The sequence below is a fragment of the Ambystoma mexicanum genome, chromosome 7q, assembly GCF_040938575.1.
Source record: "Ambystoma mexicanum isolate Mex_15411 chromosome 7q, UKY_AmexF1_1, whole genome shotgun sequence".
NCBI lineage: Eukaryota > Metazoa > Chordata > Amphibia > Caudata > Ambystomatidae > Ambystoma > Ambystoma mexicanum.
In genome coordinates, this window is record NC_090941.1 from 850530540 (window position 1) to 851683972 (window position 1153433).

Consider the following 1153433-nt stretch of genomic DNA (forward strand, 5'->3'; position numbering starts at 1 on the left):
AGTGGAGTAACTTTGCTGAAAATGTTGGGGGGTGGGGGGACAGGGGTGGTGTGGAGGGAGGGTGGATGGTGGCTCTTAGGGATCGTTTCGGCCAAATTGTTTGAAAGAATTTGGTCAAATGGTGGATTTGACTGAATTCGGTCACCACCATTAGTTCGAAGCCGAAGATACCGAACATGAAGAGCTGGGGTTACAGGGGTGGCCCCCGCTCCACATGTTCGGTATTTTTGGCTTTGGCGGTTGCAGGGGTGTCCCTTGCTTCCTCAGCATTGGTGGCAGGGGACCCAACAAAAAGAAAAAGGGACCTTGCAGCATCAGATCCGACCCACGTTGGATGGATCCGACGCTGCAGGGTACACTAGAGGCGGCGGATGGAGAAAAGGTAAGTAGGGGGGTTATGGGTGTACTGGCGGTTTGGGGGGACATGGGTTTGGTTTTTTGTACCAAGGTAAAACGTATTTGCAGCTAAAATGACTACAGTCTATTCCGCCGTGATTTTGTACCCCGGTCAAACAACCTAAATCCTTGAGGGATAACACTAAACTACCACACCACAAGAGTCCATTCCTAACGCTCTTTTATAACTTTCATAAGACTGGTGGCATATTTTTTTAAATTCAATTGGGCCCCCACACATCTTCAGCCGGCCTGCCATGCACCCAGTGACAACATAACATTCACAAGCTTAATCCCAATAGAAAGAAGAAAACCCCTCACACTTTGCGCTTGGTAAATGCAGCTCTACAACATGTTTTACAAAAGATTATTCGGTTTTAGTAATGCTTGAGTTAAAAAAGTCATAGGGCCTCATTACGACCCTGGTGCTCCCGTAATGAAGGGGGCCGGTACGGGACTGGCCTCCTTCATTACCGGAGAGCCTATTACGAGTTTCCCTTTGAGGGACCCGGTTCAGACATCTGGTAAAACCAGACGTCTTTTCCGGGTCCTGCAAGGGGAAGAGGGAGGTAACAACGGACACTTGTAATGTGCCCGTTGTTACCTCCCTCCCCATTCCCATTGAGCCCTATGGGGGCTCAAATGGGAATGGGGAATGGTTCCTGCAAGGAGGAATTACCGGATCCTCGTATGTCGGAATGACCCGGTAAGTCCCCATTGCGGGAACCCGGTAATGGAGCCCGGTTTGGAGGCAGCCATGGTGCTAATATCACCATGGCTACCTCCAAACTCGTAATGAGGACCATAGTCTTAAGTGAGCTTGTTAAGTCCAGTTTATTTTCTTGTGCAAAAGACCAGCCAACACGTGTTTCGACATGTCCTTTTCAAGGCTATTAAATTCTTGATGCATTACCAGATTTGATTCTTGAAGCGTTCCGTAAGGAATTACCTCCAAAACTACCATCTCCGTATGTCAGGTCCCTCACCCGGTCTGGCCAGACTCAGTCAGCCAGGGTACTGAACTGGGTGTTGCAGGGCTTGGCGCCTGTGCTGCCACACTAGCAGCAACACCTCCAGGGGTTGCAGTGCAGAGAATCGCTTTCCGGCTTTGTGTTTGTGCGACACACAGAAAGGAACTAGGAAGCTCATTCAGCTTGTTGGTTTCTGTCTGGAGGTGCAGGGGGGCCACAATCATCACATTAAGGGCTGTGGGATGCCCTGCGTCTGGAGGTGTGCGAGTGCGAGGTTAGGTCAGTGTAACATGAGACGTGACCCGCGCAGCATTTGAAAGCAGAGCAGGGGTACTTTTGTTTTTTTAAAATTTTTAATTGTGTTTGTGTATGCTTGTTTGGGGGCTGGCCTGCTCGCTGACCCTAGTGAGGGTGCGTGTCACACTTGGACAATGTGAGCAGAGCTCAAAGTACACACTAAGGACCCAGGTATGAAGACACACAGACAACAACAAATGGTGCATTCTCTGTGGCAAGCCACAGCTCTACAACGCCTCTGAAATTAGTCTTGCCACTTTTCAGATGCTACTAAAGCACCACCATCCTAATTTCAAAATGAAGTTGGCGAAAGGTGCGCCCTCCCCAAGTAGAGTGGAAAGAGTCAAGCTGAGAAAACCTGTGACCCACAACTGTCATACTATGCAAATTCTGTGAAATGAAGCAGAGTGCTATACGCCTTACAAACATGGTGAACTTTTGTTAAGCAGTTTTTGCTCTTGGTGCACAGAAGGAACTGTATGGGATTTTGTGTTAAAACCACACTTTAAGAGCCCTTGCCATGCCACCAAAAATAATCATCACCAAACTGGCAAAAAGTATTTAGAGTTTTGCAGACACTTTTTAAGGACGGTTTGGTGCAAATGAGTAAATGAGTGTCATGGTTCAGGTTACAGGCCACCAAAAACTGCTTCACTTAAACTAAGCAGGGGAGTATCCAGCATTGTAAGAGTGTGGGGGCCTGGGGGTGAGCACCGAAATGCAGTGTGTGGAATTCCACATGGTCTCATTGGCACTCCCAAACCTCCCACCCCTGCCCCAATCTACTTTTCTGGTAACAATAGTGGAAGATGGCATTTTAAACCACAACAAAAAAAAAAACTACAGGATCATTCAAGATGCACGAAACTCATCTATTAGAGGTCTGTCCAACCCTCTGAGGCAAAATACATGCAAACTTCCTAATTATTGTATGGATTGCACCAACAGAAATGACTTCACAGAAAAGGACATCAAAAGGCGCATCATCAGTCTTTGATACTTGGAGGCACCATGGAAGTGACTTTAGACTAAGTTGCCATAAATAAGCCAAGTGACAAATAACTGTGGTGCAAAATACCTAAATTGCTCTATAGTTATATGTGGAACAACTCTATAGTCATTCGGCTTTTCCATTATAATACCATGATACATTAACATAAGCTTTGAAGTGAATCAGTCACTTGCAGAGCTGCAGAAAAGGCACACTGTGATTAAATGATTTGCTCAGGATCACACACTTGGTTAAGTGGTGAAACTGGGATGTGGACAATTTAAGCGACCGTGCACATCTTTCCAAGTTTAGTTAATATAGATATTTATTAAGGTTTTACTTTACATTTCATGTGCTTAAATTATTATTATTATTTATAGCAATGCCTTGGAAGCAAACCACATTACATAATAAACTAGCCTTTCATAGTAAACTAACCATACACTATATACATCGTCATAAAAATATGTTGAGTAATGGGAGTATGGCTTAAGTCACAATAGCATCATGTGGATTAATGTGAGCCTAACAAATCCCCCCTTGGGTTTTAAAGCCATTGTAATTATTTCATAAAGCATGCAACATTAGGCACCCTTCTCACTTCTGAGCGCTCCCTCCAATTCACATTTCAAAAGGGACAAAAGTCCCTGCTAATAGTAACCCCCTCCGTCACATCAGTGCCTTATGGCCCACATTGTAATGCTCTGTTGATCGAGAGCAACATGAGGACCCCCCTGCCCTCCCTCCAAAAGACGGGGGGACAAAAAGGCATGCCACAGAAGTTGGGGGACAAAACCCGCTGCCCCCCCCTATAATTACGCACATGCCAACTACCGGCCTCCTGTTCAAATCAACTCATTTCTCTGAGTGGACAGACCTCTCCTCCTCCTTCCTAGCCTCTACCACTCACTCATTCCTCCTCGGTGACCTCAATATACATTTAGACTCTCCTTGTTCTTCCTCGGTACTCTTCCGTGACCTCTGCGACTCCCTCTCCCTGTCAATCCTCCCCTCTGGCCCGACTCACTCTGCAGGGCACACACTGTCTTGATCTCCTCTGACCTCCCCCTCTCCATCCTTCTGACCACTCCTCTCTCCTGGAGCGATCACGCCCTCCTCTCCTCTCCCCCCCCCCCCGCAAGCCAAGCCTACCCTAACACTGCCACCTACCTTCTCGGACATCCAGCCCTTGAAGTGTGCCAGTTGAGGCTTTTGCCGCCACTTTCCCTCCCCCTCTGGCTGTCTTGCATCCTGACAGCACTGTCTCGTCTCTACTCTTCAATTTCTGATACTCTTGATGCTCTTGACCCTATCATGAGGATCCGTTTGAAATCCAAAGCCAAGTGCAATTCCTGGTATGACTGACCTAGCTACACTTAGACATAAGTGTAGGGCAGCTGAGCAGAAATGGAGGGCTTCTTGCTTGTCCTCTGACAAACTGGCCTGTCACCTGCTACAAAGGCAATACAGACTGTCCTCACCAAGAAGAGAGTCCACATTCAAGCTTGTGTCTCTGCGGCATCTAACAACTCTGCCAAACTCTTTAAAATCTGCAAGGAGCTTGCCAACTCTGTTGCAGTCTCTACCCCTCCTGTTGCCCCCCAGGCTCTCTGCAATGTGCTTGCCTCTCACTTCATTTAAAAAACCCAGGACATCCTGTCCACCCTCACCCCTCCTCTCCCCTCTCTATCTGCTTGCTGACCCTCCTTTAGCCACCCCCCATCCCCCACCATCCTTTTCATCCTTTCCTCTTTTCTTCCCTGACGAAGTCACTAGACAAGTCCGATCTATGAAAGCCTCGTCAAAAACAGGTTCATCCCTGTTCCTCTAAAACCATCAAGTACCACATTGACACCTTTGCTCTGGCCCTTTCTGATTTTTGCAACCCCTTTTCCTCAGGATCCTTCCCCTCCCCTCTGAAGCACTCCCTTGTGCATCCTCTTCTCAAGAAACCCACAGCTGATCCTTCTTGTCCAGCTAAATACCGCCCAATTTCCATTACTCCCTTTCTGGGCAAACTCCTGGAAAAGTTGGCCATCTCTCAGCTTAACCTTCATTCCAATTCTGTTGGCGGTCTCAATGACCACCAGTCTGGCTTCAGAGTTGCCAGAAGCACGGAACCTGCTCTCCTGAACATCCGTGAAGATCTGCTCTCCAACCTTGACCAACATTCCCTCTGTCCTCATCCTCCTCGATCTCTCTTCTGCCTTTGACACGGTCAACCATACAATCCGGCTCAACCGTCTCTGTGAAAACCTGGGTATCACTGATAGCTCTGGCCCGGCTGACCTCTTTCCTCTCTGATCAACCCTCCCAGGTCCAACTTGGGTCCTTCCTATCATCTATCTTCTTCTCTACCTGTGGTGTTCCCCATGGGTCTAAACCTCTCGCCCTGGCTTTTCAACCAATACCTGGCAACTCTCGCCCACTGCATTGCCATTTTCTGCTCAAATTTCCAGTGCTACGCTGACGACAACTCATTTTCCGGCTGCCCTCGGCCACCTCCTCTCCCCCTCTCATCTCTGATTGCCTAACTGCCATACAAGATTAGTGTGCCGCCAATGAGCTTTGTCTGAATTCCAGCAAGACGGAGATGATTCTCATCGGCACACCTTCACCATCCTTTCCCCTCCCTCTCTGGCCGGCTTCCCTTGGCCCTCCTCCAACCCCCATCTGCGAGGCTAAGAACCTCGGGGTCATCTTTGAATCCACCCTTTCCTTCTCAGCCCACATCTCTGAGGTCTCTAAAAAGTTAAACTTCCTACTGCACCTCCTCAGAGGTACTCTGCCGCCTTTCCTCTCCTTCCCCCAGGAGCACATAGATCCCAAGCTCTGGTTCTCTCTAGGTTGGACTATCGTAACAGCCTCTTTCTAAAACTACCTGCCTCTACTCTCCGCCCTCTGCAACTAATCCAGAACAGAACTGCGAGACTCGTCCTTGGCCTCAAGCCCTGTGATCGTATCTCTCCAGCTCTGAAATCTCTCCATTGGCTCCCAGTGGATGCAAGGATTAAATTCAAAACCCTCTGCATTGTCCACAAGGCTTTCTGCGGCCTGGGTCCAAAATACCTTCAGCTATCCCTCCGCAAATACCTCCCCTCTCGAGCTCTTTGCTCCTCTACCTCCATCTCCCTCAGGGTTAGTCGTTTTTCAAAGAAACGAGCTGGGGGTAGATCTCCGTCTTCGGCTGGGGCCTCCCTCTGGAACAGCCTCCCTGCCACTCTAAAACTTGAGGAGAACCATCTCCGGTTCCAGAAGTACCTCGAGACCTTCCTCTTTTATTCCGCCTTCGCTCCCCCTCTCCCCTGCTGATCTGTTCTCTTGGCACCGTGCACCTGGCCAACCTCTGTCCTCCGGGCCCAGGTACCTGCTCACCCTGCCACCCTCCCGCACTGCCTCCGGGCCACCCCTTGCTCTGGGGTCTGTATCTGTACCCATACAGGCCCCCCCTTTTCTTCCTGCACTTATCAGACCTACCCTGTCTGCTGCCTTAAACCTTGCACTTGTAAATTGCCGGCTGCACTAGCACTGTTTGTTGCCTATATTTATTATCTATTTCTCCTTTGCACTTTCCACTTCTCCCCTCTCCCATGCACTTTTCTCCCCCCCTCTCCCATGCACTTGCGCATTCTCAATGTCACTGGGCCTAGTAAGATCGCTGTTTTGTTCTCCCCTGTTCCCCTCCCTTGCCTTGTCGTGCTCTGAAACACTTGTGTACGAGCGCGATAGAAATAAAATATCAATATCAATAACAAACACTAATATGGCTGTGTTAGCATGACGTTGGCCTCAGTCTTAATCCGAGGTATGCCTAGCCTCGTGACTCACCATCTAATGAGGGCGCGTTTGGTTACCTGAAAACCGGAATAAGGATCCTGAAAGCACTAGATGCCAAAATGGGTGTTTTTGCGAATAATGGGAAGACCCACTAGAGCCGTTGATCTGTATCATATGGGTAGAAAAACGAATTGTACAGGTCATGAATGGTGCTATAAAGGCCTGCCCTCCAAGTTTGGAGGATGCTCCGTTAGGGCGTTTGTTGTTAATGTAACCGAGTAAATGCATTCATGAGTTGTGTGGGTCACACTTTACACTGCACGTTTCCCTGTCATTTTTTAACGACTGTATGGAAATCAATATGGTTTGTACCTTTGCTGCCTGAGGCTGCCTATTGGATTATTTGGTGAGGGATTTGGGTCTCCAGATGCAGCAAACTTGAAATCAGTGATATAGAGCTTGGTTTAGCACTTCCCAAATGTGAGGACACCGACTAAGGTCCATTCGTACATATCTATGGATGACATAAATTAACCATTATACTTCCATATTAAAAAAGTCAGTGATCGTGCGTAACAGTGAAGAACACTGAATGGGCAAAAGTGTGCATAGAAGATTGAGACAGAACACAAAGCACCCCTTCCCCCTGCAATAGGAGGAATAATCTTTCCCACTTACTGACTGCACCCTTCACCCTAGCCTCATTCATGTATATGTGCTTGGACCCTCACGAGCAAAGCACACAATAGCTTGCTTACTCGGTTGGGGGTATATAATCCCTATATATTCATTCACACAAAATAAGAGGAAAAGGCCATAGCACATGACCTCTAGGTAGATTAGATTGCATCTTTGTATATCTATTAATAAATACCAAATCATGCAAACATTAGATCTTTATTTTAAAAAAAAAGCTCTGGTAAACAAACAAGTGCTTTAAATAAATTACTTAAAAAAAATAATGCACAATATTTAAGAATGTGGTCATGCTTGATCAAGTTCAATTTTAATTTAAATAATAAAATCTCAAATTGAACAGGTCATTGTTGCACAGAACAGGATACCAAGTGGCGGCTCTATTGAATATCAATAAAATAAGTGAATTAGACTTTAGAATACACTGTGCATTGAATATTTAAATAGAAAGTGCAATGATTTCTGTACTTCCATAGGTTTCTAAAACAAAATGATTTACATTATGCTTGGGGATATGTAGTACACAATACTGAACATTTCCCAAAACCACAGCACAGCTGGACAGCATTGTTTCCCAATGATTGCTCAGACTTGAAGAATGATCCTTCAGGGTATTTTGGAACGTAATTTTTCTAGTGTTTTCTGCACATTGGAAGTAAAGAAAGGAAAAAGGATTAGTAATTACACTATTTTGTTTCTGATTAAACAAAGAAAACAATCTATAGCTCACGAGTAGCAGAGGAAAGCAAACCAATATTAACAATTCATTGTAGTAACCTTTTTTACTCCAAGATTATTGGAAATGATGGGTGTTATTGCGTTTCATGGGAGTAGACTGCAATATGTGCTAGTGATGGTGGATTACACCTGCAAGGTGACTACACTCACAGTAAAAACCTCATGCAAGGGGTTTTAAAAGTGTGATTATTCCAAGGATATTTTACCAGGCAATTATGTGCAGTTAAGGTCAAAGGAAATGAAGCGTTACTTGAGGGTTGTGAAATAAAGTCAAGCACACGCCCTCATTGTAGAAACTCGGAGGAAATGCCTATGTTGAAAGAAGGAACAAGTTACTTACCTGTAACTTGTTCTCCAGCATGGGTTCCCATGCTCATGAATATTCCCAGTCTGGCTGGCAATCCTCGGCAAAAAAGAAAAGCAGTTTCGCTTTAGCCTGAAAACTGCATTTCTGCTCTATAACCAATCACTGTCCTTTGGGTCATACTGCCCCCATCCAATGACATTGGTCTCCCTAAGCCACCCCCACTGGTGGCTATCTTCAGATTTGGTAGAGGACAAAGTGGCAGTATGAACCAAGAAGAGCCACAGAGGTGAAGGAGGGAGGGTTCGCATGTGAATCCATGCCAGACCCATGGTGGATAACCAGAGGGACAGGTAAGTAACGCGTTCCTTCTCCAGCACGGGGTCTTCCATGGATTCACATGCTCATAAATACGATTACACAGCAGTGCAGGAACAGGCTCACCTCAAACAGATTGCGAAGCACTGCTTACTGACCCTGGAATCCCTATTGACACAGAAGAATCTTGTGAAGGTGTGGGTGGACCTCCACGTAGCAACCCTGTAGATATCGAGCAGGGGAACACCAGAGAGAAACGCTGTTGCTTCAATGGCTCTGGTGTAATGGGCTCTCGGCTGACCCTGAAGAGGTCTGTTAGCCAGACAATGAGGGAGCATAATGGAGCCAGAGAGCCATCTGGATATGGAAGCCTTCGACAGGGCCTTCTCATGATCCACAGGTCCAAAATTCACGAAGAAATGAGACTTCTTCCTTAAGTCCTTTGTGCGTGCCACATACAACTTCAAGGCACGAGCAACGTCCAGCGAATTCAACATCCTTTCCGCCGGCGTAGAAGGATTTGGGAAGAAGACTGGCAGAACCAAAGGCTTGGTGAGATGGAATTCTGAAGGAACCTTTGGCATAAAGGGGTGGGTTTGAAGAAAGTAGCATGGAAAGACAAGTACAGCTGCTTGAGTGCCTGGATCTCCCGACCCGCCTGGCTGAAGCGATCGCTACTAAAAAAGCCATCTTCCATGAGAGAAACTTCAAAGGGGCCTGATGCAGTGGCTTAGTCAAAACCGAGCTGCCAAGCTGGAGCAGGAGCCTTCAATGGTGGAAAAGTCCAGAAGAGGCCTTTGAGTAACTCCTTGATGAGCCTCTGCGACCACAGGGATGGCTTACCCGTGGGCCCTGTTGTAACGTGATATGGCAGCCAGATGCACCTTGATCGAGGCGGGAGCCAGGCCAGTCTTGGCCAGGGAAAGGAGATAAGGAAGGAGCTGCAGAGCCGTGACACACAGCAGCGTAATCTTCTGAGTTCCGCACCAAACTGAGAAGCATTTCCCCTTGTGGCTGTAGCATGACAACATAGAGGAAGCTCTGGCCTTCTAAAGGATCTTCTTGCACTCCAGCAGCAGGGAATAATGCCTAAACTATACAGCTTCAGGAACCAGGTTTTGAGGCTCAGCAATGCTGTGTCGTGGTGCAGTATTGTTTGGTTTTCTCTGGAGGGAAGCTCGGGAAGTGGAGGTAGCCGGATGGACAGAGCCACTGACAGATGGAACAGGCCAGAGCACCAAATCTGCTGTGGCCACACCAGAGCGATGAGTATTATCCGCAATCGATTCAGGGTTGACCCCACTTGCTGAAGAGATAAGTCACTTGATCCTGACAAAGGTCCCACTGGTGGCAGGCCTGCAGCTCCCTGCTGAGCAAGGCTCTATGTTGTTCTTGTGGCCTGCCAGGTGAAATGGGATGTGGAACATGTCCTGAAGGATGGCCCAGTGCCACAGGGACTGAGCTTTCAGGGAGAGCGACGGGGAGCGCGTCCTGCCCTGCTTGCGGATGCTGTACATGGTGGTGGTGTTGTCCATGAAGATCCTGACCACCTTGCCCCACAGTTGAGACAGGAATGATTTGAAGGCCCAGAAGAATGCCTGGAGTTTCAGGATGTTGATGTGAATGTCTTTTTCCTCCGGGAGCCATAGGCCTCTGACTGGGACTGTCTGGTTGGGCCCACCACCCTTCCAGAGAGGCATCCGCAGTGACTGTCCTGGTACGGTGGGGTCTGAAACGTAACTCCTTTTGCCATATGTGGGTGCACTTCCTCACCATCGTAGAGCTTGTCGAAACTCCTGATTGAGGGCGATCTTGCCCAGCCAAGAGCCCGTAACCTGCAGCCACTGTGCACCCATGAACTCTTGAAGAGCCTGCAGAACCGAACAAGGTGGATGCAGGAGGACAGCAATTTGATGGCTTGCACTGTCGCGGATTGTGCCGACAGGCCCTGTACCATCCCCAGGATGGCCGTCACCATCTCCTCCGAGGGGCTAGCCCTTCATGAGACCGTGTTGAGATGGGCATCCAGGAACAGAGCGTTCATATAAGGGTAGACGTGGATGCCCTTGAGACGTAGATGTGCCGCCACCAGGGCCAAGCACTTCGGCCCGAAATCAGCACCAAGGGTGTTCACGAAGGGCAGGGCCTTGAACTGATAGTGTCGCCATTGGACCACAAAGTGCAGAAACCTTCAATGTTTTGGATGAATGGGAACATGAAAGTAGGCGTCCTCCAGGTCCAAGGTCTCTAGGAAATCCTCCTCCTCCAGCTGGTCAAGCATGTGCTGCAAAGTGATCATCGTGAACTTTTGGGATTTCAAATACTTGAGGCACCTTAAGTCTAGAATTGGCCACCATTCTCCTGACTTTTTCCTTACCAGAAAGTATCTGTAGTACACCCCAGAAACCACAGAGGCGCTAAGTGACCGGTTCTATCGCCCCCTTCCTTAACATGGCCTGAACCAACTGCAGCAGTTGGGCCATGTGCAGTTCTTGACGTGACACAGGAGGAATGCTGGGACACCAGTGTTGGAATACCAGGGTATGCCCCCGATTAAGAACATCAAGCACTTGTCTGTCTGCGGTGATGGTCTTCCACTTGACAACAAAGTTTGATAACCGGCAGCCCACCAGGGTGCGAAAGTGGGGGCCTGGATCCACAGACCGTTCAGGCCTGCTTGGGCATATGCATCCTGGCCTGCGGTCGACGACGATGCTGTCCTCCACTGCCGAAGGATTGCGAGCAGGCTTCCTGGGTGGTAGAACGGGAGGGCTGGCGATAGGGAGGCGAGTATCTCTTTGAGAACTTGCCTGACTTCCTCAGTCTCCGTGTCCCAAGAGAACTTGCAGTCTGTCCGTCTTAATCAACTGGAGCATCTCGTCCACAGCCTTTCCAAACAAATTGGCCCCATCAAAAGGAATGTCCACCAGCTTGGACTATACATCCACCCTGAAGTCCGTAGCCTTCTGGCAACCTTGGCTCCATAGGGCCGCCCCATTGCTCATCTGGTGGAAGCCAGAGTCCACAATATTCAACGTCATGGTCCGAGGCCACCTTGCCCTCCAGGAACAGGGCCAGGGCACCATCTTATGTGTCGTCCAGAAGGGAGACCAAGAGTCATCCAAGTTTATACCAGAGCTCTTGGTATCATGACAGGATGTTCAGGGCATTGGCAGGCTTGATGGTAGAAGCCGCGTTGTAAATGATGCGCTTCCCCATTGCATCAAGGTTCTTCCCCCCCTGACACCATGGACGAGGATGATGGGTTAGCTGAGCGCTTCCTGGCGGCTGCAGACACCACGCAGTCTGGAGAAGGCTGCAATCTCAAACACATGGGGGACGAGTCTGGGACCCTGTACTTCTCCAGCCTGTCTCTTTTGGGAGGGGCAGTAGTCAGCGTCTTCATCAGGTTCAAACCTTCCTCCCAAACATCATCCAGCACACGGATTGACATGACAGTCTTCCGTGAAGACTCCTGGGGCTGAAAAAGGTGCCACTCCTTCACCTCTGGGACTAGATTGAAGAGAGTGGATGCTCTCGAGATCATAGCATGAAAGGAATCAACCTTGTCTGGGGGTGTCGACACCCTGGGTGGCTCAACACCAAGTGGCTCCCCATCCTCTGGGACAGTCATCATACGCATCCTTCCACCAGCAGAGTTAACGGTCGTTGGGGCGGTGCCGGCTGTATTGATGCCAGCCAGCGCTTCAGCCCTGCTGGGGCTAGGTTACCACCTTGGACGACTCAGCCTTGGATAACTTCTAGCCGGTGTTCCAGGGACACTGGACCAGGCCAGGCACACGGGCTGTCGACAACCTCTGCTGCATCCCTCACATCAATGTGTGGTGGGTAGTCAGAATTGCCTTGATGGGTCAACCCGTAGATCAGGCGGTCACTGGGGAGACCCCTCCCGGGACATGGGACAAAGACCCTCCCCTTCAGAGCTTGTATATATGTGTGGGGGAAGGGGTAGGGGGAAATCTCCTTAGGGACTACAGTGGCATGGTCAGGGACATACTCACCAGCCTGAGGAGGAACTCAACTGGATGCAGCGGCTCCTTGAGCCTGCCAGAAACCTTTGGGAATTAGGCGACAATGGGCACCTGTACCCCGGAAGGCTCGTCAGCCGTGGTCGTCGGCAGAGCCGCCACTGCAGCCGTAGTCCACGGAGCAAGAGCCACCCTTGAGAAGGCACCATCTGGACCATAGACACCATGATAATCGTAGGCTCTCCCCTTCAGCAAAGTAGTGAGATCGTAGACTAAGCGATCGCACGAGTAGCCGTCAACTAGGATTGTGCCCTGGAAGACGAAGTAGTCGTCGACAAGGCCGTGGTCTTGATTAATGAGGAAGTCGTCCACAGGGCTTTCGATAGCCCACCTGACGACCTCTCCTTCGTGGCCTTGTCCTTGGACGAAGATCTGTTCTTCGAAGGGGTCAAAGAATTCCTTGCAGAGGCACCTCGACCCCAAACTGGTAGGCTCACCGTGGACAGAGATGGAGACTGGGAACGGGTCCTACCTGAACGAGGTCCCGCAGCCACGGCGAACGGAGCAGGATCATCAGGGCAGTATTTAGCCTTCTTTTGGATCCTCTGGGAAAGGGCATCTTCAAAGACCACAACCTCTTTGTCAGAGGCAGCGCGCTCCTGGATGAGGCATGACTGTGCCCGGGGCCCGCAAGCCCCCCCACCCCGAGTCTGAGGCTTTCCCCTCTTTGAGCCATGCCGCCAATCTTCGCTGGGAATACGCAGCAAATCCTGCATCCATCCTGGTCGTGGTGGCCTGGATGCAGGCAATATAAGCACTTGATGTTGAGGTTTTTTCAAGCCACATTTTGCACAGAGTTTGAAGACATCGTCGATGTGTGAAGTAGGCCGATTCCTAGGACTTCTGAAACTCGCAGAGAAGATCTGGTGATGAAGGTGGATATTTGCAGACAATGGGTCCCTGTTGCCAGTAGTCGATAGACAGACGATGGCAAGATTGAGAGAAAAATAACAAATTTGTTTGAAAAAAAAAATAGCAAATACTCAAAGAGCAAGACGGAGGACTCAACACTGAAACGTGCAGTAAATATTTGAAGATGGCTACTAGGGGTCGGTCGTAGGGAGAAAACCGTCACTGAATGGGGCAGTATGACCCAAAGGACAGTAATTGGTTATAGAGGACAAATGCAGTTTTCAGGCTAAAGCGAAACTTCTTTTCTTTAGGACAAGGAATATTCATGAGCATATGAATCCATGCCAGACCCCATACTGGAGAATAAATAGAATTTTGAAGGAGAACATTTGATTGCTTATAGTTATCAAGGTGGATTGGAAAAAAGTGAGGGCTAGTCTAATTGGTGCCTATTGTGATACCCGGTATTTGGCAACAGGGCAGGGTCATGTAAAGGACATACAATAAACAGCCAGACAGACATAACTAGGTTGTTTAATAAAACCACAGAGACCAAGAGAAGGGTCATCATCCCAGGATAAAGGCCTACCATCAAGTTATGGCCCAAGACGAAACTGTGGGCTATAATCATTATCCCAAGCAATAATAACCCTTCGTGAGGTGTAGATGGATGTTAGAACATGGAGCTGTGCAAATAAAAAGAGCACGTTTTTATCATATGTAAATGTGCACATACAAGTATCTAATAATGCTAATTTTATAAATATGGAACTATTAACAATAAACCTGAACATTGTGTGTTGTATTGCTGTTGGTTAGTTTGAAATGCACATGCTGCTCGCTGCCTTTACACAGTTGAAGAAAATAGTCAATGGTGCAAGCGCCAACTACCTCCATGCAGGAGAAACAAGTTGCCCCTTTCTTATGGCTGCATACTCGGTAAAACAGGCTGGTGTCAGTGGAAACTATTTTTTATTCACACTTTCTGGTGGAACTCCTGTGCACCTTTTATCTTTTACTGCACAGCAGCCTTTTGTGCATTACAGTGGTCACAATGTCTGCCATTCTCGTTTAAACCATGCCTTTGTGCTTCACTATCCCTTTGGCAGTCTTGCTACCAGGAAGAGGTAAAACACAGCCATTCTTTGCAGGCTCTTGCCAGAGCCCGGGAAGTAGCATTTCTCAGCATTGAAATTGTTTGGGCTGAGTAAAGTGCCTCAGACGTCCCCAATACACATCTCAAACATTGTGTGAGGTGTGGATGATCAGAAGAACACAGACGCGTTAAAGGCATGTTCTTACTGTGAAGTTTATTTGAAGTAAAATAAAGCGTCCCTCTCCTTATAACTATGGGGTGTTTCCTGCCTATCTTTCTAATTAAGGTGCTTGTCAATCAGGATGAATGTCCAAAAACAAATCCTTCCTGTCCCAATCTAAGCCCTCTGACCCTACCACTATCATAACTAAGGTTAGGAGAAGGACTCCCTTCTCCTGGTGCATATATTTTATCACAAGTTTCTCACTTCTTCTCCTTTCGGTAGACAATGTGCAAATAATCTATTGTCTTCCATGTATCAAGTTATGCAGTTCTTTTAAGGGGTTATCAATTCCCCTCTCCTTATTTTTCCTGGTCTCACTTACCTTGCTCTATTCAATAGACCATATTCAAATAGTCCTGTCTCTGTTATACTCTTCTTTTATCTTTTATAGTAGTTCAAGTTCCAATTACAATTCCCCCCATTCCCAGGGTCCAGTTTCATATAAGATTTTGGGCTTCCTGGCTTTACAGGCTTATTCTCCCCGAAACTCTTTCATGCGCTCTTCTCTTCAAGATATGTGTGGGCCTTGCCCGTTTCCCAAAGTGATCAGCCCCCACTTGCATTTCTTTCCCACTGAATGGTTTTCATATTTCTTCCCATTGCATTTAAACAGTTCTGTTTCACTGGATTATTTCCAATAGTTTTCCCATTTGTACTGGTATGGGTGTCGCTTAACTTATGAGTCCACCTGGTTTGCCGGTATCCCCATTCCCCATTTTACATTCTGAGTTCCAAGGCAACGTCGGCAGTACCTGCAGGCCCTTGGATTTGCTTTCCTTCTCATCACCATTCCATGGCTTGCTCTCCACAGAGTCTCCTATCTGCATGTTTCACAGGTATGATGACTGACTGGGAGCTGCTTACTCTCCTGGATGGTCTCAACTCTGTTGTACGGGCAAGACTGCCCACCGCTCTGATACCTTGGTCTCGCCACCAGAGCCCTTTCTCCTCTGCCTTGCTTGGCTAACTTCTGCTTTTGCTTGGAGTTCCATGCTGCAGCTGCTCTGTCGCATGTTAGCTCTGCGTTCTCCCAGAACCCCACCTTCAGGTTTGTTATGCACGGGAAGCTTTCCCTGCGTCTCTTGGGTCTTTGCTCTCTCGCCCCCCTCACTCCTCTCCTAGGTCTTGCATCCCTTTTCAGCCTCCTCATGGCAGTACATTGGAGACTTGTATTTAAAGGAGAACTTCCATTTCTTGTCGTACATAATATAACTTCACGTTATCTTCAGGAGTTTGGTATATTGTATATGTCCATTTAAGCCATCAATTGGAGGCCATCAGGGAGTTCCTCAGGGGAACAGGCGTCCTTGTCCCCATAGGGGGAATCTCCTAGCGAGGCCCCACTTGACTCGACCCCTAGGGAGGGTGTTACAAAGCGGGATCACCTACCTAGGCTTACATGGGAGAAAGGGGGGGGATCCCACTTGGGGAGAGGGACAATGCCCTCAATTCGTCAGAGGTCATGATTTTATCAAACATTTGGTTTTAAATCCTACACTTTAGCTTCCATTGCCTTCCCCTAGGGTGGTGGAACCTGGGTATAGGAGTCCTGTTTGGACCCTCCCAGAATAAAGTATTGGCAGCGCTCCCTTCCTGTGAAGGAAACCTACTTTAGAAATATTACTAAAATGGCACCGAGTGAAGCGCTAACTACCCCATTGAGCCCATTGTTTCATATGTGAGAACCTTGAATAACCTTTCAAACTCTCCCAACTTAACCAAAACCTACCTGCGTACCTTAAACACTTCTTCGGTTACGGGTAGCCTCATTATGTGACATCACTGAGTACTGGTGTTGCCTTATAATTTTAAATGGCCTTTGATGACTTGTGTAACAAACCCGTCCCCCAATTAAGGCCACTAACAGTATTTAACTACAAATGTATTTATTCTAAAATGTAATGCCTGTGTCCTCATTGGACAACTTAGTGTGTGTACACCCGTGTGCGTGCATGTGCGTGCGTACAGACATCACAAACACCAGCAAAGCTATGGTGGGTTTAAAAAGCTTGGGGGCAAAAAGACGTTACACCTGAAATGCCAGCAATGGTTACTATATGATCGTTTATTTGTATAGCGCCTATACACGTGTTTCAAAAAGCTTCAAGGCAGGGGAGAGAGCAAGGGAAAATGCAATAACATTCTTACAAGACCTTGAGACATTAAGAATGGGTAACTATCATACTAGGCCTGATGACAGTTCTGATAGTGCAAGAGCACTGACAATGATTGAGGGGAAGGGGGGGAGAGGAACAAACAACTATTGTACTAGGCCAGACAACATTTCTGATAGTGCAAGAGCAATGACAATAAGTGAGGGAAAGGAGGAAGGTGGGCTTGGGGGAGTTCTAAATGGCATTCTAGAATGTGTGATTTAGTGCAAATGGATCTCTATCTATCTGCCTCCATCTATATATACCCATATCTCGTTTGTCGACTGTACTTTGCACCAGTCTTCTGATCTTAATACAAGCTTTACTGTTCAGCCTCTTTACCAAGTGAGTGTATGGTTAGCCTTTGGGGGCAAACCTTGCAGGTCCCACCAAGGTTGGCTCCTCAGAATCCAATGTTAATACTGGTTCTGAAAAACCTACCACCTGACATTCCTTTTGCGACTAAAAAGTTCCTACACGGTAGTAAGATGTGGGCCAGGACAACATTTCACCAATGAATGGCACTACCAAACCCGGCTCTGTGGGTACTATTCCCCACTCAATCCTCTACCCCAGAGGAGTGTGAAAGGTTCTGGTTGAAAATGGTCGACATATCTGCAAAAGCTTTTGCGCCAACAGCTTTGGCCTCTGTGGCAGCCACAGGACCCACCGCGCCTGAAGCCTGCAGAGGCTCCTCTCTGGACAAGAACGACATGCCTGCGATCTTGGTCCTGACTCCAGCAGACATGGGTCCATTTCGTTGCTATGCAGCTCTGCCTTCAGGTGCTGAGCCTTTATCCTGGGGAGAGAGAGCATTTTCCTCACTCATGTATTTTTCTTTGATCTGAACTCTGTTTCTTTTGGTTTTGGAGTCCGAAACTCCATAGGCATCTTTTTACATTGCGTCACACAGCACCTTCAGTGCAGTGCCACAGGGAAGTCCTTCAGATTTGAAATACCTTCTCTTGGATAAACTACTGTTTCCAAGAGCAGTGAAGTGAAATTGGCTTACTTAGTACCCCTTTCTCTAGTTTCTGATGTACCATTTTTATGTTACCCTTTATACCCTTTTGGGCCAAATGAGGGATATGGGAATGGGGCAACAGGAAGCGAGTGGAGGCGGGGAGAGGAGCTATGGAGGGAAAACGAGAAAGAGGTAGCACTGGGAGTCATGGGGAAAGCATTTCCTTGGAAGGTAGCCATTCACGTGGTCCACACACAATGCGAGGCTTCGGCTCCCCTCTCAAAAAGGGAACATCTGGGACTGTTTACTAGGAAATTCACCCCCGATGTGCTGGCAATTCAGGAGACCCACCTGCAGAGGAAACATCAGGCACGATTAAAAGGGGCTACTCTAGTATTTCTTTTTTTTATTTATTGCAATTTATAGTTTTTACAAACTTTTGTTACATTTCCAGAAATAATATTCCTACTGATCCAGGTGTGAAAACAGCAGCGTATATACCATACAATCAAAAGCATAGAAAGCAAACAGGACGTCATTCTCATTTAAAGCGAGTTAGTCACGTTCTTGACAATTTCTTCCTTCTCATGGACCAGTTAGACTGGGCTTTCTAAGATTCTATCCATATAAGCAACTACTACACATAGTAGTTTGATGCGGTTGCCAGATATGGCATACGTCCACCACTCTTCCATGTTGTTATTCAAGGGAGCGAATTCGCCCAGAATCTGCGATCGCACATCTGCAGTTTCGACGAATTCTATTGACAGGTGTTTTATTGATTCAATTTTTTGGTGGTAGTGTCGATATACATTATCTTTAATTACTTTGTCAAGTATTAACCACATCATTTCCTTAGTTTTTAAGGCGTTTATTCATAACCGTAGAAACTGATCTCGGTGGTGTCTTGAAGGGCATTTCACAAGGTATTTGTGAGGAACATTCAGGTGGTTTTCTCCAGCACCAAGATTTAGTGAAGATTTAAGCTGTTTTCTTTTTTCTAGATTGTTAATCCAGAACCATTTTTCCAACTTTCGTTTAGCTGTTTGTGGTCTCATAAGCAGCATCTCTTTGTTTATATCTGCTGCCTCCAACACCATGTCCAGTTTTAAATTCCAGACTTTTAATAGGCTTGACTGAGTGGTCTCCTCAGTACTTGTGAACACTCTGTATGCAGGAGCAGGACTGTTCAGGAGCATTTTACTCATTGTCGCCAAGGCCTTCCACGTGACCCAGCAATACATAGAATTTAGTTATAGCAGGAAGAACTTTGTTGGTAAAAAGTTAAAACGGGACGCATTGAAAATTTCCCATATTCGTTGTGCAGTTTTGCAGTTTGAACTGCAAAGGTGGTTATTCTGTCAGATTTTGTTGCCAAGGTTTTTCGCATATTGATGAATTAAATTCTACCCACAGGTATCTTATCGAAGTAATCACGTTGATCTGTTCTCCTGCAACGTACCACTTGAAAGGATTGTTGTCTGTCTGTTCTGTTGACCTAGGTTCATTATTTTGGTTTTTGCAGGGTTCATTTCGAGGTCATTTTCAACTAGGTAGTCATTTAAATTATTTAATAATTGCTGAAGCCCTATCTCGGTACGATCCAATAGGACTAGATCATCAGCGTATGTGATGCAGCTTATTGGTTGATTATTTTTGGAGGGAAACCTCTCACCACACAAGCTGCAGGAATATTGGATATGAACAACTTTAATAATAAGGCGGCTAACGGACAGCCCTGCTTTACGCCTTTGGATGTTCTCTTGAGATAGCGTGCCATTTTTTTTCTATGCAGATTTGAATTGATGTATCTGTATGTAAAGCTTTCACTGGCGCTAGAAGATCTTGGGGGCATTTCTATCTTGCAAGCTTAATCCACAACAGGTCGCGGTTGATGCTATCAAAAGCTTGTCTCATATTGACGAAAGCTAGATAGAGTTTTGTTTTTCTATTGATGGCCTCCAACTTGAGCAGGTTTAGGATGAGAAGGTTTACCTCTATCCCCACTCCCTTGGTAAACCCCGTTTGACGGCTGTCACTTATTCCTATGTTGTCTGCCCACTGTGAAAGTTTTTGCTGCAAGAACAATGAAAAAATCTTCCCCATGGTGTCCAAAAGGGCAATCGGGTGATAGTTTGAGGGATCTGCCCAATTACCCTTTTTAAAGATTGGAACAACTACTGCTTTACACCATGATTCAGGGATGGTCTTTAGTGAGCCAATCTTTTTAAATAGGGCCGCCATGAACAAAGCCCAGCTTTCCTTGTTCTTTTTTTAACATCAGATTGGTTACACCATCAGGGCCTGGTGCCCGTGAGTTTTTTAAATGTTCTATCATTACGCATATTTCGAGGGCCGACTCTTGGACGTTCCATGATTCAGCGTTATCCATTGTTTACTGTAGGTGTGCAGTTTTCGGCATTTCACACCTTGGTGAAATGCTTTTCCCAGTCCGCCACTGAAATCTGGTTTGTAATTGTTGGCTCGCATTTAGTATGTCCTTTGTTCAGGATCGTCCATATCTGTTTTGAGTCCAGTTTCATTATTAGGTTCAAGATAAATTCTCCCCTTTCATGGTTAGGAATTATATCGTTTGACTTTTGCCAATTTCGGAATTGTTGTCTGCGCTTTTTTAGGGCTTTTGTGGCTTCCTCGGCAGGTAGTTTAAAAAAAAAAAATTCACGCAGATCTTTGCGAAGAATACGCTTTGCGGTTTGAATCGCTTGGCTGAAGGCATATTTATGTATATGGCCGACTACTTTTGAGTTTGAAGTATGTGTTGTAAATTGCATCAACAAGGGTGCATAATCGACCTCGAATTTTGGTCGATTCGAGGTCAATTTTAATCTTAGGTCCTGAATTTGTTTATTACCAATTCGTATTTGGTTTCCTGCAGAATTTGCCTCCAAGGTTGTTTCGCAAATACTAATTCTGGCAGTTTTTTTGTCATTATCCATGAATACTTTAATACGTTGTGATCGCGGTTTCCCTCTGGTTTGACGATAAAGTCAACTATTTTGTGTTTCAAGTTGTTGGACACCCAAATGTAGTCCAATATTTTGTGACTGTTGCCACCCCAAGTTTGTGAAACTTGGGGGCGGGGAGGCAATCACTTCTGAAGTTCCCATTGAGCACTGTACAGTTACCACTGTGTAAGGCTGCGCTCCAGCGTTGTCCTCACCATGTTAATTTCTCCCAAGCCTGGGGTGTGTTTTTATGAGTATTGGCATCTTCTGAGAACCAGGTGCAATTTAGGTCGCCGCAGACAATTATCTGTAGATCGTTATAGGAGACTTGGTATTCATCTATCATCTTGATCACTGAGGCTATGAATTATTTAGCTCCAATCATTGCTGGGTTCCAGTAGCAGTTTATAAGCAATAATTGTGAGGGTTTTTCTTGAGCGACTTTGAGGCATTGGGTTGAATGACTCCAAGACTGCCCACCAGTTATTTAACTTTATCATGGTCAGTAATCCAGAAAATGGATCCATTTCATTTTTACCTGCCGGGTTCAGGTACATTGCATAACCGTCTCCATTAGGAGTCGCCCTCAACCAGGTTTCTTGTAGGCAGGTGGCAAAATTGTTGTCCAGACTTTCTGACCATTCATTAAATAGGTGTTGGAAACCTCTCGTGTTCCAAGAGATTAATCCACATAGGTCTTCTTTGTCCTCACTTCATTGCTAATTTTTAAAATGGGTTACTTGACTCTCAATCGTGGTTCCTCTGTCAGTTCTAGGCTTTTGCTTGCTCGAGTCCGTGTGCTGACAGGACATCATCTTCCTTAGCTCTTCTCGTTTTTTTGTTCATTCGATGTTAAGTCTTCTCTTGATTCAGAACAGTTGGGTTCCTTTTTGTTGTTGTTTGGGGGGGGGTCGAGTGATAACTCAAATCTGTAAAAGAGTAGTTTGTCCTTTGCCTCCGGTAGCGTTTTCCTTACTTATGAAGCTTTTATATGTAATAGCACTTGGTCAGTTCGTCTCTAAATTGCGTATTCCACAATGTGTATGTCAGATTCCATTGTTCATAAAGCTGGAATGCATTTAAGTAATTTCAAGATGTTACTGCGCTTTAAATTTACTTCTGTCTTGTCGAATTGGATTTTCTGGAGACGCAGTTTGCAATTGCTTTCCTTACTGCTTTCCTTTGCATTCCTTTGTTCTTTATTATTGACGTTCAATGATTTGTTTTTCTGACTGAGTTTGTTTTGAATTTAGTTTGGATCTCATGGCTTGTGGAGACACCACAATCGATACATTAGTGTCTCTGATGCTGTTTTGGCCAGGCTTCCCTTGGTTGGATGTTAGCACAGGCCTTTTTTCTTTGGATTGTCTTGTATGTTACTTGTTTCCACAGGTTGAATAACAAAATCGTTCGAGGCAGTCTAGCTCAGTTCACTCGAATAAAGTAGATGGGTCACATAAGTCGATTGAGGCTGAGGAGGAGTTTGTCTCTTCGTCAACTGACACGCTGCGCTGTCGTTTTCCGACTATAGGTGCTTTACTTGTTCGTGACTCTTCCTTGGAGTCGATTCTTTCGTTTACTGTTTTTTTGGTTTTTTTTTTTCGCTACAGGGCGAGTAAATAGTCCAGGTTTTGTAGGAGTTGTAAGATTACATATGAATTTTCTTGAGTTTGAATATAATCTTTTTGCTGGGTTCTTCTGTTTTTTCACAAGACTACTGTTCTTTTGGAGAGCTCCTGCTTCATCCTTTTTCTCCTTTATTTGTATTGACTTGACTTTTTTACTCAGAAAAATGCAGAAAGTGAACAGTGTCTTTCCCACAGACTGTGTCGGAGCATTTGATTGTGTTTTTTCCCTATTATTCGCGGACTCGTCGTTTCTTGGTTGTTTGATTTCTGTGCATTTAAGGCCAAAGCTTTGCACGATTGACAGGCCGATTCATGGAATTAATGTGCGCTGAAAATATCGGCGCAAGCGTACGAAAACGTGTGATTCGCAGTGAAAGAGCGAAAATCGCAGTGCAAGTGCGAGTATCGCAGGGAAACCAGCGCACATCTATTCATGGAAGTCTGTGCACAAGTAAAATCTGGGATGTGCGCTGAAAAAGTGCACGGGCACAGGTCATCTAACAGCGTGCGCCAAGGCCACAGCGAAAGCGCACATAGCGTGGTGCACATAACAAAAGTAGGCGGAACACGGGGTGTGACATGCGGAATGGGGAACAACTCGTGAAAATGTGGGCGTCACAGGGGAAGTACAGGAGGCAAGTGCGCGGAACGCCCACACGCTCGTCTACAACACGTATTCATGGAATCGAATAGGGCAAAACAGTGCACAGGCAAAGACGTGCACAGGCCTAAATACGTCCGCCACATGAAGGCAGGCGGTCGCGTCCCTGCACATGAAAAAAAATGTACGCCGAAATGTGCGCCCACAAAAAGCATGTATATACAGCTATGTAGAATGTCCCATACTGTGGGCCTCTAGGACAAATGACGTGCAAAGGGGTACGCGACAAACACGCACAACCGCTGTGTGAAAAATAGCGTGTATTTCGGGCGTGCGCGGGAAGTTCTACATGCCATTTGCCCTGGGGGAGCGGGGTACGTGTATTTCAGGGGTTCGCGTGAAGTTTCACACGCGATTGGCCTGGGTACGTGTATTTCAGGGGTGCGCGTGAAGTTTCACACGCGATTGGCCTTAGTCAAGCGAGGTACCACTCAACGTCTGCCTTGCGTGTAGAAGAACGCGTAACCAACACCCACCCGCTGTGAAGCAATAGCGTGTGAACCCCAACGCCTGGAAAACACATGCACTGCACCCCAAGTAAAGCACGCACAGGCTCGTGCGCGATACGTCACAGACGCCCTTACGTGCTGAGGGCCTTTGGTCCAATGAAATCGCATTTGCGTGCTGACGCGCTAAGGGACTTTCCTCGAATTACACGCTGACGTGCAAGAATTTCACGTGCCAAATCACTCTATCAAGCTGGCCACGCGAAAACACACGAAGACCATGCTCCTGCCCAAAAGGCGCAATTACTGCCCCCCAAAGCCCCGACCAGCCTCCCACGAGCCATCTGCTGCTGCCTGCCTGCTGCCATTTTGTGCCTGCACATCTGCCATCTGCAGGGGTCCAGTTGCTGTGTCCACCCCTGCTGGAACAGAAGACTCCCGACTGGTATACCATCGCTCCACAGCCCAGCCCCAGGACCCAGTTGCCCATCCACGCCTGCCTCGGGGTCGCCATGTCGGGGCAAACACCATCTGAGACCACTGGCGACCCCCAGACAGAGGGGCAGAGGGCCACCAGCTTCAGTCAGAAGGAAGTTTGTGTCCTGGAGCATTATGATGCCCTCTTCGGATCATCACGCGCCAACAAGGAAGGACGGGACAGGATCTGGGACGACTTTGTGGTTGCCATCAACGCGGAGGGGGTGGCAACCTGCAACATCAAGCAAGTCAAGAAGCGCTGGGAGGATTTGAGGTCCAGGACCCTCTTAAAGGCCGGGCGCCTCGTGGAGGGGGGCCGGGGCCATATGAGTACCATCCAGCTGAGGGTCCTGGAATGCGTACGCCCAGCGCTCCACGGCCAGATCCTTGAGAAGACCCGTCTGAAGTTGAGCGGTAAGTGGCCAAGCATTGCTGTGTGAGACCGGGCATGTTGCAGTGTGCTGGTTGTCTGATACTTGCCTGTATGTGTGACACAGGCCATGTACGTATGGGTGTGTGCAGGGACATCATGGTCATGCATGTGAGACCAGTAATGTGTGAACCACATGGTTGGTGCATGTGTTTAAATGCAACATGGGGAGCTCTATGCGGAATGGACACATGAGAGCATGCCAGTCTCTGTTCCTGGACATGGGTGGGGGTGAGGGAAGGGTGCTGATGCCATGTACATGTATGGTGTCCATGTCTGTGTGTCTGACCTGCGTGTCTGACTTGTGAATGCCATGGAGGCATGACATGTCTGTGATAATGTTCAGATTCACTGATGCAGCCTAGTCATCCTTGTATCCACTGTGTCTGGGGTGTACGAGGCCAGATGGATGAAACTACGGTGAAGTGTGTGCATGTGATAGGCATGACCCATGATGCATGCGAGTTTCTAACCAACATTGTATGTTTCAAGAGTCCCTTGGACATGTACGCTAATGTCCATAGCATGCGCCATGCCTGTTACTGCATGTGTTTTGCCTGCACCGACCCATGTGTTGTGGAGGGACATGATGGAAGTGATGTTTGACAGTGCCACTCATCTGCTATTGCTTCCTGTCTAGGGGACCATTTTACAGTACCCTGATGCTTGTGTTCTATGTCTCCCTCTACACAGCGGCAAGTGAAGAGGGCGGAGACTGCACTGTGGAGCAAAGCGGCGGGGATGCCCCCACGGCTGCAGCGGAAGGGGTGGGTGAGCCCCCACAGGGGCTTGCAACAGCGGAAGACGGTGTGGTGCCATCCAAGTTGGTGGTTTCTACAGAGGAGGAGGAGGCCGCTACTGAGCTGCACATGGGGCCTGGTGGGGGTGGTACCACTGGTGCAAGTGGTGCAGTCCAGGGGCAGGAGGCAGCACAGGTTGCCGTGGAGGGGCCTGTGCATGTTCTTGTCCCTGACACTGACTGCACCACCATGCACCAGCCGGGATGCCCCATCCCAGGCCCCCTCCGCAGTTAAGGGGGGGATGTCCATGTCATCTGACACTCCTACCTGCGGACGAGGGGAACCCTGGCCGTATAGAGAAGGTCCCGATTGGTGTCGCGTTGCGCACGGGTGTCATTCGTGATGACGTGCGTGCTTTCCGGGGGGAGAACGCACGTCATCACGAAGAGCAGCGTGCCAACGTGGCCCAGTTGGGAGTGACCATGGTCGGGGGTTTCGTACATGTGTCGGCCACTCTGGCGACCCTCTCCTCCTCTGTGGAGGCTATGCGCCAGTCGTTCTTCATGCCGTCTTCTGGCTGAGATGCCACCAGGGCCCCCTGTGGACCTGCCCTGACCAACGCAGCCAGCTCGGTGGGGCTCCCATCCCTGCCACAGTCGGGATTCGGAGGTCCAGCAGGGGTGGACACACCAGCAACTGGACCCTAGCAGATGGAGGATGTGCCGGCATCATCGGGCAGGGCACGTGCACGACGGCGTCGGTGGATTCCATCAGCCTGGATGCTGTCGTGCTGGCAGAGGCAGTTGCGTCGGAGGCAGCGGCAGGCTCGACGTGGGAGGCATCATGGCTCGGGGCCATCTACATCAGAGAGGCAGGCATCGGCCAGAGGGCAGGGGAACCCTGGAATGGGAGTGTCTTCCGTGTGGCAGCGGTTTGGCCAGCAGATAGGTTCGGAGCGGCGGCGGGCAGAGGAGGAACGGCTCACAATGGTCAGGGCGGAGAACTCCATGTGCAGGGCGCTGAGGCGGACTGAGTGGTGCTGGACACCGCATTATCCCTGCGAGACCTCGGGGCCAGCGAACATGCCCGCCTCCAAGCCATTGAACAGGAGTTCGATGATGCCCTGGCCCATGACATCAACCAGTGAGCCGTTGGACTTGCCCGCCGCCATTGTATATAGTTCACTAGTGTTAAGTTTCCTTTATTTTTTTCTTCCCTTTGGGGCGCATGGACTATGCCCCACATTTTTGTATATAGTTGTTTATTCTGTAGGCTTTTTTGTAGGTTTCCTTTGGACAGTTGGGCTCATGGACCCATGACTTCATCCTTAGTTGGAGTGTGCATTTGTCGGCTTTTTCTTTTTTGATTTTTCTATGGAGCAATGGATTTTACTTTTTCATTTCAGTTTGGATTTGCTTTGTTGGAAGGAGACTTGAGACATTTTTGATTTCATACATTTTGGAATCTGATTTCCTTTTTTTATCATTATGTGACATTCGGCATTGTTTTCCTTATGTCCATTGTTTGGTATTTGATTTTCTTTCAACACATTTTTTGTTCAATACATTTGTTCCTGTACTTCAATGTGTGGTATTCTCTCATTGGTTTCATGCATGTCATAATGTGGGTGTTCACATTCACTGGCACCCATAGTGTGTGTGAGACGGACATGTGCTGATGTACATACATGCCATTTGGGTTGTTTCATGCAATGGGCATTTCAATGTGGGGTGTATGTTATGCTTGGTTGGTTATTTGGGCAGGGGTGGCGTGCCGTGGGATTTTGGTGGACATGAGGGCCATGATTGTGGGTCATGTTGACATGTTGGGGGGGCACATGAGTGGGGGCCTGCTGCCAGGTGCCCCTGACTGCTGGGGGGTGGGGGTGCTGGGGGACATGAGTGGGAGCCTGCTGCCAGGTGCCCCTGACTGCTGGGGGGTGGGGGTGCTGGGGGACATGAGTGGGACATGAGTGGGGGCCTGCTGGCAGGTGCCCCTGACTGCTGGGGGATGGGGGTGCTGGGAGACATGAGTTGGTGATCCTATTGCAACGTGACATGTGGCTTGGCTGAGGGGCATGCCCATGGTGGATGGGCTGCCTGCGGGACATGACCAGGGGTGCAGGGTAGTCCCCTGTGGTGTGGGCTGCTTGCAGGGGCCGTGGAGGGAGTAGAGGGAACACCTGGGAGGACCCACACTGCCAATTCCCGTGTGAAACTACCCGCAAGCCCCTGAAATACACGTACCCAGGCCACTCGCGTGTGAAACTTCCTGCGCACCCCTGAAATACACTTACCTAGGCCAATCACGTGTGAGACTTCCTGCGCACCCCTAAAATCCACGTACCCAGGCCAATCACGTGTAAAACCACCCGCGAGCCCCTGAAATACACGTACCCAGGCCCAATCGCGTGTGAAACTACCCGCGAGCCCCTGAAATACACGTACCCCGCTCCCCCAGGCCCAATAGCGTGTGAAACTACCCGCGAGCCCCTGAAATACACGTACACTGCTCCCTCAGGCCCATTCGCGTGTGAAACTACCGCAAACCCCTGAAATACACGTACCCAGGCCAATCGCGTGAGAAACTTCCCGCAAGCCCCTGAAATACACGTACCCCGCTCCCCCAGTCCCAATCGCGTGTGAAACTTCCCGCGCACCCCTGGAATACATGTACCCAGGCCAATCGCGTGTAAAAATTCACGCGAACAACAGTTATACACGTACCCCACTCGCACAGGCCCCTTCGCGTGTGGAAGTTACCGCGAAACCCGTAATCCACGTTCCCCGCTTGGCGTTTGCTGTTTGGCAGTCCGGTAAACTGGTCCAGGGTTGGCGCAGCCCTTTGCGCTGGATTGGGGATTTTGATGGCTTTTCCTTGCGCGAGGGCGTTCTTGGGGGCGTAACTGGCGCTGCTGCAGGGCCGCTGCGCCACGGCTGCTTTTGGAGGCTAAAATCCATGAATGCGCTCTGCGCGGAAATCGATTTTAGCGCACGCGGCTGGCGCAGACATTCGCACAGGAACACTGTGCACCAGCTGCGTGCAGCACTTTTGTGCGAATTTCTATGAACTACCCCCCGAGTTTCGTTCTCTTTGGCCGCTTTCAGTGAATAGTCCTCAACTGAGATTTTCAAGGAGCTCCTCTGCTGTCTCATTTACCACAGAATCTTGTCCTGATGGAATTTGTGGTATGGAGACATGGCTTACGTCCGTCATTAGAAGTGGGCGAGGGCAGTGTTTTTTCAATACGAGTGGACCGTACAATTTTTTGGTTGTTCCTTGCCGAATATGCGTGTTTTCGGTGGTCATGTCTCAACCATTTGAGAGCCTCTAAAAGTCCTTCAGTTACTTTGTCTTTGGTCGATTGGTCCCTTGCTGCGAAATCACTTAGGCGGTATTGCCAGTGTGTGGTTAACAGTTTGGATTGTAGGAATCCATTGAAGGATTCTATTTGTTGTAGTTTGTCATGTTTTGTAACATGGTTGCTTGATCTTTTATAGAGTAATTTAAGGACTCATAAAACTTTACAAAAGGGATTAGTGCCAGGGAAGTGGCTGCCAATACGTTGTTATGGATTTGTATGGACGCAGCAGTAGAAAGGTTTGACTTTGTGCCAGAATCGATTGATTGCTCAAGAGTATTCAGATGTGCATTTTCCCCAGTTATACTTTTTCGCGAAGAGGGGAGATCATTTTTGGGCTTTTGTAAGCTTCGTACAGGTTTATAGGGGGTTTTGGTTTCACCAAAATGGGGAATGGCTGGTGTTGAGCACCGGATCTCAGATGGTCTTGGCGATGTTCGAGGTATTATGTTATTAGCAATACAATGCCTCAGGGTTTTCCACTCTGAAGACATTTTTACTCTGATATCAGGCTGCTTTCGAGGGTTGGAAAAACTTTCATTTAGTTTTTCTTTTGCCAACAGGTAGTTCTCTTTTAATCTCTCAGACAGTCGCGGTTCTCTAGCTGCTTGATCATATTTTGCAGCTCCAATAATATTCTCATGGTTGTTAAACGTGAACAAGTTTGGGATATTTCGTCTTGAGCCTGATAATTCAACAGATGATGCTGGGATCGAGTGTACATCATGGCTTTTCCCTTGAACCATCTCTGTTAAAGAGCAATTAGTAATTATTTCATCGTTGGGAGGCGTGCAACAAGCTATTTTTCCATTGGTTGTACCAAGCAAAGTTTGTCGCTGCAAGATGTTTTCGTTGGTTTCAGTGATTTCAGAGTCTGGTTCAGAGCATTTCGATTACCAATGCACTATGTGATAATTTCTCGCTGTTCCCTGGGCTGCATTGCACCGCATCCTCAGATTGATGACAAATAGTTTTGTGTTCTTCCATTTGTTTTACAGGAGTTGCCATTTCCATCAAAGAATATTGCAGAAGTCCCTTGGTTATCAGTGTTTGATTTGAGTCAGTGACAGAGGCGGGTTCAGCGGCCAATCCCTCAAGAGTTAACAGATGTAGGCGATTACAGGGGATTGGCTATTAGTCTCGCCTGGTGTTATCGGTTGAGAGGAGCTTAAGAAGGAGATTTCATGCACTGGCTCCTCCAACGAGTGAGAATGTCTAATTTCATGTATGTTTGCAGTAGCCCGACTCTTATTACAATCATTCACAGGCACGATTGGAACAGGCGAGTCTCTTACCTTTGCTGTTCCGTTGTGCGATTTCAGCGCAGACCAGGGGTTTAGCAGGCGCCGATGTTGGAGTCATTCGCCGCGTTAGGGGTCCGGAGTTGGAGTTACTGACACCATTTACAGTTGCAAGTGTCATCCTCTTGCGACTAACGCGACCCGTGGTAGACTGGGTAACTAAGCATAACTCTGCGTGGCGCTCCGCACGTCCACACACCTTATGAAGGTGAAGTTGTTTCTTAAAGGCACAAACACGGCACCTTGAGACACTTTGCAAGCAGTGTCAGTGAATGTTCATCCTGAAGGGGCGATCACAAATTGCTCAGCAAAGCAGTCTTGTACGTCGCTGCAGCTCCTCTGGACTCCTCTGTACTCACTGGGGCAGACTGGGTAATTCGGAAGCGTAACTGCGCCATAGAGGTCTGATTCTGCCTAGAATCAGAATATGACGTTTTCTGCTACTGTAGTATTTGTCACGCCACAAACCGGACTAAGAAGTGCAGAGTGGCTCTAGCTATTAGCGATGTGTTGGACTTTACGATTAAAGCCTCCTGGGCTGATAAAGGCAGCAGATCTATAATCGTGGTAGGGGAATACGTGGGGGCAACATACACACTGGTGTCCATTTGCGCCCCTAATGTGGGGCAAGAGGGCTTTCTGAGGGAATTGTTGGAGGTTTTAGAAGGGTTTGCCCAAAGCAACTTGATACTGATGGACAATTTTAATCTAGCATGTTTCCGGTTAGAGGGAGGGTGGGCTTTGGATGGGGGAGGGTAAAGTGGCATCAGCCTCGCTGAGGGACAGGTTTGAAGCCCTTGGACTACGGGATGTATGGAGGGCTGCAGGGGAATATGGAAGGCTTTACCTTTTTCTCCAAGTACACAGGACACAATCCTGTATCGATTACATTTGGGTGTCAGCCCCCTTATTGGGTGCAGTGATGGGTATTGAGGTGGGCCCATTCGAGATCGCAGACCATGCAGTGGTCACCATGGACTTGCAGTTGCCCGGGGCAGAGAGCAGGGATGTGGGATTGGACGGTACCGGGAGAGCTTCTGCGGGACCCGGTCATTAGGGGAGAATTTGGAGAAGAAGATTAGGGAGTTTTTTTTGCCCTAAATAAAGCTTCAGACACAGGGAGTGTGTTCGTTGGGAGGCGTTCAAAGCCACGAGTAGGGGGATGGGGTGGTTATCGCTCTAAAAGCACAAAGGAATAGACAACTGAGGGCCCTCGAGACCCAGCTAGAGGCCGAAGTTAGTAGGAAGCGGGCCACGGGTACTCCATCTAGGGAAAACATTGAGGGAATATCATCAAGCAGTGGGCCAGCTCAATGTATTAAAAAACAACAAGACAGAAAGGTTGCTATTGATTGTTCGCCAGCGATTTTATGCTAAGGTGAACAAGGCCAACAGGTTACTAGTGAGACTCCTTAGGGGGGCATCTGGTAAAAATAATATCACTGCTAAAATAGACTATCAAGGGTCCCGTCATACCCGCACACAGAAGATTCAGGAGTGCTTTATCAATTATAAGGACCTATACACGTCTCAGAACTCACCGGATAGAGCTCAGGCGGACCTCCTGGAGGAGATCCACCTTCCCAAAGTGGGAAATGAGGAAAGTTAGCAGCCAGGGCAGGAGATCACAGAATACTAGGTCCGGAGGGTTATAAGGGACCTTTTCCCCCCAACCCCCAATAAGGCGCCAGGAGCGGATGGCTTTATAGCTAATTATTATAAGATATTTGTGGGATTATTGGTCCCACAATAGACCAGCCTATTTAACCGCTTCCGGGAGTCAGGCAACATTTCTGTGTCAAATGGAGGAGGCGAAAATCATTCTCCTCAAGCCCAACAAAGATCATAAGAAGTGCACATCATATAGGCCAATGGCGCTAATAAACGTGGATGCACAAATGTATACAAACATTTTGCCCAATAGTTTAGGGGGAGTTCTAACCACCCGGATCAGTCTGGCTTTGTACAGGGGCGGCAGACGTTCGACAATATAAGACAGGTAGCGCACCTGGTAGAAAAGGAGAATTAAATCCTTGGTCCCTGAAGTCCTACTATCCCTCGATGCCGAGAAGGCCTTTGATCGAGCTGAGTGGCCCTTTCTATTCCGTGTGATGTAAAGGATGGGTTTGGGAAGGAACTTCCGGCAAATGGTTCAGGCAAATTATGTCTCCCCCAATGGCGCGGCTCCATATTAACTGATCAATGTCTGGCGGTATTCAACTGAGCAGGGGGACTGAGCAGGGGGGACCAAGCAGGGATGCCCCCTCTCACCCTTGTTATACGCCATATACTTAGAACCATTGCTGGAATTAATAAGGGAGTCAGATGTGCATGGGATACCATTTGGTTGAATAAAGCATAAGGTAGCAGCTTTGCTGATATGCTCTTGATTCTGGCAAGCCCGGGGGAATCGTTTAGGGCAAGTAGGGAAATCCTATTGGACTTCGGTGTGGAATTGGGCCTCAAGATCAAAATAACTAAATCGGAACTATTGAACCTCACGCTTAAGGGCAGGTAAGTGGCGGGGTTGAAGGCAGAGTCATCATTTATATGGAGTCCAGGGGAGGGGGATCAAATACTTGGGAATTAGGATTACTCCAGACCTGGCTGGTTGGTATGCGGCCAATTACCCGCCCATGCTGGCAACCATTAAGGCTGATCTCCTAAAGTGGAAGGCGCTTAAGATCTCCTGGATGGGTAGAATGGCGGTGGTGAAGATGGTCACACTCCGTAGACTGCTCTACCTATTTCAAGCACTCCCAGTGCCAGTCCCAAATGTCTGTTGTAGCAAGCTTACGAAATCAATTGGTGATTTTGAATGGGAGGGTAAGAGAGCAAGGTTCATCCAAGCATTACCGACATCCCGGAGGAGGGGGGGGCGGGATGGCTATCCCGAACTTTAGACTGTACTATGAGGCATCCCAATTGCCGATCATACAGGTATGGTTGTCGGGGAAAGGGGGGGAATCAGTGGGTAGTAATGGATCGGGCAATGGTGAGGCATGACCTGGAGGCAGTTTTGTGGCTGCCACGACAGCATAGGCCGAAGCACATGTATACGAGCACTATCACAAGACGAGACTAGTGGCGGAAACATGGGACAAACTAGCAGGGAAATATGGGATTATGACATTCCCGTCCCAATTTACTCCTATATTGTGAATAATCCAGACTTCTCACCTGGGACAGAAGCATGGGCATTTAAAGAATGGCAGGAGGGGGGTGCAGAAAACTGCGAGATATGTTCCAAGCCATTTATGGAGCGCAGTGATTCGGCGTGGGTGAAATCGAAAGGCTCCGGTATTTTCAGTTGTAACATTGGCTTGTAGATCTAATCGTCAAGGCAGCAGCCTGACGCAACTTAACCCAGTTAGAAAAATTCCTTTTGACACAGGACGTATCCAACAGGCTAATTTCTAATCTGTATAAAATCTTGGACAAGCCTATTCCCCGGGCAGCTGGCCATACATGGAACGGTGGGGAGAGACCTGTTGAGGGAAGAATGCGAGAGATTATGGAAAAGGATACCGAAGGTAGTTAAAGCAACCCAGTTACAGGAATGCTGGTACAAGCTGCTTTATTAGGTGGCATTACACACCGGCCATACTCCACAAAATATAACTTGGGACCTTGCGGGAATGTTGGAGGGAGTGCAGTGGGGAGGGTACGTGGTCGCATATTTGGTGGAGATGCCCTAAATTTGAACGCTTTTGGATGGAGGTACAGCAGGCTCAGTCCAGGCCTTTGGGGACAAGGCGGCCATACCACCGGAGGAGCTCCTACTGGGGTTGGATGACGGCACAGAGGTGGGGAGAGTTGGGGGTGGGGGGGGTTCGCAGAAAGACAATGTTATCCCTGGCTGCTATGCTGCTAATTGGACAGAGGTGGAAGGGTGAAGTCATCCCCATGCTCCAAGAGTGGTTTCGGAAAGTTTCTGGCAAGTATTAAATTGTGAAATAGAGCAGTAAAAGACAGTGAGGGTGCACCTGAGCGACAGTAAAAACAAAAACAATTTCTAGCAGGTCAGAAAGTAGTTCAAATACTTTATGAACCAATCTTAAAACCCTATTCGGGTTTTCTAGACATCAACAGGGCAAAGCCAACATGCATTTCCCAGTTATAGGTTAAACCAGGCCTCAAAATTTGCATTTGCCACTAGCGAGTGATAATGGACTCTCGGGGATTAAAATAAAGGGGTGGCATGTTTCAACAAGTTCTATTTTAGGATATTTGTCCAGATGAAAAATATGAGTCCTCTGTCCAATAACCTGCTCTAACCCTACCACTAGTCTACAAAAATGTTCAGCATCCAAATGAAAATAGTACCACGAGAATGACTCCCTTCTCCTGGTGGCTCAGTCTTCATCTCTTTTCCAACAATCATTTGCTCTAGCTTCTGATTCAGCCAAGAGTATGGTCAGGAGAAGGACTCCCTTCTCCTGGCCAGCCTCGCGCAGCTTTGAGTGCTGTCTTGGCCTTTTCTTTGGCACTAGTCCTCAAAAGCCTCCTCACTTCTTCCCACTGGCTTCTGAAAGCTTGCTTTACAGTTCCAGCAATTCTTTTCAGTTACGACATTATGAAGATTATCTCCAGATAGCTCTTGTCCAATATCTTCTTTAATCTTATTTGAATTATCACTGTGAAGTTCTCAACTCAGGAGTTGCCCCAAACCCCTACCGGGTGTCCTCCTACCCCCGTTACCTGTGGTGTCGGGACTGCATCGACAGCAATTCCTGGAGTGTTGGTCTAACTCACGTTGCTTCAGCACTTCCTGCTTCCTTCAGTCCGCTCCCCGTTTCGTCCTTCCGGATCCGCTTAGACTTGGGCCACACAGCTCCGGGGTAGTTGCAGGACCACCAGGTCCACCTCCCTGAGGTCACGCCAATGCTGGATTCTCCTCTCTTCCACTGGTCAGGTGCTTGGCTTACACCGCTGTGCTCCGTCGACCGATACTGGATGTCCCCACCACTGGCAATCAAAGTTCTTGCAGCTTCTTGTTCCCAGGTACGAACTTCCCGCGCTGAGCTGGCTTCACACTGGCTGTTGTAATATAATCTTTATGCCTCCTTGGGGCCAACTCTTCTCAGTACTATGGTAAGGCAACCTGTTATTAATTTGCAGGTTTCTTTGGCTTTTGTTTGTCTGGGTTATATTACTTTGAGGATCAAAGACAGAAGAGACGTTACCATAACAGAGTAGTGTTATCAGGGATTTCTGACTGGGATTTAGTCTGAAGGGAAAAGGGGTTTGGGAGTTCCTTCATGGAACAGGAGTCCTTATCCCCATGAGGGGAGTCTTTCCCTGCAAGGTACTGCTTTTCACCACCCCTAAAGGGACTACTGGGGTTCGGCCTCACCTACCTAGCCTCACAGCAAAGGGCTCTGCTCTGGGGAGACGTGACAAGACCCCATGAAACATCCCATTGTGGAGAACAGAGTGGGAGGGCGACTAGGCCCGGCTAGTGGTTTGCAACTTGAACATTTCACCACTGGGTTAAACTGACAATTTACCAGCTTTGCCGCACAGCTACAAAGACACTCTTTGGACTGAGGAGGGCTAGCTACTGCTCTAGAGGCGATCCAGTCTAAGTTTCTACTAAGAAGAGGCCGAGGTAAGAAGACTGGAAGGTGGATAACCTATCTATTGGCAGACAATGTTGTGGTTGTAGTGCCCAGGAGAAAGATATGCAGACGGGCCCCTTGGCGCTCAAGACAGGAACCAGCAAAGGATTAGGGGGCAGAAGAACTCCAAGATGACGAAAATGCTGCTGAAGTACAATGAAATCCAGCAGGGAGTAGGATTCAGTGGCGAGTTTCAACGTTGCATTTTATACTGGTCGCGGTTACCGTCAGCAGGGTCTGCCGGCAAAGCCTGTAGAAATGGAATGACAGGACCAATGTTTCAGACGAGATTCCGGGAACCCAAGTAGGCACAATTCTGACCCTTCGATCAAGCCAGAAGATGGCTCCTGTCTGGCCCTCAAGCTGCACGTTGGGACAAAGGAGATTCCCTATGAGAAAGGAAAGCTGGAAAATTCAGCTTTAAGAGTCCAGGCACAAACAACGTTATACAATATGCAGCAACAAAATGATGCCCCCACTTCTGGGATGGTCCTGCACGTTGAGTTGTTAGTAATCCTTCAAACAAGTAGGTTCAAGATGGGAGCTGTACCATTACTGAGCTGTTGATCATGTAGTTTATTTTTGATAGACCACTTGAGAAAGGAACTGCTTTGCACCCACAACATGTACCGGAATGATGAAATAAGAAATGTTGTGCCAAGTTAATTGATTAAACTTATTTGATGATTAAACATCTAAAAAGGTGGAATTATTTTTTTCTGTGGTTATGAATTAAGTGCAAAGCATCCCAAATAAACTGCACACTAATTCACACATCCATGAGCTTCAGGGCAACAAACAGCTGCAGACACTGAGCATAAGACTGTGCCAACCGGATTAAGGGGCAGGATCACGAAAGATGGTTAGATTTGGTTGAGAATGATCAGAGTTTAACTTACAGTAGTATCATGAACCCAGCATCCACCAGGATCTTGAGCAAAGTTGTCTTCTTCCAAGTACACAGGTGCAGTTTAAGACAGTTGAGTCACAAAGTGGCCCCGGTTTTCCATAGCAATACACAAACAGAGGTATGGTGGTAACACCAGCCCACTAATCGCAACCCATACACATTTTAAACATGTTGTGGCTTCCCAAGCAGTGAAGGCCAGTCTCACTCCTGTTTCATGAGTGTTGGGAAATACTTTATTTTTGCAGCTTTCCCTCTACTGACCTCAGTGTATTGCACTCTCCGGCCCCCAACACCCAACATTTTGCTATTGTTTGATTCCTGTCCTGATTTTTGGAATTAAGTAAAGCCTTTTTACTTTACTTTCCTGGCATCTGCTTTGGGGTACTGGTCTGCCTCAAGGCTACCAATCTAAGGGGAGCCTGTCTCCCTTTTCGAGACTCCTTGTTGGAGTTCAGCTGCACACATCACCTTAAATAAAATTGTGTCAGGGGTACTTTGTATCCCATTTTCCTTAAGTAAAATTGTTGCAAGTTTCACGATGTGTCCAAGACGGCATGTGGCAGTGGATATTTCTACCGTTTTTCATGTGTACTTTTGCATTCTACCGCAGAATGCCTTTTTGACTACCATATACTCAAAAAGGTCTTGCTATGCTTTTTCTCGCCCTTTCCTTTGGTCATTTTGTCCTTTAGGATTTTTCTGGTCTTTTCGGGTCAGGAAATATATATGTAAAGTCCTGTCCTGTGTAAAGCATCAGATTTCCTTCACGGGTTGCCAGGGATATTAAAGTCGCCAAGGAAGGTATTGGTGTGCATGAGACACATGGTGGTCAACAAATCCATGAAGTCTCAGATGGAGGGGTTGGGCCTGGGTGGCTTGTACATGAGGTAAAAAGTGATGTTCATTGGGGAGAGTGGGAAGTGGCAGAAGCTAATGGTGGCGAAGTTCAGTTGGGTGCACAGCCATGATGCCTTGTGAATGATGGTGAGGCCTCCTCCCTTCTTTGGACAGTCTTGTCGTAACATTCTGTAGACTTTGGGGATAACATCTAGGATGTGGGTGTCATCCAGGTCACAGAAATGAGAACAGCACCCAACCATTTAGAGAGCCCGGATGAGCTTGAGGGTATCACCAAGTTAGGGAGGGCACAATGTCTTTTCTTCACATGTATTTAATGTGTGGGTCTTTCCTGCATAGTAAATACATCAAAGCCTTTTCCCCCTCGCTGCCCATTCCGTCTTTGACCCTATTCCTCGAAAGGGGGAGAGGGGTACACCCACTCTTTACTCACCACGCCCTCTCTCAACCACACACAAAGTATGGGGATCCACCCCATTTCACCATCCACATTCAACTTGATTTCCTGTTGTGGCTCTGCTTCCTCCTCTTTACTGGATATAGAATTCCCAGATCCCACCCCCTATATAAGCCCCCACCCTCCACTGCACAATCTTTGCCACAATGCAAGTGTGGTACAGTAAAGCGACAACGTATACCTAAAGACCCTGACCACAGGGCTTAAGTAAAATCTCTGCAATAGATGGACAGCACTCATTCAGTGCCATTAGGTAGTCGGACCTTATATAGAGATATTGCCCTCAGATAAAAGTGTGTTGAGGAAGGGACAAGGGAACAGATAACATCCTTTTACCTGTGTGTACTTTATGCACGGGGTACACGTTTCGGTATGAAACATACATGAGATTGAACCCCACTTTCAATAACCTAGGAGAGGCAAATTTAGATACGCTGCTGGATACAATTTGGGGATTTTATTCACACAAATTTAAGCCAAGTCTACAGGGTACCTCAAAGAAATTCAGCAAAATATCCTTTGCATCCTATGTAAAGTGGAATAACCTATTTATACTAAAGACCTTGCATGCAGAGCGAGAGGTTGAAATGCGGTTCAAATGTGTGTATTAAAAAACAATCTCCTATGTGACACATACGTTTCAGTCCTGGGATCAGAAAACCTATACGCTGGGACTTCTAGAAGTCCTAGTTTTGCGAACAGGATAGACACTGAGACAAGTGCTCTGTCGTGGATTGAAGTTGAAATGCATGTAATGTACTGCATAGTATGGTTTATCTAACGGGTCACCAACATGGATGGATTAAACGATTAATTTCTACTGACCTTCAGAGTGGTTTCTAAACCAATTAAACCTTTACGGCACTTTAAGCACTACGATTTTTGTAAATCAACTGTGCCATGGATACTGATACTTCACTTACGACACCGAGGGACAGTGGCCTTGTTCATCTTGTTACGGGACACAAGGCGTATACATCACTGACCCACAAAATTCCTAGGACTATAGTTACCAGGCAACCTTCAACAATGGTATTACATCAGTACAGTAAAATCTAGCAAAATAACTTCATCAGAAAACAGATTTGCAATTCAAGTTAATTACCTTATGAAATTCTTTAGCCTTTCCTCTGTTTTTAGCATAGGATTCTTGCCTCATCCTCTCGGTCATTTGATTTTTAACTTCATCCAGTTGATTATATAGTCTAAAAGATAATGAATAAAGGTCAGTGCATAAGGCATTCAAAGGGATGACAATGCTTTTCCAAACGTCTCATACGTAAAGATATTAGTCTCAAATTGGGCACACGAAACACTAGCTTCATTTTTATTTATTTATAGATTTGTTATCAATGTTCTCTGTGGACTCAATTGACACAGTATGTTTTTCTTTTAATGCATAATGAGCCTGAAGGCCATGCAAATGACAGGGGAGTGCTAACATTTTGGATAAATCCATCTTTTCTCATATTAGGCCTTCATTGCAACTTATACTGCATTGAATTCAGTTTCTAATTCACAAAAGAAAGATAAAACAGGAGAAAAAGAAAAAAGGCAATCCCACAAACTATACTTTGCCCAACCAGAACCATTCAGAACCCAGAGTACCTATATGCTCCCAAACCCCTTTCAGTCGGCCGGCCACTTTTTTTTTTTTTACACAGTGATGACCTTTACTTTGCAAGTCCTAGAGAACATTGATCCCAGATTGGTCAACGCAGTCCCAATAAAGGCTTAAGTTAGCTTTAAAGCAGATTTCCCCCCCCCCCACCCCTCGTTTGTGAAAACATTTTGCTGCTGCGACCTGTCCAATTAATCTGCCCTTGTTTCTTTTTAGCCCAGCAGAGGATTCGTGGCCTTGAGCTGACAGTGGTAAAGAGGAGGGAACAGTCCTAGGCAAACTATTTTTGTCTAGTTCAAGGAAGCGCTATAAGTATCAACATTTGATCTGCCATTCCCAATTTGCATGTGAACCAGAGATGTTCAAAGATATGAAGAGCACTTAAACCTGAAAGATGCCGAGAACCATTAAACACTTAACATGTAGTGATTTGAATCCTGAGAGCACCAGAACCCCAGAGAGTATTTGAGCCTGGGAGTTGCAGAGACCCACAGAATACCTTAGAGGTACTGAGAATCAGCACACACTGGAATCCTGAGAAGTCGTAAGAAGTAGAAATATACATATTAGCAAGATTTTACAAAAGTTATATAGTGAGAGCTTAGAAGAAGAAACGGACTGATCCGCAGGGTTTCCCTTGCGTTGTTCGCAGAGTGTCAGTGGTAGCTGGAACAATAGTGAAAGCTTCACTCTCAGGATAGGTGGTAGTAAAGAACAAGTTACTTTCTTACCTGGTAACGTTCTTTCGATGGGATGGTCCGACGACGTATTCCATATCTATGACATGTAATCACCACAGCTGTGCTGCTTCGGAAACTTTTTTCGGCGTCTGCGTCGATGCGCCGCCGTCGAGGACCTCCTCCGACGTCATCCGATGTGATTAGGTCGCACGACGCCCGTAGCCTCAGTTGTATTTTTTCCCCCCAGAACGTGTGACATTAGTCAACTGCCAGTCAGACACACAGCCTTGCGGAACGTAAGCTGCAATCGCAAAAGAAATTCTGCAGCGGGGAAGGCAGGGCGGGAGCGATATGGAATACGTCATCGGACCATCCCATCGAAAGAACGTTACCAGGTAAGAAAGTAACTTGTTCTTCAAGGGGATTGGGTCCTCCGACGTATTCAATATCTATGACAGACTCCCAAAGCAGTACCAGAGCAAGGAGGAGGGAAAGAATTTAGAATCAAAATTTAGAATAGCCAATCAAATAGAGCAAAGGACCGCCTTGACAAAGGCCAGATCCTGTCCTCGGATGGAATCGAGGGAATAGTGACGTACAAATGTATGTACTGAAGCCCAGGTGGCTGCATCACAGATGTTGCAAATAGGAACACCCCTCAGCAGGGCAGTAGATGCAGCCACATCCCTGGTAGAATGGGCCCGCAAGCCAGCCGGTGGGTCCTTACCCACCAAGCGGTAACACTCCGAGATGGCTAAAATAATCCAGCGAGAAAGTCTGTTTCGTCACAGCTTGCCCCAAACGCTTTCCAGCGTAACCAATAAAGAGTTGATCGTCCACTCTGACCCGGGACATGCGTGAAACATAAAAGCTTAAAGCTCTCCTAGGATCAAGCCTATGGAGCCTCTCCACTTCCTTACCAGGATGCGGAGGAGGATAGAATGCCGGAAGAACAACCTTCTGGGCCAAATGAAATTCCGTCACTACCTTCGGAAGAAAAGAAGGACGAACTCTAAGGACAACCTTGTCCTTGTGAAATACATTGAAGGGTGGCTTAACTGAAAGTGCCTGTAACTCACTCACTCAGCGAGCGGAAGTAACCGCAACTAAAAACACAGTTTTCAGAGTTAACAGCCTCAAAGGGCAAGAATGTAAAGGCTCAAACGGAGCACCCATAAGAAACTTAAGAACAAGGTTTAAATCCCAACCGGGCACCAGGAAAGGTGACGGAGGGAACACATTAGTGAGCCATTTCAGAAACTGTGAAATTAAAGGGATTTTAAAGTAAGAACACTCTTCAGACGAGCGCTTAAAGATGGACAGCGCCGCCAGGTAACCTTTAATGGTACCCACTTGCAAGCCCCTGTGGGCCAAAGAAAGTAAAAAGGACAGAACCATGGGGATGTCACATGCAAAAGGATCCACATTCTGAACTCTGTACCGTTGCCGTAAGTTCTGCGACTGGTGCAGAGACTTTGTTGCTGGCCTTCGGGCCGAAAGCAACACCTCCATCACGTCTTCAGGGAGGTCCCAATCCTTATACCTCAACCTTTCAGAAGCCAAGCGTGAAGGTTGAGGGATCTGACCTCTGGATGGAGAACCTGACCCCCCCCCTCCCGTGAGAGCAGATCGTCTCGGTAGGGAAGACGATGTGGAGGGCAGATGGACAAGTCGAGAATGTCCGGGTACCACGTCCTCCGAGCCCACGCCGGAGCAATGAGGATAATCCGGGAACCGAACTTCGGTAACCTCCGCAGCACTTGCGGGATGACAGGGACTGGAGGAAAATGCGTACAGCAGCGGGAATGACCACTCCACCACAAACGCGTCTCCTAAGGCTCCTTTTGGAGGAAATTCCTGCGAGCAAAACCTTTCGCACTTCCGGTTGACACTGGAGGCGAAGAGATCCACTTGAGGGGTCCCCCAAAGGGCAAAGATCTCCAGGAGAATCTCCTGAGCCAACTCCCACTCGTGAGAGATCGCGCTCTGCCTGCTCAGAGCGTCCGACGTCACGTTTTCGTCTCCGGCCAGATGAACTGCCGAGATCGAAACTTCCTGCTGGTGGCCCAGAACTCGAGCTGCATCGCCTCCCTGCACAGAGGAAGTGAGCCTGCCCCCCCCTTTTTGTTGAGGTAGTGCATGGCCACTGTGTTGTCCGTCAGGATCAGGACACTCTTTCCTCACACAGTCGGCAGAAAAGCCTGCAGGGCTAGCCTGACGGCCCTTAGCTCCAACAGATTGATATGGAGTCTGGACTCCGACTGAGACCAACGACCGCTGACTGTCAGCCCGTTGGCATGAGCTCCCCACCCCGTGAGGGATGCATCCGTCACGATCGTCACCTCCGGCCAGGGAAGCCAAAATGGAGCCCCCTTCATCAAGTTGCCTTCGACGGCCCACCACAGAAGGTCCCGGGCGACCGAGGGCGACATCTGAACCGGGTCCGACATCCTGCCGGAGGACTGCGACCATTGCGTCTTGAGTGCCCACTGCAAAGATCTCATCCGCAGGCGAGCCTCTGGCACCAGAAGAATGCAGGATGCCATGAGGCCGAGCAACCTCAAGAACTCGAACGCTGGGAGCGTCTGGGCATGCTGAAACTTGTGCACCATCTGCTGAATGTGAAGAGCCCTCACCTGGGGAGGAAAACACTGCCCCAGGGAAGTGTCGAGCACTGCTCCGATGTACTGGAGCCGCTGTGTTGCCGTCAAATGGGACTTCTTTAAATTGAGGGAGAAGCCCAGCCTGTGAAGGGAGTGGCAGGTGACGGACAGATGATCCAGGACTTGCTCGGGAGAGCTCCCCCTGATCAACCAATCATCCAGGTAGGGGAGACGTGAATCCCCCCTTGCCTGAGATGCGCTGCCACCACCACCATGAACTTGGTGAAAACCCTCGGGGCGGAGGTCAATCCGAACGGCAGGACCCGAAACTGAAAGTGCGAGTCACCAACCGCGAACCTCAGGTACTTCTTGTGCTTGGGATGGATCGGCACATGGAAGTAAGCATCCTTGAGGTCGAGTGACACCAACCAGTCCAGAAGCTGAAGGCCTGGAGGACTTGAGAGAGAGTAACCATCTTGAACTTGTCCTTCCTGAGGAGTTTGTTCAAACCGCGCAAGTCCATGATGGGTCTCAATCCCCCCGTCTTTCTTCGAAATCAAAAAAGAAGGGGAATACCATCCCTTGTTCCTCTCCGCTACAGGCTCCAGTTCTATGGCGCCTTTCTCCAGCAGGGCTTGAATTTCCTGCGCAAGGAGCGGATCCGGACTCTTCAAAGAGAGGTTCCCCAGTGGATTGTCGCGAGGCCTGTGGCGAAAGGGAAGACAGTAGCCGTGGGTTATGATCTCCAGAACCCACACATCTGAAGTAATGGCTTGCCACTCTACAAGATGCTGCGCCAGCCTTCCCCCCAACCGGCGAACCATTGGACATGGCCTCATGACTGAGTGGGAGCAGCTGCGGCGTTACCTGAGGGCAAAGAGGCAACTGCCCGAGCAGCCTTTGGACCACGGGTACCCTGTCGTTCACCTCTGGTACCCCTGCGTTGGCCTCTTTGACTGCCAGCTCCTCTCGCTTTACTGTAGGACGAGTAATAGCGAAAGGAACCACCCCTCCACTGCTGTCCCCTACGACGAAAAGGCGGAGGTTGGCGAACTGCAGCGCCCAACGACTTCGCTGCAGCTTTTGAGGTCTGCAACCTCTCAAGGCTCTCGTCAGCCTTGCTGCCAAAAAGGTGTTCACCGTCAAAGGGCATGTTGAGGAGCCGGGACTGCACATCAGGAGCAAACCCCGACTTCCGCAACCATGCAAACCTGCGTATCACGGTGCTCGCCGCCATGGACCTACTGACGCATTCAGCTAAGTCCAAACCCGACTGAACGGACTCACACATGGCATCCTTACCATCCTGGACCATAGCAAGGAAACCATCCTGTTCGTCCCCTTCGGGAATATATTCAGCCGCTAACACCACACAGTTCCACAGAGTGTGTGAAACGAGACAAGGCACAAATGGAGTTGGCCGCCTGAAGCGCCATACCACCAGAAGAAAACACTTTCTTCGCCCAGCCATCAAAACGTTTGTCGTCCCTATCAGGAGGGATGGTAGGGTACGACGCCTGCTTTGCCGGGGCCGTGGCCGCCTGCACCACCAAACTCTCCGGAGTGGGGTGCCTGGTCAAGTAGCAGGGGTCGCTACTGGCTGGACGGTATTTTCGTGACAAGGATCTGGCCCACCCCCGGGAGACTCTCCGGAGCAGTCCAAGCCGCCGCCACCCTTCTCTGTAAAGCCATATGGAACGGCAGTACCGGGTCAGTTGGGGGACCAACATCAAGGATGTCCGTCAGATCATCCTGCACAAACTCCCCTGGGGGAGCAGACCATCCCAAGTACTCAGAAACCCTAGCCATAAGGCGCCGGTACGAGGAATCGGCATGAGAGCCAGGCTCAGGCCTACAAAACTCCACCTCCGGAGAGGTGTCCAGTCCACTGGCATCATGCAGTGACTGCCTCAAATCGTCAAACTGACTATGGCCCGAGACAATTTCATCTAATATGATATGGCATTTGTAACGCGCCTATACACAGGTGTTTCAAGGCGCGACGAGGCAGGGAGGGGAGGAACAAGGGGAGACAGACAACGATCCTACTAGGCCAGGTGTCATTCAGATCGCGCAAGTGCAGGGGTGGGGGAGGGGGAAAAGTGCAAGGGGAGGGGGGGGGGGAAGTGCAGTACAAGGTAAGTGGCGTAAAGTGATAAATAAATAGGGCCAGCTGGTGGCAAGTGCAAGGTAAGTGCAGAACAAGTGCTGGGAAAGGGGGGGAGGCTGTAGGGATACAGAGACAGTCCCGCAGTGCAGAGGGGTTCCAGTGCATCAGTGTAAGTGGAGAGTGGCTGGGCCCAGGACCGAGGCCGTTAAGAGTGGTCCAGTTGCAGAATCAGTGCAGTTTCAGTGAAGGATATTAGCTGTTCAGCAGGGGAGAGGGAGAGAGAAAGCAGAAGCAAAGAGGAAGGTTTTGAGGTGCTTCCGGAACCGGAGATGGTTCTCCTCAAGTTTCAGGGAGGCAGGAAGGCTGTTCCAGAGGGAGGCCCCTGCCGCGGAGAGAGATCTACCCCCTGGAACCTGACTAGGAACCAGGACATCAGAATCCTCATCCGCCTCTGAAATATATTCCAGGTGGCGAAAAGAAGGCACCCGAGAGTGCTTGCTCTTAACCAGAGCCTTCCTAGGGGGTTCCCCCGTGCCACGGGGTACCTCCGACACGAAAGGCGTCGATGGCGTCGAGCGAATTGGCCCCGACGTCGAGAGAACAGGCATCGGCGCTGAGAGGATCGGCTTCGAGGAAATCGGCGTCGACGTCAGATGCAGCGCCGCCAGCATCGGCGGCGTCGACACAGCCCTCGAAGCCGGAGCCCCGAGCATGTCCCTCGACGACCTGAGCGTCGACGGCTTCGACGACTTCCTCTGAGCCGGAGCCTCGAGAAAGCCTGTCGACGCCCTCGACGCCTCAGGCGTCGATGTCTTCCTCGAAGACCTCACAGGTGCACACGGTCTCGAACGCGTCGAGGACCGGGACCTGGAACGGGTACGTCGAGAACGAGTCTCCTTGTCCAAACGGGACCTCTCCCGTGACTCGTGCCGACCACTCTTGCGAGCGGTGTCTCTCGACCTCTCACGACCGACCCCACTCGGGGGCACGGAAGGCTTAGTACCCTGCGACTCAAGAATCGCCAGCATTTTCTTCCCGAAGGAAGCCCATTCCTCTGGCGTCGCACGGCTGGTGGGGTAAGCGACGTGCCGGGCAGAGGCCTCCGAAGAGGACCTGGAAGACGACCGGTGTCGGCGCTTCCGAGAATGCCTCGAAGAGGCTGAGGAGTGGCGAGACCGACTCCTAGGAGACCCACGAGACTTCTGACGATGACACGGAGAGTCACCCCTCGAATCATCCGTCGAAAGCCCCGCAGACTTCGACTTCCGGGGCTTGGACCCCCGACCTACCGACAACTTCTTCTTACGTTCGCGTAAGGCTTTGGACGTGAGCGACTGGCAGTCGATACAGTCATCCGTGTCGTGGGCCTCCCCGAGGCACCAGAGGCAGCGTCGTGCGAGTCCGTCACCGACATCTTGGACCCACACTCCCCGCACTTCTTGAAACCCGGACGCGGGGTCGAAGACGAAGTAGAAGACATCTTCACACGAAGGATTTTCACAAAACGAACAGGTTCAAAGAACCGAGAAGAACAGAACTCCAAAGAGTCGAGGCGTTAACCGAGATTCACGAAGCAACACGTTCGCGGAAAAAACGGAACTGAGGCTACGGGCATTGTGCGTCCTACTTATCACATCGGTTGACGTCGGAGGAGGTCCTCGACGACGGCGCATCGATGTCATCGACGCAGGAGCCGAAAAAAGTTTCCGAAGCAGCACAGCTGTGGTGATTACATGTCATCGATATGGAATACATCGGAGGACCCAATCCCCTCGAAGTATAGTTTACACTCAAGTAAAATATATTTGAATATAACTATGAGGATAAAATAAATATTTACTTTGAAGGTAAATCCTAAAAATTAGAAATGGAGTATTCACAATAATAAGGTGACTGTTAAGAGGATTATCTTGAAATCCTCTGGTGAAGGCATAGGAAGATTACCCCAATAGTACTGTGCAGGCTGCCCGTTACAAATTATTTTTATTTTTGCCGCTTTCCCTTTTTGCTTCACTTATCTTGATAGGCTCATCTGTTTTGGGGGCACTGGTCATTCCCTATGACTATCAGGGCAGGAGAACTCTGTTCTCATTAGTAACATTCATGGTTTGTTTTTTCCTGCACACAACACCTTCTGTAAAGTGCAGTAGAGACGCTTTGTGTCTCCAACTATTTTTGGTAACTTTGTGATTACTTGCCTGATGTGTCTAGGATGGGCTGGTGGCAGAGGATAGTTATTTAATGTTTTCTTTCTTATAGTCTTGAGCACTTTTGCATTTTACTGCATAATGCCATTTAAAGTACCATATACTCTTAAAATGGCTGTGCCAGCCACAAGATTTTTTTACCTGTCCTTTGGCCATCTTGTAATTGGACCTTTTTCCTGCCCTGGAGTGGCTGGACTTTCTATGACTGGTCCTTTCTCTGAGAAAGCGCCAGCTTTTGCAGGCAAATTGCTTGCCTATGTGTATGGCCAGGTGCGGTGTCTGGGTGGACCCAGTCGACATTTGTGCCAGAGTGTGTCCATTGCTGAGCAGATGCAGCGGCAACTCCGAACACCCGGACCTTGTTGTTGGAAGTTAATCAGCAGCACTTTTCTTCACTTGCCCGACGAAGCCCAGTCTCTCTGTGGATTAACTGAAGACCTTCATTGGTGTTTCAAACCCTGGACCAGTGAGAACAACCATGCTGATTCCTGCTCAAAGATCCCACCAATGGAATCGCTCTGAAATATCCAGGAGTCAACCCGTGAGCTATTCAGATGTCTTCCTGGGCTACTTCGTTGCAACGGTTGCTGCCCCAACTTGTGCATTGGGACTCCGTGGTGGAGACTTGTAACTTCAGGGAAATGCTTCTTGTTCCATATTAAACAAGGGTGTTGGGATCTCTCACTGACACCCTGCCTAAAGTCCCAGGCAGTCAGGGCAAGGCATACACTTCCTGATCCCAACCCTGGGAGTGGTGTACTGCGGGAGGATCACCTGGGAGGAGACAGTTCCCAGGGTGGTGAGGAGAGTTTGTGGGATGAGACTGTATATGTCTTCAGACAGTAAGATGCTTTCCTATGTACCTAAAGAGGTTATGGCCTATTGGGTCCTGTTCTCCCAAAACCTTAATTGCGGAGGCTGTACAGTAGAAGACGTGCTGGAAGCCAAGACCATGCTGAAGCCCAAGACCAGAAGCAGAAGGCAAGCAGAGGGCCTGGGGAGAAAAGGAAAATCCCAATTGTAGTGGCCCAGAAACACATGTGTTGCAAAAGGGTGCGGGTCCCAAATGAGCCAGAAGTAGTAGCAATGTTCGAGAAGTCTGGGAAGCAGAGAACCTGCAAAAGCAGTGTCCCTGAAGCTGGTGAGTAAAGCGCAGCATTCAGATACGCTTCACACGCCTTGCTGGTAACTGTAGCCTGCTCCTAATAGACTTGCGTAATGTTTAAAGCAAGTAAAAGCTGTTGGATATACTTGAAGTTCGGTTAACAATGTAATTCTAACACCCGCGCTCGTAGTGAAAGCCTTAACACTTGCGTGAGAAACCAAAAGTGTTTAAACTCACTGTTGAACCTTGTGAAATCTGTTGCAGACTAACGGAGTGGTTCTGTGTTCTTAATCAAAAGGGAGCTTAATCAAGAGGGAGGAACGCTTGTCAGACCATTACTGAATGTCGAAGTTTTACAAATTACATGTAACTAAGAGTGAAATCTACATAAAAGGAAAGTCGGCTGTGCCCAATTGTGTTTCCCAGAGGCGGTCAGAGTTGCATCCTTCAACATTACACAAGAATACAATTCTATTTACAACTTTAAACTTGAAAATCTACCTTAAAGAAGGGTTGCATGTGCCTCAATTTTGTTTCACTTAAAAAACGGAATCCTATACTGTACCCAGAATTGACATTCTTTCTAAATACAAGAAGTAAAGAGTTTAAAATACTGAAGAGAAGAACAAGCATTGCCTAAGTCAGAGGAAACCCCTTTTCATAGTGAAACCATTCTTGTTGAGAGTTAAAAAACTATCCACCTACACTGTGAAGTTGTTAACTGTCAAGTGGCCCAAGATACAAGTGTGGCATTGTTACCTGAAGCTGAAAGAGTGGCACTACTGCTTCTGAGTAATTTATTTAATGAACAGAAAATGTGTGAGTAAAGCTGGGGGAAGGGGAGATAAATACTTATGAAGTATACCTCAGAAGTAGATTACAACATCTGGTGCAAAAGACTGCTGAAGCTGAAAAGAAGTGAGTCTTGTAGGCAGAAGCAAGTTCTTTCGGCAGTCAGTCAGACGGAAGAGGCAAAGAGGCTACCCCTTTTTAGAAAGTTTGAAGTAGCAGCGTGCTATGGGAGAAAGGTGAATGTTCTCATAGTAACAGTAGATGGGTGGTTGTTGAAAGGGAAGCAGCAGCCCAGAGAAAAAAATCCTGACAAAAATATTAAATGTACTGAAGGTCCTAAAGAATTGTGTATTATTGTCATTAAGGAAATATTGCATTTTCTTTTAGAACTGTGACAAACTACCTTGAAGAAGACACAAATGATCAACATAACGAGGATTACCATTGGTGCCATTTTCTTTTCTGGAAGTTGGAAGGGAATCTTTTCACCCAGGAACAAAGTGTTACCAGTAGATTTTCAGTTTGATGAACGTTTGCTTTGATTTGGAACTGACAAGAACTGGTTCAAGACTTGTTTTTTTCCTTTGAACACTTTGGGCATCATTACGGGTCCAACACTGTGGTCCTCATTATGGGTCCAGGAGTAACCCTGCTGGTGCTACTGGCGGGTTGCCGCCAGACCTGTGAGTATTTACCCGCGCCTGACTTCCCTGTGCCACCGGGAGATTACAACTCTGGTGGCTCAGAAAGTCAGACGCCAGTAAAATGTAAGTCCCCATTCCCATAGAGTCCAATAGGACTATGGATGTGGGGACACAGAAGCACTGGCACTGTTGCGAACGGTGCCGGTGCTTCAGTGACTTGTCTGCCTACCGTGGCCGCTGTGCCTGGCAGGGTCAGACCTGTCCGGCACAGCGGCTCGGGCAGGCAGACTTGGAGTTTGTCGGTCCAGAAACAGTGCCAGTGAGCTTACCAGCACCCTTGTTTCCGGATCGGCAAACTAGTAATGAGGCCATTTGAAGTTGACTATTAAGACCCAAGGTAAGGGATCTTACCCAGGACAGGTGAAGACCATTCAGATATTGTTTATTATCGAATGCTGTTGTATAACCATACAAGAGATTGTTCCCTTAGCCTTTACACTCGGTAGAGAATTCCACGATAGAGTAGGGCAAGCAAGGATTTATTTGAAAATATTTGCTTTAATAAAATGTCATTTTGAGAAAACTCCAAGCAGTTGTCTGCCTTGCATTACTGACCCCTCACAGAGCCCCTCTTATTAAGAACCAACATGGGTCAAATACCCTGTTCTATGGATTGTCTCCCACTCAGGAAGTCTACAACTTGTATTAGCTCACTGCACCCTCCACAAAGGAGAAATGATCATTTGCATATCAATCTGGTCCCACCCACAAGGGCAGTCCAGCACCGAAATGCTAGCCAGTTCTCTTCTGAACAAGAGTACCATCAGCAACTCCAGACATGTGTTTCATCCTTGTTGGGCCTCCTCAGTGAGTTAAAGCTGAGCCTCCCTAAGGTGCAGTGATCAAGGGGTACATGTCTAAATCACCCTGGGTTACTTAGCTATGTAGCTATAAAACTACAAGAAATCCACTAAGGAAGATTTAGTCACCCAGTGCCAATAGTCTTCGGGTCTGATCAATGTCTGCATAGAGGAGAGCAAAATGACTAGGGAAGTAAAGCAGAGGGCTTTACTTCCATTCAAAAATTCAGATCAGTAGCCAGCATTAACACAAGGAAAGGGTGCCCCCCTCTTAGCAGTCTATAGGAATAAAGCAGCATGAAAAATCTTCCCAACACCTTCCTATTGTAAAGAACGTGAATATGGGAGTGCTCTTCCTGTTGTGATGTCCCATGCACAATATTTCTTGTCAAAGCACTAGGTCACATCAAGCAAATACATTCAAAATATACAGATGAACTGTTGTAGTATTAGTATGCAGAGTGCATGAGTAGTGTTATGAGCAGAGATGACGTCTGATGAATGGATAGGTGGGGGTCTGAACTACTGGCAACAACTTTAGTAAGGATTTTTAATGTCCTAATTTATCAAGGACAGTGGTCTGGAAGACATACACTTGAGGGTTTTTTTGTGAGTTCTGTGGTTAGCGCCTCAGTGTGAGCATAAACAAGGGTTTTCCATAAACCTTAGAATACATTTTCACCAGACATGGTGACAGCCAGCTGAACAGGTCAGTCTAGCTATCCAGGTCCATTGCTTTTCCCCTTCTGATGCCATGAATGGCCCTTTTCACCTATGTGCCTGTAATGGGTGCACCTTCATTTGAAGCTACTGTACCTTCAACGAGCAACTAGAGGTCACATTGGAGAAAAAAAAAAATCAAAAGTACGTTTTCCTGTTCATGCGCTTGATGCAGTCTCAAGTAACAGCTGAAGACTGCATTAATTAGTCTCCGATCGGTGACAAACTCAGCATCTTGGTCCTCATTCTCTATAGTGCTCTTAGGACTATAGATAATTACTTTAGATGACTGGTTAGCCTCAGCGCCAATCTGCTTTTTCTTAGCTCTACAGATTGCTTGGGCTTGTATTTTTGATAGTCCTACTTAACAAATTTGCCTGTACCAGCAATATGAGGATCAGGTGCTCTTAGGACTATAGATAATTACTTTAGATGACTGGTTAGCCTCAGCGCCAATCTGCTTTTTCTTATCTCTACAGATTGCTTGGGCTTGTATTTTTGATAGTCCTACTTAACAAATTTGCCTGTACCAGCAATATGAGGATCAGGATTACAGAGAAAATATCAAAAGGAGCTAGACAAAAAAGAAAAAAAAGACGCTAACCTGTGTTATGGATGAAAAACAAAGTTGTGCTTGTTTGTGGGTTTGTATGTGGTGTTCTTGTCCCCCGATTCCTCAAGAACAGTGAGATCTGGTGTCATGAATTTTAAATGGAATGTTCAGTATTTCATGGCTGAATTAATGCAACCATTTCTGGCTCGATAGTTCATCCCGTTCCCTCGATAATTCTTTTTTGTTTTTCAGCTTTTTTTTCAGCATTACCTTTTGTGGTGTTACACCGCCATCTACAGGTCATTTGTAGAAAGTGCTCATCATCGCACATCAAAGCTGAAACATGATCAACATTCTGAAGGAAGATCAAGACCATGAAGCCCATAGAATTCAACCTATTTTAAGACAGAACAATGAAAGTGCTGAAGAACCTGAAGCAAGACTATCCGAGAATGTGCGCTGCTAAAAAGCAAAGCAACAGAACTGCTGAACAAACATACATGACTTGCCGTGAAGCGAATTAGTGCTGCTGAACAATGAATGGATGAAACTGCTGAGGAAACTGAAGACTTACTGATCAAAGATTTAAAAATCAGAGAATTGAAATCCTGGGGCAAAGCCAGGTAGTTAAACTAGTAAAGGCATAAAAGTAAGGAAACTGGGTATTTGCAGAAAACCTCATAGATTAACTATAACTATGAATAAACTATAGGACCATACATTAAAATAGAATTGAGATGCCAATCTTCTAAAAATGACAGTTAATTATTGTATTGCATTTTCCCTATGTTTACATGGACACATTTGAATAATTTACCTGTGTGCACATTCAGATTCATGCAAGTAGCGAGTCTCTCCTTTGACTAAATGTGCCTGTTGCCCAGTTTCTGCCAACTCCTGCGACGAGACCAGCTTTCTCCTTTTGCCACCTAGTGCATTGCAGATGCAAGCGAGGCAGATAAAAAAATGTCACTTGGCAACACTTTGTGCTGCTTTTTCCACACCTTCAAGTAGCAATGCAAAGATCCTGAGGCGCTGTGTCACTAGTTTATTTAACTTCTACAGTTCGACTTCAATAGCCTGTTAAGCATCAAGTGGATGAGGCGTCCAGCACTCCTGAGTGTCCTATACAGATGGCATATTTCTTTTTATTTGATTTGTTTTAAACTTTATTTTGTGCTAGATATAACAGAAAGGTAAACCATCATACATGTATTGATGTATACACCAAGGAAATGTTAAGATTACTTAACTTCACATACATCATGAGAGGAGAGTGGGCCGTCCTCCCACTTCACAAGGTAATCAGAAAGGACCCCCTTATTCCCCACTCCTGAATCCAGAGCTGGTCATTATTCTTTACATACATTCTAAAATCTCGCCAGACATCGATGTGCCTGTTCCTTATAGGGGTAAGATGTATCCAGGACTCTTCAATATTCTTGAACCACATTACATCACATAACCAATGCTCTTTATTGGGAGCCCCCTGGGAGACCAGCACATTAAAATAAATCTCGGCTAAAATGAAACCTAGGTTTAACAACTTGTGCTTTCTCCCAGAGACATGTTCATATTGCCCAAACATACAAGTAAGCGCATTGGCCTCAAGTGGACCCCAGTTACATTTAGGTCTAGTACAAACATCTGTGGTCAGATCTGGATAGGACTATAACATATGCATATATATAGCTTAATTCATGCCACATCTAGGATACCCCGCACAGTCCTGATGAAACAATCGCATCCTAGAAAGTGTTTTAGTATAGTGCCATCCATTCAATATTTTGAATTGATTAAGCCGAAAGCGAGCACTCGTGGACATCTCCCTTGTCAGTACACACAGACTGCCACATATCATCCGCACATATCAACCGGTAGGTCCCCGACCCATTTAGCTCAAATGTTAACATGCTTGCTGTCCCCTGCAAACACTATATATGCAAGGCAAGGATCATTGATGGGTTCTGCTGGGAAGTTTGGCCATTTGGATTGGGCAGCTGCGCGTAGCCTACCATACTGCAGAAAGGGGTTCCGGCAAACATCGGATACAGCTTTTACAATGGTCAGGAAACTACCATCCACACACATACAGATCACCTACTGTGTTGAATTGCAGTCTAGCCCAAGTTTTTACCAGCCCCTTCTCTTCTGTGGGCAGAAGAACCAAATAGTTCCTCAATGGTATGTCCCTACACGGTTCTGTGTATAAAAGTCGCACATAGGATACTAACCAGGGGCCAAAACTGCAATGTTGCAACAATACTGAATCAAACACTTTTTGAGCATCCCGAGTTGTCAGGATACTGTGCAAGACTGCATGCATCATCTACAAAGCAGTCCCTTCACACCTAGGTGGAGCCACCCATTTTGAGGCTAGGGAGGTGAGCCCACTCCGGCAAACCGTCCCTTTAGAGGTCTGGGAAAGTGGGACCTCACTGGAATTGACTCCCCTCTTCTGGACACAGACTCCCATTCCACGAAGCAACTCCCGGTCCAACGTAATGCTGGAGCTTGTCTGAACGCCACAGTCAAAGGAGGACACACTTTTTGTTTTGTTTATGATGACGTATATTGAAGCACAAGGAACTTTGAATCTGAGACAACAACTACGCAGAGAGGAAAGTGACTCCTATGAAGATGAGAGCCTCTGATGAGTACACCTCCTGGATGGGAGGAGCCATGGGCCAGCGGTGCGTGAAGAGCGAGCAAATTGCTGGCCGGATGCCAGAAGGCTGGTGGTTATGACCGACCGGAAAGCCAAGGTCTCATCTGGTGGAGTCACCACAAGGAAGCAGTGTTGGGCTTGGGGCCTGGTTACAGACTCTGAGATCAGACGGGAGTCCAGATACCCGAGTTCCGCACGAGAAGTGCATTTGCTGCTGAGACGAGCAACAGAAGGGAAGCAAACTCTGCCGAGGAGAGAATGCAATGGAAAGGCTCGAACATTGATAGTTAAGGTTGGGGAAGCCAACGAGGCTACAGGAGCCTGATGAACCTAAGCAGGGCAAAAGCAAGCCCATCAGAAGGCCATAAGGCTTTAGAGGGCCCTAGAAACTAATACTGTCGAGGCTGGAGAAGCTACAAATGTTAAAGAAGCCTGATAAACCAGAGCAGAGAGAAAACAAGCCCATCAGAGGGACATAGGGCTTTGGAGAGCCCAGAGAAATTAAGAGACTAACATTCAGGCAGGGATAGCCTCCAGGTTTGCAGGAACTGAGAAAACCCGAACATGCTGAAGCCCCACCAAGAGAAAGTAAGCCAGCCACAAGGCCAGAGGAATTTGGAGTGTGAGAACCACAAAGCTTTCTAAAGATTGTAGAGAAAGAACCTGGAGGGCTTCAAGCATCTAGTCAGTTATAAAATAATTGTATGAAAAGAACCTTATTTTTCCTGAGGAAGATGAAACTGTACAGAAGATATTAATAGTTGACCAACAGAACATGAAAAGAGGTTATGAACTGTTTTATCGAACATCGATTAACTTTTAAAACAACTTCTTTTGGAAAGGATCTGGGACTTGATTAACTTAATTTCTTTGTTTGGCGAGTGATCCAAACCATTGGGACAGACAATCGCCAGAGGCTACTGCTCCGGCCTCCTTTTGGTCACTATTTTTAAGCAGAATGACAAGATAGATAATCAGGTTTTGGACCGCAGACTATTTCATTTGGAACATTGGACGAGCATCATTAGGTTTAGTTTTGATTAGCAGGGAACTTCCCTCATAGCGGTAGGGCTAGATGGGCGTTTTTCTTTTGATTTAAATAAAATACCTTGATGTGGCACACAATAGTCCAAGTCCTGCTCCTGCCTCGCCATAACACAAAGGCGTATCCCAGGCATCACCCTCACCTGGTTGTGGGTGGTGGAGGTCTGGCTGGCAATTCCTCCTCCGAGACCTGTTCCTTTTTTTCAGGATTGGCAGTGACGCCCTTCTTTTTTGGAAACCCATTTACTTTACTTATTGTGCTGTTCGTTTTAAAAGAACTTACCTGTTGGCTTTGGCCAAGTCTTGCTGAACGGGGTGGGGGGGTGTTGTGACTTCTTAAGCCCCTCCACAGCCCCTCCACAGCTACTACGCTCTGGACTGAACACTTTAGAAAACTAACTTTACTTACCTGTTTAGGGAAGGACTATTTAAGTTACGGTAATCAAAAGGCATATTGCCTTTATATTTGTTTTTCTACTTTTTCCGTCCCCACTTTACATATTGTGCTACTGCTTTGCTTGGTTGCTTATAACTGTGCATCGGTGTATGCATGCTCACTTTTGGACTTCCTATTGTGTAGAGCTATGTGTAGATATAAGCATATTATATAGTATCCTTGATATTTGCCTGCATGTGTTTGGCCCTAATGGAGTATGTTTAAACATCTCTGTGGATCCCTTACTTAATTATCTCTAAGTGTTGTTAATTGTACCAACATACCAAACCCCTAATCCCAAAAAGTCTAAGCTTTACTTGCTCAGCCGGAGAACTTGGTTAGACTGTGAAAAACCCTGGTTATCCGCTAGGTTTGCCACGCGGAACCCCCATGCCATTGGTAGTTCTGAAAAAATAACTCCTAAGTCAGCAAGAAACTAGAAGCAAGTTGCTAGCATGACTTGGAATACAGTGCATTAGGAAAACATCACTGCAAACCAAGCCTTTTCTGTTGCCATTGGATCTGGAATGCTCTCCCCATTGTATTTGCGTTTTGCCCTATTCTCTTACTTCAAAAAGTACTAAAAAAACGTAATTCCATCTTAATTCTATTTTTTCCTGTCTCCAAGTTTTGTTTATGTTCAGCGATTCCTCATTTTACTGTATGTTTTAGCAATGTTTGGCTTTTTAAACTGTGCCAAGCTCTGTCTACGAATTGTTTATTTTTCGTATTATTTCGAAGCACAGACCTAGTTCGAGAGCAGCGTAGCGCTGTACAGATTAAGGGTAGCCAGCATTTGGGCTAGCATCTTTTAACAATAGCGCATCCATTGGAATTAGTCCTTGGACACATGTTTTTGAAAGAGCCACTGTAAAGGCATCATGAAGCCAGACACAGAACAGATTTTCGGATCAGCACTGGACCAGATTATCAAATCAGAAGTCAGACTGGTGGGCATGCTCCAACAAGATCCCCACAGCGAGCCAACGCTCCCCAGAAAAACTGTCTTGCCATGTCAACTGGACCTTTAGGTGTTGCACGCATTCTGCACTCCAAGCGGAGACAGGGTAGAAACTTGCTTCCGGTTTCCGCAGTGTGGTATAGCAGCCATTGGGGGCCAGGGGGATTATTGACTGAATTTGCAAAAGACTTGACAATCGCCCATGGCAGGGGCTGGCAGTCAGCCAAGAGGTACCTTGTGAACCGTTCCAATGTGGTGGTGAATACGTAACTACCAAGATCTTGTGGATCATAGCAACGTGAGACTAGACTCAGCAGTGTTGAGTATTGCAAGAAGTTTGGGGTTCCTTCCATTCTGACCTCTTTGCCTCAAGGTTCATTGCAGAACTGCCATGCTTCTTCAGCTGGAGGCTGGGCCCCTTCACAGATGCCTCAGATGCATTCCCGCACCCTGGGGTCTACGAATAGAGTAGGTTCTTCCCTTCATAGTGATAGCATGTGTTCTGGCAAATGTGAGAGGAGTGGTCAATGTTTAAAAAATGGTAATGTGCCTGGGGCACAAAGGCAAATGGGTGCACATAAATACAAGAACAAAAAGCATAACAAAAGGATAAAACATAAGACACAGGATAAAACATAAGACACAAATAAAAACAAGCAAAAACTGAAGAACAGTATGATCAAAGCAGAAGAATACACAAAGATAAAATCACCAGGAACGAGACCAACCAAAATCATTCAATCATTTCAAGTTAAAAAAATGTCTTAAGAGATCTCTTAAAGAATACGAGTGAGGGATTCAATTTTAATATGCAAGCCAATTTGTTCCAGAGCGACAATGCAGTATAATCAAAAGGAGCATTCACCTGCCCTCTCCATTTTCACACGTGGCACTGTAAGCAGATTACTCTCATTCTACCTGCAACCTCCTTTTGAGGTAGGACAGACTTTTGTAATTAATGCATTTATGAGCAATTGAAAGAATCCTGAAATTAAGCCACTCTTGTAGAGCTATCCAAAGTAAATTCTGCCTGGCGTAATTTGAGCTCTTCTGTTCAATTATAGAGTGAGACAGGGTGCAGTAAATTATTCGATTGCATCAATTAATGATCATTTTCCTGTTGGGACAGCTTTTGTTGATTTTTAACCTTGGAAATAACTGGGATACAGCAACCATCAATGGTAACATTTGCATACAAATCAGAAGATGTAACAAGACTTTTCTGTGAGCCCTTTGAAGGCATCATGAAGTAATACACAGACTGCAGATTCACAGTTCAATATAAAACTTTATTAACTTAAATGGTGGGATGGAAAAGGGCCTAACTTGGCCCACGCAAAGGTGGGATTTCCCTACTTAAATGAAACTAAGGAACCTCTGAGTCAAAACAACTTAGAGGTCTGTGTCCAAAACCTATGCTTGCCCTCATAACTAAATCTATACAATTTGTAGGAATGCCTGCAACCAAAAGAAACGGTGTTGAACACAAAGCTCTGGGCTTCTTCCAGCTCGCAGCTTCCCATCAGCTCCCTTCCCCAAGTGTAAAACAGTTCCACAAAAATTCTCAAAATTACCTTTCTGTAAGTTCAAGGTGATAGTTATAAACAATTCTCGGGGTTCCCTGCCCAGAGTTCCAAGTAACAGTTCAAACACAAAAGAAGCTTGAGGCTCTGTCCTCAAGTTCATCAAGTCTCAGGGTTCCCTTCCCAAAGTCTTTAATTTCATCATCACAAGTGTCCATGTCTTCTTATGACTGTTACACTTGCACCCCTTTTCAATACATTTTCATGTGGGTAGTTTGGCTGTATAGAGTTTAACTTCAGGGTTTCAATTATTTCTGCTTTATTACAATCACATAATATAAAACACAATAAAAAACCAACTTGATATTTAAGTGATACAACCCAAAGTTTAACCTTATTAAGAAAGGCAATCAGCAGTTCCAGGAGAGTCAAACCTATAACACATTCAGAAGGCAATTGGCTATTCTTGGGGAGTAAAATCAGATTACATATACCTTTTGAATACAGTCAGTAATTCAAGGGTAGTAGACCCGGTCAGTCATGCAGTGACACCCAGTTAAGAAATCAATCCAACCCTGTTACAAGTACACTCCTTGCAACATTACTTTTTAGAACTCAGTTTAGAGTTAGTAAAACCACTCAGACATTCTGGAGGCCTTAAGCTACTCAATGACCAGTATTAACAACTATTTCTGAATGCACTCAGCAATTCAAGGAAAGAAAAACCCAATTACACTTTAAGACCGACCCAAGGTCTTTCAAGGTAAGTAATGGACCCTTTGTCTATTTTGGAACGGCTCGAAGTAGATCCTGGGGAGGCACAACCCTGTGTTACAAGTTTACACAAGCAGCAGCTATTCATGGTAAGTAAAAATGTACTTTTAAGAAGGGCTTCAAGCAACTCAGAGGCAAGTATAACTTCAAGGACTGTTTTAGGTCTGTATAAAGCAGATCTGGGAAAGCAACACCATCGTACACTTTGAGAAGAACACAATGTTATTCAAGGTAGGTAAATCCTATTGGTAAGCTTGTACACTCATTTAGTTAGGGAATTATAGAACAGTACCAACACATTACTTTTCAAAAGAGTGGGGGCGGGGGGAACAATTCAAAGTAATTAAAGCAACACACTTTTTTTTTTTAGAGGGGCAGAATGTAACTCAAAGGTGAACATAAACTTAAGGATACTTTGTAACTTCTTTAAATAGATACAGTCATCACACTAATTCTTCATGCAAGTACTTTTAAACTAGTTATACTTTTCAAGACAGAAGCCCTTTCTTATCCGGTCCTTCCCTAGTCTATTGCATGAGTTTTCTCAGAGGCAGGAGAGGGACCCTAGTGGCCTAGGTGCCAGCTGTAGAGTTTGAATTGTAGGAAAGGCAAAGCTCCAGAGGAGATTTTCTTTAACAAGTCTTACTTTCAGAGTTAGTTAAATGTGTTCAGCGACTTCAGAGAAGGCTGCCTATTTGTGTTCCAGCAATAGGCTGGGCAAGTGGTATGGGCAAACGCCCAACCACACATCACCCATTCAGCCTCAATGGATGTACCCCAGACTGAAGGTAAGCATTACCCAAGCCCACAAAGTACCCCAGGAGAAAAGAAGAGCTTCGCAGGGGATGCCTTCAGGGTGCAGCAGCATAGGACACGGTCCCTGGATTCTTGGTCTGGAGACTAAAGAACTGGACCCTGGATGGGAACTTACAGCAGTAGTCGTCAGAGGAGGCTTCTAGCATGGATACATCACAGACTCTTGTAGATCTGTGGATTTGGTGCTTTTTACAGCAGCCAGATGTAGAACGAATATAGCCAGTCGGATTCTCTTCCTTCTCTTGGTCCTGCACTCTGGTGAGAGGACTTCAGGGATTCAAATCTTGTCTCTGAAGAGTCAGGAGGAGGCCACCAAAGTTCCAGACGGATTCAGACTTTGGAAGACCATGCACTGCACAATGGCTCGAGGTCCCAGGGTATTGCAGCCCAACAAGGTTGCAGCATGTCATGGGATGGCTCAAAATGCAGTTCTTCTTGAGACTGGTGGATCTCACCAATCTGGGTAGGAGTCCTCACATTCGGGACCCCCAGTCAGGTGGAAGGAAGGGTTATATCAGGCTCTGGTTACAGAGCAGGCTCCCCAGTCGCTGGAAATTGCTACAGACGACCGGTCTTAATCTTCCTCTTTGGTTTCAGCTCCAGTGGTCGACTTGTAAGCAGCTTTCAGGTTCAGAGTATTTATCAGGAAGTACAGCACAACCTCTGCAATCTCCCCCTGAATTTTACATAAAGGGGCTGTCTAGTTGCCCAATCAGGACAGCCAGCCCCCTCCCCCCCACTGGGAGTTGGTTCCTTTCAGGCAACGTAAAAGACAACGTGCCGGAGAGTTTTGGACTCCTCCCTTGCTTCTTGCCTTCTCAGACACTCTGGAGACTGGGCAGGGGTTGTTCCCACCTAGAATGGCAGGGTGCTTGTCTCTGGGGAATTCTGACTCCCTGCATGCTAAACGCTACCGCAGCTTTTAGTTTCCAGCTGAAAGGAACTTTGAAATCGACCTGAGAGTAACGCTCATTAGCCACGCCCACACCGGAAGTGCCAGTATAAATCATCGCATAGACCACCCTTGTGCCGTTAAGCCCGGCTGGAGTAAAGGGCGGGCGTCTGCTGTTAGGCGTGTTATGGCGAGTTGAAATCCATCACAGCTCGTCACCGTGCCTATTAATCCCTGGAGGAATGCCCAGTGCAGGCCGAAGGATTGGAAGCAAGCCACCCACTAAATTCACACATAAAAGATCTCCTGGTGGAGAGGGTCTGGGGGGGAGAAGAGTCGGACTAAGGCCGCTCCTCAAGCTGTCGTGCATACCCAACTTAGGTGGTCACTTGGAACTGGACATAAGTGGAGCTGTTTCCTATCAGCAGGTTGATTATTTTAGCCTATTTATGATATTTATATTTTTAATTATAGGATCAATTTAAAATGTGTCTACTTTTTATTTTGGCTCTTTAAAATTAATGCCCCCTTGCATATAATTTTTTCTTATTCTCCTCTTCATATGGTGATATTGTTTAATAATCCTGTACGCATATATTTTAACTTAGTTTGGGGCTGCAAAGATTTCTTCTCCTCTATAATTCTTAGGTAAGGATTGTTAACTCCAGCCTCTAGCTCCTCTTTTAATCTCCAACACTATTTATTGTTGTTTATAAGCACCTAGCACTTTGCTCACTACCAGCCAAAAGAGGGCTGTAGGTTAATTTTGGTCTTACTAGTTGTGTAATTGTTTGGATTCCTAATCTTTGGAGGCTACAAGGTGGTTCCTCTCCTCTGGGGTTTATAGGAACTCCTTACACACGGTACATAATTCCGAGTAGTTGGACTACTCCTATTAGAAACATGGGCCCTAGTTTGTGCTCACACAATCTTAGGTCAAAGAAAGTTAAGAAAAATACACCCACACCAAATCCAAAACAAGGGACTTTGGTGTTGGGTAAAACAAAAAACACAAAGAAAAGAGGTAACAAAGATGCTAGTCATAAGTTCTGTTAAATGTGCATTCAAGCAACCCAAGATACTTAGTTTCTTAACTATAAGAGGAAAAAGTGAATGTTCCCCAGACAGTAGAGCCCAACCCCCCCATCAATAGCTCGATGATTGATAACAATTAATTGCTGAAATTAGCACAGAATCTTAGATGGCAACCTATGGGAACACGCATGGATTTGGATATCTCTGCGGTAGATGAAACCAATATGAATAACGTTATTGGAATAAACTTGTCAATTCCACCTGATTTGGAAAAATATGCAAAGATAGATGTTGAATCTAATGAGGGTGATGTGTCTTCGAATGATATTGGGAATTCCATTGAAAATACACCAAACCGGGTAAGGTGCAGTGAAAGTGAAAATTCACTTAAAGTTGGGGAGAAATTTGATGCTCGGACTACCATGATGGATGTTCTTCTGACCATTTGCACTAAGTTGTTAAAGTAACAGTGTGACATCAAATCAATGGTACAACAGACTATCAATAACACCAGAACTCTTGGGACTGTGATAGAGGGAAATTGGGGAAATGACTCTAAGAGCCAAAATAATAACTTGAATAACGCAAATGTAGCTTTAGGAGATCTGAGTGAATTGATTATGGCTGCTGAGAGAGAGAATGAGAAAGGTGACTCAGTTAAAGACACACCTCAGTGAGACAATTCCTCCAAGGGAAATTAGGAGGAAGTAATAAATGCAAGTGATAGTGTTACTGAAATAACTGTGTCCCAGGGGTTAAATAGACGTACTAGACGCAAAAGAAAAAATAAGTGATCTACCCGAAACAGGGTGGCCATGGCGAAGGTTAAATCACAGAGTGTTCAAAGGAATACCTTGGCTCTAGCCTCCACAGCCCCATTAGACTCCGAATATGTAGAAGTGGGTACCGCTTTGAAATTATTGAATGTCAGCGGAAGTTGGATGAGGGGAAAAACAGCAGCAATTAAAGTGAGGGGTTTAGATAACTGGTTGAAGGGCAAAGAACAGACAATAGATGAAATGGTATCAGGTAATGAAGTATCATTGGGAAACCATATTAAATATTGTAATATCCCTATTAATGAAAAAGGTTAGGTCTCTTACTAGTAAGGAGAGGGATATATATATATTAAGGAGATGGAACGATTGGCAATGAATGGAAATCCTAAAGCTAGAATGAACAACTTTACTCGCAAGAAAAATGAAACCCAATTCACAGTGGGGGAAAGTATCTAGACCATTGAAAATGCTAAAACTGATGAAAGCCCTTTTTAAATAGGACTTGGATATTGAATAAATTGTCACTTATCCCACAGTTACAAAATATGAATTCAGGGGACATTGATTCTATTATTCTGCCTAAAATTGGGAGCTGGGAAAATTGGGTAATCGTACAATTCAGATCTGCAGTTTTTGTAGATCTGATACAGGAATACTCGAATGGTGTGTGGGGCAACAACTATGAAATTGTGATATGCCATACCTCAACTTACCAAGATTTGAATGATAAAAATACGGAATCAGGTGTGAATACAAAAATAAGTATTGATTCGGGATGTGACCAAAGGGAAGTGCGATTCTTGGAGGGTAATATACCTATTCTAAACCTAAGATGAGGCATGTAAAAAAGAAATCACCCTATTATCTTGGAATAGTAGGGGTTTTAATTCCCTACTCCACATGGATGGTATACAACTGCTGTTGGATAGCGATAGATATACCCTCCAAAAAACCTAGGTATGTGGGGAAACGCTACTGGAAGGATAGATTATATGGAACAAAGCAGCCACTAAAGGGGAAAAAGGTCGACGATTGGAGGCCTATGTATTGAGGTGAAAAATCATCTCATACAGACCGTATGAGAAGTATGGGAATTCCCCTTTTGTTATGTGTGCAGTTATCGATAAGGGAAGCCTATTAGGCAAATTACTGCTCATTAACATTTACTCACATCCAGGGGGAAAAAACATGTTGGAGATAGGCGACATTACAAAACATACCATTGAGGGATGGTTATTGGAATCACCGGATTCTGAAATTTGTATAGTAGGAGACTTAAATGCCTACTGTGATACTGCTAAAAAAATTAAAAAAAAATAATTAAAAAAAAAAGATGGATAGGTGCCAAGAATTGTTTGGTTGGGGCAAGAAATCTCCAAACTTTACAGGGTGCTTGATGGTTGAAGCCGTTGTCTAACTGGGGGTTGAATTACCTGGAACCTAATAATGGGACAGGTACTAGGGAAACCTGGTCAAATGGGAAGGTTGGGTACCGACTTGATTACATATTTGTTAATGAAAGACTAAGCAATTCTAGTATCACGTTCTAACATGCATCTACCCCTACGAGTGATCATACAGCTCTAAGGGGAAAATGTATTAATGGTCAAAAAATACAGAGTTGGGAGGTAGGAAAGGTGGCGAATATACAATTTACGGCAGGAGGAAACAGGATCACGTGGTCTGATAAAAACGTAGATGCATTTGACAGACTGTTTGACCGGCTTATTGACGGACAGAATATTGCCCTCAACGGTTTCAATACGATCACCAATTTGTTGGATTTGATACAGAAAATAAATGGCAAAATGATCTTGAAAAACAAATATTGTAAAAACCATACTCACAAATTAGGAAAAGGGATATGAAGCGGGATATTAAGAAACTTAAGGAGTTATGTGACTTAGATGATGAAGAGAGGAGTAAGATGGAACAAGTTACTTACCTGTAACTGTTGTTCTCCAGCATGGGTCTGGTATGGAGTTACATGCTCATGAATATTCCCCGTCGTCAGGCCGGGAATCCTCGGTATAGAAAAAAATCAGTATCAGTTTCGTTTCTGATCTGTCTTTCCCAGTAGTAACCAATCACTGGTCTCTGGGTCATACTGCCCCCAGCCAATGACTGCCCTCTCCCTAAGCCCCGCGCCTGGCAGCCATCCTCAGATTTGGTAGCACGTGAAGTGGCAGTATGACCAAGTGAAGAGCTGCAGAGGGGAAGGAGGGAGGGTTCGCATGTGAATCCATGGCAGACCCGTGCTGGAGAACAGTTACAGGTAAGTAACTTGTTAATTCTCCAGCACGGGGTCTGGCATGGATTCACATGCTCATGAATATAAGAATACATAGCAGTATACACATGCACAACCACGGGAGGTGGCAAAAGGCTCAATATCAAGCAATACAACAACTCCACATGAAGCAACTCTTACCTCCTCACCAGGCTCACCTTAGGCGAACAGGTTGCGCAGAACTGCCTGGCCGACTCTGGACTTCTCCCTGGAATCCCGGTCGACGCAGTAGAATCTCGTGAAGGTGTGTGTCGACCTCCACGTAGCAGCCCTGCAGATGTCGAGCAGGGGCACACAAGACAGGAACGCCGTAGTAGCAATGATCGCGCTGGTCGAATGGGCCCTCGGAAGGCCTGGCAACGGTCGGTTTGCCAACCGGTGACAGTGCATGATGCAGCCGGAGAGCCATCTGGAAATGGAAGTCTTCGAGAGAGCCTTCCCTTGATTCACAGGTCCAAAGTTCACAAACCGCTGTGATGTCTTCCGAAAACTCTTCATGCGGTCCACGTAGAACTTCAGCGCTCTAGCTACATCCAGCGAGTGCAGAGTCCTCTCAGCCAGCGACGAAGGCGACGGGAAGAAAACTGGCAACACCAAGGTCTCGTTGAGGTGGAAGTCCGACGGCACCACCCTCGTGTCGTGAAAAGTCAAGTATGGAGGCTTGCAAGACAGGGCCTGGATCTCTCCCACTCGTCGTGCAGAGGTGATGGCCACGAGGAATGCTGTCTTCCACGACAGAAACTTCAACGGCACTGAATGCATAGGCTCGAATGGGGCCCCCCCATGAGCCTAGTTAGCACCACGTTGAGCTCCCATGCCGGGGCAGGGGCCTTCACCGGCGGGAATGATCTGAACAGTCTTTTCATGAATTCCTTCACCAGTCGATGAGACCACAAGGACGCCCGTCCTGTAGTTCTGGTGTAACGCGAGACGGCAGCCAGATGTACCTTGATGGAAGCGTGAGATAAGCCAGCCTTGGCCAAAGACAGTAGGTACGGCAATACTTGAGGGGCCGTAATCCGCAGAGGGTTAATCCTCTGTGCACGGCACCAGACAGAGAACCTCTTCCATTTATGTCCGTAGCACTTGAGAGTTGAGGATACCCTGGCCCTTTGCAAGAACCTCGCTGCAGTCGGCCGGGATGTCGTATCCTCCAAACTCTAGTGCTGCAGGAGCCAGGCCTGCAAGTTCAGCGACTCTGGTTTGTGATGAAGAATGGCGCCTCCTTCTCTGGAGAGAAGATCCGCGTCCGTCGGCAGCTTGACTGGTGTGGACGCTGACAAGTCCAGAAGGTCCAGCAACCAGATCTGCCTCCGCCACGCTGGTGCGACGAGGATCATCATGCACCGGGACCTCTTGAGCTGGTTGACGAGCCGGAGTAGTAACGGCGGGAACGCATAAAGGAACAGGCCGTCCCAGGGGAACGAGAAAGCATCGCCCATGCTCCTCGGTTGGGGAAACCTGCTGGCGAACCTCCGGCACTTCGAGTTCGCCACCGTCGCGAAGAGACCGATCTGGGGTTCGCCCCATCGTCGGAAGAGTCGGTCCACTTGATCCTGGCGCAGTTCCCACTCGTGGCACGAGCACAGCTCTCTGCTGAGTGAGTCAGCGATGGTGTTTATCCCTGCCAGATGAAAGGGTACCAGAACCATCCCTTGGGCGACGGCCCAATGCCACAGATCCTGGGCTTCCTTGGATAGGGCAGGGGATCTGGTTCCGCCCTGCTTCCGAATGTAAAATGTAAGAAGATTCAATCCAGCACTACAACCAAGTCAATGCCTAGCCTGGGATACTGAATGAAAAACCCTTATTGATATATCTTTATGTCCAGGTTCATATTCTGGATGACAACCCCTGTATAACACCCCTCTCTTAGAATCCCTCTGACCCCACTGAGCCAAGAAGTAGATCTGTTTTGCAAGTTTAAAAGGTTTATTTGAAAAAAAATTAAACAGTATATATATATATCACACCTTTATAATGAATTAATAATTTAATATCACACTTAATCTGAGCAGTAATCAATAATGGATAGTCTGGCACTAGCACACTTCTTTATAACCAATGATGAGTGGGTATAGGATGGATAAGATAGCAACAATACTTTTATGGTTTCAAAAAGATGCAATGTGCAATGAAAATGCAGTACAGAAAATAACTTGATAGGATTTCAGCAAAAGACAATGTAATCACTTTCTTGGACAATTCACCACCCCCCCTTTTTGCAATGTAAGGAGATGAAGATGAGAGCACACAGTTCTTAGGAATGCAATCAAATAGAATTCAGTTCAATTCCCCCCCAGCAGCTCATACAACAGATAGGAGTTTTGAAACACAGGCAAAATGCTTTGAATATGGTGACAATGAAGTGAGAAATATGCTGAAAATGCTTTTAATTCCCTTCAGGAGGTTCAGGGTGAGTAGTAGCTACTTGGGATGAGTTCAGGCTCACTTTAGCAATGATTCAGAGATGGTGATTAAGAGGCAAACAAATTTTTAGCAAGGAAAGAAATGACTGCTGATGGTTACACGTGGCTGGATTTTTAACCAAATCGCAAATTGCGGTAAAATTTGCAAGTGCGTGAATCGTGATTGCAGAAAAAGTATAAGGAATATATATATATAGGAAGTCGATTCTAGGTTTGTTGGAATGGTAAGATTCTAAGCTTTCAGAGGAAAGTTAAACCAAGTTTCTAGCCCAAACGGTTCCAAAGATATGAACGATTTTGTAAAGGTTGTTTTTTCGAATTTAAAGTAACTCAAATTGACAGGTGACAGCTTTTAAAAATGACAAGTGACAGCTATGCGGCTGCAGAATTGACAAGTGACAGTTAGGAGGCAGTTCTACTTAGATTAAATAGATTGAATAATATCACTGGAAACTAATAGATTTGGTTTCACACCGTCCTAGCTGTACTCAATGTATTTGGAAGGTCTAGGTCTCACGGATCGGGTCAAGATGGCTTCGGTTCTGGTTTCGCCCCGGACGGTCTCTGCGCACAGCGTCTGGTCTCTGCTCTGCTGGTCTGACACTGCTCCTGGCCAGGCTCCTGGATCTCTGGGTACAGCGTCTATGCACAGCTCCTGGATCTTTCTGCACAGCTTTCTCTGGACGCAGCGCTGATCTGCACAGCTCCTGGATGCTGCTACCGCTGTTAGGTTTGCTGGATGCTGAGGCCTACTGAGAAGAGTTCTCAGTTTGTGGGTTTAGGCCCTTGCTTTGAGTTCTGAATCAAGTTCTTTGGAGTTTTAACGTCTAAGTGTTGGATCTGGTATCTTAGGGATGTTGTGTGGTCCGGCAGAGCGCGTTGCAGCAACTGGATTTGAATGTCCTCTCTAGCTTCCAGTGGCTCTTTTTATGCCTTTTGAAAGTGGGTGTGTGTGCAGCATCACTAGCCAGCCCCTCTCTCAACTGCCCATTGGTCAAGTTTTCCGCACTGCTTTGATTGGAGGAAGGAAATGTGTGTTATGGTGATGCTGTTGTATGGTCTGCAGAAAGGATACTCCCCTGTCAAATTGCACACAAATCTATATTTGACCCAAATACATATTTGCACAGGTACACATTTGTTTAAAATTACATGCACCCATCACATATCACACGAGGTATACTCTGATCAAACTCTGCTCTTCCTGGAGGCTTGCATTCAAAAATGGCAACATATTTTCGATTTTAGTGGGCTATGCAACATTGGTTTGTCATTAAAATGTATACTAATGTGCGCAAGGCATGTATGCATTTATATAAGGAAGTGTCAGATTTTTAACATGCATACATTTGGAGTGAAACCCTATTTTCCGCTAGCAACCCCCCAGATCATACCACCAGGTCCTAAAACCTCTTAAAATGTGGGCAGAAAAATCACAAGAATTATGGTATCATTTAGATAATTTTGACAAGTCTGCACCATGAGTTATAAATCTTTCTTAAAATCATATTCTGGTCAACAGGGGTGTGTTTTCCGAGGTCACATGGTGTAGAAACCAGTTTATCCAGTTTCTGCCAAGCTCAGAGACCCTGCCCCTCCCAGCTTCTGCCAAGAGGAAGCTATTTTACGGCCCCCCAATAAACCATCTGCCTGGGCCCTGGAAAGCCCATTGTTCAAGAGGAAGCCATTTATGACCTCCCCCCAATAAACCCTCTGCCTGGGTCCTTTGTTTAGTCTCTAGCAGTCCCTTGGTAATTCAATCAGAGAGGGGTAACCTCCCCTCAGAATGCAGCCAGGCCTGAGAACTGCTGTGGATCCAGTTTCACTCCAATTGGGGGGAGGTTGTCAGGCAGAATCCAGTTCCATAAGCCAGGCCCCAGCTAATGTCACTTTTAGTTACCCAGTTTTCTGCATTCAAATAAAACTAACAATTTTTACACATGCAGCTAGAATGCTGATTCTAAGTTCAAAACTATGACATTTTAACAGTGACAAACTATGTGGCAGTCACAAGTCTGTCCCTCAGTTTATTTACACATTTCGATTTTTGGTAATTTTAAATCCAGTTTCAGTTTAAGCCGCTGCAGACCTGCAGAGCTCAGCCAGTCTTGTTATAAACCTTCAAGTCACTTCAGAATATAACTTTACATTGTATCCACCTCTCAGTAAGTCTTTCTTTGGCCTGCTTTGGGTTCATTTATTCAGTTTTACACAAATGTCTGGTGTTTTTTTAAAACGCCGGCTTTCTGATGGTGGTGAGCACCAGTATTGCAGCCATTTTTGGGATCTGCCTTGGATTCAAGCATTTCAAACAAGAGAGATTACATGGAAGTATATTCTCCAGGTTCAACACATGGCACTGGTGTTTTTCCTTTGGCACACATTCCACTCATGCTCGCACTGGTGGGTGGCAGGTTAGGCAACCATTTTGGTGTGCGCAAACTGCGTGGTTCTCCTGGATTCGGGAGCACATGTGGGCTTTTTGGCCATCTTGGATTTTCTAAGCCCACAGCACCAAATGTTGCAGCATGATAGCTCAAACGTGGGTCAGGACACCCAACAAAAACATTGTGGTGGTGTTGTCGGTGAAGATCCTCACCACCTTGCCCTTGAGGGACGGAAGGAAGGACCTGAGGGCCCAGAACACTGCACGGAGCTCCAAGATGTTGATGTGGAGTGTCTTCTCCTCCGGGAGCCAAAGGCCTCTCGCGTGGAGACCCCCGGTGTGCGCTCCCCAACGTTCCAGGGAGGCATGGTGGGCCGGGGCTAGGAAACCTGTTCCCGCCGTCAGATGAGAGCGGATACCCTACCATCGTCTCGCCGACAGAACGCTTCGTCGAGCGGGATCCTGTCCTCGAAGCTGCCCGTCGGCTGGATCCAGTGGGCGTCGAGGAATTCTTGCAAGGGCCGCATCTGAAGTCTGCAGTGGCGCACCAGATAAATGCAGGAGGACATCATTCCGAGGAGGGACTTGATAGACCTCACTCTGGCCACGTCTGTGGCCAGCAGACGTTGCACCTTTCCCAGGATGGTCCTTATCCTTTTCTCCGATGGTGAGGCCAGCCGCGCCACTGTGTCGAGCTGTGCTCCCAGAAACAGGGCGATTTGCGACGGGATTTTGGAAAGTTGATGGAGAACCCCAGGTCCGTGAGCAGCTGGACAGTCTTCACAGTGTGTTCCACGGCGAGCTCCCTTGTCCCTGCCCGTATGAGCCAGTCCAGGTAGGGGTAGACGTGGATCCCCTGCAGGCACAGCCGCGCCGCCACCGGTGCTAGGCGCTTAGTGAACACCCTGGGTGCCGATTTTAATCCGAACGGGAGGGCCTTGAACTGGTAGTGCCGCCCTTTGACCACGAACCTGAGGAACTTTCGGTGTCTCTTTAGAATAGGGATGTGGAAGTACGCATCCTCCAAGTCCAACGACAACAGGGAATCGCCCTCCTCCAGCTGTCCCAGCACGTGCTGGAGGGTGACCATCCGGAACTTCTGTGCCTTGATGTATTTGTTCAGTCGTCACAGGTCCAGGATGGGACGCCATCCTCCTGTCGTCTTCTTTACGAGGAAGTATCTTGAGTAAACTCTGGAGCCCCGAAGCCTCTTTGGAACAAGCTCGATGGCACCTTTCCTGAGCATCGCCCTTACTTCCAACAGCAGTTGAGGGACGTGATTTTCCTTCCTGGCCAAGGGAGGAATGCGGGGGTACTTCTTCTGGAACTCGAGGGCGTGCCCCAGGGCCAGGGCGTCCAGCACCCAACGGTCAGTGGAGATGGACTCCCACACGCCGACGAACTTCGTCAGCCGGCCTCCCACCGGGGTGCTTCGGCGGGGGCCCGACCCGACGGTCGGTTCAATCTTGCTTGGAGGCCGCTTTGCCTCCTTGACCACCTTGGCAACGACGGCGGGATCCACCTGACTTGCCGCGTCCCCTGTAGGCCTCCTGCGATGAAGATCTTGCCGCTTGACGGTACGTAGAGTAGCTGCTGCCGGCTCCCTTGGAGGCACCCTGTCTGCCTCCGGAGCTCCGAAAGGACGGCCGTTGCTGTTGGAGCACACCCAGTGCACGGGCTGTCTCCGTGTCCGTCTTGATCGCCTGAAGGGACTCATCAACCGCCTTGCCAAAAAGGTTGTTCCCATCGAACGGCATGTCCAAAACCTTGGTCTGTACGTCCTGGCGGAAATCCGTCGCCTTGAGCCATCCTCGTCGTCTCAGGCAAACGCCGTTGCCCAACTGACGGAAACCGGTGTCGGCGATGTCCATAGCCACCGTAATGGCGTGGTCCGAGGCAATCTCACCTTCCTGTAAGATTTCCAAGGCCTCAGCCCTCTTGGCGTCCGGAAGGAAGTCCAACAGAGGGGCGATCTTGAACCACAACTCCCTGTCGTAGCGGGCTACGATGGCCAGGGCGTTGGCCGCCTTGATGGTCGTCGCTGCAGATGAGATGACCCGTCGTCCCATCGCATCCAGCTTCCTACCCTCGCCGTCCGGCGGGGAGGTTGAAGTTGAGGCCGATGGGGCCCCCCCCCCCGTGCCCCCCCCCGGCTTTCTTCTTGGCCGCCGCCGAAACGACCGAATCCGGGGTAGGTTGCGCCCTAAGGGGCAGAGCTGGAAGAGCTCGGATGCACTGGAAATCATGGCATGGAAGGACCCAATCTCGTCTGGCGGGGACGCCCGGACAGGGGTCCCGTCGTCATCCGTACCCGTCGTAGTCGTGTCTATGCCTGTATCATCCCCGTGGGTAGTGGACCGGGGGGGGGGGAAGGCAGAGAAGGCCGCAGAGGCGGGAGAGGAGGCCTAGGATGCGTCCTCCTCTTAAGTGGTGGGCTCTCCGAAGGTCCTGGCTCCGGTTCCTCCGTCGGGGGAAGGGGCAACCTAGTCCTTATCTCCGAGCATAAGGACTGAATGGCTGACAAAATGGCCACCGAGGTGTCCTGCGGCGCCGGAAACGACGGGAGCGAGGGCTCTTGAGGAGCCTTGTCTGCGACACCATCGCTCTCGTCGTCACCCTTGTCGGGATCCCTCCCGATGGGCTGGGCCTCTTCTACGACTTGAATGAGCTCCTCTTCAGAGGTCGTGTCTGTATCCACGATGGCCACCAGCCCCTCCCCCACCCTTTCCAATGAGGACTTTGTGGGGGTCTTCTCGATGGGCCTGAAAGACGACTCCCTCCGCGGTGGCAGGGAGACTCTGGTTCCTGAGGGCGCCTCCACTGGTGTAGCCTCCACAGGCTGAGCCAGGGCCGCGGCGACATCCTCAATCGAGGTCTTAGCAGGGTGAATTAAGGCCAACGTCACCTTCTGTGCGCCTGGGGCCTTCACCTTGGGGGGGGAGGGTCGAGCCTCGCTCCCCCTCTGCCGGAATCTTCGAGATCGACCGGGGCCTCTCCAGAAGCTTTGCCGGGTTCTCGGACTTCCTCTTACCCGAGCCAGAGCGTTGGCTCGTGGTTGATGGCGCCGGGGAGGATGCGCCCTGCCTGGCAGCCCAGGAGCCCGACCGTTCGGCGCTCCCGGTGCCCGGGGACTTGCGGTGCTTAGCCTTTTGTTGGGCCCCCGTCGCTGAGGCACCCTCACAGGACTTAGAAGACCGCTCAGACTTCTTTTCTTCTTCTCGCCTGGCGGGTTCTTACCTTCCAGCCAGTTGGCGAGACGGAGGTGGCGATCCTTCATGGTCCGCTCCGACATGTTCCCACAAAACGCGCAGTCCTTTTCCTTGTGCGTCTTATCCTCATGGAGACAGAGGCATAACTAATGCTCGTCCTGCTTGAAAACGTTCTGAAGCTGGCATCCAGGGCAGGTCCTGAACAGCTTCCTGGGCCATGACCGTGGTAGGCCTCGGAACTTCTGGAATCCTCCAAAAGCGTAACTCAACGAAATCTTCACCCTTGAGGGGCGTAGAAATTCCGAAACGGATCCCCGTTGATCGGATGTAGACACGGTGGAGCTTGAGGCTCTATTTAACCGAAAAAATGAGAAAATCTCCTGAAAAAAGCGCGAAAACGCAGCAAAAGCTCGAGAGCTATAGCACGAGGACTCCTAACACTTGAACGTGCGGTAAAAATCTGAGGATGGCTGCCAGGGGCGGGGCTTAGGGAGAGGGCAGTCATTGGCTGGGGGCAGTATGACCCAGAGACCAGTGATTGGTTACTACTGAGAAAGACAGATCAGAAACGAAACTGATACTGATTTTTTTCTATGCCGAGGATTCCCGGCCTGACGGGGAATATTCATGAGCATGTGAATCCATGCCAGACCCCATGCTGGAGAACTAGCAATATCGCAACGCACTATAAAAATTTGCTCAAAGATTATAAATACAATACTAATAGCGCTAATTGGAGGTGCATATATAAAATATGTAAAACCCACGACTCAAAATTCTGGTACTTATATCATCAATTTTTGATGGAGGACGATAATAGAGGAAATAATGATGTGGGACAGGATGTATGGATGCACTATATTGCAAATCTCTTCAAGATAAGTTGCATTTCCGTAATTCCCATTAGTAGTACTCCTTATGGAACACAAAACTTTCCCTACGATTTCACTGATATCCTCCAAATTATCTCAAAAATGAAATCCTCGAGAGCTCTGGGTCCGGATGGGCTGGCTAATATTGTTATCAAACAAAACCCCAAAAAATGGGCAGTGCTTTTTCTCCAACTATTTACTGGCATATGGGAAAAGGAGATTATTCCAGATAGTTGGAGTAAACCCATAGTCGTACCTATTTTTGAAAAAGGGGACGGGAAATTAACCGATAATTATCAATTGCTAGCTATGGCTGATAGCAGCTGCAAGATTTTTTGTTCTCTGTTAGTGGGCACTTTGAACAACTGGATAAAGGAGAAGGGTTTACTTTCTGCTCAACAAACTGGTTTTAGAAAAGATCACAGTACCCTGGACAATTTGACCATGCTGAATCACATCATTGCTGATACAAAGGATAAAGGGGAAAAACTATATGTGTGCTTTGTAGACTATTCAAAAGCATTTGATTGTGTCAACAGAGACTTATTGTGGGAAAAACTGAGCGGGAAAAAAATATGCCCAAGAGTCCTCCACTTTTTTAAAGAAATGTATAGGGATACCACAGTGTCTATTTGTCTGGGTAAAGGAGGGATGCTATCACCTGCGATTAGTACAAATACTGGCCTTAAGCAGGGATGTGTGATATCACCGATACTGTACAATTTGTACGCATCAGATATGTGGGACAGTTTTACTACTATAAATAGCTTCCCTCTCAAATTGGGTGGGGGTAAAGCAATATGTGGTTTTATGTACGCAGATGATACCATTTTAACGGATAAAATACCTGTAGGATTACAAAGGTTGTTGGATGCACTGTACCTTTATTCAGAGGCAAATCATCTAAATATCAACAAGAATAAGATTATGATATTTGGAGCATCTAAGAAAGAGAAACGAAAACTGATCTCTAGATGGCAGATATTCCGTCACCTTGGAGGTTGTTGATGCTTACCCATATTTGGGGATACCTATTTTGAGCAATCCAAGTATCCATTTTTTCCAGGAAATGGTAGAAACTAAAATACTAAAAAAGTGGAATGTTATACGGAAATATTTGTCCAGTAAAGGAAGCCACTCCACAGAAGGTTTCCTAGAGATATACAAGAGTTGCATTATACCTGGTATACTGTATGCCTTGGAAACAGTGGAGGGTAAATATCGGAGTAAATTAGGTCATACCTTGAAGGGAAACTTTGGAGACCTGTTTTAGGACTACCTAACGCTGTGCCAATAGCGGCAATAAGATGTGAGCTGGGGCTTGTTTCCTTCCCTACTCTGTGGAAAATAGGATGCTGTAAATTGTATTTTTGAATAATGATGGGGAAGCGGGAGGAAGGAAATCTACTCAACCTTATTGGAAAACATAGAAATGAAGGCAGGATTAAGACTACTTATATATTAAGGTTACAAAATACAATATTGTCCTTCCTTAAAGATTTAGGTTTGAAGGCACCTATGGCGAAAGAAAACATCAGTATTTTTAAAAGTTTAAAGAAAAAAGTAACTATCTGGGACTTATGTGAAAATCAAACCTATCTCTACACTAAGATACGATACGCCACTTATGCTTTTCAGGGTCTTAAACCGGCCACCCCGAGAGAATACATATTAAAAACTGACTATAGGGCATTGAGAAGATTTACGTATGAATACCCTCCTGTGTAATGAATTCACTGGTGTTTGGACCAATATCCCCCCGAGCAGAAAGATTATGTAGGCATTGTAAAACAGAGGTGGAGACTTCAAGGCATATCCTTACCATGTGTACTAAATTAAAGGAATGGTATTATAACGGGTATGAAACCTGGTGGGGGATTTTCAAATGATTGAATCAGATCAATTTTGGTCAGTTATCTATGAAGGGGAGATTAAGGTTTTTAATCGGGGCAGCTTTTTATATTTGGAAAAGAGCCATCGGTTAGTGAATTATCCGGAACTTCCTTTAAAAGATTTTCTTATGAGACAACTTTGATTATCGATTTGTGTTTTAATAACGTGTTTTCTTTTTACAACTTGATTTTAATTTGAAGAAATGGATTGTATTTTGTTGTTTATTTTTGTCTTCTTCATGATTGATATGTTATTTTTTTTGTGATTTGCTTATAGTGTATAAGGTTTTAATTAACCAATTTGCACTTTAAACTAATGAAAATTTAAAAAAAAAAAAAAAAAAAAAAATGAATGGCAGGGGAAGACCCCAGAAACTACAAGCACAGAAGAAATGGTAAAAAAACAAGAAGGATCTGCCATTTTAGCAAAATATTTGCCTAACACCTCTCACATATCGGTACTAAGGCCCCTGACTACCATTTATGTATGTATGGAATAAACAGATGGTATGTATGTGCTATGTAACAATATGCTGCTCAATATGGAACCCTGTGCTGCATTATCACCCATGTAACACATACTGCACATCTAACTACATGTATGTGCAAATACAACCAAGCTGATTCCTTGCATCAGTGCCACGGTGCCACTGTACGGTTTGTGAGCTTTATAAATGCAAATGAATAAAAAATATATAAAATAAATCTCTGCATTACTGAGGCTGCATTACCAGCCTGCGAGTACAAATGACTAAAGGTCATGAGGGTAAAACCACTGCCACCAGCCATTCAAGTAAACTAGAAATTGTAACAAAACTCTTACCAGGTAAGTAACAAAGGGGCTACAGATTGTATACCCCAAGCACTCCACATCAGGTGGGATGTGCTGGCTCACTTATATGAAATGTAAAGGTGATGATAATCCCTCTTTACTACTACAGTAGTTCACCCAAGTACATGAAAGAGAAATTAACAGGGGAGCACAAAGGGGCAACCCAGCCAAAGCCCAAAAGTAGTAGGAAACTATACCTTCAGACATAAAAAGGTCACCCGTAAAAAGAGTAAGAGTAAAAGACTAGCTATCGGGAAAAAGATCCCCACTCACCTCGGGAAAAGGTTCAATAATTACCAAGTCCAAGCTAAATGTTGTGGGGTTAACGCAGGCCAGGAAGATTCATCATACACATGTACATCTTACATAACACACTGACCACTCAGATACAAAGTATTCTTCGACAATGAAAATGTTTATGCATTCGCGCACCGGGTTTCTCATCAGACAGAAACTCACTGGTTGCTTTGACAGCTTTCCCTGCAGCGCAGAGCACACAGACTTCTGCTGTCAGGGTTCCAACTCCTGCCCCTCAGACACTCCTGTGTCGGCTCCTTGACACAAGGGGACGGCACTTCTGATTCAAGGGAAAGGGACAGCCTCTCCACACAGCTCCCTTCCCTGATTTCAGTCTGCTTCCTGGGACCATCTCTCTTTGTAGTCCCGTTAGGTAAGATTTTCATAGTAATGTTAAATCTTCCTGACCCGTGTCAACCCCAGAATCCTTTGATTTACTGGTGGATTATTTGTTCTTATACCTCTGAGTGGGAACCTGTTTCCACACTCACAGAATCTTTTACTCTTTTTATGGGTGTCATTTTTAAGACTCTCCATAGTGTCTTTTAAAAGTTATCCTCTTGAACAACTTTTTGGCAATAAGTGCATATTGTTGCTGGCTTGTCCTAGGGGCTCCCCTTTTAAATGTCTCTGGCTAACCTTCAGAGAACTACAGTTTCCAAGGGTAGAAAGGATCTTTGGATCCCTTTTACATTTGATTTGGTGAAACCAGCCCACCTCACCTTATGTGGAGTGCTGGGGAGATGCAATGCATCACCTTTCACACTAAAGCTGTAACAATTCGGTTACTGCGACAAGCTTACCTTTAATGGCTGGTGGCAGTGATACCTTTTATTAATTTGGTGCACCTTTACCGAGGTCTGTGTGCACAGCCACGGTAAAGGCACCGAAGGGTGCTCATTTTACCAAAATGGCCCAGTCAATTTTTCACCATTTAAGTGTTTCTTGTCCTTCCCTCTTCCTTCCCCCGACACCCAGGGCGAGAGGGAAATTCCTTAGTGCGATTTTCATCTTCGGCGGGAGTCCGATGGACTCCCCGCCCAAGCTCCAGTCTGTCTGTGAAGGCAGGAAGCGAGAGAGGAGTCTAAAACTTCACAGTCCTTTGTCTTCCTCCTTGCCTGAATGGGGACAAATGCCAGTGGGGGGCGGGCTGGCTGTCCTGATTGGACAACCAGACCGCCCCCATGTTGTAAAATGCAAGGGGAGAACGCAGAAGTTGTGCTGTAGTTCCTGTTAAATACTCCGAACCTGGAAGCTGAAGACAAGTCGACCACTGGAACCAAAACCGAAGAGGATGAAGGAAAAGCAGCTGAGACGATTTCCAGCGACCGGAGAGCCTGCTGTGTATCCGTAGCCTGCTGAAGCCCTTCCTTCCAATCGACGTGGGGATCCAAAAATGGACGACCCAGAGCCTGGTGAGACCCACTAGACTCAAGACCCGCATTTTGAGCCATCTCACGCAGTAGTGCAACCATGCGGGGCTGCAATACCTCAATACCCAGGGACCACGAGCCATTGTGCATTGCAGTCTTCCAAATTCCAATTCTCACTGAAACTTTGCGGGCATCCTACTTGAACTCCAGAGACACGATTCAAGTCCGAAAAGTCCCCTCACCAGAGTGCTGGACCGTTGTTACGACGAGAATCCGACCAGCGATAGTCTTAAGTGCTCCTGAAAAAGGCGCCAAATTCAGCCGTGACGAAAACCTTGCCTAGAGCCTTCCCCGTTGATCCCTGCTGCAAAATCCCTTCCAAGGTCCTGTTTTCAATCACCACGACAAGGAATCCAGCTGAACTCCTCCTGCTGCAAAATCATCTTCTGTGTTGAGGTACTGTTTTCTGTGATTGGGAGTGTTAGGCAAGATTGTCTGTAGTAACCCTGTGGGAGACTACACCATCCTTGTCCTCGTGACAATAGGGACCCCAACATTTGGTATAGGCTTGTACTACACAAGTTGGTAGAGTGACTGAGCAGCCAGGCTTACCTCAAGAGGGGTCAATGAGAGCTGTAGTGATGCAACATAGGGATTCACAGCGACAAGTATTCAAATAACATTTATACTCAAGGTTTCTTCTTACACTTCTTTATTAATTTAACTGTCAGTTTTTAAGTAAGCTTTCTTTAGAAAGGGCAAGATGCAACAATAAAATACACTTCAAAAATACACTCCTTCAGTTAAGTAGGTAGATACCCTTTTGGGATGACCGACATGCACTTCCTACACCCTCAAGTGACTTCAATAGTTAGGATATGGTGATATCACTTTGATACTTAATGTAATACTGAGTTATAGTCAAAAAGAAAAAAAGAGGTGAGGGAAGGAAACAAAGGTTAACAAGTCACAATCCCCAATTAAATATAGGTTAACCCTTTTCCCAGCAATACAAGTAATTTATGTATAACCTTTTCAGGGACAGATGAACACACAGTCAAAGCGTCAGAAGAGTCTGCAGGGAGCCAAGACAGCCAATGTCAATTGAGCAAAGTCTAGGGGAGCTGAGGCACTTCTCGAAGATAGCACAAAAACCTTGCACAATGTTAAGAGAGTTTGTATATAAGAAGTCACTGTTGGGCCACAAGCTGTAAGACTTGTGAAAATCAAAGCTGCAAAAAACTCTACAAAAGGCAGCCAGTGCAAGTCTCCTGAGAGCAAGCAAGCTACACACAAGTGGTTAGTACCCCTAGCTACACAGTGCCTTGAGTCTGAAGAAAAGGATCCAGCTGGCTTCTGTTCCTATTGTAGTCCAGCAGATCCTGTTCCTGGGCCTCAGTCATGGGGACAAGAGGGAGGACGTCTGTGGACTCCTGCACTACAGTTGGAAGGTAGTCAGCAGCAATGGGCACACTTCAGATCAGCGGCACACTGCGGTTTCAGCTACTCGCAAATAGCATCACAGCGGTTCTTGGACAAGTTATGGGCTCCCCTTGCTTCTGGGGTCCAGCACTCTGTTGAGGTGGCTAGGGAAGTCCTGCTTCGAGGGAGTCCAGAGGATCTTCCTGGAGCTCGGGTCCAGCTTAAAGGCGATACATTAGTCCTGGTGTTCCTGTCCCCTGGCACTCGGTTCCTGCAGCAGCAAAGAAGTACAGCCAGCAGACAGAGGGTTTCCAGGCAAGTTAGTCTTGGGGTTGATTGGTCTCACCAACCCAAGGGGAGAAGTTTTCCTTTCCGGGCTTCTCTAGTCGATTGGAAATTCGGAGCTTCAGCACTGCAGCAGGGCTTCACCAGGCAAACCAACGGTCCAGAGGGGTGCAGCAAGCTTCTCTTCCAGTTTCTTCTTTGGTTCCTTCGTCCAGTGGTCGCCTCTGCCTTCCTTGCAAAAGACCGCCTTTTATACAAGTTTCTCCCATTTATTCGCAGCCTAGCTGTCACTCACATAGCAGGGTGGCTGTCCAGCCAGCCAATCACCTACCTCGCTACCTGCCTTGCCATATACGCTGGAGTCAGAGATGGGCTTCAGCAGTGAACCCCGCAAAAGACAAAATGAACAAAGGGACCAAACCTGGTTTGGCGCGCAGAGTAAATCTCAAGAAGGAACTTTCCAACAAGAAATTGCAAAAAAAAGGCTAGGGCCATTTTGACAAAATGGGCACCCATGGGTGCAATACTGCAGCTGAGGATTCAGCCTGCGGTAAAAACGCATAATGAAAGGAAAAAATAAACCACTGCCACCAGCCATTAATTGTAGAAAGGGCAACATAAAAATGTTACATGAGAAAGTGGACAAGCGGATACTAAGTAACCCCTCCAGCACTCCACATAAGATGGTGTGTGCTGGGTCTACAAATTAACAAAGGTAAGTAAAGTCAATTTCACTTTACTGCTCTTGGAAACAGTAGTTTATCCAAGAGAAGGTATTTAAACCTTTGGAGAAATCCAAAGGACTTCTCTGTGACACTGCACTGAAGGTGCTGTGCGTCACAATACAAAAAGGTGATGCCTATGGAGTTTGCCAGACTCCAGAGTTCAACTCAAACAAAAATACATGAGTGATAAAAAGGGCTCACTCTCTCCAGGATTACAAATTAAAAGTCCTTGAGTCCAGCAAAAGAGCTGGGGGTTCTAAGGTTGAAGGGAATTAACACAGAAATGAGAATTCTCCCTAACAGGAAGGCCTCTCGTCTAGTTCACCCAGGCTCAGTGCTGGAATCCTCCTAGGTTGTCTTCTGTGAAGCCCCTGGACCCTCAACTAACCCTAAAGTAAAATACTCACCTGTTTGACCAGTCTTCCTTAGGAAATCTGACTATTGCTACTTAATAACCTATCCTGACACTGCCTGTTGGACACTATACCCTAGTGACCCTCGCCCCCGCTTCTGCCACTGAACACTCATGCTCCAAGAATAAGGGAAAGACTTTAAAAGGATTGGGCCTTTTGCCTAAAAAAGAGAATAAGTGCTTAAAAGTTACTTACGTATAAAAGAGTTGGTTGGTAACTAACAGAGTGAATAGTTAGAAAACTTATTACTTATCATAGAACTCTTCTGCCATTCTGAAAAGTAGATATAAGTTTGTTTGACTTACCTTAGAAATATTGTGTCATTCTGAAAAGTATATATAACATCTTTCTTTCCTTAGAAACAGTTTTGCCATTCTAACAGAAAGTCAAGGTAAGGGTATATTACTCGCCTGTAATATGTTTGTGCCTCTTCCCCAAACATAATGATGTTGGTTTCACTTTATTTTTCCTGTTAGGATAATTGTATGAGTGTCCCCCAACTGGGTCTTGCTTCCCCCCACTTGCTGTTAGCTTGTCCAGAATAAGTCTGCATTTGGTTGTACCTACCTAGAATAACCACAAGTCATTTATAAAGGGAAACACTGGGTTTGGCTTTCACTGTTCTGTTTTAGACAGACACAAAAACATTCTTAGGTTTATACCTACCCCAAGTTTCCAATGGCTCCTTGAAAAATTATATGGGTTTTACTTGCCTTGAAGTAGCTATGTGGTATCCTAAAATAAGTTACAAGAGTTACTGATTTTTGTAAGACCACAAATTCCACAGTTCCTGTGTGTACCAGGTCTGCAGCGGCCTATCCACTTTGGTGGAATAGTGTTGGTGACCCCTTGTGAGTTGTGTCAGACAGCGGGGATGGAGGCCCAGCAGTGAAATAGGGGGAGCAGGGGAGGATGGTACATGAAGCCTCGCAGCGTGTGCCATTACAGACTTCGTTCCTGGCTCTGCCACAATGGCCCAGGGGATCATTCCGAGGGGGAAAGCCAAAGACCTCATTCCCTATGTGGGCACCGTGGCAACCAGGAGCATGGAATGCTGTGACGCCGCAGTCTATGCTTGGAAACAGCGATGGGCCACGCGCAGCTTGGGGATACACCAAACCCGGGAAGGGATGATGCGGTACAGAGACACCACAGACAACAAACACGTACTATGGCCATGCAGAGACTAATAAAACACCAACATTCATGACACCATGCTACTCGTCCTTGGGAATGGCACATGAAGTATAGGGGTCCAGAAGCGGAAGGCCTGACTCATATCTCACAGGAATCGAGAAAGGCAACATGACGGCTGGTAGTCCCAGTGGAAAGGGGTGGTGGCGGGACTTGCCTGGGTAAAGAGATGACGCGCCCAAAGAGGGATGCAGGTTGATTGGCTGAACCACAGACAAAAGCAGAAGTAACTGTTACATTGTGTCTTCTGGACTTTCCAACCTCCAGGAAGAAGACGATTATCCTGCTTACTTGAGTTCTTATTGGTGAAAATAAAACTGAGCTGTTACTGCACTAACCCCCTATGTCCGTCACTCCATCGCCCACATCCCTCTTTAGACGAGCAGGTAACATTTCTAATTCTTCAGGACCTTTCCTCGGCTTCTCCAATCCTACTTCCCCAGAATTAGCCTCTCCTGGTCCATGGGATGCTGGAAGTGGCCGCTTAAAAGGTTTTAGGTTACATTTTGACTATCCGGACCTTACAGAAACAGCTATGTCCCTGTAACAAAGTCCCCTGCTCGGTTGCTAAAGCAGGGGTCAGTCACATGGCATCAAATAAAACACGTGTTAAAACACAATCTTTAGTGTGGCTGACCTGTTGATCCCCCGACCCCCTGTAAGACAGTCCATCAAAGGAATCTTGCACTCATTCTACTGGAAAGAGCAACAATGCAACATGGGTGATCTGGCATGGCTGTTGGAACAGTGTTGTTCAGATGGATTTTCAGAATCAGCCCTGGGGACAGATTCTGAGATGCCACTGTCAACAGGTAAAGATACTGATGTCTAGCAAACCATCTGGTTAGTGTGACCGAGCATCAAGGCTTACAATTAGGAGTGAGAGTAGTGAAGGATTCCGTTAAAACACACACACACTCAATAATACAAGTTAGGCCAAATGTATATGAACACTTAGTTATTTAGGCCTCAGAGAAACTCTTAGCAATGAAAAACCACATACAAGTAACACATCAATACATTCACTACTATATACACAATCACTTTTTGCTTAGCACATTATGTTAAAAGCACTCAATTTAGAATACAGTTAGATGAGTTTCAGAATACGGTTGGATAGCAAAGCAAGTGAATAAAAGAACCAGGCAAGTAACCATCAGTTAGATAATGAGTATGTGAAAAATAAAGTTACAAACACCATACAAAACCTTAGAATAGAAGTTACTACACCTTAAAAAGTCCTCCTTCCCTAGCTAGAAAATAGGGGGCCTAGTGCCCTGCAGTCACAGGTTCCAATGCAGTTATCAGAAAGCTAGGAGTCTTTCAGAGTCAAAACAAGTGTGGCAAAGCCAACAGGCAGTTTGTAAGGGTCTCGAAGTTAGGCATCAATTGAAGAAAAGTTCTTAGCAACCCTCTGTCAATCCAACCACCTTAGGGGAAGCATAGGGGGGATGATCTTTGACCAGAATTCCACTGATCATAGTAAGGCAAGGGAGAGGTGGGGTAAGGACTTCATGCCCATCTAACCCTCTGGAGGCAGGGGTAGAGGGTGGTGTGTTTGGAACAGGTAGGTTTACTCACCCACTGCACTCTGATTAACTCGGGGACAACTGTAGAAATTCCTGAATTTGCTGGGCCCCCTTTTCTCTCACCTTGGTTCAGCTGAAGGAAGACCAGGTGTCTCGGGTGCAGAGGTCCCTTTTGGTGTGAATTGTGGGTCAGGCCAGTTGGCGTTTCCATGCTCCGATGGATCAGTTTGGGATACTGGAAAGTTGGACACCTGCCAGACTGAAGAAAGGATAGCCACTGTGGTAAAGACCTCAGATGACTCCCAGGAAACAATGCCGGCTGCGATCAGCGATGGTCACTCCAATGAAATTGCTGAAGTCGGCCAAACTGCAAGATGGCCAAAGGACAGGTGAAAATCTCATGGCCCAGCCATGTTAGAGTCTATACTCTAAATGGCATTAAGCAGGAAAACGCAAAAGTGCACGACACAAAAACGGTAGAAAATATCCGTGGCCACCACTGGATGCATCATGTAAGTAGCCACAAAGTTACAGGGACACCAAGTGTCCCCACCACATTTCACAATAAGGTGATGTGTGCAGGGAGAAATAAACTGAGAATTTGACAACGGAGAGCCAAGTTCACCTGCACCAACAGTCATAGGGACTGATCAGTGTCCCCAAAACATATGGGCTTAGCAAAGCAAGTTAAGTAAAAAGGCTTCATGTGCCTCCACATTGTAGGGACCCCCATAGCAAAAAAAGGAAAATTATCAAATTATTACTAGGGTTTTTATTGCACGCCGACCTAGCTTCAGGAAGTAACCAAGCATTTTATACGTCATATGAGAAGTACACAGTGAGGGAAGCTGAGAAACAAGGGATGGCGAGTTAACTGGGGGAAGGGAAGGCAATTTGGCATACATCGAGTCAACGAATTGTAGATTTTCAAAAAGTCCAATTAACAACGTGCAACTAACGTGTACAGTAGATTACAAGCAGTGCACTTTGTTGTGCAAGTGTAGGGGGCAATTGTACTGTGGTACCAGCCAAATCCCTCCTGAAGAGTGAAGCCGAACTACTCTGCTTCACTACCCACAGAGATTTGGTCTAACTTGCTGGACACCCTGACCTCAGACCAAGGATGGGTCTCTTCACACCCCTCGCTAGAGGGCTGTGGAAGAATATCCCTACTCAAATAGTACCTCTGTGCACATCGGACCAGGGGTAGCTGCTGCTTGCACGAGACAAAGCGGCAGAAACCCTGCTACCATATAAGACACCAACCCCAACAGAAAGCTTAGGGATGTTTCTAACTGTAAGATGGCCTCCCCTTCAACATTGGTTAGGTAAAATAAAGGACAATATACAACGGGGTTTTTATGTTTTAAGTCAAGTTTAATTGTACCTTAAAGTCCTTCGGTGCATCTGTACTTCGGCCTTCTTCCTATCTTCTGGAGTGCATACTTTCACTTCTGTAATTTTCTTTAAAGAATTTTCTATTGAAAGATATTTTGTGGGAAAATGGTATGTTAACTTTTATTGAAATTAAATAGAAGAACAAATAGCTGAATAACTCAAATCATTGCACAATCGGATACAAATGAATAGGGTACGTCAATGCATTTGGTTACTATAGAACATATACATTTTTCTTGCTAGCAACATATTCAAGGATTTTATCCAAGCATAGGTTCACAACTGTAAGGCAACTTCTATCCTCAAACAGCATTTGAAATAAATGCAGACATCCACATGTTCTGAGCCCCAGTAATGACAATATGACAGGATTCGCAATAGTAACCTGCCTTTGGATCATTCCCAAAGATACGCTACAGCTCACTTTGGGGTGGAGCAAGTGAGAAGAAAATATAAATTGTGATAAAGTACAAATGAAAATAAATGAGTCAATGTGACATTTTTATTTTATCATGAAAGATTGCACTCAAATTCACAATTTTTACTAAAGTAGCAATTCCTCAAGTAGGTGACTGTCAATTTTAGACTGAAGCCATTCACCCAGGAGGCCTGCCTAGACCGGCAGCGGGGGTGGGACAGGGTAAAGGGGACCACATATTGAGGGGCACTTTGAGGCCCTCCCATTAACAGACACCCACCGCAATTGTGAACGTAAAGTTCACAAGCTATGAAAGGAATCAATTTAGGGAAATCGGTTAATCCAGCCCAAGCCTTAATAGAAGAGCAAGGATGTTGAATTAAGTATTAATGACCTGTGGTTTGCAGGCATTTTACAGTTGGAGTGAATTCTTATGCAGACTGGATGCAAACAGGTCCACATGAGACCATGCCGAGTGAACCAAATACAGGGTAACAGGGTCTCAATTTATGGTAAGGGGCATACCCATCCCCCTTTTGAGATAAAAGCTGCCTCTACCCAGGGGTGTTGTTGCTAGGTCCAGAAAGGATCCAGGGCTTTGCCAATGTCGGGACTGTCAGGACTCGGGCCAGCTAGTATTTTGGTTGCATCCCCAGAGCTTCTATCTGGGGCTACAACCAAAAGACCTGGGGCTATAGCCCCCCCCACCTTCCCCTAAGGATGTCTCTGCCATTGTAATGTGCAATATGTTGCTTACCGTTCAGTGACAGCTGGTATGTTCGGGCCTTAAGGACCACAAGCCGCTGCCCCCTTTCTTTTTTCATCTAGTTTAACGTGCAGTGAGCACCTGCAGCAGAATGATAATCATGTGCATTCTGCATGTGTGATGGTCCAAGCCAGCCCGGGAGTCTGTGGCATAGCATGAGTTTCTTTGAGGAGCTTCAGAAGCCCTGAACAGGGCTCACTGGGCGCTATTTTATTTTGTGGTACGCCATTAGGTTATGGGTGCAAAACCTGCAACAGGAGGCTTCTATACATACATCAGTCCAGAATATCTGACTTCATAAAGTTATGCTGCTGCGTCTTAGCAATGGACCATCTGGAAGAGACCATCTGGCCTCTTGGAAACCGGACTACTCTTGGGACAGAATTCAATTTTGGGGGTTTTGCTGTACCATTTGATGGTATCCCTAAACCCCCCCCCTCGCACCTCCTTTTTTGGAAGTTGTCACTTTTATTTCTGTGGTTAGAGGGACTTCTACTGAAGTCCCTTCGCCACTGCAATCTTTTTTACCATACTGTCCTGTCATATTACATATGGCTCCTTGGATGGGGCTGGCTGCTATTGTTTTGTTTTGGCTTCCCAAAGTGTACTGCATTAATAGCCCAATGCGTCTATCATTCTTATTAATGCTGATTCATATAGCACTTTCATGACTTGCCCAATTCTAAACGCTCGACTGGAGAACAAACCCATGTTTCATGACATTGTCCTGTTAAATTACCTGTTAAGACCATTTTTTGGGGGAAGTCCTATTGGTCCTTTTTAGAGACCCCTTAACTTTTTGCTCTCCCTCCCCTTCTCATTTTATTTGGATCTTATTTTTGTGGTCCGTAGGACTTCTAAGTCGCCCTGGCACTGCAACCCTTTTTTTAGCATATGGTCTATAGTAGCCCATGGGGCTCCTGCAGTAGCGCTCTTTTTTTAAATCAACGTTTTAATAATTTTTGAGGTTAACAAAGCACATTGGTCAAAAGTATCATTCACAAGATAACCTGCGTCCCCCCAACGAACGAGTGAACTAGTGCTGTTTTTTAAGCCTATGATCTAGGATAGGGCAGTATTGAGGGCCAACCGGATTGGCTGGCAACCTAAGCATTTGTTTTTAACTTCTTTTTGTGATTGGTGGGCTGGCTTAGTACAGCCCCATTGAAAGTGGGTATATCCAAGGAAGATCTTTTGCCTACATTGAAGTCTGCTGGATTTTTCATGGTGGGTAGCTAATTCATTTATTTGCTGGATGATTCCCGCTGTCTTTGAGCCATCGCTGCATTTCATTTTTAGGACCAAATCTGGCCACCTTGTCTGTGCCCTGTGTCCTGGGCTTAACTCCGGGACTTCCGCCACGCAGGGACGTCATTTGGCGGTCGCAACTGTGACCCCTGAGGTCTCCCTTGCTACCCCCCCAAAAAAAATTAAAAAAAAAAAAAAAGGAAATCGCTTTTTTACTTTTTTTAAATGGAAGTTTCTGGGCTGTGGCCAGAGCCATGTGGCTCTGTTCTGGAGTGGCTGGCTTTCTTGTTCAGGCCTCTAAATAAAACAGAGGGTTCCACAAGTGTAACCCTTTGAGCAGTTACCCTAAGAACGAATAGGAATAACAAATATTCTTTCTGGAATTCTATATAATAATGGCCAGACTTATTAAAGGTTTATTTTAGGCACACTTCAGGGGTTGATTCACTGATTTAGTTTGTTCTTAAACAACTCAAATTCACAATGCAGACACAAACTATATGTATTTTGCTATTCACAAGTTGCAGCCATAGCATGTTTTTCCTGCCGTCTGTTATGATCATCTCAAGACATTCCATCTCGGTGTCCTCGGTCACTTGATAAAATCCTTGTGCCCAACCGCTTATGTACAGTGTAGAAATGTTTGACCATAGCACATCAAGAGGCCCTTGATTTTATTGTGCCAGAATTAATACTTTGTTGTAATGTGTATCTTTCCTATCTCACTGTTATGCTGTTCAGGATGTTTGCATGTATGAGGTAACGAGTGCCCAGAGTACAGGATGCTGTGTGAGTGCACTGCTTTCCCTGCTCTACTTTAAATTCAATCATCCACAGTTATGGACCCTCCCAATGGTATGTATTTTGCCAACCTCTGAAGCCTAAAAAGTAGATTCATGCAGGCCTGACATGTGGCCAACTTTGCACCAGACCTGCAGATGAACTGGCCTACTGTTAAATCTCAGTTGCCAGTTTATTTGTATCCACGACAAGAGTAATTTGCTCCCTGACTTTGAGAACATTCAGACATGTAATTGCTCATTTTACTATAGCTGGTAAGATCTCTCAGTGGGTGGAGTGCTCGCTGTTGCGATGTGTGCGAGATCTGTAGGTTGCAGGTTCGAATCATAGCAAGGCCAACTCAGCCGTTCACCCTTCTGAGGTCTATAAATGAGTACCAACACAGTTTGGGTGATATTGTATGTATATTTGTTCTATATAAAAGCGCTTTAGTGTAAGTGCTATATAATAACACACCATTATCATTTGGCCTTGGACGTCTGCTTACATTCACAGTAATTTGATAACATGGGCCTATACACACCGATATTAAAGATACATATGGTGATTCATTCTTGTATGAAACGTATATCACATTACAGTGATATTGTAACCATATTTGGCGTAATGTACTTAGAAACAATGCTATGTGATGCCACTTGCTCTTTTGTTAAGGGGTGAAAGGTTGTGTTCCATCACTTCCTACAACGTCACTTTTGGGTGGGGTCAAATGACATCACTTCCTGTGATGTCATCAGGGGTCATGTGATGTCACTTGCGCTACCCCTGGCATTTTGGTGAAATGACGTCCCTGCTTCCCCGGTCCCGATTGTTGGCTGGATCATGCTTCTTCTGCAGAGTCAGTCTTCTAGGCCATTTTACTGCCACAACCCATTATAACCACCTGTTTTTTTTTTATCATGATCCTGGTAACTCTGGTCACCTGGAAGGGTGTTAGAACCCCAACACCCCACTTCTCCGCCTCCTGGGACTTCCTGGGTAGCTTGCACGGTTCTCTTCGTGGGATTGTTTTCTGCTGGCGGACTGCCTATTTTTTGTCGAGCGGATCATATGAAAATAGAGAATGTAATAATGTCGAAGCCCTAAATACCGGAATTCGAGACCCCCGTCACACACACACACACACACACACACACCCCCCCCGCCCACCCCCCAACCAGGACATAGTAGGCTACTTTAAGACCTTATCTGGCAAGATCAGCCCATACATAGGAGGGGCAGCTATATGGGATGGGGGGGGGGGGGGACTTCAATTGCACGTTAGAACCCAAGGTGGATAGATCAGACAGAAACAGTGAAGCCCACCCCAGCAGCCAAGGCCCCGAGAACCCTATTAGGAGATTTTTCATCTAGTGGATTTATGGAAGTTGCACCACCCACAGGGCAGGCAATATTTCCACTACGCGGCACCACAGGACCTATATACACACGGATGGACTATGTGTTTGCCACATAGGAGCTTCAGGAGAACTAGTGCGCTCAGAATATAAAGCAAGAGTCCTAACAGTCCTATCAGACCACTCGCTGCTGATCGTGGAGTGGCAGTATTCTCCACCCAGAGCGCAAATTCCGACATGGAGATTTAGAGAGGACCTGCAAAAGAGATAGTAGAATACTTCGAACACAACACTGCACTGGGACCCCCACGCCTCCATGAGCCTCGTCAGAACCACGTTGAGTTCCCACGACTTCACTCGCGGGAAAGATAGGAAAAGTCCTTTGAGAAACTCCTTGACTAGTCGGTGGGACCAAAGTGAAGATCTTCCTGGTGACCTGGTGTAGCGGGAGATAGCTGCCAGATGTACCTGGATGGAGGCGTGCGCCAGTCAGTCCTTGGCCAAGGATAGCAAGTACGGCAGGATCTGTGAGGCAGTGACCCTCAAAGGGGTAATCTTCTGTGACAGGCACCACATATTGAAAACGCTTCCACTTGTGACCCTAGCACTTCAAGGTCGACAACACCCTGCCTTTGGCAAGGACCTCCCTGCAGTCCGCTGGCAACTCATATCCTTCAAACTCTAGGGCTGCAGGAGCCAAGCCCCCAGGTTCAGCGATCCTGGGCCATGATGCAGGATTGCGCCTCCTTCTATGGTGAGAAGATCCAGAACCACTGGCAGCTTGACCAGAGGCGACGCTGACAGGCTGAGAAGGTCTGGGTACCAAATCTTCCTCAGCCATGCCGGGACGCTGAATATCATCCTGTCCGAGTGTGTTGATGACTCACAGCAGGAGAGGAAACTGAGGAAACGCCTACAGAAATAGCCCTTTCCACAGGAAGAACGACACCCCCACCCCACCTCCCAGGCTCCTCGGTTGGTGGAATCTGCTGGCAAAGCTTTGGCATTTGGAGTTTGCCGCCGTCGCCTCTGGCATTTGAAGTTCGCCGCCGTCACAAATAGATCGAACTGGGTCCTGCCCCACTTGACGAAGATGCGGTCCACCTGGTCCTGCCGAAGTTCCCACTCGTGGCAGGAGTGCAATTCCGTGCTCAGGGAGTCTGCAATGGTTTTCTTGACTCTGAGGGATGTGGAGCTTCTGACGGGGAACCAGAGGGATACATGGGCACCTGCGTTACAACTCCAAGGTGTACCCCTGGGCGAAAGCATCCAGCACCCATCTGTCGGTGGTGATCTTCTTCCACCCACTGACTAACCTCGTCAGCTGGCCTCCCACTGGGGTGCACTATTTGATTTTGATAAATGTGTACCGTGCGCCAAACAGACTTAACTGTATATGGGCGCAGATGGGGAAAAAAGCCTCAAGATGAGGGACTAAGCAGCACGTGTACATATGCTAATCCTAAAATGAGCAAATCTATTTGAACAATTAGGTTTTAAGATCCTTCCTAAACCAGAACAGTGACTGGCGGGATCTAATCTCTGCAGGAGGCTGTTCCATAGTTTAGGTCCGAACACTCTAAATCTCCCATCACCTCTGGAGACATTTGGAATATTCAGCAGAAACTTCTCTTCTGAGCGTAATGCGCTAACACGGTGATATCGATGAACTTTGGCAGTAAGACACTCTGGAGCGAGTCCACTAACACATTTGTAAAATAGACAGGCCGCTTTAAATTTAATTAAACAAAATCCCTTTTACCCAACCGCCCCCACCAGTCTCACCGCGCCTTTTTGGGCCTTGTGCAATGTATATATCTGCTTGGCGGGTATGCCTCCCAACCAACTGTTGCAGTAGTCGAGGTGAAGTGGGAGCCAGACGTCTTGGCTGGTTCAGGCCCGTTTCGGCACCGGAGCACTTCCTTGTGGGCAACAGCGACACTGACCTCCGCTACCGTAGGCCCGGGAGTGACCTCTGTAGGCTTCCTGTGTGGAGGAATTTGGGAGGTTGTTTGTATGATAAAAACCTTTGTATGATCTGCTCGATTTCCACCTGGAGGAGCGAAAAGATGACAACCTATGCTGTGAAGAGTGCGAAGGTAACAGGAAAACTCCGCATCAGTCTTTAGGGCTTGGAGGGATTCGTCAACCACCTTTCCAAACAGATTTTCCCAGTCGAAAGGCATGTCCAGCATCTTCACCTGAACGTCCTGCCGAAAATGTGTGCCTTCATCCAGCCCTGCCGACGAAGGAAGATGGTTTCCCATCTGCTGGAAAACCTTGTCGGCGATGTCCACTGCCACCATAATGGCATGGTCCGATGCCACCTCCCCTTACTGAAAGAGGGCGAGAGCTTCCATATTGTTGTCAGGGAGGAATTCCAGGATCAGTCCCAACTTTTACCAAAACTACCAGTCGTATCGGGCCAAAATGGCCAGCCCGTTGGCCGCCTTGATCGTGGATGCCGCTCTGTAAATTACTCTTTCCCATGGAGCCCATCTTCTTCCCCTCGCTGTCTGGGGGAACTGATGATGAAGGCGGGTTATCCAAAGTTTCCTTGCTGCAGCTGACACTAACGAGTCCGGCGATGGTTGTGACCTCAAGCACTTGGGTGCGGAGTCTGGCACCCTATATTTCTTCTCCAGCCTATCTAGCTTAGTAGGAGCCATGCATGGGTTCTTCATGAGGGCTAGGCCTTCCTCCCAAATGTCGTCCAGGAAGGGCACCGCCATGATTGTCTACCTCTTGGACTCTCGCCGCTGATGCAACAAGCCTCTTTCCTCGCTTCCTCCGGCACCAGCTGGAACAGCTCGGAGGCCCTGGAAATCAGAGTGGGATGATCCCACCTCGTCTGGTGGAGAAACTCTATAGTAGGGGCGTCCAGGTGCAGTGATTCATCGTCCGCCATGATGAAATCCTCATCTTCGTCGCTTCCCATGGCCGTTGTGTCCGTACCAGTGTCCGCTGGTGGAGTCCGGGCCCGACATAGTGGAAGAAGCTGATGGAGGCATCGGATGATGCTTTCTCTTTATACGTGGAGGCCGGTCAGGGGTCTGCAGCACCACAGGTGCTGGGGGCAACCTCTGCTGGATATCCATTACCAGGGTGTGGAGAGTGATAGGATGTCCGTGGATATGTCCTGTGGTAGTGAAGGGAACAATGGATCACTAGGCCCTGCACCGCCGCCGTTGTCCTCGTGGACTGTATGGACAGACACTTGGTCGTCCGTGGATGAGATGTCCATCGGTCGAACATCAACCAGGGAGGGCTGTTTTGGGGCTTCCTCACCCACCGCCCATTTTTCCTCCATGAGGGTTCTGGACTAGGGTTTGGGCAGTGCTTCTCCCTCTCCCCCACCACTCCGCCCCTCTAGGGGTGCCTGCAGCTTTCACTGCTGCTGTGTCATGCCCTGGAGGTAGTGATCCCGTTTGGGCCGTAGGAGCCACCCTCGTAGGGTCGGCACCTTCCGCCGCCGCAGTCACAGTTAGTGTCGCTGGAGCGGCCGACGAGGCCTTTGGCTGCGTTGGTTGAGCCTGCTTGGGCTGTGAGGCCTTCTCTTCCTCCGGCCTAGGCTTATCTGATTTCTCCCGTAACTTGGCTGGGGTGGACGACTTCCTCTTTGAGGAAAACCTCCATGGCAGGCTGGCTACAGAGGGTGAAGTCTATATTGATTGTGGCCTATCCAACCCGGAGGAATCGCACTTGCAGTTCTTGGCCTTATCTTGTACCCCCATGAATGGAGCGACCGCAAAAGGAGTTAGACCTCTACCCAGAGGGCGACCGCTCTTCGGACCGGCCGTTCCTGGCGAGGAGTATCTGTTCTGAGAGTACGGGGCAGAGGTCTTGTTCGAGCTGAGCCACGCCGCCAGCCTACGATGCCTGTCTTTCGCACTCTACCTCCTTGTGGTCCGGGTGTAGGCAGCAGTAAAGACATTGTAGAGGTTTGTCCTCTACAAAGACGTTCATTAGCCCACTTTTGGTGCAGGGCCTGAAGAGGGTCCTTCCCTCCTTTTTCTCCTCCATCATGGTCGAAGGGTGCAAAGTAGGCCCAAGGCAGCCTTCCACAAACTTCAACGAATCTTCGCCCTTGAGGAGTGCAAAACTTCAACGACAACGGGTCCCTGTTGCAGGCCGATGCAGAAAGAGCACACTGGCTCCTGTGAAAACAAATCAAACTTTTCATCGAAACAACTTGGAAAAAACTGACAAATAACTCAGACAGCAACTCGAGAACTCCCAACACTGAACCGTGCGGTACAAGATCTGAAGATGGCTGCCAGAGGCAGGGGCTTGGGGAGAGGACTGTCATTGGATGGGGGCAGTATGACCCAGATTACAGCAATTGGTTTAGAGGAGAACTACAGTTTTAGAGTGAAAGTGAAACTTTATTTTACTGAGGATTCCCAGGCTGACGGGGAATATTCATGAGCATGTGAATCCATGTCAGAACCCATGCTAGAGAAGAAGGAATACGTGGGAGGACAATCCAATTGAATTGTAGTTCAGTTACTGATATTGCACAATCTACTTTTCTTCGTTCTCTGTAAATAAATAACTCCATTTTAGGCATCAAATCTTAGATGCCCTTCCACTCATCCAATCAACCACCCTTCCAAACCAACATTCTAAATATTCCTGCTCTCCACCTCTTTCACATATAGTTCCATCTTCCTTTCACCAATGCGGACTTAAATATAGGTACAATCACTAACTACTCTCTCCCCTTCCTCTCTTGCTACCAATTCGGATTAGAAAATGGTGTCCATTCCTCACTTTGTTTGCAACTAAACTCGTCTTTTATCCCCCATGGACAACTGCTGCTCTTGTCAACCTGTTTACAGTACAGTTAGAAACCCATCAGGCTCCTCTTTCAGTGTGTTCCACTGCTACCCTATTTTCCTCATTTCAAGATCATGTGCCTTTTTGCTTTCCATCTTCTCCTCAGTTTGATCCTCGTTTGTCTACTAATCCACTATGATATCCATTTTCAGAACTGGCTCCCAAGCGCATGTCTGCCCTTGGGTTTGCTAGGCAATTCACAAATAATTCATCAACTCTTCAAAGCTCTCAGCAAGTGATGGCAGGTAAATAAGTGGAAAATTCAAGCTACGGTTAAATGCATCAGAACGCATAGCAACACAATATGCTTACCAGAGCAAGATGAAGACTCCTTTTGCACAGGCAGCTGCCCAATTTCTTTTTTGGACATGGCAGCAGATGTACATTTCGTAGATGGTCTGTCCTTCATTTTTATTTCTTCAAGTCTTCTAGTAGACTGCTGAATGAAATGTTTTTTCTTTTTTAAAAATGCCTCTTGTAAATTGGCCTGAGAGGCTGTGAGATCAAGATGCATTTCTGGAAGAAAACAGTTTCGGAAAATGTAATGGCTTTATGTTAAGTCAATATCTGTGCAAGCAACATGAATATGTTTTTTACAAAAAGACTAATGACATTTCACTGGAAGAAAAAAATCTTTAATGCCACAATTTACTTATCTGCTATCAATGAAAATGGAGGGATCATTGATCCAGTCTGCGTTGCACTGATTTCAGTTTTTGCCTTTTCCTGCGTGCAACCCTTCCATGGAACACAGCAACCTCACATTTAGTCCATAAAACCCCATGGCAGCTGCCTCAGCCAACCCAGATGCTTAGGAAATAACGTTTATTTGCTGGTATAACCACTGTGTTCCAATCTTGAATAGATGCTGCACTTCCCTCCCTTGTCACTCAACTCTTTCCACCCACCCAAGTCACTGTAAAAAATAAATTTAAAAAAAAAAAAGGAAATGCTAAAAATGTACCTGCAGCTTGGAGCTCACAACAGGTCGATTACAACCCCACCAGTAAAAGAGAAAAGGGGTTAATTTCCAAGTGCCATTTTCTTGCTTCCGTCGCACCCTCGATTGCTCGCGGAAGCTTCAGTTCCATGAATGAACAGTTGAGCATCATTTTATCCAAGGACAACTTTTTTTGTTTAAAATATTAGCACCCCCCAAACGTTGTACACTTTGGTTGATGGCTGGACTGGCTGCTACTGCCCTGAGGAATGGCTCTGGCTGTTCTTAGGTAGGTACCTCAGACTGGTGGGCTGTTAATATTTGGAACAGCCCTGTCCCTCGGGTATGACTACCTATGTAAGACAGCACAGCCAATTCAGCACGCTCTGCAGAGATCTGCGCATGATGTGCCGGGTTCAAGTTTAAATCCTAGCAAGATTGTCTCAGGCTGATGCAATGAGGAATAACTATAAATAACTACAAATAAAAATAGCTTTGCAGAGTGCTTTGCAAGAACATTACACATAACAGATGAGTCCTACTTGTGACCTAGAGGATACAGAAACGTTTTATCAATATGCTTACAATTAAACTTGGTTTGGCAAACTAGATCACAACCATAGACTTACTACGATTAAGAGTACAAAACACCCAAAGAAATGGCAAAAAGTGCAACAGTACAAACAAAGAACCTTTTCAATTAATTCTTAGTGAAAGGTAATTATTTGAGAGTCAGGAAGGGCTTTTCTGGGAATACCTAAAATGGGTGCCCATATGAACAGATCGGTTTGGGAGTCCAGGGCGACTTGACAATCATGGGAGACGGGGCACTGACCCACCACTCATTATGGAGGAGGAAAGCAAGCCAGCCCAGTGAAAACACAGTGAACCAGAGAGCAGCTGAGGGAGGGCTCCTGGGCTAGCTGTATCAGTGTAGGGAAACATTGCTTCTCTTGGCATACAACATCCCGGCCATGCATGCTCAAAGGGCCACGCAGGGCCAGGGGTGTTTTGATTCCCCAGCCTTGTATTGCTGAAGTATGGCAGGGTCGATATGTTCGCAGTGGGCACTCCAGTGCTTCCCTGTGTATTAACGGTGGCCTTGAGTATGCCGATCGGTGTGCTCAAGCTTCCCCAGGTATGTCAGTAACAAGGTAAGGGGGGGGCATGCTGTATGTAGGTATGCGTGTGTGCGTACATTCATACATGCATGTGAGGGTAGCATGACATGTTTGTGCAATTCACATCTGCACTCACACAAACACGTCATTGTAGTGTATGGGTGCTCATGTGAGTGAAAGAGCACTGAAGAGTGTATGAATGCGTTTGTGCGCAGGCCAAGAGCGCAAGCGAGACTCAGATTGGTGGGGTTAGAGGAGGCCTACAATGGTGGTGCAGCCAGGCAGTATGTATGTGTCTAATTAAAAGGGGCATATCATTTTAACTGGCATTATGGGGAAAACTAACAGGAATGTTCTTACACAGGGAATCTGGCCTATATTGGCATCACCAGGATGGAAATGCTTTTAACTTCTTCATTATTGGCATTCTGGGGAATGCAAACCTGAGTATGGTTTTACGTGGGGGATACTGGCATTTATGGGCACAGTCAGCATGGAACTATTCTTTAGAATGGGCAAATACCATCATATATTGTAGGAAAGGGTATCGTTAAAAAGCATTCTCCTGTACACTGGTGTCACCTTGCATCTATTGGATTTTATACAATTTTACAAAACCAACTGTAAACTATATGGCTTTTTGCCCAATTATTCACAAAGTCAGCTATAAAGTGCTAGATTTGAACACCTAATTTTACAATATTTCTCTGGTGAGAATCCCAAAAAACTCCAGTTGGTTGGTTTGGGATCCCTTTGCGACAGTCACTCACGCACATTCATGCGAAATGTGTCGGCCCCTCCAATTAAAAAATAATCACCAACAGCCACTGTTAGGAGTGATCCAATAGAAAATAAAGTAAGCAAGCACTGTTTATATAGGTTTACAATACAAATGTGAATCACCATGGACCTCCTAACAGAACACGTCACGATCAGAAGTAAAAAGTTACCTGCAAATTGCTGAGATAAAGAATATGTGGGAGGACTGATAACATCCTGTTTCGAGGAGTCGGGCACAGTCATAACTTGATTGCCTGCTTCGGGTAGTAAAAACTCATTTTCATTTGGCTGTTAGGAAAAAGAAACTGTGTTAAGGGGTGAGAATTTAAATGTATGCATTAAAGTAACTATTTAAACCGGGCATCCATTGTTCAACTTTCCTTTTCAATCATGTGCAACGTTTCAACGAAATAATCCAAGAAAGGTCACTTTTGGTACAGGGAGATGATTCAACCAATATTTTCTAACTTGTGTCCAAACACATGGTTGGGAAATATTTTCTTTTTGTTGCTTTCCCTCCATCATCAATGGGATGCCCCAACTTTTTGTGATAGTATGAAACCTGTTGACTTTTGGAGTCAAGTACAGCCTTTTTACAGCACTTTGCCAACTCATCTGCTTTGGGGGCATTGATCAGACCCTACAACTATCTGCAGGAGAACCATGTTCTTCATAGTAAAATTCCCTACACACACACCCTTTATGTGGAGTGCGGTAGGGACACTTTGTCCGTTTAACTTTGTTATAGGTAACTTTGTGGTTACTTGAATGGGTTGTATACGAATTGATCGAACTACAATTGTTCGAATTACAATTGACCTATTGACCTTTGCACAATTGACCGAATTGTGAAGGTCAATTGTTACATATATGTGGGGGGGAAATATACATATATATGGTCAATTGACCGAAAGTCGAGGGTCCGAATTGACCTTTGCACAATTAGGTAATTCGAACAATTGTGTTCGAACAATTTGGGTAATACCCTTGAATGATGTGTCCAAGACGAGCAGGTGGCGGCGGTGGATTGTACAATTTTTTTGTTTTTCATTTTCTTGTGCACATTTTTCCTTTCCTGCTTAATGCTATTTAGAATACCACATACTGTAAAATGGCTGTGCCACTAAATGTTCACCTGTATTTTAGCCATCTTGCAGTTTGGCATTCTTCCTGGCCTCATACAGTAGGATTTTCCATATATGGCAACCCTTTCCTAGGGAACACTTTCCTGGGCAAAACAGCGGTAATGTGTTTGTGGGGCTGGGACTGTCTGGTCAGCCATCATTGCTTTCTTTAACGGTCTCAGCAAAGCCCTGCTACTCTGATCTCCAGGAGGCCTTCATCGGTGGTTCGACCCCATGGCTGGTGGGAACTCAACCCCTGCTTGAGGCTCTTGCCCTTAAAAACCTTTGAAAGTGTCCTGGAACATTCTTGTGGGCTGACCGGCTTCTTCATGGGAGTTAGGAAATATTTTCTTTTTGCTGCTTTCCTCCCCATAGAACTCTTTGGGACACTTTTTTGCTTTGTTTTGTCTCCGGACCTGACTATTTGGAGGTAAGTGAAGCCCTTCTGCTTTACTTCCCTTGTCTTCTTGCTCATTCTTGTGGGCAAACTGATCAGTCGATAACAGTATCAGTACTGAGAGACTGTCTCTCTTAGTGAATTTCTCGTGCTGTTAGAATTGCATACATCGTGCAGTGGGGTTGAAATATTTTTTATCCTTAGAACTTTTTTTTTAGTGGCTAGGATGAGCTGGTGGCAGTGAATATTTTACTACTGTATTTTATACGTTTTACTCACGCACATTTGCATTTACCAAAAGGACTACTAAAAAGGTGGCTAGCACCCTAAGAATTTGCTTGTCCATTGGCCATTTTGTTCTTTGGTCTTCATCCTGCCCTCTCGGGGCTGGAATTGACACAAATGGAAAGCCCATTCCCAGGAAAAGCTGCTGCTTTACCGGGCAAAGAGGTGGATTGTGTGTGAGCCTGATTGTGGGCGCTGGAACCATTTGGTCCCAGTACGCATCTTGGTGCATGAATATCTGTTGCTGGGTATATGTTGTGGAGAGTGGTTATCCATGGTTGGATAGCCACTGTCATTTTGAATTTTGCAGATCCTTACAATTGGTGGAACTGGGTGAGCATCCAGTCCAGATCTTTGTTAAAAGGACTCCTCCTGCAGCCACTCTTCGGATTGCTATAGCCAAGTCCTCTATGAGGTAGAGCAGCCGCTGACCAGAGGACAGCCCCCTTAGTCGACAAATAAGAACACCAGTGCAGTCCTGGGAAAGCACTCATCCTTGTTGGTGCTTTGGCCCCTGGATTGGTGGGAACAACTAGTCTCTATCCCTGCTTGAGTCTCTACCTCTGAGGGTCTGTGCCTTCTGAGCCTTTGGAAGTTTCCCTGGACCAACCGGTGGACTGACCAGCTATCTCCTGGGGTACCTTGCTGAAAGCAGATGCCCTTCCGAGTGCATCCTTGGAACTTGAAGTATCTTCAACTTGTAAAACAAGACACGTGCTTCTACATTTTCATCCTTCTTGCATCAATGGAAGCCGTGCAGGACCAGCTCCTCTGTTCATACCTGGAAGATCACCTGTCACCGCCTGATCATGGTGACTCATGTTGCAATCAGTCTTCACATCCTAGAGGTGTCCTGAGATCGCCTGCTCCGCAGAAGTCTTAATCTTTACTTGTTTGGTTGTTCAGGGGGAAGGTGTCTAGAACAGACCTTCGAGCACCGCGACCGACACTAAATCCTGCGTCCAAAAGCGATACTGTGCACCCACATTCCACTCGGGCATCACCGACCGGACCAAGCACAGAATGGATTCTGAAACCTCAACAGTGGTCTATGGAGAAATACGAATCCGGGTCGGGTGGGAGGGCGGGGTGGCGGGGGGCAGGGTTAAGTTTGACTTGCCGGTTTCTTTCCCCCTGTTCTCCATATGGCTATACAGGCGTAAAGAAGTCTCCCAAAATCACTCTTTCCCGACTTTGGTCGGTGGAGAACTGGACCAGGATCCCTTCTTAGGCTTATCCTAGTGTCTGGGAATTAATGAGTTTACTTACCTTGAAGACTTTGGGCAACCCCAATGGTTATGATTCAAATCTCCAAGTACACCTATCTGAAAAGTATAGCTTTGGAACCAATGGCTTTAAACACAAGGCCACAAACCATCTTTGAGTTGGGGTTAGGGACACTATTCTGTAGTTACTCTAAAATATCTTTACTGAAATTCATGCTGGCTATTGAATCATATGCTTTGTTTCTTCTTCTAAGGGTGAATGTATATATCTGTTTTATAGTAAGTGTGTGACAATATTCGCCTAGAGATTTTACTTGCTTTGTGTGCATTTTAAAGGCCCACTACATCATTATATAGGTTTCTACTTACCTGTCTAACTGGAATCATTTGTGTTCCCTGTGGACTCACTAGACCACTCATTGCCCTCTTGAGGCTAAGCCTTGATGCTCTTTAACTTACCTCAACTGTGCTTGGCTATTCTCAGTGTCTTCCTGTTCGCCATTATAGGTTGGCCTCACAAAACCCACCCCAGGATTGATTTTGGAAATCCTTCTCAACATTGGGCTACCTTGCTGCATCAGTCATTGAGCCTTGAGACTCTGTAAATCCTCTGCTTGTGAAACAAGAAGCCTCCTCCTGCAGTTGTAGCTCTCCATCACAAAGAAGGGTTTTTCAGGACAAGTTCCTTCGTTTCAGCCACGAGAGTCTATTTCTGACATTTCTCCAATGTGGCCATTGCTGATCGACGACTGCATGCATGCATGCATGCATGCATGCTGGAGTGGTGGTCCTTTCGTCAGCCAAGCAGTGTGTCCAGTATCCATAATGAATCCATCGCGAAATATGGAACCTTCGAATAGCCAGACCCAAAACCCAATGCTGAAGGTGACCTTTGCACCGAGACCCCTGGACCTCCCTAAATGGAGCAAAGCCACAAGATGAGGGGGCCCTGTGATTTCAGAAATGTCTACAGTGATTCCTGAGTGAATCCGAGTACAGGGGGTGAGTAAGTATACCCACTTCGGCCCCCTACCTCGGAGGGGTTAAATGGCGTGAAGTCCTCACCCTACCTCTACCTTGCCTGACCGTGAACGGTGGAGTTGTGGTCAAGGATCCTCCCCAACGCTGCTCTTAAGATGGTTGGAGTGGAAGAGGGTCTGCTAAGAACTTGTCTTCAAATGTTTCTGAACCTTGAGACTTAACGTCTTGCTGGCTTTGCTAAGACTCGTTTAGCTTCTTAAAAAGGTTCCTAGCCTTATAAAGAGACACGTGTTGGCACCTGTGACTTAAGGTGCTCTGTTTTCTAGCTAGAGAAAGGACTTGCGGTGTAGTACCATAGTTTTTTTTTTACACTTTTTATTTGCATTTTTCTTAAACAAGCAGGCATAAACAAGTCAACATTCCAACATTAATATACCCCCCACACCCCCCGGGTCGTTCTTCGGGGCCAGTTCCCCTGGGACCTCATGTTATCTCAGCTTTCCCATCCCGTCCCACCTTCTCTCTCGCTTGCAGTAGCCAGCCTCTCGTATCAGTCCCCTCGAGGGTCAACTCTAGCCCTGTCACATCCTTAGTTTCCTTCCCCTACCCTCCACATCCTCATGGTGGTTTCAGGTCATTGGATGTTTCTAAATCATTCAGTAGTTGGCTCAAGTCTGCTGTTACCCAGTCTCCCTCCACCTCAGCGCCCGCTCTCTGTAGTATACCCATTTCAGCTATTCCGCATCTACGGGTGTGTCTGCCACAGCGTTCTCGTCAGTCCCTGTGAGCATTTCCACGAAATGGCCATACGGCGTTTGGCTAAAATCAATAGGAATTGTGCCACCTTATTTCGTGCTTTATGCCCCCCCACCCCCCAGAAGGATCCCTCAGACACATTCTCGGGTAGCATTCCAGTTTAATCCACAGCAACTCATTCACCCCCTTGATAACCTTGTCCCAGTATGTTGCTATAGTTCCACATTCCGATATGTGCCAAAATCCCACCGGGCCCCTATCGCATCTAGGGCACTCATCCGTCAATGTTGTGTTCATGGCCAGTAGTCTTATTGGGGTCATATATGTCCTGTATAAGATGTAAACTGGACCAGTTGAAATCGGGCATTCCGTGACACCTTTTGGACCAGTTCCCATATTTGTACCCACTCTTTCTCCGATAGCTGGTGCCCCATTTCCCCCTTCCATTCCCCTCTAGGGTCCTCCTCTTGTAGGGCCTTGTAAATGAGCGAGACCCTCGCGTACCGTAGGTTTTAAGGTTTTATATGGCATTTCTAGCTTCTTTATTTTTCACATATTAGGTCTCTAACTGATGTTCATTTACCGGATTCTTTTATTCACTTGGTTTGCAATCCTACAGTATTCTGAAACCGATCGAACTATATTGTAAAGTGTTGCTGCTCTTATCAGAGCATATCAAAGTAAATGTGTATATAGTAATAGTGACTGTTGAAGTGCGCTACTAACCTGGTGTTTTTCATTGCTAAGCGTTTGTCTAAGGGCTAAATAAATAACTATTATTATACATTCTGTCCAACTTATATTAATGATTCTGTGTGTGGTCAACTGCACCCTTCACCACTCTCACACTACCTAGGTCTAAGCTTTGCTGGTTAGTCACACTACCCAAATAGAGTTTGGTTTGGCTAGACAAAGTTGCATGTCAGAATCTGTCCACAAAGGGGATTCGGAAAATCATCTCAACACATCTGGTCCAATATCATCATTTTTAAAATATACAGAGACCCCCCCCCCACTTGCAAATGTGCTGCATTTTGGTTTGGTTTGCATTTCAAAATGGTTTAAAGTAGTCTGTCATCTCTATTGTCATTTCTTCCACAAATGCTGTTAGCCAAATGTATTTCAAATAAATACTTTAATCGGCAAATTCAAGACTGAGGTGGGAAAAATGTAAGGTAAACTAATATCCTCAATATAATACTACAGCCAAAGTAAAATAATCACTCCCTGTAGTTTAAGTTTAAAAAACATGCTTTACCTTAAACTACTTCATATACTAGTCAGTATGCTCATCCATCGATAAAAACCTAATTCTAATTGATTTTATGTTATTATACTTTTATATTGCACCAAATCGCCACCCTAGTAGTATCAGGGCAAGCATGTTTGTCCAGGGGGTGACATACTGTGACCCAATCATTATTATGCTGGAAAAAAAGATTACAAGCCTGGGGAAGGGAGGGAGGGAGAGAGGGGTGCAGCAGGGAGGAATGTTTTGTGATAGCATGGATGTATGTCCGTGCTGTGAGGTGGACCATGGTTCTGCAAAAGGGAGGATGCAGGTATGTCCTAAAGTGTTGCAATAATTGGGTTATCTTTCCAAGGCAGATTGAGAGGATTGTAAGTTAGTAAACAATGTAATTGTTAATGCTCAAGCGTCTTGAAAGCATGCTCTGGCAATCCTGGAAGTTTGGTGGCTTATTTGCCATGGCACCTCTCCGCGTTGTACCCCAGGTCAAACTCCAGAATGTTAATTCGGTGACTGCAAACTTTGATCCAGGAGTGGAAATGTCTAGAATAGACTGTCTAATGGTGAATTATGTTATAAGGGAATGAGTGGTGAATTTCTGGCACAGTACAATTGGAAAAGCCTGGCATTTTTATGCCCCAAAAGTTATTAACTGCATGCCACCACACCAAAAAAGGAGCGTTGAGCAAGTTAAGTAAAGCAAAAAGACTTTACCTCCAAAAGCCAGGACACAGTTAAAGCCATAGCAATAAGGTGTAGTGTATATTGAGGTCAGTGGAAGGAAAGATCCAAAAAGAAAAACCTTGGCCAACACGACCAAAGATCAGCAGTGAGGGATCACACCCAACCACAGTGGAGAAAATGTGCTCAAAAGAAGACTTGCGGGTAATAGAAACGGTGAACCGGCAGCGTGGTCACCTGAAAAACCATAACATTCTGCATGGGTTGCATACAAAAAATGCTTATTTGACGGGTTTGCAACTCCCTGAAAAACAAGCGAAATCCCATCCCTACGTTTTGTTACAAAATGTATATACTGCACCGAATCACCACCACAACGGCTGTATCTGTGCACCCAGGCTTGTACTTTACTGCAAAATGTTGAAGAACATTAGTATTGTTTTTGGCTCAGCAGTGGTCATGGTTTTAAGTGTTCCACAATGCCAGGGTGTCATCAGCCTGGGTATGTTAAACCCATGACGAATACATGAGGGGAAAAGCCCTTTTGTTACCCTAGCTCTGAATTTCCAACTGTTATATACAGGGACTCCGGACAGAACTATGGGTACTTTTAAATAACAGTGGGTTTTGAAACATGGCTCCTCCAAGTAAAGCACTTGATCAGTCTTCAAGGAAGTTCTTTCCTGGGTGACGAATCATGAGCATTTGTCCTTTCTCTCCCAGGGGGAGCAACCCCTTATGAGGTAAGGGAGGTGAGCCCGCTCCGCAAGACCCTCCCTAGGGGTCTGGCCAAGTGGGACCTCACTGGGAGTGACTTCCCCTTAGGGAACAAGGACTACCATTCCCAAAGTTAACTCCCTATGAAGGACACAGTCTTCATCCCGGGAGTATGGCTCAGCCGCAACATGCTCGCCTTGGAAGCAAAATGACACGAAGCAACACAGGTTCGATATTCGGGACCGCGCTTGGAAACCGCTGGGTAGTAAGCGCGTTATACATACGCAACTAAGACCTACTCCTGTAACAGCGCCTCGATGCCCCCGGGCTGTGTGAGCGCTTTAAAAATGCAAATAAAAATAAAATACATGGGACTGCCTTCCATTAAAAACACTGTCTTTCTGTCTGGCTATAGGAAATGTTGCATCCTGCACGCGGTATAAAGGAAAAAGGAATACTCCTTTAAGAAGAATCTCGTATGAAAGGAGGAGTAGACAACAGAGGGAGAGAGAATGGTGCGCAGAGGAAACTCCCTGATGTCAGAACGCCATGAAGAGGCGCAGAAGAGTTGAACCGCGGAGCTGCAAGAAGCCAAGAATACCAAGCACAAAAGCAGGTGGCCCAGAGAAGCAGACAACAGCGAAGCAGTTATCAGGAATGAGTATGAGGAACCGTCCAACGTGGTTACCACAGAAGTACTGTGGTGGGTCAGACGCCGTCTAACGCCAAAACCTGGACGACAGGCAGTGTTGACAGCTCCCATCCGCCGTTCACTGAACGCGGCCAGCTGCAGAGAGACGCCAAGACTGGGACCCGCGTGAAGCTGGAAAGGAAGAAGCGACAAAGCAACCCAACGTACCTAAGTGAGTGCCAAGCCCTGCAAGGTCACCAAAAGCAAACAAAGGTATATGGGTGATCAGCAGAAGAGGGAGCCCGCTGGGGCAATATGAGAGAAAGAAGAGATTATGATTGCGATAAGGGTGTTAACTGAGTATTAAGCCAATATAAACTGAGGTCTGAGGAAATATTCGAGAAACTGAAGAATAAGAATGATTGTGCATTGTTAGAGAGGTTGAGATAAATATCCCTGGTAAAAAAGGGAGACAACCACAGAGAATATTTCTGTGAGACGATTGTTAACAAGTGGGGAAACCACTTGGTGACAAGCTGTGGAAAGTGTTAGTAAAAAGAACTGAGGAAATCAATAGAGGGAGCAAACCACAAGAGATAATTCCAAAAGAGAGATAATTGTTGAGGAGTGGGAAGACCACTTAATGAGAAAGTTTCAAATGTGTTAAGAGTGCAGAGTGAGCCAACAAAGGAGAGAACGAGTGGATATAAAAGACACCAAGAGTGGGGAACTCTCAACCCTGATAAAACAAGGAAATCTAAAATAAAAGGAAATGGTCTAAGAGAGTATCTCAAAGAGAACAAGGACAAGTGCCATTGTCAGGAAGACAAGATCTTTGAACAATTGGGAGGAGGTTCAAGAGCTCATGAATAAAACCTTAGAAAGGTATCAGAAGAAATTCCCATAAGGAACTGAGTTTCTAAAAGAGTCATTTGCATGTTGAAGATTCGTGTAGAGCACTAAAACCCTGAGAGAAAGCCTAAAGCCAAATGGCTAAGGGGAGACAACCACAACAGAAACCTTCTTTAGGCCACTTTTAGTTGTTACTTTTAGTGGTATGGCCAGGTAGATTTGGGTTTGGGCTGAGGACATTGAGTTTGGACTTTATGACGACAGATGAGTACGTTTAGTTAGGTAGTGAATTCCCCTATAGTGATAGGCCTTTTTCCTTATTATTTAAATAAAAGAAAATCAGAATGTCCACTGTGTGTCCGACACACCAAACCTGCTAGAAGCTTTATGGGATGGTTCTAGTCGTGTGTGAGGCAGGACTCCTCTTAGGCTCTTCTGACAATGAATCTGCATATTCTAGACCTGCGCATCCTTCTCGACCTGGACTGCAGATCTTGGGCCCAAACAAGGGGGTGGAGTCTGCTCACCAGGTTCCATTTGTTTGTCTATGCCCAGCATTATGGCCCATTCATTGAGTGCCACTCCTGTGTATTTTTTATTTCGGTACTTTGGGGAGTGCTACCTGCCACCTTATGGCTGTTTCAAAGAACTTCAAACATTATACAATATACCTAACTGTACTCTAAAGCAATTGTTTTGGCTTATAGGTAGCGTCAATAGCCCAAACTAAGAAGTTGGTTTGGCCGGGTAGGGAAAATAAAAAAATAAAAGCGCACCCAAGCGGTAGCAGGGTAGCCTGTCTCACACGTAGTAATGGCAATCGTACATTGAGCGGCAGGTCAGGTGCAGAAAGCCTTCCATTTTAGCATTCACAAGAACCCTATTTTCTCTGTAACTTTAACAGAATGACCTTTGAAAGAGGATTTTTGATATGACGTAAGGAATTCAGAAGGAGCACTTTTTGTCTGCACTCTTCAATTCCCAGAGTAAACCTCAGTCCTCAGACCCTCTAAACATAGCTTAGTGACTCTGCTCGCCATACCAGAGGTCCCACTAGTGGGAGTCTCTGCCTTTCACACATCAGGCTCACTCCCTTTGTTAGCGGGCAATGTGGCTTCGCAGGTGGGCTGGAGTTATCTAACCCGCACGGCACAATATAGGGGAAAAAGCGAGTGGAGGGCATCCGCCCACTTTTTTCAAAGGGAAGACAGAGCTACCTTGGGTGTTTTTGAGATCGAGAGTCCAAAAAAAGGTAGTGTGCTCCCTGGAATTGAGTGGAGTCTGTCAGTAGTATTCGGCTCTACAATGCTGAAGATGGGATTTAAACCCTGGTCTTCATGTTCCCAGGCCCAATACTTTCAAATGTCTCACAGCGAGCGCCTGCAATACCACGAATATTTTGAAGCAGCAATTAGTATAAAACTGTTTGCATCTGCATACGATTTGCAGTACCTCTAAGCAGCCCATGGACATTTCATGTCACCATTTGCAGTACCTCTAAGAAGGCCATTGGATATTTCATGTAACTAGTCACAATCATAGGTTTGAGAGAACACTTCCAGTTTCCTGATACAGCCAAATTCCTATTTTTTGGCATTCTAGAGTTACCGTCATTTATTTTTTCTATGCCATACCTTTGGTGGCCAGGCGGACTCGAAGTGCCCCTGCCATTGCAACGCTTTTCCCTTCACTTAAGATATATGGTCCAGGATAGCCCATAATGCGCCCGATTCAAGGGGTGCCTCTCAGGCAACCCTTTTTTTGCCCTACGATAATTATATTACCCTACATTGGTTTTAGGGAGTATGTTGGTGGCAGCTGTAATTTCATTCCGACTTCACCAGCCGCCACTAGCAGCCTGGTATTGTCGTATAATCTCTCAACTATCGACCGTCATGCAACCTTGGTCGACCTGCGCTTATTGTTGTAAATTCCTCTATATGCCTGTAACATTTGCTCAAGGTTTGGCACCCAGTTACCTCAGGGTTCAGCGCGGTACAAATAAACTAAACCAAACCAGGGGTGCAAGCCATTTTGTGGCACTGGCAGCCCAAAATACATTTCTCATATCCATTTAAGTTCTGCTCTCTGCCATTGTATAGCTTTCTTTGTTCAGGGCCATTCTGAGGTAGGCCTAAAATAGCTGTTCTGATCACTCAGGCCCTTTATGAGCTCAGATCCATCTCCATTTTGGTTCCAACTAGTTTAGAACCGTTAAACTCCCTGGGCTCTCCCTTTCCCATCCTGTGGAATGGTCATGGCTCCGTGTTAGTCCTGATGGTCAACCAGAATGGTTGGCTACCTAAGTCCGGCCTCTCTAGCCCCCACTAGTAATTAGTGGGTTAGCTGGCCCTTTCTCAAATGGTACTTAAGGCTTTTTTCAAGCCCCTGATCATAATCCATTTTGTAAAAGTGGAAAATTGTATGCACTTGACCCACCAGTACATACATGCTAATGTTGGCGCTCCACTGCACGCATTTACCACTTTAAATAAAATGAGACTGACAGAAATATTTATATACTGAGTGAGAGCGTGCTTTATTTAAAAGCAGAAATTTACTTAAACTGAGCCATAGAAATGTATTTAGCCCACCTGAGATTTCACGGAGTACTAACATTCATATTTGTAGGGTGTCATGATTTTTTGGGGCATGCAGTCCCCACCTAATTTTAAGCAATGCATATCACTCTAAGCCACACGCCCTTGTTAAAGTAGCCTCCCAATTTCACATCCATTGAATTTTTCTGTTTTACCTTAGAGAACCAATTATAAATTGTATAGCGTTTTATTACCAATTTATCTTAAAAATGTTGCTGAAAAAGGCACCATTTTATTTTTAAAATCTTCCCGGGGGTCCGGGATCCACTTAAAATCTCCCTACATTAGTTAGGGCTCCCATGCTATGCTCTGTGGGTTCAGCTAACGTGTGGGAGATGTTAATACCAGTCTCCTAAAAATACTCACCTGCCGCAAGCGACCTTGAAACCTTTACAATGACTGTGCCCTCCTGGACCCACCCGACACCAAAAGCTGCCACTGACATTAATTATAATGTTACTAGCTTCACACCGTGGCAGCTGGTACATTTAGGTGCCAGGGGCATGGCAGGCCACTCCCTGTTCTTTCTATGCTAGGTGAAAGATGTAATTTTATTATTTTGCTTTTAAGTACTCACATCTTTCAGCTAGTGCAGCAAACTTTCATCAGGCAGCATTGAATACGCTTAACACAGGCCAACCTCTGAGAATGTAGCAGGACTCACGGGGGACGGGGGGAGGGGGGGCCAGGGGGGGAGTGGGGAGCAGAGGGCGCTCATTTTGTGTTATGCCATTTGCACAGATTAAGTTGAATTGTAGCCTTGTGCTGGTCTGGCAATAACACGGTCATGACGAGATCATCTAAATCTGCTCCTGCTCTTTTCCTTTTAACATGCGTTTTGCCTATATTTCACTTCTGGCTGCCGTTTAATCTCTTGGCCCTCAACTGCTACATCCGACTCTTATTTTATCATTTTACAAACTTCACACACAGCACTCTGTGCATCTGCCCGACATCCTGCGCTCGCATTCAGGACATTTCCCGAAAGACACAGGCTCTGCGGCACTGCTCGGCTCCACCTCATGCAGGTATTACGGCATCAGGGGGCTTCCCCTGCTTACGCAGTCTGCTCCCTCTCTGGACTTCGCTACCTCTCGGCCAATGCTGTTCCACCTTAGTCTCCATCATATGGAGGTCTCTCCTTAAATAGATCTTTTCTGGTTTGCAGATGTTGATTTCAGTTTTAGCTCTTGCCCAATCTCTGGCTTCCATAGTGTTCTGCGTATATGTTAGTCCCATATATGCCACCATGGGAAATGGCTTAGGGAGTTCCTCGAAGGAACATTAGTCCTTGTCCCAAAATGGGGAGTGTCTCCCGGTGTTGTCAAACTTGCATCAACACTTAGGGAGGGTGTTGCAGAGCAGGCTCACCTTCCTAGTCTCAGAAGGGGCTCCCCCTTGGGTGGAAGGGGCGTATTCCCTCGATTCGTCACAGCCAACAGAACAGGGTGAATGCCAGACGGCAAAAGGGGCGCAGGGAGGTGTCCCACTGATGTGGCACAGATTGATACAAAGGGATATATGAGGAATTAGATTGTGCAACTAGCCTCTGGATGAGCTCTCTCTAAAGGGAGTACAAGGTCGGAATAGGCAGGAATACACAAAACCTAATCTAAAAGAAGTATTTACAGTAATAGATTAGGTACCACATTGGCTTATCACCAAAGGTCACTCCGCGTTCACACCTTTAGAGGCAGGTCAAAGAATGGATGCTCAGTAAAATTCCACAACCTCAATGAGGAAACTCCTGAAAGAGACCAAGAAGCATACGAGTGGTCAATCTCGGTCTAACACTTCAAATGGTAGGCTGTTGAGTACGGCACCGGTGTGTAATTCAGATTTCACCCTTTGATGGCAATATGTTTCCAGTCAGTGGTTATTAGCCCGATAGCTAATATAATAGAAAGATAATATATAATGGAGTTGCGACTGTCGTGTACATTGAGAGACTTCCTATTAAAATATTACAAAAAGATAGAGTAATAGTCACTTTGAAAATGCGTTTGAGATATTGCCATACCTGCATCCAAAACGCATTCATACACAATAAAAAATGTGCTTAAATGAACCAATCTGTGCACGACATGACCAACCGTTTCCATGATCTGTTGCATTTGACTGGGATAGCATCAAAGGACTGATATAAGCTCTGTGCGTGAAGAAAAATACAGTTTGAGAAATAGTGGCAGAGGCTGAAAAGGATTGAACCTTTTTCCATATAGAGGACCAGATATCAGCATCTGTATATCACAATTTATTTCCCAATGTTCCTCCAAGGACCATTTGACTCCTAGATTTCGGTTATTGAATACTAATCTACAGAAGTTAAATGCTCTGCTGTTTGGGATAGATACAAGATAATACAATCTATATTCATCTGGACTAAGAATGTTTTCTGTAGAAGAACATAAGTTATCAATACAAGCATTTATCACAGGATTATACTGAATGTGGCCAGAGGTTGACATTGAAAGTATAAGCTTGAACTCATTGTATATAGTTAGGTGAATACATTTTGAATATTTAAAAGGGATTACGATTAAAAATATAATACAGATACGTCAGCTAAAATGGGTACACAAACTCTTTTTTCGACAGATAGCCAAACAGAATGGTCGATATGATGTAGTTACCAATTTTGGACTTGCTTCCAAATGAGTGCCTTTTGTTGAAGCGATAATCAAGAAATGTAACACCACCCTTATTTTAACTATTCTTCAATTTGGTTAGAGTAATTCTTTTCATCTTTTTTTACCACATAAAAAATGTAATCGAATCATATTAATTGACCTAAAATAAATATTGGTAATGGAACATTTGAAAATGAAACAATATAACAGGCAATGGCATAATTGTAATCAATTCTAACTGTCCCAACCACGTTAGAAACATTGAAGACCATGTAGCAAGCAATTTGTTAAGTCTAGTAAATAGCGTATTAGTATTAATTGCGACCGTTGTTTTAAGGGACAATGAAACCTAGATCCCCAAGTAAATCATTGAATTTTGGCACCATTTCAATGCAAAAATAATCCATTCATGTTTAACGTTGAGATCATTAGGTGACAACATTTCGGATTAATCTTTATTTCATTTATAACCAGAAATGGAGGAAAATGCTTTCAGTATTTAAAATAATTTTGGGAGAGCATTACTTGGATTGTTCATGAATATTAAAATGTCATCTACATAAACAGCAAATGTAATCTCCAACTTTCCAAATTGAATACCTGGAATCCCTACTTCACATCTAATGAGTTCTAGTAGCGGCTCAAGTGATAAAAAAAGAATGGGAGATAGGACAACCTTGTCTCGTGCCTTGTGTTAGTGAGAACATAGATGAGCAAGACCCAGGGTCTCAGTATAATGTAAATGACACAAATGTGACCACATCCATGCCAATGCAAGGCTTCACACACATACCTCCATTCGACTCTTTGAAAGCTTTTTCAGCATCAAGAGCTAATGCTGCATAACAAACTTTAGGTTATTTTATACCATTAATGACATGGAATAGGTCACAGAAATGTCTCGTATTATAGTACCTGACCCTACCATTTACAAACCCAATTTGATCCGATTGAATGAATTCAGGAGGATATGGCCATAGTAATAAGGGATATTGCTCTATAATTCTTCGGTAAGTCACTTTACTTGTCAGTTTTGGGAAATAAAATTAATAATGCTTCAGCAAATGTACCAGATGATTCATCTGCTGAAGAGAAATAGGAAAACAATGATTCCAACCTGGGTACAAGATTATCAGCAAAATGAGCAAAAAAGTCTAAGGAAAGGCCACCACGGCCCGGTGCTTTACCTTTGTGAAGGTCTTTAACTGCTATATAAATGCCATTGATATGTATGGGGGTTTCAAAGCAACTAAATCTATTGGGGAGTAGGATTTCCTACCAACTGTCTGAAAGCAAGACTTGCGAGTCATATCTGAATGAGTAGTGTGATTCATAGAATTTCTCAAATACCTCCAAAATGTTTTTGTCTGAAGTTACCAGAGTACAGTGTTCATTTTGAATAGATGCAATATTTGATCTCTTTTTTTTTAGACGAGCACCAAGTGATTTACCTAATTAGAAGTTTGATATATTTTAGATTTGTATTTTAACATGACCCCCCACATGCTTGTTCAGATACTGTTTTATTAATTAGACTTCTGTTTGACAATATACTTCAAAATATATGCTCTCACAGGTTCTTAGTTTTATTTATTGTTCGCTTGTTAGGTGAATATATAGGAAGTAAATACTGTTTCAAAGTGCCAACAGGGCCACAGGGAGGGGACAATTTTACATGCATAAAAACATTAAATACAGTGGGGGGACAAATTTACTATGCCTTGTGTGTTAAGAACATGCAAGCACAGAAGGGAGAGGGAATGGGATAGGTGCTCGGGTGTTCGTGGGTAAGCAAAAGGTTAAGTGTAATGGAAGTTAAGTGTGAGCCTCAAAGGGTGGAGGGTGAGCCAAGGGAAGTGCTGAGGATAGACAGAAGCTCAGGCGATTTGGTATGGGAGGTTATGGCCCTGAGGATGCATAAGGGCCCCGAACAACAAACAAGCAACAGTGAGATTAGGAGAGGAGAGAGGGAGGGAGGGGAGGGGAGGGGAGGGAAGGAGGAGGTATAGAGGAAGGTCTTGAGGATCTTCTGGAATTTAAGAAAGTTCTGCTCAAGACGATGAGGGAGGGGGAGGCTGTTACAAAGAAGGGAGCTAGCTGAGGAAAGCGATCAACCTCCTGCCCTCCATTTAGAGAAACGTTTTACACACAAGGTGTTGGTGCCAGAGAATCGCAGAGGTCTAGACGGGGAATATTTATTAAGAGAGTTGCAGATAGCGTGGTCCCCGGCAACAGTGGATGATAGAGGGATTTGAATTCAATCCGTGAAGCAACCGGGAGCCAGTGAAGACTTTTTAGGGCATGAGAAATGCCGTCCCTGGGCTTGAGGCCTAGGATAAATCTTGCTGCCCTATTCTGGATTAGCTGGAGGGGTCGCAGAGTGGAAGAAGGTAGATTCAGAAGGAGGCTATAGCAATAGTCAAGCCTAGAGCAAACCAGTGCTCGGGTAAATTTGAGATTCTGGGGGGAAGGGGTTATACTTTTTATCTAGTCTGCTGAGATTACCATATAGAGTATCCAGCTCCTTTTTACATCACATAAGAGATATGTCCCCTTAATTCTGTTTGTAGGCATCCAAGTTATTTACAGGGGAAGTGTCTTCATCTTCATTAAGGTCAAATAATTGTTGATGAAGAGGGAGAAGATCTGTCAAAATCTCTATCTTGTAATAAAGTTATTGAACCCCCATCCATTTGTTAACAACTTAAAATCTTTAAGATCTAATGTTGTTCCAACTGGGGCGTGATCATACATAATGGTGCTTTCCATCTTAGAATCGATTAACGTACCAGATAGGGACTTGGAGATGCAGATCTAATCAATACATGATCGGGTACTAGGATGCATAGAGTGAAAGGTGTATTCAAAGTCTGCAGGGTGTTCGCCATGAATCCAATAAACCTGTATCAGATATGCATTGCATAATTTCTTCATGACTCTTGAAGCTCTTAAAAATACATTTAGACCTATCCAGAATTCGGGGCAGGATTTGTTGGGAACTATATATTTTGTATCAAGATGATTTACGGGCCAATTTGGAGCTTGGCTAGTGTCCACCATCCCTTTTCATCAGATTCAGTATGTAGGGTATTATAATTCTACTTTTTGTTAATTAAAATGGCAACCCGTCACATGCACCATCTCCTTGGCTAGCCATAACATCGCCCACTCAAACATTTTTTGATGCAAGCAATGAAAAATGGGTTTCTTGAATGCAAGAAATGGATGATTTAAGTTTAAGGTACAATATAGCATTTTCTATCTTTTGATAGAGTTATTGAGCCTTTGATATTCCATGCTATACATCTAAATGCCATTTTAAACCACTATCAAAGCCCGGGAAGTCATGCAAGTGATGTTAACAATATCTGTACATTTACACCACAGCAATTTAACTTGTAGGACACATTGGGGAAAGGAGACGCACAGTAGGGAAACAACATAACTGCAATTCATGACATAATAATTTATGCACTGTTGAATAATATGATTAAAGTCTAGCACTAAGAGACAATGTTAAAACAGAATGCCCTCGGAAAGGGTCACTGCAAAAAAGTAAAAGTAAAAACAAAAATAGATTGTCAAGATTGGAGAAGAATTCAGCTGGGATGGTAGAGCCAGAGTCTCTCCACATTCCCTATAGCAGCACAGAACAGCAATCATTCCACCGGGAATCAATGCCATTATTCATAAGAACTAGATACCTCACAAGATCGTAGAGGTTGTTGACTTTGAGGGCAGCAACATGTCCATATGATTCATTTTGAAAGATCTGATTAATTATTTTAGGTCAGTTGGTTCATTGAGCTGTAGGAGCGATAAACTCTTTTCTACACTGAGCGGTCATTTTGATATAACTTACCAAATATAGATTCTATGACCATTGCACGCGAGTCGATTAATCTTGTACTTTTCTGATAATCAGCTACAAACCTTGTGTATTTAAGAAGTAGAATCCTAGTGCGAGGTAGTCTTTTTTTCTGACCTGTATAATCCTTCATGCCTATACGGTGAACTCTTTGTATGGTCAGAGGGTTGAAGATTTCAAAGCTTTGGAAGCTTCGGTAGCATTTGCTTCAAAAACAGAATTGAGTCATCTCCTTCGCATCCCTCAGGAAGTCCTGAAATACGTAGGTTATTCCTACGACCTATATCAACACGCATAGTTACCTCCTCATCCCCATTAAATTTTCTCTCCACTTCCCCAATTCTGGTTTCAAACCTAGACCATCTATCATTCAATTGTTGGAGTTTGTTGTTAGTTGAAAGGGTTTCAAAGCCCTTATTTCCATTAGAAAGGCTTCCATGCCTGGGCCACTGGATAGTCGTGGGGGTGGAGATTCGCTTTTAGGCCTTTTTACTGTTGATGTGGATTGGGCAGAGGATGTCGAGGTGTCTATCAACAGAGCCTTTTTTTGTTAAATGTCAGTTATCTGATTTAACTTGTGTTCATCACCTCAGCTAACTGATAAATCCTTGCTTCAGCAGAAGCTTTCACAATATGCTAAAGAATATGGGTTAGTTGAAAAATATCAATGCAACAAAATGTTCCAAATGAATAAATTCATCAGTATAATGCTATTTATCATAGTTCACTATATTAGATGCAAAAATCGAATTTAGTAGCTTATTATATTTCCATAAGGTGGCATACTTGAGAAAACAATGCTGATCCACATAGAGGCCTACAGCTTTGATGTTACGTGAAACCATGCCTTTACATCTCACATTGGGAAGACAGAAAGGGTCTGCCCCCTCCGGCTCGATCATGAAACATTGCCTCTGTCCACAGCAACTCACCATTCGGAAACAAGCTCCATCCCGTCGTTTTCCTTGTGTCTTCGGTTCCGGTAGGTGATATTAAAGTAACATGGGATGGGAGGGATACGGTTTAGTTGGCCATTACCTCTGCCGCCAAGCCACGCCCCCTACCTGTCCCATATTTCAGGTAAACAATTTGCATATCTGCTCTGATCAAAAGCTCCGCTTCCCTAAGGTCACCACTTCTGCCCATCCTGTCCTGGAGGGGTAGCCTTCTTATACCTGCGACAGTACTCTGGACCATTCAGACAGACATGACAGGCTCTGTACCCATGTGCTAATTCCAGGGGGCTATACTATTTTACAAGTTATCTGCCACCAGGTTAACAATTATTTTATGCAGTGCTTCCTGCCGCTTGCAAGCCCTGTAATAATTAAGATTTATAGACCTTGCTGGAGAGCCGTAATGGGAGTTATGGGTCCTGAAGACCAGGTCGAAGACTGAAAGCTGCAAGGGCGTTTAACAAGGGTCTTCAGAGCTCATAGCTCCCGGTACGGCCTGAGGGCATGGTCTATAAAACCATTATGCCCCAAAATAAATTAAAATAAAAGAACCTGGACAATCTGCTCACAGCGGTTCTGGGAACTGGCTAGTTCCCAGATCCATGTAAGTGGAGGGATGGGCAAGGCTAGGTAAACACAGGGCCGCATCTGCCAGGTGTGGCCCGGCAAAGACTGCATCCAATAGGGGGCAGCGAATGTCCACCCCCCCATCCTAACAAGGTAAAAAGTGGGGGATGGGGAGATTTCACATCTTAGCCTCGGTCATGTGCGACCCAGGCAATAAGGGGAGCCGCTATGACAGCATGACTGTCAGCACGGCGCTCCGGTGAACAGAGGGAGCACCGCACTGAGAGCCATGGCTGGTCTCAGCGTGGTGATCCATGAGAGGGAACCTGTGCAGACAGAAATGCGGCGATGCTCTTATGTTGAGGGGGTGCCACACTGACCGCCATGCCACCAGTGAGCCAGAAGAAATGGCTGAGGCCTTTATTTATTGGATACTCTCTGGACCATACCCATTTTCAGCGCCATACCGGCTTGTATAGCCTGAAAACTGGCCAGTGACAGAGTCTCATGTCAGTCCCCTGGGACATAATAGGTGTTACTGTAATGATACTCAATGTATAGACCTCAGACTGGCAGAGAGCTCAGTTAGCCTTAAAGTGCTTCTAATTGGTGTCCTCTAGACTAAATACACATTTCTGAGGTGAGTGCTTAACTCGCCAAGCTACTTTATAGGTTTAATCACCAGAAACCATCCTTTCTGCATGTAACACATTCTATTTCCCTTGAGGGAATCCTCAGAAGCCCATCTTTAAAAGTCTTTGCAGAAAAAGGCCAGATCCATTATTTCTGCAGATGGCAGATTCTTCATCACTACTAGTACTGGTCACCTGGCAATTGACACCTATGAGGTCAAGATAAAGGACGTATATTAAGTACATTTGATAGGAACTCTGGCATTCAGTTGAGTGGTTCCACTTTGCAGTGTAGTAATGGTTTGTGTAGACTTTGGCCCAGAAACCGTCTCCTAATGTAAATGAAGGCCTTACAGACCATACTATGCTATACACACTTGATGTTTTGTATGAATTGTAGGGTTTATGTTAACCACATTGCACCTGTATGTACCTTTTGAGCAAACTTGCCCTTTGGTTTTTCATTTTTGTTTGTCTGAATTTATAAACAGAAAAAAAGATTAAAAAAGAATGCAAATCAGAAAGTAAATCTGACGTAGTAGCATTATGGCAAATTAATAAATGCTAGAATAATTTCTGTAGAACTGGTAATGTTTTTTGTAACACTAAATTGGCAAATGCATTTCCAGCTCCGTTGTGGAAGAGATAGGGCAGATTGATACTTGCCCCAAAATTAGAAAAAGTTACGAAATTATAAAATAAAAGCATACACGAATAAGAGTATGGCAGAGAAAAACATGTGGCAGGACACCTTATGTTTCACTGCCCTTGGTCAAAGACACAGAACATGTGGTTCCTCCGAGTGACATGTCTAATTTCTTGGTGAATGAATCCTAAAATCCATCCTTAGTACAGGTAACCAAATGTATTCCCTATGTGAATCTCATTAATCCATGCTAGATCCACATTTTTGTTTTATTTCTCAATTGCATTGTAGTTGTAGGCAATAATTCAATGGGCGCCCTTGGCAGAGAATTCTTAAGCTTGAACCAAGTATTAGTAGGGATCATTTTTGGTGGCACTTAGCCTTCTCTGACTAGGGTTGCTTGAAAAGGGTGTTGTGGGAGGTATGTTTGAGTCATCAAGGTTACGGGCACCAACCATTTGTTCCTCACATGTTCTCGATCACTGTCTAAATCTGCAGAACCCGTCCTTCCAACGGCTACCAATTTCTGCGTCTTTGGGAATTCCTAAAACCCATCACCACACAAGCAAGGTATCTAGCCGATTATCCTGTGGCCACTCCTCAAAACCAATCCTTAAAAGCGGCTGGCTTATCCCTTTGCGAATCATCAAAACCCATTCTTCTGACACAATAATGTGTGTTTGTATGGCACTTATTGGTGCAGTTTCAAATTTTAATAACAGGTTCTCTGTCGACGTGCCGATGCCCAGAGCCCATTCTTTTCACAGGTATCAGGTTTTGTCCATGGGCAAATGCCCCATCCTTCATGGAGTTGACATGCTATTTGTCTCTGGGTGAATCCACTGAACCCCTACAAGGGAAAGGTTAGTTTTGTCCCTGAGCAAATTCCAAGAATCCACCTGTCCGTAGAGGGCAGATTCTCTAGCCCTTAATGAATCCATAAAGCTCATGCTTTGTTCCTAGACCCTGGCAATCCCCTTAAACACGATATTTGAACACATACATTTGTGTCATCCATCCTTCCTATGATTGGGGCAATGTCCAGATTCAAAGAAGTGAATTTGTCCCTGATATAATGGCATAATCTATACTACTTGGAGGTGAAATGTAGGATGTTGTCCCAGTGACCATGCCCAGAATCCATCTACTCCTATGGGTTAGGGTGAGGTTGTCCATGAGCAAATTGCCACACTCCATCACCTATAAGTGACAATTTGCTATGCATCGGTAAACACCTAGTCTATCAATCTCAGTCGACAGCCCCTGTGGCTTGGTAAATTTTCTTATGTCATGCTTTCCACAGCTAAAACCTTCTAAATAAAAAAATCAAACTCGTCCATCGTTCCTCGCTAAATCAATCCATCCAACAGGTGATCAGTCCTTTGTTGCTTAATGAAGGCTGCAACCATATTGTCACTGTATACAGCTAAATTAATGTGCACCAGTGACTATGCAGTAATGTTGTGAAGTACTGCTGCTAAACAGCGCCGCAATCTGGTTTACTTCCTGTGTCATCAATTTCCATGGTGGATGTTAATGAGTTAGCCCACATTTTTTGTTTTGGCTATACGGTGGTACTTTAGCTCCACCTATAACCTGAAACTAATACATTGGAGTACAGCTAGGGAGAGATTGCATATGAGGAGGGACACAATGCTTTTAAGCGTTTGGTTATTTACCCCACCCATGGCCATCATAGTGGTCATTCCAACCCATTTCCTGCCTTCCCCGTCCAAACCAACCTGCTGGGGTCTCGGAGTTAACTATATCAAGACTTAAAAATCACATTTTGCACTGGAAGTGCCACGAGGGTTAATTTAAAGCAGTCTTGAGAGCTAATGGTTTAATTGGTTCTGTAAATGTGCCTTTAGCTACTTGATTTATAAGCAGTATGCATGTCCTTCACTCAAGTCCTTTAAAAACTGGCATTAGATATGTATTTGCCAGGCACTGCTACCATAATACCCAGGCAGTGCACCATTTTCAAGATGCTACATTAATGACCAGATAGTACCATTAAGGCAATGCCTGGCATATACCTTTCCCATATGGACACAAAAGCCAAATCTGTTGGCAATGCCAATGCCTGTTTAAGGGCTTGTACACTGGTATGATTGTGTGCATTTGCCTTTGTACTCCCGACTCCCTGTGCTGCTCTTGAAGTATGGAGAAGGGGTTACCACCCGAATACATAAGCAGATCAAGACTTTAACAAAACATTTCAAGGAAGAACAAGGTCAGCCCTGATTAACATTAGCTGACATGATGGAAATGTAGAAAAGTGTTCAATATTTACCCATGGACAGCATTTTAAATCCGAATCATCAGTGAAACATGGCAAATTATCCACTTTACCATCCACAGTCTCTTCTCTGCGGACATGCTCCAAGTCTGGCACTGTGACACAGCTGTCATTCAAACTAATGAGTGTCAGATCAGGCTCTTCCATAATGCCACGGCCAGCCTGCAGCTCCTAGACAATAAATCAGAAAATACAATGTAAAAAAATAATAATTTGTGTGTTCGTAATAGCTTAGAATGTCATTAAAGAAACCAGTCTTTCTATTTAGCGATTCAAGAGAACAAAGTTTTGAATCTTTAATGTTTAATACAACACTGGTTTCATTCCTACTCTTAAGAGCACAACAGAGTAGAGTTCAGGCAGAACATTAACTTCCCACCTTATTAAGAAAGATTCATCCAGGCTTTTCAGCTCCTTCAATTCATGCAGTGTGATAATGTTACCACCATCGCCCTGTACTGTAAAATGCACCACGCAGCAAAGACAAATGTGACACTCCGCATTTGAGATGCATTAGCTACTTAAGCAATAGAATCCGAGCGTCGGGGGCATAAGGACCCGAGCGAAGCGAGGGCCTTACCGAAGGCCCCAGGGCATTACCAGAGTCGCTAATGCCCCCGACGTGAGGGTTCTATTGCTATTAGTACCCCGGCCCGCAAAAATTACGTGACAGAGGCACTAAAAGCTTTTTTTTCTGTCCTGAAACGCTGCAGCGTTTCGGGAGAAATTTTTTGGGAAAAAAACAGAGTCAGTTTTCCCTTTTCATGGCGGCCATCGGGAACTGACGCGCTGGGAACAAAAAAGACTTACCCAAGTCCCCAGCGAGGGGGGCGAAGGCAGCCTCTCAGCCGCAGGGTGGCTCGGAGCGGGGATGGCCCCCGCTTCGAGCCTCCTCATTGGCCGAGGGGCTGCCACGCCCCCCGTCGGGGACAAAGGCCGTGGAATCCCGATGGAGGGATTCCCGGCCGGGTAGGGACCTGGCGAGAGCCAATCAGAATGCTTGTTGAATTCTGCTTCGCTCTCGCCGGGTTACTAATTTATGATCACAAATTCCAAGGGAACGTATATTCGCGAAGGGACGATGGCTCACTTGTTAAGTGCTCATCTAGGATAGGGGTTGTATTGCACGTCTGCAGCAGGACAGATTCATACTTTCATCCTTAGGTAGATACATTGACTACTAACACATTGAGTAATAACAGTATTGTTAAAGCTCTTAGAAATGGGAGCACACCTTCATGAAGTGATAACATACAAAGAGACCTTTCCCTCTGTGAGAAACCTGTGGGTATTCTCCCAAGTAGATCCCAGGAATTCCTTATTCAGGTGACCAGTGACAAACTGGCCCTCGCTTATCCCAACCCTCTGGGTAGACGAGTGGGGAAGGATCATCTAGGTAGGGAACCCTGGGGTTGTGCTCGGGGAAATGCCTCAGGTGAGATGCGTTACTATCCCGAGGAAGGAGAGGAGGGAGGGATCCCCGAGATCTTTGTAGGCTGTACTACATCTGCCTCCCTTCCTCCACTGAATGCCTCTCGTCAAGACCCAGCGACCCCTAGGATCCCAAACCAATTTGCACCCAAAAATCATCTCTCCCAGAATCCCTGTTTTCCTGCATCCTACCCAAACACTTTGACATTCTTTTCCACATCCCTCTGGTTTGCATCTTCCGAACTCCCAGTTAGCATTAACAAAACACTACTGTTCCCATAATCCCTCCTATTCTTTTCACATGCCCTGCCAAAATTACCCTTCCGAAATCACTTACCCCCCCCCCCCAGGACGAAAATTACAATTTCCCCTTCTGATAATACCTTCTACCCACCCTATCACACAGAAACTCTACCTCTCCCTTTTTCCGAGACGAACACACCACAGCGGACTAACACTAAAGCCGTTTCCCTGACATGTCCCAACGCCAGGGTCAGGAAGTCAGGCAATTAACCTGAATCACCCACACTGACAGCCTTTTCCCTTCACCACAAGGGTAAAAGGTGGAGCACGAGAGTACAATACGAGCAAGGCAGACCACACAAAGAGAGCGCTAACTCTGCACGGCAGTTCAAGAGAAGGAGAGATAGCGTGAATTGAGAGGATACCAAGGAGAGAAGTGACCTTGCCCTTATATACAGAGGCCCGTGAAAACTCCAGAGAAGGAGTCGTAAAACCGTGAATAGCCAGCGTGTTGCAGCAGATGTGAACGGGAGAAGGGCGCCTCCTCTGCAGACAGCCAAGCCAGGGAGAGACGTGTGGCCCAATGGTACCGGCCTGGACTCCACAGACAAGAAAGCCAAGCAGTTCTTCACAGCTGGTGAATCGAGGGGAGAGCAGATAAGAAATCGAACTGTGTTGAACGAAAGTAGCAAGCGGCTGATTAAAGAAAGTATAAAGAACTATTGATACGCAGGGGGAAAGCCAGCATTGCAGATTCAAGCACCACGTGGGTGCTCATTTGAGAGACTTTGTGCGATTACCCTGTGGTTGAACTACCTTAACTAGAACCCCTGGAGAGAAAGGCGGGGGGGGGAAGGGGTCAAAGTGGTCATACAGGGGTCTAATAAAAGCCTCTGTACAGTTGTTATGGAGAATTCTCAATTCTGTGTCACTTACCTTCCACCTTGGGGACCCCCAGCTCTTTTGCAGAACTTTAGGACTTTTTATTTTTATTCTAGAGAGAGGGAGACCTTTTTCCCCACTCTCTCATGAAGTTTTCATTTATTTGAACCCTGTGTTTCTTTTGGTTTTGGAGTCTATGGAGCTTATGATCCGACTCCATAGGCATCATCTTTTGTATTGTGTCACACAGCACCCTCACTGCAGTGTAACAGAGAAGTGCTTTAGAATTCTCAAAGGTTTAAATACCTTCTCTTGAATAAACTACTGTTTCCAAGAGCAGTAAAGTGAAATTGACTACTTGCCTTTTTTACTTTGTAGACCCAGCACACACCATTTTATTCTACTTTCTCATGTAACATTTTTATGTTACCCTTTCTACAATTATTGGCTGGTGGCAGTCGTTTATTTTTCCTACCATAGTGCGTTTTTAGCGCAGGCTGAACCCTCAGCTGCAGTATTGCACCCACTGGTGCCCATTTTGTCAAAATGGCCCCAGTCTTCTTTTTTGTCATTTCCTTTTGGAGGTCCTTCTTGAGATTTTCTCTGTGCGCCAAACCAGGTTTAGTCCCTTTGTTCATTTGGTCTTTGGCGGGGTTCACTGCTGAAGCCCGCCTCTGGCTCCAGCGTGTCTGACAGGGCAGAAAGCGAGGGAGGTTCCCAAAACTCCCTGTGCTTAGTCTCCTTGGTTACAGGAATTCCATCCAAAGGTGATTGACCGGTTGGCTGCCGTTGGAGGACAGCCAACCTGCTGTGTGAGTGACAGCTAGGTTGCAAATGAATGGGATATACTTGGATAAAAGGCAAGGTTTTTTGCAAGGAAGGCGGAGTCGACCATTGGACAAAGGAACCGAAGAAGAAACTGGAAGAGAAGCTTGCTGCACCCTCCTGGACTGTTTGCCCGGTGAAGCCCTACTGAATTGCTGAAGCTCCGAATTTCTAATTGACTAAAGAAGCCCATAAAGGATTCCCATCACCCTGGCCCCCTTGGGTTGGTGGGACCAATCAGCCCCAAGGCGAACTTGCCTGGAAACCCTCTCCCTGCTGGCTGTACTTCTTCGCAGATGCTGGAAACGAGTGCCAGGGGACAGAACCTCCAGAAACTAGTATAGTTTAAGCCGGACCAGAGTGCCAGGAAGATCCTCTGGACTCCCTCGAAGCAGGACTTCCCAAGCCTGAGCCACCTCAACAGAGTGCTGGACCCCAGAAGCAAAGGGAGCCCACAAGGTGTCCAAGAACCGCGGTGGTGCAATTTGCAAGTAGCTGAAACCGCGAAGTGCCGCTGATCCGAAGTGTGCCCACTGCTCCGCCCTCTTGTCCCCCACAACTGAGGCCCAGGAACAACAGGATCTGCAGGAACTACAACAGGAACAGAAGCCAGCAGGAACCTTTCTTCAGACTCAAGCTACTGTGTAATTAGGGGTACTTACCTCTAGTTGTGTGTAGCTTGCTTGTTCTCAGTTGAGACTCACATTTGCTGCCTTTTGCAGAGTTGCTTGCAGCTTTGCCCTTCACAAGCTTTCCAGCTTGTGGCCCAACAGGCATTTCTTCCTACAACAAAACTCTCCTTAACTTTGTGCAAGACTTTTGTGATATCTTCAAGAAGTGCCTCAGCTCCCCTAGACTTTGCTCAATTGACATTGGTTGCCCTGGCGCCCTGAAGACTCTTCTTACCCTCTGACTTTGTGTTGATCTGTCCCTCCAAAAAGTCATACATACCTTACTTGTATATCTGGGAAAGGGTTAATCATATTGAAAGTGCCTACCTGTTTGGGAAACTTGTTAACCTTTGTTTCCTTCCCTAACCTTTTCCTTTTGCCACAAACCTCAGTATTTCCTTAAATGTACAAGTGATAGATTAATGTCCACAGTGTCCTAACAATTGAAGACACCTCAGGGTGTAGGAAGTACCCTTCTGGGATGGCACACAGGCATCTACTTATTTACTGAAACAGAGAGAGTATTTTTGAAGTATATTTAAGTGTTGCATATTGCTCTCTTTTAAAGAAGGCTTTTTTTAAAACTGACTTAAATTAATATATAATTATTTTATCAAAAAACCTTGAGTATAAGTCTTATTTGAATACCTGTCACTGTGAATCTCACACATTGACCCCTCTTGAGATAGGCCTGGCTGCTCAGTCACTCTGCCAACTTGTGTAGTACATGCCTATACCAATGGTTGGGTTACATATTGCCAAGAGGACAAGGCTGGTGTAGTTTTCTACAGGGTTACTACTACATACAATCTTGCCAAACATTTGAAAACCTTTGACCAGCGGATGATTGTGAAAACCAAGGGAAGCGAATCCCGCATCGAAAAGTTGGCAAGAGTGAACTCGTCCAAGGGATGCAGACCTGGGACGAAGTCTGAGGTCACGATTAACAGTGTGTCGACAAGCGTGAACCCGGCGGAGGGATGTCCACGGTGAACTGTTTAAAAAGATATTAAGATTTGTGAATGTTAAAGATGATGATTGTGTTGAAAGCCATAGTGAACCTGGCTGAGGGAGGCTAACAATTGAGAGGGATTCGAGCCCGAACGAGGGGGGATCCCAGGGGTGAAGCACTATCACCCAAATGCAACAATCAAAGAAGAACTTTGGGACCTGTATTGACTTTTTTTTGGAGAAAAGAGACGTCACCACCTGACAAGCTGAGAACAGAACGGTTAGCTCGTGCTGGGAGAGCTCAAGCGTGTGCTGTGCTCCAGAGTCCTACCTTGAATTGTGCTCAAAACGTGGGGAAGGGAGATCCGACTTCTGCATCCTGACTTATTATTTGTGAACACTTCCTTCTTTCCTGTGAACCCTATCCCACACTCGTTGGTATTTAGCTTAAGAATTGGCAATAGGATTTTCTTAATATAGACCCTTTTATTTGACAAGACACCAGTAGGACTGCCTTATTTGATGGTCAGAGCTTGCTGCCATCTTAGATTTCGGATTAGATTAGGCATTTTTCCAACCTGCATACACAGTTTAATAAACACCCTTGAACTGTGATCACTTATGTCCATCTTTACTGTTGCCAGCATGAGTTCCTTACACCTCACACAAATCCTGAAGGACCTACAAAGCAGAAACAAATTGAATACATGTGATGAATGCAAAGGACCAGAAACTACTAAAAGAGTAAATAAAGTCCAGAAAGTACTTGAAAAATTCTTAGCAAGGAAGCCCAAGTCGGGGGCCCGAACTGTGCAGTGTTGGCAACCCATCAAAGCTTGATTCCTGGTAGAATGGTTTCAGAAAACAGAAAGGCAACACCTTCTTGGGCTAGCCCACAAAATACTTTCATATACAGTACTATGCAACGTAAACAAGTCTAAGTAAACTGCATTACGTTTCCTAAGTCCAACTAGACAACAAATTGATGGCCATCCAACCTGAACAGTCTAGCCCTGGAAACGGAAACTGGGGCCTTTTTTGAAAATTGTGATTTGGGTTTCTAAATTTAAACTTTACACAAAACATTATCATAAAGTATATCATATAATTCTTAAAATCCATAGCATAAATACATAAAAAAGTAAATGTAAATACATTGTAAATAAAATCAACAGAGAAGGCAGAAAAAAAGGCTGGGAAAAAAGCGCTCTTTTGTTGGTATATAACCAATAATGCGACAGCAATTTCAATGCCTCATTGAGGATCCTAAAAACTTCTGTAAGGAATCTGTGCAAAACTGAAACCTATGAGGTGCAGCCGCCCTGCATTAGTCAGGTCCAGAACATTTCCCCCAGACAATTAATTCCTTCCGGCACCACAGTTATAAAGTAATGAATTCTTTTACTAGTAGTTTTGGACAGGAGAGAACAATGTTAAACATTTCTGGAGTACATCTACATAGTCTACAGTTACCTGCACGTTCAAGTGGGCAGTTGGTTTAAAGGAAAACACAAGTATAAACTGCATATCTTGTTGCAAGGGAAGAGATCGATATATTTAGGTATATTTTCTCTTTTCCTTGGACATTTGGCGTATTCCTTATAAGTGCTAAAGGAGTCTAGATGTTCTATTGTGTTAGACTAGTCCATGGTGAATAATGTCAGTTTAGTTTATTATTTATATAGCGCCGCCAGGCCCAAGGGCATCCAGGCGCTTGAACAAGGTTACATGGGTTACAAGTTGCAAGTAGTGAACAAGGTTACATAGTTACAAATGATGAAGTGTTACAGTCAAAGTGGAAGTAGGTAAGCGTTGCAGGCGTGAAGACATTGTGATACAGTTGCTGGTAAATTGAGCATTTTCAAAAGCAGTTTCGGAACATCTGCAGGTAATGACGTGATACAGCAACTGTGTGATGCAGTTGGTAAGGTACACATTTTAGAGCAGTTACGGATAATATACAGGTAATTACGTATTTACAAGATTCGGGGTGTGCAGCTTATACATTGTATACAGTTGGGTTTGTAGTAGGTCGATGTTTAAGCTTCATTAGGTTTGTAATAGGCAGGTCTGCAAGCGAGTTCCTCAGAAGATTGAATGTTGTTTAGGAGCTTTATCATGTTGCCTTTGAAAATGATCATGGGGTCCAAAATTTGGCTGATGATATAGCCCCTAGATCCATGTACAGGGAGTTGGCCAGAGGATATCATTTTGGCATAACACGATAGCGGTCTCCAGAAAACTCTGTATTGTATGGAAGTCAATACCAACTCCTGCCTTAAAACAGCATTTGGAATCGACTTGGACAAACCAAGGGTTTCCTTCCAGATTACTCCCTGAAGAGTGTCTAGGTACGGGCCCAAGTCAGCAATTGTCATATCCAGATCGTAGAATAAGGCAGGTTCCACTTTGGAGATAGTACCGAAGTAGTGAAAGGAGTGAGAACTTACACAGCTGGTTGTGTGTTTTGTTAACTGAGATATTAACCCCTTAAGTGCCATGGATGAGGTATCTCGTCCTTGGGATTACCTCCAGGTTGCCAAGGACGAGATAGCTCGTCCTTTTAGGCACTGTTTTGTGGCTGATCCCTGCAATGGCGCAGATGGGCACAATGGTGTGGCAATCTGCCCCCAGGGTGCCCAAACCTTACTGCCCCGCCCACTGGGGGGGCATGTCCCTCATTTTTTGGTGACCCTCTTCCCCACTCCCACCCCAAATGGTGGGGTGGGGGGATCTACCTTATGCAGCCGTTTGTAGGAGGCCCAGGAAGGCCTGCATGAGGAGCCCCCCCCCACCCATTTGGGGTGAAGGCCACCACAAAATGTTGGACAGGCCCCCCAATTGGTGGGGCAGTAGGTTTTGGGAACCTGGGGGCAGAATGGCACACTATTGCGCCCATCTGCGCCAAGGGGAGTTGCGTAAACAAAGGAAAAAAGTGAAAATGGTAGACAGCCTTTTAGGGGGTGCTGTGGGGCACCCCAAACCGCCGGGGAATTTTCTAATGGGAAGGGGTGGTGGCCCCCTCACCCCCACCCACAATGGAGTGGGGGCCATGTCATGCAGCCCTCCCTGGGGGCAGATATGTGCTCCTAGGAAGGAACACCTGACCCGAGGGAGGAGTGCATGACAGGCCACCCCTTTATCTGCCCCCAGGGAGGGCTACATGAGATTTCCCCTCCATTTGGGGTGGGGGGGAGGTGCACCCCCTTACATTATAAAATTCTCTGGTGGTTTAGGGTGTCCCTCAGTCCCCTTTCCCCCGTAAAGTGCAGCCTACCATTTTCATTTTTTTGTTTTGTTTACCAAACTTCCCTTGGTGCAGATGGGCACATTGGTGTGCCAATCTGCCCCGAGGGTGCCCACACGCTACTGCCCCAACCATTGGGGGGCTTGTCCAACCTTTGGGGGGGGCTTCTCCCACCACCCCAAATGGATTGTGTGGGGGCAACTCATGCAGCCCTCCCTAGGGGAAGATTTCTGCCCGTAGGAAGGGGCAAATGTGTTTTCACTGGGGGGGGGGGGGGGTGAGGATCAGTAGACCACCAGGGATGGCTTGCAAGGGGGCATGATTGGAGAGTACGAGTGTAGATTTGTTCTTGCTGGGGTGACCGTAGGTAACATGTTTTTTGTTTCGTTTACAGATTTTTCTACGGGAGCAGCTGCAACGTTATGCAAGTGCTGTTTTTTATTATTCTATTGTTAGGGCCCACTGTCCGTGGGGTGGGTGAGACTGGGGCTGGATGGTTGGTGGGAATGGGCCGTCTGGGCAGATATTTTGGTGGGCTGGGACCCAATTGCAGGGGCAAGCCACAAATTGCCCCCCCATGCCAGCAGAACATTGGTGTTTTCCTGGGAGCAGATGTCTCCCATGTGGGTTGTCCGTCTGCAAGCCCAGGCTGCACTACGTTACAGATGTCACCTCTGGGGAGGAATGGGGATCCTGCCGAAGCTCCCTGGAGCTGCCGCTGTGCTTAGGGAACGGTACACCCACATGGTACATGGATGTACAAGGTCGGGAACATCACCTCCAACCGTCCTGGAGTTGCGGCTGAGCTGCATTACAGCTTTTCCCTTCGGGGAGGTATTGGCACACTGCCGGGACTCCCTGGTGGGGAGAAGCTGTAATGCAGGCCAGCCAGAGCTCCAGCAAAGTCGGCGGTAATGTCCCTGGCCTTGGGCACCCTTCGCCCATGTGGTTCTTTGGCGGGGCTTGTGGGTAATACATTCTGGGGAGATTTGCGAAAGCCAGACATCTTTGGATTCCCACAGGTGTCTTTTTAGAAATGCATGGGGTTCCCGGCTTTCCTTGGTGGCTTGGACACCATAGGCCCATATCTGTATGTGTGCGCTTCAGAAAAAAACCTGAAATTCAGCTGTTGGAAAAGACTTGGGGTTAGCCGTGTTTTAGGCGTTCCCCTTTGTGCCCAGGTAGGTGCACCCACACATGAGGTACCGTTTTCATCGGGACACGTGTGGGGACATGGGCAGGTAGGCCATGTGTTGGCAGCGTGTTTCGGTGGGTGGCCAGAGCGAAATGTCTGAGAATTGTGTTCATTTCCAGACAATTTCAGAGCTATTTCCCTCTGTCCACTCACCGATACATGTCGCCAACAACAGATGTCATACCTTCCAGCGTACCCACAGGTGTCCTGACCAAAGCGGTACCTCACATGTGTGGGTGCACCTACCTGGGTGCAAAAGGAAAAGGCTAACCCACTGGTAACCCCAAGCCTTTCGGCACAGCACATTATGTTCATGTGGGCAACCTACAGATTTGGGTCTAGGGTGTCGAATCCAGCAAGGAAAACATGGAACCCGATGCATTTCCCAAAAGAGGACACCCGTTGGAATACACAGAGGTCTGCCTTGCGTGAATCGCACCAGAATGCATTACCCACAATCACCGGCAAATCCAAACTTTGTTGAAAACACAATTTTCAGACATTTCACTCTGCTCGCCCACCGAAACACGCCGGCAATGCCACATGGCCTACCTTCCCGCGTTCCCACAGGTGTCTCGACGAAAACGGTACATCACGTGTGTGGGTGTATCTACTGGGACGCAAAGGGCGAAGCCGAAAACACAGGTAACCCCAACTCTTTTTGCACAGCAGGATTGCAAGATTTTGACTCATGGGCACACCGTACAGATTTAGGCCTAGGGTGTCCGAGCCACCAAGGAAAACTGGGAACCCGATGCATTTCTGAAAAGAGGACACGCGTGGGAATGCAGAGGTCGGACTTGAACGAAGCGGCCCAGAATGTATTACCCACAATCCCCGACAAAGTGTAATATTTGGTGGGGAAAAAAACACTATGTTCACTTTGTCGGGGGTTCTGGGTAATAAATTCGGGGCCGCTTTGCGCAAGTCAGACCTCTGTGCATTCCCACAGGTGTCCACCTGGGAAGCCAGAGGAAGCAGCAAGAGCTGCCGGAGCATGGCACAGCATACTGGTGAGTGTTGAGGAAAGACTCTGTAACCGGGGCGCTCCGGGCTGGCTGTGTACAACTAATAAAGCGCTGCATGAATGAAAGCTTCAAACTGCGACTACCTCTCGCATTGAAAGAAAAGAAAAGAAAAGAAATGGCGGCTGTTTAATTTATAAACTCCCAGATTCTTCTCAATTTACCCGGGATATAGCCATTTCTTTTGTAGAAGGGGGCACAAATATTTGTAAAAAGTACTAGATGGAATAACCCTAAACCACAAAACGATTGCAAGCCAATGCTTCGAGCCCAGGTTGTTTGAGACCTGGTCCAAATCCATCCAGCAGTTTGGGCTGTGCAGTCCGGCAAAAATATTACTCAAAGAATCTTTCCTAAACCTTTCCAGTCTGGGCGGGGGGGGGGACACTTGTTTTTGTGCACAATTACAGCCAGGTTGCTTTGCTGTTGTGGCTCAGAACTGGAGGTGAACTTCCAGTGATGGCTACTAGGTGGCGTTGTGGAATGTGTGACTTGGCTCAAATGGACTTTCATACTTTCACATTTCAGGTGAAAGGGTTTTTTCAAACCTTTTTAACCCCACCATAACATACTTTGGGGTGTGTGCCCCCTTTCTCCCAAAATGAGATCTCTCATAATGCATTGCAGCAGACAGGCTTTTCAGGAGTGAAAAGCCACCATGTGTTTCTTTTGATGCAAGCGATAAACCTGGGTATACCTGTGGCTACCAGAAAAGGCAGAAACATGCTGATTGCAGGTGAAAAAAAATCCAAAAAAAAAAAATCAAGGAAATCCCATCAGGCTAACCATTTTTGGTGGTGGGGGGGGGGGGGGGGGTTGTGGTCCGGGTGGGGGAGGCAAGAGGACACCCTGTACAATTTGGGAGCTGAAGTAAGTCTAGGTGTTAGGAAGATTTATAATTTGTATGCTTCATCCCTCTCCTAATGAGACCCTCTGCACTTTTTGCTGGACTTCTGGGCCTTTATCTTTCAATCCTAAATGAGTGGGGCCTTTTTCCACTCAATCGTTCTTGTGGGCTCTGTATTTTGGAACTCTATTCTTTGTATTCTACCTGTACTATGGAGTCTGTCTGCTCCATAGCTCTTAAAGCCATCTGTGTATTTACTACTGCAGCACATAGCTCCTTATGGGCAGTGTTCCTGGGGACCCCTGGGGTCCAACCTTTAAAATTCCTTCTTTCAATATCCTCAAGTAACTACAGTAGATACTTAGTATCTCTCCCAAATCTCTATAGTTTGAGAGATTGGCACACCACCTTCAGTGGAATGCCAAAGGGATACCTAGTTTCCTCCTTCTCTATGCTCCTGTGACTTTTCAGTCCCATAGACAATCTCGTAGTTATGGCTTTTGGCAGTGGACGTGTTCTACCAACTATTGTGTAGTTTTTATACCGCAGGCTATGTCCATAGCCTTGGTAGTGCACAATAGGGGCACCCAAGTACCAACATGGGCATCCCTTTTTTCGCCTTTACTAACGTGGATGTTCTTTGATAGCCTTTCTTCTACCATTCTGGGAGGGGGAGATCAGTGTGTGAGTTTTGCCTTTGGAGTGTCTGGGCAGGCAGGAAATGGAGGAGGAGTCTTCCATCCCTCAGTCCTTTGTCTGCCAGAGTGCCTGAATAGGACCAGCTCCCACAGGGATCTAGCTGTCCCGATTGGACAGTCAAAAGCCCTTTTCTGTAAAATGCTGAGAGATTGCAGAGGAGTGTGTGCTGGGACTGTATAAAAGGTGAGGCTTCTGGAGTGAAAAGCAAGTCTACCACTGGAAGCTGAAGTACCCGAAGACGACGACCAGAGACGCGTACAGACCCTCTGCAACACTGAAGAGACCACTGCTATCCTGACCCTGTTTTCTGTGTGACAGAGGAGCTCAGACGAGTACGACTCCTTCCCTTTGGCTGGTGGGAACAACCAGTCCCAAGACTAACTTTAAATTGAGCCATCTCCCGATGTACTAGGAATTTTTAGAGCTGCGGAACCCCACTACCAGGACACCTGCTGCCCATTTCTAGTGCATCATAGTGGAAATGCCAAATCCGTCCAAATCTTTGCTGAATCCAGAAGGACACTACGGCGATCCGATCCAACTCAACCAGTCCCCATCATCAGAGCGTGGGACTGCAGGAAGCAAAGCAGATTGACTGGGCGATCCGTGTCCTTTGTTGGTGCTGCAGAAAAGGCACCAAAACCGCAGAGTGAACCAAGAAGTAGTTGAAAGTCATGCAACAGGTCCTCCAAGACTGCTGCTGAGAGATCCAGTCCATTGTCCTGCCTTCTGTCATCAGACCAAGGAATCTGGCGGTCAGGTCCAGAGCTGCAACATCGCGGAGCATCCAGCAAGAACCTTTTCTTCTAACCTAATGTACTGTGGGGAAAAAGGTATTGCTTACCAGATTCCAAGAAGTCGCTACAGAGCGTTGGAGTGCACCTAGAGGGGTCCAGGGTCACCCCCTCTTACCTCTGACTCAAGTCGCTACTTGTGTCCCTTCCCTTCATCAAGTCCTTTAAAAGGTCCCCCTTGTTAGTTCACTTGCTGCTTCAATAACAATAGGGACTGGAAGAAATCCACAGGAACTCTTCATATTCTACTGCTTGTCAAGACTTTGAGCCCTCTCCGAACTGCCTTTAGCTAGAGTTGCGTTTTGGGACTTAAAAGACTTACTGGGTGAAGAAACGCTCACTAGGACATTTAACCAGGCTAATTTTACACAAACTAACCATTTTCCTCCCTTTAAGTGACTTCACTATGTGTTTGCAGAGTCAATACATTACCGTATGAACTGTTAAATTCCGCAGGTGTAACCGGTAATACGAAAAAATTGTCATTTCCCTTTCCAACGTTGCTACAAATGTAACCGCGAACAAACGCAAAAGAGAAAGTTCCCTATTAAGTGTATTATCTAGAATTGCAAAGTGTTCTAGTGTAAACGTCTAAAGTATTTAAAGTGATTCTGGTGTATAAATAATAAATATATATTATATAAATTTTAAGTAAGAGTTTTTGTTGTGCCTGTCTAGCTAAGATTCAGTGTACTTACCTACAAGCTCACATCTTCCTCTTAAGATGAGCCTGACTGCAATGCCCCTCTACCAAGGTCCTGAGTTAGCACAGACTGATACTGATAAGTCTTACTACCAGGAGGACTTTAGGAAAACTCCCCTAACACTAGGGACGAATCCATGGCTACCAGACATCAGGAATGCAAACGCGTCACAGAAATGACAAGTGTTTGGGGGGAGTGGTGAGACCATCTTGAGGGAAGTGGGGGGAGCAGGCCTAGATGAGGATGGCACCTGATGAGTGCCTCAGAGGGCAGGGAAGCATTTTTCTTCCTGACGTTTCTCCCCCCAATAACCACAGGTGTCTAATAACTACAGATCACTGTGGCTATCTGTAGTACATTATTATACCCGTGGTTATGGGGGAAATCTTTTTACAGCTACAGTGAGTTAAGAGGTGCAAACTGGCATAGTAGTGTAAAACAGAGTTGACCTGGCTCGAAGACCATGCCCCCCGGGCTAGTGGGCACGAAAGAAGGGGGAAAATGTGCAGTGGACACAGCCGAAGATTGGGTGTTGGTGTATGCTTCCGTGCTTTTTATGGAACACATAGCAAAACTATTATATCCTTTGTTTTTTGTAATATATATTGTTCATATATTTTTGACTTATCACAGGGTCGATGACTTGTTGGGGTCCTGAGAAAGGTGGAGCTATTCAAATATCCTCTGAAACGAATGGAAAGAGCCTAATGCACAGATGCATTATGTGAACACAGTTATTATTTTTGGTGTAAACACATTCGTAGACCGCAAGTGATTTGGCTCCCTTAGGACAGGTTTAGGTGGTCTATGCCATTTATTACAGGGCCAGGGAATTGGAGCCACAGTCTCTGCATATAGGCATTGATATGTTTTATGTGCGATTATTTTTTGTGATTCATTTCTTCTCTATAAAAAGGTTGTGTAATATGGTTGCAAATTTTTGTGTTCGGATTCTTTCACAACTGTCAAAAAATAATTTGATACACTTCAGTATTGAGAGACTGACTATAAATGATACACAGTTCTGTATGCTCTTTGTAAGTAATCCATACTTATTTTCTAGGAATATAATATTTCCTTACAGGGCTGTTCACGTAAACTCTTTAGGTATGCATGTTCATGCGTTAGACTTGGCCCTGTAAATAGGAGGACAGAAATTATCTATCCTTTGTGGATGCATCCTTTTGACTGGTGTACATTGCTGGTTTTTAGGGTTCCATGTGTTAAAATTGCGCAAAAATGGCAGTTAACACAAAAATCGCGGCAAAAAGGCAGTGGTTTTGTCTTTGCAATCCATGTAAAGGATGCGGGGGACACCCCTGCTCCCCTTACATGGTGTACATCTTTATCGGGTCAAACCACTGCATTTGTGCAGCGATTTTATTACTGCATACCGTTTCTAGGGCCAGGCCCGTTGGCTGGATGCTAAAATCTGTGTGCCTGCCTTTTGTGTGATTGGAGGGTTTGCCTAGGCCAGCCCATGGGTGAATAGGTATATTCAGGGGAGATGCTAACCCTTCCCTCAAGTCTGCTAGAATTTTGCCGATATACTTACCAGTGTTGCTTGAGGATTTGGCCATAAAGCCATGTTGCTGCATTTTTGGACCATGTTCGACCATTCGGGCTGGGCTTTTTGCCCTATCCCTTAGCTCCACTTTCCCCTTTTGGCTACTGGATGTCCCCTTATGGGCTTTTCTTCATCCTCTCATGCGCCTCTACACTAGATGGACGTGATGTCCTGAGCTGGGTCATGTTTTGCTGTTTTCTCATCTACTCTTCCTGGTTGTAGCACTTTGAGGTAGGAAGTCTCATTCGCCCTACATCTGCTCTTTGTTTGGACAGTCGTGGGTCATCTCCACTTTTGCCCCCATTGTGGCAGCATTTTCTGCTAACTGGCTGCTCAGTTTTGCTCTGAGCAATCTGTATGTTTTTTTGGATTCCCCTGTTTTCCTGGTACCATCCATTGTTGCTTTCACCCTCCTGGGAAGGAGATTTTTCTTTCGGGGCTTCACTGGTCCAAGGTTTAAGTTTAAGTTCCTGGGTTACCAGATCCGGTAACTCACCATGCAAAAGAAAACTTGTACCTACCAGGTTGTTTCGCTGTTCTAGAGCCAAGTTCTCAGAAAATGATGCTGTGATATGTGGGTCTGTCTATGTACCAGGAGTGGTTTTGTGCGTACACTATTTCCCACTATGTGTTATGCTTATTTTGTATAACTTATTTGAACTCGTTCAGATTTGATGCATGATTTTATAAGTATATTGTTCAGTATATCAATGTGGCATGTTCTCTAGTGTTAACTATTGCGAATACCTATACTTGACTTACAGCCTACCTCCTCCGCTTTAAAGAGTTTGGTCAATTCTAGATGTGTCAAAACACAACCCAGTCACTTGAGCCCTTACGAACTCCCTGATGATCAATTGTCCACATTTGACATGCAATATCTTTACAGATTTAATGTACATAAACATGCAAAAACATGTTTCAACCCATTCACGGTCTTCCTCAGGGCATGTCCATTTCCTGTCTTCTTTAAATCATTCAAACTAAGAAACAGAAAAGGGGAATTAACAGGCACTTGTAACCACAGGTCGCAACAGAGTACTAAAATGGCACCGCCCCCACTTAAATTATTTTACTTCCAACTTTGCAAAATCAAGTAACATATTTTGAAGTTGTCAAAGAGACAACATAGCACCCTTCCAAATACTTAAGTGTCCAAAGCGTGTTTATCTAGTTCATACAAGAGGTTTAGTAATTTATGGAAGCTTCAGAAGTAAAGAAAGTAGCAAGAGCACTTACTATTTTTTTTCAGCACTGCACTGCCAGTAATGATCTAATGTAGCTCTGGTGATAAGCAGAGTACAAACAATATTGGTTTATCAAATATTTTTTTTTGTAATTTGATTTAATTGTACAAGACCGTTTTTACAAAAGAGCAATCCACCGTCCCTGAAAGGGACTATAAAAGAAATTTGCAAATCACAAGCTTGTCCGTTAGTACGAAAGTAAAGTTAATTCGAGAAGGCTTGATTAATTACTAGTGTGTTCTCATCCAGACTTGCCTCTTTTTTCACTAGCGAGACAAGGGTAATGCTGTTTGAGTCTATTATCCTGATTGTTGATTAATAACAACGTCACTGGACTAGGAGAAGACCTAAATTGCACCAACCAAGCCTATTTGCATGAAAAAAACAAAAAACTACAGCAATTGTCCATTGGTTTATTTTTGCCACTAATTAGGCGGGTCCACCATTCGTGCTCACAAAAGGATTGAAGGTCCTTGAAGAGAGGACTTAGCCAGATCTTACTATATTCAGTGACTCTCGAACAGTATAGGAAGAGATGCTTTATCGTCTCTGCCTGAACGACAGCCGTTTGAAGGTGCTAGGCCTCTTTTGACTTGAATTACGTTGGTATGGAGGAGGTTAAGTCGGATCCTTAAAAAGCTGTTCCAAAATCCTGCTTTAGGGAATTTGGCTAGGTAAGAAGGAAGTTCATTGTGTCTCGGTGGAAGGTCTTTAATGAGAATGTACATGTTAGCTTCCTCTTGTGTTTCGACCCAATCAAAGATAAGTAGCTTTTTGTTGACCTTTAAGGGGTTTTGTAACAGTTCATCCTTGGAACATCCTATTTTGTCCAGGATTTGTCTGTTTTTGGCCCTCCAGTTGGTTAAAGTTGCGTTACAATCACCCTCCATTTCGTCTCTAATAATTTGAAGAAGAGCTTTTGGTGAAGGTGAGATTATTTTTCTATAGAGCATTAGCCCATTACGCTCCACTATGGCTTTAAAAGACGTTGTGCAGAGTTTGACGAATTAGGGCCATTGGAGTTCACTGGGGAAGAGTCAAAACTCTTCTCCAAAATCGACCTTCCAATTTCTTCCACACGGTTGTTGTTAGTGCTGGAAAGGCCTCGGCCCCATAAGTGAGAGTGGAAATGACTTTAGCTCTGAAAAAGTTTAGGGAGAAACGGCCAAACCTTCTATGGATTGTCTTTGAGCTATCAAGGATACCATCTTATTCGTCGAGAAAGTCTTGCATCTGAAGGAACAAGTTACTTACATGTTCTCCAGCATGGGTCTGGCATGGATTCACATGCTCATGAATATTCCCCGTCGTCAGGCTGGGAATCCTCGGTAAAGACAAAATCAGCATCAGTTTAGTTTCTGATCTGTCTTTCTTAGTAGTAACCAATCACTGGTCTCTGGGTCATACTGCCCCCAGCCAATGACTGCCCTCTCCCTAAGCCCCTCCCCTGGCAGCCATCCTCAGATTTGGTAGCACGTAAAGTGGCAGTATGACCAAGTGAAGAGCTGCAGAGGGGAAGGAGGGAGGGTTCGCATGTGAATCTATGGCAGACCCGTGCTGGAGAACAGTTACAGTTAAGTAACTTGTTAATTCTCCAGCACGGGGTCTGGCATGGATTCTCATGCTCATGAATATAAGAATACATAGCAGTACACACAAGCACAACCACGGGAGGTGGCAAGGTTCAACATTAAGCATTACATAAACTCACACTCTTACCTCCTCACCAGGCCCACCTTTAGGCAAACAGGTTGCACAGCACTGATTGGCCGACCCTGGACTCCTCCCTGGAATCCCGGTCAACGCAGTAGAATCTCGTGAAGGTGTGTGTCGACCTCCACGTAGCAGCCCTGCAGATATTCAGCAGGGGCACACCAGACAAGAATGCCGTGGTAGCAGCGATCGCTCTGGTCAAATGGGCTCTCGGACGGCCGGCCAACCGGTGACAGTGCATGTTGCAGCCGGAGAACCATCTGGAAATGGAAGCCTTCAAGAGGGCCTGTCCTTTGTTTACAGGTCCAAAGTTCACAAAAAGCTGTGACGTCTTCCGAAAACTCTTTGTGCAGTCCACATAGAACTTCAGCGCTCTAGCTACATCCAGCGAGTGCAAAGTCCTCTCGGCGGCAACGAAGGCGACGGGAAGAAAACTGGCAACACCAAGGGCTCGTTGAGGTGGAAGTCCGACGGCACCTTGGGCATGAAGGAGGGGTGCGTCCTCAGCACCACCCTCATCTTGTGGAAAGTCAAGTATGGAGGCTTGCAGGATAGGGCCTGGATCTCTCCCACCCTTTGTGCGGAGGTGATGGCCACAAGGAACACTGTTTTCCACGACAGGAACTTCAACAGTGCCGAATGCAGAGGCTCGAATGGTGGCCCCATGAGCCTAGTCAGCACCACGTTGAGCTCCCACGCCGGGGCTGGAGATCAGACAGTTCTTTCATAAATTCCTTCACCAGGCGATGATACCACAGGGATGACCGTCCTGTAGTTCTGGTGTATCGGGAAATCGCTGCAAGATATATCTTGATGGAAGCGTGAGCCAGTCCAGCCTTGGCCAGCGACAGTAGGTACGATAGCACTTGAGGGGCTGTAATCTGTAGAGGGTTAATCTTCTGTGCACGGCACCAGACAGAGAACCTCTTCCACTTGTGTCCATGGTGTTAGGGAGAATTCTCTGTTTAGGCTGAATTTCCCTACCTAGTGAGTCCCCCAGCAGCTTTGCTGGATTTCTGGGGTTTAATTTTTTTCTCCTGCCAAGAGTGAGACTCTTTTACCCTCACTCTTGGACATGTTGAAGTGTGTTTTCTTGGTTAAACCTTGTGTTGAATGGGCTATGGGGTCTTTTACTCCATAGGGCCTCATGTATTTTTGTGATGTGGGTCACACAGCACCCTCTGTGCCGTGACCCAGGGGTGTCCTAGGGACTCCCCAACATAGACTCCATACCCTGGGACTGACTACTGTCTCCCAGGGCATGTAAAGTCACCAAAGACTTTGCTAGTCTTGAATCCTGAACAGAACCAGTACAAACCATCATATTGTGGACGTACTGGCTGGGGCAATTCGATTGCCCCAGGGTCTGTTAGTCGAGGGGGCACGTCTCCGTCCCCCCTGATCGAGTTTTGGCTGGTGGCAGTGGAAACTACTTTTTATATTCGACCGCGAATATTTCCCTATGGGATTTCCCATTGTTTTAGGCTAACACATTTAATTATTTATTTACGGTAGCCTTAAACATACCGCCGGTTTATATATTTATTTTTATAACTCCGGTTGGGACTTTTTGCCAAAACTTGATTCTAAAATGGCGTTGGTGTTCGCCTCTGTAACTCTGACCCAAAGTGGAGCCCTTTGTTCCACTTTTGGCGGGCTTCTCCACAGAAGCCCTCCAAAGTGGTGCCACTCTGTCTGGGGTACTTAGGAGGGGTGGAGGGGGATTTAGGCACCCTGGACTGAGTTACCTTGGTAACTCAAGTCGCACTCCGTCCTGATTGGCCCAAGTGGTGAGCCGCCCGGCTCACCACTTAGCATGTTTGAGTGACAGCTAGGCTGGGTGAATGGGGGTTTGCTGCATAAAAGCAGGGCTTTGGGGACTGGGACTTCAGAAGTCGCCACAGGACCAAGAATCCGACGAGGGAAGAGCTGAGCCGACCTGCTTCGACGACACCACCCGGTGGAGCCCTGCTGAACCGTCTCACCACTTTTTTCCCGACGACCGAGGAGAACTCTTAACGGAGTGGCTCCTTCCCTTGACTGGTGGGGACAACCAGTTTTCGCCTTCTTTCCGTCCCTTAGAGGTATCTCGTGGCCGCCTTGCCTGTGCCAAGCACCCCGGCATCCGGAATACCACACTTTACCCCCATACCGCGAAAGTCGGTACCAACCCTTTAACCGGAGGACTCCGCGGCTGGTTTCTTCCCGGGCAGTGCTACGACCTTTCTCTTCTGCTCTTCAGCGAGATATTCTTCTCCCCTGACCGACGTCGAGCCTTGCTGTCACTGCCTGGAACAACTGCCCCCGCTGGAGGATCCTTTCCGCTTAAGGTACTGTGTTCCGCCTGGCTTCCCTTGCTACCGACTGTACGGGGTAGATTTAGTCCCCGGCTTTCGAACCTGGGAGTGCCTGGGACACTTTGGCTAAACTTTCTGAGCCACTCTAAACTCTTTTTGACTCTTTGCAAGACTTTGAATCTCTAACTAACAGTGTGATCTTGGGCACATTTTCGCTCCGGCTACTCTAAGAGTGGGCCCTGCCTAGTGACTTTTGCTCACCTGTGACTTTATTCTTCTTTAAGCCTATTGCAAGTGTTCTGGACCTTAGAGTGGTGTGTCTAACCTATTTCTGCTGTTTCTCTCCCTTTCTTGGAAACTACTAGAGTGTCATCTAACGTTAAGCACTCACCTCTGTTTTAATTAAGTGGTGTTAACCTAGAGTTGTCTAGATAGGAGAAAGGATTGAATCTACTTTCATTATAACTGTGTTTGAAGTACTTTTACTATATTTTTGCTAGAGTGTTTTTAATTTATGTGTTTTTAAATAAATAACTATATACTTTTGAAACCAAGCTCTGGTCAGTGTTTGCTTGTGCTATTGTGTTTTGGTACATATTGTGTATACTTTACATACTGCCTAACTCTTCTTGAGAGAAGTCTGACTGCTCAGCCACAGCTACCAGGTAAATCTGGGTGGTACAGACTGCTACCAAAGGGGTTTACTGCTCTACCTGTAGTCTTAAATCTTTTGCAGTGTTCCCCAAGGGAACTGCACAGGTTTCTGCCTAACACTGGTGTACAGCGGTGGGATTTGTATTGAGTATACATTTTATTGTGCTTTAGATACCTTAGTGCAACTAACCACAAAGCTTAGCACTGAAAAAGTAAAACCTCTAACATGTCAGTTATAGAAAGCTATAGTCAAGAGTCCCTTGCAGCCAAAACTGCTGATTGTTTAAGAGTGCTCTGTAAACATAAGGATCTCCTGACTAAGGGCAAGAAAATGGAGCTGATTGAAAGATTGTTAGCTAACCAAAGTCTGGGTGATGGTTCAGAGGAACCTACCACTCCAGCAACTGTAGATGACAGTGTTGAAGTTAACATGGAGCAAAATGTTGATGTTTCTGAGGAAGAGTCAGAAGAGGAGGGTGAGGCTGTTGTAACTGTCCCCCCTAGGCCTCTGCCTGCTCTACCTGCTGTGCCTACTGGACCTTTACCAGGTCCCACATTTAGTCCTCAGTACTTTGAACTGGAGAAAATGAAGCTAGAATTGGAGTATAAGAAACTTAATGCTCAAACTGACAAAGAACTAAGGCTAAGGGAAATGGAGCTCAAGTATGACTTAGAAATGAAGAAATTATCTGTTGAGAATGTTTCTCTCTCTGGCTCCTCTAGAAGTTCCAGTCCTAAAAGACCCCGGATGCCTAAAGAATTGGTTGGTATGTATGAGCCTAAGTTGGATGTGTTGGATTGGTTGTCTCTGTTTGAATATAATCATGGGCTCCAGAACATCACAGGAAATGACTTACTCACCTGGTTGTTCTCTAGGCTTCCCCCTGTTGCAACTGATGTGGTAATGGAGATGGGGGAGGAGGATAGGAAGGACTATGAATGTGTGAAACTAGCTTTGATAGCTAGGTTTGGGAAGACCCCTTCCCAGTATCTTAAGAGGTTTAGGAGCCTCAAAAAGCATGATGGTACCCCTTGGGCTACCTGGGTGAATGAATGTTTGAAAAACTTAGAGGGATGGATTAAGGGTTACAAGGTGAACACTTATGAAGGTATGAAGAATTTGTTTATGTTGGAGACTATTTATGATGCCTGCTCTCCTGAGCTCAGACAACACTTGGCTGATTCCAGGGAATTAGATTCCCGGAAGCTAGCTAAGGCTGCTGACTTGTGGGTTGCCAACAGGGCCACTCACAAGGATTCTGGGGTAACTCAGAAGAAGGATGGGGAAAAACAGTCTAAGAAGGACTCCAAAGAGAATTCTAATACTACAAATTCCAAAGAGGGCCCCAAACAAAACTATAAGGGTAAGCCACAAGGGAAACCAAATCAGGCTAGTGTACCTTCTGGTCCCAGACCGGAAGGAGGTCAGAACAAGCCTCCATTCCAGCGAGCCTTTGGCTCATGCTTTGTTTGTAAGGCTACTGACCATGTGAAAGGAGATCCCAGATGTAAGGGTAAACCTTCAGGGGTCCAGCTTGCCTCCTTAGCCTTCGCTCCAGAAGAGGAAGTACCTATGGCAAGTGGAAACTTTCTATTACTAGCTGATGAACCCACTGGAGTCTCAGCTAGTGTTTCTTTAGTCTCTCTGGGGTTGTGGGAGCAACAGAATTTAGATGTCTATAACTCTATCCCAGATAATACTAAAGAGTATTATAAGGACAGTGTCCAGGTGAATGGTCAGGAGACTCCTGCCATTAGGGACACTGGAGCCAGCATAACTGTGGTGGATGAATCATTTTTCAAGGCAGAGGATGTTGCTAAGGCACCCAAATGCCTCACCAAGTTAGCTGGTGGGCCTGTGCAGATGTGTCCCCAGTTACCAGTTCTCATCCAATGTAATGATATGGCTGTAAAAATACCTGTCAGTGTACAATGTGAAGTGCCAGGTAGGGTTCTGTTGGGTAATGACCTCAAAGCTCTTGGAGTTGTATCTCATACCCCCAGACCTCCTAGCAAAAGGTTTCAGGAACTCACAAAACCTGCAAGGGAGAAAACCCTGAGAGGGTTATCTCAGGAGATGATGACAGAAATCACTCCTCTACCACTGGAGCAACTTACTGCAGTAACTACCAGATCAGGAGCAAAGGGGCAACCCAAGACTCCTAGGAAAAAGCCAGCAGCAAGCACTCCAGTGCTTCCAACAAGGACTTCCCCTAGGTTGTCCAAAGTTACACCTGTAACTCCCCCTCCAGCTGAGGCTGAGAGAGAGGTACAACCCTGTGTGGTTGAGCTAGACTCTGAGGAAGAGCTAGAAGGAGGCCCCAACCTTATTGGAGATTTGGACCCTGAGGACCATCCTGAGCTGCAGTCTTTACTGGCAGAAGGTGGGCCTAGCAGGGCAGCTTTTCGTAAGGGGCAAAGAGAATGTCCAACTCTGGAGGGTCTCCGCCACCAGGCAGCTTCTCAAGCTGATGGGCAAGAGCCTGGGAAGTATAGGTTGCACTGGGAAGATGGCCTCTTCTACAGTGAACCCACTGAGTCTGAACCTGGAGACTACAAACGCCTTGTAGTCCCACAAGAAAACAGACAACAGTTCTTACAACTAGCCCATGAGATACCTTTGGCTGGCCACTTGAGTTTCAAGAAGACCAAGGAAAGGCTCTCACTCTACTTTTATTGGCCAAAGATGGGGGCTGAAGTAGATAGATATTGTAAGAGCTGCCATACCTGCCAGACTTCTGGTAAGGTGGGTTCCAAGAATGTGGCACCTTTAGTGCCTCTCCCAGTTGTGGGAGTCCCATTTGAGAGGGTAGGGATTGACATTGTTGGTCCCCTTGATCCTCCAACCTCCTCAGGCAACAGGTTTATCCTTGTTGTAGTAGACCATGCTACTAGATACCCTGAGGCCATTCCTATGAGGACTGTTACAGCTCCGGCTGTGGCTAAGGCCCTCCTTGGTATTTTTACCAGGGTTGGGTTTCCTAAGGAGGTAATCTCTGACAGGGGGTCAAACTTTATGTCCCACTACATGAAGGCCATGTGGAAAACCTGTGGAGTTACCTACAAGTTCTCAACCGCCTACCACCCTCAGACAAACGGGTTGGTTGAAAGGTTTAACAGAACCATGAAGAGCATGATAGGTGCTTTGGAAGAACCCCTTAAGAAAAAGTGGGACCTTCTACTGCCATGCCTTCTCTTTGCTTATAGAGAAGTCCCTCAGGAGGGAGTAGGTTATTCTCCCTTTGAGCTTCTCTATGGCCATCCAGTCAGAGGTCCATTGGCCCTGATTAAGGAGGGGTTGGAAGGTGCTCCTCCCCTCAAGCCAGTCAGAGTGACTGACTATGTGATAGGTCTCCGGAGGAGAATGTCACACATGATGGCAGAAGCAAGTGACAACTTGAAAGCTGGTCAAGCCCTGGTCAAACATTGGCACGACCAGAAGGCTAACATGCTTGAGTTTACTCAAGACCAGCTAGTTCTAGTTATGCTCCCAACAAGGCAGAGGGCCTTGCAAGACAAATGGATGGGACCCTTCAAGGTTGTGGGAAAACTTGGAGAGGTCAACTATCTGGTGGATCTGGGCAGACCCAGGGAAGCTCCTAGAGTCTTCCACACCAACCGACTAAAAGCATACATCTCCAGACCTGATGTAGGAGCCTTGCTTCTAGCTTCAGCTGCAGAGGAGGAAGAGAGTGAATCTCTCCCTGATCTCCTCAGAGGTGTACCTTTAGATGAAAAAGTTGAAGGAGTCAATCTCTCTTCAGACCTGACACCTGAGCAACAAGAGGAGTGCAAATCTATGTTAAATCAGTTTGCCTCCCTGTTCTCACTGTCACCAGGCTTGACCCCTTGGGGCCAGCATGAGATACTCACTGGTGACTGTCTGCCAGTCAAAAGCAGAGGATACAGAATGTCAGAACATATCAGAGCCCTCATCAAAGGAGAGGTCAAGAAGATGCTTGATCTCGGGGTAATAGAACCCTCTACTAGTCCATGGTCTAGCCCAGTTGTGTTAGTACCAAAGGCAGGATCCAAAGACTTGAGATTCTGTGTGGACTATAGAGCTCTAAATGCAGTCACCAAGACTGATGCCCACCCTTTGCCCAGGACAGATGAGTTGGTGGATAAACTTGGTGCAGCCAAGTACCTCAGCACATTTGACCTGACGTCAGGCTATTGGCAAATAGCCCTGACAGACCATGCCAAGGAGAAAACTGCATTTTCAACCCCAGTTGGCTTGTACCAGTTTAAGGTCATGCCTTTTGGACTGAAAAATGCACCTGCCACATTCCAAAGGATGGTGAACCAAGTTCTGGCTGGGATGGAAGATTTCTGCATGGCATACTTGGATGACATTGCAGTCTTCAGCCACTCCTGGGAAGAACATGTGAACCACCTAGGACATGTGTTGCAGGCTCTGAAACAGGCCCATTTGACAATCAAAGCCAGTAAGTGCCAGATTGGTCAAAGTAAAGTGGTCTACCTTGGACATGAGGTAGGAGGTGGAGAAATAAGGCCTTTGCCCAGCAAGATTGAAGCTGTGCAAAATTGGACAACACCAACTACTCAAACCCAAGTGAGAGCTTTTCTAGGCCTCACTGGGTATTACAGGAATTTCATTGAGAACTATGGGACCATAGCTTCTCCACTGAATGTAATCTCCTCTCCCAAATTCCCTAAGAAGGTAAAATGGAATGAGGAGTGCAATCAGGCCTTTGAAAAACTGAAGAGAGCTCTTTGCCAGGCTCCAGTATTGAGAGCTCCTGACTACCACCAACCTTTCATTGTACAAACTGATGCTTCCAATGTAGGTATAGGTGCAGTTCTAAGCCAACTGGATGAGAAGGGTAGGGAGCACCCCATTTGCTTCATCAGTAGGAAACTGAAGGATCCTGAGACAAGGTGGGCAACTATCGAAAGAGAATGCTTTGCTATTGTGTGGGCACTGAAGAAGTTTAGGCCATACTTGTATGGTTCTACTTTTGTTATTCAGACTGACCACCAACCCTTGAGATGGTTAATGCAAATGAAAGGGGAAAATCCAAAACTATTGAGATGGTCAATCTGCCTGCAAGGGTTTGATTTCACCATTGAGCACAGGTCAGGGTGTCACCATCAAAATGCTGATGGACTCTCTAGGATGTATATCATCGACTAGAGGTATGAGGTTCATCCAGGAGTGGATTAAATCCTCCTGTCCCTTAGTCTGGGGGGGGCGAGTGTTAGGGAGAATTCTCTGTTTAGGCTGAATTTCCCTACCTAGTGAGTCCCCCAGCAGCTTTGCTGGATTTCTGGGGTTTAATTTTTTTCTCCTGCCAAGAGTGAGACTCTTTTACCCTCACTCTTGGACATGTTGAAGTGTGTTTTCTTGGTTAAACCTTGTGTTGAATGGGCTATGGGGTCTTTTACTCCATAGGGCCTCATGTATTTTTGTGATGTGGGTCACACAGCACCCTCTGTGCCGTGACCCAGGGGTGTCCTAGGGACTCCCCAACATAGACTCCATACCCTGGGACTGACTACTGTCTCCCAGGGCATGTAAAGTCACCAAAGACTTTGCTAGTCTTGAATCCTGAACAGAACCAGTACAAACCATCATATTGTGGACGTACTGGCTGGGGCAATTCGATTGCCCCAGGGTCTGTTAGTCGAGGGGGCACGTCTCCGTCCCCCCTGATCGAGTTTTGGCTGGTGGCAGTGGAAACTACTTTTTATATTCGACCGCGAATATTTCCCTATGGGATTTCCCATTGTTTTAGGCTAACACATTTAATTATTTATTTACGGTAGCCTTAAACATACCGCCGGTTTATATATTTATTTTTATAACTCCGGTTGGGACTTTTTGCCAAAACTTGATTCTAAAATGGCGTTGGTGTTCGCCTCTGTAACTCTGACCCAAAGTGGAGCCCTTTGTTCCACTTTTGGCGGGCTTCTCCACAGAAGCCCTCCAAAGTGGTGCCACTCTGTCTGGGGTACTTAGGAGGGGTGGAGGGGGATTTAGGCACCCTGGACTGAGTTACCTTGGTAACTCAAGTCGCACTCCGTCCTGATTGGCCCAAGTGGTGAGCCGCCCGGCTCACCACTTAGCATGTTTGAGTGACAGCTAGGCTGGGTGAATGGGGGTTTGCTGCATAAAAGCAGGGCTTTGGGGACTGGGACTTCAGAAGTCGCCACAGGACCAAGAATCCGACGAGGGAAGAGCTGAGCCGACCTGCTTCGACGACACCACCCGGTGGAGCCCTGCTGAACCGTCTCACCACTTTTTTCCCGACGACCGAGGAGAACTCTTAACGGAGTGGCTCCTTCCCTTGACTGGTGGGGACAACCAGTTTTCGCCTTCTTTCCGTCCCTTAGAGGTATCTCGTGGCCGCCTTGCCTGTGCCAAGCACCCCGGCATCCGGAATACCACACTTTACCCCCATACCGCGAAAGTCGGTACCAACCCTTTAACCGGAGGACTCCGCGGCTGGTTTCTTCCCGGGCAGTGCTACGACCTTTCTCTTCTGCTCTTCAGCGAGATATTCTTCTCCCCTGACCGACGTCGAGCCTTGCTGTCACTGCCTGGAACAACTGCCCCCGCTGGAGGATCCTTTCCGCTTAAGGTACTGTGTTCCGCCTGGCTTCCCTTGCTACCGACTGTACGGGGTAGATTTAGTCCCCGGCTTTCGAACCTGGGAGTGCCTGGGACACTTTGGCTAAACTTTCTGAGCCACTCTAAACTCTTTTTGACTCTTTGCAAGACTTTGAATCTCTAACTAACAGTGTGATCTTGGGCACATTTTCGCTCCGGCTACTCTAAGAGTGGGCCCTGCCTAGTGACTTTTGCTCACCTGTGACTTTATTCTTCTTTAAGCCTATTGCAAGTGTTCTGGACCTTAGAGTGGTGTGTCTAACCTATTTCTGCTGTTTCTCTCCCTTTCTTGGAAACTACTAGAGTGTCATCTAACGTTAAGCACTCACCTCTGTTTTAATTAAGTGGTGTTAACCTAGAGTTGTCTAGATAGGAGAAAGGATTGAATCTACTTTCATTATAACTGTGTTTGAAGTACTTTTACTATATTTTTGCTAGAGTGTTTTTAATTTATGTGTTTTTAAATAAATAACTATATACTTTTGAAACCAAGCTCTGGTCAGTGTTTGCTTGTGCTATTGTGTTTTGGTACATATTGTGTATACTTTACATACTGCCTAACTCTTCTTGAGAGAAGTCTGACTGCTCAGCCACAGCTACCAGGTAAATCTGGGTGGTACAGACTGCTACCAAAGGGGTTTACTGCTCTACCTGTAGTCTTAAATCTTTTGCAGTGTTCCCCAAGGGAACTGCACAGGTTTCTGCCTAACACATGGCACTTTAGAGTTGAGGACACCCTCGCCTTTGCAAGAACCTCTTTGCATTCCGCCGGGATATCGTACCCTACGAACTCTAGTGCTGCAGGAGCCAGGCCTGCAAGTTCAGCGACTCCGGTTCGTGATGAAGGATGGCACCTCCTTCTCTGGAGAGAAGATCTGTTTCAGTCGACAGTTTGACTGGTGGGGACGCTGACAAGTCCAGAAGGTCTGGGAACCAGATCTGTCTCGGCCACACCGGAGCGACGAGGATCATCCTGCACCGGGACCTCTTGTGTTGGTTGATGAGACGGAGCGGCAGCTGAGGGAACGCATACAGAAACAGGCTGTCCCAGGGGAACGAGAAAGCATCGCCCATGCTCCTCGGCTGGGGAAACATGCTGGAGAACCTCTGGCACTTGGGAGTTCCTCGCCGTCGCGAACAGGTCGATCTGGGGTTTGCCCCATCGTTTGAAGAGTCCATCCACTTGATCCTGACGTAGATCCCACTCGTGGCACGAGCGCAGCTCCCTGCTGAGTAAGTCGGCGATGGTGTTCTTTATCCCTGCTGGATGAAAGGGTACCAGAAACATCCCCTGGGCAACGGCCCAATGCCACAGATCCTGGGCTTTCTTGGATAGGGCTGGGGATCTGGTTCCTCCCTGCTTCCGGATGAAGAATATCGTGGTGGTGTTGTCGGTGAAGATCCTCACCACCCTTGAGGGACAGGAGGAATGACTTGAGGGCCCAGAACACTGCTCGGAGCTCCAGTATGTTGATGTGGAGCGGCCTCTTCTCCAGTGTGCGTTCCCCAACCCTCCAGGGAGGCATCTGTCGTCACCTGGTGTGCTGGGGTCTGAAAGTCCATGCCCGCCGCGAGATGCACGCGGGTGCCCCACCACCAAATTGCTTGGCGGAAAACTTTGTTGAGCGGGAGCTTGTCCTCGAAACTGACCGCCGCTTGCATCCAACGGGCGTCGAGGAACTCCTGTAGGGGGCGCATCCGAAGTCTGCATAGGCGCACCAGGTAGATGCATGAGGACATCATCCCAAGAAGGGACTTGATGGACCTCACCCTGGCCACGTCCGTGGCCAGCAAACGCTGCACCTTGACCAGGATGGCCTTCGTCCTTTCCTCAGACGGCGAGGCCAATCGTGCTACTGTAACCCAGAAACAGTGCGACCTGTGACGGAACCAGGTGGGATTTGGGAAAGTTGATGGAGAATCCCAGGTCCATGAGCAGCTGGACGGTCTTCGGTGTGTGCTCGATGGAGAGTTCCCTTGCTCTTGCTCGGATGAGCCAATCGTCAAGGTAGGGGTAGACGTGAATCGCCTGTAGGCGCAGCCGCGCCGCCACTGGTACCAGGCACTTGAATACCCTGGGCGCCGACTTCAATCCGAATGGGAGGGCCCTGAAATGGTAGTGCCGTCCTTGGACTACGAACCTGAGAAACTTTCGGTGCCCTTTTAGAATGGGGATATGAAAGCATGTATCCTCCAAATCCAACGACGATGGGAAGTCGCCTTCCTCCAGCTGGCCCAGCACTTGCTGGAGGGTGACCATCCGGAAACTTCTGTGCCTTGATGTATTTGTTTAATCGAAGCAGGTCCAGGATGGGACGCCATCCTCCCGTCTTCTTTCTGACGAGGAAGTATATTGAGTACACTCCGGAGCCTCTTTAGGACGAGCTCGATGGCTCTTTTCTTGAGCATCGCCCTTACTTCTAACAGCAGTTGAGGGATGTGGTTTTCCTTCCTGGCCACGGGAGCAATGCGGGGGCACTTTTTTTTAGAAATTCGAGAGTGTGCCTGCGGGCCAGGGCATCCAGCACCCAACGGTCGGTGGAGATGGACTCCCACATGCTGACGAACTGCGCCAGCCGGCCTCCCACCTGGGTGCTCAGGTGGGGGCCCGATGTTACAGCCGGTTCAGTCTTGCTTGGCAGAGGCCTTGCTGCCTTGGCCTCCCTGGCGACGACGGCAAGATCAACCTGACTTGCCTCGTCTTCTGTAGGCCTCTTGCGACGAGAAGCAGGCCGCCTGCCAGTAAGTCGAGGAGCCACCGCCGAATCCTTTGGAGGCACCTTGCTTGCCTCCGGAGTTCCGAAAGGGCGGCCGTCGTTGCTGCAAAACTCCCAAGGCCCGAGCCGTGTCTGTCGGTCTTGATGGCCTGACGTGACTCATCCACTGTTTTTCCAAACAGGTTGTTCCCGTCGAAGGGCATGTCCAAAACACTGGTTTGCACGTCCTGGCAGAAATCTGTTGCCTTGAGCCATCCCTGCCGTCGAAGGCAAACGCTGTTACCCAACTGGCAGAAACCGGTGTCGGCAATGTCTGTGGCTACCGTTATGGCGTGGTCCGACGCCACCTCACCTTCCTGTAGGATCGCCAGGGCCTCTGCCCTCTTGTCGTCTGGTAGGAAGTCCAACAGGGGGGGGGGCGAACTTGTACCACAACTCCCCGTCGTAGTGGGCCACAATCACTAGGGCGTTGGACGCCTTAATCGTCGTCACCGCAGACGAGATGACTCTTCGTCCCATGGCATTCAGTTTCTTTCCCTCGCCGTCCGGTGGGGAAGTTGAAGCCGATGCCCCCGCCGCTTTCTTCTTGGCCGCCACCGAGATGACCGAATCCGGGGTCAGCTGTGCCCTAAGGCAAAAAGGGGCGGCATCGGGGACCGGGTACTTTTTCTCGTACCGGTCACTCTTGGTAGGCGTCGTGGACGGGTTCTTCAGAAGATCAAGTCCCTCGTCCCAGATGTCATCCAGCAACGGCACCGCGTGGACCGTCTTCCTCTTGTCCTCGCGCCATTGGTAGAGGAAGCCTTCCTTCTGTTTTTCGGGGCAGAGCTGGAAAAGCTTGGATGCCCTGGCAATCATGGCGTGAAAGGAGCCAATTTCGTCAGGGGGGGGGGGGGTGTTGATGGGAGGTCCATCCCGCTGTCAACACCGTTGTCATCCGTCCCCGTCGTGGCCGTATCTGTTCCCGTGTCATCCCCAGGGACAAGGGAGGGAGATAAAGGCTGGGAGGGCCGTGAGGGCTGGAAGGGTAGGGGTGGATGAACTCTCCTCCTCTTGTTTGGAGGGATTCCCGACGTGCCCGGTTCTGCTGGGTCATCCGTTGGGGGTAGGGGCAATCTCGTCCTCATCTCTGTGCATAAGGTTTGGATTGCCATCAAAATGGCCACCGAGTTGTCCTGTGGCTCGGGTTGCGACGGGCGCGATGGTTGCTCCTCCTCCACGGGAACCTCGTTGGTGCCACCGTCGATCTCTTCGGCCTCCTCGTTGGGATTCCTCCTGTGTGACCGGGCCTCCTCAAACTTCTTGTTGAGGCCCTCCATGACTTCAACCAGCTCCTCCTCAGAGGCTGTATCAGTGTCTGTAACGGCCACTGGCCTCACCCCCCTCTTTTTCCACCGGGCTCTTCTCGATGGGCTGAAAAGGGGATCCCCTCTGCGGTGGCAGGGAAACTCTGGGCCCCGAGGTCGCCTCCACAGGCTTCGCCAGGGCCGTCGCGACTACCTTGATAGAGGCCTTAGCCGGGTGAATCAAGGCCTTCACCACCTTGTGCACGCTTGAGGCCTTCACCTTGGGGGGAGGGTCACCGCCTCGCTCCCCTTCAGCTGCTTCCTTCCAGATCGACTGGGGCCTCTACAGAAGCTTAGCCGGGTTCTCGGATTTTCTCTTCCCCGAGCCAGAGCGTTGGCTCGTGGTCGATGGCGCCGGTGAAGGTGCGCCCTACCCGGCAGCCCAACAGTTGGGCGCTCCCGGTGCCCACTGACTCGCAGTGCCTTGCCTTTATGGTGGGCCCCCGTCGCCGGAGCGCCCTCACAGGACTTAGAAGACCGCTCGGACTTCTTCACACCTGCTGGGCTCTTTCCTTCCAGCCAGTTGGCGAGACGGGTCCGACGATCCCTCATAATCTGATCCTTCATGTTCATGCAAAATGCAGTCCTTCTCCAGTAGCGTTTTGTCTTCGTGAAGGCAGTAGAGGCATCTAGAATGCTCGTCCTCCTTGAACACATTCTATAATCCGCATCCAGGGCAGTTCCTAAACAGTTTTGATCTGGGTGTCGAGCTTCCCTTTTCCCGGGCCATGTCCACGAGGTAGGCCTCAGAAACTTCTGGAATCCTCCAAGAAGCGTAACTCGACGAAAACTTCCCCCTTGAGGGGCTTAGAAAATTCCAAAATGGGTCCCCATTGATCGGAAGTAGAAACGGTGGAGCTTGAGGCTCGAATGACCAAAAAAATGAGATTAAACTCTTTGAAAAAACGCAAAACGCAGTAAAAGCTCGAGAGCTATAGCACAATGACTCCCAACACTTGAACGTGCAGTAAAAATCTGAGGGTGGCTGCCAGGGGAGGGCTTAGGGAGAGGGTAGTCATTGGCTGGGGGCAGTATGACCCAGAGACCAATGATTGGTTACTACTAATAAAGACAGATCGGAAACGAAAATGATACTGATTTATTCTTTACCGAGGATTCCCAGCCTGACGACAGGGAATATTCATGAGCATGTGAATCCATGCCAGACCCCATGCTGGACAATCTCCGTTTTGCTGTTGTTCAAGACGACTATTCCAAGGTATTTAAAACTTTTAACCCTCTCAAGCGGGATCCCGTCTGCGAAAAACTTTGTAGGTTTCTTCTCGTTCCCGCTTTTGGCAAAAGACATAACCTTGGCTTTATTTTCGTTTAGCTCTAGGTTGTTTTTATTCAAGTAGGCTATTAAACTCTGCAGCTGTCTCTGAAGACCCACCGGCGTCTGGCCAATTAAGATTATTTCATCCGCGTAGAGTAGTCTTGGAATTTTTGTGTTTCCTAGCATTGGCGGAAAGGCTCAGATATTTCTCTGCGAGTCCATAAAGTCGGCTATATATACACATTAAATAGGGCCGGAGCCAAAAGGCAACCCTGCTTAACTCCAGGCGCTGTAGAGATTTCCTTACATAAGAGGCCCGCCCTATTAAGTCAAACTCTCATAGATGTAGAGGAATACAGGGAGTCCGAGCAGTTCCGCAGGGCTAATTTCTTCCAAAGTAGGTCCCGGTTGACCCGGTCAAAGGCTTGGACTAGGTCCACGAAGACCAAATAAACCAGAGGATTCCCCTCCAGTATCTTGGCCTTCAAGGAGTTGAGCAGTAGGATATTTGCTTTTGTACCCAAGCCTTTGACGAATCCCGCTTGAAGGGGATCTTGGTAACCAGCATTAAGTTTCCATTGCTGCAATTTGTCCAAAGCAAAAAACCTGAAGAGTTTGCTGATGGAGTCTAAAAGGGCAATAGGCCGATAGTTATCAAATATTTGTGGACAATCCTGCTTCAATACTTTCTCACTTTTATCCCCTAAACATTGGAACTCTTTACCTTGTCTAATAGATGCTCGTCCACACGTCTCAATTTCTTGTGGTCCTCCTCACGCTAATCTCACTATGCAATGTACACTTGTTTGCTCATGTGTTTTGTACTGTCACTTAAATGTTAAGCGCTTTCATGAAAAGGCTTTATAGATCAATAAATACAAATATATACCCAATTAGCTGGGCAAGATTCAGTTTAGATTTGAGGTCTATGGGAAAAGGAGCAAGTTGGTTGAAGTCGAAAGCTGTTTATGGATGCGCTTATAGGGTCACTTCCCAGGATTAGACCGACAGCACAAGCCTCCCAACTACAAAGGTTTGCACAAGTGAAATGTGTGGTTGTTTGAAATAAATACTGCTATGATGGCAAAAATCAAGATAACTGGGCACATGCAGACTACTGTCTGTAACTACTAGACAAAAGCACCATGGCAGCTTTCAAGATTGGTGGAGAAATTTAACGTTTGGGAGAGCATGCAGGGGCAGCAAGTATATGATCTCCTGCAAGGAGTACAGGGTTCGAAATGGAGGGGAGCTGGGAGCTATTTAACTGCCGATTATAGCCTAGAAGGACTTTGTTAGCTTCACACTAACCGTGATAAGGATCTTCTTTTGGCTCCCCAGGCCAACTGATACAAGTTAGGGGAGTTTTCCTAGAGTCCACTCGAGGTAAGACTTCATAAAACTATCCCTTGGCATACAGGTGCCCAACGCTTAGTATAAGCTTGTATTACTCAAGGAACGTTGGTAGAGGGGCAGAGCAATCAGGCTTATCATAAGAGGAAGATGCGAGCTGTAGGTAAGTACACTGAAACCAATTAGTACAGTAGTCCAAAGAAACACACCAATAGACGTATATCAAAATATACATTATATTTAAACAAGGAAGGCATTAAAAAAACTTTGATCACAACCATCACACATATATAAATACTTTTCAAAGGTCTCTGCTTAGTTGTCAGTTGCTTGCAGTACAATTCTTACAGAGTGACACTATTGACAGTTCTACCGTATTATCGGTACAACCGCGCACTCGCGCAAAGACAGCTATACAGTAATTGTATTTAGTTAACAAAACCACAAAGTCTTTTTGGAAGAAAAAAGGTTGGTTAGTCATACAGTAACAGAGGTTAATGTTCTAGAGGCACTTTCTTGGCAAACTAAAGCTTTTAAAGCCTGATCCCCCCAACAATATGCAAAAGTCAGTTTGGAGAGGGCTCAAAGTCTTACGAAGCAGCAGAACAGAAAATGTTTGCGAGGATTCTTTCAGTCTGTAAGACAAGATACTAGAAGAGTTTATGTTGGGCCCATGTTAAAGGACTCACATAAGGTACACAAGTCGGCATCTTGGGTCAGAGGTAAGAGTGGACACCCTGGACACCTCTTTGTGCACTCCATCACCCTTGAGCGACTGCTTGGTTCAAGGTAAGCAATACCTTTCACCCCACAGTACCTTAGGTTAGAAGAAATGTTTGTGGCTAGATTCTCTGTGCAGCAGTGACAGACCCAGTCTCCAGATTCCTCGGTGTGGCGACGAAAGGAAGGACTCTAAATGAGATGTCAACAGCAGTCTTGAGAGAGAACCCTTAGCACGGATGTCTGTCTTCTCTGGTCAGTTTGCAGTTTTGGTGCCTTTTTCTCAGCGCCAACAAGGGAAGGTATTTGCACGGTCGAGCTTCTTCGATTCCTTGAGTCCTGCACTCTGGTGAGTGGACTTAGATGAGTAACATCTTATCTCTGGAGGTGCACCTGGAGCTCAGCAAAGGCTTGGACGGAGTCGGCCTTTCTAAGACGATGCACTGCAATTGGGTCGGAGGTCTCCTAGTATTTACGGTCTGCAGCTCTGGAAAAGCACAGCACCTCAGGAGATGGTTCAGAATGTAGTCGTCTAAGAGCTGGTTGGAAGCCAACCAAACAGAAGGAGTCGTCCCCTTTGGAGCTCCTCTGTCGAGTAGAAATCGGGGTCAGGACAGCAGTGGTCGCTTCACGGTGATGCAAAGGGTCTGCAGGCATCTCTGGTCGTCGTCTTCGGTTACTTCAGTTTCCAGTGGTCGATTTGCCTTTCACCTCAGGAATCTCACCTTTTATTCAGTTTCAACACACTCCTCTGCAATCTCTCTCAGAAGTTTACAGAAAGAGGTGGGTGGCTGTCCAATTAGGACAGCCAGCCCTCCCAGTGGCCACTGGTTCCATTCAGGCACACAGGCAGACAAAGGGCAGGGGAGTGGAAAACTCCTAACCTACTACCTGCTTGTCCAGACACACTAAAGCTTAGGCGGGGGCACCCAGGGCGGCATGGGCATGGGCGCACACACACACACACGAAAGGTAGAAGGGCTAACAAAGAATAGCCACGATAGAAATGGCGAAAAAAGAAAGGAGCCACCATGCAAGCACATAGGTGACCCGATTATGCACACCCGGGTCTGTGAATACAGTCCATTAAAAACAAGCACAATAGTTGGTAGAACACGTCCACTGCCACCAGCCATAACTATAGGGTTGTCTATGTGACTAAAAAGCCACATGCACAGAGAAAGGGGATAGTAGGTATCCCCTTAGCACTCCACATAAGGTGGGGTGTGCTAATATCATAGTATAACAAATTATCCCTCTATCTTTAAGAACTGCAGTTAGTAAGGAAAAGGAAAGTCTCAAAGGAGAACCCAAAGGGTTCCCATCACACTGCCCATTAGGAGCTGTGTGCTGCAAAAGTAACACAGATGCCTTAAAAGAGATATGGAGGAAAGTAGACTCCATCGTAAAGCTAAACAGAAGAAAAGAGTTCCAAATGTCAGAGCAAATAAGAATGAATGAGTGGAAAAAGCTTCACTCATTCAGGATAGAAAGAAAAAGGTCCACAAGTCCAGCAAAAGGTGCTTGGGGCCTCACTAGGAGAGGGCATGAAGCATACAAATGATAAATCTCCCCAACAATGCAGAGCAAAACAACTATGCGAATTTAACTCTGTTTGGGACAATCTATAAATAAACATTAGGACACATCTATTCAACATTTAAAGCATAGGAAGTCAAAAATAATAGGTAAAACGACATGTTTGCATCTTATGTGAAAGTTAGATTTGCTGATAATTATGTACTAGCTACATGTTCCCCAATGGTAGCTCCTGGACACTGCTTATTGATAGATACCAAGGAGCTGTCTTTAGCCCCTGCTTACCCAATCTTAATTTCGATCCCTCAGTAGATTTCGTTTTGACAGATCTTTTAGTACCAACCAGGAGGTGGTGCTCTTTCGATCGGCTGTACAAAAGGTGGAAGCTTGACATCAAGAGCAATATCACAAATTTCCTTGCATGACATCACACTGACTTGTAATATGATTGTGAACGCACAATTGACTGACAACATTTACACTTAATCCATAGTTGTTATGCTTTGCACTTGCCTTCAATATTCACTCACCAATAAAGGAAATGTTTGCAACAAGCTGGTGCCAGTCGTACAGGTAAAGCTACTGTTAAGTGGAACAGAATTCTTAAGTGAGGATGTGATCAGAAAGACTTCAGGATCTTTAGCCTCTGGAGAGTTCACAAGCTTTGCTTGTACAGTTACATCTTGCTCAAACTGGGAGCTAGAGCCCGCCTCAGTGACTGCCGCTGTCGAATGACAGATTGCTTCTTGGGAAACTGTGGTCTCTGAGCTTTCAATTGCCACAGACCACACAGCACGTTGATCTAGATTAGTATTGAAAACAGCTACTTGTTTAAAGCAACTCCGTCCCTCTTCCATTGTTACAAAGTCTTTCTCAGAGAAGACTGAGTCATTAACAGTTTCCTCAGTTAAATCCAATTCAAAAAAAGACATGTTCTCCTGAAATGAGCTAGTACTTTGGTTCCTTAAGGACTCCATCAAAGGTTGACTGTTGGGCAACTCTTCTGCATTTGGCAGTTGATCGGCTCCTTCTCCGATCAGGAGACTAGGAAACTCTTCGCAATTTGGCAGTTGATTGGCCTGTTCTTGGACAGAAGCACTGAAATATTCTCCCACTGTTGAATCAGTTAGATTTTGTATCAGCTGACTCGAGGAATTTCCGGAATAAATGCTTGGGAGCCCAGATGCAGTTGTACTCGGACTCTGCTCACCCAGCGTCCATTCTGACTGAAGTTGGTAGAACGATTTTGATGACTCAGCTGCTTGGGATGAAAGAAAATATTTTACAAACCAACCACAAGGAAGCCAAAATACATTATTTAAAATACTAGTAGCAAATAAAAAGAAGACAGTCATATGACTGCAGAGGCAGATAACGTTAAGTTACATAAGGCACTAGCTATATCAGTGTTAACAGAGGGAGTTTACGAGGAGCTCTGTATGTGAAAGTATCTGCAAGGGTTTCATTCAAACAATATATAACATGCACTGTTTGATTGTTACAAAAGGATTTCTGCAGCCTAATAGTTCTATGTATAGATGAGAGGGAGTGGCTATGCAGGAGCAGGACAAGGGAGGACGTTGGCAGATTGGGTCGGGGGGGGGGGTCCGGGGATACAGGTAGTCGGAAGACATATTACAATTGAACAGCCATAGACTTTCACTAGCATCATTTTCATTTCACCAACGTTGCCGGGAGTAGGCAAAGCAAAATTATATGGTCTTCAGCAAATAAATGCGTGGCACAGCCATTTGGAGCATATGGTACTTAAAATGGCAATATCCGGTAAAATATAAAAGTGCACAGGATAAAAGTGAAAAAAAAACAGTAGGAAAATGTCGAGCCATGTTCCACAAACAAGAATAATGTGTTGCAAAAGAGGGATACAAACACTTCACTAAGGTAAAGGGTGCTATATTAAAACTAAGTAATCTCGAAAATAGGACAGCCATAAGGGCTGGCTGACCAGGGCCCCCCAAAAAAGATAAGTTAACCAAGAAATGCAAAGCAAATCGGCTTCACTTGCCTCCAAATGTCAGGACGGGGGTGAAGCGTCTGCAAGCTCCCACTTCAGCTGCCGTGAGCACCCGCCTCCTCATTCCCTTCCTGCCCAGGCCAACGGTCCCCTCCTACTGGCCCTTTGGGTTACTCATGTGATACTGTCCTCCATTCTTATCCGTCTCTTGGGCATCCTAAGCACTTGGGAGTCCCTTCCAAAGCGAGTCTTCTCTGATGGACATTATCTCTTCTGCTGATCTTACTGCTTGAAATTATTAGCAGGTCATGGCACTACATCCTTCCTGACCTATATTTGATCACGTCCCCTCCACTCCATCCTTGCTCACAGCCTGCCTATATACTCCAAGGCTTTGCACCCCCCCCCCCCCAATACTCCGGCCCACTACCACACTTATGTAGTTTTTCCTTCTCCCTCTCCCCGGTCTCTCCATTTCTTGTTTAGAAGTTGAAATACTGAGTCCCAAAACAACGATTTTCTTTTAATGTAATATTTGCACTGCAGCCCCTCCCTCATTCCCTCACTTTAATTTATACCCTAACCCCACCCACTCTATTATTCCCCACCATTCAACGAAAATTCGGTTTAGAAGAAATCATTGTTTTGTGACTTGTTTTGTCACTCGTTATTTTGTACTGATACCCTATTTCTTTACATGCCTCTCCCTACCTTAATGACCGACGCGCACTGGTCCTCATCGCACCAAAAACCTGCCCGCACCTTTTCTCAACCCCACCAATCTGATTTCTCCCACTCCCCTACTTTCTGCTCCTCCCATCTCTATTGGACTTCTTAACACCCACTCCATTTGTAATCATTGTGAGCTAATGCTACACACTTTCTTCTGACTCCCATCTAATTCCTTAATCCAGGCTTACATTTTCTCTCAAATTGTCCCACTCCCCCGCCTTGCAGGCGGAGGCAGTGGAACTAGTATCCCTCCATCACTCTGCTCATCTTCCTTTTTCTCTCCTGGCCTTTTCATTCGAGTTCCACTACGCTCATTTCTCTAAACCTCATCCCTTATCCTTCCTAATTATCTATCGTCCTCCTGGGCCACTCTTCCTTTCTCGATGATCGCGATTCACCTCTAACTTACTTAGCCTCTCTCCTTCCCCATTCTTTCTCCCTGGTGACTTCAACCTTCACCTCAACGCCACACATGCCTCCTTGATCGTTCCACTTTACTCGTCACTATTGCCATCTCATCCAATCCCTCCTCCCCTTTCCCAGCAGTCTGGTTCTTTCCTTGATCTTATTTTCTCAATTTCTCCATCAGTCACTGTCACATCTCCAATTACCTCTTCGGAAGCCCTCCTCCTGTCCTTTCTCCCATCTTTCCTCCACATAGCCCTTCATCGCAATCTCAGATCCTTAAACCGTTCCCTTTTCCTCCATGCCTTATGTACTGCCCTTACGATCTCTGATTTCTCACTTCTTCCTATTGACTCTAAAATTGCTCTCAATTCTGGAATCACAATTACACTCAATGCTCTTCTTCCTTCCCGTCCTTATCACTCTTCTCGCAAACCTCCTCAACCATGGCTTCCCCCAGATCTACTACCCTGCTGCGTGCTACGACTGCGCGCTGAGCAGCAGTGGAAAGAATCTCATTCCTCTGCCGACCTTCTCTCATCTGATCTTTGCTCTGCCGAGGACATTACTTTTCTGATTTCATCCCCTCTCACTCCCTTCATCCTCGTTAGGGAGAATTTATTTTAGTGCTTAATTCCTCCCACCTTTATGACCACCAGCTCTTTTGCTGGACTTTTTAATTTTAACCCTGGAGTGAGATAGACCTTTTTCTCACTCATGTGTTTTGACCTGCTTTTGATTATGTGTTTCCACTATTTTTGGAGTCCGACAAACTCCATAGGCATCTACTTTTTGTATGGTGACACACAGCACCATCAGTGCAATGTCACTGAGAAATCCTTTAGATTTCTCATAATGTTTAAATACCTTTTCTTGTGTGAACTACCGGTCCGAAGAACAATGAAGTGAAATTCACTTTACTTACGTATTCTTTGTAGGTCCAGCACACACCATCTTATGTGGAGTGCTGGGGTGTTACCTAGTAGCCCCATACCTTACATTCTCTTGTAAAAATGTTTATGTTACCCTCACTATTTTAAATTGCTGGTGACAGTGGTTTAGCTTTCCCATTGTGCTTTCCTACCGCAGGCTGAATCCTCAGCTGCAGTATATCAACCATGGCTGACCATTTTTGTCAAAATGGCACAGTCTTTTTTCACCATTTTCTGTTTGTGAGGTCTTTCTTGGGTTTTACTCAGTGCATCGAGGCCAAGTTAAGCCCTTTGTTTTGCCTTTGGCAGGTTTCAGCCCTGAAGCTGCCTCTGGCTCCAGTGTGTCTGGAAAGGCAGGATGTGAGGGAGGTTCCCGAAACTCCCCTATCCTTGGTCTCTAGGAATGCCTGAATGCAACCAGTCCCGATTGGCTGCAAAGCCTAGGCTGTGCATGAATGGGAGAAACTTGCTTAAAAGGTGAGGGTTTTGGGACTAGAGGAGAGTTGACCACTGGGTGAAAGGCCCAACGAAGAAACCGTGAACTAAGCTTGCGACAGCCCCCTGGACCTTCCAATTGCCCCGTGAAGCACTGCTGCTGTGCTGAAATTCTGCTCGACAAGAGAAGCTCTGCAAGGGACGACTTCTTCGCTTGGGTTAGTGGGACCAACTAACCCCGAGACGAACTCCACTGGACCATTTTCCCAGACTGGCTGTACTTAATCGCTGCTGCAAGAACGGAGTGCCAGGGGTCGAGAAATCCATAGTAGAGTGCAATGTCTGAAAGCCAGCCAGAAGCTCCAGGAGTCTACCAAGGACCCTCCAGAAGCAGGACGACCAGAGCTTGAGAACCCTCACCAGAGTGCAGGACCCAGGGAGTGAAGGAAGCCCAACCGGTATTCGAGATCCGTGGTGGTGCCGTTTACCGAGTGATGAAGCTGCTATCTGCCTACGACCTCCAAATTACCGCTCTACGAGCCCTCCAGACATCCTCCCTCTTGTCCCCACGACTGAGGCTCAGGAACACAGGGTCTGCACCGCTGCAACAGGACAGAATCCACCTGGACCACTCCTCTTCAAACCAGAGGTACTATTTAGACTTGGGGGTACTTACCTCTGTCTGGAGCTGTGCTCTTCTCAGTTGAGACTTGCAGTGGCTCATCTTTAGAGTTGATTCCAACTTTAGTTCTCACAGGCTTAACAGCTTGTGACCCTACAAGTGATTTCTACAGAACTCTCTTTGTGCAAGACTTATTATCCACAAAGTGCCTCAGACCGTGCTCCAATTGACTTTGGCTGTCCTGGCTCCCTGCAGACTCTTCTAGTCCAACTGACTTTGATATTTCTGTCCCTCATAGGTGGTAACTTGTTTTAGACTTCTTGCTGGGAAAGGCTTGTCTAGACTTCATTGGAAGATTAAAGTGTACTCACATGCCCTGCAAAACTGTTTAACCTTTTGTTTCCTTACTTTAAACTTTTCTTTCTGCAATCTCCGAATCTGCAAAGTATAACTAGTGTTATATAAATGCCATTACTGTCCTTGTGAATGAAGTCACCTCCGGGTGTAGGAATTGTGTAAGAAGCATATCCAAAGAATATCCACTAACGTGTGCTGATTCTGGAAAAGCATTTTAAAGTATATTTGATAGTTACATATCTTGCCCTTTTTAAAAAATGCTTATTTCAACATTGATGTTAAATAAATAACTATTTAGAACTGAAACCTTGAGTGCAAGTGTTACTTGGATAGTTGTACCTGCGAATTTCATTACTACAGCTCACATTTACCCTTCTTGAGATAGGCCTGGCTGCTCAGTCATACTACCAACTTGTGTAGTACAGACCTATACCAAAGGGTGGGTTACCTAATACCAAGAAGATAAGCGTTGTGTAGTCTAACAGTGTTACTACATCAACTCTTACCCCAACACTCATCTTTTCCAAATCCTGAACCAAATTCTTCCGCCTCCCTGAACCTGCCTTATCCTCTTCACTCTCTCCCTCCAATATTGCAAACTGTTTCACTAACAAAACAAATCAACTTGGGTCCTCCATCTTCTGCTTCTCTGCTGTCTCCCTCTGGTTACATTCTCCATCGACTGCTTCACCCCTCCTTTCAGACTGCTGCTGCCCATTCTCGCTTACGCCCACACTACTGCTTCACCACTTGATCCTCTTCCATACCTTTTCCACCACAACGTATTTCCCCCATATCCTTCCCTGTCATCACATATTAACCTCTCTCTTTCCTCAGCTATCCATCCACCTAGCTTCAAGCAGGTTGGCATCCTTTGTGGCGGGTCAAAAGGATGCAGATATGAAGTTTCACTGCTTTCTTCATTACAACGAGGGTGGCCGCGATATGAATGGTGTCGGTAAGGGACCTGCACCGTTCAAACCGGCCGCCCCATTACGCGTTCTGCAGCGGGTCCCACTCTGGATGCCTGGCCAGACCAGATGTGCAGAGCGGGAACCGCTAGCAGTCGAAGATGCTAACAACGGGCCCGTTGTTAGCATCCTCCCCATTCCCATTTGAGCCCTATGGGGGCTCAAATGAGAATGGGGATGTACCGGGTCCGTGTCCCGAGAATGGGAATTGCCCATTTTTGGGACCCGGAACCCAGTTTGAGGGTAGCCATGCCGCTAAAAACAGCATGTCTACCTCCAAACTCCTAATGAGGCCCAATGCCCATCTTTCTCTACGCTATAAGGCGTCCCTAACCAACTGTTTGGGAGATTTATCATTTTCATGCTTAATCCCCTCTCCTAGTGAGACCCACAGCACTTTCTGCTGAAATTCTGCACCTTTTTCTTATCCTGAATGAGGAGCCTTTTTCTTCTGCGTTTTACCTTTTATATGGAGTCTGCTCTCCTCCATATCTCTATAAAGGCACCTTATGTTCAGTGTTGCTGGGAACCCTCTGGGTTCTCCTATGAGACTGTTGGACTATCCTTAAAAACTACTGTTCTTAGGGATAGAGGGATACTTTGTATCCTTCCTAAAACCTTCACTCAGGAGAGATTTGCACACACCGCCCTATGGGGAGTGCTAATGGGATGCCCAGTATCCCCCTTCTCTCTGCTCCTGTGATTTTGTAGTCACAGTGACATCCCTAAAGTTATGGCTGGTGGCAGTGTTCTACCAACTATTGTGCCATTTCTTTTACTGCAGACTGAATTCCCAGTCCCGGTTATGCACAACATGGTGGCTCCTTTCTTTTTTCGCCATTTCTCATGTGGTTGTCCTTTTTTAGCCCTTCTTCTCCCATTCTGGCAGGGGTGAGTTCTCGTGTTTGAGTTTTGCATTTGGCAGGAACCCTTGTGTGTCCCCCGCCTAGGCTCCCGTGTGTCTGCGAGGACAGGAAGCAGGGGAGGATTTTAACACTCCCCTGCCCTTTGTCTGCTAGAGTGCTTGAACGGAACCAGTTCCCACTGGGGGGCTGGCTGACCTGATTGTACAGCCACCCGCCCATTTCTGTAAACTTCAGTGAGAGTTTGCGAAGTAGTGAGTGGGAAAGGTGAGGTTCCCGAGGCAGAAGGCAAGTTGACCACTGGAACAGAATATCCAAAGCTGAAGATGATCCGAGACGACTGCAGATCCTTCCAGTAACTGAAGCGACCACTGCTCTCCTGACCCCTTCTTCCCTTTGGCTAGTGGGACCAACCAGCCCCAAGACGAACTACAAATCGAGCCATCTCCCGAGGTGCTGTGACCTTCCAGGGCTGCAAACTGTGAATGCCAGGAGACCTCAGACCCATTTGCAGTGCAAGGTCTTTGCGTGGACAAAGTTGCCCAGAAATTTGGTGAGCTCCAGTTGGACCTCCAGAAGCATAGTTCCACCCATTCAAGTACCCTGACCTGAGTGCAGGACTGAAGAACTGAGGAAGAATGACCAGGCAATAACAGTCCTTTGTTGAAGTTGATAAAAAGGCACCAAAACCACGGACAGATGTGGGACACCGGAGGAATCCTTGCAGAGGGTCCTCCCTCAAGACTGCTGCCGTGACATCCCATTCGGAGTCCTTTTCGTCACCAGACCGAGGAACCAGGAGACCGGGTCCGTCACTGCTGCACAGGAGAGAATCCAGCTGCGTTTTCATCTTCGACCCTAAAGTACTGTGGGGCTCAATGTAAAACTGACCTTAAGTTAAGTCGCTCCACTGTGACTGAAGTGCGTAAAAAGGTGTTTGGGTGTCCACCCATACCTCGAGCCCAGGCTTTAACAGCTTGCGTCCGATTAGGGAGTCCTTTGCAGGGACACGATAAACGGTATTATGTTGCTGGACATTTTTATTAGAGTGACTAAGGAACTTTGCCTTTTCTGCTGCTGCCCAAGACTTTTGTTCCACTCCTACAAGGACTTTGAATAACCCTCCTTTTCCTTCCTACAGACTTTGTCTGATGTGACTTTTTACTAAATGAATGAAACTGTTTCTCTGTAACAAATGTGAGTGCGCGTCACTAATAGTAATACGGTAGAATTGCCACTAGGGTAATTCTCTAATAATTGTAACCGCGAGCAATTACTATTGAAGCAGTCACCTATGAAAAGTATGGTTAATAATTACGGTGCGTGTTGGTTATTTTAAAGCAACATTTACCTACCTTGCCTTGTGTATATAAGAATACATGTATATTTTAATGTAACTTTCAGTGTGTAAGAGTTTCTTTGGACTATTGTATTGACTGGGTTCAGTGTACAAACCTACAGCTCACATCCTCCTCATAAGATAAGCCTGTCCGCTCTGCCAGTCTACAAATCCTTTGTAGTACAGACTTATACTAAGAGTTGGGGACCTGTATATCAAGGAATTGTTTTATAGAGTCTTACCTTCAAGTGGACTTTAGGAAAACTCCCCTAACACTAACAAAACTAGCTACGTGCTCGTCAGTTGTCAGCGAGTGTCTTAACAGAATCTGTCCACTGCCCAAACTAACTCTAGATGACCCTATCGGTAAGATAACTTAAGACAGGGGAATGACTCTCTTCCCCTGAGTATTCGTTTCTTTACAACTTCTTTTCAATAGCTGATTTTCAGATAGTGTCTGGTGACTAGCAATCAGTTCATACAGTTTGTTCAGTACTTTATTGGGCTTTTGTTTCTTTTCTCTTGGGTTGATTTTCCCTGTTGGTTTATCCTCTTGGTTTTCTCTACAGAAGGTTGTTCTTCACTCATTCCAGGGTAAAGTCATCCAATATTTAAAACTCTATCCTTAAGTATTCTTTTCTCTTTTAAACTGTTCACAATTTTGATCCCGTTCTGATATAGGTCTATAGCCATATATTCTGATTCAGCTTTCTCCTCAAGCTTTTCTCTTATTACTTCATACTCTTCTTGATTTATACTGTCTTTGCCTTGACTATTACGAGTATGAACTCTCCAATAATGATTCTCATTTACTCCCCTAGGTTTCAATGTTCGAATATGTTTATCTTGACGGGGACGAGTAGGATTGGTCCCATAACGATTCTCTCCCCCCCACCCCGCCCCTCTCGGGTCTCCTCTTTACCAAGTTACTCCCAGGGATAACGGGATTACTCCCAAGGGGCATTTACTCGCTCAGTCAGTTTTCTCTTCCGCCAGCCTGACACCTCTCATTCCTTCAATGCTTCTTCCTTCGTGCTGTCATCCAAGATGGATGGATGGTATTTCTCATACGTTCAGTTCTGCGCAGTTGTTTCAGTGTGGTCTCTGGGACCATCCCCACCCTGGTTCATCACAAGCTTGTCGTCATGCCACCACTTTCAGTCCTTCTCTTTCTCTGTTCCGACTTTGCTTCTTTCTCTCAATTACATGACGCAGCGTGTCCAATTCTGCTGCTCGTTCCTCCTCTGTTACAGGACACTGCACGCCCAGCTTTGCCTCTGCATCAGCCTGCAAACTGTTTTGTAACTCACAGGTTTTCTTTTTCCCCCAATCGCCTCACCTCTCATATGATGTAGTCTTGGGACTTCCTGAGCGTACGTCTGAGTCTCTCTCGCTTAGTCCCCAGTGGCCTCTCCTCCTTTGCATCTCCTCCCCCTCGTCCCAGTAAAATGGGATTTTTCATTTAAAGAAACATTTACAGTTTTCTGTTCACAATAACATACTTGTTGCCTCATACAGGTTTTCACAGGGTCTGATCAAAGAGGTACTGGTGGGATGTTTTCTAGGGAGTTCCTCACAGAAACGGGAGTCCTTGTCCCCAGAGGGGGAGTCCCTCCCGGTGAGGTCCCACTTGCCTCGATTCCTGGTGGGGGAGGGTCTTGCGTAGCGGGCTTACCTACCTAGCCTCACGGTGGGTACTTACCCTTTGAGAAGGGGCAAATTCCTGTGATTCGTCACACCTCCCTATTCTCAAAAACCCTTCTCTAGATCCCTGCTTTTCATACCAATTGTCATCCCATCTCTCTACTTGCCTTTCTCTCCAAAATCCTCAAGCGTGTTGCCTACTCCCTGATCACCAATCTGGCTTTCATCACCTCCACTTTAGTGAAACTGCCTTTCTCTGTCTCAAACTCGCTTTTTTCTGCACACCATTTAACATTTTCGTCTATTCTGGTCCTATTATTTCTCTCTGCTGCCTTGGACACGGGTGACCACTCTACCCTCATTCATACCCGCCACTCTCTTGGCACTTCTTGAACTTCATAATATAGTTTGAATCCCATTTGACAAACAGCATCTTCTCGATCACCTGGGCTGGAATCTACCTTCACACGTTGTCATGGTGACTCCCCACCCATGGGGTCTGTTCTCATCCCCCTCCTCTTCGCTCCCTACACATTTCCTTTATCCTCTATGGTCTCTTCCTTTGGCCTTTTATCATATGTGTATGCTGATGACGCACACCTTTGTATCCATCTCCTCTTTCTCTGACTATTAATTCTACAATTTCTTCCTGCTTCTGGCAATTCAGTCCTGGAGGCACACAAACTTCCCTTCTCCAGTTCACCAATGTAGCATCAAATCGGATTCACTATCCTGCCAGACCTGAACTGTAAATCCTCTCTACACAAGATACAGTTCCCAAATATAAGGAGGGATGTGGGCAGTCTTTTAGCCTGTTCTTTCTTCAGCTCACAAATGTAGCGTCAAGTCTTTTTCACTATCCTGCCAGATTTGACTATAGATCTTAGAATTCCAGAAAATGTATTTTGGTAATGCATCCTCGACCCATTATTTTGGCTTCTTACGCCTCTTTCTCTCTTACATGGGTTCCAGACCCCTCTGGGATGTCTCAGGATCATCCAGACTTGTTCCGTAGGTTGTTTCTCTTTTGAGTGGGTCCCCAACCCCCTTTATATTATCTCAGGGTCTGCCAGACTTCCTCTGGGCCACAACCCCTTGATGGTGCGCCTTTGACTTTGTATGGGTCCCAGACACTGGTGTGCTGTTTTCTGAGGGTCCTCTGCCCCCCGCTTCACTCAATGTCCAATTGAACAGACCTGGTGCCCTCTCATGCCAGGTACTGTTCCAAATACAATATTTCGTAAAGTAACTCCAGTTTTTATAGTTCTTTCGCTATCCCTTTCGGTTTCTCAGGAGAGTGTCTCTAATGTATTTGGCTTCTCCTTGGCCCAAACGCTGGCCAGACCCTCTCCCTACCTTTGGGAAATGCTGTTACAATCTCTGGTCTGTCCTGGGAGTAGAGCAGGGCTTCTTGTTTGCTTCCGCGTTCGGCATCCTGCCCACGTATGTTATGCAATGGTAGGATCTCACGCGTCCTCGGCTGCGCGCCTTCTCCTGGCTTTGGCTGTCAGGTTTCCTCTTTCCCAGTCACCGGACAGGTCCCTGCTCGATGCAGCTACTGGAGCTACTAGTCCCTTCTCAACGGCGTCTTGTTTCTTTAGGTCTCTCACCATAGAACTTGCGTGTGGTTCCACGTTCCTCCAGGGCTGGCTTGACAACGTACAAAGTCCTTCCGTGGTTTTTTTTAATCGCCAGGGCTACCTGCAGTAGACTACCGCATATGTTGGTTCTGCGGTGGGCTTTTACCTCCTTGCTTGATCTTCGGCTCAGTGATTGCATCCATTCCACCTGGGTAAGCCTCACTTGTCCTCATCCCAGTAAGATCTGTATGAATGAAGCGCTCTACTCTGTAAAATGGGCAGAATCCCCAGGCACATTGATTGGTAACAAACTGTGCTAGTGCAGCAGGGGTCAGAAACTAGCCAGCGATAAGTATTTCCATGTGTGGTTATTGTTTTGTAGTGGTAGGGATAGGATCAGACTAGTTGGGGTTTCCAGGTGGAGGACAGTTTTACTTTTGTACGACATGACATGCACCCTTTTCTTGCTTTTAGTATATGGATTATATTGGTAGGATTAGATCAGCGTTTTTCAGCCAAAATAAAGCTTTTAGTACAAAACACAATGAGTTGTCTACAGCTGCTACCAAAGTACAATTAGCCCCATCCACATGCACTATAAAATAAATCGCACCTAATATATGTGAAATATATTCAATTATTTACTATAGCATTATGGTTAAAAACACTGTTGAATAAGTACTTTGGTGTGCACCAACAAAACAAATTTAGTAAAGGGAAAAGACATTGATAGCCCTTTACCCAAAGACAAGCAGCATAAGGGTCTTACTGAACAGGTAAGTACTATGCGAATTAAAGAACTAAAATGGAGGAACATCATTTACAAAAATATAGGCATCCGGCCTAAGCAGTACATAAAATTATAATTACAATACTGGGCGTGAATGGGCCTCAGTTCACCGTTAGAAACCAATAGATACAATGTAAACACTAGTGGTTACTCAAACTACATTTCTACAAGGTTTAAGTTACTTACCTGTAACTCTTGTTCTCCAGCATGAGTCTGGCATGGATTCACATGCTCGTAAATATTCCCAGTCAGGCTGGGAATCCTTGGTAAAAGAAAATTTTGTTTTTTTACTTTAGCTTTAAAGCATTTTCTCCTCTAAACAAATCACTGTCCTCTGGGTCATACTGCCCCATCCAATGACAGTCTTCTCCCTTAGCTCCACTCCTGGTGGCCATCTTTAGATTGGATAAGCATGTATAGTGGCAGTATGAACCAAGAAGAGCCACAGGGGAAGGAGGGCGATTTTGCTTGTGGATCCATGCCACACCCATGCAGGAAAACAAAAGTTCCAAGTAAGTAACTTAAACCTCCCCAGCATGGGGTCTGGCATTGATTCATATGCTCATGAATAACGATTACACAGCAGTATATATACACAACCATGGGAGGTGGCAAGGCTCAACAGAAGTAACACTCACCCCCTGGAACAGACTCACCTCAAGTGAACAGGTTGCGCAGCACTGCTTGCCCAACCGGGGACTCCTTCATGGAATCCCTGTCAACGCAGTAGAACCTTGTGAAGGTGTGCGTGGACCTCCACGTAGCAGCCCTGCAGATGTCGAGCAGGGGCACACCAGAGAAATGCTGTTGTTTCTGTGATGGCTATGGTGGAGTGGGCTCTCAGCCGGCCCGGAAGAGGTCTGTTAGCAAGCCGATGACTGCACAATGCAGACAGAGCCCCCTGGAGATGGAAGCCTTCGACAAGGTCTTTCTGTGATTCACTTGTCCAAAATGGACAAACAATCTTAAAAAAACTGTTTGTGCGTGCCACTTAAAACTTCAAGGCACAAGCAACGTCCAGCGAATGTAGCTCCCCCACCACAAGCGACTGATTCAGGAAGACTAGCACCACCAAAGGCTTGTTGGGGTGGAACTCCGTCGGCACTTTCGGCATAAAAGTGGGGTGTGTACGCAGTACCACCCTCGTAGCTTGGAAGGGTAAGTACGGCTGTTTGCAGGACAGGGCCTGGATCTCCCTGACCCGCCTAACCAAGGTGATCACCACAAGCAAAGCTGTCTTCAGGGGAACCTGATGAACTGGTTCAAAGGGAGCCCCCATGAGCTTAGTCACTACTGCATTGAGTTCCTAAGCTCGAGCCAGAGCCTTCACCAGCAGAAAAGTCCCGAAGAGACCCCTGATTAACTCCTTGATGAGTCTGTCAGACCACAGGGAAGGCCCACCCGGTGACTTGGTGTAACAGGATATGGCAGTCAAGTGCACCTTGATAAGAGGTGTGAGCCAGACCAGCCTTGACCAAGGAGAGCAGGTAAGGCAGGAGCTGTAGGGCCTTAACATGCAGGGGAGTGACCTTCTGTGCCCGTCACCATACGGAGAAACGCTTCCATTTATGGCTGTAGCACTTCAACGTGAAAGAAACTCTGGCCAGGATGTCCTTACATTCCATTGGCAAAGAATAAGATCGGAAGTAGCAGCAGCCTGATGGTGCTATCGACCGACGTAGCAGGTCTGGGTATCATATCTGCTGCGACCACGCTGGGGCGACTGGTATCATCGAGCAGTGACAAGGAGTGCGTTTATCACTCGTAGCAGGAGTGGGAACGGAGGAAAGGCATAAAGGAAGAGTCCCTCCCACGGGTGGATGAGAAAGCATCCACCATGCTTTTCAGCTGCGGGAACCTGCTGGCCAACCTCTGACACTGAGTACATCGCCGTCGCAAAGAGGTCGAGCTGGAGAGAACATTAGTGGAATATACGATTCAACTGTTTCTGGCGAAGCTCCCATTCATGGCAAGAACGTAGCTCCGGGCTGAGCAAGTTTGCAATGGTGCTCTTGGTGCCCACCAGGTGGAAAGGAACGATAAACATGTCCTGATGAAGGGCCCAGCGTCACAGTTCCTGGGCCTTCTTGGAGAGCAAGTCTCGCCCTGCTTCCGGATGCAGAACATGGTGATGGTGTTGTCTGTGAAGATTACCACCTTGCCGTTCAGCAAAGACAGGAAGGATTTGAGCACCCAGAAGACCGCTCGAAGCTCCAGGACCTTGATGTGAAGAGTCTTTTCTACCTGCAGTCTCCAGCGTGCAAATGTCAGTGTGGGCTTCTCAACCTTCCAGGGAAGCATCCGTGGTGAACGTCTCCTGGAACAGCGGGACTTGGAATGGAACCTCCTTCTGAGCAGTGAGGGCGCACCCCCGTCGGAATTCCTCTGAAGGTGATCTGGTCAGTCCATGATCCTGAGACATGCAGCCACCTCGCATCCAGAAACTCCTGGAGAGGTCTCATTTACAGTCTGCAAAAGATGACTAGGTTGATGCAGGAGGATATCATGTCCAGCAACGACTTGACGGCTCACACCTTAGCCGACCGCACAGACAGGCGCTATACCTTCCCTAGGACGGCTATCACCCTTTCTTCCGAGGGCAACACCAGACACGTTACTGTGTTGAGTCGGGCAACCAGAAACAGAGCTTCCTGCGACGATGGCTCCAAGCAGGACTGCTGATCATTTATGGAAAATCCCAGCTCCGCCAGCAGACAGACGGTCATCATGTATTCGATCACTAACGTGTGGGAGCGGGATCGGACAAGCCCATCGTCCAGATCCGGGTAGACGTGGATGCCCTAGAGACTAAGGTGCGCCGTCACCAGAGCCAAGCACTTTGTAAAGACTCTAGGGGTCGACTTTAGGCCGAAGGGGAGCGCACTGAACTGATGGCGTTATCCATGTACCATGAACTGCAGGAATTTGCGGTATTTCTGGTGGATGAGGAAATAGGCGTCCTCAAGATCCAGCAATGCCAGGAAGTCGCCTTGTTCCAGCTGGCCAAGCACATGCTGCAACATGACCATCCTGAATTTCTGGGACTTCAAGTACCCGTTGAGGCAACTCGGGTCAAGGATCGGCCTTCACCCGCCGGTCTTCGTTTGCACCAGAAAGTATATGGAGTACACTACAGAGCCCCGTAGACGCTGGGGGACGAGCTCCATCGCCCCTTTTTTTAACATGGCATGGACCTCCTGCAGCAGCTGCTCTATGTGCTGCACTTGTCGAGCCATAGGCGGAAAACGAGGACACGCATTGGAACTCCAAGAAGTGCTCCAGTCCAAGAGCATCCAGCACCCATCTGCCGGTGGTGATGTTCTTCCACGTGCTGACAAACCTCGCCAGCCGGCCCGAGTCCGTGGGCAGTTCAGGCCCGTTTTGGTGTGGGGGCCATGCAGGCAGCGCAGAAGCTGTTCTCCGCTACCATATGCCTGTTTGCGACCTATATACGCCTCTTGCATCATGGAGCGGGAAGCGTGACAATAAGGGGTGTTATATCCGTTGGAGGACCTGCCAGGCTTTCCTCTCGTGTCTGTTTTGATCACTTGCAGAGACTCGACGACGATCTTGCCAAACAGGTTCTCACCATCAAATGGCATATCCAACACTTTGGACTGAATGTCTGGTATGAAGTTGGAGCCATCCCTGCCGCAGAAGGGACACTATGTTGCCCATTTGCCAGAAACCAGTGTCTGCAAGGTCTACTGCCACTGTAATGGCATGGTCTTGGGTGACTTGCCCTTCCTGTGACAGTGCCAGAGCTTCCACTTGATCATCAGGCAAGAAGTCCAGAATAGGGCCCAGTTTACACCATAGCTACCGGTCATAGCGGGACAAAATGGCCAGAGCGATAGCAGCTTTAATGGTGCTGCCAGCAGTGTAGATAATCCTTTGCCCCCATCGTGTCCAGCTTCTTCCCCTCCTGATCAAGGGGCACCATGGAAGAGGACTGATTCGCAGATAGCTTTCTGGCAGCGGTTAAAACCACTGAGACCTCAGGCAATTGGGCGCCGAGTCTGGGACCTTGTATTTCTTCGAGTTTATCCCGTTTGGGCGGCGCAGCACCCAGGGTCTTCATTAGGGCCAAGCTCTCCTCCCAGCCATTGGCCAGTAAGGGGACAGACAGGATAGTCTTCCACCTGAACTCAAGTCTTTGGTAAAGGAATCCTTCCTTTTTAGTCTCTTCGGGTACCAGATAAAACCGCTCCGAGGCTGTGGACATCATAGCCTCAAAAGAGCTGACCTCATCTGGTCTAGAGGCCCTGTGGGGTTCATCCGCACCCAGCGTCTCCACGTCTGCTAGTACAAAGCCATCTGCCTATTTGGTGTCCGTATCTGTGTCTGTGTCTGTTGCTGCATCCCCAGTCGCGGTCAAATCCCGAGGTGGAGGTGTCCGGTGACGCCGTGGGCCTGGAAGGTTGTTTGCCTTGCGCAGGGGTGGAATCCCGGGCTGCTGACTGTGTAGTGGGAGGCAGTCTTTGCTGGATTTCCGAGAACAATGTGTGCAGCGTTGTCAGTATGTCCAGTACAAGTGGTGGCGGTTCAGGACTGATGTGCCTTCTTTGGCGAGTCGGTGAACATAGACCCCCACCCCACTGAGACGGGTCCATGACCCCCTTCGTGGTCTGAGTAATCTAAGGGCAGATCATCCTCGCCCTTGTCCGAGCTGGTATAAATCTGCACTTGCTTCTACGGGACAGCCCGAAGGCTCGTACCCTTAGGATGGGCAGGAGCCTTACCTCTTCCCCTCTCCTGAGACTTCTGGGGCAGAGCTGCCAGGGGAGCGGTCCTCTTTCCAGGAGCCTTCGCAGGCGCTGCAACAGCTACCTCACGCCTTAGTGGCAGTGACACTCTAGGAGTAGCTGTCTTCGTGACTGGACACCACCTTCATGTCCAGTCCCCCCCTTCGATGAAGTAGTGATGGCCGTCGACTGGGTGGTTGCAGCCTTCAGTGACATGGTCGTGGGTGCCGATGATTAAGTCTTTCTGCCCAGCTGAACCGCTGATGATGGCATCGCTGATGGGTGCAGCGAAGGGCCACCTTTCGATGCCTTATCCAGCGATGGTAAACTGAGTTTCGACCAGGACTTTCTCTTCGAGGGAGCGCTCCCCACCAGTGGGCTTGCCGTAGAAGTAGTTGGTGACAACATCGTCCTTCCCGTGCAGGGACCCGCAGACGTGGTGAACCCAGCGGGATCAACATCATCATGCAGTTTGGCCTTCTTTTGGACCCCCGGAAGTGGGGCGTTCTCAAAGGACCTCGACCTCTTTTCTGAGGGAGTTTGTTCCTGGGACCGGTCGTTCCTGGGGGAAGCATGACAATGCCCTGGAACAGAGTCAGAGGGCTACCCGATTTCAACAAGGCCACCAGCCTGCTGTAGCGATTTGTAATTTTGAAAATCAATGTCAAACCTTGCATCCCTCATCATAGTCGGGATGCAGGCAATACATACATTTGTGGTGTCCATCTTCGACATACACATTCCTCAATCCACACTTCACGCAGCGTTTGACGAGACATCTCTTTTCTTCGGTCATGGTGAAAAGGTTCGAAGTAGGCCCCAAGCCCTGGCCTTCTGAAAACTCGCTGAGGATCCGCAATGTAATATGATCTTCGGCGACAGCGCATCCCCGCTCCCGGATCGATCTCCAGTCGACCAATGACACAAAAATCTGTCAAAATGTTTGAAAAGAAAAACACTCAAAATATGAAAGATAGCTCAGGGAGCAACAAGAGGACTCCCAACACTGAAGCGTGAAGTAAAAATCTGAAGATGGGCACCAGGAGTGGCGCTCAGGGAGAGGACTGTCATTAGATGGGGGCAGTACGACCCAGAGGACAGTGATTGGTTTAGAGGAGAAATATAGTTTTAAAGCTAAAGTTACATTTTTTTCTTTTACTGAGGATTCCCAGCCTGACGGGGAATATTCATGAGCATGTGAATACATGCCAGACCACATGATGAAGAATAGGGTGAACCACAGTGATTTATTATAGTACAAATTGCAATAAATTAATGATACATTGGAAAAATTATAATCTGTGTTCCAACAACTCCATGGCATATGGGGGACTGACAAGGAATGCAGATGACACAGGATGTGCCCCCTGCCACTGGTCCCAATTTATAATTGTTTTCCAAACATTGGAGTCTATGTGTGTATCAAAGAAGTTGTCAGGCACCTATTGGCACTGCCCTGTTGGTGGATTAAGCACAAAGACTGGATTGCCAATCTCTCTGAGCGTATGAGGTTATCTCTGCATGGTTGTTACAAGATGCAGAAGCCACATACCACGCCTATAACACAAATAAATAGGCAAACAAATAAGACAATGGCACTTCTCGACTGTGCATCGCAAGTGGTAGCAACAACCTTGTTCTTCATCCTCGCTGTGCTGAGGGATTTCAGACTCCTTTTTGGATTACATTTTGGCTTTAGGGAGATATATTTGGAAGGAGTTTTGCACTTTGTACTGCTGCAAAGGATCGAGGTAGATTACCCTTTTGGTTTAGTCTATTTTGGAACGGTATCTTAGTGGCTCGGATCTGTGGTGATTGATCCCATGAACCGGTATCTGAACCGCAAATCCCTTGTTTGTAAACCTGTGACTGTATTGGGGAAGCCGCTTACAGAAAGTGTCTTCGTCCCGGGTTTGGGTCCTTGCGCTTTCTCCATTTTGCTTTAGGAGTCCCAGTTTTTGGATTACCTTTTGTGGTTCCCTCAGTGTTGTGGTGGGCCTCCTGCTCCCTTCCTGGCAGCTTTCTTCACATTCTGTACTAGAAGACCTCAGGTAGTGGGGACAGTTTGTGGGAGAGGCATAAAGCAGAACAGGAGTTATTTCTTGGTTATTATAATCAACTATTGTATTTTTGTTGCTGCCTTCAGAGAGAGCTAGGCGGCATTCCAAAAAAGCCTTTCCCTCCATTGGCAGTCAAAGGATGTAATATTTACAAACCTCCCTGGCTGGTCTATTAAGACTAAGCCAGTTTACTAAAATGAATAAAGACATCGGTTCATCTGGGACTTCTGTCATCAGGTCTTCACAGAAATTGAGAACGTGAGACCTAATTTAAGAGGTTCCTTCTGCTTCCCCAATTATCTTCATGTTGTCTCCATGTCGAGATGGATTTATAGAACAGGGAACTCAGGTTTTCCAAATCCCAGTCAAGGGTCATGGATGAGCAGTCAAGGTTTATTTTCAGAATAGTGTAAGTGAGGCAGTGGCCCTCAATGAGTCTACACAGTATGGCACACAATTAAATTTAGACAGCAAGTATAAAGCATAGTTATTTATTATAGGCTTTCTGAGCAACTGGAAAATGAACCCAAAAAGTGATATTAATGTACAACACTCTATGATACAAATATATACATTCACAATAGGTTCAAACATACAACTGCAAAGCAGATAAGTAGATTAGATTCAATTGATAAATGATGGAACTACGCCACAAGTCAGTAACCTAACTTAAGCAGTCTAAACACTGAGGCATGGGGCCTTGTGTGCCACAGGAACCACAATGTTTCCCCCCAGAATGGAGTCTCTGCAGGTAAGTTGTAATTTGCTTGTGTTGGTGATAGTTAAAAAATGTTCAACAATTTCACTAAAGCCAAGTTAATGTTTTTTTATATTTCAAGTTATTCGACCCAGGTTAGAGAACCAGAAGTTGAGTGGAATGGCACAGGAGACAAAGGGACTTATTCTAAATGTTATCCTATGGAGGACATGGGATGGTGGGGGGTGTGGGGGAGGGGGAACGGGAGATCCACAGAGTTCACTAACCCCTCTCTTACTCTGATTTTCCAAGATGTCATTAGGGATTGTCTGGGGGTCACTGGAGGCTTGTTCAGGTGCTGGTTCCGGTGCCCAAGTTGGCAGATTCTTCCTGTTGGGTGCAGCTGCAACCTCAGCCGTGAAGAAATGCAAGAAACAACAAAGCAGGCCTTGTCAGGACACTTCACAGGTTGAATAAAGGCGGATTCCAGCTATTTCTGCACATAGTCAACGACATGTCTCCTTCCAGTCGCGCTCACAGAAGCTGCTCCAGGACAGGATCCCTTGTTGCTGGGATGTTGGAATTCAGGGAGTTGCAGACTTCTGGCCCATGCTGACAATCACTGATGTTATGAGCTTGCACATCGAATGGCAACGCTTCTTCAAAGTAGCCTGTGAGAGATGTGGTCTGTCCAGCAAGCAGTTCAGGGACACTTCCGAAGGCTCAGAATAGCAGGATTCTCAAGAAGACTGAAAATAGCTAATCCCACTAGTCCAAGAGCTGAAGCATCGCTTAGGGTATTTGCCGATCAGGTAGTCAAACAGGGCTTCGCCGGCTTGGCCACTTCAAGAGTAATCTTTGGAAATTCAGCAGGCTGCTGTTTTTTGGAGGGATTTAGTAGCCATACATGGTAAACGGAAATGTGCACACCAAAAATAATGCAAAACCAGTAAGAATGTACCTGCTGCCACCAGCTTGTCATTAGGGCACATACACAAGTAACCAAAAGTCCCATGTGAAAAACGCTAGTGTCATACCGTAAGGTGATGTGTGCAATGTTAAACAGTACAAGAATCCAAAAGAGAAACAAAGTTTCCCAGTACTGATGACCCAAAGACTAATCAGTTCCCCATAACAATGAACAAAAGGCAAGGGAAGTGTGTCTGAAGGATTTACTTCCCTTCAAAAAGTTAGAACAGGAATAAACAGATAGAAAAGAATGAGGTTTGATAGGGAACTATAGAGGGAAAGTTAGAAAAAGGGAAATCTTTACTAACAAGGAGGATAATCTATATCCTTTTCTAGGGATTTCCTGTCCTATAATATGGGGTCACCCACGGTGAGATCCCGCTTGCTCTGCCTCCTATGGGGGTTAAGCTTAGCAGGTTCCCCTCCCTAGTTCCAAAGGAAGTGGCTCTCCTTGGGGAGAGGGGACAAATTCCCTGGATTCGTCACAGTCTATATAGGAGCCCTTTGGGTACCAATGCATTTTTGTGAGTCCTGCTCATGGCCATTTTGTTTTTTGGACTGTCTGTGGGGACCACAAGCTAGATCTAAAATGGCTGTTGTGGGGACATAGCCTTTTCCTGGGGGCAACCCTGCACCCTGTAGTGTGGTTTAAACTGTGTAAGCCTGCCTTTCTGTCTCAGGCATATTCAATATGCATCCTCTGCGGGTGGAACTGTTAGGGTTTTTTTAAAGCCAGCCTAATTGGCTGAACTCCAAATCCTGGGTGTTTGCCTGGGGTGTGAATGGAGTGCTGGCTTAGGCCCCCGAGGGAATGTTTTATCTATGGCAGACCTTGATGTAATATTCTGGGGTTGAAAAGCCAAAGGATGACAGAAGGCAGCTGTACAGAGATCAAATACTAGAGAGGAGGAGAGCTGGTGAGATGACCAGAGAGTGGAAGAGAGACGTTGGCAGAACGTCAGGAGGCAGCAGTATCAGAAGTCACTCTGAAGGGACAGAGCGAAGTGAGAAATGCAGATTTCAGCAATATTGAAATGAGTATTACTGCATGCTGGGAATTGACGTTCAGGTCCCCAAGCCCAGCAGATGGAGATTTAACCAAGAGCAGGGAAATTAAGTGTTCAGTTACAGATTTTCCTCTGTGAATAAACCTGAATGAAGTACCATTGCCAGCTGGGTACTAGAGTTCATGCCCCTAGATATAACTGATAAAGCGACTGACAGGAGTCACTGATTTCTGGGAACTGAAACCAAAGTTCCTGCTTGCGTTACTTGGAGGGAATGAGAGAACTGTGGACATTATGTTATGAACTGCCCGACGGCACCATTTTTAAGAAATTGCCACAGCTGATTTCTATAGGAATATCTATTGGGGCACAACATTCAGAGATCGCTTGTCCACAGAACTGGCAGTGCTGCTTTGAAAGGGGTGGTGCCTATTTAACAAGGTATAATGAATTCATGTTCATAGATGAAGATGATTTTAACTACATGGCTTTGAAAAGTTATTTTGGTTTAACAAAAGTGTTGAAAATCATGAAAAGATGCCTTGTATCTGATGAGGGTTTCTAAAGCAAAGGCATCATGGGTAGCTCCAAAGCTTCAGCAGTGATATTGCCATGTGCTTCTAACCTGTTGCAAATATTTAATAAAAACTGATCTGGGATGGTACTAAGATGTTAAACATTGCTACAAGAACAACTCGAGGCACCTATTGGGAGACCAGAGGCCAGCATCAAGACTATTGCTCAGAAGGGCAAACAAAGTTATACCTGAAAGACTTTGTTGCCAATTTGTATAGACCATTACATGTCTTCCTTTACATTTCCAAAAGCTACATGAGTTTTAAATGGTGCGGGGTCTGAGCTCTAACATCTTAAAGATTTAAAAGAATTGTAGGTGTAATCGTAAAAAAAAAATGATAGTAAAATACCTTGAGTAAATAAAAAGATTAAAAAAACTAGAAAAACATTTCTAAAACGTTCTTGCGTTTTAACAAAGGGGAAATTTAGCTGTAGCCTGCAATATTTCTTCAAGGAATGAGTGACAGCAGTTGGATGAGATTCAGTGCTAATGTGGTGAATGCAGGAAACAAACAGTCGAAGAGTGAATGTGTCTCATAATCAAGCAGTATAAAGACCATATGTGCCTCTGTTTCAATAGGCATGAGACAGACATGGGAGACACAGAATGAATGCTGGGGCAGGACGGCATATGTCCATATTTCTATGACCCCAGCTAAGTATTAATAGCAAAAGGAAGAATACAGATAAAATTGGTAGAGCATTAAACGAATTTAATTTTCTTGGAGACAAGTAGGTTATAATTATAATTGTTCTTTTATAATGCGCTTAATACCGGGGTTTCTAAGCGCGAGCTCGCGATTCGAACCTGTGTTGCTATGCGTTGTCTTACTTCCAAGACATAAGTGTTGCCTCTGAGCCATCCTCCCGGTAAACAAGAATTGCACTACCAAGAAAAACTTTGCATGATTACTTAAGAGCTCTCTGTCTAGTATTAAAAAGAATTTTACAACAAAAACTAAAACGGATATTTTCTTTAAATACCATGCTCACATTTCTGTTATTCCAGAAAGAAATACTTTAACCACCCAGAAAACAATTAAGAAGATATAAAATGTTGACAACTCTTCTGTTACAGGTTGAACCAAAGAGCACATACCAAGGCTGATATTGCCACCAAATAAATCCACTAAAGGTGCAACAGTGCTTTGTTCCTTCTCCGAAATTAGGGGGGACGTCAAGACATTGCTGTCCTGTTCTACAGAAACTGGACTTTTGCAAGGCAGGTTGCGTTTACTCTTTATGGATAACTCAGAACTCTAAAAGAAAAAATGAAGAGTTGAAAGTCAATAGAAGTTCAGTTGCGCTAAAAATAAAAGCATTTAATCCATATTTTCCAATAGCTTTACATCGCACAATACATATAAAAAACAATTCAAATAACATATCATGAACAGTTACATTGTCACAGCGTAAATATGGGAATGGAGGGAGTGGATCTAAATCGGTTCATTCTTTTCTTTCATATAGACATCCAGTAGTTTAAATTGGAGATGCAAATTCCTCCCCAGTTCCTGTAAGCCTGGCAGACTAAATGGAATTAGATCACCATTACTTTTCAAAGCTTAAATGCAACCGCAAGGAAATCTAGCTTCTGGTTATGTCGTCCTCGTCCATTAGTAAGCCAAAGAGACACAATTGTACCCATCTGTGTAGATGGAGGAAGGCATCCCCTTGCCTGTGCCTTTGCCACTTGGCTACTGAATAATGGATAGATGCAGCACATTTACAATTCAACAATTCTAAATCAAAATAATGTCAAATGTTGGTTGTTATTTACTGTTGGAAGTAGTTTATCAAACTTGCATCCCTCAGCAAATATGGAATGGAAAGTAGATGCTGTTAGGGGGCATTCTCATTTCTGTGCTAATTCCTCCCACCTTAGAGCTAGAGACCCCCAGCTCTTTTGCTTGACTTTAGGACTTTATTTTTAACCCTGGAGTGAGCCCTTTGTCTCACTCTCATGTGTTTTGAACTGATTTGGATTATGTGTTTCCGCTGTTTTTGGAGTCTGACAAACTCCATAGGCATCTACTTTTTGTAGGGTGACAGCACCTTCAGTGCAGTGTCACAGTGATATCCTTTAAATACCTTTCCGTGTGTGAACTAGTGTTCCCAAGAATAGTAAAGTGAAATTGACTTTACTTAGCTTTTTTCCCTTTGTATGTCCAGCACACCACATCTTATGTGTAGTGCTGGAGTGAGGGGGTTACCTAGTAGCCCCTTATCCTACATGTATTTTTTTTGTTACCCTCACTACTTTAAATGGCTGGTGGCAGTGGTTTAATTTTCCTACCATTGTGCTTTTCTACTGCAGGCTGAACCCTCGAATCCACAGGAGCCCCCTTTTTTTTTTCTTCTCGCCGGTGTGCTGCGGGGGTGTCCACACAGTATAGTGAGCGGGGTGTTGCGGGGGACACCCCCAGGTTTTATTTTGTAAACTTACCTGCAATGCTAGCACCAAAAGTTCGAACTTAAAACTTTTTGTACATGCGACCGTTTAGATAGTCTTTTTGTACAAAACCGAACCCTCAGCTGCAGTACAGCACCCATGGGTGGGCAAATCGTCAAAATGGCCCTGGTCGGCTTTTTTTGCCAATTTGTGTTTGGGAGGTCTTTCTTGGGTTTTATTCTGTGCGTTGAGCCAGGTTTCAGCACTTTGTCCGTTTTCCCTTTGGCGGGCTTCAGGCCTGAAGCCCGCCTCTGGCTCCAGTGTGTCTGGAAAGGCAGGATGTGAGGGAGGCTCCTGAAACTCCCCTGTCCTTTGTCTCTAGGAATGCCTGAATGCAACCGGATTGGCTGGCTGTCCTTTTAGGACAGCCACCCTGCTGTGTGATTGACAGCCTAGGCTGTGCATGAATGGGAGAAACCAAGGGTTTTGGGACTGGAGGCAGAGGCGACCATTGGGAGAAACACCCAGCGAAGAAACCGTGAACGAAGCTTAGTGCATCGTTCTGGACCTTTGAATTGCTGTGCTGAAACTCCTTTTTCAATTCGACAGAGAAGCTACGGAAGGGAAGACTTCTTCCCTTGGGTTAGTGGGACCAACTAACCCAGAGATGAACTCCACTGGACCATCTTGCCCTACTGGCTGTACTCCTTTGCTGCTGCAAGAACCGAGTGCCACGGTCAAGAAATCCGTAGTGGAGTGCAATGTCTGAAATCCAGCCAGAAGGCTCCAGGAGTCGCCCAAGGACCCTCCAGAAGCAGGACGACCAGAGCTTTAGTCCCTCACCAAAGCGCAGGACCCAAGGAGTGAAGGAAGCCCAACCGCTACCCGAGATCTGCGACGGTGCGGTTTACTAAGTGCTGAAACCGCAAAGTGTCGCTGAACCGAAAAGAGCCTGTAGCTACAGACGACCTCCAAAGTGCCGCTGCAGGAGATCTCCAGACGTCCTCACTCTTGTCCCCACAACTGAGGCTCAGGATCTGCATCACTTCAACCGGACAGAAACCAGTTGGACCACTTCTTCAAACCAGAGGTACTGTTTAGACTTGGGGTACTTACCCCAGTATCTTTGAACTGTGCTTTTCTCAGTTGAGACTTGCAGTGGCTTACCTTTAGAGTTGATTCCAACTCTGCTTTTCACAGGCTTAACAGCTTGTGACCCTACAAGTGATTTTTCTACAAACTCTCTAACTTTGTGCAAGACTTTTTATCCAAGAAGTGCCTCAGCTCCATAGACTGTGTTCCAATTGACTTTGGCTGTCCTGGCTCCTTGCAGAACCTTCTAGCCCATTGACGGATATTGTTTGTCCCTCATAGGTGGTTACTTTTATTTATTTTTTTAGACTGTTACTGCTGGGAAAGGCTTGTCTAGATTTCATTGGAAGATTTAGTTGTCCTCACATATACTGAGAACCTGTTTAACCTTTTCCTTCCTTAAACATTTCCTTTCTGCGACCTCAGAATCTAAAAAAGTATAACCAGTGTGATATGTAAATGCCATTACTGTTGTTGTAAATTAAGTCACCTCAGGGTGTAGGAATTGTGTAAGACGCATATCCAAAGAGTATCCACTAACTTGTTTGATTCTGAAAAGTATTTTAAAGTATATTTACAGTGTTCTATATCTATGCTTATTTAAAAATTGATGAATTGATGTTAAGTAAATAACTATTTATAACTGAAGCCTTGAGTGTGTTACTTGGTCACTTGTATTTACGAATTTCATTGCTACAGCTCTAATTTACCCCTCTTGATTTAAATACTGTAAATTACCGATGTTAAGGTGTAATAAGGTATTCAACATTTGGTTTGCATGTATTGAAGGCCACTACTTCAGTGGTAATTGCTTGCGGTACACTTGTTACAGAGTATGACACTGACAGTTCTACTGTATTATTGGTACGACCGTGCACTCGCGTTAAGACAAAGATATACACAGTAATTGTATTTAGTTAGCAAAACCACATTGTCTTTTAGGAAGGAAAAAGGTTGGTTAATCAAACGGCAACAGAGCTTAACGTTCTAGAGACACTTTTCAGGCAAACTAACTTTAAAAGTCCAATCCCTAACTATAAGAAAAAGTCAGCTCGGTTTGGATTCAAAGTCTTAAGAAGCAGCATATCAAAAGTTCCTAGGGATACTTTTAGTTTCTAGGAAAGGATACTTGGCAATTCAATACACCGATGGAGAACCTGCAAAAGGACTCACTTAGGTCAGAAGTAGAGTGGAGACTCTGGACACCTTCACACACTCCAGTCACTTCTTGGTTCAAGGTAAGGTATATACCTTTTCACCCCACAGTACCTTATGTTAGAAGAAGGGCTAACAAAGGACAACCGCACAAGAAATGGTGAAATAAGAAAGGAGTCACCTTTGCAAATGAATGACACTGCCATTTTACTGTGCTCATTACTGGTGCAAGTCACTACTATTGAAGCAGTCACCTGGAAAAGTGTTGCTAATGTTTTCTATTTGTGTTGGTTAGTCTAAAATCGTATTTACTTATCTTGCCGTGTGTATATAAAATAAATGTATATTTTATTATAACTTCCAGTGTGGGCTAATGTATTGACTGGGTTCATTGTACTTACCTACAGCTCACATCCTCCTCATAAGTTAAGCCTGGCTTGCCTGCCATTCTACCAAACCTGTGGGTAGTACAGACTTATACCAAGAGTTGGGGCCTGTATGGCAGGGATAATTTTATAGTGTCTCGGGTGCTGGTAGACTTTAGGAAAACTCGCCTAACATTGACCAATCAAATGATGCATAGTTTAGTGTTAAAATGGATTTCCAAAAACCGGGCCCTGGGGAAGGATCCAAGGAGGCCACCCTATGTATGGTTAATGGGGTGGACACAGCGGTTATTGAAAACCCAAATCAAGGTAGAGTGGAATAACAGTCACTGTGTAATCTCAGGAAAAGTGTGAGTGGTCTAGGGCTACAATGAGTCCACATAGAACACCACCAATAATTCAAGTTAGTGAGTATATGAAAATACTATTATTTATTAGGCCTTTCTAAACACCACGCATAAAAAAAAAAACAGGTTAAAGTAGTCTAGTTAAAAACCATATATCACAGATATATACATTCACCCTTAGAAATAAGATTGCATAGTCATTAAATACCAGTAGTCAACATGCGAGTAATAAAATGCAGGTAAAACAGTTTCATTAAATAGAATTATCACATGCCCAGTTCTATCTTATGAATTCCAGCCCTATGATATATGGTTCCATGTGCCCAAAATGAAAGGTTCCACCATGGGCAAGGTATTTCAGAACTGATGCAGTGGGCGGTGCATGTGACAATCTTTCTTTAAAGCAAGGTAAGCATTTACTTCAAGTTACACAAGTACTCCACTCTATCCTGTTCATAAGTTATGTCCTAGGAAAGGATCCTTAGACCAGGTTTGACGACCAAAGGCCAGGAAAGAGGATATTTAGCAATAAGGGCTCTACAACCAATGTTACCTATTTCTGTTCCCCCTGGTCTCCCATAAGGTATGTTCACTTGACCCCTTTGCCCCCTGCAGAATCCCCCTCACTCAGATTCTTCCAAGTGGCACTGGAGGTCTGCTGGAATTCACTGGGGCTCCAATCCTCTGTCCTTGGTCGGGGTGAGTGAAGCCCAGGGGTCACGGTTGCAGAAATCACTTCATGTCGGGAGCTGGCAGTAGTTCTCACCAGAAGGTTCCAGGCAACTTCTAAAAGATCAGCCCCCAAAAGTAGAAAAGATGCAAGACTTCAGTGGTGCCGACCCTTCAGGACACCTTTCAGGATTGCAGAAGGAGGATTCCAGCAGAAGTCCTCACAGTAAAATGGCGACAGGCAATCTTTCAGCAGTGAACACAGAGGCAGTCCCAGTTCTGCTTCCTTTGTCGTGAGAAGGCTGACATTGTGAGGATAGGCAACATATGGCATAAAGTGGATATTTTTTTACTCCAAGGCTCTGCTCTAAATGGCAACGGCTGCAGTGGGATAGCCCAAACAGGCTTTCAAGGTGTGGATCCACAAGCGAGGGTCAAAACTGGTTCCCTCTCAGGTCACCAGAGCACTGCTCTTCTTTGAAGAAGTCTGTTGCAACGCTGATCTGTCAAATAGCTGCAGGAGCCCTCCTTTTACCCTGGATTCAGGTTGGGCGCTAGCCCAAGCCCACCAATGGTAAGGATCTGCAACATTCAAATAGCCCAGGGTTGTCCAATCCTGGACCACCACGGTTCAACACATCCATCCAGCAATAGACTTCCAGGTGCCAGAGGATGTGGACTGGGACCAGACAGTCCCAGCCCCCTCCTCTGGCTCACACACACAAGGAACAAGTTACTTACCTGTAACTGTTGTTCTCCAGCATGGGACTGGCATGGATTCACATGCTCATGAATATTCCCCGTCGTCAGGCTGGGAATCCTCGGTAAAGAAAAAATCAGTATCAGTTTCGTTTCTGATCTGTCTTTCGTAGTAGTAACCAATCACTGATCTCTGCGTCATACTGACCACAGCCAATGGCTGCCCTCTACCTAAGCCCAGCCTCTGGCAGCCATCTTCAGATCTGGTAGCACGTGAAGTGGCAGTATGACCAAGTGAAGAGCCGCAGAGGGGTAGGCGGGAGGGTTCGCATGTGAATCCATGCCAGACCCATGCTGGGGAACAGTTACAGGTAAGTAACTTGTTCCTTCTCCAGCATGGGGTCTGGCATGGATTCACATGCTTGTGAATAAAGAATACATAGCAGTACACACATGCACAACCACGGGAGGTGGCAACGGCTCAACATTAAGCATTACATCAAACTCAACATTAAGCAATTCTTACCTCCTCACCAGGTTCACCTTAGGCGAACAGGTTGCGCAGCACTGCTTGGCCGACCCTGGACTCCTCACTGGAATCCCGATCGACGCAGTAGAATTTCGTGAAGGTATGCGTCGACCTCCACGTAGCAGCCCTGCAGATGTCCAGCAAGGGCACACCAGATAGGAACGCCGTGGTAGCTGCGATCGCTCTGGTGGAATGGGCTCTCGGACGGCCAGGCAGCGGTCGGTTTGCCAACCGATGAAAGTACATGATACAGCCGGAGAGCCATCTGGAAATGGAGGCCTTTGAGAGAGCCTTCCCCTGATTGACAGGTCCAAAGTTCACAAAAAGTTGTGACGTCTTCCGAAAACACTTCGTGCGGTCCATGTAGAACTTCACCGCTCTAGTCACATCCAGCGAGTGCAAAGTCCTTTCGGCCGGCGACGAAGGCGACGGGAAGAAAACAGGCAACACCAAGGGTTCGTTGAGGTGGAAGTCCGACGGCACTTGGGCATGAAGGAGGGGTGCGTCCTGAGCACTACCCTTGTGTCGTGAAAAGTCAAGTACGGGGGCTTGCAGGAAAGGGCCTGGATCTCTCCCACTCTTCGTGCGGAGGTGATGGCCACAAGAAACGCCTTTTTCCACGACAAGAACTTCAACGGAGCCGAGTGCAGAGGCTCGAACGGAGGTCCCATGAACTTGGTCAGCACCACGTTGAGCTCCCACACTGGGGCCAGAGCCTTCACCGGCGGGAACCATCTGAACAGTCCCTTCATGAATTCTTTCACCAGACGATGAGACCACAAAGACGTCCGCCCGTGGTTCTGGTGTATCGGGAGATCGCAGCAAGATGAATCTTTATGGACGCGTGCACCAGTCCAGCCTTGGCCAGCGTCAGAAGGTACGGCAGTACCTGGGGAGCCGTAATCCGTAGAGGGTTAATCTTCTGTGCGTGGCACCAGACAGAGAACCTCTTCCATTTGTGTCCATAGCATTTAAGAGTTGAGGACGCCCTGGCCTTTGCAAGAACCTCTCTGCAGTCGGCCGGTATGTCGTATCCTCCAAACTCTAACGCTGCAGGAGCCAGGCCTGCAAGTTCAGCGACTTTGGGTCGTGATGGAGGAATGCGCCTCCTTCCCTGGAGAGAAGATCCGCGTCCACTGGCAGCTTGATTGACGGGGACGCTGACAAGCCCAGAAGGTCCGGGAACCATATCTGCCTCGGCCACGCAGGTGCGACAAGGATCATCCTGCACCGTGACCTCTTGAGCTGGTTGATGAGCCGGATCAGCAATGGAAATGGAGGGAACGCGTATAGAAACAGGCCCTCCCAGGGGAACGAGAAAGCATCGTCCATGCTCCTCGGCTGGGGAAACCTGCTGGCGAACCTCCGGCACTTGGAGTTCGTCGCGAACAGATCGATCTGGAGTGTGCCCCACCGTCGGAAGAGGCGGTCCACTAGATCCTGTCGTAGTTCCCACTCGTGGCACGAGCGCAGCTCTCTGCTGAGCGAGTCGGCGATGGTGTTTTTTATCCCTGCCAGATGAAACGGCACCAGAAACATCCCTTGGGCGACGGCCCAATGCCACAGATCCTGCGCCTCCTTGGACAGGGCTGGGGACCTGGTTCCGCCCTGCTTCCTGATGTAAAACATGGTGGTGGTGTGGTCGGTGAAGATCCTCACCACCTTGCCCTTGAGGGACGGAAGAAAGGACCTGAGGGCCCAAAACACTGCACAGAGCTCCAGGACGTTGCTATGGAGGGACTTCTCCGTCGGAAGCCAAAGGCCTCTCGCGTCCAGATTTTCGGTGTGCGCTCCCCACCCTTCCAGGGAGGCATCCGTGGTCACTGTCTCCTGGTGGCCGGGGGTCTGGAAGTCCATGCCCGCCGCCGAAAGCGCGCGGGTGCCCCACCACCGGATCGCTCGTCGGAAACTCTCGTCGAGTGTGATCCTCTCCTCGAAGCTGCCCGTCGTCTGGATCCAGCGCGCGTCCAGGAACTCCTGCAACGGGCGCATCCGGAGCCTGCACAGGCGGATGAGATAAATGCAAGAAGACATCATTCCGAGGAGGGACTTGATGGAACTCACCCTGGCCGCGTCCGCAACCAGCATCCGCTGCACCTTGCCCAAGATGGCCCTCGTCCTTTCCTCTGACGGAGAGGCCAGAAGCGACACTGTCGAGCTTCGCTCCCAGAAACAGTGAGTCTTGCGCGCGCACCAGGTGGGACTTTGCGTAGTTTATGGAGAATCCCAGGTCCGTGAGTAGTTGGACTGTCCTTGCCGTGTGCTCCACGGCAAGCTCCTTCGTCTTTGCTCGGATGAGCCAGTCGTCCAGGTAGGGGTAGACGTGGATCCCCTCTCGGCGCAGCTGCGCCGCCACCGGTGCGAGGCACTTGGTGAACACCCTGGGTGCCGACCTCAATCCGAAGGGAAGGGCTCTGAACTGGTAGCGACGCCCTTGGACCACGAATCTGAGAAACTTTCGGTGTCCCTTTAGGATGGGAATATGGAAATAGGCATCCTCCAAATCCAACGACGACAGGAAATCGCCCTCCTCCAGTTGACCCAGGACGTGTTGGAGGGTGACCATCCGGAACTTCTGTGCCTTGATGAATTTGTTCAGTCGTCGTAGGTCAGGATGGGGCGCCATCCTCCAGTCTTCTTCGCGAGGAAGTATCTTGAGTAAACTCCGGAGCCCCGAAGCCTCTTTGGGACGAGCTCGATGGCGCCCTTCTTGAGCATCGCCTTTACCTCCAAGAGAAGTTGAGGGACGTTATGTTCTTTCCTGGCCACAGGGGGGACGCGCGGGCACCTCTTTAGAAACTCGAGCGCGTGACCCTGAGCTAGGGCGTCCAGCACCCAACGGTCGGTGGAGATCGACTCCCACACGCTGACGAAGCTCGCCAGCCGGCCTCCCACTGGGGTGCTTCGGTGGGGGCCCGACCCCACGGCCGGTTCAGTCCTGCCTCGACGAGGCTTTGCCGCCTTGTCCTCCTTGGCGACAACGGAGGGGTCCGCCTGACTTGCCTCGTCCCCTGTAAGCTTCCTGTGACGACGAACGAGCCGCTTGACGGTAGGTGGAAAAACCGCCGCTGGAACCTTTGGAGGCACCCTGTTTGCAGTTTGGCCGCCTTAATCGTCGTCGCTGCCGACTAGATGACTCTGCGTCCCATCGTGTCTAATTTCTTTCCCTTGCCGTCCGGTGGGGAGGTCGACGTAGAGGCCGCGCCCCCCCCGCTTTCTTCCTGGCCGCCGCGGAGACGACCGAGTCCTGGGTAGGCTGTGCCCAAAGGCACAAGGGGGCCGCGTCCGGGACCCGGTACTTCTTCTCGTACTGTTCCCTTCGAGCCGGCGTCGTGGATGGGTTCTTGAGGAGGGCGAGGCCCTCATCCCAAATATCTTCCAGTAGAGGTACAGCGAGGACTGTCTTCCTCTTGGCCTCGCGCCGTTGATAAAGGAAACCTTCCACTTCTCTTCCGGGCAGAGCAGGAAAAGCTCGGATGCCCTGGCGATCATGGAGTGAAACGATCCAATCTCTTCGGGCGGGGAAGCCCGGGTGGGAGGTGACGACGGGAGATCGTCGTCTGTACCCGTCGCGGCCGTGTCAGTCCCCGCATCATCCTCACGTCTCGTGGACGGGGAGGAGGGCTGAACAGGGCGCGATGGCTGAAAAGGAGGTGGAGGGTGAATCCTTCTTCTCTTAGGTGGAGGGCTCCCAGAAGGGCCTGGCTCCGGGTCGCCCGTCGGGATCGGTTCCTCCGTTGGTGGTAACGGCAGTCTCGTCCTTATCTCTGAGCATAAGGACTGTATAGCCAACAAAATGGCCGCCGAGTTGTCTTGCGGCACTGGTTGAGGGGAGTCCGACGGGCGGTCAGGAGCCCCGTCGGCACCCTCGACGTTCTCGTCGTCTCCTACGTCGGGGTCCCTCCCGACGGGCTGGTCTTCTTCCACGCCAACGCTGTGGCTTAAGACTTCGACCAGCTCTTCCTCAGAGGTTGAGGCCGAATCCACGACGACCTCCTGCCCCCCCTTTTCCTTCTCCGTAAGAGGTTTCACGGGGGTCCTGTCAATGGGCATGAAAGAGGACTCCCTCCGTGGTGGCAGGGAGACTCTGGGCCCCGAGGTCGCCACCACTGGTGTAGCCTCCACAGACTGAGCCAGGGCCGCCGCGACTGTCTCGATAGAGGCCTTGGCCGGATGGATTAAGGCTTTCACCACCTTAGGTGCACTCACCGCCTTCTCATTGGGGGGAGGGTCACCGCCTCGCTCCCCCTCCGATGGGGCCTTCGAGCTCGACCAGGGTCTCTCCAGGAGCTTCGCCGGGTGCTCAGCCTTCCTCTTACCCGAGCCAGAGCGTTGGCTCGTGGTTGATGGCGCCGGGGAGGATGCGCCCTGCCTGGCGCCCGTAGAACCGACCGTTCGGCGCTCCCGGTGCCAGCGGACTCGCCGGGGCGCCCTCAAAGGTCTTAGAAGACCGCTCAGACTTCTTCTTCTTCTCGCCTGACGGGCTCTTTCCTTCCAGCCAGTTGGCGAGACGTTGATGGCGGTCCTTCATGGTCCGCTCCGACATATTGCCGCAAAACGCACAGTCCTTCTCCACGTGCGTCTTGTCTTCATGTAGGCAGTAAAGGCAAAGGGAGTGTTCGTCCTCAAAGACATTCTGAAGCTGGCATCCAGGGCAGACCCTGAACAGCTTTCCGGGCGTCGAGCTTCCCTTCTCCTGGGCCATGTCCGAGATGGGCCTGAGAAACTTCTGGAGTCCTCCAAAAGCGTGGCTCGACGAAATCTTCACCCTTGAGGGGCGTAAACAAATCCGACACGGGTCCCCGTTGATCGGATGAAGAAACGGTGGAGCTTGAGGCTCTTTTGACCGAAAAAAGAGCAATTTTTTGAGAAAAAACGTGAAAAATAGCACTAACGCTCGAGAGCAATAGCACGAGGATCCCAACACTTGAACGTGCGGTAAAAATCTGAAGATGGCTGCCAGAGGCGGGGCTTAGGTAGAGGGCAGTCATTGGCTGTGGTCAGTATGACGCAGAGATCAGTGATTGGTTACTACTACGAAAGACAGATCAGAAACGAAACTGATACTGATTTTTTTCTTTACCGAAGATTCCCAGCCTGACGACAGGGAATATTCATTAGCATGTGAATCCATGCCAGACCCCATGCTGGAGAAAGTGCACTTCCCCGCCAAAGCAGCAGCTTTCACAGGAAAACCGGTTATTATATATGGCATTTTCTGACATGAGAAGGCAGGGAGAAGGACATTTTAGGGTGCAGGCCACCTTTACTAGCCATTCGGGGTAAATTCAAAAGTGCACGAGAAAAATATGGCACAAACAGTAAACCTCACAGCTGCCACCAGCTTATCTCATCCAAGTAACCAAAATGCCATTGTAAAAATACAATTAGAACAGGCAGTCTGAAGAACTAGCCAGTTTCCCCTTAGGCATGAGTAAAACTGACAAGGGAAGTAAAGTAGAAGCTTCATTAACCTCGACAAATTAGGACAGGGTTAAAAAAAATAATCAAAAAGACTGGGGTTCCATAGGAATCTATAGATGGAAAAGTGCAAAATGAAAATCTTTCTAAACATTAAGGCTGCTCAAATTCTTATTGTGTTTGAACTATATAGATTAACTATATAGATTAACTGAAATGACACAATACTAGGTTATCTGTTCAGTTGGATTTCTAAAATCAACCCTAGAGGTTTGGGGGATTTGTGGAGGGCAACCTATTATGGAGAAAGGGAAGGACAATGAAGTCTACACGGGGTGTCTGGGGAGGGTTATGCTAGTACAAAAGTATTAAAACGATTAGGCCTTTTAGGTAAAACCCCTACACTTTTCCTTATAGAGTTAAGCAACAGTTTGCATAATTTGTGTGGTAAAGCAAGTCAAGAGATAGAAAATGAGTGGATTCAAAACCAGTGATCACAAGTAGATAAATGGAAGGTTATAGTTAAAACACTTTGAAGCAATCCTAGAATTAAATCCATACATTTTAAGAAGTCCAGCCCTGAGATGGAATGGGGCCTAGTGCAAGTGCTGCAAAGGTTTAAAAATGTTCAGGTAAGTATCTCTCTCAGTTCCACCACACTAGAGAAGGCCCAGGAGTGGTGGGGAAATGGGGGGGGATTTTAGATTAGACCGCCACCGATCTGAGTCAGGCAAGGGAGAGCCAGGGCCAGGACTTTACGGCCATTTAGTCCTATGGAGGAGAGGTCGGGGAGAGCAAAACATGTATGCTAACTTACCCCATTACTCACATTTTCCCAGAAATGACTTCTGAGGTTTCGTAATCTGTTGGGCGAACTTACTTCTATGCTTGGCCCGGTCGAGGGAGATTCAGGGGTTTGCGGGTGCAGATGCTGTTCTCAGACTTGGTTGGTACCTGTATTACGGTTCCAGAGACTGGCCAGATGGTCACTTGTGACACAAAAGGAAAAAGACTTCAGCGGAGTAGGCAACTTCAGGAGACCTCCAGGAAGTGAAGAGGTTGGATTCCAATGGGAGTCCCCATGGTCAGGCGGCGACAGACTATCTCCAGTTGGCGATCAAAGGATTATGCACTGTGTTAGGGAGATTTAGCATTATTGTGCTTCATCCCCTCTCCTAGTGAGACCCCCCAGCACATTTTGCTTGACCTCTGGACCTTTTTGAATTAGTGGAACCTTTTTCCCCTCATTCTTGTGGAACTTTATTCTTTGTATTTTACCTGAATCCATCTGCTCCATAGCTCTTAAAGGCATCTGTGTTTTACTACTGCAGCACACAGCTCCTTATGGACAGTGTTGCTGGGGATCCTTAGAGTCCTCCTTTAAGATTCTTTTTCTATATCAGCAAGTAACTACAGTTACTAAGGATTTACTTAGCATCTCTCCCAAAACTCTATAGTCTGAGAGACTGGCACACACCAACTTCAGTGGAGTGCCAAAGGGGTACTGAATATCCTCCTCTCTGCTCCTGTGACTTTTAAGTCACATAGACAAACACCTAGTTATGGTTGGTGGCAGTGGACGTGTTCTACCAACTATTGTGTATTTTTTAATACCACTGACTATGTCCATAGCCTCGATAGTGCACAATAAGGGCACCCAAGTACCAACTTGGGGCCTCCCTTTTTTTTCACCATTATTAGCGTGGTTTGTCTTTGTTAGCCCGTCTTCTACCATCCTGGGAGGGGGAGGTCTATGCAAGTCTTTTGCCTTTGGCTGGAATCAGTAGGTACCCCGCCTAGGCTCCAGAGGGTCTGGGCAGGCAGGAAGTGGGCGAGGAGTCTTCCACCCCATGTCCTTTGTCTGCCAAAGTGCCTTAGTCAGTCCAGTTCCCACAGGGGGTCTGGCTGTCCTGACCGGACAACCAAACACCTCTTTCTGTAAAATGCGGCGAGATTGCAGGAGTGTGTGTGTGTGCTGGAACTATATAAAAGGTGAGACTTCTGGAGTGTAAAGCAAATCAACCACAGGAAACAGAAGACGACTACCAGAGACGCCTGCAGACACTTTGAAAGACTGAAGCTATGTCCTGCCCCACTTTTCTATGCTACAGAAGAGGTCCGCAGAGGACAACTCCTTCACTTTGGTTGGTGGGAACAACCGGTCCCAAGACGAACTTTGAAACAAGTGTGAGGGAGAATTCTCATAAATGTGCTTCACCTTAATGACCCCCAGCAACATTGCTGGATTTTGAGGACTCTATTTCTTTACCTGGAGAGAGTGAACCTTTTTCCCCACTCGCTCATGTATTTTGATGTGTGTTTTACTTTTGTGTTCTTTGATTGTGGAGTTTTAGACAACTCCATAAGCAGCATCTTTTCGTTTGTGTCACACAGCACCCCCAGAGCAGTGACACAGGGAAGCCTTGTAGGCTGTCCCAAGGTTTAAATACCTTCTCTGGGACAAACTACTGTTTCCAAGAGAAAGTAAAGTGAAATTGACGTTAATAGTCTTTTCCAAATTCCTAGACCTAGCACACACTCTTACAATAGAGTGCTGGAGGGGTAGCAGTCAAATGCTACCCTTCTCTAAATGGCTGGTGACAGTGGTTTTACAACAAACTACCATGATTTATCCCGACCGCGAACACCGTTGGCGTTAAATCGCGGGAGCCGTATTTTTCAAGATGGCGTCTGAGCCTCGTTTGTTTAAACAGGTCCCGGTCTTTTTTCGCCATTTCTTTTTGGAAAGGTCCTTCTAGAGTTTGTCTCTGAGCGCCAAACCAGGTTTGGTCCCTTTGTTCCTACGCCTTTGGCGGGCTGCTCTGGAGCCCGAGTGTCAGGGGTGGGCAGGAAGTGAGGGAGGTGCCTGAACCTCCCTGTGATTAGTCTCCTAGGAGACTCAAATGCACTCTGGCGTGATTGGCTGGCTGACTTTCCAGCCAGGACAGCTACCCTGCTGGGCGAGTGGCAGCTAGGCTGGAATGAATGGGAAAAAACTGTTTAAAAAGGCGAGTCTCCTGGCTTGAAAGGCATAGTGGACCACTGGAACGAAAGAACCGAAGATGAACTGGAAGAGGACGGCTGCTGCAACTCCCGGACCGTCAGTGCAGCCCTGCTGCTGGTCCTTCAGATTATCAGTACAGGGGAAACTAATTTTCCCTTTTGTCTTTTCACTAAAATAGTGCACACAGCACCTTACAATGCGCACAGCAACTTTCTTATCACCCTAGTCTTTCACTCTTGGTATTTTTGGTTACTTTTTTATGTGCCTAGACAAGCTGGTGGCAGCGGATTCATTTTTAAAATGTTTGCATTCTTATTAGTGTGCACATTCACGTTCACTGCGTATGGCGACTAAACGTAGCTAGAACCCTAAAATGGCAGTGCCACAAGATTTTTCCACTTGTCCTTTGGCCGTATTGTGGTTTGCCCTTCTTCCTGCCTTCTCAGGTCAGAAAATCCTATACAAGGTCAATGTCAACCTTGGAATCCTAATGACAATGATCTAACCCTAGAACTGCAAGTAAACGCGATAATCAAGAAAGGTTTCTTCCACCTACACACGATCAAAAAAGATTCTACAATTCCTCTCCTTCACGCACAAATCCCTCATCATGTCCAGGATATTCTACACCAACAGCCTATACCTCGAAATGCCGGATTATTAACTGAAGAAACTGCAACGTATACAGAATGCAGCTGCCAGACTTCGCAAACTCCCACGAAGGGACCACATCACTCCAGTGCTAAAGATGCTAAATTGGCTGCCAGACAAAAAACAAATTACCTCGAAAACAATGTGCCTAACACACAGAGCAATCCACAGCCAGGGAGTAGAATTCATACAAAAGAAAATCGCCATTTACCAGCCGACTACAACACTCAGATCCAGCGACATCCGCCTAGACCATAAACCGTACATGAGGAAAAAACTTGGTGGATCAGCATTCTCTTGCATAGCCGTTAAACTTTGGAACTCCCTCCCCAGAGACATACGAACATGAATAACCATCTAAAATTCAGAAAACTTCTAAAAACTTGGCTCATCAACTCGGAATGGGATGAAAACGTATGAGCAACACCCACGCCGCGTGGAATGAACAGACGACTGTAAAGACGGGGACTAGGCCAGACAACAGCGAAGTGCAGGGAAGAAGAGCAGCCTCTGAATAGGAGGCAGACCCAGATGTACCCGTACCCATAGAGGGTCCCACCGGAAACAAAGGAGAGATGGTACCGACCTAACTGAACCACACAGGACATTAGAATTAAATGGTAGAGTGGCGACCTACATTCAGAACAGATGGACCACGGGGCACAGGGAGCACAAGGGCAAAGCGAAGAGGTACGTCATCTGAAGCCGCCTGTGGAGGCAATGTTTGCTGCACACTGGTATGTGGCAGGGGATAAAGTGATGTGGACATCCATTAGTGTGAACACAGGGGTGGAGAGGACACCACCACTAAATAGCCCTGTTAACGACCGACGCCTATGCACAGAAAATGTGGGAATTGTAACACACCACAATGTATGACATTGGAAGTGACATGTGCCACAGTCAGACAGAACTGAGGGGTTACGATAAGGCATTGCCACTAACCAATCCCACAAAAAAAACTCATCCCTCTGCATACACCTTTCAAACTCTGAAATAAACACAACCATACCTCTACAGCACAACAAACAGCACGCACATCACTACACCGCAACAACGAAACGACGAAACAAACCGCTCATAGCCCCGCACAACAGCATATGACGGCTACCAAACAAACTCACACCTATGCTCAGTGAACAGTGTAAACTGAAATAAAGCTGCCAAAAGAACATCACAGCTCTCTTCCTCCCTTTTTTTCACCCTCAGTCCTGCTCCCTTTTTTTCACCCTCAGTCCTACTACCTTGCCCCCCTCCCCCCTCCACTTTACAGATCCGCCAGAGTGCCAAGGGACCACGCAGGTGGTGACAGTGTGCAGTATAAAAAACATTTACCATAACATGCCCAAAAAAGCGCTGCTTTCACAGGTAAGTTCTACCTTTGTGTGGCTGTGGACTAGGAAGTGGGTGACACTGTCTGGTCCCACTCCACATCTGTGGTGCCAGAGAGTCTGGGTGTGTGGTATGAGTGACACTCACAGTGGTCCCCGATTAGATTACTGCTGGCTGTTTGAATGGTGCAGATCCTTACCATTGGTGGGTTTGGACTTGCGTCCAGGCAGGATTTAGGATAAGACGACGACTCTTGCAGCCATTTCTTCTGATCAGCGTTGGAGCCTGTGAAGAGCAGCCGACTGAAGATCCGTGGACTCCCCCCAAACAGGCCTTGCATCCCTTCCTGAGTTTGGCCCGGCGAAGCCCTGCTGGACTTCCTGATCTGTGATGGCACCAAGGTGGGACCAACCGGTCTCAATGCAGCCTCGAGGATCCAGCCGGCCTGAGCCTTTAGAAGTGTTCCTGGACCACCCAGTGAACTGACCAGCTCTCCAGTGGGCTACCTCAGTAGAATCATCACTGTTCCATGGTGGTCACCAGCTCATGCCACACGTCGCCTTCCTGCCAAGTTTCAGCTTCCCATCATCAGGGGATCCTGCTCTAGAAGGTTTTCAACTGCGACTGGAAAGTCGCTTGCTGTAGTCTGTGGGCGATAGCAGTCACTAGAACTTGCCTTTGCCAGTCTGATGAACTGTCCTGCAGGGGTCTGCAGAGGTGCATAAGTGCCTTCTGCATTTCTTCTTTGCAAAGTGTTGCACTCTGCTCCTGGAACTGCCAGAAGAATCCTTGCACCCGAAGCTCCTGATCATCTTCTACTGGATCCAACGGCGAGAAAACCTACTTCCAGCTACTCCCCAGTCGACATACATAGTCAACTGAGAAAATCAGAGTTAGGGCAGTCAGTAATTGCAACACATTCGTTAGGTAAGATTTTAAGTTTAGTGCTAAATCTCTCTCACTTGTGAGACCCCCAGAACTTTTTGCTGGACTGTTGGATTATTTTTCCTTATACCTCAGTGAGTGGAAACCTTTTTCCACACTCACAGCTCCTTTTACTCTTTTTATGGGTGTCATTTTTAAGACTCTCCATGGAGTCTTTGATTGTATCCATTTTGACAACTTTTTGGCATATACCTTTTATTGTTGAGGGGTTGCCCTTTGGGCTCCCCTTTTAATTTTATCTGGCTAACCTTATGAGAACAACTGTTCCCAAGGATAGAAAGGATAATTTATCCTCCCTAAACCTTATTTTGGCGAGAGCAGCAAACCCCACCTTATGTGAAGTGCTGGGGAGATACAGTGCATCCCCTTTCTCATTCTCACTAACATTTCTGTTACAGGGACAAATGGATGATGGCAGTGAACCCTTTTACTAGTTTGGTGCATCTTTACTGCAAGCCGTTTCCACAGCTTCAGTAAAGGCACTCCTAGGTGTCCATTTTGCCAAAATGTTCCCAAGTCGTCTTTTTTTGCCAATTTCACATTTCTTGTCCTTTCCTGGTCCTTCCCCCTAACTCTTCAGGGTGGGAAATTCCTTTGTACGAGTTCTTTCTTCGGTGGGAGCCCTCTGGCAAGCCCGCCCAGACTCTAGAGTGTCTGGGAAAGCAGGAAGCGAGGCAGGAGTCCAAAACTGCTGTCCTTTGACTTCCAGCCTGCCTTCTGGAATCCTGTTCCAACTGGGAGGTTGCCGGTCCTGAAAGGACTGCCACCCCTTCAGGTTTGAATGTTGCATGCCTGTGTGATTGGCTGGGTTCCCGGTATAAAGGTCCGATCCTGGAAACTGAAGAGGTAGTTGACCACTGGAACCAAAACCAAAGAGGAAGATGAAAATGAAGGAAATCCGTCAGACGATTTCCAGCGACCGGAGAGCCTGATGTGTAACCAGAGCCTGCCGTCGCCCTCCCTTCCAAGCGACATGAGGTTTCCAAAAAGGACGGCCCTGACACAGAACCTGGTGAGATCCACTAGAATTAAGACGACCTGCATTTTGAGCCATCCCACGTCGTGCTGCGACCTTGCGGGGCTGCAATAATCCAATACACTGGGACATTGGGCCATTGGGCAGTGCTTGGTCTTCCGACTCTTGCAGAAACTTTGGGCATCCTACGGGACCTAGAGTTCTTGAAGCCCCCTCACCAGAGTGCTGGACCAGATTAGCGACGAGAATCCGACCAGCGATGTTCAGTCTTCTCCTAGCTCCTGAAAAGGGCATCAAAATCACAGAACCGCATCCAGTCGCAAACTAACTCTTGCTTGGAGCCTTCCCCATTGATCCTGGCTGCAAAATCCCTTCGTGTCCCGTCAGTCTTCATGACAAGAAACTAATCAACCGTGTTTTTGGCTGCAGATTCCGAAGACTTCCTGCTGCACACTCTTTCTGTGCTGAGGTACTGTGTTGGCTTGTGGTATTACTTAGCTTAAGCCTTGTGTGATTCATGTGTAGCTTTGGGGTGTTTAACGTGAATGGGAGGCATGTCTTCCAGATCACCTAGGTCCACTGCTGAAATCCTCCTAGAGCGTCTTCTGTGAAGTCCCTGGACACTAACTAATTACTTAGTTGGTTTCAAGAGACTTACATAGGAACTCTGACTTTCCTTACATCTGTGCCTATCCTGAACGGTCTGCTGGACACTACAGTCCTAGTGACCCCTCTCCTGCCACTGAGAACACTCATGCTTCAAGAATAGGGAAAGACTTTATAAGGATAGTGCCTCTTGGCTTAGAAATGTAATACGTGTTGAAAAGTACTTACTTGATAAGGAGTTTGTTTGGTAACGGGCCCTCTGGAAAAGGAACAGTTACAAAAGTTCTTACTATCCTTTGAAGTTGTTTTGCTATTCTGAAAAATATATATAAGGTTATCTTACTCACCTGTGAATTGAGTTCCCCTCTTCGCAAGTCTGTTGGCTTCACTTTACTATTTCTTGTAGGATATAAAAGTGTAAGTTCATCAACTGGGTCTTGCTTCCCCTGACCTGCTGTTTAGCCCGTCTAGAATAAGTCTACCTTGTGCTTTACTTACCTTGAATAGCTGCAGGTTATTCTTAATACATTTATTGTGAGTGTTACTAACTTTGGTCTGCCTTGTGCCATCCTAAAATAAGTTAGTTATTGCTTATCTTAGTCTGTTTTCCACTGAACTGAACTGCAAAGCAACTCATTGTTAATTACAACATTAGGTTTTACTCACCTGGGTTAATCGAGTTATCCTGAATGTAGTTAAAGGTTTATACTGTTCCATGAATTTGGGTTCCACTATTCATAAAAGTATCCTGATAATAGGGTCGGTTTACTAAGTGATTCCTTAAGTCAGAGTCACTGCATGACTGACAGGGTCTACTACACTTGACTTACTGCAAAGTAGTTTAAAAATAACTAGTGGCTTTATTCCCCCTGAATAGGTGTGTTCTATTCTAAATGTGTATAATTAGGTCTGACTTGCCTAGAAATACTGTTCGTATTCTAAATAAGGTTTATGCTTTGGTCTGTGTGCCTTCAAGCATTGTGTTGTGTTTTTATGGGTTTATGATTCTATGAGAAAGTACTAACCTACCAATATTTATTTTGGCCTATTCGTATTTATAATAAACCTTATGTTTTATAATACTCCTGTTTTTATTGAACCATTTGTATGCTTCAGGTTCTTTGTACCTTCCTACAGCCCTCTCTCCCTCCTAAAATAAGCCCGACTGTAATGTCTATGCTACCAAATATTCAAGTAGTACAGCCTTATACTAAGAGTGGAGTTTTGTACTGTCTCGGTTGTATGGTTTGTGAAGCCCTTAGTTGGACTTCAGAAAAACTGTTCTAACAGCATTCACCTCCCCCTGTTCGCCTTAGAAAAAACTTCAAAATTAACTTTGGCTATTCCATAACTTTTTGAATGTCAGATCTACAAACTTGTATCTGAAAGATAGGAATAATTTTTTACATACCTGTAACTTGTTGAATATCTTCTGGAAAATGTTCACTACCACAAGAACTCTTGCTACATCTGTCCCCCTCTCCTAAGAAGCTCTTACTCTTGGGCACAAGGCCCCATACATCAAAGGGATTGAACTTAGTTAGGGCACCATTCTTGTGAACTGGTTTCATTCTACTGCATCACTACATACCTTCTTTTAATTGTCCAAGTTATTGTATGCATGCCTAAAAACCTAAAGGTGACTGTATATATGTTGGATAATTGAGTATTGTGTGATATTACTAACTGCCAGTTTAATTATTGTGCATGTATGTGCCTATAATAGAGAATGTTTGTACTTGCCCGTCTAAATTCAATTATTGTGTGCTTCAATGTGTGGGCTCATTGTCGACCCCTAACCCGCCTCACTTTCTCCTGAGACTAAGTCTTGACCACTCTCCATGCTTACCTTGATTGGGTTTGGCTAACCTCTTAGCGTTCCCCTGTTCACTATAAATAGGGTGGCCTCCTGCAATCTGTCCACAAGCCCAGATTCTAGAAATCCTTCTTAACAAAGGAAAATAAGTACTTTTTGTTAAACATAACACATAGTAACAGTGCATGTATAAAAACAGTCAAAAGGGGCATTGGAGACCATCCCCACTCCTAAGCAGAAAGTATGCATACTACCTGGTTTTAGGCACAATACATCAAAGGCTAAGGGGTGGCGAGGAAAAGGAAACTGTAGGGAACAGTAAAACACATTTAAGATGTCATGATCAAGACCAAGGATGCAAAGACATTGATAGCCACAGTAATTCTCACCAACTCTAGTACAAAGGGGAGAATATTAACAGTACAATACCAAGAAGGCCAGCAAGTTAGGATAACATTAGGCTCATAACACCAGACCCATATGGTTGTATTACACAACTAGAAATAGGGTACCTAGGTAACCAGCAGTTATAATAAGAGTGACTCAATACATTTCTATAAGCGAGTGTAATGCATGGATTTAAAAATACATAGCAATTCAGTTTTACAAGCTAAAATTCCAGTCTCTTCGAGAAAACTCCAGGGACCCAGGCAAAATGTCAATGCTCATTCATGCAAGTACCCTCAAAAGTCACATTACTGGAGTTTTCCAAGTTCGTAAACAGTTCTACGTAAGGAATAACAGACACATTCAATAGGCACAGTCACAGTTATGGGGAAAAGGTAGGAATGTCTAATCAACCAGATGGGTAGGATATGGCAGCACACCATGCCAGAGGAGACCATTTTGAAGAGATCCAGTTCCAGTCTTGAGAGATACAAAGCCCCAAGAAGGCAGGAAGAAAAGCAGGATTCGGGCAAAGGAAAGATCATGGTGAACCTTGGTAGAGGGGGACCTGCAGAATCCCACTTCTGCCAGATATAGCGGACACCCGATGTGAAATCCGTTGAATAACCCACAAGCCCAGGACCCGCGGGTAAGTGTGCAGGGAACAGTTTTTCAGAATTTAGCTCAGAATCTAAATGTTTTTTCTGGGCGAGTTGCAGGATCCAGTACTTATTAACTTGTACCCCCACCCCGGTCCATAATACACCAGACGACCTAAAAGAACAACCAGTAGAAAAGGCAATGACAGAAAGCACCCTGAAGGTGTAGGGACATGACCAAGTGGATCCAGGTGGCAAAACTGAGCAACCAGGCAGTAAAAACCAGTCCCACAATGGTGGAAATACTGGCAACCTAAGAATACCCAGACGAAGAGCAAAGGTGGGTAGTGGCATCTCACCACCCTTCTGTACAGCTGGGGCTTCCTACCTCGAGGGACTACGAAAAGGAGGATAAAACAGGAAGCCAGCGTTAAAATTATCCATAAACATTCCAAGCCTGACACACCCAGTGAAGAGTACCAGAAGGTGGAAGAGGGACAGCCTAGAAAGGACATCCAATAGGCAAAATGTGAAACCAGGGCAAGTGATAAAGGACACAGTATTTAGCCAGCATGGCCAAACTTGGTTTTACAATTAAGTAGCCCAGCCTTGTGGCAAAATCCCCCAAGAAAGCAGGTAAGAAAACCAGCAGACTGCAAACAGACTTGGTCTCCTCTACACAGACACTCTGAGCTGTCATAAGCCAGTCCTCCAATCACACAAAAGTCAGACACAGGAAGATTGTGGGGGCCAGCCAATCAGGTCAGCACTAAAAACCAGCAAAAAATCTGGTCCACCCAAAGTTTGCGAATTGGGTTTACATGGGGCAAGTGAACATCCCACACCAGTCAAAAACACCACCACAGAAGGGGTGCACGTCTGGGCTCAAAGTGAGTCGAAAGCGTGCACAACAGCCTCTTTAGGCCTGCATCATGGTTTACACAAACAATGGTATAGCCTAAAACAAAATGATAGCGAGTAGGACTTAGGAAAATGAATCAGTACCCACTAGAGTGGGCTACTTATGCTGTCAAATTGGCTGCACCTTTGGTGAAGCCAAAACTAAATAACAGCTGCTACCAGCCTACTCCACCACACTACGATAGAGCAATATAATTAAATAAAAAGCACCCTTCCTAGGAGGCCAAAATAGGACAGTATAGGGAAAAGGGTTGCATTGACAGGTAGAATTCAGTAGAAATCCCTCCGACGACAAAAACAAGTCAAAAGATGCAAGAAAAACCAAAGGATAAAAGTAAAATGTTAAGAGGTTTGATACAATGGACAGCAAAACCCCAAAAAATCAAATTCTGCCCATCAACAGAAAAAAGTCACTTAAGAGCAGTTGTATGGTGCTGAGCAAAGACCTGACAGATCGACACGAATATCTGCAGCAAACACTTATCAGAGGCGCATTGGTTACAAGATTTGCCACAGTAAACCAAATAAATGCGCAAGAGAATAAAATGAATCAAAGGAAGCAATACCTTACTAAGGTCATTCACGTCTCGAAGTCGTTGATTTCCATCAGAATGCTGACAATATGATGCTTGCTGACCGAAATCAGGTTTTGGCTCCAACGGATGAAATGATGGAAAACTGAACTCACTGTTTTCGAAGTGGGAAAAATCCAACTCCAGAGCAGGTGCTAGCAAAAACAAATACATTTTGAAATCATTGGAAACAAAAAGCAAACCAAGACAAAAAAAAGCAATCAGGCACTGAAAACAAGTTGACACGAGTCATTTTTCAAGCCAAGATAAATGTCCAGAATTCTTACAACTAAGAACAGAGGACTGCTTAACTCATGCAGTGAATTCTATTTCGCAACCTGAAAAACTTTAAAAAAGAGTTAAGGTTGCCACTAATAAAGTGACTTTTCCAAACGTTGGGATAGGTAACATTAAGGTACTAAAAATTCAGTCCAAATTTAGTATTTCTATAATTCAAATTACATCACAATTCACATTAAACTTTAACTGCCAATACACAGTGACTTTACAATACTTGCTTTAACTAGAACATTGATGGAAGATACAAAATCTTTCAAGTAAGCATTGTGAAGTAGTGAGACCACAATTTAATACAGTAAAACTATTTTATGCAATGTACAAACTGTGAACTGCAGTGATTTATATTAAAATGTACATAAAAGGAGTAATGTACCTTACTGCAATGTTCTTTCAATGGATTCTTCTCACTCAGATTCCTCATTATAGATCTCCATATCAGCTGTGCGGAAACATTTCAACATGGGGCATAGTGGACCTCGAGACTGCCATTGATCCGTCTTGTCTGGCTCTCGATCGTCGGTTCCAGGCGTGACAGACGTCATATATATCACGTCACTATGCCCCATGACTTAATTCCCCTTGCGATTGAACGCTGCAGAAGAAAAACCACAGGAGGTACACCCCAACAGGGTGAATGTGTGAAGAAAACCCTTTAAAAATGAAAAAAGAAAAAAAAGAAAAAATAAAGAAACAGTCCTCCCAGAGCCATCACCAGACGCCTTCTCGTTTGGACACAATCGAAAATCCACAGAACTTTGCGCGGGGATGGATGGGATGGTCGGTGAGGAATCTGCGGCAGAGGAATCCATATAAAGAACATTACGGCAAGGTAATTTCTCCTTCAATGGATTCCTTTTATCCTGCAGAATCGTCATCATTATAGACTCCCCAAGCAGTTAGGTTAACTGGAGGGCAGAAAGATTTAAACCAGTAGATTCTGCAGAACCGCTCTACCAAATCTAGCATCAGTTCCCTGTGCAACGTCCAAGGCATAGTGCTTGGTGGAGGTATGCAAGGATGAGCAGGTGGCCACCCGGCAAACATCCTTAACAGGGACCCCACTATGGAGGGCTGTAGAGGCTGAGACTCCTCTGGTCAAGTGAACCCTGATGCCCGCTGGAAGCTCGTTGCCTGTTGATTGAGAACACTAAGATATGCACAGATTGATCCACCGTGACAGGGTTTGCCTAGTGAGGCCACAGGCTTTTTTAGACTAGGAATGGGCTACAAACAACTGGTCTGAATTCCTAAACTCAGACGTACGAGCAACATAGAAACTACATGCTCTCTTGGGATCAAGGCGATGGAACCGCTTCCTCCTTCGAGGGATGTGGAGGAAGCTAAAAGACAGGCAAGTCAATAGACTGGGACAGATGAAATTCTGATACCACCTCACGAAGGAATCCAGGTCTGACTTTGAGAGAGACTTTCTCACGAAAGAACTTCAGGAATGGGGGTTTGTGGCACAAGGCTTGCAGCTCGCTAACCCTTCTGGCAGACATGAACACAACCAAAAAGGCAGTTTTAAAGAACAGCCGCGAACAGGAATGCAAAAGGCAGTTTTAAAGAACAGCCGCGAACAGGAATGCATAGGCTCAAACGGAGCTGCCATCAAGAAGGTCAAAACCAGATTAAGGTCCCAATCTGGGACAACAAAGTGGGTCCGCGGAAACTTGTTGAGACAGCCCTTCAGGAACTGGGCCCCGACCAGAATGGTGAAAAATGAAGCTTGGTCTGGGGATCTCTTGAACAAAGACAGTGCTGCCAAATACCCTTTCACTGTGGCATACTGAAGGACTGAAGAGGCCAGTGCTAGAAGGAACTCCATCACTGTGTTGGTGGGACAAGAGATAGGATCAGCCTTGTGTTCCCTGCACCACGCCTCTAATCTCCACCTGCAAGCATACAGAGATCTAGTCGAAGGTCTGCGTGCAGCCAGCAATACCTCAAGTATAGATAGGTCCCACTCATCATACCTCATCCTCATCATACCTCATCCTCATCATACCTCACCCTCTCAAGAGCCACGCATGTAGGTTGAGGGAATCAGGGGTTGTGTGGAACACCTAACCCTCTGACTGCGTGAGGAGATATGGAAGCCGAGGCAACTGGTGAGGCTGACAGATGGTCAGATCTAGGAGATTGGAGTACCATGTTTTCCTCGCCCAATCCGGGGCGATCAGAATCGTGGAAGCTTCAAATCTCTTCAACCTCCTGAGAACCCAAGGAATGACTGGAATCGGAGGGAAGGCGTAATGGAGAGGGAAAGTCAAATCCACCAGAAACACGTCCCCCCTAGTGCACAGTTCGATGGGAATTCCCCCATGCAAAACTGTTTGCACTTCCGGTTGGACTCTGGTGAACATATCCACTGCAGGGGTACCCCAGAAAGTGAAGACCTCCCCTAGGACTTCCAGGCACAGTTCCCACTCGTGCGAGACAATGCTTTGCCTGCTTAAAGCATCTGCCAAGGTGTTATCTGTCCCCGCATGTTGACCTGCCAAGACAGATTTGGTTCTCGGTCAACCTGAACCACAGCTGAATTGCCTCTGTGCAGAGTGGGCAAGCGTGCACGCCACCCTGCTTGTTGAGGTAATGCATGGCCACCTTGTTGTCTGTCCGGACAAGGACATACTTCCTCAGAGACGGGGCAAAGGCCCTCAGGGCGACCCTGATGGCCTGCAACTCCAGCCTGTTATATGAAACTTGGCTTCTGATGGCGACCAGAGGTCACTCCCCTGCAATTCCTCGCAGTGGGCGCCCAACCCTTCAGGGACGCATCCGTGACCACTCTGCCTGGGGCCAAGGAGGCCAGAAGGGTTCCCCTGCCAATAGATTCCTGCGTGTGTTCCACAAGCCGAGTTTGCAGACTACCTGGCTGGACACCAAAAGGCGATCTGCGATTGCTCCTAGCTACTGACACCACTGGTCCCTCAGGAGCCATTGGAGGGATTGCATACACAGCCTGGCCTCTGGCACTAGAAAAATACAGGAGGCTATGAGACCCAATAGGCGGGGGAAGGAAGCCGCTGGAAGAGTGGCATGGTTCTGAAACAACTGCACCATCCGGGCTATGTTGCCGACTCTCCTCAGGGGGAAAAGCCTTCCCTACTCAGGTGTCTAGGACTGCTCCGATGAACTGGAGCTGCTGGACTGATGTCAGATGGGACTTCAAGTTGATGGAGAAGCCCAGCCTCAGCAGTAGTAGGCAGGTGTCTTCCAGATAAGACCAGACTTGCCCTGCCGACTTCCCTCGGATCAGGCAGTCGTCCAGGTACAGAAATACATAGGACTGAATCCCCTCAGGTGAGCCGCAAATACTGCCATGAGCTTGGTGAAGACCCCTGGCACAGAGGTCAATCAACCTTAGGAACTTCCTGTGCTTTTGGTGCATCGGTACAAGGAAACATGTCCTGTAGGTCTATCGACACCAGCCAGTCCTGAAGTTCGAGAGCGTGGAGAATCTCTCTCAATGTCACCATCCTGAATGTTTCCTTCCTCAGGAACTTGTTCAAGGCCCAGGATGGTAACAGGAATACCAACCTGGCCATCTCTGTTCGGGAGGCACCTCTTACACGGCACCCTTCGAAAACAGGGCACTCAGTTCTGCGTGGAGCTCCCGTCCCGGTTGAATTGGGGGAGGTAGAGGTCTATCTGGAGGCCTCTTCAGGAAAGGCAGGCAACCCCACCAAATCAACTGCAGGGCCCAGGAAGTAATTTATGCCACTGGGACCAATGCCCTGCCAACCGTCCATCAACTGGTGCATTGTGGGAGGGGAAAATCAAGTTGCTTGGAGGACGCATGTGACCACGCCGCTGCTGCTTGTTGTCCACTAGAGGCCCCTCTGGCCCTTCCGGGATGCGAGAAGCACCTCTTCCTTTGCCTGGCTTGCGGGAGCTGCGCCTTCCTGCCATAGGGCACGTAACGTCTATAGGCTCTGCCCGTGGAGGCGGTGTGGCCGGCTGTACTGCTAGGCCCAAAGATTTAGCAGCACATTTTGACTCCTTGAATTTCTCCAAGAATTCATCTGCTTTCTGCCCGAAAAGCAGGTCACCTTCCAAAGGCATACCCAGCAACTGGTTTTGTACATTTGAAGAGAAGACAGAAGTTTTAAGATAAGCTTAGCATCTCATCACAACTGCTGAACCCATTGCTCTGCCAACACAGCCTGCTACGTCCAGGCCCGTCTGTAATGACTGTTTGGCTACCTTCCCATCCTCCACCAGCTATAAAAAAATAAAAAATAAAATGTCCAGCATGGCACTGTATAGGACGTACTCAGCAGCCTGGTTCTCCTGCTTTCCATAAGCCAAACAAGTACTTGACAAAACCACATGAGCGCCATGCTACCAGAAGTGAACACCTTGCTGGCCAAAGCGTCATATTTTTCCCCTCTCTTTCTCTAGGCAGATTAGAGGTGAGTGCCGCGGGTCTGGTGGAAACAGTGGCAGCCTGAATAACCAACCCTTTGGGGGAAGGATGTGTGGCGAGAAAATAAGAATCTCTTCTTGCCGACCTATACTTCCCTGTGAAATTGGCATTCACAGGGGGAAATGGTACAAGGATGCTGCCATAAGGAGGCTAAAGGGTCTGAAATGGCTGGTGTGAGAAACCTGAAGGTGTCTCACCCGCTAGTCCCCGGAGATCCGTCATCCAGGTGGCCAGGACACGACCATCACTATTGGATCCAGTTCCTGGGGGTGGACCAGTGCGGGAGGATCACCTGGATGGGGGTCTTCGGGGAGTGCAATTGGGACACCGAAGGGTGAGATGTGCTATCCCCTTCCTTATAACACCTTTTCCCCATCCTGCCAGGTAGGATACCTAGAAACTCAACTCACCCTCCCCATTTCCTGACAAACACTTTCTCACGGACAGTTCATCACGAGCAACAACGGAACACCAGAGCTGTATACCTGACATGTCCCAACGCAAGGGTCAGGCAGTCAGGCAATTACGGGTTATTACACACCTGACTTCCATCACACTTCCCCTCACATATAAAAGGCGGAGCACAAAAGCACACTTTGAGCAAGCCAAAACGCACGAGGAAGCAGCAATTCAGAGATGCCAGTTTAAATAGAGGAGAAAGGCGGCAAGACCAGAGAGGACAAGGAGGGAATTACCCTTGCCCTTTTCAACAAAGGACAGCGACTTTCAAGAAGCCTCCAGGAAAAGAAACAGAAGACCGTGAATTGCAGCTGCCGAACAGTGTAGTGTGTGTAAAGGTACACAATGTCCTCCTGCATTGATAGCCAAGGCGGAGAGAAGCGATTGCCACCGTGGTACTGTCCTTGACTCCGACAGCAAAGCGACGCCATTGAGTTCAGCAGAGCCGGTGAGTTGGAGAAACTGATAGACTGGACTGTGTTATGCTCAATGTTGCAAGAGGCAACATTGTTTGAAGAAAGAGAACTTGCATACTATTGAACTTTATGAAACTGAAATAGGTACCAGATACAGAGTGGTCCGGCGCCACGTGGGTGCTCACTTGAACGTCTGTTTGGTACCCCACTGTGCATGTAAAAAATTATTCAACTGTGAAATCGAAGTGGTCCTGCAGCGCGTTAAGTTGAATCCCATGCACATTCGCAAGTCTGAGATTGTCTGTAAACTGAAATTGATCTGAGCCCGGAAGAGGGTGACTAACTGTGGAAAAGGGGTCTGAGCCCGGAAGAAGGGGATCATGGGTGAAGAGTAACACCACAGAAAATATTGCTGTGGCAAATGTGAACCCGACTGAGGAATGTCTGCAAATGAAGTTGGTTTGAACCCGACAGAGAAGCTAATTGTGAAAATAGGATCCGAGCCTGGCCAAGGGGGATCCAAAGTGAAGAGTGAATCGCCCGACTTGAATATTTGAAAAGGATTCGTTGTTTCTGGTACATCAGGCCCTCCGAGGCAAGAGACTTTGAATAAAAGACTTGGACACAGAAGGACCTAATGTTGGTAAAAGGAACTGTGACCTTGTGCCGAAGAAGGCCAAGAGTGTCCTGTGCTAGAGTGACCTGCCTTGTCCTGTGCTAAAAACGTAGGGAAGAGAGGTCAACAGCATAAACATCCTGACATCATTTTGTGTACACTTATTTGTGAACATTATCCCACACTATTTGTAGCATAGCGGTAAGGATTGGCAATAGTTTTTTTTTTAGTATAGGTCCTTTTTATTTGACTAGACTCAACTAGGACTGTATTATTTGATGGTTGTAGCTTGCTCCCATCTTCGATTTGGGTTTAGATGGACATTTTTCACACCCTTGGTAAAGTTCAATAAACACTCTTGAACTGTGATCACTTGTGCCTGTCTTACTTTGATACCATGCCTTCCTTACTTTGGGTTGAATGGCATATTTTTCCCCAACTGCAGGACTCTCGTCCAAAATATCAGTAAAATCATACCCCTGAAGAGGGGTAGAGGGCGCCTTCAACCACAGGTTGTCAACTACCCTGTGAATCAGCTCCCTGAACTTCACGCTAGTGTGGGTATAGGGCTGTTTTTCTGTAACTCCAGGTCTGGAGAAGTATCCAGACCACTGGCATGTAAACCCTGAGCAAAAGCCAATAAAACCGTCCTGTCATCGAAATAGTCGATGCTGCTGGCTCCAATGTAAACAGGGGTCAGCCGTGTTCCTAACGGTCATCGTGTTCCTAGACTTCGCAAATGGAATACATGGAAATCGAAGAAACCCTATCTCAACAGTGGCACAAAGGAACCATCGACGAAAAACTTGAGGATAGACTTTAAAGCCGAAGCTTACGATGGCGAGGGTGCTTTCGGCACCGGGGGACGCTTGGGCAACCGAAAGATGGGGAGCCTTGGCCCTACGGCCTTCCGGCTACTTATTCCTGACGGAAGTAACACACAAAGATGCTTTTGATGCACACGATGGAGGTGCTGGCTTGGGGCAGGGAGCACAGAGTGCTGCTTTTGCCGCCAAAGCTTGCTGATGGGGGGCCAGAGCCTCACCTACAGCCGCTTGCATCTTAAGGAACATTGAGTGTAAAATACGTAAACTATGGCGGGGTAGGATGGGAGGGTCGATGAGGAATATGTGGGAGGAACATTCAACCGAATGTACGTTACAATTGGCAAGTAACTTGTTCTTCGAATGGATTGTGTCCTCCCACGTATTCCTCATCTTAGATAGGCTCCCAAAGCAGTATGTATTTGGAGGAGGGGGTACCAGAAAGTATTAATCATGGACTGTATGAAGGACAGCTTTGGCAAAGAGACCCCCTTGTGAAGTTGAATCTAGAGAATAATGCTTCACAAAAGCGTGCATAGAGAACCAGGTGGCCGCTGCACAAATGTCTTGCATCGGGACACCCCCCTGAGGAGCTGCCATGCCGCTGGTTGAATGAGCCCTCATCCCATCTGGAGGATCTTTTCCAGGCAACCTATAGCATTCAGTGATTGCCAGAATTATCCATCTGGACAATGTTTGTTTGGTTACTGCTAGATCCAATTTGTGTCCAGTATACCCCACAAAATGTTGATCACATTGCCTAATTTTAGCCAATCTGGAGATACAGAAACTGGGAGCCCTTTTAGGGTCCAATCTGTGTAACCTTTCTTCCTCCTTACTTGCATGAGGGGGGAGGATAAAAGGAAGGTAAAGTGATTTTTTGTGACAGGTGAAAGTCAGACTATTTTTGGCAAAAAAGAGGGTTTGACTCTAAGAGTAACCTTGTCCTTATCAAAACCGGCGTGAAAAGACTTACAGGGGGGCCTGAAACTCACTCACCCTGCAGGCTGATGTAATTGCCACTACAAGTATTGTCTTTAGAGTAAGGAGCCTTAACGGGCAAGAATGTAATGGCTCAAATGGAATACATGTGAGGAATTTTAAAACTACATTTAAATCCCATATGGGTACCTCAAAAGGGGTTGGAGGGTACCCATTTGTGAGTCCTTTTAGGTACGGAATAATCAAGGGCATTTTGAAGTAGGACACTTATTCTGAGGAGCGTGTAAAAATAGATAGCGTTGCTAAGTATCCTTTTATTGTACCAACTTGGAGCCCCAAATTGGTCAAGTGTAAAAGAAAGAAAGTACTGTAGGAGTATTACATAAGAATGGATCCACATTCTTATCCCTGCACTAGTTATTGAACTTGTTCCAACGACACCAGGACAGGGATTTTGTTGCTGGCCTTCTGGCCGAAAGCAAAATCTCTATTACGTCATCCCGGAGGTCCCAATCCTTATATTTCAGTCTCTCAGAAACCATGCGTGAAGGCTGAGTGTATTGACCTCTGGATGAAGAACCCGACGTTCCTCTTGCGAGAGAAGATCCTCTCTCTTTGTGGAAGACATATTGGAGGGCAGAATGACATGTCCAGAAGATCCAGTTACCACGTCCTGCTGGCCCAATCCAGGGCTATTAGGATCATGGATTTCCTGAACTTTTTCAACATCCCGATTACATGAGGAATCACAGGGACTGGAGGAAACGCGTATAGGAGTGGAAATTCCCAGTGCACTACGAACGCGTCCCCTAGATTTCCTCTTGGAGGAAATTTCCCTTGAGCAGTACCGTTCGCACTTCTTGTTGACACTGGTCACGAACAGATCCACTTGAGGGGTTCCCCAAAGGGCAAAGATCTCTTGAAGGACTTCCTGAGCTAGTTCCCACTCGTGAGAGACTGTGCTCTGCCTGCTCAGAGCGTCCGCCGCCGTGTTCTGCTCCCCGGCTAGGTGAACTGCCGCCAGAGAGATTCCTTCTTGCATTGCCCAGAACCAGAGCTGCATTGTCTCTCTGCACAGAGATAGTGACCCGACGCCTCCTCTCTTGTTGAGGTAGCGCATGGCCAATGTGTTGTCCGTAATTATCAGGACATGCTTTCCTATGACAGATGGCAGAAAGGCCTTCAGCTCTAGGCTGATTGCTCTCAGCTAAAAAATGACTGCTGTGTAGTTTGGACTCCAAACGAGACCAACTACCGCTGATGGACAGATAGTTGGCATGAGCTCCCCACCCTGTGAGTGAGGCATCCGTCACTACTGTTATCTCCGGCCATGGTTGCCAAAAGACTCCCTTCAGAATATTTTCCTTGCAGGCCCACCACAGAAGATCATGTGAGATTCTGGTCAGAATCTGAAGACGGTCCGACATCTTTCCTGAAAATTGGGACCGTTGAGTTTGTCGAGCCAATTGAAGGGATCTCATCCTAAGGCGGGCCTCTGGCACCAGAAAAAATGCAGGATGCCATGAGGCCGAGCAACCTTAAGAAGTCGAAGGCCGGAAGACAATGGGCATTCTGAAATTTTGTTACCATCTGAAGAATGTCTCCAGCCCCCACCTTTGGGGAGGTGGGGGGCTTCCTCAAGGCTGTGTCTAGTACAGCTCCGATGTACTGGAACTTCTGCGAAGGTGTCATATGGGACTTCTTGTAATTGAGGGAGAATCCCAGTCTGAAGAAAGTGGCAGGTAACATTGAGATTTGTTCGTAAGAACGCACCCTGATCAGCCAATTGTCCAGATAGGGGACAATGTGAATCTGCCCGCCCCCCCCCCCTTCCCTCCTGAGACTCGCTGTCACCACCGCCATCAGTTCGGTGAAAACCCTCAGGTAGAGGTCAACCCGAATGGCAGGACTCGAAACACGAAGTGCGAGCCGCCAACTGTGAACCTCAGGTATTTCCTGTGCTTGAGATGAATTGGCAAATCAAAATAAGCACCCTGAAAGTCCAATGACACCAACCAATCCTGGAGTTGGAGGGCCTGAAGGTTCTGAGAAAGTGAGTGACCATTTTGAACTTTTGAACTTGTCCTTCCTGAGGAACTTGTTCAAGTATCTCAAGTTCAATATGGGTCTCCTTCCTCTGTCCTTTTTGGAAATCAAAAAATGTGGGTAATACCAACCCTTGTTGCGCCTTCTCTAGCAGGGTCAAAATCTCCTGCACAAGGAGCCGATCTGGAACCTTCAAAGAGTGTTTCCCTGGTGGATTGTCCTGGGGCTTCTTTAGAAATGGAAGGCAGTAACCATGGGCTATTTGTGTCTAGAGCCCGATCATCGGAGTAATGTCTCGCCATTCTTCCAAATGCTGAGACAGTCTGCCCCCCCACTGGTGACGAGTGATTCAAGCCCTCGGAGTGGTTTTGAAGCGGCCGATGGAACATAGGCTGCTGCGTGAGCTGGCTTGGCACCTCGGCCTAGTCCACCACAAGGAACTCTCCTTTGGCCTCTGACTGGCCATTCCTCTCGCCCTTCCAAATGAGTAGAAGCGAAAATATCTACCCCTCCAAGGTTGTCAGCTAGCACGAAAAGGCTGAGGTTGCCAAACAGCGCCGCCTAATGATTTGGCGGCCCCCTTCAAGGTCTGCAACTTCTCAAGGCTATCGCCAGCCTTGTTGCCAAAAAGAGGAGACCCCTCAAAGGGCATGTTGAGAAGCTGAGCCAGCACATCGGGTACAAAACCTGACTTCCGCAACCACGCAAACCTGCGCATCACGGTGCTTGTAGCCATGGGGCTGCTGACGGTGTGCGCGGTGTCCAGTCATAGTTTTGAAGAAAAAAAAAAAAGATCGAATGTGCTTTTTTTCTAAACCAAAAGGACTGGAAAAAAAAAATGTTGAATGCTTTATTTATATACATTTTAGTTTAGTATGCATAAAATTATTATTTTTAAGAAAATGGGGGGGTTGGGGGGTACCCCCCCAAAAACTAAAAAAATAAAGCATTCAAAACTTTTTTTTCGCCACTTTTGGTGTCGAAAAAAAAAGGAATTCGATCCTTTGTATTTCAAACAAGTCACCTACAACCGGTGTGTCAGTGTCCAACCCAGACTGAAGGGACACACACATGGCTTCCTTGCCGTCCTTAATAGCCAGGAAGCCCTCCCTTTCTTCCTGCAACGCTCACCTGGTATCCATGGGGACATCACTCAGCCTGTTCTGACCTCTTACGACCTCAAACCCTTCCCTGGAGTCTACTCGACTGGAGACTGGGCCTGAAACACAGGATTGGTAGAGTTTAACTGCCTATTGTTTCTGTGTGCTTGAACCCCTTATTCCCCGGCGTCCAAACCTTCCATTTGATCCACAGCTCACCTTGTTATCTTGGAAAGTGTGCTCTACGTCCTGCTTTCAGCGCAGGGGCGCATTGATTGATGCGGGCTGATTGCTGCCTAGTTACTTCACTGGCAAAAGTACGACAGGTAAGTATAATGAGTCTTTTGAACAGTTCTCCAACTTTGTTCCTTTCCTTTCTTAGATGATGGCCGGCGTCCGGGGATGGCGACGTGCTGCTGAGATGAGTAGCGCTGAAGGTGAGTGAGAGCACAATGCGCGATGCAATCCTTTCGTATTTGTATTGAACTGAGTTCTTTTTCTGTGTCTTTTAGGTGCCGTGACTTTTTCAGCGTGGATGCCGGTTATGAAGAAGAAATGCAGTGAGTAAGTGCGGTATGCAGTGCCTTTAGATGTTTCCACGCTAACCTGGAGTGTCTTTTCCCTCTTGCAGATGGATGAGAAGTTCCGGAGACAGAGTTCCCCCAGAGCGGCTGGGATTCAGGTTAGCGTTTGAAGCTCGTGCAGTCTTTAAAAATAAGCGAAGATTTGCTGAATGTTTACTAATGCCTTTTTTCTGTTCTTTTCACTTTTCCTTAGGAAGCGGCGTGCCGGGATGGGAATGACACCACCGAAGATGCCCGCAGAACAGAAGGAGCGATGAATGATGGGCAGAGGCGCCGCAAGGTAAGGCTGTTCCTAACGGTGTTCTTGCAGGAGCTGAGTGCAGAAGAAAGATGCAGGCCTACTGGAGACCAATCCAAACACGGTGAGTGTCACGCTGCAGGTGCAGAAAACACAAAGCATGTTTCTCAGCCTGGGCGTGGCTTAAATTGTCTCTGGGTATCCCAGGTGTCTCTGGGCTGAACCACACCCAAAAGACTAGACTGCACATGCAGTTCTGAGAACCGAAATATGTGGGGGCATCCATCTTGTCCCCATCAATGCACTACAAGTCCAATCCCCAGTGTTATCCTATGGGAGTGAGCGAGTCTGGTGCCACAAGCGCCAAGTCTGACTCCAAGTGGGTCTTTGGAGGGATGGAGAGGCCCTTGAGGGCCATGTAGGTGATCGTGGCCTGGCTACAGCCTGACATCTTGGAGGGCTGGGGACATGAGGGGCAGGAATCACGACACTTACCCTTCAGAAATACGCTCTGCCGCCATAGCAATGCACTCAGTGTATGAAAATTTTGCAAGTGCACGCGTGGAGTTGGCCGATTTCAAAGCCAAACTCCCTGCAGAGAATACTTTTTGCGCCCATCCATGCGTTTATCGTCCCCATCAGGAGGGATGGTAGAGTACGCCGCCTTATTCGAGGTAGACGCAGCTGCCTGGACCACCAGACTCTCAGGAGTGGGGTGGATGGACAGGTAGCCGGGGTCGGTACTAAATGGGCGGTATTTCTTTGCAAGACTCTTGTCAACAGTTGGATTTGATTCCGGAGAATCCCAATTCCTTGCCACCCTTTTCTGAAGTGCCACATGGAAGGGTAACACTGGATCAGTGGCTGGACCCTTGTCCAGAATGTCTGTAAAATCATACTGATCGTAAGGTACCGGAGGTCTTGACCAACCTAAGAATGCTACAACTTTAGACATCAGTTGTCTGTATGCTCCCCACGTTCAGGCCTGCCAAATTCCAATTCAGGAGAAGTGTCAATGTCACTGGCATTGTGCAAAGACTCACACAGGTCCTGAATCCGACTCATCTGAAATGAGGCACTCAGGCACATTCTGAGTAACATATTGTAGCCCAAACATGGCACCCTCTTCGTCCTGGGCTTCATAGGGACCAACGGCGTAGAGTCCTTCTAAGGCATTGACGACCTCAACCTCTTCTCCTCCCCCTGAACCTCCCCCCCGTCGAGTGATTATTCGACTTTGTCCGAACGAGGCCTCGAGAACTCTACTAGGATCACGCTGTTTACCCGGCTCGAGGGCGTGCAGGTTTTTGGCCGAGAACACTCCTTCCCAGCTTCCACAGAAGGCTGGTTAGGAGGATGACTCTGCTTCTCAAAAATGTGAAGCATTTTCACACCAAAATCTTTCCACTGAGCAGGATTCTATTTCTTTGACGGGCATGTCACCCTTGCGGGGGAGTCGCCTGACGAAGACGTCGGGGAAGGAGACCAGCAGTGTCTACGCTGCAACCTCCTCGAAGGCGAATGGCGGGAACCGCTTCTAAACCAACACCGCTTGGCCTTCTTCCTCCGAGGAGAGTCATCTCGCGACTCATCAGTCAAAAGACCAGCCGGCCAGGACTTTGGAAACTCTGCCTACCTTAAGTTTCCCCTTTCGTTCCTTCAAGGCTTTACTAGTCATGGCCTGGCAGTTGGAACATGAAGGTGCATCGTGGCCCTCTTCGAGTCACCACAGGCAGATCCGATGCGGGTCGATGGACATTTTCGAACCGAGTCCTTACATTTTTTTAAATCAGACCGAGGAGTCGATGGAGTAGAAAACATCTTGGAAGGTTTTCAATAAATGCACAGAAATATACCAAATAAGTATGAGGCGAGCAGAGTTTCACATGAAACAAACACGTTTGCGCAAAAATGGAACTGATGCCAACGTGCTGTACATGCCATACATAACGTCTGATGGCATCACCCTCGATGGAGGCCTTCAAGGGACATGGAGCCGACACCATCGACGCAGGACGCCCTCTGCCGAAAAAGTTTTAAGAAGCAGCCGGAGCTGGACAACATATGTCAAAGATGAGGAATACGTTGGAGGACACAATCCATTCGAATGGCACATGCACAAGCGTTTCGCTTGGTCTTTGCCCATATTGGTTGTTTGGCCTTCTTCCTGCCTTCCAAGGTCAGGAAATCCGTTGGAAGTGTAACAGGACTCCTGCAGCCATACCTGCAGATCAGTGCTGGAGCCAAATATGCTGTGTAGAGCAGACAACTGAAGACCCATGGACGACTCCTGAAGATGCCTGTCGACCCTTCCTGAATTTGGCCCAGTGAAGCCCTGCTGGACTACCTGATATGAGGCGGCCCTCTGCGGTGCCTCAACCCTTGGACTGGTGGGACCAACCAACCAATCTCTATGCCTTTTCGGAATCCAGCCGTCCCGAGCCCATGGAATCATCCCTGGAACAAGTTGTGGACCGACCAGCTCTCCAATGTGATACCTCGACAGAAGTGTTGCTGTTCTGCATTTGCTTCCGGAAGTTCGGGGGTCGCCAGCTCGTGCTACTAGTCACCTTCCTGCCAAATGTCAGCTTCCCAGCATCACGGGATCCTGCACGGGGGGAGGCGGAGGGGGGGGTTGTTTACATCTTCGAATGCAATTGGAGAGACGCCTGCTGTCGTCTGTGTGCGTTGAGTCACTGGAACCTGCTTTCCTCCGACTGAGTGTGTCCTAAAGAGGCCTGCATCAGTGCCTGCTGCATTTCTTCATCGAAAAGGATTGCACTCCGCTCCTGGACCCTGACCTGAATTCACCTTGCACCCGCCGCTCCTGGGCATCTTCTACTGGATCCAACGGCAGAAAAACCTACCTCCAGCGATTCCCAGTCGATCTGCCTCGTCACTTGTGAAAATAAGAGTATGAGGGGTGGGGGTGAGTACTCTGAAATACAATCAGCTGCACTGGTCTCGTTCGCTGCTGTGACCTTTTCCGCTACTAAGATGTCCCAGATCTTAACCCACCAGAGTTTTAACAGCAGACCCATCTGAGGGCGAGTGTGATTTTCGCAGGTAGGAGGATAGGAGTGATTAGCTTAGCTGTGGCTCCAGTTTTTGGGTAACTCCCCGGGCATGTGGCCCCTAACAGTATTACCTCCAGTTCCAGAGGCAGGGCTACATGAGTAGTGGCCTCAATTGCCTCGATTATTACCTCCCAGAAAGATTGTGCTAGCAGGCAGTCCCACCACACGTGTAAGTAGGCACCACGCCTCCCGCATTTCGTTCAACACGTGCGGTCCAGCGACTACTCAAAGTGGTGCAGGCGTACTGGAGGAAAGTACCACTGGTATGTTAGTTTGAGGGCGCATTCTCGATTAGTCACGCATCTAGAGGTTGCTTTGTTCCTGGACCAAATAGCCACCCATGTTTGGTCTTCGTTGGGACGACCTCTGTCGGCTTCACAGAGTGCCATGTATTTAGGTCGGGTGGTCAGCATATCATCCTGCAGCAGATTACATAGCCTTCAGATGTTCCCTCCTTGTGAGCCCCTGCAGCGTGAGTTCTACAGAGTTAAGTTCCCGTGTAGCCCCATGCTTGATGAGTGAATGGGTAATCCATTGCTGTATTTGTGTGTAAATAAATCTGTCAAATTCCATTAGGGTGTACCTTTCTTTGCACCTTTCGAGGATAAGTGCCTAGCCATTCTCAAAAGAGATGTGAAACCTTGAGTAACCTTCCCCCAAATCCAGTTCCTAAAATTAGCCTGATTTAGACCTGGGGTAAAGTCTGGGTTCTGAAAGAATGGAGAGAGGGCTTATTCCCTTGGGGGGGTCCCTTTTCTTTTTAATGCCAAATTCCCAGAGAGGTTTTGGTTGAGGAGAGGTGGTTTGTCCAGCTTTTACGCACTGTGATGTGGCAGAGAGCTAGGGGTGGGGGCACGGGACAAAGTCTAAATTGTTGGGGGGTTTGGAGGAGTGCACCAAGAATGCCTATATTGCTGTGCTGCAGCATACTAGCTACAGAGAGTAGGGACTCGCATCCTATTAGGCATCACCCATCAGCACCTTACTTGGGATTCCAAACAAACTGGGAGACCTGACTTTCTAACTGGCAGAGTGATTGAAGGAGCTGAGCAAAGATACAGGTATCTGGGAAGCAGATTCATTTCACACACTGTGATCCTCCCCATGAGCGAGATCTCTTGGGGTGTCTGTCTCTTAAGGTCGGTTTCCAAGTCACCAAAGAGACAGGGAAAGTTAGCCGCATATAGGTCTTTTGGGTTAGCTACGATGTGGACCCCCAGGTATTTAGTTGACTTGGCACTCCATTCCAGTGGGAAAGCGCTTTGGAAGAGAATGTATCACTTCTACAGTTAACCACACCCCTAGGGCTCCCGATTAAGCGTAGTTAACTCGAAGCCTGCCACTTTTTCAAAGCATTCCATCTCCACCAGAGCCTTCGGTAAGGAGTACTGGCAGTTAGAGCATTATATCGTCCGCATGGAGAGATATTTTATAATGATTGCCTTTACTACCAGCCACTCAATGGAGGCGTTTTTGTGGATTCATTGGGCAAAAGTTTCCATGATTAGGGCAAAGATCAACGGGGAGAGCGGGCACCCTTGACTAGTTCCGCATGAGCAGTATGGGAGCCAAACATTTCTTGTTCACTCGTAGGACGGTTCTTGGGGAGCTATAGTTTGCAAAAAGCATTTTTAAAAACAGGGAGCCAAAATGAAACATTGAGAGCCAGATGCATAACAGCCCAATCTACCCTGTCGAAGGCTTTAGTTGCGTTTAATGTTAGTAAGACTAGTTCACGGTGTTCCGATTTTGCTACCGCCACTAAATTGAGGGCCCTCCGGATATTGTCCCTGGTGCTCCTTCTCAATATAAATCCTGTCTGGTTTGCATTAACAATTTTAGGGAGAGCATTTGCTAGTCTACTTGCCAGGACTTTAGAGTAAATGTTTGCATCAATGTTGAGCAATGTTGAGCAAGGAAATTGGCCAATACGATGTACACTCTCTAGGGTCTTTAACAGGTTTATGTAATAGGATGGTTGTGAATTGCTGTAAAGGAGTTAAAGAGCTCAGTCAGGGGACCCATGAGGAGAGCCTTGAAAGGTTTATAGAACTTGGGAGAGAATCCATCAGGCCAGGGGCTCTCGATTTTAACGATTTCATTACTGAGTCAACCTCCACTGTGGTAATTGGTGCTTTCAGAGTTTCCCCGTCTACCTCCGATATGCTTGGAAGGGAGGCTTCATTGATATAACGTTCTTGCTGGGCCAGAGAGCGGGGGTGGCAGACAGTCTCAATTAAGTGTGACGTAGCCAACTGTAACTTTGCTTCTTCTGCATATGGATATGCGCCCCTTGAGTCATTTAAGCTTATAATCTCGTTCCTTCACTGGGATTTTGCCAGTTTTCTCACCAGTGTTATGTTTGCTTTATTGCCCTTAGCATAATATCCTTGATTTGTTCGCAGCAGGGTTTGTGCGGTTTCCTCTGCATAGTGGGCCTCCAGTTTGTTTTGGGTGATCCGCAACGCTCAGGAAGCGTTTGGTGACCAGCCTTTCTTGGGTTTCTGTTCAGCTGCTGCTACTTTGCTCTCTAGCTGCTCTTTGGTTTACAATTGGAGTCTTTTATAGGCCACTGCATGAGCTATCAATTCACCCCTAATTACCGCTTTCATTGCCTATCTAGTGGCTGTCGATGTGAGCAAAGTAGGGTTTTCTTGTAAGTAATTAAGAATGGCTTTAGTTAGGTTATTCCAGAGTGTCATTGTTCAGCATCCGGTCGTAGTGATTACATCTGGGCCTCGGCAGGGGTCAGGGTCGAGGACCCAGGCTGTGAGGAATATTGGTGCGTGATCCGCGTTCACCTTAGTTCCAATAGACACTTCCTCCGTGTAAGGCAGGAGTTGGGGACTAGTTAGTAGCAGGTCAATGCGAGAGAAGGTGCGGTGCATGTGTGAGAAAAATGAAAGTCTTTTGTCTCGGGTATAGGACCCTCCACGAGTCTACCACTCCCATGGATTTAAAAATAAGAAACAGGCTCATGGAAATTTTAAAGTCTCTCAGAGCCGGTTGATGGTGTCCCAGACCCCCATGCTGATAAATCCCATCGAAGTCTCCCCCCATGATCACTTGACCCACTAGGAAGGTAATTAAGTTAGACTCCAAGTCTGCTATGAAGGACTGCTGTCTTTCGTTAGGGGCATATACTGAGACCAGAGTGTAACAGGCTGTAGAGCTTACATTTGACGCCCATGTATCACCCCTCAGGACCATGTAGTACTTCCAGTTCTGTGAATGGGACTCACAAGTAGGATTGCCACCCCCCAAACCCCCTCCTTTTTTTAGATCTGCTAGTCAGGTATTGTTTCGGGAAAACTCTGCAGCGTTAACGTGGGAAGTCTGCCTCAATCAGGTGAGTTTCTTGAAGGAATACCACAGAGCTCTTCAAGTCACTTACACGTTGTAGTGCAGATCTGCGTTTGTTAGGAGAGTTAAGGCCTTGTATATTGAGGGTTTAAAACCTCAGCTTCTGGTGTGGGGTGGCAGGGCATCCCGTAGATCTGTCAAGCCATTCGGGATGGCAGAGTCAGAGTGGTGTTCAGATCCCATCTGGTTCCTTTATCCATGCCTGTTGGTGAAGCAACCGGGTTCTTTAACTTTTGTAAACAAACATAACTGAACTGAGAAAACAAAACTGGGCCACTCATTGGCTGCACTGTTCTAGGCTGGCATATGCTGTGTGGAGCCCGGGAACTTTTGGTACCTCCTCCAACTCTCTACGGGTGAGCCATTTTCACAGAGATTTGGTGCTAGATCCTTATCCTCTGTAGGTGCCTCCCTCTGGAACAGTCTAGCTGCCTCTCTTAGTCTTGAGCCGGACCTCCTTAAGAGGCGGAAACTAAAAACATTCCTCTGCTCTTCCTCTCTCCCTAACCCCTGCTAACCTCCTTCCTCCTGTCTCCCGATTTCCCTCCTTCGTTCTCACCCCCAACCTCTTCAGTCAGCTGACTGGTCAACTGGTGCACCTACAGAGCCTCATAGGTCCCAGGGTTCCCCACAAGTCCTTCACTTCCCTCCGGGCCTGCGCACTCTGCCTTGCACTACTGCACTCGGAACACATTCCATGAGAGTGGCACCCACTCTGCACTTAATCCTGGCTCCTGCTGGACTGGACACACTTGCACCCCGCCCCCCACCTGCTCCTTCGCACTTATGTCTGTGCACTTGCACAACCTTGAATGTACTAGGCATAGCATGTCTGTCATGTCCTCTTTCTCCCCTCCCTAGCTGGCTGTGCCTGCATGCATGCATGCATGGGTGCATTGTTTAACAACCTTTCGTCTTGTACGTTTTCCCCCCTATGCTATTTATTGCTGTTAGATCATTCAGAATCTTCAAGGCATAAGAATGACTATGATATTCCCTTTTTCCCCTTCCCGCCTTGAAGCACTTCAATTGTGTATAAGTGCTGTACAAAAACAATTACAATTATAGGGAGCCGAGTTTGGTGCTTCATGGATGTGTGCGGGCAATATGTCTTTAGGAGCTTCTGCGAGTATGGGTCATGTCTGTTGAGCAGAGCTTCCAGTTTTCTGACCCTGCGATACCCTCGACCATTGTTAGGGAGAAATCTCAGAAATGCGCTAATTCCCTCTGCGTTTATTTTGGTTGTTGAGTCCGACAACCTATATAGGCATCTTTTACATTGTGTGTCACAGCACCTTCAGTGTAGTGACACAGGGAAGTCTTTCAGATTTCCCAAAGGTTTAAATACCCTCTTTTGGATAAACTACTGTTTCCAAGAGCAGTGAAGTGAAGAACAAGTTACTCTCTTAACTGGTAACTTTCTTTCGATGGGATGGTCCGACGACGTATTCCATATCTATGACAGGTAATCACCACAGCTGCGCTGCTTCGGAAAATATTCAGCGTCTGCGTCGAGGACGTCGATACGCTGTCCTCGAGGGCGTCCATCGAGCCGACGTCACCGGATGTTCTAAGTAGGACGCACAACGCCTGTAGCCTCAGTTGTAGTTTTTTCCCCAGAACATGTGGCACCAATCTTCTGCTAGTATGACCAGAGAAAGCCTTGCGGAAACGTAAGCTGCAATCGCATAACAAATTCTGTAGCGGGGCAGGTAGGGAGGGAGCGATATGGAATATGTCGTCGGACCATCCCATCGAAAGAACGTTACCAAGTAAGAGAGTAACACCCCTCTGCAAGGCAGTAGAGGCAGCCGTACCCCTAGTAGAATGGGCCCACAAGCCTACCGGAGGGTCCTTGCCCGCCAAGCGGTAACATTCAGAAATTGCCAAGATAATCCATCTAGACAAAGTCTGCTTAGTAACAGCTTGTCCCAGCTTGTCCCAAACGCCTTCCCGCGTAACCAATAAAGAGCTGATCGTCCACTCTGACCCGGGACATGCGTGAGAAAACTTAAAGCTCTCCTAGGATCCAACCTATGGAGCCTCTCCTCGTCCTTACCAGGATGCGGAGGAGGATAGAATGCCGGAAGAATGACCTTCTAGCTTAAATGAAATTCTGATAAAACTTTCGGAAGAAACGAAGGACGGACTCTAAGGACAACCCTGTCCTTATGAAACACTGAAGGGTGGCTTAACAGAAAGTGCCTGCAACTCACTCTGCGAGCGGAAGTAACCACAACTAAAAATACAGTTTTAAGGGTTGACCGTCTCAAAGGACAGGAATGTAAAGGCTCAAATGGAGCACCCATTAGGAATTTTAGAACAAGGTTCAAATCCCAACTGGTCACCTGGAAAGGTGACGGTGGAAACACATTAGTGAGCCCTTTTAAAAACAGAAATTAAAGGAATTTTGAAATAAGAACACTCCTCAGAGGAGTGCTTAAATATGGACAGTGCCGCCTGGTAACCTTTAATGGTACCCACTTGCAGGCCCTTGTGGGATAAAGAAAGCAAAAAAGACAGAACCACAGGAATGTCACATGAAAAAGGAGCCACATTCTTAACCCTGCACCAGTCGCAGAACTTTCTCCAACGGCAACGATACAGGGACTTTGTTGCCGGCCGTCTGGCCGAAAGCAACACCTCCATCACATCTTCAGGGAGGTCCCAATCTTTATACCTCAACCTTTCAGAAGACAAGCGTGAAGGTTGAGGGATCTTACCTCTCGATGGAGAACCTGACCCTCTGCCCGTGAGAGCAGATCTCGGTAGGGAAGACGACGTGGAGGGCAGATGTACAAGTAGAGAAGGTCCGGGTACCATGTTCTCCGGGCCCGTGCCGGAGCAATGAGGATCATCCGGGAACCGAACCTCCATAACCTCTGCAGCACTTGCGGGATGACGGGGACTGGAGGAAACACGTACAGCAGTGGGAAGGGCCACTCCACCACGAACGCGTCCCCCATGGCTCCCTCTTGGAGGAAATTCCCGCGAGCAGAACCTTTCGCACTTCCGGTTGACACTGGAAGCAAAGAGATCCACTTGTGGGGTCCCCCAAAGGGGGACCCCCAAAGAATCTCCTGAGCCAGCTCCCACTCGTGAGAGATCGTGCTCTGCCTGCTCAGAGCGTCCGCCGTCTCATTTTCGTCTCCGGTCAGATCAACTGCCGAGATCGAAATTTCCTGCTGGATGGCCCAGAACCATAGCTGCATCACCTCCCTGCACAGAGGAAGTGACCCCCCCCCCTTTTTGTTGAGGTAGTACATGGCCACTGTGTTGTCCGTCAGAATCGGGACATTCTTCCCTCGCACAGTCGGCAGAAAAGCCTTCAGGGCAAGCCTGACGGCTCTCAACTCCAACAGATTGATATGGAGTCTGTACTCCGACGGAGAACCAACGACAGCTGTCAACTCGTTGGCACAAGGTCCCCATCCTGTAAGGGATGCGTCCGTCACGATAGTCACCTCTAGCCAAAATGGAGCCCCCTTCATCAGATTGCCTTTGACGGCCCACCACAGAAGGTCCTGGGCGACGGAGTGCAGCACCTGAACGGGTTCCAACATCCTGCCGGAGGATTGTGACCACTGCATCTTGAGTGCCCATTGCAGAGATCTCATCCGCAACCTGGCCTCTGGCACCAGAAGAATGCAGGATGCCATGAGGCTGAGCAACCTCAAGAACTCGAACGCTGGGACACTCTGGGCATGTTGAAACCTATTCACCATCTGCTGAATGTGATGAGCCCTCACCTGGGAGGGAAACACTGCCCCAGGGATGTGTCTAGCACCGCTCCGAGTACTGGAGCCGCTGTGTTGGCGTCAAGTGGGACTTCAAGTTGAGGGAGAAGCCCAGCTTGTGAAGGGAGCGTCAGGTGATGGACAGATTATCCAAGACTTGCTCAGGAGAGCGTGCCCTGATCAACCAATCATCCAGGTAGGGGTAGATGTGAATCCCCCCTTTCCTGAGATACGCTGCCACTACGACCATGAGCTTGGTGAAAACCCTTGGGGCGGAGGTCAATCCGAACGGCAGGACCCGAAACTGAAAGTGCGAGTCGCCAACCGCAAACCTCAGGTACTTCTTGTGCTTGGGATGGATCGGCACATGAAAGTAAGCATCCTTGAGGTCGAGAGACACCAACCAGTCCCGAAGTTGAAGGGCCTGGAGGACTTGAGAAAGAGTAACCATCTTGAACTTGTCCTTCCTGAGGAGCTTGTTCAAAGCGTGCAAGTCCATGATGGGTCTCAATCCTCAGTCTTTCTTTGAAATCAAAAAATAAGGGTAATACCATCCCTTGTTCCTCTCCGCTACAGGCACCAGTTATATGGCACCTCTCTCCAGCAGGGCTTGTATTTCCTGCGCAAGGAGCGGATCCGGACTCTTCAAAGATCTGAAGTAATGGCACGCCATTCTACAAGATGCTGCGCTAGCCTTCCCCCAACTGGTTAACCATCGGACATGGCCTCTTGACTGAGCTGAAGCGGCTGCAGCAATGCCTGAGGGCAAAGAGGCAACTGCCCGAGCGGCCTTGGCACCTCGAGTACCTTGCTTTCCACCTCTGGTACTCCTACGGTGGCCCCTTTGACTTGCAGCTCCTCTCGATCTACTAAAGGATGAGTAATATCGAAAGGAACCTCCCCTCCATTGCTGTCCCCTAGGACGAAAAGGAGGAGGTTGGAGAACTGCAGCGCTCAACGACGTTGCTGCAGCTTTGGAGGTCTGCAACCTCTCAAAGCTCTCGTCAGCCTTGCTGCCAAAAAGATGTTCACCATCAAAGGGCATGTCGAGGAGCCGGCTTTGCACATCAGGAGCAAACCCCAACTTCCTCAACCATGCAAATCTGCGTATTACGGTGCTCGCCGCCATGGACCGGCTGACGCAATTTGCCATGTCCAGACCCGACCGAACGGATTCACACATGGCATCCTTGCCATCCTGAGCAAGAGCAAGAAAGCCATCCTGTTCCGCCCCTTCGGCAATACGTTCAGCCGCCAAAGAGACAGTTCCACAGAGTATGAGTGAAACGTGCAAAGGCACACACAGTTGGCTGCCTGTAAAGCCATACCCCCTGAAGAAAACACTTTCTTCGCCCAGCCATCAAAACGCTTGTCCTCCCCATCAGGAGGGATGGTGGGGTACGACGCCTGTTTTGCCGGGGCCGTACCCGCCTGCACCACCAAACTCTCCGCAGTGGGGTTCATAGTCAAGTAGCTGGGGTCGCTACTGGCTGGACGATATTTCTGCGGCAAGGACTTGCTCACTGCCGGGAGACTCTCTGGAGCAGTCCAAGCCGCTGCCACCCTTCTTTGCAAGGCCATATGGAATGGCAGTAGCGGGTCAGTTGGGGGACCTTGTTCAAGGATATCCGTCAGGTCATCCTGCAGAAAATCCACTGGTGGCGCAGACCACCACAAATATTCTGTTACCCTCGACATAAGGCGCAGGTACGAGGACGCGGCGTGGGTGCCGGGCTCAGGCCTACTGAAGTCCACCTCTGGAGAGGTGTCCAAACCACTGGCGTCGTGCAACAACTGACGCAGGTCTTCAAGCTGGCTATGACCAGACAAAATCTCGTCGGGTATCTCAGCAGGAACAAAACCACCTTCCTCAGACCCTTCCTCCACCTCAGAAATATAATCCATAGGTTGGAATGGGGGCACAGAAAAAGGGGCAAAGACATTTTTAGACTTGTCCAGAGCCTTTCTAGGGCGCTCCACCGTGCCACGGGGAACCTGCGACAAAGCAGCCTCGAAAGGCGTTTATGGAATCGGCGTCGATGTCGAGCGTGGCGTTGACTGCTTCGACAGTCCTCGAGGGCAGAGCCTCGAGCGTGTCCTTCAACAACCTGGGCGCAGATGGTGTTGACGGCTTCCTCGGAGGCGGAGCCTCGAGAGAGTCCCTCGACGAACTCGGCGCCGAAGGCGTCGATGTCTTAGTCTTCGAAGACCTCACAGGCTCCGACGGTCTCGAGGACCAGGACCTGGATCGGGCAGGTCTAGAGCGATCCGCCTTGTCTGATCGAGACCTTAAAAGGTGCTCAACGATTGCGCCGACCACCAAAGCCCAAAGGCGTGCGGGTGGTGGCTCTAGCGCGTTCACGGCCGGCGTCCATCGACGGCGCGGACGGAACAGAGCCCTGCGACTGAAAAATTGGTATCATCTCCTGCCGAAATTAATCCCATTCCGCAGGAGTGGAATGCTTGTTGGGACAAGCGACCTGTCGATGAGCAGAGTCCTCGGACGGGGAGGCGACCGGTGACATCGTCTCCGTGAGTGCCTAGAAGAGGCAGAGGAATGGCGGGACCTACTCCGGGACCGAGACCCCCCCAACCCCCCCCCCCCCCAAGACCGACGACGATGCAGAGAGTCGCCCCTCGAATCGTCAGTCGAAAGCCTAGCGGATCTCGACTTCCGAGGCTTGGCCACCTTACCAACAGAAAGCAGCTTCTTACGCTCCCGCAAGGCCTTCGACCTAAGCGACTGGCAGTCTACACAATCATCCGTGTCATGGCCCTCACCGAGGCACCAGAGGCAGGCGTCGTGCAAGTCAGTCAACGACATCTTGGACCCGCAATCCCGACACTTCTTTAAACCCGGCCGCGGGGTGGAAGAAGCCGAAGACGACATGGAAATCTTCACAACAAACAGGTTTGAAGAACTGAAAGAACAGAACTCAGAAGAACCGAGGCACGCCTAGATCTCCGAAGCGAACGCGTTTGCGGAAAAAATGGAACTGAGGCTACGGGCGTCATGCGTCCTACTTATAACATCCGGTGACGTCGGCTCGACGGAGGCCCTCGAGGACAGCGTATCGACGTCATCGACGCAGGAGCCGAAGATTTTCCGAAGCAGCACAGCTATGGTGATTACCGGTCATAGATATGGAATACGTCGGAGGACCCAATCCCCTCGAAATTGACTCTACTTACGTTTGTAACTTTATAGACCCAGCACACACATCTTACAATAGGGTGCTGGAGGGGTTACTTAGTATCCCCTTTGTCTAGCTTCTCATGTAACAATTTTATGTTACCCTTCCCTCACAGAATGGTTGGTGGCAGTGGTTTACTTTTAACTACCGTGGGATGCATTTACCGCGGGCTGCGTTCGCAGTTGCAGTAAAGCATCCAAGGGTGCCATTTCTGTCAAAATGGCCCGTCTTTTTTTCACTATTTCTTTGTGGAAAGGTCCTTCTTAAGATTTACTCTGCGCGCAAACCCGGTTTGGTCCCTTTGTTCGCTTTGCCTTTGGCGGGATTCACGAGTGAAGCCTGTGTCTGGCTCCAGGGTGTCTGGTGGGGGCAGGAAGTGTGGGAGGTGCTCAAAACTCCCTGTGATTAGTCTCCTAGGAGACCCAGATGCACCCTGTGAGGATTGGCAGGCTGACTGTCCGGCAAGGACATTCTAAATATTACATATCAGTTCTTCTGTACACACAGATAGAGCTCGGGAAACCAGATTGTGAAAAACAGGATTTTATTGTTGAAACAGACCATGGAGCCATGTGGACCATAATTAATGTCAGAATTCATCTTTTCAATATCCTTGGACATGTTAATGTTAAAGGTCATTTGTACCGCGCACTATCACCACCAGAGTGGTCCCCTGGCGCTCTGGCGGCTCTGAAAGAGGGGGGGGGGATGGTGGGTTAGTGGGTGGAGGCTGGAAAAGTGCAAGACTGCAGTGATGTGCTGTTGGCAGCCTCAGCCCGGTGGTTCCGTCGGCTGGGCCTGGGGTGTATGCGGCCGGTAGTCGTCGTGTGCTGGTGTGCGAGTATGTCTTTTTTTGTTTTGTTGTTGCAGTGTAGTGAAGTTTGTGCGGTTTGCTGCGCTAGAGGTTTGTGGTTGTGTTTGGTTTGGAGTTTGAGAGGTGTATGCAGAGAAGGAAATTGTTAATGGTATTCGTTAGTCATCTCTATCCTGGACTGAACCGGTTGGGCTCGTGTAATCTTACCCGACGGGATGCTTGTACACCCTGAGCCTCAGGAGGTACGTGCCCGATTTTCCATTCGAGGCCGTTTGAGGATCTAGCTGTCCCCTCCGCCCGCTCCCTTAATAAACCTTGCATGCTCCTCCCCCCCTCCACATGACTAGCACCGCTGCTAGTGTCCATACACCCGTTGTGTGGTGATTGGTGGTATCTTGTCTGTTCCACAGCCTCGTGGGACCTAGTTGTGGCTGTAAGGGCGGTGGGGGATGGTAAGGGTTGGCTGGAGTAGTTGTATCCGTTTCTCTGGGTCTCGCGGGTGGACCCCTGTGTCCAGCGTCAGCCCTGCTGGTGCCCAGGGTACTTCTGTCGGTTCTAGCGGTTTGTCACTGTCCTTTTTTGATGATTTGTTTGTCTTATTGTTGTTTCGGTTTTAGTCTCCGGTGTTGAAGAGGTAGGTTTTTAGTAATTTTCTGAATTTAAGGTGGTCTTTGGTGTTCCTTATTAATTTTGGGATGATGTTCCAGGTTTTCGCGGCCAAGTGGTAGAAAGCGGTGCCTCCGAGTTTCTTCTTGATGTAAGGTTTTTGTTCCAGTCGGATTTCGTTGGTTGACCCGAGTGGTCTCGTTGGCTTGTAGATTGTTATTTTTTTTTTAGGAATTCAGCTCCTTGTCCGCTGATTGCCCTGTGCGTTATGCACATTGTTTTGAAGATGATACGCTGTTTTACTGGGAGCCAGTGTAGTGTTTTTAGGGCCGGGGTGATGTGGTCTCTTCTGGATAGTTTGAAAAGTAGTCTGGCTGCAGTGTTTTGGATCCGTTGTAGCTTCTTCAGTAGGTATTCCGGTATACAATTGAGTTGGTCATATCTATTATGAGTTGCTAACGTTAGTCTTGAATGAGATGGTTGATTTAATATTGTTTACGATACCGTGTAGAGCCATGAACTCAAGAATCGATGAGATCAAATGGATTGAATATAAGGATGATGAATGTAAATGGTGTCCACTAATGTTGAACATCTATTAGTTCAATTAAGTGAACTCTGGAACATAAAAGCATGATTGTTAATTGTTATCAAAAATGACAAATTGTTCTATTCTTATTTTAATTTCTTTGTAGAAAATGATTGTACGCCCCTGATGAAGAGTTTACTCTTCAAGCGTTGGGCCATATGAAAAATAAATTCTTGATTGAATTAATGATTGAATGGTCACTTGAATGATACCTTTTGATACACAACTTTTTCATTGATAAGAGTTGAAAACTAGAACATCACTAAAAGTCACAAATATATTACAAATAGGCAATTTGTGTCCTTCACAGGATCATTGCGCCACCTCAAAAAAGTTTGGCTTTTCTTAAGCCATAGACAGCGAGCAGGGGACGGGAGTTCCCCAATAGGGAACATTCTGCTCTCTTTGTTCTATATACAACCCATATGCCAGGGTTGTTTTCTCCCCTGCACCTAGAACTGCAATATCTGTTCTTTTTTACTTTTGAATTAAATTCTCTGGTTTAAATACAAACTTAATGAAACACTAGTACCCACTAATTCAGGAGTGCTCGGTGTCAACACTGTTTGCTCCATATATTAGTTGCAATTCAACTATGTCTCCCTCTCCACCGGCAACAACTGCGAATGCCAGATGGGTCCCTGGCTCCTCCCCTCTCACCACGCTGTGTCCTCCCTTGGCGGGCAAATCAGTTATTCCCCTCTGGGGCCTGGCTCAGGTTCACTTGCCCCTGGAATCACTTACTTGGTAGACTGCAATGGAGCAGGGACAGCCTCATGCTTGGGTGTTCTCAGCACAAGTGGCTCTTCAGCTTCCCCTGCACATCGGAGGGAAGGAGATTGTGGGGACAAGCTGCTGGATGTGAACGTGATTCAGCCGTGACCCCCCCCCCTTCTCCCCTGTGGATATGGCAGCGACTACTGGTTAGGCTCTGGGCTCTTCCCCTTCTGGATGCGCCGTGTCAGAGTCTACCCTCAGCCAGTTGTTCAGAGTCTCTTCCGTTTTAGTACCTGGGACGGCTTCTCTTTACCTCCCGAGTTCACTTCCTTGTAAGCATGCTGTGGATACGGAGGCCGCGCCGTTTTCCGTTCTTATATTTGTGCTTTCCCTGTGCCGGTGTTGAGGTGGCGTTTGCCTTCACCCCCTGTCTTCTGGGGCCCATGCCACCTTACGTAGTTCCGCTGCAGGTGGCTGCCACTTTGCGTGTACATAGGTTACCTTTTGCATTCAAATTATCTCTTCGCCGCTTGCTCCAGACGCCCCCTGTCCATTCTGCATTCGGTTCCACTACTTTTTATGGTGGCGTCAGCTCCCTTGTTACTGCCATACGTGGGTTTCCACGCACCTCCATAGAGTATTTTTGTACTCATCTGTCTAAGCAGAATTATTGTGTGCTTCACTCTGTGGCCGTAGCATTTCGGTTCTGGACTGCCCTTACGGTTGGGACAAAGACTGACATGCAAATGGCTATTTCTACTCTGAAGGTTGAAGTGAGCTAAAATGTGGTTGTAGACCCCAGTGAGTGGAAAAAAATCCATAGAACGGGGTGTTTGACCAATGTTCGTTCTCAGTAGAGGGGCTCCCACACTACTGTGCGGACCCCTGACCACACTCACTCCTGAGACTAGGCCTTGTTCATTCTCTATACGTACCTTGTTTGGGTTTGACTAACCTCTCAGAGTTCCCCTGTTCACTATAACTGGGGTGGCCTCCTGAAATTTGCCCACCAGGCCAAATTTTAGAAATCCATCTCAACACAGAACATCTACACCAAGATGACATTGTGTTAACCACAATTCAGATCTCGCATGAATCATTAGGAGAAAAAATGACGATGCTGATTTGTGCAAGCTAAAATATTATCTGACAACTTAACTGGAATGTTATGGCACAAGTGACATCACCTACATAACACCTTTACAACACGTCAGTAATTTGAAATTAAAAAGCACTTACCATGTACAACATTTTCAATAGCAGAAATTTCCATTGGTGATGCGGTTAAACGGGAATCATTAGTGTTGACAGAAACTAGAATGCCACTGTTTTGCTGTATGCTCGAATATGGACTTTGGTTAAGGATGTGTTGGTTGTCACACTGTTCAGAATAGTCTGAAGGCTGAAAAGAAATATTGCATTATTTATAATATTCAATAGCTGCAAAGAAATCCGACAACATGGAGGATATGATTTTTTTTTTGGGATGCTTTTAACTCCATTAACATCTAAGGAACCCCCAAATTATTGGTTTTGTTTTGAACCTGTGCTGACTGTTGAAGGCATATCTAGCCATTCTATTCAACTTATCTTGCTTAGTTCAACTATGTTTGGGTCACCGATCGGTCTCTATGGCGATCAGTGTAGTTGGAAGTCTTTCAAACTTTAAGAAATTACGGGATTGTTTTACACTGCAAAATTCACCTTACCATGTGGTGAAGTAGGGGTAATTTGAATCACCATCTTTTGTTTTAAGTAATATTTCTGTTACTTGCATGATGTGTGCAGGACGTGTTGGTGGTAGCGGATATTTTTAGAGCATGTTTTTTTTACATTTCTCATGCACACCTTTGCATTTTACTGCATGCTAGGAACAATGAACACATTACTTATCTCTCAGAAATGTTCTTTCTCATGGGTGTTTCTGCCACAGATTCCTCATCTTTGATATCTATCTCCCAGCTTGGGGCACAGCGCAGCTCGGCGTCTGCTCTACGCCGACGTGCCGACCAGGATGTCGGAGTCAGTATATATAGAGGTGCCACGCCCCTAGACCTTCATTCCACCCTTTTCCCCTAGCACTTTGATGCTGAGTAATTGCAGAACCAAGTTGTACTAGCCATCTGCCAAGTGGGGGGGGGGGGGGGGGCAGAGATGAAGGGCAATGAGGAATCCGTGGGAGGAACATCCATCAGAAAGAACTTTACTGAGAGGTAAGGAGCAAGTTACTTACCTGTAACTATTGTTCTCCAGCATGGGTCTGGCATGGATTCACACGCTCCTGAATATTCCCCCATCGTCGGGCCTGGCATCCTCAGAAAAAGAAAAAACAGTCACTTTCACACTGTCTTTCTCCTATATACCAATCACTGAGCTCTGGGTCACACTGGCCCCAGCAAATGACTGCCCTCTCCCTAAGCCCCTGCCCTGGCAGCCATCTTCAGACTTGGTAGCACGTAAATTTGCAGTATGCCCAAGAAGAGCCGTAGAGGGGTAGGCGGGAGGGTTAGCATGCAAATCCATGCCAGACCAATGCTGGAGAACAATAGTTACAGGTAAGTAACTTGTTCCTTTGCCAGCATAGGGTCTGCCATGGATTCCCATGCTCATGAATAACGAATACCTAGCAGTACAACATTACACAACCACAGGAGGTGGCAAGGCTCAACAGAAGCAAATATTCTTACCTCCGGAACAGGCACATCTTCAAGCAAACAAGTTGCGTAGCACTGCTTGGCCGACCCTGGACTCCTCTCTGGAATCCTGTTATGGAGAATGCTCATAAATGTGCTAATTCCCTCTACCTTAGAGCCCCTCCAGCTCTTTTGCTAAACTTTGGGACTTTGAGCATTTCATTTCACTGTGTTTATTTCCTTTGGTTATAGAGTCTAACTAACTCCATAGGCATCATCTTTTCATTTCTGTCACACGGCACCCTCAGTGCAGTGACACAGGGAACCTTTTCAGGCTTTCCCAAGGTTTAGAAACCTTCTCTGGGATGAACTACTGTTTCCCAGAGAAAGTAAAGTGAAATGGACTTTACCATTTTTTAAATTCCTAGACCCAGCACACCCTACCTTACAATAGAGTGCTGTAGGGGTGACTTAGTATCCCCTGTGTCTAGATACTCATGTAGCAGTGAAATGCTACCCCTTTCCTCTCTAAATGGCTTGTGGCAGTGGTTTTACAACCAACTACCATGATTTTTCCCGACCGCCAACACCGGTAGCATTAAATCGCGGGAGCCATGTTTTTCAAGATGGCGCCTGAGCCCCCTTTGTTTAACCAGGTCCCGGTCGTCTTTTTGCCATTCCTTTGTGGAAAGGTCCTTCTAGAATTTTTCCTCTGCGCGCCTAACCAGGTTTGGTTCCTTTGTTTATTTGCCTTTGGCGGGCTTCAGGAGCGAAGATCGCCTTGGGCGCCCAAGTGTGTGGTGTGGGCAGGAAGTGAGTGAGGTGCCCGAAACTCACTGTGCTTAGTCTCCTAGGAGACCCAAATTCACTCTGGTATGATTGGCTGGATGACTGTTCGGCAAGGTCAGCCACCCTGCTGGGTGAGTGACAGCTAGGCTGGAATGAATGGGAGGGAACTGAATAAAAGGAGAGTCTCTTGGCTTGGAAGGCAGAGTCGACCACAGGAACGAAAGAACCGAAGACGTGCTTGAAGAGGACGGCTGCTGCAACTCCTGGACCGTTGGTTTGCCCGGTGAAGCCCTGCTGCAGGTCTGAATCGCCAATTCACCTCGACAGAGAAGCCCCTTCAAGGACGACTTCTCCCTTGGAGTTGGTGGGACCAATCAACTCGAACCGTAAGCCACCTGGACACCTTATCTCGGAGCTTGTTGAATTTCCTCAGAGTGCTGCAGGGAACCGTATAACCAGGGAGAGGGACACCAATTTGCGTGCTTTACTACAGCTACTGGAATTGAAGATTTGCCAAGTGACAGCTTTTTGAGCAGTCCCAGTGCAGGAGTCCCCCGACATCCGCCCTCTTATCCCCACGACGAAGGCTCAGGAACAGCGAGATCTGCAGGAACTGCCAGGAACAGACATCTTCAGCTGCATCTTTTTCTTCATTTGTAAGGTACTGTGAAACTAGACAGAGTACTTACCTCTTGCGGTGAAAGTGCTTGAACTTTGGCAACTCGCAGGCCTAATCAGCTTGTGACCAAACATATAATTCTTCTTTTTTACAAACTACTTCTAAGAACTTCTACAGAGACTTTACCGTTTACTTACCACAACAGTTTTCTCCTATCCAAGACTTTAGCCCATTGAATTTGGGCTAGGCTATTGAATTGACTCTTCTTGTGAACTCAAAGTATCTGCACTGTCTAAGAAATTGTAATCCTTTTATGTTCTGAACCCATTCCTTTTTGCTCCTCCTTCAAAGTATTCTGAATGCCATTTTGTTCCTCCTTCAAAGTAGTCTGAATACCTCAGAAACTTAACGAGTATAGTACTGAAGTATATTTGTGTATGATATCCAACTGCCTCCTTCTAGTGAATGTTTTATAACTGACTGTTAATAAATTAATAAGTGTTTAACCAAGAAACCTAGAGTTTAAGAGTGTATTTTAACACCTGTAATTGTAGAGCTCTTTGCAACATCATTACTGCTCACATTCCCCTCTTTAGATAAGCCTGGCTGCTCAGCTTTGCTACCAAAACTGTAGTACAGACTTATACCAAAGGTTGGTTTGCTTACACCTGTAGTCTTAGTTGTGTGTAGTGGTCCCAAAAGGTACTGCATACAAATTCTGCCTAACAAATCCCAGTCGACGCAGTAATCTTGTGAAGGTGTGTGTGTGTGTGTGTGTGTGTGTGTGGACCTCCACGTAGCAGCCCTGCAGATGTCCAGCAGGGGTACGCCAGTCGTTGCAGCAATCGCTCTGGTGGAATGGGCTCTCGGACAGCCGTTCAGAAGTCAGTTTGCCAACCAGTGACAGTGTGTGATGCAGTCAGAGGACCACCTGGAGATGGAAGTCTTGGACAAGGCCTTCCCATGGTTCACAGGACCAAAGTTCACAAATAGTTGAGATTTCTTCTGGAAACTCTTCGTGCATGCCACATAGAACTTCAGCACACAAGCCACATCCAGCGAGTGCAAAGTCCATTCAGCCGGCGACAAAGGTTTTTGAAAAAACACAGGCAACACCAAAGGCTTGTTGAGGTGGAATTCCAACAGAACATTTGGCATGAAAAGTCAGATAAGGCTGTTTGCAGGAAAGGTCCTGGACCTCACCTACCCTCCTAGCAGAGTCGATGACCACGAGAAAAGCAGTCTTCAACTAAAGGAACTTGAGAGGGGCCTGATGCATAGGCTCGCAGGGAGCCCCCATGAGCCTTGTCAGCATCACGTTGAGTCCCCACGCCAGTGCAGAGGCCTTCACCGGCAGGAACGATCGAAACAGTCCTTTGAGGAACTCCTTGACTAGACGGTGGGACCAAAGAGAAGACCGTCCTGGAGACCTGGTGTAGTGGGAGATAGCCGCCAGATGCACCCTGATATAGTGCGCCAGTCCCGCCTTGGCAGATGACAACAATTACGGAAGAATCTGAGGAGCCAAGACCCTCAGAGGGTCGATCTTCTGCATCCAGCAGCCCTTTGCAAAACGTTTCCACTTGTGCCCGTAGCATTGAAGAGTAAACGATGCTCTGGCAAGGACCTCCCTGCAGTCTACCGGCAGCTCGTACTCTCCGAACTCAAAGCTGCAGGAGCCAAGCCTTAAGGTTCAGCGATCCTAGGTCGTGATGTAGGATTGTACCTCCTCCTCTGGCGAGCAGATCCGCGACCACCAGAAGCTTGACAGGGGATGACGCTGACATGCTGAGAAGATCCGGGTACCAAATCTGCCTCGGCAACACCGGAGAGGACAAGGATCATCCTGCATCGGCACTGCTTTAGTTGATTGATAAATCGCAGCAGGAGAGGCAACAATGGGGTGAGGGGGCGCTTGAGGAAACACGTACAGGAATAGGCCTTCCCACAGGAAGGAAAACGCATCCCCCCCATGCTCCTCGGCTGGTGGAACCTGCTGGCGAATCTCTGACACTTGGAATTCGTGGAAGTTGCTAACAGATCCATCTGAGGTGCGCCCCATTTGAGGAAGAGGCTGTCCACTTGATCCTGTCGAAGTTCCCACTCGTAGCAAGAGCGCAGCTCCCTGCTGAGGGAGTTGGTGTTCTTTACTCCCGCCAGGTGAAAGGAATGAGGAACATCACTTGGGCGACGGCCCGGTGCCACAAGTCCTGCGCCTCCCTGGAGAGCACCGGGGTCTGGTACCCCCTTGCTTCCCGATGTAGAACATCGAGGTGGTATTGACCACAAAGACTCTCACCACCTTGCCCTTGAGGGACGGAAGGAACAACTTGAGGGCCCAGAACACTGCCCGCAGCTCCAGGACATTGATGTGGAGATCCCTCTCCTCCGGTAGCCACAGGCCTCTGGCGTGGAGATGTCCGGTGTGCGCGCCCCAGCCCTCCAGGGAAGCATCCGTGGTGACCGCCTGCTCGGATTGGGGGAAATCGGGGAAATATGTGCCCCTCTTCTAAGTGCACGCCCCACCACCTATCGCTCGACGGAACTCCTTGTCGAGAACAATCTTGACTGTGAAACTTCCGGACACCTGGATCCACCGAGCGTCCAGGAATTCCTGAAAGGGTCGCACCCGCAACCTGCAGAGTCGGATCAGGCAAATGCACCACTACATAATGCCGAACAGCGACTTAATGGTCCGCACCGTGGTGGTCTTCAATGCAAACAGCCGTTCCACCTTGCCCAGCATGGCCGCTATCCCCTCTTATCAGGGGGCCACCAAGCAGGAGACCGTATTAAGCCTAACCCCCAGGAATAGCGCGTTCTGTGATGGTATCAAGCAGGATTTTGGATAGTTGACGGAGAACCCCAGATCTGTCAGCAGCCGGACAGTCCCCTCCAGGTGTTCGACGGCTACTTCCCTGAACATGACGCGGATGAGCCAGTCGTCGAGGTATGGGTACACATCTATCCCTTGTAGACGCAGATGGGCCGTCACTTGCGCCAGGCACTTCGTGAACATCCTGGGTGCCTACTTCAGTCCGAAGGGCAGGGCCTTGAACTGGTAGTGCCTTCCCTCTACCACGAAGCGCAGGAACTTCCATCTCCCCATTCACGAGAAGCATTGAAGTATGCATCCTTCAGATCCAGCAATGACAAGAAGTCTCCTTCCTCCAGTTGGCCGAGCATGTGCTGCAACGTGACCATCCTGAATGTTTGGGACTTGAGGTATTTGTTGAGGCGTCGCTGGTCTAGAATGGGCCTCCAGCACCCGGTCTTCTTTACCAAGAAGTATCTGGAGTAGACTCCGGAGCCCAGGAGTCACTTTGGAACCAGCTCCATCGCCCACTTTTTTAGCATAGCCCGTACTTCCTGCAGGAGCTGAGGGATATGCTGCTCCTGCCGGGTCACCGGTGGTATCCGCGGACACTTCTGTTGGAACTCTATAGTGTGTCCGTGGGTGAGAACGTCCAGCACCCATCGGTCGGTAGAGATCTTTTCCCCACTCTCTGACTAAGCCCACCAGCCGGCCTCCCACCAGGGTGCCTGGGTGGGGGCCCGACCATAGGCACTTGGGTGCGGACTCCGGCACCCAGTACTTCTTTTCCAGCCTATGCCTCTTGGCCGGGGCCGAGTTTCTCATCAGCGCCAGGCCTTCATCCCAAACGTCGTCCAGGATAGGTACCACCAGAATGGTCTTCCTTTTGGCCTCATGTCGTTGGTAAAGGAAACCTTCCTTCTTGGTCTCCTCTGGCATCAGCTGGAAGAGTTTCTCTCTGGGGGAGAAGCCCTAGTGTCACGCCACATTGGAGACTGGGGTTCCGCCACGCCCGCTCGTCCCTTCACTTCCTGGCGAGTCTACCCGCACTTCCGCGCCTGGGGGCTTGCCAGAGGGAGAGTATTGGGTGTCGGGGCCGGAGGGCTACGGCGCATGCGCGGAAGACCTCTGTCTCGGTTCCGCGCATGCACCGTGGACTGGGCTCGAGCCCTAAGAAGGGCTTGCCTTCCAGGACTCACTTTGGGTACGCCGGCGCCCGGAGGTAAAGCGGCTTGCGTTCCAAGCCTCACGGGCGCCGGCGACCCATAAAAGGAGCCGCAGTTCGAGGCAAGCCGCGTCTCAACGCGGTTTGCTTCGTTCTGCGAGCTACCTACCTGGGCTGCCTGCCACTCACCTGAGCCCGCTCTGGGCTGCCTGCTACCTTACCTGAATTCTTCCCTGGACCTGCAGCATATTTTACCTGAGTTCCTCCCTGGGCCTGCAGCATACCTTACCTGAATTTCTCCCGGGGCCTGCCAGCTTACCTTACCTGGGTTCTCCCTGGGCCTGCCAGCTTACCTTACCTGGGTTCTCCCTGGGCTGCCAGCTATCTTACCTGGGTTCTCCCTGGGCTGCCAGCTATCTTACCTGGGTTCTCCCTGGGCCTGCCAGCATTACTTACCTGGGTTCCCCCTGGGCCAGCCAGCTTACCTTACCTGGGTTCTCCCTGGGCCAGCCAGCTTACCTTACCTGGGTTCTCCCTGGGCCAGCCAGCTTACCTTACCTGGGTTCTCCCTGGGCCAGCCAGCTTACCTTACCTGGGTTCTCCCTGGGCCAGCCAGCTTACCTTACCTTACCTGGGTTCTCCCTGGGCCAGCCAGCTTACCTTACCTTACCTGGGTTCTCCCTGGGCCAGCCAGCTTACCTTACCTGGGTTCTCCCTGGGCCAGCCAGCTTACCTTACCTGGGTTCTCCCTGGGCCAGCCAGCTTACCTTGCCTGGGTTCTCCCTGGGCCAGCCAGCTTACCTTGCCTGGGTCCTCCCTGGGCCAACCAGCTTACCTTACCTGGGTCCTCCCTGGGCCAGCCAGCTTACCTTACCTGGGTCCTCCCTGGGCCAGCCAGCTTACCTTACCTGGGTTCTCCCTGGGCCAGCCAGCTTACCTTACCTGGGTTCTCCCTGGGCCAGCCAGCTTACCTTACCTGGGTTCTCCCTGGGCCAGCCAGCTTACCTTACCTGGGTTCTCCCTGGGCCAGCCGGCTTACCTTACCCTGGGTTCCCCTGGCTCTGCCAACAACTTAACAGAATAAACTCAGGATCTGCCGGCATACTTTTACCTGGACCTCCCTGGGTCTGCCAGCATACACTGACCAAGGTCCCCAGCGATTGCTGCCCTAGAGTAACCTTTCGGGCTCCTTCAGTTAGATCTCCTGCTCAGCCTTGGTTCCTTCCTTTCCTGTCCGGCCTTACCCTCTTCATCCGTTCCTGTGGACCAAGAATAAATCTGCCACGCCGGAATCTTTGACCTCCGCTTCAGTTCACGTACTTTGGACTTTATTCCATTGGACTCCATCCCGGCCCGTGATCTGCAACAAGACCGTAGCCTCTCCTGCCTGTGCTTGCACAGTCCCTTCGTCACGTTAATCAGGAGAGAGCTTTCCGTGACATTGGGAATCGGCCCATCCTCCACCCAGTATCAGTTTTTGGGTGGCGGAGGGGCTGGTCTCTCGTGCCACAAGCTCGTCTTTCGACTGGATACAGACTGGCGACCTCGGCAAGATCAAAGACCAAGAAACCAGGTACGCAGCCCTCTCGTGCTTCCCAACTTGACACCTTGGCAGCGGAGAAACACTGCCGTCCATGTCCGTAGTCGCTGTGTCCGTCCCCATATGCCTAGGGGGGGGGAAGGCATGTGCGGCAGTTGAGGCGGCAGATGGTGCCGCCTTCTCTTCTTCACCGGTGACTGGCCCAGTGCCACCGTTGCCGGGGATGCCGTCAGCATCCTCTTCTGTATCTCCGACACCAGCATGTGGGGAGTTGAAAGGATGACCAGCAACACGTCCCTGGGAGGTGTCGGGTAGGCTTGCTGGGCCCAGCGCCCACGTCATCGTCGGAATTCTCGTTGTCGTCCCCCTCAGCATTTCCGCTGCTGTCCTCCTCCTCGGTGTTCCTGCTGTCAAATTGGTTCCCAATGTCCCCCCGGGACCGTGTGAGCGGACACCAGGTCCTCACACCCGAGGAAGAAATATCTGTGCCCTGGAGCACAGTTGAGGCCTCCATCCCCCCCCCCTTTGCGTCCTGAAGGGTCAGTCTTGGCTTATTGATGGAATTCTCTTCTCTGGCGTTTTCTCCACCTGCTTGGCCGAAGCCTCCCGCCTCGAGGGGGGGGGGGAGGGGGGGAAGAGTGCCACTCTGGGTGCTGCCAGGGTCCCCTGGACCGGGTCAGCCCCTTTTGCCTTCGAGAGGGCGATCGCCACCAACTCAATCGTCGAGGATGACTTTGTACAACCTGGGCCTTCAGGGGCAGGTCGGACACCTTTACCTGTGCCTTGTCTTCTCCGGCTTCTCCCGCAGCTTCCCTGGGTTAGCCAATTTCCTCTTAGAAGAGGAGATGGAGCAATGACTGGAGATGGAGGCAGATGACAAAGATGAACACGCACTGCCCGTTGCGGGACCCACTTGTGCAGCGACCCTGACGGAAATGGACTCATGGTGCATGGCCTCGTCTTGGGCCCCTACGGAGGGAGAGCCCTCAAAGGACTTAGAAGCCCACTCTTCCGACCAGCTTGTCATGGGTGAGGCATGCCCCTGCATTGCTGCACAGGGTAGAGGCCTTTGCGTTGAGCCACGCCGCCCAGCCTACTGTGACAATCCTTGACGGTGCGCTTGGAGAACCGAAGGCAGATTTCACAATCCGCTTCCCTGTGTGTGCTGAGACAGTAGAGGCACTGGAGTTTGTCCTCCACAAGCACGTTCCTCAATCTGCAGCTGTGGCAGAGCTTTAAGAGGGAGCCCCCCCCCACCTCCTTTTCCTCCGACATGGTCGGGCGTGCAGTGTAAGCCAGATTGCCTTCTGGAATCTTCCATGAAACTCAATAATTCTTGCCCTTGAGGGGCGTTGGAAGACGCCAACAAACTGATCAATACTTGCTGGTCAAACGAACGAAAGAGCAAACAGGCTCCATTTGACAAAAATAGAAACTTTTTTTTACAAAAAAGCATGAAAAGGTAAAAAAGCTCGGAGCAAAACACGAGGACTCCCAACACTTGAACGTGCAGTAAAAATCCAAAGATGGCTGCCAGGGGAGGGGCTTAGGGAGACAGCAGTCATTGGTTTGGGGAATTATGACCCAGAGCTCAGTAATTAGTTTAAAGGAGAAAGACAGTTTGTAAGTGAAAGTGAAACTTTTTTTTTCTTTTCCCGAGAATTCTCGGCCTGACGGGGAATATTCATGAGCATGTGAATCCAAGCCAGTCCCCATACTGGAGAAATTGGAACAAGAGTGGCTGAAATGGGAAAAAGAAAAGGCGGAAGAAAACGAAAGAGGAAAAAGAATGGAGAAAAAGGAAAAAGCAATGAGAAATGCAGAGGAGGAAAAAGGGAAGCAATTGCAAGTGAAGAGAGAAAACCGAAAATTGGAAGTTGAAACATGTGTTAGAGCATTAACGCAGCGAGGAAGAAGAAGTAGGGAGGTAGCAGACACCATGACGGGACTGACACGTCTAAATGACAATGAGGAAGAGGGGAGACTAATGAGAATGGGGATACTGTCTAGAAGCAGGAGGGATAGCACCTCTGCCCTGAAGACAATCAGGAATATAGCAGGGTCTACGTGGACGGGGGCGTGGGGGGCAAGCAGCTTACTGGACAACGTAATGCAGAAACGACAGGGGAGACGCATGTTAATGCGATTTAATTTTGAAGATGGAGAAGAGGACCTCAATGAAAGCATCGTAACCATGGGGTCTGACAAGGAACTAGGAGAAAGTGATGACGAAGGGAGGAGGCCTTGCCACCCCTCGCAGTCCCCCCTGGGAAATAAGCATTAAAAAGAAAGACAGTGGGGAGAGGAGATACTGATAAAAGTAAGTGAGAACCTGAAGGGTGCCTTGAGCGTCCCAAGGATAGGTTGCATAGCGCAGATGAATTTACCCCATATGCACAGAGGCTAAGATCCTTACCTGGATGGAAAAGAGTATGACAAGAGCATTCACAGCTACCAAGGACATAGGGAGACACGACCGGGGAGTACAATTGACAGTTTCCTTTGCTAGAAAAGGGTGGCAGACGACCACAATATATACTATGGCAATAGATGGACAAGGATAATCTGAGGTGCAAGTTTCCCTCACTGACCACAGGAGCACGGAAATGGATGAGTTAGAAAGGTTGGCGCCAGGGACGACACTGCCAGTTTGCAACATGAAGAGCTTACTCTCAGCCATTCTTGGGGAGGTAGCGGATGATGTTTGGAAACGGGCAGGGTATCCCAGCGTGATGGCACAGAACACAGCACACAATGGCGCATTGTTTAATAACAGCAGAGCAGCCATATGGCAGGCTCTGGGTACAGTACCCAGACAAATCTGACATAAGCGCGATTATGGCCCACAAAATGTGTGAGGAGGAAGACCCACTTCAATATATTGAGGAGATAAGAGAATGAAGGCGTCTCAAGATGAGAGCTGTTTGATAAAAGAGTGGGGTTATACTATCACATGAAGCAAAGGGCTACCAAAGCAGGTACAGAAGCAGCTAAGGAAATTCATGGGGATGGAAGCAAAGCCATGGTCAGAAATTCAGCTAATTATAGTACATTATTGCCGAATAATGCAGAAGAACGCGAGAAAAAACACAAGGAAAGGAAGCAGGAGGAAGCAAAATTAGTACATAAGAAGCTGTCCAAGTATACAATGCAAGGGGCGATTTTGACAAGCGCAGAGGGAGTAGTTGCTCAGAGCACACAAAACCAACAACGGGTGGCAGGGGGGGGAAGTTTTGCATGAAGAGGAGATGGCAATTATTGGCCACGAGGAAAGGGAGGAGTGCCCCAGGGAAGAGGCTCTGGACATCGAATGCAGCAGGGTGGAGACGGGCTTAACAGAGGAGCACAGAGACCCATGGGGGGGTCACCACAATGCTGGATGTGCGGTAGTGTAGCTCACATTTTGCGACAGTGCAGGAGCAGGGGTGGAGTACAGCAGAATGGGGGGGATGATGTAGCAGCCAGCATATCAGACGAACAACCAGACTATTATGGCCAAGCTCACACGCAGACATATGCTCAGCAACCAGCGCCAACACAAGGTGCACCAGTACAGTCACAACCCATGGTATACACACCTCAGACACAGGAGTCTGAGCAGTCACCACAACCAGCACAGCAAGCACCAGCAGAACAGACCATTGTAGCCACAAGACACAGATTCTACGTTGCAGCCTCCTATACAGAAAATAGGTGGATAGACCGTGGTAGGGGGTAATCCCTTTGCAGGAATGACTCTAGACACAAAATAGGAGACACTGCAGACAGACCCGATGTGCTCAATACTATAAATTATATCCAACCCGAAAGAGGAACCACGTATAGGTGTGACCATAGGTGACAAGGCATTCTCTTTTTCGTAGATACAGGGGCAACCAGATCCTGTACTAGGTAAGGGAGATACCCGATGTCAAGCATTTCCATGAATGCGCGGGTATTCTCTGGGGCTAGAGACCTTGTTCCTTTCACTGACGAGCTTCCAATTTCCATAGGGGAACATCACCTGACCATGCCACTGTTAGACTCCCAACAGACACCAGTCAACATAATGGGTGGGGGCATGATGAGCCGACTTAACATGACCATTTCATTCACCAAGCAGGGGATAATATGCTCGACCCCAGGAATTCACTACATGATCATACGAGAACTCATTCAGGCGTACTGCGGGCAGACTGTTCAGAGATTGTGCCAGTGAACCCCTAATTTCAATGTGCAGTGCAAGTGCCATTAGCATGGCTTGCAGGGATACAGGGCAAACTGCTTCATTTACCCAACAATCTTTTTTTCAGACCAGAGATTCCCTTAGGCGAGAAGGAGGGGCAGGTGTTCCCACTATAAATGGAGACGCATATAGTGAGGGACGAGAGAGTAGTACTAGATGGGACTGATGTGACACGGGCATGAACAGTAATCGTAGGAGAAGGGCACAGACTGACTGACTTGACAGACTAAGCTGTCCCGAGACGACTGTTCAGACCTTGAGACAGTGTTCTTTATAAGCATTACCTATTGGGTGAGAATTACTTATGGGAAAGTACCACAAAGAAAGGCACCATCGCCATTTCTCGAAGACGACCTAGCACAAGTACAAAGTGTCTTAGGGACCAAAAGCCCATATGGAGATGGCCTGGTAAAGAGTAGGAGCTGTTAAAATCAAGCTTAAACCAGGAGCTATCCTACCACGGGAAAAACAATATCCTTTGTCCATGGAGCAGACAAAGGCATTTGTGAGAATGTGTTAGTGCAGCAGGGGATTTTGGTACCTTCAGAATTGCAGTGTAACACAGATGTGTACCCAGTGAAGAAGGCAACAGGGAGATTGTGACGTTTTATTTAGGACTTGCCCCTTTGAACCATATTGAAGCAGAACTCCCATTAGTTCCCAACCCAGCAACACAATACTATGTAGCGTTCCATTGGAAGCTAGATTTGAAGAACGTTTTCTTCTCTATACCATTTCATGAGGAGTCACAAGATTTGACATTGTTTCTATATAGAAATAAAAAGTGGAAATGCACAAAGCTACCTCAGGAGTACTGCGAATCATCATCCATATTTAATAGGGTCCTCCAAATTGACTTAGGGAACAGAACTCTGGACAGCACAGTCATTAAGTGCTAGACCATATCTTTGTTTGCAGCAGATCCGAAGAGTAGTGTCGAAAAGATTCAGTAAAGTTGCTACCAGTGTTAGCAGAGAAGTGTTTAAGTGTGAATATGGCAAAGTTGCAATATTGCCAAAATGAGGTGTGCATTGGACAGTTAATATCACAGGAAGGCAGGAAGGCAACCTGAGGAAGAGCGGAGGTGATCTTTAGACCACCACCGCCACAGACAGTAAGCGAGATGCAGCAATTCTTAGGTCTCTAATTATTGCAGGGCCTGGGTGTTCGATTATATCACGTATACAAGAACCCTTAAGCGGGCACCGGGTGGCCCAGAGGGGGGACAGTAACCTGACATGGACACAGGACAGGACTGAAACATTTGAGGATCTGAAAGGCAATATATGCTGCTCTATGTGATCACTATGACCCCCAGAATTCCGACGGCCGAAAATGTGGACTTTTTTTTAAACCCCTTTTACACCACATACATATGCGGGGGAGACCCCTGTATCCTCCCCATACTACTATTATATCCCACCCCCCACATATATATGTGGTGTAAGGGATGATGGGGGACGGGTCAGAAAAAATAAAAGTTCTGAATTTAGTCAGTCGGAATCCTGAGGGCGACATTTTGGGCCATTACCCAATATGCATGGCCCCAGTGTGACGGATCCCATACTACAGTGAGGAATTCTACTTGTTTTCACACTCCAGAGTATTGATAATGGCGGTGCTCACAAAAAAAAAAAACTTTAGGGCACAAACCAATGGCTTACTATAGTTCACATTTAGACCCATTAATGAAAGGACACTATCCTTGTGAAAATGCATTGGCTACTGCTGCATTTACAGTGTAAAAATCTGCAAGTATTTGTTTGGCAAAGTTTGTATGCAGTACCCTCTGGGACCACTACACACAACTCTGACTACAGGTATAGGCAACCCAACCTTTGGTATAAGCTTGTTCTACAGTTCTGGTAGCGTGTTGAGCTGCCAGGCTTATCTCAAGAGGGGTAAATGTGAGCTGTAGCAGAGTTACAAAGATTCACAGTTACAGGTAATCAAATAAATTCTTGCACTCAAGGTTTCCTGCATAAACTATTATTAATGTATCAGTCAGTTATAAAACCTTCAAAAGGGAGCAATATAATAGTAACACACAAATGCACTTCAATACTGTACACTCTTAGTTTCTAAATCAGTAAAGACCCCTTTGGGCTGGCCCACAGACAACCTACACCCACAGGTGACTTCAATAACAAGGGTGCTAGAGACATTAATATCTTACTGTTGGCATTTAGAATACTTTTAGGAATTGGTAAAAGGCAAAGGTTTTTAGAACACAAGAAACCACAAATATTCTTAAGCAGGCAAATACTTTTCGATCCTCCAAGAAGAGTCATACAATTCAATAGGCTAAGCCAAAGTCAATGGGCAAAAGTCTTGTATAGGATGAAACACTTCGGGTAAGTAAATGGAAAAATCTTTGCATAAGTTCTTAGGAGTCTTTGATGAAAAGAAGAATCAAATGTAGGGCCACAAGCTGATTAGACTTGTAAGTTGGAGAAGTTTCAAGCAACTCTACAGTAAGAGGTAAGTTCTCTTAGACTTGTTTTACAGTACCTTAGAAAAGATGCAGCTGATGACTTTTCCTGTGCAGCTCTGCAGATCTCACTATTCCTGGGCCTCAGTCGTGGGGACAAGAGGGAGGACGTCGGGGGGACTCCTGCACTGGGACTGTCAAAACTCGCAACCGGCAAACTTCACTTTCAGTGGCTGTTCAGTGTTTCAGCTCCTTGCATCTACCGCAAATAGCAACACTGCAGTTCCTGGCTGTCGAGATAGACTTTCCTTGCTTCTGGGGTCCCACACTCTGTTGAGTGGGCTCAGGCTTGGTCAGTCCTGCTTCTTGGGAGTCCGGAGAATCTTCCAAAAGCTCTAGGCCAGCTTACAAGCAACGCACACAATCTGGTGTTCCTCTCCCTGGCTAAACGGTTTCCAGCAGCAACTCTAGAAATTCAACCAGCTCCGAGATGGATGTTCAGGTGGCTTACTTTGGAGTTGATTGGTACCACCAACTCAAGGGGAAAAGTTGTCCTTGCAGGGGCTTCTCGGTCGATGCAAACTTGGCGTTTCGGCACTGCAACAGGGCTTCACCAGGTAAACCAATGGTCAAAGAGTTGCAGCAGGCGTCCTCTTCAAGTTCTTCTTAGGTTCCTTCGTCCAGTGGTCGACTCTACCTCCCAAGCCAAAGGACTCTCCTTTTATTCAGTTCTCTCCCATTCATTCCAGCTTCGCTGTCAGTCACCCAGCTGGGTGGCTGTCCTTGACGGACAGTCAGCCGGCCAATCACCACAGAGTGCATTTGGGTCTCCTAGGAGACTAAGCACAGGGAGTTTCCGGCACCTCCCTCACTTCCTGCCTACCCCAGACACCCTGGAGCAAGAGGCGGGCTTCACTCCGGAATCCCGCCAAAGGCGAAATGAACAAAGAGACCAAACTTGGTTTGGGACGTAGAAAAAAATCTCAGGACCGACCATCCACAAAGAAATGTCGAAAAAGGATAGGGCGCCATTTTGACAAAGATGGCTCCTGTGTATGCTTTACTGTAGCTGCAAACGCAGCCCGTGGTAAATGCACACCATGGTAGTTCAAAACGATACCTCTGCCACCAGCCATTCAATGAGAAATGGGTAACAAAAAATGTTACATGAGAAACTAGACAAAGGGGATACTAGGTAACCCCTCCAGCACTCTATTTTAAGAGTGTGTGTGCTGGGTCTAGAAAATTACAATGGTAAGTAAAGTCAATTTCACTTTACTGCTCTGGGAAACAGTAGTTTATCCCAGAGAAAGTAGTTAAACCTTTGGGAAATCTGAAGACTTCCCTGTGTCACTGCACTGAAGGTGCTGTGTGACAATGTAAAACATGATGCCTATGGAGTTTGTCAGACTCCACAACCAAAAGAAACAGGAGATAAAATTCACATTAAAATAAATGAGTGGGAAAAAGGGTCTCACTCTCTCCAGGTAAAAAAAAAATCAAGTCCTCAAAATCCAGCAAAGTTGCTGGGGGTCTCTACGGTGGAGGGAATTAGCATATTTGAGAATTCTCCCTAACAGTATCGCAATGGGGTATAGTAACACTTTACCTTGACCATGCCCTTTGTTATCCTTCAAAATCCCAAGAGCACATGGACCACGCAGAGATCATCCAGATACGAGGTGATCACCTCAAATCCGGCTATACAAATAGTGAGATGCACAATTGTAAACCCAGTTATGTCTATAGCTGAACCAGTAAAGGAGGGAGACTATGTAAACGACTGTACTACGCATACTGAACATTAGGACGATATCCCCAGAGCAGGAGAGAATGCCCTCAAGGGGGGGGGAGGTACTCTTTATGGTTGGATCTTCAACTATAGATCAGGCGACAGGAGACATACTAGGACGGCAGTAGTAAAAATAAAACTGAGCGGGACAGTTGAAGTAGTAGCAAGCGCAAGACTGCCTTCAAATTTTTCTGCTCAAGCGGCAGAACTAGTAGCTCTTATAATGGCATTAGGAGCACATGAGGACAAGGAAATCACTGTATATTCCAACTGCGCCCATGTGCCGTCCACAGTACATGCCGGACTGTCGCAGTGGAGTGCACACTGGGAGGATAACTCAAGGTTAATGCACTTGCCTTGGAAGCAAGACAACACAGGTTCGATCCCCGGGTCCACGCTTAGAAACCTCCGGGTATTAAGCGCGTTATAAATAACCAATTACAAATTACACACTGGTGCAGCTCGCGTCCCCATTGGCCAAATTCAGACACACTACAACTGCTATAGCGGTTATGAAGTGCCAGGCACACACGAGGGGGGAGGACATGAGCTTCCGCGGAAACAAAGCGCAGACACAGAAGCGAAGCGAGCAGCATATTTTACAGAAATACACGAGTTTGTCTCCCCATCTAATACACGTATACACGTGCGTAACATGATATTGAGAGAAGGGTATAGTTCATTGCCGGTTACCCAAATAGAGTTTCAGGGGCGAGCACCACTAGAAGAAAAGCAGTTGTGGGTGAAGAGAGGATGTCGAATATCCCCTAAAGATGCATTGTGGCGACAGGAGAGCACAGGGAAGCCAGCGATTCCTGCGACATTGCTGTAGATTGTGCTCACGCAGCTGCACTATACCCCTCACCTAAATAAGGATGTTCTTGCTGCACATATTGGGCAAGATTGGTTCTGTTCCAATCTTGCAGACCATATCGCCACATTTATGTGCATAGTATGTAAAAAGTACAATGCGTGTCACACGTTGCGTGTAGTGCGAGGAGCAATACAGAGCCCTAATGGGCTGTTCCAACTTCTCCACATTGATTATGTGGATATGATCCAAGTTTGCTAAGGGTACCGCTACACAATCGTAGTGGTATGCCCTTTTTCTCGCTGGATCAAAGCTGTTCCATGCTTACACCCCCATGTCCTCAGTGCGGCGAAATTCCTCATCAGAGGGGTGTTCCCACGATGGGAGGTGTGCGAGGTCCTGCGTTCACTCAATGGGCCTCACTTTGTAAACTAATCCTTCGAGCACATCACCGCCCTGCTGGGGATTAACCCTACCTTTTCCTGTGCTTAGCGCCCGCGAGCTAATGGGATTTGTGAACACTTAATGGCTTGGTGAAGGAGAAAATAGCTAAAATACATGCAACATTAAAGGGATGGCTACATTGCGTGCCCGTCGCCTTGTTCGCATTGCACAATCAACCCGGATCCGACCACCATTTAACCCCTCATGAGGTGGTGACAGGACGAAGCATACAACTCCCGGCTGCTTCTCCTACTAGAGCGCTGACAGACGTAATTAAGTGCGCAAATATATTGCTTCAATGATGGCTAGTGCTTTTATTCCTCGACAACTCCAGTCCCGGAGGGGGAGGTTGAAGAAGGACGAGGAAGATAATGCACCAGTAACAGCCTCTGAACTGCTTAAGCATCCAACCCTTTATCCGGGAGATCAGGTTTATCTACGTAATTTTGTTTGGTCCTGGTACAAGTCCAGGTTTGAGGGCGCCTATTCGGTAGGGGCCCTATTCTGTAGAACAAGCAACCAACAAGGCGGCAAAGCTTGTGGGAAAGAAGGGGTGGAATTACCTTGGAGACATCAAGCCCTGCAGAGGTGAGATCTCTATCCAACTCGTAGATTTGAGGCAAGAAGAATAACAAGGAGAAGAAACACCTCAGCTAATGCAAACGTGATCAGCAACTAGAGCTAGACAAGAACTAAATGAAAAGCTAGACTAGGCACACTTTCCTTTCCTCACACTAGATACTCATCGTAAATGTTTGGACTGATTTTGGCTAATGATTCTAACCTGCACAAACCTTGAGAAGCACTTTTAAACTTACAGCCACATATGGACAAATGATACCACCTAAGGTGTTCTTTTATGTTCTTCTTTTTGTGGCACAGACCTATCCCATATTAACTCGTGGTGACACCCCCGTCATTGCGTTGCTCAATAGCGCCAAGGTGCGACTTGTCTGGGAGCGATTGTTTTTTGCTGCACTGTATTTCTGCAGGAGAGCTTGACTAACACGAAATAGTGATGAGGCATTTCAAAGACTTTTTCAAGTGGTCTTATGAACTCTATGGACAATATAAGACATCCAGCATTACAGAAAAGGGAAGCTGTGATATTTTTTGCTTTCTGTTATCTCTACCTCTTTACCTTCTTTGCACTACAAAAGTTTGTATTATCGCATGCACATGCTTTGGTACATGCCAACACAACCCACATTCCTGCTCTCACTGAAGCCATATCTGTGTGGGCATCCAACGCTGCTTGAGAAGTAAAAAGACTCAGGTCAATCGTAGTTATAGACTTGAGCATGTAAATTCATACCTAGCTGATTCGGCCCACCTGTCTACCAACGTGTGGTATCAGCATATGACCAAGGTGGGGAGAGAGAGCTGCTATGTGTGCACTCATCCCCAATGCCACGAGTACCTCCAAAACATTCTTAGCAACAGAAATCCCAACAGCCAGAGCACAATGCCTCACGCACTGGACACTCTGCACAACCATTGGCCGATTCCAAGGAATATAGGCCACACTAAGATGGATGTCGCGGAAGACATTCCAATATGAAGACAGCTATATCAAGTCTCAAGAAGTGACCGAGGACTATTGGAGCACTGACAAGACAATAGAGTGCAGTCCTGATGGCTCAAACAAAGGAGAAGCCAGAATAGTGACACAAATGGAGTTGCAATGCCCAAAGGAAGGACAAAGATAGGAGGAATGCCCGGATGCTGGGAAAGGCCCCAGTTAGTGTATGGACAAATATTCACAGGAGAAGGATGGAAGGAATGGTACGGTGTAAGGCACACGCACTGATGACAGTTCCAGTAGAAGTGGTGCAGAAGGAAAATGACGATTGCCTCAAGGAGTGGGCATCAAGTGCAAAACTAGTAACCTCAGTGGAGAATGAAACAGGTCCCATGCCAATTATACCACTTGAGAATTCTTCTGTTTCCAGAATGATAGTCCAGTGAAGATTGGAGAGAATAAAGTATGCAAGCGAATATCAAAGATACCAGGCATGAAGGTCGGTACAGCATTGCGAATGGATCACTATTAGCATTATTATTTATTTCTTCTAACACGCCTCATGTCCATAGGCCTCAGGGCGCACATCAAAGACAAACAGTGTATACAATAGGCAAGCCAGGATCAGATCAGAGGAAGTCAACCAAAGGGGTTTACACAAGTTTAGCTTGGTTCAAGGTCAAACAAGTAGGCTTTAACTGCCCCCTTCAATATAGACGAGGTGGATGTTTTCATTGTCAGTGGGAAGGCGTTCCATTCTCTGGGAGCATGAACAGAGAAACTAGCACCTCGAAATTAAGCCAACCTAAACCACGGCTGTCTAAATTTGTATTTGTTGTTGGAGCAAAGATGCCTGTAGGGATGATCAACAACAAACGCTCTGAAAGGTATGACGGAGCAATAGAAGTCCAGCACTTGTAAGACAAGGCTAGGATTGTATAAATAATCATTTGTGGACAGGCAATCAATGTAGTGTCCTGCGAGAGTCTGTGATATGGTCTTTCTGAAGCCCAAAAACCGCCTTAGCAGCATTGTTCTGGGTGGTTTGGAGTGACTGAAGATGCCCCTGTGATGTCCCGATTAAGAGACTGTTGCAGTAGTCCAGTCTTAACTTCACCAGGGCCGAGGCCAAGATGGATCTATTGGCGACTGAGATGAAAGGCCTGATCTGATTGAGAAGCCCGACGACATAGCCACAAGAGGAATAAACATGCGACACATGGGACTTCATACTCAATTTAATGCCCAAGTGGACGCCCAAGGTTTTAACACAGTCCATAACCATAATTTGGTTATTTGCGATGCCAGAGCTTTTATATGAGACATCCATTTTCTTGAGTCCTTGTCCTGTGGCCACAATAAGAAGCTCTGCCTTATGGTCATTGAGCGCCAAACAATTGGAGGCCATCCAGGGCTGAATTGCAGCATAAACACTTAATCGTTAGAGTCCTGTGCATAGTTGTCTTATAGCTCAATGACCACCTGGGTATCATCAGCATAGCTGGTGTACCGGACACCCATGCAGTCTAGTAGATCAAGCAATGATCTTCTATATATCCAGGATCTTGAGCAGGAACCGGACGTTGGTTATCGTGCAATAGTTTTTGGCTAGAGATGGATCAAGGGATCTTTTCTTCAGGAGGGGAGTAACCGAGCACTCTAAGGGAGGCAGGAAACACACCCTCACTAAGGACAAATACACCATTTTGGTAATCTATGGAATCAGCAGGTCAAGGGATTCTTGAAGGATATTGGCAGGGCAGAGGTCTCCCTTACATGAGGGCAGGTTTTAGGTTAGTGACTCTTTAGAATCTCTGCTTCAGAGCTTTGTTTAAAGTTGAATTCAGGTGTGGTGTGAAAGGGTCAAGACTAGAGGCAGCAGGAATAAGCTTTTTTCCACCAATGCTTTTGAGCCAAGTAGTTGTGCGCGAATAGCTTCCTAATGGCCATGGATTTTATAAGAAGATTCCTCCTGAACTGTTTGGCACCAGACAGCCTCGTTTGACAGTGGTATTGTCAACACTCTTGCCCTCAACTTCATTCAGGATCTTAAAATTGTTCCCATAACTAGATTTGGCATTGCTGATTCTGATGTTAAAAGTGTTTTGAGCTTGCCTCAATAATAGCATTCTTAAAGTTCTTGTTTAGTCGGTTAAGGTCAATGGCAATTAATTTCTACGCCATTCGCTCTCCAGATCCCTTTTCTTCAATCTTGACTGGAGAAGGTCATCATTGAAGCAGGTGTTTTCTAGTGTCTCTGGCTAGATTATTTTTTCTTTTTCAGTATCTAAAACCTCTATAACAGAGTCGATGGTAGATGACAGATGAGACTAATGTTGAGACATTTTCAAATTAGTCTGTAGGGAGCAATTTGGATAGAAAAAGTGAGGAGCAATTGGGGCGAGTCACATTTTTAAAGTTGCGACACTTTTTCCAAGTTCTTGGCGGGTTGTCGAGACCAGCTGGTGCTTCAGGGAGGCATACCGTAAAGTTGACCATAAGGTGGTCAGACCACGAACGGACTAGTGGAGACAGTGATCAAGAGGTTTAGCTGATGGGAAAGAACCCAATCCAAAGTACGACCATCCCTGTGAGTTGGTTCTGTGATCCATTGAATATAGCCAACTGTTTACAGGGATGTAGGTAGAGAATTAGCTGGTTTATCTCGCTTGTCTTCCGCTCAATCGTTGAAATCCCCTAGAATAATGGTTGATTTACTAGGCTATTAACTAGAGCCAAAGATTGATCTTCAAATAATAGCATAATATTATGTGTTCTGTAAATAAAAATGATACTGATGGAGACATTGGGATTTATTTTCACTTTAATGAGCATACTTTCTCAGCCTGCTGATCCCATATGTGCCACCACATGACAATCCCAGTGTTCTTTAATCAGGATTGCTTCTCCACCCCTCTGGTTAATACGATCAGCCCAAAGGATTTTGTAGTCCTCTGGGACTGCAAGAGAGGCAGCCAAATTAGTTGGGTCACTCAATCAGTTCTCCGTGATGCCCAGTATGTCGAGACTGGAAGTAGTAAGATAGTCTTCTACCTCTGCTCCATGCTGTACTAAGGAGCGTGTATTTAAGAGTGTAATGTTCAGAAATGAGGGTATCAAGTAAGAGTCATCTTTATCATGTTGTTGGACATCAGTAATTATATACGTGATGGCATGCACAGTGTTGGAACAAGGTTGTTTTTCTGTAATAGGACTCCTATCCAGTGGCATAACCACTACCTCTGATGTCCTCATATCGTCTACCACAGAGTGTGGTGGAATAAGGGTAGCTGCTTTCGACCTGACAGGGCTAAATTGGATATTAGAAGCAGACAAAATGGCATGGCTATGAATGGAAGAAGAGCGTTGTAGAACACTTGTGGGTAGAGCGATAGCATTCTTCATTACGGAAAATAGTAGTCTTGGCACTACATAATTTATTGAACAGGTTGCTAAAATGGGTCATATTGGGAACAAAGGTAACAGCAGAGCTTTCCTTACAAAGGCCAAAGGATCAGAAAGAAAAGACACCAAATACACAAGAGTGCTCTCCCCACACTTCCCGGTCACGCAACGGCGCCTCCCCAACGCACCTGGGGGTGCTGTACTGATGCACCGCTGAGGGCCTTAAGAGCCCTGGGGATTGCTGGGAGATGTAGTTCCCAGAAACTGCATTGAAAGACTGTTACAGCGTATAACCTTGTAACTGCCCTTTTACTGCAGGAGCTAACATGCCTAACAAAGAAAGGCTGCACGCTCTCAGAATTGCGGTGTTAATTTGAGTATAATTAATGTGCCAAAGTCAAATCTAGGTAGGACTGCAATATTTTAAAAAATTTGCAAAACTGTCAAAACACACACGCAAAGTACACTCAAAACATATGCATGACCGAAATAGGTCTGGCAGGGTTGATTCTGATATCTGGCAATAATTACATAATGAATTAGCTGATCACTTCAGTCTGAGCAAGTTACTCAATTTAAAATAGTCCACAGTCACCAGTAAATGATTTCACAAACTGACTCTTATTCACACAAACATGTGTTATCAAGCACCATACGAGCACATACTGGCCTGCAAGGTATACATGAAGCTACCACCAAACTGGGGAGCGATATGCGTCTCGTGCAGCTGAACACACCAGCTTTAGTAGTGCCTTGAACAGATGCACAAGTGGATGGATTCGCCAAAATGAACACACCAAAGTAAGAGGAGATCTGTAGTGCTGACACGAGTAAAGAGGAAACTATGTGCCAAAAAAGATGGAAGATGCACTATACGTGATACCACCAGAACACAGATTATTCAGCAGGAGAGTGATGGTCTTTGCGTCAGACGTTCCAGGATTTCAGGCCAATGTGAACGCCAAGTGGCTCCAGATCACCAGATGGGAAATGCTGAAGATGATTAACTCTATTGTTAATGGATTTAACGCGATCAAAGAAGAGTTGAGAGATTGATGCCATTACACAACAGATGCATCCTGGATCTTCTCAGAGCTATGGAAGGAGGCGTTTGCACCAGGATTAGGCCTTCTTGGTGTACGTACGTGCCTTCCCACGATGGAGCAAATGGAACACTAACAGAGGCAATCATACAATTTGCAGACCTGCATGTTAAATGGAGGCAGTGACAAACCAAATAGAAGACGAAGATTGGCTGACATACATCTTTTCCTGGATACTATCATGGATGGCTAGTGGACTAAAGGTGCGGATAGCAGGTTTAGTACTAGTGTTCTTTGCCTTCTGCCTTATCAGCGTAGTACAAGAAGACTACTGAGAAGATGAAAGGGATGAAAATATTACTGGACAGAGAAGAACGCTGATGGGGAATCATATTTGACAGTGTCCTCTGTTCCTGCCAGGTACAATGTTCTCCCTTCCCCCAGATCCAAGCAACTATTGGAGAAGAGGGGTGCGATGTAAACCCAGCGGACATTGCTGCTATATGACCTGAAGCTTAGACGAGCGTGTGAGGACTTAGAGGACTGAAACGTATACCATTTTGCTACGCGGAAACCGAGAAACAGAGTGCTGTGTGCTGCCATAGTAAACCGTAGATGCCTTTAAAAATGGAGGAAAGCGTGACTCCAAAAAGAATTACCAAAAAGAAGTAAAAGGGGTTACCATGATCAGAGTAAAGAATGAGTGAGTGTGGAAAAAGGTTCCGAAATCACTGAGGAGAATCAGTCAAAAAAATAATGTATATATAGGGTTAAAATACATATCTGTTTTATAGTGTTTGACAATTTCCCTAAATGTTTTACTTGCTTAGTGTCTATTTTGAAAGCCTAAAAATATAATTGTATATTTTTGTACTTGCCCGTTTAACTGGAGTTATTGGTGGTGTTCTGTGTGGACTCATCTTAAGCCTGGCCCCACTCTCAGCCTTCTGAGTCTAAGACTTGCTGCTCTGCTACCTTACCATGGGTTCAGCAAAGATTTGGCATTTCCACTATGATGCACTAGAAATGGGCAACAGGTCTCCGGGTAGTGGGGTTCCACAGCTCTGGAAATTCCTAGTACCTCGGGAGATGGCTCAATTTAAAGTTATTCCTGGGACTGGTTGTTCCCACCAGTCAAAGGGAAGGAGTCATCCACGTCAGAGCTCCTCTGTCGCACAGAAAACGGGGTCAGGACAGCAGTGGTCTCTTCATGGTGTTGCACAGGGTCTGTAGGCGTCTCTGGTAGTTTTCTTCGGTTACTTCAGCTTCAAGTGGTCAACTTGCTTTTCACTCCAGAAGCCTCACCTTTTATACAGTTCCAGCACACACACCTCTGCAATCTCTCAGCATTTTACAGAAAGGGGAGTTTGGCTGTCCAATCAGAACAGCCAGACGCCCTGTGGGAGCTGATCCTATTCAGGCACTCTGGCAGACAAAGGACAGAGGGGTGGAAAACCAATCCGCCACTTCCTGCCTGTCCAGACACTCTAGAGCCTAGACGGGGACACCCAGGGAATCCTGTCAAAGGCAAAACACATATGACTCCCCCTCCCAGAATGGTAGAAGAGGGGCTGACCAAGAACCACCAAGCTAGTAATGGCAAAAAAGAGGAGGGGCCCCAAGTTGTGACTTGGGTGCCCCTATTGTGCACTACCGAGGTTTTAGACAGACATGCGGTACATAAATTACACAATAGTTGGTAAAATACGTCTACTGCCACCAGCCATAACTAGGAGATGTTTCTATGTGACTAAAAAGTCAGAGGAGCAGAGAGAAGGGGGATACTAGGTTTCCCTTTGGCACTCCACCGGAGGTGGTGGGTGCCGAATTCTCAGGCTATAAAGTTTTAGGAGAACTAAAGACCTGTAGTTACTTGAGGGTATAGAAACATAATCTTAAAGGAGGACACTAAGGGTCCCCAACAACACTGCCCCATAAGGAGCTGTGTGCTGCAATGGAAAAAACAGATGCCTTAAAGAGCTATGGAGCGGACAGACTCCATACTACAGGTAGAACACAAAGAATAGATTTCCAAAAGACAGAGCCCACAAGAATGAATGAGGGGAAAAAGGCTCCACTCATTCAGGATTTAAAGAAAAAGGTCCAGAAGTTCAGCAAAAGTGCTGGGGGTCTCACTAGGTGAGGGGATGAAGCATAAAAATGATAAATCTCCCTAGCACTCTAGGTCCCAGGGTATTGGGCATTGCAGCCCCGCAAGGTCACAGCACGACATAGGATGGCTCAAAATGCAGGTATTTTTGAATCTAGTGCATCTCGCCAGGCTCTGGGCTGTCCTTTTCGGGATACCCAGGTGGATTGGAAGGAAGGGTAATAGAAGGTTCCGGTTACACAGAAGGCTCTCTGGTCGCTGGAAATCACTACGGCCGTCGTTTCTTCATCATGGTTTTCGGTTTCAGCTCCAATGGTCGACTTGTCAGCTGCTTCTATGTTGAAAGTTTTTATCAGGAACTACAGCACAATTTCTGCATTCTCTCCCTGCATTTTCAGCAAAGGGCAGTCTGCCTGTCCAATCAGGAGTTTGTTCCTTTCAGGCATGATGAAAGACAAAGGGCTGCAGAGTTTTGGACTCCTCCCTCGCTTCCTGCCTTTCCATACACTCCGGATCCTGGGCGGGGTATCCACAGGATTCCTGTCAAAGAAAACAGCCACCGATGTTGTTCCCACCTAGAATGGCAGGGGAAGACCTCCGATAAGGCAAGCACACAAGAACTGGCGAAAAAAGAAGGAGCCCACCATTTTAGCAAAATGGTGGCACTGCTGTGCATTACCGAGGCTGCATAAACAGCCTGCGAGTAATGAAGACTAAAAAGTCAAAAAAAGTAGTTATACTGCCACCAGCCATTCAAGGAAACTCGCGATTGAAACAAAATGTTACCAGGTAAAGTAAGAAAGGTGATAACTTAGATCCCCCGGCACTCCACATAAGGTGGGGTGTGCTGGCTCACTATATAAACTGTAAAGGGGGATGAAAATCCCCTTTACTATTTGGGAACTATAGTTCACCCAAGTACATGAAAGAGAAATTAACAGGGGAGCCCATAGGGCCAACCCAGCCTAAGACCAAAAGTTGTACGAAACTAACTTCAACCATACACTATGGAGATACCATAGAGGTCACCCATTAAAAAAAGAAAAGAGTAAAAGACTTGGCAAGAGTTAAAGTTACTTACCTGTAACTATTGTTCTCCAGCATGGGTCTGGCATGGATTTACATGCTCATGAATATTCCCAGTCGCCAGGATGGGAATCCTCGGAACAAGAAAAAACGATCTCACTTTAAAACTGTATTTCGCCTCGAAACCAATCACTGTTCTCTGGGACATACTGCCCCCATCCAATGACAGTCCTCTCCCCAAGCTCCACCCCTGGTGGCCATCTTCAGATTTGGTGAGCATGTAATGTGGCAGTATGATCCAAGAAGAGCCACAGAGGGGAAGGCGGGAGAGTTCGCATGTGAATCCATGCCAGACCCATGCAGGAGAAGGAACAAGTTACTTAACTGTAACTGTTCTCCAGCATGGGTCTGCCATGGATTCACATGCTCATGAATAACGATTACACAGCAGTAAACATACACAACCACAGGAGGTGGCAGGGCTCAACAGAAGCAATAAACACTCACCTCTGAAACAGAATCACCTCAAACAAACAGGCTGCGTAGTACTGCTTGCCCGACTCAGGACTCCTCCCTGGAATCCATGTTGACGCAGTAGAACCTTGTGAAGGTGTGCATGGACCTCTGTATCGCAGCCCTGCAGATGTCGAGCAGGGGCACACCAGAGAGAAACACTGTTGTTGCTGCAATGGCTCAGGTGGAGTGGGCTCTATGCCGGCCTGGCAGCGGCCTGCTAGATAGTCGATGACAGTGCATGATGCAGCCAGAGAGCCACCTGGAATGGAAGCCTTTGACAAGGCCTTTCCTTGATTTACAGGACCAAAGTTGACGAACAACTGAGAAGTCTTCCGAAAATTCTTTCTATGTGCCACATAGAACTTCAAGGCACGAGCAACGTCCAGCTAATGCAAGGCCCTATAAACTGGCGACAACAAGAAGACAACACCAAAGGTTCACTTAGGTGCAATTCCAACGTCACCTTTGGCATAAAGGTTAGGGGTGGACGCAGTGCCACCTTTGAAGCATGAAGAGACAAGTAGGGCTCCTTGCAAGACAGGGTGTGAATCTACCCGACCCGCCTGGCCGAGACGATCGCCACGAGGAAAGCTGTCTTCCATAAGAGAAACTGGAGTGTGGCCTGATGAATAGGCTCGAAGGGTGCACCCATGAGTTTAGTCTGCACAACATTGAGCTCCCAAGCTGAGGTAGGGGCCTTCACCGGTCGGAAAGTCCTGAAGTGTCCCTTGAGGAACTCCTTCACGAGTCAGAGATGGTCTGCCGGGGACCAGGTGCACCTGGATATGGCGGCGAGATGCACCTTGATAGAGGCGTGAGCCAATCCCGCTTTGGCCAAGGGAAGCAAGTATGGAAGAAGTTGCAGAGCCGTGACACGCAGAGAGGTAACCTACTGACTAACCACACGGAGAAGCACTTCCATTTATGTCCGTAGCCCTTCGTTGACAAGGATCTGGCCCTGGCCAGGATTTCCTTACATTCTGCAGGTAAAGCATAAACTCCAAACTCTTGGGCTGCAGGAACCATGCCCTCAGGTTCAAGGACTCTGGGTCGGGAGGCAGAATGCCCCACTTCTCTGGTGAGAAGTTCCAGAGACAGCGGCAGGTGGATAGACGGGGCCACTGACAGGTTTAAGTCTGGATATCAGATTTGAATCGGCCAGGCCAGGGCGACGAGTATTATCCTGCAGTGGCACTGAGTGTGTTGATCACACGTAAGAGGAGAGGGAATGGCGGGAAGGCGTACAGGAACCGTGCCTACCACGGGAATGAGAATGCGTCCCCCATACTCCTCGGTTGACTGAACCTGCTGGTGAACCTTTGACACTGGATGTTCACTGCCGTTGCTAAGAGGTTGATCTGGGGCTGGCGTCAATTGCCGAACAAAAAATCCACCATGTCCTGGAGAGGTTTCCACTAGTGGCAAGTACGCAGTCCCCTGCTGAGCGAGTCCATAATGGTATTCTTGACTCCCGCTTGCAAAGACTCCTCAACTGCCTTTCCGAAAAGGTTCTACCCAAACGGCATATCCAGTACATTCATCTGAACCCCTGGGCGCAAGTTAGTTGCCTTCAACCAACCTTAATGACGCAGAGACACCCCATACCCCGTTTGGCAGAAACCAGTGTCCACAATGTCCACTGCAACCGTGATGGCGTGATCCAAGGCCACTCCCCCTTCCTGAAAGAGTTCCTGTGCCTCGCCCTTCTAGTCTTCGGGCAGGAAGTCCATAATAGGAACAAACTTGAACCATAGTTTGCGGTCATATCGGAACAAGATGGCTAGGTCGTTTGCTGCCTTCATAGTAGAGGATGCCGCATAAATGATTCCCTTTCCCATTGCATCCAGCTACTTCCCCTCCTGGGCCGGAGGTACCATGACTGCCGACGACTGGTTTGCCGAGCACTTCCTTCGAGTCCACCAAATCGGGCGATGGCTGAGACCATAAGCACCTGGGGGCTGAATCTGGGACCCTGTACTTCCCAAGCCTGTCCGCTTGGTCGGGCCATACTCCGGTTTTTCATTAGCGCCAGGCTTTCCTCCCAGATGTCGTCCAGAAAGCGAACAGACATGAGACCTTTTTTCTCTACTTTCTTGGTCTCCTCAGGGGTTAACCGAAACAGTTCAGAGGCCCTTGATATGACGGAAGGAAAGGATCCAACTTCGTTGGGCGGGAGGGGGGCGATGAAGAAGCCCTATGGGGCTCATCCACGTGCAGCGTCTACCCGTCTGCTGCAATGAAGTAGTTGTCCTCGTTGGTGCCTGTGGCAGCTTTGTCTGTGCCCGTGTGTGAATCCAGGGCTCTGGGTGGGGTCTTTTCACAACGAGGTAGTGGTGGTGGAGTCTGATGATGGAGAGGACCAGCTCCCCCTTTGACCTCTCCCTTTCGCAGGGGCAAGCTTAGCCTCTGAGGCTCCTGCATGGCCCGTGAAAGTGTAGATCCTGGTGGCATTCTCTGCTTTATTTCAGTGACCAGCGTTTGCAGGGTCAATAGAATATCCAGCAACACACCCCTAGGTCTAGGGGTGAATAGAGCCAGGGGAGTAGGGTCTGGGCAGACGCGCCTCGTCTTGCAAGCAGGAGACCCCTCGTGATACATGTAGCAATCATCCTGCAGATCACTATCCTCATTGGTACTTGAGTAGATCTGTTCCGGTTTGTCTGGGACAGCCCACTGGTCCACATACCGGGAAGCTCCACCGCAGGGACTGTGACTCTCCTAAGGAGGCTGCTGGGTCTGTATGGTCGCCAAGCCCTTCCCTGACCCCAGAGTGGCACTGCCTTTGTCGCTGCTTCTGCAGCCGTATCTCACCTCGGGGAGAAGGACACCTGTGGAGTGGCCCGACCTCCTTCGCGGACCCACTCTCCCTTCAGCCCTATCGCAGAAGTAGTTGTTGACTTAGTTGACGATAGCTTGTTGCCGCTTTTGTCAACGGTGTCGTCAACTCCGTTGACCTGGCATGCAGCAAGGTCTTTGCCAGCTTCGCCGAGTCCTCTCTGGACTGGTCGTTCTTCAGCTTATCTGCAGACACTCAAGAGTTTTGCTGGGTTTGGGGACTTTTTTTCTTTGAAGGGGATCCTTTCGATGGTAGGCTCACTGTAGAGGCAATTGGCAATTGTTTTTTCCCCCGGATCGGGACCTGCACCAGCACTGAATCCAGCAGTGCAGAGCTTGGCCTGCTCTTGGACCCGTGCGAGCAGGGAGTCCTCAAAGGATCTCGACTTCCTTCAGGAGGGAGTTCGCTCCTCGGACCAGCCAGTCCTAGATGAGGCTTGACTGCCTCGCGGCCGAGCCAGTGGCCTTGCTGGACTAAAGCCACGCTGACAGTCTACTGTAGTGGTCTTTTTTGGTTTTCTTCGAGAAACCACAGCGCACCTTGCATCCCTCCTCATCGTGGTCCGGATGCAGGCAATATAAGCATTTATGATGCCGATCTCCCACAAAGATGTTCCTTTATCCACAAACTCTGCAGAGTTTGAAGAGGCTTCGACTTTCCTTCTTTTCTTCGCTCATGGTTGAAAGGCGCGAAGTAGGCCCAAGACCGGGCCTCTTCGAATCTTTGATAAGACGGTGGATGAAGCTCTTCGCCTGTAGCGGATGAACATGCGAATCAATGCCAGACCACATGATGGAGAACTTCAGAGAACAAGCATTGGCAAGAGCTATGAAAGCATGTGAAAGTGCAACAAGCAAATGGTGGCAAAACAAGCAATAGTGAAGCATAAAGATGTGGAAGGACCCCATTGTAGAGAGACAGTGGCAACATGCCTATGAAAGAGAACGAAAGGTGTGTCCGTTGCATGACCTGTAATGGGTGGACTGTGTGGTCCAACAACTGCGCCTAGACAGAGTACATCCCTTTAAGGGAAAGCCAATTCAAGCACCACACTGAAGCTGGTGATTGATTATAAAAGGAAAGCTTGCGTGATCTGAAAGTATGGAGTTGATCTCTATGACATTGGTGAAAGATAACCAAGACAGAAAGAGCTGGGAAGGATCCCAAGGAAATGTGATTTGTTGAAACTGTTGAAAGACTTGGGGAAGGGAACCCTTTTGACCAAGAGCTGGACGAAGCTCAGAACTTCCATTTGAACACTTATTGTTTTGAGGCCGACATCCCTACACATTGTATACAAATATATGTGAAGTCAAGTAAAGGCTTTGGACACAGACAGATATTTTCTTTGGACTTCCCAACACAGCATATCCTTTGTTTTATTTAGGTAGGGAACTCCCACCTTAGTTTAGGGCAAGATAGGCCTTTTTACAACCTTCTTTATTTTAAATAAATGTTTGTAGCCCAAACTTTCAGTGCATTGTCTGTCTCATTCATGATGCCTTCACAGTTCACAATTTATATCAGTATTCTGAAAATAAATACGTAGGGATCTGCGGGTTTAACTAACTTCACCGATTATCACCCACAAAGTGATGGCCAAAGTGAAAGGGCAAACAAAACCACACGACAGTATCATTGTTACATCACGGATCAAGACAAGGGTTGGCTACAACTCCTACCTCTGGCGGAATTTGCATATAACAACTCTTTCCACACTTCTATCCAAGACACTCCATTTCATTTAAGTCGCTGTATACACCCCTGTCCCATTCTGGTTTCTACCCCATCCTGCCTGGCACAAGCAGCTATGGATTTCTTGAGCCAATTACAGAATGGAACTAGTACTTTCAAGAAACACTTACAGACAGCTCAGGAACAAGTCTGTCATTCTGCCGACAAAAAGAGAAGACCCAGTCCCCAAAACCAGGTCACTGACAGTCTGGTTGTCCACGGCTCATATCACATCACCTTCATGTGCCATGAAATTCAAGCCTCAGTTTCATAGGTCGTCCTGTCATTTCTCGCTTTATTAACCCTGTGGCTATGCAATTATCTTTGCCTTCTCACTACAAGTTCCATCCTGTGTTCCATGTCTCCCTTCACCAGCAACAGAATCAAGGCTGTGTCCCAGGTCTTTGCAGGAGGGGTTACCACCTGTAGGGCCACAGGATGAATATGAGGTACACTTGGCAGTGGACTCCCGGTTCTTCAGGAAGAAATTGCAATATCTGATTCACTGGAAGGGTTATGGTGTCAAGGAGAGGTCTTGGATTCCTTTTGATCAGGTGTCTGCTCCAAGACTGGTATCCAAACTTCATAGAGTATACCCTGGAAAGCTTTAGGATGCGACCAGGTTCCCTGCTCCTCAGATACCCCACTCACCTGTTTAAGCCATTCCTTCTGGCTTTCCAGCAGCCTTGGAGGCTAACAGACCCTCAATCCTGCGCCCGAATGGTGCACAACAAGCAAGGACAAACCAACGTGTAGGACGTTCCTCACGTCGCGTCCATGATGGCTGTCAAGTCACGTGAAGGTCCTTTCCTCCATGACGAAAGCTTTGGCCTTCCTGACTACAGAGACAACAGTATTTAAGACAAAGAGCAACCTACCTCACATTGTTCTTGCAACTGAGTTTACCCCACGCCAGAGCCCTGCACCAGCATTACACACTTTCAGGTATTTAGTTCAGTCTGTAGATTTGTCATTTTTCTTCATTCTCCAGTACTTGATCCTACATCCTATTTCTTGGAGCCTACATTTTAGGTTTCCTGCATCATAACTTCCCTTGTAGGTAAGACCCTATATCTAACTGTAAACTTTATGAAACCCAGTTAGTTACATTTCCTAATTGTCCCTTCTTGTATTCCCTCACAGCTCCAGCTGTCCACATGGGTGTGTCTACTAGCACCCTCTCCCCAATGTGAATTCTGTTACCAGGGATGTTTAGGGTAGGAGGTTATCAGCCTCTAAAACCTCCCCCTCGCCCCACATAACCACCCCTCCCCCAAGAGTTCTGCACTTCATCCTGCTCTGCCTCTATGGACCCAACAGTTAAGATGAATTTCTTGAATCTTGCCTGTTGGACACATTTCAGCATGTCACCCTAGTTAACTGGGGAACTCAGGTTAGTCAAACCCAATCAAGGTATGCGCATAGAGTGGCCAAGGCTATTCTCAGGTAAGTGTTAGTAGGGTAAGGGGTCCACAATGAGCCCACACAGTGAAACACAATTTAGACAGGTAAGTACAAAAAACTTCTAGACCCAAAACACACACTAGAAAATTAAACAGGCATGTGATAATTTTAGACAACACTCAATTATCAAACATGCATACATAGTCAACTTTAGGTTCTTAGGAATGCATTCAATGACGTATTCACCAATAAGTAGTGATGAAGTAGAATGGAACCAAGTCACAAGAAGCATACCCATAGGACAATCCCTATGATAAGTGGGGCTTTGTTCCCAAAAGTCAAAGATTCTCCTCAGGAAAAGGGTCTGATGTAGGAAGAGTTCTTGTGTTGGGGAAATGTTAGAGAGATATACAACAAAGTTACTGGTAAGTAAAATGTTCCTATCTTTCAAGTACAGCAGCTTTTAGATGCAACAGTCAAAAAGTGATACAATAACCCAAGTTTATTCTAAAGTTTAATCTAAGGACAACAGGGGGTGACAAAGGCTCTGCAATAACTTACCCACCTGACTCTGATGTTCCCAGGTGACTAGATGTGGCGACTGGGGTATGGGGGGGGAGGGGGGAGGAACGTTTCCCAGCATTGGTTCCAGTAGCATACTGCAACCCTTTGCGAAGAAGAAATGCAGAAGGCACAGTTGCAGACCTCGTCCGGATACTTCCTCAGACGGGGGAAGGAGAGTTCCAGTGACAGCTACCGCACACAGACGACAGTAGGCGTCCTTCCAGTCGCAGAGCAAGACCTTCTAGAGCAGGATCCCTTGAAGCTGGGAGGACGAGAATCGTCAGGAAGGCGACTTGCACCTCAAGCTGGCGACTGCCGAACTTAAAGTGGAAACCTGGGAACGGCAACAGTTCTAGCGAAGTAACCCACTGGAGAGCTGGTCTGTCCATCAGGTGGTCCTGGGACATTTCCGAAGGCTCAAGACGACTGGATCCCCCAAGAACGTATCGAGACTGGCTGGTCCCACCAGCCCAAGGGTTGAGGTACCGCACAGAGACTTCACAGCTCAGATAGTCCAGCAGGGCTTCACCGGGCCAAATGCAGGAAGGATATGCTGGCCTCTTCGGAATTCGCCCTCGGAGCTTCAGTCGGATGCTCGTCTAGATAGGATACTTGGCTCCAACGCTGATCTGTAGAAATGGCTGCAGGAGGAGTCCTCTTATCTGAAATCCTGGCTGGAAGCATGTCCACCAATGGTAAAGATATGCACAATTCAAACAGCCAGCAGTGGTCCAATCAGGAACAACTATGGGTTTCATTCATGCCCCACACCTAGACTTTCAGGCCCCATGGATGTGGAGTGGTACCAGACAGTCCCACCTCTTCCTCGGCCAAGCACACACAAAGGTAGCACTAGCCTGCGAAGGCAGCAACTTTCCCAGGCAAATACATGCTTTCTTTGCTACATTTCTCTTGGGAGGATAGCTCAGCAGCAACGTGCTCGTCTTGGAAGCAAGACGAAACAGGAGCAACACAGGTTCAATCCCTGGGTCCGCGCTTAGAAACCTCTGGGTACTAAGCGTGTTATAAATAACCTATCATATCATGACCTTATATTGGATTTCCTGATCGGAGAAGGCAGTAAGAAGGCCAAACAATATGGCCAGAGAACAAGCAAATATTTTGTGGCACGCCCACTTTAGGGCAACAGGCACGTTTAGTATGCATACGCGGTAAACACAAATATGCACACTGAAACCAATGCAAAAACGGTGTTTAGGCACATATAAAAGTAACCAACAATCCCATGTATAAAATACCAGGATGATACAAAACTATCACCACTGGACTGCACTTTAAGATGCTGTGTGCGCTGTTAAAATGTTACCAAAAAGGTAAAAAGACAAAAGGGTTTCCCAGTACTAAGAGTCTGAAAGAATGATCAGTTTTCCCACGACAAAATAAGCAATAGGTCAGGGGAGTAAAGCTGAAAGATTCACTTTCCTGTAAACAGTCATGACAGGTTCAAAATCAAAGGTAAAACGTTTGGGGAGTCCATAGAAATATGGAGGGGAAAGTTGCCTAAAGAGGAATCTTTCCCAGGGATGTCATTTGGGGGTCGTCAGGGGTTGCAGTCGAGGGTGCAACCCCTGGAGTCTTGCTTGCGACCCCAAATGTAAAAAAAAAGAACAATGTTTTCTTCTTGTTCTTTTAAAACGGAAGCTCCTGGCTGAGTGCTCTGTTGAGGGATGTGCAGAAGGCGGTGCACAGTGTTTTGCTGAATAATGCGTTGAATGGTAGAGCTCAGCGTTGTGCTGGCTGGAATGCTGAATGCCATCTGCTCGTTTTGTTTTAAGGTTTCATTCCAGTCTCTAAAGCATTGCAGGCTACGCAAGTGCTGCTTCCAAGTTCTGAGAGCTTTGCTGGGTGCTGTGCTCACTTTTGTGAGGAGTTGTTGAATATGCGAATCATCTTCTCGGATTTTCTTTGTGCAGAATTGTGTTCAATGATGTGGCACGTGATTTGTTGTGATGAGTGCTAAGTGGCCGATATGTTGTGTGGAATCCTGGATCCTCTTATTATTTATGTATTGGTGCTGTGTAAGGCACCGCTAGCTGCTTGACAGCATCTTCAGAAGCGTCATGACTGGTGTCACGAGTGCTGCACACGTTATTGTAAGAATTGTGCGTGCTGCAGCTTGGGGTGCTGTAAGCACTACTTTCACGTTGTGCAATGCGCTGTGAACAGGGTGGTGTACTACGTGCTGCTCTGGGTGCTGTGCCGAGTGTCGGGCAAGGGGCCTCGCAGTGCTGAAGACTGTACTGCTGCTACATGCTGTGCTGCCGATTCCTGTGCTGGGTGATGTGTGCAAAGGCATCACTAGAAGAGGCTCCGAGTGGCCTGTGCCTACCCTATTTATTAATCTTGTCCACTACACCAGCATCTCGCCCTAGCAATGGGACCACCAAGACAGTAAAGAGGAAACTCTCCCCGCCCCCTCCCCCCACTCTCACGATGTTGAGTGGATCAGCAGGGTCTCTGCGAAGCCATTATTTTGCTTACTTGGTTTATTGCCTCTATTGAAATGCGGAAGAAATGCCTTCCTGGTAGAGTGTGTCAGTTTCTAATGAAATCAGTGTATTTGTTAATTCAGTGGGGCCCATTAATATTTACATAGAAATTGAGTGCATTGCCGGCATGTCACCATACCACGGAGAACATGGTTGCATTTTTAATCGGTGTTGTTTACTGGATGGAATCGTTCATTTGCAGCGCTCGCTATTCCCTGGTCCTGAACTCCTGCCCGTATGGACAGAGTTTGCCCAGCAATTTTCTATGAAAGTTTCGACATATTTTTTTCTCACATGATGTTGTATTGTAAATGAAGTCCACTTCATCAAACAGAGGGGACTCGTTTAGCTCGTGGACTACTAGAGTGCACTAAGAATTGTAATTTGGTGTAAAACTTAAGGCAGTGGAAAAAGAGCTGCATTTGACCAAATTGTGAGCCCTGGGTGAAGCATTGCCCACAGAGATCAGTTACCCTGTTACAAGTACTGCATTATATATTGTTTACATTTAGGCCCCACGTCGAATCTGGAAAAGGACATTCCCCAAATGTGTGATTGCGGACAAATCGCGCCTCCCTTTGCACCTCATTCTTATATCTGGCTAAAATGAGAGCGCCCAGAAACGCCGTGTTGGACACATTTGAAGGCTGTGTGCCATCACTTCCTGTGATAACACTTGGCCGAGGGGTCAAATTACATCACTTCCTGTGATGTCAGCAGAGGTCAAGGGTCGTGTGATGTCACTTCCGCTACCCCAGGCATTTTGGTGAAGTGACGTCCCTCATCTTTCCTAACAGCTATAATAGGTTGGCCTCCCAAAATCCACCAGCAGGGTTGGCTTTAGATATCCATCCATTCACTCACTCCCAATCAAGAGGGGTAGTGCAATTTGGTCCAAAAATATGACAACAAATAGTCAAACAAAAGCGATGGAAACAATATACATACATATGTCATCAAAATACCTTGTTAACTTCTTCCTGGTCTTGAAACTGGGGGGTTCTCTCCGACTGATGAATTGAGCGAGTGGAGGAATCCAAGTCCGAGTTTGGTTCCAACAGATGAAAGGAATGACGATTTAAACTCTCATTGCTTAGGTGGGAGAGGTCCATGCCAATAGCAGGAGCTAGAAAAATATTTACAGTTAAAGCAGGACCATCTATTTTTAAAGAAAATATTCTACAGAGCCGAATTCAAAATCTATATCGGTTTATTACAAAATAAAGTATTCGCTGGTTGGTTTTTCAACAAAACGCTATTTAACTGCACAAGTGAAAGATTTAGCCTTATGATGTTCACGTGGAATTTTATTGTAGAAATAGCCAATTGTGTCACTCTTAAACAGTGAAAACAGTAACCCTTAAGAAAAAGGTAGTGTCCAGCGGGCTCTTCCGAAGCTCGTGTTCAAGCCCACCCGATGTAGCAAAGCAATCTTTCAGACGTCTCGTAGCTCACCCCATGGAACAGAGGGTAATCGGGAGGCGAGCAGGGCTACTGAAATTCTGTGTACCTTCATTTGGAATAAAAGAATGTCCATGCTAAATTCTGATTTACACAGGTTATCTATTGTGTAGTGTTCGGGAGTTTTACTAAATTCCACGTATGGTAGGACTTGAGAAGACTCACTCTTCGATGTACAGAGCTCCAATTCTTAGGTTTGCCCTGAACTACCTAAAAGGCCTGGTAGCTATGGCTGAGCAGCTAGGCTTAGTCTAGGAGGGCTGTAGGTAAGTACAAAGACCTTGGGGCAAACCTATAGCCAAGAATACAATTATACAAAGTATATTTATCAAATATTTTTATTTATTCTAAATACTAAGGCTACTAACACAATATTAGAATCACAGGCAAGTAAATGTATTCACATGCATACAGTAAGACATGTAAGCATTACTCAAAGCAATAGTAGACTTTAGATTAATATAAGTAGTCAGAGTAGCCAATCAATTCTTGTAACCAATATTAAGTAACCCAATACAGATACTGGTAATTACTTTTCAAGCAGCCTATACTTTGAGACTCTTATCCCCAGATAGGGTTGGACTTCGAGGAGGCACTGGGGAACTAGGGCCCCTGGACGCCTCACAAAGGAAGGCAGACACTATCAAAAATAGCAGGTTTCTTCCGTGTTGCAGGAAGTAAAATGTTTAGTGAAAAGGTGGTTCGGGGAGGTCAAGTAGACCAGGGATAACAGTTGGGTTGTCCACCCCAATGTGTCTCAGAAAGCTCAGGAGGAATCTGATCGTACGAAGCAAGCACCCAGGTGAGTACCTAGGTGCGGGACAGTACATTTTCTTGAAGAAAGAAGACTGTGGCACCGGCAGGTCCCCAGGTGAGGCGACAGCAACTCCTGTTTGGATTCTTGGCATGCAGGGTGCAGAAGGAACCTTTGGTGTGAGCAGACGGTCAGCTTCTTGTGATGGGACGCCCAGCAGACTATCTTTACAATACTGGCTTGTTGAGACTCGAAAAAAGCTCTGGTTCAGCAATGGCTGTTACATGGCAGACGTCTCAGTTCCCGACTTAGTAGGGGAGACGACGCGTGAAAGGGTTAGTGGAGGTCCGGAAGGAGGCACACGAAGTTCCAGCTGAAACCCGGCTTCAGGAGACCATGCATAGTAGATTGGTCCAGGTCCCGGGGTATTGGGAAATTACAGCCCAGGACAGTCGCAGCTCCTCGAGCGACGGCTCAAAATGCAGGTTGTCGCGAGACTGGTTAGTCCCACCAGTTCAGGGGAAGAAGTTGTCTGGTCTGGATCTTCCCTCTCGATCAGAAGAGGAAGCTGGAGCAGTCACTAAGCAGTCCTTGCCGGTCGCTTGCTGCAGGCGTCGACCTTCCTTCGATTCTTTGGTCCATGGGTCGACCCTCTTGCAGCTCCAGGACCCTCGTCTTTATGCAGTAAAAACGGCTGAACAACAACGACCATTAAAGGACAGCCATCCTCCCAGTTCGACCTGGATCCAGGCAGCCACACTGCAGGACAAAGACCTGGGAAGTAGGTCACCTCACCCAATTCCTGTCCTTTCAGGCACTCAAGAGCTTTGGAGGGCTTTCACAAGGAAGCCCACCAAGAACAAAACAACTATAATTCCCTCTCGGGTCTTGGATTGCACCCACCCAGCACAGAAGAAGACTCAAGAAATTACAAGTTATCAAGAGTTGATGAAAAAAGATGGGCACCATTTTTGCACAATATTGCCCCATGTGTAACTTACCGCAGCTGCAACAGCAGCTTGCGTGTAACTTTCACTAAAAATTGGTAGAAAACATCAACTGCCAATCAAATTAACTTGTCACGGTAACTAGAAAGTTACTGAAGAAGTGGGAAAAGGGCTTCATTGTGCCCCTCATCACTCCACAGGTGGGGTGTGCCGATTCCACAAAATCAAGATCGGTAGGATAAACATCATCCCCCTGTTCTTGGAAACAGTAGTTATCGCAAGGAAAATAAAAAGGGCAGCTAAAACAAGAGCTCCCAACAACACTGCACAGAAAGTGCTATGTGCTGCTATATTAAATTGCAGATACCTTAAAAATGGAGGCAAGCAGGACTCCATAAAGATAAAACCAAAAGGGTTGAAAAGGGTTCCCAGAGATAGAGCGACTGAGTGAGTGGGGAAAAAGATTCCCACTCACTCGGGAGAACCGATTAAAAGAAAAATCCAAGAGTCCAGCAAAAAGTGCTGGGGGACTCGCAAATGGGGAGAATATTGCAAAAAAATTAAATTCAACCGAACATGTAGTGAGAGCACGTAGGCAAAGAATTGCCTTTACTGACACTTGGCAAGTCAATACATTTAAGAAGCATCTAGGCAGGGCACAGAAAGAAATGTAAGCGTTCTTTGGGGAACTCCAGATATCTCTCCAAGTGTGGATAAGCACCACTTTTGGTGCTTGGCAACGGTTGTTTCTGTTCAATGCTAATGATAACCCCTATGAATTCCTAAAGGGCAGGGTTCCAGGCTAACGGTTTGTATTAGGAGCCATTGGATTCAATGCAATTATTTGTAGGAGTCAAACCAAATTTGAGCCACATTTAAAATAATTCAAAATTAAACTGCATGGGTACAAGCTAAATCATTTTCTAGATAATTTAAATAATCAGGAAAAACGCAGAAATTGGTTACTTACTCACTTTTGTATCCTCTGTGCGGTCTGTTGAGTTGAACTTTGAAAACTGACTATATAGTTTGTTTTGAGCCATCTGGCCTGCATATGAAGGTGAGCAATAGTAATATGACCTAATTTAGTAGGTGACTTTAGGAGTGAGCGAGTTTATATAGAAAGTAAGCAAGTATCTTCAGTTATTCCAATAAAGCAAAACGTTATGGTTTTTGCCTCTGCCGTGTCAGCCTTTGGCTTGATGGGGAATGGAGGAGCAGTAGTGATCACAGGCAGTGATGTAGCTCCTTTCCAGCAGGAGAATGTCCCTGGAAGCTTCAATGATGCTGGCCTGGAGGACATTGGCCGGAATTCAATGCCAAATCCACTCTTTGCACACGCATCTCATTACCAATAGACACAGAAAGACTTCCTCCGGCAACCACAGTGGATATGCGCAAACCTTCCTGCCCCGCTGTTTGTGTATCATACACTGCAACATGGCACATTCCATGCAGAAGGTAGTAGTTCAGTTTTGTTTCTCTGCATTTGGGGGCTTGTATTTCTGCTTTTCCCATTACAAATCCAGGCCTACTACAAGTCCTAGAAATCAAATACCAGGTCAAAATAATAAACAAAATGTTGGCATACTTGAGTGTTGAGATGGATTTTCAGACTCAGCCATGTGGGAAGATTCTGAGATGCCACCCTATTGCGGTGAACAGGGACAAACACTAATGTCTAGCCAAACTATCTGAATAGCAAGGCTTAGACTGAGGAAGGAGCAAGTGGTGAAGGGTTCAGTTAAGCACACACCAAGCACTCTTTGTAATCCAAGATAGGCAGAAAGTGTACAAATACTGTTAGATTAGGCCTTTGAGCAAACTCTTGGCAATAAAAAACTACAGCAGAGTAACACTAAAACATTCACTACTAATACATATACAATCACCTTGGTGTGCTCAGCTATGCGCACAAACTTCACTTTTAAATACAATTTGAGCTATACTTCCATCTTCTCTAAGTGTAGCACAGCAAATGAATAAAAGATAAGACTCCAGTAAGTAATCAATACTTTGATAACTTATGTGCAACCTACCAGTTCTCAAACAATAAAATAAACCTCATAAATAAGATGCTAACCTCAAAAAGCCCTTCCCCCATCTAGAAAAGGAGGTTCCTAATGCCATTAAAGTCACAGGGCCGAACCAAAGTCCTTCGGGAGGCTAGGAATCACTTTTAGGAAGTTTCACAAGTGTTGGCTTGAGCCAACAAGTAGTTGTAAGTATTGCAAATGAATGTGAATTTAAGAGACCGCTCTTTAACAGAGCCCCGTCCAATCCAACCAATTTAGGTGAGACCTAGGGGATGATTCCAGGCCAGAACACCGAGGCTAGGCAAGGGACAGATGGGGCTAGTATATTACATTCCTAGAACTGTATGATGGGCGGGGATGGGGGGGGTTAGGGTCGAAGGAGGCGAGAACAGGGATTTTTACTCACTCCCTGTATTCCGATTTACTCAGGAACCACCGTAGAAGTTCCTGAAATTGCTGCGCCACCTGTATTCGTACCTTGGTTCAGTTGAAGGACGTCCAGGGGTCTTGGGTGCAGAGGTCCCTACAGAAATCAGATTTTTGGGTCTGGCTAGTTCGGGGTTCCAGTGTTGAACAAGTTCTGGACAGCTGGAAACTCTGAACACACCCACTTCCGGACCACCATTCTGTCGACTACCTCTGAAGAACCCCAGGACGCAATGCAGGGGCGAATAGGGACAGCCACTTGAAAAGGTGACATGTGGTGAAAACAAAGAAACTGGTCCTGCAAGAAGAACGTTCTTTGTGGAGAGCAGCAACTTTGTGAAAATGATTTTTGTTCCATAACCTTACAATCTGCAGAGTTGTAAGACTGGGCTCGGGACGGTGACTAGTGCAGCGAAGTAGCCCAGGAGGTTGTCTGGCTATCCCACTAACTGGTTCCGGATCCACACCATTCAAACTTGGGACAGAATGTCCAATCAGGGACAGGCTATGGCCACTGTATCTGCTCAGCAACAGACTCACTGGCACGAATGTGAAACGGATCAAGACCGACCCAGCCCCAACATCTGGTCACAGACCACCACTTTGCCATCGAAAGATGGAGCTTTCCCAGCACAAAAGCTTCACTTACCTCCAAAAATAGCAAAATGTAGGATTTCTCACTGACTGAGGTCTATGGAGGGAAAGCAGAACTAAGTAGTACAGACACTATACCCGAAAGTGATGCTTTAATGCGGTTTGTAAGAGATGACAGATAGTCTCGGGAGGATAGTTTAGGGGCAATGCGCACACCTTGGACGCAAGACAACACGGAGCATCACAGGTTCGATCCCCGGGTTCGCACTTCGAAACTTCTAGGTTGCCTCAGTTGACCTGCGCATGCGGAGGTAAATGGCACTGATGTAAGAGGAAGGCCATGCCACAGACAGTGAAGGAGAGAGAGGTCTATTATCTGTGCCGATTCTATTGTTCAAGATAGCCCTCAGGGACCACAGAGTAGGGCTGTGGCTGCCCTTGTCGACCACCTGTGTCCCCTGAGGATTTGCTGGAAGTGAAGGAAGTATGTCGGAGTTCAACAAAGAGGCTATGTACTTGCTCAGGAACTAGGGAGACATCACTTGGGGAACCCACTAAATGGAAGTGCCCGTGGGAACGAGTAGCCGATAATGCCACAGAGCTCAGCAGGGATCAGAGGAGGTTAAGACGTACTCATCACAGAAGCTGGGGATTGCTGGCTGACAACCAGGAAAGTCACATCAGACTGCGGCATAACAAACTGCTTGCTCTGCAGAGCCGGCCTTGGGAGGGGGCAAGCCGGGTGACCACCTGGGCCCCCCCCAGGGTGCCATTAGCCCCCACCAGGTCCGGCCTTAGGGTCAGCAGCGCCTTGGGCGAATTGGAGCCCCCTTCGCGCTCCTGTGCAACAGGGGGCGGGGCCAGGAAGTCAATTTAAAAAAAAAAAAGTTTTAAACCTAATTGCTCCTGCGAGGAAGTAATGATATGAATAGGGTGCATCTGTGCTCTGTTGTTGCTGCATGCGCTCCACGGGTGCATTTGGTAACAGTGAGGTGCCTGCCACGACTTCTGCCGCTACGTCAGCTCGGGGGAGCCCTTGAAAGACTCCCCCGAGTAGGCGTGGTGGGGGGCTAATGGCGCCTTTTGTTGTTGAAGGCACCCACGGGGGAGAGGCGCATTTGGTGACAATAAGGTGCTGAGCACCCTATTGTTATTGAATGCGCCCGGACAGCAGGTGCATTTAATAGCAACAGCCCGCTTGCCGTGCCCTAAGGCCGGGCCTGGCCCCCGGCACGCCAACTCGGAGGGGTTGGAGGGGTAGGGGGGGAGTCTTTCAAGGGCTCCCACTAACTGGCGTAGTGGGAGAAGGCAGGGCAGGCAGGCTTTATTTAACAATACGGTGCTGTTGTCAGAACCTTGTTATTAAATGCGCCTCCCCGCCGCGGGTGCTTTTAATGACAAAAGGGCACCATTAGCCCCCCACCACGCCAGCTCGGGGAGAGTCTTTCAAAGGCTCCCCCGTGCTGGCGTAGTGGCAGAAGGCGTGGCAGGTGCCCCATTGTTATTAAAAGCGCCCGCGGCGGCCGAGCATATATAACAGTAGGGTGCTGATGCATCCTACTCATCATTACCTCCTCGCCCGAGCGAGGTTTAAAAAACGTTAAATTTTTTTTTTTTCTCAAAAGGCACATCCTGGCCTCGCCCCCCGTTTACCAGATGCGCGTAGGGGGAGCCCCAATTCAGCCAGGGCGCTGGTGCTCCTAAAGCCGCCGGCCCTGTTGCTGTGCCCATCACTGCAAGGCTGGAGAGGAGACGCTACAGAATTACGGCTACTCGAAAGAAAGGCAACACAAATAGAGCAGAGGGGTAAGGGGTACACCTTACACGACCGCCGATCAGGTGCCATGCAAAGTGCAGCACGTCGGCACGGAGAATGCAGACTCGGCAGCGTAGGCCGGGGGATCAATAGAGATGAACGGGAGGGACTGGCAGTTCGAGCAATCCATCTGGTGTTTGGAATTCACCGGATGGATTCCTTCATTTGACCGCATGTTGGCATCAGCTCGCCAAACGTCCACCCAACCAGTTGACACGTATTTCAGAGCTCCCAAGACATCCTGGGCAAAGTTACGCCGATTACCTAGAATTCCACATTCATGTATAGATACTCAACTGTTGGCAACTAAAACAAATGTCTTCAACCAAGTAAAGGAATTAGCTAGACCATTTCACATCAAAATAATAAAAAAACTAACAAATTATGTTTGTAATTCTAAATATAACATGTATAAATTCACCCGCTTTATAACTTGCACTATTCTTTCTAAAATGTAATTAATTGTTTTAATATTGATGTAAAGGTTTATTTAAAATTTGCAACCCATTTTCAAACTTTAACCTTTGATCGTAATCCCATAACACTGGTATTGGTATGTATTAGTACTTATTTATATAATGCTTACGACTAAGCACAGAGCAAAATTAAAATGGTATAATAATGTGCAACAATAGCCGAAAAGGAAATGCGTAAGGCTGGGAATAGAGTAGGAAAGATTAAAGTCTACAACAGAAAAGGCAAAGACGGGGAAGAACAAATTGGTAGAGCAGAGTTGTCATCACAGTCCAGCCGGCTTTTTTGGTGCCGCCCATTTGGCGCCATCCGTTTCAGTGCGGTGGAGCCCCCAGTCGGGCGCTTCTTGTTGACTGCAGCCAATGGGGAGCTAGCTGTGCCAGGATAGCACAAACAGTAATATCCTGGTGCAGAGACCTGTCTGTGCCAGGATATTACCGTTTGCTTAAATATACTGTCACCCAAAGCACTTTTTTTTTGATAATTTATTTACAATACAAATAAGAATACACCAACGCATAATACATTAACATTATATACAAAGTCACAGCAATAGTAAATAACAAAAATTCAGGACCCAAACCCACCCAACCCCATGTTCACATCTCGTTACCTACAAGATCAGATCAACACAGTTCCAAAAATGTTCCCCAAATCTTAAGAAACAAACCTATTTTGCCTTGCTTTCTATACAGTCATTCCTCCATAGCTGCCAAATTCCCCATTTCAGTCAGCTGCAGCTCTTTGTCTAATGTAGCAATCGACTTCCAATTTCTGAGGATAATCTTTTTACCCATTGCAGCTCCTCTGAAGAACCATTTTTTCTTGCACTGAGTGAGATCTTCCAAAATGGAATCATTCCCCAGAATTAACGTCTCAAAATTAAAATCAATTGTCACATCCAAGATATTCTCACAGATACCACCGATATCATTCCAAAACCCACGGACCTTCACACAATCCCACAACATATGTTCCATAGCACCTTCCTCCTGAACACATGCCCAACATTCCGGTCCATCCTTCAAGCCTCTCCTCCACAATTTTTCCGGGGTCCAGTACACCCTATTCAAGATCTTAATTTGTCTTGCCCGTTCAGTCAGTCCCAACAAACACAATTTGACATTCTCACACATCCGTATCCAACTTTCCTCAGTAATGTCCGCTCCAATTCTCCGACCCCATTCAATTCTTAGGCTATCATTGCTCATTGACCTCATTCACCAATGATTTCCTCGTAAGAAATTCCAGGTTTAGACCATTCTGAAAATCAAATTATACCAACTGCTAACTTCAATTTCCTGTAATCCGATAATCTGAATCCGGCAATACTGAACTCACTTTGCAATTCCCTCGCAGATTTCCACACACCATCATTGAAGAGATCTCCAATCCATTTGATACCTCCCAAAAACCATTCAGGCCAGAAAAAGGATTTGCCATTCAATTTAATAGACGGATTCATCCAAATAGACGCACTCGGATCCCTGTATGCGTCCACCCCCAATAAGACATTCAAATTCTTCCAGGAGTCTCTCAGATCTCTCTATACTCCCTTCGAAATAGAGGTTAACAATGCCCTAGTAGATAATGGACCAGTTGCACTTGCCTCCGCCACAGCCCATACACTAGGACTCAATTCCATGTAATCCACCAAAAAAGCACAACTGAAGGCCAGATGGTAGGCCCTGAAGTTATGTACACCTAAACCGCCTTTCTCTCAAGGCAGTTCTAGCTTTCACAAACCCAATCTTGCCGGTTTATTGTCCCACAAGAAACCTTGTATAAGCCTATCCAATTCTTTCCAATAAAATACATTAACATTCAAAGGGATCATACTTAAGATATAGTTAATATTAGGGGCTGTCATCCTTTTTAATGCGTTCACCTTTCCCCAAAGCGACAGCTTCAGTAACCACATTCATGTTCACTCTTATCAAATCACAAATCTTCGGAGTGATCCAAATTCCCAGATACAACATCCTATCCGGACACCACCGAAACCCTAGATCAGTGACATATTTTCTGTTACACCCAGGAACCAGCGGCAACACTTCAGATTTGTCCCAATTCACTCTATAACCAGAAATCTCCTGAAATGAGGTTAAGACCCCCATCAATGTCGGCAATGAAAGTACCAAAAGTATGTCATCTGCAAACAGCGTATCTTTTGACACAAACCCCAACATGAAACGCCAACTATATCGAGTTGAGCACGAATGGCATCCGCCAAAGGTTCAATCGCCAGAACAAATAAAGGTGAAAGCGGGCAGCCTTGTCTCGTCCCCCTCTCTAGTCTAAATGGATCAGATCGAATCCCATTAGTGTTAACATCTGCTGTCGGTTCCGTATACAAGAGCCTAATCCACGATATAAAATTCACTCCAAAACCCAACTTCTCAAGCACCAAGAACCAGTAGCTCCACTCCACCCTATCGAAAGCCTTCTCCGCGTCCAATGAAAACGCAGCCATCTCTTCAGTCTCATTCGATGCCTTATTAAGTGTGTGAAATAAACGCCTGATATTGCTGGAGGTACTCCTCCCTTTTACAAAACCTGACTGATTTTCATTGATTAACCTCGGTAGTAGACCTTCCAATCTACCAGCCATGATCTTAGCCAAGATCTTGTTGTCTGTGTTAATCAGACTAATCGGTCGATAACATCCAGGAAGCGTCTCATCCTTGCCCTTCTTCGGAAAGACAGTTATCATAGCGTGTCTAGTCGATGCCGGCAGTACACCCTCAGCCAAAGAAGACACATAGATATCTTTAAGAAGATTCAGGGCTGAATCAGGCAATATCTTGTAGAATTCTACCGGGAAGCCATCAGGCCCCGGCGATTTCCCCACATTTAGTTTGCCGATAGCCATCTTAATCTCATCTATTGTCAGATCCTCCTCCAATAACTGAGTCACAATCCGAAACACTAGCAAGATTCACACTCTCCAGAAAGTCAATAGTCCCGACAGGCGCAACAATTTCACTCTTATATAAATGCATGTAATAATCCCGAAAAATATTGTTAATTTCTTTCGGCATAAAAGTGATTTGGCCATCCTTATCTTGAATAGATGCAATTGATCTTTCAGCCTCCCTCATTCTCAATCTATACGCCAACCATTTATCACACTTCTTACCCTTTTCAAAATAATCACATTTCAGGTTACAATATATTCTCTGTCTTCTCCTCAATTATGCCATTAAGTTTTTTTCAGTACCCTCCATTCAGAAATAGTATCTGTCAGATGGGTCAGCCATAACGGTCGTTGATAAAGCATCAACCCTAATTTCAAGTTCCTTTTGTCTACTTGCAGTTTTCTTTCTCAATCCGCACGTCAAATTAATCAGATAACCCCTCATAGTGCATTTTAAAGCTTCCCAGACAACTTCTGGCTGCACATCACCAGTATGATTTACTGAAACAAAAAAGTCAATTTCTGCCTTCAACTTATCCACCTCTTTTTCCATCTTTAAAAACGCATTATCCATTCTCCACGTGTACGTTCTCCGAACAGTATTTCCCAAGTCAATGTTCATCCTCACGTGAGCATGATCCGACAATAAGATCGGGCCAATCTCGCTTGACATAAAATTCTTGGTCATCAGACCAGCTGTCAACAACATGTCTAATCTGGAATAAACTGAATGTGCACCTGAGTAAAAACTATACTCTCTAGCATGCGGATGTTGCAACCTCCAACAATCTCGTATAGCATCTTCCTCTAACAAGTTTTTAAGAGAAACATAGTGACGATCACTATGTCTAAAATTTCCTGGCACACTCCTATCCAAATCCTTATTCAAAACAGTGTTAAAGTCACTACCAAGAATGATGTTATCTGAACCCAAGTCTTGAAGCGTGTGCGCCACTTGCCTAAAGAATGAACCATCATCTACTGACGGAGCATAAATATTACATAACGTCACCAAACAACCTTGAATAGTAACCAGCAAAGCCACCATCCTGCCCTCATTATCTGACATTTCCCGTACAATCCTCAAAGGACAATTCCTCCTGATTAGAATTGCCACTCCTCTTGATCGAGATGAAAAACTTGAGCCATATATCCTTCCAACCCAACCTTTTCTAAGGCTACCAATTTCCTCTTTAAGTAAATGAGTCTCTTGAACAAAACAAACATTGCACTTCAATTCTCTCATGTGGTTCATAATTTTGAGCCTTTTCTTTGTATTGTTTAATCCATTTACATTCCACGTAAGCACATGTAATTCATTAGCCATTTTCTCTGGTCTATCAATTACGAGCACAACAACTACAGTATCTCCTCTACTATATCACATAATCTACATAGGATACCACAAGATGTGAACAAAACAACCCCCCCTCTGAAATAGAAGCAAGTCAGCAACAACAGACAAAAACTATATACTTGATATAACATTCTAAAAAGTCCAGTGTCCCGGACACCCCTCCTATAAGCCTATGAACAATATCACCAAGCACAAACCCCCAAAATTCTTCAGTTTGTCAAGCACTACCAAAAGTCTTCCCATTCTACTATGACACTCATATTCATAACATTAAATTATGCAGGATATTCACGATCACCTATTATGCAGGTAATCCACTCATCAATTAGACTGTCATTCCACTACATAAATCACACCCCCACCAACCTGCATTGCGTATTACCCATCCCCACACCTAATGCCTAGCAAGGCACTCCAAAACAACCAGGCAAACATCCAACAACGCCCCTTTTCTGAACATATCAACAAATACCTCATTCATGGAAAAAAGCGAATTGTATTGAGCTGTGCCCCTCTCAAGAAACAATCTTCTCCTACCCCTCAAACAGCAAACCTTATTCTTTACAATTGGGTTGCAATACCGTGTAGTCTTGATACTTTCCATATTACGCATCCCCATGTGCATGAACATAAACATCCAAAACATCACAGAAACACCCAAGTATCACTCAAAAAGTCATAGAATATTTTTCTCCCCCTTTGAATGATGTGGCATAAACCGCACCACAACATGATCCCAGCTTTAAACACTTAGAATGATGTAATCATGGCAAAAGGAGGACTCACATGGAAAAAAGATTCAACTCTGATGTAAAGGTGCATCCATAAGAAATATAATAATTGTTAAACATGTCACCAACACCCACAGATCTCCCCAAGATTCCATTTTTCCAAATGAAATCAACAAGAATTTAACACGAAATGGACATCACCTAGAAAGAAAACATGTTAATATTAAACCTCAACATTTCAGTATCAACCACTCACGCCCCCATCTACCAGACCCTGGATAAGCATATTTAAATATAATTCCCAAACTTATGATAGCAATATCCCTAGCCCACTATAATTACTAAAACCTAACACTAATCTATAAGTTAAGACCCAAAAAAGGGGCCCGGCCACCTGAAGATATAACACTTTCCTCCCCAAATCCAACGGCACAGCAAAATATTAGGAAAGGCTGGTCGATTATAGTTACATTGCAGTTAGGACAAACAGACTAGAGCGTACACTGCCAAAACCCAAATGCCCACATGCCTACCATCCACATGTAATCAATATTTATCATATAGCCAAAAACCCTGGTCAACCCCCCTATCGTGCCTCCCCCATAAAATCCATTACCAGCCCGTAAAGGAAGTAAGAGTACATTACTATCACCACCATTTAACACACATATCATACATTGAAAGAACCAATAACCATTTTTCAGTGGCATCATCTAGTTTTCATGGCCCAATTACATAACTCTTAAGAAAAGCTCCATGTAGCCAACCCAACCGCAAAGCAATAAATAACAATTAATAATCTGAGTTCTGCTCAATAGGTGATAATGACCATAATTCCTGGCCATCATATGCATCAGGAAAGCAAGAGGAGACCCAGGTTTAGAAAGACACACATATGCGGCAGTGGCAATGGCAACATTCAAACAGGCATATACAAATCCACTACGCTTGTTAGTCCTGGGAAACTGCAGGCACAATTCCCCACCTTCCCGAAGTGAACGGTAGATCATAAAAGTATTTCCCCAATACGAGTCCTCCGCACTCCTGTTAGTTATTAACGAATTCCCAAACCGACTTGCAATAGGTCCGCGGCATTTGGAGGCATAGCCAAATGTCATTTTGCTGCCCGATGATCAATAGCAGTCAAATGAATAGTCACAATGGGTTTATAAATAAAGGACAAACCTTCCTCAGCAACACCGTGACTCACTGCTCATTCGTGATGCATTCTTCCATTATCGGGGACATCGTTCGTATAAGCCATAATAGACCGAAACCATATTGGCACAGACGAGATGTTCATACCCCACCCCCCCTGCTCTTCGCTTGATTACGTCCGTAGCTCAGGCCCCAGAGCCAAAAGCCCAACACCCACTTGATCCCATAGTTCACAGGGCTCTTCCGTGGCATGGAAGGCCCTCCAGCGTTGGGCGGCGGGGGGGGGGTGGGAGGGGTATGCCTGAAATGCACTAATTATACCTGCCGGGCAAGCCGTAATTACTCACCATGCCAGGTTTACTCCGCGGGCAGTGGTTCTCTTGAGTGCTCGGATGAAAGAGGTGCCCCTCGTAATATGAGTGAGTGGCACTTAAGCGCTCGGGAGCAGCTCCTTTTCCCGATTCATTGTCAGTGGCAATGTGGGCAAGTGGGATAGGCAGGGGGTGTCGGGGGAAGATGCCCGCCCTCAAAACAAACGCACATCCTAGTCTCAGCATGGACGCAATCGGGTACTTCCTGAAGCTCGTAGAGCACGCTCGAGGCACGCAACAAGGTTCTTTACTCTAATCCTCAGGCCATGTTACAGAGCACTAAACGAAGAACGCTGAAATGAAGTGAGCCTTTCAAAATATCCCGATGTTCCAAACCACCAACTGTATATGTTTGGCAGCGCCATTTTATCCAATATACGTCTATGAAGAAAAAATAAATGTAGTAAAATAAATCCGAAAAAGGTAGTGCTTGAAGAAACAAGTATTAAGTGCATTTCTCTCTCAATGGCTCTAGCCATCTCAAAGCCACACATGGGTCAGAAGTAGATTTCTCGCCTTCAGGTAAAGCCAAAGTGAGCAAGTTTGCCCCATTTAGGACAGCCTTGACACCCACCAATCTTGCCAAATCTTTGGCTTCTTTAAAGGACTTCCTTATCAATAAGGTTTCTCTAGGATAGTCAGGATACACAAATATTTGATGTCCCTTGAAATATGTGTTCCCCTTCATCCTTGCAGCAGCCAGAATAGCTTCTTTTGTTCTGGTATTCATCAGGGTAATCAAGATTTGTCTCGCCTTTGGGCCAGTTCTCTTTCCCACTCTGTATAGATTGTCCACATCTCCTGGGATAATCTGGTCAACACCAAAACAAAGCTTCAGTATATCCAGCACCAGCTGCATCAAATCTTCATTGGGACTCTCTTCCACTCCAACAAGCCTTACATTTTTATTCCTGATCCTCAAGTCCAAATCCAGTCCTTTTTCTTTACCCTTTTGAACTTCTTCTCTCAAAGTGTTGTAGGCTCTGAAGCTCCCTGCAATTTCCGAGGACATAGATTTGGATCCATTTTCCAAGACAGTAATCCTACTATCCAAATGAGAAACCATCTTAGACAAATCATCCAGTGAAGTCTTGACATCCCCCACATCCTTGACCACTTTTCCCAAGTCATGGGCCACTTTGAGCAGCAGAGAATAGATATCCTGCGCACTAGGTACTTCATCCATCTCTGATGCTGATTTTGATTTCTTTGGTATGGGGTTTTCAGCAGTTTCTATCTTTTTCTTGATGTTCATAATCTAATATCATCAGTAGCAGGAGGGGGCCAGGAGCTACAGGATTATGCTGCTGCCTGCATTCCGGAATCCCCCAAAGCACTTCTAAATGCAGTGCTTTGCTCGACAGTATAGTTAGAACAAACACTGTGCGCCCAGTACATGGAACCTTGCAGTTACTTGTACTGAGCGTGTGGCATTTGGCTTACATATAGTGTCAACCAAAGCACTGCATTTATTAGTGCTTAGGTTGACAATATAATTAAGCAAACAGTAACATCCCACACGGACAGCTCTATGCGCCAGAATGTCCAGATTCGCAGTCGAGCTTCAAATCGGACCAACAATGAAGCAGCAGCTCCCTCTGCTGGCAGTTAGAAGACTGCTGCCCCAGCTAAAAAAAACCAAAAAAACCCCACCTGTTCTTTGGTAAAGCAGTGGGCCGTACTTCCACAAAGTTATTACTTCCACAAATAAAAGATGGACGTAATTTCTGAACTTTGAGTCACACTGGCGACTGCTCTGGGTACAGTCTGGAAGGCTGCAGGACAATGTTGTCCTATGGGAAATCTGCAGTTAAACATTCTGGCAACTCCAAGTTTCGGCAGTTGGGCGGAGGCCGACCTTCTCTAGACACCAATGTTATCAAATGGCCCAAAGTAATGAAATGGATGGTGGATTTACTGAGATCCACTCCCAGGTAACATTTTTAATTCTTCTACTCACAGGTAAGTCTCGGGTTACTAGAAGGCAACTGTTGGTGGCCCCTGAACCTTGAGGAGGTCTCCAGCAATGGACAAGGACTTCTCGGGATTAAGGCGACTTTGGAAAAAGGAAGAGAACCTAAACATAAATAAGGAGTCTGCGGTTGCAAAGTGTTAGGCAGAATTATATGCAGTACCCTTTGGGAACACCACACAATTAGGACTACAAGTGACAGTACAAATTCACCTTTGGTACAAGCCTGTACTACACAGTAAAGTGGTAGCGATGGCTGAGGAGCCAGACCTCTCAATTGGAAAGTGAGCAGTATCAATAGTTACACAAAGGATAGCAATTACAATGATTCAAACAAACACTGACTCAAGGTTTCTGAGTAAAAGAATATACATTTATTTATTTACATATCAGTTATTAAACATTTCACTATTATCAAGCAATTGAAAAATCACGATTCTAATACACTACACCACACCCAATAGATTCTGGACAAGTTATGCTCAAAATGAAATGTGAGAAAAATGGCACTGCAGTAATTTAAAAGGAAGGGAAAGGCAAAGTTAGACAGAAGTTGAGCAGCACCAACAAGTAAGTAAGCAGGGCAATCTAGAAAAAGGAACTACAGTGAGGAAATCAAATCACGAGGCCAGGGCCAAAGTCAATGGACCAAAGTATTTGCAGAGGATCACTCAGTTCAGGGTAGTCCGCGGTTAAGTCTTTGCCAAGAATTGGGAGGCGTGGCTAACTGGCCATGTAGCAGGACGTGCCTGAAAGAAGCTGCTCCAAGATCCGACATTGATCAGTCTCTACACACGCTGAAAATGATCATCACATCTCAACAACTGAAGCACAGGCGTGTGAACATTGTCGCTGCCATTGCTGGAAGTATGGAGCTGATCGCGTGAACGACAACATAGTAGCAAGGGATGGAACATTCGGCGACCCTGATATTTTGTTTCCAAAATGGCGGACAACAATGGGCGAGCGGCTGCGGATACGACTCATGAGGACGAAGACCATGCAGCGTGAACTGAGACATTGTTGCCTGGACCAGGACTGCGCGCTGAACAGGGGGCTGCAGCCGGGCGTGTGGCCGCGCCACCTGTGAGGAACAGAAGTGTGTATTTGCTGGCGCTGTGCCCGGGGAAGCCGAGCTTATAGAAGGTGGGGGGCAGTGACTGGAGCCTGCGCGGCCCCCCTTTAACAGCGTGTGACTACGGGTGAGCGGCACCCGGCTGCCTGTGAACACGGGCACAGTGCTCGTCTCGCGGGCAAGAACGAAAGGAACAGGCGCGGCTGAACGCCGCGGCAGCAGATGGCTGCCGTGTGATTATTCGAAAAGCAGGAGCCCGTGTCCAATTGAGGGCGGTGGAGCTGGGCATCGGGCTGCGAACAAAAGGAGCCGCGTGTCTGGACACATTTCCTTTGTCCTGGTGGTGCGATGCATGGAGGAGGGGCCGCCGTAGTTGCTTAAGGTAGTGCACAAAGAGAGCCCGCCGAACGGAGAACGGAGGCCCGTTGCCCCAACTACTGCTAACAGTGAAGAGGCACGCAAGGGAAATGAAAAGCGGAATGATGCCACTGATACATTCGTTCCCCCTGGAGAGAAGGCACTCGTAATGTAGCACTGTGAGGGCTGCATGTGCACTGAAGATACAAACATAACCCAGGGGAGAACCAGAACGGGGCATGGCAGGCGATAGAAACGAGGAACCTTGAGGTACCAGGGCAAGAGGGCTGAGCTGGATGTGTAAGCCACGGAGGGAGGCCACAAAGTGATGACACTACTTTGGAACTGTAACCCAGCAGAAGGAAGATTGAGGCAAATGGATATGGCGCAGAGCCTACCACATGCTAACTGTTGAAATATAAAGGCGCTGGGGCAACATGTAGCAGACTCATTGTGGCGCATGGCTGACTATAACGAGACGCTGCCTGCGTGCAACATTGACGTGGCCGTACTGCTCCCAGCCAAAAGAAACTGCAGGGCTGAAGCAGATGCTGGGGTAACATTGTCGCATCCCTGCATGTGAAGCTCTGAAGGGGGATACCGTGCCCACGTGAATCGGAATTGTGCCGTGGTGCGGACGCGCTGACGGACACGTGAGAGGACATAACCTAATCGAGTGGATCACTCAGTGCGCAGACCACAAGGAGGTACCCCGAAATATTAAGCAAAAACCGGGAGTAACCCGCAGATAACGCGGCTGACTCAAGTAGCGGACTCACTGGGCCAAGTACGGAGTGACAGAGGACACTCGCCCTAGGTCACAAGATGTCGGGGAGAGGGATCAAGAGTAAGGGCAGGCAGTCCACGATGGATGTGTTTGCCAAGACGCAGCAGTCTCCAGCTGCATCGGCGCTGGCAGGCGCAAGTGGGCCCATGGTTAGCCCGACTGGACCTGAAAACCATCAGATCTTGGCAGCCATAACAGAACTAAAGGACTCTTGGGGGATGGTAATGGCGGACTTTAGGACCTCCATGGAGGCTAAGATCGACGCGGTGGGGATAGATGTTAACTTGCTGCGACAGGATGTCAGGGCGCTGGCAGACAGAACAAGCAGCCTGGAAAGCGCCGTTAAAACCAACACAACCACCAGCACTGACAATGCAAGGAAAGTCCACATACTAAAACAGCAGGTGGCTAACTTGGAGAACCGCGCAGAGGAGGCGGAAGGGAGAGCTAGAAGGAACAACATTCGAGTGGTCGGCCTGCCGGAGGGAGAAGAAGGCCAAGACCCTACCGACTATGAGAAGAACTTGATCCTGCAGGAAATAGGAGCCGACAAACTCACAGGGATTCACAGTTGAGCGGGCGGACAGAGCCCTCACGAGAAAAACGAAGCCTGGAGCACCTCCCCGCGCAATAATTGCCAAGATCCTGAATTACAGGGACCGTGAAAAGATCTTGGAGTATTTCAGGAAAGGGGGAACGATAGACAGAGCCTCGGCCACAATCACTGCTTACCCGGATTACACAATGCTGGTCCAGAGGCAGAGATATAGCTATGTGGAGGTGAAGAGACGGCTGCGCGCGGCCGGCATCAAATATATGCTCCTGTAGTCCGCGAGACTGTAGCCCGTGTTACATAAGAGTCGATTGTGTTTTTTTTTATACCGCAGAGGAGGCTGCCGCATGGTTGGACCTACAGGGCTGCCCGGACAGGATGCTGCACAAGCCCAAAAAGATTAGGATAAGTGACTGGGGCGATTAATGTGGCCTAGTTAGGCACGATGGGAGGTACCCTAGTAGAAGCCTGGCCGGATCTTTAATATATGAAGGATGGGTGGTGTGGATGCTGGGCTTGGATTCCTTTAACTCTATTGATCGGCATTGGATTAGAATATGGAGCTTTGAGTATGTAGATATATTGGATAATAGCATGTGGTTAATTACAGCGAATAGGAGCGGCAGAAAGCAGGCACCCTATCCCCAAATAGTAGTAGTAGTAGGTTAGCCAGTAGGGCTACCTCACCCTGCTGAGCTTCGAGTACAGGCTATCGCCAGAAAGTGCTAGATGCAGGGGAGCCTGAGATCCAGCGATGGAGCTGGGCAATTGTTGGGGGGGATGTTGGGGAAGGGATGGGTGGGAGGGCGGGGAGTTTAAGGTAAGCAGAATGTTTGGGGTGTATATAGTTATGGGGAGTTTTAGTTTGAACATGAGCCTATATAGCGGAATCGGATGGTTGAATGTGTGGCACACAGGAGGGCGGGAACTGTTGGAGGTAGATAAGGGGGATGGTAATGAGTTATGGGGGACCTTAAAATAATCACGTGGAATGTCAGGAGACTTAACAGCTACTTGAAAAGGAATAAGGTCATGCTATATCTGAAAAGGCAAAAGATAGATATCGCGCTGTTGCAGGAAACGCATTTGATGCGAGAGAAGTTGGAGCTGATTGCTAAGAAATGGAAAGGGGTGGTGGTGGGCTCGACATACTCTGCGTACGCCAGGGGAGTACTAATCTGGGTAGCGCCGCATGTTCCGTTCCTACCTTTGCAGGAGGTGGCGGAGACGGACGGGAGGATGGTAATGCTGAGAGGGTTGGTGGATAATAAGGAGATAAGTATTGTGAATACATATGCCCCCAATCGGGACACCGCAGCATATTTTAGGACTCTGAGTGCCAACCTCGGCATATGTATGGGTAGTGGAGTGATTTGGGGTGGTGATTTTAACTGTGTACTGAATCCCAACATAGACAGATCGGATGGCAAGATTGATAGACCGTCCCCAGCGGCGAAAGCACTATAGACACTGCTAGACGACTTTAGTCTGGCGGATGTGTGGAGAACGAGATACCCCCAAGAAAGGCAATACTCGCATTACTCCGCCGCTCAACAGCTATACACGAGGCTGGACTATGTCTTTGCCACGTCGGATGTGATGGCAGAAATTATTCGAGTAGAATATAAGGCAAGGTTCCTTTCAGATCACTCGCCATTGGTTCTGGGCTGGCAGTACCGCCCGGCGAGGGCACGGATCCCGACGTGGCGCCTTCGTGCTGGGGCACTCAAGGATCCAGTCTTTAGAGAAGATATAAGGGAGGAGATTGCCAATTACTTTGAGGAGAATACAGGTAGTGTTGACTCGGCAAGTACACTGTGGGAAGCCTTTGAAGTAGTGATGCGAGGGGTTGCCATAGCAAAATCAAGGGGCCTGCAGGGCGGGGTTCTAGCTGATTTACGGCATACAGAAGAGGAACTGGAGGGAGTGTTAAAGGGCGGATGCGAAGATATGGAGCGGGTACTTGGGCTGCAGCAGAAATGTGCGGAGCACTGGTAGAGGCTATGCAACCTGAACTATAAAAAGTACATTGAGAGACAGCATGCGGGAGGGGATAAAACAGGACAGTTTTTAGCGTGGCTATACAAGAGCGAGGCTCCCAGACCCCCGATCAGAACGATGAGGGAAGATGGTAGCGCAGTGGACACCCAAGAGGTGTTAATGAGGAGTTTGCAGAATATTATAAAGTGCTGTATTCAGACGAGATGGGGGGGTGCCGAGAGGAAATAATGGAAACGTTAGAAGGTATAGGACTGCTCATGATAAGTGAGGAGGAAAGGGAAGAACTAGATGGGCCAATCACCCTGGAAGAGTTGGAAGAAGTGGTGAGGCAGTTACCTACCTGCAAGACCCCAGGGGCGGATGGGCTCCCGAGTGAATTCTACAAGACATACAGGGAGGAGGTGCTCCCCCCTATGTTAGACATGCTCAACGAAGCGTTTGTGGTGGGACCGTTGCCGGAATCACTTAGAGAGGCGGTCATCATACCACTTCCCAAGCCTAATAAACCTGCGCACAGCTGCGGCTCATAGAACTCTTTCGATGTTGAACCAGGACAGCAAGATATTGACGGCTGTCCTGGCGAACAGATTGCAGAGAGTGATTAGCAAGCTAATACACACTGACCAGACGGGCTATGTCCCGAATAGGAACATAACTCATAATCATAGGTGACTCCGACTTAGATGAGGTCCAAGCTTTCGACTCGGTCAAGTGGCCGTGGTTGCTGGCGACCTAGGAGAATTATGGTATGGGGCCCGGTTATATGAGGTGGGTGAAGATGCTGTATAGTGAGCCACTGGCCAGAGTTAGGACGGGATCAGTGATATCTGAGAGGTGGCAGCTTAGTAGAGGTACTAGGAAGGGGTGCCCTTGGTCCCCAATGCTTTATATATTAGCCCTGGAGCCTCTAGCAATATACCTCAGACAGCAGCATGATACGATAGGTATCGAAGTGGGGGGAGAACGACATCTGATCTTCTTATATGCAGATGACTTGTTGCTATACTTAAGGTGTCCAGAAGAAAATCTCCAGTGCATACTGGAGGTGATGGCGAGGTATGCAGGGCTGTCTGGGATAGCGGTGAATCCCCAAAAATCTAGTATGTTTCCGCTATGCGACTATAAAGGAACCCCGAAGAGTCGATTACCGGTGTTACAAATACCATGGGAAGTTAATTCTTTCCGGTATCTTGGGATAGACGTGTACCATACGGTGGAGGAGGAGCATAAGCATTACACTGAGGTGGCACTCAAGAAAATCGAGCAGTGTATGCAATTTTGGGTTAAGCTGCCCTTAGGGATGATGGGAAGGGGTGCAATGCTAAAAATGGTGTTCCTGCCTAGGCTTCTGCATTATTTTAGCAATATCCCATAAATGATACCTAAAAAGTTCTTTGCCAAACTTAACAGTATGTGTAGGGACTTCTTGTGGCATGGTACCCGGAACAGAGTGGCGCTGTGGAAGCTGCAGAACTTTTATGAAAAAGGGGGGATAAAACTGCCAAATTTTGAGGTGTATTACGTAGCAAGCCAGCTGCAATATGTGGCTCAGTGGCTTTCGGACGAGGCGACCCTGGAAACTAGGTTATTTGGACATGATTGTGCCCCATTTCACTTGAGGGAGATCTGGCTGCCCAAGTCCGAAGTGAGAGCGCCCCAGGATGATGCTTGGGTGGCAGATTTCGCGCCGGGTGTGCCGGATGATGGGGAACCCATTTCCATGCTCCCCGCAGGTACCGCTGGTTGCGTTGGCAGGGGAAGATAGGCAGTTGAGGGCGATAATCAGGACAAATTGGGAATCGGTGCGGCTAGTAACATTAGGAAATGTCTGGCAAGTGGGGGCCATTCTGGACTCTGAGGCCCTTGAGGAGGAAACAGGATTGCATGCGGGCCAATACATCACATACCACAGTATTGTGCAGAGAATTCGGGAAACGTGGCCTGAAACTGTATTAGAAGAGAAACCAGATGCCATCATAGAGGCAATATATGATATATCGGATGGGGGGCAGGAGATTTCCAGGCTGTATGAGATGGTGATGTCTAAGGTTGGGAAGGATTTGACGCAATTGAGGTTGGATTGGGAGGCGGAAGTGGGAACCCCCGATAGACGATGGTATGTGGGAACGGGCACTGGGATACCATAAGAAGGTGTCAAGGAATGCTAGACTAAAACAGATACAACTATATATAACGCACAGAGCATATATGACGCCCATGAGAATATCTAAGTTTGAAAACGCCGGATGACAAGCGTGTCCCAAATGTGACGAGGAGAAAGCTGATATGACACATATGTTTTGGTCATGCCCGGTAATTGAGCGTTTCTGGGGAGAAGTGGCACAAAAGCTAGCCGAGAAAGGGGTCACGTTAATCTTGGATACAGCTTGGGCTTGCTTGCTGGGAGGGTTCCCCAGATCATCAAAACTTAAGCATGTCGGTAAACTGAAAGATTTGGCATATGTGCTTACCAAACGAAGGATTGCCATGGGATGGAAGACTTGTCACAGACCACGGGTTGAGGTGTGGTGGAAGGAGTTACAGAAATGGGCAGAGGCAGAAACAATGGTATGGCAAGAGTCGAACGCTGTAAGGGGGGAGAGGAGATAGGGACCCTGATGGCATGGAAATCATTAATAGTAGAATTGTTTGGAGCAATACAAGATCGGACAGAATCTACAGGAAGCGGGATCCCGCCGCGTGCGGCGGACACAGAGGATGAACAGGCTCATGAAGGGGGGTTGAAGGGGGGGATGCAGTGACCAAGATTAAAAAAGTAATACGATTATTTTGTTGCAAAATGCACTGCGTGTTTGTTTGTATTGTTGTTTTTGTTTGATTAAAATCAATAAAAATGTTTAAAAAAAAAAGTCTTTGCCAAGAGTTCAGAACGAAGTTGGTCGGAAGAAAGAAATGGAGAAGGACAAGCCCTCGGATTGGTGAAAGATTTCACACACTTTCACTGCAGCTGGACGAAACGAACAACCGGGTTAGCACAGTACCTTTAGAGCAGAAGAATGCTGTAGCTGAGGCAGACGTTCCTGGCAGGTCCTGCAGGCTCATGGTTCCTGAAGCAACTGTCGGACTGACAAGAAGGAGGAAGACTGGAGGGTCCTGCACTGCCCAGGGAAGAAACCAGCAGCGGAGCAAAACGACAAAAAAAAGGTGTGCTCCTTAAAACCCAAGCAGGGTCCGACCTTCCTGGCTATCCGGTTCACTGTAGCTGTGCATAGCAAATTCAACCAGAGGAGGGAGGCCTGGCGTGCAGTTTGGCGAACTGATTGTTCCCACCAGATCAAGGGGAGAAGATTCCTTGCAGATCTTCCCTGTCGTCGAAGTTTCAGACCCGCAGCAGGGCTTCACCGGGAGGTGCAGTCGTGGTAGAGGTCCTCGTCTGTCAGTTTCTCTTCAGTTCTCTCGATCCAGTGGCGACTCTGCCTTCTCAGTCCCAGAGACCTGCTTTTTATGCAGTTTTCCCCCATTCACCCAGCCTTGCTGTCAATCACACAGCAGGGTGGCTGTCCCGCCGGGACAGTCACCACAGCCAATCATATCAGAGTGCGACATGGGTCTCCAACGAGACACTGTGCAGGGAGTCTCAAACCCCTCCCTCACATCCTGTCCCACTCAGACATACAGGCGCCTAAGGAGGGCTTCTGTGCAGAAGCCCGCGAAAGGCCGGTGAACAAAAACATGATTTGGCGCGCAGAGTAAAACACGAGAAAGACTTTTACAAAAAGAAATGGCGAATAAACCCAGCCAGAAACGTATAAAAGTAAATCTGATCCAGCGGGTTTAAGTTTGAGGCTACCAAGATAGCCTAAAACAATACCAACGCTATATAAAAAACCACGGGAGGAAAACTAGGCTAGTTACCACTGCCACCAGCCAAATCTTAATGAAACGGGAACAAAACAATGTTCCATGAGAAACATACAAAAAGGGATAACTAGCAACCCTTTCCAGTACTCTATGTAAGATAGTTTGTACTGGGTCTGTCGATTTAAAAAGGCTAATAAAGTCAATGGCAACTTTACATGTTCTGGGAGACAGTAGTTGGTCCCAGAAAATGGAGTGAGGTGGGAAGTCTGAAAAAGACACCCCTGTGGAAAATTCTCCCAAACACAAAGGAGCACTGTGTTGAACCCAGACCAGAAGAGCAAACCTGATGATGGACTGAAGGTCCCATAAAATGTTGGCAGAAATGGCCGAGACACCACTGAAGGTGAAAACTTACTTTTCTTGTCTTTGATTTAAAGTCAGCTCAAGTAAACAAAGACCCAACAGGCCCTTCGTGATAACCATGCTTCTTTTACTCAGTGCATCGAGTGTCACCCAGGGAAACCCACTGGAGGATCAAAGGGCAGTGTATACATTGGTTGATCACTGTTGCCACCGGAGGTCAAGGGAATAGACACAGCCACAGGGTCCATGTTCAGTTCAAGATGCGAGTCACAATTTCAGGTAGAGCTTTGTCTGTATTGGACATGCAGGAAAACCATGAGCGCTTCCGCGTGACCCATGTGCCCTGAAGTCTTCCTTTTCAGTCTTATGCGATGGATCCCAGGAGACCGGACCAATGGAGCATATAGGGAATTGTGAGCGGACAGGGAGTCTCGGCCTCAAATGGCAGGTGCCTATCCATGCAAACTATTGGCAGCTGAATCACTTAAGGGTTATCCTCTTTCAGAATTGCCAGGTCCGTTCCCTGGCTTTGGTTTGCGATGCGTATTTCAGTCAAAGCCCAAGTCAACCAGGCACTCCAGTCATAACTGATCAGATCCTGCATTTTCTCTACACAGGTACTCAGTCTGGAAATGACCAAATAAGGCCATCACAAATGTCCACCATTTGGTGCTAGCAAGGCTGGTCTCTCTGGCTACTGTCAACAAATAAGTGAAGCTTGGGAGAGTGGCCCTTCCATCAGCCATTTGTTCACACAGACAAATGGCAAATAAATTACTGGTTCATGTTCTCTGCACCAGATTTAAAAGGGATGCTCTGTAGAGCCAATTCTAATTCCTCAAACTATAGATCGTCTGTTTCCCCAATAGTTATGTACTTTAACACATTAGTACCCAGAGGGGGCCGCGAGCAGCCTCCCAGCCAATAAGGAGGCTTGAAACAGGGAATTACCACATGGCAATTCCCCCCCGCCCACCCGCTCCAAGCCTCCTCATGGCTGGAGACTGCCATCTTCCCCCAAAGGGTAGTCAGGTAAGTGCTCCGCTCCCCCTCTACAGATTTCCCTTCCCTGCCACCCTTACCTACACTGCTTTTTTGCTCCTCTTCGGGAGCAGACGAGCTGGAAACACTTCTAACTGATCTGCGACAGGCTGCCATGAAAAGGAAGAAGGGACTACATGTAGTCCTTTCTCTCTGTTCCATGGCGGCCATTTATTGGTTTACTTTTTAAAATTATATTCTATGGCCGCCATGGAAAGCGAAAACAAATTAGTTTTCCCTTCCCAGCGGCCATTTTTTTTTGTCTTCCATTCCAAAACACTGCAGAGTTTCGCAAAGGAAGAAACAAGCTTTTAGTACCAAAGTACAACGGGTTGGGGTACTAATAGCAATAATCCCCCTCATCAGGGGGGGGCATTACTTAGGTAATGTCCCAAGGCCTTCGTTAAGTAACTATGGGTCCCGGGGCATTACCCGACTCGCTAATGGCCACCCGGTGAAGGGATTATTGCTTGAGTAGTATGGCGGTAATCACATTGGGCAACATCAGTTTACATGGAGCACCCTTCCCTGAGAGGCCAAAGGGTCTGTCACAGGCAAATCGTTACACATTTGCATACTTGCTAAAGCCTCAGAATAAGATTTAGGTGAGAAGAACAAATTACTTACCCCTGGTAATGTTCTTTCTACTGGATGTTCCTCCCACGGATTCCTCATCTTTGATATATCGAAAACCTGCTTGCAGCTTTGGAAAAAATAAATTGTCAGCAGAGGGTGTGGTCGAGTCAAAAGTCCCTCTGCGGCTTCCATCCACGCATTCGGACATGACAAAGTTGGTATAAATGGCACGCACCATGCCCACTGCCTCCGTCCTAGCCTCCACCCCCCCTTTCTTGCACAGCCGACTTAGGATATGTAACCCATATGGACATTGAACGAGAAAGATTCAATTAATTAAAATTCACCCACAGTCACCGGGGTGGGTTGGGAGGGCAATGAGGAATCTGTAGGAGGAACATCCAGTAGAAAGAACAATTCCAGGGGTAAAATCCTTCTTTGCCATCTTCATCTGGGAAGGCAGGACGCCTGCATCGGGGGCTGAAACTACCACCCACCCCCATCAGCCTTCCTCCCTAACTACCATCTTGGAAGCTGCTGGAGCAGCGTTCCACCTCACGCACACAAGGTGAACCCCGATGGGCTTTGGAAAACTTTTTTAAATTCCATCCTGAATTTCACAGAATATGATCGATCCTGCGAGTACATTCCACAGCATGTTTAATTCAAATTGATGCCGGCGCACTGAAGTGCATCTTTGTGTTGGGTGGGTGATTTACTACGGCAACCTTCCATTGCATTACTGCAAAAAATGAAAAAGTACTTTAAAAATGGGTGCCGTAGCAGCGTATGTTGTACTGTAGCCCTGGTGCCTGCCGCCTTCTCGTATTGAGCAGACTGGCCTTTATCACTAATCAGGAGCCACCGGTAGGCGTTAGCCGGCCTCACTAGAAAAGCCCACATGGTAAGGCCATGTCTGTTCCTGTCCGTATCTGACCAGGCCTCTGGGCCCTATTTTTATTTTTTTTTTATTTTCTTTTTACACCTACAGTGAAAGATGCTCCTACATGTCGGATTCTCCATCCACTTACATGGGTCAGTGACTCCCACCCCTTTTGCCATCACGTGAGGATTGACTTGCTTGGTGATTGCTTCATCTCTACTTGACTCACTCCCTCCCTCCCTCTGCCTCTCCAGACATCCCCATTACAGTTTCCCCTGTACTATGGTGAAATCTCACCTTGCTTTTCTCTCCCTGGGCTCCACTTCCACTGCCCTTACCCCTGTATTGCTGTGCTACAATTCCTGTGTCACCTATCATTGCATTTACCCTTTAGTGTAAAAATCGAATTTAGGTGTGCCTTCATCCATCAGTGTTTGTTTTTGTACTCTAACACCCACCATGACCAACTGTGAACCAGGTTCAAAACTGTGCATTGCAGCACACACAACCCCAATCCCTCCTTTTCGCTCTCCCCATCACTTCCTTCTCTTGCTTCAGGATGGCACTCTCCATCTCCCCTATCTATTCCAACTGCTATACCATCACCTATCCTCCTTCTCTTACAAAATCCGGACGGAAATAACAGACCTCTTTGCTGAAAACCCTGGCCTCCCAATTGCAGACACCTATTTCAGTGCATCTTCAAGAGAGATCGTCACCGACATCCTCTTCTCTGTTCCATCTACTGACCTATGGACCTCTCACCTCACTTCCACTATCCCTCCTTCTTCCACAACCATTAACGGCGACACCAAATGAGAAGTTCTCCTTATAGGCTTCTTCTCATTGCGGTGCTGCATGAATGTTTACCTCACTGGCACAGCACTGGTTCAAGGCCCTCAAGCAAACCTTCTCTTTGACCAGATCCTGCCATCTCTCATTCATTTCCTTCCTTCCTCTGCCTCTCCCCCTTCTAACCCCTCTGCTTCATCACTTCTTACGGAAGCCCCTCGCCCCTTCACTCCACCTCAGAAAACCTTCAAAGGAAGCAATTGTCTGCACCAGGAATCCCTCAACTCACATTCAGCCATCAAATAGCGTTCAGCCATCAAATATGCTGCTGACTTTTGCCTTCTCCTTGAAGACACCGACCTGGACATACTTGCACTCACTGAAACCTGGTTCAACGCCAGCTCAGTTACGTCCTTTGACTCACTCCTACCCGACAGCTTTAAAATCACCTCAAAACCTCGAACCTACCGTGCTGGCGGAGGAGTTGTCTTAATCTTCCCAGAGTGGATTCCTTCCTCCATCCTACCCACTCAGCCCATTTGACCTTTAAGAGCCAAGTATGCAAATTGGTCATCTCGTCTTCCACCAATTTGACCATTGCTACTATCTACTGGCCCCCAGGCACTTCTCTCTTCCTCTCCGAGTGGGTGGACTTCTGTTCCTCCCTACTCTCTACCACTTCCAGCCTGCTACTTCTAGGTGACTTACTTTCACCTAGACTCCCCCTGCACAGCAACCACCCTCTTCACCAACCTCTGTTCCTCCCTATCCCTCTGTCTCTTTCTTCCCTCTGGCCCTACTCGTTCTGCTGGACACACGCGAGAAGCCATCATCCACTCCAACCTCACTCTCTCCTCTTCCCTGGTCGGACCACTCTCTCCTCTACACTCATCTGGGCCCCTTTGACCATGTAACCACTCATCAAGCTCTGCCAACCTCGTTCACCAACATCCTTCTGATGAAACGAGTGTTGGCTAAAGCCTTCTCTTAAACCTTCATCCCTCATGCCACCCCAACACAGACTACCACTGATTCTGCCCTCAGCAACCTCGATCTGTCCATTATCAACACCCTTGACATCCTTTCCCCAGTCTATGAGGATCCGCCTGAAACCTGCTTCCAAGGCTAACACATGATACAACTCCAAACTTGCAGACCAAAAACTTAAAGTTTAGGGCTGCAGAAAGAAAGTGGCAAACCTCAGGTTCACCCTCTGACAAACTGGCCTGCCGCCTGATCCAGAGCCACTACAGACTCTCCACCTTTGCCCAAAAAAGAGCCCACATTCAGGCACAAGTGTCCAATGCGTCCAACAACAAGGCTGAACTTTTCAAAATCTGCAGGGAACTTACCAACCAGTCCACAGTATCTGCTGCCTGTTAGGGAGAATTCTCTGTTGAGGCTAATTTCCCAAACCTAGTGAGTCCCCCAACAGCTTTGCTGGATTTTTGGGGTTCATTTTTTTTCTCCTGCTAAGAGTGAGACTCTTTCTCCCACTCTTAGACATGATTTGAGGTGTTCCTTTGACTTTGTATGTGTTTTATGGGCTATGTGGTCCTTTACCCCATAGGGCTTCATGTGTTTTTGGTATGTGGGTTACACAGCACCCTCCGTGCAGTAACCCAGGGGTGTCGTAGCGACCCCCAAACATAGACTCCATACCCTGGGACTTACTACCGTCTCCCAGGGCATGTAAAGTCACCATTGGCTTTACTAGTCTTAAATTGTGAACAGAACCATCATATTGTGGACGTACTGGTCGGGGCAATTTGATTGCCCCGGGGTCTGTTGTTCGAGGGGGCACTTTCCAGTCCCTCCCCCCCCCCCGACTGAGTTTTGGCTGGTGGCAATGGATACTACTTTTTATATTCGACCGCCAATATATTCCTATGGGATTTTCCCACTGTTCGAGGATACCACTTTTTAATCTAGCCTCGAACATACCGCCGGTTTATTAAATTAATATAAATTCACCGGTTGGTATTTTTTGCCGAAACTCTGTTCCAAAATGGCATTTGTGTTCGCTTCTGTGACTCCAACCCAAGTCGAGCCTTTTGTTCCACATTTTGGCGGGCTTCTCCACAGAAGCCTCCAAAAGTGGTGCCACTCTGTCTGGGTACCACAGGGGGTGAGGGAGGGGGTTTAGGCACCCTGGACTGAGTTGCCTTGGCAACTCAAGTCGCACTCTTGTGCGATTGGCCCAGTGGTGAGCCGCCCGGCTCACCACTTAGCATGTTTGAGTGACAGCTAGGACTGATGAATGGGGGTTTTCTGCATAAAAGCAGGGCTTTGGGGACTGGGACTTCAGACGTCGCCACAGGACCAAAGAATCCAAAGAGGGAGAAGCTGAGCCGACCTGCAACAACGACACCACCGGTGGAGCCCTGCTGAACCGTCTCACCACGTTTCCCAGACGACAGAGGAGATCTTCATTCCGAAGAGTCTTCTTCCTTTGACTGGTGGGGATAACCAGTTTGCCCGCCTTTTCACCTTCCCGGATCATCTTGTGGCCGCCTTGCCTGTGCCAAGCACCCCGGCAACCGGGATACCACGTTTTTCCACTACCGCAAATAAAAGAGTAGTACCTTTTTACTGGAGAACTCCGCGGCTGGTTTCTTTCCTGGCAGTGCAACGACCTTCAGCTTTCCTCCACATCGAGACCATCTCTTCCTCTGGACAACGCTGCGACTTGCACCCGCTGCGAGGAACAACTGCCCCCGCTGGAGGATCCTCTCCACTTTAAAGGTACTGTGTCTGCCTGGCCCCCCTCGCAACGGTCCGTGTGGGGTGACTCTTAAAGCCTCGACTTACCACTTGGGTTGGCCCTAGGCTGGCTAACTGAACTTTTCTAAACTGAACTGATTCCTTCCTGAACTCTCTGCAAGACATTCCAAGCCTTTTAAACTGTGATCTTGGGCGCATTGGTGTTCTACTCTCTCCAAGAGGGAGCCTGGCCTCTGAACTTTTTGCTCACAAGTAGACTTTGACTTTCCTGCCTTGCTGAGTGCTTCTGAAGGATTGTGTTGTGTGCTGTTCCCAATTTCTGGCTTTTCCCTCCCTTTTAATTATATACTTGATACCAAAGCTCTGGTCAGTGTTTGCTTGTGCTACTGTATTTTGGTACCCATCTTGTATACTCTATATACTGTCTAACTCTTCTTGAGAGAAGTCTGGCTGCCCAGCCACAGCTACCAGGTAAATCTGGGTGGTACAGACTGCTACCAATTGGGTTTACTGCCAACACCTGTAGTCTTAAGCCTTTTGCAGTGGTCCCGAAAGGGAACTGCACAGGTTTCTGCCAAACACTGTTACGCTCACCTGGTTCAAACAGGGGCGTCGAAAGGACCCGGACAGCTGCGGTCTCCACCAACGTGATGCGTAGTGAAGAGATGACCGTCTGGACTGGCCCGCCAAATCTTGTCTGCTGGACTCGTAGAAGTATTCTCCTGCAAGTGGAGAAAGGGATTTAGCCATCCGTGGACTTTAGTGATGCCCCCCACCACCCAACTGTTCTCGTTCTCCCCACTAATCACCTCCGATATCCCCTCTTGGTAACCTCACCTTATGTTTTTAAATGATGAGCTATCCATCCTGCATGGCATGCAGGGGCGCGTAGATACCAGTTACTTCACTAGTTTGAAGGTACTGGAGGAGTTCCGGAGGAATATTGACTCCAGTGTCTATAAAGTTCAGAGTTCAATATGTCTGATGTTCACTCTTGTTCCATTCCCCCATTAGGTTGCAGCTGGGTCCAAAAGAATATTGCCTGGAGGCAGCTGATGGCGTTCAGGTAAGAGTCTGTATTACCAAACACTGTCCGGTAAAAGTTGCATGAGTTTAACTTGCTGTTTTCTCTCCCTTTATAGGTGCGGCATAGAAAGATACGGCGAATTAAAGGATAATACCTCCGGTGGTAAGGCAGGTAAGCCTATGGTGGCAAAGAGATTGTCTTTGTCGGTTTTCTCGGCTCACCTTGTTATTCCTTTTGTTTTCCCCCCAGGTGCTGGGTTTTGACGAAGAAAATGATGGAGGCAGCGTCGAGTTGAAAGATGCGGTGGACTGGTGAGTATAACGCGGCGCAGCTGCTGGCGACGCGTGCTGAAATAATGTCCTTTCCAGGCTCGGAAATGTGCTGGGTCCGGAATCAAGTAAGGAATCAAATGTCTGTGATCTAACCTCTTCTCCTTTCTTTTCCTTTTGTCTAGGAGCTCCGGATTTGAGGCGGGCGTGGCAGAAGACTGGATGCTGACTTGCAGACACGGTGAGCGTTACGCTGCTGGATGCAGAACAACACGAAGCATGAGCTGCTGTTCGGGCGTGGTTTAAATAGCCTGCAAAGTAGTCCCAGGTAACAAGTTCCCCAGAACCACACCCGAGTAAAAAATAGTCCCCGTAATAAAATAGTCCCATCCAGGCCTCACGTTGGCTTGGACTCATTTGCAGCATGGTCTGCATAAGGTAAGTAAAGTCTATGAGCCTGGCGTCTAAGGCGCCAGAACTGAATCCAAACAGCCCCCAGCCAGTTTTAATGAGTATCTGGATGCCTGCTCCCGGGGCTGATGGACTCGATCCGGATGCCCGGGGGTAGGCATCATGACACACTGCCCCTGGCCCTTCCCAGGTCCTTTGCAATTCACTCACCTCCCACTTCATTTCCAAAACCCAAGACATACTGAACAGCCTTGTCACACACTCTTCCATCCCAACCCTCCCCCTCTTGCCCCTGCTCTTGGTGATCTCTGCAACCATTCCTTTGCTTCTGGCTCTTTTCCATCCTCCCTCAAGCACTCCTTTGTGTGTCTCCTTAAAAAAAAAAATAACCTCTGCAGACCCTTCCTGCCCAGCCAACTACCGATCCATTTCCATCACCCTCTTCCTGGGGAATTTACCTGAGAAGTTGGCCCTCCCTCAACTCAACTCGCATACCGAACTTGTTGGCAGTCTACACGAAGACCAGTCTGGATTCTGAGCATCCAGAGGCATGGAAACTGCTCTTCTGAACACCTGTGAAGAACTGCTTGCATCCCTTGATTCCAACTCCCCTGCTGTCCTCATCCTCCTTGATCTCTCTTCAGCATTTCGCACAGTGAACCACTCCACCCTCATAACAAGGCTCCATGATAACCTTGGCATCTCAGATTGAGCACTGGACTGGCTCACCTCCTTCCGAACTGACCGTTTCCCAAACACAATTTTGGTCCCTTTCTCCTCCCCCGCTTCCTCCTTCACCTTGGCGTCCCCCAGGGCTCCATTCTTTCGCCCTGGCTCGTTAACACATACCTTTCTCTGCTGGCACATCTCATTTCCTTTTTCACGCCCAACTTCCAGTGCTATGCTGACACAACTCTTCTTCAAACTTACGCCCTTGCACCTTCCTTCATCCCAGACTGCCTCGCTGGCATCCAGGACTGGTGTACTGCTAATGACCTCTGCCCCAATGCCAGCAAAAGAGATTCTCTATTTTTTCCCCTGCACCCTACTTCTTCCCTTCACTCTGGCCTTCCTCCATGGGCTCCCCCTTCCCCTTCCTCTCTAGCCAGGAATCTCAGTCATCTTCGATCCCTCCCTTTCCTTGATCCCTCATATTCAGGACATTGTCAAGAAGTCCCATTTCCAGCTCTTCCTTCTCAAAAGAACTCTACCCTTCCTCACCTTCCCCATGCGACTCGATGTGACCCATGCTCTGGTTCTCTCCCGGCTTGACTATTGCAATAGCCTCCTCCTTAATCTGCCTGCGTCTACCCAGCGACCATTCCAGCTAACCCAGAATAGGGCGGCAAGTTCTATCCTTGGACTCAAGCCCAGGGACCACATCTCTCCTGCCCTACAAAGCCTTCACTGGCTCCCAGTCTCAGCACAGATTAAATTCAAATCCCTCCATCACCCCTAAGGCTATCTGGGGCCGTAGACCACTCTATCTTCAAGACTTCCCGACTAAATCCTCCCCTTCTAGGTGCCTGCGTTCCTCTGGCACCAACTCCCTGCGTGTGAAGGGGTTTGCTAAACAGAGCTGGTGGTCGATCACTTTCCTCAGCGGGCTCCCTACTTTGGAACAGCCTCCCGCTTTCTCTGCATCTTGAGCAGGACCTGCTTAAATTCTGGAAAAGCCCAATACATTTCCCTTTACCTCTTCCTTCTCCTCTCTTCTCTGCTAATCATACAGTACCATGACCGATGTGCAGGGCCCTTATGTATCCTCAGGACCCTGACCCTCCCACATCTCTCATCCCAGCCACTGTCTAATTCTGCACTTACATGGCTCACTCTTACCACAGGAGGTTGCACTTCCGTTCTTGTCTTCTTAGCACTTCACCCCGAGAACTTCTCCATGAGCAACTGCACCTATGCCTGACCCCCTGCACTTGCACGTTCTGAACACTCACAAGGCACAGTACGTTTGTTTCCCCTCCCTGTCAGTCCCACCATTTGTTCATACCATTAATTCAATTATACATTTTTGTTGTAATTCATTCATTGTATGTCTCCCCTTGTCCCCACCCTGTCGCCCTGTGGGTGCTTTGAAACAGTTACTAATTGTATAATTTTGCTAATAAATAAATCAGTCATTTGTTCTTCTAATGGATTTTGCTCTCTCACGGATTCCTCATCTTTGATAGACTGCCATAGCAGTTTTAGTAAATGGAGGTGGGACTAGTGGATTTTGTTACCGGTTTATGTTGTGTAAAACAGCTTTTCCAAAACTAGCGTCCCGACACAACAAGGAATCAAGGCAGTAATGTTTTGAGCATGTGTGTATCGAAGCCCATGTTGCAGCATTAAAGATGTCCTGCACCAGTACAACTCGAGCTGAAGTGGTTGCCACACCTCTGGTAGATGGTGCCCTTACATTTTCAGGGACATCATTCCCAGCCAAGGTAACATTCTGAAATATGACATGCATTACTCGCCGTAATAGCATTTGATTATTTTATCTGCTTAGATTCACATGCTGTGCATATAGTCCGACATCTAGTGGAAATCACAGAGTATTACATTTTTCTCTCGAAGATCAAAAGGGGACGTTGACATGGCAGCACACTTTACCACAAAAACAAAAGACACCCTCTCCTCCCATCTCCCCCCACACCACTACACAAACCAGCACCCATTCCTCCCTTGGCCCCACCTCCACTACCATTCTCCTCTCTCCCCCCCCCCCCCCCGTCACTCATGATGAGGTCGCCAGACAAGCCTGGTCTATGAAGGCCTCATCCAATCTAGTGGACCCTTGCCCTTCCAAAACCATCAAGGACAACAGACTCCCTCGCACCAGCCTTGGCTGACCTTTGCAACCTCTCCTTTTCCACTGGAATTTTCCCAACTGCTCTAAAGCACTCCCTTGTGCACCCTCTGGTCAATAAACCCTCTGCTGACCCCTCGATTCTGTCAAATTACAGCGCAATCTCCATCACTCCTTTCCTGGGCAAACTCCTGGAGAAGCTAGCTATCGCTCAGTTTAAACTCCACACGGAATCAATTAGTCGTCTCCACGACCATCAGTCTGACTTTAGAGCATCCAGAGGCATGGAAACTGCACTTCTGAAGACCTGTGAAAACCTGCTCTCAAATCTTGAAACCAACAGCCCCTCTGTCCTCATTCTCCTTGATCTTTCCACCGCCTTTGACACGGTTAAACACAACATCCTGATCTCACGGCTTCGTGACACAGTGGGAATCACAGGTCAGGCTCTTGCTTGGTTAACCTTCTCTCCAACCGCCCATCCCAGGTCAAACTTGGTGCCTTTCTCTCGACCATCACCCTCTCAACCTGTGGCGTTCCTCAGGGTTCTAACCTATTCCCCTGGTTCTTCAACATCTACATGGCCACCTTGGCACGTGTGATTGCCACTGTCAGATCTAATTTCCAGTGTTACGCAGATGACACGCAACTATCCTTCAGACTACCCTCAGCCGCTGCCGCCTCCTTCTCCTCCTCCTCCTCCTCCTCACTCATAGCCGACTGTCCGCTATTCAGGCATGATGTACTGCAAACAACCTCCGTTTTACTGGCATTAAGACAGATTGTTCTCATTGGGACCCCTGTTCCTGCTTTCCCACCTCTCACTCTGGCCGGCCTCACTTGACCCCACACCCACCCACACCTGTGAGGCCAAAAACCTTGGGATCATCGTTGACTTCACTCTACTTCTCTTCACACATTTCGGACACCTCAAAAAAGTTTATCAACTACACCTCCTCAGAGGCATTCTACCTTCTCACTTTCCCCCAGCGGCTCAGTGTCTCCAGAGCCCTTGTTATCTCTAGGCTTGACTACTGCAACAGCCTCTTCCTCAACCTCCCCGTTTCTTCCCTGTGCCCTCTGCAACTCATCCAGAACAAAACCGCAAGACTTCTCCTTGGCCTCAAGCCCAGGGACCGCATCTCTCCAGCACTGAAATCCCTTCACTGGCTTCACATGGCTGCAAGGATCAAATTCAAGGCCCTCTGCATTGTCCACAAGGCTTTCTGGGGCCTGGGAGCTACTTACCTTCAACGCAACGTTGCCTTTCGAAATACGGTCCTTCCCGAGCCCTCCGCTCATCAACCTCCAACCTTCTGCGAGTGAGCAGGTTCTCCAAGCAGAGATTTGGAGGGAGATCCCTTTCCTCAGCAGGCACCTCCCTCTGGAACAGCCTCCCTGCCACCCTCGGTCTTGAGCCCGATATTCTTAAGTTCCAGAAACTCCTCAAGACCTTCCCCTCTTCACTCTTCCTGCTCTCTCCCCCTGCTACCTAGCTCTCTGCTATTCCCTCTCCTTTCCATACAGCTCACTGACTGGCCGCCTGGTGTACCCCCAGAGTCTCACAGGTCCCAGGTACCCCTGCCAGTCCTTATGCACTTGCCTCAGAGCCCTGCACCCCACCCACTCACTGCACTTGCAATAAATCCTGAGAGCTTCTCTCTCTGCACTTCCCCAGTCTCGACCGACTGGGCACACTTGGTCCCCTGCCCCTCTTGTCCTGCCTGTAGATCGTTCTGTCCTTCCTTGTCTCACCCCTTAATGTGCACTTGAAAAAACAGCTGAATCGCTGTCAGGCCCATTTGTTGCATCTTAACTATTAAATGTACCATATTCACTTAATCTGCCTGTGCAGACAGTTATCGCTTCACCCCACCCCCTTTTTTTGCTTAAAAATCCTTTTTTTCCTAAATGAAAACCTGAAAAGTATATAAATAATAAAAAAAAAATTCAACCATTTGTCTTTCGACCAAATTGTGTCGACCATTTGTCTGTCGACCAAATGACCGGACAGCGAGTAATGCAGGTGTTCTGATGCTTGCTAATCTACTTAGAATCATATGCTGTGCATAGACTAGCTAGCAATACCCAGAGATAGTGGTGGGATGTGTGAAGCAACAATAGTAAAGAGATGTCTTAGTACTGCTTGTCCCACCTGAGAATCAGACCTAGAGTGTGCATCTAGGCAGTAGTGTTGTGTAAAGGTGTGTACAGAACTCCAGGTTGCTGCTTTGCAAATGGAATCAAGAGGAACATTTGCAATGAATGAGACAGCATGTTGTACGGGCACGGCAGCTTCCTGGGAGTGGAGAATGACATTGCTAGGAGAGGGGAGAACCAAGGCTGGTAGGCCCCATAGGGGCCACCAGAATCATCCAGATTGGCTCAAGGTGCATTTTGTGCACTATTCTGTTGAGCTGGGGAATCAGGGGGGAAAAGTGTAGACACATTTCCTGGACCATGTTATCCAAAGACCATTCCCCTTGGCGCGGTTTTGAGGGTACCTGGAGGCGTAATCTGGGCATTGGGCGTTCTCCAGAGTGGCAAATAAGTCGGTCTCTTGGAAGCCCCTTTCTGCGAAGATGCGGAGTACAATGTCCTCCTGTAGCTGCCACTTGTATTCTATGGGGGGAGGGATGGGGGGGTCAGGGGGAGGGTCTCTGCCGAGTATGTCCGCCAGAAGATTCAGTTCCCCTGGAACATGTGAAAGGAGGAACATTTTGTGTTTGAGATCCCACTTCCATATGTACAGGGACAGTTTGGACAGCCCTAGAGAGTGAGTGCCCCCTTGTTTGTTTAATACATGGCCGTAGTACTGTCCGTGAGGACTAGAACCCTCTTCCCCTGGATGTGTATCTGGAAGGCCTTCAGGGCCTTGAACACTGCTAGCAGTTCCAACAGGTTGATGTGATTGGATGCTACAGCTGGGGACCACACACCATGCACAGTCTGTTGAAGGAGGTGAGCTCCCCACTCGGTCCGAATCTATGGTCAGAGTGGCTTCTACTGCGGGGGTGGTGAAGGTTTTCCACTGCAGAAGGTTTTCCCTTGACCACCACTGCAGAGACTGAATGAGGGCTGCCGAGACAACCACTAGATCGTCCCATTGGCCGCTGGCCTGACACCATTGGCTCGAGAGCCACTCTTGCATGGAGAGCAGACGCACACAAGGAACTAGGTAGACGCAGAAATCCATCATCCCAATAGTCGCATGGTTTTGCATATGGTCACCTGGTGACTGGCTACATAGTGAGGGATCTGGAACAGCAGGTTTTGAACCCTCGGAGGGAAAGACGAGGCCATCTTTGGTCCAAATTAGAGCCCCCAGAAACAGTTTGACTTGAACGGGTTTAGACGACCTTTGTTCTCGTTGATCGAGAAACCTAGGTTGAAGAGGAGATCTACCGTCTTCTGGGTATTTGCTTGGCATGTTCCGTACGAATTTCCTGTTATATGCCAGTCGTTGAGGTAAGGATAGACTGGGATGGACTACATGCGCAGGTGAGCAGCTACTACCGCCAGAATCTTTGTGAACACCTGTGATGCTGAGGCAATTCCGAAGGGGAGAATCTTGAACTGAGTGGGTGTCCTCTATCATGAACAAGAGGTACTTTCTGTGCGCTGGAAACATTGAAGGAACAAGTTACTTACCTGTAACTGTTGTTCTCCAGCATGGGGTCTGGCGTGGATTCACATGCTCATGAATGTAAGAATACATAGCACTACACACATGCACAACCACAGGAGGTGGCAAGGCTCAACATTAAGAATTACATAAACTCAACATTAAGCATCTTACCTCCTCACCAGGCTCAATTTAAGCCAACAGGTTGCGCAACACTGCCTGGCCGACTCTGGACTCCTCACTGGAATCCCGGTCGACGCAGTAGAATCTCGTGAAGGCGTGCGTTGACCTCCACGTAGCAGCCCTGCAGATGTCCAGCAGGGGCACACCAGACAAGAACGCTGTGGTGGAAGCAATCACTCTGGTCGAATGGGCTCTCGGACGGGCGGGCAACGGTCGGTTTGCCAACAGATGACGGTGCATGATGCAGCCGGAGAGCCATCTGGAAATGGAAGCCTTTGAGAGAGCCTTCCCTTGGTTCACAGGTCCAAAGTTCACAAACAGCTGTGATGTCTTCCGAAAACTCTTTGTTCAGTCCACGTAGAACTTCAGTGGTCTGGCTACATCCAGCGAGTGCAAAGTCCTCTTGGGCCAGCGACGGAGGCGAGGGGAAAAAGACTGGTAACACCAAGGGCTCGTTGAGATGGAAATCCGACGGCAACTTGGGCATGAAGGAGGGGTGTGTCCTCAGCACTACCCTTGTCTCGTGGAAAGTCAAGTATGGAGGCTTGCAGGATAGGGCCTGAATCTCTCCCACGCGTCGTGCAGAGGTGATGGCCACAAGGAATGCGGTCTTCCACGACAGGAACTTCAACGGAGCCGAATGCAAGGGCTCGAATGGCGGGCCCATGAGCCTGGTCAGCACCACGTTGAGCTCCCACGCCGGGGCTGGAGCCTTCACCGGCGGGAACGATAGAAAGTACAAGTTACTCTTATCTGGTAACGTTTTTTCGATGGGATGGTCCAACGACGTATTCCATATCTATGACAGTAATCACCACAGCTGTGCTGCTTCGGAAAATCTTTCGGCGTCTGCGTCGATACGCCGTCCTCGAGGACCTCCTCCGACGGCCGACGTCACCAGATGTTATAAGTAGGACGCATGCAGCCCGTAGCCTCAGTTGTCGTTTTTTCCCAGAACATGTGGTACCAGTCTTCTGCCAGTCTGACACACAAAGCCTTGCAGAAACGTAAGCTGCAATCGCATAAGAAATTCTGTAGTGGGGAAGGCAGTGAGGGAGCGATATGGAATACGTCGTCGACTATCCCATCGAAAGAACATTACCAGATAAGAGAGTAACTTGTTCTTCGAGGGGATTGGGTCCTCCGACATATTCCATATCTATGACAGACTCCCAAAGCAGTACCAATGCAAGGAGGTGGTAAAAGAATTTAGAAACCAGAAATTTAGAATGCCCAATAAAATTGCGGAGTAAAGGACCGCCTTGCCAAAGGCTAGATCCTGCCCACGGATGGAATCGAGGGAGTAGTGACGTACCAAAGTATGTACCAAGCCCAGGTGGCTGCATCACAGATGTTACGAATAGGAACACCCCTCTGTAGGGCAGTAGAGGCAGCCATACCCCTGGTAGAATGGGCCCGCAAGCCGACCGGAGGGTCCTTAACCGCCAAGCGGTAACACTCAGATAGACAAAATAATCCAGCGAGACAAAGTCGGTTTCGTCACAGCTTGTCCCAAACGCTTTCCGGCGTAACCAATAAAGAGTTGATCGTCCACTCTGACCTGAGACATGCGTGAAAAGCTTAACACTCTCCTAGGATCAAGCCTATGGAGCCTCTCCTCTTCCTTACCAGGATGTAGAGGAGGATAAAAACGCCGGAAGAACAACCTTCTGGCCTAAATGAAATTCCGACACCACCTTTGGAAGAAAGGAAGGACGAACTCTAAGGACAACCCTGTCCTTATGAAACATAGTGAAGGGTGGCTTAACTGAAAGTGCCTGGAACTCACTCACTCCTCGAGTGGAAGTGACCGCAACCAAAAATACAGTTTTAAGAGTCAACAGTCTCAAAGGGCATAAATGCAAAGGCTCAAACGGAGCACCCATCAGAAACTTGAGAACAAGGTTCAAATCCCAACCGGGCACCTGGAAAGGTGATGGCGGGAACACATTAGTGAGCCCTTTCAGAAACTGAGAAATTAAAGGAATTTTAAAATAGGAACACTTCAGACGAGCGCTTAAAAATGGACAGCGCCGCCAGTACCCACTTGCAAGCCCCTTTGGGCCAAAGAAAGCAAAAACGACAGAACCATGGGAATGTCACATGCAAAAGGATCCACATTCTTAACCCTGCACCAACGGCAACGGTACAGGGACTTTGTTGCCGGCCGTCTGGCCGAGAGCAACACCTCCATCATGTCTTTAGGGAGGTCCCAATCCTTATACCTCAACCTTTCAGAAGCCAAGCGTGAAGGTGGAGGGATCTGACCTCTGGATGGAGAACCTGACCCCCCTCCCGTGAGAGCAGATCGTCTCGGTAGGGAAGACGATGTGGAGGGCAGATGGACAAGTCGAGAAGGTCCGGGTACCACGTCCTCCGGGCCCACGCCGGAGCAATGAGGATCATCCGGGAACTGAACCTCCGTAACCTCTGCAGTACTTGCGGGATGACGGGGACTGGAGCAAACATGTACAGCAGTGGTAATGACCACTCCACCATGAATGTGTCTCCCAAGGCTCCTTTTGGAGGAAATTCCCGCGAGCAGAACCTCTCGCACTTCCGGTTGCCACTGGAGGCGAAGAGATCCACTTGAGGGGTCCCCCAAAGGGCGAAGATCCCCAGGAGAATCTCCTGAGCCAACTCCCACTTGTGAGAGATTGCGCTCTGCCTGCTCAGAGCGCCCGCTGTCTCGTTTTCGTCTCCGGCCAAATGAACTGCCGAGATCGAAACTTCCTGCTGGACTGCCCAGAACCAGAGTTGCATCGCCTCCCTGCACAGAGGAAGTGACCCGGCCCCCCCCTTTTGTTGAGGTAGTGCATGGCCACCGTGTTGTCTGTCAGGATCAGGACATTCTTTTCTCGTACAGTCGTCAGAAAAGCCTTCAGGGCTAGCCTCACAGCCCTCAGCTCCAACAGATTGATATGGAGTCTGGACTCTGGCAGAGACCAACGACCACCGACTGTCAACTCGTTGGCATGAGCTCCCCATCCCGTGAGGGCTGCGTCCGTCCCGATCATCAACTCCGGCCAGGGTAGCCAAAATGGAACCCCCCTCATCAGACTGCCTTTGTCGGCCCACCACAGGTGGTCCTGGGCGACCGAGGACGGCACCTGAACAGGGTCCGACATCCTGCCGGAGGACTGAGACCACTGGAGCTTGAGTGCCCATTGCAAAGATCTCATTCGCAACCTGGCCTCTGGCACCAGAAGAATGGAGGATGCCATGAGGCCGAGCAGTCTCAAGAATTTGAACGCTGGGAGACTCTGGGCAAGCTGAAACTTGTGCACCATCTGCTGAATGTGATGAGCCCTCACCTGGGGAGGAAAGCACTGCCCCAGGAACGTGTCGAGCACTGCTCCGATGTACTGGAGCTTCTGAGTCAGTGTCAAATGGGACTTCTTTAAGTTGAGGGAGAAGCCCAAATTGTGGAGGGAGTGGCAGGTGACGGACAGATGATCCAGGACTTGCTCGCGAGAGCGCACCCTGATCAACCAATCATCCAGGTAGGGGTAGACGTGAATCCCCCTTTCCTGAGGTGCGCTGCCACCACTACCATGAGCTTGGTGAAGACCCTCGGGCGGAGGTCAATCCGAACGGCAGAACCCGAAACTGAAAGTGCGAGTCGCCAACCGCGAACCTCAGGTACTTCTTCGGCACATGAAAATCAGAGTCCTTGAGGTCGAGAGACACCAACCAGTCCTGAAGTTGAAGGGCCTGGAGGACTTCAGAGAGAGTAACCATCTTGAACTTGTCCTTCCTGAGGAGTTTGTTCAAACCGTGCAAATCCATGATGGGTCTCAAACCCTTGTCTTTCTTGGAAATAAAAAAATAAGGGGATACCATCCCTTGTTCCTCTCCGCTTATCGGTATCATGCTCATGAATGTAAGAATACATAGCACTACACACATGCACAACCACAGGAGGTGGCAAGGCACCTATAGCGTATCCGGACTCTTCAAAGAGAGATTCCCCGGTGGATTGTTGTGAGGCCTCTGCCGGAAAAGAAGACAGTAGCCATGGGCTATGATCTCCAGAACCCACACATCTTAAGTAATGGCACGCCATTCTACAAGATGCTGCGCCAGCCTTCCCCCAACCGGTGAACCATGGGACATGGTCTCATGACTGAGCTGAAGCGGCTGCGGTGTTGCCTGAGGGCAAAGAGGCAACTGCCCGAGCGGCCTTGGCACCTCGAGTACTTTGTTTTCCACCTCTGGCACTCCTATGGTGGCCCCTTTGACTGGCAGCTCCTCTCTCTTTACCAAAGGATGAGTAATAACGAAAGTAACCTCCCCTCCCATTGATGTCCCTTAGGAGGAAAAGGCAGAGGTTGTCGAACTGCAGCGCCCAACGACTTCGCTGCAGCTTTGGAGGTTTGCAACCTCAAGGCTCTCGTCAGCCTTGCTGCCAAAAAGATGTTCCCCGTCAAAGGGCATGTTGAGGAGCCGGGCCTGCATATCAGGAGCAAACCCCGACTTCCGCAACCACGCAAACCTGCGTATCACGGTGCTCGCCGCCATGGACCGGCTGACTCAATCTGCCATGTCCAAACCCGACTGAACGGCCTCACACATGGCATCCTTGCCATCCTGAGCCATGGCAAGGAAACCATCCCGTTCGACCCCTTCGGGAATATGCTCAGCCGCCAAGGAAACAGTTCCACAGAGTGTGCATGCAACGTGACAAGGCACATACGGAGTTGGCCGCCTGAAGCGCCATACCACATGAAAAAAACACTTTCTTCGCCCAGCCGTCAAAACGCTTGTCGTCCCTATCAGGAGGGATGGTAGGCTACAACGCCTGCTTTGCCGGGGCCGTAGCCGCCTCCACCACCAAACTCTCCGGAGTGGGGTGCTTGGACAAGTAGCAGGGGTCGCTACTGGCTGGGCGGTATTTTCGCGGCAAAGACTTGCCAACTGCCGGGACGGGAGACTCTCCGGAGCAGTCCAAGCCGTCGCCACCCTCCTCTGTAGAGCCATAATAAATGGCAGTACCGGGTCAGTTGGTGGACCAAAGTCGAGGATACCCGTAAGGTCATCCTGAAGAAACTCCCCTGGGGGAGCAGACCATCCCAAGTACTCGGTGACCCTAGACATAAGGCGCCGGTACGAGGAGTTGGCATGAGTGCCAGGCTCAGGCCTACAAAACTCCACCTCTGGAGAGGTGTCCAGCCCACCAGCATTGTGCAGGGACTGCCTCAGGTCCTCAAATTGGCTATGGCCCAAGAGAATCTCGTCTGGCACCGTATTAGGAACAAATCCATCATCAGAGCCCTCATCCACCTCTGGAAAACTCAAGATGGCGGTAAGAAGGCACATAATGTGAACCAAAGCCATGCTTGACCTTGGCCAGAGCCTTTCTACCGAGCCCCGAGCCCCGGGGGTTCCACCGAGCCCCGGGGTACCCCGTCGACACAGCCTCGAAAGTCGTCGAGGGCATCGAGTGAATCAGCATTGACGCCGAATGCGGCGCCGACAGCACCGATGGCATCGACACAGGCCTCGAGGCCGGAGCCCCGAGCGTGTCCTTCGACAGTCTGGGTGCCGACGACTTCCTCGGAGGGGGGGCCTCGAAAGAGTCCATCGACTACCTCGGCGCCACCGTCTTCCTTGAAGACACCACAGGTTCACACGGTCTCGAGCACGAGGACCAGGACCTGGACCGAGCATGACAAGAACGATTTCCCTTGTCTGAGCGGGACCTCTCCCACGAATCGTGCCGACCACCCGAGCCCGAAGGCGTGCGAGCGGGGTCTCTCGACCGATCACGACCGACCCCACTCGGAGGTGCGGTGGACCAGTGCCCTGCGATTCGAGAATCGCTAACATTCTCTTCCCGAAGGAATCCCATTCCTCTGGCGTCGCATGCTTGGTGGGATAAGCGACCCGCCGACGGGCTGAGTCCTCGGATGAGGAATGGGAAGGCGACTGATGATGGCGCTTCCGGGAGTGCCTCAAAGAGGCAGAGGAGTGGCGGGACCCACTTCGGGACCGAGACCCACTGGACTTCCGACGACCATGCGGAGAATCGCCCCTCGAATCGTCCATCGAAAGCCCCGCAGACCTCGACTTCCATGGCTTGGACACCTTACCTACCGACAATCTTTTCTTGCTCTCCCGCAAGGCTTTGGATGTGAGCGACTGGCAGTCGACACAGTCATCCGTGTCATGGGCCTCCCCGAGGCACCAGAGGCAGGCGTTGTGCGAGTCCGTCACCGACATCTTGGACCCACATTCCCCACACATCTTAAAGCCCGGACGCGGGGTGGAAGACGAGGTATACATCCTTCACGAACAAGACACTTCACAAAACGAACAGGTTCGAAGAACCGAGAAACAAAAGAGTCTAGGCGCGCCGAGATTCCCGAAGCGAACACGTTAGCGGAAAAAACTGAACTGAGGCTACGGGCGCCATGCGTCCTACTTATAACATCTGGTGACGTCGGCCGTCGTAGGAGGTCCTCAAGGGTGGCGTATCGATGTCATCGACACAGGATGCAGACGCCGAAAGATTTTCCGAAGCAGCACAGCTGTGGTGATTACTGTCATAGATATGGAATACGTTGGAGGACCCGATCCCCTCGAACAGTCCTTTCATAAACTCCTTCACCAGGCGATGAGACCACAGGGACAACCGTCCTGCAGTTCTGGTGTATCGGGAAATCGCTGCCAGATGTCTCTTGATGGAATCATGAGCTAGTCCAGCTTTGGCCAGCGACAGTAAGTATGGTAGCATTTGAGGGGCTGTAATCCGTAGAGAGTTGATCTTCTGTGCACGGCACCAAGACAGAGAACCTCTTCCACTTGTGTCCGTAGTACTTGAGAGTTGAGGACGCCCTGGCCTTTGCAAGAACCTCTCTGCAGTCAGCCGGGATATCGTATCCTCCAAATTCTAGTGCTGCAGGAGCCAGGCCTGCAAGTTCAGCGACTCCGGGTCGTGATGAAGAATGGCGCCTCCTTCTCTGGAGAGAAGATCTGCGTCCCTCGACAGTTTGACTGGTGGGGATGCTGACAAGTCCAGAAGGTCTGGGAACCATATCTGTCTCGGCCACCTCAGTGCGACGAGGATCATCCTGCACCATGACCTCTTGAGTTGGTTGATGAGCCTGAGCAGCAACGGCAACGTGTACAGGAACAGGCCGTCCCAGGGGAACGAGAAAGCATTGCCCATGCGCCTCGGCTGGGGGAACCTGCTGGCGAACCTCTGGCACATGGAGTTCGTCGCTGCCGCAAACAGGTCGATTTGGGGCTTGCCCCACCGCCGGAAGCATTGATCCACTTGATCCTGGCGTAGTTCCCACTCGTGGCACGAGCGCAGCTCCCTGCCGAGTGTGTCGGCGATGGTGTTTTTTATCCCTGCTAGATGAAAAGGTACCAGAAACATCCCCTGGGCAACGGCCCAGTGCCACAGATCCTGGGCTTCCTTGGACAGGGCTGGAGATCTGGTTCCTCCCTGCTTCCGGACGTAGAACATTGTGGTGGTGTTGTAGGTGAAGATCCTCACCACCTTGCCCTTGAGGGACGGGAGGAATGACTTGAGGGCCCAGAACACTGTTCAGAGCTCCAGTATGTTGATGTGGAGCGGCCTCTCATCCGGGAGCCACAGGCCTCTCGCGTGAAGATATCCGGTGTGCGCTCCCCACCCCTCCAGGGAGGCATCCGTCGTCACCGTCACCTGGTATGCTGGGGTCTGAAAGTCCGTGCCCGCCGCAAGATGCGTGCCGGGTGCCCCACCATCAAATTGCTTGGCAGAAAACTTTGTTGAGCGAGATCTTGTCCTCGAAGCTGCCCGTCGCTTGCATCCATCGGTAGTCTAGGAACTCCTGCAGAGGGCGCATCCGAAGCCTGCAAAGGTGCACCAGATAGATGCAAGAGGACATCATCCCGAGAAGGGACTTGATGGACCTCACTCTGGCCACATCCGTGGACAGCAGACGCTGTACCTTGCCCAGGATGGCCTGTGTTCTTTCCTCCGACGGCGAGGCCAATCGCGCCACTGTATCGAGCTTGGCTCCCAGAAACAGCACAACCTGCGACGGAACCAGGTGTGATTTGGGGAAGTTGGTGGAGCATCCCAGGTCCGTGAGCAGCCGGACGGTCTTTGCTGTGTGCACTTGGTGAACACCCCAGATGCCGACTTCAATCCTAACGGGAGGGCCTTGAACTGGTAGTGCCGCCCTTGGACTACGAACCTGAGAAACTTTAGTGTCCTTTTAGGATGTGAAAGTACGCATCCTCCAAATCCAACGACGATAGGAAGTCGCCTTCCTCCAGCTGGCCCAGCACGTGCTGGAGGTTGACCATCCGGAACTTCTGTGCCTTGATGCATTTGTTTAGCCGACGCAAGTCCAGGATGGGACACAAACCTCCTGTCTTCTTCCTGACGAGGAAGTATCTTGAATATACTCCAGAGTCTCTTTGGGACGAGCTTGATGGCTCCTTTCTTGAGCATCGCCCTTACCTCTAACAGCAGTGGAGGATGTGGTTTTCCTTCCTGGCCCCTGGAGGAATTCGGGGGCACTTCCTTAGAAATTCTAGAGTGTGCCCGTGGGCCAGGGCATCCAGCAGGTCGGTGGAGATGGATTCCCACACACTGACGAACTTCGCCAGCTGGCCTCCCACCGGGGTGCTTCTGTGGGGGCCCGACGCAACGGACGGTTCAGTCTTGCTTGGAAGTAGCCTTGCCTCCTTGGCCGCCCTGACGACGACGGCGAGATCCACCTGACTTGACTCGTCCCCTGTAGGCTTCTTGCGACGAGGAGCGGGCGGCCTGACGGTACGTCGAGGAGCCGCCGCCGAATCCTTTGGAGGCACCTTGCTTGCCTCTGGAGTTCCGAAAGGGCAGCCGCTGTTGCTGCATAACTCCCAAGGCCCGAGCTGTCTCCGAGTCGGTCTTGATCGCCTGCAGCGACTCATCCTCTTTCTTTCCAAACAGATTGTTCCCGTCGAAGGGCATGTCCAAAACCTTGGCTTGCACGTCCTGACAGAAATAATAATTTAGCATTTGTATAGCGCTACGAACCCTTGGCTATCTGAGCGCTGCTTATTATTACCCACAGTGTGTGGTGCCAAATCCGTCACCTTGAGCCACCCCCGCCGTCGAAGGCAAACGCTGTGCCCAACTGGCGGAAACAGGTGTCGGCAATGTCCGTGGCCACAGTTATGGCGTGGTCTGACACCACCTCACCCTCCTGTAGGATCGCCAGGGCCTCTGCCCTCTTTGCGTCCGGGAGGAAGTCCAACAGGGGGGGCGATCTTGTACCACAATTCCCTGTCGTAGCGGGTCAAAATCACTAGGGCGTTGGCCGCCTTAATCGTAGTCGCTGCCGACGAGATGACTCGTCATCCCACGGCATCCAGCTTCTTTCCCTCGCCGTCCGGTGGGGAAGTTGAAGATGAAGCTGATGCCCCCCAACCCCCTGCTTTCTTCTTGGCCACTGCTGAGATGACCAAATCCGGGGTCGTCTGTGCCTTAAGGCACAACGGGGTGGCGTCAGGGACCCGGTACTTCTTCTCGTACCGGTCCCTCTTGGCAGGTGTCGTGGACGGGTTCTTGAGGAGGGCAAGCCCCTCGTCCCAGATTTCATCCAGCAACGGCACCGCAAGAACAGTTTTCTTCTTGGCCTCTCGCCGTTGGTAGAGGAAGCCTTCCTTCTCTTCAGGGCAGAGCTGAAAAAGCTTGGATGCCCTGGCAATCATGGCGTGGAAGGAGCCAATCTCGTCAGGCGGGGACGCCCGAGGAATCGGAGACGGGAGGCCAGTCCCGTCATCAACGCCGTCGTCGTCAGCCGTCCCCGTCGTGGCTGTGTCTGTTCCTGTCTCGTCCCTCGGGATCGGGGAAGGCTGAGAAGGCCGTGAGGGCTTAAGGGGCACTGGATGAATTCTCCTCTTGTTTGGAGGGCTTCCCGACGGACCCGGTACAGTTTGGTCGTCCGTCGGGGGTAGGGGCAGTCTCGTCCTCATCTCCATGCATAAGGCTTGGATTGCCGTCAAAATGGCTGCCGAGTTGTCATGAGGCTCGGGTTGCGACGGGCGTGCCGGGAGCGATGGTTGTTCCTCCACAGGAACCTAGTCATCGTTGCGACTCTCGCTCTTGTCGTCCCCCTCCTCGGGATTCCTCCCGTGGGACCGGACCCCTTCCAAATTCTCGGACAGTTCCTCCTCAGAGGTTGTGTCCCCCCCCCCTTTTTCCACCAGGGTCTTCACGGGGGTCTTCTCGATGGGCCTAGAAGAGGATTCCCTCCGCGGAGGCAGGGAATCTCTGGGCCCCGAGGTCGCCTCCACTGGGATAGCCTCCATTGGCTTTGCCAGGTCCACAGCGAATCCCTCGATAGAGGCCTTAGCGGGGTGAATCAAGGCCTTCACCACCTTGGGCGCGCTTGAGGCCTTCACCTTAGGGGGAGGGTCACCGCCTCGGCCGATTCCTTCCGAGATCGACCCCAGAAGCTTAGCCGGGTTCTCAGATTTTCTCTTCCCCAAGCCAGAGCGTTGGCTCGTGGTTGATGGCGTCGGTGAAGGTGTGCCCTGCTTGGCAGCCGAGGAGCCCGACCGTTCGGCGCTCCCGGTGCCCGCAAACTTGCGGTGCTTTGCCTTCTGTTGGGCCCCCGTCGCCGGGGCGCCCTCACAGGACTTAGAAGACCTCTCAGACTTCTTCTCACCTGCTGGGCTCCAGCCAGTTGGAGAGACGGGTCCGACGATCCCTCATAGTCCCATCCGACATGTTCATGCAAAACGCACAGTCCTTCTCCATGTGCGTTTTGTCCTCGTGGAGGCAGTAAAGGCTTTTTGAATGCTCGTCCTCCATGAACACATTTTGTAGGTTGCATCCAGGGCAGATCCTGAACAGTTTGCCGGGAGTCGAGCTTCCCTTCTCCTGGGCCATGTTCTTCTCGTCCGCGAGGTAGGCCTCAAACTTCTGGAATCCTCAAAGAAGCGTAACTCGACGAAAACTTCACCCTTGAGGGGCGTAGATAAACCCGAAACGGGTCCCCATTCATCGGAAGTAGTAACGATGGAGCTTGAGGCTCGATTAAACCGAAAAATTAGATAAATCTCTTTGAAAAAAAGCGCAAAACGCAGTAAAAGCTCGAGAGCTATAGCACGAGGACTCCCAACACTTGAACGTGCGGTAAAAATCTGAGGATGGCTGCCGGGGGCGGGGCTTAGGGAGAGGGCAGTCATTGGCTGGGGACAGTATGACCCAGACACCAGTGATTGGTTACTAAGAAAGTCCGTTCAGAAACGAAACTGATTTTTTCTTTACCGAGGATTCCCAGCCTGACGGGGAATATTCAAGAGCATGTGAATCCATGCCAGACCCCATGCTGGAGAAATATGATGTATGCATCTTTCATGTCCAATGTGGCCATGTAATCCCCCTGCTGCAGCAGTCGGATTACCTCCTGCAGTGTTGTCATCCTGAATTCTTCGCTGGGCTCCGGTCTGAAACAGGGTGCATGGCAAGATCCGTTTTGGGCACAAGGAAGTACACTGAATAAACACCCTAGTTTACCTTGAGAATAGGGATGATTTCTATGGTGCCCTTTTCCAGGAGGACCGGACCTCTTCCAGCACTATGCACAGGTGTTCTGGTGACAGGAGTCTGCTTCTCGGTGGATGGTATCGAGATGGTTTGAGAACGTATGTAGTAGCCGTGGGCAATGGCCTTTAGCACCCACTGGTCTGATGTGACCCCCCCCCCTTCCCAGGCATGGATGAATGATGACAAGCGACCCCGACTGGGAGGGGACAACCAGCGAGTCACTTTAAAGTGAACGCCAGGGAGCCTCTGGGAGGAGAGTTCCTGCCTCTACCCTTGCCCCTATGAGGGCCTCTTTGTTGGTATTGGTGGCTACCAGATGAGCCTTGACCAGAGGACCATGGGATATTCCCTGAGCCGTATTGTCCTTGCGGGAGCAGGGAAAAGATTGGCCACGAAAAGGACCGGTGTACGTTAGAGCCTCCACGTTGGTGGAAGGGTTTAGCCACGATCTGGCTAAGCAACTTTAGTGTTTCGTGTTTTCTTAGCCGTCTCCAGAGCATCAACAGCCTTCCAAAAAAAGGTTGGAGTCCTCCACTGGCTTGTTGATCAGGGAGGCCTGAGTTTCGGGTTTAAAGCCAGAGTTTTTTAACGAAGCATGTCTTAAGTAAGGTCCCCTGTGCTAGGACGCATCCAGCGGTCTCAGCAGAGTCCAGGGTGTTCAGTATGTTATGGGTGACTTGTCTGCCTTTATCCACGACCGCCAGCAGGCGCGATTGTGTGGGCTCTGGAACATCTTGAAAACCATCCTGAACTAGGACCCTATTGTACATTGCTGTAACTTGCCAGGAGGTTGGTATTATTTGCGATGGAGGTGGTTACCAGTTTACCCAAGGCATAAAGCTTTTTACAGTCTTTCCCCGGAGGGGCTTCCGCCGAAGACAGTGGAACCCCCACCATCTTCCGAGTGGTAGTGACCACCAAGGAATCCGGTTTAGCATGACCCCTTATGTAGAGTGGGTCGGAAGGTGATGGGTGGAATAATTGACCTCCCGTGTGAGAGACGGGGCCAGCAAGGAAGGGGCCAGGCGCCTCTTTATAGAGTTCAGTAGGGGGATGGCTGGACTAGTCAGAGCCTTCTCTTTGAGAATATCCTCCACGAAGTCTGAGTCTGGCGCAGTCTCCTGTGTTGCAATTTGGAAATGATCGGCTGCTCTTTTTTAGAATGCCATTAAACATATGGTCACCAACAGGTGATTAATCCCTCTGTGGAGGAGGTGGTGATCTAGGCAGATCACGTCCGGGTTAAGGGTATGTGTTGGTGATAGCCAAGGGCCCTAATCCTCCACCGGATCCTGTTCCCAGTCCGGGTCTTGATCAGCCGTGCCTTGTGCAAAAGGATTCATGTCTTCATAAGTATCATCCTGTGTTGGGTCTTCTGTGATATCCAAGATCTCTTCCTGGTGTCCCTGTGCAGAGATGGGTAATGTCTGCAGTTTTTAAGGAATGGGGAAGGAGTCCTCTTCTCTGGGTCTTTTTGGTGTAATGTACATGTCTGAAAAGTCAATAAACTGGGCCATTTTGTACATGTGTGTTGAAACCTCTCCCTAGTCCATAGGGAAAAGGGAGAATGGTCTGGAGGTGGAAAAGGTTGAGCAGCAGGGGGAGATTTTCCAAATAAGGCCTTAGAGAGGCTGGGGGGCTTCAGAATACTCCTCCCGCCGAGAGGGGGTGCCCTTGTGCTCTGTGGTCGCTAAAATGATAGCCACAAGGCTTTCTTGAATTTTCAGCGGATGTATCGAAGGTTTCGATGCGCCTGATGGTGCAGACACGGTCGGTGACTCACCAAGGCCTCAGGTGCTTGTGCGCCCTTGGACGGTGTGTCGACGACTGTTTTTTAGGGTCAACGCCTGTTCCAAAGGGATGCCCAGAAGCATGCCGCGAAAGCGGTTGCGTGGAGGGTGCTTAACCGCTAGGTTTGGAAGGTGCCTTTGAAATTAGGGGTTGTGTGTTTTTGTATCCGTGGTGCATGGGTATCCTTGTCGCTGGGGTGTGATCTCCCCATAACAGAGTCGGTGTCTTGTCTGTCTGGGACGGGCATTTGGGAGCCTGCAGGCTAGACCAAAATGTCAGCAGCTTCCAAGTCAGAGCCATGGCTGCTGACGGATTCCTCGGCATCCGAAGCAACATCGCCAACGGGGAAAGGGCTTTCGACCTGCATAGCGTAGGCTGCCAACCGTTTAGTCGACTAGTCCACCTGTCTGAACGTTTTCGGACAAAAGAGCTTACGGGCCTTGCAAGAGCGCTCGTCATGTTCTCAAGGAAGACACTGATTGCATCAGCGATGGGCGTCCTTCCAAGGAATGGCAGTCGTCAACGAGATTTGTCGGGAGACTACACGACCATAGGTCGTGGGGACAAAGTTAGCAATATAAATATCTTGTGAGCGCCGCATTAGGCAAAACAATCAGAGGGACCTCGATGCATGAGGGATTTTGGGTACACTACACGTCACGTTAGGGATATAGTGTTACAGTCACTTCCATGTCGACGTCCCCTTTCTATCGTCGAAAGAAAGATAGAATAATCTGCGGTTTCCACTAGATGTCGGACTATATTAACAGCACGTGTGACTATAGGCAAGAACTACAATCCCCAGAAGGATTATAGTTCTAGGCAGCTACTTCCCACTAAACCCGACGCGAACCCGCTGGCCAGCACGGGCAGGCACAGTCTGCTACAGTCTGTGGAGGAGCAGCTACACATCTGCTGTATTCTGGACAGAAAAGCCTTTTACATCCATAATTAATGTTGCTCCTGGACAGCAATATAAACTGAGATGTCTAGGGCAGCTGGGACCTTAAACAAAGGGGGAGAGATGATCCCCTCGAGGGCATTTCATCCCACTCCCTGCTAAACTATGCAATTAAGGCAGGATTGCTAAACACCAGATCCATGTGCAACACGCACTCGGCATACATGAGCTGATCACGGAGAAAGAAATTGATCTACTTTGTATTACTGAAACTTGGCTTTAGGACCCAACTGTGACATTGCTGTACAAGAGGGACACACAGTGTATAATACTGGGAAGATAGCCAGGGTGGGGGAGTGGCTATTGTAGCAAGAGAGTAGTTTAAACTATTCAAAGCAAATTTCAGTTGTCACGGATGTGAAACCCTACAGCTCAAATTAACGTTTACACCTTACGACTGCATCAACATAATAGTCGTTTATACACCTCCATCGTTAGGCTCAGACTTTGCAAATGAGCTTAGCTCACAACTCAAACTTAAAATCACCTAATTCATCCACATTGTTAGTAGGAGACTTTAACCACTGGAGAGGTAACAAGGTGGATAAAGAAGCCATCTCTTTCGAGAAGACCTTAACAAATTTTGATTACGTTGTTCTTAAAAACGAACCCACAACCCCACAAGGCAACCAACTGGACTGGGCCTTAACGCACAACCTGCAGACTCAGAGGGTCGTCACAGAACCATGTACATGGAGCGATCACTATTTGGTGTCTTTTGAGGTATTACTGGCTAACACCAAACAGCATCATAATCCTCATATAAAAGTACAGAGTAGAAATGTAAAATGTTTGGACCAGAACAACTCAAACCCTGTATCACAAGAATCCTGAAATCCTTCCAAGAGCAAGACAGTTGTGAAATAATGCTGGACAAATACCTTGCACAGATTCAGAATCTGGTGGAATAGGAAGCCCCCATGAAAACTAAAATATCGAGGAAAAATAGTAATCACCAGAAGTGGTTCAGAGAAGAACTAAACAAACATAAATTAGAAAAAAAGAGTGCTAGAAAGAAAATGGCACCAAAATCACGCCAAGGAAAATAAAGACAACTGGAGTCAAGCCAATAAAAAAATACAGGAAAAGCATTAGAGAAGCTAAGGCTAATCATTAAAAGAAATAGCAGCATCAAATGCTACAAGCAAAATATATGAAATATTAAAAAGCATAGAAAAACCTTAAGTCCTTACTCCACCCTCTTCACCATCTAAGGAAGACTGCGATATAGTCCAAAATGCCTTTGCAGCAAAAACGCAAAAGGCAAGAGACAACATAGTTAAAGCCAGACCAGAGAGACTGTTTTAATCAGGGAATCAATGATTGCTTTAATTTCACACCAGTCTCAGAAGCAGAACTGCTGGTGGTACTAAACAAAATGAAACCAACATGTGCCGAAAATATACTTCCTTCAAAAATTATACTAGAAAATAAAGGAATATTCACACCCGTTTTGGTTAAAATAATTAACGCATCTTTTAAAGAAGGTTCAGTAGCGAAGAAAATTTAAAAAGTCACAATTACGCCTTTGGTTAAAAAGGTTGGTCTTGACCCCAAGGATTCCCTATACCAAAAGGATCTCAACAAACAGTGGCCTGGGAGATACAGGGTCAGTATCGAAGACAGGAGGATAGATCGAATAGCTCACTGTCCCTGCTTAGTCCCTATGGGGAAGATTCCCCAGAAAGCGCTGATGGGCTGCTTATCTAAAAGGGACAGGAAAAGAGAAAAAAGATAAATCATTCTTGAAGAAAAATAACAATCCGAAGATTGTTATACCCCTGTCTGTCCCAGGTCACTGGTAATGGGTGGATAAGGGCGGATAAGTGTTAAAGGGTTAGCATCTAAGGCAAAAAAGTCAGCCTTCTACTTCGGGTACATAATGATGTAATATCCTGTAGAAAGGCTGAATAGTCCTAGGGTAACTCAGGTTAAGAACTATTAGCTCAGGCCACGGAAGGAATGCCAGAAAAGGAACATAACTGGCACTACCTATCTGGGTGATCTTCTAAGACGAGGAAACAAATAACGACCCGCAACATCAGTCTGAAGAATGCTTAGTACTAGACAGAGTGTGGGAAAGTTAAGAACAAGGGTTGTTCAGGGTGTAGGTAGGTTTATTTCTTGCCTCCACCATGTCACAACCACTGTCTACCGGTTTCAGTGGTATGGATGACTTGCCTCTTCAAGTAAACTTTAATGCTTATCAAAATAAGAACCCAGTGAGATCAACGTTAATTCCAAATGTGACCATTACATGTTTATTACCAGCTCCCCGATGCCTGCGGGCTGCCGGCGCTTTATAAGCACCCATAACGTGATTCTAAGCAGATTCACAAGCATCAGAAACAGAACTATCCATCGTGACAAGGTCAGCTTAACAGCTTGACCTAATCTATGTCTGGTATAACCAACAAAGAATGGATTGTCTGGTCCATCCTTTGCCAGCCTGGTAATGTAAAAGCTTATTTTAGCATCCAATCTATAAGGCCTCTCTTCTCCTGGGAAGGATGAGGTGGTGGATAGAATGCTGGCAAGGTAATTTTTTGTGCCAGATTAAATTCGGACACCACCTTCGGAAGGATGGAGGGAAGGAACCTCAAAACGACCTCTGGAAAATGTGGTGAAAGAAGGTTTACTTGATAATGCCTGCAGCTCGCTCACTCAGCCAGCAGAGGGGATAGCTACCAGAAAAGGTGTCTCGTTTGTGATCCTGCCAGGGCTTTTCCAACTTTCATTCACTCTTGGTTGTATCTAGAAAACAATCCTTTTCATATGCTGGATCACCAAACCTTTATTAACAATATCCGCTTCAATTACACTTCTCTTGCTTTGGCTCTTAATGTTCGTACCAGTTTCATTGTCCTTCCTTGGACGCGTAACAATGTTCGTATTGGTATTAACTGTTTCACTTCCTTCTCTTGGGCTTTCTCACACTGTCTTACACCACATTCACCCTGAAGTGCAGCAGCAACACATTCACTCTCCCAGGGCTTAATGGTGTTCTGTGGCTGCTTCAGCGTTAGTTACATTTCACCCACAGCTTTGCTTTTGGCTCGCTGGATAATCCTGAGTTTTGCAAGCCGTTCTGCTTCCGACTTAACTCCATCGGCTTACGGCAGCTCCAGCTGCAGTTGACAGGGATGCGGCAAACTTGTGCCCGTTTCACTTCTCTGCAAGATGAGTCTCTCCTCTGCACAGCGTTGTGCAGTCCACTCCTTTCCGGCCTTCTGAACAGCATCAGAACAAGTTAGCACCAGCTGCAGCGCCTGCCAGTCTCACCGTCTCTTTGCCTGCTTCTCTCTCCGCTGCGCTTCACCTGGGCTTATTTTGCATTCTCCAATGACTAGAACGCAGCATTGGTTTACTGTGTCTGGTCATCCACATTAATAAATCCATCTTCCTCATCTCAGTATTTGAAAAGGGGTATCCGGGGGGAGAGGAAAACAGTGTTGGTTAGAAAAGCATGTGAATTCACCATCCACATTACAATAAACCATAATGGAGTGCTGCAAAGGTACATGGCTGTTACTAGGATATATTTGAAGGGTTGGACTTGGTCAACATCCCTCTGCCTCTATGAGTAGGTCTTCCTCTACGTCGTCCTCCCGCAGATAGCCACCCCCAAGGTCAGTGTCAGGTGGCTTCTGCCTTTCCCTGGCCACATAGGAGAAGGTTCCCTCCAGGGAACCAGTGACGAGGCCATAAGATTCGGCACAGAAGGCATGAAGAAGGCCGAAGACCAAACGGCAAACAACAAACAAAAAATCTTGTGGCACAGCAACCTTTGGCCACTCGCCCCGGTTAGTAGCCAAACGCGGTAAACGTCAATGTGCTAACTAAATATACAGCAAAAATTGTAAAAATGTAACTGCTGCCACCAGCTTGTCTTTAGGCACATTTAAAAGTAACCAAAAATCAATCCCTTTGGTAAAAAGGTCTAGGGTGATACAAATGTATCCCCATTGCACTGCATTGAAAGATGTGTGCAATATGAAAAAGTTACCAAACAGGTAACAAGTTTAGGTAAGACGATAGGGAAACAGTTTCCCAGTACCGACAGTCTGAAGGACTAGTCATTCTCCCATAACTAATGAGCAAAAAGGCCAGTGAAGTGAAGGCTTCACTTCTCTGCAGAAAGTCAGGACAAAGTATAAAACAAAAGCAACAGGTTTGGGGGACCATAGAATATGGAGGGAAAGTGATCTAAAAAATAAATCTTTCACAAAAGCTCCTATACCCTAGAAGGCAATCTCTGCCCCTTGCTTTGTCTCATTTTACCTGTAGTCTACAGTGATATATGATTTGGGGTTGTTTTACCGCGACTGAAGAGTTCGCAGCGGAAATGACAGAATGAGAAATGTACGTAATGCTAAATTGTTCGTACATTTCCCATTCAGTCATACAAGGTAAAACAATCCCAAATCCATAGAAACCCTAACTCCTCCCACACCCCCTACTTACCTTTCCTTCTGTCTTGCTGGTCCCTGCAATGCCAGTTCACTTCCGTGATCGGGAAGCAGTGCCGCACAGTCCTTTTGTTTTAGGATCAGCTGCAGGGGGGAGGGGGGGTTCTCCTGCAACCCACGCTTGCTATACTGTATAGTGAGCGGGGTGTTGTGGGGGGACACCCCTGCAGCCTTTTTTTCTCTCAATATACTGTATAGCATATGATTTATGTTACGCGCCCGGATGCCCACAGGCTTTCTGCGCTATATAAATATACAAACATACAAAGCAGTACTGTACATGTAACCACAGGGCTGCCATGAAAAAAAAGTGTTCAGCAGTGGCCCCTCTGTAACATATACGTGGAAGGACAGATGCGTTCCACTAGACATCCAATTGCGAACTAAAAATTGGTCTGGGAAAATTCAAGGGGGCCTCCTTTTAAAGACATGCATACATTAGAGTTAATTCACCTTTCATAGCACATTTTATTTTGTGCATACCATATACTGCAGCAGTGTAAAAATGCTCCAGTCATGTTTTAACTGGAAAAATGCTGCCATTAGAATCGAGAAAGGGGGACATTAATGGGCATAGCCTGAAATAAACAAGGAGCAACAAAGGATTTCGAAAACATCTACGGTATCAACTAATATATCTTTGAGAGATTGTCTTTTGTAGAACTTAATGTGCATACCTTGGAAGAGGATGTTTCCTCCAAATGACTCATTTAAATCCTTTGTGTATTTGTCAATAATCTGCTGAATTTGACTTCTGTGCTTTTCTGCAAGAGGTTGACACTCCTGATTTTCAGGTGTGCTTTCTCGTCTTCGGGGTGGGCACAAAGGCAGTGAAACCGGATGGCTCAAAATGCGGTTAGTTGATGCCTCTGCAAACAAAGAGCTGGGCAAATAAGCAATGTTGGGCGGAGATCCTGTCGACAAAACACAACAAATATTTTCAGTAAGAGTCAACAAAATGTCTCAAGTCAAACTAAGTTACTGCACCCAGATTCACAAAATGTCACCCAAATAGTTTCAAACAATGGCCCAAAAACGGAGGGATATCTAAAAAGATCCAACTGAGAAACTGAGCGCAAAGAGTACCTTATATGTAGCCTAACCTTATAGCTGCACTATAGCATCATCTGAAGGTGGCAAAAAGAAACCGGCCTCCTTACTTACATAATATTAACATGATCTGCTTTCTCCCTTACTCCTGTCTGCACACGTCACTCTGATGCTCTATCCCAATGGCAGTTGCAGCTCCTACCTTGTCTTAGAGGCTGCAAGCAGGCAGAAGCAGTGGAAGCAATCAGTATTTTTTTGAGGCGAGGAGGGAAATGCAACGTCTATGGAAGTAGTATGTTACGGGGAGAGTGATGCAGTAATGTCATCCCGTCACTAAGTCAGGGGATTTATCAGTTAGATTTATTGCACGTGTTCACCCATGTGCTTAAAACTCCTGCATATGCATCTGTTTATTTGCAACCCTACATACAGTGAAACAAGCTTATCTGGTCATGAAGGAAGGTACAAAAAGGAAATATAGCAGATAAACCATACAATGGGGTGAGTGAGTGGCTGAATGTCCGGGTTTGAGAAGTTGTATTTGGACAGATACCTGGTATGATACAGTGGACATATTTCCGACAAGTATCAGCGGGTAGGTAGTCCAGGCAGCTAAGCATGCGCTGTGATCTCAAACTATTAAGTACTATTGTGGTGGGTAAAAGAGGAAAGAGTCTTGTTAGTGGTTAGGGAAGGGGTAATTAGTAAGGCTGGAAATTTGAGTCAAGAGGATAGCTCAGAAGCAAGGAGGCGGGCTTTAAATCTGCTTTTAAATACATTGAAGTGGACCAGGTTTCAAATTGAAGAGGGGAGGGAGTTCCAAGGAAGTGGAGCAATAAAAGTGAAAGAGTGAAAGGAAGCACAGGGTGGTTGAGGTGTGACAAGGATGGTGGAGGAGGCAGAGCGAATGCTGCCAGACGATTGGAAGAGGTTGATGGAGGATAGATATGGTGGTGCCTTACCGTGGATGGATTCATGCACTAGGGGGAGACATTTTGACCCTGTTTTAAATAAATAGTTAGCCAACCAGCATGCTGGTGACAGAAGGAAGTAGGAGTGGAACAAGGGAGTTCAAAGGGAGTCCTGGTAGCAAAGTTAATCTCGTCAAGGGGACAGAATCCATAGCTTCGAAGACCAAAGAGGATACTGGCACAGTAGGCCAGTTTAGAGAAGACAAGCGTGGTTGGGGGATGTGTGGCAGTTTTGAAGGGAAGGAGGGCCCTATTTATCGGACATTTAGGAGGTTGAGTTGAGCCGCCGTTCCAGTTTTAGAGATGAAGGTAGAGAATGTGTGTGAAGGGTCGTTGATGACACCAAGGTTTCTAGCTGAAGAGAAGCAGGGAAGGGTGTCAGGTGGTGTTAGGCAAGATTGTATGCAGTACCCTTTGGGTGCACTGCAACAACCCTGACCTCCTGGCAATAAGAACCCAACCTTTGGTATAAGTCTGTACTACTAAGAGTGCGTTTTGATCTGTGCCCCACCAGACAAGTACAAGTGAGACGGAAATTGATACCTAGCAATTTGAAATTTTGTAGATTCTGTATGAATTTCGTATTGCCCAGCTTTAATTAGTCTAAGATTAACTCCCTTTGAACATGTTGCTCCAATAATAGGTCATCTGGATCAGGATTCAAGTTTGTTCATTTAAGTAGAGGAAACAAAACTTTTTATATGTGTGTTGTGTGCATATGATTCTTCAATTTTGTGATTTATATGTTCTCTTTAGAGTTTTGTAAAATGTATATTGAAAAGTTGATTAATTTCAGCAAAGACAATTAAAAAAAAAATAAGTCTGTACTACACAGGTTGGTAGCGTGTTGAGCAGCCAGGCTTATCTCAAGAGGGGTCAATGTGAGCTGTAGGGGAGTTACACAGAGATTCACAGTGACAAGTATTCAAATAAACCTACACACAAGGTTTCTTGAATAAACAATTATTCATTTATTTATCAGTCAGTTAGAATAAGTCTTCTTCAGAAAGGGGCAATATAACAGTGACACTCAAATACACTTCAAAAATACACACTCTTAATATTTCTAAATCAGTAAGTACCCTTTTTGGATGACCCACATGCACTACCTACACCCTCTGGTGACTTCCATAATTAGGGTGCTGGGGACATTAATATATCACTGTTGCATTTAGAATCAGATTTAAGGGTTTGTCAAAGAGAAAGGTTATTATGACAACAAGAGATCTCACAAATATTTCTCAAAGTTTTGTAAACCCCCCAATGCAAAGTTAGTAAACCCTTTGATGGAAGGAAGACCAAAGCCAGTCAGAGGGCAGAAGAGTCATTCAGGGAGCCAGGCCAAGCAAAAGTCAATCTGAGCAAAAGTCTAGGTGAAACGGAAGCACTCCTCAGGAGGTAGGTACAAAGTCTTGCACAATGTTTTAAAAGTCTTGGTAGATAGAAGAATTCAAAGTAGGGCCACAAGATATTTAGGCTTGTGAAGTAAAGAAGCTGTCAGCAACTCTACAGAGCAACCACAACAAGTCTCACCAAGAGAGAACAAGTGCAGTTAAACAACAAGAGGTAAGTTCTCTTAGACTGTACAGTACATTTAGGTTGAAGAAAAGTGCAGCAGATGACTTCTGTTCCTGGTGTTCCTGGGCCGCAGTCGTGGGGAAAAGAGGGAGGACTTCTGGGGACCCCTGCACTGCAATGGGACGGTTACCGACCGCAACAAGCAATAGTCAAACAAGTGGCACTTTGGTGTTTCAGCTATTCGCATCTACCGCAAATAACATTGCGGTTTCTGGCTGGCGAGATGCACTTTCCTTGCATCTGGTGTCCAGCACTCTGTTGAGGTGGCTCAGGCTCAGTCAGTCCTCCTTCCTGGGAGTCCGGAGGATCTTCCTGGAGCTCTTGGCCAGCTTAAAAGCAACGCACACAAACTGGTGTTTCTGTTTCCAGCAGCAACTCTGTGGAAATTGAACCTGCTCCTAGAGGATGTCCAGGTGGCTTACTTTGTAGTTGATTGGTCCCACCAACTCAAGGGGAGAAGTCGTCCTTGCAGGGGCTTCTATGTCGATACGAATTTGGAGTCTCAGCACAGCAGCAGGGCTTCACCGGCCAAACCAACGGTCCAGAAGTTGCAGCAGGTGTCCTATTCAAGTTCTTCTTCGGTTCCTTCATCCAGTGGTCGACTGCCTTCCAAGCCAAAAAGCCTCCCCTTTTATGCAGGTTTCTCCCATTCATTCCAGCCTAGCTGCCAGTCACCCAGCAGGGTGTCTGTCCTTGCCGGGCAGTCTGCCAGCCAATCACCACAGAGTGCATGTGGGTCTCCTAGGAGACTAAGCACAGGGGGTTTTGGGCACCTCCATCACTTCCTGCCCTGGAGCCAGAGGTGGGCTTCACTCGTGAATCCCACCAAAGGCAAAGCAACAAAGGGACCAAACCTGGTTTGGCGCGCAGAGTAAATCAAAAGAAGGACCCTTCCACAAAAACAAAATGGTGAAAAAAGAACACTTGGGCCATTTTGACAAAAATGGCACCCTTCGGTGCTTTACTGCAGCTGCCAACAGCACGCGGTAAATGCACACCATGGTAGTTAAAAGTAAATCACTGCCACAAGCCATTCAGTGAGAAAACGGTAACATCAAATTGTTACATGAGAAGCTAGACAAAGGGGATACGAAGTAACCCCTTCAGAACCCTATTGTAAGATAGTGTGTGCTGGGTCTAGAAAGTTACAAATTTAAGTAAAGTCAATTCCACTTTACTGCTCTTGGAAACAGTAGTTTATCCAAGAGAAGGTATTTAAACATTGGGGAAAACTGGAATACTTCCATGTGTCACTGCACTGAAGGTGCTGTGTGACACAATGTAAAAAGATGATAACTATAGAGTTTGTCAGACTCAACAAACAAAAGAAACAGTGTTCAGAAATCACATTAAAATACATGAGAGAGTGGGGAAAAAGGGTCTCACTCTCTCCAGGTAAAAAAATCAAGTTCTCAAAATCCAGCAAAGTTGCTCGGGGTCTCTAAGGTATAGAGGAATTAGCACATTTCTGAGAATTCTCCCGAACATGTGGGAACTGGATAGCCCGGGGAGGAGAAGATGGATTTGGCAGGAAAGAAAAGCACCTCTGTTTTGGAGGAGTTCTACATACGTGTGTTAGGCCATCCAGTATTTAATAGTAGGGAGACGGTCTGAAAGTTTGGTAGATCGATAGATCTTTTCCTCTGGAAAGGAGGAAAACATTTGTGTGTTTTCGAAGAGTTGGTACGAGAACCCAAATGGGGAGATGGGTGCCTCAAGAGCAGAAGTGTACAGTGTGAACAGGTGGGGACCCCAGACAGTCTTGCGGAACACCAACAGTAAGAAGAATGAGTTGAGAGGTGTTGTTCCAAGAAACAGAATGGATAAGGTGCCAAGTAGGACTCGATCCAGACAAGTGCTTGATCGCAAATCCCAAGTATAGAGAGAGTATTGAGGATATCAGAGTGAACATTATCAGAGGCAGCAGATAAGTCGAGGAGGATTAGGATAGAGGATAGGTTGGAATACTTTAAGAGGCAAAAAAGTTGGAAACATTCACAAGAGCAGTTTCAGGAGTGGAAAGCAGCTTGGAGGGGGTCGCAAAGGTTGGGTGTGTCTAAAAAGTTAGCAAGGCAGTTGAATAAAACTCAAAGTAGTGAGGAAGAAGTGACATGGGTCAAAAGTTGGTTGGCAGGTTTGGATCAGCACTTTCCTTTTTCAGGAGAGGGATGACCATGGTCATTTTGAAAGTAGGGGGCAATCGGGCAGAGTCTAAGAACAAGTTGAAGAGATCAGCAAGGTGAGATGCCAATAGAAATTTGATAAACTCAGGCGCAGGAGGGTCTGATGGAGCGCAGGAGGGGCTAGCCTTTATCAGCAGTGTAAGGACATCCGCAGTGTTATGACTGAAGTGTGACAGAGGCAGTGAAAGATGGTAGTGCATGTTGAGTGAAGAAAGTAGGAGGGAGTAAGAAGGGTGAGGAGAGATTACTTGATTTAGGAAGCAAAGTATTCAGCAAGGTCACTAGCTGAAAGAGTAGCGTTAACAGTTGTGGGTTTAGGAGTAAGGAGAGAGTTAAGGGTTCCTTGGAGTCGGCGAGGGTGGTTGGAGTTGAGTGTCAATGAGAGGAAGTAGAGATACCTTTTTAGCACTATCAAGAGAAGACTTGAGAGCGCCATGGGCAGAGAGGTAGAATTGCAGGTCCTCATGATAGTGGGAGGGCTTCCATATGTGCAGAAGTGGTCACATGTCAGAATGAATGGGAAGGTTGAGGAGGCTGGGATTTAGGAGTGAAAGTTAACAATGGGAAGTGAAAAAAGGAGTTGTGAAGAAGGGATTGGAAGGTGGACAAAGCAATGTCAGTGGAGGAGGGATCGGGAGAGAAGGAGGAGAGTGGGAGCGGAAGGTCAGAGATACGAAGGGAGGAATGGTTAGAGTCGAAAGGTAATGGTGGTGGATACAATGGAAATTGTGAAAATTATGTCATGACAGTAGTGTTAGTTGCTAAGAGTTGGATGACCAGGAGGTCAAGAGTTACCTGCAGAGTGAGTGGGTAGTGTGCTCATTGAGAAAAGATTGAAGGCCAGATTTTTGTGGTTTGCTAGGAGGAGGAAGGTTAAAGTCACCTAAGAGGATGAGGTGATGTGACTGGGACAGAGAATAAATTAGCTGTCCGAATTAATCGAAGAATGGTCCAGTGGGGTAAGGACGAGCAATAGTTGAGTGTAAATTCAAAGGAGGTAGGAGGGGATGTGGCACTGGGGGTGTGTGAGATGTAGGCAGGAAGAAAATAGGTGCCAGACACCACCGCGTTTGCCCTTCAGACGAAGAGTGAGGGAAGGACAGTCATGACAGGCTGCCAGGGTAGTAGTGTCAGAGGGAGAGATCCAAGTTTCTGTGATGACAAGAGTAGAAGATAGAAGAGCTAGAGTGAAAGTAGTCCGTGATGAATGAAGCCTTTTTGCAAACAGACTGAGTGAGTTCAATGTTCAGTTGATGCAGCAGGGAGGAGTAGAGGAGTTTAGTTTCAGAGTAGGAGCGGCGCGGTGGGTAGGGGAGAGGAGCAGAGAGCCCTGTTGGTTGGTGCGGTTTGTTAGAATGGTGGCTGGTATGCAGATGAGGTAGTGAGAGTGGAGAGTTGTGTTTTATGATCGGGGTGGCAAAGGTGGGGGGGTGGTGTAGCGTAATCGGAAACAGCATAAGGAGAGAATAGCAGGATAAATATGACAAAAAGGATGCATTTTAGTAGTCATGGGTAACTAGGGTATCTGGTCATTCCATCGAATGGCAAACCATCTAACACCAAACCATCTAATTTTATCCATTGAAATACCACTCCATAGAATGGCCTTTTCGTTGAATAAAATTTGATGATCCATCGAAATGTAATTTTAAGATTAGGGGTTAGATTAGAGTTGGGGCTAGGGTTAGCTTAAGGGTTACATTAGTGTTAGGGTTGAGCTAGGGTTAGATAAAGGGTTGCATTAGGGTTAAGGCTAGGGTTAGTTTAAGGGTTACGTTAGGGTTGGATTACGGGTTACATTGGGGATAGGGTTGGGGCTAGGGTTAGGGTTGGGGCTAGGGTTATATTAAGGGTTACATTATGGTTGGGGGTGGCACCACCCACCCCATATACAAAAAAAATATTAAAACGTTGCAAGGAGCTGGCCAGTGCCAAAATGTCAGCACTGGACAGTTCCATGCAACGATTTAAAGTTACAGAAAAAAACATTTAAATGCTATCTTTTACATGTAAAAGTGCATTTCCATTGAAACCAGTCCATTTATATTTTATTTTCGATGGACTGGTTTCGATGGAAAAGCACTTTTACATGTAAATGATAGGCTGTCAATGCTTTGGCATTAGAGGCTTTGTATTCGATGTTTTGGTATGTTGACCCTTTATTTCCGATGCAATCCCTATAAACCGTAACTAGCAATGGAATAGGTAGATTTTAACCATTACTGTTATTACCAGGTGGAGGAGAGGTTTGCATTGGCTTCCTATTAAACAAAGGATAACTCATAAAACCCTGACTTTGGCTTTTAAATGCCACTCTTATTGATGCCCAGCTTATCTTTCAGATCGTGTTAAGGCCAATCTTAGTATTAGGAACCTTTGCTCCTCCATGGGGCCCACTTTTTTCCAGCCAAGATTCAAACTGGCCCGCCTTGCAGGAGCTAGCTTTGACGTTCAGGCGTCCCTATTGTGGAATCTTCTTCCTGCCTCCATGCGTCTAACTGGTAATATCGCGTCTTTCAAGAAAATTATTAAACCTCATCTCTTCAACCTCAGCCCGGACTAATCTAGTTGTCCAATACTGTGGTCTGCTCCTGTTATGAACTTATTTTTTCTGCTTCTTTGGTGTTTGTCTGGTTATGTTTTTGGTGCGCTCTGAGGCCGGGCATGTGGCGCTCTACAAAAATAAAAAAATAAACAAATAAAATAAAGGCTAACAAGTGAAGAGGCAAGAGGCTGGGAGATTGCCCTTAGCTGTCCCCCCTTTGCTTGGGTCAGCAAGTAACTAGGAGTAAAGATAGGTGACGAGGAGGGTCCAATGGTGGGAGGAGGAAGACAGGAACAGAAGACGGCGGAGCAGGGCTGAACTCAATGCTGCTCTCAGCCCAGATAAAGCCCCTTCTTAGGATGGCAAGATGATTCAAAGATGGCAGTGTTGGGGTCAGAGATCACCTGATCAACTGCAGATCGACACTGGAAGGTTCTTGTAGGTAGCCGACCTGTCAATGCAGTTTATACCTTCCGAAGGACTGGAACAAGGCCTTTAATGTATTGAGCATTCCAGCAGTGCACTGGGTTAATAATTTCCATCATATATGACCACATCCTATGGTTTTCCTACCTCAATTAGTCAAGCAATATCCCCATGTTAACATGAGCGAGAACCCCGTCTCCCTGTCCCCCCTCCCTAAGTTTGTTACAGGTAAATTACGAGACAGGAAATCATCAGAACCTATTTGCTGCGAGGACCTCTTACTGAATAAGAAGATAGGTGCAATAAATGCGTCTTAATCTGCATTCCAAGCACCCGACTGACATAAGAGTGGCCCTGAGGTATGTCTGCCAGTATTTGAACATACATGAAAGTTAACACTGTGCACTTTTGGAATGCTCAATTAAATGAAGGCTTATGCCCCTGAGAAGGTTAAAAAAGGATGACATCTCTTAAATAGTGCTAAGAATATGAGATTAATTTCCTCAGAAGGGGCTTCAACGGGGCTGAGAGGAACGTTGGTCTCAGCACAATACCACCAGAGGCATTCCTTTCAACTGCCTTTAGAGGTCAGGGGACCTACAATAACCATCCAGTGTCAATGTGTGGTTAATCAGGCGACCTCTGTTAGGCAGAGTTTGCATGCAGTACCCTTTGGGACCACTACACACAACTAGGACTACAGGTGTAAGCCAAACCGACCTTTGGTATAAGTCTGTACCACGCAGTTTTTGGTAACCAGCTGAGCAGCCAGGCTTATCTCAAGAGGGAATGTAAGCTTGTAAGGGTGTTACACAAAGGTCTAAAATGACAAGTATGCAGATAGACACTTAGACTCAAGGTTTCTTGGTAAAAACACTTAATTTATTACACAATCATTTATAAAGCATTCACTAAAGGAGGCAACCAATATCACACACAAGTTATACTACAATACTAATTACTAAGCCTGGGAGCACCCTTGAAATAGTAGCCAAACAGCATTGAAGTAGGAGCAAAAAGGCATAAGTTAATAAAACGAATATTACAGTTACTTTAAAACAGTGGAAATAATTTGAGTCCACCAGAGGAGTTGATTCAATGCAATAGAGAAGGCCAAAATCAATGGACTAATGTCTTGTATAGGTAAAAACGGTTCTGGTATTTAAAACGGAAGTGTCTTTGCCACAGTTCTTAGAAGTATTTGTATTTATTTATTTATTTGTATTGTGCAGCCTGCCCACGGGCATCAGGGCGCATGTTTAGAAAGGTGGTTACAAGAAAGTGTTACAGCAGGCAGTTAGAGGTTACACATATATACATAAACATATATAAATTATGTACAACATTTACAGGGGTATATACAGATGCATTACACACAAGGTAGCCGGGAAGGTGCAGCATGCAGCCAGTGTTACATAGGACTGGCCGCCATAGCGTCTTGCTCATGTAGCCAGTGTTTTGTTTTACTTTTGAAGGATTGGAGGGAAGGGACATTCCTGAGTTCTTTGGGTATGGAATTCCAGAGCTTCGCCGCAAGGACTGGGAAGCTCGAGCCTCTGGCAATTTGAAGCTTGAAACTGGGGATGATAAGTGTGTGCGCTTGTGCAGATCTTCAAGGTCTGGCGGCTGTGTGTTGGGTAAAGTGCGCTGATAGGTATGCCGGTGCAGCGTTATTCTGTGCTTTGTGACTAAGAACAAGTGTTTTGAGGGTGATGCGCCGTGCAATGGGGAGCCAATGTATGTTGCGTCTGGTGGAAGACATATGGGCGCGCCTGGGTATGTTTAGAGCAGCCCTGATGGCGTTATTCTGGGTTACCTGTAGTGTATCAATGTTTATTTGGCTCGTTCCGAGGTAAAGGGCGTTGCAGTAGTCAATTTTTGATAAAATTAGGGTTCTGGCGAGAATAAGGCAGTTGTCCGTTGTTAAGAAGGGACGGCAAGCTGTGATCAGTTTACACGTATACGCGGATGCTGAGACTACCGAGTTGGTTTGTCTGTTGAGTGAGAGGGTGGAATCTAGGTAAATACCGAGGGTTTTAGTGACATTAGTAACCTTGATAATGTTGCCATCAATGTTAAAGGCCTCATATTTACTGTCGAGTTTGGGCTGAGAACATAGGATGAGTAGCTCAGTTTTCTCGTCATTTGGGCAAAGCCCGTGGTGGGCCATCCACGCTTGGATGGCAGTGTAGACTGCATTAAGCGCTTTGGTGTCCGTTACATAATCCCCAGTGATAAGGATGAGTATCTGGGTGTCGTCCGCATAATTTGTGTAGGTGACACCCAGATAGTCAAGAATATCAAAGAGTGGTTTCGTAAATACGTTAGAGCGTGGGTGATACGCATGAGCCTTGAGGGACTCCACAGGGGACGTGAGCTGGGTCCGCGGCGGCGAGTGGTGAGAAGACCCTCATGGACCGGTTTGCAAGGAATGAGCTGATCTATGAGGTGGCTGCATCAGAGAAGTGGGCGGCAATTTTGAGGTGCTGGCAAAGGATTTGGTGATCAACCAAGTCGAAGGCCGCAGAGAGATCCAGTAGGAGTAGGAGCGCTTGTTTACCCTAGTCTTTCATGTCCTCAATTTGGGTTTTTTTAGATCTATCGGAGCTGTCTCAGTGCCGTGTCTCGGGCGGAAGCCCGATTGTCTGAGGCCTAATAGGTTGTTGGTATCGAGGTAATCTTGAATTTGTAGATACGCAGCGCGGTCCAAGATTTTGAGGAGGTAGGGCACCATGGTGATGGGCCTATAGTTGGAGGGATTGCTAGGGTCTAGGTTAGGTTTTTTGGATTACCCAAGCATCCTTGAGGTTGTTAGGTACTATGCCAGATTTAAAGGAAGAGTTGATGAAGGAGGTGATGAAAGGGGCAAGGTCGTGTGCTGCTTCCTTTACGATTGGAGCCGGGCAGGCGTCACCTTGGCAATTGGATGGTTTTAACTTCATAATGTTTTCCACTTCCTTAATGGTGAGTGGTGAGAAGTTGAAAGGTTGGAAGGAGTGTTTAGGTGATGGGATATTGTAGGATTGGGGATTACCTACGGAGTCTAGGAGATGGGTTTTTTTGGCATTGATTTTAGCGTGGAGTGAAGTGATTTTGTTTAGTAATGCTTTTTGTATGTTAGCACACCATTCAATGTTGGGGGTACTCTTGTCGAGAGGAGCAACTGGGGACTCTAATTCCTTGAGAATTTTAAAGATTTCCTTAGTGTTGGATTGTGCTTGTATGATCCTGTTGTATAATTTTTTTAGCCGCTAGTATGGCTTCCTTGTACATGTGGGTGATGGATAGGAGGTTAATTTTATTTACTGGTGAAGGGGAACATCTCAAGAGAGACTCCGCTTTACATTTATCTTTGCGCAGTTCTCGTAGGTGTGGGGTAAACCATGAGTTAAGGTGGTTGCGCGGTTTTTCTTTGTGCTGTTTGATAGGGGCAATGGAATCAAGTAACTCACAGAACAAAGCTTTTTATGTCGGGTCACAATCTGACTAGGCCTGCAAGTTGCCAAAGTTGTACGCAATCTCACAGTGAGAGGTAGGTTCTCTCGGTCAGGTTTTCACAGTACCTTATTTTGAAGAAAAAGATGCAGCTGAAGACTTTTGTTCCTGCAGATCTCGCTGTTCCTGAGCCTCAGTCATGGGGACAAGAGGGAGGACGTTGGGGGACCCCTGCACTGCACGGAACTGGTCACACAGCCGGCCAATGGCCAATTCTTTGATTCTGGTTGCTGTTCTTCAAGCACACAAGCTGGTGTCCTTCCCCCCTGGTTAATCCTAACCAGCTCCGAGAATGGTATCCAGGTGGCTTATGAGTTGATTGGTCCCACCAACTTCTCTGTCTGGGTGAACTTGGCGATTCGGACCTGCAGCAGGGCTCCCCTGGGCAAACCAACGGTCCAGTAGTTGCAGTAGCCGTCCTCTTCCAGTTCGTCTTCGTTTCTTTCGTTCCAGTGGTCGACTCTGCCTTCCAGTCCAAAAGACTCGCCTTTTAAAAAATCTTCTCCCATTCATTCCAGCCTAGCTGCCACTCACCCAGCAGGGTGGCTGTCCTTGCCGGACAGTCAGCCAGCCAATCACACCAGAGTGCATTTGTGCCTCCTGGGAGACTAAGCACAGGGAGTTTCGAGCACCGACCTCACTTCCTGCCCACCCCAGACACTCAGGCGCCAGAGGCGGTTTTCAGTCCTGAAGCCTGCCAAAGGCATAGAAACAAAGGGACCAAACCTGGTTTGACGCAGACAAACTCTAGGACATTTACAAAAAAATGGGGAAAAAAACTGGGTCCCGTTAAACAAAGGGGCTTAAAGTGCCATCTTGAAAAACATGGCTCCTGTGATTTTTAGCTACCGGTGTTCACGGTCGGGAAAAATCATGGCAGTTTGTTGTAAAACCACTGCCACCAGCCATTTCGATAGGAAAGGGTAGCATTTGACTGCTACATGAGTTTTTAGACACAGGGGATACTAAGTAACACCTCCAGCACTCTTATGTAAGATAGGGCGTGCTGGGTCTAGGAATTAAAAAAGACTAGTAAAGTCAATTTAACCTTACATTCTCTGGGAAACAGTAGTTTTTCCCAGAGAAGGCATTTAAACCTTGGGACATCCTAAAAAGGCTTCCCTGTGTCACTGCACTGAGGGTACTGTGTGACACACATGAAAATATGATGCCTATGGAGTTAAAGAACAAGAGTAAAACACACATCAAAATACATGAGTGGGAAAAAAGGTTTACATTCTTTCCAGGAAAAGTCCTCAAAATCCAGCAAAGTTTCTGGGGGTCTCTAAGGTGAAGGGAATTAGCACACTTATGAGATCATAATCCAGAAGGGGTTTTATCTGGGCTGAGAGCAACATCGAGTTCAGCCCCGCTCTACCTTGAACATAGGCAAGCGTGAAATCGTCCAAACACTTCTTCCATGAGTTACAACCACATCGACCCCCAGTCATTCCAGTTTTAGGTTTTCCTCAGGAATTCCATGTACTTTCACATACAAAAGAAAAGGCCCCTTAGGAGACAGCAGTCATTGCTTAAACTGAAGGGTTCATGAATGCACAAGAATGAATAGCGCTAAAGCACCCACTCAACCCCCACACAATCATAAAGGTAAAACTGGCACAGTCAAGAGATATACCTCCTTCGCCTTTTGTGGTATCCTGTGTAGAAGAGTGTTGGGAAAGATTTCTCTTTAAAGCACATTTCCTTCCATTTCTATGGACCCCCAAACATTTAGCTTTTACTTTTGCATCTGACCTGCTCTTTCAGCAGTTCAAGTGAAGCCTTAAGCTTCACTACAATGGCTTTTGCTCATGTTAAGGATTTCAATCAGGCGACACACACCTTGGTCTCAGCCTAGTATGTAGTGCACAACCTGAGATGCCCTTCTCTTTATTTTATGCAAATTCAATTTGAGATGGTACACAACTCTCATCACACACCATTTTTCAAATACCCTGTGTCACAATGGACCATGAACCAGGCTGGTTGGTGAAATGCAATATTTATTTATTTAAAAATTCAAAAGAAATCATACAATTATTAATATGCGGCAGCAATCACCAATGGGGTGATAATTACAATAATGAAAGCAATGCACTTGGTTAACCTTCCCCTAGAACATACATAGTACGGTTGAATCGGAGCACTTTTTGATTTAGGAAAGATAGCACCCAAGTTAGGATTTCCCCTGGCAATGGTCCCTCAACCCACCAATAATCGAATTCTGAGTGGATAGAAAGAAGCAGCAGGTAATCCGGAATAAGAGGCAGAAAACAGAATCAAAATCCGAGTTTCCCTCCCAGAATAACAGGACTTTAAAACCTTAGCAAAGGCCTAAAATAACACTCAAATCTTACAAATAATTAATGTGCGGTTAAATTATAATACATATGTCTTACCACAATAGCATGTATGTTATATCACTGGCAATCGCAAGGCAATGGATCCGCAGAAGGCATACAATTCGAAAATGAGTGGAAAGTTTAGAGCATGCTGCAGCCAAATGACACGTTGGAAAACTTGCAATTTTCTCAATTCCCGCTTTAAATTACCCAAACAGGTTTTAATTAAAACGGCTGAAATACTCTGATTTGCAGTGCGGTTATTGGCTGGGCGATAGATATATTTCACAGGGACAATATAGAGGTGAAAATAGGTCTCTAGCTATGAAACTGGATGAGATATGCAAGATATAAAAAGGGTTGATTTGAGTAAAATGAAGCTGTGAAATAGAAAAGGAAATCAGTTGTGACAAGAACGGTTTTACTTTAAACTAGAGTGTTCAGACTAGACCACCAAAGATGGACACAGTAAGATCCAAGGTTAATTCGCAAGTTCAACCCTGTCACCGCAGCGCCCAACCCTGGTGGAAACCAGTCCGATCACTCGAAATATGACTAATGGTTTAGGATTACACAAGACAATATTGAAAAGAGATGGCGCTAGCACTTAAGAACAGGATACAAGGATAATTCTAACAGTTTCAACAAGTTACCAGGGTAACAATAGGATTGCTTAGGTAGTGGGATAGAGACAAAGGCAAGACAAGGTAGGCTATTTTTTTTTTTTAATGATATGTTTGTGTCCAAACTTTTCATTATCTTATGACTTTATGGCGAACTCTGTCTCTGTTATTTTATTCCATTATGTGTAGCCAGAATTTTATGATAGTAAATATTGGGGCTTTATCTGTGCCACCAAGAATTTGGGTCCATCTTTCCTACGTTATCTGTTTTGACGAGATGTTGAAAAATTCTCTGAAGAGGTTTTGTTTCTCTGTCAGTGCAGGACATATTAGAGATTCAGTTATACTTTCTTCTTTACAGAATCTGCATTTTCTTTGCTGTGTGTCTATTTGTTTGGTTTGTGCTAGGTATTCTCCAGTTGGCAGTATATTGAGTCGAAAAAAACACAGAATGGTCTCGGATTTTCTGATCTGGAAATTGGGCTAGATAGGGCGGCAATTCAATTAAGGCTCTAGATTCTGTGTTGCACCAGAGAAATCTTTTATAGTTCGTTTGGTATGCTTGAGTTTTTATCCAGTCATTGGCTGGAGTTTTCTTTTCGCGTATTGTGTGGTTAATGTCAGCATCTCTTCAGAGATTTCTTCCTGTTGCATTAGTTTCTCTATCTGCGTTGTCCATAGAGTGAGTGTGGTCACGTGCATTGCGTTTTTGTTTCTTCCGAAGAATCTCTATTGCAGGTATTTTTTCATTTCCTATGATTTTTCTGTACATGTCCATTTGCTTCCACACAATTATTGATTCAAGTGATTGTAGCGCGAGATAATATCGAGTTCTCTGCATGGGAAAGTTTGATGGTAGAGCTAATGTTTTCCTCCAGAATATTGCTTCATAAAGATGTCATTCACGTGATGTTGGTTAACTATAGTTTCTCCAGTGTAAGTCAGGATTGGGACTACTTTTTGTTTGAATAGGGTGACCACTGGTTTGAATGAAAATTTACCGAATTTGGTATGGAACAAACTGCCTTGGCGGGCCAGAGATTGAGCCTTAGTTTTTAGATGGTCTTTACATTCCAGTTTGTTAAGAGATGGATTGATCGCTGCTCCTACGTATTTAATGTATTTTACAATTTTGATATGTTCGCTTCTCAGAGTTACCAGTGGTGGTTTCCGTTGCTGTCCTTTAGGATTTGAGAATATCAGTTTTGTTTTGGTTGTGTTGATTTTAAGTTCATTGACCATATTTCTCTAGCTTGTTGAAGCTTACTTGGAGGCCAGATGACGTTTTGTCCAGGATGATAATGTCGTCAGCATAAATGAGTGTTTGGACAGATTCATCATTTAATTTGGGAGGATTTGTTTCTGTATCATGAATTTGCGCGACAAAATCTGAAGTGTATAGGTTATACAAGATTGCTGCGAGAGGGCATCCTTGTTTCAGACCATTCCAAGTTTGTATTGGAGTGGTTACCAATCCATCCTTCGTTAGTCTGACTTGGATTGTGGTGTTCACGTACAGTTGTTTAATTGGGTTCAGGATAGCTTCAGGGCATTTCCACGCTGTTCATTTTTCCCATAGTTTTTGGCGGTTAACTGAGTCGAAGGCTAATTTTAGATCTATGAACGTCACAAAAAGCTGTTTGTTGGTTTGTGCTTCTTGTTTTATCAAATTTAAGATTAGCAGGTTGATGTTAGTTCCAACGTTACAGACAAATCCGGTTTGACGTTTCACGAGTCTATCGTTGTTAGTTGCCCACTGCGTCTTTTTTCTGGAGGAAGGACGCAAACAATTTCCCTAGCAGGTCTAAAAGTGCGATTGGTCTGTAATTTTCTGATCACCTTGTATATATATTGGGATGATTATTGCAGTTTTCCAGCTGATTGGAAGTAGTTGTGTGTTCTCTATCTGGATGAGGAGCTGTGCAAATAATGTGGCCGACTCTGCTGGAGCAAGTTTTAGGCCATCTGGTCCGGGGGCTCTTGATAATTTTAGATCCTTGATCGTGAGTTCGATGTCTTCTGTGTCCCATTTTAAGTCCCATTGTTTGGTTGGCTTTGGTGTGTCCGAAGTTGCACGGGTATTCCCTTCTTTATACATGGCTGTGAAATGCTGTATCCACTCTTGTTCTTCTACTTCTTGGGTCATCATAGATGACGATGTTTTGTCTTTGTTTAGAAGTGCCCATAGTTGTCTTGTATTTTTTTGATTTAATGCTGCCAAGGTAGGCTATGTATTTCTAGGGGGTAGAGATTATACTCAGTCCACCTTTGCGTTTTGGGATTTTTGGACAGTCAACAGGGTCTTGTCACCACACGGCTGGCGCGCCTGCCAAAAGACAGCTGGGCAAAAGACAGCTGGGCAAGGTCTGGTCACCGGGTAGCGAACACCTGGGCAATTTGGGTCACTGGATGGTAATTATCCTGGCAAAGGACAGCTGAATGGCAGGATTAGAGTGGGCATGCAGGTAATGGGGAGCAAGCCAGGCTGGTTCAGGATGCTTCCCAAAAGAATACCAAAGCTTTCCCCTTTGGTTATTTGTGATTTTAGTGGGATTTCAGAATTTAGGCCTTGCTGGAAGGGTCAGCAATGCTTAGGCTTTGTAGTTGGAATCTGGCAGGATGAATGCAGAAGATCAGGAACGCAGGAGCAGGAACTTCAGGAAGTGTCTCTCTGGAGTCTTGTCAGGGACTCAGTGAGTAGTGAAATCATCAAAGTATATGGCTGGGCAGGCTTAACTAAGCCCACCTCTAACCGACTGGATTGGTCAGGGGTGCTAGTCCCCGCCTCGCTCTCAACTGTTTGGATTTCAAGGCAGAATGTCAGATTTATGATGCAAGTTTTACAATGTTCAAAAAACTCCCACAGTTACTTTAGCTAAAATCCAATTTTTCCACAAATGGTACGTTTATACAGTTGAAGTCTCTTAGCAACTTACATAGACAGGTTACATATTTTATGCAGACCATTCCACTCCAACTTTGAACTGAGACATTTCTAACACTTTTTGGTAATTTTGAGTATGAAATATTCGGCCTACAATTCTGTAACTTTATCCACGTGTGTGGATTATCATAAGGGATGTAAGTGTTAAAATTTGAAAATGCCATCATGGATACTTTCCTTCTAATCCCCAATTCTTTGCCATTTCTGTCCCCAAGGTGTCAGTGAATTCTACGTCTCAAATTATAACCCACAAAATCACTTTTAAACGCCAAGATTTTCACATTTTTTTTACAAAGTCCTGCTGCAGAGATAAAAGTCTTAACATTTGTATTAATAAATAGTCTTTGGAAACAAATGTCAGTATTGTTCTCCATGTATTGGCATGCTTTTCCAAGGCTACCCCCTCACCCCTGGTTGTCGGATTTCCTTTGAAGCTTCCTGTAGAAATCATAAGGAAGCGTGACTTTCTTTTCCACATGTCCTTGTCCTGGAAGTTCCATTGTCAGAGGGCTCAGCCCAGACCAGATTCTGTCCAACCTAGTAATTATCACGGAGGTGTTAGTATCTACCTAGGGCCCCTTTTGTTTCCGTCATCCTCTCAGCAGAAACCTGAAAGTTTATGGCGGTTCCCTTTCTTTGGGGGAAGCTTTGCTCTGCCAATTGGAATAACCTGTTTTTGGGAGCTTTCAAAATCCGGCCAAGGCAGTTTAAAACCTTTATTTGGTCCTGAATCATATGCGTTTCCCAGCAGCTAACCCCTTCACATTGCTAGGCACAGACAAGCTTTCATTCAACTTTGTATTTTTTAAAACAGGCATTTTTTTCTTTAGTTTGCACAAGCCCATTTTGTTCGTTTTCAAGAAATCGATTTTCCGCGCTGTTATTCCGTTTTGTGCTCAATTGTAAGAGGGTTTGTTTATTTGATCTGGTTAGGTTGTAAAAGCCCTTTATTAGGTACAGTCGGGGCTCTTATGTCCCCATGTGGTCAGCCGACAAGTGTTCCGACCCGTAGGTCCTTTTCAAGGCTATGACGTGCAAGCTCTACTTGCTCCCACAGCTCATTTGCCACCGGAGCTCAGCTGATGATGGGGCAACACTTTCAAGTTGTGCACTTGCTGATGCGTGACCTCTGCAGCTGCGGTCCTCATGGGGAAAGCAGTCAATCCCAACGCTTCCCGCTGCGCAACCTCTGCAATCAAGGTCTTGGATGCCGGTCAAGGGAAGGTCTCCTCTATCCATTTGGCACACAATGGTGGTTCCCAGCACCTCATCTCCTCCAACTTCTGCTGCCAAATCAAGGACACAACTACTACACTGATTTTATCGCTCCCAAAACATCTAAACACATTTATAAAGCAACATTAATAAGTTAAATAAATATCGACGTGCCTTTTACATTGTGCATATTATGTGCATGCAGACTGTTTCTATAGTCCGCAACTGCCATCTTGTGGCCCTTTTAATAATTTAGAATCTTGGTTTTGTGGATTTAAATGTCTTTTCGGTAACTTTTCCCTCTGACCATATTACTTTATACCCACTTTTGCCTTGCTAATTCCATTTACGGTGGGGGGGTGACGACGCCCCCCCACCCCCGTAACCTCGGACCACTTATACCCATCATTCCTCTTTTTCATCCTCCCTATTATACGTTTAACTGAAGTCTAATTGGGCTCCCCCCCACTTAAACGCATTAATATATTATTGCCCCCTCCTGTGCCAACTCTCCATCTGCCACTGCGACGGGGCCTGGTCCCTTAAGAGTCATACAGGGGCCAGACCACCGCCTACCATTGCCCCACCCCCCAAGCATCTTTTCTCAGCACTTGCCCTCAGGCCCCCCTTTCCCAGACTTGCCCATCTTGGTCTTCCCTGTCCACCGTAATCAGGCTCCTTTCCACCCCTTTTACACTACTCCTGCAAGTCAACCTCCGCCCACTCCCTCATGAACTTACCTCTTACCTTGCACAGTAGGATTGTCAGAAGGCCAATAAAACGGTTTACTTCTACTTTTTTGATTCCCATGTGTCCCCCCCCCTCACCACCCCAAACCCGCCCATCTTGTCTTGTGGTGCCTGGAAAAACCTTTGTATAGGCGTCACACAAATGTCCAATAAATAATATAAATACATTCAATGAAGGATTTGTCTTTACAGAGGAATGAGGGTTTTCATAGTCTAAATTGGTAATAGTTAAAGACTCCATCTTTATTATCCCCCTGCAAGTCATAGGAGCTTTCGTCTGTCAGTGACTTTAAAAGGAGTTTTCTTATTCCCCATACATTACTGGTTAGGATTGTTTTAATTCACATTCAGATAGCTAGCTTGGGAAAATAAAAGCTCTGACAGCAAGCCATTACATAGTGTGGTATAAATATTTCCTTCCTTGACGAAGACAAATACAGCGTCTCACCCAATTGAGTCCTCCTGTTCCCCTGGGGCACTTTTCCCCAGGTGATCCTGCTACCTAATTCCACCCCCCAGAGTCAAGATCAGGAAGAGCTTGCCTTAGTGAGAACTCTGTATGATTGATCATAATTTCTACCCGACTACTCACTCATCACCCACAACAGAACCTCTAGAAGAGAAGCCATCCACACACACACACACACACACACACCCCCCCCCCGACCCCCTTCATTGAAACACAGCATTACACAGCTAACTGCAAATCCCTATTGGTTAAACTCTCTCTCCTGCGCACTCTCACAGAACTTCCTTTCCATTTACAGGCCCCCGCAACCGACAGATATTTTACCAAAACCCTATGCGCCTTGCAAGCAGCCACCAAGCACTCACCCTACTGGGGGACTTCAATAGCTGGTTTGACGTGCTCAATAACCCCATGACTCCTTACCCAGCAGATCACAGGTCCCACCCACACTGCCGGCCACACTCTGGATGCCATTTTCAGCTCAACCAACCTCATTTCCACTTACACTCCTAAACCCCTCAACTGGTGAGACCACTCAGCCATGCCCTTTCTCTCTCCGCTCACCCCTCCACCTCTCAAGGCTTGCTCCATGCCTCATCTGAGTTCAAGTGCAAGAATAAGGTCAAGATAATACCCGACCTGGCAGAAGCCCTGCTACGCGTCCTCCCCTCGCTCCTGCCCAAAGATGGATGCCAACCCATCAAGTTCCTTGACTCCTGGCTAAAAGACTCCCTCCTTATGCTCACCCCCTCCAGCTCTGCTGTTTCCCACAAAGGACCAACCTCCAAGTGGTTCACCAATCACTTAAAGGCGTTCAAAACTCATAACCGCTTCTTTGAGTGCAATTGGCGAGCCTCCAGAACCCCTCAAAGCAAATCAGGGTATGCCCACCATCACCAAAACTATAAATCAGATCTGAAAGGCCAAAAAAAGCCTACTACAATGAAAGAATCCTGCGCAGCTGCAGCCAAGAGCTCCACAGGATCATCTCAAAATTCCCGAACCCTTCTTGTACCTCTGCTCCGACCACCCCCTCACAAACGCTCAGCAACTCCCTCTCTCAACACTTCCACAAAACTGCCCTAGATAGTACAGCCACCCTCCATGCCAAACTCTCCAACCTCACTGCTTTCCCAACACTTACCCCTCTACAATCAACCCTACTGCCCGGCGAGACCCCTCAGGTCTACCCTTTCAAACTCATCCGGAGCGAGGAGTTCCTCAAACTACTATACAACCTTCCGGGTACCCTCTTGTCCTGCCTCACGCCTCAAAGAAATCTTCACCTCCACTTGTGCACGAGGACTGGGGAGTTCCATCCTTAATGACACCCTTACCACCGGCATCTTCACAAAACCAGTCAAAATCGTGTATGTCAAACCCCTCATAAACAAGCCACCCCTCTACCCTCTCCAACCATTCAACTACATGCCATTTCCAACACCCAATTTGCCAAAGCTCATCGACCTCACTGCATACTCCTAGCTCAACTGTTTTGTGGACACCAACAACCTCCTAGAGTCCAGGCAATCCGGTTTTGGTCCTTGCCACGGAACAGAACCCACACTGATCTCTATCTGGGATGACCTAAAAGTCACCGCAAACCCAGAAGGATGCGCAGCACTTGTTCTTCTGGACCTTTCGGCAGCGTTTGACGCTGTCAACCACACAATCTTCCTTGACAGATTACATTCCCATGGAAGCGGAGAATCGGCGCCCAACTGGATCGCTTCATTCCTCACTAACAGACAGCAATCACCCATCTCCCCCCCCTTTTCTTCTCCACTGCACGCCCAGTGAGCACTGGCATACCATAAGGCGCATTCTTCTCACCCCTTCTCTTCAAACCCTCTATCCGGGCTCATCTGCTCTTACAGCCTCACCTGCTATAACTATGCCGTTGACACAAATCATTCTGAGGATACCCAAAACAACCTCCGATTCTCAGCCTTACCTAGCAACTTCTCTTACAGACGTGCACGCTGGATGACTAGTAAACATCTTCTGAACCTAGCGCAAACAGAGATCATGGTGAGGAGCAAAACAGGTATATTCCTGCAACCGTCTCCCTTGACACCCTCCCACCCCCCAACCCCGACCACTGTCAAAAACCTTGGCTGCACGACTCCGACCTAACTCTGTCACACTGCATTAACAATGTATCTAAATCCTGCCACCTCCACCATAGGCTTCTGAAATGCATCTTCCCTTAACCTCACGTACCCCAACAGACCGACAGCGATTATGTCAATTGAAATGTCCAGACAGGACTATGCAAACTCCCTTTACCTGGGTGCACTGGCCTACCAACTAAACAAACTCCAAAGAGTCCAAAACTCAGCCACCAGACTACTTTGTGCGCTTGGACGAAGGGATCATGTCTCACCTGCTCTCCGCACCCTACACTGGCTCCCAATTGGGCGAAGAGCCCCCTTAAAAATCCTGTGCTTTACTCACCGAGCGGTGCATAAAGCTGGCCCCAAATAACTACAAGACAAGATTACGCCTTACCACCCAGCCCACACTCCAAGGTCAAGCAGTGTCCTCCTCCTAGTGGTCCCACCCCTCCAATTCAGCCAGGACCAGAGGGTCCGCCTACTCAACACTGGCGCCTACATTATGGAACTCAGTGCCAACCCTCATTCTACACACCAAGACTACATGGCATTCCGGAAATTACTGAAAGCCTGGTTCTTCCCCTAAATTGGTGCAATGATCGATTTAGCCTTCGATCACCCACAAAATCACTGCCAACCACCGATGGCCAATAATTGGCTTAGAATCCATCATTACGGGCCGGTAAGAATGACGGGACATGGACCCGGGTGCCGGTTATAATGAAGCAGAACGCTATAAACCTGTTGGCCCCTTACATGTTCAGCAATGAAGGCATAGTTGCACTCGTGCACCAATGTGTGGATTGTGCCTGCCCTAGAACTCATATGGAAATTAATGCCAAGAAATCGAACCCCAGGGCCTAGTAGCACTTCTGTTCTTATGCTATGACTGGGCTTGATCTTTGTCTTACACCAGTTATGAACTAGGGTTTCAGACAAGGTGATATCAATCTTTATTTGCCTGTAAATCAATGCACAAAACTCCAGAAACTGGGGCCTAGTAGCACTTATGTTTGGATGCTATGATTGGGCCTGATCGTGTCTTCCACCAAGTGTGCTCTCTGATAAGGTGATGCCTTCATTTGCCTTAAAATGTATAATCACAACTCCACTAACTGGGGCCTAGAAGCACTTCTGTTGTGAAGCTATGACTGGGCCTGCCCTTTCCCTCTACCGGGTACGCACTACACTCTGATCGGATGAGGTCTCTAGAGCACGTTCAGCTTTCGCAAGGAAGTAGGATGCAGTATCATTCACAACTCAAACCATAAACTAGCACAGGAATACCCAACCACTCGCTGCAAACAATACCTGGGACTCGAAAAATGTGCCTATTAGCACTTATGCTAGCATTAGAAATAGACTGGCTTTGTCTCACTGTCAAGGTTCTATGCTATAGAATCATGTGAGGTGTTACGGAGAATTCTCAGAAATGTGCCAATTCCTCTCTACCTTATAGACCTCCAGCAACTGAGCTGGATTAGAGCGACCTTTTTCGCCCCCACTCATGTATTTTTATGTGATTTTAACTCCTTTTCTTTAGAAGTATGGAGTATGACAAACTGAAGAGGGATCCTCTTTACATTGTGTCACACAGCACCTTCAGTGCAGTGGTACAGGGAACTCAGATTTTCACAAAGTTTAAATACCTTCTCTTGGATAAACTACTGTTTCCAAGAGCAGTGAAGTGAAGTGAAATTGACTTTACTGACATTTGTAACTTTCTAGACCCAGCACACACTATCTTACAATAGGGTGCTGGAGGGGTTTCTTACCATCCCCTTGGTCTAGGTTCTCATGTAACATTTTTAAGTTACCATTTCCTCGAATGGCTGGTGGCAGTGGTTTAATTTTAACTACCATGGTGTGCTATTACCGCAGGCTGCGTTCGCAGCTGCAGTAAAGCACCCAAGGGTGTCATTGTCAAAATGCCCACAGTCTTTTTTCGCCATTTCTTTGTGGAAAGGTACTTCGAGATTTACTCTGCGAACCAAACCAGGTTTGGTCCCTTTGTTAGTTTTGTCTTTGGCAGGATTCACGAGTGAAGCCCGCCTCTGGCTCCAGGGTGTCTGGCAGGGTCACGACTTGGAGGGGCCCGAAACCGCTTGTGCTTAGTCTCCTAAGAGACAGGAATGCACTCTTAGGTGATTGGCTGGCTGTCCGGCAAGGCTGTGACTGACAGCTGGCCTGGAATGAACGGGAGAAACCTGCATAAAAGGCAAGGCTTTTTGGCTTGGAAGGCAGCGTCGACCACTGGACGAAGGAGCCCAAAGAAGAACTTGGAAGAGACGCCTGCTGCAACCCCTGGACCGTTGTTTTGCCAGGTAAATCCCTGCTGCTGTGCTGAAGCTCCAAATTCGCCTTGACTAGAGAAGCCTTGCAAGGTCGACTTCTCCCCTTGAGTTGGTGGGACCAATCAACTCCAAAGTAAGCCCGTCTGGACATCCTCTCGAAGCTGGTTGTATTTCCGCTGCTGCTGCAACCGAAGAGCCAGGGAGAGGAACACCAGATTGTGAGTGTTGCTTTTAAGTTGGCCAAGAGCTCTAGGAGGGCCCGCCGGACTCCCAGGAAACAGAACTGACTGAGCCTGAGCCACCTCAACAGAGTGCTGGACCCCAGATGCAAGGAAAGCCCATCTCGACAGCCAAGAACCGCAGTGGTGCTATTTGCTGAGATGCGAGGAGCTGAAACCGCGAAGTGCCTTTTCGCCGCTGATCGTCCCATTGCAGTGCAGGCATCCTCCAGACGCCCCCCCCCCTCTTGTCGCCACAACTGAGGTCCAGGAACACAGGATCTGCAGAGCTGCACAGGAACAGAAGCCAGCTGGAACAGTTTTCTCTTCTAAACAAAAAGGTACTGTACAGTCTAAGAGAACTTGCCTCTTGTTGTGTAGCCTCACTTGTTCTCAGTTGTGACTTGTCGTGGTTTCTTCTGTAGAGTTGCTAACAGCTTCTTTACCTCACAAGTCTCGTCGTCTTGTTTGGAACGTTGTGGATATCAATAGTGCTCCTCTGTTCTTGTGATGAATGGAGTCAGGGTGTTGGAGTCTTACTGATCTCTTCTAGGGTACTGCCGTCTTTTTTCCGGTTGTTTGCGGTGAGTCAATTTGTCTCGAGGTATCAGTGCCGTTGAGGTATTGAGACACTGTGGTTGTTGCGAGGTAAGGTGTAAGAACAATTTTTCCCTTACAGCGTTTGTTCTGATGGTAGAATTATTTGGTGGGGTGTTTCCTGTATTCAATGTCACTCCTACTGGGGAGTTAGCTTAGTATGTCCGTGTTGATTTTTGCATGATCCAGCCCTCTTTGTCGGCATCCATTTCTGCGTTGTGGCATTTTGCTTCTCGGTGCAGAGTTAACAGGGCAAGTAGTCAGTAGTCTCTTGTGCTAGGGGAGTATTGGTGATTGCTCTAATGATTATATTAGGGTGCTATCGGGTACAGTCTGTCCTTTCGTCGGTGGGCTAGGTGTTACCCTAGCCTACGCACTGTCCGGGGGGTGTAGGGAGTATTGGCCGTTTGGTTGTCGGTTGGTATAGGACTCCGTAAGGTGGGTACCGATGGGGTGCTAGGCTAGTAGTCAAAGCTATCACAGTGTGAAGCAGGCAAGTGATGACAATACAAACAGTGTGGTACTAAACAGCTAGATTTGAGAGTCCTGTATAGTGGGAGAGAGGGAGGCAGAAGAGAATAGTCACAGTACTGTACAGGTGTAGGTAAGTTTGCTAAGTGGCTGGGCTTCCGGGGTAGAGTCATTGCTCTACCCCCAACCCAGCCACTCCTACCGTACGGTTGTTGCTGGTTGACGGCTGGCTACTGGTTTCCCCTGCTGACACCTCTTGTAGGAGATGCCCTTTGGCAGGGGCTGCACAGGCAGAGGGCTGCCCTGAGAGGATTAATTACGAGTCGAGGTGGAGCCAATCAGGGCCGGGGGGAGGGAGGGGAGGCAAGAGCAGGGAGATCCCAGCAGAGGACGCAGCTTGGCAAGGGGAGGCAAACGTGGGCTAGAGGCTCCAATATTTTACAAAATTGCCAAATTCAAGGCCCACAAAGGGTCAGGGGGCTCACACACTCACATGCACTGCCCGGATGGAGCCGCTGCCATTACCCCTCGAGATCGAGAAATTATCTACATCACCCAACTTATTGATAGCGATCATAGTTTGAACAGTTTTGAAGGAAAACAAGATCAGCCTGACATCAGACTGTTCTGGACTACCATACAGTTTGCACTAAAACTGGTTCTGAAATCTTGTGGTCAAACACACAAGGACCTAAATACCATTAAAACAGAAGTTAGAAAATTACAAGAAAGGTCAAGAAAGAATGCGATGGTTGATAAAAACAGAAGCAGTTTGGTAGGGGTGCAAACAGAGACCACTGCAGAGGTGCTGGAAATTAGTGAAGAATTAAATCCTATTGCTGTCTCGCAAGGAACGCCGGAAGCTAAAGCAGAAGACTAATACAGAGGCTACTAGTGGCAGCAATGTAATAAACAGTGGTAATGACAAAGTAGTCACAGTAAGCAAAGAAGTGGTCACTGGTGCAAAGAGAATGACGAGGAAAGTGAGAAAGACGCATATGGAGAGCAAATCGAAGCAAGGCAGTGCCAGAGACTGACTAGTTGTGTACTGAATAATGACAGCTGCAAATAAAATCGACCAGCTGGATGAGATGGAGCCCGAATTATCATGCTGTGTGATCTCAGGTAGTGGGGGTGGAACAATAGTTGGGAGACGTTCCACTCCGGAATGCAAGCTGGTCAAAACCAAGAAGTGGGCACAACCAGGGAAATTGCCCACCCTGAGAAGGAAACGGTTACTGAGGTTAACTAACGAGGTGTGCAATTTAGCACTGCCTCTGTGGAGAATGAAGTCTGTGAGGAATTAGATTTGCTACAACCACCAAGAAGACAAGAGGAAATGGGTAAATAGATCATGTATCCCTACAAAATATCCCCACCAAAAATATTGCCGTACATATGGCCGTTTGTCTCGCCACAGGCAATATTTTTTTGAGGGGGGGGATAATTTGTGGGAGCGGAGGTTCCAGGGTGTCCCCCGCAGGGTCCATGGGTCAATATCGCCGCAAAAATATGCGATATTTTTGCGGGGATATTAACACATGGAACCATAGATCAGAGTTCATGAAGGTCCTACATAAAAAATACCATTGTTGCATATATTTGACACTACAGATTGAGCCTTTGAAGAATATGAATTTCATTACTAGGGTTCATTGTAGTGACACAGGTGCCTGCACAAATCAGAGAATATGCAACTAGAATGGCAAATTTAGGTTTTGATATTGTTGTGTAAGTGGTAAATACAGGTATAAGTCTCCCCATGACAAGTGCTGACGAATTGCAAATTGTCAAGAAGGTCGGCAACCAATCAGTCACAAAGGAAGCAACCAGTATAGATGGTGTTGAGGTGGTTATTGGGATGTATGCCGGTCCAGGCGACCCTACAAACAATGGTTCTGGGCAATGGAAAGTTATGAAGTTGCACATTTTTGAGTTGGAATACCAGGGGGGGTACACCCATCTATTTAAAGCAGAGGGATCAAAGAGGTGTACTGTGGAAAGTGGTTTGTTTGCAACAGTGCTCAAACTGTGTGTGAGCAGTGCTCCTATTTTTACTGTTCCTCTACTTTTATTTTAAAAGATACCCGCTCTGGAATGGTTCCTTTTTTAAATTGAAGTAGAGGCAAGAAGAAGTCATGAAGGAACACGTCAGGACTTTGTACACTGCGTGAAGGTCATGTGGTCTCTGCAGCTGCACCTATGCTTTTCTAACGCAAGCGCAGATTAACTCAGTGCGCAGGCCTAGTCAAACCTCCTTTCCACGAGCTGCCACTCCAACAAGTTCATGCAGGCAGGTCACAGCATAGATGAGCAAGTCTGTGTTCGGAGGGCATAAGGTGTGTGATAAATTCACTGAAGTGACTGCATTTGCATGCCTGAGATGCGCGGAACAGTCTTCAAATACAGCAGCCAGCTGAAGCGATTGCAACCTCCCTTGTGTACTAGGAGCGGTGTTGGTGGTTTATAATACAGCAGACGGTTGGAAGCGGTTGCATTTACCAGCGGTCCTCCACAAGGGGTTTGGCTTGGGTGCATGCTTTTGGATGTGGTGGTTTGCGTGTGTCAGATTAGGCTTCATGGAGGGGGCAGATGCCCTTGATTCAATGAGTTGGATCATTGTGGATGTGAGGCCCTAGAACTGAAAGGTCGTTCTCTCAGCGTCATGCTATTTAAACGTGATTTCATACATTTTGCGTACACTTGCCATACCATTGCTGTGCTTGTTGTCGAGGGTGTTGGGCAAGGTCATGGAGGAGCTTGACATATTGGCATAAAATTGGTTTGAGTGACAAACATGGAGTAGTGCTCTGACTCTGTTTTGCGCTTTTATCAGACGCACAGGTTAGCTCAAATAAAAAAGGTAGCTTTAATTTCCCATGGGTCCCTGGCGTGCTTTCAAGAAATGTGATTGTTCCTTGCCAATATTTGTCAAGTGTTTGCTATGAAAATCTTACTCAACACCCTCACCAACCGTTTCAGTGATGAATGTTCCAGACCTGTGTCAACCCCAGACCTTTTTGCTTTTACTGGTGGATTATTTTTCCTTATACCTCTGAGTGGGAACCTATTTTCAAACACATATGATCTTTTACTCTTTTTATGGGTGTCATTTTTAAGAGTCTATAGTTATCCTCTACATCTTTTTGGCAATAAGTGCCTATTGTTGCTATGTTGCCCTAGGGGCACCCTTTTAACCTTCTCTGGCTAACCTACTGAGAACTACAGTTCCCAAGGGTAGAAAGGATTTTTGGATCCGTTTTACATTGTATTAGGTGAGACCAGCACCCCCGCCCCCCACCTTATGTGGAGTGCTGGGGAGATACCGAGTATCCCCTTTCCAATTTTAAATGTAACATTTATGTTAAAGGCCAAAACTACCTTTAATGGTTGTGGCAGTGAACCTTTTTATTACATCGGTGCACCTTTACCGCAGGTTCTTTGCCATTTTAGTATTCCTGTCCTTTCTTGTTCCTTCCCCTGACATCCAGGATGGGAAATTCCTTAGTGTGATTTTTATCTTCAGCGGGATTCCTGTGGATTCCCCAGCCCGGCTCCAGAGTGTCTGAAGGCAGGAAGCGAGGTTTAAGTCCAAAACTCTGCGGCCCTTTGTCTTCCAGCCTGCCTGTGAGAATGCAGATCAAATTGGGCGGCTAACTGTCCTGAAATGAGTGCCAACCCAGCAGTTTGAATGTTGCATGGCCGTTTGATTGGCTGTGTTCCTGCATAAAAGTCCGATCCTGAAAGCTGAAGAGGTAGTTGACCACTGGAACGAAAACCAAAGAGGAAGATGAAGAATTTGCAGCTGAAACTATTTCCAGCGACCAGAGAATCTGCTATCTAACCAGAGTCGGTTATCCTTCCTTCCAATCGACTTAGGGACCCCGAAAACAACGGCCCGACCTAGAGCCTGGCAAGACCCACTAAATTAAGAAGACCTGCATTTTGCGCCAGCCCACATCGTGCTGAGACCTTGCAGGGCTGCAATACCCCAATACCTTGGGACCTCGAGCCATTGCACGGCGCACAGTCTTTCGAATTGCGAATCTTGCTAAAACTTTGTGGGCATCCTGCTGGACCTCCAGAGACATGAATCAAGTAAGAAAGATCCCCTCTCCAGAATGCTGGACCTTGCAAACAACGAGAATCCGACCAGCGATATAAAGTCTTCTGTGCTCCCGCAAAAAAGAACGCCAAATCCACAGAGCCACATCCAGCCACGAGAAAAACCTTGCCTAGAGCCTTCCCCGTGATTCTTGCTGCAAAAGTCCTTCCAGTGTCCTATCATCTGTCTTCTTGATGAAGAAATTCAATAACAGTTTTTAGATGCAGATCCTGAAGTCCTCCTGCTGCAAAATCTTCTGTGCGGAGGTACTGTTCTGGCTTGGTTATTTACTTATCTTATGTCTCACGATTCCTGTGCAGCTTTGGGGTGTTTTCTGTGATTGGGAGTCCTCTGGTCCAGTGCACCTAGGCCCCTGCTGGAATCCTCCTAGGGTGTGAAGTCTCTGGATATAACTCTAAAGTAGAATACTTACTTGTTTGAACAGTCTTCCGCTGGAACTCTGAACTTTGCCTGCAACTGAGCCCCATCTCAACCTGCCTACAGCAGGCCCCTAGACCACTGGGTTCCTCTTCTGCCTTGGAGAGAACACATGTACTAGAATTGGGAAGGGCTGGGTACTTTAAGGGGTCTGCCTTGAAAAGTAAAACAAGTGTTGAAAAGTTTACTCACTTGTGAAGGAGTTCATTGGTAACTTTAAACTCAGTGCATAGTTACAAAAAGCTATTACTTCCCTTAGACATGTTTTGCCATTCGGAAAAGTATACATGGGATTTACTTGCCTTGAATAAGCTGTGTGCCTTCTTAAATAAGTATACTCATAGTCTTACTTACCTTAGAAACCGTTTTGCCATTCAAACAGAAAGTAGGTAAAGGGTTAACTCACTGAACTGTGAATTGGGTTCCCCTCTTCCCAAAAGTAAGGCTGTTGGCTTCACTTTATTATTCCTTTTAGGATAATTGTACGAGTATCTCCAACTGGGTCTTGCTTCCCCCGACTTGCTGTTAGCCTGCCCAGAATAAGTCTGCCTAGGTCATACTTACCTTTTAGGTTGCTAGTAGCTCTTTACAAAAGTATATAGGTTTTACTTACCTTGAGTGTAACTGTATCCTAAAATAAGTTAGTTATTGCTTCTCTTAGTCTGTGAACTGAAAAGCAACTGTAATTGAGTATTATAACCCAAGGTCTAACTCGCCTAGAATAACATATCCTGAAATCCTGAATCATTACTGTTCCTAGAATAAGTGTTCCACTATTCAGAAAAGTATATTGTCCAGTTGACTTACTATGTGATTTCTTGCTGACCGTCACGGACCAACTGTTATGGTCTACTACCCTTGTATTACTGTAAGTAATCCAAAAGTAACTATTGGTTTTGAGTTCCCTAGAACTACTGTTAGGTGTTCCAAATAAGGTTATATGCTTTGGTCTGTGCACCTTCAAGCATAGTGTTGTGTTTTTCTAATTGTGGTTATAATGAGAGTCCTTATTGTTAGAGAGAATGCTCAGAAATGTGCCAATTCCCTCCACCTTAGATACACCCAGCAACTTTGCTGGATTTTGAGGACTTGATTTTTTTTAACCGGGAGAGACCAACCCTTTTTCCCCACTCTCTCGTAATTTAATGTGATTCTGAAATGTTTCTTTTGGTTGTGGAGTCTGACACACCCCATAGGCATTATTTTTTACATTGTGTCACACAGCACCTTCAGTGCAGTGGCACAGAGAAGTCTATGATTTCCCCAAGGTTTAAATACCTTCTCTGTGATAAACTACTGTTTCCCAGAGCAGTAAAGTGGAATTAACAATTTTACAAAAAGGTGCTCGTATCCCCTTTGTCTAGCTTCTCATGTAGATTTTTTTATGTTACGCTTTCCTTGATGAATGGCTGGTGGCAGTGGTTTACTTTCAACTACTGTGGTGTGCATTTACCGCGGGCTGTATTCACAGCTGCAGTAAGTCACCCAAGGGTGCCACCTCAGTCTTTTTTCACCATTTCTTAGTTGAAAGGTCCTTCTTGAGATTTACTCTGCGTGCCAAACCAGGTTTGGTCCCATTGTTTTCTTTGCCTTTGGTGGGATTCACGAGAGAAGCCTGCCTCTGGCTCCAGGGTGTCTGGGGTGGGCAGGAAGTGAGGGAGGTGCCCGAAACTCCCTGTGCTTAGTGTCCTAGGAGACCCAAATGCACTCTGTAGTGATTGGCCGGCTGACTGTCCGGCAAGGACAGCCACCCTACTGGGTGACTGACAGCTAGGCTGGAATGAATGGGCGAGAACTGAATAAAATACAAGACTTTTGGCTTGGAAGGGAGAGTCGACCACTGGACGAAGGAACCGAATAAGAACTTGAAGAGGACACCTGCTGCAACTCCTGGACCGTTGATTTGCCCGGTGAAGTCCTGCTGCGGCGTTTAAACTCCAAATTCGTATCGGCAAAAGCCCCTGCAAGGACAACTTCTCCCCCTGAGTTGGTGGGACCAATCAACTCCAAAGTAAGCCACCTGGACATTCTCTGAGCTGTTTTTTTGATTGTTTATTTGTATAGCGTCTATACAGAATGTGTTTCAAAGCGCTTCAAGGACGGAGGGAACATGGGAGAAATACAGTTACATTCTTACAGGTCCTTGAAACAAATCAGAATGTGAAAATGACTAATATATCAGATAGTTCAAGTGTATGGAACTACAAGGGAGAGGAGAGGGAGGAAGGAAAAAAGGAGAACAAGACTAGCAGTAACATTACTATGCCAGACGACAATTGTTGCAGTGCATGAATGACAAGAGGAGGGGGAGGACTGGGGAATGGAGAGAAGGGATATGTAGAGGAACAGAACAAGTGACTATCTTAAAAGGTCAATGACAATTCAAGGTGGTGCTGGGGAGGCGGTGGGAGGAGATGACAAGAAGGGAAAGGGGTAGACTGACAATCTGTTATCAGAGGTCAAGGGACAAGTGATAAGAGTAAGTGCTAAGATATAATTCAAATAGGTGGGGGGCAGGGGAGGGCAAGATGGCTGCAAAAAGCAGGCAGCTACTAGTACTATGCCTGACAATTGAGGTAGTGCTGAACTATCACAGGACAAGGGGAGGTAGGAAGGGGGTGGGGTTGGGGGGGTAGGCAGCTGAAAAAGACAGGCAGCAACGATTACTATGCCTGACGGCAATTGAGGTAGGGCCGGAAAATTGACAGAAGGTGGGAGAGAAGGGACGGGAAGGAGGGGAAGGTAGGGAGTGAAGAGGAAGGGAGGGGGCATAGGGCACTAAAAGGCAAGCAGTGGGTGAGTGGGGGCAGAGAGACTCGCGGGGGCTTGGAGACACTCACAGGGGGCTGTGTTTAGTGGGGGCTAGGAGACTGAGACCCACAAACCGTGGGATCTGCACAGGAACATAAGTCATCCTCTGCACTTTTTCTTCAATACAAAGGTACTGTAAAGTCTGAGAGAACTTAACTCTTGCTGTAGAGTTGCCTGCATCTTCTACTACTCACAAGTCTAAACAGCTTTTGGCCCTACAAGTGCTTCAGCCTATTAAGACGTTTGCCCATTTACTTTGGCTTATACTGATTGACTCTGCTTAGGGGATCCAAAGTATTTGCCTGCTTAAGAATATTTGTGGTCTCTTGTTTGTTCTAAGAACCTTTTCCTTTAACCAATTTCTAAGACTTTTCTAAATGCAACAGTAAGATATTAATGTCCCCAACACCCTAGCTATTGAAGTCACCTGAGGATGTAGGTTGTGTCTGTGAGCCATCCCAAAAGGGTCTTTAATGATTTAGAAACTAAGAGTGTATAGTTTTGAAGTGTATTTGTGTATTGCATTTATATTGCTCCCTTCTGAAGAAGGTTTATTCTAACTGACAAATTAATAATTGTTAATTCAAGAAACCTTGTGTGTAAGTGGTTATTTGAATACTAGTCACTGAATCTCTGTGCAACTCCCATACAGCTCACATTGACCCCTCTTGAGATAGGCCTGGCTGCTCAGCCACACTACCAACCTGTGTAGTACAGACTTCTACCAAAGGTTGGGCTCCTATTGCCAGGAGATTTATCTGGGCCTACTTGTATTTAAATAAAACATTTATTTTTTACAATACAGTGTGCGGTTCTTTGGACCATTTGTATTACAATTTCTTTGCACTGACTCAACAGCCATCTCTCCCTCCTAAAATATGCCTGGCTGCTCTGTCTACGCTACCCTGAACTCAGATGGTACAGCCTTATGACATGCATTACTTACCGTATTAGCATTTCTGATGATTGTATCTGCTTAGATTCACATAAAGAGAGAAAGTATTAAGATGTCCATGTTTCTTCCACCCCAAGCGGGGAGGTAGGGAGGGTGTATGTGAATCTAAGCAGGTACAATAATCAAATGCTATTACGGTGAGTAATGAAGAGGGAAAATCGAGACCAAACCCATGCCCCCTCACCCCAAGCGCATATATATATAGAAGAACAGCAGGAAGAACAAGGAGCGCACTTATCATTTGAACCAGGCCCCAGCGCACCCATGGGTGACAAATATGCTGAAACACACCGACTTCACCAACAGTGCAACTTCCATTCTACATTAGAATCAATGCTGCAATATCAGAATCTACAAACACAAAAATCCCTGTTTAAAGGCATGCAAATGCCTATATGAATTAACATGGTCTAAATGCACAGTGGAAAGCCATGTTTCAGGAAAATTACAGCCAAGTTCATTTCCCTCACTGAACACTGGCTGCGGGAGCCTTCATCAATGTTCCTCGCAAAACATCCGACCTGCCAAGGCCGCACATTCAAGATAAGATTGCTTTCTGCAGACAGACATTTTTTAATTATCCACAAATGCAAATAAATCACGGCAACCCAGTGTGCTTTTTTTTTCTTTCCGGGAAAGAAAGACATTTTCTCAAGGACTCGCACAACATTTGAAACATAAATTGTAACAAGAATGGCGCAGTCCAGCGCCCAGGTGCAAACTGCTTTCTTCAGCTAAAAAGTTATGGGAACAAGGTCATATTGCAACAAGGTAGAATTAGATAATGGGGGCTGGCACAGCTAAATCAACACACTGACGCAAAAGGTTAATATCCAATTGTCAGTCTCACTATAAGGGCTACATAGGTAACCTACCACTTAGCAGCCAATAGCAGGAGGAGATAGGTTTCTGGGAGCTGATCCAATTCTGTGAGGTCAGCCTGCAGTGTGATTACAAAGCTGGCTTGCAAGCCAGCCCCGGGGAAGACGGCGCCTGAACTCGCGATGTGCACGATGCTCTGTGTTTTTTTTTCTTTTTTGCTGGCCAGAAATAAATGCAGTTTGAAACATGCTGCTGCCTGCTTGGGACTCTGTTGCATTTCTGGGGGCCATATGGGAGGTGTTGGGGCCTCCCATAGCTGGTGAGGGTATGGCTGCTGGCCCCCCACTGCCATGGGGGGGGGGGGAGAATCCAGCTTCTCCCCAACAGTAATGCAGGTCTTCTGATGCTTGTTAATCTGCTTAGAATCACATGCTGTGCATAGACTAGCGAGCAGTACCCAGAGTTGGAGGTGGGTTGTGAGAAGGAACAGTAGAGAAAAGATGTCTTAGTACTGCTTGTCCCACCTGAGAATCAGACCTAGAATGAGTGTCTAGGCAATAGTGTTTTGTAAAGGTGTGTACAGAACTCCAGGTTGCCGCTTTGCAAATGGACTCAAGAGGAACATTTGCAATGAATGCTATGGATGCCCCAGTGCCTCGAGTAGAGTGTGCTCTAGGCTTGAAGGGCAGTTCTCTCTTAGCAAGAGTAACAGTTTGATGCATTTGACAATCCACCTTGAGATAGCCGATTTAGAGAAAGGATCCCCTTCTCCACCAGCTGCCACTGAAACAAAGAATTGCTTAGTCTTTCTTAGTGGTTTAGTTCTTTCCAGTTAAAACATGACTGCCCTGCACACGTCTAGTGTGTGAAGGCTTCTTTCGGCCATGTTGGTAGGGTTCTGGAAGAAAGTGGGTAGTTCGATTGATTGGTTCTCATGGAACTTTGAGATAAATTTAGGCGCAAACCTGGGATGTGTGCGCAGAACTACCTTATCTTTGTGGACTGTAACAAAGGGGTTTAGAACAGAAAGAGCCTGTAGTTTGCTAACCCTTCTGATAGAAGTGATAGCCACTAGGAAGGCTGTCTTATAATCAGGTCCTTCAGACTTGCTTCATGCATAGGCTCAAAGGGAGCTCCCATGAGCCTGGTCAAAACCACATTCAGATCCCATCCAGGGGCTGGGTGAGAAATGGGAGGATAAATCCTCTTAACACCTTCCATAAAGGCTTTAATCACCAGTATTATCCACCACAAGACCTTTTATTGTGACGTGGTGTAGGCTGACAGAGCAGCCAGATCAACCTTTAGGGAATTGAAGACTAACCCAGTGTCCAACAGGTGGGTTAGATACAGCACAATGTGCGAGGGTGAGCAATCGATGGGATTGACGCCCTTGGAATTGCACCAGATGACAAAACGTTTCCATTTGCTGGCATAGCAATAACGTGTATTAGGTTTTCTCGCTTCCCAGAGTATGTCCATGTACCTCTGAGGGAGTTGCAGGTGTCCAAACTATGATCTCAGGAGCCAGGCTGCTAAATTCAAAGTTTGTGGGCATGGATGTAGGGTCTCCCCCCCCTGTCCTGAGACAACATGTTGTATGGGCAGGGTAGCTTGACTGGCGCGGAGAGGGACATTTCCATCAGGTGAGCGAACCAGGGTTGCCGGGCCCACATGGGAGCCACAAGTATCATGGTAACTGGTTCCTGGTGCATCTTGTTGATAAGGGGAGTCGGAGGGGAAAAGAGTAGACAAATTTCCCCGACCAAGTTATCCAGAGACAGTTCCCCTTGGATCGGTTCGGGGGGTACCTGGAGGCGTAGTCTTGGCATTGGGCGTTCTCCTGAATAGCGACCAGGTTGATCTCTGGGAACCCCCATTCTGCGAAGACGTTGGACACAATGTCTTTGTGCAGCCGCCATTCGTATTCTTCGGGCAGAGGGAAATCTCTGCTGAGTACATCTGCTAGAAGATTGAGTTCCCCTGGAACATGTTGGGACAACAGAAACATCTTGTGTTTGAGAGCCCATATCCAAATGTTTTGGGACAGCTTGGATAGCCCTGGATAGTGAGTGCCCCCTTGTTTGTTCAGGTAATACATAGCTGCCCTGCTGTCCGTTAAGATCAGCACTGTCTTCCCTTGCAGTTGCACCTGAAAGGCTTTCAAAGCTTTGAACACCGCTAACAGCTCCAGTAAGTTTATATGGTTGGACGCTACTTGAGGAGAGAAGCAGATGAGCTCCCCACCCTGTGAGAGATGCTTCTGTCGTGAGAGTGGCTTCCACTGCAGGGGTGGTGTAAGTCCCGCCCCCTCTTCAAGAGGTTTTCTCTTGACCACCACTGCAGAGAGAAGTAGGGCTGGCGAGACAACTACCAGATCTTCCCATTGTCCGCTGGCCTGACACCACTGGCTGTTGAGCCACTCTTGCATGGGACGCATGCGCAGCCGCGCGTGGGTAACCAAGTATATGCGTGACGCCATCATCCCTAGCAAACGCATGGCCTTGCGTACCGTCACCTCCCGACTGGCTACATATTGAGGGATCTGAAAAAGCATGTTCTGAACCCTCTCGTTGGAGGGGAAGATGAGTCTTCCGTCCGAATTAGGGGACTAAACTGGATTTCTTTTCATTGATCGAGAAACCCAGGCTGAAGAGATCTACTGTTTTTGGGTGTTCGAAAAACAAGCATCGAACGTGTCCCCCGTGATGAGCCAGTCGTTGAGGTAAGGGTAAACTGGGACTAATAGTCCGTGCAGGTGTGCTGCTGCCACTGCCAGGACTTTGGTAAACACCCTTGGCGCCGAGGCGATGCCGAAGGGGAGTACCTTGAATTGTTAATATTTGTCCTGGATCATGAACCTTAGATATTTACTGTGCGCCGACAACATTGAAATATGAAAGTATGCATCTTTCATGTCCAATGTTGCCATGAAGTCTCCCTGTTTCAGCAATGGGATCACCTCCTGCAGTGTAACCATGCAAAACCTCAGGGGTTTTATAAACTTGTTCGCTGGGCGCAGGTCTAGAACAGGGCGCATGGTGAGATCTTTTTGGATACAAGGAAGTACACTGAATAAATACCCTTGCTTACCTGAAGAATAGGGATGGCTTCCTTTCCCAGCAGTGCTTTCACCTCTTGGATCAGGATTTCCAGATGGTCCGGTGAAAGGCGTCGTGAGCGCGGCGGTCTGAACTGTGGAGGACGGGCGAATTCCACGCAGTAACCGTGGGCGACCGTCTTTAAGACCCACTGGTCGGAAGTTATCCCCTCCCATGCCCTGAGGAAAGATTTTAATCGCCCCCCTGACCAGGGTGACATGGGAGGGGACCTGGACTTGGTGGTCATTTCTGACCAGAGGCTGTGGCTCCTCTGGGATTGGTGCCTCTACCTTTGCTGCGTTTCTGACCCCTTGAGGGGTAGTAAGTGGGGCTTCAGATGTTTGATTTGTGTTGAAGTTACCCGTGCCGAAGTTGTTTTGACCAGCACAGGCTTGCCCTCGAAAGGACCGTCGAGAGTTATTACCCCTCTGGGAGGAAGGTTTCTGTGTAATTTGATGCAGAGATCCAATAGTCTCATGCTCCTTCTTGGCTGTCTCCAAAGCCTCATCTACTGCTTTCCCGAAGAGGTTAGTCTCCTCTATGGGTTTATTAATGAGGGAGGCCTGAGTCTCAGGTCTAAATCCTGATGTACGCAGCCAAGCGTGCCTTTTCAGTAGGGTCCCTTGTGCAAGAGACCTGCCTGCAGTTTCCGCAGTGTCCAGTGTGTTTTTCACCACAGTCTGGTTAACTATTCTTCCCTCCGTTACAATGGAGAGGAGCTTTGACTTGGTGGGGTCGGGACCCTCTTTGAGGCCTTGTTGGAGCAAATTCAATTGGGCATCAGCATAGCTTGTTAATAAAGTAGTATTAGCAACACGTATAGTGTATGCAGCTGCTGACGTGACAAGTTTGCCCAGGGCATACAGCCACTTCGATTCCTTGTCCAGGGGCGATTCTCCCGTGGCAAGAGTGACTCCCACTCGAAAGAGGGCAGGAGTACCCATCAGTGAAGCTGGGATGGCGTGCCCTTTGAAGTATAGAGGGTCGGAAGGGGAAGGGCAAAATCATTTTTCGACTCTTGGGTTCACTGCCCATGTGTGAGCAGGTGACACCAATGAGGGAGCTACCCTTCTCTTAACAGAGTTAAGGAGGGGGATGGATTAACTCGCCAGAGGTTTTTCCTTAATGATATCCTCCACAAAATCCTGCTCCGCTACCGCCTCTTGAGTGGCAATTTTAAAGTATTCAGCTGCTTTTTTCAACATGGAGTTGAATGCCATCTGGTCATCTACAGGAGAGGCCTGGCGAGCCGGGGTGGACGGAGGAGAGTCTAAGGACAAAACATCAGAGTCCTAATCTTGCAGTGTCCATGGGTCCTGACCTTCCTGCTGGGTTTCCTCCCAGTTGTCCGTAGTATCCTGTTGGTCTTCCTCGTAATTTTGCAGAAAAGAAGCTTGTTCTTCATTATAGATGTCTGGACCACGTCTTCCTGTTGGAAAACATGAGACTGATCTTCCTGAATTTGAAGGTTAGGGTCTACCCGAGCCCTTTTCGGGGGAGGATGACCAGAACTGATAATCTGCTCCAGCCGATCCATACACCCTTCAAATTTTTCTTATTCCATTCAGAGGACCCAAACGGGCCTACGTGACGAAAAACTACCTTCTCCACACTGCAGCGTCGAAAGGAGTCTCTCAGGGTGTCGGAAAGAGGCTCTCGACTATCCTCGTAAGCATCATCAGAATCGGGAACCCAATCCGCCGAAATTTTTCTGCGGCTTATCCCATAACCTTAGGCGGAACCGCGGTAAGGCCCACAGCCGCCGTAATACTTCCGATGCTGCTTTCGATAGTAGCCGAATCGTTGTGAGACAATGGCTCCGATGATTTATCGGCAGGTGTAATACCTTCCGCAGCACTAGAGGGCCTAGCGGTCGGTTTTCCGGGTAGAGGCCTAACCGTAGTTTTCGGACCTACTGAGGCCTTAGAGACCGTCGAAACGTTGGGCTCCCGCACTTCGACACGTGTAGGTTTCGGTGTAGCCCCCTTAGTATGTTTAGATTGCATAGTCGCAAAACGCTGCTGCAGATGCAGGGAAGGCATTGGATCTGAACGATCCGAGGGAACCGGCGAAGTTTTCAGCGGCCCTGCTGGCGCTTTTGCCTTTTTCGACGAAGGCATCAAAATTGGCTTAGGGGTTGTGTGCTTAGTGCGATGCGCTTGTACGCCCCTGTCACCGGGTGTAGTCCCCGTAGCAAGACCAGAGTTGAGCCTTAAAGGGTCGGAGACGAGACGGGCGTGGCGGACCTAGAAGTGTCCGCCTCAAGGTCTATAACATCCGAAATATCTGGGAAATACAAACAAAATTATCAAATAAAACAAACATACATATTAATAAGTTACAATATATTTTTACTTTGCTTAAATTACCACGCATATGAAAATTACTACACTATTGCTTACTAGTTCTTGAAGTAATCAGTAAACTACTCCCACCTCACAATATTGAATTTGGTATCCCTGGGAAGATTGCTCAACTCGGATCACAAGATCTGCATGCCCTTTTATGTGTTAGAGTTCATCATTGGACCAAATTCACACCGGATTACCACGCAAAAAGGATAGCCCTACACCACCTGTTATTTAAAGCACATTAGACAACACTCAATATTCAGAGTGTTGTTCTAACAATAGATGAAGGTTTGTTATCAAGTTCCATTACACATGGAGTGTTGCACAAAACAATGCTTTTTTGTACATTTTCTAAAAACACCAACCTGTATCACCAGGGCTTGAATCCATCTTTTCACTGGTTACAATACTCCCACTGGAAAAAGTTGTAGAAAACACACAGTCGATGGACACCTCTGCAGAGTGAGACGGCAGGTTATGAGGGGTGGATGCCCCAGGCTGTGAAAAGTTTTCCTGAAGTAGGAAATAAATTACTATATTCAGACGAAACGTATTAACATGTTATACATAGGAAATACTCAATGCAACAAGTGCAACTTAAGTGTACAAGACCTTGGAAATAGAAGTTAATCACTGCTTAATTTGCCATGCAGAAATGTACATGTACACACACACACACACACACACACACACACACACACACACACACACACACACACACACACACACACACACACACACACACACACACACACACACACACCAAACCCCCCCGCCACCCAGGCGTCCCCAGGCAGCCTCCAGAAGCTTCTGAAAGAAATCTTTTCGTTCAGAAGTCAGAATTCTTCTTGAAAGGATTCCTTTCAGAAAGAAAAGTTCCTGTTGCACTGCGGAATGAAAAATCACCTCCCACTGTGCAACCGGAACGCTTATTTGTAATGGAGGCGCCCCTTTGTGCATGACAGGAAGGAAGAAAATACTGGAGAACTCCTGCTTACTGGTTCAAGTCGGCGTGGTGCAGCTTAGGGAGCCGGATGTCTGCCTTGTAGAGGAGCCCTTCGCGGCAGCAGATATGAAAACAATACTTTTTAATTAAGTGTATGTGTATTCATGTGTATGATGGATGTTAGTATGTATGTGCGCATGCAGGGTGAATTATGCAGAGTATGTGAGTGTAGGCTCTGCGAGTGCCTGTGACTGAATGCATTTTTGATGTATGGTAGCAAGTCTTATAATGTGGCACATTCTCAATGAGTAATGCTGTACCTCGGCTTTGGGGTGATGAGGTCTGCAAAGAGAATGCACTGCACCATCTATACGTGCCATATGCTTCTGTAGCAGTGCGCTAGGCTTTTATCCAAAAGTCAGCGCATCTCAGATTTAATGGCACAGACCACATCTTTAGCTGTTTGGCATCAGTGCAGAATGCTAAAGGACGTTTCTAGTCACATTCCTAAAGCTTCTTGCACACAATTTACTGTAGCAATGAATTCAATATTTCTGCAAAGAAAAGTCATACAGCTTCATCATTTACAACAACGGAGGCTGGTCATAAATGCTATGTTAGCAGCTTATCGCCTAGATCCAAAAGTTGCCTTTTTTGCCACACGCCCTTTTCCTTCACCTGACAGCAGCACTGAAATGTTTCAAAGACTCTGGACATCGTTTAGCGAGCAGAATGGTAGCCTGTTCATAGAAGGTAGTCATAGTTTGGGATGATTCCCGAGTTTGTGAAGTTACAGAGCATGCGCACATCCATGAGCAATTGTCGCTGTTAGGGAGATGAACAAGTTACTCTATTACCTGGTAACGTTCTTTCGATGGGATGGTCTGATGACATATTCCATATCTATGACAGTAATCACCACAGCTGTGCTGCTTCGGAAAATCATTCGGCGTCTGCGTCGATACGCCGTCCTCGAGGGCCTCCATCGGGCCAACGTCACCGGATGTTAAAAGTAGGACGCACGACGCCCGTAGCCTCAGTTGTAGTTTTTTCCCAGAACGTGTGGCACCAATCTTCTGCCAGTATGACCACAGAAAGCCTTGCGGAAATGTAAGCTGCAATCGCATAATTCTGTAGCGGGGTAGGCAGCGATATGGAATACGTCGTCGGACCATCCCAACGAAAGAACGTTACCAGTTAAGAGAGTAACTTGTTCTTCGAGGGGATTGGGTCCTCCGACGTATTCCATATCTATGACAGACTCCCAAAGCAGTACCAACATAAGGAGGTGGGAAAAGAATTTAGAATATACACATTTAGACTGCCCAATCAAATTGCAGAGTAAAGGACCGCCTTGCCAAAGGCCAGATCCTGCCCATGGATAGAATCGAGGGAGTAGTGACGTACAAAAGTATGGACCGAAGCCCAGGTGGCTGCATCACAGATGTTACGAATAGGAACACTCCTCTGCAGGGCAGTAGAGGCAGCCATACCCCTGGTAGAATGGGCCCATAAGCCTACCGGAGGGTCCTCACCCACCAAGCGGTAACATTCAGAAATTGCCAAGGTAATCCATCAAGACAGTCTGCTTAGTAACAGCTTGTCCCAAACGCCTTCCAGCGTAACCAATAAAGAGCTGATCGTCCACTTTGACCCGGGACATGCGAGAAATGTAGAAACTTAAGCTCTCCTAGGATCCAGCCTATGAAGCCTCTCCTCATCCTTGCCAGGATGTGGTGGGAGGATAAAATGCTGGAAGAATAACCTTCTGGCTTAAATGAAATTCCGACACCACATTCGGAAGAAGGGAAGGACGAATTCGAAGGACAACCCTGTCCTTATGAAACACAGTCAAGGGTGGCTTAACTGAAAGTGCCTATAACTCACTCACTCTGCGAGCGGAAGTGACCGCAACTAAAAACAGTTTTAAGGGTTAACAGTCTCAAAGGACAAGAATGCAAAGGCTCAAAGGGAGCACACATTAGAAACTTGAGAACAAGGTTCAGATCCCAACCGGGCACCTGGAAAGGTGACGGAGGGAACACATTAGTGAGCCCTTTCAGAAACTGAGAAATTAAAGGGATTTTAAAATAAGAACACTCCTCAGACGAGCGCTTAAATATGGACAGCGTCACCAGGTAACCTTTAATGGTACCCACTTGCAGGTCCCTGTGGGCCAAGGAAAGCAAAAAAGACAGAACGACAGGAATGTCACATGAAAAAGAAGCCACATTCTTAACCCTGCACCAGTCGCAGAACTTTCTCCAACGGCAACGGTACAGGGACTTTTGTTGCCGGCCGTCTGGCCGAAAGCAACACCTCCATCACGCCTTCAGGGAGGTCCCAATCCTTATACCTCAACCTTTCAGAAGCAAAGCATGAAGGTTGAGAGATCCGACCTCTGGATGGAGAACCGGACCCCCCCCCTCCCGTGAGAGCAGATCGTCTCGGTAGGGAAGACTACGTGGAGGGCAGATGGACAAGCCGAGAAGGTCCAGATACCACGTCCTCCGGGCCCATGCCGGAGCAATGAGGATCATCCGGGAACCGAACCTCCGTAACCTCTGCAGTACTTGCGGGATGGCGAGGACTGGAGGAAACGCGTACAGCAGTGGGAAGGACCACTCCACCACAAACGCGTCCCCTAAGGCCCCTCTTTGAGGAAATTCCCGCGAGCAAAACCCTTCACACTTCCGGTTGACACTGGAGACGAAGGGTTCCCCAAAAGGCAAAGATCTCCATGAGAATCTCCCGAGCCAGCTCCCACTCGTGAGAGATCGTGCTCTGCCTGCTCAGAGCATCCGCCGTCTCATTTCGTCTCCGGCCAGATGAACTGCCGAGATCGAAATTTCCTGCTGGATGGCCTAGAACCAGAGCTGCATCGCCTCCCTGCACAGAGGAAGTGACCCTGCCCCCCCCCCTTTTTGTTGAGGAAGTGTATGGCCACTGTGTTGTCCGTCAGAATCAGGACGTTCTTTCCTCGCACAGTCGGCAGGAAAGCCTTCAGGGCAAGCCTAATGGCCCTCAGCTCCAACAGATTGATAGGGAGTCTGGACTGCGACGGAAACCGACGACCGCTGACTGTCAACTCATTGGCATGAGCTCCCCATCCCGTGAGGGATGCGTCCGTCACTATTGTCACCTCTGGCCAGGGCAGCCAAAATGAGCCCCCCCACCCCTCATCAGATTGCCTTAGTCGGCCCACCACAGAAGGTCCTGGGCGACCGAGGGCGGCCCTTGAACGGGGTCCGACATCTTGCCGGAGGACTTTGACCACTGCATTTTGAGAGCCCACTGCAAAGATCTTATCCGCAGTCGGGCATCTGGCACCAGAAGAATGCAGGATGCAGAGCAGCCTCAAGAACTCGAATACCGGGAGACTCTAGGCATGTCGAAACTTGCGTACCATCTGCTGAATGTGAAGAGCCCTCACCTGGGGAGCAAAACACTGCCCCTGGGAAGTGTCGAGCACTGCTCCGATGTACTGGAGCTGCTGAGTTGGCGTCAAGTGGGACTTCAAGTTGAGGGAGAAGCCCAGCTTGTGGAGGGAGTGGCAGGTGACGGACAGAGGATCCAGGACTTGCTCGGGAGAGCTCGCCCTGATCAACCAATCGTCCAGGTAGGGGTAGACGTGAATCCCCCTTTCCTGAGATGCGCTGCCACCACCACCATGAGCTTGGTGAAAACCCTCGGAAGGAGGTCAAACCGAACGGCAGGACCCGAAACTCAAAGTGCGAGTCGCCAACCGCGAACCTCAGGTACTTCTTGTGCTTGGGATGGATCACCACATGAAAGTAAGCGTCCTTGAGGTCGAGAGACACCAACCAGTCCTGAAGTTGAAGGGCCTGGAGGACTTGAGAGTAACCATCTTGAACTTGTCCTTCCTGAGGAGTTTATTCAAACAGCGCAAGTCCATGATGGGTCTCAATCCCCCGTCTTTCTTCACAAAATAAGGGGAATACCATCCCTTGTTCCTCTCCGCTACAGGCACCAGTTCTATGGTGCCTTTCTCCAGCAGGGCTTGCATTTCCTGCGCAAGGAGCGGATCCGAACTCTTCAAAGAGAGATTCCCTGGTGGATTGTCGTGAGGCCTCTGCCGATAAGGAAGACAGTAGCCGTGGGCTATGATCTCCAGAACCCACACATCTGAAGTAATGGCATGCCATTCTACAAGATGCTGCGCCAGCCTTCCCCCAACCGGCGAACCATGGGGCCTGGCCTCATGACTGAGCTGAAGCGGCTGCGGAATTGCCTGAGGGCAAAGAGGCAACTGCCCGAGCGGCCTTGGCACCTTGAGTACCCAGTTTACCACCTCTGGCACTCCTACGGTGGCCCCTTTGACTTGCAGCTCCTCTCGATTTACTAAAGGATGAGTAATAACAAAAAAGGAACCGCCCCTCCATTGCTGTCCCCTAGGACGAAAAGTCGGAGGTTGGCGAACTGCAGCGCTCAACGACTTCGCTGCAGCTTTTGAGGTCTGCAACCTCTCAAGGCTCTCGTCAGCCTTACTGCCAAAAAGATGTACACCATCGAAGGGCTTGTTGAGGAGCTGGGCTTTCACATCAAGAGCAAACCCCGAATTCCGCAACCACGCAAACCTGCGTATTACGGTGCTCGCCGCCATGGACCGGCTGACACAGTCTGCCATGTCCAGACCCGACTGAACGGACTCACACATGGCATCCTTGCCATCCTGTATAATAGCTAGAAAACCATCCTTCCCTTCAGGAATATGTTCAGCCGTTAAGGAAATACAGTTCCACAGAGTGTGCGTGAAACGTGACAAGGCACATACAGAGTTGCCTGCCTGAAGAGCCATACCCTCCCTGAAGAAAACACTTTCTTCGCCCAACCATCAAAACCCTTGTCGTCCCTATCAGGAGGGATGGTAGGATACGCCGCCTGCTTTGCTGGAGCCGTAGCCGCCTGCACCACCAAACTCTCTGGAGTGGGGTGCGTGGTCAAGTAGCAGGGGACGCTACTGGCTGGATGGTATTTTTGCAGCTAAGACTTGCTCACTGCCGGGAGACACACCGTGGCATTCCAAGCCGCTGCCTCCCTTCTATGTAAGGCCATATGGAATGGTAGTCCTGGGTCAGTCGGTGGACCTTGGTCGAGGACATCCGTCAGGTCCTCCTGCACAAAATCAACTGGTGGCGCAGACCACCCCAAGTAATCCGTGACCCTCGACATAAGGCGCAGGTACGAGGACTTGGCATGGTGCCAGGCTCAGGTATACAGAACTCCACCTCCGGAGAGTTGCCCAGACCACTGGCTTCGTGCAGTGACTGACGCAGGTCCTCAATCTGGCTATGACCAGAAATAATAATGTCTGGTACCGTGTCAGGAACCAACCCATCTTCAGAACCCTCATCCAACTCAAATATAATCCCGAGGCTGGAATGTGGGCACAGAATAAGGGATAAAGACATTCTTTGCCTTGGCCAGAGCCCTTCTAGGGTGGGGGGAATTGGGGGGTTCTACCGTGCCACGGGGTACCTCCGACAAACCAGCCTCAAAAGGCGTCGACTGAATCGGCACAGGCCTCGAGGGCAAATCCCTGAGCGTGTCTCTCGACAGCCTAGGTGCCGACAACTTCCTCGGAGGCGGAGACTCGAGAGAGTCTGTCGACTACCTCGGCGCCACAGGCGTAGATGTCTTCTTCGAAGACTTCACAGGTTCACGCAGTTTCGAGGGAGTTGAGGACCAGGACCTGGAACGGGCATGACTAGAACGATTCCCCTTGTCCGAGCGGAACTTCTCCCGCGAATCGTGCTGACCACCCGAGCCCGAAGGCGTATGAGCGGTGTCTCTAGTACGGTCACGGCCGACCCCTCTAGGAAATCGCCAACATCTCCTTACGGAAGGAAGCCCCTTCCTCAGGAGTCGAATGCTTGGGGGGACAAGCAACCCGCCGACGGGTGGGAGGACTGGGAAGGCGACCGATGACGGCGTTTCCGTGAGTGCCTCCAAGAGGCAGAGGAATGGTGGGACCTACTCCGGGACCAAGATCTCCCGGACCTACGATGACAATGCGGAGAGTCGCCCCTCGAATCGTCTGGGAGGGGAGGACGGTGTGTGTTTTGCCTTTGGAGGGAACCCTTGCGTATTCCCGCCTAGGCTCCAGAGTGCCTGGGCAGGCAGGAAGTGTGGGAGGAGTCTTCCAACCCCCTGACCTTTGTCTGCAGGAGTGCTGAAATAGGGTCAGCTCCCACAGGGGGTCTGGCTGTCCTGATTGGGCAGCCAAACGCGCATTTCTGTAAAATGGTGAGAGGGAATGCAGAGGAGTGTGTGCTGAAACTGTATAAAAAGGTGAGGCTTCTGGAGTGAAAAGCAAGTCTGCCACTTGAAGCTGAAGTAACCGAAGAAGACAAACCGAGATGACTGCACACCGTTTGCACAACTGAAGCGACCTCTGCTGTCCTGTCCCTGTTTTCTGTGCGACAGAGGAGCTCCGACGAGGACGAAACCTTCCCTTCCCTTTGGCTAATGGGAACAACCAGACTCGAGAAGAAAATTTAATTGAGCCATCTCCCATGGTCCTAGGAGTTTCCAGAGCTGTGGAACCCCAATACCAGGAGACCTTCTGCCAATTTCGAGTGCATCGTCGTAGAAAGGCTGAATCTGTCAAAATCTTTGCTGAAACCATAAGGACACTCCAGAGATCCGATCCTACTTGCCCAGACCCCCTCAGAGCAAGGGACTGCAGGAACTGAAGATTCTCCAAGCAATCAGTGTCTTTTGTTGGTGATGCAGAAAAGGGGCTAAAACCACAGAGTGAGCCAAGACGTTGCTGAAAGTTGTGCCACAGGTCTGCCCTCGAGACTGCTGCTGAGAGATCCTGTCCATTGTCCTGCCTTCAATCATCAAACCAAGGAATCTGCAAGTCGGGTTCAGAGCTGCAAAATCAGGGAGCCTCCAGCATGAACATTTTCTTCTAACCTAAGGTACCGTGGGGAAAAAGGCATTGCTTACCCGATTACTCCAGAGCGTTGGAGTGGATGTAAAGGTGTCCAGGGTCACCGCCTCTTACCTCTGACTCAAGCCGCTGCTCGTGTCCCATCGAGTCCTTAACAGGTCTCCCTTGTTAGTTGTTAACTTGCTGCATCTATAACATTAGAGAATAGAAGAAATCCTCAGGAAATCTTCGTATTCTGCTGCCCTTCAAGACTTTGAGATCTCTCTGAACTGTTTTAGCTAGGGTTGCGTTTTTGGACTTAAAAATACTTGCTGTGCGAAGATACCCTCTCTAGAACCTTGATCCAAGCAAATGTTACACAAACTAAACATTTCCCTCCCTTAAAAAGTGACTTTACTATATGTGTCTGCAGAGTAAATGTATTACTGTATGAACCGTTAGAATCTGTAGGTGTGCGTAATAACCGATAACACAATAACATTGTCCCTTTCTAACGCTGCTTCAAAATGTAACCGCGAACAAACGCAAGTGAAAGTGCCCTTTGATGTATATTCAAGTATTCGGAAGTGTTCTAGTGTAAACTTATAAAGTATTTAAAGTGATGCTGGTGTAAATATAATAAATATATAACTTTATATAAATTATAACTAAGTTTCTTTGGTGTGCATGTCTAACTTAGGTTCAGTGTACTTACCTACAGCTGACATCTTCCTCTTACGATAAGCCCGACTGCTCTGCCACTCTACCAAGGTCTTCGAGTTAGCACAGACTGATGCCAAGAGTTGGATATATACAAACAACTGGGATAGCTTACAAGAGTCTTACTACCAGTAGGACTTTAGGAAAGCTCCCCTAATAGTAGCTTTCTTAAACTTTACAAAGGATGCGGCACCACAGTGCCAGATTTAATACCACATAAATATCATTGAGAAAAAGGGCAGCACCAAGTGTGTGAGGTCTGGGCTTTGGTTATTTCATGGAGCTACTTTGGGATGGCAAAACTTGGGATGGTCTTGGGTGTAAAAATTGTGCCTTTTAAATAGTACAAATAATTCATTAAACATCTGAATGACTAAGTAAACAGGGTAAATAAGCATTTTCCCCTTTTCTTTGATCCTCCTTAATCATGACATTTGAGCAGCGAGGTTGCATACATCCTTTTCATTCTTTTCTGCCCCACGAGTCCCACAGTGGCATTCTTCGATCAAGAGAATCAAGAAATCGTTTCTTTCAGAAGTCTGAACTCTACTGTGGCATGTCATTTGAATGGCAAAGCCAACAGGAGTAGGTCTTCTGCTGGGATATTAGCTGAGCCAGCCTAGACAAATTTTCTTATATGATAATTACTGGCATTATGCGCAAAGCAAAAATGAGAGTGTTTTATTATGGGAATATTGGCATATAGATGGGTGCTGTCAAAGTGGACATGCATGGGCACAGCCAGCGTGAACATGTTTTAATACTGGCATATTTTGTGGGCAAAGGCATTATGAAAATGCTCCTGTGCACTGTTGGTGATCTGTTGGATTTTAAGATTGAAACCAATTGCAAATTGTCTGGCTTTTTAACCAGTTTTTCACAGAAATTGTGATACATATATCGCACCATTGTAATAGAGTATTTAAAAATATTTCTCGGGGAGGGAGCGACCCTTGACCACTCTGAACCACTTGGTTGGTTCGGACTGCCGCGCTATGCTCTGGCCTATTTGTGGGTAATGTTTACACCCCTCCAATTAACTTATTCACCAGCCGCCAGTAGGTGAAAGGCTGGTGGGTGAATGGATATGAATGTGTGCATGTAAGGCTGGGGCCCAAGCAAGGGGCATTGTATCATGGATGTTTACCTACACAGTTTACTGGTATTTTTGGGAAAACCAACTTGATGAATGTTATTATATGGAGAAGGGGTGGGGGTTTATAGCACAATGGTGTAGACAGATGGGACATTTTCGCTCTTTAGCATGGCATGTATTTATAAGGGGCAAGACCAACATGATGTGTGTTCTTTCATGGGCAGAGTGGGGGCACTTGTGTAGTCAGCAAGTACATGTTTTCCCTGTGTTAAAGGCAAAGTCAACATGAGTGCTCTTACATATTGGGTGGAGGCATATGTGCAGCAAAACAAGCAAATGGTTCCATACTGTAGCAGTGCATGTTTTAATGGCATTGAGGGCAAGGTCAACATGAGTATTCTTACATGGTGATGCAGGGTTTGGGCAAGCAATTATTACAGCAGAGTAACCTGTTTTCTTCTTGTAGCCGGAGAGTTTTACTGGCATTAAAGGCAAAGCCAACAAGAGAATGCTCACGTTAGGTAAGAAGTGATGCAGTCACACTGTGTGAGACTATACAACACTTATCTGCTTGGTATAGTTCTGTACTACACAAACTGGAAGTGTGACTGAGCAGCGAGGTCTATCTCAAGAGGGGTAAATATGAGCTGTAGAGCTGTACAAATGAAATCCGTAAATCATTCTTTAAAAAGGCAATGCATCTAACAATGTAAATATACTTTAAAATTACTTTTCCGAATCAAAAAGTTAGTGGATAATATTTGGATATGCTTCTAGCACAACTCCTACACCCTGAGGTGACTACTTCAATCACAAGGACAGTAATGGCATTTATATATCATACTAGCTATACTTTGCAGATTCGGAGGTTGCAGAAAGGAAAAGCTTGGGGAAGGAAAAGGTTAAACAGGTTCTCAGTAATTGTGAGGACAACTACATCTTCCAAAGAAATCTAGACAAGCCATTCCCAGCAGTAACAGTCTAAAACAAGTTACCACCTATGAAGGACAAACAGTAACAAAGTCAATGGACTAGAAGAGTCTTCAGGGAGCCAGGACAGGCAAAGTCAATTGGAACACAGGCTATGGAGCTAAGGCACTTCTTAGGTCAGATGCAGTCTTGCAAAGTTGTAGAGTTTGTAGTAAATCACTTGTAGGATCACAAGCTGTTATGTCTATGAGAAAAAGAGTTGGACTCAACTCTAAAAGTAAACCAATGTAATTCCCAACTGAGAAAAGCACAGCTAGAAAGGCAATGAGTTAAGTACCCCAAACCTAAACAGTACCTCTGGTTTGAAGAAGAGTGGTCCAGCTGGATTCTGTCTTGCTACAGCGTGGAGACCCTGGTTCCTGAGCCTCAGTCGTGGGGACAAGAGGGAGGACGTCTGAAGGGCTCCTGCGGCGGTACTAGAGGTCTTCGGCAGCTACGGGCTCTTTGCGGTTCAGCTGCACTTCGCAGTTTCAGCACTTAGCAAACAGCACCGTCGCCGATCTCGGATACTGGTTGGGCTTCCTTCACTCCTTGGGTACTGCACTCTGGTGAGGGGACTCGGGATCTGACCGTCCTGCTTCTGGAGGGTCCTTAGGAGACTCCTGGAGCTTTTAGCAGGATTCGTTAGCGCATCAGATGTTTCACTCGACTACGGATCACTTTACCCCTGTCATTCGGTTCTTACAGCAACAAAGAAGTACAGCCAGTCGGGGAAGATGGTCCAGTGGAGTTCATCTCAGGGTTAGTTGCACTAACCCAAGGGGAGAAGTTGTCTCTTCTGGAGTTTCTCGGTAGTAATGAAAAAGCAGTTTCAGCACAGAAGCAGGGCTTCACCGGGAAATTCAAAGGTCCAGGAGGATGGAGCAAGCTTTGTTCACAGTCTCTTTGTCAGGTCTTTCTCCCAGTGGTCAACTCTGCCTCTAGTCCCAAAACCCTCGCCTTTTAAGCATTTTTCTCCCATTCATGCACAGCGTAGGCTGTCAATCACAAAGCAGGGTGGCCGTCCAGAAAGGACAGCCAGCCAATGAGGACTGGTTGCATTCAGGCATTCCTAGAGACAAATGGCAGGGGAGTTTCGGAATTTTTCCTTACATCCCGTCCTACCAGACACACTTGAGCCACAGGCGGGCTTCAGGGCTGAAGCCCGCCAAAGGCAAGACAAACGAAGGGCTCAAACCTGGCTCAATGCGATTAAAACCCAAGAAAGACCTCACAAACAGAAAATAGTGAACAAAGACGACTGGGGCCATTTTTACAAAATGGTCATTGAGGTGTGCTGTACTACAGCTGAGGGCTCAGCCTGAGGGTTTCTTATGGTATAACTGTGCATAATATTACTGGCCACACACAGTTGGCTGGTCCATTTGGGGGTCGGGACTCAGAAGCTAGGTGCAACCCCCTTGTTTTTACACTAGGTAAAAGATTTAAGCTTTGATTAAAACACATACTTCCATCTGTCGCCCAGTGCAGTGCGCGGCAATTCACGGCAGCAGCATTAGCAACATGTAAATTGTTCATGTATTGTGATAGGCATGCCCAGAGTGTGGCACTGCCAACGCTTTGTTGCTGAGCTTGGGGGGGGGGGGGGGGGGGCATGTTAGGGAGAATTATCAGAAATGTGCCAATTCCTCTCTACCTAAGAGAACCCCAGCAACTATTCTGGATTTTGAGGACTTGATTTTTTGGCCCGGAGAGTGTGAGACTCTTTTTCCCACGCATGTATTTTAGTGATTTTTTGAACTCCGTTTCTTTTGGATATGGAGTCTGAAACTCCATAGGCACCTTTCACATTGTGTCACACAGCACCTTCAGTGCAGTGCCACAGGGAAGTCTTGCCGATTTCCCAAAGGTTTAAATACCTTCTCTTGGATAAACTACAGTTTCCAAGAGCAGTAAAGTGAAATTGACTTTACTTACATTTGTAACCATTTAGACCCAGCACACACTATCTTACAATAGGGTGCTGCAGGGGTTACTTAGCATTCCCTTTGTCTACCTTCTCATGTAACAATTTTATGTTACCCTTTCCTCACTGAATGGCTGGTGGCAGTGGATTACTTTTAATTACCGTGGTGTGCATACCGCGGGCTGCGTTCGCAGCTGCAGTAAAGCACCCAAGAGTGCCATTTTTGTCAAAATGGACCCAGTCTTTTCGCCATTTCTTTGTGGAAAGGTCCTTCTTGAGATTTACTCTGTTCACCAAACCAGATTTGGCCCCTTTGTTCGCTTTGCCTTTGGCGGGATTCAAGAGTGAAGCCCACCTCTGGCTCCAGGGTGTCTAGTGGGGCAGGAAGTGAGGGAGGTACCCGAAACACCCTGTGCTTAGTCTCCTAGGAGAACCGAATGCACTCTGTGATGATTGGTCGGCTGACTGTCGGACAGCCACCCTGCTGGGTGACTGACAGCTAGACTGGAATGAATGGGAGACACCTGAATAAAAGGCAAGGCTTTTTGGCTTGGAAGGCAGAGTGGACCACTGGATGAAGGCACCGATGAAAAACTTGAAGAGGACGCTTGCTGCAGCTCCTGGACCGTTGGTTTGCCAGTTGAAGCCCTGCTGCTGTGATGAAACTCCAAATTTATATCGACAGAGAAGCCCCTGCAAGGACGACTTCACCCCTTGAGTTGGTGGGACCAATCAACTCCAAAGTTAGCCGCCTGGACATACTCTGAGCTGGTTGAATTTCCACAAAGTTGCTGCTGGAAACCAAAACACCAGGGAGAGGAACACCAGTTTGTATGCGTTGCTTTTACGCTGGCCAAGAGCTCCAGGAAGATCCTCCGGACTCCCAGGAAGCAGGACTGACCAAGCATGAGCCACCTCAAAAGAGTGCTGGACCCCAGATGCATTTTGTATTTTATTTGTATAGCACACAAGGCCAGAGGGCAACCTGGCGCATTATTTGGTTACAGGCAGGTTAGTCACAAAATTTACATTACAAAATATACAAAATATACATGGTACATATACAAAATACATAATCAATGGTGTGCAAGTTAGATAGGCTGAGCAAGATACAAGGCAGAATAAAATGCAAAAACGGCCTGAGATGCTGAGATGAATGTTCCAGTCAGGGTCATGCCCAGTCAAGGGTGGCCAGCTAATATTTGGCCTTACGCTTGAAGGCAGGGAACGAGTGCTCAGCTCTGAGTGGGTTAGGTAGCGTATTCCACAGCCTAGCTGCAAGGACTGGGAAACTGCGACTTCCAGATTTTTGGAGGTTGAAGCGTGGGATGACAAGGCAATTGGCGTATGGGATTCTGAGGGGTCTCGCAGATGAGTGAGAAGTGAACCCGTTGGAAAGGTAGCTGGGGGCATGGTTTGCAATGCTTTTATGTGCGAGTGCCAGAGCTTTCAGGGAAATTCTTCGGGTAACAGAGCCAACGGAGGTTGCGTCTGTATTCTGAGATGTGTGAGGTCCTTTTATTTTGGATAATTTGGAGTGGTCTGATATTGCATTGGTTGGTACCTAGATAAAGGGCATTGCAATAGTCAATTTTGGAGAGCCCAAGGGTCCTGGCTAGGGTAGTACAGTTAGCTATAGACAGGAAGGTGCGGCAGGCTGTGATAAGCTTCCATGTGTAAGATGCGGCTGAGGAGACTGCATTGGTTTGTCTAGTTAAGGAGAGGGTGTAATCTATGTACATACCTAGTGTCTTGGTATCCTTAACCACTTTGATGGGGTTACCATCAATGGTAAAAGATTTGAATGAGGAGTCAAGTTTACAGAGTTTATGGGTGGGCCTAAGATGAGGAGCTGAGTTTTCACGTCGTTTAAACACAGTTCATGTTGCGCCATCCAGGCCTGGGTGACTTGATAAATGGGCGTTGATGGCTAAGGAGCCAGTTTTGTAGTTTTGTAGTCGCCTGTAAGGTGACTAAGTATTCGGGTGTCATGAGCGTAATTAGTGTACGTGACGCCCATGCAGCCCAATATGTCAAATAGAGGTTTTGTGAAGACATTGTAAAGTGTTGGGGACACACATGATCCTTGGGGGGACACAACATGTGACAGGGGAAGATTCAGCAGTGGCTGTAGGGGAGAAGACCCTCATGGATCTGTTGTCCAGGAAGATTGTGATCCAGGCTGTAGCTTTCTCAGAAAAGTTGGCCGCAGTTTTGAGGTGGTGGCAGAGGATTTGGTGATTGACTAGGTCAAATGCTGCGGAGAGGTCTAATAAGAGTAAGAGCGCCAGTTTGCCCTTGTCTTTTAAGTCTTCCATTTGCGTTTTTAAGTCCAACAGCGCAGTTTCAGTGCCGTGGCGAGGGCGGAAGCCCGATTGCCTTAGGACCAGGAGGTTGTTGGTTTCAAGATAATCTTGGATCTGCAGATATGCTGCTCGATCAAGACATTTTAAGAGAAATGGCACCATGGTTATTGGCCTGTAATTGGTGGGAATGTTAGCGTTCAAGGTTGTTTTTTTCAGGAGAGGAATAACCCAGGCATCCTTGAGGTTGTCCGGGACGATCCCCGTTCTGAAAGAGGACAAGTTACTTACCTGTAACTGTTGTTCTCCAGCATTGGTCTGGCATGGATTCACATGCTCATGAATATTCCCCGTCGTCGGGCTGGGAATCCTCGGTAAAGAAAAGAATCAGTATCAGTTTTGTTTCTGATCTGTCTTTCTTAGTAGTAACCAATCACTGGTCTCTGGTCATACTGCCCCCAGCCAATGACTGCCCACTCCCTAAGCCCCGCCCCTGGCAGCCATCCTCAGATTTGGTAGCACGTAAAGTGGCAGTATGACCAAGTGAAGAGCCTCAGAGGGGTAGGAGGGAGGGTTCGCATGTGAATCCATGCCAGACCCATGCTGGAGAACAACAGTTACAGTTAAGTAACATGTTCTTTCTCCAGTATGGGGTCTGGCATGGATTCACATGCTCATGAATACAAGAATACATAGCAGTACACACATGCACAACCACGGGAGGTGGCAAAGACTCAACATTAAGCATCTCTTACCTCCTCACCAGGCCCACCTTCAGGCGAACAGGTTGCGCAGCACTGCTTGGCCGACCCTGGACTTCTCCCTGGAATCCCGGACGACCCAGTAGAATCTCGTGAAGGTGTGCGTCGACCTCCACGTAGCAGCCCTGCAGATATCCAGCAGAGGCACACCAGACAAGAATGCCGTGGTAGCAGCGATCGCTCTTGTCGAATGGGCTGTCGGACGGCCGGGCAACGGTCGGTTTGCCAACCGGTAACAGTGCATGATGCAGCCGGAGAGCCATCTGGAAATGGAAGCCTTCGAGAGGGCCTTCCCTTGGTTCACAAAAGGCTGTGATGTCTTCCGAAAACTCTTTGTGCGGTCCACGTAGAACTTCAGCGCTCTAGCTACATCCAGCGACGGTGCAAAGTCCTCAAGGCCAGCGACACAAAGAAAACTGGTAACACCAAGGGCTTGCTGAGGTGAAAGTCCGACGGCACCTTGGGCATGAAGGAGGGGTGCGTCCTCAGCACCACCCTCGTTTCGTGGAAAGTCAAGTATGGAGGCTTGCAGGATAGGGCCTGATCTCTCCCACCCGTCATGCAGAGGTGATGGCCACAAGGAACGCGGTTTTCCACGACAGGAACTTCAACGGTGCCGAATGCAGTGGCTCAAATGGTGGCACCCATGAGCCTGGTCAGCACCACGTTGAGCTCCCACGCTGCGGCTGGAGCCTTCACCGGCAGAAACTATCGGAACAGTCCTTTCATAAATTCCTTCACCAGGCGATGAGACCACAGGGATGACCGTCCTGCAGTTCTGGTGTATCGGGAAATCACTGCCAGATGTATCTTGATGGAAGCGTGAGCCAGTCCAGCCTTGGCCAGAGACAGTAGTTACAGTAGCACTTGAGGGGCCATAATCCGTAGAGGGTTAATCTTCTATGCACAGCACCAGACAGAGAACCTCTTCCACTTGTGTCCGTAGCACGAGAGTGGCCTTTGCAAGAACCTCTCTGCAGTCAGCCGGGATATCGTACCCTCCAAACTCTAGTGCTGCAGGAGCCAGGCCTGCAAGTTCAGCGACTCCGGGTCGTGATGAAGGATGGCACCTTCTCTGGAGAGAAGATCTGCGTCCGTCGACAGTTTGACTGGGTGGGACACTGACCAGTCCAGAAGGTCCGGAAACCAGATCAGTCTCGGCCACGCCGGGACCTCTTGAGTTGGTTGAGTCACAGTAGCAACGGCAACGGAGGGAATGCATACAGGAACAGGCCGTCCCAGGGGAAAGAGAAAGCATCGCCCATGCTCCTCGGCTGGGGAAACCTGCTGGAGAACCTCTGGCACTTGGAGTTCGTCGCCGTCGTGAACAGGTCGATCTGGGGTTTGCCCCATCGTTGGAAGAGTCAATCCACTTGGTCCTGACGTAGTTCCAACTCGTGGCACAAGCGCAGCTCCCTGCTGAGTGAGTCGACGATGGTGTTCTTTATCCCTGCTAGAGTAAAGGGTACCAGAAACATCCCCTGGGTAACGGCCCAATGCCACAGATCCTGGGCTTCCTTGGATAGGGCTGGGGATCTGGTTCCTCCCTGCTTCCGGATGTAGAACATCGTGTTGGTGTTGTCGGTGAAGATCCTCACCACCTTGCCCCTTTGGGACTGGAGAAACAACCTGAGGGCCCAGAACACTGCTCGGAGTTCCAGGATGTTGATGTGGAGTGGCCTCTCCTCCGGGAGCCAAAGGCCTCTCGCGTGAAGATCTCTGGTGTGCGCTCCCCACCCTTCCAGGGAGGCATCTGTCATTACCTGGTGTGCAGGGGTCTGAAAGTCTGTGCCTGCCGCGAGATGCGCGCGGGTGCCCCACCATCGAATTGCTTGGCGGAAGACGTTTAGCGGGATCTTGTCCTCGAAACTGCCCGCCGCTTGCATCCAACGGGCGTCGAGGAAACTCCTGCAGGGGACGCATCCGAAGCCTGCATAGGCGCACAGGTAGATGCATGAGGACATCATCCCGAGAAGGGACTTGATGGGCCTCACCCTGGCCACGTCTGTGGCCAGCAAACGCTGCACCTTGCCCACGATGGCCTTCGTCCTTTCCTCCGACGGCGAGGTCAATCGCGCTACTGTATCGAGCTTGGCTCCCAGAAACAGTGAAACCTGCAACGGAACCAGGTGGGATTTGGGGAAGTTGGAGAATCTCAGGTCCGTGAGCAGCTGGACGGTCTTTGCTGTGTGCTCGACTGCGAGTTCCCTTGTTCTTGCTCGGATGAGCCAATCGTCCAGGTAGCGGTAGAGGTGGATCCCCTGCAGGCGCAGCTGCACCGCCACTGGTGCCAGGCACTTGGTGAATACCCTGGGAGCAGGCTTCAATCCAAATGGGAGAGCCTTGAATTGGTAGTGCCGTCCTTTGACTACGAACCTGAGAAACTTTTGTTGTCCTTTTAGAATGGGGATGTGAAAGTACGCATCCTCCAAATCCAAAGACAATAGGAAGTCGCCTTCCTCCAGCTGGGCCAGCACGAGCTGGAGGGTGACCATCTGGAAATTCTGTGCCTTTATGTATTTGTTTAATCGACACATGTCCAGGATGGGACGCCACCCTCCTGTCTTCTTTCTGACGAGAATGTATCTTGAGTACACTCCGGAGCCCCGTATCCTCTTTGGGACGAGCTTGGTGGCTCCTTTCTTGAGCATCGCCTTTATTTCTAACAGCAGTTGAGGGACGTGGTTTTCCTTCCTGGCCACGGGAGGAATGCAGGGGCACTTTTATAAATTCAAGAGCGTGCCCGCGGGCCAGGGCATCCACCACCCAACGGTCAGTGGAGATGGACTCCCACACGCTGAGGAACTTTGCCAGCCGGCCTCCCACCGGGGTGCTCCGGTGAGGGCCCGATGCTACGGCCGGTTCAGTCTTGCTTGGCAGAGGCCTTGCCGCCTTGGCCTCCCTGGTGACGACGGCGAGATCCACCCGACTTGCCTCGCCCTCTGTAGGCCTCGTGCGATGAGGAGCGGGCCGCCTGCCGGTACGTTGAGGAGCCACCGCCGAATCCTTTGGAGGCAACTTGCTTGCCTCCAGAGTTCCGAAAGGGCGGCCGTCGTTGCTGCAAAACTCCCAAGGCCCGAGCCATCTCTGTGTCGGTCTTGATGGCCTGAAGTGACTCATCCACTGTTTTTCCAAACTGGTTGTTCCCGTCGAAGGGCATGTCCAAAACTCTGGTTTGCACATCCTGGCGGAAATCTGTTGCCTTGATCCATCCCCGCCGTCGAAAGCAAACGCTGTTGCCCAACTGGCAGAAATCTGCGTCGGCAATGTCTGTGGCTACCGTTATGGCGTGGTTCAATGCCACCTCACCTTCCTGTAGGATCGCCAGGGCCTCTGCCCTCTTGTCGTCCGGTAGGAAGTCCAACAGGGGGGCTATCTTGTAACAACTCCCTGTCGTAGCGGCCCACAATCGCTAGGGCATTGGCCGCCTTAATCATCGTCGCCGCAGTCGAGATGACTCATCGTCCCATGGCGTCCAGTTTCTTTCCCTCGCCGTCCGGTGGGGAAGTTGAAGCCGATGCCCCCACCGCTTTCTTCGTGGCCGCCGCCGAGACGACCGAATCCAGGGTCGGCTGTGCCCTAAGGCACAAAGGGGCAGAATTGGGGACCCGGTACTTCTTCTCGTACCGGTCTCTCTTTGCAGGCATCGTGGACGGGTTCTTCAGAAGAGCAAGTCCCTCGTCCCAGATGTCATCCAGTAACGGCACCTCGAGGACCGTCTTCCTCTTGGCCTTGCGCCGTTGGTAGAGGAAGCCTTCCTTCTTCTGTTCTTCGGGGCAGAGCTGGAAAAGCTTGGATGCCCTGGCAATCATGGCGTGGAAGGAGCCAATTTCGTCGGCGGGGAGCCCATCCCGTCGTCACCACCGTTGTCATCTGTCCCCATCGTGGCCGTATTTGTTCCCGTGTCATCCCCAGGGACTGGGGAAGTAGATAAAGGCTGAGAGGGGCGTGAGGTCTGGAAGGGCGGGGTGGATGAACTCTCCTCTTGTTTGGAGGGCATCCTGATGGGCCCGGTTCTGCTGGGTCATCCGTTGGGGGTAGGGGCAATCTTGTCCTTATCTCCGTGCATAAGGTTTTGATTGCCATCAAAATGGCCACCAAGTTGTCCTGTGGCTCGGGTTGCAACGGGCGCGATGGTTGTTCCTCCTCCACGGGAACCTCGTTAGCGCCACCGTCGCTCCTTTCGTCCTCCTTGTCGGGATTCCTCCCGTGGGACTGGACCGCCTCAAACTTCCTGTTGAGGCCCTCCACGACCTCAACCAGCTCCTCCTCGGAGGCTGTATATGTGTCCATAATGGCCAAAGCCCCCTCCTCCTCCCCCCCTCTTTTTCCACCGGGGTCTTCACGGGGGTCTTCTCGATGGGCTGAAAAGAGGATTCCCTCTGCAGTGGCAGGGAAACTCTGGGCCCCGAGGTCACCTCCACTGGGGTAGCCTCCACAGGCTTCGCCAGGGCCGTCGCGACTATAGCCATAGCCGGGTGAATCAAGGCCTTCACCACCTTGTGCATGCTTGAGGCCTTCACCTTGGGGGCGGGGGGGGTCACTGCCTCGCTCCTCCTCGGGGCTGGTTCCTCCGAGATCGACCCGGGCCTCTCCAGAAGCTTAGCCAGGTTCTCAGATCTTCTCTTCCCCGAGCCAGAGCGTTGGCTCGTGGTTGATGGCGCCGGTGAAAGTGCACCCTGCCTGGCAGCAAAGGAGCCCGACCGTTCGACGCTCCCGGTGCCCACGGACTGGCTGTGCTTTGTCTTTTGTTGGGCCCCTGTCGCCGGAGCGCCCTCACAGGACTTAGAAGACCTCTCAGACTTCTTCTCACCTGCTGGGCTCTTGCCTTCCAGCCAGTTGGAGAGACGATCCCTCATAGTCCAATCCGTCATGTTCATGCAGAACGCACAGTCCTTCTCCACGTTTGTTTTGTCTTCGTGAAGGCAGTAGAGGCATCTAGAATGCTCGTCCTCCTTGAACACATTCTGTAACCCGCATCCAGGGCAGTTCCTAAACAGCTTGGATCCGGGTGTCGAGCTTCGCTTTTCCTGGGCCATGCCCACGAGGAAGGCCTCAGAAATTTCTGGAATCCTCCAAGAAGCGTAACTCGATGGAAATGTCATCCTTGAGGGGCGTAGAAAAATTCCGAAACAGGTCCCCGTTGATCGGAAGTAGAAACGGTGGAGCTCGAGGCTCGACTGACCGAAAAAATGAGATAAAAGTCTTTGAAAAAATGCAAAACGCAGTAAAAGCACGAGAGCTATAGCACGAGGAATCCCAACACTTGAACGTGCTGTAAAAATCTGAGGATGGCTGCCAGGGGCGGGGCTTAGGGAGAGGGCAGTCATTGGCTGGGGGCAGTATGACCCAGAGACCAGTGATTGGTTACTACTAATAAAGACACATCAGAAACGAAACTGATACTGATTTTTTCTTTACCGAGGATTCCCAGCCTGACGACAGGGAATATTCATGAGCATGTGAATCCATGCCAGACCCATGCTGGAGAAAGTCCATCTCGACAGCCATAAACCGCGGTGTTTGCATTTGCGGTAGACGCGAGGAGCTGAAACACCTAAGTGCCACTTGTTTGAAGATTGCCGGTTGCGGTCGGTAACCGTCCCACTGCAGTGGAGGAGTCCCCAGAAGTCCTCCCTCTTGTCCCCACGACTGAGGCAGAGGAACACCAGGATTTGCAGAGCTGCACAGGAACAGAAGTTATCTGCAGCATTTTTCTTCAACCTAAGGTACTGTACAGTCTTAGAGAACTTACCTCTTGTCATGCAACTGCACTTGTTCTCCGTTGATGAGACGTGTTTTGGTTGCTCTGCGGAGTTGCTGACAGCTTCTTTACTTCACAAGCCTAAACAGCTTGTGGCACTACTTTGAATTCTTCAAAGAATTTTAAAACATTGTGCAAGACTTTTACCTTCCTCTGCGAAGTGCTTCAGTTTCACCTAGACTTTTGCACAATTGACTTTGCTTAGCCTGGCTCCCTGAATTACTCTTCTGGCCCTCTGTGAATGTGCCTGGTTTTCCTTCCAGGAAAGTGTCAACTAACTTTGCATTGGGGGGTTTACAAAAGTACTTACCTGCTTTGAGAAATATTTGTGAGATCTCTTGTTGCGTCATTATAACCTTTCTCCTTGACTAACTTTTAACTCTGGTTCTAAATACAACAGTGGTATATTAATGTCCCCAGCACCCTAACTATTGAAGTCACCTGAGGGTGTAGGTAGGGTCCGTAGGCCATCCCAAAAGGGTACTAACTGATTTAGAAATATTAAGTGTGTGTATTTTTGAAGTGAATGAGTGTTACTGTTATATTGCTCCCTTCTGAAGGATTACTCTTGACTGATAAATTAATAATTGCTTATTCAAGAAAGCTTGTGTGCAAGTGTTTATTTGAATACTTGTCACTGAAGCTCACAATGACTCGAGATAAGCCTGGCTGCTCAACACACTACCAACCTGTGCAGTACAAACTTATACCAAAGGCTAGGTTCCTATTGTCAGGAGGCGAGTGACGATGAACCCATGTTTCAACCGAGCTTTCAAGTGATGAAGGGTTCTACACTTGAGCTGGGTTCCGAATGCATTATGAATTATTGGGCAAATTAATTTTGGCTTGTGTCTGAATGCTTATGTCAACAGCATTGCGGATGATTGTGAGTGTGCATATCGGGGAGGAGGGGGTGCGAGCCATGTTGACGACCCCTGTTAGGCAAGGTGGTTTGCCTAACAGGGGTCCTCAACATGGCTCGCAGGCCCCCACCCCATATTTTGTGTTACGCCACTGGCACACCCTCCTCCCCGATATGCACACACAATCATCCGCAATGCTGTTGACATCAAGCATTCATTCAGACACAAGCCAAAATTAATTTGCCCAATAAAAATTCATAATGCATTCGGAACCCAGCTCAAGTGTAGAACCCTTCATTGCTTGAAAGCTCGGTTGAAACATGGGTTCATCGTCACTCAGTACGTACAATGAAAAACCTACTCATTGCTCACACATGATGCCAATATTGTTCATTTTAGGTACTCGTGCTTTAATTGGACTAATTTGTATACTGATTTAAACCCAAATTCTTCTAGGGCAAAGAAATACATGTTTAATTACGAGCCAAAACAGATTAATGACATTATGCAGTTTACAAACCTCTGCCAGTCGAACATGTGGATCGCGGTAGAAGGTTCCCATATCCAGGTCTACATTGAAAACACCATGACGCACAGGCTGAACGACTTCAGAATCCTTTGACGGATCTAAGAATAAACAATGAACAACATTAATACGATCAACACCACATTAAAGAATCAAGCAAAACAGAATTTGCAAATTCTACATTCATCCACTTCTCAATGGGAGACTATTTACCCAACCACAACTCATTAGACTTTACATCTGCAGAATGACATGCATTACTCACCGTAATAGCATTTCTGAGGAATGTATCTGCTTAGATTCACATGCTGTGCATATGGTACAACATCCAGTGGTAACCGTGGAGTATTGCATCTTGTCTTTCAGGGACTGAAAGGGGACATCGGCATAGGCGTGTCTGTAACACTATCCCTATCGTGACGTGTGTCGTACCCACAATCCCTCACGCACCGAGGTCCCTCCCATTGTATTTCTTCTGCCATGAGGGAGCCCAAGGCTATAGTGAGCGAGTACATGAAGAGAGAAAGTAAGAGGTCTATGATCCTTCCACCCCGAGCAGGAAAGTAAGGAGGGCGCATGTAAATCTAAGGAGATACAATCATCAGAAATGCTATTACGGTGAGTAATGCAGGTCTTCTGATGCTTGTTAATCTGCTTAGAATCACATGCTGTGCATAGACTAGCGAGCAGTACCCAGAGTTGGAGGTGGGTTGTGAGAAGGAACAGTAGAGAAAAGTTGTCTTAGTACTGCTTGTCCACCCTGAGAATCAGACCTAGAATGAGTGTCTAGGCAATAGTGTTTTGTAAAGGTGTGTACAGAACTCCAGGTTGCCGCTTTGCAAATGGACTCAAGAGGAACATTTGCAATTAATGCTATGGATGCCCCAGTGCCTCGAATAGAGTGTGCTCTAGGCTTGAAGGGCAGTTCTCTGTTAGCAAGAGTGTAACATAGTGCGATGCATTTGACAAACCACCTTGTGATAGCGGATTTAGAGACAGGATCCCCTTTGCTACCAGCTGCCACTGAAACAAAGAATTGCTTAGTTTTCCTTAGTGGTTTAGTTCTTTCCAGGTAAAACATGACTGCCCTGCGCACGTCTAGTGTGTGAAGGCTTCTTTCGGCCATGTTAGAAGTGTTCTGGAAGAAAGTGGGTAGTTCGATAGATTGGTTGACATGGAACTTCGAGAAAAATTTAGGCGCAAACCTGGGATGTGTGCGCAGAACTACCTTATCTTTGTGGACTGTAACAAAGGGATCTAGAACAGAAAACCTGTAGTTCGCTAACCCTTCATGATAGTAGTGATAGTCACTAGGAAGGCTGTCTTATAAGTCGGGTCTTTCAGACTTGCTTTATGCATAGGCTCAAAGGGAGCTCCCATGAGCCTGGTCAAAACCACATTCAGATCCCATCCAGGGGCTGGGTGAGAAATGGGAGGATAAATCCTCTTAACACCTTCCATAAAGGCTTTAATCACCGGTATTTTCCACCACCACACCGTTTGTTGTGACGTGGTGTATGCTGACAGAGCAGCCAGATGAACCTTCAGGGAATTGAATACTAACCCAGTGTCCAACAAGTGGGTTGGATAAGGCACGATGTGGAAGGGTGAGCAATCGATGGGATTGATGCCCTTGGAATTGCACCAGATGACAAAACCTTTCCATTTGCTGGCATAGCAATAACATGTATTAGGTTTTCTCGCTTCCCTGAGCATGTCCATGCATCTCTGTGGGAGCTGTAGGTGCACAAACTATGACCTCAGGAACCAGGCTGCTAAGTTCAGGGTTTGTGGGCATGGGTGAGACAACATGTTGTACAGGCAGGTTAGCTTGACTGGCGGTCAGAGGGACATTTCCATCAGGTGCGCGAACCAGGGTTGGCGGGCCCACATGGGGGCCACCAGTATCATGGTAACTGGTGCTTCTTGTGCACTATCTTTTTGCGAAGGGGATCCGGGGGGGGGGAGGGGAGGGGGGTTTGGGGGAAAGCATAGACAAATCTCCCCGACCACGTTATCCAGAGACCGTTCCCCTTGGATCGGTTCTGGGGTTACCTGGAGACGTAGTCTTGGCATTGGGCATTCTCCTGAGTAGCGAACAGGTCGATCTCTGGGAACCCCCATTCTGCGAAGACGTTGGACACGATGTCTTCGTGCAGTCGCCATTCATATTCTTCAGGCAGAGGGAAATCTCTGCCGAGTAGGTCTGCTAGAAGATTGAGTTCTCCTAGAACATGTTGGGACAACAGAAACATCTCATGTTTGAGAGCCCATATCCAAATGTTCTGGGACAGCATGGATAGCCCTGGAGAGCGAGTGCCCCCCCCGTTTGTTCAGGTAATACATAACTGTAGTGCTGTCCGTCAGAATCAGCACTATCTTCGCTTGCAGTTGTACCTGAATGGCTTTCAGAGCTTTGAACATGGCTAACAGCTCCAGTAAGTTTCTATGATTGGACGCTACTTGAGGAGACCAAACTCTGTGCGCTGTCGGTTGAAGCAGATGAGCTCCCCACCCTGTGAGAGATGTGCCTGTCGTGAGAGTGGCTTCCACTGCAGGGGTGGTGAAGGTCTTCCCCTTCAAGAGGTTTTCTCTTGACCACCACTGCAGAGAGAGAGAACGAGGGCTGGCGAGACAACTACCAGATCTTCCCATTGTCCGCCTGCCTAACACCACTGGCTGTTGAGCCATTCTTGCATGGGACGCATGCGCAGGCGTGCGTGGGGAACCAAGTATATGCATGACGCCATCATTAATAGCAAGCGCATTGCTTTGTGTACCGTCACCTCCCGACTGGCTACATATTGAGGGATCTGTGAAAGTATGTTGAAGAGAGAAAATCGAGATCAAACTCCTGCCCCCTCACCCCAGGCACATCAACAGGAAGAACAGCAGGAAGAATAATGAGTGTAATATCATGTGCACCAGGATCCAGTGCGCCCATGGGTGACAAATATGCTGAAAGACACCCACTTCACCAACATTGCAACCTACATGCTACATTAGCCTCAATGCAGCAATACCAGAATCTACAAAAAACAAGAATTCCTGTTTAAAGGCTTGCAGATGTTTATATGAATTAACCTAATCAAATGGCACAGTGTAAAGCCATGTTTCAGGAAAATTGCAGCCAAGTACACTTGTCTCACTGAAAGCCAGCCGCAGTGGGGATTCGTGCTGATTTCAGAAATGCGCCTCGCAAACCCAGGAGCAGCCCAAGGTCTTACACTAAGATAAGATTCCTTTCCTTGAACGACAGAACTCTGGCCGACAAATTCACAAATACGAGTAAGTCAGAGCAGAACACCCAGGGCCCAGTGTTTTTTTCTCTGGGAACGAAAGACATTTTCGCAAGACCCACACATCATTTGAAACATAATTGTAACAAGAATGGCTCAGCTCTGGCCAATGAACGCTGAGGGCCCAGGGGTGAAAAGCCTGTTCAAGCTAAAACTAATGGGAACAAATTCACAATGCAACAATTTTAGAATTAGGTAATGGGGGAGGAGCTGTTAAACCAGCCCACTGACACCAAAGTTCAGAGGTCCAATGATCAGACGTCCTATAAGGGCACGAAGGTTACCTATCAGCTTAGCAGCCAATCTCAGGATTAGATGGGTTTCTGGGAGCTGGTCCAATTCTCTGATGTCAGCCTGCAGTGTGTTACAAAGCTGGCTTGAAAGCCAGCCCCAGGGGAGACGGTACCTGGATTTTCGCTGTGCACGAATCCCTGTGAGTTTTTTTGCTGCCCAGAAATAAACGCAGTTTGGAACATGTTGCTGCTTGCTTGGAACTCTGCTGCATTTCTTTGGGCAAAATGGGAGGTGTTGGGGCCTCCCATAGCTGGGACCCCCAGAAGCCTTGGTGGGGGTCCAACTTCTCCCCAACAATGTTTTGAACCCTCTCCGTCCGAATTAGAGCTCCCAGAAATTGTTTTACTTGGCTGGGGACTAAACTGGATTTCTTTTCGTTGATCGAGAAACCCAGGCTGAAGAGCAGATCTACTGTTTTTTGGGTTTTCGAAAAACAAGCGTCGAACAAGTCCCCCATGATGAGCCAGTCGTCGAGGTAAGGGTAAACTGGGAGTGATAGTCTGCGCAGGTGTGCTGCTGCCACTGCCAAGACTTTGGTAAACACCCTTGGCGACGAGGCGATGCCGAAGGGGAGTACCTTGAATTGGTAATGTTTGTCCTGTATCATAAACTTTAGATATTTTCTGTGCGCTGGCAACATTGGACATGAAAGATGCATACTTTCATATTTCAATGTTGCATTGAAGTCCCCCTGTTTCAGCAATGGTATCACCTCCTGCAGTGTTACCATGCAGAACTTCTGGGGTTTTATAAACTTGTTCGCTGGGCGGAGGTCTAGAACAGGACGCATGGTAAGATCCTTTTTGGGTACAAGGAAGTACACTGAATAAATACCCTCGTTTACCTGAAGAATAGGGACGGCTTCTATGGCGTCCTTTCCCAGCAGAGCTTCCACCTCTTGGATCAGGATCTCCAGATGGTCCGGTGAAAGGCGCCGTGAGCGCAGCGGTATGAACTGTGGAGGTGGGGCGAAAACCATGCAGTAACCGTGGGCGACCGTCTTTAAGACCCACTGGTCTGAAGTTATCCCCTCCCATGCCCTGAGGAAAGATGTTAATCGCCCCCCTGACCGGGGTGACATGGGAGGGGACCTGGACTTGGTGGTCATTTCTGACCAGAGGCCGTGGCTCCTCTGGGATTGGGGCCTCTGCCTCTACCTTTGCCACTTTTCTGGCCCCTTGAGGGGTAGTAAGTGGGCCTTCCAGAAGTTTGGTTTGAGTTGAAATTACCCATGCCATAGTTGTTTTGGCCAGCACAGGCTTGCCCTAGAAAGGACCGCCGACAGTTATTACCCCTCTGGGAGGAGGGCTTTTGTGTAATTTGATGCAGAGATCTAATAGTCTCATGCTCCTTCTTGGCTATCTCCAAACCCTCATCTACCGCTTTTCCGAAGAGGTTAGTCTCCTCTATGGGTTTATTAATGAGAGAGGCCCGAGTCTCAGGTCTAAAGCCTGATGTACGCAGCCAAGCGTGCCTTTTCAGTAGGGTCCCTTGTACAAGAGCCCTGTCTGCAGTTTCCGCAGTGTCCAGTGTGTTTTTCCCCACAGTCTGGTTAACTAGGCTTCCCTCCGTTACAATGGAGAGCAGCTTTGACTTGGCGTGTTCGGGAACCTCTTGGAGGCCTTCCTGGAGCAAATTCCATTGGGCATCAGCATAGCTTGCTAATAGAGTAGTATTATTAGCAACCCGTATGGTGTATGCAGCTGCTGACGTGACACGTTTGCCCAGGGCATACAGCCTCTTAGACTCCTTATCCGGTGGTGATTCCCCCGTGGCAAGGGGAACCCCCTGCCCTCTTACGAGTGGTAGTCACTACCAGTGAATCTTGGATGGCATGCCCTTTGATATATAGAGAGTCGGAGGGAGAAGGTCGAAATAATTTTTCGACCCTCGGGTTCACTGCCCGAGTCTGAATAGGTGAGACCAAAGAGGAAGATACCTGTCTCTTAAGTTAAGGAGGGGGATGGATTGACTCGCTGGAGGCTTTTCTTTAATAATATCCTCAATGAAATCCTGCTTAGGTACTGCCTCTTGAGTGGCAATTTTGAAGTATTCAGCTGCCTTCTTCAACATGGAGTTGAATGCCATTTGGTCATCCAAAGGAGGCGCCTGGCGAGCCGGGGTGGACGAAGGAGAGTCTAGGCACAAAACATCAGTGTCCTGATCTTACTGTGTCCTGCTGGGTTTACTTCGTTGTCCGTAGTATCCTGTTAATCTTCCTCGTAGTTTGAGAAAAGAAGCTTCTTCTTCATTATATATGTCTCTATATATGTGTCCATATGGACAACATCTTCCTAATGGAAAACCTGAGACTGATCTATTTGAATTTGGAGGTTAGGGTCTACCCGAGCCCTTTTTGGCGGAGGATGATCAGAAGAAATGATAATCTGCTCCAGCCGATCCATACACCCCTCGAATTTTTCACTAGTCCATTTAGAGGACCCAAACGGCCTACGCGAGGAAAAACGACGTTCTCCGCACCGCGGCGTCGAAAGGGACCTCTCAGGGTGTCGGAAAGAGGCTCTCGACTATCTTCGAGTCTCATCGGAATCGGGAACCCAATCCACCGAAATCTTTTCCGCGGCCTGGCACATAGCTTTAGGCGGGACCGGGGTGAGGGCCACCGCCGCTGTGATTCTCCAGATACTACTTTCAATAGTCGCCGAATTGTCGTGAGACAAAGGCTCAGATGATTTGTCGGCAGTTGTAATACCGTCCACCCCACTAGAGGGCCTAGCGGTCGGTTTTCCAGGTAGAGGTCGGACCTACTGAGGCCTTGGAAACCGTTGAAGCGTCAGGTTCCTGCACTTCGACGTGTGTAGATTTTGGAGTAGCGCCCTTAGTTTGTTTACATTGCCCAGTCGCAAAACACTGCTGCGGATGCAGAGAAGGCTTTGGATCTGAACAATCCGAGCGAACCGGCAAAGTCTTCGGTGGCCCCATTGGCACTTTCGATTTTTTTTTGACAAAGGCGTCGAAATTGGCGTAGGGGCTGTATGATTCGTGCGATGCGCTTGTACACCCCCGTCGCAAGACCAGAGTCGAGCCTGGAAGGGTCAGGGATGGGTGTGACAGACCTAGAAGAGTCCGCCTCGAGGTCTATAACATCCGCATTGGACGTTTGGTCATCCGAAGTACCCCCGTCACTTTCAGCAGGCGTGGCGGTGGGGGAAGGGGCTCCATGCGTGACATGCTGTACGCAGCCCACCGCTTTACACAGCGCTCCTTAAGGGTCATAGGCCGAAGAAGTTTACACGCCGCTTCTCGTCGTGCTTGGAAGGATGAACACAGGACGTGTAACGCCTTTCTCCGAATAGGATTATACGTCCTGTGTTCGTCCTTCCAAGGATATCTGACCCTACACTTGGGGCAGAATCTAAAAAGGAGTCCTTTCCATAGCAAAAGGGAAGGATGACCAGACCAACAGGGAAAAGAGGGGAAAGGAGGAAAGACATACTAAACCATATGGCCACCCCGGCCCCACTCTCCCTACTGTATATGTCGGCCAGAGGGCCCGACCACGTGGAAAATCCAGCTGCCGGATCTTAGGCACCGAAATCCACAGCCGTAGAAGATTCCCCCGTAGTCTTCGTCGAAGATGTTCTTGTTGGGCGAAGTGACTAAATGGGGAATAAACCGACAATTCGGTACAGATAAACAATGTCTCTAGTAAGAGCTCTGCTATAGGGCGACCAGTTATCTGGGCTGAAAAAAATGATCTGAGGGACCTCGGCGCGTGAGGGATTTTGGGTACTACAAACGTCACGATAGTCATAGTGTTACAGACACGCCTATGCCGACGTCCCCTTTCGGTCCCCGAAAGACAAGATGCAATTCTCTGTGGTTACCATTTGATGTCGGACCATATGCACAGCATGTGATTCTAAGCAGATTAACAAGCATCCGAAAATATTCTATTGAGAGTGCTGCTGAAGGATGGTGCTTATAAAACCCTACAGTCATGGATATACTCAATGCCACCATTGCAGATTATTACATTCCTGATGTAAATGTACACTACTGCAGCACACGAAGTAGAGAATTATGATGGGCAAAATTATGTTTTTTTACCAACTTTAACAATTATACAGAAAATACTACAACTGAGTAACAACAGAATGGGAACAAGTAAAAGATCACTCCATATACATCAGCGCAACAAAAAGCAAATTACTACTAAATTAACAGCATTTCAGAAAGAAATCCGAAAACATTCCCACCCTCTTATCCCATAGCAAGACGTGACAACACAAAACTAAAAACAGGACAAAACATACACCCCTACCAACCTCCCAACCTCAATATCCACAAAATAAACCAAAGCCTACACCTCATCCAAATAAATCACCAAATGACCCCCATCTCTCCTCGTACTCAGTTTCCCTATGTTGTCGAATTGCCCAAGTCTTCTTATACCAAGAGAGCGTCCGCATATCCGACACCCAGTTCTCGCAATGTGGCTTTTTCCTGGACTTCAACACCTTCATTATTTGTTTTATGGCCATCAACAACACTATCAATCCATTCAGAACAATCCCACATCTCCACACTTCGACTATCAGTTGAAAGGAAAAATCACTGACAGAAAAGTAAGAGGCAATGTCATACTAGCTAGCTCGATGCAATCCAAAACCTCTCTCCAAAAGTCCAGCACTCTACTACACTCCCAGAGCATATGTATATAGGTCCCTCTCGAGCCCCCACACCCCAAGCACAGATCTACATCAGCCAAGCCCCTCTCCTTCATTTTCACAGGTGTCCAATAAATATGGCCTAAAAGACGTTGGTGAATATACCTCAGATTTAAAATCAACCTTGGCCCTCACCGAAGCCCTCCAGCTATTATCGGACAAGTCATCAGAAAGATCAGTTTCCAATTCATACACCCATTTCATTCGCAACTGATCCCAGGAACTCCTCATACAGTCCTGCAAAGGCATCAACTTAACATATGTAGAAACTGTCCTACGAGATGTAGCAAAAATCCCACAAATCTGAGGACTACCACTCAAAGGTGCGCTCAACATTTGTAATCTTTCCATCAGCAATCGCTCCAAAAGCCCTATCTACCCGCCTTCCTATTATGCAGACCATAACAATTAGCTAATTCTTCAAACGGAACCATCCTCCTCCCACCCCTCCATACATCCCCTTATCTTCAGAATGCCCCCGTTAGCCCAACCTCTCCAATTAAGCATTTTATTATTAATTTCTAAACCCGGGTTCAGCCAAATTGAGGCCAAATCATACAAATACAAGGATTGCCCATACCCCAGAATCCAAGTAACCAACACTGACTTAGAAATCACTAGAGCCTCCAATTTTGTACCAGAATTTACCAACCTCCCATACGAATATAAACAGTCCAGGGAAAAGGGATGCAGCAGTTCCTTTTCCATTGAAAGCCAATAGGACTTCTTCAATAAAAATCCCCTACAATACTTCTCCAATACCGGATAACCAAAGCCCCCATCTTTAACTTTACGCACCAAAATAAATTGTGGAATTTTTGGCGTATTACCTTTTCCCCATAGGAAGTCCATGAAAATCCTATCAATGCTCCGGAGCACTTTAGTAAAGAGGAAATGATTGAATAAAATACAGGACCTTTGGCAAAAACATCTTGATAGCACTGATTCTTGCCGAGATGCTTAGAGTCAATGTTTCCCATTTTTGTACATCCTTCAGCAGAATTTTTCAATTATGTTTTATGCGCATTTGATGGGACGGTTTAACATTTGCAAACCTCACTAATGTAGTGAGGTTTAGATGAAAAAGGGTCAAAGTCGAGGGCGGTACCAAAGACGAGAGGAAAATTAATTTATTTCACTTACACATCAGTGAAACAGAACACGATCAGCCTCCCTGAACACCATTTCCCCTGAAAACTGCTGTATTAGGATCCTCCCTGAAAGATAGGTATGATAAACCAGTCACCTTGTAGTATTACTGAGGCCATTGAAAGATGGCAAGCGTCTTTCCTTATGTTTGGATGGCCTTGCCTCCCATGCCTTCCTAATTCCACCATGGTCAGCTTGGGCAGAACGATTCTATGTTCTATAGCCTATATAAAAGAAGCCACTACAGGGTTTTCATGCATCTCAACACCGCTAGTGGTGAGTTCCAGTTGTTTCCTACTACCGTTTAGTTGCTGTTCTTTTGTTTTTCTGCTAAGGTTTCTTCCTGGATTCCTCAGCTGCTTTTCCCTCTGCAGTGGGCATGAGCCATCCATCCTTGGTCAGGTGGGAGAGACTAAGGACAGCCCGGTTAACACCTAGGCAATTTTACAGACTGCAGGCTGATATCCAATCAAGATCAGCTATATTGTTCATGTCCTGGTAAGACCGGTGTTAGGCAAGATTGTATGCAGTACCCTTTGGGTGCACTAAAACAACCCTGACCTCCTGGCAATAGGAGCCCAACCTTTGGTATAAATATGTACTACACAGGTTGGTAGCGTGTTGAGCAGCCAAGCTCATCTCAAGAGGTGTCTATGTGAGCTGTAGGGGAGTTACACAGAGATTCACAGTGACAAGTATTCAAATAAACCATTACACAAGGTTTCTTGATTAAACAAATATTAATTTATTTAACAGTCAGTTAAAATAAGCCTTCAGAAGGGGGCAATATAACAGTAACACTCAAATACACTTCAGAAATACACACTATTAATAATCAGCAAATACCCCTTTGGATTAATATATCACTGTTGCATTTAGAATCAGACTTCGGAGTATGTCAAAAGAAAAAGGTTATTAGAACAGAACAAGAGACCAAACAAATATTCTGAAGCAGGTAAGTACTTTTGGTAACACGCAATGCAAAGTTAGTTAACCCCTTCCTGGAAGGAGGATAAAACACAATATCAGAAGGCAGAAGAGTCATTCAGGGAGCCAGTCTAAGCCAAAGTCAATTGGGCAAAAGTATAGGTGAGCTGAAGCACTTCTTGCAGGCAAGTAAAAGTCTTGAACAATGTTTTAGAAGTCTGTGTAGTAAAGAAGAATTTAAAGTAGCTGGTTAGTAAAGAAGCTATCAGCAACTCTACAGAGCAACTACCACAGGTCTCTCCAAAAGAGAACAAGTGTAGTTACACAACAAGAGGTACGTTCTCTTAGACTGTACAGTACCTTTAGGTTGAAGAAAAAAAGCAGATGACTTCAGTTCCTGTGCAGCTCTGCAGATCCTGGGCCTCAGTCGTGGGGACAAGAGGGAGGACGTCTGGGGACTACTGCACTGCAATGGGACATCACCAACCACAACCGGCAATCTTCAAACAAGTGGCACTTCAGTGTTTCAGCTCCTCACGTCTAGTGCAAATAGCAACACTGCAGTTCCTGGCTGTCGAGTTGGGACTTTCCTTGCATCTGGGGTCAGGCACTCTGTTGAGGTGGCTCAGGCTCGGTCAGTCCTGATTCCTCGGAGTCCGGATGATCTTAGTGGAATTTCAACCAGCTCTGAGAGGATGCTCAGGTGGCTTACTTTGGAGTTGATTGGTCCAACCAACTCAAAGGAAGAAGTCGCCCTTGTAGGGGCTTCTCTGTCGATACGAATTTGGAGTTTCAGCACAGTAGCAGGGCTCCAACGGGCAAACCAACGGTTCAGGAGCTGCAGCAGGCGTCCTCTTTAAGTTCTTCTTTGGATTCCTTCGTCCAGTGGTCGACTCTGCCTTCGAAGCCAAAAAGCCTCGCCTTTTATGCAGGTTTCCCCCATGCATTCCAGCCTAGCTGTCAGTCACCCAGCCGGGTGGCGGTCCTTGCCGGACAGCCAGCCGGTCAATCACCTAAGAGTGCATTCCTGTCTCCTAGGAGACTAAGCACGGACAGTTTCGGGCACCTCTTTTGCTTACTATCCCGCCAGACACCCTGAAGCTAGAAGCGGGCCGCACTTGTGAAGCCCACCAAAGACAAATGAACAATGGGACCAAACCTGGTTTGGCGCGCAGAGTAAATCTGAAGGACCTATCCAAAAAAAAAAAAAAATGGTGAAAAAAGAAAACCGGGCCATTTTGACAAAAATGGCACCCATGAGTGCTTTACTGCTGCTGCGAACGCAGTCCGAGGTAAATGCACACCACTGCCACCAGCCATTTATCCATCGAGGAAAGGCCAACATAAAAAATTTTACATGAGAAGCTAGACAAAGGGGATACTAAGTAACCCCTCCAGTAGTTTATGCAAGAGAAGGTATTTAAACCTTTGGGAAATCTGGAATACTTCCCTGTGTCACTGCACTGAAGGTGCAGTGTGACACAATGTAAAAAATTATACCTACAGAGTTTGTCAGACTCCACAACCAAAAGAAAGTGTTCAGAAATCACATTAAAATACGAGAGAGTGGGGAAAAAGGGTCTCACTCACTCCAGGCAAAGAAATTAAAGTTCTAGAGTCCAGCAAAAGAGCTGAGGGTCTAAGGTAGAGAGGAATGAGCACATTTCTGGAATTCTCCCCAACAACCTGCAATTGACACCACCATGTGATAGGACTGGAGGGCTGTTTTAGGCCAGCCATTGAATGAATGAGTGATCAGTGGCAGGCACTGCATTTCTCAGATTCTTACCTCAGTTGATGAATGACTGCTCAAAAGAAGTGCTGCTGAAGCTGTAGACCTGGTTTGGCCATTTTGGTTTTGCCGGTCAAGTGGCACAGCGAGTAGAGCGCTCGCTTTGACATCCGTGCAGAGCTTGCTAACGCAGGTTCGAATCCAAGCAGGGCCAAACTCAGCCTTTCATCCTTCCGAGATCGATAAATGAGCACCACACACCGTGGATAATAATAAGCAGCGCTCAGATACCTGAGGGTTCGTAGCGCTATATAAAATGCCAAATTATTATTGATTGGGTCCCTGTTGGCTGTGGAGTCAAGTCCCTTTGTCTCAGTGAGCCCAACCACTGATAGCCAGCGCTAAAAAGCAGGCCTGTAGTTACTGGGTTGCGCTTGCCATTTCAAGACCAAATCCAACATAACCAACACAGAGTACATGTCCCCAGGCCCAGATATATTTATTGGAGTAGTCAATGGTCCTGTGGGTCTGGGAGTAGTTGGGTTTCATTTGCCTACTCCCTTTCGTGCATTAACGATGAGTTGCATTAGTTGTCATCTGGCTTGGCTTCTGATGGTTGTGCTCTAGAACCTGCAGTTGGAGTTCTTCTTGGGGAGTGCAGTGTTCTCCCTCTCGTGTTCCCTGGAGTTACTTACCCGACTTTATGCTATAACTGCAGCTTTCTTATAGAATCTGTCCTCTAGTTTCCTGCATGCTGAGATAGATTTGCAAAATCAACCCTGGGGTGGAATTTAGGAGGTCGACCTATTACGGTGAACAGGAAAGACACTGAAGCCTAGCCAAACCCAATCAAGGCAGGTACCAGAGTGGCAAGGCCAGGTGGTGAGCAAATGCAAGTGGATATAGGTCACCTGATTTAAGCCCCACCCACCTTCCTTGCCTCTTCCTTCTGTTCTTAACTTCAACATCAAGGGCATCTCTCGCCCAAGAGCCCAAAGCAAAGGGCAGACGAAGAAAAGGGCCATTTCTGTTTGGACCCGATTGCACTGGGCAGATCCAGGACCAGAATCCCCCTCATAATATCAGATAAGAACCCTCAATAAGTGATCCACCCCTCTGTCCCCCAACAGCCCATTTGTACCATCACCACTCATTGACAACCACACCGTTAACCAGCAACATCATGGTCACTGCATAGCAGCAACCTCCCCCATCACCACTCCATCATCCACCAGTACACAAAAAATGATGCTTGCCAATGTTCGCTCAGCAATCAACCTTGCAGCTGACATTGATGTCCTCATCACAGCACATGCTATCTTTGTTAGGCAAAGTTTTTATGCAGTACCCTCTGGGAACACTACAAACAACTCGGACTACAGGTATAGGAAACCCAACCTTTGGTATAAGCTTGTACTACTCAGTTTTGGTAGCGTGTTGACCAGCCAGGCTTATATCAAGAGGGGTCAATGTGAGCTGTCGTGGAGTTACACAGATTTACAGTTCCAAGTATTCAAATAAATAAATAATTTGTTTATTCAAGAGTTTATCATCAGTCAGTTATAAGAACAAGTTACTTACCAACTGGTAACGTTCTTTCGATTGGATGTTCCTCCAACGTATTCCACATGTTTGACATAATGTCCACAGCTGTGTACTTCGGAAACTTTTTCGGCAGAGGGCGCCCTGCGTCGATGTCCGTCGAAGGCGACATCACCAGAAGTTATAAATAGGACGCACGGGGCCCATAGCCTCAGTTCTGTATTTTCCGCAAACGTGTTTGCTTCCGAGACTCGGCGTGCCTCGTGTGAATAGGTCTTCAACCCCTCCGACAGCAGGGTCTAGCTTCAAGATTTGCTGCTACTGCACATCGATTATCGACCTGCATCGCATTTGTTTGTGGTGCTTGGGCGAGAGTCACGACACAGACTGTTCCAAATGCCAGTCGCTGACTGCTAAGGCCTTGCGGGAGCATAAGGGGAAGCTTCATTTGGCACAATGGCCCCGGTCTTCTTTTTTTGCCATTTTCAGTTTGTGAGGTCTTTCCTGGGTTTTACTCTGTGCATCGAAACAGATTCGAGCCCTTTGTCTTGCTTTTAGCAGACTTCAGCCCTGAAGACCACCCCGGGCTCCAGTGTGTCTGGAAGGACAGGATGTGAGGGAGAGTCCCGAAACTCTACTGTCCTTTGTCTCTAGGAATGCCTGAATGCAACCAGTCCCGATTGGCTGGCTGGCTGGCCTTTCAGGACCTGCACCATTCAAACAGCCAGTATTGGTCCATTCAGGGACAACTACTGGTTTCACATCCGCCCCTGTAGCAGACTTTCTGGCACCAGTGAGGTTTCCCTACCTAACAGAACTAGACTAGGGCATTCGTCGTCAAAAGTGAAGTCTGTAATCAAAAAGTCTGTCCTCCATTCCAAAACGAACCTACGCACACCCTTTCACTATTTCTAAACAGAAAATCCAAGAGAATGACTCCCTTCCACGGGAATGCTTTTTCAGCACAGTTGCCATCAGTATGGGATTTTCAGATAGTCCTTTGCTATCTCTTGTAACAAGACCTCCAGTTTGTTAAAGGGGCTCTTCAAGGCCCTTGTATATTGGTTCCTTTGAATTTTCAAATTTCTCTTTGGAATTCCTCTGTTTCTTAAAGGCACAACTATTCTCTCTCCTTTAAGACAAACACATTGGTTCTAATAAACTACTCTCTCTCTTCTTTGGTTGTCTTTTGATTAAACCAGGTAGGTGGAGCCCTTGTTGGACTCTGATTCTCCTTATCGCTTTGCCATTCAGTGGGATGAATAATCCCTGTATGATTCTCACTCTTATGACTGACACACACTGGGACGTGTATGATCACTCCAATCTTTATATTCGGTTTTCGAACACACTTGGACATGGCTGTCCTATTCAGCTTTAATGCACCATTTTCCGGGTCTCCTGCTCTCCCCTTTTCCTTGGGTGTAATGGGGCTGCGTATGTACTTCCTTGGTTCCATTTCTTTTAGTGTCAAAACGCTGCTCGCTCTGCGGTGTGCTTTGAGGGCCAGATGGCGTTTTCAGGACCGGCTCCTCCCGGGTCCGTCACGACGCGGACCCAGGTCTTGATCCCCTCATGAGGGCTGCCATTCTGAAATGTATGCGCATGCACATTAGACAGGCAGCCACTTTCTGTGCAAGCGCGGTTCTCATGGCGTTTTGTGGTTGCCATGGTTCTCAGACGAGACTGTAGAGCCTCGGTCTGAAGCAAGGCTATTTCAGGCAGCATGACACTTGTCGCACTTTCTTCCCTGCCCTGTGGGAAGTAGACGCTGTTGGATCCTCGTACTCTGTGCCAGTGACTTTCCTTGGATCCTCCTTGTTCCTTCTGGACCCCCTTACTGCCCGGGTCCTTTTTTTCTCTCCATTCTCTTGCTGCTGCCTGCAACTCCGATTTTCACCATTTCACTTGGGCATGCAAGTTAGTACTTCCACTGTTCCAACAACATGTTAACCCTATGGGTGACCCGTCTACTCTGTGGTGTTGGAAGAGGATTCTCTTGTCTCTGGCTGGGTTTAATCCAAAGACTGGGGACCAGGGGCGATTTTCCTTGCCATACGACATCGTGACCGGATGGGGTGCTGGAGCCGGGGGTGACCTGGACCGTAGGAGATCAAGGACAGCAGGTACGAGGGATTCCTGGGGGGGTGCAACTTGACACTTAGTCAGGATGGCTTCTCTGCCTTCTTCCATTCTCTTCAGTGACACGATTGTGTCTAGGTGTGGTATTGGCAGGGTTTGTCCATCTCACCCCGCTCAAGCCAGCACCCCTCAATTTCCTACTTGGATTTGTTTCGCATAAATAGGCCTGTTGGTCTGTTCCTGGCGTGCTTGCCTTCATGCACCTCAGAGTTGGGGCTTCTCGTCGGGCAGTGTCTATGGTCCCTTCAGGGGCGGTCCGCCTCTTGGTAGGCTTTCTCCACCCTGCACTCCAGACTGTGCACCTCTGGCAGTGGGTCTTGGTTGCAGCATGCCGCTGAGTGAACCAGCGTTCTCCCGGAGTTCCCAGCATCATCCCTCCAGCCTGTTTGAAACGCCCAGATCCCGCTCTCTCTGGTTCTCTGCACGCCCACTTTTATCATGCAATGCTGGGGCCTTCCTTTGTGTTGGAGTTGTGTTCTTTATTACTCCTTTGGGCTTTTTTAGTCTCAGAGATTGACCAACTGGTATTCTTGATTCCTCTATGCTCTTGCTTTTCACACTACCAGGCTGATATTTTTCTTCTGGTATTACATCACCATATCCTATGTAAGAGCAGTCCGATTGTCAAATGATATTGGGATTGTGAGGATAATGAAAATTGGAGCTCTCATTGGAAAGGGATTCCTTATCCCCGAGATGCATCTCTCCCTGTGAAATCCTACTTAACACCACCCTAGGGGGAATGTTGCGTAGCAGGCTCACCTCCCTACCCTCACAGGAAGAGCCCCCCCCCGACCCCTTGGGGAACGTGACTGAATCCCTCGATTTGTCACAACACACATGCATGTGAAAGCTGCAGCGTTCCCGGGCAAGTGCATGACATTATAAGGACTTTTCTGACGAGAGAAGGCAGGAAGGCGGTCATTCTACAATATTGCCAAAGAATACACGAAAATCTCGTGGCAGCCCATTTTACCCATTTTAGGCCACTAGCCAGATTTAGTAGCCATACGTGGTGAACGCGAATGTGCACACCAAAAATGATGCAAAACTGTCAAATTATAACTGCTGCCATCAACTTGGCTTTAGGCACATATAAAAGTAACCAAACATCTTATGTGTAAAAAGCTAGAGTGGTCCAAAAGTATCCCCATTGAACTGCACTTTAAGGTGCTGTGTGCAATTGTAAAAATACAAAAATTCAAATACTGATTCAGTAACGATAATCTGAAAGACTGATAAGAGATTGCCCATAACAAATGAGCAAAAAGTAAGGGAAATGGAGCTCAGGCTTTACTTCCCTTCAAAAGGTCAGGACTGGTTCAAAATCAGAGCAAAACGAATGGGTGTTCTGTAGGAAACTTTGGAGGAAAAGTTGTAAAAAGAAAATCTTTCCTGACACCCAGCATTAGAATTTCCAGGCAGGAATGTGTATTTGGACCAGACCGTCTCAAACCCATCCATGACCAGTAGAGCCATACAAAATCAATAGCCCGGGAATCCAACCCGGATCACGGAACGTGCATTCACTAGTATTAGGTCTCCTGACATGAGTGGACACCATGTTGAGTAAATGGTTTTCAAAATGGCGTTGTGGTAATAAAAAGGTGATGCATGATCGTGCACTGGAAAAATAAGTAAAACATGGTTAACAGTCTCCAGCTTGTCCTATGCACATCAAAAATGATGTTGCATAAGGCAAAGTAAAAAAAGGACACAAAGTGCCCCTGCAGCACTGGTGTGTGCTACATAAAACAAAGGAAATCATGAGAGGGGGACACAGTCTTCCTGGACTGGTAAACCTATGGAATGGCCAGCAACCTTAGAATAAGGTAGTTAAGCAAGGCAAGCGAAGCTATAAATGCTCCACTTACCTCCAAAGTCAGTCAATGGTTGAAGACATAGCAAACAGCTGGGGATTCAATTGATGTCAATAGAAGGAAAGTTGTAATAAGACAAATATTTCAATTACACAACATTTTTCACAGACCAATTTGAACAACTCAGCATAATTTTCAGGGGTCGAAATGGTTGATGAGAAGCCTGAAATAGCACCACTGTACAGAACATAACCCAATGAGCAGAAGCAATGTTTGAGCAAGGAGCACATTATGTGCAGCAGTTCAATGGGAGATTCAAGCAACGTAACTTAACTTTCTCCATCAAATATAACGAAGTCTAAGAGTATAATAAATTAATAGCCACATTAGGTTTCGGAGTATAGAAATAGTAATGAAACAAATGACGAAATATTTCCCAATCCAGCGCTTCAAAGTATGCACAGTAAATACACAGTGGATGGATGGGTATTGTAAATTTCAGAAAGCACAGAAGTACAGTTTCAGCTATCTCGGCGTAATAGTCCGAAGTTATCTAGGATCTTATGGGCTAAAGGCGGGAGCGCTGCAGCTCCCAGTTATTGATCAACAAAATGAATTACATGGTTATATAAGCAATCTCTCACCTGAGCTGTGTGATGACGCAGTCTCGAGAGTCAGCATCTCTCTCCAAGAAAGCCTACTACTGCCACTTGAGCTCTCCCCAGAACTGCGATCAATGCTGGTCGATACCCTTGAAAGCCCAAAGTCACGGTGAGATGTGTCGCTGCTGCTTTTGCTATAATTGGGGTCACACACCATAGACAAGAAGGAAGGCTGGCTGCTGCTACTGCTCACATCCTTAACGCCTGTTGCGGGAAACAGGTAGTCTTTAAAAGTTAGATTCGAAAACAGTTGGGAGAGGCAGGTCGGTCTCAAAGGTTAATTTTGGTTTAGCAACCGTGATTTAATCTGCATAAAACTGAACCTCAGCTTAACCCTGGAGAGGTAAAATGTCCAGCATCTGGAGGAACTATACGAGACAATGTGAACATGCGTTTTGTCACAACATTTTCATTGCATTCCATCAGCAGTCAAACAACATTCATACCTTGCTTGCCGATTTTTCTGTACAAGCCAATATATGCTGCCACAATTTTCCACCACGTTATTCAGATATTTAGACAACGGTTACTGACATCACAATGCTTTATTGACTGCCCTTTCAAAAGGCTGCTAGAACATAGAACAAAAACAAGCAAGACAAGCAGCCGAAAAAACTCAAAGCCAGACTTCTGCCCTCATATTGTCCTGCTCTGCTTGGACACAAAATGTGCAGAATGGCTTAAGGGAGGATTCCTCCAAAGTGCCCCAGGCATGCTCCCCGAGGGGAGAGAGGCAAACAAGATGCAGCAAGATGATGAGAACAGGTAGTGTGGCCTGGGAGGACGTTCAGAGGGCTCTCAAATCAGCAACAGACTCAGTCATGCGGAGGAGTTCCCAGCAGCCAACTCATTCAGGTGATGTTCTCTTTTTTAATGGGCGTGAGCAGCAAGCTGCAGCAAGAGCAGCATCAGTGCAACACGCCAGACATCAAGGGATAATCCTTAGAGATTCGGTATGAGACCAGAGAGAGAACTCCAGCCATGGAGTCCAGCATTTATCCCATGTTAAGGGGTGTATCTCAAGGGGGAATTACAGGACCCAGCTACCAAAAAAAAGCATCATGAAGGAAAAGGACATCACTTTTTGAGAGCAATGTTTCCGACTTCATAAGGGAGGGTTCAGTGGAGTATGCTTCTCGAGATTTTCTTTGCATCTATTGTGTGGACCAGGCGAATCCTACAGGGGGAATGGAGCTGCTGCCTCGCTGGAAGACATTTTAGGGGAACATGGAGCCATGCACCCAATTATTTCACCTAAACCAGGGGTCAAAAACGTTTGGCTCTCCAAATGTTTAGGACTACAACTCCCATCCCCCCTAGCAATCAGTCAATAGCAAGGGATCATAGGAAATTTAGTCCAAAGCATCTCACAAGTCAAAGGTTGCAGACCCCTGGATTCATAGCGTGACTGCATTGAGGAAACCTGATTTTCAGGCAAGCTAGCAATGCCATCTTCCTTTGGTTCACTGGTCTTAAAGCCCAGCTTCATGTACCAGTGAAGCCGCACAACCCATTGTTGTGTGAGGGAGAATTGTTAGAATTGTTAACATTCTAACAATTCTCGTAACAATACCAGAGGGCAGGCTGCAAAGTTGTAGACGAAAACCAGACCATAAGATACATGCATCAAATGGTCTCAGCGTGCAGGCAGTATTCTCACACAATTTCTGGCCAAAACCCTTTTTCATAGTCACTATTCTTTGGGCTCTTCCACGTGAAGGCGCATTTTCTCACAGAATACACTATGCACAGCACACTGACTCAGTCACTTCCATGTTGTCATGTTAATACGCTTTTGCACTGTTCATGCAGCACCATAGTGGCCCAACAGTGCAGAGGCTTGTCTGCAAAGTGTTGTATTTTGCCCTCTCAGTTCTAGACCATGGTCTGCAAGGGAATTAAAAAAGGCAAAGGGAAAATGGGGGAAGGTGAAATAGGTTAAATGAATATCAAACTGATCCCGATTTTATGTGGGTGTGGGGAGTTTGGTGACCATTTGGTTGCGCATTGACTCAGTTTCCATGGATCAAGTGGAATACTGATAGGAAAGCACGCAAAACGCAATGCTTGTGAAAACTCCTATTTACCCATTATTAGGAAGTACTGAAATAACACATTCAGTGGTTGTGCGATAGGATTAAAATGTTAAGAAATAATAAAATATTTGTGCAGCTTAAGTTCCATCGACAACTATGGAAAAACTCTTCCGCCCCCCCCCCCCCCCCCTCCAAACACATGTTTTGCTAGTGCTCAATTCCTGTCTCCATGCCTGAAAAAAACGTTGCTTCCCTTACCTTGCCCATCTGTTTTGGGGGTTCTGGTCCGTCCCTATGGCTAACAGTGGAGTGGGACTGTGACTGAGATTCTGTGTTTTGAAGCTGCCCACATCACTTTACAGTGATGGGTGCCATGGGGTATTTATTTCGGACCCCTTTTTTATTTTACTAACTGTTACATTCACAATGTGGCCAAGACAGGCAGGTGACAATCCATTTTAAAACTATACAAACAGGAGCCAATTGAAGATTATAATGTATTTGTAGAACAGCTGTGAAAGCAATCCTAATATTACAATAAGATTTACTCCAGATAGAAAATCATCATCAACAACTGCACCTGTAAAAGAGGGTCTGCTACTTCTAGGCGATTCAATCTCCTGGATGGCACTCAGTTCATGTTGCTCTAAAACGGGACCCAGTTTGATTTTTGTTACTGGTGGTTTCGAAGGTCTCAATTTATGCTCTCTGCCAAGAAGTCTCTGCCCTTAAGGGGTTAAAAAAAAAAAAGGACAGTTGTATATAACTAAACACGAAAAAATGACAAACGCACAGTAAAATTATACAGCAACCATATCAAAAGGTTAAGCGACTTTACAGGGCACAGCAGAGCTAGGATTGAACAGTGAGACATGGCACTGCACACTGGCCATCTTCAAACATACATAGAAGCACAGTATAACTGCGCATGCTCGAATTACTAAAACTAATACTAAAGGCAGATATGCTGGTACAGTTGGCAAAACAATCACCTTAGCAAGCCAAGTTTAAAAACTTCGGACACAAGCTCGAATTCAAGCAACTCAGTCTCTCATCCGGATGAGATCAATAACTGAATATCATTAAATATGACAATAAAAAACGAATCTCCCAGTGCATATTAATTGGGCATGTCTAGATATATAAACGCGTGATATCATTGGAATTATCCGTTTAATGTTAAAGGTAGAGTGAGACTGATTTTTGTCTCCAGACCGAGGATTTAATTTGTGGAAACCCAAGGCACAGTGCCCAACACATTACAGCCAGATGGTAAAATGGCAACAGAAATATTCACGGATGGAGAAGAGAGGTTAATGCGCGGTGCATTGGGATGCGAGGGAGTTGTTCTGAAGGGCCTCCTAACACAAAGGTCTGAGGCCTGTGCCAATCAGGCACCGGTAGTTTAAAACCCCAAGTGGCAGTTGCCGGCATTGGCCACATTATGGGAGAAAATAGATACAGGTTCTTTAATGGACACAACTTCATGTAACTTGCCCATTGCTTTTACTGAAGTTTAGAATTAGATGTATAGGTATTAACTGCCATAACACTGCAGCCTCAAACAGTACCCGTTCCATGGACTGGAATAAGCTTGACATAAAAGCACATGCTCTCATCTGTGGAGAGATTTACGGGCGTGTTAGTCTGAAAAAACACTGCATTACACTTTTTGCTCACTTAGCGAGTGCTTCAATGCAATAATAAATTAAATAAAACAGTTGATGCATGACGTATGTAAAATGCAAAGGGACGCAATGAAGGAAGTCCATTTGCCAAAAGACAGACGATATTTGATGGAAGGTGTGGGGCACCGCGTGCATACCTTTACACATGCCACTGAACTCACCCCCATTTGGCAGGTGTCGCCAACTCGGGACAGACATGGATTTTTCAAATCTGTGTTTTTAGCTGGGTGGACCAGGAATGCAATCTGGGGGGCCCAATTTCCATAGGGTGTGGGAGTAAGTAGCCCGAATTCCCAGGCGTTCGATCATAGGTTTTCCAAACAAGTCCCAGAAAACACCCGATTGTTTGCATACAGACCCTGTTATCAGTTTCTCTAAAAATGTACAAGTTCACATTGTGGATGAGCGATGTGATTATTCACGGTCTCTCGTCACTTCTCCCAGTGAGGGGAGCCCTTCCCTATGAGGCTCGGGAGATGAATTGTCCCCATAGGGGTGGTAAAAAGTGGGATGATCCATGTCCCTATTTGCACCTTCTCCCTCCCGAACCTGACACTACTGCTGTGCGTTATTGTGAAGTCTCTACTATATCACCTGTAAGACTAGATATGACTGGCGAAGAAGGACCAAAGCAACATACAGACCAGTAGAGGGGAGGGGATTACCAAAGTACTGTGACAAAGTGGCCACCAGGAGGCATTAGGAGAACTTCAGAGACATTGACGAGAAACATGGACGCTTAGCTGTGGCTATCCCAGCAATATAAAGAAAAGCCAGTGGAAGGCCTAAGCGTGTTCGGGAGAAGGAAGAGCAGTGTGTGAAGCTGGCATTAATACTGCAGGGACTGGGGAATTCAAACCAATGCTGCCTGAAGTAGAGGGACAGTCAGTCGTGGAGGAAGAAGGATTACGCCTCGTCAGCCTCCTTACTCCATCACGCCACAACAGGCCTTCAATATTCTCCACCTCAAGATGATCAAATGAGTACATGAAGATGGCACATGTCCTCCTCGCTCAGGATGACTGCAGCACAAAGGCGCTAGTTAGTTTTAGCCCTGGGTAACTGTTCCCAGTCATCAGCAGGCAAAAGTGGGAGGATTAGAGGGCACCAGAATGCCCTGGTGGTGTGCGAGGCGAGACAAGTGTCTGGCAGGTGGCAGGCATTCACCATGCATGACCAAGACAAGTGTGTACCCACCACCCTAAACTAGCCACACTCAGAAGCTGGGTAGAAGGTGGAAACCACACTGCAACATGATACTCGAACAAGACACCCAAGATTGGTGCTCGATAAACTTGCATCATCACTGGTGGGTCAAACATGTAATTTCTCAAATACACAAAGTAAATAAAGTAATCTCCTTTAATAGAGAAATTGCTTTGTATCTATATTTTTTGTATAAATAGTAAGGCAGATATGCTGAAAACTAATTTAATAGTGTTGACATGGACAAGCAAACACAGAAAACCATCACATTGCAAACCAAAAGACCAACGCATTAATTACATGGTACAAAGTACAACATGTGTGTAAGATACATCACCATAAACGTTTATAGACCTTAATCAGGGTGAACAAAAAGAGATTGTGATCACCAAGTTAAAATACTGATGCAGCTCCTTATATCTACACTATAAAATCGTGCAAAATTGAAAAATGTAGCTAAATGTCCTTAAAAAGGAAATTCTGTATTGCACTTGTTTTTCTTAAGCAGTTAACACTAATTTTAAAAATTGCTGAGATGTGCCCAGCTTTTTAGATAATATAGAGTACTTCTTCTCAGGCATTTATCATCTTGCATATCCTGACAAAAGTGATTCATTGATGTGAATTTAAGTCAGGGTTTGATTTCTTGTAACATTCTGTAAGCGAGGTAGACATTAGATTTTATTTGTGTGTATTTTACCACTAATGTAAAAACCATAATTAAGAATATGGCTTGTAAGTCACCTTAATGAATTATAGATATTCATTAACAAGGTAATCAATATGTTATTAGTTGGTGATAGATGAACAAGTTACAGACCCCAGGTAACGTTCTTTCGAATGGATGTTCCTCCCACGCATTCCTCATCTTTTGACATGTTTTCCAGCTTCGGATTTGTTTTTGGCAGGACGCTTTGCCTTGACTGGATCTCCATCGAATGCCTCCATCTCGAGGATGTCACCGAAGGCATATATAGCAGGCACAGTGCCCCGTTGGCTACAATACGGCTTCTCCCCCCCCTTTACAGAAGAAGCACCCGTAAAAGTACGGGAATGACCGTACTCGGCCTTGAAGGAACAAAAGCTGTAATGGCATGGGAAATTCTACTGTGGGGTAGAATGGAACAGTGATTAGGAATACATGGGAGTTACATCCAGTCGAACAAACGTTACCAGGGGTAAGTAACTTGTTCTTCGAATGGATTGTGTCCTCCCACGTGTTCCTCATCTTTTGACAGACTCCCAAAGCAGCATTTGATTTGAAGGAGGGAGAAGAATTTGATTTTAAAAGTTTTCATGAACTAAGTGCAGGACTGCTTTACCAAAGCTACCATCCTGACCGAGGGAAGATTCCAGGCAGTAATGCTTTGTGAATGTGTGGATAATAGACCATGTTGCTGCTTAAAATACTTTTATAGTTGCACCCCTTTGCAGGTCTGCAGAGGTAGCCATGTCCCTGGTGGAATGGGCTCTTAAATCTACAAAGGGCTCCTTTCTTGCCAACCAGTAACATTCTGTAATGTTCAGAATTATCCATCTAGATAAGGTCTGTTTAGAGACACCCGGACCCAGTTTATGACCCGTATATCCAATTAAAATCAACAATACGCAGTTTTGACATCCTAGATACATAAAAGCTTAAAGCTCCACGAGGGTCCAACCTATGTAGTCTCTCCTCCTCCTTGCCAGGATGAGGTGGGGGATAGAAACACAGCAGAACAAATGTCTGTCCTATGTGGAAATCAGAAAGGATTTCAGGTAAAAATGAAGGTTTGGGGGCATGGCTTGGCGCCATGATGGTTGGTCTGGCTCTCTAAGAGCTCCCGACCGTGTCCACGCGCCAAACACCAATATGCCCCGGTGAAACCAACTATCCAGCAAACCTGTCCGATGCCTCTAGCCACTGAGGGGCTCCAGCACGCAGAAGCCAAATCTTAGCCCACAGGACCGCTGAAAAACCAGAGGAAATCAGCAGATCTCGGCGGGCCCCCGTGAAGCCTCCCCGTACCAAAAAATGGCGGGCGCAGTGCCGATGGAGAGGCCCTGATGCCCACCACGCAGCGGGCTGGCCGTCCGGACCAGTCCTCCAGCTAGCTGAGCGCCCCGCTCCAAGCCCGACTCCCCGCAACAGCCTGAACACCTCTGGCGCTCACCTGCTGTGGGATCCACTGCACTGGATGGCCGCCGGCCTCGCTCGCTCCGGGTTGGGTGTGCAGCGGCGGGTGCCTCGGCCTGTGAAAAGAGGGGGAGGCGGCGGGTCGGAGGAGGTACCTTCCCAAAGACTGTCAGCCGCCGAGTCCTGCGACTTGCTGGGGAAGAGCCTGGAGCCTCCCCCACCACCCCGGACTGAGAGAAGCTGTCCGGTCCGTTGATACAGCCACCGCGCCTGGCGGAAACCCACCCGCACCATCCGCTCAGGGGGCCCATCATGACACCAGCTTCCCGCTCCTCTCCAGCGGACCTCCCCCGCCCCCAGATGCCAGCCACAAGTGAGCAGTCCCACCCGGCAATGCATACGGCGGGGAAGGCATCCTCCCCAGGACTGACGGCTGTGACCCACAACATGCTGGGGATTCTCCATGGCTCCCACCTCCACCCCAGCCTGTTAGGAGCTGCCAGGATCCCTGGTACAACTGCCGCGTTGTGCGAGTGTGACCCCCCTCTGGCCTCCAGGGCCCCGGGATACTCTCTGGGCTCGAAGCCCACGGATCCCACCACCAACTGGCAGCACCCACCTGGTAGCCCTGCTCCTCACGCCGGCTCCCCAGGGCACGTTAACCAGCTGATAATTACCAGGCCAGAACTTCAACCAGTGGGTGCCAGTCGTGGGGGTGGTTTATTTCCAGACACAGAGCCCTCTGCAGTACCCCAACAAGCGGCCTGGCCCCCCCGCAGCAGATCTCTGGCCCGGAGGGCTGCAGGCCCTGCTACCCCCCCCACCCCCCCAACACCAGGAGGCCCCTCACGGACTGGTGGCACCTGCACCTGGAATCCCATCGCCTGGAAGCCCTCAGAACCCACCACCAACTGAGCGACCCTGTTCTCCCCCACCCGGGCCCCACCGGCATCAGGAAGCCCCTCTCAAACTAGCAGAATCTGCGCCTGCCGATCTATCTCAGCACCCTCCCTCCGCAATCGCAACCCGAGGTGCATACAGCGCCCCAAGCCCTAGCCCCAGCCCCTGGGTGCTGGGAAATCAGGTGAAAACACAGCCTAGACGGGCAGAGGCTGGGGAAAAAGGTGCTCATCTTGTTACCGGCTGGGGGTGGGGGTCTCACCCAATCGCAAGCATCCTGGAACCCAGAATGTCTAGGAAACCCAAACCCCCAAAACAAGCGGACATCACCTCCCTATTCGCGGCTGCCATGACTGAGAAACCCAAACGGATTGAGTGCACCGAAGATCCCAACTCGGGGGCCCAAGGGGATACCTGCTGGAGGACAGGTGCGAGGCCCTCGAACTCAAACAGGAGGATGCCGAGAACAGATCCACCCGCAACATCCACCTGTGGGGTATCCCCCCCCACAATACCTGACGCAGAGCTGGGGCCTACGTTAACGACCTTCGGCACTTCATCCTAACCCTGCCAGATGGGGGCCCCCTGCCTCCTGGAACTTGACAGTGCACAGAACCATGGCTAGATAAAGCAGCACCTCCCCTCCGGACGTCCTGGTGAGGGTGCACTTCTTCAAAATCAAAGAAGAGATCATGCGCAAGTCTAGAAACTCTCCCCATATACTCTCCCGGGACGCGGTAATCTCCCTATACCAAGATCTTGCCACAATCACCCTGGTAAAGAGGAAAGCTCTGAAGCCACTGACGGAATGGCTCAGCGAGAAGAAGGTCGTATGCTGCTGGGGATTTCCCACCACCCTATCCTTCGCATGGGAAGGCAAAACCCAACATCCTCGCACCGAGAGAAGCGACAAGCTTCATAAACCCAGAGGTGGAGCCAAATGAGGTAGACGGGCCCACCCAAATCCCAGGGGGGAACGCGCGGGAGCCCCTAAAGTCCTGGACCCGCATCAAGAGGAGGCGCAGAGTGTGCCCCCCCCTGCCAAAAGCAAGAACGACTGAGCTAGAGGACATCCTCGCCAGACCACGCACCTCGTCACCCCTTGGCCTCCACCAATCCCGGTTCCCAGACCATGCAGAGGCAGCACAGCAAACCCAAGTTAACTTCAAGCAGCGCGGCCCGGGCTGCCCCCTCCGTCCCCTTGGGGGCTCACCCAGCACGGGTCGCTCAACACCTCCGAATCCTGGCATCCCAGGGTGCCCCTAAGCTATCCACTGATCCCTGGTAACTCAGCCAGCCGGCACCCCCAGGGACGTCCTATGCTGCAACCTTAATCAGTTTCATCGGCTACACACGAGGCGATGTTGCCTCTCTGACTCGGACCGGTCGCCTGTCCCGTTGGCTGAAGGCAGGTCCGGAAGTTGGGAGGGGGGGGCTTTCACAGAAGGACAAGTTGAACAGTGGGGAACCAACGCAGGTGGGTGGGTGGGGGGTGGGGGAAATCTGGAGATTCCAAGATCAGATCCTCTCGGACATAGCCATCAACGCCGAGCTGGCGGAAGCACTCATGAACTACTTCAGGGAGAATGCCACCCCAGACGTTGCTCGGGCAACCATCTGGGATGCAATGAAGCCAGTGAAGCAAGACTCCGCCGGCTAAACCAGCTGCAACAAACCAACCTGGAGAGGAAGGTGGCGGAGTTGGAAACCAGCTTTAAAAAGCGCCCAGCCAAAACTATCGGCCGAGACCTTAAAAGAGCGAAGGCAGAGCTGGAGATGCACCAAGCAGACCGAACGGTCAGAGCCCTGACATACACCAAACAATTTTATTATCTCAACAGCAACAAGGCAAATCGCCTCCTAGCACAAAAGCTGAAGAAAGTTCAAACGAGGAACTACATTCAGTGCCTGGCTGACCACACCGGTACCCTGTGCCACACCGAGGCAGATAGACTCGACCTGATGACGCAGCACCACAAACACATGTCACACCCCCCCCCCCCAGTGCCACCTCAGCCTGGGCCGGATTCCTGACCGCCACCCAGAGACCCCCAACACACCAGGCGCTAGAAGCTCTGGAGCAGCCAATCAGGACAGACAAAGTCTCCGACGCAATCCGCGTCCTCAAAAATACTACCCCTGGGCCAGACGGTTCCTCAGCGCAATTCTATAAGAGGTTCGCACACATTTTAGCCCCGCAGCTGGCCAATCTGTTCAACTCATTTCTCACCACAGGAGCCACCACACCATTGATGGAAGAATCCTCCACGATCCTCATGAAACCAGGCAAGGACCGAACGCACTGCACATCGTACAGTCCCATCACGCTGCTGAACAATCATGCCAAACTTTTCCCCAAAATCCTGGCCAACAGACTGGCCCCATCCTCCCAGACAACATCTACCCAGATCAAACGGGGTTCATCCCCGGCCGTAATACGCAGGACAACATCAGGAGAACAACCAACATGATTGAGTGAGCGAACAGATTGGGCCCCCCCGGTGGTTCTCTCGCTGGACGCACATAAGGCGTTCGACATGCTGGACTGGGGCTACATAGAAGAAACATTAAGCCACTATGGGTTCTGCCAGAATTTCAGGAAATGGGCCCTAGCCAATTACCAGCACCCGACCACCCCTCTGAGACTGAACAGAGCCTGCTCAAGGAAAATCAACATCTCCAGGGGCACCAGGCAAGGGTGTCCCTTCTCCCTGCTTATCTTCGCTCTCTATGGATCCACTGGCCAGCAGAATCAGAGCAACCCGGCAATCCAGGGCTTAGCACTCAAGGGGAATTCCTACAAGGCGGCCCTCTATACTGCTCACACTCACTCAAGCAGCGAGGTCCATGCAGGCCCTATGGCAAGAGCTGGAGGAATTCAGAGAAGCCTCAGGGTTCACGATAAACCTCAAAGTCCACAGCCATGGGAGTCAACGTGCCGGAGAGATTCAAGGAGCGCCTGCAAGCCGCACTTCCGATCCCGTGGGCTAAAACACAGATAAGCTACCTGGGGGTGCAGATCCCAACCAAGTCTGAGTATATCTACAAAGCAAACTCCCCCCCCACTGATCAGAGAACTCAGACTCCCTGGGACGCTGGCGCAAGCAGGAAATCTCCTGGGTCGGCCACATCACAGTGCTGAAAATGAGCCTGCTACCGAGGCTGCTCTACCACTGCTTGGCACTCCCCGCAACCTTCCGCAAGAAAGCCCTGCAAAAACTGCAGAGACATTCTGCAATACGTCTGGGAGAGTAAAAAGAACGCGAATCCCGAGACACATTATGCTCCACAGGCCTGCCATGGGCGGCCTAGGGGTCCCAAACATGGCCAGGTACTGCCTGGCGGCCCAGCTAACGCACACCTTCGCATGGAAAACGACCACCAACCGGGCCAGATGGCTGAAGCTGGAGGAAGACTGGAGCGCGACCCCGATCGAAGCGCTGCCACACAGGAAAAAATAAAATAATACATGCCCCAGAGCACGGGCCCACTGCCAGCAACGTGGAACACCCGCAAACTGGAAGAAAACGGTACGCCTCTGGAAATGCAGGAGCCCGACGGGCCCACTCACCCCAGTCTGGAATAACCCGGACTTCGCCCTGGGGCTGGCCCCAAATAACTTCGACAGTTGGCGGACTGAGGATCATGGCGGACTTCTTTGATAACGTGAACCCGCTAAACTTTGAGGCATGTAAGACCAAATTCCTGATCCCCGAGACGGAAAGATTCCGCTACACCCAGCTCAGGCACTGGCTATCGAGCGAAGCGACCAAGAAACTCGGCGGCAGGGACCCAACCGCCTTAGAGCGTACACTCACATCAGCCCCCCCCCAACCCCCCCCAGGGAAAATAACCTTATACAAACTGCTCGACAGATCGGACCCGTCCAAAAAAGAACCATATATGCTCAAATGGGAAAAAGACATTGGCAGAACCATCGAGCTGGAAGAATGGAATCAGATCTGGTCCTGCGCCCACAAGAGTTCTTGATGCACAACAAATGGGGAGGGTGCCTACAATGTGTGTTACAGATGGACCCGTACCCCAGAGGCCATGAACAAATTCAATCCGGCTATACCCCCACAATGCTGGCGGGGCTGCCACAACCCGGGCACGCCGTTTCACCTGCTCTGGTCCTGCCCGAAATCCACTGCTCTGGAAGGCGGTCCTTGAACAAATCAAGGGGATAATGGGCCTCAATTCCCTGGAACCCAGGAATTGTCCTCCTGGGAGTCACGAGCGAGGGCCAATTCCGGCTTACAGGCCGCTTAGCGGACTTATGCAACCAGCTCTTGACAGCTGCAAAGATCTCCCTGGCCAGGCTTTGGAAGAATCCAGAGGCTACAGCCATACAAATGTGGTGGTGGAAATGTTGGGAGACTGTGGCGGCTGAAAAAAATCACGGCCATAAGATTCGGCAATACCTCCAAATTCGAACAGATCTGGTCCCCATTCCTGGACTACACAGGGAAATATCCAGGCCTTACAAGACAACCCCCCAGCCTCCGCTGGATGGGTCCACATGCATAGAAGCACACAGGCCAAGGAAAGCAGAACAGGCCGAAGCCTCGTACCAGCAAGCAGACAGGAGCGTTGCCCGGCCGCCGCCCACACCCTGGATCCCCAGGGGGATGGCACCTTGGCGGACCCCTGCCCCAGCGCGAGTGGAACGCTCCGCCCCCTAACACATTAATCTAAGACAATCAGCTTCCGCCCCCCCCCCCCCAACCATGCTATTGACACTACTCCCTCCCCCCCCCCCATTCCCTCGTCGGCCCCAAGACTGGCCCACCGTTGGGGCTATTCTTGGTTCTTACGTTTCCTGTTGGGTCTTTCTCCTTTCATTTGTTTTACCTATATGCACGCCTGCTGTAAAAGGCTAACTTGAAGATGTTTTGTCAAGCTTGCATGCACAAAAACCAATAAATACATACTTGAAGAAGAAAAAAAAAAAAGAAGAAGGTTTGACCCTTAGAACAACCCTATCCTTGTGGAAGATAGTAAAGGGTAGCTTGGACAAAAGTGCCTGCAACTCGCTCACTCCACAGGCTGATGCCAGAGATACCAATAGAATGGTTTTAAAGGTTAACAATCTTAAAAGGACATGAGTGTAAAGGTTCAAGAGGTGCACACATTAGGAATTTTAGAACCAGATTAAGGTCTCAAACTGGAACCTAGAAAGGACATTCGGGGAGAGGGGGGGCCACTGTGTTATCCTCTCCAGCTAGGTGAACTGCTGACAGAGATTCCTTCTTGAATTGCTCAGTACCAGAGCTGCATTGCCTCTCTTGCATCTCAACCTTTCATAAGCCAAGCGTGAAGGTTGAGTGTCTTGACCTCTGGATGGAGAACCTGACCCTCCTCTCGCGAGAGAAGGTCCTCTCTTTGTGGATGACGTATTGGAAGGCAGATGGACATGTCCATAAGGTCCGGGTACCACATCCTCCTGGCCCAATCCGGGGAAATTAGGGTCATGTGTTTCCCGAAGTATCTCAACCTCCTGATCACTTGAGGAATGACGGGGACAGGAGGAAACGTGTATAGGAGTGGAAATGTGTATAGGAGTGGAATTTCCAGTCCACCACGAACGTGTGCCCTAGAGGTCCTTTTGGGGGAAATTCCCTTGAGCAGTACATATCGCACTTCCAGTTGGCACCAGTCACGAACAGATCCACTTGAGGGGTTCCCCAAAAGGTGAAGATCTCTAAAAGGATTTCCTGAGCTAGTTCCCACTTGTGGGACACTGAGCTCTGCCTGCTCAGAGCGTCCGCCACTGTGTTATCCTCTCCAGCTAGGTGAACTGCTGACAGATATTCCTTCTTTAATTGTTCAGTACCAGAGCTGCATTGCCCCTCTGCACAGTGGTAGTGACCCTACACCAACTCTTGTTGAGGTAGTACATGCCCACTGTGTTGTCTGTCATTATCAGGACATTATTTCCCCGTACAGAGGGCAGGAAGGCCTTCAGCACTAGTCCGATTGCCCTCAGCTCCAAAAGATTGATATGTAGTTTGGACTCCGATGGAGACCAACGACCACTGACTGTCATAGTTGGTGTGTGCTCCCTACCCCATGAGTGAGGCATCCCTTACTAGTGTTATCTCCGGCCATGGTTGCCAAAATTGTTCTCCCTTCAGAATATTGTCCTCGCAGGCCTACCACAGAAGATGCTGTGCGACCCCGCTTGGAACCTGAAGTAGGTCAGACATCTTTCCCGAGAATGGGACCATTGAGTTGTTAGAGCCCATTGAAGGGATCCCATTCTCAGGCAGGCCTCTGGCACCAACAAAATGTAGGATGCCATGAGGCCGAACCACCACAAAAATAAAATAAATGTATTTATTCATATTTATAAAGCGCACAACAGCCTGTGGGCATCGTAGCGCTGTTACAGAGGTGAACAAGCTTGCTGGTTACATTGGAGAGAAGGATGGTTACATGGAAATGTACATTTATAGAGCAAATTGTAGAGAGGAGGAGGATGGTTGCATGGAAATGTACATTTATAGAGCAGATTGTAGAGACACAGTGATAGAGATAAGGAACAACTTCAGGAATGAGGTGAAGTGGAAGGGTGTATGTGGAGGAGGGGGCTAGGTAAATGAGATAGTTTTAAGTGATTTGCGAAAGGCAAGCAGGGATGGTTCTGCTCGGAGTGTGTTGGGAAGGGTGTTCCAGAGCTTGGGTGCAATGTGGGGGAAGCCAATGCCACCGGCTTTGGCTCTTCTGATGGTGGTTATGCAGAGTTGGTTCGTGTGATGGCTCCTTTTGGGGCGGTCTGAGGAGTTCTTGACTATGGTTTCGGATAAGTAAGTATGTGCGGTGAGGTTAATGCATTTATGAGTAATAGTGAGGATTTTGAAGTTGATTCTTTCCCCAACAGGGAGCCAGTGTGCATTTCGTCTTGCTTGGGATACATGGTCGTATTTAGGAATGTGCAGGGCGGCTCGGAGTGCATTATTTTGCACTATTTGGAGCTTGCATAGGTTTTTTGGTTGAGGTGCCTGCTAAGAGGGCGTTACAGTAATCTAGCCTCGCTCCTATGGTGGCCCTAGCAATGGAGAGGCTGTTTTGGGAAGTTAGGAATGGTTTTATGGCATAGATGAGTTTAGTGGTGAGCACGGAAGCGGAGGAGATGGCGCTGACTTGTTTCATCATTGAGAGTGTGGAGTCTAAATAGACTCCTAGAGTCTTTACAGATGCGGAAACTGGTATGTTAGTGTTGTCAATGGGGAAGTGGGAGTATTCAGGGCCGAGTTTTGCTAGAATTTCCTTGGGGGCTAGGATGATCTTGTTTTTTCCACCGTTTAGGCAGAGGCCATTGGTGGCCATCCATGCTTCAATGGTAGCATATATTTGGAGGAGGGCTTCTGTGTCTTGGGAGTAGTCCCCGGTGAGGGGGAGGAGGACTTTGGTGTCGTCGGCATAGTTGGTGTATGCTATGCCGAGTGCATCCAACAAGTCAAAGAGCGGTTTGGTAAACAGATTATAAAGGGTGGGTGCAGTGCAGGATCCCTGAGGGACTCTGCAGTTGATGGTCTCAGGGGCAGCGTTGGCCAGATCTGAGTACACTTTCATGGCCCTTCCTTTTAGGAAGGAAGTAATCCAGGTGGTGGCCTTGTGCGAAAAGTGTGCTGCTTTAGATAGGTGGGAGGTGAGGATGTTGTAGTCAACCAAATCAAACGCGGCGGAGAGATCGAGGAGGAGCAGTAGTGCGGGTTTGTCGTTGTCCATTATTTTGGTGATTTGGTTCTTTAAGTCTAGAAGGGCAGTTTCTGTGCCATGACCCTTGCGGAAGCCCGATTGACTTCTGCCAAGGATGGCATTGGTTTCCAAAATTGTTGGATCTGATTATGGGCAGCTTGGTCTAAGATTTTGAGGAGGAAGGGGACAGTAGTGATAGGGCAGTAATTATTGGGTGATGAGGGGTCAAGGGAGGGCTTTTTTAGTAGTGGACGAACCCAGGCCTCTTTTAGGCTTTATGGTACGATGCCTGTTGAGAATGAGGCGTTAATGAATGCAGTAATGATTGGAACCAGTGAGTCTGCGCATTCTTTGATGATGTAAGGAATGCACATGTCCCCTTTTCATGTGGAGGGTTTGATTTTTTTTGAGCAGGTCAGTGACTTCCATCTCCGTGACGTCTCTAAAAGTGAAGAGGGGTGTTTGAAGGCGAGGATAGTGCGGGAGGGGCGTGGGGGTTGTCTTTATTGGGGAGGGCCTTGCGCTGAGATGCTATTTTGTCTTGGAGTGTTTTAACTTTGGTGAGGAGGGCAATCTGAATGCTGGAGCACCAGGCTTCGTCCTTAACGATTTCATCTGGGCTGGAAATAGGCGAGGTGAGCTCTTTGAAGATGGAGAAGATTTCTCTGGATTTAGAGCTGGCGTTAGAGATTCTTTGATTATAAGATTCTGATTTGGCTTTAAAGATGGCTTTTTTTATAGGTGGAAGAGATCCAAGTTCACTGAGGGAGGATTGATTGGGCGCAGATTGCCACTTGGTGAGATCTTTACGTTTTAGTACGGAGGGCCAATAGTTCTTCTGAGAACCAGGAGTTGGAATGCATAGATTTCTTTTCTTTATTTTCTTCTTGGGGGTGCTATGGCTTCAATGGCTTGGGTGAGGACATGGGCATAGGTGTTGGCAAGAGAGGTAGGGCCATTGCTGAATGGAGGTTTAAGTTCGGGGATATTGAGAAAAGGGGCAAGGTTGGTTTTGGTGAGTTTTTTTGAACCTCTAACTTTAGCTGGTGGGGCATGAGTGAGAGTCTTGTGGGTGGCAGAGGTGGGAATAGAGAATTGTATATAGTGGTGATCGGTCCAAGGGAGGGCTAAGAGATCGGTGACGAAAGATGAGCAATTATGGTCGGCGATCCAGTCGATGGTTCTGCCTTTACAGTGTATGGGGGCTGAGATTTTATGTCCGAACCCTAGGTGGGTGAGTTCTTTGGCCAGGGATGCGGCCGCTTTATCTTTAGGGTCAAGTAGACCTAAGTTAAGGTCACTGAGTAAGATGGATTCAGTTGAGCTCTTGAGGTTGTTGCCTATGATTTGCAGGAGTTGCTTTTGGTAGTCTGGGTGAGAACCTGGTGGCCTGTAAGTGATTATGAGGTTTATGGTACAATTGGGAGAGAGTGCAAGTTTGGCTGTGAGGAGGTCAGCACTGTTTTCCCATTGATGGTTGCCAGTTCTAATGGAGGGTGTTTTGTGGATAATGGCTACGCCTCCGCCTTTAGTGGTTTTGCGGTCCTGCCTCAGGATGGTGTATCCTGGGGGGGAGAGCGAGGGAGATGGCGGGGCTGGAGGCTTCATGGAGCTAGGTTTCGATTATGGCTAGTAAGTCCAATTTGTTGGAGGTGATAAGGTCATTGATTTCCAGGACATATGCAGGGATGGAACGGGCGTTGATGAGTGCATTTGAGGTCATGGTGAGCGGGTATCAACGGAAGTTGTTTGTGGGTGCTGGAGGTGGTGGTGCAGGGGGAATTGAGAGTGTGTGGCGGTGAACGGTATGGGTTGGGAGTGGAATGTTGGAGGGAAGTGTGTGTGAGTTGTAGAGAGCGGTGTGTGAAAGTGCGTGATGTGGGTGTGCGAGAGCGAAGTCTGTTGTTCCTGAAGTGTGTGGTAGGTGGGGAGCTGCGGTGGGTGCTGCGAGGCCTGGTGCAAGTTCTGAGGTGCCAGAGCCTATGTTGGAGGTGTGCTTGTCCAGTCAGTTTGGTGTTTTGGAAATAGCTGTTGGATTAGAGTGTAGTGAGATGGGGATCAGGTGGCGAGGAGTGGTCAGTAGGTGAGGGTGGCATACTGCTGGTAGCCCAGAGGGTGAGTGTGATGATAAAGAGGGAGGAGCAGGTGAGGTTGGGTGGGGTGCACTGGTGAGGTGGTGCTGTGGTGTGGGTTCTACTGAAATACATTAGTGCAAAAAACAATACAATACAGTATAGTATAGTGTTTAAGGCAAGTAGTCTAGCTAGACATATCAAAATAACATTGCAGTTAAATGGCTAGTGCTAGAGGGCTCAGTTATTGTTAGCAATGGGATCAAGTGTCAAGGGTCAGATATAGAATCCAGAATGCTTAGCGCTAATAACGGAGAGGCTAAATAGGTTGAAAGGGCTAGTTGTATAGTAAACAAGCAATGTGTGTACAAGGGTCTGTTACCAGTGCATAGTATTGTCAGATGCATAAACATTAGGCATATAGCATTAATACAGTGCGCAAGTTATAAACGTGTGCTCTTTTGCAAGTTATTGGGCAGATAGGGCACTAACAAGGTGTGCAGGCAGGTAGAAAGGAAGTGAGTCTCATTGGCGTAGAAGTGACCTTGCTGTACGCCTCAATTGTGCGGAGTCTCAATGGCATGGAGGTGACCTTGCCGAACGTCTTCTCAGTTATTCTGAATTATGAATTATTATTATGAGTTATTCAGTTATTGGTTTTAAAAAAACAAAAATAAAACAAAAAAAAACACAAAAAAGACGGCCAGGAGACAGTGGGCATTCTGAAATGTGGTAACCATCTGAAGAATGTCTTGAGCCCTCACCTCGGGTAGCAAGCTCTTTCCCCAAGGATGTATCTAGTGCCGCTCCGATGAACTGGAGTTTTTGAAAAGGTTTCATATGGGACTTCTCGTAATTGAGGGAGAACCCCAGTCTGTGAAGAGAGTGGCAAGTGACATCGAGATGATCCAGGGCTTGTTCGGGAGAATGCACCCTGATCAGCTAATCATCCAGGTAGGGGTAGACGTGAATCCCCCTCTCCAGAGACTTGCTGCCATCAGTTTTGTGAAAACCCTCGGGCGGAGTTCGGTTAGAATGGCAGAACTCGAAATTGACAATGAGAACCGCCAACTGCAAACCTCAGGTATTTTCTGTGGTTGAGATGGATCGGAACATGAAAATAAAAGTATCCTGCAGGTCCAATGACACCAACCAATCCTGGAGTATGAGGGCCTGAAGGATCTGAGAAAGTCTGACCATCTTGAACTTGTCCTTCCTGAGGAACTTGTTCGAGTATCTCAAGTCCAAGATGGGTCGCAGTCCTCTGTCCTTCTTGGGTATTAGAAAATAAGGTTAATACCAACCCTTGTTCCTCTCCGCTAAAGGCACTGGTTCTATAGCACCTTTCTCTAGCACGGTTAAAATCTCTTGCACATGGAGCGGATCTCGAATCCTCAGAGAGTCATTCCCTGGTGGGTTGTTCGGAGGTCTCGGGAATAAAAGGAAGGCAGTAACCGTGGGCTATGGTTTCTAAAGCCCAAGCATCCGAAGTAATGTCTCGCCACTCTTCTAGATGCTGAAAGAGTCTGCCCCCCACTGGTGAACTGACTCAAGACCGGAGGTTCTGAGGCAGCTGATGCAGCGGCAGATGGTAAAGAAACCGCTTCTTGAGCTGGCTTTGCACCCCTTCCTCATCCAGGACGAGGAAATCTTTGCACCCTTTGACTGGCCATTCCTCTCACCCATCCAATTGAGGAGTAGTAGTACCCTTCCAAGGTTGAAAAAAGGGTATGTGGAAGTAAAGCCCTAATCAGGAATGCGCACAAATGGAATTATGTGAAAAGGAAGTCAAGTAGTGGTTAAGCTGCTGTCTTGTAGGTGGTAAGGTGATCTACCACTATCACCTTAAAGTCAGTCAAATTGTTGTGGATTACCATCTACACAGGCTGCGCTTGGTAACCATCTGAAAACCACTGAATGTGGTGAGTTTGAACAGAATGGATGGGGAAGTAGTCACAAATATGTTCATCTGGTTTATTAGTTCCAAGAACAAGGTTGTACATTCACAGGTAAAGTATCTCACATTCAATGTGTTGATTAAATCAAAACTAAAATAAAGTAAACGTCTGTGTATACACCGTTGTGTTTATACAATTGTAAAAGAAAGTGTTTATACTTAAGACATAGTATATTTCCATGTAATGTCAAAACACATTATTTGAAACAGGCTATCTGCCAGGTAGCAATCATTATATAAGAAATGCCAACACGTGTTTCAACCAAAAAGGCCGTCCTCAGGGCATACAAATACATTTGCCATTTCAACTGATATAGTTATTGAACCTAGGCTTAATTGTGATTGTGATTTACTAATTCTTGATTGTGCTTTTGATAGTTGGGGAATTTGTAATTCCTACATGCTCGGCTGGGGAGGTCTGTAAGCAGTCTTGCAATCAAGTCGTAGTTGTTGCCCGACTGGTGTGCCGCTATTGCAGTACAAATAAAGTATGACGCACGCATTTAGCGTGCTTTCCCTTTAATACCGGCCGTGATCGGCGTATGCTCCAAATGTTAGTGTGCAGAGTGGCATGTTGTTTCTCCAATACTGAAGGCATCGGCAAAGTCTGGGGGTTGAAACACGTGTTGGCATTTCTTATATATAAAATACTTGTTATCATTTGGCATTACATGACAGGACTTACATGCGATTATGGCACTTTTTTAGTACAAAGTACTTTTTCGCAATTGTATACAAGTTGATGATTGCTACCTGGCAGATAGCCTGTTTCAAATAATGTGTTTTGACATTACATGGAAATATACTATGTCTTAAGTATAAACACTTTCTTTTACAATTGTATAAACACAACGGTGTATACACAGACGTTTATTTTTTTACTTTATTTTAGTTTTGATTTAATCAACACATTGAGTTTGAGATACTTTACCTGTGAATGTACAACCTTGTTCTTTGAACTAATAAACCAGCTGAACATATTTGTGACTACTTCCCCATCCATTCTGTTCATCTGAAAACCACTGAATGTGGTGAGTTTGGTTACCAAGCGCAGCCTGTGTAGATGGTAATCCACAACAATTTGACTTACCCTTCCAAGGTTGTCCACTAGATTAGAAAAGGCTGAGATTGCCTAATAGCGGCCCCTAAAGATTCGGCTGCCGCCTTCGAGATCTGCAACGGTTCAAGACTCTTGTCAGCCTTGTTGCCAAAAAGGTGAGACCCGTCAAAAGGCATGTTAAGAAGTCTGGATTGCACATCTGATGCAAAACCCGACTTCCACAACCACACAAACCTGAACATAACGGTGCTGGTAGCCATGGCTCTGCTGATACTATCAGCAGAATCCAAACCTGACTGAAGAGACTCGTACATGGCTTCTTTGCCGTCTCCCAACTATGGCTAAAAAGCTGTATCCTTCATCCCATTCGGGAATGTGCTCTGTCGACATGGAAATGCGGTCCCATAGAGTGAATGTAAACTTTGCAAGGCCACATGTGGAGTTGGCAGATTTGAGTGCCATACTCCCTGCGGCAAAATACCTTCCTTGTCCATCCATCTACTGGTTTGTCGTCCCTATCAGGAGGGATGGTAGGGTACGCCGCTTGTTTAGATGTCGCAATAGCTGCCTGCACCACCAGACTCTCTGGAGTGGGGCGTTTCGACAGGTAGTCGTGGTCACTACTGGAAGGGTGGTACTTCTTGGTCAAGTTCTTATTAACAGCCGGATTGGTCTCTGGTGTCTCCCAATTCGTCGCCACCATTTTCTGCATGGCCACGTAGAATGGTAATATGGGATCCAACTGCAGACCTTTGTCTAAGATGTCAGCAAGGTCATCTTGTTCGACGCTAATGAGGTCTACTGCAACCCATGAAGTCCAATACCTTTGGCATGAGTTGCCTGTAGGACGCATCGGCATGCTCCCCAGCCTCTGTTCTCCCAAACTCCAACTCAGATGAGGTATCCACCCAACTTGCAGTCTGCAGGTTGTCAGAGGTCCCTCATGCTCGACACATCTGCAATAAAGCTCTGGTACATTAGACGTACCATATTGTAGATTAACAAGGGGGGTCCTGGGAGTCCCTCTAGCAGACATTAGTCCTGGTTACGAGAGACTTACCCAGAGTCTTTAGCTCACTCTTTCACAGAGAAGAAATATACCAAACATCAGTCTTTGTCCTGCCCTGGGGCAGTCCAGCACCGAAATGCTAGGCAATTCTCCTCTGAACAAGAGTACCAACAGCAACCCCAGACACGTGTTTCAGTCTGGTTGGACCTCATCAGTAGGGTGGAGCTGTGAGAATAGTGAGCAAGGGGTCCACGTCTGTATTCCCCTAGTAACTTAGGGTGAGACTCAAAGTTACTTAAATATGCAAACAAGGGGGAGGCGGGGGTCTTGGGAGTCCCTCTGCCAGACATTAGTGAAAGATAGTGAGCTAAAGACTCTGGGTAAGTCTCTTGTAACCAGGCCTAATGTCTGGCAGAGGGACTCCAAGGACCCCCCCCTGTTAATGTACCATATTGTAGGCCAAATGGAGCCTCTTCATCAGATTGCTCATCCTCTTCATAAATGGAAGAAAGACTTAAAATAGTCTTTCCTGGGTAGTGGCACCTATATTTTCTCAGGAATTAGGGACTTTGTCAGTAAAGAGTTTGACGCTGGAGTAGCCGAAAATATATATTATATATACACACATTTTTTTTTAAATCGCCACCATTGGTTTTACTGGGGTGCTTGGCGTACATGGCGCAGCTGGCAATGATGCCTTAGACAGACATCGAAGGTATAGATTGCGTCGACGACCTATGCTTATGCTTCCGGCTTGACTGATCCTCCGATGAGACTTAATCGGATGAAAGCCTCGAGGGCTCACAATACGGATCGGGCCTTCGTCCTGGGCTCAAGGGCACGCAGGATTTAGGTCAAGCCCTTTCCTTCCGAAGGCACGGTAGGACCATGGCTTGGAGGCTTTTGATTTTCAAAAATGTTTAGCATCTCTGCTCGGACTTCTTGGTTGGGCAAGAAACTCTCGGGAGAAGCGTCCGACGAAGTCGACCTACCGTACCTGCTCTTTGATTTCTTCGAGGACGACGAAGAGTGGTGGGAACTACTCCTTGATCTCAACTGCTTGGCCTCCTTCCTCTGAGGAGAATCACCTCTCGACTCATCAGCCGAAGGTCTTACGGTCGGGGCAGGAGATTTAGGATTTCGGCCTATCTGCAACTTCCCCTTACATTCCTTCAAGGCCTTTCGAGTCAGACTGGCACTTGGAGCAGTCGGAGGTATTATGATCCGCCCCCGAAGCACCACAAACAGATGCGATGGGGGTCGGTCAAAGGCATTTTCGACCCACAATTCCGACACTTTTTGAACCCTGACTTCGGGGTCGACAGTGCCGATGAAGACATTTCGATTCCATTTAGTGCTAGGGGAGTAAGTCCACTTGGAGGTAAGAAAACTATCCCTTGGTATACAGGTCCTCAACCGTTAGTACGGGTCTGTACTACCCAAATGATTGGCAGAATGGCAGAGCAGCCAGACTTGTCTTATGAGGAGCATAAGAGCTATAAGTGAGTACACAAACCCAGTCAATGTAATAGTCCAAAGAAACTCTTACACACTGAAAGTTACATTAAAATATACATTTTCAGGCTCAGATCTGCATCCTGGTTGGCCTGGAGTCCCTATTTCCTGGCCAATAGCAAGCCGGCAGGCCCTTAAGATGGCCCACTACCAAAGGCACACTGCCTAAGGCTTCCTCCTGGAGCCAGAAAGTGCCGAGTGCCAGAGCCTCTGCTCCTCCTGGGACCCACTTGTAACATCTTGTTCTTGCATACTTATATTAGGGTTAGCAGCTCACCAGTGTTTTGGTCAAACCTTCATTGCAACCATTGTTATGCTGTTTATTCTGTCAGATTGTTACTCACATTGCTGCAAGGAACTGTTTAAAAGGTGAACCCTGTTTGCACATGCATTTTTGCCCCAATTTGAATTCTGAATCTAGGTGAACCCCGTTTGCACATGCATTTTTGCCCCAATTTGAATTCTGAATCTAGGTGAACCCCGTTTGCACATGCATTTTTGCCCTAATTTGAATTCTGAATCTAGGTGAACCCTGTTTGCACATGATTTTTTGCCCTAATTTGAACTCTGAATCTAGGTGAACCCTGTTTGCACATGCATTTTTGCCCTAATTTGAATTCTGAATCTAGGTGAACCCTGTTTGCATATGCCTCCTCTAGCTTAGCGTAAACTCTAAACCTAGGTGAACCCCCTGCTCAACTTTATCTGCTTTCACATGCATTCTTAGCCATAGAGTGAATTCTGAATCCTGCATCTAGGTGAACCCCCCCCACCCCCGCTCAACCATATATCTGCTTACACATGCATCCCTAACCATTGCGCGAACTCTGAGTCCAGGCGAACCCATTTTGCTCAATCGCATATGTACTTGCTATCACACACACCCCTGCCTATTTTAGTAACTAGCTTGCAAGTGCCTGTATCTGCCCACTAGCCTCCAGCCCACCTATTCTTGCTTGCTTCCTGCACCCTGCAAACTTGCATCTAGCATGCCTGTTTTAGTAATGTGCGCTTAGGTTCCTTGACCTACACTAGCCCACTATTATGTATCTACCACTACTCTAAACAGTTCTACTCAGAACCATCCTCCACTTGACCACCATTGGCCACAATTGGATGACCACCCTTCACAACATGAACCTAGTTCAACCACAGAATCAGCTACATCATGGTAATGTACCCCCGGAGCAAACCAACATGGCCATTAAACCATGCAGCCTCCAACAGCGTAACCTTAGACTCTGTGCCAGACTCCCAAGAATTAATGACCCTTTAGCCAATGCCCAACCCGCCTCTAATCACAAGCAGCACACCCTGCTTACCACTACACATAACCAACACCGGCCAACACTGACTACAACTCAGTCGAATCTTTAGAGATTCCTCCTCTCCTAAATGCCAACACAAAGCCCAACCACCTTCTGCCCCACCTGCCCTACCTGGAATAAAAGGCGCCTTATTAAACGCCCGCTCTATGGTAGCCCATGCCACCGAAATAGCGGACACAATCCAAAATGAGAACTTGGATTTCTTGGCCATCACGGAATCCTGGCTCCATCCCGCAGCAGGACCAGCCATTATGTTAGCTATCCCAGACAATTACACTCTTATACGCATGGATCGCACCACGTCTAGAGGTGGCGGCCTGGCTATAATTGTCAAAAACAACCTAAGACTCTCCTCACCCTATAAAACCAATTCCTGTGATTCCCTCACAGCTAAACTCACTTTTGCCAACAATCAAACCATCATTATCCACCTGATTTATCGACCACCAGGCCCCCTAGGCTCCTTTGAGGAAGACCTCACGAACCGATTATCTGACAATTTAAAAAACTCCACTCAAAGCCTCATCCTAGGCAACTTCAACCTTGGATTCAATGACCCACGTGACCCCAATGCCACACAAATTAACACCCTGGAGGAACTAGGATTCTCCAAAAAGATCACAGATCCCACACATCAAAGGAAGGACCCTTGACTGGATTGCCGAACATAACTGCCCAACTACTATCACCTCTATAATGCCTCAGCAATGGTCCGACCACTACATGGTATCCTTTACCGTAGAAGCCACCACACCTATGAACAGTACCCTAGCCCCCCCCGCTGCACCTACTAGAAACAAAAAAAATATTACCCCTGAAAATCTTATCCCCCTCATTCTCCCCACCTTAAATTCCATTTCAGATCAGTCTGACCCAGCCTCCATAGTAGAAAAATACAATGAAGTGATGCTCGCCTCTCTGGACACTATCGCACCACTGAAAATTAGGAAGAGCAAACCCCGCCAACACCTAAATACCTGGTTCACACCCTTACTGAAAGACATCAGACAAAAGAAACGCCCGAGCGAAAAAACCTGGAGATCAGACCCCTCTGACACCAACAAAAACAACCTGAAGAAATTAGCCACCATCTACAAAAAAGAAACCTTAGCGAAACAAACCTCCTACAACACCCGTATCACTCAAGCCAAATCCAACACAAAAGAATTATTTGCCATCCTGAAGGAAGTAGAATCCCCCACCCAAGCGCCCGACTCCTGCCTCGAGGACAAGAGCTGGTGCACAGGCATACAAAATGCCCTTGCCAACAAAATAACAATGCTTCAGGCGAAGATCACCAACAAAAAAACGTCCATAACTAAAGTCTCCACCAAAGAAGTCGAGAAAGTCATCCTCACCCTCAAACCCTCTAATTGCCAGGGCGACCCATGTCCAGCCCAAATCATAAGACGCTGCCCTTGAACTCTCACCTTTCATTACTAAACTTATAAATGCCTCTTTCACATCAGGTACCATACCCAGCAGCCTGAAACATTCCTGGGTCTTCCCCCTCCTCAAAAAGCAAACCTTGGACCCCTCCATCCCAACCAATTACCGCCCCATAACCACTGTCCCGTTCCTACTGAAAATCTTATAAAAAGTAACTTCCCAACAAATTCAGCACCACCTGGAACTAAACCACCTCCTAGGAGTCCGACAGTCCGGCTCCAGACCACAGCATGGCACCGAGACTGCACTCCTAGACCTTAAGGCACAAATAGACACACTAAGCGATAAAGCCACGACACTCTTACTACTCCTTGACCTCTCTGCCGCATTCAGTCAGCAAGTTTATTCGGATTAAATATAAATCCATCAAACACATAGCAACACAACATACAAAAGCAAATACAATTAATAAACCTTGTCAAAAGTAGTGCATCAAAGAGTCATTTAAGGGAGAGGAGAGATGTAAACCCAAGGATCCCATCACCCTCAATATAACACCCCTTGACTGGGCCCAGCCCCAAATGTGTCTGACCGATTGCGACCCAGGGGAGTGAGGTTAGCCCCGGACAGAGGGTAAGTCCCCTGGGTCCGCCTCAGGGGGTGCTCAGGGCGTAAATGTAGTAGTGGGCTGATAAAATTTACACTCCTCGGGGTCCCTCCCGCCCCTCCCCATAGACCCAAGACCCCATTCGCCAATCTCCAGTCCCAAAAGGTCAATTCCACAATATCCCCTGAATTCTGGACCCAACTGGCCAATCTGCGACATCCCGCCAAGGATTCCCTGGTCACAAAAGAACAACCTCTCAGACCTTAGCCAGTGTATGCTTTTGTTGGCAAGAGCTTCCCTGGACTCCTGCAAGTTCTTTTGCATTTTTGGTACCCCATGGAGATACACACATGCTTGTCCATTCCGACCTTGGTAAGGGGGTTGAGATGGGCCGCCTCTAAGCCATGAGCCACCGTGGCTCTTTCCCACGATTTTAGGGTGATAGGAACCAGCTCGGCTGTGCCCAGGATCCACCCCCCCCAATGTGCTGGCTGTTCTTATTGCCCCCCACACTGGGACCTTTTCCAGGGGCCGCTTGTGCATTCCCCGACATCAGGCTGGGACTAGACGAAATTGGGGCTATAGGCTCAGGACTCAATGGGGCTTGGTTCTTGGGGAGTGCCAAAGGTATGTCGATTAGAACCTTACACGCAGCCTGGGTAAAGAGGGACTCCTCCTCCCTCTGTTCCTTTGCCTGAGTGGCTATAAGGGCTGCGAGCATGTTTCTGATGACAACCAGCTCAGCCAGAACTTGCTTGCACTTACACCCCCCAAGTGACAAATCAGCCTCTAAAGGGGGGTTAAAAGCCAACCCTGCATCCAAATGAATTATTTGGAGATTGGACGCCCTTGATGTAGATGAGGAAAGGGGAGGGCTGGCCAATGGACTCGCTGTAGGGATCTGCGTATTTCCGAGGCTTCTATTGCACAAGGAAAGATTGCATTCAGGGACATCAACGGATGGACTGCCTCGGTACTCGAGCAGACCATAGCCGAGCTAGATGGGGACTTTCCCGGCCCGACACCATTTGTAGGGATGGATGGCGAGGTGAGAACTACGATGTGATTTTCCGGGGTAGAGCTCGCTGGGGGCAGGCTGCTAACTAGTTCACCCAAACCTACAGAGCCCCCCTCATGATGCACCTGCATCTCCATCCCAGGGCAGAGGATTCTTTGGATGGGGAGCCCCTTAGGGGGGCTAAGGCTCGGGGTCAGGGCGAGAGGACAAGGTTCTTCAGCAGAGGGTGGGCAGAGCCTTCCTCCGTTAGGCGCTATGAAGGCCTGGGCCACCTGAGACTTTGCGATTCGGTCCTCCCCATTGCGTTGATCCTCATGCAAATTACCCCGATTGAAGGGTAGTGATCCTTCCCTGGTCCCATGTTCGATGACCATGCTGCTCCCCCATAACAGTAGAGCCCCACAGCCCCCTTCTGTCCACACTTGGGGGGCAGGGGGGAAGTAGAGCACTCACCCCCAGATACTAAAACAGTGTTCTGGGCGGTCGTGACGAGGTTTTCAGCCGGCACACCCTTTTTAACAACGGGACGTGTCCTCTTTATAACCCGTACCTTGTGCTTAGGATTATGCCCACTCTCTTGGAGGGCATGCTCGACGCACACCTTGGGACATGGTGGAGGCAGATGGAAGGGTGAACGAACTGGAAATGTCAGGGGGGTTTTCCTTGGTGGGCCGTGGGTTTTCATAGTTCTCAGGCTCTTCAGCAAGGACATTTTGGGATCAGCAAGCTTAGCAGACTCAGAAGAGCCTGCGCGGGCAAACCGGCCTGGGCAAATAGTCCCTTCGACGTACACTCGCCTGCACTTACTTCCCTTTTCCTGCTTCTCCTCTCTCGCTGGCGAACCCTGGACAGGCCTCCCGCGCCGAACACCTGCGGTGCCAAACACCGCGCCCTTGCCCCGCCGCGGGCTTCACCACTGCGGGGCTTGTGGCAGCGTTTAAATTTGATCTGGTAGACCATGCAATACTATGCAATCATCTGGTCACGGCAGCCTGCTTCTCCAAGGAAGCAGTCGCATGGATCCAGTCTTTCTTAGATAACAGGACAATGAGAGTCTTCTCTCCTCAAGCAGCTGCTGACCCCGCACCCATTACTTGCGGCGTACCCCAAGGATCCTGCATATCTCCCAACCTCTACAATATCTTCACAAAGCCCCTTTTCGATGATCTAGACGGTCTTGGTATCACCTACACCAACTATGCAGACGATACACAGATCCTCATCCCGTTGACGGGAGATTATGACAAGGATTTGGCTTTTGTGAATAGAGTCTACCTCATCATCCAGGCATGGATGGCCGCCCACGGTCTATGCCTGAATGATGACAAAACTGAACTCCTCATTCTAGGCACTTCTTCCAACATCAAAAAACTGGGCCCCAACTATGACTCCTTCATAATTGACAGTATCATTACTGTAGTCAAAGTAGTTAAAACCCTTGGTTTTTATGTAGACTCTGAACTTATCTTTGGTAAATGAGTGAATTCCATGGCTTCAGCCACCTCCTACACCTGCAAGCTAATTAGAGCAGGAAAGCCCTTCCTCTCACCTAATAATTGCGTCATACTAGCAAGGGCATTAATCCTGTCGAAACTAGATTACTGCAACGCCCTCTAAATAGGCAGTAACAAATACAACACCTCCAAAATTCAGACACTTCAAAATAATGCCCTGAGAGCCGCCCTAAACTTCCCTAAAAATGCCCACATATCAGACCTTAGGAGATCTACCAACTGTCTTTCCACTATAGACAAAATCCTCCTCAAAACAGCTTCCCTTACACACAAATGCCTCAACCATGCAACCCTGCAATACCTTATAGACAGATTCACCAGACAAACAGCCTCTCGCCCCTTACGAAAAGCTAACTCTAACCTTTTGTTAGTACCCAGATTCAAACTTACTAAATCTGGCAGGAGTAGCTTCGCTGTTAAAGCGCCACAACTGTGGAACTCCCTTCCAACTGCTCTAAGGGAAGATCTCCCTTACCAGCAACTCAGATCCAACCTGATCCAATGGCTAAAAGAGGATGATGCCCAACTTCGCCCTTCTGTCATTTGGGATCTCATGTATATTTTGTATACTTGCTCTGGTCCATTTATCTGTCACATCTGCATTCTTGTTAACTCACTGTACATACTTCTGTGATTTTTTGACACTACATGTCAACAGCATTGTAACCGTAGCTGTACCCTGTTTATTTGTAACATGTTACCTACGTTGAACAACCCTCTTTCTGCCTTCGCGCCCGAATACCCTTGGTCTGGTGTGCAATATAAACAAACAAATGTGTATTCTTATATATGCAAGGTAGGTAAATACAGATTTAGACTAATTAGCACACAGGGATCATTTACAAAACAAGTCATATGTGACAGCTTCAATAGTTGTTGCTTGCGCTTACAATTATTACAGAAAATAACACCAATGACAGTTCTACCGTATTACTATTAGTGCTGCACACTAAAATTGGATAGAGAAATTATAGTTTAACTCATTCATTTAGTAAACTCACATCAGACAAAGTCTGTAGAAAGGAAAAGGAGGGTTATTCACCTGTAAGCAGTTCTTTACTTTCTAGTACCACTTTGCAAGGCTTCTAATGCTTTTGTAGTCCAATCCCCAACTATCTAAGAGTTTATCAAAGTCAGTGTAGGAGTGGAACAAAAGTCTTATGCAGCTGCAGTAAAGGCAAAGTTCCTCAGGCTACTTTAGTCACAAATAAAAATGCTTTAGCAAGATAACCGATGTATAGAGACACTGCAAAAGACTGCCTAAAAGGACTCCAGCTGTTAAGCTTGGGCCCAAGGTATGGGTGGAAACTCAAACACCTTGTAATGCACTCAAGTCACACTGGAGAAACTATTCAGCTTGAGGTAAGTTCTACCTGGTGCCCCACAGTACCTTAGGGTGGTTGATTAAAACACAGCTGGATTCTCTCCTGTGCAGCAGGAACAGAGTCTCTGAATGGGATGTCACAACAGCAGCCGTGAGAGAGTAACCTCAGCAAGGATTTCTTCGGCCTCCCACATTAGTCTGCGGTTTCGGCACCTTTTTATCAGCTCAAACCATGGACAGTTATCACCCGGTCTATTTGTCTCGATTCTACAGTCCTTCACAGCGGTGAGGGGACGTGGATGAGGGGAATTGTGCCTCTGGATGTCTAACTGGATTTCATAGTTCTGGGGGGGAGAGGAGGGGGATTTGTCCACACAAAGACGTTGCACTGCAAATTAGATGTCCCCTGGTATTCGCGGTTTGCAGCCCTGGAAGGTCACAGCACCTCAGGGGATGGCTCTATCTGCAGCTCGTCTTGGGGCTATTTGGTCCCACCAGCCAAAGATAAAGAGTTGTCCTCTTTGGAGCTCCTCTAGCGATAAGAAAACAAGCTCAGGACAGCAGTGGTCGTTTCATGGTTACTGGAATGGTCTGCAGGAGTCTCTGCTTGTCTTCAGCTTCAGATCTTCTGTTCCGGTGGTCGACTTGCCTTCTGCCTCAGGAACCTCACCTTTTATTCATTTCCCATTTACTCCTCTGCAAACTCCCAGTAATTTACAGAAGTGGGCCGGGTGGCTGTCCAATCAGGTCAGTCAGGCCTGCCCTCCCCTCACCCCCCCAGTTGGAGCTGGTTCCATTCAGGCACTCTAAGTGTCAGTCCAGAAAATGTAGACATCCCTGGGGTGGAAGGAAATGCATGATAATTGCTTGGCCGAGGACCAACCGCCTCATTTAAAGTGTTAAGAATACATGCTCATTAGTTATTACACAGTTATTGGCCCAGCTAGAGTGCCGCCATTTTAAGATGACTAGAATCGCCATTTTGTTTTCTCTGTTCTCTTTAACATTGCCTCTTTGCCTCATGTAAAACTGCTTTGCTGTAGATATTATTTCGCTTCAATGGTCCAAGGCTACGAAAACATGTGTTGAAACATTACACTGGAGAGCCAGACAGAAATGCCCGGTTCCCTCCCTCATATATCCTTGAAGACAGGGAGCAAGGCATTTAATCAGTACATGAATGCCAGCGAGTCTCTTGAAAGAATAGCAATGTACGAAACTAGCATTTAAAGAGTTGAATTATGTTCTTCTTTACGGCCCCCCTTCCTAAGCCCAGTGAGTCCCTGGAGAGCGGGCTGACCTCCAGAGCGAGAATCGAAATTTAGAGATTGGGAGGCCTGGTATGCGCCAGTCTCCTACACACAGCTTGCCTATGAGAAACAGAAATGCTGTGTTCTCGCAAACAAAGAATGAGGTCTGTAAAACTGGAGATTGCAACCCGTTACTAAATATGGTGGTCTAAGGTGTCATATTTGTCACACTGGTCAATCATCGCCTCTAATTCAAAGGGAAATGAATTGAGGGCGGCATCAAATGTGTCATACTGTGTCATTGTTGATTGTAAGGTGCTCCTTTTGTATATATGTAACTGATGTACGTCGCTTGCTTGCGTCCCCCGAGGTCTGTTTAGACCCACGTTGCGGGGCATGAGACCACTTGGCCAATTGGGACTATTTTGTATTGCAATAAACCCTAGATTTTGGGAACGGAACCTCGTGTTTGGCCTATCTATTCGTGTGTGGCGACTTTGCCTTGTTTCCACATTCGAGGGTCCCTCAGGGGCCCCTTCATAAGGGCAGGGGAGTGTTAAACTCCTCCCCTGCTTCCTGTCTTCACAGACACACTAGAGCCTAGGCGGGGGCACTCAAGGGTTCCTGCCAAAGGCAAAACTAACATTCAGACCTCCCCCCCCTCCCAGAATGGTAGAAGGAGTCGCCCCTCATTCAGGAGAGAAAGAAAAAAGTCCAGAAGTCCAGCAAAAAGTGTGGGGGGGGGGTCTCACTAGGAGGGGGGCTTAAGCATAAAACTGATGAATCTTCCTAACATTTACGTCCCAGGGTGCTAATAAACATTTCCGTCCAAGGGTGCTAATAGGCCTACATTTCTTTCAAAGAAAGGGTCATAACAAGAACGCGACCCACTCTTTCAAAGAAATAATAATCTAAGATGCCTGCCATGGAAATGGAAGCAAAACTCTTCCATTTCCGTGGCGGCCAGAGGACATGAGGGACGCCACACGCACTGCCCAGCTCATGTGCTATCGATTCAGTTAAGTGGGAGAGGAGGTAGGGCAGTTGGGTGGGGAGGGATAGGTTTAGAGGTGGGGGGGGGGGGAATGGCAGGGCAGGCGTCGGCTTCTCGGAATGCAAGCTTATACCGTGAGGTTCAGCCCACGTTCTGAGCAAACATATTGGCTAAGGTGCCCGCACAGTGTTCCAATTGCTATTACATCTACCTTCTTCCCTTTGTGATTACCTTAAACAGGTATGCAAACACAGAATGCTAAGACGATCACAGCAGCTTGGGCAAAGCATCATTACAATAGGCTGCCCGTTTGACATGAGAACAGGTTTTTGAGCTGGTCTACAAAGTGTAATGCACACGGAGTGCATGAGGGGTGGCCAACATGTTTGCTATTAAGATGGATTTTCAGAACCCCAAGAGAGGGTTCTGAGGGGCCACCCTATTATAGTGAAGAGGGAAAAGGTACTTAAGTATAACCAAACTCAATCAATGTAGTGTAGCAGATCCCTATGGGTTGGACTTTAGATTTAGGTATGGTGTAGTGGTATAATGAGACTTGGAGCAACCAAATAACATTGATAAAAGACATTGATAAAAAATACTCTATGCAATGAAAACAGCTGGTAAGATGTCTTCCTCAAACAAATCTATACACACATTCACCTGGTGGTCCTCCTAAAGCGGTTCTAGGATACGTAGTTCCGAACCGGTAAACAGATGCATTTAATAAAGCAAGTGAAGATAAAAGAAAGCAAAATGAGCAGTAATTGAAGTTTGCCTTAAAATAAGGCCCGCCCAACCCTGCTATCCCAAATACGTCACAAATCCCAGATAGTTCTGGTGGTGGTGGTGTGGGGGGGGGGGGGGTTGGTGGGGGTTGGGGGGTTGGGAGATCTTTAAGTGAGAAAAATAAGTCTTGTCCAACAGGTAAGTCAACTGTTCCGGTGATGATAAAACTAAGGTACGTTCCAGAGATAAGGAGATCTTGCATAATCCCACCCACTAGGGGAAGCCAGAGATAAGAAATGTACTGATCACGACTAGGCGAGGGAGAGTTAGGGCCAGATACTTGCACTCTGTACAATCCTAGGGTGGGGGGGTGGGGTGGAAACTGGTGTGCAAGCTCACACCCCTTGCCCAGATTTCTCTAGAAACCACCCCCCTGGGAATCCTAGATGCACTGGGCCTACTTTATTCGCTGGTCCAGTTGCAGAGTCCTATGTGCAACTGTTTCCTTTTTATCCCATAATCTACGATATGTATTCAATCCTGACCATCAGGTCTAGTGCCTCCACCCTTTACCAAGGTTGGGTTGCGTCTTTATGACACTGTACATTATTGTAGAGATCAATAGGTTACCGACTTGCTTGTTAGGTTTTATGATCTGCTGGTTTTCCACAAACGCCTGTTTTTTGTTGGGTGCTCACCTCTGTAGATCTGTAGAGGGCCTAACATACATTTGGGCTAGCATGGTTCTTGTATAGGCATTACCGTTTTTAGAATATGCTGGTCTCTGTTTAATACTGTGCATTAACACCAAAAGTACTTCTACGAACTGAAAGTTTAATATGTGTTACTTTATTAAAAGTATACAATTGTACCTCTGTCACTTTACAACACCTACCAGAGTGTGAAGCCTGGTCGCTCTGACCACATTACCTACACTAATCGAGGTTATGCTTCCCATTCTTGACAGGTGCATTGCCCTTGCCCCTAGGGTGAGTGGCATCCTCAGAGGGTGGTACAACAACTGCCCCAACAATGACAATGTAGGGAAAGCTACAAGGGAAAATCTTATCCAACAGTTGCCATAAGATTTTGTGAATAAGGATGTTTCTGTTGAACTGCAGAGGCAACCACTGCTCAAGAACAGAGTATGAATGAATGAATAAGAATAAAACATTTGTAAAGCAGCTAATTCTGAGCGAACCAACTCAAGGAGTCTTGAGAAGAACCCCCATGCATATTAAAACAGGGGCAGATCTAGAACGCAAACCAATGGGAAATCAGAGTCCAGGAAAGTCTTGCTGCCAACATTGTATTTTGGGTTCTTATCTTCCATATGGATGAGGACAATTCCACCATGCAGCCTGATATATTTAACAAAGTTAAGCAAGCAAGCGCAATACTCACTCCCAACTTGCATACGAAGGTCATCCTCACAGCAGTTCTCAAAATTGGTTATAAGCGAGGACGTCATATTAGACTGAAAGTCTTCAGGAGTTTCAGTTTCTTCATTGAGTTGCACAATCTGTAAGGGAACAACACTGTTATAAGAAGTCCCGTATTAATTTGAACATAATTTTGAGTCCAGCCCTTTCCCTAAATACTGGCACCAACCCTAAAGTTGCAAAAGGAGACTTCAATCCAACATCAACAACCATTAAAGGTGGATCCAAACTCCTCCAATCCAACACACAAACCAGCAAAAGCAAAGAGGCCTACAAGCAGTGCTGGACTGGCCTACAGGGAACTTGAGATTTCTCAGTGGGGCTGTGCACCATGGGCCTCTTGTGTGGCTACTCTGTTTTCTCCCCAAGCATCCCTTTGAAGTAAAGAATGTGTTAGAAAACTGGGGGCATGGGCAGAAGCGGAGCAATGAGCCGGCGAAGCTTGGCGCTCTGTGGCCCGCCGGCGGAATCATGCTGAAATATCAGATCTGCGCACTAATCGGACCTCTTTGTGCTGAGATATCGGTGCCTGGAGTGAGCAGGGACAATTTGGGCACAGGTTCTCCCATGTAGAGCAGTTCCTGCATGGCAGAGATCGAAGGGCCGCACATAACGCGCACCGAAGTGGGCCTGTGTAACGGGAGGCTGATGCAGTAGGAACAGAGCCTCGTAGACCTCCGGGAACGGAGGCACGTTCCAATGACGGTGGAGCAGAGAAGGCCCATGGGAGAGCCAGCACCAGGCAAGTGGTGAGCGCTGCAGAGGGACCAGATTTCTGCGCAAGAAAGGCAGGCAGGCCGGGGAGGTGAAATCAAGGCAGGGAGACCTGCCTGGGGACCCAGGGCGAAGAACACGAGAAAGCCCATACTCTCGAGTCACTACAGCATTGTTTGTTTGTTTGTTTGTTTATTTATTTATTGTGCGCACCAGACCCTAGGGTAGCAGGGCGCAAGAGAACAAGGAGGTTTACAGCTTAGTTAACGTTTACAGGTTACAGATTAGTTAACGTTACAGGTTACAGGCATAGTGGACATTTCGAATCTGCAGGGTAGGGCAAGTGCAAGTGCAGATAAGGCGTAGCTAAACAGTCAAATCTATGGCGATCAAACAGTAAAAGCAGGTTAGTACAAACATTATAAGAAGACGTTACGTATAAAGTGACATACGCTATGTCGCATTCTCAATAAGCCATTTTATGGTGTTCTTTCTGAAGTTATTGAAGGTTTGGTCAGATCTGAGTGCAAGGGGTAGGGAGTTCCATAACTGTGCTGCCTTAACTGGGAAGCTGGAACCTCCAATGGTGGCTAATTTGAATCTGGGCACTAGGAGGCAGTTGGGGCTGGCTGTCCTTGTGAGTCTCGTTGGATTTTTCCTGTGACAGCACTGCAAGCGGTGAGACTACTCAGGATACTGGAGTCAGAATTGGGGAGCCTGTGTGGGGCCTCAGGCTGGCGCACAAGTATAATCCGGGACATAAATAAAGTGGAGGCCCAACCTTTGTATTTAGGGTCTATAGATCCAAGGACATTAGGCAAAAACCAGGAAGTGGACAAGATCCTTTTCGCGGTAGCTGGTGGAGTGTGGGGGCAAGCGAACAGACATATGCTCAGGGAATGGAGTACTGGCAGTGGGCCTCGGTGGACCTGGCCAAGCGGTGGAGAAACAAGGGGAGTTATACACCAGCGCCATGGTGAAAAGGCAGCAAAACATGGAGCAGTTTGTGGGGGCATGACAAAAACTGGCGATGCGCCCAGGAGAGGCAAGAAGTGATCAGGAGGGGGTGTCGGGCACCCTAGAGGTGGTCACCATGGAGAGCCTCCTAAAGGCCATAAAGGTATCGAGAGGGTCCTTGGAAGGAAAGATCCAAGAAGTCTGAGTAGATGTAACCTTGATAGGGGCAGACATGAAAGGAAGATGACTGAAAGGGTGACACAAGTAGAACAAAGAGTGAGCGATGTTGAGGATGCGCTGACTATTGAAGAATCAGGTTATGGGACTGGTGGGGGCGACCAGGACACAAGGAGAGAGCTAAAGATGCAGAAGGCCGCTCTAGGAGGTGTAACATCTGCCTGATTGGGCTACCAGAGGGAGAAGAGGGCCAATGCATGGAACGGTTTCTGGAGAGACCACTACTATTGCTAGAGGACTTCAAGTTGAGAGGTCTGTCTAAATTGTTCACAGTGGAAAAGGCACACAGTGCCCTTGAAGGGCACCACCACTGTGGGGGCCTTCACGTGCGATTGTTACATTTTAGGACAGAGATGCCATTTTGCAGGAAGTTCGAATTCGAGGACATTTTCAGCGAGACAGTGCAAAAATCCTTAACTTCCCAGACTACACAGGAAGTTCAGAGGCAAAGAAGATCCTTCAACGCTGTCAAGAGGAAACATAGGGACTGTAACATGCGCTACATGATGTTCTTCCCTGTGAAACAAGGTGCTAGCAGACGGCAAATCATTCTGACGGCAGCGGAAGTATGGAGCTGGCTGGAAGCCAGGGGAGTGATGGAAGATCCTCAGAAGAAATGTAATGATGGGACATGAGCTGAAGCCTGGAATGGGGAGTGACCACTGGGACTGGTTTTGACCTAGGGAGGGGAGGCAAATTGGCCTGAGGGCCTTAACAAGCGGGTAGATTCGGTGGCGGTGGAGCCATGAGTGATAGCCAAGCACCCAGAACCATGAAGCCCCTTGCCCTGCAGGTGAAACCTGTGGCGGGCCGGGGGGAAAGGAGGTCAATAGGGCACCGCTGGTTTTGATGATCGGATGCATGGTTTGTGGAGAGCTGAAAGGTTAAGTTGCACTATAGGAGGAAGTAGCGGGGGTATGTATGTGGGGGTGGGATTGTTTCTTGAAGGGGTTGCAGCAGGTGGAGTGATGAGATGTCACTGAAGGAGCAAAGGGAAAGAAGGGGGTGGAAAAGTAGCTGGGAGGTTACAGTTAAAACTAGTTTGTTGGTTAGTTTATTGTACAACTATTAAATGTCATTTCACAGTCTGGGCTGGGCGGTACTGGCATAGGAAGAAGGGAGGGTTCATGCATGGACTTGCAAACAGCCGGGCACCATGATCATTAAATGTTATGTTACTTTGCATTTATATAGCGCCTTATGTACCATTGGTATGGTCTGAAGGCACTGGTAGGTTGAACGCCCCTGGGAACCGAAATTCAAGTCAGTAGAGAGAGTAGATAGAGTCAAAGGTGCGTGTGAGCACCGGATATGTGTGCAGATGGTGTGGGATTCGTGTAATAGCCGCCTCTTAGCAGTAGATGTGGTGGTTGAGAGATCAAGAGTATGTGTTCGTCCTGGCAGTATTTATCCAGACTGATTGTGGCTGTGTTAGGCCTGAGGAGAACGCCTGCCTGGGGGGGGTGTAACCAGCAGTGTTTAATTAGAGTGATGGGCAGTATGAGGCAGATGTTGGTATGAGGACAGCTATACCGAATGATGTCATAGTATCCCTGTGTTCTAGTTGAATGGTGGTGTAAAGAAGAGAGTAAGCGTGGTGATGTGATATGATGGGTTACACGCTCTTACAAACATTCCATGTACTTCAAACCATTCCATGTAAATCGCGCAATTCTATGCACTCCAGTCCGCTCCACGCGCACTCCAGTCAATCCATTAATTCGAATCTGTTCTATGTACTCCGATCCGTTTCGTGTGTTCTAGGTTGTTGTATGCACTCAATCCACATACTTCTCCATATCATTCACATACTTCGCCTGTTCCATCCGCTCTACGTACTCATTTGCTCTAGGCACTTATCCGCTCTACATGCACTCCGCACTCATCCGCCTTACGCATTCATCCACCCTCGGCACTCGCCCGCTCTTACGCACCCCTCTTACGCATTGATTCGCTCATACGCCCTTGTCCGCTCTACCCACAAGTCTGTTCGACGCATTCATCCACTCTACATACTCCTCTGATCTTACACGCTCTTCCGTTCTGCGCACCTGGCCACTCCGCGCACCCGATCTTTCTACGCACTCAACAGCTCTACAGAGTCGTTCACTTATCTGCTCTATACACTCATCCGCTCTACATCCTCGTCCGCTCTACACACATCTGCTCAAAGCACTCCTGCGTTCTATACACTCCTCCGCACTTGCCCACGCATCCGCTCTTGCCCACTCATCCGCACTACACACTAAGCCATGCGCTCATACAGTCGGAGTCATCCGTCACTGTACTCATGAGTCTCTTGTATTCATCTTTCCATCCTCTGTTCATTCATTTCATTTTGTCCATTGCACTCATTGAATCCATTTCATTATTTTAAATCTCATTACTGGTCTCGTAAGATTTATTCTTTTTATCCACTTCACTGCTTTGATCTACTTTACTCCTATTCTGTTTGTACTTTAGTTTACATTAGCGTTTATTAGTTGTCGATTTCTCATATGGGTCTTGATTTTGTATTGTTATTAGTTTTATTGTTATTTAAGCTATAGTAGTTCGTTGGATTGATGTCATTGAGATGCTGTTATTCTTTTTGGGTCGGTTTCCGGGGAAGAGCCAAGTTTTCAGCAGTTTGCGGAAAGACATTAGATCTTCCGTTAGGCGGATGTGGGGTGTGAGTGCATTCCACAGCGTGGGGGCCAAGGCTGAGACCGATAATCCGCCTACCCTGACTGAGTTAGTTTTAGGTATGACTAGGAGGCCGGCTGAGCTTGATCTCAGAGTACGTGGAGGGTTATAGGGTTTTAGCTTGTCTTGAAGATATTAAAGACAGGGACCTGGAATGTTCAGGGCTGAGAAGATGAGGTAAAAGGGTTAAAGTGGTGGCATTTCTGAAGCGGAATGGGATACTGTTAGCGTTGCTCCAGGAGACGCACTTGGGTCCAGATCTGGCAGAAATGTGTCAAATTGGGAGGCAGAGTATTCGGGTCTACATATTCCTCCTTTGCAAGAGGAGTTTTGGTCTGGATAAGGGAGGACACCCCGATACATATTACGGACACATGGGTAGACCGAGATGGCAGAACTGAGATACTATGGGGGACTCTGAAGGGAAAACCCTTTTGTTTGGTGAACTCCTACGCACCAAACGCTGATACAGAAACTTATTTCAAACTGGTGAGGGAGGACAGGATGGGGATGTTTATCTGGGGAGGCGATTTTAATTGTTGATTAGACACAAATAGAGAGATCAGGGACTTCTGAAACAACTCAGTCTTCGGACTCTCTTGGTAAGGTTGTACAGGACTTGGACCTAGTAGATCTATGGCGGGGATCCCATGGGGAGGAATGGGTTACTCTTTTTAATCCCTGGTACATGGCATCTACTCTCAGTTAGATTATTCGTTGGGATGGAGCACACGTGTTGGTTTTCTAACATGCAGTACCTGGGGCAGATATTGTCAGACCACGCGCCGTTGGTTACAGAAAACAAAATGGTTGAGAAGGCATCTGCCAATACCACTTGGCAATTCAAAGTGGAGACCCTGGAGGAGGTGCCCTTCAGAGAGGCAGTAAGGGACGAGATAGCTTGGTTTTTCAAGATCAATGAAGGGTCCGTGGAACATATGGGGGTTATGTGGGATGTCTTCAAGGTAAAATGGATGGGGGTATGTATATCTAAGGTGGTAGCAGTGCATTGGACCCTCACTGAAACCTTGAAACAGAGCAGAAGGTTAAATGCCTAGAAGCAGAGCAGATCAGTGGACGCCAGGTCGGGGAGGATTTAGCGAGGGAGTTACAAAGGCATCAAGACCTGCAGGAGAGGCTCCTCCGATAAAGATAGGGAACAGTACACTGTACAGATGCATGGGGAGGGGGGGAAAAGGCAGGTCGTTTATTGGCAAGGTTAATCTGGTGGGAGGTGCCCGGAACGACTATTCCACAGGTCTATGACTCCAGGGGCTTGCTGGCGATGCCACAGGAGGAGATAAATAGGGAGGTTCCAGGAATATTATCAGTCCTTGTACAGTAGCGAGGGCTTATACGTGGAGTAAGAGAAAATTGATGTACTGCACAAAGTGCAGATGCCACGCTTGTCTGGGTGGGGGTAAGCAAAATGAGGGTCTAGAGGCACCCCTAGACAAAGAGGAAAGTTTGGCTGCTATACTTTCCATGCAGAGGAATAAATCCCTGGGGATTGATGGCTTCCTATTGGAATTCTACCACACCTATACGGAGCTACTAGTTCCAAAATTGAAAAAGGTGTTCGGCGTGGCATTTTAGAAAGGGACTCTTCCGGAGCCCGTGAGGGAAGCACTCATCACTGTACTACTGAAAGGGGAAAAGGACCTGTGTTACAGCGACTCTGACAGGCCGATCTCCCTGATCAAGGAGGACAAAGAAATTGGGGAAGATCTTGGCAAACAGGCTGTCAAGGGTAGTCCCACGCCCGATAGATCCAGACCAGTGTGGGCAGCAGGAATACCTCCATGAACTTGAGAAGGCTGCATTATGTAATGGAAAGGGGGCGATGGCCTTATTGTCCTTAGATGCTGTGAAGGCATTTTATTCAGTGGAATGGGTATGGCTCATCAAGGTATTGGAGATATTTGGCCTTGGCCCCAACATAAGACGATGGATCCAATTGTTCTACAGAGACCCCATGGGCAGAGTGAAACCAGGGGGGGTGGATTTCACAGTGCTGGGTACGAGAGGGGGACAAGGCACGGTTGCCCAGTATCACTGCCCCTCTTTGCTATGGCGTTGGTACCATGAGCTTGCTATCTCCGGAAGTGTATGCTGGAAATGGGGATTGAGATTCGGGATATTCGTCACAGCATCTCACTATACACGGACGATGCCTTATTATATGTGGGGAACCACCTGGTAAATGTAGTGGTTCTTTTGGAAGTGTTGGGGCAGTATCAGAGGTTAAAGGGATTCCTCAACTACGGACAAATCTGTGCTCTTCCCTCTGGCATCACTTAGGAGGAAATGAAGGGAGGAGCTCCCAGATTGGGGCATTAAGCAGGGTTGCCAGTCCTTCCACTACCTCGGAGTGCAGATCTTCCACGAGATAGAGGAAACCTTTGAATATAATACAGGAAGGGCACTAGCAGGCGTGGGCAACGCAATTGACTTTTGAAAGACCTTGTATCTCTGATGGGAAGGTTGGCCCTGTGTAATATGATGATTCTTCACAGATTACAGTATTACTTGGTCAACATCCCCTACCTAATTCAAAAAGCTTTAAGATGTTAGACATTAAAGTAGGGGAACTGTTGTGAGGCAACGGGAGATGGAGGGTGCCCTTGGCCACTTCATAGGCCGCATCAAGATGGAGGGTCGTCCCTTCCAGACTACGAGCTATACTTTGTTGCGGCACAGTTTCAGGCGGTCGGAAGTTGGGATGATTCAGAGGAGAGGGGGGCGGGGGACTATGGCTGCCGCTGGGAACACTCCCAAAACACAAGCAGGGAATAGAGTTAACAGGAATCTATAGGATCGGTGGGTGGGAGAACATATATAAAATCCAGAGGACAGTGTGGAACAGATACCAACATAAGACTCAGGGAAAGAAGTTACATAGGGGCGTTCAGGGCTAAGGATTTGATGGCAGATTATGGGAGTTGGTGAAAGATATAGGTCTCCCCAGGTTACAGAACAGAGGATGCTGTAAACTAGGATTTTATTCGAAGGGGGTCAGCTGCTTACGTTTGAGCAATGGATAGAGAAATATGCTAGGCATGTGGTGTCCTTTCTATGGTGGGTACAGGTGTTGAAGATTGCGGCCATTTGGGAGGGGATTCCGGAGGAGCCGGATACAGATCCGGAGTTGCATGCTTTATTAACACTAGGATGCAGTAGAGGAGCCATTACATACCTATAATGGGGGTCTCAGAGGGGAAACCGAGGCTGGATTTGAAGGTTAAGGGGAAGTGGGAAAGGGATCTATGGTATGAAATAACTGAGGGCATGCTTCTGATTAATTCAACATAACTTCTTGCATATGGTCTATATGACCCCGTTGAAGGCTTCATGCTATGGGCCGCAGGACCCCCCCCCCAACCAATACTTGTCCTAGATGTGGAAAAAAACTCAACAGGTATTTGGCATAATGTGTGGGGTTGTCCAGTGACGTTTTGGGGCACAGTGATGGACAAGGTTAATGTGCTGGTACGAGGGGGGTAGGGGGGGGGGACATGAGTGCACTCCAACTATTTGCTTGCTAGAACTGTTACCGGGGAAGAACGAGAGGGATAAAACCAAGCTGAAAATGGCCTAGTTCCTGCTAATACTAGCTAAAAGACTCATTGCAATATCCTGGAAGAACCCTACAGAGCCAGCGGTGCGAGCATGGATCAGACAGAGATGGGTCTTTGCGGCGATGAAAGTATTTAGAACACAGATGAGAGCAGAGGAATAGAGGGGAGCAGAGATGGACTGGGGACAAATGCTTAATGATTGGACATCGACACCGGACCTAAAACTGCCTTGACCAAGGTGAGACAGGATATTGGGGTCGGGTGGCTTCTGGAGGTTAGAGTGTGGGACTCATGGGGGCTCACCATGGAAAGGGTGGAGGACAAAGGGAGGGGAGTGTGAGATGTGGTTTAACACCTATGTAGATCCAAGTCAAGTTAAGAATGAGACAGAAGGCAAACATAATATGATGAGCCGGTCAAGTGGCACAGCGAGTAGAGCGCTCGCTTTGACATCAGTGCAGAGCCTGCGAATGCAGGTTCGAATCCCGGCAGCACCAAACTCAGCGTTTCATCCTTCCGAGGTCCATAAATGAGCACCACACACCGTGGGTAATAAGCAGCGCTCAGATACCTGAGGGTTCGTAGCGCTATATAAATGCCAAATTATTATTATTATTATGAAGGGACTGGTCCCGAGACTGGTGAGAAATGAACGGCAAAACCCATGCTGGCAACTACTGTTTGCAGGCGATAATGTTATTTGTAACTTTCTTTTTTCATATATATCCTTTTCAAATTTAATTTTTGATAAAGCTTCCAGTATTTTTTTTATTTCAATTTCTGTCTAGTCCGGGCTCAGAGCGAGTCCGAGCGCCTCAAAATTTGAAAACAAAAAAGTTACAAAATGTTTTCAGGAAAGGAAGATTAAGATAGAGTATTTTGTTCCTTACTGAACACAATTGTGTGTCAGTTTTGTGTTATGTTTAACTATTTTTTTAATCCTAAATATTGACAAGTGTGCTTTAAAAATCACTTCTTTAGACTGGTTAGGTAAGATTTTCAGAAATGTGAATAATATTTCCGACCCGTGACAACTGCAGAACCTTTTGCTTGGAATTGCAGATTATTTTTCCTTGTCCCTAGGCGAGTGGGAATCCATAGGGAGTGCCTGGACTTCTAGTTCCCTATAACTTTTGGGCTTAGTCTTGTTTGCCCCCCTAGGGTTTCCCTTTTTAATTTCTCTTATTAGCTCTTCAGGTGAACTACTGTTCCCAAGAACTAGATTGGGCGTTGCATCCCCCGTTTGATATAGTGAGCCAGAACACCCCACAGTATGTGGAGTGCTGGGGAGATGCACTGTATCCACTTTCTTACTTACCTTAAGTTTACTTGAATGGCTCGTGGCAGCGAGACTACTTTTAAGACTTTTAGTCATTATTACTCGCAGACTGTCAAATCAGTTGCAGTAATGCACAGGAGGGCCACCATTCTAGCGGCTCTTTTTTGCCATTTCTTGTTTGCTTTTTGTACCTTGGGGCTACTGCAGTCTTACGTGGGAAAGACCTTGGTTGAAGTTTTGTGTTTGGCGGTAATCCTTTGTATTCTATGTCAAGCACAGAAGCTTGTATTATGCTTCTCTCTAATTCTCAGAGAACAGCATCATTAAAAGTAACCAGAATCCATTTCCCAGAGAATTCTGCTAGAATTAGTCCTTTAATCAAACAAAATAAACACATGACTGTCTCTTCCAATCACAGTACCTATTCCCATATAATGCCCATCCAACTGTAAGGAAGGCAAGGCATCAAAGTAAGACATGCACAAGTGTTCACAGTTCAAGGGTGTTTATTCAACTGCAAAATGGGTTAGATCAAATGCCAAACCTAAACCTAAATCTAAGATGGGAGCAAGCTATGACCAAGTAAAAATACAGTCCTTGTGGGGTCTAGTCAAATAAAAATGCCTATACATTTTTTTTTAAAAATCTTTTGCCAATCCCTACCGCTATGCTACAAAATAGTGTGGGATAATGGTCACAAAAAGAAAGAAGTGTTCACAAAATTATAAGTCAGGATGTTAGGCTGTGGATCTCCCTTCCCCATGTTTTTAGCATGGGACAAGGCGGGTCACTCAAGCACAGCACACTCCTGGGCTTCCCTGGCATGAGGTTACAGTTTCTTTCACCAACATCAGGGACTTCTGTGCCCAATTCTCTCTTGTTTAAAGGATCTGCCTCAAAGGACCTGATATACCACAAAGAAAAGTTACTTTCTCAATATTCACGTAGGGCGATTTACTCGTCACCCTGGATTCTCCTCAACCGGGCTCCGATCATTCTTTCACCATTAGCCTCCCTCAATCTAGTTCAGACTAACTTCAATTTGAAGGCATCCCTCAGTCAGGTGCACATTTGCCACAACAATCTTCTCGGGTGGTGTTCACCCAGGAACCCCCTCAGTCGGACTCAGACCAACTTCAGTTTACAAACAATCGAAGACTTTAGAGTGTGCCCAGGATTCATCGGAACCCATTTCAGGACCACTTTGATTTTACACTTCAAAAATTCTTCCCTGCTCAGAAGGGGAGTTTGGGGGCACCAAATGGAGACCTCTGAGCGAGCACCAACATGGCGTGGGATCACTGTGTCTGGTACCCATCTTGGTTTTTACAAATTTCAAATTGTATTCAAGTACTCTTTCTTCAAACAAAGCTGCTGCTTGCAGCCTTGAGCATAACAGTCCAGTCTGCTATCAGTTTCTGTAAATCACTGGCTGTGCTGAACTCATTGGTGCTGCTTTGTTGTCAGAGTCAATGACTGAACCACGGTGGCCATAGCTTCTCCCCGCCTTGGTTATCAATGCGGGAGGGCCCCGTGCACCTTTGACACACGCTACACCATTCGTCAGCTGCAATCCCTGGTCTTATGTTTCTTTTCCTTGAGGCTTATAGAAAGTTGTGGTTCTGTGTTGTAAAGGGCAAGGGTAATTCCCTCCTCGTCGTCCTCTCCAATCTCTCCACCTTTCTCCTCAGTTTAGACTGCCAGGTCAAAATTTTGCTTACACCAAAAGAATGGGAAAAGATTTGGAAAGTCCCTACGAATGCTAAAGTGGATTTACAATTAGGTTACAAACATCAAAGGATATTGGGCAGAATATATTGGACCAGAGTGCGTATGAGCGGATTGGGGTTGGTTGATGATCGATGTTGGGCTTGTGGGAAGGAAAAGGGTAATCTACTACATATGTTGTGGATTTGTGAAAGGGTGGTGGGTTTTTTGGAGGGATGTTATTGACATAGACTACATAAGCATCATCTTTTCATGTGTGTTACACAGCACCTTCAGTGCAGTGACACGGGGATGTCTTTTTGACTTCCAAAAGGTTTAAATACCTTCTCTGGGATAAACTATTGTTTCCCAGAGAATGTAAGGTTAAATTTACTTTACTAGTCTTTTTAAATTCCTAGACCCAGCACACACTAGCTTACAATAGAGTGCTGGAGGGGTTACATAGTATCCCCTGTGTCTAAATATTCATGCAGCAGTCAAATGCTACCCTTTACTATCGAAATGGCTGGTGGCAGTGGTTTTACAACAAACTACCATGATTTTTGCCGACCGCGAACACGGGTAGCAAAAAAATCGCGGGAGACATGTTTTTCAAGATGGCACCTTAAGCCCTTTTGTTTGAACAGGTCCCGCTCTTTTTTTGCCGTTTCTTTTTGGAAAGGTCCTCTGCGCGCCAAACCAAGTTTGGTCCCTTTGTTCTTACGCCTTTGGCGGGCTTCAGGACTGAAGATCGCCTCTTGCGCCCGAGTGTCTGCGGTGGGCAGGAAGTGAGGGAGGTGCCCGAAACTCTGTGCTTTGTCTCCTAGGAGACCCAAATGTACTCTGGCATGACTGGCAAGGACAGCCACTATGCTGGGTGAGTGGCAGCTAGGCTGGAATGAATGGGAGAGAACTGAATAAAAGACGAGGATCTTGGACAACTGGAACGAAAGAAAAGCCCTGCTGCAGGTCCGAATTGCCAAGTTCATGTCAACAGAGAAGCCCCTTCAAGGATGACTTCTTCCTTTGAGTTGGTGCGACCTTTACATATGGGATGTAATGGAAACTGGGGTGCTGTGTAACACATGAAAAGATGCCTATGGAGTTATCTTAAAACTCCAATAAACAAAGAACACAAGAGTGAAATATACATCAAAATACAAGAAAGAGTGGGAAAAAAGGCTTACACTCTTTCCAGGTAAAAAAATAAAGCTCTCAAAATCCAGCAAAGTGGCTGGGGTCTCTAAGGTGAAGGGAATTAGCACAGTTTTGAGAATTCTTCCCAACTTCCAGCAACCACAAACTAAGAAGAGGCCTTTTCAAAGCATTGAAAAGTATACCTGTGTGTTGGTTTATTGTGAGTATTTAACAGTGACTTGTGTAAAAATAATAGATCTATATTTCAATATGAATGTATAAGTAGTTCTTTGATGTGCGTTACTAATTGGGTTCAGTGTACCTACCTACAGTTCACATCTTCCTCTTAAAATAAGCCAGACTGCTCTGCCACTCTACCAAGGTGTCTGAGTAGTACTGACTGATGCAAAGAGTGAGGGGTTCTACAAACCAATGGGATAGCGCTCCCCTAACAAACCTTAGAATAAACTTTGGTTTATTCCATTCCATTGCTTTTTGAACGTCTGTTCCAAATGTTGTTCTAAAGGATGAGACCATATTATTACTTGTAACATTGTTGAGAAGTCCTCTGGAACATTTTTCACCACCACAAGAACCTTTGTCCACTCTACTGGGAAGAAGCGTTGGTGTCTTGTGAACTGCTTTTCCTTACTGCATCATTATTTAACTTCTTTTAGTTTAAGTGAATTGTACGCATTGCTACAAACCTAAGGTGACATATATATATATATGTGTGTGTGATAATACTACCCGCTGGTTTCATTTTTCTAGCGTGATTTGGGCATATAATACATTTTATACCTGGCTTTCTAAGCAACCACCCTCACTCACCTACTCACTCCTGAGACTAAGATTTGACCACTCTCCACACTTACCTTGATTGGGTTTGGTTAACCTCTGAGAAACCTGAAGGTGTCTCACTTGCTAGTCCCTGGGGATCGGTCATCCAGGTGGCCAAAGGACAGCCATCACTATAGAATCCAGTTTCTGGGGGTGGGCCAGTGTGGGAGGATCACCTGGATGGGATGGGGGGGTGGATCTTTGGGGAGTGCTAGCAGGACGCCGACGGGTGAAACGCAGTACCCCCTGCCTTATGACAACATTTCCCCCATCCTACCCCCTGTAGAATATTTAGAAGCCGCCCTCCCTTCCTACAGGAACACTTTCTCACACTGCGAAAAACAATGGACTAACACCAGTCGTTTAACTGACATGTCTTAACACAAGGGTCTGGCAGAATCAAAGAATTGCTGATCACTACACACACCAGACAGCCGTTTCCCTTCCCCACAGGGATAAAAGGCTGAGCAGGAGAGCACACTTTGCGCAAGGCCAAACGCACAAGGAAGCAGCTATTCCGGGACGGCAGTTCAAACGAAGGAGAAAGGTGTTGTTGGGTGTCCTGACCCACGTTTGAGCTATCATGCTGCAACATTTGGTGCTGTGGGCTTAGAAAATCCAAGATGGCCAAAAAGCCCACATGTGCGCCAGAATCTAGGAGAACCACGCAGTTTGTGCACACTAAAATGGTTGCCTAACTTACCACCCATCAGTGCGAGCAGGATGGGCCAGGGTGCCATGAGTGAAATGTGTTCCAAAAGGAAATACCGCACTTTAAAATCACCTTTTGTTTCTCTGAATGCCAGCTCAAAATGCCTATTTTCAAACATTGCAACACATCCAAAAATCTCACTGAACACCAGCGGACATCTGGCAGAATGAAGTATGTGTGCATACTAAATCTGGGAAGTTGAAGAGCCCCAAAACAATGTTCATAACAAGACTGGCTGAGCTCTGCAGGTCTGCAGCAGCCTAACTGAAACTGGATTTAAAATTACCAAAAATCGAAAATGTTTAAATTAATTGAGTGACCTACTTTGAGTGTCACATAGTTTGTCACTGTTGAAATGTCATAGTTTTGAACTTAGAATCAGCATTCTAGCTGCATATGTAAAAATTGTCTTTACTTAAACTGGGGAACAAAAAGTGACATTTTATCTGAAACCTGGCTTCATGAAACTGAATTCTGCCTGACATCTGCCCCCACAGGAGTTAAAACCTGCTCAGCCACTCTTCCACTTGCCAAATGGAGTTGTCACCTCTCTGATTAGATTAGGGGTGGAGCAGCTACAGGGAGTTGAACAAAGGCCTGTACTGGGCCCAGGCAGATGGTTTATTAGGGTGGCCGTAAAATAGCTTCCTCTTGGCAGACGCTGGGAGGGGCAGGGTCTCTGAGCTTGGCAGAAACTGGATAAACTGGTTTCTACACCATGTGACCTGAAAAGACACACCCCTGTTGGCCAGAATATGATTCTAAGAAAGATGTATAACTCACAGTGCGGACTTGTCAAAATTATTTAAATAACATAATTCTTGTGAATTTTCTGTGCACGTTTTAAGATGCATTGGGAATTTGTGTGATGTTCTGGGGCAAAACCCCGCTATTTATGGATACTACAGACTCTGTGTTTAAGCTAGAGACATGGGAATTTACTGGAGTATGTATGGACAGGCCGTGTATATGTGTATAATTTTTAATGAAGAACCAAGGTTGCATAACACACTAAAATCGAAAATGTTGCCGTTTCTGAATGCAAGCCCGCAGGAAGAGCAGAATTGGGACAGAGACTACCTCATGTGATAGGTAATATGTACATGCAATGACAAACCACTATGTATTTGAGAAATGTGTATTTTGATCAAATATAGATTTGTGGGCAAACTGACCAGGGGAGGATCCTCTGACCCATAAAACCTACAGCATCACTCTGACTCACAGTTCCTTCCCCAATCATGAGAGAGGGGAGAATTGGGCCAATGACAAGTTGAGAGGGGCTGGATAGTGATGCTGCACACACCCACTTTCAAAAGACATAAAAAGAGCCACTGGAAGCTAGAGAGGAGATTCAATTCCATTTGCCGCGTAGCATGCTGACCGACAACTTCACATCCAGAGATCCAGACTTCAAATCCATCAATCTCCAGAACCTGTAGCAGTACCCAGAAAGCAGTGTTACATCCAGTATCCAGAACCAGAAGCCAGAGATCCAGAGTGACCCAGACCGCTGTTAGCAGAACCAGAGAGCTGACCCAGATCACTGAAGTGCCGAGACCAGAACCGGAGTCCAGTCCAAAACCTGACCAGATCCGTGGGGAGGCCCAATTCAAAAATATATTGCGAGTACCTAGCAGAACCAATCTCTTAGTTAAAATAATCTAATCCAAACTATTTTAATCTAACCAGAACTGCCTCCTAACTGTCACCTGTCAATTGCAAAGCTGTCACCTGTCATTTTCTAGCTGCAAGCTGTAACCGGTCGCTTTGAACTTTTAAAATTTCAAATCCGAAAAACTACCTTTATTTAATCGTCCGTATCTCTGGAACCGTTTGGGCTAGGAACTTGGTTTAACTTTCCTCTGAAAGCTTGGAATCTCATCCTAGAACCGACTTTCTCCATAATCACGATTCTCGCACCCACGAATTTTGCCGCGATTGGCGATTTGGCCCGATTTCTTTACTTGTAAAAAGATAGCTGCTTTTGCCTGAACTACTAAATTTCGTTTGCCTCTTAAGAACCATCCCTGAATCATTGCTAGAGTGAGCCTGGACTAATATTAACTAGATACCACTCACCCTGAACCTCCTTAAGGGAATTAAAAGCATTTTCAGCATATTTCTCACTGCATTGTCACCATATTCAAAGCACTTGGGTCTGTGTTTCAAAACTCCTATCTGTTGTATAAGCTGCTGGGGGGAATTGAACTGAACTCTATTTGATTGCATTCCTAAGAACTGAGTCCCATTCTATTCATCTCCTTACATTGCGTTAAGGGGGGGTGAATTGTCCAAGAAAGTGATTACATTGTCTTTTGCTGAAATCCTAGCAAGTTATTTTCTGTACTGCATTTCATTCCACATTGCATCCATTTGAAACCATAAAAGTATTGTTGCTATCTTATCCATCCTATAACCACTCATCATTGATTATAAAGAAGTGTGCTAGTGCCGGACTATCCATTATTGATTACTGCTCAGATTAAGTGTGATATTCAATTATTAATTTATTATAAAGTGTGATATATATATATATATATATAGTTTAAATTATCAAATAAACCGTTTAAACTTGCAAAACAGAACTACTTCTTGGCTCAGTGGGGGGTCAGGGGGATTCCAAGAGAGGGGTGTTATATAGGGGTAGTCATCCAGAACTCATGAACTGGACGTAAAGATATATCAATAAGGGTTTCCATTCAGGATCCCAGAGTGGGCATTGACTTAGCTGTATTGTTGAATTGAATCCTCTTACAGTGGAAACCGAAAGGACGACAAAGAGGGAGTTGCTTTTGCCCTTTTCAACTCACAGCCACGAAACCTTCGATCAAAGAACATTAAGACAGGGAATTGCAGCTGGCGATTGGTGCGACAGATGAACGGTACACAGGGCCCTCCCGCACTGACAGCCAGGGCGGGAAAAGAGCTTGCTGATGTGGTACTGTCCTCGACTCCAGCGGAAGAAAAGCCAACAAGTTCAGCACAACCAGTGAGACGGAGGAAACTGATAGTGGACCTGTGTTAAGCTCAAAGTTGCAGTGGCAACATTTGCGTAAAAGAAAAGATAGACAAATGTCTTTTGAGAACAACCGAGGTATTAGGATTAGAGTGGTCCGGCGTCGCGTGGGCGCTCATTCGAGAGATTAACAAATGCCCCGCTCTTGAACAAGAAGGGTATGTTTAATTGAGAAAAACTACAAAAACCAAGTGGCCCTAGGGGAGGCCGGCGTGGGAAGTCAAAGTAGTCATACAAGGGTCAAACCAAAACCCTTGTACAGTCGAAAATCTGACAAGTGAAAGTGAAGTGAAATGTATTACTGAGGGGGAAGTGTTAGGTAAGAATTGGTGCAGTCACATTGGGTGAGACTACACAAGACTAATCCGCTTGGTAGTAGGCAACCCACCTTTTAGTATAGGTCTGTACTATAGAAGTTGGTAGTGTGACTGAACAGCCAGGCCTATCTCAAGAGGGTTAAATGTGAGTTGTAGAGCTGTACAAATGAAATCCGTAAATAAAAGTAGCCAAGTAACACTTACACTCAAGTTTTCAGTTATAGTTATTTAACATCCGTTTTAAATACGCATTCTTTAAAAAGGCAAAGGATTGCAACAATACGAATAAACTTTCAAATTACTTTCCAGAATCAATAAAGCCAGTGAATAATCTTTGGATATGCTCAATACATTTCGCCTGCAACCGGAGGCGACTTCAATCACAAGTATAGTATTTGCATTTATATATCACACCAATATACTTTGTAGATTCTCGGTTGCAGAAAGGAAGGGTTAAGGAGGGGGGTGGGGGAGATTAGAACAGTTTCTCAGAAAACGTGAGGACAACTGAATCCTCCAATAACGTCTAGATAAGCTTTTCCCTGCAGTAACGGGGATTAACAAGCTACAACCTATGGGGGGATAAGGAATACCAAAGTCAATTGATTTAAGTAAATGCCTTAGCCAGGACAGCCAAAATCATTTGGACACAGTTTATAATTCTGATGAACTTCTTGGATAAAAGTCTTGCAAAGTTAGAGAGTTCAGAAAAAGCACTTGCAGGAACACAAGCCGTTAAGCCTGTGCAAAGGGAGCCAACTCAAAGTAAGAAGGTGCAAGTCTCAAGTGAGACAGCAAGGCTTACGGCAAAAATGTAAGTACCCCGAAGCCCGAGAACGTATCTATGGTTTGTAGCAAAAGGGAATCCGGCTAGATCCCTTTCTTCTGCCAAGCAGACCCTGGTTCCTGAGCCTCAGTCGTGGGGACAAGAGGGAGGACGTCTGGAGGGCTCCTGCAGCAGTACTCAGGAAGGTCGTTGGCAGCTATGGGTTTTCTTCGTTTCAGCTGCAATTCACAGTTTCAGAACTTCACAAACAGCACCGATGTAGAACGATGGACACCGGTTGGACTTTCCTTGCTCCCTCGGTCCTGCACTCTGGTGAGGGTACTCTGGATCAGGAATTCCTGCTTCTGTAGTGTTCTTGGGAGGCTTGTGGAGCTTTCGGCAGGATGCATTCCGCAGCAGATGTTGCACTCAATTAAGGACACATTGACCCCTGAAACACTTAGTGTACGAGCGCAATAGAAATAAAATATATCAGTCAATGGGCAAAAGTCTTATATAGGATGAAGCACTTCTGGGGTAAGTAGAAAAGTCTTGGCACAATGTTTGAGAAGTCTGAAGAAATTAAGAATCAAATGTAGGGCCACAAGCTGATTAGACCTGTGAGTAGTAGAAGATGAAAGCAACTCTACAGTACCTTTTGTTAGGGAGAATTCTCATAACGGTGCCAATTACCTCGACCTTACAGAACACCCCTCACCCCCTCACCCCCCCTCCCCCCATCAACTTTGCTGGATTTTGAGGACTTGATATTTTACCTGGAGAGAGTGTGAGCCTTTTTCCCCACTCTAATGTATTTTGATGTGTTTTACTCTTGTGTTTTCTTTGGTTATGGAGCCTAACCTTCTCCATAGGCATCATCTTGTCATTTGTGTCACACAGCACCCTCAGTGCAGTGGCACAGGGAAACCTTTTCAGGTTTTCCCAAGGTTTAAATACCTTCCTGGGATCAACTACTGTTTCCCAGAGCAGTGGAGTGAAATTGACTTCACTTAGTCTTTGAAAATCCTAGACTCAGCACACCCTACCTTACAATAGAAGTACTGGAGGGGTTTCTTAGTATCCCCTGTGTCTAGATACTCATGTAGCAGTCAAATGCTACCATTTCCTCCAAGAATGGCTGGTGGCAATGGTTTTACAACGAGATACCATGACTTTTCCTGACCACAAGTGCCGGTAGCGTTAAATCGCAGGAGCCATGTTTTTCAAGATGGTGTCTGTGCCCCCTATGTAAATACAGGTCCAGGTCTTTTTTTGCCATTTCTTTGTGGAAAGATCCTTCTAGAGTTTTGCTCTGCGCGCCAAACCAGGTTTGGTTTTTTTGTTCATTCGCCTATGGCGGGCTTCAGAAGTGAAGACCGCCTCTGGCGCCCAATTGTCTGGGATGGGCAGGAAGTGAGGAAGGTGCCCGAAACTCCCCATGCTTAGTCTCCTAGGAGACCCAAATGCACTCTGTGGTGTTTGGCTGGCTGACTGTCTGGCAAGGACAGCCACCCTGCTGGGTGAGTGCCAGCTAGGCTGGAATGATTGGGAGAGAACTGAATAAAAGGCAAATCCTTTTGGCTTAGAAGGCAGAGTCGACCACTGGAACGAAGGAACCGAATAAGACCTTGAAGAGGACAGCTGCTGCAACTCATGGACCGTTGGTTTGCCCGGTGAAGCCCTGCTACAGGTCTAAATGGCCAAATACACATCGACAGAGAAGCCCTTGCAAGGACGACTTCTCCCTTTGAGTTGGTGGGCCCAAACAACTCACAAGTAAGCCAGCTGGACACCTATGTTGGAGCTAGTTGAATTTCCTCAGAGTTGCTGCAGGAAACCATAAAACCAGGAAGAGGGACACCAGTTTGTGGGCTTTACTCACAAACACCAAAATTGAAGTTTGCCAAGTGCCAGCTTTTTGACCAGTCCCAGTGCAGGAGTCCGACGTCCTCCCTCTTGTCCCCACGACTGAGGCACAGGAAAAGCAAGATCTGCAGGAACTGCCAGGAACAGAAGTCATTAGCTGCATCTTTTTTCTTCGTTGGTACTGTGAAATAAGACAGAGTACTTACCTCTCACTGTGAAAGTGCTTGAAACTTTTGCAACTCGCAGGCCTAATCAGCTTGTGACCCAACATATGATTCTTTTTACAAACTACTTCCAAGAACTTGTGCAGGGACTTTACCGTTTACTTACGAGAACCGCTTTATCCTATCCAAGACTTTAGCCCACTGACTTTAGCCTATTGAATTGACTTCTGGTGAACTCAAAGTATTTGCACTGTCCAAGTATAATTGTAACCTTTCATGTTCTAATCTTTGCCTTTTACTCCTCTTGAAAAGTATTCTGTAATAGTATTGAAGTATATTTGTGTATGATTATATTGCCTCCTTCTTATGAATGTTTTATAACTGACTGATAAATAAATTACTAAGTATTAATCAAAGAAACCTTGAGTGTAAGGGTTTATTTGAACACTTGTGATTGAGCAGTAATGATGTTACACCGAGGTCTACACATTCTCCTCTTGAGATAGGCCTGACTGCTCAGCTCCACTACCAAAACTGTGTAGAACAGACTTATACCAAAGGCTAGTTTGATTACACTGCTGTAGCACCTAGAGCCCAGAGGAGCAGAGGCCGCGCGGACTGCGGGTGGAACATTGGGGGAAACACGGCGGCATCGCAGCTCGGCGCACACTGTCTGGTGTAGCGCTCGGAGGGCTACCTCCGTGTAAAGGTAAACACTGCTGCTTGCTGTTTGCTGCTCTTGTTCTTCGCCAGCTGATAACGCTGCCACGACGCCCATAGGCTACAGCCGCTTTTGCCGAGTGAAGGTGGGTGGTACTTGCTGCGTTTACCGGATAGGGGAAAAAAAACAAAAAAAAATACTTTGTTCTCCTTTTGGATCAGACCCTTCAGACATCAATAAAAATAACCTGAAGAAACTAACTACCCTCGACAAAAAAGAAATCATCCTTGCCAAACAAACCTCCTACAACACCCGTATCACCCAAGCCAAATCTAACACTAAAGAATTGTTCGCCATCCTAAAGGAAGTAGAATCCCCTATCCAAGATCCCGACTCCTGCCTCCTGCCTCCAAGATGAGAACTGGTGCACAGGCATACAAAATGCCCTTGCCAATAAGATAACAATGCTTCAGGCAAAGATCAACAACAAAAAAGCATCTATAATTGTCCCAAGTACTGTCAACACAGGCACCCCTTCCAACGTTACCACAAATTCAATACCAACTCTGAAATCCACCCCTTCTCCACCTACACATCCCTCCCTTCTACTTTCGCAAAGTATCCACTAAAGAAGTCGAGAAAGTCATCCTCACTCTCAAACCCTCCAACTGCCAGGGCGACCCATGTCCAGCCCAAATCAAAAGATGCCGCCCGTGAACTCTCACCCTTCATTACTAAACTCATAAACGCCTCTTTCACATCAGGTACCATACCTAGCAACCTGAAACAATCCCGGGTCCTCCCCCCTCCTCAAAAAGCAAACATTGGACCCCCTCCATTCCAACCAACTACCGCCCCATAACCACTGTGCCGTTGCTACTGAAAATCCTAGACAAAGTAGCTTACTTACAAATTCAGCACCACCTGGAACTAAACCATCTCCTAGGAGTTCGACAGTCCGGCTTCAGACCACAGCATGGGACTGAGACTACACTCCTAGACCTTAAGGCCCAAATAGACACATTAAGAGATAAAGGTACGACTTCACTCCTACTACTCCTCGACCTCTCTGCCGCATTCGATCTGGTAGACCATGCAATACTTTGCAATCATCTGGTCATGGCAGCCTGCTTCTCCCATGAAGCAGTTGCATGGATCAAGTCCTTCTTAGATAACAGGACAATGCGAGTTCTCTCCTCTAGCAGCTGCAGACCCCGCACCCATTTCATGCGGTGTACCCCAAGGATCATGTGTATCCCCTACCCTCTACAATATTTTCACAAAGCCCCTTTTCGATGATCTAGACGATCTTGGTATCACCTACACTAACTATGCAGATGATACACAGATCCTCATCCCGTTGACGGGAGATTATGACAAGGATTTGGCCTTTGTCAACAGAATCTACCTCATCATCCAGGCATGGATGGCCTCCCACGGTCTATGCCTGAATGACGACAAAACTGAACTCCTCATTCTAGGCACCTCCTCCAACATCAACAACTAGGTCCCAACTATGACTCCTTCACAATTGACAACAACATCATTACGGTGGCCAAAGTAGTTAAAACCCTCGGCTTCTAGGACTCCACGCTCACCTTTGGTAAACAAGTGAGTGCCATGTCCTCAGTCACCTCCTACACCTGCAAGTTAATCAGAGCGGCCAAGCCCTTCCCCTCTCCTAATAACTGTGTCACACTAGCAAGAGCACTAATCCTGTCGAAACTTGATTACTGCAACGCCATTTACGTAGGTAGCAACAAATACATCACCGCCAAAATACAAACTCTTCAAAATAATGCCCTTAGAGCCGCCCTAAACTTCCCTAAATACGCCCATATATCAGACCTCAGGAGATCTACTAACTGGCTTTCCACAAAAGACAAAATCTTCCTTCAAACAGCATCCCTTACACAAAATGCCTTAACCAAGCAGCCCCGCAATACCTTATAGACCGATTCACCAGACAAACAGCCTCTCGCCCCTTAAGAAAAGCCAACTCCAACTTTTTACTAGTACCCAGATTCAAGCTCACTAAATCTGGTGGGAGCAGCTTCGCTGTTAAAGCAGCACAATATTGGAACTCCCTCCCACCTGCTCTAAGGGAAGATCTCCCCTACCGGCAATTCAGATCCAATCTGATTCAACGGCTAAAAGAACATGATGCCTAACTTCACCCTAATGTCTTCTGGGATCTCATGTATATTTTGTATATTTGACCTGCTTTATTTATATGTTACACCTGTAGTCTTGTAAATTTACTGTATATATCTGTGAATCCTTGACATCACATGTCTACAGCACTGTAACCGTAGCTGTACCACTATGCCTAATCCTTAACCTGTAACCCAAGTTGAACAACCCTCTTGCTGCCTTTGCGCCCGAATACCCCTGGGTCTGGTGCGCTATATAAATAATAAAACAAACAAAAAAAGTCTAGAGTGGTCTAACTAATCAACTCTACAAACGTAAATTGAAGTCACTGTGGCTCAAATCACTTCTCCAGATTGGATACCAAATAAACAGACGCTCCTAATTTGAAATATATATTGGAGAAGTAGCCTAGGGGCCAAGCACAGTACCAAAAACACATTGCTAATGGACGAGATAAGGTCAATCTGGCCTAACTCGGCGCTACTTCTCTGTGGAGATCTTAATATGGAGTGTTTCGATAAAAAAGGTGTCAAAATAGAAACGTTAACTATAGATGCAACTACAAATATAAGAAGGGGCTTGGACTTGGAAGCAGAGCTAATTGAAAGAAACATCTTGTTGGGTGTCCTGACCCACGTTTAAGCTATCATGCTGCAACATTTGGTGCTGTGGGCTTAGAAAATTCAAGATGGCGGAAAACCCACATGTGCGCTGAAATCCAGGAAAGCTGCGCAGTTTGTGCGCACACTAAAATGGTTGCCTCACTTGCCACCCACCAGTGCGAGAATGAAAGGCTGGGTTGCCATGAGGGAAATGGGTTGCCAAAGGAAAAACAGTAGCGCCGGTTAGCTTCAAAGCGCTTTAAAACCACCATTGGACTACCCGCACAGTAGTCTGAAACCATTGGGAGTGGCAATGCTGATTGCCAAAAGCAAACCCATAACTGTTGGGAATTCATTTTCTTAAATCCCAAAAATGGGTGCAGTACCAGTACTCACCACTATCCAAAAGCCGGCAGTTTAAAACCACCCTGTGTTTCTCTGAAGGCAGGCTCAAACTGTCTATTTTAAACATTGCAACACATCTAAAAACTCACTGGACACCAGCAGACATTTGGTAGAATGGAGTGTTGTGTGCCTACAAAATCTGGGAAATGAAGAGCCCAAAACAATGCTTATAACAAAACTGCTATGGAGTCAGCAGTTTAAGTTGCACTGGATTTAAAGACACTAAAATCGAAAATGTTTAGATTAAATGAGTGAGCTATGTTTGGTGTCACATGCCTTTGTAACTGTTTAAATGTCATAGTTTTAAACTTCGAATCAGCCTTCTAGCTGCATATGTAAAAATGTTTAGTTTTATTTGAATGCAGAAACTGGGGAACAAAAAGTGACATTTTATCTGAAACCCGGCTTAAGGAACTGAATTCTGCCTGGCAACTACCCCCATCAGGAGGGAAACTTGAGTCACCACTGTGTTCCCAGGCCAACCTTCCTTTTGCTGCCCACACTAAGGATATGCCATCTATCTGATAATTGAATTATCTGTGCTCTGCAGGAGAGTGAACAAAGCCCTCTTCACTCAGGCAAAGGTTTTTATTACCGCAGTCGTAAAATGTAGCTTCCTCTTGGCAAGAGCTGGGAGGGGCACTGCCTGTGAGAGCAAGCTGGCTTGGCAGAAACTGGAAAGACTGGTTTCTATACCATGTGACCTGGGAAACCACACCCCTTTGGAACCAGAACATAACTTTAAAAAGATGAATAACTCATAGAGCGGACATGTGAAAATTTTATAAATGATACCATAATTCTTGTGATTTTTCTGCCCACATTTTAAGAGGTTTTTCGACCCGGTGGCATGTTCAGGGGGGTTTTAGCGGAAAAATGGATATTACTCTAAATGTATGCATGTTAAAAATCTGAAACTTCATCAGTTAATGTCCCTACTCCCTGCACACATGTATGTAAAGTTGGGTCAATGTCAGAAATTGCAAAATCAGTTAAAAAGTGAAATATGTGCCATTTCTGAATGCAAGCTCCCAGGAAGAGCAGAGTTTGAACAGGGTATACCTCCTGTAATGCATGATGGGTGCATATGATTTTAAAACAATATGTACCTCTGCAAATATGTATTTGTTTCAAATCTAGATTTGTGTCTAAGTTGACAGGAGGAGTGGACTTTCTGCAGGCTGTAAAATGACATCACTCTGACTCACAGTTCATTCCCCAATCAAATGATAAATGGAAGTTTGACCAATTAGAAGCAGAGAGAGAGGTAGGGTCAGTGATGCTAGAACACACCCACATTCTAAACACATAAAAGCAGACAGACAGGACAGATAGGGACGTTCAAAATCCATCTGCAGCGGGACGCTCTGCCAGAAAAATCCATACTTACCTCCATACAACATCCAGAGAGCCAAACTAGAGACTTCAATCTATCCAGAACTAAGAGACCAGACCAGAGAGACCCAGACCAGCAGAGAGAGCTGACCCAGATCACTGTGAAGTGCAGAGGCCAGACCAGACCAGAGTCCAGTTTAAAACCCTGACCAGATCCATGGCGAGGCCCATTTCACTCAAGAATATAGTGCGAGTACCTAGAAAACTGTGCAGAACCAATCTCTTAGTTTAAATTCATCTAATTCAATCTATTTAACCTAAGTAGAACTGCCTCCTAGCTGTCACCTGTCATTTCTAGTTGCAAGCTGCACTTGTCATTTTGAGCTTTTGAAATTTGCAAACCCAAAAACGACCTTTATTAAATCGCTCATATCTCCGCGACCGTTTGGGCTAGAGACTTGCAGTAACTTTCCTCTGATAGCTTAGAATCGTAGCTTTGAATCGCACCAAGAACCGCATTCCTACCCCTTATAGTTTTACCGCAATCGCAGAACACGCATCCGCGAATTTTACCGCGATTTGCAAATTTCTTCACATGTAAAAACTGCTGCTGCTTGCTTTCCATTTGCCAGAAATTCGTTTAACCTGCTAACTATCCCTGCATCATTGCTAGTGTGAGCCTGGACTAATATTAACTAGATACCACTCACCCTGAACCTCTGAAAGGGAATTAAAAAGCATTTCCAGCATATTTCTCATCCATTGCTAGCACATATCAAAGCATTTGGGCCCGTGTTTTCAAAACTCCTATCTGTTTTCTGTTGTCTAAGCTTGCTGGATTGAATCACATTTGATTGCATTTCTGAGAACTGTGTGTTTCCTTCCATTTCCTTGCATTGCATAAAGAGGGGGGGGGGAGTGAATAGCCAGAGAAAAGTGATTACATTGTTTGGTTGAAATCATATTGAGTATTTTCTGTACTGCATTCATTGAATATTGCATCCACCTGAGCTTACATAAAGCATCCTCTACCACATTATACTTTTGTTCCTATTTACCAGTGTGCTATCTTATCCATTTCATGTCAACTCATTAGTGATTATAAAGAAGTGTGCTAGTGCCAGATTCTCCATTGTTAATCTTTAACATATCAGATTAAGGGTGATATTCAAGTATTAATTTATTATAAAGCGTGATATAATATATATTGTAAATTATCAAATAAACCTTTTAAACTTGCAAAACAGAACTACTTCTTGGCTCAGTGGGGTCAGGGGGATTCCAAGAGAGGGGTGTTATATAGGGGTAGTCATCCAGAACGCATGAACTGGACCTAAAGATATATCAATAAGGGTTTTCATTCAGTATTATAGACTAGGCGTTGACTTAGCTGTAGTGTTGAATTGAATCCTCTTACAAAGTGGGGGCTCGTATCCGGGATTCTGGGTTAGAATACCACTTGTGCAGCTTAATACAGTGTGCTAACTGACGGGATACATACATCCAGTCGGATCACCACGCTGCATTACGCTGTGAAGCATTCCTCAAAAGGGACACTCCAAGAAAAGTTCTGTTCTGCAAAACTAAAATACTAACTTCTGTAAGTCAGGACAGAGACCAATCTCTAGAATGACGACCTTGGTAGATATGAAAATAGCCAGAGAGCACTTCTTACACAAACTATTTGTGAGAGGTGAATGGACTCACCAGGACCAAACAGTCTGGTTGCAGGCCATCACGCAACAGGTCACTGAAACAGGGTCAGATATATATAGAGATCAGGGTCCATTACACGTGGCCCTGAGTGAACTATATATGGCTCCTAAGGCCAAAGATGAGCACGACAAGATTGTTAGGATAGCGGCATATTTATATTTATATATGGGAGCCATACAGAATAAATGTGCTGAAGGCCATGATCTGGCAAAAAGGCAACAGATGGCGTTAGAGAAGGCCCAATCTGATCTGGACTCTTCTAAGCAAAGACTGGCCCAGTTCTCCAGGACCAACCAGGAAGCACAGAGGGAGAATGAGGCCCTCTGTCAACACAATGATAGGCTCCAGCAACAGGTAGCGATGCAGGAGAAACTGATAGAGTCGAGTAAGGCCTTCACAGAGGAACTGAAAGCACAAATGCAGGCTCTTGCATTGCAACAGGGAGCAGGGTCGGATAGAGATGAGGTCCGCTGGGAAAGAGAGATTCCTGACCATAACCGCAGGAGCCCTAACACCAGGGGCCTTCATCTCCCCCAGTCCCTGGACTCTACCACCCCCATGCCCCCTGGCGCACATGAGCACAGGGCCGCAGGGATGGCAGATCACTATCCAGCTAAGAGTATGGGGCTCATAGGCCAGTACCACTCAGGAATGGAGGGGTGGGCATCCGGGTATGGGCACCCAAGTACAGTACAGTTCAATGGGGAACCCCAGGAGAGTAGGCCCATTAAGGGCATCCTGAAAACCTCTGCCCAGTTAGGTCAGTGGAGGGGGTACCCATCAAATCCTGGCAGCAAGGAGGAATCTGAAGACTCCTCTGAACTGCGCAGGACACAGGAGACCAGGTCCCCACATTCTGCCAGCCATTCCCAGGCTCGCAGAATCCGTGAAAACCTGGAAGAACAGACGGGAACCTCTGGGAGCAGTGCCTCTGAGTCCGAGGAAGAATGGACAAGGGTTACCCGAACCAAAAAGGCCAATAAGGCAAAAAGGGCCTTGCTTAAGGACCCCTTAAAGCAGATTAAGGCGATCAGGAGCGTCATCACGCCTTACCATAAGAACGCTAAGTATTCTGTTTGGGAGCACTTAGAGTTGTTTGAACAAATGGAGACTTTCCATTTGAAGAACAGCCAAAGCTGCATTCAATATGTAAAGTGGACCTTCTCCCCGGAATACTCCAATTTCTTTGCGGGGCTGGAGGACCAAAATCATTTAAGATGGTCCACCTATAAGGCGGCCATCCTGAAACATTTTTCTGTTCACAGAAATCCTCAAGAGGCTCGCAAGGCAGCCTACAATTTGCAATGTGGGGAGGATCAGGCCCCACAAGAATTTGTGCAGGAGTTAAAGCGTGCTTTTGCACAGACCACAAGAAGGGTGCGCACAGACAGTCGAGAATTCGTTAATACATTTTTTCATGCCTTGCCCAAATACATCATGACCCAGCTCGTGAGGGATTTTCACGAGAAAAGATCTTTAGACTGGGTCATTGAACAGGCTACCCGGATCTATGAGGTGCAGAAACCGATAGATAGCAAAAGTAATGCCCAGAAAAACCCCAAAGCCAACAGCACCCCTGCTGCTGCCAAGGTGGCAGAGGTAAAGGTCACCCCCGTTTTGGATTTGGAGATGGGGGGGCCTAAAAACCTGCCTGCACCTAATAATGCTAGGCCCAGGAGGTCCTCGGGTCAGTCACAGACAGGGAGCCAAGGAGGCAGCCCCACAAATGGGGTCCCTCGCTCTCCTGATTATGTAAGTCCCCGTTACAAGGGAAATCGACCCATCCTGGGTTATGTGTGGACTCCTCCAGCCCAAGGGGGGGGATCCAGACAAGCACCTAACCCAGGGAACTTCCCTCCAAACTTCCCACAGGAGGGCAGAAATTTACCAAACCCTGGGCAGAACTTTTTCCCCAGATATCCACCCGACTTTCAGCCCCAAAACCATCCATCCTTCTTTCCCCAATTCCCTGAGCCCAGACCACTGAATCCGGGAGAGGGGAGGCCAAGGGTGGAGGGGTACCCAAATCTTCCCAACCCGGGGTATTACCAGAGGAGGGACAGCTACCCTTCCCGGGATCAGCCCAGGGGAGAAAACAGGGCCCCGTATCAGCCTGAGCGGGTTTCCCAGTTAGAGCGCCAGGTTCAAAACATGGCGCGGGATCTGGGTCACATACTGAGGGCTCAGCAGAACCCTCAGATGGGCGTGCCGGCGCAGAACGCACCCAACTCTGGACCTGGTGCTCCAGAACAATGACGGGGGCAGCACCCCGATAACTCACCGGTTCCCAGGGAGGAGGCACAAAGGGAAGGGGGGTGTAAAGCCTTGGAGGAAGCTTCCTTCCTCACTTGTAAACAGCCCCTGGAAACCCAGGAACCGGAAACGAAATCTCTTGCCCCTGAAAGTCTGCCTCCTAAGGAGCAGAGGGGGGGTAGGAGAAACAAAAGACCCAAACAGACTCAGTTTGAGGAGGAGGTACAGATCTTCCAATTTGAGGGAGAGGGATCCTCAGAGGATCCTGGGAAAAGGATCTTCTCCTTCAGAGAGGGGGGAACTCCTCCCAAAGAAAAATGGGTCCCTAGGGATGCAAATCCAGACTGGGGAGATGTGGAGACTGAGCTACCGCCGCCCACCATCTCATCCCAGAACCAACAGCAAGAAAATCCCCTGGTTCAAACCCATCCTGGGGACTGCCTCCAAAAAGGGGGGGGGCAGCCCAGAACCGGAACCAGGGGAACCCACAATGGCTCTGATCTCCAGTTGCCAACTTTTTCTTTCAGATTCCCAAGACTCTCCACAGAATTCTGCCCAAACCTCTTCGCTATCGATGTCCAAAACCAGAAAGTTAGCCCACCAGTTGTCCAAAAATGTACATTATCTGTGCCCCCTCGAGGAGAAGGAGGGAAGATATTATGCCCCGGTACAAGTACAGGGGCAGGGTACAATCTCGGCACTGGTGGACACTGGATCTCAAGCTACCCTTCTGTCCAGAAGGGCCTTTGATGAACTGAATGCAGGAAGGGGAGAGGATTACCAAATTCCTCTCACCTCTCTTCCGGGACAACTACAGAACTTTGACGGGAAGGAAATTCCCGTTGAGGGGACTGCAGACTTGGACATTAAAATTGGGCGACACAAGTTGAAACACCCGGTCATAGTTGTGACCCCGGAGGGCACCCCTTGTTTACTAGGGAATGACCTCCTGAGAAGGTTGTCACCCCTAATAGATTGTGTAAACAAGGTCCTCTGGACCCAGACTAGCCGACCAATAAAATTAAAACAGAGTGTCAACCATGTTAGTTTAAACGGCACATGCCACATGGTTGAACAAAAATCTGACCAAGTAGAATTTCACTTCCAGAATAGCCAAATTCCAGACGTGACAGTAATAGCAGTAGGACAACAGACTGGTGATGGGGGGTCCTCTCTATTTCTGAAAATCAACCTTCCTTCCAGTTTAAGGTGGTATTCCACGCTGGAAGGAAACACTCTGAAATTCTATACCAATCCACAATCTGAAACTCCCACTCCTATAGTCCAGAAAGATGTGAAATCAGCTCAAAGCCTGGCTGATATTCAGCAAATTGAAGAGCAGTTGTTCATCCCTGTTCAGTTAAATGATGGGAAGGACTCTGTTCTCGCTCGAGTGTGTGTAAACAACGGTAAGAGCTTCATCAGCGAAGCCATGTTCCGCCAACTCCCAAAAGATCCAGCCATTCCCACCTTCAAACTGATAGACAAATGGGAAATGGACCTGGAAGCACCTAATTCCAAACATCTCCTGCCAAGCAGGTGTATGCTCAAAATCTCCATTGGCAACAAGAGCATAGTCCACAATTGTTGGGTCGTGCGAGACGTCCCTGCCGCCTTTTACTTAGGCAGTGACATTCTCAATCGCTTTGCCATTAGTTTGGACCTAATAAACTTCAAAGCTTGGTCCCGATTAGCGGATAATCCCATGGGCTTTGATGATCCAGAAAAAGCATTTAGGTCAGCTCAATTACTACCTTATGCAGTTGAAATTCAGATTAAAGAGGAAGTCACCATCCCAGAAAGGACCCGACAATTCTCCCTGGAAGTGAAAGTTAAAAGGGGACAAGAGTTGAAAAACCCTGATGCTTACATACATCTAAATGCTTCTCTCCAACAGCAAGGGTTGGGGGTAAACCCAACACCATTAGTCAACATAGAACATGACACCATTCCAATAGAGGTGGATAACAGCGACTTAAAGAGTATTACTCTAGCCGCAGGCACCATTATTGGAATGGCGGTTGATGACCGACATTTCTCCATTGATCTTGTAAATGAACTGTTAGGACCAATCCCCAAGGACTGTGTTGACAGTGACAGTGAGGACAATACAACACCAGACAGGATTTTCACCCGGCATGGGGGGAACTTCCTGGTGTACACTTCCTGCCCCTATGGTAAGGAAGATGTGACGTGTGACTTCAGGAGGGATGAGGTGATTTTCCAGGTTCATGAAGGGTGCCTTGCCCACCTGAAGCCTCCAGTCCAAATCAGCACTCTGACCAGGGACTTCTCCACCCAGCTGGAGGCGGCCGCGGAGATAGCCAAACCAGAAGTCTTTCCAGGCTTCAGGCAGATGGTGGAAGAGAGAGTCAACCTAGCTGATGCCTGTGTGACTCTGGAACAAAAGCAAAAGTTGAAACAAGTTTCCTTGGATTTCCAAGATCTCTTTGCGGTAGACTCATATGACTGTGGTCGCACTGACATCCACACAACAACAATCCCCACGGACCCTGGCATGACTCCTGTGTTTGTGAAGCAATATCGTTTGCCTCTCGCATCAATGGAGTCCCTTACCGAAATAATTAAGAACCTTGAGTCCCGGGGAATAATCCGTCCAGTCCACAGCACCTTCAACAATCCGGTGCTGGGAATATTGAAGCCAAACGGCCAGTGGAGACTCTGCGCCGACCTCAGGGAGCTCAACAAACGGGTCCATACTTCCCGATGGCCTCTGCCCTACATTGACCAAGGGCTGGCCCAGATTCAGGGGTCACAGGTATTCACTGCAATAGACCTGACCAATGGATACTGGACTGTGCCTGTCAGTAGGGAGGACCAATACAAGCTGGCTTTTACCTTTGGGGGCCAGCAGTACACCTGGACCCGGACTCCCTTCGGATACCTCAACTCCGGCAATGAATTCAACATTTTTCTACACAAGGCCATGCCTGACTTGGGTGCAAGGGGTAACCTGGCTTATGTAGATGATGTCCTCATCAAAAGTTCATCTGTGGAGGAACACATAGCGGAGATCCGTTATGTTCTGACGCAGTTGAGGGCCGTCGGAGCAAAACTTTCCTTTCAGAAAGCACAGTGGTGTAGAACCCGTGTTAATTTCTTGGGGCATGAGATTACTCCTCAGGGTCTCTGTCCCCAGGAAAAGAAAGTGGAAGCACTTCAGAAACTGAAAGACCCCACAACTCTGCGGGAACTAAGGAGCCTCCTTGGACTGACTAATTACAGCAGAAAGTTCATTGAGGGCTACGCAGAGATCACCAGACCCCTGATTCGTCTCCTGAAGGGGGGGGTCAAGTGGGAATGGGGTCCAGAACAAGCCGAGGCGGTAAAACAACTCAAAAGAAGCCTCTCACAAGCGCCTTGCCTAGCTTACCCTGTCAGAAACAAGGAGTTCTTCCTGGAGACGGGATTCTCTAATATGTGCTTGACGGCAGTATTATACCAAAAGCATGACAAGGTCAATAAAGTAATCTCCTATGCGAGCAAAACTTTATCCTCTGTGGAGGAAAAATTCAACGATTGTGAGAAGGCACTCCTGGCAACGGTGTGGGCATTGAAGAATTACCGCCCGTTTATCCAGGGGGAACACATCATAGTGGAGACTCCACACCAGCCTCTGCAATATCTCTAAAGTGACAGAATCCGGGCCGGAAATGTGAGTAATTCCCGAATTACTTCCTGGATTCTGTCAATGCAAGGCTTTCCTGTGGAGGTCAGATATGGCCAAAACAAGAAGAGTCCCCTCGCGCAAGGTCTGGCTGACTTGCATGATTGTGCCAGAGAAAACTGTCTCGAGGACGAAAGTCTAAAAATCAAGGACAACATGGAGGCATACCTTAATTCCCCACACAAGGTCTTTGAAGAAGACCAGTGTGAGGGAATGCCCACTGTCTATGTGGATGGATGCTCTTACCATGTTGACAACAACGGGGAGAAAGAACTGGTGGCCGGCGTAGGGAATGCATGGGTGAATGAGTCCCCAGAACCCTCCGCTGGATACAAAATTGGTCCCCGAAGTAGTCAGGTGGCAGAATTGATGGCTGTGCATCATGCCATCCTCACTGCTGTCCAGCATCAACTCCACGAACTGGTCATAATCACAGATTCGGATTATGTACGGAACGGGTTCGTGGAGCACCTGGTTAATTGGAAAACCCGAGGCATGTTATGTGCTAACAACAAACCCTTGAATCATGGGAAGTTGATCCAAAACATTGATGATCTGGTCACATCGAATGGGATGACCATCTATTGGAAAAAGATCAAGGGTCATTCCAAAGTAGAGGGACCAGACAAAACTGGAAATGACTTAGCTGATCAGCTGGCCAAAACCGGGGCCATCCAAGGGGATCTAATTGAGATTGAGTCCCTATTGGGGGAAATCCAGGTCACTGCTATCACTAGGTCCCAGACCAATGCTCACAACGACCTTTCAATTGCACAATGGAGTAAGGAGACCCCTGATGCTGATTTGATTACCGCTCAGAAGGGGGATCCAATTATTGGTAAATTTTACCAGCACCTTGAGGACCCTGAGAACTTTCCCCTGACGGATACCGATTACATTGGGAAAGAGGACCTAAGAGTGTTGATGAAATGTCCAAAAATGTTCCGGATCCAAGACGGTTTGCTGGTAAGGAAATCCAAAGCTGGCCACGATCAGTGGGTGGTTCCTACCTCATTCCGAAGCCTGATGTTAAGTCACGCCCATGATGCGGCCACCGCCGGTCATAGGGGGTTTCACACAACATTGGAAATCTTAAGAGAGGTTGCATACTGGCCACACATGGGGCAGGACCTCGACCAATACTTGAAGGGGTGTCTTGTGTGTGCACAGTTTCAGCCATCATCCCTCACGCACCGCGCGCCTCTCCAAAAGAGGGGGATGACACTGCCATGGTCAGATTTACAAATCGACTTTGTAGGCCCTGTGATTCGCTCGGCTAGGGGGAATAAGTACATGTTGACTGTGACATGCTTGTTTACCAAGTGGGTGGAATGTCTCCCAGCCCCAAATTGCAAGGCAGAAACTGCAGCTGCCTTGATGATTAACCACATCTTTTCCCGTTTTGGTCTACCTCAAAGGATTGAGTCAGACAGAGGTAGCCACTTCACCAGTGAAGTAATGACAAAGATGTGGGAGATACCGGGGGTCAAGAGAAAGCTGCATATTGCTTATAGACCAGCTTCTTCTGGGGCAGTGGAGAGATATAACCGAACCATTGTGAGCATCTTAAAAAAGTTTGTGGCAGATTCTGGGCCAAGTTGGGATATCCGATTACCTCTGGTCCTAATGGCTATCAGATCTACCCCTTCATCTGCAACCAAAATGTCACCATTTGAGTCGATGACTGGGCGCAAGATGGTGCTTCCTCAGCATTTGCTCTATAGGACCCAAGAGCAGACACTGATAAATGCCTCCACTACTCATGAGTATGTAGAGAATTTAAGGAAACACCTCCAACATGCTTTTGCTTACGCTCAGCGGAATCTAGAAAGATCAGCTGATAGCATGAAGACCCACTATGACCTGAAAACTTCCAGGAAGGAATATCAGGTGGGAGACCGGGTCTATCTATACAACTTCCAAAGGAACCAGGCCAAGCAGCGCAAATTTTTGCCTACATGGAAGGGACCCTTTGAGATCATCGACAAAATCTCCCCTGTGGCCTACAAAATCCACATCCCCAAAGGTCCTTTGGCAGCGGGGGAAGACAAGTGGGTCCACATAAACCAGTTGAAATGTTGCCATCCCAGGCACACTCTGCAACAACTGGAGGAATCCTCTGGAATCCTAGCGGGTACTGTCTCAGACTAATTCAGTTCCAATCATAAAACATACCACATCTAGTCTCTAAAATATTGTGATTTGCATGAAACTGTCTCTTAGTTATACTGTTTTTTTTTTTATCAAAGTAAGAATGTAATGTTTCGTCATGATGAAATGCATATGCTGTCCCACCATCTCAACAGTGGTGGAAAAACGTCTATGAGTAGGTATTGCCGCTCTTCCTTTGTCGTCCTAGGAGAAAGAAGACCTTGAGACTGGCCAAGGAGGATGATCCGGAGACCGGGAACGAAGATCCAATGGGCCCAGTGGACCACCCAATACTCCCATCAGGACTGGCGAGGAGAACCGATCGATCAGTACCGGATGGAGAAGAAGATGCTGAACTGTGCCATCTACAGAAGAGGAAGAAGATTATGCGGACAGACCGGTGCGTGGGTCAAAACCCATGGGCACGCGACTCCCCATCGACTCAAATTCAAAGTGCAGTCGCGTGGGGGGGCTTGTTGGGTGTCCTGACCCACGTTTAAGCTATCATGCTGCAACATTTGGTGCTGTGGGCTTAGAAAATTCAAGATGGCGGAAAACCCACATGTGCGCTGAAATCCAGGAAAGCTGCGCAGTTTGTGCGCACACTAAAATGGTTGCCTCACTTGCCACCCACCAGTGCGAGAATGAAAGGCTGGGTTGCCATGAGGGAAATGGGTTGCCAAAGGAAAAACAGTAGCGCCGGTTAGCTTCAAAGCGCTTTAAAACCACCATTGGACTACCCGCACAGTAGTCTGAAACCATTGGGAGTGGCAATGCTGATTGCCAAAAGCAAACCCATAACTGTTGGGAATTCATTTTCTTAAATCCCAAAAATGGGTGCAGTACCAGTACTCACCACTATCCAAAAGCCGGCAGTTTAAAACCACCCTGTGTTTCTCTGAAGGCAGGCTCAAACTGTCTATTTTAAACATTGCAACACATCTAAAAACTCACTGGACACCAGCAGACATTTGGTAGAATGGAGTGTTGTGTGCCTACAAAATCTGGGAAATGAAGAGCCCAAAACAATGCTTATAACAAAACTGCTATGGAGTCAGCAGTTTAAGTTGCACTGGATTTAAAGACACTAAAATCGAAAATGTTTAGATTAAATGAGTGAGCTATGTTTGGTGTCACATGCCTTTGTAACTGTTTAAATGTCATAGTTTTAAACTTCGAATCAGCCTTCTAGCTGCATATGTAAAAATGTTTAGTTTTATTTGAATGCAGAAACTGGGGAACAAAAAGTGACATTTTATCTGAAACCCGGCTTAAGGAACTGAATTCTGCCTGGCAACTACCCCCATCAGGAGGGAAACTTGAGTCACCACTGTGTTCCCAGGCCAACCTTCCTTTTGCTGCCCACACTAAGGATATGCCATCTATCTGATAATTGAATTATCTGTGCTCTGCAGGAGAGTGAACAAAGCCCTCTTCACTCAGGCAAAGGTTTTTATTACCGCAGTCGTAAAATGTAGCTTCCTCTTGGCAAGAGCTGGGAGGGGCACTGCCTGTGAGAGCAAGCTGGCTTGGCAGAAACTGGAAAGACTGGTTTCTATACCATGTGACCTGGGAAACCACACCCCTTTGGAACCAGAACATAACTTTAAAAAGATGAATAACTCATAGAGCGGACATGTGAAAATTTTATAAATGATACCATAATTCTTGTGATTTTTCTGCCCACATTTTAAGAGGTTTTTCGACCCGGTGGCATGTTCAGGGGGGTTTTAGCGGAAAAATGGATATTACTCTAAATGTATGCATGTTAAAAATCTGAAACTTCAAATGTCCCTACTCCCTGCACACATGTATGTAAAGTTGGGTCAATGTCAGAAATTGCAAAATCAGTTAAAAAGTGAAATATGTGCCATTTCTGAATGCAAGCTCCCAGGAAGAGCAGAGTTTGAACAGGGTATACCTCCTGTAATGCATGATGGGTGCATATGATTTTAAAACAATATGTACCTCTGCAAATATGTATTTGTTTCAAATCTAGATTTGTGTCTAAGTTGACAGGAGGAGTGGACTTTCTGCAGGCTGTAAAATGACATCACTCTGACTCACAGTTCATTCCCCAATCAAATGATAAATGGAAGTTTGACCAATTAGAAGCAGAGAGAGAGGTAGGGTCAGTGATGCTAGAACACACCCACATTCTAAACACATAAAAGCAGACAGACAGGACAGATAGGGACGTTCAAAATCCATCTGCAGCGGGACGCTCTGCCAGAAAAATCCATACTTACCTCCATACAACATCCAGAGAGCCAAACTAGAGACTTCAATCTATCCAGAACTAAGAGACCAGACCAGAGAGAAAGCAGTGCTGTACTAAGAGACCAGACCAGAGAGACCCAGACCAGCAGAGAGAGCTGACCCAGATCACTGTGAAGTGCAGAGGCCAGACCAGACCAGACCAGAGTCCAGTTTAAAACCCTGACCAGATCCATGGCGAGGCCCATTTCACTCAAGAATATAGTGTGAGTACCTAGAAAACTGTGCAGAACCAATCTCTTAGTTTAAATTCATCTAATTCAATCTATTTAACCTAAGTAGAACTGCCTCCTAGCTGTCACCTGTCATTTCTAGTTGCAAGCTGCACTTGTCATTTTGAGCTTTTGAAATTTGCAAACCCAAAAACGACCTTTATTAAATCGCTCATATCTCCGCGACCGTTTGGGCTAGAGACTTGCAGTAACTTTCCTCTGATAGCTTAGAATCGTAGCTTTGAATCGCACCAAGAACCGCATTCCTACCCCTTATAGTTTTACCGCAATCGCAGAACACGCATCCGCGAATTTTACCGCGATTTGCAAATTTCTTCACATGTAAAAACTGCTGCTGCTTGCTTTCCATTTGCCAGAAATTCGTTTAACCTGCTAACTATCCCTGCATCATTGCTAGTGTGAGCCTGGACTAATATTAACTAGATACCACTCACCCTGAACCTCTGAAAGGGAATTAAAAAGCATTTCCAGCATATTTCTCATCCATTGCTAGCACATATCAAAGCATTTGGGCCCGTGTTTTCAAAACTCCTATCTGTTTTCTGTTGTCTAAGCTTGCTGGATTGAATCACATTTGATTGCATTTCTGAGAACTGTGTGTTTCCTTCCATTTCCTTGCATTGCATAAAGAGGGGGGGAGTGAATAGCCAGAGAAAAGTGATTACATTGTTTGGTTGAAATCATATTGAGTATTTTCTGTACTGCATTCATTGAATATTGCATCCACCTGAGCTTACATAAAGCATCCTCTACCACATTATACTTTTGTTCCTATTTACCAGTGTGCTATCTTATCCATTTCATGTCAACTCATTAGTGATTATAAAGAAGTGTGCTAGTGCCAGATTCTCCATTGTTAATCTTTAACATATCAGATTAAGGGTGATATTCAAGTATTAATTTATTATAAAGCGTGATATAATATATATTGTAAATTATCAAATAAACCTTTTAAACTTGCAAAACAGAACTACTTCTTGGCTCAGTGGGGTCAGGGGGATTCCAAGAGAGGGGTGTTATATAGGGGTAGTCATCCAGAACGCATGAACTGGACCTAAAGATATATCAATAAGGGTTTTCATTCAGTATTATAGACTAGGCGTTGACTTAGCTGTAGTGTTGAATTGAATCCTCTTACAATCTATATGGGTAACGGCAATCTGCAGGGGGACAAACCAGCGGCAGCAACATGGAAGACGGGGACACAAACAAGTACCATTGATTATTTTTTCGCCACAGAAGACCTATTAGCAAAACTGATTTCATTGCAAGTGATACCCACAGACTCAAGTGATCACAACCTTCTTGAGGTTGTATGTACCGACTGGGCAGCTGGAAATCCCTTGAAGGAGTACCATCAAGAAGATCAGAACTTTGAGGTTTCATCGGGAGGAATTCAGATCCATATTGTGCTACGGGGGGCATACTTCAATACCCAGTCCTTCTACAGGCATTTAGAGAAAAGCCAGTAGCTTTCAAGAGGCTTGTATACTTACACAAGCACGCCTATAATAGGTAGATCGCCAAAAGAAAGCCAAAGGTAAATAGACTGGGGCGACAAGTGAAAAAACATAAAACCATTCATAATCTAACTTTGTTCAAAAAAAGCTAAAATGAACTTCAAGAACTGGTTATACCACTACAAAAACTAATAATTTAAAAATACAGCAGGTGTGTGGAAGTTAATCAATGAATTAAATACCCCGGAGGGTTCAAGAACTACAAATTCAGTTTCTGCGCATGATTGGGAGGCTCACTTTAAACGTTTATATGCAGCAAAAGGAGGGGAGCAAATTGAGTCACTACACACAGAAGCTCCATGGGACTTTAAATTCGATCACCAAGAAATAGTTGACTTGATACAATATTCAAGTTAATGAAGGGCGGCAGGCCCGGATGGCCTGACCAACGAGATCCCAAAGAAAGATCCGGAAAATTTATTTACAACTGTAGTAAGGGAGAAGGAAATACCACAATCCTGGACCTGTTCCATAATGGTCCCCATATTGGGTGATAGGCCTATAATTACAGGGGTTTGACCTATCACCCTTTTAGATGTGGTGGGCAAGATGTTCGCAGTAATCATTTTGAGACACCTCAATTAATGGAGTGCCAAATTCAACCACCAGGATCAGTGGCAGTCCGGTTTCCGTAAAGGGATAGGCACCAATTTAAATATTTTCATCATAAATATACTTAAGTGCCTGGTCCACCAGAAGAAGAGAAGGGCAATCTATATCGCCTCGATTGACCTGGAACAGGCTTTCGATTCAGTCGACCGCAGAATTCTGTGGAACAAATTGAAGAAATGGGGTTGTCCTCAAGCCCTGACAGAACCTATGGAAGCACTACACAGGGCCCCCACTATAAAAATCAGACTGCACAAAAAGGGTTTATTGTCTGATGAAATTCCCTCAGAAAACGGGTTAAAACAGGGTTGTTGCCTGGCACCAGCGGTCTTCTGTCTTTATATCGGACATGGCAGAAGCATTTATAAAAAACAGATCTTTTCCACCGAAAAATAGCCGGCCACTCTGTGGGACGCTTACTATTCGCAGATGAATTGCTGCTCCTTGATCAGACGGAAATTGGGCTGCAGAGACAACTAACGGATTTGTCTCACTACATTGAAAAAATGTCCTAAAGATAAATGCAAAAAAATCCTAAATACTGATTCTGGGAGACAGTGGAAGGGTGAGAAGCGGAAGAAATGGACCTGGACACTAAATGGCGAACAGATACCAGTAGTTGGTTCTATGGTGCATCTGGGGTCGTCTCTAAATAATACCTTGAATAACGCTCCAGGAATAGCACATTTTTAGAAACAAAGCCAAAAACCTGGCATCGCAAGCTTTACTCATCAAAAGACAATACTGCAAATATTCCACAGTACCCATTTTGGATTTCTATAAATTGAAAGTGGCGCCAATACTAACCTATGCTGCTGAAGCCAATTTATTTATGGATCACAAAATCTGGAACCGTTTGGAAAGTCTCTTTTGGAAGAGGGTTATGGTGTTGCCAAACTCATTACCTATTGAACGGGTTCGAAGGGAATTGGGCCTGACTTCTCTATACTCCCATATGGAATGAAAATCCTTTTCTTTAATGAGGAAATGTCTCCAACCACCAGCAGCGAGTGGTTTCCCGATCATCAAGGAGGCTATGGAAGGGCAGCAGGTAGCAATATTAAATTCCTGGTACGAGGCCTGCTCTTCCATACTGACAAACATTGCTCTTACGGAAACGACACTCACCGAAAATCAAACGAGGGTGAAGTATAAATGATTGGATTTGGATCCAGACTGAGCAGAAAGTGAAATCCTGAAATTGGAGCGGCAAAATTTCCTGAGACTCCGTTTGAATCTCTATCCAACACGAGAGGTTACAGCAAGGAGAACAAAGGCCCATGAAGGAAATATTTTAAACTGCCGAATTTGTAATAAAAGCAAGGAGACTCTGCAGCATCTTGTACTAGTATGTGAGCTCCTAAACTCTAAGAAATAATCTCCTGGGGAGACTTATAGAGGAATCAACGAAATTGCAGGAGGATTGGTGGGCTTCCATAAGATGGGGTGGACGGCTTTCTCTGTCCTTAGCCGTACTACAGCTGATTAGAAGAATCTACACTGCTATGGAGGTCACTACAAGCATAGCTGTGGAAACCAGCCTTAGACTTACTTTTCTCCTTCTCCTTTTTATTTCCCTCTCTCTTTCTCCCTCCTTTCATTTAACCCCTCGATTGTAGAATGGGCCTTGGAGGATGACGATGATTTTTATGTTTTGTACATGTTTGCATCCAAGGTGTATTTACACATCACTTGATTTTAATTAATTTTTTTTTTAAATTACACCTGTACTTCTAGTTGTGTGTAGTGGTCCCAAAGGGTACTGAATACAAGCTTTGCCTAACACCTTTGTATTGAAGATATAGTGCAGCAGATGACTCCTGTGCAGCTCTGCAGATCTCACTCTTCCTAGACCTCAGTCGTGGGGACAAAATGGAGGATTTATGGGGACTCTTGCCCAGCAATGGGACCGTCAAAGCTCGCAACTGGCAATCTTCAAATCAGTGGCTGTTCAGTGTTTCAGCTCCTCGCATCTACCGCAAATAACAGCGGTTCCTGGCTGTCGAGATGGACTTCCCTTGCTTCTGGGGTCCCGCACTCTGTTGAGAGGGCTCAGGCTCGGTCAGTGCTGCTTCATGGGAGTCTGGAGGATCTTCCTGGAGCTCCAAGCCAGCTTAAAACCTACGCACACAATCTTGTGTTCCTCTCCCTGGCTATACAGTTTGAAGCAGGAACTCTGGAAATTCTACCAGCTCCGAGATGGATGTCCAGACGGGCTTACTTTGGAGTCGATTGGTCCTACCAACTCAAGGGGAGAAGTCGTCCTTGCAGGGGCTTCTCTGTCGATACGAATTTGGAGTTTCAGCACAGCAGCAGGTCTTGACTGGGAAAACTAACGTTCCAGGAGTTGCAGCAGGCGTCCTCGTCAAGTTCTTCAGTTCCTTCGTCCAGTGGTCGACTGCCTTTGAAAGCCAAAAGCCTAGGCTTTTATTCAGTTCTCTCCCATTCATTCCAGCCTAGCTGTCACTCACCAAGCAGGGTGGCTGTCCTTGCTGGACAGTCAGTCGGCCAATCACCACAGAGTGCATTTGGGTCTCCTAGGAGACTAAGCACAGGGAGTTTCAAGCACCGCCCTCACTTCCAGCCTACCCCAGACACCCTCGAGCCAGAGGCAGGCTTCACTCGTGAATCCCACCAAAGGCAAAGCGAACAATGGGACCAAACCTGGTTTGGCGTGCAGAGTAAATCTCAAGGACCTTTCAACACAGAAATTGCAAAAAAGAAGCCCGGGCCCATTTTGACACAAATGGCACCCTTGGGTGCTTTACTGCAGCTGCGATCGCAGCCCGCAGTAAATGCACACAATAGTTAAATGAAACCACTGCCACCAGCCATTCTGCGAAGAATGGGTAGTAAAAAATGTTACGCGAGAAGCTAGACAAGGGGGATACTGGGCAAGATCGTGTGTGCTGGGTCTAGAAAGTTACAAATATAAGTAAAGTAATTTCACTTTACTGCTCTGGGAACCAGTAGTTTATCCCAGGGAAGGTATTTAAACCTTTGGGAAATCTGAAAGACTTCCCTGTGCCACTGCACTGAAGGTGCTGTGTGACACAATGTAAAAGATGGGGCCTATGTAGTTTGTCAGACTCCACAACCAAAAGAAACCGAGTTCAAAATCACATTAAAATACGAGAGTGTGAAAAAGGGTCTCACTCTCTCGAGGTTAAAACAATCAAGTCCTCAAAATCCAGCAAAGTTGCTGGGGGTCTCTAAGGTGGAGGGAATTAGCACATTTGAGAATTCTCCATAACACAGGTGAAGGAAGGTCTGAGCCCGAACAAGGGGGACCCAAGTAAAGTGGAGACAGTAACCCAGAAGACTGTTTAAAAAGACATTAAGATCCATGAATATTACAAGATGATGCTGTGAATTGAAAAGCTAAGTAAATTGCATTGTGGTGACAAAGGTGAACCCCGACTGAGGGATGTCCAGTGAGTTGTTGGTCTGAGCTTGATTGAGGGAGGCTGACATTATAAAGGGGGTAGGAGAATGTCTGAGGGGGATAGAAGGTACATTTGTTTGTTTTTTGTGATACATCATGTCTTCTCAAGCAAGAGACTTTGCATAAAAGAGACTTGGGCACAAAAGGCCCTGATATAGGAAAAAGGAACTGTAAAACCCTGGTCGGAGAAGCCCCGAAGTGTGCTCTGCTCAGGAATCCCACCTTGTCCCATGCTTCAAACGTGGGGAAGGGAGACATGACTTATCATTGAGAACACTGCTTTCTTTCTTTGTAAGCATTATCCTACACTATTTTGTAGCATAGCAGTAAGGATTGGCAAATGGTTTTTCTTATTAAAAGGCACTTTTTATTTGACTAGACTCTACTAGGACTGTATTATTAGATGGTCGTAGCTTGCTCCGATATTAGATTTAGGTTTAGATTAGGCTAGATTTTAAACTGTAAAAATGGGTGAGATACACACCCTTCAACTGTGATCCCTTGTGTCCGCCATGCTTTGATACCATGCCTTCCTTACACCTCTCAGAGTTCCCCTGTACAATATAACTACGGTGGCCTCCTGAAATCTGTCCACCAGGCCAGATTTTATAAATCCATCTTAAAAAGGTCCTCAAGTAGCTTTACATTAAATGATCAATAAACACAGACTATTTGACAGGCAGCGGAGCAGATGCTGCAAATCAGCAGTCAAGATCAACCTGTCAAACTGTATACAAACTAATCTGTTAGAAGTCATAGAAAAACAAAGGAGCTCAAACTTTGTAAATAGGAGGCAGGTTGCAGGTTCTCAGTCACTGTTCGACAGAAGGGAACTGAAGGCAGAAGCATGCAAAAATGAAAGTGCACAGGTTTACAGAATGTCTGCCCATACACAGGTCTCTCGTACTCAATTGCTGTATGCTGCATGGACAGGTTTCTGCAACTATAGCATTCGCAGATACCTAAAGTTTAGGAAGACAAGCAAGTCCTCTTGTAATTGTTTGAAGAACCCATACAATTTATTTTTTTACATTCCCAGACTGAGACCAATGCTAAAAAGCAGTTGACAAAAATTTTCAGCAAAAATAATTCCAGGAAAGCACACGGAAATAATTTGCTACAGGTATCATGGGAAGTGAGATCTGCATGGTTAATATAATAGAAAGCCCCAAACACAAAAGAAAATGTGCACTCCCGGGAAAATAAAACTGACGGAGAGAGTGTAGGAAAGAAGCAAATAGGTTCTTAACAATCAGACTCACATTAAATAACCTTTGAATCTTACAAAGGCATTGTTAAACAAATTAAACACATTTTTAATAATACAAAACTGAAAAGCTTCAGCCAACTATTCAGCAAAACCTACCTGCTTGCCTTGAAGAAAATCCAACAAAACTGCCTGTTGTTGCTCCATCTGTGATTTCAAGTCATTCTGTTTTTGTAGGAGAGCTTGTTCCTGTAGTTTCTGCTTAGAGAGCAGCCCCTCCCTTTGTTGATCCAGCTGCAACTGCAAAGCTTTCAGCTGATCTTGCTGAGCTTGGATCTTCATTGAAGAACTTAATAATTTCTGTCGAAACTCTGCAGCACTGGAAAAGTCAGACAAAGTAATAGTTCCATTCGGTGTCCACTGATCAGAATCAGTTCCTTGCTTACTAGGCTCAGCACAAAACAGAGAATTAGGCTGCAGAGCACTCTGAGGTGATTGTGTAGTGGACTGGTCAATGGGCATTGTCCTACTTCGAAGGGCTTCTTCATTCTGTAACATAGCAACTGGTTCAGAAAGAACAAACTGAGATCTCAGTGGTGCTGGTATATATTGAAAAACATGTTCTTCAGTGTTTTCAGACACATGCACTTTTGGATGATGCTGGCACTTCTGAAACACTACATCTGTTTGATTAGTCTCCAAGTGATCTAGAGGCATGTTAGTCTTAATCTGCTTCAGACTAGACTTTGATTCTGGCCAACTAATGGTTCTTTGTTCAGGCAATACATCAAATTCAAAATGGCTACTTTTGGTAGGTGATCCATTTGTTTCACAGCTTGGCTGTGTACAGGATAAACCAAGCAACACTGACTTTTCTGATGAGGATAATCTCTGGTCCGGCTCCTCAAAATCTTCCTGGCCAGTACAAAACGGTTGTACAGGTTTAATAGGGCATGCTGCATTCCCTGGCAAGTGGGAAATCCTGTCTGATCCAGAAATATTTACAAGACAAGAAGCCAATGCATGTACATTTTGATTGAAAGCGGCATGTCCAGACTGCACATTTTCTGTGGCTGAGACCTCCTTATTGTGAGGTCCAGCGTCTACAGGGAAGTGGCTTGCAGTAGGGTCCACAAAGGACACAGATAAAGATGGATATCTTTTTTTCAGCATGTTTTGATAATCGTGCAGCCGTTTTCGGGCCTCGTCCACAGATTGTTGATGCTGTCTGAACACAAAAAAGTATTTGCATTAATACAATGCAAACAAATTAAAAGTATGATACCTTCAAAGTGACCTATATCTTCAGATATTTTCTCGTAAGAATTATACATACTTGTTTTGTTGGAGGAGACGTTGTTGATAGTTACGAATTATTTGCAGATGTTCGTCTTCTTTAGAAATTTCAATTTCTGGACTTCCAACAGCATCTCTCTACAAGTATAAGCACGTTTTTAGTGTTTTATAATTACTATTAAATATCTATAAAAAGTTGATTAACTACAAAATTACTACTGGCCACATTCTACATCTGGGCCAATTAACCCAAAACTGTATTCAGAACCAGCTTTTAAGGACACAGTACGAATTCGTTTTAGACAAACTAACAGAATTTCAAGTGACTTTTTGGGTGGTTGATTAGTTCATCTCTAACTTATTCACAATTGTAATATTTTAATTGATTTCTACAACTCAAAAAGAATCAATTCAGTACTATAACAAGAGAAACGCACAAAGAAATATGGAAAATTAAACACCAAAACCAAAGAGGTGCATTTTATTTAAAGAAAAAGTACTGTTTTGAATTGTTTTGCTACTACACAGCACTGCTGTACCACCTACCATCGCAACTATACTGTTAGAGATTTTTCAAATATCCTCTGTTGTGGTCTTAGTAAAACCAATGTCAAAGTTCTGATGCTGCTCTTCTTCTTGAGCTGCAGATGAGTTAATTTTGCAAAAAGGACCCTTCTGGACCTTTGTCCAATCTACTACCCGCTCTACCAATGCCCTACCAGGCCCACGCACCGCATGTATTCCCCAGCATCACTGCTCGTCCTCGCTCTCCTCCCTCCTGCATCCCAGACCTCCCACCACCCAGATTGGCGAGATCACCAGTCATAAGTGACCCTCCCAAAGCAGCCCTCTGCCTGTGAAGCCCCTGTGGCTAAGGCCTGCAAGGCAAGGAGCGGCTCCAGATAGTGTCTGCAGGTGTCAGCAGGGGAAGATAGAGTGGGGAGTAGAGCAATCACTCTACTCTGGAAGCCCTGCCACATAACAAACCTACTTTCAATGTGATAGTACGGTGATTATTAGCGTATTCCTTTAGGATAATAGTGCGATTGTTAGACTGCACCCAACCGTTCGAGATTACGACAAACTGACCCGATTCACATCTAGAAAGCACCACGATAGAATAGTACTGTGATTATTAGCTTGCGCCCTCTAGGATATTATTATATTTACATTTGATTATACGCCCAAAGCCGGGGGTATCACTGCGTAGGTTACAGTAAAGATTTCTGGTTACAAAGGCGAAAGATATCAGGTGATAATGACAATGACATGGTAGTTACAGAGCAAGTATATGTTAACAGATTTGGCAAGATGTGTTGATAAGCAGGGCTAATGAAGGCAGGCCGGTTAAAATGTGTTGAATAGCCAGGTTTTTAGCAGTTTCTTAAACTGAGTGTGCGAAGGCTTGTTGCTTATGTTCGACAGGAGTGAGTTCAAAATTCTGGGAGCTGCTACAGGGAAACTGGAACCTCCTGTTCTTGAATTCTTGAAACGGGGGATGAGTAATTGAGTGCTAGAGTTAGATCTGAGAGATCTAATTGAAATTCTGTGAGTGAGGCATTGATTAAGATAGGTAGGTGTTTTTGGGTGATGCATTTGTGTGTGGTGGTGTTTTGAGTATTATTCTAGCTTGTACAGGTAACCAGTGTACCTCTCTCCTAGTCTGGGATGTGGTCTCTTTTATTCCAAGTGCTGCTCTTAATGCTTTATTTTGCAATACTTGCAATTTGGCTAAATTTTTCTTAGTGGCACCTAGCAAGAGTACATTGCAATAGTCTAGTTTAGAGAGAATAAGGGCTTTGGTTATCTCCCTCCATGGTTGCCAGAAGCACAAACTGCTCTCCTGAACATCCCTGCTCTCCAACCTCATTCCTAGCATTCCCTCTGTCCTCATCTTACTTGATCTCTCCTCTGTGTTCGACACGGTCAACCATACCACCCTGCTCAATAGTCTCCGTGACAACCTGGGTATCACTGATCAGGCTGTGGCCTGGCTGACCTCTTTTCTCTCTGATCGACCCTACCAGGTACAACTTGGGTCCTTTCTATCTTCCATCTCCCTCTCCACATGTGGTGTCCCACAGGGCTCTAGCCTCTCGCCCTGGCTTTTCAACCAATACCTGGCAACTCTTTCTGCTCAACTTTCCAGTGCTATGCTGACACCAAACTCCATTCCCAGGCTTTCGTCAGCCTCCTCCTCTCATCTCAGATTGTCTAATTGCCATTCATAATTGGTGTGCCGCCAACGATCTATGTCTAAATAACACCAAGACTGAGATCCTCCTAATTGGTACACCATCTCCATCCTTCCCTCACACTCTGGCTGGCCTCCCTTGGCCCTCCTACCCCCACCTACACGGCCAATAAACTCAGGGTTATCTTCCTTCTCCGCACACATCTCTGACGTCTCCAAAAAGTCAAACTTTTTATTGCACCTCCTTAGAAGTACTCTGCTTTTTCTCTCCTTCCCTCAAATGCTCACTGTCTCCCAAGCCCTGGTTCTCTCCAGACTGGATTACTAACAGCCTCTTTCTAAATCTACCTGCCTCCACTCTCCGCCCTTTACAACTAATCCAGAACAGGACTGCAAGACTTGTCCTTGGCTACAAGCCCTGGGATTTTATCTCTCCAGACCAGAAATCCCTTCACTGGCTCCCAGTGGATGCAAGCATTAAATTTAAAACCCTCTGCATTGTCCACAAGGCTTTCCGGGGCCTGGGTCCAAAATACCTTAAACTATCCCTCTGTAAATACCTCCCTGTTAGGCAGAATTGCATGCAGTAACCTCTGGGACCACCACATAAAATTAGGACCACAGGTGTAAGCAAAAACTAACCTTTGGCATAAGTCTGTACTACACAGTTTGTGGTAGCGAGCTGAGGGAATGTGAGCAGTACAAGGCGGTTACACAAAGGTCTTACAATCACAGTGGTTCAAGTAGGCACTTATACTAAAGGTTTCTTGGTAAAACACTTATTAATTTATTACACAATCATTTTAAGAACATTCACTAGAAGAAGGCAACTTAATATTATACACAAATATACTTCAATACCAGACCAATACGTTTGAGTAAATTAGGCTCCACTGAAATAGGAGCAAAATGGCATTTCAGTTAAATTACTTTCAATGGGAGTAAAAAGGCACAAGTTAATAGAATAGCAAGAAAGAGTTATGGGATCGATCTCTGAGGGTGCACTAGTCACCACTCTAATAATTATCATGCAATTTGAGAAATGTGGGTGAGTTCCTTGGCAGCAAGAAACAACCAACTCCCTCAAGCTTCCTGCAAAGCCTATGTAAAGCGATACTTGAATGAAATGTTCGGGAGAGTGCCTCGCGCTCAAAGTCCAATTATAATTCAATTAATACATGATCAGTTCGTGAAGAGGTGTATTTAACCCCTCCAGCACTCTATTGTAAGATAGGGTGTGCTAGGTCTAGGAATTTAAAAGAGATTAGAAAAGTCAATTTCACTTTACTTACTCTGGGAAACGGTAGTTGATCCCAAATAAGGTAGGTAAACCTGGGGAAAGTCTGAAAGGCTTCCCTGTGTCACTGCACTGAGGGTGCTGTGTGACAATTGAAAAAGATGTTGCCTATGGAGTTGATTAGACTCCATAACCTAGAAAACACAGGAGGTAAACCACATCAAAATACATGAGTGGGATAGGGAAAAAGGGTCACGCCCTCCAGGTAAAAGAAAATCAAGTCTCTAAGGTGAAGGGAATTAGCAAATTTGAGAATTCTTCCTAACCCTCTAGGATGGTACTGTGATTATTAGCTTGTTCCTTTAGAATATGTGATATGATAATACTGGGATTGTTAGACAGCGCCCCACCCTTGGAGATTAGGACAAATCGACATGATTCACATCTAGAAAACACCACAATAGAATGCCCCTAGGATAGTACTGTGATTACCGGATTCTGCCTTTCTAGAATAGTTCTGTGAATATTAGACTACACCGCGTCCTTAGAGATTACCACATACTGTCTAGCATTGCACCTAAAAAGCACCACATTAGAATAGTACGGTGATTATTGACCTGTGCCTTTCTAAAATAGTACTGCGATTATCAGCTTACCTTCTAGAATAGTACTGTGATAATCTGCTTGTGCCTCTTCTGGGATGGTGCTGAGTCTTACCCTGTGTCCCTCTGACTTGAAACACATCTAGAAAGCACCACAATAGAGCAGTATTGCGATTACAAACTTGTGCCTTTCTAGGATAGTACTAGGATTATTAGCTTAGCTTGTGGCTCTCTGGGATAGTACTATAATTATCTGCCTCCACAGCACCCGTACAGATTTGTGGATATTAGTTTAAATCACATTTAGGAAACACCACAATAAGAACAGAACCGGGATTACTAGCCTGCGCCTCTCAAGGATAGCACAGTGATTATCACCCTATCCCACACTTGGATAGTACCGCGACTATTAGCTTGGACAACACTGGGATAGCTCTGTGAATACTGGCCTGGGTCACACCGTTAGAGAATTTGCAAGGCCGCCTTTAATCCACTTCTAGAGGGTACCAAATTGGGACAGCGCTTCAAGTATTAGCCCTGCCGTGCCGAGACGGTACTGTCATCATCGGCCCTGACATTCTGAAATGGTGCTGTGAACAGTACCCTGTGTCACAGCACAGAGATTTGTTTGTTGCTGCAAGTCTCTTCCAGGGAGAGCCACTGAAATACCCTAGCGATATAACCCTAGTAGACCTCCCCAACCGGACAGCCCAAACTCGAGACAGCGACTATACTAACCTAGCAATATCACCTGACTAGACCACCCCAACAGAGAGCCCAAGCTTGTATCGGACAATTCCCCACACCCAGTCCAACATCACAAGACAGCCGGATCAAACGCACAAAGACCAACTCTGCAACAACCAACCGAACAAAAACCAACCAAAAAGAAAAAAACTCAAAGCACTGCGAAAAAGGATTGGACCAAAGGAAAGAAAGAGCAGAAAGAACAAGCCCAACTGAACACCACCAGAGATTGCACTGCAGAACACACTCCCAGATAAAACCAATAACAGAACCAGCGCTGAGGGAAGAGAAATCCCTTTATCTAACATATCTCGAAAATAACCACTCACCGGAACAAACCGACCCAATGTACAAATCAAGAACGCAGAAGGACAGACATAGCTAGCGTTTACAAGAACATAGACGCCCTTACGTCACCAAATCAAGAGCACCCTCCGCTCGACAGCCACAACATTTTGAAGAGGAGCCTGATGAAAACAAAAACGCTAGACTAAAACTAGAAGAGCTTTTCGATGACCGACATAACTTTATCAACACCTCAACTAGAGATCGACTTGGAAGGAAACCTTAACACCAGTCATAAAACACCAACAAAGCACAAACCAAACCTTTAAAATCCACTGCAACTTAATAAACGCAAGATCCATGTCAAAACACTCAGATCTTTGACCTTCTCTGTGACAACGGCATCAACATCCTATTCATCACAGAAACATGGCTGGATGACAACTACAAAATCATACTCTAAAGCTGACTCTTCACTAACTTCAAATGCCTTCAGTTCAACAGGAAAAATAAAAAGGGAGGAGGCAACGCACTGGCATTCAAAGAACACCTGAAAGTAAAAACAGACGAGCCTCTTAACATCAACTGCGAATCCATGGTCATACACCCATCGACGAATCCAAAAACAAACATTAAATTCATACTGGTTTACAGACGACCAACATACAATGCAATGTTCGTCAACAACTTCATAGAAGCCATCACCAACATAGCCATCGAACACGAACATCTAATAATCCTGGGGGACTTCAACATTTGGTTCGTAGAAAAACATGCCAACACTCAAAATTCACTAATAGGGCAGCTAACAACCATGAAACTACAACAGCTGGTCAAAGAGGCAACACACTTGTCAGGACACACCCTTGACGCAATCTTCGCCAAGAAAAAAAACTTATCAACACTGATACAAATGGAGCGACCATCTCATCATTCCATTCGTGATCACACTAAGTTAGCATTCAGCCCCTCAACATCCCAACCACCACAAAAAGAAACTGGAAAACTGTCAAAGCAAGCAACCTAACAGAACTGGAGAAGACCAAACCTTCAACAGCAGAACCAGAGAAGGCAGACTTAGATGGGGAAAGTGGAGCTACTCCACAAATGGATTGCTGATACAATCAAGAACATCTCCCTGGAGAAACCATTTACCCCCTCAACAAAAAGAGCAATGGCAAAATGGTTCAGCCCACTACTAAGCACCATGAAAAAGAACAAGAAGCTGGAATTGGAATGGAGGAAACGAATACGACCAAGATAAGAATCCCCATTTCCAGAGACAAATCTGATCTTATAAGAAGGAAATTCAAAAGGCAAAGAGAAGGCATTATGACAGAATCACCAATACCACCAACACAAAAAGAAATGTTCAACATCATAAACGAAATGAGAAACCCACCAGGTTGCGACAACACTCCAATACCCTCACAGAAACTATGTAACAACTTGGTAGACCATTTCAAAAACAAAATCAATGACATCCAACAAATCATACATAACCGACCAACCAACCCTAACACTCAAACAACCGGGCGAGGAGCCACAGCAGTAGAGACATTAGTCAAGCTGGTAAAACACAGCAAGAAAGCTGGATCAACCATGGATCTCACCACCCCCCCCCCCATCTATAAACCAATCCTCGCACAAGGAACGCCATCAGAATATTACAGAAACCTCTTAAATCTGTCGCTCACAACAGGGACTGTACCATGATCTTTCAAAGCGGCATATATTAAGCCATTTTTAAAAAACACAAGTGGCGAAGTGGAAGACCTCTCCAACTACAGACCGATTTCAAACATTTCCTACCCGGCAAAACTCCTAGAAACATACGTATACAAAATTAACCCAAGAACATGTAGAAAAACACCACTTGCTAGACCAAGCACAAGTTGGCTTCAGACCCGCAAAAGGAACGGAATCGGCACTACTATCCATCTGGGACCACCTAAAAACAAAGACTACAACAAAGCCTCAGCTCCGATTCTGCAAGACCTCTCCACAGCCTTCGACACAGTCAGCCATGACATCCTAATCAAAAGACTGGAAGATATATAGGTATAACGACATGACACTACTCTGGATTAAATCATTCCTACAGACAGATCAGAAACTGTACGGATAAAACCATTAATATCTACTCCACAAGTTAACGACTGGGGTACCACAAGAATCCTCACTATCGCCACTATACTTCAACATCTACCAGACTCCATTAATCAGGATCTTCAAAACATACAACATTACAAGCTACAACTACGCAGACAACACTCAAATCATCTTACAAAAAATCAAAGATACTCAAGCCGACCACTCAACCCTAGAAGGTCTAAAAGAAATCTGACTGGATGAACACCAACAACTTGAAAATCAACCCAAGAAAGCCAGAAATCAGGATAATATCCAAAAACCAAGAGAACGCCTGCAAGAGAGACGATGCTAGGTGGAATAGAACACAAGCGACAACCCCATGAGGACAGAAGTTCGCATACATGCCCAACACTACCAACAACCTAACCCACGCAGAAAGGGCGAAGGGTACGGGCGTAGCTCACAAGTAAATCAATCCAAAAAACTAGGTCAAGGCAAAGATCTACTGTGGGATAAAAGGGCTGGGTGAATACAAAGATGGACACACAAAAGTAGCTAACTTAGCATAATGACAGATGAGATAGCCTTTTCATGCTGAAACAATCAGCAAAAGGAAACAACCTCCTCTAAATCACGAAGGAGACAATATGAATATGCATTTCTCCTAGCAAGGATACCAACAAACCCAAATAACTACTAAAAATGTCACCACTCCTCACACACCTCTCACAATCCAACCAAACACAATCACACCTCTTAAAGCTGCAGATACCTGCATGCCATTTCACCACACCCCAAGAAAAACCACACCACACAGACCAGCACACAACACTCGGAACCAAATAACACACCAATATGCTCGGCGAACGTTGTTAACTGAACTAAAGCTACCAACAGTACTTCACAGCTCTCTTGCGCTTCTCCAAACTTTGTCCTATTAACATGCCTAACCTAATCCCCTTCGTTTCAGATCCGCCAGAGGAGATAGTGGGGATAGTGCCCGGTACAAATAGCCTTTAACATTAACATAGAAAAATGCTTTTAAATAGTCAGTATTCAAAAAGAGAAATCACAGCAACTCAATGAGTCCCATTTTGGAAGGACATGCTGTAAGGCAAATGCAAGTAAGTTGAGGTCAACTTGGTGTAGGGTTAAATTGCGCTCCCAAAGATAGTAAGCGCCCCAAATTGCAAAAGGATAAAATAACCCAAGCCCCACAGTACCTTGAAAAACAAAGAGTGTTCCAGCTGGTTACCTTTACAATGCAATGTAGTAGACCCTTGTTCCCGGTCTTTGGTCGGGGTGACGAAAGAGAGCACGTCTGGCGGGCTCCTGCGGCAGCACTCGAGAAAGGGACTCAGAAGCAAGGGGTTCCATCGATTCAGCGGCTGACTCTTTGTGGCTTTGGACTCTTTCTCTGCGCCAAAGAAGAACTAAAAGTTTTGGTTAGGATTTTCATGATCCTGCGGTCCTGGACTCTGGTTGCAGATGTCTTGCTTCTGTTTGGTCCTTTGGATACCTAAAAAGATCTGGCCGGATTCAGACTTCGGGAGACAATGCACTCACAAGTGGTCAAGGTGCCCCGGGTATTGGGGTAATGCAGCCTTAGAATGTCGCAGCAAGTTGGGGGTTGCGCAAAAAAATAGAGTTTGTCACAGGGCTAGTTGAACATCCTTTACGGGTCTTCCCCCGTCGATTCGAAAACTGGGTCAGCACAGCTGTAGGGCTGCACTGGACATGTCGCGGTCCAGGAGGGTGCTGCTGGAGTCTTCTCTTCTGCTTCAGATGTTGTCCCCTCCACTGGTCAACTCTCCTAGTGCCAAAAATATTTTTATAAACAGTTCCCATTCATTCACAGCCCTAGGCTGTCAATCACGCAGCAGGGTGGCTGTCCTACAGGACAGCCGTCCAGCCAATAGGAACAGGTTTCAATCAGGCACACCTAGAGACAGGGCAGGGAAGTTACGGGACCCTCCCTAACTTCCTGCCTTTCCAGACACACTGGAGCTGGGTGGGCCAAAGGCAAACTACACAAAGGACTCAAACCTGATGCAAACAACAGAGAAAGCCCAGAAGAAATGAACAAGAAAAGGCGAAAAAAGACGACAGGGGCCACTTTGAGAAAATGGTCACCGCGGTGTGCAGCACAGGAGGTATCAACCTGCAGATACTTGTCACTAGGTAGTAAAGAAAGAAACCACTGCCACCAGCCATTCAAGTGAGTTAGTGTAACAAAATGTTACACCAGAGATGGGTTAAAGGAATTACTATGTATCCCCCCCCCCCCCCCCCCCCGCAAGCAGCAGTCCACCACAGGGTGGTGTGTGCTGGACCGATAAAGTAAATTAAGACAGACATGGGTCATCTTACTATTCTTGAGAACAGTAGTTCACCCAAGAAAATGTAAACATCAGTGCACTGCACAAAAGGTGATGCGCGTCACAATGCATAAGCAGATGCCTATGTTGTCAGTAAGGAACGTAGAAAAATCATAGTCAGAAAATCACATGAGTGACTGGAAAAAAAAAAGGTCCCACTCACTCAGGAGTAAACATTACAAAGTGCTGAGTCCAGCAAAAGAAATGGGGGTGGGGGGGGGGGGGGCTGTCTATAAATTTAAAGCAAATAGGGAGAATCTTCATTCGGTGCCAAAGGGCCACCCTGTCCGATGAGGCCAGAGTGGTGAGGCGGCTACCCGATAATCCCTCTGTGGGCGGTACTCAGCAGGAGGGTCTCACAGGAAGAGACTTCCCCCTATGAGGACAAAGGAGAACATCTCGGGAGAATGCGGTATGATAACTCTCCACCCACACCTTCCTATACCATTTCACCCAGCTTTCTGTCCCATACTTTGCTGTTACGCTCACCTGGTCTTTGCAAAGACGTTGGGGCACGGTTGAAGCCCTCCAAGGGGTGAGGTTGCTTGGGTCCGACTTCGCCCTCTGCCCTTATGTGGCGACTGGTGGTAATAGGTCATGCTGCTCGGGACTGCTCCTGCGTGGAGAAGAGGGGGCGCGAGTATGCCAGCTTGTGCGCCTGATCCCCGTCCAGACCACTTCTCCCAAACCGTGGTACCCGTGGGATGCACTGTCCCTGGAAAGCTCACCTGTTGATTAGTTTTGGCGAGCACTCGGTCCTGCTGCTTCTGGCAGGGAGGGCTTGTATGATCTGGACTGAGTTCCTTCACTGGTCCCTTGCACGTGGTAGTCCAGTCCTGCTGCGACTAAGCCACTATAGTGTTCCGGTTTGCCTTTGTCTTTCCTAGTCTGTTTTTGTTGTATTGTAAAGTTTGTTGTCTTGTATTGCTGTCCGTTCCAGTTTTGATGTTTGCTCTTTTGCCTTCTTCCCTTGCAGGTGATGTTGCCGGCCCGGCAGAAGCTGCGCAGCTCGAGGAGAAAGCCGGAGGGATTGAGGAGTGAAGCTGCAGTGATACAGTAGCTGGTAAATTGTGAACTACAGGGGGGCACAGGGTTCAAATGCGGCGCGGCCCTAGAATGGATGTTCTAACCTGGTCTTTCTTCTTCTGCACAGGGTCCGAGTTCGTGGATGTGGAGTGCGGCATTGGGATCAGGATCACTGGATGTCAGGAGAGGAGTCTGCAGATGAAGCGATGAAGCACTGGTTTCCTGAGGCGAGTATGCAGGAGAATGCCTGGTTTCCAAAGGCAAGTAAACTGGTCCAAGCAGCGGTGAGCGTCACATCGCACAAGAGTGCACAGTAACGCGAAGCACCAGCCTGAAGGATGGAGTAGCTTATATAGCTGAGCTTCTGAAGTCATGCCCAGCAGGTTCAGCCTGCCTGCCACACCCGATGAGTCAGCACATGAGGACGTTCTCTGTAATAAAGGCTTTCAGCTCCAGGAAAGTTCTTGCAAAATAAAAGCACTCCTGCACCGAAATAAAGTGTTCTTGCTCACATCTCTATATGAGCCTGGTGCCAAAGGCGCCGGACTGAGTCCAGCCAGGGCCCCTGTGTTTATAGGTCCCAAAGGGACATAAGTGAGTCAAGTGACCAATTGCCCCCATCACTAGATGGTGTGGTTGTGTGTTCTGTGGCCTGTGGCCATGACATGTGCATGTATGTCTTAGGGAGAAATCTCAGAAATGTGCTACTTCCCTTCTACCTTAGAGACCGCTAGCTCTTTTGCTGGACTTCAGGACTTTCTAATATTTACTCCTGAGTGAGTGGGACCTTTCCCCCCCCCACTCTCTCATGTATTGGTCTTTGATTTGAACTCTGTTTATTTTGGTTTTGGGGTCTGACAAACCCCATAGGAATCATCTTTTTACATGCTGGTCTTGAAACTTGGAAGGCCACTTGGGCGCTTCTCAGGGTATGAGTCACCCTTGCGGGGTGCAGAAGAGAACAGGGCACCTACCATGGGCCTGGTCTTCCTCCTCACGTAGGTCTTTATGTCTTCCGTGGTGATCTTTCAAACAGCTCCTTCCACCTGGCTAACCGAATCTTCTGTGAGCGTGGGGTCAATGCGTCGCACAGAGAACAGCCGTCCCAGCCGTGGTCGGCCAAGGCACTGGAGGCAGAGCGCGTGGGGAAGGACACCTGCTGAAACCCGCCATCGCCCACAAATGCGCCGGGGAGGAGCGTGGCACCAAAGGACAGGGTATTATCTCTGATAATTGCTATGTAGTAATAAGGGAAAAGAAAATATACCGGGGAAAGAATGCGTCACATTACATGACCAGAGGCCTAAACCAGGAGCGCTGGTGAAAGCGGTCTGTTCCAGTCGAGGCAGAAAAGAGGAATGAGGAGTGCCACCGGTAGGTAGAGTCAGCGGAGCGCATGTGTTAGGCAAGAATGTATGCAGTACTCTTAGGGTGCACTACAATAACCTTGAGCTCCTGGCAATAGGAACCCAACCTTCGTTATAAGTCTGTACTACACAGGTTGGTAGAGTGGCTGAGCAGCCAGGCTCAAATCAAGAGGGGTCAATGTGAGCTGTAGGGGAGTTAAACAGAGATTCACAGTGGCAAGTATTCAAATAAACTCTTAAACTAATAATTGTTTATTCAAGAAACATTGATAGTTAGAATAAGCCTTCTTCAGAACGGAGCAATATAAAAGCAACACACAAATACACTCCAAAACTACACTTTTAGTTTCTAAATCAGTAAAGACCCTTTTGGGATGGCTCACAGTCACAACCTACACCCTCGGGTGACTTCAATAGCTAGGGTGCTGGGGACATTAATCTCTTACTGTTGCATTTAGAATACTCTTAGAAATTGGCTAAAGGAAAGGGTTATTAGAACAAACAAGAGACCACCAATATTCTTAAGCAGGCAAATTATTTTGGATCCCCTAAACAGAGTCAATCAGTGTAACAGGCTAAGCGAAAGTCAATGGGCAAAAGTCTTATATGGGCTGAAGCACTTCTGGCAGGCAAGTAGGAACGTCTTTGTACAATGTTTTAGAAGTCTTTGAAGAAAAAAATGAATCAATGTAGGGCCACATGCCGTTTAGACGAGAGTAGTAGAAGATGCAAGCAACTCTATGAGAGGCAAGTCCTTTCAGACTTTACGGTACCTTTGTATTGAAGTGCAGCAGATGAACATTGTTCCTGTGCAGCTCTGCAGATCTCACTATTCCTGGGCCTCAATTGTGGGGACAAGAGGGAGGGCTTCTGGGGACTCCTGCACTGCAATGGGGCGGTCACCGCTCGCGACTGGAAATCTTTCCAACAAGTGGAACTTCAGTGTTTCAGCTCCTCGCAACTACCGCAAATAGCAACACAGCGATTTCTGGCTGTCGAGATGGACTTTCCTTGCTTCTGGGGTCCCGCACTCTATTGAGGGGGCTCAGGCTCGGTTAGTCCTGCTTCCTGCAATGTACACTATCTGGTGTACCTCTCCCTTGCGATTCGGTTTCCAGCAGCAACTCTATGGAAACAACCAGCTCGAGAGAATGTCCACGTGGCTTACTTTGGAGTTGATTGGCCCCACTAACTCAAGGGGAGAAGTCGTCCTTGCAGGGGCTTCTCTGTCAATACGAATATGGAGTTTCAGCACAGTAGCAGGGCTTCACCGGGCAAACCAATGGTCCAGGAGTTGCAGCAAGCGTCCGCTTCAAGATCTTCTTCGGTTCCTTCGTCCAATGGATGACTGCCTTCCAAGCTGGAAGCTTTGCCTTTTATTCATTTGTCTCCCATTTATTCCAGCCCAGCTGTCAGTCACCCAGCAGGGTGGCTGTCCTTGCCGGACAGTCAGCCGGCCAATCACAGAGTGCGAACCAAGGGACCAAACCTAGTTTGGCGCGCAGATTCAATCTCAAGAAGAACCTTTCGACAAAGAAATGGCGAAAAAAGAAGACTGGGGCCATTTTGACAAAAATGGCACCCTTGGGTGCTTTACTGCAGCTGCGAATGCAGCCCGCAGTAAATGCACGCCACGGTAGTTAAGAAAACCACTGCTACCAGTCATTCATTGAGGAAAGGGTAACAAAAATGTTACATGAGAAGCTAGACAAAGGGGATACTAAGTAACCCCTCCAGCACCCTATTGTAAGATAGTGTGTGCTGGGTCTAGGAAGTTACAAAAGTGAGTAAAGTCAATTTCACTTTACTGCTCTGGGAAACAGTAGTTTTTGCCAGAGAAGGTATTTAAACCTTAGGGAAATCTGAAAGTCTTTCCTGTGTCACTGCACTGAAGGTGATGTGTGACAATGTAAAAGATGATGCCTATGGAGTTTGTGAGACTCCACAACCAAAAGAAATGGTGTTCAAAAATCATTAAAATACGAGAGAGTGGGAAAAAGGGTCTCGCTCTCTCCAGGCTTAAAAATCATCAAGTCCTCGAAATCCAGCAAAGGTGCTGGGAGTCGCTAAGGTGGAGGGAATTAGCATATTTCAGAGAATTCTCCCTAACAGCATGCTCCCAGGGCCGCGCCCCGGGGCGCATCTAAACATAAAGGGGAAGACAATTTGTTTTCTGGTGAAAAAGGTTACGTTTCCCGTCCCTAGCGAGGTACGGTCATACAATATGGAGGAAATGGGACGGGACGTAGGAGTACAGGCCGCGGTAAAAGATGCACCGAATTAATAAAAAGCTTCACTGTTACCAGCCATTAAAGGTAAGTTTGTCCTTGTAACATAAATGTTACATTTAAAATGAGAAAGGGGATATTCAGCATCTCCCCAGCACTCCGCATAACATAGGGGGGTGCTAGTTTATCCTATTAAAATGTAAAAAAGATCCTAAGATCCTTTCTACCCTTGGGAACAGTAGTTCTCACAAGGTTAGCCAGAGAAAGTTAAAAGGGGAGCCCCTGGGGCAACTCAGCAACAATAGGCACTTATTGCCAAAAAGTTGTCAAAGAGGATAACTTTTAAAAGACACTATGGAGAGTCTTAGAAAATCACATCCATAAAAAGAATAAAAGACCCTAAGTGTGGAAAAACATTCCCACTCACTGAGGTATAGGGAAAACGTAATCTACCAGTCCAGCAAAAGGTTCTGGGGTTGACAAAGGTCAGGAAGATTTATCATGGATATTAAAATGTTACCCAGCACAAGAGTTGCAATGGTGTGGGGTAGACCACGACAACCTACCATAGAACGGTGGAAAGAGGATATTCTTTATTGCAGTGAAATGGAAATGGACTATGGCAGCACTTTGTGCTAGACCCAAAGATATCCGGGAACCTTATAAACAATACCTTATTCTGCAAGCCCGAGAGACTGTTGGACTCTGGAGAGGGAACACCCTGAGTGATTGTCAATAATTGGATTGTATGTTATTCTTTATTTATATAGTGTCTATACACAGGACAGTGTTTCAAAGCGCTCAAGGAGGTGGGAACAAGTGGGAAAAACAGTTGCTCAGAGCCCTTGAAATTCGTATACAATAATAGTCTGCACAGGCAGAGTATGTGCGTAAAATACATTCAACGGTTGAGACAAAGCAAATAGGCCTGACGGCGATTCTGCAGTTTTATAAGTGCAATAATGATTGAGAGCAGTCTGAATGTGGATTAATTATTACATGCAGATGGGTGGGTGGAGGTTGTAGGGCAAACACCGCTGTTCTAACATGTTGGAGCACAGTAATTTGATGGATACATTCAATGTGCATGTAGCAAATGTGAACAAGCGTGTGTCCGAACGTGGGGGTGGGTTGATTCACTGAACCACTGTCTTGTTTTTTATTGATTGTTGAAAACAATAATAAGTTAAACAAAAAAAAAAACATACAAGTAAAGAAAACGTAATACATGGCAAAACAAATGCATATACATGTGTTGCAATAAAGTCAATATTTCTGATTATCTTACCCTCTGTTGCATTATACTGCTACTTAAAGCAGGCACCTCTGTTATCACAAGTGGCTGTTGCTGTGCATTCAACACAGTCTCAGTTCTGCTGCTTTCTTGCATCCGTAACTGAGTTCTCTGATAGTTCTCCTGTAAGTTTATCCTTTGCTGTTCCAGTTCTTCAAGCAAGGCAAGCTGCTGCTGCTTTTGCTGTTCCAAAGATTCCAGCTATAAAAGACATACATTGATCAGTTATCTTCTACCCATATGCTATACCAAGTATCAGCCAGAGGTTAAGAAACAGTGCATACGATATAGGGAAGGGACAATAACGCTTATTGGAGCACACCTTGTAGGACTAAAAGCTATTTAAAAAGGGGAAGGGTTACTCACCGTAGTAACTGTCCAAAGTCCTCCAAATCCATAGTTCTCTTTCATCCACACTAATGGAACATCGGTTAGGAAACATTACTCTTTACAGTACCTTTCCTTCCATTTCTATATACACCCAAATCTTTTGCTTTTGATTCTGACCTGCTCTTTTTGCAGTGCACTGAAGCCTTACGCTTCACTACACTAGCTGTTGCTCATTTGTCAGGGGGAAACGGACATGAGCTTCAGGCTGTCAGTACTGGGAGACAACTTTGCTGGCATTTTTGGTAACTTGTTATCACTTTGGTAACTTGCGATCATTGTACAATGGGGTACACTTTGTTTTGTCCTAGACTAACACTCGGAGGATTTTGTGTTACTCTAGGTGTGCCTAAGAGACAACCAGTGGCAGCAGTTACTTTTTGGTGCATTTTGTTTTAGCCTTACCACGTTTGGCTACTAACTGTGGCTAGTGTCCCAAATGGTAGGACGTTCTTTCATCGACAGTTGTAATTTCGATGGGTTATTTTACAAGTATTTTTTACCGAAAAAATAAAATAAATCAGGGGTTGGGAAAGTGTATATAAGGGGTGGGGGGGCTTGTCGGGAATAGTAAAGAAACAATACGGTGTGTGGGGGCTTGTACGCGTAAAGAAACCCATCGAAATTACAACAGTCAATGAAATGACATAGAACTGTCCAAACATGGCCGTGCCAAATGGCTATTGAAGGGCTATGGGTGTTACGAGGATGTGGGTTGGGATCATTGAAATGCCTTTTTACAACTGCCTTTTTCCAGGGAACGCATGCGTAACCTTGCATTAAAGTAGGCCCAGATTGACACCATGTTTTTTCTGTATTCGATGTATATGGAGAGAAACTAGCAAAAATGAAAGATTTTGTGTTTGGAAAGATCTTGTTTGCCACCTTTCAGTCTATATTCTATGTATCCCCAAACATTAAGCTTTTGAGCGGTCCTGATATTTTACAGGGAAGTAAAGCGTTCAGCTTCACTACCGCGGCCTTTTTCCCATTTTGTTCTGGAGAGACTGATCTGTCCTTCAGACTATCAATACTGGGAAACTGTTTCCATTTTGTCTTTTTACCTTTTAGTAAACTTGTTGACTGGGCACACAGCATCTTACAAACGTATCCCCACTGCACTGCATTGCATCACCCTAGCCTTTTACACTTGGGATTTGTGGTTACTTTGTATATGTGCCTAAAAACAAGCCAGTGGCAGCAGAAATATTTGTACAATGTTTGAATTATTTTAAGTGTACACATTGGTGTTTACCATGTATGGCCACTAAACGCGGCTAATGCCCTAAAAAGACAGTGCCAGACCTTTGCATGTTCTTTGGTGTTAGGCAAGTTTTTCATTTTAGTGCTAACTCTCCATCACTTGTGGGACTCCAGAACATTTTGCTGGACTTATGGATTATTTTTCTTTGTTCCCCAATTAGTGGGAACCTTTAATCCCACTCACCCTTTCTTTTACTATTTAAGTATGGGTTTTTTCTAACTCTCCATAGTGTATTTTTGATAACTTTTTGGCAACCACATTTTATTGTTGCAGCACACAGCACTTTCTGTGCAGTGTTTCTGGGTTGCCCTGTGGGGCTCCCTTTTTTATTTTTCTTCGGCTTAACTTGTGTGATCAACTGTTCCCAAAAGGTAGAAAGGATATTTGTATTCCCCTCTACATTTTATTTTGTGAGACCAGCACACCCCACCTTATGTGGAGCGCTGGGGCGATGCAGTGTATCCCCTTTCTCACTACACCAATTACATTTCTGTTACAACGAACAGTTAAACTAAATGCTAGTGGCAGTGAACTTTTTTTACCAATTCAGTGCAACTTACTCGCAGGCGGTTTCCACAGCTGCTGTAAGGCACCCGTGGATGACCAGGTTTCCAAAATGGCCCCAGTCTTCTTTGTTCGCTATTTATCATTTTCTTGTACTTCCTTGGTCCTTAGTTGGGAAATCCCTCTGTGCAAGTTTCGTCTTCAGAGGGAGACCTTGGGCAATCCCATCCAAACTCTAGAGTGTGATGTTAGGAGAGTTTTCCTAAAGTCCTACTGGCAGTAAAACATTGGCAAGCTATCCCAGTGGTTTATAGATCCTAACTCTTAGTATCAGTCCATACTAGCTCAGGACCTTGGACGAATGGCATAGCAGTTAGGCTCATCTTAAGAGGAAGATGTGAACTGCAGGTAAATGCACTGAAGCTTAGCTGGACAGGCATAACAAAGAAGCACTTGCACATATATTTAAATAAAAAGGTATATATTTACACCAGAATCACTTTAAATACTTCAGCCCTTTACTTTAGAACACTCAGTTATACTTAATACACTTCAACAAGCACGTGTTCGTGGCTACTTTTGTAGCAACGTTAGAAAGGGAAATGACAATGTTATTGTATTATCGGATATTGCACATTCACCATATAAACACTTGACAAACTGCATAGGCATCTACTTTTTTTAAATGGTGATAGCACCTTCAGTGCACCGTCACAAAGAAATCATTTGGATTTCTCATAAGATTTAAATATACGTTTTCTTGTGAGAACTGCTTTTTTCTTTGTAGGTCAAGCACACACCATTTTATGTGTAGTGTTGAGGGGCTACTTATTAGCCCCCCCCTTATCCTACCTACTAATGTAAAGGAAAGTATGTTACCCTCACTACTTTAAATGGCTGGTGGCAGTGGTTTAATGTTCTTATTCTACCACAGGCTGAACCCTCAGCTTCAGTATAGCAACCATGGGTGCCCATTTTGTCAAAATGGGCCTGGTCGTCTTTTTTTCGCAAATGTTCTGGGTGTGAGGTTGTTAGGCAAAGTTTGCAGGCAGTACCCTTTGGGGGGGGGGGGGTGGGAACACGGGGACACACACACACACACACACACACACACACACACGGTGTAAGCAAACCAACCTTTGGTAGAAGTCTGTACTACACAGTTTTGGTAGTCTTGCTGAGCAGCCAGGCTTATCTCAAGAGGGCAATGTGAGCTGTAATGATGTTACACAGAGGTCTACAATCACGTATTCAAATAAACGTTTACACTCAAGGTTTCTTGGTAAAAAGGTATTACTTTATTTCACAGTCAGTTATAAAACATTCACTAGAAGGAGGCAATCTATCTCACAAATATACTTCAGTACTTTACACTGTATGTTTCTGAGGCATTTAAACTATTCAGAGTACTTTGAAGTAGGAGCAAAAAGGCATAGGTTAATAACAAGAAGCTTTACAGTTACTCTTTAGAGAGTGCGAATACTTTGAGTTCACCAGAGGAGTCAATTCAATGCAATAGGTTAGGCCAACGCCAATGGGCTAAAGTCTTGTATAGGATAAAGCAGTTCTGGTAGTTCAACGGAAAAAAGTCTTTGCCAAAGTATTTAGAAGTCGTTCGTAAAAGAAACATTCATATGTTGGGTCACAAGCTGACTAAGCTTGCAAGTTGCCAAAGTGTCAAGCACTGTCGCAGCAAGAAGTAAGTTCTCTCGGTTAGGTTTTCACAGTACCTTACAATGAAGAAAAGGATGCAGCTGAAGAGGTCTGTTCCTGGCAGTTCCTGCAGATCTCGCTGCGCCCGAGGCTCAGCCGTGGGGACAAGAGGAGGGGGGGGGGGGGGGGGGGGGGACTACTGTACTGCACTGGGATTGGTCAAACAGCTGGCAAATGTTCAATTCCAGTAGCTGTATAAGCACACAAACTGGTGTCCCTCTCCCTGGTTAGTCGGTTTCCTGCAGCACTCTGAGGAAAATACAACCAGCTCCGAGAATGATATCCAGGTGGCTTAGTGTCGAGTTGATTGGTCCCACCAAAAGGGAGAAGTCGTCCTTCTCTGTCGAGATGAACTTGGCGATTCAGACTTCACTGGGCAAACCAACGGTCCAGGAGTTGCAGTAGTCGTCCTCTTCAAGCTAGTCTTCAGTTCTTTCGTTCCAGTGGTAGACTCTGCTTTCCAAGCCAAGAGACTCGCCTTTAAAACAGTTTTCTCCCATTCATTCCAGCCTAGCTGCCACTCACCCAGCCGGGTGGCTGTCCTTTCCGGACAGTCAGCCAGCCAGCCATTCATGCCAGAGTGCATTCGGGTCTCCTAGGAGACTAAGCACAGGGAGTTTTGGGCACCTCCCTCACTTCCTGCCCACCACAGAACTTGGGCACCAGAGGTGGTCTTCAGTCCTGAAGCCCGCCAAAAGGCGTAGGTACAAAGGGACCAAACCTGGTTTGGCGTGCAGAGAAACTCTACAAGGACCTTTCCAAAAAGAAATGGCGAAAAAAGATCAGGGGCTGTTTAAACAAAAGGGGCTCAGGCACCATCTTGAAAAACATGGCTCCCGCGATTTAACGCTACCGGTGCTCGCGGTTGGGAAAAACCATGATAGTTTGTTGTAAAACCACTGCCACTAGCCATTTCCAGAGGAAAGGGTAGCATTTGACTGCTACATGAGTTTCTAGACAAAAGGGATACTAGGTAACCCCTCCAACACTCCATCGGGTGTGCTGGTTCTAGGAAATTGAAAAGGCTAGTAAAGTCAATTTCACTTTACTTTCTCTGGGAAACAGTAGTTTATCCCAGAGAAGGTATCTAAACCTTGGGACAGCCTAAAAGTGCACTGAGGGTGCTGTGTGACAAAAATGAAAAGATGATGCCTATGGAGTTGTCTAAAACTCCAAAAGAAAACACAAGCGTAAACCCATCCAAAATACATGAGAGAGTGGGAAAAAAGGCTCACACTCTCCAGGTAAAAAGATCAAGTCCTCAAAATCCAGCAAAGTTGCTGGGGGTCTCTAAGGTGAAGGGAAGTAGCACATTTAAGAGAATTCTCCCTAACAGAGGTCTTTCTTGGGTTTTACTCTGCGTCCCAAGCCAGGTTTGAGCCCTTTTTTTGTTTTGCCTTTGGCGGGCTTCCGTCCTGAAACCCACCTCTGGCGTCAGTGTATCTGGAAGGGCAGGAAGTGAGCAAGGTTCCAGAAACTCATCTGTCCTGTTTCTAGGAATGCCTGAATGCAACCAGTACGAATGGGCTGGCTGTCCTTTCAGGACAGCCACTCCCCTGTGTGAAATGACAGCCTAGGCTGTGCACGAGCGGGAGAAACCTGCTCAAAAGGCGAGGTTTTGTGACTAGAGGAGAGTCGACCACTGGGCAGACCGCCCGACGAAGAAACCATGAACGGAGCTGGCTGCATCCCCCTGGACCTTTGAATTGCTGCAGTCCTTTTTTTCTGATCGACAAGAGAAGCTTGCAAAGGGATAATTTCTTTCCTTGGGTTAGCGGGACCAAGTAACACGAAAACTAACTCCAGTGGACCATCCACTTCCGACTGGCTGTACTTCTTTACTGCTGCAGGAACAGAGTGCCATGGGTCAAGAAATCTGTAGTCGAGTGCAACATCTACAATCCGGCCAGAAGCTCCAGGAGTCTCCTATGGACCCTCCAGAAGCAGGACGACCAGAGCTCGAGTCCCCTCCCCAGAGTGCAGGACTCAAGGAGTGAAGAAAGCCCAACTGGTATCCACAGTGGTGCCATTTATTGTGTTCTGGAACCGCAAAGTGCCGCTTATCGGAAAAGATCCTGTAGCTGCTGACGACCTCCGAATTGCTGCCACAGGAGTCCTCCAGATGTCCACCCTCTTGTTCCCACGACTGAGGCTCAGGAACCCAGGATCTGCATTGCTGCAAAAGGGCAGAATCCAGCTGCATCACTCTTCTTCAAACCAGAGGTAATGTTCAGACTTGGGGTAGTTACCTCAGTTTCTTTAGCTTTGCTCTTCTCAGTTAAGACTGGCAGTGGCTACTTTTGTTAGAGTTGATGATTTCAGCTCTGCTTTCCACAAGTGTAACAGCTTGTGACCCTACAAGCAATTTCTACAAAACTCTTTTGTGCAAGACATTTACTAACTACGAAGTGCCTCCGCTCCATAGACTGTGCTCCAATTGACTTTGGCTGCCCTGGCTCCCGGCAGACTCTTCTAGTCCATGGGCTGATATTTTCTGTCCCTCAGAGGGGAAAACTTGCTTTTAGACTGTTATTGCTGGGAAAGGTTTTGCCTAGACTTCATTGGAAGATTTAAGTATACGCACCTGCCCTGAGAACCCGTTTACCTTTCCCTTCCTATGACCTTTCCTTTCTGCAACTTCACAACCTGCAAAGTGTACTAGTGATAAATAAAGGCCATTACTGCCCTTGTGAATGAAGTCACCTCCGGATGTAGGAAGTGTGTAAAAAACATCTCTAAAGAGTATCTACTAACCGTATGCTGATTCTGGAAAAGTTATTTGATTGTTACATATCTTGCCCTTTTTAAATAACGCTTATTTAAAAATTGATGTTAAATAACTATTTATAACTAAAAGCTTGAGTAGAAGCATTACTTGGCGGCTTGTATTTGCGAATTTCATTGCTACAGCTCACATTTACCCCTCTTGAGTTAGGCCTGGCTGCTCAGGCACACTAACAACTTGTGTAGTACAGCCTTGTGGGTGCCTCTATTGTGCACTACCGTGGCTATGGACATAGCCTGCCTTATGAAAATTACTCAATAGTTGGTATAACCCATCCACTGTCAGAGCCATAAGTAGGAGATTGTCTAAATTAGGTTATTTTATTTGGCAATTATATAGCGTTCTGTATATCACTGGTATGACCTCAAAGTGCTGGTAGGTTGAGGGCCCTCGGGGACCGTAGTCCGGGTCAGTAGAAGGAGTAGGGTGTCGAAGGGTGCTTGGGTGCACCACTTAAGTGTGCAGCTGATGTAGTTGCTCGATGTGTGTTACTCTCACCTGGATTCCACAGGGGCGTCGAACAAAGCTGGACTGCTGCCGTCTCCACCAGTGTGACTCGTAGCGATGTGAAGATCGAATGCACTTGCCCACTCAGTTTCGTCTGCCTGGCCCGCAAGAATATTTTCCTAAAAGCAGTAAAGGGGATTAGCCACCCATGGTAGAGAGGTTACACTAACACTATTTTCCCTGAAAAAGTCCAGTATTCCCCTTCGTAAGGTCTCACCTTATTGTTTGGAAGGATGAACTCTCCATCCTGCGTGGAGTGCAGGGGCGCGTAGAAGTTCAGTTACTTCACTGATCCGAAGGTATTTGTCAGAGTTCCAGACAACAATGACTCAGAGGTAAGTAGTGTGTAAACCGAATGTATAGTTCTTTTAGAGTTCAAATGTCTGTTAATTCACTCTTGCTCCTTTCATACCTTTTCCCTTGCAGCGTGATCCAAGGAGTGAGTTTGCCTCAATGGATGAAGGTAGCGCTTAGGTAAGAGTCAGTTTGTAATAAGCACTGTCTAGCAAGTAATATTGTTCCAAATGTCATTAACCAATAGTTCTTTATCTTCTTTGCAGGTGCGGCGCCTTGCCGAAAATGTCCAACGTAGGATGGTGACCAGCGCTGCCTCGAGCAGTAAAATTCCGAGTAAGTATCTTGCGGTAAGTAAAAGAATGTCTTTGGCGGAACCCCGCTCACCTTTTGTTTGTTCTTGTCTTTTCAGATGCTGATGTTTCGGGTGGTGATTCAATGGGTGCTGCGCCGGGTCGTGGAGATGCTCCAAAGACAGGAGAGTATGGCGCGGCGCTGCAGCTGGCAATGCAATGCGGTTTATTTTAATGTCTTTTTCCTTTATCCACAGGTGCGGCTGCTCCAGGAAAAGATGACCAAATGGAAATCTCCTCGTTCTAACCTTCTCTTCTTCTTACCTTTTCTCTAGGATCGGCTCCGGACACAAGACGGGTGTGGCTGTAGACTGGATGCTGGACTGCAGACACGGTGAGCGTTACGCTGCTAAAATGCAGAATAACGCGAAGCGTGTGCTGCTCTTCAGGCGTGGTTTAAATAGCATCAAAAAAAGGTAAGAAGTTCCAGTACCACACCCAAGCAGCAAAATAGTTCCTAAAGGAAAGTAATCCCTTCATGGCCTCATGATGGCCTGTATATGAGTTCTTTGCAGGATGACCTGCATAGTTTAAAGTTGGCAATATGAGTCTGGTGCCTACAGTGCTAGGACTGAACCCATATAGGCCCTAGGCGGGGTTTTGGGAATTCTTTTTGGGTGCCTGTTCCGGATATCTGGGGGCAGGCATCGTGACAATGAGAGCTGCATTCTAGCATTAGGTGTGGTGTAGTGGTATTGGTTCAATGTGTGCAGTCTGGCGGGTGGACACCAAGACTGGGTTCTGGCTGTGTTAGGCCAGTGGGACGCTTATGTGTGCAGCTAGGATGGTTTTACGAGGGAAATTGCTGGTGTAGAGTAGAGAGTAAGCATAGTGATACGAAATATGATGGTTCTTCAAAACCGCGCCCACACAATGCTTTTCAAGGCGTTCGACGAAAGGGAGGGGGACAGGAGAGTACGCAGAGACACTCACAGGCCACGAACAGCCAGAATGTGAGGCGTAGCCACGGCACTCTACCTAGCGCCACGCAGACAGTGCATGTGTCAAGACACAGATCAGGAGAACGGTACACAAGGCCCGGAGGGGCTGGGGCACACAGTGACATCACAGGGAACTAGATGTTTAGGGGCATAAGCCAAAGCAACAAGGTGCCAAGGGTGGGTAGAGGTGGCACAGAGACATCAGGGGGCAGGGCACACAATGACCGCGTGGGACATGACAAGAGAGAAGGGGGATACTAAGTATGCCTTTGACACTCCACTGAAGGTGGTGTGCCAATCTCACAGACTATGTTTTAGGAGAGATACAGAGTATCTCTCTATCCTTAAGAACTGCAGTCACTCTAGCATAAAGAAATTAATCTCAAAAGGAGGACCCCAAGGGTCCCCAGTGTTAGGCAAAGTTTGTACGGAGTACCCTTTGGGACCACTACACACAACTAGAACTACAGGTGTAAGCAAACCAACTTTTGGTATAAGTCTGTACTACACATTTTTGGTAGCGTTGCTGAGCAGCCAAGCTCATCGCAAGAGGGGAATGTGAGCTGTAATGATGTTACACAGACCTACAATTACAGGTATTCAAATAAACTCAAACTTTCTTTGGAAAACACTTATTAATTTATTTCACAGTCAGTTATAAAACATTCACTAGAAGGAGGCAATCTATATCACACAAAAATACTTCAGTACTTCACACTATCAGTTTGAGGCATTTAAACTACTTTGAAGGAGGAGCAAAATGGCATTCAGAATATTTGAAGTAGGAGCAAAAAGGCATAGGTGAATAAAAAGAAGCTTACAGTTATTCTTAGACAGTGCAAATACTTTGAGTTCACCAGGTGAGTCAATTTAATGCAATAGGTTAGGCCAAAGTCAATGGGCTAAAGTCTTGTATAGGATAAAGCAGTTCTGGTAGTTAAACGGAAAAGTATTTGCCAAAGTTCTCAGAAGTAGTTCGTAAAATAAAGATTCATATGTTGGGTCACAAGCTGACCAGGCCTGCAAGTTGCCAAAGATTCAAGCACTTTCGCAGAGAACAACAAGTTACTTTCTTACCTGGTAACGTTCTTTCGATGGGATGGTTCGACGACTTATTCCATATCTATGACAGTAATCACCACAGCTGTGCTGCTTCGGAAAATTTTCAACATCTGAGTCGATGTCCTCGAGGGCCTCCATCTAGCCGATGTCACTGGATGTTATAAGTAGGACGCACGACGCCCGTAGCCTCAGTTGTAGTTTTTTCCCCAGAACGTGTGGCACCAAACCACTGCCAGTATGACCACAGAAAGCCTTGCGGAAACTTAAGCTGCGATCGCATAAGAAATTCTGTAGCGGGGCAGGTAGGGAGGGAGCGATATGGAATAGGTCGTCGGACCATCCCATCGAAAGAACGTTACCAGTTAAGAGTAACTTGTTCTTCGAGGGGATTGGTCCTCCGACGTATTCCATATCTATGACAGACTCCCAAAACAGTACCAACGTATGGAGGAGGGAAAAGAATTTAGAATATCGAAATTTAGAATGCCCAATCAAATTGCAGAGTAAAGGACCGCCTTGCCAAAGGCCAGATCCTGCCCATGGATAGAATCGAGGGAGTAGTGACGTACAAAAGTATGGACCGAAGCCCAAATGGCTGCATCACAGATGGTACGAATAGGAATACCCCTCTGCAGGGCAGTAGAGGCATCCATACCCCTAGTAGAATGGGACCGTAAGCCAATCGGAGGGTCCTTACCCGCCAAGCGGCAACATTCAGAAATTGCCAAGATCATCCATCTAGACAAAGTCTGCTTAGTCAAAGCCTGTCCCAAACGCCTTCCAGCGTAACCAATAACAAGCTGATCGTCCACTCTGACCCGGGACATGCGAGATGTGTAGAAACTTAAAGCTCTCCTAGGATCCAACCTATGGAGTCTCTGCTCTTCCTTACCAGGATGTGGAGGAGGATAAAATGCCAGAATAACAACCTTCTGGCTCAAATGAAATTCCAACACCAACTTTGGAAGAACGAACTCAAAGGACAACCCTGTCCTTATAAAACACAGTGAAGGGTGGCTTAACTGAAAGTGCCTGCAACTCACTCACTTTGCGAGCGGAAGTGACCGCAACTAAAAACAGTCTTAAGGGTTAGCAGCCTCAAAGGACAAGAACGTAAAGGCTCAAACGGAGCACCCATAAGGAATTTCAGAACAAGGTTCAAATCCCAACCATGCACCTGGAAGGGTGACAGCATAAACACATTAGCAAGTCCTTTGAGAAATTAAAGGAATTTTAAAATAAGAACACTCCGCAGACTAGCGCTTAAATATAGACAGCGCCGCCAGGTAACCTTTAACAGTACCCACTTGCAGGCCCCTTTGGGCCAACGAAAGCAAAAAAAGACAGAACTAAAGGAATGTCGCATGAAAAAGGATCCACATTCTTAACCTTGCACCGGTCGCAGAACTTTCTCCAAAGGCAACGGTACAGGGACTTTGTTGCCGGCCGTAAGCAACACCTCCATCACGTCTTCAGGGAGGTCCCAATCCTTATACCTCAACCTTTCAGAAGCCAAGCGTGAAGGTTGAGGGATCTGACCTCTGGATGGAGAACCCGACCCCCCTTCCCGTGAGAGCAGGTCGTCTCAGTAGGGAAGACAACGTGGAGGGCAGATGGACAAGTTGAGAAGGTTTGGGTACCACGTCCTCCGAGCCCAAGCCTGAGCAATGAGGATCATCCGGGAACCGAACCTCCGTAACCTCCACAGCACTTGCAGGATGACGGGGACTGGAGGAAACGCGTACAGCAGTGGGAAGGACCACAAACGCGTCTCCTAAGGCTCCTTTTGGAGGAAATGTCTGCGAGCAGAACCTTTCGCACTTCCGGTTGACACTGGAGGTGAAGAGATCCACCTGAGGGGTCCCCCAAAGGGCGAAGATCTCCAGGAGAATCTCCTGAGCCAGCTCCCACTCGTGAGAGATCACGCTCTGCCTGCTCAGAGCGTCCACCGTCTCGTTTTCGTCTTCGGCCAGATGACCTGCTGAGATCAAAACTTCCTGCTGCATGTCCCAGAACCAAAGCTGCATCGCCTCCCTGCACAGAGGAAGTGACCCTGCCCCCCACTTTTTGTTGAGGTAGTGCATGGCCACTGTGTTATCTGTCAGAATCAGGACATTCCTTCCTCGCAGTCGGCAAAAAAGCCTTCAGGGCAAGCTTGACGGCCCGCAGCTCCAACAGATTGTACGGAGTCTGGACTCAGACGGAGACCAACGACCGCTGACTGTCAACTCATTGGCATGAGCTCCCCATCTTGTGAGGGATGCGTCCGTCACGAGCGTCACCTCCGGCCAGGGTAGCCAAAATGGAGCCCCCTTCATCAGATTGCCTTCAACGGCCCACCACAGAAGGTCCTGGGCGACCGAGGGAGGCACCTGAACGGGGTCCGACAACCTGCCGGAGGACTGCGACCACTGCATCATGAGGGCCCACTGCAGAGATCTCATCCGCAACCTGGCCTCCGGCACCAGAAGAATGCAGGATGCCATGAGGCCGAGCAACCTCAAGAACTCGAACGCCGGGAGACTCTGGGCGTGTTGAAACTTGTGCACCATCTGCTGAATGTGATGAGCCCTCACCTAGGGAGGAAAACACTGCCCCAGGGAAGTGTCGAGCACTGCTCCGATGTACTGGAGCCGCTCGGTTAGCATCAACTGTGACTTCTTTAAGTTGAGGGAGCAGCCCAGCCTGTGAAGGGAGTGGCAGGTGACGGACAGATGATCCATGACTTGCTCGGGAGAGCGCACCCTGATCAACCAATTGTCCAGGTAGGGGTAGATGTTGAATCCCCCTTTCCTGAGATACGCTGCCACCACCAGGAGCTTGGTGAATACCCTCGGGGCGGAGGTCAATCCGAATGGCAGGATCCAAAACTGAAAGTGCGAGTCACAAACCGTGAACCTCCGGTACTTCTTGTGCTTTGGATGGATCGGCACATGAAAATAAGAGTCCTTGAGGTCGAGAGACCCCAACCAGTCCTGAAGTTTAAGGGCCTGGAGGACTTGAGAAAGAGTAACCATCTTGAACTTGTCCGTCCTGAGGAGCTTGTTCAAACCGCGCAAGTCCATGATGGGTCTCAATCCACCCCCATCTTTCTTCATAATCAAAAAAATAAGGGGAATACCATCCCTTGTTCCTCTCTGCTACAGGCACCAGTTCTATGGCGCCTTTCTCCAGCAGGGATTGAATTTCCTGCACAAGGAACAGATCCGGACTCTTCAAAGAGAGATTCCCTGGTGGATTGTCGTGAGGCCTCTGCAGGAAAGGAAGACAGTAGCCGTGGGCTATGATCTCCAGAACCCACACATCTGAAGTAATGGCACGCCACTCTGCAAGATGCTGCGCCAGCCTTCCCCCAACCGGCGAACCATGGGACATGGCCTCATGACTGAGCTGAAGCGGCAGTGCCCGAGGGCAAAGAGGCAACTGCCAGAGCAGCCTTGGCACCTCGAGTACCCCGTTTTCCACCTCTGGCACTCCTACAGTGGCTCATTTGACTTGCAGCTCCTCTCGATTTACTAAAGGACGAGTAATATCGAAAGGAACCTCCCATCCATTGCTGTCCCCTAGGACGAAAAGGCAGAGATTGGAGAACTGCAGCGCTCAACGACTTCGCTGCAGCTTTTGAGTACTGCAATCTCTCAAGGCGCTCGTCAGCCTTGCTGCCAAAAAGATGTTCACCATCAAAGGGCATGTTGAGGAGCCGGGCCTGCACATCAGGAGCAAACCCCGACTTCCGCAACCACGCAAATCTGTGTATTCTGGTGCTCGCCGCCATGGACCGGCTAACACAACCTGCCATGTCCAAACCCGACTGAACGGGCTCGCACATGGCATCCTTGCCATCCTGTACAATAGCAAGAAAACCATCCCGTTCCTCCCCTTCGGGAATATGTTCAGCTGCCAAGGAAATACAGTTCCACAGAGTGTGCGTGAAACATGACAAGACACAGAGTTGGCTGCCTGTAAAGCCAGACACCCTGAAGAAAACACTTTCTTCGCCCAGCCATCAAAACGCTTGTCGTCCCCATCAGGAGGGATGGTAGGGTAGGACGCCTGCTTTGCTGGGGCCGTGGCCACCTGCACCACCAAACTCTCCAGAGTGGGGTGCGTGGTCAAGTAGCAGGGGTCACTACTGGCTGGACGGTATTTTCGCGGCAAAGACTTGCTCACTGCCGGGAGACTCTCCGCAGTAGTCCAAGCTGCAGCCACCCTTCTTTGTAAAACCATATGGAATGGTAGTATCGGGTCAGTTGGGTCGAGGATGTCGTCAGGTCATCCTGCAGAAAATCCACAGGTGACACAGACCACCCAAAGTAGTCCGTGATCCTCGACATAAGGTGCCGGTACGAGGACTCGGCATGGGTGCAAGGCTCAGGCCGACAGAACTCCACCTCCGGAGAGGTGTCCAGACCACTGGCATCATGCAGTGACCGACGCATGTCTTCAATCTGGCTGTGACCAGACAAAATCTCTTCAGGCACCTCCTCAGGCACCAAACCATCCTCAGATCCCTCACCCCCCTCAAATAAAATCCAGAGGGCAGAAAGAGGGCACAGAAAAAGGGACAAAGACATTCTTAGCCTTGGCCAGAGCCTTTCTAGGGGGTTGCACCGTGCCACGGGATACCTCTGACAAAGCAGCCTCGAAAGGAGTCGAGGGCGTCAATGGAATCGGCGTCGAGCGAGGTGCCGACAACTTAGACGGCGTCGACATAGGGAGCCCCGAGCGTGTCCTTCGACAGCCTGGGCGCCGAAGGCATCGATGACTTCCTCGGAGGCGGAGCCTCGAGAGACGAACTCGGCGCCGCAGGCGTCGATGTCTTCCTCGAAGACTTCACAGGCTCACGCAGTCTCAAGGGCGTCGAGACCGGGACCTGGAACGGGCATGTATAGAGCGACCATCCTTGTCCGACCGGGACCTCGAAAGGCGCCCGGTGGTTGCGACAACCGCTCGACCCCGAAGGTGTACGAGCGGTGTCTCTAGCACGGTCATGGCCGGCGTCCTTCGACAGCGCAGACGGACCAGAGCCCTGCGATTGAAAAATCGCCATCATCTCCATTTGGAAGGAATCCCATTCCTCAGAAGTGGAATGCTTGTTGGGACAAGTAACCCGCCGACGGGCGGAGTCCTTGGAGGAGGTTGGGGAAGGCGACCTGTGGGGCACTTCCGTGAGTGCCTCGAAGAGGCAGAGGAATGGCGAGACAGACTCCTGGACCGAGATCCCCCCCCCCCCCCCCACCCGGATTCACGACGACTATGCAGAGATTTGCCCCTTGACGCTGACAGCTTCTTACGCTCCCGCAAGGCCTTCGATGTAAGCAACTGGCAGTCGACAGTCATCCGTAACGTGGTCCTCCCCGAGGCAACCGTTGTGCGTGTCCGTCAACGACATCTTGGACCCACACATCCGACACTTCTTAAAACCCGACCGCAGGGTGCAAGAAGCCGAAGACATCATTACAATACACAAACAAACAGGTTCAAAGAACCGAAAGAACAGGATTCAGTAGAAACGAGGCGCGCCGAGATCTCCAAAGCGAACACGTTCGTGGAAAAAATGGAACAACTGAGGCTACGGGCATCGTGTGTCCTACTTCAAACATCCGGTGATGTCAGCTCGACGGAGGCCTTCGAGGACAGCGTATCGACGCCGAAAATTTTCAGAAGCAGCACAGCTGTGGTGATTACTGTCAGATATGGAATACGTCGGAGGACCCAATCCCCTCGAAAGGTAAGTTCTCTCGGTTGGGTTTTCACAGTACCTTAGAATGAAGAAAAAGATGCAGCTGAAGACGTCTGTTTCTGGCAGTTCCTGCGGATCTCGCTGTTCTTGAGCCTCAGTCGTGGGGACAAGAGGGAGGACGTCGGGGGACTCCTGCACTGGGACTGGTCAAAAGCTTGCTACTGGCAAACATCAATTCCGGTGGCTGCAAGTTACGCACACAAGCTGGTGTCCCTCTCCCTGGTCCTACGGTTTCCTGCAGTAACTGAGGAAATTCAACCAGCTCCGAGATGGGTATCTAGGTGGCTTACTTTTTGAGTTGGTGGGACCAATCAACTAAAAAAAGTAGAATTTGACCTTTGCAGGGCTTCTGTCGATGTGAACTTGACGATCCGGACCTGCAGCAGGACTGGACTTCACTGGGCAAACCAATGGTCCAGGAGTTGCAACAGCAGTCTTCTTCAAGCGCTGCTTCGGTTCCTTCGTCCAGTGGTTGACTCTGCCTTCCAAGCCAAGAGAATCGCCTTTTATTCAGTTCTCTCCCATTCATTCCAGCCTAGCTGTCACTCACACAGCAGGTGCGCTGTCCTTGCCAGACAGTCAGCCAGCCAATCACCACAGAGTGCATTTGGGTCTCCTAGGAGACTAATCACAGGGAGTTTCAAGCACCTCCCTCCCTTCCTGCCCACCCCAGACACTCAGGCGCCAGAGGCAGTCTTCAGTCCTGAAGCCCACCAAAGGCGTACGTACAAAGGGACCAAACCTGGTTTGGTGCGCAGAGAAATTCTAGAAGGACCTTTCCAAAAAAAAAAAAAAAAAGGACAACCGGGCCAGTTTAAACAAAGAGGCTTAAGGCGCCATCTTGAAAAACATGGCTGTCGCAATTTTTAGCTACCTGTGTTCGTGGTCGGGAAAAATCATGGTAATTCATTGTAAAACCACTGCAACCAGCTATTTCGATAGGAAAGGGTAGCATTTGACTGCTACATGTTTTCTAGACACAGGGGATACTAGGTAAGCCCTCTAGCACGCCTTAGGAAGATAGTGTGTGCTGGGTCTCGGAATTTTAACCTTTTAACTGCCATGAGTCCCACCCCACCCCCCTCCCCCAGTGCCAAGGCCTTTTTGGTGATTTTAGAATATCGCCATTCAAAGCCTTCCAATGTTTTCTGTTTCATTAACCCCTTAAGTGCCAAGGACAAGGTATCTCTTCCTTGGCAACAGGGAGGTAAATCCCAAGGACGAGATACCTCGCCCTTGGCATTTAAGGTGTTCAAAGACTAGTAAAGTCAATTTAACCTTACATTGTCTGGGAAACAGTTTATCCTTGGGACAGCCTAAAAGGCTTCCTTCCCTGTGTCATTGCAATGATGGTGGTGTGTGACACCAATAAAAAGATGCCTATAGAGTTGGCTAAAACTCCATAACCAAAGAAATAAACAGAAAACAAATATAATTAAAACGTTCAAAGCCCCAAAGTTTAGCAAAAGAGCTGCAGGGCTTTAAGGTAGAGGGAATTATCACATTTATGAGAATTCTCCCTAACATGGATATATATAAAGAAATCCAATAAATGAAATGCCCTGAATCGTGGCCCAACGCAAGCACCACACAGTGATCCAAGAACAGAATGTGGGCTAAAAGAAAAGAATAAAAATACCTTATTCAAAAGGACCCTGGCAAGATTGATGCTACATGTAAACCTGTAATGCCCTGGATGGTGGTGGTGGTGGTGGATGTTGCACTGGGCCCTCAGGGGTGGTGGCTGTGTTGCCAGTGCTGTTGCTGAGGTGATGGGTGGTGTGCTACCTATGCAGCCCTGGGTGGTGGTGTTGATGGGGCCAGGATAAAGTGCAAGAGGGAGGGTGTGTGATAGCTTGAAGTACTGTGTGGGAGATGGTTGTAAGGCTGTATGTGATGATGGCGAATAGGTATGTGCAAGGATGTGAGTGGGTTAACATGCATGCAGCACAGTGGGAACAAGAGAATGCATGCAATTTTGAGAGGCAAGAGTGTGACATTGTGAGTGCAATGGGGAGGGAGTCTGCATGCTGAGACAGTAGGAGTACTGCGTTTGCAAGTGTACATTATGGAAGAGGTAGAAGGGAATGTCGAAATAAACACTGGGGAAAGAAGGCAGATGGGGGTTCAGATTGGCAGGGGGAAGAGGTACAGTGAAAGGGTGACAAACACGTCAAAGGGGAAAGGAATATGGGACAGGTAAACAGAGGGACGACAAGGGTTCTACAGGATTAACAGCGCAGATGGGGCAAATAAATTGTTTCCAATAGAATGGGCAGGCCTGGGGAGGGGGTGCTCATGAGGGATGGAGGCACAAGGTGCTGGGTAAGTACAGTAAGGTGTCATAATAGGCACATGTGGGTCATATTGGCGAGGAGGGAGAGGTGCAGGGAAGAGGGTGGGGAACGGACAACACAGACAATCTGAGGCCAAGCGTTTGTCTGAAAGAAAGGGGTACGCAGAAGAGGATGCCATCAAGAGGGTACGACTAAGGATGATACGAGGGCATCTGGTTGCATGCTAGACAGCGTTTGCAAGAGAATGAATGTAAGAGTGTGTGCATGCAAGGGTTCCAAAGCGTGCATGCAATGTTGGTGTGGGGTCAGAATAGGTACACTGAGAAAAGGAGGCAGATTGTAGCTCAGACTGGCAACACGTAGGAGCACAAGAAACAAGCAAAATTGAGAAAGGGTTTTTAAAAAAAAGAGGAAGAGGATGAAAAAGAAAAATGGATGAAAAGTGAAACAATGGCAGGAGAATGAAGGGGTGAAAATAGAGCAACAGGTTAAGCAGATAGAGGAAGAAACCAAGAGAAGTTGCCAGCAGTTTGATTTACATGCCTGGTTATGGTTACTCGCACTTGACAAGGGTCAACCGAGGGTCTACTGATTAGAGGCAAGGCATATTCAAGGCCAGATTACTTTTAGGTATTTGATGCGAGTGTTAGGCAAGATTGTGTGCAGTACCCTTTCGGTGCACTACAGCAAACTTGACCTCCTGGCAATAGGAGCCCAACCTTTGCTAGAAGTCTGTACTACACAGGTTGGTAGTGTGACTGAGCAGCCAGGCTTCTCTCAAGTGGGGGTGAATGTGAGCAGTGTGGTTGTAACAGAGTTTCACTGTGACAGTTATTCAAATAAACACTTACACTCAAGGGTTCTTCATTAAACAATTATTAATGTATTTGTCAGTTCTATAAATCTTCTTCAGAAAGGAGCAAAACATGTAACAATTAAAATATACTTCAAAACACTTTCTTTAAATCGGATGATGCCCATTGGGGATGGCACAAGATGATCATTCTCTATATATGAGAATGCATTACTTACCGTAAAAGCATTTCTGATGGTTGTATCTGCTTAGATTCACATGCTGTGCATAGGTCCGACATCCAGTGGTCACTGCGGAGTATTGCATTTTGTTTTTCGTAGTCGAAAAGGGGACGTCGACAAGGCGTGTCTGAAACACTAACCCTATAGTGACGTGCGTTGTACCCACAATCCCTCACGCGTCGAGGTCCCTCTGTTTGTATTTTTCTGCCCTGAGGGAGCCTTCTAGACGTGAGTGAGTGCAGAAAAGAGAGAGATATATAAAGGAAGTCTATGTTCCTTCCATCCGAGCGGGGAGGAAGGGCGGGCGCATGTGAATCTAAGCAGATACAACCATCAGAAATGCTTTTACGGTAAGTAATGCATTCTCTTCTGATGTTTGTTAATCTGCTTAGAATCACATGCTGTGCATAGACTAGCGAGCAGTACCCGGAGTTGGCGGTGGGTTATGAGAAGGAACAGTAGAGAAAAGGTGTCGTAATACTGCCTGTCCCACCTGGGAGTCAGATCTAGAGTGTGTATCTAGACAGTAGTGTTTTGTAAAGGTGTGCACAGAACTCCAGGTAGCCGCTTTGCAGATGGACTCAAGGGGAACATTTGCAATGAATGCTATGGATGCCCCCGTGCCTCGAGTAGAGTGTGCTCTTGGCCTAAAGGGCAGTTCTCTCTTAGCAAGAGTATAGCAGAGAGTGATGCATTGAACAATCCATCTAGAAATAGTGGATTTTGAAACTGCATCTCCTTCTCTTCCTGCTGCCACCGAGACGAAGAACTGATTAGTCTTCCTCAGTGGTCTGGTTCTTTTCATGTAGAACATGACCGCTCTGCGTACATCTAGTGTGTGCAGAGTCCTTTCTCCCAAATTGGAAGGATTTTGAAAGAACGTTGGTAGTTCTATAGATTGGTTTACGTGGAATTTAAAAATAAATTTCGGAGCAAACCTAGGGTGAGTGCGTAGAACCACTTTATCTTTGTGAACTGTAACGAAGGGGTCTAGAATAGAAAGAGCCTGAAGTTCACTTACTCTCCTGATGGAGGTGATAGCTATTAAAAAAGCAGTCTTAAGCGTGAGGTGTTTAAGAGATGCTTTGTGCATGGGTTCGAATGGAGAGCCCATGAGTCTGGTAAGTACCACATTAAGGTCCCATCCGGGAGCTGGGTCAGCTATCGGGGGGTGTATTCTCTTTACTCCCTCCATGAAGGCCTTTATAACAGGGATCCTCCACCACGACACTTTGAGTTGGGAAGTGGTGTATGCAGAAAGTGCAGCTAGGTGGACCTTAATGGAGTTAAACACTAGACCTGAATCCAATAGGTGGGTCAGGTATAGGACCACATGTGTGGGAGAGCAGTCAATAGGGTTGATGCTTTTACTCCTGCACCAGATGACAAATCTTTTCCACTTGCTAGAATAGCAGTGGCGAGTGTTCGGTTTTCGGGCTTCCCTGAGGATGTCCATGCATCTTTGCGGGAGTTGTAGATGTCCGAACTCGATGATCTCAGGAGCCAAGCTGCTAAGTTCATGTTCTGGGGGCATGGATGCAGAGTCCTGCCTTTGTCCTGAGACAGCATGTTGTACGGGCAGGGGAGTTTTACTGGGGGGGATAGAGACATCTCCATCAAGTGAGCGAACCATGGTTGTCGTGCCCACATTGGGGCCACTAGTATCATGGTCACTTGTTCCTGGTGCATCTTGTGCACCACTTTGTTGAGAAGGGGAGTCGGGGGAAAAGCGTAAACAAATTTCCCTGACCATTGCATCGACAGACCGTTCCCCTTGGATTGGTTCTGGGGGTACCTGGAGGCGTAACTTAGGCATTGTGAGTTTTCCAGGGTTGCGAACAGGTCTATTTCTGGGAATCCCCATTGTGTGAAGACGTCGAAGACGATGTCTTCGTGCAGGCGCCATTCGTACTCTTTGGGCAGGGGGAAATCTCTGCTGAGACTGTCTGCTAGCAGATTGAGTTCCCCGGGTACATGTAGTGATAGTAGGAACATGTCCTGTTTGAGAGCCCACTTCCATATATTCTGGGCCAGCTTGGACAGGCCTGGAGAGTGGGTGCCCCCTTGCTTGTTGATGTAGTACATGGCTGTGGTGCTGTCTGTAAGGACCATTACTGTTTTGCCTTGTAGGTGTTCCTGGAAGGCTCTTAGCGCCTTGAACACAGCTAGTAGCTCCAGTAGATTTATGTGTTTGGATGCTACGTTCGGAGTCCACACTCCGTGAGCAGTCTGATGGGATAGGTGCGCCCCCATCCTGTGAGGGATGCGTCTGTGGTTAGAGTGGCTTCCGCCGCGGGTGTGGCAAAGGGTTTCCCTTTATCCATGTTTTCCTTTGTCCACCACCGTAGCGAGAGAACTAAGGCCTGCGAGACCACAACTAGATCCTCCCATAGTCCGCTGGCCTGACACCACTGGCTGTTGAGCCACTCTTGCATTGGGCGCAGGCGCGCGTGAGGTACCAAATAAATACACGACGCCATCATTCCTAGCAAGCGCATTGCTTTGCGTACCGTCACCTCTCGACCGGTTACATATTGAGGGATCTGAAACAGCATGTTTTGGACCCTCTCTCTGGAGGGGAAGACGAGGCCGTCCTTTGTTTGAATTAGAGCCCCTAGGAATTGCTTGATTTGACTGGGGTCTAAACTGGACTTCTTTTCGTTGATGGAGAAGCCCAACTGGAACAAAAGGTCTACTGTCTTTTGGGTATTGGAGAAGCATGTTTCGTAAGAATCCCCTGTTATGAGCCAGTCGTCGAGGTAAGGGTAAACTGGGATGGACAACCTGCGCAGGTGGGCCGCTGCCACTGCCAGCACCTTCGTGAATACCCTTGGTGCTGATGCTATGCCGAAGGGTAGCACTTTGAACTGGTAGTGTTTGCCCTCTATCATGAACCTGAGGTATTTTCTGTGCGCTGGCAACATTGGACATGAAAGATGCATACTTTCATATTTTAATGTTGTCATGTAATCTCCCTGAGAAAGCAGTGGGATTACTTCCTGTAAGGTTACCATACGAAACTTTTGGGGTTTGATAAACTTGTTCGCTGGGCGCAGATCTAATACAGGGCGCATGGTTAGATCCTTTTTGGGTACAAGGAAGTACACTGAATAAATACCTTCCGTTACCTGAGATAGAGGCACGACCTCTATGGCTCCTTTTTCCAGCAGTTGTAGTACTTCTTGGAGAAGGATGGCAAGATGTTCCGGTGTCATGCGACGTCCCCTTGGGGGTCTGTAGGATGGGGAACTGTTGAATTCGATACAGTATCCGTGGGCTACGGTGGAAATTACCCAACGGTCTGAAGTTATCTCCTCCCATGCAGGAAGAAAGGATGTTATCCGGCCCCCGACCGGTGTTGCATGGGAGGGGACGCGAATCTTCGCGTCACTTGGAGTTGTTGGGGGCTTGGGAGCCTCTGGGGGTGGATCCCCGACCCCTCCCTTTGCCCCGGCGTTGGCCTCTTTGGCTGTACTGCCCACTATTGGTTTGGTAATTGGTGGCAGGGTATTGCTGATGTTGATTTTGTTGTTGGTGTTGGCGTTGGCCACGAAAAAAGCATTTGTTGCCATAGCCGCGCCTGGTAGTGGGCTTAGAGATTTGGTCAAGAGTCTTGATAGTGTCGAACTCTTTTTTAGCCATCTCTAGGGCTTCATCTACCGCTTTTCCGAAGAGGTTAGCGTCCTCGACAGGTTTATTTATCAAAGACGCCTGTGTCTCTGGTTTAAAGCCTGAGTTGCGCAGCCATACATGGCGCTTTAGGAGTATTCCTTGTACCAAGGAACGTCCTGCTGTTTCTGCCGCGTCCAGAGAGTTTTTAACAATGCTCTGGTTCACTTGGGTTCCTTCGCCAATAGTTGACAGTAGGCGCGTACGTAAAGGCTCCGGTGCTTCCTCGGCGTCTTTTCGCAGTTTGGCCCACTGCGCGTCTGCGTAGCTTGCAAGCAAGGAATTGTTGTTGGCAATTCTTGCTGAGAAGGCAGCCGAGGAAGTAACTCTTTTTGCAAGGGCATATAGCCTCTTGCCCTCCTTGTCAGGGGGTGCCTCACTGGTGGAAAGTGGTACCCCTGCCCTCTTTCTAGTATTAGATACCACTAGGGAATCCGGAATGGAATCTCCCCTAATGTAGAGGGGGTCTGAGGGTGAAGGAGTGAAAAGTTTTTCAATCCGTGCATTGACCCCTCTGATCATTGCGGGAGTGGACAGCGAAGGTATGATCCTTCTCTTCACTGAAGCGAGGAGTGGAATGGTCTGGCTGACCGGGGGTTTTTCTTTAATCACTCTTTCTACAAAGTCCAATTCTGGAGAGAGTTCCCCGGTGTCGAGTTCGAAATGCGCTGCTGCTCTGCCCAACAGTGCATTGAACGTGGGCTGATCGTCAATTGGAGACGTGTTCCTAACTGGAGAATTGTCCGGAGGAGTTAGGTTTAGGACATCAGTGTCGGAATACACTGATGGCGATTGCCAGGGGTGTGAAGGTCCCTCTTCTGGGTTAACCCCGAAGCCTTCTTCTATAATGTCTGTTCTGTCTTCCAGACATTCCTCCTGGTTCTGTTCTTCATTGTCCATGAAATCATCTTCTTCCTCGAAGTATTGTTCCTCCCCAGTGAGGTCATATACATCTTGGAAGTCTGAGGCTGTGTCCTGCTGGGGATCGACTAGCCTCGGATTTTTGGCCCTGGGGTCCTCCTGAGGCCCTTCTCTGGTCCTCTTGTGAGTTTGAGAGGCCTGGGTGCTCATGAACCTTTCCATCCTCTCCATACAGAGGTGGAGTCTTTCCATTGTTTCATGGGGTACCCCAGAGCGGTCTGGCGGGGGAAACATAGGGTTATCTAACTCGAAATGGCTCGACCTCTCCCAAAGCGTCGAGGAAAGTGTCCCGTCGCCCTCCGAAAAACCTTCAGGTGTGTCGGGAGACTCCCTGACTGAAGGGGGTAGTCCCTGCTTCCCTTCGGGCTTTTTCGGCGTATCCTTTAACTTACACGTAACGCTCGACGTAATCTTCGGCGTACGCTTTTGGGCGTCGGCTACAGCGATCCTTGCTAAGCTATCGGCGACTCGCTTGTCGGCGACTCGTTTGTCGGCGGAAGCTTGAGTTTTCGACGCTATGGGTATCGAACGCTCTACGGCGGTCTGCGCTTTCTGTTGATGCGCACCGGCCGATGGTTTGGTGGCAGCGCCCTTGTTTGCCGAAAGCCCAGTCGCAGGTCGCGGCTGCGGTTGCGAGAGGGGCTTCGAACCCGAACGGTCCGAGGAGGCCGCCGGTGGAACCTGCGTCTCCTTGGGCGCCGAAGGTCTTTTCGACTTCGTCGAAGAAGAGCCGTGGGTTGTGTGTTTATGTGGATCTTTGTGTGCGTCTGTGTCGCCGGGGTGTTCATCCCCATAAGCAGGGCGTGAGCCGAGCCCGTCGGGGCCGGGGACAGACGACGAAGCGCGTAAGCGCTCCTTAGAGGGGGTTTCGACTTCCGTAGCGGAGGTCGTGTTATCGCGTTCCTCGTCACTGTCGGTGGTAGCAGCGGCGGGTGAACCTTCGGCCTTCGACATCGCGTAGGCCGCCCACCTTTTAACCCTTCGGTCTTTTAGAGTTTTAGGCTTAAGAAGCCGACAAGCCGCGCACCCTTCCTCCTTGTGATCGAGGGGCAAGCAGCGGTTACACCGTGAGTGCTTGTCGTGAATTTGCCTTTACAAAGTGGGCAAAACCTAAACGGTGTCCTCTCCATAGCCGAGGCAATAAATCGCGATAAACACCCCAAGGGAAAGGAAGGGGAAAGGGAAAGGCATTCTCAGAAAAGACCCAGAGATGTCCCACGACCCCACTCTCCCTACTGTATATGGCCTGCGAGGCCAGGCCACGTGTTCGGCAGCGCCGAAGGATTTCTTCCGCTCGACCCTCCGTCGAAGATTCTTTTCGGCGGAGAACAGCTTACAACTGCGTCGAGGGAGGGATTATTAATATTAGAGAAAAAACGACCAAAGGTCGAGGAGTTGCAATGTCTCTCGAGGAGCTCCGCGTGAAGGCGACCAGAAGCTGGGCGGAAAAAAACAATGAGGGACCTCGACGCGTGAGGGATTGTGGGTACAACGCACGTCACTATAGGGATAGTGTTTCAGACACGCCTTGTCGACGTCCCCTTTTCGACTACGAAAAACAAAATGCAATACTCCGCAGTGACCACTGGATGTCGGACCTATGCACAGCATGTGATTCTAAGCAGATTAACAAACATCAGAAATCTATATATCTATATATCTATCTATATATCTATCTATATATCTATCTATATATCTATCTATCTATATCTCTATCTATCTATATCTCTATCTATCTATATCTCTATCTATCTATATCTCTATCTATCTCTATATCTATATATCTATATATAACACTTTAGACTTTGCACTTTGCTCGCATTTGGGGTCCAGCACTCTATTGAGGTGGCTCAGATTTCGTCAGTCCTGCTTCAGGAAAGTCCGAAGGATCTTCCTGGCACTCAGATCCAACTTAAAAGCAATCCACTCGTTTTGGTGTTCCTCTCCATGGCACTTCTGTTCCAGCAGCGGAAGTACACCCAGCTTCAAGAGGATGTCCAACAAGTTCACTTTGGAGTAGATTGGTCCCACCAACTCAAGGGGAGAAGTCGTCCTTGCAGGGCTTCTCCAGTCTAAACAAATTCAGATCTTCAGCATAGCAGCAGGGCTTTACCAGGAAAACCAATTGGTCCAGGAGTTGCAGCAGGAGTCTCTTCCAAGTTCTTCTTCGGATGCCTTCGTCCAGTGGTCGACTGCCAAAAAAAACCTTACCTTTTATGCAGGTTTCTCCCATTCATTCCAGCCTAGCTGTCAATCACACAGTTGGGTGGCTGTCCTTGCCGGACAGCCAGCCGGCCAATCACCTTTGGGTGCATTCCTGTAACCAAGGGGATTAAGCACAGGGAGTTTGGGCACCTCCCTCCCTTCCTGCCCCTGCCAGACATACTGGAGCCAGAGGCGGGCTTTCGTGAATCCCACCAAAGGCAAAGCAAACAAAGGAACCAAAACTGGTTTGGCGCGCAGAGTAAATCTCACAAAGGACCTTTCCATCAAGAAATGGCAAAAAAAGAAGACTGGGGCCATTTTGACTAAATGGGCACCTATGGATGCCTTACTGCAGCTGCGAACGCAGCGCACGGTAAAAACACACAATGGTAGTAAAAAGTAAACCACTGCCACTAGCTATTAATTGTAGAAAGGGTAACCTAAAAATGTTACATGAGAAACTAGACAGAGGGTATACCGAGTAACTCCTCCAGCACCCTACGGTAAAATAACGTGTGCTGGTTCTAGAAAGTTACAAAATGTAAGTAAAGTCAATTTCACTTCACTGCTCTTGGAAACAGTTTATACAAGAGAAGGTATTTAAACCTTTTAGAAATCTAAGACATCCCTGTGTCACTGCACTGAAGGTGCTTTGTATCACAATGTAAAGATGATGCCTATGGAGTTTGTCAAACTCCAAAGTCAAAGGAAACAGTCCAAATCACACAAAGAATACGAGAGTGGGAAAAAGGTTCTCACTCTCTTCAGGTTAGAAACTAAAAGTCCAGCAAAAGAGCTGGGGGTCTCGAAGGTAAAAGGGAATTAGCACATTTCTGAGAATTCTCCCTAACCGCGAGTTGTTGACATTGACCGTTCCATTGGCAGCCATTCATTAGTATCTGGAATACCCTGATGACTTTACACTGACGAGCGAGTGTGTGATTTGAATAATATGTCTGGTATTTTCTCCATAAACTCACATACAAAAGATCAGAAAGAAGCTTTCACTTTCTTCATTAGTCTAAATAATTTACAGGGGTCTTTTTCAAGATTAGCATTTTACAAAATCATGGTTATTTCCGAATGGAATATACCCAAATTGTTTGTTGTAAAAGTGCCAGAGACTTTCCTGTGGCAGAGTAACTTGTTCAATTAAAAGTTTGTGCCCCGAGAGCTGTATTTAGGAGTATATAAGCAGGTGAGCAGTTACTCTCCAGGGAGCTAGCAGGAGGAAAAGTGCATATTTTCTTGCCCATTAACCTAGATTTAGCGGTAATGGCGACAAACAGGTGATTTTTCAATTTTATTTCAAATAGAAAAAAATAAATAAAAAGAGGGTCTGATGAATATCCCTGCACGTTGTAACGTGGTACCAATAGTGTTTTCATCTCAAATTGAGAAAGAACGTGTTGGCCGTTTCTCTGCTAGAGATCAAAACTACCAATCAAGATTCCCACCATGGATCGGGGAGAAGGGAACAAGATTAAGTCCTGTTTCCCTTTCCATGGCAGCCAAATCCAGATTTGGGAAGTAGCAACGCAAGGGCGGTGGGGCGGGAAGGTGGTATGTGTGGAAAAGGGGGTTGATGGCGGGGGGATAGAGGGGAAGAGGAGAGCGCATTTACCAGATTCCCAGCGATGGAAGATGGTAGGCTCCTGCTCCGAGGAGGCTCGGAGCAGGAATCTTTACCATTCTGAGCCTCCTCATTGGCTGGGGTGCACCCACCCCCCTCACCGGTTCCAAATACCTCATTTGATATTTGCATATCCCCACCACAAAGCCATGTAAAATTCTCCCTAGCACTGACATTTTAATAAACACTAAAAAAAACTGAAATCATACCTGTCTTTGCCTCTCTGCTGCCATTGTGAGTCTGGCAGCTTGCTCCTGTGGATTAAGTATGAGTGAATTTCCAGCAATAACTGTAGTGTCTACGATCTCCGGAGACTCTAATCAGAAAAAAGAAAAAAGTCAAATGTATAAATATCCGATACCATTTTTGGTCCCGTCTACTTCCTGCCTATTAAGTCATCAACTAAGACACTTAAGATAGTGTAATACGGAACCCTATGGCAAAGTCGTTAACTGGTCCACTGGCACAAGGATGACTGAGGTCGAAGGATAGGGACATGTTTGAGTAGGTACATGGAAGATCCCTCAGAGGCCTCCATACCATCCAATACAGCATGCTGTTAGGACAGTTTTTCTGAAGTCCAACTAAGGGCTGAATCAAACCATACAACTTCAGCAATACAGAATCTCCAACTCTCAGTATGTCTGTATCACCTGAGATGGGGGTAGCATGGACAGAGCAGCCAGGCTTATCTTAGGGGGGAGAAAGGGCCGTAGGTCAGTACAAAGAAACTGTAGTACAAATATGGTTTAAAGAAACACTGAGTAAGTATTGTAAAAATAATGGTTTATTTTAAATACAGTAGGCCAAGATAAATCTTGGGGAAGTATTATCGACATAAGTTATGAACACAAACATAAAAACCAACACAATACCTATAGTGTACAAACCAAGGTATAACCTTTAGTGGAGCATTAAGCAAGTCAAGGTGAGTCAAATCTAATAGTATATTACTATCCTGAATGTATAACCATTTGTTAGGCAACATTTTCATAGTAATGATAACTCTTCCTGACCTGCGTCAACCCCAGAACTTTTGATTTTACTGGTGGATAATTTTTCCTTATACCTCTGAGCGGGATCCTTTTTCCACTCACACAATCTTTTACTCTTTGTATGGGCGTCATTTTCAAGACTCTCCATAGTCTCTTTTAAAAGTTATCCTATTTGACAACTTTTTCAGTAAGTGCCTATTGTTGCTGGGTTGCACTGGGGCTCCCCTTTTAACTTTCTCTAGCTAACCTTGGTAGCACGACAGTTCCCAAGGGTAGAAAGGATCTTTGGATCCTTTGACATGTTATTAAGTGAGTCCTGCACCCCCACCTTATGTGGAGTGCTGGAGAGATATAAAGTATTCCCCTTTCACACCAACAATTCTGTTACAGGGACAAACTTAACTTTAATGGCTGGTGGTAGTGAACCTTTTTATTAATTCAGTGCACCTTTACTGCAGGCTGTTTGCACAGCCCCGGTAAAGGCACCCATGGGTGCTAATCTTACCAAAATGGCCCCTGTTATTTTTCCGCCATTTTAGTGTTCCTCATCCTTTCTTGTTCCTTCCCCCGACATCCAGGGTGGGAAATTCCTTTGTGTTATTTTTATCTTCGGCGCCAGTCCTGTGGACTCCACACCCAGTCTCCAGAGTGTCTGAAGGCAGGAAGCGAGGAAGGAGTCCAAAACTCTGCAGCCCCTTCGTCTTCCAGCCTGAGTGCGAGATTACAGTACAAACTGGAAGGCTGGTTATCCTAAAAGGATTGCCAACACCCCACGTTTTAATGTTACAAGGCTGTTTGATTGGCTGGGTCCCTGCATAAAAGTCCTAACCTGGAAGCTGAAGAGGTAGTCGACCACTGGAACCAAAACCGAAGAGGATGATGAAGGAAAAGCGGCTGATACTATTTCAAGCGACCGGGGAACATGCTGTGTAACTGGAGCCTGCTGTAGCCCTTCCTTCCAATCGAACTGGGGACTCTGAAAACAACGACCCTGATCCAGAGTCTGGAGCGACCCATTAGACTCAGGAAGACCTGCAATTTGGGCCATCCCACGCCGTGCTGCGACCTTGCAGGGCTGCAATATCCCAATACCTTGAGCAATTGTGCGGTGTAGGGTCTTCCAAATTCCGAATCTCGCTGAAACTTTGAGGGCATCCTGCTGGATCTCCAGAGGCACGATTCCAGTCCGAAAAAAGTCCCCTCACCAGAGTGCTGGACCTGGAAAACGATGAGAACCTGACCAGCGATTTTCTATCTTTTTCTGTGCTCCAGAAAAATGCGCCAAATCCACAGAAGTGCATCCAGCTGTGAGGAAAACCTTGCCTAGAGCCTTCACCATTCATCAATGCTGCAAAATCCTTTCCAAGGTCCCGTTTGTCACCACGACAAGGAATCCACCGACCGTGTTTTTGGCTGCAGATCCTGAAGTGCTCATACTGTAAAATCCTCTGTGCTCAGGTACTGTGCTGGCTTGGGTATTTACTTACCTTACATCTCTTGTGAATCCTGTGTAGTTTTGGGGTGTTTTCTATTGGGAGTCTTCTCGTTCAGTGCACCCTGGCCCCTGCTGGAATCCTCCTAGGGTGCCTTCTGTGAAGCCCTGGATCCTCAAACGCTAAAGTGAAATACTTACTTGTTCTAACAGTCTTCCTTAGGAACTCTGACTTTTGCTACTTTAGAACCTATGCCGACCTGTGGGATACTAGACCCTAGTGACCCATTCTGCCACTGAGAACACTCACGCTCCAAGAATATGGGAAAGACTTCTAAGGATTGGGTCTTTTGCCTAGAAAAGAGAATCAACCCGGGGCGTTAAAGGAATTGAGCCCCCCCCCCCACTGATAACCCCACCCCTGCAAGGTGATCTGACCGAGGACCCTATGAGGAGATCACCCACAGTACCCCTAGGAGAAAGAATGACGTTGAAAGACCCCATGCGAACCAGAGAACAAGACCTCACTGTTCCGGGGCGGGAGAGGGAACTGGTGTGCTGCGCAGCGTCCAGCGCGGAGGTCCCTGGGCAGGACTCGAGCAGGAGAGTTGGCAGCGCACAGACCACTGTGGACCCCCTCCGAAGACATCCCGCTTGACAGCAGGCTTTGAAACACATTGTGTATAAGGCTATATAAAAAAACAATCAGGCACCCCACCTAACCGCTGTGGACATGGGTGGGGTGGGGGACCGAGAAAGGGTGGACCAGTGGGGCCCGGAGCAGGAGATTCTGCAAGAGCGGCGGAAGAGGAGCTCGCCCGGACTCTGAAAGGCAGGGGCCTGCCCGCACCGGGGGTAGGTCCACTTGCAGGCGAAGTGAGTCAAGATTGCGCCTTCAGATCTAGGCGGATCACTGCATTCAGAAAATGAAATAGCAGGTGCTCCGGCCTGTAAACTCTCACTCACTGTCCACCCCTCTGAAAAAATAGACCCGCATTGCCTTCAGCCAGCCCTTGCCACCGGGCATTCTTGAGGGAATGGAAGTGGCCGCTCCACTGCAAATCGGACCATAGGCCTGGGGAAAGAGGCCCCACACTCAGTGACAGGCCCACGGGCTACCAGAGAGGACTGAGGGGCATTGGTGGGCTCCCTCGTCTGGGAAGCGAGGCTGAACACAATCCGCCTGTGGAACCGAGCCGGGACAGGGAGCCCGAAGCCATAGCCCAACCTGGGTGGTGGCCCACGGGACCGCTTACGGTGCCTGCCCAGAATGGACTCACCAAGATAATCCATAACTTTGAAAAGACCCAAGAGCCTGGAATATAGGGGGAATAGGGAGGAAAAGGAAGCCTCCTACGACGACACATCAGCCCTTTGGAAACTCGAGGGGCCTGGGAGGGTCCTACCCTGAATGGAGCAGGTGGGCGGCGGCCCGGACGGCTCAGCTGGAGAAGAGAGACGAGTTATAGGGGCGACTCCCCAAGGTGTTACACAATGGGTCAGCTTCAAAGTGAGGGAACCCAAAGGGACGGCGAGGTTCCCAGAGAACTGACCAGAGCCCAACGATTGGGTCACTTCTAAAGTCTTTGCAAACGCAGTGGAAGAATCACCCGAGACCTTCCAGACCGTGTGTGGCTCTCGTACAGCAGTATTAGACAACAGACAATGTGAGGTCCCCCAGAGTCTGGCATTGTGGCATGTGCCCACCTTGAAAGAGGCAACCACGCAACACCCCCCCGACCCCCGAAAGAGAAAGAGGCAGAGTGTTGATAGAGCCACCCAGTCCATCCCGTGAATACGTAGCAAACGCTCTCCAAGCCAACCAAAACGGAGCCCAGGACAAACACATCAGAACCACTTGGACTAGAACCTCCTCTCCACCACCGTACGAGTGGGAGCCATACGAGTTGGAGGAAAGTACATCAAGAGTACCGGTTTCAAGAGGCGACAAGGCGCCCGACAGCAGGGGGGGGGGGGGTGTAATGTATCAGCGCGAAGATACGACGAAGACCACCTCAGCAATGTAAAAGGACTTTGCGATCAGATGTAGCTCCGAAATTTGAGAAAATGGACCAAAGGGTGGACAAAGTAGAGGACAGACTTCTCCAGCTCAAGACCAATCAATCATTGTCTACCGTCCTAGAAACACAGACACGAGACTGGCGGCTCTGGAGAAGAGACGAGGAAAGGGCCCGGCAAATGGACCACTTTGAGAACAGGGAAAGGAGGAACAATCTATTTTTTGGTGTTCCGGAGGCAGAGGGTGAGACAGAGCGGTACATTGGTCGAGTGGTCAGAAGTGATCCGCCTCCTCTTTGGGAACGAGGTGACCACGGAACCCACAATAGACAGGGCGCACAGGGCGGGGGCAGGCCCCCCCCCCGCTCTAGCCTTGTACGCTTCCACGACTACACGGAAAAAGCTAAAGTTCTAGAGGAAGCCAGGAAAGCCTGTGACATCACATACAACAACTCAAGAATTGCAATTTTTCAGGACCTCTCCGCATTCACTCTGGCTAAACAGAGACTATGTCACCCCGACCCAGTGTCTGGGGGGGGGGGGGGGGGGGGGGGGTGAAGGGGTGTGGTACAGGTGGGGCTATCCGTTCTCCCAGTCATTTGCGTACATGGGCCAGAGAACCACCCTGGTCACGGAAGATGACATTAAAGGAGCGATCCAAGATTATGTGGAGGCTCCGGATGCCCAGAGACAACCTACGGGGGAAGCAGCAGGAGCGAGGTGGAATGGATAGGCCCAAAGACATAAGGAGGATTCCAGGATCCAGAAAAATGAAGAAGCTGTGTTAGGTACGAAGGCAGGGGGGGTGGGGGGGTCGTTGGGGGTCATGCTCCACCCGGGGGGGGGGGGGGCAGCAGTAGTGGGGAAAGGCGGGGGGGGCAATAGTTTGAGAATCTCAGGCAATCAATGGTTTTGTAAGGAGGAACGGCGGCAAGGGGTAATAGGACAGAGAGGTGTTCTGAGAAAAACAAAACGGAACCACTGATCACGAGTTGGAAATAGGCTCCCTCAACGTAAGGGGAGTGAACACCCCTACTAAAAGATCCCTAATAAGTAGGGAGTTCTGAAGGGCGAGATTATACCTACTCTTCCTTCAAGACACTCAGTGGGCTAGAAAGAAAGAACCAAACATAAGAGGGAGAGGAATAGGGGAGGCCCTGCCCGCCTCGCACAAATCCAAAAAAAGGGGGGCGACAATCCTATTGGTGCAGGACATAGGTTTCAAAACAGAGGCCTTACGGAAGGACCCAGAGGGTCGAAACCTGTTTGCAAGACTCTGGCTGTGGTCTACGGGCCCGACAAAGCCCAGGCTCAATTTTGGGAGGGGGTGAAGGATAAGCTCGAACTCTTTACTCAAGGAACTTTAATAGTGGGTGGAGAGATAAAAAGAGATTGACGCACCATGCAACCCGAGCAACCGATTACCTCACTTTGCAATGCTTCCGCACGGTTAATCAGGAGCTGGGCTTGGAAGACACATTTCTGAACACAAACACAGGTGACCCACCATGCATATACTATTCAAGGATACATTAGTCCTCTTCCAGGATTGACTATATCCGATAGATGACTCACTACTTCCCTACATGGCAAACCACAGGGAAGACCCAGTTCCCTGGTCCAATCACGACCTGGTGAGACTACCTATTGGGGGGTGGGGTTAAAAACAAAGAGGGAGGTGGAAGTGTAATGACACTTTACTAAAGGATGAGGTGACAGCAAAAATGGTCCTAGGGAGCATAGTGGAGTACTTTGCCCTGAATGAAACCGGGGGGGGGCAGCCCTCGCACCCTCTGGGATGCATTCAAGGCAACAATAAAACAGGAGCCCAAAAAAAAGGGAAAGGAAGCACAGGAAAAAAACCCCTTTGAGAGAAAATAGCAGAACTACAACCTGGCCGCTCCACGGATAACCACATCACCTCTGACCAGGTAACAGCCCCAGAACAATATAGGACCCAACTGAAGGAACTCCTATTAACCAAAACAGAGAGGAGTCTTCAGCTGCTCAAACAAAAATATTATGAAAAGGGAGAACGAGCAGATCGAATGCTGGCGTGAAAGCTTAGGGAGGCCCAGAAAAGCAGGATGGTGAGAGCTATGAAAACCGAGATGGGGGAACTGAGCTACGATACCCCGAGTATGGGAATAGACTTTTGGAAGCACTACGAAAAGCTAGACAAGTCTGAATTTGGAGGTGAAGACTCCTAAATTGAGTACTTCCTCAAGACGATCCCAGTTCCAGGGCTGGCAAGAGAGGTAGCAGAGAACTAATAGGCTTCTATAGAAGAGGAGGAGATAGTTCAGGCAATCAGGGGAATGAAAGGAGGCACCTCCCCAGGGAAAGACAGGTTTTCAGTAAAATGTTATAAGACATTGCGCTTCACACTAGCCCCCTACCCGGCAAAGGTATTCAATGCGGACATTGCGGGCGACATGCTACCCGAAACAATGATGGGGGCAATTATAGTGCTTATACCCAAGGAAGGTAAGGACCCCACCTAATGTTCCTCTTCTAGGCCAATATTGTTACTGAATACAGACGTCAAGATCCTGGGGAAGGTACTCAAAAGGATGGATGGTATTATGCCATTGCTAGTATATTGAGATCAGGTGAGGTTCATAAGGGGACGACAGGGCTCATAACATCAAAAGACAATAGATTTGGTCCACAATGCACAAGTGTCGGATCAAAAGACAATAGATTTGGTCCACAATGCACAAGTGTCGGATCTCAACGCGAGCTTGCTTTCCATAGATTCGGAGAAAGCGTTTGATAGAGTCGAATGGCGGTACATGATGCCACTCCTCCAGGAGATGTGATTTGGGGAACATATGAGAAAGTGGATAGCAGCACTGTATAGGGCCCCTACAGCAAAGGTACAGGTAAACAGAGCTCTCGGCCTCATTCAACCTCTCGAGGGGCACAAGCCAGGGATTTCCCCTTTCCCCCTTAATATATGCCCCGATAATGGATCCCCTCGCCATAGCCGTGAGAACACACCAGGGTATTAGGGGTATACAGAGGAGTGAGGTGGAATTCAAGCCCCTGTTTGCAGATGCCATCCTGGGATATTTGGTGCAGCCCAGCCGGTCGCTCCCGCCCCTCTCCCGCCCCTCTCTCCTTAAAAGAAGCTTTTGGGCTATTTTCGGGGATGAAAATCAACAAATCAAAATCTATGTTGCTCCCTATCCGAGCACATGACTCACAGTTAGACCCGCTAAATACGTTCCTGGGGATCAGGGCTGAGAAGACATCAATCTGTTACCTGGGCATCCAACTTACTAGAGACCTCTCGAAAATGGCATTGACCAACTACGACCTTATAGTGGCGGAAGTTAAGACTGATATGAAGCGGTGGGGCAACTTGATTCGGTCATGGTACGGATGCATGACAGCGGTGAAAATGAATGTCCTGCCAATACTTCTCAATCTCTTTACGGCCCTCCCCTCAAGAGTCCCAGAACAGACCTTTAGGGAAATCCAGAAAGCAGTCGAAACATTTATTTTGCATGGTAAGACCCTGAGGACTAAGACTGACTCACCCTCCAGAGAGGAAGGGGGCTTTGGTTGGCCAGACTTTCACCTCTCCTATTGGGCAGAGCAGCTACAGTTACACCTAGAACACATGAAAGATGGTAAAGGGACGTACTGGTCTTACCTGGAGGACATGGACACCCATCGTCTCAAGGTGCAGGACCTTCTCTGGGCCCCACGAAAGACCACCCCAAGCAGAATAATGAATCACCCAACCCTGGGGATACTTTGATCTATCTGGAGGGAGGAGGGACAGGGACAGGCGCACAGGGACAGACAGACAGACAGACAGACACACACCCAACCACCTCACGACATAGCCCTCCCCATAAGCATCCTTGTGGGGCCCGGTATTCAGGCTGGGAAATAGTGGATTCAGGAACGCGCAGGCCTGGTCGGACAAAGGTATGGAAAGGGCGCGCCAAGTGTTATGGGAAGGCAAATTCTTATTGTATGAGGTGGTGGTAGAGGTCCTGGGCCCCGAAACAATCTCCATATTTGAATATCTCCAACTGAAGGGCATTCTGTGCGACCAGAAATTGGAGAAAAAGCTCAAGGGAATGTGAACACCTTTCGAGAACGCTTTAGACTTGTCTGACTCTGGACAGGGTATGGTGTCTAAATTGTATAAACTATTGAACACCAACAACCTCGAAGAAAGGTGGGGGTGTTCCATCAGTACTGGAATGAAATGGCAGGGGAGATCCTCACTGAGGTGTGGAACAAGGTCTTCAAAATAACTTTCCACGGGAACCTATTCACAGCAGGCATGGAACACAATTTAAAAGGTCCTGCAAGGATCACACCGAGACCCACTAAAGTTATCAAAGATGTTCGCGGGGGCCTTACCGGGATGTCCTTGGTGATGCGGCCAGGTGGGAACGAGGGGTCACATGTGGTGGCACTGTCCGCTGATACAAAGATACTGGTTGGACTTGTGGGGATGGATGGAAGAGGTCACCGAGGAACCACTCCCACATGACCAGCTTACTCTGTTACTTGGCCTTCCCCCGAGGGACTCGGATATATACAGATACCCCAGAATGTGGGAAACTATGCTGAGGGTGGATATGGTAGCCCTGGCACAGAAATGGAAGAGTCTGGTAGCCCCAAGTAAATAGGACTGGCACAATAAGCTGAAGCATGTGTTGCTGCTGGACAAATTGACAGCAATGGTTAACTATGACCCAGGCACCATTCGCACAGCCTGGGAAGTACATTGAAACTCTGAACCCACGATGCGCTGGAATCAGAGAGGGAGGAGGGGTTTGGGTAGGGGGAGGTGAAAGGCAGCGTGGAGTGGAAAAGGATAGTGGGGGATGCACGTAGGGGGGTGGAGTCAATCCAGCACAAGGTGGACAAACTAGGTGACTTTATAAGGAATATCTTCAAGCAAGGACTCAAGCACCAGGAGACTCAATAGCAAAGACGGCTAGGCCCATGTAACATATTGCCGAATGTTAAGTTCCTGTTTTTCTGAGCTCCAGGATTTCGAAATCAACATGATTTGGTTTGGGGCAGGGGGAGTGTCAGTTTATTGTGAAATCAATTGTGTAAAATTCCAATTAATAAAAAAAATGTTCTGCCATTCTGAAAGGTAGCTATAAGGTTATTTTACTCACTGCAAATTGGTTGTGCCTCTTTGCCAAAAGTAATGCGGTTGGTTTCACTTCATTATTCCCGTTAGGATAAATGTACGAGTGTCCCAAACTGGGTCTTGCAGACTTATTCTGGACAGGCTAACAGCAAGTCAGGGGAAGCATTAGGTATTACCTACCTAGAATACCTCAGAGTTATTCATAAAGTCTAACACTGGGTTTTGCTTTCCCTGGTCGGTTTTAGACAGACACAAAAACAGCTTAAGTTTTGCATCTGCCTTTAAGTTGCTTATAGCTTATGTAAAAAGTGTATATGTTTTACTTGCCTTGAGTATAACTGGGTTACCCTAAAATAAGTTAGTTATTGCTTCCCTTAGTCTGTGAACTGAAAAGCAACTAATTGAATATTACACCCCAAGGTCCAACTCCCCTAGAATAACTTATCCTGAAACAGTGTTATAGGTTTATACTGTTCCTAGAATCTGTGTTTCACTAGATCAGAAAAGTCTATTGTCCAGTTGATATTACTATGTGATTTCTTGCTGAGCATCACGGTACAACTGATAAGGTCTACTACCCTGGTATTACTGAAAGTCATCTAAAAGTAACACTCAAGGTAAGCAAGAACTTTTGTAACTGTGCACTCAGAATTACAGTTACCAACGAACTTCTTTTACAAGTGAGTAGCTTTTGCACACTTGTGATTCTTGTCAAGGCAGAACCTTGTCTTACCCAGTTCTTCGCTTATTCCATAGCATAAGTTCACCCATAGGCAGTAGAGGGACCCTAGCGGTCTAGGTGCCAGCTGTAGGCAGGGTGAGATAGGGCTCAGTTGCAGGCAAAGTCAGAGTCCGAGAGGAGGACTGTTCAAACAAGTTAAGTATTTCACTTTAAAGTTAGTTGAGGGACAATAGGCTTCAGAGAAGACATCCTATTAAGATTCCGCAGTGGGTCTGGGTGAACTGGATGAGTGGCCTCCCAATCACAGTAAACACCCCAAAGCTATACAGAAATCACAAAGGCTTAGGGTAGGTAAAATACCCCCAGCCAACAGTACCTCAGCACAGAAGAGTTGCATCAGGAAGTAATCAGGATCTGCAGCCAAAATCACAGTTGGTGGATTCCTTTGTCAAGACAACGGAAGACAGGACTTTGGAAGCACTTTGGCAGCATGGATCATGGAATAAGGCTCCAGGCAAGAGTTTCCTTGCGACACACAGAAAAAGGCAGACTATCGCTGGGCGGATTCTCGTCATTTGCAAGGTCCATCACTCTGATGAGGGGAGTTTTTGAACTGGAATCGTGCCTCTGGAGATCCACCAGAATGCCCAGGGAAGAGCTTGCACCACACAATGGCTCGAGGTCCCAGGGTATTGGAGTTTCCAGCCCCAAGGACGCAGCATGGTGTGGGATGGCTCAAAATGCAGGTATTCTTGAGTCTAGTGGGTCTCACCAAGCTCTGGGTCGGGCTTCTCATTTTCAGAGTCCCCGAGTCGATTTGAAGGCAGAGCTACAGCAGGCTCTGGTTACACAGCAGGCTTTCCGGTCGCTGGAAACAGTCTTGGCTGCCGTTTCTTCATCTTCCTCTTCGGCTCCAGTGGTCGACTACCTCTTCAGCATCCAGGATCTGATTTTTATGAAGGAAGCCAGCCACTCAAACAGCCATGCGACATTCAAACTTGGGGGAATGGGGGGTAAGGAGGGAGGGGGGGGGGGGGGGGGGTGAAACGGAGGTTTCAGTCCTTTCAGGACTTTGTTTGAAACCTACTGCATTGTGAAACCTAGGCCTCTCTCCAACTATACAGGACTATCAAATCTAGGTGTAGCCTCCATTTCTGTATATTATATTTGAAACCTTCTGTATTGTTAAGCCTGGGCCTTTCTCCCACTCTCCAAGAAACTCAAAACTAGGCAATAAGCCAAATTGCGTATGTTAGTTGCGAGACATATAACCCACTAACCAAACAGCTCTAATTTCTGCATGCTTAACTCCCAACCACCTCTCCCACAGCAAACAGCACATACTTCACCACCCTGCAACAAACACATAAGCCGCACCAACAGCGCATGAGGATTGACATCTACCTTAAACTCGCACCAAAGCTCAGCGCACTGTGAAAACCAAACTGAAGCTGCCAAAAGGACACCACTTCTCTCACTATCCTACTCCCTCTTCACCCTAACCCACCCCGCCTTCTCGTTTGCAGACCCGCCAGAGCGCCCGAGGACCAATTCCAATTGGTGACAGTGTGCGGTACAAATACCTTTAACATTTAAACTAGTAAAAAAACAATATATGAGGTTGCTACATAGGCTTGCAATGGCAAAAAAGGTAAAGGGTGGAAAATAACATCCACTAGGGCTGCTCCACTGAGGATTTAACATGGGGTTGGATGCTTGGAATTTGTGCAGGAATCGGTCAGCCTTAGACCCAAACAGGTTATTCCCGTTTAAGGGCCCATCTAAAGGTTTTGTGAACAACCAGAGGGCATTTCACAACCTAGTCCCCGGGGATCCCATGTCTCGGGAGGATAGCTTGGGGGCAACGCGCTCGCCTTGGAAGCAAGAGGACACAGGTTCGATCCCCAGGTCCATGCTTAGAAACCTCTGGGTATTAAGCACATTATAAATAACCAATTATAATTATATACTCGGTGAAAGGCCATCGCTTTTGGCTCTCTGACCCTAGAGGTGGACATGGGAGGGAGGATCACCTGGGTAGGGGATCCTTTGGGAAAGTTCATAAAGGTCCACAACCCATCCAAGCCTATCCCTGTTTATTTTATGGGGAACTACAACTCCCATAATTCCTCCCCACTTTGTACGGACAAAAGATGTGGAATTAGGTCTGAAGCATTACCCCTCCCCCCCCAGACTTGCATTGGCCCTGTCCCTGTAATGAGGCCCGGGCAGAGTCAGGCACGTAGCTCTAATAATGTACACCTGCCACCTTTTAAGACTATGCGAAAATAAAAGGTGGCGCAAACAGGCAAACAGTGACGCTGGGTACGGGAAGGAACAGCTCTTCCGAGGCTGATCCTTACCAGGCTGTGGGAGTTCAAAGGACAACGGGCAAATTCTAGGTAGTAATAACAAAAGAAAGACCAACATACCAAGTAAACACAATAGATACATCATGAAACAAACAAAACAAGCAAAACTGGGCCAGTAAAAAGAGGAAAAATACAGAACATATATAAAATAATAAGAGCAGCCAAATTACATTACATCAGGCTATTTCTTATCATTTAAGTTTGAGTACTGGAATCAAAAGGAATAAAAAGAGAGAACCAAATGTTAGGGAGAATTCTCATAAATGTGTAATTCCCTTCACCTTAGAGACCCCCCTCCGCAACTTTGCTGGATTTTGAGGACTTGATTTTTTTTTTACCGGGAGAGAGTGTGAGCTTTTTTTCCCCACTCTCTCATGTATCTGGATGTACGTTTTACTCGTGTTTCATTTGGTTATGGAGTCTAAACAACTCCATAGGCATAATCTTTTTCAGTTGTGTCACACAGCACCTTCAGTGCAGTGACACAGGGAAGCCTTTTAGGCTGTCCCAAGGTTTAAATACCTTCTGTGGGATAAACTACTGTTTCGCAGAGAAAGTAAAGTGAAATTGACTTTACTAGTCTTTAAATTCCTAGACCCAGCACACCCCATCTTACAATAGAGTGCTGGAAGGGTTACGTAGTATCCCCCTGTGCCTAGAAACTCATGTAATAGTCAAATGCTACCCTTTCCTCTCGAAATGGCTGATGGCAGTGGTTTTACAACAAACTACCATGATTTTTCCCCACCGCGAACAGCGGTAGCGTCATATCGCAGGAGCCATGTTTTTCAAGATGGCGTCTGAGCCCCCTTTGTTTAAACATGTCCTGGTCTTTTTTTGCCATTTCTTTTTGGAAAGGTCCTTCTAGTGTTAGTCTCTGCGCGCAAAACCAGGTTTGGTGCCTTTGTTCCTACGCGTTTGGCAAGCTTCAGAACTGAAGACTGCCTCTGGCGCACCAGTGTCTGGGCTGGGCAGGAAGTGAGGGAGGTGGCCAAAACTCCCTGTGCTTAGTCTCCTAGGAGGGAAAGGACAGCCACCCTGCTCGGTGAGTGACAGCTAGACTGGAATGAATGGGAGAAAACTGAATAAAAGGCGAGTCTCTTGGCTTGGAAGGCGGAGTCGATAACGGGAACAAAAGAACCGAAGGCGAGCTTGAAGAGGATGGCTACTGCAACTCCTGGACTGTTGGTTTGCCCAGTGAAGCCCTGCTGCAGGTCCAAATCGCCAAGTTCACCTCAGAGAAGGAAGCCCCTACAAAGACGACTTCTTCCTTGGAGTTGGTGGGACCAATCAACTCAACACGAAGCCACCCGATACCATTCTCGGAGCAGGTTGTATTTTCCTCAGAGTGCTGCAGGAAACCGAATAACCAGGGAGAGGGACACCAGTTTGTGTGCTTGACTACAGCTACCGGAATTGAAGATTTGTCAGTTGCCAGATTTTTGACCAGTCCAAGTGCAGAAGTCCCCCGACGTCCTCCCTCTTGTCCCCACGACTGACGCTCAGGAACCGCGAGATCTGCACATTCTGCCAGGAACAGACGTCTTCAGCTGCATCTTTTTCTTCATTGTAAGGTACTGTGAAAACCTGACCGAGAGAACTTACCCCTCACTGCAAAAGTGCTTGGGACTTTTGCAACTTGTGACCCATACGATTCTTTCTTTTATACACTACTCATGAGAACTATGGCAAAGGCTTTTCCGTTTAACTACCAGAACTGCTTTATCCTATACAAGATGTTTGCCCATTGACTTTGGCCTAACCTATTCCATTGAATCGACTCCTCTGGTGAACTCAAAACATTTGCACCGTCTAAGAATAATTGTGATCTTTTTATTAACCTGTCTCTTTTTGCTCCTACTTCAAAGTATTCTGAATGCCATTTTGATCCTCCTTCAAAGTAGTTTACATGCCTCAAAATCATACAGTGTAAAGAACTGACGTATATTTGTATGTGATATAGATTGCCTCCTTCTAGTGAATGTTTTATAAGTGTTTTACCAAGAAACCTTGAGTGCAAGAGTCTGAGTACTTGTGATTTTAGACCCCTGTGTAACATCATTACAGCTCACATTCCCCTCTTGAGATAAGCGTGGCCGCTCAGCAACGCTTCCAAAACTGTGTAGTACAGACTTATACCACAGATTGGCTTGCTTACACCTGTAGTCCTAGCTGTGTGTAGTGGTCCCAAAGGGTACTGCATACAAACTTTGCATAACAATTATGGGACAAGTTTCTGCCACAAGGTTGAAATGACAGCAGCCCAATCAATTTCTTTTCCCCGATTTCTTCTCAGCACCAGGTCCCATAGTGCCACTCAAATTACCCACCAGGCACACCACATTACTCTGGGGTTTGAAATTGAGCAGGTACAGCTAGTGGTGGGAGCTACTCTGGATATAAACGATAAACTGATTCAAAAGACCTTCTTGTTGGGTAAGAATTAGCTCATTTACCAATGGTGAGTTTAGCTATATAATACAAGTATCCAGGTGCTCTGTATCTGGAACGGAAACTCCTTAAATGTCTGCAGTGCCCACTAGTGCCAGTGCCGGAATTTCAGCAAGAATGGTCAAGATTTTTGACACATTCAAACAAATCAAATGCTCCAAGCCCAACATACTTTTATCCTAAATTGATGGGACTCTGGGGATGGGCCCTTGTTATTCAGCCTATTACCCATAGTGCCCTCCAGTTTCAATCCCAGATGCTCCACTACATGCAGCTTTTGTGTAGTAGCACAGGATATTTGGTGTGGAGTTCTGGGGCCATCCCTTTATCAAATGAGAAATTATATTGTGCCTCCCATCGCAATAAATATATGTATATTGACCTACTCCAAGCTGCTTATAAGTCGCTTGCGAAGAAATCCGTGTTGCAAGGTCCTGACCTTAAAATCAATGTAAGTTGCCATTTTAGGTCAATGCGCCATTTTAGGTTCCCTTTGTAAAGTCACCCTGTGAGTTACAATGGTGGACGATGTCATTCCGAAATACAACATGGCTGTCTTGACCTCTGAATGTAGCTAATATGCAACTTGCCTGCAGGCCACTTGTTGAGGTCGTGAACTGAGACCTTGTCCTTCATTGACCTGTGTGTAAAGGATTACTCGTGCAATGAAACTAATCCACAAGCATATGTTAAGAACAATAACAATGTATTCAAATACTGAACGTAGAACACTACATTGTATTAATGTTTGAGAAGACCTGCATGGGACATCCCAGAATACACAGTTGCCGTATAGGTTTGTTGATATATGTATTAAAAGCAAGCCAGTTACATGTGGATGTCCGAAACTCAGCATGAACCCTAGATCGGTGATGTATTAGCGGAATATTAACCCGAAGTAGGGCTGGACATCGTGCTCACGGAGTATAAAAGATCAATGCATTCTAATGTACAGCGTCTCTCACTGAACCACGCTGGAGTTTGTTGTGGTGCACCGAGGGCCGATAGCTATCTGATTTTGCTCGGTTATTCGTAACTGGATTCAGTATAAAATAAAGTACTTTGTATGTTCCTTTGTAACCCGTGTTCAGTGTATTTCCTTTTGGGGGTACTTGGTCTCGATATTTTGATTTCAAACCTTGGTGCATTGCTTGAAGGCCTGTGTAAACGGTTCAACAAATCCCTTATACCCAAAGCCACTCTGGGATACAGAGAAATCAGGGGAATATCCTCTACTTGAGATTTTTCCACCCCACACCCCACTTCAGGAGAGGTTCTTCACCACTTCGGAGTACAGTGGTATGTGTTCTGAAGTAGACTCCCCCTCAATGGGGCCCCAGATGGATTTGTGGAACTCGGGATCTGCTAGATCCACATGAGCAAGATCCGCCCCATCAGACCCTGGGGTTAGTCCTGGGTTTGGCTCACCCTCCCTTCGCCGCCAAGTTACTTCCAGATTGCTCTATTTCCCAGGCCAACAACCCCGGCCTACCGGGAGCTGCCCCACATCTTCGTTCAATGCAATTTGTCGAGACGTTAGCTCCCCCTCTAGGAATCCCCTTGATGTTCCAATCTATCCATCTATAGTAGGTGTATGTGAAGATAATACAACTCCTCTCCCTACGAGTGAAAGCCAAAAAGCTTTTACTGACTCCACATTACTTCCCACCGAAGCTGCCCCCACAACCAAACCCAGGTAAGATAAAGCCCCCCCCCCCCAAACCCTCCAGCAATACTTGCACCTGTGGAGATTTGGTCTCAAGCTCTTGATTTCCCTAAAGGGGAAAACCAATCAGCCTCAGAATGGGGATTCAGGGGGGTCCCATTTGTATTTACAGTTGAATCAGACATTGGTTTGGTAGGAGCCACCAATCGCTGATAACCGTCTACCATTATCGGAGATAATTACGCTGTAAATTGAGAATTATGGGCAGCTCGAATACTCCGAATAGGTGGCCTACGCACCACTGGTTTCTACTTAATCAGTTTCGTTCTTTTCACAGGAATAACATTATTTAATAAAATCTTCCATTATTTCCGCCTCTACCAGCAATACCCCACCCGGTGCAGGAAACCCACCACTTACCGCTGGTAGATTATCGAATCAGTGAGTGAATGATGCAGTATATTACCAATCAGGGGTGGAGTAGATGCCAATACATCCACCCCTAATCCAGGAGGTACAGTATTAGTAGATTCTGGTGGTCCCTCAGGGGCAATAACACCTGAAATGTATCGGATGAGTTTTCGATGACAATTGGTTTCAACTTGTGTTCCATCGCCTCCACCCTCTCAACAATTGGGCCTAGGCCAATAGGGTCAAGTCGCAATTCAGACTCAATACCATCTAGTTTACAGTTCATCTCAGCCATCAGGGCATTGGTGGGTTTTAATTCTGCCCAGATGTTATCATATAGTGCAACAAATGAATTCAGAACCATGTTGAGGGCAAAGACAGTTGGATGAGTCAACCAAATTCTCTCATCAATCACCTTCAAGGTATGATGTATGCAGGGAACACACATTGAGCACCAGAGTTCCCCCAATCCATGAATAAGGGATTGCCCATGTTCCTCCGAGTTGTTTGCAATATGATACCCATCAATTAGGTTGGTAAGGGCAGTAGATGAATCCTGCAATGAAGCATCACAGGTCTGTTGAACCACACTTTCCACATTGTCACAGAGATTGTCTCGTTCAACTGCTTTGTCAGAAAATTCAATAATACCGATGTCAGTTATGTCTTTCTGCCGACCAAAATAATCCTGCGAAGTCATAACGGAATGGTCCGACATTGCTTTCCCTCTTACTACTGAGCACATTTTTAGTTCCGTACTGGTTGTAGCTGATTTAATAAAGTAATGGTCCATAAACCTTTGCCCTGAGATTGATTGGAACGGGCGGTTTCACCTAGGCGTTTTGAGCAGGGCCTTTGGACTGCAGAGAGAAATACCCACATGGGCTTTTTATCCGTAACTGGGGCTTGGGAAGTACGGCTCAGGGTAGCAGAGAGGTGCCGGATTAAATTGTTCATCAAATTTATATTTAATGGTGGTACTAATTGGTCCTTATTATAATTTCCAGCCACCACCTCTAGGGCCCAGGTTCACCCCAGGGATTGTTGTAGGAGAAACCTACAAAGTAAAGATGACACAAGTGGATGAGCCTTAGAGTTGCCATCCAATTCCACAGGGCCCCCAGACAATTCCAGGTTTAATGAGGTGGCAATGTTATCTAATCGAGTACCCTGGCCCGTTTGGCTGCGCAGCCCAGAGCGCATTGTGGCAGCTACTTGTTTCAACAAGCAATAAAAGCCCTGCGTACAACCCGGATCTAAGGTCTGGTAGCTACCCAGCAGTCTCTGGGAAAGTGTTTAATCAACAAATTCCAGAGATCATCCCACTATTAATTGCACAGTATTCATACGCCCATTTCCGGCCAATCGCGTGTAATATATAAAGGCTATTAAGTAGAGTTAACTGCAAGTACAGGTAGTACACCTATCCAGTTACTGGGCGTCGCCCGGTCTCCAATATGCCTCGGTTGGCCGCAGTAAGATGCACCTCATACAATACCATAATATTGTTTCTCATTTATCGCTTTGCATACCTCAGTTTACTCAGATAATGATTTGTAAACAGCTGAACTTCCAGCGCTAACGCAGCTGCGCGAGTCACTGTGCACTGATAACAGCTGATGTCTGTTATCCGGCGATCCACTCAGGTCTCAGGCAGCATGAGGCCGCCTGCACTGGCGATCACAGGGCTGTGCTCCGGACACCAGTGACCCGACGGCGAGATCACCGAAAAGGCTCTTCAAGATCACCTTCCTCGGGATGCAAACGGGAGCACAGGGCACGAGGGTTTGTCAGACAACGCTACAACAGCACCTAATTAGATTAGAGGAAAGGACCTCGAGGTGTGAGCGCACAAACAGGAGTCAAGCCGCACCAACCATACGTTTACAGAGGCTGCTTCCGACTCAGTAGTACCTCAGATCCTCTCCCGTAGCCATTGCTGGCTGAAAAAAAGTTAGATCACACCTTATATGTAATCACAATTGTAACACTATGCTTGCAGATACACAGACCAAAGTATAAACCTCATTGTCAAAACCTTTTCATACACATTCAGTATAGGTCACAGCTATTCTCAGGGAGTGGTTACTTTCACAATTCCATTCAGGAATCCTAGGGCAGTAGACCCTACCAGTTGTACAGTGACTAAGTACAAATCACATAAGTCAACTGGACAATATACTCTGAATAGTGGAACACTTATTCCAGGTACAGTAAAAACCTATAACTATTTTTGTGATAACACAAACTTCTACTAGGCAAGTAAAACCTAAGTATGTAATATTCAATTACAGGTGTTTTTGAGATCAGTGAAACACAGATTGAGATGAGCAGTAACTCTTGTAACTTATTTTTGGATGGCACACATCTAACTCAAGGCAAGGAAAACCAATATATTTTTTCAAATCTCCCAATTAAGTCTAGGTTAGACCTTTCCCCAATACAAATTACTTGCGTACGACTTCGGAACAGTTAGAACCAAAGTCAATGGGTTTGATAGCACAGGGAAAATAAACCCTAATGTTACACTTTACTGAACAACAAAGCTTTTTTTTTTTTTACAAAATTATAAATACAAATACAATTTTGATTAAAAAAAAACTTGCCACTAGAACACATCCGCTTGTAGCCATATTTAACAGGATTGCAGTGCCCCCACCCCCCCCCGGTGCATTTTTTTCCAAAACAATCTCAGGATTAACCTGCACATACTTCAACGAAAACAGTTATTTTGAACTGAAGCCAAATAAATGATCCCACCAGATATTAAAGGACCATAAACACTCCGGTGTAAGGATGAGAAGACTTACTTTGGACTACATGAAAAATAAAACCTTTATACATAGCGTGACAGTCCCCTCCCACCTCTCCCCTGGTCACAAACCTCCCACCTGCCCAACAAAAAAGAAAAACAGCCAACAAAATAATTAAAATGTACATTTATTCTACATGGAACTATAGTACAGCAAGTGATCAAACTTTTTAAAAATACAGATTTTTTTAAAACTCTTTATTAAAAATTTCCAACACTCAAACACCAACAACAATAACAAACATTACACTACAACTGGCACTTCGTGTTGGGATCCGCACTCTCCTCAGTCTCCTTGGCGCGTCGGCTTGGCTGTCTCCTCGTCCACCTATTATGTTTGGTATTAGACATCCCGGGCCCCGCATTAGGCCCTTTGCAGCATGTCCACAGCCCCCTCCGAAATCCCTCGTTCACCTCGTCGCAGTGAGTTCAATCCGCCTTCAGCCCACTGGGGCTTGTTGTGTCTTGCCCTTCCATGCTATTAAACAGATCCTGTATGAGGGAATTCCATTCTAGTAGTTTGGCCCCACTCTCCCCCTCTCCCATCTGTGCCGCTCTGGTCTACACTGATGTTTCGGCTATTGTCAATTTTTTCAGGTCTGCCCACCACATTTCTGCTGATGACCCTGAGCTTGAGTTCCACGCTATCGCTATACGGCGTTTCGCTAGAATACACATTAGGTCTTTCATTTTCGCTGTCTATGTCCATTGATTGCCGCCCTTCCGGAACAGCCGAAGGAGACGAGATTCTGGCGATCACGCTTGCATTTGGATCCCTCCTGCCTCCGCCCTCGTTTTCACTGTGTACCAAAAGTTGAGCATCACCGGCCAGGACCAGAACTTATGCATCATATTCGCCTGCTCTGCCGCACAACGTGGGCAGCTTCGGGCTTCTTTGTGTCCCATGTGCGATATTCTCTTGGGTGTGAGGTACACCCTATGCAAGAGGTACTGCTGCATTTGCTTTAATCTCACATTTCTGGAAACATTAGCATACTGAAGTGTCCTGCTCCACTCCCCATCAGTGAAGGTCTTGTGGAGTTCCTCCTCCTATCTAGTCCTTGCTGGCAGCGCCCTGTCATTGCTACACAGGAGCAGTTCATAGAGTCTGGATATCGTGTATCCTCCCTCATGCACATCGTACCAGGCGTCCAGTACTCCCTCACGGTCTCCTTCTCCCGGCAATGCCTTCCACATCCTCTTGATCCTCTGTATCATACTGTTGTACAAAAGTGTCCGCTCTACCCACTGTCCTTTCCATAGATCTGCATGAAGTAGATGGCCAGGCATGCCACGTGAATGTCTACTAGTACCACGAAGGGGGGTGGGAGGGTTTGTCTAGAGTAGGGGTCACGCGCCCCTTGAATCTTCCACGGTCTCCTCCACAGAGTCAGGCCCAGTTGAACTATAGTAGGGAGTGGTGTGGTTAGAGCCTTGTCTATCCATGGGAGTTCCCTCAAGTAATAGTGTCGTATCGCTGGCTGAAAGGGCAGTGCATCTATAGAAGTGTCATCCCCCAACCATTTAACAACGAAGTGGAGTTCTCCCGCCAGATAGTAGCGTTCAAAGTCTGGTAGCTTGATTCCCCCCGCCCCCCAATTCATAATCTCCCTGTAGTGTGTTCAGCGCCATCCTGTTCCTCCCCCCCCCACCCCACCCCACCGGAACTCCCTCACCAGTGTGTGTAGCCGTCTAAGGGCCTGGGAATGATATATGGAATTTTAGTAAAGTAATACAATAGGCGGTGCAGGACCGTCATCTTCAATAGGGCTGCTCTTCCCATCATCCCCAGTGGGAGTGTCGGCCAGAACAGCATGGCTTTTTCCATTTTGGCCAGGGCCGCCTGTGTATTAGCCATATGCGTTGCTGTGATGTATGTCCACTCCCAAGCAGTGGAAAGTGATGGTGTTCATGTGAGTCCTAGGCTCGGTAAATGGTCATGGGCAACCTCCCTCAAGCCTGCCGGGGGGAGGAGGGGGGTTGGCATGGATTTCTTTTTGATCGGGAGACCCGACAGTCTGGCAAATGCCCCCACTGCTTATAGCAGGTCTGGCATGTTTTCCCTTGGGTTCCCAACATAGAGGAGTATGTTGTCTGCATAAATCGAAATTAAGTGTACTACCCAGTCTATTTCTATTCATGCGTTCCCGTACTGTGCCCTAAGGAAAACGGCTCCAAAGCCAGTATGTATAGCATCGGGGAGAGCGGGGAGAGCGGACATCCCTGCTTCGTACCCCTGCCAATCTTCCACCCTTCAGATGTGCCTACCCGTTTTCACCCTTGCGCTGGGATCACTGTAAAGGCCCCAGATCCAGCAGAGAAACCCCTCCCCTATCCCAAAATAGGCAAGAGCCCCCTGAAGCCAATCCCAGTTCACTGAATCGAATGCCTTAATGGCGTTAAGGGACGCCACCACGCGTTCCCCCGTTCTTGGTTCGTGCTCTCAATAACATGGTGCAGTCTGCGCAGTTTCCATGTCGTGTTTCTCCCTGGTACATATCCCGTTTGGTCTGGATGCACCAGCGTGGATATGACCAGCTTGTGTCGTTTCGCTAGGGCTGCGGTCAGGATTTTGGAGTCCTGATTGATTAGGGAAAATCGGTCTAGAGGAGCTTACGCGGTTTCAATACGGGTATGATGACCGAGTCCGATAAGCTGTGTGGCAGCCTTCTGTTAGGCAAAGTTTTTATGTAGTACTCTCTGGTAACACTACAAACAACTCAACTACAGGTATAGGAAACCCAACCTTTGGTATAAGCTTGTACTACACAGTTTTGGTAGCGTGTTGAGCAGCCAGGCTTATCTCAAGAGGGATCAATGTGAGCTGTAGTAGAGTTACACAGATTTACAGTTACAAGTATTCAAATAAACTCTTACAATCAAGGTTTCTTGCATAAACAATTATTAATGTATTCATCAGTCTGTTAGAATAAACCTTTGTCAGAAGGGAGCAATATAATAGTAACACTCAAATAGACTTCATGAAATACACACTCTTAATATCTCTAAATCATTAGATACCCTTTTGGGATGGCTCACAGGCAATACCTACACCCACAGGTGACTTCAATTGCTAGGGTGCTGGGGACATTACTAGATAACTATTGCATTTAGAATCATATAGTAATAAGTCAAAAGGGAAAGATCATCTAGAACACAAATATTCTTAAGCAGGCAAATACTTCTGACCAGAAAGAGTCATTCAGTACAATAGGCTAGGGCTAAGTCAATGGGCAGAAGTCTTACATAGGATGTAGCACTTCTGGGGGGTAAATGGAAAAGTCTTCGCACAATGTTTGAATAGTCTTTAGAGAAAAGAAGAATCAAATGTAGGGCCACAAGCTGATTAGACGTGAGTAGTATAAAATGCAAGCAACTCTACAGCAAGAGGTAAGTTCTCTCAGACTTTGCACAGTACCTTTAAAGATGAAGAAAAGATGCAGATGACGACTCCTGTTCCTGTGCAGCTCTGCAGGTCTCACTGTTCCTGGGCCTCAGTCGTGGGGACAAGAGGGAGGACGTTGGGGGACTCCTGCAATGCACTGTCAAAACTCGCAACCGGCAAACTTCACTTTCAGTGGCTGTTCAGTGTTTCAACTCCTTGCGTCTACCGCAAACAACACTGCGATTCCTGGCTGTTAAGATGGACTTTCCTTGCTTCTGGGGTCGCACACTGTGTTGAGGGGACTCGGGCTCAGTCAGTCCTGCTTCCTGGGAGTCCAGGGGATCTTCCTGGAGCTCTTGGCCAGCTTAAAAGCAACACACACAATCTGGTGTTCCTCTCCCTGGTTATATGGTTTCCAGCAGCAACTCTGGTAATTCAACCAGCTTTGAGGTGGATGTCCAGGTGGCTTACTTTGGAGTTGAATGGTACCATCAACTCAAGGGGAGAAGTCATCCTTGCAGGGGCTTCTCTGTCGATGCGAACTTGGTGTTTTACACAATGCAGCTGGGCTTCACCGGGCAAACCAATGGTCCAGCAGGCGTCCTCTTCAAGTTCTTCAGTTCCTTCGTCAAGTGATTTACTCTGCCTTCAAAGCCAAAAGCCGCCCTCGCGTTTTATTCAGTTCTCTCCCAGTCAGCCGGCCAATCACAACAAAGCGCATTTGGGTCTCCTAAGAGACTAAGCACAGGGAGTTTCGGGCAGCTCCCTCACTTCCTACCTACCCCCGATACCCTGGAGCCAGAGGTGGGCTTCACTCATGAATCCCGCCAAAGGCAAAGAGAACAATGGGACCAAACCTGGTTTGGCTCGCAGAGTAAATCTCAAGTAGGACTTTTACACAAAGAAATGGCAAAAAAAAAGACTGCTGCCATTTTGACAAAATGGCACCCTTGGATGCTTTACTGCTGCTGCTGCTAACGTAGCCCGCAGTAAATGCACACCACGGAAGTTAAAAACAAAACAACTGCTACCAGCCATTCAGTGAGGAAAGGGTAACAAAAAATGTTACGGGAGAAGCTAGACAAAGGGGATACTAGGTAACCCCTCCAGCACCCTATTGTAAGAGTGTGTACTGGTCTAGAAAGTTATAATTTAAGTACAGTCAATTTCACTTTACTGCTCTGGTAAACAGTTTATCCCAGGGAAGGCATTTGAAACTTAAGGAAACCTGAAAGACTTCCCTTTGCCACTGCACTGAAGGTGCCGCGTGACACATTGTAGAAGATGATGCCTATGGAGTTCAACATCACATTAAAATACACGAGAGTGGGAAAAAGGGTCTCTCCAGGTTAAAAAAAAAATCAAGTCCTCAAAATCCAGCAAAGTTGCAGGGGGTCTAAGGTGGAGTGAATTAGCACATTTCTGAGAATTCTCCGCAACACACTCCAAAAAGTCGCATTCTATAAATTGTGTTGCTGGGAAAGGGTCAATTTACTTTGCATGGGCGGGAATGGGGGTTCAAAAGTACTTACCTACTTAAGAATATTTGTTAACCCTTGTTTTATTCCCCAACCTTTTCCTTTTGACACCAAACTCAGTATTCTTCTAAATGTACCAGTGATATATTAATGTTCATTGTCCTAGTTATTTAAGTCACCTCAGGGTGTAGGAAGTGTTTTACAACCCTACAGCTCACATTGACCACTCTGGAGAGAAGCCTTGCTGCTCAGTCACTCTACCAACTTGTGTAGTACATGTTTATACCAAAGGTTGTTTTAACTGTTGCCAAGAGGACAAGGCTGGTGCAGTCTCCCACAGGGTACTGCATACAATCTTGCCTAACACTCAAGATATTGCAGACCACTCAGAAAGAATGTGGTAAGAGTAGTCTGTGGCCTTAGGCATTCTGATCATATAACGCAAGCCCAACAGTCTATACACTGGCTGCCGGTTCAACAGCTTATGCCCTGTAAAATTCTTACCATGACATAAATGTGTGGCTGATATAGCTCCTCCTTACTAAGTTGAAAGATTGTCTAAACCCCTCAACATTTGCTCTCTTCGATACACCAAGCTTAATAAACTCTTCCAACCTAAATGCAGATTGAAGAATTTTGGAGGTACTACTTTTGATTTCTATGCTCCTTCTCTATGAAGCTCCCTGCCCGTCATCTTTGTAATGTTCCAGCTGCTAGAATTTAAAAAAAGGTGTTCACATCTTTCTTAAATTGAAACAACTTAATTGTAGACCTTTTTGCGTCATCTCCATTATTGTTGATTTACTCCTCCCTCTTACTGGACTGAAAACCTAAATAAAATGCAGGCAATATGGACAATATGATGTTCTCAACAATAATTCACCCTCTATGCAGTTCATCGGCCCATCCCACCCTAAGAAACTTAAGACTTACTCATAGCTTCTGGTGCAGGACAGTGGTCTGGTCGTCTTTCCTGTTCAGTAATGCATTCAATTTCGAATGGTCTCTCTTCACTAGCGAGGGATCCAGATGGCACTGCTTCATTTACAGATGCTTTTTCACCATTTGATGTACGCTGATCTCTTTGAGACCGAATTCTTTGAAGCAGTTTGCTTAAAACCAATTTTGATTGTGGTTGATGTACACCATCTGAATCAAAAATAAAATGACAAAATGTGACATTGAAGATGCAAAGGCTCATCAATAAGGCTTTAAATTGAAATATGGGCTGTGTTTCAAGGTACTGTAGACAACTATACCTTCTACAAAATAGAAGTCATACATTACTCTCAGTAATCGTATTTCTGATGATTAGATCTGCTTAGATGCACATGCTGTGCATATAGTGCAACGGTAATCGCAGAGTATTGCATCTTTCTTTCGAAGATTTGGTCGTGGCTAACATTATCCCTAAAGTGACATGTAATGTACCCAAAATCCTTCAGCCCTAGAGGTCCCACAGGTTATTGTTCTGCCGTGAGGGAGCCTTAAAGAATGCGTGAGTGAGTAGAGAAGAAAGGAAGATTTAAGATGTCTATGTTCCTTCTACTCCATGGGGGAGGAAGGGCGTGCCCATGTAAATCTAAACAGATACAATTATCAGAAATAAGATTAGTGAGTAATGTATGCTTCTGATGCTTGTGAATCTGCTTAGAACCACATGAGGAGTGTTAGGGAGAATTCTCAGGAATGTGCTACTTCCTCTCTACCTTAGAGACTCCCAGCAACTTTGCTGGATTTTAAGGACTTTTTAACCTGGAGAGAGCAAGACTCTTTTCCCCCCACCCTCTCATGTATTTTAAATGCGATTTTTGAACATTGTTTCTTTTGGTTGTGGAGTCAGAAAAACTCCATAGCCATCATCTGTTACATTGTGTCACAACACCTTCAGTGCAGTGCCACAGGGAAGTCTTTCAGATTTCCCCAAGGTTTAACTTCTCTTCGATAAACTACTGTTTCCAAGAGCGCTAAAGTGAAATTGACTTTACTTACATTGTAACTTTCTAGACCCAGCACACACGATCTTACAATAGGGAGCTGGAGGGGTTACTTAGTATCCCCTTTGTCTAGCTTCTCATGTAACATTTTTATGTTACCCTTTCCTCGATGAATGGCTGATGGCAGTGGTTTACTTTCAACTACCGTGGTGTGCTTTTACCGCGGGCTGCCTTCGCAGCTGCAGTCAAGCACCCAAGGGTGCCATTTTTGCCAAAATGGCCCTGGTCTTCTTTTTTCACCGTTTCTTTGTGGAAATGTCCTTCTTGAGATTTACTCTGCACATCAAACCAGGTTGGGTCCCTTCGTTTGTTTTGTCTTTGGCGGGATTCACGCGTGAAGCCCGCCTCTGGCTGCAGTATTTCTGGCAGGGGCAGGAAGTGAGGGAGGTGCCAGAAACCCCCTGTGCTTAATCCCCTTGGTTACAGGAATGCACCCTCTTGGAAACAGTAGTTTAACCAAGAGAAGGAAATCTAAGACTTCCCTGTGCCACTGCACTGAAGGGTCTGTGTGTCACAATGTAAAGATAATGCCCATGGAGTTTGTCAGACTCCAAAGTTAAAAGAAACAGAATAAATCACATAAATACATGAGAGATAAAAAGTTCTAAAGTCCAGCAAAAAAGCTGGGGGTCGCTAAGGTAGAAGGGAAATGGCACATTTCTGAGAATTCTCCCCAACAGATATTTCTAAATGACAAAATGTTGCATAATCCTTTACATAACAAACCTGTGGCCCTAACGGGTTGGGCAAGTGCCTCACTCTCATCTCCTGGTAGCTCAGTCTGCACCACATGGTTGGGGTCCAAGGAGATATCCAACTCCTCATCTTCCGTTCCTACAGATGGGGCTGGCAAAGGCTCTGGTTCCAACTGCAAAACCATTTCTCCTTTCACTTCTGGAAAACAAATAGATAAAGAAGTGAGAGATAAATATGTAGCAATGTACACAGTCTACCAATGTGTTGTTTTTCAGAGCCACTGCTGGTGTATGGTTCTATGAAGGCAGCCGAGTGGGCCTGCAAAGTTTTTTCCACCCAAACATCTAACAAAACTCAGTAACGAAGCAGAGCACTAAGGCTTAGACTTTGAGGATCAGGGCTACGTATCACGATACAAGAGTCTGACCAGCATGATATGATGTGGAATTTTTAACACGCATATAGACAAATGTTTCAAGGCGTGATGAGGCAAGGGAGAGGAAACAGAGGGGAGATGGAGACAACAATCCAACTAGGCCAGGTGACTAAGATTGCGCAAGTGCAGGGGGGGACGAAAGGGGGTGGAGGGCAGGGGCCAGTGCAGTACATAGGGTAACAGTGAAATAAAGACATTAAATAAAAGTGCGGCCAGTTGGTGGCAGTGCAAGGGTAAGTGCAGACATCAGGTGTCAAGTGCTGGTAGGGGCTGTAGGGGTACAGAAACAGTCCCGAGTGCAAAGGTTGCCAAGGGGGTAGCGCAGGTGTGCAACTGGCTGGGCTGGGACCTGGGTCCGAGATCAGATGGTAGCCAGGTAACCGGTGCAGATTTAGAAAGGAGATCAACAGGGGAAAGGGTGGGGGGGAGGGGACAGAAGAAACGAGGAAGGTCTTGAGATGCTTCCGGAACCAGAGATGGTTCCTCAAGTTTCAAAGAGGCAAGGAGGCTGTTCCAGAGGGAGGCCCCAGCAGAAGAAAAATCTACCACCAACTCGCTGCTTGGAGAAGCGACTAACTCAGAGGGAGTTGCAGGCGGATGAGCGGAGAGCTCGAGAAGGAAGATGTTTAGCAAGAGAGAGTTGGAGGTATGGAGGCCCCAGAAGGCCTTGTGGACAATGCAGAGGGTTTTGAACATAATCCTCGCCGCCACTGGGAGCCAGTGCAGAGATTTCAGTCCTGGAGAGATACGATCCCTGAGGCCAAGGACAAGTCTCAAAGTCCTGTTTTGGATAAGTTGCAGAGGACGGAGAGTATAAGCAGGCAGATTAAGAAAGAGGCTGTTGCAGTTGTCAAGCCTGCAGAGAACCAAAGCTCTGGAGACAGTGAGCTTCTGGGGGGAGGGGGGAGGAGGAGAGTTTATTTATAATGCGCACCAGACCCAGGAGCATCAGGGCTCAGCAATTACAGATAATGCGAAGCTTAATTAACAGGTTACACAATTGACAATACAATGTAGGCACGGTAATGCGGAAGTGGAACACAAAAAAAAAAAAACACCGTAGAATAAACATATACAAATAATTACAGTTTAGGCAAAAATCAGAGGCATAGTACATAAAAATAAAATATGCAGGTACTGGCAAATATACAGGAAGGGTGCAGTGGTGCAGGAATATAGTCCAGACTAAGGATACGTAAATACGGACATTTAGAGGTCGTTCGACTCAAGGCAGTTGATGTAGCTTACTCTGAACTTTTGATAGGATTGATCTTCTCTGATGTGGTGTGGTAAGGAGTTCCATAATTGGGCAGCTTTGACGTGGAAGCCGTTTCGCCAACCTTAGAGAGCTTGAATCTGGGGATGGTGATGCGGTTGGTATTGATGAGTCTCAAAGGTCTAATGGAAGTTCTTCTTTGAAATCTGTTCATGAGATAGCTGGGGGCAGCATTGTTCAAAGCCTTGTGTGTCAGGGATGCTGTTTTTAATTGAATCTTGTTAAGGGTACAGAGCCAATTATTTTGGAGTCTTATCACCGAGATATGTGATCTTTTGGGCACGCCAAGAGCCGCTCTTGGGGCATTATTTTGATGGATTTGGATCTTTTGGATGATAGATTTGTTGGCACCAATGTATAGTGCATTGCAATAGTCGAGCCTAGATAGGATCAGGGCTCTTGCCAGGGTGATGCATCCGAGAGAAAGGGTTGGCCAGTTCTAATCAGCTTACATGTGTAGGCTGTGGCGTTTACTTGTTTAGCTAAGGAAGAGGGTAGAGTCGAGGTAGAAAGCCAGAGTTTTTACCTCCTTAGCCACCTTGATAAGATTGCCATCAATGACGTAAGATGAGTAGTTCTGTCCTAGTTTTATCAGGTTAGTGTGGGTACCCAGAATGATAAGCTCCGTTTTGTCATCGTTCAGGTATAGACCATGAGTAGCCATCCATGCCTGGATTATGAGATACACCCTATTCACCAAGGCCAAATCCTTCTCGTAATCCTGGGAAAGTGGGAGGAGAATGTGGGTATTATCTGCATAGTAAGTGTAGGTGATACCAAGAAGGTCCAGATCATCGAAGAGGGGCTTGGTAAATATGCTGTATAGAGTGGCGGAGACACAGAACCCTTGGGACACACCACAAGTGATAGGAATGGGGTCTGCTGCTGCGGTGGGAGAACAAACCCTCATGGTTCTGTCGCTTAAGAAGGACTCCATCCATGTTACAGCATCTTTAGAAAAGTGGGCAGCTGAGTCCAGGTGTCTGAATAGGACCTTGCGAACTACAAGGTCGAATGCAGCTGAGAGGTCTAGAAGTAAGAGGAGGACTGTTTTTTCCCCTGGTCTCTCAGCCCGTCGACCTGTGCCTTCAAATCGACGAGGGCGGTCTCAGTTCCATGTTGAGATGGAAGCCCAATTGACGTGCTCCTAGGAGTTTATGATGTTTCAGATATTTTTGAATTTGGAGATATTTAACTTTATCTAGGATCTTGAGCAGGAAGGGTACTGTTGTAATGGGGCGGTAGTGGGTATGAGTGGATCTAGCATTTGTTTTTTAGTAGGGGGAGCACCCAGGATCGTTTGAGATCGGATGGGACGGTGCCATATGCAAATGAGGCATTAATAAGTTTGGCTATGAAGGGGGCAAGATCTCATGCAGTGTCTTTTATGAGCTGAGCAGGGCAAAGGTCTCCCTGGCAGAAAGGCTTGAGTGAAAGAATTACTTTCTCTGCCTCGAGGAAAGACATTTTTGTGAAATTGAATCGGGGGGGGGGGTGGGGGGGTCAGGTTAGCCAGTATTTCCTTTGAGGGGTCGTTCGGGGTAATGTGGTTAGGAGGGCGGTAAAGGGATTTCTTTTTGGGGATATTTTATTTTGAAGGGTAGTGACCTTATTGGAGAGGGCATGTTGTATGTCAGAGCACCATGTTTTGTCCTTGGTACAGATATCGGGGGTGATGATCGGGGATTCAAGTTCCTTAAGGATGGAGAACAGTTCTTTAGTGCCAAGGTTAGCACTAGAGATGCGTTTGTTGTAGAAATTGCGTTTGGCTAGGAAGATTTCCTTTTTGTAGTGGGATGAGATTTCGGTAAGTTAAGTTTTATTAGCTGTAGATGGGAGAAGCCTCCATGTAGTTTCACAGCTCCTCTTTAGGTGTCTGAGGTCTTTGAGTTGCGGTGTGAACCATTTGTTCAGATGCGCTTTAGGCTTGCTAGGTCTAAGTTTGAAGGGTGCAAAAGTGTGGTTAGCATAATTTTGTTATACTCCTTGACAAGTGTGCCTGGGTCAAGATTGTCTTCGAGCAGAGGAAAGGAAGAATACCTCTAAGGAGGTGCAGCTGGTAGCGTGACTTCTAAGAGATGTGAGGTGAGAAGAAAAGTGTGGAGTCGAAGATGACCCTGAGGTTTTTAGCCTCACAGGTGGGAGCAGGAAGAGGGCCAAGAGAGGCCGGCCATAGAGTGATGGGAAAGGTGGGGGTAGGTGTGCCGATGAGGAGAACATTGGTCTTACTGGCCTTAAGGCAGAGATCATTGGCGGTACACCACTTCGGGATGGTAGACAGTCAGATGGGAAAGGGAGAAGAGGTGGGAGAAGAGGTAGCAGAGGGGAGCCTGAAAATGAGTTGAGTGTCATCCGCATAGCACTGAAAGTTGGGTCAGAGAACGTCAATGCGGAAAGGCAAGAAGTGCCAGGTATTGGTTGAACATCCAGGGAGAGAGGTTAGACCCCTGAGGAACACCACAGGTAGAGAAGGATGGAGGAGAGGAGGGACCCATGTTGGACCTGCGAGGGTCAATCGTAGAGGAAAGAAGTCAGCCAAGCCAGGGCCTGATCAGTGATACCCAGGTTATCACAGAGACGGTTGAGCAGGATGGCATGGTTGACTGTGTCAAAGTTGGAAGAGAGATCAAGTATGATGAGGACGCAGGGGGGTGTTGGAATCTAGGTTTGAGGACAGGTTTTCACGGGTGTTCAGGAGAGCAGTTTCCGTGCTTCTGGCAGCTCTGAACCCAGACCGATGGTCATGCAGACAACCAACAGAATCGGAATGACGGTTAAGCTGGGAGAACTAGCCAGCTTTTCCTTGAGTTTGCCAAGGAAAGGAGTGATGGAGATTGGGTGATCGTTCGCAGGGCAGGAAGGGTCAGCAGAGGGCTTCTTAAGAGTGTGCACAAGGAGTGCTTCAGGGGGGATGGGAAGACTCCAGTGGCGAAGGAGTGGTTGCAGAAGTCAGCCAGGGCAGGAGCCAGAGAGTCGATGTGGTCCTTGATGGTTTTGGACAAGACTTTCATAGATCAGACTTGAACCTTATCTGCGAAGAACTAGGGAAAGGCAGAGAAGGAGGGAGAAGTGGCCCAAGAAGGGCCAGAGGGAAAGCAGGGAACAGAGGGAGGTGGGCCAGAGGAAGAGAGGACAGGATGTCCCGAGTTTTAGAGATGAAATGAGAAGCCTGGGCTGTAGAGGGCCTGGCAGGGGACAAGAGGGGTAGAGACTGCAGCAGGATTGGCCAGCTCCTAGCAGATATTAAAGAGTTTGGCCGAGTTGTTATTTGCCACGGGCTTGGATGTGGGCTCTCTTCATGGTGCGGACAGAGAGCCGGTATTGCCTTTGGAGCAGGCGGCAGGCCAGTTTTTCACAGGATGTACCCGTAAGCACGCCATTTCCTCAGCCACCATGTACTCTCGTTTAAGGATGACTAGGTCTGAGTCATACTTAGAGTTGCACTTGGCTTTGGGCTTCAAGCGGATCCTCATGACAGGGCCAAGCACATCGAGAGTATCATATTTAGCATAGCGGAGCATGGAAAGGGCTAAGTCTGGGTGTGAGTCAGCCATGGGTGGAGGGGGTGGTGAGAAAGTGGCGGCGAAAACCTCAACTGAAACCCGCTTCATGGGTCAGATAACTGAGAAGATGGGTGGCAGTGCTGAAGTTGGCTTGGCCTGAAGGGTAGAGAGGGTGAGGTGGGAGTAAAGGAGAAAGTGATCACTCCAGGAGAGAGGAGTGGCGAGAGGGATAGAAAGGAGAAGGCCTGAGGAGATCAGAGCATCCAGAGTGTGCCCTGCGGAGTGAGTCGGGCCAGAGGGGAGAATAGAGAGTCAGAGGTCATGAATGAGTCCAGTAGAAGGACAGGAGGCCTCCAGGTGGATGTTGAAGTCTCCAAGAAGGAGGAGTTGATTAGTTGAGGCCAGCCGTGAGGAGGAGAGGTCAGCCCACTCAGAGAGGAAGGAGGAGATCGGACCATGTGGCCGACAGATGGTAGCCACAGTAAGGAAATGGCCAGGAGAGAGAGCCTGCAGACTAGGCATTCGAAAGAGGAGTAGGCCTGCATAGGAATGACAGAGGCAGGAAACCACTTGGCGAAGATCAGGGCTACACCCCCTCAAGAACGGTTGGATCTAGGCGCAGAGGGGATCTGGTAACCATTAGGGAGGAGAGTGTCAAAGCTTATAACAGAACTGGCTGTGAACCATGTCTCTGTGAGCCCGAGGACATTGAGGTCACGTTCCTCCACGAGGCAGCAGATGTCAGCGGAGTGTTTGACAGCCAAGCAAGAGTTTAGAGTAGCAAGATGGAGAAGGTTGCCATCCTTGAGACTTCTGGGGAGGGGTACAAATCAGAGGTACGCCCTTCAGAGGTGTAGAAGAAGCAACGGGGGAGAGGGGCAGAAGAGGAAAGAGGCGAGGTAGCCAAGGAGGAGACAGCAGGGAGAGGAGAGGAAGCCGTGGAGGGGGAGAGAGGGGACAGCAGGAGAATAGAGAAATTGATGAGGCACGAGAAGCATCTATCAAAGAGAAGGTTGGTTTGCAGGCCTTGGACCAAGACAGTACCATTCACGTAAATATTAATGATGACCTTAGAGGAGTGGAAGGAGGCCAGGAGGGCCTCCCACCGGGTGCCACCATTACTGGGAGAGCAAAAGAAGTGAGAGAGCACAGAGATCATATGTAGAGTCCATAGGTCTGACGAGGGAATGACAACGAGGATGTCGATGAAAGTTTGCCTGAAGGAGGCACTGGCATAGGTGTCAGCGATAGGGAGGCCTGGGTTGGAGACCAGGATATCCTTTTTAAACTTCTTCCTACCAGATGTAGTGAGGAGGGCAGGATAGGTGATAGAGAAGCAGTTAGAAAAGATAGGAGAGAGAGCACCACAGAGTAGGTAGGTTGAGGAGAGCAGAGGAAGGGAGTGGATAGGGGAGGACACTAGAGAAGGACACAGAAGGGAGCAAATAGACGCGACAAGTGGACAAGGCAACAGGCACTAAAGATAGGGGTAGAAATGTCAGCGAGACGATTGCTTTGCCGGAGTCAAAGCCAAGGAATGGAACTACTTTCACAATGCAATGTTAGAAACAGGAGAAAAACACCCATGTTTGAGAGTCCTAAATCGAGGGGAAAAGGCCTAGGTTTCAAATGCAATTTTAAATACTTTCCAAGTGCAGTTTTAGAAGCAGGAAGTTTGAGAGTCTGCCATATGAACACGTTTGCAGGGTAGGGTGAAGTTCTAGGCCTAACCAGACCCACTCCTACCTTTTAGTCGCTACTGGTTGACAGCTGGCATTTGGCTTCCCCTGCGGACACCTGTAGATGCAGCCAGGTGCCGCCTCTATGGGAGCCGCCCTTTGCCTTGGGGCCCTTAGCCACATGGGCTGCCAGGCAGAGGGCTGCCCTGGGAAGGTCAGTAATGAAAGAATGGAAAGCCAAACAGGGTGGTGGGCGGGCTGAGAGGGAGAAATGACAGGGGCAAGGGGCACAAAGGGAAAAACAGCAAAATAAATGAATGGCCCATGACGGTCTTGCCAGCAAAATTCAAGTGAACACAGTCACCCACTGAGCCAAGGAGGAATCTTGCCAAAAGATTATACTTTTTGCTGCATTCCCTCCATGAGATATCAGTAGCTTTCTTTTTGCTACTGTTTTGGACCCTTCCCTGACATTTGGAGTTAAGTAAAGCCTTTTTGCTCCACTTAACTTGCTTAGCTCATCTGTTCTGAGGGCACTGATCAGTTTCTATGGATATCAGTGCAAGAGAACTTGGTCAATTATAAAGTTCTTGGTTCATTTTTTCGACTGCCTCCAGAAACGGCCACACTGCTTCTGCACAACTGCTTTTGAGAACACAGAATATTGGTATCCTAAATCTCTGGTGCTCTTGCCAAGTCCCCTCTTTCTCATTATGGGTGTTCTCTGTGCCTGGCACTACAGAAAGAACTCTGTGGGACACTGTTGCAAAAGGGAATACTTTTCCATCAAAAACTGCCACAAACTCGTACAACTGGTCTCCTTTGTCTCTTCTACTCCCCCCACACCTTCTTGCAAAGGCTCCTTCTGAACTATGGCCCTTGATCTCAGAAGTTGCATGTGCCTGGATACCTTTGAGAAAAAAAAAAAAAAAAAAAAACGTAAAACCTACCTATTTTGATAACTCCTTTTGGGCTGTATAGCTAGCACATTCTAGGCCCGGTGATTTGTATTGTCCATACCCATCTTCTAGGGACTGCAATTTCTGGTGCCCGTTTGCCTACGGCCCACCCTACTAGCACCTAACAAATAAAGCAAACTTCTTAAAATGCTTTTACTGCCCTGTTAAATTGTGGAACCCTTTTATTTTTACAAAGTTAATTTGGTCAGGAGCATAGGAAGGCATTTCGTGCCTGATTTTATTTATATATTTTATTAAACTAGTAAGTGGACATGCTCTCATTGGGTATTCATGAAAATAGTGTTCTGTACCTGGTAACTAACCCCAACACCACCTACTGAGGGTTAAGCTTGGCTGCTCTGATACACCACCACATAGTGATAATCGGCTCAACAGGCTCTTTAACAGTACCCACTTCAGGAAGCTTCACCTAAACACGGAGAACAGAGCTTAAGGACAATCTCACTAAAAAGTACCACATTCAAAAGGGTTGCAGTGGGAACACGATTTCCCAACTACCAAAAAAATAATGCAAGCTCTAGAAAATTATTCAGGAAAAAGCAAAAGGTTTGGGGGTCACATAACATGGGACAAAAGAACACCAAACAATTTAATTGTACCCAGTTAGGACACTTTCTAAAATCCCCTAGGGAAGATGTATCAGTTTTAGGCTTAATCCCCTCGCCATGTTGCTGGACTTCTGAAACCTTTTCTTTCTATCCTGAATGAGGAGAGCCCCCCCCCCCTTATTCATTCTTAAGGGCTCTGACATTTGGAACTCTGTTCTCTGTGTTTTACCATTTTCTATGGAGTCTGCTTTCCTCCAGATCTCTTAAGGCATCTGTGTTTAACTTTTGCAGCACACAGCACCCCATGTCCGATCCTCCTTTGAGATTCTTTGACTGTCCTTAATAACGACCAAGGATAGAGGGACATTTTCTGTCCCTCCTAAAACTGTATCCTATGAGATTTTATCACACAACACCCTATGTGGAGTGCTAGGGAGATACCTTTACCATGGTCTGATCACCATTATATTCAATTCAACCCATCTAAAAAAGGCTCCTCTAAACCTACTGCCCCCTGTCCAGCAGCCCTCGCAAGGAGCTCTCGTCAGCTCACTGCTGTAAACATTGCACCCTTTCTAATGGTGCCTGCATTGCAGGCCCCTTTCTCCGATAACCCTGCAATTCTAGCCAACACCTTCAAAGACATCTCCCAAGCTGTTGACGCTATAGCCCCACAATCCCACAAGAAAGCGGAAAAGAGTCAAACACTCCAACGCCTTGTTCTCGAAGGAATTGCTTGACGAACGCACTAAAAAAAGGTTAGCACTCTTCCTGGAAAGCCAACCCTTCGGATGCTACCCGGAGTGCCTTCATAGCCATTTCTAAAACCTACAAAGCCAACATCATCCTAGCCAAAGCTGCATCCTTTAACTCTAGGATTAATGATGCTAAATCGGGATCTAACGAAATCTTCACAATTTTTAGAGAGCTAGAAAAGCCTTCCACTCTCCCCCGCCAACTCTCCGTAAGGACGAAAACTGATGTAACAGCATTCAGTCGGCTATGCTAGACAAACTGAAAACTCTCCAAACCAAAATTCAGGGCCATCAAAAAGCCCTTAGTCTCATAGCCAACTTGCACAGCGACCAGCCTGTGGTCACCAAGTCTAACTCGGCCACCCCTTTTGACTTCAAAGAAATGACAGAACTTGAAGTCATGGCTTTGCTAACATCCATCAAAACCTCCAATTGTAAGGGCGATGTTTGCCCGGCCCAACTGATTTAAGACTCAGTCAACCTCCTCGTACCCTTCATAAGGCCCTTTAGCAACACCTCCTTCAAGTCTGGCCACGTCCCCAAGGATCTCAAAGAAGCTTGGGTTCGCCCGCTCCTTAAAAAAAAACCTTCCATTGACCCAACGGTCACAGGGAACTATAGGCCCATCACTACTGTCCATTTCCTCCTGAAAATCTTGGACAAAGCAGCCTACCAGCAAGTCCAAAAAATGTCTGGAAGATAACCATCTCCTTGGCCTGCGGCAGTCTGGCTTCTGCCCACGACATGGTACTGAAACGGCCCTTCTTGACCTAAAGAACCAAATGGACAATCTTAGAGACTCGGGCAAACCTGCGCTCCTATTCCTCCTTGACTTGTCAGCCGCCTTTGATTTGGTGGAGCATAACACCCTTTGCCGCCACCTCGCCACTGCAGCCAACTTCTCCCCCAAAGCCTGTGCCTGGATCACTTCCTTTCTTCAAGAGAGGGCTATGAAAAGTCTTCTCTGACTCAGCCTGTGCCATCCGTAGCCTCAAAATGTGGAGTCCGTCAAGGCTCCTGCATTGCGCCAACCCTATACAACCTCTTCACGAGACCTCCGTTTAGTATCCTCGAGTCCCTGTGCATCTCGTATACCAACTATGCAGAGGACAGACGTGCTTATCCCACTCACCGGCAATTACAAAGAGGACATGATCACCCTCACCACTATATACTCCACAATCCAATCTTGGATGGCGGATAATTGTCTGTGCCTCAATAGGGGAAAAAAAACTTAAATCCTCCCGATTGGTTCACCCACCACTTTGGGCAATCTTGATCAGCAGTACGTGTCTTTCACCATCGACAACAATCCCAACAAGGTATCCAACAATGTCAAGACGCTTGGAGTCTACCTAGACTCGGATCAGACCATGGACAAACAGGTTAACGCCGTTGCCTCCTCCTCGACTTACTACTCCAAAGTCCTTAACGCGGTCAGACCCTTCCTTTCCCGCCAGAACTGCCTTACCACCATAGCGAGGGTAATAATTGGCTCAAGGCTTGATTACTGCAATGCCCTCCTCGTAGGGACTTCCTGCAAACACCTAGCCAAGCTCCAACTGGTGCAAAATAACACCCTTAAGGCTGCCACGGGCACCTCCAGGAAAGACCACATCTCTGAGGTGAGGAAGCAGGCTCACTGGCTCCCAGTCAAAGAGAGGGTCGTCTTCAAGACACTCTCGCTGACCCATAAATGCCTACATGACCTGGCTCCACCTTACCTTGCTCAAAGAATCGTTAAACACACACCCACAAGACCTCTCAGAAAGGGGTACTCAAACATGGTCATCACTCCCAAGACATTAAAATTGCGCGCTGGGGGTTCAAGCTTCCCCACAATGGATGCATCACACTGGAACGCCCTTCCATCCTACCTAAGAATGATCGAGTCCCACCATGCATTCCGTAAAGCCATCAAAACCAAGCTTTTTGTCTAAACTGCTTGGCTACTCGTGTATGTTCTGCTGTAATACTATTGTTGGCTCACTTTTCATGTATGTAATTACCTACTTGTCTTGCAAAGACACCTACCTGTATGGCACCTATACCTAAAGAGATCACTTCGGTCACCTGTATCCACCTAATCAAATTTTCCTACAAACGTCTTGCAACAGCGCCTCGATGCCCGTGGGCTGCAAGCACGCTATACCAATGCAAATAAATAAAATAAAAATACCCAGTATCCCCCTTCTCACTGCCCCTGTCACTTTTTAGTCACAAACAACCCCATAGGTATGGCTGGTGAGGGTGGATGTGTTCTACCAACCATCGTGCCATTTTCTACCAGACTGTATTCACAGACTCAGTTATGCATGTTTTGCAAGAATTGATGCAGTAACCCTGTGGGAGAGTACAACAGCTTTGTCCTCTTGGTATTCAGTAACCCACTTATTGGTGGTCTGTACTACACAAGTTGGTAGAGCGACTGAGCAGCCAGACTGATCTCAAGAGAGGTAAATGTGAGCTGTAGCATCGAAATTCACCATTATAAGTATCCAAATAACACTAGCAATCAAGGTTTTCTAGTAAAATAATTATTTATTTAACGGTCAGTATTAAATAAGCATTCTTTAATAAGGGCATTCTTTAATAAGGGCAATGTGCAACAATAAAAATAAATTTCAAAATACTTCAGAATCAAGGCAAAGCATGTAGATACTCTTTAGAGATGCTTCATATACACTTCCTACACCCTGAGGTGACTTCATGAACTAGGACAGTAACAGTGTTAGGCAAAATTGTATGCAGTACCCTGTGGGAGACTGCACCAGCCTTGCCTCTTGGTAATAGTTAACCCAAACTTTGGCATAAGCATGTATTACACAAGTTGGAAGAGTGACTGTCGGAGAGAATTCTCAAAAATGTGCCAATTCCCTTCACCTTAGAGACCCAGCAACTTTGCTGGATTTTGAGGACTTTTTTTTTTCCTGGAAAGAGTGCGAGTGCTCCCCCCCCCCCCCCCCCGACTCTTTCATGTATTTCATGTTTTACTCTTGTGTTCTTTGATTATGCGGTTTTAGACAACTCCATAGGCATCATCGTTTCATGTGTGTTACACAACACCTTCAGTGCAGTGACAAAGGGATGTCTTTTAGACTTCCCAAAAGGTTTAAATACCTTCTCTGGGATGAACTACTGTTCCCCAGAGAATGTTAAGTGAAATTGACTTTACTAGTATTTTTTTAGATTCCTAGACCCAGCACACACTAACTTCCTATAGAGTGCTGGAGGGTTTACCTAGTATCCCCTGTGTCTAGAAACTCATGTAGCAGTCAAATGCTACCCTTTTCTATCGAAATGGCTGGTGGCAGTTTTTTTTTAGAACAAACTACCATGATTTTTCCCGACCGCGAACACCAGTAGCTAAAAATCGCGGGAGCCATGTTTTTCAAAATGGTGCCTTAAGACCCTTTGTTTAAACGGGTCCTGGTCTTTTTCCACCATTTCTTTTTGGAAAGGTCCTTCTAGTGTTTGTCACTGCGCGACAAACCAGGTTTAGTCCCTTTGTTTCCATGCCTTTCTTGCCGGGCTTTAGGACTGAAGTCCGCCTCTGGCGCCTGAGTGTCATGGGTGGACAGGAAGTGAGGGAGGTGCCCAAAACTGCTGTGCTTAGCTTAATCTCCTAGAAGACCCAAAAGCACTCTGGCGTGATTGGCTGACTGTCTGGCAAGGTCAGCCACCCTGCTGGGTGAGTGGCAGCTAGGCTGGAATGAATGGACTGTTTAGAAGGTGAGTCTCTTTGACTGGAAAACAGTCGACCACTGGAACGAAAGAACCGAAGACGAGCTGGAAGTGGACGACTGCTGCAACTCCTAGACCGTTGGTTTGCCCAGTGAAACCCTGCTGCAGGTCCAAATCGCCAAAGCTCCTTTCGACAGAGAAGCCCCTTCAAGGATGACCTCTTCCTTCGAGTTGGTGGGACCAATCAACTTGTAAGCCACTTGCATACCATTCTCGAAGCTGGTTAGGATTAACCAGAGGGAAGGACACCAGCTTGCGTGCTTGAACAGCTACTCCATTTTGTCAGCTTTTTCTGACGATCCCATACAGTGCAGGAGTCCCCCCCGACGTCCTCCCTCGTGTCCCCAAGACTGAGGCTCAGAACAGCGAGATCTGCAGGAACTGCCAGGAACCAACGTCTTCAGCTGCATCTTTTCTTCATATTAAGGTACTGTGCCGACCCGATTGAGAGAACTTAACTCTCGCAGTGAAAGTTTGTGGAACTTTCCCAACTTGCAGGCCTAATCAACTTGTGACCCAACATATGATTCTTTTTCGTACAAACTACTGCTTAGAACGTTAGCAAAGACTTTACTGTTTACTACAAGAACTGCTCTTTCCTATCCAAGCCACTAGTCCATCGACTTTGGCCTAGGCCTATTGAACTGAATAGGGTCCTCTAGTGAACTAAAACTATTTGCACTGCCAAAAAGAAGTATTTGTGATCTAGTCTATTAACTTGTGCCTTTTCCCTCCTATTTAAATTACCTGAAATGCCATTTTGCTCCTATTTCAGGGGAGCCCGATTTACTCCGAAACATATTGGTTTGTATTGAAGTATATTTCTGTATGATATTAAGTTGCCTCCTTCTAGTGAATGTTTTCTAAATGACCGTAATAAATGTTTTACAAAGAGACCTTGTGTATGTCTACTTGAACCACTTTGTAAGACCTGTGTAACCTCTTTTACTGCTCATATTCCCTCTTCAGATAAGCCTGGCTGCTCAGCTTGCTACCAAAAACTGTACTACAGACTTATACCAAAGGTTGGTTTTGCTTACACCTGTAGTTCTAATTGTATGTAGTGGTCCCAGAGGGTCTAGCATACAATTATGCCCAACAGAGAGGCTACTTAGTATCCCCCCCATGTCTAGTTACTCACGTAACAGTCAAATGTTACCCTTTCCTCTCATAATGGCTAGTGGCAGTGGTTTTACAACTACCATGATTTTTCCCCCGACCGCAAACTATTTGTAGCTCAGGTAACGTTAATTCACGGGAGCCATGTTTTTCAAGATGGCGCCCATCCACCATTGCTAAAAACAGGTCGGTTTTCTTTTTATGCCATTTCTTTGTGGAAAGGTCCTTCTACAGTACCCTCTGCGAACACTACAAACAACTATGACTACAGGTATAGGCAACTCTGCCTTTGGTATAAGCTTGTACTACACAGTTTTGGTAGCGTGTTGAGCAGCCAGGCTTCTCTCAAGAGGGGAAATGTGAGCTGTAGTGGAGTTACAAAGATTAAGAGTTACAGGTATTCAAATAAACTCATACTCAAGGTTTCTTGCATAAACAATTATTTATCAGTTATAAAGCCTTCTTCAGAAGGGAGCAATAGAATAGTAACACACAAATATACTTCAATACTGTACTGAGTTTCTGGATCAGACAAGGCCCTTTTGGGATGGCCCACAGACAACCTACACCCACAGGTGACTTCAGTAACAAGGGTGCTGAGGACATTAATACCTTACTGTTGGCTTACAGAATACTCTTTAAAAAGTAAGTAGAAGGCAAAAGATATTAGAACACAAGAAATACAATTAGTCATAAACAAAGCAAATATTGTCAGATGGCTCTTAGAAGAGTAATTCCATTCAATAGGCTAAGCAAAAGTCAATAGACCGAGGTCTTTGTATAGGATGCAGCACAAAGTAAATGGAAAAGTCTTTGCACAAGTCCTTAGGACTCTGAGAAGAAGAATCAAATGTAGGGCCACAATGGGATTAGACTTGCGAGTTGCAGAAGTTACAAGCACTTTCACAGCAAGAAGCAAGTTCTCTTAGCATAGTTTTACAGTACCTTAGTAAAGAAGAAAAAGATGCAGCTGAAGACTTCTGTTCCTGTACAGCTCTGCAGATCTCACTGTTCTTGGGCGTTGGGACAAGTGTGAGGAACCGGGGACTCCTGCACTGTACTGGCACAGTCAAAGCTGGCAAACTTTACTTTCAGTGGCTGTTTAGCGTTTCAGCTCCTTGCGGTACAGCAAATGGCAATAAGCGTGGTTCCTGGCTGTCAAGGTGGACTTTCCTCACATCTGAGGTCCAGCACTCAACTGAGGGAGAGGAGGGGGGGGCAGGCTTGGTCAGTCCTGCTTCGCGGGAGTCTGAAGGATCTTCCAAAAGCTTTCGGCCAGCTTACAAGCAACTCACACAATCTGGTGTCCCTCTCCCTGGCTACAGTTTCCTGCAGCACTCTGAGGAAATGCAACCAGCTCCGAGATGGGTGTCCAGGTGGCTTACTTGGGAGTTGATTGGTCCCACCAACTCAAAAGGGAGAAGTCTTCCTTGCAGGGCTTCTCTGGCGATGCAAACTTGGTGATTCGGACCTGCAGCAGGGCCTCACCGGGAAAACCAACGGTCCAGGAGTTGCAGCAGCCGTCCTCTTCAAGCTCTTCTTTGGTTCCTTCGTCCAGTGGTCGACTGCCATCCAAAGGACAGAGGAAGGACGAGGGGGGGTGGGGGTGAGGGGGTGGGGGTGGATGGGAAGTAGCGATAATTGTTAAGGATTCTCTTTCGGTTTGGGAATCTCCAGGTTTTTCCTTAGAGGGCACCGAAGCATTACATCTCAAGATAGGAATAAATGCTGAGTCTACACTAAATTTCTTACTTGTATATCGCACACCTTCGTGCACCTTGCAGCTAGCTGAGGCGCACAGCTCATTTTACCACAACTCAAACCTACTTCCAAATTCATTCTTTTAGGGGATTTTAATTACTGGCTGGGTGTCGACTCAGATCGCCTGGCGACTGACTTCAAACAAGCCTTGGATAATTTGGGATTTTCTCAACTAATGTACGCCCCCCACACATGCATCTGGTCACACTTTAGACGGGTTATGCACTCATAATGTTAACAGCAAGAATATTGGCGCAAGTCTGTGCCCCTGGTCTGACCATTCGTTTGTGCACTTTACGTTGGACACGCCTTTTCCTATTATGCTGCCAATTATGCCACTTCATTTGGAAATACGGAGTCAAAAGAAGATCACATTGGCTAACATAGAGCCTTTGCTAAAAGACAGCTTAGTAAACTTTCATACGGAGATGTCTCCACAAGATATGGCAAAAGTACTGACAGATAACCTGGCGGGTATCTCCAACAAGCTAGCTCCCCTCAAATTGAAAAAGATTAAGCTCAATGAGCATAAAAGTAAGGCTTGGTTCACGGATGACCTTACAACTAAAAAAGCTGAGGTTAGTAAAGCTTACTTTGCTTGGAAAAAGGAGCATCACGCAGAGTCATTGGCTAAGTATAAGAACTCTGTGCGTGGTTTTAAAAAGTTGATTTTGGATACAAAAAAAAAGACTTCCATAACGGCCGGATAAGCAAAGCTAAATCTAACACAAGGGAAATCTTTAAGATATTAAAGGAACAGGAAACTACTCTGGTCTCTCCGGATTCCCTAGTTAAAACGGACACGGAATGGTGTCAACAGATACAAAATGGTTTACATAATAAACTCTACAAAATTAGGGCAACCATGCTTGAAAAAAGGGAGCCAACCAATGATGATTATGGGGGGGCTGTAACTGAAGGTTTCAAGCGTGACCCGTCAGTCCCCCATTTCAACTTTCATTCAATCACAGAAAGTGAGCTGGTAAAAATCAGAGCATATGAAACCATCGCAATGTAGAGGCGATGCCTGCTCCTCTATGATCATAAAAACATGTCCACCGCAGCTCATTAATGCAGTTTATAACTTTGTAAATGCCTCTTTTAAGGCAAGCAGTGTTCCAAACGAATTAAAAGCAACCATAGTCACCCCCCATCTTAAAAAAACCGGGACTGCCTATGGATAATCCGTTAAATTTCCGACCTATTTCCAACACTCCCTTCTTACTTAATATTCTGGATAGAGTTGCCTATAGTCAACTTGCAGAGCATTTAGACCGGCATGATATCCTCCATCCTAATCAGTCGGATTTTAGGAAGAAATATGGGACGGAAACCTCTCTTGGAACTGAAAACTAATGGGGGAAATGGATAGAAGTGGACTATCACTGATAATCTCATTAGATCATTCAGCGGCTTTTTATTTAGTCGAGCACTCTATCTTAATTCCAAGGCTACAGGAGGTGGCTAATCTCTCAGAATCAGCAGCCCTGTGGATCGCCTCTTTTTTGGAGAACAGAACAAGCAGAGTCTGCTCGGCCACCGCTGAAGCTAGCCCACTTTCCGTTCTCTATGGGGTTCCACAAGGGGCAAGCTTGTCCCCTTGTCTGTACAATCTGTTCATGGCCCCTTTCTTCTTTATGTTACAGGAGGAGGGGGTCATGTTCTCCAATTATGCAGACGACACCCAATGTGTAATTAAGTTATCAGGACATCACAAAAAGGATGAGGCGGAGGTGAACAGAGTTTTTGCCCTCATTGAAAAATGGATGTTGAATAACTTCTTGGCTCTCAATCGCAGTAAGACTGAGCTGATGATAGTCGGCTGTCCTAAGGCGATCAGCAAGCTAAGTCAAGACTATAGCACCTTCAAATTGGGGGAGGACATTACTCCCTTATCTAAAACGAACATTTTGGGTGTAATTCTGGACTCGACATTAAGCATGAAAGCTCATGTCTCATCAGTGGTGGCAAGGATAGTCTATTATATAAGACTTTTGGCTCATCTGAGGCCCATGATTTCGCAGGAAAGTGCCGAGACCATAGCCAGGGCAATTATAGGAGCAAAATTGGACTATTGTTGCAGCCTCCTGCTGGGCATTAACCAAAGAGAGCTGCACAGATTGACCGCCCAATTCTGGGCTACCTGCAGAGTTGTTCTTTGGCCCCAGTTACATGACTATGCCTTGGAAGTCTGACGCTCATTACACTGGCTACCGATTGAAGCCAGGATTCATTTTAGAGTCTTGGTTATAGTCTTCAAATGCCAGTCTCAGGTAATGCCAGAGTATCTACAACAATACATAATCTCAAATAGTAATGTTAGATCTCATCTCTCTAATCAAATCATACAGCCAATATGTAAAACTACTAAGGCGGAAAAGGGAGCATTCAAGGTGAAGGCCCCCTCGCTGTGGAACAATCTTCCTTTAAGCTTGAGAAGTCACTCCTCTCTCGTATCTTTCAAAAAGGAATTCAAGACTTTCCTATTCGTCTGACCGACTGATTAGAAGGATGCCTCCATTGGTGAGGCCTCATACGTCAGGGGTTAGTGGAACAAATTTGTCGAGGAGTCTGATGATCTTCTATCTCTAAGCCTGTCCTCATCTGTGCTGTATGTCTTCTATGTTGTCTGCGCCTTTATGCCCAAGGATCAATAGTGCGCATAAAAAATGAAATGTAATGTAATGACCACAGAGTGCATTTGGGTCTCCTAGGATACTAAGCACAGGGCACCTCCCTCACTTCCTGCCTACCCCAGACACTCTGGAGCCAGAGGCGGGTTTCACTCCTGAGGCCCACCTAAGGCGAATGAACAAAGACCAAACCTGATTTGGCGCACAGAGGAAAACTCAAGAAGGACCTTTCCACAAAGAAATGGCAAAAAAAGAAAACCGGGAACCATTTTAACATTGATGGCTCAGCGCCATTTTGAAAAACATGGCTCCTGCGATTTAACGTTACCAGAGCTGCAAACAGTTCACAGTCAGGGTAAATCATGGTAGTTCATTGCAAAACCACTGCCACCAGCCATTCTGAGAGGAAAGGCTAACATGTGAATGCTACATGAGTAACTAGACACAGGGGATACTAGGTAACCCCTCCAGCATTCTATTATAAGATAGAATGTGCTGGGTCTAGATTTTTACAGGACTAAGTGAAGTCAATTTCATTCAACTGTTCTGGGAAACAGTAGTTGATGCCAGAGAAGGTATTTAAACCTTGGGAAATCTGAAAGACATCCGTGTGTCATTGCACTGAAGGTGCAGTGTGACAATTGTAAAAGATGATGCCTATGGAGTTGGTTACACTCCATAACCAGAAAGAAACAAACACTGAAAACAAATTCATTTCAAAGGTTCAAAGTCCCAAAGTTTAGCAAAAGAGCTGGGGGGAATTAGCACATTTTTTAGACCAAACCTGATTTTTGAGAATTCTCCCTAACATGGAGTTCTTCTTGAAGGTAAGTAAGAAGTCTTGCACAGTTTTTGTTGAAAAAGAAATCACTGGTGGGCCACACGCTGGGAGGCTTGTGATGGGCAAAGCTGCAAGCAACTCTGCAAGGGGCAGCCAAAGCAAGTCTCAACTGAGAACTAGCAAAGCTACACAGCAAGTACCCCTTAGTTGTACAGTACCTTAGGTCTGAAGAAATTTGTCCCAGCTGGCTTCTGTTCCTGTTGCAGCGTGCAGATCCTGTTGTTCCTGGGCCTCAGTCGTGGGGACAAGAGGGAGGATGTCTGGGGACTCCTGCACTACGGTTTGAAGGTGGCCGGCAGCAGTGGGCAAACTTCAGATCGGCAACACTTATCGGTTTCAGCTTCTCGCAAATAGCACCACTGTGGTTCTCAGATACCTTTATGGACTTACCTCGCATCTGGGGTCCAGCACTGAGGTGGCTCTGGCTCGGTCAATCCTTCATGGGAGTGTGGAGGATCTTCCTGGAGCTCAGGTCTGACTTAACGACGAGACACTAGATTGTGGTTTTCCTCTCCCTGGCACTCAGTTCCTGCAGCAGCAATGAAAGTACAGCCAGCTGCAAGAGGATTTCCAGATGAATTAGTCTTGGGGTCGATTGCTCTCACCAACCCAAGGGGAGAAGTCTTCCTTTTCAGGGCTTCTCTAGTCGAGGCGAATTCGGAGCTTCAGCACTGCAGCAGGATTTCATTGGGAAAACAAACTGTCCAGGAGTTGCAGCAAGCGTCTCTTCCAAGTTCTTTTTCGGATTCCTTCGTCCAGTGGTCAACTCTGCCTTCCAAGCAAAAGACCTCGCCTTTTATGCATGTTCCACCCATTCATGCCCAGCCTAATTGTCACTCACAGCAGGGTGGCTGTCCTCAGAGGACAGCCAACCAGCCAATCACCTTTGGGTGCATTCCTGTAACCAAGGAGACCAAGCACGGGCTGTTCAGGCACCTCCCTTACTTCCTGCCCTGCTAGACACGCTGTAAATCACCAGTAAATCCTACCAAAGACAAAACAAACAAAGGGACCAAACCTGGTTTGGTGCGCAGAGTAAATCTCTGGACCTTTCCAGCAGGAAATGGTGAAAAAAAGAAGACGACCAGGGCCATTTTGACAAAATGGGCACCCATGGGTGCTTTACTGCAGCTGCAATTGCAGCCTGTGGTAGAACACTCAATGGAAGAAAAAAGTCATGAGTGATAAAAAGGTCCCACTCACACCAGGGGTAAAATTAAAAAGTCCCACAGTCCAGCAAAAAAGAGCTGGGCGTCTCCAAGGTGGGAGGAATTCAGAACTCAAATGAACAATAGGGTCACCTATTGTTACAACAGTTGTTCTGCAGTCCAACTAAGGGCTTATTAAAACCATTCAGCTGAGACAGTCCAAGACTCCACTCTTAGTATAAGGCTGTACCACCCGAGTTCAGGGAAGCATAGACAGAGCAGCCAGGCTTATCTTGAGAAGGAGAGAGGGCTGTAGAATCAGTACAATGAAATTGTAATTGCACATTTTCCAAAGAAACACTGAAACACTGTTGTAAAAATAAATGGTTTATTTGAATAAAAGTAGGCCCAGATAAATCTTGGGGAAAGAAGTACCATCATAGATCATATAAACATATTCTAGAAAAACACTATGCTTGAGAGTACACAGACCAAAGCACATAACCTAATTCTGAACAGTTCTAGGGGCATCAAACCAATATTGCGGTTAAGATTACTTTCAGTAATAAGGGTAGTAGACCCTAGCAGTTGTACCGTGATGTGCAACAAGAAATCACTTAGTAACCCAACTGAACAATATACTTTATGGGAATAGTGATATAATGGTTTATTTATATAGTGCCTACACACAATGCGTTTCAAAGCGCTTCAGGCAAAGGAGGGAACAAGGGAAAATACACGACATTCGGAACACTTATTCTAGCAACAGTTAATCTAGGGGAGTTGGAACGAGGTGTAATATTCAATTACAGGTTTTCAGTTCACAGACTAGGGGAAGCAATTCCTCCTACTTATTTTAGGATAACTTATGCTCAAGGTAAGTAAAACCTATTCACTTCTTACAGGAGCCATCAGCCACTTAAAGGCATGTGTAAACCTACGACTCTTTGTGTCCGTCTAAAACAGACCAGGGAAAGCAAAACCCAACGTTACTCTCCATGAATGACTCAAGGTTATTCTAGGTAGGTAAAACCTAAGGCAGACTTATTCTGGCCAACAGCGAGTCAGGGGGAGCAGAACGCAGTTGGGGACACTCATACATTTATCCTAACAGGAATAGTGAAGTGAAACCAACAGCATTACTTTTGGGAGAGGCACAACCAAATAACTGGTGGATAATATACCCTTACATCTACTTTGTTAGAATGTCGAAACAGTTTCTAAGGAAAGAAAGATGTTACATATACTTCTCAGAATGGCAGAACATTTCTAAGGTAAGTAATAACTTGTGTAACTATTCACTCTCAGAGTTAAAGTTACCAACCAACTTCTTTTGCAAGTTAACTTTTAAAACATTTATTCTCTTTTCTAGGCAAAAGGCCCAATCCTTAGAAGTCTTTCCCTTATTCCTGGTGCATTAGTGTTCTCAGTAGCAGGAGGGGGGTCACTAGGGTTCAGTGCCCCACAGGCAGCCCAGTATAGGTTCTTAAGTAGCAAAAGTTTGAGTTCCCATGTAAGCCTGTTAGAACAACTAAGTACTTAGTTGAGGGTCCAGGGGCTTCACAGAAGACATCCTAGGAGGATTCCAGCAGGGGCCTTGGTGCACTGGATGAGAGGACTCACAAACACAGAAAACAGTGAAACCTTAAGTCTCTTTTGATTCCTGTGTAGGTTAAGTAAATACCCAAACCAACAGTACCTCAGCACAGTAGAAGATTTTCCATCAGGACGACTTCAGGATCTGCAGTCAAACACCCAGTCGTTTAATTCCTTCATCAAGAAGACAGGACACTGGTAGGAGCTTTGCAGCAAGGATCACAGGGAAGACTCTAGGCAAGGTGTTCCTCATGACTAGGATGCGGCTCTGTGGATTTGGCGCCTTTTTCCAGGAGCAAGGAGCACAGAATATCGCCGTTTGGATTCTCATTGTTTGAAAGGTACAGCTCTTTGGTGAGGGGACTTTTCGGGCTGGAATCGTCCCTCTGGAGATCCAACAGGATGCCCACGAAGTTTCAGTGAGATTCAGAAGACTGGGCACCGCACAATGGCTCAAGGTCCCATGGTATTGGGGTATTGAATCCCCGCAAGGTTGCAGTACAGCGTGGGATAGGTCAAAATTCAGGTCTTCCGAGTCCAGTGGGTCTCACCGGGCTCTTGGTCAGGGTCATCATTGCCAGAGTCCAAAGGTCGATTGGAAGGAAGGGCTACAGCAGGCTCCGGTTATACAGCAGGCTCTCTGGTCCCCGGCAATTGTTTCAGATGCTAATTCTTGGATCTTCCTCTTCGGTTTTGGTTCCAGTGGTCGACTACCTCTTAAGCTTCCAGGATCAGACTTTTATACTGGAACCGAGCCAAACAGTGTAGCAACATTCAAACTTGGGGGATTGGCAATCCTTCCAGGATAGCCAGCCTCCCAGTTTGGACTGGAGTCTCCACTTAGACGGGAAGATCAAGGACCGCAGAGTTTTGGACTCTCTCTCGCTGCTCGCTTGCCTTTACCAGGGCTATGGAATCAGCCTGCGGTACAGGTGCAATGAATAAAAAGGTTCACTGCCACCAGCCAAAGTTAAGTATCTTTGTGGCATAAAAGTGGATACTCATTATCTCCCCAGCACTCCAAATAAGGTGGGGGGTGCTGGTGTCACCTAATAAAATATAAAAAGGGATCCAAAGATCCTTGGGAACTGTAATTCTCACAAAGGTAGCCAGAGAAACTTAAAAGGGGAGCCCCTAGGGCACCTCAGAAACAAAAGGCACTTATTGCCAAAAGTTGTCAAAGAGGATAACTTTTAAAAGACTATGGAGAGTTTTAAAAATGACACCCATAAAAAACTAAAAAACAGTAAAAGATTATGCGAGTGTTTAAAAAGGTTCCCACTCGCAGAGGTAGAACCATTTTATGGCTGGGCAAGCAGTGCCCCTCTTATGCCAAGTTAAATAGTTGTCCATTTGTCCCAGTGAAACATTTGCTTTACACCCATGAAAGTTTACATTTGTGAAGCTGTAAGCGGGGATAAATAGTGAAATGTTAGAATTCGCCACTGCACTTACTAGAGCAAAATTTAAAACATTTTCAGTGGGAACAAGGTGCCATAAATTGGATAACAAGAGTGTATAAGTTTGTGTGAAACATGAATGTTCCAAACAGGGCGCTAAAGAGGAGAAGTATGGCATGAAACAGTGTACATAAAAACGGTATACAAACATTTCACAGGAACAAATGCCATGCACACATTTTCCTGGGGACTTTAATAATGTAAAACACATGTATTTAAGTAAAAGGAATTGTGTGTAACATCCAGGTTTCAATTGCACCAAGAAAGTTGTTTTTAAACATGAGGGACCATTTTGCGACGCCTGCACCTCGCTGCTGCCCGCCGATTCCCACATCAGGGCACACCAGCTAACCCACGATCTTTCCGAACTCCCCAGCCTTGAAGAGGTGAGCCCTGGGCTACCTCCCAGCGTGGACCCCCCACCCTCCATCTAATGCACCTTGTGCTCCAACCTCCAGACACAGTTGCCTTAACGTGACGCTCCCAGTGGATCCTCCACGGACCCCGGTCATCGCACCAGGGGCTCCGGATCCACTCCACTCCAGGGGTGCCTACAACCAGCTTGGCCCCCTATATCACTCCCGCTACGCCAGTCTGCGCCTCCATCTGCCCAGAGTTGGAACCTCCGACGCCTATCTCATCTCACTGAAAGCATAACCAGTGAGTCCTCTGACTTTTTCTGGCCCAAGAAGGCGGCTACAACCTATCCTGCCGAAACGTCCACAACACACTTACCCAGAGTTCCGATGGGCATGTTTTCTGTTGTGTTGCTTTTCAAATTTCTAACATCATTTCTAGACGTAGACCTAATATAAGGTCAGACTTCAGCCGGGCAAAAGAGACCAAGACTTACCGTCTCCTTCATTCACAATTCCATAGTGTGCTCTTCCCTTCCAATGACATGGGACACTGTATTTTCAAGATGTTGGTCACATGCACAAATTACTAATCCACATCCCATGTCATTCACAAATATTATTCTTCAGCGAATTTTCAACTATGTGATTTCATGACATCATGGATTGTTATGTAAAGTAACCCTTGAAATATTGCACAAAAAAGTAAAAAGCTTACAATACAAAGTCAAATGAAAAATTAAAAATTCGTTATATGTACTGTTTGAGTTATGTGTTTAGCATCAGCAAGTATGTTATTGTGTTTAATGGTTGCCCAGAATGACATGTGCTCCCATTAGGGTCAAAACAAATCAGTGTACATCTAATTTCCTTTGTACACCCCTTAGATTCACAGAGGGTAGGACAACCCCCTTGTTACAGCCTTTAAACACGAGGGAAGCAATCTAAAAGAAAATCATCTCAAACGGATTGTGAAAACGTGCCACAATAATTCCTGTGTGGTGGTGGAATTTTCAGGAATATTAGGTCGTGTTGGGTAAAAGGGACATTTTTTTAATGACAGGTGGCTACTGGGCTACTGATTCAAAATCATAAGAAAACATCACAAGTGCATATTCAAACATCTCACTTTTGTCTCCAGCGTACATGTCCTCAAAAGCAAACTCAAGATCCCTTTGCCAGTCCTCTTTGATTTCAATGCGCCTGTAAGCGGGAACAAACAACTGAGGGGGCATTTGGGCCACAGTCTGCCGTCTCCTGGAGATGTCCTCCTGCTGCATCTGCTCGAGCTCCTCCAAAAGACGTTCCCGGTCCTGGAAGTGAAAACATTTAAAATAGCGGATTATTCCTTTAAACGGGTGAAGCTGAAAAAGGGGGCAGAGGGTGGGGCGAAATATTTCACCAAAGGGACCACTGCATAACATTTCCATCACCGAAGAACTGAACAATCCTACCGGTCTTTCAGGTCATCACTCAAGACCTGGCTGTTGCATTAATCCATGGCGTTTCAGTTTTGCCCCGTCAGTCATCTCATGCGAGTGTAATTGGTTGTAACAGCACCTTGAAGCCCGAGGGTTTTGTGCGCTTAATAAATTCCAAAATAAATATACTGTTCACTTTTCCAAAGGAGGGTGAACGCTTAATGTTGATGTCATCATACAACAGGCTGATAAAAAACAAACGTAAGCAGTTCAAAGGGAATATCAATTCTGATACAATCGCACCAGATATTAAAGCCCGTATAAGATTTTTTTTTTTAAACAAGTGTCAATATCTAATCTATAACGTTACAATGCAACTTTCAATTGGCGGGAGCCATATACAACATGCCTTGGAAAAGCCAACAGTTCCGCTTTGATGTAGGTAGGGCGTAGACATTTTCCCGGCTCTGCTATAGTGTCACTACCAGACCATAAGATGGCAACAACTGTAAATGTGTGCGAGTACCTGTGAAAATGATGTCAATGCCTGGCAAATGTCTATGTAATACGCATAAACATGCCAAAACTGTTGACTATGCCAATGCTCGCTTTTAACAGACCTTCAGTGTGAGAACACACATATTGCTCAATCAGGTGGATGAAGATCCACAGAGCAATTTTTATTATACCTGGAACTCATTTCCAGCAGCAATTAAGTCATTAACTCAGAGGACTGCTTAGAAATAAGCACTGGCAGGCCCTTCACATGGCAACGTTTGACGTTACAGCATGATAAAGTTATATCAAAGAGATCCTAGGACGGTATGCTTTGGTAGGGAGGGACAGGTGTGTGGAAATAGCCATAGGAAAAAGCGGGACAACGTGCAGGGCAACAAGCAATCAATGGGTGGTGAATGTAGGTTAGGACAGTTTTTTTCTGGAGTCCAACTAAGGGCTTAGTAAAAACCATTCAACTGAGGCAGTACAAGACTCCACTCTTAGTATAAGGCTGTACTAAGAGTTCATGGTAGCGTAGACCGAGCAACCAGGCTTATCTTAGGAGATAGAGAGGACTGTAGAATCAGTACAAAGAAATTGTAATACAAATGTTCCTAAGAAATACTGAAACACTATGTACTGTAAAAATTATTTAAATACAAGTAGGCCCAGAAAAATCTTGGGGGAAATGTAATTTTAATTGGTTACTTATAACGTGCTTAATACCCAGTGGTTTCTAAGCGCAGACCCGGTGATCAAACTTGTATTGCTCCGTATCGTCTTGCTTCCAAGATGAGCGTGTTGCCCCTGAGCTATCCTGCCAAGATCATATAAACACATAGAAAAACAACACTATGCTTAAAAAGTTACACCAAACAAAAGCATAGAACCTAATTTGGAACACCCAACAGTAGTTCTAAGGTAGTTAAAACCAAGAGTTACTTTGTCATACCAGGGTAGTAGACCCTATCAGTTGTACCATGATGCTCAGCAAGAAAATCACATGGTCAACTGGACAATATACTTTTCGGGGTAGTGGAACACTTGAACACTTATTCTAGGAATAGTAAAACACCTATAAATCTGATTCGGGGCAACAGTTATTCTAGAGGAGTTGGACCTTGGGGTGTAATATTAAACTACAGTTACTTTTCAGTTCACAGACTAAGGGAGGCAATAACTCCAACTTATTTTAGAATTACACTCGGTAATGGCCCAAAATGTTGCCCTCACAATGACAGCGGCCGAAAATGCTGATTTGTTTTTTTTAGTCCCCCTCCCTACACCACATATGTGGGGAGGGCGTATTTGATATTTTAATATAAGCAGGTTGCAGGGGGTCTACCCCCGCATATATGTGGTATAAAAAAAATAAATTAACAAAATAGTCAGCATTTTCGTCTGTCATGTTTATGACGGTCGCAGTGATCACATAGATCCGTTACACTCAAGGTAAGTAAAACCTATATACTTTTGCAAGGAGCTACAAGCAACCTAAAAGCCAAGTATGACATAGGGAGAATTATTCTGGACAGGCTAACAGCAAGTCAGGGGAAGCAAGACCCAATTGGGTACACTCCTACAATGATCCTTACAGGAATAATAAAGTGAAACCAACAGCATTACTTTTGGGAAGAGGGGAACCCAATTCACAGGAGAGTAACTTAACCTATCTACTTCATATTAGAACAGCGAGACAGTTTATAAGGAAAGTCGGACTTTGAGAATACTTATTTAAAGAGGCACACCGCTTATTCAATGTTAGTAAACCCTATATATACACTTTTCACAATGGCAAAACATACCCAAGGTAAGAAATAACGTTTTGTAACTATTCACTCATTCAGGATTAGTTACCAACTGACTCATTTACAAGTAAACCTTTCAACACATCTGTTACCTTTCAAGGCAGACCCCTTACAGTTTCCAGCCCTTCCCAATTCTAGTACATGATTTCTCTCAGAGTCAGAAGAGGGACCCTGGGGGGTCTAGGAGCCCGCTGTAGGCAGGGTGAGATGGAGCTCAGTTGCAGGCAAAGTCCAGAGTTCCAGAGGAAAACTGTTCAAACAAGTATTCTACTAGAGTTAGTAGAGGGTCCAGGGACTTTAGAGAAGAAACCCAAGGAGGATTCCAGCAGTGGGTCTGAGTGAACTGAACGAGACACCTCCCAATCACAAACACCCGAGAACTGCACAGGAATCACTAGATACTTAAGGTAAGTAAATACCCAAGCCAGCACAGTACCTCAGCATGGAAGAAGATGCAGGACACCTTCAGGATCTGCCGCCAAAAACCCGGCCGTTGAATTCTTTCATCCAGAAGACAGGACACTGGAGAGCCTTTTGCAGCACGGATCACAGGGAAGGCTCTAGGCAAATTGTTCCTCGCAGCTGGATGTGGCGCCTTTTCAGGAGCACAGAAAAAAGAATATCACTGGTCAGATTCTCGTCGCTTGCAAGATTCAGGACTCTGGTGAGGGGACTTTCGGACTCACATCTCTGGAGGTCCAGCAGGATGCCCACAAAGTTTCCGCCAGATTCAGAATTCTAAAGACTGCACTGCACAATGGCTTAATCGTCCCAGAGTATTGGGATATTGCAGCCCTGCAAGGTCTCAGCATGGTGTGGGATGGCTCAGAATGCAGGTCTAAAGTCTAGTGGCTCTCACCAGGCTCTGGGTCAGGGTCGTCGTTTTCAGAGTCCTCAGGTTGATTGGAAGGAAAGGCTTCAGCAGGCTGCAGTTACACAGCACGCTCTCTGGTTGCTTGAAAAGGTCTCAGCCGTGAATTCTTCATCTTCCTCTTCGGTTTTGGTTCCAGCGTTGGACTACCTCTTCACCTTCCAAAAATCAGACTTTTATGCAGGAACCCAGCCAGTCAAACAGCCATGCAACATTCAAACTTGGGTGGTTGGCAGTCCTTTCGGGACAGCCAGTGAGCCAGTTGGAACTGGATTCTCGCAGTCAGACGGGAAGACAAAGGGCTGCAGAGTTTTGGACTCCTCCCTCAATTCCTGCCTACAGACACTCTGGAGACTGGGCGGGGAGTCCACAGGACTCCCACTGAAGATCCAAAAAAAAAATAAAAATAAAAAAAATATCCCTGCAGATCAGGGGAAAAACAAGAAAGGACTAGAAACGCTAAAATGGCAGAAAAAGAAGACGGGGGGCATTTTTGCAAAATGAACACCCATGGGTGCCTTTACCAGGGCTGTGTAAACAGCAACCATAAGGTAAGGTATCACAAAGCATAGAGTTCACAAAACAGATTTGAAATTGAAAACCCAGTGCAGTCAAATCACACGTTGGAAAGTTGCATTTTTACACAAACAGTTTTAAATGCTAAAACATTTTTAAAACGGGTGAAAAACACTGAATTTGAATGCTGTTTTTGGGCTGGGGAATAGATGTACATCACAGGGACAAAACCAAAGTGAAAGGATGGTAGTAGCTGAAGATTTGGATGAGATTTTCAGGGTGGAATGTGATTCAGTTTTAGGAAAATAGAGCAGTAAACAATAAGAAAATCGTTTTTTGAGAGAAAGGCAAATTTGACTTAATCTTTTATTAAAGATGGTTAAAGAGGGACACAGAAAGCTCCAAAGTTGATTCGCAAAGTCAACCTGGTCACCCCAGCACTCGACTTTAACTGGAAAATAGTTTGATTACTCAAAATATGACAAAGGGCTTATGATTTACACCAGACAGAAAAGAAAAGAGATGGCGCTCGCACTTAGAAAGTCATGGGCAGGGTGCACAGATAATTCTAACAGTTTTAACAAGTTACCAGGGTATGGATAGGATTGCTTAGCGAGTGGAATAAAGCCACAAGAATCAAGATGGGGAGCCTAGGAGTTTCTCTGGGATGAGGAGATGCTCACATTCCACGCTTGGGTTTGGAACAGCCAACTGGGTCTGGTCACCACACGGCAGGCGCACCTTACAGCAAACAGCTGGGCAAATCGAGTCACTGGATGGCAGGGTGGCAGCAGGCATGCAGTGAGTGGGCAAATGCCAGGCTGGTTTCAGGATGCTTCCCCAAAACAAAAAAAAATAAAGAAAACCCACAGCTTCTCCCTTTGGGTATTGGGATTCTTACTGGGGTTCCAGGATTGCGGCCTTGCTGGGATGGTCAGCAATGCTTTGGCCTTGCTGGGATAGGATTAGCTATGCTCTGGCTTTTCAGTGGGATCTGAAGTCTGGCAAGATGAATGTGGAAGATCAGGAACGCCAGCGCAGGGAATTCAGGAAGAGTGTGTCTAGAGTTCTGTCAACCACCCCTTATATAGAGCCTGGTGACATCACAGTATTATTGGTGGGCATAACTGAGCTAGGCCTACCGCCAATAGGATAGGTCAGCCTAAGTTAATCGCCTCCTCGAGGAGCAGTCCCAGTTTATGAGGTTGCATTTTATGGGAGGTAAAAAGCCATTCCACAGCCCTTTTTGCCAAAATCCAGTTTTGCCATAAATGGAACATTTTTATAGTTGGGGCATCTTAAATTACATAAGCAGGTTACATATTGTATACAGAACACGCCAGTCCAACTCTGAAGTCTAATGCATTGTTTCGCCCTTCTAATAATCTTTGGTCATTTTTAATGTGAAACATTCGGCCTAAAATTCTACAACTTTAGGTGTGTGCACATACTTTCATGAGTCTATGTCTGTTAATTTTTAACATTCCATCATATGTCCTTCCCCCATGATTCACATTTTTCTGGAGTTTGTGTCCCATACATGCTATTGACAGCCAAGATATCTCATTTGAAAGCCACGAAAATCATATTTAAACTGTATAACCTTTATATTTTTGCAAGGTCTTGTTGAAAAGATAAAAGTCTTAAAGTGTATTTATAAAAGAGTCTTTGGAGAAAAATGGGCATCCTTTGTCCTTCACTGGAACCATTTCTTTCTCTTCAGCGACGCGCACCCCTCCCCCCCCCTGCCACCCCCCAACTGTCAGTTCAGCCCATTATGGAGGGTGGGTGGTCCCAGTTTGATAGAATGGAATTTTGGGCCACCAACAAGTCATAAACATTCAAAGAGACTGGAGCACAGACCAAAGGCTGTAAAGGTAGCACTTATCACTTGTGTGTTAGGATCTACTGTGAATGGCCTTCTGTTGCTAGCATCCCCCCCGTGCCCCCAAACAGAAACCTGTCTTGGGCTGATTTCTCCCAGGTTGCCAATGCAGTTTAATTTATTCTATTTATTTTTGCTCTGAATTAGAAGAAAACCTGCTGAATAAAACCATCTCATACATGTATTTCACAGCACAACCCCCTTCACATTGCTAGGCAAGGATACGTTTTTGTTCAACATAATACTTTTAAACAGGCATTTTCTTTGGTTTGCAAAAGTCAAATTTTGACACATGTGGCGACAGCTGCTAGCAATTACCTTTCAAATGCTTTTTTTTTCTCCACCAGACTTCCCAATATTGTTTTGCAGCCGTAGTCAGTTTCTTGTAGGCAGTACTTTGTACAAGGCAAAGGTCTCCATGAAATTGACATGTGCACAGAAAACTAAAATTTCTTTTCAAGCAGCGATTTTGTAGCAAAAGTTTAAGAGTTTTTCTGTGCAGCTGAAGTAAAGCTTTTGTTGCTTTTCTCAGATTTGGCTGGCACAGAGCCTGTCATTCAGGGATCATGCTTTCTTCTGCTGAAGCACAATGCGGATATGGATTGGCATGGCAACGCATTAAAAGTAGTTTGATGAAACACAGATTAAAATCGCATCAGAGCAGCCTCCTCCTCTGTGCGAAATGGTCCCTTTTTCAATGGGAACTTTGGCCTTGCAGCAAAGCAGCACTGTTTTTTCACTCTTTATTTTGCACATGTAAGCAACACACTGGCAGGCTTTTTCAGTGTGCCCCCTTGTTCCATCCTGCCCAATATGCGCTTGGCAAGGTTGTCATTGCAAAATGCAGTTTTGATGCGAGGCAATGGTGCTCACAGGAGACAGCGCAGCCATTTCGCTGGTTCTGCTGAAGTGCAGCTTGGTGAGGTGGGGGGGGGGGGTACTGCTGAGTGGGTAAATATATTCCACAGCCCACTGCTGCCGCCGACCCTCGAATCGTAGTGCAGGAATCCCTAGACATCCTCCCTCTTGTCCCCACAACTGAGGTCCAGGGACAACAGGATCTGCAGGAAGTATAACAGGAACAGAAGCCAGCTGGAACCATTTCTTCAGCCCTAACGTACTGTGACCTAAGGGGTACTTAACTCTTGTGTGTGTAGCTTGCTTGCTCTCACTGGAGACTTTCATTGGCTGCCCTTTGCAGAGTTGCTTGCAGCTTTGCCTCTCACAAGCCTCACAGCTTGTGGCCCAACAGTGATTTCTTTTACAACAAAACTCTATAACATTGTGCAAGACTTTTACCTACCTCCAAGAAGTGCCTCAGCGCCTCTAGACTTTGCTCAAGTGACATTGGCTGTCCTGACACCCTGAAAGAATCTTCTTTCCATCTGACTTTGCGTTTACCCATCCCTCCAAAAAGTCATACATACCTTACTCGTATAGTTGGGAAAGGGTTAATCTACTTTGCATTGGGGGTTCAAAAGTGCTTACCTGTTTGAGAAACTTGTTGACCAGTGTTTCCTTCCCTAACCTTTTCCTTTTTGCCACAACTTCAGTATTACCATTTAAATGTGAAAAGTGATATATTAATGTCCACATTGTCCTACCAATTGAAGTCACCTCAGGGTGTAGGAATATCTGTGTGCCATCCCAAAAGGGTATCTAGTTACTTCATTGAACTAAAAGGAGTGTATTTTTAAGTCTATTTTTATTGTTGCCAATTGCAACCTTCTAAAAACAGACTTAAATAAATAATTATTTAAATCAAGAAACCTTGAGTATAAAAGTGTTATTTGAATACTTTTCACTGTGAAACTAAGTTGCAACCGGTTGGGTTGCACAGAACTGGTCAATTTTCCTTTCCTGGTTCAACCCCAGAACATTTTTGCTTTACTAGAGGGATATTTTTCCTCAATACCTCAGTGAGTGGGAACCTTTTTCCGTACTCACATAATCTAACTTTTTATGAGTCATTTTTAAGACTCTCCATAGTGTCTTTTTAAAGTTATTCTCTTTAACATCTTACTGAAAATAAGTGCTTGTTGTTGCTGGGTTGCCCCAGGAGCTCCCATTTTAACTTTCTTGTGCTAACCTTGAGTGAACTCCAGTTCCCAAGGGTAGAAAGGATCTTTGGATATCTTTTACATTTTGTTAAGTGAAACCAGCACACCCCACCACCTTATGTGGAGTGCTGGGGAGATACAATGTATCCCCTTTCACACTAAAACAATTCCATTACAGTGACAAGCTTAACTTCAATGGCTGGTGGCAGTGATGCCTTGTATTAATTTGGTGCACCTTTACCGCAAGATGTGTTCACAGCTTAAGTAAAAGGGACCGAAGGGTGTCCATGTTTACCAAAATGGCCCCCCATCTTCTTTTTTCGCTATTTTAGTGTTTGTCATTTCTAGTTCCTTCCCCCGACATCCAGGTCTGGAAACTCCTTTGTGTGATTTTTGTCTTCGGCGGGAGTCCCCTGGACTCCCCACCAGGCTCGAGTCTGTCTGAGAGCAGGAAGTGAGGGAGGAATCCAAAACTCCACAGCCCTTTGTCTTACGCCTCGCTTGAATGGGGACAAATCCCAGTGGGGGGGGGGGGGGGGTGTCTGTCCCGATTGGACAACCAGACCTCCCCTTCTTGTAAAATGCGTGGAGAGAATGCAGAGGTTGTGTTGTTATTCCTGATAAATACTGCGAACCTGGAAGCTGAAGACAGGTCAACCACTGGAACTTAAAATGAAGAGGAAGATGATGAAAAAGCGGCGGAGATGATTTCCAGCAACCGGAGAGCCTGCTGTGTAACCGGAGCCTGCTGTAGCCCTTCCTTCCAATCGACCTGGGGCCTCCGAAAACGACGACCCAGAGCCAGTTGTGACCCACTAGACGCAAGAAGACCTGCATTTTGAGCCATTCCACGCATTGCTGCGACCTTGCATAGTTGCAATACCCCAATACCCTGAGACCTCAAGCCATTGTGCGGTGCACAGTCTTCCGAATTCCGAATCTCGCTGAAACTTCGTGGGCATCCTGGTGGATCTCCAGAGACACTAATCTAGTCTGAAAAGTCCCCTCACCAGAGTGCTGGACCTTTAAAACGACTAGAATTCAGCCACGATTTTCTGTCTTCTTCTGTGCTCCTTGAAAAGGAGCAAAATCCGCAGAACTGCATTCAGTCACGAGGGAAACCTTGCCTAGAGCTTTCTTCATTGATCCCTGTTGCAAAGTTCCTTCTGAGCTCTTGTTTTCAGTCTCCATGACAAGGAATCCACTGACCGGGTATTTGGCTGCAGACCCTGAAGTTCTCCTGCTGCAAAATCTTCAATGCAGAGGTACTGCGTTGGCTTGGGTATGTACTTAGCTTAAGCCTGTTAGGATTTTTGTGTAGCTGTGGGTTGTTTCTGGGGATGGGGAGGCCTCTCATCCCGTGAACCCCCATCCCACTGCTAGAATCCTGCTAGGGTGTCTTCTGCAAAGCCCCAGACCCTCTTCTAACTCTAAAGTATAGTACTTACCGGTTTGCACAGTTTCCCTAAGGAACGCCGACTTTTGCAACTTAAGAACATATTCCGACACTGCCTGTTGGTCACCAGTCCTAGGGACGCCCCTTCTGTCACTGAGAACACTCATGCTCCAAGAATAAGGGAAAGACTTTCAAGGGATTGGGACTTCTGCCTAGAAAAGAAGTGTTTAAAAGTAACTTACTTGTAAAGAGTTGGTTGATAACTGTAATTATAAGAGTGAACATTTACAAAAGTTCTTACTGGTCTTGAATGTGTGAATCACTATTCTTTAAAAGTATGGTTAAGATATTTTCTTCCTTAACAACTGTTTTGCCAGTCCACTAGAAAGTAGATGCAAAGGTATTTTATCCTCCTGTGATTAGGTTGTGCCTCTTCCCAAAAGTAAAGTGTTGGTGTCACCAGATTAGTCCTTTGAGGATAATTATGTGTGTCCCCCAACTGTGTCTTGCTTCCCCTGACTTGCTGCCAGCCTGTCCAGAATAAGTCTGCATTAGGCTGTTGCCTACCTAGAATAACTATTCAGTAAAGTATAACATTTGGTTTTACTTTCCCCTTCATTTTAAGGTTAAAAAGTATGTGGGTTTTACTTACCTTGTGTTAGCTATGTACCATCCCAAAAATACGTTACAAGAGTTACTGCTTACCTCAATCTGGGGTTCACAGATTTCAAAAGCACCTGTAATGGTATATTACATCCTTAGGTTTTACTCACCTAGTATAACAAACTGTTATCACAAAAGTAGTTACAGGTTTTTACTGCACCTAGAATAAGTGTTCTACCATTCACCAAAAGTATATTGTCCAGTTGACTGATTAAGTCATTTGTACTGGGAATCATTATACAACTGGAAGGGTCTACTTCCCTTGCATTCCTGAATGTAATTGTGAAAAGTAACCATTGTTTTTTTTTTCCTCTCCAAGAATAGGCTTGACCTATACTGAAAGTGTATGAAAAGGTTTTGACTTCCATAGAACTACTGTCAGGTACTTCAAATAAGGTCTATACTTGGGTCTGTGTACTTTTAAGTATAGTGTGTTTTTATACTGCGATTTCATATAATGTTTTAGTGCTTACTTGTTTGTTTTATTTTATAATGCGCAGTTATACCCAAAGGTATCAGGGTGCAACAGATACAGGAAAATGTGAAGCTTGGTTACAGGTATAAAGGTACACATTGGCAATTGGGAATATATACAAGAATAATAGGGAGGGCAAACAATGTAAGCAGTGACAACAAAATTACAAGGATAGGCACATAGGTTATACAGTGTGCAAATAGCATGAGGGAGGCCATTTAGCCATCTTGGTGGTTGTTCAATTTAGCCATGATATTACCTTTGGCGCGGAAGTGCAGGTAGGGCATGTCTGTTCTCAGGTTGGGAGGCAAGGAGTTCCATAGTTTGGCTGCTTTTACCGGGAAGCTGTTGCCTTCTATAGTAGCAAGTTTAAAGTGTGGGACGGAAAGGCAGTCTTTGTACGCAGTTCTGAGGGGTCTCGAGGAGGCTTGTCTGTTGATCAGGTAGATCGGGGCGGCATTGTTGAGAGATTTATAGGTAAGTGATGCCATTTTTAGGAGTATTTTGTTTCTGGACGATAGCCAGTTATTCTGTTGGCTAAATCCTGAGATGTGTTCTCTTCTGGGGATGCCTAGGGCTGCCCTCAGGGCATTGTTTTGAAGGGTAACTTGTTGGTGGTAGCCTTGGAGGTTCCCAGGTAAAGGGCGTTACAGTAGTCAAGACGGGAGAGAATGAGGGCTCTAGCGAGCGTGACGCAGCTAGTGCCCGAGAGAAATGGTTTGGCTGAACGGATCAATTTGCATGTGTATGCCAATGATGATGCCAGGGAACTCAGTTGTCTTTTGAAAGAAAGGTTGGAATCCAAGTAGAATCCCAGAGTTTTGACCTCCTGTCTGACTTTAATATTGTTACCATCTATCATAAAGAAGTTGTAGGCCGGGCTAAGTTTCTTTAGGCTAGGCGTGGTACCCAGGATAAGCTCCGTTTTCTCATCATTCAGGCATAGTCCGTGAGTGGCCATCCATGCCTGGATGATGTACACCCTATTTAGCATAATCTCCTGAAAGCGGAAGGAGGATCTGGGTATCATCTGCGTAGTTTGTGTAGGTGATACCGAGATGATCCAAATAGTCGAAAAGGGGCTTGGTAAATATGTTGTAGAGCGACGGAGAGACACAGGAGCCCTGTGGGACACCACAGGTAATGTGCATCGGGTCTGCTGCTGCAGTGGGAGAGAAGACCCTCGTAGTTCTTCGGTTAAGAAAAGAGGTAATCCATGTGATGGCCTCCGAGGAGAAGTGTGCTGCTGTGTGGAGGTGTGAGCATGGGCCAGAGTGGTCGACCAAGTCGAAAGCTGCAGAGAGGTGGAGGAGGAGTAGGGTAACTTGCCCTTTGTCCCCGAGTGCATCAATTTGAGCCTTCAAATCAATAAGTGCAGTTTCAGTCCCGTGTTGCGGGCGGAACCCTGATAGCCTGGATCCTAAAAGGTGGTGTTCTTCAGTGCTTCCGTATTTGTACATAAGCTACCTGGTCTAGAATTTTTAGTAAGAAAGGAACGGTCGTTATGGGTCGGTAATTTGTAGGTATGGCTGTGTCAAGGGAAGGGTTTTTTTTTTTTTTTTAAATAAAGGCAGTACCCAGGATTGTTTTGTTTTAGATTTGTGGGGATGGAGCCGGTGGTAAATGAAGCATTGATTAGTTTAGTGATGAAAGGTGACAGGTCGCAGGCGGCATCTTTGATGTGCTGAGTTGGGCACAGATCCCCCTGACAGTTGGAGGGTTTCAGAGACAAGATTTTTTCCAGTTCAAGAGTGTTGACTTTAGAGAACTTGAAGCGGGAGGGATCTGTGATTGTACTCTTATCCGGACTTTTCGATGGGATTGTGTCTTTTAGGGACGCTATTTTACTGGAGATTTTATTTTGAAGTGTCTCGATTTTATTGGCAAGGGCATTTTGAATTTTTGAACACCAATTTTTATCTTTGGTGCAGGTATCAGGGAGTAATATGGGGGTTTCGACTTCTTTAAGAATAGAGAAGAGTTCTTTCATGTTAGATTTAGCTATAGATACACGAGAGTCAAAGGAGGTTCGTTTTGGCCATGTAAATTTCTTTTTTATAGAGTGCAGCTATTTTGGATAGTTTGATTTTGTTGCAGCTGTGGGAGATTTTTTCCAGTTAGCTTCGCAGTTTCTCTTTTGTTGCCTTAGGTTTTTGAGGAATGGTGTGTACCATTTGTTGAGGTGCATTTTCGGTTTACTCGGTCTGAGTTTAAGTGGGGCGATGAGGAGGTCCAGTGCTGTGGCCATGGCCTTATTATCTTCAACTAGGATCTCTGGCTCCAAGTTGTCCGAGAGTGTCTCAAGTTTGGGAAGTAAATTCAGGATGAGTCTTTCTGGTGTAATGTTTTTTGTTTCTGGTGAGAGTAGGGGGGGCCTTAATGATGGCCGGAGGTGTGGGTCTGTCGGTAGATAACTAGAACGAAACTAGGTGGTGGTCGGTCCAGATTAGTTGCGAGATACTGGTAATTTTTGCTAGGCAATTGTGGTCGGCCACCCAATCAAGTATTCTTACTTTCGAGTGGGTGGGTGGGTACTTACCCCTAGATTTAACTGGGCCTACTTGTATTTAAATAAATCCTTTATTTTTACAATACAAAGTGTTTCAGTGTTTCTTTGGATAATTTTTTTATTACAATTTCACGTGTACCGATTCTATAGCCCTCTCTCCCTCCTAAGATAAGCCTAACTGCTCTGTCTACGCTAACATGAACTCCGGTGGTACAGCCTTATACTTGTCGAACAGGAAATTATATTGTGCCTCCTATACTGTATGGATATATGTGTATTGGCCTACGCCAAGCTGCTTATAAGCCACTTGCGAGGAAATCCGCGTTGCAAGGTCTTGACCTTAGATCAGTGTTAGCGCCATTTTAGATCTATCCGCCATTTTAGGCTCTCCCTCTAAAGTCACCCTGTGTTCTAAGATGGTGGACAATGACATTCCGAATGCAACATGGCCGTCTTGACCTCTGTGTATAAACTAATGTATAACTTGCCTGCAGGCTACATGTTGGGGTCACGAACTGAGACCTTGTCCTTCGCTGACCTGTGTGTAGAGGATTACTTGAACCAACAAAGCTAATCCATGAGCATATGTAAAACACAATGTATTTAAATACTGAAATGTGAACACTTGTTTCACTATATTGTATAAAACTGTTTAAGAAGGCTTAACATGAAATCCCAAGACATACTGTTGCCAGTAAGGCTTGTTAGTGAATATGTTAAAGGTAAACTAAGTGCACAGATGCGTGAACTCGGCACGAACCCTAGATCCGTAATGCATTAATTAATATTAACTGGGAAATGTGTTGAACATCATGTTTTCAAAGGTATATAAAGTGCGACTATTCTAATGTACAGTCGCACTCACTGAGCACACCGAACCACGCTGGAGTTCGCTGTGTTGTACTGAGGGCCAATCTGTTGCTTTGTCCTTTGAAACTGTTCAGTATAAAATAAAGATCTTTGTATGTTCCTTTGTAACCCGTGTTTGGTGTATTTGCTTTGGGGGTACTCAGCCTCGATATCTTCTTTTTGTTTTCACATACTAAGAGTGGAGTCTTGTACTGCCTCAGTTGAATGGTTTTACTAATCCCTTAGTTGGACTTGGGCTTAAGAAAACTTGTCCCAACACCACCCTACAGCTTACATGGACCCCTTTTGAGATAAGCCTGGCTGCTCAGTCACTACCAACTTGTGTAGTACAGACTTATACCAAAGGTTGTGTTACCTATTGCCAAGAGGACAAGGCTGGTGTAGTATCCCACAGGGTTTCTACATACAACCTTGCTTAACACTGACGGCAGGTGGTGAGGATCTATTGTAGAGTTGTTACATTAGTTATTTTGCTTTGCTTGTGTTCAACTAAAGCCCCACAAGGCTAAGCTCCATCAGAACAGCAATTGTAACATGCCAAATATGGATAACTTCAGTCAGGAAGCCCTGATCATTTTAACAGTAGATCAACTGAAACAAATGTGTAAAGTCAGGAATCTTACTGTAAAAGTAAAGAAAAAGGAGTCCATTACAAGGTTGTTGATTCACCAAAGTTTGGATAGTATGCCTACAACACCTACTAACCCAAGAAATGTGGAAATGTATCGTGAGGATGTTAGTTCAGAGTCTAACTCTAATGTACAAGAGGAGTTAGAGGAGTCCCAGGATAGGAGCCTCTCTGTTAGGGGGAATTCTCAGAAATGTGCTAATTCCCTCTACCTTGGAGAACCCCAGCAACTTTGCTGGATTTTTAGGACTTGATTTCTTTAACCTGGAGAGAGAGAGAGACTCTTTTCCCCACTCTCTGCATTTTAATGTGATTTTGTTCCATGTTCCTTTTTGGTTGTGGAGTCTGACAAACTCCACAGACATCTTTTACATTCTGTCACACATCTTCAGTGCAGTGACACAGAGGAGTCTTTCAAATTTCCCAAAGGTATAAATACCTTCTCTGGGATAAACTACTGTGCGAACCTTTCTAGACCCAGCACGCACTATCTTACAATAGGGTGCTGGAGGGGTTACTCAGTATCCCCTTTTTCTAGCTTCTCATGCAACATTTTTATGTTACCCTTTCCTCTCTGAATAGCTGGATGGCAGTGGTTTACTTTTCACTACCATTATGGGATTGTACCGCAGGCTGCGTTACCAGCCACAGTAAAGAACCCATAGGTGCCATTTTTGTCAAAATGGCCCTGGTTTCACCACTTTTGTGGAAAGGTCCTTCTTGAGATTTACTCTGCGCACCAAGCCAGGTTTGGTCCCTTTGTTCATTTTGCCTTTGGCAGGATTCACAAGTGAAGCCTGCCTCTGGCTCCAGGGTGTCTGGCAGGGGCAGGAACCAAGGGAGGTGCCCGAAACTCCCTGCGATTAGTCTCCTACAAGACAGGAATGCACGCTTAGGTGACTGGCTGTCCGGCACAGACAGCCACCCTGCTGGGTGATTGACAGCTAGGCTAGAATGAATGGGAGCAAACTAAATGAAAAGGCAAGGCTTTTTGGCCTGGAAGGCAGAGTCGACCACTGGACGAAGGAATCAGAAGCACAACTTGAAAAGGACACCTGCTGCAACTCCTGGACCTTTGGTTTGCCTGGTGAAGCCCTGCTGCTGTGCTGAAACTCCAAATTTGTATCAACAGAGGCCCCTGCAAGGAGGACTTCTCCCCTTCAGTTGGTAGGAGCAATCAACTCCAAAGTAAGCTACCTGGACATCCTCTGGAAGCTTGTCGAGTTTCCACTGCAGTGGCTGCTGGAGCCAGATAACTAGGGAGAGGAACACAAATTCGTGTGTGTTGCTTTTAAGCTGGCCAAGAGCTCCAGGAAGATCCTCCGGACTCCCAGGAAGCAGGGCTGAGAGTTTGAGCCCCCTCAAAAGAGTGTGGGACCACTGTGTTGCCATTTGCGGTAGACGCAAGGAGCTGAAACACCGAAGTGCCACTTGTTTGAACTTTGCCGGTTGCAAGTAGTGACCGTCCATTTGCAGACAAGGGGTCCCCAGAAGTCCTCCCTCCTGTCCCCACGACCGAGTCCCAGGAACAGCGAGAGCTGCACAGAAACAGAAGTCACTGGACTTCAACCTAAAGGTACTGTAAAGTCTAATAGAATTTACCTCTTGTTGTGTAGCCACTTGTCCTCGTTAGCCACTCTACAGATGCAACCGAGCATCAGCTTCTTTACCTTACAAGCCTAATCAGCTTGGGGCCCTACTATGATTTCTTCTATTCTACCACTACCAAGACTTTTAAAACATTGCTCCCTTCGGAAGAAGGCGTATTCAAACTGACTGTTAAATAAATGAATAATTGTTTAATCAAGAAACCTTGTGTAAGAATTTATTTGAATACTTGTCACTGTGAATCTCTGTAACTCCCTTACAGCTCACAGTGACCCCTCTTGAGATACGTCTGGCTACTCAACCACACTACCAACCTGTTACAGATTTATACCAAAGGTTGGGTTCCTATTGCCAGGTGGTCAGGGTTGTTGTAGTGCACCCAAAGGGTACTGCATAAAACATTGCTTAGCACCCTCTTCCCCACAGTCTGCCCTTTTGTCTCAAGCCATGTTAACTGGGACCCCACAAGGTCCAACACGGAGTCCAGAATGCGTGTCTCTTGAAACAATGAGACTTGAATTGAAAATTAAAAGGTTGAAAGCTCAAATTGAAGCCAAAAATCAGGACATCAAGCTTAGGGAAATGGAAATGCAGCATGCTCTTGAAATGAAAAGAACTTCTAGTGAAATCCTTCCCTCCCAGAGTCCTCTAGGTCTTCCAGTACCAAGAGGCCTTGTCTGCCCAAACAAGCAGCGAGTATGCATGATGTGAAACTTGATATTTTGGATTGGTTGGGTGCCTTGGACTACAATCATGGGATTCAGGGTCTCGCAGAGAATCTGCCGATTCCCTGTCTTTTGTCTAGGCTTCCCCAGGTGGCAAATGATGCTGTAATGAAGGTGGGTGAACTTCAAAGACAGGAGAATCAGAAAGTTAAGCTGGCCCGTGTTGGGGAGAATTCTCTGAAATGTGCTAATTCCCTTCTACCTTAGAGAGACACCCAGCTCTTTTTGCTGGACTTTTGATCTCATTTAATTTTAAATGTGATTTATTCTCTGTTTCTTTTGAGTGTGACAAACTCCATAGGCATCATCTTTACATTGCGTCACACAGCACCTTCAGTGCAGTGACACAGGGAAGTCTTAGATTTCCCAAAGGTTTAAATACCTTCTCTTGGTGAAGCTACTGTTTACAAGAGCAGTGAAGTGAAATTGACTTAATTGCATTTTTTAACTTTCTAGATCCAGCACACACACACACACTATCTTACCATAGGGTGCTGGAGGGATTACTTAGTATCCCCTTTGTCGAATTTCTTTTTTCACCATTTCTTGCTGGAAAGGTCCTTATTGAGATTTACTTTGCGCGTGAAACCAGGTTTGGTCCCTTTGTTCATTTTGTCTTTGGCGGGATTCACATATGAAGCCCGCCACTGGCTCCGATATGCCTGACAGGAAGTGAGGGAGGTGCCCGAGACTCTGTGCTTAATCCCCTTGGTTACAGGAATGCACCCAGAGGCGATTGGCCGGCTGGCTTTCCAGCACGGACAGCCACCCTGCTGTGTGATTGACAGACTGGAATGAATGGGAGGAACCTGCATAGAAGGCAAGGCTTTTTTGCTTAGAGGGCAGAGTCCATCACTGGACAAAGGAATCCAAAGAACAACTTGGAAGAGACTCCTGCTGCAACTCCTGGACCATTGGTTTGCCCGGTGAAGCGCTGCTGCTGTGCAGAAGCTCCAAATTCACCTGGACTAGAGAAGCCCTGCAAGGACGACTTCTTCCTTTGAGTTGGTGGGACCAATCAACTCCAAAGTAAGCCCGTCTGGACATCCTCTCGAAGCTGGTTGTATTTTCACTGCTGCTGCTGCTGTAACCCAAGTGCCAGGGAGAAGAACACCAGATTATGTGCGTTGCTTTTTTGACCAGAGCGCAAGGAAGATCCTCCAGACTTCCCTGATGCAGGACTGACCAAGCCTGAGCCACAACAGAGTGCAGGACCCCAGATGCGAGGACCGCTGAATTGAAGTTTGCCCATTGCTGCCGCTGACTTTCTCATTGCAGAGCATGAGTCCCCAGACGTCCTCCCTCTTGTCCCCACAACTGAGGCTCAGGAACAACAGGATCTGCAGAGCTGCACAGGAACATAAACCAGCTGGAACCATTTCTTCTAGCCACAGATACTGTATAGTCTAAGAGCACTTAACTCTTGTTGGGTAGCCTTAATTGCTATCAGTTGAGACCTGACTTGGTTACCTTGCAGAGTTGCTAAAGCTTTGCCCCGCACAAGCCTCCCAGCATGTGGCCCTTCAAGTGTTCTCTTTTCTACAAACATTTCTAAAAATTGTGCAAGACGTTTTACCTACCTGCAAAGAAGATCTTCAGCTCCCCTTGACATTGTGCAATTAACATTGGCTGCCCTGGCTCCCTGAGAGACTCCTTTTCACCTCCGACTTTGTGCTTTGGACTTTCCCCCCCAAGAAAGGGTTAATTTACTCTGATTGGGAAGGTTTTTAAAAGTACTTACCAGTTTATGAATTCTCATAAATGTGCCAATTTCCCCTTTACCTTAGAGACCCGCAGCAACTTTGCTGAATTTTGAAGACTTGGTTTTTATACCTGGAGAGAGTGCGAGCCTTTTTCCCACTCTCTCATGTGTTTTGAAATGTGTTTTACTCTTGCGTTTCCTTTGGTTATGGAGTGTAACCAACTCGATGGGCATCATCTTTTCACTTGCGTCACAGAGCACCCTCAGTGCAGTGGCACAGGGAAACCTTCTCGGGCTTTCCCAAGGTTGAAAAACTTCTCTGGGACAAACTGTTTCCCAGAGAAAGTAAAGTGAAATTGACTTTACTAGTCTTTTTAAAATTCCTAGACCTAGCACACCCAATTTTTCAATAGAGTGCTGGAGGGGTTACTTAGAATTCCCTGTGTCTAGATACTCATGTAGCAGTCAAATGCTGCCCTTTCCCCTAGAATGGCTAGCGGCTGTTTTACAACGACTACCATGATTTTTCCCAACCGCGAGCACCGGTAGCGTTAAATCGCGAGAGCCATATTTTTCAAGATGGCGTCTGAGCCCCCTTTCTTTAAACAGGTCCTGGTCTTTTTTTCACCATTTCTTTCTGGAAATTCCTTCTAGTGTTTGTCTCTGCACGCCAAACCAGGTTTGGTCCCTTTGTTCCTTCGCCTTTGGCAGGCTTCAGGAGTGAAGACCGCCTCTGGTGCCCGAGTGTCTGGTAAGTAAAGCACACAAACTGGTGTCGATCTCCCTTGTTATTCGGTTTTCCTGCAACACTCTGCAGAAAATACAACCAGCTCCGAGATTGGTATCCAGGTGACTTAGGGTCGAGTTGATTGGTCCCACCACCAACTCAAAAAGGGAGAAGTCGTCCTTGCAGGGCTTCTGTCAAGATGAACTTGGCGATTCGGACCTGCAGCAGGGCTTCTCCGGGCAAACCAACGGTCCTCTTCCAGCTCGTCTTCGGTTCTTTCCTTCCAGTGGTCGACTCTGCCTTCCAAGCCTTTTCTTCGGTTCATTCCAGCCTAGCTGCCACTCACCCAGCATGGTGGCTGCCCTTGCCGGACAGTCAGCCAGCCAATCACCACACAGTGCATTTGGGTCTCGTAGGAGACTAAGCACAGGGAGTTTCGGGCACCTCCCTCACTTCCTGCCCACCCCAGACAAGCGAGCCTCACTCATGAATCATTCACTGCTCTTGGAAACGGTAGTTTCACCAAGAGAAGGTATTTAAACCTTTGGGAAATTTAAGAGTCTATCCTGTGCCACTGCACTCAAGGTGCTGTGTGTCACAATGTAAATATGGCTATGGAGTTTGTCAGACTCCAAAGTCAAAAGAAACAGAGTCCAAATCACATTCAAAATACAAGAGTGAGAAAAAGGGCTCATACTCTCCAGGTTAGAAATGAAAAGTCCAGAAGTCCAGCAAGAGAGCTGGGGGTCTCGAAGGTGGAAGGGAATTGGCACATTTCTGAGAATTCTCCCTAACACAAAGGATGGTTAATCATGTTTTGAAGGGGATGGAGGACCTCTGCATGGCATACTTGGAAGGCATGTGTGTGTGTTCATGTGTGCGTGTGTTACAAAAGGGTATCTCTTCAACTGAAGGAGTGTATTTTTGAAGTGTATTTAATTGTTGCCAATTGCCCTTTTGTTTTTTCAAAAACAATTTATTAATGTTCACACAACATAAATAACATCAATACAAGTAACAATGTCTCACATTAATCACAATAAAATGTACAAAATAACATAAGCATCATAAGTAGTTCATAGCAATAAGTGACCAACCCTACTGAAAGACATTCAACATATTGACATGAATATACAAAAGACAAAAACAAACACAAAACACGAATGACACCACAAATGGAAAGAAGAAAAGAGAAAGACTGAAATTAATAATTATTTTTAATAAGAAACCTGGACTATACATGTTATTTGAATACCTGTCACTGTGACTCCGTTACAACCCTACAGCTCACACTGACCCCTCTTGAGATAAGCCTGGCTGCTCAATCACTCTACCAACTTGTGCAGTACAGACCTATACCAAAGGTTGGGTTACCTATTGCCAAGAGGACAAGGCTGGTGTAGTCTCCCACAGGCTTACTACAGACAATCTTGCCTAACACATAGTAAGTCAATTGGACAATACACTTTTCAGAATAGTGGAACACTTATTCTAGGAACAGTAAAAACCTACAACTCGGATTCAGGATAACAGTTATTCTAGGGGAGTTGGGACCTTGGGGTTTAATATTCAATTACGGTTGATTTTCAGTTCACAGACCAAGGGAAGCAATAACTAACTTATTGTGGGAAAACACAGTTATACTCCACGTAAGTAGCACCTATTTACTTTTGTAAGGAGCTACCAGCAACCTAAAAGTTAAGTATGACCTATGCAGACTTATTCTGGACAGACTAACAGCAAGTCAGGGGAAGCAAGACTCACTCAATTGGGGACACTCATAGAATTATCCTAACAAGAATATTAAAGTGAAACCAACAACATTACTTTTGGGAAGAAGGGAACCCAATTCACAGGTGATCAAGTTAAACCTTTACCTAGTTTCTGCTAAAATGGCGAAACAATTTCTAAGGAAAGTAAGAATGACAATATGGAGAGTCTTAAAAATGACACCCATAAAAAAAAAAAAACAATTAATATTAAGAGATTCTGTGAGTGTGGGAAAAGGTTGCTATGGTAGAAAGAAAGATAAACCAACAATAAAGCAAAGGGTTCTGGGGTTGACAGGTCTGGAAGATTTGCTATGAAAATCTTACCCCCGCCCCCACTAACACTGGTTCAGGCTAAACCCAAGTAGTGCAACCCTGTTGTGGTCACAGACAATACTTTTGTAAAGCCTCTTAACAGTCACTTTACTATCAGTTTAAGAAATTCCTTTTTAGGTTTTGGATATGAACAAGCAGAGTCTCATGGTTCTGATATGATTTATAATGTGCCTGTATACATTTTTCTAGGCTTGACAAGACAAGGAAGGGGAAGAACAAAAGGGAAACAAAACAAACTCTTACTATGCCTTGTGCCATTCAGATTGTTCAAGGGAGAGGAGAAGTGCCAGGAGTAGGGAAAGGGAGAGTGCAATAATCCAAGCTAAAGTAAGTGCTGCCGGGGTGGACGGTCCTAAGCAAGTGCAAGGAGGGTTGCAGGTACAGTCCCTATTGCGTGGTGGGACCAGAGGCAGTGCATGCGGCCATTAGTCATGAATGAGCCTGGTCTCCCCATAATGTTTAGAGGAAGGCCAGGTAACGGGTTAGTGTAGCAGACAAGAACATTGGTAGGACAGTTTTTCTGAAGTCACCCGAGTTCATGGTAGCGTAGACAGAGCAGACAGGCTTATCTTAGGAGGGAGAGAGGGCTGTAGAATCAGTACAAGTGAAATTGTCATACAAATGATCCAAAGAAACACTGAAACACTATGTATGTAAAAATAAAGGATTTATTTAAATACAAGTAGGCCCAGATAAATCTAGGGTTAAGTAAGCAATAAAACATATGAAATCACAGTATAAAAACACAACACTATACTTGAAAGTACAAAGACCCAAGTATAGACCTTACTTGAAGTACCTAACAGTTTTAGGGAAGTCAAAACCTTTTCATACACATTCAGTATAGGTCAAGCCTATTCTTGGGGAGTAAAAACCAATGGTTACTTTTTATTATTACATTCAGTAATGCAAGGGCAGTAGACCCTTCCAGTTATATAATGATTCTCAGTACAAATCACAGTCAACTGGACATTATACTTTTGATGAATGGTGGAACACTTATTCTAGGTGCAGTAAAAACCTAAACCTACTTTTGTCATAACACACAGTTATACTAGGTGAGTATAACCTAATGATGTAATATACAATTACAGGTGCTTTTGAAAACAGAGAACCCCAGATTGTAGTAAGCAGTAACTCTTGTAACTAATTTGGATGGCACACAGCTAACACAAGGTAAGTAAAACCCACATACTTTGTTTAACCTCACAACAGAGGGGGAAAGTAACACCCAATGTTACACTTTACTGAACAGTTATTCTAGGTAGGCAACAACATAATGCAAACTTATTCTGGACAGGCTAGCAGCAAGTCTGGGGAAGCAAGAGCCAGTTGGAGGACACTCATACTATTACCCTCAAAGAACTAATCTGATGATACCAACACTTTACTTTTGGGAAGAGGCAAAACCTTATTAAAGGAGAGCAAAATACCTTCACATCTAGTTTCTATTAGACTGGCAAAACAGTTGCTAAGGAAGAAAAGATGTTAACCATACTTTTAAAGAATAGTGCATCACACATTCAAGATCAGTAAGAACTTTTGTAACTGTTCGTTCACTCTTAGAATTACAGTTATCAACCAACTCTTTACAAGTAAGTTACTTTTAAACACTTCTTTTCTTTTCTAGGCAGAAGTCCCAATCCCTTGAAAGTCTTTCCCTTATTCTTGGAGCGCAAGTGTTCTCAGTGGCAGAAGGCGGGTCACTAGGACTAGTGACCAACACTAACCAAAAGAAAATGTGTTAAGTACACATAAAGTAACGGTTATTATTTGGCTTATGTTGTAAGCTAAGCAATCATAACTCGCGCCACCACGGTGCACTGCTAAGGCAGTGTCAGAATAGGTCCTTTAGTAGCAAAAGTCAGAGTTCCTTATTTATTTATTATATTTGTTATACGCCCAGACCCTGAGGTATCACGGTGTAGTTAGACAAAATCGAATACAATGTTGTTAATCAATGCACTAGGACAATACAGATTTGGTTACATTTATACATTATATACACTTCTGTACATTTATATACAGTGAAGATGCAGAGTAGGTCTGGGATACAAGTATCTGGAATCAACTTAGAACTGGTTGAATAACCACGTTTTGAGCAATTTTTTCCAATTGCAGGAAGGACGTTTCATTCTTAATGTTGATGGGTAGGGCGTTCCAGTGCTTAGGAGCAAGTACTTTGAAGCTACTGCCCCCTGCTTTTTCTCTTTTGTATCATGGGATCGAGGTTTTCACTGTTTTTAGATCTGAGGAGTCTGGTATGGGTTTTCTTGGTGACTGTGTTGAGGAGGTATTTGGGAGCTTTGTTGGCGATGCATTTATGGGTGATGCTAAGGGCTTTAAAGAGTATCCTGGCTTTGATGGGAAGCCAGTGGTTTTGTCTCCTGATGTTGGAGATATGCTCCGATTTTTTTTATGCCTAGTGCAGCTCGGAGGGCTTTATTCTGCATGAGATTGGATAGGTTGGTGTTGGAGGTGCCTAGGAAAAGGATGTTACAATAGTCAAGCTTTGATAGTATGAGCGCTCTTGCTAGTGTAATGCAGTCTTCTGGTGTCAGGAATTTGCGACTAAGAGAGATAAGTTTGGCTGTGTAGGAGGTAGAGGAGGCTAGGGTGTTTACTTGCTTAGACAAGGAGAGTGTCGCGTCAACATAGACCCCGAGTGTCTTAACTTGTTTAAATACTGGGATTGTGGTGCCGCCAATGATGAACGATGAGTAAACGGGCTGAAGGGAGGCGATTTTGGATGATGGGCCTAGTAGGAGTAACTGTTTTGTCATCATTGAGACATAGGCTATTGTTGGCCATCCAGTTTTGGATTAGTGAGTAGATTTTATTGATAAGCAAGGAGTCTTGCTCATGGTTGCCTGTTAGTGGGATGAGGATCTGGGTGTCATCTGCAACTGGTGTAGATGACAACCATAGCATCCAGTGCTGCGAAAAGCAGCTTGGTGTAGGCGTTGTACAGGGTGGGGGATATGCAAGAACCATGAGGGACACCTATTGGGACTGGTATAGGATCTGCTGATTCTTTCCCAATGGCAACTCTTAAGGTCCTATCTGCGAGGAATGATTTAATCCAGTCTGTGGAATTGTTGGATAGGTTGAACTTGTTTAGGGTGGCAGTTTGTCAATGTTAGCATGTCCACTCATAGATGGAAATGAGAAAGTTAGCATGTCCACTCTTAGATGGAATTGAGAAAGTTAGCATGCCCACTCTTAGATGGAATGGTTAGCATGTCCACACCTAGACAGAAATGTGAAATATTAGCATGTCCACTCTTAGATGGAATTGTGAATGTTAGCATGTCCACTCCTAGATGGAATTGTGAATATTGGCCTGCGCCGCATCTAGATGGAATTGTGAATGTTAGCATGTGAAAGTTGCATTTAGAAAGTGTGCCCTATAGCCTCTCCTTGAATTTTAGAAATGTGCCCAATAGCCTCTCTGGTAAATAGAATTTAGAAGTGTGCCCAAGATCATCTGTGAAAGTTGCATTTAGAAGTGTGCCCAATAGACACTCTGGAAAGTTGCATTTAGAAATGTGCCCAATAGACAATCTCGAAAGTTGAATTTTGAAGTGTGCCCAATAAGCTCGCTGTGAATTTAGTAGTGTCCACAATAACCACTCTGTGAAAGTTGCACTTAGAAGGGCGCCCAATACCCCCTCTGTGAAATTTAGAAGTGTACCCAATTACCCAATAACCTCTGTGAGAGTTACATTTAGAAGTGTGCCCAATAGCCCCTCTGGTAAATTGAATCTAGAAATGTTCCCAATAGCCTCGCTGGAAAATTGAATTTAGATATGGGCCCAATATCCTCTGTGAAAGCTGCATTTAGAAAGTATGCCCAATAGCCACGCTTTGAAAGTTGTATTTAGAAGTGCTACCAATAGCATCTGTGAAAGTTGATTATAGAAGTGTATCCAATAGACACTCTGGAAAGTAGCATTTAGAAGTTTGACCAATAGCCTCTCTGAAAACTTGAATTTAGAAGTGTGCCCAGTAGATGCTCTGTGAAATTTGCATTTAGAAGTATACCCAATAGCCTCTGTGAGAGTTACATTTAGAAGTGTGCCAGATAGCCTCTCTGATAAATTGAATTCAGAAGTGTACCTAATTGCCTCTGTGTGGAAAATTGTACCTAGAAGTTTCGCCCAGTAGTCTCTCTGGGAAAGTTGCATTTAGAAGTTTGCACATTGAAAAAGCATATAACCCATCATATCACACCACCACGCTTACTCTCTCCTTTACATCACCACTCAACTAGAACACAGAGATACTATGACACCATTCGGTATAACTGTTCTCATACGAACATCCGCTGCTTACTACACATCATTCTATGTAAACACTGCTGGTCTCACACCCCCAGCCAGGCGTTTTCCTCAGGCCTAACGCAGCCACATCCGTTCCGGATAAATCCTGCCAGAACGAACACATTCTCCTGATCTCTCAACCACCACGCCTACCGATAAGAAGCAGCTATTACACAAGTACCGCACGAGCTGCACACATATCCGGTGCTCACACGCACCTTTTGACTCTCCCTACTCTCTCTACTGATCTGAACTGCGGTTCCCAAGGGCGTTCAACCTACCAGCGCCTTCAGACCATACCAATGGTATAATAAGGCACTATATAAGTGCAAAATAACATAACATGGTTGGCCAGGTCGAAAGCCGCAGAGGGGTCAAGGAGCATTAACAGGCAGAGTTTACCCGATTCTCTCGTGGCATCCATTTGGATCTTCAGGTCGAGAAGGGCTGTTTCTGTACTATGGCTATGGCGGAACCCTGACTGTCTGTTCCCTAGTAAATGATGGTGTTCTAAGTGGTTTTGAATTTGGGAGTAGCCTATTTTGTCAATGATCTTCAGTAGAAATGGGACGGTAGTTATGGGTCGGTATTTGGTGGTGATTGAAGGGTCCAGGGACGGTTTTTAAGGAGGGGCGTTACCCAGGCTTTTTTAATGTTAGCGGGAACTGTGTTTGAGTTGAAGGAGGCATAAACAAATTCAGTGATTATTGGTGCTAAGGTATGGGCGCACAGTTTGACTAGATGAGAGGGGAATTGGTCTCTTTTGCAGTTGGAAGCTTCGAGTTTCATTATGGTGTCTAGTACTTCTTTATTGGCGACTGGGGTGAAATGAAAAGGGGTGCAAGTGGAAGTAGTGGGAGGGTTGGAGGCTATGTTAGGAAGCGTTTTTTCGGCAAGGATAGTTTTTTTGCTCTATTTTCTTTTGTAGTAGCATAATTTTAGAGGCTAATGTATCTTGTATTGTGGTGCACCACGTTTTGCTAGAATTATGTGATGCTGTCACTTGGCATGGGTTCTCAAGTTCTCTAAGGATGGAGAACAGTTCTTTACTGTCAGAGTTGGCATTGGTTATGTGCGTATTAAGGGCTTTCGCTTTACAAGAGATTATGGCCCATTTGTACTTTACATTGGCTGTTTGGAAAGCCTTTGCTGATTCACTGGTGTTAGTTTTCCTATGTAGGTGCTCGAGTGCTCTTTTAGTACGTCTGAGGGAGACTAGTTCTTCATCAAACCAGAAGCAGGAGTGTTGGTTTCCGAGTTTTGTTGGTAGTGATAGGGGCGAGTGAGTCAATGGTGCGAGTGAGACTTTGTTGATAAGTCTAAGTAGTCGGGGCTGTTCGTATTGAGGGTGACATTGGCAAGGGCCAGATGTAGAATGGGAGAGAGGTTGTCTACTGTGAGTTTAACATTTCTAGATTCAAAAGGTGTCGGGTGCCTTGGGGCTGGTGGGGTCCGAGCTTTTTTGTTCCAGGGTGAAGGAGATGGTAAAGTGGTCTGACCATTCAACGGGTAGGTTGGAGTCTATGGTGACGAGAGTTGAGGGATAGGATCTAGTCCAGCGTTCTGCCTTTGGAGTGGGTTCATTAACCAGTTGGGTAAAGTTCATATCTGACATAGCTGTGTGAAAGGCGGCAGCGTCCATGTCAAGGGGGGGGCTGGAGGGGGTGGATGGGGGGCTGGAGGGGTGGGGGCGGGGGGGGAGCCTAGGTTGATATCCCCTAGGATGATGCATTTAGTCTTTCGCTTGATGAAAGGCGTAAGCAGTAGGGGGATGTCTAGGTTAGTGTGGCTAGTTTTATTGGGTGATCTGTACACTACTAAAAAGTTAGTGGTGGTTTTACGGTTGGGGGAGAATTTGGCTAGTAAGAGTTCATAGCCCTGTACTTGTTCCAGTGGGCAGGCTCGGAGTTGGAGTGTAGTTCTATCTATTAAGGCAACTCCACCTCCTTGGATGATGTTCCTGTCTGTTCTAAGGCTAGTGTACCCTATGGGGATGGCGATGGCTAGGAGGGGGCCTGCGGCAGGACATAGCCAGGTATCAGTGATTGCTAGTATGTCGAGTTGTTGATCTACGATGAGGTCATGGATTTCTATAGCATCTGCAACGAGAGCTCGAGCATTGATGAGTGCGCCTCTGATCATGTGGGTGGGCACAGGGGGAGGTGCGATTGCTGGGTTGGGAAGCCGAGTCATGTTTTTGATTCCTATAAATGGCTTAGTTTGTTTTGTGGAAAGGTCTTTGAGTTGTCCATTAATAGGTGTGGGTGCTGTTTTGGTACCGGTATCTTTAGTTTTGGTGGGTTTAGGCGCTTGATGGTTGGAGCTGGTTCTAGCTCTGAGTCTATTAAAGTCTGTTGAGCCCCATGGAGGGTATAGTTTTGCATTTGGTCTTGATGCAAAGGGAGGATAGTGACGAGTTACGGATGGGAATAGTTTGAGCATCTGGGTTAGTGGCGTTAGTGTTGGCTATGTTATTGGGTGCACTTCTAACGGTGAATGGGGGGAGGGATGGAAGGAATGGGATGAGGCAGGGAATAGGGTGGTGGCGCTGGCAGCCTAGTCTCGCAAGGCCTTCTTTGAACACAGTGAAGTGTCCTCCTGTGCAGGGCACGGAATGGGGTATAATACAAAACGGGAACATTATGGTGATTAAAAGTGTTAACATTATTGGACGTGGTTAGTTTGTTCAATGCTGGTGGTTTGCCGAATAGCGACAAGATAGGACTACTTAGTTCACTTAGCTGGCATGAATCATGGCTATTGGCTAACTCAATTTCACTTGTTTGGAGTGCAGGTGGGCACAAGTGTCAGGGTGTCCATTTACGCATTTTAGGCAAGATCAAAGTACATTGAGGCAACAGTAGTTATCAATTTCCACAGTTGAGCCAAAAAGGAAAATCTAAGTGGCAATAGTGGTGACCGATTTCACAGTTTGGGCAAGTTAAATATGTAAAATAGCAACATTAATTGGCAGATTCAGAATTGGGAAAAATCAGCTCATAAGTATCAATACTTGTCTATGCGGTCGGGGTATAAGGTGGGCCTATCTGATTGTGGCAACATGTGTTCTAGACATTCATTTGCAAGTTGAAGCATTTTAAACATTCTAAATGCAAGGACTAAGATAGGAGTACAAATGAAATGCAATGAACTGATAGGTAGCAGCAATCGTGATGCGAGATTAAACGCACACGGGTACAGGAGTATGCTAAATAGTGGGAGTGCATTAAGTGTAAATACTAACAAAGCAAGGCGGCGGGGCAATAATGTTGGTAGAAGAACACAGTGGTACAATAATGAGGGGTATTCAAAGACTCAAATGCAGTTAAAATGGCGCATGTAAGCATTGAGAGGGAGCGGTAAGACATGCTCATGGCTGAAACAAACTGGAGTGACCATGAATTACAACGGGACGTGCGGCAAAGCTTCATAGGGCGGAATACTCTCTGGGCAGAAGGCACAAGAGCACATTAGAGCGAATATGTTATCAGCCGGAGGGTTAAGCAATGCAGGGGAATGTCACAGTAGCGAGCCAAAGGGGGCTTACCAAGCAGAACGTGTCCAGACAGTGGGGTAGGTCCACCTTAGATGAGGAGACGAACAGGCAGCGATCCTGGCCCTGGTCTCCGCCAGCTCTGGACAGGCCCGGGACAGGCAAGAGCCTTAGATGGTGAGCCTTTGAGGGGCAGGCCGGGTTACACCTGCTGGTGAAGGATTAGTGCAGATGAAGGACTGGGCATCCAATCCGCGGGTCAGGATGCAGGTCTTGGAGCTCAATAGAATGTAGGTGATGCTTCGTGAGCAGGAGCGGCCATCTTTGGCTATTCCACTCCTCGTGGTGGGTAAATGCGGTTGAATTCTCGTCATTTAAAGGTCCAGCACTCTGGTGAGGGGACTCTATTCGTGTCTCTGGAGATCCACCAGGATGCCCACGAAGTTTCAGCGAGATTCGGAATTCGAAAGAGTATGATATTATGAAAGATTTGATTACATGATGAAATCGTAAAAGGTTAATGTTAATCATATACAACAATTTAAAAAAATAAAGAATTCGAAAGACCGTGCACCGCACGATGGCTTGAGGTCCTAGGGTATTGGGGCATTGCAACAACGCAAGGTAGCCGCAACACATGGGATGGCCCAAAATGCAGTTCTTCTTGAGACTAGTGGGTCTCAGCAGGCTCGGGGTTGAGGGTTGTCATTTTCGGAGTCCACAGGTCGATTGAAGTAAGGGCTACAGCAGGCTCTCCGATCGCTGGAAATCGTTTCACCCGCATTTCCTTCATCTTCCTCTTCGGTTTAAGTTCCAATAGTCGACATGTCTTCATGCTCCAAGTTCGCAATATTTATCAGGATTTACAACACAACCTCTGCATTCTCTTGCCGCATTTTACAAGAAGGGGCGGTCTGGTTGTCCAATCAGGACAGCCAGCCCCCCCCCCCCCCCCCCACCCTACCCCTGGGATGTGTCCCCATTCAAGCTAGGCGTAAGACAAAGGGCTGGTGAGTTTTGGACTCCTCCCTCATTTCCTGCTCTCACAGGCAGACTGGCACCTGGGTGGGGAGTGCGAGGGACTGCTGCCGAAGATAAAAATCACACAAAGGAATTTGCCACCCTGGATGTCAGGGGAACGAGCAAGAAACACCAAAATGGCGAAAAAAGAAGGGCCATTTTGGTCAAATTGGACACCCTTGGGTCCCTTTACTGCAGCTGTGAACACAGCGCTCGGTAAAGGTGCACCAAATTAATACAAGGTATCACTGTCACCAGCCATTGAAGGTAAGCTAGTCACTAACAGAATTGTTACAGTTTTAATGTGAAAGGGTATACATTACATCTCCCCAGCACTCCACATAAGGAGAGGTGTGCGGATTTCACTGAACAAAATGTAAAAGGGATCTAAAGATCCTTTCTACCCTTGGGAACTGTTAACTTACTTCTGCTAAGAGGGGAGCCTCTAGGACAACCCAGCAACAAAAGGCACGTATTGCCAAAAAAGTTGTTAAGAGGATAACTTGGAGTCGGACACCCATAAAAAGAGTTAAAGATTATGTGAGTGGGGAAAAAGGATCCCACTCACTGAGGTATTATGGAAAAATATCCCACTAATAAAGTAAAAAGTTCTGGGGTTCACCCAGGTCAGGAAGACTTACCAGTTCTGTGCAAATCTTACCTAACAAACATCAGCAAGGAAGAGAGAAAGACTAAGCGAAAAGGAAGGTCTTGAGTTGCTTCCAGAAACTGAGGTGGTCCTGCTCAAGTTAGAGGGAGGCAGGAAGACTATTTCAGAGCGAGGCATCAGCTGAGGTTTGAGATCTATGCCCCCCAGTCTATGCCTGGAGAATTGTCTGACCCTTGGAGGTGGATGAGGAGGGCTCAAGAAGAAAAGTGGTAAGGAAGAGAGATTTGGATGTAGTTTGGTCCCCAGCCCCAGAATGCCCTCTAGACTATGCAGAGGGTCTTGAACATGATCCTTGCTGCCACCGGAAGCCAACAGATTTCAGAGCTGGAGAGATACGATCCCTGGGCTTCAGGCCAAGGACAAGTCCTGCAATCCTGTACTGGGTTAGATGCAGAGGGAGGCGAGCAGAGGAAGGCAGATTGAGAAAGAGGCTGTTGCAGTAGTCCATCCTAGAGAGAACCAAGGCTCTGGAGACAGTGAGCTTCTGGGGGTAAGTGAGAAAAGGAAGAATACCTCTGAGGCGGTGCAGCTGGTAGTGGGACTTTAAAGAAGTCGGATGTGAGGAGAGAAGGAGAGGATGGAGTCGAAGACGATAAAGATTTTTTGCCTCGCAGCAATGTGCAGGTAGAGGGCCGAAGAAGGGCAGCCAGAGGGAAAGCTGGGGTAGTGGTGGTAGGCAATGTTTTTATGCATTACCCTCTGGGACCACTACACACAACTAGGACTACAGGTTTAAGCAAAACCAACCTTTGGTAGAAGTCTGTACCACAGTTTTTGGCAGCGAGCTTAGAAGCCAGGCTTATCTCAAGAGGGAATCTGAGCTTGTAAAGGTGTTATACAAAGGTCTAAAAATAAGTATTCAGATAGACACTTATACTCAAGGTTTCTTGGTAAAAACACTTATTACACAATCATTTATAAAGCATTCACTAAATTAGGCAACCAATATCACACAAAAATTATACTACCGTACTGATTACTAAGCAGTTGAGCTCCCTTGAAGTAGGAGCAAAATAGCATGGAATTAGGAGCAAAAAGGAATAAGTTAATAAAACGAATATTACAGTTACTCTTAAACAGTGCAAATAGTTTGAGTTCACCAGAGGAGTTGATTCAATGCAATAGGTAGGCCAAAGTCAATGGGCTAGTGTCTTGTATAAGTAAAAACAGTTCTGGTATTTAAACGGAAAAGTTTTTGCCACGGTTCTTAGAAGCAGTTCACGAAAGAAAGGTTTGTATGTCGGGTCACAAGCCGACTTGGCCTGCAAGTTTGCCAAAGTTGTACGCACTTTCGCAGTGAGAGGCAAGTTCAGTCGGGTTTTCACAGTACCTTATATTGAAGAAAAAGATACAGCTGAAGACTTCTGTTCCTGGCAGTTCGTGCAGATCTCGCTGTTCCGGAGCCTCAGTCGTGGGGACAAGAGGGAGGGTGTCGGGGGATTCCTGCACTGCACGGGGACTGGTCACAAAGCTGGCAAATTGGCAAATCTTCGATTCCGGTTGCTGTTCAAGCACACAAGCTGCTGTCCTTCCCCCTGGTTAATCCTAAACAGCTCCGAGAATGGGATCCAGGTGGCTTACGAGTTGAATGGTTTTATCAACTCAAGGGAGAAGTCGTCCTTGAAGGGCTTCTCCGTCGAGGTGAACTTGGCGATTCGGACCTGCAGCAGGGCTCCACCAGACAAATCAATGGTCCAGTAGTTGCAGCAGCTGTCCTCTTCCAGCTCGTCTTCGGTACTTTTGTTCCAGTGGTCGACGCTCCTTTCCAGTCCAAGAGACTCGCCTTTTAAACAGTTTTCTCCCATTCATTCCAGCCTAGCTGCCACTTACCCAGCAGGGTGGCTGTCTTTGCCGGACAGTCAGCCAGCCAATCACACCAGAGTGCATTTGGGTCTCGGAGGAGACTAAGCACAGGAAGTTTCGGGCGCCTCCCTCACTTCTGCCCACCCCAGACACTCGGACACCAGAGGCGGTCTTCAGTCCTGAAGCTAGGAACAAAGGGACCAAACCTAGTTTGGCGCGCAGAGACAAACTCTAGAAGGACATTTCCAAAAAGAAATTGCAAAATCGGGACTCGTTTAAACAAAGGGGGCTCAGACGCATCTTGAAAAACATGGCTCCCGTGATTTTTAGCTACTGATGTTCGCGGTCAGGAGAAATCATGGTAGTTGTAAAACACTGCCACCAGCCATTTCGATTGGAAAGGGTAGCATTTGACTGCTACATGAGTTTCTAGATATAGGGGATAAAAAGGCTCACACTCTCTCCGGAAAATAAAAATCAAATCCTCAAAATTAGCACATTTATGAGAATTCTCCCCAACAAGGGGTCCCAATGAGAAGGATCTCTGTCATACAGGCAAATGGTGAAATAGAGAGGATTCATGAACCACAATCTCCATTAATAACCTGCAAACCTGCTCAAGCTTTATGTTGAGTGTAGACACTTAGTGATGTTTACAGCATGCCTTTCAAAATAAAAACAATGGACAAAGACAAAGCAACTACCTCCCACGTCCTCCAACACGTTGATGTCAGTATTTTGTAGAACGCATTGCGGTCATTGGCTCAATGCTGGGTTTCTTTCAGGAATGTGTGCCATTTGAACGCAATAAGCATACCTGTGTTAAATGGACCATCTTTAGGGCATGATATCCTCTGAGCTGGGCCTTTTCCAACCGTTCGGTTCGCTCCCTCTCAACTTCCATGTGCAGGTTTTGCAAGCGCTCGGCTTCTTCTTCTGCAGCCAACCGTGCATCTCGCTAGCAAACAAATACCAATACTCAATACATGAAGCAAAACTGGCCTAGAAAACAGTAATGATCCTTAAAAAAAAAAACAGACTGAGCAGCAATATGCAGACAAAACATGGTCTCAATGAAGCCGATTTAAACATGTAAAACATTAACAATGGCATCAAACTAAAGAAAATCGGTTAGCTATACAAGAATGTATATAACAAAGTGTTAGGCAAAGTCTGTATGCAATACCCTCTGAGAACAATACACACAACTCGTACCAAAGGTTGGGTTTCCTATACCTGTGGTGAAAGCTTGTACTACACAGTTTTGGTAGCGTGTTGAGCAGCCAGGCTTATCTCAAGAGGGAAAATACAAGAAAGGTAGTACTGCTACTCAGAAAGGCTCAACCCAATTTGTGTCAGTAAATGAAACAAAACAATTTGGTTATATTGGGGAGTCTTTGTCAGTTATACTAATGGACTGTATCCCAAAGTCTGTAGCCTGTGAAAAATGTCCAGGAAGACAGAGCACACAGCCACACACACAGCCACACACACAGCGCCACACACACCCCCCCCCCCCACCCCCCCACCCACCCACCCCCCCCCCCACCCACCCACCCACCCCCCCACCCCCCCACCCCCCCACCCCCCCCCCCCCACCCGCCCCCCCCCCACCCCCCCACCAGGGCTAGGAGTTTTAAATTGTTTGTATTGAAACAAAAAGTTTTCTTATGAACACTTACATACATAGCACACTTGCAATTATAAACAAAACCATTAATTAAGCAAAAAAAGTTTCAAAATCATAACAAAAAAAGTATAAAAAGAACATGCATAAATCAGATAAACATGTGATTAAGTAACTGTAAGGGTTTGTGGGGTTCTTTATCTTTTAAAATAATGCCCTAGTATGAAGTTTCTGGGGCATGAGCTTTATGTGGAATACACCTTATATACCTTATAAGTGTCTAATGGCTTCCAGCAGTCTTGAGTTTGCCTATTCTAATAGATTCTGCTGGGGAGGAGAAAGAAAGGTTTCTTTTTTATAATCCTATGCCTTTTATAATCCTATGCCTTTTATAATCTTATGCCTTTTATAATCCTATGCCAAATCTCAAGAGGGTTTTATGTGAGCTGTAGTAGAGTTACAAAGATTTACAGTTACAAGTATTCAAATAATCTCTTACACTCAAGGTTTCTTGAAAAAACAATTATTAATTTATCAGTCAGTTAGAATAAGCCTTCGTCATAAGGGAGCAATATAATAGTAACACTCAAATACACTTCATGAAATACACACTCCTAATATCTCTAAATCAGTAGATACCCTTTTGGGAGGGCCCACAGACTCCAATTGCTAAGGTGCTGGGGACATTAATATATCACTGTTGCATTTAGGATCATACGGTAAGTCAAAGGAAAAGATGATGTAGAACAAACAAGAGACTACATATATTCTTAAGCAGGCAAATACTTTTGGATCCCTCCAGAAAGAGTCACAGTACAAAAGGCTAACCCAAAGTCAACGGGCAAAAGCCTTATATAGGATGGAGCAACTCTGGTGAGGGAAATGTCTTTGCACCATCTTTCAGAAGTCTTTGAAGAAAAGAAGAATCAAATGTAGGGCCACAAGCCGATTAGACTTTAGCGGTAGAAGATGCAAGCAACTCTACAGCAAGAGGTAAGTTCTCGCAGACTTTGTACAGTACCTTTAAAATGAAGAAAAGATGCAGCAGATGCCTCCTGTTCCTGTGCAGCTATGCAGGTCTTAATGTTCCTGGGCCTCAGTCATGGGGACATGAGGGACGCCGTCAGGGGACTCCTGCAATGCACTGGGACGGTCAAAACGTGCAACCGGCAAACTTAACTTTCAGTGGCTTTTCAGCATTTCAGCTCCTCGCGTCTACCGCAAATAGCAACACTGCAGTTCCTGGCTGTCGAGATGGACTTTTCCTTTCTTCTGGGGTCCCACACTCTTGAGGGGGCTTGGGCATGGTCAGTTCCACTTCCTGGGAGTTTGGAGGATCTTCCTGGAGCACTTCGCCAGCTTAAAAGCAACACACAATCTGGTGTCCTTCTCCCTGGCTCTACGGTTTGCTGCAGCAACTCTGAGGAAATTCAACCAGCTCAGAGATGGGTGTTCAGGTGGCTTACTTGGGAGTCGATTGGTCTTACCAACTCAAAGGGAGAAGTCGTCCTCTGCAGGGCTTCACAGGGCAAACCAACGGTCCTCTTCAAGCTCTTCTTCGGTTCCTTCGTCCAGTGGTCGACTCTGCCTTCCAAGCCAAGCGACTCGCATTTTATTCAGTTCTCTCCCATTCATTCCACCCTAGCTGCCACTCACCCAGCAGGGTGGCTGTCCTTGCCGGACAGTCAGCCAGCCAAACACCACAGAGTGCATTTGGGTCTCCTAGGAGACTAAGCACAGGGAGGTTCGGGCACCTCCCTCACTTCCTCCCTACCCCAGACACTCTAGCGCCAGAGGCGGGTTTCACTCCTGAAGCCCGCCAAAGGCGAAAGAACAAAGAGACCAAACCTGGTTTGGCGCTCAGAGAAAAACTCAAAAAGGACCTTTCCACAAAGAAATAGCAAAAAAAGAAGACTGGGAACAGTTTTAACAAAGGAGGCTCAGGCGCCATTTTGAAAAACATAGCTACTGTGATTTAACGTTACCGGAGCTACGAATAGTTTGCAGTCAGGAAAAATCATGGTAGTTTGTTGTAAAACCACTGCCACCAGCCATTCTGAGAGGAAAGGTTAACATTTGACTGTTACATGAGTACCTAGACATACTAGGATACTAACTAACCCCTCCAGCACTCTATTATAAGATAGAGTGTGCTGGGACTAGAAGTGTACAGGGCTAAGTGAAGTCAATTTCACTCCACTGTTCTGGGAAACAGTAGTTGATCCCTGAGAAGGTAAAGTAAAGTTTGCCGGTTGCAAGCTTTGATCGTGCCTGTGCAGGAGTTCCCCCTCTCCTCCCCACGACTGATGCCCAGGAACAGTGAGATCTGCAGAGCTGCACAGGAACAGGAGTCTTCAGCTGCATCTTTTTCTTCTTTACTAAGGTACTGTAAAAACTAGCCTAAGAGAACATACCTCTTACTCTGGAAGTGCATGTAACTTCTGCAACTCACAAGTCTAATCAGCTTGTTGCCCTACATTTGATTCTTGTTCTCAATGACTCCTAAGAACTTGTGCAAAGACTTTTCCATTTACTTACCTGAAGTGCTGCATCCTATACAAAGACTTTGGCCTAGCGACTTTGGCTTAGCCTATTGAATTGAAGGACTCTTCTCAGAGCTATCTGAAAGTATTTGCCCTGCTTATGACTATTTGTATTTCTTGTGTTCTAATAACATTTGCCTTTTACTTACTTTTAAAAGAGTATTCTGTACACCAACAGTAAGGTATTAATGTCCCCAGCACTCTTGTTACTGAAATCACCTGTGGGTGTAGCTTGTCTGTGGGCCATCCCAAAAGGGCCTTGTCTGATCCAGAAACTGAGCGTGTACAGTATTGAAGTATATTTGTGGGTTACTATTCTATTGCTCTCTTCTGAAGAAGGCTTTATAACTGACTGATAAATTATTAATTGTTTATGCAAGAAACCTTGAGTGTAAGAGTTTATTTGAATACCTGCAACTGTGAATCTTTGTGCAATTACACTACAGCTCACATTTCCCCTCTTGAGATAAGCCTGGCTGCTGAACATGCTACCAAAAGTGTAGTACAGACTTATACCAAAGTTTGTGTTCCCATTACCAGGGGGTCAGGGTTGCTGTAGTGCACCCAAAGGGTACTGCATACAATCTTGCCTAACAGCGTGATGTGTGATTGGGTACAAACATTAATGTTCCGATTAATAAATATATATTCGACACCCCGGCCTGTTTTATGGTTTACCTAACGATAAAGGGTGAGAGATTTACGTGGTTCTATGAGTGTCACAGACTGGGCTAGATTGAATTACATGAAAGGAATATTGGTGTGCCGATTTTTGGGGAGGGAAAGAATATTCCCTGAATTGATTGTTGCCACATTAATATCTCCCAACAAGCTAGCAAACACAGCTAGCACCAATAGTTCCCAATTAGAAAAACACCCACCTGTTCAGTGTCCATTTCTCGATCTACATAGGGCTCCTGAAGATGGTAATGAGTTGCAGAAAAATTGTCCGCATCAGAGGCTTTTACAGCAGGTACCTTTTTTGCTTCTTGAATTAACTAAAAAAGTTAAGTGAAAACGTAAGTAAGCATCCAACACAAACAAAATAATTCGTCACATTTACCCAATGGAATACACATTTTTGTTCAATGACTAAGTCAAGGGCTCTGACTTCAGAAAACAGGCATGCATATTTCACAAAGTGAATTCTAGAAAATTATGAGTTGCACCCGTGGCAGAGTAATCAGCCAATGAGGTAGCCATGAATAGTGTCTTCACTCAATCTTGGCCACCAGCGCCTCCTCCATCAATCATCTCCACCAGCACGACCATGAAAATAGCCAAGGTAGTCGCAACAAGCTCCTTTTGCCATTAGCAGAAGCGATCTTGTTTTGTATTTTTTTTTCCAAATGAAAATCACTGGGCCTTCAGAAAGCACATTTTTGATTTTTTTCTTTTTTGTTCTAAACGGAAGACATTTGCACCACATACATTTACCAAGCATTTTAACAGCATTCATAGAAGGGGTTTAGGGCTATACTCGGGCCCGTCAGCTTTGGCTAGCAGCACATTACTGCCCCCAATGGTTAACACTAAACGCAGGCAGTGACTTAATCAGACTAAGAATGTGTTTTAATAGCAAATTGTCAGTCATCAGATTGCTTCTTTAGGGTCTTTAATCAAAATAAACAGAACTTAACATCCCCGCCTGGAATTTATTTTTCTGTCGGATGTCTAATTTGTAGAAAGAGTATGTTAGGACAGTTTTCCTGAAGTCCAATTAATGGCTTTGTAAAACCATTCAACTGACACAGTACAAGACTCCACTCTTAGTACAAGGGTGTAACACCCGAGTATAGGGTAGCGTAGACCGAGCATCCAGACTAATCTTAGGAGGGAGAGAGGGCTGTAGAAACAGTACAAATGAAATAGTAATAAAAAACGATCCAAAGAAACACTGAAACACTTGGTATTGTAAAAATAAAGGATTTATTTAAATACAGGTAGGCCCAGATAAATCTAGGGGTAAGTAAGCACAAAAACATGAAATCGCAGCATAAAAACAAAACTATACTTGAAAGTACACAGAAGCAAGTATAGACCTTACTTGAAGTACCTAACGGTAGTTCGAGTGAAGTCAAAACCTTCTCATACACATTCAGTATAAGCCAAGCCTATCCTTGGTGAGTAAAAGCTAATTGTTACTTTTTACAATTACATTCAGTAATGCAAGGGCAGTAGACATTTTCAGTTCTATAATGATTCTCAGTACAAATCACATAATCAGTCAACTGAACAATATACTTTTAGTGAATAGTGGAACACTTATTCTAGGTGCAATAAAAATATAACTACTTTTGTCATAACACACAGCTATACTAGGCAAGTAAAACCAAAAGGATGTAATAGACAATTTCAAGTGCTTTTGAAATCAGGGAACCCCAGATAGAGATAAGCAGTAACTCTTGTAACTTATTTTTGGATGGCACACAGCTAACACAAGGCAAGTAAAACCCACATACTTTGTTTAACCTCAATGAAGGGGAACGTAAAACCCAATGTTACACTTTACTGAACAGTTATTCTAGGTAGGCAACAACCTAATGCAGACTATTCTGGACAGGCTAGCAGCAAGTCAGTGGAAGCAAGACCCAGTTGGGGACACTACTACAATTATCCTCAAAAGACTAATCTGGTGATACCAACATTTTACTTTTGGGAAGCGGCACAACCTAATCACAGGAGAGTAAAATATCTTCACATCTAGTTTCTATTAGACTGGCAAAACAGTTAAGGAAGAAAAGATGTTAACCATACTTTAAAAGAATAGTGCATCACACATTCAAGACCAGTAAGAACTTTTGTAAATGTTCACTCTTACAATTACAGTTATCAACCAACTCTTTACAAGTAAGTTACTTTTAAACACTTCTTTTCTTTGCTAGGCAGAAGTCCCAATCCCTTGAAAGTATTTCCCTTATTCTTGGAGCATAAGTGTTCTCAGTGGCAGAAGGGGAGTCCCTAGGACTAGTGACCAACAGGCAGTGTCAGAATAGGTTCTTTAGTAGCAAAAGTCAGAGTTCCTTAGAAAAACTGGGCAAACAGGCGAGTACTTTACTTCCGAGTTAGTAGAGGGTCCAGGGGTTTTGCAGAAGACGCCCTAGCAGGATTCTAGCAGTGGGACTGGGTGCACTGGATGAGAGGCCTCCCATCACAAAAAACAACCCACAGCTACACAGAAATCCTAACAGGCTTATAGTAAGTACATACCCAAGCCAACACAGTTCCTCAGCATTGAAGATTTTGCAGCAGGAAAACTTCAGGGTCTGCAGTCAAACACCCAGTCAGTGGATTCCTTGTCGTAGAGACTGAAAACAAGACCGCAGAAGGAACTTTGCAGCAGGGATCGAAGGCTGTAGGCAAGGTTTCCCCTCGCAGTTGAATGCGGTTCTGCTGATTTGGCGCCTTTTCAAGAAGCACAGAAGAAGACATAAAATTGTGGTTGAATTCTCGTTGTTACAAAGGTCCAGCACTCTGTTGAGAGGACTTTTCATACTCAAATCGAGTCTCTGGAGAGCCAACAGGATTGCCCACGAAGTTTCAGCGAGATTCAGAAGACTGTGCAGCGCACAGTGGCTCGAAGTCCCAGGGTATTTGGGTATTGCAGCAACGCGAGATCTCCACAACGCGTGGGATGGCTCATAATGCAGGTCTTCTTGAGTCTAGTGGGTCGCACCAGGCTCTGGGTCATCGTTTTCGGAGTCCCAGGTCGATTGGAAGGAAGGGCTACAGCAAGCTCTGGTTACACAGCAGGCCCTCCAGTCGCTGGAAATTGTTTCACCCGCATTTCCTTCCTCTTCGGTTCCAGTGGTCGACTTTTCTTCAGCTTCCAGGTTTGCAGTACTTATCAGGAATTACAACAAAAATCACAGAGGAATTTCCTGCCCTGGATGTCGGGGGAAGGAACAAGAAATGGCAAGAAACACAAAAATGGCGAAAAAAGAAGACAGGGGCTATTTTTAGGTTCCTTTACTGGAGCTGTGAACACAGCCCGCGGTAAAGGTGTACCAAATTAATACAAGTTATCACTGCCACCAGCCATTGAAGGTAAGCTTGTCACTAACATAATTGTTACAGTTTTAATGTGAAAGGGAATACATTGTATCTCCACAGACCTCCACATAAGGAGGGGTGTGCTGGCTTCACATAATAAAATGTAAAGGATCTAAAGATACTTTCTACCCTTGGGAACTATAGTCCTCTCAAGGTTAGCAAAAATAAGTTAAGAGGGGAGCCTCTAGGGCAACCCAGCAACAACAGGCACATATTGCCAATAAGTTGTTAAAGAGGCTAACTTTAAAAGACACTATGGAGAGTCTGACACCCATAAAAAGAGTTAAAGATTATGTGAGTGTGGAAAAAGGTTCCCACTCACTGAGGTATTATGGAAAAATATCCCACTAATAAAGCAAAATGTTCTGGGGTTGACCCAGGTCAGGAGGATTTACCAGTTCTGAGCAAATCTTACCTAAAAGGCGTATTCAAACTGACTTAAATAAATGATCGTTTAATCAAGAAACCTTGAGTGTAAGTTTATTTGGATAGTTGTCACTGTGAAACTGTTACAACCCTACAGCTCACATTGACACCTCTCGAGATAAGCCTGGCTGCTCAGTCACTCTACCAACTTGTGTAGTACAGACTTCAACCAAAGGTTGGGTTCACCATTGCCAAGAGGACCAGGCTGGTGTAGTCTCCCACAGGGTACTGCATACAATCATGCCCAACAAGAATGAATGTGCAAACCTCCAAAAAGGGAGCAACAAACCTTATGAACGTGAGAGAAATGGGGGGAGCAACCTAGAAGGGAGTCATTCACCTAGCGCCTGACCCCCGAGAACGTCAACCAACTGTTTATTTTCTTTTGGGTTACAAAGAACCCAAAACATTTTGTTTTGCACAACCCGAGACTTGTTTTGACACTTCACTTCTAGGAGAATGAAGTCATTTTCCTGGATAACGAACCATAGCTGGACTTTATGGCGTTTTGTTTTAGTGACAGGGAAAGGATAGGAGCCTAGGTGAACGGGACGGTACATTTTAGTTTGGACTCACACGGACCCCCTGACAAGCACTAAAGGTTCTTTAATTTAGGTAGGGAAAACCCCTGAGTTTGGGACAGATGGTTTTGATTTAGTAAAAGTCTATAGCAACCACTATTGCACCACTTGGTCAGCCGCTTCATTCCTTGTCGGCACAGCATCCAGAGGCAGAGATGCAACCATGTTGCAATAATATGGTATAATCTTTTTAATTCTGTGTATTATTTGAACTAATAAATGTGTGACTTTATTAAAGCATATATTTTTCACTATATCATCAGGGAGGTGTATTTTCTTCTAGCGATGTGTGCGTGTGTGTATATACTAATTGTATATACTAATTGTACCTCTGTCAACCTACTTCCTCCCCCTACCTGAGAGTTCAGCCATGTCACTCTGTTCACATTTCCTACCTTAAGAGGTTTGGTTTCCCTTTCTGGTCAGATGTGGTAGCCTTCCTTTAGGGTCAATGGTTGTAGTATCCTCAGAAGGTAGTACAAAAACAGAAGGCAGCACACCAAAACAGTTGCAGCTTTCAGGGAAACCTTTGACGAATGCTCAGTCAGCAGAAAGGGATCAAAATTCACAAGAACAGCAAACATTTATGGGACTACCAAAGTAAGCACAAGGAGCCAAAAAGAAACCTCTGATTGAACCATACAGATTAATACAATCACAGTCACAAGTACAAATCACAGATTTGCTTTGTAACTAGCAGTCACTCACAACTTAACTCCCCAAAAGAGTCACATCAGAAAAAGCTATATTGTGAAACCTTAATCTCTTCCACCACATGCTCGCTCACCTCAAAAGGCTCCGGAGGAGGAGGAGGAAGACTTGCAATTTTAGCGGCTCGCTCTTTTTCCACATAAAGAGCCTGCTTGCGTACTCTTGCTAGCCTTTATGGAAAGAAATACAAAAGTCAAAATTGCAATGTATACATATGAAATAAAATGCCTCAGATTTCAATGGCATCAACATTCAGCAACCTTTTGGAAAAACACTCCAATGACTTCACTAAGGTCCCAACTAAAACATGTCACTCTATAGTGCGACTTAGAGCAAAGGGCACACCTCATTCGAACCGTTTATCTAAGATCCTACCAACACTACATAAAAACCATATCTGAGGCAGCAGCTAAGCTCACTCTTAGTTTAAGGTTGAACCACATGAGAATGTTTTGTAAGCATGGACAGAGCATCCAAGCTCATTTAAGGAGGGAGAGAGGGTTGTAGCTTGTTACAAAGACATTGTAGCATACATATGGTCCAAAAGAAACACTATGTATTGTTAAAATAAAGGGTGTATTTAAATACAAGTGGGCCAAAATAAATCTTGGCCAAGTAAGCACTGTAACATCATATAAAACACAATCAGTTACTGCTAGCATTGACAAGTCATGAGGTCCTTTCCTCTTCAATTTTCTGGTTTCAGACCTCCAGCGTTCACGAGCTTCAAGCTACGACTCACCCACAGAGGTTCAGGACTGGTGCTGGCCATATCGGAGTGACCTAGTAGCCAATAGGAAGTGGCAATAGCAAGTGGCGGCAAGCGTATTCCACACAGGCCTGTGTGTTCCCCCCCCCCCCACTCCCATGTAACAAAAGCCGAAGGTCTGTAAGCAAAATGAGCCAGCAAGATAAACGCAGCGCCAGATCACTGCAATAGCATTTCACAGGCGCATTGCCCATTTGTACTGGCTAATTGCCCAAGCACAAATGTACAGAGAATTATGCAGTCCAACTAGTGTGGGACTACACAAGATTCATCTCTTGGTATTAGTTAATTCACCTTTAATATAGGCCTGTACTACACAAGTTGGTAGTGTGACTGAGCAGCCAGGCTTGTCTTAAGAGGGGTAATGTGAGCTGTACAATGAAATCAGTAAATACAGGTATCCAAGTAAACACTACACACTTAAAGTTAAAATAAAATTATTAAATACACTAAGATACTTAAAGCATTCTTTAAAAAGCAGCAACTAGCACCAACATGATTCCTAAGTTAAGATACAATTTAAACAAAATAAAATTAAAATAAATAAATAAATTTAAAAAAAAACACAAACGAGCGAGTAATTCATTCATATGTTACACATTTTCCAGCACCCAGAGGCGATGTCATTTGAGGTCAGTATAACACTTATTTAGTATCACCTTTGCAGCATTGAGCTATGAAGGAGGTAACAGTTATGGTTAGATCGGAACAGACTGGAATTCTATGAAACCAGTTAGGTTTTTCCAAAGGGATTGCAGACAGTCTTTTATCCAAGCATTAAAAGTGTTCAACAATTAAAACCTTTAAGGGAACAAGCCCTACCAAAGCCAATAGGTTCCGAAGGAGGCCTTTACGGAGCCAGGACAGCCAAAGTCAATAGGAAAAGTCAAAGTTCCGATGCTCCTCTTAGAAAAATGGTCTTAAAGAGTCAGTGTTCAAAAATAAAATCACAGCAACTCAAGGGGAGTCACCTTCAAGACTTTGTAGGTCCAGCACACCCCATTTTACGTGGAGTGCTGGGGGGTTACCTAGTAGCCCCATATCCTACATTCTCAAGTAACATTCTTACGTTTCCCTCACTACTTTTAACAGCTGGTGGCAGTGGTGTAATTGTTCCTACCATTGTGCTTTTCTACTGCAGGCTGAACCCTCAGCTGCAGTACAGCACCCATGGGTGACCATTTTGACAAAATGGCCAGTCTTCCTTTTTCACCATTCCTGGTTTGTCAGGTCTTGCTTGGGTTTTACTTTGTGCATGGAGACAGGTTTGAGCCCTTTGGTCTTGCCTTTGGCAGGCTTCATCCTTGAAGCCATCTCTGGCTCCAGTGTGTCTGAGAGGACAGGAAGTGAGGGAGGGTTCCGAAGGCCCCCGTTCTTCGTCTCTAGGAATGCCTGAATGCAACTAGTCCGGATTGGTTGGCTTGCTGTCCTCCTGGACAACCACCCTGCTGTGTGATTGACAGTCTAGGCTGTGCATGAATGGAAGAAACCTGCTTAAATAAGGCGAGGGTTTTAGGACTACAGGGAGAGTCGACCACTGGGAGAAACACCAGACTAAACTGCGAACAAAGCTTGCTGCAACCTCCTGGACCTTTGATTTGCCTGGTAAAGCCTTGCTGCTGTGCTGACCTTTTTCACTTCAACAGAGAAGCTCCAGGTGGAATGACTTCTCCCCTTGGGTTAGTGGGACCAACTAACCCTGAGACAAACTCCACTGGACCACCCTCCCAGACTTGCTGTGCATCTATGTTGCTTTGGAAGTACAATGCCAGGGGTTGAGTGTCTGTACTAGAGTGCAACGTCTGCCGCAGGAGAAATCCGGCTAGAAGATCCTTAAGTCTCCTAAGGAGCCTCTAGAAGCAGGACCTCCACATCCAGAGTCCCCTCACCACAGTGCAGACCGAGGGAGCGAAGAGAGTCCAACCAGTGTCCAAGTTCTGCAAAGGTGTGTTAGGGAGAATTATTTCTGTGCTAATTTCCCTTCCATCTTAGAGACCCCCAGCTTTTTAGCTGGACTTAAGGACTTAATTTTAATCCTGGAGTGAGCAAGACCTTTTTCCTCACTCATGTATTTTTATCCAATTTGGACTTGGTTTCTTTTGGTTTGTAGTCTGACAAACTCCATAGGCATCACCTCTTTGTATTGTGACACACAGCACCTTAATTGCAGTAACAGAGAAGTCCTTAGGATTTCTCTTAAGGTTTTAATACCTTCTCTTGGGTAAACTGCAGTGATGTCATTTGGGAGTTGCCAGGGGTTGCAAATGCAACCCCCGATGTCTCCCTTTCTTGTTCAGGCCCCTTAAAAAACAAGGGGTTCCACAAGTTTAACACTTTGAGCAGTGACCCTAAATAAGAACAAATAGGAATAACAAATATTCTTTCTGGAATTCTACATAATTGCTAGACTCATTAAAGGTTGGTTTTCGGCACACTTCAGGGGGTGAGACACTGATTTTAGTCTGTTCTTAAACGACTCAAATTCACAATGCAGACAAAAACTATATGTATTTTGCTTTTCACAAGTTGCAGTTACAGCATGTTTTTTTCTGCCGTCGTCCGTTACAATCATCTTAAGACATTCCATCTCTGTGTCCTCGGTCACCTGATAAAATCCTTGTGCCAAACCACATGTACAGTGTAGCAACGTTTGACCATAGCACATCAAGTAGCCCTTGATTTCATTGTGCCACAATTAATACTTTGTTGTAATGAGTCCATCTTTCCCATCTCCCTGGCATTCTGTTCAGGATGTTTGTTTGGCATGTATGAGGTAACGAGGTCCCAGAGTACGGGATGCCGTGTGAGTGTGCTGCTTTCCCTGCGCTACTCTAAATTCTTTAATTCACAGTTATGGACCCTCCCAATGGCATGCATTTTGCCAACCGCTGAAGCCTGAAAAGTAGATCCATGCAGGCCCGATATGTGGCCAACTTTGCACCAGACCTGCAGATGAACTGGCCTACTGTTAAATCTCAGTTACCAGTTTATCGGTATCCACTACAGAGTATAATTTGCTTTCTGACTGAGAAAATTCAGACATGTAAATTGCTCATTTTACGATAGCTGGTAAGATAGCTATAGCTGCTAAGATATCTCAGTGGGTGGAGCGCTCGCTGCTGCGATGCGTGTGTGATCTGCAGGTTGCAGGTTCGAATCCCGGCAAGGCCAACTCAGCCTTTCATCCTTCTCAGGTCTATAAATGAGTACAAACACAGTTTGGATGATATAGTATGTATATTTGTTCTATATAAAGCGTGTAAGTGCTATATAATAACACGTCATCATTTGGCCTTGGACGTCTGCTTACATGACAGTAATTTGTTAACATGGGCCTATACACACTGATATTAACAATACATATGGTGATCGATTCTTGTATGAAATGTATATCACATTACAGTGTAACCATATTTATCGTAGTGTACTTATAAACAATGTTATGACATGCCACTTCCTGTTTTTTAAGCAGCAAAAGGTTGTGTTCCATCTTTTCCCATGATGTCACTTGGGGTGGGGTCAAATAATCACCCCATGTGATGTCATTGTTCGGGAGAATTCTCAGAAATGTGCTAATTTCCTCCACCTTAGAGACCCCCAGCAACTTTGCTGGATTTTGAGGACTTGATTTTTTTAACCTGAAGAGAGTGAGGCCCTTTTTCCCCACTCATGTATTTCAATGTGATTTTGTACACGGTTTCTTTTTTGTTGTGGAGTCCAACAAACTCCATAGGCATCATCTTTTAAATTGTGTTATACAGCACCTTCAGGCCAGTGGCACAGGGAAGTCTTTCAGATTTCCCAAAGGTTTGAATACCTTCTCTGGGATAAGCTACCGTTTCCCAGAGCAGTAAAGTGACATTGACTTTACTTACCAATGTAACCGTCCAGACCCATGACACACGATCTTACAATAGGATGCTGGAGGCGTTACCCTAGTATCCCCTTTGTCTAGCTTTTCATGTAACCTTTTTTTTTTGGTTACCCTTTTCTCATTGAATGGCTGGTGGCAGTGGTTTCGTTTGAACTACCATGGTGTGCATTTACCGTGGGCTGCATTCACAGCTGCTGTAAAGCAACCACGGGTGCCATCTCCGTCAAAATGCCTCCCGATCTTTTTTCGCCATTTCTTTGTGAAAAGGTCCTTCTTGAGATTTACTTTGCGCGCCAAACCAGGTTTGGTCTCTGTTCATTTGGCCTTTGGCGGGCTTTGTTAGAGAGAATTCTCATAAATGTGCCAATTACCTTCACCAAACAGAACCACAGCAACTTTGCTGGATTTTGAGGACTGGATTTATTTACCTGGAAAGAGCGTGACCCTTTTTTCCCCCCACTCATGTATTCTGATGTGCGTTTTACCTTTGTGTTCTTTGACTTTGGAGTTTTAAGATAACTCCATAGGCATCTTTTCATGTGCGTTACACAGCACCCTCAGTGCAGTGAATGAGGGATGTCTTTTTAGACTTCCCAAAAGGTATAAATACCTTCTCTGGGATAGACTTCTGTTTCCCATAGCATGTAAAGTGAAATTGACTTTACTAGTCTTTCACAATTCTTAGACCCAGCACACGCCATCTTACAATTGAGTGCTGGAGGGGTTACATAGTATCCCCCGTTTTGAAAATACTCATGTAGCAATCAAATGTACCCTTTCACAAAATGGATGCGCCCATGTGCTTGCTTTTGCGAATATTGAGCTTTAATAGCTCAAAATTTTACACAGGAAGTTTAAAAACAAAAAGTGCTAGTATTTCTTTTTTAAATACATTTTTTTACTGGACTATCCCTTTAAGCCCTTTTGTTTAAACAGGTCCCAGTCTTCTTTTTTCGACGTTTTTTGGAAAGGTCCTTCTAGCGTTTCTCTGCGCGCCAAACCAGGTTTGGTCCCTTCGTTCATGTGCCTTTGCCGGGCTTCAGGACTGAAGACTGCCTCTGGTGCCCGATGAGTGCCTGGGGTGGGCAGGAAGTGAGGGAGGTGCCCGAAACCCCCTGTGCTTAGTCTCCTAGGAGACCCAAATGCACTCTGGCGTGATTGGCCGGCTGACTGCCTGGCAAGGACAGCCACCCTGCTGGGCGATTGACAGCTAGGCTGGAATGAATGGGAGAGAACTGAATAAAAAGAGAGTCTTTTGGCTTGGAAGGCAGAGTCGACCACTGGACGAAGGAACTGAAGAGCTTGAAGAGGACACCCGCTGCAACTCCTGGACCGTTGGTTTTCCCGGTGAAGCCCTGCTGCAGTGCCAAAACGCCAAGTTTGCATCGACAGAAGCCCCTGCAAGGACGACTTCTCCCTTTGAGTTGGTGGGACCAATCAACTCCAAAGTAAGCCACCTGGACATCCATCTCAGAGCTGGTTGAATTTCCACAGAGTTGCTGCTGGAAACCGTATAGCCAGGGAGAGGAAAACCAGATTGTGTGCGTTGCTTTTAAGCTGGCCTAGAGCTTTTGGAAGATCCTCCGGACTCAGGAAGCAGGACTGACAGAGCCTGAGCCCACTCAGAGTGCAGGACCCCAGAAGCAAGGAAAGTCCATCGCGACAGCTAGGAACCGCAGTGTTGCTATTTGCAGTAGACGCAAGGAGCTGAAACAATGAACAGGCACTGAGAGTGAAGTTTGCCGGCCACGGGTTTTGACCTTCCCAGTGCATCGCAGGAGTCCCCCCAACGTCCTCCCTCTTGTCCCCAAGAACGAGGCACAGGAACAGTGAGATCTGCAGAGATACACAGGAACAGAAGTCATCAGCTGCATCGTTTCTTCATTTCTGAGGTACTGTAAAACAAGTCTAAGAGAACTTACCTCTTACTGTAGAGTTGCTTGAAACTTCTACAACTCACAAGTCTAATCAGCTTGTGGCCCTACATTTGATTCTTCTTTTCATCAAAGACTCCTAAGAACTTGTGCAAAGACTTTTCCATTTACTTACCAGATGTGCTTCATCCTACACAAGACTTTTTCCCACCGACTTCGGCTTAGCCTATTCAATTGTATGACTCTTCTTGGAGGATCCAAAAGTATTTGCCTGCTTAAGAATATTTGTGGTCTCTTGTTATAATAACCTTTGCCTTTTACCAATTTCTAAAGTATTCTAAATGCCAACAGTAAGATATTAATGTCCCCCATCACCCTAGTTATTGAAGTCACCTGTGAGCATAGGTTGTGTCTGTGGGCCATCCCAAAAGGGTCTTTACTGATTTAGAAACTACGAGTGTACAGTATTGAAGTGTATTTCTGTGTTCCTATTATATTGTTCCCTTCTGAAGAAGGCTTTCTAACTGACTAATTAATAATGTTTTATGCAAGAAACCTTGAGTGTAGGAACGTATTTGAATACCTAGAACTGTAAATCTCTGTACCTCCACTACAGCTCATATTTACCCCTATTGACATAAGCCTGGCTGCTCAACACTACCAAAACTGTGTAGTGCAAGCTTATACCAAAGGTTGGGTTGCCTATACCTGTAATCAGAGTTGTGTGTAGTGGTCCCAGAGGGTACTGCATACAAACTTTGCCAAACAGTCATCACTTCCGCTACCCCTAGCATTTTGGTGATAGGACGTCCCTGGTAAACTACTGTTCCCAAGAGTAGTAAAGTGAAATTGACTTTACTTACCAGTTTTTCCTATGAAGCTCCAGTACAAACCATCTTACATGGAATTACTGGGGGTTACTTAGTAGCCTCATTTCCTACTTTCTCATCTAACATTTTTATGTTACCCTCACTACAATTAATGGTTGGTGGCATTTGTTTATTTTTCCTACCATTGTGCGTTTTACCACAGGCTGAAGACTATGCTGCAGTGTTGCACCCATGATTGCCCATTTTGTCAAAACGGCCCAGTCTTTTTTTGCCATTTCTTGCTTGTGAGGTCTTTCTTATGTTTTACTCTGCGCGCCAAACCAGGTTTGGTCCCTTTGTTCGTTTTGTCTTTGGCGGGCTTCAATGCTGAAACCCACCTCTGGCTCCAGCGTATCTGGCAGAGCAGGAAGTGAGGGAGGTTCCTGAAACTCCCTGTGCTTAATCTCCTTGGTTACACCCAAAGGTGATTGGCTGTCTTTGGAGGACAGCCACCCTGCTGCATGAGTGACAGCTAGGCTCTGAATGAATGGGAGAAACCTGCAGGTCTCTTGGCGGGCAGGCAGAGTCGACCACTGGATGAAGGAACCCAAGAAAGAAACTGGAGAAGCTGGCTGAACCCTCCTGAACTGGTGGTTTGCCGGGGGAAGCCCTGCTGCAGTGCTGAAGCTCCAAATTTCGTATCGACTAGAGAAGCCGGAACGGAAGACTTCTTCCCTTGGGTTGGTGGGAGCAACTGACCAAGGATGAATTTGACTGGAACACCTCTTCTTGCTGGCTGTACTTCTTTGCTGCTGCTGGAACAGAGTGCTAGGGGTCAGGAACGAGTGCATCATCCTTAAGCCGTACATGACCCTCTAGAAGCTCCAATGGACAACCTGAGCCACAACAGAATGCTGGACCCCAGAAGCAAGGGAATCCCATCAGGTGTCCAAGAACTGCGGTGGTGCTATTGACCGTTAGCTGAAAACGCGATGTGCTGCTGATCTGAAGTAAGCCCATTGCCGCCGCTGACCTTCAAACTCTAGACGTCCTCCCTCTTATCTCCACAACTGAGGCCCAGGAACCCAGGATCTGCAGGACTGCAACCAGATCAGAAGTCAGCTGTATTCTTCAGACATAAGGTACTTGTTAACTAAAGGGGTAATTACCTTTTTGGTGGTCTGTTGCTGGTCTGTCTCAGTGGAGATTTGCAGTAGCTGCTTTTTCTGCAGAGTTGCTTGCAGCTTTGTTTTCACAAGCCGTATAGCTTGTGGCCCAACAGCGATTCTTTTCTACAACCTCCTAACAGTGTGAAAGACTTTTGTGCCATCTACAAGGAGTGCCTCAGCTCCCCTAGACATTCTCAATTGACATTGGCTGTCCTGGCTCCCTGCATACTCTTCTGACCCACTGACCCTGGGTTTAACTGTCCCTCACAGGTGGTACATAATTTACTTGTATTGCTGGGAAAGGTGTGTTAGTGTTATCCCAAAAAAGGAACTTGCTTAACTTAAATCTGAGGAAGTGGTTTTTGAAGTGCATTTTATGGTTGCATTTGGCCCTTTCCAAAAAAGGCTCATTTTAGAACCGACTTAAATTAATAAAGAATTATTTTAACAAGAAACTGAGTAGAAGCGCTATTTGAATACTTGTCACTGAATCTCTAGATTACATCATTACAGCTCACATTGACCCCTCTTGAGGCAAGTCTGGCTGCTCAGTCACTCCACCAACTCATGTAGTACAGACCTAGAAAAATGTTGGGTTACCTATTGCCAAGAGGACAAGGCTGGTGTAGTCTCCCACAGGGTTACTACAAACAATCTGGCCCAACACAGTGCTGTTTGCTAAGCGTTGAAACCGCAAAGTGCTGCTGAACCAAAAAGAGCCCATAGCTGCAGACGATCTCCCAAGTATCGCCGCAGGAGCCCTCCAGACGTCTTCCCTCTTATCCCCACAACTGAGGCTCATGAACAAGGGTCTGCAACACTGTAGCAAGACAGAATCCAGATGGACCACTCTTCTTTAAGCCAGAGGTACCCTTTAGGCTTGCTGTACTTACCTTATTGCCTTTTAGGTGTGCTCTTCTCAGTTGGGAATTGCATTGGCTTACCTTTTAGAATCCATTTCAACTCTCTTTACACAGGCTTAACAGCTTGCGGCTCTAGAAGTGATTTTTCTAACGACTCTCTAACTTTGTGCAAGTCATTGATCTAAGAAGTGCATCAGATCCATAGACTGTGTCCCAAATGATTTTGGCTGTCCTAGCTCCCTGAAGACTCTTCTAGTCAATTGACCTTGATACTGTTTGCCCCTCAGATGGTTGCTTGTTGGATACGGTTACTGCTGGGAAATACTTCTCTAGATTTTATTGGAAGATGAAATTGTCCACATATACATATACATATACTGAGAACCTGTTTAACCTTTTCCTTCCTTAAACCTTTCCTTTCTGCAACCTCAGAATCTGCAAAGTATACTAGTGAGATGAACAAGTTACTTTCTTACCTGGTTACGTTCTTTCGATGGGATGGTCCGACAACGTATTCCATATCTATGACATGTAATCACCACAGTTGTGCTGCTTCGGAAACTTTTTTCGGCGTCTGCGTCCTGCGTCGATGCGCTGTCGTCGAGGGCCTCGTCCGACGTCATCCGATGTGATAAGTAGGACGCATGACACCCGTAGCCTCAGTTGTAGTTTTTTCCCCCAGAACATGTGACACTAGTCAACTGCCAGTCAGACACAAAGCCTTGCGGAACGTAAGCTGCAATCGCTAAAGAAATTCTGCAGCGGGGAAGGCAGGGCGGGAGCGATATGGAATACGTCGGACCATCCCATCGAAAGAACGTTACCAGGTAAGAAAGTAACTTGTTCTTCGAGGGGATTGGGTCCTCCGACGTATTCCATATCTATGACAGACTCCCAAAGCAGTACCAGAGCAAGGAGGAGGGAAAGAATTTAGAATCAAGATTTAGAATAGCCAATCAAATAGCAGAGCAAAGGACCGCCTTGCCAAAGGCCAGATCCTGTGCTCAGATGGAATCGAGGGAATAGTGACGTACAAATGTATGTACTGAAGCCCAGGTGGCTGCATCACAGATGTTGCGAATAGGAACACCCCTCTGCAGGGCAGTAGATGCAGCCACACCCCTGGTAGAATGGGCCCGCAAGCCAGCCGGTGGGTCCTTACCCACCAAGCGGTAACACTCCGAGATGGCTAAAATAATCCAGCGAGAAAGTCTGTTTCGTCACAGCTTGCCCCAAACGCTTTCCAGCGTAACCAATAAAGAGTTGATCGTCCACTCTGACCCGGGACATGCGTGAAACATAAAAGCTTAAAGCTCTCCTAGGATCAAGCCTATGGAGCCTCTCCTCTTCCTTACAGGATGCGGAGGAGGATAGAATGCCGGAAGAACAACCTTCTGGGCCAAATGAAATTCCGTCACTACCTTTGGAAGAAAAGAAGGACGAACTCTAAGGACAACCCTGTCCTTGTGAAATACAGTGAAGGGTGGCTTAACTGAAAGTGCCTGTAACTCACTCACTCTGCGAGCGGAAGTAACCGCAACTAAAAACACAGTTTTCAGAGTGAACAGCCTCAAAGGGCAAGAATGTAAAGGCTCAAACGGAGCACCCATAAGAAACTTAAGAACAAGGTTTAAATCCCAACCGGGCACCAGGAAAGGTGACGGAGGGAACACATTAGTGAGCCCTTTCAGAAACTGTGAAATTAAAGGGATTTTAAAGTAAGAACACTCTTCAGACGAGCGCTTAAAGATGGACAGCGCCTCCAGGTAACTTTTAATGGTACCCACTTGCAAGCCCCTGTGGGCCAAAGAAAGTAAAAAGGACAGAACCATGGGGATGTCACATGCAAAAGGATCCACATTCTGAACTCTGCACCAGTCGCAGAACTTACGCCAACGGCACAGAGACTTTGTTGCTGGCCTTTGGGCCGAAAGCAACACCTCCATCACGTCTTCAAGGAGGTCCCAATCCCTATACCTCAACCTTTCAGAAGCCAAGCGTGAATGTTGAGGGATCTGACCTCTGGATGGAGAACCTGACCCCCCACCCGTGAGAGCAGATCGTCTCGGTAGGGAAGACGACGCGGAGGGCAGATGGACAAGTCAAGAAGGTCCAGGTACCACGTCTTCCGAGCCCACGCCGGAGCAATGAGGATCATCCGGGAACCGAACTTCCGTAACCTCCGCAGCACTTGCGGGATGACGGGGACTGGAGGAAACGCGTACAGCAGCGGGAATGCCCACTCCACCACGAACGCGTCTCCTAAGGCTCCTTTTGGAGGAAATTCCCACGAGCAAAACCTTTCGCACTTCCGGTTGACACTGGAGGCGAAGAGATCCACTTGAGGGGGTCCCCCAAAGGGCGAATAACTCCAGGAGAATCTCCCGAGCCAACTCCCACTCGTGAGAGATGGTGCTCTGCCTGCTCAGAGCGTCCGCCGTCACGTTTTCATCTCCGGCCAGATGAACTGCCGAGATCAAAACTTCCTGCTGGATGGCCCAGAACTCGAGCTGCATCGCCTCCCTGCACAGAGGAAGGGACCCTGCCCCCCCTTTTTGTTGAGGTAGTGCATGGCCACTGTGTTGTCCGTCAGGATCAGGACACTCTTTCCTCGCACAGTCGGCAGAAAAGCCTTCAGGGCTAGCCTGACGGCCCTCAGCTCCAACAGATTGATATGGAGTCTGGACTCCGACGGAGACCAACGACCGCTGACCGTCAGCCCGTTGGCATGAGCTCCCCATCCCGTGAGGGATGCATCCGTCATGATCGTCACCTCCGGCCAGGGAAGCCAAAATGGAGCCCCCTTCATCAAGTTGCCTTCGACGGCCCACCACAGAAGGTCCCGGGCGACAGAGGGCGGCACCTGAACCGGGTCCGACATCCTGCCAGAGGACTGCGACCATTGCGTCTTGAGTGCCCACTGCAAAGATCTCATCCGCAGGCGAGCCTCTGGCACCAGAAGAATGCAGGATGCCATGAGGCCGAGCAACCTCAAGAACTCGAACGCTGGGAGCGTCTGGGCATGCTGAAACTTGTGCACCATCTGCTGAATGTGAAGAGCCCTCACCTGGGGAGGAAAACACTGCCCCAGGGAAGTGTAGAGCACTGCTCCGATGTACTGGAGCCGCTGTGTTGGCGTCAAATGGGACTTCTTTAAATTGGAGGGAGAAGCCCAGCCTTTGAAGGGAGTGGCAGGTGACGGACAGATGATCCAGGACTTGCTCGGGAGAGCTCCCCCTGATCAGCCAATCATCCAGGTAGGGGTAGACTTGAATCCCCCTTGCCTGAGATGCGCTGCCACCACCACCATGAGCTTGGTGAAAACCCTCGGGGCGGAGGTCAATCCGAACGGCAGGACCCGAAACTGAAAGTGCGAGTCGCCAACCGCGAACCTCAGGCACTTCTTGTGCTTGGGATGGATCGGCACATGGAAGTAAGCATCCTTGAGGTCGAGTGACACCAACCAGTCCTGAAGCTGAAGAGCCTGGAGGACTTGAGAGAGAGTAACCATCTTGAACTTGTCCTTCCTGAGGAGTTTGTTCAAACCGCGCAAGTCCATGATGGGTCTCAATCCCCCGTCTTTCTTCGGAATCAAAAAAGAAGGGGAATACCATCCCTTGTTCCTCTCCGCTACAGGCACCAGTTCTATGGCCCCTTTCTCCAGCAGGGCTTGAATTTCCTGCGCAAGGAGCGTATCCGGACTCTGCAAAGAGAGGTTCCCCGGTGGATTGCCGCGAGGCCTGTGCCGAAAGGGAAGACAGTAGCCGTGGGTTATGATCTCCAGAACCCACACATCTGAAGTAATGGCTTGCCACTCTACAAGATGCTGCGCCAGCCTTCCCCCAACCGGCGAACCATGGGACATGGCCTCATGACTGAATGGGAGCGGCTGCAGCGTTACCCGAGGGCAAAGAGGCAACTGCCTGAGCGGCCTTGGCACCACGGGTACCCTGTTGTCCACCTTTGGTACCCCTGCGTTGGCCTCTTTGACTGCCAGCTCCTCTCGCTTTACTGAAGGAGTAACAGCGAAAGGAACCACCGCTCCACTGCTGTCCCCTAGGACGAAAAGGCAGAGGTTGGCGAACTGCAGCGCCCAATGACTTCGCTGCAGCTTTTGAGGTCTGCAACCTCTCAAGGCTCTCGTCAGCCTTGCTGCCAAAAAGGTGTTCACCGTCAAAGGGCATGTTGAGGAGCCGGGACTGCACATCAGGAGCAAACCCCGACTTCCGCAACCAGGCAAACCTGCGTATTACGGTGCTCGCCGCCATGGACCTACTGACGCATTCAGCTAAGTCCAAACCCGACTGAACGGACGGACACATGGCATCCTTACAATCCTGGACCATAGCAAGGAAACCATCCCGTTCGTCCCCTTCGGGGAATATGTTCAGCCGCTAATGCAACACAGTTCCACAGAGTGTGTGTGAAACGAGACAAGGCACAAATTGAGTTGGCCGCCTGAAGCGCCATACCACCAGAAGAAAACACTTTCTTCGCCCAGCCATCAAAACGTTTGTCGTCCCTATCAGGAGGGATGGTAGGGTACGACGCCTGCTTTGCCGGGGCCGTGGCCGCCTGCACCACCAAACTCTCCGGAGTGGGGTGCCTGGTCAAGTAGCAGGGGTCGCTACTGGCTGGACGGTATTTTCGCGACAAGGATCTGCCCACCGCCGGGAGACTCTCCGGAGCAGTCCAAGCCACCGCCACCCTTCTCTGTAAAGCCATATGGAACGCAGTACCGGATCAGTTGGGGGACGAACATCAAGGATGTCCGTCAGATCATCCTGCACAAACTCCCCTGGGGGAGCAGACCATCCCAAGTACTCAGAAACCCTAGCCATAAGGTGCCGGTACGAGGAATCGGCATGAGAGCCAGGCTCAGGCCTACAAAACTCCACCTCCGGAGAGGTGTCCAGTCCACTGGCATCATGCAGTGACTGTCTCAAATCGTCAAACTGACTATGGCCCGAGACAATTTCACCTGGAACCTGGCTAGGAACCAGGCCATCAGAATCCTCATCCGCCTCTGAAATATAGTCCAGGTGGCGAAAAGAAGGCACCCGAGAGTGCTTGCTCTTAACCAGAGCCTTCCTAGGGGGTTCTCCCGTGCCACGGGGTACCTCCGACACGAAAGGCGTCGAGTGAATTGGCGTCGAGAGAACCGGCATCGGCACCGAGAGGATCGGCGTCGAGGAAATCGGCGTCGACGTCAGATGCAGCGCCGCCAGCATCGGCGGCGACACAGCCCTCGAAGTCGGAGCCCCGAGCGTGTCCCTCGACGACCCGAGCGTCGACGGCTTCGACGACTTCCTCAGAGCCGGAGCCTCGAGAAAGCATGTCGACGCCCTCGACGCCTCAGACGTCGATGTCCTCCTCGAAGACCTCACAGGTGCATGCGGTCTCGAACGCGCGAGGACCGGGACCTGGAACGGGTACGGCGAGAACGAGTCTCCTTGTCCGAACGGGACCTCTCCCGTGACTCGTGCCGACCACTCTTGCGAGCGGTGTCTTTTGACCTCTCACGACCGACCCCACTCGGGGGCGCGGACGGCTTAGTACCCTGCGACACAAGAATCGCCAGCATTTTCTTCCCGAAGGAAGCCCATTCCTCCGGCATCGCACGGCTGGTGGGGTAAGCGGCGTGCCGGGCAGAGTCCTCCGAAGAGGACCTGGAAGACGACTGGTGTCAGGGCTTCCGAGAACGCCTCGAAGAGGCTGATGAGTGGAGAGACCGACTCCTAGAAGGAGACCCACGAGACTTCCGACGATGACGCGGAGAGTCACCCCTCGAATCATCCGTCGAAAGCCCTGCAAACCTCGACTTCCTGGGCTTGGACACCCGACCTACCGACAACTTCTTCTTACGTTCGCGTAAGGCTTTGGACGTGAGCGACTGGCAGTCGATAGAGTCATCCGTGTCGTGGGCCTCCCCGAGGCACCAGAGGCAGGCGTTGTGCGAGTCCGTCACCGACATCTTGGACCCACACTCCCCGCACTTCTTGAAACCCGGACGCGGGGTCGAAGACGAAGTAGAAGACATCTTCACACGAAGGATTTTCACAAAACTAACAGGTTCGAAGAACCGAGAAGAACAGAACTCCAAAGAGTCAAGGCGTTAACCGAGAATCACGAAGCAACATGTTCGCGGAAAAAAATGGAACTGAGGCTACGGGCGTCGTGCGTCCTACTTATCACATCGGATGACGTCGGACGAGGCCCTCGACGACGGCGCATCGACGCAGGACGCAGACGCCGAAAAAAGTTTCCGAAGCAGCACATCTGTGGTGATTACATGTCATAGATATGGAATACGTCAGAGGACCCAATCCCCTCGAAATATAAATGCCATTACTGTGCTTGTGAGTGAAGTCACCTTAGGGTGTAGGAATTGTGTAAGAAGCATATCCAAAGATCATCCAACTTGCTTTTGATTCTGAAAAGTAATTTGAAAATAGATTTACCTTCTTAAAACAAAATTGCCTTTTTAAAGAATGCTCATTTAAAAATGTATCTAATTAAATATTTATAACTGAAACCTTGAGTGTAAGTGTTACTTGGCTACTTCCATTTACGGATTTCATTTGTACAGATCTACAGCTCACATTTACCGCTCTGGAGATAAGCCTGGTTGCTCAGTCACACTACCAACTTGTGTAGTATAGGTATATACCAAAAGGTGGGTTACCTAATGGCAACCAGATAAGTCTTGTCTAGCCTCACACAGTGTGACTGCCCCAATTCTTACCCAACACTGGATGTCCACAAAGTTTTGCCAGATTCACACTTCGGAAGACAATGCATTCACAGGTGGTCGAGGTACCCCAGGTACTGGGATTCTACAGCCTTGGAAAGTCAGGGGTTACGCCAAAATAGTGTGTCTTGAGCCTAGTTGGTCCCACCAGCCTATGGGAGGAAGTTGTCTCGAAAGGGTCTTCCCAGTCGATTTGAAAATGGTGTCAGCACAGCTGCAGAGCTTCACCAGGCACTTTGCGGATCAGGGGGATGCTACTGGGATCTTCTGTTTGGGTTGGTGTCCTCCAGTGGTCGACTGCCTATAGTGCCAAAAACCTCACCGTTTATTCAAGTTCCCATTCATTCACAGACCTAAACTGTCAATCACACAACAGGGTGGTGGTCCTCCAGGAAAGCCAGCTGCCAGATTGGAACTGGTTTCACTCAGGCACGCCTAGAGACAAAGGGCAGGGATGTTTTGGGACCCTCCCTCACTTCCTGCCTTTCCAGACACTGCAGCCTGGGCGGGCTTCAGGGCTGAAGACCACCAAAGGCAAAACAAAGTACTCAAACCTGATGCAAACAACATAGTAAAAGCCCAGAAGAAACAAACAAACAATTGGAGAAAAAAAGTAGACAGGGGCCGGTTTCAGAAAAATTGTCACGCTTGAGTGCAGCACTGCAGCAGAGGCATCAGCCTGCAGATACACGTCACTAGGTAGTAAAAAAGAAACCACTGCCACCAGCCATTCAAGTGAGTTAGTGTAGCAAAATGTTACATGAGGAATGGATTAAAAGGAGTTACTATGTGACTGTTATGCTGGAAATGCATTGGAGGGACAGGGCCTCCCTGTCCTTGTCCTGTAGTCCTCTTTTTCATTGTGTTCTGTATTGTCTTCTGCCCAGGAGTCCATGTGGGACTCCTGGCAGTGCACTCTTCCTGTTTTGGTGTACAGACCCATGGGACAACCTTCTGGCACCCATGGGTGGGGGTACAACCCTGTGCCCCTAGTGTATGTTTTTGGGTGGCCCACATAGCAGGGTATGGGCTGGTGGCAGCTCCATGCTTAATTTGACAGGTGCTCTGAGTATCCTCCGTTCTGGGATACCCAGGCCCTGCCATTGGAATCCGTTGATTCCTGATGGAAAACAAGATGGCCCCTGTGGCCTCTTGCTTTCTGTTGCCCACCTTGTTTTCCAAAAGTCCTGGGAAGCCCTGACTGGCTGTTGGGTGGAAGTTCCATATATGGTGTTGTTGTGACAGTCCAGACTTGCTGGAGCCTTTCCAGTGACTGTATGTTGTGGGTAAACCCTGTGGGTGGGACCTGGGTTGCTTCGACCTGATCTGAAAGCTGCCGAATTCGTTAGAAAGACTGATCCAAGAGGGGACCTGGTAAGGCATCCTCTTCCCGTGCTCCGAGGGACCATCGAGCACCGCTAACCTTCGCCGAAGCTCCCTGGAAGTCAGACCCTCGAAAGGCTGCCGACCCGAGATGGGACCGCTGAGGAGAACGAAGTGAAGAACCTGGACTTCGCCGCTGTCGAAGTCCATTGCCGTCGATCGGTGTTCGCAGGTTTGTGTAACCGCTGGAGGCCCGTCGAAGTTGTGTTGCCCCAAAAAAGGGGACCGCTTGACGCTGTGCCACCGACGTCCGGAGCCGCCCGCTCCTTTGCCCAAGAACAAGGGCTCCCTTGTGCGCACAGACGACCGCTTTGTCCTGCCGGAGAGAGTCAAGGCCGCCGACAAGAATCCGCTGGTGGGTTTCCCGCCACCTGAAGGCCAAAGACTTCAACGACTCGACGCCCTTGTTGGGCCACAGTTCTCCAGAAACTCTTTGCGGTCCTGAACAATCAATCGCCGAGGTGCCCCGCACACCTCATCCTCGCAGGACGTCGCCGACGAGCACCGCCTGGATCAACGTCATGGTCTCGGCACCCTCGAACTTCTCATCGACGCCAAGTTCACCTTCTCCGACGCCCCTCGATGATCCGCGACTCCTGCTTGAAAGGGGGTCACTCAAGAAAGATCCGTCAACGCTTCTTCGAAGAACTCTACTCCACCAGGTACATCCGGGGCCAGGGGGGAACATTATAGGAGAGAATAAGACTACTGAGCAATATATGGACTGGGCTTGTGCTATAGATCTTTATTTTACAGGATGCCCAGGTGGAGGGGGGGAATCTCTGCACAGAACTGTGTCTAGGTAGCTGGGCCAGTAGTTTGTTATTGTGATAGTGTACATACCTCTGAATATTAATTATATAAAGACAGTTTTCAGTAACAGTGTGTGGACATTCCTTTGTGGGGGCTTGGGGAATACACTGTACTTAAGAACCAGCCTGCATCACCTCCTGAGAAGCTAGGCCTTGATTGCTCGTCCATTGCTACTGTAATAGAGAATCTTGGCTGGGGTCCTCTGTGCATCTCCTCTACCATATAAAGAGCAGAAGTACAGACACCCCCCCCCCTCCAGTTTTTACAGTAACACCCCCAGCACTCCACATAGGGTGGTGTTTGCTGGACCCATAAAGTAAAGGTAAAACAGGGGTCATCTTACTATCCCTGGGAACAGTAGTTCACCCAAGAAAATGTAGTTAATCAGTGGCACTGCACAAAAGGTGCTGTGTCACTATGCAAAAGCAGATGCCTATGTAGTTAACCAGACTCCACAAAACATTAAGGAACAGGAAATCAGTCAGGAAAACACATGAGCGAGTGTGGGGGGGGGAGAAAAAAAAAAAGAAAAAAAAAAAAAAGTCCCACTCGCTCAGGAGTAAACATTAAAAAAATAAAATCCCTGGGGGTCTCTAAGATTAAATGGAATTGGCGCAGAAATGAACGTTCTACCTAACAGTAGGCAGCCTTTCATCCCAGCAATAATAGTGTCAACAATTAAAACCTGTAAGGGAACGAGAACTGGCAAAGGCAATGGGGTTCAGAAGAGGAGCCTTTAGCAAACCAGGACAGCCAAAGTCAATGGGACAGTTTCTGTTCTGATGCAGCTTTTCTTAGAAAAAGGTCAGTCTGAAGTGCTTTGAAAAAAATCAGAGGAGCTCAAGGGGAGCCCACTTGATGGCGCCCAAACTGGAAGGCCTGCACAGGTGAGTTGATAAAGGGGTTAAAATAGTACTTCCAAGTCAGGGAGCACTACAAACGGCAAGTCCGGTACACCCCAAGCCCCACAGTACCTTAGAATTGAAGGGGAGGTTCCAGCTGGATGCCTTCCTTATGCTGTGATGCAGACCCTTGTTCCTGGCCCTTAATCATGATAACGAAAGGGAGGATATCTGGTGGGTTTCTGCAGACGCACTCTGGAGACGGACGCGGCAGCAATAGATTTCACACGATTCAGAGGCTCTTTGTGGTTTTGGTGCCTTTTTCTCAGCGCCAAAGAGAAAACTAATAGCTCCGGTTGGAGTTTCCTCGGTCCTGGACTATGGGTGATAAATGCTTGCTTCTGGGAGGTCCTTCAAGGTGCCCACAAAGTTTTGGCCGGATTCGTTCTCTGTAGACGATTCACGTGATAGGTGTCCCCGGGCATTGAGATTCTGCAGCCTAGGAAAGTCGCAGCAAGTCGGAGGGATGGGCTAAAATCAAGCAGGTCTGGGCTAGATGGTCCCTCAAGTCCATGGGAGGAAGTCTTTCCGCACAGATCTTCCCCGTTAGGTAAGATTTTCATAGTAATGATAAATCTTCCTGACCCGTGTCAACCCCAGAACATTTTGATTCTACCAGTGGATTCTTTTTCCTGTTATCCGATTAGGCAAGATTGTGTGCAATACCCTTTGAAAGACTACAGCAACCTTGACCTACTGGCAATAGGAACCCAACCTTTGGTAAAAGTCTGAACTACACAGGTTGGTAGTGTTGCTGAGCAGCAGCAAGGCTCATCTCAAGAGGAGTCAATGTGAGCAGGAGAGTTTTTTTTTTTTTTTTTACACAGATTCACAACAACAAGTATTCAAATTAACTCTTACACTGAAGGTTAACTGAAGCACTTCTTGCAGGTAAGTAAAAGTCTTGCACAATGTTTTAGAAGTCTTTGCAGAAAAATAGAATCACTGTATGGGCACAAGCTGGGAGGCTTACGAGGGGCAAAGCTGCAAGCAACTCTACAAAAGCAACCAAGACAAGTCTCAACTGAGAACAAGCGAGGCTATACAAAAAGAGGCAAGTCTGTTAAAACAGTTTTTCTGAAGTCCAACTAAGGGCTTAGTAAAACCATTCAACTGAGGCAGTACAAGACTCCATTCTTAGTATAAGGCTGTACCACCTGAGTTCATGGTAGCGTAGACAGAGCAGGAAGGCTGGTCATAGGAGGGAGAGAGGGCTGTAGAATCATAACAAGTGAAATAGTCATAAAAATGATCCAAAGAAACACTATGTATTGTAAAAATAAAGTATTTATTACATACAGGTAGGCCCAGATACATCTAGGGGTTAAGTAAGTAATATCACATTATATGAAATCCCAATATAAAAACACAACACTATACTTGAAAGTACAAAGAACCAAGTATAGACCTTATTTGAAGTAGGTCTAGGGAAGTCAAAACCTTTTCATACACATTCATTATAGGCCAAGCCCATTCTTGGGGAGTAAAGACCAATGGTTACTTTTCACAAATACATGCAGTAATGCAAGGGCAGTAGACCCTTCAAATTGTATAATGATTTTCAGTACAAATCACATAATCAGTCAACTGGACAATATACTTTTGGTGAATAGTGAAGCACTTATTCTAGGTGCAGTAAAAACCTGTAACTACTTTTGTCATAACACACAGTTATACTAGGCAAGTAAAACATAAGGTTGGAATATACAACTATAGGTGCTTTGGCAATCAGGGAACCCTAGATTGAGATAAGCAGTAACTCTTTACTTATTTGGGATGACACACAGCTACCACAAGCTAAGTAAAACCCACATACTGTGTTTGACCTCACAATGGAGGGGGAAAGTAAAACCCAATGTTACACTTTACTGAATAGTTATTCTAGGTAGGCAACAACCTAATGCAGACTTAAGGACAGGTTAGCAGCAAGTCAGGGGAAGCAAGACCAAGTGGGGGACACATACAATTATCCTCAAAGGAGTAATCTGGTGATACCAACACTTACTTTTGGAAGATGCACAGCCTAATCACAGGAGAGTAAAATACCTTCACATCTACTTTCTATTAGGCTGGAAAACCAGTGGCTAAGGAAGAAAAGATGTTAACCATACTTTTAAAAATAGCGCATCACAGATTCAAGATCAGTAAGAACTTTTGTAACTTCACTCTTAGAATTATAGTTACCAACCAACTCTTTACAAGTAAGTAACTTTTAAAACACTTATTTTCTTTTCTAGGCAGAAATCCCAATCCCTTGAAAGTCTTTCCTTTATTCCTGGAGCATGCGTGTTTTCAGTGACGGAAGGAGGAGGGGGGGGGGGGGGGGGTGAGGTCACTGGGACTAGTGACCAACATGCAGTGTCGGAATAGGTTCTTTAGTAGCAAAAGTCAGAGTTCCTTAGGAAAACTGGGCAAACAGGTAAGTACTGTACTTTAGAATTAGTAGAGGGTCCAGGGGTTTTGCAGAAGACACCCTAGCAGGATTCTAGCAGTGGGACTGGGTGTACTGGACGATGGACCTCCCAATCACAGAAAACACCCCATAGCTACACTGAAATCCTAACAGGCTTAAGCTAAGTACATACCCAAGCCAACACAGTACCTCAGCGTTGAAGATTTGGCAGCAGGAGAACTTCAGGGTCTGCAGCCAAATACCCGGTCAGTGGATTCCTTGTCGTGGAGACTGAAAACAAGGCCTCAGAAGGAACTTGCAGCAGGGATCTATGAAGAATGCTCTATGCATGGTTTCCCCTCTCAGCTGAATACGGTTCTGCGGATTTGGCGCCTTTTCAAGGAGCACAGGAGACAGAAAATCGCGGTTGAATTCTTGTTACAAAGGTCCAGTACTCTGGTGAGGGGACTTTTAGAACTCGATTTTTGTCTATGGAGATCAAACCAGGATGCCACAAAGTTTCAGCGACATTCAGAATACGAACGACCGTGCCCCGCACAGCGGCTCGAGGTCCCAGGGTATTGCCGCAATGCATGTGATGGCTCAAAATGCAGGTCTTCTTGAATCTAGTGGGTCTCACCAGGCTCCTGGTCAGGTTAGTCTTTTTCGGAGTACCCAGATCGATTGCAAGGAAGGGCTATAGCAGGCTCTGGTCACACAGCAGGCTCTCCAGTCGCTGGAAATGGTTTCATCTGCTTTTCCTTCATCCTCTTCGGTTTCGGTTCCAGTGGTCAACTTCTCCTCAACTTCCAGGTTAGCAGTATTTATTAGGAACTACAGCACCACCTCTGCATTCTCTCCCCGCATTTTACAAGGGGTGGTCTGGTTGTCCAATCAGGACAGCCAGCCCCCCACTGGCATTTCTTCCCATTCAGGCAAGGAGAAAGAAAAAGGGCTATGGAGGTTTGGACTCCTCCCCCGCTTCCTGCCCTCACAGACAGACTGGAGCCTGGACAAGGAGTCCAGGGGACTCCCGCCGAAGATAAAACAAAAAAACAAAAAAAAAAAAATCACACGAAGGAATTTCCCGCACTGGATGTCAGGGGAAGGAACAAGAAAGGACAAAAACCACTAAAATGGTGAAAAAAGAAGACGGGGCTATTTTGGTAAAAAGAGCACCCTTGAGTGCCTGTACTGCAGCTGTGAATACAGCCCGCGTAAAGATGCACCAGCCATTGACGGTAAGCTTGTCCCTATAACAGAATTGTTACAGTTAATGTGAAAGGGGACACATGGCATCTCCCCAGCACTCCACATAAGGTTGGGTGTGATGGCTTCACAGAATAAAATGTAAAAAGGGATCCAAAGATACTTTCTAACCTTGGGAATTTTACTTCTCAAGGTTAGAAAGACGGTTTATATGATCGCGTTAGTACTCATTCTCCCCCCTCAAACCCCCAAAGATATTTCTGGACCTACATGTATTTAAATAAATCATTTATTTAAACAATACATAGTGTGTCAGTGTTTCTGTGGACTATTTGGTAAGAATTGGTGCAGTCACACTGTGTGAGACTACACAACACGTATCTGCTTGGCATTAGATTACCCACCTTTTGGTATAGGACTGTACTACACAAGTTGGTAATGTGACTGAGCATACATGCCTACCTCAAGAGGGGTAAATGCGAGCTGTACAAATGAAATCCATATTACAAGTAGCCAAGTAACACTTGCACAAGGTTTCTTGTTTTAGTTAATTATTTTAACATCAATGTTTAAATAAGCATTCTTTAAAAAAGGCAATTCATGTAACAATGTAGATCTACTTTGAAATTACTTTTCAGAATCAGAGCAAGTTAGTGGATAATCTTTGGCTATGCTTCATAAACAATTCCTACACCCCGAGGGGACTTCAATCACAAGGACAGTAACAGCATTTATATATCAAACTAGTTATACTTTGCAGATTCTGAGGTTGCAGAAAGGAAAGGTTTAAAGGAAGGAAAAGGTTAGACAGGTTCTCAGTATATGCGAGGACAACTAAATCTTCCAATGAAATCTAGACAAGCCTTTCAAGCCGTAACACTCTAAAACAAGTTATCACCTATGATGGACAAACAATATTAAAGTCAATGGGCTAGAAGAGTATACAAGGAGCCAGGACAGCCAAAGTCAATTGGAAAACAGTATATGGAGCTGAAGCACTTTTTAGAATTAAAGTCTTGCAAAGTTTAGAGAGTTTGTTAAATAAGTCACAAACTGTTAGGGTTGATTCCAACTCTCCTTTCACAGGCTACGGGTAAGCCAATGCAATTCCCAACTGAGAAAAGCTAAGCTAAAAAGGCAATGAGGTAAGCATGCCAAGTCTAAACAGTACCTCTGGTTTGAATAAGAGTGGTCCTGAGCCTCAGTCGTGGGGATAAGAGGGAGGACGTCTGCCAGAGGCAGGTTTCAGTACTGAACCCTGCCAAAGCCAAAACAAACAAACGGCTCAAACCTGGCTTGGCATGCAGAGTAAGACCCAAGAAAGACCTTGCAAACAGAAAACGTCAAAAAAAGAAGACCGGGGCCATTTTGACAAAATTGTCACCGATGGGTGCTATATTGCAGCTGAGGATTTCTGACTGCGGTAGAAAAGCACAATGATAGGAAAATTAAACCACTGCCACCAACCAATAAAAGTAGTGAAGGTAACAAAAACAAACAAAAATCAGCATCTAAAGTATTGGAACGATAAGATGATAGAAAGAGCTGGTGATCCTCGAATTAAGCTGGTGATCCTCGAATTAAGGGGTAAGAAGAAAAGTAACAATTTAAAAAGCATGCACTCAAAGTCCGTCATTTAGGAGAAACCTGGAGACAACATAGGGTCTGATGTTGCAACAATAGGTACTGAATGGGTAGTCAATGGAGCTCATGTAGTTTTCTGGAGGCACTTTGGACTCAAATATGCGACAGGTTTTATTCTCATAAAAGGGGAGAGATCGAGGCAATCTGGGATACAAACAAAGGCAACTCTTCATAAACTAATCAAGGAATGGGTCTCAAATTCAAAAGGCACCATTGTAGGAATTGACAGAAAATTGTTTTAGGAGAAATCACATCATTACACTTTTACCCGCACATTTTCTGGATAACTAATACTATACCAGGGGCGTGGCTTGGCGGCCATGCAAGCGTGAGCGAACTCTGAGAGGCTCCCACTCGATCCGGCTAATGATCCTGGAAAAAGGCCGAAATACACGTCGGAAGACCGAACGAACGCCAGGGAAAGGCATCGGAAGGCTCAGGGCGCATACGGGAGAAGACCCGAGAAAAATCGGAAGCTGGAACGAGCGAAAACGGAGAGGGAAAGATGCGTAGCGACACCAACAAAATGGCGGGCGCGCAACACTGAGACCACGACCCACGTCCTGAGACACGAAGGAGGACGCGAAGAAGGACCGGAGGTGAAGGGAGAGACCGGAGGCGACGGGGGAGGCAGCCGACCAACACACAGCTCCGGCAGAACCGGAATACCTCCCGAGCGACGTAGGTGCGGAGTACCGACTGCAGCAGGCGGAGGAAGGAGCCCGCGACGGCACTGCAAGCAGTCGCGCTGCGTGGAACTGGAGCGGGCAGAGTCACTGCGAGAAACGAGAAACGAGAGGCGGCCCACAGATCAGATCGAAGAAGAGCCCTCCCCTGCCGGCGTAGAGGTGAGCGACGGTAACGGAGACCCGGCGGAAGAAAGGGGCGCGGCAGTGACCGGGACGTCAAAGCCCGGACCCAGACCCGGACCGAGGACCAAGCGGAGCCTGCGAGGGGAGCTGCGGCCGAACTGGGACGGCGTAGAGACGAGTAGGCGCGAAGTACCAACTGCGTGGAACTGCAGCGAGAAATTAGAAGCGGCCCACAGGTCGGACTGAAGAACAGCCCTCCCCTGCCGACGCGGAGGCGAGCATCTGTAACGGAGACCCGGTAGGAGAAAGAGGCGCAGCAGCGACCGGGACGCCAAAGCCCGAACCCGGACCGAGGACTAAGCGGAGCCTGCGAGGAGAGCTGAGGCCGCACTGGGACGGCGCAGAGCCAAGAGGCGGCCGCTGACATAACGACAGGGAAGTGAACCAAAGGGGACACACACAGAAGCAGACCCCGGCCCAGCTGGCCGCCTCAGGACAATAAGTAAGAGAGCAAAATAACCCCCGAAGCAGCTCCTCAATAGAAGCACAAGCTACAAATTCAGCTGGTAAGACTGGCCGCCCGCTATAACGCCAGGACAGGGGCAGTGACCAGGGGAAGAACCGCCCCACGGTAAGATAGACCGCAAGCACCCACGGGTGTGCGAGAAGACAATACCGCAGAGAGACACGGTGGAAGGGCAAATACAGAGAGACAGAAGGAAGAAGCTCATTAGAGGCCAACACACGCAGGAAGTGTAAGTGAGAGCAAAGACCGCAAAGCAGACCCCGGGCAAGTAGGACTCCACTACAGGCCAAGACGAGCAGGTATCAACATGCCAGACAAGCCAAAGCACAAGAGAGCGGCGCCACCAGCGAGAGCACTACGACAGATGTTAGACCAACTCGAGCTCGAAGACATCTGGAGGAAGGTACATGGGGAAGAGAGGGGATACACGCATTACAGTGCCCCACATGGGACATTCACACGGATAGACTACCTTTTCACGGGCAAGGAGACACTGGGGGAATTTACTGAGGCACATATACATGCGCGAACCCTATCTGACCACGCCCCCCCTGAGAATGACATGGGAGCACACACACAGGAGAGCCCCTATACCCACGTGGAGATTAAGGGCAGAAGCGTTACTAGATGGAGGTTTCCAAGAATACATTCAAAACGTAATAGAAGATTATTTTCAGCATAACGCGGGTAGTGTGGAAAGCACGGGCACGGTATGGGAGGCCTTCAAGGTGGTGGTCAGAGGTGAGGCGATGGGGAAGATGGGAGGCCTTAGGCGAGAAACCCTAACGCAACTAGGCGAGCTGGAGAGGGAAATCGAGAGAGCTGAGGAGCAGGCGGGGGAGAGGGGAGCGGAACAGGGGAACCTCACCACCCTGCGACAACAGTGTGTAGAGACCTGGGAAAGACTAGGGCGCCTTGACTATGGGAAATATATACAGAAATTACACGCCGAAGGGGACAAGCCCAGCAGACTCCTGGCCTGGCTAACCAAACAGGATACTAAGCGGGAACCGATCAACGCAATCCAAAATAGACAGGGAGAGGTGATAAGATCCCAGGATGGTATAAATGAGGTGTTCTCGCAATTTTACGAGGATTTATACTCCAGGGTCCAGGAAGCGGAGGAGGGGGACCTGGAGGACGCCCTCGCGGAAATCAGCCTCCCACAATTGACGGAGGAACAGGCCCAAATGTTAGAAGCCCCTCTCACTGTAGAGGAACTAACAGAAGTGATTACCCGGTTACCGACAGGGAAATCTCCGGGGCCAGACGGGTTGCCAGGCGAATTTTATAAACAATACAAAAACGACATAGCCCCGAGACTGCTGGAAACATTAGAGGAAGCATATGAGAAAGGAAGACTCCCGAGAAGCATGTCAGAATCGATAATAGTCCCCATCCTTAAACCAGGAAAGCCACCCCTCGAATGCGGCTCCTACAGACCGATCTCCCTAATAAACCAAGACTCCAAGATCCTGACGGCGACATTGGCTAACCGCCTTAAAAAAGTGCTACCCACCCTGATCCACACAGATCAGACCGGGTATGTACCGGAACGAAACACGTCCTGGAATCTACGCAGACTCCATTATGTCATAGAAAGGACAAACCAAGAGGGAGGGGAGAGGGCTGTGGCTTCACTGGATGCAATCAAAGCATTCGATTCGGTGGGATGGGACTGGCTCCTGGGAACGCTCGCCCACTACGGGATTGGTCAAGGGTTCATACGATGGATTGAACTATTATACAAGGATCCGAGAGCGAGGGTCAAGACAGGTAGACAAGTTTCTAAGGAATGGGGCATAGAGCGAGGCACAAAACAGGGATGCCCCCTGTCTCCAATGTTATATATTCTGGCCCTGGAGCCGTTCGCAGTATTCCTAAGAACGGATTGCAAGGACACAGGCATAGAGATAGATGGGGAAACACATCAGATATCCATATACGCAGACGATATACTCCTGTACATACAGAACCCACGCGCCCACCTGCAGGACTTGCTGGAAGCGCTGAGCGCGTTCGGTAGGTTGTCCGGAATAGTGGTCAACAGAGAAAAATCCTCACTATTTCCCTTAGCTGGCCTACGCGCAATACCGACAGACCAATTGCCGCACCTAGGTATCGCATGGACCCCGAACACCTTTAAATACCTGGGAGTAGACATTTACCACGACACCACGGAAACACATGCAGGTAATACACTAGCAGCCTTGAACAAAATCGAAAACGCCATGAAATTTTGGCAGACCTTACCGTTGGGCATGATAGGCCGAGCGGCACTGCTGAAGATGACGGTCCTGCCCCGACTTTTATATTACTTTACAAACATCCCATATAACATACCGAGGTCCTTCTTTAAACACCTACACACCATGGCGAGAACCTTCCTGTGGGGAGAGGGGAGAAACAGGGTGGCACTAAACACACTACAAAGGAGCTACGAGTGGGGGGGCATAAAACTCCCAGATTATGAGCATTACTACTTGGCAGCACAACTCCAATTTGTGGTGCGATGGCTAGGGGAAGAAATCTCCATAGACGCAATACTTCTTGGGCCAACACTCCGGAGATACCACCTGAGAGAACTTTTATGGATAAAGGCCACCCAAGCCAAAGACCTTCCCAACATAGTTCAGCTAGGCCAAACACTATGGAAAAGAGCTTGGAAGTCACAAGGCATACGAGACCCTTGCTCAAGACATATTCCACTAGCAGGGCTAGTGGACATCCGAGTCGCCAGTTTGGCCACGTACAGAACACAATGGGAAGACAAAGGAGTATCCCAAATAGGGGATCTGTGGCGAGAAGGACAATGGGTCGAATTCCAAACCCTGGTAGATGAACAGGACATGCACAAGGGCCAATTCATCCTACACAATAGCCTAATGTGCGCAATAAAGAAAAGGTGGAACACCATGCCAGAGCCCGAGGACACCGAAGGAGCACTGGACGCATGGTATGATATTTCCGAAGGGGGGCACACCGTATCCAGACTCTATGAGCAGTTGCTGGGAACCACCAACAAAAAGACACTAAGAGTACGTATGAAATGGGAAGAGGAACTTCAACAACCCTTTGAAGAAGAGGAATGGAACAAAGTCCTCTGGTACACGAAAAGGGTCTCCAGGAACGCCAGGTTCAGGCAGCTGCAACTCTACATAGTGCACAGAGCATACCTGACTCCCAAGAGAATGTCGAGGATGGGAGATGGACAGGCCCGGTGCTGCCCGCGTTGCGGAGACGAACAAGCCGACATGGTGCACATGTTCTGGTCGTGCCCGCAGATAACAGACTTCTGGAACATGGTGAAGGAGAAGGCGCTGACATACACATGCCAGCGGGATCGCCGGCATCATACTTGTTGGGCCTGTTCCCAAGGGGGCACCGTCAGATGTCACATGTGGCAAAAATGAAAGACCTAATGATAATACTGGCAAAGCGCCGCATAGCGATGGCATGGAACAGGAGCGAAGGCCCCTCGAAGGAGGGCTGGTGGGCCGACCTACAAAAATGGACAATAGCAGAGACGGCAGTCTGGGCGAGAGCCACTCAAAGAGGGGAGAGTAACAGTGGAGCCAGACTATTGGCATGGAACTCTCTGGTACAAGACCTGCTAGGTAACAGAAACGGGGATAACACGAGCGACCAGGGCGACTCAGGAAATGAGGAAACTGGCCCGCCCACGCCAGAGGGCACCATATGATTCAAAGATAGGAAAGAACTGGGTGGAAAGAGGCCTGGCCGTAGCCTGCGCAGACGCTGAACAGTGGAAACCCTACTTGGAAAGGCCAGCATACACACGCATAGACGAGAGCAGGGACACTCCCAGTGAAAGGAAGGAGGCTGCTGAGAGGCCGGTCCTTCCGCTATAAACGCGACAACTGTTAGAGCCAAGCCCGAGGAGGCGATGGACTACGAACATACTGCGGCAGCCTTTGGGAGAGGGAGGGGGGAGGAGGGAAAAAGGGAGATGGGGAATGCGTTCTTTTTTGGTTTGTTCTTTTCCGTTATGTTGTAAACAATAAAAAGAAGTTAAAAAAAAAAAAAAACTAATACTATACCAGGTTTGATCTTTCAGTTGCCTCTCCCTCTGATGTTTAAGTTCCTTCAGGGCTTCACGATGCCTCTTCTCTGCTCTTTCATTGCACACACTAACTTGTTTTGCAATGGCGTTTAAATCCGGCACCTGTTCCAAAATTAACAGTGTATATTTGAAACATTGTTGTATATCACAAAAGGAAAGTGTTTGTTCATCAACATACTAGCCTGCCAGTCTCACCTTAGTTAATGACACTATTCAGGTGCCTTTTAGGGATAAATAATGTGCCCTCCCCCCACCCCCTCAGAAAATATAGCAGCAAGTCCATGTTTAAAGCTCCCCCATCTCAAGCAGCAAGTTAAGGCTCACCCATTTGTAAATATTAATGTATACGCAATTGCATCTTTGAAGACAGTGAACAGGAACCTTGTGGCAACCTATCTACAAGGCACCGAGTTTCACAGCAGTACTTCTTATTCCCCTAAATCCCTCCATGCACATGTACTAAAAAAGGACATAATACTTAAAGGATTCCAAGCAGTCCTATGTAAAAAGGAACAAAACGTCCAACGCGTTAGACTGCTATGCAAGTCCAATTCCTTAGCTTTGTATTGGATTGGTTGGCGGTCTTCAATTGCACTTATGTTTTGGTTCCTTTATGGTTGGCAATCTAGGTTTTTATATACATTCCTGTTAAGGACAGCACTTAGGATTTCACGATTACATGTCGATAGTTCCATTTAATCATCATTGAATTAACCCACTTTAATTGGACCAATCACAAAATTATCACTTTAATAAAAAAAAAAACACATACTTTCATCTTTAATGGTAAGCCTTTAAGTGTTTTAAAACATAATACCATCAGCTTAAAGTCTTGGTGTTAATTGACTATCTCATAGTGAACTTCTGCCATACACATGACCATGATGACTGATGAAGCCATAGAAACAAAACAAACGACATGCTACTAAGACCGATTAAGTTTAATGTTTTGCACCGCTTAATATAAAATTGCATAACACCTACTAAGAATTATGCTTACGTTTTCTTTGGCGTGCTGATGTCCTTCGCCCACAGCTTTCAGACTTGAGTGGTACAGCCTCTCCAACGCTCTGATCTTCTGAGCCTGAGCTTCCTGCCATTCGGCCTTCAACTCTTGGGCCAACTGCTGTAGCTGTTGATCCCGTCTGTGTTTCACGTCTTCACGGATTTGAGAGGCAATGTACTTCTCCTGTTGCCGGACCTGGAGGAAAGAATTTATTTTTTTCTTTTTTTTTTAAAAAATCAACCGTCTGCACTGGTGTGAATCTGTGGTAGTCACAAAAGTGTACAAATCTTTATATCAGGCAGAGAGGGGGGGAAAAAAATAAAATAGAAAAACCACACACACACCACACCTGGTTGGCAAAGATGTCCTTACTTTCAGCTTTCCAGACACCCCCTGCCCCTCCAACCTTGTGCTACTGATTTGATTCCTCCTAGCATGACTTCTTTAAAACAAGTAAATCCTTTTTGCTTTACTTCCTCTGCTCAGCCCTTCTATTCTGGGAGCACTGGTCACTTCTGAAATGTAAGGGAATTTTACGCAAGTTGCTGTCTGTGACAAAATTAGCCCACCTTGAATGTACAGGATTCCAACTCTTGGGTTCGGTGTGAACCACACGAAGGTTTGGTAGAATGGCTGAGCAGCCAGGCTTAGTCTAGGAGGGGAGGAGGGCTGTAGGAATAAATATATATATATATATATATATATATATATATACACCCGGCATTACCCTGGCTTTCATTCACTCATATTACAGGTAAACTCTGCAAAATGTTGTGCAGAATGGTTAAACAGTGTGGAATTGTATAGACAACATATGCAAAGCCACAAACACACATAAAAGGCATTTAATTTATACAATAAGGAACACTTAAATATTATCAAGGTAAGTACCAAACACAGTAACACATGGGGTGTTGCCCTCATCTTCCCCGAGTGGATTCCTGCCTCTGTCACTCCTACACAGACCTAATCCTCTTTCTAGTGCCTTGTCTGCCGGCTCTCCCCCTCTCTCCTAGCCATTCCCTTACCGTGGCTACTATCCATCGGCCACCTGCTCAGATTTCCTCCTTCCTCTCGGAGTGGGCGGACCTCTCCTCCTCCCTTGGCCTCAACCACTTAACAACTCCTTCTTGGAGACTTCAACATCCACTTGGATGCCTCCTGTCCTCCCTCTGGACACTTTCGTGACCTCTGCGACTCTCTTTCACTAACCATTCTCCCCTGCGGCCTGACTCATTCTGCAGGGCACACTCTCGATGCTCTGATCTCAGACCTTCCCCTCTCCACTCCTCTCTCCTGAAGTGATCACTTTCTCCCATCTTCCCACCTCACCCTCCCTACCCCTCAGGCCAAGCCACCTTCATCACTGCCACCCACCTTTGCAGTCATTCCGACCCATGAAGTGCGTGTCAGTTGAGGCTTTCATCCCGCCACCTTCTCACCCCCTCCTCCCACTTTGGCTGACCCACCTGACACAGCCCTTTCCATGCTCCCCTCTGCTATATCTGATACTCTTGATATCCTTGCCCCTGTCATGAGAATCCGCCTGAAGCCCAAAGCCAAGTGTAACTCCTGGTATGACTCCGATCTCATCACCCTAAAACGCAAGTGCAGGGTGGCCGGGAGGAAATGGCGTGCTCCATGTTCATCCTCTGACAAACTGGCCTGCCGCAACGGCAATACCGGCTCTCCGCTCTCACCAAGAAGAGAGCTACTATCCAAGCCCGGATCTCTGCGGCATCTAACAACTCCGCTGAACTCTAAAATCTGCAAGGAACTGGCCAATTCTGCTGCAGTCTATACCTCTCCTGTCCCTTCCCAGGCCCTCTGCATGGCACTGGCTTCTCACTTAATTTCCAAAACTCAGGACATCCTGTCCTCACTCTCCTCCTGTCTACTCCCTCCCTCCCTCCTTCCATCCATCCATCCTTCCATCCTTCCATCCTTCCATCCCCTGCTCTTCCTCTGGCCCTTCTGCTGCCTGCCTCCCTCCCTCTCTTCCTTTCCCCTTTTCTCTGTAGACAAGGTTTCCAGACAAGTCCGATGTATGAAATACCAGTCAAAACAGGTTCACCCCTGTTCCTCCAAAACTATCGAGGACCACATCGGCTCCCTGGCTGACTTCTGCAATCACTCCTACGCCACTGGAGTCTTCCCATCCCCCGCTCAAAGACTCCCCTGTGCACCCTCTTAAGAAACCCTCCGCCAACCCCTCCTGCCCGGCTAACCATCACTCCCTTCCTGGGCAAGCTCCTGGAGAAACTGGCCATCTCCCATCTTAATCTCCACACCAAATCTGTTGGTTGTCTTCATGACCATTAGTCTGGCTTCAGGGCTGCCAGAAGCACAGAAACTGCTCTCCTGAACATCCGTGAAGACCTTCTCTCCAACCTTAACCCTGTGTGTCCTTATCTTGCTTGATCTCTCTTCTACCTTTGACACTGTCAACCACGCCATCCTGCTCAAGTCTCCGTGATAACCTGGGTATCACTGGACAGGCTCTGGCATGGCTGACTTCTTTCCTCTCCGACCGACCCTCCCAGGTCCAATTTGGGTCCTTCCTCTCAGATATCCTTCTCTCTACCTATGGCGCCCCCCAGGGTTCTAACCTTTCTCCTTGGCTGTTCAACCAATACCTGGCACTCCTTGCCCACCGCATCGCTGCTCTGTCCCAATTTTCAGTGCTATGCGGATGATACCCAGCTCATTTTCAGGCCTCCTCCTCTCCTTTCCTCATCTCTGACTGTCTGCTATCCAGGAGTGGTGTGCCGTCAATGACCTCTGCCTTAATGCCAGTAGGACCGAGATTCTACTCATCGGCATACCCTCTCCCTCCTTCCCTGCAGCTCTCTGGACGGCCTCTTGGCCCTCGTCCTGCTCCCACCAAGGCTAAAAACTGCGAGACTTGTCCTTGGCCTCAAGCCCAGGGATCGCATCTCTCCAGGACTGAAATCTCTGCACTGGCTCCCAGTGGCTGCAAGGATTAAGGTCAAAACCCTCTGCATTATCCACAAAGCCTTCTGGGGCCTGGGGCCGCATTACCTTCAACTCTCTCTTCCTAAATACCTTCCTTCTTGGGCTCTTTGCTCATCTGCCGCCAACTTCCTCAGGGTTAACCGCTTCTCCAAGCAACCAGTTGGTGGTCGATCTCTCTTTGGCAGGGGCCTCCCAGCCTTCCTGCCTCCCTGAAACTTGAGGAGAACCATCTTCGGTACCGGAAACATCTCAAAACCTTCCTCTTTGCTTCTGCTTTCTCTGCCTCTCTCCCCTGCTGAAATTCCCTGCCAAATCTGCACAGGTTAACTGGCCATCCTTTCTGATCTTGGGGCCATGTCCCGCCTTTTGCACACCTGCCCTGCCAACTCCCTGCACTTAGGGACTGGTTCTGTATCCCCTACAGTCCCCCTACCAGCACTTATTTCTGCTCTTAGCTTGCACTTGCCACCATCAGGCCGTCCTTATTTAGCGTATTTATTCTTCCATCCCATGTACTGCACTTTCCTTTCCCCCGGCACTCTTCCCTCGCACTTGCGCGATCTGAATGACACCTGGCCTAGTAGGATCGCTGTCTGTCTTCCACTCTTTTTCCCCTCCCTTGCCTCGTCGCACCTTAAAACACTTGTGTATAGGCGCATTATAAATGCCATATCATGCAGAACACAAAGCAGGTTTCTTAAGTTACAGGTGTAGTAACTTAATAACCTACACAGTAACATCTCTTAGCTTTGTTCGAACCTGTCTTAAAGAGTCCTCCATCATCATCTTATGACAGTCTCACAATGTTCAGAGGGGCACTAGGCCAACAGAGGATAGGAGATGAGCAGGATACGGTTCAAAATTGGCAGAGTTCAGCAGGATCTCTTCTGTGTTTGTAGGTAGGTAAAGTTTAAGTGTATCAAGTTGTTAGGGAGATGTTCCAATAACCTTATAGAGACCCCTAGCTCTTTTGCTGGACTCAGGCCTTTTTAATTTGTACTCACGAGTGGGACTTTTTCCTCACTCATGTGGTTTTTCAGATTAGGATTTTTGTGTTTTACTGTTTAATGGAGTCTGGTAAACTCCATAGGAATCGGCTTTCTGCATTGTGACACACAGCACCTTTTGTGCAGTGCCACTGGGAAGTCCCTTGGACTGCTCTTTATGTTGAACTACATTTTCTTGTAAGAACTATGGTTCCCAAGCATAGTAAGATGACTTCTGTCTTACTTCGCTCTTCCTTTTAATACCTTATGCCAGCTGCAGGCTGATTTCTCAGTTGCAGTCAGCACCCAAGGGTGACCATTTACCAAAAACAGCACCGGTCTTGCGTTTCTTAGCAGTTCCATTCTGTTTCCATCGGGTTGGAGTCCTTTATGCATTTTTACTTTAGCAGGCTTCAGCCATGAAGCCGCCCATGCACCAGTGTGTCTGGAAAGGCAGGAAGTGAGGGAGGGTCCAGACACTTCCCTGTCCTTTGTCTATAGGTGTGCCTGTGTGAAACCAGTTCCGATTGGCCAGCTGGCTGTCCATAAGGACAGCCACCCTTCTGGCTGATTGACAGCCTAGGGTGGTGAATGAATGGAACTTGCTTAAAAAGGTGTGGTTTTTGGGACTAGAGGCGGAGTCGACCACTGGAGGACAACATCCGACGAAGACGTGAAGAGACGCCAGCAGCACCCTTCTGGACCGCCAAGTGCCCGGTCAAGGGACGACTTCCTCCCTTGAGCTGGTGGGACCAACTAGCCTTAAGACAAGCTTCATTTTGACAACCGTGACTTGCTGTGACTTTCCAAGGCTGCAGAATCCCAATGCCCGGGGACCCCTGACCATCAGAGTGCATTGTCTGCAGAAGTGCGAATCCAGCCAAAACTTCGTTAGCAGCCAGTGGGCCCTACAGAAGCAGGAGATCCTCATCCAGAGTTCCCTCACCAGACTCCAAGACCGAGGGATCGTGCAACCTCCAACCGGAGCCGTTTGTTCCGCTTTGACGTTGAGAAAAAAGGTGCCAAAACCACAAAAGCTGCTGAATCATGGAGAATCCATTGCTGCAGAGTCCCTCTATTGCGGGTGCTGCCGCAAAAGCCTGCCACACAGCCTCCCTTTCATCACTACTAACAAGGACCAGGAACAAGGGTCTGCTACACTGCAACAGGAAGGCATCCAGCTGGAAACAATACTTAAATTCAAAAGTTACTGTGGAGCTTGGGGTACATCTACCTTTTGAAAATTGTGGTGCTTCCTAGCTTAGGGGAATACAATTTAAAACCCTTTTTAGTTGACCTTCATTCACCTGCACTGCCTGCCAGCTTTTGCTTCTTCAAGGTGGCTCCTCTTGAGCTTCTGTGATTTTCCACTGAACTAATGACTATTTTAAAACATTGTTCTAAGACAGCATCAGAACGTTTAACTGGCCCATTGACTTTGGCTGTCCTGGCTCCCTAAATGCCCCCCTTCTGTACCTATTGGCTTTGGCAGTGCGTGTTCCCTTAAATGTTTTAAATGTTGAACACCATTATTGCTGGGATAAAATACTTCCTACATCCCTCTGGGAGAATCTAACGGTTTTACTACTTACAAAGTACGTTCTCATTTAACTTGACCTTTTCCCTCCTTGAAACACAATATTGTAATGGTGATCACAAATAAGGTTTAAGTTCCTTACCTGTAAGTATTTGTTAGGCAAGAATTGATGTAGTAACCCTGTTTCAGGATCAGCACAAGTTTAGTGGATACTCTTTAAATATGCTTTTTACACACTTCCTGCACCCAAAGGGGGCTTCATTCACAATGGCCTTAATAGATCGGTTAAGCAAGAATGGATGCAGTAACCATGTGGGAGACTGGGCCCGCCTTGTCCTCTTGGTATTAAGTAACCCACCTATTGGTATAGGTATGTACTGCACAAGTTGGTTTTGTGACTGAGCAGCCGGGCTCATCTCAAGAGGGGTAAATGTGAGCTGTAGCAATACAATCTACCAATACAAGTTGCCAAGTACCACTTACACTCAAGGATTAATTAAAAATAATTATTTATTTAACAGTTATTTTTAAAGCACTCTTTAAAAAGGGCAATGTAACAATAGAAATCTTCAAAATACTTTTCCAGAATCCATACAAAGCAAGTAAATCCTCTTTTGAGATGCTTCATAAACATTTTCTACACCCTGAGGTGACTTCACTAACTAGGAAAGTCTTGGCATTTATACATCACTTGTATACTTTTGGATTCTGAGGTTTTGTAGAATGGAAAGGTTAGAGGAAAGAAACCGGTCAAACGGGTTCCCAGAACATTTGTGCACTTTTAATCTTCCAACAAAGTCTAGATAAAAACCTTTCCCAGCAATATTAGTTTAAAACCAACGCATCGCCTATGAGGGACAGTAAGAATCAAAGTCAATGCAATAGAAGAGTCTGCAGGGAGCAAGACCAGCCAAAGTCAATTGGAGCTAACTCTATGGAGCTGAGGCACTTCTTAAAATGGTAAGTCTTACACAAAGTTCGAGAGTTAGTTGAAGAAAAACACTGTAGGGTCATAAGCTGTTACACTTGTGAAAGTTAGAGCCAAGATCAACTCTAGAAAAGCAGCTACTGCAAGTCTCAACTGAGAAGAGCAAGCTACAGACAATGAGGTAAGTACCCTTTGGTTAGAAGAGGATCTAGCTGGCTCCTGTCTGGTTTCAGTGATGTAGATCCTGTGTTCCAGGGCCTCAGTCGTGGGGACAAGAGGGAGGACCTCTGGGGAATCCTGCGGCAGCAATTCCAATTGTCAGCAGCAGCAACAGGATCTTTTCAGATCAGCGCCACTCGCAGTTCCAGCGCTCAGTAAACAGCACCACCGCAGATCTTGGACACCGGTTGGGCTTCCTTCACTCCTGGAGTCCTGCACTCTGGTGAGGTGACTCAAGCTCTGGTCCCAGCTTCTGGATGGTCCAGGGGAGACTCCTGGAGCTTTTGGCCGGCTTACAGATGTTGCACTAGACGACGGATTCTCAACCCACGGTACTCAGTTCCTGCAGCAGCAAAGAAGTTCAGCCAGCCGGGAAGGTCATCCAACAAAGTTAGTCTCTGGGTTAGTGGGGACCAACTAACCCAAGGGAAGAAGTCGTCCTTTCCGGAGCTTCTCTTGTGGATCAGAAAAGGGAGTTTCAGCACAACAACAGGGCTTCACATTGCAGTTCAATAGTCCAGGAGGTTGCAGCAAGCTTCGTTCACGGTTTCTTCATCGGATTGTTCTTCCCAGTGGTCGACTGTCTTCAGTCCAAGAAGTCTCACCTTTTAAGCAGGTTTCTCCCATTGATGCACAGCCTAGCTGTCACTCACACAGCAGGGTGGCTGTCCTGCAAGGACAGTCAGCCAGCCAATCAGGACTGGGTGCATTCAGGTGTCCCTGGAGACAAAGGACAGGATACTTTCGGGCACCTCCCTCACTTCCTGTCCTTGCAGACACACTGGAGCCAGAGGGGGGGTTTCAGTACTGAAGGCCGCCAAAGGAAAATGAAAAAGGGCTCAAAACTTGTTTGGAGCGCAGAATAAAATTCAAGAAAGACCCACAAACAAGAAATGGCAAAAAAGACAACCAGGGCCATTTTGACACAATAGTCACCCATGGGTGCTATACTGCAGCTGAGGATTCAGCCTCTGGTAGAAAAGCACAACTGTAGGAAAATTAAACCACTGCCACCAGCCATTTAAAGTAGTGAGGGTAACAAAAAAATGTTAGATGAGTAAGTAGGAAAAGGGGCTACTAAGTAACCCCCCCGCCCCCCAAGCACCCCACATAAAATGGGATGTGCTGGACCTAAAAAAGTGAAAAGGTAATTTTACTTCACTATTCTTAGGAACTGTAGTTCACCCAAGAAAAGGTATTTAAACCTTATGAGAAATCTAAAGTATTTCGGTGACACTGCACTGAAGGTGCTGTGTGTTGCCATACAAAAAGTAGATACCTATGGAGTTTGTCAGACTCCAAAAACAAAGGAAGCACAATCCAAATCGGATCAAAATACACAAGTGTGAGAAAAGGGCTCACTCACTCCAGGGTTAAAATTAAAAAGTCCTAAGGTCCAGCAAAAGAGCCAGGGGTCTTCAAGGTTGAAGGGAATTAGCACAGAAATGAGAATTCTCCCTAACACTGTTGTTCTCCAGCATGGGTCTGGCATGGATTCACATGCTCATGAATATTCCCTGTCGTCAGGCTGGGAATCCTCAGTAAAATAAAAAAACAGTTTCACTTTCACTAAAAAATAAAATAAGTAAAAATAAAAATGGTATTTCTCCTCCAAACCAATCATTGTCCTCTGGGTCATACTGCCCCCGTCCAATGACAGTCCTCTCCCCAAGATCCCCCCTCTGGCAGCCATCTTCAGCTTTGGTAAGCATGTAGAGTGGCAGTATGACCAACAAGCCGCAGAGGGGGTAGGAGGGAGGGTTTGCATGTGAATCCATGCCAGACCCATGATGGAGAAAATAGTTACAGGCAAGTAACTGAAACCTGGTATGGCATGGATTCACATGCTCATGGCTTATACATAGCAGTACAACATTACACAACCACAGGAGGTGGCAAGGATCAACAGAAGCAATTAACTCTTACCTCTGGAATTAGCTCACCTCAAGCGAACAGGTTGAATAGCTCCGATTGGCTGAGTCTGGACTCCTCCCTGGAATCCCTGTCGACGCCTTAGAACTTCGGCAAGGTGTGCACGGACCTCCACGTAGCAGGGGCACATTAGACAGGAACGCCGTTGTTGCAGTGATCGCTCTGATGGTGTGCGCTCTGGCAGCACTTGGTCCGCCAATCAATGACAGTGTGCGATGCAGCCAGAGCACCACCTTGAAAATGGAAGCCCTGGACAAGGCCTTCCCATGGTTCACAGGACCAAAGTTCACCAACAGTTGGGAAGTCTTCCGAAAACTCTGTGCCTGCCATGTAGAACTTCAGGGCACGAGCAATGTCCAGCAAGTGCAAGGCCCTTTCCACCGGCAACTAAAGTTTCAAATAAATAAAACACATGCAACGGCAAAGGCTCGTCGGGGTGGAATTCTGATGGGACCTTTGGCCCGAAAGGGGTGCGTATGCAGCACCACCCTCGATTCGTGGAAAGTCGCTCGGTACAGTTGCTCCCAGGACAGGGCCTGATCTCATCTACCTTTCTGGCAGAGGTGACATAAAGAAAGCCGTTATCCACGAGAGGAATTTGAATAGTGCCTGATGCAAAGGCTCGAATGAGCCTAGTCAGAACCACGTTGAGTTCCTACACCGGGGTCGGAGCCTTCACTGGCGGGTAAGATCTGAAAAGTCCTTTGAAGAACTCTTTGATAAGTCAGAGGGACCAATGTGAAGATCTTACTGGTGTAGCGGCAGATTGCCACCAAATATACCTTGATGGAGGAGTGCGCCAGTCCTGCTTGGCCAAGGATAGGAAGTACGGAAGGATCTGTGGGGCCGTGACCCTCAGTGGGGTAATCTTGTGTTATCGGCACCATGTAGCGAAATGCTTCCACTTGTGACTATAGCACTAAAGGTAGACTACGCCCTGGCGAGGACCTCCCTGCAGTTCGCTGGCAACTCATACCATCCAAATTCCAGGGCTGCAGGAGCCAAGCCATCAGGTTCAGCGATCCTGGGTCTTAAGGATTGCACCTCCTTCTCTAGTGAGAAGATCCTGAACCACTGGCAGCTTGACCGGAGGCAACATGGAGGCTGCGAAGGTCCGGGTGCCAAATCTGCTTCGGCCACACCGGGGCGAGGACCATCATCTGCTGTGTGTGTGTGACAGCTAGGCTGCGAATGAATGGGAGACACTTGCATAAAAGGCGAGGTCTTTCGCAAGGAAGGCTGCGTCCACCACTGGACGAAGGAACCGAAGAAAGAAACTGCAAGAGAAGCTTGCTGCACCCTCCTGGACCGTTGGTTTGCCCGGTGAAGCCCTGCAGCAGTGCTGAATCGATGAATTTTTAATCGACTAGAGCAGCCCCGGAAGGTTGACTTCTCCCTTGGGTTGCTGGAACCAATCAGCCCCAAGACAAACTCGACTGGAACCCCGCTCTGCATGCTATACTTCATTGCTGCTGCAGGAACCGAGTGCCAGAGGACAGGAACACCAGAAACAAGTGCATTGCCTTTAAGCCACACCCGAGCTCCAGGAAGATCTTAAAGACTCCCTTGAAGCAGGACTAACCAAACCTGAGCCACCTCAACAGAGTGCTGTACCCCAGAAGCAAGGAAAGTCCACAAGGTGTCAAAGAACCGCAAAGTGCTGCTGATCTGAATTGAGCCCATTGCTGCCACCGACCTTCAAACCGGTGTGCCGAAATCCCCAGACGTCCTCCCTCTTGTCCCCACCACTGAGGCCCAGGATCAACAGGATCTGCAGGACTACAACAGGAGCCAGCTAGAACCTTTTTCTTTGGACTCAAGGTACTGTAACTAGGGTTACATACCTCTTGATGTGTGTAGCCTGCTTGCTCACTGGAGACTTGCATTTGGTGCCCTTTGCAGAGTTGCTTGCAGCTTTGCCCATCACAAGCCTCCCAGCTTGTGGCACAACAGCGATTTCTTTTTACATCAAAGCTCTCTATGACATTGTGCAAGAATTTTGCCTTACCTTCAAGAAGTGCCTCAGCTCCCCAAGACTTTGCTCAATTGACATTGGCTGTCATGGCTCCCTGAAAGACTCTTCTTACCCCCTGATTGTGTTTAATTATCCCTCCCAAAAGTTATACATACCTTCCTTGTATAGCTGGGAAAGGGTTAATCTACATTGCATTGGAGGGTTCTAAAGTGCTTACCCGTTTGAGAAACTTGTTAACCATTGTTTTCTTCCCTAACCTTTTCCTTGCCATAACCTCAGTATTACCTTTTAAGTGTGAAAAGTGATATATTAAAAGGTCCACAGTGTCATAACTATTGAAGTCACCTCAGGGTGTAGGAAGTATCCGTGTGCCATCCCAAAAGGGCATCTACTTCCTTAACTCAACTGAAGGAGTGTATTTAAGTGTTGCGTATTGCTCCCTTCTAAAGGAGGCTTATTTTAAAACTGACTGTTAAATTAATAAATAATTATTTTAATCAAGAAACCTGGAGTATTAGTGTTATTTGAATACATGTCACTGAATCTCTGTTACAACCGTACAGCTCACATTGACCCCTCTTTAGATAAGCCTAGCTGCTCAATCACTACAAACTTGTGTAGTACAGGCCTATGGGTTACCTACTGCCAAGAAGACAAGGCTGGTGTAGTCTCCCACAGGGTTACTACATACAATCTTGCCTAACAATGCTGCAGTGTAAATTACCTTCCTTCCCATGGCGTCCATCCATCCCCCTAACCCCCCCCTCGCTGTCCGGAGGGACGGAAGACTTGTTGGCCAACTAGTTTCCTTGCGGCCACCGATCCCACCGAATCTGCCGATGGTTGTGACCTGAAGCAATTGGGGGCGGAGTCCGGCACCCTTTATTCCTTCTCCAGCCTATCCCGTGGTTGGAATCGTGCAAGTGTTCTTCATGAGGTCCAGACCCTCATCCCAAATATCGTTCGGAAGGGGCACCGCCATGATAGTCTTCATCCTGGGCTTACACCTCAGGTACAAGAAGCCCTCCTTCTTGGTTTCCTCGGGAACCAGCTCGGAGGCTCTAGAGATCATGGAGTGGAACGATCCCACCTCATCCGGTGGGGGACACCGATGGAGCATCCAAATGTGGAGATTCACCGTTAGCTGCAACGCTATCCTCATCATCCGCTATCTCAGGAGGATAGCTGAGAGGCAACATGCTCGCCTTGGAAACAAGACACTATACGATGCAACACCAGTTCGATCCCCGGGTCCGCACTTAGAAACCTCTGGCTATTAAGCAGGTTATAAATAACTCCTATCATGGCATGGCCATATCCGTCCCATTGTCTAGGTCTGCTGGGGGAGAAGGGACCCGATGCGCTGGCGGAAGTTGAAATGCGGGCATCGAATGACGCTTCCTCTTCTTCGCTGGAGGCTGATAGGGGACAAGAGTTACAAGAGCTGGAGTCATCCTCAACTGCATCTCTGACACCAAGGTGTGTAGAGTCGATAGAATATCCAAGGAAATGTCCGTTGGACAAGATGGCAGGCAAGGAAAACTAGGTCCTGCACCGCCTTCGTCCTCTTAAACATCCTTGTGGACCATGGGTAAGGACTCCGTTGTCAGTGTATTCGACCTCCATGGTTTGGGAGGACTGTTTTAGGGCCTCCTCACCCCCCCCCCTTTTTCGCACCCAAGGGTATTGAACGAGGGCCTGAGCTGGTTTCCCACCCCTTCTGGCGTGCCTGCAGTCTTTGCCAAAGTCACTGCGGAGGCGTTGTGCCTTGGGGTTAGGGACACCTGAGCTGAGAGGGCAACCCTCGCAGCATCAGCGCCCTTAGATGTCATGGCAGTAGCAGTCGTTGATGCAGTCACCAACAAGGTCTTTGCCTGTGCCGTTTGAGCCTACTTGGGCTGTTTGGTCTTCTCCCCCTTCTGCGGCTTCTCTGATTTCTCGCGTAGTTTAGCTGGGGTAGATGACTTCCTCTTCGAATCGTAGCTCAATTGCCGGCTGGCAATGGAGGCAGAAGGTGATGTAGATCGCACCCTATCCACTTGGGACCCGCATCCACGGCAAACCCGGTGGACTCGGACTTGCAGCTCTTGGCCTTATCATGGGCCCCCACAAATGAGGCACCCTAAAAAGGACTTAGAAGACCACTCCTCAGACCACCCGGTCCCGGGTGAGGCATGACCCTGCTTGGAGCACAGGTCAGAGGCCTTGGTGTGAAACCACACCGGCAGTCTAATATGCCTGTCCGCCGTCTTCTTGGCGAAACCGAGGCACATCTCGCACTCCACTTCCTTGTGGTCTGGATGCAGGCAATAGAGGCATTGCAGGTGCTTGTCATCCACAAACACATTCTGTAGCCCGCATTTTATGCAGGGCCTGGAGAGGGACCTTCGCTCCTTCTCCGTCATGCTCGGAGGGCGTGAAGTAGGCCTAAGGGCCTTCTAGAACCTTCGACTATCTTCGCGCTCGAGGGACGCGGAACTTCACAGAAAACAGGTCCCCGCTGTCGGCAGATGATGGAAAGAGCACACAGGCACCTTTGAAAGTAAAATCAAGGTATTCCGGTCAATAAAACGTACAAATCGCTCAGAGAGAAAATGCTAGGACTCCCCAACACTAAGCGTATGGTAAAAATCTGAAGATGGCTGCCAAAGGTGGGTCATATGGAGAGGACTGTCATTGGATGGGGCAGTATGACCCAGGGAACAATGAATGGTTTAGAGGAGAAATACAGTTTAAATGAAAGTGAAACTGTTTTTTTCTTTTACAGAGGATTCCCAGCCTGACGACGGGGACTATTCATGAGCATGTGAATCCATGCCAGACCCTATGCTGGAGAAGTATTATTACTGATCTCAAAGGACATCACTCAGAGTGCTGGAATATGTATAGCATAAGAAAGGGTTACTCACCTACTTTATTGCTCTTGTTGAACTGAATCCTGACTTTGGGATTAATGTTACTATTTGTTGCTGTTTTTTTTAATGATGGTCTAAATATCCTTGTGTGTATATATAAAATATGTATACTATAAGTGTGTACGTGTTTACTTGGTTACCTGCATTTACTAATTTCGTTGTACAGCTCTACAGCTCACATTACCCCTCTAAAATAAGCCTGGCTGCTCAGTCACACTACCAACTTGTGTGGTGCAGGCCTGTATTAAAAGGTGGGTTACCCAATACCAAAGAAGTCTTGTAAAGTCCCAGACCAGTTGGACTCTTCAAATTGCAACCTAACAGTGTGTCCCCAATTGGATCTGGATTCCCTTGTCTTGCTGTTAGCCTGTCCAGGATACGTCTGCCTAGGTCATACTTAACTTTTAGGTTGCGTGTAGCTCTTACAAAAGTAAATTCTTTTTTTTTACCTTGAGCACAACTGTGTCATCCTAAAATAAGTTCGGTTATTGCTTTCCTTAGTCTGAGAACTGACTGTAATTGAACGTTACACCCCAAGGTCCAACTCCCCTAGAATAACTGTTACCCAGAATAAGAGTTCTAGGTGTTTTACAGTTCCAAGAATAAGTGTTCCACTATTCTGAAAAGTGGAATGTCCAGTTGACTTACTATGCACGTTATTGCTGAGCATCACAGTACAACTGTTAGGGTCTACTACCCTGTATTACAGAAAGTAATCCAAAATAAACTATTGATTTTGACTTCCCTGGAACGGTTAGGTGTTCCAAATAAGGTCTGTGTACCTTCGAGCATAGTGTTGTGTTTTTCTATAATGTGTTTATTTGATCTGTGATAGTACATATTCCCCCCACAATTTATCTGGGCCTACTTGTAAAAATAAATGGTTTATTTAAATACAATACATAGTGTTTCTTTGACCATTTGTATTACAATTTGTTTGTACTGATTCTGCAACCCTCTCTCCCTCTTAAGATAAGCCTGGCTGCTGAGTCTACGCTACCCTGAACTCTGGTGGTACAGCCTTATACTAAGAGTGGAGTATTGTACTGTCTCAGTTGAATGATTTTACTAAACCCTTACTTTACTAAACTGCCCGAACAAGGCTAAGATGTGGTCAGAAATTCAGCTAACTGGGGCTAATGCAAGAGAATGCGAGAAAGAAGCGTGCGGTGAGGAAACGAGAAGCAAAGTTAGTGCAGAAGAAACTTTCTAACTATCCCATGGAAGGGACGATGTTAACGGGCAGAGGAGGAGGAGTTGCTCAGCAGACAACAGATGACATGGGGAAGGTTTTGCAGGACGAGGGGATATGAAACAGTGGCCGAGAGGACCACGGGGGTATTCCTCTAGCAGCTGAGGCGCGTTGCAAGTGAACATGGTGTTGGTGTGTGCATCATGACAACCACCAACACCGTAAGAGCGGAAGACTGGGGTATGATGTTTGCGTGGCAAACATACGCTGACCGAGTCATGACAATAGGGTGGTGTGAGCTGGACCCACAAAACAAAAAAAGGTAAGATAAATGTTATTACCATCCTTGGGAACTGAAGTTCACACAAGAAAATGTATTTAAACAATAAGTTTAAGGGACTTTTCAGTGATACTGCACATAGGGTGCTGGGTGTCAAAGAAAAATGCACATGCCTGTATTAAACATATGGAGTTTACCAGACTCCATAAAAAAGTGAAAATAAAAATCCCAGTTAGAGAAAGTGTGTGGTAAAATATTCCACTCACTCAAAAGACTCAAAACAGAGCCCAGCAAAAGTACTCGGGGTCTCTCAGGTTAAAGTGAATTAGCACAGAAACTGAAAATTCTTCCCAACATATGTCCAATGCATTTTTCCACAGAAAGTACTGGGATTTTGTAAAATGTAAGTTTTCAGTTGGACAGGTTGCAAACCACAAGTATTCTCGTATTTCATGCAATTAAGAAAATGGTGATCCTTTCATCATTCTTACCTGTTGTAACCGCAGCTTGCGCCTTCTTTCAACTTCCTCTTTTATAAGCAAGGCCTCTTCATTTGGACTGAGCCGCAGTCTTCCAACTTTTGCCACTTTTCTTTTCATCTTATCGGTGTGCATTAAAGTGAAATGTGCTAAACAAGAAGTGTTTGTTGATAGGAGATAAATAGATGCAACATAAACACCTTTGTTTCATACACCAACTTTTTAAACAAACCAATTAAGCTTCAGAATCTGATAGAATAGAAATGTTTGTCTGTATCACTAAACATTTTGTCTAGGATGCACGCAGCATTAACACAATTCTTTAAAAAATAAATTCTATAGGGGTCATGTCCAATTGTATTTGTATGTTGGTAGAAAGAGTGAGTGGAAGCAGAGCCAACTTCTCAGAACATACGTTAGGGAGCACTCATTTCTGTGCCAAGTCCCCCCCAACCTTAGAGACCACCGCTCTTTTGCTCGACTTCCGGAATTTCAATTTCTACCCTGGAGCAAGTGAGACCCTTTTCTCACTCCTGTATTTTTTTTTAATCTAATTTGGACTCTGTTTTTGGAGTCTGACAAACTCAATGGGCATCTTTTTGTATTGTGACACACAGCACCTCCAGTGCAGTGTCACAGAGAAGTCCCTTGGATTTCTCATAAGGTTTAAATACCTTTTCTTGGGTGAATTACTGCTCCCAAGAATATTATATGGAGTGCGGGGGGTTACTTAGTAGCCCCTTTTCCTACTTTTAATGGCTGGTGGCAGTGGTTTAATTTTCCTAACAATGCGCTTTTCTACCACAGGCTGAACCCTCAGCTACAGTATAGCACCCATGAATGACCATTTTATTTATTTATTTATTCGTATTTGTTAAGCGCACAGAATCAGCCCTGAGGCATCGTGGCGCTGGTTACAGAAAAGCGCTGGTTACAGGAAAAGCGCGTCTTAGTTACAGCATAGAGGCATACAGGCATACAAGTTTGGGCAGTAGCAATATTTAGCAATGTGTGCCTGATTGGCTGTAGGTAGAGGAAATTTAGTTAAAGAGAGAGATTGAGTTTTTTTCTAAACGCTGTGAGGGAGCCTTCTGCTCTTAGAGCGTAGGGGAGATTGTTCCAAAGTTTTGGTGCTATGTAGGGGAAACCCTGCCCTCCTGCTGTAATCTTGTTGATGCGTGGTACAGTGAGTTGGTTAGTGTAGCACAGTCTGGTAGGTCTGGATGAGGTCGGTCTGAGAATGGTGTCAGAGATATGATGGTGCAGTGTGGTGGATACATTTGTGGGTAGTAGTCAGTACCTTGAAGGTGATGCGTTCTTTGACAGGGAGCCAGTGAACTGATTGTCTTGCCAGTGTGATGTGGTCCCTTTTGGAGATGTTTAAGGCTGCTCTTAGAGCGTTATTTTGGGTGACCTGAAGTTTGTTTAGGTTTTTTTCAGAGGTGCCGGCTAAGAGTGCATTGCAATAGTCAAGTTTAGCGCCTATGGTAGCTCTTGCTATTGAAAGGCAGTTTTCTTTGGAGAGGAATGGTTTGATGGCGTTGATGAGTTTAGTGCTTAGTGCAGATGCGGAGACAATGGCACTAACTTGTTTGTCCATGGACAGGGTTGCATCAATGTAGACCCCTAGCGTTTTCACAGAAGATAGGACTGGGATAGTGCAGTTGTCGATGTTGAAATTGGCATAGCAACTATCTAGCCTGGCCAGTGTGGATTTTTGGCCGAGGATAAGGATTTCAGTCTTATCCCCGTTAAGACATAGGCCGTTAGTGGCCATCCAGGCTTGAATGGTGGCGTAAATGAGTTTTAGAGCTAGGGCGTCTTTGTGGTATGAGCCTGTTAGAGGGAGGAGCACTTGGGTGTCGTCAGCGTAATTGGTGTAGGCAATCCCAAGTGCATCAAGTTTCTCGAATAGGGGCTTAGTGAATAAATTGTAAAGCGTAGGTGCTGTACAAGAGCTTTGAGGGACACCGCAGTGTATTATGGATGGTGTTGCGCTAGAAGTGTTTGAAAAGACTTTCATGGCCCTCCCTTCAAGAAATGATGTTATCCAGGAGGTGGCTTGGTCAGAGAAATGTGCGGAGTGGGAGAGGTGTGAGGTGAGGGTCTTGTGGTCCACTAGGTCGAATGCCGCAGAGAGGTCGAGGAGAAGTAAAAGGGCGGGTTTACCTAAGTCCAATATCTTGGTTATTTGGTTTTTAAGGTCCAGCAGAGCAGTCTCTGTTCCATGACCTTTGCGGAAGCCTGACTGTCTGGTACCTAGGATGGAGTTAGATTCGAGGTATAGTTGGATTTGGCTGTGTGCCACTTTATCTAGAATCTTGAGAAGGAAGGGGACTGTTGTTATAGGTCTGTAGTTGTTAGGCACCGTGGGGTCGAGAGTGGGCTTTTTTAGAAGTGGGCGCACCCAAGCGTCTTTAAGACTGTCTGGGACAGAACAAGTCTTGAATGAGGCATTAATGAATGCGGTAATGATTGGGGCAAGTGGTTCAGCGCAGTCCTTGATTAACTTAGGGGGGCATGTATCGGCTTTGCAAGTCGATGGTTTCAAATGTTTCAGTATGTCCAGGACTTCTAGTTCTGAAACTTCTTTAAAGGCAAATTTGGGGATGTTAGTGGTTTTGCTAGGCGATTGGGAATCTAAGTGCCGACTCTGTTTCTGCAAGGTATTGTAGTGGTCACGGATTTTGTTTTGTAAGAGGTCCATTTTGTTGAGCATGGCGGCTTGGATACTGTTGCACCAACCTTCATCCTTAATGATCTCGTCGGAGGAAGTGGGAGGCACTGTGAGCTCTTTAAAGATAGAGAAGAGTTCTCTTGAGTGGCACTTTGAGTCTAATATTCGACGGTTGTATGATTCAGATTTGTCATCGAAGATGGCGTTTTTGTATTTTTTTGCGGTGTCTTTGAATAAGTCTTTGGTGGTGTCGCATGGGTTGGCCTGCCAGTTTTTAAGTGCTTGGCGCTTTTTGTTACGCAGAGCTTGGAGGTCCTCTGTGAACCATGCGTTTGAATGGAAGGATTTTTTTTCTTTTTTCTCTTCTAGAGGAGCAATGGAATTTATAGCATTGGTGAGTGTATCCTTGAGTATGTCTGCTAGGATGTTAGGATCTTGTGGGAAAGGAGGGGCGAGGCATGGCGTTTTGAGAAGGGGGCGTAGATTGTCTGCAGTTAATTTTTTGGAGCTTCTGGCTAAGGTGGCGGATTTATGTACTGGTGTTTTTTTGGTAGGTATCGTAGGGATAGAGAATTGTATGCAGCTGTGATCTGTCCAAGGGAGGAATGTATTGGATGTGATAGAGGAGCTGCAGTTATGGTCGGCCAGCCAATTAAGAGTTCTGCCTTTGGTGTGGGTGGGTGACACGATTTTTTGTATGAAGTCTAGGTTGGAGAGGTCCTTGAGGAAGGAGGTTGCTGTTTTGTCCTTTGGGTCATTATAGCCTAGATTAAGATCACCTAGGAGTAAGGTTTTGGTGGATTTTTTTAGGTTTTCGCTGAGAATATGCGTGATTTGCCCTTGAAAATCGGCTGGGAGTCCTGGGGGCCGGTAGATGACATGAATGTTAATGGTGTTGTTGTGAGAGAGGGGTAGTTTGGCCGATAGTATGTCTGCATTCCCTTCCCAAGTGTGGGGTGTGGGTCTGATATGGTGGATGTCTATAGATTATGGCAACCCCTCCCCCTGATTTTGTAGGTCTGTCTTGTCTAAGGATGGAGTAGCGTACTGGTACAGCTAGGGCAATGGCGGGGCCTGAAGCTTCATGTAGCCAAGTCTCTGTGATGGCTAGCAGATCTAAGTCGAGGCTGGAGATGAGCTCGTTGATTTCTAGGGCATGGGCGGTGAGCGATCGAGTGTTAAGTAATGCGCATTTGAGTGTTGGTGCTACCTGACTTCTGTTGGGAGGCCGCTGTTTCATTTGTTTTTTCTGCTTGAGGTTGGGTGGGGTGGGTGGTTTAGGGGTGGGTGTGAGGTTAGTACACGGTGTGAGGATGTGAGTAATCCTGGCCATAAGGTTGTGGGAGACGGGTGTGCGAGAACCTAGTCTATAGTTTCTGTGTGATGTTGGGATGTGTTGCGATGAGAAGGACCTAGGTAGTGTGCGTGTCCTCAGTCTGCACAGTCTGGTGCAGCTATTAGGTGTAGAGGTGTGAGGATGCGCGGTGTTGGGACTAGAGTGAGAAGGTGTTGAAATTGTTTTGGACTGCATCATGATGCTGGGGCTAGGTAAGCACGAGTGTAGATAATGTCGTCCATATATTGCGGTGGCGAGGAGTGTGCCTATGAGTAGTAGAGTGCTAGTCTGGTGGTGCAGCCCTGGTAGCATGCTGGAGTACTCTGTTGTGCACGTGGAGGGAGGTGAGACTGAGCAGCGGTGGTTCTAGTAGTGCGAGGCGCTAGTTGCCTAGAGGATGTCAGATGGTAGAAATGTGCAAAAAGCATTCACTGTCTATAAGTACGAAATGAGGCATTTTGAATCAAGAGTACAGGATTTTGGCATTGCAATGATACATGTGCAGAAATTACAGATTCGAGGAGTGACTTACAAAGTAGAATCATATAGTGATATAAGCAAATTTAAGAATTTACGCAATTCAGAGTCTGGGGCAGTGCAGAGCAGCCTTGGTGTGTGGTGTTCTACTCACGTAGCCTTTGAGTCCAGGGAGGGCCAACTCCGGGACTCCAGAGGCGAACAGGGGCAAACAGGAAGGGCCTTGCTCTCTGGGCCTTCCTCGATTGGGCCGGCTTCCGCCTGCCGGCGGGCTGGCAAGCAGATGAACAAGACGCGTTGCTAGGCAACGCAGTAAACAATAGCGGCGGCCATTTTGGGAGGCTCTTTCGGCGGCGTGGTGCAGGCAGTGGGCTTCGGGTGCCTGAGGGGATGCACTGCGCACTCGTGAGTGAGGCTCACCTAAGAGAAGCACAGGGAGTGCTTCACAGCGACTGCTCCAGCAGCGCTGTACAGATGGCCACGGCTGCTCCTGCAGACCGCGTTGAAGGTCGGCGGTCGATCGGGGCTGGGGGAGGCAAAGGCTGGATCCTCCCGGTGCGAGGAGGGCTCCTGCCCTGTAGAGATGCTGCCAGAAGTGAGGGGCAGGGGCAAACAGGAAGGGTCTTGCCCTCTGGGCCTTCCTCGATTGGGCCGGCTTCCGCCTGCCGGCGGGCTGGCAAGCAGATGAACGAGACGCGTTGCTAGGCAACGCAGTAAACAATGGCGGCGGCCATTTTGGGAGGCTCTTTCGGCGGCGTGGTGCAGGCAGTGGGCTTCGGGTGCCTGAGGGGATGCACTGCGCACTCGTGAGTGAGGCTCACCTAAGAGAAGCACAGGGAGTGCTTCACAGCGACTGCTCCAGCAGCGCTGTACAGATGGCCACGGCTGCTCCTGCAGACCGTGTTGAAGGTCGGCGGTCGATCGGGGCTGGGGGAGGCATCAAAGGCTGGATCCTCCCGGTGCGAGGAGGGCCCCTGCCCTGTAGAGATGCTGCCAGAAGTGAGGGGCAGGGGCAAACAGGAAGGGCCTTGCTCTCTGGGCCGGCTTCCGCCTGCCGGCGGGCTGGCAAGCAGATGAACGAGACGCGTTGCTAGGCAACGCAGTAAACAATGGCGTTGTGTCAAAATGTCCCAGGTCGTCTTTTTTCACCATTTGTTTGCAAGGTCTTACTTGGGTTTTACTCTGCACGCCAAACCAGTTTTAACCCTTTAGTTTGCTTTGCCTTTGGCGGGCTTCAGCACTTAAACCAGCCTCTGGCTCCACTGGCAGGGCAGGAAGCGAGGGAGATGCTCAACCTCCCTGTCCTTAGTCCCTGTGGTTACCTGAATGCACCCAGTGCTGATTGGCTGGCTGTCCAACCTTGCAGGATGTTAGGCAAGATTGTATGCAGTACCCTTAGGGTGCACTACAACAACCCTGACCCACGGGTAATGGGCACCCAACCTTTGATACAAGTCTGTACTACACAGTTTGGTAGTGTGGCCGAGCAGCCAGGCTTCTCTCAAGAGGGCTCAATGTGAGCTATAGGGGAGTTACACAGAGATTCAGTGACACGTTCTTACACACATGGTTTCTTGATTAAACAATTATTAATTTAACAGTCAGTTTGAATACGCCTTCTTCAGAAGGGAGCAATATAAAAAGCAACACACAAATACACTTCAATACTGTACACTCTTAGTTTCTAAATCAGTAAAGACCCTTTTGGGATGGCACACAGACACAACCTACACCCTCAGGTGACTTCAATAGCTAGGGTGCTGGGGACATTAATCTCTTACTGTTTGCATTTAGTTGGTAAAAGGAAAAGGCTATTAGAACAAACAACAGACCACAAACATTCTCTTAAGCAAGCAAATACTTTCGGATCCCCTAAGCAGAGTATCAGTATAACAGGCTAGGCCAAAGTCCCTGCGCAAAATTCTTATATAGGATGAAGCACTTCTGGTAGTTAAGTAGAAAGGTCTTGGCACAATGTTTTATAAGTCTTTGAAGAAAAGAAGAATCAAATGGAGTAGTAGAAGATGCAAACAACTCTACAATGAGAGGCAAGTTCTCTCAGTCTTTACAGTACCTTAGAAAAAGTGCAGTAGATGTCGTCTGTTCTGTGCAGATCTCACTGTTCCTGGGCCTCTGTCGTGGGGACAAGAGGAAGGACTTCTGGGGACTCCTGCTCTGCAATGGGACGGTCACTGCCCTCAATCGGAAATCTTTTCAACAAGTGGCACTTCAGTGTTTCAGCTCCTCGGGACTACCGCAAACAGCAATGCGGTTTCTGGCTGTCGAGATGGACTTTTCTTGCTTCTGGGGTCCCGCACTCTGTGGAGGGGGCTCAGGCGCAGTCAGTCCTGCTCCCTGGGAATCCAGAGGATCTTCCTGCAGCTCTTGGCCAACTTAAAAACAACGCACACAATCTTGTGTTCCAATCCCTCGGTTTCCAGCAGCAACTCTGTGGAAATTCAACCAGCTCCGAGATAGATGTCCAGGTGGCTTACTTTGGAGTTGATTGGTCCCCATCAACTCCAGGGAAGAAGTTGTTGTTGCAGGGGCTTCTCTGTCGATATGAATTTGGAGTGTCAGCACAGCAGCAGGGCTTCACCGGGCAAACCAACGGTCCAGTAGCTGCAGCAGGAGTCTTCAAGTTCTTCTTCGCTTCCTTTGTCCAGGGGTGTACTGTCTACCAAGCCAAAAGCCTCGCCTTTTATTCAGTTCTCTCCCATTCATTCCAGCCTAGCTGTCACTCACCCAGCAGGGCGGCTGTCCTTGCCGGACAGTCGGCTGGTCAATCATCAAGTGCATTTGGGTCTCCTAGAAGACTAATCACAGGGAGTTTTGGGCACCTCCCTCACTTCCTGCCCCCGCCAGACAACCTGGAGTCAGACGGGCTTCACTCGTGAAGCCCGCCAAAGACAAAACGAACAAAGGGACCTACCGGGTTTGGCGCGCAGAGTAAATCTCAAGGACCTTTCCACAAAGAAATGGCGAAAAAAAAAAAAGGACCAGGGCCATTTTGACAAAAATTGCCACCCTTGGGTGCTTTACTACAGCTGCGAACGCAGCCCACAGTAAATGCACACCACGGTAGTTAACAAAACCACTGCCACCAGCCATTCAGTGAGAAAAGGGTAACAAAAAAACAAAAAAAAAAAAAAACTATTTTTACATGAGAAGCTAGACAAAGGGGATACTTGGTAACCCCTCCTGCTCCCTATTGTAAGATAGTGTGTGCTGGGTCTAGAAAGTTACAACGCAAGTAAAGTCAATTTCACTTTACTGCTCTTGGAAACAGTTTATCCAAGAGAAGGTATGTAAACCTTCGGGAAATCTGAAAGATTTCCCTGTGCCACCGCACTGAAGGTGCAGTGAGAATGTAAAAGATGATGCCTATGGAGTTTGTCAGACTCCACAACCGAAAGAAACAGAGTGCAAGAAATCACATTAAAACACATGAGTGGGAAAAAGGGTCTCACTCGCTCCAGGTTAAAACAAAACCAAGTCCTCAAAATCCAGCAAAGTTGCTGAGGGTCTCTAAGGTGGAGGGAATTAGCACATTTCTGAGAATTCTCCCTAACAGATACACCAGCTTTGAGAGGATGTCCAGGTGGCTGAAATGATTGGTCCCACCAACTCAAAGGGAGAAATAGTCCTTGCAGGGGGCTTGACGATCGATAAGCATTTGGAGTTTCAGCACAGCAGCAGGGCTTCACCGGGCAAACCAACGGTCCAGGAGTTGCAGCAGGCATCCTGTTCAAGTTCTTCGGATTCCTTCGTCCAGTGGTCGACTGCCTTCCAAGCCAAAAAGCCTGCTCCCATTCATTCCAGCCTAGCTATCAGTCACCCAGCAGGGTGGCTGTCCTTCCCGGACAGTCGGCCAGCTAATCAAATCACCTAAGAGTGCATTCCCGTCTCCTAGGAGACGGAGTACAGGCAGTTCCAGGCACCTCTGTGCGCTTCCTGCCCCTGCCAGACACCCTGGAGCCAGAGGCAGGCTTCCCTCGTGAACCCTGCCAAGGACAAAATGAACAAAGGGGCCAAACATGGTTTGGCGCGCAGAGTAAATCTCAAGAAGGACCTTTCCACAAAGAAATGGTGATAAAAGAAGACCAGTGCCATTTTGACAAAAATGGCACCCATGGGTGCTTTAACGTGGCTGCGAACGCAGCAAAATCCCATAATGGTAGTAATAAGTAAACCATTGCCACCAGTCACTCAGTGAGGAAAGGGGAACATAAAAATGTTACATGAGAAGCTAGACAAGGTGATACTAAGTAACCCCTCCAGCACCCTATTGTAGGATAGTGTGTGCTGGATCTAGAAAGTTACAAATGCAAGTAAAGTCAATTTCACTTTACTGCTCTGGGAAACAGTTTATCCAAGAGAAGGCATTTAAATCTTTGGGAAATCTGAAAGACTTCCCAGTGTCACTGCACTGAAGGTGCTGTGAGACACAATGTAAAAGATAATGCCTATGGAGTCTGCTAGACTCCACAACCAAAAGAAACAGTGTACAAAATACATTAGCGAGTGGGAAGGGTCTCACTCTCTTCAGGTTAAAAAGTCCTCAAAATCCAGCAAAGTTGCTAGGGGTCTCCAAGGTAGAGAGGTATTAGCACATTCCTGAGAATTCTCCCCAACACAGTGTTTGTCCTTTCTTGTTCCTTCCCTTGACATCCAGGGTGGGATATTCCTTGGTGTGATTTGCATCTTCGGTAGGAGTACCATGGACTCAGGCTCCAGTCTGTCTGTGAAGGCAGGAAGCGAGGGAGGAGTCCAAAACTCTGCAGCCCTTTGTCTTCTTCCTTGCCTGAATGGGGACAAATCCCAGTGGGTGGGAGGGTTGGGGGGGCTGGCTGTCCTGGACAACCAGAACCCCCCCTTGTTGTAAAATGCAGACGTTGTGCTGTAGTTCGTTAAATATTGCGAACCTGGAAGCTGGAGACAAGTCGACCACTGGAACCGAAACCGAAGAGGATGAAGGAAAAGCGGCTGAAATGATTTCCAGCAACCAGAGAGCCTGCAGTGTAACCAGAGCATGCTGTAGCCCTTCCTTCCAATCGACCCGGGGACACCGAAAACAACGACCCTGACCCAGAGCCTGGTGAGACCCACTAGACTCAAGAAGACCTGCATTTTGAGCCATCCCATGCATTGCTGCAACCTTGCATTGCTGCAATACCCACAAAACTCTGGTACCTCGAGCCACTGAATCTCGCTGAAACTTCGTGGGCATCCTGGTGGATCTCCAGAGACAAGAATAGAGTCTGAAAGGTCCCCTCACCAGAGTGCTGGACCTTTGTAACAATGAGAATTCAACCGCGATTTGTCTTCTGTGCTCCTTGAAAAGGCACCAAATCTGCAGAACCACATTCAGCCGCAAGGAAAACCTTGCCTAAAGCCTTCTCCATTGATCACTGGTGCAAAGCTCCTTCTAAGGTCTTGTTTTCAGTCACCACAACAAGGAATCCACTGACCAGGTATTCAGCTGCAGATCCTGAAGTCCTCCTGCTGCTAAATCTTCTTCAATGCTGAAGTACTGTGTTGGCTTGGGTATGTACTTACCTTAAATCCATTATGATTTCCGTGTAGCAGTGGGGTGTTTTCTGTGACTGGGAGGCCTCTCGTCCAGTGCACCCAGTCCCACTGCTAGAATCCTGCTAGTGTGTCTTCTGTGAAGCCCCTTCTTCTAACTCTAGAAGTAAAGTACTCACCTGTTTTCCCAGTCTTCCTAAGGAACCGACTATTGCTATTTAAGAACCTATTCTGACACGGTCTGTTGGACACTAGATCCTAGTGACCCACCCGGCCCCTTCTGCCACTGAGAACACTTATGCTTCAAGAGTAAGGTAAATAATTTTAAGGGATTGGGCCTTTTGCCTAGAAAATAAAATAAGTGTTTCAAAGTTACTTACTTGTAAAAGAGTTGGTTGGTAACTGTAATTCCAAGAGTGAACAGTTACAAAGGTTCTTACTTACCTTGGATATGTGATGCACTATTCTTAAAAGTATTGTTAACATCTTTCTTTCCTTAGAAACCATTCTGCCATTCCATTCTTATAGAAAGTAGATGTGGAGGTATATTACTCACCTGTGCCCCCCACCCCTCCCCCTCGGCCCCCCACTGGGTCTTGCTTCCCCTGACTTGCCGTTTGCCTGTCCAGAGTAAGTCTGATTTAGGTGGTTGCCTACATAGAATAACTGAGTCATTCAGTAAAGTGCACCATTGGGTTTTGCTTTCCCTGTGCTGTTGTAGACAGACTCACAGTGTGTCTTTGGTTCTAACTGTCCTTAAGTCATACATGGAAGGTCTGCAACTATGCTAGCACCACAGGACAACTAAATAAAGCAAATCTGTCAAATACATACCTGAATCAGCAGAGCTTGAATTCGAAAGCTTCCAGAGCAAGTAGTTGCAGGAAAGCACGGAGCAGAATGACGTGGATGACCAATGCAGCTAACACGCCAAACCAGAGAAAACTTGGCAAAAACAAGAAAATAGAGTTACATACAAGCTAATAAATATAATGCATAGCACACATAACGGAACAACGCAGTGAGCTCAGCTCAAGTGTAGGAATCTTCATGGTTTGAAAACTCGGTTGCAATAAAAGCTCATCATTGCTCAGAATGCATTAAAGAATCATTCACACAAACAAGACATACAGTACTTGTACAACCACACATTACCTACAATAGCCAATATTAAAAAACACACACACACCAAATACACAATTAATTCTGAGCTCAGTTCAAGTGTAGGAAACTTCATGGATTGAAATCGAGTTTTAGAGGTTCAATCATCATTGCTCAGCATGCACATGTTGCTCATTCTACCTCCACAAGTATGCACAATGTCATCTCCACACAAAGCCACACTGGCCATCAGTCATCATATGGCTAGCCTCCCAACGCAAAGCAATCGGGCATAACTTCAGAATGAAGGAATGATAGCAAGGAGGCAAAATTAATCCCAATGGACACCACCACACTGATGCACTAAAACAAATTACACTTTATTCATAAGATTAAACAAAGTTTTATGATGGATAAAATCAGTACTTCAGTTACACATAATACACAGTAGTGCACAGTATAGTTATGAAAACTATAAATGAACAGTTAAAACCTTACTCACTCTTTACCATAAAATCTAAGCACTATACACAGTGGTTGCTGTTAGGACAGTTTCTCTAAAATCCAACTAAGGGCGTCATAAAACCATATCCGAGGCAATACAACAACTCCACTCTTAGCATAATGCTGTACAACTGGAGAATGAGGGTAGCATGGACAGAGCAGCCAGGTTTATCTTAGGAGGGAGAGAGTAGTAGCTTGGTACAAAGAAATAGTAGCATACATATGGTCAAAATAAAAACACTGAAACACTATGCATTGTAAAAATCATGATTATAAATACACGTAGGCAAAGATAAATCGTGGGAAAGGCAAGTGCTATCACAGATCATACAAAAAGAATTATAAAAACCAACGTAATACGTTTGGTATACAAACCAAAGAATAACCTTGTCAAGAAGAGCAATAAGTAAGTCAAGGTGCGTCAAACCTACAGTTACACATTCAGAGTGTCACTAGGCTATTCTTGGGGTATAAGACCAGGTTAGTCATACTTTTAGAATACCGGAAGTAATACAAGGGCAGCAGACCCTATTGGTCATAACGCACAGTGTTATTTAATTAAAGAATCACTTAATTAGGCCAAAGCGGTTACACGTTTATCTTGCAACATAAGTAACTTTCTTCTATTATGAATGGATGAATACAGTTATAACCCAATGTTACTTTTAAGAACACAGTTCAAAAGGGAGTAACTTCACTCATACTTTCTAGAGAGGCCTTCAGCTACTCATGGACAAGTAAGAGCCTATTGAAACAATTTTAGAAGTGCACTAGAGCAATTCAGGGAAAGCACAACCCAACATTACAGTTTAAGAAGAGCTATTCGAGGTCTGTAAAACCTATCAGTATATACACGTATTACACGATTTCTAGTAAAGGAATAGGCAGTTTAACCATGGATACTTTTCTGAAGTGTAGAATACAATTTCAAGGGTAAGTAAGACCTCTAGAAGATTAAGAAAGGCAATCAGCAGTTTGTTAGGCAAGAATTGATGTAGTAACCCTGTGGGAGACCACACAACACTTGTCCTCTTACTTAGTTTTAGGTAACCCACATTTTGGTATAGGCCTGTACTACAGCAGTTGGTAGTGTGACTGAGCAGACAGGCCCATCTCAAGAGGGGTAAATGTGAGCTGTAGCAATAAAATCCACCAATAGCCAGGTAACACTTACAGTTATCGGGCAATGTGCAACAATACAAATACACTTCAAAATACTTTTCCAGAATCCATACAAAGCAAAGAAATCTCTTGAGATGCTTCATAAACATTTTCTACACCCTGAGGTGACTTCACCAACTAGGACAGTAATGGCATTTATATATCACTTGTACACTTTTGGATTCTGAGGTTTTGTAGGAAGAATAGGTAAGAGGGAGGAAAAAGGTTAAACAGGTTCTCAGAGCATGTGAGCACTTTAAATCTTCCAATGAGTTCTAGATAAAAGCCTTTTCCAGCAATATTAGTTTAAAACCAATGCATTAACTATGAGGGACGGTAAGAATCAAAGTCAAATGGAATAGAAGAGCCTGTAGGGAGCCAGGACAGCCAAAGTCAATTGGAGCAAAGTCTATGGAGCGGAGGCACGTCTTAGATAGTAAAAGTCTGGCACAAAGTTAGCGCGTTTGTTAAAGAAAAATCACTGTAGGGCAGTGGTCTCCAAACTTTTTTGGCCAGGGCCACCTTTGAGCAAAATTTGGGCAGGTCGGGACCCCCCCAGAAATATCAAATGGACAGTATATATTGCGCGCCATCACCTGCTCCAATCACAGTCGCTGGGCTCCCTCATCCCACTCCTACCCAGTCCCTTGTCTCTCCCCACTCTCCCCACCCCATCACACACCCTGGGCTCTCCCCACTCTGCTCCCACCAATATCCCATGGTTCCCGCCCATTGTGCTCCCACCATAGTCCCTGGGCCCCCCCCCCCCATCCCATTCCCAACACAGTCTGAGGGCCAGTGGTGGCTGGTGATTTTATTTAAGTGGAAGGGCATAACAATTTCCGCCAAAAAGGCCTTAAACCTCACGAGAAATCTAAAGGATTTCTCTGACACTACACTGAAGGTGCGGTGTGTCACCATACAAAAAGTAGATGCCAATGGAGTTTGTTAGACCCCAAAAACAAAGTAAACACATGAGCCAAATCAGATCAAAAACTCGAGAGTGAGAAAAAGGGATCACTCACACCAGGGTTAAAATGAAAAAGTCCTAAAGTCCAGCAAAAGAGCTGGGGGTCTCTAAGGTGGGAGGAATTGAGCACTAAAATGAACATTCTCCATAATACAGTTCAAGGTAAGTAAGGACCTACGAGCAACTCAAAGACAAGTATTAACTCCAAGACTGTTCTAGAAATGCAAACAGATCAGGAAGCAAACCCCAATTGTACACTGAACAGTTATTCAAGGTAGCTAAACCCTATTGGTAAGCTTTTTACACTCCTTCAGTTCAGAATAATGAAACAGTACCAACACAATTAATTTTAATAAGAGTGGAACACTATTCAATGTATATACTTTTTAAAGGAGCAACCAGAAAAGTAACAATTAAGTATATAAACTTATTGTAAATTATTTTATTACAGAGATAGAGTTACAACACTAACTTCTTTACAAGTAAGTATTATCGGTACTACAGCGCACTCGCGTAGATTACAGACAAACGACTTGTCTGATGTGACTACTAAATGAATGCAAGTCTGTAGTACTGAAAAGGCTGGTTATTCACACTTGAGCAATACTATATGTTCTATTAACATTTTCAAGGCTTCTAATGATCTGTAAGTCCAATCACTAACCAGCAAAAAGTCTCACGTAGCAGCAGGAAAGGCAAAGTGATACTATAGTCACTAGAATTAAAAAAAACTTAGCAAGATAACACGTTATAGGGACCCTGCAAAGGACTCCCCAATAGGACAAGCTGTCATGCCTGGGCCAGACCTTGAAACAGACTCCAGTCACACTGGAGCGACTCTTCTACCTTTAGCCCTACAGTACCTTAGGTTAGAAGTAAAAGCAGCTGGATTCTCTCCAGTGCAGCAGCGCTGGACCACGTCTCCTGATTACGCGATCTGGTGACAAAGGGAAGGCCCCTGAATGGGATGTCACAGCAGCAGTTGCGAAAAAGTACCCTCAGCTTGGATTTCTTCAGTCTCTCAGGCTGGTCTGTGGTTTTGGCACCTTTGTAAAAGCTCCAACAAAGTATGCTTATACCCGGTCGATGGAGGGGGCGTGGCCAGCAGGCATGCCGTGAAGACAGGTTTCTTCGGAGCTCCGTCCCGCGATCCTTGACAACCTAATAACCATCGCCAAAAACCACTCTGCGGAATAAAACAAATACAGATTCCGGAAGGGGATCCGATTTCCTGAGCCCGACTGCGTTGCTGAGGCGAATCGGAAAACAGAAGACCCGAAACGGGGAGTCTGAATTCGCGCCCCCGGACCCACAAGATGGCGGCGCCCGTGAAGGAGCGAAGCTAACTGACGCTGCGGACCCAGGACGCCCCTTAGACCGCCACGACGAAGAGCTTTCTCTGGCGCTGACGTCGAGGGGCCGCCCGCCGGCTCCCCTGACCGTATCCCAGCTCCAGCAGGGGAGACCAGGTGACGGAGAGATCGGGGCAGGAGCCTCGCGGCACCAACTGCGTCGGAACGCAGTGGAGGACCCGCTGGGCTGAGGGGGAGTGGATTGGGTCCGCACATCGGAGAGGCTGGTGCCGCTCAAGCGGTCTTGCCTGTCCAAGAGGGCAAAGGACATTAACATAAAACAACACCAAAGACCCGAATCGGGAAGCCGGAATTAGCGCTCCCAGAACCTGCAAGATGGCGGCGACCGCCGAGGACCGAAGCTAATGTAAGGCTGCGTTCCTGAGAAGCCTTGCGGACTGCTGCGGCGGCGGGCTGCCCCTGGCTCCTGCGACCAGAAGACATAATCGGGGGATCGAGGCTGGTGCCCTGCAGCTCCAACGACGACAACACGCACTGGAGGACCAGGCATGCTGAAGCGGGGCGGACAGGCCGGACTGCCGAGACGTGAGGATACGGCGACGAGGTTCCGGGCTTGAGGAGCTGACTCTGCCCACACACAGGTGAGCCCGATTGGAACCACACTTGAGCGGGCTTTCCAGAGCTGAGGTGGTGGTGGGATGCTGCATAACGCAGAGTGGGGCGCGGGGCGCCCCTTCCATTACCCCCCCTACCAGGAGTCCCTGACCCCAATCTGCACGGCTGCCTGGCAAGCAGGGTGCCTACAACTTGACCCCTAGAACACTGGCAGAGCCCCAACGTTACGGAGAGGCCCACAAACATTACGGCTCCTCCGAGGGGGTGAGCGCACGGCGGCGGCGCCGTTGAGGCTGCGGAGAGGAAACCGAGGCGACCTGTGAGTCTCCGAACAACTAAGGGGAAGGTGGCTAGGTTCGCTGGATCGCCTGGAGCCCGGGGCTCTCCTAACCATACTTTGATACCCACTGGCAGGCAGGGGTTCCCCTGGAGCTAAGCAGGCGGCATAACAAGCACAGAGGGAAGACTACCAACTAGACGGTTGACCCAGGGGCCCCCTGCTGCTGGAGCTGGCACCCGGAACAAAAAGTACTTGCGGCTGAAACACCACGGAAAGCTGAACCCCCCTGAAATAGCCAGAAGCTGGCCTGTACGGTACCCCCTCTGCGTGCATCTGTGGGTGGGGAAATTGAACTTGCACGGTCCGCATCATAACTGTAGCTATTGAACATTGGCCAGATAGGGGGCCCTGCCGGTGACAGCTCAGTGGGTAAATCCAGTTCTGAAACACTGATCAAGGGCCATAAGCGAGACCCTCTTGCCTTGTAAAGCAGGACCTGGTCCAGAAGCAGAAGGACCTAAGGAGGGCGATGTCTCCCACCAAAACCAAGCCGAAGTTGGTCACAATGGATTCCTTTACGACGGTCAGGCCCCAAAGACTACCACAACAGGCCCAGGAAACCCTAGAAGAGCCCCCTCCGCAGGGTGAAGACCTTAAGCATGTGCACGTCCTGCAGGCGATAGCGGCCCTCCGCACGTCAGTGGAGGGGAAGATAGAGGAGATGAGATCGGATATGCAGCTCATGCGTCAGGATGCCCGCAATCTCACGGAGAGGGTGACGGAAGAAGAAAACACCCTACAAGAGAATGTGGAAGGCACCCAGGACTTGAAGTCGAGAGTCCAGGAACTGAACAAAAGGTGGCAAGGCTGGAGGCGCGCTCAGAGGACGCCGAGGGCCGAGCCCGCCGAAATAACATCCGCTTGCTGGGGGTCCCCGAGGACCTGGAAGGCTCAGACCCGACTGAATTTGTTGAAACAATCCTGCTGCAGGAAATTGGCCCAGGGAACCTCTCACAGGGGTTCTCTGTGGAAAGAGCCAACCGATCCCTCCAGAAACGTCCACCTCCAGGCTCGCACCCACGCCCAATTATAGCCAAAATTCTGAATTTTCGCGACCGGGAAATAATACTTCGATACTCCAGAGAAGGAGGCGAGATCAAACGGAAGGACTCGACAATAGTCATATACCCAGATTACACCCCCACTGTGCAACGAGCTAGGAACTCCTTCATTCCAATAAAAGCGCAACTAAGAAAGCTCAACCTAAAATACATGCTGCTTTATCCATCACGCCTCAAGATTCTCTATAAAGGAAGAGCTATATTCCTGGAGACCCCAGCCGCAGCCAATTTGTGGCTATAACATAACCTGGCCGACGACAAGGAAGACCCCCCTTCCCTTCCCTTCCCCCCCCCCCCCCCCCCCGAGGTCGGAAATGGGATGATCATCTCCACACTGAACTAAGAGGCATACCGAGATCCCCGCCCGCAAGCTTAGTCAAGCAGACTTTCACACTATACCAGAGTTCTACTGAGACGAACGCTCGATCGGGCAAGAACTCCAAGCACCACACGAGCACCTGCAGAATGACCCACCCCTCGGGAAACTGTGTTGGTAATCTACCTACACGCTGCCCGATCCGGATGACCAGGACTGGTCTGGAAGGCTCGGGACCCCTGAGCGTTGCAAGTTCGAAGCATCTGCTGGGGGCAGTTCAAGGTTTTACTGTTTTGTTTAGTTTGCTTTGTTCATCTTCCCCATTCAAGGTAATGGGAGTTACCCAAGTTACAAAATCTCCCACGTGCGAAACGGATGCTGCTGGGGAGGGTGGACGGGAGGGGGGATGGTTGGGACCGGGAGAATTGTTCAGAAGGCATCGACGGGTGCCGGACTGTTTCGGTGACAATCTGAGTGACCCGGCATGGCATCCAACGCAAAAATAAGGATAATGACATGGAATGTGAGGGGATTGGGAACCTACTTACGCCGAAATAGAATCAAGTCATACTTGAACAGGAAAAAAGTGCAAATAGCACTATTGCAGGAGACCCACTGCACAGCGGACTCCCTGGCCAGGCTGGGGGAACACTGGGGAGGACAGGGAGTGGGCACCGCCTACTCCAAATTTGCAAGGGGTGTGTACACCTGGATCCACCCCCAACGCCCATTCCATCTAATCAGGTCGGATATTGACCCTGAGGGGAGGTTTGTCATACTCTGGGGCCGACTGGAACATGAAGAAGTATGCATAATAAACTCTTACCTCCCCAATACCAACATCCCAGCTCATTTGAACGCCATGTATGCTAAAAGCGCACCCTACAGGCATGGAGTTTTTCTCGGGGGGGGGGGGGACTTTAATTGTGTCCATGATGTGAACCTAGACAGGTCCCTGCCCCACCGAAAGGCCCCTCACCGGCAACCACAGCTCTGTCCCTATTAACAAATAGATTGAATCTAGCCGACACTTGGAGGGAACGTCATCCGGATTCCCGGGGGTACTCATATTTTTCCTCCCCGCATGATCTCCACGAGGATAGATTACATTTTCATAGGCAAAGAACACCTGTCACAAATAGAGGAGGCACAGCATTTAGGCAGGACCATCTCTGACCACTCCCCGCTTTTAATAGAATGGAATCAAACTGGCCCCAGACCCCACCTCCCCCATCCCTATGTGGAGGATGCCGATAGACGCTCTCAGTGACCCTGCGTTCAGGGAAGAACTACAGGAATTCATAGATAACTTTGTTGAAAGAAATAGGGGGAGCGTTGACCACCTGAGTACGATGTGGGACGCTCTTAAGGTAGTGACTAGGGGAGAAATTATCGCAAAAGCAGGGGGCATTAGGAAACAATTGAGGGGAGAGTTGGATCAGTGGGAACGCCAGGTTGAGCAGCTTGAAGCCACCCCGGTGAGCACTCACCAGAGGGAAGACAACCTTAAGGAACTCAGAACTAAATGTACCCTTGCATGGGAAAGACTAGCTAAATTTGATTATGCCACCAAAACAAATAGAATACACAGAGAATCTGATAGACCTAGTAGAATGCTGGCCTGGCTATGCAGGAAAGAGCACCCTCACCACACTATTACCAAGTTACAGACTGAAGGAGGCATGGTAGTACAGACCCAGCAAGATATAAATGACACTTTTAAGGGATTCTACAAACTTCTCTATTCTCATAGTGTCCAGGTTCCCCGAGAACAAATTATAGACACCCTGGAGGAAATAGGACTCCCCAAAATCTCCTTGGAACAAGCTGCAGCTCTTGACGCAGTTATCACAGCAGAGGATATAACTGAGGCAATCAAGTCTCTAGCCACTGGTAAGACCCCTGGGAGCGACGGCCTGCCCACCGAGTTCTACAAGGCGTATGAGGCCTCCCTAACGCCCTTGCTGCTTGAGGTCTTCCAAGAAGCACATGAGAGAGGGATACTTCCTGATGGTATGAGGGAGACCCTGTTGATTCCAATCATCAAGCCCAATAAGCCCGCTGACAAATGCGACTCCTACCGCCCGATAGCTATGCTTAATTACGATGTGAAGATTTTGACCACGGTATTAGCAAATAGACTGGCCAAAATTATAGGGGAGGTGGTGCATGGGGATCAATGTGGTTTCATACCGGGTCGGAACACGACCATGAACCTCCGTAGAGTACAACAGATTATTGCTCAGACAGAGGCTAGCATGGAGCCGTATGCACTGCTGTCCCTTGATCATTAAGGCGTTCGACTCAATATTTTGGGAGTGGCTGGTGGAGGTCCTGGCTGGCTTCGGCCCGGGGTTCATTAGTTGGATCCAGTTACTTTATAACAAACCTAAAGCCAGAGTAAAAACAGGAAAATACGTGTCGGCGGCCTGGGATATATGTAGGGGCACCAGGCAGGGATGCCCGCTTTCCCCCATGCTTTACGTGCTAGGGCTGGAACCCATTGCCATCTACTTCCGTAAACAATTTTTTGACGCTGGGATACGGCTGGGGGGAGTTGATCATATTATCTCCCTTTATGCTGACGACGTACTGCTATATGTCAGGGACCCACTACACAACGTGCCCACGATGTTAGACGTCTTAGACAACTTTGCAAAGTTTTCAGGTATCCAGTTTAGTAGGGCGAAATCCTGCCTATTCCCCCTGGCAGGCATCAAGGGGAAAAGACATAACAGATCTCCCGGTGGTGGGAATACAATGGGAACTTGCCTCATTCAAGTACTTAGGGATACACATAATGCATACCCCTATTCTAATGCATGAGCACAACACGAACATTGTGATTCCCGCCCTGAGAAAATCCATGCAATTCTGGGCGAAACTCCCCCTATCCATGATGGGCAGAGTGGCAATAATTAAAATGATTGTCCTTCCCAGATTTTTATACGGGTTTCAGAATATTCATTTTTACATCAATGTGCCTTTCTTCAGCTTGTTGGAGAGGATAATCCGGGACTTTTTGTGGGGGTCAGGAAGACGCAAAATTGCACTCTCCACCCTGATGCTGCCATACACCAAAGGGGGAATCCAACTCCCAAACTTCGAAAAGTATTATCTGGCGGCACAGCTTAGTTTTGTCACCAAATGGCTAGCCGACGAAGTCACATCTGAGACCCCCCTGCTACAGACCCTAGTATCCCCGTTGCACATGAGAGAACTTATCTGGACCCCTTCCCACCTAATGCGGAATGCCCCTTTCATGGCCGCCCTGGGACAAAAAATCTGGCGCAGGACAGAAACCCTTACACGCTCCAAGCACCAGTACGCCCCTGACATACCACTACTCGCGGATCTATGCGGGTCCGTCACAGATCTACATCACCTCAGACACTGGGAAAGAAAGGGGATATACTCATGGGGAGACCCGTTTACAGACGGGGTTTTTAAAGATTTTGTAACACTCCAGGAAGAAGAGGGAGTCCACACAGGCCAGTTCCTGTGGTATCAGAAGTTGAGGGCCGTAGCACGTACCAAGTGGACGTCATGGCCAGAGGAACCGGAAACAAACCCCCTAATCATGCTTCTTTACGCTTTGGGAGAAGGATGGAAACCGGTGTCCCAGATATATGGCGACTAAGCGACATCCCCAACCCACGGAGCGCCAATTTGAGAGGTAAATGGGAAGCGGACATAGGCCGGGAAATGTTTGATTGGGAGAGAGCCTTGTCATTCCCTAAATCTCTCTAGAAACCACAGATTCAGGCAAATACAACTTAACCTGCTACATAGAACATACTTGACGCAATCCAGGCTGTCAAAACTCAATAGCAAGGTGTCCTCCAATTGCACATGGTGTGGACAGAGTAATGCGGACCCGATTCATGTGTTTTGGAGGTGCACTAAGTCGCAATCCTTGTGGACCGCCGTACAGCAGACAAGTAATAACATGGGGGCGACCGGATACAAATGGACCCCAGAGGAGTGCCTACTGGGCACGTATACTAGGCCAGCTAAACTAAAGCATTTCACCAGACTAATGGACATCATGTGCATACTGGCAAAAAGAACTATGGCAATGTCCTGGAAGAAAGCAGCTGGGCCCCAACAGAAATGCTGGTACTCTGAGCTGAAACGCTGGATACGAGCAGAAACCTCGGCTTGGGAGGACAGTGTAACCAGATCCACAGATGACTCCAGTATGGCCCTGGAAGCTTGGAAGGAACTCACAGACTCCCTGCTATACCCCTCAGATGACAAGCCCCCATGAACTGGTATGTGTCCACCATAAAACAGACCTTGGACTAGAGCTCACAAGTCCTCATGCTGCTTCCCGCCCCTTTCTTTCTCTTTCTTCCCCCCTCCCTAAACCACCAGGAACCCCTTCCCCCTAGCCCACTGCATGGCATCTGCTCAACACGCAAATCAATGGGAGAAAGTTAATGTTGTATCGTTCGTTTGTTGTTATTTTTCCCAGTAATGCTTATTATTCTTGAACCTTAGTCATATATGCTGTCCTGCAAATGTGTTAAATAAGAAATGCCAATAAACAAATTTGAAAATAAATACCTGGTCGATCTTCCGCGTTCTTCAGTCCTGCACTCTCGTGAGGGGACTTGATGACTCTGGAGGTCCAACTGGAGCTCAAAGTTTTGGACAGATTCATCCTCGCCAAGACGTTGCACTGCAAATGGGCCGGCGGTCTCCTGGTATTCGCAGTTTGCAGCCCTGGAAGGTCACCGCACCTCAATACTCGGTAGGTTTTTCATAAACATGGTAAATCTTCCTGACCAGTGTCAACCCCAGAACTTTTTGCTTTACTGGTGGATTATTTTTCCTTAATACCTCTGTGTAGGAAAAAATGTCCACACACAGAACCTTTTACTCCTTTTAGGGGTGTCATTTTTTTTTGACTCTCCATAGTGTCTTTTTAAAGTTATCCACTTTAACAACTTATTGGCAATAAGTGCCTTATGTTGCTGGGTTGCCATAGGGGCTCCCTTTTAACTTTCTCTGGCTAACCTTGAGGGAACTACAGTTCCCAATGGTAGAAAGGATCTTTGGATCCCGTTTACATTTTATTTTGCCATTTTAGTGTTTCCTGTCCTTTCTTGTTCCTCCCCCTGAGATCCAGGGCGGGAAATTCCATGGTGTGATTTTTATCTTCGCCGAGAGTCTGTCTGTGAAGGCAGGAAGCGAGGGAGGAGTCCAAAACTCTGCATCCCTTTATCTTGCTGGGGGAATAGGGGGGGGACTGCCCCTTGTTGTAAAATGCTGGGAGTGAATGCAGAGGTTGTGCTGTAGTTCCTGTTAAATAATGCAAACCTGGAAGCTGAAGACAAGTGGACCACTGGAACTGAACCAGAAGAGGAACATGACGAATTCACAGCTGAAATGATTTCCAACGACCAGAGAGCCTGCTGTGTAACTGGAGCCTGCTGTAGCCCTTGCTTCCAATTCCCCTGGAGACTCCAAAAACGATGACCCAGAGCCTGGCAGGACCCACTAGACTCAATTAGACCTGTATTTTGAGCCATCCTACAACCTTGCAGGGCTGCAATACTCAATACCCTAGGACTTCGAGCCATTGAGCAGTGTACGGTCTTCCGAATTCTGAATCTCGCTGAAACCTCCAGAGTGCTAGACCTTTCAAACGACAAGAATCCAACTGGCAATATTCGGTCTTCTTCTGTGCTCCTGAAAAAGGTGTCAAATCCAGAGCTGCTTCCAGCCACGAGGAAAAACTTGCCTAGAGCCTTCCCAGTTGATCCCTACTGCAAGGTCTTGTTTTCAGTCACCATGACAAGGAATCCACCAACAGGGTTTTTGGCTATAGATTCTGACGTAGTCCTGCTGCAAAATCTTCTGTGCTGAGGTACTGTGTTTGCTTGGGTATTTACATGTCTCTTGTGATTCCGGTGTAGTTTTGGGGCATTTATTGCAATTTGTGAGGCCTCTCGTCCAGTTCACCCAGGCCACTGCTGGAATCCACCTAGGGCGTCTTCTGTGAAGCCCCCGGACCCTAAACTAACTCTAGAGTAAAGTACTCTGTTTAAACAGTATGTTACTTAGTTGGTTGGTACCGGTACCTGTAACTCTGAAAGTTAACAGTTACAAAAGTTACTACTACCTTAGAAATGTTCTGCCATTCTGAAAAGTAGTTAAAGTTATTTTACTCACCTGTGATTTGATTGTGTCTCTTCACCAAAAGTAACGCTGTTGGCTTCACTTTATTTGTTTCAGAAAAGGAGAGTGCAAGTTTCCCAAATGGGCCTTCCTTTCCCGGACGTGCTGTAAGCCTGTCCAAAATAAGTCTGCATTAGGTTCCACCTACCTAGAATAACTGAGTCATTCATAAAGTGTAACACTGGGTTTTGCTTTCCCTGAAAAAAAAAAAAGAGTCTTAGGTTTACACCTGCCTTTAGGTTGCTGATAAATCTATACACTTTTTACAGGAGCCAAGTTACTAGTAGAACTGTTATCCTAAATTAAGTTTTATTGCTTCCCTTTGTCTGTGAACTGAAAGGCAACTGAAATTAAATATTACACCCAAGGTCCAACTCCCCTAGAATAACTGGTATCCTGAATCAGTTATAGGTGTTTTACTATTTCTGGTAACTATTTCACAAGAAAGTATATTGCTCAGTTTATGGGATTTCCTGTTGAGTGTCACGGTACAACCGATCGTGTCTATTACCCTGGTATTGGTTTTGACTTCCCTAGAACTCCTGTTCGGTCATATGCTTTGGTCTACATACTTTCAAGCATTCTGTTGTGTTTTTATCATTGTGGTTATATATTACTTATGTCTGACCCCCCTCCACCCCCCCCTCAAGATTGAGCTGGGCCTATATTTAAATAAACCATTTATTGTTACAATACATAGGGTTTGCGTTTCTTTGGACCATTGGTATTACAATTTCTTCGTACTGCTTCTACAGCCCTCTCTCCCTCCTAAAATAAGCCTGGCTGCGCTAATCTGAACTCCGGTGGTACAGCCGTATACTACGAGGAGTCGTCTAAGGGGAGTATTGTACTGCCTCAGTTGAATGATTTTACTTAGTCCTTGGGACTTCAGAAAAACTGTCCCAACAAACAGCGCTTGTTCCCATACAGGTTTTAATCGTTGAACACTTATTGCTCGGATAGAAGACTGTCTACATCCCTCTGGGGGGAATCCAACTGTTTTTCTATTTACAAAGTACGCTCCGAACCCTCTTAAAATTCAATATCGAAATGGTGATCACAAATAAGTGTTAATGCGGTCACTCAATGTGCTGGAATATGTATAACATAAGAACATTTTACTCACCTCCTTTGTTGTGCAACTGAATCCTAACTTTGGGATTAATGTTACTATTAGTGGCAGCTTTTTATACCATTGTCTGCTCAGTCACTACCAACTTGTGAAGTACAGACCTATATTAAAAGGTGGGTTACCTAATACCAAGAGATAAATCTTGCAATGTCCCACAACAGTTGGGCTCAACAAATTCTTACCCAACAAGGAGCTGTGTGCTGCAGTAGTAAAAACACAGATGCCTTTAAGAGCTATGGAGCAGACCGACTCCATAGTTCAGGTAGAATACAAAGAATAGAGTTACAAAAGACAGAGCTCACAAGAATGAGTGGAAAAAGCCTTCACTTATTCAGGGTCGAAAGTAAAAGTGCAGCAAAAAGTGCTGGGGTCTTACTAGGAGAGGGGATGAAGCATACGCATGATACATCTCCCTTACATCTGTTGAAAATAAAATGCATGGATACACAGAAATCTATGTACAGTATATATTTTAAAATCGGGTCAAAATAAGTACTTAAGGTATGATATACAGTAATACAAAGACACCCAGTATATTATATTTAAAAAACACACAGGTTATGTCTAGAAATGACTCTTACCCCAACTCTCTAGATGTTGGCCCACTATCAAGGGATATCACCCAACATTAATTAGCAGAGGATCGAGAGAAAATGTGTAACCACAAAACAAAAGCAGGTAAAGTATCCCAAGGTCCTACACAATTGTATACAGTGTCCTAAACACACAACCTAACCCTGTTATTCACAGAAGAGCCTGCACCTGCGGTCAGGCCCAACACATAAGGGAGCGGTAGACAGGAAAGGATCTAGACGTTTTTAACCAGTGGAAAAAAATACTCTAATAATGTCCAAGTCCTACACCAACACTCCACATTAAATTGGACCCCATGGGCATAGTATTAATGCACATGATAATACAACACAGTGATAGAGGACAGGAAGCAGTTTCAAACCATAGCAAAGGTTTTCCAAGAAGTAATAAGATATTTTTGCGATCGCTACCTTGACTAAATATTTCAGGGAGAAATATTTCCAGCGTCACCAAGATTAGCTAAATTGTTAAAAAATACCTTCACTGTTGGAGCAATGCAGAGCAGCACTTTAAAATGTATTATAAAACACAGTTAAGTATTAAAATTATAATTCTTGGTCCAGAGCTCCCTGAACCCGTTTTGGATCCAGGAAAAACTGTTCAGGAGCAGGTAAGTACCCACGAGCCAATTGAGGAGAGTTGCAGAGCAGGTTGAAAAGTTCCATAGAAAACAATGGGAGGAAATTCTGCTTTAGTTTAGTTAAGTCAGTCCTACACCACAGGTGTGGATTCTGGAAAAAAACAACCCAAGCACGAGTTCATATTTTGATGAAAAAGCTGCAAGCAGAAGACACCCAATAGAAGTCTATGGTAAATGAGGTACACAAACACTCAAGGAATCTGTGGTAAGTGAGACTCCAGAGATGGACAAGAGTCATCTTTGCAACTTAAGAGTCTTTATTAAAAGAAATAAGGCCGGTCATATCGCTACTTCTACAATGAAAGGAAGGCCTTTGGGCACACATGTTCTGGAGTTGTCCGAAGATACAATATTTTTGGGCCAAAATTGGACAAGCATGCATGAGGGCGGGACTGACCCGCTATGAATGGACACCTAAGGAATGCTTGCTGGGATCCTATCCAAGGATTAGCAAGATAAGGCACATCGTTAAATTCATGGATATGGCATGCATACTGGCTAAGCAAGCAATTGCCTCTACTTGGAAAACCCCAACTGGCCCCTGTTACGCCAGCTGCCTTAAGGAACTAAAACACAGGTCAGAGGCAGAGACCAGACTAAGGGAGAAGGAATAGCCAAGACTGGGGAGGGCCCGGTCACAACCTATGAGGCCTGGAAGTCTCTGCTATGGGACATGTTTCATCCATCTGACGACAAACCCGTGAACAACGCCAACCCATCTACTACTGTTGGAAACACATCTAGAGCTACAACTTCACGATAACCTGACCCACTCTACCTAGCAAATGTAACACTCCCTTCTGGCGGATCACTTGCCTGTCCAACTCCGCCGCTTGCTTAGCTCCGGAAGGAGACATCGAACTGTGACGACCTTTGTGGTTTGTTAAAGTTACGCTTTGCTGTGCATTTTCCTCCCCTCCCACCCCTTTCCCCCTGTTTTTTTCTCTTTTGCTACACCTTCCCTTCCTTTACCCATAGTAGCACTTAGCAACTGTTCATTCTTATTGTATTCTTAAAATGCCAATAAAAATATTTCAAAATAAAATTAAAAAGGAAGGCCTTTAATTGCTTTCAGAACCAGAGGTGGTTCTGCTCAAGTTCGAGAGAGGCAGGGAGGCTGTTCCAGAGGGAAGCCCCAGCCGAGGATGAGAGATCTGCTCCAAACTCTGTGCTTGGAGAAGCGTCTGACCCTCAGAGTTGGAGCTGGATGAGAAGGAAGAGGTTTTGGAAGAGAAAATTGGAGCTAGAGCGGCGGTAGATCATACGTTCAACACTCACATCATTACAAAGGGACCCAAATTGGTGAAATGAGCCAGAGTTTATGAATTATGAAACAAACGGGATGGCACGCAACTATGCTAGCACCAGAGGACAACAAAATAAAGCACATCTGAAGTACATACCTGCACCCGCAGAGCTTTAATCCGCGTTTTCAATGGTTAAAAAGCTCCCAGAGAAAATAGTTGCATGAAAGGATTCCGCAGAATTAGGTGGTTGACCAAAGCAGCTGGCATGCCAAACCAGAGAAAGCTCTTGGTAAAAAGAAAAAAAATAGAATTATATACAAGCTATTAATATAATGCATAGCACACAAAATGGAACAACGCAGTGAGCTCAGCTCAAGTGTAGGAACCTTCATGGTTTGAAAACTCGGTTGCAATGAAAGCTCATCGTTGCTCAGTTTGCGTTAAAGAAGAATCAGTCACACAAGCGGACATTACATACAGCACACAAGCAGACATACAGACATACAGCACATATACAGCCACACGTACCTTACAATAGCCAATATTAAAAACACACACCAAATACACTATTCGTTCAGAGCTCAGGTCAAGTGTAAGAAACTTCATGGATTGAAATCTCAGTTGTAGATATTATCATCATTGCTCAGCATGCATAAATTGCTCTGGCTACGCCTACAACTATGCATAAGATCATCTCCACACAAAGCCACACTGGCCATCAGTCACGATATTGCTGGCCTCCCAACGCTCTATGCAGATCAGACGCAGTGTCAAACACGTCATCTACAGAGGCTTTCCTAAGGCTGGATTGTATCACTGTTCTGTCAGTGGATTCCAAGAGTAGAAATATACATTTTCCAATATTTACATTTTCTGTCATAATTAATACATTTCACTAACAAATGTACCAAGAAAGCTTGGCGTTTCCTAGTTCAACATATTACGAACCTCAATAGGTCTGGAAGGTGGTTCACAGTAGATCGTTTCCATATCTAGAGTCACCGCACGAGGTACATGATGAACCAATTTGGGAACGGTAGATTAACTAAAAGAAAAAGCAAACACGAATGAGCAAAAAGAATAAAAACGCAAGAACACCAAGCAATCTTTCTCAACTATTCATTTTACTTGCTAATAAATGCTCGGCTCTTTACACACTCAGCCAGAATTAGATTCTTGCTACCACCCCAGAGATAGAGGTCAGGATAGGTATCTACATTAATTGTGAAAAACGAGGTCTACTGCTGAATAATCAGGTATGGAAAAACAAACAACTGTTTAGCTACTCCAAATGTAAATCTTTGCGTGTTAGAAGTCTTTTCTAAGAGCATACTGTCCCAGAACATTATGGTAGAAAACAAAATCTTACAAACTTGACAGATCTTTCAGACGATTGACTTAGATTCATGTGGGAAGGGATAAAGACCACACAATCCCTCCCTTAACTCACTTTTTCATACAGGACCTATACAACACCAAGTTGTAGACAAATGCATTGATAAATCACAGTGAAAAGCTACACATCACAGCTGTTCTTAGCAAGATCACCAAGTCTGCCTGAAATAAAAATGACTTGCAGGAGCTCTGGGGACCGAGTGGGCGTCCTATCTGTAGAATATCATTGTGAGATTACTCCATAGACCCTCCTCGTGTCAAGCCAATCTTGATTTATTTGGAAGCAGACTAGATCATGTACAAAGACCAGCCCTAAAGATAAGGGGTATATCTGCCACTTGTACCCCCTAAAAATAGGCAAATACTCAGGGAGTATAAAAATACTCTAAAAAAACTCCCAACCAAAAATAGGAAACAGACACAAAGGACCTGGTGCCCCTGCTTTTAACCAAACAGCTTCATGGGTAGGTTTGGACCAGAAGTGCACGCAATACCAGAGGAAGATACAACTATTCTTAACCTATCTTTTAATGAACATGAACAACAAGGTGCAAAGAAATGATTATTACAAAAACATTTGTTTTCCAGTTAAAACATCTTTAGTTCCTTATAAAATACACCCATTAGCAAATGGACTTATTTTTAATCCCAACTTTAAAAAATAGGGAGTAAAACACTCCCACTTAGAAATGCTATATGTAGCACTGACAAAGACTGCACTATAGACCAATAAAATGTAGAGAAAGTGTCTCCTTGTCCCCCAAATTCCTGCACACACTTACACCAGGGTAAGCTTTCTATAGAACTAACACACTGGGTACTCTGCATTTCAGACCTTTCATGCATTTGTGCCCTCTATCTGTTCACGCCCGACAGGCCCAGAAACACTGTCTCTTTAACTACAGATGGTTAACTGGCTAACTTGCTTTTCCTGGTCATGCTGACTAATAATAAAGGGATTTGTCAATCTGGACCTGCTTCAGTGTCCCTGCCTCTTTGCAGAAAGCTATTTCGGCGTTTTTGCTGCTTTTGGGAGTGCATCCCGTTTTCTTTCCTTTTTCTGCATTGGAAAAGGAATTTTCAGCAGCGCTTATCCTGTTTGATCAATACAAGACAACAATTGGTACTACTAATGACAATAGTCTACCAGCAAGCCTTACAGTGCAACAAAAGCTTGATAAATTGGAAAGGACAAAGAAAAAGGAGATCTCTAAATGGTGGGAGGCTATCACTCTGCAGATGTATCTAGAAGCACAGCCTATACCAAGGGGACTAAGAATCTGGATCCGTTACTAATAGAAGAATGGACAACCCATACGAATACTTGCTCATTTTGAATGATTGAAAGCCTTGTTAAATATGCAAAATTAGACAGAATAAAACTAATGAAAGAAATAGAAACCATGGAAGAACTGCTATTCGCTTCAGAAGATGGTGATGAATGCAAAAAGCGTATGACAAGACTAGAAGAAAATTTAGAAAGATTAGAAGGAGAATTACATACAAGGAAACAGCTCAAACTCAAAAGAGATAGGCTGGATTACGAGCAAGGAAGATTATAAATAATAATAATTTGGCATTTATATAGCGCTACGAACCCTTAGGTATCTGAGCGCTGCTTATTATTACCCACGGTGTGGTGCTCATTTATCGACCTCGGAAGGATGAAACGCTGAGTTTGGTGCTGCCGGGATTCGAACCTGCGTTCGCAGGCTCTGCACTGATATCAAAGCGAGCGCTCTACTCGCTGTGCCAGAATATACACCTTTGCTAAGAGATTCATTGGGCCCATAAAAGCAAGAACAAAAGAATCCCCAAAAAAGACAAAATTAAGCACCTGCAGACGAACCTAGCAGTTCAGAAGTCGACCTCTCAGAGTCCAAAGGAGTCTAATCAACAAAAAAGTTGAATTTCGTAGACGAGTTCAAGCTGCTCCACATGGACAGCAGAATGGACAAAAGAGGACAAGGCCAATCAGCCAGTCGAGGAAGAGGAAAGAGGACAACCAGGCGGGGCAGCCGTGCAACGTGGGGAAGATCAAATTGGAAGGGCAACAAGATCTGGGAACAAACAGAAGGGGAAACCGAGAGGCAAGAATACGACCAGTTAAATATTTAACATTTCAACCAGAAGCCTCACCCAGACCGAAAAATCAGTCCCATCATTGGGACTATCATATAGCCCTACATATGCCTATGACTACACGTCTACCAGAATAGACCTATTCAAGTTCGCGCGAAAACTAAAGCTCGCCAAGTTTTTCGCTACACAAGTTGGGGACAAAAGACCCAAGCAAGATTCAGCTACAGAGATTGCCTCCGTTCTATCGGAGAAAGATCTAGTCACCTTATTCTGCATCGATGAACTTTAATCCTGATTGTGTGAATACACACACACACACACACACACACACACACACAGAGATAATGGAGGACACCTTGTTGGCGGAACAATATGATATCAATACAAACTTGAGCTGTTTCAGCAAAGTCAAGCGTAAATCAGCTTTCTGCCCCAACATCGAATGCAGTCCGATAAAATTTTTAAAAAAATTGGTGATGAGAGATCTTAAAGGCCTATCGAGCTCTGTTAACATGAGGTCCAAAAATCTTAACCCCACACAAATGTGCGCTGGAAACATTGAAAAACAATCATAACATAGTCATTCGACCCTCAGATAAGGGAGGGAGCATAGTTGCCATGGACAGTACCAGCTGTGTGAAAGAAGCAAATAGACAACTCAGTGACAGATTTTGTTAACCAGCGGAGAAATCCATTTTCAGAATCACCAACAGCGAATATCATGAACTATTGTTTCATTGTAATGAAGAAGATCTGATTACATTTCTTAAAGAATGCTCATCCCATCACCCCGTTCATCTATTTCAATCCAAAGATCCAAAAGACCTTAATTGATCCTCCAGCACGCCCAATAGTGTCCTCAATAGGTAGCCTCCTGGAAAAACACCTCTAAATTCCTAGACCATTTCCTCCAGCCTTTTGTCCCAAGCTTAAACTCGTATATTTGTGATACATCAGATCTCCTGCTGAAATTAAGTGAGGTCAATTGGGAATCAAAATTACTTGTCTCCTTGGATGTAGTGTCCTTGTACACGTCTATACAGCACAAACATGGACTGAATGCATGCCTTCACTTTTTAGACAGCAGATCTGTAAGCTATCGCCAGCACAATAAGATGCCGTTAGAAATGTTGTAATTCTGCCTGGAACACAATTTTTTCCTATACGATGGCGCCATTTATAGACAAACCCAGGGCACGGCCTGGGGTCTTGTATGGCGCCCACTTACGCCAATCTTTATATGGGTTGGTGGGAAACGACGGGGGCATGGAATGAGGAGCTGAAGAATTCAAACACATAGTGATGTGCCATTGTTTCATTGATGATCTGTTTTAATATTGGATGGGACTGAGAATGAATTAGAAAAGTACATCACTATCTTAAACTCCAATCCATTCCATTTGAAGTTAACGAGTACCATTAGTAAAAAAACATTTGTATTTTTGGATGCGTTATTACAAGTTGATCAGAATGAATTAATAACTACTCTGTACAGGAAAGAAACTAGCTCCAGCTCCACGCTCCATGTTCGAGGTCATCATCCCACAGCTCTTAAAAAAATCTATACCCTATGGAGAATTCCTTAGGGCGAAAAGAGGGTGTAGTAAAGAGGCAGATTTTCAAAAGCAGGCCAAAAATATTGGCAACAGATTTGTTGACAGAGGTTATTTGAAAAAGCACAGTGACAGAATGTTTTAATAAAGCAGAGAAACAACCCAGAAGAGATCTCTTTAAACCGAACTCTAAACCAAGAAATGAAATGAAAAGATATAAACAGGCTACAATCAACAAGCCAAATACATCAGAGCGATCATGCATAGACATTGGAATATATTAACAACAGAGAGATCTATGCAAAGTATTGGAGTCGAGACCGAGTGTAACCTTTCGTAAAGCTCCAACTTTGAAAAATATTCTCGCACCGAGTACTGCGATTACCAATGCTACGTCATCCAGCTGGCTTTCAGGCAATCGTGAACATGTGGGTTTTAAAAGATGTGGTAAATGTAAAATGTGTAATTATGTTTCCAAAAACTTTGATTAGTGCCAATGGAAAACAAAGGAAATACAAGCAGAAAATAACGTTTCTGACTAAGTTTGTAGTCTACGCAATCACATGCAGCTGTGGGTTACATTATATAGGATCCACCATTGGTCCCCTCAAACTGCTTATTCTGCAACACCACAGAGCAATAAAAAAAAAATGGAGATCAGACATACCCTTTGGCACTACACTTTGGTGAAAAGCTTAACAAAAATACATCACAGATGTTTTGTAGGTTTAGCACACATACCACAACACAAAAGGTTGGTTAACAGAGAACTTAGTTACGCCAACTAGAAGCAACATTAATCTGCAAATTTGACACCTTAAAACCCAATGGCCTGAAAGTGGACTCTGAGCTATGTGTTTTTACATGACTAAATATGTACGATTAGCTTGACAGCCAGTCATTTTAGCCATCTTTTGGTTCTATATATAATTCCAACTATAGTTATTTACAGTCAGTTTTGCAACCTATTTTCTTTTAAGTCTAAAAGCACATGTTATCTGCCATTACACACAAGAGACCAATAGACTTTTTATGATAGTCTCTGATGTGAATATAAGAACGTTTTTAGATTGATTTTATGTCAACTAAATATGCATTGATTTTATACTTTTTAATCACGTTTTGATAAATCTTTTTGTACATGTTGTCACTTTACACAGCCAGTTGGTTTTTTCACTAGAATTTGTTGTCTCTAAAAATAGATCATCCAGGAATATGCTGCCAGGTTTTTAACATGCCTGCTGCGTGTTAAGAGATAAGGAGACATGATATATAGATCCAGGGATATATTTGGACACTTGTCCAAGTAGGCCACTGAGTCTTTCTTTATATTGCACTAGCACTTTAGACATCTTCACATATGCACTTTTAGATTATATGCACTGTTCAATATCCCACAGTGCATGGAGATGAATTGGCCACACCACTGTGGGGTTCTTCTGTATATATATATATATATATATATATATATATATATATATATATATATATATATATATAGGTCTAGGAATTTAAAAAAGACTAGTAGAGTCAATTTCACTTTACTTGCTCTGGGAAAACAGTAGTTTATCCCAGAGAAGGTATTTAATCCTTGGGAGAGCCTGAAAGGCTTCCCTGTGCCACTGCATTGAGGGTGATGTGTGACACAAATGAAAAGATGATGCCTGAGTTGTTTAGGCTCCATAACCTAAGAAAACACAGAGGTAAACACTTCAAAATACATGAGAGAGTGGGAAAAAGGCTCACACTCTCTCCAGGTAAAAAAAATCAAGTCCTCAAAATCCTGCTCTCTCTGGTTTCACTCACTGGTCGGTCTTAAGCCTCTGTGCGAGTCCTACCACCACCAGAGGTTCCCAGCTCTCAGTGCCGTTGGTCACGTCTTCTCCCGGCGGTCTACTTGTGACGAGATACACAGGACCGCTACCTTTGGTCCAGTCAGCGTTCTACGGGCTTGTCGCCAGCCTCCAGCTTCTTCCACTAACACTTCCTGCTGCATACACACTGCACTGCTTCCCGGGCCTCCAGTACTCCTCCTGCCACACCAGAGAGGTCTCTCTGCATGCAGGTGCCCGCACTACAGCAGATTGGGCTACAGTGGACAACTACTCCATTACCCTCAGGCTTTTCATTTATAAGGCTCACACTTCCATCACAGAAAAGATTAGCCCACTCACCCGCAAAGCAGTAATCCTTCGTTGCTCTTCTGAACAACATCCTCCTCGCCCCAGTACCTGCTTGGAGTAGGTGTTAGTTTGGTTTTACAAACCGAGGATGTGTTGGTGGTGTCATCCACTTCTTCGTCCCAGTGTCAAACTAATGCAATTTAATCAAGACTTTAGGCGAATCAGTCAAAAGGGCTGACAAAAACTTAAGAATGCTTGTGGGATGGAGGGTTCGTGGTGAGAGGTAAATGGGGAATACCATGCCTCACCCAATCTTCTCCCTATTTCCCCTTAACGCCCCCCTGCCCCACCAAGTCTCCATCCAGGTGATCCTCCTGCACATATCCATCCCCAGGGTCAGGACCCAAAAGCAATGGCCTTTTCCCTGGCCACTTGAGAAGAGGATACCGTGAAAGCAGTAGCGAGGACCCCCTCAGGTTCCTCACGCTATCCAAACTATCCCAACTGACACCACCAGTATATAAACGGAGGCTCAGCGAATGGCTCTTCTCCTTAGGACACGTCTAGTATTTGTCTATAGGGTGTGGATTAATACAAGATCCTTAAATAGCCTCTTGCGATTCCTTGGATCAGGCTCTGTAATTCTTCAAATGGCCTGGCGAGTTTCCCTTTTTTTGGGAACCCCCTTTCAGGCTCTATTACAAAAATTGTATATAGATTCTCAACAGATCCCTCAATACGCTGGTTGTTCCGGGTGGGCTAGCCCACCGGGACTATTATAGCTCAGTCCACTTTTGTCTATTTGACCTTGTATCTGCTCTATTACCTTCCCCAGGGTATTCCCCCCAACCGCTTTAAAGCACTTCACTTGTGTTTAAGTGTATTATATCACTCTCAGAATACACCCTAGTGACAATCTATGTCCCCAACACAGGGCAGGAGGGATTCCCAAAGGCAGTATTGGGGGAGCTCCAGATGTACGTGAAGGGGAGGATAGTGCTCACAGGGGACTTCAACCTGGCGTGGGATCCAGACAAAGACAGGAGAGCAGGGGTATACCATTATCAGAGGGCCCCAACAAAGAAAACGAAAGAATGGATGGAAAGAGTGGGTCTGGTGGACGCATGGAGGGAATTAAGGGAGGGGACAGTGGATATACGTTCTACTCTCACGTACATAGGTAGTTTTCTAGGATGCACTATATGTGGGTGGCCCGTACCCTCCTGGGGCAGGTGGGAGATCGAACTGGGGGCAATCGCATTGTCCGACCATGCGCCTATAGGCCTCTCACTGCAAAGGAGGAGAGGTGGCCCGGGACTGTGGAGGTGGACATTCCTAGAGTACCTCCTTAACGACCTGGTGATACTAAGGAGCTGAGGTGATGGATAAAGGATTTCTTCGTAATAAACAATGGGTAGGGGATAGCAGCACAAACTTTATGGGATGCGTTGAAGGCCACAATGAGGTGGGAGTTCATGGCTAGGTAGGTGCAGAGCCAAAAAGAAAGGAATCTGTTGCAGAAAGATCTTTAAGAACAACTGAAGGGGATAATGTCTAGGATGAAGAACGACGCAAGTAACGTAATCAAGAAAGAGTACGGGGAAGGGGCGGCTAAGGGGCAACAGGATGTTCCCCAATCAGAGCAGTCACTCGTATTCCTGCAGCAGAAATTTGACATGAAAGTTAATAAGGCGGATAGGCTACTGGCCAAAAAAATGGCGAGGGCTAACTACAAGGATCCGATACTTCGGCTGGCAATAAATGGCCAGCTCTCAGAAAGTATAAGGGTATCCCGGGGGAACAAAGCAGGGGTGCCTGCTCTCCCCACTCCTTTATGCAATCCACCTAGAACCCCTTCTCTTCCTTATAAGGGAAAGAATCCCCAGACATCACAGGATTAACTTTGGGAAAGAGAAGAACAAGATAATGGCCTTCGCGGATGACATGCTATTAGCAATAACGAACCTGGAGACTAAGTTACCAAGGCTATGGAAGGAGTTTGGAAGAGTGGCAGGCTTGAAAATTAACAATCATAAATCCCAATTGCTTAATCTGAACATGACGGAGGGGAGGGCGAATAGGCTGAAAGAGGTCCCCATATGATTGGGCCATCGGGAGCATTCATTACTTGGCTGTGCAGCTTATAGGAGCAATCACGGGGGATATACAAGGCAAACCATTGACTGCTCCTGGAGAAGATTAAGCAAATGTTGAGAGATTGGGGTCCTCTCTCGATCTCGTGGTTAGGGGGAATAAATGATCCGACGATGGTGATCCTCGCCAACAAACTATTACTTTCTGGATCTCTCAATTAAGGACCCACAAGATCTAAAAAAGATAAAAAACTTAATCTGGCAAGCAAGTTTATCTGGAATAATAAAAAGCTGCGACTGTCAATGGGACTATTAATGACACCTACTCACAAAGGGGTGTTTCCAAATATCTAGCTATATTACCTAGCGGCGCAGGTTAGAGTGATACGGAAAAGGTATGGGCCAACATCGAAAGGGCAGAGGTGGGAAGACCACTAGACAGGGTTCTATGGTGCCCGAAGACAGACAGCCAAAAAATATGTACAGGCGCAGGATCACGGCCTTGGTGGGATACGGGACGTCCGGGTTAAGAGGGCAGGGCTAACGACCTTTCCATCCCCATTGACGCAATAATGCAGAACCCAGTTTTCCCTGGACAGGTGGAGGGAACGGTCGGCGAGTGCGAAAATTGCGATAAAAAAGGTATGTACAGTTTGAAAGAGATTTCAACTTTGAGGTGGAGGAGAGGCTTAGATATTCCCAGTTAAGCACTGGGTGAAAAATCCTGGGGCTATAAAAAGGTAGCAACAAGGGATCTTACCATCTTTGAGAAATATGTTACTAGCAACATGGGAGAGGCTCACATAATCGTGAACCTTTATAAGATATTCTCATCCTGCAAAGAGAAGGTGAAATGGCCATATATGAAACAATGGAAGGAGACAGTGGGTGGGAAATAGAAGGGTAACAGTAGGAACAATTGTGGGCGGACATCCACTGCTTAACCAGGGAGGTGCAGATTAGGGAAATGCGGATCAAGAGTATGGTCCAGTGGCACCTCACTCCGCCAAGGCTTCATAAATTCTACCCAACGGTGGGAGTGCAGAAAAATTGCGAAGTTCTGCAATGTCGGACATATTTGGCATACAAGCCTTCAAGGACATTGCAGAAACCGTGTTGGGGTTAGGGGGCACCCTGGAGTTATACCCAACTAGAGCGCAGAAGAAAACTTATGCGATTCTCAGCATGGCCGCTTCACCCGGTGGCCCAGAAAAATTTAAGTCTAGAGTGATCCCAAACAAACGGGTCTGGTTGGCCAAAGTCTGGCCATTTTTGGCCTTAGAGCGGGTGGCTTACTCACTGCAGGGAGAGTTACAGAGATTTGGGCAGATTGGGACGTGGCAATATTGTATCTTCGTAGGGACTCGAGAAATATTAAAGAGTGGGGTTTTAAATGTTATAGGGGCTCTTAAGAGGTGGGGGAGCCAGACAAGACCACTAAAACTACTGCCTAGTCTTATTCGTGGTGCTCGACAATCAAGCCATGCATCAATGCAGTGATTCGGCATCGGGTTGGCGAGCTGTGCCCGTTCAAAAGCAGCAAGGGCACACAGAACAAAGAACCTTGGGACAGGCAGGTGATGTCCAGGAAGATGTAGCGCACAAGCGGTTCGAGGTAAAATAAGGACTGTTACTCGACCTGTGGGTTGGTGGGAGAACATGTCCAGGGTATACAGGTGGGAAAACAAATCCACAGTATACAGGGACAAGGCACATCCCCCGTTCTGCCCTTTCAGGGATCTGTCACCGCTATTGAGAAGGCCTAGTTCCAGTGTTCGAGCATTACAGGGTCTTTTCCACAAAGCCATGACCTCAGTTGGTTTTCTGAGGTGGTTAAGGAAAGAAACTTGGTGCTCTTCAGCAGAAGACTGGAATAGACTGTATTCCCAACCAGGTTTCAGTGAATTCTATTTCCACCACCTCTACCACTAGGTAAGCCAGGGAAAATGTACAGGAAACCACACAGCCAACATTGAATCTCTTGCATTCCACAAACAAAGGACAGTGAGAAACCACCCCAACAAGGTACACTTTAACATACAGAGCTGTATTGGACAGATGAGCTGTATGCAATGGCCTTTACAAAAACAAACATTGGCAATGCCCCTTCTACATAATTGGGCACAGCACAATGGTCTCTGGTTTCATGTCTAATGTGAAGATGCTGCGAGTGGAATTCTTTACTCTAGTCTTAAAAAGTGTTCCATGCAGCATGGTTCAGATTTCTTTTATTGATTGCATTTGTTGTACACCCAAACCCAGGGTTATCACCGCGTAGTTTACGGGTATACTAGGTTTTAATCTTAGTTGTTATAGGTACAGAACATTAGTGAAATACAAAGACGACAACACGACAAAGAAAGCTTTGTTACATGGTAAATAATCTAGTTGCAGGATTGTTACTTAAATAATATACTTTGTTACTTGGTGGACTGTTCTCACGATTGTGTCTATTTGTAATTAGAGTTAGCACAATCTTAATATTTACATAGTAAGTAGGTTATAATTTTGCATTCAGAATACATACGATAATTATATACATTTGAAGGGAGGGGCTTTTACAGAGGTTGTCCGGGCTAGGCAATGAACAGCTATGGTAGTATGTGTGGGTCGTGGCATTAGTATTTGTTAAATAGCCACGTTTTTAAGAGTTTCTTGAATTTGTTTAAGGAGGGCTCATTACTGATATTCTTTCGAAGGGAATTCCAAATTCTGGGGGCTGCTATGGGCAAACCAGAGCAGCCTGTTCTTCAATTCTTGAAGCGAGGGATGTGTAAATGTCTGTTAGCATTGGATCTAAGAGTTCTGGTTGTGATTTTATGGCTTAGGCATTTGTTGAGCTAAATGGGGGCGTCACATTTATGTGTACGGGTAAGAGTTTTGTGGAGTATCCTGGCTTGGATAGGTAAACAATGTGCCTCTCTCCTGTGTTGTCGTGTTCCCTTTTTTTTTTTTATACCTAGTGCTGCTCGTAAGGCTTTGTTTCGGAGTAGTTGCATTTTGTTTAAATTTCTATTTGAGGTACCTAATAGCAATCTTGGCTAGAATGAGGTCTCTGGCGAGGGTGATGCACTTTTGTTGTGTGAGGAAGGGTCGACTCAACGCAATAGGTTTGACAGTATAGGCTGTGGAGTCCAGATAGACCCCGAAGGTAATTACTTGGTTGGAGATAGGGATGCAGTCAATGACTATAGCTGTGTATTGTGGGTGAAGTTTGGCTAGTCTGGCGGGAGCGCCTACTATAAGGATCTCTGTTTTTTCTCCGTTTAGACAGACTGTTAGCCACCTTACAGATCTGGATGATTCGATACATTTCATCCACACAAATAGTGTCCTGTTCGAGGTTGCCTGATATTGGAATGAGTATTTGTGTAACGTCAGCGAATTTGGTATATATTACTCCGATTGCGACCAGTGCTGCAAGTAGTAAATTAGTGTACGCATTGTAAAGCGTTGGGAATAGGCAGGAGCCTTGAGGAACTCCCAGCGGGACTGAAACGGGGTCTGCTGCTACGTCTCCTATGGCTACTCTGGATGTACGGTCTAAGGGGAACGATTTAATCCAGGTGGTGGCTTCATTGGAGAAGTGGAAATTGTTTGCTAAGGTTAGACAAAGTTTATTATGATCTACTAGATCGAATGCCGCGGAGAGGTCAAGTAGTAGCAGAAGGCATAATTTCTCCGAGTCCCTGACTGCGTCCATCTGTTTTTTTAGTTCCAGCAATGCTGTCTGTGCTGTGTCCGGGCTGGAAGCCGGATTGTCTTCCCCCTAGCAATTGGTTATTTTCGAGATGAGATTGGACTTGGTTATAGGCAATTTTATCTATAATTTTGATTAGGAAGGGGACTGCGATAATAGGTCTATAGTTAGTGGGATCTAGGGATGGTTCCTTAAGGAGAGGGGTAACCCAAGCTTCTTTGTTGTTGGTTGGGATACTATTGGTGTTGAAAGAGGCATTAACGAAATTAGTAATGGTGGGTACTAGAGTAGAGGCGGAATCCTTAACTAAAGTGGTCTCCTTTGCAGTAATGCGTGAGAATGGCTATCGCTTTTAGTACTTGGTCTGCAGTCGCTGGGGTGAAGTGGAATTCTGGTATATTTGTTGTAGAATCTGTTGATAGAGGCGGGTAGTATTTGTTTTTTGCAAATAAATTTTGTTTTGTAAAGTGTTTATTTTGGCGGCTAGTTCGTCTTGGGTGGTGGTAAGCCATGCTTTGCTTACTTTGCTTGTACTTGGTGGAAGGACGGGGGTTTCCAGTTTTTTGATAGTGGCGAATAGCTCTTTGCTATTTGAGGTGGCATTACAGATGCGCAAGTTTAGAGAGAGTTTGCTTTCTCGGTAGTTATTTCCAGCTTATAGGATTTAGCTACTAGTTGGGAGTTCTTTTTTGGATTCACTGGTTCTTTTATTTTCTGAAAAGGTGTTCTAGCGCACTTTTTTTTCCTTCCAAGTTCAATGAGATCATCATTGAACCATGTGTTGCTGCGCTATTTAGGTCGTTTAGATCTGAGAGAGGCTATTTCATCAATAGCCGACTTCAGGCAGGTATGATAATGTGGTGAGAGCTCATCGGGGTTTGGATCTACTGGTGGCTGGGATTAACTGATTGAGCAGTGGAGTTACATTTTCAGAGGTGAGCTTCCTCGTGTTTCTCATCAGGGTGGGTTGTGCGGGGATGGCCAATGGGACCCGTGTTTCTCATCAGGGTGGGTTGTGCGGGGATGGCCAGTGGGACCCGTGTTTCTCATCAGGGTGGGTTGTGCGGGGATGGCCAGTGCGGAGGGGTCCCTCATGTGATGATATTAAATCTGAGGAAGTGATCAGTCCATGACATTTCTACGATGTCTTCAAGGAGGACTGTGGTATTTAATGTTAGAATCCAGTCGAGGATTCGTCCTTTTGGGTTGGGGCATTAACCATTTGTTTAAATTGCATTTCTAAAAATGCATGGTAGAAGGCAGTAGCTTTGAGGATGGTTTGGTCATTGCACCCCATATGAATGTCTCCTAAGAGGATAAATTTGGTATTGGGTATGAGAAGAGAGGAAATGAGCAAGGGTAGTCTGTATCAGGGTTTTTGGTAGAGCTGGGGGCCTATACACTATTAAGAACCTAATGGTGGTTTTAGGGTATATGGCTAACTTAAGGGCTAAGAGTTTGTAACCTGGTCAAGTTTCAGTTTTGCATTCTCTAAACCGGAGTGTAGTTTTGGAGATGGCAACTCCGCCTCCGGTAGCCTCCTGGCGATCTGATCCAAGTACTGTATAGTCTGGTGGTATAGTTAATGTGAGCAGTGGGCCTGAAGCTGGGTGAAGCCGAGTTTCGGTAATTACTAAAAGGTCCAGTTTATATTCAAGAATAAGGTTGTGTATGTCAATGGCGTGTGCGCCTAAGCATCTGACATTGAGTAGCGCACCCTTTAATGGTTCAGTGATGGGGAACAGCTAGACTGGGTCACATGTAATGGTGGGGTGCAGCGTTGCGTTTTTTTTGCAATTGTATTTGGGGTGAGCCGGTGAACCTGCCATTGTTGGTTTTATGGGTGTCGGTCACTTGGTGGCTGGCTATGTCTGAGGAAGTGGGAGATGGTGGGGTTATTAATAGCGCGGGAGGAAAGTCTTACTTTTCTTATGGTTCCTCGTACAGATCCGGTGTGTGGGAGAGGAGTGTAGGTTCTGGGGGGATAGTCTGTGGTGGCGGGCTATACCTAGAAGAGGCGTAGAGGTTTGCGTTATAGGGGTGATGGGTGGTGTTGAGATGAAGGCTGGTGTGTTAGGCAAAAATGGTGTGGGGCAAGGTAGGGGATAGTGTCTAGGGCAGTATAGGCGTGATAGGCCTGCACCTAGCTGGATAAATGCACCATTGGAGCATGGTGTGAGATCAATGCTATTGGTGTTAGGTTGGAGAGGCATAGTGCGTTGTTAGTAATGTGTGGCAACTGCAGTTCTGTTGGTGAGCTGGGTTTGTCATTTGTCATATGGCAATAATAGTAATAGGCATAACAATGCACATGATGTAGTGCCTGTAGATTTTGCAATTCTATGCTACTTTTGGCATAGCTACTCTACCTGGAATGGGCTCTAGTGTAGGCAGTAGATAGGCAGGTACATACTCAGAGAATGGAGTACAATACAAACATAATAGAGCGCCAACGGCAATATGCATTAATGACTGATGGATGATTAGTGGTGGTTAAGCAATGCAAGCCTGGGCAGTACAATACAGACTACATTTAGGTAGAGAACCGAGGAATACCCAAAGCAAATCACAATTTAATCTAGCAGAGACAGGCAGCACCTCAACCGTGGAGCACAGTTTTGTGTGTACCCAATTAAGTAAGCCGGTGCAAGTTAGTACATACACGATACATTCCTTAGCCGAGGATAGGCTGCACAATGCTATTCTAGATGTGCCGCCGTGGTATAGTAAGTGAAACTGGCTAATGGAAAGTAAAGGGAAGCTACATACAACGGTACTGGCAAGACGTTTAGGTCGCCGACAAGTAACTGAATGCTTTCGAAGGGATGCTCTGGGCAGTGTTTTTGTTAGTTTCGCAACAGTATATATTATACAATTACGGATCTTTTTCACTCGTATAGGCTACACAATGCTGTCATACCGTCATGACAGTCCTCCATGTCGACCTAAAGCGAAACAGACAGTTAATAGGAGACGAATGCCGAAATCCTGGTTCTTTCATTTTCTTTTCTTAGAAATAGGTGCCCGGATTAAAGACTCGCTATTAAAAAAGGGACAGTTTTCTAATTTTGGCCAGTGATTAGTGGCAACAGCAGCTTGAAAGGGTAGTCTCGGGAGGTGTACAATACCATCTCTTAGCAGGAAATAGCCAATTTCACAGTTCCCAACCCTGCTCCGCCAATTTCTCTGACTTTAAAGACATCCAAACAATATGTTTGCCAGTGCATGGGGAGGCACAGTCTGGCTTTGAAAGGGTGGGCATACGCAATTCAGGTCAGACGGTTAGTATTGAACATGGACAGTACTTGGAACGTTGTAGTTTAGAACATCAAACAAATGACTCATCGGTATAACTCCCACGATATGGAATTCTTGTGAAGACACAACGAAATGTGCATGACGGTTAGGATTATACAAGAATACCTTCCATTTAAAACCGAGGTCTATTAACTACCTACATCATACCTCAAAGTAAAAACAAACCTCTCATGATTGAGACACTAGACCTGCAAGTGCTGCCCAGTCATGGGAGTTCCAACGGAACAATTTTTTCCCAGAGCTTAAAATCTGCATTTGCCACCAGGAAAAGACTAGTGGTAATTGATTCTGGTGAAGAAAGGGTGCGCTGTGTGCATGTGTAGCGTTGTGAGGGGGGTGGGGGTGTGGGAGGGTCTATGACTTGCTAACATTTTGCAACGTAAAACATTTACCCCAGGCTTTGATGACTTCTCATAGTAGTTCCAGGATTAGTAGCCCGCCCCCCACCCAACATGTTCAGTTGTCAAGATGAATGCTGCCAACAGTAGTATATACCATGTTAAATTTGCTATTGACCCTTTACCTCTACCACTGGCTGGAATGGGCCATCGGGAGAGAGAATATCCTGGGGGGCCTGTCGAATGCACATACAAGTAACTGCATTTCCTACTAGACAGGCCATCAATTCCATCTTTACTGTTAGTCTCCTACGTTTGCAAACCCCACACCTCACCGACTACCTTACAGCACCCATCCACATGCCAGCTCGTCATGGGTAGCTAACAGGGATTTGGCCACCCCTCCCTACTCACTAAAATGCACAAACGCATGCTAAACTGCTCTGATGAATTTCACATACCTTGCACTTCGATCACCCCAAGGGCCTTCCCTTACAGCGCCATACCAATGGGAAAAGGCACTATACAAATGACAAATTGCATTACATTAAAGCACTCATTATGGCTGCTTGCAAATCAGACACTATAATGGTGCATAACTCATGCGATGTGTCTGCGCTAGCGTCCCACTCAACCTTTGCCTCCCCTTCTCTAACAAGGTTGGTAACTTATGGGAACCAAAGGGGAGAAAACTGGCCATCCACCATTTTGATATCACACTTACAAGTCCAAAATGTGGGTACAGCTGATGGTTTAATGCCCACCATTTGCAAAACGGTGTAGAATACAACAAGGACATTTTAATGTTGTACAAACAATGGAGTACTGGTAGATTTTACAATACCATTCTTGTAGTGTCTCTGTATGTAGAAAGCTTTTCAATGGCTGATATTCTTAAAATAAGGATGAATGAGCAAGGCCTCTACTGGTTCAATACGACCAAGATACCTATTATTTTAGAGCTACAGGACTATGGATTGTACTGAAAGTTATTATGATTTGTGATTTATGTTTGATAGACTGGATGCGAAATAGACACTGCAATTCATTGCTTGCACTACTGCAACAGAGACATCTTTGCCAAAAGTTTAATACTAAATGAGCTGGAGAAAGCTCATACTAGTAGTAGTCCCATATCGCAAGCTTGGCCACTGTGGTAACAATAGAAGGTGGCGGGGGTCACGATAGCACAGGATTCAAATAAGCTCAAACTGCTGGGGTCCCACAGGAGTGACAGGCCAGCACAAGCTTTTGTGGCTGTAGCACCCATGACTAATCGTGCCATCTCGTCACTTCTCCCCAGAGGGGAGCCCTTCCTTGGGAGGCTAGGGAGGAGAGCCTGCTATGCAATATTCACCTGGGGTGGTGTGAAGTAAGGCCCTCACAGGGAGAGACTACCCTCTTGGGAACAAGGATTCCTGTTCCACCAAGGAACTCCCTCATACCATTAGGGCTTCAGGAAAGACATCTTGAGCCAATCACTGCTTGCTATTGTAACATCTCTGAAGAAGGGGCAAGGCTTGCCTGACACACAGACAAAGAAAGCCTTAAAATAACAACTTGCCTGACACTGGGATGCGGAAGTTGAAAGGAGTCAATGAATAGGAGCCTAACATCAAGAAAGGACCACAGCTACGTACAGGGGAAGCCTCAGATTAACGTAATAAAAAGGAGGAGGAGTTGAAGAATCATGGAGAGAGACCCGGGAAGTTCAAAAATGGGACATGCTGGACGCAACTGTGGTAAAAATGCAAGTTCAGCACAGTAACAAAAAAAAATATATATGTGCTAATTTATCAGCTGCAGGATTAACCCACTAAAAGGTGTGAGGGGGCAGGGGGTTTGTTGATAGCTACACAGTTATATGCACTAGGCTGGAGAATGCCCTAAATAATTGTGTTTTAAGCAAATAAACATATAGGCGATAGAGTGCAGGTTACAGCATAAATATACAGGGCTTAACAGACTGAGGCACTGTAAACAGGCCCCAGAGCATGCTTTTCACTAGAAACAAAAATCACATTTTATTAACTTGCTTAGTAGCCACAGATGCAGGCAGCACATTGCAAATTGCCCGTTCCCAAGATAATACGGTAAGAATTGAACAGCCTTTGATACTTTCGAGATCAGGAATCTCAGCTCTTGGGTGCCTGGGAAAGGCAGTGGATGCACAAACATTTTATAATTCTGCATATTAGTTTAATGAAACTGGTCTACTGACAGTTTCAAAATGCCCCATGGCAGTTTCAAATTGCCCCTTTGCACATCCCAGCCTGGGAAGCGGTTCAAAGAGTTCCTAAGATGCAACATTAAAACAGTAACCTAATATGGTTCAAGGCTCTAGCAGTGTCACGATGGGTTGTATTCGCATGAGAAACTGATGGATTTGACCAGCAGCAGACGAATAAACATCTGTTGGTCATCGCCAATGCCTCAATGTTTTGACACTATGATGTGGGAATTGCAGGTTGGACTGTGACGTCACGGTGGTGGTGTGGCAAGGTTTGCAGGACCCAATCACTTCAGGATAATCTATGTCCCAGTATAGGGGAATGACGTATTTCAACCAATAAGCCTCACATGGAGGACCAACCTAATGTTGAAATGCGTTTTGATGCCAATTAGTTAGTACGATTATAAAAGTTCTTGTTTTAGGGGCGTATCTTTGACAGCACCTTCCATACAGTTATGTTCCGCACGCTGTATGAATTTTGCTTTCCCAGCTGTGACTAGACCCAGAATAAATTGTGTTACTTCTTGCTTGGTGAACACTCCTTTTTGGATTACTTTTGTAATTTTGTATTGGCGAGTCCCGGGGCAACCCGCTGTACACAACCATGAAACTGGAGATCCTCTGGGAGCATCAACATTGGAGAGAAGACAATGGAGTACTGTGTTACACTGGGGAAGCCAAACCCAAGAACAGCAGCCACAAAAGAGCAGTAATGTGACCTGGAGATGGTGGACTGTGCAGTCGGGAACGGCGCAGAGACTGCTCCAACAGTGGCAATACAGAGTCACACCGCAGAGGACCCGAGGATCGGAAGGAACACAGAAACCCTTCCTATGCAGACGGATAACCCGGTCCTGAGCAACCACCCGGTGACGCTAACTTTACGGAGAAAGGTAACAGGAGAGTCGGGAGACAGAGAGCCTACTTGTCCCAGTGAAGCAGTGACTATTCAGAAGTGTGGAACACAGCCAACTCATCTCAGTGAAACGGTAACAATTCTTAAGAGTCTGAATACATATGGGACTAAGCCTAATCCTTCCAGTGAAGGACAAGAACCAAGGGAAGTGAATGAGAAAAGAGCCATCTAAACAAGAAATATTGAGGATCACAGCATCCACACTTAAGTGAAGAAAGTAGCTTCAAGTTTCTATTACGGATAAGGTTCAAACCCCTGAATTGATAAACCAAATGATGTTTATACAGGAAGAAAAGGGGATACCATTGAGGTGGAAGAGTCCCCCTGCAGATTTAAAAGAACTGATTCAGGAAGTCACCAAGAACTATTTAAGAATATCTTACTGAAGCTGAGAAAGCGCGTCCAGGAGAAGGAAGTAATGCTCCTGGATGTGTGTTATTCTGCTTAGTGGTAGGGTCAGCGCAGATTAGCTTTGGGACGGAAGACAGACTACAGTTTTGGACTAGACTATTGACGACGAGCAGCCCAGTTATTGACGACGAGCAGCCCAGTTATTAGGTAGGGCAAACCCTTAGAATAGGGGACAGAAAAGCCTTTCATTATTATTTAAATAAACCAAGATATTTTGGAAACGTCACCACTTGGTCCTTCTTCTTGACCTACCACCATCCATAGAAGCGACAGATCAGTGTTGTAGAAATGTCACACTGCTGGAGTCGCATAACACAGAAAGGTCACTACTGCAGCCAAACACTGCTAGAGCATCATAGTATAGGAAAATCAGTGCTGGAGGAGTGCCAAAAAGTTAGACTGAGGCAAGAGGGAATCATTCGGAATGCACAGGTCTGGGAAATATGGCGTGACCCAGACAGGGTGGAACGAGCAGTCTGAACAACGCAGAGCCTGTACAAGGAATGGCTCCACTGCACTACGTAAGGAAGAAGTCCAAGCAGGTTATGTCAGATGGGAAACCTGATGGGAATAACCAGTGACGCCTGTCCTGTATGACAGAGATAATGGGAACAGGGGAGACCCATGTGGGGGGAGTGGCACGAATTGAATGAAGATTACAAAGGGACAAATCATACCCATCCCAGTACCAGTGAATGGTGTAAAGTTTTGAAAGGTTACAAAGTAAGTGACCAACCTCATCCCAGTCCATGTTGGGAAGAGAAAGGAAACTATCCAGAGGACAGTGTTTTAGGTATAAAATATAAGAGGAAAGAATTGTATGTGAAACTAAACCCACTGTACAGAGGAAGATTATAAGTATGTCCTAAATTGACAATGAACATAGATACATTTACCATTTTAGATGATAGTCAAGACCAGAATCAGTGGCTACGAAAGCTTGTACTTGAACAAGGAACTGTGCTTATAGTAGGAAAGGGGAAGCCATGGAGGAACAAGAGCCCTTTGAAGAATTAAAGGAACTTGTTCAAAGAATCACCAAAATCCATCCCAAGACAGACTTGCACAGGCTTTCATAACCTCAACAAGAGAAGGGAGTCATTCTCCTCAACCCCTCTTTTCTTTTAGCCTTTTTTCAACAGTCGTAGGCAGTCCTACAGATAAGGGGTGTATCAACCACTTTCACCCCTTAAAATATGTGCAAATACACCACCGTCCACAAAAATATATATATATATTCCCAATAGAAATGGCTAATGGACACATCTGAGCTTGTGCCCCTGCTTTCAACCAAACATATCCATGAATGTGTCTGGACCAGAAGTTCATGTTCTACCACAGGATGAAACAACTAGAATTATGAGGTCAAATGTATCTTTTAATGTGCAAAAAAAGTATTTCTCACAACAATATTTCTGTTTTGCAGTAGAACATATTTTTACTCGTTTATAAAATACTCCCATTGGGAACGGGACTAAAGGTTTTGACTCCCTAAAAATAATTTTACTTCCAAATTTCTACAATAGGGATTAAAATACTCCCACTTCAGAATCTTAACAGGAGCGCTGACGGTAGGGACAGAACAGGGCAGTTTGGGATGGCGGACAGTTAATTACTTTGGACACTCTCATAGATTTTCGTTAGGTAGGGAAAACAATACTATTAGGGACAGATAGGCCTTTCCCTTTATTAAATAAAGCCGATTTCTAAAATATCACCAATGACTGTCTCCTTCTACTGACCTACCACATAGGGCACTGCTGGATTTCTACAACGGTAACAGTGCACTGCAAGACAGCGCAAACATTGCTGGGGTCCAACAACAAAGATGTAGTATTGCTAGGAATAATTTGACACAGATTAAAATTTACAAAAGTGATAACACTCCTGGGGGTAAACTCACTACGCTTCAGTCCCAAGGACCTCACAGGACACTACTGGCAGCCGTTTTACTTTCTATGGTATCACTAGCACAGGAAAAGAAACGCTGGTAGATTATTATGGGTCTGGCGGTAATCCTGCCCATGCTACCGACGGGTTACCACCGGACCTGTAAATATTTACTGGTGCCTGACTTCCCGGTGCCACCGGGAGATTACAACCCCGGCGGCGCGGAAATTCAACCGCAAGTAAAATGTAGGTCCCCATTCCCATAGAGTCCGATAGGACTCTATGGAGTGGGGACACAGAAGCACTGGCACCATTGCCGGTGCTTCCGTGACTGGTCTGCCTACCGTGGCCAGCAGGGTTAGACCTATCGGGCACATCGGCTCAGACAGGCAGACTCAGAATGTGGCGGTACGGAAACAAGGGTGCCGGTAGGCTTACCGGCACCCGCGTTTCCTGACCACCACTATTGTAATGAGGCCCATATAGCACTGAACACTATTTAAAAAAAGATCTTGTCATCACAAAACAATGCTTGGAGAACACACCATCTGGAGGTACTGGGGCATAACTGAGAGGAAGGGTAGTAAAGGATAAATATGATTCTTGGATGGATAGACATATGAGACCCTGGAGACCACTGACAAAAATTTAAGAACATGCAAGGATTTAAACTTAATTTTTTTTAGCCGTCTATGGGCATGCAATTTATGGTCCAATCTGCCAGCATTAATAAAACTAATTACTAAACGTGGCTTATTATATGTGTCATGTTACAAGGCTTTTTAAAATGCACCAAGTCACAAATTAAGTGGCCTCAGGGTGGTTGGCTTGTCCAGAGGCTGGCGTATTGTGGCCCCGGCCAGCGTATTCCAACTTACTCTGCAGAGGAAAAGGAGTAGTGTGAAGCTAACCGGATGGTAAAGCACATGAAATGCCACAGACGTTGGGAATGGGATAGAGTACAAGGAGCAAAGGAATTGGTTTGGGCTCGCTCGCTGCTGAGCACACAGCCCTAAGGCCGCTGATAAAGAGGTCATTGTGCTCTGCCTGCAAACCTTTCAGGATATAAAGAGGTCATTGTGCTCTGCCTGCAAACCTTTCAGGATATGAGTTGTTGTGGAGTGTATGCCCCTCCTAGGTGGTTGCTTATAAACAAGCCTTTACCAACCAGTTCCCCGAGTCACAGATGTGTAGTTAGGTTAACAGGCGGTAGCAGCGAGAAAGGCAGAAAGCTTTAGGAAAACAGTCCAGTTTTCTCTTTCTACCGCAATCAACAGTCTTCAGACCCAGAACGGAGAGGAGAATGAAAACACAAATTAATTTGCCTTAAAAAATGAAGTCATAAGGCAAGAGAAACATTTCATCTTGTGAGCCCATACAATTTGAAACACGTCAGCAGGTGGGTGCATTAAAACCTGTCGCAACACAAATGATCTTGCAGCAAAGTGACTGCCAGACATAAGTCCTTTGCTAGCAGCAGTATACACAGGGTTGAGGGAAGTAGATCTGATGGGAAATTCTTCAAAAATCTAGACAAGATTACCTTAGAACCTTTGGAAAAAAACATTAATGTGCACCACCACTGACCCACGGCCGGACTGGGCATGTTCCAGCACAATGAGAAGTGTATATTGGTTCACTCATTCAAACTATTGTCAAACATCGTTCACATCAAGATATATATCGCAACCGGAAGTGAGTGTTACTGGAATTTAAGATCTACTCAGGCCAATTTTAGAATATTTACCAGGATCAACTTATTTCCCCCTCCCTCGGTCCATGCCTTCGAATAACTTGCTAGATCTATCTACCAAAGAGACGTACTCATTCACTACAGACCAATGCCCTGCTCACCATGAACATGCGGCTTGGTCTCTTGAAGCCAACATGCTCAACAGGAACGTGGCAAAATAGGATACACCTTCATTCCACGTCTCAGGCCGACGGCACTTTATGAACGGTTCTCGGACACTGCCCCTCATAGGACACCTGCCCTGGGACACTCATTTTAGGGATTACGCAATTTTCCGTAAAATCAATGCCCAGGCAATGCATGCTCCTTCTCTCTAATCAGATAAATGCCACTTTCCTGTGATTCGTAGGTGGTCAGCTACGTTTCAGAGTCCCCTCTAAACACACAGACTGCTTTTGCCACTGATCAGAACACCGTTTGCTAGAATAAAGACCCCGATAATTAGAAAACGACAGACTGCAGCCACCTGAGAATCACTACACAGTTAGGGGTTACATCACAAATCACACAGAGGGTCTACCCCGGCCCAACCCCTGGAATCCGTGCACACACACAATCTTTCTTTCTCGACAATCATGCTGACTGTCCCTCTCCAAACACGGATACTGCCCTTCCCTGGAAGTAAGTCACAAGCACATAACCTCAGATTTAAAAGCAGAGCCCCCTTGCGATCTTACCAGCATCTATACGACGATCTGCAATTCCGTACTGAAGGAGAGATGCAAACAGGCGGCACAACAGCTGATCCAATGTTGTTGATACACTTTCAAGAAACTGTCGTTTCCTGCTAAAAGGAACATCATTTCCGCTGTTTGAACAGCCCGCCAATCGAAGCGGGAAAAAAAATCGCACTTTGCCTAAAGGTTGCGGTATAGACGCCTGACCACCGTAGGCGCCTTTGGCATAAAAGAAGGACTAAAGCAATAAGGAGCATGCCAAGAGAGTGTAAACTGAGCTGCCATGTTAGAATAGCTGTGTCTCAGTTATGCCGCAGCAGAACTGATCACAACACCGTAATAACACACGCAGATAAGAATATGGAAAACGATATATTGATAGTATTCATTTTGTTAATGATCATTAAAAATCATATATATTTTTTAAATAAAATAATTATAAAAAATACTGGTTAAATAACATCCGTAATATATATATATCTTTATTTCAGTGTGCAGTACATTATCAATCGATTGGACGAGTAGCCTTAAAGAATGATTACAGCACTATGCTACCCTGGTCAACATCAAAATCCTCCACTCCAGTGATTTCAAAGCATAGTGATAAACTGAAGAAGGGTTTAACACTGACCTTTACGTTAAGCATGTCAATCTCTTCTATCAGTGCCTGGTGTTGTCATATAATGCATTTTGTGATTAAATATTGTCATAATTTAAAAAAAACAATTAAATAAAAACTAACAAAACTTAGATATTGGTGATTATAAACAAGCAAGCAAACAAATGCTGTCCTGGATTTCCCCCTTATAAACCTGATGGTCTCTCCTGGGCCTCCACATGTTAGTGGGGAGGTCAGGCGATTCTAAACGTACAGCACAGCATGCAGTTAGAAGCACTAATGAAAGGGGCCACAGTCGCCACACGTCTCTCTCTCTGTAACTCTGCTCTGTCTGTTCTGGTCATCACTGCATCTTTATTTCCTGCCACTCTTTCCCCCTTCACGTGAGGTATGTATAAACACCACATTCGATTCCTCCCAAACTTGGATCTTCTGAATAAAGTAGTCTATGGACTCACTTGGGGGTGTCCATAAGTCTTTCTTGGGTTGGACGGGTCCTGGCATCTCTGGGCTTTTGGTGGTATACCCCATGTAGGACACGCAGTCGGGATGATGTTCGAGGTCTTTCCCGTATTCCATACCAGGTGTTGATTCTTCTCCCTTGTTCTCCTTCTTCTCTGCCTTCACCTGCATCATCCTGGAGGTGAGGGGGTGGCGGAGCCTCATTCTGCAAGGGTGGGTTGTCACTTGCCTGGGGTGTTCCTCGGGCAGATTCTGTGTCTCGGCTCCCGCAGGCATGTGTAGGAGTTGCTCTTTCCAGAGCGTTCAAGGTACCTTGTGGAAATGGGAGACGTTTCATGTTACTTTCCTGCCCTCTGGTGGCCGTTACCATTCTGTGATCGGAGTTGAGCACTATCCAGGAGCATGACTCATTTGACAGGGTCATTTCTTTTTGGGGGTGTCAGGTTCTTGACTAGCACAGTATCACCAGACTGGAATTCTCAGTGCTGTGCTCGACGAACATGGCTCTCTTTTTCATTCAGTTTCTCGTGTCTCTTCCATGAGTGGTGTGTCGAGTTCAGGGAGTACCCAGTTTGGGTGTAACAGCAGTTCAGCTTCAATAGATACCCCAAACATTAGTGCAGCCGGGCTGACTCGTGTGGGTGTGTGGGGGGTCTGCCTGTGTGACCTGAGAATCTATACACAGCTGGCAGCCACGGTTGTTGTTGGTCCTTTGCGATCATTATTGTCTTATTCAGTGACCCCCTGAACCTTTAGGCGCCTGCGTTTGCTTGCGGCCAATCTTCTGGTGGCTTATGCTGAGGCTTTTTAGGAACTGCCATAGTTCGCCGTAGTTCGCGGCTGGTAAAAGGGGGCCCATTGGCGCTCTTCACATTCCGTAGTATGCTCATGTATGGCAAACACTTTTTCCAGGGCAGTTATGACAGATGGGGCGTCTGTGAATTTAATGTGTCGACTTCTGGGTACCTACTGAATTCATCTATTAGGACAAATAGGGAGCTTTCTCCGGTGATAGTACAGAAGTCCACAATGACTGATTCCCACTTTGTGTTGCTTCTGGGCACATTTGCAATGGGTTCTGGCGCCATTTGTCTCCTTGATGATTGGCACGCTGCACAAGTATCAATTATTTCCACTACTCTACTCTGTATTTTTGGCATCCACACTCGAGACTTGAGATATGCTTGAGTTTTTACGATGCCCTGGTGTCTCTAGTGTGCTAGCCACAGGGCCCTCTCTTCTAGCACCTCTGGCAGGTTGATGCAGTGTCCCTTTAGTGCGACCTCTTCTTCCGACACAGTCAGTTCTTGTCGGATGCCAAACAAGGGCTGTAGTTTCTCTTATGCTGTTGTAGTGTGATGGGCTACTGCTGATAACGTTTTTCCAGTCTCCAGACGGTACAGAGTGTTTTGTGCGCTGGAGGCCGACATCTGCTTCAGTCTCTTCTGCTATTTCCTGTAGCGTCATCGCCTTCGGACGGATGCAAGCTACCTCGTGGCATACATGTTCTTCTGTTTCCTTGGCATGTTCTCTTTCTTGAGGGGTAGCTGGTCGTGGGTGGTGGGACAAGTAGTCTGCAGGGTTGTCCGCACCTGCTGGGTATATCACGTCAATGTTGAATGCTTGTAACTGCAGCATCCACTTCTCTAGGCGTGGTGGAGGGTGTGGGGCTGAGCCCTTGAACGTTGGTATTAGGGATTTATGGTCTGTAAATATCTTCGCCAGTTGACCCAAGAGGTAAACCTGAAAATTGCTGCATCCCCACAGAATTGAAAGTGCCTCCTTTTCTATGTGTGCGTCTTTTTGCTCAGCCTTAGTAAGCGCCCAACTGGCAAAAGCGACTGGGAATACGGTGCCCTCCTGATCGATTTGTGTCAACACAGCCCCTAGTCCTACCGGGCTAGCATCAACCAACAGTTCAGAGGGGCGGTTTGTGTCAAAAAGTGCCATCCTGGTGGTGCTCGACAGGGAGTCCTTTATCTGTTGGAAAGCGTGTTGGTGTTGTTTTGACCATTCCCATGGTTTCTTTTTGGGTTAGCCTTCTTAAGGGGACTGCGGTGGTGGCTAGGTCTGGGATGAATCTGGGACTGTATGTAGCCATTCCCATAAAACTCCTGATCTCCGATGCAGACGTGGGGGCTTTGGCTTCCTTGATATCTGTCACCTTGGCGTGGTCTGGTGACACTCCTTCCGCTTTGAACACGCAGCTAAAGAAATTCAGTTTACTCCTGCCAAATTCACACTTCTCTACATGTAGGATGAGGCCGTACTCCTCTAAGCATTGAAGGACTGCCGACAGCCAGTAATGGTGTTCTTCTGTTGTTGCTCCGTATACTAGGATGTCATCATTGATGTTCGTGGTGTCCGCAAGGCCATTCAGGACTTTCCAGATTTTGTTTTGAAAAACTTAAGCTGCTGAGGATATCCTGAAGTTCTGCCTCTGGTGTCTCCTGAGGCCTAGGTGGGATAAGAATGTTGTGATATAGCTTGATTCCTGGATTAGGCGCATTTGGTGATAGCCTGAGCGTAAGTCTAATTTACTGAAAATCTTTGCTCCTGTTAGATCTACAATTAGCTTGTCAATCTTTGGGGTCACGTGTCGTTCACGTCTGATGGCTACATTAGCTAGCCGCATGTCTATGCAGATTCTGACTGCGTTTGGTTGGTGTGGTTTTTGACTCACGACCATGGGGATACACATGGTGTCGGTCCTGAGGTATCCTCAATTATTCCTTGGGATTCAATCTTCTCTAGTTCTTTTCATTCCGCTTTGTGCAGGTGAAAGGGGACCCAGTGGTGTCTCACAGCCTTGAGTTTGATCATTGTATCAATGTGTAGTTAGACTTTTCTCCCTCGAAAGCATCCTATGCATTGGAACACCTTTCTGTGTCTTGCTTGAAGGTTGTCGTGGGCAGGTGTGTTGATGCTGAGCGCGAACTGCACTAGCATCAGCTTTTTGGCAGTACAGCAGGTCAAGAGTGTCTCCAACCCTGCATCTACCACATAGATATTGGCTCGGCACGTTGTACCGTTGTGTGTAAGGTCTAAGCGGAATTAGCCAGTCACTGGTAGCTACTTTTTGCATCTATATGCGGATAGCTGCACCCGCCTTTCTCGTGGTCAGGGCACCTGTTTGATTTTCTTGAACTTCAGCAGAGGAATATCGTTTACAACCTTGGTGGGGGGTCCCGTCAGTTAAGATGGTGCAGGAGGGTTGTCTGGACTCCTTTCCTCTGGGTTTATTTTTCTGGGGCTTGATGGTGATTATCATATGGACACGTTCCCCCTTCTTCTTCGGTCGATCCCTGTGTCTTTCCGGGGATGCCTCTTCCTCTAAGTTGTCATCTGTGTCACTGCTGCTGGGTGATATTCTCGCGGTGGCTATGGCCCTTGCCTTGCCTGTCTCCTTAGGTCTGGGGTCTAGCACCTGCGGTTGTTCGCTTCCCTTCCGAGGCGGTGGATTGAGGCAGACAGCAGGAAAATGATTCAGTCGCTTGCACTTGCGACAGGTGACCCCTAACGCTGGGCAGGGCTTTCCTATCTGCCAGGGTTCTGCCGTCCTGGCATCTGTACGAACGTGGTGTTGGCGGGTCGTTTCCTATCTGGTCTTCCTCTGACCGCTGCTATCTCTTCCTCCTTCTGGACATTGTCAAGTGGAAGCCGTTGCATGGCGGCCTCCATGAGGTTGCAACTTGATCATCAGTGCGTTCTCGTTGTCTGTCCATGGCCAGGATACAGTCTAGGGGGACGTTCTTCTCTGAGAGCACAGCCCTCAGCGGTTTGTCTGATGAGATCCCATTGGCAGACAGCAAATTCCTCATCTGGTAATTTGCATCCTAGCGCCATTTCCCTGAGGCACGTGTGGAAATCATCGATGTTTTCTTTTGCCCTTTGTAGGGTCATGCAGAATTGTAATCTTTCATAATCAGGGTTTAACTCAGGTTTGAATTTGTTGTTCAGTGCTGCCTTCGCTGCATGATAATCATCTGTTGCACCTCTGTTAGGCAGAGTGTTGAACACTGTGAGTGCTAGGGCGCCAAAGATATGTAATAGCAAGGTGCACAGTTTCTTTGCTACCGTTATATCCTTAGCTTGAATTTTTATTTCAAATTGTTGGACCCATTGTAAAGACCGGAGGGGGGGTCTGTACTTCCGCTCTCTATATGGTAGAGGAGAGGCACAGAGGACCCCTGCCAAGATTCTCTATTGTGGTAGTAATGGACAAGCAATCAAGGCCTAGATTCTCAGGAGGTGATGCAAGCTGGTTCTTAAGTACAGTGTAGTCCCCAAGCACCCACAAAGGAATGTCCACACACTGTATCGGTTAAAACACAGTCTTTATATAATTAATATTCAGGGTCACGTACACTATCACGATAACTCACTTTGTACTCCGAAAATCAACAATGGTAAATATATGCAGTTCTAAAGTGGTACCACTAACGTTATCAGATCTCATTAAAGTGCATACGGTCAGAATGACACACAGAGCAAAATAAAGAGGAAACCAGCAGTAGAGAGAGGAAGGAAAGCAAGCTGGTTAAGCAATTGGCAGAATACTGGTCACTACCGTTAAACACAGTTCTGTGTGGAGATCCCCCCCCACCTGGGCAACCTGTAGAAGAAAGATACAAGCCCAGTCCATATATTGTTCACCCTAGACTTTCCAATAGTTCTGCAACCCCAAAGTACCTTGGCGTTGTAGCGTTCCTTGTCGGGGAATCGACCGCCCTTCTTGAGTGTCCTCCCTTTCAGGCAGGAGTAACGTCCAATGGAGAACAGGTCGAAATATGATGGTGAAGTGGCCGCGTCGTTCCTAGCGGTGCTTGTTGACGGGGAAGCGTAAACGTCCTGCAAGGAAGAGGCGGCGGGGCACCTCGGGGTCGATAGTTCTGGACCGCAAAGAGGTTGAAGAACTGTGGCCCAGCAAGGGCGTCGAGTCGTCGGCATCTCTGTGGTCCTTGGGTGGCGAGAAACCTACTGGTGGATGCTCCTCAGCGCGTCGACGGTCAGGCCTTCTCCAGCAGGATACAGCGGCGACGATGCGGACGAGAACGTCCGTGGATCAATGAAGTTCTTAGGCAAACGGGAGCACAGCGGCTCCAGTCATCAACGGCGGTCGTCGACAGTGGCGGACAACAGTCCAGGCGCTTCTCCTTGGAGTTCCGCAGCAGTCCCCGTATCGGGTTGGCAGCCTGTCGAAGGTCTGTCTACCAGGGCGCTTAGGCAAAGATCAGCTGTGCACGATGGTCCCTCGTAGCTCGGGAAGAGGGCGCCTTACCAGGTCCTCTCTTGGTCAGTTCTTGGAGGCACGACAGCTTTCAGATCGTGAAGCAGAGCAACAGCAATTCTTCTCGTCCAGCGGGACTTCAAGATCAAGCTTCAGTTACTCCAGTTACTCGTCGTAGTGGACTTCAGCTTCTGAACACGATTCCTAGCAGTGAGAGGTCCCCAGATATACTGTTGATCTGCTATTCATTCCGCTGGGTCACACTAAAGCATCCAATCACGACTATGGGCATTCAGGCAGGCAGGCAGCCAATCAGGCACACGGTGCATTCAGGCCATTCACTTCTCTCCAGACACTCACAACAAGTTATGTGTATTGGGACAAGTACCGAGCCATTCAACATTCCATACTGCATTCATACCGGTTTCGGGGAGGGCTGTCTCAGCCATTGTGTCAAACACCAGATACTAGACACCCACAACATAGAATGCATATTCCTCACACACTCCATTCACCCAGGTCCCACCCACAGGCGTCCCCACAACATACGGTCGTTGAGAAGGCTCCAGCCAGTCTGGTCGCCACTTCCCCACACTACCATATATGGAACTTCCACCCAACAGCCAGTCAGGGGGAAGGGACAGAGGCAGGGCTTCCCGGGACTTCGGGAAGATCAAGGTAACAGGTGATGGAAGGCAAGATGCCATGGGGGCCATTTTGTCTCCATCAGGAATCTACCGATTCCAATGACAGGGCCTGGGCATCCCAAAATGGAGGACGCTCAGGGCACCAGTCATTTCAGCACGGAGCTGCCACCAGCCCATACCCTACTCTGCGGGCCACACACAGGTGCCCAAAAACATACACTAGGGGCACAGGGGTGCACCGCTACCCATGGGTGCCATAAGGGTATCCCATGGGTCTGTTCACCAAACCAAAAGAGAGAGCTGCACCGCCAGGAGTCCCACATGACCTCCTGTGTGGAAAACATGACAGAACACACAATTAAAAGCAGTAAAGGACAAGGATACGGTAGCCCTGTCCCTCTGATGCATTTCCAGCATCACACCCATATCTCCCAACATAAGGCTGCGCCTGTGGCATAATGGTCAAACGGTCTCATAAATGTCCCATGCGTGGCATCTGGTCCCGGTATTGGCCCCTCCACCCTCACTGAGCATCTCCTGGAGCTTCTGCTGATGCCCTCCCTAGTTGGGCTACTCTGTGGGCTTGCCACAAGTACAGGTGATATGATATGATAGGTTATTTACAACGCGCTTAATACCCAGAGGTTTCTCCGCATGGACCCGGGGATCGAACCTGTGGTGCTCAGTGTCGACTTGCTTCTAAGGCGAGCACGTTGCCCCTGAGCTATCCTTCCGAGACAGGTGCGTGTGTGTGTCCTCAAATCCACTTGCTGCATGTTTCTCAGGGGCCAGGGGCTCAGCAGCCTTGTTGTCAATGATATGGTGCCCCTCCCTCACGTTCTCTCCTCATGTAGGCCGGCGTGCTGTGGCACATTTCTCCTTCTCCTGCAATTCTGAACATTCCGGATGAGCTGGCAGCTGCAGCGTGGAGCTACTGATTCTGTCAGTTGGAGCGGAGCACACGTGGAGTCGGTTAACCTTCGTCGCCAGTGTGATGTTCTCTCCCCAAACCCTGGATGTCAGTGGGGAGGTGGGGGGATTCTAAACGTACAGCGCGCGCATGCAATGAGGAGCCCTAATGAAACGCGATCACACACATCTCTGTGTTACTCGGCTCTGCCCGTTTCCGGTCATCGCTGCATCTTTGTTTCCTGTCACTCTTTTCCCGGTCACGTGATGTGGGCTCCCCCTCACTCGGGGTATGTATAAATATCACAAAGCCTACAAGTCCCAGAATGTAATGTAAAATCAATGCTGGAATAGTGTCTCCAGAATGGAATGGATAATGTTGGCATGGATAGATGGTAGACCAGACACAGACCTCGTGGCTACAAAGTCGAGGGGGTCCATTTGGGCTACCACTTATCCTCCTTTGGTTAGGAGGGAACAATGTCCTTTCATTGCGGGCCATTTTTTTGCTGGGTTTTTTACTGCAAATGTTTTATCGAAAAAAACCCATATCATTTCTTTTGAGGGGGGGGTTAAAAAATCATATATATGGGATGTGGGTTTTTGGTAATAGATATAAACTGAAAGGTAATGGGGGTTGGTCAAGGACCCCCGCCAAAATGAAATCCCCCAAAAATGTGATGGTTTTTTTTGATAAAAATTTTGCGGTAAAAACCCAGAGAAAAAACATCCCGCAATTAAATGACATGGAACCGGTTAGGAGCCAGCCTCAGGGAAAATATGAGCTCACACAATGGCAGGGTATATTTTGTTTAATCTGGAATCTAAGCACAGCTATTAGGTCATTACAGAATCATAGTCCTGTTGCATGAGGTCCAGTCGGACTGTGGGGCATGCACGTCTTAGCCTTGGGACACAGTCCTGGCTGTTAGTATAATAGGAGCAGTTGAGTAGTTGTCCTCTGTGGAGTCTGCAGGCGTTATCTATCTATCTGGTGGTGGTGGTTGGTGTTATGTTCCCTTAAGACAGGTGGGGTTGACATGTCACCACATCAGGAGAATAAAAGGAGCGTTGCGTGACATGGCTGGTAGAGCACGAGCAGATCCGATTACGAATGCACCCTGTCTCAGTGTTCGTTATTTCAGGGACGCCACAACCAGGAAGGAAAAGGAGGAGACAGCCCAGGTGCACCGTACAAATTCAAAATGTGGACACTCCTGTCCTCATTGATACAAGGGCATGTGAGGTGTCAGTAATGTGAGGCAGACAACTGCTTGTAGTTCTGTGTCAAGACCAGAGGCTCGGATTCCTGAGGCTTGGGTTATGCTCTACTCTTCTCTTTACTTCTCGAGCAGCATGTTAAAACAACACAACATCAAAGAAACGACAATAACCATATTAAAGAAGTCATTTTGTAGATTTAAATTGATAGGGTGAAAAAGTCCATGTGACCCTGCCTTCCAATCACAGTGCACCTGGGGCTATACCACCCCTAACTGACTGATCTTCCTCTTTCTTCCTCTTTCTTTGTTGCTCGAGCAGGAGATGAGTGCAGATTTATTTCCTCTATCTAATTGTGTGCATTCCATGTGTGAATGCACTTAATAGCTTAGTCGCGTTCAACGCTGCATTCTACAGCAGTGCGCATGCTAGCAAGGTGGTAAATTAGCTGCTTTCTGCCCTCCTGAGGCAACACGGGGCTCCTGAGCACCAGCGTCTTAGGGCAGTAAGTACAGTAGGAGCACAAGGTCTTGGGACGGCAGAGGCCATGGAGGGGAGACTCCCTCCTCAAGCCTAGACGAGGACAGCTGGGCGGACCCCTCGGAAGAAAGTGCAGAGCCAAGGGAAGATCCTTCATCAGACACAGAGAAACCATGCAAAGCAATGAAAAAAAGGAAGAGGCTGGAGGAAGAATAGCAGGACCTTTTTGATACAAATAGCTTCTTATCTGGGGAAACGCCTGCAAACCTACCTAGACAAGGAGGCCAGAAGCAAGCTAAACACTGAGTGTCCCGGCCTCGTCTCCCAAATAAGGTAGCAGAGACACCAGAAATAGACACGCGAATGCTCAACTTCGTAGGGCGCCATCAGAGAGACATTAAGAAGGGGATTGACCGGTCCCAGAGGGCATGTCAAGATAAGGTGTTGGATTTGGCCGGGCCGCTCACCAAGATCTGGCAGATGGCAGAGGAAGCCAAGCATCAGAGCCAGGCCGTGGATCTGAATGTCCTTGCAAGCTGGGCGCAACAGGAGATTTGCCTCTCAGGAAATGCCAATTGCGCTCTAGCTATCGAACAAAGGAGGTCTGTCCTGGTGCGGATCGATTCAAACCTCAGAGAGCTTGTCTCGAAGGAGGCTCCAGGAGATGCAAAAGGGAAGCTGTTCAGCGACAGCTTCATCAAAGACATGAGCAAGTTCATAGGGACCTTTGCAGTGCTGGACAAAGCTCAAGCCTCCTTAAAGAAGGTCTTCGGGAGCTGAGATTTTGCAAGGGCTGGCAGAGGCACGGGCTGCTCGGCCAGCCACACCTTTGGTTACAGGTATCCCTCCAGGAGAAGCTGGTGAGAGGAGGATCACAAGCCCAATCCATTCTTCCCAATCGAGGGGGAGAGGAAGAGTTAGGGGCTGCAGACACAGCGCCAAGCAGCAACCCGGCAACTCAGGTAAGGTCTCTGCTTGTGCCATGCGGTGACCTAGCAGGCACGAGTGCACTACCAGTGGGGGGCAGGCAAGAGCAGTGCGCACGCCGGTGGTTAGACATTACCAAGGACGCTTAGGTGCAGTAGGCAGTGGAAGGTTTCTGTCTATATTTTTATCAGCAGCCCGCCGAAGCGAAGTTGCCGAGGCCCATAGTGTTCTCTGCCAAGATGAACAGCTGCTAGGAGAAGAGATTGCACAGCTGTAAACGCAAGGGAGTGATAGCAGCAGCACGAGAAAGTCCCAGCTCATTTGTAAGCAACAAGGCACAGTGCTGCGTTCTGCTGAAGATGGACAATGTCTCTGCAGTTGAATACATCAATCAGCTAGGGGACACGAGGATCATGATGCTAGCAGAGCTAGCAAAAGATTTCTGGAACTTGTGCCTGTGGAACAACGTCAACATGACAGCAGAATATCTCCCAGGGCTACAGAACCAGGTGGCCAATTGAAACTCGAGATACCTCAGGGACTCCAGCGATTGGCAGCTGGATCGAGCAGTGTTCCTAGAGATCATGGCGAGGAGGGGGCCCTGCCAGATAGATCTGTTTTCCTCCAGGCTCAACAGGCAGTTCCAGTGTTTTTGTAGCTGGAGGCCGGACGTATGCACAGGGTATGCCTTCCCACCGTTTGTGATGATAGCGCAAATTCTGGCTGAAGTGAGGAGGCAGAAGGTGAGTCTGTTGTTTATCGCTCCAGACTGGAGAGGGCAAGCCTGGTTTCCCAACCTGCTAGAGTTGTCTGTTGGCTTCCCATTCTGCTGCCTCGGGTTCCATCAATACTGCAGGGCCCAGCAGCAGAGATGCACCCGTTAGTTCAGGCAGACAATCTGAGCCTGATAGCCTGGAAGGTCCCTGGGCAGCCTGGTCTCTCGGGAGATACTGGGCAATTTATCGGAGAATCCGGCGTCAGGGACTAAGAAAGCATATAGAGTAATCTGGGGGAGATGGCGTAGCTGGTGCCTGGCTCAGGATATTCATCACGCTAGAGCGGATGTTGTCCACTTTGTCAATTTCTTGGCCGGAATGGTTGCGCAAGTTAAAGCATACAGGACGGTCAACACAGCACCCTCGGCCGTAGCAGCAGGGCACGAGCAGGTGGGAGGCCTTTCCATTGGGGAGTATCCACTGGTGTGCAGGCTACTCAAATGAGTTATAGCCTTGAGGCCTCCAGCACCTAAATACTCACAGGTGTGGGATGTGAAGCTAGTTCTAAGACTTTTTCAATCATGGCCAGTGAATGAGAGCCTTTTGCACAAAGCCCCTTCTGCTACGCTTGCATCCTTATTTTGCCTTATCTCATGTAAGAGAACGTCAGAGCCTTGGAAGTGGATAACAAATAATTTTTGCCTTCAGGGGTGACTTTCCATGTCACCAAGAGGACCAAGACCGGGATTAAGGAAGTTACCAATCCGGCTTTCCCAGATCAACCAAACTTGTGCCCGGTCAAGTGTTTGGTGGCTTACCAAGCCATGACAGCTGTAGTTAGACCGCAGGGTCAATCCCGGTTGCTACTAGCATTATGGAAGCCTTTCAAAGCTGTGTCCATGGCCAATCTGGCTAGATGGTTGCGGTGGTTCATGCAGCAGGCATGAATTAATATCGAGGCTTACGTAGCCCACTTGGTCCGAGGGGCCATGGCCTCCAAAGCATTCATCGTAGGGGCATGCGTGGAACACATTATGAAGGCAGCCGACTGGTCTAACGCATCAGTCTTTAAGACCATCTACTTCAGGCCAATTGAGCAAGTGTCAACCTTGGTGGTAAGTAAGCTTAAAACAAGCATCTTCCGAGCCTCCGGTCTTGACATAGAATTCAGATTTTCGATACTATTGATACAGAAAGTCATAATTCTATTACAAACACAGAGGTAAAGGATTATCCCACCTAGGCAATTCGCGTAGAGGTATGCATGTGGCGTATATATGTGTAGCATGACAGTTTGTTCTGGTTTGCAATTGCCCGCCCATAATCTTAGCTTTCAGTAAGTGGTGTTATCTACTGGCATTTTCATGCAGGTTCGGAGGCCAAGCTAGCGGGCTCGTGAAGTAACAGGATAAGTTTGTTTGGTTTGAAGCGTTTACCGGTTGGAACGCCAAGTTCAGTTGACGGCAGCAAAAGAAAGAGGAAGAAGATCAGGCAGTTAGGGGTAGTCTAGCCCCAGGTACACCGTAATTGTAAGGCATGGCCACATGGACTTCTTCACATTTTCAACTTAAAACTCCAAAAGGACTTTGTTTATATGGTCCTTGTGTTTTTTTTATATTGTCTTGTTTTGACAGTTGTTTTAACGTGCTGCTCGAGAAGTAAAGAGAAGATTAGAGCATAATCCTTTGCCTCTCTGTCTTTAATAGATTTATGACTGTCATGACCCACAGAACGCGCCCCTTTTGGACTTCATGGTCCTTAATCACAACGGGGCTTGCACTCCTTGGTACTTCCAACATGGCCGTCTAACGTGAAATGCCCTCCTCGGTCTTCACGTCGGACGTAGCGTAATCTACAAATAGACCGCGCCCCTGCGCGTCTCATTGCTATTGCAAGTAGCGACTAGACGTGTGCTCCGTAGTTTGCTGAACTGTTATCCTGGTTCCTGGACCTTCTAATTCTATTCCCTTTCCCCTCTTCCTTGCTTCCTGGACCCGTGTGCCGTGCTTGCGCACCTTCTTCGTTTCCTGGATCCCCGGAGTATCTGAATCCCGGAACTCTGAACGCACGCTTTAGCAAGAAGATGCTCGCGCGTGCTTCTACAAGACCAGGTCCGTGCGTAAGAAGACACCACCCAAGAAATCCTGCAAGGATCGCTCTCAGGTGAGAAAGGGGGAATTCCGTGACAATTACTTTCTGTAACAAAAGTATGGACAATCTGAATTTTCTCAGTATGACATTTTATTAATGAAAGCAAATGCAAAGAAAACCTAACAAAGCCTACTGTAGCAGGGAGTTCTCTACCTAGTGTAGGGTCTAAGGGAAAACCTCTTAGCATACACAAAACTGGCCCTCACAACAAAAAACAAAACATTGAAAGTTAATCATAAACAACATAAATAAATGATTACCAAATAACCAGTGACTTGGATAACTTCCACTCGATCTTGGTAGACCCCTTTCACAGGAATATCCAAAGACAATCTCTCACAAAGAAAAGTAAAGTCTTGAAACAGTTCTTGAAAGTTACAAAGAAACAAAAGTTCATCCAAGCAAAAATACACTGGGAACAGTTCTTTCTCCGTTGGTTGAAAGGTTCCCTTTCCAATTTCCACAAAGAAAACAGCACAAGTGGTAATCCTGGATAACCTCCTTCCAGGATAGATTTAACAAAGTTCAAAACAAAAGTACCACTTTGTCTTCAACAACTGTCCATCCTTTTGTAACTTCTTCAGCGTCTTTGGTATAACCTGTCAGAATGCTTCTTCTAAGGGGGTTGCTTTTCTCTTGACAACTCCCTTCTGCTAATGGCACTGTGAAAGCCGACTCATTTGCTTCACAGTGTACTACTGCTTCAACCACCTTCAATATAATGTTCTCTAACAATATTGTATACAATCAGAGTTTTGTTAGCTCTGCTGCAACCTGTACTTTGAGGATTTATTATGCAACTTAAAGACAAGAATCTTCAACCTCAACAGGTAGGCAAGGCACTATTCCTTCCTATGGTAAAAGGAAGGGGCAGCCTATTTGCCTTTTCTGTCTCTCTTACAGCTACCACTGGAATCTGCCTTGGCTTCTAGACTGCTTCTCTCTGTCAGCTTCAACAGTCTCAGCTTTACAGATTGTTGATCAGTTCTTTTAACAAGCACCCAGCTCCTTGCCCCAGCTATATATGCACTCTCTTGTTTCCAGCAGTTACCACAAAGCTGTATTGCCACTCTTCCAGCCTTGGATAACCTTGTCACTTATCAGAGGACACTGGATTTGTAACAACTTTGACAACTTCAAAATAAAGAGCTGGTTTCATATTAGAAAGGATGTGCCTACTGGCTTGAGTAATGCTTGCTCTTCTTGTTACTTCAGCAACTTCTACAAGTACAAGGTTCTTGTTCTGGATGTTACAAGATTCGGGTTTCACAAGGGAAATAGAATTAGGTACACGCGACCACTCTATGATGGAGAATTTCAACTTTAAAGACTGTAAAGACTTGCGTTCCCTTGCTTTAACGTGAATCGGGAATCACCATCATTCATACGTGACCTTTCTTTGATGTAAGAGTTCTTGTAAAAAATCGGGAAAGTCAGCCGCTACCTTTCGAGTGATTACAAACCATTGATCTCCCTCTTAATTGGAGACACGCGACCCCCTGTAGTAAATTTATTTACTACAACAATGGAAAAGAGAAGACCTTTCTTAAATGCGAGCACTTTGAGTTGTGTTCAATGTGCGTGTGATACATTTCCTTTGTTGTCAAGACTTCCCACGGCAACAAAGAATTACTCACTTCTTCTTTATGCACATTCTAATTGAGCTGGTTACAGTTACCGGCAAGGAGTTTTCAGTCAATTGGAGTCCAGAGCTTCACTCACCGGCTCCAAAAACACTGTGGTTGCAGGTGACTTCCACTTCTTGACTTTTACTTCCTGCTACTACTACTTCAGGCACTGTTGGGACCCACACCCCTCTGCAGCACAGGTGCCTTTGATCCAGCCTCGACCACGGAGAGTCTCCTTCGCTCCTACCTCCCACAGCTTGCTTCGTCACACAGGTCTTCGGTAGCTGCACAACTTCGTCACAGTCCCTGAGAGGTTTTGGGACACATAGTTCATTTTAAAGAAATGTGGTTTTTCCGCTTCTTTTACACTTTTAAGGGTGGTTTTAATTCCCTTAATATTTTTAGAAGAGGGATTGTGAGGTTTAACCTTTTTAGAAAAAGATGGTGTAGAAAATGCTCCATTTCGGTCATTCCTTTTGGTATACCTTTTGGCATTGAGGAAGATGTTTCATTTTAGGGATACAAACGACCTGTTCTTTTGATACAGCATGTTGCAGGGTTACAACCTTGGAATTTATCCTTTCAGCCTCACTAGGAGGTCGAGATATATCAAAGTGACAATAAGCCAGTTCTTTTTAACTCAGTGGCAATAGTATCCCTCTTAGAGGAGAAATACTGTGTCTCGCCCCACGGAATCTCACGACCACCCTGAGCCTTGTCTCCACCCAGGTGATCCTCCCGAAGTAAACCGCCCCAGGATTGGGATCAGGAAGCATCTGCCCTCTCGTGGGCACCTCGCAGGAGACTTGAGGCAGACCTTTGGAGAGGGATCCGAAGGCTTCCCCACAGGCATCTGTCAATTTGATGGCACAATCACATTATAAAGAACTGAGTAAGCCTCCAACATTGACTTACACCCAGGTTCACATATTTAAGTTTGGTGGAACCAAACGCCTGTCCTTGGAGGCTATGCTTATCACCAACGTTCAACATTAAAGCTAAATTCCTTGTGACCAAAGTCAGTGAGGACACTTTACTTGGCTGTGCAGCAGCTGAGGTCATCAAGAGTGTAAACTTCGTATTTGGAGTATATGTTGAGGACATTCAATCTCTTGGTAAAGTGGTTTAGTTCAGATTTCCAGGTACAGGAACTGTGAAAGGAGCGACCATCCATCTACATATTCATGAAATCGTCCAGCCAGTTGCCTTCAAACACAGAATGATATCATTCCATTTATGTGAACAGGTGGAACAAGAAATTGGGAAGCTGGTGGAAATGGACATAATTGAGCAGGTGGATGGTACAACACTGTGGGTCTCCCTGATTGTGGTGGCACACAACCCCAAGCAGTCTAACTCACTTTGAATATGCGTAGACATGTGCCTGCCAAACAAGGCCATAGAGTGACACATCAAGCCGACGATTGACGACATAGTGTCTGATCTATAAGGGGCTGTGTTCTTCTGGAAGTTAGGTTTGAGGGCTGGTTACCATCAACTTGTTCTCCACCCTTCATCTAGATATATCACCATGTTCACAACCCACAAGGGTCTCTATCACTATAAAAGATTGCGGTTTGGGGTATCATCAGCTGCCTTCCCCAGAACACAGTGAGAGGTGCTCCCACTCGGATAACAGGGGCAATTAATAGTGCCCATGGCATTTTGGTGTTCATCAAGACTGAAGTGGTACACCCTGAACATCTGGAAAATGTTCTGGAACAGATCCAATCACTGGGACAGAGGTTACACAAAAAGTGCATCTTCTTACAAAGAAGATTAGAAATCTTTGGGTTCATTTTCCGAAACGGGAATATCTCAGCAGACTCTACCAAAGTAAAGGGCATCCAGAGCACCAAAGCACCTGTAGTAAATGTATCAAAGGTAAGGAGCTTCTTAGGTATGGTTACCTACTGCGGGTGGTTCATCAACAACTTGGCCACTGTGAGGAATCCTGTGGAGTCATCACCCAACAGCACCCTAAACTCTCCTCCCATGTGGCCTGGGGAAGGCAGCCGCTACCTGAGCCTAACCTTGGAGAGAGTATCACATGGGAGTAGACAGCTATCAGGGGGAAGTGGTGACTCAGCTAGGAGAGACACAGTATTCATCTTCTGAGGATGAGAGTCATATTATTCCCAGATACCTAATGGCATGATATCAATGTACAAGTCCCTCCCATATACCTACTCAAAGAATCTGTCATGGAAAATCATTCAGACAGAATAAGGTCAGTGTTGCAGGGGGTCAAGAATCAAATGTTAAATCCTTTAATGGTCATGATTCTGCATTGGGTAGAAGTTCTCACTCCAAGGCGGGATCACAAATCTTTCTCCCAACCTCCCCTCACCCTGATAACTCTCAGTATATAAAACAGTCGAACTTAACTGAGTATAAAAAGATCAATACAATTGTGGAGTTCAGTACCCATAATGCTAATGGTACTGGGATGAGGAAGAATGGCTCAGAGGCAGTGAGGATTAAGAATGCTCTTAACCAAAAAGTGCCATCTAGTCGTTACAGACCAGGGCACCTGAGCGAGACAATTAAATCCCAAAATGAGGTCCAGCTGAAGGAAGGAGCGGAAGGAGATGTAGAAGGCAGCAAGGAAGGCGTTGCTGAAGAAGAGGCTGTCTAAGGTGCAGGAACAGTTACTGAGAGAAGTACGCCACTGGAAGCCGTCATGAAAAGGGCAGACGAATGGCCTTGCAGAGTACACACAGCGGAAAGCAGCGTGTTCAGAAGAAGAGCAGCTGATGAGTAGATGTGCTCCCAATTGAGCACATGGCGTGCCGGTGAATGAGAAGCCGCAGGAAACCAACAGAGCTGTCAGAACTCCAAGAGAGAAACACGCAGCCCAGTGGAGGTTTACGGAAGCTGGTGAGAGAGGGAACAAGACGCCAGAGGTCAGCCGCAACAGCCGACTGCAAGAAGGAGACACCAGAGAAAGCCAATGAGTTGGCCAAATGCTAATGCTGACCGAATGAGACAGTTATTAAAAGCACATAATTATGAGTATCGAACAATTAAAGAAACAAAGCAGAAACCATATAACTTTGAATACCGATCAATTAAAGAAGCTGAGTAATAGTGACAAGAGCGTTAGTCCCCTTATATGGGACTACAATTGGGGAAAGCTCATAACCAGCATTGCCAAGAGGCTGTGAGAAAACCACCCTAAAAGTAGAAGGGCATACATCCCTGTATTGGAGATATCAATTGGGGAAAGCCTATAACCAGCATTGCGAACAGCCAAGAGACTGTGGAACCATACAGAGGCGATAAGGGTGCAAATCTCAGTTTTTGCGATATCAATTGGGGAAACTTGTAACCCAGACTGCCAACAGACAAGAGTTTGTCAAGAAGTAGTTAAAGGATAGTTCCGGGACTTTTTTTTTATTGTCCCTACGGTTCGGCCATGTGTTTTTAAGCATAAATCGGTAGATCGTAGAAAACTTTCCTAGGGACCTTACCCGACTTTTCGTCCATTAACGCACTCGAAATCAGCCGCCATTTTCTGATAATCCTATCATTTCCCCCCATCGCCCTGGCTCACCTGCTTTTGCGGCACTAAATCAAATCCCCCGCCCCTGAGCCTGACATCAGCAGACGCGTACCACCCATTTCCCAACGCCAAAGCACGTTTCGTGTCAACAATCGCTGCGCCTCAGCTAATGAAGTGTCGCCATGGAAATCGCAGGACGCCTCTTTCCTCAATAAGTATAAACACACCGTTTCACAACACACAGCAGCAGATTTTCGATTCCATTACTCTCTCTGTGTTACTTTGAGTATTCTGTGACTCGTTTCTGTGCTCTGGTCAGCTACCTTCGCCGCTTCTAGGCCTTGTGAACACCTGTACCATCTCTGTAAATTATTTTACTTTCTTTACCACACAATGGCTACAATAATGCCGTATATGTACGAGCCCGAGTACACCGAGGAAGAACTACTGGAAAGGCAAGCACGCGAAAACGATGGGGATTCGGACGGCAGTTGGGAGGACCAGTCAACGGATGAAGAGCCTGGACCATGTCGCATGGACGGCGTCTCCACCTGGTGCACGTGCAATCGGTGCGAGCTAATGCCAACTGAGGAGGAGAACTGCTGCTGCCGTGAAAATTCCGGGTGCTTGGCCTACATTTCGGAAGGCGAGCCAAGTCCGCAATGCATCACCGAGCTGCCAGAGTTCAGGGAAGCCTGCCTCTCACGGACCGTGTTGAGGATGATGATGGTGCTTATGCACGAACTTCGCAGCACTGTTCGTCCGCGTAATCCGAGTAACGAGTAAGTATACTCTGGTTGTGATGTCAGTGATGCCACTACTATTTCATGGTCGTCTCCCACATATAAAATGACATCTACATATCATTCGAATGCATGTAAATTGGTTCCATATTGTGCATTTTCTAGATAGAATTTTTTTCAAAGCAGAATGACATTTTTTACCTGAATCGACAGTGATAAGAAAGTTTTGTCATTTTAATACAGTTTGCATCTTTCATTTTCACAGGTGGTACAGGCTGGTGGCCTATCGTTGCTTCACTTGGTGGTTTCACGGGAGGCTCGGACACCGCGTTCGGAGAGTAATACCTGCCTGTGCGGTACTTGCCATTAGACAACATTTCCCCAGCGACAGTGGACAATACCGCGGATTTTCCCTGGATGTGCTGCAACCGGAACTTTACAATGTGTAATGTTTATTATTTATGTTCAATTGAAATTAAGATCTAAAATAAAACCCAACATATATTTTAACAATGGTTGTTTTGATTTTTTAAATGGATCTAGTGTGTCTCCATTGAATAGTCTTCCTGTGCCTTGTCTTGTCACACCACATGTCTCCGGCCAGCATCCTCCCTCACGCTGGCCGCCCACCTTCAATCCACATAACCGTTGAACCCATATGCAGCAGACATACATATGTTATTTTGCGGGTTGGCATCAAGCCTCCCGGCCTTGCCTCCTCCCCCAAAAATACTTACCACACCACTTTGTTCAAGCGTTGGCAATAAAAGGCCGTTGGATTTTATTGATACAAAACATGGTTATAGGTAAATAATCAATATGGTTGATCATAATAAATCATCCTTTTGGGCACCGGGTACAGAGATGACCCCCTCTGGCCCGTGCCGCCTTGCCACCACAGGCCAGCCTGCTGCTGACTAACTGCCTAGGCATCCAGGGTCTCCAGGGTGAACTGCACCCATATATTCTCCTGGGAGGGTGAGGTATTTATAAACTCACCCCCTGCCTTCCATGTACTAGATCCTGCAGCCTGCCTCTTACATGCAGTTAGATGGCCTCTCCTTGGTGAGGCCCTGCGGCAAACAAGTCTTGTCTGCACGACCACCGCCCCAATCCACCCCCCCCCGCCCTATCAAAGGCAGTTCGCACCGGGGTACTTGTGCTGGCAAGTGGAGCTGTCAGGGAGCGATAAAGGCCAAGAGGTGCCAAAGACCATGTACACTTCAAAGTGGTCTATAGAGCATGTGTTGTTGTTCCCATGTCTACCTCCAGACCCCGTGTCTCCTGCCAAGCATCCCCCCTCACGCTGGACGCCCCCCTGCAATCCACATAAGTGTGTCTCCATTCACGAGTCTTCCTGTGTCTTGTCTGCACGACCACCGCCCCAATCCACCCCCCCCCCGCCCTATCAAAGGCAGTTCGCACCGGTGTACTTGTGCTGGCAAGTGGAGCTGTCAGGGAGCGATAAAGGCCAAGAGGTGCCAAAGACCATGTACACTTCAAAGTGGTCTATAGAGCATGGGTTGTTGTTCCCATGTCTACCCCCAGACCCCGTGTCTCCTGCCAAGCATCCCCCCTCACGCTGGACGCCCCCCTGCAATCCACATAAGTGTGTCTCCATTCACGAGTCTTCCTGTGTCTTGTCTGCACGACCACCGCCCCAATCCACCCCCCGCCCTATCAAAGGCAGTTCGCACCGGGGTACTTGTGCTGGCAAGTGGAGCTGTCAGGGAGCGATAAAGGCCAAGAGGTGCCAAAGACCATGTACACTTCAAAGTGGTCTATAGAGCATGGGTTGTTGTTCCCATGTCTACCTCCAGACCCCGTGTCTCCTGCCAAGCATCCCCCCTCACGCTGGACGCCCCCCTGCAATCCACATAATGCCACGACATATACACGTCATTCACAAACACACCCCTGTTTCGAATTCTTTATAACCCACTTCATATTTGTAATGAGAACTTCTTTGCACTTTGCTAGTCAACCCGTGAAGGTGCTGGTTATCTGCTCTTCGTCTCTGTGAACTTCCGTGACCACTTCGAGGAAACTCGTCAGTTTGCAACCTGTGAACTGCTCCCTGTTCTACGACAAGAAACTACTCTGATCCCTGCATCTAACTGTTTGTTCGTCAAGGTAAGGCCATGTACCGTAATCATTTTGCGTCCAATTTCTTTTCGTTCAAGACAGTACATGCAAGGAACTAGTCACATGTTCTGAGTTTAGTCAAATTATTTTTCTATTTTTTTAAAGTTATTCAAATACTTATCCGCATGTGAATAACGTGTATAGTTCCAAGAACCAAAACGAACCTTGCATTGAACCTTTCATGTGTCATTTAATTTTTAAACACATTGGTATTCAAAGAGAATTGTTGATCTTTACTTTTCAGAACTTTCCACAATGCCTGCCTGTTCCATTGGCGGTTGCCCTTCGAAGACCCATAATAAATCTGAAGGTACTATAATGCATGTTTTCCCTAAGACAATAGATCAGATAAGAGAATGGGTCCGATATTGCGGATATCCACCGTCTGAGCTTGAAAGTAGAGTCCTAGAAGTCTTTGCGGACAAGAGGGGTGATCGATACCGCATCTGCAGCAGGCACTTTAGCTCAGACATGTACTCCACATCATTGCTAATAAAGAAGAACACACCGCGAGCGAAGCGAAAATTGCTCTCAACCGCTATTCCCACTCTATTCGTCCACATCCCTCCACTGGTGAGTCAAGTTTACGTATTTATCTCTCGGCCTTGCGGTAGTGTGTAGCATTAGCTAACAATAATTTCCCCATTTATGTATCCACTCAATATGAAGGCGGAAGATTCTCCATCCGTGTCGTTATTGCAGTCATCAGCCACTTCAAGCGCCTATCGGGTAATCTTACTTAGCTATTCTGCCACTGACTTGTTTTAGGCATGTAAATCAATAGTTTTAATTTATCGTGTGATTATTTTACCTAATGGTACACCCTTGTACTCGTCCTGTAGTCTTTGTTTTCAGTTTTAATTATTGTTATCCAAAATAATGCAAGTACTGTCTTTCAGGGAGATGCTGAGGAGTCCAACACATTGACGACAACCGTTGATGTCACTCAGATGCTCGAGGTACGTTTCCGGACAGTTCCATCGATGGAGATCATCAGATCTTGCATTCTTGTAGCGTGATTGTTACACACAATGTTTCCTTCGTTTTTAGCCATTGATATGTCCTTCTGTCGTCGCCCTCCTATGTGTCTTCTTTTTTCAATATTGTGTTCATTACTGATGAAAGTCCTATGTTTCAGGGAGTCGATGGAGCATTAGTCCAAGAAGAAGGGGGAGCATGCAGTTACGGGTCGGCGCAACAGCTTGCAGAAGTGTGCACCGCAGTTACATCGTCCCTTGATGTTCTTATGCATTTCGAGGTATGGATACTGACAGTTCGATCAAGCGAAATCATATTACGTGATTACATCCGCTATACTTCCTTCTTTATTAACGCAAGTACTATGTTTCAGGGAGATGACGGAGCTTCTTCTACAAGAACATCACCCCTAGTAGTTGATGCAGATCTCTGGGTGGTGACACTTCCAACGATCGAGCAAATCGAATCATATTTAGATATCCATTATTTATTTTAGACAACTGATCATTTGTGCAGGTCTATTTAGATGAGCCGTTGACGCCTGCACAAAGTTTATGTTCTTTTTAACAAAATAGAAAACCATACTAATGCAATTACTGTGTTTCAGGGAGTCACTGAAGCATCATCTTCAATAATATCATCAATGGAAGTCTATGAGGAGCCCGAGGTATGGATCTTGACAGTTCCATCTAACTAGATCAACAATGTGTGAATAATTGTCGTTTGAATGTTCTACACAAAGCGTTCATTCGTGTTTTGCTATTGAGATGTACGTGGGTATTGGTCCCCAAGTACATTTTGTGTTTTCAATATTATTATACATACTAATGAAAGTTCTATGTTTCAGGGAGTCGATGGAGCGTCAGTGCGTGATGGATGTGCTTATCATGAAAATATAGTCGTTGCAGCGCAAGAGGAAGTGAAGACATGCACACACGAGTCGGAGCAACAGCGTCCCGATGTTGAAGTTCGAGGCAAGAAAGTTTCAAAGAAAAGAAAGCAAAAGAAGGTTAGTGTCCTGGTCACTATATTATGTTGTTTTTCACTGTTAATAGTTCAATACTGTAAGTTGTGTTTAAACTGAACATCCCTTTTCCAATCTGTCCTCTAGTTGCGAGTGGGTGTACGAACTAGATCTACACAGACAGTGAAGCGAACGAGAGATGTTGCTTGTCAAACCTTTTGGCAGGGACTTGAGACTGGAGATGCATCGTGCCAATGGGAAGAATATGAAGTGATTGACAACGGAGCTATACCACATCCAGCCATTGATAGTGAATGTCCTCCTGGTAGTTCGGATGCAGTCGGAGATCAATTCACAGAATCCACACCCGCAAAAACTAAGACCGCGAGAAAGTTGAAGAAATTGTTTTATTCACCCATCGCCGGAGAAGGAACAGATGTTGCAAAGGAATAGAATGAAGTGGACGACAATGAAACACCATCAATATCACTGAACATAGCGGAAGACGATATCAGAGATTCTACCTTTCATGTGAGTGACATGTCCTCAACGTTACAGGCCGAACCAGCTCGGATGCAGAGTGACAGTATAAGGAAAGAGGCCAAATTCATTGTATTCGATAGTTGTTTGATTGATATTATTATTCGGATGAAATGTGGGCATTCGGTTGGTGGGGAAGTATGTGGGGAGCTATTGATTAATGTGACTCGTGCAATTCGAGGCACTAACCTTAAAATACATGCCACCTGTACAAAATATCATCCTTTCTCATGGTCTGCACAACCCATGCTGGGGCAACTGCCAGCAGGCAATCTACTTTGTGCAGCGGGTGAATGGAAAAAATGTCTATTGATAGTACATTTGCGGGCAAACGGTTCAGGCTAGCCGGTGATGGACAGTGCGACAGCCCAGGATTTTCAGCCAAGTACTGCACCTACCACTTTCAGGACATGGAAAGTAACAAAATTGTGAGTTCGGTGGTCGTGCAGGTGTCACAAAGTACATCCTTAGTGGCCATGGAGAAAGTTGGCTTTGTAGCATCATTGCAAGAACTACAATCGCGGGGAATGGTGATCGACCTGATAGCCACGGACAGACACGTTTCAATTGCCAAGACAATGAGAGAAGAGTACAAAAATATAAATCACCAATTTGACGTTTGGCATCTTGCAAAAACAATCAATAAAAAAATGTCGGCTGCAGGTAAAAAAAAAGATATGCAAGGTATTTCACAGTGGTCCAAGTCAATCAGCAACCATCTTTGGTGGAGCTCAAAAACATGTGGAGGGTCGCTGGAAATTCTACTGGAAAAATGGCGGTCAGTAATGCTACACTGTAGCAACGTTCACCGCTGGACCACAAACCAACATTTCCACAATTGTGAACATGGCCATTTGTCCACAGAGGAGGCACGGAAGAAGAAGTGGTTGATTCCTTCATCACCCACTCACAAAGCCATTGAAAAGATTGTATTTGATAAAACTATAACAAGAGATTTGAGGGGACTCACGGAATTCTGCCACACAGGAGATTTGGAGGTGTTCCACAATATGTGCCTAAAGTACAGGCCAAAACGATTGCATTTTGGCATGGAGGGCATGATAAATCGGACTCTTCTAGCGGTCTTGGCACATAACCATAATGTTGGCCGTCAACAAAGTAGGACGACCGGAACTTTAGGGACGCTTCGCTACAATAAGGCCTTCACTAAAAGAAGTAAACAATGGGTGATCAAACCAGTGTTTGAGGATATGCAATATGACTTTATTGAGAGACTTATTGTTGATGTCCTAGATAGGCACATACATGGAGTTGTGAACGAACCTGTGCAGGGGACAACTGCATTGCCACCCAACATTGCCTCTGTTCCATGTCCACCTAAAGAAGAGCTCATTGAGAAATACACATCACGGTTTAAATGATTGTAATTTGATTGTCTGTTCTCTCGAGTCTCCTCATGTCGCAGGCCCATTGAATATGTGTAGCTATGTATTGTGTAAATAAAAGTGATTGCTCTGTGAGTCCTGTGAGATGGCCTTACACTGAATGTAGCTAACTAGGAATGTGTGCTCGTTCAAAGTGAAGGTCAGCTGCTTTGATTTTTTTCTCGGGTGCCGGAATGGCCCACGACTCAGTATAAGGTTCTATTGTTATTTGACCTTGACAGGCCGGGACCATCCCGAAAGACTTCTTTTTGGGGGTGTGGGGCAATAACGTAAGAAACGATAATGAATATAATTTCAGAAACGAAAGCCATTTAATGTTCGTTCATTAGAAGAAATAACGTCGGCATAGAAGGAGTGGTATTTCGGGGCTGCCCTACGCACAGACACAATGGAAAATGCAAATATAATGTAAGTAACTCTTTAGATGAGTTTATACCGCAATTTAATTACTATACAGTAGCTTTAAAGACGGGCTAAGTTGTACTTGTTCGTTCTATGTGGCATATTGTTTTGTACCGCACACTATCTTGAGGAGAACCATCTCCTTTTACGGAAGCACCTCAAAACCTTCCTCTTTGCTTCTGCTTTCTCTCTCCCTCTCCCCTGCTACAACTGGTCCACTGTCTGCGACCTCGGTCCTGGGCCCTTCCACTCTCCACCTGCACTGCCACCCTGTCAACCCCTGCACTGGGGGACTGTCTCAGTATCCTACAGCCCCCCCTTGACGTATAATACCCAGTTGCACTGTCCTAGCTATGAAATAATTTCCCGACCTAATATATAAAATGAATAATTTTAATAAAGATCTGATGGTGAGACTAATTTCATTTTTTATGTTTTTAAAACAGGTACATCATTCATTATTGTATGTGTCACGAGTACCAGACACCGGCGGATGGCTTTTACAACCGCCAGTTGCTTCTCCGCGTGAACAACGTTACCACCCTGACCATTTTATGGGACGGTCGCCAAGTACAAGTATGCCCTTACGCGGTACTAACGGCTAGATGCAACATACAGACCATTGTGGTGGCCTAGTGCCTCGTTGTTGGAACAGCCATGCGATTATCAGTGCGACCGAAGAGCTTATTTTATCGCAAACCAACACCCTGTGTACTGCACACGAACATCGCTTGCCTCAAGACGAACTATTTTGGATCGATAGCAAAGAAAAATGCAAATCGCAGAATATTCTCTAAACATTTGATGTCCAATAAATGTACTTTGCCAAATGGACAATCTTGCCGTTTGCTTTTAAACCACAGTTTCATATTCCGAATTGTGGCGCTGTATTGTGAGATGATCTAAAACCCTGTGTACAGCAAAGGAACATCGCGTGCCTCAAAACGAACATTTTGGAACGTGAGCAAATAAAAATGCGAATCGCTGAATATTCTCTAAACATTTGATGTCAAATAAATGTACTTTACCAAATTTACAATCTTGCGGTTTGATGTAAAAGTTCAGTTTCATATTCCGAATTGTGGCGCACTGTGTTGTGAGCTAATCTGTGTTGGTTTCCGGGTTCTGTGTGGAGTCGCGTAGAAGACGCCTGGGCGCGTTTGCCTACGCAGCACAGTCACGTCACGGATAGAGGCGGGGAATATGAATGTTTTGATAAAGTCTGTTTCAGGGGCGGGGGATTTGATTTAGTGCCGCAAAAGCAGGTGAGCCAGGTCGATGGGGGGAAATGATAGGATTATCAGAAAATGGCGGCTGATTTCGAGTGCGTTAATGGACGAAAAGTCGGGTAAGGTCCATAGGAAAGTTTTCTACGATCTACCGATTTATGCTTAAAAACACATGGCCGAACCGTAGGGACAATAAAAAAAAAGTCCCGGAACTATCCTTTAAAAGACAATCTGAAAATATTGCATCTATACTGTTTGGATAAAACTGAAACACACATTCTCAAGAGTGAACAGACTGTAAGAAAACGCAGTTATTGTTCAGCCCTCCTTCCAAGAGATATTGGTGTGGAGAATCTTGGAACCAATATTGTCATCAAGTTTGATTGTAGCTGTAGGAGTTTTCTACCTGGCAGGAGAGGACACCAGAAAAGTGATCATAATGGTAAATCCTGGCAGGCGTGTATGCCAGCAACACAGAAGATGCATTGAAACATTTTTTTTGTGAAAAAGGTATAGTAGCAAGAAAGTGTTACTACTATTATCATTTATTTACAAACTTTTGTTTCACAAGAAAAGTTTCTGTGTTATTGTGATAGAGAACCTGTAGCAGCGGACAGGTTATCGAGAAATGATAAAGAACAAAACGGTACAAAGGGGCAGACCTCACACATCACAGCAGGCGAAATGATTGATACAGTAACGACACGGACTACAACTCCCAGAAGGCCTCAACAGATGCATTTTTTAAATAAAAGCCAACAACGGGGAAAAGAAAACAGGGAAAGAAGGAGGGAATCCACATTTCCATATATGAATAGACTCTCCCAGTTAAGGGTGAAAACTAACGCTGATTCAGAGTGTGTGAAGCAGGAAGGAGGGGAATTAGCATCGGCTGTACTACGCCCAGAGGCAGCACCTGTGATTAATTGCTGGGGAGGAGGAGGTGTGGCCCAAGGGTTTAAAGCTGCACTAAACACCTCAACGAGTGTCTCATTTTGCAGGAGTGGAAGGCGACGGCCGGCGTGGATTCCGAGTGGGAAGAGACCAGCTCACAACACCGGTGGGCTTATTAGAGGAAGAAGGGCACTCCGCAGGACGAACCCTTATCGAGACGGCAGGCAACACTATGCACAGAGCAGAGCACAGTCAACACGAGAGGGACTGCTCACAAGGTGATACAAAATTCTGGAGTTTGAGTTTTTTCCTTTCACTTCAAGGACGGCAAGAAGACTGGAGGAACTTTATATGACGCAACTCTCTCTAACGGGGTGCTCAGTCGAGTGTGTGAAGGAAACCGCTCAGCACGGCACAAACAAAGTTTTCTTAGAGGTAAACCTGAACCTATGATTACGGTCACGTTTTAAAAAGAGATTCTGAGAAGCCCGGTTGGCACTGTTCATTTCGAATTGAGATTTTTGCATAACCTCCCTTTTTGCAACTTGAAGTAATATCAAGAAATAAATATCATTTGTCAAAATACTCTGGTGTCTCAGGTTCACTACTTAACAGTTATTTTGACAAATGTATTTTATTAGAAGAAGGTGTGATACGCTGAAAACGGTTGGGCGTTCTGAAGAGTACAATTGCTTTGGTTTAGAGCTTGTGTTCCAAAGAAAGACATTTTCCTCATCAAGAAGGATATTGTGGAGAAACAGCAGTTGTTTAATTTGGGAACAACCACTTCTGGAAAACACTTTTGCTTTATCCAGGGGAAGGGCATAGTGGATGGAAAAGACATTTTGTACTACTGTGAACGTTGTTGAACCAGAGCTATTCGATGAGTGTTCCTGCAATGAGACAGGGAAAGGTAACACAACCCTGGTCACAAGGAGTACTCTTTGGAACTCATATGTTTGAACCTTTGCACTGTGGTGGTGAACTGAATATTGCCAGGTATTCCTTGTGTTATTTTGTAATTTGTATTAGTGTGTGAGGGTCAGAGATGGGGTGTGGCCTGAGCTTATAGAGTAAGGCTGTGACTGTTTTGAGCTCCCACTGGAATCCTGTCCTGATCCGTTCAGCATCTGTGTTCATGGCTTAATTGTGCAATAGAAGGATATCCTGGTGAAGGGGATATCAGCACCTGCCTGCTGAGTTCTATCCTGACAGAAAACGGAGCCGGCAAAGCAGAGAAACGGGTGCTGAAAAATCAGAGCGCCTGCGATCCAAGATGGCGACTGCTGCGGCACACTGCAAGTAACCAATGGGATAACTGCTGGGACTGGCTTTCACCATGTAAATGGATCTGCTCTCTCCTCTACATCCCACAGACCACACACTCAGCCTATGCTGACAGGCGCCATCGGAGGGACCTACTGCAGCTGGGAATACATTCATATGCTCTGCGTACACCCCCCATCCTCAGTGGAATATAACTGAAGTGGACTTGCACCCACCAACCACCAATCACGCTGCAACCGGATCTGGGAGCACTGGACTGAGACGCTGCCGGCTGGACCTGGGCAGGTGAGATAACAAAGCTCCTGGTGACGCTCTTCCGCTGACACAGTGCACCGCTCAGCCACACTGCAGATACCACAGGTACCTTCGCCAGTTCACTCGCTGGGCCCAGCCACTACCGCACCATCACCACACACGCCTGTGCCCAGCAGCACCACTACATAGGTGGCCCTGGCACTTGAGCCGGGCCACAAAGGCACTGCCACCCCCTCTTGGGAAGTGAAGCCCTGTGTGAGCGGCTTCTAATTTTGATAGCTCCTGGCGGACCCACTGGGTCTGTGTTGATGGAGGCGGGGGTAATCAATTAAGTAAGCCGGTTCCCTCTAATTGAGCAGTATTGGCTAATAGTAGCCTACCAGCACACCGATGTGGCTCCTCTCTTTCTACTTTTTATTTGGCTGATTTGGAATTACCCTACTCAAAGTCAGCAACATTACTAACAGTAGCTTGACCGAAAAGGGGTCGCTTTCTCAGGAGTGTTGGCACCACCGGATCCGGGGAGCATGAAGGTCACTACCGGATCAGTGGCACAAGCCCTATGCCAGCTACAGCAACACTTCCCTGATATGTTGCTGACAAAGCACGAGGGGAAAGCCACCATCATGGACTCGTTCACTAGCCAGGGCAAGCACGCTGGTGCCCCCCAGATGTCAGGCACCGAGCAACCATCTCCTCAAGCTCCCAATCCTGACCCCCAAGAAAATCAAGTCTTTGCCACAATTGCAGCTCTGCGTACCTCATTAGAAAACAAGGTAGAGGAGGTTAAAGTTGATGTACAGCTTCTCTGGCAGGATGTTAGGCAATTATCTGAAAAGGTCACTGCAGCAGAATTAACACTTAATAACACGATGGCCACCACCAAAGATCTGGAGGGGAGGGTTAGGGAGCAGGAGAGGAGGAATACCACACTGGAAATGCCTGCCGAAGGTGCAGAGGGCAGATCACATAGGAATAATACACACTTGTTTGACCTGCCGGAGGGCTCAGAGGGGCCAGATCCAACCTTGTACATCAAAAACCTACTGCTAAAATAGGTTGGCCCAGGCAAACTATCACAGAGGTTTGCAGTCTAGAGAGCCCATCGGTCCCTCCAAAAGAGGCTGCCCCCAGAATCCCACCCTCGACCAGTGATTGCTAAGATCCTCAACTTTTGAGATCGGGAGGTAATTCTACACTACTCCAGGGAAGGTGGTGAGATTCTTCGAGACAACTCAAGAATAGCCATCTATCCGGACTACAATCATGCAGTACAAAGGGCCACAAACACATTTGTGCCTACAAAGGCATGGCTCAGGCAATTAGGGCTCAGATACATGCTTATGTACCCCGCCAGGCTGAAGATCCTTTACAATGGGAAATCGCATTTCTTGGACAGTCCTGAAGCGGATACCATGTGGTTGGAATACTACACCTGTACAATAATAATGACTTGGACACTTGACGACGAAATGACAGGGTCTGCACATTTTGCTGCACTAACTTTACCTTGGAGCAGTCGAACTTCCCACACTGATGTGGGGGACCTTCACACGCACTAGGGGACCACCATTGCACCCATGCCCAGCTCCAACACTGCCCGCAAGGCAGGTTCCCCACTCCAGGTACCTGCTTACGAGTTTTGCCCACTGCCAAATATGTGGTCTGGTTACACATGCCGCTGTTAATGTTCTGCTTTGTTCAGTGGGGGCGAAACCCAGTTATCTACTGTTGGACTCAACAACCCACTAATAAAAGTTAGCAGGATCTAGCCTGTTGCAAATCCCTCTACCTGGTACACAACGTCCACTCCAGGCCCCTGCGGGACCGATATTCCTGAACAAAGTGGTTTTGTTGGGCAATATTTTATGTTTTTTTTGATAATGTTATGTTTTTGTTTAATCCATACATTCTGGTTTACAAGGCAATATGTTTGGCTTGTCTGGTGGGCGCTGCCAGGATTAAGTAGTTATACACAGGATACTGTCACACTCACGTCGATCCAGCACAGTAGCTCACTCGCACCATGCAGGTTGGGGTTGGGCAGGAAATTAACTTGATACATCAGCGGGGCGCCCCTGGCCCATTTAGGTCCACCCAATACATGACAATGACATGTCTACTATCAGAATATTAACCTGGAATGTGCGGGCCTCAACTCCTACCTTTGCAGAAACAGGGTGAAATTTTACTTACAATGAAGGAAAATCTCTATAGCCTTATGACAGTTTAGCTTTAACCCTCAAGCTTTCCGTATTCAGGGCCATCGAAGGCCAAGTTTCGTTTCATCTGAAAGTCTCTTGCCTTCGGGGCCTGATGTATTCAAACAACAAAAACAAAAGTTCCTTTAACAAATGAAAGTTTGTTGCCAATATTCACAAGGTCATGGGTTCAACCCTGGGTCCCCCTCTTCGGGGCTGACGCTTGTCAATTGTAATCTAAAGTTCAGATAGGGTGATGGCTTCACCCCTGGATCCCCCTCTTCTGGGCTAACCCTTTCTCAATCATATTTCTTTGCATCTCTTATTCTTTCCTCCTTTAACTTTGGGTGATAGCTTCACTCCTTGAATATCCCTGGTTCAGGCTCAGATCGCTCTTGACTGCCAGCATTTGGGTGACGACTTCACCCCCTTGGATCTCCCTCATTCGGATTCGGACCTCTCTCGAATACCAGTGTTGTGAGCATTAGCTTCACCCCAGATCCTCCTCGTCCGGGCTCTTTTTAGTTTCTTTATGTCTTTGTCAAACAGTACAGTGGATCTCCCTTTTCTGGGTTCACTTTAACACTGTGTTTCTAAAGACTTCTAGACTTCATCCCTCTCCTTCGGCATCTCCCCTCCGGGTTCACTATTGCCTTTTCAAAACTTTCTACTGGTTTCAAATGTTTGCGGGATTCACGTCCCCTTCCTTCATTCACAATTCGGGACACACTTCCCTGGCTTTTAGCCAATTTACGGATCAAAGTCTTTCAATTGTACAGGGTTTTTGCTCAACCCTCATGCATGACCACTTTGAGTTCCTTTGGTGGCCTTCCTACGACCTTCTGGTACTTGCAGTTTCTCTTATATGGGGCTCGACCAGAGTCTCTCAAGTAGCACCCATGCGGTGCAGCTTTCCCCCTGCAGGAGGTCTCCTCTTTACACTTTTAACAGTTCATTTAAAGTTCATTAGCTTTGGTTTAAACTTGCCACTTTGCACTTTTCACTCAACACAGCCCAGTGCTCATCGATTCTCCCCTCGAATCATCGGCTTTGTTGCTTTTCGGCTTTCCTGCAGTCAAGGCCGGTATCACGGCCACAGGAGCTTCCCTCGCTCCTGCTTATCGGCATAGGCTTGCGTCGTGTACCGTTCACATCTGCTGCAGGACACTTGTGCTATTGTTCGCGGTTTTAGGCTCTCATCAGTGAAGGTTCCGCAGGTCTGGGACGAAAAGGGCAAGGTTACTTTCGGCCTCGCTACCCTCTCGCTTCCTGCCCCCTTTCGCCTTCTTTTGAACTGCCGCTTGGTAGCCGTTGCGCTGTGATGTCTGCTATGCTCACCTTTCTCGCCTTGTTCGTACTCCTCTCTCCTGCTCCACCTTTTATCCCTGTAGGGAAAAGGAATGCCCACCAGGTTTGTGTGATCAGAATTAATTTCCTGACTTTATCTGACCTTCGTGTTGGGACATGTCAGGTAAGTAGCGTTGTTACAATTCCATAATCCATTGTTCATGCCAAATTGTCCTACGGGATAGAATGAGAAACGCTACTATTGTAAGAAGGGGGTTGATTGGTAGACTGAAACGGAATGCATAGGGTTTGTGAGATGGACAAAAATGACTGGGGTGTAGAACAGAACATAGGGGATTGTAGGAATGAGAGTATTCTGTCACAGTAGATTGGGATTTCGGAAAATGATGATCAGAAGGACAGGATTGGTTGGATTTGCGGGGTAAACGGGAATAGCTGGGATCATGAAATTTACAAAGGAGATTATGGGAATCGTAGTATTTTGTCTGAACTGTAGGGGATTGCGGGAAATAGTGACCAGAGGGACGTGGAAAAGAGTGACCGGGAGTATTCAGATAGGGAACTGGAAAGCGGGGATTCCGAGAGAGATGTTTTATGCATACCACAGGGTGTGGGATTCTATGGCATTTGTTACAAACAAAGGGAATGGTAGTCTTGGATAAGATAGATGACACTGGAGGAAGGTTGGTAAACATATTATAGCCTGTAAAGGCCCCTAGTATATTGTTGTCCTCTCCATCTTCCCCGGCATAATACTGCTTCTCACCTGGGGCATTCCCCTGAGCATAACCCCGGGTCCACTTACCCAGGTGATTCTCCCTCGCTAGTCCACCCCCCAGGGTTGGGATCTGAGAGTGCCAGCCCTCCCCTGGCCACATGAATAAGGGTTTCCCAAGGTCTACTCGGAAGAACACCCTCAGGTTTCTCACACTTACTACAAGAGACCCACGTAGTAGCCAAAGAACAAGAGGCGCTACTGAAACGCTGGTGCGGAATAGGTTATGGGGCCACATACTCCAGATACTCCAGGGGAGTGCTTACTTGGATCAATGGGTCACTTCCTTTTAAACTGCTCGAGATTGTCAAAGATAGCAAGGGGAAATAGCTAATCACACGGGGCTCCCTTAACCATAGAGAAATCTACATAATTAATTCATATTTCCCGAATAACGCTATCCTGTCCCACATGTGCACACTCTGCAATCCTGTTACACCTAGGCGGGCAGGCTTCATCATATGGGGTTGCGATTTCAACTGTGTCAGCAACACAACACTTGATACATACTCTCCATCGCGGGGGGCCTGTGAGAAACCTGAAGGTGTCTCACCAGCTAGTCCCCGGAGATCTGTCATCCAGGTGGCCAGGACACGGCCATCGCTATTGGATCCAGATCCTGGTGGTGGACCAGTGGGGGAGGATCACCTGGATGAGGATCTTCGGGGAGAGGAAGTGGGACACCAACGGGTGAGACGCGTTACCTCCTTCCTTATAACATCTTATAACAGTTTGAACATTGGCAAAGGGAGAACTCTTTTCCATTTAAGAGCTGGAAGAAGCTATGAAGATTTATTTTGAACACTTCTCATTTGATGCTGACATCCCTAAAATTAGATGTGAGAGCAAGTATAGGTTTTGGACAAAGACAGACATTTACTTTGGACTTCTTGACACAGACTATTATTAGTTTCAGTTAGGTAGGGAAATCCCACCTTAGCACAGGGCAAGTTAGGCCTTCTTCTAATCTTCATTATATTTGTAATAAAAGTATGGACCCCAAACTTCATTCAGTTGTCTGTGTTTACTTCCTGAGGCCTTCACACAAGGCAGGGATCTCTTTGTTAGGATAGGGAAATATAGGCATGTATCTCTCCCTTTATTATTTAATAAATGTCAAATCTTGAGGAAACCTTTGTGTCCGTCTTGCATTTCTGACCCCCCGACACCACGCCGTCCAAACCCCTGAGAAGTCAGACAAAAAAAGACAGCCCTTGGCAGTGGACCCTGTTGGAACAAGTGGCATCTGACAAGATAAAGAATGCGCTCCCAGACAAGAGTACCATTGCATTTTTCGATCCTGGCCGACGTTCAGTGCTGATAGTAGATGCCAGTTTGTTTGCCTAGGAGCAGTACTGACCCAAATAGATGTGAGTGGGGTCATCAAACCATTGGCGTATCCCAGCAGGGCACTATCTGCCACTGTGCAGCGCCATTCACAGATTGAAAGAGAGGCGCCAGCAGTTTTGTGGGGCTGTTACCACTACCATCTTTTTGTTTATGGCAAGCTGCTAACAGTAGTGACCGATCATAAACCTCTTCTGCTTTGCATGTTGGGAGTCGTCATCTAGACCATCGGCGAGAATAAAAAAATTGCTGTTGGCTCTCCAAGCGTACAATGTGACTCTAGTACACCGCCCAGGGAGTGATAATGCAGCACACTACTTATCCAGACGCCCTTCCCCTCGCAGTCCCAAGACAGCGGAGGAGGAATAAGTAACTGAACAATATATATGTCTGGTGGTGGAAGCGGCAGTACCCAACACAATGACGTTAGAAGAAATCAAGGAAGCATCTGGAGAAGATAAGTGTTTTGCCATCATGCAACTGGTGATAACAAGTGGAGAGTGGAAACAGCTGCTGTCAAACCTTCAGAGACAACCCCACCTTGACAAGATAGTGCTAGAACATCTGTGGAGAGTGAAGTGTGAACTGACATTCACGGCAGATGACCTGCTGCTGCAGGGATCGCGGTTGGTTATTCCCAACAAGCTCATACCGAAAGCAGTTGACTGGCTCACCACTGACTCCAGGGGACAGCGAAGATGAAAGCTTGCATAAAACAAAAGGTGTGGTTCCTAGGTGTGGAGCAGATAGATGAGGTTGTCAAATTATGTGTATGGTGTCAGGCTGCAACTCCTGAACAAAGAGAGCCTAGGTCTGAATCGATGGAGAGAAGTTGTAAACCATGCGACACAGTACATATTGATTTTGGATCCACCAGCTGGGAAGAACATTTTTTGGTCATGGTCGACCAATGGTGAAGATAGTGTGTGTAATGTCCACAGCCCTAAAGGATGACTACACATGGATATCGTGTGGCAATTTCCTAAGACAATGGGCCAACATTTCAAGGGATAAGAGTGAGGAAGAGAGCAACAGTGATGAACCCTGAGAGAACAACAGTGCAGGGGATGGAGAAGAAACAAGGAGTGAGGATAGACCATCGGACCGTGAAGAAGGCTGAAGATATCTGCTGCGAACTTCCAAATCTCGTAATGAGTACTTACCGGATATGTTTTAGATGGATGAGTGCTGTCAACAGACGATGGACAAAATTATCCTGTTTTGTGTTGGTAAAAATGTTATCACTGTTGTTGTTTATTGTCATGAAAAAGGAGGAGTGTTATGTTCACTTTAAGACGGGTAGCATTGACAAATTACCACGTTGGGAGAATGGCTGGTAGAGCACAAGCAGAGCCTGACACAAATGCACCCTTTCTCTGCGTTTGTTGTTCAGTGAGGCCAGAATCCTCATAAGTGTGTCTCACTATATAATAGTTGCAATGTTTGGTCTCTTCCAAGGATAGTGGAAGGCTGTCCAACGCCAACACACCTTACATTGTACTGGAGACTGTATGGCACCATGTGAAAGCATGTTAGTGTAGTTTGGCTCGTGGACTATCCAGGTCGGCATGCCTGGACATTGCAACTCCCCAACAGGTGCATCCTAGTCCAGTTGCTTGGAGACATAAGGTTCCCTGTCTGTTATAACCCCATGGTTTAGAGCATATTCTGAAATTGTTTGGTTCAGTGTACGTTTGGATCTGTGTCCAGCACTTGTTTGGTGTGTATGCCTAGTTCTCAAGCTTTCATGATGCCAAAGTGGGTAAAACATCAGATTTTGTCATTGGCGGGTGAGAGCCCATTAAAGTTAATGGGCGTTTTAAGGGAAGCATGGTATGAAAAGCAAGACAGACACAAAAGATACGTTTGGAAAACCTTTATTGTTCTCGAAACAGGGTTGGACGAAAGCCTATCTTGCCCTACGTCTAGGATGTGAGCATGCTCGACCATCAAATAATGAACAAAACAGTCCTAGTGTGTGTCAAAACAAGATGGTCTATACTAACAAAATCGAATGCCAGCACGTATTCTAGTGTAAGAAAATATGTGTGGGGAAAATGTAAATGCAAAAGAAATTACGTGCAAAACTATAATGAATCATTGTGACTCTCCTCCCCACATTGGACAGCACAGGGAAAGGTGTAACGCTCACCTGGTATCCACGGGGACGTCACTCAGCCTGTTCTGAATTCTTACGACCTCGAACCCTTCCCTGGAGGCTACTCGACTGGAGACTGGACCGAAAACACAGGATTGGTAGAGTTTAACTCCCTATTGTCTCTGTGTGCTTGAACCCCTTCTTCCCCGGGGTCCAACCCTTCCCTTTGATCCACAGCTCACCTTGTTTTCTTGGATAGTGTGCTCTCCATCCTGCTTTCAGCGCAGGGGCGCGTTGATTGATGCAGGCTCGTTGCTGCCTAGTTACTTCACTGGCAAGAGTCCACGGGGAAGTATAATGAGTCTTTTGAACAGTTCTCTAACTTCGTTCCTTTCCTTCCTTAGATGATGGCCAGCGTCCGGGGATGGCGGCATGCTGCTGAGATGAGTAGCGCTGAAGGTGAGTGAGAGCGCGATGCGCAATGCCCCCCTTTCGTATTTGTACTGAACTGAGTTCTTTTTCTGTGTTTTTTAGGTGCCGCAATGTTTTCAGCGTGGATGCCAGTTATGAAGAACAAATGTGGTGAGTAAGCGCGGTATGCGGTGCCTCTAGATGTTTCCACGCTAACCTGGAGTGTCTTTTCCCTCTTGCAGATGGATGAGAAGTTCCGGAGACAGAGTTGCCCCAGAGAGGCTGAGATTCAGGTAAGCGTTTGAAGCTTGTACAGTCTTCAAAAATAAGCAAAGATTTGCAGAATGCTTACTAATGCCTTTTTACTGTTCTTTTCCCTTTTCCTTAGGAAGCAGCGTGCTGGGATGGGAATGACAAAGCCGAAGATGCCCGCAGAACAGAAGGAGCGATGAATGATGGGCAGAAGCACCGCAAGGTAAGGCTGTTCCTTACGGTGTTCTTGTTCTTGCAGGAGCTGAGCGCAGAAGAAAGATGCAGGCCTACTGGAGACCGATCCGAACACGGTGAGTGTCACTCTGCAGGTGCAGAAAACGCAAAGCATGTTTCTCAGCCTGGGTGTGGCTTAAATAGTCTCTGGGTATCCCAGGTGTCTCTGGGCTGAACCACACCCAAAAGACTAGACCGCACATGCAGTTCTACGAACCGAAATATGTGGGGGCATCCATCTTGTCCCCATCAATACACTACAAGTCCAATTCCCAATGTTATCCTATGGGAGTGAGTGAGTCTGGTGCCACAAGCGCCAAGTCTGACTCCAAGTGGGTCTTTGGAGGGATGGAGAGGCCCTTGAGGGCCATGTAGGTGATTGTGGCCTGGCTCCAGCCTGACATCTTGGAGGGTGGGGACATGAGGGGCAGGAATCATGACAGCACCCCCCCCCCCCAAGGCCCCTCTCAAGGTGGCTCTTCTGTCTGGTCCTGGTTTTGATGAAATCGTCTAAGCAAGCGAGGTGCATGGATGTACTCACAAGGCTCCCATGTCCTGTCTTGTGGACCATGCCCCTTCCAGTCTACTAAGTAGTATAATTTGGATCTGACGTACTTTGAATCTAGGATGTCCTTGACTTCGAATTCTGGCTCCCCGGCGACTACTACTGGCTTCGGTGGCGTTGCTACCCGGGTCCCAGGTTGAACAGGTTTAAGGAGAGACCATGGAACACATGATGAATCTGCATGTTTGACGGCAAAGCTAGTCTGACCGCCACAGGATTTATCACGGAGGTGACGGTGAATGGACCCAGGTATCTTGGACGGAAAGTTCGGGTTCCTTTAATGGTCACGTGTTTAGACGCCAGCCAGACATTGTCTCCCACTTAGTAGTTGGGGGACTTGCTCGGTGTTGATCAGCAAACTTCTTTTGGCGATTCTTAGCTTGAAGTAGGTGTTCAGCTGCCCTTTTAAAGGTTTGAGAAATGGTCATGTGCAAGGTTTTGACTGCTGGCATTTCCAGGTTGTAGGAACGTCCAACTCAGAAGTACGTGGGTGCCTGCCATACATGGAATAAAAGGGTGTTTGCCCAGTGCTGGTGTGTAGGGAATTATTATAAGCATATTCAGCTATCCATAATAGGTTGAACAAGCTTCCTTCAGCTTGGTGTAACATGCAACGCAGATACTGCTCGAGCGTCTGATTTGTCCTCTCAGTTTGACCATCCGTTTGGGGATGGTGACTGGTGGATAGCCGGATGTCGATCTGGGCCATAGAGCAGCATTTTCTCCAGAAGTTAGATATGAATTTAGTACCTCGGTCTGAGATCAAAACTGAAGGAAACCCATGGAGCCGTACGATGCCTTCAAGAAATACCTTTGCCAGAGTGGAAGCATTTGGGAGCCCATTAAGAGGAATGAAATGTGCCATTTTTGAAAATAGGTCCATGACCACAAGAATAGTGTTAAACCCTTGACTGGGTGGTAAATCAGTAATAAAATTGAGGGACAATGTGTGCCAGGGTGCAGGTGGGATTTCCAATGGTTGTAATAGCCCAGCCGGTTTCTGCTTGGATGACTTGTTTTGAGCACACATTCCACAAGATAGGATGAATTGGATAATGTCTTTACGCCACGTGGGCCACCAATAATTTCGTTTTACCTTGGCTAGGGTTTTAGTGATTCCGGGGTGGCCCTCGATCAAGGAATCATGATAACCGGACATGACTTGTTCTCGTAGTTCTTGGTTTGGTAAGAATAAACGATTCCTGAAGTAGGGCAACTGATCTTTTAGCATGTAATGTTCTCCTTGTGCACTCCACGCTTGTAATTGCTCCGGACTCATCAGGTTTTGGATTTCTTCGTGTAATTCTTTCTGAGTTATGGTTGCTGTGATTCATAGGAGCTTGCCACTCGGGATGATTGCTATTGGGTCAGGGGTCTGATACCCTTGCTCTTCCACCCCCATACGGGAAAGGGCATCGGCCTTCCCGTTTTTCACCCCTGGTCGAAATGTAATCATGTAGTCATACTCAGCAAAAAAAAGAGCCCAACGTAGTTGTCGTGAGGATTGGGCCTTTGCTGTTTTTAGGTACTGGAGGTTCCGGTGGTCAGTTATTACAGTGATTGTGTGTCTGGCGCCCAAGAGGTAGTGCCGCCATGCCTTAAAGGCTGACTCAATGGCCAGGAGTTCTTTGTCTATGATAGCGTAATTGAGTTCAGGGGGTGTGAATTTACGTGACCAGAAGGCAACAGGATGTAACTGGCCCGTTTCGGGGTCCTTTTGTGAGAGGACAGCACCCATAGCCATGCTTGAGGCGTCCGCTTCCACCAGGTATGGGAGATCAGGGCGAGGGTGGCGTAAGATTGGGGCAGATGTGAATCTTGCTTTGTGTTCCTGGAAAGCCCCCTCGGCTTCTGTTGTCCACTGGAACTTTTTGTTGCTTTTCCTTAGTAATGACGTGATGGGATGCATGATTTGTGAAAATCCTGGGATGAACCGGCGGTAGAAGTTTGCAAAACCCAGCATACTTTGAACCCCTTTGAATGAATTTGGGGATGGCCAGTTCAGGATAGCATCTACCTTGTGTACATCCATTCGGATTCCATTCGGGCTGAGAATAAAGCCCAGGAATTCCACCTCGGAGACGTGGAATGAGCACTTTTTGAGCTTGGCGTAGGGCTGGTGTTGACAGAGTTTCTCCAATACGGGCAGATGTGTTTAACGTGCTCCTGCTTTGATGCAGAATATACAACGATATCATCGATGTACACTAGAGCACAGACATCAATCAATTCCTGTAGGGCATCGTTCATGAAGTATTGAAATGCAGCAGGCGCTTTGCAAAGGCCAAAGGGCATTACTTGATATTCGTACAAGCTGTATTTGGTGCGAAAAGCGGTTTTCCATTCGTCCCCCTGTTTTGCGCGAACAAGGTGATATGCCCCTCTCAGGTCTAGTTTTGTGTAGATTTGGGCATCTTTGACTTGATCAAGCAATTCAGTGATCAGTGGCCGGGGGTAGCGGTTTTTTATGGTAATCTGGTTCAGTGCACGATAGTCTATGCACGTTCTCAAGTCCCCCTCCTTTTTCGGTACGAAGAATAGAGGACTGGCTGCTGGAGACTTCGAGGGACGGATGAACCCGTTGGCCAGGTATTGGTCAAGATAGGCCTTCAGGTGCTGGTTTTCTGGTTCCGTGAGTGCGTAAATTCACCCACAAGGGATTTGTGCGCCGGGTATCAGGTCGATTTCGCAATCGTATGGTCTATGCGGTGGCAGGGTATTAGCCTATTCTTTCTGAAAGACATCTTGAAAGTCCTGGTATTCACTTGGTAGGGTGCCGATTGCCACAGCCGCAAGCGTGGAAGTTCTGGTGTCTATTGGTTGTTTCTCTTGGCGATAACATGTGTGGGTGCAAGTCTCGGGAAAGGCCAATTCTTTTGCTCGCCAATCGATTCGAGGATTGTGAGCTACCAACCATGGCATTCCCAAAATCAACCGGAACTGTGGTGCCTTAATGAGGTCGACAATGATAGACTCTTGGTGTCCATCCTGGCACAGAAGGGTTAAAGCTGCAGTGCATTGGGATACTGGACCAGAAGCTATTTCCATGCCGTCGACAGTGGTAACAGTGTCGTGGTTGATTTAGGGCGTAACGGAAGCCCCATCTTTGCCGCAAGATCCAGGTCAATGTAATTCCCAATGGCTCCACTGTCTATGTACGCTCTTAGTGCTTGCATACGAGATGGTTGTTGGTGATTGATCAAGACCACAGATAGTGCAAAATGGGAGGTCTGTAGTTCACTTTCTTTGCTCGACAACTGGACCCCTACACTTGCTGGGCTGGGGAGTTTTCCGATTCCTTGATGGTATCTTCCTTGTCCGTGGTCCCTACCGTCCTCCTCGGTGGCTTCACTGGGCACTCTTTAAGGAAATGACCTGACCTTCCACAGTTCAGATATAACTGCTGCTGTCTCCTTTTATCCCTTTCTGCTTTAGTCAAGGGGGATCTGACCCCCCAATTTGCATTGGTTCTTCTAAACCTTCCGTTGTTCAGGCAGTATTGTCCTTTGAACGCACATACATAGGGCGAGGGTCCGGTCTGGTTCGATCAGTTCTTCGGTCCTGCAACCTATGATCCAGTTGAACAACAAGGTCAATTAATTCTGAGCAGTCTTTCGGGGGGTTCACTACTTGTGCGAGAAAATCCTTGAGCTCCCCCCACAACCCCTGATGAAATAACATGGTTCTCTTCTCCACTGGCCATTCTGCTTCAACTACGAGTCTATTGAACGTGGCTATGTGTGTTAATAGGTCTTGATTCCCTTGGCGTAGGGACAGAAGTTCGTTGTCTAATGCCTGCCCATGAGTAGGACGGGTGAACAGCTTTTCCATCTCCTGCTGAAAGCCCCTGAAGTCATGCAGCAAAGGATTGTCTTGGGCCACAAAGGGTACAGACCAGTCCGCGGCGCTACCACTCAGGTAGGACAGCACAAAAGCGACCCGTGATTGGTCATTCGGAAAGGCCCCTGGCCTACAAAGGAAGTGCAGGCGGCACTGGTTCATGAATGTTGCAAACCTCTTGGGATCCCCCGTAAATTGTTTGGGCAGGGCCAAGGGAACTGCCCCAGGAAGGGTTATCTGAATGGGATTGGCTGATGGTGCTGGCATCGAGGGCACGCTTCCCGGCAATGGTGCATGCCCTGCTTGTGACTGGAGAAGTTGCCGGCTTAAATCATCAGTGCATCAGCTCTCTCCTCAGGGTGTTGGTCTCCTGCATGGCTGCATGTACTTCGGAACGTAGCTGCCCCAACATGTGAGCTAACTAGTCAGTTTCTGACGTTTCCATGACGCCCGGGTGGATTTTGTTGTGAGGCTTTGCGTTCTGTAACGCTCACCTGGTATCCACGGGGACGTCACTCAGCCTGTTCTGACCTCTTACGACCTCAAACCCTTCCCTGGAGGCTACTCGACTGGAGACTGGGCCTGAAACACAGGATTGGTAGAGTTTAACTCCCTATTGTCTCTGTGTGCTTGAACCCCTTCTTCCCCGGGGTCCAACCCTTCCCTTTGATCCACAGCTCACCTTGTTTTCTTGGATAGTGTGCTCTCCGTCCTGCTTTCAGCGCAGGGGCGCGTTGATTGATGCAGGCTCGTTGCTGCCTAGTTACTTCACTGGCAAGAGTTCCACAGGGAAGTATAATGAGTCTTTTGAACAGTTCTCTAACTTCGTTCCTTTCCTTCCTTAGATGATGGCCTGCGTCCGGGGATGGCGGCGTGCTGCTGAGATGAGTACCGCTGAAGGTGAGTGAGAGCGCGATGCCCCCCTTTCGTATTTGTATTGAACTGAGTTCTTTTTCTGTGTTTTTTAGGTGCCGCAACGTTTTCAGTGTGGATGCCGGTTATGAAGAACAAATGCGGTGAGTAAGCGCGGTATGCGGCACCTCTAGATGTTTCCACGCTAACCTGGAGTGTCTTTTCCCTCTTGCAGATTGATGTGAAGTTCCGGAGACAGAGTTCCCCCAGAGAGGCTGAGATTCAGGTAAGCGTTTGAAGCTCGTACAGTCTTTAAAAATAAGCAAAGATTTGCAGAATGCTTACTAATGCCTTTTTACTATTCTTTTCCCTTTTCCTTAGGAAGCGGCGTGCCGGGATGGGAATGACACTGCCGAAGATGCCTGCAGAACAGAAGGAGCGATGAATGATGGGCAGAAGCGCTGCAAGGTAAGGCTGTTCCTTACGGTGTTCTTGTTCTTGCAGGAGCTGAGCGCAGAAGAAAGATGCAGGCCTACTGGAGACCGATCCGAACACAGTGAGTGTCACTCTGCAGGTGCAGAAAACGCAAAGCATGTTTCTCAGCCTGGGTGTGGCTTAAATAGTCTCTGGGTATCCCAGGTGTCTCTGGGCTGAACCACACCCAAAAGACTAGACCGCACATGCAGTTCTAGGAACCGAAATATGTGGGGGCATCCATCTTGTCCCCATCAATGCACTACAAGTCCAATTCCCAATGTTATCCTATGGGAGTGAGTGAGTGTGGTGCCACAAGCGCCAAGTCTGACTCCAAGTGGGTCTTTGGAGGGATGGAGCGGCCCTTGAGGGCCATGTAGGTGATTGTGGCCTGGCTCCAGCCTGACATCTTGGAGGGTTGGGGATATGAGGGGCAGGAATCATGACAAAAGGTGGCCCCTGTAAGCAGGATGACATACTCTGGTTCTAAAAATTAAAGGCAGTTCAAAACATGGATCGAGGCCCGCCTGGCCTTCCACGCTAAAGTCTCTCTTTCCAGCTTCAATATATAGTTCAACAAAAAGTTCACACCGGTCTCCCTCAGTTGGGCTCAGACTGTTTCAAAACACAAAGTTCAGGTAGATCTCCCTCAGTCGGGCTCAGAACTTTCAAACCACAACAAAGTTCACATAGATACCCCTCTGTCGGACTCAGACCTCTTCAGAAAACAGTTCACGTGGGTCCCCCTCTGTCGGGCTCAGACCTCTTCAAAACACAGTTCAACAAAACTTGCAAGGGGGCTCCCTTCCCCAAGCTTTATTACACTTCGGGTCTCCATCAGCCAGGGTCAGACCACTTTCGGGTGTCGAAGACTTTCGAATGTGCGTGGCTTTCTTTACAGACCTCTGCAGGACCACTTCGACTAACAGAACATGGTGTAACTTTCTTTAAACCACCTGCCAACTCACCGGCTACATGCATATCTTTCTTGGTTTTGAGTCAAGGTTAGTACCACAGGCTTGGCCTCGCCTCCCCAACTCTGCCATTCACCGGGAGGGTTGCTGGCATTCTTGAAACACAATGCAGTATTCGGATGTGGGATCTGGTCTTCTGCATCTGCTTACCTGCTCCGGATCATCCTGTTTCTGCTTACATGCTCCGGATCATCCTGCTTCTGCTTACCTTCTCCGGATCATCCTGCTTCTGCTTACCTGCCCTGGTTCATCCTACTTCTGCTTACCTGCTCTGGATCATTCAGCTTCAGCTTACCTGGTTCTTACTCCACGCCACAGCTATCTCCAGTCAAGAGGGGAATTCTACACCAGCACCTGTTAGAACAAAGAAGAACAGCGTTAACACGCGCAAATCAGTAACGCTGCGCATACTCACCGAATCTTCCTGCGACGCTGGAATCCAGGTTAGTTGCACGAGCGCACAAACCCCTCTAAGAAAGAAGAGACATCATTCATTGCGCTCGCTCCAATAACGCGGACACGTATTTCACTGCGCTCTCTCTCTCTCTCTACGCAGTGCATACTTACCAAAAGCCTTCGTGCAAACTTACCTAACCACCAAGTCTCCAGTAGCGCTGAACCCGGACTCGAGGTGCTAATACCACATAATTTCTCTTGCAAGGGAAAGGGAGAGACATTACCAGGCACGCTCGAATTGAAGGCGCTGCGCAAACCTACCAGCAGCTAGATTCTACACGCAGCGCTACTCACCCACAAAAATACCAGCAAACAAAGACAATACAGACATTTTTGGACACTCAACATTCTCCGTGCAACATTCACTTGTGGGATGGACTTTCTAGCCAGTGAAGAAACTGGCGCCTTGAACTCTCGGCCTCGCTGTGAAGGCATAAAACAGCGTTTGGCATCTGAACTCAGCCTACAGACATTGGCACCAATCGCATGAGTGAATCTTCTTCTTCTTGATTATTGGATGTGTGGGCGGACCCACACAGGCGCTTCCCCATCCTAAAGGATGATGTGCACCAGACCCACCAATCAATACTTAGTTCACACAAACTCACAACTCCTCCCACCACCCCGTCTGCCTCACAAAATCCAACATCACACTGCTCCTCCTCCTGCCTCTCACCCCGTCACCTCCCAGCAAAGCCTTCCCACTCAGCTCAGCCACACCCAGCGCAGACAACCGAACCCTCGTCAGTTCTCTCTCCTCAACATGTCTCTCACACCTAAGCAGAAAATGTCCCACAGTCTCAGGCACCCCACACACCACACAGTCCCTCGACTCACGCTTCCCCACTCGAAACAGTCATTCAGCTCACATGCCACATCCTCAACCAATTCAGCATCACCTCCTCCCCCCTCCTCCATTCCAGACTCCCCGCATCCACCTTCACCGACACTTTCCCACGAACACCAAACATCCACCTGCCCTTCACCCTACTCACCCACCTCTCCTGCCACTCATCCATGACCCGTCTCACCACCACAGCCTTCACCTCATCCACACTCAAAGGCAACCTCACATCAACCGCTCCCCTTCTCATACCCTCATCCGCCGCCATATCCACCAACTCATTACCCAAAATGCCACAGTGACTGGGGACCCACGCCAACTCCGAATCCATTCCCCCACGCACACACCGATCAATCTTCCTCCTGATGTCCAAAATCACATCCTTCATATCACCATCCCCTGCCACACTCACCTGCAACCCACTCAATGAATCCGAGAACACCACCACCTTCTCATACCCCAACTCACACACCCTATCAATCTCCAATGCAATCGCCACCAACTCAGCCGTACAAATAGACACATCATTCGCCCCACTTTATACTCCCCAGTGCTTTCCAGATAATATGCCATATCCACTCTCCCAGACATAGGATTTTTCGAACCATACGTGAACACCTTACAACCTTCCTTCCCTGCCACATACGCCTGTCCCAAAGTCTTGATCTCACCCCGCAAACCCTGCTTCTTCGACACCACACTCGCCAACTCTAAACACACCTTTGGAGACCCCATCATCCACATCGGCCATCTCACCAAATCCATACCCGTCACAGCCAACAACTCGCCCCCACCCCACTGCACCCCCTTCTCCCACATGTGAAACCCCAAAGTGCCCCCCTTCCTCCTCCACCGGTCCCCATAGTAGTCAAACCTCCAATTATACTTCAAACATTCACGCACCGGATGAGCCACACTCTTCGCACTGCACTTCACCCACCACCTCATATTCAACGCATCCCTCCTCAACCCCAACGGCATCTCCCCCACAAGCACCTGCACCGCATTCACTGGAGAGGACCTCATCACACCCTCAATGCCCTCGCCTGCACCCTATCCAACCGCAGCTTCTCACTCGCTGTGAAACCCACTGCCACCTGACAACCAAAATCCATCACACTCAAAATCAATCCCTTACACAACATTCGTAAACACTTCTGCTGCGCACCCCACTCTTTCCCAGACATCGGCCGCAACAAATTCAACCTATATTTACACTTATCCACCACACCATCCACCTGCAAATTCCAGTTCAACTTCCTATCCAAAATCACCCCCAGATACCGAAACTCCTCTACGCTCTTCACCCTCACACCTTTCAAAACCAAGTTCAACTCCTGCTGCACGCTTTTCCTTGAGAAAACCATACTCACACTTTTATCCACAGACACCGAAAAGCCCCATTTCCCACACCACTCCTCCATACGCACTATCGCAGCTTGCAGCCGACTCTGCACCAACAACAAACTCCGCCCTCTTACCCATACCACACCATCATCTGCGAAGAAATCCACTTGACACCCGATTCCCGCCAAAACTCGAATCAACCCATCCATCATCACATTAAACAGCATTGCACTAATCACACTCCCCTGCGGCGTCCCATTCTCCATCTTCCAAACTTCAGACAGCACCCCCCCCCACTCTCACCTGAAAGGTCCTATCAGCCAAAAACACCCTAATCCACCAAAACATTCTCCCCTTCACACCCATCTCCAACAGTTTCACCAACAACCCACTCTTCCACACCATATCATACGCCTTCTCCAAATCCAAAAAGAACGCACCCACCAACTCCCCATCACACAATGCCTCCTCCACCCCAGTCACTAACCTCACTAACGGATCAGCCACCGACCGATTCCTTCTGAACCCACTCTGGAAATCACTGAAACACCCATTCAACTCCAAATAAAACCCCAATCGCTCAACCACCATCCGTTCCATAACCTTACACAGCACAACAGTCAGCGCAATTGGCCTATACGACTTATACGCCGTAGGAACCTTGCCACCCTTCAAAATCGCCACCACAATCGCTCTTTTCCACAACTTCAGCAAAACTCCACTTTTCCAGATCTCATTGAACAGAGCCAATACCTCTAACTTACATTCCACAGGCAACTTCTCCAAAAATACATACATGACCCCATCCACCCCTGGGCTAGACACTTCCCCTTCCGAATCGCCCCATCCAACTCCACCATAGTAAATGGAAGCTCATACTGCTCCTCCCAAGGCCCAACATCCGCCAACAACTCCCGCATCTCCTCCTCAACCACACCCATACTTAGCCTCACCGCTTCTGGGAAGTTCCCTGAACTGTGCACCCCCGCAAAATACTCCCCCAACAAATTCGCCTTATCCCCATCCTCACTGACCACCTCTTCCCCTTTCAACAACACTGACGCACCACGCTGCGGCCACATCAATCCGGACATCTGCTTGAACTGTTTCCAAACCTCACCCACACCAGAATCACTCCCCAGGGTCCCACAATAGCCCCTCCAATATACACGGCTCTTTTCCCTTATTACCCTCTGCACCACCGCCTTACCCTTTTTATATGCCACCAAATCCACCAACATTCCTGATCTCACCGCCCTGGCCCTAGCCTTCTTACACGCCGCCATATCCCACGAACATTCCACCGACCACCAAGGAACCTCGACCTTCCCACCCTTCCCCTTCTCAATCTTCGGAACTGCCGCCACAGACGCTGCTCTCATTCCCTGCACCAGATGCTCATTCCATTCATCCACCCCCCCATCCCTACCTCGAGGAACAATCAATTCCCGACACACTCCCTTATACATCTCCCAATCAGCTTTCCTAAAATTCAACTGGCTCCCAGACATCCGTGGCCTGATCCCTACCTCACCCCTCACAGTCACCAAAATACCAGAATGGTCGCTCCCCATATCCTCATCCTCACGCACCTCCCACTCACATTCTCCCACAATCTCAGCAGACACCCAGGTCAAATCAAACACGACAACTTCCCAGTCCTCACATCCAACCGCGTACCCGAACTATCATTCAGCAAAAACAGACACAATTCATCCGCCATGTCCTCCAATAGTTCCCCATTCGCATCTGTCCGATCACTACCCCACAACGTGTTGGCAGTGTTAAAATCGCCACACAAAACACAAGGTCCCACATGTCCCCTTATCACTCCAGACAGCACATCCACCTCCACCACCTCACACGGATTATAATAATTTAACACCAATACTTCCGATCCCCCTACGCGAATCCCCGCCCCGATTGCCTCCACTGCTCCATCCACCACAATCTCTCTTGCAACCAACCCCTTCCGAACTGCCAGAGCCACACCCCCTCCTTTCCCCTCCAACCTATCCTTACGAAACAACTCAAAACCCGGAATCACAAACCTCAGATCACCCCTTAACCACGTCTCCTGAATACAAACCACATCAACATTCAATTCCCCACACAGCGCCGCTTTCAACTCCTGCCCTTTCCTCAACAAACTCCTCGCGTTTCACTGCAAAATCCTCAGGCCAACACCCCACTCTGCTTACGCACTTTAGTAACCATCCTGAACACATCCTTTTCCAACACATCCACAACACTCAAAAACCTCCTCCCCGCTTCCACCACTCCTTTCGTAAGATCTGACATACTGACAGACAATTTCCCCTGAACCAGCTCCAGCACACTCACCATAAAGCACATAAACTCAGTTTTCGGGACAACCACCATTTCCAGACCTTTCACCTCATCCACCATACTCTTCCTTCCCACAGTCTCATCCACCACCGGCTCCCTCCCACTCACCTCACTCACCACCCGTACTTGTTTCACCTTTGCCGCAGCCTCCGCATAAGACAAACCTTCCGCCACCCTCACCTTCACCACCTCTCTCACCATCCTATGACTCTCACACCCCCTAAACGCAGTCGAGTGCCCTCCCCCACAATTCACACACTTCTCCAGGGTCTCCACCTTGCATTCCTTAATATCATGATCTCCTCCACACCTCCCACATGCCTCTCATTCCTGAACATTCTCGCCACATGTCCAAACTGCTGACACTTATAACACCTCAACGGCATCGCCACATAAACTTTCACACGGAACCTCTGATAACCCATCTCCACCACCTCCGGACACTCCGTTCTCGCAAACCTCACTGCCACAGTCGTAGACACCACATCCCCATGTGCATATCTCCTCCCCAACCTCCACGCCTCCACCACCCCTCACAGTCACCAAAATACCAGAATGGTCGCTCCCCAAAACCCCATCCTCACGCACCTCCCATTCACATTCTCCCACAATCGCAGCAGACACCCAGGTCAAATCCAAACACGACAACTTCCCAGTCCTCACATCCAACCGCGTACCCGAACTATCATTCAGCAAAAACAGACACAATTCATCCGCCATGTCCTCCAATAGTTCCCCATTCGCATCTGTCCGATCACTACCCCACAACGTGTTGGCAGTGTTAAAATCGCCACTCAAAACACAAGGTCCCACATGTCCCCTTATCACTCCAGACAGCACATCCACCTCCACCACCTCACACGGATTATAATAATTTAACACCAATACTTCTGATCCCCCTTCCCGAATCCCCGCCCCGATAGCCTCCACTGCTCCATCCACCACAATCTCTCTTGCAACCAACCCCTTCCGAACTGCCAGAGCCACACCCCCTCCTTTCCCCTCCAACCTACCCTTACGAAACAACTCAAAACCCGGAATCACAAACCTCAGATCACCCCTCAACCACGTCTCCTGAATACAAACCACATCAACATTCAATTCCCCACACAGCGCCGCTTTCAACGACTGCCCTTTCCTCAACAAACTCCTCGCGTTCCACTGCAAAATCCTCAAGCCGACACCCCACTCTGCTTACGCACTTTAGTAACCATCCTGAACACATCCTTTTCCAACACATCCACAACACTCAAAAACCTCCTCCCCGCTTCCACCACTCCTTTCGTAAGATCTGACATACTGACAGACAAATTCCCCTGAACCAGCTCCAGCACACTCACCATAAAGCACATAAACTCAGTTTTCGGGACAACCACCATTTCCACACCTTTCACCTAACCCACCATACTCTTCCTTCCCACAGTCTCATCCACCACCGGCTCCCTCCCACTCACCTCACTCACCACCCGTACTGGTTTCACCTTTGCCGCAGCCTCCGCATAAGACAAACCTTCCGCCACCCTCACCTGCACCACCTCTCTCGCCACCCTATGACTCTCACACCCCCTAAACGCAGTCGAGTGCCCTCCCCCACAATTCACACACTTCTCCGGTGTCTCCACCTTGCATTCCTTAATATCATGATCTCCTCCACACCTCCCACATGCCTCTCATTCCTGCACATTCTCGCCACATGTCCAAACTGCTGACACTTATAACAACTCAATGGCATTGCCACATAAACTTTCACACGGAACCTCTGATAACCCATCTCCACCACCTCCGGACACTCCGTTCTCGCAAACTTCACTGCCACAGTCGTAGACACCACATCCCCATGTGCATCTCTCCTCCCCAACCTCCACGCCTCCACCACCCCCACACCTGCCAACTGCTCCTCCACCTCAGACATACTCATAGACACCGGTACTCCATACAGCACCCCCTTACACGACACACCACTTTGATCAAACACTCGCACTGCATGCCTACCCAGACAGCGTACCTCCAGAATCTTAGCCTTACTACCAGCATCCGTCCCCTCCACCAACAACCGGCCCCCAGCCACCACTAGCACCCAAGTAACATCCCCCACAGACGCCTTCACCCGATCTAGCAATCTCCATCGGATTCTCCCCCAGAAACATCTTCTCGCGATTATCAGGCTTCAACACCACCTTCCACACACTGCCACACTGCATCTTCTCCTCCCCAGACACACCGCTCCCTGAGGCTTCCAACCCCTCCAAAGCGCACTTTTCCTGGGTCCCCCACCCAGAGTTGCCCCGGTCCAGCCCCCCTCCATCATTCCTCTGTGGAGACCTGCTACGAACTCGCCCCTCACTTGCCTCCTTCCCCCCCTCCATACATATAGATTTCACAGTTAGCGTCTTCCCTCTCTTCTCCCCCTCCTTCACCCCCCTTCTTCTCAGCCTTCTCACCCCCCTTTGATTTCCTTCCCATCTCATCCATGCACACTCACCCCCTGCACTCGCCTGGAGAACCGCTCCGCCTCCTCGAGCCCAGCACCCTCCGCCCAGACACCGCTCCGCCCTGCCTGAGTCCACCTTACCAACGTCATTCAACACGGACCAGATGATGATGCATGAGTGAATCGCGCCCCTGCAAATGCAGGATGGAGTGCACACCCTACTAAAGATTAAGGTAAGCCCATAGGGGGACATCACAGCACACAGTAAAGAGAAGGGAAGGGCCCAGGGGAATCGGGTGAATTCAGGCCTGAGTGTACACCTTGTATTTGACAGGTATTCCTCCGGGTGAAACAGGGAAAGTGAAGACTCTGTGTCAAGGGAGGCTCATCCATTTCTCCTGCAGAGACACAGATGAGTGTGAAAGTCAGATTGGGGAAGGTGGATGTAGGGTTGCAGGTACAGGGGTTCTAGTTTCCTGTGAGGCTCTCCCCTTCTTTCTTTTTGGGAAAAGTACTAGGGTAGGATGGGAAGTGGTTTAACATATCCCATGTAGACTGAGGGGGAGTCAGAAAGGGGGATGTCAGAAAGAGACAAATACTGCATCTCTCCCAAGGGCATTCCTCCTGCAGTCCCCAAGGACCCCCTGTCCAGGTGATCCTCTCACACTGGTCCTCCACCAGAGTCTGGTTCCAAAGGCGAAGGCTGTGCCCTGGCCACCTGAAAAAAGATCCTCTGGGTCTATCCGTGAGAACACCCTTGGGTTTCTCACAGCATGTAAGCAGCTTGGTGGGTGAGTCAGCTAATTGCAAGGAGGGGGCACCCACCAAAAGCGTGTGAGATGAGAGGTATTTATTTATTTATTTTATTGTATATTTGGTGTGAGAGTCTAGGAGTAAGAGACGGACACAAAGGTATCCTTACTAGCCCTACTGCTAAGAGGGGTTTCCATGCCTCAACAAAACTAGCTAATGAAACTGTCTGTGTCAGAATGTCCAAAGTAAAGTTTGCCTTGCTGTGTCCAAATCCTAACCTGTCCTACACAAGCTAAACTCAATATAAAGTGAAAAGGAGAAGTGTCTATTGGCTGTTGATCTGCAGCCCAACTCGGTAGCTCAAAACAAAAGTTCTGGCTGGGATACAGCCCAACTTTATCAGCGTTAGCGCCCATCTGGCGGTATTACCGCCGGATCATGGGTTGGGTGCTAACTGTTAGTCCCCATTCACCATTGGATCCAACGGACCCAATGGGGAATTTTTGACACAATTACCATGCAGCAATACCGCTGGTGGTAATTGCACCAAAAATGGGAATTTTTCCAGCGTGTTTACCCCCAGTTCTGAGCTGGGGGTATAAATGCCAGACTTGAGATTGGCCGGACCTTAAATGCAGCGGTTACATTGTTATCCGCTGCATTTAAGGGCTACCGCCCAACTTGTGATCAGGCCATGTGTCTTTAACAGTTGAAACAATTTTTTATCTTTACTTGATAAACCTGGTTCCCAGTTCCAGCAACAAGGAAGAATGGCCAGGACACCTTTCCCAAGCCAGGTTGAGGGTTCCAGAGCCTATTTTTAGTACCCCTCCTCTTGGCATGCTCTCCTGCCAAGTCGGGCACTCAACGTTCCTGGATTCACAGTTCTCTCTCTGTATTCACGCACACCCAGGGCATTGGTTTTCTCTTCTGCCAAGGTCTCCGAGTGTCCCTTGTACACAAAAGCTCTGTATTCCTCTTACTTACAATTTGGGGTACCCTTCCCCAACCTGGGTCGCAGACCCCCTTCACGTGACTGTTCACAATGTTTTCTTTATCTATTTTCTTTTCAATCCACAGCTTTGGTTTATTCTCCTACCAAGATCTGTGAATGCCACTTCTATATGTAAAGTTCGTATTTCCCTCTATTCCTTTTTGGAGTATGCTTTCCTTGTGTGGGTCCCAGACCCCTTCACTATGTTAAACTCACTGTTCTTTGTGATGAATCCTATGGAGTCATCACTAATGCTCAGCCTAAAGTCCCCCCCCGTTTGGCCAGGGAAAGGCAGCCGCTAATTGATCTGACCCTGTGGACGGTTTCATGAGACAGGATCACATGGGAGGAGACCACTACAGGGGTACAGTGTTCCCCCATCGCCCATGAGTAAGAACCTCTGAGACCCGGGTTCTTAAAGGCCTATTGTCATTCTAGTCAGGCCCCCACTTTTCACCCAAACACTCACAACTCACGTATATTCCTGATGTGCCTTTTTGTAAAAACTGTGAGAAAAACCATTCAGGAGTTAAAAGCCCAAAGACAGTTATGGATTTCAACTCCCATAACCACTCAGGCACTGAGTCAAGGAAGAGGACAAGGGGCTTTGTGCAGAGTGACAGGAGCTCAAAGGTTAACAGGCGGACGAGTTGTTTTTCCAAACCAGCAGTGAGCAAGACATTTAGAAAGGGCAACCGCACTATGGAGGTGGGAGGTGCAGCGAGCAGTGCAGCAGAAGAGAATGTTGCCATTCACTCCGGGGCTCCTGAACGTGAAGCATACTGATGTAGCCGGCAGAGGAGGACATTGGGAAAGGAAGAAGAATGCTGCGTGTGAGCAAGAAGGGCCGTGGAGATGCCAGGAGTAGAGCAGGAGCTCCTGGAGGTTTGGTCGCTCAGCAGGGCAGCAGACTTCACCCCAGGCCGAAAAGGAGAGCTGAAGTGTGTCCGTAGAGCAGTGGCGGGTGCTGGGAAAGCATCTGCACACTCCAACCTGGAAGGCAAGGACGAAGCCATAATGCAATGTCAGGAATGCTGGAGAACACCAGTGAGTCTGCCTAAAGTAGCTACTGACCTGGGGGCGTTCCGACAACCATGCTAACAATTGATTGAAAGGTACAAGATTGTTGATGCAGAAAATATACAAAGGCAAAGTTTGTTTGAATGCAGCCAAGCTAAAGAACCAAGGCAACGTGGCATAAGAATAATGTTTGTATACAGACAGGACAAAGTATAAAGGCAAGCCGCAATCAAATACAGAAGCATGAGGAGGAGAAGTTTGAGCAAGTACATTTGAACAAAGTAGTACCACAGATAGATATACCAAGCATCACATGGTATATCAAATACAGAAGCATGAGGAGGAGAAGTTTGAGCAAGTACATTTGAACAAAGTAGTACCACAGATAGATATACCAAGCATCACATGGTATATGCATATATCGTGGTATATCTCAGAACTGTGAAATGTATAAGTGCCCTGGCATTTGAATACCCCAGACAGCTGAAGTTAAATCTAAGAACTGTGAAACACATAGGAAGTCCTGGCAGGTGAGTTTAGCAGGCAGTTGAGATTGTGCAATGATTCCTGGCAGGAGAGTACACCAAGAGATCTGAGAATCTTAAAGAGAAGTCCTGGCAGTCGAGTACACCAGGCAGTTGAAAGCTGTATTAAGATTCCTGCCAGGGATTATAACAGGCATCTGCAGAGACACAAGAACCTGTACGGAAAGACTGTTACTGAACCTTTTGCTTAAACAGAATCTATTGGTTAAACAATAACTTTGTGAGCCAGTGAAGACACCAAGTAACTGTTAGCTAAAGAGATCTGTTGTCATACTGTTTAAGAATCATATGGAGGGGGACCATCCTCTGGATCCAAGGGTCTTTACCTTTGGGAAAAGGTTTGTTGGAGACATTCTTACACTTTTGGTTTTTAACACTTTCTCTAACATCAAGTTAAAGACCTTTCTGTGCACCTTTTGTTGGTTGTTTATAAGTGTGAGGGTCAGAATAGGTTGTTATGGACACACGGACAGTGCTTCAGTTAATGACATCCTGACACAGACAGATCATTTGTTTTAGTTTATAGGTAGGGAGGGAAGTTCACCTTTAGAATAGGGCTAGAGAGACGTTTTTCCAACCCATTTTTATTTAATATAAATGTCTACACTTGTGAATACAGCAACCTGTGTCCGTCTCCCATTTCTGGCCCTCACACACAGTAGTTCAGTTTATAGAAGTGAAGAGTGGTTAAGAGGTGTGTGTGTCTATATGTAGCTACAGTGCTTGAGCTGGGCATTTGTATGGTTGTGATGTTTATATGATTGTATGATTATTGTAAGGAACTGTGATGTCTCTTGCTGATTGTTGTCCTGTCCTGCTGGCTGTCTGTGAATGATATTGGAATGTTGATTGACAGCTCATGAAAATGTTGATGACTGCTTGTAATTTGTGTGTTCTAAATGTGTACGCTGGGGCCCTGAGCAGGAGGGCATGAGGATATTCTGTGGGTGGTCTCTGCTGTAAATAGCATACAAGTAACCGGATCCCATAATGAACAGTATATATGTATACTAAAGCTTACCTGGCCTTTATAACCAAGAGGCTCACAGCTGGCTTGTGTCTGGAATACCATCTATCCATATTTAGTTACTATACCAGTTTTTTGCATTTCAGGTATTGTTGTGTGGTCACTCTCCATTCTTAGCAAGTGTAACCCTTTAACAGAATGCCATCTGGTTGGGGCAGGATGGTGGTCAGTCAAAAGGCCGAAAAAAAAATATCGAATGACAAAAATCTCAAAAAAAAATCTCGAAAAAAAAAAAAAATCGATTTTTCTATTTATTTATTTATTTATTTATATGTATTTTTGGGATCAGGTAAGTAAAAAAAGGGGTAAAATAAAATAAAATGAAAAAAGGGGGGTTGGGGGAACCCCCCCATTTCGAAAAAAAAAACTTATTGAAAAAATTATTCGATGGATTGCCAACTTGGAAAAACTCAATGAATTAAAGACTGCAATAGACCTAAGCATGATTCCGAACAAACTAGACTGCTTACCAAAATATCTAAGTACATTCCCGTCTCGCCATCATAGAGATGGCTTTTTACGCCTAAGAACAAACCTCCACAAAACCAGACAAATGTGCTTTCTACGACACATTGACAACGTAAAAGACCCCTCATGTAGGTTCTGTGGCAACCACTCAGAATCACTAAAACATCTTCTGACTGAGATTTTTTGGTTCGACCTTTTTTTTGATATTTTTTTTCGGTCTTTTCACTATAAACTGGGCAGGATAGCTTGACAATTTGTTTTTTTTTGTTGCAATATAATGATGTAGGTAAACCTGTTTCTGAAAGGAAGGCCTAGTAATCAGAACCCCATTTCATAATGCTCTGTGACCAATCTGGACAATGTTCCCCTTCTGCCCAAAGTGGAGCCACCCCCTGTGAGCCTAGGGAGGTGGGCCTGCTCTGCAAGACCCCCCTAGTGGTCTGGGCAAGTGGGACCTCATTGGGAGTGACTCCCCTCTCATCTGTAAAGAAATGTTTGTTCTCAGATTTTTATTACAAATACCAGCAATCCTTCTTATACCCTGTTCCCTTCAGTTAATGCTGACTCTCATCTGAAGGCTGCTGTAAAGGAAGCAGAAAACACCGTTTTTGATTGTGATGACGTACGTGCACCAATAAGAATTGTGACTGGAGAGAAACCAGAGAAGCTCTGCATGACTCCTATGGAGGGAGGAGAATCCATTGTACGCAGATGCGAGCCTCTTTGCACATGTCCTCAAGGGGCGGAGCTACAATCAGCCGTTGAGCCAACGGTGGTGGAGCCAGAGTGAGACCTAATAACTGGAGGCTATAAAGTGGGTACGCTGACCAAGCAAGAGACTCCGGTCAGCAAAGGTGCCTAGACGGAAAGCAAACCATCTTTTCTGGTGGCGTGATCACTAGAGCACAGTGGTAGGACAGAGTCCACAAGCTCCACACGCCAAGTGCCGGTACGAGCAAGACAAGCATGAACAAGGAAGCAAATTGTTGTATAATATCCTTGACAAATGACAGGAAGCGTGTTGACTCTTTGATGTCTCATTATTCAACAGCAGACATCTTCAGGGTATGTAACTGCACACACAAAGAATAATGGGTGGACAACAGGCCCTTTAACATGTGGCTGGCTTGTGCCACGAAGTTCTGTCCTCGCTTAGGCTCTGGGGCCTAATCTTTATGAGGAGCGCTCAGGACGCGTCTCCTCACGTCCCCTCGTCGCTCCGTGTGTCGCGCCGGATCCGGGGGGCGGGGCTTCTGCCCACAGACGAGATCTCGCGAGAGCTCGTGGCTCTCGCGATATCTCTACACAAATGCTCCCATCTGTGTGGTCAAAGACTGCCAAAGCCGTTCCTAGTATGAGAAGATGGGAAACCTGAATGGGTACAAGACAAGACCCAGGTAATCTGGAATGAGAGAGATCCAAATATTGCATTTCCGGGCTGGAGAAGTCGATGTGAGCGTAAAAGCCTGAAAGAGTGGAATGGGCATGTGACCCAATACAAAGAGAGTGAAAGAATTACGAACACTGTCTATGAAGGCTGTGGAAGTGGTTTACAGTATCAGAAAGTGAGACAATGATATGGACACACGTCCTGTGAACTACATTCACACTCTCTACAAAAAAAACACCCACCCTACCCACACACTCTATCCCCACCCACCATACGCCCACTTTATCTACCCCTAACCACCCACCCTACATCCTCTCTCTCTACCCCTCCCAAACACCAACCCTATCTCCACTCTCTCTAACCCTCCCACCCTAACCCTGCCCTCTCTACCCCCACCATCTTCATGCTCTGAAACACTTGTGCACGAGCGCAATATAAATAAAATATAATTTCATTTCATTTCACACGCCCTACCCCCACTCACTCTAGTCTCACCCATCCTATCCCCACTCTCTCTATCCCACCAACCCTGCCCCCACTCTCTCTACCTCCATCCATCCAGCCTTGCCCCACTCACTCATCCCCGCCCACCCTCCCCCACTCTCTCTACCCCACACGCCCTACCACCATTCTCTCTACCATACACCCACTGTCCCTAGCCCCTTCCACTCACCCTACCCTCCACCCTCTCTAGCCCAACCCAAACTACTGGCAAGCTCTCTACCCAACCCACTTTACTCTCTACAACTAACCGACCCCACCCCACCCGGAACCCGCTCTTATCCCACCTTTCACGCTGTCACTTTCTTGCTTAGCCTCTCGCTCTCAACCTTTATCACTCATATTTCCTCTTGCTCATCATCAATGGCACCCACTCTCAATCATTTCCTCCCTTGCTCTATTCACCTTCTCATTCTCTTGCACACCGGCTCCCCTTATCACATTCTCCTTTGAAACTTTGCACTCTCCTACTTGCACCCTGGTGCTCAAAAATGCAAAATGCAAAGAACAGCAGTAAACGCCAAAACTATACCATTGGCTTTGTCAGTGCTTGTTTTCTCCCCCCACCCCCTCAATTCGGGGAGTGTGAAGAAGATAAAGAAAGTAAACACAGCGTGGTGCTTCCATGCTGTGTCAACTTCTTCAAAGAAGCACCTGACTGAAAGTCAGAATGCAAAGGCAGCGCTTCCCACAGGCTCTGTTGGGGCAAGCGCTGCCTTTGCATTCTGCCTTTCAGTCAGGTGACGCTGCGTTGTGGTAAGCGCTGCCTTTGCATTCTGAACATGGATGTATGCATCTTACACAAGATGATACCAGTTGTTATAGCCGTACCACTTATCTACAACCACGTCCATTAGTTTTATTCTGCTAATGCAGGATATGAGATGCATTTGTTAAAAAACAAATATTCATCCTTTAATAACTCCCCCCTTTGTTCTGCAATATCACAAAGCCTCTGGTTTATTTAATCTATTAGAATGCTGTTGGACCTCCCAAAACAATGTTAGATCTAGGGACATAGGGACAGCACCACTCGATTAGCATTCTCCCCCCCCCCCGCGCAGCGTTTCATTCTAGCAACACCAAACAAGGTGTTGTGGCCTTGAAGGACGACAGGACGCTGTAGTGAGTCTACTCTACTTTATTAAATAACAAATGGTGTTGACTGGTATATGTCCAAGTTCTCATCAAGCACGTACTTACAGTTCAGTTAAGTTCAGGACTTCCCCAGTTGAGTCACTGAGGGAAATGGGTGCACTAGGATGGCACGCTGTAAGCTTCTAGGGCCCCCAGGTAACCTCCTGTGGCTGTGGTGTTACACCCTAGAAGCTGTGCTGTACGGCTGCTGGAAGTTCTTACTTTCTTGGCTCCTCATCAGGAGCAGCGCTGTGGTGCGACCACTTCATCTGGCGGGCTGCCAGCTCTGAAGCGGGAAACGTTTTCCCCGCGGAGCGTGGGCTCGCGAGATCACGTTACGTGCGATCTCGCGAGAACACGCTCCCGCGATCGTGTGATATCCCCACACACCTCCTTTGCTGTGAAAAAGGATGGGTGGTCATTCCATGACGACGTCTGCAAACTTGCTGGGTTTTCTTGTCTCTCTATGAGGTCTGCTTAGATCTGTATATGGGGCAGGATTGCTGGAGTACCCTTGAGAAGATGCGGGTGATTCAAGTTCTTCTTCCCTTGCTCTTCGCTGTGACTCCCTGGGTGTAGTTGGAGAGTTGGAGCTTGAGAACTCGTTGCTGTGGTGTGGCTCCAAGACACCTCTTTCTGAGCGGCGAGGGTTTTCGGATGTCCCTTGGTGGTCTTGATCTTCTCCGGTGTCCCAGTGTGGTTGTTCCATGTCTTCCCTCCTGCGGTACATGGCCACTCTCTCCAGATTCCATTTCCTTCCGTCGCTGGTGCAGATGTGGTTTGACCCTCTCTCCATGACTTCTATGGGACTGCTGTACTTGGAGCCAGTCGAATTGTCTTTGTGGGGGAGGCGTATTTTCACCAGGTCACCTCTATTAATTGCTGTGTGTCGAGCGGCTTGACGCAAGTCCCCTTGGGCCTTCATGGCTTCTTTGTTGCGCCGCATGCGAAAAGCTACGTCGTCCATGTTCACGTCTTCGTCAGCCCTCACTTGATGGAGCCAGGGTGGTACCAGTGAGGATGCAGCCCTTCTCCCCCTCAGCAGATGGAATGGGGAGAAGCCAGTGACAGCGTTGGGGGTGAGGCGGTGTGCCGCTACTACTTCCTTGACCATCTTTTACGGGTCTGAGCCCGAGGCATGAGCCAGTTGTAGTGCCCCTTTGATGAAGCGGTTTGCTCGCTCAACCAGGCCATTGGCCTGTGGGTGGTATAGGCTTGCTCTCCGTTGTCGAATGTTGTTGAGCTTGAGAAACTTCTCCATTTCTCGGGAGACTAGCTGGACTCCGTTGTCTGTGACGAGTTCTTCTGGTAGACCTTCCCGCTGGAATACGGCGGTGAGTGTTTCAATGACTGTGCTTGTGGTGATGTCTGACGTGAAGTCAGCTTCCACCCATTTGAACAAGTAGTCAACCATGACTATCCCATATCTGTGCTCTGGGGGCATGTTGTCCAGGGGCCCAATGAAATCCAAACCTAGTTTTCGCCACACCCCTTTGGGGACTTCGGTGGGCAGCATGGGGGCTTGCCTCACGGTTAGGCGCTTGTCACTGTTGGTGCACTCGTGGCACCTTTCGTCCATTTGTCTTATGTCCTGGTCCATGCCTGGCCACCAGTAGGCGTCGTGTATCCTGCGTCTGGTCATGTTGCATCCCAGGTGGCCCGAGTGCGCCCTGCACATTATCACTTTGCGGATGCCGCTGGGCGGGATGATTTGATCGCCTCTGAAGATGAGACCGTTCATGGTGGAGATTTCCTCGTTCACTTTCCAGTAGGGACGGAGGCCTTCAGGGATCGCTCTCTCGTTGGGCCATCCTTCGCGAACCCAGGTGCTGACGTGCCGTAGGGCCTCGTCCTGTTCGAACTCCTCCCGCCAGTGGCGCTCACTCAGGTCCATGTATTTGCCGTTCCTTAAGTCACTGATGGAGGCTACGACACACTCATCCTCCAAGAACGTGGTGTCGGGGGCTCTTTGGCTCAGGAGTCTGGACATGCAGTCTGCTTGTGCATTTTTCCACCCCGCAATGTGTGCTATTTTGTATGTGTATTCTTGAAGCTTTGCGGCGATCCTGGCCAGCCTCGGGGTGGCCGTCTTGGTGCCGCCCGGGCTCAACATGTGGATGAGGGGTTTGTGGTCGGTGATCAGCTTGAATCTCGTCCCCCATACGTACGATCTGAAGTAGTCGAAGGCCCATGCACATGCCAACATTTCCTTCTCGACCGTGGAGTAATTCTTCTCCGATGCGGATAACGCTTTGGATGCAAATTCCACAATGTTCTCAGCGTCTCCCTTCTTCTGGGTCAGGGTGGCCCCCAGGCCATACGCGCTGGCGTCTGTGGTAATGCAGGTGTCCCAATCAGGGTTGTATGGTTTCAGGCACGGCGCGTGTAGGATTCTCTTTTTGATTTCACAGAACGCCTCGTTCTGTTCCGGACCCCACGAGTAGGCTGCCCCCTTCTTCAGAAGCTCCCTCATGGGAGACGTGGTCTCGGAGAATCTGGGGACGAATTTGGCATAGTACTCCGCTAGGCCCAGTAATGAGCGTAGCTCCTCTTTGAACAACGGAGCCGGGCTTCTGTTATGGCCTGCATGAGGTCCTTCTTGGGACTGACGCCGTCACTTGAGATGCAGTACCCAAGGTATTCTACCTTGTTCACTCCGAAGATGCATTTTTCATGGCGTAGGTGAATGCCCTCCTCTTGAAGCCTGCTCAAAACAGCCCTGAGTGCCTTATTATGGGTCTCGTTGTCTTTGGCATACACAAGGATATCATCTTGAAAGAAGGAAACATTTGTGAGTCCTTTGAGTAAGGAGTTCATCATTCTCTGAAATGCAGATGCCGCCGACGACAACCCGAAAGGCATGCGGGTATATTGAAAGGTGCCGAAGGGCGTGATGAACACTGTAAGGGGGCGAGAGGCTTTGTGCAGGGGAATCTGGTGATAGGCATCACTCATGTCCAGCTTAGAGAAGATTGCCGCCTCTTTCATCATGAGGACAATTTCATTGATACTGGGGAGTGGAAAGCTATCTGTGATTACCTCTAGATTGAGGCTTCTTAGGTCGATGCAGATCCTAAGGTCGTTGCTGGATTTCTTTTTTGATCAAAACTACTGGACTCAACCACTCTGAGGATTCCACGGTCTCGATGGTTCCTTCTTCGACCATCTTCCGAAGGTGGGCCTCCAATGCGGTTCTCGCTGTGGCAGGTACTGCCCTGACTTTGTGTTTCACCGGTATGGCGTTGGGTTTCAGGCGAATCTTGTGGACATAGTTTCTCACCTTCCCTGGGTTCTCGGAGAACAGGTCCGGGAACATCTCCTTGAAGTTCAGCGCTGCTCCTGAGGAGACCATGAGGACCTGTTCCGGAGTGCTGGGATCCAGTTTCATGCTGAGTTTGTGTTGATCGTCCCATCCCAGTACAGCTGGGCCTTTGGGTGATAAATACACTTTGGTGGTGGTGGACCTCCCTTTGAATTCGATCCGGGCTTTGATGTAGCCTAAAAGGTCGACAGTTGCACCACCGAACACCGTCGGCTTTTGCCTGGTCGTTCTGATCTCTACTTGTGCTTGTCCCATCATCTCCTTATACGTGTTGATGGGGAGGATTGTGAGGTCGGATCCCGAGTCTGCCATGACGCGCGTTTCCATTCCGTCAACTTTAATGGTGCAGTGGGGCTTTTCCCTCCTGGCCTGGGGGGCGTTGACCATGACAACCATGGGTCTGTCCTGCTGGTCGTCATCATCGCTTCAAACGCAGTCACCATCGACACGGGAAACCGTCTTCTCCCGCCACGTGCATGCCGGAGCCACATGGCCGATGCGTCCGCACTTAGAGCACTATTTATTCCTGGCGGGGCAGTCGCGATCATTCGCCATGTGCTTGGTGCTGGCGCATCTATAGCATTTGGGTGCCTCCCTTTGCCTGGGACCTTTGCCTCTGCAGCCGTCGCGGGACTGCTTGTCTCTGCGCCCTCTCCATTGTAGCGCCGCAAGTTTGGGCACGGGCAGGTGACTTCCCGCCTCTTTGCGTCTGCTGGAGGTTTCCTCCTCCGCCCTGGCAATTTGCATGGCCTTGTCAAGGGTGACCTCCTTTTCTTGTATGAACCTGTCCTACACTTTCCTAGAGTTGGTGTGAACGACGAGCATGTCGCAGATGACCTGTTCTGCATTTTCCCCAAAGGCGCAAAGAGAGGCCAGCTCCCTCATCCTGGTGATGTAGTCGTCCACGGGTTCGCTCCCTTCTTGTTTGCGGGTGTAGAACCTCAGCCTGTGCAGTACAACTTCTCCTTATTGGTGAACCTCTTCACAATGCGACGGGTCGCTTCCTTGTAGACGTCGTTGTCGTCATCATCGGCCGCAGGTATCTCCTTCAACCCAGCAAAAATGCGCTGTCCTTCAACCCCCAACGCATTTAACAGCATCGCCTTCTTCCTCACAGGGTCATACCGCGTGCCGCCTATCGCTTCCAGATAGGTGGAGAACAGGGGCTCCCACTGCATCCATGGAATTGCTGGTGTCCCTGGTGATGGGAGAAAGGCAGGGGGCGGTGTGGCGCCTTGCATGGTGAGGCCGTGGGGTCTTTAGTATCCTCGTCGCCAATTATGTTGTGGCCTTGAAGGACGACAGGACGCTGTAGTGAGTCTACTCTACTTTATTAAATAACAAATGGTGTGGACTGGTATATGTCCAAGTTCTCATCAAGCACGTACTTACAGTTCAGTTAAGTTCAGGACTTCCCCACTTGAGTCACTGAGGGAAATTGGTGCACTAGGATGGCACGCTGTAAGCTTCTAGGGCCCCCAGGTAACCTCCTGTGGCTGTGGTGTTACACCCTAGAAGCTGTGCTCTACGGCTGCTGGAAGTTCTTACTTTCTTGGCACCTCATCAGGAGCAGCTCTGTGGTGCGACCGCTTCATCTGGCAGGCTGCCAGCTCTGAAGCGGGAAACGTTTTCCCCGCGGAGCGTGGGCTCGCGAGATCATGTTACGTGCGTTCTCGCGAGAACGCGCTCCCGCGATCGTGTGATATCCCCACACAAGGCCATCATGGATTTGACAGACTTTACTTCGGAATCAGTCAAAGGGAAAACTAGAGTAATTAGGGCGTTAAGCGCTCGCTTGCGTTTGTGCCACACACTGTGCAAATAGTGGAACATTCTTATGTTTTCACTTAATCTCTAAAATTGCTTCGTTGATCTCAAATGAAGGGGTGGTGGGTGACGATAACACAGACAAAATGAAGAAAATCGTAGAAACGAGGCTACAAGCCCGGCGCGCAAAGGGCGATTTACTTTTGTGGAATCTCGCTGCTGTTTGGCTGTTTGCTGTGAGCGGCGAGCGGACCCCGATCATCGCGGTTTGCCCTCCCTACCTCGACTGTACAGCTGGAAAAACAAAGTGAGCAGAAGAAGGGGGACTGCCTACTGGACGGCCGTGCAATGATCACATTGCGGCCAAGCACGCTGCGGCGCCAACAATCGGGGTTGGTGTTAACGAGCCCGTGGCAAGATGTAGGAGACAGCAAGTAAGTACAAGTGAGGAAAACGTTGTCCACATAACTGCTTCTCAAATACTGTGGATGCTATGAAAGAAATGTCTGGGCATGATGAGGACCAATTGTTAAGTTGTAACCATTACAGCAAGAACAAAGAGCTTGCCGGAAACTTTGAGAGGCTTGAGCGCTTTGGCCCACAGTCAAATCGCTGCAGAATGCATTGATGTTGAGCAGGTGAACTTGAGCATGTCTAACAAAGCATATGCCCTTGAACCAGACTGCTCTTTACAAATAATAAATTCGAGCGGAACAACAAATAGCAACCAATCATTTGTTATACCAAGAGTGGGTATAGAACCATTCACCATATCTGGTGCTGGCGTTCATGCAGCAACAGGCGAACAATGCAGTGATTCTGAGGAAAGTGACTCTGCGAAAAACAAACACACGTCACTTTGATGACAACAAATGATGACTTTGTGGTTAATCATGACAGTGCTACAGTTACAACAAATGATGAAGTATTTATAGCCGAGAACGTAGACAAACAAATTATACTAAATAGAATGGAGGATGAAAATTGTAGCTCACCAGATGCTGCTTGTAAAAACAGTGATACATCACACAGGAGAGACTCAATTGCAGTCGCCAACAAATTGTTAAATGACTTGAGGGGCATAAATCAAACCCTGACAGCAAATCAAAGAACCACTTAATCAGTTCTCAAGAACTACTGACAATGACGAAAGCCAAACCCAGACCAAGTGAGGACTCAGCTATATACAAATGTTCGGATAATAAGACACAGAAAGGATGTAGGGCACAACCATTGAAGAGACGGAAAATGGATCAAAGCCCTACCGAGCCATTTTTGTGCTCGCAAAAAAGAAATTGTTGCTTATCAAGTGGGAAATCAACGTATTTAAACCAGCCTACGCGAGATAGAACAAACTTGAAAAGCTGACAGTCGACGTCAGATTCAGATGACTCTACAGATTCAGACCTAGAGCCTTCTACGTACTCCTCGATTATGGAAAGACATTATCCCAAGATACGAAGAGGCCCAGGTGACCACCTGAAAAGGAGAAAAACCCTCAATGATGCCGATCAACGCAAGTGGTGCACAAACCTAATAGGCCAAATTATAAATGAGCTCCGACCTAATCTCACCTCTGCTCTGACGATTACGGTGGCCCCACTGATAAAGCTGTATGAGCAATTGAATGAAACAAGTAAAGACCAAAACACTTTCATAGCATTGCTGAACTCAAAAACAGTGAATCTTGAAATGGAAATTGTTGACATGAAACAACAGGCAAAAAACAATGTCAAATCATATGAGCTAATGACAATGCTACTCAAAGAACAAATGAAAACAAATGCTGAGGATAAAATACTCCTAGCCGAATTGGCTAGAGAAGCGATCCAAACATTGAAAAACCAGACTCAAACTACGCCAAAATACAAAATGGTTGATAGTGAGAAAGAAACTCCTATAAATCATAGCAAAAAAAAGCACCAGGAAGATAGGAGCGTTCTACTTGACCAACAGGCATCTGTGCGGAACAATAAAGATGCAGTCCATAAAACAAAATATACCCTAAACAAAACAGGGCAAGAAACTCCACCTGTTGAAATAATGGACTTAGACGACACAGAGACATATGGACTGAAGAAAATTGAACTCTTACATAAAGTTACTGAAGCTACAAAGGCGGACTGTGAAATAGAAATCGAAAGTCAACCTTCAACCTCTGCTAATGCAGATGGTTTGGCGGAATTACCCACAAATGGAGTGGACCCTGATGGTCCAGCATCAACTTCTGCCAATGCAGAGGTCTTGGCCAAAACGCTCTCTAACGAAGCGGATCAGCGAAATGTACCTCTGTCCCCTGCAAATGAGGACCGAACTAAAGAACCATCAACTGCATATTTTTCAATATTTAACAAAAAAATTAAAGAAACAAGTCCAGAGAAACGCAGAGATGAGAGAGCGAAACCAAAAAAACAAACAAGAAAGACAAAAAATATGCCCAAACGGAAAAATAATCAAACAAGAAGTTTGTGTAAATTCTTGAGAAATGTAAAAAATGTAAATGCTCTCCTGCAGACAAACATAGACAAAGAAGAGAGGATAAACATTAAGGAAAAAAAAAACATGGCCGAAAAATCAGAGAGTTTACCATTAAAGGACAATCCACAAGCCATGGCTAGCCTCGACCAGCAAAAAAACGACAAAGCAGCCATGATTGACCTGTTGGCTAATCTATCGACTCATGATTTCGGAGTAAATATCGAAGACAAGACTAACCTCGATCTTCCTGGTACCGATGAAGTAGCAGTTGAAGGAGTCAAAAACCCTTATTCAGCTGGATGCGACCGGAATGAGCAACATCTTAATGGAGAGCAGACAAAGAAGATTTGCAAAATAATTCCACCCGTCTCGAGGTGCCCTATGGATGCACCAAGATCAAATCCTCTACAGTCAACTTTGAGGCGATTTGCAACAGTCGGTGAACGATGGTCACAGGAGGCTAAACATCTCAATTAATTGACTTTAATTTAGGCTCCATATCCAAAGAAAGAGTGGCTGAAACACACATGGAGAGAGGAGTAGACTATCAACAGAGCCCAGTAAGAGAGCCGAGAGAACCGAAATATGTTCATATTCAACAAGCAATGGGAGAGGACCAAAGAAGAGATCTACATCGATCACAACTTCCAAGAACTAAATTACCAACAAAAAGAACCAAAATAAATGCAAATTATTGCCTGATGATCGAGAGAGTGCTCTGCGGGAAAGATGCCTTGATACTGAATAGATACAATGTCCTGCAGTTCTTCAAACATATACCGCAACTTAGATCAATTGAGACGGAAGACATCAAAACTGTAGAGTTCTTAAACGAAGGAATAATGGATCAAGTGTTGTTACATATCCACTCAAGAATAGTGAGAGATCTGATTTTGAACAAAAAATTTGATCTAAATTCACTAGGTTTTGACGTCTGTGAGTTATTCGATGACAAATTACCAAGAAGAACAAATGAAAATCTGCTACTGAAATCCAAGGAACCGACAAAAAGCAAACTGCAATTAAACATAGAGAACGGAGAACAGTTAGACGAAAGAAGACCAAGTCCATGTTTACAAGGAAAACCGAGCATTTCAGTTGATCAAATTAGTGAGCGAATCCACCATGAATGCTCAACAAAAGATTAAATAAAAATAACAATCACCCAATCCAGGAAACCACGTGATGAAGCAGGTGGCGATCATAGTGAAGAAAACAGAGAGGAGGAGCAGGCCAGATGGAGTTGGCTAGCTGAAACTCTAAATTGTGAAGGGAAAAGCTAATGCCAAAAGATTCAAACGAGGGTTCTTCCATTTATATAATACGAAACCGAATGAACTTCAAGAACTAGACATCATTTGCTTACAAGAGACCTGGGTCCAAACAATGCCAGTGGCTTTAAATTATGAATTAGCACTCAATCCTGCAATAAAACAAGCTAAAGGAAGACCTAAGGCAGGACTGATAACCCTGGTAAAAACGGGATGACACATCAAATTAATTTTGTCGGAAAATCCGTCCCCGTACGTCCAGGTGACGCAAGTAATAATGGAATCTGAGCAAAAAAAGAATGAGAAGAACCTCCACATAATTAACATTTACTGGCAACATAAAGCCTTGGACGAATGTGATTTCCTAGATTTGATCTGTGAAACTATTGACAAAATCAAGGAATCGGAAAGATATGCCACTATCATCTTATGTGGAGACTTGAATATGGACTGTTTGCCAAAAAGTAAAAGAAACGAAACCGGACAGAAGAATAAACAAACAATATAAAATCAATTCAGCTTGGTCAGAAGAGATGGACGCACGGAACATGCTGCTACTGAATGGTATTGTTGGAGGAGATATTCCTGCAAAATGTACCTGGGAGAGAGATGAAAGTAGATCTATATTAGACTATTTCTATATGTCGGAGAACATATTTAGTGAAGTAATCACATTAAAAGTTACAACAATGACTCAAAGTGATCATAACTTACTCACAGTACTAGTAAAAGCAGACCAAGGAGGAAATTTAGACACTTGGGAAAAATCCAATAATGGTTGTTCCAGGGAGGCACCAGGTGCGCCTAGACGAACAAAAAATGAACAACTTGACAGATTCGCTGTCTGAGGCACGAAATTATGAAACCAACAATGGGATTGACTATAGTAGTCTGCTTGAAAAATATACTGAGCACCAAAGTGTAAATCAAAAACCGATTTACAAACATCAACATGTTTATAACATGGAAATAGTTCCGAAAAAAAGAGAGTTATGTAAAAACATTCGAGCTCTAAAGAAAACAAAATAAAAGGATAAGCAACTAAAAATCAAAATGTACAGGAAAACGTACAGAGTATGGCTGTCGGCACACAAATATAAGATCTTGCAGCAAGATGCCAAAGAAATGTTAGCTCTGATATCATCAAGAGCGGTGAGACGCTTCTGGACCGTAATAAACAACCTAGACGCGCCACAAGGGGCACTTCTATCAAGTACTGTGACTGAACACAAGTGGATTGAACATTACACTGACCTGTTCAAGAAACAAAATACAACAGCAGATAGCCCTGCTGATGACCTAGCCGAGTGGCACCTTAACATCACTGAGGAAGATATTCTAATAAACCTGAAAAAGCTGAGCTTCTCAACGGCCCCCGGGCCTGACAGCCTGACAAATGTGCAACTCAAGAAACACCCTGAGGCCTGGGCGAACTTTTGCTATACTCTCTTTAAAAACATCCAATTAGAAAAGAGAGTTCCAAAGTCTTGGAAGACTGCAATAATTGTCCCAGTGTTTTAAAAAGGGGATCGTTCTGAGCCAAAAAATTACAGGCCCATCGCATTGCTTGATGTGATTGGGAAGATCTTCGCCACTCAAATATTGAAACAGCTAGGAGCTGGGATTAAAGAAACAGGACAATACGATATCTGGCAAAGTGGCTTTGTAAAGGGGGTAGGTTGTTCTCTGAACCTACTGATGATCAACCTGTTAAAAATGGAAGCTCTAAAAAACAAAACAAAGGTATATGTAGCATTTGTAGATCTGGCATATGCCTTTGACAGTGTTGATCGGCAGTTACTATGGACAAAGATGGCGCAAATGAACTGTCCCCCCGTCAACTAAGACCAATACAAGAACTGTATTCAGAAACATCGATTAAAATCAGGCTGAATGCGGCAGGTACCCTATCAACGCCAATAAAAATGGAAAGAGGCGTAAAACAGGGTTGCCTCTTGGGAGCAACGCTATTTAACCTGCTAACAGCTGACGTCAGTCAAGACCTAAATCAGGTCAGAGCCTTCCCCCCTAAGATAAATGGTCAAAATCTGGGACATATGGTATATGCTGAAGGATATGGTACTATTGGACCAAACACCAATTGGATTACAAAGAAAATTGACAGCCTTGAAAAACCACACGGACAAAAATGGCTTGGTAATAAACACAAATAAAACTGAGATATTAGTGTTACAAAATCTAAAAGGAGCCGCAAACCAAAAGACAAAAAAGTATTCATGGTCAGTTGGTGATGCACAAATTGCCTGTGTAACCCAAGCTCAATATCTTGGAGTCACAATAAATTCCAATATAATAGATGAACCAATGGTACTCAAAATACAGAGAAAGTGCAGGATGTTGGGGGCCCAAGCCGCAGCAATAAACAGAAAATACGGAAAATTCAGCCTAAAACCTGTGATAGAATTTTACAGAGCCAAAGCAATTCCGACTTTCATTTTTGGTGCTGAAACGATGCTGGGCTGCTCTTTTAATACCTGGACTTGGTGCGAGAATATCTTCTGGTCCAGAACTCTCAAACTCCCAAAAGGTGCTCCTGTTGCTTGTCTGTGTTACGAACTAGTACAGAAGAGAGAGAAACTATGTGGCGGCAGTGGTCTGGCCCAAGGGTGACATACCAGTGGGGGGCCAAAAATAACCTATATAAACAACAAAGCAAAGGTCCCAACACACATTAGGATTTAATTTTGGGATTCCCTCACAATTGTATAACAAAACTGGTTACTTGCTTCACCTGTGTAATTTCAGCAGGAACACAGTCATTATCAATATAATTGTTTTTTCAATTCAAAATGTATAAATGTATACCTTCTCTGTTTTGGTTCAAACTGTACACCAAAGTGACAAACAACTAATTTATGTTAATGCTCAGATTTGATTCATGTTTCACTTGGTTTAAATTGAACTTCAAAGTGACTAACTACCAATTTATGCTAATGCTTAGATTTGATTTATGTTTTTCTTTTATGCACTGTTCTTCATTTTTTTTTATTGTCTGAAGGACTTTATACCTAATATTTGTATGTGCCAATTATATTATTGATTACATATGTTCTTACATGTTGGATTTTACCATGCTTTTTACTTTCTTGACATAAAAGTTTCATTTTGATTCCAACAATTCTTCTTGTTTCTTTTGAAGGAGTGTCTGAATACACACAAACGCATGCAACCTCTATAACCTGAATAGTTACATGGGTTTGGACCAAGTGAATGACTTAAATTCATTTACGGTTCACATTGGCCAACCTTTGACGTACCAGGACCTTTGCTTTGTGTTACGAACTAGGTCTCCTATCAATGAATGCGAGGGTCCAATGGAACACCTTAACCTTGTATAGGAAGATTTTGGGGGCGGATGATCTTCCCCAGTTCAAAATATTAAATTGCCCAAACAAGTCAACAACAGACTCCATTTTTATTCAGTGGAAAGCAAATTGCGAAAAAACATTCGAGAACATTGGAACAAACGCAGAAACCCTAATACAAAATCCCAATAAAGTGAAGAAGAAGCTATGGGAATGTGATTGGTGCGAAACAATTGGTTTAAGAGCAACCTATAGGCGAATGGAAGACGCCCCTTCGGAAGCAAGGATGCTCAACAAAATACCAAAACACTTCGAACAATTCCCTTGTCCCATTAGAAGGAAACGGTACATCATGTTTCGCCTGAACTTATTCAAGACTAAACAAGTATTAAACCTCTGGAAAAGAAGTGACGTGAAAGATGAACTCTGTCGATTTTGTCGTCTGCAAAAAGAAACTTTAAAGCATTTGGTTCTGAACTGTATCCAGTTTCAACAAGAAAGAGAAATTCATCTAAAAAACGTGAATACAGGGAGTCCATACAAAACCAAGGATGATGTATGGGCTCTACTACACAAAGGTACGAACAGACAACTAATGTTCGCCTTAACGATATATCTAGGAGATCTAGCAAAGAAAATGGAAGGAAAAGATCCTAGAGGTGATGAGATCGAAGTGGATCTAATTAATAATGGTTGAAAGAGAGGAATAGATAAAAATGTAAATAGCAGAATTGGATTCATTTGAAGACTTTGTGAGCAAAGCTGCTTGTTCTTTCTTGCGAAACTGTTATGCGAGGATTTTGCTTTATTTATTTTAAAAGTTTGTAATAAACTGATAAAATTAATTAAATTTTTTTTTAAAAAAGTAAGGAGGAGCTTAACACTGTGGCTAGAATGTCAACTATTGCTAAAGCAATCACTCCCTGCTAGTAATGGAACTGTCATTTATATGTGGCAGCATTCCACAGGTAAGGCTACACAGCTCAGCACCATCTTTCCAAGGGTCCACAACCTTTTGTGTCGCCAGATGAATTGGACTACAACCTCATCCAGCCTTGACAATGGCGAATGTTCATGGGAGTTGTAGTTCAACACATCTGGAGAGTCTCAGGTTGCCAACCCCATTAGAGTCAATACCCAGTTAGAAGTCTCTGTTTCATAGAAACTGCTACCCTAGATGTAATTAATGTCAGATATACTCTCTCTCCCATTGCAATCCTTTGTTTCCTCTTCTCTTGTTTTGGGGTGTAAGTGTGTGTAGCATCTGGCCCCTTTGTGTTGCTATTTTTTTTCTATTTGTATTTATTAGAAGAACAGGGATATCAATTTCGATCAGCAATGACTTACAAAACCACATTTACAGATGGTAGAGGCATTCCCCGAAGGGGAGCCTGTACAACGGCACAGAGGCGAGAACAAGTGGCGAACCAGTTTATGAGGGTGTGAGAAAAATGGGACATACACCAGACACAAAACAAAATGATAAAAGAAACAGGTGACTTACAAAGGTAACATACACTGTGACGAATCCAGGGTGGCTAGGGAAGTGAGCCCGCTCCGCAAGACCCTCCTTAGGGGTTTGGGAAAGCGGGACATCACTGGGAGTTCCTCCCCCTTTCGGGACGAGGACTCCCGGGGTAGAATAAGAAATCCTATAGGGGGAGGATAAGAAACCCTATAGAATCTGTACTCTCAGCCTATATGGGAACCACACAAGTTGTAAAGATGATAAATGCCTTTCTATTTGACAGACACTACTACTGAACCCTCCTCTTACTTGACCTCCTTTAATCAGAAGCCATACTTCTCCTTACTGAGACGACTATAAAAACACTGGAGTCCTCTCATCCGGAGGATGAGACTCCTTGATGCAGAGCTGAGCGGCAGGGAAGCAGATACGCTGAGCAGATGCTACTGCTGTAGTGCGGAACAGAGACTGCCTGTTACTCACCGGACGGAGAGTGCCAAAAGACAGGATGCCTGGATTTCTCAGGGACTTGCTTGAAGGAGCCTGGTTGGGGCCTCCAACCAAGCCTCCTCTCTGCGAGGGAAATAAAGACCTTTTCTGCGATATGACCCTCTGTAGTACTGTATTTACTAACAGAGAAACTGATCACATAAAAGAGCGGGGAGAACTGCACCGCCACAGACCCAGCTGTAAAGAAAGTAATAGTGGTGAGTCACCAAGGATTTAGAGCACTTTCCTAATTATTAATAATCTACTACAATTACCTTTAAGTCTCTCCCCACTATCCTATACTGAGAAAACAGGAACTGGATCACAGCCACCCCCGTAGGAACAGAGATCAGAATCAGATAATGAACCCTTTAAAGAACTGGAGATAAGTAAGATGATGTCTTTCTCTTACCACTGTTGGAGCATAGGAATGACGAAAATCCAAGAGGGAAACAACGAAAGTATAAAATAAAAAAAAGGGAATGTTAGTAGGGTAGCTTTTGCCCGGGCGACACGAGGAGCGCACTAGGGACGGGATGGTGCACTTCAGCAGAGCGTCCCAATGTGCACTGAAAGGTAGGAAGTCCAGGTAATGGAGAGGAATAAACAGGGCAAAGGATCGCTGGAGACAATCAGCTCGAGGGGTTGATGCTTGTAATCCAAGAACAGTTCAGGGTCGTGGTGCAGGGTTTGGAACACAGGAGCCGATGAGTTCAAAATCAGAAAATCCAAAGGCAGTCCGTACAATGAGCAGGGTCTGCTACACATGGAGCAAAGTTGAACAGAATCGAATCCAAAAGCAGTCCGTACTTGAAAGGCAGGGTTTGGTACACACGAATCAAAGTTGAACAGAATCGAATCCAAAAGCAGTCCGTACGAAAAGCAGGGTTTGGTACACAAAAGTTACTTTGAAAAGGAAGTTTGACACGGAGGTCAGAATAGAGCCGGTAGCAACTACAAACAGAAGCAGCGTTCACTGAGCTGCCATTCACTATATCAGAAAGGAGGAGTGACCCGGCGAAAACGAGGCTCAGGTGTCTGCCTACACAGGACTACACCTGGTGTCTAGGAATCATGGGAGTTGTAGTCCGCAAAAGTGAACCAAGTCTTTTCCTCCAGGAAAACCGCCAGCGGTTCAGGAATGGAGCCACGACATTCCTTATGCCGCGGTGAAGTGTAATGCGACGCCTGCAAAACTTGGGTTTGAGCTTATTATGTGAAGACACAAACACGGGAGCCCCCCTAAATGCAGGCCGTAGTGTAACACTGCCTGTAGGCAGGAGCATACAGAGGATGTGGTGAGCCTGGAGCCTGCAAAACTCTGCTGAAACCAGGGATACCGTGAGAGGGAAGACCTCCAGTCCCGTACCGAGAAGGAAAGCGAGAGAGGGAATTCCATGCAGTGGCAAGGTCCCGAGAAGGCCGCCACAACCAGAGGAAAGTAAACGGCGAACAGAGGCGAATGCTGTCAATACAGGCATCACAGACCCTCCCTGGCAGAAGCGCCAAGAGAAAGCAGGTACGCTTGCTTCCGAGGCAAATGGGAAGTGGGAAGTGGATCGCCGTGCAAGGGGAATCGAAACCCAAAACTCTTTACCGGCTAAGGGACCCAAAAACAGTTTGAGTCTGGACTGGAGAGTGCTGAATGATACAAAACAAAAGAGGGGGGAATGTAGTGCAGAAAAGCAGAGTGTAAAGTACCAAGGGGAGAATGCAAAGCAAACTCGGGGAGAAAGCAACAAGAGCAGTACAGGGGCTAGAGAGCCCATACAGACAGAGTTTACAACAAAACCAAGGGGTGCGATGGACAAAAGAACTATTGATAAGAATATTGAATTGCGAATTGGAAAGTCCACTCTGCCCCAGAGTGGAAAATCCAGAGGAAGCGAGGTGGGCTTCAGCATAAGACATTGCTGGAGGTGGATTAGTTGAATACCCCACTGGATACAAGAAATGAGAACTGTGGTGAATGGAAGGATCAAAGACTAGTTGACTTTATCTTTTTGAAGATTTGGATTTTCTTTATAAGATCTGTTTCAATAACCCTGGTGAGGAAGCGTGCCTAGGAGGAAACATTTTTCGGGCATTTTTCTGGAGCAGAGTGGGTCAGGTGACAGGTGTTGGAAAAACCCCAGGGTGAATGCCTGTCTCTTTGTTTTGTTTCTTTTCATCTATTGGTAGGACCAGGTAGTTGGACAAGTTAGGACGGAGATCTGCATTTTGGTTTTTGGAAGTGAATCCCCTTTTAGCAATCGGGTTTTTTTATTTGAAAAAACTCAAGTTGAATCATGTCCTCTGGGCCAAGTCTTACTTCTAGTTTCCCACATAAGGTGTGAGAAGTGGGATCGGTACCACCCGACACAGGTATCGGACCTAGGCCAATCTGGCGTTTACACCCTAGTGCCAAACTCCCCATTCAAGCCACTCCTCAGACGTTAGGATTTTTATCCTTTTAACAATGAGGATGTTCAGATCACAAAAATGAAAAATACCTGATTACCAGAGTCAGCATCTCCCCTCCACCTGGGACTTATATTAGCTTGGCCGCTAAATCCATGTTAGCTTGGCGTTATTCCTTGGATGTTGCAGGTGATAGACCCAGATTACAGGGTGGAGATAAAGGTGGTCCTACACGATCATGGGACAAGTCCATATCATGCCACGGTAGTGGAGGCTGGGGTCCAAGGGATCCTGGAGCAATCCCTAAGTCCTACCTTACAAGAGGTAGACAAACTGTCTGATACATGAAGAGGCTCTCTGGGTTTTGGCAAGGCCGACCCTCTGACACCATTTCTCTCTAGAAACGACCAATGTGATCTCTTTACCTGACTTAGCATTTGCCTAGCGGAACGACCCGATTCTAAGTGAAGCCTTCAGGTGAGTCGTTCCTGAAGGGAAAGGCTGTAGTCAGGCCAGTCCATTCTTTTTCATCAAAAAGGGCTGCTCTGTCCAGGAGACACAGAGAAAATGTCCTCCCTGAACCCAATTGGTGGTACCTCAAAGCCACCAACAGATAGCATTAGAACTGGTCCTCTCCCATTTAAATCCGCCCATCAAGGGATAGGGAAGACCCATGACCAGATGACCGTAGCGACAAGCTTACTTATGTTTAAGGATGACAGAGCGAGATCACGCAGTTAAAGGAAGGACCTACCCGCATAGTCACACTCTGTGTCTTAGACTCTCAATACAAACAAAGATAGTACTCACAGAACTGGTCCCTTCTGAGTTTGTTTCTGTAGTATCGAAGTTGTGGTATGCCTCCCAGAAGGCGCTGAAGAGACCAGGAAAAATGGGCTCTTAGCGCCTCGTGGGTGACACCCTCGGGAAACCCTCCGGGGAATAAAACCCGATGTGCTTGGATTCCAAAATACGTGCAGGTCTGGTGATGTTCTAGTACAGAGTCCTTTGAAATGTTGGCCGAATTGTCCAGCTGAAGTAGAAAGGAAATCCGGCTCCGTGAAGCCGAGTCTCGTGAAGGAAGGTCCCGAACAGGACAATCTTCTTGTCTTCTTGATGGAATCCGAGGGCAAGGAAAAGTAAACAGGACGCTCAACGGGGCAAGACGGCACCCGGAGCAGGTGTAAGGAGCAAGGAGGCACAGCGAAGCTGAAGCACAATTAGGAAGGAGAGGGGAGGATACGGCAAGGAAGTACAGCCGTGGGAAGGGAAAGGAAGGTGGAAATAGCGAAGAGAATAGGGAAGGAGACGGTAGTCAGAAAAGCGAAATTAATCGAAAAGGCAGGAGCGTGAGCTGCTATGAAGCTGCACGGGTGTGGAGCGAGTAGCAACGCACCTACCTGGTTCTCAACGAGACTGATATAGCGTTTGGCTTGAGGAGGTCGCCATTTTGGAATAAGCTAGACCTGCCCGGAGCATTAGGAAAAACGGAACCAAATAGCCGCCATCTTGGTTTCTGTTGAAGGTAGCGAGGATGATGTAATTTCCATATCTTCCAGTATGAACGCTGGGATTTCCTAACAGTATGCCCCCGCCCCGTGGGGCCAATGGTCCGGGTTTCCAAGGATGAGTGTGATGGAATTTCCGGACCAATGCAGGAGCATGTACCTGAGAGGCCGGCTCCCAAGACCGATCAGCAGGTCCATAGCCCTTCCAATCGATAAGGTACTGTAGTGTTCCTCGGTGATACCTGGAGTCACAGATGGCCACGACTTCAAATTCAGGTCCAGCAGGAGAGAGTATTGGTGGAGGAGGGGCATTTTGTTTTCTGTGGAATCTGTCCGGAATGTGGCTCTTGAGTTGAGACACATGAAAAATGTTATGAATTCTGTTCCAGGTTTGGGGCAGTTGGGTGCGATATGCCACTTTACCAATGTTATTGAGAACAGTAAATGGGCCAAAGTAGTGAGGAGAAAGTTTAGTAGGTATCAAATGTTTGGGAAGGAATTTTGAGGCTAACCAAACCAGGTTGCCTGCTTGATAACTGGATTCCTGCGATCGTTTCTTGTCTGCTTGTTGTTTGGCTTTAGCTCTGGCCTCCGAAAGCGACGAAAGGGCTGTTGAGTGTGCAGTTTGGATGTAAGCAACCAGGGCATCGACAGAAGGGATCTTGGTAGATGATGGCACTGTGGTCGGGAAAACAGAGGGATGAAATCCATAAGAGCAGAAGAAAGGGGACATTTGTATGGCGGAATGATGGCCGTTATTATACGCAAATTCCGCGTAAGGCAGTAGGGTACTCCAGTTATCTTGTGAGGCTGATATGAAACATCGGAGGTATTGTTCCAATGACTGGTTAAGCCTTTCAGTCTGGCCGTTTGATTGGGGATGGTAACCAGAAGTTAGACTGCGTTGTATTCCCAAAGACTGGCATAAATATTTCCAGAAAGCGGATACATATTCTGGTCCTCTGTCGGACAAAATACTTTTTGGTTGTCCGTGCAGACGAAGATGGTATGTAGGAAGTATTGAGCCATTTGAGCCGCAGAAGGTACTTTAGCCATGGGTATGAAATGGGCTAATTTGGTCAAAGAATAAATGGTCACCATGATGGTGGTGTGTTGGGAGGAAGGAGGGAGCTCAACTATGAAATCCGTTGAAATCCTTTCCCAAGGTTGAGTAGGTAGCATTGGTTGTACGAGTTTTCCCATGGGTAGTCTCCTGGGGTTTTTAGATTGAAGACAAGTTATGCATGAGGCGACATATTATTTAACATCCTTCCGTACTTCAGGCCACCAGAAATAACGGGCGATTAGTTCTTGTGTGGTGGAAATGCCTCTGTGTCCAGCCGTCCTGTGATCATGACAAATATGTAGGATTTTCATTCTGAGGTCATGATTTGGGATGAACAACTGCTCATGGAAGTAGTATAAGCCTTCCTCCTGAGTCAAGTTGTAAAGTTCCACATCTTGCGGAGAAACGCCTTTGCTTTGTTTTTGGACTTCATGTAACAAGGATGCCACGAAATAAATAAATGACGTTTGGGGAAACATCCTCTCTGTCTTGGCTGGAATGTCTATTTCTATATGGTTGCTTGTTCCAGGAATGTATGTAACAATCATATCGTAAGAAGAGAAGAAATATGCCCAACGGGCTTGCAGACTGTTCTGGCATTCAAAATTCTGTAAAGCTCTCAGAATCCGGTGGTCTGTCCTGATCAAAATAGGATGTTTTGCCCCTAGTAGAAGGTGTCTCCATTCTTGACATGACCATTTGACAGGCAAGAGTTCCTTTTCTAACACTGTGTAGTTACACTCAGAAGGTGTAAGAGTTTTGGACATGTATGCAACAGGATGTTCTAGACCTTTGGGGGTCTTCTGTTTGAGTACTCCACCAATGGCCGAAGATGAGGCATCCGTTTCCAAAATGAAAGGCTGAGACTGATCGGGAAGTCTCAATATGAGAGCAGATGAAAAGGCGTTTTTTAGGAATTCAAAGGCTTGTTGAACTTCATCGGTCCAATTGAACCAAATCCCTTTTTTGATAAGGGAAGTAAGAGGTTTGATGACCAGAGAAAATCTTGGAATACATTTCCTGTAAAAATTGGAAAACCCTAGAAACCTCTGGATATCCTTACTGCTCTGAGGTCTCTTCCATAGCAATAAGGCTTCGACTTTTCTTGGGTCTATGGCTGCTCCGTCAACAGAAAGGATGTATCCTAGATAAGGTATAGTGGACTGATGGAAAGAACATTTCTCGAGCTTGGCATACAAGTGATTATTTTGTAATCGTCTGAGGACCTCCGACACGTGTTGCACGTGTTCTGTTTGGGTTTTTGAAAAAATAAGAATGTCATCCAAATAAATGATAAGGGAATGTAGGAGCAGATCAGAGAAGAGGTGATCAACAAATCTTTGAAAAACCGAGGGGCCATTGGCTAACGCGAAAGGCATCACCCTATATTCATAATGTCCGAAGGGTGAGCGGAATGCAGTCTTCCACTCATCTCCTTGTTTTATTCTGATAAGGTGGTATGTTCCTCGCAAGTCCAATTTAGTGAATATGGATGCTCCTCTGACTGCCTCCAGAATGTCTTGTATAAGCGGTAAGGGGTATTTATCCTTACGAGTTACTTGATTTAACCCCCTGTAATCTATACAAGGTCGTAACTCCTTACAATCTTTTTTGGGAATAAAAAATAAAGATGCCCCAGCAGGACTTTTGGACTCCGTAATCAGACCATGACGAAGATTGGTTTGTAGATACTCCTTCAAGGCCTCTTTCTCTGGTCCTGAGAGCGTATACATTCTCCCAAAAGGTACCTGTGTGTCAGGTAGGAGATCTATTGCACAGTCGTCACTGCGGTGTGGTGAGAGTTCTTTGAATTCTTCGTTAGAGAAGACTTTCTGATACTTCTGATAACATTCTGGTAAAAGATTGAGATTGGAAACAGATTGTGGTTGTGGTTCGCATTTTTCCTGATGGGGATTGGTGAATAAGCCGATGGCACCCTTGGATAAACAGTTTGACAGGCAAGCTTCGGAACCCAGAAACAATGTGCCTGCTGCCCAGTTAACGTAGGGGTTGTGTTTGACCAACCAGCGTAATCCTAGAATCACCGGATAGTGGGCCGCCTTTATCAAATCGAACACGATTTTTTCTTGGTGAGATGCGATTCCCATTGTTAATTCCATAGTGTTTTCCAATATGAGTCCCGAACTTAGGGGTTCCCATCTACTCCTACTGGGATCGCAATGGATTTGGTCTCTCTTTTGATTTGGTTTCGACTGGCCCATTCTGAATCCATGAACAGTCCTGCGGCTCCGCAATCATTTCTTTTTCTGGGCTTTGTTCCAGCTTTGCAGCGACCATTTCGTCGTTTCTAAAAGTGCTCCGCCTCGCTCTCGATTTTCCTCTGTCAGGCTCAACAGGGTTATCAGGGGAGTTGACAAGGCTGACTGCTCAATTCTACACCATCCCTTGTGATTCTCAGGTTTTGGCTACCTCAACATTGGCGCAAGCTGTCCATTTCAGGAACTCCCAGGCCACCCAGGAGTGGGGGGCGCATTAGGATTTGTTTCTGGATCCTGGGTTTCTCACCTTGCCATATAAATTTGAATATCGCGTTTTGCAACTCCCTGATCTTGGCTGGAGGTATGGGCACCAGGATTTATCCTATTACATAAAGAAGATGGGGGAGGACAGTCATTTTTAATGCGGTGATGCGGGCGCACCGTGAAAGTTCCTGGGACTCCCATCTGAGCATTTCATCCTGTAGCTGTTTCCAAAGGGTGGTTATGTTTGCCTGATATAGCTTCTTTGGTTCTCTGGTGAGGTGTATCCCCAGGTATTCCAGCGATTCCCCCACCCAGATCACTGGGAATTTCCTCTCCAGCGCATCAATCACTTCCCTCCTTGCTGTGATATTCATGTATTCATAGCTTTTGATTTAGAGAAGTTTATAGAGAATCTCGAGATCTGTCTGAATTCCTCCAGCTGGGCCATTGCTCTGAGCATTGTGTCTTCCGGGTCTTTCATGAAGAGCATGATGTCGTCCGCGTATACTGCGATTTTGTGGATCTCCTGACCAAACGTCACCCCCTTGATTCTGTCGTCTTGTCGGAACTGCATTGCGCATTGTTCCATTGCCATCGCGAAGATCAGGGGGGGAGAGTGGCACCCCTGTCGCGTGCCTCTTCTAATCTTCATGAACTCTGTACTTTGTCCGTTTATCATTAAGCTTGTTGATGGGTGTTGGTAGTTAGCAAGAACCATCTTGGTGAACTGTGGGTCGCATCCGAAGCGCTCTAAGATCAATTTCAGGTAATGCCAGTCCATGCTATCAAATGCCCGGAAGGCCGCAAGGGCGGCCACTGCAAGACACTGTTGTGTCTCTTGTCCTGCGTCAATGACGTCTAATGCCCTCCTTACATTATCCTGTGTGTGCTTGTCCGTGATGAACCGCGCCTGGTCATCATGTATTATGTTCGGGAGGATTTTCATTAGACGAGAGGCTAGGATCTTCGCGTACATTTTTGCGTCGGAGTTCAACAATGCTATGGGACGATAGCTTGTGCAATTATGGGGATCTTTTCCCGGCTTCAAGGGCAGTATGGTTATGGACCTCCCCATATCGGGCGCGTCCCTCCCCTTTTCTCTAATTGAATTATATAATTTTGTCAGAGGGCCGAGTAACTGAGAGCGGAATGTCTTGTAGTAACCGTTGCGTAGTCCATCTGGGCCCGGTGCCTTATTTGCTGGCAGTGCTGATTTGGCATCGCTGACCTCTTGTGCCGAGATCGGGCCCCCAGGCTGGTTCTGTCTGGGGCAGGGGGAGGGAGCCAACATATGAGAGTTGCTGTCCTGGGTCAAGGTTCTCGCTGCTTAGGAGTTCCTTGTGGAAACGCTCCATTATCTCTTTTTCATCCAGCTCCGCTGTGTGTGTTTTCCTGTGTACGTCGTTCAGTTGTGCTATGTAATTCTGGACTTTTCGGTTTCTCAATTTTGCGGCGAGGAAACGACTTGCCTTGCCCCCATGGATATAATATGACTTTTTCGTGTGCAGCAATGATTGGGCAACCCGGTCCACGGCATGGTTCTGCAGTTGGGGTCTGATTTTCCAGAGCGCCCTTAGAGATTTTCTTGATCGACAGGATTTGTGTTGGGCTTCAGCGGCTTTCACCTCCCTTTCCAGCTGTGGTTCACCAATGGCCGTTCCCTGTAGTAAGCCGTTGCCTGTGACATAAATTCCCCCCGATCACCGCCTTCCCCGCATCCCATATTATCTCCCAGCCAGTTTCCCCATTGTCATTTTGTTTGAAGTAATTGTTAATGGCAGCCTTCATATGAGCTCTTAGTGCCATGTCCTTCAGCAGGATTTCATTTAACCGCCAGAGTGGTTTTGCCTTGCTCCCCTCCGCCCCCCAGTCTATACCCACCAACACCGGTGCGTGGTCAGAATGACATTCCACACCTATTTCTACCCCCGTTATTTGTGGGACTAACATAGTAGAGACTGGGATCATGTCTATTCTGGAGTATCCGAGGTGGACAGCTGAGTAGTGGGTGCACTCTCTGTTGTCCCCTTGGAAGAATCGGCAAGTTTCAATAACCCCTAATTCTCTGAAGAAGTGACCCAGTGCCTGTCTATTTTTCTGGTCGGCTGTCGTGGGGGGGGGGGGGGAGTGTTTTATCCAACAGTGGGTCCATGGCGCAATTTAAGTCCCACCTATAATCAGTTGGCCCTCACACCAGCTGCCCAATTTGCCCAGTAAATTCGAAATGAAAACATCCTGTCGTTCGTTAGGGGCATAGATGGTCAGGATTGTATGCATTCTACCCTTTATCAGCCCCTTAAGCACTAGATATCTTCCCTATCTGTCTCTACGGAGTTGTGTTTTTTTGAAGTCCAGGGCCCTCCCAATTAGTATGGCAGCGCCCCTCTTTTTCCCCCTGCTAGATGCAAAAAATTGCTGTGGAAACGCTCGATGGGCCAATCTCCTCTCGTCTTTAAGGAGGAGATGTGTCTCCGGAAATCTGTCTGCATTGGTTTCAGTCTGTTTTATCCCAATGTTTTATTGGCGAGTTCAGGCCCAGTACATTCAGGGAAATTATCTCTGACTCAGCCATTACTGAGAAGAGAAGGTTTGCGCTATTTTAACCTTGAAGTGTGGCGCACCGGTTTCTCCCACTCCTAACCACATGGTCCTCTCCTGCTTTCTGATTGAATCATGTAGCCCCCTTTCGTCGCCCGTTACTGTTCCCTGCTGCCACTCCGAGATTCTGTATCGCTTAACTATACTTTGGACCATAGATCCCCTCCTCCCTCCCTCCCTCCCTCCCTCCCTCAACCTCCCACCCCCATCCCCACCTCCCTCCCACTCCCATCTCTCCCCCCGTGTTCCACGTGACCGGGATTCTGAAGAACCCCCCCCCTCTGATGATCCAGGGCGTTATATCATTGTGAGATACATTGGCTCCGAATGACCAGGAGGGTCCTAGACTCGGAGTGAGTTGCAAGATGTGGCTGTGCCCGCTGCCGCTCAGGCAAGCCGTAATCATGTGTTAGATTCGACTGAGGTTTTACGCCGCTCGTTGAAGAAAGCGGTCGTGATTGGGCGGCTTGTGGGCCCGATAATTTTGGTTCCCACCTAGTCCTGCTTCTTCGTGCTGTGGACCACTCCCAAGGGTTGGCCCCTGTAGGTTGAGAGCCTTGTGCAGCACCGGTGTCTACGCTGTTCTGATCCTCTTCCAGATTCAGCAAGGTAGGCCCTCGTCACAGGTACTACTCCTCCTTGCTTTGCCCTCCCAAGTAAACATAAAGACAAATGGATAGACCAGCTGTAAGATACCTGTCTCTTCGTGACTGGTCGCATGAGTTGTCTCTTGTGGAGAGTTGTGAGCGCCAGATCTTGAAATAGGTGAATTGGGTGGCCATTAATCGTCAGTTCTGTTGTGGTCCTGGCTGCACTTAAAATGCTCTCTTCCATAACATATGAGGTGAGGGCCACCAGCACGTCCCTAGGCCGTACGCCAGGGTCCATTCTCCTGGGCCCCACGTGGTGTATTCTATCAAAATCCAACTGATTCAGGCATAGTGTCGTGCAGCATAATGTTTGTTGCAGTGTTTCTTTGAGTTACCCATCCAGGACCGACTCGGTGAGGCCTTTGACTCTGATATTGTCACGATCCATGCCCCTGACCCCCTCAGGTATAACAGCCCCGGGGCAGCAGTGCAGCCCTTCACACTGGCCTCAAGGGCCTTAAAACTCCATCAGAAACATACATGGAGTCAGTCCTGGCGCCTTTGGTGCCAGGCTCATTATCAGGAATAAAGCAATACCAGTTTTGGACCTTAATCCAACATGGAGGCCTATTACACCGCTCAGTTCTTTAGAACCAAGCCATGCGGTCTAGTGTTTTGGGTGTGGCTGGGCCTGGAACTACTTGGCCTGGAAGTACTTTACCTAGGCTATTTAAACCACACCCAAACAGCAGAACACACTTCGTGTTATTCTGCACTCCTGCAGCGTAACGCTCACTGTGTCCAGCTCCTGCTCATCTGCTCACATCCAGCCCTTGTGAGTTGCTAGATGTTCTAAGTCAGGAACCTTGGTGCTCAGGAAAGTTCCATGGGCCCAGCGATCAGCTTATGACTCTTCCCAGGATCGGGTCACTTAGCCTCTGCAGGTTGAACAGGGGCACACTACCCTGGGTAGGGAAGCTTTCATGGGGATTCTCTGCTCCCCCACACCTCCTTACCCGCTATTTGTTGTGGGCAAGATCCAGGTGAGATCCAGGTGGGTCCGTCGACCTAGACGTTGCTCCCCTGCACTGCGGAGGAGGAGCGTTCCACTCCTGGCGGGCTGCCAACTGCTCCGATGGAGCCGGGGAGGAGGGTCGCCCACACTCACAAGGCCCGCTTGACCCCCGACCTGGGTCGCCAACCGCTCACCAGGGCTGCTTACTGTTTCCCCTCGCCAGATGCACTCTGCCGGGGCAGGTCCAGCCGTCGGCTCGTCCGCAGGTTCTCCAATGGTCGGGGGTGGCGCACTCACCTTCAAAAGGATGCTGTTGTCACCGGGCACCCTCCCAGGGATCACAGCCGCAGGGGCTCTGTTCATCACAGGGCAGCCTCAGCTCTCACTTCTGATCGGCGCAAGCACTCTCCACATGCCGAGCGGTCGATTCCTCAGACAGGGCCACGCAGACCTCCGCACTTCAGTCGATTTCTCTTGGCGGGGGGGCATGGTTGCTCCCGCTGCTCTCCGGGTCCGGTTGTTGATCGGACCCACGACCAAGGTCACCACTGCTCAGTTTGCTGCGGTTCGCTGCTCAAAGCCCCCCGCCGAAGGGGGCTGGGCTCACCTTTTCCATGCACAGACTGGTTTCTGAAGTGGTCAGAAACTTGACTGCTCGCTCCATGGGGCCTCCCGATGTTCGCTCAGCTTTGCGTCTCTCGCCGTTCCAACGCAGACTGCTGGGCCTCTTGGGCGCTATTGAGGGGGACGGCAGACACCTCACTCATGAGAAGTTTTGGGGCTCAATGTACGGGCGTAAGGTTGCCTTGTTGGGTGCTTTTGCCTCCTTTCTTCTCTTGCCTGAGCAGAGTACCGAGGACGTGCGTCTGCTTCAGCTGGCGGTCATCTTGGAATCCCCTTATTCTGCCACTTTAACTTCTTTTCTTCAGTTGGGTATTCAAAATTAATCTAAGTGGTGTAAGGAAGGCATGGTATTAAACAGAAAAGACAGACATAATAATAATAATAATAATAATAATAATAACACAGGTGATCACAGTTCAAGGGTGTTTATGGAAATTCAATGGGTTGGTTGAACACCTGTCTAAACCTAAATCTAAAGATGGGAGCAAGCTACAACCATCAAATAAAAATAACGCAGTCCTAGTCAAGTCTGTCAAAATAAAAGGGCCTATACTAATAACTTATTGCAAATCCTTACTTTTCTTATCAGGGCTTTCACATGTATAAGTTCTCATTTTCAATATTCATAATGGGTCTCTCTCTTTCAGGCTTGAGCCCTATGAGAAAGCTGAGGGTATTCTCCCAAGTAGACCTCGGAAGTCACTTATTTAGGTGGCCAGGGACGGGCTGGCGCTCTCAGATCCCAACCCTGGGGGTGGACGAGCGAAGGAGGATCACCTGGGTAGGGGAGCCCAGGTTTATGCTTGGGGAAATATTCTAAGTGGGACGCAGTATTATGGCGAAGAAAGGGATGAGGAAGACGAGCTTCCTCAAGCTTTTATAGGTTGTGCCAATTCAACCTCCCTTTTACCCAAAAGATCCCTAGGAGCCCAAACCCTGTCGCACTTAAAACCCACAACTACCAGAATCCTTGTTTTGCTGCTTTCCACTCAAATACTCCCCATCCTTTGTCTCCACGTCCTTCTGGTTATTCTTTCTCGAACACCCAGTCTACTAGGACAAAACACTACCATTCCCACAATCCCCCTTGTTTATGTCAAGATAGTAAACCCGGTCATTCCTGTCTGTCTCACAAATCCTATCAGTTTCACCCTGCTAAATTCATCAAAGCCCCTAGTGCAAACACTATAATTTCATATAACACCTCTTCCCCATTCTGTCCCGTAGGATACTCGAACACTCTAACCCCCCTTTCTGACATGAACACCTTTGCACAACATGAAAGACAATGGACTAATTTTAAAACTGTTTACCTGGCACGTCCAAACTTAAGGGTCAGGCAAAGTCAGGCAATTGACCGAAATCACACATACCTGACGGCCCTTTCCTTTCCCCACAGGGATATAAGTGTGAGCATAAGAGCACAGGAAGAGCAAGGCACACTGCACAACGTGAGAGCTACCTGAGCACGGCAGTTCAAGAGGAGGCAAAAGGCAGCGCAATGTGAGAGGATACCAAGGGGAGAAGTGACCTTGCAACCTTGCCCTTATCAAAAAAAAACCTTGAAGCCTCTAGCGAAGGAATCGTAAGACCATGAATGATAGCCAGCATGTGTTGCAGCAGATATTAACGGTGCCCGGGCACCACCTCCGCTGTCAGCCAAGCCGGGGAGAGATGCATTGCCCAATGGTACCGGCCTTGATTCTACATGCAAGAAAGCAGAGCAGTTTATCACAATCGGTGAGTCGATGGGAATGCCGATAAAGAATCCGAACGAAAGTAGCAAGCTGATAATTGAACTTTGAACAAACAAAGGAGCTATTGAGAAAGTGGGGGAAAAGCCTGCAACAGAGACGCCTGGTACCACATGGGTGCTCACGCAGAAAACTCTGGGCGATTACCCGAAGGTAGAGACTACCAAACCATAAGGCCTTGGGAAGAGGCAAAGAGAGGTCAAAGTGGTCATACAGGGGTTTTGTAAAATCCTCTGTAGCGTCAAAAGTCTTTGACCGACAGATGATTGTGAAGAAGGGGAAGTGAATTCCACATGGTGAAAGTTGCCAAGAGTGAACCCGGCGCAAGGAGGCTAACGAGAAAGGACACAGTCTAAAGTCCCATAGTAAACTGCTTGGTAAAAGTTGGTGCGAGTGAACCCGGCAGAGGGAAGCCAACAACCAACGGCAAAGTCCGATGAATTGTTTAAAAAGACATTGAAGATTTGTGAATGCAAGACCAGGGGAAGTGAATCGTCCCCCTTGTCAGTTGGGTCCAAGCCCGGCCAAGGGGGATACAAGGGTGAAATGTCATCACCCAAAGTTCATTGAACTGTGTTTGGTAAAGTTTGCAAGAGTTACCCCGGTAGAGGGATGCTAACGGAAAGGGGAAAGGCCTGAAGTCTCTATGAACAGTGTGTTGACAGAAGTGAAACAAATCGAGGGAAAGTCACACTGCATTGTTTGAAAAGACATTAAGATTCGTGAAAGCAGGAAATATTGCAAGACAGAGGGAAGTGAAGTGTCCCACTTGTCATTTGGGGTCCAAGCCCAGCCGAGACAGATCCAGGGGTGAAAACTCATCACCCAAACTTCATTTCAGAAAGGAACTGTTTAGTTGTTGTGGGGAATTTGGTTAGTAAGGGGTCTGCGCCTGGAAGAGGGGGACACATGGGTAAAGCCATCACCCAGAGTATTTGAGGAACAGAACTTTATGTTTGTTTGTTGAATGCATCAGGCTCTCAAAGGCAAGAGACTTTGATCAAAAGGAGACTTAAGCGTTGAAGAACCTGATAGCTGATACGGAACTGTTGGCTCATGCTGAGAAGGCTCGAGCGTGTGCTGTGCTCCAAGGTCCCACCTTGTCCCGTGCTGACCCTTGGCAATCACATCCTGACTTATTATTTGTGAACACTTCTTTCTTTATTGAACCCTAATCCCACACCCCGTGCGTAATTAGTTGTAAGGAATTGGCAATAGGTTTTTCTTAGTATGGGCCCTTTTATTTTGACACAGCGCCACAAGGACTCCCTTATTTTTCATTTGATGGTCGACACTTGCTCCCCATCTTAGATTTAGGTTTAGAATAGGGGGTTTTACACCCTTCATTTACAGTTTAATAAACACCCTTGAACTGTGATCACTTGTGTCTGTCTTCACTGTTGCAACCATGAGTTCCTTATAACCCCATTTTACGACAATGCTCACTACTGGTCTTCCTCGTTCGGGCTCGACCATGGATCTCCCTCATTTGGGCTCAGATCCTTTTAGCACAATATTCACCTTTGGTCTCCTTCGTTCGGGCTCAGACCATGCAATCTCACTTTCTACGTTTTCCTCTTGATATCAAAAAGCGAAAACTTTTGAATGTGCAATGGGTTTTTCTTAATCATTGCAGGACCACTTCGATTCACTTCACACAATGTTCTTACTTTTGTTTCTGCCAACATCTTTGCTGGATACCTTTACAGAGACCTAAGATTGAGCATGCACGCAGCGCCGTACCACTCTGTCACTGGTATCGTATCTTTCCTTCTCAAAGTTCCAACATTCATCAGCAATTGAGCTTTAGTCTCCTCTTTCATCACACGTGTTTATCAATGTTTGTTCCTGCGCTCATTATATAATGTCGCCGGTTTTGCATCGGCCTCCCAAACTGACTGGATGGGTTGATCTCTCTGGTGCTACTTTGTTCTTGGAGCCAAGGACGATAGCACGGCGGCTGCTGCTCCTCCCCGACTTGGTCAGCTACGCAGGACAGCCTCTGGTATCTCTGACACACAATGCAGGATTCTTTAGCCTCATTTCATGGCCTCACGTTTTCTGATCTCCAATGTTTTTGAAAGTAACGGTTTGCTGTCGGAAAGGTCAAGGGTATTTCCCTCCTTGTGAACCCTTCTTGGTTTGCCGTCTTTCTCCCCTCGTTCAGCTGCCTTTTCGAAACTGCTGCTCTCTCGTGTGCTTTGCCTCGCTCAGAGTGTGCTCTCGTGCTCTGCCTTTCATCCGTGTGGAGAAGTTTAATGGAAGTCAGGTGTGAGGGATTGTCAGTAATTGCCTGATGTATTTTCTGCTGATTGGAAGGAGCGTTTCATTTCTCCTACGAACGCTCGTGCTTGCAAGGTCCATCCCTCACAGAGCTCTTGCAGCCCATTCTGCTTCCTGGAGGGGGCGGACCCCTTCCTGAACACGTGACACAGCACGTGACTGCCAGCCTGCACAAGTTGCCGGCACAGCCGCCCTTGCGGCGTATTTTCTGCTGATTGGAAGGAGCGTTTCATTTCTCCTACGAACGCTCGTGCTTGCAAGGTCCATCCCTCACAGAGCTCTTGCAGCCCATTCTGCTTCCTGGAGGGGGCGGACCCCTTCCTGAACACGTGACACAGCACGTGACTGCCAGCCTGCACAAGTTGCCGGCACAGCCGCCCTTGCGGCGTATTTTCTGCTGATTGGAAGGAGCGTTTCATTTCTCCTACGAACGCTCGTGCTTGCAAGGTCCATCCCTCACAGCTGCACTGCGAGCAGAGCTCTTGCAGCCCATTCTGCTTCCTGGAGGGGGCGGACCCCTTCCTGAACACGTGACACAGCACGTGACTGCCAGCCTGCACAAGTTGCCGGCACAGCCGCCCTTGCGGCGTATTTTCTGCTGATTGGAAGGAGCGTTTCATTTCTCCTACGAACGCTCGTGCTTGCAAGGTCCATCCCTCACAGCTGCACTGCGAGCAGAGCTCTTGCAGCCCATTCTGCTTCCTGGAGGGGGCGGACCCCTTCCTGAACACGTGACACAGCACGTGACTGCCAGCCTGCACAAGTTGCCGGCACAGCCGCCCTTGCGGCGTATTTTCTGCTGATTGGAAGGAGCGTTTCATTTCTCCTACGAACGCTCGTGCTTGCAAGGTCCATCCCTCACAGCTGCACTGCGAGCAGAGCTCTTGCAGCCCATTCTGCTTCCTGGAGGGGGCGGACCCCTTCCTGAACACGTGACACAGCACGTGACTGCCAGCCTGCACAAGTTGCCGGCACAGCCGCCCTTGTGGCGTTAAGCCCTGGAGACTGTAAGGGCTGGAGATACTGTTTTGCTGTTTGGCTGTGATCTGTGAGTACACTGTTCTGGGCCTTCCCAAGCCAACCCAATTGAAGTTGTATTCTTACTACGAGGGTTTGGGGTGGAGAGTCGGACTCTGGCAGCTCCACAAGCCGTCGGGCGTTCCCTTCCCAGAAAATGACTATTACGCTGACACAACTCATTTACTAAAACTTTTATTTAATTGAGTGTGTAACATTGCTTTTTATTTTAATTCGCTCTTAATGCTAGGTTACATATATACTTCATAGGGTTTTTAGACAATGTACTGGTCTTTCAGAGTTTGATTTTCGCTATTTGTGCCATACTCTAACACTTGCATTTTTAAAATTTAAAAATTGCCTAGTATTTTTTGCTGTGTGTCTCTATGTCTAACTTCCCCTGACATCTAGGCTTATTTCCAGTGTATTTCTGGGTACCTTCTCTGGCATAACTCTTATTTTCTTTCTCATTCTGCCTACTGTCAGGCTGAGGTTTTATCTGAATGACACGTAAGGGACTTAGAAGTCAGACTGCTATGGAGGTCTCACCTCCTTTGTCCCCTTCACCCATTGTCAGTATGCCCTCCATGCCATCTACAGTTATTGTGCCAGAAACCCCCATTTTTATTGCCATGGGGAGTTCTGATGATGCTCCACTTCAGGCCCATTATAACCCTCTCCTTTTAAGGGACATAGCCCAGGCCCAAATTCATTTGAGAGAGAGGTCTGAGGTTTGCAATGCTATGGGTATCACTTTACGTAATACAGTTCATAATAACTGTATTTTCAATGGAATACATGACATTTCTATAGATACTCAGGAAGAACGTCTAGCTGCTACTCTTGCCTCCAATCTTTTGGTCGGGGTCAGTTTCTCAAAGACAAAAAGTAACATGGCATATGACAACAACCCTTTGCCTAATATCCCTCTTCCAATGATTGCCTCACTGAATCCTAGTATGCCCATACCCCCAGTCATGGTGGATGAATCAGAAGTTACTGTATCACAACTATTAGAGAAGAAGGACAGTGGGAGCGTTGTTATCTCTCACACTCAACCCTCTTTAGGATCCAAAGCATTACTCAGTGATATTAAGCACACATCTTCTTCTCACGTTAACCTTTCTACTAGTGTGGTGGGAACTCCCTTCTCCCCTAATGGGATCTCTTTGCCGTTCAAAACCCCTCTCAACAAGCCCCGTAACTCAATATCAAAAATAAAAATTAATCTAGGTACCCAGGGTAATCCAATCCAGGGGAAAAACATCACACATTTTTTTGGTAAGAAATCTGTTTCTAGCACTCTGGCTAAATCTCCTCACCCTCTTCCTCCAGTACATACCCCGGCCCACACTAACTTAATTAACGTAGCTAAGAAACTGGATATTGAAGATCTCTCAGTCCAGGATATTGACGATATCAGTATCATAGAATGTGCAGATAAGGCAATTGCTGATAGCCACTTGGACTCCCATCTTAACAAAACAAATAATGTAACACAACAAATTTGTGATGAATCATGGGCAGGTTCCCCTTCAGATCTCACTAACTTTATTGACGAGTATACTGAAAAACAAAACTGGTTAAAAGAAAGAGGTCTTCTTCCGGACTTCAAAACTGATCCGCCCAGTGAGTCTATTCTACATCATACCCTTAAAGATGTTGATGATAGAATTAAACTCTCCCACCCAACTATCTCTGCGTTGAATATGGTTCTGAGTTCCTTTGTGAGTCTCTATGATAACATCTGGTTAGAGGTTACATCCCATTCACGTATACTTTCTGAAATATATTCTAGGCTGGAGGGCCTAGATAGATTTGAAGATTTAGTAAAAATTATAAAAGAAGAAAAACTATTTTTGAACACTCAAGGCCTTGACCCTACCTCCTTCAATCCACCTTTGGCCCCTATACACGATTTTCATCAGGGGCCTACGGGGACCACGGCAACTACTTTAGGGGTGGTCCCCAATGCGGCCCCGGGTCTTCCGGTTCTCCAACCACTAGATCTTGATTCCCGGGGCTCTTCCTCTATGACTCCCCGAGCTGCCTTTGATGGTTTGCGAGAGGCTGACGACCCTACAGATATACTTCCCAGTGTCCCGACTGTATTCTCTACGGAAAGAGGAGAGGACAAAGTACAGGAGGATCTGCCAAGGGTATCCCTCAAACCCTCTATACAAGATCGTTCATGTGCAGGTGGGACTGCAGAGTCGGCCGTCCGTTCTAAAGGTGACCATATCGCATCCTTAGGAGAAAACATGATTATCCTAACTCCAGAAATCGCAGCAATTTCCTCTGAGCCCCCAGAGGAAAATTCCTGTCCAAAAGTCCTCCCCTGTCTAGGAAAGAAAAGGAAAATGAGCCAACAAATGAAGAAAACAAAAAATCAGAAGAATGTCAAAAAGATTACTTCGTATACTAATCAATTTTTCAAAAACCTCTTTATGGCAAACTCTTTAGTCCCTTCAACCACTGTTGCAGTTCTACAGGGGACTGATAACTCTGTTGAACCAATCCCCTCTTCCATCCATGTGACCACTCCAGATACCACCAATGCTCCACCTATTTTTCCACCTGCATCTGTTTTAACGGATGCGGTGGGCATGCTGATTAATACCTCTGCTTCTATAGATGCGGGGCCAAGGACTGTTGGTACTGGTGAAATTGCAGTTTCTAGCATTCGGATAACACCTCTTACCGTACCAGCATCCACTAGTACCAACCCTGTAGCACTGCCAACTGATATTGTTGCAGCGGAGGCTATGGACTCTGCCCCAGAAGCAATTCTCCCTTCTACTTCTCTGGAGTCTATTTCTGGAAAAAGCCTGAATCATCCGGACACTTCTCTAACTACGCCGACTGTTAATATGGTTAACATTGATATGGTTAAACATTTATTTCAGTCACTACTTGTTCCCAAGATCAGCAAGGTGACAGTGTCTAATTCCAACGTAAGCTTGTCACAGGACGAGGTTCCTACTACTCGGCTCTCTCCTTCTGACCCGGCATTCTTGTCTGCTCCTGAGGAGCCCCCTGTTAATATGGACTGCATTAAGAGGGATGGAGATATGACAGATCGATCAGACAATGTCTTATCGACTCTCCCCCCTTTTAACCATGCTTCTCTTAGCATCTCAAATATGCGCATGTCTGCGGCTCGAGAAGCGGTCCCCTCTGGGTTTGACTTTGCCCATAATAAGAACGTTTCCAAATCTTGGGAAAGATTTCCACTGGGGCCAAATGTCAACCATAATAGGACTATACTAAGAGGGGCAAGGGGTTGTGATCTGGCGGCTGACCCCCTTGGTCACTTTACCAAAAAAATTACTGAGTCCTTACCTGTCTCTGCAACAACAAAAGTTTCTGGTGATGTTATACAGCTTTCCAGTCTTTGGGGCGAAGATATGCCAATCTGTTTAAATCGTGGTAACATACTTAAAATCTTTCACCAACTTCCTTCGCTTTCGCTTATCTCTAGCTATGACATAGATTGCATTTTATTCCCTTTCCATGATCGGGTAGATGTTAGTAATATTATTCTTAGATCGAAGGTAGTTTTAAACTTGATCATGGGGCATATGGAAGGGTTGAAGCAACTAGGATTTGAAGCAAAAATAGTGGACTCTTCTCAATTTGCCAAAAATAAAGGAGAGGGGGCTGAATATAGAGGTAATCTTACAATGGTCTACCATCCAGAAAGAACTCCCCCACCCCAACGGAGGCATTTTTTGCCCAAATCTAATGGAGACTCCGCGAGCTGGGCACATGTCACCGCAGGCTTATGGAAATGATTTAATTCCCGCTAAATCAGAATCCTCTTCGAAGGCCCGCCCTCTAAATAGCTTCAGTTTCTTTTCTTGGAACTCTAGAGGTAATTCCCATTTGCTCACGAACCTAGAAACGGTTGCCGTGATTAAGGCTTCGCATTGTTTTTTTCTCCAAGAAACTTGGCTACTTTCAACTCCAGTTCTTGATGGATTCGATATTTTCTCTCAATGTGCCAAACCTAGCCTGGGAGGCCGCGCATCGGGGGGACTCATTATAGGGGTAAGAACCTCCTTCGGCTCTGTTGCTAAGGAGCTTTCGGATACACCTTTTGGCTTTATGGCCTTAGAGGTGCTTTTTCCGGATTCTAATTGTTACTTTCTCTTGGTCAATGTTTACTGGCATATGGGAATCTCTCCTCTCGAATTGTTTCTGGAGAAGTTAACTGATACTATCCTTGCCTGGAGATATCTGCACCCCATGGGCAAACTCATTCTGGCGGGCGATCTAAATTCAGACTGTACTCTCTGTCTGGAATCCAATTATGATGACCTGGGCTTGGTTATGGAAGACGATCCACGTACAGGACTAAAACTTACATGGGGCCGATCTTGGAATCTGGCTTTGGATTCAATTGGCCTAACTTGTCTTAACAGCCATTATGATGCTACTAATCCTTCCTGCCCAACTTGGCGTAGATCGTCCTCATCTTCCACCTTAGACTACGTCTTTGTCGACCATTCCCTGATTCCATTTTCTTCTAATGTCGAGGTGTCCTTCAACTCATGGAGCGACCATGGTATTCTCCGGGTTCAATTTCTATGCCCCTTTTTCACCAAGCTTCTGCCGGAGGGTGGACCCACTCAGCTTTATACTGTTAGTCAAGGGACAGGGATAAGGTGGTCTCCTTTTAACATCAGTGTTCTTAATAACAAACTGATCTCTTCCCTTAACCACACCTCGCTCTGCTGGAAAATAGCAGTCTTTAACACCTCTTCTTTTGATAGTTTTCTCAATGTCTTACAGAGTAGTATTTATGGCCAGCTAAGGAAAGGAGTCTTCAAAAAATTTCACAACCATAGTTTCGACCAACAATTGGCCAATGTTAAGGCCCTTACTAAGAAACTTATTAGGGATGTTCAAGCCCTAGATTTGGATTGGGCAGATAAAACAACAAAAATTAAAACCATTCGTCAAAAATACAAAAACTACTGTAAGCATAGAAAAATTACTATGATTCAAAATGACGCACAGTATATGCTTGCAGTACTAATAAAACGAGATGTGAGGGCTTTCTGGGCTTCGGTTTCCAGCCTTGATAACACATTGATGGCTGATCAGCTTAATGCAATCCCAGAGGCCAAATGGTTTGACTATTACTCTAAACTTTTTGATATTGGGGAGGAAGACTTGGCTTCGGATGCATTGATGATTTACCCATCGAAAGACGCATGGAAACCAGTTTTTGATCTGGAGACAGTGTTCTGTCTTATTTCTAAGGCTAAGAAATCTAGGGCGCCAGGCCCAAATGGCCTTACGAACAATACATTCAAAGCCGAGCCCGAGATTTGGGCCAATCTACTCTTCCTGCTTTTTCAGGACGTAGTAAATTCCGGGAAGGTCCCTATGAGTTGGCATACGGCCCATATTGTCCCAATCTTTAAGAGAGGCTTACGCTCTGAGGTAAAGAATTATAGACCGATCTCTCTTATAGATGCGGACTGTAAGCTTTTTGCTTCTCTGCTCCTCTCCCATCTTAACATATGGATTAGGGACAATCATATTCTCCCCAAATACCAAACTGGCTTCAGGGCCGGCCACTCTACCAATCTCAATGGTCTTATTATAACTGCCCTTCAGGCCTCTTCTTGGGGAAAATCTGATGGTCCTTTGTATGTCGCCTCTATTGATTTATCCAATGCATTTGATCTGGTCATTAGATCCAGATTATGGGAAAAACTAACTAAATGGGGCATCCCGGCGGGCCTCCTTTCTCTCATTATGGCCCTCTATGAAAACTCGGGGATACACATCAGGCTCGATTTGGCTGGTACTCTCTCTAGGAGGATTAGGACGCGTATCGGGGTGAGACAGGGTTGCTCGTTAGCTCCCTGTCTATTTATCCTCTATTTGGCTGATGTGGATAACTTCCTGAAAAATGCAGGCATGGTGAGTGCTAAACTTGGGGACCTGAGATTCTCATGGTTGGCATATGCCGATGACTTTCTCTTGTTCGACCAGACCAAAGTGGGCCTGCAGAGGCTCCTGTGTAAATTTGAACAGTACGCACTGCTAAATGGGCTGAAGATCAATCCTGGTAAAACACGTATCATGGAATTCTCAAAGGGGAGAACCCGAAACAACAAAGTATGGAAAATGGGGGGAACAAACATTTCTCGAGTTAACAAAATCGTCTATTTGGGCTTTTTGATCTTGGCCCAACCATCGGTGATAGAACTGAGACGATTTCTTAGACAGAAACTGCTCCCTCTCATCTCCCAATCACGTACTTTGGAGAATAAATATTGTATGTTTTCCCTCAAACCCGTGGTAGACTTTTTCAAGGGTAAGGTGACTCCAAAGTTATTGTATGGTATGGAACTCCATTATTTTACACTTCTGCCCTTCTGGGACTCTCTTGAAGGTATTTACTGGAGGAAAGTTTTAAAACTGCCCAATTCAATTCCTACTGTTGCCATTAGATATGAGTTGGGTCTGGTTTCTCTACGAGCTAGGATTCTTTGGAGGGTTCTCTCATTGTTCTCAGCCTTGCTTTCCCCTAGACCTGATACTTTATATGTTGATGTGGGCCACATGATTTTTTCCCAGACACACTCGGGCCACAACATATATCTCCATCTTTTCTCCACTCTCTGCGATAAGACCCTGATGGACATATCCTCCGACAGGGATACATTACTTACAAACCCTAACAAGGTAAAGGAGTCTCTGTTCAGCCATGATTGGAGCAACACTATCGAAAAACTTCATGGTTATTCCTCACTGAGTGATCTTCAATTTGATCATAAGAAGAGAGGTGAGATGTCCTTTATTTTGATCCAATTTCCTAATAGACACTACCGCTCTCTTCTTATAAAACTCAGATGGAACCTTCTTCCCACTCGGGAAGTCCTACGCAAAAGGAAGAAGTTTTCTGATTTGGATCCCACCTGTCGTTTCTGCAAACTTTTGGGGGTCACTGAAACTTCTCGGCATCTCATTCTTGACTGCAAGGCTTTGACCTCTTTAAGGGACAAATATCTAGGCATTTTTAATGTTATGGGGCGACTGGGGGTAGACAATTGGATTTGGTCACAATGTCTCTCAATCTCGAACATCAAGGTTGGTCTGGCCGTGGCGGGCTTTATCAGAGCCCTTGACCTATATGCCCCTTTGGTCTGATTTCTGCTCCTATTCTTGGAACTATGAATTTTTTACTATATGAGCACAGTGTTTTTAATACGAGCAATGTATTTCATATTTTATACCTTGTATTTATTCTATCTGTTATTCTCTGTAACTAGTACTTTATATTGACTTGATTAATCTTAGACAATCAAATTTCAAATCTGAAACCGGTTGATTATCTATTGTCTGTCCCTTTTCTGTAAAATTTGCAAACTTTTGCAACTTATGTAAATCTGTAATTTCGTATTTCTTTAGCGGGCATTTTCTTTTTTTTTCAAATGCAAATGCAAAGCAATGAATGTTTATCTTTTTTTTTACTATTTTGTTTTTAATTATAAAGTTTGTTCTATTTGTAAAGGTTTTTTGTAAACCATATACAATAAAAAAAAAAAAAAAAAAAAATTGCCTGATGTCGCCTGACCATAGTAGCGGGACATGTCAGGTACACTGCTCGGGTGTGAGTCTGTTTTCTTCCAGAGCGGGCTGTCCATGTGGAAGTGTTAGTAAAGGGAAAGGAGGGGAGGGGGTAAGGTTCCCACGTATCCTACCTGGCAGGATGGGGTAAAGGTGTTACAGGGGGAGGGATACCATGTTTCGCCATCCGGTGTCACACTCCCACTCCTCAAAGACCAATCACCCAGGTGATCCTCCCACACTGGTCCACTCCCAGGGTCTTGATTCAAAGATGATGGCCGAACCCTGGCTACTTAAGAGCGGGATCCCCGGTGACTAGCAGGTGAGACACCTTCTGGTTTCTCATATACTCTTCCCCTATGCGATGTAGCTGCATTTGTTTCACAGGGAAATCGGGAAAGGAAATCAACGTTCCCCTGGCCTTTGCCTTTTCGGTGTTCCACAGTGAAACAATAGGGTTGCAAGTCTAAGAACCATTGCATACCTCAAGGGTTAGAATCCTTTAGTTGGCTTATCCATAATAAAGGTGAGTGGTCTGTGATGAGGGTGAACTTCCTTCCTAAAAGATAGTGGGCCTCATTACAGGTTTGCCGGTCCGGCATCAATGGTGCCGGTAAAACTATACCGGTACTGTTTTCCGGACCGGCAAACTATGAGTTCTGCGGGCGGGTGCCGTGCCGCCCACCAGGTCTGACCTGGCGGGCGGAACGGCACTGCCCGTAGACGTACGCAGAAACACCAGCACCATTAGGACATGGTGCCAGTGTTTCTGCGGTCCCCATTCCCGTGGAGTCCTAGGTGACTCCACGGGAATGGGGCTTCACAGAATTTCTGGTGCCAGTAATTCACTACTGGTCCGGCGGCAGCCTGCCTGTTTTACCGGCATGGCTACCGCCGGACTCATAATGAGGGACAGTATCTTAGATGGGTGATTGCCCATTGGATGGCAAGTGCCTCTAACTCCAACACAGAGTAGTTATTTTCACGGGGGAAGAGTTTTCGACTAGTGAATAGGATAGGGTGTTCTAATTCATCACAAATGTGTGATAGGACTGCTCCTAAGGCATCAGTTTGTAACAGAAACTCCTTTGAAAAGTCTACCCCCTTTGGTTCTGGTACAAGGTCTGTATTAAGTTGTTGTGAAAGATATTGTCCTCATCAGTCCAATGAATCTTCTGGGGTACAGCGTTCTTTAATTTGTTGGTTAACCTAGCTGTTTTATCCAAGAAATCTATCTATCCTAGGAATGCTCAGAGGTCTCTCTTGGTCTTAGGCGTGAGGGTATCTGAGACGGCTTTCACTTTTTATTTTTGTGGCTGGACACTGCTATTCCCTACAAAGAAGCCAAGGTATTTAACGGCTGATTGGGTCAGTTTACATTTGGATGGATTAGCAGTTAAACCGGCTTCTGTGAGGGTTCTCATAATAGTAAAGAGATGGGAAAATGGTCTTCCCAAGTCTTACTGTAAATGACTATGTCGTCAATATAAGCCCCACAGAAATCAAAACAGGGCTGTAATATCCTGTCTGTAAGCCGTTGGAATGTGAAGAGGGAGTCAGAATCCTGCCACCACCCTCCCTCCCACTAAATTCATGACAAGACTGAAGGCCAGAAAACACTGCAATCACCTGTTCTATTTCGAACAAATCCCAAGTGCACCTATGATTGACAAATACGTTGAGAGGTATCCCCTCAGCCAGCCATACAGACCAGGTGAGTTACAGATCTATCCATGTGTGGATGAAGAGCCTTAGGCCATGGCCAGAGACACCTATATGGACAGCCTGGACTAAAGCAACAAGAAGCCATGTTGCTGACGTTGTTAGAGACCCCACGACCTAGCAGCGTTAGACATGAAGCACACGTGCCTTCCACAATTCGGGAGACAAACACACACTTGAATACATGAAGAACATGAGCATACAATACTATAGTTAGAGGACAGATACTGTCATTTTTTTTTCACCATAAGCCAAATACAGCAACGCAGAAACCACAAGACAAAAGAGATCCTGAGCAATAGCTTGAAGATGCTTCAATGCGGATAACTCTATGGAACTACAGGAGCATATATAAGGACCTGACAGAGCCAAGTGTGACTAACATGTAGAGAATATAGTCACATGGACACACAGGAATATATATGGAACCTGATCAAACCACGTATAGCTAACTCATAGAGAATGTAGTATAACATGGATAATGTAGAAACCGCATTAAAAGATTTAGCAAAATTCCAGCAGCCCTCAGGCCTCTGAACAAGAGACAAGCTGAGCTGATTCAGGCTGGACAGAGAGCAAGACATGTGGGACAGGACCCGCAGCCAAGGTCAAGAGATACGGATGACATTCCAATCTCCAAATGACAAAGGGACAAGCTGCAGGAAAAGGAAAGAAATCCTCCTAATTCAGAGCTACACAGCTCCATTTCGGGGTCTTTTAACTCTTGATACAGCTGAAGCAATGGACAGTGATTGGTGGTGAGAAAGGAGAGCTGATCCCAGGCAGCCAGACACAGACTACAACAAGTATGTAACAAGTGTTGCGCCGAGCAGGAGAATATTCTTATAAGGCAAAGGTAGTACACACAAGTTACAATACAGACACATAATCGTTCTCATCACCTTGAAAAGGTACATAGTGAGATGAGAACCATTTCGGGTCCCAGGCCTGGGGACGTCAGCTCTAGCCAATCACAGTTTAGTACCCTAGGGGTGGGTAGCAACGGGCAAGAACCAATGGTAAGTCCACAACACTGCAACAATGTTATAGTTAGCGAATTGGGGTTGGAACAGGCCAGCCACCTACCATGCGAGGGCCAGTAGAATAACACATATAGGGCCTCATTAGGAGTTTGGAGGTAACCATGGTGCTATTAGTGCCATGGCTGCCTCCAAATCCTTACCGACTCCGCCCTGGTGAATGGAGCTATTACCACCCCATTCCAAGGTTGGTGGGGGCGGTAATTCCCCATTCACCAGGGCCTTTTCCCATTCCCATTTGAGCCCCCATAGGGCTCAATGGGAATGGGGAAGGCGCTAATAACGGCACTGCAAATTGCGGTACCGTTATAAGCGCCAATGTCCCTTTGCGGGTATCGTCCTTAACGCCTGGTTAAATCAGGCGTTAAGGGAGGACCCGGAAAGGGAACTCGTAATAGGGTGGTAAGGGGGTACCGGTACCGGTGCCCTTACCGGTATCAGTAATCCCTTACCGCCCACCTCATAATGAGGCCCATAGTGTCCTGTATAGGTTATACAATACTCAGTACCCAATCACCTGGCTCAATAGATTTTCGGGAGAAGGGCTCAGGTGGTGACGAAGTGCTGATGCCATTTGAGGGTAAAACCGGCTTGCGAGCGGAGGAAGAGTGAGATGTGCATGAATAATTTTCTGTTCCTGTGCTGATCCCTGTTGGTTTTGTCTGTCTTAAACCACAGTTTGAACTTGCCTTTGACTGAGTCCACTGTGTATTCTGGGGGAGGGTGTTGGGCCCTCCAAGTCTGTAAACCTCCAGTATCCCTCTGGCATACCTGGGAGTTTCCCTCAACAAGTTGGTAGCAGAGTGGATGGTTGGCTTCACCAGCCCGGCACCAGGTCGTCTCCTCTGCCGCGGAACCTGAAAGGCTGCAGGACCCTAGCATATTTCGAGAAGACAGGAAACGCATGCCTGTGGAAAGGCTGTCAGGAGCCCTTTGGAAATCATCCTGCCCGAAGTCAGCGAGGAGTCCAGGCAGACTGGGATGGAAAAGTGGGCACTTTCTGGAGGAGTCGGCAGCTGAGCCGTGCCAGCAGACCATAGAGTGTAAGTATTGACCCAGTCGAATGGCAACTGTGGGTGCGAGGGAGGGTATTGAGTATTGTGGAGTATTGTTTATCATCACAGAGTATTGTCAAATTATTGTTTAGCATTGTCAGAGTGAGTAGGAACAGGAGCTGAGGTAGAAGTCCCTTTTCTATGTTTAGGGCACATTTGGGTTTAGAGGTAAACGGTTCTGGTGAACAACCTAGACTATTGAGTCGAGGACATGGATGACAGAATAGATGTAAAATGTGGTTTTCCTGTGGGTTGGGCATTTTAGCTCGGGTCATAGATGACACTGGCCCTCATTACGAGTCAGGCGGTAGCCATGCCGATAAAACCGGCAGGCTGCCGCCAGACCTGTAGTGAATTACCAGCACTGGACTTGCCGGATTTACCAGGGCATTACAACCCTGGTGGTCCGGTAAATCTAGTGCCGGCAATTCTGTTAATCCCCATTCAGGACTCCACGGGAATGGGGACCGTGGAAACACCGGCAGCATGTCGTAATGGTGCCAGTGTTTCCATGTACATCTGCAGGCCATGCCGTTCCACCCGCCAGGTCAGACCTGACGGACGGTACGGCTCCCGCCCGCAGAACTTGTAGTTTGCCGGTCCAGGAAACGGTGCCGGTACGGTTTTACCGGCACTGTTGATTCCGGACCAGCAAACCTCTAATGAGGCCCAGTATCCACGTAAGGGTTAGCAAGGGAGCTGGCCTAGATTGCAGAAGGTGAGTCGATTGATTAAGTCTCCTGGAGTGAGACATTTTGCACCTTAGGCGACGCAGCGGGTACAGTACGATCACAAGAGAATATTGGTTTACTCTGCCTGGAGGCAGGAATACAGCTGCAGGGTTTCTGTGTGGTTCAGGAGTAACAGGACATAACAGTGTACGTGCTGTATTGATTATTTTGCACTACCTTAGTTAGCATATTAGTGATGTCACCCACATGGTTGGACATAGGACACAGACATCTTGAGACAACAAGGAGCTAGTATTGGAAAATTGGGATTTGCAGACAAGGTAACAAGTGGCGGTGCGAGAAAGGCGCACGTACAAGATTGTGAGTGTGCCTGAGGAGGCAGTGGTTGTGAAGGAGGGGCGGTGCGTGGGGCAAGCCGATAAGTTGTGGAGCCAGAGAGGCTTGTAGAAACTGAAAAGTGTTGTCATTATATTGTACCTTTCTCCCTGAACAGCGGATTGTCGAAACCCTTGACTTGATATACTAGGTATAAGCACGAAAGATGTACCTAGGGAAGTGGGGGGTGGGGGGACACAGCCCTTCAGCACTTGTGTCAGACAGTCCCACCCTATAGGGAGAATATTTGTAAATATAGCATAGAATGGTCCAAAAGTGCAGAGAGAAAGTTAACTAAACGGTGGCCACCGTGCAGAAGTTTCTCCAAAGACGTGCAGCAATCACTACTGACACACATACAGGGTGCCTATAAGGGGAAGAAGTTAGCAAAATGCATGGCCATATTTGAATTATGGCGCAGGTTTCAGGAGCTGCGAGGAGGATGCAATGAGGCGCCAGTGGATGCTGAGCCAGCAGGAGGTGAAGGAGCCAGGGACGCACCCTTCCGCCCCACCCCATGTCCCTCCAAGTGTAGTATCCGATGACACAGACGATGAGCAAGGGATGTACCCAATCCAGGAATTATGCAGAGGGGTACTCAAATCCGACATATAAGCCACCACCATATACAAAGGAGGAGGGGCCAAAAGGCGCAGGGCAGCCAGCTAGTGACCGAGTGCTATAACCAGGTTTGTGATAATGAACACAACAGATATAGAAGGAATGTCTAAGGCTCACTTAAAGGATACAGACTGGTAGTTGCAAAGGATACACTCGATGTCTTCTCCCATCTACTGTTGTCAGAGGTAGAACGTAGTGTCTCAAAAGAAACCTTCTAACTAATGTCACTCTCTGACTAGTAAAACCCACAGTCAAAGAGAGCTATTAGTGAGAAGGGCAGGAGTGGACCAAGATTCACCAGGCTGTCGATAGAGAGTGGACTAATTAGAAGACCATTGTTACAAAAGGACAGTAAGAACCTATGTTAAATACTCTAACCTGGATGTACAGCCACAGGTAAGTCCCAACAATGTCAGATGAATCCAAGGAGAAAACAACGACAAGGAAAGGGTAGTGAGGAATCTAACCCAGGCGGAACAAGAGCCGCACTAGAGTGGGGTTGGTGCACACAGGTTAGCATACAAAGTTCTGTGCACTTTGTAGTAGGAGGAAAAGAAATCTTGATCCAGGAAGACAAACCTTTACAATAGTTGAAGGTCCAGTTGACTCCTGATCAGGAGTGAGTACAGAGACTGTCAGACTAAACTCTCCTGCAAGTAGGATGGGATTTAGCAGAGGAAGTATATCCAGAATGGAAATAACATGTCTACGGAAAATGACAGAGTAAAGAGGTTAATAGTATTGCCGAATTGGCTGTATATGGAGTGGAACTCTGGGAACTCGGGTTTTTGATTGCAGCCTGTGGAAATTTCTATGTCACGTAGGAACGCGACGGGGCTCCGTATTGGAACTAGATAAAGTTAGTAGAAGGCTGCGTAAGAACGCGGAAGAAATTAGCAGCTCTAAGACGAGCTGGGAGGTTGCCTGAAACTGCATAGGAACGCGGGGAAAGGCAACCGCTTCTTGCGATGAAAAGAAGACCGTCTGCGAAGAACAGCAGAAGCAAGCTCTGGAACGTAGATACCAAAAAAACGATCAGAGGCGCAGCTGTAAGGCATCAGTTTCGTTAAATAATGTCACCTGACGTGCACCTGACCAGCGCGATGACGCGTACGTTGGTCATGTGACGCAAGTTCTCTCAGTAGCGTCTCCCGGCCAATTTCCATTGAGTATAGAACGGCCTGGCCGTTCTGAAGGCTGAGGATGCCGGGAAATAGGAGCGTTTGGGGTAAGTAACGGACCCTGGGGTGGCAGGCATGACAGTGAGAGACGAGCGACAAAGCACAGAGGACCGCGAAGGAGGGGCTTGGGAGCGTATCCACGAACGAGTGGATAGGAGGACCGATACTCCTGAAGCTGGAAGGGAAAACAGATGGGGAGGCAGAAGGGGTGACCAAGGCAATGGAAGGTTTGGAGGAGAGCAGTGAGGCATCAGACTGGGCAGAGATAATGGATGAGGCAGATAGTATGGAGAAGGAACGGGAGGAGAAATTGAAAGAGAGGACCGAGAGGAGGAGAGAAGAGAAGTAGGAAAGGGAGGATAGGGAACAAAGGCAGGAAGAGGAGAAGGAGTGCATGGAAAGGGAAAGGTAGGAGAGGATTGAGAGGGATTTTAAGGAGAGGAAAAGAGCAGAGTGGTAGCAGCGGGATAAAAAGACAAGGGAAGTGGAAGAGATTGAGAGCCGGAGGAAAGTAGCAGAGCGGGAAAAACGAAAGTTGGTTGAGAAGGAACAGAGGAAGTTGCAGTTGGCTAAACTGGCAAGGGAACAAGCGCGCAGGGAGGAGGACGAGCAAGCAATAAGGGAGGTAAAGAGACAAGAGCAATAGACTGGGGAAATGACAGACTTGAGAAGGAGGACAGATAGCCCAAGCTCACGGGATAAGAGCACAGCAGAAAGAGATGGAGCAGGACTAGGGGAATGAGGGAGGAAGCAGGTACGACCATGGGCGTAGTATAAGGGAGGGTTAGGGGACACCCCCCCACAATTTTAAGCAGGGGGATATAATGGCATGTATCCACCCCAGAGTCTCTTAGGTGTGACTTGTGCACTGTCACTGCTGCTGCATATTCCTGACTGGACTGAGTTACCACCATGTACATGATGCCAGTTCTGCTTGCGGCACGCGCTTCAGCTCCTGCGCATTTGACTCTGGCACCGCCCCAGCCGGGAAACAAACTGCGCATGCCCTGCGCACTGCAACACAGCCCGGGTGCGTCCTGAGTCTGCTGCTGACTGACCCGTCGTCGTCGTAATTCGACAAGGAGGCCGAGATCAGGCAGCAACACGTGTTCTGTGCTTAGTCAGAGTCAGACTGGGTTTATATTTGCAGCAATTGAAGTTCAAGTGGTTGCTGGCTGGCATCGGCTGCTGATGACTCTCTTGAGTTGAGGTTGTTTGATTTAGCGAGACTTAGACTGCGTCTGGGACCGAGACAAGCTAAAGGTTAGTAGTATTGTGGGGAAAGAAACATAACATGCTACATGAGTGTGCAAAGTAATAGGTGGGTTAAACGGACAGCACCGTCCGAAGGACAGTACCTTCGTTTCGCTATAATCTCAGCCCCCTACTTTATGGGTGGCTGAAAAGGAGAACGCTCATACCCCCATGCAATACCCAAATTGACCGCAGAGGCTAAGCAGGTGCAGCATTGGTGTGTGCATGCCTATAAGAACTTTTAAAAACCCAAGACAGACTAGATTATTTCTACTTGCTGCTAACTCCTAAATCCCAAACATGAGTTTTCCGGATTACATTTTCCATGTATTTCCTCAAGGAAGCTCTGCTGTGAGGTCTTTCCAGCTTCCAGACCATCCTCATTTTAGCTTGCAGTCAATAGTCGACTGCATCTCCACTAGAAGGGACTTCGAATTGTGCTGTGACTGCCTATGCTGCAAGCAGGATCCTTCAGGCACTGCATGCTTTGCGATTGCGCCACACAGAACCAACCATCTCTAGGAGGGAGTTGTTACGACTTGTGTGTATATGCATATAGATGTTAGCGGCTAATCCTATTCCTTTATAAAAACTTAAGTCAGGACTAAAGCAGTTCAGTGTTGGTGACACGGGTGGGTTCCTTTTATCAGCCACAATTTCTAGCAATTAACTTTGAAATGTTTCTTAATTGAGAAACCACCCCTCCCCAAAAAGTGACATCATTCCAAGAGAAATCTCCCTTTGGCATCTCTAGCATTTTCTTCACCCCTTTGCCACTTGTCACAATGGGTTGCATCAGAGTACTCAAATAGTTGCAAGATTAATGTGCTTTCTGTGTGCTTTCTGTGTACATTTTAATATATTTTCTGACATGCGGGTGCACTAATTATAGCACTTGTGATTAGAAAGTGCTTTTTACGCGCTAGGCCACCGTTCGTGTGCGGACTCTTGAATAGTTTTCTGGGGGCGTGCGTTTATATTCAGAACCCGACTCTTCAGATACTGCAGGCTGCAGCACTGCCCAAGAAAATGTCAATGTCGTCTACGTTTTTGTACAAAAAAACAAAATTCACATCCTACCTACGCACATTTTTCCTTTGTTACCTGAAAATGTAGGAATTATAAAATGCAGTTCAATAGAAGTGTGTGATCATTCCATTGTACATCGCTGATATGTGAATATACATTTTTTAAATTAATTATTTGGCAGTTGTTGCCAGATTGTGTACACATCACTCCACGGCTGAAAGGTGCAGGCTCGGTTTGGCACATAAGGTGCCCAGTAATTCATCTCACAGTGTTCCTTCTTTGTCTTTCTCGGATTATATTTTTAAAAATTAACTTCAGAGCTTAACTCAATTAAAAATCGCGCTTTAACTGAGACTAATTTGGCAAGAGACGCGGAAATTCCAGCAAACATAGGTCGAATGCTCTTTTCTCAGGCATTTTAATCCATTTCCATTCACAGAGCGTTGTGAGGGGTCGCATAGAGTTAACGTTTTTGCGTAGGAGCCCATCAGGGTAATGTTTGGTTCTTTTCCAGTGTACATGCAGAGGACGTAGTGGGATATGCAAATAGAAAAACAATCTTTTTGGTCGCATATTACTACATTGTCACACACAGGTTCCTTTCTTTTTTGTAATGGTGGTTTGGAGGAGCACGTTTGTTAATGTGCCCAGCGGTTGCTATCTTCCGAGCATTGTGCAAATTGACCATGTTGCAGTGCAGTCAAAAACATGATGTTAAATGTGTCAGTGTCAGGACTCCTGCTCCCTACGGTCATGGTATTTTCAAATAAGCTAGTATGTGTTACCTACCTACCATCCTATATTGTTCAGCACTCTTTGGGCCTGATTTACAAAGTGTTTTTTAATGGGATTCCTCCATTGTAAAACTCTTCAGGCCCTTTGTTTCTAGAGCCAGAGACAGTGGTCGAAGTGTACGAAAAGAAGTAGTGGAGCTATGTTCTCTGCTGGTCTGCCCCCACTCACCATAAACCCCATCGCTGCGCCACCTCCCGCACACAATACAAACACTCAAACAAACACACCTGCTGTTTATGGGAATGTGCAGTGCACTAAAGTGCAAGCTTCAACTTCTTCCTACACTTTTATTTTAAAACTAAACCATTCCGCAATGGTTTCTTTTTAAAATAAAGTATATGAACTGTGAGACTTAAAATTAAAAGTATGGGAGCACCGCTCCCGACCGCTCCCACCCACTTCGACCTCTGGCCAGAGATATTAACAAGAGCCTAGCACTGGATCTCTTTTGCCTGTTGCAGTGTTAGGCAAGTGTCAGGTGATGGAAAGTTAGTAACAACAATGTGCATGTACCAAAACTTGATAAATAAATATGCTAACATTGTGCTTCATGTGTCTTTAGTTCAAAAAGGAACTTTGAAGTAAAACAGTGAAACTCATGTGCCTGAAGAAAGCAAAACCAGAGCTGATTTTCGATTGATTGCAGCAGTCAAACCTCACACAGGAAAGCGGACAGATTACACAGCATATTAAGTTAGTAAAGTTGATTAACAGAAAGCATTTCTGATGCGTACTGAACGCCCCCAAAAAATATTTGTTTTTTGAACAAATGTGCATGATCATCACTCACTCCCAAAATAATTGCAGATTTTACTCTGTGGGTTGCTTGTGCCTGTCCCCCCCAGATATTATGTGTCTCCTACGCCCCTGGGTACGACTTGAGGGACATTGACCTCAGCATGAAACCTAACATGGACCTCACATCGAGGATACTTAGCTTCACAGACGATTTTTGTAATAACATGGACACAGGGTCCGACCACGAAGACAGGAACAGAATTGACGAGAGGGGGGAGCAGTATCGATTCCAATCAACATGGACGGGGACAGAGAAGCGGGTGTCATGTTTTTTTAGGACGCATACAGAGGGAGTAGCAGGGGGCAGCTTGAATGAGCAGGCACGACTGGCGAATGACTTGCACGCCCTACATGACACCACTACATATGTCGATACACTTAGAGACCTCCCAGGTCAAAGGTAGGGGAAAACAGCCCTAGCTTGTTCAAGGGGAAGGTTAATAATGAGGTATGACGACAGTATCCGAGTGCCCATACTGGAGCCGGTAGATGTATGCGCAGGCATTGAAAGCAGGAAAGGGGGCAGATAGGTTAGACTGACCAGAAACACATATGGGGAGGAAGGGTTCACACAGAGGCCCTTATTGGAGAGGGGAGTAGTATGCCGTCAGTATATACCATGGAAGCACGCAGACAAGGAGAATGTGAAGTGTAGACTAATATCGTTGAGTGCATGGGCTGGGAAGTGGATCTATGAAATGGAAAAAATGACAGCTGGACATAGATTAGCTGTCGGGGATGTAAAGGGAGTCCTAGTGTCGATCTTAGGGGATGCCGCTGATGACATATGGAAGAGGGCGATGTTTCCGGGGGTGACGACACAGAACAGGGCACATGATGGGTCACGTTTGGAAACTGCAGGGCGACCGTATGACAATCACTAAGGATACAATACCCAGACAAATCAGACATTGGGGCGATTACGTCCCGGAAAATGAAAAGATCCCGTGCACTATATTCAGGAGATTCAAGAGCTTTGGCGCCTTAAAACTCAATAACCGTGGAACAAAACAGTAGCAATATTATATCATATACTAGTACAGGGGCTGCCAGAGCCTGTCCAGAAAAGTTTAAGGAAGTTGGTAGGAATGGAAGCAAGAGGGTGGCCAGAGATACAGCTCATGATAAGTCTCCATTGTAGACTATGGCAGGAGAAGATAAAGAAAAAGGCGGAGGACAGGAAGATAGACGAAGCGAAATTGGTGCAGAAGAAACTATCAAAGTACACGATGGAAGGGGCGGTATTAACCAGCCCCATTCCACAGGGACAGCAGCAGCAGCAACAGAGGTTCACACCGCCCATGGGGGGAGGGTTCATGGGGTGGGGTGGCGACAGGCAAGTGTTCTGAGTAAGGGGGGCCAACATAGAGGGTGCGGGTTATGACCACAGATGCATCACAACTAAGGGGGCTTTCCAGGAGTGTTTCAGGGATTTGGGCAATGGATGCAGCAGGGCCCAGGGGATTTTTCAGGGGTTTTCCCAGGGTAAGGGAGGGAGCCACCACAGTTTTGGATGTGTGGGCAATTAGGACATATTTCAACAGTGTGCAGGTACAGGGGGGATGCAACAGAACTGGGGAGCGCAGGAGCAGCAGCCATATCAAGGGGACCAAGGAAACTACTACACACACGACCAAAAACAGCAAGGAGAGATACAGGGCACACATCTGCAGATGTCACAAGTACAAGCACAACAAACACAAATGCAGGTACCACAGATGCCATCACCGGTACCACAATATTTACAAGCACCACAGATTTGAGGGAACACACTGTAATTAGCACAGATACAGAACAATGAAGCAGCAGCACACGTGGACTCCATGGCGACGGTTCACGTCAGACAACTGGGAGGAGTTACCATGGTTGGGAACAACACCTTTACATGGAATGGAATGTCCTTATACCCTCAATAGGACAGCCCACAGATGAACTTGATGTGTCCCATCCTGTCGGTCACACCCAACCCTGCGGAGGAACTTCGCATAGGGGTGGCCATAGGTGACAGAACATTTTCCTTTCTCGTTGACACAGGGGTGACTAGGTCCTGCATTAGGGAACAAGCATTTATACCGTCAGGCTATGCCATGAACACTCAAGGATTCTTTGGGGCTCAGGAAGCGGTTCCTTTCCCAGACAACATTTGACTCTCTATAGGAGATCACAATCTATCACTGCCTTTACTTTACTCTCGACAGACACCTGTAAACATACTGGGTCAAGACATTATGAGCAAACTGAACATGACCATTCCATTCACAGACAAGGGAATGGTGTGCTCTACACCAGAAATGGACATGCTCAATGTAAGACAGATTCTTCAAGCCTATTGTGGATGCACGGTACAGAGGGGGGTGCCAGTGGACACAGAAATGTTCCAATATGGGACTGACATTGCTATTGCATGGCTCGCAGGCATTGCAGGGAAGGTGTGGCAGGTTCCAAATGAATACCTATTCAGGCCCTAGCTACCATTGGTCGAGGAAGAGGAAACCATAGTGCCAATAGAAATAGAGGGAGTCGTAGCGAGAGAGGATTGGATAGCGGTACATGGGATGGATGACACAGGACGAGCTGCCACTCCATTCTGTGAGGAAGACTTAGCCAAGGTACCTAGCACCTTATGGACTACAAATCCCTATGATGCGGGACACATAAAAAGCATATGGGGAGTGAAGATAAAGCTGAAACACAGACTGTTCAGCAGGATGCAGATGTTCTTTGCATCATTAATGCCATCCGTACAGACATACACAAAGGCAAAATGGTTAAAAATTGCCCGTTGGGAGCTGATCGTAACCATTAACTCCACAGTGAATGGGTTCAACGCGATAAAAGAAGAGCTCCGAGCAGTAAGGTTGGTGGTACTCCAGAATAGATAAGTTCTGGATCTGCTAACAGCTATGGAAGGAGAAGCGCACAAATTGTGAGTTTCTGTTGCACGTTCATGCTTGCCAACGACAAAGACAATGGTACCCTGTCAGAAGCAGTACTCCAACTATCGCACATGCATGCCAAAATGGAAGAAGAAGCAAAGGGGACTGGAAGGGACCAGAGCTGGATAGCATACATTTGGTCATGGATGCCGTCATGGCTATGAGAGGGGCTAAAGGTGATAATGGGCGCATCAATACTAGCAGCAATTTCAATGTGTGGGATACAAATCTAAATGGCAAGGTGCAAGAAAACAGCGGAAAAGGCTATCAGGATGCAGGTCTTGATGGATGTAAATATAGGAGGAGCAAACAACGAGATTGTGGCAGAAAGGAACAAGATAAGGGAGAGAACTGCGCAATGCGAACTGTTCCCACTTGGAGCAATGAAGCTGGATAACCCATTCGATGCAAAGTACTATGCAGGAAAGTGGCTGTAGTGTAACCCTGAAGGAGTATGCTGTTGCATGAACTGGTCGTTCGATGATCACACAAACTACTATGGGAAACTCAGAGGAATAACAAAGATCTAGCAGCCAAGAGCAAAAGGACTGTTGTATAAGGATGTGGTCGACAGGTCGACCAGAGAGGGGACTGAAGAGGGAGTTGGGATCCTGCTACCACCCTCCCTCTAAATTTATGATGAGACGGAAGGCCAGAAAACACTGCAATCACCCATTCTATTGCAGATGAATCCCAAGTACACCTATGATTGACAAATACATTGAAAGGTATCCCCTCAGCCAGTCACACAGACAAGGTGCGGTACAGATCTATAAATGAGTGGATGAAGAGCCGCAAACCATGGTTAGGGACACCTATATGGACAGCCAGGACTAAAGCACCAAGAAGTCATGTTGCTGATGCCGTTAGAGACCCCATGACATAGCAGCGTTAGACATGAAGCACATGTGCCCTCCGCAATTCAGGACACAAACACACACTCGAATACATGAAGAACATGAGCGTACAGTTCTATAGTTAGAGGACATATACATATACATACTGTCATTTCTTGCATTATTTTTGCCATTAGCCAAATGCAGCAATGCAGAAACCGCAAGACACAAGAGATTCTGAGCAATAGCTTGCAGATGCTTCAACATGAATAACTACAGGAGCACCTATAAGGAGCTGACAGAGCCAAGTGTGATTAACATGTAGAGAATATAGTCACATGGACAGACAGGAATATATATGAAGCTGATCAAACCACGTATAGCTAACTCCTAGAGAATGTAGTGTAACATGGACAATGTAGAAACAGTATTATAAGATTTAAGAAAATTACAGCAGGCCTCAGCCGTCTGAGCAAGAGACGAGTTGAGCTGATTCAGGCTGGACAGAGAGAAAGACATGTGAGACAGACAGGACCCGCAGACAAGGTTAAGAGATACGGATGACATTCCAATCCCCAGACGACAAGGGGACCAGCAGCAGGAAAAGGGAATAAATCCTCATAATTCTGAGCTACAGAGGTCAATATCATGGTCTCCGAACACGTGATACAGCTGAAGCAGACAATGGACTGTGATCGGTGGTGAGAAAGAAGAGCCGATCCCAGGCAGCCAGAAACAGACTGCAAGAAGTATGCAACAAGTATGCAACAAGTATTGCGCCGAACAGGAGAATATTCTCATAAGGCAAAGGTGGTGCACAGTAGTTACAGTACAGACACATAATAATTCTCATCACCTTGAAAAGGTACACAGTGAGCTGAGAACCATTTCGGGTCTCAGGCCTGGGGACGTCAGCTCTAGCCAATCACAATTTAGTACCCTAGGGGTGAGTAGCAATGGGCAAGAACCAATGGTAAGTCCACAACACTGCAACAATGTTATAGTTAGCGAAGTGGGGTTGGGACAGGCCAGCCAGCTGACATGCGAGGGTCAGTAGAATAACACCTCTAGTGTCCTGCATAGGTTATAGTATACTCAGTACCCAATCACCTGGCCAAATAGGGTTTTTGGAGAAGGGCCCAGTTGGTGACGAAGTTCTTATGCTATTTCAGGGTAAAACCAGCCTGCAAGCCTAGGAAGAGCGAGATGTGCATGAATAATTCTCTGCTGTTGTGCTGATCCCTGTTGGTTTTGTCTGTAAAAAAACGCAGTTTGAACTTGCCGTTGACTGACTCCTCCATGTATTCTGGGGAGGGTGTTGGGCCCTCCAAGTCTGCGAACTTCCAGTAGCCCTCTGGCATACCTGGGAGTTTCCCCTAACAAAAGTGTCTGGGGTCCCATGTAGGCCAAAAGGGAGCTCTTTAAACTGGAATAGTCTGAGTGGCATTGAGAAAGCTGTCTTTTCCTTATCAGGTCCATGTACGGGGACCTGCCAATATCCCTTGGTTAAGTCTAGGGTCGATAGAAAGATGGCACATCTGAGTTTATCTATTAATTCATCGATGTGCGGAATAGGATAGGCATCAAAGGCAGAGATGGCGTTAACCTGTCTGAAGCCTATGCAAAACCCCCAAGAATTATCAGGTTTTGTTACCAATACAATAGGCGAGGACTATGGGTGGAAAGAAGGCTTGATAATGTTTGCCTTAAGCATTTTTTTCACTTCTTCTACCACTATTTGTTTTCGGGCTTCTGGGAGTCTGTAGGGATTTAAATGGAGCACATTTCCCTTTGGAGTTCTGATATAATGATAAGTACCATGTACTCTCCCTGGTTTTTTGCAGAATGCATCAGGGAATGCCATGACAGGGTTGTTTAAATCTTCTTGATTCTGTCTAGATAGTTCTTGGAGAATAAGCTCTGAATTGTCTAGCTCCTCTGGTATCAAACAAGACAATATCGAGGTTGAGGCAGCGGAAGAATTTTCTTTCCACTCGTTTAGACAATTTAATGGTATAGGTGTTTTTTTTTGCTTCTTATCAAGTTGGGCTATTTTATAGGTACAGGTCCCCGTTTGCTCTAGTACCTCATATGGCCCATGCCACTTTGAGACAAGTTTATTTTCAGAGGTAGGTAAGAGGACTATTACCTTTTGTCCTACTGAAAAGGATCTTAAATTTACTTTCTTGTCATAGGTGGACTTCTGTTGGGCTTGGGCTTTTTCCATGTGAGCGTAGACTTGATTTCGAACAAGATTCATATGCTCTCGTAATTGGGTAGCTGTTTTTGAAAGAGGAATAGATGCCTCTTCCCTTTCTTCCCAGGTCTCCCCGAGCATGTCTAAGACATCTCTTGGTTCTCTACCATAAAGTAGTTCAAAAGGAGAAAAACTGGTGGATGCCTGAGGGGTCTTCCGTACTGCAAATAGGGCCCAGGGATGATGCTATCCCAGTCTTTTCCATCCTGATCTAGCAATTTTTTCAAAATCATCCTACAGGTTTTATTGAATATCTTGTCCAATCCGTCCATTTGGGGGTGGTAAATTGAGGTTCCTAAGGTGGAGATATGTAGCAATTCCTTGACTTTACCCATTAACTTGCTCATAAAATTGGATCCCTGATCCATTAGAATTTCCCTGGGGAAAATCAACCCTACAAAAGAATGGTAGAAGATGCTTTAGGATCTGTTGGGTTTTATTGTTCTGCATGGGGAACGCCTCTGGGTGTCATGCCTGCCAGGTCCTCCCATGCTCGTGCTCAGCACCCTACACGTACAGCCCAGAGATCAGCCAGACCATTTTATACTTGGTGGCGACTCTGGGGGAAGCTTCCTGGCAAACGCCTTCATTCCCGCTAATTCCTTGTCAGACTTCCTTACCTTCTGCCTTTTACGAACGGACGGACATTCCATATCACGCATACCACGCATACTATTTACCAATACCAATTGCATTCCACAGGTATGCGCGAGTATCACATGACTGGACGTCATCGCGCTACTCACGCATTCTCATCAGCTGACTCGTATTTAAATGGAAGCCTCCCGCGAATCGGCGCTTCTGATCGTTGTTCTTTGATCTTCGTTCCGGAGCTTGGTATTCTACCTTGCTTCTAAGCAGTTTACAAACTGCTCTTTCCTTTGCTACCAGCCGGACCCGCGCTGCTATTTTCAGCAGTTTCCTGAACTGCTCTTTCCTTTACTGCCAGCCGGATCCGCGCTGCTATACATGGCAGTTTCCAGACTGCTTTTCCTTTGCTATCAGCCGGACCCGCGTTGCTAGTCTCGGCAAGAACTCCAGCTATCCTGACGCCGCGGTCCTCTGGCTCCTCACAGCAACACCCTGCAGTTCATACCGCTATCTTCAGCTGCTTATTGTATTCTCCACGTCTGGATTTCGGATACTCCAATTCCTCCTTTTCCTTATCCAGTTATGCTGTACCCACAGGGGGGTGATTTATAGGTGAGAACTGAGTCCTGTTCCTTCCTGTCTCAAACCTCCCTTAAAGGGCTCTGCCAGTCCCAACCTATCCTGGACCTTCCTGTTCTAAGATTACCTTTTCCATCCGGACCTCCATCCAATTCAATCTACTTTTCTACAAGGATAGTGCACTGAACTTTATGGACGCTATCCGGTGTGCACCAACCCGTCACTAGTGCGGCCCTCGTTCCGTTCGGGTTAGTTACCTTACTAACTTTCCTTTTTCCCTTCGTTAGTTTTTATTTTTGGATTTGTATTCCTGGAACTCAGTCTTCAGTCCACACAAACTGCAGGTTAGTGTATCCTTAATCTAACCTATACATAGTAATTAGATCATGTGACTAGTGACTAAAACTCCTTGGGCCTCATTCCGAGGTTGGAGGTAAGTACCGGTCGTTTCCGGCATGACATAAAGTACGACTCCGGCAAGGTTACAGACCGCTAATTGCGTCCCATTCCGACCTCGCGGACACGCGCTTTTCGCCATGCCGGAAAAGTACCTAGCGGCATGCCGCAAAACCCCCCGAAAAACCCCTACCGGCCTGCTGCGACACGTACATTACAACACCGCCATGGAAGCAGCAGCGACAGTAAATAACGGGGAACGTAATTTACGGATCCCGTAAATTACGGTCACTGCAAAACAACGGAACCGGAAATTACGTCATCGCACAGGAACGGGAAGGAGCGCAGCGGCCATCTATAAAAACACAATCCATAGCCATCCTCATCAGGCAGCACCCTCGGGAGCAATCCGAAGTTGGGGAAAGCATCAGGAACCCAGGAACTATGCCTAAAGCACCTAAGAAGTCTGCGGACCGGCTCCGCAAGAAGCGATTCTGCCCTGATGAGCTCCAGGTCATGGTGGACCACCTGGCAGAACACGCTGACGTGGTGTTCAGCCCAGACATGCGGAGTGACTCCACTATCCGCAAAAAGAACATCTGGCCAAAGGGTGAGCGCTGTAGGCTCCACCCCTCGCACCCCCAAGGACTGCCGCAAGCGGTGGGATGACTTGCGGGTGCGGATGCGGGGACTCCTCACTGCCAACAGGAGTCAGGCCATGCAGACTGGAGGGGGCCCAAGTTCCCCTGTGCAACTTGAGGCATGGGAGGAGACATGCGCCGCAATGATTGGCACGGAATGCATAGAGGGCATCAGTGAAATGGACTGCGGGGCAACGTCGTCTGCCGATGGAGGTGAGTGTCCAAAGTCAACACTGCCAATGGCAATTGCATGAAGTAGACTCCCCCAAAGGCACCTTGTCATGTAGCCACCCTCCCATCCAACTAATGCAGAGTCAACTGCAACGCAATCAAGGGCCAACTGCAAGTACATAACACACATCAGCCATAGTGCAGTAACTTGCACATTCCATCATGCACATTGTGCATCAGGTTCGGCAGTGTGTGTGCCAGACTGCACATTACTATGGCAGGATGAGTCACTCCAACACATGCGTACACATACGTACATTCAATTCACATTCATATGTACTAGTACTGTTGCAACGCCCATAGGGCCACAAACCCCAAATTACAGAAATGTTAATGCAGCGATCTATGCAATTAGTGCATCATACAATCACTCATGTTGTCCCTCTCCTCTACCCCCACAGGCACCGATCATGACAGCGGGGATACCCAGACGACCCGTCCATCCACCTCCACGTGCAGAGGCCGGTCCCGGAGCATTCCCGCACGGAATAAGAAAACCACCCAGGCACCACAAACGCCAGTGGAGGATGCACCACCACAATCCCTCCCTGCCTCGGCACCTGCCACATTAGACACCCCAAGGTCGGCAGAATCAAGCATTGCTGGGGAGTTGGCAGCTACGGCCACCCAGGAGAATGTGGACAGCCCCTTATCGATCTGTGGTGCCACTGAGGAGGACTTTTACCCCACAGTCCACACCCCGGAGCCCACCAATGTCCCCCTGCCATCAAGCAGTGACTCTGTGGAGCAGGAAACACCTGGACGTAGTGCTCCGGCAGATCCTGGACCTATTCCACAAGTTGAGGCCATGCCAGGGCAGGTAGGCCCAAGACCCGCCAGGAATGTACCTACATACATTGATGAACCACGTGCACATCAGCTGACGGACCTCATCAATGCGTTCATGGAGGAAACCCGCCAGGGCAGGGTGGAGTGGGTGGATGAGCTAAGGCAGATGCGTCAGGCGGTCACTGACAGCAGCAATAGGTTGTGTGCGGTCCTGGGACGCATCGCGGATGCCGTGGAGGCTGCATCTCCCACACGACAGCCCCAGCGGGAGGACACACCGTCACAGTGCTCCTCCACCCAGACCAGCCCGCTCCGACGCTCATTGCGTACATTGCGCCGGCCCAACATGGATCCCCCTGGCTCTGGGGGCACGCCTTGAACATGCTGGCACACACATGTGGCCTATGTTGGCCTTATGGCACTATTCTGGGGTTGTTGTGGGTGAGGGGGAGGGGAGTGAGGGTGTGTTTGGGAGTTGGGGGGAGGGGGAGGGTGGTGGAGGTTTTGTTGTACACGTTTCATGTCAATTATTCAATACACTGGTTGTTCATAATGTAAAACGGAGTGGACATTGATCATTGCGCAGGTGTCATTTGATGTCTCACAGTGCATGGAAGGCAACATTTGCTTCCTGGGGAGTCCGTGGTAGGTATATGTAGTCCCTTGTGTGCTTGAGGAGGGCATCCAGCTCTTGGTTCAGTATCCGGGTAAATAAGGGTTGTGATATACCATGCATGTGCCCCACTGTGTGCCGGTAGGTGCCTGTGGCAAGGAAGTGGAGCACAGTCACTACCTTCAGTGGAGGGGGGATGGCAGAGCTTTATTCAATGAAACTCACTATGTCGTCATGTATCAGGTCCACTATGGTGGTGATGGTGTCATGGTCAAGCCGGTACAGGGTGTGGATCTGATGTGGTGTTAGGTTGAAGGAGGTGGCTCAGATGCGAGGGATTGGGGGCTGCCGGCGTGGTAACGGTGGATGCACTGGTGGTGCATGCTGGGCCTGTCTCACCCTCCGTCTCCTCCTGTGTGTCCTCTGTGGTTGGGGCTGTGGTTGTTGTTGTTACTGCCTTGCAAGCAAGGCCTCCTGCTCCAGTTGTGCCACTACTATTGGTATCATCTCGGTGTGGGAGAGGGTGTGGTGTGTGGGTATGCTCATTTTGTGCTGTGCCAGACTCCATTGGCTACACCTGTGCTGATTGTGTGCACCTGTGGCTGTGGAAACCACTGCTCTGTGTTCTTAACTCCTTCTCTGAGATGCCTGTATGTACTCCATGCCGGTAAGGTACTTTACGGCCTTAAGGAGACCGTTATTTACGTGTGCTCCTTACTTGCGATCAGCTCCGGTTTACGCCATGGCGTTAATTACGCCATGGTGGTGTGCGCGCGCGACCCAAGACCGTAAATTACGGCATTGTTGTTTACGGTGCCGTAATTTACGGTCTGAAGGGTCGGAATGGCATGGAGCGGAAATCCATGCCGGTAAATCATTACCGGCATGGTTTGTACCTTACCTCCAACCTCGGAATGAGGCCCCTTATCCTTTATCCAGCAGACTGGTGGTATCCGTCCCATATCTGGCCCTTTCCACTAATTACTCTCTCAGGCTGTTTTTTTTTAATCAATAGTCTGAGAGTGGCATTGGTTGGAAGGTTTTCAATCATCAAACTCATCTCCTTAGAAGTCACCCGGAATAGCCAATTTTGAGAAGCCCTCCGGGAACTCAACTTGTATCCTTTTTTGTATACCTGAGTATCCTTTTTGGTGTTCTGCTAGCGTTCTAAAATCTGTGTTTCTAACACTGGGTATCAGGTAGCTTAATCAACAATTATGAGGACATATTTATTACCTAGTCTAGAGATTTCCAACGGCCCAGTGATATCCATCTCAATTTGGGAGAAAGGCACTTCTATGATTGGTAAGGAGTTTAGAGGGGCACTGGTTTTCTGGCATATTTCACATGTCTGGATGAAGATCTCGATCTCTGTATAGATACCAGGCTAGTAGAATTTCCCACTGATGTGAGCTTGGGTTTTAGATTGTCCTAAATGTCCCCCTGTCAAATGAGAATGTGCAATCTATAACACAATTTTATGATGGGTTTTGGGGATTACTAATTGAACTTTACTTAGGCCTTCTCTGGAGGTTTCCTTTCTATACAGTAATCCCTGTTTCGAGAAGAAAAAAGGGATTCCCTTTTCTAGTCCTTCTCCCTCAGGAATCACTTGTATGAAACCATGTTGGATCATTTTGCTGGGCAAAGGCAAGATCGGGAAGGGTGGTAGGTTCTTCTTCCCTCGTTGCCTCAATGATGGGCGGTTTGTCAGCATCTCCAAAGCCTAAGCTACCTCTTTCAGATTCTTCTGGTTCACTCTCTTCCTTAAAACAGGGAAATAGAGTCTTGTCAAGAATTCCATGTGCAATTTTGTCCCCTCTACATATTTCAAATGGAGTTTTGCCATGATTATGTAGGAGAACCTTTATGTCTCCCTGGAAGTCGGGATCTATGATGTCTGCTAGGACATCCAGACCAAACATACAGGCGAGGCCCGATATTGGGGCCAGTGTTATATAACAACTGTGAGAAACCAGAAGGTGTCTCAGCCACTAGTCCCCGGGATCTGTCATCCAGTTGTCCAGGACACGGCCATCGCTTTTGGATCCAGTTTCTGGGGGCGGACCAGTGTGGGAAGTTCACCTGGGTGAGTGGTCTTCGGGGAGTGCGAGTGGGACGCTGGATGGTGAGACACAATATCCCCTTTCCTATAATACCTTTACCCTATCCTACCAGGTAGGGTAGTTAGGAACTCTACCCCGCCCCTAAAACACAAACACTTTCTCACAGACAGCCCGCTATGAGGGGAAATGGACTTACACCCGAGTCGTATACCTGACGTGTCCCAATACAATGGTCAGGCAGAGTCAGGCAATTACTGACCATCACACACACCTGGCTTCCATTAAGCTTCCCACACGGATAAAAGGCAGAGCACAAGAGCACACTCTGAGCTAGGCAAAGCACACAAGGAAACAGCAGTTCCGAGATGGCAGTTTAACAAAGAGAAGAAAGACTTTCAAACAGAAGGGTGTCTCAAGGAGGGAAATTCCGTTGACCTTTTAGACAAGGAACTGTAACTTTCATGAGCCCTCGAGATTAGAAAGCGTAAGACCAGGAAACTAGGTTAAAGAATCCTGCATTGTGTGTCGGAGATACCCAGAGACCCTCCTGCATCTATAATGAAGGCTGGGCAAATCACCAGCCGCCGTGGTACCTTCCTTGGCTCCAAGAACAAAGCAGTGTCAGTGAAATCAACACAGCTGGTGAGTTGGGGAGACCGATACAAGACTGGTCTGTGTTGAATCCAATGTTGCAAGCAGCAACATTGTATGGCGAGCGCTGGAGCAAACATTGTTAAAACGAGTGTGATGACAGACGCAAGGAAAGTTGAACTGCTGATGAGTGATTGAACTTTCAAAGCAAGATACAACACCTTTGACAGAGAGGTCTGGCACCATGTGGGTGCTCAATCAAAGGTCTCTGTAAGGTATGCAGCTGAGAAGTGACAAAAGTTAAATTGAGAAATAGGTTATATCAAGAAGAGAGCAAGTAATTGTCAATCAAAGTGGTCCTGCGATGGGTTGAGCAAAATCCAGCGCACATTCGAAAGTCTTCGATATTTGTAGTAAAGAAAGTAGATAAAGTTGGTCGGAGACCGGCAGAGGGAGATCTATTGAAAGCTGTGTGTAAAAGGGGGTCTGAGCCCGGTGGAGGGTCACCCCGGGGTGAAGAGAAAATCACCCAAGAAGGTTTTTGTGTTAAAGTGGATCTGAGACCAGCGAAGGGGGACCCGGGGTCTTATACCTTCAAAAGTCCTGCTCTAATGTAGGTCATTAGACTGCTTCTTGAAGTTTAGTGCCTCCAAGTCCCTCTTCCTCGTCCTGGTACTTTTGGCATTGTGGGACTTAATAATAATTTAGCATTTATATCGTGCTACAAACCCTCAGGCATCTGGGCGCTGCTTATTATTACCCACGGTGTGTGGTACTCATTTATCGACCTCGGAAGGACGAAAGGCTGGGTTTGGCCCTGCCGGGATTTGAAACTGCATCGGCAGGCTCTGCATGGATGTCAAAGCGAGCGCTCTACTCGCTGTGCTATCTGACTGGCAGAATGTCCCCAACTTAATGTCCCCAATGTTCAGATCGCCTTTTTCTTTAGAAGTTTCAATTCCACATTAGTTCTCTAGGGAAGTTAGTGAAGGGGTTCCTCCCAGTTCTCCTGACCTGATTCCCTCCATGTGATCATCCTGCAGAACACCACCTCCAGGGTCAGGATCAGGAGGCGCCTACCTTTCCCTGGCCACATGAGAAGGGTCCCAGACCAGGTTTTCTGGGAAAATCACCCCTGATTCATCACAAGAAGCTAAGGTTCACGCCGGCGAACCACGATTAGAAGGAAGTGCTCGAGCCCCACTGTGTACGCCATAGACCAGAGGAAGTCTGCAAGCACAAGAAAGATATTAGAAGGGATGCTCAGGGGATGCTGAAGGAAAGCTGTGGCGGGGAAGTGTTCAGGTTACCCCAAGCAACTGAGATTGCCTACCTGCCTGGAGGAGGTCTGTGAGGGGTCGGAAATGAAAGCCAGACACAAAGTTGTCATGGTTTTGGATATGGGCATTTATTAAATAAAAATGGGTTGGCAAAATACCTCTCTGACCCTATTCTAAAATGTGTCAAGATGTCATAACTGAAAAGCCGTCCTTGGGTCCAAAACTGATCCTCACACCACAAACAAAACAATAAAGAGTGCAAGAAAATGTCTTTAATTTGATTTTGGCAAAAAAGTGTTCACAACTGAAAATAAGAATAGCTCCAATGAAAATGTTCTCCATGGTAGAAGCCCTTGGATCCATAGGGTGGCCCCATTCCCCTGGATTCTTAAGTAGGACGTGTGGAGGCATCATGAAGTAGACACAGACAATGAAGTTCATGTTTTGGGGTATAGACTTTTATTCAACAAAAAGCAGGTTGGAAAAGGCCTAACAGGGGCAGGGGGGCCCGACAGAGCTGGCCACCTAAACCGGAGGCTCTGCAGCCTGGGACCTCTTCATGATCATGATGTATCCCCTGGCCTCAGTTTTGCATGCAGCGGATAAAATGGTGTAAATTACATGGCAGAACGTATTCACTTTCGATTGGTGAAATTTGGATCCTGTGAAATGTTCCTGCCCGCTTCTGCGCCTCGGTCTCTGCTGGCGCTTGCTGCTGCTGCGGGAGGACCTGCACCACCCGCTCACCACATCTGAAAATATTGGTCAGTCCCTGCGGTCATACGAGACGAGAGCCCTGACTGCTGGTGCTCAATCCCTGTCAGCGGCAACACCACAGGTGGCTGGCTTCCTGCCTAGCACCTCTCGGACCGGATCCACCAACTGCCTGCTATCACAGACACCACTGTACACCTACTGGTCTACTCCTGGTATATGGGCCCCGGGGCTTACATGCTACATCGCCTGGCCCGTGAGGACCCTCCACTGGGGGCGGCCCCCTGATGGCAGAGCTCCTCTCGACCAGCATCGGCTGCCTCTCCTCCCCGACGGCAGCTGCCATACAGCTGGGTAGGCAGCACAGCGGTTGGGTGCGGTGCCTGCCAGCACTACGGCGACGCTGAGAGCAAACAGCCTCCTGCCCATGTCTCTTCTCCAACTGCACCTGCAGCTGGCACCAGAGGGGCCACACTCCTCTACCTTGCGGCGCTGGAGTGCACCCCTAATATCATCGACGGGGGTGAGTGTGAACTTTGCTGCTGCAATCCCCTGTCCCTTATGCTGACAGTGGGGTTGTTTGGCTCTCTCCACCCGGGATTGCCCTGTGTTATTTATCACACTAGCTGCGCTCACATTAAAGTAGCACATTAAGCATCCTCAGGCGCTCACCTTGCTGAGTGCCCCAGAGACCTTGGTTGATGCAATATTGCTTAACGTATTTTGTACAGCTGAGTAGCTGCATAAGACTGGCTGCCTCCCTGACCATCCTGTCCCTTACTCACCTCAGCGCACCTCGGGTTGGCGTGCGCAGCGGCCGGACTCATCAACCCCACTTGGACCCCTTCATGTTCCCTGGCTGTCTGGCTGTCATGACCACTAGCATGTGCTCACGCCACTGCCCTATCACGTACTAACACCACTACATGTACTCACACCATTACTTGGGTAGATATAGTGATTGTGGTAGGCAATGGACAATGAGGGTTGCTGACTGGAGGTGGCCTCTGTTTGCATGTGATATGAGCCCCCACCAAGATGGCCAGCAAGTCAGGACTCAATGTAGGAACCAAGATGGCCCCCAAGTGGCTCATGTTTCCAATATTCTTGGTGGTCTAGTGGAAGGGTGCAGCCCAGGGCTATAAAAACCCCGCCCTGGGCCACACCCAGTGCTTAGCGTTTTTTCCCTTCCTAACGCAAGTGGTGTAATGCTTGCTGTGAAGCCAGCTCCACGTGCAAGAGGATTCTTGCAATTTCAGCTCTCGCTGCCTGTCTACGTACCTGATTCTGGATCTTCAGCAACTCGTCAGCTTCTCCGGAGTTCCGCCAGTTTCCATACTCACGCGGCTCCTCTCGTTACAGCTGCAGAATTCCTTCAGCGACTTTCCAGTCTTCACCGCACATGCGTCTCAAGGCTCCGCACCTGAAAAGAAACACAAGACAGTAAGCATTCAAACGCTTGGCATCACACACCCTGAGCGAGCCCTGAAATATTGCTTTCCTGAGGTTTGGCATTCCACAAGCTTGTTGTCAACGGAGCACAGCATGCGGCCTCTAAAACGAAAGCAACAAGACAAAGAAGGAGTTAGCAATAAGCACTACGCGCATCGCGCCACCCTCATCCCTCGTAGAATTGCATTGCTGCAGAAGAACAAGGAAAACCGTAGTGCAAATAAGACATTCTGCACAGAGCTACTAAAGACTTACTTGCAACAGAAAGCATCACATGCACCGCAGCAGGACTGGGCCACTCTTCAGTGATGGAACTGGACCGGATGCAAACCTGATTCTTGAAGTGCACAACTGCAGTGAAAAGGTGAGCCAGGGCCTAGTTCCCCAGCCAGCCAACCTCTGGAGATAGGAGGGGAGTTGAGGGGTGAAAGCAGGAGAACAGGTATTAACACACTCATTTGTTTGCTCGCAGGCTCACTAAGGGCCTCATTACACGGACGGCGGTGGACCAAGGTGCTATTAGCACCTTGATCCATGCCGGTAAAATACCGGTACCGCCTTGGTGGAAAGGGGAATTACCGCCCTATTCCAAGGTTGGTGGGGCGGTAATTCCCCCTTGCCCCATTGCCCTTCCCCATTCCCATTTTTGCCCGATAGGGCATAATGGGAATGGGGAAGGTGCTAATTACGGTACTAATTGGAGTACCGTAATTAGCTCCCTGGTCCCTTTGCGGGTTGGTTTTTAACGCCTGCAAAAAGCAGGCGTTAAACTCTCCAACCCGCAAAGGGACCTCATAGTAAGGCGGTAAGGATTTACCGGTACCGGTAAAATACCGGTACCGGTAAACCCTTACCGCTGTCCGTGTAATGAGGCCCTGACACCCATCATTCCTCCTAACAACACTGAAGATACAAACCAATCCAGTCCCAACCATATTGTACACTGGACAATTGCCTATCAGTGGAAACAGAGGGGAAGGAGTGGGTTGGACTCAAAACCTATCCTGAGGTCATCGTGAGACACGCTCCGACGACCCGGACCAGGCACTCCTGCAGGGCACCAGAGGTAAGTGTTACACTGGCCTCCTTGCACTGCGGATTACTCCCTGGGGTGCTGGCAGATAAGGAAGCCCCCGGTTTCACACAACGACCTCCCTTGCTCTACCTAGGTAACCTTGCCTGATCACTACTGTTGTGGTGTGCCACACTTCACTGGCATGATAGGCCCTGTAGGTGTCCCTCTAGCAGAGCTTTCCGCACAATCCTAAGTGCCCCTCCTGCTACACTGCTCCGCCGCCATGGCCAAGGTTGGGGGTAAGAAGCAAAGCTCAATAAATATATATACTAAGGCCACACCTAAAATCCAGGGAGGTGCCGAAGGTGACGGCAGTGAACCTCTGGCGCTGGAGGTACCAACTGAACTACAGCGCATGATGGACTATATGCGTGAAGGATTCAAAGCCCTACACTCCAAGCTGGATGACATGAGCGGCACAATCAATGCTATAAAGTCTTGTATGGAAAAAACGATACGGGGTCACCGACGTGAAGGCTAGAGTGGGGACAACAGAAGATGACATCACAGCACTAAGGGCAGATGTAACCTCATTCACTAGGCAAGTGCAATCCATCAGTAAGAAAAATGAAGATCCCGCTCAAGGCGCAACAACCTACGTATCATAGGTGTTCCGGAAAACAGTCTTGACGGACCTATGGGAGACTTTGTCAAGCATACTCTATTAACCTTGCTGGATGGTCCTAAACTCTCTTCACAGTACGCAATAGAGCGTGCTCACCGCTCGCTGGCTCCCAAACCAGGTGCTCCTCCCCACCCAATAATACAATAATAGCCTGATTCCTTAACTATCATGACAGGGATGCTCTGTTCAGGCTGCCAGGGCCAAGGGGGAGCTAATGTTAGGTTCCATCAGGATCCACCTATAACCTGATTTCTCGATTGCGGTACAACATGAACGAAAATCCCTTTTGGCAGCAAAAAAGAGGCTCTGTGACCTGGGGTTTAAATATGCAATGATGTACCCAGCCAAGCTCAGCAAACATGCTTGGAACGTATATTTCTTCACAATACCTGAGGAGGCCATGACATTTCTGGAGGATCATTTTCCTGGATGACCCCAATAAATTTAGATTACTCACGTGTCCCATGGGCTCGTCCTGGTTGGGAAACTGGTTATATAACTCATTGTGAGTCTACCAGTTGCATAAATCTACCTGTTAAATCTCTTTGCTACAACTTAGCTTCCAGTAAGCTGCACTAATAATTTGGTTTCGATATGTAACGTTCTGTTGTGCTATAGGCCAGGTTGCAGTCGGCGTGCAGCCCCCCATGCAAACCTGCAAAGATTGTTGAGTTGTTGGGAGTGGGGTATGCATTCCTCTGATTGGGAGAGGGATGGGGCTGGGGTGCGAGTGGGAAGTTGGGGGGAAATAAAGAAAATGTGCTTGACATGTGGGTTAAGTTTACGGAACTGCAGTATCCCTCTTTTATTAACTTAACGAAGTACTTACGTTCTGCTCACTCTGGGTCCATGATCTACTTGGTGCTCAGATTAGATGGCGGATAAGATACTGTGCTGTATGAGCTGGAATGTGCGTAAGCTTCAATTGTATATTGAACAGCGTAAGGCCTGTGTTTTATTTCTGCAGGAAATGCATGCACTGGCAATGGGCTGCAACAAATTTGCTAAGACCTGGGGTACACACCGTTATTGCACGGTCTATCCCACTCAATGCCTGGGAATCATGATTCTTATTCATAAAACAAATCATCCCATTTAGACCCAATGGGCTGCTACAGGAAATAGTCCTGATGAACATATATGGACCAAACAATGACGACCCAGACTTTTACTCCCAGGTTACAGACCTGCTAGCAATGTACCCCTCAGTACCCTTATTATGGAGCATAGATTTCAATACCATTATGGAGACCACCCCCGATAGATCTGGGTGTAAAGCCTATAAACTGACATGGGCTGCCTGTGCGATAATAGAAGGCCAAACTAGACTTGGAATGGTAGATGCCTGGAGACTGCTACTTCCATCAACCCGCATATATTCCTTCTACTCCACGATGCATGACTCTCACTCACGTATTGACATGTGGCTGATATCTTATACTCTCACCGGCAGCATTGACAGGGCCGGTATTCTACCCAGGACATTCTCCGACCATTCTCCTGTCACATTGACACTTACTCTGGGGGCGGCTGCAGAGGTAAGACGTACATGGAGACTGAAGCCACTGGCGCTGGCTGATCTGGTGTTTGCGGCTAAGATGTGGAAATGCATCGAGGAGTACTTTGAGATCAACACTGGCTCAGTCGACTCTCATGCAACCCTAAGGGACGCTCTTAAGGCATATATCTGTGGCATGGCCCTGGCTAAGGAATCTGGGCTAATCAGAGCAATACGCTGCAATATCAAAGAGAGCGAAGATACCCTTAGCTGGCTTGAGACACAATACGCAACGGCTTCGGCTGCGGTTACACCCTGTGATATAAAAAATTAGCTTCATAACTTCAGAGCACGCAGATAGAGAGCAAAAGTTCTTGGACAATCCTGGATTGGCAAGGAGGTATGGTGAGGAGGAGTACCCGGTAGACTGCTGGCCAGGGTCATTCGACTTGAGGGTGGTAGCCACCACATTACGGTCATCCAGGACATGTCTGGAACCCTAGCCCACTCGACGTCGGACGTGAACCGGGCGTTTCACTCTTTTTACGCTGCACTTTATGATAATACTGATGAGGGCTCAGTCCCCGAGGTTGAATCTTTCCTCAATGGTCTGCCACTCTCCGTTCTGTCTGACGAGGCTAGGGAGACGCTGGATTGTCCGATGTCGGGTGAAGAGATAGGCCAGGCTTTTGATGTGCTCCCGTCCGGTAAGGCCCCGGGCTCTGAAGGCCTGACTATGGAATTTTATAAACACATCAAATTCTGCCTAGTTCCCCAACTAGCCACCCTATGGGAGGAATCTTGTGCACTGGGGGTACTCCCTCCTACACTATGAGTGGCAGTAATTATGGTATTGCCCAAACCTGACAAGCCGGCGGCACAATGCGCGTCCTATCAGCCCCTGTCACTAACCAATTCAGATGTGAAAATATTCACTAAAGTACTAGCCCTCCGACTCGCCCCGTACATGACACATATAGTCCACCCGGATCAGTCGCGCTTTGTTCCCAGTCCTTCCACAGCTTTAAGCTTGAGGCGCCTCTTCAAAATCCTAGCCCAGATAGATCCCGGAGTGCAGGCGGTCGCAGCTATGCTTGATATCCAGAAGGCCTTTGACTCTGTGTCCTGGCATTTCTTTGGGCGGTGCTTAAAAAGTGCAACTTTGGTGCTGGCTTCATGTCTTGGGTACGGTTGCTTTATACGCTTCCTGTTGCCAGGGTCTGCACAAATGGGAGGCTCTTGGCTCCTATTCCTATCTGTAGGGAGACTCGACAGGGCTGTCCATTCTCTCCCTTGACTTTTGCCATTGTGATGGAACCTCTAGCTGACCTGATTTGACATAGGCACTCTCATAGAGGGATCAGGCTATTGGGTACACCGGAGATCATCTCGCTATACGCAGACGACGCATTACTCTTCGTGTGAGACCCGGAGCTTCACCTAGCTCCTATTTCACATGACATCCTCACTTTTGGCGCCCTGTCGGGCCTGAAGCTGAACTGTACTAAATCCAAACTATTCCCGTTGACAGACGCCACCGTGGCTCCTAGGGACTCCATGGGATTTGCCTGGTCACCTCAGGAGATTAAATATATGGGCATTCCTGTGACACAACAGCGGGCCTCTATAGGAACGCAACTATGGCATATACATGCTCCAGCTCTCGCAAAAGTTGCACAATTGGGTGAAACTTCCCCTCACTATCGCAGGGAGAGTGGCACTCCTGAAAATTGTAGTTTTGCCTAAATTACAGTATTATTTCTTGAACTTACCAATGTGGCCTGGCACTGAGCTTTTCTAGACTCTGAAAACCGAGATTAACAACTTCATGTGGCATGCAGGAATGGTGAGGCTAAAGTGGCAAACGCTGAGTAGACCCTACAACCAGGGTGGCCTGGCTGCCCCCGATTTTATGAAATATTGGATTGCAGCCCAGGCACAATTTGCAGTTCATTGGTTCGGCGACGACCCCTTCTCCTGAACTTTAAGATCGAGCAGCTCGCTGCTGGTACACATGATGTGCAGTCGCTGACGATGGAGTGGTTCCGGGGCGCCGATCCTGCTCGTGCAACTGCACTTGCTTGGGGCAAGATATGGGAATTGTTGGACAACCCTCACCCATTCCATGGGGCCCAACCCCTGTGGAGATTCCCCAAAATAGGTAAAGGAACTGCGGATAAATGGGCACGGGATGGATGTGCCACATTGGGTGATAGTCTACGACATGGGATCCGTGGTTGAATGGTGCGACCTGCCGGGGCCCCTGCATAGGCTGCCGTCCAGCTGGCTGCATTATTGTCATGATGCCTGCTCCAGAGGAGCCAGGTCAGGCCCAGCGTCCCTGGAAGCAGACTTCATACTCACCAAGCAGGACCCAGCAAACCCCTATAGAGGCTCTTTGGACTTGTCCTGGCGCCTTTGGCGCCAGGCTCATAAAAGGCATCTGTCCTGGTGCCATAGGCGCCAGGCTCATCATGGCAGAACATATGGTAATGCTTGGGTGAACTCACCTGAGGCAGACCATGCTGCATACTCACCAGAGGCAGACCATGCTGTCTGAAGCTCCAAGCCAACTAAGGCTGGGGAGGAACTATTTTCTTTCAGGAACTCTTTTCTTACTTGGGTGGGGCCAGTGGAAGAACACTCACCTGAAGCTCTTCCAAGGCTATTTAAACCACGCCCGGATGGCCACACGTGCTTCGCGTTATTCTGCATCTGCAGCAGGACGCTCACCGAGTTGGCTCCTGCATCCTGGCTCCTGCCTCGCCCGCCAGCACCTGGAACACCTGCAAGGAGAGAAAGGCAAGCATTAGGACATTACTTACCTTCATCCAGCATCAGGATTCTTCACTCCGTCGATCCTGCAAAAGAAAGTCAAGGGTTAGAAACGCATCTCATCGCTCGCTGCAGCGCCGCTTCCACTTACCTTAATGTGGCGCTGCTCTTCAGCGGTCATAGGCGACATCGGCCGCATCCCAGCACCTACGACGGAAAAGAAAGACAATAGTTAGAAGCGCTCCGCTTCTCACGCTGCCGCGCCGCTTCCACTTACCTTCACGTGGCGCCGGCAACCTTTTCAGCGCCCATAGGCGACATCGGTCGCATTCAAGACCTACGGAGAAAAAGGACAAAACAAGGTGAGCAACGAACTAATTGCAAAAGGACAGATTACTCACCTTAAGTCTTACCTGAATTTTGTTGGGACCTCAGTTCCCTTTTCGGGTCAGAGCGGCTTTTCTGGCTTTTCCGTACCCCGGCCCCTATGGGGAAATAAGACACACTCATTAAGGTGTCGGAGCAAACCACTACGGCACACCTTCATTAAAAGTACTCACCTGAGCTTACCTCGGCGAATCCATTCCTCCACACGGATTCCTCACCTAGTCCCTGAAAATTAAACAAAGGCCAAGGGAAAAATAAGACTTGATCTTTCGAACTATATACTTACGGCAGCATTTTGGTAAAGGCAAGCAGACATCGAACCCTCGCCAAATCCGAGATCCAGTGAAGTAACTGGAAATCTACGCGCCCCTGCGTCAGAAGCAGGATGGAGAGCTCGTCCATACAGAAATTAAGGTGAGAGTCTGCAGAAGGCACAGCTAGGGTTCGAGGAGGGTGAGAAGGGGAAAAAGGGGGGAATCTCACACACAATCTAGCAGACAGTTAACTCCCTTTTCCCATCTACAGAAGGATTATTCTACGGGCCAGACAGACGAGGTTTGGGGGTCCAGTCCAGTCCATCTTCCAAGCACTACGCTTTACCGTGGAAGAAGTTGTAGCAGTCCAGAACGGGTCGGCGCCTCCGTGGGAATCAGGTGAGCGTTACAGAACGCGAAGCCTACCAATAACTTCCTACCCAGGCGCCATGGAAACTTCTGAGACAGACCAGCTGGCCCAGCTATTAGGGGAATTACGAGCCGAAGTTCATTCCGCTTGCCAGGAGAAGAATGCCCTCAGGAGGGAGTTAATTGTGTCAAAGGAACAAACTGATGATCTTGCCCGCCAGCTGTTGCAGAGTCAAGCTGGTCAAACTCCTCTACCAAGTTCAGGGGGTAGTTTCACCCCCGTGGCGTCAACTAATCCAGTGCAAATCAATCTAACTGGAAACGTGCCACTGGCCTCGCCTGAACGTTTTGCTGGAGATCCCAAAAGATTTGCAGTATTTATGAATCAATACCGATTGCATTTCCTCTGCAGACCTGGGGCCTTGTAACGCTCACCTGGCTGCCACGGAGGCGCTGGTCTGGTCTGGGTTGCTGTGGCCTCTTCAAGCGTGATGCGCAGAATTCGGACCACCGATTGAACAGGACCCCCAAATCTTGCTTATCTGGCCCGTAGGAATATCCTTCTGCAGATGAGAAAGGAGATTAACTGTCTGCTGAATAGTGTGCTTGCTCCCCCCTTTCCCCCTTCGTTCTTCTCTGACTTCCTCCAAAACCCCCGGTTTAAGCTCACCTTATGGTTTGGAAGGATGAACTCTCCATCCTGCTTCTCGTGCAGGGGCACGCGTTCGTCCAGTTACTTCACTGGTTTTCAGAATGGCGCTGGCAAATCCACTTGACTTTTCTGAGCGATGCGCCGTAAGTATGAAGATGCAAAAGTTCAAGTGTGAGCCTCCTTTTATGTTGTTTTTTTTCTGTCCTTTATTTCAGGTGCAGAACAAAGGCGATGCGTTGAGGGGTTAAATTGCCGGTGGTAAAACCAGGTGAGTTAGTGATGAGGGCGACCCCTCTAAATGTCTTTATAATTCCCCATTAATGTCTTTTGTCCTTTCCCCATAGGGGCCGGGGTGTGGTACCTGCCAAAGATGCGGCGCCGACCCGAGATGTGGAATGGTTCACCAAGAAAAGCCGGTAAGTAATATGGCTGAAAATTCGGCTTTCCTCTTGTGTTCCCTTGCTCACCTTTTGTCTCTTCTTCTCTCCCCTAGGTGCAGAGATGTGGCGACCGGTGCTGAGAGCCGCGATGGAGCCGGGCGGCGTCTCGGGAACAGGTGAGTGAAGCGCGGTGCTGCAGCGAGCAACGCGGTGCTTTTGAATGGAAGTCTTCCTTCAGGAATGCTGGCGTGAAGATTCTGGATGCAGGTAAGAAGGTTCAATAAGTTCTTGGTTTTCACCTTTCTCTTCTCTTATTCCCTTACAGGTGTTCCAGGTTCGAGGCGGGCGTGGCTGGAGTCCAGGTGCAGGAGCAGACACGGTGAGCGTTCAGCTGCTGGGATGCAGAACAAAGCGAAGCACGTGTGGCTGTCCGGGCGTGGCTTAAATAGCCTTGGAAGAAGTTCCAGGTGAGTATTCTTCCACAGCCCCACCCAAGTAACAAAATAGTTCCTTCAGAAAAATAGTCCCTCCTAAGCCTCATTTGGCTTGGTTCTTCATGCAGCATGGTCTGCATCAGGTGAGTGTGCAGCATGGTCTGCTTCAGGTAAGTGCACCAAACACTTCCCCTTATGAGCCTGGTGCCTATGGCGCCAGGACTGATGTCCAACATGAGCCTGGCACCAACGGCGCCAGGACAGAGTCCAAAGAGCCCCTATAAAGGGCCGCTGGGCTTTTACCCGGGGGCGTGATGCCTGCTCCCAGGGGTGCTGGGCCTGGCCTGGTGCTCCGGGGGTAGGCATCATGACAGGCCTTCCAGAATTACCAAACCCCAAGGTAGCCTTTGTACTTTCTTATCTCAGCGGCAGCGCAGCTGATTGGTCAATCCCATCGGTTACTCAAGACGACCCGATCCTTCAGAACTTTCAAGCATTCCAGACAAGTATGGAAAGACTTTTTGCGAGGCATTCTCAGGGACAGGCCCTGGACAACGAACTCCTATCTCTACGACAGGGTAATCTGGACCTCTTAGCTTACATTGCGACCTTCAATAGGTTAGCTGTGGAAACAAGATGGCCCGAGGATAAGAGAATTACGCTATACCATTGAGGTCTACGTGGAGAAATTAAAGATGTCTTGGCCCAGGTCGTAAATCCACCCCAGGACTGCTCGGACTATATTGACTTAGTGGTCCAACTGGATCACAGGCTTCAAAACAGAAAAGCAGATCAGTCCAGGTTTGAAACCCGGGTTTTTGCCAAAGCCCAGGTTCACCCCAAGGGTGTCGATGCTACTGAACCTATGCAGATTGGAGTAGTCAAGGGACCTTTGACCCAAAGGGAGCGTGAAAGAAGAGGGCAAATGCAATTGTGCCTCTACTGTGGAACTTCAGGACACTTCTTACGAGACTGCCCTGTAAAACCGCCCAAAAAGGCGGTAGGAGCCACGGATAAAGATCTTGTAGAATCTGAGCCGGGAAACGACCACGCCCGACAAGCGTAGAGGTCCGCTTGCCGAGCTTAAAAACCAACTCTTTGACCTCGCACTTCACCATGCCAATGGTCCTCGTAAATCCAAAGCAGCCTGAACGGTTGCATGCAATTAAGGCATACATCGACAGTGGGGCTATAGGAAACTACGTGGATCGTGAATTGGCTTCTAGGATGAACCTCCCTCTTTGCCCTAAAACCCATAAAGATGTCATCACCACTGTGGATGGAACCGAAATCGCCTCTGGGCAGTAACTCACTCCACCACGGAAGTGACATTGCTGGGTCAAGACGGGCATCGGGAGGCAATGGTGTTTGACGTAATCAAGGCTCCGCAATTTCAAGTAATTCTAGGAATCCCTTGGTTGGAAACACACAATCCTCAAATTGGTTGGCGAGCAAAGAGGATAACCTTTCCAGAGTGTGTACAAACCTGCTATCCACGAAATACAAGCATTGGCCTAGCTACCGTAACTCCTGTCAGTTTGCAAATACCGCCAGAGTATCAAGAGTTTCAAGAATTCTTCCAAAAGGAACAGGCCAATACTCTACCGCCCCACAGGTCATATGATTGCCAGATAGATCTACTACCTGGTGCAACACCCCCTTGCAGCAGGATCTATGCCCTTACTGAGCCTGAGAATCTTCATTTACGACAATATCTGGACCAATACTTAGCCAATGGTTTTATTCGCCCGTCTAAGTCTCCTGCAACCTCGGCTTTATTCTTCGTACCAAAAAAAGAAGGCGATCTCAGAACTTGTATAGACTACCGCGCACTGAACCAGATAACTGTCAAAAACAGATACCCTTTGCCTTTGATCCCTGAACTCCTTGACCAAGTGAAAGATGCCTGCATATACACCAAGCTAGATCTCCGGGGGGCTTACCATCTAGTGCGAATCAAAGAAGGCGATGAATGGAAAACTGCCTTCCGCACTAAATATGGGTTGTTCGAGTACCAAGTTATGCCTTTTGGACTGTGCAATGCACCGGCTGCCTTCCAATATTTCATGAACGATGTCCTCGGAACTCATCGATGTTTGTGTTATCGTATACATCGATGACATTCTTGTATACTCCTCTTCAGAATCTGATCATCGAAACCATGTCAGGGCAGTCCTCGAGAAATTGCGCCAACACAAACTATTTGCTGAACGTGAAAAATGTGTTTTCCATGTCACGGAAGTCGAATTACTAGGTTTTATCCTGACACCTAAAGGAGTCCACATGGACTCACGAAAAGTGGATGCTATCCTCAAATGGCCATCACCCAGTTCTGTAAAAGGTGTTCAAAGCATGCTTGGCTTTGCCAATTTTTATCGCAGGTTAATTCCGGAGTTTTCATGGGTGGTTCAACCCATCACTGCACTCTTAAGAAAAAATAAATGTTTTGAATGGTCTAAAGAAGCTGAGCAAGCCTTTCAAGAACTAAAAGCTAAATTTACTTCTGCACCCGTATTGAAACACCCGCGCCCGGATCTCCCTTACATCGTCGAAACAGACGCATACAGCCTAGTTATGGGAGCTGTCCTTTCTCAAAGGGACCCAGAGACTAACCAACTGCATCCCGTTGCGTTCTGGTCCAGAAAATTCTCGGCTCCCGAGATTAACTAGGCCATCACAGCCAAAGAACTGTTAGCGATTAAATCTGCTTTTAAGGCCTGGCGACATTATCTCCTTGGCGCAAGACATGCCATCACGGTGATCACCGACCATCGGAATTTACAGTACTTGAAAACCGCCACGGCTCAGTCATCTCGACAGCTCCGTTGGGCTCTGTTTTTTGCTGAATTTGATTTCATAATCACCTACCGTCCTGGCTGTAAGAATGGCAAAGCGGATGCTCTATCCCGAATTGGAATGGGGGACACAGTCACTAACTCAGAGCCTGTGCTGATAATTCCCAAACAGAGGATCTTAGGTATGACTTCTTCACAATCGCTAGAAAATATCCAAACTAGAGTTAAAAAACTCCTGGACCCAACAGACTTGCAGGACTGGGTTCAAAAGGGATCTGATTTTACTATAGATAACGATTTACCTTATTTCCGAGGACGATTATTTCTTCCACACACGGAGTTACAAAAGCTAGTTGTTTCTTGTTATCACGATACACTAATAGAGGGACACCCCGGCATTGCCAAAACTGAGGAAAAGGTGAAAAGACAATTCTGGTGGCCTTCTTGGCGAAAAGATGTAAAATCATTTGTGATGTCCTGTGGTGTGTGCGCCCAAAATAAAGGCCAAAAGAAAAGACCAGCCGGTCTTCTTCAACCGTTAGACATTCCACCATCGCCCTGGCACACCCTGTCATTGGATTTTATTACGGACTTACCCCCCTGTTCAGGATATAACACTATTCTTGTTATTGTGGATTTATTCTCCAAGATGGCACACTTCATTCCATTAAAAGGTTTACCTTCAGCTTCGGTTCTAGCTAAAGAATTCCTTGAAAATGTTGTCCGGTTACACGGATTTCCGTCTGTGCTGATTTCAGATCGAGGAAGCCAATTTATTTCCCACTTTTGGCATAGATGTTGTCAATTGGCACAAATCGATGTAAGACTATCAACCAGTCATCACCCCCAGACCGATGGTCAAACAGAAAGAACGAACCAGACTCTCGAACAATATTTACGTTGTATGCTGCAACAATCTGAAAGTAACTGGAAAGACATTCTTTGGATAGCTGAATATGCATATAATAATTCTGTGCACTATGGAACTGGGCAAAGTCCTTTTTACACTTTATATGGGCTTCACCCTCGAACCTCTGACCTGGATCCACCTCATGATCTCGGAACACCCGCAGTGGACCAGCTGCATACCGCAATTACCAAAGCCTTCAAAGAAGCAACTGAACATTTACAACAAGCCAAGAAAAGTGCTGATCGGCATCGAAGTGAGGCACCTCAGTACCAGATTGGGGACCAAGTCTGGCTGGCTACCATACACTTATCACTCAAAGGACCTCGAACTTTTAATCCCAAATACCTGGGACCATATTCCATTACGGCCATAATCAATCCTGTGGCCGTTAAACTGGATTTACCAGCTCATATGCGAATACATCCTGTTTTTCATGTGTCACTTTTGAAACCTGTGCAATCTGGAACCAGACTAATCAAGCCTCCAGAACCCATTCAAGTGGAGGGAGAACCTGAGTTCGAGGTGAAGAACATTTTAGATTCTAAAATGATAAGATCAAGGCTTTTCTATCTAATCGATTGGAAGGGTTACGGGCCTCAAGAGAGGTCATTGGAACCACATGACCATGTGCATGCTCCTCGGTTAATTAAAAAATTCACCGGACCTTCCCAGACAAACCAAAACCCCCGGGGAAAACAACCTTGGGAGGGGCTTTGGGGGGGGAGTGCTGTCATGATGCCTGCTCCCGAGGAGCCAGGTCAGGCCCAGCGTCCCCGGAAGCAGACTTCATACTCACCAAGCAGGACCCAGCAAACCCCTATAGGGGCTCTTTGGACCTTGTCCTGGCGCCTTTGGCGCCAGGCTCATAAAAGGCATCTGTCCTGGCGCCATAGGCGCCAGGCTCATCATGGCAGAACATATGGTAATGCTTGGGTGAACTCACCGGAGGCAGACCAGGCTGCATACTCACCAGAGGCAGACCATGCTGTCTGAAGCTCCAAGCCAACTAAGGCTGGGGAGGAACTATTTTCTTTCAGGAACTCTTTTCTTACTCGGGTGGGGCCAGTGGAAGAACACTCACCTGAAGCTCTTCCAAGGCTATTTAAACCACGCCCGGATGGCCACACGTGCTTCGCGTTATTCTGCATCTGCAGCAGGACGCTCACCGAGTCGGCTCCTGCATCCTGGCTCCTGCCTCGCCCGCCAGCACCTGGAACACCTGCAAGGAGAGAAAGGCAAGCATTAGGGCATTACTTACCTTCATCCAGCATCCGGATTCTTCACTCCGTCGATCCTGCATATGAAAGTCAAGGGTTAGAAACGCATCTCATCGCTCGCTGCAGCGCAGCTTCCACTTACCTTCATGTGGCGCTGTCTAGCTCTTCAGCGGTCATAGGCGACATCGGCCGCATCCCAGCACCTACGGAAATGAAAGACAATAGTTAGAAGCGCTCCGCTCACGCTGCCGCACCGCTTCCACTTACCTTCACGTGGCGCCGGCAACCTTTTCAGCACCCATAGGCGACATCGGTCGCATTCAAGACCTACGGAGAAAAAGCACAAAACAAGATGAGCAACAAACTAATTGCAAAAGGACAGATTACTCACCTTAAGTCTTACCTGAATTTTGTTGGGACCTCAGTTACCTTTTCGGGTCGGAGCGGCTTTTCTGGCTTTTCCGTACCCCGGCCCCTATGGGGAAATAAGACACACTCATTAAGGTGTCGGAGCAAACCACTACGGCACACCTTCATTAAAAGTACTCACCTGACCTTACCTCGGCAAATCCATTCCTCCACACGGATTCCTCACCTAGTCCCTGAAAATTAAACAAAGGCCAAGGGACAAATAAGACTTGATCTTTTGAACTATATACTTATGGCAGCATTTTGGTAAAGGCAAGCAGACATCGAACCCTCGCCAAATCCGAGATCCAGTGAAGTAACTGGAAATCTACGCGCCCCTGCGTCAGAAGCAGGATGGAGAGCTCGTCCATACAGAAATTAAGGTGAGAGTCTGCGGAAGGCACAGCTAGGGTTCGAGGAGGGTGAGAAGGGGAAAAAGGGGGGAATCTCACACACAATCTAGCAGACAGTTAACTCCCTTTTCCCATCTACAGAAGGATTATTCTACGGGCCAGACAGACGAGGTTTGTGGGTCCAGTCCAGTCCATCTTCCAAGCACTACGCTTTACCGTGGAAGAAGTTGTAGCAGTCCAGAACGGGTCAGCGCCTCCGTGGGAATCAGGTGAGCGTTACAATTATGCCTGTCTGCGACGCGCAATACAGGCTATGTGGATGGAATTCTCCACACAACCCCCAGATGAGCCCCTGCTTGGATTGGCGCTGGAGGGTACCTCAGCTCGTGGCCGGGTAACCAGAATATATAACTCGCTGCAAAACCCGAGCCACAAAACCATTCATTAAGCTCCGAGAATCCTGGGGTACAGACTTGGGTATAGACATTACTGATGAGATTTGGGTGACAATGGGCCTCATTACGAGTTTGCCGGTAAAAAATGAAAAATGCTGGCATGCTGGAAATGGTAGCACCGCCATGCCCGTAACGGCCCCAAAACCCCCCATTCCAGCATCCCTTCTGATGCTGACTCCGAGCACACCGCTGTTACCGGTACCGGTATTACCGTTGCCGGAAATAACGTCATCGCCGGAACAGGAAATGCACCAGCGGCCATTATGAAAACACAATTCATTGCAATCCTCAGTGCACAGGAGTGTGAGGCAAAACCTCAGCACCTACTAATATTGAGAGACATGTCCACCAGACAACCTGCCGTACGTAGGCGCAAGCCAAGGTTCAGTGAACCTGAACTGAACATGCTTGCAGACACGCTTGTTGAGCACTCTGCCGAAGTGTTCTGCACTGATCTACGGCGCCATACACAAACCAGCAGGAAGGCCATCTGGGAGGAGGTTGCCCGGAAGGTGTCGGAGGTGGGGACAACACCCAGGACAGTGCGGGACTGTAAAAAGAGGTGGGACAATCTACGTCTCTGTGTGGTCAACCTCCTTGCCACACAGCACACCCAGGGCACAGCCACAGGAGGGGGACCACCATCCCCAATTAAACTGCAGTCATGGGAGGAAATGTGCAGCTGTATCATGCACATGGAGGCGATAGAGGGAGTCGGAGATGCAGTGGCTGGAGATGTGTCATCCAATGATGCCGGTGAGTCCCTGTAAACCCAAAGTCACCTCACACACCTTGTAGCCCCAATGCAAATCAATAGGCCAATATTTCAAGTATGTTGAACCCGAGGACAGTATATCCATGCTGGCATTCCACCCACGTTCAACCTCGTTGCACACATGCACATTGTACTTGCCTGCAATCCACACCCATACACCACCCACACATCACACAGGTCCCCTGTATTGCTCCCACAAGTTGCATCTGCATGCACTGAGACACACATCCCCCAGACAATGCACAACTGCGGTCGTCACTGCCGTGCTACCACATGCCCAAAGTCACGTTAGTGTCACGTACCCCCACCACCAGCATATGACAAGATGCGCACATCAATGATATATGTGGCACACTTTTCCCACCACCATGTCCCATCTCGCTAAATTACCATCAACGCAGAAACTGCCATAGGCAGCAGTTACATGTGAAACACATCCGTCTCACAATCAGACACAACATGTCACACAGCCTGTGTGGCACGCCCAGTACACCCAAACGGGTACCCCAGGCAACACCAGTACCCCAGGCAACGTACACTGCTGACACCATGTCCGCACGCCACACATGCACCCACACTGCATCCCTGACACATTCATGTGTGCACCATACCATGCCCTCTACCATGTCCATCACAATGCACATAAATTGGAAAGTACTAGCATTGATGTCTGTCTGATGGATCCACACCCATTGCTGATGCCCTGCCTTACTATCCCCCACAGGCACATCATCTGGCAATGATGGCGAACAGCCAACCACATCCAGGGGCAACAGGGCACGGCCCCGCCGCAGGACAACCACCACTTCCAGCCAAGATACCAGCACATCTGCCAGCAGACCGGAGAGGGCAACAACACCTGTGCCCGAGCCCCCTGCCAGCAGGAGGCACCTGCGCCTAATCCACCCCACCAGCAGGAGGCACCTGCGCCCCAAACCCCCCGCCAGCAGGAGGCACCTGCGCTCCAGCCTCCCCGCCACCAGCAAGAGGCACCTGTGCCCCATCCCACCAGCAGGAGGCACCTGCGTCCCTGCCCCCCGCCAGCAGGAGGCACTTGTGCCCCTTCCACAAGGGGGTGGAGCGGACAACATTGGGGACGAGGGTGGAGTGGACAGCATACCCAGCGACCAGAGCTATGGGGATGCTGCTGGATTCAGTCCCATGGGCCCTCAGAGCCCACAACCCATACAACAACCACCACTACATAATGCACGTGACATTAAGGGGCTCATCTCTAGGATGGAAGAACATCAGAAAGCAATGCATACAATGGTGCAGCAATACCTTGCTGAGGCCCAACTCATGCGGCGGACAATGCAGGACACCGCCAAGAACACTGCACGCATGCTGGGCAGAGCCACAGAGGGAGTGTACCATCTGGCACGGTGTGTGAGGGAGGGTAATGGATCCATCTCATCCCTGGTGGAGTTGATTGCTGTGTTGGTTCAGGCAGTTGCCGAACAACGGCACATAACCACGCCACTGCAAAACACCCACAAGTTCCTTTGCGTAGGTCGCAGCGGCTCACTTGCCCTGCAGAGGGGCACACCCCTCCGATAGAAAGGGGGCATAAATAGGACAAGGATCTGGTGCGTGTGGGGAGGCATAGTTGGAGAGGGGGTGTGGGGGAGGGATAGTTGGGGAAGGGATGTGAGAGGGATATTTGGGGAGGGGATGTGAGGATAGTTCGGGAGGGGTGGTGGGATGTGGGGATAGTTGGGAGTGGTTGTGGGGAGGGATAGTTGGGGAGGGAGTGTGGGGAGGGATAGTAGGGGAGGGGGTGCGGGGCATAGAAGGATGGGATCGTAGTGATAGGTAAGGACAATCTCAATTGTACATAGTTAATCTTGTCACAATATATCTGGTGTTGCAAAGAAAAAGCTGACTGGACATTGCTCTTTCAGTGTGAGTGCATTTATTCATGTACAGTGTCCAGTGCCCAGTGTGATCCATGTTCAGTGCCCAGTGTGCTTGATGTCCAGTGCTGTGTATGTTATAGCAGCTCAAAGGTAGTGGTGAATTAGTTCTCGCTGTGTGGCACGTCCATGATTGCCATCATGGCGCAGTGCATTACCCTCATCATCATCATCATCCTCAGCCTCTGGTGGCAGCATGTCCCTGTTGGGGTCAGAGGGACATTGCGCCGGATGTACATGTTGTGCAACATGGCACATACCAAAACAATTTTGCCCACCTTCTCTGGGCTGTACATGAGAGCTCCCCCAAATCTGCTGAGGCAGCGGAACCTGGCCTTCCACAGGCCAAACGTCTGCTCAATGGTGCAGTGAGTGCATACAGGGGCACAGGTGTACACCTGTCCGTGCCTGTTGTGGGGTTGCCATGGCATCAGGGGGTACCCAGCATCACCTGCATGGGAGCAAGAGAAAGAGTACATGTCAATTTCCTGAGCATTTCATGTTCGCACATGCTGTATAGTGTTCATTTGAGAAGAGTAACATGCACAGGCAATAATTACTTTACATAGCATATTTTTTTTTTCTGTGTACCCCAAGGAAACTAAGGCAGGAATGCGTGTTGGGGGTGTGTGTTGTGCAGTTGCTTTCACATGGACCATTCACAGTCAACTTGGCCTCTGAGAATTCCGGTACAACTGACACCAATGGATGTAAATGTCATAAATGTGTTACAAAGAAAGTGGACTGTCCTTGTACAATCTTACTTTTGACATTTAAATGATTAGCATTTGTGATTTAGTGGTAGTCGTGGTATGCAGTCTCTATTTACAATCCTTCATCTAGACAACCCATATGACGAGAACACATATTGATATGTGTGAGGGGTAAAAGGTTAAATAATGGCAATAAGGGTGGGTGAGAGAATTTATGGATGATAAACGCTGGATTGGGTGAGGCTGCCAACTTTGAATCCTGTATTAGTGGAAATAAAGTAATTTTGCATTTATGAAAATCTGCTCTAAACACATTCTACTTAAAGGTGTCCCTTAAGGAGACATGACAAGTGTACTAACAGGCAGTGTACCTGCAAAATGTGTGTGCAGTCACAAATTATTTCAGTGCAGCAGCTAGTGAAATCTCTGGCTGAGCATCATGATTTGTGTGTTTCCTTGACTGTGTTTTTGCTTGTCATTTATTGTCACTATGGAGTGGTGCATTGTGGTACATGTGGTTTTAGTTTTCTGCTGCCCACAAATACATGTAATTATGTATGCACTGTATGTATTACATGCATGGAGACACAGCTGTCAAGGCTTTACACTTTGGCATGCTACTACTGTGTTGCACCTTCAGTTACACTTACACACTTGCAAATTTCATGCACCCACAACGCTGTGTACGGTCATGTCCTGTTTTATGTGTTAGGTTTGTTAATGTGCAGATTGCGGGTAATAAGGTTCCTTGGTCTTATTCCTCATCTACCTTTGCCTTTTGATGACCCATCCTGCCTCTGTGCACTTTCACAGATGTTTGGTAAAGGTTACGGGATATTGCAGTTGGATCATGATGGATTATTGCATGCAGTGTGCACTTCCGCTGGTAATGCATCTCATGCTGAGCTATATTTTAACACTCCACATGGACTTGTAGTTTGACTCACCCAGCAGCCAGGTTGGCTATGCCCCCACCCAATTCAACACTGCACATGGACTTGTAGTTAGACTCACCCAGCAGCCAGATACGATGTCGAGTGTGTCGTGCCATGTAGCGGGGCAGCGTGGAGTTGCACAGCACCATGGAGTCATGTGTGGAGCCAGGTAATCTTACACAGCACTGTGTGATTAATTGGCAGGCATCACACACTATCTGTACGTTGAGGGAATGGTACAGCTTCCTGTTGCGGTACACTACCTCCACAGCATGCTTGACAACCAGCTCCACATGTGTGCAGTCGACCGCACCAATTACATTAGGCATGCCTGCAAGTGCATGAAATGCTATTTTTGTTTCATTCATCTCCTCTGCAGTCCGTGGAAAGCTGATGGTCGCGTACGTGGGACAGAAGTGCATCTAGCACCTGGAAGAGCAGACGGGAGAAACAGGGTTGGGAGATTCCATGCAGCTGCCCCACTGTGTGCTGATATGTTCCTGTGGCAAGGAAGTGTAGCCAGGCACTACCTTCAGCAAGGTGGGGATGCCTGTCCGGATATTTACTAGCTCACCAAGTCATCATGTATCAGGTCCACTATGGTGGTGATGGTGTCCCTGTCTAGCCGATACAGGGTGCGGATCTGAGCGGGGGTGAGATTGAATGGGGTGGCCCTTAGGCGAGGGATAGGTGGCTGCCTGCGGGGTACAACCTGCTGCACATTTGGGATTTGCTGGCCCATGATGGCCCTCTTTCTCCTCATGCGCCTCCGCCTCACTGCCTCTTCAATCAGTAGCTCTGCAGGCATGTCCTCCGGCTCCAGTGCTAATGGTAGCATTATGGTTTTGGAAGGGGTGTGAGAGTGGTCCTTTTGTGCTGTTGCACAGCCCATTGGCCCCACTTGTGCTCCCTGTCCTCAGTTTGTGCACCTGTGGCATGTTTGAACACACCAGACTCCACTTAATGCTTGGTCCTGGATGCTGGTGTTTCTGGCATCATTTCACGCTATTACCGGCATGTCCATGCCAGTGGTTGTGTGTCCGTTGTGTTTGACTGTACAGTTAACCCTAGTCCCATGACCTGCCTTTTCCATACATTTGAATTGCTCCAGCCACGGTTTCAGAGGTTTGCTAGTTGATGTATGATCCTTGCTGTGCGAAGCATACTCTTGCTGTGGCTGTAGCCCTCATGCCCCTCTGTGGGGCAGTGGTTACAAGCTGTTACATGGGCCTCTGACCAAGAGGAGGGGTGGAGCTCGCTGCAAACGACTCAATTCAAACCTGTGGATATATGGCCCAACCTTCTGAAGTTACTTGCAGCAACTGCATGATGACGAACCCGATGTCATGCATTCAAACAATTGATCTTTTTTACCATATAACTTTTTATTGACTATTTCAACATTTTCCAGCCCAACATACCCCCCTCCCCCTGAGAGTCCGAACCGCCTTCACTTTATTCCCATTGTTATCCCCTGGTTCATAACTTCTATCGTGCCCGTCACCTGGTTTTACTCCACCAGGCCCAGCAGCCTCATCCTCCTCGGGCACCAGGCTGCCCTTACCCCTTTCTGAAGAAATTCCAGTGTCTGGGACCAGTCCTCCAAAAATATTCTTTGGTCCCCTTGTAAAGAGTAGATAGCCCATTCTAGTCCTGCAAAGTTCCAAACCTTCCCCACCCATTCATGCTCTGTTGGAGGGTCCTTTGACTTCCATTTTTGCGCCACCCCCAGCACCACCACCATCATTAAAATCACATCGATTTTATGCTCCGCTTTGGAAGGCAGATCCTATAGTTGTCCCCCTAACCCCAGGATTGCCAGCCCTCTATTATCTCCTTCCTTCAGACCCATGGCTTCTCCCAGTGCTTAACATACCACCCTCCAGTATTCCTGAATAGCTGGGCATTCCCACAAGATATGGTTCCAGGTCCCCACCATTCCACATTGTCTCGAGCATAAATTAGATATTGCCGGATAGAATTGGTGTATTTTATCCAGTGTCAGGTGCCATTGCCTCATAACTTTCACCCAAATTTCCTGGATCTGGATCGATCTTGCTAACTTGGGTATATTATCCCAAAGTCGTAACCAAGCTGTTTCCTCGTACTCATGGCCCTCTACCCCATGCCAGAGAGTCATGTATCTCCTATCCCCTGGTACCTCTCCTTGTTTGATGATGGTGTATAGTGCCTCCACTAAGTGTTTATCTCCCTCTTCCATCACTAATTATGGGTCTACGTCAGGGGAAAATTCCCTCAATGTTATATGGACTGTGTAGAAACAGTTGTTGCTATGTCCATAGACGTTTCGGTTGCATTTAAGGATGCCTTCTTCTGGGCCTCGGATCGTGTCTCTCTGGGAAAAAGAGCACGGGAGGATTCAGTGTGGTGAAAACTAGACAATGGGGGTCATTCCGAGGTTGGAGGTAAGTAACTGTCATTACCGGCATGGAGCAAATACTGTGTCCGTGTAGTTAAGAGTATGCTTATAGAGGGCTATTACGACTTTGCAGGCACAAGCTTTGCGCCATGCAGGTAAGGGCATTACCGCCATGCTGTAAAAGGCCCGAAAAAGGCCCTTAGCGGCATCATGCAAAGAGCAGATTGCACTACCGGCATGAATCAATGCGGCATTAGCGGTCACTGCTATTAGCGGTGACCGCTAATAACGGTCACCGTAAAGAGGCGGAACTGGAAATAGCGTCATCGCACAGGAACGGGAAGGAGCACGGCGGCCATCTTTAAAAACACAATCCATTGCCATCCTCAGCAGCCAGGACTTGTAGGATAGTGCTGTGTGTGAAATCCTAATCACAACAATACCACAATGCCCAAGGCTGTGAAGAAGGGCGCCTCCCGCCAGCGCAAGGAGCGCTTCAATGAAGATGAGCTGACCATAGTAGCAGAGACCCTGGAAGAACATGCAGGTGTCGTTTTTGCCCAGAGTCTCAAGAGGGAGGCCATAATCCGTAAGAAGGAGATCTGGGCACTGGTGGTGCAAAATGTAAGCGTGGTCGCTAACACCCCCCGCACAATAAAGGACTGCAGGAAGAGGTGGGACGACTTGCGCCTGCGGGTCCGCAATATCCTCCCGGCCAACAGGAGCCAGGCATGTCAACTGGCGGGGGAGCAAACTCTATCATTAAGCTGTCCCAGTGGGAGGACATCTGTGAGAGCATGATCGGCATGCAGGCCATAGAAGGGGTTGGAGACATGGAGTGTGGCGCCAAGACATTGGCGGATGGAGGTGAGTGTCCTAAGAAAACACTGTAATGTCGGGTCTGATGAAAGTCCACCAATATGTCTGTCCTAAGAGGCAATGGCGCAGACGGGCTAAAAAACGGTGGTGTGGAAGGTTGCCCAGAGCAATTGCCAGTGGTTTAGAGTCATTCGAAACCTTCCACCCATCACTTTTGTGGTCAGTTTGTTTCTCCTTGTGAGAGAGGGTATGCCCAGACATAGGTCCCTTGCTCGCTGCGCCACAGGGAACCAGGCTGCACCTCACTCAGGAGGTCCAACAAGGCCGAAACATGTCTGGGGTTGATTGGTGTCCTGTGCAGAGGGGACCTGGCCTAGCAGTTCGGGCTGGGCTGCTACCTTCGGTGGCAGCAGCTGCTGACTGATTTGCACATGGCTGGTCCCCTTTTGCAATGGCGCAGATAGGCTAAAAAACGGTGGTGTGGAAGGTTGCCCAGAGCAATTGCCAGTGGTTTAGATTCATTCGAAACCTTCCACCCATCACTTTTGTGGTCAGAGTGTCCTAAGAGGCAAGCCATGGCTCAATACACACATATTCCCAGCAATGTTGTTGGACGCAGCACAGACACATGCAGTTGCCTGCAGCAAGGCAATGCCGTACCCAACACAAACCACACAAAGATGTAAATGGCATAAGTCACACTGCATGCAGGCACCAACAAATATACATGTCACATGCCATACGTCTGCCCCAACATGAGTGACCCTGACGTATGCCTGCATTACCCACCCATGTAGCAAGCAACGTGATCATCCAAACTCAAACACCTATTACCCTCTATTGTGTAGATGATCAATTATACAAATGTATGCATGATGCCTATCAAACCATCACTCATGCCGTCTCTCTCTTCGACCCCCACAGGCTCAGACCATGACAGCGAGGCGCAGGACTCACCCCCACAGCCAACCACACCCCAGAAGAGGGCATGGGATGAGGCCAACAGGCCTTCCACCTCAAAGGCCCAACCCAGGGGCCGCCATAGACCACCAAGGAAACCACCATATTCACTGCATGTTGCTAAATGGTGTTACGGAAGGTGAGGTCCGCTGATGAGTGGTGCACGTTTAGTGGAATGTGGGGGGGGGTTTACTGTTTGTCATGTTGTGATAGGTGTCGACCTTACTTCTGGCCTATGGAATTAGGATGTCATGTTCTGTTTGGGATGCTTTGGGGCACAGTGTTTAGTAATGTGCACATCATGCTGTGACATCAACATTGACACCATGGTGGTGTGTGCATCTCTCTCCCCGAATCAGTGCCATATGCCAGTCATGCAACTTACCAAGCAGCCAGGCACTTTGTCCAGCATGTCGCTCCATGTAGCGTGGAGTTTCGCAGGACCATAGAGTCATGAGTTTATCCGGGATATCGGGCACAACAATGTTTTATGATCTTGCTGGCGTCACATACCATCTGCACATTGATGGAGTGGTATTGCTTGCGGTTGTGGTACACCACCTCCATGGCATGCGGGACCACCAACTCCACGTGGGTGCAGTCGAGGGCCCCTGTACAATTTGGCATGCCTGCCAGTGCATGGAAGCCAACTTTGGTATCAAGAATCTCCTGGGGAGTCTGTGGTAGGGATATGTAGTCCCTTGTGTGCTTGAGGAGTGCATCCAGCACTTGGTTCAGAATGCGAGACAATAAGGGTTGTGATATGCCATGCATGTGCATCACTGTGTAGGTTCCTGTGACAAGGAAGTGGAGCACCGACACCACCTTCATTAGAGGGGGGATGGTGGTGCGTATTTCAATGAGGCTGACAATGTGTATCATGTCCACGATGGTGGTGATGGTGTCCCGGTCCGGACGGTACAGGGTGTGGATCTGTTCCGGGGTTATGTTGAAAGGACTAGCTCTGATGCAAGGGATTGGGGGCTGCCTGCGTGGTACCGCTGGCTGTAAGGCATGCTGGGCCTGTCTCAATCTCCTTCTCCTCCTGCGTCTCCTCTGTGGTGCCTGCTGTTGCTGTTGTTGCAATGCAAGCATGTCCACCTGCTCCAGTATTGCTACTACTATTGGAATCATCTTGGTGTGGGAAGGGGTGTGGTGTGTGGGTGCGCTCCTTTTGCACTGGCCCAGACTCCATTGCCTCCACCTGTGCCGATTGTGTGCATCTGTCGTAGTTGGGAACACTGCACATAGCATTTTACGGTTGGTTTGAGATGCCGTTATCCTCTATTAGCGCCTTCATGATGCCGGTATTTGCTTGTCCGCCTGACTTGTGATTTCCTCCCATTAGCGGCATGCCGGTATTGGCGGTATGATGGGCCGTGTACCCGCGCCCATGCCGCTATTAGAGGCACCGCTATTAACGGTGCCGCTAATAGCGGGGTGTCAGGTCGGAATGGGCCGGAGCGGTAAGCAATGCCGGTAATCCCTTACTGGCATCGTTTTTCCCTTACCTCCAACCTCGGAATTACCCCAAATGAATCTAAAGGGTGGGCTTGGAAAGGGTAGTGCAAGTGGTTAAAAGCAACTAAAAAGCTAAGAAAAGATATTTTTTCTTACTAGGGCACCACTGACCTTGTAGGAACACGCCAGGGGGTGACGGGGTCTGGGTTTTGTTTCTCTGTACAGGTTAACAGGTATCCGTTGTTGCTGTAAAGGCCACCTTCATTGCGGGGCCATATTTACGGACCAAAGGGTTATGGCACACGTGGTCCTGGAAACTCTCTGTAAGGGGCAATATGAAGAGGGAAAGCGCTGTGAAGGCTGCGCTATTACCTAGCATTGATGGAGCAACGTATCAAAGTGCTAGTAGGCTTTCTCAATGATTGGAATTTAGAGATGCATGTCAGCGGGAAAAGGAAAGTCTATTTAAAGGAGCGTACCTGAGGTGCGCAGGCTGCGGATGCTGCATGTTTGTTGCACTCTGGATGGCTGGGTGTCTGGGGCAGGGGGACGCTAAACAAAGCAAAAAATGAAACGTTGTTTACAAAGGATATCCAGCGTCGTGTCTGTTCGAGTGACAGTCTAAAGTCGCGGGGAATCTCACCTCCTCGGCTTGCCGCCATCACAAACAGCAGCTGCGGTGTTGCGGGGTGTATTCAGTTCACGCTCCGTTGTCAGAACCGTTGTCGGGGCAACAGTGAAAACATAGTTGAGTTCGCGCATGCACATTTAGACAGTGATGGAAGTGTGTTGCCTTGGCGCATGCGTGGACAGAGTAAGAGCGTAAGTGTATATCCTGGTTCCCATGGAAACCCGTTCGTATCCATGGTCACTGGTGGGGTCCATGAGCAAAGCTCGTGGTTCGATTGGGGCAGATAATTTAAAATAAGTTGTCCGATGCTGCAAGCGGCATGGGGGGGCTCGAGCATTTGCCCTTGAAGACTGTGGTGCGGCCGCTGGACACAGATACATTTGCGGAGGCGAGTGCGGGCTCAGCCGCAAAATGACGAGCGGAAAGTGCTATGTGTAAAGCTGTCTGCCAGGCAGATAATTTAGGAGGGGGCAAGACGTGGACATAGCAAAATGTGCCTATAATACTTCCTGCCAGTGCGTGTTGAAAAAGCACCCACAGAAGGTTATCTGCAAAACGGACTCTTTGCTTTGGTCTCGTTCAGACCTGTGCTGATTGATTGCAATTTGTACATCCACCACGCCTCTTCTGTGTGCGTTGCTCACATTCGTGTTGTTTCCCACCTTGTCATCCTGGCTATGGTGGTATTCAACGAAATTACTAGGGGGGCAGTAGGAGCAGGGCTGGACTGGCCTTTAGGGAACTCTGGAGATTTCCCGGTAGGCCTTGGCACTCTGTGCTTCTTTTGTGTTGCTTTCCCAAATTTTCCCATAGGGAAAGGGTTGGGCGTGGTGAAAATGTGTAATAAGGGCCACTTTGAACATTATTCCCAGGGCCTCTTTTGTTTCCCAGTCCACCCCTGAGTAGGAGACTTACACCGTATCCTCGACTGGTGTTCGCTGATCCTCTTATTAACTTGTCTGGTGGTTTGGCCTACGTATCTGAGGCTGCACGTGCATTCTATAATGTAAACAGCATTAGTGATTTTACAGTACGAGAAATGCCATAATATCCGGGCTTTGCCTGCTATTTGAAAGCTCTTGGCCTTCTTGGTGAATTTACAGACAGAGCATGTACCACAGGGATGATGTCCTGATATGTCTCTGAGATTCCAAAATGTGTTCCTGGTTGTTTTCTTAGTGAGCCTGGCGTGGGTCAGGAATTCTTTTACATTTTTATAACGTTTGAGGGCCATCCGAGGTTAAGGTTCATTCGGAATATTGAGTTAGATCAGTGGCAAGAATTTCTTAATAATCTGTTTGATTTTAGTCATATGAGGGCCAAAGGTGGTGACGCAGGTGATGATATCTTGACCTGTGGTCTTGATGTTAGGTTGTAAAAGTGTTTCTTAGACTTTTTGGGCGGGTAACTGCGGGTCTGTAGCCTGGTTTCCAACTGTTGGGCATGGTGACTATATTGAGACACCTTAGTGCAATTCCTCCTACACTGTAGGAATTCTCCCTCGAGCCTGGTTGCATTAGCCAATGCCCTAATTGAAAATATCTACACCTCTCTTTCTCTTCTATTCCAAAATCTGCTGCCACGCCCCTCGCCGGGAACAGAGTACCCGGCATACGCAGGACGCACCAGCGTACAAAGGAATACCGTGTGGTATGGCTCGCAAAAGAGCCAATCCACACGTTGTATTCTCAGTGCGCTGCGCGTGCCGGGTACTAATATCTGAGCCCTCAAAGATGTCCCTAATCTTTTGACACTCTCCTTCCCTCCATACCTCGAAACCATTCTCTCCACACTTCGGTGTGAATGGAGAGGGCAATGTGGTAAGTTGAGTCCGCCTTATCAATTCATCCCAGGAATCCGCTCCTACCCGCAGGATCTCTCTGAGATACCTCTTTTTTTGGCCTTTTCGTCCTTGGTTTCCAGAGAACCTCATCTATATTTCCCCCTATTAATGCCTTGTCCATTGCTCTCCATATCTTCCCCCAATCTTCTTTGAGCCAATCCCTCATTATCCGTATTTGTGTAGCCATGAAGTATTAGATCCGGTGGCCCCATACCTCCTCTACCTCTAGGTGTCATCATCACCCTTCTGGCTACTCTTGGTCTTCTTTTATTCCAAATAAATCTCCCTGTCCACTTTTGGACCGCTCGAAAAAAGGAGGTGGGAACCTGAAAGGGGAGGGTTCTAAAGTAATAGAGCAGCTGCGGGAGAATACTCACCTTTACTACGTTGATTCTGCCCATCCAGGTAATCATTAGTGGTCCCCAGTCTATTAGTTTAGACTTTAGTGTTTCCAACCAGGACGTGTAGTTGGCCCAATAGAGTCCCTCAAGGATCTAGTTAGTTTTAATCCTAAGTAAGTAATGGATTTCTCCACCTATTTGCCAGAAGCATGGTTTTAAGCCATTCCTCTATCTCCCTTGTGACCATGAGGTTCAGAATTTCCGACTTTATAGGGTTTATTTTCAGACCTGCTACTCGCCCAAATCTTTGAATTTCCCTCTCCAATGCCCCTAATGAGCCCTCTGGATACGTCAAGGTCCTCAAAATGTCATCTGCAAAAGCTGCTATCTTATGCTCTTTTCCACCAAATGGAATCCCCTGTATCTCCCTACTTGTTCTTATTGTCACTAAGAGTGGTTCCAAATAGAGCACGGGTAGAGGAGACATCCCTGTTTAGTGCCCCTCTGAACCCTAATGGGCTCCGATAGCTGGCCATTTATGGCCAATCTCATGGATGGGTTCTGATAATTCGCTTTGACCCTTGTTATGAACCCCCCCCGAAAGCCCATTTGTTTCATTGTTTTAAACAAGAACCCCCACTCCACCCCTTCGAAGGCCTTTTCTGTGTCCAGGGCTATTAGGATTGCAGCATTTTCTATTTGTTGGCCTTTTCGATTAGGTGAGCTATTCTCCTCGTGTTATCGCTCGTCTGCCTGTCCTTGATAAATCCCGACTGATCCGGGCCTATTATGTTTGGTAACATGTAGTCCAACCGGATCGTCGAGATCTTTGTAAAAATCTTTGCGTCCACGTTGATTAAGGCTATCGGCCTATAGGAGCCACATGCTCTGGGGTCTTTGCCTTCTTTCGGAATTAGGACCACCTTAGCCTCTTCCATAGTAGCTGTAATTTTCCCCTTTACACCCATATCGTTAAGAAGAGGAACCATGTATGGGATGAAGGTCTCCCTATAGGACTTGTAAAATTCTTCTCTAAAAACGTCCGGGCCATGTGATTTATTAAAGGGTAAGGTCATGGTGACCCTTCTTACTTTGTCTGAGGTAATTTCCCCTTCTAGCATTTCCCTCTCTTGGTCTGATATTTGGGCCAATCCTATCGTTCCTATGTGCTCTTGTTGGCTCTGTTCACTAGGATCTGCTGAGCAGTATAGCTCTGTATAAAACTTTGAAAACTCCCGGGTAATGTCCTTAGTTTCCGCACTAGTCCCCCCCGACCCTTATGTTGGTGATAATTCTGGTCTTCTCTTCCTTTCTCAACATCCTGGCTAATATTTTATCTGATTTATTGGCCTTAACGTAGTGTTAAGTAGTCGGCTGGAGACAAACAAGGTTTTCGTTCACAGTGTTTTATTGCACAACAAATTCTGGTCATAGATCAATAAATTTAGCCAACTGATGATGGTTCTTTTCACCTCATAGGCACAGGCGTTCTGTCTTACTTAACAGCCTCTGCTGGCCTTAATTAGTTCCAAGATATCAGCCAGGCGAATACAGGTTTTTCACCCTTCAACCTGTCCGCCGACCATGAAAACGAAATTAAAAAAATGTCAATAGTACACACTTCACCACTGTGAATCCTTCTTCTTAGGCGGCCGTTTCTCTCCACTGGAAGGTCTTGAGCCTTGGTCTGGGTACGGTGTCAATCGGTGAACTTTCCGCTTACTACTAGTAAGCCCACTCGTAATCTTGGCTGGTCTCACTCCACTCGGGTGCGGCGTCTCTCGCCTCGCGCTGCTCCTGAAAAATAAGACGCCTCCTGAGTCTCTTGGAGTTGCATTTAATCCTTGTCCGGCCCCTCCCCCGTAATCAGCCCCATGTGTTCTCAGCAACGGTTTTAACACACCTGATTCAGATTCCCCACCTCTTCCCTGCTCCGTACACTGTGGGCTAACCCTGTACTTTGTTTGTGTTCGGGCGGTTTTAACGTAAGGAAACCTGGTTCTCCCTTTCCTTTTTCTCCTTTCTTTACCCATCGGTGTGCCTCCCCCCTGATACAGTATTTCGTGGGGCCTTTTGGGATCTGTAGTTTGTCTCTTTTCATTGATGGCCAGCACTTGGCGAGACTCTTCCTCAACTCCCTCCTTTCTCCCAGTGTCCAGGGCGGCTGCCGCTGCTTCCACCTCACATACTCCCCCCGAGGACCCATGCCGTTCGGGCAGGTCCATGGCACGTGATAAGTAATCAGCCACCATCTGATATTTTCCTGGTTTATGTATAGTCACGAACTGGTAAGGCTGTAGCGTCAAAAACCATCTCAGAACTCTATGGTTTGAGTCTTTTTGTGTAGCCAACCATTTTAGTGGTGCATGATCGGTAAAATGGTAAACCGTCTACCCAATAGGTAATATCAAAGCGACTCAACAGTCCATTTTATGGCCAGGCATTCCTTCTCCAGCGTTGAGTACGGAATCTCGTGTGGAAGTAACTTCCTGATGAAGGCTATTGGGTAAAGGTTTTGCTCAGTCCCCTGGGACAGCACTGCTCCTAAACCACATCCCGAGGCATCCGCCTGCAAATAGAATTCTTTTGAAAAGTCAGGACAATGGAGAACAGGTTTTGTGGAAATCATCCGGGTCAGCTTCTGGAATGCTTGCACTGCCTCCGGGGTGATCTGTAGGGAACGGTTGGTCTTCAGTGCATCTGTAAGCGGTGCAGCTATGGTAGAGAAGTGTGGTAAGAATCTCTTATAGTAACCCACAAACCCCAAGAAGGCTCGAATTTCTTTCCTAGTTTCGGGAAGTCTGAGTTTCTGTAGGGCTTGTCCAAAAGGGGGGTTATCACCCCTCCACCCACTGCATACCCCAAGTATTTGGTTGTGTGTGCTGCCAGTTTAGTCTTTTTTGGGTTAATGTGCAGACCAACTTCTTTTAATGATTGTATTACTTGGGTCAAATGGGATTCACTCAACTGTTCCCCCATTTCCACATCTTGAAGACTACTATGGCTATTAGGGACCATTTGTTCTGAGACTGACATGTCTGAAAGGGTTGAACATAATATGTCAGTTGTTCCTTCTTTCCATAGCTTGAGCAAGTTAATGTGATAATTCTGAAATTTGTTTTTCCGTTCGGGTTGTTCCACCTCATAGTTAACAGGTCCCAATATTTTTGTTATCTGATACGGGCCCTTCCACTGAGCCAACATTTTGTTCGTGTTTGTAGGCAGCAAAATCAATACCTTATCCCCTACCTTCAAAGTTCGAGGCCGGCTCCCTTGATCATAATACTTCTCTTGTCGGTCTTGGGCCCTCCCCAGATTTTCTTGAGCAAAGTCTCTCAGTTTGCCTAGATGTTCTTTTAGGTCATTAACATATTCAGTGAGTGAGGTTTCCCCCTGTTGTTCCCAGGTGTCTTTTAGTAAGCCCAGTATGGACTTGGGCTGTCTTCCGAATAATAATTCAAAAGGGGAGTATCCGGTTGAGGATTGTGGGGTATCCCTTATTACCATCAACCCAAGGTAGAACCCGATCCCATCCCAACCCTGTGGGGCTAGTGGCTCTTCTTATCATCTGTTTAATAGTTTTGTTATATCGTTCCACCAACCCATCCGTTTGGGGATGGTACACTGAGGTTTTCAAGTGTTGAATTCCTAAGGTCTTACACACCTCCTTCATAACTACTGACATGAAGTTACTCCCCTGGTCTGTCACTATCTCCAGTGGAATTCCCACTCGAGCAAAGAACGGCATAAGCACATCGCATACCTGTCTTGCTGAGATTCCCCTTAAAGGGAAAGCTTCGGGATAGCGAGTGGCATAGTCCACAATCACTAAGAGAAACCGGAACCCTCTACTGGTGGGCTCCAATGGCCCTACAATATCCATTCCTATTTTCTGGAAGGGTTCCCTAATCAGGGGCATTCTTTGTAGGGGTGCTCTAGCCGGTATATGATGACTAGTTTTTTGACATATGGCACACTCTTGACAATATCTGGCTATTTCTGCATATACTCCAGGCCAGTAGAAATTCTGCAACACCCTTTTCACCGTCATGTTTTCCGCTAAGTGCCCCCCTGTTGTGTGGTCATGGGCCAGTTGGATCAGAGTTTTCCGGTATGACTGGGGAACCAGCAATTGCTCCCTCTCCTGATTATCAGAACCTCTGGTCACCCTATATATTAGCCCTTGGTTTTCCTTGAAGTATGGAGTAGTAACTGGGGTCCCACTCATTGTTTGTGCTTGTTCCCTGGCCCTTTTAAGGTTTCATCCAGTCCGGTTTCGGTTCGGAACGAGGGAAGATGGTCTCGCACTCGCCAGTCTATGAGGGCAATTTCGATCCCTTTTCCCCTGTTCTCTTCCATATTTTTTCTCTGGCTTTTTGTGAGTTTCCCCCTTCTTATTGGTACCCCGATCTCTGTTTTGGCAAATGGAGCTCCCTTTTGCCATTTGTCGAATTCTGGAATATCTGTCCCTATTAGTACCAGGGCTGGTATGGCCGGAATAATGGCTACTTTAACTGGTATCTCTTGCCCCTGTAGTCCCAACACAACGTCTTTCGTAGGATACCTTTTTACGTCCCCATGCACACATTTAATGTCAATGGTTCTCACCTTTCCTGGATCTTGCTCACTCGCATGCGGTTGTATGGCCGTCTGTCTGCTACCGCTGTCCATCATGGCTTGTTGGGGACGTCCATCCACCGTTACCTCTATCACATAAGGCAGTTTCTTCCGATATCCTGGAGCTTGTAGTGTTCCAATGTCCATTGGTTCTGCCTTGGTTTTTCTGGCACAGAACCGGGCTATATGGCCCCATTCCCCACATTCGAAGCATTGGGGTGTCTGTCCCTTTAGGACACTGGTTCCTTTGTTGGGCTTAGGGTCTGGCCTATTCCTGGGTTCTTGGATTGCTCCCCTGTAATTGCTGCGCATAATAGGAGTTTCGTTGGGGGGCCTCGCTGGTGGTGTTGTGAATGTGCGGGGTGTTCCGGCTTTTTGATAAGCGGTGGCCACATCTATGGCTTCCGACAGAGTAAGGTGGTTATGTTGCCTTACCCACCTTTGTATGGGACTAGGCAGGGCGTCAATGAATTGTTCCATCATTACCTTTTCCTCAAATTCTGGTCATAGATCAATAAATTTAGCCAACTGATGACGGTTCTTTTCACCTCATAGGCACAGGCGTTCTGTCTTACTTTACTTGTAACGGCCTCTGCTGGCCTTAATTAGTTCCAAGATAACAGCCAGGCGAATACAGACTTTTCACCCTTCAACCTGTCCGTCGACCATGAAAACGAAATTAAAAAAATGTCAATATTACACGTAGTACTTCTGTTTTAAGAACATTAATGTTTTTTTCTGCTGCCTTTGTCTGTATTAATTACAATTGGCCTTTTATGGCTCTGTATTCCTTTCTAATTTTCCCACTCGCTCCCACTCCCATCTTGTGTCACAAGTTTCTCCCCCTCTCACCTGTTTTTCCTTTCTTGTGACACTCTAAGACGTAGCTTCCTTTTTCTTTACTGTCCGGGACTTGCATAAACCTGGACGCGGGTCTTTCGGAGTCCAGCGTGAGGTTGCAGCCTTCCAAACGTAAGCGTTCAGTATCCGGGCGAGGAGCCAGGGTGCTGACGAGTCGGATCGAAGGAGTCGGGCTCCCAGTCCGAGCACGAGGAATTTCCAGGAGTAGTCCACGAAAACAGGTAAGGGGAAAGGGTAAAAATGAATACCAGGAAGGAAGGAAGAAAATGGGGTAACAAGGAGAGCGCAAAGCGAACTTCAGAATGCACGCCTAGCTACACCAAGCAGTAGCGTTGAGATGCGTGGTGCTGCAGAGGCGTGGCCTTTTTCTAGGAAGCTGAACGTAGTTGGAGAAGGCTGGCGTGCACCGTTCGGAAGCGCAGGCCATGTTGATAGAACCGCAGAGTTACCACCGTGGTGCATCATGGACCATGAAGTCCAAAAAGGGCGGGCTCGGCGGATCATGACAGCATGCCTCCTCCTAAACCCGGCACCACCGGGTTTGCCTGGGTGGATCCAATGAAATCTTTGTAACCGACGAGGGGCATTCATGTTTGAGACTGGTTCCCAGGTGCACTCACTGGGAGGGTATCCCTTCCATCCAACCAGATACTGGAGTTGGCCGCGTCTGTATCTGGAATCACATATCCTGGAGACCTCGAACTCAAGTTGTTTATTGACGAGTACTGGAGGGGGTCTAGGAGCAGTTCAGGTAGAATGCACGAACAGTTTCAGCAAGGAAGTGTGGAAAACTGGATGAATCCTTTTCCATGAATCCAGAAGCTGGAGTCAGTAGGCTACTGGATTAATGATTTATTTTATGGAGAAGGGTCCATAATACTTAGGGGCCAATTTATTTGGTCGTAGATGCCGTGGAGGAAGTTTTGAGGGCAACCAAACCTTGTCTCCGACTGCGTAAGGAGGGCTTGGTCTTCTTTTGGTGTCTGCATAACGTTTGACATCTTTCCTGGCCTTTTCCAGTCGTTCTTTGGCGTCTTTGTGGACATTTATTAGCATTTCTATCCAGGAATCGACCATAGGGACTGGGGTTGGGTGAGGCAGGATAGACGGTAGAACTGAAGGATGAAATCCCTGGCTACAGAAGAATGGGCTGGTTTTGATGGCTGAAGGATCCAAATTGTTGTACGCAAACTCAGCTACAGGAATCAGAAGTGACCAGTCATCCTGGACTTTGGTGGAAGAACAGCGAAGATACTGCTCTAAAGTCTGGTTGACTCGTTCTGTTGCTCCATTGGTTTGTGGATGATATCCTGATGACAAAGCACACTGAATTCCCAATATTTGACATAGTTGTTTCCGAAATTGGGATATTGTCACAGGTTTCGTGTTTTCTCACCTGTTTATGTTGCCTTGCGGGATCCTTCGCCGGGGTTTACTTCCGTGCTGTTCGAGTCTTGTATAAGCCCGCTCGGTTGTCGTTGGATTCCAGGATTCGTTCAGCTTCTTCGTCCGGGACCAAGGAAACTCCAGGAAGACCAGGAAGGAAGAGTGCACACGGGGTAGTTGTGCGTGGACCGCGGAAAAGAACAGGTACAAGGAAAGGGAAGGAGAAGGAGAGGGTACTGGAATTAGAGCAGCAACTCAGTTCCAGGAGTACAACGCGATGCACGTCTAGCCTCAGCTAATGATAGCGTTGAGAGGCGCGGAGCCGCAGGGGCGTGGTTAATTTATGGAACGTGCTGCATGGACGTAAAGGTCGATAGACCGCGTTCTGCGAATGCGGCCATGTTGGGTGTACTACAGCGAGTAACCCCCCGACGTGCCAGGGACCAGGAGGACCAAAAGGGGCGTGATCGATGGATCATGACAGCATGCCCCCTTTTAAAACACGTTCCACCGGGTTTGCCTGGATGTATTAGATGGAATTTTCTGAGCAATCTGGAGGAGTTTAGGTTTGAGACTGGTTCCCAGGTATGTTCACTGGGTGGATAGCCCTTCCATTCCACCAGGTATTGAAGTTGTCCTCGTCTATATCTGCAGTCACATATTCGAGACACTTCATATTCTAGCTGGTCATTGACAACCACAGGACTGGGTCTAAGATTAGTCCGGTGGTTTGGATGTAAGGCTTCAATAGAGATTTGTGAAAACTTGGATGGATTCTCTTCCAGGAGTCTGGTAGTTTAAGTCGAAAGGCCACAGGGTTAATGACTTCTTTTATAGGAAAGGGCCCATAATATCGAGGAGCCAACTTATTCGGTTGGAGATGTCGGGCAGTAGCTTCGAAGATAGCCATACTTTATCCCCAATGGTGTAAGAAGGCCCTGGCCTTCTCCTCGAATCTGCATAGTGCTTAGTTTGGATCTGTGCTCTTTCTAGATGTTCCTTGGCTTCTCTCTGTACCTTGATGAGTGTTTCAATCCAGGAATCGACTGTTGGAACTGGTGTAGGATGCGGAATGACAGAAGGTAGTACCGCAGGGTGGAATCCATGGCTGCAAAAAAAAGGGCTAGTTTTAACGGCCGAATGGTCCGAGTTGTTGTAGGTGAATTCTGCCACTGGTATCAGAAGCGACCAATCGTCCTGGACCTTAGTAGAAAAACAACGAAGGTATTGTTCAAGGGTTTGATTCACTCGTTCTGTGACTCCATTGGTTTGGGGGTGGTATCCAGAGGAGAGGGCTTGTTGGATTCCTAGTATCCTGCAGAGGCGTTTCCAAAATTGAGAGATTTACTGTGGTCCTCTGTCCGATATAATCTTGGAAGGAAGTCCATGCAGTCGGAAGATGTGTTCCAGGAAGATTCCAGCAAGTTCTGACGAGGATGGCAACTTATACAAAGGTGTAAAATGGGCCATATGAGTGAACAAGTCAATGGTGACCATGATAGTGGTGTACCCTCTGGATGGTGGTAATTCTACAATAAAATCTGTAGCGATGACTTCCCAAGGTCTTGTTGGTGGAGAAGGCTGTAATAAGAGTCCTGCTGGTTTCTGGTTGTCATGTTTGTTTTGATTACAGACAGAACAAGATTGCACGTACAGTTGAACGTCAGCCTTCATTCTGGGCCACCAGAATTGTCTTTGTATTAGACGGTTGGTGTTTGAAATGCCGCGATGACCGGAGTGAGGGGTATCATGGCAGAGGTTTATTATCTTTTGTTGTAGTTTCTGTGTGGGAATAAACAGGTTGTTATTTTTAAACAGGTATCTGTCCTTGGTTCTCAGATCCCATTGAGTCCTTTTCGAAGGATCCTTCCAGAGTTCTGAAGTCTGAGTTTGCATAAGAATGTCTTCCAGGAGATTGTTTGCTTGAGCTACAAATATTGTATGGGGAAACATCTTGGGGTATGCCCGATCTCCCGAAGGTTTGTAGTCTGGACGTCGAGAGAGGGCATCAGCTATTAGATTTTGTGTCCCGGGAACGTGGTGAATCTGGAACTGGTACTGGGCAAAGAAGAAGGCCCAGCAAGCTTGACGGCTGTTCCTACATTCCAAGGCCTGCAGTACTTGTAGGTTTCGATGGTTCGTGCGGACCCGGACAGGATGCTTCGCTCCGAGGAGTAGATGACGCCACTCGGTGAAGGCTTGACGGATGGCCAACAGTTCCTTTTCCAAGACTGAGTAATGGGTTTCACTGGGAGTTAACGTCCGGGAAAGGTAAGCAATGGGGTGTTCCATCCTGTCCCTGAATAGCTGTTTGAGGACGGCTCCAATAGCGTAACTGGAGGCATCTGTCTCCACTATGAATGGTCGGTTGACATAGGGTTGAGCCAGGATGGGAGCTTGTGTAAACTCAGTCTTCAACCGTTGAAAGGCTTCCTCTTGAGTTGTGGTCCAAAGGAAGGGTACATCTTTCTTTAATAGGACAATGATTGGTTGGACTATCTCTGAAAAGGAAGGTATGAATTTCCTGTAGAAATTAGCTAAGCCCAGGAAGGACTGGATATGTTTCACAGAGGTGGGGCTTGGCCAGGATAGTATAGCCTTAACCTTGGATTGATCCATTCCAATGCCTTCTGGACTAAGGACAAATCCTAGGTAGTGTACAGTAGAAATATGGAAGATGCATTTCTCGGGCTTTGCCAGGAGCTTGTTTTCGCGTAGTCGTTGTAACACTGCCTTTACATGTTCTTTGTGCTTGGAAATGTCCTTCGAAAATATTAGGATATTGTCCAGATAGACAATCACAAAAAGGAATAGCATGTCTGAGAACACCCTATCCATGAAGTGTTGGAAGACCACCAGGGCATTAGCAAGTCCAAAAGGCATGACCAAGTATTCATAATGACCAAAGGGTGTTCTAAAGGCCGTTTTCCACTCGTCTCCTGCCCTAATGCAAATCAGATGGTAGGCACCCCTGAGATCCAACTTGGTGAAAACAACTGCGCCCCTTATTGCCTCCAGAATGTCCGAGATCAAGGGTAACAGAAAGCGATCCTTAAGGGTACATTGATTTAAACCTCGATAGTCCAGACACGGTCTGAGTTCCTTGGTGTCTTTCTTGGGAACAAAAAACAGTGAGGCCCCTGCTGAGGATTTAGAGGGTCGTATGGTGCCATTTGCAAGATTAGTATCCAGGTATTCTCGAAGGGCTTTCTTTTCAGGTTTGAATAAGATGAACATCCTCTCAAAGAGAATTACAGCGGAATGGTCCGTTTCTATAGCACAGTCTTCTGGTCTATGGGGAGGTAACGCCTGGACAATGGCGGTGGAGAAGACATCAGAGTATTCCTGGTATATCTCCGGAACCCGGATAATGTTTGAGACAGAGATTGTACCTTGGTGATTCGTAGGAGGTCCTTCTGATGGTGTCGGAGTAAGGTCTGATAATAAACAGTGGGACATACAAAATTCTGAGCCCAGGAACAAGGAACCCGATGCCCAATTGATGTACGGATAGTGTTTTTGAAGCCAGGTCATTCCCAAAACCATTGGGTAGCGGGCCGACTTGATGATGTCAAATTTTATCCTTTCTCGATGGTGGTTTATGGCAAGTTCGACGTCCTTGGTCTGAAGGGTTATGGGTCCTGAAGAAAGGGGTCTTCCATCAATAGCTTCTACAGGTTGCATGATAGTCCGGGATTCACAAGGAATATGGTGTTTAAGAACCCATTCTTGGTCTATGAAAATTCCCATAGCTCCACAGTCCACCAGTGCCAGGATGGGATACGTTTCCTTCTTGGATGGTGATAGGAAGGCCTGTAAAATCACCAAGGAATTTTGTCCAGGAGAGTTCAAGGATGGAATTGATGTGGAGCAGGCATCTCTCTCCCGAACCTGTGCTCCATTTAGGATCGGGAGCTGGCATTTCCCGAGCGCTGTGGGGGGGTATTGGGCACTCTCTTACTAAATGTTTGTCTGATGCACAATACATACACAAACCGGTATGGATCCTACGCATTCTTTCTTGGGAGGATATGGGTCCACGGAATGCCCCTAGCTGCATAGGCTCAGGCTTGTAACTTGAAGTGGAAATACCTTTGGGGTTCGAGGGTATCCCAACGGGGCTCTTCTGGAGTGGCGACTTGCTTTTCTTTTTCTCTGCGAAAGTCAATCTGTAGGGCAAGATCCATTAGGGCCTGATAAGAACTTGGGCGCGCCACTCTGGCTAGTTCATCCTTGATGTCTTCGTTTAGCCCTCTTCGAAATAGGGTAAAACAAGCTTCAGGGAACCAATCCGTCTCTTTAGCCAGCTGTTTGAAGCGTGTGACATACGTAAGCATATCCTGGGTTCCTTGTTGAAAGTCGAGTAGACATTCCTGGGCACTGTAGACCTGCTCTGGGCAGTCAAACATGGTTTTAAGGGCCTGTATGAAGCCATCGTAATCATCCAGGAGAGAATCCCCAGAGTTAACCAGTGGGGTGGCCCAGGTCAAGGCATTGCCGGAAAGATGCAAAATAATAAAGCCCACATTAGCCCTGGGCGTAGAAAAATAAGGAATCCACTAAGACTCTTTGCGGAACCATCATATTTATCAACAACGCCGCCCAGTATCACACTCTCTTTCGTAGCGGATTCATGGGACAACACCAATTGCTTTAAGGCGGCGTTCTCTGCCTTTAAATTTTGCACTTCGGTCGTCAGCTATTGCATGCCACGCATTAAGTCCTGGATGGCCGCTTCCATGTCTTTGTCGAATTCAGTCTGGTGGTGTCTCAATCTGTCACAGGATTCGTGTTTTCTCAACTGTTTATGTTGCCTTGCGGGATCCTTCGCCGGGGTTTTCTTCCGTGCTGTTCGGGTCTTGTATAAGCCCGCTCGGCCGTCGTCGGATTCCAGGATTCGTTCAGCTTCTTCGTCCGGGATCAAGGAAACTCCAGGAAGACCAGGAAGGAAGAGTGCACACGGGGGAGGTGTGCGTGGACCACGGAAAGAACAGGTACAAGGAAAGGGAAGGAGAAGGAGAGGGTCTGGGAATTAGAGCAGCAACTCAGTTCCAGGAGCACAACACGACGCACGTCTAGCCTCAGCTAACGATAGCGTTGAGACGCACGGAGCCGCAGGGGTGTGGTTAATTTATGGAACGTGCTGCATGGACGTAAAGGTCAATAGACCGCGTTCTGCGAATACGGCCATGTTGGGTGTACTACAGCGAGTAACCCCCGACGTGCCAGGGAACAGGAGGACCAAAAGGGGCATGATCGTGACAGATATGTATTGGGGGCCTTTATCAGAGATGATTTTGGAAGGAAGCCCATGAAGTCTGAATGTGTTCCAGGAAAATACCAGCCAATTCCGATGAAGATGGTAGCTTGAGCAAGGGTGTAAAGTGAGCCATGTGTGTAAACAGATCAATTGTAACCATTATGGTTGTGTGTAATTCTACAATAAAATCTGTTGCAATGATTTCCCAAGGCCGTGTTGGCATTGCTGGTTGGTGTAAGAGACCTGCTGGTCTTCTGTTATCATGTTTGTTCTGGTTACAGACTGCACAGGATTGGACATAGGTTCTTACATCATCTTTCATCCGTAGCCACCAGAACTGTCTTTGTAGAAGATGGAGGGTGGTGGTGATACCTCGATGTCCTGAATGGAGGGTATCGTGACATAGTCTTGTGATTTTTTGTCTGAGTTCCTGTGTGGGTACTGCCAGCCATTTTTCCTTGAAAAGATACCCATCTTTCTGCTGGAGGTTCCTAAGATTGTTCCTTTCGTATTCCTTCCAGAGTTCGGAAGAAGGTGTCTTAGCATGAATGTCCTCCAGGACAGAAATGGCTTGGACTACAATTACTGAGTCAGGAAACATCTTGGGAAAGAAGCATGCTTCGAGAGGCTCGTAGTCAGCACGTCTGGACAAGGCATCAGCTATGATGTTATGTGTTCCAGGAAAGTGAAGAATTTGAAACTGGAATTGGGCAAAAAAGAAGGCCCAACAGGCCTGTCGGCTGTTTCTGCACTCCAGGGATTGTAAGACTTGCAAATTCCGATGGTCTGTACGAAATTGTACTGGGTGTTTGGCTCCCAGAAGGAGATGACGCCAGTCAGTGAAGCTTGTCGGATGGCTAGCAACTCCTTCTCCAGGACGGAATAATGAGTTTCACTGGGAGTCAAAGTACGGGATAGATAGGCAATGGGATGTTCCATCTTGTCATCAAGTTCTTGTTTCAAGACTGCTCCGATGGCATAGTCGGATGCATCAGTCTCAACTAGGAAGGGTCGGTCTGTATCAGGTTGAGCTAGGATGGGAGCTCGAGTGAATTCCAATTTCAATCATTGAAATGCCGACTCCTGAGCTGAGGACCACTGAAACGGAGTGTCTTTCTTTAAAAGTGTTACAATAGGGTGTACAATGTCAGAAAACGCGGGCATGAATTTCCTGTAAAAGTTAGCAAGCCCCAGGAAGGATTGGATGTGTTTCACAGTAGTAGGAACATGCCAAGACAGGATGGAATGAACCTTGGAAGGATCCATTCCGATACCTTTGGAGCTAAGAACAAACCCAAGGTAGTGAACGATTGATACATGGAAAAGACATTTTTCAGGTTTGGATAGGAGCTTATGTTCACGTAAATGTTGTAAAACTGCCTTAACGTGTTCTTGATGTTTCTGAGGTTCCTTGGAGTAAATCAATATGTCGTCTAGGCACACAATGACGAAAAGGAACAAAATGTCAGAAAAAACCCGATCCATGAAGCATTGGAATACAGCGGGGGCATTAGCAAGACCAAAGGGCATTACCAGATACTCAAAGTGGCCAAAGGGAGTTCTGAATGCTGTTTTCCACTCATCGCCTTCTTGTATACGAATGAAATGGTAGGCACCCCTGAGATCGAGCTTAGTGAAGATGATAGCACCCCTAACTGCCTCCAGGATGTCTGAAACAAGAGGTAATGGGTAGCGGTCCTTGAGGGTGCACTAGTTGAGGCCACGGTAATCCAAATATGGTCTAAACTCCTTGCAGTCTTTTTTAGGGATGAAGAAGAGAGAAGCACCAGCTGGGGACTTGGAAGGTCGAATAGTTCTGTTTGTTAAATTGGTATCCAAATATTCTCGGAGGGCCCTCTTTTCCGGTTCAGACAAAATGAACATTCTTCCAAAGGGAATCACCGCTGAAGGCTCTGTATCAATGGCACAATCCTCAGGTCTGTGAGGTGGGAGAGATTGAACAATGGCTGTTGAAAACACATCTGAATATGTTTGGTAAGCTTGGGGAATCTGGATGATGTTGGAGACAGTTACTGAGGGTTGTTGAGGTTCCTGGAGATCTTCTGAAAGGCTTGACAAGGTGGTAAGAGATAAACAATGGGACATGTAATGTTCTGAGCCGAGAAACAAGGAACCCACTGCCCAATTGATGTAGGGATTGTGCTTCTGTAACCACAGCATGCCCAAAACCAAGGGATAATGAGCCGATTTAATGATGTCAAATTTGAGAATTTCCTGATGATTGTTTATTGACAACAGTAAGTCCTTGGTTTGGTGGGTTATGGGTCCAGAAGACAAGGGTCTGCCATCAATGGCTTCAACCGGTTGGACAACTTCTTTAGCTTCTCGTGGCATGTGATGTTCGACAACCCAATCATGGTCTATGAATATACCCGTGGCACCACAGTCCACTAAAGCCAGGATGGTGTAGGAATCCTCTTTGGAAAAGGATAGGATTGTTTGCAGGATCACAAGAGTGTTCTGTCTAGGAGATTTCAAGGAGGGAATAGACGAGGAGCAAACGTCTTTCTCCCGAAGCTGTGCTCCGCCTAGGATCGGGAGCTGGCATTTCCGGAATGCCAAGGTGGTGCTATAGGACATTCTCTTACAAGGTGTTTGTCAGAGGCGTAATACATGCATAGCCCAGTGTTGATCCTACGGGTCCTTTCCTGGGGGGAAATAGGTCCTCGGAAGGCTCCCAATTGCATTAGTTCAGGTTCAGAGGCTTGAGTAATGGTTGCTTCTTTAGGACCAGGATAGTTCGTGGCTGGCTTAGGAGACGTTGATTTAGATTTCCTCTTCTCCACCTTCCTTTCCTGGATCCGGAAATCAATCTGTAAAGAGAGATCCATGAGGGCTTGAAAGGAACTGGGGCGAGCTACTCTGGCTAATTCGTCCTTATCTCCTCATTTAAACCTCTTCGAAAGAGGGTAAAGCTGGCTTCCAGGGACCAATCAGCCTCTTTGACTAGCTTTTTGAAGCGTGTCACATACGTGAGCATGTCCTGGGTCCCTTGTTGGAATTTGAGCAATCTTTCCTGAGCACTGTATATGAGCTCAGGGCGATCAAACATGGCCTTAAGGGCTTCCACAAACCCATCGTAGTCATCCAGGAGAGCATTGCCAGCATTGACTAAGGGAGTAGCCCAGGTTAAGGCATTGCCCGTGAGATGAGATATCATGAAACCAACCTTAGCTCGTGGAGTGGAAAAATAGTATGGTTTGAAAGTGAAGTGTACCAAACAGGAATCTAGGAAGGCATGTAGATTCTTTGATGATCCATCGTATTTGTCTACTACTCCCCCCTAACAGGACACTTTCCTTGGCAGCAGAATCTCTGGACAAGACCAGCTGCTTTAATGCAGTATTCTCAGCCTTAAGGTTCTGAACTTCAGTGGTTAATTTGTGCATGCCTCTCATGAGGTCTTGGACTGCGGCTTTCAAATCTGTCTTTGTATCAGGTTTTAGGCGTCTCAATCTGTCACAAGGTTCTCCCCTTCTCACATGTTTTTCCTTTCTTGTGACACTCTTGGACGTAGCTTCCTTTTTCCTTACTGTCCGGGACTTGTATAAACCTGGACGCGGTCTTCGGAGTCCAACGTGAGGTTGCAGCTTTCCAAACGGAAGCATTCAGGATCCGGGCGAGGAACCAGGGTGCCGACGAGCCAGCTCGAAGGAGTCGGGCTCTGAGTCCGAGCACAAGGAATTTCCAGGAGTAGTCCACGAAAACAGGTAAGGGGAAAGGGTAAAAATTAATACCAGGAAGGAAGGAAGAAAATAGGGTAACAAGGAGAGCGCAAAGCGAACTTCGGAACGTACGCCTAGCTACACCAAGCAGTAGCGTTGAGACACACGGCGCTGCGGAGGCGTGGCCTTTTTCTAGGAAGCTGAACGTAGTAATAGAAGGTTGGCGTGCAGCGCTTCGGAAGTGCCGGCCATGTTGGTAGAACCGCAAAGTTAACACCGCGGTGCATCATGGACCATGAAGTCCAAAAAGGGCGGGCTCGGCGGATCATGACATCTTGGACATTATGTTCTTGAACTTTTCCTCCAGGTCCTTCTCCGCCAATTTCAATTCTCTATCTCTGCGGGCTTTTATTGCAATAATTTGCACCCGAATTGTGGCCGTAAAAGCATCCCACCTCAGCTGCTACGTTGTTTCTTCTATACTATTGTCCTCAAAGAAACTTTTAATGCCCTCAATCAACTCACTCATCAGGACCTCGTCCTTAAACAGGTATCCTGGATACCTCCATTTCCATAGGCCTGGGGCACCTGGACTTCTGTCTAGTTTCATTGAAAGGGGCGTGTGATCCGACAGGGTTATTGCTCACACTTCTAATGCCCTCAACCGTCCCAAAATCTTCGGAGATGTCCACACGTAGTCAGTTCACGAAGAAGACTGATGTGCGTGAGAAAAAAATGTATAACCCTCTCCACCATCCCTCCCCCCTCCTTTTCCCTCCAAATGTCCACCAGGGTCAGCCTTTAGATCTTCTTCCTTAATTATCTCAAGGGTTTCCCTTGAGCCTCTTTGGTTTTTGTGGATCTGTCCTTTTCTGGATCCCAGGCCATATGAAAATCAGTATTATGGGACCCTTCGAAATTTCTCTATTCTGACCAGGGCCTGTTGAAGAAAGGTGTCTTGGCCTGTGTTTGGGACATAGAGGGTCGCTAGCATATAGCCCTCCCCTACCTTTAATGTTTAAAGTTAGATATCTCCCCTGGGAGTCCCTGTCTGTCTAGGTCACATTATATCAATGTTTTTCTGTAAGGCGATCAGCATTCCCACCTTCTTGTTATTTTCGGTTGCCTGATAGATTTGGGGAAAGCGTTATATTCACAACCGATCCCTGTCCCTGGTTTGCACGTAAGTTTCTTGTTGTGCTATTATGTTGGGACCCTCCCTTCGTAAGAATTTCTCTACTTTTTTCCTCATCAGAGGGGAGTTTAACCTTTTTATGTTCAGGGATAAGATGCCCAAGCATTGGTGGCTATCCATTCTTGAAGGGATATCAGACTTCCCTGTTCCTCCACCTTCTTTTGTGTCTGGACTGCCACTCCCCCCACCTCTATACCCCCTCCCCCTAGATCTCCCTCCCCTGCTTCCATCTCCCCCCCCTGGCTGCGTGGGCCCAACCGGCCTCTAGCCCTCCCGAATCTCCTCCTCAGGAATTGATGCCTTACTCCTTCCAGCCATTGTTCCAGCGGGTTCCCCCAACCCATTCTGGATTCCAACACCACCTCCCCCCACCCCTCAGTGCCCCTCATGTTGCTCCCATTGTTTGCCCTTCCCAGACTTACTTGCGCATAGCCCTCCATCTTCAAAGTCTCTTCTTCTCGGGAAGTGCCTCCCCTCTCACTCGCCTCCAGTGGTAGGACCCTTCAATAGGGGCTGATACCTTCCCTTCTTGTTCTGATTTGGTCTCACTTCTGTTAAGCATTCCCAGCTTTTGCGCTGAGTTTGCGCCTTTGGTTGCAAGGGCTTGCTATCCTGGTCATCTTCCTCGATTCCCATGATCCGCAGACCTTCATAAGAAGTGACCCAGACTTGCTTCCCCTGCCATTCAGACACTAGCCCAAATGGAAAAGTCCACCCATAGCGGATTTTCTTGTCTCTAAGCACCCTCACAAAGGGGGGCATCTTCCTCCTTATAGCCAGGGTTATCTGCGACAAATCTTGAAAGAGCAGAAAATCGGCTCCATTATAAGATATTTGTTTGGCCTTTCTCGATTGCTGCAAAATCTGTTCCTTCATTTTATAATGTTGTATGGCTGCCAACACATCTCTGGGCCGAGCCCCTGGTTCCAGTCTGCGGGGGCCTACTCTGTGGAGTCTGTCTATTCTCACATCAGGCTTTCTGTCTATGTCCAGTAAGTCTGCGAATATGCCTTTCATTACTGTTTCTAAGTCTTTGTCTTGTACCTTCTCTGGCATATTTTTTATCTATATGTTGGATCTCCTTGACCTGTTCTCTAGGTCCTATGTATGAAGTTCTAGGTTGTGGGTCACCGTGGACAGTTGTTCAACCACGGTCTCCATACGTCTTGAGTCCTCTGTCAGTTCCTGTATTGCATTTTAATTTGTGTCCAGTCTTTCCCCCATTTTATTGACATCCTCTTTTATCTCCTGTAGAGCTTCTGCCAGGTCTTCCCTCATGATGGTCATTTACTTCTGGACCGTTTCAGTTATCTTGTCCCCAAAGTCCATAAAATATTGCTTAAGAAATGATTGAGTGACCATTTGTTCCTGACCTTCCTCCGTCTGGGGTTCACCCGGGTCCATCTGCTCTTGTCCTCTTACTGTTGCTTGCGGGGAAGACCCCTCTTTACCCCACATTTTCTAGAGGCTGCTCTCAGGGAGTTTCTTGGAAGCCTTCAGGGTTATTGCCAAGTCTTTTCCCCTAGCTTTAGACATTGTCTCTTTTCTCAGGCCTTTCCTATCCCGATCGATCTCTGATGGTACTTGTGGGGCCTGGTATCTGGAGGTTCTTCCCAGTGCCCCTCTGGCCAAATGAAAGATGTGAATTATTCCCCCAATGCTTTCCCTATTGTCTTATTGATCATATCAAGGGTTCCTCCAGTACCCTTTGGAGGTGGCTGTGCTGACACTTGTCCAATGAAGGGACTGTTTTGCCTCTTCCGGCTCCTTCCTGGAGTACCCTAGGCTCTATTGCCCCTGTGGCGAAAGGTGACCCTTGCTTTGGGTCCCAAACCGCTGTGCCCCCTATATCAGCGTTCTCTGCTCATGCAGGGCCTCCTCTTTGCTCCAGGGGTCGCCTGCTTCCACCTCGCCTCTGGCACTCCTTCACAGCTTCTGCTTAATCACTTCCCCCTCGAGCGGAGGCCTTGCTGCCTCCTTCCGTCCACAAGACTCCCTTCTCCTGGTGGGGTTGGGCCTTCTAGGAAGGAGGGGTAGAGGTGGGCACTACTTCTTTATATTCTGAGAAATTAAATTTTGCTGTATTTCACACTCTCTATTCTACTATAGAGGTACTAGGAGCTATCAGACAAACTTGGTCCTATGACACAAGGACCACAACAGACAATGGACAGAAAAAATCAGGTGGGAACCACCTAATTACATCTGATGCTCTCAATGTGCTCAATTATGAGCTTATTCATTCCTTTATATTTCAAAAAACAGGTTCGATTATTATTCAACTTTTCAGCTTTCTTAATTTTTCATAAACTAATATTCCCCTAGATGTGCCAAAATCTTCAGTCCATCCCAAAAAACTGAAGTAATCTTCAGTTTAAAAAGGTCTCGAACAGTGTTTAATTCACACAGTTCTTGAGGTAATAAGACTCTCTAGTCTCTATGTAACACATTTCAGCCAATGCATTTCGGTGTCCAACACCATCATCAGGGCTATAAAGTTAACATATGTACTTTAGATTCACCAAAATATTTATAAATTTATAAATGCCACTTTACTTTGTGGAAGGCATGGAGACTGCCTTGGCGTTTATCGCAACGCCAAGGTCAGAGAAACTACAGTTCCCGGCATCTCTGAATGCTGGGCGCTCATGTGACTTGCATGTAACCTTCTCCCCATTCTCCGCACTCTGCGGCTATATGAACGGCTGTCATAAATCAACCACGTATTGTATACTGCCCAGTAAAGGATACAGGTATAACCATAAAGGATACAATTCATAGGGTTCTTCCAGATCCTTGAGGCAAAATACTTGAGGGTAGTGAAGTCAAAATAGGCCTTCCAAATGATACCACCCTCTGACTAATAACACAGGCAGAGGGAGGAATCACTGGAAAGGGCGTGGGAAAACCAGCGGAAGTCAGCCTAGTATTAATTAAGGAGTAATGAATACGTATCCCAACATTAATTCTCACTAATAGTTCAACAATTAGGACAACAACGCTAACCTGTGGATGCTGATAAATGGAGGCTCCGACCACAGGACTGAGAAGTAATCCAATATAGAACCAATGAAAAAGGAGGGAAGGTTAGTAAGGGAAACTTATCCCAAATGGCACGAGGGTCACGCTAGATACCGGGTTGGTGCACCACAGGATAGCGTCCAAAGTAACGTGCACAATCACCTTCCTAATTCACAGTAGTCGGCAGTCCTTCCTTTCCCACGTAGTACAAAAGAAACAGTTAATAGAGAAGTTAGAATTCCCCCTGTTGTGTCATCACAGGCGACAGCATTCAATTAGAGCGTAGCACAATAACTTGCGTGTGGATTTTATGCGTGTTAAAAGTACACACAGCCATGAAAGCAGCACGTTGATTTTCTTCCACACGAGAGCAAGAGTTCAAGAAACCGCGTGTGGTTTTACACGCAGCAATATTGCACACAGCCAGAAAAACTGCACGTTAGACTTTTACACGTGACTGCAAGAGTTCAGGAAAACGCATGTGGATTTGACACACAGCAATAGTACATGCAGCCAGGAAAACCGCACGTCAGTCTTTTACACGCAACTGCAAGAGTTTAGGAAACCGCGTGTGGTTTTACATGTGGCAATAGTGCACGCAGCCAGGAAAGCCAAACGTTAGTCTTTTACACGTGACTGCAAGAGTTCAGGAAACTGTGTGTGGATTTGACACGTGGCAATAGTACACATAACCAAGAAAGCCGCACGTTAGTCTTTTACACGCGACAGCCAGAATTCAGGAAACCACGTGTGGATTTGACACGCAGCAATAGTACACGCAGCCGGGCTGCAAGAGTTCACGTGTTCATGTAAAGCCACACGTTGATCGATCTTCTTGGACATGGCTATAGAAGTTAGCTTGTGGAAAATTACACACAGACAAGGACAACCGCTCGTTTCTTCTTGGAAGCGGCTACCGGAGTTCCAGTGTGGGATTTACACGCAGAAAGAAAGCCAAAGAAGTTGCTAAAGAGATGCGAGGACGCAGATCAAAGTTTCAGCTACAGGACTCCATGTTTGTTCAATCAGAAGCAGCGAGTGACGTCCAAACGCTGCTTATAAACGTGAAGTGGAACCCACGTGACAATCTCAAATCACGTGAGACTAACAACGTGTGTAATGCAGACGTTGTTTTCCGGGCAAGGTATCAAACAGCCTCCATCTAGAATAGAAAGGCTTTGCGGTTCTATGGGCATAAACAAGTCTATGCGCAGAGTGTGTAACAGGCCCAGATGCGACTTGACTGCCATGCATGACAATGGCAGAAGAACAGTGTTCGAGTGCTCCTTAGCCATTGGATATGCCTTCGTGTTGAGCCGTGCTATTTGTTACCTCCTGCACTCCTGGTTTCTTGATCTCGGATTGCTTTACTGGCTACGTTGTTTTTGGACTACCCTTTCTGCATCCCGACGCCCGGCTCCTCCCTCGTGCATCTTCCCTTGGCTGCCAGACCCCTGGAATGTTATCCGACCCTGCTTTTTCCTTGCCCTTCATTGGTACTGCGTTTTCATCCTTTCCTTGTTTTGAGCCCGACAGCTGAGTGTTGGCACACTCATCTGTTCAATTCCGTGTGCAGCTGCTGCGTGTAGGACAAGGGCTCATCCCGCGGAATACAGTACTCCTGTACTGTATTAGCCATGACCTTTAATCATGTTCAGTCAACAACCGCTACATCATCATTGGGCTCTCTGCGCCTTGTGTGACCCACGGACGTTCTATTGTTTATCTTCTGGGTCACTTGTGTTTTTTTTTATTCACTTAGGGTATTTTGCTTTGAGGCTCTCTGATATTTAGGTTTAATCACTTTGGGGCGCTTTGCTGACTGTGGATAATCACTTTGGGATGCTTTGCTGACTGTGGATAATCACATTGGGACGCTTTGCTGTCTGTGGATAATTACTTTGGGACGCTTTGCTGTCTGTGGATATTTACTTTGGGACACTTTGGGAGGCTCTGCTGCTCCACCTTGGATTATGTTTCATGAACAGTAGTGGCACCCTTTTGCTATCACTTCTTGGAACTTGGTTTGAACAAACATCCCTTGGTTACATCACCACTCCCTACACCAAGTAGGTTCTCCGTTTTTCACACCAATCACAGCAGGTAAGAGTGCGATTGCTGAGGGCGGTGCAACAGGGAATTGCTGGTACAATTGTTGTCATTAAATTTGTGATCTTTTTTTTCCTTAGCTCTGTTGCTGCTTCTGACCTTTCACCCAAGCCCTATCAGGTGTTTATTTTTATCCTGCAGAATGCGCTCTTGGGGGGGGAAGGTTTCACTGTCCACGGTCTACTGTTATACGGTTACGGTCCCGAACAGCCTTCTTGTGGGGTACTTTTGTTGCCTTCACCAGGTCACGACAGTAGCCCAGAATGGCGAAAGTATGTTTTAATGCAGATGTATGTTCTATGTCACTGTTCGATACTGCCAACCTGTTTTGTTGTTGTAATGTCAAGCACTCAATAAACAAAGTTTTAAAAAAAAAAAGGAAAAAGGACCTAACTTTCCCTACCTAAATAAACTAAGGGTAGTCTGCGTCAGGAAGTCCAAAGTAAAAATCTATCTCTGTCCAAAACCTACAGTTGCCCTAACAACTCAATGTGCAGGGATGTCAGCGACAAAACAAGAAGTGTTCAAATAAAAGTTTAGAGCGTTTTCCAGCTCATAGTTTGGAAAGGGCTTTCCTTTCCCCAAAGTTCAAGATAGTTCACAATCCAAAGGGGTTCCCTTCCCCAAGCTTCAAGATAGTTGACAATGCCAAGGGGTTCCCTTGCCCACGTTTTCAAGTCTTTCAGCTTTTCCAAACACAGTTGTTTGTGATACTTTCCAGCTCCTCTGGGATGGTTACCTTTCACCAATTTCACAAAGTACAGTTTCTTAACTTTAGTCAATCAAATTTCCTTCATATTCAATTATAAGCTTCTTAGAAGTTATTTTAAGTGGCTTTCACATAAGTAGGCGTCCTCGCTCTAGGCGGTGTTGTCGGACCACACGGTCCACCCATCATATGTCATGCAACCGAGACAACTGTCTTGCTTCTTCTTTCTTGTATACAGGTTGCCACTGTTTCAGCGCTACAGTGGTACTTGGGTTCTTCCCATTTCACATCTTCATGATGCTTTACCATTTGCTTGTTTTCCCATTTTTCACTTGTTGCACTTAAATATCTTTCCATGGGACTTGCTAGTGCTTGTTCTCTCAATTCTCACAGTTCCTTTGTAACGATGGAATTCACAAAACTTCACTCAAATCGGCTCATTTTCTTTCCTTCATTATCTTTCTCTTGGCAAGGTTTACAAACTCCTCTTGGCACTTTCATAAAGCTTGCTTAAACTCACAGTTTCATGCAATTTACCATCGGGTTTTGCACGGCTCCAGGTTAGCCTTTCTTTCATTTCTGTTGCAGTCCAATATTCAAAAAACCTTGCACTCGGTTTTCTCAGTAGTTTTATGTCATCATTATTATCAAAAGTATTCAGCAATTTAACTGAGTTAAAACTTGACTTGCATTCATATCGCCCAAACGGCCTCTCGCTCACTCGCGAGCAACCCGACCTGCAGCAACCACGTGGTCTACACCTCAGCATCCCGGAATCACTCAGGCTTCTCTGACTCAACGGGTATGCTGTCTCTGGTTGCTCTTCTCCACGTCTGCAGGCTTGCTGTGGCTGTCACTTCTCCCCGCTTGGCGGGCCTCTCTCCCAGGGTCTCCGAGTGTGAGTCTCTCTGACTCTAGGAGGTATGCAGACCAGCTCTGCTGCCAGTGACCTCTCGAATGCTCCTTCAACAACGAAAAAGGCCACACTGTTGTGGCTGTGGTTGTGCCCGTGGGCTAACGTACCAGTAGGAGGGCAAGAGAAACTAATATTAACACAAGGTACTAGTACGTATGTAGGTTGGCCTATAGGAAGGTGTGAATGTATTAAGGTCCTACCCCTGGTCCAAACCTAAGTACCCCTTTGGGGTAATAGCATCTACATATAATTAGTATCCATCATAGTACAACACATCAAGGATAGTCATGCAAATTATTGTAAGTTAAAGACAAAACTTTATGTGCAAACATCCGTACAAATACAATCAATAAAACATTTACAAGGTTACATACATATGAAAAACAATCCTTCTTAGTATGAATCAGAATGCAAAATTGCTAAACAGAAATCATGAATGTTAGATAAAAAAGAAAGAAGGAAAAATGGAAAAATCAATGAGACATAAACCAAAATAAGGAAATATTTCTCCCAATGTAGAAACATCAACACTGGAAAAAGGTAACAAATACTTTTTCCAACATTATATGATCATAGTAAGTATCAGTAACACCCCAGTGGGAATATTTGTTCATACACCAATGGGGTGGGGTCTGCCAACGCATGAGGGGGAAGAAAGGGAAGTAAGAAAAATGCTGATATTCCCAAACAACGAATAAGGCTGATTCAATAGACAGTGATCTACGAAAACCAACTGGGATACTGAACAAGTGTTACTGTAGATCCTGGCTAACTGAAAAAACAACAAAACATAAATTGTTGTAAACAAGAGGTCCAATATAGATCAGATGTTATTCTGAGGGACCTTCAATCCCCTCTAGGCAATATTGCGTTTTGGCGGTACCAGCTCCGCCTTCATCAGGGCAGAAATAGCAAGACCCTTGAGCGTGATCCTATGCTAAACTCAACGAAAGAGGTGAGCCCATTGTTGCTTGTTGGACACTGGCTGAATCCTGTATGGTGACAATCGAGTCGGCAGTTGCCTCCCAAGGGAGATTATATCACCAGATATATATGAGGTCTGTTGAAAAAAGCCAACTGTATAGTTGTTCACAATTAATGTTACTAGACGGATGGGTAAACCGATCATAGTAGACACTACCAATTCCTTGATGGAGTCATAAGCCGCTCTTGCTGCCATTAGACACGGACATGTTGTAAATTCCGATGTCCCTTTCATGTGGGGTCAAATCGGCAGAAGTGATGAATGGGGAACATGGCAGCGCCGTCCATGTATCACAGGAAGAGACAGAGACAAAATTAGCAAAATACTGGAGCCGTCTCGATTGCTCCTGCCACGATTAGCTTCCGCTGCAACGCCTCTGGCGTTCGTAGGCGCTTCGGCATGCGTCTCTCTGACCTCACCTCCAGCTTCTCCGGCAAGCGCACCACAAGTGATCTCTCTAGCCTCACCTGAGCGGGCCATTTATACTGTCCCCTTGGCTTCAGGTGTAGGCAATGTTCATTCATTACATACCGATCTTGGTACTCAGCATCCCTCGTCCTCATCCCAGTACCAGAGTGGTGCTTGTTAGGGAAAGATTTGCGGGAAATCCATGGAAGGGATTGACAATAGCCTATATAGGCCTGGGAAATGGTGGACTCATTGTAAAAGGGAAATTAGGGATACCGTCTCTCACCCAAGGGCGCCTCCTCCCCACTCCCCAAGTCTCTTCCACCAAGGTGATCCTCCCTTGCATATTCACCCCCAGGTTCAGGATAGGAAAGTAACAGCCTTTCGCTGGCCACTTGAGGGGAGGATATATTGGGGAAAGAAGTGAGGATGCCCTCAGATTCTTCAAAGATGGCAATTGTCTCTTTTACTAACAGTTCCTTTGTGTTTTTCCTTGATTCACAGGGTTCTTGTTTAGGCAACAGGTTCTTTAACAGTATTTCTTTAAAACAAATCTCTCCTTTGTTTAAAAAACACAGTCTTTCTTTAGTCTTTCTGGTAGCTTTGCAACTCGAATGGTATACTCCCCTGCCAGGACTCTTTATGCAATTCCAACTGCCTGGTGTACTCTCCTGCCAGTACTCTTTATACAATTTCAACTGCCTGGTGTACTCTCCTGCCAGGAATTCCCTTGTGGTTTTCACTTGGCTGGTATACGTCCCTGAAAAACTAAAGGGGTGCCCCTGAGTGGAAGGATTGGGGGCTGAACAAAGATATGAAACTCAAGAAGTCCTGCCACTTGCTAGTTTGACATACAAGTATTGCTGTATGGAGCGATTCTTTAAGAAGATGGCTGGAACGAGACAGCCTTGCAAACCCTTCGAAAGCCTGGTACTGGGTTCAACTGTTGTACATGTAATAATGTTCTTTACAACATATTACATGTAAATCAGCCTTATAAAATTGTCCGAATCAGTTTTATTTGCTGGATTCAAACAATCTTCTTGTAGTTTTAACAATGGTGTCACATTATTTTTTAAATGTATTCATGGTTTTCAAAAAACCTTTACAAAACTGTTACATGTTACGCATTATACAAACAATTAAAAGGAAATCAAGATACATTACATCAATCTTTTCGATAGTTCATCCAAGATAGTAGTGTAAAAAAACATATTTACATTTAAAATACAAAATTACAAAAGATCAATTTAAAAAGTATCGGAAATGTTGTTTGAAGGATATCACCCAAATTATAATCAGATAAATACACCATAGTTAGTTACTCAGTACAACAGAGGGATACACCATTTTCTTTGTTGCAAGTGCAACAGAGCTTGTATATATATTTTAGGGCCCATAGTTGCACTGCTAAAACACAGCATCATCTTTTTAATTTGCTTGGTTCACCATCTCTCCACTGTCGTCCTTTCCCAATTCAATTTGTTACTTTTAGTAGACGAATCAGTGCAAAGATCAGTGGATTGTATTTTCCTATCATCATTCTATTCCATAGGAATTCAAGTGCATCCTCAAATTCAATATTAATGAATTTCATAAATAATGTAGTTCTAACAACCTTGAATTGTATACATTCTAGCACTAAGTGCTTTAAGGTTTCGTTCGATTCCTCACATCCTGGGAAACAACACTTGTTCTTTACTACCCATTGAATCTCCCCAATGCTTAGACTGTTCCCTGGTATGAAATTGATTCAATTTGAATCGTATGTAAAACATACGCATCAAATGACAAGGAAACATAGCTACATATGTGCCACATAGATCCCTTTTCTGCATAAACTTAGCATATTCGGTGTATGTAGAATATCTCCTGATTTCTTCTAATGTACGTATCCAATCCCTTTCGAATAATGTTTTTTTAACATATGCAGGTCTAAGGCATAGGTCATTGGGCGTCACCTCCAATTCAGTCAATATATTATGCATCCTCCTCTGATGCAGCATACAGAACCAGTACAATTACTCAACAGGGTTGCATGTTAGTCCTGATAAAGATAGTTCATAAGAGGATCAAGCATTTTGGCATAATTCATTAGCGCACACCATTACCCTCTATATGACAATGACACTTGTTCGAACTCGTGTCTAATTATACAGTTCGGAATGGCTGCAGAAATATGCAAAGCAGCTTTCATTAGTCGACCTTGTAATATGTCAAGTTGTTTATTGAAATTGTACAAGAAAATATCTAATGCATAGGGAATCACTGGCTCGACCTTTAGATTTATGAATTCAAGCAATGGTACCAATGAAAATTTGCAATACTTGTAAAAAATACGCTTCATTTGGCTCAAAAGTGGTCTTGTTTTAAGCTTAAGTCTGTCGTTGCATAGGCTAATAGATGATGCATTAGCCACAAAATAACCGAGATAAATGATCTCAACGGATGGTGCTATGCAGACTTCATTAAGTTTCCAACTATACTGTTTTAGTTTTTTCCCAGCATTGAAGACCATCATCGTAGTTTTAGTTGCATTGGGTCTAAGATTATGGGCATACGGGAATTTCTCTAATCAATTTAACTTCATTTGTAACCCTGACGTTGTAAGATCAAATAAGATGATATCATCTGCAAATGCGAGCCAGTGGAGCCTAAATGTTCCAAGTCTTCCTGCGAACACCCTTGAATCAGACCATATATTGGCCCTAATTACGACCCAGGCGGTAAGCGGAAAACAATGCTGGTAAATGAATACCGGCATCGTTTTCCGCTAGGTCCGATTATGACCTGCAAAAGTGCAATTAGCGACATCGTAGTTTACGGTGCCGCTAACAGCACCAAGGTCGCGCGCGCGCGACCCACCATGCCGTAAATACCAGCATGGCGCAAAGCTACGCAGATCACAAACCAAGCGGACATGCCCCTAACGCCATCGCCAAGGCCGTAAAGTACCTTACCGCCATGGCGCTAATTCCGCCATCGCGAACCAACCGTAAATGGCCATGTGCAGTGTACCCAGCTGCCACAGGTGCACAGAATCAGCACAGGTGGAGGCAATACAGACTCTCCCAGTGCAAAAAGAGCACACCCCACCCCTACCAGCCCCAGTCACACTCCACAATGATACCAATAGGACTAGCAATGTTGGGGCTGGAGGACCTGATAGCAATGCGAGTGCTACAACTGCAACAACAACAACAACAACAACAAGCTGCACAGAGGAGACGCAGGAGGAGAAGGAGGGCAAGGCAGGGCCAGCAAGCCCCACCAGCACAGCCAGAGGCACCACGCAGGCAGCCCCCAATCCCACGCATCAGAGCCAGTCCATTCAACCTCACCGCAGAGCAGATCCACACCCTGTACCGACTGGACCGGGACACCATCACCAACATTGTGCACATGATACACAACGACATCGTCAGTATGATAGAAACACCCACCGCCATCCCGCCCCTACTGAAGGTCGTGTCCGTGCTCCACTTCCTGGCCACAGGCACCTACCAGCACACAGTGGGCCACTTGCATGGCATATCCCAACCATTATTCTCACGTACACTGATCCAAGTGCTCGATGCCCTCCTCAAGCACACAAACGACCACATCTCATTGCCACGGTCTGCACAGGAGATTGCCAACACCAAAGTGGGTTTTCATGCACTAGCTGGCATACCTGGTTGCATTGGTGCCATCGACTGCACCCATGTTGAATTGGTGGTCCCACATGCCATGGAGGTACCATACCGCAACCGTAAACTATTTCACTCAATCAACGTGCAAATGGTCTGCGACTCCAACAGGATCTTCACACATTGTTGTGCCCGATTCCCCGGATCAACCCATGATTCAATGGTCCTTCGGAACTCCACAATACCACGGTACATGGAGCGACATGCAGGCCCAAGATCCTGCCTACTCGGTGAGTCTAATGTCATGAGCATGGAAATGCGAAGTGTGTAGGTGATCGACGTACCAATGCATATTTCACCTGGCAGAAAGGGGGGGGGGGAATGATGCATACGTCACATGGCTGCGACTAGCAGTAGCCAGATCATACCCTGAGGCAGCACTCACGTCACCTGACAACTGTATACATGATGCCTGATCTAATCAGCCCTAACATGTGAATGAAAGTGTACCCCAACCATGACACAACCATCTGCAAGTGCATTGTACGAAATGTGACCACATTGACTCCAAAGCAACGCACCTACATGCACGTCACCAAACACCATCAACTGAAAGGCCTGTCCCCCATAACTGCGCACAAAGGAGGCACATGTCAGACAGGAACATCAATGCACCACTACACAGACAGCAAGACACACAAACTCCCCCCATTGACACCAGTATTGTTCCCTGGGGTCATAATGAGCCAGACAGCAATGTTGCAATCATGTGAGCTTTGACATCACAGGACACGTGCCAGGTCACATAAAGTAACGGCCTGAACGGACACAGTGGATGGGCACTCACAAGGCAATTGTCCCCCCTGCATTGTGTCTTGGCATGCAAAACAGTACATGAGAGCCATGAACATATACCGGTTGCATAGTGTGAATCCATTAGCACAACTAAATTTGGTGCAAAGTAACAGTTGAATGCAAGGCATGGTGGCGCGTCATGTTCAGAAAGCGATCTCATTCCTGACACATACATTGTTGGCCATTTACAGGTGATGCAGGCTATCCCCTGAAGAGGTGGCTCCTTACACCAGTCCGGAACCCACAGAACCAGCATGAGGAGGACTTCAACCGTGCCCATGCACGTACCCGTGTGGTGATAGAGCAGGCCTTTGGCCTACTGAAGGCACGTTTCCACTGCCTCAGCAGGTCTGGCGGGGCACTCCTGTACCGCCATGAGAAGGTTGCGAAGATCGTCATGGCATGTGTCATGCTACACAATATGTGCGTCAGACGTAACGTGCCTATGCCCCCTGACGTAGAACTGCAAACACCTGATGATGAGGATGATGAGGGTGGGGATGGGGCAGCACCTCAAGGAGGCAGCGATGCACAGGAGGGGTGTGAAATGCTTCAGAATCTCATTGACCAATACTTCTAGCACACACAGCGTGTGCGTGTAACATGTGGACGGCACTTGGGGCACTGTGTGTGTCTGGTATATGCGCACTGTAGACTGTACAACAATAAAGCACACATACACAATGAGCAATGTCCACACATTTGGTTTGTGATAAACGAAAAAGTGTATTGTGCTTCTGAAAAGTTATGACACACCCAATCCCCCCTCCCCCCTGCACACCCCAACACACCCAATCCCCCCTCCCCCCTGAACACCCCAACACACCCAATCCCCCCTCCCCCCTGAACACCCCAACACACCCAATCCCCCCTCCCCCTGAACACCCCAACACACCCAATTCCCCCTCCCCCAGATATCCCTGCAAAGGAGTGCCAGTGCCTCTGGTGAAGTGGGTAATGTTTTAGTGGTCCACTGGGCGGGCACTATTGGCAGCCCCCTGTCCCGGAACCTGGGGCCCCCCTGCCTGTACTCCTCCGGGTCCTGCGGACGGGGCTGGATGGGGCCGAACTTGCAGCTGAGGAGGTACCGGCCTGCTCGGTACGCCTTGTGTCCATGATTGTCCGTATCAGGTCACCAATCATATTCCGCACTGCGGCTAGTTCTGTGCATATGTTCGTGCTTGCTGATTGGATGGCTGCCTTGATGCTGTCAGCTCACCTCTCCATGCCTGAACTGGCACCTCCACAATCAGCAACATGCTGCGTTAGGATTGACGCCAGTTGTTCTTGCCTCGCTGATATTTGTTCCAGCACCTGGCTGAAATCAGGCACAATGGAGGTTGCAATTGCAGGCCCAATAGGACTACTCCCCCTCATCCCCTACTCCCTCTGGGCTTGGAGTGGCTGGCCATGAACCTCCAGGGGATTGCCCCTGTGTGTCCTGTCCATGCAGGCTACATGGGGACAGGTGTGGGGAGGTAAGTTGGGTGTTGGGGGTACCTTCCATGTCATCATCCCCATTCGCCACATCGCTGTCAGAACAGGCTGCGATGGCTGCAGTCTCCCCGACTGTACTGCTCCCCGCAGACACGATCCCCTCAGTGGGCGGCAGTGGTTGTGGGTCTGCCGTGGGGGCCATCATGTCCCTTTCCTCGGGGGAATTGCTGCCCTGGGCTGTTTGGCAACAGGAATTTTGGCCTGCTGTGGGTTGGCCATGGGTCCAGCAGAGGTGGATGGTTGGTGGCCTCTTCCCTCTGTCCTGGTCTTCTTGGCTGGGGTGGTGCCACTCTCGTCCCTGCCGGTGTCTGAGTGTGAGCCTGTGGTGGAGCAGAGGAGGGAAAGTGTTATTGATGGTTCAGCGGACATTGAGCAGGTATTGTGATGAGTGCCATGGTTTAGATGGATAGATGGTAGGCCGTGACATACAGGTTGTCTCACTTTTGGGTGGGTTGAGCATGCAGGAATGTGTGTGCCTGCTGTAGAGTGTACATGCTGCATGTGTGCAGGGTGTGGGTCTTCGGCTGATGTGTTGCGTTTGCCATATGGGGCGACATTGTGATTCCCATGCAAGTGTGATTCAGGGTGTTTTGCAAGGCTGCATTGGAGGCACCTACCTGTGTCTCCTGATGTCGGGGCTCCTCTCTCCATTCCGCCGACGCCCTCAATGCACTCTATGCCGATCAATGAGGCACATGTCTCCTCCCATGGCTGCATCTTCAGTGGGGAGTCTGCTCCACCGCCAGTTGCCAGTCCCAGGTTGCGGTTTGCTGACAGTATGCCCCTTACTTGGAGCCAGAGGTCATCCCACCTTTTGCGGCACTGTCTGGCGGTGCGTGGGGTGGTACCTACGGCACTGACGCGTTGTGCCACGAGTTCCCATGCTGCTTTTTTCCGGGCTATGGCTGGTCTCGTCATCTCTGATGAGAAGACGACGTCTGCCTTCTCCTGCAGCGTTTCTGCAAGCATGGTTAACTCTTCGCGACTGAAGCGGTCCTGCCGCTGCCTGTCGCAGGCTTTTTTGACAACTATTGGCATGGTTGGGTGAGGAAATGGGTGGGTAATGGGATTCACAGGGTTTCAGGGTCGATTGTAGTGTGGTTGGGTAGGATGGCAATGGATTGTGTTTTTAAAGATGGCCGCTGTGCTCTTTCCCATTCCGCCGCGATGGCGCTACTTCCGGTTCCGCTTATTTGCGGTGACCGCTAATTACGGTGCCCGCTAATTACGGGGCCCTCTGATTACGGTCGGCGCAATGATGGGTGGCGGTAGGTCACCCAGCGCGGCATTCGATGCCGGTAAGGGCTGTTTACGCCATGGCGTAGTTTACATTACCACCATGGCGTAATGCTCGTGCGCGATGGGTCGGAATATGGCGCTCTTTACGCCATCAGTCCATGGCGTAAACAATGATTACGCCATGGCGGTAATGTAGATTACTTACCGCCAGGGTCGTAATGATTGTCTAAATCACATAAATAAAGGTTGAAAAATGGTGCAGCTATGTTGCAACCTTGCGTCAAACCAAGCTACATTTACACTGCTTTAGTCATTTCACCTGTTCGTGTTAGTCTAACCATATATGCAGTATTAGTATGAAGCTGGACGATCCAAAAAATCCAATACGCCGGAATGCCTCAGGCAGACAGCTTTATCCATAGCATATCGCTTACTACAGTGTCAAATGTATTCGACATGTCGATGCATGTCATGTAGACTGGGCACGCTCCTTTTTTTTGTACCTGCTAATAAATGAGATAGAGTGGTAGCATTAAGAACAGTGCTCATCCCTCTTCGGAAGCCTGTTTGGAATTTTCAATAGATGTTGTGGAGTGCAATATGCTTCTCCATGTCATGCAATATCAGTATGGCAAAAACCTTAGCGCCCGCATCCATAAGAGATATGGGACGGTAATTTTCAGGGTTTCCTGGATCGCCCTTATTAAAAATGGATACAATTATTGATGTAAACCAAGTTTCAATTATCTTGAGAGTCTGCAAAATTGCGTCAAATTTGATTTTAAGAATTCCTGCCCATAATAGCGAGTTGGCCTTATACACACAAGGCGGAATGCCGTCCGGTCCTGCTGCTTGGAGTGGGTAAGCTTTCCGATAGCCCAGACTATATCCTGTGCTGACCAACAAAAAGCATTTGCAACCCGTCCTATTGGTGGCTGGTAAACACATTCCGCAAAAAGTACTGGCGATTGACATTTTTTTGCAAAATACAATTCCCAGATCTCAGCTGAAATTATGTTTGTTTTGAAGTCCTTAGTACAAGAGTCTGGTTGCCTAATAATTGCCAAGATTGTGGGGTATTGTTATCCATGCCACTGCGCCACACTGTATCCCTTTGCCAATGGGGAAAGAAAACTGCCCAAAATGGAGGCAATAACCCCTGTGCACACTAAATATGCAAAATTGTGCAGAGTTCACAAACCACCAAAAGAGCTGCACGCCCGGCCACACACACAGGCAAAGTGGGTGTAAAAGCAGGAATCATCTGTCACTTGAAACAAGGCCGCAGAAGGGCTAAAATCCGAAAATGCCCTTAAATACAGTTTCCTAATCAATGGCAACCTTCAAATTGCTGTTTTGGCGCTAAATTAAGTCATTTTCCACAGTGAATTATTGAAAGGAAAGTCTGCTGAAATCATGGATTCTCCAGGCAGTCAGAGGAATTCAGGCCTCACTGACTGACAGCTGCATCAGAACATTAGCTGTCAAACCCAGTTTAAAACTGTTTCTGTTTCCTGATTAAAATGGCAAAAATCACCTATATTTGTGAAGGGCTAATTTTTTTAAAATTTCCAGATCTCTTATAAACTGTGTTTGTATTTTATATGTGAACTGAAAATACTTTAATGTATAGGAACCCAGTCTGGAGCGAATCAGCATTTTAATTCTGATCTGACAGAGCCTGGCCTGGGAAGATTCACATGTCAGCTTAACACTCAGTTGTTACAGGAAGGTTTAAGTGATGTTAATGGTTCTCGCATAATGAAAACAAAGAAAACCTCAGGCATTTGTCTCCTGGCTGACCCAAGGACAAAGGAAGGCTTGGACACCCATCTTCCTAAAGGAGGGGCAGGATGTGGAGGTGGTTTCTCAGTGAACTTCAAAGGACTGGCCATTTGTTCACTTTGGAAGTAATAAAAAAAAAACCTGGACTGGATTTTGAATGGAAATTATTTGTTTTTGCCTCAGAACTTTATAATATTTAACATGACAGCCAAAATAAGTAGACAAGTGAAAAATACAAACTTATACATCTGAACTAACTTTAGACAGTTGAAGATGTGGTAGGAGTTCTTACTACATAAGGAACCAAAAATACACCAAAACACTGATTGTGGCAAAACTATTAATGTTGCAAACTTACAATTGTATGTACACGATCCACTGATAAGCGCCCAGAGATGTATCAAATTAGAAAGGATTAATCCAAAGTATTAGAGGTAAAATTGATAAAAATCCATAGAATGACCAATACAGCTCTCACAAAGATGGGAAGTGAATGTAAATGTAGACAATCGGATGTAAAGTATATGTGTCCAATTTTATGAGGGTACATAATAATAGAAATGTACATTGGTGCAAAAGTATGTTTTGGGTAAAAAATCCAGGTGGGAGTTCCTAAATCCTGTCATAAAATGACAGCCCTGTTCAAGCTGCCAACCAAAACAAAGCACATGCCTGTAGGCACTCAAAACCATGGGGGTGTGTTTTGAAGTTCTGTTCATGCCATACACTTTGTAATGGATAAATATAGGCGTTTGACTACACATAGACACACAATGCTTCCAGAAGACTGCTTCCAGAACACACTGATTCCAGAACCCATCCAGATGTCTGCACAGCACCTTATTCCAGAACTCTTCAACTTGTAGCTGACTCCAGAATTCTTGAAAGATCCAGATTTCTTTGCAGAATCCAGACTCTAGCATTGAAAAATCATTGCTAGCCTGACCCAATTGCAAACATCCCTAACTCGAAGGGACTTAATTCTGATTCAGCTTGGCTTGCTACCATTAAGGCTTGCCCACTGAAAACTTGCATCATGCTATCTACCGTGTACAGTAACCAGAAGGGGCCCATCCAAATCCAGTCTGAGGTGTAGTCCAAATTGACCACAACCGCCTTGCTGATCCAATCCGGTTAGAGGTGCCCTGCTGCCTGTAGACCAGATCCAATTCATTGACCATAGCTGACGGTCCAATTTAATAACTTCTTCTGTAAGTATTAACAGGAAGAACAGTGACCCTTAGTATATCTGCATTGTATTATCCCTGTCTCAACCCATTCCATATTTAATTCAGAACTCCAGTATTGTTAGAATCTTTCTTGCGCTGATTGTCTCACCTGTGTTCCAAAACCATAACTCTCTAGGGATTCTGAATAACTAAAGTAAATCCCAGGAAAAAGTAGAGTATCCACAATGGGACGGTTTACGCTGATCACGTGACTGTAAGATCCATATGTGGCACTCTCTATTTCATAGTCATAATATAGTGTTATCAAACCCATCTGTCATTTTCAAAAGCGCATTTCTGTTTTCATCTTTGCGCCTATTTTGCAAAAACGCCTCTCACTAACATCTCTATAATTCCTTCAGTCTTAAAGATAGAAATGAAATTTCAACTCTCACCGATACCTTACATCCTTACCTACAACTAAAAACTGCATCGCAGAACAGTGTAGTTGACCCGTTTTTCTTCAATATCGCATAGTAAAAGTTTGCCGCGAATTTGCAAAATTCACAAGTTTACACTTGTCATTTCCCCATTTCAAAGTGCTTTTTCCATCTCAGCCTGATCAGAAGTGTGTATTGTTTATATTATAGCTAATGTATGTTAGGACCTGGTTAGTGTTGCATGCTTTAGAGCTGTTCTCCATTTAAGCATTTTTGCACCCTTTTGCAGTATTTCACAAAGCCATTTTCACCTGTCATTTTCAAAATGTCATTTGCCAAAATAAGGTTTTCTCTCTTGTTTGGGAGGGAGGATTGCCTACAATTCTAGACATTGCATTTCCTTCCTGAATACCTGCTGATTGCTCACATTGGCGTAGGACTGCTCATTTGCATCTAAACAAAACTTTGCAGAGGTAATCTTAACCTAAACGCTATCTGTGCACAACACAAAACTGTTCTTTGTCCTGTGTTTCTATTCTGCATCATTATAAGTGAATTCAATTGCTTTGCTTATTTCTGAATTGTATTGTCACCCTTTGGGTGATTGCTGCCCCATATATTTCTATATCAAACCTATGTGTGATTGAATATTAAATACATACATTCATCTTTACCTTTACAAACTAGACTGATTCCTGGTTAAGTGTGACCTGGGTGCATTTTGAGAAGGGTGTGATGTGAGTGGTATATCATTCAGAATATTGAACTTATAGACAAAAATAAAATAAGGGTTTCATTTGCGCACTACATGCTAGGCGAGACTTGGGTGTGTGCCTGATTGAAATCCCTTACAGCTTGGGGGCTCGTGCCGCGATTCTGAATTGAAATACCACCCATGACAGTCTAACACAGCATACTAGCCTGCAGGGTACTGTGGGATGTTTTAACCCACTTCTGCTCTGCTATGCTGCAGCACTATGTTATGAGGCTGCCAGAAATAGCAAAATGGCTGCGAAACCCTTGTGCGTGCCAAAACCCCTGAAAATTGTGCTTTGCAATGCACAAAAAGATGGCTGCCCAATCTCCGACGCATATTTTCAGTGGTGGAACAGAGATCTCACTCCTGGAATATGTCACTGGGCTCCACAACATGTGAAAATGGAATACAGAAGGAAAAAGAAGTGCTGTGCTAACATCCGCAAACATCCAAAATTCTTGCTGGGTGCTACAATTCACTTAGTCTAAGAAATCATTGTGAACTTGCAAGGTCCTGAATAGCTGAACGCATAAAGGGATTTCCACAGCAAAAGTGGCCTGTCTGTGGATGTAAAAGAAATCTCTGTGCAGCAGAGGGCTGCTGGAATGTCAGCTGTCAGGAGCCTGCCTGATTAAACTTTAAACATGGATAAACTGAAATCAAATGTTTGCAATCCGAGAGGCCTGTTACTGAGAGTAACCTGTGTTGTATTTGTTTTGATCCCATGGTTTAAAATCTTGAATAAGTATTCTAGCTGCTATTTTGAAATCACAAGTTTGTTTTAAGCTAAGGGAAAAAGCAACAGAATGAACAATTAAATCAAGCCTGGCTAAAAGCTACCAAACTGGAATATCAGGTTTCTCCACAGAAGGATGGCCTTTCCTTCCAGCAGGAAATCACACTAAGGCGATACTTATAGGGTTTGGAAAGAACCTGGTCTACAGAGACATGAGGGAACAATGAACATCTGCTGCTAAGGAAATATGAGGTGTGAGGACAGTCGTAAATGGCCTATGCCAAGAGCAAACAGGGAGGAGACTGCTTCTGGACTGCAGGGAGACAGAAAGAGGCGGACCCGAACAACCATCTGTTGCTGAACCTTCACAAAGAACACTTTTTAAAAGACTCATAATTTGCCAGTTAATATTGGGAAAAATATAAAAGTAATAGGTTTGTGAAACTAAATTTTGGCTGCACGTTTCAAGAGGCGTAAAAACCGTGTGACATGTTCTGGAGAGAAAGGGCAAGAAATGTGCAAAGGTAAATTAACCCTGAAATAAATCAGAAGAAAATTGATATTTCTGAGATGGCGACCCCAGTGGAAATTAAAATTGCTAGGGAACACTTCCTGCACAAACTGTTTTTCAGGGGTGAGTAGCCAGAACAGGATGAACAGGTATGGCTGCAGGAAATAAAAGAACAAGTCATTGCAATAGACCTGAATACATGGCAGGACAAGGGTCCATTACATCAAGCGCTTAGCGAACTGTACATGGCCCCAAAAATAAGAGGAGCAAAGCAAAATTGCCAAAACAGCGGTCTACCTGCACCTCCACATAGGAATCATTCAGGAAAAGCATGCAGACAACATAGATCTGGCAAAGAGGCAAGGGGAAACACTGCAGAAATTCCAGACTAATCTGGACTCTGCAGAACAAAGGCTCCAGAAGAGCTAAGAAACAGAAACAGAGGCTAGGCAGTATATTACCAAATTAAAGGAAGATCTGGCTCTCTTAGAGCAAAAGAATGCAGAGCAAGATAACCAGGCAAAGATGTTGCAAAAAGAATGTCAGGAAAAGGTTGACTCTTTACAACAGAGTCAACAGAAACTGGAGCAGCAATTAACTTTTAATAGAGTCTGCACAGAACAGGTAGTTATCCTACACGACTGCAAATTAAAAGAGGAAAACAATAAATTAATTATTAAAGACATCCACTCTCAAGAGGAATTTGATGAGGAGCACCAGAAATCTAGTGCATTTGAAAAGCAGAGAGATGACCTGCCACTCTAAGTCAGGAGAGGGACACCTTAGGCCAGGAAGTCAGCCAATTAAAAACTAAGTTAGAGGAAAGAAAGCTGGCCCTATATGAATATGAAAAGCTACTAGAGCACACCAGGTGGGTGGAAGATGCTTGTTACGCTCCCCTGGACCCCAGAGGGGTGTCGATCGGACCCCGAATGCTGCGGTCTCCGTCAACTTGATGCGTAGTGCAGAGATGACTGTCTGGATTGGCTCGCCTAGTCTTGTCTGCTGGACCCGAAGAAGTATTTTCCTGCAAGTGGAGACAGGGATTAGCCACGTGTGGGTTTTAGTGATGGCCTCCCAACTGTTCTTGCTCTCCCCCACTAATCACCTCCGATATCCCCTTAGTAACCTGACCTTATGTTTGTAAAAGATGAGCTCTCCATCCTGCGTGTCTTGCAGGGGCGCCTAGATACCAGTTACTTCACTGGTTTGAAGGCGTTGGGAGAGTTCTGGTAAGCATTGACTCTCAAGTCCCAGGCAGGATTGGTAAGTATCAAGTTCAAAGAGTTCAATGTGCCTGATGTTCACTCTTGTCCCCTTCCTTCCTTAAGTTGCAACTGAGTTCGTGAGAAGAAGGTCTCGTAGCTGCTGCTGGCATTCAGGTAAGAGTCTGTGTTACCCAACGCTGTCCGGTAACTATTGCATGCGTTAACGTGTTGTTTTTCTCCCTCTTTACAGATGCGGCATATGAAGATATGGAGAATAATACCACCGGTGGTAAATCAGGTACGTCTATGGTGGTAAGAGGTATTTGTTGATTCCCTTGGCTCACTTTGTTATTCTTGTGCCCCTAGGTGCCGGAGTACGGCGAAGAAATGATGGAGACAGTTCCGGATCGAAAGATGCTGTGAGAACTGATGAGTATGGCGCCGTGCTGGAGCTGGCGAAGCGACGCGTGCAGGACTGATGTACTTTCCAGGTCGGGAGATGAAATGGATCCGGAATCAGGTGAGGAATTTGAAATAAGTTTGTTTTCTAACCTTGTCCTTTTCTTCCTCTTTATTCTAGGAGCTCCGGATTCGAGATGGGCGTGGCAGAAGACTGGATGCTGGCTGCAGGCACACGGGCGTGGCAGCAGACTGGATGCTGGCTGCAGGCACGGTGAGAGTCACGCTGCTGGATGCAGAATAACACGAAGCATGTGCTGCTGTTCGGGCGTGGTTTAAATAGCCTCCAAAGTAGTCCCAGGAAAGAAGTTCCCCAGGACCACACCCGAGTAAAAAATAGTCCCAGTAGTAAAATAGTCCCATCCAGGCCTCACGTTGGCTTGGATTTATTTGCAGCATGGTCTGCATGAGGTAAGTAATGTCTATGAGCCTGGCGCCTATGGCGCCAGGACTGATTTTTATTATGAGCCTGGTGCCTACGGCACCAGGACTGAACCCAGACAGCCCCTAGCTGGGGCTGCTGGGGTTTTTGTAAATGTCTGGATGCCTGCTCCCGGGGCTGATGGGCTTGATCCGGATGCCCTGGGGTAGGCATCATGACAGCACTCCCCCCCCAAGGCCCCTCCTAAAGTTGTTCTTCCCCTTGGTCCTGGTTTGTCTGGGAGGTTCCGATGGAATTTCTTCACCAACCGAGGTGCATAAACGTGGTCACTAGGCTCCCTTGACCTTTCCTGTGGTCCGTAACCTTTCCAGTTGATTAAATAAAAAAGTCTTGATTTAACCAACTTAGAGTCCAGGATATTCTTTACCTCGAATTCAGGTTCTCCATCTATTAGGATGGGGTCAGGTGGTTTGGTAAGTCTTGTCCCGGGTTGAACTGGTTTCAGAAGTGAAACATGAAAGACAGGATGGATCCGCATATTAGAGGGTAATTCCAACTTGACGGCCACCGGGTTGATAATGGCCTTATTAGTGTAAGGTCCCAAATACCTAGGATTAAAAGTCAGAGTTCCTTTTAGAGGTATGTGTTTTGTAGCCAGCCAAACTTGATCCCCAATCTGATATCGTGGAGCATCGCTTCTATGTTGATCAGCATTTTTCTTATATTTCTCTTTCGCTTGTTTCAAATGTTCTGTTGCCTCCTTAAAGGCTTGTGTAATAGTAGAGTGTAAATGACTAACTGCAGGCATTTCTAAGTGCTGAGGCGAATCGAGTTCTGAGGTTCGAGGGTGATGACCGTATATGGTATAGAAGGGGCTTTGTCCGGTTCCAGAATGTACTGAGTTATTGTATGCATATTCGGAAATCCATAAAATATCCTTCCAATTGCTTTCGGTCTGGTGCAGCATGCAACGTAGGTACTGTTTAAGGGTCTGGTTGGTCCTCTCCGTCTGACCATCGGTCTGGGGATGGTGACTGGTTGATAACCTCACGTCGATTTGCGCCAATTGACAACATTTCTTCCAAAATTGTGAAATGAATTGACTGCCTCGGTCCGAGACCAATACGGAAGGAAATCCGTGTATTCGAACAATGTTTTAGAGGAACTCCTTGGCCAAAATTGAAGCGGAAGGTAATCCTTTTAAAGGAATAAAGTGGGCCATCTTGGAAAAAAGATCCACAATAACTAGGATGGTGTTAAATCCAGTACATGGAGGTAGATTTGTAATAAAGTCTAAAGACAAGGTGTGCCATGGTGTAGGTGGAATATCCAAAGGTTGTAAAAGGTCAGAAGGTTTTTCTTCTGGCTTTTGTTTTGGGCGCAAATGCCACAAGACATCACAAATGACTTTACGTCTTTTCGCCAAGTGGGCCACCAGAACTGTCTCTTAATTTTCGCTTCAGTTTTTGCGATACCTGGGTGCCCTTCCATCAGGGTGTCGTGGCAATTGGAGATGACTAGTTCTTGTATTTCCTTGTGTGGTAGAAATAGTCATCCTTGATAGTAAGGTAGGTCATTGACGACTGAGTAGTCGGGCCTTTCTTTACCCAGTCCTGCAGGGTTGCTGGATCGAAGAGTTGTTGGATTTTTGAATTAATATCTTCTAGTGTCTGTTGAGTAGTTATGCCAAGAATTCTTTGCTCGGGAATTATTGGCACCGGTTCCGGGTTTGCATATGCTTCTCCCATCCCTATTCGGGATAAGGTATCTGCTTTGCCATTTTTGCGGCCTGGTCGATAAGTGATCCCGAAATCGAATTCAGCAAAGAACAATGCCCATCGAAGTTGTCGCGATGATTGGGCTTTGGCTGTTTTTAAATACTGCAGGTTCCGGTGATCAGTGATTACGGTAATGGTATGCCTGGCATCAAGAAGGTAGTGCCGCCAAGCCTTAAAGGCGGATTTGATAGCTAATAGCTCTTTATCGGTAATCACATAGTTTAACTCAGGTGCTGAGAACTTTCTGGACCAAAACGCTACTGGGTGAAGTTGACCGGTTTCAGGATCCTTCTGGGACAGGACAGCTCCCATGGCTAAACTGGATGCATCAGTTTCTACTATGTATGGAAGCTCAGGGCGTGGATGCTTTAAGCCAGGTGCTGATGTGAATTTCGCTTTCAGCTCTTGGAAGGCCTTTTCAGCCTCTTCGGTCCACAAGAAGCGTTTGTTTTCCGGAATGAATCTGCGGTAGAAATTAGCAAATACGAGCATGCTGTGTACCCCTTTGACTGAACTGGGTGATAGCCACTTGAGAATTGCGTCCACCTTTCGAGAGTCCATTCGGACTCCTTTTGGAGTCAGGATAAATCCAAGAAATTCAACTTCCACAGCATGAAAAACACATTTTTCCAATTTTGCATATAACTTGTGCTGGCATAGTTTCTCAAGGACTGCACGCACGTGCTTAACATGGTCTGATTCTGAGGAGGAGTACACTAGAATATCATCTATGTACACGACGACACAGACGTCAATGAGTTCACGAAGGACATCATTCATAAAATACTGGAAGGCTGCTGGTGCATTGCACAACCCGAAGGGCATCACCTGATATTCGAATAATCCGTACTTGGTGCGAAAGGCAGTCTTCCATTCGTCGCCTTTCTTGACACGTACCAAATTATATGCCCCTCGGAGGTCTAACTTAGTGTAGATACAAGCATCCTTTACTTGGTCTAGAAATTCGGGGATCAGAGGCAATGGGTATCGGTTTTTTACCGTAATCTGATTTAATGTGCGATAATCTATGCACGTTCTAAGGTCACCTTCCTTTTTTGGCACGAAGAATAAAGCTGAGGATGCAGGAGACTTGGAAGGACGAATAAAGCCATTAGCAAGGTATTGGTCCAAGTATTGCCGTAGGTGAAGATTTTCAGGTTCCTTGAGAGCGTAGATTCTACTGCATGGAGGTTGTGCACCGGGTAGGAGGTCGATTTGACAATCGTATGATCTCTGAGGAGGTAATGTATTGGCCTGTACTTTTTGAAAAACATCCTGAAATTCTTGGTTTTCCTAAAGTAACTGCACGATTGGGTTAACGACTGTAGCCAGGCCTTTGTTCAAAGTTTTCTCCGGGTAACAGGTGTGTGCACAATTCGGGAAGGTTATTCTCTTCTCTCGCCATTCTATACAAGGATTATGTGTTTCCAACCATGGCATCCTCAGTATTATCTGGAACTGTGGGGCTTTGATTAGATCAAACACAATAGTCTTTCGATGCCCATCTTGACTGAACAATGTCATCTCTGTAGTGGAATGAGTTACAGGCCCCGAGGCAATCTCAGTTCCATCAACTGTGGTGATGACATCTGAAGTGGTCTTTTTGCAAAGAGGTAGATTCATCCTTGACACCAATTTGTGGTCCATATAGTTTCCTACGGCCCCGCTATCTATGTATGCCCTTACTGCGTGCATATGTGATGGCTGCCTGGGATCAAGTAGGACCATTGGCATGATCAGATGCGAGGTCTGAGTGTCCTTCTTTAAGCTCGGCAAGCGGACCTCTACGCTTGTCGGGCGTGGTCGTTTCCCGAATCAGGCTCTATGTGGCTTTTATCAGCAACTCCTACCACCTTCTTGGGTGGTTTTGTAGGGCAATCCCGTAGAAAATTTCCTGAGGTTCCACAGTACAGACACAACTGCATCTGTCGTCTTCTTTCTCTTTCCTTTTGAGTTAAGGGTCCTTTAACCCGCCCGATCTGCATAGGTTCAGATGCATCTGTTCCTTTGGGGGCAACGTTGGGTTTAACCAATACCTGATTCTCGAACTTAGCTCGATCAGTCTTTCGGTTCTGAAGTGGGTGGTCTAGCTGGACCACTAAGTCTATAAATTCTGTGCAATCCTGAGGTGGGTTCACAACTTGAGCCAAGACGTCTTTGAGTTCTCCCCGAAGTCCACGATGAAACAATGTAATTCGTTTTTCCTCTGGCCACCCGGTTTCCACCACCAACCTATTGAAGTTTGCAATATAGGTTAGCAGATCCTGGTTATCCTGTCGTAAGGATAAAAGTTTGTTGTCCAGGGCTTGACCCTGTGAGTGTCTGGCGAATAGTTTTTCCATGCTCCTTTGAAAACCCTGAAAATCCCGAAGAAGAGAATCATCCTGGTTGACTAACGGAATGGACCAATCCGCTGCGCTGCCACTAAGATATGACAATACAAAGGCTACTTTGGCTTGGTCATTTGGAAAGGCTCCTGGTCTGCATAAATAGTGCAAGCGGCATTGGTTCATAAACACAGCAAACCTTTTGGGGTCCCCAGCAAAGCGTTCGGGTGGAGCTAACGGAATATTTCCTGGTAAAACCACTTGCACAGTATTGCTTGATGAAACGGGGGTTGGTTTTCCCCCATATCCAGGTAGGGGCGTTTGCCCAGCTTGGTTTTGCAGTAGTTGCCTAGCCAGATCATCAGTGCGCTCCTTTGAGACAATCAGTTCTCTCCTGAGGGCATTAGTCTCTTGGTGAGCGGCATGTACTTCCGCCCTAAGTTCCCCCAATAATTGGGCCAGTTGGTCGGTTTCCGAGGTTTTGATAACACCCGGGTGGGTATTTTTAGAAAGGCTTTGTGTTCTGTTACGCTCACCTGGACCCCACAGGGGTGTCGATCGGACCCGGACAGCTGCGGTCTCCGTCAACGTGATGCGTAGTGCAGAGATGACTGTCTGGACTGGCCCGCCTAGTCTTGTCTGCTGGACCCGAAAAAGTATTTTCCTGCAAGTGGAGACAGGGATTAGCCACCTGTGGGTTTTAGTGATGGCCTCCCAACTGTTCTCGCTCTCCCCCACTCATTTTATTATGAGCCTGGTGCCTACGGCGCCAGGACTGAACCCAGACAGCCCCTAGCTGGGGCTGCTGGGTTTTTTGTAAATGTCTGGATGCCTGCTCCCGGGGCTGATGGACTTGATCCAAATGCCCGGGGGTAGGCATCATGACAATGCTCTGGCAAAGAACACTCAGACCAATAATGACCAAACTCAGGAGGTGAGTCTCCTGCAGCAAAGATTGGCCCAGTATTTCCAATCCAAGCAGGAAACACAGAGAGACAATAAGGCTCTCTGTGAAAAGAATGACAGGCTCCACAAACAGATAGCCGTGGAGGAGCAAATCATTGAGACTAGTAAAGCCTTAATAGAGGAGCAAAAGGGTCAGATTTTGGCATGTCACCAGGGAATCGGGCTGAAAGAGATGAGGTAGGAAGGGACAGAGAAACTTCTGAGCATAACCTCATGACTCCTGTCATCAGGGACTTTAACCCCTTCAGTACCATGGACTCTGCCGTCCTCATGTCCACTGGCTCATATGAACCAAGGGTCACAGGGATGGTAGACTTCAGCAGAATGGGAAATATGGGACTGACAGATCAGCACCTCCCAGAAATGGATGGGCGGGCATCTCTGTACAGATTCCCACAAGTTAGGGCCAGCCTCTCTGATCAGGAAGACTCCAGTGAGGGGAGAATCATAGAATTGGATCCTCAAAAATACTGCTTACCAAGGGATCAGTCTGTCAAATTTGGTGGGGATCTCCATGAAACTAGACCCACAAAGAGCATCTTAAAGACCTCTTCCCAGCTAGGGCAGTTGGGGGAGGGAGTACTCAGCCAATCCTGGGATCAAGGGAAAGTCAGAAGACTCTTCTGAGCCCCACAAGTCTCAAGAGACTCGGCCCCCACATTCTGCAAGCCATTCCCAAGCTCGAAGAATCAGGGAGAGCCTAGAGGATCAGATAGCCACCTCCTGTAGCAGTGCCTCTGAGTCAGAGGATGAGTGGGCAAGGGTGACTAAGACTAAAAAGGCCAACAAAATTAAGAGGGCCCACCTGAAAGATCCCCTGATACAGATCAAGGCCATTAGGAACATTATAACTCCCTATCATAAAAATGCCAAATATTCAGTTTGGGAGCACCTTGAGTTATATGAGCATATGATGGATACTTTACATTTGAAAGATAGCCAGAGTTGAATTCAGTATGTCAAATGGAAATGTTCCCCTGAATACTCCAGCTTCTTTGCGGGGCTGAAGGATCAGAACCACTCAAGATGGTCCACCTATAGGGCGGCCATTTTAAAGCATTTCTCCATACATAGGAACCCTCAAGAGGCCCTCAAGGCGGCCTACAATCTGTAATGTGGGAAGATCAGGCCCCACAAAAATTTGTACAATAGTTAAAACGTGCCTTTGCGCAGACCACCACGAGGGTGCGCACAGACAGTAGGGAGTTCATTAATACCTTCTTTCATGCACTCCCTAAATACATCATGACCCAGCTGGTGAGGGACTTTCATGAGAAGATATCACTAGACTGGGTCATTGAACAGACAACTTTCATTTATGAAGTGCAGAAACCGGGAATAAAAGTACAAATAAAAACCCCAAACAAACCAACACCCCTGCTGCTGCTAAGGTGGCGGAGGTGAAGGTTGCCCCCATTTCAGATCTGGATATGGGGGGGCCAAAAGATTTTCTTGTGCAAACTCCTCCTAACCAAAAACCCAGAAGTCCCTCGGGCCAATCACAGACAGGTAGTCAGGGAGGTAACCCCACAAATGGGACTCCTAAATCCCCTGATTATATAAGTCCCTGTTCAAATGCCGGGGTGAGTTTCTTTGCCCGGTGCCCGCCAAACATCAACTCCCAAAACAACCCTTCTTTCTTTCCCCACTTTCCTGAGCCCAGACAACCCAATACGGGAGAGGGGAGGCCAAGGTGGGAGGGGAACCAGAACTATCCCAACCAAGGATATTATGGGAGAAGGGACAGTTACCCTTCCAGTGATCAACCTAGGATGGACCAGAGAACCCCGTACTAGCCAGAGCGGGTGTCCCAACTGGAGCGCCAGGTCCAGAACTTGTCACAGGATCTGGGTCGCATGTTGAGGGCTCAGCAGAACCCTCAGATGAACATGGCGGCCCAGAACCCCTCAAACCAAGGGTCTGGTACTCCAGAGCAATGACGGGGAGAACACTTAGACAATCCACCGGTACAAAGGGAGGAAGCACAGGGGGAAGGAGGGTGTATAGCCTTAGAGGAAGCTTCCTTCCCAACTTGTGAAAAGCCCCTGGAAACCCAGGAACCAGAACCAAAATGTCCTGCCCCCGAAAGTCTGCAACCTAAGGAACAGAGGGAGTGTAGGAGAAATAAAGGGCCTAAAAAGACCAATTTTGTGGAGGAGGTTAGAATCTTCCAATTTGAAGGAGAGGAGTCCTCGGAGGATTCTGGGAAAAGGATCTTCTTCAGGGATGGGGGAACTCCTCCCAAAGAAAAGTGGGTCCCAATAGATCCTAATCAATACTGGGTAGATGTGGGGACTGAGTTAAAACTGCCCATCATTGAACCCCAGAATGACCAGCCAGAAAATCACCTTGCCCAAACCAATTCTGATGACTGCCTCCAAAAAGGGGGCGGGGGGCCGCTCAGAATCAGAACCAGGAGAGCTTAAAACTTCCCCAATATCCAACTGTCACCTTTTTCTTAAAGATTCCCAAGCTCCCAAACAGAATCCTGCCCAAACTACCCCTCTGTCAGAATCCAGAGTAAAATAGTTAACCCACCAATTGGCCCAAAATGCACATTATCTTTGACCCCTTGAGGAAAAGGAGGGAAGATTTTATGCCCCGGTCCAAATACAGGGGCAATGTACATTTTTAGCCCGGGTGGACACTGGATCCCAAGCCATCCTTCTGTCAAAAAAGGCCTTTGATCAGCTGAATTCAGGAAGGGGGGAGGGACACCAGATCCCTCTCACCCCTCTTCCTAGACAACTTCAGAACTTCGATGGGAATGAAATTCCTGTCGAGGGGACTGCAGATTTAGACATTAAAATTGGGCGACACAAGGTGAAACAACCGGTCATAGTTGTGACACCAGAGGGTACACCATGTTTACTAGGGAATGACATCCTGCGTAGATTGTCTCCCCTAATAGATTCTGTAAACAAGGTCCTCTGGACCCAGACTAACCGACCAATAAAACTAAAACATAGCGTCAACCATGTTAGTCTAAATGGCACATGCCACATGGTTGAACAAAAACCTGACCAAATTGAATTCCATTTTTAAAACAACCAAATCCCTGACGTGACAGTAATTGCAGTTGGACAACAAACTGGTGATGGGACGTCCTCTCTATTTCTGAAAATCAACCTTCCTTCCAGTCTCAAGTGGCATTCCACACTGGAAGGAAATACTCTGAAATTCTATACCAATTCACAATCAGAAAGTGATGAGAAACCAGCTCAAAGCTTGGCTGACATTCAGAAAATTGGAGAACAGTTGTTCATCCCTATTCAGTTAAATGGGGGGAAGGACTCTGTTCTCGCCCGAGTGTGTGTGAACAACGATAAGAGCTTCATCAGCGAAGCCATTTTCTGAAAACTCCCAAAAGATCCAGCCATTCCCACATTTAAATTGAAAGACAAATAGGAAATGGGAAATGGGCCTGGAAACTCCCAATTCCAATCATCTCCTGCCTAGCAGGTGTATGCTCAAAATTTCCATAGGCTACAAGAGCCTAGTCCATAATTGTTGGGTTGTGCGAGAGGTCCCTGCTGCATTTTATTTAAGCAGTGACATTCTCAATCGCTTTGCCATTAGTTTGGACCTAATAAACTTCAAAGCCTGGTCCCGATTAGCGGATAATCCCATGGACTTTGATGATCTAGAGAAAGCATTTCGGTCAGCTCAACTGCTGCCATATGCAGTTGAAGTTCAGATTGGAGAGGAAGTCACCATCCCAGAACGGACCCGACAATTCACACTTATAGTAAAAATTAAAAGAGGGCAGAAACTGCAAAACCCTGACGCATATGTTCACCTCAATGCCCATTTCCAACAGCAAGGGTTGGGGTTAAACCCAACACCACTATTCAATACAGAACACAACACCATTCCAATAGTGGCGGATAACAGCGACCTTGGGAGTATCACTCTGGGTCAGGCACCATTGTTGGAATGGCAGTTGATGACTGACATTTTTCCATAGATTTAGGTAATGAACTGATAGGACCAATCCCCAATGACTGTTTTGACAGTGATAGCGACAATGACACAACACCAGACAGGATCTTCACCCGGCAAGGGGGGAATTTCCTGGTGTACTCTCCCTGCCCTTATTGTAAGGAAGATGTGACCTGTGACTTCAGGAGGGATGAGGGATCTTTCAAGTCCACCAGGACTGCCTTCCGCACCTGAAGCCATCAGTCCAAGTCAGTACTTTAACCAGGGACTTCTCCACCCAGCTGGAGGAGGCCGCTGAGATAGCCAAACCAGAAGTCTTTCAGGGCTTCAGGCAATCAACTTCTTATACATCAACTCCGGCAATCGATTATCTTTTTGCATAAGGCCTTGCCCGACTTGGGTGAAAGGGGTAACCTGGCCTATGTAGATGATGTTCTAATAAGAAGCTCAACTGTGGAGGAACACATAGCGGAGATCTGTTATGTTCTGACACAGATGAGGGCTGCCGGAGCAAAACTCTCTTTCCAAAAGGCACAGTGGTGTAGGACCTGTGTCAACTTCATGAGATAACTCCTGGAGGTCTCTGTCCCCAGGAAAAGAAAGTAGAAGCACTACAGAAACTAAAAGACCCAACAACTCTGCAGGAACTAAGGAGCCTCCTTGGACTGACTAATTACAGCAGAAAGTTCATTTAGGGTAACGCAGAGATCACAAAACCCCTGATCCATCTGTTGAGGGGGGTGATGTGGGAGTGGGGTCCAGAACAAGCTGAGGCAGTAAGACAACTCAAAAGAAGCCTCTCACAAACGCCTTGCCTAGCTTACCCTGTCAAAAGCAAGGAGTTCTTCTTGGAGACAGGGTTCTCAAATACATGCTTGACTGCAGTATTATACCAAAAGCATGACAAGGTCAATAAAGTAATCTCCTATGCGAGCAACACTTTAAAAATGTAACAAGTGTGAGAAGGCACTCCTTGCAACGGTGTGGGCATTGAAGAATTACTGCCCGTTCATCCAGGGGGAACACATCATAGTGGAGACTCCACACCAGCCTCTGCAATATCTTCAAAGTGACAGAATCTGCGCCGGAAATGTGAGTAATTCCCGAATTACTTCCTGGATTCTGTCAATGCAAGGCTTTCCTGTGGAGGTCAGATATGGCCAAAACAGGAAGAGTCCCCTCGCGCAAGGTCTGGCTGACTTGCATGATTGCACCAGAGAAAACTGTCTCGAGGACGAAAGTCTTAAAATCAAGGACAACATGGAGGCGTAACTTAATTCCCCACACAAGGTCTATGAAGAAGACAAGTGTGAGGGAATGCCACTGTCTATGTGGATGGGTGCTCCTACCATGTTGACAACAATGGGGAAAAGGAACTTGTGGCTGGTGTGGGGAATGCATGGGTGAATGATGCCCCAGAACCCTCCGCTGGGTACAAAATCGGTCCCCGTAGTAGTCAAGTGGCAGAGCTGATGGCTGTGCATCAAGACAACCTCACTGCTGTCCAACACCAACTCCATGAACTGGTCATAATCACTGATTCAGATTATGTATGTAACGAGTTTGTGGAGCACCTGGTAATTGGAAAACCAGAGGCATGCTATGTACTAACATTAAACCACTAAAATATGGAAAATGTATACAGAATATTGATGATCTGGTCACCTCGAATGGGATGACCATCTATTGGAAAAAGATCAAGGGTCATTCTAAAGTAGAGGGACCAGACAAAACTGGAAATGATCTAGCTGATCAGCTTGCCAAAACTGAGCCATCCAAGGGGATCTACTTCAGATCGAGTCCCTGTTGGGGGAAATCCAGGTCACGGCTATCACTAGGTCCCAGACAAATGCTCACAATGAACTCTCAACTGCCCAATGGAATAAGGAGTCCCCAGATGCTGATTTGGTAACGGCTCAAAAAGGGGATACAATAATTGGTTCATTTTATCAACACATTGAGGACCCTGAGAACCTTCCCCTGATGGATACCGATTGCATTGGGAAAGAGGACCTCAGAGTTTTGATGAGATGTCCAAAAATATTCCGAATCCAAGACGGTTTGTTGGTGAGGAGATCCATATCTGGCCATGACCAGTGGATGGTCCCTACCTCATTCTGAAGCCTGATGCTAAGTCACGCCCATGATGCGGCCACAGCCGGTCATCAGGGGTTTCATACGTCATTAGAAATCTTGCGTGAGGTTGCATACTGGCCACACATGGGGCAGGACCTCTACCAATACTTGAAGGGGTGTCTTGTGTGTGCACAATTTCAGCCAGCATCACTCACACACCGTGCTCCCCTCAAAAAGAGGGGGATGACACTGCCTTGGTCAGATTCGCAAGTCGTTTTCATCGGGCCCGGGTTTTGCTCCTCTAGGGGGAACAAGTACATGTTGACCATAATGTGCTTGTTTACTAAATGGGTGGAATGTCTCCCAGCCCTAAATTGCAAGGCCGAAACAGCAGGTGCCCTGATGATCAATCACATTTTCTTGCGTTTTGGACTACCCCAAAGGATTGAGTCAGACCGAGGTAGTCACTTCACTAGCGAGGTGATGACAAAGATGTGGGAGATACTTGGGGTAAAAAGGAAACTACACATTGCCTACTGGCGAGCCTGTAGTGGTGGAGTTGAGAGGTACAATAAAACTATTGTGAGCATATTAAAAAAGTTTGTGGCAGATTCTGGGCCGAGCTGGGACATTCGATTACCCCTTGTCCAGATGGCCATCAGATCTACCCCTTCTTCTGCAACAAAAATGTCTCAATTTGAGCTGATGACTGGGCAAAGGATGGTGCTACCCCAGCATCTGCTCTACAGAACTCGAGAGCAGGCCTTGATAAATGCCTCCACAACTCATGAGTATGTTGAGAATCTGAGAAAACACATTCAATGTGCTTTTGCGTATGCTCAGCAGAATCTAGAAAGATCTGCAGACAGTAGGAAGACCCTTCTTGTACATTTTCCAAAGGAACCAAGGCAAAGAGCGCAAATTCCTCCCAAGTTGGTGGGGTCCTTTTGAAATTGCGGACCGAATCACACCAGTCGCCTACAGAATCCTCATCCCCAAGGGCAATTTGACAGAAGGGGAAAACAAGTGGGTCCACACAAACCAGCTAAACAGTTGCCATCCCAGGCATACTTTGCGGCAAATAGAGTAGCCGACCGGAAACCCTGAAGGGGAAAATCCAGAGACATAAAAAGAATTATTAAATCTTCATAGAGTACGTGCAACAAGGAAAGAGTGTTAAGACCATTATAAAAGATAGGCGGGGAATATTGTAAATTGTATTCAATGCATGCATTTGCCCCACTACATCCTCGGGGAGTAGTAGTGGGGAAATTTCCATAACCATGCTATGTTCTATTTTCTAGCAAAGGAACTAAAAACCACCTAATCACCCAGGAGGAGGACTCAGGGACCGGAAAGGAAAAAGAACCAAGAGCCCGGAGTGTCGCTCCACACTCCCAACCAGAACCAGCAAGGAGAGCGTGTCACATCTATCGCTGATGGGTGAAACAACCTGATTTTTCACATGGACCGAAAGAAAAATAATCCCACTTGCCCAAAACCCTCACGACTGGATGTCACGAGGGAGTCAGGGGGGGTATGTGGGGTATTTTTAACCACCCCACTGCGCCACACTGCATCCCTTTGCCAATGGGGAAAGAAAACTGCCGAAAATGGAGGCAATAACCCCTGTGTGCATTAAATCTGCAAAATTGTGCAGAGTTCATAAACCACCAAAAGAGCAGCACACCCTGCCATACACACAGGCAAAGTGGGTGTAAAAGCAGGAATCACTGCTGTCATCTGTCATCTGTCACCTGTCACTTGAAACAAGGCCACAGAAGGGCTAAACTCCGGAAATGCCCTTAAATACAGTTTTCAAATCAATGGCAACCTTCAAAGTGCTGTTTTGGCGCTAAATTCAGTCATTTTCCCCAGCAAATTATTGAAAGGAAAGTGTGCTGAAATCATGGATTCTCCAGGCAGTCAGAGTAATCCAGGCCTCACTGACTGACAGCTACATCAGAATCAGAAAATTAGCTGTCAAACCCTGTTGAAAAGTGTTTCTCTTTCCTGATTATAATGACAAAAATCGCCTATGTTTGTGAAGGGCTAATTCTTTTAAAATGTCCAAATCCCTTATAAACTGTGCTATGTGAACTAAAAAGACTCTAATGTATAGGAAACCAGTCTGGAGCGAATCAACATTTTAATTCTGATCTGACAGAGCCTGGCCTGGGAAGATTCACATGTCAGCTTAACACTCAATTGCTACAGGAAGGCTTAAATGATGTTAATGGTTCCCACATAATGAAAACAAAGAAAGCCTCAGACATTTGTCTCCTGGCTGACCCAAGGACAAAGGAAGGCTTGGACACCCATCTTCCTAAAGGTGGGCAGGATGTGGAGGAGGTTTCTCAGTAAACTTGAAAAGACTGGCCATTTGCTCACTTTGGAAGTAAGAAAAAAAACCTGGACTGGATTTTGAATGGAAATTATTTGTTTTTGCCTCAGAACTAGACAAGTGAAAAATACAAACTTATACATCTGAACTCATGCTAGACAGTTGAAGATGTGGTAGGGGTTCGTAATACATAAGGAACCAAAGATACATTAAAACACTAATTGTGGCAAAACTATTAATGTTGCAAACTTACAATTGTATGCACACGATGCATTGATAAGCACCCAGAGATGTATCCATTTAGAAATGATTAATGCAAATTATAATGGGTAAAATTGTTAAAAATCCAATAAAGCTCTTACAAAGATGGGAAGTGAATGTAAATGTAGACAATCTGATATAAAGTATATGTGTCCACTTTTATGAGGGTACATAATGGTAGAAATGTACATTGGTGCAAAAGTATGTTTTGGGTAAAAAAAATCCAGGTGGGAGTTCCTAAATCCTGTCATAAGATGACAGCCCTGTTCAGGCTGCCAACCAAAACAAAGCACATGCCTGTAGCCACTCAAAACCATGGGGGTGTGTTTGAAGTTCTGCCCATGCCATAAACTTCGTATTGGATAAATATAAGAGTTTGACTACACATAGACACGCGCTGCTTCCCGAAGACTGCTTCCTGAACACACTGATTCCACAACCCACCCAGATGTCTGTGCAGCACCTTATTCCAGAACTCTTCAACTTGTAGCTGACTCCAGAATTCTTGAAAGATCCAGATTTCTTTGCAGAATCCAGACTCCAGCGTTGCAAAATTAGCAAACATCCCAAACTTGAAGGGATTTAATTCTGATTCAGCTTGGCTTGCTACCATTAAGGCTTGCCCGCTGAAAACTTGCATCCTGCTATCTACCATGTCCAGTAACCAGAAGGGCTCCATCCAAATCCAGTCTGAGGTGCAGGCCAAATTGACCAGAACCGCCTTGCTGATCCAATCCGCTAGATGTGCCCTTCTGCCGGTAGACCAGATCCAATTCATTGACCAGAGCTGACGGTCCAATTTAATAACTTCTTTTGGAAGTATTAACAGGAAGAACAGTGACCCTTAGTATATCTGCATTGTATTATCCCTATCCCAACCCATCCCATCTTTAATTCAGAACTCCAGTATTGTTAGAATCACTGATTGTCTCACCTGTGTTCCAAAACCATAACTTCCTCAGGATTCTGAATAACTAAAGTAAATCCCAGGAAGAAGTAGAATATCCACAACGGGACGGGTTACGATGATCACGTGGCTGTAAGATCCATATGTGGCATTCTCTTTCTCATAGTTATAATATAGTGTAATCAAACGCATCTGTCATTTTCAAAAGCGCATTTCTGTTTTCATCTTCGTGCCTATTTTGCAAAAACACCTTTCACTAAACCCTCTATAACTCCTTCAGTTTTAAAGATAGAAACGAAATTTCAACTCTCACTGATACTTAACATCCTTAGCTACACCCACAACTAATTCATCACGGAACAGTGTATTTGACCTGTATTTCTTCAATATCGCATAGTAAAAGTTTGCTGCGAATTCGCAAAATTCATAAGTTTACAAGTGTACACGTGTCATTTCCCCATTTCAAAGTGCTTTTTGCATCCCATCCTGATCTGAAGTGTGTATTCTTGTTTAAATTATAGCTCATGTATGTTAGGACCTGTTTAGTGTTGCTTTCCTTAGAGCTGTTCTCAATTTAAGCATTTTTGCACCCTTTTACGGTATTTCACAAAACCATTTTCACCAGTCATTTTCAAAGTGTCATTTTCCAAAAAAAGGTTTTCTCTCTTGTTTGGGAGGGATGATTGCCTACAATTATAGACATTGTATTTCCTTCCTGAATACCTGTTGATTGCTCACATTGGTGTAGGACTGCTCACTTGTATTTAAACAAATCTTTGCAGGGGGAATCTTAACCTAAACGCTATCTGTGCACAATACAAAACTGTTCTTTACCCTGTGTTTCTATTCTGCATCATTATAAATAAACTCAATTGCTTTGCTTATTTCTGAATTGTATTGTCACCCTTTGGGTGATTGCTGCCCCATATATATCTTTTATTAAACCTATGTGTGATTGAATATTAAATAAATAAATACATCTTTTCCTTTACAAACTAGCCTGATTCCTGGTTCAGTGTGCCCTGGGGGGTATTTTGAGAAGGGTGTGATATGAGTGGTATATCATTCAGAATATTGAACTTATAGACAAACATAAAATATGCGTTTCATTTGCGCACTACATGCTAGGCAAGACTTGGGTGTGTGCCTGATTGAAATCCCTTACAAGATGTGTCTCGTGTCATGTTTACAAATCGATCTTATTAAATCATGGTTTACTTGGTTATACATTAAAACCTTAATCCCTCTAATTTTATTTCTGTAATCCTGTAAAGTTCATTTATTTTAAAGCAAATATTGCTGAATACTCAAATTGTTATTTTTAAATTTTCTCAGGGCTCTATTCATGACTCGCTTCAGTATTACAAAATTATAATCAAATTTGTAATTCTATAACAGTTGTGGGGGTTTCTGCCTTGCAATTAGATCAGATAGCGCTGTGTGCACAATGTTGTATACTGGTATCCAGTTAATATGTCGAAAAAATAATTTAGAATGACAAAAATGTCGAAAAAATGATACCTTAAATTATTTTTTCAAATGCCTTATTTTTTAATTTACATGTTTTTTGTTTGTTTCGTGAGTAAAAAAAAGGGTTAAAAAAAGGGGGGTTGGGGCGAATGTGAACCCCCTGATTTCAAACAAAAAAATTAAAAAAAGACATTTTAAATTATTTTTTAGGTATCATTTTTTCGACATTTTGGCATTCGAAATTATATAATTCGAAATTGTCACTATAAACCTTGTATACTATCACTTCCTTCTGATTCGAAGGGAATCCCGAACCGGAAATTAACTCAGCGATTTCCTCTAATTTGGACTGAACCTGACTTACTAATTTTTTTACATAAAACAGGATTACATCTAAGGGATACATTCAGACGGTCGATTTCTGGTAATTGTAGTCGCACATCAGCTACATGTTCCATATATGGTATGCCTATGGTAATTTCTACGGGAGCATGATCACTATACATGATCTTGTGAACAATCACTGGCTTCACTGTATTTACAAGTGACTGAGATATGCAGCAGAAGTCAATGATTTAGCACGTCACTTCATGGGTCCATGTGTATTTGGGGGTAGAATCAGCACATTTAACAAAGCTCAAACCCCAATCTTCCACATAATGCACCCATTTGTTTCCTCTCATCCTAGCTCTCCTCAAGGCTTTGTTCAGATACTCCGCAGCAACTCCAGAATTCTCCAGACAATATGAGTGTCTCCACAGGGGCGTTGCACGTAGCTGCATGAATGATGTCTGCACTAGCATGGCACTGCTTGGCTGATGATGTCTGCCTGCGACTTCTCCCTTGTTTTCACCCCAGGAGGCGTTTTTCTTGGTGTTTTGTGAGGGAAGCCCTCCGTCCTGCAATCTCTAGCAGGGGCGCGAAAATCTCTGTCCGTCCCTGGGCCTAGTTACTTCACTGATCCAGTGGGCTGTTGCTGAGCCTGGAAACGCAGTGTTTAGCAGGTAAGTCTCTATGCCAATGGATGCTTGGTATAGGTGCTTAAAGTTCTTATTGCCCAAGTTTTTACGCCTGTGTTTTGTCTTGTCTTTCAGGCGCAGCTTCGAGCGGATTTTGGAACGAGGATGGATGCTTCCGAAGAAACTGAGCTGCTCTCCTTCAGGTGAGTATTAGCGCGAGTGAGAGGCGCTGAATGTCTGAATAACTGTTTTCTAGTCGTGCGCGACTGACCTGCTTTTTCCTTTCCTTCTTTGCAGGCACAGCTAGGCTCCGGAATGGAGATGGATAAAACGCTCCAACGAGTTCCGGAAGGATGCTGATTCCGGATGAGTATTGGATGCCTGAGCAAATCCTTGCAAGCGCGGCGGTCCGGAGATCGACTGAAGGCACAACTGGATGTAATGCTGCAGGTAAGGCCTTCTTTGCTGTACTGACTCTTGTTCTCTTCTCTTTCTTCCCACAGGTACCGGTGGATGGAATCTCAGAACGGGCGTGGCCTCAGAAGTTCGAGGACGGAGCAGACACAGTGAGTGTTACGCTGTAGGAGTGCAGAATAATGCAAAGCGTGTTCTGCCTGCAGGGTGTGGCTTAAATAGCCTTGCAAGTAGTTCCAGGTAAAGTAGTCCCTCAACCACACCCTGCCTTCCAGTACAGTAGTCCCTCAGCCACACCCTGAATATGCAGAAAGGCTCAGCCTCACTAGGCTGAGTAATAATTCCATGTAGTTCAACACTTATTATGAGCCTGGCGCCAACGGCGCCAGGACTGAGTCCAAGAGGTCCCAGGGGCTTGATAAGCCCTTATGGGTGCCAGAGACTGGGGTGGGCTCCTCATTTCCTGGGGTTTTTAAGCACGTACCATGACAACGAGTTAAAATCCCCTCCCACAATAAGGTCAGAGTAAGAAAAGTACTCCTACAAAAAAGGTAGCAGGCACCCCTCTCTCGAAAGAACATGGCATGATAACCTGTTCAGTGGTTTTTAACCACTTTGAGAGTTTGCAGCCATCTGCCTTTTGCTCACTGTACCTTTCACAGATGGGAAATATCCATTTGCATATCAGTCTTTGTCCTGCCCACATGGGCAGTCCAGCACTGAAATGCTATGGCAATTCCTTTCTGAACAAGAGTACCAAAAGCAACCCCATACACGTTTTTCAGTCTTGTTGGGCCTCATCAGTGAGGTGAAGCTGTGCCTCTCTGACCACAGTGAGCAGGGAGTCCATGTCTGGTTGCCCTCAGGTAACTTAGGGTGACCAACACCAAGTTCCTTCCAATAAATACAAAAAAGGTAGCAGGCACCCCTCTCTCGAAAGAACACGGCATGATAACCTGTTTAGTGGTTATTAACCACTTTGAGAGTTTGTAGCCATCTGCTTTTTGCTCACTGTACCTTTCACAGATGGGGAAATATCCATTTGCATATCAGTCTTTGTCCCGCCCACATGGACAGTCTAGCACTGAAATGTTATGGCAATTCATTTGAATCTTGCCCATTGTCATCAGGGGGCGGCCCTGCCCTTAAGACCTCCTGTACATTGGTGTCAGTTGACAAAGGCAAAAAGCGCGGTGAGTCTGTGGAATCTACCAACAACCCTGTGGCGCCCCCATCTAGCAATCTCACCATCCATGTCATTAAAGGTTCCCCTGACTTTTGCCTCAAACGAGTAATGATTTCCCCAACCTCCTGCTGGTTGTAATCTTCCAGTGTGGTTAAATCCACAACCCCGCCCGCAGGATTCTGCGGGTGTGGTCCGGCACACCGTCTCCTAACCGGCTTCACTGCCACTGTCCTTTGCTTCAGTTCTGCATTGAAATCTGACTCATTTGCCGAGCTACTCTCTGGGCTTGTTGAGTCAAAAATGTCTCCATCCCACTTATCAGGGTCCCAATCCACACCTGTAGTAGCGATTACAGTTACCACTTTCCTTTGGTTGACCCCCCCCTCGCCTCTTTTTATACTTATACCGAGCTACCCTAACTGCGGCCCGCTCTTCCACAGCCTGATATTTATAAGCCTTGTCTTCAAAAAGTTTCATCTGAATTTCCTGCATCAAAGCTATCTGTTGCTTGGCAGCTAACTCTTTTTCTAATTGCAAAATATGCTCTTTCATTTCTACAATTTTTTGATGTATTTTCCTATAAGCATGCAGGAGGACCCACCCCCGTCTGCCCAATGCAATGCATTCCCTCCCCATCTCTACTGAAATCTTCTGTAAACAAAGCATTACTTCTGAGGGAGCAGCTTCTCCCAAACTACTGTCACTCAGACCAGCTCTGCATGCCCACACCTGGGCTAGCTTATCATATGGGCTTTTAGCCTACCCTGGAATCATAACCTCGGGACATTCACCACCAGCGGGAACACTCTTTTTCTCCAGCATGGGGTCTGGCATGGATTCACATGCTCATGAATATTCCCCGTCGCCAGGCTGGGAATCCTCGGTAAAGAAAAAACCAGTATCAGTTTCGTTTCTGATCTGTCTTTCGTAGTAATAACCAATCACTGGTCTCTGCGTCATACTGACCACAGCCAATGACTGCCCTCTACCTAAGCACCGCCTCTGGCAGCCATCTTCATATTTTTACCGCACGTTCATGTGTTGGGATCCTCGTGCTATTGCTCTCGAGCGTTAGTGCTATTTTTCGCGCTTTTTCACAAAAAACTTCGATTCTTTCGGTCAAAAGAGCCTCAAGCTCCACCGATCCTACATCCGATCAACGGGGACCCGTGTCGGATTCGTCTGTGCCCCTCAAGGGTGAAGATTTCGTCGAGCTACACTTCGGAGGACTCCAGAAGCTTCTCAGGCCCGGTCTCGGAGATGGCCCAGGAGAAGGGAAGCTCGACGCCCGGAAAGCTGTTCAGGGTCTGCCCTGGATGCCAGCTGCAGAACGTCTTTAAGGAGGACGAACACTCTTTCTGCCTTTACTGCCTTCATGAGGACAAGACGCACGTGGAGAAGGACTGTGCGTTTTGCGGCAACATGTCGGAACGGACCATGAAGGACCGCCATCAACGTCTCGCCAACTGGCTGGAGGGTAAGAGCCCGTCTGGCGAGAAGAAGAAGAAATCCGAGCGGTCTTCTAAGACCTTTGAGGGCGCCCCGGCGACGGGGGCCCAACATAAGGCCAAGCACCGCGAGTCCGCTGGCACCGGGAGCGCCGAACGGTCGGGCTCTACGGGCGCCAGGCAGGGCGCACCCTCCCCGGCACCATCAACCACGAGCCAACGCTCTGGGTCGGGTAAGAGGAAGGCCGAGCACCCGGCGAAGCTCCTGGAGAGGCCCCGGTCGAGCTCTAAGGCAGAGGAGGAGCGTGGCAGTGCCCCCTCCCTCAAGGATAAGGCGGTGAGCGCACCTAAGGTGGTGAAGGCCTTGATCCATCCGACCAAGCCCTCTATCGAAACGGTCGCGGCGGCCCTGGCTCAGCCTGTGGAGGCTGCACCAGTGGTGGCGACCTCAGGGCCCAGAATCTCCCTGCCTCCTCGGAGGGAGTCTTCTTTTGTGCCCATCGATAGGACCCCCGTGAAACCCTCCGTGGGGAAGAAGAAGGGGGGGCAGGGCGTCGTCGTAGATTCGGCCTCAACCTCAGAAGAGGAGCTGATCGAGGTCTTAAGCCACGGCCTAGGCGTGGAAGAAGGCCAGCCCGTCGGAATGGACCCCGACGCAGGTGACGACGACGACATCGTCGAGGATACCGACGGGGCCCCTGCTCGCCCGTCGGATTCCCCTCTGCCAGTGCCGCAAGACAACTCGGCGGCCATTTTGTTGGCCATACAGTCCTTATGCTCCGAGATAAGGACGAGGCTACCGTTACCGACGGAGGAACCTCTCCCGTCGGGGGATCCAGAACCGGGACCTTCTGGTGTTCCCCCTACCAAGAAAAGAAGGATCCATCCACCACCTCCTTTTCAACCGTCGCGCCCCGTCCAGCCCTCCTCCCCGTCCACCCGAGGGGATGATACGGGGACTGACACGGCAGCGACGGGTACGGACGACGAGGCATACGACGAGGATATTCCGTCGTCGCCTCCCACCAGGGCTTCTCCGCCCGACGAGATCGGATCTTTCCACTCCATGATCTCCAGGGCTTCCGAGCTTTTCCAACTCTGCCCTGAGGAGAAGAAAAAGGAAGGCTTCCTTTATCAGCGGCGCGAGGCCAAGAGGAAGACGGTCCTCGCAGTGCCTCTGTTGGACGACATTTGGGATGAGGGCCTTTCCCTCCTCCAGAACCCTTCCACGACGCCAGCTAGAAGAGACCGGTACGAGAAAAAGTACCGGGTCCCGGACACGGCCCCCCTATGCCTCCGGGCGCAGCCTACCCCGGATTCCGTCGTCTCCGCGGCAGCCAGGAAGAAAGCGGGGGGGGGGGGTGCGGCCTCCACATCGACTTCCCCGCCGGACGGCGAGGGAAAGAAATTGGATGCTATGGGACGTAGAGTCATCTCGTCGGCAGCGACGACGATTAAAGCGGCCAACGCCTTGGCTATCGTGGCTCGCTACGACAGGGAGCTCTGGTACAAGATAGCTCCCCTGCTGGATTTTCTGCCGGACGACAAGAGGGCGGAGGCCCTGGAGATCCTGCGGGAAGGTGAGGTGGCCTCGGACCACGCCATCACCGTGGCGACGGACATCGCCGACACTGGGTTCCGCCAGCTGGGCAACAGCGTTTGCCTTCGACGTCGTGGATGGCTCAAAGCTACGGACTTCCGGCAGGACGTCCAGACCAGAGTCCTGGACATGCCCTTCGACGGGAACAACCTGTTTGGGAAGACAGTGGACGATTCCCTTCAGGCCATCAAGGCGGATACTGAGACGGCCCGGGCCCTTGGAGTTCTGCAGCAACGACGGACGCCCTTTCGGAGCAGCGGAGGCAAGGGCGCCTCCAAAGGTTCCGGCGGCGGTTTCGCTTCCTACCGTCAAGCGGCCCGCTCGTCGTCGCAAGAGGCCTACAGAGGACGAGGCAAGTCTAGCGGACCCCGCCGTCGTCGCCAAGGAGGTCAAGGCGGCAAGGCCGCGTCCAAGCAGGATTGAACCGGCCATGGGGTCGGGCCCCCACCGAAGCACCCCGGTGGGAGGCCGGCTGGCGGGCTTCGTCAGCGTGTGGGAGTCCATCTCCACCGACCGTTGGGTGCTGGACGCCCTGGCCCGGGGCCACGCGCTCGAGTTTCAAAGAAGGTGCCCGCGCGTCCCCCCGTGGCCAGGAAAGAGCTTCACGTCCCTCAACTTCTCCTGGAGGTAAAGGCGATGCTCAGAAAGGGCGCCATCGAACTCGTCCCAAAGAGGCTTCGGGGCTCCGGAGTCTACTCGAGATACTTCCTCGTGAAGAAGAAGACGGGAGGATGGCGCCCCATCCTAGACCTGCGACGTCTGAACAAGTCATCAAGGCGCAGAAGTTCCGGATGGTCACCCTCCAGCACGTCCTGGGTCAGCTGGAGGAAGGAGACTTCCTATCGTCGTTGGATTTGGAGGATGCCTACTTCCACATTCCCATCCTAAAGGGGCACCGAAAATTCCTCAGGTTCGTGGTCCAAGGGCGTCATTACCAGTTCAAAGCCCTTCCCTTCGGACTACGGTCGGCACCCAGGGTATTCACCAAGTGCCTCGCACCGGTGGCGGCGCAGCTGCGCCGCGAGGGGATTCACGTCTACCCCTACCTGGACGACTGGCTCATCCGCGCCAAGACGAGGGAGCTCGCCGTGGTCCACACGGCAAGGACCGTCCAACTCCTCACGGACCTGGGATTCTCCGTGAACTACGCCAAATCCCACCTGGTGCCCGCGCAAGTCGCACTGTTTCTGGGAGCGAGGCTCGACACAGTGTCCCTTCTGGCCTCCCCGTCGGAGGAGAGGACCAGGACCATCTTGGGCAAGGTGCAACGGATGTTGGTGGCCGACGCGGCCAAAGTGAGGTCCATCAAGTCCCTCCTCGGGATGATGTCTTCCTGCATCTACCTCATTCCCATGTGCAGGCTCCGGATGCGCCCGTTGCAAGAATTCCTGGATGCGCGCTGGATCCAGACGACGGGCAGCTTCGAGGAAAGGATCAAGCTCGACGAGAGCTTCCGACGAGCGATACGGTGGTGGGGCACCCGCGCGCATCTGACGGCGGGCATGGACTTCCAGACCCCAGCCCACCAGGAGACTGTGACCACGGATGCCTCCCTGGAAGGGTGGGGAGCGCACACTGAAAATCTGCACGCAAGGGGACTCTGGCTCCCGACGGAGAAGTCCCTGCATATCAACGTCCTGGAGCTCCGTGCAGTGTTTTGGGCCCTCAGGTCCTTCCTTCCGTCCCTCAAGGGCAAGGTGGTGAGGATCTTCACCGACAACACCACCACCATGTTTTACATCAGGAAACAGGGCGGAACCAGGTCCCCAGCGCTGTCCAAGGAGGCGCAGGACCTGTGGCATTGGGCCGTCGCCCAAGGGATTTTTCTGGTGCCGTTTCATCTGGCAGGGATAAAAAACACCATCGCCGACTCACTCAGCAGGGAGCTGCGCTCGTGCCACGAGTGGGAACTACGGCAGGATCTGGTGGATCGCCTCTTCCGACGGTGGGGCACACCCCAGATCGACCTGTTCGCGACGGCGACGAACACCAAGTGCCGGAGGTTCGCCAGCAGGTTTCCCCAGACGAGGAGCATGGGCGATGCTTTCTCGTTCCCCTGGGAGGGCCTGTTCCTCTACGCGTTCCCTCCCTTGCCTCTGCTAATCCGGCTCGTCAACCAGCTCAAGAGGTCACGGTGCAGGATGATCCTCGTCGCACCTGCGTGGCCGAGGCAGATATGGTTCCCGGACTTGCTGGACTTGTCAGCGTCCCCGCCGATCAAGCTGCCGGCGGACGCGGATATACTCTCCAGGGAAGGAGGCGCCATCCTCCACCACGACCCGGAGTCGCTGAACTTGCAGGCCTGGCTCCTGCAGCGCTAGAGTTTGGAGGATACGACATACCGGCCGATTGCAGAGAGGTTCTTGCAAAGGCCAGGGCGTCCTCGACTCTTAAATGCTACGGACACAAATGGAAGAGGTTCTCTGTCTGGTGCCAGGCACAGAAGATTAACCCTCTACGGATTACGGCTCCCCAAGTACTGCCGTACCTGCTGACGCTGGCCAAAGCTGGTCTGGCACACGCGTCCATCAAGATTCATCTTGCTGCGATCTCCCGATACACCAGAACCACGGGGCGGACGTCCTTGTGGTCTCATCGTCTGGTGAAAGAGTTCATGAAGGGACTGTTCAGATCGTTCCCGCCGGTGAAGGCTCCGGCCCCGGCGTGGGAGCTCAACGTGGTGCTGACCAAGCTCATGGGACCTCCGTTCGAGCCTCTGCACTCGGCCCCGTTGAAGTTTCTATCGTGGAAAACAGCTTTTCTTGTGGCCATCACCTCCGCACGACGAGTGGGAGAGATCCAGGCCCTTTCCTGCAAGGCCCCGTACTTGACTTTCCACGACACGAGGGTAGTGCTCAGGACGCATCCCTCCTTCATGCCCAAGGTACCGTCGGACTTCCATCTCAACGAACCCTTGGTGTTACCTGTGTTCTTCCCGTCGCCTTCGTCGCCGGCTGAGAGGACTTTGCACTCGCTGGATGTAACTAGAGCGCTGAAGTTCTACGTGGACCGCACGAAGGGTTTTCGGAAGACGTCACAACTCTTTGTGAACTTTGGACCTGTCAATCAGGGGAAGGCTCTCTCGAAGGCTTCCATCTCCAGATGGCTCTCCGGCTGTATCATGTGCTGTCACCGGTTGGCAAACCGACCGCTGCCTGGCCGTCCGAGAGCCCATTCCACCAGAGCGATCGCAGCTACCACGGCGTTCCTATCTGGTGTGCCCCTGCTGGACATATGCAGGGCTGCTACGTGGAGGTCGACGCACACCTTCACGAAATTCTACTGCGTCGACCGGGATTCCAGGGAGGAGTCCAGGGTCGGCCAAGCAGTGCTGCGCAACCTGTTCGCCTGAGGTGAGCCTGGTGAGGAGGTAAGATGCTTAATGTTGAGTTGATGTGATGCTTAATGTTGAGCCTTTGCCACCTCCCGTGGTTGTGCATGTGTGTACTGCTATGTATTCTTTATTCATGAGCATGTGAATCCATGCCAGACCCCATGCTGGAGAAGGAACAAGTTACTTACCTGTAACTGTTGTTCTCCAGCATGGGTCTGGCATGGATTCACATGCGAACCCTCCCGCCTACCCCTCTGCGGCTCTTCACTTGGTCATACTGCCACTTCACGTGCTTCCAAATCTGAAGATGGCTGCCAGAGGCGGTGCTTAGGTAGAGGGCAGTCATTGGCTGTGGTCAGTATGACGCAGAGACCAGTGATTGGTTATTACTACGAAAGACAGATCAGAAACGAAACTGATACTGGTTTTTTCTTTACCGAGGATTCCCAGCCTGACGACGGGGAATATTCATGAGCATGTGAATCCATGCCAGACCCATGCTGGAGAACAACAGTTACAGGTAAGTAACTTGTTCCTTCCTGAACAAACTATTCATCATTACAGTAATTTGCAAAACCTCTTTTTTTTTCTTCTTTCAACTGTGCAGTCACTCGCGCAAGCATGCACACACACAAAAGAAACAGATTAACACAGTCCAACACTCACTGCCAAATGAAAACAAACTTTCGCTTGCAATGTAAGCAAAGCCTATCTGCGTTCAAACAGATTCTTTAATATTTGGAGCAATTCATCACAAATATCCCATCCTTGTCGCCAAAAATGTATTGCTCGCCAAGAGTGCACGGACAGTTATTTATCACCAGTACATTTGCAGAGCAGAGCAAATACTTTGAACGCAGGTAGATGGAACAATAACTCACAACCAGACACGCAGTTAGCAAAATAATGTCACTTATATGGCTATTTCTTCATAGTTAAGCATACATAAGCAACAAGTGATAACACAGAAATAAATCACAGAAAAGATAGTGAATTAAAGAGAATACATAACCATGGGCTTAACTGAATCCCTCATCTCGCCAGAAGCAGCTGGAAGACCCCGGTAACAGCCAGGTCGAGAGCACAACAGCCCACAGGAAGGTCGAAACAAGGCGTCCACCCTCCGACTGAGGTCTTTGTGTTTTTTCCACCTGACCTTTCCAGAGCTCTACATATATGTCCTCCTCAAAAAGGGGTGCAATTTCTCAAACCTTCTGGCATTAGCACTTGCTCATTGATGAGTGACCGTTGGTTGCCGGCCGGGCCAACCGACAGTAACCCCAAGGAGCAAAGCTTCCCCCTTCTAAAGCACCATGGAAAACAATTCCATAACTCATCTTCAACCTTGGCACGGAAATGACCTTCTTATCGGGTACGGGCCGACACCTGTGAATCCCAGCAGCTTTCCCAGCACAGTGTCCTTGACTGAGGCCTGCATACCAGGCTCAGCAACGAATAACGTTGAAAGCATGTTTTTTAGCAATGCAAGTGCAGTTTTCACTGAGGCATGGAGTAAATATACATTCTGGCTCTGAGTACCCCCAGAATGCACTGCGCATCAGCGCCATGTGTTAGCTCAAGCATCACAGTCTTTTAGCAGTTTCTTCTGGTAGCCTCTTGATTTCAACTTGCCCTGTAGTACTGAGGCATTGCTTTTGAATTCTGTGATGTCTGTACAGTTCCTTCGCCTTCTTAAAAATTGGCCATAAGGGAGGTTATCCCTCAGATATTTGGGATGATGGCTTTTATAATGCAACATGGTGTTCCGGTCTGTCTCTTTTTTAAACATAGTTCATTCCAGTTTGTTATTTTTGGGAATGATTGTGAGATCCAGGAAATGTATGGCCCCATTGCTGCTGTTTATGGTGAACTTGATCTCTTCTGTGCAATTGTTAATCCAGTTGAAGAAGTCTGTGAGGGTGTTATTCTCTCCATTCCAGATATAGATAATGTTGTCAATATAACAATGCCATAACACAATGTTGTCAAGAAATGGGTTTGAGATGTTAAGCACATAGTTGTATTCATATTCGGCAATACAGATAACGGCCATTCTGGGGGCAATGGATGCCCGCCTTGCTGTACCACAGATTTGTAGATAAAAAGTATCATCAAATTAAAAAAAATGGTTGGTGAGCGCCAATTCCAATAGTTCCACTATAAAATTTGTGGGGCCTCTTTTTTGCGTCATATAATTAGTTGGATGGAGCCTAATACATTCGACCGCTGAGTCTTGTGGAATGCTGGTATAAAGGCTGTTAATGTCCATGGTGACCAGTAGATCTTCTGCTGGATTAAAGGGCTGGTGTTCCAATTTGATTATAGTGGCCATAGTATCCCTCAAGTACGTTGAAGTTTTCTGACTCAAAGGTTTGAGGAAATGGTTGATAAACTTTCCGACTGGTTCTAAAACTGAGCCACATCCCGAGACAATGGGTCTGCCCGGTGGAGACGTCCTATTCTTATGTAGTTTGGGGAGGGCATAGAATGCAGGAGAGCATCCCTCAGAGCCGTTCAGAAAGCCGCCTTCTTTGTCTGAAATCCAGTTGTTGCAAGCTGCGAATTCGGTTATCTCCTGTATTTTTCTCTTGATTTCCACAGTCGGGTCTTTGCATAATTTTTTGTAATTACTCTCTTCATTCAAAAGTGCCATAACCATTTTCTTTTACTGATCTTTCCTTTGTACTACAATCCCTCCTCCCTTGTCTGCTGATTTTATTACAAGGGATTTGTTGTCAGCTAGTGTTTTGAGGGCTTTGCGTTCAACCGATGAGAGGTTATGCCTTTTTTGTGACACACTGTCTTGGACTTTTTTCATCTCTTGTTTGATGCATTTCTAAAAGGTCAAAACAGATGCAGGCCTTTCATTATCTCTTGGGAGAAAATCGGACTTGGTCCTAAGTCCTGAGTCTTCTTGCTCGATGGAGCTCTCCATGTCCATAACGTACATTTTTATTCTGATGGTCCTATAGAAGTCTGCTAGTTCTTAGTCTAATCTAAACCAGTCAGTGTGATTGGTAGGGACAAATGACAGTCCTTTGGCCAGTAGAGAGTTCTCATCTCTTGTCAGTGTGATGCCAGATAAGTTGAAAATGGGTATTTCCTCTAGTATCTCCTGCGCCTCCTGTTGCGATTCGGGGCCCGCCGTTGTGGGTAGTTGAAAAAAGCCATTGGTTGTAACTGTGGAGGGCCCCAGTAACCTCCCCTGGTGCCCCCTTGCCCTAAAAAAGGCATTATAGGTGGTGGCTGAAAATGTCCAAAATTGGTTTGTTTTCCTCTGGTTGCTGCTTGGTCATCCCCCGAGGAGTCAAAGCTGGAGGTATCCCAGAAGGAGACCGTCTTGCGTCTGTTTCTTGTGGGTCCCGTTTGGTTCATTAGGCTTTCCTTTTCTTTCTTTTCCTTATATTCAGCCAACAGGAATGGGTATACTTGATCAAGTTGGAAGTTTTTTATATCTTTGGCTAGTTTTCTATGCTTTTTTTCCAAAGTGCTGGACATAAATGCGTCCATGGTTTTATCTATTTCTTTAAGCTTGTCTCAAGTGTTTTCCAAAGTTTTGTTGTTAAGAAATTTGGTTTCTTGTGCCTTAAGTTCTTTGGATATTTGCTGGTGAGTCCTCTGGGCAGTGGTGATCGTGAGCACCATGCAGTCCTAATACACTTGGTTGCTATTTTGCTAAAGCCTAGCATGTAGTCCTTATCATCAAGATATAGAGCTGGTTCATTACGTTCTAGAAGTCCAAGTGGAACCAGAGTCGCCCTAAGATATTCCCTTAGAAAGTGGTCATGCACTTCAGTTCTAAAACATTTTTTCTTGAGGTTCAATAAATCGTCTCCTGTTGCTGTGGAGTCTAGGTTTTGTTGTGCACCTTCCATGTTAAACAGCATGGGACCTTGAATAATCTCATAGATCTGTTCTTTCGAGAAACTAAGAGTCTGATCCATGTTGGTGATGGAGAGGAAAGGAGCAGGTTGGTGAAATGTCTGGAAATGGGAAGTGAAAACTAGAAGAAGTCCTAAGTAGGAATAACTAAATTATATAACATTAGTTGCTGGTCGCTATTATCGCTGAAGGCTATATCTCAACCAAGGGTAACTGGAGGGGCTGCCTATTACAGACACAGGACTATGGGCTGTGATTAGGTTTATACTCAAGGGGGGGATGTGTCCTGGCTGTGATAGTCAAAGGTTGCAACTCATTTCAATGCAAATTGATTCAACTGTGTAGTACAAATCCACGGCAAACACTACTTTTTGCCTAGTCATGGATGAATGTACATCAAACAAAACATGCACTCTAATTTTAGTAATATTTAGTACAGCTTTTGATATATTGCTGCCACATTTATTATTTTGAGTATTCATGGGATAGCAGAGCTATTTCCCTATGTGCAGATATGCAATTCTCATACAAAAAAACAGTAGTGGCCAGTGAGTACAAAAAGAAATAGTCCACAAAACTTCATACATAAACCAAGTAAAACAAATTAGTACAAGGCTATGCATCTCATAGTAAATAAGAACAGGAATACACATACATGGATAGTCTTCTAATACATTTTGGTATCCTAGCAGCACATCATAATTTTTGACTGATGTTAACAACCAGATAGAGCATATATGTTGTCACTACTCTAGATGGAAGACCTTGGGTAGGTCTGCCAAAGCCAGGCTAAAGGGTGACCCTATGGTAGGTCGACGTCACAAAAATGAATCATTCAAAGTTCTACAAGTGGGACACTGGGGCACCTGATGGTGCACGGTCCTCGGATGTTTCGACTTTTTGTGGGTAACGGCCTTCATCTGGAGCCAAGGCGTGGTCTCCCCTACAAAGAGTGAAGGGGAGGCAGACTAAAAGAGTTGTTTTAAAAGGGACTGCAAAGCGCAGTTAGTGTTATAGATGTCCTATACGTGTATACACAGAAACTGAACAAATATAAATTAAATAGCTAGTTTTCACAGATTTCTGGTCATTCACTGACCTTACACAGGGCTGGGTCCTGGGTGGACGCCTAGTGGCTAGTAGTTGGAGATGGTGCGTGCCATAAATGAGGTGTCTCTAATCCACATGTTTTCACAATGGTGGGCTGGATCTAGAGACAGAAGGAAATATATCTGTCTGAACATGACATCTGCATGCAACATGATACACTGCCTTAAGAGTTGATTGGTAACAAAAAATACCTTCAGGCCATGGTATGTGGTGTACTTGGGGGCAGTTCTCTTAACTGTAGGGCACTTAATGTGTGCACATGCTGGGTTCTGTGATAGTTGGCTGGATACATAATTCTCAAGCTGAAATATCGGCGCGTATCTAAATGAAAAAGGGGAGAGAGAGTGCAGAGCATAAGCCAATGTGGTTAAGGGTGGTCTGCCTGGATATGGGACAAGTGTGCCCTAGCGAGCCTCAATTCTGTTCTTACCTCAATCTGTAAATGCGGAGAACGCTGCGGGTGACGTGTGTCCTGAAGCTCTGAATCTCGCAAAATGGAACAGTGTTTGTCAGGGGACCGCGCATGTGCAAAAAGGGAACAGTGGTTTCCTATTGTGCATGCGTCCCGCTTGGAACTCGTCCCGTAGTCATGGGAACGAGTGTAACACATCAAGGGTGAAGAGCAGGCTTAATCGATTTAATTACTGCCGTGCTTGTGGAAACAATGGTGGATCTGGCTTGGGCTCAACTGAACAAGGAAGTGTCCAGGAAATGTGTGTGTGAGGCAGCCTGGTAAGCCTAATCATAATAGTATGTATTGCATACACATCCTTAATGTGCACTACATACTGATGTGACGTAGGCAGTGGGTGGGGCTCTGGAACAGGGTGGTCTATCTGAAACAGGTTGAGAGGTGGCATCGGGATGCTATTGAACACCTATCACTTAACAGCAGGAGGAGCTACGCTGTATGTATTGACTGGCAATCTGTAGGTTGATAGTGCCTCAGGCTTAAAGTCGAGCATGTTACAGGAATGGGTAAGGAAATGGATACAGCTGTGCCTGGCTAGAGGGCAGTCGATTACTGCGGGCTGGCCACGCATCTGTATGTGTGCCTGGTGTATTTAGTATTTTTAGTATTTTATTTATTTCTATAGCGCACCAGGCCCAGGGGCAACCGGGCGCTTAACTTAGTTACAACAAGATGAAAGCATGACAAGGCAATGTGACAGAGTATTACAGGAGTATTACAGGAGGATTTACAAAATTTACAGAATATACATTCAAGCGAATATCGATAAGGCAGTGATTTACAGGATAGTTAATAAGGGATGCAGAGTAGGTCAAAGTGCAAGTAGGGCAGTAAACTGGTGTTAGCTGTCTTGGGCGGATAGCCAAGCTTTGGTAAGGTGTTTGAATTTCAGGAAGGAAGGTTCTGCTCTAAGGTCATTGGGGAGTGAGTTCCAAAGTTTGGCTGCCAGGATGGGGAAGCTGGTTCCACCTGATCTTTGGAGATTAAAACGCGGGATGACAAGGCAGTTGGCTTGGGCCGCTCTGCGAGGTCTGGTGGAATTGTGGAAAGAGAATCTGTTTGCCAGGTAGCGAGGGGCTTGGTTGTGGAGGCATTTGTGTGTGAGAGCCAGGGACTTCAAGGAGATGCGATGTGGGATAGAGAGCCAGTGCAGGTTGCGCCTGGTGTCAGATATATGCTGGCGCCTAGGAATGTTAAGGGCCGCTCTGATCGCATTGTTTTTGGACAATTTGTAGCTTGTTTAGGTTGCGGAGATTAGTACCTAGATAGAGGGCATTACAGTAGTCGACCTTGGATAGTATGAGGGTCCTGGCCAAGGTTACGCAGTTGGCTGTAGTTAGGAACGGGCGACAGGCGGTGATGAGCTTGCAGGTATACGCTGCTGCAGATGAGACTGCGTTGGACTGTCTAGTCAAGGATAGGGTTGAGTCAATGTAAATCCCTAGGGTTTTCGTGTCCTTAGCAATAGGGATGGTGTTCCCATCAATGGTGAAAGACTTGAAAGCAGGGTCAAGTTTAGTGAGTTTTTGTGGTGAACCAAGAATGAGGAGCTCTGTCTTTTCATCATTTAGGCAGAGGCCGTGTTGGGCCATCCACGCTTGGATGACCTGGTAGATGGCGTTGATGGCGAGGGAGTCAGTTGTGTAGTCTCCTGTGATGGGGATTAGTATCTGTGTGTCGTCAGCGTAATTGGTATACGTGACGCCCAAATGGTCCAGAATATCAAAAAGGGGTTTGGTAAACACGTTATATAACGTGGGCGAGACACAAGACCCTTGAGGCACACCACAAGAGACCGGAGCGGGTGGTGCGGCCGCAAGTGGGGAAAACACGCGCATTGATCTATTATCCAGGAAGGATCTGATCCAAGTAGAGGCATTTTCTGAGAAATGTGCGGCTGATTTGAGGTGATGGCAGAGAATTTTGTGATTGACAAGATCAAAAGCAGCAGAGAGGTCCAGGAGAAGTAATAACGCCAGTTTGCCTTTGTCTTTGAGATCTTCGATCTGCGTTTTTAAATCGATAAGGGCGGTCTCAGTGCCATGGCGAGGTCAGAACCCTGATTGCTTGAGTCCCAGAAGTTTATTTGATTCAAGGTATTCCTGAATTTGTAGGTAGGCCGCGCGGTCAAGGATTTTTAGTAAAAAAGGTACAGTGGTAATAGGTCTGTAGTTTGTGGGTATGCTGGGATCCAGGGTAGGTTTTTTCAGAAGCGGGATGACCCACGCATCCTTAAGATTGTCCGGTACAATCCCAGAGCTAAAGGAGGAGTTGATGAGCGTAGTGATGAATGGTGCTAGGTCGTGAGCTGCTTCCTTAATATTAGGTGCAGGACAAAGGTCACCCTGACAATTGGAAGGTTTAAGGCTAGTGATGATCTTTTCCACTTCGAGAATGGAGAGTGGAGAGAAGCTAAAAGGAGTCAGAGAGTCTGTGATAGAGAGGTTTATGGTAGGTATAGGGATCTGTAGAGGGTTAGATTGAAGGCTAGATTGTTTGTTGTTGATTTTAATTTGGAGAGTGGCAATCTTACCTAGGAGAGCTTCTTGGATTTTGGAGCACCAGGTGCTATCTTTGGTACAGGTGTCAGGTGGAGTAACAGGAGTTTCAAGTTCTTTTAGGATTTTAAACAATTCTTTGGTGTTAGATTTGGCTTGTTCGATGCGTTTGTTGTATGTGTCTTTTTTTGCCTGGAATATAGCTTCCTTGTAGTTAAGGGTGGCCAGGAGTACGCATGATTTGTTAGCTAGAGAGTGATTGCTTCTCCAGTGGGATTCTGCAATTCGTTTTTCTTTGCGTAGAGCTCTGAGATGGGGTGTAAACCAAGAGTTTAGGTGGGCTCGAGGTTTAGATTTTCTCAGTTTCGAGGGTGCAATGGTGTCTAAAAAAAATGCAATTTTTATTTGTAAATATTTGTAAATGCAAACTTCCACTAACTCCATATCATGTGAGACTACTGTATAGGGCAGTCAGTCTAATGGAGATGTGTAGATATCTCAGGCTGGCTTAAAGCATTTATAACAGTTTATGCGGTAAACTGGGCGCAATCCAGTCTGATTGACACTGCGGACCGGCTGCGCAGCTGTGTGGGTACCATTTGGCAAACATCAAGGTGCTGCTACATATATCCCCAGTAGGAAAGCTTGGCGGTGCAGTACTCTGTGGACGTGATCAGGTGCTCGGGCCAGATGGTTGTGCCTCATTAAGTCCTGTGGATATTGATTTAAGTTTAAACATCCACCAGGATTCCTTAAAGTTCAGAGAGTTTGTAGTGTTACTAGTGTTGAGCACTTTGTCAACCATCCACCAGATGAAATTGCCTGGACCATGATGGAATTCGAGGAAGTGCGACACAAGTGGAGCTGAGAGAGTTTTGCATCGAATCCTTGACCTGTGTTCGGCAATTCTTTTATGGATGGGCCTGGAGGTCTGTGCCACGTAACATAGTCCACAAGGGCATTCAATGATGTAAATAACGTTGCATGATTTACAGTTCAAGGCAACTAATATTGTAAAAATTCCTGCGCTATCATTTTGTCATTAAATGTGTGTAACCTAAAGCTGTCATGCATGGTAGACATATTACCTGTGGACCTGGAACACCGTCTTCACGCAGAACGGGTTATGCTCATAGAACTGCTAAGCCTTTCTATTCTAAATGGAGGTTGTTTGATATCTTGCCTGGAAAACGACATTTGCATTATTCACGTAGTTGAATTCACGTGATTCAGGATAATCACGTGTATTACTGCATTACGTTCATAAGCAGCGTGGAGACGTCGCTCACTGCTTCTGATTGAACCAACATGGCGTTTTGGTAGATGAAACCTTGATCTGCGCCCTCGCATCTCTTCAGTTACATCTTTGGCTTTCTCCTGCGTGTTACTTTCGCATGCGAACTCCTGGAGCTGCATTCAAGAAGTTACAGCATCTTTTCCTGTTCGCGTGTATTTTTCTACACTCTACCTTCGGCAGTCGTCCATTAGAAAACCAACAGACGGCTTTTTCTTCACACGCGAGCTCTGGCAGTCCTGTCTGCGTGTACTTCAGTCGCGTATATAAACACACGCGGGTTCCTGATATCTTCGCGCGCTGCTTTCCTGGCTGCATGTAAGTTTGCCGTGTGTAAAACCACACGCGGTTTCCTGAATTCTTCAAGCGCAGATGTCCTGACTGTGTGTACTTTTGTCGCGTGTAAAACCCCACGCTGTTTCCTGAACTCTTCAAGTGTGGCGGTCTTGGCTGCATGTACTTCTGTCGTTTGTAAAACGCCACGCGGTTTTTGGAACTCTTCAAGTATGGCTGTCCTGGCTGCGTGGACTTTGTCGCATGTAAAACACACGCGGATGTCTGAAATCACCACGTGCTGCTTCCCTGGCTGCGTGTACATTTGTCACATGTAAATCTCACGCAGTTTCCTGAACTCTTCAAGTGTGGCTGTTCTGGCTGCATGTACTTTGGTGCGTGTAAAGACACACGCTTTGTTCTTGAACTCTTTAAACGTGCAATTGCACACGCAAGTTGTGTTTCGTTTTGGATTTATCCCTGGCACCTGTGATGAGATAACAGGTGGACTTCATTGCATCCTTTCTGTTCTACGTGGGAAAGGAAGTATTGCCGACAACTGATTATTTGAAGGTGATTGTGCACAGTACTTTGGACACTATCCTGTGATGGACCAACCCGGTATCTGTCGTGAGCCTCGTGCCGTTCGGGATAAGTTTCCCTTACTAACCTTCCCTCCTTTTGTCGTTGTTTCAATTCCTGGATTTCTTCAGAGACTTGTTGGCAGAGCCTCCAGTTCTAAGTCTACAGGTTAGTGTTGTACTAGGTGCTATTGCTGTGCTATTAGTGAGAGTTTAGTTGGGACATTTTCTCATTATACCTTATTGTATCCTAGGCTGACTTCCAATGATGTTCCCACGCCCTTTCCAGTGATCCATCTCTCTGCCTGTTTTATTAGTCAGAGAGTTGTATCATTTGGAAGGTTTATTTCTGATTTCACTACTATCAAGCCGTGTGATTCAAGGATCCGGAACAGCCCTACCAATTGTATCCTTTATCGTTACCTGTATCCTTTTTCATAAAATACTTGGGTGATTTATGACAAAAGCCCGGTTCAAGTAATTCTGACCTATGTGACCATATATATTTTAAGATGCTTACAGAAGGTACATATCAGATCATTCTATGGTTATTGTTGCATGATAAAGCGATGCCATCAAAATCCTTCGTAGTTAGCATTCTTAATGGAGGAATACATGACAGAAGTTCTAACAGATATTTTCTGTCAATCCTGGATCCTCCTAAAATGTCAGCTTTACCCTCCAGGCCAATGATGTAAATGGGCTCACCAATGGCCGGCAAGCCCCCTATTTGTTCCTTGTGTCTGTCGGATCCATTTCCACTGCCTAAGTTAGAAATTGTTGGCGTAACAAAGGGGGGTATTACTGTCCTATCAACTATAGTCGCGTTCCCCAGTCCATGCCCCAATCCCACCATATCATTCTCAAATTGGCTTAGGCCTCCTTCAGCGCTGATTTGCCTGTCAGGATGGATAATACCCTGCTTTTGCAAGTCCAGTTCCTTAATCAGGGCTTCCGAGGTTATCGCTCCTTCTTCCAGTTCTTTTTTTAATGACCCCAATAAAGATGCGTGTGGCGCAGTCACAACATACTCAACTGCTTGTAGTGGCACATGGCCTGCAAGGGCCCATTTTCGTGAGTGCCATTCCGCATAGCCAGCTGCCTGGTCACATCCGTGCACTTCCCCCCAGGTGGAGGGAGAGAGATACCAGGAAAATTGCAATACTTAGTGGCATCAAATAGATCATACAGGGGAGCAATAGTTCCTGGCTGCCCACCTCCCCCCTGGAGAGACTGGTCTACCCTCTGCTCTTATGGTAGTTCCCTGGATTTACCCAAACCAGTTACTATGATAAAGCCTTTCTCGCCCCCCAGAGAGCACAGTGAGAAGTTAGAATTCCCTCTGGTACAAACTTTCGCGTATGAACAAACTTTACTATTCATCAATTGGGGGCCTTCCTGCACCTGGCCATTGCCCCTTCAATATTAGCCTGCTGGGCTGTAAACGTAAGTTTCCTTTCCTCCTGACAAAAGTAGTTATTAAGATTCATCTGCTTTTTCTCCACTTCAGCAACTGTGTCAGATAAAGGAATGTTAATCTCTTTTTTAGTAGGTCTACCATTTTTCTCGACTTCGCACTTATTGCTTACTCTAAGTGCCTCCATACTCTCTGCTTGGACAGTAGGTTTAGATCAAAGGAGAGCTCGGCTCTCTTCCCTAAGTTGATCCACATCTATGATGGAGTTCTTTTCCATCATAGGTTTGCTAACTTTTATTTTTTCACTAGGCATGATTTTTGTTTTTTTAGCAAGTTCCCTTGCAGCTTTTAGTTTCCTCTCAGCTCTTTTAACTGCATGATTCTGTAATTTCTTTGTGAGTCTGGACAAGAAAACTACCTTTTCTTCGGTAGCACTTACAGTAACTTCCTCTTCCTCCATTTGCTCAATTATCTTTGTTAGAGCTGAGGGGCTATCCAAGGACTCACTCCTCTTCTGTGACGTCTGAGTCATTGGGCCACCCTTGCTCTGAAAGATATGATGTCTAATATCTTCTAACGCAGCTTTCATTGCGTTAATGTCAGTGGCAATTTCCGTCATACTGTGAGGGCTAGATTCCAAATATTGCATGCTTTTATCATTGAAGGACGTCTCATCCTTTGACATTGGACATAGCAGAGCAGCGCTACATTCCATAGGGGATTCTTTTTGGTTTGTAGGACAAGTCTCCCTTGCAATTATAAAGCCCTTCAACATAGTAAACTTGGCAAGGATATTGGTCATCGCAGATGTAATCTCCTTGATCTCGTGATGCGTGTAGTCGTGCCCTTTATCCAAGAGATCAAGAATGCAAATAATTACAGGGAAAGTATAGGGCGCCTCTGATACTACCGGGGAGGATGTATTATTATTTGTTTCCATTCCATGCGTAAGGGCATCACTGCCCCGCCTTCACCTATTAGCCAGTTACACAGATTAGGTTTACTGTTCCCTGTGTTTAAATTGTCCTCCCCATTTAACAGGTGGTGTTCATTGGTGATTTTTTTCACCGGGACCCCCTAATACGGGAGCTGTATGTTCACTTCTACTATCTGGACACTGTTATATCCGCCTTATGTCCCGCAACGCGGTGACGTAAGGCGTTACTAATAAAAGCCCCACCCCCGCTCAGCAAGGGCAGTTCCGGGCCGACAGCAACACGCGTGTGTACGTGTCATCTTTTCTCCCGCTGGAGCTGCGCAGCGGCGCCTAATAGCCTGGGGCCCAGTCATCCTGTTTCCCGCCGACGCCTCGGCTGGAAAGCAGGATCTAACATTGGCGACGAGGCAAGCAAACGAACAGCGCACGCGATGCCCAGCAAATTAAGCCCTCGGCATGGGCACAATTTTTGGAAGCACAGTGGGGGGGGGCCATCCCCCACCTGGAAAAAAAATGTTTTTTCTCTTTCCTCCTGCCATTCTCCATCTGACCTGGAAAAAAAAAATTCCGGACACATCCACAAATGATCACAAAGTGGCCATACAGCTAAGATCCCGAAGACCCAAGACCTACTGGCAGACGTCATTGGGCCCACCTGCATAAACAGGGAGACAGGCAAGAGCATCGAGCCCACACCTCCACCACGCGACGTGAGAACTAAGCTGGGCGGCAGTCACCAAGGTGAGAGGACATCACAGCACGTGCACACAGCCAAGCACCAGGGCCACGCACCATGGCGACGGGAAGCTCTACTCCCGGGCCTAGCATGCCCTCCAGACTGGCCGCAAACTTATCACCATCCACTCCACAAGCACGCCCACAAGGGGGAACGTCGATCGCACTTGGCCCCTTCGACCCATACACCAACCCGTCATCGGTTGGCCCATGGTGGCAGCTGTGGCTAGAAAAATTCGAGATGGCCATGGATTGCAAGGACGTTACCACATCAAGGAAAATGAGGTAGCACCTCCTACTAAACGTCGGGGATGAAGTACTACGGATCTTCAATTCGCTTACAATAACAGATAGCCTTGACGCCTACCAACAAACCAAGGACGCGCTCACGGCCCACTTCATGCCCCAGCTCAATCCAAACTACGAGACATTCATATTCTGCATTACCATCCAGCTGGAGGATGAGACACTGGATGCCTATCACACAAGGCTACAGAAACTCGCAATCTCATGTGAATTTACCAACATTAAAAAGGAAATCCGACCACAGATCATAAATGGGATGCAATCAGAAAAACTGAGGAGGATGGTGCTCAGTGAAAAAGGCATATCTCTGACCAGGATCCTGGAACTTGGCTGCCAGAGGGAGTTGGCACATGCCAAAGCAGCGCACATGGGCACAAACCTGCAGAAACTCCAACCGGCACTCACAACGCCGACGGTGGGCCAAATCACGAACCGCCAACACACGAGGGAAGAAACCGGCAGCAACAACGCATACCCCAGATGGCTACCAAGAACCCCAGGACCCACGGAGTGTGGGTGGTGCGGAGGACCTTGCCATGGCAGACACAATTGCCAAGTTCAAGTTACCACGTGTGGGGCATGCAGCAGAAAGGACCACTACGCCAAAGTATGCAGATCCGCAGGGCTGCCACAAAAACCCCAGAACCCCCAAGATAGGATCCCAACCTCGGGAAAGAAGAAGAAACAGGCCAGTGCTCGCTGAGTCGAGACGGCAAAAACCATCGACCGAGGAGGAAGGGGACAATGTGACAGAACCACAGCAAGGGGCCGCAAATGAACAATGGAAGAAAGGAAAGAAAATATACCTGGTCTCGGCACTGAACTACGGTGACACTACACCCAAAAGGAAACTGAGAAGGCGGAGATGCCAAATAGCCATCCAGGGACAAGACATGCAAATCACCATAGACACTGGGGCATCCGTCAATGTCATGCCACTGACCGCATTCAAGAGACTACGGCCCCCACCAGTCCTGAAAACAACGGACACACTGTTGTTTGCATGTGGGTGCAAGACTCCATTGCCCATAGTAGGTCGATTCCGGACCACACTCAGCAAGGGTGACAAGTCGCTGCAGTCCAAAATCTATGTCGTAAACGCCGGAATCGAGTGTCTATTAAGCAGAGACGTGGCAGAGGACCTCGGCCTCATCAGCTTCATATGCGAGGTTAATGAATCACAAGACATTGACAGCATCCTCGGGAAGTACCCAAACCTCCTCAAGGGGATTGGAAGTCCATCAAGCTACACATCAACGAGTCCGTCCAACCACGAGCATTACGACACCATAGAACGCCATTCCACATAGGAAACCAGGTGGATAAAGAGCTGCGAGCACTCGAGGATGCGGGCATCATTGAGGAAGTGACCGGAACAACACCATGGGTGTCGCCCATGCTAGTCACTAAGAAACCCAAACAGCCCGGGAAAGTAAGAATATGCATTGATATGTGCCTCCCCAACGCGGCGATAAAACGGGAGCGTCACATCACCTCGACCCTCGTTGAGATAGTAGCGGACCTCACTGGATCCAAGGTATTCTCGAAGGTCGACCTGAATGCCGGATATCACCAACTAAAACTCCACCGTGAGTCCAGGTACATCACAACATTTTCCACTCGTATTGGCCTACGCAGATACAAGTGACTCAGCTTCGGGATCTCCTCGGCAGCCGAAGTATTTCAGCAAACGATCCAGGAGGTGATACGCGGCATCCCGGGGGTATTCAATGTCAGCGATGACATCCTCATACACGCAAAGGACAAGGAAGAACACATACAACGGCTCCACATGCTACTCAGCAGGGTAGAGGATGCATGATTAACAATCCACAAGGACAAGTGTGAGTTCCTAAAGGATGAGATCTCTTTCTTTGGGTATACCTTCAACAGGGCAGGCATCTCGGCGGATCCCCAAAAAGTAACAGACATCCAAGCTGCCTCACCCCCCATGACACCTACGGAGGTACGCAGTTTCCTAGGAATGGCAACCTACTGCGGGAGGTTCATCCCCAACCTAGCAACGCTATCAGAACCATTAAGGGAACTCACAAAGGCCAGCACGAAATGGGCGTGGGACCCTGCCTGCCAAGAAGCGTTCGAGAAAATCAAGGCATCACTCTCGGCAGACACCACCCTGGCATATTATGACCCCACATTGTCGACCGAGCTGTACGTTGATGCCAGCCCAGTGGGCCTAGGAGCCATCCTCATACAAGTGGCCAACACAGGAGAGTTAATGCTGATCGCATACGCTTCCCGCGCCCTGACGCTGACGGAGCAACGGTACTCCCATATCGAAAAAGAAGTGATCACAGTGTTGTGGGGCTGCCGCCATTTTCATCTCTATCTCTACGGCCGCAAATTCAGGGCCTACATGGACTACATCCGCTACTCCCGATATTCACTGGCTCATCCTCACATCCCCCAGCCAGGATAGGAAAGTGGTTATTACACCTACAACAATATGACTTCGAGTTAGCATATCAACCAGGCAGTGGAAACCCAGCCGACTTCCTGTCAAGACACCCGAGAGCAGCCACACCGGGGGAAATACACGCAGTGGAAGAAACGGAGGGACACATCTGCCAGGAGATCCACACAATCAAGCCAAGAGCCATCGGCATTGAAGACATTGTAGAGGCCACGCAAGCCGATCCCTGCTGTAACCTAGTCAAGGACACGATCATCTTGGGGGAATGGAAGTCCTTTCTATAAAACATCCACAATCGAATGGCCGACGCAAACTGTCATCTTCACAGTGAGACAAGACCTATCAATTACAGAAGAAGGGCTCATTCTAAGAGGGACCCGCATCGTCATCTCCACGAGCATGCAGGACAGAATCGTGGCATTGGCACACAAGGGTCACCAAGGAATGGTAAGAACCAAGGCTCGGATCAGACACCGCGTCTGGTTCCCACAGATCGATGGGAAAGTGGAGCAACTGATCAACACATGTCCCCCATGCCAAATAACGGGGGCGCTGCCCAATCCCGAGCCCATACTATCGGCGGAGCGAGGGTCCTCAAGATGGGACGCCATTAGCATAGACTTCTGTAAGATACAAGAAGGCACACACCTATTGGTGGCGATCGACGATCACTCCAGATACCCAGAAGTCGAAATCGTGACCTCCACGGCGGCGGAGGTGGTCATACCCGCGATGGAGAAAATGTTCGGCACTCACGGCCTCCCAAGGCAGATTCGTAGCGACAATGGTCCACCATTCCAAGGAGAGGAGTTCAAAAATTACCTGACGGATCTCAATATTCAGTACCACCACATTGTGCCAAGATGGCCGCAGGCCAACGGCGACGTGGAACGCTTTATGTGGACAATAAACAAAGTCCTGCACCTGTCGCACACAAACTCAAGCCCCTGGAGAGTGGACCTCTACAGATTCCTGAGGAATTACAGGGTAACACCACACAGCACAACGGGGATACCGCCGGCGGACATGATGTTCAGAACCATCATCAACTCATCCATTCCCCATCACCCGAGAAGGAGCCCGGACGCGTACGACAGGGCACGCACCGAGCTAAGATGAACCGTGGCTAACAAGCACATGAGCAACAAGAGGAATGCCAAAAGGTCCCGTCACCAAGTAGGTGACCATGTGGTGATGGTGAGAAACCCATCCAAATCCAAACTAGACACACAATATGACTCCCTCCCATGGACTATAACTCAAAGGCATGGGACCATGGTAACAGCCAGGAGGGGGCGGAGACAAGTCACAAGAAACACGTCTTGATTCAAGACAGTCCCAAAGGACCTATGGACGTATGGTGCCGAACAACATGAAGAAGAAGATGACCAGCTAAGGGGAGAGGAGAGTAATCATCAGGAAGGTGAAATGACCATGGAAGACAGAGTGTAGGATTTGCCGACTGAACCAGAGCTGGGTGAGCCGAACCATGAAGGTGAGCAACCCGAGGGGAATCAACGGATAGCGCCCACGGGTGGACGATATGAGCTAAGAACTGCGCACCGGCACCCAGCCAGGCTCAGAGACTATGGGCCTCATTACGACCCAGGCGGTAAGTTACCGCCTGGGCCGTGACTTTACCACCATGGCGTAAACTACGTTTACGCCATGGTGGTTGGCGGACTTACCGCCCCATTCCGACCCTGGCGGGGCGGTAAGTCCCCAATCCCCATTTACCCTTCCCCATTCCCATTTTTGCCCCATAGGGCATAATGGGAGTGGGGAAGGCGTTAATTACGCCACCGTAAATTACGGTGGCGTAATTAACTCCATGGTCCCTTAGCGCCATGGATTTTAACACCTGCTAAAAGCAGGTGTTAAAAGCACCATGGCGCTAGGGGACCTCGTAATTGGCGGTAAGGGGTCGGCGCAGCTAACGCTGGCGTTAACCCCTTACCGCCAGGGTCGTAATGAGGCCCTATGAGTGGTAGAAGAACAGCCCGAGAGACTACCGAACTCACTTTAAGAAACACTTACCCGTTGGTGCCTTGTTTTGTTAATGTTTGGTTAAAATAAAGGTGGAATGTTATATCCGCCTTACGTCCCGCAACGCAGTGACGTAAGGCGTTACTAATAAAAGCCCCGTCCCCCCTCAGCGAGGGCAGTTCCGGGCAGACACCAACACGCGTGTGTACGTGTCATCTTTGCTCCCGCTGGAGTTGTGCAGCGGGGCCTAATAGCCTGGGACCCAGACATCCTGTTTCCCGCCGACGCCTCGGCTGGAAAGCAGGATCTAACAGACAGCATGTAGCATTTTTTATCTTAGGGTGACTGAATATATCTGTGCCATAAGTACGTGGAATCAGTGAAGTCAGGATACCAATTGATAGCCTGACGCGTTTATCCAATTCTGCCATTATATCGGGACTAATCTTAGATATGTCATTCCCCAACTAACTCGTTGTTACCTATAGTTACATTAAACATACTCATATCATGTGGATGCATACGTTCACTGTCCGAGGCCACTACGCCTTCCATAAGGGCTTTCTATGGGCTCTGGTAAGTTACAACTGATCTTTCACTAATAGAAAAAGTGTTTGAAGCGAGTGCATGAACCTGGGCGGTGTGAGCAGTCCCTTTGATTATTACACCCTCCGCCAACTTCCCTGCATCTACCGAAATAGGCACAGAAAGGAGATCACTTTCATCTTGAACCTCGATACCTTCATTGATGACATCATTTTCAGTGGAGGGCAACGAGTCTATAGCATTTGTGTCGGGGTAGGTGTTCTTACCTGCATATACCAGTGAGTCCACATTCAGGTTACCATTTTAAAGCGGCTCTGTGCATCTTCGCTGCAGAAACCACTAGCCATAATTTGTTATTGAGCCACGTATTGCTTAGCAAATAGCTCAGTGCTAGTGTGGGTAGCAGCAGCACTGGACCTACGTGTAAGTAGGATTCAAACAGAGTATAAATAAATGTTCCCTCACCCCCTCTCACCGTAACAGCCCAACAGCACACTTGGGCACACTTTGAATGCACATACACCCAATGTTATGAGGTGTTCACGGGAGCCAATAGGCTTGGCCAAAGCACAGTGCGTTTCGGATTATGAAGTCCTTGGGTACTTGAAGTGTTTAGCTTTGGCGGCACAGAGACAACTTCCTCTTGTCCTTACAGCCACCACAAGTTGTTAGTGGAGTTTTCCAGCATAAACACGAGTCCAATAGAAGTCAGAGCAGCGTCTGAGCCCAACAGCACACTTGGGCACACTCTGGGTCACATTCAAACTGTCTTTGGCGCAGTCGCAGGAAACGTCCCGGGGTCCCCACTGGCTTTGGGATGACTCACTGGTTCTCTCCAGCATCTTCCACCCGATTCGCGCTTCTGCCTTATTTTGACTGCTTTCCACTCTGGAATGTGCAGACGTCCTTCCGGCTACCTTCGTGGTTCCATGGTCATATGCCTGCTTCCCTTCAGGTGCCAGAATGGAGAAGGATGCCTCTTTGAGCTGCCGAGCGCCCAGGAACTCTCTCGTGGCTCCCAGCATCTCCACGGCACTTCCCGCTTGTGCACTGCATTTCTCCTTATGTCTCTGCGGCCTCCTCTGCTCCGCCACACCGATACGTCCCTTTTGCATTCGTGAGCCTCTACATAGTGTGAGAAACTCATGGTGGCAACAAGTAAGATAGGCACAAGTGATCCCAGTTCAAGGTTGTTTATTGAACAATGAATGCTGTATGCAGGATGGAAAAACGCCTAAATCTAAGAGGAGAGCAAGCGTCGACCATGAAATGAAAAATAAGGCAGTCCTAGTGGTGTTGTTTGAAAATAAAAGGGCTATACTAAGAAACCTATTGCCAAACCTCACAACTAATACAAAAAAAGGGGTGTGGGATAGATCTCAAGAAAAGAAAGAAGTGTTCCCAAATAATACACCAGGATGCGGTAGCCTGGGCCACCCTTCCCCATATTTTGTGCACAGGGTAAGATGGGAATTTGGAGTGCAGTAAAGTCTTGGGCTTCTCCAGCACGAGACGACAGTTCCAATGGCAGTTCCTAGGACCATCGATGGCCAAGTCTTGTTTCCTTTGAAAGTATGTTGCCTTTGGGGCCTGACGCATTCAACTTCCCAAAAACAAAAGTTCCTTCAACAAACAAATGAAGTTCAGTTTCCAATGTTCGCTGGGTGATGGGTTCACCCCTGCGTCCCCTTCCTCTGGGTGCTGACCCTTCTCTCCTCTCTTCAGCTGGATTTACTTCCCTTGGTTTCTCAATGTCTTTTCAAACAGTTCATAGTGGACAGCCCTCTGTCAGGTTTTATGTCTGTCAACACTCTGTTTCTTGGGACTTTAGACTTTTGCCTCTCTTGGGATTTGCTTCCCTGGTTTCTTCTCACTGTGGGATTCACTTCCCTTTCTTTCACATTGCTTGTAGATCAAAGTATTTCGATTGTACAAGGATTTTACTTTACCCTCTGTATGAGGCCTGACGAGACCGAAACACGTGTCTGGGGTTGCTGTTGGCACTCTTGTTCAAATGAAGTTTGCCAGGCATTTCGGTGCTGGATTGCTCTTGTGGGACAATTACTGATATGCAAATGGATATTCCTCCTTTGTGAAAAGTACAGTGAGCAAAAAGTGATGGCTGCAGACTCTCAAAGTGGCTAAAAACCACAGAACAGGTTATCATTCCACGTTATTTCTAGAGAGGGGCACCTGCTACCTTTTTTGTACCTCTGTATGACCACTTTGACCTATTTCGCTGGCCCTCCTACGGCCTTCTGGTATCTGTAGTTTCAATGCAAAACAAAGGTGGATTAGCCAGAGTCTTTCACACGAGCACCCACGTGGTGCCGGAACACTCTGAAGCTGGTCTTGAAGGTTTTGATTGGTGTCTCATAGTTTCACCTCTGGGTCCCCCTCTGTCGGGCTGTGAACCTTCTTGAAACTCCTCAAGGATCTCCCACGGTCAGGCTCGGACCCCTTTCCAGGTTTACAAAGGCCTCCCTCTTCCGGGACGGACCCTTCTAGTCCCAGAATGCACTTGGCTGATTTTGCTCCCACTTCCTTTGCTCCCCGAAATGGCACTTTATCATTGTGAGCAGCCGGAGCTAAAAGGGGATGTTTCTAGGAGGTCAGGGTCTCTCCCTCTGATCCTCAGAGACCTAGGTTCACCTGCCTGGCCCAGGGGGGAGATTAACTGTTGGTACCTCCAGGCAACCCCAGCTGCCCCTGGTCTTGCCTTCTGGAGGGAGGGTTTCCTCCTCCATACTGCAGTCTCCTCTCTGGTAGCAGGGCCAGTGTTTGGGCAGTTTTATCCTTCTCCAGGTCTCCCAGGGTCTCTCCTTCTCACTAGGGCTCTCTCCTTCTCTCCAGCATCCCCAACTCGCTCACAATGCTGTTCCTGGCTGATGCTTTTATGCTCCCAGCTAGAGTTAATTGGAGTCAGGTGTGAATAGTTGTCCCTCCCTGCCTGACTCTGCCTGACCTCGTTATCGGGACATGGAGACTGCCCCTAGGAATCCATTGCCCATTGATTCCAATGGGTAAACCTCATAAGTCCCATCTGCCTCTTCCACGTCCCAGTCCTTGTGGATTTCAATGGAGGAATGGAATTATGGGAGTTGTAGTGTTGTGGAGAGGTAAAATTCCTTGTGGGTTTATGGGGTATTTTGGATTTCCCCTGTTGTTTTCTCCATCTTTTCCGTAAGGGAAAGTGCTGGGGCGGGGGGGATTTTGATGACAACATCCCATAAAAACTGCTGGGATATCGGGTAGGGGTGCATTGGATAAATTGGAATACTTTATCTCGCATAGGGTGTTTCTATGAGAATGACCCCGGACTCCCCTAAGCGGGTGATCCTCCCGCACTGGTCCACCCCCAGGGTCTGGATCCAAATGCGATGGCCGTGCCCTGGCTACCCGAATAGAGGATTCTCGGGGTCCAAATGGGAGTATACCCGCAGGTTTATCACACTAGGAACCAAAGTCTTCTCCTGCACTGCCACCCTGAGTAGTGCAGTTGCCATCTTTAAATGTCCCGCGCACAGGTAATTTGGAAAAACAACTAGAAAACATGTTGGGCTTTTAGCTCTTGATAGCTTTTACAAACTCCTTCATCCTCCTCGTCTCAGTACTTGGGTGATTCTGGGAGTTGGAGTCCATGGGTGTCATTGAACACATGGTGTTTAAATAGTTCTTCATAGTGATTTTACATAAAGGTACCTCAGAAGAAAAAATGTTGTGTTGAGCTTTTTGTGGTTAGGTCATAGGTGGGTGTTTGACCAGAAAAATCTGAAGAAGAAATGTCTTTACTTCCTCTACAAGGGGGAACAAGCAGCTGACAATAGGCCATTAAGGTCTTGGGTATTAGTGGGTCTCCCTCATGCATAATGGTATTGAGTATTAGAGTGTCTTCCTCAAGTGAAAGGGGGAGATACTGCATCTTGTCCAATGACGTCATGACATTTCCCTGGCAGTTGCCCCCTCCCATGTGATCCTCCCTCATATAGCAGCCCCCAGGGTCAGGATCACGTAGCGGCTGCCGTCCCATGGCCACATGGGAGGGGGTCACCGCTGGGGAATCCGTGATGACTTCATTGTATTCACCACAGGTCCAAGGAGAAAATCGCAACAACGGTGTTGTGACGGGGAAGGAAACAGAGTCAAAAGTCCTTCTGATACCTAAACCACATTGAAAGAAGGAAGACACAGAAGCATGTCAAAGGAAAGAGAAGGAACAAGCATGAAAGCCACCCTGACAAACTACAAAGAAACTATGAAGGCAAGTGCTACTTGTCCTACTCATCCCAGTGAATGGTGTGAAGGCCTCACGAAGTAAGACACCGACAACAGATTTACGATTCAAATAAAATATATTTATTAACTTAAATGTCAGGATGGTTGAAGGCCTAACTTGCCCTATACTAAGGTGGGATTCCCCTACCCTAACAAAAGTAAGGACAGTCTGAGTCAAAGAGTTCAGCGGAAAAGTCTGTGTCCAAAACCTATCCTTGCCCTCACAATTACAATTAAAAATGTGAGGAATGTGAAAGCCAAAAGAAATAGTGTACAACTCAAAGTTCTGAGCTTGTTCCAGCTCACAGCTAACTTTCAGCTCTCCCTTCCCCAAGCACAAGAAAGTTCCATGAAAAAGGCTCACAATTACCTTTCTCCAGTTCAAGTGTTGTAGTTGGGATTCCCTACCCCAAGCTTCAAGCAACACAGTTCAAAACAAAAGGGGTCTTGAGATTCCGTTCTCAAGACAAGTGTGGCCCCTTTCAGTCTCAGGGTTCCCTTCCCAAAGACTCAAGCAACACAGTTCAAAGTAACAGTTCAAAACAAAAAAGGTTTAGACACTCCATTCTAAAAAGGACATCTTTGGCTCCTTTAAGTCTCAGGGTTTCCTTCTCCAAGACTTCAAATCCACCATGTATATTTGTAGCAGTCTTTCCAAAAGGTCTAAACAAAAACTAGGTCACCCTGGCCCTCCTTCTGGCTTGCTTTGCCAGTTTATATGCAGTGGTTGTATTAGGCTGTTGCTCAGTGTCTATAGATTTCACGATTCAGGGCCCTCTGGTCTAGGCGCAGTTGTTAGACCACACAGTCCGCCCATTGAAAGCCGAGCAACCAGGGCCCCGGGACTCCTCAGCACAGGTACAGGTTCCTTGGCACTTGCTCCTGTGCGCCAAGACACCTTCACTTAGTTCATTAGGTCGGCTTCTTGGCTGTATATACAGTCTTGACCTTTGTTGGCTCCTTCTCGCTAGCCTTGGGGTCCTGCCACCATGTGTCACACACCTCCTACCAAGCTGTGGCCTTGTCACACTTCATTTACTCATTCAGGTTCACTGTATGGCTCTTTTTAGCTTTAACAGTTATGTATAACATAAACTTATTAACTGTGTATCCTTGTAGCCTGGGTCGAATACCCTTCCCCAGATTCAAAACAGGATGTTCAATCAAATAAGAAAGTTCCTTGTTGTAGCAACTTTTGATCATAAAGTCCTTTTTACTACAAATGTCTTTCACTCGCACTTTAACAAAGGTTCAGCCAAACAAAAACGGCATCATCCTGAGTTGGGTGGAGCGTAAAAATGTGGCAGTAATGCTATTACCGCCGTATTTACTGCTCTGCCCAAATTCGAGTTGGGCAGAAAGTGGGAGTTTTACCTCCAGCTTTTTGCTGAATGTAAAAATCTCCCCTTTCCACCCGTTTTCAGTGCTATTAGCGCAGCACTAATTGCGCCAGCGCTAATAGCGCCAAGAAACCCCCATTGAGTCCAATGGACCCAATGGGAATGGGGATTTACCTCCCCACTGCAACTCAGGATCCAGCGCAAATTGCACCAGAATGAGTTGCGGTAACGCTAATAGCATTGGACTGTATCCCAGTGCAATTACCGCCGGGATACCACCCAACTCAGGATGAGGCCCTTTATCTCTCCACATATATAGACAAAAGTTCAACACAACTTTTTCTCCTTAGGAAAACAAAATCGTTTTACAATTATTCTGTATCAACAGCAATGTTATGTCAGGATGATTCCATGATTCCACAACAGTTTAGTAAAACCTTTAGTGGTCTTTGCACTTCTACTTCTTCACGACCATCAACTACATTTCTGTATTAACAGCAGTGTTTTTGTCAGGATAGTTTCACAATAGTTTAGTAACCACTTTAGTGGTCTTGCCACTTCTCCTTCTCCACAACCTTCAACCAACATTCTGTTTCAACAGCAATGTTTTTGTCAGGATGATTTCACAACAATTTAGTAAACAATTTAGTGATCTTGCCACTTCTCCTTCTCCATGAGCTTCAACCACAATTCTGTACTTCAATGACTTCAATGACTTCCTGGTCCACTGACCTGCCAGGGCTACCACTAAAAGGTCCCTGTTCTGGTATACGACTAAAACTCCTAACACTTCGACAAGTACTCTGTGTTGAGGTTTGCCTCAAGCCTTTTTGGAAAAGTATTTGACTTTCAACAACATCAAAACTTACAACTTCTTCTCAATAAAAACATGATTCACATTGGTGCTATTTATTCCACTGTTGTCTTTGCCATAGGCAATGTATGCTAAACTCCTCTACTCCTGGATACTTTCCACCAGAAGGGCTTCTCTCATGCCCCTCTTGTTTTCCCCACTTTCACATAAAGTAACTGTTGACAATGTTCCTTTATTACACTTGCCCCTATTTGACTTTGGCAATGCTTGTTCATACCTTGTTCAACTATGGCCTCTTCCTCACTCTGGCAATAATGGTTAGCATCTGTGAATGTTAGCATGTGCCACACTTATGTTGATATTGTGAAGATTAGTAAATGCCACACTGAGGTAGAATTGTGAACATTAGGCTGCATCGCATCCAGATAGGACTGTGAATGTTAGCATGTGCCCCACTTGGATAGAATTGTGAACATTAGGCTGCGTTGCATCCAGATAGGATTGCGAATGTTAGCAGGTGCCAAACTTAGATGGAACTGTGAATTTTAGCATGTGCCACACTTAGATGGAATTATGAAGTTTAGCAAGTGCCACACTTAAATGGAATTGCGAATGTTAGCATGTGCCACACTTAGATAGAATTGTGAACGTTAACCTGTGTCGCATCTAAATAGGACTGTGAGGGTTGGCAAGTGCCACACTTGGATGGAACTATAAAGGTTAGCAAGTGCCACACTTAGATGGAACTGTGAATGTTAGCATGTTAAATGTTATATAACCCACTAACCAAAAAAGCTCAAACTTTCTGCATACTTAAGACACTCAAAAACTCATACAACCATCTCTCGCACAACATCCCGTATGCACTTCACCACACTGCAACAGCACATAAGCTGCACCAACAGCACACAAGGACTGACATCGATCCGAAACTCGTACCAAAACTCAGCACACGGTGTACACTGAGATGAAGCTTCCAAAAGAACACCACGCCTCCCACTATCCCACTCCCTCTTCACCTTACTAACCCAACCCACCTTCTCGTTTACAGATCCGCCGGAGCACCTGGTGACCAACTCTGTTGGTGATGGTGCGCGGTACAAATACCTTTAACATTTAACATCTTTCTATGTCAACGTTCTCTTGTTGTTTGTCCAATAAGGTGTATATGCTTTGTAAAATATTGCCCTCTCTTTACTTTGGCAATGGTGGTTATGGCCAAATTATTCCTGTATTGTCCCCTCTTTGTCTTGACAACAATATGGGCTTTGATCATAAGGATTATAATCTTTCTTTATAAAGTTCTTATTCCGCCAATGGGATTCTTTATGTTAGTTCGGTATTCAAAACTGTTATCAGTGGCTAGCGGTTGAATACGGAGCATTATGGAGCATAACGGAAACACTTGTGTATAGGTGCGTTATAAATGCCATATCATATCATATCAAATCATACGGGATTACCTATCAGTGGTAAACTCACTTGTGTCTGCATACGCGTCTGCTCGATCCACCGCTACTCCTTGTTTTGCTTCTTCTGCTGCCTCTTGCACAGCAGTCTGCTTTAGGTTTCCTGCTGCCCCTGCTGACCTAGAAAGTATCTTCTCTTGCTCCTAGTGCACCTCGGTGCTCGCCAGCCACCTGGACATAGCATGTCAGTGCACTCTGGTGCTTGCCAGCCACCGGTACAACATGCACAATAAGGAGAGCGTCTCTCTTCAGGGGGCAAGGCTGCTACCACACCGCTTCCCGCTGTTCAGCCTCTGCAATTAAGGACATCAAACTTAGAGACCCTCTAAGGACTGACATCTGCATCACAGGTATCGGCGGCTCTGGCGTCTTCTTTCTCCTTACACTGTAAATGCGGCTGACAGTCTCTGCAACCACTCCACCTCCTTCTTTTTCCTCTTCTTCTTCTTCTAATGGCCTGCACCTAAGGGGCCTTATATATTAAAAAGTCCCATTCAGATGCGGGTCATTAGAACCACTAGACTTCACCTGCAGTTTAGTGTCCCTGAGTCCCTCTTACTCGTCTCAGTACTTAGGGCATTGTGGAACTCGAAGTCCCCAATGTTCTGATTACCCTTTCTTCCATGCATACAAACTTCAACTTTATTGGATTTACTCTGGGTAGTGAACAGATCTTCCAAGAAGGGATTTAAAGGGGATAATAGTTAGTCCAGATTTAAGAGAGAATTATATTAATCGGAAGTCAGAGTATTAAGGTTCTGATTTCCACATATATTAGTCCCCTGTGGATTACATGAGTTTTCACTACCATCAATGTGGACAGCTTTGTGAAGGGTAGTGCTACTCTTGCAACAAGTCATTAAATATTCTGGTACTGTAGGAATCTCCCTCTCTAAAGAAGACAACTGCTGTGTCTCTCCTAACGGAACCCTCCTGGCCCTTTGGGTACCTTCTCCTCCCAGGGAATCCACCCGGAATCCACCCCCAGGGTTAGGATCAGGTGGCAGCAGCATCCCCCTGGCCACCTGGGAGGAGACTTTATGCAGTGATTCTGTGACGATTCCGCATGATTCATCACATTACACCTAGAAAAAGAGACTGGATAAGCCAATGAGAGATAAAGAGAGGGATGTGGAGAGGTTCCCTAAGAGAACTGAATGAACTGGTGTGAGAAACAGCAAAGAGCAATTTGAAGGTCTGGTATTGAAAGTAAATTGCAGTCTCCTTGTCGTTAGTTAGTTAGAATAAGTGGCAGGGATAGAATAGTATACTTTTGGACAGAGGACAGACTTTTTCCTTTGGATTTAGGAATTGGCAACAATGACCCTAGTTTAGTTTTATTAGGTAGGAAAACCCTTAGAATAGGGAAGGTTAGGCCTTTTTCATATAATTTCTAATAAACATCTTTTGAAAGGGTAAACTCTGGTCTGTCTCCTGTGAGAAACCTGAAGGCACTCTCACAACTACTCCCCGGGGATATTTTGTTCAGGTGGCCAGGGAAGGGCCATCGCTTTGGATCCTGACCCTGGGGGTGGACTAGCGAGAGAGGATCACCTGAGCAGAGGGTCCTTGGGGATTGGGGCGAGGGTGCCAGAGGGCGGGACAGGGTATCCCTCTTTCCTGACATTGACTTACCCTACCCTCCCTCATCCTTTGTAGGATATTGCTGTCCATGTCCTAATTATCCCTCTGAAATGACACAAGGTACTGAGAAGAAGAAGATGCCTCACAGAGTAATATAGACTACCTATAGGAAACACTGCCATAGAACTGGGATGAAGAAGAGGGACCCTGAAGACTACAGGGCTGAAGGTCAGACATGTCCCAGTAATTGGCCTAATTGGATTCAGGCAAACCAGGTGAGTGAATCACACCTGAAACCCCTTGATGGGGCTCAGGCGTATAAAAGGTGGTGCACCAGAAAACTTAGGCAGAGAGCATCAGGAAGGTCAATCCAACCCGCAAGAAGCCAAAGGAGAATGGAATGCCAAGACGCTGAAGGACTGCACGGTGAAGCAGAGTGGAAATGCGTGGCGACGGAGCCATGTCTCCAGGAGCCGGTGAAGTCGGGAGAAGGGAACCGTGGAGAGTGTCGGTCCCTTTGCTGTGGCTAAACAGTGCTAGTTCCCCTGAATTAAAGTACCAGTCCAGGGGTGCCTGATCGGCAGGCAGTGAGACCCTGATCTCAAATACAAGAAAGTATCTCAACAAGGAAGCTAAAGAAAAGAGCGCAGCGACGGGTGAGTTTCAGAGAATGTGAGAAACCCGGTACGCGTCTGAAAGTTACTGAGTTCCATTATATCGGAGTGGTTGCGTGCGATCGGCATGTTCCCGAAAGCCTCTGATCAAAGCAGAATGAACTAAAATGAATGCAAAGTTAGATGTGAATCTTGTAGAAACAATATTTCACAGTGGTCACGTCTGAAGGAATTATACATGTTCACAAATCTCTGATCAATGAAGGATACTAAGACTGTAATATGACTGTTAATGCTGTGAAAATGAGAATGAAAGCTGTGAACGAGCAGCCGAGGGGAGCCAGTGAAGTGTGAGCAAAATGCTGAACAAACAAAAGTATGCTGAACAAGTGGAAGTGAAGGCTGTAAATGAAAGCTAAGAAAGTAGAATTTGGAAAAGAGAGCCAAGGAAGTGACAAGAAAGAGAAATCATTAATCTATGAACTTGTTAGCTTCTGAGTTGGTTGTGAACTGCCAAACCAATTTAGGTCAAGGTGGCAGAAAGCTAGGGCAAGGGTAACTGATTGTGTGACCTGTAATGGGTGGCCTGTCAATTGCACCTAGACCAGGAAGCCCCAAGAAATCCAGGAGAATTGTGAACACAACCCTGAAACAAGACAAAGCAGAACATTGTGAGGTTGTTTTCTGAACCAGTGCTTGAAGCTTGGAAAAGGGAACCCTAAGCTCCTGACACGGTCCTGACGGGCCATGAATCAGCGTTCTGTGTTCCTTTGCACCTAAAGAGGAAGAAACATGTGTTTCGTTCATTCATTTCTGTTGCATGTCCCTTCTATCAATGCTGGAGATTGCCACGGAGACATGCTGTGCAAAGAGGTGTCTGATTATGCTGCGTTCAATGAAGATTATGTGTGCGCTAGTAGTCACGTGCTAGAACTATGTGTCTTGGCTTCCACATTGCTCCAGACAACACTTCTGTATAAAGCGTTCCCTTCTGCACAGAACGCTGCTCCTGATTAAAGTCAAGTATTGTGTTTTTTGTCTTTGCCCTTGAAGCTTCGATCTACGGCTTGTTTCCGACTTCCCTTCGTCTACTGATTTGGAAAATCCCTTGACCTCCCGATAACAAAACCCTGCATGTTCACTGGACTGCCCGCTTATCGGACACCTGCTTATACTCAGAACCTCATGGTAATCGACCTCGGCCTGTCACCTCGACTACTCCTTTAAAGCGATTGTACTCCATAGCATGACAACTCATTTGTAGGGTTATAGCATGGCTAAGGGCTGCGGTCGCTTCATTTCATAGCGTTACTCCGCATTGCTGTTTAACTCTCTGTGTCTCAGTTCTGTCTTTCCCTGTGAGCTACTATTGTCTGTCTACTTCAACTCCTTCCTTACTCTCTACAAATAACCACACAGGACCTGATAACTTCCATCCGGACCCAATCCAAATTAACATCCGTGCACTAATACTGGGACGCTCTCCAGAAAGACAGCAGTGCACCTACCCGGATCTAGAGCATCCCTTGTGCCGTTCAGGTTTTAGGTCATACTAATCCTTTCTTCTCCCTGATATTTGTTCTCACTGGATTAAATTGCTTCTGGACTAGTCACCCTCCTTTGTACAGTCCTGGTAAGCCCCAGAACTTCACCTTTTTGTGATGTTCATTGTTCTCACATGAGGTCACCCGGAGTGCACCCTGTCAGCCGTTTTCTCCGCTCTACTCCATTGGTTGGTTCTGTGATATCTAAACCTGTGTCCTTAATTCCATCGGTATTCCATGATTATCTGGATGTCTTTGATAAAGGAAGTGCAGACCCTGGCCGCCCCACCGCTCCAAGATTCCCTCGGGTCGAATATACTCACTCACATTGAAAGAAGACCAGGTACTGAAAGAGTACATCAACAAGGCCCTTCTTACGGGTTTCATCCATCCCTCTAGGTCTCCAGCGGCCTCTCCTCTGTTTTTTGTCGCTAATTACCTCTTATTTTGGTCCTCCTTGACCAGCTGGGTTCCTCAACCATGTTCACCAAACTCGATCTAAAAGGGGCCTACAATCTAGTCAGAATCTGTGAAGGCGACGAATGGAAAACACCATTCAAAACACATTATGGGTTATTCAAATATCTGGTGCTGCTGTTTGGACTTTGCAACGCCCCTGCCACATTCCAATTTTTCATGAATGAGTTTTTCAGTGACATGTTGGATCAATATGTAGTTATATATCTAAATGATATCTTGGTCTACTCTTCCAACTACGATCAACATCTTGCACACATCTGTTTTGTCCTCCAGCGCCTAACAGAGCATCAACTCTTTGTAAAAGCTGAGAAGTGTGTCTTCAACTCCACAGAAGTGGAGTTATTTGGGTACAATGTGACTGACAAAGGAGTTCGTATGAACACATCCAAGGTCAAAGCTATATTGGACTAGCCGGTACCCACGTCAGTCAAGGGCCTACAGTCCTTTCTGGGCTTTTCTAACTTTTACCGCCATTTCATTCACTCTTACTCTACTATGGTGGTGCCTTTGACTACTCTGACAAGCTCCAAAATCCCTTTTTGTTGGAGCGCTGAAGCTCAATCGGACTTTGACTCTTTGAAGGTGGCCTCACTTCGGCTCTGGCTCTACAACACCCTAATCCCGATCTTCCATTTCTGGTGGAAATTGACGCCTCCAGTGTGGCGGTGCACTCCATTCTCTCTCAACAGTGCCCTGACACTGACGACATTCACGTGTTGCATTCAATTCCGTAAACTCCCACCCTATGAGGGGAATTACACTGTTACGGAAAGGGAACTGCTGGCAGTCAAGGACGCGTTTTCAGAATGGAAACACCATCTGTTGGGGGCCCGGCACACTGTTACGGTTTATTCCGATCATCGTAGTCTGCTGGCATTTAAGACCATGAAGTGTATATCCACCAGGCAGGCAAGATGGCATTTGTTTTTCTCTCTATTTGATTTTGTCATTACTTACCGTCCTGCCCAATTGCACGCCAAAGTGGATGCTCCCTCACGCTTACATGCATATTCAGCGAGAGATACTTCCAAGGTTCCGCTCGTCCTTCCTAACCATGTCATATGTTGTTGCACACCACATCCCTCGCTGAAGGAGGCTATCCAGGACTGGGATTCCCTCAACCCAGCCGAGATCCAGGATCTGAATTTGGATGTCTGCAATGGGCTACCGTATATTCAGGGACGAATCTATGTTCCAACTGCTGACACCCGCTCTCGGCCTTACAGTGGACTCACTACTCCCTGTTTGCCACGCATCCCGGTCGACACAAATCTCTCAGCCTGCTGCGAAGATGGTGTTGATGGCCTTCGATGTCCCATGACATGGCGGACTACCTCTCATCCTGCGCAGTGTGCGCTCAATGTAAGGCTTCTCACTCTAAATCGGTGGGATTGTTACTGCCTCTACCCGTAACCCACAAGCCATGGCAAATGATCTTGATGGATTTAATCGTGGAATTACCTCTGGTTCAGGGGTACCATACCATCTGGGTTGTGGTGGACCTCCCGAAAACGAAACCCTGCCTGCTTATCGGATGCTTGCTTCACTCAGAACCTCACGGTAATCAACCTTGGCCTGTCCCCCGCCTACTCCTTTAAAGCAATTAAACTCCATAGCACGGACAGCTCATTTGCAGGGTTACAACATGGCTAGGGGCTGCAGTCGCTTCATTTCATAGCATTACTCTGCATTGCTGTTTAACTCTCTGTCTCAGTTCCGTCTTTCCATGTGAGCTGCTATTGTCTGTCTACTTCAACTCCTTCCTTACGCTCTACAAATAACCACACAGGACCTGATAACTTCCATCCGGACCCGACACAAATTAACTTCTGTGCACTAATACCGGAACGCTCCGCAGAACGACAACAGTGCACCTACCCGGATCTAGCGCGTCCCTCTTGCCGTTCGAGTTTTAGGTCCATACTAATCCTTCCCTCTACCTGATGTTTTTTCTCACTGGATCCAATTTCTTCTGGACTAGTCGTCCTCCTTTCTACTGTCCTGGTAAGCCCCAGAACTCTATGTTTATATTTACTCCTCTATTTAGTGTGGGTTTTTGTTAGTGATGATTCCTTTTTGTTTCCTATCATAGTGAGGTTGGACCGGGTTGGAGATCTAAACATACCAATATCCATAGGTAGAAGAGAGAACCCAAATTGTGTAGGCTACACATTCCAAACTGTTCTACCTTGTTTATGGCAATACATTTCTATGTCTAATCATTTTCCGCTTTCCTTTAATAGCCTGTGTTACAGCAGTGTGGTTCTCCTGCTCTTTCGTTTGATTTGTCCCTTTGTCTTGGTGCATTCTAAATCAGCAAAGGGGTGAATGTAAAGAAACATCTCCCTCTAGTGAGGAGACCTGGGCTAGGATGGGCCTGGGTATTTCAATCACCCAGTCTAAGAAATACAGTCTGCCCCGGAATCTGGGCAACAGGGTGAATACTTGAAAGCTCCTTTGGAACATTGTTTTGTGAACCAGTGCTTTAAGCTCGGGGAAGGAAACTCCTGAGCTCCTCTGGAGCATTGTTTTGTAAACCAGTACTTTAAGCTTGGGGAAGGGAACGCTGAGCTCCTTTTAAACTTTGTATACCGAAACCAAGTGTTCTTGAAACTTGGCAAAGAGAAACCCAAGTCCTGACTGAACATTTGAAAGCAAAAATTGTTGGACTGTACCCTGAACGTGGGGAAGGGAGCTAGAGGCTGCTCCAGACATTGTGTTGAACACTATTGAGTTAGAATAACCCTACACTTCATTTATGTATTAGACGTGAGGGCAAGCATAGGTTTTGACACAGACAGACTTTTGATTTGGACTTACGGACATAGACTTTCCTTAGTTTCTTTAGGTAGGGAAATACCCACTGTAGCTATAGGGCAAGTTAGGAATTACACCCACCCTGATACATAATAAAGATTCTAATATCATTGGAGCATATAGTCACTTTGCAGGTAGGATAGGATATTTCCCCAATCTTATCAGAAAGGCTTCCGGGATTCCCTGTACTCTGTGCATCATCCATTCCATGGAGACGAATCTCCACACTTTTAGGAGCCGGTCAAATATTGTAGGTGGGTTCTTTTGTTTCCAGTGTTGGCCAATTGTCAACCATGCCGCTATGATTAGTGTCATCAATCCTCTCTGCAGAGTTTTTGTATATGTCCTCTGGTTTGGGTCCCACATGCCTGCTAGCCAAACCTTGACTTTCGGCTGTTGGCTCATTGTATCATTTTCCCTGCTTGCCTTTTTATCTCTTCCCAAAAGTTTGATATGGCTGGCCAGCTCCATCAAATGTGATTCCAATCTCCTGTTACAAAACATCCTTGCCAGCATCTGTCGCTTGTAGCAAGGTACATCGCATTAATTCTCTCTGGGGTAAAGTGCCATTGAAGGATAACTTTCTGGCACATTTCTCTCAGTTGTATGGAGCGTGTCAGCTTGGGAATTTTATTCCATAAGTCTCGCCACTGATTCCGTGTTATTGGTTCTCCCATTGTCTTCTCCCACTTCTTCATGTATTTCCATTGGTTTCTTCTCCTTGTTCGTTTAAAGGTTTGTATAGGTTAGAGATCAGCTTGTGGGAGCCCATGTCAGTTGTCATGTATACTTCGAACGGGGTCAGCTGTCTAGTGGCGGCGTCATTATTGTGGGGGGCATTAGCCAGTGTCTTAGCTGTGTATATTGGTATTCCTCCATGGGTTTTATCCCCATCTCTTTTGTACAGTCTTGAAATGTCATGATGGCCTGGCCTTTGTACATATCGCATATTTTGGTGCACCCTGCTTTTATCCAGCTTAGGTAAGCTTTCTGTTCCATTCCAGGTTGGAAGTCCAGGTTCCCAAACATTGGGGTGAAGAGTGATGGATATGTCATGAGTCCCTCTTTTGATTGATGTGTCCCAGGCTTCTATTTCCGCTCCCATCACTTTGCTGACTTTAGTGTTTGGGTGCCTGTATTGTTTGTGCATCCATAACAGGTTTGAAAGGGGGGCGTGAGCAACTGCTTTGTCCGGTTGCGCACAAATACGTTCGGGGGGCTGCTCAACCCATTCTTTTATGATTACAGTTGCGCTGCTTCATAATATCTCTGAAAGTGAGGGAGCGTAAGTCTCCCTTCGTTCTTCTGCGCTGTTCTTGGTGTTTTGTGTTGCCATAGGAAGGTAGACACCATTTTGTTGAGTGTCCTGAAGAATGTTCTTGGAGTTTTTATCAGGAGCGTCTGGAAGTAATAGAGCAGTTTCGGTAGGACTGACATTTTAATGGCTGTCAGTCTGCCACACAATGAAATGTTGAGGGGATTCCATCGAGCTAGGTCTGCCTTCAGCTTCGCTAGAAGATTTGGGTAATTGGCATTGTATATAGGGCAAGTTAGGAATTACACCCACCCTGATACTTAATAAAGATTCTATTGTTGAATTCACAATATGTTGTCCGTGTCATCTCTTGATACCATGAATGTCTTACATACCTCTTTCTGACCTACCACTGATTTCTCATTGTTCTTAACTTCTGACCATTCACTGGACGAGTAAACTGGGCCCCAGAGTATTTCTCACTCTTCTTAGTTTCGGGCCACACACTGGGATGAGTAGGCTGATGGTACTCTTTATCCCTCCTGGGTCTCCCGCCATCCCTATTACTTTTTTTCCCATGGGTTGGTGTCACTGGGCCTGCTCGCAGTATAGGGACTTCCCTTGTAGCCAGGACAGCTTTGGTTCTCGCTCCAACTCCTTCTGTTTCTTCTCCGTGCCTACACAGCACCAGTGCTCCAGCGGTCTTGGCGCTGTTGCCAGATTGACTAGTCCACCTCTCCTGGGTCACGCCGCTGCCCTTGACTGGTTCTCTCTCTTAGGGCTTTCTTCCTGCTCTCACTTTTGCCTTCGGCTTCCTCAGTTCTTCTTTCCACAGCATCTTGTGTCTTCCTTCCGACGAACGATCTCCTGGTCTTCCTCAGCACATCTGACTCAGCTAATTTGAAACTCCCGGGTTTCACTTCTCACTGCCAATAGTCCATCTTTTCTTTTTTGATAGGTTGTTGGGTCCTCCACAGAAGAGGATTATAGTCTGTTTTCTCTTTTAGTTGTACACTCTTCAATGTTTGTTCATTAATCTTCTTCACAGTAGTGTTGGTTCCCAACCACTGAGTAATCGATATTACTCCCTCAGCATTCTTCTTCTTTGCTATATTTTAAAAATATATATATTTTTATTGGATTTACATGTCTTGATATCAACAACAATAACTTCGCCCCAACTCCGTCTACCCCCCCCTTTCCACCTCCCCCCTCGGATGACGGTTTTGGGTTCTTGACTTCGTGGTGTGTGTGTTAGTTCACAAAATGTCCATGATTTTGATACTGTGCGGGCACCATTGGAGCATATAGTCACTTTGCAGGTAGGATAGGATATTTCCCCAATCTTATCAGAAAGGCTTCCGGGATTCCCTGTACTCTGTGCATCATCCATTCCATGGAGACGAATCTCCACACTTTTAGGAGCCGGTCAAATATTGTAGGTGGGTTCTTTTGTTTCCAGTGTTGGCCAATTGTCAACCATGCCGCTATGATTAGTGTCATCAATCCTCTCTGCAGAGTTTTTGTATATGTCCTCTGGTTTGGGTCCCACATGCCTGCCAGCCAAACCTTGACTTCCGGCTGTCGGCTCATTGTATCATTTTCCCTGCTTGCCTTTTTATCTCTTCCCAAAAGTTTGATATGGCTGGCCAGCTCCATCAGATGTGATTCCAATCTCCTGTTACAAAACATCCTCGCCAGCATCTGTCGCTTGTAGCAAGGTACATCGCATGAATTCTCTCTGGGGTAAAGTGCCATTGAAGGATAACTTTCTGCCACATTTCTTTCAGTTGTATGGAGCGTGTCAGCTTGGGAATTTTATTCCATAAGTCTCGCCACTGATTCCGTGTTATTGGTTCTCCCATTGTCTTCTCCCACCTCTTCTCGTATTTCCATTGGTTTCTTCTCCTTGTTCGTTTAAAGGTTTGTATAGGTTAGAGATCAGCTTGTGGGAGCCCATGTCAGTTGTCATGTATACTTTGAACGGGGTCAGCTGTCTAGTGGCGGCGTCATTATTGGGGGGGGGCATTAGCCAGTGTCTTAGCTGTGTATATTGGGTGTCCTGAAGAATGTTCTTGGAATTTTTATCAGGAGCGTCTGGAAGTAATAGAGCAGTTTCGGTAGGACTGACATTTTAATGGCTGTCAGTCTGCCACACAATGAAATGTTGAGGGGATTCCATCGAGCTAGGTCTGCCTTCAGCTTCGCTAGAAGATTTGGGTAATTGGCATTGTATAGCTGCCCTATTGAGGGTGTTAGTCTTATCCCAAAGTATGTGATGCTGTCCATGGCTTTGTTCAATTGGGCTGTTCGAGCCAAGTTGTCCACCATTACGGGATCTGCCGTCATATTCAGGATTTCTGATTTGTGTCTGTTGACTTTTAGACCGGAGATGGACCCAAAGTGGTCCAGTTCCCTCAGAAGCGCCGGGAGGGAATGTTCCGGGCTCGACAACGCTAGGTGCATGTCATCTGTGAAGGCCATTGTTTTGTGTTCCTCTCCTTCCATTTTTATGCCTTTTATTTGATGTGTCTCTTGAATTCTTATCATCAACAGCTCTAGGAAAATTGCATATAGCAGAGGTGAGAGTGGGCATCCCTGTTTGGTGCCTCTGGTTAGGGGTAGTTGGCTCGATAGGGTGCCATTCAGTGAAATCCTGATCAAGGGTGTTTTATAGCTAACTTTGATCATCTGCATGGAGGTCTGCCCGAAGCCCATGCGTTCCATTGTGTGGAATAACTACGTCCATTCTACTCTATCGAACACTTTCTCCACGTCTAGCGGCACAAGAATCGCTGGGGGACGGATGTGTTCTACTTTTTCTATTAGATGACTCATCCTACGTGTGTTGTCTGCCATTTGTCTCCTGGGGATGAATCCTCATTGGTTTGGACCAATGATTGTCGGTAGCAGCCGGGTGAGTCTTTCCGCCAGAATCTTTATGTAGAGCTTGGAGTCCAGATGAATTAAAGCTATTGGACGGTATGAGCCTGGTAGTGCCAGGTCCTTTCCTGGCTTAGGGAATATCACCAGTTTCGCTTCGTTCATTGAATTTGTTATGTTTCCATGTGTTTTGAAGCTGTTAAACAAGTTGGTCAGTCTTGGGGCCAGTATCTCTTGGCATTTTTTGTACAAGTCTTCTGAGTAGCCATTTGGGCCTGGTGCTTTATTGCTCGGGAGTTTCTTGATTGCTTGTATAACCTCCTCTACTTGTATGTCTCTGTCCAGAGTTTGTTTGTCTGTTTCCGAAATCTGGGGTAGGGTGATATTTTCTAGGTAGGCCTTCCGCTTGTCTGTCCTCGGGTGTTCTGATTCATATAAGGCCTAATAGTAGGTTCTCATTATTTCCCCCATTTCTTCATTGGTAGTTTTCAGGTGACCTTGCATGTCCCTCAGTTTCAAAATTGTTGTCCTTTTCACAAAGCTGTCTTGTCAGGAGTTTGTCTGTCTTGTTGGCGCTGATGTAGTACATCTGTTTTGTTCTTAAGAGTGCTAGCTCTGCTGTCTTGTTCTCTAGCATCCCTAACTGGGCTTGTATATGTTTCAGGGCTAGTTTCGCCTTCCTGCTGGGGTTATTCACTAGTTCCTTTTGCAGTTCCGACAGTTTCCCCTCTAGTTCCTCTTCCCATCTGGTACGTTGATTGTCTCTTTGTGCCTTTAAGGCTATTAGCTCTCCCCTCAATAGTGCCTTGAATGCATCCCATACCACACCCTGTGGTGTTGCGTCTGTGCCCTTCTCTGTGAAGTAGAGTTCAATATTTTTCTTTACTGCTTGCACAAGTAGGCTGTCTTGGAGGATATCGGTTGGGAATCTCCAGGCCTACACCCCACCCCCCCGGTTCTGTTGATGTTAAAAGTTGCTGTTAGCATAGCGCGATCAGAGAGGGTGATGGGACCAATTTCTATGTTCGCTGCTTTTCCCACTAAACCCGCGGAGGCCCAGACGCGATCTATTCTAAATTGTGAGTTATACATATGAGAGAAGTGAGTGAAACCTTGTGTGTCCCTTTTCCTGGTGCGCCAAAAATCATGGAGTGCTAGAGTCTCGAAAGCTTTCTTCAGTGCCTTAGAGGGGAGCGTTTGTACCCATCTGTGTCTTAGAGCTTCTATCTAGTCTGGGGTCCCACGTTATATTGAGATCGTCCTCCATGATAATGGCCCCTGTAGCAAATTCTTTTAGTGCCCTGAGGGTCCCTCTCATAAATCTATCTTGCTCTGTGTGGGGTGCGTATATCGATACTAGAGTGAGATGTCTGCCTTCTATTTTCACATTTAGAAAGAGGCAGTGCCCCTCTTTGTCTGCCAGAGAGTTCTGGGCATGTGCCTTATGTCTATCTTGTATGGCTATGAAAACTCCCACCCTCTTTCCTTCCACGTTGGCCTGATAGGTTTGAGAGGCCCCCCTTATCTTGATCTGTGTTTTGTCACCCTTCTTTATATAGGTTTCCTGGTACATAATAATGTCTGCCTTCATTCTTCAGGCCTGTCGCTCTAATTTATTCCTTTTGATCGGGGTATCATCCCCCGGACATTATGTGTCAGGATCTTTATCTGTCTCAAAGACCTGCTATCTGTGATCCTCTATTTCCTGTCCCTCGCCCCTCTGGTGCCTCCACTGTCTATTGTGTTTTCCTGCCCCATGACTTCCCCGCCACCCTTGCCACCCTTGTTCCCTCTCCCATTCCCCTTGATGAGTTCCCTGCCCCCTCTCTTCCCCAACTACCCTTCCCCCCCTGAGGGGGGACTAGGTTCCTATGAGCGCCCTCCGCTGTATTTGACCTATATTGTTCCTCAGTTTGGACCGTGGGTCTTATGCCACAATAACAAACAGTGGCTTGGTTTGATGGATGTTTTCTGAAGTTTTGATGTTACTGTTGTTCCAAAAGAGAGGGCTATAGAGGGTTCCTCCTCCATGGAACAAGAGTCTCCCTGTGAGATCCTGCATGCCGCCACCCCTAGGGGGATTAGTGCGTAGCAGGCTCACCTCGCTAGCCTCACAAGGAAAGGCTTCCCTCTTGGGAGAAGTGACTGAATCCTGCTATTCATCACACTGGGTAATACATTTATTCTGGTGATTGTGGACTATGCCACACGATATCCAGAGGTATTTCCCCTTAGAAATAATACCAGCCAGCAGATCTTAAAACACATGTTACCTTTCCTTCCCAGAGTAGGATTCCCGAAGGAAATTCTTACAGACCAAGATACCACATGTATGTCCTTTATAATGCAGGAAGTGAAAGAACTGCGCAATATATATCAAAACTCTATGCATGTCGGCAGGGGCGTTGCTAGGGGGGGGGCTAAGGGGGCTATAGCCCCTGATCTTTTGGTTGTAGCCCCGGATAGAATCTCAGGAGCTACAGCCAAAAGACTAGCTAGCCCCGAGTCCCAACAGTTCTGACATCAGCTTAGCCCCGGGTCTTTTCCAGACATAGCAACTCCCCTGCATGTCGGTCTACCATCCACTAACAGATGGATTGGTGGAAAGATTCAATCATACTCTAAAAAGAATCCTACATAAACTGGTTGAAACTGACAGAAGAAACTGGGACATTATGATACTCTGGGATCTTTTTGCTCTCCGTAAGATACCTCAAGCATCCAAGGGGTATTCCCCTTTTGAGCTACTCCAAGTGAGTGAACCATAGGATGTGTTAGACATGTTAAAGGACAAATGGGAAGGAAGGGAAGAGGCAATTTTACCAATTAGCCAAACTGCACAGAAATTGAAGGCTCATAAAATGGCTGGAAGAGAAGTAGTTAACCGACACCTATGCTAAACCCAGCAACATCAAAAGGAGGACTATGATAAGCAAGCCGCAGTGCAGTCTTTTTCCATAGGTCAATCAATCTTAGTTCTCCTTCCCACATCAGAGAACAAGATGATTTCTAAGTGGTATGGGCCGTAGAAAATCTTAGAAACTATGTAACTATGTAATATCCCAACATGACAGACATCAGAAAACACAAATATGCCAGGTAAACCTATTAAAAGAGTGGAAGATAGAGCCCAGTGAAGCAACCACAGTGACTATGGCTGTGCTACTTACAGAGCCTGAGGTAGAGAATCAGTCAATTCCCAAATCGTTATGCTTCTTCCAATGGGAATAACTTAATAACGTACTCAGGCAGTTCCCCAAAGTGTTTCCCGAACAGTCAGGTAGAGTATTGTGATGGGTCACTACTTTCCTTGAGGCAGATTCCTCCTATGTGGCTTGGGGATGGAAGTCGCTACCTCATCCTGACCCTGGGGGTGACTATATATGGGAGGACCACCTGGGGGGTATATCTCGGGGAAATGGTGAAGCATGGTTAGAGAAAAACATATATACCCCTTTTTCTTTTAGGGATGTTCCCTCGATTCCCCAAATTCTAATGGCATATTGTCATGCCGCTTCCGAACCTTTTAGCAGATCTACTTAAATGTTTCCCCAGGATACCAGTAGGAACCACATGCTAGCCACTGACATGAGGAAGAGAACAGGAGTAGGCAAGGTTACTCCTAGTGAAACTCAGTATTCAATTCCCCAGAAACATTTCTGAGAAAGACACATAACCACTGACACGAGGAAGAGACTCAGAATAGTAAAGACTACTCCCAATAAAGCTCAACCTTTAATTCCTCAATACCATACAAGAGGAAAATCCATGGCCACTGACACAAGGAAGAATGTCGGAGTAGTGATGATCAATGGGACTGAGCGTCAAGTGCAATGATCTAGTTGTTGGAGAAGAAATAGCCGAGCAGGGAATTTTAAATACAACCCGAACTCAGCTGGTGGAGGTCAAGACAGTCATGGGAAGGAGAAGGAGCATAGAGAGCTTCAGACGCAGATCTGCCTGCTGGTCGGGAACACTCCCAAATAACACGCGGAGGAAGGACGTGTTGTGGCAAACAGCAGAGAAGCTGACGTGACCGCGGGAAGGAGGTGCTGGCAGTTTACTGTGGAGAAGGTAAGCACTGTGGGAAACGCGCACTGAAGAAGCAAGTACGGCGGAAAGAGTGCACTTGTTCTGTCGCACACTGTGCCAATTCAGCATAGCCAATGAAGAAGAAACAACGTCAAAGGCAATCGGGAAGCCCAGGGAAAGTTAAAGGGTTACCGGGTTGCCGGCGTAACAATACCATTACTTAAAGGCAAACCAAAAGGAAACTAGAAAGAACTAAAGGAAGCGTGTAGCTATTCAAGAATGTAATAGAAGGAAGGGGGATGGTGTAGACCACTTCATGAGACAAAGTAAGAAATCAATTGGGAATCCATTAAACAGATGAAAGTATTTGTCAAGCAAATTGTAAATGGAGAAATAAAGTCATACCTGAAGGAATAGATCATTGTCTAATAAAGTCCTGGCAGGGGAGTATACCAGGTGAAGATAAGTTAAAGTGTTTCAGTTAAAAAATCCTGGCATGAAATTATAACATATGAAGATAAGTAAAGTTGTTTCATATACAAAGTCCTGGCAGGAGAGTATACCACGTGAAGACATGGGTGTATGAAACAGTGTATTAACTGTTAAAAGGCAAAGCAATATATGAACTGTGAAGTGATGAGAGAAGAAGTTAAAGAAAAGCAATAACATTTTGAAGCTTGAATTGTGAACTGTGAACAACATGCTGAAAGAAAAGGAAAGGCTCTAAAAGGAAATGTGTCTTTGAGAAACCTTGGGGGAGGGAAGAAGTCCTGCAAGCTACGTGAAAGCTATGAGGGGAGAGAAGAGTCCTCTTGGAAACTTGGTGGTTCCTTTTGAAAATGGATATTGTGATGGGTCAGAAATGTGAGGCATAAAAATGCTGTACGGTGTTCTCAACAAATGCCATTTTATTGATTTATCAGGTTGGATGAACGCCTCACTATCCCTCACCTAACAAGGATTTCCCTGCTTAAAATAGCTGAAGTAAACACTCTAATAAAGGATATCTGTCCCTCACACTTACACATAGAACAAATAAATAAGGGAATGCATGGCAGTTCACAACAATAGTAGTTAAGCTTGTATTGCAAAACAGTCTCTTCTTAGAACCTGGGTGAATTCCCCTTCCCCAGATTTTAAAATGAATTCTGCTTCACAGTTCAAGAAAAGAAAATATGGAAATCCTGGTCTGCAACAAAGATCTAACACAGTTCTTTGCAAGTCAATTGTTCAACAGAAAGTTCCATTGCTCTGATGATTCAACAAAGAAAATAGAAGACTCTTCCTCTTCCTTATACAATTTATCCTCCTTAAATAAAGGACAAATTTGCAGTTCATCACGAACAACAATAATTATCTTGGTCAGGATGATTTTTCCACAACTGATAAGTTGTAAAGAAAAACAACTTCTTGGCAGCTTCAGACAGCTCTTGTCCTCAGAAAACAAGCATATACATTGGGGCTCATTCTGAGCCTGCCGGTCGGGAAACAACATTGCTGGTAAGCTTAGCGGCACCGCTGTTTCCAGACCGGCATATTACCAGTCTGTATGCCGGAGCCGCTGTGCTCGACAGGTCGGACCCTGCTGGGAACAGCGGCAATGGTATGTAGACCGTCATGGACGCACCGGCACTGTTACCAATGGTGCCAGTGCTTTCGTGTTCCCCATTCCCTTAGAGTCCTATCGGACACTATGGGAATGGGGAATTACAATTTACCTGACTTTGCGGACCACCAAGGTTGTAAATCCCTGGTGTTACCGGCAAATCAGGTGCCGGTAAATGTTTACGGGTCCAGCGGCAACCCATTGGTTGTACCGGCACGGTTACCGTCGGACCCATAATGAGGCCATTGGGCCTCATTACGAGTCTGGAGGTAGCCATGCCCTTAATAGCGCATGGCTACCCCCAAACTCGGGTCTGGGTCCTGCAAAAGGGAACTTACAGGGCCATTCCGACATTGGAGGGCCCGGTAATTCCCTTTCGCGGGACCCAGAGCTGGTACGTCCCCATTCCCATTTGAGCCCCCATAGGGTTCAATGGGAATGGGGAGGATGGTAGCAGCGGTACCATTCATAACGGTACCGTTGCTACCATCCTGGTCTGCTTGCGGGTGCCGCTCTGCACGCCTGGTCTGACCAGGCGTGCAGAGCGGCCCCCACAAGCAAACTCCGTGATGTTGTGGCATGGCAACATTTGTAATGAGGCCCATTGTCTCTATCAGGACCACTTTTTAGCACTTCTTCGACTTCCACCTGGTTTACTCCCATGCCAAGCCTACTCTCCAAAGGTTTGCCATCCAGGCATACTCCCTTGCCCAAACAGTATTTCACAACAACAAGTGCTCTTATGGTTAAGGCCAATTGACCACATGTTGACAGCAGCTTCACAGTATTCAACAATTTGCAGCTTCAACACTTTTAACAACTCTTTAGGCAATCAGGATTCACATTGACTCTTTAATACGCTTCTGTAAATAATGCTCCTCTCCTTCTGAATCTCTTTGCCCTGAAGGGCAGCCTTTTTGTCACTCTTGTTTCCCCACTGCACAGATAACCAAACACTGACAAGCATAGGGTCTCAATCTGCCTCTCTCTTGGCTTTGGCAATGTGAGTTTACACCACCGTTTACCCTATGTTGTATAAAGTATGGCCAACAAGTTTCAGAATTTAGGGACCTTATATTAGCCCCTTTCTGTCATTGGCAATATAGGTTATATTGTGTTTGCCTCGATTTTAGTTGCTTTTTGCTTGACCAATACTTGCAGGTGTTAACAATATCACCCCATCGGGTTGCTGGGTTCTCCAGGGGCTCACACGTTCAAAGTTACAGTCATTTGCTTTTATTATACAAGACTTTCGCTGCTGCTTAACAGTTAGGTATTCAGATTTGCTCATAGAACCACTTTCCCTCACATGCAAGTGCTTCGTTTGTTGCTTTTCAATACTTCGGTATTCAAAATTACTTTTAGATTTACTTTCACTCATAAGCGAGTGCTGCTTTCCTGCTGAATGCGTGCCTTGAATGGGTACGGAGCAATCTGGCGTCACTACCGGCATGTGGACTCACCGGGTAAGATGTGCACCTCATGTGCCCTCTTGCTGCTCACAGGACTTTTGCTTCTGTGGCTCCTCGCATCCCGGCAAACTGCTTCTTGTCGTCTGCCTACGCCCATGCCTCCTGAACTTGGAGCTCCTTTGGCTCCTCAGGCCCTTGGGTGCACGGCAGCCACCCGAGATGTCTCCTGTGAACAAAAGCTTCCCTTGCCTTTGCTTCCCTCTGCACAGCCTTTACACAGCCTCTGCACTTCAGGATTTGAGAGACACAGACCCCCCTCAGGAACGGCAGCACACAGGTCCCAGCGTCCTTGCTCTCATCCTGCTTCTGTCTGGGCTGCCTGCATGAACCACACTGCTTCTGCTTTTAACAATTGTAACAATTTCCTCTGCTACTCTGCTTCTCCTGCTTCTCTATGACCTGCACCTGAGGGGGCCTTTTAAGCTTCTCTGTCTTCCTGAGGTGTGGGTCATATGATTTAATGATTTGACCACTGCTGCAACATTGTAGCTTCTAAGCCCTCTTCCTAGCCCCAGTACTTAGGGAATTACGAGACATGAAGTCCCTAATGACAAAGTTAGGTTTTCTTAATTCCTATGTGTTCAGTAAGCCATTAGAAGGGTGGGGTTTTGGGAAAAGTTGAACAGTAGGGCTTCCCCTTCCTCCTGACCTGCTTGCCCCCACCCCCATGTGATCCTCCGACAGAACACAACCCCCAGGTTCAGGATCAGGAAGCGTCTGTCTTTCCCTGGCCAAATGAGAAGGGTCCCAGGTTTTTTTTGTGAAGTATGGCTGATTCATTACAACATGGAATGCAAAGAACCCAGGAAAGGAGGTTCTTTCAAGTACTATGAACTTTGTCAATGAAGAATTAACTTTGTGTTCAAATGTGACCACTTTTGAATACTTTAAAAAGACAAGGAATATTACACTTAGTACCTTATAGTTGTTTTAGAGTGTTAGGGCCAGAATAGGATTACGGGCACAGTGCATACTTTATTTGGTGATCTTGATATTGACAGACTCATTGGTTGAGGTAAGACATTTCCACCTAGATTAGGGATAAATAGCCACACACATGTCTCCTCTGTGTCCGGGGATGAATCCTGTGGATTCCTCGCAAAAATCCTACCTAAAGTCTTCTCCCAGGTGAACTGCGGAAGGCAGCCGCTACCTGATCCTGACCCTGGAAGTGGTATTAGCTGGGAGGATCACCTGGGAGGGAAAGGGCCCCAGGGGAACAGTAGGACTCAGTTGGGAGGGATGCAGTATTTGTCTTCCTCAGAAGAAGAAATATCAGTGATGCCAGAATATGTAATGACTTGTTGTTGGAGGTGGCTTTCTTTCCCAACAGGCATAGTCAATCATTTATTGGGAGTAAAGCCACCTCTCACAAGGACACCCTTATTTATGGGGGTGAAAGCTTCTGTGATGAACAGGAGAATGTTAAATGACAATTTCAAAACATTAACATCTCAGATTCTGAAAATTCGAATTCCCCTTTAAATCAGAATCATTCATTAAGTCCCTATAGAACTTCCTTAGAGGATGTAATTAAGAATAGAAATTAAATTGTGCCACAGGTTTCCCCCCTTCTCACCTGTCTGTATTGTTAGCTCGTGACCTTCGGAGATGTCTTCTTTCACACTGTTCGGGATTTCTATAACCCTGTGCGTGGGTCCTCGGTTCCAGCGTGCGGTCCGTGACCCAGCTCCAGGAAGCGTTCAGATCAGGAAAATAATGAGGTTCGCACTCAGGGATCCGAATGCAAGGGAAATCCAGGATATGCAAGGTAAGGATAAGGGGAAGGAAGAAAGAAGAGGAATTCAGGGGACCGGGAACCAGGGATCAGGAATCAGAAGTAATCGCTGAACGAGCTCTGGCAACACACGTCTGACTACTGTAAGCGGTAGCGTTGAGACGCGCAGGGCCGCGGGGGCGTATCTGCTTTGTAGAACGTAGAACGTACAACGCAGAGACTGGCAAACAGCGTTCCGCATTCAGCTGCCATGTTGGGAGTACTACTGAGTTCAGTACCCTGTGGGTCAGGGACCACGAAGTCCAGAAGGGACGCGAACGGCGGTTCATGACAAATTGGTACTTTTGAAAACAACATTCAGAATAGAAAAGGTAATTTGAACATTGGGGTCTTCAAGTCCCACAATGCTCAAAGTACTGAGACGAAGAAAATAGATGCAGAGACGGGGGGGCGCTAGAGAGCCCGACCAAGATGGCCGCAGGCCCGTGAAGCTCTCCAGCACATCTCCTATCCGGAATGCTATCCGGCAGTCTCTGCAGAGGCTCTCCTGTTTTTTTGGCGGCACTAAAAGCTGCATTGGGTCGGGCTTCCGAGAGAGGATCGTTTTAGTGCCGCGGTGAGGCCGGCGGGGCACTGAACGGATGGTGTGAGGCTGTGGAGAGTGCCTGCTCCAGAGGAGAGTGGGGGAAGTGCAGGCCTGCGGAGGGGCAGCGGGGCGGCTCTCCGAGGTGCCTGCTCAGGAAGAGGCAGTTGCAGGTGGCGAGTGGAGTGCGGTGCCCCCCCCGCCCGGACGTCGGTGGCTCGGGGAACACGACCTGCCGGGGCGTCCTTTTTGGCGGAGGGAGCAGGCGAGGGAGAAGAATGTTGGCTCGGTCGTGGCCGGCGGCCCACCTGTGGATTGTGACGCCGTAAGGACTGGAGCCTTGTGGACGGCGGTGGAGCAGCGGCCACGCATCGGCAGATGCTGGGGCTGTGGGTGGCTGCGGTGGCCGCGAAGAGGTGAGCGGGGAGCCGGCGGCGTTTACCCCCCCCTTGGTAGAGGCCCTGTGCACCAAGGGGGGTTGCATACCCAGCGGTGGTGGGGGTCCCGGGGCGGGTGGGGTGACACTGCACGTCTGGCGCTAGGGCGCTCGCCCCCCCTGCTGTGTGGCTGCCGGCCCCGACGAATAACGGCAGTGGGAAACCGGCTTTCTCGCCGACAACAAACGACGCTTTCTACAGTGGCAGCCCATACGCTATAAGGACTCTGGTGGATTGGGTGGCTACGTGCACCGGCAGACCCGTAAATAGAGGGCTTGGTGGCTGGTGCTGTGTGAAGGGACAGGGGCACTGTGAGGCGAACTTGTTGGACCCACCGGCTCCCAGGAGGAGCTACACTGGGGGTATTTGGTATCTGCCCTGAGGACGGTGTTGTGCGCCCACTGGATTATTATGAGACCTGCTTGAACAGTGCTGCAGGGTGCCTCAAGCTGTTTTTTCCATGGTTGGCCTGCCGAAGGCCCTCTTATGTGCACACACGGCAGGGGGAACATATGGCCCACTTGCGAAACGCTCTCTAAGCTGATGTTTGTTCGGGAGCATTCTCCTCTCCATACCTTTTTGGCTCTTGGCAACTTGGCTACTGGTATGCTTGGTCTGTAAGGGATCTGCGGTGCAAGGCTGAATGTGGTGGCAGTTGTGATGCTGTGCTGCTAGGCGGAGAGGTCCCAGCCGGAAGGTGTGGAGTTGGGCAAGACTTGGTCGGGAGTAATCTGTGGTCATTCTTCTCTGAGAGAGATGGGTTCTGGGGGTTCTTGGTGATTGTTCTCCTACCCGGTACAGGACTCCTACTGGGTCCCCGGACCCTTGGATCAGGGGACGGGAGCGCCGGTGGCCTTGGTCATTGCACCCTGCATAATACTGCTGCGCCCCGGTTTTAATACCAACCATGTCCAAGCTGGGGAAAGGGGTTAAACAGCAGTCCAAATAAAATTTTGAGATGCCTACGCAAGCCAAGAGTGGTAGTTCAGCGGGAGAGATGGTTCAAACGTCGGGCATAGGGCCCGAGCCAGATCCGGGGGCTGCCTTTCAGGACATTAGGCTATGCTACTACAGCTACAGTCCAGGATACAATCTTTGGATGGCAAGCTGGATACCCTGACTTGCAAAGTGGACCACATGCAGGTCACATTAGATAAGCATGGAGAGAGGCTGGATGAGGCGGAGGGGTGCCTATCGGGGGTAGAAGGTGTTGTAACGGCGGTCTCTGGGGAAATGTCAGAAGTCAGGAAAGCCCTGAGAGAGCTTCGGGAGAAGCAGGACGATCTTGAATCAAGATCCCGCCGGAATAATATAGGGATTGTCGGCTTGTCTGAGTCGACAGGTCAGAGAGACATGGAAGCACTGGTAGAGGAAATCCTGCGGGAAACCTTGGGCTCAGATGGCTTCTCCCCGCTCTGTGTTGTGGAGAGGGCACATAGGATCCCCAGTGGCCGAAGACCGATCCCGGGAGCTCCACCTCGACCGCTGATTGCCCGACTATTGAACTATAGGGATAGGGACGTGGCACTCCGGAAAGCTAGAGAGAAGGGTACTTTGTCTTATAAGGGGGATGTGATTAAGTTTTTTCCAGACTTTTCTGATAAAGTGCAGGCTGCCAGGAAATCCTTTATGGAAGTTAAGAAGCGGCTGAGGGACAAAGGCCTGCAATATGCGATGTTATTCCCTGCCAAGCTACGGGTGGTTCATGAAGGGAAGTCATTGTTTTTTCAGTCTCCCGAGGAGGCCTCCTCTTTTCTTGACATGTTGCCGAAGTCTCCTGGGTCACGGAGGGGGGAGGCCTGACATCCTTTAGCATGAAAGAAACTTGGTGGTGTTGCTGCCGCTTTAAACATTTCATGTTGGATCTAAGAGCAGAGACACCTATCCTGTGGGGGTGCGAAGGAGGGTTGGGCTCGTAGTTGCCCCCTGAGCGCAAGCTGTTTATGAATGTCTTGGCGGATGTTGGGGTGCTGGAAAGTTGGGGGTTCCAGCGTGGGTGGGGGAAGGGGCCTTTGTTGTGGGGGGCGGTGTGGTGGGGTGGGGGGAGGGAACGACCACTGACGAGTTGGGGGGTTGTCGGTAGAATGGGGAGGTCGGAGGGGGGACAGGGAGGACCAATGGTGCGCACTGGGAGCTTGGAGGCCCCTGTCGGAGCAGGGGGAGTGTGTGGTTTATCATCTGCAGATGGCGACAGTACATTTTATGACCTGGAATGTCAGGGGTGTTAACAGTTTGCCCAAATGCCGGAAAGTTTTGCAATATCTGGAACATCATAGAATTGGGGTGGCCTTCCTTCAGGAGACTCATTTGACTCCGGAATCTGAATCTAAGTTTGGTAAAAACTGGGGGTGCCATAGATATTTCTCTTCTTATTCCTCCTATTCTAGAGGTGTAAGTATCCTGTTGCATAAATCGGTGGGGTTTCGGTTGGTCAGGGTGGTGAAAGATTCAGAGGGCAGGGTCTTGATAGTGCAGGGAGTTATCCAGCGGAGATTATATACAATGATATGTTATTATGGACCTAACCAGGATACCACAGAGCCTCTGGACTGGATAGAGCGGCAATTGGGGACGCTTCCCGAGGGGGAAATCATCTGGGCTGGGGACTTTAATTCTGTATTGGGCGCATCCCTAGATAGGGTGGGGAGCGCAGTGCGCTCAAGCAACAGGACTTTCATTAAACTACGAGGTATATGCCCAGTGTGGGATATTGAAGACATCTGGAGGGTGAGGAAGCCTGGAGTAAGCCAATTCACACATTACTTGGCACTGCATAGCTCGGCGGCTCGACTAGATTATTTCCTAGTGTCACAGGCAATTATGGGTCTATTCGCTGCTGTGGGTATTCTGGCCTGCACTCTGTCGGACCATGCTCCAGTTTTGTTGTCGATCCGTTTGGAGGGTCGGGATAAGGTGAGGCCTCCTTGGAGGTTTAAAAGTGAAGTGCTTACGGATAAGGAGGAATTGACAAAGGCCATAGATGCATACTTTGAGGTCAATGATGGGTCGGTGTCATCTGCTGGTGTCCTGTGGGAGGGATTTAAGTGTGTGACTAGGGATGAATGTATAGCTAAGGAGGTGGGGATCCTGAACAGGCTGCAGAAAGATCTGGCTGATACAGAGGAGGAAATACGGGTGTTCCAAGAGGAGGCTCCCATTCCGAATCGGGCTCAGCAGGGTACCATCAAGCGGAAACTGCAGGAGTATCAGACACTAGCGCAAAGGGAGTTTAAATATATGTGGGATAAAGTGGCTCCCCGGAAATATGGTGAGGGGCAGGCCCCGGGACGGTCACTTGCTAAGCTAACTCGATTGAGCGGGCGGGATAATAGGGTGACAGTGATCACAGATGGGAACGGTGTTGATCTTTATGACGACGAGGGCATCGCACATGAATTCGAGGAATTCTATAGCCACCTGTACTCATCACAATTAACGGCGACACGAGTGGATTTAGAGGCGTTTCTCGATGAGGTGGGGTTATATTGGTGCACAGAGGAGCAGAGGGAGGGGCTGAATAGACCATTGACACTAGAGGAGGTGGTGGACGCTATTAAATCTCTACCGAGCAGGAAATCTCCAGGCCCTGACGGCTTCACAGCCAAATTCTATAAGTGCTATGCAGAGAGGTTGGCACCACACTTGTTGTTAATGTACCAGGAGGCAATATCTATGGGGCGCTTACCAGACACACTTAGGGAAGCCGTAGTGGTCGTACTTTTGAAACCCGGGAAGCCAGAGGGGGACTGTTCATCATATCGCCCAATTTCGCTTATCAATCTTGATAATAAGATCTTGGCGAAAGTTATAGCGAGACGGTTAGCGCCGCTAATGCCCACTTAGGTGAGGGCGGACCAGGCGGGATTCATTCCAGGTCGGTCGACCTCTTTCAGGTTGCGGAGGATGTTTGGCCTGATGTCGACGCTGCCGGCAGAGGACCTGGTGGTGGCGGTCCTGTTAGATGCCACCAAGGCATTTGATTCTGTTGAATGGCCGTTTCTATTTACTGTTTTACAGAGGCTAGGTCTGGGCAAGTTCTTTATATCCCTGGTGTCACTTCTATATACTTACCCGGTAGCCAGGGTGAGGGTGAACGGGCGGAACACCAGGGTACCGCTTGAGCGGGGAACACGTCAGGGTTGCCCGCTATCCCCTTTGCTCTTTGCACTGGCGATAGAGCCTTGGGCGGAGTGGGCTCGGGAGTTTCATTTACAACGTGGGGTTCAGCTGCATACTCATAAGGTGATTATATCGTTATACACGGACGACATGGTCTTGTTCATCCGTCATCCTGAAGCTAATCTAGACCCGATTATGTCAGATCTGCAGCGCTTTGGTGAACTCTCAGGGCTGTGTATAAACACCAGTAAGTCAGTTATTTTCCCATTGACGGGTGGAGTGTCTCACTTTCGGGATAACTGGGGATTCCAGTGGGATCTACACAGTACTCGATATTTGGCGGTCACTGTGGCGAGGGAACAGAGGGTGGTATATTCTAGGAACTATGTGGAAGCTCTGGATTCAGCCAAACGAGCGATGGCGAGCTGGACCTCGCTCCCGCTTAATCTATACGGTAGGATCTCGGTGATTAAAATGACTATTCTCCCAAAATTTCTGTACGTGTTTCTGAATGTGCCTATCAAGGTATCCCAGAAATATTTTCGGGACCTCCGGTCATCAGTGTTGCAGTTCATATGGGCGGGGAAGAAGGCTCGGGTCTCCTGGGAGAAGCTTACGGCGCCAGTCTGTGAGGGAGGGTTAGCACTTCCGGATTTTGAGTTATACTATAAAGTGGCGCAGGCCAGCTATCTTCGGGACTGGTACGGAATGGCAGCGGAACATAGACACGTGGAGATAGAGAGATCAATCGCGTCCCCAGCATTGTTGAGGTCGGTCATTCTAACGGCCCCGAGCCGCTCCCGGAACCCTCGGAATTTAGTGGGGCTGACATGCTGGGCCTGGGCGATATTGATGAGAGCTCCCAGTGGGGGTCTTCTCTATGCACCGAGACTCCCACCACTGTTTATCCCTGGGATTCCCCTGACTAGTGAGGAGGGTTATGTGGCTATGTTGAAGCGGCTGGGTGTCACTGCATGGGGAGAGCTGTTCCCTGATGGGATGTTTGTCTCTATCTATCGATCAACTGAAGGAAAGGGGGGCCCTGTCGGCACTGGATGTGTTTTTGTATTATAGACTCAGGGTAACGCTACAGCAGTTGTTTCCAACCTTTCCTGAACCACCTGAGGTGGCCGTGGTGCTTGATAGGGTGATAGGGGGGGACATAGGGAGGCATATACTCTCCGAACTGTATGGGTTGGCGTTGAGGGACAAGTCTAGTGCTGGGCTATCCTCAAAGGGGTTGTGGGAAATACCAGTTGATGTCTGGGAGTACTGTTATATGATGACCAAGAAAGGGGCGGTTAATTCGATCTATAAGCTGATCCACTTCAAATTTTTGCATCAAGGTTACTATTCCCCAGCTCAGTTACAGGGCTACTTTCCTCAGAGGTCGGGGGCCTGCCTCTGGTGTGGTCAGGAGATGGCGGGTTTTCTACATGTGGACTGGGAGTGTGTGGAATTGGTGCACTTGGCAAAGGGTGTTTGAGGTAATCGGGGACATTGTAGGGCAGCGACTTGCGCCAGACCCTGTAGTGGCCCTGTTGGGATATACGGAACAGATACCCAGGGAGACTAGGAAATTGGTGGCTCTCCTCTTGATTTTGGCTAAACGCTGGGTGGCCATGATGTGGGGGCAAAGGCGAAGCCCGACGGTTGAACAATGGTCAGGGGACATACTGTACTGTAACGATATGGAGGTGCATTGGGGAGTGCTGCGAGGAGATTATCAGAGTGGCAGTCAGATGTGGGATGCGTATATAGTGTACCTTCTCAGTCAGTCGGGGAGGGAGGATTCTGTGTCTCCTGTTGCGCAGGGGTCTCTCATGGTGCTTGATTCTGAGGTTGGGTATCCACTCGATCCCTGAAACCGGAAATATGGACTGTACAATTTGGACGCTAAATTTCCACTGGTGTGGAGGACAAACTGGATGGATTATTTGCAAAGCAACCGTTTTGTGGTCTGACTTACCCTTTAAGTTCTCTAAGGCTACCTTTACATGCGTACCGGGGGGGGGGGGAAGGGAAGAGCTCCATGTTGTGTTGTTTGCGTTGTTATCTGAAATACCAATAAAGAAATAAAAAAAAAGAAAATAAATGCACTGACATGGGACTGCAAGTTGCAGTCTAGTAGTACTAATGACCCGCACTTGGGAGAGTCTAGGACGTATAAAAGACCCCCTCAGGTGCAGGCCATAGAGAGCAGTGGGTGGAGGTGGAGTGATTGCAGTAACTCCATGTTGCAGTTGAAGCAGAAGTTGAAGGAAAGCAGAGACGCCTTAGCTGCCGTGATTTGAAGATCGGATGCCGGTTCAGAGATGGTCTATAGCTTCAAAGACCTTGTATGCAGAGGTTGCGCAGCATGAAGGGTTGTGTCTGAAAGCTTTCCCCCTGAGCACCGTAAGTGCAGAGGTTGCATGGAAGAAGCATTAAGTTAAAAGGCTTACCCCATTGTAAGGTGAACTCCGGTGGCAGACGAGCAATGGAGTGTCCCAGAAGCGAGGAGTGGTTCTTTCCCGACCGGCGTAGGCCGCAGGAAACAGAAAGAAGCAGTTTGCTGGGCGTAGCGCAACAGAGAAAGCAGAAGACCTGGGGGCAGCAGACTGAGCGGATGCGTACGTGTTAGGCAAGATTGTATGCAGTACCCTTTGGGTGACTACAACAACCCTGACCTCCTGGCAATAGGAACCCAACCTTTGGTAGAAGTCTGTACTACACAGGTTTGTAGTGTGGTCGAGTAGCCAGGCTTATCTCAAGAGGGGTCAATGTGAGCTGTAGGGGAGTTATACAGTGGCAAGTATTCAAATAAACTCTTACACACAATTTTTCTTGATTAAACCATTATTAATTTATTTAACAGTCAGTTTGAATAAGCCTTCTTCAGAAGGGAGCAAGATAAAGCAACACACAAATACACTTAAAAAAATACACGCTCTTAGTTTTCTAAATCAGCAAATACCCATTTGGGATGGCCCACAGACACTACCTACACCCTCAGGTGACCATTAATATATCACTGTTGCATTTAGAATATTATTGAGAGGAGTGTCAAAGAAAAGAGGTTTCAGAATAAGACAAGTGTTCACACAATTATTCTTAATCAGGTAAGTACTTTAAAAAAAACAATGCAAAGTCAATTAACTCTTCCCTAGAAGGAAGGCGAAAACACATAAGCAGATGAGAGAAGAGTCATTCAGGGAGCCAGGCCAGCCAATGTTAAGTTAGCAAAAGTCAAGTGAACTGAAGCACTTCTTGCAGGTAAGTAAAAGTCTTGCACAATGTTTTAGAAATCTTTGTAGCAAAAGTAGAATCAAATGTAGGGCCACAAGCTGTTAGGCCTGTGAGTAGTAGAAGATGCAAGAAACTCTACAAGAGCAACCAAGACATGTCTCATCTGAGATCAAGCAAGGTGGCACAACAAGAGGTAAGTTCTCTTAGTCTGTACAGCACCTTTAGGTTGAAGAAAGTGCAGCAGATGGCTTCTGTTCCTGCTCAGCTCTGCAGATCCTGGTGTTCCTGGGCCTCAGTCGTGGGGACAAGAGAGAGGACTTCGGGTGACTGCAATAGGACGGTCACCGCCTGAACTGGAAATCTTCAAACAAGTGGCACTTCAGTGTTTCAGCTCCTCGCGTCTACTGCAAATAGCAACAATGCAGTTCCCTGCTGTCGAGGTGGGCTTTCCTTGCATCTGGGGTCCAGCACTCTGTTGAGGTGGCTCAGGCTCGGTCAGTCCTGCTTCCTGGGAGTCTGGAGGATCTTCCTGGAGCTCCTGGCCAGCTTAAAAGCAACACACACAATCTGGTGTTCCTCTCCCTGGCTATTCGGTTCCAGCAGCGACTGCATTGGAAATTCAACCAGCTTAGAGAGCATGACCAGGTGGCTTACTTTGGAGTTGATTGGTCCCACCAACTCAAGGAGAGAAGTCGTCCTTACAGGCCTTCTCTGTCGATACGAATTTGGAGCTTCAGCACAGCCCCAGGGCTTCACCGGCCAAACCAACGGTCCAGGCGTTGCAGCAGGCGTCTCTTCCAAGCCAAAAATCCTCGCCTTTTATGCAGGTTCCTCCCATTTATTCCAGCCTAGCTGTCAGTCACCCAGCATGGTGGATGTCCTTGCCGGACAGCCAGCCAACCAATCACATAAGACTGCATTCCTGTCTCCTAGGAGTCTAAGCACAGGGAGTTTCAGGCACCTCCCTTGCTTCCTGCCCCCGCCAGACCCCCTGGAGCCAGAGGCGGGCTTCACTCGTGAATCCTGCCAAAGACAAAATGAACAAAGGGACCAAACCTGATTTGGTGCGCAGAGTAAATCTCAAAAAGGACCTTTCCACAAAGAAATGGTGAAAAAAGAAGACCGGGTAAAAGCACACCACGGAAGTTAAAAGTAAACTCCTGCCACCAGCCATTCATCAAGGAAAGGGTAACATACAATTGTTACATGAGAAGCTAGACAAAGGGGCTACTAAGTAACCCCTCTAGCACCCTATTGTGAGATAGTGGGCCTCATTACAACCCTGGCGTTAAGGGGTTAACGGCGCCGTAAAAGGCTGCGGCGCCGTTAAACCCTTAACGCCAGATTCACACTTTAACGCCTGCTTTTTGCAGGCGTTAAAGTCCGACCCGCTAAGGGACCTTGGTGCTAATTACGGCACCGTAATTTACGGTGCCGTAATTAGCGCCTTCCCCATTCCCATTGAGCCCTATGGGCCAAAAATGGGAATGGGGAAGGGGCCATGGTGAATGGGGATTTACCGCCCCGCCAACCTTGGAATGGGGCGGTAAATCCGCCATCCACCATGGCGGAATCCGGCATGGACCATGGTGCTAATAGCACCATGGTCCAACGCCAGGGTTGTAATGAGGCTCAGTGTGTGCTGGGTCTAGAATGATACAAATGTAAGTAAAGTCAATTTCACTTCACTACTCTTGGAAACAGTAGTGTATCCAAGAGAAGGTATTTAAACCTTGGGGAAATCTGAAAGACTTCCCTGTGCCAATGCATTGAAGGTGTTTTGTGACACAATGTAAAAGATGTTGCCTATGGATTTTGTCAGACTCCACAACCAAAAGAAACACAGTGTTGAAAATCACATTAAAATATATGAGAAAGAAAAAAGGGTCTAACTCTCTCCATGTTAAAAATTCAAGTCCTCAAAATCCAGCAAAGCTGCTGGGGGTCTCTATGGTAGAGAGGAATTACCACATTTCTGAGAATTCTACCTAACAGTATGCAATAACCGGTGAGTTCACTTACATTATGTGACCAGTGAACACTCTGTGATCGCCCACTGACCAAATCTGCTATTTTTGAATACCGAACCGATGTAATGAACTTGAAGAGTCAGAATAAAAAAGGCTTTTGAATATGGAACTGATGTAAAGAACTTGAAGTGACAGAATATTAATTTTGGGAACACACAAGAGAGATATCACTAAACTTGTAAAGGTCAGAGTCATTGCCAAAGTCAAGAGAGGGTAATATTCCAAGAAGCTAATAAGAACTATTGTTGCCAAAGTCAAAAGAGGGCAATATCAAAGCGTGTTTATAAGAAACAACATTGCTAAAGCCAAGAGAGGACAATTAAGAAACAGGTTGTTTGTAAACCCTATTGCCAGAGTGAGAAAGAAGCAATAGTTGTAACTGACCTAATCAAGCATTGTCTAAGTCAAAGAAGAGCAGCATTTGCTTAATATAAGAGTGGGAAAACAAGAATGGCTGGAAAGCTGCCTTCCTGATAGAAAGTATTCAGGAAGAGAGGAGCATAACCTGCATTGCATGTAGCAATCACAAGTATGGAACGAACAGCACCAATGTGTTTCATGTCTTCCCAGAAGAAGTAGTCAAAACTGATATTGTGGAAAGTCAAGAGACTTTGCTAAGTTGTTTGAAGTAAATTTGACCACAGAAGTACTTATAGTAGTATTGGAAGTTTTCATTGGTCCTGGCAGGAGAATATACCAGGGCAGGGACTTTGTAGTGGTAGACCTGGCAGGTGAGTGGACCAGGTATATATCATTGAAGTACTGCGTTGTGGTTAATGACTATGAAGAAGAAGTGGCAAGACCACTAAAGTATATTGTGAACTGTTGTGGAATCATCCTGACACATCCTTATTGCTGATGCAAGTATATTGTGAAATGTTGTGAAATCATCCTGACAAGAGCATTTTGTTTATACAGACAAACTGTGGAAGTATTATTGTTTCCTAAGAAGAAGTTGTGTTGAACTCTGCTAGAAGTGGGTATATAAAGACTTGTTGAATATATGGAACTGTTGGTCAAGTCGAAGTGAGAGACTTTCTGGAGCAAAAATAACTTATCATTAGAACTTTGTTGCAAGACGGAACTTTTCTATTTTGAACTATTGATTGAAAATCCTGTTTGAATCTGGGGAAGGGGAACTCACTCTCATCACAAGGAGAAACAACAATAATCAGGTTTATATGGTATATAACAGTTGTTTCTTTTATATTTGAATTGCTGTTCATTACCTTGTTAAGTTTGTTGTATGTATAAGTGTGAGCGGCATATTCCTTATGTTAGAGTGTTTCCTTTAGTTTATTTCTGACCCCAAACAATCCCTGTCTCATTCTTGGCTCCTCACAGTCACTAACTTCTTTCATTATATACGAACACCTGTGACGCAGTCAACCTAAAGTCATATAGAATTCCCAAAGCTAGGAGGAAAGTTATTGTGAAAGAACTAGAAGAGATGCTCAAGGCAGATATCATCGAGCTGTGAGGGGTCAGAATAAGGAGACAGACACAGTGTTACTTGTTTCACAACGCTTTTATTTTAAATAATGAAAGGGATGGAAAAATACCTTAATAACCCTACCTCTATGAGGGTTTTCCCTGCCTCAACAAAACAAACTAATGAGACTGTCATCGTCAGGATGTCCAAAATTATCTTCACTGTCCTGTGTCGAAACCTAATCTTAGCCTCACACTTTATGTGCTACAAAACTACCACAGGGAAAATAATAATGTGCTTCACTGCTCTCTTGCAGCCTTCTTTAATCCAATTGGTATTAAAAGTTTTGCAAAGTTCTCTAAAAACAAGTGCCAAGGGGGCCAATTCACTTCCCCTGGTCTTCTTAATCCTTTCTTATATGGAAAAAGTCGTTTGTTTTTCCTATAGGATTTAGCAGTGTGAGGGGGCAAAATCCACTTCCCTTCGTCTTTCTTTCCTGTAGGTGTAATGCTTACCTCTGGTGCCCTGCAGGAGGGCTAGGTCCAGATAGTCGGAAGTGGCTTGCTGATGTTGGATGTTGCTTGTCCTGTGAGGTGGATGCTAAACCCAAAACACTCTCTTCCCTGAAAGGCAATTGCCCAGCGTACAGGGTGGTTGGGAGTGATTTGGTAAGACGCTTGTGTCGTGGACCTGCGGGTAAACAAGAGGAGGATGTGATGTGACTATGTATATACTTCAGTTGGCCTTTCCCACTTCCCTTGCTTCCCCAGGATATAGTTGACTGGCTAACTGGTAGTCTAGCCCACCTTGTTAATGCAAGTAGGCACATGGTTTGCTGATTGGCATCTGGTTCCAGTTACTGCACTGGTGGTTGTGGCCCAGACCTGCTGCAGCGCACTGGATGCTGTATAGAAGGTAAGTATCTTTGACAGTGTCCTTAAACGCGTCCTTGTTGAAGCAGCGAGCCCTGCTGTGTGAAAGTTGAACTGGAGAACTTCCAGCCCTTTAAGACGGGTCAGCAATACATTTGTGAGGGATAGGGATGCAGAGTTGATCAAACATCAATAAACAAAATGACTCAAGAAGTTGGCAAAAAGATAACTGTTTTAATATCAATTATCTAAAACAGGGAGTACAACGAACGTCATCAGACGTATCATAGTAAGTTTTCTCAACAAACTTCATAAAAAGCACACCTTTATACTAAAATCTCATCATAGATGACGTACAACCTACATATTACTAACGTCATCCTGCGTGGCAAACTGCAAAAACCTACTGAAGAGAGTGATAGAGTCTAAGGGAACATCTAAGTATACAATCCATACTCATCAAATGGGCGTGAGAAAGGTGATAGGTTCCTTAACATCAGGTGGGGCAACTAAGCCCTTCCCTCAAAACAGGTCACTATGAACGTCACTAAATATACAATGTCTTATTGTTTACTTAACTATAGGACCCTGAATCATGCAATTCTCTATCATTGGTTGGCTTCTAACCTCCGTCAGCATCCTTCAGAACAGACTAGCCACATGCAGGCCAGACTGCCAGGTGCTGGTGAGTTAGTCTTAAACATCCGCTTCCCACCAATTAGAACATCATCCATCATCACCTCAGTGGTCGGTTGTCAATTAGAGCCTTTGAACTTGTCCTTGAGAGTGTTCTTTTGCTCTGGAAGATACAGGGGAGTAGAGGTGCGCTCTGCCCTCATGCATAGGTGTGACCATCATGCTCGTCCAACTCCTTCTCCCCACGTGACTGGAGAGCACGAAATTGAGCTTTCAGTGTATTAAAAAGACTATTTTGCAATGAGCCTCTGACTTCTTCTTTGTTCTCTCCAAGCTTCTGATCAGGAGGTTCATTCCTTCATAAGATTGTGACTAATTTCTGTTCTTCTCAGCTGAATATGACCTTGGCTTCTTGGCTCGTTCAACCTCACCTTTCTGAAATTTGCTTGTAATTCATTTGTTTTCTAACTGCACCATACCTGGAAAAGATGGCCTTTCTCCTTTAGCTCAGCTCTGCTTATAGTTCATAATGGGACCATCCATTCTTTACTCATTCCTATGTATCCATACTCTAGCGCTTGCCGCAATCTATTTTACTATAAAGGTAGACTCATGAAAACTTCATCTGCGTGTGTTACTTTGTGTCTGTACACGTGTGAATTGGCTTTAATAATTTGTTTCATCAGCATAAGCCTCTTCACCTTGAGCCCAATATGTTGCTTATCTTTGAAACTTTCTTGATTCCTTATAGAATATCAGCATTCCCTCATCCCTGCATCTCTTCTATACACGTCAGCTTGACTCTTGCATGACGTCACCAATCTGCTTCGTCAGTCAGGCGTTGTGCTTCCTCTGGGATTTTGTTTAAACAGCCATCATAATTTAACACTAACGAGATCAGTGTTCCAAGGAATTTGAACATATCTGCCATCCATTGCCGAATCCAAAAGAAGAGCGATCCACACGGTCCCTAGCAACCTGGGTCCTACCTCTGTTAAAAAACAATCCTGGGTCCTACCTCTGTTAAAAAAACAAACCCTGGACCCCTCCATCCCAACAAATGATAGGCCCATTACCACAGTGCCTTTCCTCCTCAAAATTATTGATAAAGTAGCTTACCTACAAATTCAGAACTACCTTGAGACCTACCACCTCCTAAGTAGCCGTCAATCCGGCTTCAGACTACAACATGGTACAAAATCGATGAGCTCAAGTACAAGGGAAAATGGCTATGCTACTCCTTGATTTGTCGCCTGCCTTCCACTTGGTGAACCATGAAGTTCTCTGTAAACACCTGGCATCGGTGGCCCACTTCTTGAAGGATGCAATAGCTTGGGTCCAATCCTTCTTAAGCAATAGAACAATGTGTGTTTTCTCCCCTTCAGCTTCCGCAGACCCCATCCAGACTACTTGTGGTCGTCCCACAGGGCTCCTGTGTATTGCCGACTATGTATAATATATTTACAAAGCCCTGTTCGATAAATTGGACAGGCTGGGTGTCACCTACACTAATTATGCAGACGACACCCAGATCCTCATTCCCCTTTCGGCCAATTATGATCAAGACACGGCTTTGGTAAATAAAATGTACCTCCTCATTCAGGCATGGATGGCAACCCACAACCTCTGCCTGAATGACAATAAAACAGAACTCCTGATTCTTGGATCGGCCGCGAATTTAAAAAAACTGGACGCCGACTACTCTGCCTTCGACATTTATGGTATTACAATTAAGGTAGCCAAAGAAGTAAAAACATTAGGTTTTTACCTTGACTCTACCCTATCCTTAAACAAATAGGTAAACTCCATTGCATCCTCAACTTCCTACACATGTAAGCTCATCAGGGCCTATAGGCCTTTCCTATCCAAATCTAGTTGCATCATCCTTGCCAATGCCCTAGTGTTAGGGAGAATTCTCATAAATGTGCTAATTCCTTTCACCTTAGAGACCCCCAGCAACTTTGCTGGATTTTGAGGACTTGATTTCTTTTCCTGGAAAGAGTGTGAGCCTTTTTTCCCACTCTTTCATATATTTTGATGTGCGTTTTACTCTTGTGTTCTTTGATTATGGAGTTTTAAGATAACTCCATGGGCATCTTTTCATGTGTGTTACACAGCACCCTCAGTGCAGTAACACAGGTATGTCTTTTTAGACTTCCACAAGGTTTAAATACCTTCTCTGGGATAAACTACTGTTTGCCAGAGAATGTAAAATGAAATTGACTTTACTAGTCTTTCCAAATTCCTAGACCCAGCACACACTATCTTACAATAGAGTGCTGGAGGGGTTACATAGTATCCCCTGTGTCTAAATACTCATGTAGCAGTCAAATGCTACCCTTTCCAATCGAAATGGGTGGTGGCAGTGGTTTTACAACGAACTACCATGATTTTTCTCGACTGCGAACACCGGTAGCTAAAAATCGGGGGAGCCATGTTTTTCAAGATGGTGCCTCAAGCCCCTTTGTTTAAACAGGTCCCGGTCTTCTTTTTTTGCCGTTTCTTTTTGGGAAGGTCCTTCTAGAGGTGGTCTCTGCACGCCAAACCAAAATTTGGTCCCTTTGTTTGCATGCCTTTGGCGGGCTTCAGGACTGAAGACCGCCTCTGGCGTCTGAGTGTCTGGGGTGGGCAGGAAGTGAGGGAGGTGCCCGAAACTCCCTGTGCTTAGTCTCCTAGGAGACCCAAATGCACTCTGGCGTGATTGGCTGCCTGACTGTCCGGCAAGGACAGCCATCCTGCTGGGTGAGTAACAGCTAGGCTGGAATGAAAAGGAGAAAACTGTTTAAAAGGCGAGTCTCTTGGACTGGAAAGCAGAGTCGGCCACTGGAATGAAAAAACCAAAGACGAGCTGGAAAAGGACAGCTGCTGCAACTCCTGGACCGTTGGTTTGCCTGGTGAAGCCCTGCTGCAGGTCCGAATTGCCAAGTTCATCTCAACAGAGAAGCCCCTTCAAGGACGACTCCTTTGAGTTGGTGGGACCAATCAACTCGTAAGCCACCTGGATACCATTCTCTGAGCTGGTTAGGTTTAACCAGGGAGAGGGACACCAGCTTGTGTGCTTGAACTACAGCTACTGGAACTGAAGTGACTCCATTTTGTCCGTGTTTTCTGACAATCCTGTGCAGTGTAGGAGTCCCCCGACGTCCTCCCTCTTGTCCCCACGACTGAGGCTCAGGAGCAGTGAGATCTGCAGGAACTGCCAGGAACCAGCTGCATCTTTTGCTTCATATTAAGGTACTGTGCCAACCCGATTGAGAGAACGCATCTCTCGCAGTGAAGGTTTGTGGAACTTTCCCTACTTGCAGGCCTAATCAGCTTGTGACCCAGCATATGATCCTTTTTCATACAAACTACTTCTGAGAATTCTTGCAAAGACTTTACCGTTTACTACAAGAACTGCTCTTTCCTATCCAAGACACTAGTCCATTGACTTTGGCCTAGGCCTATTAAACTGAATCGAGTCCTCTTATGAACTAAAACTATTTGCACTGCCTAAGAAAGTATTTGTGATCTATTCCTATTAACCTGTGCCTTTTACTCCCATTAAAAGTAACTGAAATGCTATTTTGCTCCTATTTCAGGGGAGCCTAACTTACTTAGAAACGTATTGGTTCCGTACTGAGGTGTATTTGTGTATAATATTAAGTTGCCTCCTTCTAGTGAATGTTTTCTAAATGATTGTGTAATAAATTAATACACGTTTTACCAAGAAACCTTGAGTGTAAGTGTCTACTTGAACCACTGTGATTGTAAGACCTCTGTGTAACATCCTTGTACTGCTCACATTCCCTCTTGAGATAAGCCTGGCTGCTTGGGTCTCTACCAAAACCTGTGTAGTACAGACGTATACCAAAGGTTGGTTTTGCTTACACCTGTAGTCCTAATTGTATGTTGTGGTCCTAGAGGATACTGCATGCAATTCTGCCTAACACTGGTGGCAAGCAGTGGGGATAAAGTACAGTTGTTACATTGAGAGTGCTGCTCTTACTTTTGTTCAAATAACCTTCACAAGGCTAAGCACCAATAGAAAATCAATTGTTTTATAATGCCAAATATGGATAACTAAGCCCTGATGATTCTAATAGTAGATCAACTGAAAGATATGTGTAAAGTCAGGTCTCTATCTGTTAAAGGCAAGAAAAATGAATTGATTGAGAAATTGTTGAATCATCAAAGACTGGGAGGTAGAGCTATAACCCCTACCCCCTCAGCAAATGTGGATAGTATTGATGAGGATGAAATTGATTCAGAGTCCAACTCTAATGTTATTGATGAGCTGGAAGAGTCAGAGGAGTCTCAGGATGTGAGCCCCACTGCACCTCTACCTGCTTTAGGCCTTTGAGCTGTAGCTACAGGGACCCTACCAGGTCAAATACTGAGTCCAGCATTTGTCTCTCTTGAAACAATGAGACTTGAGTTAGAGTTCAAAAGACTCCAAATGCAAACTGAAAGTAAACTTCAAGAAATCAGACTCAGAGAAATGGAAATGCATCATGCTCTTGAAATGAAGAAATTGTCTCTTGAAAATGGTTCTCTCAAAGAGTCTTCTAGGTCTTCCAGTCCTAAGCGACCTTGCATGCCTAAAGAAGCTGTGAGTATGTATGAGTTGACACTTGATATTTTGGATTGGTTGGCTGCTTTTGAGTATAACTATGGGATTTAGGGTTTTACAGGGAATACGTTGATTCCTTGGCTTTTGTCTAGGCTCCCTCAGGTTGCAAATGATGCTGTAATGGAGGTGGGAGAACTTGAAAGATTGGAGTATGAAAATGTGAAACTAGCTTTGACAGCTAGATTTGGGAAAACTCCTTCCCAGTACCTTAAGACGCTTAGGACCCTCAGGCTACCTAGACTTGTGGGTTGCCAACAAGGCTACTCGCAAGGATTCTATGGCAACTCAAAAGAAGGATGAGGGGAAGCAGCAAAAGAAAGATGACAAAGAGAATTCTAATACCTTTAATACAAAAGAGGGCTCCAAACAGAAAAAGGGTAAGCCACAAGGGGAACCAAATCAGGCTAGTAAAACCTCTGGTGCCAAACCAGAGGGCGGTCAGCAGAAACCCCGATTTGTCAAAACATTGGGAAAATGTTATGCTTGTGGGTCTACTGACCAAGTGAAAGGGGATCCCAGATGCAAGGGTAAGCCTTCGGGAGTCCAGACTGTCTTCTTAGCCTTTTCCCCAGAGGGAGAAGTACAAATGGCAAGTGGTAACTTTCAATTACTGGCTGAAGACCCCATTGGAGTCTCTGCCAGTGTTTCTTTAGTGTCCCTGGGTCTTTGGGAACAGCAGAATTTAGATGTCTATAATTCAATTCCAGATAACACAAAAGAATACTACAAGGACACTGTACCTTTAAATGGTCAGGAGACTCCTGCCATTAGAGACACTGTGGCCAGTATTACAGTGGTGGATGGATCTTTTTTCAAACCTGAGAATGTTGCTAATGCACCCAAAGGCCTCACTAAGCTTGCTGGAGGCCCTGTCCAAATGCTTCCTAGACTACCATCTCTCATCCAGTGCAACAACATGACTGTCAAGATAACTGTTAGTGTACAAAGTGAGGTGCCTGGGAGAGTCATGTTGGGGAATTACTTAAAAACTCTTGGAGTTGTATCAAGCAACCCCAGGCCTCCCAGTAAAAGGAAACAAGAACCGACAAAGAAGGCCAGCGAGAGTACCTTAACTGACTCTCTAGTGGATGTTACAGAGGAATCTATAACATCCAGTCCACAGCAATTACTAACTGCTGTTTCAAAGAAGAATGAGACAAAGGGGAAACCCAAAGTCTCAAAGAAAAATCCAGAAAGCACTCCTGTACTACCAACAAGGACATCCCCGAGAGGACTGTCCAAAGTCACACCTGTGATTGCTCCACCAGCTGAGGCTGAGTGTGAGGAACAACCAGGAAAGGTTGAATCAGCTGCTGAGGATTCAGAGCTGGAAGAAAACCGTACCCCTGTTGGAGATCTGGATCCTAAAGACCATCCTGAGCTGAAGTCTTCACTGGCAGAAGGTGGCCCCTGTATGCAGACTTCAGCAGAGGTCAAAGAGAGTGCCCTACTCTTGAAGGTCTTCGCCAACAGGCAGCTTCCCAGCTGGATGGGCAAGAGCCAGGCAAGCAGAGGTTGTACTGGGAAGATGGCCTCTTCTACAGTTAACCAACTGAGTCTATCCCAGGATACTACAGAATACTTGTAGTGCCTCTAGAGAGAAAGCACCAGTTCCTACAGTTAGCTCACGAGATTCCTTTGGCTGGTCACTTGAGCTTCAAGAGGACCAAGGAAAGGCTTTCCCTATAGTTCTACTGGCCTAAGTTGGGGTCTGATGTAGCTAAATTATGTAGGAGCTGTCACACTTATCAGACCTCTGGCAAGAGTGGAGCCAAGAATGTGGCACCTTTGGTGCCTCTCCCAGTGGTGGGAGTCCCTTTTGAGAGGATAGGAATCAACACTGTTGGTCCCCTATACCCTCCAATCTCTTCAGGCAATCGATTTATATTGGTTGTAGTACACCATGCTACTAGGTATCCTGAAGCTATACCTATGAGGACTATTACAGCTTAGGCTGTTGTGAAGGCCCTACTTGGTATTCTTACCAGGGTAGGTTTTCCTAAGGAAGTCATCTCTGACAGGGGATCATATTTTATGTCCCACTACATGCAGGCCATGTGGAAAAACTATGGAGTGACTTACAAGTTCTCAACTGCCTACCATCCCCAGACAAATGGGTTGGTAGAGAGGTTTAACTGTACTATGAAGAGCATGATAGGTGCTTTAGAAGAACCCCTTAGAAGAAAGTGGGACCTTCTACTGCAATGCCTTCTATTTGCTTATAGAGATGTCCCTCAGGAGGGAGTTGGATTTAGTTCCTTTGAGCTTCTCTATGGTCATCCAGTTAGAGGTCCATTGGCCCTAATTAAGGAGGGGTTGGAGAGTGCTCCTTCTCCAAAGCCAGTGAGAGTCACTGACTATGTGTTAGGTCTCAGGAGGAGAATGACACACATGATGACAGAAGCATCTGATAACTTAAAAGCAGGTCAGGCTCTGGTGAAGCATTGGCATGACCAGAAGGCCAACATGGTCGAGTTTACTCAAGACCAGCAAGTTTTAGTTATGGTACCTACAAGACAGAGGGCCTTACAGGACAAATGGATTGGACCCTTCAAGGTTGTGGGAAAACTTGGAGAGGTCAATTATCTGGTGGACTTGGGCAATCCTAAGGAAGCCTCAGGGTCTTTCACACCAACCATCTAAAAGCTTATGTCACCAGACCAGAAGTGGGAGCTTTGCTTCTAGCTTCAGCTCAAGAGGAGGAAGAGAGTGAACCTCTACCTGATCTCCTCAAGGGACAACCTTTAGATGAGAAAATAGAAGGAGTTAATCTCTCTTCTAATCTGACACTGGAACAACAGGAGGAGTGCAAGTTTCTGTTGAATCAGTTTGCCTCCCTGTTTCCATTATCATCAGGATTGCCCCTTGGGGCCAGCATGCTGTTCTCACTGGTGACTGTTTACCTGTTAAACGCAGAGGTTACAGGATGTCAGACCATGTAAGAACCCACATAAAAGAAGAGGTCAACAAGATGCTTGATTTCAGGGTAATAGAACCCTCTACCAGTTCATGATCTAGTCCAGTTGTACTAGTACCAAAGGCAGAATCCAAGGAGTTGAGATTCTGTGCGGACTATAGAATTCTACATGCAGTCACTAACATTGATGCCCATCCTTTACCTAGGACAGATGAGCTGGTGGACAAACCTGGTTCAGCCAAGTACCTCAGTACATCTGACCAACCATCAGGCTATTGGCAAATAGCTCTGACAGACAATGCCAAGGAGAAAACTGTATTTTCAACCCCAGCAGGCCTCTACCAGTTTAAGATAATGGCCCTCATTACGACCCTGGCGGAAATCGAAAAACGATGGCGGAAATGCAATACCGCCATCGAATAGCGCTCGGTGCGATTATGACCCGTCACCGTAAAGTACGATGCCATTAGCGACACCGTAGTGAACGCCAACGCTAACTGCACCAAGTACGCGCATGCGCGCCATGCGAAACCGTAATTACCACCATGGCGCAACGGTACTGACCTTAGCGGACATTTACCTAACGCCATCAAGCATGGCGGAAAGTACCATTCCGCCATGGTGAGAAGTACGGCATCGCGAACCAACCGTAAATGGCCCTACTGAGTGCCTGTACACCACTCCCTGGCCACATTGCACAACTCCTCGTAGGTGCAATGAAGTCACACAATGCAACCAGTGAAATGTACAAGTCACCCATGCATGCCAACGAACAAATGAATGTAGGGGCTCCAAGTGCCTTGTGAGTGGCCATCCATATATGCCATGTCACCATTGCTGTACTGATGCAGCACAGGCATTTGAAGGTTCAAGTACAGCAACATGAACTGAAATATGAGACAAAACAACAACAGGCCCCCCATCGCTTGACACCAGTGTAAGGCAACATTCAAAGCAGTATCCTGAGTGAGACTGCACCAGCCCTGTACTCCTGCCAGTAAACAAACCAACCATCAGCATAAGCATGTACCACACAAGTTGGCAGAGTGACTGAGCAGCCAGGCTCATCTCAAGAGGGGCCAATGGGAGCTGCAGGGCACAGATGGCATGAATACAGAAGCTATTCCAATGGACATGACCTCAGTCTCCATCCAAGAAACGCACGCAAACACAGGCACCTGTGACCAGCCATATTCTGATAATCACATCATTCCACCAATCCACCTGGCTGACCGGCATCTGTTACACAAAAGCTAATCCCCCGCCCCTGAGCATGACAACATCAAAACAGTCATAATGGCAGCCCCTATCCCTGACCTCACTGGGCTTCGTAGGCAAACGCGGCCAGTACAGTACCACGCAACCATACTCAGAAGCCGGAACCCAATGCAGATCTTCTCACAATACATCGCTCCACAAATAGGAATATGCTACATTACTTGCAAAGAATAACGCTACACGGTCAATATCATAATAGAAATTTAATGCACAACAAAATCACCAAGTCCATACAGCTATTAGGTCATGAACTCCAAAATATATTTCATTATTGTGGGCTGCATCCACAATAAATGACCAGCTTCTTCTTGTGTGACGCCCTGTTCCTTCATGGTACACAGGGGCTACATTCACGTTCAAAAAGGCAACATGGAAGCGCCTACAACCGCAGGGCCGTCCCATTAGGTAGGCACTAGTCCAGCTGAAAGGTCGATATGTTGCTCCTAGCCACTAGTACTGCATAAGGGCATGTGGCCCATTGGCGATCGTCCCATAAGATCGTAATGGTGCTCCACTGATTAACACGAAGCAGCAGGTGTCGGGAGTAAAAGCCATCTGCAGGAGTGGCATACAGATGGCAGCGGCAAAAGTGGAGGAGATACCTGTCACCCAAATGAAATGAAAAAGAATAGTATGGGCATCAGAACTTCATTTGAATTACTCACTTCAATGATCACACTAAATCCACAGCCATATGCATGCTAGCCCACTCAAAAGGATTATTCCCACCCAAAAATCACTTGCGAATCATAACTATATAAATCGAGGTGAAAACACTATTACAAACGCGTGTTTGTGTGCATGCGTCTGTTAAAACAGAATCCATTAGATGGGATTAGTAACGTGCATAGACACAAGTGTTTGAAGGCGCGTCGAGACAGGGAGGGTTCAACAAGGGCAGATAGACGATGGTCCCACTATGGCAGCCCTGCATCACATAGCGCAGGGGAAGTGGATAGATTCCAAAAAGCCCTGTACATGGCAAACTCTCTATTAAATCATCTGTCCATGCATCCATACATCATTCCCTCATCCCGGTATGAAAACGCCTGATTATTTACTCACATAACATGTGAAATTTCCATTGAGTCTGTGCGTAATGCAGTCTGCAAAATCCACTGTGCTCCAGCCCGGAATTCCAGTGTTGTGAAGTAACATGTATTTGGGAACGTCCTGCCTTATCGTCCACTACGCTATTGCGCATCCCATACTATTCATATCAATCATTGCATTCTCGCCATGGCCCCTGTCCGAAGGACATTAAACAATAGAACTTTATATCTGCAGTCAGACCTGTGGGCGTCTCCTCGCCGCTAGCTGAAAACCGAAAGCGCTGTCCTTCGAATTCCTCATTTGCAACATCACGTCGAAAAGGCATCTGTGACCGCTTGAAATCACAAATCCATCCATGTAGTGCGGCAGTGTGTGAAAATGGCAACTGGCTTCACTCACAAATGGGACGCCCCGCCCGTCGGTGAACCTCGGTACAGTGCTGCATGAGGGTCCACCGTTAATCGAGTACTACATTCCACTGACCCTTCACAAGTTTGTTCGCGACTGCAAAGATAGTATGTGAAACAATGGGACCATAGCAGAATGAACATATAAAGCAATATTTCACTGCCATCGGGATTAAATACATGATTGTAATAGCAAGATGCCATGCGTCAAATTGCAGCGTTGTGTGCGGGACGTGCTCGCCCAAAGGGGATTGCAGCTGGCACAGGTGGAATGAATCACCACAGGTGGAGGCTATACAACCTGAAAACACATAAATTGCACACCCAACCCCCTCCCACAACCACACCCACTCCAAAATGCTACCGGCAGGACTAGCGATGTTGGCCCTGGGGGACCTGATAGCACTGCAAGTACTCCAACTTCAAGAAGAAGACGAACACCAACTACTACAACAACCGGCCGCACAGAGGAGACGCAGGAGGAGGAGGAGGGCAAGGCAGGGCCAGCAAGGCCCGCCAGCACAGCCACTACCACCACGCAGGCAGCCCGCAATCCCACGCCTCCGAGCTCATCCGTTCAACCTCACTGATGAGCAGATCCACACCCTCTACCGTTTGGACCGGGACACCATAACCGCCATTGTGGACATGACACACGCTGACCTTGTCAGCATGATAGATAGCCCAACCGCCATCCCACCCCTACTGAAGGTGGTGTCTGTACTCCACTTCCTGGCCACAGGCACCTACCAGCACACAGTCGGACAGTTGCATGGCATTTCACAGCCACTGTTGTCACGGACACTATTGCAAGTGCTCGATGCCCTCCTGAAGCACGCAGACGACTACATCTCTCTACCACGCTCGGAGCAGGAAATTACGAACACAAAAGTGGGATTCCATGCACTTGCCGGCATACCGGGTTGCATTGGTGCCATCGACTGCACCCATGTGGAATTGGTTGTCCCACATGCCATGGAGGCCCAGTACCGCAACCGAAAACAATATCATTCTCTTAATGTACAAATGGTGTGTGACTCCAACAGGATCATTACACATTGTTGTGCCCGATTTCCTGGATCAACCCATGATTCTATGGTCTTGAGGAACTCTACAATACCACGCTACATGGAGCGACACGCAGGGAACAGATCCTGGCTACTCGGTGAGTCTCATTTCATGCATGATAATGTGGGGTATGTGATGCGGCAGGAAGGGGGGGGGATGCGTACGTAGCAATGTCATTCCACAAACATCCTTTATTGTCCACATACAGGTGATGCCGGGTATCCACTGAAGAGATGGCTCCTTACACCACTCCGGAACCCACAGAACCAGCATGAGGAGGACTACAACCATGCCCACTCACGTACCCGTGTAGTCATAGAACAGGCATTCGGCCTACTGAAGGGTCGTTTCCGCTGCCTCAGCAGGTCTGGCGGGGCACTCCTGTACCGCCATGAGAAGGTTGCAAAGATGGTCATGGCATGTGTCATGCTACACAACATGTGCGTACGTAGAAATGTGCCCATGCCCCCTGACGCAGAACTGCAAGCACCTGAAGATGGTCATGATGAGGGTGGGGATGTGGCAGCACCTCAAGGAGTCCGCGAGGCACAGGAGGGCCGTGAAATTCGTCAGATTCTCATAGATTCATGCTTCTAGCACTCACGCCTGGTGGCTGATACATGGACACGGGACTTGTGGCACTGTGTGTGTCTGGAACATGCACAATATGGACTGTACGCCTATAAAGGCCTCGTACACAAAGATCAATGTCCACACATCTCATTGGTTGATTGTGAAATGTTTATAGCATATGTGAAATTATGTTACACACCCCATCGACCCGCCACCCAAGTAAGCCCAACACACCCCCTCCACCCTCCTACCTCCCCCCCCGAACACCAGTGTCCAAAGATGCTCATTGTCAGTGGGCAGACGCTATTGCAAGCCCCCTCTCCGGGTATCAGGGGCACCCCTGCCTGTGGAGCGCAGGTTCCTCCCAGATCTACGTTGGGGGCTGCCCTGGACGGAACTTGCAACGGATGATGTCTCTGCCTGCTCACGTCCATGCATGTCCCTAAGGGTTTGTGAGAGCTCAGTGAGCACACGGCGCACAGCGGCAAGTTCAGCACATACGTCTTTGGACGTCGCATGCAGTTCCCCCCTCAGGCTCTCGGTGCTTCTCTCCATTTGTACTCTCAGGCTCTCGGTGCTTCTCTCCATTTGTACCCTCAGGCTCTCGGTGCTTCTCTCCATTTGTGCCCTTAGTGTCTCTGTACTTCTCTCCATTTCTGCCCTAAGTGTCTCAGTAGATGTTTCTATGGCTGCCTTAGTACCCCCACATTCATCAGCATGGTCCTTGAGGAGCGTGGCCAGTTGCTGCTGTTGCACGATCACCTGGTCGAGGGACTGTTGCCTCTGCTGTGCCATGGCCATTTGCGGTGGTGTCACAGAGGGGCTGATCACCTCATGTTGCCTTGCCACAGGGCTTGTGGGGGATGGCCAGTCGTCGTCTTGTGGGTGCCCCTGCGTGGTATCCTCATGGTGTACGGGATGAAACAAACAGGGGGATTGAGACAGGTCATGGATGGATCCTACATCGACATCACCGTTTTCTGTGTCGGAGCATGCAGCCATTAATGCAGTGTCACCTATGGTGCTGCTGCCACCAGAAGCAGTGCCTTCTGTGGCATCCATTGGGGGGACCTGTGGTGGTGCTGTTGTGGGCATGCTGGCTGCTGGGGTGCCTGTTGAAGTCCCCTCCTGTGTGCAGCCACTTGATTTGTGCTGCTGCCGTGTCTTGATCCGTGCAGCTGAGGTGGAGGGTCTTTGGCCGTTGGTCTTGGCCCTCTTTGCAGGTGTGCTGGTAGGGGTGTCCTGGAGCTCGTCGTTTGAATCGGACCCTGTGGTGGAGTAAAGGAGGGCGAGCGTTATTGATGGGTCTGTGGAAATTGGAATGGCAATGTATCACATGCATTGGGGTGGTACCTGAGGGTGATTTGGGTCAGGGCCTTGGAGGTGGTTTCATTTTTGTGTGGATTGAGGATGCAGTTGTTTTGCAGCCTGCAGTTAGGGTGTGCCTGCTGCACGTGTAGAGGGTGTTTTTAGGATTTTTAATTATTTATGTATTTAATGTGACTTTTAAAGTGCGCTATCAGGCCAATGTATGTGGACGTTCTCCTGGACATGTGTTTCTGTTGCACTATGTGGACACATGGTACTTCACATGATTGGACATTGTGGATTTAGCATTGTTTTATTTGGCCCACCTACCTGATTCTTCGGATGTCTGCACTCCTTTCTCCATCCCTCCGACTCCCTCTATACTCTCCATTCCAATGGTGGAGGCACAGATTTCTTCCCAGGGGGTCAACTTGATGGGTGATTCCGATCCTCCCCCGGTAGCTGTGGCAATGTTACGGTTGGCGGATAGTATGCTCCGTACGCGTATCCGCAAGTCGTCCCATCGCTTTCTGCATTGCTGTGGGTTGCGGGGTGCGGTCCCCACCGCACTTACCCGCTGTGCCACCAGGGCCCATATGGCCTTCTTGTTCGCAAGTGCCGTCCTGGTCATTTGCGTCGAGAAGACGACGGCAGCATTCTCCTGGAGGGTCTCTGTGAGCACGGTGAGTTCCTCACGGGAGAAGTGGACCTGCCGCTTGCGGTCGCACGCTTTTTTCGCTACTTTTCCCATTTTTATTGTTTTCACTAGGGTGGATGACGGGTTGGGATGTGTCTCAGGGTAGTATTTTTAATGGTTGTGTGGGAATTCTGATTTTATAGGTGTACGGCGTGCTGTTTCCCGTTCCGGTACCATGTTTTTACTTCTGTTTCCGTATATTTACGGTCACCGTATTTTCCGATTGCCGCTCATTACGGTGACCGCTATGATGGGTGGCGGAATTGCACCTAGGGCGCCGTACGACGGCGGTGAGGGGCGTTTTGGGGACATTTCCGCCATTGCGGACTTTGCACTTCCGCCATGGCGTAGTGCTCGTGCCCGATGGGTCGGAATTAGCCGCACTTTACTCCGTCGTGCAATGGCGGAAACGCTATTTACGCTATGGCGGTCAGGTCAGTTACTTTCCGCCAGGGTCGTAATGAGGGCCAATGTCTTTTGGATTAAAGAATGCACTTGCAACATTCCAAAGGATAGTTAATCAAGTTCTGAATGGGATGGAGGACTTCTGCATGGCATACTTGGATGACACTGCAGTGTTCAGCCCTACTTGGAAGGAACATGTTCACCACTTAGGATATGTTTTGCAGGCTCTTGAGCAGGCCCATCTGACCATAAAGGCAAGTAAATGTCATATTGGTCAGAGGAAAGTGGTCTACCTTGGACACGAGGTAGGCGGAGGAGGAGGAATCAGGCCATTGCCTAGCAAAGTACAAGCTGTACAAGAATGGGCCACCCCTATGTCATGCGCCCAGTTCCCTGGAGGCTCTGGAATAGGTTTCAATGGGGCTGCCATTAATAGTTCCATCACGTTTCTCTTAACGTGCTGGTAACGGTCTAGTCTTTTCTTTCTGCACTGTGGTGGATGGGAGGTTCTTATTCTCCTTCCTCCCAGCATTCCCTGCATTGCAACCAACTTCACGGATTTCGCGCCGTTGCTTTTGGTTTGCTTACGCTCCTTGTGTCTCTGCTTACCTTCCTATTCTTTACCTTCCCATCTCCTGCCGCCCTGTCTCCGCTCCTTTCCCCTGCTCCGTTCCGTCGAACGGATTTCCCGCTCCTGTCAATACATTCTTGTGCTTATTCCGTTGTTTACCTTCCATTGTGGAACTCATCCTGATCTTTCCACACTTCCTGCCAAACGGAGTCTTTTTGTGTCTATCCTGCTATCAGACTGCTTGAAAACTTCAACTCCCAGCATCCACCGGAACCGTTGTCATTATTGGTCTTCTGATCCAGCCTCTTCAGGAACAACTGGCCCCAACTGGCACATCTACTCCTCGTGGGGTTTTTTCTGCCTTTGGCTTTTTCACCATTGTGGTCGGTCTCGGTGACGGGGCCGCAGGGGCCACTGTCTTCCAGTGGCCACTGTGGCTTCCCACCGAGGCAGACCACCTCAGCAGAAGGACGGAGAGAGGTACGGGTACAGAACCAGACAAGACATCTACCGATGAGATTTCAGCAGTACAGGTGAGGAGTCGGAGGAGGGTAGTGGAGCAGAGGAAGTGGAACCAGTGTGTGATAGTTAAACTCCTGTGTCTGACAGGACTGAAGGTGTACGTTACAGATTGCAACGCCCAGACATAATGGCTACGCCTGAAGAAATACAGGAACTGTTAGGGGCAGTCCACGGTCTTACCCAAGAGGTACAAACCTTAAAGAACGAGAATCAAATGCTTAAACAGATGGTGGCTACACGGGAACCTCTCCCCACTCCTGAATCGCCCTCCATGCCTCTCTCTTCGGGGAAATTTGATGGATCCTCAAAGAAGATCAAGGAATTCCTGGATGCCTGCACTATTCACTTCACCTTCAGACCAACCACATTTGCGTCTAGTCAGGCTAAAGTGGGGTATCTTATCTCCAATCTGACTGGCAATGCCCTGGCTTGGGCCATTCCTTTGGTTACTGGCAATAATCCAATAGTACAAGATTATGAAGGGTTTAAAACCCTCTTAAGGCAAACTTTCGAACGGCCGTAAATAACGTTCACTGCTTGTGAGGAACTTCTTGACGCCCATCAAGGTACTATGGATGTTCTTTCTTACATCTCGGTTTTCAAGAATGTTGCCGCGCAGGCAGGTTGGCCAGAGCAAGCCCAATATGCCATCTTCCGACGTGGACATAAGGAGGAGATAAAAGATGAGTTAGCCCGGCCCACCAGACCTTCTACGTTTCCTGATTTGCTCTCTTCTGTTCTGCAGATTGAACACCGGATTCAGGAAAGGAAAAATGAACGAAGGAAACATCGTGGCCAGTTCTCATCAGGGGGAACCTCATCATTCGCTGCCACACCTCCACTACCCATCCCTCGCGAAGAACCCATGCAAATTGGCTCAGCCCGTGGTCCCCTTACTGTTGAGGAACGAAGGCGTCGACGGGAAAATGGGCTGTGTGCCTATTGTGGATCAGGAAAGCACTCTATATGGGAGTGTACTGAAATTCCCTCCAGAAAGCCGGGAAACGACTGCCCTCGGACATAGCAGGGACGAGTGTTCGAGGGTTTTGTTCTGGTTCTAGTCCCTATGTTACTCTCTCCGTATCCCCTACTACGCAGAGTGAAGATTCACGGCTAATGGTGCTTACCGTTAAAGTCAAATCCGGTATCAGATGGATAAAAGCGTTGGCACTATTAGACTGCGGAGCAGCTAGAAATTTCATAGATACACTATGGGCAGAAAGAATGGAAATCAACAGACTCGAAAGAAAGGAGGATCAGAAGGTGGAAGGGGTCGATGGTACCCCTTTGTCCTCCGGGTCCCATAACGCATACAACATAAGAACTGGTGGTTCAGATCTTTCAACACACCAAATCTATCCAATTTGACATAATACAAGCTGCCCATTTCCCCATCATTTTGGGGATTACCTGGCTCAGGAGACACAATCCGGAAATCAACTGGGCAAAGAACCAAATGAGCTTCACTTCGGATTATTGCAAACAAGCCTGCCTGTCTCAGTCTACATACAGTGAGGTCCAGCCACTTGCCCCGGAACAAGAAAAGGTTCTTGGAGTACACGCCTTACCTCCGGAGTACGTTACGTACCAGAAGGTATTCACCGAACAAACATGCATGGAACTTCCCCCACACAGACCAGAGGACTGTGCGATCGACTTAAACCCCAATGCTTTGGTTCCGTTTGGTCGCATGTTTTCGCTGTCTCTTACCGAAAAGAAAGCGCTCAAAGAATATCAAGGCGCAATAATCTTCACTAAACTTGACCTCCGCAGTGCCTACCATCTGTTAAGGATTTGCGAGGGAGATGAATAGAAGACGGCTTTTCAAACACCTTTTGGCTTGTATGAATACAAGGTCATGCCATTTGGCCTTGTAAATGCCCCAGCCATCTTCCAGTGTTTTATGGATAGATTATTTTCAGATCTTATGTTTCTTTCTGTTATCATTTACCTTGATGACATCTTGATTTTTTCATCTGATTCTACCCAACACCAACAACATGTTTTGGAAGTCCTCAAACGTCTTTACGAAAACAATCTCCTGGCTAAGCTCGAAAAGTGTGTTTTTGTGGTTACTTCAATCTTGTCTCATCTTCCAACGTTTTATGGATAGATTATTTTCAGATCTCATGTTTCTTTCTGTTATCATTTACCTTGATGACATCTTGATTTTTTCATCTGATTCTACCCAACACCAACAACATGTTTTGGAAGTCCTCAAACGTCTTTATGAAAACAATCTCCTAGCTAAGCTCGAAAAGTGTGTTTTTGGGGTTACTTCGATCCCATATCTGGGGTATATCCTTTCAGAAAAAGGAGTAGCCATGGACCAAGGAAAGGTCTCCGCGATTCTGGATTGGCCATCCCCCACCTCGGTCAAAGAAATACAAAGGTTCTTAGGTCTGGCGAACTTTTGCCGCAGGTTCATACCCAACTATTTGGAGCTAGTATTGGCTATCACTGTGCTTCTGAAAAAGAGTTCAAAACCATTTGAATGGAATGAGGCAGCAGAGAGGAGTTTTCAACATCTCAAAGAACTGTTTTGCTCGGCTTCAATACTTAAACAGCCAGATCAGAATAAACCATTTGTTACGGAAACAGACGCATCAGCAGCAGCCATAGGGGCAGTGCTATTACAGGAAGAGGAAGGCGTTGAACATCCCATCGCGTACCTGTCACGAACCCTCAGTCCCAGTCAGCGGAACTATTCTGTCCTAGAAAAGGAGCTGCTCGCCATGAAGCACGCATGCGAGGAATGGAGGCATTTACTCCAAGGTAGTGCTCAACCTTTCACCATCCGCACGGATCACTGTAACCTAAAGGTACTAGAAACCATGGAATGCATCAACTCACGGCAAGCGAGGTGGGCTCATTATTTTGCCCAATATGACTTTTGTATAACATACTTACCTGGCTCTCTCAACACCTTAGCTGACGCTCTTTCTAGAAAGAAACACTCAGAACGTCAACCGCCCATAATCCCTGAAAGAATGTTCCCTAGGAACCGTTTGGTAGCTCTGGTAATTTCCTTCCTACAACAAGTCAAACAAGCCACAGTAACGGAACAGTACTCAGGCAAGATCATCCCAACGGGGATAAGGAAAGAAGCAGACTTCTGGTTCAAAGAAGACAGTCTTTATGTACCAACCGAACCATTAAGACGTAAGATCCTCGATTGGTGTCACGAAAACCAAACAGCTGGACATAGAGGGCAAAGAGGAACACTGGACCTAGTGAGACGTTCTTATTATTGGCCAAACCTCAAACAAGATGTCACAGAGTACGTCAAGACGTGTCCTGTCTGTGCCAGAAGCAAACATCAACCAGGCAAACCCATTGGGTTATTGGAACAGACCTCCCTACCTATGCACCCCTGGGAAGTTATCTCCATGGATTCTATTGTGGATCTCCCAAATTCCCAGGGATGCACATGCATCATGGTTACCATAGATTCCTATACCAAGATGGGGCACTTCTCTCCTCTACCAAAGGTTCCCACAACAGAAGAGATGGCCAGGGTGTTTGTTAAGGATATATTTCGTCTTCATGGAGTGCCGAAAAGGATCATATCCGATAGAGGTACCCAATACACATCAGGATTCTGGAAAGAAATCGGTCAGATTCTGGGAATGGAAAGAGCACTGTCATCTGGTTATCAGCCCCAGGCAAACAGTCAGACAGAAAGAGCCAATGCTACGTTGGAACAGTACCTACGCTGTTATTGTAACCATCAGCAGGATGACTGGGTCACTCTACTCCCCACGGCAGAATTTTCCTATAACAATGCCAAACACTCTGCCATCAACATGTCACCGTTCTACTGTAATTATGGATTTCATCCACGGAGCATCACTCCCAATCACAAATCAACAATCTAATATTCCGACTATTGAGGTAGTTTTGGACAAGATTAAAGAGGCACACTTATCAGCCAAAAGCAGTCTCGAAGCAGCCGCTCGCTCATACAAACAACAAGCAGACCGTCATAGACAAAAGTGTCCTGATTGGTCAGTTGGTTCCAAAGTATGGCTTTCCACAACATTTCTACCACGTTGGGCTCAATCTTCTAAGCTGTCTCCTTGGTTTCTGGGTCCTTTCCCATTCTAGCTAGAATCAATCCTGTCACGTTCAAACTCCAACTACCTTCCAACCTTAAACGCATTCATCCTGTCTTTCATTCCTCTTTACTGAAAACTTTTCTTCCAGGCTCTTGCTCTCAACCTGCTTCCAATTTCAGTCACCTCCAGGGTACCACAAACTCAGAATTCGAGGTATCCCATGTCTTTGACTCCAGGTACAGAAGGGGTAGTTTAGAATACCTATTGGGATGGAAGGGCTACCCTCGATCAGAGGATTCTTGGGAACCAGCCTCTAATATACACGCTCCTGATTTGGTATCCAAATTCCATCGGGCACACCCGGGGAAACCTGGTTGCCCCAGACCTAGAAGGGGGCATACTGTCATGCGCCCGGTTCCCTGGAGGCTCTGGAATAGGTTTCGATGGGGCCGCCATTAATGGTTCCATCACGTTTCTCTTAACGTGCTGGTAACGGTCTAGTCTTTTCTTTCTGCACTGTGGTGGCTGGGAGGTTCTTATTCTCCTTCCTCCCAGCATTCCCTGCGTTGCAACCAACTTCACGGCTTTCGGTTTGCTTACGCTCCTTGTATCTCTGCTTACCTTCCTTTTCTTTACCTTCCCATCGCCTGCCGCCCTGTCTCCGCTCCTTTCCCCTGCTCCGTTCCGCCGAACGGATTTCCCGCTCCTGTCAATACATTCTTGTGCTTATTCCGTTGTTTACCTTCCATTGTGGAACTCATCCTGTTCCTTCCACACTTCCTGCCAAACGGAGTCTGTTTGTGTCTATCCTGCTATCAGACTGCTTGAAAACTTCAACTCCCAGCATCCACCGGAACCGTCGTCATTATTGGTCTTCTGATCCAGCCTCTTCAGAAACAACTGGCCCCAACTGGCACATCTACTCCTCGTGGGTTTCTTTCTGCCTTCGGCTTTTTCCCCATTGCAGTTGGTCTCGGTGACAGGGCCGCAGGGGCCACTGTCTTCCAGTGGCCACTGTGGCTTCCCACCGAGGCAGACCACCTCAGCAGAAGGACGGAGAGAGGTACGGGTACAGAAACAGACAAGACATCTACCAATCAGATTCCAGCAGTACAGGTGAGGAGTCGGAGGAGGGTAGTGTAGCAGAGGAAGTGGAACCAGTGTGTGATAGTTAGACTCCTGTGTCTGACAGGACCGAAGGTGTACGTTACACCCTACTACTCAAACCCAAGTGAGAGCTTTCTTAGGTCTCACTGGTTATTATAGGAACTTCATAGAGAACTATGGGTCCATAGCTTCTCCCTTGAATGTGATCTTCTCACCCAAATTTTGTAAAAAGGTCAGATGGAATGAGGAGTGCACCACAGCATTTGAAGGATTTAAGAAAGCTCTTTGTCAAGCTCCAGTATTAAGAGCTCATGACTACAGCCAAAACTTCATTGTGCAAACAGAGGCTTCCTATACAGGTATGGGTGCACTTCTGAGTCAGCTGGATGTGAAAGGTAGGGAGCACCCCATCTGCTTCATCAGCAGAAAGCAGAAGGAACCAGAAACAAGGTGGGCAACCATTGAAAGAGAATGTTTTGCTATTGTGTGGTCACTGAAGAAGTTTAGACCATACTTGTATGGATCTACTTTTGTGATTGAGACTGACCACAAACCCTTGAGATGGTTAATGCAGATGAAAGGGGAAAATCCTAAATTTTTAAGATGGTCAATCAGCCTAAAGGGGTTTGATATTACCATTGAACACAGGTCAGGGCGTAATCACAAAAATGCTGATGGTCTCTCCAGAATGTTTCACCGACTGGAGTAAGGAGATTCATCCAGGAGTGGATTCAATCCTCCTGTCCCTTAGTCTGGGGGGGGGGGGGGAGAGTGTTAGGGAGAATTCTCATAAATGTGCTAATTCCCTTCACCTTAGACCCCGAGCAACTTTGCTGGATTTTGAGGACTTGATTTGTTTTTCCTGGAAAGAATGTGAGCCTTTTTTTCCCACTCTTTCATGTATTTTGATGTGTGTTTTACTCTTGTGTTCTTTGATTATGGAGTTTTATGATAACTCCATAGGCATCTTTTCATGGGTGTTACACAGCACCCTCAGTGCAGTAACACAGGGATGTCTTTTTAGACTTCCACAAGGTTTAAATACCTTCTCTGGGATAAACTACTGTTTCCCAGAGACTGTAACGTGAAATTGACTTTACTAGTCTTTCCAAATTCCTAGACCCAGCATACACTATCTTACAATATAGTGCTGGAGGGGTTACATAGTATCCCCTGTGTCTAAATACTCATGTAACAGTAAAATGCTAACCTTTCCTATCGAAATGTCTGGTGGCAGTGGTTTTAACAAAAAACGACTATGATTTTTCCACGCCGCGAACACCGGTAACAAAAAATCACGGGAGCCATGTTTTTCAAGATGACGCCTTAAGCCCCTTTGTTTAAACAGGTCTCCGTCTTCTTTGTTCGCCGCTTCTTTTCGGAAAGGTCCTTCTAGAGTTTGTCTCTGCGTGCCAAACCAGGTGTGGTCTCTTTGTTCGTATGCCTTTGGTTGGCTTCAGGACTGAAGAATGCCTCTGGCGTCTGAGTGTCAGAAACTCCCTGTGCTTAGTCTCCTAGAAGACCCAAATGCACTCTGGCCTCATTGGCTGGCTGACTGTCCACCAAGGACAGCCACCCTGCTGGGTGAGTGACAGCTAGGCTGGAATGAAAGGGAAAAAACTGTTTAAAAGGCGAGTCTCTTGGACTGGAAAGCAGTGTCGACCACTGGAATGAAAGAACCGAAGACGAGCTGGAAGAGGACGGCTGCTGCAACTCCTGGACCATTGGTTTGCGCGGTGAAGCCCTGCTGCAGGTCCAAATTGCCAAGTTCATCTTGACAGAGAAGCCCCTTCAAGGATGACTTCTTCCTTTGAGTTGGTGGGACCAATCAACTCGTAAACCACCTGGATACCATTCTCTGAGCTGGTTAGGTTTAACCAGGGAGAGGGACACCAGCTTGGATGCTTGAACTACAGCTACTGGAACTGAAGTGACTCCATTTTGTCAGTGTATTCTGACGATCCCATGCAGTGCAGGAGTGCCTCGAAGTCCTCCCTCTTGTCTCCACGACTGAGGCTCAAGAACCGTGAGATCTTCAGGAACATCCAGGAACCAACGTCTTCAGCTGCATCTTTTAATTCATATTAATGTACTGTGCCAACCCCAGTTGAGAGAATGCTTCTCTCACTGTGAAAGTTCGTGGAACTTTCTCAACCTGCAGGCTTAATCAGCTTGTGACCCAACGTATGATTCTTTTTCGTACAAACTACTTCTGAGAACTTTTGCAAAGACTTTACCGTTTACTACAAGAACTGCTCTTTCCTATCCAAGACACTAGTCCATTAACTTTGGCCTAGGCCTTTTGAACTGAATTGAGTCCTCTAGTGAGCTGAAACTATTTGCACTGCGTAAGAAATTATTTGTGATCTATTACTGTTAACTTGTGCCTTTTACTCCCATTGAAAGTAACTAAAATGCTATTTTGCTCCTATTTCAGGGGAGCCTAACTTACTCAGAAACTTATTGGTTCAGTACTGAAGTGTGTTTGTGTATAATATTAAGTTGCTTCCTTCTAGTGAATGTTTTCTAAATGATTGTGTAATAAATTAATAAGTTTTTTACCAAGAAACCTTGAGTGTGTCTACTTGAACCACTGTGATTGTAAGACCTCTGTGTAACAACCTTGTACTGCTCACATTCCCTCTTGAGATAAGCCTGGCTGCTCAGCTCGCTACCAAAAACTGCATAATACAGATTTATACCAAAGGTTGGTTTTGATTACACCTGTAGTCCTAATTGTATGTGGTGGTCCCAGAGGGTACTGCATGAAATTCTGCCTAACACCCTACACTTAGGCGCAAATAAATACATCTTCGATAAGATCCAAATCCTTCAGAACAATGCGCTTAGAACTGCCGTGAACATAACGAACAGAGAACACTTCTCAAAAATCAGAAAGAATACCACTGGCTGAAGATCAGCAATAGAATCCTGCTTAAAACAGTTTCCCTTATGTTCAAATGCCTCAACAATGCAGCACCTCCGTACCTACCAGAGAGAATCTCAAGGAAAACCTCTACCCGCCGCTTGAGGGAAGTGAACTCCTTCTGCCTAAATATCCCAAAATTTAAACTGAAAAAATCTGTAGGAAGTAGCTTCCCAGTAAAAGCAGCCCAATCTTAGAACGCACTACCTCTCTCCCTCAGAACCGAACAATCCATCCTCGCCTTCAGACGTAACACTCTGAATTGGCTACGCACTAACGACATATGATGACCACTGTAACTACTATTGTACCTGGCAGACAAACCTACCTACTGTTCATCATTATTCAGTACTTCATTTCCTTTTGCATCTTTTTTCTGCTGTTCCTATTTTGTATTATATAACCTTGTGTTACCCCTTACCTGTCTAACCTGTAACTAAACTTTTAAGTATTCTTGTACTTTGTTGCATCCAGCTACCTTCAGGTTTGATGCGCCCTATAAATAAATAAATAAACAAACAAACAAACCAACTGTCATCAGCAATGTCTTCTACCTCTATCATCTGGCCGTGCAGTTTTGTCAGCATTCCTATGGCCTCTGTCAAGGTGCCATTCTCGTCATCATGAGAAGGTATGAATGTGCAACATGATTCTCCAATTTTTGCGCCAACACCTCCATCCATAGCTGTAATCATATCCAGGACGTATCTGTTCTGAAGAGCTATCAGTCTTACAGCTCTCAATTCTTCCTTGATAGCATTGAATCCCTTTATGGTCATGTTGATCATATGCAGCAATTCCCATGTGGTAATCTGCAGCCATTTGGTATTTGCTCCTACCTGGATTCTCGACATAAAGATCATTGTAAATACTGAAGAAGTCTGGCTGAACAGTCTGTGCTCATAAGGAATAGAGTCAAAAACTTCTATTGACTTGGCTGAAAAATAGTTCTCTCTCTTCATTCGATTTATCAGCTCCACAGATCTCTTCTTCCTCAGGTGAGTATCTGCTTTCGGGAAACTGTCAATGTTCAGATCACTTTTCGGAATCACTAATGCTGGAACATGAACATTCACCAAGGTGCATATTCCTCCCCAGTCTTCGGGTAGCTTCATGTAAGCCTTAGCTGTGCATGCCCAATAGTGATCCATGATCACTGCTGTCCCAGTTTACGTTCCTAGTACGTCAAAGGTTCACCCACAGTTCTGATTCTCTCCAACCTTTCTTGTGCCATTGTTTCTGAAACACAGTTTTGATTTTTCCAAAGGCACTATCTGCAAGGGACCTCCTTTGTCTTCGACCCAGGTCAGTAGTTTAGCAAGTCTTGGCCATAATGGCTTACATCTATTTTGCACAATGTCGACGACTGGTGAATAACAACTAATGATCGCCCAGGCTCTGTAAATAACCACTCCTTCTTCCCAGCCATCAGGTGATAATACTGATCCCCAAATCTGCATGTGGCCTCTATTCTTCCATCTACGAATTTCCTCTGCAAATTTTACTGGACTCTCAAGTCTTTTGTTTAATTCACATCTGATTCCAGCCCCTTTTACTCCAGGTGTTTCATATCTGATCACGTGATTCTTGGTATGCGCCCTATTTCTTGTCTTTGTATGCTGGACATAGTCATGTTCATCTGGATATGTCCATTCAGTTGTCCATTTGAGGTAGGCATCTCGGCCCATGAACTGGCCTCTTGTTCTGCAGAGCGCTATGTGTGACAGACAATGAGCTGTCTGAACATCTATTTCAATAGCTATGAAAATCTTGGACTTCTCCATACTATAGGGCAGGAGTGCACATACAAAGCATTCTTCCTTCGATGTTCTTCTTCCAACTTCCTTCATATACCGATACAAAATGTTATTCCCCAAATGATAGTTATTCAGCTCATAATCATCCTTCTTGGCATTTCATTTTGGTCTTGCTCATTTTATATGAGCCTCTACTATTAGATCATGAAGCGTTTCAGTAAACTCTTCCTTCGTGGACCAATCAATGGAGCATGTATCAGTGGACTGGGTGCTTTCTCATGTGCTATCTGCATAGGGGAATGTGCAAAAAGCCTCTCCCTATCCTGCCGTTTTTGTCTATCTGCAGCAAATGATGGTCATATAAGGTCTGCAAACACTTCCATACGTGACCTCTCTACAAAGGGTAACCTAGGTTCAATTATCACAGGATCAGGTGCTCTTGTGGGTACCTTAAAAATGGGAACAATCACATGAGGTTTCTGCTGCCTAGTAGTTGCCACGGTTGTACCCTCTTTCTCTCTTACAGGAGGATACATCAGAGTGTTCACCTTGTTCGTCTTGACATAATATACTGTGCGTACCGCAAATGACAATAATACCACTATGAATAAAACACAGGTGTAAATGACACATGTATGAAAGACGATAACAACAGTTTTTCACACATCGTGGACGTCTCTCATGGTACTGCATGATAACGTTGCTTCTGATGTTGCCCATTTTACTCTACTAAGGAAAGAAAACACTTTTACTGGGGCAACATCATGCAACACGACCCGGAATCTGCTGATTCGGCTAAAAATAGGTTCCTCAAACAGCTTCAGCTGGCTGGATTATTTCAATGACGAGGAAGAACACCCTGACCCTGGCGGGGGTGCCTGTCCCTGGGAGGCGTGTGGTGTATCGCCTACTAAAAAGATATAGAGGAGAGTACTATCCCTCAGCCTTCTATACTAGTGGCAGTGTCTGGAAACAGACACGGGTCGTCCAACAAAAACGTCTAAAACAGTGGTAAACTCCAGAGGGTTGAGCAGCGTACAACAAGACTCTGAATTAGATCTTGAGGCTGCTTGATCTTGAACGTGGATCCAACCTGCGAATCAGGTCAACTGCTTACGTTCCATCCAGAGTGTGCAACTTTAATGGTACCCATAGGTCACTGTGGTTGGGGTATGTAACAGTACTGGTGGAGAGACCACTGGTGGGTGAGATAAAATAACAGCCAGGGGGCTGGAGGGCTAAAAAGGCTCTTATAAGAATGTGTAGCTCACTCTGTAGTAATGAGTGTGCTACAGTGAATGGTTTTTAGAGGATTGCGTCTCTTTTGTAGGTGTCGAAGAGATCAAATGTGGGTCATGAGAGCCCTCATGACCGAAAGGGGTCGACAGGTTTCAATGGCGTAGGAGATTCAAGCCATCTTCTTCAGGACCGTGATTTGGAATGCAAACAGGTTTGCCAAGTGTTCAGTTAGATGCTGAGCAGGAAGGAAGATGCTGGTGTCTCCTGGGGGGAGACAAAAGAGGGGGGGGGGGGAGAAATGGAAAACAATCAATGAGGATGAAAGGGCAAAAAAAGGGGGGGTAGTAGCACCAGGGGATTGGTGCAACACTTAGGGGTGGTGCTTTAAACATGCATTAAATGGAGCATGTAGGAGCAAGCCACCCAGGGACAGGCACCCCTGCCAGGGTGTTCTTCCTTAGGGTTAGGTACGCCGAATCGGGTGGTCCTCCCCCTTTTCATGTGTTTTGAGTGTGACCGTTGTTGTTGTGTTACCATACGTTACCTTGTTAACGGTTAAAAGGATGAACACGGTGTACCGTGCACCTTAGCTTTATAAGCTTTCCCTGTTGTTTTCTAGACTTATTTCAATGACGTACACCAGTTCCCAGTGAACACCTCAAAGCCGTCTAATATCAGATGACATGAAGATCTTTTTCAGCATGAAACAAAGTTCCTTGATCAGCAGCCTATTGACTTTTGTCACTCAACAGTTTTCATTCAATACTTCTTGGTATCTCAGAATGCACATTCACCTTGGTTATGATGTCTCTCAAGAATTGCAACAGTACTGTATTGTTTCTTGGGTCTCTAAAGAATGTTCTGACGTCGGTCCGTCTTCCAACAACATATGGAAATATATCAATTATCAAGAAGAATATTTGAAGAATCAGTATAATTGCTTTTTCTGATGGCAGGGGCATTTGCGTTTCCCCACTAACTTAGGTAGCCTCGGTATTTGTTCAGAGATTACTACTGCATCTATTTCTTATTTTCGACCATTCTCAAGGCTTTGCAGAAATTTTCGGTCACCAAACTTCTTCTCCTCTTTAGCGAAAGGTGAGAGCATAGTGTGAACAGAAAACCTTGCTCGAATGTTCCCTACAATGTTTTCATTGGGTACCACCATAGGCACTTCCAAAAATAATTTTGGTAAAAAACGAATCAAGATACTGCTCCCTTTTCCAATTATCAAAACAAGAACTCCATATCTGGCCTTCTTGCCTTCGAGATTGAGTCTTAAGCATGTCTCAGTCCAACATAAGCAAGCTTCGGTGGCTTAAGATCCTATAACGTCCCTTAACTCTCTTATTTCCACCAACTAAAAGAGTGTCTCAAAACAAGCTACAGTCCAATGAACTACTTGACTGCTTCTGGGTCCTTCTTCCTCATCACACATTTAGTCTGCACGTGCTGAGGTCCTTCCCCAATGCATGCTTCCGATTGTTGCTTTCGGTGGGGGTGAAGGGGATTCGTCAATGAATATCTGTATGTCTTTATGGATGACTAGCCCTGTGCGTTTGTCTTGCACCTTGGCTCCAGGCGAAGTTACGTCCCTCCCTAATCAACGGCTATATGAAACGCAACTTGCTCCTCTCCTTAGTGAGGTTTTGCAAAGTTCATGACCTGATGTCTGGTTAAAATTTTGGAAAGACAAAGGACCTCATTACGAGTCAGCTGGTCCTGAAATAACGGGGGATTCCATGGGAATGGGGATTTACTGAATTCCGCCTCCGGAATTACCGGGTCACCGGGTCGTAATGCCCCGGTGATTTTTGGGAATCACGGAGGCGGAATGGTAATACGAGTCCGGCGTTAACCTGCCGGTTTTTCCGGCTCGGTTACCGCTGGACTCGTAATGAGGCCCAAAGTCTGTTAATTCTGGTTGTTGTAGCATCTCCTTCTGTGTTCTGCGCTGCCCCACACCCCTGTCTTTGGAGATCATCTGAAATGACAAGGATACTTGAAGTTGTACACATAAGGAACACACGTGGCTCCTTTCCTAACGATTCTATTGCTGCTTGGGCATCACTTCTAAGCCTAGATAGACGGGTGAGGGACTTCCTCATCCGACTCTCTGCCACTTTCTCTTTACGAGATAAGATGGTGTTCCAGCCCTGGCCAATTCCTTATCTCATACAATGCCAGTGATATAGAATGCAACCCATCTTTTCTTTCATAATCAATTCCCATTTGGCTATTCTTTCCTTAAGCAGGCTGTCAAGTTTTTTTCTAACTCTGTCTGCTTGGGACACGCGAATGAAACCTTGCTGTATACTGAACAACAAGCTTATCCATTCAAAGGCTTCATTAAAAATAAGTGCCACTATCTTGCTTTACTACCTTGCATAATTCTTATCTATGAAGACTGTGTGAACCTCTAGTTTCACCACATAGGTGGCGCATGGGCGTGTACACACGATCCATCTTCAGTCCACCCTAAAAAAGACATACTTCTATTAATCGTATAGCCAGGTTTATCTATTAATTTTGCAATATCGGCATGGGTACTAAAAAAAGGTTCCCTATTATTTCAAAGATAATTCTCCTAACAGTGCGCGACATGTGCCCAACAGTAAATTTTTTAACATACGGTGCACTTTACTATACAAAATGCAACGTTTTCTACTTTTATTCAAACCAAACCATTCCTCGCACCCGTTGCGGCGTGGTTCTTTTCTATTGATATGCACAAGGCAGCGTAGCTATCCTATCACCATCCTTAATAAGGCTTCAGACATCATTGGTGTACCAATGCTGTCACGTCACCACAATACTTCGGAAGGGTTTAAAAACACCCTTTCCGCGTTCACCAGTACTTTTCATCTTGGTGCTTTTCCTTCTAAATTTCTACTGACTAAATCTTCATGTATTTTAATATAACAATTTTTAAAACATACTCATTTATCCTTACCACTTTTTCTTTCCTATCCATCCTATCCATACAATCATAACAAAACTCCCTTTCATACTATTCACATCACTTCTTTATTTTTACTTTATAATACTAAACATAAAATAAAATCTGCTCCTTTCACATTAGCTACATATTTCATCCTACTACAATGGCTACTAAGAATCACAGTGCTCTCTCTCCTGTGGGTCTATTCACTAAAACTGCATGCTGCACTGGAGTTCTACCCGCTCAGAGGTCGCACCTCCTTTTCCGAAGTGCTAGTTCAGTGTGCACTGTCAACGTCAAATAGGCGGATTCACTGTACACTGTTACTTCCTGGTCTGCGCGATTACTCCTAGCGCAACAATCAGCGCCACTAATTTAGCAGCCTGTGCCGAAAAGTGAGACAGTAGTCATACACTTGTCAATACTTCAAACCTCTCCATTAGTCGTGTGCTTTACCCCAGCGTATCTCTAAGTCTGTTACCCTGATCAATTCTTGAAGAACCGTCAATAAAGAAAATCTCCTTCACTGCCAATATCTCTTTATCCTCAAGGGTTCATCATAACATTTCTCAAAATACAAACAACCATAAGCCTGCTCAGTTTCTGCCAGGGTTTTCCTCTGCATGCATGGCAGAATTCTCCTGTTTATGCATACTCAATGGCTGAAATCTTTGGTCGCAGGGGGAATAACCCCTCCTAACTAGGTCCAAGAAATCCCCCCTCATGCACAGGAGGTCCACCCTAATGTGAGTCCTTACACGTGAACATTTTTATCATATCAGTTCCTATGTATATGGCCAAAAGGATGGTGGGGAGTCATAATGTCGAAAAATAAATGTCGACAGACAAAAATGTCGACAAAATAATGTAGAAAAAAAAAATGTCGACTTTCGTTTTTTTTAATTATATATTTATTTTAGGGGTTCGGGAGTAAAAAAAAGGGAAAAATAAAAAAAAAAAAAAAGGGGGGCTGGGGGGGGAACCCCCCATTTCGAAAAAAAAAATGCATTGAAAAAAAAAGTCGACATTTTTTTTTCGACATTTTTTTTTCGACTTTTTGACTTTCGACATTTTTGTTGTCGACATTATGACTATAAACCAAAAGGATATTCCTCAATATAGTTCAGTCATCCTTAAACTGGAGTCTACTAAATGTTACTTCTTTCCTTCATCAAAGCCCCTCTTTTATTCTCCTCAGCTTTATTCAACAAGTCTTTGCCCATAATAAACGGACATTCTCCATCATATCTTAATCAAAATATTCCTAATATAAAAACACACCACACTCTACTTAATAAACCAAAATCATTTTTTAAAAAAATGTTTTTATTTACATTTATAATCATACATTTATCTTGTTTTTCTGATTGAATCACATAGTTTACAATGCATCTCTCAGGATTATTTCAACAAATAACAGTCAAACATTAACAACAACAAACAGTGTCTGTCTTCTTGCCTATCAAGGTAAAACTCGGCCATAAGTGCATGGGGGCTTTACTCTGGCATCACAACGTTCAGCTCGGGGGGACCAGGCTGGTCAGGTATAACCAAACCCATTCACCATCAAGTCACCTATATGCAGCATATTACAAATATAATTCAGGGAGGCTTGTCTTCCGCTGGGAGGAACATGTCTCTGATTAGTGCCTTCCATGCCTCGAAGGTTACACCCACTTCTCCATCGGATATGTTAGTTCCCATACCCCAAGCAGCAGTCTCAGCAGCCGATCATCTTTCCAGTTCCCTGAACCATCTGTCATATTGTGGTACACCAGGCAGCTTCCATGCCATAGCAATCGCCCTTTTCGTTAACATGCACGCAATATCTATCAGTTTCACAATATGTTTATGCTTACTCAGCCTGGGATACGCACCCAGGAGGCATTCCTTCGGGGTCCAATTGTATCAGCTCACCCCCGCGTTGCAACAGGTGCTTTCCACCTTCTCCCAGAATCTCTGCACTTTACAGCACCCCCAGAAAATGTGCACCAAGTCAGCTTCCTCTCTGTTACACCATGAGCATGCTGATCATGCTTTTTTGTTAAATCTTGCCACCCTTAGGGGGGGTCATATAACTCCTATACAGTACCTTTAACTGTATTAACCTGAATCTGGCGTTCCTAGACACCTATTTCGGGTATTCAAGCACCCTTTTCCCATTCTCTATCAGTAGTCGTGATTGCTAGATCTCTCGCCCATTTTTCTTTCAGTGCTGCACTGCGGGGGTTGGGCTTATCCGACAGTTGACCGTATATTCTGAACACAGGTCGCCAACCGTCATTCAGGATCTACATCTCATTCAGCAGGGGGTCCAATGTCGGCTCCTCCGGCCAGTTATCCCATTTCCATTTAGCTGTGTGTTTAATGCGTTGATACCATAGGAATTGTCCCTTCGCCACTCCCTCTCGTGTTTGCAGTGAGTCAAAGTCCCTAAAGACTCCCTCTTCAAACATGTCCCCCCATGTGTACAGTCCCGCCCTTTCCCAGTGTCTCATCCTGGTAAGATCAGACGGCGCTTTGCACACGTCGACCAACATCGTGATTTCTGGGGCATAGGGGTGTTACAAACAAAGCACTGTTTTTGTCCTACTCCTGACTTGCCTGCCCAGTTGCACTATCATGGGGGTGTCAGCTGGCCCCGTAGGAGAGTTCCAAAGGGCCTCTTGTGGGTACAGCAGAGCCATCAATCCCTGCAGGAGTATAGTTTTGGCCGTGGGCTCATCCACTGGATACATGGCTGAGCTGTGCCGCTAAGTAATACCTCTCTAAATCTGGAAGTTGTATCCCACCTTCTTTATGCGGTAATTTAAACACTGCCAGAGATATTCTATGGCGGGCTGCACCCCATAGGAACTGCCCAAGTACTGTGTCCAGTTTTTTTAAGAGGTCTGCTTTTATATAGTAACATACATTTTGGAAATAGTATAAGAATCTTGGAAGGATACCATCTTGGTGATGGCCGCCTTGCCCATCATCGATAGTGATAGTTTGGCCCAGAACTTTGTGGAATTACGTAACCCTTCATTACAGCCACCGTGTTGCGCTCATGTGTAAGCTCAGGTGTGTACTTGATGGTGACCCCCAGGTATCTGAACTCGTGTGGTTGCCATTCAATTCCCATGTTCGGTAGATCCAGCATGTCCTCCCCTACCAATTGTGCCAGAGGGAATGCGTATGACTTGTTGACTAAATCCTATTCCCCATACTCTTGCGTAGTTGTCTAGTATCTCTAGTATTACCGGGGCATTAGCCTGCAGGTCCCTTAAATATATGAGGACATCATCAGCATAGAGCGATATTATATTGTATTTACCTCCCACTTGTATCCCGGCGTCGAACAGCTGTTTCCTAAGGTATATTGACAGTGGTTCTAGGCCCAGGATGTATAGCATAGGGGAAAGCGGGCAGCCCTGCTTGGTGCCTCTCTGGATTGCCCATTTTGCTGACACCATTCTGCCGGTTTTAACTCTAGCCTTCGGAGTATTGTATAAAACCATGACCCATCTCACAAAGACCTCTCCAAACGCAAACTCCCTTAGAACTTCCACTAGCCATTCCCAATATATCGAGTCGAATTCTTTGACAGCATTTAGTGGTAGTACCGCCATAGGGACCTCGCACCCCTTGTGTCTGCTATGATGTGTTGGAGCCAGCGCAAGTTGGCCGTCGTATTGCGGCCCGGGACAAACCTGTTTTGATCATCGTGTATCAGGTGCCCTATTACCCTGGCCAGCCTTTTAGCCAGTATGGTGGTCGGTATTTTGCTATCGTAATTCAGCATAGCCAGCGACCGGTATGAGTCGCAGTCTGCTGGAGGTTTGTTTGGCTTTATCATTGGGACTATCAGTGTTTCGTTCATACTCTCTGGTAGGCTACCTGTCTCGTATGCTTCAGTGAAAACTTGGTGTAATAGTGGGGTAAGTGTGGACTCGTAGGCTTTGCAGAACTCTGGGGGTAACCCATCACTCCCCGGAATCTTACAAGTGGATAAAGATCTGATCGCATCTGTCACATCCTCAGGAGTGATCGCCTCGTCTAGTGCTTCACATTGGGGTGTGTCTAATTTGGGGAGCCCAATCTCCTCCAATGTGTCCCTTATTTCGGATGTCTCTTTCGGGGATTCGTGGGCATATAACGTGGAATAAAATGTGGCAAAGGTGCCGTTAATCGAATCTTGCGTCTGTTAAGTAGTCAGCCGGAGACAAACGAGGTTTTTCTTTCAAAGTTGTTTATTTTCACAACTAACACTTTACAGGTCATTGAATTCAGACAAACTGATGACAGTTCCTTTCACCTCGCAGGCCTTGGTGCTGCGACTTGCTTTACTTGCAATTCAGTGGTTTATGCTTTTATAAGTCCCAAATCGTCTCTTATATTTCCCCGGCGCGTATAGGCTTTCACCCCTCAACCTGCTCGCCTGGTGGGCCAACGAAATAAAATAAAACAGCAATTGTCCACAATTCACACCTCGTATACTTTTCCTCCGGTTGCCGCTTTTCTTCTCTGGAATGCTGTCTTGAGCCTCAGACCTGGTACGGCATCAATCTGTGGGTTTTCCGCTTCTTCCTAGTAAACCCACTCATACTCTCCGCTGGTCTCACTCCAATCGGGTACCGCGCCCATCGCCACGCGCTGTTCCTGCAAGAGAAGACCCAGTCTGAGTCTCTTGGAGTTGCTTTTCACCCTTGCCCCGCTCCTCCCCCGTAATCAGCCTCGGGTGTTCCCAACAACGGTTTTATCACACCTGACCCTGATTCCCCACCTCCTCCATGCTCCGCCCGCTGTGGGTTAACCCTGTACTTCGTGTCTGTTCTGGTGGGTCTGATACGATAAGGAACCCCGGTTTTCCCTTTCCTTAGTTTCCTTTCTTTTCCCATCGGTGGGCCCCCTCCCTGATCCGGTATTCCATGGGGCATACTGGGATCTGTAGTCTTTTTCCTGTTTTCCTTTCCCTTTAAGGCCAGCATTGGCACCTGGCTGATCTCTTCCCCAACCCCCTCCTTTCTCCCGTGATCCAGGGCGGCCGCTACTGCTTCCACATCACAGTGTCCTATGTGTCACCTCTCCCTCATCTCTAATTTCCATGAGTAGCTGCCTCGGGTGTTCTCTCTTACATATCCACGCTAAAAGTCTGCTCAGCTTATCTGCCTCTTTGTGTGCACTGACAGTGTAAGTGGCGTAATCAAACTTGGATAGCCTGCCCCACGCCTCTTGGCATTTATCTCTGACCTCTGCCAGTTTGGCCTCCTCATCTCTGGTTCCTGTGGTGTTGGCTTCCATCTGTAGTATTTCCCCCTCCCGACACTCCAGCTCCTTCTCAGCGTTTTCCTCATACCACCTGCACTAGCTATTGTTTCTCCCCGTATCACCAGCGTCAATATCTCCCAGAGTGTTCCCCAGCATGCCACACTGCCTTCATTAATGCGCATGAAGTCTTCCAGCTTGTCCCCTAGCTCCTCCCTGAAAATCTGATCTGTAAGGCATCTGTGGGCATCCGTCACTTTGGTATAGGGGGTCTAGGGCCTCTAATGGACCAGTGTATGAGCAGTGGTGATTGATCAGATATTGATCTGCCCAGATATTGTGCATATTCTATTTATGAAAATAATTCCCTGTCTGCATGAAAATAATCTAAATTAGTGTATAGTCCGTGGGGAGAGGAGTAGTACGAATAGCATCTGTCAGTGGGGTAAAGTTCACTCCACACATCTACTAGGTCTAAGTGCTCTACCATCATGTTCAGTGATTGGGAAGTTGTGTATGTCTGGTATTGGAGGGTGTGATATCTATCTAGTACCATATCCCTTGTACAGTTGAGGCCCCCCCCCACAGGAATAGGACGCTACGGTGGGGTGTTATCTTGGCGCACAACACCTTGAGGTGTGCAGGTATGCCTTGGTTGGGAGAGTAGGAGTTCACTATGCAGACCTTGGTTTGATCGATAATTCCCCATATTATCAAATATCTACCCTCTTTGTCTGCTTTTGTGCCTATTAACTGAAAAGGTACCTCCAGGCTCACCAATGTGAACACTCCTCTGGCGTATCTGGAGTAGGAGACTCCGTGTCCCTGCCCTCCCCAGCGCTCCTTTAGTTTGGCCGTGGTCTCAGCTGTGAGGTGGGTCTCTTGTAGTAGGACAATTGAGATTCTTTTCCTACTTACGAAGGATTTGATCCTATTTCTCCTCAAGTATGTACCCAGTCCTCTGACATTCCATGTCAATACCTTAAGGTGTTGCGCCATGTTGTGAATCTGCCCGCCCATATACAGTATCCCCCCTCGTGGGCAGGTTCTCTCCTCTTCAGCGTCCCCTTGACCAGGGCATGCCTCTTTCTAGCCCAGGTTGTTGTGCTCCATCCACATCATGGTCGCTGCCGGTGTTTACAGGAACACTGCTCTGCCCTTGTGTATCACCTTCAGTCTGAACGGGTAGAGAAGCATGTACTTCAAGTTCAGTTATCGAAGCCTGGCCTTGATCGGTATAAAGGAGTTCCTCGCTATTTGCACTGCAGTGGTGTAGTCAGGGTAGATGGTTATCTTGGAGTTGTTGCGCTCTATAACTCCACCCTCCCTGAAGTACCTCAGGATAATTTCCCTGTCTTGGAAATTGAGGATCTTTGTGATAATTGGATGAGGGTGTGAGCCCGCCAGAGGTCTTTTTGGAGGGATCTCTGGGCCCTCTCTACAGCGAAACCCTGCGAGAGTCTGCCCGCACTGATTTCCTGCTGCAGCAGTGTTTCCACATATCCGGTCGGGTTGGGCCCCTCTATTCCCTCAGACCTCCTCAGATCTCGTTTCCAGCACAGCAACTCGTTTCTCGAGCTCACTGACTGAATTTCAGGTTGGTAGTGCTCTCAGTCGTCTCCTGGAGTGTTGTTTCCACGTTAGTGATCCGCTCTGTTAGATTGCATGCGTCTTGGTGCATTAATTGCATGTTAGACACTTGACCTCCTCAATCTTGGTGTCAATAAAGGATCTTAGCTTGGCGATTGCTTCCAGTACTTGTCCATCCATGTTGTCTCCATCAGGCTCTTTCTGGGTTGTTGCATCATTTGCCCCATTTTGTGTTGTGGCATGGGTCTTAGTGGCGTTGAATGAGTCCATTATCGTCGTCTTTGCTTTATTTTTGGACGGTGACATTTTAGATTTAGGCATCAGGGGATGTGTAGCTTCGGGGCGTGGTGTAGCTATGATTTGTCCTTTGAAACCTCTCAAAGCGCAGGTGTCCTCACCGTATTCCCCCTTGTCGTTTGCAGTGCCTTATCTGTGTAGTGGTCAAGTGTGCTGGGTGCAGGCTGTTTGCAGGTCGCACAAGCCGTCTTGACGGTTACTGGCGTATTCGCTCCCATGCCAATGCAGTCCAGGGACTGAGCACAGCCAGAATAATGTGCACTCTGCAGTGTGCTTGCCTCCTTTTAGTGTGGATCAACGGACGTACCTGATGCCGACAGGTGTTCCAGGTCGGGAGCGTATCCCTTTTTTCACGAGACTTAGGCAATGGGGGCACTCTTACTGTGAACCACATGACGTTTGGTTGGGGAGTAGGGACCTCAATGGATGTCTCTGGTGGGCTCTTATGGCGCTATGATCAGCAGGCCTATATCCGCATTTGTTTATCTGACCTTCAATCTGCCTATCACGCGCGGTTTATTCCCTGCTCCAGTTTCCCTGCGTTGATCAGCTGTACCTTATATGTCGGGAGTTCGAAGTTGCAGGGGTGTGGCAGCACTCAAATATGGATCTTTTGTGGCCAAGCGGTGTTCCTCAGGTTCGTGGATTGTCTGAAGGTCGGGTCCGGTGTAATGTTCCCGACCCCCGTACTACAACCTCATGTGGCACCCATGTCGTGCCCTCTCCTCTTCAGTGCCTTATAGCTGCGTTCATATTGTTAACCGTTCCTACGTTTCATGCATGCCCTTTGTCAGCACTAGTTCATATCTCCATAAACCCACAGTTCCCCGCACTTACATGTCTGTGTACCTTCATCTCTCCCTTCCCTACGGTGTTGTTCCTCGTCGCGCTGTGTCTTTCCCTGCTCCAGCAGCGTGAGTCTGAAGACTGGGCTCTTGCTCTGACCCTGCCACCAGCTTTGTGTGCTGCTCCGACGGTGTCAGAGATTCCAGCAATTCTGCGTGGTGCTTTATGTGCTTCAATGCATTCAGCCTCAACGTCGGTGTTGTGAGTTCCACTCAGATCACGAGGACCAAGGTCCTGCCCAGCTGCGGTGTTCGGTGACTCGGTCTCGGGTCCCGCTGAGCGCCTCACTCAGATTCGGGTGACCGGTGTCAAGGGCAGTAGAGCCAGGATCCGTGTGGGGATGTGCCCGCTCCCCGCTTGGTTTCGTCCACCTCGCTACCCTCCGGTGTCCAGTTCAGCTCCAAACCAGGTACAGAAGGAGCGCAGATTCTTCGCTTCGGCAGCTGTGTTCCACCCCTCCGCCTTCAACGGCTCGGGTACACAGGCACGTCTGGCATTTTTCAGCGCACGGGGGTGCTCAGGAGTCCTTTCCAAGCTTTCTGGGGGCCGATTTCGCTCAGAGTTTCAGCGTTAGTGATCGCCTGTATTTCTTTCTTCCTTTAGTAGCGTTTGGCAACCTATGGAGGATCAATCTTCAGGATCCTGGATCTTGGCTGGAGCTCAGAGCCTCTGCCTCTTCACTTCATGAGCACCAGGCCATAAACCAAAACCATTATAATTCAACTTTTCTATTACTAAATCTCAATCTACAATACTTCTAAATGTCTATCTTGACAATACCCATAACGCAATCATGTCACACTCTCCTATAAAGACTAACAATCCTTCAATAAATACATTCTTCTTACAGCTCCTATAAAGTCTTACATATTTCTGATATTTGTGATATTTCCAAACATCAAAATGCCCCCTCTCGTACACATGTACACATCAGTGTCTTTCTTAAAAAGAACAAAAAAGTTTTACCTCCGACGTCAACAGTGACACCCCCCTTTATTCTAAAAATCATCAAATGTCCTGTACTTATACTCTGCTGCATCTGCATGGGTGACTGCCGTGGCTACCTTTATGGCGCCATCATCACCATCCGTTTTTTCTAAAGCATTGTAGCATCCTCGGCGCTCGCTTTTGCTGCACTATCTGACCCTGAGCAAACCCATTTCCATTCCTGCTGCAAATATGCGTACATGCTTGTCGTCCCCCCTCTGACCATAGGGTTGCCCTTTTTTAGATTGATCCAGCCGCGTCAAAAATCTTTTGGCACCCAAGAGATAGGGAGGCCTGGACTCAATCACCTAACTTCCTTATTTTTCCTACAAACCTCCTTCAGAACCCACTGTATTTTCTCCCTCTTCTTAACAGAAGGCTTCCATATCTTCGCCTAATTTATCTTATCTTTAATTTGTGCGACTTGTCTCCTCTTTGTTTTTCTTCTGAGTCAGTCTGTCTTCCGACAGCTCTCTGGGCTCAAAACTAGATGAGCCTCCCCTTCTATAGCACGACTGCGTACTTTTTAAGCGATCCTTCATATCCTTTCCTTCGTCTCCCTTCCTTAAAATGTTCTTGTCGTCGAGTGTTTGAGCACAATCTGACCATCCCTCCTTCATCCTGTATGGGCACTCAACCATCAGTCCTCATCCTTTGTTTTCTTCTATCTCCTTATTTTTCATCTCATGTCTGAGAATACACTTGTCATATTACTCTTCTCCTTATCGTGTCCCTCCCTGTCCTTTGGGATCTTGGAAATTACATCTTTTTTCCAAGAACTTTATCTGTTGTCTCATCCCCGTTTTATGCAGGCGACTCATGCACCAGGTCACTTATACCTTGCTACTACCTTAAGCCTTCTCAATGGGCACAGCACTTCATCTTTCTTACTATTGCCATCTACGTCAGGCATGGCGGGTGGAGCAGAAGGCTCTTTACCCCCCTCTTTACATATGTTTAAGTATCCCATCCATAGGAGGCGGCTATTCTCTCTCCTCCTCATTCATTCTTCCCAGAGTTCTAAGCTCGCTAGTCGCTTATCTAACTTCGTCTCATATACGCAACATACAATCATGTAGTCATGTGTTGCAAAAAAATCCTTTCGATCCATCCTATGATAACGGCATGATAATTCTGTCTGTGGTCTCTTTACCCCTTTTACACTATACTATTTTAACTCCAGTGTATGGTTGCAGCAAGGTATAAACGGAGCCATGCTCCTCATGTTGACTTGTCATTCCTGACAGGCAATACTCATCTGTACACTTTGCAATTTCATAAAAATAACACAGTATTTCAAAAAATAACATAATATGAGCTTGCACCAGTCATCGCATGTTCCAATCCTTTCTACATCACATTTTCTCTTTTTACTCTATGTTGCCTCTACGCACCTTCAATACAATATCATCAATAAACAGTTGTAATTCACTTTCTCGTGTTCTAATTTCCTTATCTATCAATGTCGCCATTGATTTCTCACCATGTACATACTCACATAAAACAAGCAGACAAACAGACATACTTGACCAGTCACATATATCAGTCTATATTTCAAGACTCATCCTCTTTATACCCCTAAAAAATACTCCGGTTGAGTGTGATGTTCCCTCTTTAAACTGTTCTTTAAAACAAGTTTGTCTCCTACATCACAGATAATAGAGCTCTAGGCAATAGATCCTGCTGACGTTCTTTAAAACTCAGGAAACTGGGCGTCTCCGACTGTGATGCTCCTCGTCTCACAGGGTTTGTTGCTTGACGCTAATCGTCTCAAGTCAACCTTCTTTAAATTAATCAACGCTCTTATTATTTAGAGTCAATGATCCCCATTAAACCAATCCCACACAGAGGTTTTACTTTCAGAACGAACTACGGCTCCTGGTACACTTTCTCTTTGGTCTCCACATCATATATGAGTGTAGGCAATCTATCATCATGTGCCTTAAACAAATATCGCACTCCCACAGCGACAGAACGCCTAACATATCACGTTTGCTAGTTCTGTCTCTATCATTACTGAACACTTGTTCACTTTTCAAACATGGCATAGAAATCGCTGACCATGTTGATCAACACAGTCCTGACATTTTCGGAATAACGGAAACCTGCCTCAACTCAAACCTACCTAGTCAAGCCACGCTTTCTACCCCAGATGACTACACTCTCTAAAGAGCAGATCACACACTAGGAAAGGAAGGAGGTGTTGCGCATATGTGCAAATCAAGTCTCAACTGCCACGCCTTGGTTCCCACCTCGCCTGACGGATGCAAATCCTTATGGGTTAAGATTAAACCTACCCCACAAACATCCTTAAGTGTGCTGACTATCGCCTCCCCAAGGACATGCCTCTTTTTGAAAAACAACTTCTCGACTGAATTGCACACATCACCAAATCAAAAAGCCTCCTCATTATTATGGGCGACTTCAATTTCTGGGCAAACAACCAGCTTGATAAAGAAGGCACTAGCCTACTAGATTCCATCACCTCCGTAGGCCTAAAACAATGGGTCAATACACTCACACAAAAAAGTGGTCACATACTTGAGTGGCCTACTGCGCAAAATGCTGATATCTCCCAACTATCAGTGATCCCATGTATCTGGTCAGATAATGCTCTAATTCGGGCAAAAGTCACACTGCCCAATCCTCCCCTTAAACTCAACTCCTATCCGCACATTCAACAACTGACGAGGAGCTTAAAAAACATTACTGCTACTAAGTTCTCCTCACTGCTATCATTCAACCTGCAGGCATTGGCTAATTTTGCTGACCCTACTGCGCTAGTCGACCGCCTCACTTATGCCATCAAGCAAGTTATTAATGAATTTGCTCCCCTAAAAATTAAAGAGACCAAATCTGAAGACTTGGTTTTCAGACGAAATCATCACTGCTAGACAAGCCAAAGGGGCCTTGGAAAGATCCTGGCGGAGAAACCCCAACACAGGCACACTATCTGCCTATAGAAAATCCACACAGGAGTTTAAAGCACTCATCACCTCTGCCAAAGCTACTCATTACAATAAAAGAATCATAAATGCCTGGTCCAATGTTGGTGAACATTTTAAAATCCTGGCTGAATTTCAAGACCGTCCTGCTCCCTCAAACAACCTTATTAAGGACTCAGGATGGTGTCAAGAGATCCACAATGGGTTCTTATCAATATTTTTTTCTGCCCACAAGGAAAATATCAAAAACTCCCTTAAAAACATGGACCATGAGTTCCCATCCCAAACTGCAAAGTCCCCCACTAATTACGCTGCAAGAATCCTGCGGAGTACGTTGACTGAAAGCAGCATGACGTTTGGGGAGTGCTGCAGAACGCGAGAGAAGCACTTTGCAAGAAATTCTAAGCAAACTGGAGAAGGGGCGTTACCGGTGCCCAAGAGCCAGCAGAAACCAGGGTTTTGGTCAATGGGGCCTCCTCTGTCTTCTCAAGGTGTCACTGTTGCGGGCAGCCTGACTAGCGGAGCGGGAAGGTAAATACCCTGTGCACTAACATTACCAGCCAACACCAAATAGAACATATGAAAACCCTGTGGGAATCTGGACACCACATCTCACAGGAACAGTGAGGACAGTTCATGCAAACTAACTTGCGCCAACATTGACTCAAGGACTATCAGAGAAGGTGGGCACACACTCGACACATTGGAGTGCTTCTTGACTCGTTCAACCTCGCCTTTCTGAAATTTGCTTGTAATTCATTTGTTTACCAACTGCGCCATACCTGGAAAAGATGGCCTTTCTCCTTTAGCTCAGCTCTGCTTATAGTTCATAATGGGATCATCCATTCTTTACTCATTCCTATGTATCCAAACTCTGGCGCTTGCCGCAGTCTATTTTACTATAAAGCTAGCGTCATGAAAACTTCATCTGCTTGCATTACTTTGCGTCTATACACGTGTGAATTGACTTTAATAATGTCATCGTTTCTTCAGCATAAGCCTCTTGATCTTGAGTGCAAGATGTTGCTTATCTTTGATACTTTCTTGATGTCTTATAGAATATCTGCATTTTCTCATCTCTGCATCTCTTCTACATACGTCAGCTCGACTCCCGCATGACTTCACCAATCTGCTTCGTCAGTCTGGTGTTCTGCTTCCTCTGGGATTTTGTTTAAACAGCCATCATACTGTCTTGAATGCAAGTATGGCTTTCTCAACGGGAACCTTGCCTCCAGGATTTCCTTTGGCGTCTGTTGTTTCAATTGTTCTGCATAGGTCACATACTCTGGTTTCTAACATATAGGCATTCTGGGCAAAGTGGTTGAGGTGGGGGTACTTAGGTCCTCCTCTACACCGTCCTTTCAATAGTTCCTTGCAATGTCTGTGTGAATTGCTAACAATCCTTTCCTTTGTGAATGCGGCCGGACATGCAGCGAAACGGAACACTCATGTTGTTGTTGTGTTCTGACTGAATGGGATGCTCCCGACTGAATGGGACGCTCCCCAAGCATGCAGCGCTGACAATGCAGGTAACCAAGTTGTAAACTGTAAAGCAAGATTGCTTTTACTCCCGTGGCAAATGCTCACTGTGCTCTGTGTTTGCCTTTCAGCTGCTGGAGCCGCAGAAGTCAGAGATGTTGCCTTTCAAGTGCTGGAGCCGCGGAAAGCCAGAGATGACAGCTGGGATGGCTCCGCTCCGGGGAAGAAACAAGACTCTGCCGGTACGCGGGTGACAACGGGGTGCAGAATCAGGCAAGAAGGTCTTCTGGAAGTATGTGGATGTCGGCTGAGGCTCCGGAGGGTTTTATGAAACAGGATCAGGGAAGCAAAGAGTCCCAGCAGGGTGCAGATGAAACGACACGTGGATCGCAGCGATCTCGAGCAGGTAAGCATTACGCTGCCTTCTTAGTAGCCGTAGAGAACGCAAAGTGTCGGATGTGGCCCAGGGCGGAGTTATATTGCCCTGGACTCCACCCAGCACCACTAGACCGCCAGGGATACTTAAAGCATGGATATTTGGGGGCCATGTTGGTTCCTTTCTGACATCCTGATATGGGGGCCGTCTTGGTGGGGGCTGCAGTGTCCATGAACTGCTGTCTTCACCAACCAGCCACCCCTTGGGTCCATGCTCTGCCCACAGTATGCACAGTGTGTAGTGTTGGGATCATGTCAGTGTGTGTTTGTGTTGGAATCATGATGGTAGGTGATCATTATTTGTGGGCAAATAAACTATTGTTTGCTTCCCTAATGTCTGGCAGACTTGACATACACCTCTACCAAGTATTGCCAATTGCTATTGCCAGAACCAATGGGACAAAGAAGAGTTGGGGTTCGTTAATAAGTACTGGTCGCCTATGTTAGATCTGGCTTGCCGTCTCACCAAGTACTGCCTGTTTGCAGTCTCTCACTTTCTCAGCTGACACGTGGAAGAGGAGCCGTCTCCTCACATACCTTTCTCCCGTCCTGGGTTTGGTTTCTTGCCCAGAATTGTAGTTGGTTTAGAATCATCTGGTCCTGTGTAAATTGGGCAAGTCTATTGCCTTGCTTACTACATTTAAACCTATCCCCATTTCAATTCCACATCTTTTAGTGTGATGTATATTTTGCTATTGTAGCTCACTGCGCAACTCATACCTCTCTTGCTCAGTCATCCAGTTTGTCAGCTCCTCATAGGGACCCCCACAGGTTTTTGACAACGTGTCCGCCTCCTCCATCAAATTTGCGCATGCAGCAGTAGTTGGTTAATGGCTGAGCTGGCATCTGCTGGGTTGATCTCTGGATCTGCCGGCTGCGTTGCCTGTTGCACTCCAATGTGTCGAGTGTGTGCCCACCTTCTCTGATAGTCCTTGAGTCAATGTTGGGGCAAGTTAGTTTGCATGAACTGTCCTCACTGTTCCTGTGAGATGTGGTGTCCAGATTCCCACAGGGTTTTCATATGTTCTATTTGGTGTTGGCTGGTAATGTTAGTGCACAGGGTATTTACCTCCCCGCTCCGCTAGTCAGGCTGCCCGCAACAGTGACACCTTGAGAAGACAGAGGAGGCCCCATTGACCAAAAACCTGGTTTCTGCTGGCTCTTGGGCACCGGTAACGGCCCTCCTTCAGTTTGCTTAGTTCAGAATGTCTTGCAAAGTGCTTCTCTCGCGTTCTGCAGCACTCCCCAAACATCTTGCTGCTTTCAGTCAACGTACTCCGCCACGTTGAAAATGTCACTTTGCCGATCCGGAATCAAGGGTGCCGGTAAGCTCCCCTGCACCCTTGTGTACGGATCGGCAAACACTGAGTCTGCCTGCCATGGCTGCTGTGGCAGACTGGTAGGCACACTGTTCACCGAAGCACCAGCACTGTTGCTGATGGTGCTAGTGCTTCAGTGTCCCCATTCCCATAGAGACCCATGGGAATGGGGACTTACAATTTGCCAGCGCCTGACTTCCCGGACCCCCGGACTTAATGAGCCAGTGGCACCGGGAAGTCAGGCGCCGGTAAAATATTGCGGGTCCGGCGGCCACCCACCGGTAGCACAGTCAGGGTTACCGCCGGACATGCAATGTTTCTCTTCTCCAGGATTTGAACACCCCATGCGGCAATCCTCTTGTCGCGTTCCTCTTGTGACAATGTATCAGCACGGTTCCGGTTTCTCCGTGAACTTCTATGAAGTTCTTCCCTCCACTGCCATGTAATAGCGTTTCTTTGCTTTCTTTTCTTTTCTGCCCGACCAGCGCTTTCTTCGTGTATACTGCAACCACTACCCTTGCTACTTCCACAACTACTACAACAACACTGTTCCTGTTTACCTCCCCTTTTTATCTGATGAGTTTTAGTTGTTATTTCACAACAACTAGAACGTTGCCAGTATTTTTCTAGTGACTCCATGTAGGGCCTCCTCGTCACAGTAGGAGTGTATTTATTATGCATTCTGGTTACCCTTTCTGATTTAAAAGAGTTCAGAGTGCCAGGTGAAGGTAAACTTGCTTGGTCCCGTTGCATATTAATGATTGGAATGGAGCTTGTTGGTGAAAACAAAGTGCCGTCATTGTTAGATTCACCACAAAGCCCTCTGAGAGTCCCTGTTCTTCCCCCATTGTCCTAGTCACAAAACCAGAGAAATCTTGGTGCTTCTGTTTCGACTTTAGGAAGCTTAATTCGATATCCACCTTTGATAACTAACCCATTCCCAGAATTGATTAGCTAATTGAGAAATTGGGTACTGCCAAATACATCTCCACACTTGACTTAACAAAATGGTATTAGCAGGTGCCCTTAAATCCAGTGACTAGAGAGGAAACCTCATTTTCTACACCACAGGGTTTATTTCAGTTCAACATACTTCCATTTGGCCTTTATGGAGCCCCTGCCACCTTTCAACGGCTCATAGACAAAATCTTAAGCCCGTAGGCCACTTTCTGTGGAGCATATTTGGATGATATCGTGGTACATAGTAATACCTGCCTGGAACACTTATCACATCTTTATATCATCACCCATGCCCTCCAAAAACCAGGCTTAATGGCTAACCCAAGAAAAAGCCATTTAGCCCAATTAGCCATCAAATATATGGGTTACTTTGTCGGGAATGGCCTTATCCAACTCCAGGTCGATAAAGTGAAGGCACTGTAACAAACATCAACGCCTAAATCGAAATGACACCTTCATGCCTTCCTGGCATTAACTGGTTACTACTAGAGATGTATCACCAACTACTCCACCCTGGTGTATAATCTTACCAACAAACTAAAAAATACTGAACCACTGAAATTGGCTTGGGCAAGAGAAGATCAACAAAGCTCCAAAGGCTTGAAACACATCCTCTGTCAAGAGCGAGTACACAAAATGCCAGACTTTAATAAAGAGTCTGTTGTACAGAATGACACTTCCAAAGTCGGCTTGGGGGCAATACTATCTCAAGAACATGATGTATTGAACATCTGTGGTGAACCAGAAGAAGGACTCTGACGCACCAAGGACATTTTAATGATCTTTATTTCTTAAAAAGAAAGAAAACTCCTATCTGACCCTAACACTATGGGGATGTTCCCTTTATAACCAAACTCACCATGGTATTCATCTATAGCTAAAGTCCAAAAAATAATATGTCCTCGCCTAATAAGCTATTCCTGTTTGGCCCTACCACTAAGTAATTTAAAACTAACTAAGATCTCTTCCCTTTAGCCACATTTCTCCAGGCTTTGTTTCAGGGTTTTCCAAAGTAAACATTCTTTTAGGCACAAAGTCAATATAGAGAATTTTTCCTCTTCTTACTGTTCTCACAAATGATGATACACTTGTAATGCAGGTATTTCATTCTATTAATATTGGTTTCCTCGTTAGATATCTGATGCCACTTCTCCTGGGACCGTATGTTATATTCTCCTCTTAAATGTCTCTGAACTTGTCAAGGTAATCTCTGAATTAACTCACTTAGTTTCTTATAATCTTTTCTCATAGATTGCCAATGTTTAGCAATAGTTATCCTTTCCGACTCTCCTGGGTTCTCCCCAAATATGGGTGTCATGACCACTGTGAGGGGGCACAAGTTGTGTCACAAGCAGGCTCCCACCAGAAACCTGAGGGCCTTACAACCACTGCAAAAGGGCTCCTGGAGCCAGTCCTGGTGCCTTTGGCACCAGGCTCATATGTAAGAAGGAAGGGCTGTTCAAACAAGGTCCCATTTATGTACATGGGCCTTTAAATCCAAAATGGAAGCACCCACACAATCTAGCTCTAAGAACCAAGCCATGCGGTCTAGTGTTTTGAGTGTGGCAGGCCTGGAACTATTTTCCCTGGTATTACTTTACCTGGGCTATATAAACCACACCCTGACTGCAGAACGCGCTTCGTCTTATTCTGCAACCAGCAGCGTGACGCTCACCATGTCCAGCTCCTGGTCTTCAGCATCTTCCTATAATCCTGCAAGAACAAGAACAAGATTATTCTGTCTTACCTGAGAAAATGCCATCCAGCACTCAGCATCTCAACTGGGCTCAACAACCGCGCAGAGCTGTACTTACCGTAACGGATTCCGAGGGTATGTTTTTCATCGCGTTCTCATCCACTCGCAGCACCACAGCAGCCTGTGAGGAGAAGAAGAAGAAAACACAGGTTAGCTTTAAAAGACAATAAAGGTACTGCGCTTTGCGCTTTCTCTTCCCTAGAAACGTGCCTCTCCATCCGGCACGCCAGCATCAAGACCTTCGCACCTGAAAAAAAGGAGATAAAGACATTAACGAATTCCCACCATAAACAGAACAAAGACTTACAATTAACAAAACTACCTGCCTACGAGCAGATTCGGGGTCGCAGCAGGCCTGGGCCCAAGGAAGGCGTACTGCACCAGTGAAGCAACTCGGGCAGCTCGCCAACAAACGTCAAGCGCCCCTGCACAAGAAACGCAGGACGGATAGCTCACCCTACAAATAACTAAGGTGAGAAAAGAACCCAGTGGGAAGGGAATCGGTCAGAGGGAGGTGGGAGATTCACCCATTAGAGACAGTTATCACAAATCCCCCTTCTCTAATTGCAGATTCATTATTTAGCACTGGGCAACTACGCATCCAGGGTTCCAGATCTCAGAGCCTTCCAGACCCCCCCGTGGATATCAGGTGAGCGTAACAGAACACGAAGCCTTTAAACCTTATCCACCTGGGCATCATGGAGACATCTGAAACTGATCAGTTAGCCCAGTTTTTGGGACAATTACGCGCCGAGGTACACGCAGCTCGGCAGGAAACCAATGCCTTAAGACGAGAGTTAATGGTCACAAAAAAACATACTGATGAACTAAGCAAACAGCTACTACAAACACAGGCGGGGCAGGTTCCATTGCCCGGATTCGCCCCATCCGTCGCTACACCATCATCAGTCAATCTAGTATAGATAACGTTGCCGGGAGCAGTACCCCTGGCACCACCAGAACGGTTTAATGGAGACCCCAGAAGGTATGCAACATCCATAAACCAGTGCCGCCTCCATTTTCTTTGTAGGCCTGGGGCTTTCCCAAATGACCAGGCGAGGGTGGCTTTCGTGTTATCATATTTGAGTGGAAGTGCCGCAGACTGGTCGGTACCTTTAGTGAGCAGGGATGGATGACCCATTACTGCAGAACTTCAGGGGTTTTCAACAGGAGATGGAAAAGTTATTTGCTCGACACTTGCATGGACAAGCTCTTGATAACTAACTCCTGTCCCTCCGCCAAGGGAATCAGGATTTCATGACTTATATTTCTACCTTTAATAGACTGGTTGTAGAAGCGGGGTGGCCAGAAGATAAAAGAACCATGTTGTTTCATCGGTGCCTCCGAGGAGACTTGAAGGATGTCCTTGCTCAAGTGGTAGACCCACCTAAAGTCTGCGCAGAGTTTATCAACCTGGTAGTTCAGTTGGACCACAGATTAAAAGATCAAAGAACAGACCGAAGTAGACTCAAAGATCGTGCCATGTACGTACGTTCAAAAGATAATGTTCAACATCCATCAGAAAATACCACAGAACCCATACAGATTCGAGGAGTAGTACCCCCTTTAACCAAGGTTGAAAGAGACAAGAGGAGACAGCTACAGTTATGCCTATACTGCGGTAAATCGGGTCACTACCTCAAAGAATGTCCAGTGAAACCTCCAAGGAAGGTGGTAGGCACTACAGAGAAAGAAGATGATGGAAAGGAATCAGAAAACTACCAGGCCCGGCAAGCGCAGAGGTCTGCTTGTCCAGCGAGAAGGATGAGTCACAGACCTCACATTTTGCCCTACCAGTAACCTTAATCAATCGCCAACGACCGTCACGGATGCATGCCATAGAGGCATATATAGACAGTGCAGCAGTTGGTAATTACATAGATCGAGATCTGGCAACAGAAATGGAGCTTGCACAAAACCAACAACTGAAGAGGTAACTACTGTTGACGGTACAGAAATTGCTTCGGGACCAGTAACCCAATGCACAACAGAATTAACCCTTCTGTCAGGATGGACATCAAGAAGCAATCACGTTTGACCTCATCAAAGCTCCTCAGTTCCGGTTGATCTTAGGGATTCCATGGTTAGTAACTCACAATCCCCACATAGACTGGCGTGCAAAGAGACTGACCTTTTCTGACGAATGTGCCCACGCTTGCTACCTGAAATCTATACCACAGCCAAACCTGAAATCTGTTCAAGGAATAGCATTGGGGATCGCGGAACCAATGGACACCTTACCAAAAGAATATCAGGATTATCAAGATGTTTTTCAGAAGCAACAGGCTAACACATTACCGCCACATAGGCCCTATGACTGTCAGATCAACCTGATACCTGGCACACAGGTTCCTTGTGGTCGAATTTATGCACTTACAGAAAAGGAAAATCTCCACTTGAAGTCCTATCTGGATCAAAACCTGGCTAATGGGTTTATCCGACCGTCAAAGTCACCGGCAGCCTCTCCCTTATTCTTCGTACCCAAGAAGGAAGGAGATTTGAAGACTTGCATCGATTACCACACACTTAATCAAATCACAGTAAAAAAACGCTACTCTTTGCCCCTTATCCCAGAACTGTTGGACCAAGTCAAGGATGCCAGAATCTACACCAAACTAGACCTCAGAAGAGCATACCACCTTGTACGTGTTAAGAAAGGGGATGAATGGAAAACCGCGTTTCGCACCAAGTATGGCCTGTGCAATGCTTCTGCAGCGTTCCAATACTTCATGAATGATGTATTACGGGAATTAATCGATGTCTGTGCCCTGGTCTATATTGACGACATCCTGGTGTATTCCCCCTCTGAAAGAGATCATGTGGAATATGTTCGCTCAGTCCTTGCAAAACTTTGCCAGCACAAACTGTACGCTAAACTCTAGAAAGGCTCCTTCCATGTCACCGAAGTTGAGTTCCTCGGTTTTGTTCTCTCGCCAAAGGGAGTCAAGATGGATTTACACAAAGTAGATGCCATCCTTAATAGGCCGTCACTGTCATGACTTCAGTCGGGCGGCGTTTCTTTTCTTTATGGAGACGCCATTAACAGTTCCACCACGTCTGACGGCCGTTCTGGGAGCACCGCTCTAGTGTTTTTTCCAAGATGGCCGCCAGCGTTTACTACTGCCGGCTCATTGTGGCGTTCCTCGCGTTGCACCTTCACTGTACTCTGCGTCTTGAAGGTAACGCTAGTGTATCCTTCCTCCGTGTGTTTTCTCTTGTAATCCTTCCCTTGTTTTCCCGTCTCCCTCTGGTCTCCCGTTGGTTTCCCTTTTTGCTGATTCGATCCGTACGTCTTGTACTGGTCTCTCGCTCTCTCTCTCAGTTCCCTTGCCCTTCTGAATTTCAGCCTGCCTTTCCTTGCCCTTGCCCTTGCTGCTAAGCACTTACCTCCTGGTCGCTGGTAGTTCCAAACTATCTGGAGTCATTTGTGCGCCCTTCCGGCTTCCTAAGGTGCACTTATCACAGCTGGTTCTCTAGCGTCTCCCCAAGTCTACTGGTGAATCTCCGTTTAAACCAACCTTTTGAGCCGCCTTCCGCTGAAAGATCATTCTACCGGACTTCGCATTTCCACTCACTCCTTCATCAGAACAACTCTTTCGGGCTTTTTCCCTGCTCAGGGGCCGGCTCCCAGGAGTCCCCGCTGTTCGTGTTCTCTAGTTACCCGACAGTGTGGCATCCCAGGGAGCTCGCCCATACTTACGTCAAAAGAAAGAAGCAAGGAAGACTGATAAGACTCAGACCCGAAGACGTCCTGGAAAGAGGCCGGAGCTACAAGAGAGGTTCACAGACGATTCAGGTGAGGAGGAAGGAGGGGAACGTTCAGTCATTCCTGACAGAGTGCAACGCCTGACTACCTCCATGGCTTCTCTCGAGCAGTACCAAGAATTGGTGGCAGCCATTCAGGGGCTTCCCGTAGAAGTGCAATCACTCCGGTCCGAAAATCAGTCTCTGCGACAACAGGTAGCAGCTCGTGAGGACGCCCGCGGAGATCTACCACCCCTTCCTTTACCTTGCGGGAAATTCAACGGAGATCCTAAAACTTTAAAGGTATTCTTGGATGCCTGTCAGTTATATTTCACCTTCCGCCCTCGTACTTATGAGACCACCAGGGCTAGGGTGGGTTTCCTAGTGTCTAACTTAACGGGAAGTGCCTTGGCATGGGCTTCACCTTTGGTATTACAGGCTGATCCAGCTACGGCTCCTTATGATCAGTTTGTGCAACTCTTTAAGTCGCGCTTTGACCGACCCGAGGTACAGTATGCCTCTTATGAAGCAATCATCGATATCAGACAGGGCACGCACGACGTACAGTCTTATGTTACCTCCTTTATGCAGCTTGCCGCCGATGCCGGATGGCCTGAGACTGCTCAACAGACTTTGTTTCGTCGCGGCTTGCAAGAAGATATAAAGGATGAATTGGCACGTATTGCACGACCTCAGACGTTTCAGGAACTAGTGTCCCTCGCTCTTCAGATTGAGTATAGGTTGAGAGAAAGAAGACAAGAAAGGAGACGTCCACGACCTTCTCCATCAACCTTCTCCCCAAATCCTTCCCGGGAACATTCAACCTCATCCGCTGGGGAAGAACCGATGCAAATAGGCACCACCTGAGGACCTTTAACAGCCGAAGAGAAGAAGAGAAGAAGAGAGCTAGGTCTCTGCATGTATTGCGGTTCTAGCAAACATCTGCTCCGAAACTGCCCTGAGGTTCCTCCACGCCGCCAGGGAAACGATTCACCCCGAACCTAAACAGGGATAGGTTCGGGGGTGTTGGGATGAATCCCTGTACCAACACCTTGACTTCTCTTCCCCGTGAAGATAATCGTCTGATGGTATTTCAGGTTAGACTGTCCCGAGATTCTTCTACCTTCTGGGAGGCTTTAGCCATGCTGGACTGTGGGGCAGCAGGGAATTTCATCGATGTATCCTGGGCTCAGGAGAATGATGTGCCCATTGTCCCAAAGAATCTACCCATTCCGGTGGAAGGGGTGGATGGCCAGCCTCTGTCCTCAGGACCTGTTACTCAAGAGACTCTGCCACTTCGGGTTGAATTGTTCCAACATCGGGAGGAAATGGCATTCGATCTTATTAAAGCAGCGCATTTCCCGGTTATCCTGGGGATCTCGTGGCTGCGTAAACATAACCCAAAGATCGATTGGTCAAACAATACTATTCAGTTTCAGTCGCAACTTTGTCTTAATGAATGTCTAAACTATAAATACTCTCTAGACTCCATGCATACGTGTGATTCCATGCTGGCGGCTTCACTCCATCAAGTACCGGAACATTATCAGGAGTATGCAGAGGTCTTCATGGACAAGCAACCCCATTCCCTTCCTCCTCACAGAAGAGAAGACTGCACCATTGAGATCCTACCAGATGCGTCCGTTCCCTTTGGAAGGATGTTTCCCTTGTCATTACCTGAGCGGAAAGCTCTGAAGGAATACCTAGACTGTAATCTACAGAACGGGCTCATCCAGGAGTCCAGATCACCCGCTGGAGCATCACTATTCTTCATCCCGAAGAAGGGGTCTTCGGAACACCGTCCATGCATCGACTACCGGAGTCTTAATCGCCTTACCATAAAAGACCGTTACCCTATGCCGCTATTCAAAGAGATAATAGAAGCTGTCCAAGGCGCGTCTGTCTTCACAAAATTGGATCTCAGGGGTGCGTACCACCTGCTCCGTATAAGACAGGGTGATGAATGGAAGACGGCATTTAGGACTCCACTAGGGCATTTCGAATATCGGGTTATGCCTTTCGGTCTGGTAAACGCCCCTGCTATATTCCAGCGCTTTATGGATAAATTGTTTGCCGACCTCCTATTCTCTTCAGTGGTGGTATACTTGGATGACATCCTCATTTACTCTTCCTCTCTTCCTGAACATAGAAGACTGGTCCGACAAGTGCTGGAACGTCTACGGGAAAACAAACTACTGGTAAAACCTGAGAAGTGTGTCTTTGAGGCCTGTTCGGTGTCTTATTTGGGTTTTATCCTCTCCCATGAGGGTATTCGTATGGATCCCTGCAAGATACAAGCAATTACCCATTGGTCTGCTCCAAGAAACGTTAAAGAAGTACAGCGTTTTCTCGGTCTGGCCAATTTTTATCGCCAATTTATTTCAGGTTTCTCCAATAGGGTTCTTCCTATCACATCTCTCTTGAAGAAGGGCGTTCTCTTCACTTGGACACAGGAAGCAGATTCTGCTTTTCAAGCCTTAAAGGAGGTATTTACCTCGGCTCCCATATTGGTACAACCGGATCAACTCTTCCCCTTCATTGTGGAAACGGATGCCTCAGGTGGAGCCATAGGAGCTGCTCTCTTGCAAAAGGGGAAGGACGGACTCGAACATCCGGTGGCTTATTATTCAAAGACTCTGACACCCAGTGAAAGGAATTACTCTGTCATCGAAAGGGAGTTGTTAGCCATCAAACACACCTTTGAAGAATGGCGTCATCTTCTTCAAGGAGCCATGCATAAGTTTACAGTCCGTACCGACCACAGTAACCTTCGTATACTTCAGCAGATGGAATGTCGCAATGCTAGACATGCCCGTTGGGCATATTTTTTCTCTCAGTTTGACTTTGTGATTACCTACCTGCCAGGCAATCTGAATACTTTAGCTGATGCTCTGTCACGCAATCATGGTTTGGACTATGAGGCGAGTTCTAGTCACGAATTATTGTTAGCTGGCAAAGAGATTCGGACTGTGGCAAATACTTTTTTACGCGAAGTCCAGTGTGAACAATACAGTGTACCGATGAAGACGGAAGTGGCCTCTAAATTGGAAGAAAGAAAAGGGATTCTTTTCAAAGGTCAAGCCTTGTATCTGTCCAACAAAAGACACCAAAGACTGGCCCTTTCATGGTGTCATGATTCACCCATGGCCGGTCATGAGGGCATTCGTGCCACCAAGGATCTGGTGTCCAGACTGTTTTGGTGGCCAGGCTGGAACCAAGATGTACAATCTTATGTATCTACCTGTGCCATATGTGCGACCAGTAAGTATCTTTCATCCAAACCCTTAGGTCTTCTGCAACAGGAACCTGCTCCCAAACAACCATGGACCCACGTTTCTACAGACTTTATTGTGGACCTACCTAATTCTGAAGGGAACACCGTAATCATGGTGACTGTGGATTCTCTAAGCAAACTGGCTCACTTCACTCCCTTGAAAGGATTACCTACTGCCCCTGAAACAGCCAAAACCTTTCTGAAGGAGATAGTGCGACTTCATGGTATCCCAGAGACAGTGGTGTCAGATCGGGGTCCTCAATTCACTTCCCAATTTTGGGGTACCCTTTGCAAACAAATAGGGATTCAACGAGCCCTTTCATCTGGGTTCCATCCACAGAGTAACGGACAAACGGAAAGGCTCAATCATACGCTTGAGCAATATCTTCGATGTTTTTGTAGCAGAAAGCAGGATGACTGGAATGTTTTTCTCCCTCTGGCTGAGTTTACTTATAACAATACCAAACATTCAGCCATCAATATGTCTCCTTTTTTTTGCACCTTTGGTTATCATCCAAAACATCTGCCATTAGCAGAGATCCAACCCCCAAAATCTCCCGCTCTTGACCACCTCCTGACGGAACTCAATGACACTCATGCACTAGCCAGTAAAACCTTGGACGCTAGCCGTCATGATTATAAGGTAAGGGCTGACAAGAAGAGGAAGGCTGCACCTTCTTGGTCGGAAGGGGATAAGGTTTGGTTAGCCACTAAATTCCTACCTCGCTGGACACACATAGGGAAATTCGCACCAAGATATATCGGACCTTTCCAGATCATAAAGAAGGTAAACCCTGTTGCTTTTCGCCTTCAGCTACCTCCCTCTCTTAAACAGGTGCATCCCGTGTTCCATGCCTCCCTATTGAAGCCCTAGCTTCTGGATCCATATAAGAGAAGATCCAAGAGGCGACCTCATGATGTGCCGTCTGAACCAGCTGAATATGAGGTGTCACATCTGGTAGATTCCCGCTACCATCACGGTATTCTACAATATTTGGTTCACTGGAAAGGTTATCCCATCGAAGAACGGACATGGGAGCCTGTGAGGCACATTCACGCTCCTCGACTCATTAGAAAGTTTCACAGACTATATCCAGGCAAGCCCGGGGTCCCCCGTGTAGAAGAGGGCATACTGTCATGACTTCAGTCGGGCAGCGTTTCTTTTCTTTATGGAGACGCCATTAACAGTTCCACCACGTCTGACGGCCGTTCTGGGAGCACCGCTCTAGTGTTTTTTCCAAGATGGCCGCCGGCGTTTACTACTGCCGGCTCATTGTGGCGTTCCTCGCGTTGCACCTTCGCTGTACTCTGCGTCTTGAAGGTAACGCTAGTGTATCCTTCCTCCGTGTGTTTTCTCTTGTAATCCTTCCCTTGTTTTCCCGTCTCCCTCTGGTCTCCCGTTGGTTTCCCTTTTGCTGATTCGATCCGTACATCTTGTACTGGTCTCTCGCTCTCTCTCTCAGTTCCCTTGCCCTTCTGACTTTCAGCCTGCCTTTCCTTGCCCTTGCCCTTGCTGCTAAGCACTTACCTCCTGGTCGCTGGTAGTTCCAAACTATCTGGAGTCATTTGTGCGCCCTTCCGGCTTCCTAAGGTGCACTTATCACAGCTGGTTTTCTGGCGTCTCCCCAAGTCTACTGGTGAATCTCCGTTTAAACCAACCTTTTGAGCCGCCTTCCGCTGAAAGATCATTCTACCGGACTTCGCATTTCCACTCACTCCTTCATCAGAACAACTCCTGCAGGGTTTTTTCTGCCCTTTCGGGCTTTTTCCCTGCTCAGGGGCCGGCTCCCAGGAGTCCCCGCTGTTCGTGTTTTCTAGTTACCCGACAGTGTGGCATCCCAGGGAGCTCGCCCCTACTTACGTCAAAAGAAAGAAGCAAGGAAGACTGATAAGACTCAGACCCGAAGACGTCCTGGAAAGAGGCCGGAGCTACAAGAGAGGTTCACAGACGATTCAGGTGAGGAGGAAGGAGGGGAACGTTCAGTCATTCCTGACAGTCACCTTCTTCACTTAAATGAACCCAAAGCATGCTTGGTTTTGCAAATTTTTATCAACGATTTATTCCAGATTTCTCACGGATAGTCCACCCAATCACATCGTTACTGAGAAAAAACAACAAAGAATTCCAATGGACTGAAGAGGTGGAACAGGTCTTTTAAGAACTCAAGATAAGATTCACCTCTGCACCAATTTTACGACATCCTCGCCCTGATCTCCCCTATGTAGTGGAAACTGATGCTTCCAGAGTATCTATGGGAGCCGTTCTCTCTCAAAGAGATCCAGAGACAGGCCAATTACTCCCTGTGGCCTTTTGGTCACGTAAATTCTCACTACCAGAACTTAACTATGCAATTACAAACAAAGAATTGTTGGCAATAAAATCAGCCTTCAAAGCCTGGTGGCAGTATCTATTAGGTGCCAGACATACCATCACAGTAATCACAGATCACCAAAACCTTCAATACCTAAAGTCAGCAAAAGCCCAATCGTCACAACAGTTGCGGTGGGCTCTATTCTTCGCAGAATACGATTATGTAATAACATACCAACCGGGAGTTCGGAATGGGAAGGCCGATGCCTTGTCTCGTATGGGTGTTGAAGAGAAAACGAACAGTACCCTGAACCCTGTTGCCATCACCCCAAGTGATAAACTACTGGGACTCACCAACACATTGACTCTCAGTGAATTTCAAGATAAGATTTGAACCTTAATGAACCCCGAAATCTTGCAGAAGTTGAATTCCCAAAATGAACATCACATGATTCTGGATGGATTACCCTACTTCAGGGACCGATTATATCTACCAAGTAAAGAACTGCAAGAATTGGTCATGCCTGGTTATCACGATTCCCTGATCGAAGGCCATCCCGGAATTGCTAAGACTCTAGCCAAGGTTAAACAAAATTATCGGTGGCCAACCTGGCGTAAGGACATTGCTCGATTCGTTCTATCCTGTGGGATATGTGCACAGAATAAATCACAAAAACAGAAACCAGATGGCCTCCTACAACCACTGGATATTCCACCTGCTCCCTGGAATACTCGTTCTCTTGATTTTATTATGGACTTACCTCCCTGTCAAGGTTTTAGTACCATTCGGGTGGTTGTAGACCTGTTCTCTAAAATGGCACATTTCATTCCATTCAAAGGACTTCCTAACGCTACCGGTCTGGCAAAAGCATTTCTTGAACAGATTATAAAACTGTATGGTTTCCCCTCAGTCCTAATCTCAGATCGTGGAAGCCAATTTGTATCCAACTTCTGGAGGAAATGTTGTACCATGGCACAAATCGATGTTCGATTATCCACTAGCCATCACCCCCAAACGGATGGACAAACAGAAAGAACAAACCAGACATTAGAACAGTATCTACGTTGCATGCTGCATCAAGTGGAAGAGAATTGGAAAGACTTGTTATGGATAGTGGAATACGCATACAATAACTCCATACACACCAGCACGGGACAAAACCCATTCTACACAATATACAGAAGACATCCACGTACCTCTGAACTAGACTCCCCCATGATCTTGGAAATGCCAGCGGTAAAGACTCGACACACAAGCATAACCCAAGCCTTCAAAAGGGCAAATGAACATTTACTGCAAGCCAAAGACAGACAAAAAAAATTCTCGGACCAGCATCGAAAGAAAGCTCCCGATTACCAAGTTGGAGACGAAGTCTGGTTGGCATCAAAACTCGTGCCCATAAAAGGTAACCAGACCTTTCGTCCAAGATATCTAGGACCCTATACCATTGAATCGGTGATAAATCCGGGGCCGTCAAGTTAGCCTTACCACCAAGCATGCAAATTCATCCGGTGTTCCATGTGTCACTTGTAAAACCTGTACAACCAGGAACCCAAGTCTTAACACCACCAAACCTGTGCTAGTGTGCCGAGGTTTCCTTCCTGCTGCCCTACTCCCCTATGCCCACGTTCTCCTCACCTGAGCTGTAGGATTCGCTGGTTTCCTGAAGGCGTCGCCGGGTGAGGTAGTCTCTTTTCTTTTTGGGATGCACTTGCTTGTCACGGAGAGAAGCCACAGTGACCGCTAAGGAACAGCTGTCCTGTGGCTCCCCTTCCGGAATCAAGCCGGAAGGGGAAAAAACCCCGGAGGGAAAAACCCTTGATGATGGTCAGGCTCTTCTTTAGAAGTCAAATTCCCACTAGTGCTGACTGGAGGAAGTGGAGAAAGTTCCAACCGGAGGAAGTAAAGAGCGATGTCACCGAAGGTAAATTGCAGTCCAGTAGATGCAGATTCTGGACGAGTGAAAAGGAGTAAAAGACTCCACCGGAAGAAGCAGTCGCCCTTACTGTGCAGGGAGGAGAAGGAGGCGGTGAATGCACCAGGTCCAGGAGCGCCGGGAGCAGGTAAGGGCACTACGGAGACCCGGGAAAAAAGGGAAAAACCTTGAGGGTGAGAGAAAAGAGAGAGCGAGCGAGAGAAAGCGAGAGAGAGAGAGAGAGAGAGAGAAAGAGAGGTTCCGTAGATCCGGAACGAACACGAGAGAAAAAGTAAATAAGCCAGGCACGGCAGAGAGCCGTAGAGAGAGGAGGAGCAGAGGAGGGAGGAAAGCACTACAGTGCAAAGTGTCGCCGAAGCGAAATAGCTAGTCACTGGCAGAACCGAAGGAAGCCAGAAATAACAAAGCGAGAGGGACCCGGAAACAGGAAGCATCCTGAATCGAGGGTCGCAACGCAACGCATCTCCTGTTGGCGGAGCTTAAATACTGCACGGAGCTGTGCGTAAGGAAACAAAAGTGGGACTAAAACCCTCTATGTCGGTTTCGCCAATTCCAATGAGCAAGAATCCGCCAATCTCGTCCTCTGCCATAACGGCGGATGACAGCTAGTTGATGGAGAGCCTGAATTTGAAGTAAAAAATCCTGGATTCGAAACATACCAGATCTAACCTATACTATATAGTGGACTGGAAAGGGTACGGGCCTCAAGACAGAACTTGGGAACCAAGTGAACATATTCATGCACCACGTCTGATTAAGAGGTTTCACCTGGATAACCCCACCAAACCCGGGCCGGACAGGAAGGATACCATGAGAGGGGCCTTGGGGGGGGGGGAGTGCTGTCATGACCACTGTGAGGGGGCACAAGTTGTACCACAAGCAGGCTCTCACCAGAACCCTGAGGGCCTTAAAACCACTGCAAAAGGGCTCCTGGAGCCAGTCCTGGCACCTTTGGCACCAGGCTCATATGTAGGAAGGAAGGGCTGTTCAAACTAGGTCCCATTTATATACATGGGCCTTTAAATCCAACATGGAAGCACCCACACAGTCTAGTTCTAAGAACCAAGCCATGCGGTCTAGTATTTTGGGTGTGGTAGGCCTGGAAATATTTTCCCTGGTATTACTTTACCTGGGCTATATAAACCACACCCTGACTGCAGAACGTGCTTCGTCTTATTCTGCAACCAGCAGCGTGACGCTCACCATGTCCAGCTCCTGGTCTTCAGCATCTTCATGTAATCCTGCAAAAACAAGAACAAGATTATTCTGTTTTACCTGAGAAAACACCATCCAGCAGTCAGCATCTCAAATGGGCTGCAATCTGTGGAAACCGAGAGAAGAAGGAACATCACTCACCTGTGAGTATTAGCTTAAGGACTTCTGGCAAACCGCTACCACAGCTGCTGTTCGAACATTGCGACCTGCAATAACGAGAAAGGGAAAACAATATTAGAACGCGCTTCCAAAACATCAAATTCATCAGTCTTACCTGAATTCCATCACGCTATGCCACGCTTCCATCTGGAGCACCAAAGCAACATCTGCAAAGGAAAAGAGACAAATTGAGGTTTGCTTTCAATATTAAACAACCGCACAGAGCTGTACTTACCTTAATGGATTCCGAGGGCCTGTTTTTCATCGCGCTCTCATCCACTCACAGCGCCACAGCAGCCTGTGAGGAGAAGAAGAAGAAAACACAGGTTAGCTTCAAAAGACAATAAAGGCGCTGCATTTCGCGCTTTCTCTTACCTAGAAACGTGCCTCTCCATCCGGTACGCGAGCATCAAGACCTTCGCACCTGAAAAGAAGGAGATAAGGACATTAACAAATTCCCACCATAAACAGAACAAAGACTTACAATTAACAAACCTACCTGCCTACGAGCAGATTCGGGGTCACAGCAGGCCTGGGCCCAAGGAAGGTGTACTGTACCAGTGAAGCAACTCAGGCAGCTCGCCAACAAACGTCAAGTGCCCCTGCACAAGAAACGCAGGACGGACAGCTCACCCTACAAATAACTAAGGAGAGAAAAGAACCCAGTGGGAATGGAATCGGTCAGAGGGAGGTGGGACAATCACCCATTAGAGACAGTTATCACAAATTCTCCCTTCTGTAATTGCAGATTCATTATTCAGCACTAGGGGTGTCACGGTATTAGTTTTATGACGGTATGATAACCTTCTAGCCAAATGACGGTATATCATGGTTATCGCGGTATAGCAGGTGGAGTTAACTAATCTTAACAAATATTTTCTAAAAAGGTCTTAAATTGTCAGATTTATCATCAAGAACAAAACCAGGCACCCAAGGCCAGAATTGGGCTTTTCAAAAACTTTCCACTGAAATGCCACCCCTTGCTTCCCCCAAACACACGTGTGGAGCAGGGACGTCATTTCACAAAAATGCCAGGGGAAGCGGAAGTGACATCAGACGACCCTTGACAGGAAGTGATGTCATTTGACCCCAGTCCGAAGTGATATCGCGGGAAGTGCTGGAACACGACCTTTCACCTGTTGACAAAACAGGAAGTGGCATCACATAGCACTGTACACTACGAAAAATATGGTTACAATATCACTATAATGTGATGTACATTTCATACAAGAATGGATCGCCATATGTATCATTAAGATCAGTGTGTATAGGCCCATATTACTGTGAATGCAAGCAGACGTCCATGACCAAATGATAAATGTGTTATTATATACCATTTACGCTTAAGCGCTTTATATAGAAAAAATATACATACAATATCACCAAACCTGTGTTGGTACTCATTTATCAACCTCAGAAGGATGAAAGGCTGTGTTGAGGCGTTTAAGAACAGACTAAATCAGTGACTGACCCCTTGAAGTGTGCCTGAAATAAACCTTTAATGAGTCTAGCAATTATTGTATAGAATTCCAGAAAGACACATTATTTGGTATTCCTATTCTTACTTATTTAGGGTCAGTGCTGAAAGTGTTAGACTTGTGGCACTCCTGTTATTATTTTTCTTCTTTTTTTTTAAGGGGCCTGAACAAGAAATCCAGCCCCTCCCGAAGTAAACAGCCACATGGTGCTGGCCACAGCCCTGGAGCTTGCATTACAATTTTCTTTTTTTTCTTTTTTAGAGGTTGCAAGGGAGACCACAGAGGTCGCAAAGGAGATATCAGAGGTCGCAGTTGCAACCTCTGGCGACCCCTAAATGACGTCCATGGTGTGGAGAGGAGGAGTGGGGCAGGAGCCCTGCTGCGACTGGCAAAGCAAACTGAATAGCTTTTCTTAAGTGGTCATTTAGGCTTTTAGCTCCCCCCCTGGCTACTGGTGAATATGAACATGTTGCCATCCCGATAACCTGCATGCCACAGATTAATGGAGGCTGATGGTCGTATACGCTTGTGCGCATACACACACATGCACACACACTCTCTCTTTACGTTACAGCCTTTATTTTACTTGCGGGCCAAAAGGTGTACAGTAATCACGGACATGTTACCCTTTGGTAAGGCAGCAGGGAATACCGAGAGAGATGAGTGAATTTCGCAGTGTGACTTATTATATGTAAATTCAATGATGGAACCAGTGAAATCCCCCATTGTCATATGTTTAGCAAACATTATCCATTATAAATATATAAACCCCAAAGCCGCAATCCCTAAGTAAACCCTTTTCCTTCTTGGCACTGTATTTATTCTTCCTATTGCTAACATTGATTTTATGTCAGGCACATGTGGTTTATGGAATGGCATTAAAAACTGCTCCAACTGAAACTACTTGGCAGACTGCACATCCAACAGTGCAAGACCAAGACTATGCAGCACTTGCTTACTGCAGCCTTTCCAAATCAGATTGAAAAGCACACTTAACGGTATAAACGGTATACCGGCATAAACAATGTGACGGTTATTATTGTTCAATTAAGTGGTTCACGGTATCTTTAACGGTATACCGTCATACCGTTACATCCCTTTTCAGCACTGGGCAACTACGCATCCAGGGTTCCAGATCTCAGAGCCTTCCAGACGCCCCCGGGGATATGAGGTGAGTGTAACAATGGGTTCTGCTTTCTTAACTTTTTATATTTGAAGAGATCAACTACCACACAGAGACTGTGAGTAGAATTTCAATCTTTGCTTATTCGCCAGCGAGCCAGCACAGCATACTGAATTCCTTTCTTCCCCAGCTTGCTCTCCCCAACCGTCCTCCACCCACATTCCACATTCCCCCACATTCAACATTCTCACCCTTGTGACAGCATGAGCAACATAAAATTGAAACCTACCAGAACAATATTCAACGTGACAGTCAATTTGATAGCGTTCATCTGGTCCCCAGATTCTGCCCCTTCCCAGAATCACCATAGTACCTTTGTTCCAGGGGGGCTGATTCACCGGGCTCGGTTTTGGGATGTATCTGCTACGGCTTCTCATCACGTCAGTGTCTTTGTTTTCATTGCAGGCTCACTCTCTGCGTCCTGTACATTTTGGACGCTCAGCACAGGTTTGCTGAATGTAGGCTTTGCTACTGACTTTTGGCATTCTTCAGTTGGTCCCAGATACACCACGGCTGTCCCGAAGCAATGCCACCACTTGCGAGGGTCAGCTCGCCTTCAGGCATACAGCGCCTTCCCCACTGAGTTCTCTGCCAGGCTTCCTGAATCTTTGCTCGCCTTTTCCTATTCCACAGTGTGATGAATCCAATGGAGTCATCACGGATTTCCCGGTGGTGACCTCCTCCCATGTGAACAGGGGACGGCACCGCTACCTGATCCTGACCCTGGGGGCGGCTGTATGAGGGAGGATCACATGGGAGGAGAAAACTACCGGGGAGATGTTATGCCTTCATTGGATGAGGCGCAGTATCCTCCCTTTACCCATGCGGAAGATCCCCTGATACCCAATACCCTAATGGCCTATTGTCATGTGCTGGTTCCCCACCCCGTAGGAAAAATAAAGAAACCTTCTCCCTGTATTCTTTAGGTTAAACTCCCACCTCTGACCTGAAGAGTAGAAGCTCCAACAAAACCCTTTTCACTCCTGGGTCCCTTTTATGTGGAGCTAATATTTCATGTGGAATCATTTGAGAGAAATTCTCCAAATGCTGTGCATCAACTAATATCAATGGACTCCAACTACCACAACCAACTAAGTACTGAGATGAGGAGGATGAAGGAATTGTTGCAAAGCAACAGGAGCCTGGAGCTCAATGAGCACCCTAGTTGTTTGGTGAAAACACCTGTGCACAGGACATTTAAAAAATGTCAACCATACTATGAGAAAGGGTTCAGGAGAAGAAGTTGCATCTTCCGCAGAAACGTAAGACACATGCCGGTGGGGTGAAGCGGTGAAGCTCGCCAGCAGAGAAGGAGGCACCTGTTCAGCGAGCAGGAAGTGCAGTGGAGATGCCAGGAGCCGCGACTGAGTTCCTGGGCACTCGGCAGCTTGAAGAGGCAGGATTATCCTTATCGGGACTTTAAATTGAATGAGTCAACAGTTTCAACTATCTGGGAGCAGTTTTCCTCTGCAAAAATCGAAAAGTCAATTCTCTGACAAAACATTGCTTGTAATGCCCAACGTACATTTTTGGCAGCAGGAACATGTATTTGCACCGTTAGTGGGTTTGGCATTGAAGGACATATAAATATTTATAAATCTAGCACTGTGCAAGGTATACTTATTGAAACATTTGTGATCAATTATTTCAAATGGTTAGACATTTTAGAAGGGAAGATTTGGAGGACTACTTTGGGCCTTCCTCAAAGTTTCCCAATTCAGGCCATTAGGATTGAACTGGGTTTAACCCCATTAAACACCATGTTGAAGATCAAAAGAAGTGTTTATTATTTCAAAATACTTTCCACTATGGATGGCCCTGTACTTAGCTTAATTGTAAATACAGTCAAACAATCTATTAATAAAAACAATGCTCTTTATGTATTCTCCAAATCGTATTCAGATTTTGATCTTGAAATAGGATTTCAAGCTGATCCATCAGACAAAGTGTCTCTGTTTGACTGGATTAACAACACTAATTATTTAGCGGCTTACAAAACCCTTTGGCTGAATATACATCTCAAGATTTTTCATTCTCGAGTACTCACATATTTTCCAGTGACAAACCAGACAAACCAGTGAGAAACAATTGCACATTATGTCATTTCATATCGCTTTTAATGTGGTATTTCGTGTGTTTGAAGGAGCGTGTTGTGAACTTTAAACGCTCCAATTTTCCTGCATTTTCCTGCATTGACTTCCTTTGGCACAGCACTTCGAGCGGAGCTCTTGCTGTGCTATTTGCTTCCTGAAGGGGGCGGGCCCCTTCGTGGACACGTGAAGGCTCACGTGACTTGCCTCCAAGTGAAATTGCCGGCCCAACCGCCCGAGCGGGTTGTATTTCGTGTGTTTGAAGGAGCGTGTTGTGAACTTTAAACGCTCCAATTTTCCTGCATTTTCCTGCATTTTCCTGCATTTACTTCCTTTGGCACAGCACTGCGAGCGGAGCTCTTGCTGTGCTATTTGCTTCCTGAAGGGGGCGGGCCCCTTCGTGGACACGTGAAGGCTCACGTGACTTGCCTCCCAAGTGAAATTGCCGGCCCAACCGCCCGAGCGGGATGTATTTCGCGTGTTTGAAGGAGCGTGTTGTGAACTTTAAATGCTCCAATTTTCCTGCATTTTCCTGCATTGACTTCCTTTGGCACAGCACTGCGAGCGGAGCTCTTGCTGTGCTATTTGCTTCCTGAAGGGGCGGGCCCCTTCGTGGACACATGAAGGCTCACGTGACTTGCCTCCAAGTGAAATTGCCGGCCCAACCACCCTTGCGGCGTTAAGCCCTGGAGGCAGTAAGGGCTGGAGCTGCTGTTTTGCTGTGACCTGTGACTGTGCCCACGCAATAGCCCTGTGAGTAACATAGACTGTGGCTATAAGTTTCTACTCCTTTTGTGTGAACTCTAATCAGTACTCAGGGTAAGGGGGGAGAGACGGACTCTGGCAGCTCCTCAAGCTGTCGGGCGTTCCTTACCCTGATATTGAGTGCAGCCTCAGTCGTCTCTTGATATCCTGGAATGATTAGCCAGCCTATGACTTTTAATATTACATTTTAGGGGCCAATTTTTTGGATACATTTCTTACTTTGAGTTTAACTAAGGACCCTTATTATTCTGTGTTTTACATTTAATCTGTATTTGAGGTACTGTTACGTGTCTTTTTGCCGTTTTCCTCATTCAGTGCATTTTAAGAATTACTGTTTGTTATTCCATTGCTCTTAGTATTTGTGACCTCTTCTCTCTGTGATATTTATTCAAACATTAATTTATAATCTCTCGCATCAAAGCATTCTCTGAGTCACCTTGCTGTCTTTCTTCCAGTTCTCTGCCTTTTACTCCTCCAAGCACTCTCTTTGATTGGATGACACGCAAGGGACTCAGGAGCCAGGCCACTATGGAGGCTTCTTTTGATTCTACCCTTCCTCCTGAGGGGGCTCCTGTCCCTACTTTGTTAGACTCTATGCCATCTATGATCCCTATTACTACCGCTCCGGGTAAGCCACAACATACATTAGTAGAGAACCCCCCGGTCAGCTCTCTACAAAAAAGTGTGGCCCAAGCCCAAAACCACTCAAACGATAGGTCTGCTGTACTCAATCTGATGGGTATCGTTCCTCGTACCCCAATCAATAATAGCTGTATCTTTATCGGAAAACAAGATATCTCCATAAATGCACAGGAAGAACGATTAGCAGCTACTATAGCTTTGAATTTGGAGGAAGCTGGCTCCCGATCTAGGGCACGGGAGGGTATGGAGCATTTGAATAATAGTATGGTGAACAATATACACCCAACCCCCGCCCACTTACAACCTAGGTTGCCACTGCCTATACCAATGATGGATGCCCCTGTCGGGAACTCCATAGAACCTCCTGTTCTATCTAAAGAGGTGATTGTTCTACAATCCCCCCCATTGGAGGACTATAGGAACCCGGGTGGTCCTTCTGTCAAGTTAACATCAGAGGTACCCTCCTCTTATGGGGAGACCAATTACACTTCCTCTATTCATGTTAATCTTTCTGCTAACTCTGTACCTGCTCCTCTTGCCTCGATAATGAAACCCACTGTTTTCAAAACTTCACTCACAAAATCTTTTCTTCATACACCCAAAACAAAACCTACAAGGGGTGAACCTATTCAAGGGAAGAAAATCCTCCAATTTCTTTGGTAAAAGGACTGCCACTAGTACTCTTATTAAGCCTTCACTTTCAGTCCTTACAGTGGCCTTCTTGGATCTTACGCATCTTGAGAATGTAGCAAAGAAATTGGAGACTGAAGATCTTGCTGATAACGATATCGATGATATTAGTATTATAGCATGTCCAGACAAGGCAATAGCTGAGAGTCACTTGGAATTTAATTCCATTAATACTAATAACGTAACCCAGCAAACTTGTGATGCCTCCTATTTGTGTTCCCCTTCAGAACTCACAAATTGTATTGATGAGTACACAGAGAAGCAAAAATGGCTTAGTGAAAGCGGTTTACTCCCAGATATACAAAAGGATCATGTAAGTGAGTCGTTCGTACATCATACCCTTAAAGATGCAGATGATAGAATAAAATGAACTCAACCTACATTATCTGCACTTAATATGGTTCTCAGTTCGTTTGTGAGTTTGTATGATAACATTTGGTCAGAGGTTAGATCTCACTCTCTCCTCCTCTCGGAAATCTATTCTAGGCTAGAAGGTCTAGATAGATTTGAAGAGTTGGTTAAAATTATTAAGGAAGATAACCCCTCTATAATAAAACAATGCCCAGATCCTACTCCTCATAGGCGACCTTATATGGAAGGGCCTCTGGTTAATAAAGTCCCTAATGTGGAGAAAGACAGTACTCCGGGGGTCGTTTTTAATATGCTTCAAATCAATACTGTCCCTCCTTGCTCGGACAGAGGCCCTGCTGACCAATCTTTTTTAATCCCCCCGTCGATCCCTGAGGGCGTTGTAGTGTATCCTCCCCGGATGCTAAACTTTGTGTCACTCCTATAAAAGTGATTACTAATTCTTTAGTGGAAAAGGACCAAGAGGGGTTGACTCCTAATCTCCCTGACTCCACTCCTCAGGGACCTTATGGTAAATAATCGGAAGTGGCTGAACCACCTAAAGGAGACACTGCTGCCCCCCTTCCAGTTTCTATATTAGACCTTCCCTTGGAGAAGCCTCTTGACTGTATCGATCTCACTAAGGAAACGGCACCCTTAAAGGGCTTGGTTCATATAGGTAAGAAAAAACATATTCAACAAATAAAGAAAACTAAAAATCAGAAGAACTTGGAAAAGAAAAAAATTAATTCTTTCTCTAACAAATTCTTTAAAAATCTGTTCATGGCATGTGCTCCTTTGGGTGTTACAACTTCTTCCCCCCCGAAGGGGGTTCAGACTCAGGGGGAATCAGCGATAACTGATACTGCTACCTTTAATGCGGTTGTTGTCAACTTCGGCTCTACCTCTGTTTCGACCATTCCGGCTGTTTCCGGTCAGCCCAAAGCTCTGCCTGGGAATTCTATGTCAAAGAATATTATTCCCCTCTGCGGAGGTGGGCAATATAATCCAGGGGGAGGAAACTCATGATATATGCCAACCTAAGATAATTATTCAACCAGAGTCTTTAAATAACATTGCTCCAGTTATTATGAATACACAAATCATAGGTAATCCATTGACACCTGATTTGATTGTAGATCCTTTAATTACTATAGATAACTCCCAAACTGGTTTAAACGCTACCCTCTCTGAGCACAGTTCCATTCCGGTAATGGCGAATCTTGTCAATCTTGACATGGTGAATCAACTATTTCAGGAGTTCGTGAGCTCAAACTCTCTTACTGGGGTGGATTTTAATTTGACTTCAGGCTTATCTCAGGTTAGGGTTCCCATAACAACTTTTCCTCCCACAGATGATCACCTACTCTGCCATTCCGATGGTCACTTGACCAGCACAGAGTCTATAATGGAAGAGCGTTTTATGGGATTTAGACCAGTGGAGGGTCTTTATGATCCCAACTCTTCTAACTCTGCTCACCCAAAGCCCTCAAGTGGCTGTGTAGGTCCTCCCACTGGACCCGAACCTATCCAAAATAGGAATTCTCCCAATCTGCATGAAAGATTTCCTGTAGGACCCCACGTTACCCAAAATAAGACTATATTAAGGGGCGCTAGGGGCATTGATCTGGAAGCTGACTCTCTGAGTCAATTTACAAAAAGTATTACTGACTCTTTACCCCAATCAGCTGAGGTTAAAGAGTCTATTGAAATCTTGCAGCTTATTAGCTTATGGGGTCAATATATGCCTATTTGTCTTAATCGTGGAAATATTTTAAAAATCTTCCACCAACTTCCTTCACTCTCACTTATCTCTAGTTACGACATGGAAAGGATTTTCTTTCCTACTCAAGGACGTGTGGATATGAGTAACATTATTCTGAAATCTAGAGTGGTACTAGAACTTATAATGGGGCAAAGGGAAGGTTTAATGCAGCTTGGCTTTGAAGCAAACTTGCTACAACCCAATCAGCATTCTGGAAAAAATGGTGGGTGTGAAGAATATAGGGGAAACCTGACTATGGTTTATTTCCCGGAAAGAGCCTCACAGCCTCAACGGAGGCAATCAACGCCCAAATTTAATGGGAATGCTAGAAACTGGGCCCAGGTCACCTCAGGTTTGTGAAAATGAGCACTCATTTGATTGCCCTGGTACTCTTATCAATATTAAGGTCCCAAATGAATTTATTTTTCTTTCCTGGAATTCCAGGGGAAATTCTCATCTGTTCACGAATACTGAGACAGTACTTATGATTACTGCCTCAGATTGCTTTTTCTTACAAGAAACTTGGTTACTCTCTCCTCCCGTTGTTGATGGATTTGACATTCATTCTCAAAATGCTAAGCCTAGTTTAGGAGGGAGGTTCCTCCGGGGGTCTCCTCATTGGATTCAGGGCTTCTCTTGGTTTCAGGAATAAGGTTCTTCCGGATACTCCATGCAGTGTTTTAGCTATGGAGGCCTCCTCCCTGGATCAACTGGTTAATCTCCTTTTGATTAATGTATACTGGCTGCCCTTGAGCCTTTTTTAGAATGTTTAACAGATATGGTACTTTCATGGAGATCCCTACATCCCAGGGGGAAATTAATATTGACTGGTGATTTTAACTCCGACTGTTCCATTTCTTCCGAGGCCAACTATGACGACATGGGTTTGGCTTTGGAGGATGACAATCGGCAAGGCCAGAAATATGTTTGGGGTAGACTTTGGAATCTCGCTTTGGACTCGGTAGGCCTAACCTGCCTTAACGGGTCTTTTGACGCTTCTCTTCCACTCTGCCCTACATGGCATAGAGGTCTTTCATCGACCACCATTGACTGTCTATGTAGATCACTCTCTGTCCCTTCTCTCCTCTGATGTCAAGGTCTTGTTTAACCCTTGGACTGATCACGGGTCACTGCTGGTTACATTCTCTTCTCTTTTACCCATGAAGCGTCTGCCCGCACGGGGGCCATGCCATCTCAAAATCGTGGGACAAGGGACAGGGGTACGTTGTTCTCCTGACAATATTAATCTACTTAATTATAAATTGATTTACTCATTTTATCACACTTCTCTCTCTTGGAAACACGCAGTATTTAATACCTTATACTTTGATAGCTTTCTTAATGCTTTGCACAGCAGCATCTCTGGTTCACTAAGGAAGGGTATTCCTAAGAAATCCCATGCCCATTCGATCAGGAGCTGGCCAGTGAAAAGGCCCACACTCGAAAACTTATTAGGGAGGTCCATCTCCTTGATATTGAATGGGATAACAAAAAAACAAAAATTAGAGCTCTCCGTCAAAAATATAGAAATTATTGCAAATACAGAAAATCTAGTCTGTTACAAAATGACGCAGAGTTTATGCTTAAAGTCCTTGTCAAAAGAGATCTTAGGGCTTTTTGGGCTATTTTTTCTGGCCAGGATGATGGGGCGGTGGCCGACTAGTTGAATGCTATTCCTGAGGACAAATGAGTCGCGCATTACACTGAACTTTTTGATATGGGCGGAGAGGGCCCAGAGCTTTGCAAAAAAAGGGAGTATGCGCTTAATGATACTTGGAAGCCTGATATTGACTATGAGACAATACTAGGCTTTATTGTCAAAGCTAAGAAATCAAGGGCCCCCGGCCCTAACGGCTTAACAAATAACACACTTAAAGCGGAACCTGAAATTTGGGCTAAACTTCTTTGTCTCTTATTCCAAGATGTAGTTAATTCTGGTAATGTTCCATCTAGCTGGCAGACCGCCCATATTGTTCCCATTTTTAAGAGAGGTCTACGGTCATTGGTTAAGAATTATAGACCAATCTCCCTTATTGATGCGGACTGCAAGCTTTTCGCTGCTATGCTCCTCTCGCACCTTAATGTCTGGATTAAGGAAAATAATATTCTCCCAAAGCAACAAACAGGCTTTAGGGTTGGACACTCAACTAATCTTAATGGATTTATTCTAACTGCCCTTCAAAGTTCAACATGGGGAAAATATGGTGGCTCTCTCTATGTGGCTTCAATCGACCTACCAAATGCTTTTGATTTAGTAATTAGGTCGAGACTCTGGGAAAAACTAACTAAATGGGGGATTCCGGCAGATCTACTCACTTTAATTATGGCAATGTATGAGAATTCGGGGGTCCATATTAGGATCGATCTCAAAATTGGGGGATCTCAGGCTCTCATGGCTGGCTTACGCCGACGATTTTCTCCTTTTTGATCACACGAAAGTCGGTTTACAGAGGCTTATCTGTAAATTCGAAGAATATGCCGTAATTAATGGGTTAAAAATTAACCCAAGTAAAACTCGAACAATGGTCTTCTCTAGAGGGAGAGAGGGTAATAAAAAAGTATGGAAAATTGGTGGTGAAAATATCATTAGAGCACACAAAATTGTCTATTTGGGATTCCTCATTCTGGTCCAACCATCGGCCATTGAATTAAGACGTTCTCTTAGACACAAAATACTTCTGCTTATTTCTCAATCTATTAAGCTGGATAGTAAATACGGCATGTTCTCCTTCAAACCTGTAGTGGATTTCTTCAAGGGAAAGGTGGTTCCAAAACTAATATATGGAATGGAGCTGCATTATCTTGTTCTTTTGACCTTCTGGGACACCCTTGAGGGTATCTTCTGGAGAAAAGTTATGAAGCTGCCTAATTGTGTTCCAATAGTTGCCATAAGGTATGAATTGGGTCTAGTCTCTCTGCGAGCTAGAATTCTATGGAGAGTTCTGACACTTTTCTCTGCTCTGCTCTCTCCGAAACAGGATACCCTTTATGTTGATGTTGGTAAGATGCTCTTCTCACGGGATCACCAGACCGAAACTTATTTCTTTCGTGATTTAGTGTCCTCTGCGACAAGACTCTATCAGACCTTTTTACTGACAGGGATACCCTATTAACCAACCTCAACAAAGTTAAAGAATGTCTCTTCACTAGCGATTGGAGTAATACGTTGGAAAAATTGCATTCTTACACATCTCTCAGTGATTTGCAATTCGACCATAAGAAAAGAGGCTGCCTGTCTTTTATCCTAACTCAATTTCCCAGCCACTATTACCGCTCACTTCTTCTCAAACTCAGATGGAATCTCCTACCTACTAAAGAAGTTCTCTATAGAAGGAAGGAGATTAGTGATTTGGACCTTTTATGTTGTTTTTGCCACACTCCCGGGATAATTGAATCTACACGCAATTATTTTTAGAATGTACTGCTCTGAAAGGACTTAGAGATAGGCAGATTCAATACCATGGGTCTTTTGGGGGCAGGTCTCTTTCAATTTCTAAAATTAAAAACGGTCTCGCTGTGGCGGGTTTTATTAAGTCTCTTGATCTCTATCCCCCTCCCTTTTGACCAAATTGTTTGATGAATTACACCTTCATATACTATCAAGTCTATCATGTTTGTATACTAACCTTGGAATTTTAACTGATACTGCTGCTAAATTCGTTCTTTTTATGTAAAGGAAATTTTTTTTTTCTCCCCTTCTAACCACCAAATCTGTGTCGAAATTTTTTTTATGTGCACTGAATTTTTAACTGATTTTATATGTTACTCACTGATAGAAGAAGGATATGTGGATCTGTATGTGTTTTTTTTTTAATCTTGGTAATGAAATGGGATCAATATGCAACGTAACAGTAATGTATGATTTTTTTCTTTTGCTTCTTTTTTTTCTGTATTTAAGGATATCGTTTGTAAAGGTTTCTTTTGTAAACCATACACAATAAAAAATTAAAAAAAAATAAAAAAATATGTAATCAATGACCTTCCCTCATGGTCACAGGACCCAAATTCTATGTCAAAGCCCAGAGGCTTGGATTATGCTCAACTCTCAACTTTACATCTCGAGCAGCCATCAGAACACTAATAATATCAACAGTAACAGCACAAACTACAAATCTCATTTAGCTAGAGTCTTTGGTAGTTCCAAATAATATTAGTTTTTCCACAGGTGATCCTCTAGACCAATCATCACATACATAGTCCCATAAACACTGACACCATTTTATATCCTTCTCGTTCTTTGCTGCTCGGGTATCCTTCTCGTTCTTTGCTGCTCGGACAGCAAAATATAATTTTCCTTATTGCTTTTGAATTGCTTATATGGTATATGTGGTGTGCTGCAGCCGCACTTGCGTGAGTTCAGCATTGAACAGCACAAGCGCAGGCTCTGGAGTAGCATTTCCATGTAGGAAACTTTAATTATTGCAGTCGCTTGGACTCGCGCCAGTGAATGCATTTATTCAGGCCGGCTGGTAGGGGGCATAGCGGTCACGGAATGTGATCGAAGCGCAACAGACTGACAGGGTAATTCATAGACTTCAGCGCACAAGTGGCGCACGCGGCTGGTGCACAGTGTGCGCGTGCGACTTTCTGCGCCAGCCGCGTGCGCTAAAATCAATTTCCACGCACAGCGTATTCATGGATTTTAGCCTCCAAAGACAGCTGTGGCGCAGAGTGGCACAGCAACCCTGCAGCAGCGCCAGTTATGCCCCCAACCCCTCCCCGTGCGCCATGCACAGCACACAGATCCCGTACATGGCGCACAGGCCCCGAACCACGAAAACACCAGTAAAACTCCCCGCGCACCTCTCCGAATACATGTACACCCCGGCGCGGGGAGTTTCCCACACGATTGGCCCTGTGCGAGCAGGGTACGTGTGTTACTGGGGTGCGTGGGTACTTTTTATATGCGATTGGCCCTATGCGAGCGGGGTACGTGTATTACCGGGGTGTGCGGGAACTTTCACACGCGATTGGCCCTGTGTGAGCGGGGTACGTGTGTTACTGGGGTGCGCAGGAACTTTCAAATGCGATTGGCCCTGTGCGAGCGGGGAACGTGTATTACTGGGGTACGTGGGAACTTTCACACGCGATTGGCCCTGTGCGAGCGGGGTACGTGTGTTACTGGGGTGCGCAGGAACTTTCACACGTGATTGGCCCTGTGCGAGCGGGGTACGTGTGTTACTGGGGCGCGCGGAAACTTTCACACGCGATTGGCTCTGTGCGAGCGGGGTACATGTGTTACTGGGGTGCGTGGGTACTTTCACACGCGATTGGTCCTGTGCGAGTGGGGTACGTGTATTACTAGGGTGCGCAGAAACTTTCACACGCGATTGGCCCTGTGCAAGCGGGGTACTAGTGTAACTGGGGTGCGCGGGAATTTTCACACGCAAATTTGCTGTCAGAGCGGGTTACGTGTATCCAGTGTGGTGCGCGGGGAGTCCTACACGTGAATTGGCAGTGTGGGTCCTCCCAGGTGTCCCCTCTACCCTCTCCACGGCCCCCGCAGGCAGCCCACACCACAGGGGACTACCCTGCGCCCATGGCCATGCCCCCCAGCCAGGCCACGTGTCACGTTGCACTAGTGATCACCAACTCATGTCCCCCTGCACCCCCGCCCCCCATCAGTGAGGGGCACCTGCGGCAGGCCCCCACACATGTCCCCCTGTACCCCCACCCCCCATCAGTGAGGGGCACCTGCCAGCAGGCCCCCACTCATGTCCCCCTGCACCCCCCACCCCCATCAGTGAGGGGCACCTGCCAGCAGGCCCCGACTCATGACCCCCAGCACCCCCAGCATCCAGCAGTGAGGGGCACCTGCCAGCAGGCCCCCACTCATGTCCCCCAGAACCCCCACCCCCCAGCAGTGAGGGGCACCTTCCAGCAGGCCCCCACTCATGTCCCCCAGCACCCCCACCCCCCAGCAGTGCAGGGCACCTGCCAGCAGGCCCCCACTCATGCCCCCCAGCACCCCCACCCCCCATCAGTGTGGGGCACCTGCCAGCAGGCCCCCACTCATGTCCCACACATGTCCCCCTGCACCCCACCCCCCAGCAGTGAGGGGCACCTGCCAGCAGGCCCCCACTCATGTCCCCCAGCACCCCCACCCCCAGCAGTGAGGGGCACCTGCCAGCAGGCCCCCACTCATGTCCCCCAGCACCCCCACCCCCCATCAGTGAGGGGCACCTGCCAGCAGGCCCCCACTCATGTCTCACTCATGTCCCCCAGAACCCCCACCCCTCAGGGGCACCTGCCAGCAGGCCCCCACTCATGTCCCCCAGCACCCCCACCCCCAGCAGTGCGGGGCACCTGCCAGCAGGCCCCCACTCATGTCCCCCTGCACCCCCACCTCCCAGCAGTGAGGGCATCTGCCAGCAGGCCCCCACTCATGTCCCCCAGCACCCCCATCCCCCAGCAGTGAGGGGCACCTGCCAGCAGGCCCCCACTCATGTCCCCTAGCACCCCCACCCCCCAGCAGTGAGGGGCACCTGCCAGCAGGCCCCCACTCATGTCCCCAGCACCCCCACCCCCATCAGTGAGGGGCACCTGCCAGCAGGCCCCCACACATGTCCCCCAGCACCCCCACCCTCCTGCAGTGAGGGGCACCTGCCAGCAGGCCCCCACTCATGTCCCCCAGCACCCCCACCCCCCAGCAGTGAGGGGCACCTGCCAGCAGGCCCCCACTCATGTCCCCCAGCACCCCCACCCCCAGCAGTGCGGGGTACCTGCCAGCAGGCCCCCACTCATGTCCCCCTGCACCCCCACCCGCATCAGTGAGGGGCACCTGCCAGCAGGCCCCCACTCATGTCCCACACATGTCCCCCTGCACCCCCACCCCACAGCAGTGAGGGATACCTGCCAGCACGCCCCCACTCATGACCCCCAGCACCCCCACCCCCAGCAGTGAGGGGCACCTGCCAGCAGGCCCCCACTCATGTCCCTCAGCACCCCCACCCCCAGCAGTGAGGGGCACCTGCCAGTAGGTCCCCACTCATGTCCCACTCATGTCCCCCAGAACCCCCACCCCCCAGCAGTGAGGGGCACCTGCCAGCAGGCCCCCACTCATGTCCCCCAGCACCCCCACCCACAGCAGTGAAGGGCACCTGCCAGCAGGCCCCCACTCATGTCCCCCAGCACCCCCACCCCAGCAGTAAGGGGCACCTGCCAGCAGGCCCCCACTCATGTCCCACGCATATCCCCCAGAACCCCCACCCCCCAGCAGTGAGGGGCACCTGCCAGCAGGCCCCCACTCATGTCCCACTCATGTCCCCCAGCACCCCCACTCCCCATCAGTGAGGGGCACCTGCCAGCAGGCCCCCACTCCTGTCCCACACATGTCCCCCTGCACCCCCACCCCCCAGCAGTGAGGGCACCTGCCAGCAGGCCCCCACTCATGTCCCCCAGCACCCCCATCCCCCAGCAGTGAGGGGCACCTGCCAGCTGGCCCCCACTCATGTCCCCCCGCACCTCCACACCCCAGCAGTGAGGGGCACCTGCCAGCAGGCCCCCACTCATGTCCCCCAGCACCCCCACCCCCCATCAGTGAGGGGCACCTGCCAGCAGGCCCCGACACATGTCCCCCAGCACCCCCACCCCACAGCAGTGAGGGGCACCTGCCAGCAGGCCCCCACTCATGTCCCCCAGCACCCCCACCCCCATCAGTGAGGGGCACGTGCCAGCAGGCCCCCACACATGTCCCCCAGCACCCCCACCCCCCAGCAGTGAGGGGCACCTGCCAGCAGGCCCCCACACATGTCCCGCTGCACCCCCACCCCCATCAGTGAGGGGCACCTGCCAGCAGGCCCCCACTCATACCCCCCCTACATGAAATAAAGATGCACAATCATGGCCCACTTCTACACCAAAATACCACAGCACGCCACCCCATTACTGAGATGCAATGATTTCCCAATCAATCCCACACTGACATGCCCATCTCAAGACACAAACCAAAAGTTAACTATGTACATCAACACATGTCTGTCACACACACACTTGTTGGCATTGATTGTGTAAACCCACATTTTCACATGCATTAACCCAATGAGCAAATCCCACACATGGAACTAAAATATGAAAATGTATTATGTACAAAAATGAATCAATAAAATGAAAGCATAACAAAATAGCAAACATGAAATGAAAAACATGTGCAAAAGAAGAGTAAATGAAAAGTATAACCAATACAAAGAAATCCAAAAGAAAAATAGTCCAAACTCTCCCTCCACCAACGCAAATCCAAAGGAAAAGTAAAAAGAAATCCATTGATCCATGGTGAAATCAAAAGAAAAAGTTCAAAATAATCCATTGTCCAACTATGAACAATCCATTGTCCAAAAGAAAAATCCATTAATCCATGTACAAAATCAAAATCAATCCAACGTCCAACTATGTACAATCAAATTCCCAAGGGTCCATGAGCCCAACGAAACAAATGAAACCTATCTAATAACCTACCTAACATAAAAACAATTTACAAAAGTGTGGGGCATAGTCCAAAAGCCCCAAAATAAAGAAAAAAAAGGAAACCTAACACTATAAACTATTTACAATAGCGATGGACAAGTCCTGCGGCTCAATCAGTGATGTTTTCGGCCAGGGCATCATCGAACTCCATGTCTATTTGCTGGAGGCGGGCCTCTGTCCTGGCCCCGATGTCTCGCAGGGAGGCACCTATGGCCTGTTCCAACTCCCTGCGAGTCGCCTCGAGGCACTCTGCCCGCCTCAACGTCCGACACATGGAGAACTCCGCCCTGACTATGGTGAGCCGCACCTCTTCCACCCGCCGCCACTCCGCACCTATACGCCGGCCCAACCGCAGCCACACGGAAGACACATCCATTCCACGGTTCTCTTGCCCTATGGCCGATGCCTGCCCCCCTGATGTTGATGGCCCCGAGCCATCATTGCTCCCACCTAGAGCCTGCACCTACTGCTGCTGCTGCTGCTGTCCATGTGCCCTGTCCGATGATGCCTGCACATCCTCCATCAGCTGGTCTCCAGTTGTGGTGTCCACCCCTGCTGGACCGCCAACTCCCGACTGTGGCAGGGATGGGATCTCCACCAAGCTCGCTGCCTTGGTCAGGCCAGGTGCACAGGGGGCACTGGTGGAATCTGGGCCGGAAGACGGCAGGGAGAATGACTGGCGCATAGTCTCCACAGAGGAGGAGAGGTCCGCCAGAGTGCGCGTCACATGTAGGAACCCACCAACCAGGGCCCCTCCCAACAGTGCCACGTCGTGACGCTGCTGTTCGTGATGGCGTGTGTTCTGCGCCCAGGAAGAGCGCACGTCATCACGAATGTCACGCGTGCGCAACGCGACACCAATCAGGACAGAGCCCATACGTTCATTGAACTCCTCGTCCGCAGGTAGTGGAGAGGTAGATGACATGGCACTCTCCCCTACCTGCAGACAGGCCTGGGACGGGACATCCCTGATGGTGCATGGTGGTGCAGTCACAGGGTCAAGGACAGGGACATGCACAGGCCCCTCCGCAATGACCTGTGCTGCCTCCTGACCCTGGCCCTGGACTGCACCACTTGCACCAGTGGTACTACCCCCACCAGGCCCCATGTGCGGCTCAGCAGCGGGCTCCTCCTCCTCTGTGGAGACCACCAACCTGGATGTCTCTGTACCGTCTTCCGCCATTGCAAGACCCTGTGGGGGCTCACCCGGCCCTTCCGCCACAGCCGTAGTGGCAGACGCGGCACCAGCCCCCTCGCTCCCGGATGATGGAAAGTCCTGGGAGGGTGGCTGGGCCTTGCGTCGCCGCCCAGTGGAGGCATCCCCGCTGCTTGGCTCCACAGCGCTGTCTCTGCCCTCTTCTTCACTTGACGCTGTGTAGAGGGAGACATAGAACACAAGCATCAGGGTACAGTACAATATTCGCCTAGACAGGAAGCAATAACACATGAGTGGCAGTGTCTAACGTCACTTCCATCCTGTCCCTTCAAACACATGGGTGAATGCACGCAACACACATGCATAAACAGGCACGGCGCCTGCAATCAACATCAGCATCCATGTACAAGGGCCTCTATTAATCCAAATGTTGCCTTCAAACTCACATGCATCATGGCTCACACTGATCCCATGCACACACATCACCGGAGGGTCATGCATCATGCCTTGTACACCACAGACACAATGGATAGACACAGTGCATACAACGGTGACCGCACTGCATGAGTGAATGTACACATCATCATGGACATGTGTCATGAATCCATGGCGTATCAAAGTCACAGACACACTTCTCAGACACACACACACATGTGCACTATACATGTACATGACAGCAGCACCCATCCCTCACACCCCCACCATGTGTAAGAACAGACACTGGCATGCTTTCATGTGTGCATTTGCCATACAGCTCCCCATGTTGCATTGGAACTCATGCACCAACCATGTGGTTCGCACATTACTGGTCTCACATGCATAAACATGATGTCCCTGCACACACACATCCATACATGGCCCATGTCACACATACAGCCAAGTATCAGACTACCAACACACGGCAACATGCCCTGTCTCACACAACAATGCTTGGCCACTTACCGCTCAACTCCAGACGGGTCTTCCCCCGAAGGATCTGGGCGTGGAGCGCTGGGCATACGTGTTCCAGGACCCTCATCTGGATGTCACTCATGCTGACCCGGCCCCCCACCGCGAGGCGCCGGGCCTTGTGGAGGGTCCTGGACCTGAAGTCCTCCAAGCACTTCTTGACGTGCTTGATGTCGCGGGTTGCCACCCCCTCTGCGTTGATGGCAACCACTATGTCGTCCCAGATCCTCTCCCATCCTTCCTTGTTGGCGCGTGATGTTCTGAAGAGGGCATCATACTGCCCAGGACATGCTCCACCAGGACACCAACTTCCTTCACACTGAAGCTGGTGGCCCTCTGCCTCTCTGGCTGGGGGTCGCCAGTGGTCTCAGATGGTGTTTGCCCCAACATGGCGACCCCCGAGGCAGGCGTGAGTGGGCAACTGGGTCCTGGGGCTGGGCTGTGGAGCGATGGGAGTCTTCTGTTCCAGCAGGGGTGGACACAGCAACTGGAACCCTGGCTGATGTGCAGGCACCAAATACCAGGGCATGTGGGCAGCAGGCAGGCAGCAGCAGATGGCAGGTGGGAGCGTGCTCGGGGCTCTGGGGGGGCAGTAATTCAGCCTTCTGGGCAGGAGCGTGGTCTTCTGTGTGTTGTTGCGTGGCCAACTTGATACGGAGTGATTTGGCACGTGAAAATCTTGCACATCAGCGTGTAATTCGAGGAAAGGCCCTTCGTGCGTAAGCGCATCAGCACACGTACGCGGTTTCATTGGACCAAAGGCCCTTAGCGCGTAAGCGCTTCTGTGACGTGACTCGCGCGGGCGTTTCCCTCGTGACGTGGGGATAGTGGTTCAGCGCATGTGAAAAAACTGCACGTCCGCGTGCGAATGCGTGTAATCCGAGGAAAGGGCCTACGCACGTAAGTGACGTGACGCGCGCAGGCATTTCCATCAACACGGGTGCATGTTCATCGTACACGTCCAAAAACTGCACGTCTGAGTGTCAGCTCGTGTAATTGGAGGAAAGGGCCTTAGCGCGTACACGCGTAAGTGACGCTGTACGTGTGGGCCGCTTTAAAAGGTACGTGTAGGACCCCATTTCCTTGTACGTGATTTTCGTGGAGAACGAGTGGGTGAATTCTGTACTTCTTGTCAGTTCACACGCGATTACTTCACAGCGTTTCAAGTTCGTACTCCCTGTTACCTCTGACAGCGTTCATTTTTTTTTTGGGACTGTTTCCTCAAACAGCGTTCACTTTTTCTTTTGTCCTGTCTCCTCAGACAGCGTACAATTCTTCTTTTGGCGGGGGTGTTGCCAACGCGCACATGCACGTTTTTTTCACGTTCTTTTTCCAGACAGACGGTGAGTCGCGCACGCATTTACCAACTGTGCTTGCCCCGTGTGTCGCATACCCCTTCAGAGGTCAATGTAGGCCACGTATAACATGTGTACGCTTATTTTTTTGTTTCTGGGTGCCACAGCGTAGTGCGGGTTAATTTTTCCACGTACGTGGTCTACGAGGGGTTGCGTGCACATTACTTTTTATTTTCGGGGGGCCTGTGCGTTGCGTGACCCGTCATCTTCCCCCAGGGGTCACAGACAGTCTTGCTAGAGCACTAGGGTACGAATTCCATCTAGTACCCTACCTCTTTCACCCCCAATTGCCCAGGACAATTGTTTACTGCAACTCCCATACGCACAACAACATCAGTGCCATGGTTGGGCGGCAACCAAGCGGTAAGGGAGGCAAAGGTGGCCGACCTCCAAAAGGTGGGCCTGGTGGGTGCGGTAGGGGACGTGGCCAGGATTTGCAGGGTGCCCCTAGACCCTCATGTGTGGAGGACCAATCAGGGACACCCATGCCCCCCCCATGGTTGAGGGAAACGTGGCTGACCCGGGACAGGATGACTCCCAGGCTGACTTCCAGGTCAGCAAGTCTAAGCCACGTGTGCCGGTGCAAGTTGGTGTCACCAGGCCACGTGGATCTGGGGCAGCGATGTCATCTGCTGCCCCAAGTAGGCAGGGTGGGGAGGCTGCAGGGGCAGCTGCAGCTCTATCCACCCAGCTCTGAGTCTCCCAGCCGGGACAGTGTCGGTCCTGGTCCATCAAACTGATGTTGCCCCTGCCAACATCACACTCCAGCCAATGCCTGCACCAAGACCTATGGTCATTGTGCCTTCGCACACTCCCAGTACCCAGTCCACCTGCGCTTCTGCCCCTACTGACCAGAGCGGCTCAGGCTCTGCTCCACCTTTCAAAAAGAGGAAGAAGGGTGCTCTGGCACTTCAGGCTGAGACCCCAGACACGGCTACACAGTTTGGCACGTCAAGGAAGCCTAGCTTTAATGACCCCGAACTTTATGCACTTGTGACCTATGTGTCGGCATATAGCCGCGAAATGGTGGTGACTGCAGGGTGCAAGACCACACCTGGTCAATGTAGGGCACACTGGCAGACCATTGCGGACCGCATAAGTGCCCTTCGATTTGTGAGGCGCACAGCTGATGATTGCTACAAGCGGTGGAATGACCTGAAACGCAGAGCAAAGAACAAGCTGGCCTCAAATCATGCCGCTACTCTGGTGACTGGCGGTGGGTCTCCACCAGAGGACAACAAACTCACTGAACATGAGTCTGTTGCTGGGACCTTCGCCACAGAGGAACAGATCCAAGGCGTGGGAGAGCTACCTGATTACGAGGCATTGTCCGGTGAGTGCCCATGCATGTGTGTGTAATCCATGTGTATGTTGTTTGGGTGACGGGTTCTGATTGAGTGCCAGGTGAGGGTGTGTACTCCTCAGTGTTATGGGTCACCCATGTGCTTCCTCCAATACATTCACGTGCCTTTGATTTGGGTATTGTCACACTCAATCACGGTCTATAGAGGAAATGGTTTTACAAAACATAGTTTAATATGCACAAACATTTCATCTGGCTATTGAAGCAGTAAAGACAATTCTTCAGTGTATAAATGATTCTTTTCAACATAAAAAAAAAGGTGTCCATTAAATCATTTCTAAAAGTTAAAATACAGTACCAAGTGTATAAATCACAGCCAATTAGCCCCACATTACTGCTGTTGCACTTGAACTATCATCTTGCAACAACATTGTTCTGATTTTTTCTGTGTTCATTGAGGCTGATTGTTTAGATTATCCCATTTTTCATATGCTTTTTTCATCCCTAATGCCACATATGTGACATGCTTCTGTCATTGTTTACACCCCACATTGTGCCACTTTAGTTACCTGGTTATGTGAATGATTAAACCATTCAGGGCGAGGAAGTATTGGCCTGCTGAAATTTATTTTTAGGGCCTGTTTGCATGTGGAACATGATAGTTGTTTCCTGTCATGTTGAAGTGACCAACTATTGATGTGTACATCTGCCTACAATCACTGTCTAATTGTACACTGGATGTGTTGCAGTGTGCGGCACATGCATATTTTGCAACACTATTCTGCATTAATCTTCTCATCATGTCCATGTGACATGGATGTGTGACAGTACTCATTCACTGACATATCGCTGTAGTTGTCTAATTTACCATGGCTTTGCTACATGACATCTGTGTGCTGGCATGTGTCATGTATGTGTATTGGACATGCCACTCACAGGCTGATGTGTGATGCCAGTGCTACACGACATGCTGCGAATGTGTTGCTTTTCAATCTTGGTGTCCTCATTGTCTGCCTTCATAATCATTGACAGTGCATGCATGCCAGGGTTATAGTCATGTGGGACATGTGTAAACCATGTACAGGATATCTGTCTTGTCAGGTTTATGTGTGTTCTATGGTGCTCATGCCTTTTTCCATTTCTTGTGTTTCATGTTTTTGCAGGTGACGACGCACTTGATGCTGGTGAGGTTCAGGAGATGGTGCAGACCCAGGAGGATTCTCAGCCACGACCAGGCACCAGTGGGGGACATGGTGTGGTGGTGGGTGAAAACACTTTGGTACTGCAGACCATACTGTCGAGGGGTGCCTCTGGGTGCAGCTCCCCAGACCTCTATTTAGGTGCTGAGTCGGATGATGAGACTTATGTGCTGTCGCAGGTCAGTGCTTCTGGCAGGGATTCTGTTCTGTCCAACCCACCTGCACCAGGGGTAGAACCCTCTATGGGGATGTTAGGGTAGAACGGTAGCTGGAGCAGCTCACACGTTCGCTCTCTCAGCTGAGCTGCAGGCAACACGTGAGGAGATCTGGGCATCCCGCGAGGCCATGCGTGCAGAAGTGCAGGCAACCCGTGACGTACTGCATGGGGATCTCCGCACTTTAATCCTCCAGAATCAGACCTTCCAGACCCGCATGCTTGCTGCCACGGAGGACCATACTAGGGCTTTGCGTGGGCTGCCTCCCAAAGTGCCACCACCTCCTGATGCAGCAGCAGAGGGTGAAGAGAGCAACAGCAGTTCTCCCACAATGGCATAGCCGTGCAGGCCATGAGCCCATGGAGGTATTTTTATTTTCGCAACATCCACGCAGGTGGGTGTTGGTGTGCACCCTGTCCTCGAACCTCCTGGGTGGCCTCCCCCCCAGCCCCCACATGGCCATTTGTGATTTTTTTTTTGGTTTTTTTACAGTTTGTTGCCTTGTGTGGCTCCCGTGGGCATCCACTGTATTCCGGCTGGGCACATGCAGGCTTGTCCTGAGTTTGGGTTAGATGCTTGGGTTTGTGACACACACACCCCTCCTGCTTCCTGTTTCCATGGGCTTGCAAAGGGTGTGACCAAGTGACAGTGACTTACATAGTGACATTGGGCTCCCATGAGCTGTGTGGGCAGTCTGTAGTCAATACTGTGTGTACATCCCTAGTGGGTATTGTTGTTGTATTGTACACTGCATGGTGTATTGGTATGTGCTTGTGCATCCATGTCTTCCTCCTAATTTGCAGGTTCCTTCCTCATGTCTTCACAAGGCCGCCTCCTTTGCAGATGGAGTTCATGTTGTATGTAGTATACTGACACATTTGCGTGGCAGCAACACTCTACAGTTGGAAGGGGTCGATGTGCTGGCTTATTCAGGTTGTAAGACTACCACTACTTTGACTTAGTACTGTCATGTTTTTGCAATGTTTCATAGTGTATTGCTGTATTGTGTTGATGGTATTTGTTCATGTGTGCTGTTTGTTATTGATTACTGGGAGCATATTGTCTGTGGGCAGTTTCCATTTGGGACAGTGCACTTTGTGACACTTGTGTCAGGTCTTGTGCATTGCTTTGTTTGCTTTCACATTGCATGACATGCCATGGTGTGTTGGGTGGTGGAGCTGGGGAGGGGTTGGGTGACATGGCGCTATTTTCATGTTGTATTTTGCAAGGGGGTAGTCATTCATGCAGCATAAATGTGTGTGTTTTTTTGTGACACAGCATTGGTTGTCTTTCGGCAGGTAGGGATGCACACATTGTAACAATTCCAGGTGACTAATCTCAGGCTGGTATGGTTGTGACAGTTGACTGTCCCTTATGTCATCATCATTGATTGTCAGCTGGTATGTGCCAGAACTGTGTGCACTCCACAGGGGTGTTATTTTAGGTGAAGTAATTAGCCACCAGCTGCGTACGGGCTGCCTCACCACGTGCCCTTTCCCCTCCCATGCGCAGCGGCCGTGCTTGTGGTTGGGGATGTGGGGGTACCACCATGTCCACGGGCAGGCCCCGACGTGTTGCAATGTTGTGCAGGACACATGCTGCCACTATGATCCTGCACACTACTGGGGGAGCGTATAACAGCTGCCCACCATAGCGGTCAAGGGAGCGAAAGCGTGACTTGAGCACTCCGAATGTGCGCTCCACTATGCCCCGGGTTGCAATATGGGCTGTCTTGTATCTTACCTCGGGTGGTGTGGTGGGGTTCCGAATTGGCATCATCATGTGGGTGCTCAGTGGGTAGGCACTGTCCCCTGGGGAGGTGATGATGGGTATCATTAGTAGGGTTGTGACAGAACTCAGTATCTGACATGCATGCATGTGCAGGGGCATTTATACTCACCAAGCAGCCATGTATCGCCATGCCGCCCAGCTTCTAGGTCCCGGTTTAGGGTTGACATTCTGTAAATGAAACTGTCATGGGTGGACCCTGGATAGTTGGCATATACTGAGGTGATGATTCCCTTGGCATCACATACTACCTGCACATTGAAGGAATGCCAGTGGTTGCAGTTTCTGTAGATGTGCTCAGTTGCCCTGGGAGGACGTAGAGCCACATGGGTGCAGTCAATGGCACCTAGCACTTTGGGGAAGTGTGCCACCCTGTAAAAAATCCTGGACGACAGCCTGCCTTTCTGCAGGTGTTCTGGGCAGGTATATGTGCCTGCAGACTGATGGGCGTGTAGTCATGATGGCCAACACCTGGTGCAGGCAGCGTGACTGCGTGGCCTGTGAGACCCCCCCCCCACTATGGCAGTTGTCCGCTGAAATGAACCAGCGGCCAAGAAGTGCAGTACATTGAGCACCTTTTCCAAGGGGCTAAGTGCTTGGGAGCACAGGGTGGGTGATGTGAGGTTATCCTCCCACTCACTCACCAGGTCGAGTATTATGTGAGGTGGAAACCTGTACCTCCCATACACCTGGTCATCAGGCATCCCAAAAAGGCTGGTTCTGGGTGTAAAGATTCTGGGCCTGACTATCCTCCTCCTCCTCCTGTGGTATCCCACGACCACTGCTGCAAGGAACGGTATATTCATCTTGGCGTCTGAGCTTGTCTGTTGTTTGTGCGCACTTTTATGCTGCGCGGGTCCACGTACGCCTGCTTCCTGCTGGCGTACGTGTTTCCGGATTAGCGCGTCTTTTTTGGCGCATGCGTTAGCCCTGTTCGATTCCATGAATATGTGCTGTAGGCACGCGTGTGGGAGTTCCGCGCATTTGCCTCCGGTACTTCCCCCCTTGACGCCCACATTTTCACGCGTTGCTCCCCATTCCGCGTGTTACGCCCCGTGTTATGCCTACTTTTGTTGTGTGCGCTTCGCTATGTGCACTTTCGCTGTGCATGTAGCGCATGCTGTTTGAAGACGTGTGCGCCAGCGTGCGCCACGCAGGATTTTAGCGCACATCCATGGATTTACACGCGCACGGACTTCCATGAATCGCTGTGCGCAGGTTTTCCTGCGATTTTCCCACTTGCGCTGCGATTTGCACACTTTCGCACGCTTGCGCAGGAATTTTCAGCGCACATTAATTCCATGAATCGGCCTCTGAATTTGTTCCAGCGCTTTCGGATCACACTTGCGTGACCGTTGTGGAGAGCGCAATCCGGCATCTGCAAGTTCACAGCAATATTCTCAGTTGGAATTCTACAGTATATATAAAATGTTTCACGCTGAGCATGTGTCGATCAGAATGATCCAGTAAAGGTGAATCGTACGCGTGCAGCACACTATTCAGTCAGACCCATGAGGTGAGGCAGCTCATATAGAGCAGCAAAGCACCCCTGCTGACCGAAAGTGATATCAATCCCCAGTAAAAACTGTTCAGTTTAGATATAATCTATACCAGACCTACTGTAAAACATACTATGCAACAGTAATATTAATAACTTGGATGGGAACAGGCCCATGACTCCTGTATATATATTATTATAATCTCCCATATAGCCACATAGCCACAGAGCATGATGAGTAGCTCCAGTGATAAAGGAAGGGCAGAGATTAGACAGAAAATGGTACAGCCGAGCATGGGACAAGTTATACAGAAGGCTTTGGGAGCAAGCACGGGACATGGATCCCACCAACTATCTCTTATGGAAGACTAGCTAAAATTCTCCCAGGGCATGCCGGAGCTCAGGGCAGCAGGAGATCATGGGAGAGAGAAACGGGGAAGGAAAAAAGCCTGCAGGGCACGAGAGGCCCAGACCCCCCCCTCGGGCACGCCACAGAAGGTGAAAGATGGCCAATAAAATGCAGTGAGGTCCAGAGTGAAGGCAAGCAGGTGGCAGGACATGTCCTCAAGCAGCTCGGATGAGCAGGAGGATGAGGACTGGCAGGGTGATTCCAAGGAAAATGAAGTGGTATCAATATTGTCCTCCAGTGAAGAGGGCAAAAAGGCTCCTAAGAAAAGGAAGGTAAAAAAAAATGACGAGGAAGATGGGGATGACTTTGACCCAGATTCTCTCAATCACCCACGTTCATGGGAGTGGCAGCTGCCAAAAGAAATTGTGGCATACCTCAAAAAACGTCCCAGGACACCTCTAGCGAAGGAGGCTAGAAATAAACTAAGGGCAGAATGTCCTAGACCGCACTGACCGGAGGAGATTGCCGATACCCCAGAAATTGATGACCGGATGGTCACATATATATATATATATATATATATATATATATACATACATAAACATGAACAGACCCATGGGATACCCTTATGGCACCCATGGGTAGGGGTAAACCCTGTGCCCCTAGTGTATGTTTTTGGGCACCTGTGTGTGACCCACAGAGCAGGGTACGGGATGGTGGCAGCTCCGTGCTGAAATGACTGGTGCCCTGAGCGTCCTCCATTTTGGGATGCCCAGGCCGTGTCATTGGAATCAGTAGATTCCTGATGGAGACAAAATGCCCCCATGGCCTCTTGCCTTCCATCACCTGTTACCCTGATCTTCCCGAAGTCCCGGGAAGCCCTGCCTCTGTCCCTTCCCCCTGACTGGCTGGTGGGTGGAAGTTCCGTATATGGTAGTGTGGGGAAGTGCCGACCAGACTGGCTGGAGCCTTTTAACGACCGTATGTTGTGGGTACGCCTGTGGTGAGACCTGTGAATGGAGTGTGTGCCGAATATACATTCTATGTTATGACTGCCTAGTATCTGGTGTTTTGCACAATGGTTGAGACAGCCCTGCCCGAAACCGGTATGAATGCAGTTTGGAGTGTTGAATGGCTCGGTACTTGTGCCAATACACATAACTTGTTGTGAGTGTCTGGAGAGAAGTGAATGGCCTGAATACCTTGTGTACCTGATTGGTTGCCTGCCTGCATGAATGCCCGTAGTCGTGATTGGATGCTTGAGTGCGACCCAGCGGAATGAATGGGAGATCAACAGTATATCTGGAGACCTCTCACTGCTAGGAATCGTGTTCAGAAGCTGAAGTCCACTACGACGAGTAACTGGAGTGAAGCTTAACCTTGAGCCCTGCTGGACGAGAAGAATTGCTGTTGCTCTCCTTTGCAATCTGAAAGCTGCTGTGCTTCAAGAAATGACCCAGAGAGGACCTGGTAAGGCGCCCTCTTCCCGAGCTACGAGGGACCATCATGCACAGCTGATCTTTGCCTTAGCTCCCTGGTAGACAGACCTTCGACAGGCTGCCGACCCGATACGGGGACTGCTGCGGAACTCCAAGGAGAAGCGCCCCGAGTGTTGTCCATCACTGTCGTCGACCGCTGTCGCCGACTGGAGCCGCCGTGCTCCCGTTGCCTAAGAAACTTCCATGATCGAAGGACGCTCTTGTCCGCATCGTCGCCGCTGTATCCTGCTGGAGAAGGCCTGACCGTCGACATGCCGAGAAGCATTCACCGGTGGGTTTCCTGCCACCCAAAGACCACAGAGACGCCGACGACTCGACGCCCTTTCTAGGCCACAGTTCTTCAACTCTTTGCAGTCCAGAACTATCGACACTGAGGTGCCCCGCACGCCTCTTCCTTGCAGGACGCTTACGCTTCCCTGTCAACGAGCACCGCTAGGAACAACGTGGCCACTTCATCGTCGTAGCTCGAACTGTTCTCTGTCGGACGTTCGACGACCCGTGACTCCTGCCTGAAAGGGAGGACACTCAAGAAGGGTTGTCGATTTCCCCGACGCAGAACGCTACAACACCAAGATACTTTGGGGTTGCAGAACTATTGGGAAGTCTAAGGGTGAACAATATATGGACTGGGCTTGTATCTTTCTTCTACAGGTTGCACATGTGGGGGGATCTCCACACAGAGCTGTGTTTAACGGTAGTTACCAGTATTCTGCCTATTGCTCAACCATCCTGCTTTCCTTCCTCTCTCTACTGCTGGTTTCCTCTTAATTTTGATCTGTGTGTCATTCTGACCGTATGCACTTTAATAAGATCTAATAACGTTAGTGGTACCACTTTAGAATTGTACATATTTACCATTGTTGATTTTAGGAGTACAAAGTGAGTAAACGTGATTGTGTATATGACTTTGAATATTAATTATATAAAGACTGTGTTTTAACCGATACAGTGTGTGGACATTCCTTCGTGGGGGCTTGGGGACTATACTGTACTTAAGAACCAGCTCGCATCACCTCCCGAGAAGCTAGGCCTTTATTGCTCGTCCATTGCTACCGTAATAGAGAATCTTGGCAGGGGTCTCTGTGCCTCCCCTCTACCATATAGAGAGCGGAAGTGCAGACCCCCCCTCTGGTCTTTACAGCTGGTGGCAGCGGTGGGATGCTTATGGTTTTAAGACTCAGTCTATAACCGTGCCACTTACGAAGGATATCTGCACTTTGTTAAATTAAGGTTTAGTCGTGTACGAGATAACTGCATTACAAGCAATGGAATCTATTGCGAATGGTAAATTGACTCAGACGAGTTTAGAGGCTCTCCAGAGTGCTTGTGAAGCCAGGGAATTAGACTTTGTGTATAAGTCTAGGGCAGAGCTGATAGCTGCCCTGGTGGACTACCAGATCGATTGTGAAACTCTTGAAGGGGGGTATGCAACCAATAAGGACTCTACCCCGGGGGTTGTCGCTGAAACTGATTCTGGGAATGTCACCCTTCCTGCTGCCTCTGTTATGAACCCCAGCAATTCTTTAGAGGTTGTGTTATTGAGGATGAAGTTAGCCTTTGAATATCGCAAGTTGGAACTAGATGCTGAGCTTAAGAAAGAGGAGTTGGCACAGCAAGTGGAACTCAAGAATAGGGATCTTGAACTCAAAGACAAGGACACTGAATGTCAGCGAATCCAGCTAGAAAAAGCTCGAGTGGAGACTTCAGCGAAACCAGTTGAGATTGTCTGGTCCCCAGCAACCAAGTTTATGAAAGATTTGGTTGGTGTGTAAGCGGAGGGTTCTGATATCATCCAATGGATTGAAGCGTTTGAAATGGCTTGTGCAATTCACGATGTTGGTAAGAGAGATTGGGCTCAGTGTTTGTTAAGCAGAGTGCCTCAAACTGGATATGACTGTATTCTGAAACTGAGTGTAGAAGAAAGGGGTCAGTATGAGTGCATGAAGTCTGCTTTAATCGCCAAGTTTGGCAAAACGCCTACCCAATATCTTAAACGGTTCAGGGATTTTAAGAAACGAGAGAATGTGTCTTGGGTTGAGTGGGTGAGTGCGGCGCACATGAACATGATGGGGTGGATTGATGGTTACAAAGTGAAAACATTTGTTGAATTGTCTCACCTCTTGTTTTTTTAGCTTTTTTTTGGAAGCCTTTTCACCAGAGCTGCGTCAGTATGTTGCTCACCAGAACATTTTGGACCCCTTTAAGCTGGCTAGGTTGGCTGACAAGTGGGTCTCCCACCGGGTGTCCCCTAAGGACTCCAGTGGGAAGGACAAGGACAAAGAAAAAGGGGCCATTCAGAAAGCTGAGGAGTCCCAAAAGCAATCACAGTCGGGTAAACCAAAACCTTCCTCTCTGAAGACCCAAAAACCTAGTGGGGATAAGTCTGTTGTGGGTGGGAGTAAGAGTAGTGGTCCGCCTGCTGCAAAGCAGGGTCCCAGTGGTTCTAGTACTGTAACCCGCACGCCCGGCACATGCTGGGATTGTGGGGCTCTGGATCACCGAAGGGGTGACCCCAAGTGTAAGAGTAAGGCACTTGGAGTCCAGGCTGTCAGCCTGACCTATCCCTACTCCGTAGCTGAGGTGGAAGCCACCGTCCTCCCCTCCTCTACTGGGATCAACTTCGGTGCTCCCGTAGAGATTTCCTTAGTATCCCTTGGGGCCTGGGACCAGTAGGCAGAAGTACTGGCGACTATCCCGCAAAACACTCGTAGGTTTTTGAGAAGTGTCCTCTTGAATGGCCAGCCTTCTACTGGTTTGAGAGACACTGGGGCAATCATGACAGTGGTGGACAGGACCCTGTTCAAGCCAGAGGACTATGTAGGTACTCCTCTGAGAACCACCAGGTTAGCTGGTGGGCCTCCCAAATTATCGCCTGTAGCCTTAGTCAACATTACGATTGGAGACAAGACAGCAAAGCTTCCGGTCCTGGTTCAGGACAACTTGCCTGTGAATATTTTGTTGGGAAACGATTTGGTCAAATTGGGGATGATCACGGATAGTCTACCCATGGCTGCTGTGGCAGTCATCCGATCGCAGGTCACAAAGGGTCCGGCTGCGAGCCCGGTACCCTTGCCAACGGAGAAATCCAAGGCACGAAAGAAGCGGAGGAGTAAGGAGGCCGCCTCTGTGGAGGGAGCCCCTACTCCTCCCGCTGTTTCGACAGCACCCATTGGGATCAATGCTCCGGACGGGCTGGGTCCAGTGGTAAATCCCATCTAAACTCCTGTTGGAGACGAGCCAGAAGATTTTGCTGTGGGAGAGGCTCTTAACCCAGAGGATCATCCCGACCTTCAATGCTTGTTGGCTGAAGGGGGACCCTCCCGGGCGGACTTCTGTAAGGGACAAAGAGAGTGCCACTCTCTCGAGGGTCTGAGGACACAGGCCCTGTCCCAGGCACAGGGAGAAGTGCCTAGGACATTTCGGATTTATTGGGAGGGTGAGCTCCTTGTTAGTGAGCCCACTAAGCCTGAACCTGGTGCCCTCAAGAGGTTGGTGGTACCCCAGGTTTTCCGGCCCTTCCTGCTGCAGTTGGCGCATGAGGTGCCCTTGGCTGGTCATCTTGGTACCAAGAAGACTAAGCAGAGGCTCTCTGCCCATTTCTACTGGCCCCGGATGGGAGTAGAAGTGGACTCCAACTTCAGGACCTGCACAACTTGTCAGCTGTCTGGCAAGACTGGAGGTAGAGTCATCGCCCCACTGCAACCGTTGCCAGTGGTGGGCACACCATTTGAGAGGGTTGGCATCAACATCGTCGGTCCCCTTGATCCTCCCACGTCGGGTGGACATCGGTTCATCCTAGTTTTGGTAGATCATGCCACCAGGTACCCTGAGGCTATACCCCTTCGGACGGTTATGGCCAAGGTGGTTGCCAGGGGTCTCCTGGGCATTTTCACCCGTGTTGGATTCCCTAAGGAGGTTGTCTCTGATAGAGGATCCAACTTCATGTCAAGTTACATGAAAACCATGTGGAAAGAATGCGGGGTAACTTACAAATTCTCCACCTCTTACTACCACCGGACCAACGGTTTGGTTGAGAGATTTAGCAAAACTCTCAAGGGCATGTTAGGCGCTTTGGAAGAGCCCCTCAGGAAGAAGTGGGATCTTCTCCTGCCATGCCTGCTGTTTGCTTACAGAGAGGTACCTCAAGAGGGTGTTGGTTTCAGCCCCTTTGAGTTACTCTTTGGACATCGCGTGAGGGGGCCCCTCGCCTTGATCTGAGAAGGTTGGGAGGCCACCCCTCCAGGTCCCGCCAAGCAAGTGGGGGACTATGTGTTAGGCCTCAGACGGAGGATGACAGAGATGATGGGTCAGGCAACAGCAAATCTCAAGGCCAGCCAGGAATTGAATAAGTACTGGCATGACCTTAAAGCATCGCACGTGGATTGGACTCTGGAACAGGAGGTCCTCATGATGGAGCCTACCAAGCCTCGGGCTTTGGTGGATAAATGGACTGGACCCTTCCGGATAATCTCCAAGATGGGCAAGGTCAATTATCTGGTTGACATGGGAGCCTCTGGGGTGGCCCCTCAGGTGTTCCATGTTAACAGGCTCAAGCCTTTCCACAGGCGTGCCGAAGCCTCATGCCTCTTACTAGCTTCAGGGCAAGGAGAGGATGAGAGTGAGCCCCTTCCTGATTTGCTGCATAGCAACCCTCAAGATGGCTCTGTGGAGGGAGTGCATCTCTCTCCCGATCTGACGACCGAGCAGCAGAAGGCCTGCCGGGCTTTGCTCCGGCAATATGCCTCTCTGTTTTCACTGACACCAGGCCTTACACCGTGGTGTAGGCACGAGATTGACACTGGTGACAGTGTGCCTGTCAAAAGCAGGTGCTACCGTATGTTAGATACCATCAAGAACCACATCCAGGCTGAGGTCGTCAAGATGTTGGATCTGGATGTTATTGAACCCTCAACCAGTCTCTGGTCCAGTCCCGTGGTCCTTGTCCCCAAGGCAAGTTCCCAGGCAGGTACCAAGGATTGGAGGTTCTGTGTGGACTACCGAGGAGTCAATGCCGTCACCAAAACTGACACACACACTTTGCCCCGGGCTGATGAGCTCGTGGACACCATAGGTGCTGCCAAATTTGTGATCATTTCTCATTGTCGGAAGCGTCCATACGATACGATACGGTTCTCAGTGCGGCTTGACAGTGAAGTGCTGCGTGCCGCGCGTTAGGTCCTTTCCTCTACCAGGAAGTCCGGACCTCCGAGAAGCGAGAAGCGGCTGGAGAAGCGGCGGGAGCCGCGTGAAAAACTGCACGATAGCGGTCCTGCTGGAGGCTGTCCGAGGCTTCCATTGTTCCATTGTGCCGTTACGGCTGGGGGAGACATAAGGAAAAAAGTTGGAGGCGAGCTCGGTGAGCAGCGGGCGGACCGATTTAGAGCGGTCCTGGATGATCACCCTCCGAGCTACACGCTCTACTCGACTGTAGAATAGTACAATCTGTACATTGCTTAATAATTCTGAGAAATGTCTACTCGTTACAATTTGAGGAGTGGACCTCTTGTTGACGATTTAAGAGCTCCCGAATGGGATGGCTCCTACACTGAAAAGCCCTCACAGGTGGAGGTAAATACTTCAGGCCCACAAACTCCTACTATCTCAAAAAGGGATAATAACCAAGTGGAGGTGCAAGTTCATCAAGAACCTCAAGTTGATAAGATCTTAGTGGGCGAAATTCTAAGGGACATAGTAAGAAATACTCCACCCATACAATCAAGGGACTTTACCCTGACTTCAACAAATATAAAAGGGACTATCGACCACTATTTTTAGAAACGCCGACAAAATAGTCCAAGTGCTCTTATTTCAAATTCTTTAAGACCCTTAGAACAGAACTATAATCCACAGATGGAGAATGGTCAGTTGGAATTACCAAACGCAGTAATAGATCTCTCAAGGACCTCAAACCATCTACTGAGTGTAACTCAAAATTTATCGTTTCAAGGAGAGAGAATGAATTCAACAAAGGCACCTAGAAGAGACTCAGCTCTGTTTGATGATCTTATAATCGATCATCCAGTCCATATATCAAGTGCGGCCCATGGAAGTAAGAACCAAGATCCCAAAGAAGGGGACTCAACTTTACCAGCTTTGAACTATGTTTTAAACTCACTGGTGAAAGTGTTTGATCTCCGTAAAAGAGATGTGCAGACGCACACAGGGATTCTAATGGAAATGACTAAGGAATCGAACAACTTGAATTCTCAGTGGTATGTCAAAATAATGTAACAAATTGTTCAGTATTGCCCACACTGGTAAAAATGGAGGATGGTTTTATAAAGCAAAGTGAAGACTTAACTGAAATTAAGCAGCAATTGTCTTCTTTGCTGATAGAAAATAGGGAGATCAAGGACTTGTTATTGAAAAATAACAAAAGATATACAATAAATCCTCTAACAAACCAAGAACTTAAAATTAAAAAAGATGACTTACTGCCTGAACCGAGTGCTTTAGTCGATGATACTCCTCTATCTGAGTCTGCACAGGTGGCTGATTCATTAATGGAACAGCCCACCGGAAATCAAGATGAAATTATTGAGATTTCTACAGAAGAAGTGACGGAAAATGCAAATAAATGGAAAAAGAGTACTCAACCAACTTATAAGAGACGGAGAAGGGAAAGGCGGAGAAATCAAAAATTAAATCATACGTCCTCAAAATCAAGGGGCAGACAAGAAAGGAAAACAAAAAACATGAAAAACATTAAAACAAAAAAAATCAAAGTTAAAGAGTTTTGTTAAAGGGATCTCGGACTCGGTGAAAAATCTTGAAAATCAAACTGCACCAGAAAAGAGTGGTAGGAATTCGGAAAATGATTCCCTACTTCAGGAAGAGCAGGGAAGACCAAGAGCAAATAAGCTCAAAAAACATCAAATGAAAAAAATTCAAATTGAGCGTGTCCCAGAAGTAGTGGATGAGACACAAAAGGCAAAAAAATCCATGAGCACTCAGACAGAAGAAAAATCAGTAAACGTGGATAAAAATCGACAGCTACATGATTCAGTAAGATCAAAGACCACAGGGAAGCTGCTGAAAATAGCCCCAATATTTTTATCCAAACAGAAAACAGTGCCTAAAGAACCTATGCAGAATCAGAGGGGTTTAAAGATGGCTCCAATATTCAACATGGCAAGAGGAAAGATCGGAAGCCCAGCAGAATCTTTGAAACCTGTGATCGGCCATTCAGAGGGTAAAAATTGTGACCCGACATCGAAACCGGAGACGAATAATCCAGACCAACCGGCAGGTGTCGGAAGTAAAGCAAATGTGATTGCTATAGGGGCTACCCTACTTTCTGAAGCTACAGTTGAGAGACCAACACCCATCCAAGAAGATCAAAACCCTTATGCAATCCCGAGACTTTGGTTTACTAATGAAGAAAACAGACAGTCCGGCAAACCTTTGAATAGGGGAGCGATCTTGTCACTAGTTAAAAACCTTCCTGAACTATACTTGTTTTCAACAAATGACATTGAATATGTACGTTTTCCTAAACCGGACTGAATATGTTTAGCCGAAGTCGGATTTGTATCTAAACTGGGGGTAAAGGCCTTTTTAAATCTGACAGCAAAACGGTGTTGTTTGGGTCTGGAAGTGCATGACAAACTGCCTTCTTATGCTACAGAAGTGGAAGAAGCTGAGGAAAATGAAATAACCCAGGGGAATGGCTCTGTGACGCAAGTTAACGAGCAGAAAAAGAAAGAAGATAATATCAAAGAAGGGCCACAACCTTTATCCTGGCCAATGCTACCAGAAATAATTATGCAAGTCTGCCAGAAGCTGGGAGTAGTGCAAGCGTCTCTTTAGTAGTACAAATTTAAGGATCCCTAGCTGGAATTCACAAGGGTCCAGCTCTTTCAAAAATAATAAAATGAGAGCATTGCTATTTGGGGAGAGTGACTTGATCCTACTACAAGAAACCTGGCTGGCGAATGCACCAGAGCTCGAGGGTTTCAATTTGATAATACAGCCAGCACATAGTAAAGTCAAGGGCAGACCGATGGGGGGTTTATTGATTGCCTGTAGAAAGGTCTTATTTAGAGAATTAACAACTATACCCTGTAAACAAGAAGGGATTCTTGTGGTGAGAGCAGTCACTCCCCTTAAAAACGCTCCATCTAAGGAAATAATAATTATTAACTTGTATTGGAATCCGGCCAGGGAAAAAATACTGGTCTTTTTAGAATCAATTGCGGTAGTCCTGAGTGACATAAGTATAATATACCCTGGGACTTATATAATAGTCGCAGGGGATTTTAATTTGCAATGTATTAAAATCAAACAGAAATGTCAGACAGGGAAAACAAAAGAAATAACATCTAACGGTAGAAAGTGGTTAAACTTCTTTGATGAATGGGACTTAAAACGTTTAAATGGAACTGTAGAAGGTGACGTAACACCTGCCACAACGTGGGAGAGGGGGTCTACAGAGTCAACATTGGATTATGTTTGTTTATCGACAAATTAGTTTGAGAAATGTACACACTTCTCAGTAGAAGATGATGGAACAAGCGATCATAAGCGATTAGCCACACAAATAAGTTGGCATTGTAGGGATACAATAGAGGTTTGGAACCATCGAGTAGTTGTCAACGCTCAGAAAAATCGGTTGGTGAAATACAAGAGAGAAGGTGAACGTTTAAATGACGGCTTAGATAGACTATACAATTGGGAGAATCGTGAAGTACTATTAAAATTGTAACCCGTTATCTTTTCACAAATTTATATGGTCAATTAATCCACCATCGAACACTCAGAAGGGTCTTCAACAAACTCACAAACATTACTTTGATGAAGCAGTTTGGGCAAAAAAAGTGAGACTCAGAGACAAAGACTCAGAGGCAAAAAGTACATTAGAACTTGCCATAGAAACAAAACAAATTAAAAACAACTTAAAGAGTTGGTCTAGACATCATAGAGAAGAGTTGTGGCAGAAAGATGGAGAAGAAATGTGTGCATTGCAAAATAATTCCTCACAAAATTTTTGGTCAATAATTAACTCACGTAAAATCGACCAAGATATTGTTCAAATGAACAACGTGACAGAAGTAAGTTGGCTGACCCATTTTGGTGAGAAATACCAAAAACCACCGGGACCCCCAACATATAAAGGAGGAGATGGGAATTGGGGATTGAGCTTCGACAAAAAAGATGTCTTGAACTTGATAACAAAATCCTCTGCATCAAGATCTGCAGGCCCCAATGGGTTAACCTATCAAGTCTTTAAAGGAAATGGGATTTTATGGGGAGAAATTCTGTACACATTGTACAGGGGAGTGATAGACAATAGAGCAATTCCTGCTTCATGGAAAACGGCGATCATAATCCCTATTTTTAAAAAAGGGAGATCGCAAAAGCCCAACAAGTTATAGACCAATTACACTGCTTGATGTGGAGAGCAAGTTGTTCACTAGCCTAGAATTGGAAACCTGGGCCAGAAAAAACAACATAATCCCCAAACCACAAACAGGGTTTAGAAGAGGTCATTCTACCTCCTTGAACGGTATCATACTCGCCTCTTTAACAAACCACAAAGATAAAAAAAGACTCTATGGTGCGTTTGTTGATCTGTCGAGCGCCTTCGATATGGTGAATCGAGATGAACTCTGGCGCAAGATGGAACAAAAAGGAGCCCCGAAAACTCTGATAAACATTTTAGTAAATCTCTATGAAGGAAACACAGCCAGAGTAAGACTCGATACAGCTGGTCATTTGTCGGAGTTTATAAGTATAAATAGGGGAGTTAGACAAGGTTGCATGTTGGCACCATTCCCTTTTAAGTTCTATTTGGGAGATTTTGGTCAGGCCATAGAGTCTTCAGCATTGGCAAGTCCAAAGGTGGGTTCACTAGCTATAAAATGGCTGATGTACGCAGACGACATAGTCGTGCTTGACAAGACTCCTGTCGGTCTGCAAAGATTGTTAAGGGCACTTGATTTATATATGAAAGCAAATGACCTGGTGGTAAACACGGAAAAATCAAGGGTTGTAATTTTTGGACGAAAGGGCCTTAAAGATGTTAATTATTGTTGGTCAATTGGTGGCTATTCGATCCCTGTGGTAAAAGAAGTTACATACCTAGGTTTCAATTTGCATGCGGCCCCCACAGTTGTGACACAGTATGAAGAATTATTGGCTAAAGGCTCACAACTCATAGCCCAAATGAAGATGATTTCTAGTTTGTATGGTAAATTCTCTATCATGCCAGTAATAAAGTTTTACGTTGTGAAAGTAATTCTCGTATTACTATATGGAATCGAGGCAAAACCTCTTTTATGGTATATAGACTGGCAAAAACTAGAAAGTTCTATTTGGAAAGAGGTTTTAGGTTTGCCCAAAGGACTACATACGGCAACACGCAGATATGAATTGGGTTTAAAAGCTCTCAAATCTGTAGTTCAGTGGAAACTCCTCTCCCTATATAGATCTATTTTGGTGCCAATGACCAACACATTGTTCGAAAATCTTCTGGAAGATATGAATTTAGATACCTCACTAACCCTGAGAGAACTTAGACAGGTGGCAGAAGACCTGTTGATTTATTGTGAATTAGACAAAACTATATTGATTACAAACCCTTTGAAGGTTAAGAAAGCCCTGATTTTGAGAGATTGGATCTCTACAACGGACATGGTGAGGTTGTCTTCCATCCCTACATCTTTTTTTAAGTATGGGAAAAAACAGGGTTATGTTCCGAGATATTTGACAAAGTTCCCAGATACCAAAGGAAGGCAGAACTTTATGAGAGTACGCTTGAATCTGATCAAGACAGGGGCAGTATTGGTTAAATGGGGCATCACAGAAGGAATTCAAAGTTTATGTATGGAATGTTCAGACCCAAGCAAGCAAACCCTTCAGCATTTGTTAAGATTCTGTAAAGGTACTTGGGACATAAGGGTTGAATATCTGGGGAATCTAGTTAGATCACTTGATCGATTGCCTTCTAGTGCTTTTTGGGAAAGAATGATCGCTGGTCACAAAATCAAATTGACTTTAAATGTATTAAGAGTATTGCAATTTACAGGTTTTATTCCACAGAAATATTGGTAATTTAACTATCCCAAAGGATTGGCAAAGTTCTTTTATGATTATTGCATTTTGGATAGTTATTGTTTAATCTTAGTTTGTTATTATTATGTCAGAACTGTAGGAATGTGATGAAAGGTTTTAAGGGTACTTGAATTGTATTTTGTATTTTGTGCTATCTATATATTTTAAATGTTTATTTTTCAAATGAATAATGTGTAACAAAAAACCAAAATGTGGTTATATCACAATAAAAAATAAATAAAAAATAAAAATAAATTGTGAGCACCTTTGACCTTACCTCAGGCTATTGGCAAATAGCTCTAATGGACCATGCCAAGGAAAAGACGGCGTTCTCAACACCAGAGGGACTCTACCAGTTTAGGGTCATGCCTTTTCGGGCTGAAGAACGCCCCTGCCACTTTCCAGAGATTAGTCAACCATGCAATCAGTGGGCTGGAATGTAACGCTCACCTGGTTCCCACAGAGGTGCGGGCGTGGTCTGGACGGCAGTGGCCTCTTCGAAGGAGATGTTCAGCACCCTGAAGATGGAGTGGGCTTTGTTCCCAAATCTGGCTTGTCTGGCTCGGATGAATACCCTTCTGTGAGCGAAAAGGAAGGGTTAATACTCTGCGGGTTTTGTGTTGATCTCCCGTTCCCCTTCTCACCCTCCTTGCAACCCTTCTGTAATTCCCTGTGGAGACTCACCTTAGGGATTGAAAAGGCAAGCTCTCCATCCTGCTTCTGATGCAGGGGCGCGTTGGGATCCAGTTACGTCACTGGATAGTAAGTTCGAGTTCGCTTGTCTGTTCCGGTAAGTACCGTAAATGTTTATGGCAAGCTTGAGTCTAAACTGTTCCTCTTCTCTTTTGCAGGTAATGGAAGACTCCGGGCTGAGGGCGGTTTCTGTCGAAAACCTGATTTCAGGAGAGTTTTGGTGTAGGCCTACTGCTGTCTTTTCCTGTCTCTTTTTCCTTAGGAGCCGGAGTTCGAGAATGCCGAAGGAATGGAGCCGGCACGAAGCAGAAGCTGAGTCCGACCTGTAAGCAGGTAAGTTTTAAATAGTTTGTTTGCTACGGTTCTTGCATTCACTAATGTGATGTTTGCTTTTTCCCCATAGGGGCCGGGGTGCTGAAATGCCCAAGGAATGGCATCGACCCGAAGGTAAGAAGAATTAGCTTGGCAGGTAAGTGCTTCTTGGTTATTTTCCCCTTCTCACCTTGCTTTCTTCTCTTCGTCTCCCCGTAGGTGCTGGAATGCTGCAGGAGATCTGGATGGGCGTCGCAGAACCGAAGGCGCCACGTGCAGGTAAGAGAAGTGCGCCGAGATGTATGCGACGCGGTGAGTATTTAAAATGATGTCTTTTTGCAGGAACGTTGGCGCGCTGAATCCGGAATGCAGCTTTAACAGGTAAGGTTTGTTTTCACCTGTTTCTTCTTCCCTTTTCTATCCCTAGGTGTTTCCAGGATGCTGGCAGGCGTGGTCGAGGACTGGAGCAGGAGCAGGCACGGTGAGCGTCCAGCTGCTATGAGCAGAACAACGCGAAGCGTGGTTTGCTGTCTGGGCGTGGCTTAAATAGCCTTTCAAGTAGTCCCAGGTATGTATCCTTCCACTGAAGTTATGTATCCTGCCACCAGCCACACCCGTGTGGTTAAGTAGTTCCTTTTTCATCTGGAAGTTGCAGAATGATCTGCCCGGTAAGGAAATTGCAGCATGGTCTGCCAGGTAAGTTTGCACCAAACACTATTCCTTCCATATCTTGTATGAGCCTGGCGCCGATGGTGCCAGGACTGTTATCCCTTATGAGCCTGACGCCAACGGCGCCAGGACTGAGTCCAAAGAGCCCCTATCTGGGGTGGCTGGGACTTCCTTAGTATACATGTTGCCTGTCGGGCCCTGTCTGGCTCCTTGGAGGTAGGCATCATGACATGGAAGCCTTTTGTGTGGCTTACTTAGACGACATTGCCGTCTACAGTTCCACCTGGGAAGAACATTTGACTCATCTGGATAAAGTGTTGCAGGCGTTAAAAAGGGCTAACCTCACTATCAAGGCCACCAAGTGCCAGATAGCTCAGGGGAAAGTCACCTATCTTGGTCATGAGGTAGGAGGGGGTCAAATCCAACCTCTCCCCAGTAAAGAACAGGATGTACAGGACTGGGAGACTCCCACTACTCAAACCCAGGTGAGAGCCTTTTTGGGCCTCACTGGGTATTATCGCAATTTCATGGCAGACTATGCAACCATAGCTACACCCCTGACAGCTTTCACTTCGCCCAAGCAACCTAGGAAGGTTAATTGGACTGAAGACTGTCAGAAGGCCTTTGATGGCTTGAAAGAAAGTCTGTGTCGGGCACCTGTGCTGTGTGCGCCGGATTACAGCAAGCCCTTTATCGTTCAAACTGACGCCTGCAACACCGGAATTGGAGCTGTCTTGTCCCAGTTAGACAAAGGAAGAGAACATCCGATCATATTCATCAGTAGACAACTTAAGGGTAGGGAACTTAGGTGGGCTACTGTTGAAAAGGAATGTTTTAGTATTGTTTGGAGCCTTAGGCGTTTTAGACCCTACCTTACCGAGTCTACCTTCAAGGTCCAAACCGATCATAAGCCCCTGAAGTGGCTTATGCAGATGAAGGGTGAAAACCCGAAACTGCTCAGGTGGTCCATTAGTCTGCAAGCACTAGACATTACCATTGAGCACAGACCAGGGAAGAGTCACGATAATGCAGATGGCCTTTCCAGAAGGTATGTTGACCGTCTGGATGAGGGTGCCTATCCCGTGGGAGATTAGGCACCCTCCAACTCAGTCGGGGGGGCGATTGTGATGCTGGAAATGCATCGGAGGGACAGGGCCTCCGTATCCTTGTCCTTTACTGCTTTTTATTGTGTGTTCTGTCGTGTTTTCCGTGCAGGAGTTCGTGTGGGACTCCTGGCGGTGCAGCTCTCTCTCTTTTTGGTTTGGTGAACAGACCCATGGGATACCCTTATGGCACCCATGGGTAGGGGGTACAACCCCGTGCCCCTAGTGTATGTTTTTGGGCACCTGTGTGTGACCCACAGAGCAGGGTACGGGCTGGTGGCAGCTCCATGCTGAAATGACTGGTGCCCTGAGCGTCCTCCATTTTGGGATGCCCAGGCCCTGTCATTGGAATCTGTAGATTCCTGATGGAGACAAAATGGCCCCCATGGCCTCTTGCCTTCCATCACCTGTTACCCTGATTTTCCCGAAGTCCCGGGAAGCCCTGCCCCTGTCCCTTCCCCCTGACTGGCTGGTGGGTGGAAGTTCCATATATGGTAGTGTGGGGAAGTGCCGACCAGACTGGCTGGAGCCTTCTCAACGACAGTATGTTGTGGGTACGCCCATGGGTGGGACCTGGGTGAATGGAGTGCGTGACGAATATACATTCTATGTTGTGACTGTCTAGTATCTGGTGTTTGACACAATGGTTGAGACAGCCCTGCCAAAACCGGTATGAATGCAGTTTGGAGTGTTGAATGGCTCGGTACTTGTCCCAATACACATAACTTGTTGTGAGTGTCTGGAGAGAAGTGAATGGCCTGAATACCTTGTGCACCTGATTGGTTGTCTGCCTGCATGAATGCCCGTAGTCGTGATTGGATGCTTGAGGGCGACCCAGCGGAATGAATGGGAGATCAACAGTATATCTGGGGACCTCTCACTGCTAGGAATCGTGTTCAGAAGCTGAAGTCCACTACGACGAGTAACTGGAGTGAAGCTTAACCTTGAGCCCTGCTGGATGAGAAGAATTGCTGTTGCTCTCCTTCGCAATCTGAAAGCTTCTGTGCTTCAAGAACTGACCCAGAGAGGACCTGGTAAGGCGCCCTCTTTCCGAGCTACGAGGGACCATCGTGCACAGCTGATCTTTGCCGAAGCTCCCTGGTAGAGAGACCTTCTGTCATGAACCATCGAACTCGCCCCTTCTGGGCCTCCTGGTCCCTGACACGTCGGGCCATAATACTACCAACATGGCGGCAAGCTCAGAATGCTGCTCGCCAGTCTTCACGTTCTACGCAGCGTCCTCTATAAAGAAGCCACACCCCTGCAGCCCCGCGCGTCTCAACGCTGCTGCTAGCTGTGATCGGACGTGTGTTCCGAAACCTTCTCTAGTGCTACTTGCTATGCCCTGGCCCCTGGATTCCCTTCTCCCGACTTCTTCCCTCTTTCCTACTTCCCGGAATCCCTGTACCACTTCCGCATGCCCCCAACACCTTCTTGAATACTCCTGGAGTTTCCCGTGATCCTGGACATCGAAGCTGAACGTAATCTGGAAGCCGAGGACGGCCGAGCAGGCTTATTTAAGTCCTGAACAATACGAAAGAAGACTCCACCTAAAGAGGACATCAGGCAACATAGACAGGTGAGAAGGGGGGAAACCTGTGACACCTTCGACAGGCTGCCGACCGATACAGGGACTGCCGCGGAACTCCAAGGAGAAGCGCCCGGACTGTTGTCCGTCACTGTCGTCGACCGCCGTCGCCGACTGGAGCCGCTGTGCTCCCATTGCCTAAGAAACTTCCGTGATCCAAGGACGCTTTCGTCCGCATCGTCACCGCTGGAGAAGACCTGACCGTCGACGTGCCGAGGAGCATCCACCGGTGGGTTTCCCGCCACCCGAAGACTACAGAGACGCCGACGACTCGACGCCCTTGCTGGGCCACAGTTCTTCAACTCTTTGCGGTCCAGAACTATCGACACCGAGGTGCCCCGCACGCCTCTTCCTTGCAGGACGTTTACGCTTCCCCATCAACGAACACCGCTAGGAACGACGCGGCCACTTCACCGTCGTAGCTCGACCTGTTCTCCGTCGGACGTTCGACAACCCATGACTCCTGCCTGAAAGGGAGGACACTCAAGGAGGGTTGTCGATTTCCCCGACGCGGAACGCTACAACATCAAGGTACTTTGGGGTTGCAGAACTATTGGGAAGTCTAAGGGTGAACAATATATGGACTGGGCTTGTATCTTTCTTCTACAGGTTGCCCAGGTGGGGGATCTCCACACAGAGCTGTGTTTAACGGTAGTTACCAGTATTCTGCCTATTGCTCAACCATCCTGCTTTCCTTCCTCTCTCTACTGCTGGTTTCCTCTTTATTTTGATCTGTGTCTCATTCTGACCGTATGCACTTTAATAAGATCTAATAACGTTAGTGGTACCACTTTAGAATTGTACATATTTACCATTGTTGATTTTCGGAGTACAAAGTGAGTTATCGTGATCGTGTATATGACTTTGAATATTAATTATATAAAGACTGTGTTTTAACCGATACAGTGTGTGGACATTCCTTCGTGGGGGCTTGGGGACTACACTGTACTTAAGAACCAGCTTGCATCACCTCCCGAGAAGCTAGGCCTTGATTGCTCGTCCATTGCTACCGTAATAGTGGGGTCTCTGTGCCTCCCCTCTTCCATATAGAGAGCGGAAGTGCAGACCCCCCCTCTGGTCTTTACAGCGTCAAACTAGGGCGTGCCAGTAATACTATCCCTAGTGTGACGTCCAGTGTACCCATGATCCCTCACGCGTGTAGAACCCTCAGATTGTTTTTTCCGCCATACCGGTCGGAAGCATAGTTGCGGAGTTCCCTGGCGTTTAGACATTTATCATAGAATTATTTTAAAAATCCCCGTTCTCCAACCCTACGTCGAAGATCGCAGAAGATCAACGTCAGTACTTGAGACCGAGGAAGAACAGCCGTCGGGACTACACGACGGACTTTGGGCCTTGGAAGGCCTCCGGCCTCGGCCCGGGCCTTGGAAGGCCTTTGGCCTCAGCCCTGCCAAGTAGGGAGAGGGGGGGTTGATATATATATATATATATATATATACATATACACTCGTTTTCCTACATATACCTGCCCGCTGCCAGATATTGACATATGGAGAGTACTCGATTTAAATTCTGCCCGAAGTGCAACCGTAAGTTCCCCTGGGTAGATAAACATAATACCTGTAACCTGTGACTACCCCGAGGCAAATTGTAGAGCTTGTAAGCTCTTCAAAGCCAAGACACTTAAGGACCGCTCGACCAAGCGTTGGGCCCACTACGCCAGGCAGCTCGAGGCCATGGACGCCATGGGTTCCTTCAGCGACGGCAGCAACGCCGCCGTATCGTACGGCGAGGGCACAGGGGTGTCGTCAGGCACCCAAGCGCAAGCCCCTGACGTCGGAGGACTGACAGGTGGGTCAGTTATGGGGACCACACCCAGTGGCAAGAGCGCTACCCACGCATCTTCCACTAAACACACTCACCCCACCCGAGATTCGACACGCATGTCGACTGATCGGCAGAAAAAGGCACAGAGAGAGCGGTCCGCAGAATCTGTGTCCTCTGGGCATTCCAGGTCACGGTCGCCCCATGACACACAGCAATCGTCTACGAATGCTAAGAGTGCCACGTTACCTAAGGTCACAGAGGTATGGTCATCGGAAGACGAATCTGACCTCTACCCCAGGCAGCACGTTCGAAGGCTACTCCGGTAGCTCGTTCGACATCTGCTTCCGAGATTCAACGCCCATCTTCCAACGCTCCCGAATCTCGTGATCCATCCTCCGAATCTCGACGCCAAGCATCGAAAGATTCAGGGAAGTCCAAGGATTCCTCTACACATGGGAAAGGGGAAATACAACATAAGAAAGCCTATGAACACCAGGTTCAGAAGGAGAAACACAAACAGCCTTTAGAAAAGTCCAAGGCCCCTGACCCTGTCACTAGGCCAAAAATTGTCCCTCCCACTCCCCAGGATATGGGAATAGAGGAGGAGCCACAGAAGGAAAGAGTTATTCCCAGTTCCAAGGAATGGAACTCGGAAGACATTGACAGAGTAATGAGGAGAATGTCCTTTTTCGTAGATTTTTACGAAAAAGACCCTAATTACTTTCAGAGCTATCACAATACCCCTGCTACCTCTGCCCCTTCGGGATTCAAAGACCCTCAACCTCCTACTAAGAGACTCAGTACTGAGACTCAAATTCAGGGGCTGATTTCAGACCCTTTCAGTGTTGAACCTTACCAGCAGTATGGTGAGGATTCAGAAGTACAAATACTAGACGACCAGATCGGGGTCGATTACTATGGAGATGATGAGGACCAGGAAGAGGAGGAGGAAGACGAGGCGGAGGCCTATAGTCTCGACTCCCCTATTCCCAAGGACCCCCGGTGAATGACTCACCTGTTGACAATCAGCCTTTGCTTAACAAAGTTTTAGTCAAGGCGGCAGCCCATTTCCAAATTAACACTCAGGGGGCCCAGGAAGAGAGAGATTTTGCTGAGCAAATTGTAGGCGATAAAAGATCCATTGCCCAGGCTATCCCCATTCTAAAGTCTATTCAACGCAGAATCGATCCTTCTCTGCTCACCCCTAATCTTACCCGGGCAGTTAACCCACAAATAGAAAAGTTATTCAGGGCTGCCCCACCCGACCCACTTTACATAAGGGGTCAGCTAAAACCCGACTCATTAGTGGTTACAACCATCAGAAAATGAGTGGGAACACCACTAGCATCTTCGGATGCTCCCCTGGACAAGGAGAGCAAGAGAATATATGGTCTAGGAAGGAAATTGGCATCCACGGCAGCATACCAAGCACGTATTGCCAATACCACCACTCTGCTGGCAAGCTTCAACTGCCACCAATGGGAACAGGTAGCTGCCCTCATTGCCTCCGCACCAGAACCTCTAAAGAGCCAGTTGGCCCAGATTGCGTCAGAAGGAAGATCAGTGTCCGGATGCATCCTCAAGGCTAACTTCGATGCAGCAGACAATGCAGGGAGGCTGATAGCAGAAAGTACAGTAATCAAAAGACACGCTTGAGGCAGTCGAGGTTTAAACCCGAGACCCAAGCCACCCTCATTGACATGCCGGTAGAACCAAACGTACTGTTTGGAAAAGCAGTGGAGGAAGCACTAAAAACGGCCCAGGACGGATATGACACCTTAAAGTCCCTTGGCCAACTAACAAATAAACCCACAAACCAGTGGGGAAATAATTTTCGTCGCTCTCGCGCCAAACCTCCCAGAGAGGGTCTAATTACTATCAGAACCAAGGAACCTCATGGGGTGGCAACCAACAAGCTACCCAGGGTTTAGCCAGAGGTCAAAAGAGGGGCCGTGGTAGTGGGAGAGGCAGCCCAGGTAGAGGCGCTACGCCTCCCAATAAACAGTGACGTTCCGCTCCGGGTCCCTTCCCATGCATCCCCAGTAGGGGGCGCATTTCCATCTTCACCCACGCATGGCAAAGTATCACTTCGGACAGATGGGTGCTGTCCACAGTGTCCGCGGGATACTGTATAGAGCTATTGGAACGCCCCCGCGACCATCCTCCAAGACAAAAGATACACTCCTTGGAGCACCAAAGAATCCTCCTCGAAGAGATCGCCATTCTTCTTGCAAAGGACGCGATAGAACTCATCCCGGGCAACCAGGTAAACAAGGGTATTTATTCAACTTACTTCCTTGTGCCAAAAAAAGATCTAACGATGCGCCCAGTATTAGACTTACGCCCTGCAAACAAGTATGTCAAGCCACAAAAATTTCACACTCCAGGAAGTAATCCCCCTACTAAAGAGAGGAGATTACATGGCAACATTGGATATGAAAGATGCTTATTTTCATATTTCCATGCTCCAAGCGCACAAAAGATTCTTGCGCTTCAAGGTAGACAGCCAGCACTACCAGTTCAAGGTGCTGCCCTTCGGAAAAGCCTCGGCTTCAAGGGTATCCACCAAGGTACTGGCGGTGGTGGCGGCACACATACGCAGGGAGGCAATCCCAGTGTACCCTTACCTGGATGACTGGCTCAAGCTCATCACAGGGGAAACCCCTGTAATTTGCAGGTCAAATATTCAAAGAACAATCAACCTCCTCTTCCAATTGGGCTTCTCAATCAACGAGAAGAAATCAGGCCTAGTGCCAAGCACCTCCAAACAGTTCCTAGGAGCTGTCCTAGATACCAGAGAGGGGTTGGCCTTTCCATCACAGGAAAGAATTCTGAATCTGTTACTGCAAATTCCTCAATATCAGTCTGGTCACCAGATAAGGGTGCGCAAAGCGATGTGTTTACTAGGCATGATGGCATCATGCATTTACCTGGATCCACGCGCGCCTGCGCTTGCGACCCATGCAGGAATGGTCGGCGAAATAGTGGTCTTCGCTGGTGGACAAGAGAGAATCTTGCAAAGGGGAAACCCTTTTACAATCCAGAAATACAGGCGGTAGTAACAACAGACACGTCCCTGTCAGGGTGGGGAGCACACCTCCTTCACCACACAGCTCAGGGTCTCTGGTCTCACACAGTGGCTCAGAATCACATCAACGTGCTAGAACTTCTAGCAGTTTTCAGAACGCTTCGGGCGTTCAAACCCCACCTATCCAGCCTGTCAGTGCAGATCATAACAGACATCACGACGGCAATGTTTTACATAAACAAACAAGGGGGCACTTGTTCGCCAAATCTGCTCAGGCTTGCCCAGAAAATTTGCATATGGGCACTCAGACGGAACATTTACCTGTCATCTTAACATGTTCCAGGGGATCTCAATTCACTAGCGGACACTTGAGCAGAGATCCCCTCCCCGAAGAACACGAATGGCGTCTGCACGAAGAAGTCGTAGAAGATCTCTTCTCTCAGTGGGGTTTCCCCACTATAGACCTATTCGCCACAAGCAAAAACAGACAATGCCCAGAATTCGCATCCAGTTTCCCCAAGCCAGGCTCCATCCACGGGGAACGCGCTATTGGTGAACTGGTCAGGGATGTTTGCCTATGCTTTTCCACCAACCCCTCTGATGAGGAAGGTGGTCAACAAGATACACAGGGAATCGATGACGTTCATCCTAGTTGCTCCTATGTGGGTGAGACAACCATGCCTACGCAGACTGGCGGTGTGTGTCCCCATCAGACTCCCGTGCTTGTACAACATACTCTCCCAGCACGAAGGACAATCAGTGCATCCTCAACCAAACTCGTTGAACTTGGCAGCATGGCTCCTGAAGTCATAGAGTTCAGCCATCTCAATTTACCCCAGAGATGTATGGATATCTTAAAAGAATCCAGAAAACCTAACACAAGGCACTGTTACTTTGATACGTGGAAAAGATTTGTTATTTGGTGCCAGAATAAACTAATCAACCCAGTTGATTGCACTCCTTCCAATATTGTTACCTACATGCTCCACTTATTGGACGCAGGGTTGGTATTTAATTCACTCAAGGTACACCTGGCGGCGCTGTCAGCCTACATCACCTCCCATAACAAGGTGTCATGGTGGAAGGTGCCAGTTGTCAAAGCCTTTATAGAAGGGGTGAATAGACTCCACCCTCCAATTTCTAACCCACCACCAGGGTTAGACCTTAATGTGGTGCTTGCTAAACTCATGGGACCCCCCTTTATACCCATGCATAAAGCTAGTCTCAAACACATGACTTATAAGACTGCTTTCTTAGTAGCCAGTACATCCATTAGAAGGGTCAGTAAAATTCAAGCTCTGTCAGTGCAGGATCCTTTCTTTACTGTCCATAAGGATAAACTGGTTCTATGGACTCACCCTAGGTTTATTTCTAAATTCCATGTTAACCAGTCCATTGAGCTACCGGCCTTTTTCCAAGAACACAAAAGCTCTTCTGAGGTGAAACTACACACAGTAGATGTGAGAAGAGTGGTCCTCTACTACGTAGACAAGACCAGACCGCTAAGAAAGACAGATCAGCTGTTCATCTCCGTAGCTACAGGCAGAGAAGGAGATCGCATCTCTAAAAATGCCATCTCTAAATGGATAGTCAAATGTATCCAGCTGTGTTACTCCCTTTCAGAAAAAACACTGCCTTTTACGCCAAGGGCCCACTCTACAAGAGGTACTGGGGCCACTCTGGCTTTCATTGCAAATGTACCCCTTGACACCATTTGCAAAGCAGCTCCATGGAGCTCTATTCACACTTTTACTCAGCACTACTGCATTGACACTCATTCCAAGACACATACTCAAGTGGGACAAGCGGTTCTAAGACATTTGTTCGCTCATGACCCTTCTCACATCCCACCTCCTTCTTCTAACACTGCTCGCTAATCTATGCGATCATGTGATCTAAGCAGATTCCACAAGCCTCAGAAGGGATACATTACTGAACCGTAATTGTATTTCTGATGCTTGTATCTGCTTAGATTCACATGCGCCCGCCCATCTTCCCCTCTGAGAGAAGGCGCATGGATGCTTGTAGTCTTATCTATCTATCTGCTTCGATACTCTGTACTCACGCTACTCCTGATGCTACCTCATGTCCGAAAAAATACAATCTGGGGTCCTACACGCGTGAGGGATCATGGGTACAGTGGACGTCACACTAGGGCTAGTATAACTGGCACGCCATAGTTCGACGCCCCTTTTCGAGTTTCAAAAAACAAACTAATACTCTGCAGCTTCCACTAGATGTCAGCCTATGCACAGCATGTGAATCTAAGCAGATACAAGCATCAGAAATACGATTACGGTGAGTAATGTAGCATATATATATATATATATATATATATATATATATATATATATATATATATATATATATATATATATGTATATTACACAGCCACGGTAGTGGCTGTGTAGTTATGGTTAAGTTGCTATTCCCATAGGAAGAACACTTTTTGGGCAGCTTATAACTTCGCTCCCCCTGGACAAATCCTCACCAAACTTTGCAAAAAGAGTGGCCCACTCTGAATTTTTTTGCAAAGTTTGGTGAGGTTTGGTCCAGGGGGGCAAAGTTATAGGGGGGGTCCCAAAACCTCTGTTTTTCCCATAGACATAATGGGAAAAAACTTTGCTCACGCCTACAGCCCAAACCGCTGGACGGATTTTCACCAAATGCAGGAGCAGCGGCTTGGTCCCGAAAGCGTGCTTTTGTTAATTTGGTGTAAATCCGTCCAGTAGTTTTTCTTTAAATGACCAAAACGTAAGGCAAATAAATGAGTGATATCTGTGTCCGCTCCGCGGACACACTTCCCTGTTCGCTCCGTGGACAGGACACGGATTGGCCAAATGGCTTGCGTCATGTCCGCGGACATGTGATGTGCTCTTCGAATGGCTGGGGTGAAGCGTGAAGTGCGTCAGATTTTTGGAGACGCCCGCCATCTTGGATTCTCGTGCGGTGTCCGCAGACATCGCGGTAAAACATATAAAAAAACACAACATTGCACTCGTCAAACTTATCAAATAATGTTTGGGGAGGTGAGCGGGGATGAGGATAGGATGGAATATGGCTGCAAGAAGCAAAACAAAAAAACATGTTAACTAAAAAACATCCGAACACGAAGAAAGCACTTAGCGGTGTAGACCACGCTCATGCAGTAAAGGGCACGCGCACAACTACTTCATCCGCTTTTGACATCTACCGCACCAGTCAAAATGCGCAGACACTTTCTTTTTCAAACTCGCACGCGCGCCTCAACCCGAACCCGAACATGGACACGGATTGAAGAAAACACGCAGAAATGATGACCGCGCACAGGAGTTAATGGAAACACGCGCTGTAGAAAACACGTAGCTGCAAAGACTGCAAACACACGATGTAGATAACACGTAGCTGCAAAGACCCTGCACACGCGCTGTAGATAACATGTAGCTGAGAAGACCACGCACACGCATTGAATGAAGCACGCACACGCGTTGAAGGAAGCACGTAGCAGTGCATCTTTTTCAAACTCGCACGCGTGCTCTTAACAGATGATCCGAACTCACACGCGCCTTATCTGAACACGCACACGCGTTGAAGAAAAACATGCAGAAATGAGATGAATCCGAGCACACACGCGCCTAATTCGAACATGCACACGTGCTGTAGAAAACACATAGCTGCGAAGACCGCTCACACGTGCTGTGGATAACAGGTAGCTGAGTAGACCATGCACACGCGTTGAATGAAGCACGCACACACGTTAAAGGAAGCACGTAGCAGTGTATCTTTTTCAATCTCGCACAGGCGCTCTTAACAGATGAATTCGACCTCACACGCGCCTCATCCGAAAACGCACACACGCTGTAGAAAACACGTAGCTGCGAAGACCGCTCACACGTGCCGTAGATAACACATAGCTGCGAAGTGCACGCACACGTGTTGTAGAAAACACATAGTGTGAAGATCATGCACACACGTTGTAGAAAACACGCTGCTGCGAAGACTGCACACGGCGTTGTAGATAACACGTAGCTGCGAAGACCACGCACACGCGTTGTAGAAAACACGTAGCTGCGAAGACCACGCACACGCATTGAATGAAGCACATATCAGTGTATCTTTTTCAAACTCGTACACGCGCTCTAAACAGATGAATCCGAGCTCACACGTGCCTCATCTGAACATGCGTTGAAGAAAAACGCACAGAAATGATGACCGCGCACAGGCATTAACGGAAAACGCGTAGCAGTGAAAACTGTGCACACGCGTTTTGGAAAACACATAGCTGCAAAGACCGTGCACACGTCTTGTGAAGTGAAGAGGGGCCCTGAATGGAACCCCGCCTTCCCTTTCCATGGTGGCCATCTTGGTAAAGGATTTTCTTTCCTACAACGGGACGCCACAGGCGTTCCGGTGTGGGAAGAACATTTTTTTTTTAGCACCCCGGGTTCCCGCTTTGGGAACCTAGGGTGCTAATGGCCTTCATCCATTTAAAAGGATGTTATGGTTAAGTTGCACTAATAAAAACCTATGAAATTTAGTAAAAAACCTTTGTTAAAGGGACATTATGGTTAAGTTAAGTTGCGCTACTAAAAACCTATGAAATGCAGTAAAATAACTTTGTTAAAGGGAAGTTATGGTTCCCAGTAAAACCGGAAAAAAAAATACTGAAATTCGCCAATCTGAGAGAGCTGAACAGCTTTGTTGTCTACAGACATTTCAAAATGGAGGGAATCCATTGCCTGAGGGACATTTTACAACAAGGGGACTGGTTGGCCAGGATACGCCTACTTGATGGTTCCCATTGCAGCGTAACACTGGAGATATCTGAGGTTCCACTGGGCGGACCAAACATGGGACTTCACATGCCTACCATTCGGCTTAGCATCGGCACCATGGTGTTTCACCAAGCTGATGAAACCCATAGTAATCTACCTGAGGGAAAAAGGTATTGGTCTGATTATATATCTGGACGACATATGCATAATGTGTCAGGACAGGAATTTGATCAGGGATCAAGTGAACGCTACAATAGAGTTACTTCAGCATCTAGGCTTTTTGATAAATTGGGAGAAGTTCCAATTACAACGAGAGCAAACCATGGAATTCCTGGGGTTTGTGGTAGAGATGTTCCAGGGCACACTCAGTTTACCCCTGTCCAAGGTGAATGACATCAGGAAACAGATCAGAAATACTGTGGTGAAGGATATTATGTTGGTGAGGGAGATTGCCAGACAGGTGGGGCGATTGGCTTCATCAATTCAGGCTATATTCCCAGGTCCACTACACCACGGGGCATTGCACAGGATGAGAATTCAGCACCTCAGATGGGGCATATCTTACGAACAAAACATTCTGATATCACAGGAATCAAGAGTGAAACTGGAGTCGTGGCTACAGAATATGGATGTCGGGAATCGGAGAGCAATATTTGGCTCATCCCCAGACCTGGTAATAGAGTCTGATGCCACCAGATGGGGCTGGGGTGCCCGATGCGGATAACTATCAACAGGAGGCAGATGGTCAGAGCAAGAATTGGGTCTACACATCAACTGCCTAGAATTGCTAGAGCGATTGTTCGCAGTGAGATGTTGGACCCAGGAGAGAGCACAATGCTGTGTTCCTCTCCAAATGGACAATGTGCCTGCTGTCAGATACATAAACAGACTGGACGGCACAAGATCCAGGATGCGGGATTTGGCAACATTATTTTCGAACCTGTGCCTACACAGCAAGGTGCCGGTGACAGTGGAATATCTCCCGGGTCAACAGAATGAGGTAGCCGACTGGAACTCCAGATTCCCCAGGGATGCCAGCGAGTGGAAGCTGGACGAGAGGGCGTTTCAGGAACTGGTGGCATGATGGGGACCATGTCCAACCGACCTCTTTCTTTCGAGTTTGAACAACCAATTACCTTGGTTCTTCAGTTGGAGACCAGATCCGGAGCTGGAAGCGAAGGACGCTTTCCTCCAATCATGGGGTCCGGGCACAGAATATGCATTCCCACCATTTTGAATGATTGCCAGTACTTTGGCCCAGGGAAGGAGGCAGAAGGCCTCTCTGATTCTGATCACTGCGGATTGGAACGGTCAGGATTAGTTACGCAGTCTCTTGGAGATGGTGCACGACAACCCGATAGCTCTGCCGAGGAACGATTACATTGTGCGGGATCCCGGGGGGGGGGGGACAGTCACCCACTGGTGCAAGCATGCAGCCTCAACCTGATTGCATGGGCAATTTCAGGGAAGCCTGGGCTAGGCCAGGACTATTGGGTGAGGCTGAGTGCATTATCAAAGAATCCTGGGGCTCAGGGACCCGAAAAGGCATATAAATCAGCATGGGTGAAATGGCATAGTTGGTGTATGGAGACGAACGTGCATTCCTCTAGAACTGATGTAGTGCTTGTAGTCAATTTCTTAGCACAAATAGCAGCACAAGGGAAGGCTTATAGGACCATTAACACAGCAGGCTCAGCAATCTTGGCAGGCCACCCGCATATCGAGGGACTAGCGATAGGAGAACATCCTTTCATATGCAGATTTTTGAGAGGAATAAAAATGCTTAGACCACCTAAGGAAAAATATAAATGTGGGATGTCGACAGATTATTGAAGTTATTCTCAGCATGGCCTGATAACACAGATTTTTCTAGAAAGGCACTGTCAGCAAAATTGACAATGCTTCTATGTCTCTTATTTTGTAAGAGAGTGTCATGTGTCCGGTTACCTGGAGGCTCTGGAATAGGTTTAGATGGGGCCGCCATTAGTGGTTCCATCACGTTCCTCTTAACGTGTGGGTAACGGTCTAGTCTTTTCTTTTTGCACTATGGTGGCTGGGAGGTTCTTATACTGCTTCCTACCAGCATTCCTAGCGTTGCAACCCACTTCACGGCTTTCGCTCTGTTGCTTTCGGTTTGCTAACGCTCTCAGTGTCTTTCCATTACTCTTCTTCCCTTTTTTCTACTTCCTTTCCCGACCCTGGCCGCCTTGCGGTATCTTTCCCCTTCTATTGCCGTTCCGCTGAACAGTCCATCTCCCCGCCTATTTTTTCATTTAGGCGGCTACTTGCTTACAGGCTGCTTCCCTCCCGGCAGTCTATTCTCCTTACCTTCAGACTTTCCTGCCAACCAGAGCCTGCTGTTTCCATCTTTACCTTGTGTTTCTCGCTCTTGCCGCTACGTTGTTTGTCAGAGCCTACAACTCCCAGAATCCACCAGAACTGTCTCCACGACTCGTCTTCTGATTCTGCAGACTTCGGAACTACGGGTCTACAACCACGACGGCTACTCTTCCTGTGATTTTTTCAGCCTTTGGATGTTTCCCCACTGCGATCTGTCTCTGTGAAGGGGCCGCAGGGCCACTGTACTCCAGTGGCCACTGTGGCTTCCCATCGAGGCAGATCACCTCAGCGGAAGGAAGACGAGAGATACAGGTACAGAACTAGACAGGACATATACAGATCCGACTCCAGCAGTACAGGTAAGGAGATTGAGGAGGGCAGTGGAACAGAGGAACTTGAACAGGTGTGTGCTAGACAGGCTCAAGTGTGTGACAGAACCGAAAGCGTGTGTTACAGAGAGTATCTGATGTGAGGGCGTTGGAGGTTGCCAGGAAGTCGGTATCTCCAACAAGAGCGTCATTCTACATCACGAAAAGATAAAAACGGGTTTGAGAGCAGTGTCTTACGACTCATTCCCAAACCAGCCTGAACTATGCCCATTTCAGTGCTTAACGACATAGGAGAATATGACAAAGATCTAAAACCCGCTGAAGTGTCTCAATTGCTCATAGCAGTACGCAAACCTTACAGGGCAGTAACCCCAGCGACGCTGGCAATGTGTTGATTGGTCTAGAGAGGATCACGTGTTAAGGAAAGACCAAAAATATTTTTAACTACCAAAGACTCTAACTAAACGTGACTTGATGGCTGCTTGAGAAGTCAAGTTGAGAGTGAGAATAATCTTTTGCCTCCTTGTCTTTAATAGAATTATGATTTTCCATAACGTTAGTGTGGAAAATCTGAATTTCACATCCAAAGGTCTGAACAACAATGCTGATTTTGTCGATCATAGAGACAAGACATCTGCTTGCTCTTAATTATCTGTCATGTATAACAAACTCTATGGCAAGTATGTCCACTCTACTCAGAACATACACATGGATGAATTCTGGTTATTCTGGTAAATCATTAGTTTTATCAAATACATTATGTATACTTTGGCACCATGCCATGGGATTAATTCATGAACTTTTAAAATTCTGAATAAGTGTTGTCTTTTATTAAATTTTATTTTTTATTGTATTTAGTTTATTCACGTTTCATTTCAACACTCAATTTAGGTTGCAAACACTTTTGTCTGATTATATGTATGTTCTTGTTTATACAGTGTGGCAAGTTTATTTTATAACTGTATCACGCTTTTTGAAGCAAAAAATTAAATACTAAATTATCCTTTCCATTCGGGTGCAATTAGTCCAGTCCGAGTTTCAATTTTGCATTCTGGGACTTGTAATCCTGGCTCGCACGTTATAAAATCAGCACTACAAGTCCGAGAATGCAAAGATAAAAATAGGGCTAGAGTACTGTATCTCGAATAGAATTGATAGAAGCGGCATGTATGCAAATTAAAGGCACGCTCACCGTGGTGGAAATTGAAACTGAAGCTAAACGGTTCTACAGGATTCAGTTTGTTCTTATATGCACAGCTCTCAGTCTTCCCACGCACGAGAAGCCCAGCTCTGGTTATTCTTTTGCATTTTCGGAAATGTGGTGCTGCTATTTCATTTATACATGCCGATTTGCAGGTGTCAGGTTCAGAAGTAAAACGCAGACCTAGTTGGCAGAACATGGTCATCTGGACATCTGATCAACTGCTATGGGCGCGTTTCAGTTGCTTGCCCTTGGTTTTTTAAACTGATTCTATGACAAGATAGGAGGCTCATATTATGCATTACAATCTTTACTCTGAAACCACAGCAGCAAAGAAAAAAACTTTTACAAACAAAAAAGTTGTAACGAACAGAACTAAATAAGAGTTCAATGGCAATGTATGGGAGCTCCCCAATCCATCATGGAGGACAGGTCATGCCCTGCAGGCGACCAATGAGCAGGGACCCTTCCCCATATAAGTCCATTACTCCAATCCCAACCCCTCTTTCTTTGCTGCTGACACCACAGTTAAGTACACTCCTTTCAGTTTGTGTCTTACATGTTGTCAGTAGAAGTTAAACCTTAATTGGTTATATTATGGGAAAAATATTGTATGCTTGTAGCATTTCTTTGTGATACATTTAAGATATGTATTAGTCCTTTATATTTTAAAGTACTGTTTGTTTAACTTTCCAACGCTCGCCGCGCTGGTTTGCCTCTGGGCATTATGTTTAAGTGTGTACTGTTTTCTTTATCCCGTGCGCATTGGTCTGAGTGGAAGCTTTCTTTATGTAAAGATTTATTGGCTAACAGAAGCTAATGCTTTGTGCAGGTGTGCGCGACGCGAGCATTCTTGTGTTTATTTATGGTTTACGGCCGGACTGAAGCTGATAAGCTTCAAGGCCAGCACACGCAAGCCTCTCTTTTGTTTGTTTAAGCCCTCCGTGTTTGTTACATTAGCTTATTCAGGGCCTGCACTGCTGGCGACCTGTGTACAAAGCCCTTTGGTGGGCTGCAGTGTTCCTTTGGATAACACAGCCTCCAGTGGCTCAACAGCTAAGTGCTTGGTGTTGGGAGGCTGGGTGCCAGGGTTCTAATACAATGTCCAGAACGCCTCTTTTTTTTTTTCTTTGAATTACACCTGGGACTGCCAGGTGCTGCGGGCATGCTTGGTCCTATATATGTCCTATGTTTCCTTCTTTTCTATTATTTTGAAGCCAGTCTCTGTAGCACAGGCAGTAGGGGTTGTCAGTGGTACCTGGAAGGTTCCAGGTTCGAACCAATCCTCCAACTTTTAAATTCGGAACGTGTTGGGGTAAATAATTACAATTTTATTTTCCATACCGCCCAACCATGCAAATCCCAGAGGGGTTTCTAAAATGGAATCCGGGTTGCCTGTTCACCCTAGTTATGCGAGACCACTTGAGACAGCCCAGTCCGCATTTTTCCACTTTAACAAGATTATATGTAATTTTAATTACTTTTGAATATGAATGTTTGTTTATATATATTTAAAAATTGATATTTTATTTTGTGTTTATATTGATATTTCAACTTATATTAACACTGGTTCGCCTACTGCAGAGCCTCATACACTGCCAATTCTGCAGTTTTTATTTTATTGTTTATTTATTTACTTATTTCTTAAGTTAGGTGATTTGCCTTCACTGAGGTGCCATCTGTTCGGTTTCAGGTTCAGCCTGAATTCTATTGCGAGGTTACCCCCTCATGTACTGCAGATTATCACGCCCTGCTCGGGCGCGCAGTTGGAGGTGCACTTGCTCAGTGTTTCCTACCTTAAACTTGACAGTTTTCTTTTGTTTGGGGGCTGCTGGTGGCAGATGTCATTATCTTCCCTGGAAAGGTGCAGTCACCTGCTCGGTGGCAAGGTTGCCTGTGTTTTCTTCGAGGGGTCCCCTCGTATACTGCTGGGTCCACGCCCCGCTAGGGTGAGCAGTTTGAGGTACACTTGCTCAGTGTTTCCTCCCTTAAAGTCGGCAACTTGGGTAATTACCTTAACTGGCATGCACCATAACCTGCTCGGTTTCAGGCTCTGCCTGAGTTCTAATGCGAGGTTACCCCCTCATATACTGCTGATTATCACGCCCTGCTCGGGCGAGCAGTTGGAGATACACTTGCTCAGTGTATTACTCCCTTAAGGTCGGCAGCTTTGTTTAAGTGCTGTATATGGCTGACGCCATTGTTTGTTCTGGTAGGCGTGCAGTAACTGTCGGTTTCAGGCTTTGCCTGGTTTATACTGCGAGGTGCTCCCTCGTGTACTATTAGTTGCCACACCCTGTTGGGGTGAGCAGTTGAGGTGCACTTGCTCAGTGTACGCTTTTGATAAACAATATGTTTAAGTGTTGACTGGAGCACATTTGCGTTTTCAGAATTGTCAGTGGCCCGGATAGCTCAGTGAGTATCAGCTTATATAAGGGCCTGGGGTTCGGACCCCTGTGAGGGCGTAACCCCTCTTTGTTGGATATATTATATATTTTATATATTATTTATTTATTAAGTACTTTGAAGAAAAGAGAGTGTGGAAGTGGTTGTAAACAGACCCATATGGAGGGGTTGTACCTTCCTTTCTAACCATCTCTCTGGTATTATCCTTCGTCTTTTAGTTAAAAATTCTGGCGCCCTTTACCTTAGTTAGTTCAGGACAACTCAGTCCTTTCCTTAGGTTTGCTTCCCCAACCTCAATTGCTCCACCCAATACCTGTGCTGATTAAGCTACAGTATTTTCTCTCAACATGAGGAGAAAAGAGTGTCTCTAGTGAGGTCTGCAGGGCTTAAGGCTCTTTAGTGGGGACATGTTTTTCTCCCCTACTTTTGTTCCATTGGACATTCATTATTCTATTGAATTTTGGTGGAGACAGGGTCAGCTCGAGGGTAACTGTTCAGTTTTTTGTTGCATGACAAGTTGAGCAACCATGTTTTACTTGGATGGAATGTTTGGAAACACTTGATGGAAACACTTGATGGTATCTAATAGATGAGTTGCCAAGTAATAACTTTATGGCGCCTGCCCCATGGTTTTCCTCCCAAAGCTTGGCCTATGGTTCAGCGTGCTGTCTAATAGTATATTGCAACTTCTCCTCTGCTCGAGGAGTACAAGTAGGCTTCTGTACCCTCATGAGCGTTGCTTAACCTCTTTATACATATATATTTTTCTATAGTGCACCAAATAGAGTGCTGTTTTCATATCTGTGCTGACCCTCCTGATGCAGGTTCCTAAATTTGGAAAGGTCTAAATCTGTCTTTTATCCTGCTGAGATCGATAAGTAAGCACCTCTCGTATACCTGAGGGTTCGTCGTACTGTATAAGTACTGGTTTGCTATGGACAATGTGCTTAGTTTTTCATTCCCTGATTCCTTTAGTGGCCAGTCAGCCTCACATGAATACAGTGATTCAGTCCTCAGGGTTTGAGGGGACAGTGGTCCCAGTTTCTTTCTCAACCTTGCATTTACGGGGCATTGATAATTATCCAGAGTCCTTTCCCCCTCATTCCCTTCCCGCCATTCTTGGGGGAGATTGCATCATATTATTACACCTCTGGGGGTAACACCCGATGGTTTTCCGTTTTCCTTTTTTACAGGAGTTCTGACGCGTGACCAGTGCAGACTCGCACTGAGCATTTCCCTCCCGTCAGTTACTTTCCTTTCTGCTAATATCTGGTATTTCAAGAAGTTAAGCTGATCCTGTCCACGGTCAGGGGTTGGTTAGAGGTGCTATAGTGTATTTATTTCTCTTAAGGGTGTAAAGCGGTGCTTTAATGGGGTCCTCAGGGTAGCTTTCTTCTGGGTTGCAAGGTTTCCCTTGGATAAGTGGGGGAGGTTTCTCCTCTTTTGGGAGGACTCAATATCCTTTGGTGGGATAGAGGGGTCTGGGAGTGATACTAATTCCCCATCCACGTTCTCATGACCCTCTATTGATGTGTTCTAGCGTCTATACATTCACTATCAGAAGATGTCTGCCGCTACGATTCCCAGAGGGCTGGGATATATATATTTAGTTACTGACGTGGTTCTCATAGTCGCCTGCATGGCAGGTGGTCCTTTGGGTTCTTTCACAAGAGTTCATTTTTACCATAAGGTGCCAGCTCAAGGTGCTGTAAGCTTCAAGGATCTGCAAGTTGGCTGAAATATTTGCTGGACCTATTCTGGTGTGCAACTTCAGTTTAACTGTTTAGTGATTAGTTCTTTGCAGTTTAGAGTCTTGCTAAGACTTTGGAATTTTGGTGTCCTCCTTCGGTTAGTTTTGATCCTCTAGGGGGTTTATCTCCAGGGAGGAGAGATCAAGGTTCAAACACCGGGCATATCTACAAGGGGGTTTACATATCACTATAATGGTGGCGATTGGATGTCAGATACATTTTTTCTCCTTGCCAAGTTTGCCCTCTTAAGGATCAGGTTTGTTAATATCTGCCTTTTGTCATGTAGCAGAGTCCTTCTGCAAGAGTTAGGGAGGTCTGAAGGTCTCCGTGTTGGCGGTTTGATGGGTTTAGCTTCTCAGGTGGGGCTCCTCTCTTCCATTCTGTTTCTGCCTCCAGAAGACATCCCTCCTTAGTATACATATATGTCTGAAGACAATTGTGGGTTCATTCTATTGCTTTTCCACTCTGCTCAGGATGGGTTGTCCTATTACAAAATGTACTCCCATTTTACCTTTTGAAGATTTGTCTTTCCCTCTTGGTTCCCAGTGTAGTTCTGCGACATGCCCCATTTCTAATGCGATATCTTCCTTTAATGCATGGGATGGAACCTACAAGACTGTCACCCCTATGGGGTACTTTTCTTTTCTTTATCTCCAGGAGAGCTAGGTGCTTATTTTCTTTGGTTTGCTTTCTAGGTTCCTAAAAAGGGTATGAATTTAAGTGTTTTAAATGTTTGATTGGACAACAGAGGTGTTTATTTCAGATGAGTTTTGTCCTAACCTATTAGTATAGGAGAACTTTGTTCAATGTTTTCCCCTTTTTTTAACCAGTTGGTTTTGGTGGCTGGTAAGGAACACAGGAATTTACACATTTTCCTGTTTTCTTGCAGTGGATTTGTCTATGCCTTATAAGAGAGTTTTTCGGGCATCCTAGTCTTGGGCAATTCTCTTGCGGTCAGCTGATTATTTAATGAAAACATTTAAGGTTTCCTTTACTATTGTTTTATTATTCATTATATTGGCTCTATTATGGATCATGTTGTACTAATGAGATGCAAGGGCTTTGAACTTGCATAATATGAGCCTCCTGTCTTGTCATAGAATGACTAATCCCCCACACTAACATGAGATGGGGGTTTAGATTCTATTAAAGACAAGGAGGCGATTATTATCCCACCCTCCCACCCTGGATATGATATGATGTCAATTGTGATATGCATGTACATAGGTGGTTCAAGTGAAAACATTCTTTGGTTTGTTGTTCTGCCCAACCACCCACCCTTCTTGCTTGTTGTTTTTTACAGCTATGGTTTAAGGTCCTGATCAGGAGTGTGGCTCGCAGTTACAAGTTATGGAGTGCGTGGTACGAGAGCTTCACTGGATTGGCCTTCATCGTTTATCATCTGATCTGTGCAGTGGACGTCTGGTTCAAGACAGCTACAGAAAGAGGGGTTGGGATTGGAGTAATGGACTTATATGGGGAAGGGTCCCTGCTCATTGATCGCCTTCAGGGCATGACCTGTCCTCCATGATGGATTGGAGAGCTCCCATACATTGCCATTGAACTCTTATTTAGTTCTGTTCTTTACAACTTTTTTGTTTGTAAACGTTTTTTTCTTTGCTGCTGTGGTTTCAGAGTAAAGATTGTAATGCATAATAATCGCCTCCTTGTCTTTAATAGAATCTAAACCCCCATCTCACGTTAGTGTGGGGGATTAGTCATTATTGTGCCTAAAACCTGTGTCTATTAATGTCAATTTATATTCTCCAGCCAGCAGAATGCCCTTGTTTTTTCCCCCACTTGCCACATAGCCATGCTGTAATTCGAACCAGAAGGAAGCATGTGTGACTGGGCAATTGCCATGCAGCACGTGTTGACTGCAGGTGACACTCGCATGCTTGTTTTCTTACTTACAATCCAAATGTTTGGGAGGGCATTGCAGCTTCCCTGCGGCTCTTCTTGCTGCCACCTGGGGGCGCCGTCGAGCTCAGTCGCGCTGTTGGTGCAGGCTGGATAGAAGAGCCAAGCAGCGAGTCCCGCCCCCTAGCGGCGGAGGTTCAGCTCTCCGCCCGAGGGGGGAGTCGCCACGTACTCTCCGACCAGAGGCGGGGATCCGTGGGAGGGCAGTCCGAGCGCCGGCCAGCCTCAGCCTCCGCGGCAGAGGAGCGCTCCAGGCAAAGGCGGCCGAGTGGCGGGACTCGCCGGGCGGAACGCAGGTGAGGGAGCTGGGCCGGGGTGGGGGGGGAGACGGAGTGCGCTAGGCCCCCTGACACCACCTGCGCGGAGCGGCGACGGCAGCAGCAGCAGCAGCCTGCCCACATGGCGGTGCGCCTAGCCCCCACGCGCCCCGTGCAGCAGGCTTCAGGGAGGGGGACTCTGCCGCAGCTTCCCCGGGCTTCTACAGGAAGGGCTGCCAGCCTGGTCCCGCAGCAGGAGCGGGCGTCTGCAGAGACGGGCGGCCGCGGCGGAGGACGAGGAAACTTTATGCCAGTGTCCGACTGCTCCCGAAACTTCAGGCAGCGCCTCAGAGAGCCCGGGCCTCCCCGCGCCGGAGCTGCCCCACCACCCCCTGGGTGTCCCACGGAGGCGCTCCTAAAAATACCAAGTCCCCGCCTGCTCAGCCCGCCCCTCTCCCTGCATGTATCTGTCGGCTCACTTCATAGCATTGCTCACATTTGGAGCTAGAACTCTTGCGTCGTCAGTTCATTTCTTGTTAACTGTTTTACATATTCGTATATTAAAAATGCACGCTCATGTGTTTTCTGAAGCGACGTCACGACGACAATTTACAAGATTTGAGCACAAACAGACTTAGTCTTTGATTTTGTGAACATTGTCCCGGGGAGGTTGATCTTTTGGAAGATTTGAATTGAATTTCCCACAAAAGTGCTGGTTCTTTAGGGCCGCTCTCGCTGCAAAGAAGGGTATAGCATTTCCCACAAGAAGGGTACAACATTTCCCACGTTGGTGTATGGGTTTAGGACCTGCAGAAGATGTTTCAGTTATCCTGCTCAGTCAAAAAAAAAGGTGGTCTGTACAAGGAGATATAGGATATGATATGGCATTTATAACGCGCATGTACACAAGTTTTTCTAGGCGCAAAAGATCTGGGACAGGATCCTGGTCCTAACATAGCAACATGTTTTTTATTATTCTTTCTTGGCCTTCTTGTTTGTACTGAATTGTACATATTTCAATAAAAATGTCAATACAAAAAAAGTCACAGCCTGCACTAATGCCATACACAGAAATAACCTGACTCTTAAAAAAAAAAAAAAAATCCAGACAACCCCACCATTTAACGTTATCAACATTTCATGAATTCTAATCAGATATTAAACTTTTGATATTAATTTGGCTACAAGAAGGAGATCCATGTTTTTGAATGTTACTGCATGCAAGTGTCTCTGCAGCATAAAAACGGACCCCACACGTCCCAAATGGGAGCAGCTTGCACAGTATGCATCTAATCTCGATTTTGAGGGGATGCATGAACTTTGCGCAGTTGCATATCATGACCAGGTTCTAGTTGGGGGGGGGGGGGGTTTCCTCTAGATGACGAGGACGCCCCTGTCGTTGGAAACCATGCAACACTCTAGGAAACCAAAGCAGGCCCTAAAGTATTAGCACTTTATCAGCAGTGTTATCCAGGATAGCAGGCCTTATGCAGTGGTGGCAATGGAAAAAAATGTAAAGCAGGATCTGTTAGGGAGAATTCTGAATATGTGCTAATTTCCCTTACCTTTTGAGACCCCCCCAGCAACTTTGCTGGATTTCTAGGATTTGATTTATTTTTTTTCCTGGGGAGCGCTAGAGCCTTTTTTCCCACTCTTCCATGTATTTTGATGTGTGTATTACTTTTGAGTTCTTTGGTTATGAAGTTTTAAAACGACTCCATAGGCATCCTGTTTTTCTGTATCTCGCACTTCACCTTCAGTGCAGTGGCACAGGGATGCCTTTCAGACTTCCCAAGGTTTAAATACCTTCTCTGGGACTGACTACTGTCTCCCAGAGCATATAAAGTTAAATTGACTTTACTAGTCTCTTTAAATTTACTGACCCAGCACACACTATCTTCCTATAGAGTGCTGGAGGGGTTGCCTAACTTAAAACTCATGTAACAGTCAAATGTTACCCTTTTCTACTTTAAATGGCTGGTGGCAGTGGTTTAGATCAATCTACCATGATTTTTCCGGACTGCTCACAACGGTAGCTAAATATCGGGTCAGCCATTTTTTCAATATGGCGCCCAAGACCTATCTGTAAAAACAGACTCTGGTCGACTTTTTTCACCATTTCTTTTAGGAAAGGTCCTTCTTGTGTTTGTCTCTGCGCGCCAAACAAGGTTTGGTCCCTTTGTTCGTTGGCCTTACGCAGGCTTCAGTGCTGAAGCCCTCTGGCGCCAGGGTGGACAGGATGTGAGGGAGGTGCCCGAAACTCCCTGTGCTTAAGGCATGGTCTAGTAAAATTTTTTATTTAAAAAATAGATAGGCAACATAAAAAAAATACTAGCATTCTCTTTTTTAAAACTTCCTATGTAAACTTTTGAGCTATTCAAGCTCAAAATTCGCAAAAGCAAGCACATGGGCGCATCCATTTTGTGAAATGGAGGCCCTCCTGTGCTGGCTTTTGCTTTTGCGGCACTAATGAAGGAAAAGCCAGCCAGCTGTAGTAAACAAAAGCTACCGCTGGGTGGCTTTCCCTTCATTAGTGCTGTACGCGGAGGACGGGGACCGGAGACCAGAGCAGGAAAGCTGCAGCTGAATCTCGGTAAGTGCTATTTGTTTTTTTTTAAAAAATAAGCACTAGCTGGGTTTTTTTTTCTAAGTTTTCCGGGCTGGAGGAGCCCGGAAAACGTAGAAATAAAACCGCAGCTATAAAAACGTTGTATTTATGTTTGCGGTCGGTTTTGAAGCGACCGCAAACATAATTACAACGTTATTGTGTTGGAAAACGCTGCAGTTTTTCTTTCCAAGTTTCTCAGGCTCCTCCGGCTCTGAGGAGCCTGAGAAACTCGGAAAGAAAAACCGCAGCATTTTCCAACACAACCGCGTTGTTTCTGCCTGAATCTGCTTTCCCATTTGCGGCTCTCGGGCTCCTCGGGAGCCCGAGAGCCCCAAATGGGAAAGCAGATTCAGGCAGAAACAACGCGGCATTGCGGAAAACAACTGCGTTGTTTCTGCTTGAATCTGCTTTCCCATTTGGGGCTCTCGGGCACCCCACGGGGAACCCGAGAGCCCCAAATGGGAAAGCAGATTTAGGCAGAAACAACGCAGCATTTAGCATTTCCCATTTGGGGCTCTCGGGCTCCCCACGGGGAGCCCGAGAGCCCCAAATGGGAAATCAGCTGTAGGTAAAAACACTACGCGGCATGTAAAAATAACCGCGTTGTGTTTCTGCCTGCTGTGGCTTTCACTTTGGGTCTCCGGTGCTCCGCTGGGAGCACCGGAGACCCAAAGTGATAGCCACAGCAGGCAGAAACACACAACGCGGTTGTGTTGGAAAACGCTGCGGTTTTTCTTTCTGAGTTTCTCAGGCTCCTCCGAGCCGGAGGAGCCTGAGAAACTTGGAAAGAAAAACCGCAGCGTTTTCCAACACAATAACATTGTATTTATGTTTGCAGTCGCTTCAAAAGCGAAAAAGAAAAAAACTTGGAAAGAAAAACCGCAGCGTTTTCCAACACAATAACGTTGTATTTATGTTTGCAGTCGCTTCAAAAGCGACCGCAAACATAAATACAACGTTTTTAAAGCTGCGATTTTATTTCTAAGTTTTCCGGGCTCCTCCAGCCTGGAAAACTTAGAAAAAAAACCGCAGCTAGTGCTTATTTAAAAAAATAAATAAATAGCACTTACCGAGATTTAGCTGCAGCTTTCCTGCTCTGGTCTCCGGTCCCCGTCCTCCGCGTACAGCACTAATGAAGGGAAAGCCACCCAGCGGTAGCTTTTGTTTACTACAGCTGGCTGGCTTTTCCTTCATTAGTGCCGCAAAAGCAAAAGCCAGCACAGGAGGGCCTCCATTTCACAAAATGGATGCGCCCATGTGCTTGCTTTTGCAAATTTTGAGCTTGAATAGCTCAAAATTTTACATAGGAAGTTATAAAAAAGATAATGCTAGTATTTTTTTTTTTATGTTGCCTATCTATTTTTTAAATAAAAATTTTTACTAGACCATGCCTTTAGTCTCCTAGGAGACCTGAATGCACTCTGGTGTAATTGTCCGGCAAGAACAGCCACCCTGCTGTGTGAGTGACAGCCAGGCAGGAATGAATGGGGAGAAAACTGTTTAAAAGCAGGTCTCTGGGACTTGGAAAGCAGTGTCGACCACTGGAACGAAAGAACCGAAGACGAGCTGAAGAAGAGGACTGCTGCAACTTGTGGATGACCGGTGAAGCCCTGCTGCAGGTCCGAATTTCCTGAAACTCCATCGACAGAAAAGCCCTTCAAGGTTAACTTCTTCCCTTGAGTTTGGTGGGAACAAACCGCTCGCAAGCCACCTGGACACCTTCCCCATCTAGTCGAATTGTCATCAGAGTGCTGTTGAAAACCGGATAGGCAGAGGGAAGGAAACCAGCTTGTGGATGGCACTCGCACCTTAAACCGACGTCTTGCCAAAGCTTTTGGCCTCATCCCTGGGCAGTGTAGAAACTTCCCGACGTCCTCCTTCTTGTCCCCACGACTGAAGCTCAGGAACAGCGAGATCTGCTCGAACTGCCAGGAACAACTGCCTCAGGTAAAGCTCTTCTTCATTAACAAGGTACTGTGCAAACGCGGTCCGGAAATCTTTTCGGCCATCGAGAAAGTGCGTGAAACTTTACTAAACTACGAAGGCTTGTCCTTCCCTTAACATTCGTCAAACTTTTCGCCTAGCCAAATTCTTCTAATCTCCGTGGCAAAGACTTGACCGTTATCTACCAGAACTGCGCTATCCTATACAATAGACTCTGAACCATTGACTTTGGCCCAGGCCTATTGAGAAGAATTGCTGGTTGTATTTAACTGAAATCCTTTGCCATGCCTATGAATGTATTTGGGCTGTCTATTCTTATAACCTTGTCTTTTTACCCCTTTTATTAAGTATTTGAAGTGCCATTTTGCTCCCACTTCAGGGGAGCTAAACTTGTTCATTTACTTACTGGTTGTGTATTTGTGGTTTATTTTGATATTGAGCTGCTCTTGCTAGTGTAATGTTTTGGAACTGACTGAGTAAGTAAATGTGTATTCTTTTACCAAGAAACCTTGAGTAAGTGTATATTTGAATAACACTATTTGTTGGTCCTTTGTGTAACTTGTTCTACTGCTCGCTTACATTCTTGAGATAAGTCTGGCTGCTCAGCCATCGCTCCCACTTTACTGTGTAGTACAGGCTTGTACCAAAGGTGAAATTGTACTGACACTTGTAGTCTTAATTGCATGTAGTGTTCCCAAAGAGGGGCAATTTCTTGCATGCTGCTTCTTTCCAAACTCCACAATGTACATCAATTCCACTTGAAATCACTTCCATGGCAGTGGTGCACACAAAATACTGTTTGTAATTGTGATTTTTACTACATTAAGGGATCCATAGACACGCTGTACAGGAGAAGGTTACCACGGTAGCTCAGCAGGTTGAGAGACCATTGCTGAGATGCAGTATATTAAAAACTGCTTGTCAATCGTATGACTTTTTGCAATTCCTTATAAAAAACAAGTGCTATAAAATGTTGTTTGTCCGTAGCATGGGTTGGGCTCGTCGCTTGCTTATATTCAGGGTGGAGGTTGGGGTATTTCTGCCACTGTACTGAAAATGAAAAGTTGGCACCCACAAGCCCTCAGTTTAATTTCCTAGTAACTGCTGCCAGCCCAACAGAAGCATTAATTTGTGATTAATCAGTTTGACAAGCATATAACATTTTTATAAATATAACCTATGATAAAACACAAAGGAAGGGACACAAAAATGTACAGGGTATTTGTGTGGTAGTCCGACAAAAAATGAAACCCGCTTCAAAGAAAATTGGTGAATGCAAGTTTAAGCATCATTTTTGAGTTTCTTTGAACGTGTCAGATGCACATTTGGAAAACAATAGTGTGCCTAGCATGTAGAAAGCCTACTGTTAACAGCAATGGCCCCCACCCCAGTCACAGTCATGGCCCATTAATTCCTGTGGTGTCCCTTTCAGGCCAGAAGAAAGGAAACGGGCTGTGCAAATAGAGCCTGCAAATGCGTGAGTGACAGCTGGGGAAAGGAGCACAGACCAGATTAGCCCACCGAGCCCCCAGCTTCCCTCTGCAAAGCTGAGGGTTCGGTAAAAGCTTGTCTGGGCTGGGGCAGGCTGGGTCGGAGATCTGGCCTGACATCTGATGCTGGATGCCGGACCCGGCAAGAGCCGACCCCATTGACCACACTGCTATGACATCAAGGTAAAGGGATATGGCTTTTTCTGTGCCAGGTATTTGTTTTAACTTTATGGGATGTAGTTGGGTGAACGGAGAGGCATGGTGGAACCATGTAATACATACAAAATGTACAAGCTTCCCTCTGCAACCCACAAAGTTGAAACAAATACATGGCATAAGCTGCAACCTACATACTTAAAAGAAATGCCTGGCATAGAAAATGTGACATCGCCCTGCCGTTCGGGTAGGTGGGGATATTTTTTATGTATTGCATGGTTTTCTCATGCCTCTCCTGTCCACCCCCTGTGTTGCTGGTCAATGGGAAAAGCACAGGGGTTAGAAAAAGGAGGTAGGGTAGCCAGACCTAGGATACAATTATGGATGGGTAGCTTCTAGGGCAGGGGTCTGCAACCTTTAGCTCTCCGGATGTTTTCGGCTACAAATTCCATCAGCCCTAGCCAGCATAGTTAATGGTGTGGGCTCATATAAGTCGTAGTCCCAAACATCTGGAGAACCACAGGTTGGTGGTCCCTGTTCTCGGGGTGTGTGTATTCCACCTCAGGGTTCCGAGATATGAGACAACTTGAGCTTCTCTCACGTCTGTTACTTCGAAGCACTTATTAATATTTTTTATTTTCCGAACGCCAGCAACCCTTCCTCAGATCAGTGCTGCTGGCAACCTAGTGTATAATACTGCCATTTTGTCCACCCCCAACCTCCACAAATTCGAGCAGTCGTGCCGCAGGAAGGTATAACGTGATATTGATGTGGCTAGTTTTGCTAACTCCCCATGTGTATTGTAAGGGTGCAGAAATAAGATTCGAAGGGATTGTGTCCTCCGACGTATTCCTTATCTTAGATATCTCCTTCCAGCTCTGCTGACCTCGGAAAAATGTTCTCTAGAGGGCGCTGCGCGTCGACGTCTGCCGAGTTGATGTCCCTCGACAGCCACCGTATCGACGTCATCCTGCCTATAGAAGCCGCGCGCAGCGTCCGTTGCTCAGTTCTGTTTTTCCGCACTTACTCAGTGCCTCGGAATACCGTTGCTCAGATTCGTAGACAATTTATCCTATTTACCTCAAGATATTCGATCCGTACTCGATGGCTTCCTCGTCGGAACCGACGACCCCTCGGTCCGGCTTCAAAAAATGCCGAGATTGTGGGAAAAAGATGTCGCTGACTGACCCTCACAGAGTTTATCTGTGGTGTTTGGGAGCTGAACACCATTGTTCGGAGTGCGAGGACTGTATGTCCATGACAGCTAAGGCCCTGAAGGAGCGTAGGGGGAAGCTGGAGGAAAGGTAAGACTTCAAAAGCTTTTTCTTCCTCGACGAAGTCGAGACATTCGTCTCCTCGTCACCATTCGCGCTCCAGGTCTCGGAGTGGGCCCCATCACTCCTCGAGATCGAAGCACTCGAAGAGGAGACGTCGAAGATCCCCTTCGCCGTCCTCCTCTTCCTCTGTTTCTCCTAAGAGAATCCCTTGCCCCACGAAACATAGTTCCCGGGCTGAATGGGAGGAATTCCGCAAAAATATGATGAGCGTCTTTGAGAAAGCGGCCTCGACCCCCTCGAAGACTGCCGAGAGCGATGCTCTGGTCGAAAGACCCGAAGGTCAAAAACGCCGCGAGTCGCAATACCCGGTGAAGGAAGCTTCTCGAGCGCGTCACGAACCCTCGAGTAAAGCTATGACCTCGAAACCTTCTTCGAGGGTTCCGTCGACGCCGAGGTCGGTGTCTTCGACGCCATTGTCGAAGGGACCTTCGACACACGGGTCTGTCGACTCGACGCCATCTTCGACACCGGCGTCGACGCCAAGGAAAGTCACGGTTACGACGCACCCAGTGACTATCCCCAGGTCCTCGAAGACGATGGGAGGGGTCATGGTGAATTATTAGAAACTTTTATTCAAGTACAAAAAGGAAAAGAAAACCCTAACTGTGAGTGGTTTCCCTGCCTCAACTGAAATAACTAGTGTCAGAATGTCTAAAGCAAAAGTCTCTATGTCCAATGTCGGAATCCTAACTCTTGTCAGTCACATGCTAAGTTTAAGCTAAATGAAAAGAGGGTCTTTCTAACCCAAAGGGGGTGCCTACCTTCCCTCGGGCAAAAGACAGTTCTGAAATCTTCTAATCCTGAAGCATTGGGGTGTATCTCCCTTGCCCGGCCTTGTTCAGGTTTCTTTGCAAAGTTCAAACAATTGTTGGGCAAACCTCTGTTAGCTGTTGGCACTTCTCAGGCTTCCTTTTCCGCACCGGAGTCCATGACCCTGATTGGCAGACCTGGTTCCTTTTCACAAGGCTTCTTGCAAAGTTCAAATAATTGTTGGGGAAAACGCTGTTGCCTTGCTGGGACTTTCTCATGCTTCCTTTTGTCTCTGGGTCCCTGAGCCTGGTTGGCAGACCTGGTTTCCTCTCACCAGGTACTGCAACAAAGAAGAATAGCCTGGGATGTACTCCCCAAGCTGTGGTGTCACATAAAGCATTTGTTTACTTGCCTGCCAAGCACTGTATTTATTGTATGTCCCTTTCACAGTTTGCTTTGTATGGGTGCAGATCCCAGACTCACAGCGGGCTTTTAGCAGTGTCCCGCTAAACTTGGTTCACAGTTCTGCCAAGTAGTATTCTCTTTACATGGATATGGGTCCCAGACCCATTCATATGGCTCTTTAGGTGTAACTGCCTATTCCCACTGAGTCTGCCACTTTACAGGAGGGCCTCTGGCGCTTCCCTGTTTATCATCGTACCTTATTTCTTTGTCCGTGATGTTCCCGGGACGTCCTGTGTGCCTGCCATAGGGCTTCCTTTGGTCGACCGGTGGCTCTGCCGTGCCTGCTTCCTCATTGTCGGCCTGGGATTGCTCGTCAGCGGCTGCTGACCTTCATGGATGCTAGGGGCATCTTCCCTGCTGCTCACCACGCTGTCTCTGCATGCTGGACCAGCATGACTGTGACCTCCTCCTTGCTCGGTTCCCTGCCTTTCTTCTTCCCGAAGCGAACTCCTTCTCGTTGTTCCTCGGGGCAGGCTTGACACCTGATCAAGTACTTCTTTGTTTTTAATGCAACTTCTTCCATTCGGCTGTTGAGAACCACTAGAATGGGCAATGTGGGTCCGAAAGGTACTCTGTTTTGCTCCACGCCTCCCTGTACTGATCAAGTTTTGATCTTGTAACTCACTAGAGATATTCCTAGTCTCGACACTCTCTAGTTCTGTTTCATAGAGATACATGGCATAGGAGGGTAGAGATGGAGTGGGAGGATTTGAAGGAGAGGTAGGGGGGGGTTTATAGGGATACTGTGTTCTCCCGTTATGGTCATCACTGGTCCCAAAGGGGTTTTTCCCTCCCATGAGGTCCACCAGCTGAGTACCACCCTGAGGGGGACTATCGGGCAGCGGCCTCGCCCCCTGCCCTCACGGGAAGGGGCTCCCTTTATGGAAGCAGTGACGATATCCTGAGATTCGTCACAGTATGTGGAATCTTGAAGCTCATGCAAGCAGTGCTGTTCCTGCAGTGGCACATTTGGCATGCTTCCCTTTTGCTTGTTGCCAAGCTTTCAACGCTATGTGTTGTCAGTCTTGTCTTCTGTAGAAAGACACAGACTGCCTGAATTGCTGACCTGATTGAAGCAGGAATCTATGTTGTTGTGGAAACTTATTAAAAATGTGCTTTGTTAGATTATCTTTTCTTGCAGAGCACATCCTTTGGCCAATGAAGTTGCTCCTTAGCCTTCAAGATGGAAAATGATGCCTTAAAGAAGCAATATTGTATGAAAGTTCCACAGTCTGAGGTATTTCTAATATTCTCTGGAAGAGATTTCCCTGGCCTCGGGGCCAACCCAATGAGGTTATCTCACTTTCAAAATTGCTTGTTTTTTTCACAGAGTAACGACTGGAAACGTTTCCAATTTCTTTTTTTTTTTTTTTAAAAAGGGTTTGACTGCTATGGCCATTAGAAAATTGTGTGTTGAAAAAAAATAAAAAGCAAATAAGAATTGCCTATAGTAGGCTGGTCCTTATTTCTGGCCGTTAGCTTTCTTGACCAAATGGGAAACTTCCTTGGCAATTTAGTTTATTGGGATATTGTTTTAAATCATCCCTGCAAGTGACGTGTTATTGCTGCTGTGTATTATATGAAAATCCGTACAAATGAGTAGTGCTATCAAATAAAGTGCAAGTTTCTACTGGCAAAGCTTAAGTGAAAGGACACCTGCTAAATCCAGCCATAGTAATTGGTGAAATAAGAGAATATATTGTTGGTGAATTTTACATCTGCCGTTGAAGCTGCAGCTAAGCTATCCATCTATATCGGTGGTCTTCAAACTTTTTTGGCCTGGGCCCCCCCTGAGCAAAATGTGTGCAGGCTGCCCCCCCCCAAAAACAATGCCAAATGGACAGTATATATTGCGTGCTGTCACCCCACCCTACTCCCAGTATAGTCCCTGGGCTCCCCCCACCTGCTCCCATCAGTCGCTGGGCTCCCTCATACCACTCCTACCCAGACTGTGGGCTCTCCCACCACTATCCCATGGTTCCCGCCCATCCTGCTCCCACCACAGTCCCTGGCTTCCCCCATCCTATTCCCAACACAGTCCGAGGGCCAGTGGCGGCTGGTGAATTTTTTTAAGTGGAGAGGCATAACTATTACCCCCAGAAATGCCATGGCGACTGAGCGCAGCGAGGATAGGGAGTGTGGGGGGTCCCCCCCACCCCCCGTGATTTTTATTTTTATTTTTTAAATAATGGGTTAAAATGTTGCATTGTAGAGCATACTTAAAAAATGGTTAAATAGCCAAACAGTTTGCAATTGGTGCTGGGGGGCCCAGGGGGCAGGCATGACATTTTTTACTGGATATCTATGATAGATGTCCAGTAAAAAGATACCATCCGTGGGCCCCACTCGGCCTAACACAATCAACATGATTGTGTGTATGCAAGGCGCTGGGATGCCAAGGGGGAAAGCATGGTATTTTTGGCTGGACATCTATGATAGAAATCCAGTAAAAAAATACCATCCCTGTCCCCTGGGATCCACCGCGCCTCAGAAGGAGAGCCTTGCATGGCTCAGTGAGCATGTACGGCTGGGGAACTGAACTGTCAAAGGGAAATCGGCCAGCCCAGGAGCACTCCCTCAGCTGGAAAAAGCAGCTGAGGGAGTGCTCATTGTTTCACTGGGCTGGCTCCTTAGCTCTTCCATAATGGGTGAGGGGGGGGGCCCACTGGACGGGCGCCTCCTCGCCATTATGTGTGAGCCGCCAGGCTCGGACTGGCCTATAGGGGAATAAGGCAATGCCTGTACCAAAAATGCTAAATGCTAGTGTGGACCAGTCAAAATGGGCCACCTTTTTGGCCAATGTGGGCCAGTTTGATGAGTTACTTCACTATGCAGTTAGTAATTTTGACCATTGTTGCTGAATAAATATTCTTTAAATATCACAATTGACTTACATTTTAACACAAAGCACCCCCTTGAGTACTAGTCAAACAATCTGTGACTAAAGGAATGAATATCCATTTACAACTGCGGGCCACTTTTGGTGCCTGAGACAGTTTCATGCTTCAGCCCGACCATGTGAGCCGCCCCTACCCATTTCTTCCATCTAAAAAAAAATATATATATATTTTTTTACATTTCATGCTCAGGGAGGCGGGGGTGCGCCCCACAATTTTAATACCACTGATCTATATGAAAGTCGTTGGATGCCTTTGTCAGTTGATTGTAGGTATATACAATTTCATCACTAGATGGCAGCATGGTTGAAACGACAAATGCACACAGTACAGAATCTGCAGGTTTGACGTTTGTTATGCTGGTGAGCTACTTTATTTTGATCCAACGAAGATATGGTGATAGAAAATCCTTCATTGGTATTGAAGAATATTAAATGTCATAAATCGGGTGGTCCGCTCACAAGTCACAAAGAATGACACTTGAGTAGAGTTTGGCCTTTGTAAAAAAAAGTTCTGCGGGATCGGTGCCTTGACTAGTGTCCTTATTTGTTTACATTGGGAAACTGTGGTGGGCGAGCGCAGCAGACCCTGTCCGTAAGATAAAATGCTAGAATGTTCACCCTATATTTAGTACAATTTAATATATTGAGTAGTCATCAAAATTGCAGCAGTACTCCAACCAATAGCGAATTAAAATCTGCCAAGAGGCTGATTTTCATGTTTAGCAACGTCTGGTGCCTTTTTTTAATTATTTTTTTTTATTATTGGTATGCTGTTTCTTTGTAAATGCATTTGGAGGTTTTGCTAGTTTCAGACAGTTATTTAAAATCCCTTTTTACATTTGCATGTTGGCGTTAAGAGGGGTTGTATTGGGCGGCAATTCAAGTTATCAGCAGGTCGATGCTAGAAAAATTGAGGCGGTGCCTATCGGGTAGGAACAATTGTGTTCTTGTAGAAGATTTAGAGTCTTTGGTTAAAGGATGGGCACGAGTGAGTAAAATTACTGCCGCAATCTTTTTTGAATTTATGAATAAAGGCAATTATTTGTGCTGGCCCCTTCCTACCTTGTTATAGTAAAGACACACAGCACTTGTACCCAACTATCCCTTTAAGCAGCACACACGTTCATCAAGAAATCACAGTGTACTAGTGCCATCTAAGTTCATCTGCCCCTGTTGTCACCCACCTCATCCCTTGAGGTGGTCCTGACCCGTTAGCCAGTATCACTTTCTAGGCCTAGACTTTTAGGTCCATGTTCATAATGGGAGTTAAACGTCTGAGAATGGAAGGTGCTGTTTTTGAAAAATGACATCCTCTAAAGACGGCGTGCAAAGCACTTAAGCTGCTGGAATTGTTCTGAATTCTTCACTAGTCACGCCAGTTCTGACTATGAAGTAAATAACCAGCAGGCAAAAACTGTTAAGACACATTTCTAAGTTTTGGTGTTGTCACTCTTAAAAATAAATAAAGGAAATAGCATAATTTGTCGTCGTGTACACAAATTTAGCGTCTTTGTTTTTTTTTTTTTTTTTTACCCGTGCACACTGCTTCAATCATACATACACATGGCTTGATAGAAAAAGTACCTCTACCGCAGCAATACTGACTGTTGAGGACACCTAAGCGAAGTGGAAGCTAAACCCATGTTTTCTGTGCTCCTGGAATGGTTCTTACTACCTGTCTTGGTAGCACCTCCCTCCTGCCCGAGTGGCATCTACCAGTGATCTTTGCAATAAATGTCCCCGTTAGTCTTGCTTGTAGGCCATGTGCAGCTTTTAATTAGGGCTTTTTAGTGAGTTAGGTTTTGGTGATGCTGAATACTGGTGGACATTGCTCCAGTTTCCCCTTATTCTCGTGGCCTTGTAATCCCCCAGTGTTAGAAGAGGCTATATAATTCTGCATGCTGTAAAACGAATCTATTTGTAGCAGGGCTCACATTTATTTCAAGTTGCAAGCCACTATCCAGCCGTAAAAAGTAACTTGCCACCTCAGTTCTAGACACACACACAGTAGACCATTTCTTACTCGCCAAGAGTCTGTTCTCACTAGCCATTGGTGAGTGGACATGTTGTACCTTGCTTCTAGTATGTGTTTGTAATGTCTGCTTGGGCTCACATTATTTGTTCTATGTTTTCCAATATGGATGATTGGCCTGTTTCTGTATACCTCTTGAGTCTAGGTGCACATAATGAAGGCCCGTGGCACTGCTAGAGCAGAATAGACGTCTTGGCACTCGTGCGTGCCCATGCAATGTTTCATCGCCCGTGCATCTTTGTGTTCTGCTTGTCCGTGTTAAAAGAAATTAAACAACAACGCTATTAAAAGCGAAGACACGTGTTTCGTTCGACACTTTACCCCACTGACTCGAGTATACATTACGACAGGAGCCAAATGTGACAGCCTTTGAACAATCTATTGTTTCATGAGTGAATTTTCTGATTGCTTTTCAGTCAGCCTTCGGAAATACACAGCAGAGGATTTTTGCCACAATAGTCTGCGGGTGATTTGGCCATAACTCTTTGGCATGGTGGCTACAGTGTGCACGAGCAGATGCCCCGGACATTTTTTGAAGACTTAAGTACAACGAAAAGCCACTAATATGCCATATTAATAACGCATCTTTATTGAACTAACAAGAACCATATACAGCCTGGGCAGGGTTTGCCTGTGACCGGTCGCCATAAGACTATGGACTCTCATTCTCTTCACCATTCTAGTCCTGTCCCTGACAGGAGCCGGGCTCTAAATCGCAGGATGTGATAATGAGTTGTTAGTTTACAAAGGGGTTGCTGTTTCTTTTTTTGCCTTACATTAGCACGAGTTGTAAGACCTCTTAAGCGAGCACAATCATTTTTGAATTTTTTTTATTACAACACCAAGTAATCCGGAGTGCCACCTTTTGAGAATACCAACATGCATAGCCCCACAAAAGCAGCCATCTTTTCCGCTCCCTTCGATGATGTCGTGATTCCGTTTCTTGATTGATCGCTCTTGGACTAGCTTTGCGACTCTTGAGAGCCAACAAATGCTGTTGCAAAGTATCAATAATGTATATGTCGGTAGTAACTGTGTTTCGAATCTGAAGGTAATGATCCAATTCTGTAATTGACTAATATTACAATGATATTTTATACCACTTTGCATCTATTCTTGCTGGAATTCTTCTTGTCATACTTAAGTGAAGAGGTTTTCGTAGGACCCCCACCTCCATGTATGCATGTACCCGATGTTTAAACGGTAGTAATTTTCACATTTGAAAAATGTGTAGTGTACATCATCTAATAGCTTAATCGGGAACCTTTTATACCGTTGTATTTGCTCTACACAATCTCACCAGCTACAGTGTTGTTTTTATGCAGACTAAGTGTATAAAGACTTTGAACATATTAAATGCTCCATTCACAAGGATGTGAGACTATACTACGCTGATCCTTAATGAGGGTAGAATGCATATGTGGTTTTTGCATCCTTGAGAGGTGTCTGTTTGGAGTTTATAAAGCTATGTGTACAATAGTGCTACCCTACTACTATTGGCTTGTGCTGTGAGTTGTTGGCTGAAATGGCCCTTTCTACCCCAAAATCTAAATTGAACAGGATCTCTTGTTCACCATGGTCTCTTGCGAGGCACTTGTTAAATTCCCATTGTCTTTCAAATATGTTTCAGAACGTGGCTGGGACTTGTTGATGAATGCTGATATCTTATGAATGCAGAAATGTTGGTTAACTGCTGAAATTCATATGGCTGGGTTTCAGGTGTTTTGCAAAAAAAAGGTTCTGGTAGACAAAGGTCGTCCCATGGGGGCACTTGGTGGTAGTGAGAGCCTCCTTATCTGCTACGGAAATAGACACAGTTGAATGCCGTTATGTGCAAGCAGCTCAGTTAAGTGTCCCTGATCAACTCGCCAGTCGAAAACCCTTGGCATGTTGAATTTATGAACCCCTCCAGGTGGGCAAGCAAATTAAAACATTTTTGTCTCTTATGGTGTGTCAATGATGAGCTAGACAAAGATCTGATTGTGGTTGGTTGGGGTGGGATTAAATCTCAGATTGTGTTGATTCCACGGTTCACGCAGAGTACGAATACGTTGGGCCAGTGTAATGTTGGAAAACCTGGAGAACAGGCAGGGCAGGAAATGGTTAGCCTTTCTCCATGCCTGGGAATGGGCGATGCTGAACAGCAGGGTGACGGGGGACTTGCCCAGTAGCTACAACTTATCTCTTGCCATGCAAAATAGGAAGCCCACCCTCTTAAGGTGGGTTAGTTAGTGTTTGGGAATAAGGGCTATCAGCTTGGGTGGTCTGAGAAAAACATGAAAGCTATGAGTCTCTATTGAGACTACTCATTGAATGCATTAGGGAAGTGGGAACTGATTACCCAAATCTTATTGTAAATCCAAACTTTCACTTTGGCTACATGTCTCCCTTTAGGGACAAATAAAATAGCTGAGGTTAACACGAGAGACAATGGTGCGTTTGATATTGCAATATGCACCAAGAAGAGAATAGTGAGGCAACAAATTAGATTGGTGTACAAAACCAGGCCGAATCGCCTGAAACGTTTCTCGGAAACAAGAAGGCTAAAAAATCTGTATACCCAATTGATTGAGACATAGATTCTTTTATGAATAGGGCTTTGGCAAAGAATGTTAAAATTATTGATAACATCAAATACAAAGAGAATGTTTAAATAAATCCAGAGGATGTGGTGCTGGCATATTGGTTAATCCAATTTGTGAAAAGAAATGGGCATTGTTCTTAAAGAAGAAGCATAACCCGCCTCACTGGCAAAGTGATGAATTTGGGGGAGCTATAAACTTTGGCTCCAGATATTTGAGGAAGATATTTTATATTGCATCCACAAGTTGAAGGATTCGCGAACAGGTTATCAAACATGGTCATGAAAAGAAACTCTGAATATTGGGCTAAATTATTGTATAGGCTGTTTAAGGTGATTACCATGAGTGGCTGTCCCTGATTCGTGGAGGAGGGCAATAGTTATCCTGGTATACAAAAAAGGCCAGAGGAGTCAACCGGGTAATTTTAGACTTTTAGATTCATTCGCTATCTCTGCTACAATCTTCTCCACTTTCCTGTTAAAGGAAATCTCAGCTTGGGTGGCGAAGGTCCGTCCCTTTCAAACAGGATTTAGGGCGGGTTGCTCAACAATACACAAAATCTCGGTGTTGAACACCGTATTATAATCTGTGCTGCAGAAGCAAAAAACGTCATTGTTTGCCCTGTTCATTGACTTCAGCACAGCATTTGATACTATGAACAGGGGTAAATTGTGAACGAAATTAAGAAATAAAAGGTATACCAGAATGTCGGCTATGGTTTCTGATTTTAATTAGATGATAAAGTGCAAGTTAAGATGAATAGTTTTGGGTTGTTATCCAAAGATATCAATGCGAACAGCGGGGTTAAGCAAGGGTACGTTTGGGCCCCTATGCTTTTTATTGTATGCATGCAGACTTCGCTGAATATTTATCTTCGGTTAATAATGATCCATCCAAAATAGTGATAGGCATATTGCTTGGCTTGACTACGCGGATGACCGGCTCTTATTAGATTGCACTTATAATGGTATTTCTAGAAGTGCATCGAAGCTCTGCAAATTCACGCAAGACCATGATCTCAAAATTAATTTGTGCAAGACCAAATTTATAAAATTTGGAAGGGACCGAGACAGCATATCTTCTATTGTTACTTCTGCGGGGATAAATTACTCGTGTAACTTCCCATTCTTACTTAGGCTATGAGGTGTTTGATAAGGGAGGTTGTGGTGAGGTGATTGCCGGAAAACTGTTGTGAGCTTTGTCCCTTATGCTGGTGATCAAAACTTTGCCACACAAACCACAGGGTACAGCCCAAAAGGAACACTAATGGTCTACAAATGTGCTATAAGCAATGTGGTTTGGAGGCCAGCACTTATCATGGCACATCAGTAAAACATCTAGAGGGACAGATCTGGAGAAAGATTTTGGGACTTGCACAGGCTGTATCCATAGAGGCTATCGATTAGCAGTAGGCTTGACCTCCATTAATACTATCATAGTGATTAAAAAAGGGACTACTTTACATTAAGGCCTGTACATCTCCCTCATCCCGGCCACTGTGAGGCCATGATGGGCTACACCAAACGGGCATTGGGTAAATATACAAAGCACAATGCAAATCCTTTTTTAAGGACATTGGCTGGCAGCCTAGTTGGGCAGTTGGCTATGATCTTAAGGCAGAAATTCAGGACCAAGGCTATGTCTTGGGTCTGACGAATACTCGGGAACATAGCCACTGCCTGAAGTGTTATGAAGATATTTCTAGAATGTATAGGGCTTTAACTGCTTCCCACTACCTGGTTATAATATAAATCCTTTGCTTATTTAACGTAGGATTGTTTTGTTGATGCGTTTGAATAAATTGCCAACTTTGGCTGTCTCTGGTAGAATATTCCCAATATTATGCACACTTGTCTGTGTAAAAATATAGACCTGATTGAATCCAAAAGACAGGCTTGGCGCAGTGTTGGATTTTGAACTCTTAGGTTGAACTTTGGCAATCTTTGAACATTTGAAGAAAAGGAACGTTACCCTTTGCACGTTCGAGTTTATTTTGTTAAAGTGTGAGTGCCAGAATAGAACTTTGGACATGGGACAGTTTTGTTTTGGACATTCTGACTGACGGACCCTAAGGTTTGCTTTTTGATAGGGAAATACCTCCCCAACCCCTCTTTTTTTTTTTTTCTTTAATAAATGTTTTTAACTGGTGAACACCTTGTGTCCAACTGCCATTCCTGGCTCCTCACATCACCCACTTTGACAACATAGACTCAAATGTCTGTAACAAGTGTGACTGTCACTGGTGAGGTGCTGATTGAGCAGAGAGAGGGCAATCTTTCTGTTCTGGGATCCCATCATATTCAGGATAAGATGCCTGAGGTGGTATATGGGGATCCCTCCGAGGCCCCCTAGTGCTTCTTCAGGGGCTGGTCACATGACCCACAATCACTTCTATGTTGGAAGAGCTATACTGTCCCTCAACATGTGATGACATACAGGAGATGCATACACGGTGGCATGCTTGGGTGTTGAAATCTATTAGCCTATATGGGAGATCAGATAAGGGAAACGGAATTCCAAGCAAATCTGCGCCAGTAAGAATTTGCCATGTGAACATGCTACACAATAAGCAACCGGGGAGTGCGGTCCCAACAATGCATCCTTTTGCACACTGGGACTCTGTGCCTAGCACACTTTGGGTGCAGCAGTCCTGGCATGGACTGTTGAGCATACTCTGACGCTGTACACTCGGCACCAGGGAGAATCACAACACATGATCATATGTGACTCTCGCTTGTATTTAATTTGAGCACAGACAATTCTACTCTCCACTCTTTCCAGCATGCCATTACATCACTGCCTGATCACCTATAGCAGTCTGGCTTTTGAGGCCTAGACTGCTTTTGAGGCCTCCGCAATTGCTTTTGGGACAGAATTGGATCACTGAAGGGAGTGCGTCTAAGGATAATGGAAGCAAAGGGGCAAACAAATGGGAAGGAGCTGGAACAAGTGGGAACACACCTATCGCAAGTGCTCCCACTAGTTGGGAAACGGCCCCACCTAACAGGTTTTACCCTAACTGATGGTGTTTGGACAACAGTGAAGCAGTGAAGGCAGTAGAAAGAACCAGAAGTGGCCTAACCTAACAGGAGATGTCTAAGCCAAATGAACACACTGCAGAACAATTAAGGTTTAGAGGGAAAGTTAGAGGTGGGAGCCTTGGTCCTGTGTGTGTGTGTGTGTGTGTGTGTGTGTGCGTGTGTGTTATGCTTATAACTTTGCTCTGCCTGGACGAATCCTCACCAAACTTTGCAAAATAAGTATATGGCCCACTCAGAATTTCTTTGCAAAGTTTGGTGAGGTTTGGTCCGGGGGGGGGGCAAAGCTATAGGGGGGGTCCCAAAATGTCTTTTTTTCCCATAGACTGAATGGGGAAAAAACTTTGCTCACGCCTACAGCCCAAACCGCTGGATGGATTTTCACCAAATTTGCGGCAGGAGCAGCGGCTTGGTCCCGGAAGCGTGCTTTTGTAAATTTGGTGAAAATCCGTCCAGTAGTTTAAAAAAATAAATTACCAAAAAGTAGGTCACAAAAAATTAGTGATATCTATGTCCAGTCCGCAGACACACTTCCCTGTTCGGTCTGCATACAGTGTCCTGATTGGCTAATCGGCTTGAGTCATGTCCGCAGACATGCATCGTGTTCGCTGATTGGATGGTGAGGAGCGTGAAGTGCGTCAGATTTTTGGAAACGCCCGCCATCTTGGATTCGCGGACAGGGGCCGATGTCTGCAGACATGGCGGTGAAAACATATGAAAAAACACAGCATTCCACTTGTCAGACTTATCAAATAATCTCTGGGGAGGTGAGGGGTGTTGAGGAGGATATGGCTGCAAGAAGCAAAAAAATTGGTGTTTTTTGTTGCGAAAGTCCACAAACAGTCCTGATGTTTGCGAACAGTCCTGTGAAAGTTCGCGAACACCTTAGCATTACAGGGTTGGTGAAATACAGTTCTTGGATGGCTTATAAGTTTGGCGCCATTTAATAGAACTGCATGAAATTTTGCATGTATATTCCCGGGCTGATTCTGAGTTGGTTCATAGATTTTGGTGGGATTCTGTCATGAGGGGGTAAAATTAGAGGGGGGGGGGTCCTAAAATAATGTAAAGGCTTATAAACGAGGTGCCATTTGATGAATCCTCACTTAATTTGGGAAACTGATCATACATTAGCACCCCAGGTTCCCGCTTTGGGAACCCAGGGTGCTAATGGCCTTCATCCCCCATTTCAGGGCCTGGAATGGGGGGGATAATGGTCCAGAGACCTTGTTATCCACCCTCGCTTCGCTTGGGCTGATAACTTGGACTGCTGGGCCGGTATCCACTGTTCCAGTCCCTGGAACAGAGGATGAACACCACAATATTCCCATTAGCATAACACAAAATGCTAATGGGAATGTTGGAAAATGTTATTTTGTCTGTTCTTTACTGAGAAATATAAAGTAGATGAGTCTATTTATTTATTTTAGTTCTATTTTTTAACTGTGAAAGGTGGTTCCTAAAGGAATGAGTCGTTTGTTGTTTTTGGATGTATTTTCTTTGGCAGGAGAGCTGAGAACGAAAGGTGGGCAGGGAAATGAGGGAAGAGCAACCAAACACTAATATGGAGGGGTAGGTGGACAAGGGGAAAATGTTGCGCGTGTGTTATTTCTAAGTTGGGGGGGCACTGTTTCTCATGCTCATTGATTACAGGAGTGGTGGTGGCTCTTGGGGAGGAGGGATGGCATTAGCTGATGCCATTTTAAGATAAATGGCAGTTTTGCTAAAAGTATGTACTGTGTATTAGATTGTTAATGGATAATGAGTAGGAATAGGTGTTGGAGCTGTGCAAGGGAAATTTAAGTTGGAAGTTCCTAGATTAGTAGAAAATGCAGTTCCGAACTGTCCGCCAAGCATAGATCTTATCGTGAAGTGCGGACGGGTTGGCACGTCGTCATGCCGCGCACCAGCGAATGGTCATGTAGCACTGTCCGGAAGGTCCGCTATGACGTCAGATGTTCGTAGACGTCTATGGATGCAAAACTAGTTGAAATAGTTGCAAAAAGTGTATAGAAGTATACAAATGAATTTCACGTGTGATGTCATCAATGACATTTGTGATGTCATCTTTGATGTCCTGGGTGTTAGTCTTAGCAGCGCACAGTGGCGGAGCGAGTTATGGTCACTTAGCTTACCATAACTGGCGAATTTCAGGGGTTTTTCATCTAGTACAGATGGTAGACCAAATAGTCAAAGCAAGGAGGTTTTGGGACTGGTCCACGAAGTGCAGTAAGATGACCGGGCGAGTGACCTAGATCGTGACTAGCCGAGGCCGCCAGTAACCACTGCAATTGTGATGAAAGATAACTACAACTATCAAGGAGAGTGAGTGGAGGCACATGAAGAGGGGGCTACAAGGGTCCTAATGGCCGATGTTCCATTCACGGTCCCATTGATTTTATTATTTTATTTTTAAATTTGTTTGTCATTTGGAAACATACATTGGTACAGGAAACCATTGTGCATTACTTACAAGTACACATTGAGCTAACGGTTAGAGCAATGTACCAAAATAATAAACAAAACAAGTCAAGCAACATAACAGTTCTCCATGTATGTTAACTAGGTCTTAGCATAACCAGTTCTGTGGCTGGGCCATGAGCAAGGAGACCAGCAACATTTCAATCGTACACACTTGGGCCGTAATAACCAAGTTCCTACTTAGTCTGGGAATGTTAGAGCAGGTGGGAGTGGCAAAAAGAGTATCAAATCCAGCTATCTATGCAACACATTAAGCTCTGACAGGGTACTCAAGGCGGCTTATCTCAAGGGTGAAGAATATCCCATTCGAGGGGATTGGGTCCTCCGACGTATTCCATATCTATGACATGTAATCACCACAGCTGTGCTGCTTCGGAAACTTTTTTTCTGCGTCTGCGTCCTGCGTCGATGACGTCGATGCGCCGTCGTCCAGGGCCTCCTCCGACGTCATCCGATGTGATAAGTAGGACGCACGACGCCCGTAGCCTCAGTTCCGTTTTTTCCGCGAACGTGTTGCTTCGTGATTCTCGGTTCACGCCTCGACTCTTTGGAGTTCTGTTCTTCTCGGTTCTTCGAACCTGTTCGTTTTGTGCAAATCCTTCGTGTGAAGATGTCTTCTACTTCGTCTTCGACCCCGCGTCCGGGTTTCAAGAAGTGCGGGGAGTGTGGGTCCAAGATGTCGGTGACGGACTCGCACAACGCCTGCCTCTGGTGCCTCGGGGAGGCCCACGACACGGATGACTGTATCGACTGCCAGTCGCTCACGTCCAAAGCCTTACGCGAACGTAAGAAGAAGTTGTCGGTAGGTCGGGTGTCCAAGCCCAGGAAGTCAAAGTCTGCAGGGCTTTCGACGGATGATTCGAGGGGTGACTCTCCGCGTCATCGTCGGAAGTCTCGTGGGTCTCCTTCTAGGAGTCGGTCTCGCCACTCCTCAGCCTCTTCGAGGTGTTCTCGGAAGCGCCGACACCGGTCGTCGTCCAGGTCCTCCTCGGAGGACTCTGCCCGGCACGTCGCTTACCCCACCAGCTGTGCGACGCCGGAGGAGTGGGCTTCCTTCGGGAAGAAAATGCTGGCGATTCTTGAGTCGCAGGGTACTACGCCGTCCGTGCCCCCGAATGGGGTCGGTCGTGTGAGGTCGAGAGACATCGCTCGCATGAGTGGTCGGCACGAGTCACGGGAGAGGTCCCGTTCGGACAAGGAGACTCGTTCTCGCCGTACCTGTTCCAGGTCCCGGTCCTCGACGCGTTTGAGACCGTGTGCACCTGTGAAGTCTTCGAGGAAGACATCGACGTCTGAGGCGTCGAGGGCGTCGACAGGCTTTCTCGAGGCTCCGGCTTCGAGGACGTCGTCGAGGCCGTCGACGCTCGGGTCGTCGAGGGACGCGCTCGGGGCTCCGGCCTCGAGGGCTGTGTCGACGCCGCCGATGCTGGAGGCGCTGCGTCTGACGTCGACACCGATTTCCTCGGCGCCGATCCTCTCTGCGCCGATGCCGGTTCTCTCGACGCCGGCGCCGATTCGCTCGACGCCTTTCGTGTCGGAGGTACCCCGTGGCACGGGAGAACCCCCTAGGAAGGCTCTGGTTAAGAGCAAGCACTCTCGGGTGCCTTCTTTTCGCCTCCTGGACTATATTTCAGAGGCGGATGAGGATTCTGATGGCCTGGTTCCTAGTCAGGTTCCTGATGAAATTGTCTCGGGCCATAGTCAGTTTGACGATTTGAGGCAGTCACTGCATGATGCCAGTGGACTGGACACCTCTCCGGAGGTGGAGTTTTGTAGGCCTGAGCCTGGCTCTCATGCCGATTCCTCGTACCGGCGCCTTATGGCTAGGGTTTCTGAGTACTTGGGATGGTCTGCTCCCCCAAGGGAGTTTGTGCAGGATGATCTGACGGACATCCTTGATGTTGGTCCCCCAACTGACCCGGTACTGCCGTTCCATATGGCTTTACAGAGAAGGGTGGCGGCGGCTTGGACTGCTCCTGAGAGTCTCCCGGCGGTGGGCAGATCCTTGTCGCGAAAATACCGTCCAGCCAGTAGCGACCCCTGCTACTTGACCAGGCACCCCACTCCAGAGAGTTTGGTGGTGCAGGCGGCCACGGCCCCGGCGAAGCAGGCGTCGTACCCTACCATCCCTCCTGATAGGGACGACAAACGTTTTGATGGCTGGGCGAAGAAAGTGTTTTCTTCTGGTGGTATGGCGCTTCAGGCGGCCAACTCCATTTGTGCCTTGTCTCGTTTCACGCACACTCTGTGGAACTGTGTTGCGTTGGCGGCTGAACATATTCCTGAAGGGGACGAACGGGATGGTTTCCTTGCTATGGTCCAGGATGGTAAGGATGCCATGTGTGAATCCGTTCAGTCGGGTTTGGATTTAGCTGAATGCGTCAGTAGGTCCATGGCGGCGAGCACCGTGATACGCAGGTTTGCGTGGTTGCGGAAGTCGGGATTTGCTCCTGATGTGCAGTCCCGGCTCCTCAACATGCCCTTTGACGGTGAACACCTTTTTGGCAGCAAGGCTGACGAGAGCCTTGAGAGGTTGCAGACCTCAAAAGCTGCAGCGAAGTCGTTGGGCGCTGCAGTTCGCCAACCTCTGCCTTTTCGTCCTAGGGGACAGCAGTGGAGGGGTGGTTCCTTTCGCTATTACTCTTCTTTCAGTAAAGCGAGAGGAGCTGGCAGTCAAAGAGGCCACCGCAGGGGTACCAGAGGTGGACGACAGGGTACCCGTGGTGCCAAGGCCGCTCGGGCAGTTGCCTCTTTGCCCTCAGGTAACGCAGCAGCTGCTCCCACTCAGTCGTGAGGCCATGTCCCATGGTTCGCCGGTTGGGGGAAGGCTGGCGCAGCATCTTGTAGAGTGGCAAGCCATTACTTCAGATGTGTGGGTTCTGGAGATCATATCCCACGGCTACTGTCTTCCTTTTCGGCACAGGCCTCGCGACAATCCACCGGGGAACCTCTCTTTGCAGAGTCCGGATCCGCTCCTTGCACAGGAAATTCAAGC

The 1153433-nt window shown here is 47.0% G+C and overlaps 1 protein-coding gene and 1 non-coding gene across 5 annotated transcripts; both read right to left on the minus strand.

Annotated features, from left to right (window-relative positions):
- Positions 1-7416: 7416 nt before the first annotated feature.
- On the minus strand, positions 7417-728745 carry CEP295 (centrosomal protein 295). 4 transcript variants are annotated; one of them, XM_069639287.1, is made up of 34 exons: positions 728431-728745; positions 703820-703916; positions 703028-703156; positions 686526-686636; positions 675685-675821; positions 660248-660448; positions 659225-659349; positions 629450-629543; positions 624484-624600; positions 620250-620390; positions 586787-586970; positions 561853-562020; positions 560063-560278; positions 534502-534608; positions 506974-507180; positions 491568-491665; positions 490391-491459; positions 445960-446077; positions 413756-413902; positions 411122-411343; positions 392876-392982; positions 370474-370621; positions 329916-330152; positions 271129-271289; positions 233469-233631; positions 204170-204330; positions 180776-180935; positions 157508-158238; positions 120395-120571; positions 97471-97588; positions 94772-94975; positions 85040-85130; positions 38787-38886; positions 7417-7770 (listed from the first exon to the last, which is right to left on the minus strand). In XM_069639287.1, exons 5-34 carry the CDS (start codon positions 675805-675807, stop codon positions 7735-7737), a joined length of 5931 nt encoding a protein of 1976 aa, XP_069495388.1. In that variant the 5' UTR covers positions 675808-675821; positions 686526-686636; positions 703028-703156; positions 703820-703916; positions 728431-728745; the 3' UTR covers positions 7417-7734. The 4 variants fall into 4 exon arrangements, with proteins under 4 accessions (XP_069495388.1, XP_069495389.1, XP_069495387.1 ...); XM_069639288.1 differs by lacking the exon at positions 728431-728745 and adding an exon at positions 727354-727528 and having other exon boundaries at positions 157508-158235; XM_069639286.1 differs by lacking the exon at positions 728431-728745 and adding an exon at positions 727354-727528.
- On the minus strand, positions 703448-703516 carry LOC138529013 (small nucleolar RNA U2-30). Its single transcript, XR_011284376.1, has one exon. It is a non-coding gene; the product is annotated as a small nucleolar RNA U2-30 (small nucleolar RNA).
- Positions 728746-1153433: the final 424688 nt, after the last annotated feature.

Excerpts from the sequence above, each read along its gene's own strand:
- CEP295 (XM_069639287.1), bottom strand. The coding sequence starts at position 675,807 with ATGCACACCGATAAGATGAAAAGAAAAGTGGCAAAAGTTGGAAGACTG. Across the intron at positions 562,021-586,786 it reads CATGTACGCTGGAGACAAAA|AAGTGAAAGGAGAAATGGTT; the intron begins GTGAGATGTTTG and ends TTTGTTTTCCAG. Across the intron at positions 97,589-120,394 it reads ATTTAAAATGCTGTCCATGG|CCAAATGAAAATGAGTTTTT; the intron begins GTAAATATTGAA and ends TTTTCCTAACAG.